Here is a 1,049,756-nt window from a genome sequence, read left to right as displayed (position 1 = left end):
AGAGGCTGGCTCAATGAGGATTGACAGTAGTTTTCTGTATGAGTTGGAGCAGTTTGATGGCATGGAGAGGAAGACCCACATAAAGTGAGTTGCAATAGTCAATATGTGTAATGACCATAGCCAGCAGAAGAGAACAGACTGGTTGAGAAGAGAAGAAAGTCTGAACTGAGAGAATACAGTGAAGTGCGTAAAAGGCCAAACAGACTACTGAGTCAATGTGAGGCTTGAAAGTGAGATAACTATCAAAAATTAATCTAAGGAGTTTCATTGAAGCAACAAAAGGGAACATATGGTTATCCAGAAGAGGACAAGAAGGAGACGGGGTCCAAGGGTTAGAGAATAAGATTGATTTGCATTTGCTGACATTCAAGAAGAGCAAGCTAGATTTCAGCCTAGCAGAAACAATGGAGACACAGGCATTGAGTGTGAGCAGGGAAGAGGTAGGATCATGTAATCCCCCCATTATAATAGGGATTACTAGAGTCATCTGAGAGAACTCTACAGACTGTCTGAGGGGAGGGTTCTACATTTGTGGGTAGTAAAGGATTCAGCCCAAGGGGGTGGATTCCTGGAATAAGTTACAGAGGAAAATATTTCTTGTTGTTGAGTGACAATGCGGGAGAAGTTAGAGTTAATAAACGTTATGGTTGGGGAGTACATGAGGTCTTTGGTTGTCTTCACCCTTGCCAGGACCCTTATATGAGAGGGGGGTATCTTGGAAAGGCCAGATAATCTAATGTAAAAAGGGGGTTTACTTTTAAATTTTAAAATAAGGTTCTTTTTATCTGCAAGTCTCTGGGGCTTTGAGAGGACTACAGGGAGCTTTTCAATGCCATGGGGCACTGTTGGGACCTATTTTGTTCATGTGAGGGTTCATAGTTACCTGTTGTTGTGGTGTTGAATCACAAGAGGGGCTATTTGTCTGAGAACAGTGTTGTCTTCTTCTCTAGAAAGTCTGCGGAGATAAACATAAATAATTTTACACAAAACAGCAAATTCTTAGAATAAAACTTGCAAAGTGTTGAAATAATAATATGTAAGTGCACTTATCTGATGTATTAGTTGTGACAAAGTTCAACTTGTTAGCTCTGGGATCCGTTTTGGGAGCACTAATGTTTAGCTAAGAACCTAAATATTTAGTTGTTTTTCACTGATTCTAATTGTTCATTGGTTTTAGCCATATTTAAATATTTTAACTGGTTTTAAACATTTTAATATCAATGCACTGTACACCTGCAGTCAAGCTGTCAGCTGGTTTTAATAATTCCAACTTATTACCTTTCTGTGCAATAAAAATAACTTTGTTTACTTGAGAAATCTGGTGTGAGCGTCCTTTCTTGCTCAGTGGCTGCTGGGGGACACACTCAGGACATTTAAATAGTTTTTTTAAGGGGTCCTTTTACTAAGGTGTGCTGAAAAATGGCTTGTGGTAGTGTAGGCACGGGTTTTGGGCGTGTGCCGATCCATTTTTCAGCGCGCCTGTAAAAAAAGGCCTTTTTAACACTTTTGACGAAAATGGACATGCGGCAAAATGAAAATTGCCGCGCGTCCATTTTGGATCTGCGACCTTACTGCCAGCCATTGACCTAGTGGCAAAGTCTCACATGGTAACCGGGGGTAATGACCAAATGCCACTTGGCGCGTGTCTGATACGCGCATCCAAAACTAAAAATTATTTTTTGGCTACGTGTATTGGACACGCACCAAAAATGAAATTACCGCAACAGCCACACAGTCACCAGGCAGTAACTCCATTTAGCATGCACTGGGCGCGCATAGAGCCTTACGTGACTTAGCAAAAGGTCCCCTAAATGTCTGTAATACCTATTTTAGCATTGCAATACCTTTGCCAATACAGTTTTTTTTTAATTCACCACAGACTTTTTTAAAGACACAAGCACTTTCTGAAAGCCCTTTTTGACAACATTTACATTGTTTTTTATTTGTATATTTTCCATTAATTGCTTTAAGATATGTTTTAATAAGTTTTTTTTTACAATAATTATGCATACATGACATCCTTAGGTTCAAAAGCTAGGGTGTCGAAGAAAGTTTGTTTTACCTCTTACTAAATGCCTCCAGCTCCAGGTACATGAGCATGTAAATTACATGATCTGCCTCTTGGTTTTATCTTTCACGTTAGATTTGGCAATTCACCTGCCTTGTTGTTTCCCTCTCCTCCAGAGTTGCACTTCAATGAGCTGTACCCTCTGGCCTTGAACAGACTCTCTTCCCTGTTCCTGATTGCGAGCTGGGCTCCCCTTGCCTGCCTAGAGCACTCATCTCAAGCAGTTACTGCCTTTTGAAAGTTAAATGCTAATATATTGGATTTCCTGTGTGTACTTACTCCAAAGCCAATATCAAGTTTGATCATTTTATAATCACTGTTATCATGTGGCCCCAACATTGCATCTAATTCCTTAGCATGCTCTAACCCGTCCATGCCTTTACCAGGTCCACGTGTCCTTTGTAGTTGAACAAACAACAACAAAAATAATAAGGGGTTAGACCAATGTTGTTCCAAAGGAAGTGGTTTATTGGCTAAAAATGACACGATGCAGAGCTGCGTTTTGGCGCCACATGTGCCTGCCTCAGGAGTCAATTACATAGTCTCAGTCAAAGTTGATAACTGCAGAATAGTATGACAAAAATACATCCACTAATACAGCATCAAAAATGCTGATATATAATAACACCAAGAGCACTGATGTACAAACCACTAAGGTAAAGTTGTGTGTCATACAGAACAAGCTGTTGGCATGATTATATATCTGCATTTTTGAGTTTGAGTATTATGTGCCTACCTGTATATAGTAACATACATGCCGAGGGGCATAATCGAACGGGCCGGCCATCTCTAAGGGCGGCCATAACCGGGGACGGCTCCATAAAGTGGCGTTCTCCACTGTATTATCTAAAAAAGATGGCCGGTCATCTTTCGTTTCGATAATACGGTCGGGGCCGGCCAAATCTCAACATTTGGGCAAGCTTTAGAGATCACCGGCATTAGAGATGGATGCCATTGGTTTTCCCCGATAATGGAAACTCATGGCGGCCATCTCAAACCCGGCCAAATCCAAGGCACTTGGTCATGGGAGAAGCCAGCATTTGTAGTGCACGGGTCCCCCTCACATGCCAGGACACCAACCGGGCACCCTAGGGGGCACTGCAGTGGACTTCAAAATTGCTCCCAGGTGCATAGCTCCCTTACCTTGGGTGCTGAGCCCCCCCCCCCCCCAAAACCCACTGCCCACAACTGTACACCACTACCATAGCCCTTAGGGATGAAGGGGGGCACCTACATGTGGGTGCAGTGGGTTTTGGGGGGGTTGGAGGGCTCACATTTACTACTACTACTACTACTACTACTTAACATTTCTAGAGCGCTACTAGGGTTACGCAGCGCTGTACAGTTTAACAAAGAAGGACAGTCCCTGCTCAAAGGTGCTTACAATCTAACGGATGAAATGTCAAGTTGGGGCAGTCTAGATTTCCTGAAGAGAGGTATAGTGGTTAGGTGCCGAAGGCAACATTGAAGAGGTGGGCTTTGAGTAAAGATTTGAAGATGGGAAAGGAGGGGGCCTGGCGTATGGGCTCAGGGAGTTTATTCCAAGCATGGGGTGAGGCGAGGCAGAAAGGGCGGAGCCTAGAGTTGGCGATGGTGGAGAAGGGTACTGAAAGGAGGGATTTGTCTTGAGAGTGGAGGTTACGGGTAGGAACGTAAGGGGAGATGAGGGTAGAGAGGTAAGGAGGGGCTGTAGATCGAGTGCATTTGTAGGTTAGTAGGAGAAGCTTGAACTGTATGCGGTACCTGATCGGAAGCCAGTGAAGTGACTTGAGGAGAGTGGTGATATGAGTATATTGGTCCAGGTTGAAGATAAGACGTGCAGCAGAGTTCTGAATGGACTGAAGGAGGGATAGATGGCTAAGTGGGAGGCCAGTGAGGAGTAGGTTGCAGTAGTCAAGGCGAGAGGTAATGAGAGAGTGGATGAGAGTTTGGGTGGTGTGCTCAGAGAGGAAAGGGCAAATCTTGCTAATGTTATAGAGGAAGAAGCGACAGGTCTTGGCTATCTGCTGGATATGCGCAGAGAAGGAGAGGGAGGAGTCGAAGATGACTCCGAGGTTGCGGGCAGATGAGATGGGGATGATGATGGTGTTATCAACTGAGATAGAGAGTGGAGGGAGAGGGTTTGGGTGGGAATACAATAAGCTCGGTCTTGGCCATGTTCAGTTTCCGGTGGCGGTTGGACATCCAGGCAGCAATGTCAGATAAGCAGGCTGATACTTTGACCTGGGTTTCTGCAGTGATGTCTGGTGTGGAGAGATAAAGCTGGGTGTCGTCAGCATAAAGATGATATTGGAAACCATGAGATGATATAAGGGAGCCCAGGAAAGAGGTATAGATTGAAAAGAGAAGGGGTCCAAGGACAGATCCCTAAGGAACTCCAACAGGGAGCGGGTTGGGGGTGGAGGAAGAACCATGAGAATGTACTCTGAAGGTACGGTGAGAGAGATAAGAGGAGAACCAGGAGAGGACAGAGCCCTGGAACCCAAATGAGGACAGTGTGGCAAGAAGTAAATTGTGATTGACAGTGTCAAAAGCGGCGGATAGGTCGAGGAGGATGAGGATGGAGTAGTGACCTTTGGATTTGGCAAGGAACAGGTCATTGCAGACTTTAGATAGTGCCGTTTCTGTCGAGTGTAGGGGGCGAAAGCCGGATTGAAGCGGATCGAGGATGGCATGAGAGGAGAGAAAGTCAAGGCAACAGCTGTGAACGGCACATTCAAGTATCTTGGAGAGGAAGGGTAGGAGGGAAATGGGGCGGTAGTTGGAGGGACAAGTAGGGTCAAGTGATGGTTTTTTAAGGAGTGGTGTGACAACAGCATGCTTGAAGGTGTCAGGGACAGTTGCAGTGGAGAGAGAGAGAGGTTGAGGATATGACAGATGGAGGGGGTGACAGTAGGAGAGATGGTGTTAAGTAAGTTGGTGGGGATGAGGTCAGAGGAACAGGTGGTGCATTTCGAGGAGGAAAGAAGATGGGCGGTTTCCTCTTCGGTGATGTCGGGAAAAGAGGAGAAGGAGGCCTGGGTTGGTTGGTTGAGGGAGTGGGTTATAGGTTGAAAAGGAGGAGAAGGTTTGGTGGTGAATTCTAGGTTGATCTTCTGCACCTTGTCGCGGAAGTAGTCAGCCAGTGATTGAGGAGAGAATGAGGGGGGGTGGGAGCGGAGGGCATTTTGAGGAGGGAGTTCGGGGTGGCGAAGAGACGACGAGGGTTAGAGGTGAGGGAATTAGTCAATTGGGTATAGTAGTCCTGTTTGGTGAGGAATAGGGAGGACTGGAAGGAGGATAGCATGAATTTGTAATGAATGAAATCAGTATGGGGGTGAGATTTCCTCCAGAGGCGTTCAGCCGATTGGGCGCAGGAGCGAAGGTATCGGGTGCAAGGGGTCAGACAGTGCTGGGATTAATACGCCTTGTGGGATGGGAGATAGATGGTGCAAGGGTGTCCGGAGCAGAGGAGAGAGTGGCATTGTAAGTGGAGACAGCCTTGTCGACAGACTCGGAGGACATGATGGATGGAAGGAGATTGTTGATACAGGAGGATAAGGTGGGAGGGTCAACAGCATGGAGGTTCCTGGAAGTAGTGGTTAGTGCTGGGTGGGACTGAGGGGGAGGGTGATGAAGTGTGAAGGTGATCAGGTGATGGTCAGAGAGAGGAAGAGCTGAGGCGCAGAAATTGGAGGGTGAGCAGGTAGAGGAGAGGATGAGATCAAGACAGTGGCCAGATTGGTGAGTGGGGGTGGTGGAGCTCAGTTGGAGGTTGAAGGAGGAGGTTAGAGTGAGGAACTGAGAAGCGTATGAGTCGGATGGGTTATCAGTGTGTATGTTAAAGTCTCCAAGAATGAAGGATGGGGATGAGGGCTCAAGAAAAACGGAGGGACAGGCATCGAAGTCGGTAAGGAAGGATGAGAGGGACTTGTCAGGGGGGTGGTAAATGACTGCAACTCTGAGGGGCAGTGGGTAGAATAGACGGATGGAGTGAATTTCAAAGGATGAGAAGCAGTGAGACTGCAGTAGGAGGAGAGGTTGAAAACTGCAGGAGGGCGAAAGTAGTAACCCGACGCCGCCACCGCGGCCAGCTGGGTGGGGAGAATGGAAGAAAAGATAACCTCCATGGCATATTGCCGTGACTGAGGCAGAGTCATCAGGGGTGAGCCAGGTTTCAGTTAGGGCGAGCAGTTGAAGGAAGCGGGAGATGAAGAGATCATGGGTGAAGGAAAGTTTGTTGCAGACCGAGCGGGCATTCCACAGGGCACACGAGAAGGGGAGGGAGGAGGGGGGGAGGAGGGGAATAGAGATGAGATTGGAGGCATCGCGGAAACGTTTGCTTGGATGAGACGAGGACAGATGTGGGGGACCTGGGTTGGGATTGATGTCTCCCGCGGATAGCAGGAGAAGGAGCAAGTGAGTGCGGAGGAGGGTGGGGGAGGTAGGGCGATGAAGGCGACGAAGACGGGGTGCGCTTAGGAGTAATGGGGAAGGGTTCATGGCAGGAAGGAGGTGTTGAAGGTTGAGAGCTAGGAAGGAGAAGGAAGGCAGTAGAGATGGTGAGGTGGTGGGTGTTGCAGTAGTGAGCAGGACGGGAGAGGAAATGGATGGGCAGTGAGATCGTGCGGTATACAGCGTTGGTGGGAGGGGGAAAAGGTTAGGGAGGGACAGGGCAAGGAAGAGAAGTAGTGACTGAGATGTTTACAGGTGCATGTGTAGTGATTGAGTTGTTACGCAACATGTAGGGCAGGAAAGCCAGACTGGAGGCTTAAAACACCACAAGTGTAACAGGTAGGGGGGGATGGGCATGGGTCCGCCTGCCTGAAGTGCACTGCACCCACTAAAAACCGCTCCAGGGACCTGCATACTGCTGTGATGGAGCTGGGTATGACATCTGAGGCTGGCGTAGAGGCTGGCAAAAAAATGTGTTTTAATTTTTTGGGGGTGGGGGGGGTGGGAGGGGGTTGGTGACGACTGGGGGAGTATGGGGAGGTCATCCCCGATTCCCTCCAGTGGTCATCTGTTCAGTTGGGGCACCTTTTTGAGGCTTGGTCGTGAACGAAAAGGGACCAAGTGAAGTCGGCCAAATGCTCGTCAGGGCCGGCTTTCTTTTTTCCATTATCAGCTGAAGCCGGCCGTCTCTTAACCATGCCCCCGTCCCACCTTCGGTAAACTGCCGACACGCCCCCTTGAACTTTGGCCGGCCCTGCGACGAAAAGCAGTTGAAACCGGCCAAAATCGGCTTTCAATTATACCGATTTGGCCGGGTTTAGGAGATGGTCGGCCATCTCCCGATTTGTGTCGGAGGATGGCCGACCTTCTCCTTCGAAAATAAGCAGGATAGTAACATAGTAGATGATGGCAGAGAAAGACCTGCATGGTCCATCCAGTCTGCTGAAGATGATAACTCATATGTGCTACTTTTTGTGTATACCTGACCTTGATTAGTATCTGCCATTTTCACGGCACAGACCATAGAAGTCTGCCCAGCACTAGCCCCACCTCCCAACCACCAGCTCCGCCCCCATATAGCACCAAATAATTAATTATGTGTGTATCCAAGCCTATTCTATAAATGCACGCTCAATTGCCCACCTAACTTTGGACACCATTTATAGAATTTGGGGATTAGCACACAGTAGATACCACACACTGTCACTTGGTGGATAGCATGGGGTGTACTTGTGCCTCCAGTAGAGAAGGTGTAAGTGCACTTGCATTAATGTGTAATAAGGAACTTTGATAACTGCAAAGGATATACTGGGCACAGCCACAATAGTCATCGTACAACCTTTGCACTTCCCATGTATTAATATTTGCTGTTAAATCATGGTAAGTGCAAAAACTTAGGGGGCCCCTTTTCAGAGTGGCGGTAAGCCCAATGCAGCCCTGGCGGTAGTCCTGCCCTGAGTGCATAAGTACATAAGTACATAAGTAATGCCATACTGGGGAAAGACCAAGGGTCCATCGAGCCCAGCATCCTGTCCACGACAGCGGCCAATCCAGGCCAAGGGCACCTGGCAAGCTTCCCAAACGTACAAACATTCTATACATGTTATTCCTGGAATTTTGGATTTTTCCAAGTCCGTTTAGTAGCAGTTTATGGACTTGTCCTTTAGGAATCCGTCCAACCCCTTTTTAAACTCTGCTAAGCTAACCGCCTTCACCACTTTCTCCGGCAACGAATTCCAGAGTTTAATTACACATTGGGTGAAGAAAAATTTTCTCCGATTTGTTTTAAATTTACTATACTGTAGTTTCATCGCATACCCCCTAGTCCTAGTATTTTTGGAAAGCGTGAACAGACGCTTCAGATCCACCTGTTCCACTCCACTCATTATTTTATATACCTCTATCATGTCTCCCCTCAGCCGTCTCTTCTCCAAGCTGTATAGCCCTAGCCTCCTTAGTCTTTCTTCATAGGGAAGTCGTCCCATCCCCGCTATCATTTTAGTCGCCCTTCGCTGCACCTTTTCCAATTCTACTATATCTTTCTTGAGATGCGGCGACCAGAATTGAACACAATACTCAAGGTGCGGTCGCACCATGGAGCGATACAACGGCATTATAACATCCTCACACCTGTTTTCCATACCTTTCCTAATAATACCCAACATTCTATTTGCTTTCTTAGCCACAGCAGCACACTGAGCAGAAGGTTTCAGTGTGTTATCGACGACGACACCCAGATCCCTTTCTTGGTCCGTAACTCCTAACGTGGAACCTTGCATGACGTAGCTATAATTCGGGTTCTTTTTTCCCACATGCATCACCTTGCACTTGCTCACATTAAACATCATCTGCCATTTAGCCGCCCAGTCTCCCAGTCTCGTAAGGTCCTCTTGTAATTTTTCACAATCCTGTCGCGATTTAACGACTTTGAATAACTTTGTGTCATCAGCAAATTTAATTACCTCGCTAGTTACTCCCATCTCTAAATCATTTATAAATATATTAAAAAGCAGCGGTCCTAGCACGGACCCCTGAGGAACCCCACTAACTACCCTTCTCCATTGTGAATACTGCCCATTTAACCCCACTCTCTGTTTCCTATCCTTCAACCAGTTTTTAATCCACAATAGGACATTTCCTCCTATCCCATGACCCTCCAATTTCCTCTGTAGCCTTTCATGAGGTACCTTGTCAAACGCCTTTTGAAAATCCAGATACACAATATCAACCGACTCCCCTTTGTCCACATGTTTGTTCACTCCTTCAAAGAATTGAAGTAAATTGGTCAGGCAAGATTTCCCCACACAAAAGCCATGCTGACTTGGTCTCAGTAATCCATGTCCTCGGATGTGCTCTGTAATTTTGTTTTTAATAATAGCCTCTACCATTTTCCCCGGCACCGATGTCAGACTCACCGGTCTATAATTTCCCGGATCTCCCCTGGAGCCTTTTTTAAAAATGGGCGTTACATTGGCCACCTTCCAATCTTCCGGTACCACGCTCGATTTTAAGGATAAGTTGCATATCACGAGCAGTAGCTCCGCAAGCTCGTTTTTCAGTTCTATCAGTACTCTAGGATGAATACCATCCGGTCCAGGAGATTTGCTACTCTTCAGTTTGCCGAACTGCCCCATTACGTCCTACAGGTTTACTGTGAAGTCAGTAAGTTTCTCCGACTCGTCCGCTTGAAATACCATTTCCGACACCGGTATCCCACTCAAATCTTCCTCGGTGAAGACCGAAGCAAAGAATTCATTCAGTCTCTCCGCTACGTCTTTGTCTTCCTTGATCGCCCCTTTTACCCCTCGGTCATCCAGCGGCCCAACCGATTCTTTTGCCGGCTTCCTGCTTTTAATATACCGAAAAAAAATTTTACTATGTTTTTTTGACTCTAATGCTATCTTTTTTTCATACTCCCTCTTGGCCTTCTTAATCTGCGCCTTGCATTTGCTTTGACACTCCTTATGCTGTTTCTTGTTATTTTCAGACGGTTCCTTCTTCCATTTTCTGAAGGCGTTTCTTTTAGCCCTAATAGCTTCCTTCACCTCACTTTTCAACCAGGCCGGGTGTCTTTTGGACTTCCGTCTTTCTTTTCTAATTCGCTGAATATGTATGGCCTGGGCCTCCAGGATGGTATTTTTGAACAGCATCCACGCCTGTTGTACAGTTTTTACTCTCTCAGTTGCCCCCCTAAGTTTTATTTTTACCGTTCTTCTCATTTTATCATAGTCTCCTTTTTTAAAGTTAAACGCTAACGTATTTGACTTTCTGTGTACAGTTACTTCAAGGTCGATGTCAAAACTGATCATATTATGGTCACTGTTATCAAGCGGCCCCAGCACCATAACGTCCCTCACCAGATCATGCGCTCCACTAAGGACCAAGTCTAGAATTTTTCCTTCTCTCGTCGGTTCCTGCACCAGTTGCTCCATAAAGCTGTCCTTGATTTCATCAAGGAATTGTATCTCTGTAGCGTGTCCCGATGTTACATTTACCCAGTCTATATTTGGATAATTGAAGTCACCCATTATTATCACATTGCCCATTTTGTTCGCGTCTCTGATTTCTTTTATCATTTCTGTGTCTACCTGCTCATCCTGGCGAGGCGGACGGTAGTACACTCCTATCACCATTTTTTTCCCTTTTATACATGGAATTTCAACCCACAGTGATTCAAAGGTGTGATTTGTGTCCTGCTGAATTTGTAATCTATCTGAGTCAAGGCTCTCGTTAATATACAATGCTACCCCTCCACCAGTCCGGTCCACCCTATCATTACGATATACTTTGTACCCCGGTATGACAGTGTCCCACTGGTTATCCTCCTTCCACCAGGTCTCAGTAATGCCTATTATATCCAATTTTTCATTTAGTGCAATATATTCCAACTCTCCCATCTTATTTCTTAGACTCCTAGCATTTGCATATAGACATTTCAGAGTATGTTTGTTGTTCACACCATTTCCAGGGGAAAAGAAACCCCTGGAAATGGTTTGCATGGCGATATCCCAGCGGTAATCAGGCATGGCCACACACTTCCCAATTACCACTGGGTTAGCGCAGGAGCCCTTATCGCCACCTCAATTGGTGGCAGTAAGGGCTCCCTGTCACATGGCCATGCGGTAAGAGCTATCTTACCACATGGCCATGTGTGCTGGGTTTTTTTTTTAACCTGCAGTGGTAAAAAGGGCCCTGGCACGTGAGAAAAACGGCCCATGTCACTAGCAAAGGGCCCTTTTTCCCACAGCTTGGTAAAAGGACCTCTTACTGCGCTTCAATGCATGTAGCGGCCTGCAAGTTCATGACAAGGAGAACAGCTAGCCAACATCATTGAAAAGGGAATGTGTAAAATAAAAAAAGAACTCGGCTTTATTAATAAGCAGGAGAATTCTTAGGATCTCCCTGCAATCCTTTACAGTGGGAGTGGTGCACACTGAAAAATAACTGAAATTATGGTTTAATTTTTGACAAGCAGAGGCACAGCAGATAAATGAGATGGAAATAACGTGCTTTATGAAGGGGCAATGTAACTAAGGAATGCTCCATTCGTTGAAGCATTAAATCAACCTTTCAGAGACAGCCATCTGCTCACTTCAAAATAAAATCTCTTGCAGAATACCTTCTATAAATCTTGTGACACTGAGAACAACAATCTGGGTTAATTATATTCATATACTGCCAACATGCACTTTTTCCACAAGAGCAGCAAAGTGAAAAGGAAAGGACAAATGAAGTGATTTTATTTTTGGACAAATGTTCTGAATCTCTACCTTAACTTACTATAATAAATATAACATAGGCATGTTATCTCCTGAATGCTTTCATTGGCTTCAAAAGGTGGGAGAGAATTTGTTGCAGGAATACGACGATGGAGGAAAGGTGGGCCACACATGTCAGCGGCAGTTTTTCAGCGGTTGAAGCGGTGGGCCAAAGACATATGCAAATGTCATGCACTGGATTAGTGGATCAATTGGCAGCTTGGGTCATACTCAGTATGATGGCACAACAGAAAGCTACTGCTAACTGCTCTCTTTCCAATCAGGTTTAACTTCTCAGCTTGATACTGCTATTCCACGCCAGAAATCTTTGGACTGTGCTTCCTAAAGCACCAAATGTGTCATGCTGAAAGGACATGCTGCAGAAAAAGAACATCAGATTCTTTAATGGCTTACAAAGTTTCTTATAACGATTACCGCTCAAAATCAAACAGGCCAACAGATCATATTACTCATCTCACATTCCTAATGCAGCAAGGAAATCAATTAAACTTTTTTTATGTCTTATCCAAATTAACCTCCTCTAGCAAGAAAGAAAAAAAAAATAATCCTAGCCCCTGTCGGACAAGTCTCTTGCCCAGTCTTTTATCATGAATCTTAAGATGCTCCAACAGACATTTTCTCCTCTGCATTCTTCATTGAACAAACATTGATTCCCCACCCCCATCAGTTTCCATTCCTTTCTCTACACTGTCCACAATCTCTGAGAAAGCTTCCTTGTGATCCTTACAACCCCAACCTCATCATCCTTCCATGTAGGGTCAGGTCAGCATAGGGATTCTCCTCCTCCTCCAACCCAATCTAGGTGGAACCCAGTGCTGAGGGGAGTGACAAGTCCCTGATATATGGGTCCACCTCCACAAACTCTGCCATCTCTACCTCAGCTAGTCTGTGTATGTAGCCATCTGTTCTGCTGCTGCTGCTGGCACTATTGCTGGTGGTGGTTCTGCTAGTACCTGGGCTGCTGCTTTAGGGTGGCCTGTGTGTGAAGATAATGAACTGAACTGTGAACTGAATCCTAATTTGCTAGCAAAGTGGATCCTGGGACAGGTGAGGGTTGTGTGTTGTCACCTGGGTGACAGCTATAATCACTATGACAAATGTAGTGACAGGGCCGGTCTTAGCAAGTGCGGGGCCCTGTGCAGACCAATTTGGTGGGGCCCCATCCTAGCCCCGCCCCCGCCCCACCCCATTGATTATTAAATTTTTAGAACATTTTTTATTTATGAAATTTCAAATAAAGACAAATGAAGCTAAATTTGTACAGGAAAAACTGATTGAAATAATAAGCACAATGCTATCATGAACCCCCCCCCCCCCCCCCAGAAATTATTCAGTTCAAGTCCACTACAATTAGTAGTTCCAATTCTCATAACCCCGGGGGGTCAGAAGTGCGGACACACAATCTCTCCACTGCAAAACACTATACACAAACTTGTGCAAAAACACACTCATAACCTTACCAAACCATAACAGCACTAATTCCAAGGACTGGACGAGCTACAACCTTATGCGTGGAAAGCAGAACTGTAATTACACCAGGCTCTAAAACACCATTACACTACCGCGTGAAAAAAAACAAAACAAAAACGGCTGCAAACACTACACGCTAGCAGGATACTGCACCTTGATCACACATGAAAAACACATGACACAACAGATATGAAGGCAAAATACTGAACTGGAAAGTTACCTCAAGAAGTCAGACTCAGCATGCAGCAATACTAGAAAAATTGAAACTTACATGCAAAATATCACAGATGCACATTTCCAAAAGCTGACATATTCCAATTAATACATTCTGAATAAAATACTTTTTTCTACCTTTGTTGTCTGATCATTTAGTTTTTCTATTTGCTTTGCTCCCAGTGTCTTCTGTTTTATGCTGTGTCTTCTTTCCATTTGATATTTTTTCTCTCACCATGTCCACCATCCTCCTGTGTCCTGTCTACCATCTGTAGCCCTGTCCCTATCCTTTCTCCAGTTTCACCATCTGCCTTCAAAGTGTTCCGATCCAGCCCTTAAATTCAGCAATTTCCCCTCCATCCATGTGCATCTACTTTCCTCCCCTTCCCTACATCCATGTCCAGCATTTCTCCTCTCTCCCTTCCCCTCCATCCATCTGCATCTTCTTCCTTTGTTTTTCCTTCCCTCCATTCCATATCCAGCAATTCTCCTCTCTCCCCTGCCCTCCCCTCCTCTCCCTGGGCCCTGCCCTCCCATCCATGTCCAGCAATTTTCCTCTCTCCCTGGGCCCTGCCCTCCCATCCCATCCATGTCCATCAATGCTCCTATCTCCCCTTCCCTCCTCCATCTATCCAAATCCAGCAATTTTCCTCCCTCCCCTCCATGTACAGCAATTAATCCTCTCTCCCTGGGCCCTGACCTCCCATCCATGTCCATCGATCAATGCTCTCCTCTCTCCCCATTCCTCCCACTCCCATGTCCACCTGCCCGCCCTCTTCTCTTCAAATCTTCAAGTATTTAAATTTACCTCCGTTGCAGACAGCTTGGCAGCGTCAGTGAAAACGCTGTCTGACGTCCCACCAGCCTTCCCTTCGCTCGTTCGTTCCCTCAGTGCCCCACCTTCTTCTGACATCATTTCCTTGGGGGCGGGACACTGAGAGGGAACGAACGAGCGAAGGGAAGGCTGGTGGGACGTCAGACAGCGTTTTCACTGACGCTGCCAAGCTGCCTGCAACGGAGGTAAATTTAAATACCGCCGGAGCGCCGGGAATTGGGAGCGAAGGAGGCTGGCTGAAGTGTGCCGCGCGGGGCCCCCTTAAGCGCGAGGCCCTATGTGGCCGCCTCGGTCGCCTCGGCATAAGACCGGCCCTGTGTAGTGACATGGCAGTGACATGGCAGGGAACCCCAGATCCCAGGAGTGCTTCCAGTTCTTCCTTCTGAGAGGTGTGTAGGTTCCCATGCCTAAGGGGCAACCATCTGATTGGTATTTGGCAGGACACCCTGTTTATCCCTACCTGCCTTCTGACCACCTTCCCGCAGCATCTATGCCACAATCATTGTACTACCTGTTAGGTGGGATGACATATATTTGGAGGGGGTTGTAGTTGTGCTGTAATAATGCTAACCAGATGGCATGTCAAACAGCTGCCAGTGCCTCTACCTCCCTCCTCCCAATTCATGTGCATGCTCTTTCTGGGACCAAGGGAAGGGAGGCTGTCTTCACAGGTGGTGCTGTGGTTCCTGAGGGGTGTGGGCAATGTATGATTTAGGGGATGCGATGGATGCAGCAGTGGCGGTGATGGACTTTGGACAGTGCTGATATCCTGATACTGTTTTGGTTTAACACATTTATTATCTTTTCACACAATATATTCCTTGTATATATTCAGATAGCAGACTTCTTTCCAAACATGGTTACAGTTTATCTGATGTCACATGCACATGCCTTTCAACATACCAAGTGCACCATTGGTTTCATTTTTAGAAACGCTATTCTGCCGGTTAACCGCTGCTTTAATCTGTGCGGGTTTATGCTCACAAAGCTCCACGTTGGTAAGCACTTTTCTTTTTTTTTTTTTTAATCTCCTGTTCAAAGCATGGCTATTCAGCAAACTATCATTTTTTACAAAGTGTTTATCTTTCTACCTTTCCAATACCCGCGATTTGCAGTCATCATTTATCCTCTTCTTGCATTCCATTCATTTTTAGCTCATTTGTCTCTTTATTGCATGATGCTTGTTTTATGTTGATAAACTAGTAGTTTTAAATGGAACCCAGCACTTCAGTTATTACCATTCGTCTTCTAATGTGCCCAGCACACTAACAGCACAAGACCTTCCTTGCGTTGAGCACAGTGTTACTTTTCATTTTGTTAGACTCACCATCTACTTCCAGTATGTTCAGCATTGTTATCATTTTGCTTCACTTGCAACAGCAATTTTAAGTATGTGTTCACAAGTAATAATAATAACAAAAACAATAGAGCACTTTAATCACACTGTGGTAATGCACCATTTTTCACTATATTATACCACTTTTGTAATTGTTTACTGTCTTTTCCAGACTACTACCTCTGATATACAGGTTTTTTGATTCAATTAACATATTTGAACATCATCAATATTGATAGGTATGAGTAGCATGCAGCTTCCATTTACCAATTTTATTTATGATTTACACGATTATGATTTATAATTCATCCTCCTTTTTATTACTTTTTATGTGACAATTGTAGCATGTGTTTTTTTAAATTTTATCTAGACCTCTGATGCACATGGCTTCACCGAAACGCAGACTGTGTCAGGTCTGTTCAATAAAATATTGAGTTGACACCCCCACTATTGAAGGCTCCTTGTGCTTCTTGGTTTCTCGTGTCTATGTATGGTGCTTACACATGCCTCACGCAGAGCTCCTTGGGACACTGCTTGCAACTGACCTATTCAGGGATCTCCTTATATTTCTCTGTGCCTTCAGGGAGACAATGTGGAGTGGGAGGTGGTGGTGGTGTTATTTGAAAATCTTCCTCCTGTGCCTCATGTACAGAAGGAGCAGGTGCTCTGATTCCTCTGGGGAGAAATTAGGTTCTCTCCTTAGAAACATTTCTGAGCAGACTGATTCACTAAGTATATCTCAGTCTGCAATACATCTTCATATTGGATGTTTTGAAGGCATACTTTTGAACTCTGATAGATGTTTTTTTCTGAAATCCATTATAGCATCATTTTTGGGGACATCTTCCGATAGCTTTTTTGGGGGGGACTTAAGACATAATATTGAAAATGCCCCTTTAAGCAAATAGAATAATATGAAACTACACCCCATATTTTCTCATCATTAAAAATAAGTCCTATGTAGTCATCACAGTGCTACACTAATCAATCATAAAAAAAGAAAGAAACATTATCTACCAACATTGCATAAAAATGGTTTATCAGATAGCAAAGGGAGATGCAGTAAAACCCCATTAAGTTAAGCAGTAAATGAATTCAGAATTCTAAATCAATAAAAAAATTTAACTGCATCAAAGCATTACAATCCCCTTAAAGAAAGGACTCTAATCAGCATCCTAATTCGTACCATATGGAAAGGCACTGTATTAATTAATGATCTACCATGTTTCAGATTGCTGGTGAGTATACTGTTTATGTCATGCCCTCTGTGATTTCTAGATGAGCTAAATCCCTGAAAATTATAATGCATGATCATCCAAATTGAGCTGCATATTACTCCTTCTGTTGCACATTAGGGATCACATATAATTAGCATCCCAAATTTGTTTGGTTTTCTCTATAATATTCTAACTTGAATGGGCAGGGAATCCTGCACTTTTGTCCCACACAGTAAAACATTTGGCAAAAAAAAAAAAAAAAAAAATAATACGGAAGTTGCTAAGAATTTGCAGATGAATATTCAAAAGCATTTTTTCTATTTAGCAGCAGCTGCTAAGTGTATAAGAAGCTGCAATGGGAATCAAACCCAGTTCCCCTGATTCTCAGCCCACAGCACTAAACATCAGTCTACTCATAAGAACATAACATAAGAGTAGCCATACTGGGTCAGACCAATGGTCCATCTAGCCTAGTATCCTGTTTTCCAAGCCAGGTCACAAGTACTTTGCAGAAATCCAAATCACGGCAACACTGCCAATTAAATAAAAAAAAAAACTTTAAAAAGCTCAAGGTAACTTACCATACAGAAAGAGCATCACTGAAGAAATGCTGCTGACACAAATTACTGCTTACAAAAATTCAAAATGGCACCACAAAAAATAGATGCCGTCAAGAAAATTCAGCAATCATCACACGATGACATCACCAATTCCGAACACAGAGTGTAAACACTTAAAACCTTTAAAAATGAAAGTTGCTGAGTAAGAGCTGATTTGTTTAAATAAATGATTTTTCAATTTTTTGATTTAGTGGGTTACATGATAAGTGTCACTTTAAATTGATGATTTTTGCCAATTGCCAGTCACTCTTTTTTCACATATTTTCATGAAAGTGGGGGGTTTAAGTATATATTTTTTGGATATACATTTAGTGCAGAAAGGAAATGGTTTGAAACATCAGTACTAGGAAACCCACAGATAGGAATTTGGTATTACATTATAGAAGTTTTCATTCTGAATACCTTAAAGACAGTATTTTTATGGAACAATTCGTGCGAGTGAAAAAGTTATGCAGCACCTCCAAAATAATAACAACAGTCTGAGGAACTTTATTATAGGTTTAGACAGAGAGGGTATCCTCTAAGAGTTGTAAGAACTGCTAAAAAGGGAGCCACATATGCACAACAACAATGGTTATTACATAAAAGGGAAAGGTCAGCTCATAAGGATGAACAAACAATACTACTATACTCACAGCAAGTTAATAAAATTCAAGAAATTATATGCAAACACTAGTCATTATTAAAATTGCATCCTGAATTCAGTTTTAGAGGCCATATCTTGCTAAGGATGTAAAAAGACAAAGTGGTTCAAAGAAAAGTGACCACAACGGTATGGGGTTTGCGTTGCAAGACACATGAGGAGAGACTTGAGGACCTGAACATGTATACCCTGTAGGAAAGGAGAGACCGGGGTGATATAGACCACTGGTTCCTAAACCTGGTCCTGGAGGCACCCTGCTCAGTCTTGTTTTCAGGATATCCACAGCGAATATTCATGAAAGAGATTTGCATGCACTGCTTCTACTTCATGCAAATCTCTCTGGATATCCTGAAAACCTAACAGGCTAGGGTGCCTCCAGGACCAGGTTTAGGAACCCATGATTTGATTGTTAAATATTTGAAAGGTATTAATAGCAAACCTGTTCCAGAGACAGGAAGGTGGTAGGTGGTAGGGGGTGACTCAGGAATAATGTCAGGAAATACTTTTTCATGGAGACGTAGTAGATACCTGGGATGGTGGAGATGAAAATGGTAACTTAATTCAAAAATGTGTTGGATAAAACAAAGGAATCCTGTATTGAAGGCTTGGAGCCAAACAAGCTTAGCGGTGATTAGATGGTAACGCCAGTAATAGGAACACAAAGCCAGTGCTGGGCAGACTTCTATGGTCTGTGACCTGATTGTGACTGGAAAGATTCAGCTTCAATAACTGGAGAACAAGGCCAGTGCTGGGCAGAGTCCTATGGTTTGTGCCCTGAAAATGGGAAGGAAAAATCAAGATCAGGTATAGGTATCATACCTTATAAAATGAGTTTATCTTGTTGGGCAGACTGGATGGACCATACAGGTCTTTATCTGCTGTCATCTACTATGTTACTATGAGAAGACTCAGAACTCTTGAACCAAAATCTTCTTTAATGCAGTAATTAAGCAAGTAAAAATAACTTACAGTTCAGATGTGCTGGACAAGAGTTTTTGCCTTGCAAACTGAGAGTATGTTCTCCACCAGCTCTCCATGTAGGAGAGGCTGGGAGTACTTCAACAACACGCTGAGTAGAGATGCTGTTTATACTTTTACACTAATGAAATCTTGATAGCATCACGGTAGCTTCAAGGGATTTACACAGCATAGGCAGTTTCAGTTCACAGGGGAAAATGCTGCAGACTAACTCTTCAGACACAAAGGAGATAAAAAGTGGGGGCAACTAGCCCTGCATGCACAGAGAACAAGGCAAGCCAATAAAAAGGGTCCCATAAGACACAGGAAGCTGGACATGTGCTCTCTCATTAACACACACTCCCCAGGGGCCGGGGGTTCAAATAAAATGTATTCTTCTTCCCTCTGGCATTCTCACATGAGCTGGGCATGGGCTGGGTCTGGAATAAATCTGCTAGGCTGATGGTACTCTTTCTCTGAGCACACTCTCTCCCAGAATTATTCAGCAACCTCAGTTGCAAAAAACTTTAACTTGCTTTACTAACAAACTTGGAAAACAGTCTATACACTTGTCAACTTGGTCTGTACAATACTGGGTGTTTTTCTTCAAAAGGTCAGCACAGCACAAATAATAGTTAATGGTATCAGGACATTTAGGGCTCTCCTCTATCTAAACCAATCAGAACAATACTAGGTGATTTTCCTCTCTTGATTAAACTCAGTCCACATACGTATCCACTCTCACAACTGTTGTTATTCTAAATAGTCTCTCAGTTCCTTTTTACACTCCTCTGATCATGCCTTGGGAAGATGAAGTGGGGTAACCAGCCACATCATGTCTCCTCAAGCTCTAGTTTTCTTTCTTTCCCTTCTTTTCTCCAGGTCACTTTGTCTTGTGGAATTATAAGCAGCAAAAGTAGTACGTGGGTGAGCCACACTAGTCTTACTCAACATATAATCCACTCACATGATTCTCATTGTCCTCTGCCCCATCTTAAATCAGGGTCTATCTGATTAGGTAGTGCCAGAAGTGAGGCACTCCTGCTCCTACTTCTCCAACCTGAGGCTATTATCCTCAAGCATTCCTCTCTGTTTCCCAAGTCAGGAACCATAGCTGCAGGTACCTTCTGCCTTGTATAGAGGCTTCCAACACCACTCATAAATTTCTCCTGTCTTCGCACCCAGGTCTTCTCCATTGGTAGTATGGGTCTCAACAGGGGTGGGCTACTAAAGACCAGACTTTTCCTCAAGCCATAACTTATTATTTCTCTGACCCTGCCACCATGGGCTAGCCCTTAGAATGATTACACCATTTTGCTGACAATAGTAGATCTGTCTTCTTAGTGACCACCCTGAAAATCCTTCCTCTCACCCTTTAAGCCTAGGCATTGTCATTGTGGGGGGAGATGTCACTTGCATAACTAACAGCCTGTCTCCATGCAAATGGGGTAAGAATACTCTCTGCCTAGTATCAGTAGATACCACTATTTAATTCCTCAAAATATAAACCATTATGATTATGCAAAGCCCATTAATAGAGCTGGACCTTGAAGGTTGACTACTTCTTGCTTGTCTCAAGTTCTCGGTCATTCAGGTGACTTATATCTTGCAGTCTCACAGGAGCTGAAATGAAAACTGTCAACTCAAAATATAAAATAGATAAAAAGTCTCTGAGTCTCTAGAGTGGACAATGGTCCTGTAATATATGGGTAGGGAAATATTTTCAAAATGTTATTAAACATTTTTATATATATTTTTAAATATATATATATATATATATATATATATTTTTTTTTTTTTAAATATTTTTTTTTACCTGGGGAGGTGGTCTTTGGGCCTGCCGGGAGGTCCCCAGTGGCTGTTGTGGCCAGTACTGGCCATCACAATATTTTTGCTGGCCAGTGGTTACTGCAGGAGGCAGGGCTGCTGTTTTTGTGGTCTGGGGCATTCCGGCGTTGCCTGGACTGTCTGGGCATCTTCGGGTCCATTTTGGACCAAATCCAGGTGGGCATTGGTGGCCAGGGGCATCTGGAGCACTCCTGTGCCAGGAGCAGCATCAGGCAGGGACCTGGCAGGAAAATGGCCTGCTTTAGGCCTAGCATGCTGGGAGGGGGACGGACAGAGCTTGTGCAGAGTTTGCACATGCTCAGTCAGTCTCTGGAGCTCCGGTTAGTCCTCATTGAAGCTGGGGGCTTCATTTTTGAGCTGCTCAGCCGGAGTGGCAGAGATTTTTGCGGTTTCCCTGGGACTTTTTGTTTTTGACCCGATTTTTAAAGTGGACCTCGGGACCGGATCCGACGGTGGTCGCCAGGTTAGGGGACTCCTGGGAGTCAGGTAAGGGGTCTGGTGACCCAAAACTTTGTTTAATTGTTTTTTTTTATTTGTGAGTTTGGGGACTTAGGTTTATGGAAATGAAGGGGTTAAATTGATTTAAATATTTTTTTTGTAGTTATGAGTTCTGGAGAACCTCTTGACATTTACTGGGGGGGGGGTAAATTTTGGTAAAAGAGGATTTAAGTAGTGTTTTCCACAGGGGGGCTTAAAAGGGGTCTCCGCCGGGGTTTGGAATCAAACCTTTGATGGAGCAGGTGTACAAGGGGTTAATTCAATTTTTGATAGGTATTTTAATTTATTTTGGGATTTTTAAAGGGGGTTTTATTGGTGAAAAATGTGGGACGTCTATTAAAATAATAATTATTTTTGAAAAATGAAACCATAATTCTGTGGGTATGGTAGTGCATGATTATTTTAGTGATTTTGGTACAATGTGATATATATTTCATTTTAAAATTTTGGTAAATTGCATTTTTTACAATATTCCCTATGGAAAAAGGTTAAAACAAAATGGAAATTCAGTTTAATTAGATAGGATTCTAAGTGTCAGTGAAAAAAAAATAGGGTTCTAAATAGTCATTTTTATTGGCCGAGGGACATCAAGTGTCCAACTCGAATCTCTGCTGCCTTGGCAACAGCTCACCTGGCAGTTGCTGAGAAGGGCAGAAGCAGCTGATGAGTGAGGACGTGTTTTGCTTTGTGTCTGTGTCAGGGAGAGAAAAAGGAAGGGTAAAAGTGTTTTAAAAGAACTTTTAGTGTCAGGAAGTGAAGCAGTGACACTGTGCATAAGTACATAAGTACGTAAGTATTGCCACACTGGGAAAGACCAAAGGTCCATCAAGCCCAGCATCCTGTTTCCAACAGTGGCCAATCCAGGTCACAAATACCTGGCAAGGTCCCAAAAAAGTATAAAACATTTTATACTGTTTATCCCAGAAATAGTGGATTTTCCCCAAGTCCATTTAATAATGGTCTATGGACTTTTCCTTTAGGAAGCTGTCCAAACCTTTTTTAAACTCCACTAAGCTAACCGCCTTTACCACATTCTCTGGCAACGAATTCCAGAGTTTAATTACAAGTTGAGTGAAGAAAAACTTTCTCTGATTTGTTTTAAATTTACTACATTGTAGTTTCATGGCATGCCCCCTAGTCCTAGTATTTTTTGGAAAGCATAAACAGACACTTCACATCTACCCATTCCACTCCACTCATTATTTTATAGACCTCCAAGCTGAAGAGCCCCAGCCACTTTAGCCTTTCCTCATAGGTAAGTCGTCCCATCCCCTTTATCATTTTTGTCGCCCTTCTCTGCACCTTTTCTAATTCCACTATATCTTTTTTGAGATGCGGAGACCAGAATTGAACACAATATTCGAGGTGCGGTCGCATCATGTGTTACAATTAATGTTACAGTTAGGGGGAATTACTCAGAGCATGTGGTCACAGCATGTGCTGTATTTAATAAATATGGGAAAATTATATTTTTGATTCTATATTTTATTCTCCATCAATTACCTATAAGGTAATACGTTTTACAATTGCAAGAATAAGGAGGAATTAAATGTTTTATTTATTGAATTACATTAACATGCACTGCCAGGCTTAAAAGCATGTGCTCAGAACAGAAAAGACCATATATTTAGCTTCAAAAGGGGTTTATTTACAATACAGGTAATGTAATCATGTTACCAGGGAGAGGTAGCTTAAGAATCTTTACAGCAGAAATTTGCTACAACAAGATAACAGGTTTGAATCATAAATTAACTTACAAGTCTTTGCTTCAGAATTGTTGAAGTGTCTGTTAGAGAGTGAAGAAGGAATCCTCTCTGCTGAGGATGTCTTTTCTTGTAAAGCTGTGGTTGTTGCCTGGAGAATTCTTGTCAGGGTGTGTGTGTGTGTGTGTGTGTGTAGTTCAGCAGAGAGAAGCAGGTCCCAGGAGCAGCAGATCCCAAGAAGAGGGCGAGCTGGGCTGTTTCCAGGCTTTTTATAATGTTCCTATGGAAAACTTAGGGGCTACTGAATTCTGGGTAATGTAGTTTGCAGAGCATGGTCACATGTTTTCTGGATATCTGCTGGCAAATGGCTTTTTATAGCTTGATGGCTTCAGCCTTTGTCTTTAATAGGTGGAGTGTCACAAATCCAGTCTCTCTGTCTGCTGTTCCATCTTCAAGCTTTATTATGCTGATATTCACTCAGCCAGGATCTTTTGATCAGTCTTTCAGGTGGGGGAGGGGGGAGAGGAACTTGGGATTTCTTTGAAGCAGTCTAACTTATTTGTTTCTGAATAGTCTTTTGTTAAGGGTCTCAGTAGTTTTCCAGGGGGAGGGGGAAAGTGAAAGCCAGGCCAGTTGTTTTGCTTCTGTCTCAATAAGTCTTTAAAGCTGAATTTTTATATTGGTATCTGATCCAGCAAAATCAATAACTCATATCATGCTACACATGGAGCGATAGAAAGGCATTATAACATCCTCATTTTTGTTTTCCATTCCTTTCCTAATAATACCTAACATTCTATTGCTTTCTTAGCCGCAGCAGCACACTGAGCAGAAGGTTTCAACGTATCAACAATGACACCTAGATCCCTTTCTTCGTCTGTAATTCCTAACGTGGAACTTTGCATGACGTAGCTATAATTTGGGTTCCTCTTTCCCACATGCATCACTTTGCACTTGCTCACATTAAACGTCTTCTGCCATTTAGACGCCCAGTCTCCCAGTCTCGTAAGGTCCTTTTGTAATTTTTCACAATCCTCCCGTGATTTAACGACTTTGAATAACTTTGTGTCATCAGCAAATTTAATTACCTCACTAGTTACTCCCATCTCTAGCACAGACCCCTGGCGAACCCCCACTAACTACCCTTATCCATTGAGAATACTGACCATTTAACCCTACTCTCTGTTTTCTATCTTTTAACTAGTTTTTAATTCACAATAGGACACTACTTCCTATCCCATGACTCTCCAATTTCCTCTGGAGTCTTTCTTGAGGTACTTTGTCAAACACCTTCTGAAAATCCAGATACACATTATCAACCGGCTCACCTTTATCCACATGTTTGCTCACCCCTTCAAAGAAATGTAGTAGATTGGTGAGGCAAGATTTCCCTTCACTAAATCCATGTTGACTTTCTCTCATTTATCCATGCTTTTGTATATGCTCTGTAATTTTGTTCTTAATAATAGTCTCTACCATTTTGCCCGGCACCGACGTCAGACTCATCGGTCTATAATTTCCCTGATCTTCTCTGGAACCTTTTTTAAAAATTGGTGTTACATTGGCCACCCTCCTGTCTTCCGGTACCATGCTCAATTTTGAGGAAAAATTACATATTACTAACAATAGCTTCGCAAGCTCATTTTTCATTTCTATCAGTACTCTGGGATGAATACCATCCGGTCCAGGAGATTTGCCATTCTTCAGTTTGTAGAACTGGCCCATTACATCCTCCAGGTTTACAGAGAATTCATTAAGTTTCTCTGACTCGTCAGCTTCGAATACCATTTCCGTCACCGGTATCCCACCCAAATCTTCCTCGGTGAAGACCTAAACGAAGAATTCAGTTAATCTCTCCGCTACGGCTTTGTCTTCCCTGATCGCTCCTTTTACTCCTCTGTACAGCAGAGTATCTATAACTCTTGTGAGAGGGTGTGCTGTAGTGTGTGCTGTGTGTACCACAGTGAGAGAAAAGGTTTATCTAAAATAGTTTTGAAATAAACTTGAATATTGGGAAGTGAAATTGTGTCACTGTACTGACTGTGATACTCTGTGCTGAATGAACTCAGGCTTGTCACAGGTAAATAAGTAAAATAGAATCAACACAGTTGTAAGACAGTAGTGCTAATCAAATTTCTAAAGGGGAAAGGCCCTGGCCCTTGTGAAAGTGAAAGTAGTGAGTAAACTTGATTTTATTCAGTTTCCTGAGAATAAGAGGTTTACTTCTTATAACATCAAAGGGAAATGCCAAGGTATGAATCTAATTGTATTCTGTGTGATAGTATGTTGGATGGCATGCTGTCAGAGCTCCAGTAAGACAGTGTGTGTTCTTTTAATAGCTCTTCTTAGGTTAGGGAAATAAAAGTATAGTACAGGCCAGAAGTGAGAAAATATTTAATTAATTAATTTTAATTAGATTACTTGGCCACAATATTTTGTGAATTATTTAATGTCACCCAACAGAAGATAACTAAAAGTGATAGGAAGTTAGGGTTTTGCTGCCAAATTTATTTAAAATAAGCTTAGGTTTAGGAAGAAAATTGGGAATAGAAGAAAGGAACAGTGGATAACTAATCCCTGAAGATTCCTCGGGCCCCCACGCAAGAAATAATTCAGCACATCAGATTCCAGAGGGATCCAAAGGGAAATCGTGTCAAACGAATCTCATTGAATTCTTTGACTGGGTGACCAGAGAATTGAATCAAGGACGTGCTATAAATGTAATCTACTTAGATTTCAGCAAAGCTTTTGACATGGCTCCCCACAGGAGGCTCTTAAATAAACTGGACAGGCTGAAGATAGGACCTGACGTGGTGAACTGGATTAGGAACTGGTTGACGGACAGATGCCAGAGGCTGGTGGTTAATGAAATTCACTCGGATGAGGGAAAGGTGAGTAGTGGAGTGCCTCAGGGATTGGTGCTGGGGCCAATTCTGTTCAATGTATTTGTGAGTGACATTGCCAAAGGGTTAGAAGGTAAAGTTTGCCTTTTTGCGGACGATACTAAGATTTGTAAAAGAGTGGACACCCGGGAGGGAGTGGAAAACATGAAAAAGGATCTGCGGAAGCTAGAAGAATGGTCTAAGGTTTGGCAATTAAAATTCAATGCGAATAAATGCAAAGTGATGCACTTAGGGAGTACAAATCCATGAGAGACATACATGTTAGGCAGGGAGAGTCTGGTATGTACAGACGGGGGGAGGGATCTTGAGGTGATAGTATCTGAGGATCTGAAGACGACGAAACAGTGTGACAAGGCAGTGGCCGTAGCTAGAAGGTTTGCTAGGCTGTATAAAGAGAGATGTGACCAGCAGAAGAAAGGAGGTGTTGATACCCTTGTATAAGTCGTTGGTGAGGCCCCACCTGGAGTATTGTGTTCAGTTTTGGAGGCCGTATCTTGCTAAGGATGTAAAAAGAATTGAAGCGGTGTAAAGATATTTGAAAGGTATTAATCCGCAAATGAACCTTTTCCATAGATGAGAAGGCGGTAGAATGAAAGGGCATGAAATGAGATTGAAGGGGGGCAGATTCAAGAAAAATGTCAGGAAGTATTTTTTCACGGAGAGATTGGTGGATACTTGGAATGCCCTCCCACGGGAGGTGGTGGAGATGAAAACGGTAACAGGATTCAAAAATGCGTGGGATAAACATAAAGGAATCCTGTTCAAAAGGAAGGGATCCTCAGAAGCTTAGCGGAGATTGGTTGGCAGAGCCGGTGGGGGGAGGCGGGACTAGTGGTTGGTAGGTGGGACTAGTGCTGGGCAGACTTATACGGTCTGTGCCCTGAAAATGGCAGATATAAATCAAGGTCAGGTATACACAAAAAGTAGCACATATGCAGTGGCGTAGCTAGGGTAGTTGACACCCATGTAGACTACTGCAATAGTATTTACATAGGCTGCAAAGATCAAATTATAAGAAAACTACAGAGAGCACAAAACACGGCTGCCAGACTCATCTTCAGAAAAGCATGCTTTGAAAGCGTGAAACCCCTCCTAAAGAAGCTTATATTGGCTTTCTATTAACACTCACATAACTTTCCACATATGCACAAGAGTCCACAGAATCATCTATGGACTCACACCAGATTACATGACGGAACTTATCGATCTACCAATAAGACATGTGACTAGAACAGCAAGAACCTACCAAAATCCTTCACTACTCCAATTGCAAAGGTATAAAATACAGCCCGGCCTCAGTCAAGCTATGGTGGTGAGAAGAAGGCAGGGCAAGTGTCACCAGCAAATGCTACTACAAATTGTACACAAGGAGGCCACAGTGGAAGGCCAGTCACCAAGATATGTATAGCTAAAATATATCCAAAAGAGCAACCAGAAAAGGCAGTAAAGATGAATGTTACCATAGATGAATGGGCTGTGTTGGCATTGCCATGCGGCATCTGCTAGCACGGCTTTCTAAAAGAGGGGGTTAGTTCCTTCTGAATATTTGTGTGTTGATTCTAAGCCAGATTCTCATGTATATCTTTTCTGTTGTGCCTTGACTATATTGTAGGCTCAATAGATTAGCAAGCATTCTCTATGTGTATGTACGGAACTGCATATATCTAATAATGTTATAGAAATGATCAGGGCTTTTTTGAGGGGGTTCTGAGTACTGGCACCTTTTCCACTGTCTGCTAAACTTGACCCATAGTTCTCGTATTTTAATGAAACAGCTCAGGTTCTACATACAAATTCTGCCTTGTCATAGATTCTATGACTGGTTGCAGGGGTCCTGGCTGTTGTAGGGTGGGTCCCTCAATGATCACTCCACCCCTGAAGGGTGGCCTGGTATTTGAGTACCAGCATCTTTTTTGCTAGACAAAATGCATTGGAAATGATTAATATGGTATTCATAGTAGAAATATGAACACATAAATAGATTCTGAAAACAGAGTTCCTTCCTTTTGCAGGTTAAATGACACATTTGAAAGTGCTTGTGTCTGCAGACATAAAAGTGCAGTTAATGTTGTAATTATGGCTTTTACTGCAGTTTAATTAAAGACTACATCCATCATATATATTATCTGGTTGTCTATGAATAGCATAAAACCAGCTGAAGAAAAAGCAGTGAGATGTTTCTACTAATGTCCTCTGGATCCACACTCATTCACACATACCCACACTTTAGGGTCCCTTTTACTAAGCGGTGACAACCCCTTCGTGGGCTTACTGTTTGCCATTTCGAAACTATCGCCAGACCAATGCAGGCACCGGCAGTAGTTCCACCCCCAATATGCAGCATCTCAATTGCTAGCAGAAATGTTCAAAAAATATTTTCACAGGGGATTATCCGGCAGTAATCGTGTAGCGCTGTGCGCTACCCAGGTTAGTGTGGGAGCCTTTACCTCAATGGGTGGCGGTAAGTGCATCTCCCCACATTGCCACACGGTAAGAGCAATCTTACTACATGGTATGTGGGTTTCTTTTGGTCTTTTTACCTGCTGCGGTAAAAAGGGCCTCAGGTCATGGCAAAAACAGCCCCAGTCGCTAGCGCAGTGACCTTTTTACCACAGCTTAGTAAAAGGGCCACAAAGTGATTTAATAATTAAACAAGTGAAAACTCAAAAACAGAAAGCATTTCCTGAAATCAGAGACTGATAAATGTCACTTTTCCTTAAACCACATTTAAGATTTTGTTTTTGTGGTTTTATGCTGTACTATTTGTGGTGAAACTATACAAACTAATTCAGAAATGATGAACTGATTTTAACTTTCATATATGTGGACACTGACAAAAACATAAGGGAGTATTATGGTTAGTTTAGGGGTAGGTTTGGTAGCTATAAGGTATAAGAAATTAGGGGGTCCTTTTACAAAGCTTGTGGTAGTGTAGGCGTGGGTTTTGGGCATGCGCCGATCCATCTTTCAGTGCACCTGTGAAAAAGGCATTTTTTAAAATGTTTGCCAAAAATGGACGTGCGACGAATTGAAAATTGCTGCACCTCCATTGTTGGTCTGAGACCTTACCCCCAGCCATTGACCCAGCAGTAAAGACTCACGTGGTAACCGTTATGCGTGTGCCTGATAATAAATATTTTCCAGACGTGCGTATTGGACGAGCGCCAAAAATGAAATGCTATTGGGAAAAAAAAGTTGTACATCATCCACATAGAATCGGTATGAAACACCTAAAGAGCGAAATACATTACCCAGTGGTGCCAAGAATATAATAATCAATAAGGCTGACAATGCTGACCCCTGTTCTACTCCACAGTCAACCTCTGCCACATCTGAGATCTGCACTCAATTTCGAACAATCATTGACCTCCCCCTCAAATACGAAGTGAACCAATAAATAGCCTGTCTGCCGACTCCTAATTTTCGCAATGTATCAAGTAATAAATCCAAATCTACTGAATTAAACGCTCCCTACACATCAAGAGATACCAAACAGAAGCGGGTACTATTCTCCATATTTCTCTTAAGAAAATCTATAGTAGAAATCATCAAAGTTTCAACATTGTGCGCCCTTCTAAATCCATATTGAAATGAATCCAGGCCATACATTCGCTCCAGAAAATCATCGAGCTGCCTTAACACTACTTTCTCTAACCTTTTTTAAATTAGTCCCTTATTTTCATACTCCTCTTACTCTATTTTAGCCATCTTTTTGAAATCAGCGACTACGACTAAAAGCTTTCCTGTTTTTTTTAAGTTTTGTTTATGGATTCATTGAGGCACCCTTCCTGAGGCAGCCAGAAGTTTGGCGAAACAAGGCACACTTGTTGAAGGGTGACATTTCAAGGGTGTCATGAGTTTATGCTGGATTGCTGGAACACCTCTCTGGTCAAGCTGTGGACAGCCTAATTTCCCGGGGTCCAGCCTTTAGTTAAGTACTTTTGGTTCTTTAAATTTATAGGTTGCACAGCCAAACTAATATTTGAACAAACACATAATCCCGAAGTGTAGGTGGTGTGATTGGCTGATAGTAGGTGGTTCTGGGATATATAGAGAGTTTAGGCTTGTATGAGTGTTTGTACACGGGGAGATGTTCCTATATATTGAATTATTCATTTAGAGTCGTGTACAGTCCTTATCGGGTTTATCCCATTTAATTGGTTTATTGTAAGGTGTTTCTCACTTTGTTAAAGTTCAGGAGGAAAAAAGTTTTTTAAATCATCCGATTTTTCTCATTTATATGTGAGTTTTTGTGTATGATTCTTTTTTCTCTTTTTCTCCTTATTGGGACCAATGATATTAACTTACACCTAATTCGATAGTGGTTTCTGCAATACTATATGTATTTTCCCTATCTGGAGCTTTGAGGTTCCTTTTTGTGTAACTTGATTTTATGGATTTCTCTATAGGAATCTTTTCTATACTAAGGGGAGACACCCACAAACTAATTTTTCAAACTTCCATGAGTATTTGGATTATATATTGATTAAATTTGAAAATCCCTGTTTGAGTATAATCTATCTATATGTCCCATCTTTGCTTATACCCTATGCTGCCTATTAAAATGTTTTATTGTGTATTGTGTTGACATTGTAATGTAGCATACTATCCACCTTATAATTGAAAGAGAAAAATGCCCATATTCCGACCTAAATCGGGAGATGGACGTCTTTCTCTCGCGGGCGCCCAAATCGGTATAATCGAAAGCCGATTTTGGGCGTCTTCAACTGCACTCCGTCGCAGGAACGAATAAAGTTGACGGGGGCATGTCGGAGGCGTGGCGAAGGCGGAACTGGGGCGTGGTTATCGGCCGAGGAGAGAAAATGGCGTCTTTTGCTGATAGTCGGAAAAAAAGGCGTTTTTACTGCGATTTTGGGTCACTTTTTTTGGACCCTTTTTTTTCACAAACAAGTCCCAAAAAAGTGCCCCAACTGACAAGATGACCACCGGAGGGAATCGGGGATCACCTGCCCTGACTCCCCCAATGGTCACTAACCCCCTCCCACAAAAAAACCCCACTTTACAAACTTTTTTTGCCAGCCTGTATGCCAGCCTCAAATTCCGTACCCACCTCCATGACAGCAGAATGTGTTCTATCCTCTGACAGCCTTTCCCTGGTTCTGATGTGGGTCTCGGGTGAGTGTGACACCTTTTCTGTTAAGGGCACTGCAGAGTCACATCAGCAATGCATTGTGGTGGGTGTAGGGTATTGGGCTCCGTGATTCCACTAGCTTGTGTTAAATGCTCATGATGTTGGTAGTTGGTAGGCTATATTTCCATGGTGCTTTTCCCTCTGCTTACTGGGTCAGAGTGTGCCCTGTTTTGTTTCCGGTAGTCCATGAGGTAGTGGCCATTTTTGTAAGCCAGTTTTAGATCCTGTTCATGTGTTAGCCACGTTATAGCACTTAGTTCTTACCTTGAATGTTGCTGAAAGAGGGCATTGTACACCATTCTGCCAGCTCGGACCTACTGCGAGACTCGTTGCCAGTGGGGCACAACCTCTGATCTGCAGTTAAATGTGAGTAAACGTGCTTATTCAAATAAAGGACGTTTTCAGCAAGATTAGTCTTCAGGTGTCAACTGGTGTGCCAAGGTTATACACCAGCAACAAGCCCTGTCCCTGGAGCACTTTTAGAGGGTATTGCAGTGCACTTCAGGCAGGCAGACCCAGGCCCATCCCCCCACCTGTAACACTTGTGGTGGTAAATGGGAGGCCTCTGAAACCCACTGTACCCACATGTAGTTGCCCTCTTCACCCCTAAGAGCTATGGCAGTGTTTTACATTTGTCCCTCCCACGACCAAATGGCTTGGATTAGGACGTTTCTGAGCTGGACATTTTTATTTTCCATTATCGCAAAAAAAAAAAAAAATGCCCAGCTCAGAAAGGACCAAATCCATGGCATTTGGTCCGTCCAAACCGTATTTTCAAAACAAAAGATGGGCGCCCATTTTTTTTGAAAATACGGTCTGTCCCACTTCTTCACGTACCCGTTTTTGGACATAGACGCCCATGGAGATGGGCGTTCGCATTTGATTATGCCCCTCTACGCCATTCTTTGTATTGTTGTTTGAATATTTTTGCTGCTGTAATTGTCTATTGATTGTGTTTGACTTATTCTTGCTGTACACTGGCTTGAGTGAATTCCTTCAAAAAAGCAATAAATAAATCCTAATAAACAAATAAAATAAAATATGTTTTTGCTGATGGATGTCATCAGCCTATATTCTATAATAGACATTCAAATCGTTTAACTTCCAACAAAGTGGAACAAAATATAAATTGAACAAAATTGCAGATAATGAAGAATTTTGTGGTTCCTCTTCACAAAGCGCTAACACAGAAGAGGTGGGAAACTATAGGAGAGTAAGATAATACAAGAGGAAGCGGTAAGTGCTCCCACATTCACTTTTTTCAGGTAATGCATGGTAATGTGAACATTAGTGCATGATCTGATAAAAAATATAATTGAAAAATGCTTAAAATGCTGCCATGTTAGAAATGGGCTTAGTGCTTGGGAAAGTCCTGCATTAAAATGCGCTGAACTCATGTTCTAATGCTGCTTAGTAAAATGGCCCCTAACCCCCAGATTCTATATATGCCACTTTGAGTAGTGTGCACAAATTTCGATGCACCTCTAATTTCCACATGCAACTTAATTGAATAACGAGTCAATCAGCACCAATAATTGGGCAATAACAAGCAATTATCGGTGCTAATTAGAATTTACATGACCATCTTTTTTGGTATTTCCTATACAGAGGTATGTATAAATTCTAGTGTGCAGATCCAAAAAAGGGGGCATGGCCATGGAAGGAACATGGATGAGTCAGGGGCGTTCCTAAAATTTATGCATATTGTTATAGAAGTAGGAGGATCCACACTGAATTTACACATGGGGATTTACATCAGGCTTTTATTGGTGAAAATAGTCGCACCTAAATTTAGTTGCAGTTCCCAGCGCTAAGCGCTATTCTAAAAACCGCACCTTTGAATTTGTAGCACCATTTATAGGATCAAGTCCTAAATGTTTCAATAAGTTAATTGTACAATAAAAAATAAAAATGCATATAATATAGCAAATGGCATTTAGAAATTATTCTTGAAATCATAATTATTTGTACCTCTGTGTATCTGACAAAAGAATAAGACCAATATAGCTTGGTGCTATGTGGAGAAGAAATTGCCTGTCATAATCCAGAAATTTATTCAAGCTGTATGTGGAAGTGCAAACACCACTTTTCCTAAATGAAGGGAGATAAATAAAAATAATGTGACTTCAAACACCTCAGGGAAGAAATGTAACATGCCAATGCCGTGACAGAGACAAATAGAGCAAACAGTAATTACGAATTAAATATAATCAAAACAACATCTCCTTTTGCTAAATCTGTAGCAAATAAAAGGCTGAAAGGAAATGAATGAACGCATTTGTGTTCAAAGTCTCTGAAAGGAGAAAGTCTTATCCATTAACTTTTATGAGACCTAGGGCCCTGTTTACTAAGCCGCATTATAGGTGTGCTAGCATTTTTAACACACATTAACCATGTACGCGAATTAACAGTGTATGTGCCTACAATATTATTTTAGGTTCCGACACAGTTAGCGCATGCACTAATTGTAGGCATGTTAAAAATGCTAACGCGTCTTAGTAAATAGTGCCCCTAGTGGCATGATTCACTCTTTCTGCATACAGATTCTAGAAGGAATTAAAGTAACTCTCCCAAGAGGGCAAGTCCTTAGTACTTGCAGGCTCATGGATATTTTGTTCTAGCAGGCCTGCAAGCTGTTTTTCAAAAGGAAGCTCTCCATGGAGTAGAAGAGTGGCCCAGTGGTTAGAACAGTGAGCTGAGAAATGGAAACCAGTGTCCAGATCCCACTTGCCCTACTGATGTTTTTTCTGAGATCTTCAGCAAGTAATTTCACCACCCATTTCCTCAGGTACAAATTTAGGGCCTCTTTTATTAACATACTTTAAACTGTTCTCCACGGATTCTATATAGCACGTACAGCATTCCATGCCAAAATCCTGGCATATTCTATAACAGTGTGTTTAACTTAATTGGCTTAACAAGCTAATCAGCATTGATTACAGAACTTAAACAATAATGAGCACTAATTGGTAATAATTATAATTTACATGTGCCACTCAAAATAAAACATGTGTGGCAAGATTCAAAATGGCCGCCGAGAATTGAAGTCTCAGCGGCCATTTTGAATCTCGCCGAGACCATCAGGCTGCATACAGGAGGACGGAGAGCAACGCGCTGGGCAGGAAAGAGGGGGCTCTTTCCTGCCCCGACGTCACTAGACCACCAGGGAAGATCGCGTGACGTGAGTAGGGGAGAAGTGGTGACAGGGCCGGGGGGAGGGCGATCCCGAACTCGGGGGGAGGGCGGGCGGGCGATCCCGAACTCGGGGGGAGGGCGGGAGGGAGGGAAATCGCTACCTTCGGACTATAAGACGCACCCCCCATTTTCCTCCCAAATTTGGGGGGAAAAAGTGCGTCTTATAGTCCGAAAAATACGGTATATGTCACTACAAGGGGGATTCTGTCTGTGGATTTTTTTCTCCTTGTACTGTAGCAGATTCTCCCTGGGTGTTTTGAGGGAGGAGGCAATATTCTTGGAGATTATTTGCCACTCACAAAGCATATTCTGTAACACAGTGCGCATAACTTTTAACATGCACAGGCAAAAAGGGGCATGGTTATAGGCAGTGAAATGGGCATTTTGTGGGCATTCTGAAATTTATACATGTAGTTATAGAATATGGTCCACTGCACGTAAATCTACACACCAGGATTTATGCCACATTTTCATTGGTGTAAATAGAGGTGCAAAGATTTAGGCGCTGGGATATCAAGCAAGTGTATTCTATATACCGTGCCTAAATCCAGGCATCGCTTATAGAATATGCTTAGTCAGCAATGTTTTCTGCGCAGATTTTTTAAGCGCCATATATAGAATATCCTCCTTAATACATGTTAATCTGTGTTAGAGAGCTAACAGAACACAGGTATCAAAATTCCAAGAAGGTCTTTATTTTTGAATAGTTTATAAAACAGTCTCACATGGGGAGAGGGAAAATCCTCAAGTACCAATAAATGCAGTCTGAAAACAAGAAAATGTGGAAAAGAGATACAGAAATATTTCCCATTGTTTGGGGTAAAAATCAAAAATAGTGGAAACCAAACACACCCGAAGAATTACTGATAATAAGTACTGTTCCTCATTCAGAAAAAATCAAATTTTTAAAAGAATTTTAAATATGCAATTTTTCATTTAAAAGGAGGAAAATGCCTCAGCAGTCAAAAGTAATTGCCATTGGCTGGGTACAACCCACGTATTTTTGAAAAGTCAATGCTCCTTCTGACTAAGACCAATCTTCGGCTATAAACCTCCAAAAATTATCAATTCAATTTTGCTTATTCAATTTCATTTATTTCACTTAAACAATTTCAACATATTTAAAGCGGTGAGAATATCTTCTATCACATCATGATTTGCACAATGAATTCTGTAACTGTTCCTAGTCTTTTCTTTTGCCTGTCATATAACATCACACAGCATTCATAAGAGAAGCACTTAACTTTTAGCTGTCATATTAGCCAGTTTACAGGTGGTGTTTGTCTTTTGAATGTAGTACTATACCAAATAAGCATGTGTTTGAAGGACTGGTCAGAAATTGTAACCTAGGTTGAAGTCCACTAAATGCCTTCAGTTTACAGGTTACTAAATGAACTTTTTAGAAACATACATATAGAGAAGTCAGCAGGTGTGAAGAAATAGGCGTAATCACGTGCTTTTCCAACGATAACTGCATGGGTTTACGTTTGTAATTAGACCTGGATACTATAAGCTTCTTTGATAAAAGAGAAATGCATAATGAAATGACTGAAGACCAGAAAAATGTATCCTCCCAGCTCCTCTATTAAAACTGAAATTTATTCAACTCAATCCTAAAGAAATTGGAAAAATCTTCAGGGTTTTTTTTACACATCCCCATCAAAAACAATAAAGGGACCACATTCAATATATAATTTATATTAGGAGTAATCACCATTTTCCGTGTCTTCATTTTGCTCCATCATGTATAATACAAAGATTTGTGAAATCTGCTATTATACTAACGATTCTTCCAATGTTTCTTAACATTATATCTTCCAGACTCTGTCCAAATGAAGTAGCCACATATTTTATTGCCTCCACAGATCATTAAAAGGGTAAGATAATAAATCTTCATTTTAAATGCACTGATTTAAAGGGCTTACTTTGGGTTTATCTCAATTAACTTTGTAGCTTGAGACTTTAGAAATGGACTGAATAGGTTGTAATAATTTAGATAGAGAATCCACTGTAATGCATGCCATTATACCATCTGAAAAAATATTAAGCTTTCATTCTACCAACTTTTAATACATCCCCCTTATTTCTTTTTCTTGATGAATGCCAAAAGAAAAGGTAAAGTTTTTCATGCATCATTAAATAAAAGCAGGAAAAAGTAAAAAAATAAAATAAAATAAAAGAACTCCTGTGATGTGTCTCTCTCGTTAATAATATCAATTCAATAGCCTTGTTTGGGGGGGGGGGGGGGGTGTTGGATATGATTTAAATGCACATAGAGTCAAAGACAAACTAGCGCAAAATCAATAGCAAATAGTTCATCTGTGAATCTAATTAAAAGGCTACAATAGGGGTCTTCACAAGAAGAATACTGTTGCATAATAATCTTGCAATTGTGTGTAACAGTTTTGTCCTTCGTTGAACCATTTTGGTCAATATAAATATCAAAGCAAATTACTTTTTTTAATCAACATGCTGGACAGACTTATACGGTCTGTGCCAGAGCTGGTGGTTGGGAGGCGGGGCTGGTGGTTGGGAGGAGGGGATAGTGCTGGGCAGACTTATACGGTCTGTGCCAGAGCTGGTGGTTGGGAGGCAGGGCTGGTGGTTGGGAGGTGAGGATAGTGCTGGGCAGACTTATACGGTCTGTGCCAGAGCCGGTGGTTGGGAGGCGGGGATAGTGCTGGGCAGATTTACGGTCTGTGCCCTGAAGAGCACAGGTACAAATCAAAGTAGGGTATACACAAAAAGTAGCACACATGAGTTGTCTTGTTGGGCAGACTGGATGGACCGTGCAGGTCTTTTTTCTGCCGTCATCTACTATGTTACTATGTTTCACATAAACCCTTGCAATCTATATTCATACAAAAATTAGAATAATTTCAAATTTGTGAGGGGTCTGTACTAGGTTTTTACAATGCTGTAATTCTCGATGTGAAGCTTGGTATTATTAAGTAAAAAGAGAGGGACCCAATATTGAAAATGATTTGTCTGGGCAAGAGAGCTCCTGCCTGGTTATATCACACCGAGTGGGTTGTGGGGGACAATAAGTGACATGTGGAGGGGCATAATTGAATGGGGCACCCAGGTTTTCATGAAGGCGTCCTCGCAGGATGTCCCTGCGAAGGGGCGGGAAACCCGTATTATCGAAACAAGATGGGCGTCCATCTTTCGTTTCGATAATATGGTCAGGGACACCCAAATCTCAACATTTAGGTCAACTCTAGAGATGGTTGACATAAATGTTGAGATGGTCGACCTTAGAGATGGTTGTCCCCGGTTTTCGGCGATAATGGAAACCGAGGATGCCAATCTCAAAAACAACCAAATCCAACTCATTTGGTCATTGGAGGAGCCAGCATTCGTAGTGCACTGGTCCCCCTGACATGCCAGGACACCAACCGGGCACCCTAGGGGGCACTGCAGTGGACTAACTGATGGACTAACTGAATGGAAAAAGCCCTTCCCTTACCAATTTGGAAAGGAACGGGCATGCATAAAGTAAATCGCAAGTAAATGAGCTGCTCACTGTTAGCTCATTTGCACACGATTTCCTTCCTAAGGAGGGGAAGCCATTGCAGAGCAGCCAAGCATTATGCAAGTCTGCTCTGCGCATGCCAAAGACGGCTTCATACATACAGACATGCTGCGTGTATAATAGCCATCTACAACCGTAAATAAATTGCCATCTAATACTTAGAAAAATACAAGTCCAGGTGAAAATGTTCAAGTGCTCGTCAGGGACATCTTTTTTTTTTTAGAGTATGGATGAAGGACGTCCTTCGCTATGCCTCCGTCCCTGCAACGGCAGTTGAGGATGTCCAAAATGTGGATGCCTCTGACACCCCCTTTATTTATTTGGATTACAAGTAGCAGCAGTGGGACCTGCATACTGCTGCGATGGACCTCAGTATGACATTTCAGGCTGGCAAAAAAAGTTTTTAACGTTTTTTTTTCAGGGTGGGAGGGGGTTAGTCACCACTGATAGGAGGAAGGGGAGGTCATCCCCGATTCTCTCCGGTAGTCATCTGGCTTGCTCGTAAGAAAAAAATGGACCAAGTAAAGTCGCCCAAGTGCTCGTCAGGGACGCCCTTCTTTTTTCCATTATTGCTTGAGGATGCCCATCTGTTAATCAGTCTGAGAATGAAGCTGCCATAAACCAGATCCTCGGTTTGAATTATTGCTAAGCTGCTGAATTGTGTCTATGCTTTTTTGCCCAAAGGACACTGATATGAGAGGGAAGTTTTATACGTATCATTTACAGATGAGAAGAAGTACTTATGGTTTGCTTATAAATGGTGTCACAAATATTTTTGGATGTTAGAAGTGAGGGCAACGATGATCCTATGATTGACAATAAGCATCAGTAGTAGTAAGGGCTGAATTTGCAGCCCTTGCTCCAAGTCTAAGGATCCCTTTCTTCACAGTTTGAGTAGGAGTTCTTGTCTTAAAATTAACGGGTCCTTTTACTAAGACATGATAGAAAGTGGTTGGTGCTGCAATTAGTACATGGATTTGCTGCACACTCTGGCCACTTTCCAGAACTGCTGAAAAATGTCTGCAGTCGACTTTTTTTAAAATAGCCACGCAATAATTTTCCCATTAGATAATTTAAGTGGTGATAAGAGCTCCCGCACTACTCCTGTGCTAATTGGGTAGCTTGCAGTAATGAGCCCTTGCTACCCGATTAGCACAGGCACACCTACACTTTGCCCCCAGACATGCCTCCCGTATCCAAAAATTTAAAAAATATTTTTCTACCACAGGAGTAGCGTACACACTACGTTACTGCAGGATGACTCAGTGCAACTCATGGTAGTGCCATTTTAATGCACACTAGGCCTACTACGCCTTAGTAAAACAATAACACAAAGGATTTTGTATTTTAATAAAAGCTAGCTACTTTAATATAATATATTGTCAGCCGCTCCTCTCGGCCGCGTAATTGTCTCTCTTTCTTATCCGTGCTGTCCACTTCCGACTCCACACTCGTCCGTGCAGTTTGCTCTCACTGCCACACAGTTCCGCTAGCAAGGCGGTGCAACACAGTTCAGCTTGCCAGTCTTTTTAACAAAGTTCAGCGAGTCAGACTTTAAACACAGTTCTGCTAGCCAGGCTTCAAACACAGTTCGGCTAGCCTGGCCTTCCAACAAAGTTCAGCTAGTCAGGCTTTAAACACAGTTCGGCTAGCCAGGCTTTCCCAAACCGCCCTCTTCAGCAAGGCCTCAAAACCATTCAGCTTAGCTAGGCTTTTTACACAGCACAGCTTAGCCAGGCTTTTAAAGATCCACCACCCTCATTTGTCAACACTTTACCTCTTGACAACCACCCGCCGGATCTCTCCTGACTATCATTCCTTTCTTCATACTTTTGGACTCCTCTAGAAGTCACTCTTCTTCTCCAGCCACTTCCTCTCCCACCTCCATTTCCTCTTCCACACCTTCTCCTCCTACCTGCTCAAACTCCTCCCATTCCATCCCCTCATTCTCCACACCCTCCCTCAGGTGTTCCACCCTCTCCTCAGCTGATTCCATCTCCCAATCAGCCCCCCCTCCTTTCCTCTCCTGCGGCTCAGGTACTCATTTGTCCTCATCCCTCTTATTCTTCCAGGCAGTCTGAAATCTGTGTTCTCTACGCTCCTGCCTCCTCCTGCAATGCATTCTGGGATCTGTAGTTTTTCCACTCTGGCTTTTCTCTCTCCCCCCCTGCATTCTGGACTCTGTGGCTTCTCTGATTCTCACAATATTCTCATTTTTTAAATTTAGGGGCCCATTTACTAAGCTGCATAAGCATCTACGTGCGCCCAACGCGTGCCAAAATGGAGTTACCACCCGGCTACAGTGTGGCTCTTGCAGTAATTTCATTTTTAGCGTGCATCCAATAAATGCATCCCAAAAATAATTTTTATTTTCTTGCGCACGTCCACCTCACGCGCCAAGTGGCATTTGATGCATGTAGGTCATTACTGCATAGTTACTGCATGAGACTTTACCACTAGGTCAATGGCTGGTGGTAAGGTCTCAGATCCAAAATGGCTGTGTGCCAATTTTGATTTTGCCGCACATCCATTTTTGGCAAAAATTAAAAAAATTTTTTTGCAGGCATCCTGAAAAATATATCTGTGTGCGCCCAAAACACACAGCTACACTACTGCAGGCCATTTTTCAGCGCATCTTAGTAAAAGGACCCCTTATTTAAGAAAAACCTAATGCTAGTTTCAAACAATTAGTTGTTACAGATGCATATGCATGGTTTGAAATGAGAAATATGGAATGCTCTTGAAGAGATGAAATGCCATCCCATTTCCTTCTGTTTAAAACTATGATTGTTCCTGACCTTTAAAGTGGCTTGAAGTTCATTGTAAAGGAACAGCCTATAATTTCATTTCACATTACGCAAAGTAGAAGAGAGCCCGTTTTAGATTTAACACAGTCCTTGAATGAGTGTAATTTATCACATAGTTAAAGAGTTTTTCTGCATTCAACCACAGCACTTTAAAAGTTTGGCTCATTTGAAAAATGATTTCATTAGACATAAATATTATCCTACACAATGAATGATGATTCTGTATAATGAAGTATGTGTCATCTTTATTATAATAGAATCCCAAGCATATAAAAATTATACAGAAGCTTGATTATCTGTTTGTTTTTTTTCAATAGATTGAAATGTAGATGCATTTTCCAACCTATTTGATGACTATTTTATTGGCAACCACAGCATTGCTTTCTTACCGATTCCACTATTACTGCTGAATATGAATTTTAGTGGATTTATGGCAAAAAGTTTTATTTTGTGGGGTTTTAATTGAATATAGTGTTTTTGTGATTGTGAACTGCATTTAATAGGTTTGGAACTGACACTGTGGTGTATATTAAAACATGAAATGACAATTATCAAAATTAACGGGCAAAAGAAAAAAAAACCTATATTATGTAGCAACAGAGTGGAAACCTGAACTACACAATAGTACAAAATTGCCATATGTGTAAAATGCAGGCCAGAATTTGCAACTATATGCAGGGATGCAGGGAGGAATGCCTGGATAGAAATGCACCCCATTGCATGAGCTAGTTTCCTCTAGCTGTCAATATATCTATAATCAAAGACACCCCGCTGTCTAAAGAGCAATGTTGCTCACCTGTTGTAACAGGTGTTCTCTGTAGACAGCAGAACTAATAAGGTACACAAGTGAGTGACATCATCTTGACAGTGCTAGGACAACCCAGAGCTCAGAATCACACTTAAACTCTGTATGTTATTTTTTTTTTAATCCTTCATGGTAAAGCTTATTATTTGTCAAATCTATTACTTTCTGCCTCAAAAATCATCCAGCCGAGTGACTTGGAAGAAATTGAAACTGTGGAGGGGCATTTTTGACATGACATCTAAGTCAGACTTTGGACATTTTGCATTAAGGAGGAGATTCTACACATGGTGCCTAAAAATCAGCGCTGAAATCAGTGCCAACTAAGCATATTCTATAATCGGTACATAGATTTAGGCGCCAAAATCCTGGTGCGTAGATAGAGGCACACTGGGATGTATTTTATAAGTAGGCACCTACATTTTGTAACGCCCACAAAATGCCCATTTCCCTGCCCATAACCATGCTCTTTTTGCCTGTACACGTTGGAAGTTCAGCACACATTTTACAGAATATGCTTAGCAAGTTATACATCTAAATTCTAATCAGTGCCAGAACATCTGGATCTGGAGGCAAGGAAGAATGGAAGCTCTATATTCTCTTTACTGGTGAAATATCAATTTGAGGCATTTCATAGATAACCTGGAACTGATTGGTTTAATGGAAATATCCTAGGTATTCTTTGTTTTGGGACCAGAAAATGCCAGGGTTCTTGTAATGGAAGTAACTTTTTTCCCCTTTATGTTCCACCATGCCTGGTTTAGCATGGTGGAAACAAATGTCTTCATGGGATCTTTACAATTAGAAAATTACTGTAGAAGTAAAGAAAGTCCATAATTTGGTTTATTCAGACAGTACTTGTGCATGAATAATTGTCGCGTGCACGAGGACCTTGGCACACTGTCAGGCTTCTTCCTCGGGAGCACTGGTTTCGTGAGTCCTTGGGCCACTACCGTGGAGCGGCAGTGGCAGGCAAGATCACCTACAAGGTAGAGATGAGACAAGACTGGACTGGAACCCCGGACTGGAGTTCTACACAGGAATACTCAGAACTGGAACGCACCGGACGGGTGCGCACTGGAGTGGGGCCCGCTGGACTGGACACACTGGAGTGGCCCCACAGGACTGGAACATACAGGAGTGAAACCCGCTGGACTGGAACACACTGGAGCGGAACCCGCGGAACTGGAACACCCTGGACCTAGGCTTCACCTACACTTGACTGCCTTCCCCCTCGGGTTGAGCCCTCAGGTTCTGGCAGCCGGTAGGACTTACAGGAACAGCAGGAATGAAGGTCCAGGAGTGCCCCCTGGCACCTAGGCGAAGGCAAGGCAGAGAATGTCTGGGTTCCGGCAGCAGGCAGATTCAAAGCAATGGTCAGGACAAGGAACAAGACTACGGCTGGAGCCTCAGTATCAAGGAGTACTGGCAACAGATAGAACAAGGGCAGAAGCTCCAGAAGCAAAAGAAACACACACGGAAAAACAGCAGGCTAAACACAAGAAGACTAGTCAACTGTACAAGCTAGTAGGAAAGCTATGCCCAAGCAAACCAGTCATACACACGAAACATACATAAAGCAAAACACAGGAAAGCTGTACACAGGCTGACAATGCAAAGCTGTGCCCAAGCTACCAAGTCATACACTAGGAACAAACACAGAGCAAACTCAGGAGAACTAGGAAAGCTGTGCACAAGCTAACAAACAGACGGAGCCTAAGCTGGCTAGTCTAACACTAGGAACAAACACAGAGAACTAGCAGAGCTAACCACAGGCTACAAACCACACGGTGCTAAGCTGGCTAGTCTAACACTAGGAACAAACACAGAGAACTAGCAGAGCTAAGCACAGGCAACAAGCCAGACGGTGCCTAAGCTGGCTAGTCAAACAAAGAAACTCACACAGAGCAAACACTGAAACTGTGTACAGAGCACTAAACACAGAAGGGCTGGAAACCCACAAGCGATAAACACAGAAGGGCAGAAAACCCACAGCGCAATAACTACAGAAGGGCTGGAAACCCACAAAGCGATAAACACAGAAGGGCTGAAAACCCACAGAAGGGTAGGAGACCCACAGAACAAATAAATACAGAAGGGCTGGAAACCCACAAAGCGATAAACACAGAAGGGCTGAAAACCCACAGAAGGGTAGGAGACCCACAGAACAAATAACAAGGAAAGCAAAACGGTGCTAACAGCACACTAACCTCGGGACCTAAGGCACTGCGGAGGGAATGGCAATGCAAAAGCCAGGACTGTAGTTTCCAAGTCACTAATAAAGCCCTTCAACACCAGAGCCACAGGTGCAGCAATCACCTTGCAACCAAACAGAGGCTTGACACACAGAGCAGTCATCCCATAGGAAGGAACAGCGGGAGCCATCTTGGATACTGGCAAGGAGGAGGAAGCGGCAGCCATCTTGGAAGAGGCAAAGCCCACACAGGTGAGATTCAGTAGGGCAATCAGCACACAGAGCCAGAGAGAAACTAAGACAGAGACAAGCAGAAGCCAGCACAGCCACTGACTCCCAGAAACAGGGTAAGTATGAGGGTGGTCACGGCCACAGACGTGACAATAATAAGTTGATTACCTTATAGGAATTTCTGTATAATCAAGAATCTCATCCTTGACGGTGACTGGAGGAGCGAAGCAAGTACTACTGAAGCACTATTATGAACACTATAACCAGCCATCCGTGTACCTATATGAAAAAATATATGGTCCCTGATTACAAGATGCAAACTCAGATATTTCATCTATACAGCCTCTGGAACAATGCAGAGACATCAAGTCTAACAGAAGCACAACAACTCCTGTTTACTATACAGAAGCTGCTGATAAAGGACACAGTGTTATCAGCATTGACACAGGTTCTTATCAGAATTAGCATCAATGCCTGCAACTGTCATCAGAATTGACATCAGGACTTATGGAGCACAATGTCTAGTCAACATGTACTTGTTTATGTTCTCCAAGGACATAAAGTATGTCAGGAGTACAGATAAGGCTCCTGATTTCTCTATATAATGAGAGCTCTTGTTAGAGTTAGAGGCTGCTGTGCCAACATCATCCCTGAGGAGAAGCCTTCATTGGACTCACCTGACCATCTGAGGGACATGCTGACATTTGAAGGACTACATCAGGTTGCATATGTGCCATGCATCCTTGTATCGGTGCTCTTGAGTTTATAGTGACTCTTTGTACTTAGAGTCTAGCTATTGATTTACATGCATTTACTCCAAGCTATTTCTATAATAGGATTGTCTTTGTCTTTATTCCTGTCTTCCATATATAATTTGTTGCTATTGTAAATAAAATAATAGTCTATTTTTAAAATATTTGGGTGTGGAGTTACTTCATTTTATTATTTTGACACAGTGATCTTAGATCTAAGGATAAAATGTGACATATTTATTCCTGACAGTGTACCTACTAATGTTAGTTTTTGTTTGGGACCCATTTCTGTAATAACTTACACTAAGAGGGGCATAATCGAACGGAAACGCCTATCTCCATGAGCGTTTATCTCCGAGAACGGGTGCGTGAAAGGGCGGGCCGAACCATATTTTCGAAAAAATGGACGTTTTTGAGGTGGGCATTTGTTTTTTTTTGGATAATGGAAACTAAAAACGCCCACCTCAAAAACGTCCTAATCCGAGCCATTTGGTCATGGGAGGGGCCAGGATTGGTAGTACACTGGCCCCCCTGATATGCCAGGACACCAACTGGGCACCCTAGGTCAGTGCGGTGGACTTCAGAAAAAGCTCCCACATGCACAGCTCCCTTACCACGGGTGCTGAGCTCCCAACCCCCCTCCCCCAAAACCCACTACCCACAAATGTACAACACTACCATAGCTCTTAGGGGTGAAGGGGCACCTACATGTGGGTACAGTGGGTTTTGGAGGCCTCCCATTTACCAGCACAAGTGTTACAGGTGGGGGGGGGGATGGGCCTGGGGCCACCTGGCTGAAGTGCACTGCGGTACCCACTAAAAGTGCTCCAGGGACCTGTATACAAGCAGGCCTCTAGGACTTGTTGTTGCTGTATAACATTGGCACACCAGTTGACACCTGAAGACTAATCTCTCTGAAAACGTCCTTTATTGGAATAACCGTGTTTACTCACAGTTAACTGCAGATCAGAGGTTGTGCCCCACTGGCAACGAGTCTCCCTGGTACTGAGATGAGCAGTAGGTCAGAGCTGGCAGAATGCTGTACAATGCCCTCTTTCAGCCACATTCAAGGGAAGAACTAAGTTCTGTAACGTGGCTAACACAGGAAAGGGAATTAAAACCGGCTTACAAAAATGGCCACTACTGCATGGACTACAACAGGAAATACAACAGGGCACACTCTGACCCAGTAGGCAGGGGGAAAAGCACCATGGGAGAAGAGCCTACCAACTACCACCATCGTGAGACTGTAACACAAGCTAATGAAATCACAAAGCCCAATACCCTACACCCACCACAATCCAATGCTGATGTGACCCTGTAGTGCACCCGAGAGCCACATCTGAACCAGGGAAAGGCTGTGACAGGATTGAACACATTCTGCTGTTATGGAGGTGGGTACGGCATTTGAGGCTGGCATACAGGCTGGAAAAAAGTTTGTAAAGTGGGTTTTTTTTTGGTGGGAGGGGGGTTAGTGACCACTGGGGGAGTCCAGGGAGGTCATCCCCGATTCCCTCCAGTGGTCATCTGGGCAGTTGGAGCACTTTTTTGGGACTTGTTCGTGAAAAAAAAGGGTCCAAAAAAAGTGACCCAAAATCGCAGTCAAAACACCTTTTTTTAAAAATTATCAGCTAAAGACGTCCATCTCTCCTCGGCTGATAACCACACTCCAGTTCCGCCTCCACCACACCTCCGACACGCCCCTGTCAACTTTATTCGTTTCCGTGACGGAATGCAGTTGGAAACGCCCAAAATCGGCTTTCGATTATACCGATTTGGGCGCCTTTGCGAGATAAACGTCTATCTCCCGATTTAGGTCGCACTATAGACGTTTTTCTGTTTTGAAAATAAACAGGTAAGTGTCAGTTATCCCAGTAACACCTCCAAAACAGTGCTATCTGTTTTGCACCATCAGGTACAGTTCAGTGGATGTTGTTTGTTTGTCTTTGGTTAGTTTTTCCTTTTGTAATATTGATGAAGTTCAGCTAATTTCCTTGTTGTTTTTCTTTATTTATATTGCAAAACCTCAGTTAAAAAAAAATAAAAGTTTTATCTAGGGACCATGTATGAGGATGATTTATCACCCTTTGGACTCAACAGGAAACCTCTTTGTTATTATGATTTGGATATTGTTTTTATTCTTTTGTGTCTCACTGTCCTATTGAAATTGTAGTTCCTTTCCTTATTTTATTGACTGTTTCTTTTTAATTTGTAAATCGCTTTGCCTAATAAACCATAAACCATGATGCATTTTTATTGCACTTTCAAAATTATCTACCTTTCTAAAGGAGTTTACTTGTTAAATCATGTACAAAGATGGTGTGAAGGTGTCCCTTTGGATTGATAAATAATATTAACAAAATGAACCTCAAACCTCCTAACAGGGGATCATACAAAGTTATTGCTAAACCCCTGTTTCAATAGGAGTAGAGTACTATCATAGGTTCTATTTAAGAGAGTCAAAAGAGAAAAAATCCCAACATAAAAACTCACTAAACATGAGAAAACTGCTGGGATAAAAAACTCAATTCCTCTCTCAAAAATTCTATATCAATCTTACAAATGAACACCAATCATCTAACCACCTAGAAAGACTGACAATAGCCAGTAAAGGACTGTCTGAAGAGAACCCTCAGAGAAAGGGAACACCCTGAGATATCCTAAGGTACTATTTGTTGTATAGTAAAGAAAAACAGTGGTAAGTTTAAATAACTTTCTAACATTTTAAACCATCTTGAACCTTTACTAATGCACTATGCAACAACAATTAGGAACCCACTCAGGCTTAACCCCAGATATAACAAATGTGGAATACTTAGCTTCAAAACTATGCCCAAATATCCCACACTAAGGGACTCCGGAGTCCTATAGAGTTACTGCAGCGGCGAAAAAACACCAGCCCCTCGACAAAAGCGCCTTGTTTCGCCAACCTCGTGGCTGCCTCAGGAAGAGCGCTACAAAACCATCTAGATAAACCAAATTAAAACTGAAAACTAAATCGTCAGCTATATGGAACCTCAAAGATGGTGCAGGAACGAGAACTCTGAGAAATTTGAAGCTTTTAATACAACCCAAGAGTGAAAACGTGGTGACGTCACAGCGTGACGTATCAAAACGTGATAACGTCACAGCGTACATACATAGAAAACGTCATGACGTCACGACGTATCCAATCGTAATACTCAAGTAACGAAGAAAACCACACCCCCCTTAAACATACACTCAATATCAATAAAAGGCATTCCATTCAATGTTTCTATTTAGCCCACGAGGGGCTACTGTGTCAAGTGTATAAATCCAGTGTTGTTCTCTACGCCACAGAATTGTTTTTAAATCCCCCCCTCTCTTACCCATAATTATTTGATCAATGATCATACATTGAAGTTGATTAAACTGATGTTGAGCTTGCTCACAGTGTCTAGTCATGGGAGCTTCCATTTTAAAATTGGTGATACAATGTCTATGCTCAATAACCCTGGTTTTAAATTGACGAGTAGTGTGACCCACATAAAGTAGGTTGCATGGGCATCTAAAGAGATGTGGCGTAGAGAACAACACTGGATTTATACACTTGACACAGTAGCCCCTCGTGGGCTAAATAGAAACATTGAATGGAATGCCTTTTATTGATATTGAGTGTATGTTTAAGGGGGGTGTGGTTTTCTTCGTTACTTGAGTATTACGATTGGATACGTCGTGACGTCATGACGTTTTCTATGTATGTACGCTGTGACGTTATCACGTTTTGATACGTCACGCTGTGACGTCACCACGTTTTCACTCTTGGGTTGTATTAAAAGCTTCAAATTTCTCAGAGTTCTCGTTCCTGCACCATCTTTGAGGTTCCATATAGCTGACGATTTAGTTTTCAGTTTTAATTTGGTTTATCTAGATGGTTTTGTAGCGCTCTTCCTGAGGCAGCCACGAGGTTGGCGAAACAAGGTGCTTTTGTCGAGGGGCTGGCGTTTTTTCGCCGCTGCAGTAACTCTATAGGACTCCGGAGTCCCTTAGTGTGGGATATTTGGGCATAGTTTTGAAGCTAAGTATTCCACATTTGTTATATCTGGGGTTAAGCCTGAGTGGGTTCCTAATTGTTGTTGCATAGTGCATTAGTAAAGGTTCAAGATGGTTTAAAATGTTAGAAAGTTATTTAAACTTACCACTGTTTTTCTTTACTATACAACAAATAGTACCTTAGGATATCTCAGGGTGTTCCCTTTCTCTGAGGGTTCTCTTCAGACAGTCCTTTACTGGCTATTGTCAGTCTTTCTAGGTGGTTAGATGATTGGTGTTCATTTGTAAGATTGATATAGAATTTTTGAGAGAGGAATTGAGTTTTTTATCCCAGCAGTTTTCTCATGTTTAGTGAGTTTTTATGTTGGGATTTTTTCTCTTTTGACTCTCTTAAATAGAACCTATGATAGTACTCTACTCCTATTGAAACAGGGGTTTAGCAATAACTTTGTATGATCCCCTGTTAGGAGGTTTGAGGTTCATTTTGTTAATATTATTTATCAATCCAAAGGGACACCTTCACACCATCTTTGTACATGATTTAACAAGTAAACTCCTTTAGAAAGGTAGATATTTTATGTTTTGAGTTTATTTTCTCCTATATAATTTAGAACTTTCAAAATTATACAATCCAATAATAAAAGAGGATACAATTTCTAGAGAAACAATCATAATGTAATTGACCATAACATAATCAACAAAAAAAAAGCTACCTGTAGTCCATATTAATAGGAGAGGAAAAAGAAAAAGATAAAAGGAAACGATTAACTCTATTGGAAATTTGTTTACATCATATCAAGTGTTGTTATTAACATAACAATCTCCCCAATTTTAAACTGTGGATCCAGAAATGAAATCTAAGAAGAAAAGATTTTAAATTATTTGGGTCAAAAAAGGTATAACTATTACCATGATATTTAACCAGGCATCTACATGGGAAATGCAGAAAAAAGGTTGCCCCTATAGCCAACAGTCTCAACTTAAGCCAGTGGCTCCCAAACCTGGTCTTGGAGTCACCCCAGCCAGTCAGTTTTCAGGATATCCACAATGAACATTCATGAGAGAGATTTGCATGCAGTGGAAGCAGTGCATGAAAATCTCTCTCATGAATATTTATTGTGTCTATCCTGAAAAACTAACTGGCTGGGGTGACTCCAGGACCAGGTTTGAGAACAACTGGCTTAAGCTTCTGTCTTGCCTGTGTCACTCTGGCCACATCTGAAAATATAGTCACGCTTTGTCCGCAAAAGAAAACCACTTTAAACTTGAAATGATTCTTAAATAGTAATAGTAATGATTTTTCCCATTCTGATCTCAAAACAACCACATGTATTGCCCTAGTAGATATTACATCTTGAGATCATTCTAAAAAAATCTGTTAAATACAAGCTATCTGCTGAGATAAAATCCATTCCACCTTCATCAACCTTATGTTTCTTTCCAGATGGCAAATAATATAATATGGACACTTCAATTTTCTCCATAGGTCCTAACTTTAAGGCATCTTTTAAATACATATTCCACAAAATCTTTGCTGATAACAATCTTGTTTTAGGAAAATTAAGCAGCCTAAGTTACTTACTCTGAGAAGCATTCTCTAAAGCTTTTAATTTCATATGTATAGATAAACTATCCTTTACAAAAGCAATACTAGTGATCTGAACAGATGTTGTCTGTTTCTCCAGCATGCTCAGACGCTGATCCACAGCTTCTATCTTCTTATCTTGATCTTCTAACTTTATAACAGTATGTTTTGAATGTTGAATCATAGAATATAATTTTGAAGAATTACTTCAATTGTGTACACAATCACCACGATATTCAAGATAAACTTTCTTCTTCTCTTTCGACCTGAGACCAAGTCCCAGGAATTCATCAACACTTTAGGAAGCAGAATGAAGGAGCTGAAAGAGATGAATTCAAGCTAAAGACACTTTCCCCCAAGGTTGCATTCAACTTAGGCATGGGGTTTTTAATAGTGGCCTCCTGGGCATTCCCACAGGGCCCAGAAGCTTCCACAACTTGAGTTCCAGCAGAGGAAACTGAACTCCCCTCCGAAGGGACACCACCTTGCAAGTGGTGGAGGGGCTTCCGTGTTTCAATGACTCAGAGGGCTATGCTGTAGGGTTACCCATATCAGACAGGCCTCTGAGGAGAAACCAGACAAAGAGTGTCCCAATCTGGAAGATCCAAGATGGCGTTGAGGGAGGACGTACGCTAGTTGAGTTCCCGTTTTACACCAGAATGCCTGAAGAAGAAGGCGCGCTCCCCAGAGAATGGGGAAGAGAAAAGGCAAAGCCGTGGTGCTGTCCTCCTCAAACACGGCTGGGGTTCCCACCACTTCTCAGTCTATTTTGGAGAGATTCGGGGTCATAACGTCGGGGATATCGGTTCTTGCTTCGGGGAACAGCAAGGCTTTATTGCCGAATCTCAGTGGAGGGAATGACTTTGAGTCCCCCTGTTGGCACGACCCCTCCAAGACCCGGAAATAGTAATGCTTCGATATGGAGGTCAATAATGGAAACGCCCGAAGTGGGTTAGAATTTTCATGTGACCCGAGGAGGTCCTGGCGCAGCATCGACTCCGGATAATAAACCAACTGGGGGATTGGAGAGTGAGCTCTTCCCCCCGAAGATATCTGGAGCGGTTTCTGTGGAGAAATTGGACTTGGTGAAGCCAATAATGTCATAAAGGACATACTATAGGAACTGCAGCAGAATGTGAATAACTGTCTTCTTCAGATGTTTAAAATTTTTCACTATCCAGCTTATTTTTGAAAGAGAAAGACGCCCATATTTCGACCCAAATCGGGAGATGGGCGTCTTTCTCCCGTGGGCACCCAAATCGGTATAATCGAAAGCCGATTTTGGGCATCTTCAACTGCACTCCATCGCGGAAACGGCCAAAGTTGATGGGGGCATGTCGGAGGCGTGGTGAAGGCGGGGCTTGGGTGTGGTTATCGGCCAAACAGAAATGGGCGGCTTTCACCGATAATGGGAAAAAAATAGCCGTTTTTAGCGAGAATTTAGGTCACTTTTTTTTTTACCCTTTTTTTCACGAACAAGTCCCATAAAATTGCCCTAAATGGCCAGATGACCACCGGAGGGAATTGGGGATGACCTCCCCTGACTCCCCCAGTGGTCACTAACCCCCTCCCACCAAAAAAAAACAACTTTAAAAACTTTTTTTTCCCAACCTGCCTCAAATGTCATACCCAGCTCCATTACAGCAGTATGCAGGTCCCTGGAGCAGTTGTTAGTGGGTGCAGAGGACTGGGTGCAGTGGACTTCTAACAGGCGGACCCAGGCCCATCCCCCCTACCTGTTACACTTGTGCTGGTTAATGCTGAGCCCTCCAAACCCCACCAAACCCACTGTACCCACATGTATGTGCCCCCCATTCACTCCTTAGGGCTATGGTAATGGTGTAGACTTGTGGGCAGTGGGTTTTGGGGGGATATGGGGGGCTCAGCACACAAGGGAAGGGTGCTATGCACCTGGGAGCTCTTTCACTGTTTTTTGTTAATTTGTAAATGTGCCCCCTAGGGTGCCCGGTTGGTGTCCTGGCATATGAGAGGGACCAGTGCACTATGAATCCTGGCCCCTCCCACGACCCAATGCCTTGGAGTTGTTCGTTTTTGAGCTGGGCGCCTTCATTTTCCATTATCGCTGAAAAACGAACCTGTCCAGCTCAAACTCGCACAAATCCGATGCATTTGGCTGGCACAAACCGTATTATCAGAAAAAAGATGGGCCGCCATTTTTTTCGAAAATACGGTTTGTCCCGCCCCTTCACGTGCCCGTTCTCAGAGATAGAAGCCCATGGAGATGGGCGTTCGCGTTCGATTATGCCCCTCCACGTGAGTTAAAGAATTTACATTAATACTTATCTAACAAAGTGGAAGTCCAAGATATAAAAAGAGACTTTGATTACGGAAATGGCTTCTCTATGAAAATTAGATAATTTGGTAATGAAAAATAGTTATTTTTCTTGTAAAAATTGGAATTTCTGGAGAACCAATTAAGGGAAATAACTTGATAATGATAAATTTACCTATAATATCCTATATATCAGCTACTGAATTCTTGAAGAAATATTTATCTGATACTTTGCTAATACCTTCTGATAGCCACCTTTTGGTGACTAAAATTATATTTCCTTTAAAATCTTCTTTCAGAGAAAAGAGATGTGTTTAACTGACATTTTGGAAAATTCAGAAGTTATAGATAGAGTTATATTATTAGTGAATTTCGTCTTTGATTAGATAGGAACAACGTTTTGAAATGGTATTTCTGATACATGGTTGACAGTTTTTTGGGTTCAAAGATGAATATATTTCCTGACCCATCAAGGGAATCGCAGACTGGGAGGTGTGAAGTCTTGGCTTTTCAGCCAGTAATCATTGCCCCAGGTGGGACCTTCCTAGCACGATTCTCTTGTAAGTGTTTTATTTTCCTTATTACTTATTTGTTTGAACCTAAGAAATTATAGAGTTTGTGGAAACAGATGAAGAATCCTCTGCAGCAACTTCCTTCAGTTACCACTGTACCGGCTGCAATAACTGATTAACCTTCCTCCCTCAGAAAATGTGAAGTGTAAGATTAACCATTTTGAGTTTTTCTTATTTTCTTTAAGATTGTTTTCCTGATCTTGGATCTTCCAATTGTGGACAATTATGTAAATATATATTTCTGTATTTCCTTACATTTATGTGATAAATGTCAATGTAATTAAGTAAAATGATAAATAAAATTAAAAAAAGAAAGAAACTGAACTGCACAGAACCAGGTAATCCACTGTTCTGTTTCCTTATGGGCTTGTCCAGCACCGGTCTCCGACGCCACCACATTGCCTGCCATGTTCTGTCTTCCCCTCACATCCTGTATGCTCCTTTTAGTGAAATTGAGCATGCTCAGTTTCACTAAAAGGAGCATGCCAGACATGAGGGGAAGACAGAGCACGGCAGGCAATGCGGCAGTGCCAGAGACCAGCGCTGGAGAATGTTTCAGTTGGTGGGGGTTGGGGACCCCTGCCAGCCAAGGTATTTGTTGCGGCAGTGGGTGGGGAGTGGAAGAGTGGCGAGGTAGCGGGGGCGGCAGTAGTGCAGCAGACCAAAATGTGCCCCCCCACCTCAGGCTCTGGCCCCCTCCCACCGTGAGGTCTGGCTACACCCCTGGTATGACGAAAGCACTTAGAAAGACTGAGCATTATTTGATCCATTGAAGAAACCTCCAGTGAAATGGGTCCCGTTGGGGTCATGGTTTCAAGATCATGTATAAACATTGTTTCAAAATAAAATATTTTTTGATTGCCCAGATTATGAGGATACACATTTGAAAATGTTTTTGCACTGAGTATTAAGGTTTTTTTTTGGCCAATTAGTTTGTTGTCTGGTGGCTATAATAAGAAGGTTCAGTGAAGACAGATAAAGGTTGCCACAGTCTGCTGAGGTCTTTTCCTCCAGAGTTTTTAATCAGTATATTGGTTTTGCAAGAAGGTTTTTCACGCTGATATGTTTGTATTTATAAAATAGCCACAAATTAGGCACACATTTGCCTCCCAACCTTGGTGACCTGTTATAAAATTACCACCCAGAAAAGGACGTATGTGAGTAGTATATATGTTTGCATTTATTAGTGCTGTAAGAAATTCATGCAAGTAATGTTTATTAACAAAAATGAAACTAGCTGGCAGTAAAATTTTACAGCCTGACACTGGAGATACTAAAAATGTTTAGGGCTTTAAACTGAGCATACTTTATTAAATGGTAATAATTCTAGTGTCTGAAATTTATATTGCATTAGCTATAACATTTCAAAAATTGACAATAGAGTGTCATCTACTTGCAGTCTTATTGTCATTTCTTATAAATGATCTAATACAACCCTATGTATAAATAAAAAAAGCTAAGGATCCCTTTTACTAAACCATGTTAAATGCTAATATGTGCTTAACATGGGGAAACAGGGTTACCACAAAACATGTTAAAGTGTTTTGTGGTAATCTGCTTGTCAGCATGTGCTAATCATGCACTATTTAAAAAGAAAATTCAGGAGGGGGCATGATATGAGTGGAGAATGGGTGTGAAAGCATTATCCAAGTATCATGTTCATATTAGCACACACTAACCCCTGGATTCTATATATGGCACCCAATGTTGAATGCTCAACTTTGGGAATGTTTCCAATATGTTTCCCAGAATTCACCTCTCTCACCCATATTATTTTATCTAATGATGATCCCCCTTGCTCATGCCATACACAAGCAAAATCTCAGTCCTTAATCCTTTTCTATATGTGGATGATGTCACAATTTACATACCTTTCAACTCTAACCCAACAGAAATCACTGTTGCAATAAAGACTAGTTAAAGCATAATGGATGCCTGGGCAAAGACATTCAAACTCAAACTCAACAAGGAAAAAACTCACTGCCTTATTCTGTCATCCCACCACAAAACAAACCTCCCTACAACCATAATAACGGAACATACTCTCCCAATATTGGACAAACTGAAGATCCTTGGAATTACCATTGACACCAACTTAACCCTGGAGAACCAAGCTGCTGCCACCACAAAGAAAATGTTCCATGCAATGTGGAAACTCAAACGGATCAAACAGTTCTTCCCAAGGGAAACTTTCTGTAACATAATTCAAACAATGGTATTATCACATGTTGACTACTGCAACGCTGTATATGCGGGATGCAAAGAACAGATCTTAAGGAAACTCCAGACCACGTAGAACACGGCAGCTAGGCTTATTTTCAGAAAAACAAGATTCGAAAGCGCTAAACCCCTACGCGAAATACCTACCAATCAAGGAATGAATAGCCGTCAAACTTTGCACTCTGGTCCACAAAATAATCCATGGCCCCAACCTACATGACCAAACTTATTGACTAGAAACACCATCGAATCAATGAGAACGTTTCTAAATCTGCACTACCCAAACTGTAAAGGACTGAAATACAAATCAACATATGCATCCAGCTTTCCCTACATTTGCACCCAGCTCTGGAATGCATTACCTAGAAAAATTAGAACTGTGAACACCCATCTAAAATTACATAAAGACTTCAAGACTCACCTCTTCTGGAAAGCCTACCCAGCAGACCCGAACTAATTCATGAATAATGTATCACATCTATCAAACTAAGAAATGAACAATACTCACTCCTATCCACATAATCCTATTACTTCAAACTGCAAGAATCATACCACTCCAGTTATAATTAAATGTACTTCTACTCTGTATTCTACTCTATATTGCTCACTAGAAGCTGTAGTCCCATCCCCGGAGACTTATCAGCCTCACTGGGATTGCTTCTCTCTATATGCTACTATATATTCATCCCAGAGTCGTATTCTCTTTTCCGGAACCTTATCAGCCTCCTTGCACCTACTTTTACTCTATATTCCACTCTGTATATATTTCCGGAGTTGGTACTCTCCTCTCCAGAACCTGTAAGCCACATTGAGCCTACTGCTATGCGGGAAAATATGGGATACAAATGTAATAAATAAAAATAAATAAAATAAATATGTGCTCACAAATAAATTGGATAGTGATCTCTAAACCATCAATAACTGAGTGCTAAAAAACAAATTTTGATGTTAACTGGCATTCATTAAAATCCACATGCGCATCTGGATGCACACTATTCTATAAAGCATGGCATCTCACTTCCATGGCATGCATCTGAAAAGGGGTCATGGCCATGTGTATGTTGGGGGCATTCCAAAAAGTTGGAATTACAGACTAACCGCATTTAATTTGGGTAATGACATTTACACCAGGTTTTAGCAGGCATAAGTTCAGTGATGAAACATTAGGCACAGGATCAACATCAAGCATCTTCTGTATAGGTGCACACCTTTTAGAGAATAGTGCTTAGTGAATTTTTCCAGTACCTGAGTTTTGACACCATTTATTGAATTCCCTCCTAAGCAGATAATACTGATTTAACATGGGAGTACTTAGCACTTCCTAAATAGAAGATGGTGAGTGCTTCCATGTTAATATTTTTGCAGGTCTTGCATACTAATGGAGAAATTAGTGCAGTACCTACAAAAAGAAAATATTCTATTTTAGGGACACACTAGAAATGCATTTTGTGCATGAGAAAGCCCAGCTTTAAAATGTGCTAAGCCCATTTCTTAGCACATCTTAGTAAAAGTGCTTCTAAATGTGGTGTTCTAAAAAGCTATTTACTTTGAAATTCATCTTTATGCTTTTGTTATTCAGAAGTTACAGGATTAAGATTACAAATTAAGGGACCCTTTTACTACACCACATGAGCATCTATCAGGCTTATTTTCGAAAGGGATTGCCGGCGATCTTCCGACACAAATCGGGAGCTCACCAGCGATCTCCTGATCCCGGCCAAATCGGTATTATCGAAAGCTGATTTTGGCCGGCTTCAACTGTTGTTTTGTTGCAGTGCAGGCCAACCTTCAAGGGGGCGTGTTGGTAGGGTAGCGAAGGCGGGATGGGGCGGGATGGGGGCGTGGGTATGAGATGGCCGGCTTCGCCTTATAATGGAAAAAAAGAGGCCGGCTGGAATGAGCATTTCGCCGGCCGGACTTGGTCCATTTATTTTTAGGATCAAGTCTGGAAAAAGTGCCCCAACTGACCAGATGACCACCGGAGGGAAGCGGGGATCACCTCCTCTTACTCCCCCAGTGGTCACCAACCCCCTCCCACCAAAAAACAAACAAAAAAAAAAACTTTTTTTTGCCAGCCTGTATGCCAGCCTGAAATGTCATACCCAGCTCCTTGACAGCAGTATGCAGGTCCCTGGAGCAGTTTTTAGTGGGTGCAGTGCACTTCAGGCAGATGGACCCAGGCCCAACCCCCCCTACCTGTTACACTTGTGGTGGTTAATGTAAAGCCCTCCAAAAACCCCCAAAACCCACTGTACCCACATGTAGGTGCCTCCTTTCACCCCTTAGGGCTATGGTAATGGTGTAGAGTTGTGGCGAGTGGGTTTTGGGGGGGGGGGGGGGTTGGGGGCTAAGCACACAAAGTAAGGGTGCTATGCACCTGGAAGCTATTTTTTAAAATTTTTGTAAGTGCCCCCTAGGGTGCCCGGTTAGTATCCTGGCATGTCGGGGGACCAGTGCACTACAAATGCTGGCTCCTCCCACGCCCAAATGCCTTGCATTTCACCGGGTTTGAGATGGCCAGGACCGGTTTCCATTATGCCTGAAAACCGAAGCCGGCCATCTCATATAAACCCGGCAATCCGCCGGCGATTATGTTGTAAACCTGGTGAGCGATTTGGCTGGCGCCAAGCGTATTTCGAAAATACGCTTGGCGCCAGCCCCAAAGATGGCCGGCTATCGATTTGGCCAGCGCCGTTCGATTATGCCCCTCTATGTGTGCCCAATGTGAGCCAAAATGGAGTTACCGCACGGCTACCATGTGGCCCTTGAAGTAATTTCATTTTTGGTGCTCATCCACTACATGTGCCCCCCAAAATATTTTTTATTTTCTGGCGCACATCAGCTACGCGCGCCTGGTTACCACGTGAGACTTTACCGCTAGGTCAATAGCTGGTGGTAAGGTGTCAGACCACCTAGGAATGCTAAAAAATCATCCCGCACATTCCTTAGTCTTCACTTCCCAAACTGTAAAAGTCTTAAATACAAACTAACGCATGCGTCAACCTTTTCCTACCTGAGCACACAATTCTGGAATGTGCTGCCGCGCAATTTAAAAACGATCTATGAACTAGCTAACTTCCGAATTCTGCTGAAGACTCATCTCTTCAACAAGGCATACAACAATGATCAACAAATATGAACTCCTGTACACATATCCAGAACTACCTCCACTATATCTACCTGCCAAAATATTGACATGTTTTCTCATCATCACGCTACCCAAGATCATCTTGCTATTACTAAATATATATTTTCTTATATAATTCTTATATATTTCTTATATTTCTATTACTATGTTTGCTGAAAAATACTATCATGTTCTATCATTATCATGTTACCCCAAATCCTTCTGTTATTACTAAACTAGTAAAAGAGGCTCGTTTCTGAGCAAATGAAATGGGCGCTAGCAAGGTTTTTGTCGCCAACACCCCCCCTCCCTGCCCAACCCCTTTCTTGTTCTGCCATTGCTCCGCCCTCAACGTCATGACGTTTGACGCGAGGGCGGGGCCTGGAGCGATTTCGCAACCCCTCCCCGCCTCCCTCCCTGTGAACCCCTTCGTTGTTCTGCCATCAAGGTTTTTGTCAGCAACACCCTCCCTGCCTCCCTCCCTCCCTGCCTGCCAACCCCTTCATTGTTCTGCCATTGCTCCGCCCTTGAGGGCGGGGCCCGGAGCGATTTTGGTGGCTTCACCACCACGAACCTTCGAACCTTTTTGAAGGAAGTCAGGGCTTGGCTTCACTGACGTCACTGTCTTCAGAACGTTGAGGGTGAGTTTTATATATATACTGTAGATGTATACTTTCTCATGCATTGTCACTACTCATGATGTATTGTAAGCCACATTGAGTCTGCAATGAGGTGGGATAACGTGAGATACAAATGCAACAAATAAATAAATAAATAAAATGAACGCGCGGCAATTTTGATTTTGCCGCACGCCCATTTTTGGCAAAAATAAAAGAAGGGCTTTTTTACAGGCATGCTGAAAAACGGATTGGTGCATGCTCAAACCCCGCGCCTATACTACCGCAAGCCATTTTTCAGCGCACCTTAGTAAAAGGACCCTTAATAAAGGTTAGCCTCACTTCTCAGTCTGTTAGACTGCTGCCTGAAAGTACTATGAAAGTTGAATATAGAGACAGAATTGTGATATGCTAGTTAATAAGTTTTCAAGCACAGAGATGCCTTATAAAGTCAACAATACTCACATTAAATGATTTAGCATGAAGATTTTGTCCAATTTCTACAGGCCTTTATCTTTATGGAAAGATTTGACATGAAACTCTCATATGTGCACTGTTCCTCTCCTCATTAGTTATGGAACTGTGTTCGCCTTCATGTCTGACTCTGACACTGCAACAATGAGAGAGAACCTACATATAATTTCAAAATGTGTCTCCTAACAACTAAGATTACTGATACTCTAGAGGTAGGAAGATATGACTGTGATTCACCTTTCTACTAGACTTGGCATGTCGTATTTAGTCTTTATCTCCAGATTATTACATTATTTAAACAAAAAGGTTACTGATTTATCTATGAATGCTACTTGTTCAGTTCATTTGCAGTGGTGTGACAGTTCATGAATTCCATGTATTAGTTGAGTATAGGCCAGGAGAGGCTGGCATAATACCTTTATATCAAATTTATTAGGTTCCTTAGCAATGGGCTGTTTTGAATGTTTGTACACATTTGTCAAGTGAAAATGGAAATTCAACAAAAATAAGCCATAAGTCATAACAATGGCGGGGGGGGGGGGGGGGGGGATAAGAATACTGAAAGCAGTCCATGGGTCTCATTTTTCAAACAGGAAACCATCCAAAAGTGGCACAAAGTGGCAGATTGATGTTTTCCTTGCAAAAACATCTAAATCACAATTTTTGAAGCCCATTTTTAAGACGTTTTTCTATGCAGTTCATCTACAGTGCATCCAAATCACAAGGGGACATGTCAAGGGAGTATTGGGGGTGGGATTTGGGCATTTCCACAACTTGGACATTTTCTGCCATAATCAAACAAAGTAAAAATGTCCAGGGCTAAAAATTGAATGTTTTGGTCTGGACGTGTTTCAATCATGACAAAGACCTCCTCCCACCCCACAAAGATGTGAGCACAAAACATCGAAAAATATAATGAAAAGATAAACATTTTTCAGTTTCAAAAATGACCAATGACCATGTTCACCACTTGATTTTTAGACATTTTCAGCAAAATGTCCAAATTTTGATTTAGACGTCATATAGAAGATGGAGTCAACTCGGTGGTGAATTGGGCAGCACAGCGCTGGAGACATTGACAAGGATGAGTGGAGTGTCAGATAAGTGTTGAGGGGCTGCGACACCTGAGCTATATGATTGAATTTTGGCATTCTGTGTCCGCTTTATATGCACAGTTTGTCACTGGGACTCTTTAATATACACTCAAATACCTCTAATTTGTGGAGTATTTTTAGGCAAAATGATGGTACACCTAACCCATGCCTTATAGCTGTGTATGCAGGCTGGCTGGAAGGTATTACTTAAACCTTTTTCCTACACTTTGAGGTGTGGGTGGGAGTGTTTGTGTGTCTACGTGGCATCGGGTGCATTGGCAAAATAGTGGTATAATTGCAGCCATGGAGGCTACGTGTTTGGATATTCATATTACATTTTAACTGCCAGGCCCTCGACCATTCTTCTATCTTTTGGAGATCCCTTCTCATAATTTCTACTCCCTCCAGGGTATCTACTCTATTGGCTTTCTTCGTGTCAGCCGCAAAAAGGCAAACATTTCCTTCCAACCCTTCAGCAATATCTCTCACAAATATATTAAACAAAATGGGCCCCAACACCGACCCCTGAGGAACCCCCCTGCTAACCATCCTTTCCTCCGGCAGGATTCCATTTATTACCACCCTCTGCCACCTGTCAGTCAACCAATTTTCTATTCAGTTCACCACTTTTGGTGAACAAAGATATCTGCTTAATACACAAAGACATCTGTTTAATACTTTGCCACTCTAGAGTTTTCAGCCTCAAGTGAGATCTACAGGGATGGATAGAGATTCCTTATCCTGGCGATGTGAACCTTTCTGCTGGAATAAAGTAGCAAAGATTGTGGAAAAATTGAAGGATCAGTGCATAGTTGAATGAACAATGCTCTGATCCCAGCAACAGTCTACAGGCTCCTTTTTTCTCTTTTCATTAGCCTACAGTTTATAAGCAGGGACTAGCACTTTTCAAATGCCAGAAAGCATACTTATAGTGCATATTTTGTGACATATATATTATTTTAAGGTCATTCATTCAGATACTTACAAACAAATAGATGTTTCTTATTATTTAAAATTTAAGAGAATGTCATAGTTACATTTATGATTACATATTGACATTCAGAACAAATAATTCACTAGAGTACCAGCAGAAACTACTCAACTATGTCTTTTTCATTCTGTATAGATTCATAGGTCACAAAATTGTGGTTTCATACATAACCTTTCTGTTGATATAAGTAAGGCATGGTTATCACTCCTGCCAAATTATTCCTCTGAGGCTTTTGTCTTCTCTTTTCACAGCCTGCAGTTTCAATATTCATTTTTTTATTTCAACCCATTAACTTCTCCTTTTTAGACCTAGCAGTTTCCTTTTGCTCTTTGATACTTTCAGCTGAATCAGAAACAAAGCTGAGATCTGCTACTATAAGCTTTCATTAGCAACTATCCAAGGATATTTTTCCTTTATTTTATTTTCCTTCCCTCAAAACATCTAGGGGTCGATGTAATAAGTTGCTCTATATTTTAGCACTAACAATACAAAAACCCTAAGGGAGAGACAAAACAAATGAATCAACAAAAATTCAATCCCAACAATGTAAAAGCTCGGCGGTACTATCCTAACAACAGTAGTAGAATACTAATAACTAGTAAACCTGAAAATTCTAAATTCTAGTGTGTCTGTGTAGTGTGTAGTCACTGTAGGGTAAAGGTTGTGTATGGTTTTGTGGTACACAAGTGTCCAAAAAAACACACCATGTAAAATAGACGCCCTGACGTCAGGCATGAGTTATTGAATAGCATGTGAAAATGACGTAGATGCATACCTACATAATCTCTGAGCGCCAACAAAATACTATTTAAGCTGGCACAGTGCTTGGTGTATTCTTGCCTAGATTGTCCCAATATGTGGATTGTGTGGATCTCTGTTGGTCTGCTGTTGCAAGTTCCTAGGTAAAGGTAGATGTGTTCCAGAAATATCCTGTGTTTCTTCTATGTCACAGATTAACGGTGTAATAGTACTGTATTGCTCCAATGAGATGCTAGGTAGATATTTAGGCTGCTAGACACTAGCTTATTCTGGGCAAGCTAATGGGTTGTCTATACTTTTGGGAATGTATTCTTCTGAAGATCACTCTATGGAGGTGTTAACTCTGTATATATATATGTATTAAACTTGATTCTTTTCTGTACTCTTACAGTTCCTATTGGTCCTGTGTGTAGAAAGCTGAAATAGCCGCGTTCCACACTTCCAAGGTATGTATACACCGCCAAAGAACATGTCCACGAAGATAAGTTGTGATGTTTGCTGATGTGTGCCACAAAGGTGAAAAGCTTAATTTGAGATCCATCAAGTGTGCTGTTGTACCTGTCTAGTCTCGACAGAGAGGTAGTTTCTCTGCTAATGAAGTGATTTCTACCATGCAGCTGAGGGTTATGGGGTGTATTCTGGTTAATTAGGAATGTTTAAGTACTGATAAGCCATAGGCAGTGTCTTAGCCCACCTGCCTTGGAAAGTTTCTGTGCAAGTTGTGATTTTCTGTGCTTCTAAATAAGTGTTGGTGTGGGTTGCTGCCCCAAATTTCCCAACCAGTTTTGTAAACTATGTTAGGTTTTCTAATAGTGGAATGAATGCTTTGAAACGCTTGAGATTTAACTGTAAAGTACAACTAGATAGGTGCCTGGGCCCATAAAATGGTACACCTGTTCATAAGTTTCTACTCTGTTGTAGAGATGTATGTGTCTGCATTGATGTAGATGTGTCCGAGGGCTGCTAAGGATTTTCATGGGTGAGAAACATCACACTGCTATCTTGAAGTGAGTCATGTTCTGGTTGTCTGGTGTGGCTTGTACTACCTGTCCACTGGTACAAAACAAGCTGGAGATTTAGGGTGCAGAATAGATCATCTTACTTCACCAGTGTTCTTTGGTTACAATGGGAGTGGTCTGCTAGCGTGCTATATACTATAAGGGGTTGCATTGTGTATATCTCAGGCCTCCTGGGTTTATAGAGTGTATATGTGTGTCTAATCTCTGTTATCTTTTTCTGTCATCCCCCTGAATATGGTTAGACATATCAGTATAGTAATCTTGGCTTTCTAGGTTGAGGTTACTGGGATATAAGGGGCTTCACCTTATAGCAACATTCATTGTTATACTAAACAGGTCACCTAGAAACTGCTCATTCCAGATCAGCATGAAGACAGTGTTGGGGCAGTTTGCAGTTGAGGACAGATGGTAGGTATGCACAGGTCAACTATAACATCCTGTTATGTAGGAGCAGTTGTAATTGATCTCACACTGGAGGCTGGTTCACCTCTGTGCTCTTTGCTATCCTGCTCTGTGCCAGTGTCTCCTTCTTGACAAATGAGCACCAGACCCAACTACTTAGAAAGCATGGCTCCCAGCTAGCAGCTTGTTTCAAACCCCTTAGTGGTAAAAATGATCAGGTGCCCTTTGGAGAGAGCAGAGTAGTGCCCTTAGCAGGTGTTTGAGGCACTTCAGCATCTACAGTCACAATAGATAGTAGTTTAGAAGATTTAGCTATATGGTTAGGCCGTACTTTTCAAGGCCTTTTTTCCATTTAATGAGAATGGAATATGTGAACTCCAAAGTGAATAGTTGCTCCCCTTTGTTCAAGGTGCCCAGAAACACTACACAGCACCCTAACAATGACCTCTATAGCCTTTGTTGGCAAAGAATGCTAATAAGCCACACCTTGTAGGACAGAATGAGTTGGTTCAATTAGGAATTACTGGTCTGGCTACCTAAGTCTCTACTCCAGCTAATAGGTACCCCTTGTATCACCAAGCCAACATCAGTTAACATGGATTTTAAGTTGTACACAAAGAGGGAATAGAATCAGGCAGGAAAGACTCCTGACTTATTGCAGCCACTGTTTGCTTGTTCTCACTTGCTTGTTTATGAATTTGTCTAGCAGGCTGAGAGTTTCATGGTAGGAGGGGATCAACTATGCTGGGTCACAGTACCTGACTGCTTTTTCTGCTGGCTTCCTTTGCTTCAAGTAGCATATATGCACTAGGTAACTTCTTGAACCTATGGGTGTGGTATGCTGGCACACCTCCTTCTGCTGCTGTTGCCTTCTGTAGTTCACCTCTGTGCTCTACTTCATTGGAAGTGCACTTTTCCATTAGCAAATATCAAGTACAGTGGACCCTAATCTTGCCCTGGTGCATCTCCAGTTAGTCATGATTTCCGGATATGGAAGACTTATAAGTTAGATTTGTATGCAGTGGCTCCATGGAATGCAAATGTAACTGATGACTATTCATGTTGGAAATCCTGACAACCCAACAGACTGAGTATTTCCTAGGGCAGGTTGGGGAACCTTGGGTCTAGTAGAATATCATTAATTTCCAGTTAGGGGAAATTGTTGTGCATTTGTTAAAGTTTTAATTTGTGTAAATTTCAATGATCTGGCCAGAGAGAAGATAGAGATCTCTGCTGGTTGAGAAACACAAATCCCAGTAGCCATCTTTGAAGGATTTTGAAGAGGTGGTCAGAACTCAGATGTATTTGGTGACCATGAAGATAAGGCATGCGATTCTCTCAGACATATTCATTGCAGGTATCAATAAAAAATGACCTCCTCGATGTGTCCCTAGGCCAGAGTTGAGAACTTCTGGCCTCGGGCTTTATAGGTACTTCTGTTAGAAGTGCTGGGCTTAGTGTTTGCCCTATAGGCTTTGCCAGGTCACTTTTACTGATTTGTCCTTTCATATGCCAGGTAAAATGGCCTTTCACATGTGTGGATGTGGTCAGCTTATTTACAATCTTTGCTATCTCCCACTGAGTAGGGCCTTTAAGTATGTTCTTGGTCTTAACCTCTAGGATAACTAACAGTGTGGCTCATTGTGGTTAGGGCTCAGGCAAATAGCCCTGACTCAGTATATGATAAATCATTTGGTACCTTTGGGAACAGATATACAGGTATTTTTAGCCAATAGGGTTTTAGCAGTGAAGTTGGGAATGAGCTTAAAGAAGAGTCCCTAACCTGGGTATGGTATAGGACCGCAGTGAAGGGGATAGGATATAGGTCAATGTGCAGCTACATTCCTGTCTGTGTATATCATAATAACTGTCTATGTTAAGGATTGTAAGCCTACCAACAGAAAAAACAAAATTGTGTATCCTTTAATCTCTGGTAAATAGATACAAACTTCTCTCACATAAACCAGGAAAACTATTGCCAACAAGTGGTCTGTTTCTTCATAAATTATTTTGTTGATTTTCTCTTTAAGGAGCACCCTCAGATATTCCCACTATAAATAACGCCCAGACAATCTCTGTGGCTTAGTGGTGTAGCACTTCATTCATCGGATTGCTCCTATTTATCTTTTGAAAACATTATATCCCAGAACAAGTGCTAGCAGACTGGTGCAACAAATTTCTATTTTTTTTTCTTTTGTTTGTTTTTTTAAATATGTATATGTGTGCCCAACCAGTCTTAAATTCCTTATTTCACTAATATTTCAACATACTTAATATCTTAACATACTTAAACATGCTTAAACCTCCCTTCTGTGACATCACTGAGGAAAACCTTCCCGCCTCAGGTAGTTCTTCAGCTTTGGGTGTGTGTGACAAAGAAAAAGAGAGCACGGCGAGGGTGAAGATCTCTTTTTCTTTGTCACACACACCCGAAGCTGAAGAACTACCCGAGGCGGGAAGGTTTTCCTCAGTGACATCACAGAAGGGAGGACCCAGAATGTAGCCATTGAACAGGCGCCTTTAAAAGCCATACGAGTGGAATATTTGAATGACTGCAGTTGGTGTCTTGATTACTTGATGAGAACGAACCTGCCTTAACCCTAGTCCCTGAGGAAAGAAGAGTGAAACCCGCAGCGTCGGGCATCTTCAGGGGAAGGCATTGGATTAAATGCGACTTTTAGTCATGAAGAGAAAAGCGGATGATTTACCTTAATAATGCAGTCGGGCACAACTCAGATACATGACCCAGATAAGTGATTAGTTATATTTAGTAGCAGTTACTTTGCATGTTTAAGTATGTTGAGACATTAATGAAATAAGGAATTTAAGACTGGTTGGGCACACATATACATATATAAAAAACAAAAGAAAAAAAAATAGAAATTTGTTGCACCAGTCTGCTAGCACTTGTTCTGGGATATAATGTTTTCAAAAGATAAATAGGAGCAATCCGATGAATGAAGTGCTACACCACTAAGCCACAGAGATTGTCTTGGCGTTATTCATAGTGGGAATATCTGAGGGTGCTCCTTAAAGAGAAAATCAACAAAATAATTTATGAAGAAACAGACCACTTGTTGGCAATAGTTTTCCTGGTTTATGTGAGAGAAGGATTGTAAGCCTGGCAGCATGTATGGTGAAGATGGACATTGTGTGGAAGAAAAACCTGGATTCCAAAACACTTATCAAAATGTAATTTAAGCATAACACAATACCCAAAATATAAAAAGTGCAACTATTTACAAACTAAAAACTCATGGTGGTGGTGGGGGGGATGACAGAGGAGGAGCAGATGGGGAAGGTGGAGGGATAGAATAGCCTTCCCCAGTGGAGCTAGCCCACCCTGTGAGGGCTCTGGCAAGGCCCATCAGACTGTACACAAGGGCAAATGTCAGGTTGGCCAAGGTAACTGTCATTTTCCCTAGTGTCAGCTGCATCTTGGTTTGCTGCTCAGTCAGCACCCTCTGTCCCTGCCATAAACTTCAAATTTTCTCCAGCAGGGAAACCAAAGTGACCTCTTCTAGGGCAGTCTGAGATGGTGCACCACTGGGACCTGACTCTGAAGAGGTTGGCAGGCAAAATGTGGAGAGCTTGGAGGTGTTGAAGGCAGGGATGTAGGGGGACAAGTGGGATGAGCAGAGGGTCCTGAGGAGAAATAGCTGCTGAGCTAGGGGGAATGGTGAAAATAGGGATGGGAGGGAATAGCAAGGGGGGGAAAGGGGAAAGTCCATCTGGGGGGAAGGCAGGTGTCTGGCTAGCTCCTCATCAGCCTCCACTTCAGCTGCCTCAAGGTCACCCTCCTTCTCAGCTGCCTTGCTCTGGGTGGGGGTATTGGTGGCAGCTGTCTATCCTTGGGTGGTGGTTGGGCCTGGCTCGCTCTGGTTGGTGGTGATGATGGTGGTGGTGGCAGTGGTGGTAGCTAGGGTTACCATTTTTTTTAGATAAAAAGAGGACACAAAATATCACCCTGCCCCTTGTCACCTTGACCCCCAAGAAAGACAGATTCCCTTTATCTTTCCACATGCATATCCCCTCCCTAATCTTTTTTCCCAGCCTCCTTCCAGCCTGGGTGGTGGTCCTGGACAATTTCAATACATCCACTGCTTTTATTTGATAAATATGAACTGAGTGACCCTGATCCAGTAGGTTTTGAGCCCTTTCTATAATTCTCTATTCACTTTGGGATAAAAACCATTTTGCATGCTTGGTTGCAACCTTATCCGCCTTCCCTGCAATGCTGGCAAACCTATATAATAGAAGAACTGCATATGGACTGGCTTGGAATGCATGATAATAATAGTGTGAAAGGGCAAAACTTTATAGCAATGTGGGAGTCTTTTTGAATGATATTACCACACTCTGCACATAGTAAGATCCTGAACTGTTAGGATTTGTTTTTTGTCTTCTTTGGTAGATTCTTTATTCATATGAGGTCTATCTCACTAATGTTGGACTGTTTTGGGTGTACAAATGGGAAGACTGGGAATGATGTATTGTAGTGGTTTCTAAGAAGCATTATTGACATATTTTATACTGTTGTCTGTTTCTAATAAAAAATATTGAAACATAAAATTGTTCCTTGAAGATCAGCACACAGAAATTGTGGAGAAGGCCATAACAATGCAACAAAATGTAAGGAAATGGACATTGCCATAGAACAAAGAATCAAATTTCAAAGAAGAATGCAACAAAAGATGATGGTCTTACATTGCCAGAAGAAATCAAAAGCACTATGTTTGAATGCCTTGATCATTTTCACCAAGAACTGGAGACTCGTTCTAAAGCAATGGATCAACTAATGTCAGTGTTTCATTCTCACTGATTTTTGGCAGAAGAAAAACTTCTGAAGTTTTTATCAAATATAGTTGAAATGTATGATGCTTTTTCTGATGAAGTTATTTTAGTGGAATTTTTTAAACTATGGAGATATTTAAAAGGTGCTGGAATCAATCCCAAAGAAACTAAGGGGGTCTTTTACCAAAGCTTAGCTCGAGTTATCTGCAGCAGGGCCCATAGGAATAAAATGGGACCTGCTGCAGATAACTTGAGCTAAGCTTTAGTAAAAGCTCCTGTAAAGGGCTCTTTTACTAAAGCATGCCAAAAAATGGCCTGCACTGGTGTAGGCATGTGTTTTGGATGCGCAGAGGTTCATTTTTCAGTGCACCTGCAAAAAAAAAAGACCTTTTTTTTGGGGGGGGGGGGGGGGGGGGAATGGTCAAAAATGGATATGCAGCAAAATTAAAACCAGCGTGTGCTCATTTTGGCCTGAGACCTTACCACCACTTTGTGGTAAGGTCTGATGCATTAACCAGGCAGTAATCGTCAGTGTGCGTACACTGCTGTTTACCACCGGGTAAGCGTCATATCGTAGAAAATTTCTACCGCGTGTTTTGGAGGCACATCAAAAATGGAAATACCGCCCGGGGCATGCGGTAGCCTGGCAGTAGTACATGTTGGATGCACATAAGTGCCTACGCACCTTAGAGAAAGGGCCCCTAAGTACTGCAATTTCTAGAATTAATTGTGATATGGGATTTTTATGAATCTGTGCCAAATGTTTCCTTATGTTTAAGACTTTTCCTATTTGTATATTTTTTGCTTCATGTGAAATAAACTTTTCAAAATGAAAATTAATAAGAAGTATTCTTCAATCAACTATGAGTAAAGATTCACAAATCTGGCTATACTGTCCATTGGCACCATTTTTGAATTCAGCACCAAAAGAAGCACTTAGTCCCCTAATGAAGTCTTGTGAAGAGTGAAACAGAGAGCCCCACTGGGTATAGCATCAGCTTAGTGACTTCATATACATTTAATTGTTGTATATCATGGTGCAGCCTTTGAAAATATGCATAATGCTAGAAAACATAAAAATTGAAGAAGGTATTGAGTGAGGATAGAAGATTGATTAAATTAAAAATATGGAGGTTTTTTGACCAATGATAATATCGGAGTCTATGATGTGTTGACACTAAGATTTGATATTTGCTACCGAGCTGAGACTTTTGAAGTCTTTTTCTTCCATTAATTAAATGAATGTTTTTTGGAATTTATCATTCACATTGAATTGATAGTTGTATTAATTTTACTGTTCAGCTCTGGATGTTGCTGATACAAAGATATTTGCTGAAGTAGTGTCTAAAATTTTTTTATACTGTCCATTGAACATGAATATGCAAAGAAAATCAATTTTGATGAAGTCATTGACAAATTCCCAGAAGCTAAGGTTCGAACACAGAAACTGTAATGTTTTTATTCATTACTGTGACAGACCAATATGTAGGTATGGGTTTTGCCCCCCTTTTTCAAAAAAATACAGTGGGGGAAATAAGTATTTGATCCCTTGCTGATTTTGTAAGTTTGCCCACTGACAAAGACATGAGCAGCCCATAATTGAAGGGTAGGTTATTGGTAACAGTGAGAGATAGCACATCACAAATTAAATCCGGAAAATCACATTGTGGAAAGTATATGAATTTATTTGCATTCTGCAGAGGGAAATAAGTATTTAATCCCTCTGGCAAACAAGACCTAATACTTGGTGGCAAAACCCTTGTTGGCAAGCACAGCGGTCAGACGTCTTCTGTAGTTGATGATGAGGTTTGCACACATGTCAGGAGGAATTTTGGTCCACTCCTCTTTGCAGATCATCACTAAATCATTAAGAGTTCTGGGCTGTCGCTTGGCAACTCGCAGCTTCAGCTCCCTCCACAAGTTTTCAATGGGATTAAGGTCTGGTGACTGGCTAGGCCACTCCATGACCCTAATGTGCTTCTTCCTGAGCCACTCCTTTGTTGCCTTGGCTGTATGTTTTGGGTCATTGTCGTGCTGGAAGACCCAGCCACGACCCATTTTTAAGGCCCTGGCGGAGGGAAGGAGGTTGTCACTCAGAATTGTACGGTACATGGCCCCATCCATTCTCCCATTGATGCGGTGAAGTAGTCCTGTGCCCTTAGCAGAGAAACACCCCCAAAACATAACATTTCCACCTCCATGCTTGACAGTGGGGACGGTGTTCTTTGGGTCATAGGCAGCATTTCTCTTCCTCCAAACACGGCGAGTTGAGTTCATGCCAAAGAGCTCAATTTTTGTCTCATCTGACCACAGCACCTTCTCCCAATCACTCTCGGCATCATCCAGGTGTTCACTGGCAAACTTCAGACGGGCCGTCACATGTGCCTTCCGGAGCAGGGGGACCTTGCGGGCACTGCAGGATTGCAATCCGTTATGTCGTAATGTGTTACCAATGGTTTTCGTGGTGACAGTGGTCCCAGCTGCCTTGAGATCATTGACAAGTTCCCCCCTTGTAGTTGTAGGCTGATTTCTAACCTTCCTCATGATCAAGGATACCCCACGAGGTGAGATTTTGCGTGGAGCCCCAGATCTTTGTCGATTGACAGTCATTTTGTACTTCTTCCATTTTCTTACTATGGCACCAACAGTTGTCTCCTTCTCGCCCAGCGTCTTACTGATGGTTTTGTAGCCCATTCCAGCCTTGTGCAGGTGTATGATCTTGTCCCTGACATCCTTAGACAGCTCCTTGCTCTTGGCCATTTTGTAGAGGTTAGAGTCTGACTGATTCACTGAGTCTGTGGACAGGTGTCTTTCATACAGGTGACCATTGCCGACAGCTGTCTGTCATGCAGGTAACGAGTTGATTTGGAGCATCTACCTGGTCTGTAGGGGCCAGATCTCTTACTGGTTGGTGGGGGATCAAATACTTATTTCCCTCTGCAGAATGCAAATAAATTCATATACTTTCCACAATGTGATTTTCCGGATTTAATTTGTGATGTGCTATCTCTCACTGTTACCAATAACCTACCCTTCAATTATGGGCTGCTCATGTCTTTGTCAGTGGGCAAACTTACAAAATCAGCAAGGGATCAAATACTTATTTCCCCCACTGTACATTAATGTAATTAAAGTATTAATCCATTACTTTTCCCTTTTTTGTACTGTAATATTTATTTTATATTTTTACTGGTATGATGATCATATATAAAAGGTTCAATAAAAGAAAATGTTCACTGTCAGTGTTTCTTTTCTGACCATTTGTCCAATTTCATGATAACTAAAAATAATTTTTTTCATATAGAAGGGACTGTTAAAAAATGATTGGATCCGGGTGTCAAATATGCTAGGTTTGTCACTGCCATCATCAAACAGGGATAAATATGCCCCCATATATTACTACTACTAACTAGCATTTCTAAAGCGCTACTAGGGTTACGCAGCGCTGTACAATTTAAACATAGAAGGACGGTCCCTGCTCAAAGAGCTTACAATCTAAAAGACAAGAGAACAATCTAAAGACAAGTGAACAATCTAGAGGATGAGTGAACAGTTAATCTGATAGAGTGGATAGATTGGGGCATTCTATCTATCTCGAGCGGTTAGGCGCCGAAGGCAGCATAGAAGAGGTGAGTTTTAAGCAGAGATTTGAAGATGGGTAGGGAGGGGGCATGGCGTATGGGTAAAGGAAGATTGTTCCAGGCATAGGGTGAAGCAAGGCAGAATGAGCGGAGCCTGGAGTTGGCAGTGGTGGAGAAGGGTACTGAGAGAAGGGCTTTGTCCTGTGAGCGGAGGTTACGGGCGGGAACATAGGGGGAGATGAGGGTGGAGAGATAGTGAGGAGCCGCAGACTGAGTGCACTTGTAGGTAAGGAGGAGGAGCTTGAATTGTATGCGATATCTGATTGGAAGTCAATGAAGTGATTTGAGGAGAGGGGTGATATGAGTATATCGGTTTTGGCGGAATATAAGACGTGCAGCAGCGTACTGAACTGATTGAAGGGGGAATAGATGGCTGAGTGGGAGGCCGGTGAGGAGTAAGTTGCAGTAATCAAGGCGAGAGGTAATGAGAGCGTGGACGAGAGTTCTGGTGGTGTGCTCAGAGAGGAAAGGGCGAATTTTACTGATGTTGAAGAGGAAGAAGCGACAGGTCTTGGCAGTCTGTTGGATATGCGCAGAGAAGGAGAGGGAGGAGTCGAAGATGACTCCGAGGTTGCGGGCAGATGGGACGGGGAGGATGAGGGTGTTATCAACAGAGATAGAGAGTGGAGGAAGAGGAGAAGTGGGTTTGGGAGGAAAGATGAGGAGCTCGGTCTTGGACATGTTCAGCTTCAGGTGGCGGTTGGACATCCATGCCGCGATGTCGGATAAACAGGCCGATATCTTGGCCTGGGTCACCGCGGTGATGTCAGGTGTGGAGAGGTATAGCTGAGTGTCATCAGCATAAAGATGATACTGGAAACCATGAGACGAGATCAGCGAGCCCAGGGAAGAGGTGTAGATTGAGAAGAGAAGGGGTCCAAGGACAGATCCCTGGGGAACTCCAACAGATAGTGGGATGGGAGTGGAGGAAGATCCATGGGAGTGTACCCTGAAGGTGCGGTGGGAGAGATAAGAGGAGAACCAGGAGAGGACAGGGCCTTGGAATCCAAAAGAGGATAGCGTGGCAAGAAGTAAATCATGGTTGACAGTGTCAAACGCGGCGGAAAGATCGAGGAGGATGAGGATGGAGTAATGACCTCTGGATTTGGCCAGGAGCAGGTCATTGCAAACTTTAGAGAGTGCTGTTTCTGTCGAGTGCAGAGGGCGAAAACCGGATTAAAGTGGATCGAGGATGTCATGAGAGGAGAGAAAATCAAGGCAGCGGCTGTGAACGGCGCGCTCAAGTAATTTGGAAAGGAAGGGTAAAAGAGAGATGGGGCGGTAGTTAGAGGGGCAGGTAGGGTCAAGTGAAGGTTTTTTTTAGGAGAGGTGTGACAACAGCGTGTTTGAAGGTGTCAGGGACAGTTGCCGTGGAGAGAGAGAGGTTGAGGATGCGACAGATGGCGGGGGTGACAGTATGGGAGATAGTGTTGAGTAGGTTGGTGGGGATGGGATCAGAGGAACAGGTGGTGCATTTCGAGGAGGAAAGAAGGCGGGAAGTTTCATCCTCGGTGATCTCAGGAAAGGAGGAGAAGGAGACCTGGGTAGGTTGGTTGAGGGAGAGGGTTAAAGGGTGAAGGGGAGGTGGAGGTTTGGTCGTGAACTCAAAGTTGATCTTTTGCACTTTGTCGCGGAAGTAGTCGGCCAGTGATTGAGGAGAGAGAGAAGGGGGAGTAGGAGCGGGGGGCACTTTTAGGAGGGAGTTAAGGGTGGTGAAGAGACGACGAGGGTTGGAGCTGAGAGAATTGGTCAATTGGGTGTAGTAGTCCTGTTTTGCACGGAATAGGGAGGAGTGGAGGGAGGATAGCATGAATTTGTAGTGGAGGAAGTCTGAAAGGGTACGAGATTTCCTCCAGAGGCGCTCAGCGGATCGGGTGCAGGAGCGAAGGTAACGGATGCAAGGAGTCAGCCAGGGCTGGGGATTGGTGCGCTTTGTGGGACGGGAGATGGATGGCGCGAGGGTGTCCAAAGCAGAGGAGAGAGCGGTATTGTAAGCGGAGACCGCTATGTCGACAGTTACGAGGGACGTGATGGAGGGGAGGAGATTAGAGATAGTAGATGATAGGGTGGAGGGGTCAATAGCCTGGAGGTTCCTGGAGGTGGTGGTTAAAGTTGGACGGGGTGGAGGGGGGGGGGTGAAGAAGTGTGAATGTGATCAGGTGATGGTCGGAGAGAGGAAGAGCTGAGACGTGGAAATTGGAGGGTGAGCCGGAGGAGGAGAGGACGAGGTCAAGACAATGTCCGTCACGGTGAGTAGGGGTGGTGGAGCACAGCTGGAGGTTGAAGGAGGATGTTAGGGTGAGGAACTTAGAAGTATGGGGGTCGGATAGGTCATCAGCATGTACGTTAAAGTCTCCGAGAATGAGGGACGGAGATGAGGGGTCAAGAAAGACAGAGAGCCAAGCATCAAAGTCGGTAAGGAAGGAAGGGAAGGATTTATCTGGGGGGCGGTAAATGACTGCCACTCTGAGTGGTAGCGGGTAGAATAGCCGGATGGAATGGACTTCAAAGGATGGGAAGCAGTGAGATTGTGGTAGGTGGAGGGGTTGGAAACTACAGGAGGGTGATAGTAGTAGCCCAACGCCTCCGCCGCGGCCGATTGGGCGGGGCGTGTGGGAGAAGAGATAGCCTCCATGGCAGAGGGCTGCAACTGAGGCAGAGTCTTCCGGGGAGATCCAGGTTTCGGTTAGGGCGAGCAGTTGAAGGGAGCGAGAGATAAAGAGATCGTGGGTGATTGTCTCATATGCATTTATGCCCTAAAAACCCACTTAGGGCCCCTTTTACCATGCTGCGGTAAAAGGGGGCTTGCGGTGGCATTAGCATGCAGGACCGCTTTTACTGCAGCAGGTAAAAGGCTTTAAAAAAGGAAATAGCTGTGGAGTAAGCTAACCATTTGCTGTGTGGCCATTTCCCGTGGAAGCCATTATCACCACCTATTTAGGAAGCGGTAAGGACTCCCAGGCTAACCTGGAAGTAACCCCCACTAAAAAATATTCTGACACACGAAAAAATGGCATACAGTGGGGGCAGGCACTACCACCAGGCTTCTGTGGTAGCCTGGCAATAGTGCCAGATCTCTGCATGGCAAGCCTGCGGTGGTTCTGCCACGCTTACACATTTTAATAACTCCCCCTATATACAAAGTACAGTCCACAACAGAAAAATAAAACCTAATGTGGTTCTCCCTTTTCATGTTCCACCACACCTATTCCTAGAAACCATATACCCAATGTAATATTTTATACACTGATTAGGGGACTCTTTTACTAAGCATCAGTACAAAGTGATCTGCGGTAGGTTTTAATGTGGCTAGGAAAAATGTTTTTTTTTTCAATGGGGTAATTAAATGGCCATGCGCTAAAATTAAAAGTAGCACACGGCTATTTACTGCTTGAGCACTTACTGTCACCCATTGACCTAGTGGTAAGGTCTCACGTGCTACTCATGCGGTAATCAGGCAGCGCGCCCTAATTTGGCCGTGCTGTCAATTACCGCTGGGAATGCCGCCTGCAGTAAAAAATAGAAAAATATCTTCTACTGTGGGAAACTGTGCACATCAGCTTCAAAACTACCGCAGGATGCCCAAGTTACTCCTGTGGTAGGGTCGATTTGGCATGTGCTACCCGTGTGTTAGCCCTACCACTCCTTAGTAAAAGGGCCCCTTGATGTTTTGTATGGATCTGTATACATTGTATCTCCTCATTATGAGGCCTGTGGTACCTGAAACGAACATGCATAACAATACAGTTACACATAATTATGCCTTTTAATGTGCATTTGAGGATAAAAATCATGCATCATACTGAACACACATAACCACCCAGCTAAATAAAATTCTAATATACAACTAAACGTTGGATAGAAGAGTCTTTATTTTGCAAACTATACATAAACAGTAAAAAAAAATACATTGCACTTTGGAAATTACATAAGATAAATATTAAATCAAAAGAATAAACCAAATTTCCTTCTAATAATTTGCAGGAAAAAAAAATCAGAACAACCAGTGATTCATTATTAGAATCATACAACTATATAAAGTTGCATGTGTTCAGCTAATTTAGTTGTGGCATAAAGCCATAGGAAGGATGTGAAAATTCCAGATTTCTATACAATTAGCATGCTATATAAATAGATTAAAGTAATTTCCTCTGCAGATAAATCTTAAATGCTGTTCTACACAATAATCATAACCCAATTCATATAGTAAGTACATAACAACAGAAGAAAGAAAACAAGAAAAATGAACCAATTTATTTCATTCCAGTAGAGCTACGTTTACTGGTATTAATTTGGTTACTGGATATAGCTATTTCCTAAAATCTATATCAGTATGCATGCTAAAGCCTTCCTAATTCTATTTTGCAAGGCACCTTACAATATATTTTCTAATTTGAGAACTGAAAAAAGAAAACTTTTAATCAACATGTAGAAAAAAACTTTTGAATCGCAAGTAATAAGAATTATATTTTAATGTTTATTTGGGCCAAGCAATATTTCTGCTCAGAAAGGTACAGGTGTTTATTTGACTTATTTTCTATTTGCTAAGGACTCATTTATTAAGCTGTGCTAAAGGTTTACATTTACTGTGCAGTAATTGCAAAACTTCTGCTGTTAATATTAGGGGAATTCCTAGCATTTTGCGGTGCAGTGGAATAGCCTAATGGGTTGAGCAGCAAACTGAGAACCAGGAAGACTGGTTCAAATTCCACCCTGCTCTTCCTCTGCCACATGATCCTTGGCAAGTCACTTAAGTCTCCATTGTCTCAGGTATAATCATAGAATGTAAGCTCTCCAGGGACTGGAAAATATGTACTGTACCTGAATGTGACTCCCCTTGGAGATTCAACTGAAAATATGTTAGATAAATCCCTTAATGCAGAGAAAACATTGTTATTGCATGGCAGATAAAACAATGTAGTTAGCTATATCTCTTAAAGTGGCATTACCTGTTCCATATCATCTGCCGTGTTAACTGTAAGGCACACTCCTTGCCCATCCCACACCCCTTCCACATTAGCTGATTAACATGAGAAGTACCACGTGCTGTTAAGGTGCTCCTTTATTGCATTATTTGTAAGTGTGGTCTCATGTTGTTAGCATAAATAAACATTTTGAACTGTATTAGGTATTTAAAGTGGCTTTTAATGCTCATTAACTGTTAGCACACACTAACTATACAATAAAAACCTAACATGAAAATTACTACTATTATGTGCCTTACTGGCAGGGACTGCACCTTGTAATTAACACGTGAGTCGTTAGTGTATTAACTGATAGTATAGAAAATAATTTGGGACAATGAGCTACACCTTCGGAATTGTAGCTAATTATGGGGCTCTTTTACTAAGCTGCATTAGGTGTTACTGCATGCCTAAAGCAGCTTAAAATGGTGCATCTCAGGACGTGCTCAGGCTTCCTGCAGTAACTGCGCTTTAAAAAATATTTGTATTTTTTTCTGAGGGCATGTGTTAGGAGGTAGAGCATGGACAATCCTACACTAAACAGCACAGCTACATTACCGCACAGGAACACCGCGTAAGCCTTACTGCCTACAAAATAGGTGGTGGTAAGCGCTCACATGGTGCCAATTCTTTTAGGGCTCCTTTTACTAAGTGACGGTAAACCCAATGCGGGCTTACCGCTCACTGTACAGGAAGTACCGCCGGGCTACCGCAGCAGCCCGGCGGTACTTCCCACCCCTAGAGTGCCGTAATGTCCGGAACTACAACAATGTATTTATTTCTGTAGTGCCGGAATGTACTCAGCGGTAAGCGGGCACTGCCGCACGCTGCCCAGTTACCGCCGGGCTAATGAGGGAGCCCTTACCGCCACCTCAATGGGTGGCGGTAAGAGCTCCCCCCAAAATGGCCATGCGGCAAGTGCTTTATTTGCTGCCCAGCCATTTCCTGTAGGAAAGTGAGACTTCTCTTTTACCAGCTGTGGTAAAAGGGGGCCTCAGAGCACATTAAAACACGCGCCAATGCCAGTGCTAGCCCCCTTTTGCTGCAGCTTGGTAAAAGTGGCCCTTAATGGTTTTTTGGGGCACAACATTTTGGATTGGTCCCTGCTGATTGTCATTTTCTAGGGATTGGTCCATTTTTGTGTTGGCGTTTGACGTCACTAATTTGATATAAAGAAGAGCTCTTCCGTATGACTGTTGTCTGCCTTCCACATTCAGCCATGTTTTGATGGCGTATAGTATGAAGTACGCAATTTTTGTTTTAGCGTTTATTGTGATGTCATTTGCTGCATTTTCTGCTATTTTTCTTCCAACAGAGTTAGACCTGCTGACCCTGACACAGCAAACAAAACGCTTGCCACTGTTGGTCACAGTCTGTGTTTTTGCACATTCTGGGAGAAAGAGAGAATAGTGCAGCAAATTGATATGTTTTGTTTCTAAGTGATTTCACTGCAAACTTTATTTGTGGGGGAGGTTTTTTTCAGCTAATTATCAAGCAGTCCAGCCAGGAACTTCATGAGGGTTTTTCCTCCCCACACTTATTTGTATATTTGTGATACTCTCTCTTCTATTTCTGCGAACCCTTATATGAATAGTGTGTTGTTGACAGTAGCTGGTCCTCTACCCGGTTTATTGTATTTAGTAATTTTTTTAAAATGGCCATTAATACAAGAAATAGAAAATCATCTATTTTACAGCTGCAGTAAAAGTGGCCTTAGCGCACAAGAAAGACCAGCATAAGGTTACTTTTTGCCACAATGTAGAAAAAGAACCCTTATGTTCAAAGTCAGACCTAACGTTAATGAATGGTAGAGACCTCTGCCTCAAGTTAGCATCATGGCTACCTTCTCCTCTGTCAGAACTGCTTTCACTCCCCCCATATCCACAGTTATTACAGAGGTTTCGCAGCTACCTAAGGATAATTTTTGCAGTTAACCAGTGTTAAATGCAAAGCCGTAATGTGGATTAGTAGATAGCTCCCTTGAGATTCTATTTCTTTAATATACAGGAACACTACCAAAGTAAACTTGCATTGTCAATGACTAATATATGTCAGATAAATACAAAATAAATATTATTTCTTAGATTTTAAATTTAAAAAAAGGACAACAAAACTTTAATCTTTTAGGATCAATATCTGTTCATGCATTAATTTTTGAAAAATAAAAACCTGTCAGGTTAATGTTTCATACCCAAAATTATTACAAATGAAAGCACAGAAATGATCTGTCTCTATTGGCTGTTGATTTTTTAATTATGTGGCAGAATTTCATTTTCCCCAGAGCTCATTTCCTACAGCTTCTGAGGCATTAATGATGTACACTGCAACTTTAGGAGCTGATCATTCTGATCATACAAACTTTTAGAAATTCAACTTTGTCGTGTAATTAAAAAAACCTATAATTCTAAATAGTGGCCACTATCTTTATCATTACATTAATAAAAGTTTGGTTGTCCTTAAACAGGTTTGCACGTGATAATAGCACCTCTATCTTCTTCCTTCACTGTGTTCCTAAAGGCATATAAAAGCTCAAAACACATAAATGACTCTTATTTAAACAAGGAAAGTCTGATTTCAGCTGTAATATCTGAAATAATTATACAAAATATACATGTTGTTTAGAATCCTTTTGATCTTGGTAATATAGTGTGCAAAGTAATTTCTATGAGATGTCACTGTCAACATTAAAAAGGTAGATTTCGTTGCACGTCAGTACTATCAAATTAATCCATCCTCCTCCTCTATATCATCATCCTCATCATCTCCTTCATCTTCATCATCATCATCTTCAACTTCATCTTCATCATTCATCATATCATCATCACCCTCATCATCTGACCATCCATGAAAATCCCCACTTGCAAAGTCTCCTGATGATTCCATATCAGTGTCTGAAAATACATACATAATTATGATAGATTGTCAGCTTTATCCTTTCAGGTTCTAGCTAATTTCTAATATATCTTCTACCACTATTACTAATTTTGAACAAAATGCTTATTCTCAAGTTATTACAAAAGATATGGCTGCAGCAATTTTAAAATCCAAAAACACAGGATTGAAGGGGACTCTGGAGCTCGCACTGAGTGGTCACATGGGCTAAGAGTTCTGCTAATCACGACTGTGTAACGATAATTGTATACCATGGACATTACACATTGCCTAGCTCCTGTTCACCAAGATGTCAAGAAACAAGTCTGCAAAATCTGACACCCAGTTTGCTGTGGATTCTGGGGTGTAACACATAAGACCAACCCACTGACTCCAAATAAGATGGCTGCAAGGGAATAGACTGTTATAGACCAGATGATGCGGGTCCTTCAAGTACTAAAAGAAATGATGCAATCACAACTTATCAATAATTCAGACAATAATAGAAATAGAAAGAAGTACCACTGGTCCATAACCTCTGGCTAGATATAGAAGACCTATCTAAGTGGAACAGGAGGAAACAGCCATATTTTGGCAGTAACAGAGGGTACTGAAGGTATGAATATGTTTGGCTTCACTGCTCTTGTTTAGATGGATATGAATGTTTTCTTGTGTGACTGTTTCTCCGTCCTGTATTCAATGGAGTTCCTTTTCTGCTAAGTTACGTTTTACTGTACATCACCTTGATTTACATGTTTAAAAAGGTGATTCATCAAATACTAATAAACATACGCATAAACATACAGAAAATCAGTATTATCTTTAGTAAACATCTGGAGGTCGAGGGTGCATCATGTCTCATTGTGCCCTCTGGCTAAAGCCAGTATATCCAGGCCCATACCCCCAGTATTGATATCTGGGTGTTGATCAAAGATGTGCGTTCAACTAAGCTGGCTAATGAGCAAATCTGTGCCAATAATTGGGTTGTAATTGGCACCACAGGAACATATAAAAGTGTAGGCAGATAAAGACCATATGGCCTATCCAGTCTGCCCATCCATGCCACCTAGTCTCCCCATCACTCTCTTAGAGATCCTATGCACTTGTTTCAAGCTTTCTTGAATTCAGATACTATTTTTGTCTCCACCACTTCCACTGGGCAGCTGTTCCATGAATTCACCACCCTTTCCATGACAAAGTATTTCCTCAGGTTACTTCTGAGTCTACCCCCTTGTTCCAGAGCTTCCTTTCAATTGAAAGAGCCTTGCTTCTTGTGCATTTATGCCACATAGGTATTTAAATGTCTCTATCATATCTCCCCTCTCCTGCCTTTCTTCTAAAGTATACATATTGAGATCTTTAAGTCTGTCCCCATTCGCTTTATGACGAAGACCACTGACTATTTTAGTAGCCGCTGACTCAATCCTGTTTCTTTTTAAAAGTATGGTCTCTAGAATTGTACACTGGTCATTCTTCTCCCTATGCACCAAGGCATCTTTCTAGCATTTACTGACAACATTTCTACTTGTTTGGCTGCCTTATGATCATCACATAAGTCCTGCTCCTCTTTCATGCACAAATGTTCTTCACCCCCTAAACTGTACCATTTCCGTGGGTTTTTGCAACCCAAATGCATGACCCTGCATTTTTCAGCATTAAATCTTAGCTGCCAAATTCCAAGACCATTTCTCTAGCTTCACTAAGAGGGGCATAATCGAAAGGGATGGCCAAGTTTTGATGAGGACATCCTCGCAAAATGTCCCGGTGGCGGGGCGGGGAAACCCATATTATTGAAACTACTACTACTACTACTATTTAGCATTTCTATAGTGCTACAAGGCATACGCAGCGCTGCACAAACATAGAAGAAAGACAGTCCCTGCTCAAAGAGCTTACAATCTAATAGACAAAAAATAAAGTAAGCAAATCAAATCAATTAATGTATACAGGAAGGAGAAGAGGAGGGTAGGTGGAGGCGAGTGGTTACAAGTGGTTACGAGTCAAAAGCAATGTTAAAGAGGTGGGCTTTCAGTCTAGATTTAAAGGTGGCCAAGGATGGGGCAAGACGTAGAGGCTCAGGAAGTTTATTCCAGGCATAGGGTGCAGCGAGACAGAAGGCGCGAAGTCTGGAGTTGGCAGTAGTGGAGAAGGGAACAGATAAGAAAGATTTATCCATGGAGCAGAGTGCATGGAAAGGGGTGTAGGGAAGGATGAGTGTGCAGAGATACTGGGGAGCAGCAGAGTGAGTACATTTATAGGTTAGTAGAAGAAGTTTGAACAGGATGCGAAAACGGATAGGGAGCCAGTGAAGCGACTTGAGGAGAGGGGGACCCTGGCGACAGACGAGACGGGCAGCAGAGTTTTGAACCACTTGGAAAGGGGAGAGGTGACTAAGTGGGAGGCCAGCAAGAAGCAGATTGCAGTAGTCTAAACGAGAGGTGACAAGAGTGTAGATGAGGGTTTTGGTAGAGTGCTCAGAAAGAAAGGGGCGGATTTTACGGATGTTGTAAAGAAAAAAACGACAGGTCTTGGCGATCTGCTGGATATGAGCAGAGAAGGAGAGAGAAGAGTCAAAGATGACCCCAAGGTTTCGAGCTGAGGAGACAGGGAGAATGAGAGAGCCATCAACAGAAATAGAAAATGGGGGGAGTGGGGAGGTGGGTTTGGGGGGAAAATGGGAGTCATCAGCATAGAGATGGTAGGAAAAGCCATGGGATGAGATTAATGAACCAAGGGAAGAAGTGTAGATAGAAAAGAGGAGGGGACCAAGAACAGAACCCTGAGGTACGCCGACAGGCAGAGGGATAGAAGTAGAAGAGGATCCACCAGAGTGAACACTAAAGGTGCAGAGGGAGAGGTAGGAAGAAAACCAGGAAAGGACAGAGCCCTGGAATCCAAGTGAGGACAGGGTATCGAGAAGTATGCTGTGATCGACAGTGTCAAAAGCAGCGGAAAGATCAAGAAGAATGAGGATGGAATATTGACCTCTGGATTTAGCCAGTAATAGGTCATGGGAGACTTTAGTAAGCGCAGTTTCAGTTGAGTGGAGAGGGCGAAAACCAGATTGCAGTGGGTCAAGAATAGCATGTGAGGAGAGAAAATCAAGGCAGCGGTGGTGAACAGCACGCTCAAGTAGTTTGGAGAGAAAAGGGAGGAGGGAGATGGGTCGGTAATTAGAGGGACAAGTAGGGTCGAGTGAAGGCTTCTTAAGGAGAGGTGTGACTACGGCATGTTTAAAGGCAGTAGGGGCAGTTGCAGTGGAAAGTGAGAGGTTGAGAATGTGACAAATAAAAGGAATAAGAGCAGGTGAGATGGCATTAAGAAGGTGGGTGGGAATGGGATCAGAGGAACAGGTGGTACATTTTGAGGAAGAAAGGAGAAGTGTAGTTTTCTCTATAGTAACTTCAGGAAAGGAGGAAAAGGAATGAGAGGAAGGAGAGAGAGGGGAACAGACTAGTGGAGGGAGAGGTGGCGAGGTAGAGAATTCAAGGTTTATCTTTTGAACCTTGTCGTGAAAGAATTCAGCAAGGGTCTGAGGAAATAATGAAGGGGGAGTTGGGGGAGGGGGCACCTTGAGGAGAGAGTTCAATGTGGTGAAGAGAAGTCGAGGGTTAAAGCCAAGAGAGTTGGTCAGTTGGATATAATAATCCTGTTTGGCGCGTAAAAGAGCAGATTGGAAGGAGGTCAGCATGAACTTAAAGTGTAAGAAATCAGCAAGGGCCCGAGATTTCCGCCAGAGGCGTTCGGCAGAGCGGGTACAGGAACGTAGGTAGCGGATATTAGAAGTCAGCCAAGGTTGGGGTTTTGTACGCCTTATAGGGCGGGTCATCAAATGTGCAAGTGTGTCTAAGGCAGAGGATAGAGTATTGTTGTAAGAAGAAACAGCCTCGTTGACAGACGTGGATGGTGCCACAGTAGAGAGGAGGTTTGAAACATGGGAGGATAGAGATGAAGGGTCAATATCCTGAAGATTCCTAGATAAATTAGATAAGATAGGACAGGACTGGGAGGGAGGAGATTTAAGTGTGAAAGTTATAAGATGGTGATCAGAGAGGGGAAGATCAGAGGCAAGGAAACTAGAGGGTGAACAGTTGCAGAAGAAGAGATCAAGACAGTGACCATTTTGATGAGTGGGGGAGGTGGAGCATAGTTGGAGATTAAAGGAGAATGTTAAAGCGAGTAACTTGGAAATATAAGAGTTGGAAGGATCATTAGCAGGAATATTAAAGTCACCAAGGATGAGAGAGGGGGAGGAAGGATCATGGAAGAAGGCAAGCCAGGCATCAAAGTCACTGAGAAAGGATGAAAGGGACTTATCAGGGGGACGATAAATGACCGCTATTCGAAGAGGCAGGGGAGAGAAAAGGCGGATAGAGTGGACTTCAAAGGAGGAAAAACAGTGAGATTGAGGTGGAAGAAGGGGTTGAAATCTGGAGGAGGGAGAGAGAAGTAGTCCAAACCGACCCCCCGTGACCAGCAGGGCGAGGAGTATGTGAAAAAAGATAACCGCCATGGCAGAGGGCTGCGACTGAAGCAGAGTCATCAGGGCAGAGCCAGGTTTCTGTTATGGCGAGCAGATGGAGGTGACGCGAGATAAAGAGGTCCTGGATATAGGGGAGTTTGTTACAGATAAACAAGATGGACGTCCATCTTTTGTTTCGATAATATGGTCAGGGACGCCCAAATCTTGACATTTAGGTCATCCTTAGAGATGGTCAACCCTAGACTTGGTCATTTCTGATTTTCGGCGATAATGAAAACCAAGGATGCCCATCTCAGAAACGACCAAATGCAAGCCCTTTGGTCATGAAAGCAGCCAGCATTCGTAGTGCACTGGTCACTCTGACATGTCAGGACACCAACCGGGCACCCTAGGAGACACTGCAGTGGACTTCATAGATTGCTCCCAAGTACATAGCTCCCTTACCTTATGTGCTGAGCCCCCCAACCCCCCCCAAAAAAATCCACTACCTACAACAGTACACCATTACCATAGCCCTTACGGGTGAAGGGGGGCACCTAGATGTGGGTACATTGTGTTTCTGGTGGGTTTTGGAGGGTTCACATGTACCACCAGAAGTGTAACAGGTAGGGGAGGATGGGCCTGGGTCCACCTGCCTGAAGTGCACTGCACCCACTAAAACTGCTCTAGGGACCTGCATACTGCTGTGATGGATCTGAGTATGACATTTGAGGCTGGCACAAAATATTTTAAAGATATTTTTTGAGGGAGGGAGGGGGTTAGTGACCACTGGAGGAGTAAGGGGAAGTGATCCCCAATTTTCTCCGGTGGTTATCTGGTCAGTTCGGGCAGCTTTTTGTGGCTTGGTCATAAGAAAAACAGGACCAGGTAAAGTCGTCCAAGTGCTCGTCAGGGACGCCCTTTTTTTTCGATTATGGGTCGAGGACGCCCATGTCCCGTCTTTGCTACGCCTCCGACACGCCCCCGCGAACTTTGGTCGTCCCTGCGAAGGAAAGCAGTTGGGAATGCCCAAAATCGGCTTTCGATTATGCCGATTTGGGCGACCCTGTGAGAAGGACGCCCATCTTCCGATTTGTGTCGAAAGATGGGCGTCGTCTTTCGAAAATGAGCCTGTAAGTCTTTCCTCATGTTATCCAGTGTGGTTTAAGCGAGCAGGAGAAACTCATGCCACCTTAAACCGACTGAGCAGCCTGACTGCTGATATTCAGTGAGATTTAATTGGGTAATGCTGATGAATATTAGCTCTGACCACTGCGTCACTATCTGGTTAGTGCTGGGATGGACTTTAGGTGGAGCTTGAGCAGAGCTTGCACTTGCCCCTGAATTCTATATATGACAATTAAATTTGCGTGCACAAATCAACATACATTGCCAATTTGTGCATGCAAATTAATTGATTAATGAGCCAATCAGCACAACAATTGGCTGCTATTGTAATCCCCCTGGTGGCAGAGCAAGTTATTACAATGTTTATTAAAATTGTCACTGTGTTTCTCCAAATGAACTATACTCCAACCAGGGAGTTCAACAATAAATATAAGTTTTATTTGCAAGCATTTAAACAAGCTAACAGCAGTATTCACCCAGACTTCTTTCTAGCATATCAACAACATATCATGCTCAGATATTGCCAAAATATCAGATAAGTACCTCTTTCTTATTTCTTGCAGATTACTAAAATAAGTGAACTTTTAAAGTTAACTTTTTTCCACTGAAAATTTTTCTTTGTATTACAATTTTGTTTTTCAGAACCACCCTCAAGAACAAGCCCAGAATCGGGTAAGTCTAACTTTTTTTGCCCTCTTTCTACCTTTTGTTTCTCTCCATGTCTCAGTTTCTAATGTAGGAATCACTTAGCTTGGCCCATGGTCCAGTTTCTTTGAAGTCTTCACTTTCTTGAAAGTGGCCAGCATCAATCTCAGGACATCTTCTCCCTAATGTCCTTTCTTTAAAAACTAAATAAAGAATCCTGTCTCCCTTGTGTGTGCCCTTTCCAAATGTGTCCTACCTTAATATTTTACTATTTGTGTTTTACTAACTTTTCTTTCCAAAATAAATAGATAAAGCATTGGTGCCTAATCTACCCAACCCACAACATCAACCCCAAATCATCACACATAAATTCCCAATTCACTATCACATCAAATGTTACCCTTACAGACCCAAGTGGAGCAGTAGCCTAGTGGTTAGTGCAGTGGACTTTGATCTGATCCTGGGGAACTGGGTTCAATTCCCACTGTAGCTCCTTGTGACTGTGGGCAAGTCACTTAACCCTCCACTGTCCCAGGTACAAAATAAGTACCTGTAAATATGAAAACTGCTTTGAAAGTAGTTGTAAAATACCACAGAAAGGCAGTATATCAAGTCCCATTTCCCTTCCCTTCTCCTTTGAAGGTGATCTCAGCTAAAACTCAACTCACCCACTTCTTCATAAATATAGACATTAAAATCTTTGCTAATCATGCCTCCACAAACCACCAGTCTTTAACCCCTTAAACAGTTGTTCCTCTTAAATCATTGCTCACACCCCCAGACATGTCTTTACATTAATACAACTACCTCCCAACTATGAGACACTTAGTACTGCCTGGGCTCACAACACACAGAGCCATCCCTGCCATTCTTTTGCTCATGATAACAATTTTAGGGGCCCTTTTACGAAGGCACACTGAAAAGTGGTCTGCACTGGTGTAGGCACGTGTTTTGGATGCGCACGGATCCATTTTTCAGCTTGCCCAGAAAAAAGGCCTTTTTTGTGGCCGAAAATGGACATGAGGCAAAATTAAAACCAGCCTGCGTCCATTTTCGGCCTGAGACCTTACCGCCACCCACTAACTTTGTGGGTAAGGTTTCACGTGCTAACTGGGCAGTAAGCATCAGCACGTATTAACTGCCGATTACCGCTGAGTAAGCGCCACGCGGTAGAACATAGAAAATATTTTCTAGCACGTGTTATGGACATGCATCAAAAATGGAATTAACACCCGAGGCACACGGTAGCCAGGCAGTAGTTCAAATTTGACGCATGTTGGACATGCATAAGCGCCTATGCGCCTTAGTAAAAGGGCCCCTGAATCAGTTTTACTTCTCAAACCCAGCATCACATCCTCTGAAGCAAGCAGCTACCTCCCAACTGACAACAGGTAACAGCAGTAGCAAGAATGTTTTTCCTGGTTACCCTGGCAACCAGCAGGATCAGCAAGCACATGCATTCCTTCACTGACATCCACAACATTCCACAGCCTCTAAACAGTCTTCGACTCCACAACCTCCACCGGGAGGCCATTCCATAAAAGAGATACTTTACGTGGAGGCGTATTTTTGAAAGAAACATCTAAATCAGAATTTGGACATTTTACAAAGCCGTCCAAATTCCGAACAGGAAAGAAGGTCATTTTCGAAAAAAGATGGACGTCTATCTTTTGCGTTCGAAAATACTATGGATGTCCTGTGATTTGGATGTTTTGTGATTTAGACGTCTTTGTTTTTTGCCCATTTAAAAAAAAAAAAAAAAAAGTCCAAGTTTAAAATGTCGAAAATCAAGCCATTGGGACATAGGAGGAGCCAGCATTTTTAGTAGACTGGTACCCCTGACATCCCAGGACAGCAATAGGGCACCCTAGGGGGCACTACAGTGGACTTGATAAAATGCTCCCAGGTATACATCTCACCATTGCTCCCTGACTTTGTGTTCTGAGCCCCCCAAAACCCACTACCCTCGACTGTACACCACTACCATAGCCCTTACAGGTGAAGGGGGCACCTATATATGGGTATAGTGGGTTTCTGGTGAGTTTTGGAGGGTTCGCAGTTTACTTCACAATTGTAACAGGTAGGGAGAAGTAGGAGGCTGGGTCCATCTGTCTACTGCACCCACTACTAGACTACTCCAGGGACCTGCATGCTATTCTGATGGACCTGAGTATAACATGAGGGTGGCACAGAGGCTCGCAAGTAATGTTTTTCATCACATTTTGGGGGGGGTGGGAGGGGGTTAGTAACCACTGGGGGAGTAAAGGGAGGTCATCCCTGATTCCCTCCAGTGGTCATTTGGTCATTTAGGGCACCTTTTTGTGCCTTATTCGTTATAAAAGCAGGTCTAGCTCAAAACATCTACGTTTTAGTCCTGGATGTTATTGCTGTGTTCCATTATGGCTGAAAAATGTCCAAGTCCCGCCTTGAGCATGCCCCCTTAAGATTTGGACGTCCTTCTGACGGACTTCAGAGAAAGAACAGGTTTACCCGAACGACTTGACCTACCAGAAGCAAACATAAGCAATCCATCTATTTACCGGTTCATCTAATCATTAACAACAATGACTCAGATAATATCTCCTACCAACCTTCTTACACTCCATGCTCTTCCTCAACTTCTCCTTTATCGTTCCACCTCCTTACCTTTCCATATCCTTTCTCTCATACCACTTTTATCCCATTTACAGTGGGGGAAATAAGTATTTGATCCCTTGCTGATTTTGTAAGTTTGCCCACTGACAAAGACATGAGCAGCCCATAATTGAAGGGTAGGTTATTGGTAACAGTGAGAGATAGCACATCACAAATTAAATCCGGAAAATCACATTGTGGAAAGTATATGAATTTATTTGCATTCTGCAGAGGGAAATAAGTATTTGATCCCCCACCAACCAGTAAGAGATCTGGCCCCTACAGACCAGGTAGATGCTCCAAATCAACTCGTTACCTGCATGACAGACAGCTGTCGGCAATGGTCACCTGTATGAAAGACACCTGTCCACAGACTCAGTGAATCAGTCAGACTCTAACCTCTACAAAATGGCCAAGAGCAAGGAGCTGTCTAAGGATGTCAGGGACAAGATCATACACCTGCACAAGGCTGGAATGGGCTACAAAACCATCAGTAAGACGCTGGGCGAGAAGGAGACAACTGTTGGTGCCATAGTAAGAAAATGGAAGAAGTACAAAATGACTGTCAATCGACAAAGATCTGGGGCTCCACGCAAAATCTCACCTCGTGGGGTATCCTTGATCATGAGGAAGGTTAGAAATCAGCCTACAACTACAAGGGGGGAACTTGTCAATGATCTCAAGGCAGCTGGGACCACTGTCACCACGAAAACCATTGGTAACACATTACGACATAACGGATTGCAATCCTGCAGTGCCCGCAAGGTCCCCCTGCTCCGGAAGGCACATGTGACGGCCCGTCTGAAGTTTGCCAGTGAACACCTGGATGATGCCGAGAGTGATTGGGAGAAGGTGCTGTGGTCAGATGAGACAAAAATTGAGCTCTTTGGCATGAACTCAACTCGCCGTGTTTGGAGGAAGAGAAATGCTGCCTATGACCCAAAGAACACCGTCCCCACTGTCAAGCATGGAGGTGGAAATGTTATGTTTTGGGGGTGTTTCTCTGCTAAGGGCACAGGACTACTTCACCGCATCAATGGGAGAATGGATGGGGCCATGTACCGTACAATTGAGTGACAACCTCCTTCCCTCCGCCAGGGCCTTAAAAATGGGTCGTGGCTGGGTCTTCCAGCACGACAATGACCCAAAACATACAGCCAAGGCAACAAAGGAGTGGCTCAGGAAGAAGCACATTAGGGTCATGGAGTGGCCTAGCCAGTCACCAGACCTTAATCCCATTGAAAACTTATGGAGGGAGCTGAAGCTGCGAGTTGCCAAGCGACAGCCCGGAACTCTTAATGATTTAGAGATGATCTGCAAAGAGGAGTGGACCAAAATTCCTCCTGACATGTGTGCAAACCTCATCATCAACTACAGAAGACGTCTGACCGCTGTGCTTGCCAACAAGGGTTTTGCCACCAAGTATTAGGTCTTGTTTGCCAGAGGGATTAAATACTTATTTCCCTCTGCAGAATGCAAATAAATTCATATACTTTCCACAATGTGATTTTCCGGATTTAATTTGTGATGTGCTATCTCTCACTGTTACCAATAACCTACCCTTCAATTATGGGCTGCTCATGTCTTTGTCAGTGGGCAAACTTACAAAATCAGCAAGGGATCAAATACTTATTTCCCCCACTGTACTCCTTGTTCATTTGTCCTATCACATACCTCCTTTGTTGATTTTGATACTACAGATTGTATTCTCTTGTTACTATGTAAGCCGCATTGAGCCTGCGATGAGCAGGAAAGCGCGGGGTACAAATGTAATAAATAAATAAATAAATAAATAAAAAGAGGTTCGATAATACTGATTTGGACGTTTCTGTGAGATATTGTTTCAAGTCTAAAATATGCTAGTAGTCCTGGATTTAGCTACAACCTCAGCACAAAAAAAGAAGGCACTCTTAGTCTTGCATCAACCCCTAAAGGATCTAGGGGCCTGCTGTAGTCTTTTATACCCCTTCCACAGATACAAAAACTCTTCTACAGAATCTCAGAAAATAATTCCAACAATGGACTGTGGATACTCAACACTTATTCGTTGAAAGATAATATTAAAAATCACAAAAGGAGGAAAAGGTCTCAAACTGCCCGGGTGCCAGGGTAAACTTTATCACCAATATATTCGAAGCACTCATCGGGCTTTTACTCATCATTGACCAAAAACCTCCTTATAACTTTTACTCATATTTTCCTTTCTTGTTTTTTATTCATTTGCTTCCAGTAATTCAAAGCTTTCAATTCAAAACTGCTCATATAAAATCAAAAAAAGAATCACAAAATGAATTAAGTGACTTAGTTTCTAAGCTTCTAGGTTTCTGGAACTAGTCTGGCTGTCGAACACCTGGTGCAGAAACTCCCAACTCCCAACAGGGACCCGGTTTGCCCTCCAGTTTTCTCAAGGAAAGAGTCACAGGTGTTCTGGCAATTATACTCTCTTATATAAGAGAGTATAATTGCCCTTGAGAAAGCCAGAGGGCGAAACGGATTCCTGTCGGGAGTTTGGAGTTTCGGCACCGGGTGTTCGACAGTCAGACTAGTTCCAGAAACCTAGAAGCCACCAAAGACAGCTGCTCAATCTGACCAAGAAGCTTATGGCCCGCAATGTGGAGTTTATAGACTATTGATGCCAGAAGCTGCAGCTGCTCAGTGAGGGGATGGAGGTACAGCAAAAATCTGTCCAGCTGCTCCGGAGTCTGCAGGAGATGGTGGCTGGGATAGGCCACAAAATAGAGGGCCTATGTAAGGAATTCCATGAGTGCCAAGCAGCCATCACATCTGCTGCAAGCACACAGCAGGCATCTGCAGCCCTACCTAGCAGTATGTACAACACCAGGCCTTCTCCACCACCATTGACCCCAGCCAACACCAAGCACCTAAGCAACCAAGGGTGGGAACTTCTGAACCCCTGTCCAGTGGGCCATCAAAGAGTAAGGCTACAGGCAGACAAGGCCAGACCTCCATCCTGGGTCCTGTGCCCAGAGGACCGCAGGGCACTCAGCCCACTTGGCTGGATTTCTGGAAGGCAGCAGGCATAAATGTGGAATCAGAGGGGCCTGAGAGCACCATTGGAGAAGAATTTAACATTGAGTCTCATGCAGTAAGGCCCAGGGAGCAGCAGGGTATAAGGCCCAGGGAGCAGCAGGGTGGGAGGGGTGCAGCCCTACAAGGATAGGGAAGGGGGAGGGGTAGAGGGAGGGGGAAGAGGAAGGGGAAATAGGCCTTGGTTGCACATTGGTACTTTACTGTGGTGTGTGTGTTGGGGAGGGGATAGGGTTGTGATTGGGGAGAAGTGCTGGGAGAAAACGGGAGAGGGGTGTGATTGGGGGGTGCTGAGGAAGGGAGATAGAGAGAGGGGTGTGATTGAGGGGCATGTGCTGGGGGTAGGGAGTAGGGGTGTGATGGAGTGTGCTGGGGGAGGTAGAGGGAGTGGTACTGGGTGGTGTGGCGGTGGTATGTTAACAAAATAAATGCTCATTACATTCACTAAATATTGGTCTGGATGAGTCTTTCCCTATCTTGGACCCCCAGCTGTTGTCCACTGTGGGCAGGGGGTGCTTCTCATCATCTTGGTCTTGGGTCTGCTGCTGTGGTTGCTGTGGCTATGACTCCTCTGGAAGGGCCTGTCCTCTGTGATGGGCCAGGTTATGAAGCATGCAGCAGGCCATGACGATCTTGGCAAATTTTTCTGGGCTATAGAGGAGCTCCCCTCCAGACTTATCCAGACTTGGAACATATTCTTTAGCTAGCTAACTTCTATCCCACTGTCAGTTGGTGTACCTCAGGGATCTGTCCTAGGAAATCTTCTTTTCTCCATCTATACTTCTTCCCTTGGTACTCTGATCTCATCCCATGGTTTTCAGTATCATCGTTACGCTGATGACTCCCTGATCTACCTCTCCACACCAGAAATCTCAGCCGAAATCCAGGCCAAAGTATCAGTCTGCCTGTCTGACATTGCTGCCTGGAAGTCTCAGCACCGTCTGAACTAAACATGACCAAGACAGAGCTTCTTATCTTTCCCCCTAAACCAACCTCTCCTCCTCCCCCATTCTCTATTTCTGTGGATAACACTCTCATCCTTCCTGTCTCATCAGCTCGCAACCTTGGGGTCATCTTCGACTCCTCCCTCTCCTTCTCTGCACATATTCAGCAGACTGCTAAAACCTGTCATTTCTTTCTCTATAATATCATCAAAATTTGCCCTTTCCTTTCTGAGCACACTACCAGAACCCTCATCCACACTCTTATCACCTCTCGCTTAGACTATTGCAACTTGCTTCTCACAGGTTTCCCACTTAGCCATCTCTCTCCTCTTCAATCTGTTCAAAATTCTGCTGCACAACTAATATTCTGCCAGTGTCATTATGCTCATATTAGCCCTCTCCTCAAGTCACTTCACTGGCTTCCTATCCGTTTCCGCATACAGTTCAAACTCCTCTTATTGACCTATAAGTGCATTCACTCTGCAGCTCCTCAGTACCTCTCCACTCTCATCTCTCCCTACATTGCTCCCTGGGATCTCCGTTCACTGGGTAAATCTCTCTTATCTGCACCCTTCTCCTCCACTGCTAACTCCAGACTCCATTCCTTTTATCTTGCTGCACCATATGCCTGGAATAGACTTCCTGAGCCGGTACGTCGAGCTCCATCTCTGGCCGTCTTCAAATCTAAGCTTTTTGATGTGCTTTTAACTCCTAACCCTTATTTACTTGTTCAGAACCCTTATTTTATCATCCTCACTTTAATATTCCCTTATCTCTTGTTTGTCCTGTTTGTCTGTCCTAATTAGATTTTAAGCTTTGTCGAGCAGGGACTGTCTCTTCATGTTCAAGTGTACAGCGCTGTGTACGTTTAGTAGCGCTTTAGAAATTATAAGTAGTAGTAGCTAACTAAAGGTGCACTCTATCACTTGTGGGGGGAAGCAGAATGAGAGACAAGTTTGGCTGGTCTAGGTACCTTGTGGAGATGGGGCGTGGATTGTGGGTTGTGGAGATATCTGGAGGGAAAGAGTGCTGATGGTTTATGGGAGAGGGGGGTATGGGGTTGGTGGATCCATGTTGCACCTACCTAGGAGCCAGCTGCTGGTGATCTCCCCTCAGTCAAACCTGTGGTAGATTCCAGAATGCTGTAGTACATAGACATCATGAGTGGAACCTGGGTATTGGGAATACATATCCACAATCTGCCCCTGGGCATCACACCTGCATGTTCATAGAGTGGAAGACTTTTCTACACTTATATGTGGCACTTTCTCCACTCTCCAACTCCACAAATTTGCAAATGGGTCTAAAGACAGCTTTCCTCTTACCCTAGATGCTTTTATATCAGGTCTAATTCCATACATCTTTCCCCACCACTGGGAAATCGTTTTGCTATCCATTTAGGGTTGGAGATGTTCATTCTGTAGCACCACCCATGTCATACCTTCAAAAAGCACCCTCTGGAGACATCCTGATTTAGACTGGTTTTTTTTTTCTTTTCTTTGATTATACACTTTGGACGTTTTTATCCAAGAAATACATCATCCACCTTTCAAGCCATTTTTTTGGATGTTTTTCTCTTTTGAAGATGAGCCCAAAGGTCAAGTGCACCATTTTAGAAATTATGTCAATGAATGAGACGACCGTTCGGAGAGACACTGGAGATTTCAGGTTTAAATGGGCACTGTTAAAGCCTAACCCCATAAATCTATAATTGGTGCATACAGTTGTGCATGAAAATGTGTGAACGCTTTATAGAAATATCACTCATGTGTGTAACTTATGTGTTTGGACTGAAATTGACACTTAAGTACCACTAATTGTCAATAATTGGCACTAACTAGAACTAATTGCCACTAATTCTCTGGGTCCCTAACACATTTGGGCACAACCTCGATAGAGTATTGGCTACAATTAAAGAAGCATGCAGAATTACTCAATTCCCAGCCAATTTACCACCAGCACTGCCACAGAGATTAAAGCAACAGAGGAATATATGGGTCACGGTAGGCGCTGGTAGATTATGACCTGTGACACAAAGGCATTCACCCTACCAACCATTGCCCTTATATAATTCCTTTGCTGCATTGGACCATTATGATCCTCGAAAAACAAGTGCTGATATGGAACCAGAGACAAAGAATGTAACACAATCCAAGAGACATCCCCAAAACAATGTAAGATCGGTGCAAAGTAGGAAATTCTTACTGCTAGGAGACCTCATTATCAGAGGCATTAACTTAGGAACACAGTTCAAAGGACCCAACCTAGTGAAATGCCTTACAAGATTCTCAGCTACCTGTAATCCACCTGGGGACAAATGACCTGGCCAACAATAACTAGTTTAGAGCAGAGAGAGCATTCAAGAAGCTTGGGGAGGGACTGAAATCTTTGGCTCCAATTGTAACTTTTTCTGAATTTATTCCTGCATGTGGGAAGGGAGAAGAGAGACTACGTAAAACAGAGGAATTCAACAAGTGGCTCAAAGTTTGGTGTGAAGAAGAAGGTTTCAGATATATAGGAAAATGGGGCAGTACATGACAGTTTGAACTTCATGGGTGTGGCTTGGATCTCTTTCAGGGAGAGAAAACTAACAACTTATAGCAGCAGCAGCAGCAGCTTCAGAGAGCATTTTCCATCTCACAGATAGGCTGCAGAGAATACCTTCTGGCTACCAGTACAATACAGGGCTAAATTTAAAACACTGTGTCTGATCTTCAAGATCCTTAAAGGACATGGCCCCGATCACCCTCTACACAGCTCCAAAGACATTAAGGTCCTCCCCAATGAGCACCCCTAACCACACTCTCTCCAAAGGATATTACACAATGTGAAACCCACAAGTGAGCCTTCTCTGGAGTAACTCCCACACTCTGGAATGCACTCCCTGAAAGGCTCTGCTTAACAGAAGACTATCTCTACTTCAGGAAGCAGTTGAAAGCTTGGTTCTTCAACCAGACCTTTAATGGAAGAATTAACTAACTTGCAAGGTCTCACACGTATACATAAGGATTGGCAACAGCTGCACATACTATTGCAGGGCATGTTTATCCACTCCTATCCTAGCTGAGGCAATATTTAATCACCTCCCTGACCTCATGTGCAACTTTCTTTAAATTAGTCCCCTTATTTTCTAAATGCTCGTACAGAACTGCATACGTCTAGAAGAGCTATAGAAATAATAAGTAGTAGGAGTACTCATATGTTCCATCTTTATATATACCCTACGCTATCTATTATAGTGTTTTATTACATATTGTGTTGACATTGTAAGTAGTATATTGTGCCATACATTGTATTTGAATATTTTTACTGCTGTAATTGTCTATTGCGTATGCTTGATTTATTTTTGCTGTACATTGCCTGAGTGAATTTCTTCAAAAAGGCAGTAAATAATAAATAAATAAATAAATAGCAGTTATAAGCAATAGAGAGGTATGCCCCTATTCTATACAGTTGGCACCTAAATCATATAGCACACAACTGCAATGGAGTCATATATTGGGTGAGGTATAAGTGGGTCAGAGGCATGCCAATTATTTTACCTAATGTACATTTTACACAATACTGGCAAAATGAAATGTCTTCCAGGCTCTTCAGCAACCAGGAGTACCAAGCAAATAATCTCTGTAATCAGAGAAGAAACTAAGGAGTCAAACACTGATGTTGATATCCACCTAGGAAGAAATGACTTGTCCAGTAATACCCTACTTGCCACGCAGAGAGCTTTTCAGTAGCTGGGAGAAGGGTTAAAACTTTTGATATAAACAATAGCTTTCTCTGAAGTACTACCTACCTTTGGAAAGGGAGAGAAAAGATTGCAAAGAACTGAGAGTTTCAATAGCTGGCTCAAAGCCTGGTGTCACCAAGAAGGATTTAGGTGCATAGGAGGATGAGGCAATACATGGAAAAACAAATGACTATACTGTAACGATGGGCTGTATCTCACGGTGGCAGGAAAAAAAATCCTTGGGGAGAAAATCAGACAATATATTTCTAGGCATTTAAACTAGAAGGTGGGGGTGGCATATGGAGGCAGTTCACTTCAAGTGGTCACCCCCACCTAAAGCTATAAAGACATGATGCATCAGTAGAAAAGAAAGCAATGAAAACAACAATCTTAGCAAATCACTTCTTACCAACACAGCAGAAAGTGAGACTAAACAAGAAACTAAACAGAAGATAAAAATTCCACTGAAATGTAGATGGAAAGCGATGACCACAAATGCTCGCAGTCTAAGCAATAAAGTTCATGACCTTCAAGCCCTGATGTTGGAGGCAGACTTAGACATTGCTGCAATCATGGAGACATGGCTCAATGGTTCCCATGAATGGGATGCAAACATACCAGGCTATAATCTATTTAGGGAGAATAGAGATGGTCGTAAAGGTGGAGGAGTAGCTCTGTATGTGAGAAATGATATCCCAGCGACTGAAATGATAAGGAGCTGGGGAAAGGAAGAAGCGATATGGATCACCTAAGCGATGATAAAATCTCTGTCCATGTGGGTATTGTCTACAGACCTCTGACACAATTGGAGGAACTAGATAAAGATCTGATCACAGATATTCAAAAGTTGGGAAAGAAGAGAGAGGTACTGTTGCTGGGAGATTTCAATTGCAGGATGTAGATTGGAAGGTTCCATCTGCGGAATCGGAAAGAAGTCGAGAGATTGTGGATGCTTTTCAAAGTGCTCTTCTCAGACAAATGGTGACAGAACCCACGAGGGAGGGAGTGACGCTGGATCTGGTGCTCACAAATGGGGATAGTGTGTCAAATGTCCGAGTGGGTGCCCACCTGGGCAGCTGTGACCACCAAACAGTTTGGTTTGATATGACGGCTGAAGTGAAGGGTGGCTACTCAAAACTCGAAGTCCTGGATTTCAAGCATGCTGACTTTAGTAAAATGGGGGAATACCTGAGGAAGGAGCTGATGGGCTGGGAGGACGTACGAGAAGTGGAAGGACAGTGGTCCAGGTTGAAAGAAGCTATAAATATGGCCACAAACCTTAATGTAAGGAGAGTAAATAAAAGCAAGAGAAAAAGGAAACCGATAAGGTTCTCCAAGCAAGTGGCTGAGAAAATAAAGGCTAAAGAGTTGGCATTCCTGAAATACAAAAAAACTGTAGAAGAGGAACACGGAGAGGAATACCGGATGAAACTGAAAGAAGTCAAGAGAGAGATACGTTTGGCGAAAGCGCAAGCGGAAGAACAAATGGCTAGAAATGTAAGGAGGGGTGACAAAAATTTCTTCAGGTATATTAGTGAAAGGAGGAAGACTAAAACGGGAATTGTGAGACTGAAAGATTCTGCAAACCGCTATGTAGATAATGATGAAGAAAAAGCAAATTTGCTAAATAGATACTTTTGTTCTGTTTTCACAGAAGAAAATTCTGGAGGAGGACCACGATTGACTGGCAAAAGTACATATGAGAATGGAGTGGACTCTGCCTCAGTCGCGGCCCTCTGCCATGGAGGTTATCTCTTCTCCCACACTCCCCACCCAGCTGGCCGCAGTGGAGGCGTCGGGCTTCTACTCTCGCCCTCCTGTAGTTTCCAACTCCTCCTCCTACCACAGTCTCACTGCTTCTCATCCTTTGAAGCACACTCCATCCGGCTATTCTACCCATTGCCACTCAGAGTGGCAGTCATTTACCACCCCCCACTAATAAATCCCTCTCTTCCTTCCTCACCGACTTTGATGCCTGGCTTTCCGTTTTTCTCAAACCCTCATTTCCGTCCCTCATTCTCGGAGACTTTAACATACACGTTGATGACCAATCCGACCCTCACGCTTCTCAGTTCCTCACTCTAACATCCTCCTTCAACCTCCAGCTATGCTCCACCACCCCTACTCATCAAGACGGCCATTGTCTTGACCTCGTCCTCTCCTCTTCCGGCTCTCCCTCCAATTTCCACGCTTCAGCTCTCCCTCTCTCCAATCATCACCTGATCACCTTCACACTTCTTCACCCCCCCCCCCCTCAGCCCCGTCCAACTTTAACCACTACCTCCAGGAATCTCCAGGCTATTGACCCTCCCACCCTATCCTCTAGTATTTCTAATCTCCTCCCCTCCATCATGTCCTCCGTGTCTGTTGACAAGGCTGTCTCCGCTTACAATGCCACTCTCTCCTCTGCTCTGGACACTCTCGCACCATCCACCTCCCATCCCACAAAGCGTGCTAATCCCCAGCCCTGGCTGACCCCTTGCATCCGCTACCTTCGCTCCTGCGCCCGATCTGCTGAACGCCTCTGGAGGAAATCTCGCACCCATTCAGACTTCCTTCACTACAAATTCATGCTATCCTCCTTCCACTCCTCCCTATTCCTTGCCAAACAGGATTATTACACCCAATTAACCAATTCTCTCAGCTCCAACCCCCGCCGTCTCTTCGCCACCCTTAACTCCCTCCTTAAAGTGCCCTCCGCTCCTACCCCCCCTCGCTCTCTCCTCAATCACTGGCCAATTACTTCCCCGACAAGGTGCAAAAGATCAACCTTGAGTTCACTACCAACCCATCTCCTCCTCTTCACCCTTCAACCCTCTCCCTCAACCAATCAACCCTGGCCTCCTTCTCCTCCTTTCCCGACATCACCGAGGAGGAAACCGCTCGCCTTCTTTTCTCCTCGAAATGCACCACCTGCTCTTCTGATCCCATCCCCACCAACCTACTTAACATCATCTCTCATAATGTCACCCCCGCCATCTGTCATATCCTCAACCTCTCTCTCTCCACTGCAACTGTCCCTGACACCTTCAAGCACGCCGTAGTCACACCTCTCCTCAAAAAACCATCACTTGACCCTACCTGTCCCTCCAACTACTGCCCCATCTCCCTTCTACCCTTCCTCTCCAAAATACTTGAGCGCGCCATTCACAGCCACTGCCTTGATTTTCTCTCCTCTCATGCTATCCTCGATCCACTTCAATCCGGTTTTCGCCCTCTACACTCGACAGAAACAGCACTCTCTAAAGTCTGTAATGACCTGTTCCTTGCCAAATCCAGAGGCCACAAACTCCATCCTCATCCTCCTCGATCTATCCGCTGCTTTTGACACTGTCAATCATGATTTACTTCTTGCCACACTGTCCTCATTTGGGTTCCAGGGCTCTGTCCTCTCCTGGTTCTCCTCCTATCTCTCCCACCGCACCTTCAGAGTTCACTCTCATGGATCCTTCTCCACCCCCATCCCGCAATCTGTTGGTGTTCCCCAGGGATCTGTCATTGGACCCCTTCTCTTCTCAATCTACACTTTTTCCCTGGGCTCCCTGATCTCATCTCATGGTTTCCAGTATCATCTCTATGCTGATGACACCTAGCTGTATCTCTCCACACCAGACATCACCGCAGAGACCCAGGCCAAAGGTATCAGCCTGCTTATCCGACATTGCTGCCTGGATGTCCAACCGCCACCTGAAACTGAACATGTCCAAGACCGAGCTCATCGTCTTTCCACCAAAACCCACTTCTCCTCTTCCTCCACTTTCTATCTCAGTTGATAACACCCTCATCCTCCCCGTCTCATCTGCCCGCAACCTCGGAGTCATCTTTGACTTCTCCCTCTCCTCTGCGCATATCCAGCAGATAGCCAAGACCTGTCACTTCTTCCTCTTTAACATCAGCAAAATTTGCCCTTTCCTCTCTGAACACACCACCCGAACTCTCGTCCATGCTCTCATTACCTCTCGCCTTGACTACTGCAACTTACTCCTCACCGGCCTCCCACTTAGCCACCTATCCCCCCTTCAATCTGCTCAGAACTCTGTTGCACATCTTATATTCCGCCAGAACCGATATATTCATATCACCCCTCTCCTCAGGTCACTTCACTGGCTTCCAATCAGATACCGCATTCAGTTCAAGCTTCTCCTTCTTACCTACAAATGCACTCAGTCTGCTGCCCCTCACTACCTCTCTACCCTCATCTCCCCTTACATTCCCGCCCGAAACCTCCATTCACAGGACAAATCCCTCCTCTCATTACCCTTCTCCACCACCGCCAACTCCAGGCTCCGCTCATTCTGCCTCGCCTCACCCTATGCTTGGAACAACCTTCCCGAGCCCTTACGCCAAGCCCCCTCCCTGCCCATCTTCAAGTCTTTGCTTAAAGCCCAATGCTGCGTTCGGCACCTAACTCTTTCAGGAAATCCGGACTGCCCCAATTTGAATGCCCCTATCAGACTGACTGTTCACGTGTCCTTTAGATTGTAAGCTCTTTGAGCAGGGTCTGTCCTTCTATGTTAAATTGTACAGCGCTGCGTAACCCTAGTAGCGCTTTAGAAATGTTAAGTAGTAGTAGTAGTAGATATAGCACCGTTCACGAAAGAGAGTGTGTATGAACAACTTGAAAATATAAAGGTGGACAAAGCCATGGGACCGGACGGGATCCACCCCAGGATATTGAGGGAGCTCAGATAGGTTCTGGCGGGTCCTCTTAAAGATTTGTTTAATAAATCTTTGGAGACATGAGAGGTTCCGTGGGATTGGAGACCAGCGGATGTGGTCCCTCTTCACAAAAGTGGTGATAGGGAAGAAGCTGGAAACTACAGGCCGGTAAGCCTCACTTCAGTAATTGGAAAAGTAATGGAAGCGATGCTAAAGGAAAGGATAGTGAATTTCCTGGAAGACAATAAATTGCAAGATCAGAGACAACATGGTTTTACCAAAAGTAAATCATGCCAAACGAATCTCATTGAATTCTTTGACTGGGTGACCGGAGAATTGAATCATGGACGTGCTATACACGTAATCTACTTAGATTTCAGCAAAGCTTTTGACATGGTTCCCCACAGGAGGCTCTTGAATAAACTTGACAGGCTGAAGATAGGACCCGAGGTGGTGAACTGGATTAGGAACTGGTTGACAGACAGACACCAGAGGGTGGTGGTTAATAGAATTCGCTAGGATGAGGGGAAGGTGAGTAGTGGAGTGCCTCAGGGATCGGTGCTGGGGCCGATTCTGTTCAATATATTTGTGAGTGACATTGCCGAAGGGTTAGAAGGTAATGTTTGCCTTTTTGCGGATGATACTAAGATTTGTAACAGAGTGGACATCCGGGAGTGGAAAACATGAAAAAGGATCTGCAGAAGCTAGAAGAATGGTCTAAGGTTTGGCAATTAAAATTCAATGTGAAGAAATGCAAACTGATGCACTTAGGGAGTAGAAATCCACGGGAGACGTATGTGTTAGGCGGTGAGAGTCTGATATGTACAGACAGGGAGAGGGATCTTGGGGTGATAGTATCTGAGGATCTGAAGGTGACAAAACAGTGTGACAAGGCGGTGGCCGTAGCTAGAAGGTTGCTAGGCTGTATAGAGAGAGGTGTGACCAGCAGAAGAAAGGAGATTTTAATGCCCCTATATAAGTCGTTGGTGAGGCCCCACTTGGAGTATTGTGTTCAGTTTTGGAGGCCGTATCTTGCTAAGGATGTAAAAAGAATTGAAGCAGTGCAAAGAAAAGTTATAGAATGGTATGGGATTTGAATTAGAAGACATATGAGAGACTTGCTGACCTGAACAGGAGAAACAGGGGTGATATGATACAGACGTTCACATATTTGAAAGGTATTAATCCGCAAACAAACCTTTTCCGTAGATGGGAAGGCGGTAGAACTAGAGGACATGAAATGAGATTGAAGGGGGGCAGACTGAAGAAAAATATCAGGAAGTATTTTTTCATGGAGAGAGTAGTGGATACTTAGAATGCCCTCCCGCGGGAGGTGGTGGAAATGAAAACAGTAACAGAATTAAAAAATGTGTGGGATAAACATAAAGGAATTCTGTTCAGAAGGAATGGATCCTCAGAAGCTTAGCGGAGAATGGGTGGCAGAGACGGTGGTGGGAGGCGGGGCTAGTGCTGGGCAGACTTCTACGGTCTGTGCCCTGAAAATGGCAGATACAAATCAAGGTCAGGTATACACATAAAGTAGCACATACGAGTTTATCTTGTTGGGCAGACTGGATGGACCGTACAGATCTTTCTCTGCCGTCATCTACTATGTTACTATCCAGCTTATTTTCGAAGGAGATCGCTGGCCATCTTCCGACACAAATCGGGAGATGGCCGGCGATCTCCTGAACCCGACCAAATCGGTATAATCGAAAGCCAATGTTAGCTGGTGCCAACTGCTTTCCGTCGCGGAGGCGACCAAACTTCAAGGGGGCGTTTCGGTAGGATAGCGAAGGCAGGATGGGGCGGGATGGGGGCGTGGTTACGAGGTGGCCGGCTTCATCCGATAATGGAAAAAATAAAGCCGGCCCTGACGAGCATTTTGCCGGCTTCACTTGGTCCATTTATTTTCAGGACCAAGTCCCAAAAAAGTGCCCCAATTGACCAGATGACCACTGGAGGGAATCGGGTATCACCTCCCCTTACTCCCCCAGTGATCACCAACCCCCTCCCACCCAAAAAAAAATGTTGCCAGCCTCTAATGTCATACCCAGCTCCCTGACAGCAGTATGCAGGTCCCTGGAGCAGTATTTAGTGGGTGCAGTGCACTTTAGGTAGGTGGACCCAGGCTCATCCCCCTGCTACCTGTTAAACTTGTGGTGGTAAATGTTGAGCCCTCCAAAACCCCCCAAAACCCACTGTACCCACATGTAGGTGCCTCCCTTCATCCCTAAGGGCTATGGTAGTGGTGTAGAGTTGTGGGGAGTGGGTTTTGGGGGGGATTTGGGGGCGCTCAGCACACAAGGTAAGGGAGGTATGCACCTGGGAGCAATTTTTGAAGTCCACTGCAGTGCCCCCTAGGATGCCCGGCTGGTGTCCTGGCATGTCAGGGGGGCCAGTGCACTACAAATGTTGGCTCCTCCCAAGACCAAATGCCTTGCATTTGGCCGGGTTTGAGATCGCCGGCATTAGTTTCCATTATCGCCGGAAACCGATGCCGGCCATCTATAAAGCCGGCCCAAATGCTGACATTTGGCCAGCTCCAACCATATTATCGAAACAAAAGATATCTTTTTCGATAATATGGTTCAGCCGCTGCTTTCCCGCGCCAGCCATATAGATGGCCGGCGCCGTTCGATTATGCCCCTCCACGTTACTATGTTACGTTCACAACTGCCACATTTAGGCACAACCAGTTATACCTGCCATAAAGCAGGGATAAGGGGTCATGCCTATCTTTAGGTGCATTTTTGCTGGCAAACTAGTATTCTGTAATGGCCTTTGGCGTGTAATTTGGCTGTTATAGAATACAGGCTTAGTGCTTAGTTTTGTTATTTGCATGTAGCACCTGCAAAAGTAAATATGGGAGCACTTGGTGCCTTATATTTAGGAGGTGCTAAGTGCTCCCACATTAAGTCTGCATTATTCAGTTAGCACATATTAATTAGAACACACTAGCTGATTAATGTTTCTATGACCATTCCTTGCCCATGATCCTCCCCTCCAAAAATGTTTAAAAGAAAAATAACATGCATAGAGAGGGGGAAATTACTGCAAAATGCTTTAACATGTTTTGCAGTAAGCATTTTCTCATTTGTTAAGCGAGCATTAGGGCTTAATACCCTTTAGTAAAAGGGCTCCTAATTTTGTTGGGTGAGGTAAAAATCCTTGAATCTCCTTGAAAACACTTAGAGGCCCAAAGAAGCAGGTGGAATTGGGTTCACAGATTTTTATTTCTATCATGCGACATTCTTTTTATGATATGGTGCCCACCGGCTAAGTTCAGCACTAGGCTCTTACTACATTCCCTCATGGCTAAAAGTCAGAAGAAAAGCTAATGGCTCCCATTCCTCTAAAGGGCCTTCCTAATGTTATACTGAAAGAGCTTCTAGGTGAAATAGTGCCAGTCCATGGAACAAACATGGTCTTATTTGGGCTAGATAGAGGATCAGAGGTTCTTTGTTGGAAATATGCTGAAACCCCTATTTGGTATAATGCTAAATTCAACAACAATAATAAAATGATAATATGGTCAGTGTGGCAAAAATATGGAATATGGATGCTGTGGCAGCTGGTGGAAAACAATGAAATGTTTTCCTTACTAGAATTAACTGTATGATTCAGAATCCCTCACTTGCAACTATTGAAATGGTCCCAGTTGATGCATCGTACAATTGAAGATCCTATAGATCATAAGGCACTTCAGCCCAATTATATTAGAGGGGCATTCCATCTCTACTTTTTAGAAAAAGGTGAGAGACATATTTTCAATCAAACTCTGGTTTGAGTAAAGCATGAGAAAAAGACACTGGTGATGTAGAAGAAAATGTGTTGAGGAGATTGGTTTGGAATACTGTTTTTTCTTGTATACGGTGTCATCTGGTCACCATGGAGATTCTGAAGAACTGATCTACTTAGTTCTAAAAACTGTTGGCACTAAAGAACCAGGTACTTTATCGCATATGATTTTTTTTTTATATAGAAATGTATTCAGTACATGTTGTAATCTAAATATGACCTGTCCCTTGGGGAAGTAATGCTTAGATCTTTCTATTTGAAGAAGGTGTTAATTTAGTCCCATAGCAAATTATTTGATATACTGATAGCTCTGACCTTACAAATGATACTTGCTAACTAGAAAAGAGCTGATATGCTTAAGAAAAATGTTTGGTGGTTTACAGTTTTTCTAATATGCAGATATGAGTGGAAGGCAGCAGAGAAGACAAATGGACATTTGAGTATTCTCCAGCTTTGGGAACCAGTAGAAGTATACTGACATTCAAGTCGTGCATTACGTGGACAAGAATGCTGACCCTCAGTTGTGTCTGTAGTTGATCCCCCTCGTTCTAATGTTCACTGTGGTTGTTTAATAGTGTTGTGACATATAATTGATATATGCACGTTGAAATTTAAATTCATGTAATAAAGTGTTTGAGTTGAAAAAAAGGATTAAGAAATTGTATGATGCCCTGTTCTGTCTTCCTCTGCTACTCATTTTTATCCCACATGCTCCTTATAGAGTCCATGCAGCTTTTAAAATTTCAGTACCAGTTTTTGCCCTTTTTTCATTGAGCTGACTGACATATGCTTGAAATGGCACACCATGAAGTTACTAAGCAGTACATTTAAAACATAGAAAAATAGAAAATATATAGAGACAGGTGTTGTGACATATATTGATATATGCATGTTGAAATTTAAATTCATTTAATAAAGTGTTTGAGTTGAAAAAGGGTTAAGAGCTAGTGTTCTGCCTTTTGCAGAATACTAGCTCAGTATGGATCTTGTGTCTAACATTGGGTGCTGGATTTACACCAGCTGAAACCTGGTGTAAAACCGGCACCCTACTTAGGTGCAGAAATGACATTATTCTATAACATCCCACCTAATTTTGGGGAATGCCCCTTGATCCACCCATACTCATCCCATAGGTGCACCTCTTGAGTACTGCACTATTAAATTTAGGCATGGATGCTATGGAATAGTAAGAAGAGCAAATTCATGCACAAATGAAAATTGTTGCCACTTAACTTCAATTATTGATTGTTGATGCCTCATTAACTAATTAGTGTGCACATCTGCCCTGGGTGCCCAAAATTCGGGCAACCTATATAGAATCCAGGAGATAGTGTTGTTCAGTTTAAAACAATGTTTAGACAAGACAGACATGGGGAAACCCCAAGCCGTATTATCCCTGGGGGGTAAAAAGCATGGAATCTTGCTACTTAGTGGAATCCTACAGCAAACTGCAAAGTAGGGGTGGCCCAAAAGAATTCCAACAAAAGAGGAAGCTAGAGGTAGCCAATCATAAAAAATGTAATAAAAATCATAATTAAAAAAAATCTAAAAGTCCAACAATGGTGCTTGGAAGAAGTCAATAACATAATGTCCACCAGAGGATACTGACATCCTCTGAGATATCCTCTGGTAGACATTCCAGCTTATTTTCAAAAGAGAAAGACGCCCATATTTCGACCCAAATCGGGAGATGGGCATCTTTTTCCCGTGGGCGAACAAATCAGTATAATTGAAAGCCGATTTTGGTCGTCTTCAACTGTACTCCGTTGCAGGAACGAACAAAGTGGACGGGGTCGTATCGGAGGCGTGGTGAAGGTGGGACTGGGGCTTTGTTATCGGCTGAGGAGAGATGGGCGTCTTTAGCTGATAATCGAAACAAGAAGGGCGTTTTTGACGAGAATTTGGTCCGCTTTATTTGGACCCTTTTTTTTCAGGTCCAAGTCCCAAAAAAGTGCCCCAACTGACTAGATGACCACCGGAGGGAATCGGGGATCACCTCCCCTGACTCCCCCAGTGGTCACTAACCCCCTCCCACCAAAAAAAACCACTTTATAAACTTTTTTTTCCCAGCCTGTATGCCAGCCTCAAATGCCGTACCCACCTATCCTCTGACAGCCTTTCCCTGGTTCTGATGTGGCTCTCGGGTGAGTGTGACACCTTTTCTGTTATGTGCACTGCAGAGTCACATCAGCAATGCATTGTGGTGGGTGTAGGGTATTGGGCTCCGTGATTCCACTAGCTTGTGTTAAATGCTCACGATATTGGTAGTTGGTAGGCTCTACTCCCATGGTGCTTTTCCCTCTGCTTACTGGGTCAGAGTGTGCCCTGTTTTGTTTCTGGTAGTCCATGAGGTAGTGGCCATTTTTGTAAGCCAGTTTTAGCTCCCTTTCATGTGTTACCCACGTTACTGAAAGTGGGCATTGTATAGCATTCTGCCAGCTCTGACCTACTGCTAATCTCAGTACCAGGGAGACTCTTTGCCAGTGGGGCACAACCTCTGATCTGCAGTTAACTGTGAGTAAACGTGCTTATTCCAATAAAGGACGTTTTCGGAGACATTAGTCTTCAGGTGTCAACTGGTGTGCCAAGGTTCTACAGCAGCAACAAGTCCTAGAGGCCTGGAGCACTTTTAGTGGGTACCGCAGTGCACTTAAGGCAGGCGGACCCAGGCCCATCCCCCCTACCTGTAACACTTGTGCTGGTAAATGGGAGGCCTCCAAAACCCACTGTACCCACATGTAGGTGCCCCCTTCACCCCTAAGAGCTATGGTAGTGTTGTACATTTGTGGGTAGTGGGTTTTGATGGAGGGGGTTGGGGGCTCAGCACCCGTGGTAAGGGAGCTATGCATGTGGGAGCTGTTTCTGAAGTCCACCGCACTGACCTCTAGGGTGCCCAGTTGGTATCCTGGCATGTCAGGGGGGGCAGTGTATTACGAATCCTGGCCCCTCCCACGACCAAATAGCTCGGAATAGGACGTTTTTGAGCTGGCCGGTTTTAGTTTTCATTATCGCTAAAAAAACAAAACGCCCAGCTCAGAAATGAACAAATCCATGGCATTTGGTCCGTACAAACCGTATTTTCGAAACAAAAAAAATACGTCCATTTTTTTTCGAAAATACGGTCTGTCCCTCCTCTTCAATTACCCGTTTTCGGACATAGACGCCCATGGAGATAGGCGTTCGCGTTCGATTATGCCCCTCATTGTGTTATTAGACTTTCTCTGAGATCCTCTGGTAGAGATTATATTATTAACTTCCTTTAAGCATCATTGTTGTACCTTGGGGAGTTTTTATGATTGGCTACCTCTAGCTTACTCTTTTGTTGGAATTCTTTTGGTCCATCCTACTTTGCAGTTTGCCATTAAACCAGTGGCGTTCCTAGGGGGGGCTGACACCCGGGGCGGATCTCCGATGCGCCCCGCCCTCCAGGTGCAGCACCCCCCTGGAACAGCATGACGCCCCCCCGGCGAAAGAACCCCCCCCCCAGGTGCACGCCGCTGGGGGTGGAGTTCCGTGCGCCTGCCGGCTCTTCGTTTTCATGCTCCCTCTGCTCCGGAACAGGAAGTAACCTGTTCTGGGGCAAAGGGAGCATGAAAACGAAGAGCCGACAGGCGCATGGCACCCCCTCAGCGGCGTGCACCCGGGTGGACTCCCCCCCGCCCCTTGGTACGCCACTGCATTGGACCTTTGGCCTAGGGTATTTGTTCTCCTTTTGTGATTTTTTTGGACTTATTGGGATCCTGTCAGTTATTTGTGACCCAGATTGACTGCTGTTCGAAACCACATACTGGGATTGATAAACCCAGTATAGCAATAATTACAGTATGTACTTAGGTGGAAATAAAACCGCAGCTTACTTGTAATCCATAATGCAGTTTAAGTGTTCATTTTAAGAGGGTTGGTGTGTATATTATGGCAGTAAGGGAGAGTGGTTCATTACATGTTCCTGCTGCACTTGTTAATGGTACCAAACCAGTCAGGCTAACAAGGAAACAATTGGTGTATAAGAAACATCTGTCCTTAAATAGGAAGCTTTAATTTACTTACCACACTCTACAGCACCATTTTGTCTGGATCCTGTCACTTCATTTCCATATCTGTCAACACACCAGCACTGTCCTGTACTTCCGTGGCACTGAATTGGTTTATAATAGCCATCTTCATCACATACTGGGATATAATATCCTGGAAATATACAAAATATGTTATTCTTTCTGTTCACCAATTTTTAGATCTATATTTTTTTCTTCCTGTGGTGACTATAATGTAATCTTAAATCCATCATGTCAATACCTAAATATCAAAGCAAACAATCAGCGGAGATAATCAAGGACCGGTGTATAGCCAAAAAAGTCTCTTGATAAACTTTTTTTCAATTTCAAATAATTTGATTTATTATCATAATAACCAAAACAATAACAGTGCAGGAGATCAAAAATACGTCAAATAACAAACATTATAAATTGTACAATCATTTTCAGAAGGCTGCAAAATATAATCAATAACCAATTCTGTATACATAGGAACCAATAGTAACACACAGAAAAGAAAGAGCAGATAGAAGAAATATACTCCAAGTAAGAGAACTAGGCGGTCAGGAGGGGAAGCATAGTCCACAAAATAGTACAGACATATGTTATAAAATATATAACAGGTAGTAAAAGAAAACTCTGCACAAATCATATCAGCTGATGACATCAATGAGCTAAGTAAAGGGAGTGTAGGAGCCCAAAAGAGAGAGTATCTCCAGGGTTTGCATTTCTGTAGCCAGACTAGTCTTTCCAATCCGGCAATTCTCCAAACTTTATCCAACTAGAAATGTTTGGAGGGCAATAGTGAAGATTTCCATTTCAGTGCAATGCAAACTTTGGCAATAAGCAACAACTGTCTGATTAAATCTAAATGCTTATGAAAAGCTAAATGCAGTGGAGGCTTTCCAAGGAGGATAAAAGCTGGGTTCAGTGGGATGTCAGTCTGAAGTAAATTGGAAATGTAAGTAACTGTCATTTTCTAAAAAGACTGAACATACAAACATATTCACCACATATGTACCATATCTCCCTTGGTAGGGCATCCCTTCCAACATATGGGAGAGGATTACACCTGCCACTTATGTATGCAATATGGAGTGGGATAAGTGTTAGTAAGTGGCAGTGAGATAGATGAGTGGAAAGAATAAGACCATATTAAAATCCAAAAGTTCTCAATAGACTGTTTTCCTATCAGCTTTTCCATAAGGTCCATGTAGTGAAAACAGAATGGTGGAAGAGTCGGAAAGATGCTTTTAAAAAGTGTGATATCAAGTTTTTAAGAGAGAGACGTTGAAAGAGGACCTCTTCAAATAATGACAATGAATGAGAAATGCATTCAGTAGGAACAGTAGTGGAAATGAAGTGACAAATTTGGAAATACTGAAAGAGCAAGAGTTTCACTTGGAATGTACAGAAAATATCAGATATAGTCTGCAGATTGAATTGCAGGAATAACTTGACCAAAGGAAAATTAGCTAGATTAGTAGGTAAGCCCAGAGTCTTTATGAGAGAATTAGCCAGAAGAGATATAAGGGGGAAAAAGGCAAGTGAAATAGATTTCAGAGAGCAAACCTTCCTCCATCTAAGAACAGAAGGAATTAAATGGTTATGGCATAACAATGGAGAGCAATTATGTGTGTTGGCAAAAAAATAAGCTAAAAGGGTATATAAGGGGAGGTGAGAGACTCCTCCAATTGGACCCAATGTAACTGAGCAAAGGTATTTATCTAACAATGAAGCACTTTTAAACAGGCAGACCAACAATACCATTGCAAATTTGGTAGGCCAAAACTGTCTAGTTGATTGGGTGTAAAAAGTAGATGAGATTTGACAGGGGGCCTTTCCATATACTATACATAATGTATAATGCTTGATCTTAATTTCACAAAGAAATCGGTAAGCTCATAAATAAAAAAACAAATTTGGGGAAATATGAAAATTTTAAAAATATTAATTCTTCCCAACCATGAAAAGAAGTAATCAGGATTCTGGGTGGAGAGATATTTTAGTTGTAAGGAACACAAGAGTGACAGATAATTAAGATCATATAAAAGATCTAGGCGATTAGAAACGGTTATGCCTAGGTTTCAAAAGTTGGAGGTCCATTTCAATTCATAAGGTAAAGGAAAGGTATATGCAATCTGGAGTGTGGGTAACAAGGCATAATAACAGATTTATTGAAGTTGTTGGCAAGATCAGACACAGATTCAAATTCAGCTGTAATAGAAAAAAAATTAGGAATAGAGTTTGGAAGGTCACTCAGGTAAAGTAACGTGTCATCAGAATATGAAGAGATTTTGTGGATCTCACCATTAATAGTAATACCCTGAATCATATGGGTTGATAGTATGAAGATAGCTAAAGGTTCAAGTACTAAGGCAAACAGAAGTGATGAAAGAGGGCATCCTTGATGAGTTCCTTTGTGTAAGCGAAAAGACTGGTTGAGAGCACCATTAATGGTAACAGATGTGGAGGGTTTTAGGTATATCGCTTGTATCAAGGCAAAAAGTGTGGACCAAAACCAAAGCTCTGGAGAACACAAAATAGATAAGGCCACATTATCTACATTATCAAATACCTTTTCAGCATCCAAAGAGAGGATCGTTAGGTCTTCAGTGTTCTTAGAGGTGTGATAAATTATATTAATGAGGCACCTAATATTATCTAAGCCATATTGATTTCAGATGAATCCTGTTTGATCAGGGTGAATGCACTCGGTAATGGCATACTCCAGTCTTTGGCTGAGGATCTTAGTAAATATTTGTAATCAGTGTTCAGTAGGGAAATAGGTCTATAGTTAGAGCAGAGAGTGGGATCTTTCTGATCTTTAGGAATAACAGAGTAAAAGGATTCAGGTAAGCACTGGGCCTCCGTTATCTTATTGAAAACCTCTATTAAATAAGGAACAAAGTAGAGAGCTATTGATACAGTTCTGCTGGAAGTTTATCAGGGCCCACTGCCTTATTTCTTTTCAATTTTGCAATCGCGTAAAATGTCTGTCAAGACAGATTTCAGTTGAGAAAGCTATAATTTATCTAGCCAGAATTTAAAAGCTTCTATTGTGGAGTGTGAATGAGAGGTGTATAACTCCTTGAAGAAAAAGAAAAAAGATATTCAGAACGTTACGGGTACAGAATGCCATAGTGCTATCAAAGGATTGAATTTTCTCAATGCATCGTTTAACACGGAACAACTGCCAAGAAAGTAGTTTTGTGGATTTATTAGCACACTCAAAAATGGTGCTTTTAGTCGTATTCATTCAATACATTGTTCATTCTATCTCAAGTGATGCTATCTGCTGTTTAACTCGTAGCTGTTCCTGAAAAGTTCTCTTATTGTTAGTGCATTTATCAGAATCAAGAGTAGCCAGTGAGGCATGAAGGTCATCTAATTGTGTCTTTGCTCGTCTTTTGATGTCTGAGGATAGTTTGTAAATATGGTCTCAAAGGACTGCCTTCCAAGCATCCCAGAAAGTAAACAAATGTATTTCATCAGTATAATTAAAATGAACGTATTCCTCCCAGGCCAAGGTTAAATTTAGTATAAACTCAGGATTTTGAAGAAATTGCCTATTAAAAGACCACTGTCAAGGCAAAAAAAAGCATCCCTTAGATTGACTAAGTGAAAACTGACCAGTGCGTGGTCTGAGAGATATCTGGTGCCAATGGAGCAGTCTGGAACTGAAGAGTGAAGTGAAGAAGAGATGAACCAGTAATCGATTCTAGAGAAGGAATCATGAACTGCATGCAGTATGTGCCAGATATCTAAGGAAGATAAATCCTTTATATTTTGCAAAATAAGCTTATTAGTGATATTAGTCTTAAAATTATTTTCAGATTTGTCCAAAGATGACAAGGCACAATTAAAGTCTCCACCCGAACACACAGTTCCTTTTAATGAGAGATTTAACACATGAAAGAAATTCTTAAAAAAAGAAAAGGAGTTATTATTAGGAGCATATATATTATCTAAGATCATATAGTTACCATCCAATTTCCCAATCACAATAATATACCAACCTTCAGGGTCTTGTGTGGCAGATTCCAATACAACGGGGCATTCATTTGCATTTAAAATAGCCACTCCTCTTTTTGATTTAGAGAAAGAAGAATTAAATACCTTAGCAACCCAAGCAGTTTGCAATTTTTCAAGCTCTGCATCAGTCAGATGAGTTTCTTGGAGAAAAGCATTTGTAGCTCGTGATTTCTTAAGAGCCAATAACACCCTTTTCCGCTTAATGGGGTGATTTAACCCATTAATGTTCCAAGAAACAAACCTAGTCATCCTAGTGAAATAAAAAGGTACAGTATTATGTGGATATTGAAAAGTTCCCGATAGAGAATAGTAGAAAGAAAGATAGGAATCTTCTCCGTCAGAGAAAAAAGAAGCCTTAGAATAAGATAACATTACAACTAGAGAACTTTGAAATTTCAATATATACAGAATCCAAAACCAGAATTAAAGTGAAATTTTAAAAAGAGTACACTATGGTACCAAATGCCTTAGCAAAGGGAGAGGTGGTATGAACAGTTCAGAAAGCCCCAACTCCAGCCTCCGAAAACAAAAATATTGCTGAGGTGCACACGATTAGGGGGCACACAAGATCAACAATTGGAACAATGATTCTACATAGCCAGAGTAAGGTAGAAGCACACATCAAAAAAAATATGGCAACCATCAAAAGTTATCAAAAAGATATGAGTTAGCTTTGAATCTCCAATACTTAAAGAGGGTAAGAGGTAAGTTATAATGAAACCAAATGCTGAGTGATGTACTTCATGGCGGTGCACTGATGCCCATTGTTGTACTAGTGTCATTCGATAGGTCAGTCAAGTTGAAACACCGATCCTTTGGAATTCTCTGACGTTTGGGGATGTTTAATTGCCAGTGGTATGCATCTGATTTAGAATTAGCAGATGACGGTGATTTCTCTTTTCCAGAGACTATATCAACCCATAATGTATGTTCCTTAGTAGTATGAAGATAATGTCTACATCCTTGCCACTCAAAAGCCAAAGCAAATGAGAATTTCTACATGTATTTGATGCCCTTTTCTCTAAGTAGCTGGGTTAGAGAGTGGAAGTCTCTACGGCACTGAAGCATGAATTATGACAGATCAGAAAAAAATCTTTATACCCACTACTTGGAAATTGATGGAGTCTTTGTTTTGGATACTCATCATGATGGTCTATTTATCTGGAAAGCTATGAAAGCAAGCAATTATCGCTCTAGGGGAATTGCCATGTTTTGAAGAAAATGACTCTATACTGTGGATTCACTCAATATTTATTGTTACAGCATTAGAGTTAGGAACACAAAATGAGTAAAGATCAATAAGAAACTGGTAGAGGTTTTCATTATCTTTCTCAGGAACTCCCAAAATGCATATATTATAGCATCTTTGTCTGTTCTCCAAGTCATCCTGCTTTTCTTTGATTTCTCTGCTGAGTGTTTCAAGGTTGCAGTTTAGTTTGAAAAACTGCAACTGTATCAATCTGTTCATCAATATTTGGAGTGGAAGAGTAGCCTAGTGGTTAGTGCAGCAGACTTTGATTCTGGGGAACTGGGTTCAATTCCCACTGCAGCTCCTTGTGACTGAAGGCAAAATCATTTAACCCTCCATTGCCCCAGGTACAAAATAAGTACCTGTATATATGTAAACCATTTTGAATGTAGTTGCAAAATACCACAGAAAGGCAGTATACCAAGTCCCATTTTCCTTTCTGTGTCACTCCCTCATCCAAGAAATCCATTTTGGTAATGGAAGAATCATCGGAAGAAGGTGAAGATTGTGAAGTAGAAGGATCCAGTGGAGAGGAATCCAGAAAAGCAGAATCCACCAATTTTTGACTGCGAGAAAGCTTAGTAACAGCAGTAGCATATGAAGACTTGCGAGCCATAATGATAGAGAAAAAAAAGAGAATTGAAATGTAGGAAACATCTGTTTTGCAAAAATAATGCAAAAGTGGGGTACCTTATGAAGCAGTTAACACTGCTAGAATTCAAATTGTAATGTAGACAGACCCTTTAGAGTCAATCTTTGCAGCTCGTCAGAGCAATTCTTGTCATCTAACCTTGAGAAAGGAAAAAAGACGTGTAGGTAGAGCTAATAGAGAGCACTGCAACTGGGTGGTATTACCAAAACAAGTAAACAAACATATAAAATCTTATCACATTAGCGTAATAACTGAAGCGGACTGGTACATGCTGTTCAAAAGTAATTTAGGTACAGTTGCTGTCTCGGGTATAAGGAACAACTAAATTAACATTGCAGTTCAATAACCAATTATAAAACATAATGTCGGCTATGAGTCACAATAACAAATTGTATAGGAACAATAATATATGTGATATAAGTCCTGCTCTTAAATACTGCACCCTCTTGTACATGTTCCAGTGAACCTAAGAAGTCATTACTACCACCAGAGTTACAGTGAAAGGTTTGCCAGATGTATGTAATGAAATGAGAGCTGTGAGTTTTAAAACTGTATTATATATATCCTGTGATATACAACACTGCAAGAAAGAGCTGCAGCTCTTTAGAATCTTGAACAATTTATGTGGAGTATACAGCAGCAGGTAGTAATTCAAAGTTCACAGTGATTATACAGTAGGAGGCAAGTTGATAGGCAGCCAGAATTTAGGAAAAAGTTGTTAACTCACATCATAATGTCAGTAGCTAAAAAAACTGCCCTAAAATAACAGTTAAGGTAGCAGAACTGAAAATGTCAGAGTAGAAATCTGACAATTTACAATAAATAAAGTCTAGCACATAGTATAATAGCTGCACCAATAATAAAAAAATGTTTTAATATGTAAGGAGGAACCCCTACAGTGCAACCGGAGTTATAATAAAGTTTAAGGAGGATATACTAAAGATTGTATAAAGAAATAACATGTGGATTGGCCGGAGGATCCAAGATGGCGACTGGAGCTGTGTGAGCTTCTCGTTGCTCCCGAGAATCTGAGAGAGAAAGCCGCCAGGAGTTACCCCTGATTAACAGCATGGGGAAAAGGAAGGGGAAAGCTAAGGTTCTTACCTCCCCGAACCTAGCTACAGGTCCCGCTGTGCGCCAGACTACCTTAGAGACTTTCAGGGTGAGAGCGCTCGGAGAGCAGACGCCCGCTCTGACGGGATCCGTGTCTTTCGACACGGACCATAGCATAGAGGGTGTGTCGTTGAGTCTTCTCTCCAACACAGCCCCCCCATGACCTGGAAGTGTCTTGGTGCAGACAGAGAAGCAACAGATGGAGGTGATTAGTGGAATGCAACCCTCGTTTGTTGAGGGGGGGGGGGGGACCAGTTAGCACCTCAACTCTGAGCAAAATAACAATGGAGGAGCAGTATCCCTCATCTTTAGCCCAAACTGATACTTTCAAAGGAAACGGAGCGGAGGAGTGGTAAGGCCGGCTGTAGTAACGCTGGAATCGCTTTGGGATGCAATCCAAGGTTTAAACACTACTTTTTTAAAATTATTTCTAACTTCTTTCGGGGAGAAGTAATGGAACTTACAACAATCTTCTCCAAATCTATCCAAAAATCTTCAAGAACAATCAAATAAGGTAGCACTGCTGGAAAGTGAGGTTACCAAACTTCAAAAAGATACATCTATATTAATTAAGGAGAAGGATATTCAAGCATGCATGCTTGAATACCTTGAAAACCAGAGTCGCAGGAACAATCTGAGGTTTATAAATTTTCCTAAATCACCGTTAATTCCAGCTTTAGAGATGTTAAAAAAATACTCTGGGGAAGTACTGGGAATACCAGCAGAAGGCTTTCCATCTATTGCTAGAGCCCAGTACATAACAGGAACTTCAAAAATATCTAATGGACAACCTCAAACTGTTCCAGAATTAAATCTGACTGAATTTTTAGAAAGTTCATTGGAGATGGTGACAGAACAGACCACTATTGGTTACTTTTGCTTTAGAGATGGACAGGAATAATATTTTTCTGACTTATTTTCATCATGCTAATGCAGGTTTTTTGGGGTGTAAGATTCAGATTTTTCCTGACTTGGCAAGGGATACACAGAAGAGAAGAATAGAATTCTTGGTATATAAAACAAGAGTTCTCAGCTTAAGAGCATTGTTTAAGTTGAAATTTCCCTGTAGGTGCCTTGTATTCCTACACACGAACAACTATGTTTTCTTTGACCCCCCAAAATTGCTAGAATTCATTAATTCTAAAGAAAGTGTTAATGTGCCTTTGGCTGCACCTCAATGTTAATATGCTAGTAGGTCGATTAGTGGGATTAGTAGTGCTCTTCATGTTCCAATGATGTAACATAATTTTCTTTCTCTTAGTTATTTCTTTTTGCTTAGTATCTCGATCTGTGAATTGTGGACAAAGTTAAAGGGGAATGGATTACCTTGGTTAAAATTTGTGATTATTATATTGTCTTTTTCAAATATTACCATTACATTTATGTTGGGAATATAAATGTAAAAAAATATATAAATAAAAGTATATAAAAAAAGAAATAACATGTATCAGCAACTCACATATATATCCATACATAGAAAGATACACATAAGTGCACATGTGCCAGCGCACTCATTCATCCACATCTGCATGTACCCTCACATACGCCTGCACACATGTAGCATCAGAGAAATAGCAGTAAAATTGACTAGAAGAAAATGTGGTTAGCAAACAGGAGAAGTTATTACGCGCAAAATATCCCGAGTACATATTGAGAGATCAGAAATAAATTATAAAAGAATAAATGAAGTGAAATTAAGGAGCAAAACCAAGTTTGATTAAAGTCTCTGCAGTTGTATGGAACAATTTAGTAGTATGAGTCAATATCCATTTCCAGCAGGAGAAAACTCAAGTCTTAGAAGCAGAATGGGGTTCGTGCCAATAAGGAAAATAATCAAAAGATGAGGTTTGCAATGTTGGAAAGTTCAAAAGAATAGCACTGCAAAGGTGTAGGTCAGAATTAGTTTAGCACAGGTTGTTGGTCCGGTCTCTCAAGCAAATCTTTTTTTTACCAATTGAGATAAAAGAAGCATGTTATTCTGCAATTTTCATTCAAATTAAAGCAGGATGTTCATAGCATAGCTTGAAGGCTCCCGAGCTGGTGAATCACACAGGACCGGTCTTAGGGCGAGGCAACCACATAGAGCCTCGCACTCAAGGGGGTCCCACGCGGCGTGCCTCTGCCCCGACCGCCCGAGTTCCAGTCCCCCTCCCTCTGAATTTTAAAAGTTACCTCGTCGGGTTACAGCAGCAGGCGGCAGCAGTGAAAAGCGTGCGAGCTGCTCGGCGCTTCAGGAGCCTTCCCTTCCCTCTCTCAGCTATGGTCCTGCCCTCGTGGAAACAGGAAATGAGGGCGGGACCAGAGCTGAAAGAGAGAAAGGAAGGCTCCTGAAGCACCGAGCTCGCACGCTTTTCACTGCTGCTACCAGGGCCGGTCTTAGCAAGTGCGGGGCCCTGTGCAGACCAATTTGATGGGACCCCATCCTAGCCCCACCCAATCCTAACCCCACCCCCACCCTAGCTCCAGGGTGGCCACCTCTCCCTCCGAGCTCCCGGGCCATCCCCTCCGAGCTCCTGGACCATCCCCCCTCCCTTTGAGCCTCCCTCCCTCCCAGCTCCAGGGCCCGGCCCCCCTCCGAGCTCCAGGGCCCCTCCCTCCTTCCCAGCTCCAAGGCCCTCCCTCCTTCCCAGCTCCAAGGCCCCCCTCCCTCCCTCCCTCCCAGCTCCAAGGCATCCCTCCCTCCCAGATCCAAGGCCCCCCTTCTTCCCTCCCATCTCCAAGGGCCCCCTCCTTCCGAGGCCTCCCTCCCTCTGAATTTTAAAAGTTACCTTGTCGGGTTACAGGCAGCGGCAGGTAGCAGCAGTGAAAAGTGTGCGAGCTCGGCGCTTCAGGAGCCTTCCATTCTCTCAGCTCTGGTCCCGCCCTCATTTCCTGTTTCCATGAGGGTGGGACCAGAGCTGAGAGAGGGAAGGGAAGGCTCCTGAAACACCGAGCAGCTCGCACGCTTTTCACTGCTGCCGCCTGCTGCTGCCTCTAACCTGACGAGGTAACTTTTAAAATTCAGAGGGAGGGGGACTGGAACTCGGGTGGTCGGGGTGGAGGCATGCCGTGCGGGGCCCCCTTGAGCGCGAGGCCCTATGCGGTCGCCTCGCCCTAACACTGGCCCTGGCTGCTACCTGCCGCTGCCTGTAACCCAATGAGGTAACTTTTAAAATTCAGAGGGAGAGAGGCCTTGGAGCTGGGAGGGAGGGGGGCCTTGGAGCTGGGAAGGAGGGCCTTGGAGCTGGGAAGGAGGGAGGGGCCCTGGAGTAGGGGGCGTAGCTACGGGTGGGCCTGGCTGGGCCCAGGCCCACCCAATTTCAGCCCAGGCCCGCCCAGCGCCAGCCCCAGCACCCATCGTCGGCCACTGCTGCTTTTCCTGTTGAGCAGCAGGGCCGGCGCTACAAAAAGAAGAAGCGCTAACGGCGCTAAGGATGAAAAATGTTTAAAAAAAAAAAAAAAAAAGCGCGGCACCGGCAGGCACTGTCTAGGCAGCCTTGAGGCATTGGCTGCTGGCTCGCAGGCTCCTCCCGTCTCCTACGTCACTGCAGCCACCTCACCAAAACAATGTCACTTCACTACCTGGTTCTTCTACTGTCATGATGTTTTCTTAAGTGCAAACTGATTGGGCCCTACCACTTCCTGACTGGTGATCCGTTGAACCCATTTCTCTCAGTTTTACATTTTTCTCCACATCATTGTAGTATGTATAAATCAGAATTCCAATTGTGTGCTACGAGAATAAATACTATATTCATATACTGTTACACTTTTCAGGGCACATAAATGGAAATAGATGGTATAAAATAGAATGATTAGCTAGATAAGAGACATTAAGGTTTGTTTTAAAGAACAGAATAAGAACTTATACAGTATTATTAAACAAAAGGAAGATTGTTTCCTTAAACTTTTGATTGAATGTTGTTACTATTTGGGTTTCTGCCAGGTACTTGTGATCTGTATTGGCCACTATTAGAAGCAGGATACTGGGCTAGATGGTCATTGGTTTGACTCTGTATGGCTATTCTTATGTTCTTTTGCTGATGCCTTGTCAGCATTACCCAAGTCTTACTATTTTCTCAAATAGCTGTAATAATGCACATTTTATTAAAGTGACAAAATTAATGCAATATCTTTCTTTATATGAAGTAGCAAAAAGTTAAGTTTAATAGCTTTTTAAAAAACTTCATAAATTTTACTAGAAAATCTAGCACAGCAAATCTATGTTATTGATTTTATGTTGCTGTTTCTTTGAAATTATTTATACAAGCAATAAAACCTTCAAAGGAATGATCTACAACTCACCCAAGAGCTTCTTTCCTCCTTGCTGCTTCTGGATAATGTTCAGCTCAGTTTGGCAGGGTGGATCTGAAATCACATTAAGTATTACAATAAAAAAAAACTTTAACTCCTCCCCCCCCAACACACACACTCTTTCCCAGGTTTCCCAAATATATGTTTGCTATTGTTTATTATCAAGAAGACAAATGCATCAAGACTGAGCCTAATTTTTTACAAAAAGGCATTAAGTCCTATGCACACTTAGCATATGAAAAATAGGCTACCACAAAATGCATTGTGTTTTATGGTATTTTGCCTGTTTGTGTGCACTATCAAATATGTAGAGGTAGGACGAACTTACCTCCTCTCTTCTAAAGAATATATATAAAATATATATTAAAAAGCGAATATTAATTTTTATATTTTATATATATTCTTTAGAAGAGAGGAGGTAAGTTCGTCCTACCTCTACATATTTGATTAATCACAATATTAGTATGCTCATATATTGAATTTTCTGTTCGCATATAAAGATTCTATCATATTTAGTTTTCAATATAAAGTTTATTACATCTATCGTTATCCATTCGCTATCCATTCAATATCTTGCTGTTCAGTGCTTATCCTCTCTACCTTAACGTTCCGTTTCATACTGATGTTGTTTTATAATTAAGTTTTTTCAGGCACATGTTATCATAATACATACTTCTTCTACTGCTTTATCTAACATCATCTTATATGCTTTAATTTACACAGTATTTTATTCTCCCTGCATTATACTAATTATTTCTACATTTTTTATTCTTGGACACACAGATCTAAGAGAGTTTTGTCTCGTTATTTCTCTTGGAGTACACGTTTTGAGCTACATTCTCTGAGGTATTTTACAATTCATTCAAAAAAAATTTTCTTTCTTTTTTTAAGATCAACACATGTTCATTATAAATGTATAAATATTAATGTATAAACATTTTTTCAAATACATATAATCATATATTATTCAACACTACCTTAATTATAATTTTTATTATTTGCACATATACACATTGTTCATTTTTACAAATTGACGTATTGTTTAAAGTATTATTCATGTGTCTTAACAATTTATAATTTTTAATTATCTATTTATATACAATCGCAATTATAACTTTCATTATTTGGATACAATATACAGTGTTATATATATATATATATATATATATATATATATATATAAAATTTTTTTGATACATTGTTCAAACCATTATCCATGTGTGTTAATAATCTTTAATTCTTATTAACTCTTTAAAAAAATTTTTTTTAAAAACTTTTTAAATATTCATATATATGGTTTACTTTTATTATTCAATGTTATACTATCAGAATGAGTCACAGATAATTATCTGGTGGTTTGTTTGTTCATTTATTTACGTTATACATTTTTACTTAATGTCTGTTGTTTTACTCACCATATTCATGTTCATGATATATTTGTAACAATATTTTCCATTTGTTTCATTGTTCAACTTAGGTTATAAAGACCCCTGAGGCAGGCCTTAGGGCCGAAACACGGCCGTGTCGGGTCATTCTTATGTACATCAGGTTTTTAAATTTTTAATTTTCATGTGAATAAAAAATTTTTTGGTATCCTCATCCACTCTCCTCACTTTTTGTTTTATACTCCACGGTTTCGTGAGGGTTTTCACCTCCTTTTTTTGGTTTTTGCTTATTGTAATACCCTCATGATTTGGGTATTACTAAGACAGCAGTGATAGATGTTTTTCCAGAGGCCCTGGGGGGAAGGAGGTCCCTGCCAATGGGCTGTAGAAACAGTTTGGGAGGTTTTTCCAAGGGGCGTTTGGGAGGCCTGCCCAGGGGAGGGGATGGCAGAGCAGTTGCAGAGATAAAAGTGATTCCCTGTAGTGAGTGCTGGCAGGGGTGGAGTTGGAAAATAATAAAAAGGATTTAAGGGGGAGGTGCACTAAACTCCAGGGAAGAACCCTTCCCGTACCGACTCCTTAGCGAATCGGTAAGCAACGGGAATGCATCAAGGAAATTGCATGCAAATGAGCTGATCGCTGCTAGCTCATTTGCATGGGTATTCCTTCCAAGCCAGTCGGCCAGCTGAGTATGCACAGAGCAGCCAAGCGTTATGCTGGCTGCTCTGCGCAGGGTGTTAGCAGCCGGGAGAGATGGAAGCAAAGGTGGGCCCTTTGGGGGTGGGGCGGGCGCTGAAGCTGGGCTGCCCCGTCCCGATCATGGCATCCCCAGCTGGGCTGCCCCAGCCCGATCATGGTGTCCCCAGCCGTGCAACAGCGGCTCTCGGTGCAGGGGCTGCAGATGTACTGGCGGCTGCGGCTCCGTAGGGCCTCGGCCCACCTCCCCAACGTACGGACCACATCTTCGAGCAGCTGGTACCGGAGGAGACGGGTGAGGGCGGATTTCAGATCAGAGCAAAGGAGTTGCTTCTCTCGATACACGCTGAGGTTGCTGCAGATTGCTGCAGTGTCAGCCGTCTCGCTCTCCTGAGCTGCAACTCTTCCTCTTAAAGCCACCTAGTGTGCCCGATGTGGCAGGGTCAAGTAAAAATTAAGAAGTACGACGTCCTTTTTTTTGTTGTTGTTTTGAGTGAAGGACGTCCATAAAGGACGTCCCTGATGAGCACTTGGACGTTTTTTCCCCGATTTTTTTTTTTGTTAAATTTATAAGTCTTCTCTTTTTTTTCTTCCGATTACCTCACAGCAGCCCCAACGAGAGGTGCAGACCTCCCGTTAGGTTTTCCACGGTAGGGCAATCAGAAAATGGTAGTGCATCTCATTAGACAACGAATTCTACACATTATAATACTAATTTGCTCATCTGCATTCTGTTTTCGTTAGCTGCTACCGTGACAGGAAAATGCCCTTTTGTGCATGTCCCGGTGTATTACTTGCACGTTAAACTGGCTAGAACTGTAAGGGTATTTACCTGAGATCTCACCTTTGCTGGTCTTGGCCTATACAAGCCTGAACCATTCTTAGAACAATATGGATTCTGCAACCTGTGAACTGAATACATCTGTAGCTATCAGAAACCAGTTTGGTTACAGAAAGGAAAATTACTGCTTAGCATTGCCTGATTACTTCATCCAAGGACATATTCTCTGTATTGCCAGTTAGCACCGTTATGTCCTGGGAACGTTGGGGGGGGGGGGGGGGGGGGGGGGGAGAGAAGCTCTCAGCTACAGGAATATGCAATCATTCTGGAGGATCTGAGCTAACAAGGAGTTGGCATGACATCTATAACAAAGATTAGCACCTTGGTAAGTGCTCTTGATATTACCGCATTGAATCTGTTTTTAGCATGTGGGAAAGCACTGTGTTAAGATGGGCTAAGCCCAGATTCTAAAACCCTTTAGTAAAAAGGCCCCTTCATTTGCATTTGAATGATTACATATTTTTAAAAAAGTCTACTACATTAAAGCAACACTTTAACGCCTATCTATAGGGCCCTTTTACTAAACATTGTTAAAAAGTGGCCTGCACTATTTTTAGCACGTCAGTTTCCCACGCGCTGAGGAAACTTTTAGCATGGCAGTAAAATGGCCACAATTTCTATTTTCCCCTTAATGGCAATACTCTAATTACCTAATTAATGTGTGGCCATTAGCGCGTGAGCCCTTACCACAACCTGTTTACTAAGAGGAAAGGGCTCCTGTGCTAACCCTGCACTAATCGGACAGAACATGGCGATTTACTCGTGCTACCCAATTAGGGCAGGGCATACCTACTCTCCATCTCCAAACACACCTCCTGCACTAAAAAATAATTAATAATTTTTAGCATGGGATTCTTATGCACTGATCCCAGAACTACCACAGGAGGCCTGAGTGCGTTCCATGGTAGTGCCTTTTTAGCGTGCAGTAAGCACGTTAGTTCTTACCACTGCTTTGTAAAAGAGCCCTTATGTCAAGTCTTAGGTATGTTCGATGAGAGTTTTATGACATTGGTATATTTAAAGATCATAGCATGTTAGAAAATTGAAAAAAAAAAACCAATGGCTACACTATGATGTATGACCCCATAATATAGTAAAGTATACCCTAATTTAAAAGAAGAAAAGCAAATTGTCTCTATAATTTGTGATTTCCCCCATTCCAGGTATCATATGAGACTCATACTTACTGAAAGTTTAATCCGCTGCCTTGTTGGTTAGGAAACTGTCAGGGGCATTTTCGAAAGAGAAGGGCGTCCATCTTCCGACACAAATCGGGAGATGGGCATCCTTCTCTCAGGGTCGTACAAATCGGCATAATCGAAAGCCGATTTTGGGCGCCTTCAACTGCAGTCTGTCGCGGGGACGACCAAAGTTCATGGGGGCATGTTGGAGGTGTAGCGAAGGCAGGACTGGGGCGTGCTTAACAGATGGGCATCCTCGGCCAATAATGGAAAAAAGAAGGGCGTCCCTGACGAGCATTTGGTTGACTTTACTTGGTCCATTTTTTTTCACGACCAAGCCTCAAAAAGGTGCCCAAACTGACCAGATGACCACTGGAGGGAATCGGGGATGACCTCCCCTTCCTCCCCAGTGGTCAGCAACCCCCTCCCACCCTAAAAAAAAAATTAAACATTTTTTTGCCAGCCTCAAATGTCATACCCAGCTCCATGACAGCAGTATGCAGGTCCCTGGAACAGTTTTAGTGGGTGCAGTGCACTCTGAGCAGGTGGACCCAGGCCCCCCTCACCTGTTACACTTGTGCTGGTAAATGTGAGCCCTTCAAAATCCACCCGAAACCCACTGTACCCACATGTGGGTGACCCCCTTCACTTCTTAGGGCTATGGTAGTGGTGTACAGTTGTGGGGAGTGGGTTTTGGGGGGCTCAGCACCGAAGGTAAGGGAGCTATGCACCTGGAAGCAATTTGTGAAGTCCACTGCAGTGCCCACTAGGGTGCCCGATTGGTGTCCTGGCATGTCAGGGGGACCAGTGCACTATGAATGCTGGCTCCTCCCATGACCAAATGCCTTGGATTTGGTCGTTTTTGAGATGGGCATCCTTGGTAAACATGAATAGGACTTCTAAAATAACTACATTATTGTTAAGGTATTTTCTTGTGTAGAGGGTAAAAAGATAGCTCCAGATATACAGGATATTTTGAAATTTTTTCTTTTTCAATTATTACTTCTTGCGGCAGCATGGATAGCAGACAGGCCTGGGCTCTTAATAAATACTGCTACACAGAAGGTTAAGTCTAAATAAAATAAGTGGAAATCAAAATAATTCATTTTCATATAGGGGAATAGATGAACTGTTCTCTCCACAGATCAGGAGAAAATAAACAAGTAAAGTCACTCTTTACATTCATAAGTTCTCTTCTGTGGCCTGCTCCCGTTGGCCCACAGTGTGTACTAATTTATCTCTCCAAAAGGCAGCACAAAGAGCATGGCTCTGTCCTAGAGTCCCCAGAGTTCAAGTGCTATCTTTCAATATTCAGCACAATGGAGCCCAGTTTGGCTCTGATTTCCACAGTTACATTGTCAACCAGGTTCCAAGATAAAGTTGGGCTACCTCAAATAAATTCAAGATAGCAATGTCTGTTGTGGTGCCACTTCTTCCCTGAGCTCCCCTCAGGTATTGTAGCTAATGAGGATTCCTTCACTCAGTCCCCCACCATCCTGTTCTGCCAGAGGGCTTTTGACTGACTCTCCCCTTGAGCCTGGCTTTCCTGGCCAGACAGGTTACCACACCTATTCTTAAGGTGGCTCCACTTTAGTGAGGGAATGTTCCTAAGGAAACCTTGTCTTTTAGCACCCACTTCCTCACACTCCTATACCATACAACCTGGTTACAACAGTTATATGTATGCATGTATATATCGATATAGATTTAGGGGCACGTTTACTAAGCTGCTTAAGCATCTACACGCACCAAAATGGAGTTGCTGCCTGACTACCATGTGGCTCTTATGGTAATTTCATTTTTGGGTCGCGTCCAATACATGCGTCTGAAAAATATTTGTTATTTCCGGGTGCACATAAAGGACGTGTGCCAAGTGGCATTTTGCGCACGTAGCTCATTACTGCCTGGTTACCGTGTGAGACTTTACTGCTGGGTCAATGGCTGGCGGTAAGGTCTCAGATCCAAAATGGACACGTGGCAATTTTCATTTTGCCGCACGTCCATTTTTGGCAAAGTTTTTCAGCACGCCTTTGTAAAAGGACCCCTTAAATAGAAATATATAGATTCTATCTGTATAGTAGATCAGTGATTCCCAAACCTCCTTGGTATGCAAATCTATCTCACGCATATTCATTGTGGATATTCTGAAAACCTATCTGCAAATTATCCTCATATTTTACCTTGTTGTCTTTGGAAGCAGTAGCACCATTCATTGTTGGATATCAAACGGTCCTTGTATGTGTCACAAGAGTTCAGAAAGATCTTGGTACACTGTTCATTCTTGTCAAGGTAAATACTTCCAAGCTCTGACTGATCCAGCAGTAGGTCATAGTTTGTATCAAGCCTATTAAACATCCAGCCCAGAGAGTCTTTGCAAATTGGTAAAATGCTTGTATCAAATCCTAAGGGGGAAAAATCAGAATGCAGTTACAAAATGGTGATAAAACTGGTGAAAGAAGAGATTACTCTTAATGCTTCGTAGGTCAATTAAAAAAAAATTAACGTGCAGGCCATATATAAGTTTGATACTCGCAAAAATTATTCAGAAAAATGAAAATAAAACCTTATATGTTACATGGATGCTAATATTAGTTTCAGGGCAGATACAATTAAATATTATTTGTAAATTGTATCCAATTAAACCAACTACAGTGAATTCCATTATATAAAAAAGAAACAAACGTTGGGCCTCATTTATTAAAGTGAGTTTACCTGTTAATGTGATTTAGAGGAGATGTTATCAATTTGGGCTACCATTATGACATGCTGTTTTTACCAGTAACTCGTGCTATTTTAACACAGATCCCATATTATGAAAAAAGTAAAACAAGCCTTCTCATCAATAATATATAATATAATTTGTATTCCACAGTTGACTTTGCAGTTCTATGTGGATTATAAAAACTAATAAGCTGGTCATACACTAGGAAATAACAATTAAAAACTTCTACTAACCTAAAATTTTAAGGTGTAAAACCTGATTAATATCTTAGGACCCATCACAAGAACATTAACCTAAATGCTAATATATGACAATAGAAATTAAAACACAGAAGCCAATGCTGGAGTAGAGGATGATACAACGCAAGTCCACCAGAGAAATGTAGTTCAAAGCAGATTTATTAAATAACCAAAACAAGAGGACTCAATATAGGCTGTGCTTTGGCGGACACAGCTGCCCGCCTTAGGGGTCACCATGCACGACTTCAAACTAATACCTGAGGTCATCCACTACTGGAAATCAGTGGGGCCAAAGGTGGATGACCTCAGGTATGAGTTTGAAATTGCGCATGGTGACCCCTGAGATGGGTGGCTGCATCCGCCAAGGTATGGCCTGTGTCAATTTCTTTTCCATTTCTTTTGTACTTTAATAAATCCGCTTTGAACTGCATCTCCCTGGTGGATTTGGTCATTGTGTCATCCTCTACTCGTGCTTTGGCTTCTGGGTTTGGATTTCCATAGTAGGTGTCTTCCTGCGTCTGCAATAGAAATTAAAATCCAATTATACACAGTACCCCAACACTATTACTATTAGCCTTTTAATTCAAACACATATTTTCTAAATAAATAAATAAATCTTGGTTTTACTTCTAAGATCCATGTAGTTAGCAGCAGATAATAATAAAGAAGTAACATATTTATCTAATCTGGCAGCTTGAAAAGAGAGCAAGTTATCAACCAACTTAAATCTCTTCTTATTTTTCAAAGAGTGATAAGTAAAGAGCTTGATGCTGCTTGTATTTTTAAGGGATACTTAAAATGCAAAGTGATTCAATAAATACAAGGCAGCTAAGTCAAACAAAACTTTATAAAGCAAATACAGGTAAAGGAAATTCTTGCATAAACATGAAGCCAGTGAGTTTTCAAATAAAAGGCTAACACACTATAATGTTTCTTCAATAAATAAATTAGGCATATTTCCGTATTTTGGATAGAATGTAATCTTTTAAATGTTTGTTTAGAACTTCCCAGATAGATAATGTTACAATAATCTAAAAGGTTGAGCACAAGAGATTGCACAATTAAACAAAATGATCCTGGTCAAAACATTTTTGAATCCAATGAAGATTTCTCATAATAAAATATTTCTGGATTAAAGCATTAAACTGCTGCTTTAATGTCAATTTGGAATCTACAAGTACTTCTACAATTTTAATAGTAAAGGAGAAATAGTAAGTTATTTGATTTATAGTTACAGCACGTTCCTTTTCATCTAATGAATTACTAATAAGCATAAATGTGGTCTTCTCTGTATTTAATTGTAGTTTATACATTTTCATCCAATGCTCTAAACTATTAATTATGTTTTAAAAAGGAACTAGAAGAAACCAGGGAATCAATTGGAATCATTACAGTTATGTCATTTACTTAACTGTTAAAAAAAAAAACCCAACCCCCCCTCCAAAAAAAAACCTTTTAGTTATTCTAGAATGACATAATTGGGATGAATTGCCATTTGCTCTTCCCCTTCTATTCATGGACTTGACATCTGGTAACTCGCAATATAAGACTTTGGCCTATCCAGATGACCTCCTTATTTTTCTTACTCAACCTTCCTCCTCAATTCCAAGTTTACAACAATTAGCCTGTCACTTTTCAACATTTGTGGGATACTTCATCAATTGGAACAAATTGGAAGGCATGCCCTTGAATGATATCACCACACAATCAGATATTGGCCCATCTGACTTGAAATGGTCTTCTGCTAATTTTAAATACGTAATGGTTCTTTTCCATAAAGATTGTGAACACCTCATGAACATTAATCTGCTGCAATATAGTGAAGAATGACAAAATAATCAATGGAACACCAATGCCTCTTTCATGGTGGGGTCGCTTAGAGAGCATTAAAAATGTCCATTATGTCTATTGTTAACTACTATGCTGCCTAAACTTGCTCCTCCTCCCTTTTATAAAAATTTGCCCCGGGATTCTATATATAGTGCCTTAATTTCCATGCGGAAATCGAAGCGTATTCTATAACAATTCATGTAACTTAATTGGTTAACTAGCTAATCAGTGCTGTTAATTGGATGTTAAGCAAATAGGCATTAATTAAGATTTACGCACACAACTCGCTATGCACATTCTTTCATGTGGTGCATCTAAATTCTAAGTCACATAGTTGAAAAGGGGGCATGGCCATGGGCAGGATATGGGTGTTTCTACAATCTATGTGCACTGTTATAGAATACACCCACTCTGTGCCTAATTTAGGTGTCAGGATTTACGCAAAGTAAAGCATGGCATAAATGGCCATGACTATATTTGGTTATGTGGAGAGGCACGTAGCATTATTCTATATACTGTGTGGAAATTGAAGCCTATTCTATAAAATTTAAGCACACTTTACAGAATATTCCTAGGCTTATTTTTTGCTACGCAGAATTTTCAGGCACCATATATAGAATCTAACCCATAGAGACTAAAATTACCAAATACTTATGGCATAATAAACCTGCCAGGATTTCCTTACAAACATTGAAGGCTGCCAGTGTAGATGGTGGAGTTTGCTTTCCAGATTTCTTCCTATATCATGTTGCTGCAATTCTCAGATAAGAGGCCCTATGGTTGACTCACCCATTCAATTCTCTAGACTGTCCGGCATGATTTAAGATAGAATCTGATCTGGTACAACCTATACTTCTTGCTTGGATCCCTTATGCTCCCAAATCTCTGATTCTTCCAAATCTGCTGTTGTTGCTTCTATTCCTCAGGCTCTAAATATTCTAGACTTGGTTTTTTGTTTTGTTTTTTCAAAAAAATGATTTTTTTTGTCTGCTCGTATTTGGGACAACATAAACATTTTAATTAGACACCAAACCATTAACTGGTCCAAATAGTCTTGTAGAGGAATCCTGAACTTGGATCATATTACAGACAACTTTACTCTCTTATCTTTCTCTCAATTAATGCAACCGTATCATCTGCCTTGTTCAGAATTCTATCACTGATGCCAACTCCGACACTTTATTATCTGCTTTTCAACCACTCTCTTCCTCTCACAAACTTCATTAAATTATGTCTTATTGAAGCACTTCAGGGATGTACTACATCTCTATTCTATAAAACTCTAAGGTCTAAGAAAGTTGTTCTAAAAAAAGTGTCACTGCTTTGGTAGCTGCTGATACCACTTGGAAGGGTGATGACATTTGGAAAAATGTTTTACATCTATCTTACATCCCACAGCTTCCACCAATTTAATGCAATCATTGTATTTCCTTTTTCACAAAGCTATTTGGACACCTATTAAATTACATCGTGCTAATGTCCATCCTAGTAATTTGTGCTGCCATTGTAACACTCAGCTAGGGGATTTGGTGCATATGTTGTTCTCCAGTCTTTGCATCCAAGGTTTTTGGTCTGCTGTATGGTCATTAATTGGGGACATACTTCCAATTACTTTCTCTCTATCTAGTGATATAATTATTTTTTGTTCTCTAGCAATTGATGACCATTTAAATATCTGGCAGAACAAATTGCTTGATATCTTGGTTGCATTTTCTATACAGATGATTTTACAAAATTGGAAATCCTCTTCTTCCTTAAATGTCACCTTTTGGTGGATGAATGTTCTTATGATACATAAATATGAATGTAAGGCTGCTGAGTTCACTGTGCGTTATAAAACTATTGAGAAAATATGCTCCATAATGCATTAATATTCTAGGTTTTATACTAGATATCACTCTCACTGGAATTATGCAATCTAATATTTTTGCTTGTTCTTTATTAGTCCTGTATCTCTATGAGGGTGCAGTAACTTTTGTCTCTAGTATTGCTGTTTACAATTGTTATTGTATAATGTATCCTCCATAACAGTTGTTATCTTCAGTTAACTCCCTGGATTATAAGATTCTTTCATATTTTCGACGGTTACTGTTTTCTCTTGTTTTTGTTTTTCTATACTAGGGTTGTCCAATCTCGGTCCTCGAGGGCTACAATCCAGTCAGGTTTTCAGTATTTCCCCAATGAATATGCATAAGATCTGTTTATATGTACTACCACCATTGTATGCAAATAGATCTAATGCATATTCATTTGGAATAACCTGAAAACCTGACCTGGTGAGGGTCAAGGTTGGACACCCCTGTTCTATATATATAACTTTAATAAAATTGTGTGAGATTAAAAAAAACAAAACAATTTCTAAGCAGAAATTCCTATCTGTTGATAAGAAGGCAATCTTAGATAAGAAAGGTAAAGAAGGGGCTATGCCATGAGCAATAACACATATTAGAGCACATAATTTAAACAACACACAAGCTTCTACAGGTAGCCAGTGTAGGCTTCTCAATAAAGTAGATGTTCTATCCCATCTCTTTGCCTGACATACTAATCTTGCCAATGTCTGAACCTGACAGAGCACCCCACAAAGCAGGTTACAATAATCTAACTGGCTAATCACAAGAGAAGATAAATAATTTCTAATCCTACAGAGCTGTCTCAGCTTCCAATTTTTTTTTTAACTTAAACTAAAGGGTCCTTTTACTAAGCCATGTAGGCGCGTATGCATGTCCTACATGCATTAATTTTGAACTGCCGCCCGGCTGCTATGTGGCCTGGGTGGTAATTTCATTTTTACGCACGTCCACTAAGCACACCAGAAATTTTCTGGCATGCGAAGCTAACCAGACGGTAATCGACATTGTACTTGCATAGACCATTACTATCTGGCTAACGTGTGAGACTTTACCACTAGGTCAATGGGTGGCAGTAAGGTCTCAGGTCCAAAATGGACACACACCAATTTTTATTTTGCCGCATGTCCATTTTCAGCAAAAAAGGCCTTTTTTGCAGGTACGCTGAAAAATGGACCTGCATACTTCCAATACACGTGTCTACACCAGCGCAGGCCATTTTTCAGCACAGCTTTGTAAAACGACCCCTAATAGATTTTCAAAAGATAACATAGGACCCAAGACCACTCCTAAACTGACAGTATTACTAAGCTGTGCTAAACACTGAGGGGTCCTTTCACAAATGTGTACTAACATTTTTAGTATACACTGATTAGCATGAGCTAAAGGCTAGAAACATCCATAGAAATATATGGGCACCTTTAACATTTAGCACGTGCTTATTTGTAAAAGGACCCCTGAGGCACCTATAGGAATATAATGGGTGTCTCAGGTGTTTAGTGCCAGCTAGAAGTGCTAGTGCACATTAGTAAAAGACCCCCTTAGAAAAGTAACATTTCTAAGTACCAAAGCATTATTAGGTATATTAACACATGTTAATAGGTTAATGCCCATTAGTAGATGAAAACCTTAGTTATGGCAGCAGATAAAAAGAACATGAGACTAAGTTTAGATCCCAGGTGCAGTGCTTTACTAGACTACAGCTACATCATAAAGGCCAACACTTTGGTGTTTCAGCTCTATTCTGCAAATAATAGAGAGTATTGGTGGTAGATGAGTCTAGGGAGTTGTAGACACAGGTAAAAGAAATATTTCTATTCTGATAAACAGTCTGGAAGGGGAGCTAATTGGGGCTACATGGCAGAAAGTGATTATAAAAGGTTGCACACACGTTAGTCTCTCCCTCTTTATCAAGCATGAACTAGTCAAGAAGAGAGAACAGTGATAAAAAGCAGGTTTGTACATAATCATTTAGGGGCCTATTTACTAAAATGCTCTAGCTGTTTAACATGGGAATTAACTTACACTAACAGTGATTACAGAGCTACATTATCTAGAGGAGAAAGAAGACTGCAGAAGTGGAAGACTGTGGTCTACTACATATGAGAGTCCAAACAAAAGAGTAGTGTGACCTGCCACGTTATCTGCCATAGTTCCTGAAGTTGTTTTGCATCTAATGCACCATAACTGCAAAACCTTAGTGCACGTTACTAAATAGGATCCTTATAGTCTTACAGGGGGGAACTTTTCTATGATATTTAATGGCAAGATATACTAATACGTTTTTCCCCCACATAACACTAGCAAATTTCCAAAAATAAACCATCTGAGTAGCTTATCTAAAAAAAACATTAAATATTACACAAATATAAAAGTTATAATAACATCCAATATTGCTCATGAAAGCCTAATAATAACCTAAGGGATCGCAGATACAAATATGTTAAAGGAAAAAGGAAACCTCAATAGCCCAGGGCGCCTACATAGATGGCCCACCCCTAACAGGGCACTTATCACCATTTTCAAACTACTCTCTGAAAACCAACTTCAGCGATAAACAACTTCACTTAGGGAGAAAAACTCGCTGAAGCACAAAGACAGAGAGAGCAAAATCAACTGCAAAATCTCCGCAACGGTTAGTATTGGTGACTACAAAGACCTACTAAACTATTCAATTCTATTGCAAAAAACCAACAAGAGAAAAAGGAGTGAATATTACTTAGTTTCTCCACCCGGGTGGTAATAACGCTTTCACCATATCAGCCGAAAATCTTCACATTGGGTCCCAGTGCATAGTAGAAATCCTTAAAGTCAGTGTAGCTCCTCCAACAAGGAGCCCCCCTTGTTTCACCTCTGCCTCAGGAGGGACTTGCGATCAAGACCAAAAACATTTTTCTTTCTTTCCGTCTTGCATCGGTTTGACGTTTCCATTTTCCTTTAACATATTTGTATCTGCGATCCCTTGGATTATTATGAGGCTCATTTTCGAAAGAGAAGGACGCCCATCTTTCAACACAAATCGGAAGATGGGCATCCTTCTCACAGGGTCGACCAAATTGGCATAATCGAAAGCCTGATTTTGGGCGTCCCCAACTGCTTTCTGTCGCAGGGACGACCAAAGTTCACGGGGGCGTGTCAGAGGCGTAGCAAAGGCAATTCTTGGGCGTGCCTAACACATGGGCGTCCTAGACCCATAATGCAAAAAAAAGGGCGACCCTGACGAGCACTTGGATGACTTTACCTGGTCCTGTTTTTCTTATGACCAGTCACAAAAAGGTGACCGAACTGACCAGATGACCACCAGAGAGAATTGGGGATCACTTCCCCTTACTCCCCCCAGTGGTCACTAACCCCCTCCCACCCTCAAAAAAACATCTTTAAAAATATTTTGTACCAGCCTCTATGCCAGCCTCAAATGTCATACTCAGGTCCATCACAGCAGTATGCAGGTCCCTGGAGCAGTTTTAGTGGGTGCAGTGCACTTCAGGCAGGCGAACCCTGTGACATCCCCCCCCCCCACCTGTTACACTTGTGGTGGTAAATGTGAGCCCTCCAAAACCCACCACAAACGGTGCCCCCTTCACCCGTAAGGGCTATGGTAGTGGTGTACAGTTGTGGGGAGTGGTTTTTTTAATTAGATTGTAAGCTCTGTCGGGCAGGGACTGTCTCTTCATGTTCAAGTGTACAGTGCTGCATACGTCTAGTAGCGCTATAGAAATGATAAGTAGTAGTAGTAGTAGTAATTTGGGGGGGGGGGGGTTGGGGGGCTCAACGCATAAGGTAAGGGAGCAACTTGTGAAGTCCACTGCACTGCCCCCTAGGGTGCCCGGTTTGTGTCCTGCCATGTCAGGGGGACCAGTGCACTATGAATGCTGGCTCCTCCCATGACCAAAGGGCTTGCATTTGATCATTTCTGAGATGGGCATCCTTGGTTTCCATTATCGCCGAAAATCAGAAACAACCAAGTCTAGGGATAACCAACTCTAAGGATGACCTAAATGTCAAGATTTGGGTGTCCCCGACCGTATTATCGAAACGAAAGATGGACATCCATCTTGTTTCGATAATATGGGTTTCCCCACCCCTCCACTGGGAAGTTTTGTGAGGACGTCCTCAGGAAAACGTGGGTGTCCCTTTTGATTATGCCCCTCTATTAGGCTTTCATGAGCAATATTGGATATTATTATAATTTTTTGGTTGCTCTGCAGTTTTTTGATTTTTGAGTTTTCAACAAATATAAAAGTACCTTATGTACTTCACACCTGCCAGATTTGTGGCAGAGTTTAGGCAGGGGAATCTGTTCATACATATCTGAAAATTCTCGGGTCAATATTCAGTTGGCAGTGGTCAGCATTTTTTTAAATGACCACTGACAACTAAAATAGACCTGTATATTCAGAGCAGGGCCATATCCTGGCTCTGGCACAGAATCTCCAGATCTTTGGTGGCATCAAGAAGTTATGCAGGTACAGCCAATATTTAGTGTTGTACACACAAAACTAACTGAGAGAAGTTGGAACTGCTATTTAACCTTCCTGTCCTTTATTATTGTAGTTCTTTTCCTTTTTCATTATTATTTGAAAATGTAAATGGCTCAGATAGCTTTTCTCCTGAGCAGTACATTAAGTGTGTAATAAAATTGAAACTTAAATGGTCCTACTTCCCCAGTTAGCTATGTGGGCATCAGCACTGAATATGCCCAGTGTTTACACAATTCCTGGCTCGGCCCAGACTTTGCCCCTGGAGTGTCCTGGCATTAACCAGGGAATAATAATCCACTCAAGCTTAAGATCGAATTTGAAAATCACAACACAATGTCACACCAGCTGTGTAATACTAGTGTAGGACACTCACACTCTTAAGTAGACAAATTAATCTAATTAAATGGAGAAAAAAGCTTCAGTGTCGCCACCCAGCCAGCCCGACGTAGTCGGCTATAAGGCATAGGCTCGGCGTGCCATCATATAGCTTTAAAAAACTCCATTCATAGTCTTATGTTTTAAACTAATCCCCATACAGGGGTCTACTTTCACTGTACTTATCAGCTGTCCAATCTTTGTGTCTCCACTATTTCTAAATTATTCAGACAATCTTGATACAAAATTCAGTTCTGTTCAATGAGATCAAACAAGGGACACCATTTAGAAATCACTTAGCTTAGCCAAACACTGTAGTGTTCTACTCATTCCGGTGTTCTCCACTCCTCAACCTGACAGGGAGCCCCCAGTTTCGCGATTGCTGCACCAAGGGGTTTAAATTGTATCTCTTATTGTATCAACGATTCTATAATAAGAGATACAATTTAAACCCCTGATGCAGCAATCGCGAAACCGGGGGCTCCCTGACGGGTTGAGAGCACCGGAATGAGTAGAACACTACCATTTCTAAATGGTGTCCCTTGTTTGATCTCATTGAACAGAACTGAATTTTGTATCAAGATTGTCTGAATAATTTAGAAATAGTGGAGACACAAAGATTGGACAGCTGATAAGTACAGCAAAAGTAGACCCCTGTATGGGGATTAGTTTAAAACATAAGACTATGAATGGAGTTTTTTTAAGCCATTAACCAGGGAATGCCAAAGGCAGTCAGAGGTGATAATCAGCAACATTTCCCCAGTAAGTGCTGCTGAATATCTTCTACTGACCCACTGAGTGCAATTTAAGAGGGCAGGAACCTCTTTTGTCTGCTTAAATTGTTTGTTTTTTTTAATTGAGTCCTCTATATATAGTACTGTGAAAAAAGTTTCTGAACCATATGATAATGATAATTATACGTTCTTACCAATTATATATGTGTTTTTAATTGAAACCAGCATTTTTAATGCCAATATGGCAATTTTATAACAGAGAACCCAAATTAAATGCTGGTTATGGTGCCTATTTTAAACCTATTCTATAAAGAATAGTTGGTATCTACTTTTCTTTATAGAATACTAGCTCAAATGGCTGAGTGTGTGTGTATATATTAAGATGTAATCATTACACCAGTCCTCTAGTTGGTGTAAATGCCTTACATGAATACCTGTGCACTCCATCCATGAACACGTCTACCTGCAAAAGGTGTACCATTAATTCATGGCATATACTTTGATATTCTATAAGGTCATTATATGTCCATTAGACCTCTCTCAATATCCCCAACAGTTTTGGCAATACTGGAAAGAAGAAAACCAAGGAGCAGTAATCTTACGTCTAAGTGAAGGTGGATGAATAGGGGCAACAGTGTCCAGAGCCTGGCAGAGGGAACTGTTCAGTCTATGAATCAAGGGTGAAAGTGGGAGAGGGGTTGGTGCTGCTAAATGTGGCAAGGAAGGAAGAAGAAGCAGTAAAGAGGCAAGAGTATCATCAGTAAGAATCCGTCAGGAGGGTGGGGTGGGAGGAGAAGAAAGGAGACGATAAGGACAGAAAAGTGGAGAAGAGCATGATTGGTCCAGGGATACTATGTTAAGTCCAAATGCAAGGGCTTGAAAGAGGAGAAAGAGCATGCAAGTATCAGATCCAAAGTATTACTAGCTGTGTGGGTGGGTATGGAATTATGCTGGGTGAGATCTAGTTGTTCCAAGAGGGAGAAAAATGTGGAATGAGAACCAGATGTAGGAATGTTAAAATCACCTATGATGAGCAGTGGATCAAAGAGGGTTCTAGCTTCAGAGAGAAAAGCATAGATCTCTAAGAAGTCTGAGGTCAGGGGAGGAGGGTGGCAGATGGTAGCAAGGTAAAAGGATGCATCATAGGTGAAGAAACGTAGAAATCCTATGTCAGAAAGAGCAAAGGTGGAAAATCTACAAGGAGGGACTTGAAGGGAATTTGAATAGATGAAATCCATGCACCCACCTTGTCGTGCTTGACGGGGGAATTGAAGGAAGGAAAATCCCAGAGGGGAAACATCCTGGAGAGTCAACGTGTTACCGGGGCAAAGTCAAGTTTCAGTGAGATATAGTATATCCAAAGAATGAGAGCGAATAAGGTCAGCCACAAGAGAACCCTTATAATGAAGAGAATGGATGTTTAAGAGACTTTGGATCAGGAAGGAAGGAGAGGAGGGTGATGAAGATGATGTGATAGTTAAATACGGAATAAGAATGGGGGTACGGTGAAGAGGTGGAGGACGAGGCAATTATGGAGGACGCTGGCCACAGATAGCAGAGATAGAGGGCATTGTTGTGCAAGAAAAATAAATCAAAACGAGGGAAATGAGAGAAACTGATAATACAAAAGACCTAGGGATGGTGGCCAGAAGCAAAAAGGATATGGGCTGGGCCCAGTCGGGCTCAAGAAGGTGCACCAAGGAGCATCCAAGGAGCAGGACCTGCTCCTTGTGTACGCTCCTTTGGTATGCGCCTGTGGCGCAAGCACCTTGAAGGAGTCTTAATTAAATAGTGTGGAGGAACTGACATCACCTTGTGTGGTAGCAGCGGGAGGATCGCAAAGGGCAGAAGGTAACAGCAGTATGGTTTATAGTACCTGAAAAGAGAGAAAAACAACAGAATAAAGCACAGTAAAGCAGCAAAATATCATTGATACACAATTCATGCAAGCGCCTTGAAGGGGTCTGAATAAAATAGTGTGAAAGAACTGTTGTCACCTTGTTAAACTCCTCATACTGATTTACAACCACATTCATTGTGCAGCTCCTCAGTAACTCTCCACTCTTATCTCTCCCTATCCCTATCTCCAGATACTTTGTTCATTGGGTAAGTCTCACTTATCTGTACCCTTTTCCTCCACTACCAACTCCAGACTCAGTTCCTTTTTTATTGTTGCACCTTATGCCTGGAATAGACTTCATGAGTCAGTGTGTCAAGCTCCATCTCTGGCCGTATTCAAATCTAGGCTAAAAGCCCAGCTTTTGGAGGCTGCTTTTAACTCCTAATTCTTATTCATCTGTTCAATACTCATGTCTGTTTTAATCAGTCCCACAATAAGTAATTAAAAGTTTAATAGTTTACATCATTTAATATACCACTCTTCAAAAAGGCCAGAGTGGTTTACAAAATAATATTAATAGAAAAGAGCACCAATGAATATAGTAAAGACTCAATCACTCTCACACACACACACACACACAACATATCTCCACAAACGATAAACTGCCTAATCCCTTATTTGTCCTGTTTGTCTTGAATAGATTGTAAGCTCTATAGAGCAGAGACTGTCTAATACATGTTTATTGTACAGCGCTGCATGCATCTAGTAGTGCTATAGAAATCATAAGTAGTAGTAATAGTAAAGGTGGAAAAAGAAGAGATTTTTACACTTATTGGCAACTTGATCACTAGTGATAACATAGTCAAGGCAATATTCAGAGTGATCAGCCCCCCCCAAAAGTGGGCTGTTCAGGGACGGTCCATGGGGGGGTATGTGTTGGGGAGAAGCTGGGGCTTATGAGGGTGCCGGCGATATTCAGCTTAAGTGGGTGAATTTAGGACAGCTCAAAGGCTTAAGCTTATGCGGGCCCCGGCTGAATAAAGGGCCAGTCCTGGACCTGCATAAGCTTCTTTAAAAAAAATAAAGACCCCCCCCAGCCCCCGACACATCACATCCCCATCCTCTCCCCCTCCCAACCCGTGGTCACAAGCCACTCTCCTCCACAAATGCCACCCATTCCTACCCCAACCCCTCCACCCCCTCTGTAACTCATGTAGACCCCCCCCCAAGGGCCTACCTTAATCCCTATTGGTCCAGTGGTGGTCATTGGGGGCAGGAGAAGAGCCCCCTCACTCCTGCCCCTTGCGACATACCTTTGCAAAATGGCTGCCATGACCCCCTTCTCACCCCACAACAGGGCATGCAATCAGTACATAAATTACTAAGGGCTGCATGTCTGTGTATTATGAGTTACCTTACTTGTATACTCACAGATAATGGGGTCCTTTTACTAAGCAGTGCTAAAAGGTGGCCTGTGCTATCCCCAGCGTGGGTCTTTCCTGCATGCTAAGGCCACTTTCAGTGTTGCCGGTAAATAGATTTTCCTATTTCTGTAATAATGGCCACATGCTAATTTTACAATTAGCGCATGAACACTTACCGACACCTATTTTGTAGGTGTTCAGTGCTCACACATTAATCATGCGCTAACCAGCGTACGACAATGCCCACATGCTAACCGATTAGCATAGCCACACCCACTCCCCCCAAACATGCCTCCAGTGCTAAAAAATAAATTTAATTTTTTAGCATAAGGGTAGTGTGCACATATGAAAAACTACCATGGGATGCCTGAGCATGCCATGCAGTAGTGCATTTTAACCTGTGGTAAACCTGTATTAGTGCTTACAGCAGCTTATTAAAAGGATTCCAATATGTGCTAATTCATGCACCAGCTGCTTAGCACACATTAGTAAACAGGCCCCTACGTCTCAGCTGCTCTTAGTGATGCAATCATCTATAGCATATAATAGCAGGAAGACATGCTGCTATTCAAAAACAACAATTGTCAGTAATTTGATCAATAGTTTAGGTGCAACTGAACAGACCCAAATTTCTAGAACATCTGAAATATGTCTACATATCAATTAATGTGCATTAGGGAATACAATAACGTCATGCCCTTGAAGGTTTGCTCAACATGAATAGTAACAGACACAGTATGGAATCCATTTTAAGCTGTAGCAATGAAATCTGGTTTTATATATTGAACATATACTAAAGTTGGAGGAGTTCTATTATGTTATTTCTGAAAAATGCTTACCAATGAGAACCTTGTTTGCTTAGTGAAAAAATAGTGGTACAATAGTTCAATTTATTAAAATACAATAAAGCAATATACATGAATGCATACATATTCTGTTTTTTGCAATAACATTCATGCTTCTACTGTAGGAATGCTATCCAGCTTATAATCGAACGAGAAAAACGCCCAAGTTCCGACCTAAATCGGGAGATGGGCGTCTTTCTCACAAAAACAAATAAAGCGGTATAATCGAAAGCCGAACTTTGGACGCTTTCAACTGGACTCCGTCGCGGATGCGGACAAAGTGGACGGGGGCGTGTCGGAGGCGTGGTGAAGGCGGAACTGGGGCGTGGTTATCACCCGAACAGAGATGGGCGCCTTTCGCCGATAATGGATGCGTTTGTAGCTAGAATTTAGGGCACTTTTCCTGGACCCTGTTTTTTCACGAATAAGGCCCCAAAAAGTGCCCTAAATGACCAGATGACCCCCAGAGGGAGTCGGGGATGACCTCCCCTGACTCCCCCAGTGGTCACTAACCCCCTCCCACCACAAAAAATGATGTTTCACAACTTTTTACTTTCACCCTCAAATGTCATACCCTCCTCCCAAGCAGCAGTATGCAGGTCCCTGGAGCAGTTGTTAGGGGGTGCAGTGGACGTCAGGCAGGTGGACCCAGGCCCATCCCCCCCCCTACCTGTTACAATTGTGCTGCTTAATGCTTAGTCGTCCAACCCCCCCAAACCCACTGTACCCACATGTAGGTGCCCCCCTTCACCCCTTAGGGCTATAATAATGGTGTCGACATGTGGGCAGTGGGTTTTGAGGGGGATTTGGGGGGCTCAACACACAAGGGAAGGGTGCTATGTACCTGGGAGCTCCTTTACCTTTTTTTTGTTTTTGTAAAAGGGTGCCCGGTTGGTGTCCTGGCATGTGAGGGGGACCAGTGCACTATGAATCCTGGCCCCTCCCACGAACAAATGCCTTGGATGTATTCGTTTTTGAGCTGGGCGATTTCATTTTCCATTATCGCTGAAAAGCAAAAACGCCCAGCTCACACCTTGGCGAATAAAACATGGGCGTCTATTTTTTTTGGAACATACGGTTCACTCCGCCCCTTCACGGACCCGTTCTCGGAGATTAACGCCCATGGAGATAGGCGTTTCTGTTCCATTATGCCCCTCCACGTCTCTTATTTTTTTTTTTTAGCATGGACTCACAAACTGTTGTTTAACAGAGCTCATTAAGAGGTTGATATTCAAAACTTTGTCAGTTAACTCTGAGAGTTAGCTAGACAAATATTACAGATTTAAATCCTGCTGAATTAGTAAAATGAGCCTAATATGTTTTCTGCACCAATTTTATATTTAGTGTTTAATTCCCTCCTCCCCATCAACCACCCACCCAAAGCCTGATCTTTGATTTATAGGCTGTGCAGTCAATTAGGAGGAAGACATTGTAGATTGAAGTCAGAATGTTTTTTTGGCTTTTTTTTTTGCAACAACTGCTGTGCCTGATTTATTTATTTTAGGAAAGGGTTTATTTAAATTCTAATTTTATATTGCTGGGAAAACTGATGGTTTTTTTTTCTTATCTTAGTTGAGAGGACTTAGTTTAATTTTATTTTTAAGGAGCTTTTTTTACCACCATTTCAAAAGGAGAAATGACCTAAATAATGTCTTATGAAGTCTCCGCACTTCTGAGGGTTAGACTTTACACAAAAGACGACAGCTGCTACTTTTAGTCTACAGGACAGCTGAGGAAATGTTAGGGTCTTTACTAGGGCTTTTTCTGTTATCTTTCTACAGGTACAAATACTTCTGTAACTGCAGTATGTCTGGGAAACAACTGGTCACCAAAACTGTTGCCCCAGTTACAGCTTCTGTTGCTGTGATCCCAGGAGAAGGGCTTGTTACACGAGCAAGATGTCTTCAGCTTGAATCCTTCATGAAAGAACTAAGAGGAGGTGGCAAGGTTGAGAAGCAACTGCAAAAATGAGAAATATATCAATGAAATGCTTCATGAAGCATCAAAGATTTCCAGCAGTGTCTCACGGCTGTGGCCGTGCCTTTATGTCCAGACCTTCTGATTCTCTGTATCTGGCTCTGTGACCCCTCCAGACTCTTTCCCTGCCGATGATGTTCCTGCTAGCCAAGCCTGACTTTGGTGTCTCTGAACCCAAGCCTTGTTTGGTCTCTGCTTCTAAGCTTCATTGCCCAGTGAAACATCATCAGCCTTCTCCCTTATAAGGACCTGGGAAACTTTCCTGGGTTGCCTTTGCAACAGGTCTATTTCCCTTTTCTTATTATACTTGCTACTGTGTTTGATTCTGAGGGAACTGGTTGTCTTGTTAGCTGTGCCTTGAGCTCTGTGTGTGGCTCTGATTTGAACCTGAATATATTACTTTCCTGTTACCTATGCTCTCTAGCAAAGCCTGTTCTGTTTCCTTGTTTGTGTGCTTCTGGTTTGAACCTGAATGTATTACTTTCCTGTTAGCTAAGCTCTCTAGCAAGCCCTGTTCTGTTTCCCTGTGTGTGTGCTTCTGGTTTGAACCTGAATGGATTATTTTCATATTAGCTACGCTCTCAGAAGGCTCTGTTCTGTTTCCCTGTGTGTGTGTGGTTCTTGTTTGTACCCGAATGGACTACTTTTCAGTTAGCTTGTTTTCTAGCTCTGCCTGTACTGTTTCTAGGCATGTGTAGTTCTTGTCTGTTTGTTCTGAGAGTCTGTAGAAGCCAGCCTCGTCCCTGATTACTTCACTGCTGTGCAAATGTGTCTGCTGCCTCTCCGTCTGCCTTGCCTTTCCCTTCCCGGCTGTGGGTGCTGGCTAGTCTGAGGTAAGCACGTTTCTTCTTTGTTTGTTTACTCTTCTCTGTAGCCTGATTTAACCCTTTGTCTGCAGTGTTTGTTTTTTGGCTCTTGTGAGCTGTGCTTCCTTTTCACTTATGTATTTAGAAGCAGTCGTTTCCTTTAGTCTGCTTTTACCCTTTGTCTGCAGTGTCTGTTACCAGGCTTGTGAGCACTGCTCCTTTGCTGTCTTGTGTATGTAAAAGCAGCCATTCCCTTTTGCTTTATTTTTCCCCTTTGTCTCTAGTGTCTGTATTTGATTCTGTGGCCTTGCCTTGAGTTGTTTTTGTGTGTTTTCCCTTTACCTTAGAATGGCCGTGTGGCCCTGCCTTGAGTTACTTCTCTGTATGCTTTCTGTTTGAGTCCTCTCTGTGAGGTTTCTGTTTGAGTTGCTCTTCTGTTTAGCTGTGACTACTAGCACAGCCCTGATCGGCCTTTCTGTGTGGCATGAGTGGGTTGTTCTTCCATTTAGCTGTGGCTACTAGCACAGCCCTGAGTGTCCTTTCTGTTTGGTTTCTATTTGAGTATGAGTGGGTGGTTCTTCTGTTTAGCTATGTCTACTAGCTCAGCCTTGAGCTGCCTCTCTGTGTGGCATGAGTGGTCTGCTCTTCTGATTTGGAGGGACTACTAGCTCAGCCCTGAGCTACCTCTCTGTGTGATTACTGTTTGATTTACTTAGGACTATTCGTCCATATAGCTAAGGTTCTAAGCACAGCCCTGAGCTGTATTCCTGTGTGGTTTCCCCTTCAGTCTCTTTGTGCTTGTGTGTAGGGTCTTTTGACCTCCTGTTTGTGGCTCTGTTTTGCGCAGTATGTGTGCCCTGCTTGGGTAGTATCTTCTCAGGGAATTCTGTTCTGTTTCTTTTCCCTTCCCTCTGGTATGTATGGGTTCCAGTTTGGCCTTGCGGCCCGTATGAGTGTCCTTCATTTGTTCCTGGTTCCTGCTTTTGTCAAGCTCCATTCCTAATTTTGCTTTAGCCAGGCTATGTTTCTTCCCTGCCTTGAGCGTGCACTGTCTATTGCTATGTCTTGTGTCTTGTCTGGATTCAGTGTCTGGCTCGCCTCTGCTTTGTACCTTCTCAGAGGACTTGTCTGCTGCAGCCTGGCTGCAGTCCAAGGGCTCACCATCCCTGTACCCGTGACACAGTGGGGGGGGGGGGGGAGCTGGGCTGAAAGGAGATCAACTGGACTTAGATCATGAGATCCTACAGCAGTGTTTCTCAAATCTGGTCCTGAAGTACCCCTTGCTAGTCAGGTTTTCAGGATATCCACAATGAGTATGTATGAAAAAGATTTGCATATAATGGAAGCAGGGCATGCAAATCAAGTTAATACATATTCACTGTGGATATCCTGAAAACCTGACTGGCAAGGGATACTCCAGGACTGCACTTGGGAAACATTACCCTACAGGACTGATACTATGACTCCATCAGCCCTCGAAGTGAAGAACAGGTATGCAGCCCTGGAAATGGAGGAGGTGAGTGCATCCCAGAGAAAGGAAGAATTGGAGCTCGAAATCCCCAAAGTTGCTGGATCAGTTACCATTAAGAGGTGAAAGGCAGTGGTGGTTGGCAATTCTCTTCTCAGGGATACAGAGACGTCCATCTGCAGACCAGATGTCATGATTCGAGGAAAGTGAGCCCTTGGGCCATAGCGAGGTTGGCTCCACCTGTGCGGTACACATGCAGCATGAGTCCTCCTTGACACAGACGTTTGACAAAGCCCAGGACTATAGTTAGTGATGCAGAGAACCCAAACTAGAAGTGGCTAGGGCCAAGTCCAAGACTGCAAGCAGGCAGAGTCAAGAACAGGTAGGCAGGAATTCTGGAGCATGGCAGGACAGGAACAAGGCAAGGCAGGAACACTGGAACAAGGTAATGCACACTGAAGCCTGCAGGACACCAGGAAGCCTGTTGCTGAGGCACTGGTTCAGTGTAGGGAATTTTCTTTCATACCTAGGCAGGATGTGATGTTATTAGTCATCGTCATCTTGCATGGCTATAAAAAGGCAGTGCAGAGTTCCAAGAAGTAAAAAAGATTCATCAGGTACAGGAGGCTCCTGGACCCTAGAAGACTTCTGGAAACAGGTGAGGGGCAGACAGCACCTCCTCTCGGCCCCTTAGGCTTGGGCTTAATGGGATAGAGGTGATGAAAGCATTTGATAAAAGCAGGGGCATGAACATTATCGGCAGGTTCCCATATATTATTCTAAGGTTCAAACACTTCCATGCAAGAATATAATGTAGTTCCCCTTAATCCTCTTAGAATCCAGTATATCTTGCTCCTCAAATTCTGGATCGTCTGTCACCACTGGTGTGGGTGGTGGAGGTTCCTTTGCTGCATTTCTCAACAAAACAACAAGTGTTAATAGGGATACATGGAAGGCATTATGGATGCGCATAGAGGGGGGAAATCGTAATCGATAAGTGACTGGGCCCAAATGACATTGTACGGCAAAAGGTCCAATGACCCTGGGTAAGAACTTCTGGGATTGGCACCTTCAGCCTGAGATATTGGGTGCTATACCACACCTTCTTCCCAGTGCAACATTTTAGAGCCAGTTGTTGTTTGCGATTGACCTGTTTCTTGTAGGATACTGAAGCCTTAGTGAGCAGGTGCCAAGTCTGGTCCCAAATTCTCCGGATATTTCCAACTGCCTGCAAAAAATGCAGGAGTAGAAGAAAGGCAAACCTGTGTTGTCTATACATCACATTAAAGGGAGAAGACCTTGTTGATTCACTGATATGATTATTATAAGATAACTCAGCCCAGGGGAGTAGAAGCACCCAGTCATCCTGGCTTTCACTAAACTAGGCCCTGAGGAAACATTTTAGGATCTGATTTACTGTTTATGTCTGGCTGTTAGACTGGGGATGATATGCTGAGGAGATGTCCAACTGGATGCTGAAATACTCACATAACTTCCACCAAAATTGAGAGGTGAACTGAAGCCCTGGTAGCTGACAATGAGGCATATTTTCAAAGCACTTTGGGAGGCTAAGTTCCATAGGTTTCTATGGAACTTTGGGAGGCTAAGTGCTTTGAAAATGAGCCCCAATGTGTTCTAGTGTTCTGTGGAGATGGACAATTTCTTTTTATTATTATTTATTTGGATTTTGCTCATACCTTTTTCAGTAGTAGCTCAAGGTGGGTTGCATTCAGATACACTGGGTATTTTTCTGTCCCTGGAGGTCTCACAATCTAATTTTGTACCTGAGGAAATGGAGGGTTAAGTGACTTGCCCAAGATCACAGGGAGCAGCAGTGGGATTTGAACTGGCCATCTCTGGATGTCAAGACAGGTGTTCTAACCACTAGGCCACTCCACGCTTTAAAAAAGGACTGAGCCAAGGTGGCAGCAGACGGTAAGGAGCTCATGGGGATGAAGTGTGCCATCTTGGAAAAATGATCCACCACTACCTTGAGATGATGGAAGGTCAGCAATTAAATCCATGGTGATGTTCAACCAGGACCACTTCCAATGGTATCAAAAGTCCTGGAGAGGGTGTCTGCTTGAGCATGTTTCGCCACTGGGTCAGCTAGAAATCAAAGCAAGAGAAAAATAGAGATCACCTGATCTGACAAGGGTTCAGCCTTTTGGCCTCCCTGTAAACATAGGTTCAGTAGTTATGATGAAAAGATGCACAGCTCCCCCCAGTAGATGTCTCCACACTTCCAGGGCCAATGTAATGGCCAGGAGTTTGTGGTCGTCAGTGGTGCAATTCTGTTCATCTGTGGAGAATTTTTTCAAAAAGAAGGAGCAAGATAACAGTTTTCCGCTGGTGGAGGTCTGAGAAAGAATGGCCCCAGCCCCTACAGAGGAGGCATGCACTTGCACAAAAAAGGGGTGTGAGGTATTAGGGTGTTGTAGCATGAGGGCTGATAGAAAGGCTTCTTTAAGCTTCAAAAAGGCCAGCTGGGCCTTGGTCAACCAGTTGCATGTGTCCGCCACCTTTCAAGTGAGAGTGGTAAGAGGGGCTGTAAGACTAGAGTAATTCTGGATTAATTGTCAATAATAATTTGCAAAGCCCAAAACTCTCTGGAGGACCTTGAGACCCATGGGTTGCATTCAGTTTTGGATAACAGCAGATATAGCCAGGTCCATCTAGATGCCCAAGGATGAAACTATGTATCACAAGAAGGGAAGTGTTGTCTGTTCAAAGGAACACTTCCTCAGTTTAGCATACAGGCCATTCTCCTATCGAGCCAAAAAGTGAAAAATTATCTCTTAGACAGCAGTTATGTGCAACATGAACCTAAAAGAATCTGGGAACACAGGTATCTGGTAATACATCATTGTATAATTTATATACAATCATATTATCTATATATATAATTCTTACCTCCAACGTTCTATGAAGCCTCCACAAGAGCTGCATGGTGGCGAACCCCAAATTTGCCCATGCCTGTTTGCTCCGCCCCCACGTCAAACGCGATGACGTCGAGGGCGGAGCAATCACACTCAACCAATCGTATCGCCGCTCATAGCCCTACCTCCCTCCCGGGACCGACCTCTGTCTTCTTCCTTGGCAGCTCTGTGTGCGTCCACAAAACCTTACAAACCAGGCAACAAGCACTGCAACACCGCCTCTCTCCAGAAGCAAGCCTGCCTCTCACTCTCTTTGTCAAACGTTCACTCCCTCCCGTAAACACAGCAATTCCCAAAGCCAACAACCGGCCCACAGCTGAGGCTTCAAAACTGAAGGAAGGGAAGCGACAGAAACGCTGACCTGTGAAACAAAAACAATGCCCTCCAGGTCTCTGTTTCTGTGCTTGCGTATTGGACAAAAAAAAAAAACCTCTTCTCCTACAACAACAACGCTGTGCTCTCTCTGGGGAAACAGCTACAATTAGCAACACTTTTCAAGCACATCTTTTTTCCCACAGAGATGCAAAGCTTTCTTTTTCTTTGTTTTTTTTTTATTTTACCTATTATGCATACGGGGGGAAAGGGGGGGCCTGTCACCTGAGAGCAGGGGCACCAGAAGGGGGGGAGGGGTCCTGCGAACACACAGAGGGGGGGAGGGGAGGTTTCTCTCACATACACACAGTGTCTCTCTCACTCTCACACACTCTCCACCACACACTCTGTCACATTCGCACACTCACACACACACACACTCTCTCACAGACACACTCGCACCCACACTCTCTCTCTCTCTAACACACAGACACTCGCACATTCACTCTCTCTCACACACACTCTCTCAAACATACACACACCGAGGAAAACCTTGCTAGCGCCCGTTTCATTTCTCTCAGAAACGGGCCTTTTTTCTAGTATGAGAATAATCAATAGATAAACACTTACAAAATTATGTGCCTTCAAAATCTACAGGTTAGTGTTTAAAAATATGGCTATATATAGTAAAGTGTGGTTTGAAATACATACATTTTATGGAAATTCAATTATTCAAAAACAAAAACTTCAAATATACATATGAAAGTATACCACAGACGCATGATCATAAGAATCATCATCTTTTGAAACATCAGTGAAAAGCAATATGGGCTTTTAGATTCTGTCACGTTAGCTAAAAGTATAAAGATTTGCTATAAATAGATGCTTGGTACATTCTTAAAACTCATCTGCAAATTAGATTTATATCATGAGCAACAATGTAACTTATTGTCTGCGAAAGTCAAAAAAATCTGAGTGAAAAAGAATGCTACTAAAATTAAAATTGAAACCGAGAGTGCATAAACGAAAAGACATGTACCAGTATGTGGATAAGTAGATAGGACCGGGGAAAAGGGACAAAACATAAAAGCACACATTTCAAAGTAAAAATTCCACAATCAGTATACTACATTGGGTCAGTTTAGTGATGGTGAATGTGTCTTGCTATGAATACGCTGAGCTGACAGGACAGTTAACACTGGAACGCTTATATTGCTGTAGTAAAAGATAACCAGATGACCAGAACCTGATAATAACAAATATTAACTGGTCAGAAACACCTTGGACTGACCACTACAAACTAAACCTATCCCTAAAACGGCGTAAAAAAAAGCTCATACTGTACACAAGAACAAACTACCTACACCAAAAGGGGCCAAATAGATCCGATTATTCTGGCAACAGATATATAATAATGAGTGGTCAGCACAGACGGACTCCATAAACTTGCTGTTTGAACTTTCCACCTTTGGATCTTGCCAGAGCTGCAATATCCATCGGTTACTCTTGCGTCACTTCCTCCTCCGTTTCTTCCCCCTTCCATTCCCCCTTCGCCCCACCCATTCTCCAGCTGATCCTCCCCCCTGATTAGTTCTGCTTAGAGGCTCCCCCTCCATTCCTGGCCTCCCGACCGTGTCTTGAGTTTCACCTTTACCTGCCTTTCCCTTGGGCTCCACTGGGGGCTGCTGAGATAGGAAGTCTTTGATTCTGTTGTAAGACCTCCTGAAGTGCTGCTGGGAATCGTAGTTTTTACCCTGCCTCCAGCCCTCTGGAGAAAATGATCTATGCCTTCTCCTGACATGTGGAACTCCTTGAGCTAAGAATCTGGGTTGTCCCCTCCTCTGGGCCTTATCTTCTCCTCCGCCGGTACCCCCCCCCCCCCCACCCACCCTCTGTTCCCTTATCCCCTTCTTCACAAAGTCCATGTTAAAAAAGATTTTGTCAATGTATTTCTTGTAAAAAAAAATGACATATTCCTGAAAAGGTTGATCTTGTAACAATATATTTTCAAAATTAGCAACATATAAATTTGCCAAATTAGGAGCCATGGAGGCCCCCATGGCCATTACTAAGTAGATAGGACCGGGGAAAAGGGACAAAACATAAAAGCACACATTTCAAAGTAAAAATTCCACAATCAGTATACTACATTGGGTCAGTTTAGTGATGGTGAACGTGTCTTGCTATGAATACGCTGAGCTGACAGGACAGTTAACACTGGAACGCTTATATTGCTGTAGTAAAAGATAACCAGATGACCAGAACCTGATAATAACAAATATTAACTGGTCAGAAACACCTTGGACTGACCACTACAAACTAAACCTATCCCTAAAACGGCGTAAAAAAAAGCTCATACTGTACACAAGAACAAACTACCTACACCAAAAGGGGCCAAATAGATCCGATTATTCTGGCAACAGATATATAATAATGAGTGGTCAGCACAGACGGACTCCATAAACTTCCTTTCTGAATTGGATAAAAGATGCAGAAACATACTAGATGGAACAGCACCCTTGCGTACAAGAACTTCACATAGACATAGTCCAGTACCATGGTTCAACGACGAACTGAAAAAACTAAAAACACAAACTAGGAAGTTTGAACGAGCATAGATAAAAATAAAAGACGATCACACACTTAACGCTTGGAAGCAAATACATAGGAAATATAAATACGCAATAAGTCAAGCCAAAAGGTCATACTGTAAAACCAAAACAGGGCCAGATCACAAAGACACGAAGAAACTATATCAACTCGTTCATAAACTACTGGACACTACCTCGGTCACCATAACCAATTCAGACATCCCATCGGCAGATGAACTTGCCAAATACTTCAATGAAAAAATTGTAAAACTACAAAACAACCTTCCTCAGAACACCACCGATATGGAAAGCTTCATCAATGGCCTGGACCCAACCTCAGGAGAATACCCAGTGGATCGAATCTGGTCAAAATTCGCTCTCCTCACCACCGAAACAATTACCCATGCGATTAAAAGAGCCTCCAACACTCTCTGCAAATTGAACACCTGTCCCAGCTATCTAATAAAATCCGCACCCAGTCGCTTCACAACAGATCTCACTTCCCACTTAAACTTCATGCTCCAACAAGGTCTTTTCCCCAAGGAAAATGGCAACATCCTACTCATCCCCATACCAACAGATACCAAGAAACAAATGAATGATCTCACCAATTACCGCCCAGTAGCATCTATTCCACTAGCAGTCAAGCTGATGGAAAGTATGGTAACCAAGCTTACTGATTACATACACAAATTCTCTCTACTTCATGAATCACAATCAGGATTCCGCCCCCGCCACAGCACCAAAACAGTGTTAACCACCCTCCTGGCCAAATTCAAGCAGGAATTAGCAACAGGCAATAGCATACTTCTCCTCCAATGCGACATGTCTAGTGCATTCGACATGGTAAACCATAACATACTATTAAAACTCCTAGACTACTTCGGGATTGGTGAAAATGTACTCAGTTGGATCAAGGGTTTCCTAACCACCAGAAAACACCAAGTGAAATCAAATTCAAATATATCATTGCCGTGGAAAGCAGACTGTGGAGTACCTCAGGGATCACCACTATCACCGATCCTTTTCAACCTAATGATGACCCCATTAGCCAAATCCTTATCCACTCAGGGCCTCAACCCATTTATCTATGCAGATGATGTCACTATATCCATCCCTTTCAAACATGATTTGAGAGAAATCTCCAACGAAATCAACCTTGGCTTGCATACCATGAACAAATGCATGGGCAAATGCATTCCAACTAAAACTCAATACAGAGAAAACACAATGCCTCATCCTGTCATCCCAATACAATATGAACATACCACAATATCACTTTTTATTCATTCATACCATTTATTTGTTCAGACCGTAATCAGATAATGCCGTTAACGGTTATATGTAAGCCACATTGAGCCTGCAAAAGGTGGGAAAATGTGGGATACAAATGTAACAAATAATAATAATAATACCCCCAAACTTATTCACCCCAGACTATGCCCTCCCTATTTCAGATAACCTGAAAGTCCTCGGTGTCACAATCGACAGACACCTCACACTCGAGAGCCAAGTTAACTCTACAATCAAGAAAATGTTCCACTCTATGTGGAAACTTAAACACATGAAACCATTCTTCCCGAGGGCAACATTTCGCAACCTGATACAATCAATGGCTCTAAGCCATGCCGACTACTGCAACAGAATTTATGCGGGATGCAAAGAACAACTCATTAAGAAGCTACAGACCGCTCAAAACATGGCAGCCAGACTTATATTTGGAAAATCGTGATTCGAAAGCCCCACGCTGAGACAAACACACACAACAGAACACAGAATAAATGCCAGCACTTAAGAACACAAAAAGGGAGGGAACAGATCCCTCCCATAACCAAAGCAAGCTCTCAGGGAAAAAGATAGATAAGAAGCTAAAGCAGGAAAGTCCTAAACCCTAAAGCAGCGCTTACCTGAAACTGCAGGTAAAAATAGCTCCTGGTTACTGATGTCAGTAACTGCAGACTTCAGCTACTACCCAGCTGACCAATAGAAGCAAGTCCCACCCAACTATCCTAGCAGAGAGATCCCTAGACCCTCCCTAGCCCTAGCAGAGTGGGTTCCAGCCTCTCCTCAGCCTGCTTAGCAAAACATAGCAGAAACATAACATTCCTGCTGTTTTTGGAATTGTAGCGTCATCCACGTAAAAATTTCCTTGGGATCCATACCTCTCTCAGGCCAACACCTGTGGGAAAGGAAAACACAGAGACCTCCAAGTATGGCACCACTTCTCCAGGTCCCTCCCCCAGGACCCACACACACCGCCTCCCTTGCCCCTGCCCCTGATTCTGCTTACCAGAACCAGAGACGGGTCTGCGCCTGTCTCTGCGTTGGCTCTCCCCACCGTGCCGAGGTCTCTTGGCTGCTGCTCCTTCAGACGGGCTCCCTGCCCCTTTCCACATGGAAATTCGCTGACCGGATCCCACCACTGCCACCACTTGTGAAGGATCCCTCTGCTCCTTTAAGGGAAATTCTGGCCTCTGGCCCAAGTTTTATATATGATAATCCACCAGGATACAACACCCTGTAATCCGCAGATGTGCCCTCCAACCTGGGGTCCGTCAGCAGTACTATTTCAGCACAGCTCCCGAAATATACAGTCAGGAAAATAACTCCAGCAGTTTCAAGAATGTAGTTCCAAAAACAAACAGTAAAAAAAAAAACCCAGTAGTTTTTAATAATGCAGTTCCAAAAGCAAAACAGTTCAGGAATCTCAACAGCTTCAAAAATGCAGTTCATAAACACCCAGCTCAGAAATCCCCCCATCAGCTTCAATACTGCAGTCCAACACAAACAGGGCATGAGGTCACAATGATGCAATTCAAAATAAGCAGTTCAAAAACAAACAGCTCACGAATCTCAGCAGTCACAATGATGCAATTCAAAATAAGCAATTCCAAAAACAAAACCGTTCCAAAAAAACAAGCAGTTCAAAGAAAACAAGCACTTCCAAACAGGCTGTTCAAAAACAAGCAGTTTAAAAAATCCCACCAGCTATTCAGAGGGAGAGAACCTCCAGGGATCCCACCTAGGGTTACCATATGGCTCCAGAAAAAGGAGGACATATTAATCCAGTCCGGGTTTTGTTTCCATTGAAAGCAATGGAAGTAAAACCCAGACTGGTTCAATTTGTCCTCCTTTTTCTGGAGCCATATGGTAAACCTAGTCCCACCCTTCTCTGGCCAGCTCTATCTCCTGGCTTCCTCCCACCTGACCCCGTCACTTACTGGCTCCTCCATGATAGCCACTGCCTTCCTTTTTTTTTACCAAGACCCCACACCAAGCGGTTACCTGCTGTTTGAACTTTCCACCTTTGGATCTTGCCAGAGCTGCAATATCCATCGGTTACTCTTGCGTCACTTCCTCCTCCGTTTCTTCCCCCTTCCATTCCCCCTTCGCCCCACCCATTCTCCAGCTGATCCTCCCCCCTGATTAGTTCTGCTTAGAGGCTCCCCCTCCATTCCTGGCCTCCCGACCGTGTCTTGAGTTTCACCTTTACCTGCCTTTCCCTTGGGCTACACTGGGGGCTGCTGAGATAGGAAGTCTTTGATTCTGTTGTAAGACCTCCTGAAGTGCTGCTGGGAATCATAGTTTTTACCCTGCCTCCAGCCCTCTGGAGAAAATGATCTATGCCTTCTCCTGACATGTGGAACTCCTTGAGCTAAGAATCTGGGTTGTCCCCTCCTCTGGGCCTTATCTTCTCCTCCGCCGGTACCCCCCCCCCCCCCCCCCCCACCCTCTGTTCCCTTATCCCCTTCTTCACAAAGTCCATGTTAAAAAAGATTTTGTCAATGTATTTCTTGTAAAAAAAAATGACATATTCCTGAAAAGGTTGATCTTGTAACAATATATTTTCAAAATTAGCAACATATAAATTTGCCAAATTAGGAGCCATGGAGGCCCCCATGGCCATTACTTTCACTTGTGGGTAAAAATTGTGCTGGAAGCAGAAATAATTGTTGGTGAAAGCAATACTGGCTAAAATAAGGATGAGACAGTTAGGAATGCATCTGTGGGTGGTACATTCTCTAAGTGTCTCTTCCACAATGTTTAAAGCTTCTAGTTGGGGTATATTAGTATACAGAGTATCGATATCCATGGTGACCATAAGTGTGCTTGTAAGATCCTCATCAAAGTTTTGTTGTAAGGTAATCATGTGCAAGGAGTCTCTGGTGTAAGATGTAATAAGTGGAACATATGGCCACTTAAAAAAGTCTACAAAAATAGACAATGGTTCTAAAATTGAGCCATTTCCAGAAATAATGGGTCTTTTGGGTGGATTAGTGGCAGACTTATGTATATTCAGCAATACGTAGATGTGGTAACAGTGGTTAGTGTATCTGGGTTTAAAAAAGGTTTGGACAACTTCCTGTGGGAAAAGTCCATAGTCTGCTATTGAGACAGATATGGGGAAGCAACAGTTTGCCCAAGGATTGGTGACATGGAAAGTTGCATCTAATTGGGTTTCTGCCAGGTACTTGTGACCTGGCTTGGCCACTGTTTGGAAAACAGGATACTGGGCTAGATGGACCATTGGTCTGACCCAGTATGGCTACTTTTATGTTCTTACATAACTTTCCTTAATAATTCTAGAAAACAGTTCAATGGGATAGAGCGTAGCATATCACTAATTTGGTACCACTTATCTTTATATATCTTAGTGTCCATGTCACATTTTACTTTTGAAAGATCCTAAATTGGAGTATAGCAAACTACATACTGCCATCTGCTCGTGTCCCAAAACCTCAACAAGGGCCCCCTTGTTTCACAGAGCTGTGTCAGGAGGAGGAGCCTTCAATGTATTAACTTGGTTCAAGATAGCAATGAGTTATATACAAAATGCTGAGAAAAACTGCTCCAATCAGAAAAAAACAGAAAAATGTAAAGGACTAGGCCAACTAATTAGTAAAATGCATCCCATTCAATTGGTCCATTCAGGATTCGAGGGGTCACCATATCCAAATGATATATCCACCATTGCTCACGCTGTCTTAAAGCTTTGGAAATGTCACCTCTATGGATGTTATCAGGCATACAATCAATGCTCATATATTTCAAGTCAAAAAATTGATGCCCGGTTTCCACACAATGTCTGACTATAGGGACTTCCAATTTTTTAACTTTCAAGCGGATCTTACGATCAATCAGTCTCACTCATAATTGTCTTTTAGTTTGACCCACATATAAGAGATTACAAGGGCAACAAATGATACAGATAACTCTACTGGTGTTACAAAATGTAATACTGTGAATTTGAATAATTTTCTGGCCTTTAGACCACCAAAATTCCTCGCCTTCTTCCATAATATCACATATATCTGGAATCGCAAAACACTTCAATACCCAAGGTTCCCCAATGCCGTTTAATTACCTTGGCTAACTTTAAGCACCATTTATAGAATAGTACTAAGCGCTATATTTTTCAGCACCAATTCTTTTAGAGACTATTTATAGAATGTAATCCATGGTACAAAGCACAAGATTTAGGGCAGGGTATGGGTAGAGTCACTATTCTTTGTTTGGAGCTTTTTTTAATTGAAAATTATATCAAAACAATGGCTAAGCAACACACTTGTAAAGAAATAGTGGAAACTACAATCAGGAAAACTTTTCAAGAATAATTCCATTAAAGAATACAGGGTGATTTTTTTTTTTAAAAAGGCTATCAATAAATCTTAATAAATCAATAAAACATTATTGGCCTCTTTTACTAAACTGTGGTAGTGATACCCGGCGCAGCAAATGCAACCCATTCAATTTGAATGGGCTTGGTCACATCTGCCATGTGGGAATCGCTAGCACAATTTAGTAAAAGGGCCACTGGGGTGGTGGTAAGGACTCCCATAGTAACCTGGTGGTAACCGGGCAGCAAGTGGTGATGCCTGATTACTGCTGGGTTACCGCCACGCTAATCATTTACAGGGCTTCCCCCCCCCCCCCCCGGAAATGGCATGTGCTCGACCTGCAACTACCGCTGGCAGCTGCGTTGGGCCAGAGATAGTCCCATGTGTTAGGCACGCCCCAGTCCCGCCTTCGCTACGCTTCTGACACCCCCCCGTGAACTTTGGTCGTCCCCACGACGGAAAGCAGTCGAGGACGCCCAAAATCGGCTTTCGATTATGCCGATTTGGGCAACCCTGGGAGAAGGACGCCCATCTCCCGTTGTGTCGAAAGATGGGCGCCCTTCTCTTTCGAAAATAAGCCTGACAGTGATTTAAGCAAGCAGAAGAGGTAATCAGGCTGGAGGGTAACCTGGTTCAGCAGGATGTTAAATTTATTATTTTCAGGTTACCCTTAATTTGCCTGTTTTCCATCTTCTCACTCATATGGATCCCTTGTGTTTATTCTATACTTTTTTGAAATCCATTACTGTTGTTTTCTCTACTCCCTCCTCTAAAAGGTCATTTCAAGCATCCAAAACCCTTCCCTCTTAGATCTTCTCTTTTCAATCTTTACTACTTCCTGTCCATTGAAATAGGTTTGTTTCTTGTGCATTAGTGGCTTTCAGGTAAATATCCCTAACACATCACCCACATTTCTCCTCTAGGATATACATGTTTAGGACCCCAGTTACTAAGGGGTCCTTTTATGAAGCTGTGGCAAAAGGGGGCCTGCGCTGGCATTGGCGTGTGTTTTTGATGCATGCTGAGGCCCCCTTTCACTGCAGTGGGTAAAAGACAGGGTTTTTTTTTTAAAGAAATGGACGTATGGCAAGTGAAGGTAGCAGTAAGGGCTCCTGTGCTATCCTAGCAGTAACTGGGCAGCGTGTGGCACTGCCAGATTACATCCGGGTACACACCAGCGCTACAAAAATAGAAATAGATTTGTAGCACTGGAAATGGTGTGCGCTGGGGGGTGGGAACTGCCGCCAGGCTGCTGTGGTAGCCTGGCGGTACTTCCCTTTTAGCGAGCACTAAGCCTGCTTACCGCCACTTTGTAAAAGGGCCCCTAAGCTTTGCAAAGGGGCATTGGGGGTTGAGGTCGGTGGTCTGGTGATTTGGGATGTGGGTGGGATCTTTTGTAATACACCAACTCCTTTAGGTTACTCACTGGAAGCATTAACAATGTGTTAGCAGCCCAATATTCTTAGAGAAGAAAGATATTTTCCCATGAATAATGCAACCCTTGAGGTTTCGCACAAACTGCACTTTCAGTTTCCATAATAATGAACTGTTTTGAATGCATGTGCATGCTTTGCATCTCATTATTAGTCAATATGCACTGAAAGGGCAAATAACACACTTTTTAAAAAATTAATGCACTTTGGGGTCCTTTTACTAAGCTGCGCTAAATAGTGAGCTGTGTTCAGTGGTGTGCTGGGAAATTTTTAACAACAGGTTCTCTCTCCGTGCACAGCCAGCCCTTCAATTTGGAGGTGTCCTGAGGTGGACTAGGGGGCAAAACATTCCTTTCTCTCCTCCCTATCCCCATGCAGACACATTAGGTATACCTTTTTGTTGGCAGCAATGCCGAGCCCCACCAGCCAAAAAAATGGACTACCACCGCTACCCACTGCTTTTTTCTGTCTGAGCAGCATGCCACACACTCTTGCTTGAGAAGTCCTGGCATGCTACTCTGAGCCAAAAACATGTAGGAAGAAGCAGCAGCAGTCAATTTATTTGGCTGGCGGGGCTTGATATCTCTGCTAGCAAAGGTAAAGGAGTTCAGAGACGTCAAGGGTGGCTCATCTCAAAGCCGGAGATTTACCACCGCTATTCTGGAGATTGAAGGCCAACGACTGAGGTTTTTCTTGTGGGCATTCATACATACATTGCAAAAGTAAACAACAGCTTCTACAGAATATATCCAAAACTTAACATTATTTTCTCATTTCCATCTTCCAAAATTCCAGACAGCAGATGTACAGATCATCAGAACTCAAAGCTGTCCAAAACAAGTAATATCAGAAACACAGTTTATACCTAATTATTCAACCATCCTTAGGATTCACTTTTGGTTTCAAAAAGCAAAACCATGTGCAAATGTCCTTAATATGTAATTATTGGTAGCAATAATGACAGTGATAGAATATTCAAATAGCCAACGGATTTTCCATTGAACATAATTAATTTTGTATGAACTTGGCGGCTTAATAGTGTGCTGAACTGGACAATTTTGGCACATTTAGATTGACTCTGTACAAACCTTCTGCATGAAAGAAGCCCTTCTTTCAATATTCAATACCTCTCTGTGAAATGGTAGCAATAAAAAAAGTCATGTGCATTTTTATAATATACCACTGCAATCCACAAAACAAAAGGAGCAAGTTCCCATATGCCATCTTTTTTTTTAATGTAGGCAGAGGGAAAAAAGATGTTAAATGCTCCCAGGTTTCAACCTAATTAATGCTTTTTTGTTTTTATTAGTAAGTAGATCTGAATGTTAAGCAACGGATTCTCATAACATTTTTCGTAGCCCTCTATTAGTTGAAAACATCCCTGTACTACAGTAGAACAACTTTCCAGCACCTCCTTGCCTCTTCTTGTTTTGCCAGCAGCATGCGGCACAATTAATTTATTTTCAGCAATGCTGGTATACGTTGGCAGAAACATGCTGCTTCAGCCAATTCCGGGGGTCTTCCTTCAGCTTGTCCCACCCCTGAGAGCTGAAAGTAGGCCCTGGGATTGGCTGAAGCAGCCTGTTCCTGCAGCACTGCTTAAAAAATTAATTGTGCTGGGGCTGGCAGAACAAGAAGAGGATAGGAGGTGCGGGGTGGGGGAGGACAAAAAGTGAGCGCAGTGAGGTGCTAGGGGGAGGGCAGTGGAGACAGAAGATTCCTGCCTAAGCCACACAGGGGAAGAGGACGCAGACGTTGACGCCAGGAGGGTATCCGAGCCCAAATTTTGGAAGCCAATTGTTAAAGTAGCTACTTTAACAACCAGCTCTCCAAATTCTTAAAAATCTAACAAACGGCTCTTGCGAGCTGGCTCCAGCATACCACTGCCTTTGTTATTTCTAGTGAATGGGTTTCACGTGCACTGAGGCCACTTCTAGCATGACTGTAAAATGGCCACAATTTACTTTTCAATTTACTAGGCGGTAATGGCTCCCATGTTAAGCTCATGATAACCGGGTAGCACACAATGATTTACCTGAGCTGCCCTATTAGCACAGGGGATACCTACTCTCCTCCTCCTAACACGTCCCCTTGCTAAAAAATATAAAAGGGATTGGTTTAAACTGATCCCAGAACTTCTGCAGGATACATGAGCATGTCCTGTGGTAATGCAATTTTATCATGCAGTAAGCATGCATTAGCGCTTAATGTCTCTTTGTAAAAGAGCCTCTTTATTTGGCTAATACCCCCAAAAGCTATAAAGAATACTAAAAATTGTGCACATGACCAATTTGTACACATAGAGGCGCATTTTCAAAAGGGACGTCCAAGTTTCGATGAGGACGTCCTTGCAAAAGTCCTGATCCAGGGGCGGGGAAACCCGTATTTTCGAAACAAGATGGACATCCATCTTTTTCGATAATACGGTCAGGGACGTCCAAATCCTGAAATTTGGTCGTCCCTAGATTTGGTCGTCCCTAGACTTGGTCATTTCTGATTTTCGGTGATAATTGAAACCAAGGATGTCCATGTCAGAAACGACCAAATGCAAGCCATTTGGTCGTGGGAGGAGCCAGAATTTTCTAGTGTACTGGCCTCCTGACATGCTAGGACACCAACCGGGCACCCTAGGGGGCACTGCAGTGGACTTCATAAATTGCTCCCAGGTACATAGCTCTCTTACCTTGTGTGCTGACCCCCCCCCCCCCAAAAAAAACAACCCACTACCCCCAACTGTACACCACTACCATAGCCCTTACGGGTGAAGGGGGGCACCTACATGTGGGTACAGTGGGTTTCTGGTGGGTTTTGGAGGGCTCGCTGTTTCCTCCATAAATGTAGCAGGTAGGGGGGATGGGCCTGGGTCCGCCTGCCTGAAGTGCACTGCACCCACTAAAACTGCTCCAGGGACCTGCATACTGCTGTCATGGAGCTGAGTATGACATCTGAGGCTGGCATAGAGGCTGGAATCAATATTTTGAAAGATATTTTTTGAGGGTGGGAGGAGGTTAGTGACAACTGGGGGAGTAACAGGAGGTCATCCCCGATTCTCTCTGGATGTCATCTGGTCATTTCGGGCACCTTTTTGTGCCTTGGTCGTAAGAAATACAGGACCAGGTAAAGTCGTCCAAGTGTTCGTCAGGGATGTCCTTGTTTCTTTCGATTATGGGTCAAGGATATCCAAGCGTTAGGCATGCCCAAGTCCCGCCTTCGCTACACCTCCGACACACCCCTGTGAACTTTGGCCGTCCCTGCAACGGAAAGCAGTTCAGGATGTCCAAAATTGGCTTTTCGATTATATCGATTTTAATGTCCGATTTATGTTGAAAGATGGGCGTGCTTCTCTTTCGTAAATGAGCCCAATAATGTAATTGAATAACAAGAAATTATCACTGATAATTGGCATCTTAACAAACAATTATTGGTGCTTATTGGATTTAATTAAAATTTACATGCACAAATTTAGGCATGGGATCCACACATAAATGTTATGCGTAGGTTCAAAAAGGGGGCGCGGCCATGGGAGGTTCATGGCAGATTGAGGGCATTTCCACAATTTATACATGTTGCTATAGAATAATGGGGATCTGCACCTGATTTAGGCATGGGGATTTACACCAAGGATTCATTGGTATAAATGGTTGTACCTAAATGTAGTCGTGGTTAAGCACTATTCTATAAATGGTGTCTAATTTTAAGTGCCGTTTATAGAATAGTACTAAACCCTTTTTTCAGCATTGAGTTTTTTGATGCCATTTAAAGAATTTATTTCATAAGGGTGTTCATTTTTTTATTTTTGTTATATTTGTACCCTGTGCTTTCCCACTCATGGCAGGCTCAATGTGGCTTACATGGGGCAATGGAGGGTTAAGTGACTTGCCCAGAGTCACAAGGAGCTGCCTGTGCCTGAAGTGGGAATTGAACTCAGTTCCTCAGGACCAAAGTCCACCACTCTAACCACTAGGCCACTCCTCCACTCAAAGCACATAGTCTTACAAAGTTACATGTAATTTAGTAAATCTATATGCTTTGAATATGTGCCACATTGAAGAATATAAGTGCCAAAGTTACTTAAGAGCGCTTAACATTAATGGAATAACACAGTCTTATCCCATATGACATTTGGTCCAAATGCCTCTTGCTTTTGTTTGTCCTTTTTCTGAACTCTGTCTTCTCTCTCTAGTTTCTGAGATAGGGCCTCCACAATAGAACATAATATTCCATGTAAGGCCTTCCTAATGATGTGCAAAGAAGAATTAATCCTTACTCTTTTCTACTGGTAATGACCTTATACTGTTTCACTACCTTGAGATCACTATATACCATGACACTCATCGGGCCTTCACCTCCCAATGTATACAGCTTCTTGAGATTATGTGCCCCCAAGTGCAGGACTGTATACTTTTATGTTTGAATTTTAATTGCAAGGTGTTTGACTACATTAATATCAAATGTAAAGGTTTCTTCCTACTTCTTTCAGGTCTTGATAACAATTTAGTCTTCTTGTTTCGACTTCCACCTTCATGGAGTACCTTAAACCAGTCCCTCAGTCTGTTTGCAATCTCTCTGAACTCTAGGTCACTGCAATCTGGAAAATATAAGCATACAATTGTTCTTCATAAGTAAACATAATCTATCAAAATATTTTAAAATGCATAACAATATCATGCAAATGGAAAAACAGAGCATGGCACCAAAAAAATGCAATATGAAAATATATTTCTTTACCGATATACAAAGTTGTAGCAAAACTGCTCAGCAGGAAGAATTATGAGTTCATTGGTGGAATGTTATTTGCTAAAACTTTTATGAAAATTTAGATTCTATCAGCCCATTACATTTATTTTTTCATTTCATTCAAGAGACTTTTGGGCACCTTTTTGTGCCTTGGTCGTAAGAAAAACCCGACCAAGTAAAGTCATACAAGTGCTCGTCAGGGGCGCCCTTTTTTTCCATTATGGGTCGAGGATGTTAGGCACGCCCATGCCACACCTTCACTATGCCGCTGACATGTCCCTGTGAACTTTGGTCATCCCTGCGATGGAAAGCAGTTGGGGATGACAAAAATCGGCTTTCGATTATACCAATTTGGGTGACCCTGTGAGAAGGATGCCCATCTTCCGATTTGTGTAGAAAGATGGGTGTCCTTCTCTTTTGAAAATGAGCCATTATATATATTAAGTTGGTCCGGAGTTTTTCAATTCTGGAGTATATGCTATAGCTGTTAAACTAGAAATGAGTAAAATATGCTCTTCTAAAAGATCAACAAAAAGTTGAAGAAGAACTCCTGCATATGTTAAAGGCAATAAAAACTGTAAAATAGAGCTAATCATCTGCTACACATCAGTCCAAAATTGGTGTACCAATGGACAATCAAATAGGAGATGGTCTAGTATACCCACAGCTTGACTGCAGGGTCATCAAATGGATGAATGTGCAGCATTATAAAAATGAAGCATGTTCACCCCTCCTTGATCCATAGGAAGTTGAAGTTTCTTCATGGCAATTCTAGGTTGTTTATCTCTCCACATGAAATGAGCAATATTCCGCTCTAATGATTTGTATATTGAAGGAGCAAAGAGCACAGGAATCATACTTAATAGCAGAAAATAACCAGAGCAACAGACATCTTGACGTTCTCTACAAGGCCCCACCAAGATAACCATTTAGGGGCCCACCCTTCAAATAAAGATTTTACTTTGGCCAATATGGCAGCAACATTAGCATCTATAGTTGCATCCAATGTATTACGCATTTGTACCCCAAGGTATTTAATACCATCCGATTGCCAGTTGAAAGGATACTCCTCCAGAATCCCACCAATTAATTTTGAAGCCAGAAAAAGAGCCAGACAAATAAATGAGTTCCAAAGAGCTGGTATAGTTTGAGTGAGTTTAGTTAAATATAGCAATACATCATCTGCATAAGCAGACAGCTTATATTCAGCATCACCCACTTGTATGCTTGCAATCCTAGGGTGCTGTCAAATAGCCAACAAGAATGGCTCAAGAGCAAGGTCAAATAATAGAGGTGACAGGGGAAGCTTTGATGAGTGCCCCTCTGCAGGCTAAAAGGAGCAGCCAAAGAATTATTAACATATAAATGTGCCCTAGGATTGTAATAGAGAGCCTGCACCATACCACAAAAAGTAGATCCAATACCGGACCACTCCAATATGCACATCGTATATTTCCATTCTACCTGGTCCAAGGACTTCTCGGCATCCAAGGATACCGAAAAGGCCGGTTCAACCAAGGAGTTTGCTACTTGCATAAGGTGCATACAAAGCTTAGTATTATTTGCTGGATGCCTTGCAGCCACAAAACCTGATTGATCCATATGTATTAATTTAGATCAGCATATAGACAACCTTAATGCCAACACTTCTGCAAATATCTTCCCATCTACATTTATAAGAGAAAGGGTCTGGTAGTTAGCTACATCTAGAGGATCTCTACCCAGTTTTGGTAACACAATAAGCAGTACTTCAGCCATAGTGCCAGTGCGAGTTTTGGGCATGCGCCAATCCATTTTAACGCGCCTGTAAAAAAGCCCTTTTTAAAATGTTTGCCAAAATGGACGTGTAGCAAAATCAAAATTGCTGCATGTCCATTTTGGGTCTGCGACCTTACTGCCAGCCATTGACCTAGTGGTAAAGTCTCACACGGTAACCGGGCGGTAATTACCTACGAGCGCCAAACGCCACTTGGCGCGTGTCCAATAAACTTCCTGAGCCTGTACGTCTAGCTCCATCTCTACCTGTTTTCAAATCTATGCTGAAAACCCACCTTTTCACTACTGCTTTTGGCTCCTAGCCATTACTCATTTGCCTCCCCCTTGTTCCTTGTCACCCAGTACTTCCCTCCTCTTATTGTCTTGTCTGTTTGTATTATTTTTAGATTGTAAGCTCTATTGAGCAGGGACTGTCTCTCTATGTCAGGTGTTCAGCTCTGCGTGCGTCTGGTAGTGCTATACAAATGCTAATAATAATAATACGTGCAGCTGAAAATAAAAATTATTTTTCGGCCGCGTGTATTGGACATCCGCCAAAAATGAAATTACCGCAAGAGTCATGCTGTAGCCAGGCAGTAACTCCATTTTGACGTGCATTGGGCACCTGTATAGCCTTACACGGCTTAGTAAAAGGGCCCTATAGTGCAGTTATCATCTCCTAGGTCCATTGTGTAAGAAGCTGTTTCTCTAATGTATTAATAGATGTTTCAAGAACTTGGAGTTCTAGATGCTGCTTTTCATTAATCTGAGCAGAATAGCTTAAGATAGCACCTCTAAGTGTTGCCTTGCACACATCCCACCAGCTAACAGTAGAAGTATCCTCAGACTTATTAAACTCAAAGTATTCCTCAATCTGATGATGCATATGTTTCACAGAGTCAGCCTTCTGTAATAAAGTGCTATTAAAACACCACAAAGGTTTGTTAAAAGGAACCTCTAATCCTTCCAGCATAAGGGATATGCCTATATGATCTGATATCAGCACAGCGTCAATAGTAGTATCAAGCACTTGAGGCACTAAACTTTTAGAAGTCAAAAAAAGTCAGTGAGTGAGACTGGTGGACTTGGGGTATAAAAGTGTAATCATTACCAGCTGGATTAAGGATACGCCATATATCCACCAATCCCACTTCCTCTAGAAGGTGCTTCAAAGATGGCAACACTGTGTGTGATTTCAAACATGGATGTCTATCTAAAATAGGATCTATTCACAGCTTCTCAGCAAACAACAATCACATATTAGAAAACCACAAATGGGAAGAGGTAATATAGTCAGACCACAACAAATTAACTTTCACACTATAATGGAAGGAAAATGGAAAGAAAAGAGAACCAAGAATGCCACACATATTCACAACCAGAGGGAAAGTAAACACACACACACACCTTCTGAACAACAACAATGAATAAACAGAGCAACATAACACCAAAGGACGTAATTCATGAGAAACTGGGACGAAGCCAGCGAAAAGACACTATACAAAACAGCATCACTCACAATGAAAACAAGAGAAAAAAATAACCATGTCCCTGGTTTAATGATGAACTACTACACGTGAAAATCTATGCAGGAAACTTGAAAGAACATGGGCCAGAAACAAAACAGACAAACAAAATTATGGAGAATAGCTATAAGAAAATACACAAATAACAAAGAAAGCTAAAGCGGAACACTACTGCTGATATGCAAACCTTGAACAGATCAATATGAAAAAATTATTTCAACTCATGAACAAACTATTGAAAACCCAAGACACCACCAGCTGCAGATGAGCTTGTACAATATTTCAAAAACAAAATAGCAAACACAGGATCAGATTTAGCTAAATCACAAACATCCATCACTGACTTCCTACAAGACTGTGAAACAAACAACATCCACACCATAGCAGACAGATCCTGGTCTACATTTAAATCACTCAAACTAAACACAGTAAATAAACTATTGACTAAATATGTATATGCATACTGCATGCTAGACAACTGCCCTAACTACATGATGAAAGACCCACTGGACTGGTTTATCGAGTGCTTCACAGAGTGCTTCACAAAGCACATTGCATTCATGTTTGCAAAAGGACAATTCCCAACAGACAAATGTGACGTAGTAGTAACACCAATCTCCAAAAACACAAAAAGGAAAATCAGCGACATCACAAACTACAAACCAATGGCCTCCATACTGCTATTGACCAAAACAATGGAGGGCCTTGTAGCACAATAACAAATGGAATACCTGACACAATTTTCAATCCTTCACAACTCTCAATTAGGCTTCATACCAGAACACAGCACTGAGATGGTCATAACTACCCTGATATTGAAGTTCAGAAGCTTAATATGTCAAAGATAAAACATATTACTATTACAATTTGACATGTCAAGTGCATTTGACCTAGTAGATCACACAGTACCCTGCTCAACAATATGGGAATCAGCGTACCAGTAGCAGCATGGTTCACTGGTTTCCTAAAGACCAGATCTTACATTGTAAAAATGTCTAACCAGATATCAACCTCATGGATCCCTGAGTGTGTGGTATCACAGGGATCTCCAATCTCACTAGTACTGTTTAATGTAATGATGGTGCCACTCAGAAAATAACTAGAATTCACAGGCTTCCACCCATTCATATATGCAGACCACGTCACCATCTACATACCTTTTCACAACAGTATCACAGAAATAATAGAGAAATTTTAAAAAAAGACCTGAACCTCATGGAAAACTGGGCAACAACTTTCAAACTCAAACTAAACAGAGACAAAACCAAAATCCTGGTACTATCCAGCCCATACAACCCCACATCTTATCAAAACTTCACAATCAATCATCAAAAATACCAAATTGAAACAAAACTAAAAATATTAGGAATTATTCTTGACAAGTATCTATCACTGGACAGTCAAATATCAGCTGTAACATCAAATTGCTTCAACAAATTATTGAAACTGAGAAGGATAAGAGACTATTTTCCAAGACAATCCTTCAGGATAATGGTCCAATCGACAATACTATCACAACTAGACTACTGCAACGCAGCATACGTGGAGGGGCATAATCGAACGCAAACGCCCATGTGTAAGAACGTCCATCTCCGAGATCGGGTCCGTGAAGGGGTGGGCCGAATCATAATTTCGAAAAAGATGGACGTTTATCTTTAGTTTTGCAAATACGGTTTGTGCCAGGCAAGTGCATTGAATGTCGGCATTTTTGAGATGTGGGCATTTGTTTGAGCTGGGCGTTTTTGTTTTTCAGCGATAATCGAAACCGAAGCGTCCCAGCTCAAAAACGACCAAATCCAAGGCTTTGGGTCGTGGTAGGGGCCAGGATTTGTAGTGCACTGGTCCCCCTCACATGCCAGGACACCAACCGGGCACCCTAGGGGGCACTTTTAAAAAAATAGGAAAAACATTAAATTACCTCCCAGGTGCATAGCTCCTTTACCTTGGGTGTTGAGACCCCCAAATCCCCCCAAACCCACTCCCCACAACTCTACACCATTACCATAGCACTTAATGGTGAAGGGGGGCACCTACATGTGGGTACAGTGGGTTTTGGCGGGGGGGGGGTTAGAGGGCTCCCATTTACCACCACAAGTGGTACAGGTAGGGGGGGATGGGCCTGGGTCCGCCTGCCTGAAGTGCACTGCATTACCCACTAAAACTGCTCCAGGGACATCTTCGGGCGTGTCAAGATGGCGACCTGACGGTGTGGAGAGTTTTGCTCAGAAACGCTGCTACTACATTCCTGAAATAATGCCTCATACGAAACGAAAAGGGGTGACAAGAAGCCAATTGCCGTTGGCTAGAACATCTTCCCCCTCGCAGCAAACGCTGGATAACTTTCTACATCAATTACCATTTGATACCGGATTGGTGAGTCCGTTGAGAAACCTAGGTGAAGGAGCACCTGGGTCTTCTGGACTAGAGATATCGCTCACACCACCGGAGCTGAATCCTCCTCCTTGCCCGGCCGGTGCAGTGGATGATGGGAGCGCGGCTGACGCGGAAGGCGCTGCAGCGGCGCTACTTGCCGGCAAGTTGTCTGCGGTGAAGGCTGGGGAGGCCGAGAGGCCCGAGAGAGCTCAGGAGGAGGTAACCCTAACGGCTGTTTGGAGAGCAGTTCAAGATTTGACTGTGGCTGTAAAGAATTCTACAATTGAAATTCACCAAATAGTGAGTAAGATTGAGAAAGTAGATGCCTCACTGGAACAGGTAAAAATGGATTGCGCAAGCCAAGTAAACCAGTTCAATACAGAAATGAAAGAAATCAAGGTTTCAGTAGGAGCCTTGATTGAAGAAAAGGTTAAGATACAACGAAAGATTGAACAAATGGAAAATCATACTAGAAGATTGAATTTAAGATTATTGAATTTTCCACGTTCTTCATTATTGAATCCAACTGACCTATTTAAAAGTTTCTTGCATGAAATATTACAGATTCCTGCTACTAGTATTCCTCCATGTAATAAAGTTTTTTATATTCCTGCTAAGAATCAAGATTTTAAAGGTCAAATGGAAACAGAACAAAACTTGACTGAACTTTTGGAAAATTCTACTTGCGAGATTAAAGATCGAGGAACTTTGATAGTTCAATTTGTTTTTGAGCAAGACTTGAATCATGTATTGAATTTATACTTTAAAAATATTTCTAAACTATTTCATGGGCAAAAAGTTTGGGTATATCCCGATGTTTCCAGGTCTACCCAAGAAAGAAGGAAAATGTTTTTGAGCATGCGTAATGAGTTAAGAAATTTGGGAGCTACATTTATGTTAGCATATCCTTGCAAATGTAAGATCACATATTTGGGAAATAAGTATGTTTTCCTAGAACCATTGCAGCTACAGCTGTTCTTGGACCAGGAAAAACTAAGCAGTCCGCTAGAGAAATAATAACTTTTATTTTCAGTTTATTAAATATACGGTTACCAGGTTAAGCCGAGTTTCTGTTGTATTAGATACTTATAAATTCTCCTTTGTTTCCTATCGCCCCCTTCAATCTTGTTGTGGTCTAAGGAAGAGAGAATATCTAATTGTTGTATTAATACCTGTACAAATGCAGCTCTGTGTTACTTTACAAGGAAAGATTTTTGTTTTTGCTTGTTATAAAAATTCAATAAACAAATTATAATATAAAACTGCTCCATGGACAGGACTTGTTGCTGCTGTATAACCTTGGCACAGTAGTTCACACTGTAAGACAAATCTCGCTGAAAACGTCCTTTATTTCAATAACCGCGTTTACTCACAGTTAACTGCAGATCAGACGTTGTGCCCCACTGGCAACGAGTCTCCCTGGTACTAAGATTAGCAGTAGCTCAGAGCTGGCAGAATGGTGTACAATGCCCTCTTTCAGCAACATTTAAGGTAAGAACTAAGTTCTGTAACGTGGCTAACACATGAAAGGGATCTAAAACGGACTTACAAAAATGGCCACTACCTCGTGGACTACCGGAAACAAAACAGGGCACACTTTGACCCAGTAGGCAGGGGGAAAAGCACCATGGGAGAAGAGCCTACCAACTACCAACATCGTGAGACTGTAACACAAGCTAGTGAAATCACGGAGCCCATTACCCTACACCCACCACAATGCAATGCTGATGTGACCCTGCAGTGCACCCGAGAGCCACATCTGACCCAGGGAAAGGCTGTGAGAGGATCGAACACATTCTGCTGTCATGGAGGTGGGTACGGAATTTGAGGGTGGCGTGAGGCTGGGAAATAAGGTTTCTGCAAGTATTTTTTTTTGGTGGGAGGAGGTTAGTGACCACTGGGGGAGTCAGGGGAGGTGATTCCCGATTCCCTCCGGTGGTCATCTGGTCATTTAGGGCACTTTTTTGGGACCTGTTCGTGAGAAAAAAGGGTCCAAAAAAGTGTCCTAAATTCTCACTAAAAACGTCTTTCTTTTTTCCATTATCGGCGGAGCGCGCCCATCTCTGCTCTGCCGATAACCACGCCCCAGTCCCGCCTTCACCACGCCTCCAACACGCCCGTCAACTTTATTCGTTCCTGCGACGGAGTGCAGTTGAAGACGACCAAAATCGGCTTTCGATTATACTGATTTGGCCGCCCACGGGAAACGGACGCCCATCTCCCAAACATGGGCGTTTTTCTCCTTTTGAAAATAAGCAGGATAGTCTCCTTTTTGAAAGTTAAATGCTAACGTGTTGGATATCCTGTTTCTACTTACTCCAAAGCTAATATCAAATCTGATCATAATATGATCACTGTTATCAACCAGCTCCATCACAATTACCTCGGGCACCAGATCATGTGATCCACTAATGACTAGGTCTATAATTATTCCTTCTCTCGTCGGCTCCTGTACCAGCTGCTCCCTAAAGCAATCCTTGATTTCGTCAAGGAATTTTACCTCCCTAGCGTGCTCCGATGTTACATTTACCCAGTTAATATTGGGGTCATTGAAATCTCCCATTATTATCGTGTTGCACAGTTTGTTAGTCTCCCTAATTTCCATTAACATTTCTACATCCGTCTGTTCATCCTGGCCAAGTGGACGGTAGTACTTTCCTATCACTATCCTTTTCCCCTTTACACATGGAATTTCAATCCTCAGGGAGTCCACGATGTGTTTTGCTTCTTGTAGAATTTTCTATTTGATTCAAGGCTCTCCTTAACATACAATGCTACCCCTTCACCAATTCAATTTACCCTATCACTACGATACAATTTGTACCCTGGTGTGACAGTGTCCCACTGGTTATCCTCCTTCCACCAGGTCTCAGAGATGCCTTATATATCTAATTTTTCATTTAGTGCAATATATTCTAACTCTCCCATCTTATTTCTTAGGCTTCTGGCTTTCGCATATAGACATTTCAAACTATGTTTGTTGTTACAGCGACGATCCGATAGTTCTGCCACCGCATGCAAGCGGGAAGGTGGCGGCGCATGCTCATAGGCGCCATTTTTTTGAAAAACTTGTGAGGGGGAGCAACTGCTCCCCCTGCGCCCCCCCAGCTACGTCACTGCTTTTAGGACTTTATAAGTAATCTTATGACTGGGCTTTAAAATAACAGGTCATTTTATAACCATTTATGTGATGAAACTATAGTATTTGCATGTATAGATTGCATACTGCTAGGGGTCATTAGTGCCATTTTGAACCCAGCATAGTCCTGGATCAGGAGTGAAGAGGACCACACCCACCCTGGGCCTCTAGATCACATGGTAAATTTCTGGTTAAGTCTTGGGGTTGTTGGGAGCAAGGTGGGGGTGGGGTAGGCTCTGTGATGAGTAGGGCTTATGTTCATGAAAGGCTGTTTTTGGTTTGTTTTGTTTTACTTGAAGAGAGAGGATAGGTCTTGGAGGGATGTCAGAGAGGGGGTTTGGACCAGGAGAATGTCAGGGGTTTCTGATTTCAAGGGGGATCAAACTGTGTCTGTGGTGGTGGGGGGGGGGGGTGAGTTGTTGGAAAGGTCTAACTTCTGGGCAAGTTTGGATTAAGGAGGCTGTTGGAGAGGAGAGATGTCGGCGGATGCACCATCACATCACTTCTTAAGACAGCAGCCATGCTACTGAATTGCTGATAGTGTAGCTGCATAATGCTGCCTTTTGTAATGGTGTTACATGCAGCTGCGCTATCAGCAGTCATGACAGCTAATGTTATACCTTTTTAACAAAGCTTAATAAAATGACCCCTAAGAGTAAAACAAATTGAGCACGTTTGCTCAAATACGTTTCATGCAATTTAGTATTTCTTCTGGCTTCCAGACTGGCTAGTTTCATCACTTGACCACATGGAACATAAAATGCTTTACTGAGATCCTGATACTATTACTACTGCATCCCTGTGATCTACCACCCAAATCATTTCATCAAAAAACACTAAACATGCTGTTATGGCAGCATTATATAATACTGTGCTTTATTCCAAATAAATCTAGTGAACTGTATAAATTATGCATTGACTACATCTTCAGCTCTCAGTTAAATGTGTTTTAAAGGAAAAAGTAGACAGTAAAATGCGTCAAGATATAATGTGGATAGTCATATATTTGCTTGTTAATCACAAAGCATGAAAGCTGTTTTAAACTAACTGGATATGTTGATTATCAACTCCATTGCCTTCAGATGAGAATATAGTAACATAGTAACATAGTAGATGACGGCAGAAAAAGACCTGCACGGTCCATCCAGTCTGCCCAACAAGATAACTCATATTTGCTGCTTTTTGTGTATACCCTACTTTGATTTGTACCTGGGCTCTTCAGGGCACAGACCGTATAAGTCTGCCCAGCACTATGCACAGACCGTACAAGTCTGTCCAGCACTATCCCCGCCTCCCAACCACCAGTCCCGCTGCCCACCACCGGCCCTGGCACAGACCGTACAAGTCTGTCCAGCACTATCCCCGCCTCCCAACCACCAGCCCCGCCTCCCGATCCTGACTAAGCTCCTGAGGATCCATTCCTTCGGCACAGGATTCCTTTATGCTTATCCCACGCATGTTTGAATTCCGTTACCGTTTTCATTTCCACCACCTCCCGTGGGAGGGCATTCCAAGCATTCTTTTCTTAATTTTGCCTTTCATTGCTGTCAAAGAAAAAACCGTAATCCTAGGTTTTGAATGAAAATCTTTTTTAGATCAATATTCAGAAACCCACTCAGCATGTAAAAAAAAGAAACAGATAAGGGCTAAGGAATCAAGCTGCGTCAGGGCCTTAAATTACATTATTTTCCTGTTAACATGATATAAAAGTCTTTAATGCAGCTACATACCACGGGCAACATAGTAAAAAGATGCAAAAGATGCAAATACATGTAAAGTAGTTCATTGCTATATAAAATCCCCTCCCCGATCACAAACCTCCCACCCCACATCACACCCCTTACCTTCTGATATACTCTTCCACCCTCCCAACTGTCTCCACCTCCATGTGGATGCTGCCAGCATTTTCCCTGGTGGTCCAGTGGTCTTCTGGCAGAAGCAATCCCCAGTCATTCCTGTCCTGCCAGCACCATTCCAAAACGGCAGTCTAGCAGTAGTCTCACACTACAACTGTTAGTAGTCATGTTTCCTGCCAGTGCCATCTTCAAACTGGCACCCCTAGTGGTAGTGTCTTGCTACTAGTGCTCAGTGTTATGTTTCAGGCTCCTGTCCAAAGACCACTGGACTACCAAAGAAAATGACGGCAGCATCCACAGGGATGATGGGAGCCAGATGGGAGCCATTTGGGAGTGTGGAAGAATGTGTTCAGAAGTTAGGTGGTGTGATAGGGGGGGCTGTGATCAGGAAGGAGGGATGGCACCAGCTTTTTTCCCACCCAGGAGAATCAGGTTGTGGCTATTAGGCTCGATGCTTTGGGTCACTGGAATAATGCTGCTTGCAAGGTGGCTCACAAGCAGTGTTATTCATTTACCAAGCTCTTTTACCATACCTTGATAATTAGGTACATCTAGGAGGGAAGTTATCATTCTATGTCTATTCAGTGGCATTCAGCTAGTTATCTGGAAGTCTGAATATCCAACTAAATTTAGGCCTACCTTTTGCATTGCCAGGCTACCTGGTGAAATTTATTTGGTAAGTGCTAAACAACCAGTTACATTTGAATCATGTTTATTTAATTCATTACCCTATTAGCTTTGGATACGGTATGGCAGCATTATATAATATTGTGCTTTATTCCAAATAAATCTAGTGAACTGTATAAATTATGCATTGACTACATCTTCAGCTCTCAGTTAAATGTGTTTTAAAGGAAAAAGTAGACAGTAAAATGCGTCAAGATATAATGTGGATAGTCATATATTTGCTTGTTAATCACAAACATGAAAGCTGTTTTAAACTAATTGGATATGTTGATTATCAACTCCATTGCCTTCAGATGAGAAGAACTGTCTAATGTAATCAGTTCTGTGCTTATGGCTAATATTCCTATTGCATCTTACAGTTTCAATATTGCCCATAATAACTGCATCATTTCTAATGTTCATTGACAAGAGACATTTTAATAGGGAAATTTACTAATGTGTGGGGAATAACACACATTAGTTGCCAAATAACATGTGCTATTTGCCCATAAAGTGTGATTTATCTATTTATTTATTTTTGGTGCAGCTCATGTTACCTAATAAATGAGATACAATGCACTTCCATAGTTGGTAGTCTAGGTCCCTAGTAGTAGCTCTGCAAGATTACCTCTAGGAGGCTAAAATGGCCATTTTGATTCTGGGAACACTAATTAGCTCATAGGTTGAAATCTGTATTATGGAAGGTCAGGCCAGCAAAAAGAGGAATCCTTAGTGACTCATTTTTGTCACTCTCCTCTGAACCTTTTCTAGTATCACTATTTCCTTTTGGAGATGGGGTGACCAGAACTGCACAGAATTCTCAGCTTCATACCTCTGTTTATCTTTGGTGCAAGCTTGGCTTGCAGATCATAAGAAAAAATGAACCCTACAAAAGTTAGAGGCAATCTATTTTACAGGAATGGACCTATTCTCATTCATACTCTGGGGAACCTGGTCACCTTAGGAGTGTGATTAGACCTATTTTCACTTTTGAGGCCGAAATTACTAAATCATTGTTTTTGCTTTTTTTATTTGTTTGTTTTTCATTGTGTAAAACTAGAGCACTCAGCTATTTTGATTAAGAGGGGCATAATCGAACGGGGATGACCATCTCTAAGGGCGTCCATCTCTAAAGTCGTTCCGCAAAGGGGCGGGGAAACCCGTATTATCGAAACAAGATGGACGTCCATCTTTCGTTTCAATAATACGGTCGGGGACGCCCAAATCTCAACATTTAGGTCGACCTTAGAGATGGTCGTCCCCGGTTTTCGGCCAGAATGGAAACCGAGGATGCCCATCTCAAAAACTACCAAATCCAAGTCCTTTGGTTATGGGAGGAGCCAGCATTCGTAGTGCACTGGTCCTCTTCACATGCCAGGACACCAACCGGGCACCCTAGGGGGCACTGCAGAGGACTTTACAAATTGCTCCCAGGTGCATAGCTCCCTTACCTTGGGTGCTGAGCCCCCCAAACCCTCCCTAAACCCCACTCCCCACAACTGTACACCACTACCATAGCCCTAAGGGGTGAAGGGGGCACCTACATGTGGGTACAGAGGGTTTCTGGTGGGTTTTGATGGGCTCACATTTACCACAAGTGTAACAGGTGGAGGGGATGGGCCTCGGTCCACCTGCCTGAAGTGCACTGCACCCACTAAAAACTGCTCCAGGGACCTGCATACTTCTGTGATGGAGCTGGGTATTTGAGGCTGGCATAGAGGCTGGAAAAAAAGTTTTTACATTTTTTTTAGGGTGGGAGGGGGTTGGTGACCACTGGGGGAGTAAGGGGAGGTCATCACCGATTCCCTCCGGTGGTCATCTGGTCAGTTCGAGCACCTTTTCGAGGCTTGGTCGTGAAAACAAAGGGACCAAGTAAAGTCGACCAAATGCTCGTGAGGGGCGCCCTTTTTTCCATTATCGGCCGAGGACGCCCATCTCTTAACCATGCCCTCGTCCTGCCTTCGGTACACTGCCAACACGCCCCCCTGAACTTTGGTCATCCCCGCGACGGAAAGCAGTTGAGGACACAAAAAATTGGCTTTCGATTATGCCGATTTGGGCGACATCGGGAGAAGGATGCCCATCTTCCGATTTGTGTCGGAAGATGGGCATCCTTCCCTTTCGAAAATAAGCTAGTAAGGATCTTTAAATATTATTGCTTGTATTCGTGTAAGTAAGCTTTATTACTGCAATATGACATTGCAGCAGGTACAACCCCACCAACCACACGCCCATGGGGAATGTAGCATGCACTGCACAGCAGGTAAAATTCAAAACCACAATATCCTTCAAATAAGCAAGCTTTGTCAAGATAGAGGAATGCCCCAAGGAGTTGTTATGCTGGATGGAAACAATCTGGGGGGAAGAGAAAAGCAATGGCCAACAATGAAAGAAGATGTTTTAAGTGCATTTGGTCACATTTTGCTCAGGGTAGACAAAGGGCTTTATGAACATAAGTCATGGCAATATTCTCACTTTTCAGTTTGGTTCCTTATACTAAAAATATACATTGCTTCTATAGCGAGTACTGTCACCAGCACAGGAGGTCGTCATTAGGCACATAATTGATGCTACGTAAGGTTATTATACCAATACAGCAGATTAGACATAACCTACGATCAGGCTGGTTAATTATTGAAGGACTGCGCATTCAAGTCCTCTATCACAGTTGACTCGCGATGTTTCACTATGCACCATATAGCATTAAGACAAAAGGTTCGCTTGCATGTGCAGTTGATATTGCACTCTCCATAGAGCCAAGCCACTTATTTAGATGTGCTTCGGTGTGCCAATCGAAGGTCATAGGATAAGTAGTGGCGTGACCCCTTTTCTTGTTTCTCATGAGTCAATATGGCTGTGACAGCTCAGTTTATGGTCCCATTAGGCTATAGCGTTTTTTGCATTGTGCCTTCCTTTTATCATAGGCTATCAGTGGGGCAAGTTTAGGGTACATGTGGAGGTATTACACACAGAATTTACTACAGCATTCCATCTTCAGGCAATAATGGCTATAGTAATTTCATCCACGTATTCTTGGTTGGGTGAGTACAGAATAAGACGTGGGTAGCAAAGCTACTATCCTATTGTTCTGTACAGTGCAAGTTGGGTTCCAATCGCATCCTATGTATTGTCGGGCTGCCATTATAGATTTAACTGCCCACCGCACCGGTATGAGACGAGGCGCCCATATCAGATGAGCATGGCCCATTAACATTATGGAATGCAGAAGTGCTCTGCATGACAGGACAGCACTGCTCAGGTTTAAGATGCATTACAGATGTCAAATCAAATGCTGCTCATGTTTAAGATACATTATAGAGGTCAATTAAAGGATTGCTTATTTTTACGATATAATCAACTACAACTGTCAGATACTCTTCACATATTAGAAATGATTTAAATGAGGGAATTATAGATGCCAGCTTTGGCTGTAGAAGATATATACAGGTCATAAGATGACAGGTGCGTACATATGGGATGCTGGTCCATGCATAAGTTCCTGCTAGAGGGAATGCGCGCCTTATCATGCCGGAAGGTTCTGGCAAGCCTGAGTAGAACATGTGATGTCACAAGTAGGAGAGAGACACGAGAGGGATGGAGGCAAGTGAGAATGCATGAACAGTGAAATAGTCTGTTATTAAAACTGTTGGGTTTGGACCACAGAAATGCACACCGATTATTACCACTGATTGGTTTGGGGTGCAGCAATGCCCACAGGTGTGGTGTGGTACCAATTGTTTGTCAGTTGTGACGTTACCTGTGTCGGCAGTCATGATGAGCTGCAAGAGACTCACATGGCAATAGCCTAACAGGGGGTGAGGAGTTAGTTGGATGCAGTAGTGCACATAGTTGGACAGATCAGTGCAAGATCTAGTGAGGCTCTAACAGGGAATTATTTGCAGCCAAGACATAAGTGTCAGAGTGGATGCGGCCTCAGAAAGGATGAAATATGGTGGGGGACTGCGAGAAGCGAGGTTTCACTGTCCCGATCTGTGGTGGTGGGTCCTAGCCTGAAAGAGTACACAGCACTATGTTTCAGACCAAAGCAAGGTCAAAGGTCATGTGGTTGTTATCCCATGCTAGCAGTGGCATGGATGATGTCTAAGAGCAAGGGCAGTTCCCCTCTTGTATGGAGGGGGCAGTGTCAGATTAGCAGATGATCAGCGGAGCCTACTTCAGACTTGGAGGGAATGGGGAGGCTGAAGGCTTCAAGACTGAGCGTCAACGGGTACGAGAGGGAAGATGTTTTTACGGCAATCCCTTGAGTAAAGCTGTGATGTTAGCGCCTGGGCATGTTGGCGGTATATGCCCCTGGTGGAGCAAAAACCTATAGCGTGATTATTGCAGAAAGAGAGAGAACTGTGTAAATCAAAAAGACTAAGTCACTTACCTCAAATGCTCTAGATAGAAATCGAGTCATATATTTGATTGTTTATTATTGTAAAAAGTATACATGATTGGAAATTGGTTGCTATTGTGAATAATTCATAGATATAAATTGTAGAATGCTGCGGCCACAATAAATTCCACTCTTTATCGGATAACTGGTCAAGTGTGAATATATACTGTGTATGGTCTGGACTGAAAGGAGAGTGCTGACGTGCCACCTGCCCGACTTGTTAGGTAGACCATGAATGATTTTGAGAAAACTGGGTTTTTAAGGAGCTAGCTAAACTACAGTTAGAGAAAGCAAAGGGGCCAAATGGGATACATCTGATGATACTGAAGGAACTTAGGAAAGTACTGGCTGCTTTGACCTTTTCAATGCTGAGTTGGGATGGTAAAACCCAAGGAACAGGATTATTTTTTCATGCATTTGATTTGTTAGCATGCGTTATACAATTTGCTGCATGAAAATTTATTTGACACACATTTGACACCCATTAACCTATGAATATAGTGGAACTGGAAAAGGTGCAGCGAAGGGCGACTAAAATGATAGCGGGGATGGGACGACTTCCCTATGAAGAAAGACTAAGGAGGCTAGGGCTTTTCAGGTTGGAGAAGAGACGGCTGAGGGGAGACATGATAGAGGTATATAAAATAATGAGTGGAGTGGAACAGGTGGATGTGAAACGTCTGTTCATGCTTTCCAAAAATACTAGGACTAGGGGGCATGCAATGAAACTACAGTGTAGTAAATTTAAAACAAATCGGAGAAAATGTTTCTTCACCCAACGCGTAATTAAACTCTGGAATTCGTTGCCGTAGAACGTGGTGAAGGCAGTTAGCTTGGCAGAGTTTAAAAAGGGGTTAGACGGTTTCCTAAGGACAAGTCCATAAACCGCAACTAAATGGACTTGGGAAAAATCCACAATTCCGGGAATAACATGTATAGAATGTTTGGGAAGCTTGCCAGTTGCCCTTGGCCTGCATTGGCCGCTGTCATGGATAGGATGCTGAGCTCAATTGACCCTTGGTCTTTTCCCAGTGTGGCATTACTTATGTACTTATAATTTGCGTTTAGAAATTTTTTAAATAAATGACCCTAAAAGCACCTGAAAATTTAGGAATAGTCAAAAACATCTGAGTATGAACAAAAAATATTTTGCCTGTGCATATCCTTATTAAGAAGTATTTTCTAACTTTCCACTGAAGGCATAATATGGATTATATAGGGTCAAGCAAAAACTGGGTCTAGAATGAACCTTGTTAAAAATGATCTCAGCATCATCAGGCTGAGGTTATTTTAAATGAGTTTATGTTGAAAGCACTGGAGAATGTTTTTCAATAAGCATTGTTTGTATTAAATATTGAAAAGTTTGTGCTTAATTGCATTAAAAATAGTTGTCTTAGCTTGTTAAAATGTTCTTAAAATATATGATTGCCTGCTCCCCCCCCCCATCCCCGTCCCCTTTGATTCAATCCTTTTAGCAAGAACTAAATATTTTTTCTTCTGATAGTGAAGTAATCAGAAAAAAAAATCTTGAACAACTGTGCCACCTAATTGGAATTCATCTTTCAGGATTAGCAGGAACAGCCCGAATCGTACAGCAAATGCACAGGTATAGATAAAAGATAGATACAGATCTATAAGATATGTAAAACAGAATGGGGTTCATTTATCAAGTCAGTGTTACTCATGTTTGATGCTAACTCTAAATATTGCCACGCAACAACAGTACAATAAATTTAGCACCTGATGAATTCATCTATTTATCATCCCCATAATAAATTATAGAAACAAAGCAATTGGTGTGCTATTAAAAGTGAGTGGGACTAAGGGTAATGGTAAAAATTTGTGAGGCAAGCTTTAAAATCTGAAATCATTTGTTTGAAATGCCTTCTTGCACTGCCCAGGTATGTTTCTAGTCCCATTTAACACAGCAGCCACTAGTGGACTTACCTCATTGAACACCAATATAGCTGCCAGAAAGGGAGCACAGTTTCTGATTCAGAGAACAATCTCCTGGCATGCCTTGTGCTTCTGAATGAAGCCACACTCTAGGACTGGGGGACACAGGCCAGACCACACTGCAGGAAGGAAGATATCTGGATAATCTTGATCAGATAAACACTAACATGTGTCCACATGCACCCACACCCAGACCTACTAAATACCCATATAGAGGAGTGGATGGCTCATAGGCACCAAACTGTCAGAAATGCTCTAACATCCACCATCAGATCCTCTCACCAAAAATATCGTGACATGGTGTCTCTTGTCATCGAGTACAGCTGGCTACCTATGCTCTTCATAAAAACCATATGGTCACAAAAATATATATAACACACACAAATTGCTGATCATACAAGGGTCAGGAATACTGCACATCTTTACCCCACCAAATATATCTGTGGGATGTTAGAGACAAGATCAGGAATTGAACTTTGCCTACCAACATGCCACTACTCTCACTTTACCAACTATACAAACACCTGTCCTGGAAACTGCATTGATTCTGCAGGTTATTACCCTAAACCTGATCTGAGGGTGGCAAGGAGCAGCGATTGAGAGGTGAACATTCACTGAATGTGTGCTTCTGTCTCTCCTGCTTTACATTTTTAAGATCCCTAGGGACCTAGAGGCCTTCAAAATACACAACAGGACCATCTGGAGTTCCCAGCCCTACACTATGTGTGGGAAAGCTCGGGGTACAAATCTAATTAATAATAATAATAATAATACACACCAGCAGTGGCAGCTGAATAAGGCATATAGCAGCCACATCTGCACCATATACCCCCAACAAGGTATATATGCTACCATTACCTTTGCCCACACTGCCATGGAAATGGGATCTGCCATTGTAAGCCCATTCTGCCAACAAAATGATTGATGACATGCATTCAAAGTGGTATCACTCTACTCCCCAATTCACTGGTTTCACACTATTATTAATTAGAAATGACTGTTCAATGTCACATGCCACCATTCATGAAGCTAGTAATGTTGAGTACCTATCCATGGTAGCCGCCAATCAGGTGCATATCTCACATCTGGAAGGAATCCAATAGTCCCTCACTGTGCATCCTGAGGGAACCATGGAAAGTTCCTCACTCCATAGCCATTGCAGCAAGTGACCACGGCTGCAGATCATGATGTTTGCCCACTGCTACACCACTGGTTCCACAGTGCAATAGTAGCCATTCCACAAAAACACTTCCATGTTATGACCATTCACCTTATAGAGCTGCAACATCATTGATACATTCTGCATATCCCCCACCCCCCCCAACTGCCAACATGGATTCTGTTGTCTCTCCAGAGTCACATCATGCCAATATTGTGTCAATAACCATTCCAAACACTACTACTGGCCTGGCTGCTTGTGGACACAATCAAAATAGCCAGGCCTAAAAACTCTGATGGCTAACTCCCCGTGTAATCCTACTCTGTTTATTCATGCTATATCATCCATCCATATTGCCCCATAAAAGGACCATTTGCTTACATTGCAAACAAAGATGAAACTTTATACAAAGTTCACACACTTCCTAAGGGAATTCTCTGCAGAATTGGCAATTACAACACAGAGACACAGTTCACCAAGATCATAAACCTAGGCAAATGCTGCAAGCAATCCCCTGACACCACAGTCTTTCTGGATGGGTAAGCAAGAATCAAGGAAGGAAAAATATTAGGTAAGACCAAATTCTACCTTCCTTTTCATCCTGCTAGACCAGTCCAGACCAGATGTACAAAAACTCTACCCCTCAGGGCAGGAGGAAGACAAGGCTGCCTTCAGCAATTCTCTATCAAAGACACTATCATGTCTGACCCAAAAATCAATCTTATAGTATCTCACAAAGGAATGCAGAGATCAATATGTCACTGTTCCACAAATATCTTGTGGAGTATCTTGTTAAATGAGCCTGAATGCCTTCCTCTACCACCTTCCTGATGAGAATATATGCTGTCTCTATTATTGCCTTAATTAAGGAATTGAAAGAAGGCTTGGAAGTCACCTCTCTGCTTGCTCCACTAAATATGACAAGGAGCCAATCTGACTTCTAGAAGGAGTTTGTCACCTCTAAACAGTGCAAGAGTATTCTGTGACCATCCAGCTTATTGAGCATCTAGCTTAAGGAGCATTGTTCTCTTTGAGAAAATAGGAAGAGAAATCATCTGATTTACATGGAAGGGAAAAAGTGGCTTAGGAATAAAAGAAGGCATCACCCTAATAGATACAGAGTTGGCTGCAAAGGATAGATAAGAGGTGAGCGAACACCATCTTGAGTGAATTCCTTCAAAAGGCAGTAAATAAATCCTAATAAATAAATATTTATCTCTGCACGAAAAAACCTGCAATTCAAAGACTCGCTTGGCTGAGAAGATTGCCATAAGAAATTGTCTTCATGGAAAAGACCTTCTGAGGGGCTGGCTCAAAGGGAGAATTAGTCAAGGCATAGAGCATCTACCTACAACTTTCTATGTTTTTCCCTCCTCAACTCTCCTATAACCCTTCCTCTTATTCCACAGTATTCCCCTAACTCTATCCTCTTCCCACCTTCCATCCAACATTTCCCCTCTTTTCCACCCATTTCCATCAAGTATCTTTCCTCCTTTCTCCCCCGTTCTTCCATCCAGCATCTCCTATTTCCCTCCCTTCCAATCAGCAACTCCCCTTTTTTGCACCTTCCATCCAAAATCTCTCCTCTTCCTCTCCTCATCCTTCCCTCCAGCATCTTCCCTCTCTCTCTCCTCTCTTCCATTCAGCATCTCCCCTTCCTCTCCCTATTCCAGTCAACATCTCCCATCATTCTCCCTTCTTGTCAGGTTCTCCCGTCTTTCCTCATCCTTCCATCCAGCTTCCCTCCTCTTATTCTTGTTCTCTTTAACTTCTATCTTAAAGGCATGGGGCAAATACTGAAACCATTTGGCATTAAATATTTCTCCTATGAAGATGACATCATCCTCATTTCCATGGCATGATCTATCCTCAGCATATTCCTTGTTGAATGAGGTCTTTTATTCGCCGTTCAGCTGGTTTTGATCTAGACCTGAAGATTAACCCATACAAAACCAAAATACTTTACAAAACACTTCCAGATTGTGGTACAGGCCCTTGAGATGTCAGTCCTACATTACCGTATATCTAGGCCTTCCAGATAAATCAACAAGGCAACTTCAAATCATAGAAAATATGATGGCCAAGTTAATAGGAGGGGGATGATGATGTGAACATTCTTCCCCATTCCTAATAAAACTACAGTGGCCACCCTGCAAATTCACAGTGGAACTCAAACTGATGACACTAATTTTCAAAGGAATATATTGCGTATTCCTAGACTACCTAGAAAAATTTGTACAATTCTATCAACCTAAAAGAACCCTCAGGCTGCTAAATGACATCAAATTGCTCACACCTTCCTGCAAAAACTGTTCCTTGAAAAAGATCTTCATTTCAACCTTATTGGGAAGAGGATCGGTACTATGGAACTCCCTCTGCTAGAAATTAGAACAACGTTGGACTACATGTGCATCCATCACTTGCTGAAAACTTGGCTATTTCAAAATCACTATGGAATACAATATGATCCAAGTAAATGAAGCCATGTGATGTAACACACATTCTCAATAATCTCGGGTGGGAAGGGGAAAACAGAATGGGAATGAACCTAACTGATGCAATGTATACTCACAGGGGAGGAAGCAATAAAAAGAGGCAAGATAGCAGATCACTCGGGGATTGGGATTTCTAGAACTCACAAAAGAACAGTCACTCTGAGGTTATGCCAATAGCAGATGCACTGTCTTGGTTTAGTTATGTTAGGAGAATTTACATAGATTTAGTTTCTATGACTTAGCACTGTTCCATATGAGGTATGCACACATACTGTTCCAACTGCAGCTGTAATGCTCTTTGTTCCTTGTAATGTTCACATACCATTCTAATTGTAACTGTTGCTCTACTTAAGAGGTCTGTTCTCTGCCTAGAACTTGATGGTTATGTGGAGGAGTGGCCTAGTGGTTAGGGTGGTGGACTTTGGTCGTGGGGAACTAAGGAACTGAGTTCAATTCCTGGCACAGGCAGCTCCTTGTGACTCTGGGCAAGTCACTTAACCCTCCATTGCCTGCCGCATTGAGCCTGCCATGAGTGGGAAAGCACAGGGTACAAATGTAACAAAAAAAATTATAAATGCCAAAATTAAATTATTCTCCCCATTCTTCCATCCAGTTTTTCTCCTCTTCCTCTTCCCATCCTTCCATACAGCATCTCCTCTTTCTCTCTCCTTCCATCCAGTGCCTCCCCTTTGTTTGTCATCCTTCCATCCAGGGTCTCCCCTCTTTCTTTCTCCCCATCCATCCAGCATCTTCCCTTTTTGTCTCCCTACCCTTTCATCCAGTGTCTCTCCTCTCTTGTTCAGTCTCTCTCCTTCTTGTGTCTACTCTCAGCATCTGATAACAAAGTTCAGAAGCTTAATATGCCAAGGACAGAAAATCCTATTACTACAATTCAATATGTTAAGTGTGTTCAACCTAGTAGAACACACAATATTAATGGCCCTGCTTGACAACATAGGAATCAATGGAGCAGTGGCAACATGGTTCAATGAGTTCTTAAGTATGAGCATACATGCACTGTAAAGATGTCCAACCAACTTTCAGCCTCTTGGACCTCTAAATGTGGGGTACCACAGGGCTTTCCACTATAACCTATAGTTTTCAACCTTATGATGGCACCACTCAGCAAAAAACTGGAATCAATGGTCTTCAACCCATTTATATACGCGGATGATGTCACCATCTACATACCTTTCAACCATAGCATCGCAGAAACACTAGACAAGGTTCGAAAAGTCCTAGACCTTATGGAAAACTGGGCCACAATCTTCAAACTCAAGTTCAAGAGAAACAAAACCAAATTTCTGGTTATATCAAGCTCTCCCAACATCACTTCTGCCCCAAAATTTATAATCAACCACCAAACCTACTAAATCGAAACAGAAACAAAAATACTGGGAATCACCCTTGACAACCCCCTAACACTGGACATCTTGTATCAGTAGTTACATCACAATGCTTCAGAACACTATGAAAATTGAGAAGAATAAGAGACTATTTTCCTAGACAATCATTCCGGCAAATTTACAATCACTGATATTGTCTAAAGTAGACTACTGCAATGCAGCATATGGAGGATACAAAGAAAACACACTAAAATTGTTGCGAACTGTCCAAAACATGGCAGCAAGACTGATACTTAAAATGTCAAAATACAAGAAAGCAACCCCACTGCTTAAAATGTTACACTGGCTACCAATAAAGGCAAGATTATTCTTCAAAATTAGTACCCTCTTCTACAAAATACTGTTTGGAATGTCTCCTGAATATATGCTAGATCTGATAGAATTATCTCCAAGAAATGCAAGCCCAGAAACCAGAGAATACCTACTTCTCCACTTATCCAACTGCAGAAACACAATCTACAGAGGATACCTACTTCTCCACTTATCCAACTGCAGAAACACAATCTACAAAACCATCTACATGACTGGATTTAGCTACCTGGGCTCGAAATGATGGAACTCAATACCCAAGGCCACAAGATGAACATTGGAAAGAATAATTCAAATCATAGTTACCTGATGCTAGGGTCCACCTTGGGGGTCAGCACTCAAGAAAAAGATCTAGGTGTTGTTATAGTTAATACACTGAAATCTTCTGGTCAGTGTGAGGCGGCAACCGAAAAAGCAAACAGGATGCTAGGAATTATTAGGAAAGGGATGGTGAATAAGACCAAAAATACTATAATGCCTTTGTATCGCTCCTTGATGCAACAGCACCTTGAGCATTGTGTTCAGTTCTAGTTGCTATATCTCAAAAAAGATATAGCAGAATTAGATTCAACGAAGAGCAACCAAAATGATAAAGGGTATGGAACTAAAGAGGTTAGAGCTTTTCAGCTTGAAAAAGAGATGGATGAGGGGAGATATTGAGGTCTTCAAATTCTTGAGTGGTGTAGAACGAGTAGAAGTAAATCGATGTTTTTACTCATTCCAAAAGTACAAAGACTAGGGGACACTCAAGGAAGTTACATGGAAATACTTTTAAAACAAACAGGAGGAAATATGTTTTCACCCAATAAATAGTTAAGCTCTGGAACTCTTTGCCGGAGGATGTAGTAACAGTGGTTAGTGTATCTTGGTTTTAAAAGGTTTGGACAAATTCCTGGAGGAAAAGTCCATAATCTGCTATTTAGACAAGCATAGGGAAGCAACTGCTTGCCCCAGGATTGGTAGCATGGAATGTTGATACTAATTGGTTTTCTGCCAGGTACTTCTGACCTGGCTTGGCCAATGTTTGGAAAACAGAATACTGGGCTATATGGACCATTGGTCTGACCCAGTATGGCTACTCTTATGTTCTCATTGCATAAAATGGGATTCTTTGCTAAAATAGCACAATGTGCAGTAAAATAACCTGACTTTATGGTAACCCACTTTGATAACTTTCCCCTGTAGTCTTTCTTGACACTGTACAACACCTGACAATAGCTGTGTGTCCTACATGTGTGAATTTTGAACTGCTGCTCAGCTACTGAGTGGCCCGGGCAATAATTTCATTTTTTACGTGCATCCACTAAGCATGCTGGAAATTTTCCAGCGTGCGGCGCTAACCAAGCAGTAATCAGCATTGTACGCTTAGACCATTACCACCCAGTTAACGCATGAGACTTTACTGGCGGTAAGGTCTCAGGCCCAAAATGGACGCACACCAATTTTTATTTTTTTGCACGTCCATTTTCGCCCCCCTCCACCAAAAAAGGCCTTTTTTTGTAGGTGTGGTGAAAAATGGACCTGCACACATCCAAGATACGCATCTTACACCTATGCAGGCCACTTTTCAGCACATCTTGGTAAAAGGACCCCTTAGTTTCCTGGATAGTTATGATACTGTGAAAGGTGGAACATAATGAATCTAATCAAATATCTATCCACTAAAGTAGAGGCCTCTATATGGCATGCATGGTTAGAATCCTTGAGAAGGAATAAGTTGAGTAGGTATGAAAGAATATATTACAATACTAATGATGTTTAACATGACTATTGCAAGTGATATATTAATTCTTGTGTGTTTTTAGAAGATCATGTCAACAAAATATCCTATGGCATTACGAAAAGAAAATGAGTAGAAAAGGTTTATGCTCCTAAATTTATGAGCATAATTGATACTCCTAAATTTGTGCTTCTAAATTATGAGCTCATAAATTTAGGAACATAAATTTAGGAGCATAACCTTTATAGAATAAAGCACTTTCATGTTTTATTGTTTGCCAATAATAGTGCATACTATCCACTTGATTCTATAAAAGTCACCAAAATTTATGAGCACAAATTTAGGCATGTTTCTGATTTACACACAAAATTTAATAGAATAATGAACCAATAAGTTCCAATAATTGTCCTTTTAACAAGCAAAAAGGGGCATAGAAATGGGAGGGTCATGGGTTTTTCAGGGCAGATCATAAGTATAGAACATGGGCGTTCCACACATAAATTTAGGTTCAGGCATTTGCATCATGTTTTCATTGCTGCAAATGGCCACACCTAAATTTACATGCGACTCTTCGCTGAAGAGTTAATGCTATAAACCATGCCAAACTTTAGGGATGACTTATAGAATACCGTTTACATGGGTATTTTTGATGGCCAGTTGTTAGGCACCATATATAGAATCTAGCCCTATGTGTACATAGTGCAAACTCTTTCCCAACTGTGAAACCACCTTACATATGTGAACCATTGTGTACTTACATACTAGTTCACATGTGCAAGATTAGTAAAAGAGTGCACCCTCTTTCCACATAATGCAACTATTTTCAAAGAGTGCACACTATTATTAAAATAAATAACAAAATGACAATGTGGCCAGAAAGACCCAAATAAAATGAGAATTTCAGTAAATGACACAGGAAACAACAAAAAAATTAAATAAAAATTTCCAGCTGCCGAGTCTCTGTTTTTAAAATTTTAATTTTGGATTTATCTTCTGCCTTTTCACTCTAAGCAGTGTATAAAATAGATCATAATACAAATGTCAAAGGGTAATACAAAAGAGAAAACGGACCATCAGCGCAAAGTTTAACTCCATGCCCTTAAGTTCACATGCCTCTCTTCCACTAGCCCTGATTTAGCATACAGTATATATGTTATATGCATCCTTTCTTTCCCTTATTTATTAATCCTTGCACCATCATTGGTTCATACAAGGAGGGCTATGATTGTTGCAGTGGATGGGTGAATGAATGCTTTTAAGCTTCTTGTGCAATATCAAACCTACAGTAACATCACAGTTTAACTTAGCTGATATCACATAATTCATTCAGTTCCAGATGATGGAGATGTCTAAAGAGTATGCTGGGAACAAAAAAAAGTGTTATACATACTCTAATGAAGTTAATAATAAAGTCCAAAGTACAGAGAATGTACTGTTCTTGAAATCTGAGCAACTATGCTCTCATTTATTATTTTTGTATGCTGCTACTTTCTGTCTGCGTTAAGGCATACACTATTTTTGCAGTAAGTACTAGAATATGCATTCAAATTAAAACATATAAACACATTTTGGTGTTCTTTCCTTGTACAAGAAGGATGAAACACACCATAAAATCCAATTAAAATTTCAATCAGTATCTATATAATATTTACAGAAGATATTTCAATTTTTTAAACTGTAATATAACTCTGGAGAGGATTATTTTGTTAAGGCATAGCTGAAAATGAAAAAAGTTTAAATGTGATGGAAATCCCTCATACATTTTGTAATTAGTTTTTAGGATCTAAACATGAAAGAAGTATACTGTACTCGTATTTTAAAAGCATTTTCTTTAGAAAGTATAATGCTGTTAAGTTGGTTATGGATTTCATTGTGGTTTTTTTTGACTACATGACTAATCAGGTTGCTTCAAAGTACATAAGTACAAAAGTAATGCCACACTGGGAAAAGACCAAGGGTCCATCGAGCCCAGCATCCTGTCCACAACAGCGGCCAATCCAGGCCAAGGGCACCTGGCAAGCTTCCCAAACGTACAAACATTCTATACATGTTATTCCCGGAATTGTGGATTTTTCCCAAGTCCATTTAGTAGCGGTTTATGGACTTGTCCTTTAGGAAACCGTCTACCCCCCCAGACATTCTCCACACTTACTTTATAAGGGCAATTCTACAAATTGCAACAAAAGTTAGGTGGCAAAATGCTAAAATAGGACCGGATTACAAAGATCTGAAGAAACTATTTCAAATCGTAAATAAGTTACTAGACACCACCCCTATTACCATAACCAACACAGACATCCCCCACACAAACTTGCTAATTACTTTAACGAAAAAAATAATAAAATTACACAACACACTTCCTCATCACAACACCAACATCGAAAATTTCTTAAACGACCTGGACCTAATCCCTGGTGGATACCCAGCTGACCGTATCTGGTCAATATTTACTCTCCTCACCACTGAATCAGTCACACAAGTGACTCATAGGTTCGCCAACACACACTGCAAACTGGATATATGCCCCAGTCACCTACTTGAATCCGCCCCCGACCGCTTCACGGCAGACCTCACATCCCACCTAAACTTCATGCTACAACAAGATCTCTTCCCCAAGGAATATGGTAACATCCTACTCACCCCAATACCAAAAGACACTAAGAAAAACACAAATGATCTCACCAATTACCGCCCAGTTGCGTCTATCCCACTAGTAGTCAAACTGATGGAGAGCTTGGTGACCAAACAGCTTATGGAATACATGGACAAGTTCTCAATATTACATGACTCACAATCAGGATTCCACCCCCACCACAGTACTGAAACTGTCCTAGTCACTCTCCTGGCCAAATTCAAGCAGGAAATAACCACAGGCAAAAGCATACTTCTCCTCCAATTCTACATGTAGAGCGCATTCGACATGGCAAACCACAATATACTAAGACTCCTTGGCCATTTCGGGATTGATGGAAATGTACTTAATTGGATCAAGGGTCTTCTAAGCACCAGAACATACCGAGTAAAATCAAACTCAAACATATCACCACCGTGGAAAGTGGCCTGCAGAGTACCTCAAGGATCACCATTATCACCAATACTCTTCAACATGATGATGATCCCACTGGCAAAGTCCTTATCCAATCGAGGCCTCAACCCATTCATCTATGCAGATGATGTTACAATCTACATTCCCTTCCGACATGATTTGACAGAAATAACCAATGAAATCAACGATGGCCTGAACATCATGGACTCTTGGGCAAATTCGTTCCAACTGAAACTGAACACTGAAAAAACACCTCATCCTCTCATCCTCTCATCTCAACATAACAAGTACAAACCCACAACCATAAACACCCCAGGAACACCCTCCCTACCTCAGACAGCCTAAAAATACTCGGCGTCACAATCGACCACAAGCTTACTCTGGAAAGCCGAAAAAAATGTTCTATTCAATGTGGAAACTTAAACGAGTAAAACCTTTCTTCCCACGGGAAATTTTTCGAAACCTAATACAATCAATGGTCCTAAACCATGCAGATTACTGCAATGGAATCTATGCGGGATGTAAAGAACAACTCACAAAAAAACTCCAGACCGCCCAAAACACAGCAGCCAGGCTATGTCTCAGCTACAAATGGGCTCTTTTTCAAAAGAGAAAAACGTCCAAAAAGTGGCACAAGTCTGCATTTGGATGCTTTTCTCACAAAAATTTCCAAATCAGCATTTTTGAAACCTATTTTTAGACGTTTTTCTCTGAAGTCTGCCAGAAGTGCATCCAAATCTCAAGAGGGAGTGCCAGGGGCATGTACAGGGCAGGACTTGGGTGTTCCTAAGACGTTTTTCAGACATAATGGAACAAAACAAAACCTTCCAGGACTAAAACGTAGATATTTTAAGCTAGACCTCTTTTTATTACGATAAGGTACAAAACGTTGCTCTAAATAACCAGATGACCACTGGAGGGAATCAGGAATGACCTCCCCTTATTCCCCCAATGGTCACTAACCCCCTCCATCCCCCCAAACATGTGATGAAAAACATTACTTACCAACCTCTATGCCAGACTCAGATGTTATACTCAGGTCCATTAGAAGAGCATGCAGGTCCCTGGAGTAGTTTACACAGGTGGACCCAGGCTCCTACCTCTCCTTACCTGTTACACTTGTGTTGAAAAGTGTGAGCCCTCCAAAACTCACCAGAAACCCACTGTACCCACATATAGGTGCCCCCTTCACTTGTAAGGGTATGGTAGTGGTGTACAGTTGGGGTTAGTGGGTTTTGGGTTGATTTTTTTTTTTTTTTTTTTGGGGGGGGGGTCATCACACAAGGTAAGGTAGCAATGGTGAGATGTGTACCTGGGAGCAGTTTATGAAGTCCACTGCAGTGCCCCCTAGGGTGCACAACTGCTGTCCTGGGATGTCAGGGGGACCAGTCTACTAAAAATGCTGGCTCCTGCTACATTCCACTGGCTTGATTTTGAACGATTTGCACTTGGACCTTCTTTTGTTTTTTTTAATGGACCAAAAAACAAAACGTCCAAATCACAAAACACTGTTCATAACCGTATTTTCGAAAACAAAAGATAGACATTTTTCTCTTTTGAGAATGACCTTCTCTCCTATTCAGATTTTGGACATTTTCACAAAACGTCCAAAGTCGGACTTAGATGTCATATGAAAATGCCCCTCAAAATCTTCCTTAATAGGCCTACTACATAACAGATAAGGCTTACACACCCAGAATTCCTTTATGTTTATCCCACGCATGTTTGAATTCCGTTACCGTTTTCGTTTCCACCACCTACCGCGGGAGGGCATTCCAAGCATCCACTACTCTCTCCGTGAAAAAATACTTCCTGACATTTTTCTTGAGTCTGCCCCCCTTCAAGGACATGAAATGAGATTGAAGGGGGGCAGACTCAAGAAAAATGTCAGGAAGTATTTTTTCATGGAGAGAGTAGTGGATGCTTGTAATGCCCTCCCGCGGGAGGTGGTGGAAACGGTAACGGAAATCAATCATGCGTGGGATAAACATAAAGGAATTCTGCTCAGAAGAAATGGATCCTAAGGAGCTTAGACGAGATTGGGTGGCAAAGCCGGTGGCGGGAGACGGAGATGGTGCTGGGCAGACTTATACGGTCTGTGCCAGAGCCGATGGTGGGAGGCGGGACTGGTGGTTTGGAGGCGGGGATAGTGCTGGACAGACTTATACGGTCTGTGCCAGAACCGGTGGTGGGAGGCGGGGCTGGTGGTTGGGAAGCGGGGATAGTGCTGGGCAGACTTATATGGTCTGTGCCCGGAAAAAGACAGGTACAAATCAAGGTAAGGTATACACAAAAAGTAGCACATGTGAGTTTATCTTGTTGGGCAGACTGGATGGACCGGACAGGTCTTTTTCTGCCATCATCTACTATGTTACTATATAATGTGGATGATAATGAACAAAAAGGGACCATTAGCTGTCTCCCTGTGAGATAAAATTGCACCAGCAAAGATCCAAAACAAAACAAGGTTTTAATGAGTATGCCCTCTTTGCACAATATTGGCAAATGACATTTCATCACAAACAATAGCCCATCCTTAGAGTGGCAGGTATAACCCTGGATGCATATGTATAGTGTAAAGCATGTGGTTCTCAATTCAGCCCTGGGGACACACCCAGCCAGTCAGGATATCTACAATGAATATGAACGTGATAAATCTGCATTCATTGCCTTAAATGAATGCAAAGGTATCTCAAGCATATTCATTGTCAATATCCTGAAAACTTGACTGGCCTTGCATCTCCCCAGGACTGGGTTGAGGATCCTTGTCATTAAGTGTAGGAACCAGTAATGACCCTGGATTTCCACTCTGGAGTCATATTTCTATTAGAATCCTCAGGGAGATGGATAAATATAAAGTAGGCATCTGAATAGTCATTAGCGGATGAACAATGTGGTATAGCACCTGATAATGTTGCATATATGATGGCTCCTTTCCTGCACGACCTAGTCCTTTCGGAATAATCTGTATTTATATATGCATTAAATAGTGCCTGAATACCTCCAAGAATGATGCTGGATATTCAGCAAATCCCAGTCTGGCTCTTTCTGGAGGCATAAACGGCCAGGGTGGACTCACCCTTTTGAAGTAATTTGTTTGTAATATTTACACTGAGAAATTCTATAGAAGCCAATTAAATATCAGACAGTAACAAAAGTTCACATTTTTATTTGTGAATTACATAGGTTTATGAAGCCAAAGTTAAGACATAATATCACTTACTTCTATTTTCATTCTTCCCTGTGTTTGTAGATAAATCAGAAGAGCAAGGACAGCGTCCTTCACACTTCACTGAGACCTGTTTTCCAGAGATGCATGCTTGATAATCTAGTTTGCACTGTAAAGAGAGATAACTATGAGGTTAATATTCAAAGAACATTACATTCTTACTGGCAGCTTAAAAATGTATAACTTTACTATCTATGTATTCTGAAATGATATGTATTTAGGGGTAATTCTATAAAGTGAATGGCAATATTTACATATCAAATACATACATAAATGAGTAGAAAAGTGGCATATACTTGTGTATGTGTGCACGTACATAGGCAGATGCCAAAATGTTGCCTAAGTGCCATACTAAAAACATGTGCTTAATTGCAATATCATAGAGTTGGGTGACATTTGGGGCAAGGCACACGGCTACATATGTAAATTACAGAATAATATAAATTGCATGCATATCTTCAGAAGGTGGTTGCAAGCATTTCCACTGGCTCTATGGATGACATAAATACTCACACCTAAATTATAGGCCCACATTTCACTTGAGTGCTTACTTTCCTTTATAGAATAGGCATCATATAGGTACCAACTAGGCACTTAAATATGGGCACTCAGTTATAGATTTGCTCTCCATGGGGCAATTCTATAACCTAGTAGCCTAATGGTTAGTGCAGCAACCTGAGAACCTGGAGAACCAGGTTCAATTCTCACTGCAGCTTCTCGTGACCCAGCTACAAAAACTTAGATTATGAGGTCACAAGGGACAGAGAAAGCACCTGCATATAATATATACATAAACTACTTTGGTTGTACCTCAGAAAAGCAATATATCAAATTATGACCCTTTACCTTTACATGCACATTGTATGCTTATACATTTAGAATGCTAGCATATATGTGCAAATGTACACACTTACACATGTATATGCTGGCATACCACCTAAGAGCTATTCTGCAAATATTTCCTAGAAGGCAAACACAGGGCAGACAATGGGCAGGATACAACTGGGTCTTCAAAATATGTGCCTAACTTATAGAATACTGTACACTTTTAGCGTCCCTACCACACTTAGACACTCACACCAGCTCTATGGTTGTCATAAATGCAAGTGCCTAAGGGCCCCTTTTTCCAAACTGCAGCAAAAGGGGGCTTGCACTGGAATCAGTGCATGTTTTTCACGTGCACCAGGGCCCCCTTTTACTGCAGCATGTAAAAGGGAAGTCTTTCTTTCCTGCAGGAAACGGCTGTGTGGCAAGTATAGCACTTGCTGCATGGCCATTTCAGGGGCTCCTGTGCTAACCCGGTGGTAACCAGGCAGCCTGCGGCACCCGGGCACTAATATATTTTTGTAACGCCAGATATGATGCTGCGCTAGAGGTGGGATGTACTGCCAGGCTGCTGCGGTAGCCCGGCGGTACTTCCTGTTTAGCGAGTGGTAAGCCCGCGTTGAGCTTACTGCCGCTTAGTAAAAGTGGCCCTAAATGTTCAGCATATTAACATTGGGTTTCAATAGTATACTATTACAGAACCTAGATGTCTAAGTTCCTTAATAGAAAAATTACCACATGCCTCTGGAATGCCTAGATGTAGGCGCCTAGTTTAGAACTGTCCCCCATGTGTCAGCTTGAAGATCTCTCTAACTAATCTGAGAAGGGATAGAGGAAGGTTGAAATAAGGACAGAAAAGCAATATTTTCCACATAGCAGCTTTCATCTGCTTCTGCTATCCAGATAATCTATACCAGTTTAGGTCTGCTGAATACCAGACAAATTAAACAGGCAGAGTCAGCAGTGGTCAACAGGCAATATGTATATCCAAGCAAGAAAAAAAAAAGGGGGTCCTCACAAATATCACAAAAAGACAAGCAAAAACAATGCAAGTGAAATTGAGGGAAGTTCCAAATGACCAAGGCAAACAAGAAGTAAGAGCATCCAAAAGTTTATCTGCCAAAATAAGCTGACCCAAAGACCCTACACGGGCTGTATTTCAGCACAATGCCTTCCTCAGGGGTCATAGCAATTCAGATAAAAACAGCTTCATAGAGAGTGTAAATGGGGAAAAACTATTGAAGAGCTAGGGCAATATGCGCTGCAAAGCGTAGCAACCAGTTGTCTCTGCGGAAAATAGAAAATATGTATATCCAGCCATTCAATACCATAGCTGAAAAATGCCTCTGTTTCTATCTCTATATCTATTTATACATGAAGCAAACTTCTACATGTAATTTAATTACAAACTCTGCAAATATTTACAACTTGCCAATAAATCCAGTGCATGGCCATTTATTCCAGATAATTGTAAAGGTTCAATACATTAGTATACACAGTTTTGATTCTGTTGTCAGAGATAAGCAAAATGAATGGGGGGGGGGGGGGGGGGGGGGGAAACCTTTGCAAATCTGGCTTTCACATTTCAATAACAAACCCTTATTTCTGCACTATAATCAGCTGATGTTTGGGAAAACAACAATGTGGAGGGGCATTTTCGATATGATGTCTAAATCCAACTTTGGATGTTTTGCTCAAAATGTGCAGGATCCAAATAGCAAATATAGTGATTTTTGAAACAGCAAAATATATTTTCTTTTTATTTTATTTTAAATAACCACTTGCTGGATGTTTTTGTGCTCTATGCATTTATCTGTTTGGACCACTTTTGAAAAAAAAATATCCAAGTGAAAAATGTACAAAATTAAGCCATTGAGATGTAGAAGGAGCCAACATTCTTAGTAGACTGGCCACACAGACATCCCAGTAGAGCAGAGGGGCACCCTAGGGGGCACTACATATGAAACTCCAGGAAAACAACTCATTATTACCCCCTTATATTGTTTGAGGAGCCCCCACCACACCCACAAAAAAACCTACTGTACCTAATTGTACATCACCACAATAGACCTTATATCTACAGGTTTCACCTATACATGGGTACAGTAGGTTTTTGGTGGGTTTTGGGGGACTGACACAGTCCACCACAAGTGTAACAGTTAGAATGGGATATGGGCCTGGGCCCCTTTCTCTACAGTGCACTGCACCAACCACTAGGCTACTCCAGGGACTTGCTTGCAGCTCTAATGGGACTGGCCAGAACATCTGAGGCTGTCATAGAGGCTGGTATGTACTGTTTCTTAGACCCTTGGGGTATGGGGGTGGGAGGGGGTCAGTGACCACTGGAGGAATAAGGGTGGCATTCCTTTATTCCTCCTGTGGTTATTTGGTCATTTAGGGCACTTTTTGTGGCTTAGTTGTTATACATTTGCTTTGAGATGCTATTTGGAGCATTCTTATCTAAAGCAGTGTCTTGCAAAACAGGGAACCCCTGTCAGGTGTATGCTGGATTGCCTTTACATTTGTAGCTTGGAGCTGGAGATATTGCTAACTTATGGATGGACACTGTCTACATTTTTGAATAAGTACATTTGTGGATATGTTTTAAGAGTTTTTTTTTTTATTGATGTGAATAGCAAGCTCCATATTATAGGATGTTGAGAGCATTGCTGTTGTATCATATAATTTTGACTTTCTTCTATGCTATTGTTGCTAGTGCAGTATTTTTTAGAGAGCTTTGTGATGGTTATTTTTGTACGAGACTGGTTTCAGCCCAGGTTTTTTCAGAGGTCTCTCTCTTTGTTCCTCCATATTTTTTAATTGGTTCAGTAGCTTAGCAGTGTTCTTTCATTTGCCTTATTTGTTGTTGTTGTTTGATCTTAGGGTATATATTTTTCCTTTTTTTGTGTGATTAGTTGTCCTATATAATAATTCTCACCTCCAACGTTCTGAGGCTGCCTGGAACCGTGGTTTCCGGCCAGAGCTGCTCAGGAAAGTGGAGTAGATAAAAGTGACGTCATTCCTGAAGTGCCACTGATTGGCTGCGCCTCCAGCCTGACGCCGAGCAACAAAATGTGACCCAGCCAGCACAAAACAGTGATCCAAGCAAGCGGCGACCCAGCCAGCAGCAAACAGCGACCCAGGCAGAGGGAGGAGTAGGGAAACACGCAGAGCGAGCATCGGAGAGGATGAAGAGGAAGGGTGGCGAGGCGGCGAGCGGAGGAGGTGGGTGAGGGCTCAGGGCGGGGGGCGGGGTCCAGTAGTGGCGAGTCAGAGGAGGAGGGAGGGAAAGCACAGTGGGTCCGATTCCAGCGCGGCCGTCATCCCCGTTCACTCAAAAGAAAGCAAGCAAACCTATGACATGCTGCAGGATGTTCAATAGACAGGAGTGGAAGTGAACAAAGCAAGTCTATGGTAAGCAAGGAAGCCCATTGGTTAATCTCTGATTCCACTCCCCAAAGCAGCAGTCATTCCTGTACACTCAAAAAAAAAAAAGGAAACCTAGGAGCTGCTTCTCATTGTCGTTTTTACAGCTGTTTCCACTGGACAAAAGAAGGGGGGAGACACACAGACCCTGCAACTGGGAGGGGGGAGGGGGGACCCTGCAACTGGGAAAAAGGGAGGGGGGACCCTGCAACTGGGAAAAAAGGAGGAAGGGATGGAGGGGGGACCCTGCAACTGGGAGGAAGGAAGGAAGGGAGGGAGGGAGACCCCTGCAAATGGGAGACATACCCGGGGGGACGACGACCCTGGAACTGGGAGAGAGGGGGGACCCTGGCACATACTCTCATTCTCACACACACACTCGCACCCAGTCTCACTCTCTCTCTGTCACACACACACATACTCGCACATTCACACTCTCTCAAACATACACACTCTGAGGAAAACCTTGCTAGCGCCCATTTCCTTTAAAACAGACACGTGCCTTTTTTACTAGTTATCAAGAAAGGTCTAGCTCAAAAAATCTTAGTTTTAGTCCTGGTCTTTTTGTTTTTTTTTTCCATTATGGCAGAAAAAAGTCCACCCCAACATGCCTTCTTGTGATTTTGATGTACCACAGATGAACTGCATAGATAAATGTCTGCAAAATAGATTTTGAAAATAGCTATCTGAACGTTTTGGCAAGCAAAACATCCAAATGCTGCTTTATGACAATTTTCATAGATTTTTCTCTTTCAAAAATGAGCCCCATTGTCAAGTAACCCTAAAAAGTAAATAATTGTGTTCTTGTTTCAATGCTTGTTTCCCAGCAGAGCAGTGGGGCACCCTAAGGGGCACTGCAGTGGACTTCACCCAGGTATACATCTCACCATTGATCCCTTAAATTGTATGGTGTACTCCCAAAACCTACCAAAAGCTACTGTATCCAACTGCACACCACTACAACAGCCCTTATGTCTGCAGGTGTTACCTGTATGTGGTACAGTAGGTTTTTGGTGGGTTTTGGAGGGCTCACACTTTCCAAAACCATAGGCGTAGTTTGACTGTTTCATTTGGGGGGGCAAAGGATGGGGCAGAGCATATTAATTTGCATATATACATATGCAAATGAATATGCTAATATGGAGGAAGGAATTGAAATTTACAGGCAAAATATCACAGATGCACATTTCAAAAAGCTGACATATTTCAATTAATATATTCTGAATAAAATACTTTTTTACCTTTGTTGATCATTTAGTTTTTCTATTCGCTTTGGTCCCAGTGTCTTCTGTTTTATGCAGTGTCTTCTTTCCAGTAGGCTTCCCTCTGCTCCCCACCCCTCCCAGTCCCATCCATCTCCTGCTCCTTCCCTCTGCTCACCTCATTTCCCAGTCCAATCCAATTCCTGGTCCTTCCCTCTGCTCCCCACCCACCCCTCCCAGTCCCATCCATCTCTTGCTCCTTCCCTCTGCTTCCCACCCTCCCAGTCCCATCCAATTCCTGGTCCTTCCCTCTGCTCCCCACCCACCCCTCCCAGTCCCATCCATCTCTTGCTCCTTCCCTCTGCTTCCCACCCCTCCCAGTCCCATCCATCTCCTGCTCCTTCCCTCTGCTTCCCACCCCTCCCAGTCCCATTCATCTCCTGCTCCTTCCCTCTGCTCCCCACCCCTCCCAGTACCATCCATCTCCTGCTCCTTCCCTCTGCTTCCCACCCTCCCAGTCCCATCCATCTCCTGCTCCTTCCCTCTGCTCACCTCATTTCCCAGTCCAATCCAATTCCTGGTCCTTCCCTCTGCTCCCCACCCACCCCTCCCAGTCCCATCCATCTCTTGCTCCTTCCCTCTGCTTCCCACCCCTCCCAGTACCATCCATCTCCTGCTCCTTCCCTTTGCTTCCCACCCTCCCAGTCCCATCCATCTCCTGCTCCTTCCCTCTGCTCCTCACCCCTCGCAGTCCCATCCATCTCTTGCTCCTTCCTTCTGCTCCCCACCCCTCCCAGTCCCATCCATCTCTTGCTCCTTCCTTCTGCTCCCCACCCCTCCCAGTCCCATCCATCTCCTGCTCCTTCCCTCTGACCTCCTTTCCCAGTCCAGTCCAATCCAATCCAATTCCTGGTCCTTCCCTCTGCTCCCCACCCACCCCTCCCAGTCCCATCCATCTCTTACTCCTTCCCTCTGCTCTCCACCCTCCCAGTCCCATTCATCTTCCCTCTGCTGCCCCCCACCCCCCCCGCGAGGTCCAGGATCGTGACTCTGTTTACCCCCTCTCTTCCTCCCTCCCTCCGGTGCAGGCAGCAGTCTTCTTCAGCCTTTCTGTGTTCCTGGCAGCGGTAGCGACGTACACGCTGCCTTCGGTCTGCCCCGGAAGCCTTCTCTTCAAGTTCCTGTTCCCACCTATGCAGGAACAGGAACTTGAAGAGAAGGCTTCGGGGCAGAGCTGAAGGCAGCGTGTACGTCGCTACCGCTGCCAGGAACAAGAAAGACTTAGAGAAGATTGGTGCTGCCTGCGCCGGAGGGTAGGAAGAGAGGGGGTAGATAGACACGCTCGTCTCCGTCCGCTTCGCTGCTTTCCCTGCCCTCTCTGTCTGCGTCCCGCCTTCCTCTGATGTCATTTCCTTTCGGGCGGGACGCAGACAGAGAGGGCAGGGAAGCAGCGAAGCGGACGGAGACGAGCGCGCGCCTGCTTGTTTTTTTTTTTTTTCACTTCTAGCGCCAGTCCACGTCATCTTCGTTTGGGGGGGCATTGCCCCCCCTCGCCCCCCCCAGTCTACGCCTATGTCCAAAACAAATGTAAAGGAGTGGGATACGGACTTGGGTCCCCTTCTCTACAATGCACTGCACCAACCACTAAGCTACTCCAGTGACCTACTTGCTGCTCTAATAGGACTGGCCATAACATCTGAAGCTGTCAGAGACTGGTATATACTGTTTCATTCACACCTTTGGGGAGAGGGGAGGTAGGGTGTCAGTGACCACTGGGGGAGTAAGGGGGACATGCTTTAATGCCTCCAGTGGTCATTTGGTCATCTAGGGTATCTTTTTGTGACTTAGTTGTGATTGAAACAGGTTTAGACCAAACCATGTTTTAGCCCCAGACATTTTTGTTTTGTTTCACTATGGCAAAAAAAAAAAAGGTTCAAGTTTTTGGAACGCCCAAATCCTGCCCCCAACACACCCCTTGAGATCTGGATGCACTGCATATGAACTGCACAGAAATGGAAAACAAATGTCCATCTGCCGATTTGTGACTCTTTTTGGACTTGGTGTAACTGCCTGTGACTAAATTTAGTTGTGCGGACAGACGCTAGAGGTATTCTAAAAACAGTGTGGAGATTTAGGTTTATTTTATAAAGTAACCCTACATTTAGGTGTACTTTATAGAATAGGCCTAGGTGTATTTGTTTTCGGTGCCGATTTTTTTAGGCGTGATATATAAAGTCTAGTCCTATGTGACTTGCAGGCTCATATTACAAAATACTACTGTATGTGCTTAGCAGTTACATGCATGAATGTTACATTCGTTCATGTAATGGCTAGTGTTCTAGAATCTTATCATCAGATTCTGTATTTGTCACCCAAAGTTGGGCATGCAATTTTGGGTGTCGATCACAGATCCATGTGTAAATTAACTAATTATTGGTGTTAACAAGCACTTAATTAGCAGTAATTAGGAGTTATGCATGGTGTGCACCTAAATTTCATAGTGCACAACTCTAAAGGGGATGTGACCATGGGAGGGGCATGGGTGGACCTGGGCATTCACAGAAATTAGGTGTGATGTTATAGAACACCTGTATATGCACACTTAACTGCCACCTGTTGGAGGTAAGCAGATACATCAAACTTTGGTAGACATACTTATGCCCAATGTTAGGCACAAAATGCTTGCTAAGTTATTATTCTACAAAGGATGCCCCGTGCAGAGTGCCCTTTACAGAATACTAGTTTACCGTGGATCATCCCGCCACCTAACTTTGGATGCCATTTATGGTATTTTCCCTGTACTGTGCAAATAGCACTTACATTTAGATTCTAAGTTTCTAGAATTAGGGGAAAAGGGGACAGTTCTATAAATATATGCCCCATTGTATGATGTCCCAGTCCTATGAGGAAAGTGTCTCTTCTATATCAGCATATGAGTGCCCAGAATAAATTATAGATACTAGTACAAATCAGCATTAGCACACCGAAAATTAGGCACACCAACTTACGCCAGGTCAATGACAGGCATAACTTTACATGTCTAAGATGGAACACACCCATGCTCCACTCATGTGTCCGTGCCCATGAACTTATGAGCTAATGCACTTATGCACACCCTTATAGAATAGTATGTAGTAGACGTGGAGGGGCATAATCGAACGTCGCCGGCCAAATAGATCGCTGGCGATCTATGTTGGCGGCGGCGCTACAGCTGGCCGGAACCATATTATCGAAAAAGATGGCCGCCCATCTTTTTTTTCGATAATAGGGTTTAGCCCGGCCAAATGCCGTGGAATTTGCCGGGTTTGAGATGGCCGGGTTTGTTTTTCAGCGATAATGGAAAGTTATGTCGGCCATCTCAAACCCCGGCCAAATTCAAGGCATTTGGCCATGGGAGGAGCCAGCATTTTTAGTGCACTGGCCCCCCTGACATGCCAGGACACCAACCAGCCACCCTAGGGGTCACTGCGGTGGACTTCAGAAAAGCTCCCACGTGCATAGTGCCCTTACTTGGGGAGCTGAGCCCCCCAACCCCCCCCCCCCAAACCAACTACCCACAAATGTACTAAACCCACTAAAATTGCTCCAGGGACCTGCATACAGCCTCTAGGACTTATTGCTGCTGTATAACTTTGGCACACCAGTTCACACCTGAAGACTAATCTCTCTGAAAAAGTCCTTTCTTGAAATAAGCACGTTTACTCACAGTTAACTGCAGATCAGAGGTTGTGCCCCACTGGCAAAGAGTCCCCTGGTACTAAGATTAGCAGTAGGTCAGAGCTGGCACAATGGTGTAAAATGCCCTCTTTCAGCACCAATCAAGGTAAGAACTACGTTCTCTAACATGGGTAACACAGGAAAGGGAACTAAAACTGGCTTACAAAAATGGCCACTACCACATGGACTACAACAGGAAACAAAACAGGGCACACTCTGACCTGGTTAGCAGCGGGGAAAAGCACCATGGGAGTAGAGCCCAGTACCCTACACCCACCACAATGCATTGCTAATGTGACTCTGCAGGGCACCTAACAGAAAAGGTGTCAAACTCACCTGAGAGCCACATTGCAACCAGGGAAAGGCTGTTGGAGGATACAACACATTCTGCTGTCATGGAGGTGGGTACGGCATTTGAGGCTGGCATACAGGCTGGCAAAAAAGGTTTTTAGTTTTATTTTTTTAGTTTGGAAAGGGATTGGTGACCACTGGGGGAGTATGGGGAGGTCATACTCCATTCCCTCCAGTGGTCATCTGGTCAGTTGGGGCACCTTTTTGAGACTTGGTCGTGAAAATAAAAGGACCAAGTAAAGCCGGTGAAATACTGCTTAACGCCGCTTTGTTTTTTCCATTATCGGCGAAAGCCGGCCATCTGGTAGCCACGCCCATGCGCGCCCATGTCCCACCTTCGCTAATCTACCAACACGCCCCCTTGAACTTTCGCCGGTGAAGCGACGGGAAAGCGGCGATACTGTCAAAAAAGTCGCTTTTGATTATACCGATTTTGCCGCTTTTAAGAAATCGCCGGCCATCTCCTGATTTGTGTCGGAAGATGGCCGGCGATCACTTTCGATTATAAGCTGGTTAACGTGTAAGTGTTACTTTCCTTTGCTCTTACAGTTACATAGACAATGCATGTATATGTGTACACTTATAGAATTGCCTCTCACGTTACCAAATGGAAAAATCTTTTAAAATTGCCTAAAAATATCAAAAATATGCTAATTGTAAGTCTCTAATTTCAACTATGCTGATTTTTTACTTGAACTACATCCACACATTCCTTGGATTTACATGCTTGCTAGAGTTCATAAAACTTTATTATCGCCCCCAGGCCACCTAATCATCTCAACAAGAAAATCAGTTCTGGAGCACCTTTTAAAATTTATAGATTTGTTTTTTGAAACCAGCAGCAATGCAAGTTAATCTTTTGTTCAAGACAGATTTCATATGCTTCAGATACTACGAGAAACAGACACTGTCATTGATTCATTGTGGTTCGTGCTTGGGATGTTATTTCTTTATATGCACATATTACTCAAGATGGATCATTTGATATGTAATGGATCAGAAAGACCTCAAAGGATTCTGACAGGATTTCTTTTGGAGCTTGGGAAGGCAGCAAGTTGCAGTTAGTATGCAGTTAGGGGTCCCTTTACAGAGTGGTGGTAAGTCCAACGCGGGCTTACTGCTCGCTCTTCCCGGACTACCGCCGGTCCAACGCGACTGCCAGCAATAATCCCACCCTGAGTGATTGCCATTTCAAGGGGAAAAAGAAAACCTCCGGAAATGGCTTGCACAGCGATAACCCGGCGGGAATCAGACCACGACGTGCTGCCCAGTAACTGCCAGGTTAGTGCAGGAGCCTTTATTGTCACCTCAGTGGGTAGCAGTAAGGGCTCCCTATTGCATGGCCATGTGGTAAGAGTTCTATTACTGCATAGTCATATGTGCCTGGGGTCTTTTTACCCGCTGTGGTAAAAAGGGCCCTGGCGTGTGGAAAAAATGGCCCCTGCCACTAGTGCAGGTTCCTTTTTCTACAGCTTTGCAAAAGGACCCCTAAGTGCAGCAACTAAACTTCCAAACACCTTCCATGTCCACTCTCCACCCATCCAACACATACTGACTCGAAAAGCTCTTAGGGCCAGATTCTGTAAATGGTATTTAGGCGTATCCCAAAATAGCACTTAGTCTTATTCTATAAACTGCATCTAAAGTTGGGCGAGGTTTATAGAATAGTGCATAGGGCGAGGGAAAGTACCTACATTTAAACATGGCCATGTAGGCCACTGAAAACCTGGTGTAAATACCTGCACCTAAATTCTATAACCATGCACATAAATTTGAGGAATTCCATGAACATGCCCACATTCCTCCTATGGCTATGCCCCCTTTTCAGCTACACACATTAGAATATATGGGTGTCTCTTGCATTTAGCATGTGCTAATTTTGTTGTGTGCTAAAAACGCTAGTGCACCTTAGTAAACAGGGCCTATAGATTGTTAAAGAACATGTGCACATCATAACATTTTATAATGTATATGCCCCACCCATGTGAATGCCTAACTGAAAAGGCTATGCCATTGAATATTGGTAAGCATTTAGCCAGGAAAAGGTCATTTATGTTCATACATATCAACATACACATGCATATGAGTTACATACTAGCATTTTTGGCTTTTTTATAGAATTACTCTCTAAGTGCCTTGTTTACTAAGCAGCATTGTAGGCGTGTTAATGTTTTTAATGCGCATTAACCAGGTACGCACACTAACCATGTACGTGCCTACAATATCCCTTTAGGCGCCTACATGGGTAGTGCGTGTGCTAACTATAGGCATGCTAAAAACACTAATACATCTTAGTAAACAGGGCCCTAAGTGTCAAGCATTGTATTAATTGTTAGCACAGCCATACGTTAATACCCAAAGCAAATTTCCACATTAATTAATATGCATGTGTATGTATTTTTAAAGAACATGTATATGTTGCAACTTGTTTCCCCTAAAGTATAGCCCTGGGAAATCCAATGCACAAATCATGTCTTCTAGCTTTTGGTGTTTCTATTTTTATGCATGTATATTATACTCAGACACAATATTAAAATACAAATTTTCTGCATGTAAAAAATATTTTACATGTGAAAAATTCTTCATAATATTTCCACTTTTATAGTTGCAATTTCTCTTTTAAATTGCAAAGCAGCTGTACCAAAATTCTGCAAACATTAACACATAGGCCTCTATCAGGCTTATTTTCGAAAGAGAAGGGCGCCCATCTTCCGACAGAAATCGGGAGATGGGCGTCCTTCTCTCAGGGGTGCCCAAATCAGCATAATCGAAAGCCAATTTTGGGCGTCCTCAACTGCTTTCCATCGCGGGGATGACCAAAGTTAATGGGGGCATGTTGGCAGCTTAGCGAAGGCAGGACTGGGGCGTGCCTAACACATGGGCGTCCTCGGCCGATAATGGAAAAAAGAAGGGCGTCCCTGACGAGCACTTGGCTGACTTTACTTGGTCCATTTTTCTTGTGACCAAGCCTCAAAAAGCTGCATGAACTAACCAGATGACCACCAGAGGGAATCGGGGATGACCTCCCCTTACTCCCCCAGTGGTCACCAACCCCCTCCCACCCTCAAAAAAAAAAAAAACTTAAAAAAATTTTTGCCAGCCTGTATGCCAGCCTCAAATGTTATACCCAGCTCCATGACAGCAGTATCCAGGCCCTCGAGCAGTTTTAGTGGGTGCAGTGCACTTCAGGCAGGTGGACCTAGGCCCATACCCCCCCTACCTGTTACACTTGTGGTGGTAAATGGGAGCTCTCCAACCCCCCCCCCCTCCCAAACCAACTGTACCCACATGTAGGTGCCCACTTTCATCACTAAGGGCTATGGTAGTGGTGTACAGTTGTGGGTAGTGGGTTTTTGGGTGGGATTTGGGGGGCTCAGCACACAAGGTAAGGGAGGTATGCACCTGGGAGCTATTTTTGAAGTCCACTGCAGTGCCTCCTAGGATGCCCGGTTGGTGTCCTGGCACATGAGGGGACCAGTGCACTACAAATGCTGGCTCCTCTCACTACCAAATGGCTTCAATTTGGTTGTTTCTGAGATAGATGTCCTCGGTTTCCATTATAGCCGAAAATTGGGGACGACCATCTCTGGGGATGACCATCTCTAGGGATGCAACAATTAAAGCAAATTGTGAAGGCAGTCCCCTCCAAATACTTCTGTCTGAACAACCATGTACAATAATGGAGAAGAAAAGTAAAGAATCAACTGGCAATTCATCTGACCATACACTAAATTTATAGGTACGAGAGGTGACGCCTCAAAAAGCCCCCGGCTAAATAATTTGAAAGCTCGCAGGGGCTGGGCTGCTTCATCATCGGCAACCACCTCTACAAATTTTTCTCTTATTGCTTTTTCCTTTACTTAGAAATTTTACTATACAAAACACTTAGCTTTTATTCCATCTGGGCTCTCAGGACGCTGAACATGACCATGATTGACGCAGACCATTTGACCCTGAGGCAGGTGACGAAACGCTGGCCACCGTTGGTCATGGTCATGTTCAGCGTCCTGAGAGCCCAGATGGAATAAAAGCTAAGTGTTTTGTATAGTGAAATTTCTAAGTAAAGGAAAAAGCAATAAGAGAAAAATTTGTAGAGGTGGTTGCCGATGATGAAGCAGCCCAGCCCCTGCGAGCTTTCAAATTATTTAGCCGGGGGCTTTTTGAGGCGTCACCTCTCGTACCTATAAATTTAGTGTATGGTCAGATGAATTGCCAGTTGATTCTTTACTTTTCATCTCTAGGGATGACCATCTCTAAGGTCGACTTAAATGTTGAGATTTGGGTGTCCCCGACAGTATTATCGAAACGAAAGATGGCCGCCCATCTTGTTTCGATAATATGGGTTTCCCCGCACCTTCATGGGGACGTCCTGCGAGGACGGCCCCAGGAAAACTTGGGTGCCCCATTCGATTATGCCCCTCCACCTGTTAAATGTTTTAAAATCTGGATAAGTAGTTTGAAATAAAACAGTTAATATGTTTTAAAATATTCAACCTAAAACCATTTGAAGAATTCTGCAGCCCTTTTCCAGTTCGGAACCACAGTTAATTTTCAGTATCTTTTAGAAGAGCCCCTTAGGGCTATTTCTTGATATTTTTTGGTACCAAACATAAGTTTTTTAAAATGATTTTTTAAGCTGCTTGCTCATTAAAGAAAAGGGTAAATATGTTACAACACTGAAAGACATCAATATGTTTATGTACTGTAGTGATACATTCAGGGATGCTATCACTATGGAGATCGGTATGCAGTTTCTCCTATCACCATGGAGATCAATATTTAAGATATGGACTTTGATATGAATGTTCATAATGATATTCTATGGTGCTCATTTTCAAAGCACATAGACATACATAGTATGTAACCTATATAACTTTGTAAGTCTATGTGCTTTGAAAATGAGCTTCTATAATTGTTGTAGCACACATTGAATGTATCTATATTCGTTATGCAAGGCAAGCTAGCTATTTCTTGTTACCTTGACTAAAGCTCATGGCTTTCAAACTTGATTTAGGGCAAACAATTTAAGGTTTTTATGCCAAACACAATGGTTTGGCAAAAAAAAAAAACAAGCATTTACTGCTTCTCACCTCTGTCATCTTCCTTTCCTATTTGCTGATTGTAGTTCTTTCTACCTATAAAATTAGCCTGTAAACCACTCTGATTGTACCCATTGAAGGGCAGTACAAGAAGAACCTAGGAAGGTCTTTTACTAAGGCGTGCTCATGTTTTTAGCGCATGCTAAAATTGTGGGCGCGCTAAACATTTGACGCCAATGCATTCCTATGGGCATCTCTAATGTTTAGTGCACCCACAATTTTAGCATGCGCTAAAAATGTGAGCACGCCTTAGTAAAAGACGCCCTAAATAAAGAAACATAAAAATGTCTACTGGGAAAAATGGCCTGACTGAAAGTTGCCTTCCTCAAATGTGGCTAAAGGTATGTGCGGCTTTTGTTGTACTCAGGTACGTCTATCAGAGGAGGAAATCTATTTACACACATTCCATTTTCTAATGTCCGCACAGTATTTTGGTACATGCACAAGAAGAAGGAGCTAAGTACATAGATACTTTCATTGCTAAGTCCAAGAGTAGGCTAATGGTTAGAGCAATGGGCTATGAACTAAGGAAGTCAGGTTAAAATCCCATTGCTGTTCCTTGTGACCTTGGGCAAGCCACTTAACCCTCTATTGCTTCAGGTATTGGCACTAATTGGCTTGTTGGCAATTAAATTGTGTGTGCAAACTTGAGCACTATATATAGAAATAGGAGTTAACAACAAGTCAATAAATAAAATAAATTGAATATCCACAAGCATAGCAAAAAGACAATTCCAGGAATAACATGTATAGAATATTTGTACGTTTGGGAAGCTCGCCAGGTGCCCTTGGCCTGGATTGGCCGCTGTCGTGGACAGGATGCTGGGCTCGATGGACCCTTGGTCTTTTCCTAGTGTGGCGTTACTTATGTACAAATGTGGTCCATCATAATCTGGATTCCAGAAGGGCCCTTGCACAGAAACAACACTACTTGGATTACTCACCTACATATAAACCCACAAGGATAAGAATAACATATAAAATAATTATACTACTATCTTTAAACCTTTCTGCACCCTTTGATATATTACTTTCCAGATTTTCTTCTGTACAAATCTCTGGTACTATTTTATCATGGTTCGACTCATACTTAACTGTGAATACTAGGGGCATCTTTATACTTAGCTCCTCACACTTTCACCTGTGGGGGTTCTACAAGGTTCTCTTTTCACTACAATTCTCTTCAACATATACATGGCATCATTGCTGGAGTTCATTCATCACTTGTTCTAATAGCATTTGCTTACATGGATGACTTTCAGATACTGACAACATTTAATAGTCTTACAATCTTACATATAGTAACATAGTAGATGGCGGCAGAAAAAGACCTGCATGGTCCATCCAGTCTGCCCAACAAGATAAACTCATATGTGCTACTTTTTGTGTATACCTTAGTAGTCTTACTATCTTGTAAATTAACTTGCTAAACAAAAAACTTGAAAACCTAGAGAAAACAAAAAATATTCTTTTTAATAATAATTTTAATAAAGATGTTACTCTCCACTTTTAAGATGGCAAATGCAACAATAAATTGGTGCATTTAATAATATCCATGAAGATATTAGAGGTAACCCTAGAAGATGAACTTTCATTCAAGACACATACCTCTTATATCTCTAAACAAATGTTTTATATGATGCATATGGTTTGTTCATTGAGATCTTTATCCTCTTTTTAAGCTTTGAGAATAATGATTCTTTCTCTGTTAGTCACCAACATTGACTACTGCAATTCACTCTTAGAAGGGATACACTGCACAGAATTCTGCAGAATACAGCTTTTAGAGAACAATGCAATAAGGATGATAAAAGGAGATAAGAAGTATGACAATGTAACATCCTATTCTAGAGTAGTGGTTCCCAAACTTATTTATTCAAGCATTTGGTATACCACAAATAAATCCAATACTGGCAACTGAGCAGTGTACAAACAATCAAAATGCCATGATGCTAGTGAAGAAAGGAAGTAGGAAGAATAAAGAAAAAAGGGGTAAGAAAGCTGAGAGAAAACTTGAAAAAAGTTGAGGTATGTCAGAGCAGACTAACTGGAAGAGGAGTTAAAAGCAGCAGAGAAGAGGAAAGTCTTGAGAAGAACCTTAAAGCCTTGAAGGGATGTAGCAGATCTGAGAAAGGGAGGAAGGGAATTCCAGAGTCGAGGACCAAGGTAGGTAAAGGCAATATCACATGAGAGAGAAAAGAGGAACAATGAGGAGAAGGTAATGCAGAAAAGATTATCAGACGAGGAACACATAAGATGGGAGGGGGAGTAGGGAACCAGGAGTCTGTTGTAGTAATTATGCAGGGGCAGAAGGGGAGTGGCATTTAAAGACTATCATGAGCAGTTTGAAATGAATACGGGATGACACAGAGAGCCAGTCTTCAAGGTAGAGTAGGGGGAAATGTGATCAAAATGGCATGCACAATGAATGAGTTTAAAAGATGTAGATTGGATCAGCTGAAGGCATTTCAAGAAGTGAAGAGGGAGTCCAGTGTACAGAGAGTTGCAATATTTAAGACAAGTGATAACTAAAGCATAGATAAGAGAGCAGATGGATTGAGAAGAGAAGAAGGCACGGAAAGTCCAAATTTGATGGAGAGCGAAAAAAGAGAAACAAATTACTGAGTCAATCTGGTCTTTGAACGTGATTTTGGAGTCAAAGATCACAGTCAAAATTTAATGGAGTCATGGAAGATAAGGGGTGTGTTGTGCAGTAGGGGAGGAGAGGGTAAAGGGAGAGTGGGTTGGCAAAGATAATGGCCTCACATTTTGTAGAAATTACAAAGAGCCCATTCTCTTTCAGCCAGGAAGAAACAGAGCTCAGAGAGGAATTAAGTGTAGTGAAGGGGGCGAGGGGGTTAGATATATAGTGAAGAATTTGAATGTCATCAGCAAAGCAGGATGGAAGGCACCCATGTTCCTGAATGACTGTCAAAAGTGGTGCTAGGAAAATATTAAAAAGGGCAGGCAATAGGATGGAACCTTGGGGAACCACCATCCAGGCAGGTTTTCAAGATATCCACAATGAATATTCATGAGTGAGATTTGCATGCAGTGGGATAGGTGCATGAGAATCGTATGAATATTCATTGTGGACATCCCGATAACCTGACTGGCTGAGGGTCTCCCAAGTATATTAAACAAAATAGGCCCCAGCACCGACCCCTGAGGAACTCCACTGCTCACCTTCCTTTCCTCTGAGCGGATTCCATTTACCACCACCCTCTGCCACCTGTCGGTCAACCAGTTTCCTATCCAGTTCACCACTTTTGGTCCTAAGTTCAACCCTTTCAGCTTATTCATGAGTCTTCTGTGGGGGACTGTATCAAAGGCTTTCCTGAAATCCAAGTAGATTACATCTAGCGCACGTCCTTCATCTAGTTCTTTGGTCACTCAGTCAAAGAAGTCAATGAGATTTGTTTGGCATGATTTATCTTTGGTAAAGCCATGTTGGCTCGGGTCCTGTAACCTGTTGGCTTCTAGAAAGTTAACTATCCTTTCTTTCAGCAGCGACTCCATTATTTTTCCTACCACTAAACGTGAGACTTACCGGTCTATAGTTTATCACTTCTTCCCTGTCTCCATTTTTGTGAAGAGGGACCACATCCACTCATCTCCAATCTTGCGGAACCTCTCCCGTCTCTAAAGATCTATTAAATAAATCATTAAGAGGTCCCACCAGGACCTCACTGTGCTCCCTCAGTATCCTGGGATGTGTATCCCATCCGGCCCCACAGCTTTGTCCACCTTCAGATTCTCCAGATATTTATAAACTCTTTCTTCCATAAATGGCACAGTATCCACTCCATTCCCAGATATTCCCTCGGCAACCAACCACAGTCCTTCTCCAGGATTTTCCTCTGTGAATACTGAAGAGAAGTAATTGTTTAGCACATTCGCTTTATCCTCTTCACTCTCCACATAACTATTTTCATTATCTTTCAGTCTCCATCTTTAGCCATTTTTTCTTCCGCTCGCACTTTCGCTAGCCGTATTTCCCTCTTCACCTTTGAGTTTAATCTAATAATCTTTTCCGTGATCCTCTCATTATGTTATATTGTATTGTATTTCTTGAGCAAAGCCTCTTTTGCTCTTATTTTGTTACTTATTTGCTACTTGTTTGGAGAACCATTTAGGCTTCCTGTTTCTCTTGGTTTTGTTTAATTTACTTGTGTAAAGATGAGTTGCCATATTTATTGCAGCCTTTAGCTTTGACCACTGATTTTCCACTTCTCCTACACCTTCCCACTCCAACACCTCCTTCTTCAGGTATTCCTCCATCTTACCAAAATCAGTACGTCTGAAATCCAGTACTTTGAGTTTTGTGCATCCACACTCTGCCTTTGCCCTTATATCAGCCTATATCCTATATGCCCTTATATCAAACCATACCAAACCATATTACTTCATGCTAACTGATTAACATGCGGTAATGTAGATGCATTAACTGATTAGCACAGAAACACCTATTGGTGATAAAATAAAAATATATATTTTAGCACATGGTCGTGCGCGCAGATCAGGAATTAATGGCAAGATACCCGAGTGTGTCCCATGGTAGCTGTGGTAAGTGTGAACTAGTACTTACCACAGCTTAATAAAAGTACCCTTAATTTGTAAGATATAGAAGGTCTGAATTTTTAGGGTATATTTATCCTTCCCAATATGGTGGTTTACCCACCAATACCTAGGAAGAAATAAATCACCCAAGGCTGCATCTCTTTAGGAATTGATTTAGATACCTTATTTCTTATCAAGTATTTGTACAATTAGCAGATCAGTGATATCTCACTGGGAGTACAGAACATTGCTACACAAAATTACCTCTATATCTGAGACTCCAAAGAATATACAAGCAACATGTACAATCAATTGCTTATGGGAATACAGTACCACAGCTACACATAGGTGATCTCTGTGTCTGAGTCTCTAATGTTTTATTTACCAGCCAAAGCCAATTAGTAAATATAAAAGACTCAAGGCTACTTATGAGAAAGCAATAGGATTACTTGCCAATTCAGATACAATTGATTGGTTTCTCATGAGAGAGAGCAGCCCTGCTTGCACAAAGGTACTGGCTGTGACTTTCTCTCTCTATTGAAGCAGGAAGTACACTAATTTTTATATGCCCTCTCAGGATATAGGTAATCTAACAGTGATTGGATCTATGCTAATATAATGGTTAACACTGATTGACTATGGTAATGAGTGGGTTAGTTCTTCTTGGAAATGCTAATAGTTATTATAATGATGTGGTTAGTATTTACTGGAACAGCTATTAATAGACCAGCTCTTACTGGAAGACTAAGAGGGGCATTTTCGAAAGGTCATCCAAGTCTGAATGAGGACGCCTTCACGAAGTCATCCAAAATCAGGTAGGTATAATGGAAAATAGCATGGACGTCCTTAGACATTCCATTATCGCAGTTGAAATTGCCCAAATCAGGGACGCCCAACGTATGGAAAAAAGAACACCCTTAGACATTCCATTATCGCAGTTGAAAACGCCTAAATCAGGGATGGCGACAAAGTATAGGAAAAATACTTTAAAAAACGTCCTTAGTACAGTAACAATGACACATTTGTCACAGAACTGCTGAACGACATCCATCTTACTAGGCCAAACTAAGGACGGCGGCCCTGTAACAGGGATGTCCTTCGGCAGTTCTGTGAGAAACACATCCTTGTTACTGTACTTCACACTTCTCAATGTTCCTTATATTTTCCCTGTACCTGTATATCCGTAACTACGTGCACTGTACTTCCAGAACATGCAGCTATGGGAAATATAAGGAACATACATATTTTATTGTGTGTATATGAAGTTCGCACACTTCATAATGATCCATATAAGGAAGACTCCGCACGTAGGCCCCGCACACATGAAGACAGGCCATGAAAATTCATGCATTACAGCCATCCATGTGTGGAGCCATTATAGATGCCAAGACATGCATGTACTGACCTGTCCATATATGGAGCTGTGCATGGGTGTCCATATAAGGCGATGCACACTTTCCAATGCTTGTTCACTGAGAAACATGGCGCTGCGTAGAGAGCCTAATTTCAGCCAAGCTGAAACCATGTATCTACTGCACCTGTTCTTGAAGCACAGGCGCATTCTCTTTCACCACCATCACCACCTGCTTCCCAGGAGTCTCTCCATTGAAGTCTGGGTTGAGATAAGGGGCAGGTTGGACAGGTAAGTGTTTGGTCACGCCCCCCTCATGGGCTATCAGTGCCCCCTCCTGTAGCTACACATATAAGAGCTCCCTCAGCAATGTAAGCACAAACTGTAGTCTGCATTCAAGGGTAATCAGTGATATGTGCACATGCACATTCATTAACAGAATCTATGTACTAGAAAGCAAAAACATTCCCACATCCCTACAATACTGCACACAAACGGTACTGTCTGTCCTCATGTCCACCTCAATGACATCATCTGTACCAATGTAATGTCCCCCCCCCCCCCCCAATCAGTGTTGTGAGTCTATTTACAAATGAATTTGTGTGCTGAAGGCAAGGGCCACCCCCTGACTCCTGGTGTACAAACCTATATCTTACAGAAGATTTGGCATTCAGAGGGACCTCAAGTCCCTCCAGCGGAGGTTCCGAAGAACCAAGAGGGAGAGCCCTGACATAATCAGGGCAGTGAGACAGCGCCTCAGGGCTCGACGTAAGTATTATAAACAGGGCACCTGTACTCATTTGTAAATGTATTTATTTAATAATGCAAATGTCCTGTACAATATCAGTTTCCATGTGGCTAATAGGCAACTAGTAAATTATAACACCTCTGTCCCAGATCAAGGACTGAGGTTGTAGCTACCCTCCCATGAGTGTGGCTGCAACTTCCAACTAACCTCCTCTGAGATGAATGAGATGACATGCCTCACTTCTGTATCCCCCTTTCTCGGGTGGATACTGTTTCATGGTATTCCTGCCTGAGGTCCTATTCTTAGTGGATGTCATTGCTTCATATTAAAGTTATGTGCTTCCCCCCCAAAAAAAACAAAAACCCAAAATGGTCAGCCAACCATAGTCACAAATTATAATGCAAACATGCTGCTGAGCAATGAGTGTGGTACGCCTGTGTACTCTGTGTCAGACCAGCATCCAGGGTTCCCTGTCATGTCATCTCATGCATCTCACACCCCATGGGTATAGCTCAGGGCTCACCACACCTTTCCCCATCCGCCGCCTTAGCCCAGCCTGCTCCTGCACTATGCAAGCCATGTTGGATGTGCTGATCTCAAAGACAGGGTGGAAGGGAGGCAGGAGGAGGCCAAAGAGGAGGAGGAGGCCGAGGCATGGGAAGATATGCCTCCTCTGGAGGGGGAGGAGCACCCACTAGCCCCAGCAACATCATCAGCTCCACCCACACCACCAGCTCCACCCACACCAGCATCTCCAGACAACAGTGCCGCAGTACTGCAACTCCTGCAGCAACTGGTTACTGTAGTCAACCAGTCGCTGCAGGAGGTGGCAGCACTGCAGCACTCTGTGGGGGAGCGGCAGGAGACACAGCAGGCTCCTGCTGCTGGTTATTAAGCTGCTACACCATTTGGAGAGGGAGGGATAGGGGAAAGGAGAATGATTTTTTGGGGGGGGAATTGTAAATGTTTTTTTTATTGTATATAGTTTCAATACAATTTGACACTTTTGGCACTGACCAGGGTCTGTGTGTGTACTTTGTGCACTACATATGTGTTATTATCAAATGCTGGGGTTGATGTGAGAGGAGGCTGCAATCTGGGTTGAATGACAGATGAACAGTGACAGAGAAACTTTGGTACATGTGTGATAAGTGTGGCCATACAGAAGGCCACCTGTTCCTTCCAAACTGCATGGCTGTATGGTAAGGGGGGGGAAGCTGGGTGGGCATTTCTGTTGAGGAACACAATTGCCCATCCAGCCTCTCCCCCCTTACCATAGAGCCCCACAGAACAGGGTTGTGTAAATAATAGGTATGTTGTCTAGCACTAGTGATCTGCCAAGTAGAAACTTGCAGATAACCATAGGTAGCGCATAGAAGATGTTTGCTCTCTGATCGCCAGACACCCTTACCCACAACCAAACCTCATTGGTGAGGGCCAGGAAGGCGCTACAAACAGCTGGGTCATCTTTTCACATAATGTATCAGCAATGGTATATAGTGCTGAGGAGAAAAGGCAAAACAAGGGTAAAAGCTTTTATATGGATGTTTACTTCATCATAATTGCAATATAATACATCAGGTACAGAAGGGCACAGGCTAGGGGAATTATATAGGCACCAGGCTGTAGCCACCTGCAGGTAATTTAGAATAAGAACTGTAACCAGAACCCCTTTCCCTCACCATGACTTAAGGCATAGGCGGTCGGTGGCCCAAATGTTTGGGGAGGCTAAAGGGGGTGGGTTGGGGGTGGAGCTTAAATCCATAATGGTCTGATAACACACATAAAAAAAAAAAAATAAATAAAAGTCACAATTAATACCTTTTATTAAATTTAGATATTAGATATGTATCATATATCAAAGAATAAAGTGGTTGCTCAAAGCATATACTAACCACAATCGCTCAACTGCAAAACACTATGCACAACTTTGTGCAAAAACACACTCAGAACCTTACTGTACCATAAATATTACACTGGGCAGAACCTAATACACCATTAGGGGCTTATAGCCCATTTAGTTATGTTTAAACAAAAGAGATCTGCATTAAATATATTTATTTTTATTTTGACCTATAAAACCACTTGTCCCTGAAACATGCCTAAAAACAGAATAATCCAGTTGTGTATCTAAAATGTAAATTCCTACAAATGAGATGACGTTAAAATGTGATTCCATGTGCCCCAATGAAAGGTGAGTTTAATTCTACTTCCATTTAATTTCAATATATTCTTTCATCTTTATAACACCAGCTTCCCAAGGCAGAGTACAACAGTTAAGATAAACTCATCAGGAAACAGGATATCCTCACTTAAATCTTGGTCATATGTATTGTATAGACATCAAAACATAGTAACATGCTTGTATATGCAGCTGTTTCCACTAGCCTGTATATCCAATCAGATATTATACTTAATCCTACAGTACAGCTACCGTTTACATGAAATACGGTTTTCCTTTCGTACATATAGTTTGTAAAACGTATCCACTCTTTCTTTTTTCATAGCGATGAAGAAGTTTGAGATTCTGGTACTTACCTCTATAAAAAAACGCTCCCAGGATGAAATTGATAGATGAATAGAGATGCCAATTGATCCTTCTGGAACTCCCCAAAATGCCCATGTCTAGGTTCTGGGCTCCGAGGAAGGTAACGGACAGGAGGATGAGCTATTCCAGTGCTGGCTCAAGGGGAAAACGCCTCAGTGGGCTCCATGCTCAGCCCAACCTAGCAGGCTCATGAGGTCCTGTGGCCAGATTTTCAGGGCTTGGAACTCTTCAGGCACAGCCCAGCAGCCCAGCTCCTGTTCTCAATCTAACCTCCTTGTTCCTCCCCATCCATCCCTCAAACCTGCTTTTCTTTAGCAGGGAGCGCCTGCAGCGATAACAAGCTGCTTGAGCCAGTGCCGAATGTTTCCCTTTGCCGTGTCCCAGAGGAAGCATTCGGTGCCAATTCAGGCAGCCTGTGATTGCTACAGGGCAACAGGGAAGGGCGCCGCTAAAGAAAGCAGGTTTGAGGGATCGAAGGGGAGTGGGTAGTGAAAGTGAAAGCTCCAAAGTGGTGTGTTAGTCCATGCTGTTGTGTGGTGGTGGCCCAGCACCAGCAGAGGTAGGCGCCGTTTTCATGTGAAATCTGATTGGGGGAGCGGCCGCTCCCCTTGTGCCCCCATAGCTACGCCACTGGGAGGCAGCAGGGGAAAAAGGTCATGGTTGGGCTGGGGAGGCTTAGCCTCCCAAAGCCTCTTATACGGGGCGCCTATGACTTAAGGGCTCAAGGCCGTGGTAGGCACGCATCTGTGGCCACCTTGAAAATAGTTTGCATGATAGAATTTAGAAATGTTGTTCCATAACTAAGGAGAATTTTAGGACTGTATTAAATAATGTGGAAAAGACATTCAGTGCATATATGCTTCCCCCCCTGCCCACCCCCAACAACCGTGGTAGGCATGCATCTGTGGCCACCTTGAAAATAGTTTGCAGGATAGAATTTAGAAATGTTGTTCCATAACTATGGAGGATTACTACTACTACTACTACTTATCACTTCTATAGCACTACAATGCATATGCAGCGCTGTACACCATACACGAAAAGACAGTCCCTGCTCAAAGAGCTTACAATCTAAATAAGACAGGTAAACAGACAGAACAACAAAGAGGTAAGGGAATTAAAGAGGTGGGGATAAAAGGACAGGGCAAGTGAGTAGAGGTTAGGATTATAGGACTGTTTTGAATAATGTGGAAAAGACATTCAGTGCATATATGCTTCCCCCCTGCCCACTCCCACAACCGTGAGAATGGGCAGGCACTTTATAAAAGAGGACTGGGGTTCACCATATAAAGAAGGATGGAACCTAGTTGGGAGACACATGAGGTGGAAAACGGGAGAAAAACTACCTGCGAACCTGGTGAAAATAGAGGTAAGATTTGAATGCAAAGAACAGAGAGAGAGAGAGAATGGGGAGCCCTTGACCATGAGGGATGCACACATCCATTCTCAGGGCCTCTTCCCCTCCCCCACCCCACAGGCAGCCACAACTGAGTGTGTCCAATAGAGAACAAGACATCTGTACAATGAATTGGGTAGAAACAACCAGGGCTCTCTGAGTCCAGTGTATTACAGTCCACTGCTGTCTCTTGCAATCCTCTTGACCAGCTGTCCTGCAAGATGCAAGAAGTGTTTGTTTAGCACCTACATAGCAGAAAGGGAAGAGGTGGCTGAGAGGTATGAGCTTACCTTGAACTTGTGGTGCAAGAATCTGTTGGCTCCAAGGGACCAGAGGCTGCCTGCTTCAACAAAGGAGAGATAGAGAGAATGGGGGGCAGTGAGGGAGCACATCACACACAGCAAGGAGCTCCTAGAGGGTAGAGAATTGAGAGTTGATCACATGTAGAAAATGCAGAGTATATGCTAAGCTATCAGCTAACACCCATTCTGAAACAAAGCCCACACACCAGTTATCTTTCAAAAATTGGCAAAAAAGTCCCCCCCCCCCAACACACACACAAACAGGTGTACAAAAGCATATAGTGGCAAAAACAAGGGTTACTATAACTGGAGCAAAAACGCTTTGAAATATCACCCCATTTAAAAAAAAAACCTCTAAAGTGTAAGCACAGCGAAAGCCGTTGTAAAGAGGCACCAATAAAGGGAATGCAAACTTCCAAATGGGAAGAGCAGCTGCGGACATTTATCATTATCACCCCTTAATCAAAATGAGGACACCCAAAACTCAGTGCAGCTGGGGACGCTGATAGTTCCTTACCTATAATAGAAATTAGGACGCCCAAATTGGCGAAGCAGCTGGGGACGTTCAGGGACTTTGTCGATAATCAAAATTAGGGCACCCATCACAGGGACGCCCATCTCATTCTCACGTGGGCGTCCCTGAGATTGTATTTAAGCGCCCTTCTCTGTATTTTCGATTTTTTGCATCCCAATGGTACAATGGCACCAAAGCAACCACCCACCCGCAGGGGTAATTTCACCGACGCAGATGTTGAACTGCTGGTTCAAGAAATACAGAGGAGGCACATGCATCTGTTTGCTCCCATGGGCCAGAGGCTAGCTGCTACAACAAAGCAGCGAGAATGGGAAGCAGTAAGGGACGGGCTCAATGCGGTCTTCCACTGTGGCAGGGATGTGGAAGTCTGCAAATGAAAGTGGCGCCGGCTGAGGCGTGATGTCAGGAGGAAGGCTGGTGCCAACCCCCCAGCAGATAACACTACTAAATTCACCCCCATCGCTTCACCCCCATTGAGCATATCATTCATGGGCTCTTGCCCCAGGAGGGGATCCATGACATAGGGTCCCTTGACATATCAGCACAGCCTGAGAGCTCAGGTAGGTTCACCATTAGGAAGCTGGGGTATCTGTTGTGCTGTACTACACTCTGTTTTACACAAGTGGGGGACAGTGTGGTGCTCCTAAGTAGGGAAAGGGGGGAGAACACCACATGCAATGCAAATAACTTTTCATTACAGACCATTACATAGGGAGTAGCAAGGGGGGGAGGGGGAGAGTGGAGGAGGAGGGTTTCCAGCAATGTATATAATATATGTAAATAATATATTTAAAATTTAAAATATAAATAAAATGAACAAACAGTGTGTAGGTTAGCACTGTTTCACAGCTTTGGGGGCTTCCCCATCACCAAACTCTGCATATCTCCTTCCCACACCTCTGTGCTGTAGCCACTGTGTCCTCTGCACTCCTTCCACAGTTCTATGTCTACCCACCTGCCTGTGTGGCTCTCTTCCACATCAGTCTCTGTAGTACATTGCGCTCTTTGTCTCCAGCTCTGTACCATGTACAATGACATCTGTGGCTTGCCTACCAATCCCATTTCTCACCATCTCTTTGCTGGGTCTTTGCCTGTGGGGCCACGTATATGAATACTGAAAAATAAAAGTGGGTTATTTTGACCAACATATTTCCTTCCCTTTTGCTATGCAGGTGATGACAGCCAGTCGGAGGAAGAAGCTGGCCCTAGTGGCCACCAGCCCCAGCACACAGAGCAGCAAACCAGTGGGCTTGCACTAGAAACTCTCCCTCCACCACCCGCACCAGAGGCTCTCCCTCCACCACCCACAGCCTTTGCTGATGGTGGCACTGAAAAAGAAGCAGAAGATACAGAAGGTGGGGCACCTCCTCAGCAGAAGCCATCCAGCCAGAGGAGGCAGCTACTGCATCTCACCACACAATTGCTGGCCCAGAATGTGCACATGGAAGACTACCGTCGCCAGAAATTGGAGCTGCACTGGGAAGCATCCAGGCCCAACAGGAAGTGGTTCAGGCCCAACGGGAAGCAGTACAGGCCCAACAGGAAGCGGTACAGGCCCAACAGGAAGCGGTACAGCAGCTCCAATGGCTAGAGCACAGCATCGAGGGCCTACACCCTGACCTGAGACAACTGGCGTCGACTTCCACCACTGCTCAGCAACCACCTGCTAAGAAGATCCTCAGCCTCCCCAGCCATTGGTCCAGCAGCCACCACACCAGCTCCCCTTCTGGGTCCTGTGCCCAGGTTGCAGGGCAAGCTACAGAGCGCAAGGTGGCCGGACTTCCACAGGGCAGTCAAGGCAGCAGGCTGCCTTGTGGACACAGAGGAGGAGAGTGGGAGCTCATCAGAGGACTCTCAACAGAGTTCCCCTGCAGCACCAGCTGCAAAGGAACACGGTGGGAGGGGTAGGAGGGGACGGGGATAGGGCCAGGGGAGGGGGTGGGGAAAGTGATGGGACATGCTGGGGGTGAGGGTTAGAGAGGGGAATATGCACAGAGAGGGTGAAGGTAGTGGGAGGGGGTGGTGTTGGTGTGTAAATACTGTGTGTGATATAAATAAATATCAACTTACTCTCACAGAAAACTTGTCTCGATCAGTCTTTGCCTGGCTCTGACCCCCAGCTGGTGTGCACTCTGCTCTGCTCTGTGGGCGAGAGGTGGAGGGGGCTCCTCATCCTGTTCCTCTGGGGCCTGCTGCTGTGGTGGCTGTGGCGCTTCTGGGAGGGCCTGCCCTCTGCGCATTGCCAAATTAGGTAGCATGCAGCAGGCCAGGAATATCTTTGCCATCTTTTGGGGGCTGTACAGGAGCTCCCCTCCAGAACGGTCCAGACATCGGAACCTGTTCTTCAGTTGTCCAAAGGCGCACTCGATTACGCCACGGGTGGTCCGATGTCTACTGTTGTAGTTCTCATCTGACCCTGTTTGTGGGTGCACTGTGGGGGTGATGAGCCAACTCCACTGTGGGTAGCCTCGGTCACCTTTGGAGAGAAGCAGGATGAGAAAGATGAGTGTGTATTGTTTGGAGCGGGTACCTTGTGGAGGTGGGGGGGGGGGGGGGAATAGTGGGTTGTGGAGTGAGCTGGAGGGAGACAGTGCTGAGGGCTGCCTGTTGGAGGAGGTATAGTTTGGGCAGATCCATGCTGCATTTACCTAGGAGCTATCCGCTGGTGATCTCCCCTCGGTCAAACCTGCAAAAGATTCCTGAGTGCTGCAATATATAGGCGTCATGGGTGGAACCTGGGTATCGGGCACACACGTTCAGAATCTCCCCCTGGGAGTCACACACAACTTGCATATTCATGAAGTGGAATGCTTTCCTGTTTCAATAAGTGGCCTCTCGTGCCCGGGGGGGGGGGGGGGGGGGGGGGTCTGAGTGCGACATGTATGCAGTCAATGGCGCCTATGACCGAGGGGAAGCAAGCTATGGCATAGAAGTCAGCCATGTTGTTCTGCAGGGCCTGGGGGGGGGGGGGGGTGGGGAAGGTGATGTACTCAGAGGTGTGGGTAAGGAAGGCATCAAGAAACTGGGTGAGGCAGTTAGAAATGGAAGGCTGGGTGAGACCTGTGTTCACAGCTAGGACAGACTGGAAACTCCCAGTGGCCAGAAAAGAGAGAGAAGCAGTGATCTTTAGATGCACAGGGATGGGGTTGTTCCTACGGGTGCTGGGCTGCAGGAGGGGTTTGAGCTGGTCACAAAGGTGCTGAATGGCAGCCCTATCAAAGCGGTACCTAGTGAGACACTGCAGGTCAGTGAGATCTAGGAAACTGCTACGGGGCCTGAAAACTCTGAGGCGAGCGTACCTCCTGCGGTGCCTCCCCTCTTTGTCCAACATGTAAACCACCTGTGCATTTTGTGCCTCCATTTCCCCACACTACAGGTGCAATGCAGTGCCACCAGTGCTCATCTCTCCCTACCAACTTGGTGAAACACAGCAGGAACAAACAGAAGCTGACACTCACTCTCCCACCACCGACAAATAATGCGGTCTCACACAGCAAAGCCACACTGCAAGCACTCCTGCCACACCCTCTAGCCACTCCCAAGCAGCAAATGACAGTCTTCACAAACACGATGCAGCATTACACAGGACAAGAGACAAACAGAGACTACAAACAGGTAAGGGAATGAAATATGAACTTGGGAACAGTGAATGGAGAGGGATTGGGGAAGGGGATGGGAGAGATAGAGGAAGGAGTAGTGGTGTCTGGGTTTGGGGGCTAGAAGGGGTAGGAAAAGCTGAAAAGGTAAAATACAAATGAGGCAGGTGAGGGTGAAAACGTTCCGACTAGGGCGCACAGACAAAGGTAACAGGTATTCAACAAGCTCTCAGCTTTCTCTGCAAACAACGATTCAGCTTTCTCTCCCAACAACACTCTCGCCAGTCTCCAACTGCACAAAATCGCTAATGGGTCTAAAGACAACTTCCCCCTTACTCTGGTCACTTTTATTTCAGTTCTAATTAAGTGGAGAGGTGTGCTAGCCGTGTTAGTCCACTCTTAATGTAACCAGTTGTAGAAATTGGTTTAATGCTGAGACAGAAGGGGGGGTTGCTAGAGGTGTCCTGAGTTGCTATGGAAATATTCAGCCAGGAGGACTTCCTGCACATGAGCAGTTGATACCATAGAGACTCCTGCACATGAGCAGAACATACCATAGAGATTTGCACTGACACCTAAGATTTTAAAAGTGCTAAAAATAAGTTTTAAAAGTATTTGCATTAAATCTAATTGCAGAATTTAGGTGTTAGGAGATGGGATTGATATGCTATGTACCCAAATTTGTTTAAATCATATGCAAATTAGTCCGTTTTTGGGAGGTTCTCATTTGCATATTTATGGATAAAAATTGTTAGAAATGTTTACAGCCTTAATGCTAGGACATGACTCTGATCAAAAATGTGGAGTTTGATCCAAAAACGAAGGGTTTATCTAGTGGTTTTGACTAAAGATTCCCATTAGAGTGTCTATGTTAATCCACATTCAAATAGAGCTCTCTGATTGGCTGAGCAGCTCTTGTTAAAATTCTGCCCAGGAATAGAGCAGGACAGTGTTGCCAGGTGGGCGGTTTTACCGCCCAATTGGGCGGTTTTCCGCGACCCGCCGCGGGAAATTTTTGCCCGCGGCGGGTTGCGGTTTTTTGGGCTGGTTTTTGTGCTTCGGGCGGTTTTTTCGGCCGCGGGGGGGGCGGGGTTAATGACGTTTTTGGGTGGGGTTAATGACGTTTTGGGCGGGGTTAGTGACGTGGGAGGCGGGCCGATGACGTGGGAGGCGGGGCCGATGACGGGGAGGCGGGGCCGGTGACGTGGGAGGCGGGGCCGGTGACGGCGGGGGCGGGGTTGATGACGGCGGGGGCGGGGGTGATGACGCGGGGGTGGGGGTGTCAGGGGCGGGGTTTGTGTTTGGGCGGTTTTTGGGCTGTTTTTTGGGCTCCAGTGGGCTGGAAAAAAATTTTCCACCTGGCAACCCTGGAGCAGGAGAGAGCAACTGAAGATTTGACTGAGCCAGGACCTGCATTCTGTGAGCTCTGTGTTTAAGAGTTGAAAGAAAGAATTGATAAGAGTTGATTGATATATTAAAAGAGTGAATGACTTGGTTGAAGTAAAGCAGGAAATTGAGGAGAGGTTTGTACTAGATTTGAAAGTTTTAGTTCTCTCTCCTGAGGAAAGGATTGTGAGTTTCCAAGTTGATTTGGTCCTAATAGTAAGGATCAGAAAGCGTTAAACATTTAAAGAAAAAGATTTATTTCTGAAAGAGATTGGTTGAGATTTACAAGTTTGAGGTTTCTCTGCTGAGAGAGGAGTGGATCTATGAATGTGTGTGTGTGGATGAGATCCAGCAGCGGGCTTCAAGATCTCAGCAGCTTGGAAGAAACAAAAGAGTTGTTCTTTAGATAGTCAGGGTAAAGTTATAATAAAGCTACTTAGGAAATTAGAACTGAGGAAATTCAATTTATTTTATTTTTTCATAGTTTAGCACTCAGTCCAGGTTCCAGTTTCAGGCAGGCTGATCTAAAAGACACACACACTGCAGGGAGGCAGTATTTCTCCTTTTATTGTATTTTTAGAATAAGTTTAGGAAGAAGACAACTTTTAAAGGAGAGATCTCTTGAAGACTGAGTCTGCAACTTGAAGTTTCCTTCAGTTAAGTACAGAGAAAGACAATTCACATTGAAACTCCTGTTTACCACACAAGTGAACTGAGATATTACATGAAATACACCTAAGGAACATTCCTACTTTGAGTTGGAAATCTTTGAAGTGTTATACTGACTTGTAATTTGGTTAGGAGACTAACCAGCTTATAATTGAAAAAGAAAAACGCCTATATTGCGACCCAAATCGGGAGATAGACGTTTATCTCTCAAAAACGAATAAAGCGGTATAATCGAAAGCCGAATTTGGACGTTTTCAACTGCACTCCGTCACGGATGTGGACAAAGTTGATGGGGGCGTGTCAAAGGCGTGGTGAAGGCGGAACTGGGGCGTGGTTATCGGCCAGAGATAGGCGCCTTTTGCCAATAATGGAAAAAAATATGCGTTTTTAGCGAGAATTTAGGGCACTTTTCCTGGACCCTGTTTTTCCACGAATAGGGCCCCAAAAAGTGCCCTAAATGACCAGATGACCACTGGAGGGAGTCGGGGATGACCTCCCTTGACTCCCCCCAGTGGTCACAAACCCCCTCCCACCACAAAAATATGCCGTTTCACAACTTTTTATGTTCACCCTCAAATGTCATACCCACCTCCCTGGCAGCAGTATGCAGGTCACTGGAGCAGTTATTAGGGAGTGCAGTGGACGTCAGGCAGGTAGACCCAGGCCCACCCCCCCCAATCTGTTACACTTGTGCTGATAAATGGGAGCCCTCCACACCGCACCCCAAACCCACTGTACCCACATGTAGGTGCCCCCCTTCACCCCTTAGGGCTATAGTAATGGTGTAGACTTGTGGGCATTGGGTTTGAGGGGGATTTGGGGGGCTCAACACCCAAGGGAAGGGTGCTATGCACCTGGGAGCTCTTTTACCTTTTTTTTTTTTTTTTTTTGTAAAAGTGCCCCCTAGGGTGCCCGGTTGGTGTCCTGGCAAGTGCACTACGAATCCTGGCCCCTCCCACGAACAAATGCCTTGGATTTATTCGTTTTTGAGCTGGGCGCTTTCATTTTCCATTATCACTGAAAAACAAAAACGCCCAGCTCACAAATTGTCGAATAAAACATGGACGTCTATTTTTTTCGAAAATACGGTTCGGTCCGCCCCTTCATGGACCCGTTCTCGGAGATAAACGCCCATGGAGATAGACGTTTTTGTTCAATTATGCCCCTCTAAATGTTTGATCAGTAAAGAAAGTAGAGTGTATACTGGATCCAGTAGGGAATCAGCAGTTTTACTGGTCTAATCCTGAACAAACTGAAGAGTATTTCTTTCTGTTTGCCAGTACAGTTAAATAATTTCATTCCGCTTTAATAAATAATTTTTTGTTATACAGTGGGGGAAATAAGTATTTGATCCCTTGCTGATTTTGTAAGTGTGCCCACTGACAAAGACATGAGCAGCCCATAATAGAAGGGTAGGTTTTTGGTAACAGTGAGAGATAGCACATCACAAATTAAATCCGGAAAATCACATTGTGGAAAGTATATGAATTTATTTGCATTCTGCAGAGGGAAATAAGTATTTAATCCCTCTGGCAAACAAGACCTAATACTTGGTGGCAAAACCCTTGTTGGCAAGCACAGCGGTCAGACGTCTTCTGTAGTTGATGATGAGGTTTGCACACATGTCAGGAGGAATTTTGGTCCACTCCTCTTTGCAGATCATCTCTAAATCATTAAGAGTTCTGGGCTGTCGCTTGGCAACTCGCAGCTTCAGCTCCCTCCATAAGTTTTCAATGGGATTAAGGTCTGGTGACTGGCTAGGCCACTCCATGACCCTAATGTGCTTCTTCCTGAGCCACTCCTTTGTTGCCTTGGCTGTATGTTTTGGGTCATTGTCGTGCTGGAAGACCCAGCCACGACCCATTTTTAAGGCCCTGGCGGAGGGAAGGAGGTTGTCACTCAGAATTGTACGGTACATGGCCCCATCCATTCTCCCATTGATGCGGTGAAGTAGTCCTGTGCCCTTAGCAGAGAAACACCCCCAAAACATAACATTTCCACCTCCATGCTTGACAGTGGGGACGGTGTTCTTTGGGTCATAGGCAGCATTTCTCTTCCTCCAAACACGGCGAGTTGAGTTCATGCCAAAGAGCTCAATTTTTGTCTCATCTGACCACAGCACCTTCTCCCAATCACTCTCGGCATCATCCAGGTGTTCACTGGCAAACTTCAGACGGGCCGTCACATGTGCCTTCCGGAGCAGGGGGACCTTGCGGGCACTGCAGGATTGCAATCCGTTATGTCGTAATGTGTTACCAATGGTTTTCGTGGTGACAGTGGTCCCAGCTGCCTTGAGATCATTGACAAGTTCCCCCCTTGTAGTTGTAGGCTGATTTCTAACCTTCCTCATGATCAAGGATACCCCACGAGGTGAGATTTTGCGTGGAGCCCCAGATCTTTGTCGATTGACAGTCATTTTGTACTTCTTCCATTTTCTTACTATGGCACCAACAGTTGTCTCCTTCTCGCCCAGCGTCTTACTGATGGTTTTGTAGCCCATTCCAGCCTTGTGCAGGTGTATGATCTTGTCCCTGACATCCTTAGACAGCTCCTTGCTCTTGGCCATTTTGTAGAGGTTAGAGTCTGACTGATTCACTGAGTCTGTGGACAGGTGTCTTTCATACAGGTGACCATTGCCGACAGCTGTCTGTCATGCAGGTAACGAGTTGATTTGGAGCATCTACCTGGTCTGTAGGGGCCAGATCTCTTACTGGTTGGTGGGGGATCAAATACTTACAGTGGTGGAAATAAGTATTTGATCCCTTGCTGATTTTGTAAGTTTGCCCACTGACAAAGACATGAGCAGCCCATAATTGAAGGGTAGGTTATTGGTAACAGTGAGAGATAGCACATCACAAATTAAATCCGGAAAAATCACATTGTGGAAAGTATATGAATTTATTTGCATTCTGCAGAGGGAAATAAGTATTTAATCCCTCTGGCAAACAAGACCTAATACTTGGTGGCAAAACCCTTGTTGGCAAGCACAGCGGTCAGATGTCTTCTGTAGTTGATGATGAGGTTTGCACACATGTCAGGAGGAATTTTGGTCCACTCCTCTTTGCAGATCATCTCTAAATCATTAAGAGTTCTGGGCTGTCGCTTGGCAACTCGCAGCTTCAGCTCCCTCCATAAGTTTTCAATGGGATTAAGGTCTGGTGACTGGCTAGGCCACTCCATGACCCTAATGTGCTTCTTCCTGAGCCACTCCTTTGTTGCCTTGGCTGTATGTTTTGGGTCATTGTCGTGCTGGAAGACCCAGCCACGACCCATTTTTAAGGCCCTGGCGGAGGGAAGGAGGTTGTCACTCAGAATTGTACGGTACATGGCCCCATCCATTCTCCCATTGATGCGGTGAAGTAGTCCTGTGCCCTTAGCAGAGAAACACCCCCAAAACATAACATTTCCACCTCCATGCTTGACAGTGGGGACGGTGTTCTTTGGGTCATAGGCAGCATTTCTCTTCCTCCAAACACGGCGAGTTGAGTTCATGCCAAAGAGCTCAATTTTTGTCTCATCTGACCACAGCACCTTCTTCCAATCACTCTCGGCATCATCCAGGTGTTCACTGGCAAACTTCAGACGGGCCGTCACATGTGCCTTCCGGAGCAGGGGGACCTTGCGGGCACTGCAGGATTGCAATCCGTTATGTCGTAATGTGTTACCAATGGTTTTCGTGGTGACAGTGGTCCCAGCTGCCTTGAGATCATTGACAAGTTCCCCCCTTGTAGTTGTAGGCTGATTTCTAACCTTCCTCATGATCAAGGATACCCCACGAGGTGAGATTTTGCGTGGAGCCCCAGATCTTTGTCGATTGACAGTCATTTTGTACTTCTTCCATTTTCTTACTATGGCACCAACAGTTGTCTCCTTCTCGCCCAGCGTCTTACTGATGGTTTTGTAGCCCATTCCAGCCTTGTGCAGGTGTATGATCTTGTCCCTGACATCCTTAGACAGCTCCTTGCTCTTGGCCATTTTGTAGAGGTTAGAGTCTGACTGATTCACTGAGTCTGTGGACAGGTGTCTTTCATACAGGTGACCATTGCCGACAGCTGTCTGTCATGCAGGTAACGAGTTGATTTGGAGCATCTACCTGGTCTGTAGGGGCCAGATCTCTTACTGGTTGGTGGGGGATCAAATACTTATTTCCCTCTGCAGAATGCAAATAAATTCATATACTTTCCACAATGTGATTTTCCGGATTTAATTTGTGATGTGCTATCTCTCACTGTTACCAATAACCTACCCTTCAATTATGGGCTGCTCATGTCTTTGTCAGTGGGCACACTTACAAAATCAGCAAGGGATCAAATACTTATTTCCACCACTGTATTTCCCTCTGCAGAATGCAAATAAATTCATATACTTTCCACAATGTGATTTTCCGGATTTAATTTGTGATGTGCTATCTCTCACTGTTACCAATAACCTACCCTTCAATTATGGGCTGCTCATGTCTTTGTCAGTGGGCACACTTACAAAATCAGCAAGGGATCAAATACTTATTTCCCCCACTGTATATATTGTTTTGTTTTGGGGTTCAGAGACCCCTAGGTTCTGTCTGGTACTAGAGTTCAGCTGTCCAGTGGCAGAGAGAACCTCCCAGAACGCTGGATTGACCTCAATTCTAACTCCATTTCTAAATAGAATAATTCACTAGTACTGAGGTAATCAAGAAGCTGTGAAGTTCTAAAAGGAATTGCCACTGAGAGAGACATCAGGTCTAAGGGACCCGCACTGGCAAGGAAAAGATACCAGCCTTATGACAAACTGGATTTAGGCTACAGGTTATACAGTGCAGCAAAAGAAAGCCTGATAGAGCAGAAGCATTTATACTTACAGCCTTTGATCATTAAGTGAAGCCCACAGAACATCATTTGGGATGAGGAGTTTATTTGCCAAGATACAAGTCAAATCAGTGATTAACTGTGATATCAGAGATCTCACAGATTATACAAATAACAGTAGGAGAGATATTTTAGTTCCAAGAGTTATCAATTTATTTACTTACCAACAGGCATGTACAATCAATTAGTTATAGGAATATAATAATCCAGCTGCAAACAGGTGCTATCTGAATCTTAGTCTTTTATAATTTTTTACCAAAAGGTTTTACATGGGAAAGCAATTAGGTAATTTGTCAATTCTGCTGGTCACATTGGTTTCCCCTGGAGAGAGAGAGTGGCAACCCTTCTCTCTAGCTTAAACCAGGAAATACACTAACTTTTATATGTTCATACAGGATATCAGTAATATGACAGTAAGCCCATCTGATTGGATCTAATTTATGTCATGGTTGTCACTGATTGGCTTATGCTAATGAGTAGCTTCATCTCATGAACATGTGCTCATCTTTAGCTTGCTTAACCACAAACTTAAGCACGACCTTACACCTAGTTTGAGGAGCCATCTGTATCCTGTTTATGAGGTTTCTGCACCCTAACTTTTTCCTCATTCTGCTGCATGGTCCTTCCTCATTTAGCTCAGGAGCTTGCTGGAACTTCAGAGTTCAAATTTCGGCTAAAGGCCTGTACTTTTCTTGTCATTTTTAGAGCCTGAACCTAAGTCTCAGGCCTGGGCTTCCAAATAATTATACAACATAAGGGAGTAGTATCTGAATTTATTGTAAATCAAATTGATTCCATTCACAAGAATTTATGTTCATCTTTATGCATTCATCCGGTATTATCTTTTAAGGATGATTTTTTATTCTATGTTCACTCTGTCTCTGGTGACCTGAGCACAGTTAGTTCCCTCGGCTGGCGCGACTACATATTAGAGGTATTTTGATACTGTGTGAAGTTTTACCACAGACGGGTGACATTAAGGTTATCAACAGAAATCAAACAAAATAAAACATGGAAAAGAAAATAAGATGATACCTTTTTTTATTGGACATAACTTAATACATTTCTTGATTAGCTTTCGAAGGTTGCCCTTCTTCGTCAGATCGGAAATAAGCAAATGTGGTAGCAGATAGTATATATGAGTGAGACATCCAAGCATTACTTTGACAGTCTGACAGGGTAGGACGGTTGAGGTGGGTAGGAGGTATGCATGGGGACATCAAAGCATTTCATTGATATTCTAACAGGATGGGTGTGGGTAGGTGAGTTCTAATTAAGAAAGTTCATGTTCCGACCCATGCAAAACCATTTTGCAAGCTGTTATACGCTGGGGGCGCACATCATATAACACCGCCCATAGCATGCCCCCTGTGGGGACGACCATAGATGGGCATCTTTCCATTGAGGATACTCTTACAGCCCGGTTTTGATTATTGCATTTGGGCGACCTTCTATGCCCATGTGCCTTTTGTGTCACTTTTTGGACGCTCTTTTCTTTCAAAAATGAGCCAGCAAGTCATCTTCCTGAGGAGTTATCTTGTTATATTTTTCACTAAGACATCTGTGACCACCAGGTTGCTAAATGATGTTACTCTGTTTTTCCACCTACACCCGTTCCTGAATCTGCTGCACAACAGATCATGAGTTCTGCAATCACACTGAAGTTCAGGTTAAAGTCATGGTGGGCCTATAAGGTTTTCTCTCATTTTAGATCCTGACCCAAAGTCTTAGGCCTTGAATCAAAGCTCATAGCTGTAATAATAATAGACAGGTCATAAAACATGATTTGGCATCAACTAAGCTACTCAAGGTGAGGCTAGTCCATGGAGAGTTTAGTAGTTTAAATTGTATTCTAGCATGATCTGAAACCAAGTCCACTACCAGCAGAAAGAGGGTTACTCTTTTCTTCCTGGAACCTATTAGAACCAACATTGCTGCAATATTGTGTATAACTGAAACTGTGCTAATAAGCCTATTTGATAAGCCCAAATCCACAATGTTACAGTAATCCAAGTAGGAGAGAGCCACAGCTAGCAACACCTGTTAAAAGCTACCCTCTGAAAGAATGGTTTTATTCTGCTTTGCAATTGAGTATTATAGATATACAACCAATTTGGTCACCGTTCTAAGCTTATATAATATTTTCCTATTGGCCAGGGCTATCTGATTCTCAATGCCATGAGCCGATATTGTTGAACACAAGTAAATATATAACCTCCCATACTGGATCCCTGTACAGGAATCAGGGCCTCCTATCCATAACACTTTTGTTTTATCAGGACTAATTTTAAGACAGTTATCATTTGCCCTCTTATATGTGCTTAACAGATAGCCAGTGATGCATACTTAAGATCCAGGGTATTTCTGAATGGTAGAATTATTAGATCACCATCTGCTTAGGAGAGACATGTGATATCCCAGTTGCATAAGTGTCCCCAGTCTACTAAGAAAAATATTAAATAGGAAGAGTGAAAGAGGGAATCCCTAGGGCAGCAAACATCTCATATGCAACTCATTTTACAGATCACCCTTCCATTCAGTCATAAAAGATCTGTTAGATAAGTGACAACTATAATTAGCAAGGTGCTTGGAGAAGCACACATGATCTATGATGGAAGCTGTGTATAGAAGAGCTGTTACCAAAGCGTCTTGTTAGTTTAGAGCTTGGATCCTGTGACTCTCTCTCCAGTGGAAAAAAGGACAGTAAATCTTTGGCATACATTTTAAATGACACATACAACTCCTGAAATACTAAACTTAATGATGTCATAAATAAGTCAAAGAGTAGGGCAGATAAAGCCGAGCCCAGAGATACGCCTCGATTTATCAAGAATTCATCAGAAAAATTGTTTTTCTTAACCTGAAGGGATCGTCCCTATAAATATGAAACAAACCATTGAAGTACATGTCCTCGAAAGCCCAATTCATATAGGGGCCCTTTTACAAAGCGGTGGTATGGCTACAATATGTGTAGAGCAAGCTAAATTGACACTACTGCCCAGTTAGCACGCTCACCCGGCAATAATGTCAAAGTTGTCATGCGCTGTTTCTCATGGAAGAAAATATTTTGCTATTTTCTATCATAGGGGGCATTCCCAGTGTTAATCGGCAGCATGGTCACATTGGCGCATATTGCATGAATACTGCATGTGTAGTGCATGAGCCCTTACTGCTAGGTCAATGGGTGGCAGTAATGGCTCAGGCAGCAATTAGCCACATACGGCCATGTACTGCTCCCATTGAAAAAAAGCCTTTTTCCCAGCTGTGGTAAAAAATGGCCCAGCCTGCACCAAAATCATGCACCCACAGAACCACAGGCCACTTTTTACAGTGGCTTAGTAAAAGGACCCCATAGCATATTCAATAAAAGAGCATGATCAATCATATCAAAAGCAGATGTAATATCTAAAGTAACCAAACAAAAACAAATATTTTGATCCATTCCAATTCTCAGCTCATCTATCATAGAGAACAAAAATTCTACTCTGATCTTCCTTAAAATCATATTGACAGTCATGCAATAGATTTCTATCTACAAATTCCAACTGATTTAAAACCACCTTTTTTTGACAAAAGTGATAGAAAATGAAACACCAAGATTAGTCTCTAGCTACCTATACCATTACATCAGATGATGTTTTTTTAAGCAGATGTTTCACTGTAGTTTTCTTTAAAGAACTAGTAACAAACCATCATGTAACTATTTATTCACAAGCATCATCAAAGGCAAAGACACTTTGGTCTTCAAAACAATATCTAAGAATATGGGTCAGAATAAGTTCTTGTTGGAGATAGGCTCTTTATTATTGTTATAAAATAGTCTTCACTCATCACTTGAAAATTACTCCACAGTTTATCAGAAGACATCTCTCTAAGAATCACTGTATCCAAACTAACGTAATCAGACTGCAGTTCATCTACATTCAATTTCTTATGTATCCATTTACAATAGTTTTGAGGAGACTATCTCTGACCTACATCATCGTTTATACCATTAATCAAAAAATGCACTGTTTGAAACAATTCTGTCAATATATTCATAGTTTTAATTTTCTCTCAACAATATGAGTTCTTAGCATTCTCATATACCATTTTGTACTCAGTTAACTTCAACTGATAAGAGTAATAATCATCAACATCCTGAGATTCCTCAATATAGTTGTTCTTCAAGGACATATTTCAGCCAATTTCTTAAAAATCACAGCTTTCTGTGGGACTAGAGTCTAATAACTCAATCAGTGAATCAGTCTATTGATCACTCATATCATCTTGTCTTATATCATCTGAAAAAAATAATTTCTGACTCCAGTTAGTTAGTGAACAGCAACGTTGATGCGCTAACTGGTTAGCATAAGAATACCTCCTTAAAATTTTTTTGAAAAATTATTTAGCGTGCTGTTAGTTCACACACATTTCAGAATTACTGCAGGACACCTGAGTGTATCCTGTGGTACTCTATTTTTGCTGAATAAGGTGTGCGTTCAAAGCTTAGTAAAAGGACCCCTAAATTTGCACCAGAGGTAGTGGAGGGTTAAGGGACTTGTCCAATCAAAAAAAAAAAAAACTGTCTATGGGATTCGAACCTGGCTTCCCTGGGTTTTACTTCAAAACATATAAACTTTTCTACAGAATATAAGAATCACTTCAACCAGAAAACTGTAGAATACAATACAAGTTGCTCATAGATTCTCTTATAAACAAAAGGAGGAAAAGACCTCAAAAGACCCAGGTGCTCAAGTGAACTTGTCACTGACGTACTTTCAGTACTCAACGGGCCATTATATCATCATTGGTCAAAAACCTCCCAAAATATAGTTTTGTTCTTTTTTTGTGTTAAAAAAAATCATATTGTGCTCATCCATACATATAAACAATAAAATGATGCAAACTTATAAGAAAAAAAATGTATATATAGAGTGACTTACCTTATCATTTAATCCAACTGCAAAACTCCTGACGGGGGACCCATTTTGCCCTTGGCAAACATTTGAGCACCTGGGTCTTTTCCTCCTTTTGTTTTTAAGAGAATCTATGAGCAACTGATATTGTATTCTATAGTTCCCTGGGTTTTAGTGCACTTATACTAAACCACTAGGCTATCCTCCTCTCTACCAAAATAACACAGAAAGAAAAGCCATTATGTCATTTCATTTTGCTACAGAACAACTTCTATTTCAATTATCAGGGCTGTGTGGATATTATTATTATTATTATTGTATCAACTTAGCTAGTTTGGGGAGGAGCATGGTGAGGGTGAAGCCAGAACCAATGAGAGCATCCCTAGGCACTGACACACAAGTCTCCTGCATGAACTGTTTTGGCCAATTCTCCAAGGAATCCTCAGCAGTGAAAGGCTGCTCTGCTATTGGGATGTGCTTATGTATGAAATATGAAATTCATTTTTTGAATCATTTTCTGCTTGGAATAAGACAAAATCCAAAATTTCATTTTTTGTGTGTCTTTAACACTATGCTGCCTTTCAAAAGCATGCATACTTTTCACAGTGTGTGCTATTTATGAACAATGCACTCTTTTTGGAAGAGTGTGCACTCTTTCAGAAAGTGTGCACACTACCAGTGATACTGCTTATATATAAAAAATATAACAAAAATAAAGATCTCAATGAGAATTCCTATAAACGGCAAGATAAATTATATGAAATTAACATTTTTGGACTGCACAGCCATTCTCTCCATCTTGATTAAGCACCTCCAACTCACCAGGCAGCCTGAAGAGTACAGGAAGGAAGGGAGTAAAGCTGGAGTAGAAAGAGCACATTCTGCTCTTTAAAGTCCCTCCCTTCCTGTCAGGATAAGGGATAAAGCTAGCCTGCTGCTTCCTGAAATTCATAGTAACTTAGGGGGTCTTTTACTAAAGCTTAGCTTGAGTATTTATTTATTGCATTTGTATCCCACATTTTCCCACCTCTTTGCAGGCTTAATGTGGCTTACAATACATCATGAATGGTGGAAGTAAATTAGAAAATAGACATTTAGTATTACAGAAGAATCTTGTGTAACATGATAATGATAAAACATGATAGTAATATAACAAGCAGATATTAAAGGACAGTTCTGAGTATATGTGGAGGAGTGGTGTATGTTCACATTTGTTGATCTTTGTGGTATGCCTTATTAAAGAGATGGGTCTTTAGTAGTTTGCGGAAGTTGGTTAGTTCGTAAATCATTTTTAAGTTGCGCAGCAGTGCGTTCCATAACTGTGTGCTCAGGTAGGTAAAGTTTGATGCATGCATTAGTTTGTATTCTAGACCTTTGCAGTTGGGGAAGTGCAGATTAAGGAATGTGCGAGATGATCTTTTAGCATTCCTGGGTGGTAAGTCTATCAGGTCTGACATGTAGGCTGGTTATCTGAAGAAGGGCCCATTTCAGTGGCATAGGAAGGGCGGGGCAGTGGGGGCGGTCCGCCCTGGTTGCACGCTGCTGGAGGGAGCAGAGAGCAGCCGCTCGCCTGTCAGCTCCGCTGGTTCCCTGCTCCCTCTACCCCGGAACAGGTTACTTCCTGTTCCTGGGCAGAGGGAGCAGGGAGTCAGTGGAGCCGACAGGCGCGCTGCTGCTCTGCACCCTCCAGCAGCCAAGAATGCACCCGGGAGGGGGGGGGCTTGATGCGCCGGGGAGGGGGTGTCATGCTACACCCTGGGGGGACGGACGCCACTGCACCCGGGAGGGGAGGGGTGCGCTGCGGCGATCCGTCCCGGGTGGCAGCAAACCTAGGATCGCCACTGGCCCATTGTATTCATATGTGCCCTACTGTAGATAACTCAAATTAAGTTTTAGTAAAAGACCCCCTTAGCAACAGATGGCAAATAAAAGATCAATATAATCCATTTTTTTTGCCCAGTAAGGTGGCTAAAGTTATACCTGCTGTTCCATGCAGAATGTGCAGGTTATTACTCTCTCTGACTTTGTTTACAGTTGTAGCTGCTGCTCTATGCCTGTTCTGAAGTATAAAAGTCAAGTCATACTTTGATTCTATCCTCCGAATCCTCTTTTTTTTATCCCACAAATTTTTGAATTTTGTCACTCTTTTTCATCTCACACATTCACTGGGAGAGTGTTCCAGGTATCCACGACTGTTCCTGTGAAAAAGTACTTTTTCATGTTGCTTTTACATTTACCTCCTTGTAATATCATTTCATCTCTCTTTTTCTATAGCTTCTTCATCTTTGATAAATATTTATTTATTCATTAATTAATAATTTTCAAGTATCATATTTCCCTATCTCTCCTCTACTTTAGGGTACATATATTCAGATCTGTATGTCTCTGCTCATAAGTTTTCTAATGCAGACACCATACAACTGGTGGGACTATTGTTAGTAATATGAGATTTATCTTTAAAATCGAGTGTGGTACCGGAAGATTGGAGGGTAGCCCATGTAATGCCGATATTTAAAAATGGTTCCAGAGGGGATCCGGGAAACTATAGAGGTCGGTGCTGGGCAAAATGGTAGAGACTACTATAAAGAACAACATTACAGAGCATATTCAAAAGCATGGATTAATGAGACAAAGCCAACATGGATTTAGTGAAGGGAAATCTAGCCTCACCAATCTATTACATTTCTTTGAAGGAGTAAACAAACATGTGGATAAAGGCGAGCCGGTTGATATTGTGTATCCGGATTTTCAAAAGACGTTTGACAAAGTACCTCATGAAAGACTCCAGAAGAAACTGAAGAGTCATGGGATAGGAGGTAACGTCCTATTGTGGATTAAAACTGGTTAAAGGATAGAAAACAGAGTATGGTTAAATGATCAGTATTCACAATGAAGAAGGGTAGATAGTGTTGTTCCACAGGGGTCTGTGCTGGGTCCACTGCTTTTTACCATATTTATAAATGATCTAGAGATGGGAGTAACTAGTGAGGTAATTACATTTGCTGATGACACAAAGTTATTCAAAGTTGTTAAATCACGAAAGGATTGTGAAAAATTATAAGAGGACGTTACGAGACTGGGAGACTGGGAGACTGGGCATTTGGGAAAGAGGAGCCCGAACTATAGCTACGGAATGCAAAGTTCCACATTAGGAGTCACCAACCAAGAAAGGGATCTCGGTGTCGTTGTTGATGATACACTGAAACCCTCTGCTCAGTGTGCTGCGGTGGCTAAGAAAGCAAATAGAATGTTAGGTATTATTAGGCAAGGAATAGAAAACAAAAGTGAGGACATTATAATGCCTTTGTATCGGTACATGGTGCGACTGCATCTCGAATATTGTGTTCAATTCTGGTCATCGAATCTCAAAAAAGATATAGTGGAATTAGGAAAAGTACAGAGAAGGGCAACAAAAATGATAAAGGGGATGGGACGACTTCCCTATGAGGAAAGGCTGAAGAATCTAGAAGTCTATAAAATAATGAGTGGAGTGGAACAGGTAGACGTGAATCATTTGTTTACTCTTTCCAAAAATACTAGGACTAGGGGGCACGCGATGAAGCTACAAAGTAGTAAATTTAATATGAATCAGAGAAAATTTTTCTTCACTCAATGTATAATTAAACTCTGGAATTCGTTGCCAGAGAATGTTGTAAAGGTGGTTAGCTTAGCAGGGATTAAAAAGGTCTGGATGGCTTCCTAAAGGAAAAGTCCATAGACCATTATTAAATTGACTTGGGGAAAATCCACTGCTATTTCTAGGATAAGCATCAGAAAATGTATTGAACTTTTTCGATATCTTGCCAGGTATTTGTGAACTGGATTGATCACTGTTGGAAGCAGGATGCTGGGCTTGATGGACCTTTGGTCTGTCCCAGTGTGGCAGTACTTATGTACTCTCTCCTTGTCCATGCCCATCAGCTTCTCTTCTTCTATCACATACTGATTTTTTGAATTTCTCCACCCAAAATGCATTTCTACTTGTCTTCACATTAAAGCTTAACTACCAAGCATTAACCCACAATTCTATTTGTTGTAGATCACTTTTCATATTACCTACTCCTTTTGGGGTGTCTACGCTGATAAAAATCTTTGTGGCATCTGCAAAGAAGGCAAACTTTTCCTTCTAACTTTCAACAATATTGCTTACAAGACATTGAACAGTTTGGAATTTACTTGGAAAAAAGGAAAGTGAGTAATGAAGTACAGCAGGAAGTAGTCTTGGAACCATTTACCACCACCCTCTGTCATTGCGCACAATGAAAAACTGATCATAGGCATCTCTGAGACCTGGTGGAAGGAAGATAACCAATGGGACACAGTCATACAGGACTACAAATTATATCGCAGCGATAGGGTGGATAGGATTGGAGGAGGGGTAGCGCTGTATGTAAATGAGAACCTTGACTCAGATAGGCTGCAAATATTGCAGGAGACAAACCCCCAACTGGAATCCTTGTGGATTAAAATTCCACGTGAAAAGGGAAAAGGGATGGTGATAGGAGTGTACTACGCCTGGCCAAGACGAGCAGACGGACGCGGCAATGACAAGGGAAATTAGGGAAGCAAATAAAAAGGACAATGTAATATTAATGGGTGACTTCAATTATCTGGATATAGACTGGGTGAATGAAACATCGGTACACGCAAGGGAGGTGAAATTTCTTGATGAAATCAAGGACGGCTTCATGGAACAGCTGGTTCAGGAGCCGACGAGAGAAGGGAAAATACTAGACTTAATCATTAGTGGGGCTCATGATCTGGTCCGGGGGGTAACGGTGCGAGGGCTGCTTGATAACAGTGATCATAATATGATCGTTTTGATATTGGCTACGAAGTAAGTGAACTCAGGAAATCAAATACACTAGCGTTTAACTTTAAAAAAAAGGAGACTATGATAAAATGAGGAGAACGGTGAAAAAAAGACTGAGGGGAGCGGCTGAAAGGGTAAAAAACTTGAATCAGGCGTGGATGCTGTTCAAAAACACCATCCTAGAAGTACAGGACAAATATATTCCGCGTATTAGAAAAAGAGGAAAAAAGACCAAACGTCAGCCGGCGTGGCTAAACGGTAAGGTAAAGGAAGCTATTAGAGCCAAAAAACAATCCTTCAGAAAATGGAGAAGGGAACCGACGGAAGACAATAAGATAAAGTATAAGGAATGTCAAGCCAAATGCAAAAAGGAGATAAGGAGGGCTAAGGAGGACTTTGAAAAAAAGTTAGCGATAGAAGCGAAAACACATAGCAAAATGTTTTTTAGGTATATTAAAAGCAGAAAGCTGGCTAAAGAATCGGTAGGGCCGCTGGACAACGGTGGTGTTAAAGGGGCGATCAGGGAAGACAAAGCTGTAGCAGAGAAATTAAATGGATTCTTTGCTTCGGTCTTCACCGAGGAGGATTTGGGAGGGATACCAGTGCCGGAAAAGGTATTTGACGCAGACGAGTCGGAAAGACTAAATGATTTCTCTGTAAACTTGGAGGATGTAATGGGGCAGTTCTGCAAACTAAAAAGTAGTAAATCGCCGGGTCTGTATGGTATTCATTCCAGAATATTAATAGAGCTGAAAAATGAACTTGTGGAGCTGCTGTTAGTAATATGCAATTTATCCCTAAAATTAGGTGTGGTACCATAAGATTGGAGGGTGGCCAATGTAACGCCGATTTTTAAAAAGGGTTCCAGAGGAGATCCGGGAAATTATAGACCAGTGAGTCTGACGTCGGTGCCGGGAAAAAATGGTGGAGGCTATTATTAAGAATAAAATTACAGAGCACGTACAAAAGCATGGGCTACTGAGACAAAGTTAGCACGGATTTAGTGAAGGGAAGTCTTGCCTCACAAATCTACTGCATTTTTTCAAGGGGGTGAACAAGCATGTGGACAGAGAGGAGCCGGTGGATATTGTATATCTAGATTTTCAGAAGGCGTTTGACAAAGTGCCTCATGAAAGACTCCAAAGGAAACTGGAGAGTCATGGGATCGGAGGCAGTGTATTATTATGGATTAAGAGCTGGTTAAAAGACAGGAAGCAAAGAGTAGGGTTGAATGGTCAGTATTCTTGATGGAGAAGGGTAGTTAGTGGGGTCCTTCAGGGGTCTGTGCTGGGACCACTGCTTTAACATATTTATACATGACCTTGAGATGGGAGTAACTAGTGAGGTAATTAAATTCGCAGATGACACAAAGTTATCCAGGGTCGTCTCGTCGCGGGAGGAGTATGAAAGATTACAAGAGGACCTCGTGAGACTGGGGATTGGGCGTCCAAATGACAGATGAAGTTCAACGTTGACAAGTGCAAAGTGATGCACGTGTGAAGGAGGACCCCGAATTACTGCTATGTCATGCAAGGTTCTGCTTTAGGAGTTACAGACCGAGAAAGGGATCTGGGAGTCATCGTGGCTAGAACGTTGAAATCTTCCGCTCAATGTGCTGCGGCAGCTAAGAAGGTGAACAGAATGTTGAGTATTATTAGAAAAGGGATGGAAAACAAGCATGAGGATGTTATAATGCCGTTATATCGCTCCATGGTGCGACCGCACCTGGAGTATTGTGTTCAGTTCTGGTCGCCTCATCTCAAAAAAGATATAAAGAAATTGGAGAAGGTGCAGAGAAGGGCGACGACAATGATAAAAGGGATGGGACGACTACCTTATGAGGAGAGGTTAAGACGGCTAGGACTCTTTAGCCTGGAGAAAAGGCGGCTGAGGGGTGCTATGATAGAGGTCTACAAAATGAGTGGGGTAGAGCGGACAGATGTGAAGCGTTTGTTTACGCTTTCTAACAATAATAGAACTAGGGGACACAAGATGAAATTAGAATGTGGTAGGTTTAAAACAAATTGGAGAAAGTTTTTCTTTACTCAGCATGTGGTTAGACTCTGGAACTCATTGCCAGAGAAGGTAGTGATGGCAGCTGGCCTTTAAAGGGGGTCTAGACAGATTCCTGAAGGAAAAGTCCATGATCATTATTAAATTCTGGGTTTTTGCCAGGTTCTTGGGGCCTGAATTGGCCGCTGTCAGAGACAGAGTGCTGGGCTTGATGGACCTTTGGTCTTTTCCCAGCGTGGCAGTGCTTATGTACTTATCTGCCAGTCAACCAATTTCTGATCCAGTTTACCCCGTAAGGACCCATCTCCAGGTCATTCAGTTTATTCATAAGTCTCCTGTGAGGTACAGTATAAAAGGCTTTGCTGAAATCTAAGTAGAGCACATCCAATCCATGCTCTTGATCTAGTTCTGTGGACAACCAGTCAAAGAAAAATCAAATTTGTTTGCCATAATCTTCTTTTGATAACCTATGTTGCCTCATATTTTGCAACCCATTGGATTCTAGAAAGTTCACTATCCTTTCCTTCAATATCATCTGTATTAATTTTCCCACCGTCGAGGTAAGGCTTACCAGCCTATAATTTTCTAACTCTTCTCTGTTACCACTTTTGTTAAGAGGGATAACCCCCCCCCCCCCCCCCCATTTCCAAGGATCTGTTAAACATATCCTTTATGACAAACACCGGAATGGTTTTGAGCTCTTTCACTGTTCTGGGATGTATCTAATCTGTCTGCATGGCCTTTTGTCCACTTTTAGTTTACAAGTGTAATGCAGGGTCTGCATCCATTTGTACCCCCAAAAAAGACAGACCCTCTTGGATCCCTGAGATCTAAAACAAAACCTTTGCAGAATTTACCATGGAGCATTCCTGCTCAATATATTTCCTAATTGCTGTTAAAAGACACAATAAAGTGATGTAGAAAAGAGTAAAATGAAATACAAAAGCAACAGTCATCCAAAATACAGTATAAAACATACAAATACAAAACAGAGTATATGTTAAAAAAATCCTTAAAATATCATAGACAAACTTAAATACCTGTGGCATCAAATCCAATAACATTTACTGCTGCCTCTTTGTGACTATTCTCTCAGCTCAAAAGCCACAACCTGATCACTCCCATCATGGCCAGGGAGAATTTAGATCACTTGTAAGACAAATCTCCTACCTCTTTTTCTCCTTTCTTCTCCTCTCTTCCTAAAGACAAAACAGAGACTTTCACACAATCAAGCAGACCATGTGAGAGAGACAAGCCATAATGAAAAATAGAAAAGGAAAAGTCAACCAATAAACAGTACACTTACAATCAAACTCTCATCAAAATCTTTAAGCCAAACATATTATCCATGTTCGGGTTAAGCAGCTCCCTATATCCTCCTTGCAGCACTGACAGCAACTGGTTGTTAAAGCCTGTTTCCCATAATAGATTGTCAGATCCAGTTTGATATCTATTTTTACCACAAGGTAATTATTTACTGTGTGGTATGATAGTATTCTGCAGTACTGTGCCAATATACTATGCTGTATTTTTGTATATCATTAACTTTCTACACAGCATATTTACTATGCTTATAGGCAATAATTATGATTATCATTTGATGTAATTTACTAAGGGTCCTGTTTACTAAGCTGCACTAGAGGCGCTAGCATTTTTAGCATGCGCTAACCATGTAGATGCCCATAATATTCCTATGGGTGTCTACACGGTTAGTGCATTCTAATTTTTAGCACACACTAAAATGAGTAGGCCTATACTTCTTTGGTATGAATTATCACCAGCCTGTGAGACCGTAGTAATTTTCATCATTCAAGCTTAACTACTTTAACAATTAGGTTTAACAAAGAAGAATAATGTTGTCATATTTTATTGTACTTATGTATGAAGTTACAAAAGGTATAGACTTCCAGCATATTATGAATAATACACCAGTAAATAATATTTTCCTTCGTACTACATAATCCAGTCACTTCAAACTGTTCAGAAGTCAATGGTGTGGCTGTGATTTGGCCTACCACAGTCTAAGCATACTATCCGCCTCATAATCGAAAGTTAAAGACGCCCATATTTCGACCCAAATTGGGAGATGGGCGTCCATTTCCCATGGATGCCCAAATCGTTATAATCGAAACCCAATTTTTGGCGTCCTCAACTGCAGTCCGTCAAGGAGACGAACAAAGATCACGGGGGCATGTCGGAGGCGTGGCGAAGGCAGGACTGGGGCTTGGTTATCGGCCGAGGAGAGATGGGCGTCTTTAGCTGATAATCGAAACAAGAAGGGCGTTTATGATGAGAATTTGGTCCGCTTTATTTGGACCCTTTTTTTTCAGGTCCAAGTCCCAAAAAGGGCCCCAACTGACCAGATGACCACCGGAGGGAATCGGGGATCACCTCCCCTGACTCCCCTAGTGGTCACTAACCCCCTCCCACCAACAAAAACCCCACTTTACAAACTTTTTTTTTGCCAGCCTGTATGCCAGCCTCAAATGCCGTACCAACCTGCAAGACAGCAGAATGTGTTCTATCCTCTGACAGCCTTTCCCTGGTTCTGATGTGGGTCTCGGGTGAGTGTGACACCTTTTCTGTTAAGGGCACTGCAGAGTCACATCAGCAATGCATTGTGGTGGGTGTAGGGTAGTGGACTCCGTGATTCCACTAGCTTGTGTTAAATGCTCACGATGTTGGTAGTTGGTAGGCTATACTCCCATGGTGCTTTTCCCTCTGCTTACTGGGTCAGAGTGTGCCCTGTTTTGTTTCTGGTAGTCCATGAGGTAGTGGCCATTTGTGTAAGACACTTTTAGATCCCTTTCATGTGTTAGCCACGTTACAGCACTTAGTTCTTACCTTGAATGTTGCTGAAAGAGGGCATTGTACACCATTCTGTCAGCTCGGACCTACTGCTAATCTCAGTACCAGCGACACTTGTTGCCAGTGGGGCACAACCTCTGATCTGCAGTTAACTGTGAGTAAAGGTGCTTATTCAAATAAAGGACGTTTTCAGTGAGATTAGTCTTCAGGTGTGAACTGCTGTGCCAAGGTTATACTGCAGCAACAAGTCCTGTCTCTGGAGCACTTTTAGTGGGTACTGCAGTGCACTGCAGGCAGGCCCAGGCCCTTCCCCCCCCCCCACCCGTAACACTTGTGGTGGTAAATGGGAGGCCTCTAAAACCCACTGTACCCACATGTAGTTGCCCCCTTTACCCTTAAGAGCTATGGTAGTGTTGTACATTTGTCCCTCCCACGACCAAATGGCTTGGATTGGGACGTTTCTGAGCTGGGCGTTTTTAGTTTCCATTATCGCTAAAAAAACCCCACCCATCTTTTTCGAAAATACGGTCTGTCCCGCCTCTTCACATACCTGTTCTCGGACATAGACGCCCATGGAGATGGGCGTTTGAATTTGATTATGCCCCTCTATGAGTATTTGAAGCGATTACGCTGGCTGCCTGTTTATTATGTAAAGTTTAAACTGCTGTTATTGGCTCATTGTGCACTTTATCAGGAATGCTCTTTTTATTTTAAAATACTGTTAAGTGGTATGTACCATCGTGACCATTGCGATCAGCAACAAGATGTGATCTTATTGTACTGCCTTTGCAACACTTGCATTTGGAACTGACAAGAAAGGTTTTTTTTCTCTCTCTAGACCACTTGAATGGAACAAAATGCCTCTTAGGCTACAGAAAGAGCATCAACTGGTCACATTTAAGCAGCAATACAAGGACCATCTGTTATGTCTGGCCTATTATGTACCTGCTGAATAAGGGTGTTTGCTTTGATTTTGCCTGGCTGCCTTTTGAAAACTGAATTATGTAAGCTAAATTTGTAGATGTTGTGTATGATGGATTGTTTTGTTTTATTTATGTGCATGTTATGTTTTATTGTTCTCCGCCCTGGATAATGGTGGAATATAAATAATAAATTTAAATCTGTCTCAAGTCACATGGAGATGTGTTTGGCATTATTCTATTAAAGCACGGAAATTTAAGACTATTCTAAAAAATTTAGCCATACTTTATAGACTACGTACGGCTAGGTGTATTTTTTTGTTCCATGTGGAATTTTCAGGCACCATATATAGAATCTAGCCTACTATCCTGCTTATAATCGAAATAGAAAAACGCCTATATTGTGACCCAAATCGGGAGATAGACGTTTATCTCACAAAAACGAATAAAGCGGTATAATCGAAAGCCGAATTTGGACGTTTTCAACTGCACTCCGTCGCGGATGCGGCCAAAGTTGATAAGGGCGTGTCGAAGGCGGAACTGGGGCATGGTTATCGGGCAGAGATGGGCGCCTTTCGCCGATAATGGAAAAAAAATATGCGTTTTTAGCGAGAATTTAGGGCACTTTTCCTGGCCCCTTTTTTTCCACGAATAAGGCCCCAAAAAGTGCCCTAAATGACCAGATGACCACTGGAGGGAATCGGGGATGACCTCCCCTGACTCCCCCAGTGGTCACAAACCCCCTCCCACCACAAAATATGCCGTTTCACAACTTTTTATTTTCACCCTCAAATGTCATACCCACCTCCCTGGCAGCAGTATGCAGGTCACTGGAGCAGTTATTACGGGTTGCAGTGGACTTCAGGCAGGTGGACCCAGGCCCATCCCCCCCCCCACCTGTTGCACTTGTGCTGGTAAATGGGAGCCCTCCAAACCCACTGTACCCACATGTAGGTGCCCCCATTCACCCCTTAGGGCTATAGCAATGGTGTAGACTTGTGGGCAGTGGGTTTTGAGGGGGATTTGGGGGGCTCAACACCCAAGGGAAGGGTGCTATGCACCTGGGAGCTGTTTTACCTTGTTTTTTTTTTTTTGTAAAAGTGCCCCCTAGGTTGCCAAGTTGGTGTCCTGGCATGTGAGGGGGACCAGTGCACTACGAATCCTGGCCCCTCCCATGAATAAATGTCTTGGAGTTATTCATTTTTGAGCTGGGTGCTTTCGGTTTCCATTATCGCTGAAAAACAAAAACGCCCAGCTCAAAAAAAGATAAACGTCCATGTTTTTTGAAAATACGCTTCGGTCCGCCCCTTCACGGACCCGTTCTCGGAGATAAACGCCCATGGAGATAGACGTTTCCGTTCGATTATGCCCCTTCACGTCTTAAAGGGGCTATGGAGAAAGAAATCATGGCACCATCTGATCCCACTCGATCAAAGCATGCATCCTCTCTCCCAACCATAGATCTTTTCTCACCCAATGATGCCTTTCCCCCAATCTCCATTCCAACACCTACTGGGACTTTTTATGAAGACTACTGGGTGGGTAGGTGTAATACTCAGTCGCTCCTGCCTCATCAAGCACCTGGATCAAAATGGTGATGGTCAACCCCTAGTGGTAGCCTCATAGTAATACTGCTAGGGGTCAAGCTGCCAAATAAGAAAGGATTGAGCATGGGAAAGGATGTATGCTTGGGGTATCGGGGGAGGGAGGCATGGATGATGCCAGATTTTTCCCTTATATATCCCTATATTTGGAGTCTGATGCTACTGGGGAGGAATGATAACCCCAGCTCAAAGCTGCCCTTTTTATCCTTCCATAAATAACACAACTTAGGGGGAAAGCAATCAATGTGGGCTACCATTAAGATATGCTACTTTACTAATAAACTGTCCTATTTTATCACAGGTCTCATTTTATGCAATGAGGTCTAATTAGAATAGGGAGATTGAGTGGCCATCAGTATAGATTTCTCAGCTAATGAGGATTTACAGCACCACCATGACATCATTGACATAAAGAAGTTTTGAACCAATGTTGGCATCCTCTGCCAATTAAGACCTTTGTGAGTCCCATTTGGGAGCCCATGATGGTAGATGACCAAAAATGACAGATTTCTCATCTTATTCATATACTTCACTAATGTTGATTTACTTTGAATTTAGGATGTTCACTTTTCATTGTATATTGATTTATACTTTTACAATTGTAGTTACTTTTAGCTTCCTCCAGAAGAAGACATTATTTTGAAACACAGTCCTGTGTAGAGGGAGATTTGAGGAAGTTTCAAGAAGCTTTAAAATAGTTGTGTATTCACTATTTTTAGACACAAGATATTTTTGTGGACTGGCAATGTCTACTGCACCTGGTAAACTTCTCATTTATTCGGATATAAGCACCTTCACTGAATAATAAGCTATACTTGTTTATATATCAAAATATTTTTTGAATGAACAGCAAGGACTTTGGCAGATGGATAAGTGGTACAGTGATGGTACTTCTAGTTGCATATGTTTATTGAAGGCACTTTTTTACTAAGCCCACGCTTTATAAAAAAAATAACTATATTATTATAGTAGTCTTATTTTTATTGTGCCCAATTGTCTAATATTTTTAACAATAAAATAACATGTTGTAGGAGGAAGTGACGTCAGCCCCTGGAGATGGCTGCCTAATTGCAGAGCTCCGTCCACTCCGGGACGATTCTCAGCGCTTCCCCGATAAAACGAAGTGAAAAACCCCTCAAACACATCAATCGCGGAAGCGATGGCAGCGAAGAAAAAACTGGCCAAATTTAAATTCGCGTCTGAGGCCCCGAATGCAAGCAAAGCAGCAGGTTCCCGGGCGGTAACACGAGGGACCAAGATGGCGGCTGAGGACTATGACTCGGAGCCAGACCTCGAGGAGAACGCGACTAGCAATACTGAGATCAGTAAGCAAGATTTTGTACGCTGGTTCAAAGAACTCAAAACGGAGCTGGTAACGACGAGACGCAGTATCCACACTGCAGTATCGGAGCTGCGAGAAGAGATGCGGGAGATCGGGAACAGGCTGGCAGAGACGGAGGAAAAGGCGGAGGCCTTAACAGAAGAGGTGAGAGAGCTACAGAAGTCCCTAAAAGCAGAGAAGCAAACAACAAAAGAGATGGAGGCAATATTGGAAGATCTAGAAAATCGCACACGACGATGCAACCTGCGCTTTAAGGGAATACCAGAGGAAGACCAATTTAAAGACGCAGTACAAACAGTTAAAGATTTCTGCACATTCCTGTTCCAGCAAGACAGTAGCTCTAGCGAGGCCGTGGAAATGGAGACTGTGGAAATAGAAAGGGCACATAGAAGTTTAGGCCCGCAGAGAGGTGGAACACCGAGAGACATAATAGCTTGTTTCCACAAATTCCCAATTAAAGAGGCAATATGGCGGAAAGCGAGATCCATGGGAGTAGTCGAGTGGAAATCAGGGAAAATTACAGTATTTCAGGATTTGGTGCGAAAAACATTGCAAAGGCGCAGAGATTTTAAAGAAGTCACGACCTATTTACAGAAAGCAGGGCTGCGGTACCGGTGGTTGCACCCGTTTGGAATACAAATAACAGCTGGCAATATCACCCGGAGGCTACACTCGCATGTGGGGGCCTGGAAAGTACTGAGTGAAATGGGATGTACAGACCTCCCGAAAGAGGCGGCTGGGACACAGCAGCAGCAGCAACGAAGTCCAGTCAGAAAGGAGCAGAATGGCTGGCAGAAGGTGCAGGGACGGCGGGAGCGCCTTTCGCAGAGTGCGGAGAGACAGGACCTTGAGACTGAAGATGGAACCTGAACAGTATAGAGTGCGGACTTTCAGGACATAATTTTGGTTAGAGGGAAAGCTGGAAGGGGAAGGAAGGGGGGAGCAATTGTGACACTGGTATGAGGGGAAAATGTTTAGAGTGGAAAAGTGAGGGGGAGTGCTGATTAGAGATTGTTTTCACTTTAAAGGCTGCTTGGCCCGGATCTGGGGGGGGATTCACTTCCTTAAGGGCAAACTGGCTGGAGAGGGTGGCAGCCAGTTACGGGACAGGCCCATTGGGGGAAGGGGGGAGGGGCGGGAGGGGGGTTAAAGGTGGGATCGTGGAATATAAATGGTTTAAACTGCCCAAAAAAGAGAAGTATTATCTTTAGAGAACTGCGCAGAATGAAATGGGACATTGCTATGTTGCAAGAAACCCATGTTAGGACACAGGACACACCATTAATTTTGAATAAGGGTATAGGAGAAGGCTTTACATTGGCTGATCCCAGAGGGAGTAAAACAGGAGGTGTGGTCATTTACGTGAAAGAACACTTGCAATTTGTTAAAGAGGCCATCTATAAAGATGGAGAAGGAAGATGTATTGCAATTAAGGGGAAGACTAATAGTGGTCCGCTCACATTAATAAATGTTTATGCCCCTAATGTAGGTCAAGGAAAGTTTTATGAACATATCAGAGCAGAATTGACGAACTTTGTAGAAGGCAGGGTCATTTGGGGGGGGGGGGGGGACTTTAATTTCCCGGTTGATGAAATGGATCATTCCAAAGGACGGATGGGAGGGGGAGGGAATAGTAGACGCCTACTACTAAAATTGATGAGGGAACTAGATCTAATTGATGTGTGGCGACTCCACCATCCAGCCCAAAAAACATTCACTCACTATTCACATGCCCAAAGCTCTTACTCAAGGATTGATGCGATTTGGTGTAGTAGGGAGCTATGGGAAGTGGTGAATAATGCAGAAATTGAAAGTATACATGCATCTGACCACGGCCCAGTATGGATCTCATTGGGGGGTATGGGTCACCGAGTTGGTGGACAGTTCTGGCGGCTTAATGAGACCTTATTGGATCAGGAAGGGGATTGTCAGGAGATTCGAACAGCGATTAAAGAATATTTAGAAATCAATGACAACGGGGAGGTGAGGGAGGGGACCTTATGGGATGCCTTAAAGGCGGTGATCAGGGGACACCTTATTCGAAAGGGAGCATATCAGAAAAGGACACGGGAACAGCATGAAATGGAGGTGCGTAGAGAATTGGTGAGGCACGAAGCCAGGCACCAACGGGAAGGGGGCACACAACAGTTACAGGAACTCCTTAAGTGGAGATCAGAGTTGCAAACTATACAGATGAAAAAGATGGAATTTCAGAGACGCTTGATACAACAGCGATTTTTTGAATTTAGCAACAGGGCGGGAAGCATGCTCGCTAGGAGGCTGCGTGAGAAAAGGGTGAAAAACACAATTGTTAAAATAAAAGGAGCAAAAGATGCAATGTTTTATAGGGATGACGACATTAGAGAGCAATTTGTGAAATACTATACAAAATTGTATACTAAAGGAAAAGAGCACCAGAAAGAGGTACTACAAGAATACTTGCAGGATTTAGAATTGCAGAGGATTACACCAGAGCAAAGGGAGGCACTGGAAGCACCGATTGACTTACAAGAAGTACTGTCTGTCATAAAAGGCCTAAAGGGAGGGAAATCACCTGGTTTAGATGGGTACATGGCAAAATTTTATAAGGTTTTCCAGCAGGAGTTAGGGCCGTTATTGGTGAGGATTGGGAATGCTTGCTTTGTAGAGGGCAATCCACCACTTAGTATGCGAGAAGCAGGGATCTCAGTATTGTTAAAACCTGGCCGAGACCCAACAGTGTGCGGGTCCTACAGACCAATCTCCCTTATTAATATAGATGTTAAGATCCTAGCTAAAATTATGGGTGAGAGGTTGAAGGAGATACTTCCCACCCTGATACATGAGGACCAATCAGGCTTCATAGCACGACGACAGGTAGCAGACAACATTAGACGCACCCTAAATCTCACCTGGGGGGCACAGAAAAGGGGGGACTCCCTCACACTCCTCACGGTCGACACTGAGAAAGTGTTTGATCGGGTTGAATGGGAGTATTTATGGGAAGTAATGCTGGAGATGGGATTGGGAAGTGTTTTCGTGGGATGGGTAAAAGGCCTATACTCCACTCCGGTGGCGAAGATTAAAGTAAACGGGGGCTGGTCAAGTCAATTTGCTATTCAAAGGGGAACTAGGCAGGGGTGCCCTTTGTCCCCACTACTATTTGCGATCTCGATAGAGCCGCTGGCCCAAAGAATTAGAGAATTAAGGGATGTTAAAGGGGTTAGGATGGGGGGGGAGGGATCATAAAATAGCATTATTTGCAGATGACATCTTATTTTATGTGGGAGCACCATTGCTGACATTACCTATAATTGTGAGGGAATTAGATGCATTTGGAGCATTGTCGGGATTCAAAGTAAATTTCGACAAATCTGAAATAATGGGAATAACAATATCAGAACATGAAAAAGAACAAATGGGAAGACATTTTGCATTCCGGGTAGTAACCACTAGTTTTAAATACTTGGGTATTTGGATTCCATGTGACTTAGATAGCTTATTTGTGTTGAACTATGTTCCCCTGATCAGAGAAATACGAAAGGACCTAAATAGATGGAAGATGAGCTGGCTGTCATGGTGGGGCAGGATAGCAGCCATAAAGATGAACATTTTACCTAGATTGCTGTTCTTGTTCCAAACCCTACCAATCCCAGTCCCAAAGGGGGAGCTTCAAAAGATACAAACAGAGTTGGGTGGGTTTGTGTGGGGAGGGCAGCGAGCTAGACTTTCCCGGAGGACCCTATGGAGGGCAGTGGAGCAAGGCGGGAGAGGTATGCCAAATATCTTTTGGTATTACTGGGCGGCTCAACTGAAACAAATTGGTGTTTGGAGCAAAGTGGATCTGTCGCCTATCACAAGGTTGGAACAGATTTTTGTTCAGGGGGGGCGGCTTGATGCCCTTCTATGGGGTTCTACCCCAGAAGTTAATTATAGGAAGATGGCATTAAACCCTTTTGTTTCACACCTACTTACGCTGTGGGGAATGCTCAAGAAAAGGTTACGGGGAACACAGCACAGATCTACTTATGCTTGGATTACCCAGGAACCTGGATTTCCAGGAGGGAGGGACGGTAGGATATTTTCCACATGGTTCCAAAAGGGCTTGATTAGATTCCGGGATTTCCTAGACAATGGTTCAATTAAAAATTTTACGGACCTTAGAAGGGAATATGACTTGCCTGAGACGGACATGTATGCATACCTTCAAGTGAAAGATTATATTATAAAAGAGAAGGGGATGAAAGAGGGCCCAATTAAAAGTGAAAAGTTTGAAAATTTGTGGGGGGACATAGACCTGAGAGGGAAAGGGATCACTAAACTTTACGAATATATCAGGGGAAGGGATTTTGTAAAGTTGCCATTTATGTATGCATGGGAGCGAGATCTCGAGACCGAATTTACAGAAGCAGAATGGCAGAAAATATGTATGGAAGTTAAGAGAGCATCCATTTGTGTTCTTATCAAAGAAAATGCTTACAAAATATTGAGTAGATGGTATTACACGCCAGATAAAATAAAGGCAATGTTTCCCAATGCCTCAGACACATGTTAGGAGATGTGAGAAAGAGAAGGGCACCTATTTTCATATTTGGTGGGAATGCCCAGTTTTACAGGTGTTCTGGAAAGAAGTGATAAATTCATTAACTAAGATGGTGGGTATAGTGTTCCCCCGTGATCCAAAATGGTGTCTTCTAGGTTGGGGAAACAGAGGGCGGAAGAAATGGCAAAACAGAATATTGCGTATGGGTCTGGCCGCTGCAAAAACAATGGTGGCACTAAAATGGAAACAAACTAGGGAACCCACAAAGACAGAGTGGGTAGAGAAACTTAGATTGGTGGCTGCTATGGAAAAGTTGACAGATAGACGCAAGGGGCGCTATAATCCTAATGCAGAGGAATGGGTACATTTGGAAAAGTTTTTTCTTTCTGGTTGAAGTGAAATTTAATGAGGAGGGTGGGATAAACCAAAGAAATAAGAGAAGGGGGGGGGGGGAAAGAGACGTGTGGAAAAATGTTCATATATTTATAAGTTGAATTGTTGAAGGAACCTGAGGTTCTTGAATGTTGTAAACCTGTTTGATCAATAAAATTTTATAAATGAAAAAAAAAATAACATGTTGTAAAGGTAGCTCTTGTTAATAACTTCTCTGTATAAGAGGCTAAATAAAAGCTACATTATTCAATTTTCCTATCTACAGAGATATTCAGGTGCACTTTCTAGGTTCACATTGTAAATGAATACCTACCTAAGGGCCTATTTGCAAAACTGTGTTACATCAGTCACACGCCATTCATACTTAGGAGATTATTTTAGGAACATATAGAGGGGCATAATCGAACGCAAATGCCCATGTGTAAGAACGTCCATCTCCGAAAACAGGGTCCGTGAAAGGGTGGGCCAAATCGTATTTTCGAAAAAGATGGACGTTTAACTTTAGTTTCGAAAATACAGTTTGTGCCAGGCAAATACATTGGATGTGGGCGTTTGTTTGAGCTGGGCATTTTCGTTTTTCAGCGATAATCGAAACCGAAGCGTCCCAGCTAAAAAACGACCAAATCCAAGGCTTTGGGTCGTGGGAGGGGCCAGGATTTGTAGTGCACTGGTCCCCCTCACATGCCAGGACACCAACCGGGCACCCTAGGGGGCACTTTTAAAAAATAGGAAAAAACATTAAGTTACCTCCCAGGTGCATAGCTCCTTTACCTTGGGTGCTGAGACCCCCAAATCCCCACTAAAACCCACTCCCCACAACTCAACACCATTACCATAGCACTTAATGGTGAAGGGGGCACCTACATGTGGGTACAGTGGGGGTTTTTTTTTGGGGGGGGGGGTTAGAGGGCTCCCATTTCCCACCACAAGTGGTACAGGTAGGGGGGGGGGGTGGGCCTGGGTCTGCCTGCCTGAAGTGCACTGCATTACCCACTAAAACTGCTCCAGGGACAGGACTTGTTGCTGCTGTATAACCTTGGCACAGCAGTTCACACCGTAAAACTAATCTCGCGGAAAATGTCCTTTATTTCAATAACCGCGTTAACTCACAGTTAACTGCAGATCAGAGGTTGTGCCCCACTGGCAACGAGTCTCCCTGGTACTAAGATTAGCAGTAGCTCAGAGCTTGCAGAATGGTGTACAATGCCCTCTTTCAGCAACATTCAAGGTAAGAACTAAGTTCTGTAACGTGGCTAACACACGAAAGGGATCTAAAATGGACTTACAAAAATGGCCACTACCTCGTGGACTACCGGAAACAAAACAGGGCACACTCTGACCCAGTAGGCAGAGGGGAAAGCACCATGGGAGAAGAGCCTACCAACTACCAACATCGTGAGACTATAACACAAGCTAGTGAAATCACGGAGCCCAATACCCTACAGCCACCACAATGCAATGCTGATGTGACCCTGCAGTGCACCCGAGAGCCACATCTGACCCAGGGAAAGGCTGTGAGAGGATCAAACACATTCTGCTGTCATGGAGGTGGGTACGGAATTTGAAGGTGGCATAGAGGCTGGGAAATAAGGTTTTTGCAAGTGTTTTTTTTGGTGGGAGGGGGTTAGTGACCACTGGGGAATCAGGGGAGGTGATTCTCGATTCCCTCCGGTGGTCATCTGGTCATTTAGGGCAATTTTTGGGACCTGTTCGTGAGAAAAAAGGGTCCAAAAAAGTGTCCTAAATTCTCGCTAAAACCGCCTTTCATTTTTCCATTATCGGCCGAGCGCGCCCATCTCTGCTCGGACCCCAGTCCCGCCTTCACCACGCCTCCAACACGCCCCCGTCAACTTTATTCATTCCTGCGACGGTGTGCAGTTGAAGACGACCAAAATCGGCTTTCGATTATACAGATTTGGCCGCCCACGGGAAACGGACGCCCATCTCCCGAACATGGGCGTTTTTCTCCTTTCGAAAATAAGCAGGATAGGGATCCTGTTACTAAGCCACATAGTCGCCTACGTGCGCACAACATGCACCAATTTTGAGTTACCACCCGGCTACCGTGTGGCCCTTGTGGTAATTTCATTTTTTAAATGCATTCGCTATGCGTGCCAGAAAATATTTAAAAAATTGGACGGTAACTCTGACCTGATGCACGTAGGTAATTACTGCCCACATGCTTAACGCAAGATACCATACCGCTAAGTCAATGGCTGGCAGTATGGTCTCAGACCCAAAATGGACACGTGCCAATTTTAATTTTGCCGCACATCCATTTTCAATTTTAAAAAGGCATTTTTTACATGCAAGCAGAAACATGGATCTGCGCGCACCCAAAACCCACGCTTACACTACTGCAGGCCATTTTTTCAGTACACCTTTGTAAAAGGACCCCTTAGACAGGTAAATGGCAACAAGATCACTCCTGTCCCCCGCATTTATATGTCTAGATTGCATAAATGTATGAATAGAACTCTTACAGACAAAAGCACTCTTACAGACAAAAGCCAATTCACAAAAAACTGATACTGTTATACCTAAACCAAAGCAGACATCCAGATAAAAAGTGAATATATGTAAAAAAAGAGAGAGGAAAAGGCCTCAGAGGTATTCAATACTTCATACAGTACCCTACTGATAATCTTTCTATCACTGACCAAAAAAAAAAAAAATCTCTGCCCTCCTTAAACACCAAAAAATATTTTTAAATCTTTTTATTTTTTTCTTACTTTACTTCTATATATCCATATCTCATAAAAAGCACCTTTGGGTAAGCTGAGGATTCATATGTTGTTCCTCCGGCTGCGATTAACCAGATTCTTCGGGTCTTCCCTCAGTCTGGGGAAGGAAAGAGAGAGGAAGAGAAGCTGGTTGGGGTGGAATTAGAGAGGAGAGGGACACATTGGTGTGGAGGAGGGAGAAAGGGGACATGGGGAGGTGTACAGATACAGAAGGGAGATGATGGGCATTAGGTGGGAGCATGGGGACAGGGACACAAATGTGAGATGCTGTTTGGGGATGGCATATGGGCACAGATGGGCATGCCTGGCAAGGGGGGGAGGGGGATATGGAATAGAGATACAATGCTGGGCACTGGAGAAGGGGGTATATGGACACAGAGAGGGGGGAGAGATACCAGGCAAGGGGGAGAATAGGAACACAGAAGGGATATGCTGGGCATGGGGTGCATAGGTGCACAGAGGAATGATGATGGATGAGGGGATATGAACACAGGGGAGATACTGGACAAGGAAATATAGGAAAACAGACATGGGAGATGGATGATGGACATGGGTAAAGAAGAAATGTCAAATAGACAGGAGACCCTGGCAAGTGAGTTAAGAGAAGACAGAGGGAAGCAGAAACCAGAGACTGGGACCAATATGATTTGAAAAATAAAATGACCAGACAACAAAAAGGTACAAACATTATTTTATTTTCAAAGTTGTGAATATAATATGTTGGATTTGGAATATAGATCTTGCCAGAGTTGATTTTAAACATGGCTTGGGTCCAGAACAGAAATCTAGGAAAGGACCCCAAAGTCCATTACCAGGCTGTGCCTTCAGCTTCCAGCAGGCGGACTTTCTCTGGCCAGGGAACCAAGCACAAATGCCCTAGTTGCAACCCCTAACACCAACCCTGGCATGTGATGTCTTTATATTTTGCACAGGAGGAAATGCCTTTCTTTCTTGTTTCTCTGGTGTTTTACTACATGCAAGGTTTGGTTTCTTGGGGTTTCTGTTTAATTTATATTTCTAGAGTTTGTGGTCACTGATTCTGTATTTGGCATTTGTGTTCTCTGTGTGTGAGGTATTCTGTTAGCATGAAGTTTCTATGTAGCATTCTGTAGTAATTTGGCTTGTTCAGTTTTCCTGATAAATGTATTTGTAATTTAGGGCCCCACTATAATATTTAAGGCACTTCCTTTTCATAGGTAGGATCCTTGTTTTTGGAAGTTAGTGTTGGCATGGTAGATTTGCTGTGGGTTCTGAGTGACTTTTGTTTTATAGATTTTTATTAATTTATGTCTTATTGAGATTACACTAGAAACCAAAATTTTTGTATGATGAGTTTTATGGGGAAATGTACTCGCTATGCTCTGTATCCATTGTTGGTGGAGGGCCAAGAGGTTCTCTGGACACAGAATGTGTTTGGCTTCAATACCTTATGTGTGTTGGAGGACAATGGCTCAATGGGGCTGAAGTGCAGTCTAGTGTACTTCCCTTAGCTCTCAATTGGGCAACCACTGAAGCCTGCACTGTAACCCTCATTGAAGTTATGGGGAGTGAAGTGGAGGTCGAGCATGGAACAGGGTAGGGACAGAGCATGGGTGCATCAGAGTTGCTGTTTTTTCTCTTTCAAAAAAGTTGTAGTGCCCACCCATCCAACCTGTTGACCCACCCAAAAATTGCCTTCTGGCTATGCCACTGGTTCAGCCATCATGGAATCATAGCTAGGCCCTCTCAACCTATCTGGAGAGGTTGGGTTTGATTTGAACAGCTTGAGATTGGAATTAACATTGAAATTACCATCCAACATATTTTTCTTCATTCTGAAAGTACTGGGTAATCGATAAGGAGCAGCAGAGTTCAATCTACTTACGGTGAGTATATAGTTGAGAATCTTAAAATCTGAGCGGCAGCCATCTCAATTGAGTGCAAACTGGAAGTCCCATGTGCACATCTTTTTAAGTGTATTCTATAAAGAGGTGCATGTAAATTCTAGTCTGTGGATCCAAAAAAGGGGGCATGGCCATGAGAGAAGCATGGGTGGGTCAGGGGCATTCCTAAAATTTATACATATTTTTTATTGAATTAGCCGGATTCACACCTAATTTGCATGTTGGGATTTATATCAGGTTTGCATTGGTGTAAATGGTTATGCCTAAATGTAGTTGCAGATCCTGGCACTAAGTACTATTCTATAAATCACGCCTAAATATAAGCATGGTTTATAGAATAGCGCTAAGCACTATTTTTTTCCACCATTTATAGAATCCAGTCCTTAAGTTCCTTATAGTACAGCATGAATTGCACTTATGCACAAAAGTGCTACTTTTCTATGCATGTAGAGTTATAGAATTTCCTTTATAGTGCCAAGACGGAAAGAGGAAATATTTGGCAGCATGATTTGGTTTGTGCTGCTGACTGTCCCTCTCACCATCACTTCTTTAAGTAGGAGCCACTCCTACATGGCTAAGTCCCTTCCAATATCAGTACCTTGAAGTATACAGTGCCATATTTTGTTTTTGTTGGCAAAACAATTGATGTTCAGAGATGAGTTTGCTTTATATTATTATCATACATTTTAGCATTTTAGTAATCAAGCAAAAATATCTACTGTATGTCTGAGAGCAAATCATTTTTTATAATTAAAAGGTAACAAGCTTGCCCTTTATATGATATTTTATTTCACAGACACTTTATAAATATTTCAAATGTGTAATAATTACAAAAATTGAACCTGAGTAATCAGTAATGCAATCAATGCATGTAGCATAATGATTACAGTGCATCAAAATTGGATTTTTAACTCATTTACATTTTTTTCTAAATTATTTAATAAAACTTCCATTCTTATATGAGCAATACTTCTGTGCAGGTAAATAGGTTTCCACTGACTGACTGATTGCATGAAGCTGTATTAGTGTGATTACCCTCTTGGGAAGAGAAGACCATTCATTGCTAATTCTGAACATTTGTAAATATGTAGATTTTTTACTTCTTTAACATTTTCATATGCAAACATTCTTCAAAAAGATTTAAAATAACCTTCTTAATCCTATGTTAATTTTAATCTCCAATAATATGATGAAAGAGTTTTTATTGTGCACATTTAATTTAGAAAATAGATTGGCATATAATTACAGTTAAAACTATTTTAATTTATATCTGCATAGAAAAAGGTAAAAAGAACTATCAAAGTAATGAGAACCCTGAGGATGTCCATACAATCTGTTACACCTTGTAAATTTCTCTCTCTGTTTTCCAGATATATAAACATAAGGACATAAGAGCATAAGCTATGCCATACTGCATCAGACCAAAGGTCCACTGAGCCCACTGTCAAGGCTCCAACAGTAGTCAAACAAAGTCATAACTACCTAGCAGCATCTCAGATATTAGATCCATCCCTTGTTGCTCCCTCCTAAAGATAAGCAATAGCCTTCCCATATCTACATGGCTAATTATGGTTTATGGCATTTTCTTGCAGGAACTTGTCTACACCTCTTTTAAACACTGCCATGCTAGCTGCCTTGACCACATCCTCTGCCAATAAACCATATATTTTGTTAGTGCACCATCAATTCTCTTTCCAGTACAAAGGTATCTTGATTGCTTGATTTCATATTGTAGAGTCAAGATGCAGTTCTATTCTTTAATTTCTGAATTGATTTGCATCAAACATGTTACTAGCATAGTTGGGTATCAATGTGCCTAACATTTAGGTGCTCATAATTACGCCAAACTTAAGCTTGTGTATATTCAAGTACCTAAGGGCCCCTTTCACAAAGCAGCAGTAAGCCCAATGCGGGTTTACCACTCACTAAACAGGAAGTACCGCCAGGCCACCGTAGCAGCCCGACAGTACTTCCTACCCCCAGTGCACCATCATACCCAGCATTACAAATATATATTAATTTTTGTAGCACCAGGGTGTACCCGGCAGTAATCAAAGGGTGGCAGTAAGGGCTCCTTCCCCTGGAATGGCTGCACTACAAGTGCTTTGCTTGCTACACGGCCATTTCCTGAAGAAAAGAAAGACTATCCTTATACCAGCTGCAGTAAAAGGGGGCCTCGGTGCACATCAAAGCATGTGCTAATGCCAGCAGAGGCACCCTTTTGCTGCAGCTTGGTAAAAGGGGCCCTAAGCGCGGCAGGAACACATGCAATTTACAGTATTCTATGTTACATGCATAAGCAGGGGGACCCTTAATCCTGCCCCTGTTACAAATACACCCTATAGAAGTTAAGCAGATAGTGGTAGAATAGCTTGGGAGGCATGCTAGCATATATGAGGCTCGAACGAGCATGGAAAAAAATAAAAGATGCACAATCACTCACTGCATGGAAACACAATCAAAGAAAATACAAATACGCAATAAGACAAGCCAAAAGGCAATACTACAAAACCAAAATTTGGCCTGACTATAAAGATACGAAGAAATTATACCAAATTGTGGGCAAACTACTAGACACCACCGTGGTCACAGTAACCAACAGACATCCCACCTGCAGATAAACTTGCCAAATACTTCAAAGAAAAAATTGTAAACCTATGCAACACGATACCTCAGAACATCACTGACATCGGAAATTTCATCGACTGCATGGACCCAGCCTACAGCGAATATCCAGCGGACAGATTCTGGAGAAGATTCCTTCCACTCACCGCTGAAGCAGTCAATCAAGTGATCAATAGGTTCTCCAAGACTCACTGTAAACTGGACATCTGCTCTAGTTACCTATTATTTATTTTATTTATTTATTTGTTGCATTTGTACCCCACATTTTCCCACCTATTTGCAGGCTCAATGTGGCTTACATAGTACCGTGAGGTGTTAGCCACCTCCAGTGATGAAACAAATGCAGAGTGATGTTGTTACAGTCACATTAGAGAATCAAGAGAAGAAGAGTAATATATTGTTCATTGCAAGTTTTGGTTTCGTTGTGTTGCTGAGTTCAGGCACTTAACTTGGATCAGTAGGGTATGCCTTTTCGAACAGATCGGTCTTTAGTGATTTCCAGAAGTTGAGGTGATCCTGCGTTGTCTTTATGGCTTTTGGTAATGCGTTCGAACCACAGCACCGAAACAGTACTAATTACTTTCTTAGCCAAATTCAAACAAGAAATTGCAACAAGCAAAAGCATACTTCTCCTGCAATTCAACATGTCTAGTGCATTTGACATGGTAAATCACAACATACTACTAAGCATCTTAGAATACTTCGGGATTGGTGGAAGTGTACTTAACTGGATCAAGGGTTTCCTAACTAATAGAACATATGAAGTGAAATCAAACTCGAACATATCATCACCATGGAAAAAAGACTGTGGAGTACCGCAAGGATCACCACTATCACAACTCCTTTTCAACCTAATGATGACCCCACTAGCCAAGTCCTTATCTAATCAAGGCCTTAACCCTTTCATATACACAGACAATATCACAATATACATTCCATACATACATGACCTAACAGAAATCACCAAAAAAATCAAACTCAGCCCGAACATCATGAACTCGTGGGCAAACGCATTTCAACTAAAAAACTTTACACAGAAAAAAAAACACAGTCTCATCCTCTCATTTCAATACAACACGAACAAACCCATCAACATAACCACCTCAGACCACACCCTCCCTATCTAAGACAGCCTAAAAATTATAGGAGTTACAATTGACCGAAACCTCACACTAGAGAGCCAAGTGAAAACTACAATGAAAAAAATGTTCCACTCAATGTGGAAGCTCGAATGAGTGAATTTTGCAATTTGGTACAATCTATGGTACTAAGCCATTTAGACTACTGTAACAGAATCTATGCGGGATGCAAAGAACAAATCATAAAGAAACTCCAAACTGCTCAAAACACAGCAGCCATGCTTACATTTGGAAAAATGAGATTCGAAAATGCAAAACCCCTACGAGAAAAACTGCACTGGCTCCCAATCAAAGAACGCATCGTGTTCAAAATCTGCACCCTGGTTCACAAAATCATCTATGGAGAAGCCCCGGGATACATGACAGACCTCATAGACCAACCAACCAGAAACACATTAAGGTCAACACGAACATACCTAAGTCTCTATCACCCAAGCTGCAAAGGACTCAAATACAAATCAACCTATGCATCCAGCTTCTCCTACATAAGCACACAACTATGGAACACAATACCAAATGTAGTGAAAACAACATATGACCACCTGAACTTCCGGAAACTAGTAAAAACTAACTTGTTCAAAAAGGCATACTCTAATGATCCAACTTAAATGCCTCAACCCAGCAACACAACAAAACCAAAGCTCGTACTGGACATAACTTAACCCTTCCTTCTTATGATTCCCAATGTGTCTGTCACACATTAACTTCACTTTATCACAACCTCACTATGTATTTGTTCAAACCGGTATTGGCGATCACCTCTACGGTACTATGTAAGCCACATTGAGCCTGCAAATAGGTGGGAAAATGTGGGATACTAATGTAACAAATAAATAAACAAATGCACACATATGCACATCTATGCTACTATTCTAAATATTTACGTAAGTAATACACACATAAATATTAGCATCTAGGTTATAGAATTGACCTCATACTCCTCGGCCTAATTCTATGTAGTGCACCAAATGTTAGGCTCCAATGAGGCACCCAAGTTTAGGTGAAAAAATGGTAGTTAGGCACCAAAACAGGGGTGATAAAGCAATTAAGCACCTAAATGCATCTAGGCACTATTTTATAACTTGGTGCCTAAGGGGTCCTTTTACTAAAGTGCACTGAAAAATGGGCTGCACTAGTTTAGGTACATGTTTTGGGTGCATGCAGATCCATTTTTCAGTGTGCCTGTAAAAAAGGCCTTTTTAACATTTTTTGCCGAAAATGGACATCCAGCAAAATAAAAATTGGCACACATCCATTTTGGGTCTGAGACCTTCCTTCCAGCCATTGACTTAGTGGTAAGGTCTTTAGTGTTAGCTGTGCGGTAATCGCCTACGAGTGTCAAGTCGGAGTTTTATCGCCCAATTTTCACTACACGCCAGAAAATAAATAGCTGTACAATGCTAGGTTCCTATTAGAAGTCACAATCTAGGAAAAGGATCTAATTGTCACTATAGACAGAATTAAAATACTCTGCTCAGTGTGTTGTGGTGGCTATAAAAACAAACAGAATGTTAGCACTCTTTAGTAAGTGAATGGAGAATAGAAAAAAGGTATCAATGAATCTGCATTGCTCTATTGTGTGACTGCACTTTGAGTATTGTGTGCAGTTCTTAGGATCTCATGAAAGTTATAGTGAAATTAGAAAACAGCTATATATTTTCTGGTATGCGTAGCGGCTGCGCATAAAAAATGAAATTACCGCATGAACCATGCAGTAGCCGGGTGGTAACTTCAAATTGACACACACTGGGCATACCTACGAGACTTTAGTGAAAGGGCCCCTTAGTGTTCTAGCACACAACTGCAAAGAAGGGCATGGGTGGGTCATGGGCATTCTATCTATATAAGTACACACTTTATTGAATACTGTCAGGCATCTAACTGCTGTATTTAGGCACACCCATTTACACCTGCCTCAGAGTAAGCGTTCATTCCTAAAGTTAGGTGCCTAATTGCTGACTTAGGCTTGTATCCTATAATGGATTAGACACACAAATTTGCTATTATAATGTTCTTTATACAGTATAATTGCCTCCATAATGCATACTTTTATACTAGAGAGTTGCACAAGGACAGAAATCTAACCCATCCCGCCCATCCCCACCACAAGTAATCTCCTCCATCCTCGACCCACCCAGCCCCGCCACAACGCATCACATCCTGCCACTCAGTCACTTTGACCTCCCCCACGAAATCTAGATTCTATATGTGGTGAAAATACTGATAAAAGCAACAAATGCATTTTCTTCCGTACTCTGCTAAATACAAAATTTTAAAAGATGTACATTTTTTAAAAAGCAAAGATCCATAAGAAGTATGTCCCCCTTTACTTTTTTCCTCCCATCCACTTCTATCCTATGTACTATATTTCCTTTTTTTCCCTTCCCCCCTCCATGTATGTCCCCTTACCACTCTTTTTTCCTGCCTCCCTCCCTGCACCCACATTCCATCCATCTTTTTTACAGCCCATCCCATCTATCTTCTCAATCTTTTTTCCAGCCCTCCTCCATTCATCCACCCACTTTTTACAGCCCTCTCCCACCTACTTTTCCAATCTTTTCTCCAATTCCCTCCCTCTTTCCACCTTTTTTACAACCATCCACCCACGAATGACTTCATTCAACCATCCAATCACCCACCACACATATGCTGGTCTCCATCTCTTACTCTTCATTTATGAAGGCAATCACCCTAATGAAAAACCAAACATTCACTGTTTTTCCCCTCCCCACACATACCTCTATACACCCTGGTGGTCTAGTGGTCTCTTGGGGCCAGGAAAGATCCCCTTTCTTTCTTGCCCCGCTGCCACTGAACTGCTTGCTGCCACTGCTTCTTTAGAATGGCTGCTGAGACTTCAAATGGCAGCCTCAAAAGACTTCTGTGGAAGTCTTGTGAGGCTGCCATTTGATGTCTCAGCAGTTATTTCAATGAATCGGTGGCAGTGAATGGGTCAGCACCAGTGGGGCAGGAAAGAATGGGGATCTTTCCTGCCCTGAAGAAGCCACTGGACCACCAGAGTGTATAAAGGTACATGTGGGGAGGGTATCCTGAGACTTGGTGGAGGGGAGGTAACTCCAGTCTACATTCTGTGGGAACCCTGCAGGATCTGGGTCCATCCCCACAGGATCCACGTAGACCTGGAGGAGATCCCCACAGGATAACTGTGGTAACCGTGGGATTCCCACTGTCCCCATTCCCGTGCAGCTCTCTACTTTATACAATATACATGCAGGCATTCTTGACGGTGGAAAACAAGTGGTCAGGAATGGGATCACACTTATATGTAATTTATAAGAAATATACAGATGCCACGATTTATATTAAAAGATATATGCATGAACGTCCCGATCCAAGGGCGGGGAAACCCGTATTTTCGAAACAAGATGGACGTTCATCTTTCGTTTCGATAATACAGTGAGGGACATCCAAATCCTGAAATTTGGTCGTCCCTAGACTTGGTCGTTTCTGATTTTCGGCGAAAATCGAAACCAAGGACGTCCATGTTAGAAACTACCAAATGCAAGCCATTTGGTCATGGGAGGAGCCAAAATTTCTAGTGCACTGGTCCCCCTGACATGCCAGGACACCAACTGGCCACCCTAGGGGGCACTGCAGTGGACTTCATAAATTGCTCCCAGGTACACAGCTCCCTTACCTTGTGTGCAGAGCCCCCCAAAACCCACTACCCACAACTGTACACCACTACCATAGCCCTTATGGGTGAAGGGGAGAACCTAGATGTGGGTACAGTGGATTTCTGGTGGGTTTTGGATGGCTCGCTGTTTCCTCCTCAAACGTAACATGTAGGGGGGGATGGGCCTGGGTCCGCCTGCCTGAAGTGCACTGCACCCACTAAAACTGCTCCAGGGACCTGCATACTGCTGTGATGGACCTGAGTATGACATGTGAAGCTGGCATAGAGGCCCGGCAACCAATATTTTGAAAGATATTTTTTGAGAGTAGGAGGGGGTTAGTGACCACTGGGGGAGTAAATGGAGGTCATCCCCGATTCTCTCCGGTGGTCATCTGGTTATTTCGGGCACCTTTTTGTGCCTTGGCCGTAAGAAAAAACACGATCAGGTAAAGGTAAAGTCATCCAAGTGTTCGTCAGGGACGTCCTTGTTTCTTTCGATTATGGGTCGAGGATGTCCAAGTTTTAGGCACGCCCAAGTCCCACCTTTGGTATGCATCCGATATGCCCCCTTGAACTTTGGCCGTCCCTGCGACGGAAAGCAGTTGGGGACGTCCAAAATCGGCTGTCGTTTATACTGATTTGGACAACCCTGGGAGAAGGATGTCCATCTTCCAATTTATGTCGAAAGATGGGCGTCCTTCTCTTTCGAAAATGAGCCCATAAGTGAACAGCAGTAGCTTTCCCTATATAGCTATTCTTCTCTATGTTTATCCCTTTACACTGGTCCACATTACATTCCTCACAATCCACTTGTGATTTAGTGGCTTTGAATAATTTTGTGGCATCAGCAAATTTGACCGCATTACTCATTGTTATCAGTTATAAATCATTCCTAAATATGTTTAAAAAACACACACCAGCCCCAGTACAGATCATTGCGTAACTGCATTACAATATTAAATTTTCTTCATTACAAAAAAGACCATTTTTCATTTAACCACGATTTCCTCAGGAGTCTCATAAAAGGGGAATTGTAAACCTTTTGGAAATCCAGATACACTATGGTGCTTATTTTAGAAGCAGAAGCAACGACAGTAGGAACGACAAAGTGAGCAACCTAGGTAATCCAATGTTATATGTTATTATCAACTAGTATAAAAGTGTAACCCGGGTTTCGCCCCTTACTAGGTCAGGTCTGCAAAAAAAACCCGGACGCAGGTCATAGGGAAAACTTATTTCTCTCAAATGCTTTATTCTATTTTCCACTCTGCTCAACTCATAAAAAAACTCCAGACCACCCATTGGCTCCCAATCAAAGAACGGATTATCTTCAAAATCTGCACCTTAGTCCACAAAATCATATATGGCGTAGTCCCAGAATACATGACAGACCTCATAGACTTATCAATAAGAAACAAAGTCAGATCATCAAGATCCTTCCTAAACCTACACTACCCAAGTTGCAAAGGACTGAAATATAAAACAACTTATGCAGCCGGCTTCTCTTACATAAGCACACAACTATGGAATGGGCTCCCAAAAGCTGTGAAAACAATCCACGACCACTTGAACTTTAGGAAATCATTAAAAACCAACCTCTTCAAAAAGGCCTACCCCAACAATCCCATGTAACCCTCGTCCCCTACCAACACAGCATGACTATGATCGCACAGGACAACAAGCAATCTTCATCGATTTTGACCCTCCACTTATACATCATACGATCACTATACAACTTTGTATTTGTTATCCACCAACTGGGCAAACGCCTTTGACGGTACTATGTAAGCCACATTGAGCCTGCAAATAGGTGGGAAATGTGGGGTACAAATGCAATAAATAAATAAAATTCATTTAGTCAAAGGTTCCACCATTCAAGCTTAGGAGTTGGTCCATGATCCAGAATAGAGATCCGGGGATTTGGGAGTACCAAAGAGAACTTTTGGGTACTGCTTCTTGGGAGCACCTGCTCTCCTCATTTATGCAATAAACATGCTGTTCTTTGGTAATTTTATCAACCCACCATTGCAAATTGAGGAAATGAACCTCAGTAACCTTTTTCATGCAGATCATTAGATCATTTATCTTGTTATCTGCAAGAGCTTTAGGTTCCTAAGGAAGTTTTTTTCCCCCCAAACCAACATTTCACAATGCAACCCCTTTCTGTTAACTATAATACTCAGTATTACTTACTTCCCATCTCTCCACGTTACCTAAATGGGCATCTGTATTCCCTTACTTTGGATCAGGCTTTTGAACCATCATACCAAAAACAGAACATTAAATGGGATCAGGCCCTTTCACCTTACATAGATGGGCATAATCGAACGGGACACCCAAGTTTTCATGAGGGTATCCTCACAGGACGGCCCCATAAAGGGGTGGGGCAACCCTATTATCGAAACAAGATGGGCGTCCATCTTTCATTTCGATAATATGGTCGGGGACGCCCAAATCATGAAATTTAGGTCGACCTTAGAGATGGTCGTCCCCGGTTTTCGGCGATAATGTAAACCAAGGACGCCCATCTCAAAAACGACCAAATCCAAGCCATTTGGTCGTGGGAGGAGCCAGCATTCGTAGTGCACTGGTCCCCCTGACATGCCAGGACACCAATCGGCCACCCTAGGGGGCACTGTAGTGCACTTCAGAAATTGCTCCCAGGTGCATAGCTCCCTTATCTTGTGTGCTGAGCCCCCCAACACCCCGCCCCCAAAACCCACAACTGTACACCACTGCCATAGACCTTAGTAATGAAGGGGGGCACCTACATGTGGGTACAGTGGGTTTCTGGTGGATTTTGGAGGGCTCACATTTACTACCACAAGTGTAACAGGTGGGGGGGGGGGGATAGGCCTGGGTCCGCCTGCCTGAAATACACTGCACCAACTACAACTGCTCCAGGTACCTGCATACTGCTGCGATGGACCTGAGTATGGCATTTGAGGCTGGCAAAAAAGTATTTTTAAAGATTTTTTTTGAGGGTGGGAGGGGGTTAGTGACCACTGGGGGAGTAAGGGGAGGTCATCCCCGATTCCCTTCAGTGGTCATCTGGTCAGTTCGTGCACCTTTTTGATGCTTGGTCGTGAAAAAAATGGACCAAGTAAAGTTGACCAAGTGTTCATCAGGGACACCCTTCTTTTTTCCATTATCGGCCTACTACTACTATTTTACTACTATTTAGCATTTCTATAGCGCTACAAGGTGTACGCAGCGCTGCACAAACATAGAAGAAAGACAGTCCCTGCTCAAAGAGCTTACAATCTAATAGGACGCCCATCTCCTAAGCACGCCCCAGTCTCGCCTTTGCTACAGTGTCGACACGCCCCCGTGAACTTTGGTCATCCCCACAACAGAAATCGGCTTTTGATTATGCCGATTTGGGCGATCTTGCGAGAAGGACACCCATCTCTTGATTTGTGTTGGAAGATGGGCGCCCTTCTCTTTCAAAAATTCACCTGATAGTAATATAGTAAGTGACAGCAGATAAAGACCTGAATGGTCCATCTAGTCTGCCCAACAGATTTAAATGAACAATGAATGTGATATTATATACTTGATCATGGTCTTTCTTTGGTGTTTCTGGGACACTGACCATAGAGGTCTGCCCAGCTCTGTCCTTATATTCCAACTGCTGGCGTTAACGTCAAAGTTCACTCAAGCCTATCCAAATCCATTTTGACATTGTTGGGACAAAGACCATAACAGTCTGCCCGGCACTGTCCTCATATTCTAAATTACTGGAGTTTCCGTCGAAGCTCTCTCCTGCCCATCCTAAACTTGATTGCTTTATACGGGACTCAGACAGTATAAGCCAGCCCAGCACTGGCCTTAGTTAATGTAGCTAGAATCACTATCTAAGCATCACTTGACATGCAAGCATACATGCAACCCTTTGAGTTTTGTTTTTTATATTATTCATTTTCTAATTAGAGAACCTCTGTGTTCATCGCACGCCTTTTTGAATTCCACCACAGTTTTTTTTCCCACCACTTCTCTTGGGTGGGCATTCCAGGCATCAACCACCCTCTCCGTGAAAAAAGAATTTTCTGACATTACTCCTAAGTCTACCACCATGCAACCTCAATTCATGTCCTCTAGTTTTACTACTTTCACTTCTCTGGAAAATACTTGTTTCTATATTAATACTTTTCAATTATTTAAATGTTTGTATCATATCTCCCCTGTCTCTGCTCTACTCTAGGGTATACATATTCAGGTCATCCAGTCTCTTCTCATATGTCCTTTGGCAGAAGCCCCATATCATTCTTGTCACCTTCCTCTGGACTGCTTCAAGTCTTCTTATATCTTTTGCAAGATATAAGATATGACCTCTAAAACTCAACACAATATTCCAGGTGGTGCCTCTACTTGTACATGTCATGGTTGTGGCCGTGCCCTTATGTCCAGACTTACTGTTTCTCTGTATCTAGCTCTGTGACCTCTCCAGTCTGCCTTTTTTCCTGTTTTGTTCTTCCTGGTAGCCAAGCCTCGCTTTGGTCTCCCTGCTTCTGCTTCATTTCCTACTTGTGCCAGTACTTATTATGGGCGGGGTCACCACATATGGCTCCATCCCTATTATAGCCAAACCCCTTATACCAGCCACGGCACATATAAACAGACATCATTGAAAATATTATACTAGTATAGGATAAAACAATAACGTGATTTTTTTCATTATAAATAATTTATGTAAGCTGTTATAGCTCCAGTATATCCAGTGCAAAATAAGACAGCAGATGTCAATTCTCAAATTGCACATATTCCAAACACTAAAATGAAAATAAAATGATTTTTTCTACCTTTGTTATTTGGTGACTCGTTTTTATATCCATATTGGTCCCAGTCTCTGATTTTGCTGCTCTCTATCTGTTCTCTGAACTCCGTTTCCAGGGCTTCCTTTCCATTTATTTCTTTACTTTCCTCCTTTTTTCTTCATTTCTTGCCCTACATCCGTAAGTAAAAGCTGGGTCCTCCTCCGTGGAATTGACTGGAGGAGGTATAATGTGGATCCAGCTTTTGTCTATTTTCTCCATCCATGTGCAGTTTTTCTCCTCTCTTCCCTTTCCCTCATTTCCATCCATGTGCATCTTCTTTTTTCTTACCTCCCGTCCATCCATATCCAGCACTTTTCCTCTCTGTTCCCTCCCCTGTATCCATATAAAGGCAATAATTCTCACTCCCCTCTCCTCCATCCAAGTCCAGCATTTCTCTTCTTTCCCCGCCAACTCCTCCATCCATTCATGTCCAGCAATTCTCCTCTCTCCCCTCCCATCTATGTGCATCTCCTTCCTGTCTTCCCTCCCCTCCCATCCATGTCCAGTATGTCTCCTCTCCCCTGCCCTCCCCTCTCATCCATGTGCAGTAATTATCCTCTGTCCCCTACCCTCCCATCCATGTACAGTGATTCTTCTCTCCCCTGCCCTCTCCTTCCATTCATGTACAGCGATTCTCCTCCCCCTGCCCTGCCTTCCCCTCAAATCCATGTCCAGCGATTCTCCTTTCTCCCCTGCCCTCCCCTCCATGTCCAGCAATTTTCCTCTCTCCCCTGCCCTCCGTATCCTCCAAGTCCAGCGACTCATTCAAACCCCAGCCCCCCACCCTCCCTCAGCTTCCCAACTTTCCGTTTGTGTACCCATGCTCCCTGCCTTGAAATCTTTAATTTACCCGAAGTTGCGGTGAACCGGCAGTAAAAACAGCTGGCAGGCAGGCAGGCTTGCCTCCTCGTTGATTCCTTTCCCTCTCAGCGCGTCCCGCCCTCGGGGAAAGGAAATTACATCAGAGGAAGGCGGGATGTGCTGAGAGGGAAGGGAAGGGAAGCGACGAGGAGGCAAGCCTGTCTGCCAGCTTTTTGTACTGCCGGTTCGCCACGACTTCGGGTAAATTAAAGATTTCAAAGCAGGGAGCACGGGTGCACGAACAGAAGGGAACGGGCACTGAGCCGGTCCTCACAAAAAAGGTGCCGGTACGCCGTATAGGCGCAAAAAAGCACTGATCAACCTTCTCCTTTTATAAGGACCCAGGGAGCTTTCCTGCATGGCCTTTGCAACAGGTCTATTTTCCCTTTTCTCGTTGAACTGTTGTGTGATTCTGAGGGAACTGGTTTTCTTGTTATACTGTGCCTTTGGACAGAGCCTTGAGCCCTGTGTGAGTTGTTTTGGTTTGAATCTTTATGGATTACTTCCCTGTTAGGTTTGCTCTCAAGCAAAGCCCTCCTATGTTTCTCTGTGTGTGTTGTTCTGCTTAAAACCCTCTTCTGTTTCTCTGTGTGTGTTGTTCTGCTTTAAACCTGTATGAATTACTAGCCTGTTAACTTTGCTTCCAAGCAAAGCCTTGTTCTGTTTTTCTGTGTGTGGTTCTGGTTTGAACCTGAATAGATTCATAAGTACATCCTATATAATAATTCTCACCTCCAACGTTCTGAGGCTGCCTGGGACCGTGGCTTCTGCCGGAGGTGGTCTGCTTCATGGAGTAGATCAAACTGACGTCAGCAGCAAACAGCGATCCAGGCAGGGGGAGGAGTAGGAATCGCTCCAGACTGGCTGCCAACCTCCTGAACCACCCGCCCACACTAACCGCCCTCAAAAAACCACTGCCGCCCTCCCTCTCCAAGTCTGGATTCGGACTGTCGGAGAGGACGAAGAGGGAGGGCGGCGAGACAGCAAGCGAGCAGCTGCGGCGACTGTCCAATGTAGAGGAGGCGGGTGAGGGCCGCGGTCCAATGGCGACTCAGAAGAGGGGGGAGGGAAAGACCAGCGGGTCCGACTCCAGCGCATACGTCATCCCCGTTCACTCACAACAAAGCAAGCAAACCTATGAGATGCTGCAGGACGTTTAATAGACAGGAGTGGAAGAGAGCACAGCAAGTCTATGGTAAGCAAGGAAGCCCATTGGTTAATCTCTGTTTCCACTCCCCTACGCAGCCCCTAGGAGCTGCTGCTGCACATTGTCATTTTTAAATTGTTGACAGACAGTGCCTTAAAACGTCAAGGACAAAAGAAGGGGGGAGACAGACAGACCCTGCAACTGGGAGAGAGGACCCTGCAACTGGGAAAAGGGAGGAAGAAAGGGAGGGAGGGAGGGGGGACCCTGCAACTGGGAAAAAGGGAGGGAGGGAGGACCCTGCAACTTGGAAAAAGGGAGGAAGGAAGGAAGGGAGGGAGGGAGGGATGGAGGGGGGACCCTGCAACTGGGAGACAGACTGGGGGGATGATGACCCTGGAACTGGGAGGGAGGGGGGACCCTGGCATATACTCTCATTCTTACACACACACTCGTACCCAGTCTCACTCTCTCTCTCTCTGTCACACATTCACTCTCTCTCACACAGTCACTCTCACACACACTCACTCAAACATACACACTCCGAGAAAAACCTTGCTAGCGCCCGTTTCCTTTAAAACAGAAACGGGACTTTTTTACTAGTAAGTACATAAGTAATGCCATACTGAGAAAAGACCAAAGGTCCATCGAGCCCAGCATCCTGTCCCCAACAGCGGCCAATCCAGGTCAAGGGCACCTGGCAACCTACCCAAACGCACAAACATTTTATACAAGTTATTCCTGAAATTGTGGATTTTTCCCAAGTCCATTTAGTAGTGGTCTATGGACTTGTCCTTTAGGAAACCATCCAACCCTTTTTAAACTCTGCCAAGCTAACCGCCTTCACTACGTTCTCCGACAACAAATGCCAAAGTTGAATTATGCATTGGGTGAAGAACAATTTTCTCCTGTTTGTTTTAAATTTACTACACTGTAGTTTCATCGCATGCCCCCTAGACCTAGTCCTAGTATTTGTTGTTATCTAGGCTCTTCAGCTTAAGCCTGTTCTGTTTCCTTTTGTGGTTTCACTTGTTACCTTTCACTGTTCAGAGAGCTGGTTGTTGTCAGCCCAGCTGCTTACCTTGATTACTTTGCTTTCCCAGCCTAGCTGTCTTTCTTGATTACCTTGCTCCTGTGCAGCTGGGTATGCTCTCTCTGCCTGCCTTTCCTTTCCCTACCTGGCTGTGTGTGCTGGCTGAGTTCTGGTAAGAACATTGTTTTTCCCTTTGTTTGCTTTAAACCTTTAACTGCAGTGTAAGCCCTGCTTCTTTCTGATGTGTTTTAGAAGCAGCCCTTCCCTTTAGACTGCTTTAACTCTTTGTCTGCTGTGTCTGTCTCCTGTTTCTTGTGAGCATTCCTCCTTCCCCGATTTGTGTATGTAAAGGCAGCTTTCCCTGTTTACTTGCTTTTCCCTTTGTCTCTAGTGTCTGTTATTTGACTCTGTGGCACAGCCTTGTGTATTCTTATGAGTGGATTCCCTTTATCCTTGAGCGCTGTGTGGCACAACCTTGTGTATTCTTATACGTGGTTTCCCTTTATCCTTGAGCGCTGTGTGGCACAACCTTGTGTATTCTTAAACGTGGTTTCCCTTTATCCTTGAGTCCTGTGTGGCCATCCTTGTGTATTCTTATGATTGGATTCCCTTTACCCATGAGTGCTGTATGGTACAGCCTAGAGTGTTCCTATTAGTGGCTAACCTCTTCCCTTGAGTGCTGTGTGGCACAGCCTAGTGTATTCATATGAGTGGCTTCCCTTTTTCCTTGAGTGCCTGGTGGCATACCCTTGAGTATTTCTTTGAGTGACTTCCCTCTTCCCTGAGTGCTGTATGGTACACCTTAGAGAGTTCCTTAATGAGTGGCTTCCCTTATCCTTGAGTGCTGTGTGGCATAGCTGTGAATGTTCCTTTTTGTGGCACGAGTGGGCCATTCTTCCGTTTAGCTGTGTCTACTAGCACAGTCCTGTGCATCCTCTCTGTTTGATTCTGTTTGAGTGGGTGGTTCTTCTGTTTGCAGTGACTACTAGCTCAGCCTTGAGCTGCTGTGGTACGAGTGGACAGTTCTTCCATTTAGCTGGGACTACTAGCTCAGACTTGAGCTACCTCTCTGTGTGATGTCTGTTTGACTTGGTTAGGACTATTCCTTTATAGCTGGGGTTCTAAGCCCAGTCCTGTGCTGCCTTCCTGTGTGGTTTTATCTTTTACTTGTGGTCTCTACCATGTGAGTCTAAGTGGGTTTGTCTTTTCCCCTTCAGTTTCTTTGTGCCTGTGTGTAGGGTCTTTTGACCCTTTGTTTGTGGCTCTGTTTAGTGCAGTGTGTGTGCACTGCTTGAGTAGTACTTGCTGAAGAGATTCTGTTCCGTTTCTTTTCCCTTCCCTCTGGTATGATTCGGTTCCAGTTCGGCCGTGAGGCCCGTACGTTTGGACTCTGTACAAGTGGGATCCGGATAGGCCTTGCGGCCCGCCTGAGTATTCTATCTCCCTTTTCTGGTGGTGCTTGTTGTCTTGAGTGTGCTCTGTCTATTTGCCATGTCTGGTATCTTGTTTGTATTCAGTGCCTGGTTCACCTGCACCTCCCCAGAGGACTTGTCTGCTGCAGCCTGGCTGCAGCCCAAGGGCTCACCATCCCGGGTTCTGTGACAGCACAGGGGCAGCAACACCTCCTTTCTTCTGCTGGTTACACCTCTCTCTATACAGTCTAGCATCCTTTTGGCCATGGCTGCTGCCTTGTCATACTGTTTTGTCACCTTCAGATCCTCAGATACTATCACCCCAAGATCTCTCTCCTTGTCTGTGCATATCTGCCTCTAACTACCTAGCACATATGTCTCCCTTGTATTTATATTGACTAGGTCCTCCCAATCATCTCATCTGCGAACAGTTTTATCCTTCCAAATCCCATCCAGTCGGATGTGCGAGGCTCTGAAGAACTTCCCAGCATGCTTCTGTCTTGTACACTCTCCAAGTCGCTCCTGATGAGAACTCCATTCTCCACAACATCATTTGAGATAGGGCCACAGTCAAGGGGCCACACTCAAGGTGCCAAGTGTGACTCCCCCTGACTCTGGCCCTCAGCCTGGTCTAGATCTCCTTTTCGCATGTTTCACCAGGCCATTTGCCACTCATGTGGCCCTACATCCATACAAGGCAGTACTGCCATCAGCTGCAAGGCTGTTTCATTTCTGACCACACTCTAGATCTGGTCTTGGGGTTCTTCAGCTTTCTTTGGGCTCTCCTGAAGCTCAGCTAGCTCAGTTCAGGTATTTTCTATTCTTTGCATCCCCCGAACAAGTTCCCCTTCAGAGTCCTTAAGGGTTATTCTGGGTTCAGCATCCAGGGACCGGGTCACTTCTCAGGTGCCACTGACTCACTCAAGCACTCCTGCTGATATCCCTTGGATCACTCCCAGGCAGCTAGCTGCCTGGAGCTTACATTCCTCACACAGCCATGCCAAGGGCATGGGATCTACCTGAGCTGCACAGTTATAGCATACAAACTGCCCAACAGTAGTTTCATTCATTATCGTTACCTTCAGTTGGGCTCCCCAAAAAGGCCCATCAATTGCTTAGCTCATCACCATATGTTTCTCCATGAGCAGCTCTGCATTTAACTTTTTCACACCATGCCCTTCCATCTCCTGAGCTCTCCTCTGTGCTCATGTTCAGCCACCACTCTCTCACACTACGTGCTACATCAGACAAACATCCAATAGAAACTTGCTCCCAGAACTCCACACAACATGCAGCAAGCTAGAGCATTTTCTTCCTCCCCCTCTCCACCAGCATGGGAACAGTGGCTATGATGACTCTACACTCCCTTTCTTCCATTTCCCAGGTACTCACAGTCTGATATTATCACAGGTCTGTTTGTGTGATCTTTTCAAGGTGGGAAAATTTTACTAGGTCTGTAGCAAGTCTCTCTCCAGGTTTTAGCAATATTTTAAAATCCATATCAGTATTCACAGTCTCTCAAGGCTATCTTTATGCCACTCAATATCTTTTCCAGTCACAAACCAGCAAAATTTGTAATCCACAGAGCAATCGCAATTTGTAATCCTCAGACAAAAGTTTTTTTAACTTTGTTCTCACCGCGGTTCACCTTGAAATCCTCGATAGCAGCTCTTTCCATTTTCCGCTCCCAAAGATCTACGTTGGCTACAAGTTTTATGTAGCCCTTCTGTCCAACAGATTTACTCCATCATGCTCCATGTTGGGTGCCAGTTTTATGTTCCCTTTCTCTCCAACAGATTTACTCCATCAAGCCCCACGTTCGGAGACAAGTTTTATGTAACCTGGGCCTCACCCCTTACTAGCTCAGGTCCGCAACAACCTGGACCCAGGTAACTAGTAACATAGTAAATGACGGCAGATAAAGACCTGAACGGTCCATCCAGTCTGCCCAACGATAAACTCATTTTACATGGTATGTGATACTTTATACCCTAGTTTGATTTGTCTTTGCCATTCTCAGGGCACAGACAGTAGAAGTCTCCCCATTACTGTTCTTGTACTAAAAGTTCTGAAGATTCTGGAATCCTAAAGAGTTACAAGATTCTCGAATCCCAATTAGTAGCAACATTTCATGTAGAACCCCAAAGAGTAATACAGTAACATATAATAACATAGTAAATGATGGCAGATAAAGACCTGTACGGTCCATTCAGTCTGCCCAACAAGATAAACTCATTTTACATGGTATACAATACTTTATATGTATACCCGAGTTTGATTTGTCCTTGCCATTCTCAGGGCAAGGACCATAGAAGTCTGCCCAGCACTGTTCTTGTACTAAAAGTTCTGAAGATTCTTGAATCCTAAAGAGTTACAAGATTCTCGAATCCCAATTAGTAGCAACATTCCATGTAGAACCCCAAAGAGTAGCATAGTAACCTAGTAAATGACGACAAATAAAGACCTGAATGGTCCATCCAGTCTGCCCAACAAGATAAACTCATTTTACATGGCATGTGATACTTTATACCCGTTCTAATATAAGATAAAGGACCAATGATAAGAGAATATATAGCTCCAGTGATAGCGTTGGCGCTGTTTTGAAAAGAGCAATTATTTTGTGTAGAATTGCCAAGCTTGGAAGTGTTGAGGTTGTTAAAAGTTTCAGCATAATGCATCCTAAGAACTTTTATATAAGGCTATTATTGTCTGTGTTCTTTTTGCTTTGCAATAAATAAAAATGTCCAAGTTTCAAAAAAAAAAAAAAAGTTGTCTTTAATTCATTAGTGCCCAATGTTCCCATATGTAGGAACATTGGGCACTAATGGGTTAAAGCTCCTGGAGAGCTCCACTCCAACCCATCCAAACCTATTCAGCCACGATGAGGGCACAAACCGTAAAAAAGTCTGCACAGCACTGGTTTTGCTTCCCAATTACTGGTGCTGCAATCTCATCTCCACTAAGCTTCTCTGCCCCATTAAACAATGTTTGTCTATGTGCTCTGCAATTTTTGTCTTTGTAAAATTGTTTCCACTATTTTGCCCTGCACCGACGTCAGGGTTACCGATCTATAATTTCCAAGATCACCCCTAGAACCCTTTTTAAATATCGGCGTCACATTGGCCACCCTCCAATCTTCAGGTGCTATGGACAATTTTATCTACAGGTTACATAGTACCAACAGCAGATCAGCAATATGAACTTCTCCTAAGAAAAAGGTCACAGGGAAAACTTACTCTCTCAAATGCTTTATTCTTTTCTCCACTCAGCTTATCATTCATTCAGTCAGTCAGTCAGTCACAGGTTCCACCGTTCGAGCTTGGGAGTGGGTCCATGTTGCAGAATAGATATCCAGTGATTTGGGCGTACTAAAGAGAACTTTGGGGGTACTGCTTCTCTCAGTCCAGGAGCACCCGTTCTCCTCTTTTACTCAATAACCCCGCCATGGTGTCAAACATTTCACTCCTTCCCTATTCTCTTCTCCCCTGCCATGGTCTCCAGCGTCTCTCCTCCCCCAATCCTCCTCTTTTCAACATATCTCTCCTTCCCTTTCCCCCCCAGTAGGATACCTAGCATATTTCACACCCAGGATCATTTTTTAACAACCCCCCATCAATGCTTGTGACCGGTTATCAAATAACCACTGGGCTTCAGCTCTCCTAGCCTTCAATTCACCGTTGACTTACCAAAGCCATGGTAAAAAATGGCCTATAAGTACATAAGTAATGCCATACTGGGAAAAGACCAAGGGTCCATCGAGCCCAGCATCCTGTCCACGACAGCGGCCAATCCAGGCCAAGGGCACGTGGCAAGCTTCCCAAACGTACAAACATTCTATACATGTTATTCCTGGAATTGTGGATTTTTCCCAAGTCTATTTAGTAGCAGTTTATGGACTTGTCCTTTAGGAAACCATCCAACCCCTTTTTAAACTCTGCTAAGCTAACCGCCTTCACCACTTTCTCCGGCAACGAATTCCAGAGTTTAATTATAAGTTGGGTGAAGAAACATTTTCTCCGATTTGTTTTAAATTTACTACACTGTAGTTTCATCGCATGCCCCCTAGTCCTAGTATTTTTGGAAAGCGTGAACAGATGCTTCACATCCACCTGTTCCACTCCACTCATTATTTTATATACCTCTATCATGTCTCCCCTCAGCCGTCTCTTCTCCAAGCTGAATAGCCCTAGCCTATGGTAGTGTGGCGTGTCTTTTAGGCGCTTTGGGCCATTTTTTACTGTGTCTAGGAAAAAGGCTATTTTTTAATGGGCTGGGAAATGGGCCTGGCTAATATTAAAATTAGTGCATGCCTGTTTACAGCCTGAGCCCTTACTGCCACCCATTGACCTAGTGGTAAGGGCTCACGTCCAACCTACATGGTAACTATGCAGTGCATGCCAACATAGGCGTGCTGCCAGTTACCGTTGGGAACACCCCCCATGGTAGAAAAATAGAAAATTATTTTCTTCTGTGGGATTCGGCATGCCCCAAACTAGGAATTACCACTGGGTGCACATACTACCTTGGCAGTAGTGTTGATTGGGCCCCCACTACCCATGTGTTAGTCCTACCATGCCTTTGTAAAAGAACACCACAGATTATATATATTAGGTGTATCTAAACGTTAAAGAAGCAAGCTGAGATATTTCAGAAGCATCCGATCTCAAAAGTTTCATAATTGAAAGGGAATGGAAGATATTGTGCTAAGTGGTGAGGAGGTAGGAAGTGATGTAACCTCGAACAAGGGCATTCTACAGGTTGAGCAGATAATGGAGAGTAGGAAGGATGCCCCTGTAGTAGTAAGCTGAAGACAGATAGTTCAAGCCTTAAGCCTCCAGATGGTATGCCTTGGAACTAATGCACCATAATTATTGTATAGAATAGAAGTCATCTTGATTGGTTGGAATGGTTATGAACAGGTGTTACTATAATAGCCTTAACAGTCTGCAAGATTGTCTGTGTATGTCTGAGGAGAAATGTTAATGATTTTTGGGAGTTGTCTATAAGTAGAAAACCCTGGGGAGGGTGGGGTGTGTGGAAGGTGGGTTGAAATACAAGTTCCAGTGAGTCAGCCAAATTCTAAATGAAAAAGTTATTGGGGGGGGGGGAATGACAGTTTGATAAAACAATCAAATTCAGTTTGATACAACTACCAAATTCCGCTAGAAACTCACTTTTCTCCTTTAAATCTAAATATTCCCAAGAGTTACAGTAGTTTCTTCAAGGTAAATGAACAAATTGTAAGACTAAAGCTACTTTTTTTTCTTTTTTAGCTAGGACTGACAATGGAAAATAAACCTTTTAGTGCTAATCCACAATATCGTAGCCAAAGTTAGAATACTATAGGGAAGGGAAAGGGACTTGATATACCACTTTTCTGTGGTTTTTACAACTACACTCAAAGCAGTTTACATGGTATATTGTAACCAAGCGCCTCTCTTGTGCAGCCAAGGATAGAACAATCTCCTCCAGCCACAGGCTCCTGGTACAATGAAGAAATAGATGTCCACCAGTAACTTCAATCTTAAGGACTTTTATTCCATGCAGGTTTCTAGTACACAGTTCCAACAGCAGCATAGCACATACCAGGATTTAATACAGGCTTACAGGCTCCAGTCTGGGCTCTTTATCCAGTGCACAATAAACAGTAATTCAATTCCCAAGACAAACAGTTCTTTCAGTTCATCATCACAGTTCAGTCACCAAGCAGCAGTTTCTACCTTCTATCCTCTTTACCTTCAGGAGAGTTCAATATTTTAGGGACTCCTTCTACCCAAGGGTTTTCCCCTGCATCAGCTTCACAGTGAATTCAATACTTTTGGGACTTCCTCTCACCCAAGGAATCTCAGCCTGCTTCAGTACTTTAGGGACCTCCCTGCCCAAGGATTTTCAGCCTGTAACTGCCAGTACTTTAGGGACCTCCTTGCCCAAGGGTTTTCAGCCTGCAACTCCTTCTCTCCTTCTGCTTCTCTCTCCTGAACTGAACTGAACTCAACTCCACTGCTGGGACTCCTTCCCACCTGCCTAATCAATCCCTGGCTTCAGCTACCACCACCAATCATTCTCCTTCCATTAGCTTCCTCACACCCAAACCAGCTGAGTTAAGCATTAGACTAATGAGACCAATGATGAGCTCCTGCACACAGGGTTTCACAACTCTCTTTCCGCCTAGTGGCAGCCACTCCATACAACCTGCCAGCTTACACCCATGTCTTCCCTGATTGCAGCTAGGAGTCCAGTCCGGGTTCTTCATCTCACCCTCTGGCTCCTTGCCTGCAGTTTCAGACTGAAACTGCCTTAACCCAACTATCCTGGAGGTGACTTTATCACAATATACAGGTACTTATTTGTACCTGGGGCAATGGAGGGTTCAGTGACTTGCCCTGAGTCACAAGGAGCTATAGTGGAAATTGAACCCAGTTCCCCAGGATCAAAATCCGCTGCACTAAAGCCTATCCTCCCTACTAATCAGAGCAAGGCAGAAAGGGAGATAAATATATATTTTTTGTCTTTTTGGGGGGTCTGGGTTAGAAGACAGAGAAGTACACCACAATACATATTCATAGGACAAATTAATAAAACAATAAGCAATAAAGTCTAGAGAATAGATATATCAGGTAGCTGAACCTGTAGCCAGAAAGTTGAGAAATTAAGAATTAAGTATTATGGTTCAGGTCTAGCATATGGAATGCTTTGACACCTGCTGCCATAAGGGCTATTGTAGTGGTGTATAGGTGGGTACAGTATGTTTTTCATGGGGTTTGAAGGTGCTCACCATACAATATAAAGAGGTACTGGTGAGATGTAAACCTAGGACCTATTATGTGAAGTCCATTGCAGTGCCCCCTGGGGCAGTGGCGTAGCAAGGAGGGCTGCCACCTGGGGCGGTTCGCCATTGCACCCCCCCCCCCCAGGTGCAGCACGATGACACCCCCCCTCAGCGCATCAACACCCCCCCGACCCAGTGCCTACCCTCCTCAGCTCCCTCCAACCAGCTGAGCACCCTACCTTTAAAGAAAATTCGGAAGCCATGGAGAGGTGAGGCGCAGCGCCTCGCGCCTGCAAGTAAAAGAAGCAAGGATCGTCATCGGGCCTTCCCTCACACTGTCTGTCCCGCCCTTGTGGAAATAGGAAGTTGCGTCAGCGGAGGGCGGGACAGACAGCATGAGGGAAGGCCCGATGATGATCCTTGCTTCTTTTACTTGCAGGCGCGAGGCGCTGCGCCTCGTCTCTCCACGGCTTCCGAAATGTCTTTAAAGGTAGGGTGCTCAGCTGGTTGGAGGGAGCTGAGGAGGGTAGGCACTGGGTCGGGGGGGTGTCATCGTGCTGCACCCGGGGGGGGGGAGCTGGCAGGAAGCACCCCCCCCCCTGAGCTGACACCCGGGGCGGACCGCCCCTCCCGCCCCCCCCTTGCTACGCCACTGCCCTGGGGTGCACTACTGCTCTTCTGGGATGCCTATGTTGCCAGTCTACTAGGAAAGCTGGCTCCTCCCAATGGCTTGATTTTGTGCATTTTTCACTTGGACGGTTTTTTGGGAAAATGGTCCAAAAGGTTAAATGTATTAAGCAGAACAACATCTAGGAAATACTCATTTTCAAAGAAAAAAGATAGAGGTTTTTCTGGTTTGAAAATAATCATTTTCACTACTTGAGTTTTGGACGTTTTCAGCAAAACATCCACAGCTGGATTTAGACATCCTATCGAAAATGACCCTCCACGTAACTTTGTAAGTCTAAGTGCTTTGAAAATACGTCTCTACCTGCAGTAACTTAAATTAGTATGCATCATAATATAAATGTTACTGATCATTGGTGTATGTTAAGGGAAAAAAATGTACATTATGGCCATAATCACCTTAATAACTAAATCCATCATAGAAGTACAGGAAAGGAATGGAAAACACAAATGATAATGTTATAATGTATTTTTATTACTCTATGGTGCAACTGCATCTCAAATACTATGTGCAATTCTGGTCACCGCATCTCAAAAAAGGGAAATGGGACTTGATATACTGCCTTTCTGAGGTTTTTGCAACTACATTCAAAGTGGTTTACATATATTCAGGTACTTATTTTGTATGAGGAGCAATGGAAGGTTAAGTGACTTGCCCAGAATCACAAGGAGCTGCAGTGGGAATTGAACTCAGTTCCCCAGGATCAAGGTCCACTGCACTAACCACTAAGCTACTCCACTCCTCCAAAAATATATAGTGGAATTAGAAAAGGTACAGAGAAGGGCAACGAAAATTATAAAAGGGATGGAGTGCCTTCCCTTTGAGGAAAGGCTAAAGCTGCTAGGGCTCTTCAGCTTGAAGAAGAAATGGCTGAGGGGAGAAAATATAGAAATCTATAAAATACTGAATGGTGTGGAAGGGCTAGACATGAATCACGTGTTTACTTTTTCCAAAGATATTAGGACTTGGGGAAGTGGTGTGCTGGAGCCGGCTTGCAGTGGCTCGCAAGAGCCGGTTATTAATTTTTAATGAATTTTGTGAGCCAGTTGTTGAGCCCTCCAACACTGCTCATGGAGCAAGAAGAGGTTACAGCAGGTTACTTCTTCCTCCTATGCCAGCTTAGACCCAACTGTTTATATGAGCTGTGATCCCGCAGTTCACATAAACAGTTGAGACTAAGTCGGCACAGGAGCAGGAAGTGATTAGTGACCTTTTGTGCAGCGGGTCACTTCCTTCTTGTCATAGCCAGTGGGGGAGGGGAAGAGAGAGTGTATCACTCTCACAATCTCTTGTGGTCTGGCAGCTAAGCCCTCCCCCCATGTTTACTTGTTGTAAATGTATCTTTCTCCCCTCCAGCGTTTCACACACTGCTGCCGGCGTCGCTCCCTATCCACCACTGCGTTCAACCCCTGTAGTAACAGGAAGTTACTGTATGTCATAGGAACTGACTGCAGCAACGGGAAGGCTTCAGGACTGGTGCTGGCAGCGTTGTGTGAAATGCTATCGCTAGTGGCAACCTCTGGTGGGGAAAAAGATGTCTTTACAGGTAAACACGGGAGGAGGAAAATGCTGACTTGCAGGATGGGGGATGGTAGGAATAGCACACAGGTGCATCAGGCTCCTCAGGAGAAGGGCTAAGGTCAACCACATGAAACGACATGATACACAGGCTTGGGAGAACAATAAATGGTGAGTGTGCCATGGGGGTTTGGGGCAGACAATAGGGGTGAATGTGCCCAGAGGTGTAGCCAGGTTTTGACATCAGGGGGAGCAGACTTTTGTAAAATAGGCGCCAGTGTGAGGCTGAAGGGCCGGGAAAGAGGAAAGGGTTAAAATCCTCATAGGCATTGTAAATAATTGTCACAAATTGAATGCAGTGAAAAACAGGTTCAGGCTTCCTAAAGCAAACTAGGCCTCTAAAATCATAGCATCTCTCAGTCCTGATACTTCACTGAAGAAATGTGACAGCCTGATTAATCTTGGCAGAGTTACAAAGTTGGCAAGGGTTGTGTACAGCTGGACATAGGCATGTGGAAAAACTATAAAAAATAATTGGGCCAAGTGCAGAAAAGTTAAATTTAAGGATGAGCGAAGCTTGGAGATAAGAAAACTTACTAAGGTTGAAACTTGGTCCTAATTGGATAAGAGATAAGCAAACTCTCTGAAGTTGAGGACTTGGTCATAATTGGATGTATGTGCCAAATATGACAAAAGTGCAGGTGGAAAAGTGAAATGTTCATAGGAATCTATGGGACCAAAAAAGTATAAAAGGTCTGCTACCTAAGCAGTGCCTCAGAGAGAGAAGAAGCAAGAGAGAAGAAGCCAGTAACCTTTGAAGGCACATGTCATCTGTCGTGAAGTGCTGTTCTACCTGATTGCCTGTACTGCCTTAGGTAAGATGCTTATGCTAATAAACTATCTTACTTTATTTACTAAATACTGGGTTTCTTTCTGATTGCATAGCCTGCCACTGACCGGACAGGGTAGATATGTCATGGACAGATACAAAGTTAGGGTAATTAAGTATTCAGAGGGAACATACAATCCTTTCCAGGATACTGGAAAGCCCATGGCTTCTGCTGGCCAAACAGAGGTGGCAGACCTAATAAATTAACAGCATATATGTGTGGTCAGTGATTCAGTTGTTTGGGGGGGCTAAGATGGAGTGAGGTGGGCCTAGAGTGGGGTTAGAGCAGGGCTAGGTAAAATCCTTAGGGTGAAGGCAGCACCTATATCAGCAGCAAAGGGACAGTGAGGGCACTTTTGAACACATTAGTGAAGGACCCCTTCACTGTGTCTCTGGTGTACCTGCACTACTCATTTCCCCCTAGTATCTCTATTACTGAAGGTATTTAGCCTGAATACACTTCAGGGAAATATGTGCCAAAACATCCATATACTGTACCACAATAATACCAATTATTAACCAGATTAGTATTTATGCAGGTACTTTTAAAACTTGGCTTCCAGTCAGTCCTAGCTCTCTAGTCCAGCATCTTCCCATTGGCCATGTGAACAGTGATGTTCAGCAGCACTGTAACAGAAATCCTGTGGTTACTGGCAACCATTAGATGATTTGGATATCACATTTATGATAGTTTGCCAAATGGCCACGAGGTTTACTGCAGAGTTACAAAACATGTTTGGAATAGGCATTATCTATATTAGATGAATCTAATAGAGAAGTGAGCTGAGGACCAGAGAAGCTAGGGTTCAAATTCCACTGCTGCTCCATTACCTCCTGTACAAACAGAGTGTAAGCCTCCAGAGGCAAGAAAATACCTGTTGTAGCTAAATGTAACTCATCTCCAGCTCAACATACATGTAGAAAATCTACCATAGAACAGTAGCACTGATTCCTATGATTTAAACAACAAGAACCCTATGTAAGAACAGGCAGCACAACAAACAATACACAGGGCACTAGAATACCAATACACCTACCACTGGTACAACAGAACAAGTGGGACTGCTACAGAATTCTACACAGAAACTATTTGCCAACAGAATACTACACATCGGTCACACACCAAATACAGAACAAGGGATCACAAATTAGAAATATAAAGACAAAAACTGAACTGAGAAACCGAAGAAGTCAAACTCGGTATGTATCACAACGTAGGAAAAATAAAAACAGAAATGCGTTTCCTTTTGTACTGAAAAAAAATACAAAGACATCCATGTTGCACATTTCCCAAAGCTAACGTATTCCACCAAATAAATTCAGATAAAACACTTTTTTTTCTACCTTTGTTGCCTGGGTAATTTATTTTTCCAAGCATATTGTTTCCAGTTTCTTCTTTTCTGTTTTACTGTATGTCTTCTGCTCTATTTCCAGTAAGTGCAGTCCATTTGTCCTTTCTCCACGTTACACTTATCATTTCCTATTCTCTCACTATTATCTCTCTGATATATTTCCTCTCTCTCTCTCTATTTTCTGTGTCTCCCCTCAAATTTCACCTTCTTGCTCTTCAGTCCTCCACCTATATTTCACTTGCCAGTACCTATTAACTTTCCATGTCCTCCTCTCCCCCTACATCTCCTGTGTCACTCCATCCCTGGCCTCATTCCCTTCTCTTTCACCTACTCCTCCTCATTACTACAATTCTTCCCTCTATACTTACTATCCTCCTCTCACACTCCTCTCTTTGAGATCCCTCATGGTCTCACCTACATGGTTCCACCATGCCAAGTATCTCCCCCTCCCTCTCCATTCTTACATCCTTGTAAGCCCAGCATCTCTCTGTCCCTCTCCTCTCCTCCACCAATATGGTCCAGCATTTCCCTGTCCCCTGTCCCTTCTCTTCCACCCCTATGGTCCAGCAATTCCCTTTCTCCCCCCCTCCTCCCTATGGTTCAGCAACTCCCTATCCCTTCTTCCTTTCCCTCCACCCCTATGGTCCAGTAACTCCCTATCCCCTCTACACCTAAGGTCGAACAACTTTCTGTCCTCTCTCTGCCCCTCCACCTTTATGGTCCAGCAATTCTCTGTCCTCTCTTCCTTTCCCTCCACTCCTATGCTGCAGCAACTCCATGTCCTCTCTCTCTCTCCCCCCCCCCTTATGGTCCAGCAGCTCCCTGTCCCCCCTTCTCTCCCTTTCCCACACCTCAAAGCGAAGCTTCAGTGTTCAGCAGGGAGAGCCTGGTGCCAAGAGAAGTGGCTACACATATCCCAGTGCCAAGCACCTTTCCAGGTTGTGTAAGTGGCAAACTGCACAGTAAAAATAATAGCCTGCTAAGCATGGTTTAGCCCCTACACAACCCAGGAAGGAGCACCGCATCAAGGTTTGTGTACCTGCATCTCCTGTGAGTCCAGCATCTCTTCCCTTTTCCTACTTACTCTCTCCATATGCCTATGGCCATCTTCTTCCTCTCTCCCTGGTCCCCTCACCTGTAGTCTGGCATCTCTCCTATCCCCCTACCCCTGCAGATCTAGCACCTGTCCCCTTCCCTCCCTCTCCCCCCCATGGGTTCAGCACATCTCCCTTCTCCCCAATGAGTCCAAGACCTTTCCCTCTTCTTTCCTAAGGCCCCCTGGAGTCCAGAACCTCTCCTTCTGCCCTCAGCCCCCCCCCCCCATGAGTCCAGCAACTCTTCCTCTTGTTCCCTCAGCCCTCCATAAGTCCAGCAACTCTTCTTCTCCATCCCTCAGCCTCTCCTGAATCCAGCAACTTTCTCTTTATCCCTCAGCCTCCCCCCCCCCCCCCCCCCGTGAGTCCAGCACCACTTTCTCTTTATCTCTCACTTTTTTCTAGCCCTCTCTGTTGAGACCAGCACTGCTCCATTTCCCTCAATCCCTATCCTGAGTCCAGCACCTTCTTCTTCCCTCAATCCCACCCCCCCTCTTACCTTCCCAATTCCAGCACCTCTTTGTGTATTTGTGTATCTAAAATGTAACCTTCTACAAAACATTAAGTGAAGATGTGATTCCATGAGCCCCAATGAAAGGAGAGTTTAATTTTACTTCCATTTAATTTCAATATATTCCTTCAACTTTATAATACCTGGCTTTCCAAAGCAGATTACAACAGTTAAGATGAACCCATCAAGAAACAGGATACCCTCACTGAAATTTCATCTGTATTGTATAGAACAGTGTAGAAAAATGAGCAAAAATAATACAGAGTTTTAACTGCTGTTTCTACCAGCTACACAAAATTTTTAAAGCTGTTATAGTGATACTCAATTTTTATTTCATATAATGAGCTATAAGGTGCATCACAAGATGGCCGACTGAACGGATGTGCTGAGAGGAGCTCCTCCGGACAATCGGATTCCTCCACTATAAGGCTCCATTTAACAGCTCCAATTAGCTCCAATTGGCAGCTACATACCTAGCGTGGACGGTGAACAAGAGAGCTGTGGTCCAACCGGAGGTGCATGCGTGTGCGGCCCAGCTTGCCCTACACTGCCCTGCACTGCACTGCGCGACCCACGCGGCCCGAGGCTCGGCTTGGTCCCAGCGGGGTCAGCGGCCGGGCTACGGCCGACGGCGCGGCGGATATGGTGGCGGCGAACGGAGGGGAGCAGATCGCTGCAGTGCTGTGCTGTGGTAGGATCGGAGCCTGGTTTCTGCGCCCTCTGCCTCGCTTCGATCGCTGGCCTGATCGCTGGCCTGGTCGGGCGCAGAGGCGGGAGGCCGGCGGTGTGGGACAGGAGGATCGGATCAGCAACGGATCAGATTAGCAAGAGCAACGTGATTGTCGGGAGGCAGGGTGCCGCGGGACTGAGCGTCCACGTGGCTGCCGTCCCTCCCTCGTTCCGCTGCCTGGTGGCCGGTGCAGCGTGAGTCGGGAGATTTGAGTGGGGCGGCGAGGCAGCGGGTAGCAGCTCGTCGGCACTTGGGAGTGCTGCGAGTCATCTCCCTGCCTGTAGTGCTGGTCCTTCCGAGCGTGGTGAGCCAGGGGTCCTGGGCGGCTACTCCCTCGGCCCTCCTGTCGATCCTCTGGCACGGGAGAGTGGGGAGCGAGGTGACTTGGGGCAGGTACTCCATGGGCCCTGCGTACATCTCTCTGACGAGAGTGAGTGGGGAGCCAGGTGACCTGTGGCATCCGATCCCTAGGCCCTCGTGTGGATCCTCTCTCTGACCCACTTCTCTTGTCCCGGCGATCCCTACTAGTTCTGGTTCATGCCTCTGCCCTGCTGCCCTACCTGTCCGCTCTTATCCCTCAGCTCCAGCACGCTCCAGTCCGGCTTGTTCTGGTCCGCTGCCCTGCTCTTCTGCCTCCGCTCCTGCTTGTCCTTGTCTGTCTGTCCCAGCTTGCTCCGGTCCCAGTGCTCCACTACCTTCTGCTCCACCTAGTCCCAGTCCATCTGCTCCAACCTGTTCCAGTCTGTTCCTGACCGTCTGTCCAGCCTGTTCCGGTCCAGCCTGTTCCAGTCCTGTTCCATCATCGTCTGCTCCAGCCAGTTCTAGTCCATCTGTTCCAGCTTGTCCCAGTCCGTCGACTCCAGCCTGTTCCAGTCCGTCTGACCCTGTGTGTTCCAGTCCTGCTATACTGCTGTCTTCTGCTCCAGTTTGCTCCAGTCCTGGTATACCGCTGTCTTCTGCTCCAATTTGCTCCAGTCTACTCCAGCTTGTTCCAGCCCACCTGCTCCAACTTGTTCCAGTCCATCTGTTCCACCTTGTTCCAGTCCACCTATTCCTGCTTGTCCCAGTCCTTCCGCTCCAGCCTGTGCCGGACTGCCTGTTCCAGCTTGCTCCAGTCCAGCTGTTCCAGCTTGTTCCAGCCTGTTCCAACCTGTTCCAGCTTATTCCTTCCCAGCCCGTCTGTTCCAACTTGTTCCAGTAGATCCGTTCCTGCCTGCCCCAGCTTGTTCCAGTCCGCCTGTTCCAGCTTGTTCCAATCATCCATCTCAGCATATCCTGTTGCTCCTGTCCATCCATCCCAGCTTGTTCCTGTCCATCTGTCCCAGCTGCTGCCTACCTGCCTGTTAACCCATCGAGTAACCTGCCTGCCTGCTTGCGAGCCTCTCAGCCATTGACTTACCTGCCTGCCTGCTGCTAGCTTGTCAACCATTAACTTACCAGTCCATCAATTCCAAGCCTCCAACCCAGCTCTCCATTCTATCTATCTAACACCTCAGTCACCACATAGTCACCTGCTACACCTCAGTCACTACGTATGGCTCCTATCCACATTCTCTTCCTTGCCCTGTCCCTTCCTAATCTCTTCCCCCCCCCCCCCACTGTCTACCACTGGAACTCACTGCCCTCCCGCCACGGCAATACCCTTTTCACCCCCATCCCTCACCACCTCACCATCCCTTTTGTCCCCCTCCTCCATCCTAGCTCTCAACCTTCAACACTTCCTTCCTGCTATTAACCCATCCCCATTCCTCCTAAGTGCACCCCGTCTTCGTCGCCCGACCTCCCCCACCCTCCTCCGCACTCTCTTGCTCCTCCTCCTGCTATTCGCGGGAGACATTAACCCTAATCCAGGTCCCCCTCATCTGCCCCCGTCCTATCCACGCGAACGATCCCGGGACGTCTCCAATCTCGTCTCTATTCCCCTCCTCCCCCACTCTTCCCTCCCCTTCTCATGCGCCTTGTGGAATGCCCACTCAGTCTGCAACAAACTGCCCTTCACCCACGATCTCTTCATCTCCCACTCCCTTCAACTGCTCGCCCTAACCGAAACCTTGATCTCCCCGGATGACTCTGCCTCAGTCGCAGCCCTTTGCCATGGTGGTTATCTCTTCTCACACACACTCCCCGCCCAGTTGGCCGCGGTGGAGGCGTTGGGTTACTACTCTCGCCCTCCTGTAGTTTCCAACCCCTCCTCCTACCGCAGTCTCACTGCTTCTCATCCTTTGAAGCCCACTCCATCCGGCTATTCTACCCGCTCCCACTCAGAATGGCAGTCATCTACCGCCCCCCTGATAAATCCTTCTCTTCCTTCCTCACCGACTTCGATGCTTGGCTCTATGTTTTTCTTGAACCCTCATCTCCGTCCCTCATTCTCGGAGACTTTAACATACATGCTGATGACCCATCCGACCCTCATGCTTCTAAGTTCCTCACCCTAACATCCTCCTTCAACCTCCAGCTGTGCTCTACCACCCCTACTCACCGTGACGGCCATTGTCTTGACCTCGTCCTCTCCTCCTCCGGCTCACCCTCCAATTTCCAAGCTTCAGCTCTTCCTCTCTCCGATCAACACCTGATCACATTCACACTTCTTCACCCCCCCTGTCCCCCCCAACTTTAACCACCACCTCCAGGAATCTCCAGGCCATTGACCCCCCCCACCTTATCCTCTAGTATCTCCAATCTCCTCCCATCCATCATGTCCTCCGAGACTGTCAACAAAGCGGTGTCCGCTTACAATGCCGCTCTCTCCTCTGCTCTGGACACCCTCGCACCATCCACCTCCCGTCCCACAAAGCATACTAATCCCCAGCCTTGGCTGACCCCTTGCATCCATTACCTTCGCTCCTGCGCACGATCTGCTGAACGCCTCTGGAGGAAATCTCGTACTCATTCAGACTTCCTTCACTATAAATTCATGCTATCCTCCTTCCACTCCTCCCTATTCCTTGCAAAACAGGACTATTACACCCAATTGACCAACTCTCTCAGCTCCAACCCTCGTCCTCTCTTCGCCACCCTTAATTCTCTCCTCAAGGTGCCCCCCGCTCCCACTCCCCCCTCACTCTCTCCTCAATCACTGGCTGATTACTTCCACGACAAGGTGCAAAAGATCAACCTTGAGTTCACTACCAAGCCATCACCTCCTCTTCACCCATTAACCCTCTCCCTCAACCAACCAACCCAGGCCTCCTTCTCCTCCTTTCCTGACATCACCGAGGATGAAACCTCCCGCCTTCTTTCCTCCTCAAAATGCACCACCTGTTCCTCTGATCCCATCCCCACCAACCTACTTAACACCATCGCCCATACTGTCAACCCCTCCGTCGCATCCTTAACCTCTCTCTCTCCACTGCAACTGTCCCTGACACCTTCAAGCACGCCGTAGTCACACCTCTCCTTAAAAATCCATCACTTGACCCTACCTGCCCCTCCAACTATCGCCCCATCTCTCTCCTATCCTTCCTCTCCAAAGTACTTGAGCGCGCCGTTCACAGCCGCTGCCTCGATTTTCTCTCCTCTCATGCCATCCTCGATCCACTCCAATCCGGTTTTCACCCTCTCCACTCGACAGAAACAGCACTCTCTAAAGTCTGCAATGACCTGCTCCTGGCCAAATCCAGAGGCCACTACTCCATCCTCATCCTCCTCGATCTTTCCGCTGCTTTTGACACTGTCAATCACGATTTACTTCTCGCCGCACTGGCCTCATTTGGGTTCCAGGGCTCTGTCCTCTCCTGGTTCTCCTCCTATCTCTCCCACCGCACCTTCAGGGTACAATCTCATGGATCTTCCTCCACTCCCATCCCGCTATCTGTTGGAGTTCCCCAGGGATCTGTCCTTGGACCCCTTCTCTTCTCTATCTACACCTCTTCCCTAGGCTCACTGATCTCATCTCATGGCTTCCAGTATCATCTTTATGCTGATGACACCCAGCTCTATCTCTCCACACCAGACATCACCGCAGAGACCCAGGCCAAGGTATCGGCCTGCCTATCCAACATTGCTGCCTGGATGTCCAACCGCCACCTGAAGCTGAACATGTCCAAGACCGAGCTCCTCGTCTTTCCACCAAAACCCACTTCTCCTCTTCCTCCACTTCTCTATCTCAGTTGATAACACCCTCATCCTCCCCGTCTCATCTGCCTGCAACCTCGGAGTCATCTTCGACTCCTCCCTCTCCTTCTCTGCGCATATCCAGCAGACTGCCAAAACCTGTCGCTTCTTCCTCTTCAACATCAACAAAATTCGCCCTTTCCTCACTGAGCACACCACCCGAATTCTCGTCCACGCTCTCATTACCTCTCGCCTCGACTACTGCAACTTACTCCTCACTGGCCTCCCACTCAGCCATCTATCCCCCCTTCAATCCATTCAGAACTCTGCCGCATGTCTTATATTCTGCCAAAACCGTTATTCTCATATCACCCCTCTCCTCAGGTCACTTCACTGGCTTCCGATCAGATACCGCATACAATTCAAGCTTCTCCTCCTTACTTACAAAAGCACTCAGTCTGCTGCTCCTCACTACCTCTCTACCCTCATCTCCCCCTATGTTCCTGCCCGTAACCTCGCTCACATGACAAATCCCTCCTCTCAGTACCCTTCTCCACCACTGCCAACTCCAGGCTCCGCTCATTTTGCCTTGCCTCACCCTATGCCTGGAACAATCTTCCTGAATCCCTACGCCAAGCCCCCTCCCTACCCATCTTCAAATCCTTGCTTAAAGCTCACCTCTTCAATGCTGCTTTCAGAACCTAACCTTTCGAACATATAGGCTGCCCCAATTTGTCTGACCTACAGTGGGGGAAATAAGTATTTGATCCCTTGCTGATTTTGTAAGTTTGCCCACTGACAAAGACATGAGCAGCCCATAATTGAAGGGTAGGTTATTGGTAACAGTGAGAGATAGCACATCACAAATTAAATCCGGAAAATCACATTGTGGAAAGTATATGAATTTATTTGCATTCTGCAGAGGGAAATAAGTATTTGATCCCCCACCAACCAGTAAGAGATCTGGCCCCTACAGACCAGGTAGATGCTCCAAATCAACTCGTTACCTGCATGACAGACAGCTGTCGGCAATGGTCACCTGTATGAAAGACACCTGTCCACAGACTCAGTGAATCAGTCAGACTCTAACCTCTACAAAATGGCCAAGAGCAAGGAGCTGTCTAAGGATGTCAGGGACAAGATCATACACCTGCACAAGGCTGGAATGGGCTACAAAACCATCAGTAAGACGCTGGGCGAGAAGGAGACAACTGTTGGTGCCATAGTAAGAAAATGGAAGAAGTACAAAATGACTGTCAATCGACAAAGATCTGGGGCTCCACGCAAAATCTCACCTCGTGGGGTATCCTTGATCATGAGGAAGGTTAGAAATCAGCCTACAACTACAAGGGGGGAACTTGTCAATGATCTCAAGGCAGCTGGGACCACTGTCACCACGAAAACCATTGGTAACACATTACGACATAACGGATTGCAATCCTGCAGTGCCCGCAAGGTCCCCCTGCTCCGGAAGGCACATGTGACGGCCCGTCTGAAGTTTGCCAGTGAACACCTGGATGATGCCGAGAGTGATTGGGAGAAGGTGCTGTGGTCAGATGAGACAAAAATTGAGCTCTTTGGCATGAACTCAACTCGCCGTGTTTGGAGGAAGAGAAATGCTGCCTATGACCCAAAGAACACCGTCCCCACTGTCAAGCATGGAGGTGGAAATGTTATGTTTTGGGGGTGTTTCTCTGCTAAGGGCACAGGACTACTTCACCGCATCAATGGGAGAATGGATGGGGCCATGTACCGTACAATTCTGAGTGACAACCTCCTTCCCTCCGCCAGGGCCTTAAAAATGGGTCGTGGCTGGGTCTTCCAGCACGACAATGACCCAAAACATACAGCCAAGGCAACAAAGGAGTGGCTCAGGAAGAAGCACATTAGGGTCATGGAGTGGCCTAGCCAGTCACCAGACCTTAATCCCATTGAAAACTTATGGAGGGAGCTGAAGCTGCGAGTTGCCAAGCGACAGCCCAGAACTCTTAATGATTTAGAGATGATCTGCAAAGAGGAGTGGACCAAAATTCCTCCTGACATGTGTGCAAACCTCATCATCAACTACAGAAGACGTCTGACCGCTGTGCTTGCCAACAAGGGTTTTGCCACCAAGTATTAGGTCTTGTTTGCCAGAGGGATCAAATACTTATTTCCCTCTGCAGAATGCAAATAAATTCATATACTTTCCACAATGTGATTTTCCGGATTTAATTTGTGATGTGCTATCTCTCACTGTTACCAATAACCTACCCTTCAATTATGGGCTGCTCATGTCTTTGTCAGTGGGCAAACTTACAAAATCAGCAAGGGATCAAATACTTATTTCCCCCACTGTATCAGATTGACTGTACATTTGTCTTTTAGATTGTAAGCTCCTTGAGCAGGGACTGTCCTTCCATGTTAAATTGTACAGCGCTGCATAACCCTAGTAGCGCTTTAGAAATGTTAAGTAGTAGTAGTAGTAGCTAGATAGGCTCACTCACCCTGGCTGTCTTCTATTTTTATCCAACTTCCTTGGCTGATATCGTCTTCTGTTCTCAATCTAACCTTCTCCTCCCCTTCCATCCCTCAAACCTGCTTTCTCTAGCAGCCTCTCCCTGCTGCTGTTTTCCTGCAGTGATAACAGGTTACCTGAGGAACTGAGGGGGAGGGGGGAAGAGAAAGCAAAAGCACTGGTGTTAGTCTGCTAGGCTTGGGCGGGGGGAGTGTTTGAGGAGAGGAAAGAATAGGGACTATCCTTTTGGTAGGATGAGAGAAAGGAGAGAAGAAGTGCAGCAAACTTTAAAATAAAATCCATGCTGCTTTGTGGCGGCTCAGCAGCAGACGAGGTAGGCGCTGTTTTCGTTTGAAATCTGATTGGAGGAGCAGCCGCTCCCCTTGCACCCCACCTAGCTACGCCACTGAATGTGCCATAGGGTGGGGATGGGTTTGGGGGCAGAGTAAAAGGGTGAGTATGCCATGGGGAGGGGGTTTGGGGGCGGACAAAAGAGGTGAGTGTGCCATAGGATGGGGGGGGGGGGGTTGGGAGCAGAGTGAAAAGGTGAATGTATAATGGGGTAGGGAGAGTGGATGGGATTGGGGACAGAGTTAAAGGTTGAATGTGCCATGGAGTGAGGGGGTTCCCAGAGTTTCCTTCCAGCTAAGCACTATAAGGGGAAGGGCATTGATGTTCTAGGTGCACCAGGTTTGTTTGTTTTTTTGGTGGGGGAGAGAAACTGTTGTTAAACATTTACCAGCACACCACTGACTAGAGGGCACACAATGAAACTACTAAGTAGTAAATTTGAAAGAAACCTGAGAAAATATTTCTTCACTCAATATGTAATTAAATTCTAGAATTCTTTGTCAGAGAATGTGGTAAAAGCAGTTAGCATAGCAGTATCAGTACTTAACGTGTTTATGCACTGAAATATCTTTATCTAATACAAAAAAACAAAGATCAACGCTGTATGGAACAGGCTAACAGCAGAAATCCCAATCTTTTTTTAAAAACTTATACCGCAACACTCATGATATAGATTTTTAATCTCTTAATGCTTTTATACAATTTTTTTGAAAGAGTACCCTCAGAAAAGTCCACCTATTTTAAGGCAATATCATTAGTTTTGCCCGGTGGCATAGTACATCTTTCATAGGGCTAACTCTTAATCACGAGTGTAAGTGCTATTGCCTGAATCAAAAATTGCTCACAAATTATATAGTGTTCAAAAATGAAAAACGTGCACTTATCTTTCAACGTTTTTTTCGAATTTTTTTGAAGAAATACTCCACTTGCTCATATAATATACGGCTTGCTTGTCCAGCTTACTTCCCAGTCACTCGATGTGCGACTGCCCCATCAGCTTCCCCTGATTATGCCCAGGGGTGAGCGGTGGTGGCAGCTACCTTGGGGGAGGGGTGTGGCAGCGAGGGCGGATGGGGCGGGGCCTCGTGCTGCTGTCGTGCGGTTGGTCAGTGCTACCTGTGACGTCAGCCTGATCTACGGAGCCTAGCAGACCAAATCTGAAGAAAGCCACGGACACAGGCAGCAAGATAGAACACTGGAGGTGAGAATTATTATATAGGATAGGTCCCCTTGAACAAAAAAGAGACCTGCAGTAAATAAAACGCTAATGCATGTCAGCGTGTGCTAATGTGGAAGTGCACTTTAGTAAATGTAGCCCTAAGAAATCAATGTATATTTATTGGATAGTTTGTCTTTCCTAGAGAGCAAGGTGAATTTCATGTATGACTGTATCATGAATGTTCAACATATTGAAAATGTGTACAGTGTCTACAAAGTGCACAGTTTATAGCAGAATTTGTTAATTCTAATCACTCTTTTGTCTTCTCTTCCAATAAGCAATGTTATGGGCTATGTGATTATCTAGTTTAAATAAGCACGCTCGAGTTTCAGTTTGTTAGAAAGAAGTCTATAATATTCCCAAAACAATGACCACTGAAAAATTACCTTTCAGCTCTATTTTGTTCTATAACATGGGCACTGTTTATTGACCTATGTTCTTCAAGCATTTTATACATTTTCCAGTGCTCACCCATTGCTAAATATATTCCCACTAAGAGGCACATTCTGCTCAGAACAAACCCAAGCTTTCACTGGAGCTTGACAATGCAATCAAATTTAATTTTGCCTGGAGGAAAGAAACAAATACATTCATCCTTTATGTCAATTGTAGGAATGTCTGTTTCTCAGTAACCTTGACTTGTCCTTCACTTTCATACCCAATAACAGAATTCAGAAAATATACATGCAAACCTTTTTTTAAGTCACTATTGCAGAGTTTAAAGTAAGCATGGCACAATCTTTATTTAAGAGGGGGTATATTAATGTATTTAATGGTGCATATTTTTAACAATGAGCATTATATAATTGTAACCACTATGCACTATAATACTTGCAATAAGTACTTAGTGGTTTAACTTGTGTGGACAGTATGATCCTTTTTACTGGTCAAATACATTCTGGTAATTCTATATAGAATTAGAGCTGTGCCTAATAGCATATTTTACTATTTGGCCAAATACAAATAATAAAAAATATTATTTGGCCAAATATGAATACTGAATACGAATGATGGGCATTAAATTTGAATATAATAAATAATAAAATAAGCATTATTTCACTAGGATTTAGCACAGTAGAGCACTGGATTATTCATATTTGAATTTAAATCACAATTTGGCCAAATACGAATAATGTATTTGGGGCACTATTTGGGGCCAAATCAAATACAAATATTCGCTACAGCCCTGTACAAAATACACAAGTTTGTCATCAATTAACAGTATGACTCTTGAAACTGCAAAATTTACAGTAACAGTACTTGCTGAGTACCATGGAGCGATACAGAGGCATTATATTATTTTTGGTCTTATTTTGCATCCCTTTCCTAATAATTCCTAGCATTTTGTTTGCTTTCTTGGCCACCACTGCACACTGGACAGAAGATTTCAGTTTATTGTCACCAATGATACCTAGGTGCTGACTCCCAAGATGGACCCTATCATCAGGTAACTATATTTCAGTTTATTCTTCCCAATGTGCATGACTTTGCATTTGTCCACATGAAATTTATTCTGCAATTTGGATGCCCAGTCTTCCAATTTCCTGAGGTCTTCCTGCAATTTTTCACAATGTGCATCTGTTTTGACAACTTTGAATAGTTTTATATCATCTGCAAATTTAATCACCCCACTTCCGTTTTCCAGCTCATTTATATATATGTTAAATAGCACCAGTCCAAATACATATACCTGTGGCATTCCATTATTCACCCTCCTCCATTGAGAAAAATGGCCATTTAACCCTACCCTCCGTTTTCTGTGTAATAACCAATTTCTAATCTGCAGAAGGACATTGCCTCTTACCCCATGACTTTTTTAATTTTCTCAGGAGTCTCTCACGAGGAACTTTAACAAAAAGCTTTCTGAAAATCCAGATATACTTCATCAACCAGGGTGGCACCAGGCTGCTGGCATCAACATTTAAAAAGGAGATAGAGCAACTTTTAAACTAGTGACTGGGGAAAGGCCGACAGTCACTCAAAAGCACATGGTTCGGAATAAGGTATCTTTTAAAGATATCACCAAAACAGGGAAGATAGGGTATCTCGTTAGTGAGGTTGCAAAAGAGACCATAGTAGATCAGGTGTCCATAAATAAAAATAAAAATCAGACAAAAGATTGCAAATTAATACTGTCAAGTACTGAGCATGATATGTATATTGGAACAAAAAACTGTCTATATGCGAATTTCAGAAGCCTAAGAAATAAGATGGGAGAGTTGGAAATATATTGCACTAAATGAAAAATTAGATACAATATGCATCTCTGAGACCTGGGGGAAGGAGGATAATCAGTGGGACACTATCATACCAGGATACAAATTATATCATAGTGATAGGGTGGATCTAATTGGTGGAGGGGTAGCACTGTAAGTTAATGAGGGCCTAGAAACAAATAGATTGAAAATTCTGCAAGAAACAAAACACATCTTGGAATCCCTGTGGATTGAAATTCCGTGTGTAAAGGGGAAAAAGATAGTGATATGAGTGTATTACTGTCCACCTAGCCAGGTTAAACAGATGGATGTAGAAATGTTATTGGAAATTAGGGAGGCTAACAAACTGGGCAACATGATAATAATAGGTGATTTCAATTACCTCAATATTGACTGGGTAAATGTAACATCAGGGCATGCTAGGGAGGTAAAATTCCTTGATGAAACCAAGAATTCCTTTACGGAGCAGCTGGTACAGGAGCCAAAAAGAGAAGGAAAAATTCTAGACCTAGTCCATAGTAGAGCACATGATCTGGTACAAGAGGTAAAGGTGTTGGCGCTTCTTGATAACAGTGATCATAATATGATCAGATTTGATATTAGCTTTGGAGTAAGAATAATCAGGAAATCCAATACGTTAGCTTTTAACTTTCATAAAGGAGACTATGATAAAATGAGAAGAATGGTGAAAAAAAAACTTAGAGGAGCAGCTACGAGCGTCAAAAATTTACATCAGGCGTGGATGCTGTTCAAAGATACCATCCTGGAAGCCCAGGCCAAATATTTTCCATGTATTAAAAAAGGACGGAGGAAGACCAAACGACAGCCAGCATGGTTAAAAAATGAGGTGAAGGAAGCTATTAGAGCTAAAAGAAAATCCTTCAGAAAATGGAAGAATGAACCAACTGAAAATAATAAGAAACAGCATAAGGAATGTCAAGTCAAATGCAAAGCTCTGATAAGCAAAGCAAAGAGGGACTTTGAAAAAAAGATTGTGTTGGAGGCAAAAACGCATAGTAAAAAAAATGTTTAGGTATATTAAAAGCAAAAAGCAGGGAAAAGAATCAGTTGGACCGCTAGATGACCGAGGGTTAAAAGGACCGAGGAAGATTTGAGAGAGATACAGGTGCCAGAAATGGTATACGAAGCTGATGAGTTGGAGAAACTGAATGAAATCTCTATGAGCCTAGAGGACCTAATGGGGCAATTTGACAAATTCAAGAGTAACAAATCTTTTGGACCGGATGGTATTCATCCCAGAGTACTGATAGAATTGAAAAATGAATTGGTGGAACTATTGTTAGTAATATGTAATTTATATTTAAAATTGAGTGTGGTACCAGAAGGTTGGAAGGTAGCATATGTAACGCTGATATTTAAAAAAGGTTCCATAGGGGATCCGGGAAATTATAGACCAGTGAGTCTGACGTCGGTGTTGGGCAAAACTGTAGAGACTATTATAAAAAACAAAATTACAGAGCATATTCAAAAGCATGGATTAATGAGAAAAAAGCCAACATGGATTTAGTGTAGGGAAATCTTGCCTCACCAATCTATTACATTTCTTTGAAGGGGTGAACAAACAAGTGGAAAAAGGTCAACCGGTTGATATTTTGTAGGGTTACCATATGGCTCCAGAAAAAGGAGGAAACATTGATCCAGTCCGGGTTTTGCTTCCATTGAAAGCAATGGATGTAAAACCCATACTGGCTCAAAGTACCTCATGAAAGACTCCAGAAGAAATTGGAGAGTCATGGGATAGGAGATGTGGAGGGGCATAATCGAACGAAAACGTCTATCTCCATGGGCGTTTATCTCCGAGAACGGGTCCGTGAAGGGGCGGACCGAACCGTATTTTCGAAAAAAATAGACGTCCATGTTTTATTCGACAATTTGTGAGCTGGGCGTTTTTGTTTTTCAGAGATAATGGAAAATGAAAGCGCCTAGCTCAAAAACAAATAAATCCAAGGCATTTGTTTGTGGGAGGGGCCAGGATTCGTAGTGCACTGGTCCCCCTCACATGCCAGGACACCAACCGGGCACCCTAGGGGGCACTTTTACAAAACAAAAAAAAGGTAAAAGAGCTCCCAGGTGCATAGCACCCTTCCCTTGTGTGTTGAGCCCCCCAAATCCCCCTCAAAACCCACTGCCCACAAGTCTACACCATTACTACACCCACTACACCACTACCCACTGCCCACTACACCATTACTATAGCCCTAAGGGATGAAGGGGGGCACCTACATGTGGGTACAGTGGGTTTGGGGGGGTTGGACGACTAAGCATTAAGCAGCACAATTGTAACAGGTAGGGGGGGATGGGCCTGGGTCCACTGCACCCCCTAACAACTGCTCCAGGGACCTGCATACTGCTGCCAGGGAGGTGGGTATGACATTTGAGGGTGAAAATAAAAAGTTGTGAAACATCATTTTTTTGTGGTGGGAGGGGGTTAGAGACCACTGGGGGAGTCAGGGGAGGTCATCCCCGATTCCCTCTGGTGGTAATCTGGTCATTTAGGGCACTTTATGGGGCCTTATTCGTGAAAAAACAGGGTCCAGGAAAAGTGCCCTAAATTCTAGCTACAAACGCATACTTTTTTTCCATTATCGGCGAAAGGCGCCCATCTCTGTTCGGGTGATAACCATGCCCCAGTCCCGCCTTCACCACGCCTCCGACACGCCCCTGTCAACTTTCTACGCTTCCGCGATGGAGTGCAGTTGAAAACGTCCAAGTTTGGCTTTCGATTATACCGCGTTATTTGTTTTTGTGAGATAAACGTCCATCTCCCGATTTAGGTCAGAACTTGGCCGTTTTTCTCGTTCGATTATAAGCAGGAGTGTCCTATTGTGGATTAAAAAATGGTTAAAGGCTAGAAAACAGAGAGATGGGTTAAATAAACAGTATTCTTAATGGAGAAGGGCAGATAGTGGGGTTCCTCAGAGGTCTGTGCTGGGACCGCAGCTTTTAAACATATTTATAAATGATCTAGAGATGGTAAATAGTAAGGTAATTAAATTTGCTGACGACACAAAGTTATTCAAAGTTGTTAAATCGTGAGCGGATTGTGAAAAATTACAAGAGGACCTTACGAGACTGGGAGACTGGGCATCTAAATTGCAGATGCTGTTTAATGTGAGCAAGTGCAAAGTGTGTATGTGGGAAAGATGAACCCATACTGTAGGTATGTAATGCATGGATCCGTGTTAGGAGTCACCAACCAAGAAAGGGATTTTGGCGTCATTGTTGATGATACGTTGAAATTATCTGCTCAGTGTGCTGACGTGGCTAAGAAAGCAAATAGAATGCTAGGTATTATTATGAAAGGATTGGAAAACAAAAGTGAGGATGTTATAATGCCTTTGTATTGGTCCATGGTGCGACCGCACCTCAAATATTGTGTTCAGTTCTGATCAACGCATCTCAAAAAACATATAGTGGAATTAGAAAAGGTACAGAGAAGGATGATGAAAATGATAAAGGGGCTGGAATGACTTCCCTATGAGAAAAGGCTGAAGCATCTAGGGCTCTTCAGCTTGGAGAAGAGATGGCTGAGTGGAGATATATAGAGGTCTATAAAATAATGAATGGAGTGGAAAGGGTGTGAATCGTTTGTTTACTTTTTCCCAAAATACTAGGACTAGGGAGCATGCGATGAAACTACAAAGTAGTAAATTTAATACAAATCAGAGAAATTTTTTCTTCACTCAACATGTAATTAAACTCTGGAATTCATTGTCAGAGAATGTGGTAAATGTGTTAAGCTTAGCGGGATTTAAAAAGAGTCTGGATGGCTTCCTAAAGGAAAAGTCCGTAGCCATTATTAAACTGACTTGGGGAAAATCCACTGCTTATTTCTGGGATAAGAAGCATAACATGCATTAGGCTTTTTTGGGTTCTTGCCAGGTATTTGTGACCTGGATTGGCCACTGTTGGAAACAGGATGCTGGGCTTGATGGACCTTTGGTCTGCCCCAGTGTGGCAATACTTATGTACTTAACCAGCTCACCTTTATCCACATGTTTGTTTACACCTTCAAAGAAATAAAGCAAATTGGTAAGGCAAGACTTCCCTTGGCTGAACCTATGTTCACTCTGTCCAATTAAACCATTTTTGTCTATGTGTTCTGTAATTTTATTCTTTATAATAGTTTCCACTGTTTCCGCGGTACTGAGATCAGGCTTACTGGTCTCTAATTTCCCAGTTCACCATTGGAACCTGTTTTAAAAATTGGCTTTAGATTGGCCACCCTCTAATTTTCAGGTGCTATGGATGCTATTAATGACAGGCTACAGATCACTATCTGCAGATCAGCAATTTCATGTTTGAGTTCTTTCAGTACCCTGGGGTCCAGGTGATTTGTCACTCTTTAACTTGTCAATTTGGCTCAGTACGATTTTCAGGCTCAGTGAGATTTCTTTCAGATCTGCCGCATCGCCACCCTTGAAATCCATTTTTGGTACAGGTAGATCTCTTACATTTTTTTCATTAAGACTGAAGCTAAGAATTCATTCAATCTCTTTGCTACATCCTTGTCCTCCCTGAGTGCCCCTTTATGATCTAATGATCCCACAGATTCCCTCAGAGACAGCTCTTCTGCCCCTATATTCATGGAGGCAGGGTGTATTGTTATGTATAATTAATGAGTATTATTTGTACTCAATTGCATTTTCTGTGTAATAGATAGCACTGTGTATTAAAACTGTTTTTCCTATAGTTTGTAGTATCCTGTGATTGACTCTTTGTTAGCTCTCCCTATTGGCTGTTAGCTCTCCCTATTGGCTGTTAGGTCTGAACTAAGGCCAGCTTTCCCTTTCTGCCCCTGCCAGCTGTGTGAGAGAGCCTAGTTTTCCTTGCATGCCTTGGAGATCAGCAGCTGTTCTAGGGGAGGCTGATCCCTCTTTAATCTACTGTAATTCCATCAAGATTTGTCATCATTTCCCCAATTTGTCCCCCATTTATTTTCACTGAGTTTCTTCCCCTTATTTTCCTTTGAGTGTTATAGCTTTTCCTGTCAGCTGAGCTGAGGTTATTTCCATCTCCTTACTTCTGGGGTGGCTAGATTCAGACTCTATGTGCAGAAGGCAAAAATTCTCTTCTAAGCAACTGAACTGTTAGTTGGATTTTCTTTGCTTTTTATGTGTATTGCAATAAAGAAGATTTGCTTAAGGATTGAGGGTCTATTAGTAAAGCTTCTGCTTGGGGATGGTTTAAGCTTGCTGTTTAGCTACAGTACACTTTGCCTAGAATACTACAATGAAAAATCCTGGACACTACAGTAAAAATCTCAGGGGAGTGAAAAATCCTGATCACTCAGTGGATTCTGCTGACAAAGATTTTAGTGGATATTTGCATACAGAGTAATTATAAGCATGCTTCAGTATGAAAAAGAGTTACAAGTGCATTGCTTAAAAGCTTCTAATGTGTAATCTCAAATGAGAATTAAATAATTTTGCAGAAGAACTGTGTAGTGTAAAAGCCTAAGTTTGCATTCTTTAACATAAACAGGGCAGGCAGCACTTTGGCACTCTCCTTTCATCCCAGGCCAGATACTTCAATATCAACACATGCCACTTTATCCGAGAAGAAAAATGGAATTTATTATGGCCGCAGCATTCTGCTATTTACATATGTAAAGATATTTACAATATCATACAATTACATTCATGCATACAGTTTACAACATCAAACAAATCAATACATTAATTGATCTAACTAGAGCATTTTAGGGCAGGGTGCCTAGCCTCTTGAGTCACACAGAACCCACTACTTCCATCATGCCCACGGAGCACATTTCCTGCCCCGCCTATGGCATATACCTAGAAATGCTGAAGGACTACCATCACTTTCTTGATGGGGGGTTTCCATACAAGCACATCCCCTTACTTAACCATTGACACTCTTTCTTGATGCCTTCAGCCTCCCCATTCTGTCCAAGTCTGAGGTAGACACCACTGCTACTCTGGCACTGGCCCCCGCCTCAGTTCAAGAGGGAGACTGCCCATGGTTGACATCATCCATGCCACTGTTAGCATATATTTATTTGTTGTATTTGTATCCCACATTTTCCCACCTATTTGCATGCTCAATGTGGCTTACATAGTACCGTGTTGGCGATCGCCAAATCCGGTTTGAGAAATACAGAGTGGTATTGCATTAAAGTTACATTCGTGACAGAGTGAATTAGATAGTCAAGGAGGGAGAGTTTGGCCAGATCTGGTATAAGTTTCGTTGTGTTGTAGGGTTCAGGTAGTTTAGGTTGGATCGTTATGGTATGCCTTTTCGCACAAATTGGTTTTTAATGATTTCCGGAAGTTTGTTAGGTCTTGCATTGTTTTCATGACGTTTGGTAGCGCATTCCATAGTTGTGTGCTTATGTAGGAGAAGCTGGATACATATGTTGATTTATATTTTAGTCCTTTGCAGCTTGGGTAGTGGAGATTTAGGTATGTGCGTGCTGACCTATTTGTGTTCCTGGTTGGTAAATCTATGAGATCTGTCATGTAGGCCGGGGCTTCGCCATGAATAATTTTATGAGCCAGGGTGCATATTTTGAACACAATTCGTTCTTTGATTGGGAGCCAGTGTAGTTTTTCGCATAAGGGTTTGGCACTTTCATATCTCGTTTTTCCAAATATCAGTCTGGCTGCGGTGTTTTGGGCAGTTTGGACAAAAACCCTTCACATTTGACCACTACTCAAGCTTAATTCATTCTGCTGTGTGCTCTATTAGGCTAGGATCCACCCCCACAGACCACACCAGCGACACCTCGCTTGTCACGGTCTCCTCATCTTCCTTACTCCTAGCTGCGGCAACATAGGCAAACACGACGTTTGTAGCTCAAGGCTGCAATTTGTCTATAGGTTGGCTACGTTGTACTGCCTGGTGTCTTAATGAAAATAATATCAGAATTCGCTGCTGCATTACCCAGCATCACCCAAAATCAGAAATTGCTGTGCATTACCCAGCATCACCAAGAATCCAACCTTAGCAATCGGATTCACCCCTGCAGTATACACCACCACCAAGGAGCCATTCTTAGCTACGCCCATCGAGCCACCCCTAGCAACATGTGACCATTCTGGCCTGTGGCTACAACCCGTGACATTCCAGAATGAATAAACCTAGGTGAAGTCCATATGCAGAATCTATCAGCGCATATAATATGCATTTGCATATCTCAGGCTGATTATTCCCTAGTTACCTAGCAGGTTGAAAATATTTGCACATAAATGTTCCAAGGTGAAGAACATGCAATGCTCAAAAGATGCAGTCCACCTGTTGGAACTATCAGCAATTGGAAAAAAAATGTATTTGTATACATAAATGTAGGGAAGTGTATTTGCATGCATACATGGAGGAAAATGTATTTGCATATATTTTGAATTGTGCTAATCTATAAACCATAGGAAAAAATATATTTGCAAGCAGAAGTGGAGGAAATGTATTTGCATATATTCATGAAGTCAATTATTCATGTTGAAACTAATTATGCACATATATAAATGGAAGAAAATGTATTGTGCATATATGTATGCATAAAGGAACAAGGTCATTGGGATGCAAGATTTCATTAGAACCTGAAGAAGGCAGAGGGGGCTCATCATATATCCTAGCTTTTTGCCCAGTGACATCCCATCACCACCAATGGGAGCTAGGCTTACGATCTGTGACGTGCACTCAGGTTCTTCTTTGGGTGGCATGTAGCCTTCCAAAGCTTGCTACCCCTTATTATAGAGGATCCTGGTGGAACAGGCCACTCTCTGACCACCAAAAAACATCCTGTGTATGTTAACTGTGCAGGAATTCTGGTGGTGCAGCCTATAATCACCTGGTTAATGATGCCCATATCCTCCGTTGAGGCCGCTAGACCACTGTTTTTTCACCTCCAGTGAAGTTTATCAAGTCGTGTTGGCTACCTATTTAGGAGAGGTGCACACTCCAGGCTAGGCTAAATGGTATGAGACCAGGTCATAGGAAGGCATGTTACCAATGAGGAAGGCATGTTACCAAATATTGGGCCATGATTGTACCTGTTGGCACTAACTGGCATGCTGAATGGACAGGATCCTATGCGTGACAAAGTCTGTGTAACGATTTATAAGCCAATTGTCAAGACAATTATATAGATTATTACAAAGGGTTCCATTAGGGGTTCCATTATTTTGCTAGAGTGGGTATAATAGGACTAAATTATTGCATGAGAGCAATTATATATACCTCCATATCCTAGAGCACAAAATCTCTTATAGTAAGTGAATGTATGCCAGGAAAAATAGCACCGGAATTCTGAATAACAAGGTGTGAGATTTGCAAACCAGATCCCACAGGGGAAGTTATGTTGAACCGATGCTGCAGTTGTGTGGATTCGATGTTGCTACAGAGGAAGTATGTCTGGGAAGGATGTATGGGTGCTCTCCTTACCAAATGGGAAAAAATGATACCCTGATTGCCAAACAGTTGCCTTATGTACTTGTGATTCCCCAATGGGGAAAGAATGATAATTACATGATGAATTTAGCGTGGAAAGTAGCTGCACATAGAGGCATATTTTCAAAGCACTTTGGGAGGCTAAGTTCCATAGGTTTCTATGGAACTTTGGGAGGCTAAGTGCTTTGAAAATATGCCTCAACGTGTCGTAAAATGAAGTAGAAAGTTGCAGGAATGATACTGGAATGCCCAACAGATTATAATTAGTGTAGAACCTAAGAACGGGGTAATTGATGTTTCAATAATCTGCTAAATGGAGAGCTAGAAAAGTAGATGCTTATGTTGCCATAACAGCAACAACATGTAGTAACAGTGTTAGTCTAAGCCATATTTCATAGCATGCCCACCGCCCATTTGTCATACAATTTATGCTGTACTTGCCATGAGGGCTGCAATAAAGCTGGTGTAGAATGCTGTAGGTATAGCTGTTATTGAAAACCTCAAATTAATTTTTTTTCTTCTCCTTCTGCCCTAATTAGCTGCAATAGAAAACATCAGCAATGAGGCAGGGCCAGGTCAATGCTAGTGTAGTGGGATGCACATGAAATTGGACTGGGGGAAAGTTTTATATCCTGAATGCCGTGGTGCATCTAAATAGACAGTACAATGAATACAGAAAAGAAATATGATTGCTACGAGAACAAAGTTGATGTACTGCCTCATCCTCTATGCAGTGCCATATATATTTTTTAATTGTATAAACACAAATTTTTAAATGTGATACTCTGCCATGTTGCTCTCGAGAAGGTCCTGTGCTAACTGCCGTGTCCTGCTTATGGGACCCACGTGCAGGCGAAAGACTCATACAGAACGGGATGAACCTGCCAGGCATAGCATGCTTACTAACCACCTTAAGTGAATTCCTTCAAAAGGCGGTAAATAAATCCTAATAAATAAATAAATAAATACTAACAGCCATGTTCTACTTATGGCACACACGTGCAGATGAAAGACCTGTGCCAAAAGGGATGTATCCACCCAGTTCCCCTTATGTGAGAGCGATTTACAGCTTCACCCCTTAAGTACCCTCAGTATCCCCTGTAATGCTTCAGTGTTGCACTCCATTCCCATATATGCCTACAATCATTCCATAGCAAATGGGTGATATGTGCACTAATGTTATCCTGATGAAAATACTGACCTGAGGATGATTGCAACTCAACTTCTGTTACCTGCTCCTCAGAAAGGGGACCTGGCTATACTGGAGTGGAAACATCCATAATGCATCCTCATGCTCCCTAATAACCTAAGTGTAGCCATACTGAGTCAGTCCAATGGTCCATCCAGCCCAGTATCCTGTTTTCCAAAAAGTGGCCAAACCCGGTCACTAGTACCTGGCCGAACCCCAAATCGTGGCAACATTCCATGTAGAACCCCAAGGAATAGCAAGATTCTGGAATTCTAAAGAGTAGCAAGATTTCATGCAGAATCTCAAAGAGTGGCAACATTCCATGCTACACATCCCAGGGCAAGCATTAAAACAAGCATTAAAGCCAGATATGACAACCACTGTTACCACCTCCTCAGGCAAAGAGCTCCAGAGCTTGAGTGCAAAATTATTTCCATGTAACTTCTTCGAGTGTCCCCTAGTCTTTGTACTTTTGGAACATGTAAAAAATTCATTAACTTGTACTTGTTCTAAACCATTCCGGATTTGTAGACCTCAATCCTATCTCCCTTCATCTGACTCTTTCAAAGCTGAAGAGTCCTAACCTCTTTAGCCTTTTCCCATACGAGAGGAGTTCCATCCTCTTTATCATTGTAGTCACTGAACTTTGAACCTAATTCCGTTATATCTTTTTTTGAGATACAGCCACCAGAAGGCTCTTCTGTCATCCACTGAAGGAATATCTGTGTAAGAAAGCTAAGGAAAAGCATTAGTAGATAATCAGGCTTATTTTCGAAAGAGGTCGCCAGCGATGTTCCGACACAAATCAGGAGATGGACGGCCATCTCCTAAAACTGGCCAAATCGGTATAATAGAAAGCCGATTTTTGGACACACTCGCCGGCATTCCGTCGCGGAGGCGGCCAAACTTCAAGGGGGCGTGTTGGCTGGGTAGTGAAGGCGGGACATGGGCGTGCTTACGAGATGGCCGGCTTCAGCTGATAATGGAAAAAAAGAAAACCGGCGATGACGAGCATTTGGCCGGTTTTACTTGTCTATTCATTTTCATGACCAAGTCTCAAAAAGGTGCCCAAACTGACCAGATGACCACCGGAGGGAATCGGGGATGACCTCCCCATACTCCCCCAGTGGTCACCAACCCCCTCCCACCCAAAAAAAACTTTAAAACATTTTTTTGCCAGCCTCTATGCCAGCCAGCTCCATGACAGCAGTATGCAGGTCCCTGGAGCAGATTTAAAACCAGGTGCACTAAACTGCACGGAAGAGTCCTTCCCTTACCGATCCCTTAGCAAATCGGTAAGGGAAGGGCATGCATGAAGGAAATTGCATGCAAATGAGCTGCTCATTTGCAGCAAATTTCCTTCCCTAGGAGGGGAAGCCAGTCGGCCAGCTCGTGAAAAAAAAAAAAAGGATCTTGCTGATCAGTTATGTTATCACTTACTTGTTCTGGAGTGCTGTATTTTGTGATACTGTCTTCAGAAATGTTCAATAAAGACTTCATACAAATTTTAAAAAATTCCCTGCCGTGAATTTTCCCTTGATGGCTGTCCCTGATGTGCACTTCCCTTAATGGCCATCTTTCTTCCAGAACGGGAAATCAAAACTGTTTTTGCTCATAGCCTTTTTAGTAGTAACAGTGGGATTTGAACTGGCCATCCCTGCAGTACAAGACCAGTGATGTAACCACTTGGCCACAGCTCCACTTAGTTGGGTGTCCCTTCCTTTTGATTATACCCCATCAGGTCTCTCTCAGCCAATCACAGAGGGGCATTTAACTAAGTGAAGCTGTGGCCAAGTAGTTATATCACTGGTCTTGTAAAGCAGAGGTGGCTGGTTCAAATTCCACTGTTACTACTAAAAAAATGCTATGAGCAAAAACAGTTTTGATTTCCCCGTTCAGGAAGAAAGACGGCCATCAACAGAATGAAATTATTTAAGTGTTGACCTTTAATTGGATTCTATAAATATAAACATATCTTATACAGAGTATATTTTACAGGTAGGAGTACACAGGCAGAGTCTAGACAGAGCCAGGGTGGGACTCACATTTACATGCATAACATAGAATGCTAGATTTTACATGCATATCTCCAGCATTAAGACAATACTACTTTTGCCAGGCTGGTGTTTGCTCTTAAAGAATATTTTTGCTATTATACTAGTATTCTAAAGTGGAAAGTAGGCACCTACAGAAAGGTGGTAGAAATTTATTACCCTTACCACCCCCCCCCCCCCCCCCCCCTTTATAGACCAGGCTCAAAGTAGTCACTCTCTGGGCACTTATTTATAGGTGCATAGCTATAGATTTACCTCCATTATTATAAAAGTAAAACAAAAAGATACTTTAGTTGATCAATTCATTATCAGTGTACTCTAACTAGGAAGGTAACAGTAATTTATTTAAATAATCAGATAAATCTGACAAAGAAATTACTACACATAGGCACATGGAATGCACTTTACAATACAGAGACACTTTTAAATGCAAAATGTATGTGTTAGACATTTGGAACTGCCAAAACTCTAAAAGGACATCTATTTTACCTTAACTAAATATTAGAACATGATTTCCTTTCATGTTCCTTTATCTTTTTCCTTACCTGAGATGAATATGTGTGACTGTCAGATCCACAGACAGGATTGGGGTAAACAACTGAGCACTGCTTACAGTTGGATAAAACAGGCCCATTCCTCCATCGTTTATAGTTTAAACCTGCCTCTTTTATACTGAAAAATATAAATTTAAACAAAAAAGGTTTACAGTGACTATGTTGGTAATAACAAAACTAATTATGTGGAAAAAATGCACTAGTTCTTGTAACTGTTATACAGTATTTGAACCAAAACCACATTCAGTCTGTTAAATGCATGAATCATTAATACAGAAAATCTCTGTGAGCTTTATTTCTAAAATATGGAAACTGCTGCTTTATTTTCTTGTATTCATCTTTCTCACAACTCACACTGAAAATGACTATTTTTGACTGTACGCATAAGACCAACCTCTCTCATCAAACACTTCCCAAACTTGAGCACATTTGTAAATAAACACTCCAATATCTTGTAAATAAGATTCTCATATAAAAATTGAAAAAAATAAGTGGTGCTTCTACTAAGCTGTGTTAAGCAGCTAGTGAAGGTCTTAACTCATGCTAGATGTTAGCGCAAACCCATGCTAATGGCTAATTTATTTATTTATTTGCTGCATTTGTATCCCACATTTTCCCACCTGTTTGCAGGCTCAATGTGGCTTACAGTATGTTACGACAATCACATTAATGGAATAAGAATTTCAGAATATAGATACAGATAAGGTGCATTGGAATATCATGACAATCATATTAACGGAATAAGAGTTTCAGAATTGTTCCAAATAAGATGCATAAGAATATCATGTAGGATTGAAAGTGTATAAATATATAAAAAATAACATAATGATATCAGGACAAGATATAATGTTCAGTGATGGGGATGTAAGTAAAATAAACAAGTTAGAAGAGTTCCATAATAGTTGCATCTGGTATAATTTAGGAGTCAGGTCGTTATGGGGGATCCTTTTTGTACGTCTTTTTGAACAATAAGTCTTCAGTAATTTTCGGAAGGTTGTCAAGTCGTGTGTTGTTTTTATGGCAATCAGTAATGTGCGTTAAACTAGCCTGAATGATGAAAACCCCACATTAGCTGTTTAACAAAGGAAGAGGCAATATATGGATGTATCGGGGCAGAGCAGGACAGCAGCCGGTGGCGAAAACTAGTGTGTGGATCAGTGGTGGTGGTGTTAACTGCAGAGGTGGTATTAATTGCAGCTATGCTATCAGCCATCTAATAGTATGGCTAATGTAGGAATAACTCTGCAGCAGCACCCCCACCCCCCCCAGCATTTCCTCCCTGAAAGTCACATACAGTCCTCCTTCCCCCTCTTCCAAGACTGACCACTGTGGCCTGAGTTAGATCTAGGTATTCAGTGTACAATTCGTGTCTTGCTCTGCCACCTGAATTTTTCCAGTTGCAAGCTGATATTCACCTGAGGTGGGGGCCTTAGGCAGCACTGTTTAGGAGCGACATCTCAGAGGGCGGCTTCGCAGTGTTTTACCCGGTCACAGTGACTTTTCAAAGTCGGCAGTGATTCCCATACGCTACCCTGCTGTCGCCAGCACCCGCTTCTTCCCTTTACTGAGGCCACCTGAAGTAACTTCCTGTTTCACTCAGGGAGCCGTAGTAAAGAGAAGAAGCGGGTGCCAGCAGTGACAGGGCAGCGTATGGGAATCGCTGCCACTGCTTGGTTTGGAAAGTCACCATGACCAGGTAAAACACCTGGGAGGGGGCGGTATCTTGGCCCGGGGGATGGCATGCAAGCTCCGCCTCAGGCGGCATCTTGCCTTGGGCCGTTCCTTGGGCTAGGTAAGACTGCTATTTGTGTGGTCCTATTTGCCCAGATAATTATACAGGATTTGTCACTGAATACTGGTGGTGCTCAGATAATTTCCGGTTCTACCCTGGCTACAACCCCGGACTGCCCTGTTATGAAGCACATACTGCTGCAGCACTTAGAGGTAATATTCAGTAGTACTCTCTGATTAAGTGCCACTGAATATTAGAGTCTGGGCCAGGCAGAGTCTCTCCTGCCTGGTTAAGCTGCTCTGAATATCGACTGGGATGGATAGAACAGACCTTGTTGGCTAATTTAAAGAACTGTAGGAAAACAGCTGAGAGGTCCTGCTGAAAGATTTTTACTGGTTTGTCTTTGCTGAGAGAAATAAGAGAAGACTGTGAGGGAAATGATATAAGAGACCATGAATTTGTATGTGGCAAGAAGGCACATATATTACAGTACTTTAGATATTTATATACATATATGCATATAAGTATATAAATGTTGCCATACTGGAACAAACCGAAGGTCCATCAAGCCCAGTATCTTATTTCCAACAGTGGCCAATCCAGGTCACAAGTACCTGGTAAGATCCCAAAACAGTATCATACATTTTATGCTGCTTATCCTAGAAATAAGCAGTGGATTTTCCTAAGTCCATTTTAATAATGGCTTAAGAACTTTTCTTTTAGGAAGATAGCCAAACCTTTTTTAAACCCTGCTAAGCTGTTTTTACCACATTCTTTGGCAATGAATTCCAGAGTTTAATTACATGTTAAGTGAAGAAATATTTTCTCTGGTTCATTTTAAATTTACTACTCTGTAGCTTCACTGCGTGCCCCCTATTCCTAGTAATTTTGGAAAGAGTAAACAAGCGACAAGTAACATCTTATTTAATACTGAATAGCAAAAAAGTATGTACCATGCAGGTGTGTGTGTGCATGTGTTGTATGCAGTCTACCTACACTCCATCCAAACAAGTATGCACATAAATGATAGAATACTATAATTTACACACATTGCAGCTCACAAATAGGCAGGATGTTTACACCTGCTATAGGGCGAGGGCGGTGTAAGTACTCACACTTTAGACGCAAGCATGTTTTCAGCCACTTGTGCAAGTATACTACAAAGAAAAAGCAGGTGTCTACTTTTCTTTGTAGAATAAGCTTAAAAAAGATGCCATAAACAACTGGTTAGTAGGTGCCCTGTTATAGAATTAACCTTTGTGTTATTCATTCCTCCTTCATCCTTCTACCTTCATCTCTGTATGTTGTGTCTGTCTCCCTATCTATCTTTGTATAACTCTCTCATATGCTTGTGCCTGTCTCTCCCCCTCTATGGCCCTGATGCTCAGAAGCAAATGCAGGTGCTAGAGACCATCAGCGCCAGACTAGCACCCGCATGTGCAAGTGCACAATGATCAGAGGCTTGGAGCATGGGAACCAACACACACACTGCTTTTTAGCTCAATGAGCATTGCAGCTCAGTTTAGACTGGGCAGGTTGGTTCTGTTGTGGGGGATGAAGTAGGCTGTTTACTATACTGAACAGCTGCTTGGTTGAATTGTCAGCCTGTGCAATGCATTGAGAGAAATACTGTTTTTTGGTTGCTGTTAAGGCTTGGCGGTACTTTGCCATGTGCTTCCTGCAGTTTAGCCTGAGATTTGCACCATCTCCTTTCCTGTTTTCGTCCTTTGCGTTTAAGGATCTGAAGTTCTGGAGAAAACCAAGGTGAGCATTTGTTAGTGGGGCATAAGACCTTTATTAGTGGTGTTGTTTCTCTAAGGTCTTGGCTAGTTGTGTATTCCAGATGTCAACTTGTACTGACACTGTTGTCTTTTCATCTACATGCAGATAGTCCAAGGCCTCTAGGAAATTCTCAGCGGTCAGCTTTTTTTTTTGTCTCTGATCTCCTTCCAAACTCTGGGAGGTGCCATTTGTTTCAGGTGGTCACTTAGGGAGAATTTAATTAGAAAATGGTCTGACCATGATAAGGGGGTTATTTCAATACTGTTATCCCAGAATTCTGGGATATCAACCCCTTTGTAGAATACCAGCTCTAGTATGTGACCCTTTTCGTGCGTTGGAGAATTGATCACCTGTGTAAATCCTAGTGCTGTCATCGTGTCCAGAAAGGCAGCTGTGGTGGTATCTGGGGTTTTGATGTGTATACTGAAGTCTCCCATGATCACCAGCCTAGGAGTTCTTGCACAGATAATGTGTTGTTACGAGGTGCTCTGTAAATCATGAGCAGCCAGATTGGCTTCTCCTCTTCAAGTTGGATTAAAAGAGATTCTGATCCATGTAGCCGGGGGATGGATATTCTGCGCAGTTTGATTGTGCCCTGAATCAATACTGCTACCCCTCCACCCTGTCTTCCTGGTCTTGGTTGATGTTGGATGTTGAAACCTGTTGGGCATAGTTCAGCCAATGGTAAACCCCCACTTTCATCTAGCCAGGTTTTACTTATTCCTAGGATGTCAAGATGCTGCTCATTTATGGCGTCATGGCTCACTGAGGATTTCTTTGCAGCTGATCTGGCATTCACCAGTCCTATAGTTCCCAAGGGTGGTCTGGGGGTGCTGTGGGTAGCTTTGATGTGACAATGCGGTGATCTTTTAAGTAATGTTATGTGGGTGTTTGACCTCTTGCACTTTTGCCTTCTCTTTGTTTCATGGGGGTTATGGTTTCCTCTCCCACACACCACTGGGATGCTTGCATGACACATTTTTGTGTCAGAAGCTAGTTAGGCAAAATATCACTGGGTGGCGCTGCAATCCACTCTTTGGAGTACACCCTGTAGATCAGCAGTCTTCCTAGTTAGCAATGCAGGGTTAAGGCTTTAATAGCTGAAAGAACACACCTTTTAAAGTTGTAAATTCGGACCAGGCCTGTGAGATTAAAGTCTTCCATCAAATAGAGAAACAAATGGCTGCACTTAGCAGTTCTATGTGAAATTCTTGGAGACAGTGCATAGGTTTCCTTTAGTTTTAAGGAATCTAAAATATTCAGACTTATGTAATTAAAATACATGGAATTAGGGGGATAGTGTGTAAATGCAACACAGCATATACATGGGAGAAGCATGACTAGAGCTTCCACTTATCCACAAAAATTACAGAATATTGTCAGTTACAAGTCTCCTGCCACTTTTTAAAATTATAGCATTATACCATTTATTTTATATTCATTTTTAATGTTTATATCACATACACACAGTAATGGTATCATTTATATATTAATTTATGGAGTTTACTTATGATTTTTATATTTGTTATTGTTATTATCTAGATGTCCCCCGGAAACCACAAACAATTGGGAATTATGGATACACTCTCCCTCCTCTTAGTCCATTGAATTAAAGGTTGACTATGGGGTATGTTTACTAAGGTGCGTTAGCGTTTTTAACACGCCTGTAAATTTAAGGCACATTAAACGCTAACGCAACTATATGTTTCTATGGGCACGTTAGCGTTTAACATGTGTACACCATTTACGTGCATTAGTAACACTAACACACCCATAGCGCAGCTTAGTAAACCTAGCTCTATATGCTCAAAATTTATTTTTCTCATGCTAGTGGCACTCAATACAACCAGGATAATTTTTATCTTTCTATCAAATTTTCATGGTCTATAATTTTATATATTTAGAGGCTGACCAAATTTCACTTTTGGTTTTGGCACTGAAACCGGCCTGAAATTCATGTTTGGCCTTTGATTTTGGATCAAAAGTGCCAGTGCATATTTGAGTGGAACAAAACTATAGAGCGGCTCTGCTTGTTCTCCCCCCCAACCAGTCTATACGATGAGACCCCACCCTCCCCATGCACAGAACGAGCCCTAGTATAACTGAGGATGTGTAAATGTAAGGCATGGCCATACTGGGTTACACAATGATTACTACTATTACTACAACTTAACATTTCTAGAGCGCTACTAGGGTTACGCAACGCTGTACAGTTTAACAAAGAAGGACAGTCCCTGCTCGAAGGAGCTTACAATCTAAAGGACGAAATGTCAAGTTGGGGCAGTCAAGATTTCCTGAATAGAGGTGTAGTGGTTAGGTACCAAAGGCGACATTGAAGAGGTGAGCTTTGAGCAAGGATTTGAAGATGGGCAGGGAGGGGGCCTGGCGTATGGGCTCAGGGAGTTTATTCCAAGCTTGGGGTGAGGCGAGGCAGAAAGGGCAGAGTCTGGAGTTGGCGGTGGTGGCGAAGGGTACTGAGAGGAGGGATTATATGATTCTATAATATAATCTGGGTGCCATGATTTTGTTACAGAATACAATCTTACTGCGCAGCATCAGGGCATCAGAATGAAGGTGCCCACTTGTACAATCACCCCCTATAAGGGTAATGTTATAAGTGGGCTCATACAGTACTTAGGAGTTATTTTATAAAGATCCATAGGTGCTTATGTGTATTTATCAATACAGAACTTGTGCAAGGTCCTTACTATAGAGTTTAGAGGAAGGAACAAGTTTAGCAGACACCATTTTGAAAATATGGAGGACTGTTAGTCAGAGACAGAGGGCCATACCTTGATGCTGCCTAACTGGTGAAAGGGGAATGGGACTTAATATACCACCTTTCTATGTTTTTTCCAACTACATTCAAAGCGGTTTACATATTATATACAGGAACTTATTTGTACCTGGGACAATGGAGGGTTAAGTAACTTGCCCAGGGTCACAAAGAGCTGCAGTGGGAATTGAACCCAGTTCCCCAGGATCAAGGTCTGCTACACTAACCACTAGGCTAATCCTCCACTCTGTTTCATGTAGGTTGCAGGTCTCTCTGTGAAGCTATGTAGTAAAAACTTGATTTAAAATTAAACTTAAGTTAATGTTAAGACCAATGAAGAAGCTGGTAAGCCATAGGACTGTGATCCTATGTAACATGGAGGGGCATAATCGAACGGGGGCGCCAATCTCTAAGGGTGCCCATCTCAGGGGACGGAACCAGGAAGGGGCGGAGCTGACCATATTATCAAACAAGATGGGCGGCCATCTTTCGTTTCGATAATACGGTCCGGGACCGCCCAAATCCCAACATTTAGGCTGACCTCAGAGATGGCTGACCTCGGTTTTCACCTATAATGGGAAATGAGGACGGCCATCTCAAAAACAACCAAATCCAAGGCATTTGGTCGTGGGAGTAGCCAGCATTCGTAGTGCACTGGTCCCCCTCACATGCCAGGACACCAACCGAGCACCCTAGGGAGCACTGCAGTGGACATCACAAATTGCTCCCAGCTGCATAGCTCCCTTACCTTGTGTGCTGAGCCCCCCAAAACCCACTACCCACAACTCTACACCACTACCATAACCCTTAGGGGTGAAGGGGGGCACCTACATGTGGGTACAGTGGGTTTCGGGAGGGTTTTGGAGGGCTCCCATTTACCACCACAAGTGTAACAGGTAGGGGAGGGATGGGCCTGGGTCCGTCTGGCTGAAGTGCACTGCACTTCACTAAAAACTGCTCCAGGGACCTGCATACTGCTGTCATGGAGCTGGGTATGACATTTCAGGCTGGCATAGAGGCTGGAAAAAATGTGTTCTAATTTTTTTTGGGGGGTGGGAGGGGGTTGGTGACCACTGGGGGAGAAAGGGGAGGTGATCCCCGATTCCCTCCGGTGGTCATCTGGTCAGTTCAGGCACCTTTTCGAGGCTTGGTCGTGAAAAACAAGGGACCAAGTAAAGTCGGCCAAATGCTCGTCAGGGATGCTCTTCTTTTTTCCATTATCGACCGAGGACGGCTATCTCTTAACCACATCCCCGTCCCGCCTTCAGTACAATGCCAACACGCCCCCCTTGAACTTTGGTCGCCCCCGCAACGGAAAGCAGTTGAGGGTGGCCAAAATCGGCTTTCGATTATGCCGATATGGCCGGCCCTGAGAGAAGGCCGCCCATTTCCCGATTTGTGTTGGAAGATGGGCGCCCTTCTCTTTCAAAAATGAGCTGGATAGTAACATAGTAGATGACGGCAGAGAAAGACCTGTATGGTCCATCCATTCTGCCCAACAAGATAAACTCATATGTGCTACTTTATGTGTATACCTGACAAAACACAACTCTTCCATTGTACGATTCCCTAGTGTGGCTGTGCCACATGAAGTTTATTTTATCACAACATCACTTTGTATTTGTTTACACCGGAGTCTGTAACTCCTCTCCGGTACTATGTAAGCCACATTGAGCCTACAAATAGGTGGGAAAATGCGGGCTATAAATGTAACAAAATAAATAAATCAATAAAATTACTGTTTTCATCTCCACCATCTCCCGTGGGACGGCATTCCAAGTATCCACCACTCTTTCCATGAAAAAATACTTCCTGACATTTTTCTTGAGTCTGCCCCCCTTCAATCTCATTTCATGTCCTCTAGTTCTACCACCTTCCCATTTACAGAAAAGGTTTGATTCCGAAATTAATACCTTTCAACTATGCCCTCTGAAGGGACACCACCTTGTAACATAGTAGATGACGACAGAAAAAGACCTGCACGGTCCATCCAGTCTGCCCAACAAGACAAACTCATATGTGCTAGTTTTTGTGTATATCTTACCTTGATTTGTAACTGTCATTTTCAGGGCACAGACCGTACAAGTTTCCCCAGCACTATCCCCGCCTCCCAACCACCAGCCCCGCCTCCCACCACCGGCTCTGGCACAGACCGTATAAGTCTGCCCAGCACTATCCCCGCCTCCCAACTACCAGCCCCGCCTCCCACCACCAGCTCTGCCACCCAATCTCGGCTAAGCTCCTGAGGATCCATTCCTTCTGAACAGGATTCCTTTATGTTTATCCCACGCATGTTTGAATTCCGTTACCGTTTTCCTCTCCACCACCTCCCACGGGAGGGCATTCCAAGCATCCACCACTCTCTCCGTGAAAAAATACTTCCTGATATTTTTTTTGAGTCTGCCCCCCTTCAATCTCATTTCATGCCCTCTAGTTCTGCTGCCTTCTCATCTCCGGAAAAGGTTCGTTTGCGGATTAATATCTTTCAAATATTTGAACGTCTGTATCATATCACCCCTGTTTCTCCTTTCCTCCAGGGTATACATGTTCAGGTCAGCAAGTCTCTCCTCATAGGTCTTGTAATGCAAATCCCATACAATCCTCGTAGCTTTTCTTTGCACCGCTTCAATTCTTTTTACATCCTTAGCAAGATACGGCCTCCAAAACTGAACACAATACTCCAGGTGGGGCCTCACCAATGATTTGTACAGGGGCATTAACACCTCTTTTCTTCTGCTGGTCACTCCCCTCTCTATATAGCCTAGCAACCTTCTACTTACAGCCACCGCCTTGTCACACTGTTTCGTCACCTTCAGATCCTCAGATACTATCACCCCAAGATCCCTCTCCCCGTCGGTACCTATCAGACTCTCACCACCTAACACATACGTCTCCTGTGGATTTCTACTCCCTAAGTGCATCACTTTGCATTTCTTCACATTGAATGTTAATTGCCAAGGCTTAGACCAATCTTCTAGCTTTCGCAGATCCTTTTTCATGTTTCCTACTGCCTCCCGGGTGTCCACTCTGTTACAAATCTTAGTATCATCCGCAAAAAGGCAAACTTTACCTTCTAACCCTTCTGCAATGTCACTCACAAATATATTGAACATAATCAGCCCCAGCACTGATCCCTGAGGCACTCCACTAGTCACCTTTCTCTCCTCCGAGCGAATTCCATTCACCACCACCTTCTGGCGTCTGTCCGTCAACCAGTTCCTTATCCAGTTCACCACTTTGGGTCCTATCTTCAGCCCGTCAAGTTTATTTAAGAGCCTCCTGTGGGGAACCGGGTCAAAAGCTTTGCTGAAATTTAGGTAGATTACGTCTATAGCACATCCATGATTTAATTCTCCAGTCACCCAGTCAAAGAATTCAATGAGATTCGTTTGGCACGATTTCCCTTTGGTAAAACCATGTTGTTTCGGATCTTGCAATTTATTTGCTTCCAGGAAATTCACTATCCATGTAGTGGTGGAGGGGCTTCTGTGTTTCAATGAATCAAAGGGCTATGCTGAAGGGTTACCCATATCAGACAGGCCTCTGAGGAGAAACCAGACAAAGAGTGTCCCAAACTAGGGAGAGTGGAAAGATGGTGACCTGAAGCTCGTATGCTCAACGGCCCAGCTGTTCTCTGAAGTTCTGTCTTTGTTTACTTGAAATTTCCTCTCTGCATTTGCAGTTACCTTAAGTGAGAGGAAGGGGACAATGGGGGGTCAGCCGCCGATGACCAGCGTTTTGTCCCCTGTGGAGCAAGTGTGGGACCGCTGCATGACGAGCTGCCCACAGATGACTGGGTTGATGAGTCCTTTGATTAGCGCCAGCGGAGCGTCGATGCTCTTGGACCTGGAAACAACTTCATTGCTCCCAAGTCATTTAACCACCATGTCCAAAGGAGTGGAGGAGTGAGTTAGGAGTGTATGCTGAAACGGAAGTCATTTACAGCTGAACCCGTGTCGGCGGTGCCACTCCTAAACCCGTAAGAGCTATCAGCTTGGAGTTTTTGGCTCCTGTGGAGGTTACATTGAATATTATCTGGAAGGCGCTTCAGGACCTAACGGTGGTAGTAAATAAATTTGCTTCAGATATAAACTTATTAGTGAGCCACATGGATAATCAAATCGAATCCTTTGAGAATGAAAAATTGATACAGCAAATGAAGTTCTACAGGAGTAGGAAACGGTTAAGATTTTGAAAATGATAATAGACCAGAAAAATTTGAACAAAATGAATATTATTACAGATGATTAATATCGAGATTGTTGTTTTCCCAGAGTTCCAGGTATGACTCCTAAAGTTTTTTTCCTCTGAAATGATTCCTCTTAGTATATTAATTCAAAAGGAGTGAAGCCTGTGAAACTGAGATTACCTTAATCAGTGGGAATTGGATTAGAGATTCAAGTGTTTGTATTGTTAAATAATTTCTGGTTTTAAAAGAGAAAAAAATGAAATCAGGTGTAATATTTTCACTAATATTGGACAATAAGTATGTTTCCAACAAAATTAATTGACTATACACCGTCTTGGGTTTGAAGAAGCCAACCAAACGATCAATGTGGAATAATGATTCAGATAAATAATAACTGGGGATAATCAGGTTAATACCATGTTTTCTTTGTTTACTGTTGTTTAATTGATCTCCTTGTCTTGTTTCACTCTCTCTATTTATTTTGTGGTCTAAGAAAGAGAAAGATTGTATATAATCCATTTATCTAGTTGAGATTGTTTTCCTCTAATATTGTATTAATATAACATAGTAACATAGTAGATGATGGCAGAAAAAGACCTGCACGGTCCATCCAGTCTGCCCAACAAGATAAACTCATATGTGCTACTTTCTGTGTATACCCTACCTTGATTTGTACCTGTCCTCTTCAGGGCACAGACCGTATAAATCTGCCCAGCACTATTCCCGCCTCCCAACCACCAGCCCCTCCTCCCCCCACTGGCTCTGCCACCCAATCTCGGCTAAGATCCTGAGGATCCATTCCTTCTGAACAGGATTCCTTTATGTTTATCCCACGCATGTTTGAATTCCGTTACCGTTTTCTTTTCCACCACCTCCCGCGGGAGGGCATTCCAACCATTCACTACTCTCTCCGTGAAAAAATACTTCCTGACATTTTTCTTGTGTCTGCCCCCCCTTCAATCTCATTTCCTGTCCTCTCGTTCTACCGCCTTCGCCTCTCCGGAACGGGTTCGTTTGCGGATTAATACCTTTCAAATATTTGAACGTCTGTATCATATCACCCCTGTTTCTCCTTTCCTCCAGAGTATACATGTTTAGGTCAGCAAGTCTTGTAACATTAATCCTCATACGTCTTGTAACATTAATCCACAAATGAACCTTTTGAGGAGATGCGAAGGCGGTAGAACGAGAGGACATGAAATGAGATTGAAGGGGGGCAGACTCAAGAAAAATGTCAGGAAGTATTTTTTCATGGAGAGAGTAGTGGATGCTTGGAATGCCCTCCCGCAGGAGGTGGTGGAAATGAAAACAGTAACGGAATTCAAACATGCGTGGGATAAGCATAAATGAATCCTGTGCAGAAGGAATGGTTCCTCAGGAGCTTAGTCGAGATTGGGAGGCGGGGCTGGTTGTTGGGAGGCGAGGATAGTGCTGGGCAGATTTATACGGTCTGTGCCAGAGCCAGTGGTGGGAGGCAGGACTGTTGGTTGGGAGGCAGGGATAGTGCTGGGCAGACTTATACGGTCTGTGCCAGAGCCGGTGGTGGGAGGCAGGGATAGTGCTGGGCATACTTATACGGTCTGTGCCGGAGCTGGTGGTTGGGAGGCGGGGCTGGTGGTTGGGAGGCGTGGATAGTGCTAGGCAGACTTATACGGTCTGTGCCCTGAAGAGCACAGGTACAAATCAAAGTAGGGTATACACAAAAAGTAGCACATATGAGTTGTCTTGTTGGCCAGACTGGATGGACCGTGCAGGTCTTTTTCTGCCGTCATCTACTATGTTATGTTACTATGTAACGCAAATCCCATACCATTCTCGTAGCTTTTCTTTGCACCGCTTCAATTCTTTATACACCCTTAGCAAGATACGGCCTCCAAAACTGAACACAATACTCCAGGTGGGGCCTCACCAATGACTTATACAGGGGCATCAGCACCTCCTTTCTTCTGCTGGTCACACCTCTCTCTATACAGCCTAGCAACCTTCTACTATGACCACCGCCTTGTCACACTGTTTCGTCGCCTTCAGATCCTCAGATACTATCACCACAAGATCCCTCTCCCCGTCTGTACATATCAGACTCTCACCACCTAACACATATGTCTCCCGTGGATTTCTACTCCCTAAGTGCATCAGTTTGTATTTCTTTGCATTGAATTTTAATTGCCAAACCTTAGACCATTCTTCTAGCTTCTGCAGATCCTTTTTCACGTTTTCCACTCCCTCCTTGGTGTCAACTCTGTTACAAATCTTAGTATCTTCTGCAAAAAGGCAAACTTTACCTTCTAACCCTTCGGCAATGTCACTCACAAATATATTGAACAGAATCGGCCCCAGCACCGATCCCTGAAGCACTCCACTGCTCACCTTTCCCTCATCTGAGAGAATTCCATTAACCACCTCCCTCTGGCGTCTGTCCGTCAACCAGTTCCTAATCCAGTTCACCACGTCGGGTCCTGTCTTCAGCCTGTCAAGTTTATTCAAGAGCCTCCTGTTGGGAACCGTGTCAAAAGCTTTGCTGAAATCTAAGTAGATTACATCTATAGCATGTCCATGATTCAATTCTCTGGTCACCCAGTCAAAGAATTCTAAGAGATTTGTTTGGCATGATTTACCTTTGGTAAAACCATGTTGTCTCGGATCTTGCAACTTATTGGCTTCCAGAAAATTCACTATCCTTTCCTTCAGTATCGCTTGTGAAACGAGTTATCACTGAAGTCTGCTAACAGATTGTTTAAAGGTTGATATGGAAGTGTATTAAGAACTATACATTATCTATGTTGCCTGCATTGAAAGTTGTATCTAAGCCAGTATTAATGTTGAACACTTTCAGTTTATTATAATTATTTTCCATGTGTATCTGGGATCCACACCCAAATTTGGGTGCCAACATTTTGTCGACTTATATAGGGCTAGGGTCAGATTTAGTAAATAGCCCCCAAAGTTAGGTACTGTCAAGATCCATGCTAAGCTAATATTTTGTAAAAGGCAGTCTGTGCAGAACAATCTTTATAGAATACTAGTGTAGTGTTTACCCTGCTTAACTTTGGGTGTGAAGACTTAAACCTGCAAAAAGCTGGTATGAACCATGGCACCCAACTGATGGCAAATGGGCATGGAAATCAAAGTATACTATAACATAGCACCTAATTCCTGGGAACACTCTGACCGATCCATTCTCCTCTCATAGCTATCTCCCTTTTAAGTTGTGAACTATAACATTTAGGTGCTCATGTTATAGATTAGGTTGTGGGGCAGATGCACGCATATCCCTGAATTTAATATAGTGTGATTTGAGGTGCACATGCAAATCTGGTCATATTCTGGATTTGTATGCATAACTTAATTAGCATAACAAGCCAATCAGTGCTGATAATTGAACTTAACAAGCAAGTATTGACACTAATTGGCAAAAATTAAAATTTATGCACACAAATGTCTATGAAACTGAACTGAAAAGGGGGCGTGACCATGGGTGAGTCATGGGCATTCCAAGAATTTACACACATTTAAAGAATATACCTGTTCTGTTTGTAATTTAGGCATTGGCATTTACATCAGGCTGGAGGCATCTATTTTGCTAAGTAAGAATTTTATTCCAATGACAACACTAGTGAAGTTGCATTTGGACATCCACTACTGCAGCATAGTTTGTAGTAACACTGATGGATGAAGTGTAAACTGGTTCCATTGAAATTTCAAATCGTATTGAGGGTTTTTTTTTCCTATCTTGAGGCAGGCACGGGGCACAACATGCATCACAGTGGACACATGGCTAACATTTGTAACTAAATGTTGTCTGTGACAGTGAAAGAAAACTGTACATGAATGTGGAGAATTATAATTTGTAATCTACAATAACAGAAAGGCTCTTGCTTGAGCTATCTTTAGAATGGTCTTTTTAAATTAAATCTTCTTTGATGACTTCTCAAAGTTTCTCCTGAATGAATCTTAGCATCTGAAGTATGTATCTCTATAATGCTGAGAAGCCAAGAATCTATGGTTATGGTTGTGGTTATACTTTATTTGATATACCACTATTCACATAATATAGTGTGGCGGGGCATTTTCGATATGACGTCTAAATCTGAATTTAGACGTTTTACACAAAACACAAAGGGTCGTTTTCGAAAAAGAAAAACGTCTATCTTTTGTTTCAAAAATACTATGGACATTTTGTATTTTGGATATTTTGTGATTTGAATGGGGGGGGGGGGGGGGGGGGGGGTTGGTCCATTTTGGAAAAAAAAAACATCCAAGTGCAAAACATACAAAATCAAGCCATTGGGATGAAGGAGGAGCCAGCATTTTTAGTAGAGTGGTCCCCCTGACATCCCAGCACAGCAGTATGGCACCATAGGGGGCAATGCAGTGGACTTCATAAAATGCTCCCAGGTACACATCTCACCATTGCTCCCTTACTTTGTCTGCTGAGCCTCCTACAACCCACCCAAAACCCACTACCCCAACTGTACACCACTACCGTAGCCCTTACGGGTGAAGGGGGCACCTATATGTGGGTATAGTGGGTTTCTGGTGAGTTTTGGAGGGCTTCAGTTTCCTCCACAATTGTAACAGGTAGGGAGAGTTAGGAAACTGGGTCCACCTGTCTGCAGTGCACTGCACCCACCACTAGACTACTCCAGGGACCTGCATGTTAACATCTGAGGGTGGCACAGACACTGGCAAGTAATGTTTTTCATCATATTTTTAGAGGGTGGGAGGGGGAATAACAGGAGGTCATTCCTGATTTCCTGCAGTGGTCATCTGGTCATTTAGGGCACCTTTTTGAGCCTTATTCCTAATAAAAACAGGTCTAGTTGAAAACGTCTATGTTTTAGTACTGGATGTTTTTGTTTTGCTCCATTATGGATGAAAAACATCTAAGTCTTAGGAACGCCCAAGTCCTACCCTCAACACACCCCTGAAATGCCCCCTTGAGATTTGGACATCTAAAACTAGGTTTCAAAAATACTGATTTGGATGATTTTGTGAGAAAAACATCCAAATGCAGCCATGTTACTTTTTGGACGTTTTTCTCTTTTGAAAATGAGCCTGATAGTGATGTACAATATACAAAAAAAAAAAGAGAAATAATCGAAGCAGAAAGGAACTACAAATTATAAATAGGAAGGGGAGGGAGGAAAGACCAGTCGGTCAAGAAGCAAAGAGCAGAGTTATCAGTAACACACTGAAACAGTACAGACTAAGAGAAGAAGTGCTAAGACTAAGAAACATCTGGGTCAACCAGACATTTGATCCAGACAAAGCAGGTCACTATCCAGCTTATAATCGAACGAGAAAAACGCCCAAGTTCCGACCTAAATCAGGAGATGGACGTTTATCTCACAAAAACGAATAACGCGGTATAATCGAAAGCCGAACTTGGACGTTTTCAACTGCACTCCATCGCGGAAGCGTACAAAGTTGACGGGGGCGTGTCGAAGGCGTGGTGAAGGCAGGACTGGGGCATGGTTATCACCCGAACAGAGATGGGCGCCTTTTGCCGATAATGGAAAAAAAGTATGCGTTTGTAGCTAGAATTTAGGGCACTTTTCCTGGACCCTGTGTTTTCACGAATAAGGCCCCAAAAAGTGCCCTAAATGACCAGATTACCACCAGAGGGAATCGGGGATGACCTCCCCTGACCCCCTCCCACCACAAAAAATGATGTTTCACAACTTTTTATTTTCACCCTCAAATGTCATACCCACCTCCCTGGCAGCAGTATGCAGGTCCCTGGAACAGTTGTTAGGGGGTGCAATGGACTTCAGGCAGGTGGACCCAGGACCATCCCCCCCCCTACCTGTTACAATTGTGCTGCTTAATGCTTAGTCTTCCAACCCCCCCAAACCCACTGTACCCACATGTAGGTGCCCCCCTTCACCCCTTAGGGCTATAGTAATGGTGTAGACTTGTGGGCAGTGGGTTTTGAGGGGGATTTGGGGGGCTCAACACACAAGGGAAGGGTGCTATGCACCTGGGAGCTCTTTTACCTTTTTTTTTGTTTTTGTCAAAGTGCCCCCTAGAGTGCCCGGTTGGTGTCCTGCCATGTGAGGGGGACCAGTGCACTACAAATCCTGGCCCCTCCCACGAACAAATGCCTTGGATGTATTCGTTTTTGAGCTAGGCGCTTTCATTTTCCATTATCGCTGAAAAACAAAAACGCCCAGCTCACAAATTGTCGAATAAAACATGGATGTCTATTTTTTTCGAAAATATGGTTCGGTCCGCCCCTTCACGGACCCGTTCTCGGAGATAAACGCCCATGGAGATAGACGTTGTCGTTCGATTATGCGCCCCTCTAAGTCCCACAAGATCAATCCTCCAACTCCACCTTCTATTCAGCTAAAGAATCGGTTCACAGCCCTGGAGGTAAAAGAGCTAGAAACATCTAAAAAACAGGAGAAAACAATGACCAAAAATGCCATCACAATCGGACAATTGGCCCAAAGAAAGCGAAAGGTAGTGGTGGTTGGAGAATCATTTTTCAGGGGTACCGAAGTACCCATCTGCCGGCCAGATATGTTGTCCAGAGAGGTGTGCTGTCTGCCTGGTGCCAAGATTTGCGATATTGTGCCTAGACTCATCAAGCCTACGGACCACACTCCTATGCTACTCATCCATGTTGGCACAAATGATACAGCTAAGTATCCTACTGAACATATCATACGAGACTTCATGGCTTTGGGTCAGAGGGTGAAGCATCTAGGTGCGGAGGCGGTGTTCTCATCGATCCTCCCTGTTGAAGGTAAAGGTCGAATGAGAGAAGCTCGCATCTTGGAGATAAATGTGTGGCTGCGTGGTTGGTGCCGACGAGAGCACAGGGGCTCTTTTTATAACACCTTGGTAGAGGTACTGCAGCGTTAGCACATGCCAGCCTACCATGAGATCCGGCAGTAGTGCCACTCCCACTGGGTGCCATTTTCATCACAATGAGAAATTGGTTTTATTTTTAGTGCTGGGGGCTTATCCTGCAGTAATCAGGCTGTGCCATATACAGTCTGGTTACCACCAGGTTCGTATGGGAGACCTTACTGCCTCCTAAATTGGAGGTGGTAAGGGCTCCCCTAGGAAATGGCCATGTGGCAAATGTGTACTTTTTCTGTCTTTTACCTGCTGTGGTAAAAGGGGCCTCAGTGCATGGCAAATTCATATGCCGACACTACCACAGGACCCCTATTACTACAGCTTTGTAAAAGGGGTCCTTAGTTTCCTGAAGGTTAGGGCTTTTCCAGGAAGGAAGATTATGAATGCCTGAATAAAGTGGGATATAAATACAATAAATAAATAAATAGATTAAAAATAGGAGATGTAATACTGTCCAGTTGCTTTATTCATTTGGAATTACTGTGTCTTTTTCATTGCTCTATTAGAAGTGAAAGATCCACCTTTACTATTGTGGGCTAATGTGGGTATATGATAAGCTGATTAAAAAATATATATATATAGCCCTTTTACTAAGGCACACCTAAAAGTGGCCTGCGTAGTGTAGGCAGATGTTTTAGATGCGCACTGGTCCATTTCCTCAGTGCACCTGGAAAAAAGGCATTTTTTTGAGCAGGAAAATGGACATGCAGCAAAATTAAAACCAGTGCACGTCCATTTTCAGCCTGAGATATTACCGCCACCCATTGACTTAGAGGTAAGGTCTCAAGTGCTAACTGGGCATTAAGGATGCAATGCGTGTAAACTGCCGATTACCAATAGGTAAGCGCCATGTGGTAGAAAATAGAAAATATTTTCTATGATGTGTTTTGGGCATGTGCCAAAAATGGAATTACCACCTGGGGCTTGCGGTAGCCGGGTGTTAGTAGCAATTTGATGCATGTTGGACGCACGTAGGCATCTATGCACCTTAGTAAAAAGGCCCCTAGTTTCTCCTTGATTGTCTTTGTATAAGTTTTGATGGATATAAAATATTATTTTAAATAATATTATTAGCTGAAGTCCCCCTACATGACCATGTTTTTTTCTCAGTGTTAAGAGGAAAATGCCCCATGAAACCTCATGTAAATGTGATAAGCATGTATATACATTATATTTTGTGCTTTAACATTAAGCCTATAATTATGAATACAGATATTATAATTATGCTTTATGCATAGTACTTAAGAGTTTATTCACACTGTACAATCATAGTGAGATCTTATTTTCATTCATTTCACAAAATTAATGGATAGAAAAATGTAGGCTTTTGGATACAACCTACATATCATTCCTTTAATTTATTACAATCTTATAGTAGTTATAGCTGTCAAGTCTTATTGAAAATGGTATATTTCAAATTAATTTTAATAAATGAATTTATTTAAATAATTTTTGAAGAGAGAAATTCCTGGTCAGAAGCATAATAGAAAACTAAATCAAACGGATATAACTGCTATTTAGTAGATTTTAAATTAGTAATGTAGACGAGAAATTTTGCCTGATATCCTTAAAACACAATTTTTTATTTATGCTTTTATCAATATTGTGAATAGCAAGCTGGGTCAAAACCCCTGGAGGCAGTGAGAATAGAATAGAATAGAATTAAATCTATTCCCAGGAATAGACCCTCTATTCCCAGGAAAGTTAAATGTAAAAGTTTCAGTAATATGTCCTTACCTGTGTTTATGTATTTATTAAAAAAATTGTATTCTGCACTATTGCCAAAGTTCTAGGTGGATTATAAAATTACATTCACAAAAATACAGCTCATACACATTTTCAACATTATTAACAGACTGGAAAAAATATAATTCTCTCTTTAATATACATCATTCTCAATGGTCCAGTACTGATATGTATCAACATGTTGTGCTTCTAATATTGAACAAATTATGATCCATCATAGGCCTCAATAAATAGTAAAGTTTTAATTTCTTTCTTAAATTCAAAATCTGAAGCTCTCTTAACTGTTTTGGGATTATATTCCAAAACATTGGACCAACTGTAAAGAAGATCTTATTTCTATATTCCTCCAACCTAATGACTTAGTATAAAGCCACATCAAACAAGCATTGCTCTCCAGATTTCAATGATCATCTAGGCTGGTACACATGTAGTACATACTTGCATCTTTGTCTACTTCTAAGGAACTCCCTGTAACAAGGTAAAGCAGAATGCATGGGGAAGGGGTAGTAGCAGGATGGAGACAAGGTAAGGTACCTCTAGCAGCCAGCTGGAGGCAGAGCATCTTGAAACAGATAATCCAGGATCTAGTCTCTGTCTCCTCAGGTGGGGCAGATAGCTCATTAGCTCCCTTGGCAGAAGTAAGAGGGTGTGGCTGGAAGCACATTCTGCAGGCAGTATTTGAAGGAGCTAGAGATAGAGCACAAGGAGAGGAATAGAGCACAAGGAGAGGAACACATAGGATGAAACACCTTAGGGCAGTGAGTAGGACCCAAAAGAAAGGTGTTCCACAGACTGAAATTCCATGGGTAGTGAATAGAACCTAAAGCAATTAGTCAACCAAAAAGGTAAAGAGGCTAAGAGAGGAAACCGTTGTCAAATATATACTGTGTAAAATATGTGCATATTTATAAAATAGTGCATAAGCAGAATTTTGGCACTTGTGCACATATGTGTACACATATACATGTATATGCTGGAATTCTAATAATCTAGATATGTATTCAGATACATAAATGTTAGCACGTTTTAACAGAATTGCTCATCCAAGAAGATATACAATTTAAACGTATACTATAAAATAACATCACTGTAAAGCAACATCTAATAAAAACACCTAAGCAGTAACTTGCACAAAATAAACCAAAAAAACAAAACAAAAAAAAATGGTACAGCAGACACAGAAGTTTACCCCTTCCATCACTCAGTAATCTTAATAGCAGAGTCACTAAGGAATTAAACTCTTTCTGGGAACAGGAAGATTTTAAGATGGTTCTAAAATGTCATGTACTTCTTTTCATGATGCAATGATGATGGCAAGCTATTTCACACAAATGGGGCTGCCACTGAAAAAGCTCTACTACGATTCTGTACTCCATCACTCTCATCAAATACTCATTTAATAATGCATCCTGACCAAATCTCAAACACATCCTGGGAACATACCAATCAATTCTCTGTCATAAACATTCAGGTCCCTTCTCCTATAAAATATGAAAGATCACTGTTACCAATTTAAATTGTATTCAAGCTGGTATGGGCAATGAGAGTAACTGGGCTAGTATCGGCCTAAAGGAACACTACTTTCCAACATCCAAAATTACTCATGCAGCACAAATTGTGCCGCTTGCAGATGTTGTAGATGCTTTCTTCCAAACTTACATTGACACTACTGCAATAATCAAGATTGTGCAAAATTAAAGATTGCACCAATATTCAAAACATGCTGAGTTTCAAAAACGATTGTAGTCTTCACAAAAGTTTCAGTTTCTAATACTTGGCAATCAATACTCATGATATTTAGGGTTCCAAACTCCATACATATGAAACCATAAAATTGTCACACATTGAGACGGCTGGAAATTTCCCAGATTCAAGCACAAAACTGCTGGTGGAAGAATGGGATTAGGCTAACCTATATGAAGAAATTCTGTCTTCTGTATTTTAAGAACAAGGAAATTGGTACAAAATGAGGGCGTCTTTTACTAAGGTGCACTCACATTTTTAGCATGTGCTAAAATTGGGGGTGCACTAAACATTAGAGACGACCGTAGGAATGCATTGGTGTGCCCACAATTTTAGCACGGCACTAAAAACGTGAGTGTGCCTTAGTAAAAGACCCCCCCAGTCTGCAAATGCATGTAGTACTGAATTCAACTTATTCAAAGCTTTAATAGGGTCATGCCTCAAAGGAAAATTATCTGCATATCATCTGCATACAAAAAAAAGTAAAGAAAAATTATTAATTAAGCACAAAAAAAACCAAAACGTTAAACAACAAAGGAGACAAACTAGACCCCTGAGGAGCTCTGTACCTGAAATTAAAAAGCTCTGCAAAACTTTATTCAGCATCACATGATATTCTCTACCCCTCACAAGAAACTAACCATTGATGTAATCTCTCGAGATTTTATGACATGTGAAAGGGTTTGGAGAAAATCTCTTTCTGAGGAGCACAATTTATCTGGTACTCAAAGCATCTTCATATAAATGTTTAATTACTGTAAAAAAAGAATTCTATTTCAATTGATTGGTGATAATCTTCTAAATACTCATAAATTGTTTTATTTAGTGGATAATCTTTTAAATACTGAAGATTTACAGTTGGCCATTGGAATTAATACATCTACAGCTGATACACTTCAGTCTAGTTTAGAGAAAAAGTTACAATGATTCATGCACAATTGAACTTAAATACTTTGGGAGTTTGTGAGATAGCTAACAAGTTGATTGATATCCCTGGAGATTATGTCTGGAATTGTTTTGCTGCAGAGTACTGAATGAGATTTCTGTGGGTGATCACCATGGTGATGTCTGTCAGCATTTGCGACAGAAAGAACAGCATTTGATATTTCTTTTGCAGACAGTCTCCTCGAGAGGTTTAAATTTCACACTTGAATGGAAGGCTTTTTTGTGACTGGTTAATATTTTTTCATCTGCTGGTGCTCATTTGCTGAAGTGGATTATGTGCTGACATCATATTATCTGCATCTTGTTTTTTTAGTGGATGACTGTTTCCCTCCACTGCCATTCTAAGTTTGGATTTGGATGTTTCCAGTCAGCATCTGTTTTTCCCTGGGTTTATGTACTTTGCAACATATCATGAACTTGGCAGTGTATGAAGATAAGTACTGTAATTTTTTTTTCAATTGCTGTTGTTGAACTTTATCGTTGGCTGGAAGAAGCACTATTTGCCTAATTCTGAGCTTGAGACTGGTTTGTTTTGCCTTAATTATGAGAAGTGGAGTTTTATTTATGACCTATGATTATTGTGAGCATCTGACTTATTGAAGTTGTGTGTTTGGAGCTTTGTGTTCTGAGGTCTTTTTTCTCCATTTATTTTAGTGTTTGAGGTTAACCATTCCCATGATTAAAGTGAAGGAGAGTAGATTTGATGTATTATTTTGATTTTTTAATGCTCTGTCCTTATAACTTTCTTGGATACAGGTAATTGAAATCACCCATTATTGTAATGTTGCCCAATTTGCTAGCTTTCCTAATTTCTGTAAACATTTGTTCATCTGTCTATTCATTCTGTCCCGGTGGATGGTAGTACAGCCCTACCAGTATACTCTTTCCCTTCACATATATAATTTCTATCCACAAGGATTCCACGTTGTTATCTGCTTCATATAGAATACGTATTTTATTTGACTCAATTCCCTCTTTAACATATAGCACAACCTCCCCTCCAATTTGATCCACTCTATCATTGCGATATAATTCATACCCAGTTAAAATAGTGTCCCATTGGTTGTACTCATTCCACCAGGTCTCTGAGATGCCTATTATGTCTACCTCTTCATTTAGTGCTATATACTACAACTCTCCCATCTTATTGTTTTAGGCTTCTAGCATGTTGATTCAAATTAATGTACATCTGTAATATAGACTTGAAATAAATTCAGGGAAATCAGCTCTGATACTTCAGTTGGTATGATAAGACCTTGGAATGAGTCTAGGGAACTCCATCAGCTATGGTTCTGAAATAGGCTTCCTTTTAATTACAAGAAATAATGGGGTTAATATTCAATGTGGTAAGCAGGCAGGAGAGGATGTTGCCCCTTTAAACCATACTGACCAAACTGGCCATCAATTTTCAATGTCACTTAACTGGGCACTGCTGATGAATATCATCTCTGACCACTGCAGCACTGTCTGGTTATTACCAGGGTGGGCCGTGGACAGAGCTTGGGTAGAGCCAGCACTTAACTGGTTAGTAGCGATATTCAGTTCACTAACCAATTAAGTAAGTGTATAAAGCTAGGACAGCAAAAAGACTGTCCTGACTTTACCCAGTGAGCTAACCAGGTGCTCAGTTAAACTCTGGGTGACTGCAATGACCACCTTTACTGATAAAGCAGGTCAAGGTGACAAACGGTCTACAATAAAGCAAAGAAAAGAACTACATATTAAAATAGGTCAGGGCACTCATACAAGAATAAACTCATACCACAAGAAAGGAATGCAGACATGGAGGGGCATAATTGAAAGGGGCGCCCAGGTTTTCCTGAGGATATCCTCGCAGGATGTCCCGGTGAAGGGGCGGGAAAACCGGTATTATCGAAACAAGATGGGTGTCCATCTTTCGTTTCGATAATACAGTTGGGGAAGTCCAAATCTTGACATTTAGGTCGTCCCTAAAGATAGTCGTCCTTAGACTTGGTCATTTCTGATTTTCGGCGATAATGGAAACTAAGGACGCCCATCTCAGAAACGACAAAATCCAAGCCCTTTGGTCATGGGAGGAGCCAGCATTCGTAGTGCACTGGTCCCCCTGACATGCCAGGACACCAACCGGGCACCCTAGGGGGCACTGCAGTGGACTTCAGAATAAGCTCCCAGGTACATAGCTCCCTTACCTTGTGTGCTCAGCCCCCCAAAACTCACTCCCCCCCCCCACACAACTGTACACCATTACCATAGCCCTTATGGGTGAAGGGGAGCACCTAGATGTGAGTTCAGTGGGTTTCTGGTGGGTTTGAAGGGCTCACATTTACCACCACAAGTGTAACAGGTAGGGAGGGATGGGCCTGGGTCCTCCTGCCTGAAGTGCACTGCACCCACTAAAACTGCTCCAGGGACCTGCATACTGCTGTCATGGAGCTGGGTATGATATTTGAGGCTGGCATAGAGGCTGGCAAAAATTATTTTTAAATTTTTTTTGAGGGTGGGAGGGGGTTGGTGACCACTGGGGGAATAAGGGGAGGTCATCCCTGATTCCCTCCGGTGGTCATCTGGTCAGTTTGGGCACCTTTTTGTGGCTTGGTCTTAAGAAAAAAAGTAAAAGGTAAAGTCGTCCAAGTGTTCATCAGGGACGCCCTTTTTTTCCACTATGGGTTAAGGATGCTCATGTGTTAGGCATGCCTAAGTCCCGCCTTCGCTATGCCTCCGACATGCCCCCGGGAAGTTAGAAAGCAGTTGGGGATGCCCAAAATCGGCTTTCCATTATACCAATTTGGGTGACCCTGTGAGAAGGACGCCCTTCTTGCGATTTGTGTTGAAAGATGGACATCCTTCTCTTTCAAAAATAAGCCTGATATTGTACCAGGATGGCACCTCAACCAAACAGAAAAACATTCTAGTAAAACAGAAAAATATTATACTAAAATTATCACAGCAATCATTCAAAACAACGACATGGGAACAGCCAAATAGCCTTTCAACCAGTTGACTCCCCAAGAGACTATTTAAAAAGAAATGTCTTCACTAAGGTTTTGAAGTTTCTGTAAGTTAAATCAGCTCTGACGGAATGAAGAAACCTGTTTCAGTTAATGGGTGCTACAAAACACAGCACACAACGGTGAGTAGATTCAAGCCATGCAAGTGCTAGAACAGGAACTTTTAAATATATTTTTGTATAAATACAGAGCCACAGCTTCGGATGAACGTATTCTGGGGTCTTAGCACAGAATATCCTACTTAGCTGAGAGGACTTATGACCCTTAATTTGAGGGTGAATTTATCCACAGGTGAATTATAATATCTGATTGATCATTCTTAAAAAATAACAAACAGTAATTAGGATGTCTTGCTGATTCATGGGTTACATGTTATTTTAGTTAAATATTTTCTTTTGCACTAGATATTTACATTCTAGCAGCTACATTTAGATCTATTTACTAAGCTTTGTTATTGCAATAACGTGTATAATTTACCAATAATGCAGCTTAACTTAAAATTATTTTACCACAATATGTGTTAAATACTAATGGGCTATGAAGCACATAAATTCATGCAAATCAGCTCATTATTAGGCAAAATGCATAACACAATTTGCATTAAACTCACACACTAGGTTGTTCATGGAAAGATAATTTTATCTCAAGAGGTATTATCTTTCCTCCCCAAGAGCATGAGCTCAAAGTGCAGATTAAAATAGCCAGTGCTTATGAAAAAAATGCTCCCTATCAGACCTCAAAATTCTGACCTCCTTACCCATTCACTGATTCCTTGTAAAATAATCCCCCAGACCCTCAACTCCTTATCCCTTTTCAAAATACCTAACCAACCCTACTCCCTACTCCCCCTTGGCACCTACTGGGGGTCTCCATGGTGGGTAGTGTGGGGATAAGTGGGAATCCACAGGCACTCCTGCACCACTGACGTGAAGAGGCATAATCGAAAGGGACACCCAAGTTTTCCTGGGGACGTCCCCGCAGGACGGCTCCAGCAAGGGGCGGGGAAACCATCATTCATTTCGATAATATGATCGGGGACACCCAAATCAGCACATTTAGGTTGACCTTAGAGATGGTCGTCCCCAACAGAGATGGTCGTCCCCAGGACTTGGTCATTTCTGATTTTCAGTGATAATGGAAATCGAAGACGCCCATCTCAGAAACGACCAAATCTAAGTCATTTGTTCATGGGAGGAGCCAGCATTTGTAGTGCACTGGTCCCCCTGACATGCCAGGACACCAACCGGGCACCCTAGGGGGCACTGCAGTGGACTTCACAAATTGCTCCCAGGTACATAGCTCCCTTACCTTCAGCCAGATGCACTAACTGAACGGAAAAAGCCCTTCCCTTACCGATCCCTTAGCGATTCGGAAAGGAACGGGCATGCATGAAGGAAATCGCATGCAAATAAGCTGCTCGCTGTTAGCTCATTTGCACACGATTTCCTTCCTGAGGGGAAGCCAGTGCAGAGCAGCCAAGCATTATGTGTGGCTGCTCTGCGCATGCCAAAGACGGCTTCATACATGCAGACAAGCTGCGTTTATAATAGCCGTCTACAACCTTAAATAAATTGCCATCTAGAAACTTAGAAAAACACCAAGTCCATGTGAAAACGTCCAAGTGCTTGTCAGGGACGTCTTTTTTTTTTTTTTTTTAAGAGTATGGGTGAAGGATGTCCTTTGCTATGCCTTCATCCCTGTGACAACAGTTGAGAATGTCCAAAATGTGGATGTTTCTGTGAGAAGGACATCCATGCCTTTGCTATGCCTCTGACATCCTCTTTAATTATTTGGATTTTGGATCACAAGTAGCAGCAGTGGGATTTGAACTAGCCACCCCTGGATTGCAAGACCAGTGCTCAAACTACTAGGTGACTCCTCCACTCCCTTGAAATTTGGCCTTCCTATTGGGGGGGGGGCAGTTCAGGATGTCCAAAATGTTTGAAGGAAGGATGTCCATGCCTTCGCTATGCCTCCGCTGACACACACATACCTCCTCCCCCCCCCCCCCCCCCCAGGGACCTGCATACTGCTGCGATGGACCTGAGTATGTCATTTCAGGCTGGCAAAAAAAGTTTTTAAAGTTGTTTTTTTCAGGGTGGGAGGGGGTTAGTGACCACTGGGGGAGTCAGGGGAGGTCATCCCCGATTTCCTCCGGTGGTCATCTGGTCAGTTCGGGCACCTTTTTGAGGCTTGGTCGTAAGAAAAAATGGACCAAGTAAAGTCGCCCAAGTGCTCGTCAGAGACTACCTTCTTTTTTCCATTATCGCTCGAGGATGCCCATCTGTTAGGCACACCCCAGTCCTGCCTTCACTACACCTCTGACACGCCTCTGGGAACTTTGGTTGTCCCTGCGATGGGAAGCAATTGGGGACGCCCAAAATCAGCTTTTGATTATGCCGATTTGGGCAACCCTGTGAGAAGGATGCCCATCTCCCGATTTGTCGAAAGATGGGCACCCTTCTCTTTGGAAAATAAGCCTATAAGTGAATCAAAATGACAGCCTCACCTCATTAGTGGTAGTCTTGTGATATTAGCAATTGGAGTTCAGGTTGCCAAATAAGATACAGGCAGCCAGATGCCTTAGTCACAGTATTATAAGACTACATCTAGGGAGCTGAAACCACCATTTGGAGTCAGGGAGCTGCCAGGGCAGGCATGCTTGGGTGGTGTGGGTGCTTGAGTGATCCCCATTGAGGAAATCCCTTGTAGGTGCCAGTGTAAGGGAAAGTCTGGAGGGTATTTTTAAAGGGGATCAGGTGCTTTATTTCGAAAGGTGATGATGGGGGGAGGATTGAACATTTGGGTGAATCTGAGGGGGTACTTTGAGGGACAGGGCAAGGGGAAGGTTTGGGTGGCTCTTGAAAAAGGCACCATTGGATTGGTGGGGGGGGGGTGGTAATTTTGACTAAGCATCAGCTCATTTTTTTGCACAAAGCTCTACTTAGGATCTGCTGTCTTTGAGTTGCTATAACTGAGGAACTAAAGGTTTGTGAATTCTGCAATAGATTTACATGCAGTCTAACACAGCAACAAAGGGCTATTTTACCTTGCGGTAGTAAATAGGTATCTTATTTTGAATAAAGTTCTGTATAGGTAAAAGTAGTAAATACTTTTAGATAATATAACATTTCCTACCCCTTTTTTGTAAATTTGACAGGAATTATAATCTTGAAATAAGACTGGATATAGCTTAGTAGTTCATTGTGATCCACAAGGATATAATCACTTAAACAATCAAAGCAATATATTGTCATTCTGCAAAAAAAGAAAAAAAATAATATTGCTCATTGGCTTGGCACAAAAGGATTGTTGTAAAATTAGTCTAAAAACAACATCATTTCCTGTGCAAACAAGCCATGTTGATACAAGTCTTGAAAATGTTCCAGACATGCTGGTAGAATGACATTACAAATTATGCCTTGAAACAGAAAGCCTTCAGTAGATTCAATCAAGCTTGCAGCATAAGAATGATTAAGTGTTTTTGTACACAACTATGAATCACAATAATGAATGAGCAAAATTTTAAATACGAAACTTATCAACAACAGCTGGGCTTCCTAAGACGCTAATGCTGTAATACGAAATGATGACAGTCTAAATGGTAGAGATTGTCACTTTATAGAATCTGTAGAGAAGATGGCCATTTTTTTAGATATGCAAATTCTAAGGAGTGCTCTTGAAATGTACATAGCAGAGGTAATTTAGTATAGTGTGCCAAAAGATATGTGTGCAAAATGCTGAGTAATAAATGCTGCTCTATAATGGCATCAGGACACCCAGTTGCTATTATAAAATAGAGCATAAATCAGTATTTGCATAGCTACATTTAAGAATGAGCACTTACGACAGGTCCTATGGCAGATGTAAATGTGCATACTTAAAGGATAGCACTTTAGCATGTAACTTGTGAAAGGCAATTCTATAAAGGGCACCACCAGGGCCGGTCTTAGGGCGAGGCGACCGCATAGGGCCTCACGGACAAGGGGGACCCACGCGGCGCGCCTCCACCCCACCCCCGACCGCCCAAGTTCCAATCCCCCTCCCTCTGAATTTTAAAAGTTACCTCATCGGGTTACAGGCAGCGGCAAGAGTGAAAAGTGTGCAAGCTGCTAGGCACGTCAGGAGCCTTCCCTGTCTCAGCTCTGGTCCCGCTCTCATGGAAACAGGAAATTAGGGCATTTCAAAAGGAAAAGATAGACTTTTTTTTGTAGAAAATGACCTTTCCTGTTCTGATTTTGGACATTTTACAAAAAACATCCAAATTCAGACTTAGACGTCAAATCCAAAAATGCCCCTTGTGCATTTGACTTGCCCAAAGTCACAAGGAGCAGCAGTGGGAATTGAGCCCATGTTGCCAGGATCAAAGCCCGCTGCACTAACCATTAAGCTACTCCTCCTCCGTTTTGGATGTTTTGCATTTCGACGTTTTTTGCTCTAAAATGTACCCAAAAAACCCCATCCAAATCACAAAACGTCTATAGTATTTTTTAACACAAAAGATAGATGTCTATCTTTTTTGAAAATGACCTTCATTCATGTTCAGAATTTGGACGATTTTGTAAAATGCACCTCTATATTTCCAAAGTTGGACTTAGATGTCATATTTAAAATGCCCCTCCACATAACACTATATCGGAGCTTCTCAAACTTGTCCAGTCAGACTTTCAGGCTATCCACAATGAATAATGCATGAGATTAAAATGCATGCATTTATGACTCAGTAAATGTATTGTGGATATCCTGGGAACCTACTGGCTACAGGGTCCCCAAGACAGATTTGTGAAGCCCTGCACTGTATGCATGTATACTAATGTTGAAAATAACAGTCTAACAAAGTTTATAAAATTGCTCAGTATATCAGTACTCTGTGTTTTAAAATTGTACAGTACAAGGATGTGGAGGGGCATAATTGAAAGGGACACCCAAGTTTTCCTGAGGTCATCCTCACAGGACTTCCCGGCGAAGGGGTGGGGAAATCCATATTATCGAAACAAGATGGGCGTCCATCTTTCGTTTCGACAATACGGTCGGGGACGCCCAAATCGCGAAATTTAGGTCGTCCTTAGAGATGATTGTCCCCGATTTTTGGCGATAATGGAAACATAGGACACCCATCTCAGAAATGACCAAATCCAAGCCATTTGGTCATGGGATGAGCCAGCATTCGTAGTGCACTGGTCCTCCTGACAAGTCAAGACACCAACCGGGCACCCTAGGGGGCACTGCAGTGGACTTCAGAAATTGCTCCCAGCTGCATAGCTCCCTTACCTTGTGTGCTGAGCCCTCCAACGCCCCCCCACAAACCCACTCCCCACAACTGTACACCACTACCATAGCCCTAAGTGGTGAAGGGGGCACCTACATGTGGGTACAGTGGGTTTCTGGTGGGTTTTGAAGGGCTCACATTTACCACCACAAGTGTAACAGGTAGGGGGGGTGGGCATGGCTCCACCTGCCTGGAGTGCACTGCACCCACTAAAACTACTCCACGGACCTGCATACTGCTGTCATAGAGCCGGGTATGATATTTGAGGCTGGCATAGAGGCTGGAAAAAATATTTTTACAAATTTTGAGGGTGGGAGGGGGTTAGTGACCACTGGGGGAGTAAGGGGAGGTCATCCCCGATTCCCTCCAGTGGTCATCTGGTCATTTAGGGCACATTTTTGTGGCTTCGTTGAAAGAAAAAAAGGACCAGATAAAGTTGTCCAACTGTTCGTCAGGGACGCCCTTCTTTTTCCATTATCGGTCGAGGATGCCCATGTGTTAGGCATACTCCAGTCCTGCCTTCGCCACGTCTCTGACACGCCCATATGAACTTTGGTTGTCCCCGCAATGGAAAGCAGTTGGGGACGCCAAAATCGGCTTTCAATTATGCCGATTTGGGCGACCCTGTGAAAAGGACACCCATCTTGCAATTTGTGTCGAAAGATGGGCGTCCACTTTCGAAAATAAGCCTGATTGTAACACAAAACATATAACTTCATTCTAGAATTTTTTTATGAGTTTCAGCTACATTTGCAATAGGTATTGTGGCAGTTTCCAAGCAAACAGCTGAATATTCAAACTGAAAATAAAAATAATGAACCTTATAACCTTGACAGATTGAGAGCATACAAAACAGGCTTTCTGTGAAAATTCTCACAGCTTGTTTATTATATAGGGTCATACAATGCTCTGATAGAAAAGTGAAGATAAGATTTCTCACAAGCATGATCAATAACAGGCACTGTTGGTTCAGTGCACAGCCCATCTGTTGATCAGACACAGAGAGGTTCTGTAACTGCTTCTGAAAACTCCTACTGTGCAGTCTTTCACTGCTACCGAGTAGCTTATAAGAAGAACTATAAACAGAAGATGAGATCTACAAAGAATCTCCAAGCAGCACATTACCTCATTCTCTAGAGAAACTCATTTCACTGTCTCTTTTTGGCTTTTTATGAAACTTACTGTTGCAATTATTTACAATAAGTACATAAATATTGCCATACAGAGACAGACCAAAGGTCCATCAAGCCCAGCATCCTGTTCCAACAGTGGCCAATCCAGATCACAGGTACCTGGCAAGATCCTAAAAAAGTACAATACATTTTATGCTGCTTATCCTAGAAATAAGAAATGGATTTTCCCCAAGTCTATTTTAATAATGGTCTATGGACTTTTCCTTTAGAAAGCTATCAAAATCTTTTTAAAACCCCGTTAACTGCTTTTACTAAATTTTCTGGCAATGAATTCCAGAGTTTAATTAAACATTGAGTAAAGAAAAATTTTCTCCAATTCATTTTAAATTTACTACTTTGTATCTTCATTGCGTGCCCCCTAGTCCTAGTATTTGTGGAAAGCGTAAACAAGCGATTCATGTCTACGCGTTCTACTCCACTCGTTATTTTATAGACCTCTATCATATCTTCCCTCAGCCATATTTTCTCAAAGCTAAAGAGCCCTAGCTGCTTTAGCCTTTCCTCATAGGGAAGTTGTCCCATCCCTTTTATCATTTTTGTCGCCCTTCTCTGTACCTTTTCTATTTCCTCTATATCTTTGTTATGATGTGATGACCAGAATTGAACACAATATTCAAGGTACGGTAGCACTATGGAGCGAAACAAAGGCATTATAATGTCCTCATTTCTGTTTTTCATTCCTTTCCAAATAATACCTAACATTTTATTTGCTTTCTTAGCTGCCGCCGCACACTGAGCAGAGGGTTTCAACGTATGATCAACGATGATGCCTAGATCCCTTTCCTGGTCGATGACTCCTAATGAGGAACATTGCATTACATAGCTATAATTAGGTTTCCTCTTTTCTACATGCATCGCTTTGCACTTGTTCACATTAAAGGTTATCTGCCATTTAGACGCTCCACTCTCCCAGTCTCGTAAATTCCTCCAGTAATTTTTTGCAATTCTCTTGCAATTTAACAACTTTGAATAACTTTGTGTCATCAGCAAATTTTATTACCTCCCTAGTTACTCCCATCTTTAGATCATTTATAAATATGTTAAAAAGCATCAGTACCTGCACAGGTCCTTGGGGAACCCCACTATTTACTCTTCTCCATTGAGACTACTGGCCATTTAACCCTACTCTCTGTTTTCTATCTTTTAACCAGTTGTTAATCCAAAGAAGGACACTACCTCCTATCCCATGACTCTCCAGTTTCCCCTAGAGTCTTTCACGAGGTACTTTGTCAAATGCCTTTTGAAAATCCAGATACACAATATCAACTGGCTCACCTTTACCCACATGTTTGTTCACCCCTTCAAATAGATTGGTGAGGCAAGATTTCCCTTCACTAAATACATGTTGGCTTTGTCTCATTAATCCATGCTTTGAATATGCTCTGTAATATTGTTCTTTATAATAGTCTCTATCATTTTGTCAGGCACTGATGTCAGGCTCACCAGTCTATAATTTCCCGGATCTCCTCTGGAACCTTTTTTAAAAATTGGCATTACATTGGCCACCCTTCAATCTTTCAGTACCATGCTTGACTTTAATAAATTACATATTATTAACAATAGTTCAGCAAGTTCATTTTTCAATTCTATCAGTATGCTGGGATGAATACCATCTAGTTAGGGTGATTTGCTACTCTTCAGTTTGTCAAATTGAGCCATTACATCCTCCAGATTTATAGAAATTTCATTCAGTTTCTCCAACTTATCAGTTTTGAATACCACTTCTGGTACCGATAGCTCTCTCAAATCTTCCTCGGTGAAGACCAAAGCAAAGAATTTAATCTCTCCACTATGGCTTTGTCTTCCTTTATTGCCCCTTTTACCCCTTGGTCATCTAGTGGTTCAACTGATTCTTTTGCAGGCTTCTTACTTTTAATATACCTAAAAAATGTTTACTATGTGTTTTTGCCCATAGTTCCCAACCTATAATCAAAATTAGGCCGGCCATCTCGGCGAAGCAGCTGGGGCTGGCCAGGGATTTTCTCAATAATCAAAATTAGGCCGGCCATCTCAGATACGCCCATCTCATTCTCACATGGCCGTCCCTGAGAGCGTATTTAAGCGCCCTTCTCTGTATTTTCAATTCTTTGCATCGCATTGGTACAATGGCACCAAAGCAAGCACCCACCCGCAAGGGTAATTTCACCAACCCTGAGATTGAACTGCTGGTTCAAGAAATACAGAGGAGGCACATGCATCTGTTTGCTCCCATGGGCCAGAGGCTAGCTGCTACAACAAAGCAGCGAGAATGGGAAGCAGTAAGAGACAGGCTCAATGCGGTCTTCCACTGTGGCAGGGATATGGAAGACTGCAAACGAAAGTGGCGCCGGCTGAGGCAAGATGTTAGGAGGAAGGCTGGTGCCAACCCCCCGAGAAGATGACACCGCTAACTTCACCCCCATTGAGCGGATCACTCATGGGCTCTTGCCCCAGGAAGGGATCCATGGCATTGGGTCCCTTGACACATCAGCACAGCCTGAGGGCTCAGGTAGGTTCACCAATAGGAAGCTGGGTATCTGTTGTGCTTGACTACACTCTGTTTTACACAAGTGGGGGACAGTGTGATGCTCCTCAGTAGGGAAAGGGGGGAGAACACCACATGCAATGCAAATCACTATTCATTACAGACCATGACACAGGTAGTAGCGGGGGGGGGAGGGGGAAGGGGGAGAGTGGAGGGGGAGGGTTTCCAGCAATGTATATAATATATGTAAATAATATATTTATCATATAAAATATACAATCTAAATAAAATAATTAAACTGCGTGTAGGTTAGCACTGTTTCACAGCTTTGTGGGCCTTCCCCATCACCAAACTCTGCATATCTCCTTCCCACACCTCTGTGCTGTAGCCACTGTGTCCCCTGCACTCCTTCCACAGTTCTATGTCTACCCACCTGCCTGTGTGGCTCTCTTGCACATCAGTCTCTGTAGTACACTGTGCTCTTTGTATCCAGCTCTGTACCATATACAATGACATCTGTGACTTGCCTGACAATCCTATTCCTCACCATCTCTTTGCTGGGTCTTTGCCTGTGGGGCTATGTATATGAATGCTGAAAAACAAAAGCGGGTTATTTTGACCAACACACTTCCTCCCCTTTTGCTATGCAGGTGATGACAGCCAGTCGGAGGAAGAAGCTGGCCTTAGTGGCCACCAGCCCCAGCACACAGAGCAGCAAACCAGCGGGCCTGCACAAGACACCACACAGGACCATGGGGTGGAACCACAGGACCCAGCAGCAGCAGCAGCAGCAGCAGAGGCTCTCCCTCCACCACCCACAGCCTTTGCTGATGGTGGCACTGAAGAAGAAGCTGAAGATGCAGAAGGGGAGGCACCTCCTCAGCAGAGGCCATCCAGCCAGAGGAGGCAGCTACTGCGCCTCACCACACAATTGCTGGGCCAGAATGTGCAGATGGAAGACTACCGGCGCCAGAAAATGGAGCTGCAAAGGGAAGTGCCCCAGGCCCAACGGGAAGCGGTACAGGCCCAATGTGATGTGATACAGCAGCTCCAATGGCTGGAGCACAGCATTGAGGGCCTACGCTGTGACCTAAGAGCACCTAATACAGCCCTGCAACACCAACAACTGGTGTAGACTTCCACCACTTAACAGCAACCACCTGCTAAGAAGTGGAGCTTGAGATCCTCAGCCTCCCCAGCCACTGGTCCAGCAGCCACCACACCAGCTCCCCTTCTGGGTCCTGTGCCCAGGTTGCAGGGCAAGCCACAGAGCACAAGGTGGCCAAACTTCCACAGGGCAGCCCAGGCAGCAGGCTGCCTTGTGGACACAGAGGAGGAGAGTGGGAGCTCATCAGAGGACTCTCAAAAGAGTTCCTCTGCAGCACTAGCTGCAAAGGAACACGGTGGGAGGGGTTGGAGGGGACGGGGCCAGGGTTGGGGGCGGGGAAAGTGATAGGACATGCTGGAGGGTGAGGGTTGGAGGGAGGGGAATATGCACAGAGCGGGTGATGGTGGTGGGAGGGGGTGGTGGTGGTGTTGGTGTGTAAATACTGTGTGTGACATAAATAAATGTCAACTTACTCTCACAGAAAACTTGTCTCGATCAGTCTTTGCCTGGTTCTGACCCCCAGCTGGTGTGCACTCTGCTCTGCTCTGTGGGTGGGAGGTGGAGGGGGCTCCTCATCCTGTTCCTCTGAGGCCTGCTGCTCCGGTGGCTGTGGCTCTTCTGGGAGGGCCTGTCCTCAGCGCATTGCCAAATTATGTAGAATGCAGCAGGCCAGGAATATCTTTGCTATCTTTTGGGGGCTGTACAGGAACTCCCCTTCAGAACGGTCCAGACATTGGAACCTGTTCTTAAGTAGTTCGAAGGTGCGCTCAATGATGACACGGGTGGTGCGATGTCTACTGTTGTAGTTCTCCTCTGACCTACTTAGTGGGTGCACTGTGGGGGTCATGAGCCACCTCCGCTGTGGGTAGCCTCTGTCACCTTTGGAGAGAAGCAGGATGAGAAAGATGAGTGTGTATTTTTGGAGTGGGTACCTTGTGGAGGTGGGGGGGAATAGTGGGTTGTGGAGTGAGCTGGAGAGAGACAGTGCTGAGGGCTACCTGTTGAAGGAGGTATAGTTTGTGCAGATCCATGCTGCACTTACCTAGGAGCCATCGCCGGTGATATCCCCTCGCTCAAACTTGCGGAAGATTCCTGAATGCTGAAATATATAGGTGTCATGGGTGGAACCTGGGTATCGGGTACACACGTCTAGAATCTCCCCCTGGGCGTCACACACAACTTGCATATTCATGGAGTGGAATGCTTTCCTGTTCCTATAAGTGGCCTGTCGTGCCTGGGGGGGGGGGGGGTCTGAGTGCAACATGTATGCAGTCAATGGTGCCTATGATCGAGGGGAAGCGAGCTCTGGCGTAGAAGTCAGCCATGTTGTTCTGCAGGGTCTGGGGGGTGGGGAGAAGGTGATGTACTCAGAGGTGTGGGTAAGGAAGGCATCAAGGAACTGAGTGAGGCAGTTAGAAATGGAAGGCTGGGTGAGACCCGTGTTCACAGCTAGGACAGACTGGAAACTCCCAGTGGCCAGAAAAGAGAGAGAAGCAGTGATCTTTAGGTGCACAGGGATGGGGTTGTTCCTACTGGTGCTGGGCTGCAGGAGAGGTTTGAGCTGGTCACAAAGGTGCTGAATGGCAGCCATATCAAAGTGGTACCTAGTGAGACACTGCAGGTCAGTGAGGTCTAAGAAACTGCTATGGAGCCTGAAAACTCTGGGGCATGCGTTCCTCCTGTGGTGCCTCCCCTCTTCCTCCAACATGTAAGCCACCCGTGCATTTAGTGCCTCCATTTCCCCACACTACAGGTGCAATGTGCCACCAGTGCTCACCTCTCCCTACCAACTTGGTAAAACACAGCAGGAACAAACAGAAGCTAACACTCACTCTCCCACCACAGACAAACAATGCAGTCACACACAGCAGAGCCACACTGCATGCACTCCTGCCACACCCTCTAGCCAATCACTCTCCAAACAGTCTTCACAAACACGGTACAGCAGTACACAGGACAATGTGTCAGGATTCTCGTGGAACCACTGGGTTAGTGAGCCCTTGGACCACTGCTGAGGAGCGGCAACGACAGGAGAATCACCCAAACATAAGACAACGCAGAACAGATGTACCGGCAAACCCAGGACTGGAACTACCAGACGGAAACTGCAGGCGAGGCAACGCAAGCTGGAGCAAGCAGGACAGGAAATCAGCCAAACTTCACGTGCAACTTGACCGCTGTTCCTCAGGAGTTGAGCCCCTGGGTAAAGGTGGCCGGCAGGACTTACCGGATAGGGCAGGAAGTCAGAACTGCAGGGATCAGCAGCCGGCCAGCAAACAGCAGATTTAACCACACCGGGGTCCCAGACAGCAGCAAGCAGAGAAATATTCCAGGAACCAGACAGGGTCAAAGGCAGGCAGCAGACAGTAGAATAAACCAGTAAACAAGCCGGGTCTAGGCAGGCAGCAGACAGTAGAATAAACCAGGAAACAAGCAGGGTCAAAGCCGCTACTGGGAATAGCACAGAAGCACTGCAACTAACTCTCACCAAAGGAAACTCCTCTGAGGAGGTGATTAATAAAGGCAACATACAAGGGAGTTCACCAGGTACGGGTACTGCTTAGCTCCAAAAAACTCCCAAAATAATCTGGAAGGTTGGAAGATCCGGACCGGACCGGAATATCTTCTGGAACATGGGAAACAGCAAGCAATCAGTCCATAGCAGCCACTAGGTCTAACCACCGGGGGGGGGGGGGGGCAGGTGACTGAGAGCAAGGAACATGGGCACAACCCTGATACAATGAGACAAACAGAGACTACAAACAGGTAAGGGAATGAACTATGAACTTGGGGACAGTGAATGGAGAGGGATAGGGGGAGGGGATGGGGAGATAGAGGAATCAGTAGTGGTGCCTGGGTTTGGGGGCTAGAAGGGGTAGGTAGGGAAAGGTGAAAAGGTAAAACACAAATGAGGCAGGTGAGGCTGAAAACGTTCCGACCACAGCACACAAAGGTAACAGGTACTCAACAAACTCTCAGCTTTCTCTGCAAACAACAATTCAGCTTTCTCTCCCAACAACGATCTCGCCACACTCCAACTCCCCAAAGTCGCTAATGGGACTAAAGACGATTTCCCCCTTAATCTGGTTGCTTTTATTTCAAGTCTAACTAATGATGGCCATTTTCCCGCCCATGCGAAACCATTTTGCTAGCCGTTATACGTTGGAGGTTCCCATCTCGTAAAGCCGCCCCTAACACGCCCCCTGTGGGGCCAGCCATAGATGGCTGTCCTCGCGTTGACGCCGCTCTTACGGCCCAGATTCGATTATTGGATTTAGCTGACCTTCTTTCACGGGACTGGCCATGTGCCTTTTGTGTCGCTTTTTGCCCGGCCTTCTTGTTCGAAAATAAGCAGGATAGCCACCAAAACCAGAAAGGACTGTCTAATGATGCCACCAAGCACCATAAGCAAATGCATCAAGAGATGTTATACATGTAGCTGTGGTAGCTGGAGCTATAGATGTGGATATAAAAAATATGGAGGCATCCAGGCCACCACTGTAGCAGGAGTTATAGAAGTAAGAGTACAGTTGTATCCATACAGGCAACTGCAGTAGCTGGTGCCATATAGTCAGCTTTTGCAAATGCCATACAGGCGGCCATGGTGTCTGGTGTTATAGAAGCACTGTGGTGGCTAGTATAATACTGGTGAGTGCAGTGGCTGGTGTAACACTATTAGCTGCAGTGGCTGATGTTATACAGATGCTGCAGTGGCAGAGTAATAGAGGTTGCTATGGTAACTGTCATTATACAAGAGGCCACTGCATATGAAGCCACATGTTTTCATGCTGCAGTTGAAGCCATATCTACAGATGCTGCATGTAATATAATAGCTATGGCAAGTACATGCTGCATCTAATACCCTATTTATGTGGTCAGCTGCTTCCTGAAAAGCCACACAAATGTGCACCCAATGTCCCACAGACAACTAGAATATCTGATGTCACATAGTGTCACATCTGTGGCCGTGACCACCCTCAGCCTTACCTTCTTTCTGGGGGTCAGCAGCTCTGCTGGCTTCTGTCTGTGTTTGTGTTAGTCTTGTCTCTAGTCTCTGCGCTGATTATCTCACTAGACCTCACCTGTGTGGGCTATGCCTCCCTGCCTGGCCAGTTTCCAAGATGGCTTCCATCTGTTCTGCTCCAGTTTCCAAGATGGCCCCTCTCTGTCTTTCCTGTGGGCTCACTTCCTATGTGTGTCAAGCCTCTCTTTGGTGTCAGTGTACTTCCTGCTTCTGTCCTGCTGCTGGTGACTCATCAGTGAGAGCCTTCATAAGGAAGTGCTGTGCTTGCAGTCAGGGCCTTTGCATAAGTGTTATGCTCTTAGGCCAGGTCAGGTTAGTAAGTGTCTGCTGCACTACTGCTTAGCCTCTCTCTGGGTTACTGCCCAGCTTCTTTCTGTGTCTGTGTGTTTGTGTCTGTTGTCCTTTCCTTGGGGGGTCTTCCCTGCCACTATCTGTCTGTGGACTGGCTTACCCTGTGTTTGGGGTGAAGCCTCTGCTCCAGGCTTACCCTGTGTTGGGGTGAAGCCTCTGTTCCTGGCTTACCCTGTGTTTGGGGTGAAGCCACTGTCCCTGGCTTACCCTGGGTTGGGGTGAAGCCCTTGTCCGGGTTGGTTCTCTGTCTGTATGTGAAGTCTCAGCCTTTGTGAGTTCCCCAGTCAGTGTGTGGAACGGCTGTGGCTTCAGACCCTTGGCCTGTTCTTCCTGGTTACTCTGTTTGCTGTGCTGCCTGCCCAAGACCCTTGGCCTGTTATTCCTGGTTTGCTCTCTGTAGCCTGAACCCAGCCTTGCCTAGCCTGTGTGCCTACCCTGCTTGTATATCCTGAGGGTATATCCTGAATCCTGTATCTGTCTGGCTAGTGTGTTTTCCTGGGTGATTATTCCTGTATCCTGTCTCCTCCTAGCTAAAGGGTTTACCCTGTGGGTATTCCCGGATCCCCGTTTAATCTAGTGTGTTGCTGCCCTAGTCCTTGCTCCTGCTAGCTTCTGTATGCCTTGTGTTCCTTGGTCTGTCTTCTGGGTCTTGCTAGTGGCTGTGCAGCAGCACACTGTCTGAGTCTAGTTCCGTGCCCTGTCGCCCTCGTGTATCCCAGACCCAGGGTGGGTCCTCTGGATCTTCAGTTCCTGCCTTATCCTGCAAGTCCTGCCGGCCGCCTGCACTTCGGAGCTCAACTCCGGAGGAACAGTGGCTAGGTGCAGGTGAAGCTGTTCCTGTCTCATCTGTTCTAGTTGCCTGCCTTGTACTACTCCAGTCCAGAGTTCCAGTACTGCTCTTCTGTGTTTCCAGTCCCGAGGTGGTCTTGCCTGCCGCTGCTGCTCCTCGGCAGTGGCCCAAGGGCTCACGAACTCCAGTCCTGCCTCGAGGACCTGACAGAATGCCAAGGCCCTCGAGAACTCAACACATAGGGAGCTTTGCAACTGTACCATATACACAGTTTCCATAACTGACTCAGACAACTGCTGGAACTATGCTATACAGACAGCCAACAAATATACAGAGTGATAGAGTAGCCATGCTACACAGCTAGCTACTAGAACAGTGCTATGCAGCTGACTTGGAATGCTATGACATGTAGGCAACTCTGAAGAAATTTGACTATTTCATCTACACAATGCAGCTGATTGTGCAACTGTATAAAGACAGATGGTTGCCACATCTATGAAATACTGGTATTATGCAATCCAGGTGGTTGTTGCAAGGACAGAAAATAGGCAGCTGCTTAAACTGAGCATTTATTTACTATGGAAATGACCCAATTGCTGCAGCTATGCAAAGCAGGTGACTGTTGCAACTTCACAAAAAAGATGGTGATAGGAGCTGCATAAGTGAATGTTGCAGAACAGCTAAATCAGCAGCCGCTTAGGAGAGTAAAACAGGTGGTTGCTGCTACTGGGAAGAAACCCAAAGGAGTGATGCAATTGTGCAATATAAGTTGCCTGTGCCACTGTTCAACCAAGATGGTTGTTGCAAATGGGCCACATAGGTGGCCTGTGCCATTGTGCCCCAGGTGGATGCTGCAACTATACAACCTAGGAGGCTGGAATTCTGTGAAATACAAGTGGGTGCAGAAAGATTGCAACCCAGGTGGTGGGTGCCATTGAGCAATCCAGGTAGCAAGTGCCACCATGCAACCCAAGTGGTTGACTGTGCTACATAGGGGCATGAAGCACAGGAAGATACAGTAAGAGTTGTGTACTATCTGTGTAAGTCAACTACAGTTGAATGGAAGAACTGTGCAATTGGACAACTGAGCCAGCTATGAATCATCATTGGCTACCAAACTTCTTTGGCTGTATTATTTCCATAACTAAATAGTGCTATCATGCTGAATCTAGTAAGCAGCATAAGTAGCTCATGCTGAAGCAGATTATGCCCATCTAATTTTGTAGAACACAGCCAACAGCTGAACTGTACAGCTTTAACCAGATACAAAATGTAAACAGAATGAAGAAACACAAATATATTTACCTTTAAAAAAAGCTGATTGGGACAGCACTATGCATAGTTGAACAATTCAGAATTTTTTTTCTTCAAAGGGAGCTTATGCCAAAGAAGGTACCCCCAACTCAACTGAAAACCAGTTATTAAATTGGGTCAGGAGAACAAGCATGAACCCCAAATGGGATAGTTAAAGCTAAACTGAAACTAGTTAGAAACCAGATCAGGAGCAGGGCTGTTAGCCCATCATATATTCTTTTGGGAGACAGAGAAATATTGAACATTGTATGTTGCACGATTCCCTTAAGGGGCAAATCAGTTGAGATCTATTTTCATTCTCTGTCTCCATCCATTGGTAGATAGCATATTTGTCTGGATTGGTCTGATAGGATGCTAAAGAACTAGTGTGTGATAAATGCAAAGACTATGTGGTAAATGCAGGAGGCATGACCAGAATCTGCCCTGTATTTAGTGCACCTACTGCACAGACACTGTATTTCAGATAGTGACAGATAGAGTGGGAGCACCCAGCTTGTAATGCAATATAGATACAAATCATAAATAAATATATAAAGTACTGCCACTGTGGTGGGACCCCCTATCTCGACATCCCCCCCCCCCATTTGTTCCTGACACTTAATTTTACCTCTCTGTAACAAATCATCAACCCTAGCATCCCCCATTCCAAGTCCCCCTACAGTCTCCATTCTAAATTTCCCCCAACATCTCCACATTCAAATCACCTTACCAAACTGTCACACTTTGGAATGATCACCCCGCTCCCCCAGAGATCAATCCCCATGTGGGCAGTGGTTATACTTGGGGACCCTGGGTTTTGACTTGGAGAAAGGGGATAAGATATGAGGATTGACCTTATAGGGGGTGATCAGAACAGAGAGGGTGATGATGATGGAAATTTCAAAACTACAGGGTAGTCAAAATGAATGTATATCAGGAGGAGGTATGCTGCAGTGGCACTTGTAACTGCAGCCATGCTACCAGACCTCTGATAGTAGGGCTACACTTAATGCCACCTCTTGAGTTGGTGTTAAGTGCAGCTGTACTAACAGCATTCATGACAGCTAGTGTGCAGTAGTAATCTGTGTGCTAGTTGTACTGCCCCTATCTGCATTAAGTGACTGGTATGGGGTTTTCACATGCTGGCTGATTTAACTAGGGCTAAATTTCTATTAAAACATTTAATTGTTAATAATCACATAATGAAAGCTATTTTATTTATTTATTTTACCACTGCAGCTATTTGTGACTCTGGCTAAGTCACATGGCCCTCCATTGTCCCAGGTACAAAACAATTACTTCTATATAATATGTAAACTGCTTTGTTTGTAACTACAGAAATGTGGTATATCATATACCATTCCACTTTCCTTCCCAATAGGACTGTATCTCCCTCCCTCCAACCTCAGATCCAACATCCCTCCCTTTCTTTTCCTCTCTCTCCCCCCAGGTCCATTATTTCATTTCTTTCCTGGGGTCTATCTCTCTTCCCTCTCTCCCTCCTGTTGTCCAGCACCTATCCATCCCTCCCCTCCATGTCCATGAGCAGCAACACAAATTTGGTGGTAAGCAGCACCAAGCTCTTTTTTCGGTTGCTGGAGCTCACCACCTCGGCCAGAGCTTCCACTGGTGGCCCCTTCAGTTCTACTCGTGGATCTGTAGGACAATCCCCTCCCCCTTCTTGGAGTTTGGCATTTGCCCCCGCCTCTTTATCCTCCCTTCACCTTGTTGGTCTACCTTAAAGTTGGGATTTCTGCATGGGCAGGATGCGTCAGAGAGAAAGCTTCAGACTAGGCTGAAGGCAGCATATATGCAATGCTGCCAATGCTGGGGACCAACAGAAGACAATCTTTAAGGAAGGATGGTGATCCAGGGGGAGGGGAAGTTGATGTTGAATTGTGGGTGAGGGGAAAGATGCCAGATCACACCAAGAACAAGGGTTGGGAGTGTAAGAGAGCAGACGAGATGTCAGGAGGAGACAGGAGGCACTGCAACATGATTTATTTTTTAAATCATGATTAATAATTAATGCATTAATGACAGAGGGCCTCTTTTCTAAAGCTGCGCTGCCGATTCTCGGTGCAGCAAATGAGAGGAAGCCCATTCAATTCCTATGGGTTTCCTCTCTTTTGCTGAGAGGAATCACTAGCGTGGCTTTGTAACAGAAGCCCTGAGTTAACTGCAATTATCTTGCAGGCCTAGTTTTGATGTGCATTAACAGACGAATCTGCACTAATTTCTTATGCATGGTACAACCTGCACTAGCTACTTAACAGAGTTTTTTAAAAAGGACCCCCTTAGTCTTTTAAAACAATAATTTAAAAAATCATGAATACAGATCTAATCTGCTACTAACAATTCTAAAAATGTAGGCATAAATTAGATTTTCATGAGCTCTATTTTCAAATGCCTATGAGATTTTGGTTTTGTAGACCATGAGATATTTTCCAACCACAATGCCCATGGAGCAAAACAGTAAATTCCAATCCACAAGGGCTTCACAGAAGACAGATTTTCAGAATATGCGCAATGAATATTCATGAAATAAATTTACACATATTTCAGGGGAAGGAAATGGCCCAGTGGTTATATAAAAGACTGAGAATCAGGGAAGCCAAGGTTCAAATCCATTTCTATAACTGAAATCCCTTGTGACCTTGAACAAGTTACCCTATCCTCCTACCTCAGCTATCCACTAAGTTCCTTAGGGCAGAAGAATACAAGATCTTTCAACTTGCAACTTTTAAACAACAAGCCCTATGGTGTGCAGTACAAATTGAATTTAAAAATATAACCACATCAGAAGTAGCACTATAAAATAAGCACTATCATTATATATTTGGGATAGGAGCCTGAATTTTTCATTGTTCTGAAAACCTGTCCTGTGTGCAGACTTCAGACTGGAGCTTGCTGCCCATGCTACAAAGCACTTTGGCAGCTGAGAAGAGAGAGTTGCCACAGGAGAGAAGTTGTCATTGCAATACTTCACAAACAATTAACCAAATGAGATTTGGCCAGCAAATCTCCATCACAATCAAGTGACAATCAATCAAGACTATTTTTGAGTGTGCACAACCATTAAAAGTAATGGGATTTAAAAAGAAAAACAAAAAATAGGGCTCTTTTATTAAAGTGTGTAAAACATTTGCAATTACCATGTAGTAAGTAGGCAAATTACTGCATGTTAACTGCAAAGTCTCTGCGGTAACTGTAGGGGACATTCCTACCATCCACCCATGTAATTATCACAGAAGAGAAACCTTTGCCATGCATTATGAGCAATGACAGTTAGTGCAAATTCATTTATCATCTCCTATTTAGAAGGCAATGCTTGCATCTACGCTATTGTAGATTCCCTGATGATCAGGTTTTTAAAGTGGTAAGATGGAACAGATCACGGTATATGGGTTCCCACACCAAACATACACCACTTAGGGAATTTACAGAGAAAATCTGAGGAAACAGTAGATTGCTAGTATCATATATTGTGCAATTAAGGGCTGTCAATTTGTTTCCTCAGATGTTCACATTTCAAAGAGCAATAAAGTCTTTACAGACTAAGGGACTAAGGGCCCTGTTTAGTAAGGCATGCTAGCGTTTTTAGCACACGCTAAAATTTAGCGTGCACTATCGCTAGAGACACCCATATATTCCTATGAGTGTCTCTAGCATTAACGTGTGCTAATTTTTAGCACATGCTAAAAATGATAGCATGCTTACAGCGTGGTTTAGTAAACAGGGCTACTATGGGGTCTTTTTACAAAGGTGCATAAGGGCCTATGAGAATCCAGCACATGCCAAATCAGCATTAGCACCTGGCTATCGCGTGCTCTGGATAGTAATTCTGAATTTGGCACGTTCCGAAAACACTCGGTAGCACGTGAGACCTTACCACTACGTCAGTAGGTGGCGGTTAAGGTCTCAGGCCAAAAATGGACACACACTGGTTTTTATTTTGCTGCACATCTATTTTACAGCCCATTAAAATAATCCCTTTTTTCCAAACACGGTACAATAAGGGTCCAGTGCACACCAAAAACATGCACCCACACTGCCACAGACCAGATTTTGGCACATCTTTATAAAAGGTCCCATAAAACTGTAAATTAAGTTGGTTTATTGCACAAAATTTGTTAAAATTCTTTAAATGTTCTAATAACTACAATTAAAATTTATTAATACAATTAAAGCTATATATATATATATATATATATATATATATATATATATATATATATATATATATATAAAACTAGGTTTAAAACACAGCTGTATTAAAACTTATTAAAGTGTAAATGATCTTTCTATTGCACTATAAGGAGCCCTTTTACAAAGGCGTGCTAGGCTCTACATGCATGCAGCGTGTGCCAAAATTAGACTACTTCCAGGCTACTGCGCCCCCCTGGTGTTAATTTCAGATTTGCCTTGTGCCCATAATGCTTGGATGATTCATTTATTTCCTCCCATGCGCAGCCTATCCAGTGGTAATCGGCAGTTGGCATGCACAGAGTGGTCATCGCATGTTTGTATACGTTCCTACATTACCGCAGGCCACTTTTTATGGTGGCTTAGTAAAAGGACTCCTAAGTGTAAAGTGCTATTCACAATGGAATGTTCTCTTAACAACTTGTTTTCTTAGCCTAACCACTTCAAACAAGTTTTACTTCTCCAGAAACTTCAGAATACCAAAACTATCAGATAAGTATTTTTACTTTGTTACCCCTTTTGTTTCCTAAACATAGCTTTTTATTCTTTAATCTTTTCTAAAGAATTGACTCTTTGTGCCTATTTTTTATCTTTCAGGTGTACGTGACCCCAGAATGTAGATTCAGATAAGTGATGTAATCTCTGTAACCCCAACCCCCTAATTCAAATCACAGTCTCTGATGTCAGGTGTTGTAGTGTAGTGGTTACTTAGCTGAAGGCCTTCCTTGAGTGGGGACTTTGGTCTTTCTTGGGGTTGGTGCACCTGTTGCTCCAGCGCCATCTCCTCAAGGGTTCAGGAACCTTTCTGTTACCTTTTACTTTACATTAACTCAAAGGAATAAAACCCTAACTCCCTACTCTGATGTTAAGATTTTTTTAAAGTGATTTAAACAATGTAATCAACATTGTGGGCCTAACTGTACTGATTTTTCCTAACTAGTAGAGGAGCGCTTAGCTGTGGTGAATCAGGCTCCAGATTCAGGCAAATCACCCCAGCTCAAACACAGTGGGCCATGCACAGCAATCAGACAAGCTTGCTTCAGCACACTTTAATAGTGGGCCTGATCAAAGCAGGACCAAATCCTCTGATTAAGCACAGTTTAGTCTTCAACAATTTCTGTGACCATTTCTCTTTCATTCAGCATTCACTGTTTCAGACAGGAACCCAGTCAGTCTCGGCCACCTCCACTGGGTTTCACACCTTTTGAATTTTATTATTAAAACCTTACCTTTCTACACTCACTCTCTCATAGCATAGCTGTGTTATAATCAGGCTCTCTCTATTGTTTCAATCTTAACTTTTCTCTTTTTCCTCTTTACACACACAGAGCCCGTCACACCAGTCTGTTCTCTGTGTCTTCAGCCCCTCTGCCAACTGTCATGGCAGCTGTTGCCAAGGGTGACAGTGACTCCATCTTGGACCCATTGGAAATAATAAGGAAATAATCAATGTCTGAATTTTAATAGTTAAACAAGCACTAAATGTACCCAAATCTTTCATGCCACTGAAGCACATCTATCTCCATAATCCTATGATTTCAGATTTTAAAACCATAATAGTTTAGAGACTTCACACATTTTTCTTGAATAAATCATATCAAAATTATACAAATTCCTCATTTTGCCTTTTAAACAATTAAAACTAAGTCCCAGTTTCCTCCTCCATTGAGGACACTTCAAGAAAATAATTTTTAGACCTTCTAAATAGCCCAAAGCACAACCCTGGGATTTCCCCAATTAAATGCATGTTCTTTCCAAAACTACTCCCTAGTTTACCTAAAGAGGTTCTCAGGAACCCATAATTACAAAATGTTTACACAAAATATTAACCTTTTCAATAATAGATCCACATGACCTACGCTGACCAAAATAAATGCTCTAATATTTCTTTAAAATAATTTATCTCTCAAACCCATCCCTTATGGATCCACAGACCCCAACAATTAAAAAGAATTTTTTTAACAATTGTACAGAGCCTGAAACAAAACCACCAAAAGCGAGCTAAATAAAATAAAACAAAACAAAGGTCAGGAGACCTCTTATGTTGGCCTCCTAATGTCCTCCAGGCAACCCATGTCCTTCTTTGGGGTCCTGGTGGACCCCCAATGACCTCCAGGTGCCAGCGGTAGAAAACTACAAATGGTCTTGCTCCCTGGCTGGGCAGCCTGAAAATTGAGGCCCCGGCTTTACCTCAGGCTAATCGCAGGCCCCAGAGCAATTCTGAGCTTACACAAAAGTTTGTACATGCTCAGAACACTCCCAGCTCTGAATCAGGCCCAAGCAGGGGATTTTCCTGCTGGCCTGCTACCTCCGGAGCTCATTCCGTGGTCCTGCGGCAACACAGTTAGATGCACCTGAGTGCCGCTGGACCCCAAAGAGCCCTGGAGCCTCCCCCAGCCCAATATTTGGCCACTAATGTAAATGGGAAATGGCCCTGTGAAGACCCATAGAAAATCAGGATCCCCCAGAGTAACCTCAGACCCCAAATGGGTCACAAAGCAGTGTGGCTGATCCCGGTCAGCCCTGAAGTGGCCCAAAAATGGCATGGCCCACAAAAGGACCCCCCAAACCTGGTGACCCCCCCCAAATGGGTCCCACCAAAGTGGGCCAGAGCAAGACCATCCCCCCCCCACCCATGGCTCAGGTAAGCCATTTTTTTATTTATTCATTTTTAACCCACTTACACTGGCAGTGGTAGTTAGCATGTGGTAAGTTGCAATGCACTTACTGCAAGGCACTGTAGCAAAATGCCCTCATGTAATATGAAAAAAAAATGGTTTATTGAGAATGGAAGATGACGTAAGAATGCAAGGTAACAATATAGCACAAGCAGGTTTACAGTGGATCCCCAAAAGATCTTTGTCATGAGAAGCAACTCTTTTGTTTTTTTTTACATAATTGAGTTTAAGAAAGGATACATAGAGTGACATTTTTGAAGGGCAGACCTAACTGGAATGACAGGTTTTAGTAAGCCCATTAAGTATGTATTGTTTATTTCTCTAAGCACCTAAATAAGAGATATCACTATCCAAATCCAATCTACTTTAACTAGTAGTTAAAATCAATGCTTCTAAAGCCTATTTACTCTGTGTGTAATAATACTATGAGGCTAATTTTCGAAGCATGTAGACTTACAAAGTTTCATAGGTCTAAGGGAGCCTTTTACTAAGGTGTGTTTGTGTTTTTAGCTCACGCTACAAATCAGCTGGCACTAAATGCTGAAACAACCATTATATTCCTATGGGCATCTCAGTATTTAGAGCCAGCTGATTTTTAGCATGAGCTAAAAACGCTAGCTCACCTTAGTAAAAGACCCCGTAAGTGCTTTGAAAATGAGCACTTATAACTCACAGTGTGATTACAGTATTTCAAAAGCAGCTGACCATTCATACATCAATGTGAAATTAAATCATTTACCGGTGTGTAAGCTTTCGATGACTAATGCAAACCGTTGTCTGTTGATCTTGAGCAACACATATTTTATGACGACTGCATTTCATCTTTAAACAGGGATCTCTAGTTGGATCCAGGCCTAAAAATAATAATAATAAAGTTACAATTCCACTGAGAATACAAACATTTTAAATTAAATTATTAATAACCTGACTAAAACTATGTTTAATGTTGTTCACAAGTCTCAGTTTTCTTCTAAACTCTCCAGAAGAGATAATACCTTAAGATGGTAATTTTAAAAGTGCTATTCATATTTTGGATGTGCATAAACCAGCATTTAGATGTGTGTACAATTGACTCAATTGACTCTATACAAACATTTTGTACATGTGTGTGATGGCACACACATGTTGCTGTTTTGACCCTGTTGATCATAAAAGTTGATGTTTGTAAAATGGATGCTCCTATCGTACTTAAGTGGTGTGTACATGTCCATTTCTTGATGTATTTAAGAACAGGCTCTAAGTTGGCAAATCTTGTTCTAAAATAGCAGAACTTGACATATCCTGTTCATTCTAAAATCTGCCTCTAAATCTAAATGATGAGTAGAAATGAAGCAGCAAGAGTCCTCCTGCTTGTGTTAAAGTAACGGTCAGGTTTCATAAATGTCCCATAAACAATTGCACTGACTATTCTTTTTCACTTGCTTTTCTCTTTGAGGGGTGGGGTGGGGAACTTGTAAAACAGTCTAGTATATTCACTAAATAAAGACTGTAATATTTAATTGAGAACCAATAAAAAATATGCACAAAGATTTAATGTTTATATATTATATATAATTTGAAATCTAATCTACTTATAACAAATCTAGATAACGTTTAAAGACAATAACTTTTGATTTTTAGAAAACAATCACTTGATACATTGGGACCCTTTTACTACCGTGTGCTAAGCGGTTAGCATACGTTTTAGCATGCACCACCTATAAGTACAGGCCTATGCTAATAGCTACAGTACACTAAAACTGTCAGTGTTGTATAAATCCTGCACTAACTGCTTAGCATGGGATGGGTGGGTGGGGGACTTAGCAGGACATATGTGGAGATTGCTTGTGAACTGACATTAAGGTGTGGTAGGGAACGTGTCTGTGGAAACTGCAGAGGACATGCTGGACCCACTCCCCCCTAAGTAGCCCAACAGTTAGTGCAAGGCTTTGATCCTGGCAACCTGGGTTCAATTCCTACTGCAGTTCCTTGTGACTTTGGGCAAGTCACTTAGGGGCCCTTTCACAAAATGGCGGTAAGCCCAATGCAGGCTTGCACACTATTCTGAGACTACTGCCGGCCCAATGTGGCCACCAGCAGTTCCAGGTTGAGCGCGTGCCATTTCCAGGGAAAAAATTAAAACTCCAGAAATGGTTAGTGCAGCAGTAACCAGGTGGTAATCAGGCATTGCCATGTGCTGCCCAGTTTCTGCTGGGTTACTGCTGAAGCCCATACCGCCACCTCAATAGGTGGTGGTAAGAGCTCCCCACAGCATGGTCATGCAGTAACAGTTATCTTACCGTATGGTCATTTTGTGTGTGTGTGTGGGGGGGGGGGGGGGGGGGGGGGGTTAACCGCTGCAGTAAAAAGGGCCATGATGTCTGCCACTACCACAGGGTCCTTCTTCCTGCAGCTTGGTAAAAGGACCCCTTAACCCTCTGTTGCCCTAGGTACAAAAACAGACTGTGAGCCATCTAGGGACAGAAATAGTACCTGCGTATAATGTGTACAGCACTACATACATCTAGTAGTGCTATAGAAATGATTAGTAGTGGTAATAGTAGTTACCGCACAACCTTTGTACTTGCCACACATTAATTCTGGCTGTTAATATCCAGTTTAAAAAACAAACAAAATCCTTTTCGCACTTTAGTGAAAAGGCCTCACTGCAAATAAAGCAGAACGTGATTCCAACTTTATTGCAATCCTTAAAGAGGGAAATTTTCAAACTGTTCACATTGTTGGTAAGGCCACAAGTATTTTCACTTTGAAAATTACTTAGGAATAAATGACCTGAAAGAGACTTGCAACAACTTTTTCTGTTGATTCTTTTTCCAGCTAAAACAATGCATACCAAAATCTGCAATAGGGTTGATGCTCATGATGGGTCATATATTTGGCATTAAAAAAAAGGAAGTGGTATTGTATGAGTGAAGTTCTTATGTGCATGAAAAAGGAAAGGGTGTGATCATATGTGATGAACTTAAGGTTGACAAACAGGTAGAAAGAGCAAAAGCAAGAAGGATGATTGGATGCATAGGGAGAAGAATGGCCAGCAGGAAAAAGTAGGTGATTATGCTTCTGCATAAGGCCCTGGTGAGACCTTATTTAGTGGGTCTTTTACTAAAAAAATAGCATGTTATACATAGCAGGGCCCATAGGAATAAAATGGGTTCTGTAGCAGATAAGATGCATTAATTCTTAGTAAAAGATATCTAAGAGTATTGTGTACAATTCTAGAGAGCACATCTTCAAAAAGATATGAACAGGATGGAGCAGGTCTAAAAATCAGCTATTAAAATGATCAGTGGTCTTTGTCATAAAACACCAGATTCTATAAGGTTGTCCAAATTTGGGCGCCCAAAATTGGGTGCAGATCCCAGATCAGCACCCAAAACAATTAGTTACTGGCCTCCAATGACTTAATTAATGGATCTAACAATCACTAAATTGGCACTATTTATGATTTAGGTGCTGATTTGGCTATGCAACAGTCAGTAACAATGGGTGCCTAAATTGGATCATGTAGATCTCAAAAGGGAGTGTGGTCATGGGGGGGGGGGGGGGGGTTATGGGCAGGTCATGGGCATTCACAAAAAATGTGCACTGTGTTACAGAATAGCAGGAATCTGCACCCAATTTGCGCACCAGGATTTGCACAAGGTTTCAGCTGGCATAAATCCTCGTGCCCAAAATTGAGTGCCATATAAGGGACCATAGGATAAAAGTGAAAGCAGACAGATTCATTAGTAACCTAAAAAAATATTCTTCATTGAAATGATGGTGAATATTTAGAATGCAACAAACAAACAGAAGAACAGAAACCTTTGCAGTCGCAGTAAACAATTCAATCATAGCGAGAGTGACAAAAGAAGGAGTAAATGATGTCAAAGAAACAGTTAGCTTTATTATGACATCCAAGACTCAACACAAGCTGTGTTTTGGCCTGAAAAGGCCTTCTTCAGGAGTCTTTTGTTGGATGTGAGGTGGTGTTTAGCTGACCTTTACGAAATGCACTTGGTGTCTAATATGTTACGGTTTCCTATTAGTGATAAAATATTAAGATGCTTGGACTCAACAAAGTACAAATTAGAAAGAATGTTTAGAATAGCCTCCCGGTGGAGGTGGGGAAGACGGAGATTACATCTGAATTCAAGAAAGCTTAGGACAAGTACATAGGATCGCCAAGGGAGAAGAAGGAACAGTAGATGGTATGGATGGGCATAGAAAATAGGCCATATTTTCAATTTTTCTATTTAGTATTAAAAATATAAAATTATGTTCATTGCGAAAATCTCTTCTCTAGATCTGCCTCTGGTATACTCCTTTCAATGAGGGTAAAAGTATGTGTGTTATGGAACAATGTACATACTTTATAATTGTATTCAGGATGTGAGATTTTCTATTAGTCTGTTTTCTGATGTAAGCATTAGAAAACAGAGTTCTAATGTAGCATCAGATCCAGTGCTTTTTTTGTAGAAAAAAAGGTGCCGGTACTCATTATGGGCGGGGTCACCACATATGGCTCCACCCCTATAATAGCCACACCCACATTAACCACACCCCCTATACCAGCCATGGCGCATATAAACAGACATCATTGAAAATATTACAGTACTATAGGAGAAAAAAATAACGTGATTTGCTAAGTAGTATAGTAGTATACCCAGTGCAAAATAAGACAGTCAATGTAAATTCTCAAATTGGACATATTACAAACACTAAAATGAAAATAAAATGATTTTTTTCTACCTTTGTTGTCTGGTGACTGTTTTTCTTTCCATATTGGTCCCAGTCTGTGATTCTCCTTTCCTTTGTTTTCGCTTAACTCTTCTGTGCCATTTGTCATTTTTTGTCTCCTTTTCTTTGCTTTCTTCAATATTTTTCAGGCTCTCTCTCTGTCCAGATTTAATTCATTCTTACTATCCATTCTTTAATTTCCTTCATCTACCTGTGGCTTTTCATCTTTTCCTCACCCTTATTCTCCCCATGCCCCTTCCTCTTATTCTCCAGTCTTTCTCTATTCCCCTTTTCCATCCAGCAGCTCTGCTTTCTCTCCCCATCCTTCCAGTGTCTCCCCTATTTCTTTCTGCATTCTTCCATCCAGCGTCTTCCCTCTTTCTCTCCCTATCCTTCCGTTTTCCCTCTCTCTCTCCCCATCCTTCCATCTGTTTTTCCCTCTCTCTCTCTCTCCCTATCCTTCCATCTGTTTTCCCCCTCTCTCTCCCCATCCTTCCATCTGTTTTCCCTCTCTCTTTCCCCATCCTTCCATCTGTTTTTCCCTCTCTCTCCCCATCCTTCCATCTGTTTTTCCCCTCTCCCCAATCCTTCCATCTGTTTTTCCCTCTCTCCCCATCCTTCTATCTGTTTTCCCCTCTCTCTCCTCAATCCTTCCCTCTGTTGTTTTCCCTCTTTCTCTCTCTCCCCAATCCTTCCCTCTGTTGTTTTCCCTCTTTCTCTCTCTCCCCAATCCTTCCTTCTGTTGTTTTCCCTCTTTCTCTCTCTCTCCAATCCTTCCCTCTGTTGTTTTCCCTCTTTCTCTCTCTCCCCAATCCTTCCCGCTGTTGTTTTCCCTCTTTCTCTCTCTCCCCAAACCTTCCCTCTGTTGGTTTCCCTCTCTCCCCAATCCTACCCTCTGTTGTTTTCCCTCTCTCCCCAATCCTTCCCTCTGTTGTTTTCCCTCTTTCTCTCTCTCCCCAATCCTTCCCTCTGTTGTTTTCCCTCTTTCTCTCTCTCCCCAATCCTTCCCTCTGTTGTTTTCCCTCTTTCTCTCTCTCCCCAATCCTTCCCTCTGTTGTTTTCCCTCTTTCTCTCTCTCCCCAAACCTTCCCTCTGTTGGTTTCCCTCTCTCCCCAATCCTTCCCTCTGTTATTTTCCCTCTCTCCCCAATCCTTCCCTCTGTTTTCCTGTTTTCCCTCTCTCCCCAATCCTTCCCTCTGTTGTTTTCCCTCTTTCTCTCTCTCCCCAATCCTTCCCTCTGTTGTTTTCCCTCTCTCTCTCCCCAATCCTTCCCTCTGTTGGTTTCCCTCTCTCCCCAATCCTTCCCTCTGTTGGTTTCCCTCTCCCTGCCAAGTTTCCCGCGAACGGCGCGAAGTCGCGACGCATGTGGCACCAGCCCCTATTTCCGGACGCTGCTGCTTCTCCTGTTGAGCAGCAGCGGCCGCTACACAAAGAAAAAGAAGATTTAAAAAAAAAATTTGAAACCTGGCTGAAACGCGGCACCCCGGCACTGCAGTGTAGACAGCCATTAGGCATTGGCTGTTGCCCCGCAGCCGCTCCTCCTCTTGCCTCTACATCACTGCCCCTGGAGGAAGACCCCGGAGGAGCGCAGTGACGTAGAGGCAAGAGGAGGAGCGGCTGCGGGGCAACAGCCAATGCCTAATGGCTGTCTACAGTGCCGGGGTGCCGCGTTTTTCAGCCAGGTTTGAAGTTTTTTTTAAATCTTTTTCTTTGTGTAGCGGCCGCTGCTGCTCAACAGGAGAAGCAGCAGTGGCCGGAAATGGGGGCTGGCACTGCGTCCGTCACGGGACGGGGGGAGCAAAAAAAAAAGGTGCCGGTACGCCGTACCGTTGCGTACCGGCACAAAAAAAGCACTGATCAGATCAATTAAATAACTTGCAACTCACAGTTGTCCAATGGTTTGGTTTGGGTTGTGTAGTATGTATCTGTTCAAAAGTGCTTAAATAACAATTAAAGTGGAAAAAAAAGGAATTCATATGTTGGATTTTAAAGATTTATATAATTTTGCATTCAATAAATAGCCCCAGAATCTGTATAGATTGCCCAGATATTGGTGTGGATCCCAGGTCCACATATAAACTAATTAGTCAATTAGGTGCTAACAAATAATTTTTGGTGTTAGCAAGCACTTAATTGGCAGTAATGTTATGTATTGATCTGCCCTATACCCTATTCTATAACATGTGCGTCTAAATTTCATTGCGTGCAACACCAAAGGGGGCATGGCATGGGAGGGGCATGGATGGGTAAGGGGCATTTCCAGAACTTAGGCATGATGTTACAGAATGCCTTTGGCAGGCGTAAATGTTCACACCCAAAATTAGGCACAAAGGGCTAGATTCAGTAAATAGTGTCCACATTTGGGTGCCAGAAAAAAAATTGGTGCCCATATTTGGGTGCCAGAAAACATTTTTGTGCCCAGGGCTATTCTGAAAAGGATGCTCTGAGATGAGTGCTCTTTATAGAATACCATTGGACACCAAATTCAACATCCAACTTTGCATGTGAGGACTTACACTAGCTGGAACCAGGTGTAAGTCCTGGTGCATAAGTTGGGTGTGCATTCATGATATTCTATAAAACTGCATGCAATTTTCTGGAATGCCCCTGATCCACCAATGCCCCTCACATCTCATGGTCACACTTCCTTTGCAGTAATGTTTGAAAACACTTAGGTACTATCCTACAACTGGGCATTTAAGTGTATTTGCATGCCGACCTGCCATTTCAGTCCCATTTCAGCACCTTGCATCCATTAGAATGCATTTCCATGCTGAAAGGTGGATGCCTAATTAGCACTTAACTTTGTCATTTATAGAGTTCCCCTGAAAATGTGTGCTAAGCTAATAATCTATAAAGGCTTCTCTGCACAGAGCATCCTTTACAGGATACTAGCTTAGCACAGATCATCCCGGTGCATAACTTTGGGCACCATTTATTGAATCTAACCATAGATTCACTGCAGATAAAAATTCCATTTCTGTGCAGCATGTCAATGGATTTGCTCATTTTAAAAACAGAAAAACATCCAAAAAGCAGTACAAAGTGGCATTTGGATGTTTTATTTGGCAAAACAAATTTAATTACTATTTTTGAACCACATTTTTAAAACGATTTTCTATGCAGTGAATCCAAATTACAAGGGGAGATGTTGGAAATGGGATGTGGGCATTCCTAACAACTGTATCTATATATATATATATATATTTTTTTTTTTTTTTTGCCATAATGGAACAAAGCAAAAATGCCCAGGGCTAAAACCTAGACATTTTGGGCTAGACCTATTTTAATAACGACTAAGTCACAAAATGGTGCCCCAAATGACCACTGGAGGGATTAAGGCATGACTCCCCCTTACTTACGCAGTGATTACTGACCCCTTCCCACCCCCCTAAGATGTAAAAGAAATAGTACATACAAGGCTCTATGACAGCTTCAGATGTTATAGCCAGTCCTATTAGAGAAATAAGCAGGTCCTTGGAGTAGCCTAATGGTCCATACAGTGGACTGTAGAGAAGGAGTCCCAAGCCCATAACCCACTATAACTGTTGTGGTGGAAAATTTGAGCCCTCCAAAACCTACAAAAAAATCTACTGCATCTACATTTAGGTGACACCTGCAGGCATAAGGGCTTCCCATTGGAGGGTTAAGTTTAAAGTTCTGTTGTTGATCTTTAAGGCTTTGAGCAATGATGTTCCAGTCTCTGTTACTACTTCTTTGAACATCTATTGACCTGCTCAAACCTTGTGTTCATCTGACAAAATTTTACTTGATGTCCCCTTATTTCTTCAAATTAGATTGTCTGAATATCGGTCATCTATATTTTTTATGTTGAAGGTGCTAAACAGTGGAACTTATTACGTATTAAGTTATGTAGTATGACTTCACTTCTTCAATTTCATAAACAGTTGAAAACATTCCTTTCTATTCAAGCTTTTTCTGATGGTTAGTGATGATTGTTTTAATATGTTGAAGGCTACTGATGGACTTTTTGTAACATGTAAGAGTCCATTTGCCGTATTGAATATGTTCATGTTTTGAATAAGAGCTTATTTGTCAAACTAAATGGCTTATGTTTTTTATTATTCTTTTTATTATGTAAAATTATGATCCGCAAAGAGTTGTAGGATTGTATGGAATATTTTTTTTTAATAAATAATTAAATATACATGGGTACAGTAGGTTTTTGGAGGGCTCACCATACAAAATAATGGGGTAACATTTCAATGTGTACCTGGGACCTTTCTTGTGACATCAACTGCAGTGCCCCTAGGCTGCCCTACTGCTCTGCTGGGATGTTTCTGTGGCCAGTCTACTAACAATGCTGGCTCCTCCTGCATTCCGATGGCTTGATTTTGTGCATTTTTCACTTGGCCTTTTTTTTTTTTTTTTGAAAATGGTCCAAAAAGATAGATGCACTGAGCACAGCAATGTCTAGCAAATGGCCATTTTCAAAAAAAAAAAAAATTCAGGTTCAAAAATGGCTATGTTCACTACTGGATTTTTCGATATTTTCAGTAAAACATCAAAAGTTGGATTTAGGCATCATATCGAAAATGCCCCTCTAAGTTTCTTACTTATTGAATGTAAACAAGTAAATTAAATACACAATACTATAAATGAAATTGCATTGAATGAGAGCTAACCTTATTAAGGGCCCTGTTTACTAAGATGTACTAGCGTTATAGCACGTGGTAATTTTTAGTATGCACTAACCGTTTTAGACGCCCATAAGAATATTGTGGGCATCTACATAGTTAGTACAAGCTAAAAACACTAACTAGTGCGGCTTAGTAAACAGGGCCCTAAATATTTCTTTACCAGTGAATGTTAAAAAAGGATTTGAGAGAAAGCAGCAAATATTACAGCAACTGGATGTCATGTACAATTGTGTTAACCAAACTGTTGAGACCTTTAACAAATTACAAAATGCATAATTGGTTCTAAGATAATGAATACAAATGTAAAAATTAAAAACATTGTAATAAAAAAGCATAAAAACCAAAAAATATAAAATATAAACATGAAGACATCAGGCAAGTTGGGCAAAAAGAATATATTGGATGCAAAAATTATTCAAAATGTTTGCAAGAAAATTTATAATTGCAAAAAAGGCAACAACATGTGAAGATAAACAGAATATGGCATAATTCAAGGAGCAAAGACTACAGAAGCATGATGCACCTTATTGAGAAACATTATAAAATGTTTTACAATATGCAGAAGTATCCCATTATCAATCCAAATGTAAACACTAAGTGCCAGATGCACAAAGCTTACCGTGCTATTAATGTTTGCTTTAGACTAATTCTAGCCAGTCTAAAGCAAATGTTTACATAGCTAGTAATGCACAAATGGGTTTTCTGTGGTTCTAAAGTGCACTGTTTGCAGCCACCGAGAACCCTATGCAAACATATTTCAATGAGCTCATTAGTATTCTAATGAGCTCATTCATAGTCTAATGTGTATTCCAGGGGATGAACAGCTCCAGGGCAGCCGTAATTTAATGAGTAAATTTTATGGCTGCTCTGGAGCTGTCAGAGAGGAGTGAAGAACAAGCAGGAAGCAATAGAGGCTGCCTGTTTGTGCTTCCTACATCTCACCTCCCAGCGTCACCCCCACCCCCCCAATTTTTTTTTAATTCCCTGGTGGTCCAATGGACCCCTGCATCTTGTTTTCTTTATTTCCATGGTGGTCAAGTGGACCCTGATCCTCCAATCTTTTTTTATTAAACTTTCCCTGGTGGTGCAGTGGACCACAACCACTCCCCCACCCCGGGTGACTCCGGAACCTTTTAAAAAAAATTTCCTGGTGGACCAGTGGACCAAACCCCTTCCCCTGCAAAGGCACACATCCCTCCTTCCCATATCGACCCACACCCTCACCCCTCCCTGTACCTTTACAACAAGGTGGAGGCGGGAGGGCAGGAGCAACCGCCTGTCCCTCCTGCCTCGGGTCTGCCTAGAACAAAATGGCGGTGCCCAGACCCTGCCCAGTGCATTCTGGGATGCACTGGGCAAGGCTAATCACGATGTAATGGAAAATCTCCTTATATGGTGTTTAGCCATGCTTAGTGCATCCCAGAATATCCTGATTTTAACTTTCAGTGTTCTTTGCTCTAGTTCCATGTTCCCAAGTTTTTCTCCTCCTATCCCTAAAATCTGGACCCACTCCTAATTTTTGCAGCACCTCTCCCATGCCCAATGCATAAACCTATAACCCTACCTATTAACACATTATAATGAAGACATAAATCAAATCAGTGCACATCTATTCATTGCTGAACATCTGAGAAAAGTCATAGGCTTTCAGAAAAAAAGTGGCAAAAAGAACAGAGAAATGTTCTGGACTTTTGTATTTGGATGGATGGTTATGGTAATTTGAAGCCTTGATAATGACATGGAGGGGCATAATTGAACAAAAACGTCTATTTCCATGGGCGTTTATCTCCGAGAATGGGTCCGTGAAGGGGCGGACCGAACCGTATTTTGGAAAAAAAATAGACATCCATGTTTTATTCGACAATTTGTGAGCTGGGCGTTTTTGTTTTTCAGTGATAATGGAAAATGAAAGTGCCCAGCTCAAAAACGAATAAATCCAAGGCATTTGATTGTGGGTGGGGCCAGGAGTCGTAGTGCACTGGTCCCCCTCACATGCCAGGACACCAACCGGGCATCCTAGGGGGCACTTTTACAAAAACAAAAAAAAAGTAAAAGAGCTCCCAGGTGCATAGCACCCTTCCCTTGGGTGTTGAGCCCCCCAAATCCCCCTCAAAACCCACCGCCCACAAGTCTACACCATTACTATAGCCCTAAGGGGTGAAGGGGGGCACCTACATGTGGGTACAGTGAGTTTGGGGGGCGGTTTGGAGGGCTCCCATTTACCAGCACAAGTGTAACAGGTGGGGGGGGGGATGGTCCTGGGTCCACCTGCCTGAAGTCCACTGCACCCCCTAATAACTGCTCCAGTGACCTGCATACTGCTGCCAGGGAGGTGGGTATGACATTTGAGGGTGAAAATAAAAAGTTGTGAAACGGCATATTTTGTGGTGGGAGGGGGTTTGTGACCACTGGGGGAGTCAGGGGAGGTCATCCCCGATTCCCTCCAGTGGTCATCTGGTCATTTAGGGCACTTTTTGGGGCCTTATTCGTGGAAAAACAGGGTCCAGGAAAGTGCCCTAAATTCTCGCTAAAAACGCATATTTTTCTTCCATTATCGGCGAAAGGTGCCCATCTCTGATCGCCCGATAACCACGCCCCAGTTCCGCCTTCACCACGCCTTCGACACGCCCCCATCAACTTTGTCCGCATCCGCGACGGAGTGCAGTTGAAAACATCCAAATTCGGCTTTCGATTATACCGCTTTATTCGTTTTTGTGAGATAAACGTCTATCTCCCGATTTGGGTCGCAATATAGGCGTTTTTCTTTTTCAATTATAAGCTGGATAGTATTTCAATAGAGAAAATGCAGCAATTAATAACAGCAATACAATGGAAACCTACAACTGCCATAAAAATTCAGATAAATTACTATCAAAGATTCATTTACAGCCAAGCCACAAGATACCACCGTATCTGCTCTGACCCAGGGGACAGAGACAGACACCTTAAAAGCCTGAGTGCATCCTTCAAACAGAAAGGCTACAACCCCAAAATAATCTCCAAGAATACTGCCTCCTCCCTCAAAACACCCAGGGAGAATCTGCTACAGTATAAGGAGAAAAAATCCACAGACAGAATTCCCCTTGTAGTGACATACAATCCAGAGCTGGAAAAACTGAGGAAAATCATAACAGATCTACAACCTATACTCCAGGAGGATGAATTACTGAAAGATATATTCCCATCCCCACCAGTACGGGCCTTCCGACAACCACCCAACTTAAAACACAAGCTAATCAGAAGTAAACTTCCATCACAGACTGAAAAGGAACAGAAGGGCACACGTCCCTGTAATTTATCCAGTTGCAAACTATGCCAAAATATTTCACAGGACCCCACAGTTACCCACAAAGGAAAGATATTCAACATAAAGGGATCTTTCACGTGCTCATCTTCCAATGTGGTATATATCATTCAGTGTAAAAAATGTAACGAAGGATGCTATATTGGAGAAACAGGCCAGATGCTTAAGACAAGATTCAATTTACATAGAGATCACATGAACAATACTGCCATTAGGGCCCCCACCACGGTGGGACAGCACTTCACAGAACCAGGACACTGTACCAGTGATTTCACAGTGAGAATACTGAAAGGTAACTTTAAAACAATACAAGAATGTAAGACCTTTGAAGTCAGAATGATTGAATATTTTAACACCCAACAGAAAGGACTTAACAAGGACCTGGGGTTCCTAGCCCATTATAAACCATAAAGCTGTATGTCTCTGTTGATCACCCCACCCCTCACCTATCCACACCCATCCTGTTAGAATATCAATGATATGCTTGGATGTCCCCATGCATACCTCCGACCCACCCCCATCCTCCCACCCTGTCAGACTGTCATAGTAATGCTTGAATGTTTTCACTTATATACACTGTCAGCTAGCACATTTGCTTATTTCCGATCTGACGAAGAAGGGCAACCTTCGAAAGCTAATCAAGAAATGTATTAAGTTATGTCCAATAAAAAAGGTATCATCTTATTTTCTTTTCCATGTTTTATTTTGTTTGATTTCTATTGATAACCTATCAAAGATTCAAATGCACCACCATAATCTACTATAATAAAAAGCACCTCCAACGCTCTGAAGCTGACTCCATGGCAGTGAAGTGTTCGTGCTGCCTGCTGTATCCATCTCCTGTCCTGACGTTTGCGTGCTTCCTGGTTCGTCACAAGCAGCAGTAACCAATCACTGGAAGGGAACGCTGCAGAGTTGCCAGGCATGAGGGTATCGTCATCCCTCCCTTCCTCCCTTCCAGTTCCAGGCCCCCTCCCGCCGAATTTTAAAAGTCATCTTCACTTACCAAGTTGGGTTTACGGCGGCCGGCAGCAGCGGTAAAAGGCGTGCAGGCTCGGCCCTTCTCTCTCTCTCATCTCTGGTCCCGCCCTTGCGGAAACAGGAAATGAGGGTGGGACCAGAGCTAAGAGAGAGAGAGAAGGGCCAAGCCTGCACACCTTTTACAGCTGCTGACGGCCGCCGTAAACCCCAACTTGGTAAGTGAAGATGATTTCGAAAATTCGGAGGGAGGGGTGCTGGAACTGGAAGGGGGAAGGGAAGGAAGGGAGGGATGATGACCCTGGAACTGGGAGAGAGGGGTGATCCTGGAACTTGGAGGGGGGATCCTGAAATTCTAAGAGAGGGAGGGGGACCCTGAAACTCAGTCCCCTGGAACTCGGAGGGAGGGGACAACCCTGGAACTCAGAAGGAGGGAGGGAACGACCCTGGAACTTGGAGGGAGGGGAGACGACCCTGGTACTCGGGAGGGAGGGAGGAGGACGACCTTGAAACTCGAAGGGACGACCCTGGAACTGGGAGGGAGGGAGGGGGGCCCATGGCACACACTCTCATTCTCAGTCACACACTCTTTCTCACAGACACACTCGCACCCAGTCTCACTTTATCTATCTCACACTCACTGTGTCTCACATAAGCACTGGCACACACTCTCATTCTCACTCACACACTCTCATGCTCACACACACACTCTCACAGACACACTCGCACCCAGACTCACTCTTTCTCTCTGTCACACACACACACTCGCACATTCACTCTCTCACACAGTCACTCTCACACACACTCTCTCAAACATACACACTCCGAGGAAAACCTTGCTAGCGCCCGTTTCATTTGTGTCAGAAACGGGCCTTTTTTACTAGTAGTATTATAAACTAGCAACAGACAAGTTCAATCTTTTCTCTTTTCTTTAAAATTGTATTCCAAAAGTGAGAAAACATGCCTGATATTTATTTTAGCCATGTTTGTTTTCCTGAAAGAAAACAAAGATATCAGAAAATTGATTTAAACAAATCAATTTTGCATAGCATATTTTAACATGGTACCATGTTGAGTCATCTTAAATAAACGTTTTTAATTCTCCATTGTGGGTCCGTGGTTTGTTTTGAAGAGCCTGATCCAGTTCCCACTCCTTGTTTTTGTCTCTGTCTATTCCAAGGGAATTTTGTGCTCTTTCCACTTTTTGTGGTCTTTTTGCTACTACAATAAGAAACAGTGACATTCAACTAAACAACATCAACATTCCTTTGTCTTTTCTACACTAAAAGCATAAGAAATGCAATATTGCAGTAATTCCCAAACCTGATCCTGGAGGCTCCCCAGCCAGTCAGGTTTTTAGGATATCCACAATGAATATTCATGAGAGAGATTTGCATGCACTGCATCCACTGCACAGAAATCCCTCTCATAAATATTCATTGTGGATATTCTGAAAAGCTGACTGGGGCAGGGGTGCCCCAAGGACCAGGTTTGGAAACCACCACAATACTGGATCAGAGAGATCATCTACAAAACTTAAGAGCCCTTTTACTAAGTTGTGTAGGTGCCTACTCTACTCATGCCCAAGGTGCGTCAATTTGGAGTTACTATCTGGCTACCGAGTGGCTCTTGCGGTAATTTCATTTTTGATGCGTGTCCGCTATGCAAGCTGGAAAATAATTTTTTTCTGGCGCGTGGCAGAAACCAGGCAGTAATCATCATTCTACGCGCGTAGACAATTACTGCACGATTAAAGCATGAGACCTTACCACTAAGTCAATGGCTGGCGGTAAGGTCTCAGACCCAAAATGGACAAGCACCAATTATTATTTTTCCGCACGTCCATTTCCGGCAAAAATTTAAAAAAAGGCCTTTTTAAAGTCGTGCTGAAAAATGGATCTGCATGTGTCCAAAGTATTTGCCTACACTAGCGCAGACCATTTTTCAGTACACCTTAGTAAAAGGACCCCTTAGCATTCTGTTTCTAACAGTGGCCAATCCAGGTCACAAAAACCTGACAAGTTCTCAAAAATGAGTGACATTCCATACTCCTTCATGACCAGGGATAACGAATGGATTTCCCCAAGTCTCCCTTAATAACAGTCTCTTGACTTTTCCTCCAACAACTAGTCTAAAACATTTTCAAATCTTTTCCCAAATCATCTGGCAACAAAGTGCAGAGCTTAAATAGCTATAAAGTGAAAAAATATTTTCTCCATTTTAGTTTCAAAATGTACCACTTAGTAACTTCATGGTGTGTCCCCTTGTTTTTGAGAGTAAACAACTGAGCTGTATTTACTAATTCCACTCCACCCATGATTTTATAGACCTTTATCATATTCAGGGGCATAATCGAAAAAGAAGGGCACCCATCTTTCGACACAAATCAGGAGATGGGCGTCCTTCTCTCAGGGTTGCCCAAATCGGCATAATCGAAAGCTGATTTTGGGTGTCCCCAACTGCTTTCCATCGCGGGGACGACCAAAGTTCATGGGGGCATGTCAGTACCATAGCGAAGGTGGGACGGGGGTGTGGTTAAGAGATGGGCATCCTTGGCCGATAATGGAAAAAAGAAGGGTGTCCCTGACGAGCATTCGGCCAACTTTACTTGGTCACTTTTTTTTCATGACCAAGCCTTGAAAAGGTGCCCGAACTGACCAGATGACCACCGGAGGGAATTAGGGATGACCTCCCCTTGCTCCCCCAGTGGTCACCAACCCCCCTCCCACCAAAAAAAAAAATTAATTAAAATACATTTTTTACCAGCCTCGAATGTCATACCCAGCTCCATCACAGCAGTATGCAGGTCCCTGGAGCAGTTTTCAGTGGATGAAGTGCACTTCAGGCAGGGGGACCCAAGCCCATCCCCCCACCTGCTACATTTGTGGTGGTAAATGTGAGCCCTCCAAAACCCACCCGAAACACACTGTACCCACATGTAGGTGCCCCCATCCATAAGGGCTACAGTAGTGGTGTACAGTTGTGGGGAGTGGGTTTTGGGGGGGGCTCAGCAACGAAGGTAAGGGAGCTAGGCACCTGGGAGCAATTTGTGAAGTCCACTGTAGTACCCCTAGGGTGCCCGGTTGGTGTCCTGGCATGTCAGTGGGACCAGTGCACTATGAATGCTGGCTCCTCCCACGACCAAATGCCTTGGCTTTGGTCATTTTTGAGATGGGCGTCCTCGGTTTCCATTATTGGTGAAAACCGAGGTCGTCCATCTCTAAGGTTGACCATCTCAACATTTAAGTCGACCATGTCTAAGGTCGACCTACATGTTGAGATTTGGGCGTCCCCGACCGTATTATCGAAACAAAAGATGGACGCCCATCTTGTTTCGATAATACGGGGTGTCCTGCCCGTTCACGGGGACGACCTCAGAGATGGACGTCCTTACAGATGGTCGTTCCCATTCGATTATGCCCCTCATTGTATAACTGTGCATTTGGGTAAAATATATTTGAATATTTTCCCTCAGATTCTATATATGAGCCCAAATTGGGGCACCTAAATCTTGGCATGATCCCTTGATGGGTATACAAATTAATTGTTTAACGAATTATTAAGAAGCAAGAATTGGCTGCTAACAACCAGTTATTGACATTAATTGGCACCAATTAGGATTTGCATGTGCATGTGGCTGCATGCTATTCTATAAAAAATTGATATCCAAATCCCAAAGCATGCAACTCAAAAGGGGGTGTGGCCATGAGAGGGGCATGGGCATGTCAAAGGCATTTTGAAAAGTTGTGCACGTTGTTACAGAATAATGGGTAAGCACTTCCAATTTTGGCATCAGCATTTACACCACTTTTCAGCAGACATAACTCGGGCACCCAAAGTTGGGGTGTGGGAATTGGCGCTAAGTGCAATTCTATAAAGGGAGCAAGTCCTTTATAGAATCACACTTACCCCCTAATTCTATAAAAGTCAACAAAAATTGTGCAAGCAAAATTTGGATGCATGCTCAATTTATGCATGCAATTTAATTGAATATTGAGCCAATTAGCACCAATATTTGCCTTTTTAACAAGTGATAAATGTCAGCATTCGTTGTCTAGGTATTGTCCCGGGTCCAGTCCGTAGAGACAGTGGGTTCCCAACAATCCACATGGGTTTGGATATATATATAAAGTATATTGTATTTACATATATAGGCTCACAGCACTTAGTACAGATAAATATTGCAACGCTGTAACTGTGTGTGTGTTTAGATGGGAATCAATGATAGAAAAGTAAGGATGGGGGTGTTCAGAGGAAAAAGAGAGAGAGCCTTGGAGTAGGGCTGAAGGAGAAGAGGAGAGTAGAGTCAGGGGCTCTGGGGGCTAAAGATGGGGGTGTGCAAAGAAAGAGGGTGTGCAGAAAAAGAAAGAGAAGCGCAGACCCATATGCTCTGGTGGCTAAAGATGGGGGTGTGTAGAGAAAGAGGAAGAAGAGAGCAGAGCCATGTGCTCTGACTTTTATATACCTAACAGGACCAGAGAGGGATCAAATAACGTCTTTTCTTCCCAGCCTTTGTTATCAGCTATTTCCTTTGCAAACTCTAGTTTAATTTCCTGATGTAAGGAAGGTAAGCATTTTCACAGGTTTTAATCTTTGACGTCCCTAGTTTTAGAGCCTCGCTCTCTGGCTTTCATTGTTCTCAGAGAGCCCTGGTCCCAGATGCCCAGAGAGGACAAAGGTGTGTTAATTAGGGGTACTTGAGAAACAAAGGGCAAGCAGGCAGCCGGGCAATATTTGGTCCATCTGCCATCCTCAGGACTTCCTGAGGGAGAGGGGTTATCAGAAGCTGGTTTCATATTAATCTAAGTATGTCCAGCAATCCTGACATCTCAGCAATCCTGACATCTCCACCACTTCTTTTTTTTTTTTTGTGCATGGAGGCAAGATGGAAGCAAACCTAGATATCTGATCTGTCACTGTAGTGACGACTGTTCATGTTCCCATACCTCCAGTTTAATTGCTCCTGCTACTTCTACCAGGTCTCCTCTCTTGCTCATTCATATCTCCACAGTAGTGAGATGTTTAAGTCCCATTATGAGTCCAAGCTTCATGCCTTAGGTTGGGCAGTCACTAGTCGGCAGGGATAACCCAATATGCCACCTCTTACCCGTCTTGGAGCAGAATGGACCGTATATAAGGGAGGCAGCACTTTGGAGGTTAAGGCCTACAGGTACCAGGATGCCTGGTATAAAAAGCCCAAATTAACCTGCTAGACTAGAATGGTTCCAAGGTAGATGATGGGACTGTTAAAAAAAAAACCCAATTACATGCCAGATTAAAATGTAAATGCTGGGAAGAAAGTAGTGTGTGTATTTGTGTGTATGGCTGCCTTACAGGGGTGAGGGTATTTTATAGATTAAACTTTGCAAAGAGTTGTACATATGTCTAAGTTTATAGCACATGAAAATCATAACAATGCATAGCAATACTTGTACACCAGTTAAAATAATGATAAGGTGAATTACAACATTAAAGACATGATCAGCTGGAGGTGAATATCCAAAGAATATTTCCAATGCTGAAACATGGGAGTCATGTAGCAAATTTTGAACAGTTTGTCTAATTTGTCCATTCTCATAGGTGATGGTATGATTCACTTCTGTGGAGGTTGTTTTCAGATGGTCCATATAGGCATGGAGTTCAGTAAAGTTCAGTAGTTTGTGTAAAGTCTCTTCTCCCATGCCCAGAGGGAGTGGATGTACAGTGCATGAAATAAAATCTGGAATGTCAAGAGAGTCATTGGTAACCAGAGGTGCAGTATATGTTGTCTCATTAATGGTGATGGAAACCAGGGGTGTATGACTGCAAGTATTGTTCTATACATAGTTTGAACTGTACAGCAAAGTGTTCTTAGGGAGGCGGTGAAAGGAGTCAGGCTGGGCCCAAAAGGCTTGGGATTGTTTGATATTTGGACACTGGGGATCAGGACATCCCTAGTCCTTTTTTTCTTGCTTATCCTGGGCAGCTATCAATTCACTTTTTATTCTGTCTAATTCTAGCTGCATGAAATTTTTATCTTGCTCCCACTTAATTTTCTGCTGTGTTAACTGGTCTCTCTGTGCTTTGAGCTCATGAAAAGGGATGTAGCCTGAGGAATTTCTAAAATTACCTCTGCCTTGCCCTCTCCAGGGGACCTGTCCTATGTTTCCTGAACTATTGTTGTTGTAGGATGGCCCTTCTGCTTGCCATTTCTTTGCTTCTGACACAGTAATTACCTGGGATGGCTGAGTTTTCCACACAGATCCAATCCTGAGCATTAAAGTGTCAAAAGGAGCTTCTTTGGGATCTTCAGCAAACAATCAGAGATGTTTAGTAATCTCAGGGAATAGGATTTCCAATAGAAATTCCTTATGCTGTTCCTGACCATAATCTTCTGTTTTGGGCCAACCCTTCTGGTCTTGAAAGGCTGCTTCCAGCACCCACAATCTGTATGCAAATTGTTCTACTGTGTCATTTGGCAGGGGTGCAAGAGTTCTAAATGCTTGCATTTGAGTACAGCAAAATAATTGCTCAACACCCTTTTTCACCAACTGGTATGGGTGGGTGAGAGATCCTAGTTTAAAATAGTGTGGTCCTAATGCCATGTGCATAAGTCTGTCAAAGTCAGACGTTTTCTTCTTATACTTTCCTAGGCCCCAGTGAATCAGAATATCAGTGGCTCATTTGTGCCATTCATTCATATTAAAAGGCATAGGGCCGATCTTCTGTATTATCCTTTCAATATCACTATCCTTTAATGAGTCATACAGTACCAGGTTTACTGGTGTTCAGGGGTCCGTACTGGACTCAGTCTCTGTGTCTGCAGAATCCTCCCTGTCCCGCAGGTTAGTGCTTGAGCCTGGGGTTTCCTCATCTGTGCATGTCTGAGTGCTTAAGTCAGTGTTTTCAGTCTTAGATTTCCCCCACTTCTCAAGTCCACTACACACACTTCTGTGTTCTTTTGTGGTTCTATGAACTGAAAACCTGGCTTATAGGGTGTTTCATAGGCGGGATGTGCTGAGGGAGAAATACTCGGGGCCTGTCAGTGCACAGAGTCAATCTGGTCCTGTGAGGCACATTTACTTTTTAAATATTTTAATTCTGTTTTAGCCTCATCCAATTGTTCATTTACATATAAGAAGGAGTTTGTGGCTTGTACAACTTGTGTACGTTGCATAGAGATGCAAATGTGTGCTTTCTCTAGGTCCCTGGTTAACTTAGTGCGCTGAGTGGTCAGTTCTGCATTTTCCTGTTTCAGACTAATGAGCCCCCTACACAGGCCTTGTATAAAAAGACATATCCTTTTATTTGCTTTCTTTTTGAACTCTTGGGAATAGTGTACCATTTGTTTTTGGATGTTATACCAGGAATCCTCTGGGAATTCCCCGTCATATGGGCCTCCCTTCTTTTTTTTTTTAAAGAATCAAACCTTTCTTCCCAAGAGAAGTATTCCGCAGCCTAGTACAATCAATGGTGCTAAGTTATCTAGACTACTGCAATGCCATTTATGCCGGATGCAAAGAACAAATCATTAAGAAGCTTCAAACCGCTCAAAATACAGCAGCTAGACTCATATTTGGGAAAGCAAAATACGAAAGTGCCAAACCCCTAAGAGAAAAACTACACTGGCTCCCACTAAAAGAACAAATTGTGTTCAAAGTTTGCCTCCCTTCTTATTACAATATGTCTGTACAGTACAATTACCTTTAGTTCTTTAAGATCAAAAGCATCCATGTTTGAGGCTGCCAAAAATACTTGTTATTGGTACCGGGGCTTGGCTAGTTTCTTATATATATATATATATATATATATATATATATATGCCGCTGTGGGGGTGCCGTGTGGTGTCGGCTCCACTCGTTCCGTGCTTCCTCTGCCGGGGCAGAGGGAGCATGGAACGAGTGAAGCCGACACCACGCGGCACCCCCCAGCAGCTAAAAATGCACCCGGGGGGGGTGTCCTTTCGCAGGGGGTGGGGGGGTCGTGCTGCACCTGGGGGTGGCGCATCGGCGATCCGCCCCGGGTGTCAGCCACCCTAGGAACGCCACTGTATGTAGTGTATTAAATGTGGGACCGTTACACTTTGTACCCCTTCCAATGCAAAGTTGGAAGATCCATCAGTCTTTTCTGAGCATTAAATTAATTCAACTTTCAATCCACTCTACCAAGCCTAGACGTACATATCAAAACATGCAAAAAGTGAAAAGGAAATGTCCTTACTTACCCAGCTGGAGATCCTCTTGGAAACCGAGATGGAGCCCCCAAAATGTCAGCATTCGTTGCCTAGGTATGGTCCTGGGTCTAGTCCTTAGAGGCAGTGCATTCCCAAGAATACACAATCCACACGGGTTTGGATATATATAGAAAGTATATTGTATCAATGAGAGAAAAGTAAGGATGGGGGTGTTCAGAGGAAAAAGAGAGAGAGCCTTGGAGTAGGGCTGAAGGAGAAGAAGGGACAAGAGCCAGGTGCTCTGGGGGCTAAAGATGGGGGTGTGCAGAGAAAGAAAGAGAAGCGCAGACCGATGTGCTCTGGTGGCTAAAGATGGGGGTGTGTAGAGAAAGAAAAGAAGAGAGCAGAGCCATGTGCTCTGACTTTTATATACCTAACAGGACCAGAGAGGGATCAAATAACTTATTTTCTTCCCAAACTTTGTTATCAGCTATTTCCTTTGCAAACTCCAGTTTAATTTCCTGATGTAAGGAAGATGAGCATTTTCACAGGCTTTAATCTTTGAAGTCCTTAGTTTTTGAGCCTCTCTGTCTGGCTTTCATTGTTCTCAGACAGCCCTGGTCCCAGATGCCCAGAGAGGACAAAGGTGTGTTAATTAGGGGTACTTGAGAAACAAAGGGCTAGCACATAGCTGGGCAACATTTGGTCCATCTGCCATCCTCAGGGCTTCCTGAGCGAGAGGGGGGTATCAAAAGCTGGTTTCATATTAATCTAAGTATGTCCAGCAATCCTGACATCTCAGCAATTCTGACAAAAATTAGCACTAATTAGATTTACACAAATCTGAAAAGAGGGAAAGCAGACTTGGGATAATGGGGTTTTTTCTAAAATTAACATGCATTGCTTTATAATAATGGGGGTAAACGCCTAATGTAGGCTGTGATAAGCACAAGGACTGCCCTGGCCTGCGGACTCCACCAGAGGGCACTGTCCTAGGGAAATGTCTGGAAAATGCCCTGATCTGGTCAAATGGGGTACGTACATATCTATAATTGCACAGATTAGGGTCATTTGACTGTGGTGTAGTTTGTTCGATAGGAAGGCTGTAATTGTTGTGTGATGTTCATACCCATTCTTATATATGAGCATGAGGCTGCCTGCTTGTGTGTTTGATGCTCTGCACCGCTGAGAAATGATGCTTCGTTTGTGATACATTCGAACGATGAAGCAGAGCAATTCATTTATGAGTTAAGCAAGGTTGCCCTGTTTGTTTAGTATACATGCATCAGATTAGATATCTGGTTTACGTTTAGTTCAGCTGTTTCTCTTCGGGGGGTTTAAATTCGCAGGGGATTGTGGGTAACCCTGGCGTAGTTTTCAGTTTGTATTCTATGGGCTTGTTTATATATTGTTATATATTTATATATTGTTAAAGCAGTGTAATATTTTCATTGTTTAAACAAGATTGCCCTGTTTGTTTAGAAATTTTATGCCAGTTTTGATTTCCAGTTACGCCCCATCAGCTGTTTTTCAAAGCGGAGCTTAAATTCTCAGGGGATTGTGGGCAACTCTGGTGCACATTTTGTCTGCAGTTTTATTGATCCGCCGGGTGAGTTATATTGGCGCTATTAATATTACTTTTAGATTTTTGTAGGTGGTTGTGAGTTATGTGAGACATTGAATGTATGTTGTGTGCTTGTTTTTTTTAGGTATACTTACCACAGCTTGGCGTTGCAGGGTGCTCTTCTCCTGATGAAGCCCAAGTGGTGAAACGGGACCATTGGGGAGCCCCTGGTTGGAGCAGCAACAAGCTAAGTAGCTGTGATGTTTGATATTCTTTGAATATGGTTCTGTTATTTAGCACTAACGGTTATTGGAAGCACGCAAATGAATATTGAGGTAGGAGGTTGGCAGAGGACCAGTGATTACATTTTTGTGGCCACACTGATATAATCTTATTGATTAAAAAAGTGTCACCGGTCTGAGGTTCTCTCCTCCTCAGTCATTTATTCACAACTGATATATAATGCCCGCTGTTTTTTGGTTTGTCATGACTTATGATCCAGCGGAGTCATCCCTATTTGTTTTGTTACTTTAGCATTTGTATCCCACATTTTCCCACCAATTTGCAGGCTCAATGTGGCTTACATTTGCCGTAATGGCGGTTGCCATTTCCAGGTAACAGAATTACAAATGGTATTGCGTTAAGGTGCATCCATACATGGAACAAAATATAAATGGAACAGGTCATGGTATATATATATACTAGTAAAAAAGGCCCGTTTCTGACACAAATGAAACGGGCGCTAGCAAGGTTTTCGTTGGAGTGTGTATGTTTGGGAGAGTGTATGTGAGAGTGACTGTTTGAGAGTCAGAGTGAAAGTGTGAGTGTGTGAGAGAGAGAGTGAGTCTGGGTGTGAGTGTGTTTGTGAGAGAGTGTGTGTGTGAGAATGAGAGTGTGTGCAAGTGTGTATGTGAGACACAGTGTGAGAGAGAGTGTGTGTATGAGACCAAGCGAGTGTGTGAGTGACTGTGTGGCACATAGAGAGTGAATGTGATACAGTGTGAGACAGAGTGTGTGAGAGTGAGAGTCAGAAAGACATTGTATATGAGAGAGAGAGTGTGAGCCGTGCCCTCCCAATCCATGGCCATCTGTCCCCTGCCCCCTCCATTCATCCTTTTCCAGCAATTCCCCTCTCTCCCTGAGCCCTGCCCTCCCAATCCATGGCCATCCATGTTTCTCTGTCACCTGCCCCCTCCATTCATCCCTATCCAGCATTTCCCCTCTCTGCCTGAGGCCTGCCCTGCAATCCATATCCATCCATGCCCATCTGACCCCTCCATTCATCCCTATCCAGCAATTCCCCTCTCCCTGAGTCCTGCTCTTCCAATCCATGCCCATCCATGCTCCTCTGTCACCTGGCCCCTCCATTTTTCCCTATCCAGCATTTCCCCTCTCTGCCTGAGGCCTGCCCTGCAATCCATATCCATCCATGCCCATCTGTCCCCTCCATTCATCCCTATCCAGCAATTCCCCTCTCCCTGAGTCCTGCCCTTCCAATCCATGCCCATCCATGCTCCTCTGTCACCTGGCCCCTCCATTCATCCCTATCCAGCATTTCCCCTCTCTGCCTGAGGCCTGCCCTGCAATCCATATCCATCCATGCCCATCTGTCCCCTCCATTCATCCCTATCCAGCAATTCCCCTCTCCCTGAGTCCTGCCCTTCCAATCCATGCCCATCCATGCTCCTCTGTCACCTGGCCCCTCCATTCATCCCTATCCAGCATTTCCCCTCTCTGCCTGAGGCCTGCCCTGCAATCCATATCCATCCATGCCCATCTGTCCCCTCCATTCATCCCTATCCAGCAATTCCCCTCTCCCTGAGTCCTGCTCTTCCAATCCATGCCCAACCATGCTCCTCTGTCACCTGGCCCCTCCATTTTTCCCTATCCAGCATTTCCCCTCTCTGCCTGAGGCCTGCCCTGCAATCCATATCCATCCATGCCCATCTGTCCCCTCCATTCATCCCTATCCAGCAATTCCCCTCTCCCTGAGTCCTGCCCTTCCAATCCATGCCCATCCATGCTCCTCTATCACCTGGCCCCTCCATTTTTCTCTATCCAGCATTTTCCCTCTCTGTGCCTGAGGCCTGCCCTGCAATCCATATCCATCCATGGCCATCTGTCCCCTCCATTCATCCCTATCCAGCAATTTCCCTCTCCCTGAGTCCTGCCCTTCCAATCCATGCTCATCTGTCACCTGGCCCCTCCATTTTTCCCTATCCAGCAATTGCCCTCTCTACCTGAGGCCTGCCCTGCAATCCATATCCATCCATGCCCATCTGTCCCCTCTATTCATCCCTATCCAGCAATTTCCCTCTCTCCCTTAGTCCTGCCCTCCCAATCCATGCCCATCCATGCTCCTCTGTCCCCTGGCCCCTTCATTCATCCATTTCCAGTAATTCCCCTCTCTCCCTGAGCCCTGCCCTCCCATTCCATGCCCATCCATGCTCCTCTGTCCTCTGCCGCCTCCATTCATCCTTTTCCAGCAAGTCCCCTCTCTCCCTTCCATGACCCCCCCCCCCCCTCGCATCCATGCTCCTCTCTCTCCCATGTCGCAGCCTGGCCCGCCCTCTTCTCCCCCCCCCTTCGCATCCATGTCCCCCCCTTCGCATCCATGCATCCCTTTTTTTTTTTCTTCTTCGTTTTAACTTTACCTCCGTGGCGGTTCGTGCAGCGAAACGTCAGGGAAGGAGGCGGCGCTCCTGACGTCTTGCTTTCCCTTCGCTGTCTCCCGCCTTCTTTTGAAGGCGGAACACAGCGAAGGGAAGGCTAGACGTCGGGAGCGCCGCCTCCTTCCCTGACGCTTCGCTTCCGGATTTGTTTGGTTTGAGGCGAGGGCGGGGCAAAGACGGCTGGCTGGCTTGAAGGCTTCACACCACAAATCCGGCGCGAACCCTTCAGCCTGGGAGTGACGTCAGATGGCTTCATGGCTTCAAGGCTTCAAGGCTTCAAGGCTTCAGGCTTCAGGCTTCAGGCTTCAAGGCTTCAAGGCTTCACAGAACGTTGTCCTCAGAACGTTGAGGGTGCGTTTTATTATATTAGATGGGTGTCGGAGGATAAGTCTATAAATGCAACTGCATAGGGGTGCCCAGATTGGTGCATATTTGATAAGGAAAGTAGGCACTGGGAGTGACGTCAGATGGCTTCATGGCTTCAAGGCTTCAAGGCTTCAAGGCTTCAAGGCTTCAGGCTTCAAGGCTTCAAGGCTTCACAGAACGTTGTCCTCAGAACGTTGAGGGTGCGTTTTATTATATTAGATATATATATATATATATATATATATATATATATATATATATACCATGTGCATATATACATGGTGAAGAAAAATACATTATGGTATTGCATGAAGGTTCCTGAGTAATACATTGGACTGTAACATACATTAGATCATCGACTATAGAGAGATCCTATTCGACATAAGGTTTAAAGTGGTAGTGCTTGATCATTGAAAGTAAAGAGGTTAAGAGTTACTCGATAAAAGTTCAGTTTTGTAGAGATCGTGTATAATGTTGTTATTTGGTATTTAAGATGGATGTTTATTGTATGCCTTCTTGAAAAGATCTGTTTTCAGTAGCCTTCAGAAGATGGTTAGGTCTTTTGTTGTTTTATGGCCTTCGGTAGTGCGTTCCATTTCTGCGTGCAGATGTATGAGAAGCTGGTCGCGTATGTGGATTTATATTTTAGCCCTTTACAGTTAGGATAGTGGAGATTGAGGAATGTGTGTGATGATCTTTTTGTGTTCCTACAGGCAAGTCTATAAGGTCTGACATGTAGGTCGGGGCTTCCCCATGGACAATTTTGTGGACCAGGGTGCAAACTTTGAACGCAATTCGTTCTTTTAATGGGAGCCAGTGTAGTGTTTCTCTTAGTGGTTTGGCGCTTTCATATTTTGCTTTCCCAAATATGAGTCTAGCTGCTGTATTTTGAGTGGTTTGAAGCTTCTTAATGATGTGTTCTTTGCATCCGGCATAAATGGCATTGCAGTAGTCTAGATGACTTAGCACCATTGATTGTACTAGGCTGCAGAATACTTCTCTTGGGAAAAAAGGTTTGATTCTTTTAAGTTTCCACATTGAGTACAACATTTTTTTTGCTGTATTTTTCGCATGGTCTTCGAGTGTGAGATTTCGGTAAATTGTGACTCCCAGAATTTTCAGACTGTCTGAGACCGGAAGTGTGTAATCTGGGGTGTTTATGGTATTGGGCTTGTTTGTATTGTATGGTGAGGACAGGATGAGAAATTGTGTTTTTTCTGCGTTTAGCTTTAGTTGGAATGCGTCTGCCCAAGAGTTCATTATTTGGAGACTGTGTGTGATTTCATTTGTGATTTCGGTTATTTCTTGTTTGAACGGGATGTAAATCGTGACATCGTCTGCATAGATGTACGGGTTAAATCCTTGGTTGGATAGCAATTTGGCTAAAGGTGTCATCATTAAGTTGAAAAGGGTTGGTGAGAGCGGTGATCCTTGTGGTACTCCACATTCAGGTTTCCATGGTGTTGATGTTTGAAATCACTTGATAAGTTCTTGCTGTTAAGAAGCCTTTAAACCATCTTAGTATGTTTCCTCCAATCCCGAAGTAATCTAGGATGTTCGGGAGTATAGAGAATTCATTCAGTTCATTCAGTTTCTCTGAATTTTCAGCTTTGAATACCATTTCTGGCACCGGTATCTTTCCCAAATCTTCCTCGGTGAAGACTGCAGCAAAGAATTAATTTAATCTCTCTGCTACGGCTTTGTCTTCCCGGATCGCCCCTTTTACCCCTTGGTCATCTAGCGGTTCAACCAATTCTTTTGCTGGGTTCCTGCTTTTAACATACCTAAAACATTTTTAATGTGTTTTTGCCTCTAACGCAATCTTTTTTTCGAAGCCCCTCTTAGCCTTCTTTATCAGCAATTTGCATTTGACTTGATATTCCTTATCCTGTTTCTTGTTATTTTCAGTCAGTTCCTTCTTCCATTTTCTGAAGGATTTTCTTTTAGCTGTAATAGCTTCCTTCACCTCACTTTTTAACCATGCCAGCAGTCGTTTGGTCTTCCATCCTCCTTTTTTAATGTACAGAATATATTTGGCTTGGGCTTCCAAGATGGTGTTTTTGAACAGCATCCATGCATGATGTAAATTTTTGACCCTCAAAGCCGCTCCTCTAAGTTTTTTTTCATCATTCTTCTTATTTTATCATAGTCTCTTTTTTTTAAAGTTAAACACTAATGTATTTGATTTCCTATGTATACTTACTTCAAAGCTAATAACAAATCCGATCATATTATGATCACTGTTATATAGTGGCCCCAGTACCATTACCTCCCGCACCACATCATGTGCTCCACGAAGGACTAGGTCTAGAATTTTTCCTTGTCTCGTCGGCTCCTGTACCAGCTGCTCCATAAAGCAGTCCTTGATTTTTGTCAAGCAATTTTACCTCCCTAGCATGCCCTGATGTTACATTTACCCAGTCAATATCGGGGTAATTTAAATCACTCATTATTATTTTGTTGCCCAGTTTGTTAGCCTCCCTAATTTCCTTTAACATTTCTGCATCCGTCTGTTCATACTGGCCAGGCGGACGGTAGTACACTCCTATCACTATCTTTTTCCCCTTTACAAATGGAATTTCAATCTGTGGAGGGGCATAATCGAACGGCACTGGCCAAATAGATGGCCGGCCATCTATTTGGCCGACACCGCAAACAGTGGTCCTGAACCATATTATCGAAAAAGATGGCCAGCCATCTTTCGTTTCGATAATACAGTTGGGGCCAGCCAAATGTCAGAGATGGCCGGGTTTGAGATGGCCGGCCTCGGTTTTTGACGATAATGGAAACCGAGGCCGGCAATCTCAAACCCGGCCAAATCCAAGGAATTGGTCGTGGGAGGGGCCAGCATTTGTAGTGCACTGGTTACCCTCACATGCCAGGACACCAACCGGGCATCCTAGGGGGCACTGCACTTTACTTCAAAAAATTGCTCCCAGATGCATACCTCCCTTACCTTGGTTGCTGAGCCCCCAAAATCCCCCCAAACCCACTCACCACAATTGTACACCATTACCATAGCCCTTAGGGGTGAAGGGGGCACCTACATGTGGGTACAGTGGGTTTTGGGGGGTTTTGGAGGGCTTAACATTTACCACCACAAGTGTAACAGGTAGGGGGGGATGGGCCTGTGTCTACCTGCCTGAAGTGCACTGCACCCACTAAATACTGCTCCAGGGACCTGCATACTGCTGTCAGGGAGCTGGGTATGACATTTCAGGCTGGCATAGAGGCTGGCAAAAAATATTTGTTTTTAATTTTTTTTTTGGTGGGAGGGAGTTGGTGACCACTGGGGGAGTAAGGGGAGGTCATCCCTGATTCTCTCCGGTGGTCAATTGGTCAGTTTGGGCACCTTTTTGAAGCTTGGTCTTGAAAAAAAAGGGACCAAGTGAAGCTGGCGAAATCCTTGTCAAGGCCGGCTTTCTTTTTTCCATTATCGGGCGAAGCCGGCCATCTCAAAGCACGCCCAGGTCCCACCTTTGCTAGCTTACCGAAACACCCCCTTGAAGTTTGGCCGGCTCAGCGACGGAAAGCAGTTGGCACCGGCCAAAATCTGCTTTCGATTATACCGATTTGGCCGGTTTCAGGAGATCGCCGGCCATCTCCCAATTTATATCGGAAGATGGTCGGCGATCTCCTTTGAAAATAAGCTGGATAGTGATTCCAAGATGTGTTTTGTTTCCTGCAGAATTTTCAATCTATTTGATTCAAGGCTCTCCTTAATATACAATGCTAAACCTTCCACCAATTCGATCCACCTTATCACTACGATATAATTTGTACCCCAGTATGACAGTGTCCCACTGGTTATCCTCCTTCCACCAGGTCTCAGAGATGCCTATTATATCTAATTTTTCATTTAGTTCAATATATTCTAACTCTCCTATCTTATTTCTTAGGCTCCTGGCATTCGCATATAAACATTTCAAACTATGTTTGTTGTTCCTATTTACATCATGCTGAGTACTTGACAGTATTAATTTGCAATCTTTTGTCTGATTTTTATTTTTATTTAAGTACACCTGATCTGCTATGGTCTCTTTGGACTATGGAGGGAGCGACGCTGGATCTGGTGCTCACAAATGGGGATAGAGTGTCAAATGTCCGAGTGGGTGCACACCTGGGAAGCAGTGACCATCAAACGGTTTGGTTTGATATGACGGCTGAAGTGGAAGGCGGCCACTCTAAACTCAAAGTCCTGGATTTCAAGCGTGCTGACTTTAGTAAAATGGGGGAATACCTGAGGAAGGAGCTGATGGGCTGGGAGGACCTACAAGTGGAAGGACAGTGGTCCAGGCTGAAAGAAGTAATAAATAGGGCCACAGACCTTTATATAAGGAGAGTAAATAAAAGCAAGAGAAAAAGGAAACCGATATGGTTCTCCAAGCAAGTGGCTGAGAAAATAAAGGCTAAAGAGTTAGAGTTCCAGAAATATAGAAAATCTCAAGAAGAGGAACACGGGGAGGAATACCGGATGAAACTGAAAGAAGCCAAGAGAGAGGTACGTCTGGCGAAGGCGCAAGCAGAAGAACAAATGTCTAGAAATGTAAGGAGGGAAGACAAAAATTTCTTCAGGTATATTAGTGAAAGGAAAATGACTAAAAAGGGAATTTGAGACTAAAAGATACAGCAAACTGCTATGTAGATAATGATGAAGAAAAAGCCAATTTGCTAAATAGATACTTTTGTTCTGTTTTCACTGAAGAAAATCCTGGAGAAGGACCGCAAGGGACTGGCAAAAGTACACCTGAGAATGGAGTGGATAGAGCACCGTTCACGGAAGGGAGTGTGTATCAACAACTTGGAAAGCTAAAGGTGGACAAAGCCATGTGACCGGATGGGATCCACCCCAGAATATTGAGGGAGCTCAGAGAGGTTCTGGCGGGTCCTCTTAAAGATTTGTTTAATAAATCCTTGGAGACAGGAGAGGTTCTGAGGGATTGGAGAACGGCGGAGGTGGTGGTGATAGGGAAGAAGCTGGAAACTACAGGCCGGTAAGCCTCACTTCGGTTATTGGAAAAGTAATGGAAGTGATGCTGATGGAAAGGATAGTGAATTTCCTGGAAGCCAATAAGTTGCAAGGTCCGAGACAACATGGTTTTACCAGAGGGAAATCGTGCCAAACAAATCTCATTGAATTTTTTGATTGGGTAACTGGAGAATTGAATCATCGACGTGCTATAGACGTAATCTACTTAGATTTTAGCAAAGCTTTTGACACGGTTCCCCACAGGAGGCTCTTAAATAAACTCGATGGGCTGAAGATAGGTCCCAAAGTGGTGAACTGAATTAGGAACTGGTTGACGGACAGACGACAGAGGGTGGTGGTAAATGGAGTTCGGTTGGAGGAGGGAAAGGTGAGTAGTGGAGTGCCTCAGGGATCGGTGCTGGGGCTGATTCTGTTCAATATATTTGTGAGTGACATTGCAGAAGGGTTAGAAAGTAAAGTTTGCCTATTTGCGGATGATACTAAGATTTGCAACAGAGTGGACACCCGGGAGGGAGTGGAAAGCATGAAAAAGGATCTGAGGAATCTAGAAGAATGGTCTAAGGTTTGGCAATTAAAATTCAATGCGAAGAAATGCAAAGTGATGCACTTAGGAAGTAGAAACCCACGAGAGACTTAAGTGTTAGGCGGTGAGAGTCTGATAGGTACTGAGGGGGAGAGGGATCTTGGAGTGATAGTATCAGAGGATCTGAAGGCGACGAAACAGTGTGACAAGGCGGTGGCCGTAGCGAGAAGGTTGCTAGGCTGCATAGAGAGAGGTGTGATCAGCAGAAGAAAGGAAGTGTTGATGCCCCTGTACAAGTCGTTGGTGAGGCCCCACCTGGAGTATTGTGTTCAGTTTTGGAGGCCGTACCTTGCGAAGGATGTTAAAAAAATGGAAGCGGTGCAAAGAAAAGCTACGAGAATGGTATGGGATTTGCATTCCAAGATGTATGACCAAAGACTTGCTGACCTGAACATGTATACCTTGGAGGAAAGGAGGAACAGGGGTGATATGATACAGACGTTCAAATATTTGAAAGGTATTAATCCGCAAAAAAATCTTTTCCGGAGATGGGAAGGCAGTAGAACAGAAGACATGAAATGAGATTGAAGGGGGGCAGACTCAGGAAAGATGTCAGGAAGTATTTTTTCACAGAGAGGGTGGTGGATGCTTGGAATGCCCTCCCGCGGGAGGTGGTGGAGATGAAAATGGTAACGGAATTCAAACATGTGTGGGATATGCATAAAGGAATCCTGTGCGGAAGGAATGGATCCTCAGAAGCTTAGCCGAAATTGGGTGGTGGAGCGGGTGGGGGGAAGAGGGGTTGGTGGTTGGGAGGCGAGGATAGTGGAGGGCAGACTTATACGGTCTGTGCCAGAACCGGTGATGGTAGGCGGGACTGGTGGTTGGGAGGCGGAAAATACTGCTGGGCAGACTTGTACGGTCTGTGCCCTGAATAAGGCAGGTACAAATCAAGGTAAGGTATACACATATGAGTTTGTCTTGTTGGGCAGACTGGATGGACCGTGCAGGTCTTTTTCTGCCGTCATCTACTATGTTACTATCCAGCTTATAATCGAACGAGAAAAACGCCCAAGTTCCGACCTAAATCGGGAGATGGGCGTTTTTCTCACAAAAACAAATAAAGCGGTATAATCGAAAGCCGAACCTTGGACTCTTTCAACTGCACTCCGTCGCGGATGCGGACAAAGTTGACGGGGGCGTGTCGGAGGCGTGGTGAAGGCGGAACTGGGGCGTGGTTATCACCCGAACAGAGATGGGCGCCTTTCGCCGATAATGGATGCGTTTGTAGCTAGAATTTAGGGCACTTTTCCTGGACCCTGTTTTTTCACGAATAAGGCCCCAAAAAGTGCCCTAAATGACCAGATGACCCCCAGAGGGAGTCGGGGATGACCTCCCCTGACTCCCCCAGTGGTCACTAACCCCCTCCCACCACAAAAAAATGATGTTTCACAACTTTTTACTTTCACCCTCAAATGTCATACCCACCTCCCTGGCAGCAGTATGCAGGTCCCTGGAGCAGTTGTTAGGGGGTGCAGTGGACTTCAGGCAGGTGGACCCAGGCCCATCCCCCCCCTACCTGTTACAATTGTGCTGCTTAATGCATAGTCGTCCAACCCCCCCAAACCCACTGTACCCACATGTAGGTGCCCCCCTTCACCTCTTAGGGCTATAGTAATGGTGTAGACTTGTGGGCAGTGGGTTTTGAGGGGGATTTGGGGGGCTCAACACCCAAGGGAAGGGTGCTATGCACCTGGGAGCTCTTTTACCTTTTTTTTTGTTTTTGTAAAAGTGCCCCCTAGGGTGCCCGGTTGGTGTCCTGGCATGTGAGGGGGACCAGTGCACTATGAATCCTGGCCCCTCCCACGAACAAATGCCTTGGATTTATTCGTTTTTGAGCTGGGCGATTTCATTTTCCATTATCGCTGAAAAGCAAAAACGCCCAGCTCACACCTTGGCGAATAAAACATGGGCGTCTATTTTATTTTGAAAATACGGTTCACTCCGCCCCTTCACGGACCCGTTCTCGGAGATTAACGCCCATGGAGATAGGCGTTTCTGTTCGATTATGCCCCTCCACGTAACCTCACTATCAGGATACCATTTCCCTGTTTTGGTGATACCTTTGAAAGATACGGTTTCCCGAACCATGCGCTTTTGAGCAACTGTCGACCTTCACCCAGTTTATAGTTTAAAAGCTGCTCTATCTCCTTTTAAAATGCCAATGCCAGCAGCCTGGTCCCGCCCTGGTTAAGGTGAATCCCATCGTTTCAGAATAGGCTCCCCCTTCCCCAGAATGTTGCCCAGTTCCTAACAAATCTAAAACCCTCCTCCCTGCAGCATCGCCTCATCCACGCATTGAGACTCCAGAGCTCTACCTATCTCTTGGGCCCTGCGCGTGGAACGGGAGCACTTCAGAAAATGCTACCCTCGAGGTTCTGGATTTGAGCTTTCGACCTTAGAGCCTAAATTTGGCTTCCAGAACTCTCTTCCACATTTTCCTATGCCATCGGTACCCACATGTACCAAGACAGCCGGCTCCTCCCCTATCTAGGTGACTTGTGAGGTCCGCCACCTTCGCACCAGGCAGGCAAGTCACCAGGTGATCCTCACATCCACCAGCCACCCAGAAATCTATATCTCTAATGATCGAATCACCAACTACAACAGCTGTCCTAACCTTTCCCTCCTGGGCAGCACTTGGAGACGTCCTGGATGTGCGAGAGGATAGTACATCCCCTGGTGGGCAGTTCCTGGCTACAGGAGTACTTCCTACTTCACCAGTGTGATGCTCTCCTTCTAGGAATCTCCCTCCTCCAAGGTAGTACATGGGCTACCAGACTGGAGATGGGACTTCTCTGAAACATCCCTGTAGGTCTCCTCTATGTACCTGTCTGTCTCCCTCAGCTCTACCAAATCTGCTACTCTAGCCTCAAGAAAATGGACCCAATCTCTGAGAGCTAGGAGCTCTTTGCATTGGGCACACACATCTAACTGCTCACCATCTGGGAGATAATCATACATGTGACACTCAATGCAAAAGACTAGATAGCACCCCTCTCACTGCTGGACTGCTGACTCTATCTTAGTATTTTTGAATTTTTCAATAATTTAAAATTTGCTAAAGTATTAAGGATAATAGCCTAATATATAAATGTCTTTTATTTTATATGGTATATTGTGTGATTTATGTGGAGGGGCATAATCGAAAGAGATGCCCAAGTTTTGTTGAGGACGTCCTCGCAAAATGTCCTAATGGAGGGGCGGGGAAACCCGTATTATCGAAAAAGATGGACGTCCATCTTTCGTTTCGATAATACAGTCGGGGACGCCCAAATCTTGAAATTTTGGTCGTCCTTAGTGATGGTCGTCTCTAGACTTGGTCGTTTCTGATTTTCGGCGATAATGGAAACTAAGGATTCCCATCTCAGAAACGACCAAATGCAAGCCCTTTGGTTGTGGAATTAGCCAGCATTTGTAGTGCACTGGTCCCTCTGACATGCCAGGACACCAGCCGGGCACTCTAGGGGGCACTGCAGTAGACTTCTTAAATTGCTCCCAGGAACATAGCTCCATTACCTTGTGTGCTGAGCCCCCCAACCCCCCGCCCCCGAAAACCCACTACCCATAACTGTATACCACTACCATAGCCCTTACAGGTGAAGGGGGCACCTATATGTGGGTATAGTGGGTTTGTGGTGGGTTTTGGAGGGCTCACTATTTCCTCCACAAATGTAACAGGTAGGGGGGAGATGGGCCTGGGTCCGCCTACCTGAAGTGCGCTGCACCCACTAAAACTGCTCTAGGGACCTGCATACTGCTGTGATGGAGCTGAGTATGACATCTGAGGCTGGCAAAAAATATTTTGAAAGATATTTTTTGAGGGTGGGAGGGGGTTAGTGACCACTGGGGGAGTAAGGGAAGGTCATCCCCGATTCTCTCCAGTGGTCATCTGGTCAGTTTGGGCACCTTTTTATGGCTTGGTTGTAAGAAAAACAGGACCAGGTAAAGTCGGCCAAGTGCTTGTCAGGGACGCCCTTTTTTTTCCATTATGGGTCGAGGACGTCCATGTGTTAGGCATGCCCAAGTCCCGCCTCCGATACGCCCCCTTGAACTTTGGTCATCCCTGTGACAGAAAGCAGTTGGGGACGCCCAAAATCGGCTTTTGATTATGCCAATTTGGGTGACCCTGTGAGAAGGACGCCCATCTTCCGATTTGTGTCGAAAGATGGACGTCCTTCTCTTTCGAAAATGAGCCTGTTACTGTTTCCTTCTTAGATGGTAATGAAATGGGAAATGCCAAAAAATGCTTAGGTTCGTCAGGGAAACAATAATCAGCAAATAAAAGGAAAAGAAAGTGATTTCTATAAATCTGAGACTTCAGTTGAATACCCTGTGCAATTCTGGAGATCTTCATTAAGATATAAACCAGTCTATAGGTTGACTATTAAATGGTCAATGATCTTTGCTAAGAAGAACATTGGAAAAGAGAAAGATCTAAACATGTTTGCCTGTAGGACAGGTGGGAAAGGAGAAATATGATAGAGATATTTAAATAACATCAAGGTATAAGGACATAGTAGTCATGACTTTTCAATGATACATATGCCCTACAACAGGAATTCTCAACATAGTTCTTGGGACACACCTAGCCAGTCAGGTTTTCTAAACATCAACATAGTAAATGAAATGATGACAGATAAAGACCTGAACGGTCCTTCCAGTCTGCCCAACAACATAAACTCATTTTACATGGTATGTAATACTTTATATGTATATCCGAGTTTGATTTGTCCCTGCCTTTCTCAGGGCACAGACTGTAGAAGTCCGCCCTGCACCGGTTTTATTCTCCAAATACTGGCATCGCCACCCAATGTCCGCTAAGATTCCATAGATCCATTCCTTCTAAACAGGATTGCTTTGGGTTTATCCCACGCATGTTTGAATTCCATTACTATTTTCATCTCCACCACCTCCCGTGGAAGGGCATTCCACATATCCACCACCCTCTCCGTGAAAAAATACTTCCTGACATTACTCCTGAATATGTATGAGATAAATTTACATGCACATCCATTGTCTGAAATTCTATCTCATACTTATTCTTTAGAAAACTTGGCTGGTTAGGTGTGTTCCAAGGACTGGGTAAGAACTCCTGCTCTAAAATAAAGGGTCATAGGATAAAAGTGAAAGGGGGGAAAAACCATGAGTAACCAAAAAAAAAAAGATTTACAGAAAGGATAATGCATGTGTGTCAAAGCCTCCCAATGGAGGAAGTAAAAATGAGGATAGCATTAGAATTAAAGAAGGCACGGGACAAGGATCTCTAAAGGGTTGTAGAAACTGAAATGTTGATTTGAATGGGTAGACTGGAAAGACTGTATGGTTTTTTTATTTTATTTTTGCTTTCATTTCCTGTCCCCATGTTTCTTTAGATACAAAATGTTCTGGGTTAATTTAGATGCCAACAAAGGGATTTTCAAAATGCCCTGATCCTAGTCCTAGGAATTCCTCCACTTAATGTGGGCAGAAGTATGTGTGTAGGCTGAGCGCCTGTATTTTATCCATACATTGGACAGATAATTTTATAAAAGCCCATTTCTACAGGTAATGAACTGTTTTACCTATGGAAATGCTTTTGCATATTACCCTCCTTATTGGAAGGTAACAAAATCTTAATTCTCATTAAATGGCCAATATGTTAATGAGCATAGTCCAGTAAAGCCATATGTTTCTTTCTAGAGCAATTTTTATTCCTCCTTAAAGTCAATCTCACCTATTATCCTTTATTTAATTTTCAATAATGATTTACTACTGTTAAATGTTTTACAAAGTTTCAATGAATAGTTAATCCAATGTTTCTCTTGACTGCTTACTGTATATATTTTCATGTATATGATTGACATTCCTGATAATACATGTTACATCTTCTTTTTCATCGGTGACATCAGATGCAGAGAAGTGACAAATAAACCTTGTTCTATAAATGGTATCATGCTCTACACTTTCTTAATAATATTGATTTTTAAATTATGTAGCATGTCTGTAGCTTGTTGAGCTAAAGCACATCAAGAATTGTTTTCAAGGAATCTTACAGAAGATGCAGAACCACAAACCAGTCTTGGAACACTGCCACTTGTTCTCTCTAATAAGAATAAATAACAGCAGAGCAATTTGAAATGTTTCTGTTCTGCAATGGTCCACTCACCGTGCCAATAAGCAGTTAGAAACTGTTAGTGTATTACAGCTATAATATATCATTCTTAAATACATTAAATTGTACTTAAATATGTTAAATTGTATTACACCAGTGCACTCAATTTGTCTGTGATGTGATAGTAAAATGCAATATGGAGGCCAATGTTCAAAAAGCTGTGAGCCTAAATTTATGAACTGAAGTTCGATGCCCAGGTTAGGCATCTGTTTTCAGCCAAACTTAAGTGCCTACATTCTCAGCTACAAATTAGGGGCATCCATTGGAAATTTCTTCATTTCATTTCATTTGTCATGTTGCTTCCATGTTCTCTCATTTGTTTTTTGTGTTTTTTTTGTCTTGGGTTGTTCTGTCCCCAATTTCATCCTTCAATAGTGCAATCTTCAGTAGCACACCCTAAATCTACTATAAAAGAACACTGCATACTGATGATGACTCGTCACAAAACACAACATTCTGAAGTTTTTATATTGTTTCATTTTCTGGAAAAATGAATATGAAATGACAGAGAAAATATTATTGATACTTCCTACGTATTTTCAAACAAATGCACATCCCTACTAAACATTAACCTAAATTTGGGCCTGCTATTCATTTCCTTACATTTAAAAATTAATTTTATAACAGGTCACCTTAAATAGTGGGTTTACCACCCCCCCCCCCCCCTGCCCACACACACACCTTTTACAAAGTCACTGTAGCGGATGCTGAACGGTAATGCAGAATGGGCTGCTGATTCTTGACATCTTGGACACATCACTTAACCCTTCACTGCCTCCAGTACAGACTGTAAGCCTACCAGGAACTAGAAAAAACCTACTGTACCTGAATGTAACTCACCTTGAACTACTACTAAAACAGCTGCAACCTAAATCCAAATCCAAAATCCAATACTGGGCATTTGTGTGAAATAACATAAAACACTACAAATTTTACTCGAGACCTACAGAGGAATTCTACAACACCATAATAGCATTAACTTCCAGGTGTCACACAACAGGATCTACCCAGGTAAAGGCAGCACTGTAAACTAAAAAAACTGGAATAGTACAAAGTGATCCTATACGGACATCCGATGCTATCAGAAAACTTGGCTTCTTTCACCCACCTAGAATCTAATCTAATCTAAAATTATACTTTTAATTCGCTTATTCCCTAAAAAGGATTGAATCGCCTTACAATTTAAAGAGAAAACGTTTCTACGTTACATACACTTGACAGAATTAAAAAAAAAGTAAATCATAACTGTTTTAAATAACTGTTGGGCTCATTTTCGAAAGAGAAGGGCGCCCATCTTTCACCGCAAATCGGGAGAAGGGCGTCCTTCTCCCAGGGTCACCCAAATCGGCATAATCGAAAGCCGATTTTGGGCGCCCTCAACTGCTTTCCGTCGCGGGGAGGACCAAAGTTCCCGGGGGGGTGTCAGAAGCATAGCGAAGGCGGGACTGGGGCGTGCTTAACACATGGGTGTCCTCGGCCGATAATGGAAAAAAGAAGGGCGTCCCTGACAAACACTTGGCTGACTTTACTTGGTCCTTTTTCGTTTATGACCAAGCCACAAAAATGTGCCCTAAATGACCAGATGACCACCGGAGGGAATCGTGGATGACCTTCCCCTGCTCCCCCAGTGGTCACTAACCCCCTCCCACCCTCAAAAAAATCTTTTACATATTTTTCCAGCCTCTATGCCAGCCTCAAATATCATACCCAGCTCCATGACAGCAGTATGCAAGTCCCTGGATCAATTTTAGTGGGTACTGCAGTGCACTTCAGGCAGGCGAACCCAGGCCCATACCCCCCCTACCTGTTACATTTGTGGAGGAAACAGCAAGCCCCCCAAAACCCACTGCATCCACATATAGGTGCCCCCCTTCATCCCTTAGGACTATGGTAGTGATGTACAGTTGTGGAGAGTGGGGTTTCGGGGGCTCAGCACACAAGGTAAGGGAGCTATGCACCTGGGAGCATTTTGTGAAGTCCACTGCAGTGTCCCCTAGGGTGCCCGGTTGGTGTCCTGGCATGTCAGGGGGAACAGTGCACTATGAATGCTGGCTCCTCCCATGACCAAATGGCTTGGATTTGGTCATTTCTGAGATGGGCGTCCTCGGTTTCCATTATCGCCGAAAACCAGGGACAACCATCTCTAGGGTCGACCATCTCTAAGGAGATTTTGTTGTCCCTGACCGTATTATCGAAACAAAAGATGGCCGCCCATCTTGTTTCGATAATACGGGTTTCCCCGCCCCTTTGCGGGGACGTCCTGCAGGACGCCCTCAGGAAAACTTGGGCGCCCTGTTCGATTATGCCCCTCTAAATGTTTTAAAAGAAAAGCTTTTAAATCCTTCTGGAATAGTGAATAAAAGATTGATATTTTATACTACGGAGTAAGGGGCCCTTTTACTAAGTCACATGGAGCGGCATAATCGAACGGGGCCGGCCATCTATAAAGGCGGCCATCTTTAATGATGGCCCCGTAAAGCAGCATACCCGGCCAACTTTCGTTTCGATAATACGGTTGGGGCCGGCCAAATCTCAACATTTTGGGCTGCCCTTAGAGATCGCCGGCGTTAGGGATGGCCGCCATTGGTTTCCACTGATAATTTGGTCATGGGAGGAGCCAGCATTTGTAGTGCACTGGTCTCTTTCACATGCCAGGACACCAACCGGGCACCCTAGGGGGCACTGCAGTGGACTTCACAAAATGATCCCCGGTGCATAGCTCCCTTACCTTGGGTAGTGTGCCCCCCCAAACCCCCCCACCCCCCCAAAAAAAAAACACTCCCCACAACTGTACAACACTACCATAGCCCTTAGGGATGAAGGGGGGCACTTGGATGTGGGTACAGTGCATTTCGGGTGGGTTTTGGAGGGCTCCCATTTACCACCACAAGTGTAACAGGTAGGGGGGGTGAACCTGGGTCCGCCTGCCTGAAGTGCACTGCACCCACTAAAAACTGCTCCAGGGACCTGCATACTGCTGTCATGGATCTGGGTATGACATTTGAGGCTGGCATAGAGGCTGGCAAAAAAAGTACATTTTTTTTTGGTTGGGAAGGGGTTGGTGACCACTGGAGGAGTAAGTGGAGGTGATCCCCGATTCCCTCCCGTGGTCATCTGGTCAGTTTGGGCACCTTTTCAAGGTTTGGTCGTGAACAAAAAGGGACCAAGTAAAGCCGGTCAAATGCTCGTCAGGGCCGGCCTTCTTTTTTCCATTATCGGCTGAGGCCGGCCATCTCTTAACCCCGCCCCCGTTCTGCCTTCAGTACACTGCTGACACGCCCCCTTGAACTTTGGCCGGCCCTGCGACGGAAAGCAGTTGAAGACGTACAAAACCGGCTTTCGATTATACCGATTTGGCTGGCTTTAGGAGAAGGCAGGCCATCTCCCGATTTGTGTAGGAAGATGGCCGGCCTTATCCTTTGAAAATAAGCAGGATAGGCACCTACGAGTTACTGCCTGGCTACCACATGGCCCTTGCAGTAATTTCATTTTTGATGTGCATCCGCTATGTGCGCCAGAAAATATTATTTTCTGGCACGCAGGCAGTAATCAAGCGGCAATCAGCATTTTACACACGTAGACCATTACCGCCCAGTTACCGCATGAGACCATACCACTAGATCAATGGCTGGCGGTAAGGTCTTAGACTCAAAATAGACACATGGCAATTTTCATTTTGCCGCACATCCATATTCAGCAAAAAATTTTAAAAGGCATTTTTTTACAGTTGTGCTGAAAAATGACTCTGTGTGTGACCAAAACATGCACCTACACTACCACAGGCCATTTTTTAGCGCGCCTTTGTAAAAGGGCCCCTAAATTATTCCATACTTGATCAGCCTGATAAGAAAAAGAATTTTGAAAACTAACTCCCTTAAAAGTAAGACTTACTAAGTTCATATGATGCAAGACTCAACCTAGGTGAATAGGATACCAAGTGAATGACTTGTTCAGATATCAAATCCCGTATTTACTAAACCATGCTAGAGGCTGCTGTGAGCTAATGCTGACACAGCCCATTTACTTTGAATGGGCTGTGTTGGCATTGCCACATGGCAGCCGCTCGCGTGGCTTAGTAAAAAGGGGAGCAAATTTGTTCCTTCTAAAAGTCATGCAAGTTGCCATGTTTAGTAGCAATTATAGGCAGTTCCTCAATTTTGCTAATACACTTGAATATAACACATTACAATAATCCAACTGAGACTTTCAACCAGCAGCCTAAAATTATATTCATGAAAATAAAATTGAATAAATTGTACTTGTCTTAGTTTCAGAAATACATTCCTAAATAGTTTATTAATCTGTACTTCAAAAGACAAAGATGAATCCAAAATTACTCCCAATATGCTGGAAAATTTCTCTACTGTCTGCTTCTCATTTTGCCCAACATACATTGATTCAGGTAAACAGCCCACTTGGGTAATGAACCAGAGAACCTTGTTTTTACTTGTGTTTAGCTGTAACATAGATGCTGACAACCAGGCTTTAAGCTTTTGAAAATTACAATTTCCCATAATCATTAGAAAAAAATATTTTAAAAAAACACGATATTATACACATACAACGTTTTTACCTAAGGTAAAAAGAAATACAAAATATAATAAATAATCTAGCCTACATTAAGGAAAGAGGGGAACATAAAAAAATGATCAAGGAAAATAAACGAGATAAATATCTTGCACAATAAAGGCTACATATAGCTAAGAACTAAAGGCTATATAAAGCTAAGAACTAGCATATCACCTGCCTATTTCAAGAACTTTTTTGCAAAAAATCTCTTTAGTGGCAAAGAATCAAAGAAAATATAGTGCTTCCTCTGGTATGTGAACAAACACAGGGGAAGCAAAAAAAAAGTGTAGCTTCTTTGGCAACCACACGATTTTTAAGAGCCAAAAGGGCTGTCCTTTGCAACTTGGTAGACCATGACACATCGGGAAAGACTTGAATCGTCTTCCCACAAAATAATACTGATTTCTTCTTCAAATATGATCTCAGAATTGCTGTTTTATCTGCTTCATTCAAGAATGTAAATAACAGGGTAGATCTAGTCAAGATATCCAAAAAGGCAGTCAAATTTACACTACCAGTAGGACTTACTGCCGACAACTCATCCTGCTGATCACTAGTGCCTACTTTCCTTTCCAGATTAGATGCCACGTGGAGGGGCATTTTCGACCAGGGATGCCCATCTCCGAGGACGGCGCCGCGAAGGTGCGGGGCTGACCGTATTTTCGAACGAGATGGCCAGCCATCTTTCATTTCGATAATATGGTTGGGGCCAACCAAATGTCAGAGATGGCCGGGTTTGAGATGGCTGGCCTCGGTTTTCGCCGATAATGGAAACCGAGGCCGGCCATCTCAAACCCAGCCAAATCTAAGGCATTTGGTCATGGGAGGAGCCAGCATTTGTAGTGCACTGGTCCCCCTGACATGCCAGGACACCAACCGGGCACCCTAGGGGGCACTTATAAAAAAAAAAAAAAAAATTAAAATAGCTCCCAGGTGCATAGCTCCCTTACCTTGGGTACTGAGCCCCCCATATCCCCCCCCCAAAACCCACTCCCCACAACCCTTATGGGTGAAGGGGGGCACCTACATGTGGGTACAGTGGGTTTGGGGGGGGGGGTTGGAGGGCTCCCATTTGCCACCACAAGTGTAATAAGTAGGGGGGATAGGCCTGTGTCCACCTGCCTGAAATGCACTGCAACCACTAAAAACTGCTCCAGGGACCTGAACACTGCTGTCAGGGAACTGGGTATGACATTTGAGGCTGGCAAAAAAAATGTGTGTTTTTTTTGGGTGGGAGGGGGTTGGTGACCACTGGGGGAGTAAGGGGAGGTGATCCCCGATTCCCTCCAGCGGTCATATGGTCAGTTGGGGCACTTTTGGGGGACTTGGACCTGAAAAAAAAGGGACCAAATAAAGTGGACCAAATTCTCGCCAGGGACGCCCTTCTTTTTCCCATTATCGGCAGAGGGTGCCAATCTCTTATGCACGCCCCGGCACGCCCCTGTCCCGCCTTTGCTACCCTTCCAACACGCCCCCTTGAAGTTTGGCCGGCTCCGCGACGGACTGCAGTTGAGGCCGGCCAAAATCGGCTTTCGATTATGCCAATTTCGCCGGCCTTGAGAGATGGCCAGCCATCTCCCGATTTGTGTTGGAAGATGGCCGGCCTTCTCTTTCGAAAATAAGCTGGATAGGCACCTAAACATAGATGCACTATTATAGAATTTTCTCCTAGATGTTTAATATATGCAAGTCATTTTCATGTATATTTATTTTGGATAACCTGAGAAGACAGTTGTGCCTCTAGAGAGGGTTGAGAAATGTTGAAATAAAAAACTTTTCTACTGTTTTGATAAAATATGTTCTAATTGTTAGACTGAAAATGTTTTAACTATCATAGGGGCCCTTTGACTAAACTGTATGAAATCTTGCCTTAGCATGTTTTAATGCAGACGTTTTCCATGTGCTAAGCTCTGATTTAACACAGCATGTTTTTTTTACTTGAAAAAATATATTTTTTTATGCAGCCATTAGGGCATGCATCACCTACTAGGGTTAATGCAGAAACACTTACTGCCTGATATCTTGAGAGGGAAAGTTGACTATTAAATTTAATATTTATAACTATACCTATTTAGGAGGTGATGAGTGCTCCCATATTTACTCTTATGTTATAAGGTTAGCGCATGCTAATCAAAACTCACTAGTTTGATAACGCAGGAATAATCACTCTCCACCCATGACATGCTCCCTCCACAAAAAATATATATAAAAAAATAATTAACATGCATTTAGCATGTGAGAGCAGGGAATTAACCATAACAAAGCTTTAACACATTTTGTGGAAAACATTTTCTCATATACTAAGGCCCCTGTTTACAGGCTGGTGATGCGGTACTGCTGACACAGCCCATTCATGCAATGATTTTGCTACTGAGAGAAAAACATGTGATTTATACTAAATTGAACCCACCGATTCCAAATATGAACTCCGAATTTGCCTGACAAGTCTAGATTTTAAGACATATATGCAAAGCCTATTCATTTATAATATTAATGCATTATATATTGGAAATATTCCAACGGACATGCCCGGACCTGTCCGGACTCGCTCAGACAGGTCTATTGGCTGATGTCAGCAGTAAGTATATAAGGCAAGATGGATAGACGCAAATGTGTTAACAATCCGGACAATTTCTGTCAAATTGGAGATCAAGATAAAAGCTGGGCACCTCATGTTTGTTGCACTGTGTGTTACTCTGGGCTAACGCAATGGTTGAATGGTAAAAGGAAAGGAATGGCTTTTGCAGTGCTGATGGTTAGTATAATTAAGATGAAGTTCTGAATAATAAGTGATTTTTGGACTGTGTATGTTATAAAAGTCGGGTTGTTTGGGACAGAATTGAATGTCTGATGGTTTGGCATGAGCAGAAAAATCACCATTCAGACTGTTATTTTTGCATGACTAAAATCGCTGGATATTCAAAGAGAAACAAGTCACAAATTGCGTATCCTGACTGTGAGTCTGCTCTTAATCCAGTACCACAGATGCAGAGAATCCAGTGCCTGCCTCTCCCGCAGCAGGAACGGCAATTGAAACTGACGCTTCTGATCCTGATGAAGAAGAAGATGTTGATTGGCATGATGTATTTCCTGATCCAGAACAACTGGAGGGTCAGCCGCACTTGCTGAGCCAATCAGATTTAGATGATCTGGTAAGAGAAAAGTCAGAACTGCTAGTTTCTAGACTCCGGGAATGGAATTTGGTAGAACGAAGCACCACAACTTCACACTTTCATCATTGACACACCAAGTTAGCTGCATACTATGCAATGGAAAGCGATGTCTGTTTCTGTACTGATGTAAATGGTCTTATGATGGAGTTAGATAGTACACATGTTCCCAATGAATGGAGGCTATTCATAGACTCTAGCAAAACGAGTTTGAAAGCTGTCTTGTTGCACAATGGTAACGAAAAACCATCTGTTCCATTGGCTCATGGGGTTGGAATAAAAGAGACCCATGCTTCTATGGAGTTAATTTTGAAAATGATCAAATACTCTGAACATAAATGGAATATTTGTGCTGACCTGAAAGTGGTAGCACTGCTGCTTGGCCTACAGTTAGGGTACACAAATCATATGTGTTTCTTGTGCCTATGGAACAGTCGTGATGACAAAAATCATTACAAAATGAGACAGTGGCCTCTCAGAGTCGAGCACACAGTTGGTCAGTACAACACAAATCACTGGTCGATCCACTTCAAGTTTATCTTGCACCACTTCACATTAAACTTGGTTTAGTCAAAAATTTTGTAATTGCACTTGATCGTGATGGAAATGGTTTCCAGTATTTGAAGGAGATGTTTAGCACACTGAAAACTGAGGCTAAAATAAAGGCCGGAATTTTTATTGGCCCCGAAATCAACAAACTAATGCATTCAGAACAAAACTCAACCCTCTGGAACTTGCAGCTTGGGATGCATTTGTGCTAGTAGTGCAGAACTTCCTTGGGAACAGACGAGCTGAAAACTATGCTGAACTAGTAGACAACATGCTTAAAGCATATGAACAATTTGGCTGCCGAATGTAATTGAAAATGCATTTCTTACATTCCCATCTTGACTTTTCTCACCCAATTTGGGACACGTAAGTGACGAACATGGAGAGAGGTTCCATAAAGACATTTCTACAATGGAGAACAGATATCAAGGCCGCTGGAATCCCAACATGATGGGGGACTACTGCTGGTTTTTGCAAGGGGAAAATATGACCAGTCACAAACGCAAAAGTAGATGCCTGAAGCACTTTTAACAGTACTGGGCCTTGCTGAAGTAAGACTTTTAAATTGGAATACGAGACTTTTTTGAAATTTTGTTATTCCATTACATTTTCATATACTGTTTACTATGAAAAATTTGAGGTAGATCAGGTAATTGTTGGAGTAAAACTCGTCTGTAAAAAATTATTCAATGCTTTCCAAGTGCTTAATTCATTTGGACAAACTTATGCATAACAAAATTTCCTGAGGTGTTACAACAATTCTGACTTCGGATTTGGAATACGCACACTGAATTTAGTGTGGGTTTTGCCCAATAGCACACGAAAAAAAATTTTTGTTGTGCTGTGAGCTATTGGGCAGACTGGATGCACCGTTCAGGTCTTTCTCTGCCGTCACTTGCTGTGTTACTATGGGGCTCATTTTCAAAAGCGGCATAAATCTGCCAAGTAAATGGGCTGTGTTGGCAATGCCGCACAGCAGCCGCTAGCACGGCTTTGTAAATAGGGAGGTAAGTGTATGATAGGGCTTAATGCCCTTTAGCAGAAGGGCTCCATAATTAATCTTTCCCAAAAACAAACATTATTTTGGAATAGACAACATCTTACCTTGATTTAAGGATTTACCAATGCTCCCTGTGCGGAAGTAATCATCCTAGGGGCAAAACAATAGGAATTTTAATGTGACAAGAGGATCCACCAGTGATCCCAAATGAATGTACATCAACTGAAATGAAGGCAAAATATGAAAGACTGCTACAAACCTCCACTTCCTGCATGGATAGGCAGCGGAAATAAAAGAAAATAGGTTACAGTTCATGATAGAAATACACTTTCACAGAAACATAAAATGTAATAACACTGTTATTTCAATTATTTAAAAAGTATTTATATCAATTTCAAATTTTTAATAGAATGCAGAAATTGAGAAGGAAGAAGGATGGCTAGTTTTTTGTTCTTATACATAGCATAGACCAAAAAAAGCAAGATGTAGTAAATAATCAAGTAAACATTTTAGAGAGTTGACAGTCTGACATGGCCACATTTCGCTCATAGGTTACTTCAGGAGAAACAAACATGCAATACCTTAGGGCCCTGTTTACTAAGCTGCATTATAGGTACGCTAGTGTTTTTAGCATATGTTAATGCTAGAGACACCCATAGGAATATATCCTGGGCATCTCTAGTGTTTAGCGCACACTAAAAATGCTAGTGAACCTTAGTAAGTAGAGCCTTTAGTTTTCTGAACTGGAATTTATTATTTATTTTTAAAAAATATACCTTGCCTACAAACAAAAAAACTAAGCGGCTTAATATTCAAACATTCACAATTGAAGACGATACATAACAAAAAAGTCCTAACAATAAAACCTACCCAGATTACACTGAAAAAAAAAAATCACACTTTAAGAGAATGCTTGCGAAAGCAAACCTTTTCAGAACTTTTTTAAACTGAAGAGAAGATGTACAAAACCAGACATACTTTAGAAGATTTCTCCACAGTAACGCTCCCACTATGGAGAATGCACATGAAGATGTCTCAACATAGTGAATCTTATTCAGATCTGGCAAGGACATACGCTTATCAAATTCAGACCTTAAATTTCACTGCAGCTTATACATTTGTACAACTTCCTTTAAATATCATGACATGGGCTGATATAAACTCTAATAAATCAAGATTTAAACATTATATTGAATCTGGTATTGTACTGGAAGCCAATGTAATTGTTTCAAAATTGGTGTTGCATGTTCATAGCTGATCCCTCCAAAAATCAATCATGCTGAAGCACTTCTGTACATACTGTAAGTAGATACGTATTGCCACACTGGGGCAGACCGAAGGTCCATCAAGCTCAGTATCCTGTTTCCAACAGTGGCCAATCCAGGTCACAAGTACCTAGCAAGATCCCAAAACAGTACAATAATTTTATTCTGCTTATCCCAGAAATAGATCTATTGCAGTAGAAAACTAGTTGGCTGCAGAGGTTGTCTCATAGTATCTCAAACGTCCATATATACCATTTATTGGTCTGGTTCTAAGGACTGTGTATGTTTCTAATCATTGATAGCCTCCAGCCAACCAGTAGTACAAAAAAGTACTCATGTACATATACAAACTTACATCGAAATATGTACTACTGGTCAAATATTTCAAAAATTCAACATTATTGCAAAAAACGCAAATAATGCACTAAAGGTACTTAGCTTGCGGGCTCCAGGCTCTATCCTATTGTTTTCTGAAGCTGGAGCTTCCCGAGTTCCATCATAACTTAGTAAAGTTTAACTGGCAACTCCGATGCCGTTGTGCGCCCGACAGGACCCTGTTTCGCGGTCTCTGGCTTTGTCAAGGGCATAAATCAAGTATTATCAGCTGAGATCAACATTTCGATCTCAGCTGATAATACTTGATTTATGCCCTTGACAAAGCCAGAGACCGCGAAACAGGGTCCTGTCGGGCGCACAACGGCATCGGAGTTGCCAGTTAAACTTTACTAAGTTATGATGGAACTCGGGAAGCTCCAGCTTCAGAAAACAATAGGATAGAGCCTGGAGCCCGCAAGCTAAGTACCTTTAGTGCATTATTTGCGTTTTTTGCAATAATGTTGAATTTTTGAAATATTTGACCAGTAGTACATATTTCGATGTAAGTTTGTATATGTACATGAGTACTTTTTTGTACTACTGGTTGGCTGGAGGCTATCAATGATTAGAAACATACACAGTCCTTAGAACCAGACCAATAAATGGTATATATGGACGTTTGAGATACTATGAGACAACCTCTGCAGCCAACTAGTTTTCTACTGCAATAGATCTTAATCTGATTAATGTTGTGTAGTTATACAAAGTCTTTTTGAGATTAAGTGTAGCCATTCTTTTGTATTTTTGTATCCCAGAAATAAGCAGTGATTTTCCCAAGTCCATTTTAATAATGGTCTATGGACTTTTCTATTAGGAAGTTATCCAAACCTTTTTTAAACCCGGCTAGGTTAACTGCTTTTACCACATTCCTGGCAATGAATTCCAGAGTTTAATTACACGTTGAGTGAAGAAATATTTTCTCTGATTTGTTTTAAATTTACTACTTTGTAGCTTCACTGTATGCTCCCTAGTCCTAGTATTTTTGGAAAGAGTAAACAAGTGATTTACGTCTACCCATTCAAATCCACTCAGTATTTTAAATCTCTATCATATCTCCCCTCGGCTGTCTTTTCTCCAAGCTGAAGAGCCTAAGCCATTTCAGTCTTTCCTCATAGAAAAGTTGTCCCACCCCCTTTATCATTTTCGTTGTCCTTATCTGTACCTTTTCTAATTCCACTATATCTTTTTTGAGATGCGGTGACCAGAATTGCACACAGTATTCAAGGTGCAGTCGCACCATGGAGCGATACAAAGGCATTATAACATTCTCATTTTTATTTTCCATTCCTTTCCTAATAACACCTAACAATCTATATGCTTTCTTTGCCACCACAGCACACTGAGCAGATGGTTTCAAAGTATCATCAACAATGCTAGATCCCTTTCTTGGTCGGTGACTCCTATCATGGAATCTTGCATCACATAGCTATATTTCAGGTTCCTCTTTCCCACATTCATCACTTGCTCACATTAAACATCATCTGTCATTTGGATACCTGGTCTCCCAGTTTCATAAGGTCATCCTGAATTTTTCACAATCCTCTTTGAATAACTGTGTCATCAGCAAATTTAATTACCTCACTAGTTATTTCCGTATGTATATCATTTATAAATATGTTGAAAAGCAGCGGGTCTCAACACAGATCCCTGCAGAACCCCACTATATACCCTTCTCCACTGAGAATACTGACCATTTAACCGTACTCTCTGTTTTCTATCCTTTAACCAATTTTTAATCCACAATAGAACACTGCCTCCTATACCATGACTTTCCAATTTCTTCTGGAGTCTTTCATGAGGTACTTTGTTAAACACCTTTTGAAAATCCAGATACTCAATATCAACCGGCTCATCTTTATCCACATGTTCGTTCACCCCTTCAAAGAAACGTAGTAGATTGGTGAGGCAAGATTTCCCTTCAGTAAATCCATGTTGGCTTTGTCTCATTAATCCGTGCTTTTGAATATGCTCTGTAATTTTGTTCTTTATAATAGTCTCTACCATTTTGCCCAGCACCGACGTCAGGCTCACTGGTCTGTAATTTCATGGATCACCTATAGAACCCTTTTTAAAAATTGGCGTTATATTGGCCACCCTCCTGTCTTCCAGTACCATACTTGATTTTAAAGATAAATTACATATTACTAACAATAGTTCCGCAAGTTCATTTTTCAATTCTACATCCAGTACAGGAGATTTTCTACTCTTCAATTTGTCAGATTGCCCTATTACATCTTCCAGATTTAAAGAGATTTGATTCAGTTTTTCTGACTCGTCAGCATTAATTATCATATCTGGCACCGATATGTCTCCCACATCTTCCTCAGTGAAGACCAAAGCAAAGATTAATTCAATCTCTCTGCTATGGCCTTGTCTTCACAGAGTACCCCTTTTACTGCTCGGTCATCTAGCGTTCCAACCAATTCTTTTGCCAGCTTCTTGCTTTTAATATACCTAGAAAGGTTTTTACTATGCATTTGAATGATTTGACACTTGTTTTAGCCAGCCCTAAATACAAAGCATTACAATAATTTAATCTAGTTAACATGGAGGTGTATTTTCAAAACACTTAGACTTACAAATTTACGTGGAGTGGTATTTTCAATATGACTTCTAAGTCCAACTCTGGATGTTTTGCTAAGAACATCCAAAATTCAAGTGGAGAATATAGCCATTTTCAAAACAGAAAAACATCTACAGTATCTTTTGTTTTCAAAAATGGCTAGTTGCTAGATGTTTTTGTATTTTGTGTGTTTATCTTTTTGGTCCATTTTCGAAAAAAAAAAGCACATACAAGTGAAAAACGCACAAAATCAAGCCATTGGGATGTAGGAGGAGCCAGTATTCTTAGTAGACTGGTCCTACAGACATCCCAGGAAAGCAATGGGGCACCCTAGGGGGCACTGCTGTGGACTTCATAGAAATGCTCCCAGATACACATCTCACTGTTGCTCCCTTATCTTGTCTGCTGAGCCCCCCACAAAACCCACTACCCCCACCTGTACACCACTACAATAGCCCTTAAGGGCGAAGGGTGAAACAGTATGTGGGTACAGTAGGTTTGGGGTGAGCTTTGGAGGGTTCACAGTTTCCACCACAAGTGTAGCAGGTACAGTTAGGAGTGGGCCTGGGTCCACCTGTTTGCAGTGCACTGCACCCACTACTAGACTACTCTAGGGACCTGTATGATGCTCTAATGGACCTCAGTTTTACATCTGGCACAGAGACTGATAACGAATGTTTTTAATCACATTTTTGTGGGGTGGTAGGGGGTCAGTGACCACTGGGGGAGTAAGGGAAAGTCATTCCTGACTTCCTTCAGTGGTCATCTGGTCATTTAGAGCACCTTTTTGTGTCTTATTTGTTATAAATACAGGTCTAGCTCAAAATGTCTTAGTGTTAGTTCTGGATGGTTTTGTTTTGTTCCATTATGGCTGAAAATGTCCAAGTGTTAGGAACGCCCATATCCCGCCACTAACACATCCCTGACATGCACCCTTGTGACTTGAATGCACTTCTGACAGACTTCATAGAAAAATGTCTAAATTTGGTTTTGAAAATACCAATTTGGACATTTTTTGTGAGAAAAATGTCCAAATGCAGATTTATACCACTTTTGAACATTTTTCGCTTTTGAAAATGAGCCCCATAGCAACACAGCAAGTGATGGCAGATAAAGAGCTGAATGGTCCATCCAGTCTGCCCAACAGTCACCCTCATCAATTCATGATTAAATTAACAATGGATGTGATATTATGTGCTTGATCATGGTCTTTGGTGTTACTGGGACATAGACCATAGAAGTACGCCTAGCTCTGTCCTTATGTTCCAACTAATGGAGCTGCCATTAAAGCCCACTTCAGTCTATCCAAATCTGTCTTATCATTATGGAACCCAGACCGTAAAAGTCTGCCCAGCACTGTCCTCGGTTCTGGCTACTGAAGTTGCTGATGAAGCCCTTTCTAGCCCATCCTAAACTGGATTGCCATATACAGAACACAGACAAACAAAATGTGCTGAGCTTATTTCTTCGCAGCCAGAGTTGCCACCCAAGTGTCACTCATGCATCCACACACATGCAGCCATTTAAGTTTTCTTTCTTTTAAATACAGTGCACTCCATTTAAGTGCACGTTGGATAAGCGCATGCTCTATTTAACTGCATGCTGTACTTCGGTCCCATTTTTGGTGCCATCAGTTTCTATGGGGACAAACTTTGGTTTAGCGCACCACTGATAAGTGCAAGATTCGCTTACATGCATGGATTTAAGACCGCTGTTCTGCAGGGAAGACGCCGCATAAGCCTGCGCATGGAATATGGAAGTCGATTGGTGCATGACAACCAACGAGATTTCAAATTTACCGCCACTTTAGCTGCCACAGGCAGAAGTAGTGAAAGAATATTGTTAGAGTGTACACTGGGGTTGTCGTCATCGCGGCGGAACTGTAAGACGTTAACACTGGCTGAACGAATAGAGGTTCTTAAAAAATTAGAAAACAAACAAAGTCAAACATCTATTGCCAAATAATATGGTGTCAATCCCAGTCAAATTTCACGTGTCTTGAAGCAGAAAGACCAGCTTCTGGAAGACTGGCAAAACAATACAAATTCACAACGGAAACGATAACGGACGGGAAAAGTTAAGGAGGTAGAAGATGCTCTTCTTAGGTGGTTTTCTTGAGTCAGGAGCAGACAGTTTCCTATCAGTGGTCCACTGCTTATGGAGAAAGCTAACCAGCTAGCTGAAAGTCTTGGACTAACTGAATTCAAAGCCACTGTTGGATGGTTGGAAAGATGGAAGGAGAGGAACAACATAAAATTCAAGAAACAGCATGGTGAGAAACAAGACGCTGATGACTTTGGTGCTGAAAATTGGGGTGTTTCAGTCCTTCCTACCATCTTGAACGAGTTTGCACCTCGTGACATTCTCAATGCTGACGAAAACGGTCTCTACTGGCGAGCGATTCCTGATGGAACACTTGCATTCAAACATGCCGAAACTACTGGAGGTAAAACGTTGAAGGACTGACAGACGATCCTCCTTTGCTGCAATATGGATGGGAGTGAGAAGTTAGAACCCCTTGTCATTGGAAAGAGCAAACAGCCCCATTGCTTCAAGAAAGTTAAGTGACTTCCTGTGTCATACGAGGCTAATGCAAATTCATGGATGACTGGGGAAATTTGGAAGCAGTGGCTAAAGAAGTTAGACACTAGAATGCGGGCACAAAAGCATCAGATTTTGTTGCTTTGTGATAATTGTGCTGCACACAGGGATGATGTCAGGCTGTCTAATGTCAAGGTGGTCTTCCTGCCACCAAACACTACCTCTCTGATCCAACCTATGGATCAGGGCATAATAGCCAATCTCAAACAACATTATCGGGCTCTTGTGCTACATCGTCTGATGAGCGTTATGGATGACCAGACTGGCAAGGATAAACGTGCTGTTGAACTGGCTCATAATCTATCACTGTTGGATTCCTTACATATGCAGAAAGAAGTCTGGAATCATGTTACACAGGCAACCATTGTGAACTGCTACAAGTGGGCAAGCTTTGTTAAGGATGTGGAGAGGGATGAAACAGATGCAGCTGTTGTAAACGTGTCTGAACAGGTTATTGACATCCTAGCCGGTGTTACTGAAGAGGAGCTCCATTGCTACATAGCTGTTGATTATGATCTACAAACAGCTGAAGACAGCACTGATGTCGAGATATGCGCCTACACGCAGGCAACAATGGCTGATGATGGAACAGATGATGAAATGAGCAGTGAGGCACATGCTGACGAAATTCAACAACCTCCTCCTGTCACTTTTGCAAGAGCGCTGGAGAGTTTCAACACTGTGCGGGCCTATCTGGAGGCCACTGGATATCAGTGCTATGACAGTTTTTACCGTCTGGCAGACGTAGTCTATGGAACTCACAGACCCACTAGTGTACAGAGGACTATAACTGATTACTTCAAGTAAGCCTAACGTCAGTTAACGGCGACTGTATACTGTACGTATAATAATAAACAGTACTGTACATATGTTTATCAGATGTCAAGCTTCTTCGGGGCACAACGGTTAAGTGCATGCTCCGGTTAACTGCATGTATTTATTTGGTCCCAGACCCTTGCACTTAAGCGGATTGCACTGTACTATCCATTTTCTACTTAGAGATCCTCTGTGTTCATCCCTCACCTTTTGAATTCCATCACTGTTTTTGTCTCTATCACCTCCTTCAGTAGGACATTCCAGGCATCAACCACCTTCTCCATGAAAAATAATTCCCTGACATTACTCCCAAATGTACCACCCTACAATCTCAGCTAATGTCCTCTAGTTTTACCATTTCTCCTTCTCTGGAAAATATTTGTTTCTATATTAATACCTTTCAAGTATTTATATGTCTCTATCATATCTCCCCTCTCCCTTCTTTCCTCTAGGCTGTACATATTCAGGTCTTACAATCTCTTCTCATACGTCTTATGGTATGCCCCATATCATTTTTGTCACCTACCTCTGGACTGCTTCTAGTCTTTTTACTTACATCCTTACCAAGATATGGCCTCCAAAACTGAACATGATACTTCAAGTGGGGCCTCACCAGCAACATGTACAAGAATATCAACACCTCTTTTCTCTGCTGGGTACACCTCTCTCGATGCAGCCTAGCATCCTTCTGGCTATGGCCACCACCCTGTCATACCGTTTTGTTGTTTTTAGGTCCTCAAACACAATCATTCTAAGGTCCCTCTCCCTGTCTGTGCATATCAGCCTCTCAACTCCTCAGACATATGACTCCCTTGGATTTCTACTCCCCAAATGCATCACTTGCACTTCTTTGCCTTACCTTTTCACCTTCCGGCAATGTTGCTCACAAATATATTGAACAGAATCCACCTCAGCACTAGTCCTTGAGGCACTCCACTATTCACCTTTCCTTCCTCCAAGTGAATTCCATTGACCACCACACTCTGGTGTCTGTCTGTCTGTCAACCAGTTTCTAAACCAGTTCACAACTTTGAGTCCTAACTTGAGTCTGTCAATTTTAATTAAGAGCCTCCTATAAAGAATTGTGTCAAAGGCTTTGCTGAAATCCAGACCTCATAGACTTGCCTACTAGGAATGCAAAAAGATCATCATGAACATTCCTCAATCTCCACTACCCCAGTTGTAAAGGACTAAAATATAAATCCACATACGCATCCAGCTTCTCCTACGTATGCACGCAATTATGGAACGCATTACCGAAGGCCATAAAATCAACACAAGACCTAACAATCTTCCATAGACTACTGAAAACGGACCTGTTCAAGAAGGTTTACCACAACGTTCCATCCTATATACAAAATAATTAGACTTTATGCGAACTAGACAAAACCGAACTCTTGCCGCTTGACTGTTTAACCTCATTGCTATTAAAGAAAGCTACACAATACGCACTACCAATCTATTTCCTAAGTTGAAAATGACATCTCTATCGTCGATGACCTAACTTATGTTAAAACTCACTTTATCACTTAGAAACCTCTATGCAATGCCATAATGCATTCCTCTGTACCATGTATGTATGCACCTTAATGCAAAACCATTTGTATGCAATACCACAATGTACTCTTCTTTACCAAGTATGTATGCACCTAAATGTAATACCGTTTGAAATCCTGTACCCGGAAATGGTGATCGCCATCACTGCATAATGTAAGCCACATTGAGCCTGCCAATAGGTGGGAAAATGTGGGATACAAATGCTACAAATAAAATAAAAATGTAGATTATATCTAGTACACATCCTTGATCCAATTCTCTGGTCACCCAATCAAAGAAAATTCAATCAAATTCATTTGACATGATTTATGTTTGGTAAAACCAAGTTGCCTCTGATCTTGTAAGTCATTGGATTCCAGAAAATTCACTATCCTTTCCTTCAGCAATGCATCCATTACTTTTATAATAACCTAAGTGAGGCTTACTGACCTGTAGTTTCCCACTTTTGTTGAAAAGGGACCACATCTGCTCTTCTCCAATCCTGTGGAACCTCTCCCAACTCCAAGGATTAAACAAATCTTTAAGAGGATCTGCCAGAACTTTTCTAAGCTCCCTCAATATCCTGCGATGGATGCCATGGCTTTGTCCATCTTCAATTTTTCAAATTGTTCAAAACCATGTTCTTCCGTAAACAGTGTGATATCCACTCCATTCTCATATGTACCTTTAACAGCTGATCATGATCCTTCTCCAGGATTTTCTTCCATGAACACAGAAGTACTTGTTCAGCACATTCGCTTTTTCTTCATCACTCTCCAAATAGTGGTCCATAGAATCTTTCATTCTCACAATTCCATTTTTAGCTTTCCTCCTTTCATTAACATACCTGAAAAACTTCTTGTCTCCTTTCCTTACATTTCTAGCAATTTGTTCAATCTTCTTTCACCAGACATATCTCCCTCTTGGCTTTTTTCAGTTTCATCTGTTATTCTTTTTTTTGTGTTCCTCTTCTTGAGTTTTCCTGTATTTCATGAATACCAACTATTTTGCCTTTATTTTCTCAGCCACCTATTTGGAGAACCATATTGGTTTACTTTTTTTCTTGCTTTTATTTACTCTACTCACATAAAATTCAGTAGCCATTTTAATATCTCCTTTCAGCCTGAACCACAGTCTTTCTTGTATGTTTTCCCATCCCATCAGCTCTTTCTTCAGGTGTGCCCCCATTTTTCTAAAGTCGGCATTTTTGAACTCCAGGACTTTGAGTTTTGAGTGGCTGCCCTCCGCTCTAGCTGTTATATCAAACCAAACCACTTGATGATCACTATTGCCCAGGTGGGCACCCACTCTGTCATTAGACACACTATCCCCATTTGTGAGCCCCAGATCCATTGTCTCTTCTTCCGTCATGGGTTTGTCACCCTTTGTATGAGCAGAGCATTTTGAAAGGTATCCATGATCTCCCTACTTCTTTCTGAGCCTGCAGATGGAACTTTCCAGTACGCATTTGGCAGGTTGAAATCTCCAAGTAACAACACTTCCCCTTTCTTTCCCAACTTTTGGACATCAGCAACCAGATCTTTATCAAGCTGATCTGATTGTGTTGTAGGTCTGTAGACAGCACACATGTGGGTAGTAGTTTTGTTTTCTCACTTCAAGGTGATCCATATCGCTTTTTCTTTTCTGCCCCCATGTTCATGGAGGCAGGATGCATTGTTATGTATATTTACTATGAGTATTATTTGTATTCAATTGCATTGTCTGTGTATAGATAGCACTGTGTATTGGAGCTGCTATCCCTATAGTTTACAGTATCCTATAATTGCCTCCTTTTGAGTTCTCCTTATTAGCTGTTAATTCTGAGCTAGGGACAGCCCTCCCTCTCTGCCCCTGGGGAAGTGTGAGTGAGTCCCAGTCTTCCTAGCATGCCTTTCTGATCAGCAGATGTTCTGATGTCTGAGCCATCCTTTAATCTACTGCGATTTCATCAAAATTCTGCACCATTTCCGAGGCCATTTTCTCAAGTCATTTTCCCAGGTCAATATTCCCACATTTTCCCCTTTTGAGTATATAGCTTTACCTCTCAACTGGGCCGAGGTTCTGGCCATCTCCTTGCCTCTGATGTGGCTAGATATGGACTCTGTGCCTGGGTAATGTAAAAGAAGGCTAATGGCACCAGATTTCAACCTAGCTCTGAGTGAGATAGGTCAAAAAAATGAGCAATTCACTAACATCCTACCATTATGGTATGAAGAAAATATATTTAAAGGCCCAATTTACATAGAACACTAAGATGAGAATTGAAGCATCCAGTCTGGGGTCTGCACAGTTCCCCTGGTATTTTACAAAAGGCTCTGTCCAACACCTAGAAAGATTTTGGAAAACACCAGTGTACTTTCCAGCATATTCAGTGGGAGCAATGATTTCATAACTGCTACAGTGAGAAAAGAGTGTATCATTCTCCCCCTCCATCCCCATGAGCATGTCTGCAGCTTTTTAAAACAGGTTTTCACAAAATTCAATAACTCCTTCATTCTACTATAAGAGGAGTTTGAACTGTATGTGGAAATGGATAGGGAGCCAAAGAGGTGACTTGAGAGGGCTATTATGAGCATAACGAGACTGGAGGAAAATAAGCCGTGCAGCAGAATTTTGAACAGATTGAAGAGGAGAAAGGTGGCTTAGTGGGAGATCTGTAAGAAGCAAGTTGCAGTAGTCTAAGCGAGAGGTGATAAGAGTGTGGATAAGGATTTTGGTAGTGTGCTCCAGAAAGAAGGGGCAGATTTTGGTGATATTATAGAGAAAGAAACGACAGGTTTTAGCAGTCTGTTGAATCTGTACAGAGAAAGAGATGAGTTAAAAATGACCCCCAAGGCTACGAGCTGATGAGACAGGGAGGATGAGAGTGTTATCCACAGAGATAGAGAATGGGGGAAGAGGAGAGGTGGATTTAGGAGGAAAAATAAGCTCAGTCTTGGTCATGTTTAGTTTCAGATGGCGGTGAGGCATCCAAGCACCAATGTCAGACAGGCAGGCTGAAACTTGGGCCTGGATTCCTGCTGAAATTTCTATGTGGAGAACCCCACCCTTGAGCCCCAATCTCCCCACCAGGCAAACCCTATCTTAATACCCTCCCGACAAACCCCAAATTCACCCAAGCATGACTAATGTTGGAGCAGTGGTGATTCCTTGATGTTCCTGTCTCATGGATGCCAAGGTTCAAAATGTCACTGGTTGATCCTTAGCAGTAGTGTCATGAAATATCACTAGGGGTCAAATTGCCAAATATGGGCTGATCACAAATCTTTGTAATGCTCTCAATAGCTATCAATACTAACATAGCTACTGCTCAAAATGTTCAGCCTCCTACGTCCCCTGCACAGTGGGCAAGACATTCATCTATATGAATACCTATGTTTCTTTTAGGACTCTTAAGGTTCAAAATTCAAAAGTATGTATACGGTTAGCAGCTCTCAATGTTAGTTGCTTAAGTGCTTTAGTTTAAAAATTCTGGTCCACTGAATAGATGACTTTCAGCTGGACAACTCAACATACAGCCAATGTCTAGATGAGGGAGGGGCCCTGGCATCCCAGGGTCACGACCAAGGCTTATCCAGATAATGGTAATATTCAGCCACGGTCCAGATAATATTATCCATTTAGTAAGACTGCATACAGTCCTAATTTAAATGATTAAACTATCCATTTGAGTTTAGCACTACCTAGTTGACAGTCCTTCCTAAAAGAACAAGGTTTCTGAATAAACCTATCTTTATGCAGCAGCTTTAAATATTGGCTTCCTAGTTTTTGTAATTGTAGCCTTAAAGACACCCTTAAAAAATTCTATAATTCCAGCCAAATACGAATGTTGAACAAATATCTGGCTATTTGCTTGATAGGTACACCAGTCTATGCGGACAATTCTAGAAATGGGTGCCACGTATTAGGCGCCCTGATGACAAGTGTGGGGACTAATTCTAAAATATTCTAAATATAATAGAAAACCCATGAAGGAAACTTGAAATCCAAGTATATTACAAGATTTTCTTTACTTATATAAATCTCAAATGAGACAAGAACCATCAAACAATTAACAAAAAAATATAATAGCACTATTGTGAATGGTCAAAAAAAATTAATAATGATATAATTCTGATGGAGCTCTCAATATAGCCTGCCACCCACATCAATGAGCGGTAGCAATCATATGGCATACCTCTAACTCATTAGGCTTCATTTTCAAATAGCCCAGCTTATAAATTCTCATACCTCTATCAGGCTCATTCTTGAAAGAGAAGGACGCCCATCTTTCGATACAAATCGGAAGATGGGCATCCTTCTCACAGGGTCGTCCAAATTGGTATAATCGAAAGCCAATTTTGGACATCCCCAACTGCTTTCCATTGCAGGGATGGCCAAAGTTCAAGGGGGCGTATCGTAGGAGTAGCGAATGCGGGACTTGGGTGTGCCTAACACATGGATGTCCTCGACCCATAATGGAAAAAAAGGGTGTCCCTGACGAGCACTTGGATGACTTTACCTGGTTCTGTTTTTCTTACGAGCAAGGCACAAAAAGGTTGCCAAAATGACCAAATGACCACCGGAGAGAATCAGGGATCACCTCCCTTTACTCTCCCAGTGGTCACCAACTTCCTCCCACCCTCAAAAAACATCTTTCAAAATATTTTTTGCCAGCCTCAGGTGTCATACTCAGGTCCATCACAGCAGTATGCAGCTACCTGGAGCAGTTTTAGTGGGTGCAGTGCACTTCAGGAAGGCGGACCCAGGCCCATCCCCCCTACCTGTTACACTTGTGGTGGTAAATGTGAGCCCTCCAAAACCCACCAGAAACCCACTGTACCCACATCTAGGTGCCCCCCTTCACCCGTAAGGGCTATGATAGTGGTGTACAGTTGTGGGTAGTGGGTTTTAGGGGGGGGGAGTTCAGCAGACAAGGTAAGGGAGCTATGTTCCTGGGAGCATTTTATGAAGTCCACTGCAGTGCCCGCTAGGGTGCCCGGTTGGTGTCCTGGCATGTGAGGGGGACCAGTGCACTACGAATGCTGGCTCCTCCCATGACCAAAGGGCTTGTATTTGGTCATTTCTGAGATGGACGTCCTTGGTTTCCATTATTGCCAAAAATCAGAAACGATCAAGTCTAGGGACAACCATCTCTAAAAACGACCAAAATTTCAAGGTTTGGGCATCCCCGACCATATTATCAAAACAAAAGATGGACGTCCATCTTGTTTTGATAATACAGGTTTCCCCGCCACTCCATCGGGACATTTCACGAGGACGTCCTCAACAAAACTTGGGCGTCCCTTTTGATTATGCCCCTCTAGGTATATTATCATAGAGCTTCCATGTGATATTAGCGTCCATGTTCAACACATTGTCTAAATAAATATGTGCAAAAAATGTATGTACATGATTCTTTATCTCATTAGCACAGTCAATTAAGGAAGTGTATAACTTACATTACTCTGTAAGTTTTTTTGCATTACTGAGATCCATGCCCATGACCCACCCATGCTCTGTCCAAATGTATGCCCCACCTTGCAGTTGTGCAATAGCAGTTTAGAAATGTATGCAATGTACAAGTGTAAATGCCACTATTTACATGTGGAGATGCTTCTCAAAAAGAACTTTCTTAGTCTCACAGCTATAAATTAATATTATCAAGGTGGCTGAATAAAAGTATTCACCTACAAGTGTAAAGGGGCATACAGATCCTTTTGCTACAGTCTGTATTCCTCCCAACAGAGGAGAGAAATTGTGGTTGTCAATATGCAAAGTGTATTGAACCTTTTGTTATGGTACTTCTCTCAAAGAGTGGCAGCAATGGTACAATCCAGGCTGATGGTTGATAAAATCCAAGATGATTTAAGACAGCATGCAGCTGTCCTGCTTTAAGTGCACCAGACTGAGAAGGGAGCTGAAAAGGGATAAGCAAGTTGGGTTTTTTGTCTCTACCTTCCTGCAATAGGTAGAGAGGGCCATGCTATAAAGTTTCTGCTGTGGTGCCTCTGGCATTTTACTTTAAGTAGGTATTCCTGGGAGATTCAGCTCTGGAGTGGATAGCACACCTCTTACTCTGAGACTCTTTCTCATGTAGAAAGAGGACCCTGGTCTGAGTTCCAGCACCAATTAAATATCTATGAAGGAACAGCAAGAAGTGTGTGTTAGGTGCCTACCAACCAAAACATACCCAGTAGGCTTGAAATTTGAAAAGAAAACAGAAGAGAACAGTGTAAGAAGTCCAGAGAAAAGTAAAGAAGAAAGATATAAGTGACAGAGATAAGACTTAGAGCCCAACATGAGTTCAAAGGAAACCTAAAGTTCAGGAGGAAAGAAAGGCTGCCTCAGGAGACTGCCCGCCAATCTCTGCTCTGTATCTTATGAAAGCTACAAAATCTGTTCCACACAAAACAATACAAACTCTGAGATGTTTCCTAATAAAGCATTTCTTTAGAACACCAAATGCTGTGTGAAATGTCTTCTTGGAACTATTTATAGCTAAACACTGGGGCCAGAAGGGAACATTTTTCCATTAGAAAATCTATGGCAGGGTTTGAAAAATATGGTGGGCCTTAGCTCTGGTATTAAGTGTTGTGTGAATTTGTGAAGGGGGAGAGGGAGGGGAAGTAGAGCACTGCACTGTTATAAAAGATCTTGAATTTCTTGCTGAGCTAAAGTATAGAAAAATAAGGAAGATGGAGATGTGCTAAAATCAAAGAATTTAATGCAACACACAGAATTCTACGTTTTTTCTATTCACTAAATTATTTTGATCCTACATGTAAACTTTTAAAGAAGGCCCCATACAGATTTCTTCAAAAGCATGCATGTATGTATGAGAACGTAAGCATAACTAGATCATGTAGTGAAACAGCATCTTAAACAGGTATCAATCTCTCTTGTACGTACATTTCCTAAGATTTAGAGCCATGTGTATTAAAGTGTAATAATATTTTACAGTTACTGTAGGGTCTTTTTGCTAAACTGTGGTGAGGTTTTGTAAATTTCACATGGTAGCAGCCCCAACCTTAGAGCAGAAAGTGCAAAGCCAGTGAAGTAAATGCAAGGAGTGTGCCCAGCATTTGCCCTGCATGTAGCACAGGTCTCACTTGAGTGCCCACACTAACTGCCACTGCATATAATGCAGGTGAGGGCCCAGACCAAGGAAAATAAATAAATAATGCAGGCATAGCTGCAGCAGTGCAAATTTGCCAGGAACCCCAAATCTCTCTACTTGGTAGTGACCATTGCACTGATTCCATTCTTTCCTATGTGTGCTCCCGATATGCCTGTATAAGATCCCCCCATATGACTCCCTGCTTCTAATCACCCTGTGCAAGATTCCCACCTCTCGATCCCCTCTATAAGACTCCCCTCTCTTGATCTCCCCATACAAGATTACCTCCTCTTGATCACCACATACAAGACTCCCCCTCTGCATCCCCCTCTACAACCGATTCCACCTTCCTTTTCATGTACAGATATCCATGGCCTGCCAACCCCCTTCCCCTATGGTGACCTGGGTGACAGCAGAGAGACACTGCTGCCAACTGGATGCCCTGAGTCACCATTGAAAGACCCACCCCAGGTGAGTTTTGGGAGGTGGTTCCGGGGCGTTAGAGGAGAGTAGGAATCAGGGAAACAAGGTTGTCATAGGAGATGGGCAAGGCTTGAACATCAGGGCACACCATGGATGTCCAGGGGAACTGGGAAGGGGAGTCTGTTGTACGGGGGATCGGGAGGTAGGAATCTTGTATGGGAGGATTAGAAGGAGGAGTCTGTTGTACAGGAGGATTGGAAGAGGTCATGGGGAGGGGGAAGGGAGAGGGGCTTGTCAGTAAAGGTGCTGGCTGTGGCATTTGACTCAAACATAATGCACTACTGGACTGCCGGTATCAAAACTGCACTTCCCTCCTCTTCTGGAGGTGGTAGTAATTGCAGTCATGCTATCAGCAGTCATGACAGATAGCATGTGGTAATAACCTGCGCACTAACTGTCAAGGCAGGTCATCTCTTACTCTGCCCCAGTTCTGCCCTATCCCCACTCATTGCTGTGTTTAGCTAGTGCATCATTTTCACCATTCAGTCCATGTTAACACATGTTAATTGTTAGCATCATTCCATGCTAATGTTTTGACATGAGGTAAGACACGTTAGCAGCTTAATAAAAGGGCTCCTATGTGTTAGTTGGCAAAATTAACATATAGTAACCATGAAACCTATGTGTTGACGTTTGGAGGTGTCCCTAGCAGTTTTCTATTTAGCTAACACAGAGAAATGTCATTAATGTTGGTTAACTGCATTGCAAATAATATGGTACATTTAACTATAGGTGGTGAGGTGCAAGGATGACACAAGACAATTCCCCACCCAAGGCAGGGATGAGATGCTGCCCCCACCTACACCCAGTTTGGCATCTCCCCCTTTCCCTCCTCAACCCTCTTCCCTGCGTTTACCTTATTTTTTTCTTTTTGAAAAGATGGCAGCAACAATGGCAGCAATTGCCATAGGCTGCCCTGCTGCGGTGCCACTAGCACCGGCCTCTTCGCTCTACTGCATCCCACCTCTGAGGAAACAAGAGCTTACGTCAAGAGATGGGCCGCAGCAGGGAGAAGATGCCTGTGCCAGTGTCAGGGAAGCCTTATGGGAATCACTGCCGCTGATGCTGCCACTGCTGCATTTTGGAAATGAAAAAATAAGGTAAACGTGGGGAAAAGGGTTGAGGAAGGAAGAAGAGAGTGCTGCTACTGGAGAGTGCCGCCTCAGTTGCCCTAATGGTAGTGCCAACATTGGTGAGGTGGCATTGATTACATCATGTTATCTGTTTAACATGTGGTAACTACCTTCATGTTACTGTTAAGGTGCAGCCCTGTCCATTATGGAGGTTAATTCTACAGCTTGGTGCCTGCAATTAGGCACAGTGAGCATCAATTCTATAACAGCACTTAAGCACACCTAAGGCATTATTGAATACAAGCATAAACCCACTTTGGTGCACCAAAAGTTAGGTGTGATCACTTATACCTGGCCTGCTTAAGAGGAAGCACCTACGTGCACAATGCTATGCACACAACTGTTAGCATTCCATAACTTGTGCATGTCGCTTTTCACCATGCCCAAGTCCCACCCAGGTGTACACCTCCTGCAGTTGTGTCATAGCACTTACATGCTTCTTTATAAAATAACATGCATGTACTGTATCTGTCAATTAGGGTGGCACTTACACATGCAAGGCACGTGTAACTACACTTGCACATTTATGGAATTGTTTCCTATCTGTTCATTCTCCATCCTGTTGTGTTAGCTGCTAACACAACAGGATGGAGAATGCAGAAACAGACAACATGTATTAACTTATAAAGCACATGTTAACTGTTGATATGTACCCATATTAATTGGGAGCATCTGTTTAATTGTCTCCTAAACATTTAAACAACTTAGCAAGGAAGTGGGGCTTAGTAGTTACAATTTTAACATTTATCTTGACTGGGGTATATTTAATATGACACATTTTTTAATTCAAAACTTTTTTTTCACTTTGCAATGCGTAAATAATATGATCCTTAACAATTTTAAATAAGGGAAAATTAGGTTCTTACCTTGGTAATTTTCTTTCCTTTAGTCATAGCAGATGCAGCCATTACGTATGGGTTGTGTCCATCAACCAGCAAGGGGAGATAGAGAGCACTCAAATTTCACAGTGCCACATGGTCAGCTAGCTCCACTGCCTCTTCAGTATTTGAAGCTTCCAAAGCAGTATAACAAACCGCAATGGGAATAACATGAACTTTCCTCACAGCGAACAATGGCCCCATAACAAGGGCATGAACTCAAAAGGAGGGAATGAACACATCCTCCTGGAGGGAATAAACTCGTCCTCCTCTTTGTATTTATGGAGGGAATACACACATCCTCCTGGAGGGAATGAACGCAACCTCCTACACATGAACTGGAGGGAATGAACTCATCCTCCTATAAGTGAACAAGAATCCTGAAGACTGTTTTCCAACTTTCTCCCAAGGAAGGATTAGAACTTCAGGAAACAAGAACAGAACCTGAAACAGATTCACATCATACAGACAATCATACAGGGAGGGCTCATGGCTTCATCTGCTATGACTAAAGGAAAGAAAATTACCAAGGTAAGAACCTAATTTTCCCTTCCTTGTCATCAAGCAGATGAAGCCATTACATATGGGATGTATCAAAGCAATCCCTATATAGGGTGGGAACAAGTCACACCACGCGCTAGCACTTGTGCTCCAAAACGCGCATCCCTCCAAGCAGCCACATCCAGCCTGTAATGTCGGGCAAATGAGAGCTTCGAAGCCCATGTTGCTGCACTGCAAATCTCATGAAGAGAGAGTGCTCCAGTTTCAGCCCAAGAGGAAGAAATCGCTCTTGTAGAATGTGCCTTAAAGGCTACAGGCGGAGGCCGGTTGGCAAGCAGATAAGCTGAAAAGATAGCTTCTTTGAGCCATCAGGCAATAGTGGCTTTAGACGCTGGAGACCCTCTGCGAGAACCTGATAGTAAAACAAACAAATGATCAGAGGTCCTGAAAGAATTAGTAACTCGCAGATACTGCAACAGAGTCCTGCGCATATCCAACAGGTGCAACTGCCCAAAGGATTCTGGAAACTCCTCCTTAACAAAAGAGGGTAGAAAAGTAGGCTGGTTTAGGTGAAACGCTGAAACCACCTTAGGCATAAAGGAAGGCACGGTACGAACCATGACCCCGGACTCTGAAAATTGCAGAAATGGGTCTCAACAGGACAGCGCCTGGAGTTCTGACACCCGTCTCGCCGAAGTAATGGCCACCAGAAAAACGGCCTTTAGTGTCAAATCTTTCTCTGAAGCTCGCCGTAGCAGCTCAAAAGGAGAACCCTACAGAGCCTTCAAAACTAGACCCAGGTTCCAAGCTGGACAAGGTGCCCGCACGGGAGGACGGAGCCGAAGCACCCCTCTAAGAAACCGTGCCACATCTGGATGAGCAGCTAAAGATACGCCTGCAACCTTACCATGAAGGGAGGCCAATGCTGCCACTTGCACCCGCAGGGAATTATAGGCCAAGCCTTTTTGTACACCATCCTGCAAAAAGTCCAGAATCAGCGAGACAGGAGCCCGCATGGGTGTGATCGCTTTTGAAACACACCAAGCCTCAAACTCGCGCCAGATCCTGGCATAAGCCACGGAAGTGGACCGCTTGCGGGCCTGCAGGAGAGTGGAAATAACATTATTGGAATAGCCTTTGCCTCTCAATTGCGCCCTCTCAATAGCCATGCCGTAAGACCAAAACGGCAGCGTCCTCCATGGCCACCGGTCCCTGCGACAACAGGTTCAGTACCAGAGGTAAAGGTAGGGGAGCCTCCACTAGCATCTGTTAGAGGTCCGCATACCAAGGCCCCCTGGGCCAATCCGGGGCAATGAGAACCTCTTCTCCTGGGTGAAGCCGAATCCGCAGGAGCACACGCCCTATCAAGGGCCACGGAAGGAACACATACCAGAGGCCCAGAGGCCAGGGTTGAGCCAAGGCATCCAACCCGGCTGAGCGAGGATCTCTCCGTCTGCTGAAAAGCACGGGACTTTGGCATTTGAGCTTGTCGCCATAAGATCCATTACGGGCTTGCCCCATTTGGCACATATCTGCAGGAATACTTTGTCTGCCAGTTCCCATTCCATTGGATTGATTTGATGCCTGCTTAGATAATCGGCTTGCACGTTGCTCTGACTTGCAATGTGAGCTGCCGAAAGAAACTGTAGGTGCAGCTCGGCCCAGTGGCAAATCTGTTCGGCCTGCGCAGCCAGCGCTCTGCACTGAGTGCTGCCTTGTCGGTTTATGTAGGCCACTGTTGTCATGTTGTCCGACATCACTCTGACAGCCAATTCTTCCAAGGTCACTTGAAAGGCAATAAGCGCCTGAGAAACCGCTTTCAATTCTAGGCGATTGATGGACCACTCCGACTCGTCGGGTGTCCAAAGACCCTGGGCATGCTTCCCCTTGCAATGTGCGCCCCAGCCCTTCAGGCTGGCATCTGTCACCACTAGGCACCAATCGGGGAGCGCCAGCGGCATTCCTTGCTGCAGCATGCTGTCTGAGAGCCACCACTCCATGTTGAGTCGGGCCGCAGGGAGCCAAGAGAGTCTGCATTGATTTCTGAGATACTGGAGACCATCGTTGAAGCAGGGAATACTGCAGAGGTCTCAGGTGCGCTCTCGCCCAGGGCACCAAATCAAAGGTGGCCGTCATCGATCCCAACAGCTGTACAATGTCCCAAGCTCGCGGGCAGGGCATCCTCAGGAGCAGACGGACCTGATTCTGAAGCTTGCACCGCCTTTGCTCGGGTAGGAATACATATCCCGAGTCTGTGTCGAACCATGCCCCCAAATATTCTAGAGATTGCGAGGGGGTCAGGTGACTTTTGGCTACATTGACGACCCAGCCCAGAGATTGCAGTACTGAGACCACTCTGGCTGTAGCTTGATGGCTCTCTGTTGCGGAGTCCGCTCTGATAAGCCAGTCGTCCAGGTACGGGTGAACCCGGATACCTTCTCGCCTGAGAAAAGCAGCTACTACCACCATTACCTTGGAAAAGGTTCAGGGAGCTGTGGCGAGGCCAAAAGGCAAGGCCCGAAACTGGAAATGTTTTCCCATCACTGCAAACCACAGAAACGTCTGGTGCGGGGGCCAAATTGGAATGTGCAAGTAAGCTTCATTCAGGTCCAGAGACGTGAGAAACTCTCCTGGCTGTACCGCCGCACTGACGGAGCGCAGGGTTTCCATGTGAAAATGCTGCACTCTTAGGGACTTGTTTAATTCTTTTAAGTCCAGAATAGAGCGAAAAGACCCACCTTTTCACGGCGCCGAAATCGGCGGGAGGCACCGGGGGGAAACCGCCCCAATGTGAATCAAGTCTTGTAAGGTCTCCTCTACCGCCGCCCGTTTGGCGGCAGAACCGCATCGGGACTCCACAAACACGTCTCTTATCGGGGCATCGAATTCTATTCGGTATCCTTCTCTGATCAGGTCCAAGACCCACTGATCTGAGGTAATCTTGGCCCACTCCTCGAGAAAGAGGGAAAGACGTCCTCCTATAACAAGAATCGAGGAGGGGGCCGGCGCACCCTCATTGAAAGGGTCGCTCTTGAACTCCAGGTCTTGAGCCTGCTGCTGCGGAACGTTTGTCCGAGCAAAAGGAGTTCCTCTGCTGAAAACCGGCCACAAGAAGTGGACCCAGCAGAATGCCCCGGGTGGTACCTTCTAGCTTCACGGAAGCGAGGTCTATAAGAGGAGTGAACCGCCTGACCCTTGGAGGGAGGCCGCGGCCTATCCTCGGGTAAGCGCTGGGGTTTAGCATCTCTCAGGCCTTTCACAATTTTCTCCAACTCCTCACCCAACAGAAGGCCTTGAAAGGGCAACTTCACCAACCTTTGCATAGAGGCCATGTCCGCCGCCACTGCTACAGCCATCTGTTTAGCCGAAGCTCTGACGATATCATAAAGGGCGTCAGCCAAAAAGGACAAGGCCGATTCCATTCACGGAGCCACTTCAGACAAGGGCTCCGCTCCATCACCGGGCTGTTCCACTGCCTGTTGCAACCATGCCAGGCAGGCTCCAGCAGCATAACAACTGCATGCAGACGCCCGAATAGTAAGACCAGCAATTTCAAAGGACCGTTTAAGTGCTGATTCCAGTCTACGGTCTTGCATGTCCTTCAGGGCAACACCTCCTTCAACCAGGAGGGTAGTTCTCTTTGTCACAGCTGTGACTAGGGCATCCACCTTAGGCATTGCAAAGCAAGCCAAATGCTCCTCACTCAGAGGGTATAATTGCCCCATAGCCCTGGAAACTTTCAAAGGTCCTTCGGGGTCAGTCCATTGAGCTGAAATAAGCTCTTGGATGGAGTCATGCAAAGGAAAGGCTCGAGCAGGTTTTTTGGTACTTGCCATCCTCGGATTTCCAGAGGAGGCCACGCCACTCCCAGGATCTTCAATAGAGAGGACCTGTAAGACAATCTGAAATAAGCACTGGCAGCTCCTCGCGGTGGAAAATCCTCACCGTGGACGGATCATCTGGATCCAGTGGCCCTTCTGCACCTTCCTCTGGTTCCTCTGGCCACGAGGGCCTGCCAGACCCCTCAGAGTCACCACATCCCGACCACAGGGGGAAAAGGGGGGTGCGCCACTCTCTGAAGGGGAATTTACCCTTCTGCGCTTCTCTTGCAGCCAGCTATCAGGGAAAAACGCCTCAGAGGGCAATCCCAGGCCTGCATCCACCGGAGGGGTAGTAAGGGGGGGGGGGCGTAGAAAACCCCTGTGGCTGAGTTCTTTTAAGCGTATATGCATTATGAAGCAATAATACAAAGTCAGGGGAGAAAAACTCGCCCTGGACACCTGGTTCCAGTCCGGGGCTAGTAGCTCTTTGGTCAGCCTCAATTCGAGGGCCCCCTCCGGTCTCCAGACCCTCCGCCTCAGCGGGGGTTGCGCCATGTGGTGCTTTCAAAATGGCGCCCGCTGCCATCTCCACCGAGCGGGAAGAATCATCGCTCGCCATGCTCGGGCCGGCTCTTACGCCTGAACAGCACGTTTTACAGAGCCCCGCTGATGATCTGCGCTTGCCACACTTGGAACAGCGCTTAACACTCTCTGCAGCCATCGCGGAAAAACGGCGGAAAATTCAAAATGGCGGCTTCGCGCCAAAAACGTCCCGATCGCGGGCCCTCCCCGGAGGAGTCAGAAAACACTCTTACCTCACTGGACCGAGTATACAAGCTCCGGTCACGCTGTAGAAACTGAAGAAAACCTCTTGCTTTTTTTTTTTTTTAACGCTGTGAGGAAAGCAGAGAAAACAGCAAAAGAGGCAATCAAATCAACTCCGGAGGTACAGAACAGTGGGAAAGGCAGGGAAAGGTGAACCAATGTGCCTGCATCCACCAAGTATAGAGTGGGAAAGAGCAGGGAAATGGAAACTAATGTGCTCACATCCACTGGGGGGATGGGTAAGGCAGGGAAAGGGCTAACCTATGTGCCTTTAAAGTGAAGCTGCTATAGCCTCTAACACCCCGGCTAACAACTGGCAAGCCAGGAGCCACCCCCAGGCAGATTTTTTAAGGAGCTTGATCAAGCTGCAACCACCCTGCTTGGGGAGATAGAGAATACTGAAGAGGCAGTGGAGCTAGCTGACCATGTGGCACTGTGAAATTTGAGTGTTCTCTATCTCCCCCTGCTGGTTGATGGACACAACCCATACGTAAAATCTGCTTGATGACAAGGAACAAAGGATTAAATTGTCAAACATGTACCATATGTAGCAGTACATTACAAATTATTTAACAGGGAATTGTAATTATGAGTATGCTTTTGGTTCATTTTGGCATCTAAAATTTTAAAGTGCATGCAAATCACTTGTATAGAACTTATCTAGAAATTAATATACATACAATAGATTGCATATTTTAAAGAAGTACTTGCCTAGATACAATGTATGCCTAAAAGAACAAATAGGTAAAACAAACAGAAAAAAAGAACCCAAAATGGGAAGAAATTGTTTACACAGATTATTGTTTTTGCTATACTCACACCTATTATTCAAACCAAATTAGGTACATTGTAATAGGTGCTCATTACCCTAGCAACTGCCTTTTCCTAATAATCTTTCATAGGCTGACACTTCAAATCTATATATAATGCCCTCTTTTGGGCTTCCCTGGATCCAAGGCTGGCCTGGTCGAAACCTCCCTCAGGCAGGCTCCATCGGACCATGAAATAGTTGGCACCTGGTGCCTCTACCTGGGGAAAAAGGTGTAACTGGGTGGGATTTCCCTCCTTTCCTCCCAGGAAATTCAAAATGACCTCTGTGAACAAGGCTGGCTGAACACGTTATTAAACTATTTACAACTTACACTATATGAAAGTACTAAGATATTTATGAATTAGAACTAAGCTTTCTGTGTAAATGGGGTTCAATAAACAACCTTTAAACAGTACTTTTGAACCCAATTAATCTCCTTGCCAACCTGGCTGCTTTAAACACATTTCCCTGGTCCTTTATTAGTCTTTTTATTGGAATGGCAGTATTACTTATGTCCCCTTTGCTCCCTCACTGACTCTTTCCCCTTGTCCATCCCCACCAGGTTCCCCAGATCAAAATCTAGATCGGTGGATGCTGGACATCCAGTGAGGGGCTAGCCAGTAGATGCTGCTGGGCTCTGAGTGTTGACTACATTTTCAAGAGCCTGTGGTAGGCTTTGAGTGCTGATTCTGCTCCCAGAAGTCCCTGCTTCCTCCAGGCTCTAAGTGCCAATTGCACTCCCAGAAGACCCTGCCTCCTCCAGGCTCTGAATGCCAATTGCACTTACAGAAGCCTCTGCCTCCTCTGGGCTCTGAGTAAAAACTATACTCCCAGAAGCATCCATTAGGGCTCCTATCACCAACTGTGCTCTCAGGTGCCTTTCTGCAACTTGGCCTTGGGTACCACCTGTGCTGTGTGATGTAATATGATATGATATGATATGGCATTTGTATTACACCAACTCCCACCAACTGATGGTTCAAAACGGGTAACAGAAATTCTAAAACTTTATCAAAAACAGATTAAGCATAACATTTTCTAAATAGATATGTTTTCAGATCTCCATAAAAAGATCTATAAGAAACTACACACAGATCTACAGGTAGTGAGAGCCAAAACTGTACTGCTTGATAACCCAAGAGCCACTCTGCCTCAAGACTGCTCCCAAGGGTCACTCTGCTGCTGGGCCTTGGATTCCAATTGTGTCCCAGACGCTTTCCATTTTGTCTTGAGTATGCTCCCAAGGGCTTCCCTGCCCAGAGCCTGCCTGAAAGGGCTGCTCCGCTTCTTGCCCTCAGGCACCAATTATGCCCTCAATGGCCTTTATTCCACCCTGAGCATGCTCCCAAGGGCCTCCCTGCCTTTGCCTGTTCCCAAGGTTGCTATGCTGCTGTCTTCAAGGGTCCCTTCCATGCCAGGTTCACATTTCCTTGCTCTTTAGAGCATGGGCCTGCAGCTCCAGGGTTTCCCCAATATTGGAGAATCCTCCTTTCTGAGCCAAAATGCCAGGAGAGAAAGATCCTAGACAGAATTTCTATATATCAGAGAAAGATGGATTCTGGGTCTGAAATCCAGGGAGGTCATGGCTAGACTGCCCCAAATATCATTGTGTGAGAAGTTTATGAAGTATATGAATGAGTATGAAATGTGAACAGGAATGTTCATTGCTTGATAATGTGCCTCCAAATGTTTAAGATCACTTCATCAAAAGATCTTGGAAAGCTTGATATATTTGCAGAGCAGTTTGTTGTACACTTTTCAAACCATAGCAATCACTTTTGGAGTATAGTAAATACAAATGACACAAGCAGTTATTGTGGTCTAAAAAGCTGTAATTGATTTTGAAATATAAAATTAACCTCTGGCTTTATGCTTCACAATGTACTAGTAGTTTGTTAAAATATCAAGGCAAATATGTAGCTTGTCAGGCTCTTTGACATTGATTATACAACTGAAATAATTACAATTCTTTAAGTTTGTATCACTCTTCCAGAGAAGGGTGACATAGCAATACATTTAGAAATGTGCTGTCACTCGTACACAATGCAAAATTGCAAACTGGAATAGTCTAGCTCTCAGTGTACTTAATTCCCAGGCCATCTTAGAAAACTTTCTGAGGCTGCTTAAGTACAGTTGTAGTTCCCAGGGCTCATTTAACAATTGCTTATTTATTTATGACATTTTTTTTTCAATTCTCTTTATTGGCATTAGTACAATACACAGTGCTTTTTTTGTGCCGGTACAGTGTACGGCACCTTTTTTCCTGAGGTCCTGCTCGCGATTCTCCTCTCACCTGCCCTGCCCTCCAAGCCAGCAATTCTCTCACCCCTGCCCTGCCCTGCATACCCAGCATGTCCTCTCTCTCTCCCCTGCTTGCCCCTCTCCAAGTCGCGGCGATTCCGGTGAACCGTCCGGTCCAGAAGTGAAAGCAGCAGCGCTGCTCACTGGCTCGCAGCGCTGCTGCTTTCATTTCCAGATCAGACGGTTCGCCAGAATCGCCGCGACTTGGAGAGGGGCGAGCAGGGGAGAGAGAGAGGACATGCTGGGTATGCAGGGCAGGGCAGGGCAGGGGTGAGAGAATTGCTAGCATGGAGGGCAGGGCAGGTGAGAAAAAAATCGCTGGACATGGAGGAGAGGGCAGGGGGAGAGGAGAGTTGCTGGGCATGGGCAGGGGAGAGAGCAGAATCGCTGGACATGGGCAGGGGGAAGAGGGGACGTGCTGGCCATGGGCAGGGGAGAGAGGAGAATTGCTGGGCATGGATGAGGGGAGGGCAGGGGAGGGAGGCGATGTGCTGGGCATAGAGGGCAGGAGAGGGGAGAGAGAATTGCTGAACATGGGCAGGGGAGAGAACAGAATCGCTAGACATGGGCAGGGGAGGGCAGGAGGGAGAGGATACATGCTGCACATGGGCAGAGGAGGGCAGGGGAGCGAGGAGAATTGCTGGGCATGGATGAGGGGAGGGCAGGGGAGGGAGGCAACGTGCTGGGCTTGGAGGGCAGGGGAGGGGAGAGCAGAATCGCTGGACATGGGCAGGGGAAAGCAGGAGGGAGAGGAGACATGCTGCACATGGGCAGGGGAGAGAGGAGAATTGCTGGGCATGGATGAGGGGAGGGCAGGGGAGGGAGGTGACATGCTGGGCATGGAGGGGAGGAGAGAGAGAATTGCTGAACATGGAGGGGAGGGCAGGGAGAGAGGAGAATCACTGGACATGGAGTGGAGGGCAGGGGGGAGAGGAGACATGCTGGACATGGGCAGGGGAGGGCAGGGCAGGGAAGAGAGGAGAATCACTGGGCATGGGTGGCTGGAGGGGGGCAAAGGGAGAGGAGGGTTGCTGGACATGGGTGAATGGAGGAGAGGGCAGGGAGAGAAGGGTTGCTGGACATGGGTGAATGGAGGAGAGGGCAGGGAGAGAGAAGAAATGCTGGACATGAAGGGGAGGGCAGGGGGAGAGGAGACATGCTGGTCATGGGCAGGGGAGAGAGGAGAATTGCTTGGCACGGATGAGGGGAGGGCAGGGGAATGAGGGGAGGGCAGGGGAGGGAGGTGACCTGCTGGGCATGGAGGGCAGGGGAAGGGAGAAAGAATTGCTGGACATGAAGGGGAGGGAAGGGAGAGGAGACATGCTGGACATGGACAGGGGAGGGCAGGGGAGAGAGGAGAACTGCTAGACATGGGTGGCTGGAGGGGGGCAGGGGGAGAGGAGGGTTGCTGGACATGGGTGGATGGAGGAGAGGGCAGGAGGAGAGAAGAAATGCTGGACATGGATGGAGGGGAGGGGAGGGAAGAGTGAGGAAGGAGATGAGATGAAGGAAAAGGAGGAGAAAAACTGCACATGGATGAAGAAAATAGGCAGAAGCTGGATCCACTGGACAGTCAAGTCTGTGGAGGACCCAGCTTTTACTTACGGATGTAGGGCAAGAAATGAAGAAGAAAGGCGGAAAGTAAAGAAATAAATGGAAAGGAAGCCCTGGAAACGGAGTTAAGAGGACAGATAGCAGCAGAATTGGATACTGAGCCAGCATGATCAGAAAAACAGTCACCAGACAACAAAGGTAAAAAAAATCATTTTATTTTCATTTTAGTGTCTGGAAAAATGTCCAATTTGAGACTTTACATCTGCTGTCTTATTTTGCACTGGGGATACTGGACCTGTAACAGCTTACAGAAATTTATAATAAATAAAAATCACATTATTTTTTTTCTCCTATACTAGTATAATATTTTCAATGATGTCTGTTTATATGCGCCATGGCTGGTATAATGGGTGTGGCCAATGTGGGTGTGGTTATAATATGGGTGTGGTCATAAGTGGTGACCCCGCCCAAAATGAGTACCAGCACCTTTTTTTCTACAAAAAAAGCACTGACAATACATGCCCTCAGAACATTCGAACTGAAACAAGCTATCAACACTTTAGAGAAAACAACATTTATACCCCACATTTTTCTGCACAATTTCGAGTTCAATGTGGCAAACAAGCTAAAATGTAGTCATTACAGAATATGAATCAAAGTACATAAACCCACATGTATCAATAAGGAAAGGATCATAAATATATAAATAATTTAATAATAAAGCATGCTGGGGAGAATGAAAGTGGGTAGATTAGGCACCAGGATCAATTGATAGAAATTTTTTGAAAAGGAAAGATTTCAAAAACTTACAAAAAAAAACAAGTTATTTTGGGATCTTATCCATTTAGTACCTTGGTATAAAAATGTAGCTGAATATATAAATTTATAAACTACTTTCTTACAAGTAGGCAACCTAGTGATCACTAATGGCCCTGTTTAATAAGATATGCTGTAGGCACATTACCTTTTTAGCACATGCTAACGATAGAGATACCCATAGGAAGATACCCATATATTCCTAAAAGGTTAGTGTGGCTTAGTAAACAGGGCCCTTAGTGTACCAGTGGCACCAAAAAGCAACTGCAGTCAAAATAAAAGAATAGTTCCCAACTCAAGAACCAAAAAGGCATACTTTTACTTGCAAGGAGAGTAGGTAGTTTTCAAATTGACCATTTATCTGGATAAATGGCTTTTGGAAATTGCCTAATCTTTAAAAGTATAATGACAATTATGAATTTTTTCAGGATTGTTCTGCATAGAGTGATGATGGGGTAATCATGATTCTTGAGTTTAATTATCAGTAACTCAGAAGGGGACCTGGGTTCCTTAAAGTTAATTGGGGATGGGGTGCGATGATAAAAGTTCACCTAGAACACCTAATACCATTATACTAGCCCTGGTAGTACCAGTAAAGAAATCAACAGACAGTGGACATCTATTCCCAAATTCTATAAACATGCATGCACACGTTTACTTTCAGCATGCAAAGCTGCATATGTAAGTTATAGATTAGTGCCAGTTACATCTGTAACTTGGTGTTAATTTGCACTAATTAGTTGTTATGCATGCAACCCCTCATAGTCAGGATTCTAAAAATTGACCACACAAAATCCATAGTGCACAACTGCAAGGGCATGAGTACCTTGGAGGGGCTTGGGTATGTTAGGGGCATGCCCAGCGCTTACACATACATTAGAGAATACTCTCAGTTATGCATCTTACTGACAGCAGTTAGATGTGAGCATTTCTACAAGCTACTGAGCTAGCATAAATGCTCACATTAGGCGCATAACTGTGGACTTATGCTAATATTTTTAACAGCAATTACACACATAATAGCTGATATAGAATTTGCTCTTAACATGTAGCATCCTGACACCTAACTTTATGTAACCTGTAGAGAATTACCCCCTACTGATTTTCTGTGGTCTAAAGAATCAAATTCATAATTAAAAAATACATGTTACAGTGCCATTAGCTTCTATTTCTATAGCTCATATTTTCAATCAAAATAACAAAACAATGCATAAAAATGTTAGCTACTCTTATTAGGGTGTATTTTTGTAAAACTGATTTCAGGCATGCAGCAAACTAATTTCCCATCTCATCTACAGCATGTCTCTACTAATATATTAGTAAGACAATCATATGTTTTCTATTTCATATTTAATTATCAAAATATAAATGTTTAGAGATCTATATGCAAACAGACATTGGCATCAGTACCTGTATTCGCTAATTAGCCAGTGACACTGGTAATTTGTATATGTTTTAGCATAACCAATAGAGTTTCCAGTGGTAGTGCTACTGTACATGCAAACATAAACAGAGAAAACTGAAGGCAGATAAAGACCATCCTGCTTATTTTCGAAAGAGAAAGGGCGCCCATCTTCCGACACAAATCGGGAGATGGGTGTCCTTCTCCTAAGGTCGCCCAAATCGGCATAATCGAAAGCCGATTTTGGGTGTCCTCAACTGCTTTCCGTCATGGGTACGACCAAAGTTCAAGGGGGCGTGTTGACAGTGTACCAAAGGCGGGACAGGGCGTGGTTAACAGATGGGCGTCCTCAGCCGATAATGGAAAAAAGAAGGGCGTCCATGACGAGCATTTGGCTGACTTTACTTGGTCCATTTTTTTTCACGACCAAGCATCAAAAATGTTTCCGAACTGACAAGATGACCACCGGAGGGAATCGGGGATGACCTCCTTTGACTTCCCCAGTGGTCACTAACCACCTCCCACCCCGAAAAAAACAACTTCAAAATCTTTAGTCTTTTTTTTTTTAAGTATGTCCTTTGCTATGCCTCCGTCCCTGCGACGGCAGTTGAGGATGTCCTTCTCTGCGACGAGAAGATGTCCAAAATGTGGATGATTCTGTAAGAAGGGTATAACAAAAGAGAGGGAACAAAGTACAAACTAAAGTCCAAACAAAAAAACAGCACCACGGGCCTTTAAAATGGAACAAGGTTCTTTAATGAATGAGCCTTGACCCGACACGGGCCGTGTTTCGGTGACTAGCACCTGCGTCAGGGGTCTACATAGAATACAAAACATAGAAATAATATATTTTTAAAAATTGTTAACATATAATGAATAAAACCAAGAATTAAAAATAATATCTAGACTCATCAAGCATACATATATAAGCCTATATAAACACCTAAAGCATTTAATATTTTAACATTGCATTTAATAATTTAACATTCTCATATATTATTATATAGTAATTTGAAAATAAATGGATAATTAATCAAAACAAAAATAGTAATGGTAACTCACCACAGTGATGACGTGGAAAACTTGGGGAATAACTCGAATATTTTCATCTACAATATTCCTTACTTTTGGACAAAAATTTTTCATATATTAATATATGTTTAAAATGCTTATTTTAATTATTAATAATATATTTTATAGAAAGGCCATATTATATAATACTGGCTATAACTGAATTTAAAAATAATTTTTTAAAAACATTTTAAAATATACAACAAATTTCAAAACATTACACTGATAATATCATGAGCCTTTAAAAACATTCAAATCAGCACAGAATAAATAAATATATACATCTTCAAATATAAAAGCCAAAAATATAATATCTAGTGGCATTACTTGATCTTAATTTTGAAAAAACAGCATTTTGTACTATATGTGCATATATATATACATATACACATATGCACACATACATATATATGTATCCGTGCATATGTATACATATACACATTATAGCATTAACAGGGCTTCTATTATCTTTTGGAGCTCTGGGTATATTTATTTGATTATCTGCCAATTGCAATTAATTATGTAAACTTTATTTGTAACTGCTATAATGGTATTTTAGCTAATGACAAAATACCTTAAAAATTTGCATTTATTTTGTTATCTGCCAGTCACAATTAATTATACAAATGGCATCTTGAATAGTGGCAAAGGATTAACAGGGCTTTAATTCACATATATATGTTTCTCACATCAGCATTCATCTAATAAAATGTCTTCAATATATCTTTTAAAACATAGCAAAGATGATTTTCGTAAACAATAAAATACTGACTTTCATTTTAACTCAAGTGTCAAAAGAAAAAAATCTGTATACCTCAAACTGTATTGCCAAACAGAAGGGTTTCAATGAGTAAAACAAACCATAATGCCACAGACATTACCAAAAAGATTGTGCAATTGATAAAAGTTGTTAAATCATGAGGCAGCAAATACTATAGTGCCTAACTTAGAAACTTCCTACAATTTATTGTCATGACAAAAAAACTTACCCCCACGTCTCACGTAGCAAAAGTTATAAAGCACCAAGGCACCTTCACTTTCTGTATCCAAATGGATGAAAAGCTGTGCTCTCAAAAGGCTCTGCTTTTAATACCACGTCACACAGGGTGGAGACATTTTTTGATTAACTTAAGTGAAAACACCTAATCTTCACAAAGCATTAACCTTTATCCTATCAAATGAATTTAGGTGGTTACTGGGTCTAAAAGCCTGCCAGATATGCAGGAATCATTTACTGGGTCCTAAAGCCCACATTATTAAAATGGCCATTTGTTTAATATATATATAAATAACAGGATATTGAGTAATTATCAAAACAATTAACTAACTATATTGCAATTTTAATCTATTTAGCAAATCTATAAATTGTATCTTCAATTAACTCTTCATATTCCAATTTGTTATCTACTCTTAAAATGAATATTTATCAAATATTAAATGACCAAATTTAAAAAGATTTTCTGAACAAATATGAACTTACCATACCCCAATTTTAATTTACTAAGTCTATTAATTAGACTCATCAAGCATACATATATAAGCCTATATAAACACCTAAAGCATTTAATATTTTAACATTGCATTTAATAATTTAACATTCTCATATATTATTATATAGTAATTTGAAAATAAATGGATAATTAATCAAAACAAAAATAGTAATGGTAACTCACCACAGTGATGACGTGGAAAACTTGGGGAATAACTCGAATATTTTCATCTACAATATTCCTTACTTTTGGACAAAAATTTTTCATATATTAATATATGTTTAAATGCTTATTTTAATTATTAATAATATATTTTATAGAAAGGCCATATTATATAATACTGGCTATAACTGAATTTAAAAATAATTTTTTAAAAACATTTTAAAATATACAACAAATTTCAAAACATTACACTGATAATATCATGAGCCTTTAAAAACATTCAAATCAGCACAGAATAAATAAATATATACATCTTCAAATATAAAAGCCAAAAATATAATATCTAGTGGCATTACTTGATCTTAATTTTGAAAAAACAGCATTGTAATGCCACTCACGTTTCATTCTAGTTTTTAAGGTTTCAAAAAATGTTTTTCATTAATTTTTTAATTAATTTTAATTCATTTTTTAATAACCATTTTATATAGTAAATATATTAGAATATATTGGTACATTTAATGATAAAACCATATGTTTGTAATATTATTTGAGTTTATATTTAGAATTTAATAATTAATTATAAATGTAATTTATAGACTCATAAGGTAGATAATAATGGCACAATATAAACATACAATTATAAGAATGAAGTGCTGTTTAAACTCAATTTTAGCATTTATAAGCTTTTTCAATGACATAATAAAATAGTATATGAACAGCTAAATTTAAAATATAATTAATAGACTTAGTAAATTAAAATTGGGGTATGGTAAGTTCATATTTGTTCAGAAAATCTTTTTAAATTTGGTCATTTAATATTTGATAAATATTCATTTTAAGAGTAGATAACAACTTGGAATATGAAGAGTTAATTGAAGATACAATTTATAGATTTGCTAAATAGATTAAAATTGCAATATAGTTAGTTAATTGTTTTGATAATTACTCAATATCCTGTTATTTATATATATATTAAACAAATGGCCATTTAATAATGTGGGCTTTAGGACCCAGTAAATGATTCCTGCATATCTGGCAGGCTTTTAGACCCAGTAACCACCTAAATTCATTTGATAGGATAAAGGTTAATGCTTTGTGAAGATTAGGTGTTTTCACTTAAGTTAATCAAAAAATGTCTCCACCCTGTGTGACGTGGTATTAAAAGCAGAGCCTTTTGAGAGCACAGCTTTTCATCCATTTGGATACAGAAAGTGAAGGTGCCTTGGTGCTTTATAACTTTTGCTACGTGAGACGTGGGGGTAAGTTTTTTTGTCATGACAATAAATTGTAGGAAGTTTCTAAGTTAGGCACTATAGTATTTGCTGCCTCATGATTTAACAACTTTTATCAATTGCACAATCTTTTTGGTAATGTCTGTGGCATTATGGTTTGTTATACTCATTGAAACCCTTCTGTTTGGCAATACAGTTTGAGGTATACAGATTTTTTTTCTTTTGACACTTGAGTTAAAATGAAAGTCAGTATTTTATTGTTTACGAAAATCATCTTTGCTATGTTTAAAAGATATATTGAAGACATTTTATTAGATGAATGCTGATGTGAGAAACATATATATGTGAATTAAAGCCCTGTTAATCCTTTGCCACTATTCAAGATGCCATTTGTATAATTAATTGTGACTGGCAGATAACAAAATAAATGCAAATTTTTAAGGTATTTTGTCATTAGCTAAAATACCATTATAGCAGTTACAAATAAAGTTTACATAATTAATTGCAATTGGCAGATAATCAAATAAATATACCCAGAGCTCCAAAAGATATAGAAGCCCTGTTAATGCTATAATGTGTATATGTATACATATGCACAGATACATATATATGTATGTGTGCATATGGGTATATGTATATATATATGCACATATAGTACAAAATGCTGTTTTTTTCAAAATTAAGATCAAGTAATGCCACTAGATATTATATTTTTGGCTTTTATATTTGAAGATGTATATATTTATTTATTCTGTGCTGATTTGAATGTTTTTAAAGGCTCATGATATTATCAGTGTAAGTTTTGAAATTTGTTGTATATTTTAAAATGTTTTTAAAAAATTATTTTTAAATTCAGTTATAGCCAGTATTATATAATATGGCCTTTCTATAAAATATATTATTATAATTAAATAAGCATTTTAAACATATATTAATATATGAAAATTTTTGTCCAAAAGTAAGGAATATTGTAGATGAAAATATTCGAGTTATTCCCCAAGTTTTCCACGTCATCACTGTGGTGAGTTACCATTACTATTTTTGTTTGATTAATTATCCATTTATTTTCAAATTACTATATAATATATGAGAATGTTAAATTATTAAATGCAATGTTAAATATTAAATGCTTTAGGTGTTTATATAGGCTTATATATGTATGCTTGATGAGTCTAGATATTATTTTTATTCTTGGTTTTATTCATTATATGTTAACAATTTTTAAAAATATATTATTTCTATGTTTTGTATTCTATGTAGACCCCTGACGCAGGTGCTTAGTCAACCGAAACACGGCCCGTGTCGGGGTCAAGGCTCATTCATTAAAGAACTTTGTTCCATTTTAAAGGCCCGTGGTGCTGTTTTTTTTGTTTTGATTCTGTAAGAAGGACATCCATGCCTTTGTTATGCCTCTGACACCCTCTTTATTTATTTATTTGGATTTTGGGTTACAAGTAGCAGTAGTGGGATTTGAACCAGCCACCTCTGGGTTGCAAGACAAGTACTCTAACCACTAGGCCACTCTGCCACTCCACTCCTTGAAATGTGGCCATCCCTGTAGGGGGGCAGTATGCAGGTCCCTGGGGGGGGAGGTATGTGTGTGTCAGCGGAGGCATAACGAAAGCATGGACGTCCTTCTTTCAAACATTTTGGACAACCTCAACTGCCCTCCAGAGGAATGGCCAAATTTCAAGGGAGTGGAGTAGAGTGGAGAAGTGGCCTAGTGGTTAGAGCACTGGTCTTGCAATCTAGAGCTGGCCAGTTCAAATCCTACTGCTGCTACTTGTGACCCAAATAAATAAATAAAGAGGGTGTTGGAGGCATAGCAAAGACATGAACATCCTTCTCACAGAAACATCCACATTTTGGATGTCCTCAACTGCTGTCGCTTCCCCTCTTTAGGAAGGATATCGTGTGCAAATGAGCTAACAGCGAGCAGCTCATTTGCATGCAATTTCCTTCATGCATGCCCGTTCCTTTCAGGATCGGTAAGGGAAGGGCTTTTTCCATTCAGTTAGTGGGACCAGTGCACTACAAATGCTGGCTCCTCCCACAACCAAATGGCTTGGATTTGGTTGTTTCTGAGATGGGCGTCCTTGCTTTCCATTATCTCCGAAAACCGGGGACGACCATCTCTAAGGTCAACCTAAATTTCATGATTTGGGCATCCCCAACCATATTATCGAAACAAAAGATGGACGTCCATCTTGTTTCGATAATACGGGTTGCCCCGCCCCTTTACGGGACCGTCCTTAGAGATGGGCACCCCTGTTTGATTATCCCCCTCCACTTTGAACCTGCAAAGAGGTGGGAAAATGTGGGATACAAATGCAATAAATAAATAAATATGGCCTATCCAGTCTGCCCATCCATAATATCTCCCATTCTTTTTTCTCCCTTAGACATCCTATGTACTTGTACCAAGCTTTCTTGAAATCAGATACAGTTTTTGTCTCCACCTTAAGCCACTCCATGAATTCACAACCCTTTCTGTGAAGAAGTATTTTCTTAGGTTATTCCTTTCACCTTCATCTTATATCCCCTCATTCCAGAGCTTCCTTTCAATTAAAAGAGACTTACCTCCTGTTCATTTTTGCCAATGAGATATTTAAATGTCTCTATCATCTCCCCCCACAGTATACATATTGAGATCTTTAAGTCTGTCTCCATATGATATATGATGAAGACCACACTGACTATTTTGGTAGCCACCCACTGGTGTAACTCCATTCTGTTTATACCTGCTTGAAGGCGACAAACAGCTTAAGAGGGATTTGAACCTGGGTCCACTGGTTCTCAGGCTACTGCTTTAACCACTATGCAACCCCTCTGAATACAACAAAAGCATAGTAAAATAGTCACTTTTAGGTATTAGTACCATGTATTAATATCTAAAGAAGCTGAATGAAGGCCTTGTATCTAGAGATGTTATGGTCCAGCAAAATGGGAGATACAGAGTGAATGCATTAATAAGAGGAGTTTGAACTGTATGTGGAAATGGACAGGGAGCCAATGAAGTGACTTGAGGAGAGGGCTAATATGAGCATAGCCAAACTGGTGGTATGTAAGCCATGCAGCAGAATTCTTAACAGATTGAAGGGGAGAGAGGTGGCTTAGTGGGAAACCTATGAGAATCAAGTTGCAGTAGTCTAAGGGAGAGGTGATAAGAGTGTGGATAAGAGTTTTGGTAGTCTGCTCAGAATGGAAGAGACAAATTTTGGTGATATTGTAGAGAAAGAAATGGCAGGTTTCAGCAGTCTGTTGGATATATGCAGAGAAAGGGAGAGAGGAGTCAAAGATGACCCAAAGGTTACAAGCTGATGATACAGGCAGGATGAGAGTGCTATCCACAGAGATAGAGAATGGTGGAAGAGGAGAGGTGGGTTTAAGGAGAAAGATAAGAAGCACAGTCTTGGTCATGTTTAGTTTCAGATGGTGGTGAGACATCTAGGTGGCAATGCCAGACAAGCAGACTGATACTTGGGCCTGGATTCCTGCTGAAATTTTTGGTGTGGCGAGGTAGATCTGCAAGTCATCAGCATAAAGGCGATACTGAAAACCATGGGATGAGATCAGAGCACCAAGGGAAGAATCATAGATGGAAAAAAGAAGAGGTCCCAAGACAGAGCCCTGAGGTACACCAACTGCTAGTGGGATAGAAGTGAAGAAGGACCCACAGATTATACACTAAAAGTGCAATGGGAGAGATAAAAAGAAAACCAGGAAAGAACAGAGCCCTTATATCCAAGTGAGGAAAGCGTATCAAGGAGTAGGCATTGATCAACAGTGTCAAATGCAGCAGATTGATCAAGAAGGATGAGAATAGAATACAGACCTTTGAATATAGCCAGGAACAGGTCATTGGAGACTTTAGCAAGGGCTGTTTCAGTAGAGTGAAGAAGGCGAATGCTAGATTGAAGTGGATCAAGAATAGCTTGAGATGAGTCAAGACAATGGCAGTGAACAGCATGTTCAAGTAGCTTGGACAGGAAAGGGAGGAGGGAGATGGGGGTGATAGTTAGAAGGATAGGTAGGGTCTAAAGAAGGATTTTTAAGAAGTGGTGTAACTATGGCATTTTTGAAGGCATCAGAAACAGTCACAGTGGAAAGTGAAAGACTGAGGATATGACAGATAGAAGGGATGACAGTAGGAGTGAGAGTGTTAACTACATGGGTGGGAATAGGATCAGAGGAACAGGTAGACAGTTAGGAGGAGGAATGAAAATGTGCAGTTTCCTCTTCAGTGATTTCAGAAAAGGAGGCAGGCAAGGTTAATCCTGTGAACCTTATCATGAAAGTATTCAGCCAGAGTCTGTGAGAAAGTGAAGGGGGGGAGTTGGAGGTGAAGGGCACTTTGAGGGGAGAGTTCAGTGTAGCAAAAAGAGTTTGTTAACTGGATGTATTAGTCCTGTTTGTCGAGTAAAATAGCAGACTGGAAAGAGGTCAGGAAGAATTTTGTATGTATGAAGTCAGCATGGGCATGGGATTTCAGCCAAAGGAGTTCAGCACAGGAATGTAGGTAGTGGATTCTAGATGTCAACCAAGGCTGGGGTTTGGTACACATTACAGAACAGGGAATGGGAAGAGCGAAGGTATCGACAGCAGAGGACTGAATAGTATTATAGGAAGAGACAGCCTCACCTGACTGACTTGGATAACTTAGTGGTTGAAAAGACTCGTAACCACTTGTAACCACTCGCCTCCACCTACCCTCCTCTCTTCCTTCCCGTTCACATTAATTGATTTGATTTGCTTACTTTATTTATTTTTTGTCTATTAGATTGTAAGCTCTTTGAGCAGGGACTGTCTTTCTTCTATGTTTGTACAGCGCTGCGTATGCCTTGTAGCGCTATAGAAATGCTAAATAGTAGTAGTAGTAGTAATAACTGGAGGATAGAGTGGAAGAGTCAATAGCTTGATGATTCCTAAATGTAGTGGTAGAGATTGGACAGGACTGGGGGGTGGGGTTGAACTGAGTGGAGTGAGAAAAACATGAAGTCAAAAGGGGATTATAAGGAACATGCAAGGAACAGGAAAGTAAAAGCCTACAATTTGACTGACAAAAGTTAACTAGGTAACTTTAGGCAGCCAGTGCAGAATTAATGCTGACTGAATGTAGTTTAACCATACCCCAGGAACATTTTCAATACTATCACTCACCCAAACAAACACATGCTTATTCAAATAAATTTATCAAACTCTATTTTCACAACATAACTCCTGATGATAGACATATAAGCATAGTTTTTATTACCCGGGGATCTTCAGATCTTTCAAAAGTTTCCACCATATGGGAATTACGCCCCAAACTGTAAATGGTGTTCTTTACATCCTCATAGATCAACCCGTGAAACACTTTTATTCTTTTTTTTCTCTTTTTTTAATCTTAAAAAGCACTTCTATTCAATCAGCTTTTCAAATCTTAAGTCAAATAAATATTGAATCCTTTAATTTATAGATATTACTTAGCTTAGAGTATTTGACAGAATAGGACTGTATAAAGTTTTCAGGAAATTGCATTAAAAAAATTTTTTTCAAGATCATCCGAGTTACCCTGATATTTCAATTGTGAAACCAAGATCCACTTGGATGCCTGCTGATAATCTTGATCCATCTATTTTAGCCTTCCAGAAATATGTACTGTACAAGTTAGAAAAAATAGAATGTGTATTGGAGCCTGAATTTAAACCTCAAAATTTATCTAGAGAACTTTCAGAAGCATTGATTTCTCTACAGAATCAAACGGAAGTACTTATTATGAGGGCTGATAAAGGAGGTGCTGTTACAGTTTGGGGCAAGCAAGAATATTTGGATGAAGGTTGGAGACGACTTGGGGATGAGAGAACGTATAAAAAATCATCATCAGACCCTACCAATGATTTGAAAAGTGTGATAAAGGAGTTAATATCGGAGGCAACTGAGAATTCAATGCTGACATCGAGGGAAGCTCGTTTTTTGTTGGAAGCAAATCCTAAGATTTTGGGTCGAAATATGGGCGTCTTTCTCTTTCGAAAATAAGGCGGTGAGTGTCTGCCACACACTCAAACGTTGCCCAACATAACTATGTTTAGCAATAAATCAATCACAGGTCAGAAAACCTCCTTACCACCAGCTATTTAAACTTTAATCTTGCTGGTTAACCTAAAATGTTCATTTATTTATTTATTTGTTGCATTTGTACCCCAAGTATTTTTAAGGGGGATACCATTGTTTTCTGTTTTATCTGACATTTCATTTATCTGACAATGGATCGATCCCATTTACATTGTATAATAGAGACTGTACTGTAATATGCTGTAATACGCAATGAGGAAACTTAAAAAAGTGAAGTCTTTTTTCCCTAGGGAGGTTTTCTGCAATTTGGTGCAATCATTTGTACTAAGCCATCTGGATTATTGTAATTCCATCTATGCCGGTTGCAAAGCACAAATTATTAAGAGACTCCAGACAGCCCAAAACACTGCTGCTAGACTCATATTCGGAAAAGCAAAATATGAAAGTGCCCAACCCCTCAGAGAAAGATTACATTGGCTTCCACTAAAAGAACGCATTGCATTCAAGATCTGCACTCTAGCTCATAAAATCATACATGGTGATGTCCCATCATATATGTCTGACCTCCTAGACCTTCCAGCAAGAAATACAAAAAGCTCATCACGAACTTTCTTGAACCTCCATTATCCCAACTGCAGAGGACTTAAGTTCAAATCGATATATGCGTCCAGCTTTTCTTACATCTGCATGCAACTGTGGAATGCACTACCGAATACCATAAAGAGAACGCACGACCTGTTAACCTTCCGGAAGCTACTGAAGACTAATCTATTCAAAGAGACTTATAACAAAAATCCATCACAAAAGACTTGATATCTAAACTACATTAGAACAAACTAACATGTTTTCATCAATCTGATTACTTAATTCAAATCAATTTTATTGAACGTTTTATTTTGTTCTATTCTAATACATCTGTTAGGAATTACTCATCTATTTCTCCTATTCATTCGTTACTTAATGTTTGCAACTCATTTTTATGATATTTCCATTTATCGTTATTGTAGCACCTCTCTGTATTATTACTCCGTTAATGGTGATCACCATTTGCGGCATAATGTAAACCGCATTGAGCCTGCAAATAGGTGGGAAAATGTGGGATACAAATGCAGCAAATAAATAAATAAATAGAGTATTGTTTAGTTATTTACTTGAATTAAGAGCAGTTTTACTGGTCACTTGGCGATTGTTGAGTGCTGTAGGTTATATAGGAGTAGCTGTCATGTCTGGTACTGCTTATTCATAAGCCTCAGTATAGCAGTTTTTCTAGCTATATAGAGGGGCATTTTCAATATGACATCTAAATCTGACTTGAATGTTTTGCTGAAAACGTCCAAAAATCAAGTAGTGAAAATCACCATTTTCAAACCAGGAAAACATCTATCTTTTTTCTTTGAAAATGTCCATTTCCTATATGTTGTTCTGCTTAGTACATCTACCTTTTTTGGATTATTAAAAAAAAAAAAAACCGTCTAAGTGAAAAATGCACAAAATCAAGCCATAGGAACATAGGAGGAGCCAGCTTTCTTAGTAGACTGACCACACAGGCATACCAGCAGAGCAGTGGGACAGCCTAGGAGGCACTGCAGTGGACGTCACATAAAAGGTCCAAGTACACATCTCACCATTACCTCCTTGTATCCTTATATTGTATGGTGAGTCCTTCAAAACCCAAAAAAAACCTACTGTACTCAACTATACACCACTACAATAGACCTTATGGCTGCAGGTATCACCTATATGTGGGAAGAGTAGGCTTTGGGGGGTTTGGGGTATTGATATTTTTCACCACAAGTGTAATAGAGTGGATAATGAGTCTGAGTCACCTTCTCCACAGTGTACAGCACCAACCACTAGGCTATTCCAGGAACCTGCTTGCTGCTCAAATAGAACTGGCCGTAACATCTGAAGCTGTCATAGAGGCTGGTATGTACTGTTTCATTTACATCTTTGTGGAGTGGGAGGGGGTCATTGACCACTGAAGGAGTAAGGGTGTGTCATTCCTTTATTTCTGCCGTGCCCTTATTTCATTTAGGGCAATTTTTGAAATTTTTTTAAATGTTCTGCTTTATGGTTTAGGAAATAGTTATGATTTTAATTACTAGTTTGTCTTAATGTTTTAATTAAATTGAATAAGCAAAGACTTATTTAAAATGGTTCACATTCATTTTAATAATTGTTTATTGTAGTGATTTGCATAAAAATTTCATTAGCAATTGACAGTTACTTCTACGTAGCATTGGATGCAAGAACAATATATGATTGTACTAAGCCTATTATACTTATTTAAATGTGTAAACCTTGCCTTCCAGCTGGCATTCATTTCAGAATAACAATACATTACATGAAAAAAAAAATTGTTACTAAACTAGTACAAATCAGAGTTGTGACAAAAGCCACTGAAAACAATTGAATAAAAAAAAGAAAAGGCTTCAATAAAGAACTTTCTAATATGAACATCAGTGGAATACTGTGTAGATTATAAATCTACACTAAATTCTTACGCTAACAAACTGAAGGAGAAACATCAATTATGTACATGTGCTGACATACAATAACTATATATCAAATTTTTAATAAACTTTGAAACTTGGTAAAATGTACATAAACATGGATATAGCTTAGAAAAAGCTGCCCAATATTGAAAGTGATTTAACTGGACAGGAGAGGCTCCTGCCAGATTAAATCACTTATGTCCGCCTAACTGCTGATATGCAGCAGCACTTAACCATACCGACTACACTGTTTATAAAGACTACTGATGCAGGCCTGTTGGCCGAAACATGGCCTGTGTCAAGTCTTGGATGATAATAAATATTTTGAATTTGCTTGAGCGTCATCTTTTGATTTGCTTGTCTCCTTTGCTGTGTTTGCTTGCCTGCTTGGACTGAGAGGGTTGGTTCTTCTATACGTCCATCTAACTTACTGCATGGTCATTTCCTTTAAAAAAATTTCATTTTACCTGCTGCAGTAAAAGGAGGCTTCGGCTAGCGGCAAACCCGTGTGCTGCTACCATGGGTCCCCGTTTACCGCAGCATGGTAAAAGGGGCCCTAAGATTTCTGACAGTTCATAACTCATCAGGTAATACATTCCACATAAAAGGGGCATAAATTGAAAAGGCTCCCATCCACATTGTTTGATTCCATCCCAAAGGAACCACATACGAGTTCTTCAAGCACTGAAATGAAGTGGAAGAAAGCCAAGGATTAGCCGGGGTCTGTGACAATGTATTGGGAATGAACTTGGGTAGACAAGATGAGTCTATTTTTCTTACCTGAATTTATATTCTATATTTATTTATCTGAGGCATTTATAGACTGCCTTCCTGATGCTTCGGAATCAACCAAAGTGGTTGGGGAGTGATAAAATGCTGTCATTCCTTTTATTTTGGGCTAATTAACATAGAGAATTTTGTGGTGCATCACTTGGAGATTTCCACCTGCTATTTGTGCAAATACTTTATCAGCATGAAAACTTATTAGAAAATGTATAGATGGTACAACATTGGAAGGAACATGTAAGTAGGGTGGTGGCCCTTAAAATGTAAAAATAAATAAATGCAAAAATATGCACATGCATGCACCTTCTGCCCCAAACCCGCCTCTGGGAATGGTTCTCCAATACACATGTTCAGTGCAGTGGCTGTACACTCATGCATGTTGGGCATTTTTTATAACCCCATTCCTGCACTTAAAATGCTAAAACAAGTAGGATAAAATATTTTTCACTCAGTGCATTGTGGAATTCATTCCTAGAGGATACGGTAAAAATAATTTGTGTTGATGGTTTAAAAAAAAAATTAAAGAAGTCCCTGGAGGAAAATGCCATAACCATTATTGATTAAGGAGGCTAGAGGAAAAACACTGCTTTCCTCAGGATGCCATTCCAAACAAAAGCATGACATCTGTTGGGGAACAAAAGAATCCATCCTATTAAAGCAACCTGCTTTTCAACAGCAAAGTAAAAGAGGACACCAGGCAAAATTAGGGATGTAGGTTATCTGCTTAATTTATTTGTGGACCGGGATCTCTGCTACTGCCATGTAGGTGAGAAGCAAGAATTTGGAGATATTATAGGTGAATATCTGACCTTCCCTGACTTAAGTTCTAATTATACAACTATTCTGAGGCACATTTTAGATATAACGTCCAAACTGCAATTGAGATGTACCGGATGGGACATGTCAAGTTCCGCTAGTATTTCAGAACAGGATCTACTGACATATAGCCTGTTCTAAAGTGCCTGCAGGAATGGACTTGTATGTGTCAGGTACATGTGGTGGGGTCCATTTTACAAGCATCAACATCTAGAGTTTCAACAGGATCAACACAGCAACTTAAACTTGTATGTGCTAGCACTTACATGTATATGTAGGCATTTAAGAATTGCTGGGCAGAGTGGATAGATTGTACTGGTTTCCATCTGCTCCAGTTTACTACTGTGAACCCCCCCCCCCCCCCCCCCCCCCCCCCCACACACACACACACCTGAAAATGCTTAAGAGGTTAGGGAGTTGCAACTGATAGCCCCATGGTAAAATCATAGAAGGACTAGCCCATGGAGGTTGGGTCAGAGAGTTGTTAATAGCCCTGAATGCAGGGGTTCTGGGTCTTTGGTAGCCCACCCCTGGCTGATGACTCACAGTATCAAAGGGGAATCCTGCTATAGGATGGGTCAGAGAATAAAAGTCAGCAAATAACATTGGTTATAGATGGTTCATTTGACTGGGAACCCTGCAATACCCTCCATGCAGTGATGGCTCGAGTCAAAGGATCATAAACCGAGAGGGAATACAGTGGAGCTCTCACTGTTGTTGTACCCAGCACAGAGAAAATACCACAAGGGTGATTTAGTGCAGAGATAGATTACTAAGTATCTAATCCCTAGACTTAAATTTGAGAATGAAAAATTGACTCTGAAGACAATGTCAAGTACCTTGTTTCAATTGCAATGAAGAGGAATATGAGACGAATGGTTCTGTGTGTACCTATGTACAGTGGGGGAAATAAGTATTTGATCCCTTGCTGATTTTGTAAGTTTGCCCACTGACAAAGACATGAGCAGCCCATAATTGAAGGGTAGGTTATTGGTAACAGTGAGAGATAGCACATCACAAATTAAATCCGGAAAATCACATTGTGGAAAGTATATGAATTTATTTGCATTCTGCAGAGGGAAATAAGTATTTAATCCCTCTGGCAAACAAGACCTAATACTTGGTGGCAAAACCCTTGTTGGCAAGCACAGCGGTCAGACGTCTTCTGTAGTTGATGATGAGGTTTGCACACATGTCAGGAGAAATTTTGGTCCACTCCTCTTTGCAGATCATCTCTAAATCATTAAGAGTTCTGGGCTGTCGCTTGGCAACTCGCAGCTTCAGCTCCCTCCATAAGTTTTCAATGGGATTAAGGTCTGGTGACTGGCTAGGCCACTCCATGACCCTAATGTGCTTCTTCCTGAGCCACTCCTTTGTTGCCTTGGCTGTATGTTTTGGGTCATTGTCGTGCTGGAAGACCCAGCCACGACCCATTTTTAAGGCCCTGGCGGAGGGAAGGAGGTTGTCACTCAGAATTGTACGGTACATGGCCCCATCCATTCTCCCATTGATGCGGTGAAGTAGTCCTGTGCCCTTAGCAGAGAAACACCCCCAAAACATAACATTTCCACCTCCATGCTTGACAGTGGGGACGGTGTTCTTTGGGTCATAGGCAGCATTTCTCTTCCTCCAAACACGGCGAGTTGAGTTCATGCCAAAGAGCTCAATTTTTGTCTCATCTGACCACAGCACCTTCTCCCAATCACTCTCGGCATCATCCAGGTGTTCACTGGCAAACTTCAGACGGGCCGTCACATGTGCCTTCCGGAGCAGGGGGACCTTGCGGGCACTGCAGGATTGCAATCCGTTATGTCGTAATGTGTTACCAATGGTTTTCGTGGTGACAGTGGTCCCAGCTGCCTTGAGATCATTGACAAGTTCCCCCCTTGTAGTTGTAGGCTGATTTCTAACCTTCCTCATGATCAAGGATACCCCACGAGGTGAGATTTTGCGTGGAGCCCCAGATCTTTGTCGATTGACAGTCATTTTGTACTTCTTCCATTTCTTACTATGGCACCAACAGTTGTCTCCTTCTCGCCCAGCGTCTTACTGATGGTTTTGTAGCCCATTCCAGCCTTGTGCAGGTGTATGATCTTGTCCCTGACATCCTTAGACAGCTCCTTGCTCTTGGCCATTTTGTAGAGGTTAGAGTCTGACTGATTCACTGAGTCTGTGGACAGGTGTCTTTCATACAGGTGACCATTGCCGACAGCTGTCTGGCATGCAGGTAACGAGTTGATTTGGAGCATCTACCTGGTCTGTAGGGGCCAGATCTCTTACTGGTTGGTGGGGGATCAAATACTTATTTCCCTCTGCAGAATGCAAATAAATTCATATACTTTCCACAATGTGATTTTCCGGATTTAATTTGTGATGTGCTATCTCTCACTGTTACCAATAACCTACCCTTCAATTATGGGCTGCTCATGTCTTTGTCAGTGGGCAAACTTACAAAATCAGCAAGGGATCAAATACTTATTTCCCCCACTGTATGTGGACTGAAGTTTAACAAGAAAAATCACCCTATGCAACATCCATTTTTTGTTTGTTTGGTGGAAAGATAATCACTGCTTGGATAGACTGAAACGTGAACGTAGAAAAGTGCCCTAATATCATAAGAGACTAGGTGATAGCTGTGCTGATACATTAAAAGGATCCCTGAAGTGTTAAGACCAAGCTGACTGTTATGAACTGTGTTTGAGTTCCTGTTAGTAAATCAAGTTACTGTTTTTGCAGCAACAAAACTGCTGGCTTTCCTTCAGGAATGAGTGTCCAAAGAAAGAGTACCCCATGGCCTACCAGAGTATTCTGCCCAGCTTGTGTGTCCCTGCCTGATTTAGCTATGAGTGTGGCGGTGTTAAGAAGAATGAAGAGACAGATCTGCTTGTGGGCCCCCGGGGTGGAGCGGAATCGAAGGTGAGACTGCCCTGGGGGTAACATTATGTTACAGTAGTGACAGAACGTACACACGTATGTTTTCCAATTTAGAAACATACACATCTATGTTTTTCAAAGTTTCCACAGAGCCCAATATCCTTCGCCAGTATTTCTTTCAGTGGGAAGAAATACACTGGGGAGATTAAGGGGACCCCACCCCTAGTCCCTCCAGTAGAGCACTATACAAAATGAGCAGCTTTCTAAAATTTAGACATCCCCAGGTGCAGCTGTAAATCTTCAGGTTTCAAGTTTATTATGGTAGGTAGGGGAATAGATATGACACGATAAATAGGGTAGGTTCGGGTGAAATACAATTCAGATAGTAAAGAAAGGAACAGTACAAAAATGAGATGGCAAATTTCTCCCTCAGGCTCACCACGACATCGATAAAATGCTTAGGTACCAGAGCTGTATGCATCTCGAATGAAAAAATGTTTAAATTCTGCTTTGAAAGTTTCCAATGAGGTCTGTTGATGAAGGGAAAGTGGTCATTTCTTCCAGTGCAGAAGGCCCTGAACTGAGAAAATCGTGTTTCTTGTATGCTCATGAAAAAGTTTTCAGAATGATGGCACTATCAACTGATTTGTAGGAGATCATAATGACCTTGACGGAAGATAAGGTATTAATAGGCATAAGATGTAAGGAAGCTCATTGCTAAGTTGAGTTTGTGTAAACAATTCATTTCAGCAGACCTACACACGTATCTGGAGGTGGGGGCACCGCTGTTCAACTGGCGACTCCGGAGGTGCGGATAGACGCCGGGCCCAGCAGGGCAGTGCTACGTTATTGTTGACCACGAGGGTGAGGGTGAGTGCCGCGCTCGTCACTCTCTCCTCTCCTACCGTCCTGGGTGAGTGTCCGGCTGGTCGGCACTTACCTCGGTATGTGATGGAGGTGGGGGCGTCGCTGTTCAACTAGCGACTTCGGAGGTGTGGATAGGCGCCGGGTCCAGCAGGGCAGCGTTGTGCTATCGGTTACCCATCCCCGGTGAATGTCCATGAGTAGGCTCAGCTCAGCAGCGACCTTCGGCCTACTGTTCTGCCTCACAGGTAAGACCCAAGTGCCCATCTGATGACCACTGTGGTTACCTGTAGTTTGCGCGATCTGTTTTTAGCTGATTTGCAGCTCGGGTCGCCGGAGCTATCTGTTCCTATGACCTTCAGGTTGCGGCCATCTTGGATCAGTTCTCCTTGGTTCAGAGTTCCATGACCTAAGGGCTTACTATTTGGTTAAACACTCACAATTCTAACAGCTTGCAGAGGCCCTGAGCTTGATGAAGTCTCCATCCCTGCAGTTGCTGCAGCAATTCACCCTCCAAAAACAGATGTCTGGGCAGTACAGACTTGACCCAATGCATGAAGATTATCCAGAACCTGGGAGCTCTTCAAGTAGTCCTGCTCCTTGGAGTCCTGGCACCAGCTGCCACCCTCTCAGTGGTACAGGAATCCACCTCACCCCACCTCCTTGATTCAATGTGAACCCTAAGGACTGCTGGGGATTTTTGAATCAATGCCAGATTGTGTTTGAACTACAAGCTAGAGACTTTACTTGCAATAGAGCCAAAGTGGCTTATGTAATCTCATTGCTCACTGGTTCTGCACTCACCTGGGCCTCTCCTATCAAGGAGAGAAATGATCCAATATTGAACAACTTGTCCGAGTTTCTGGTTCAATTCCACAGGATTTTCGAAGAACCAGGACAGCTACCTCACTGGTCTCAAACCTTTTGAACCTGCAGTAGGGGTCATCAACCTTAGGTGACTATCCTGCTTATAATCGAACGAGAAAAACGCCCAAGTTCCGACCTAAATCGGGAGATGGGCGTTTTTCTCACAAAAACAAATAAAGCGGTATAATCGAAAGCCGAACTTTGGACGCTTTCAACTGCACTCCGTCGAGGATGCGGACAAAGTTGACGGGGGCGTGTCGGAGGCGTGGTGAAGGCGGAACTGGGGCGTGGTTATCACCCGAACAGAGATGGGCGCCTTTCGCCGATAATGGATACGTTTGTAGCTAGAATTTAGGGCACTTTTCCTGGACCCTGTTTTTTCACGAATAAGGCCCCAAAAAGTGCCCTAATGACCAGATGACCCCCAGAGGGAGTCGGGGATGACCTCCCCTGACTCCCCCAGTGGTCACTAACCCCCTCCCACCACAAAAAAATGATGTTTCACAACTTTTTACTTTCACCCTCAAATGTCATACCCTCCTCCCAAGCAGCAGTATGCAGGACCCTGGAGCAGTTGTTAGGGGGTGCAGTGGACGTCAGGCAGGTGGACCCAGGCCCATCCCCCCCCTACCTGTTACAATTGTGCTGCTTAATGCTTAGTCGTCCAACCCCCCCAAACTCACTGTACCCACATGTAGGTGCCCCCCTTCACCTCTTAGGGCTATAGTAATGGTGTAGACTTGTGGGCAGTAGGTTTTGAGGGGGATTTGGGGGGCTCAACACCCAAGGGAAGGGTGCTATGCACCTGGGAGCTCTTTTACCTTTTTTTTTGTTTTTGTAAAAGTGCCCCCTAGGGTGCCCGGTTGGTGTCCTGGCATGTGAGGGGGACCAGTGCACTATGAATCCTGGCCCCTCCCACGAACAAATGCCTTGGATTTATTCGTTTTTGAGCTGGGCGATTTCATTTTCCATTATCGCTGAAAAGCAAAAACGCCCAGCTCACACCTTGGCGAATAACACATGGGCGTCTATTTTTTTTGAAAATACGGTTCACTCCGCCCCTTCACGGACCCGTTCTCGGAGATAAACGCCCATGGAGATAGACGTTTTCGTTCGATTATGCCCCTCTATGCCATTTGATTCCGGACACTTGCAGCTGACACTATGGAAAGTGTCAGTAGTAAATTTGAAAGATTGTGATCATACTCCATGTACCCTGGTTGAGGTTCATTACTGTCATGATATACACAAAGCTAACCCACTGACATTGCCCTATGATAGATAGATAGATAGATAGATAGATAGATAGATAGATAGATAGATAGATAGATAGATAGATAGATAGATAGATAGATAGATAGATAGAGGTTAAAGAGTGATTGTCATTACTTACTTACTTTACTTTTCCTCTCTCAAAGGCCCTGTTCATAGATATATAAGAGCAGAAGATGATAGCGCATTGTCTGTGGGCAGCACTATAAGGCATAGTCCTTTACTGAGGACAATTTACAATCATGTTTCTGGGTGTGTGGAGACAGGAGGAGGAAAATAGCATATGCATCTGGCATTTTCACATTTACTTATGCTATTTTACCCCTCCGCTGCCTTATTTTTCTTTAAAAATTAATTATAAAATGCAAGGATACAAAATGGCAAAAGGCTTTCCAACTACTCAGGCTTCTTCAAAGTTATCTTCACAATGAACAATAAGTTCACTGGGCCATTCTTTTACCATTTTGCTATGTTATACAATCATGCCCATGCTGTTAGGAACATGTTGTTCTGTAGATCTCTTCTATTGCAGATTTTCTTCCCTGTCCTTTCTCAGATACAAGGACACATGACAGTTTGTACCAGCACTTATATTGTGCTATCAAGGAAAAAAAAAAGACTAGACAAGCATCATTAAAGCTCAAAACGCAGCAACTTTGTTAAAAAATAGTAATTTAGATTTTAATTTTTATTGTTATGATGTGTGAATAAATACTTAAAAAGAAATATTGAGGAAGAAGAACTATTCAAATCAAATCAAATCTTATATACTGCTAAAATCCCCTTTTCAGGGTTCAGAGCATTCTATATTTATTTATTTATTTATTGCACTTGTATCCCACATTATTCCACCTATTTGCAGGCTCAATGTGGCTTACAGAGATCTGTTACAGAGAGTGTAAGGGTTGTGTTCTAGTCATTATGGATATTCTAAGTGGACTTGATATAGATTGATTAGAGTTTATAAAAGTAATAAAGGTACATCAAGAATAGTCTTATAGATGGAAAAGGATACAACAGTAGTAATGGTTTGTTATATAACAGTTTTTGGAAAGAGAAAAGATTTTAACCTCTTCTGGAAGCTGAAGTAAATATTATCTGATCTAATAGCAATAGGTAAAGAATTTCATAGTGAGACTCAGGGGCGTAGCCAGCATTCCGTGGGAGAGGGGTCTAGAGCCCGGGGGGAGGGGGCACATTTTAGCCCTCCCCCCAGCGCCGCCCCCCCACCGCCGACATTGCCGCCCCCCCTTCCCGCCGCGAACCCGCCGCCGCTGCAGCCTACCTTTACTTTTGCTGGCGGGGGATCCCACTCCCCGCCAGCCGACGTCTTCTTCTTAGTCGCTTCCTGCTCTTCAATTTGTTTGCTGACGTCCTGCACGTACAATTACGTGCAGGACGTCAGCAAACAAATTGAAGAGCAGGAAGGACTGAGAAGACGTTGGCTGGCGGGGAGTGGGATCCCCCGCCAGCAAAAGTAAAGGTAGGCGGCGGTGGGGGCGGGTTCGCCGGGAGGGGGGTCCTGGGGTGAATCTGCGGGGGCCCCGGCCCCCTCAGGCCCCACGTAGCTACGCCACTGGTGAGACTCCTAATACAGGGAAGAGAGAGTTAAAATTTTTCTGATACTAGATTCCCTTGTAAAACAGTTGCACTAACATCAATTGTTCTTTCAGTCTGTTAGATTGAACCAAACATAATGACGAGACATTAATCAACAATTCAGATGTGAAGTCATGTAAAATTTGGAAAACTAGACAAGCAGCTTTAAACCTGATTCTTTAGGCTACGAGAAGCCAATGCAGTTTGACAAGATATAATGAAACACTAGTGTATCTATTCAGTTTGAAAATCAGACAAGCAGCTGTATTCTGCATAATTTGCAGTTTTTTTTCTGATATTGACACTTAATACCAAAAAATAAGTTATTACAATAATCCAGGTGCCGTTGGGACCAGAATTTTGACCAACTGTACAAAGGCTTTTTGGTAAAAAATGACCTGACTAGATATAGCTGTTTTATTTTAAACAGAGTTTTATTCCATAGTTGATTAATATGGGAGGAATATGTTAGGGAGGAATCATCAAGACCCCAAGCACCCTGGTTTCAGATTTGACTACAAAGGTTTTATCATTACCAGTGTTATTGAAGTTGGGACCATAATTCCTTGATTCTGGAACCACGGGATCTTAGTTTTTTGCACATTCAGTTTTAGTTTATTTGCCAAGGCCCACGATTGAACAGCATTCTTCTCAGTTATTACAGACTGTATTGGGTCTTGACATGAAGAGGTTAATGGTAGGAGAAGCAGAATGTTGTCAGCATAGGATAGGATATGATACTATACTATACTATACTTTACTATTCTGGCGCTTGTATCCCATCTATGTCAACTGTGGAATCAAAGCAGGTAACAAAAGCTATCTCCCTGAAAACAGTTGGCTTATCATTAAGACCAAACTAGCATACATAAAATGATAAATTCATTAATATAAAATGTACTACAAAAACATTTTAAAAACTTTTCAAAATTGAAAATAATTGGATAAAAGCTGAACCTGCAAAGATAAATTCCAGATCTTACTAGACAGATAACAAAAGGAGCTATCTCATCAGCCCCCTCTAAATCTAGAGAAATATTTTCCAAAGTAGGAAAATTTACTAATTGTAGGCATGACATGAAATCATATATATCAAATCAGCAGTTTGCAGACACTTTTCAAGATAAGGTAAAACATCTTGAAGAGCATCTTAATTTATTAGAAGTCCCTAAGGAATCTGTGGTTGCTTCTGATGAATCTGCACTAAGGAAACACTTTTTGTCGATGTCCTCTTCACAAATGCAGTGACTAAATCAGGGGTCCTTTTACTAAGCTGTGGTAAAAAGGGCCCTGTGCTGCTGGCGGGGGCTGTTTTTGCTGCACCCTGTGGCCCTTTTTACTGCAACAGGTAAAAAGGCTGAAAACATTGGGTATTATTAGGAAAGGTATGGAAAACAGGTGTGAGGATGTTATAATGCAATTGTATTGCTCCATGGTGCGACCGCACCTCGAGTATTGTGTTCAATTCTGGTCGCCGCATCTCAAAAAAGATATAGTAGAATTGGAAAAGGTGCAGCGAAGGGCGACTAAAATGATAGCGGGGATGGGACGACTTCCCTATGAAGAAAGACTAAGGAGGCTAGGGCTTTTCAGCTTGGAGAAGAGACGGCTGAGGGGAGACATGATAGAGGTATATAAAATAACGAGTGGAGTGGAACAGGTGGATGTAAAGCATCTGTTCATGCTTTCCAAAAATACTAGGACTAGGGGGCATGCGATGAAACTACAGTGTAGTAAATTTAAAACAAGTCTGAGAAAAACTTCTTCACCCAACACATAATTAAACTGTGGAATTTGTTGCCGGAGAACGTGGTGAAGGTGGTTAGCTTAGCAGAGTTTAAAAAGGGGTTAGACGGTTTCCTAAAGAACAAGTCCATAAACCACTACTAAATAGACTTGGGAAAAATCCACAATTCCAGGAATAACATGTGTAGAATGTCTGTACGTTTGGGAAGCTCACCAGGTGCCCTTGGCCTGGATTGGCTGCTGTCGTGGACAGGATGCTGGGCTCGATGGACCCTTGGTCTTTTCCCAGTGAGGCATTACTTATGTACATTACTATTTATTTAGATTTTGGTCATACCTTTTTCAGTACTAGCTCAAGGTGAGTTACATTCAGGTACTCTGGCTATTTCTCTGTCCCAAGACTGCTCACAATCTAAGTTTGTACCTGAGGCAATGGAGAGTTAAGTGACTTGCCCAAGATTACAAGAAGCAGCAGTGGGATTTGAACCAGCCACCTCTGGATGGTAAGACCGATGCTCTAACCACTAGGCCACTCCTCCAGCCCATGGCCATGTGGTAAGGTTATTCTTACCACATAGCAATGCAGGGGAAAGCACTAACCACCACTCACTGAGGTGGCGGTAAAGGGCCTGCGCTGACCCGGCAGTAACTGGGTTAATACCATGCTAACAAATAAGGGCCAATTTGCCCTAGTGCTGGAAATGGCACATGCTGATGATGGAACTACTGCCGGCACCTAAGTTGGGCTGGTAGTAACTCCAGATTAACATGTGGTAAGCCCACGTTGGGTTTACCGCCACTTTGTAAAAGAGACCCTCAATGAATGTCTTAAATATTGAGTGATAATAATACTTTGAAGCAAGCAACTGTTTAACCATTGGTTAAAAATTGTAAGGGGGATTTACAGAAAATTACCACTAAATATTTTCTTTGCCATCCTTTAACAAAGATTATGTGGAAAAAAACTGGTTTGGAACAGCTTTCTAATTGTATAGGAAAAAAAAGATTCTTGATCATTTTCAGTTTGGATCTGGAACAAAATTTAGAACAAAAGCATTATTGTTGTTTGTATTTTATTCTATTTGGGTTGGATTTAATCATGGTAAATAATTTTTGATGTGTTGGATATTTCTGCAACTTTCATTACAGTGGATCATGCAATTTTGATTAATAGATTGCAGGTTCTAGGTATTAAGGGATCTGTTTTGAGATGGCTCTCTTCTTTGTTAACTGATCAAGTCAATCAAGTTAGACAGTTGGACAAAGATGATCTCTGGTGTACCTAGGATCAGCTTTGCGAATCTGCTTTTCAACATTTATCTTACTCCCATCTACAAATTGTTAACATGTCTTAGGGTCAGTTATCATACAGTGGGGGAAATAAGTATTTAATCCCTTGCTGATTTTGTAAGTTTGCCCACTGACAAAGACATGAGCAGCCCATAATTGAAGGGTAGGTTATTGGTAACAGTGAGAGATAGCACATCACAAATTAAATCCGGAAAATCACATTGTGGAAAGTATATGAATTTATTTGCATTCTGCAGAGGGAAATAAGTATTTGATCCCTCTGGCAAACAAGACCTAATACTTGGTGGCAAAACCCTTGTTGGCAAGCACAGCGGTCAGACGTCTTCTGTAGTTGATGATGAGGTTTGCACACATGTCAGGAGGAATTTTGGTCCACTCCTCTTTGCAGATCATCTCTAAATCATTAAGAGTTCTGGGCTGTCGCTTGGCAACTCGCAGCTTCAGCTCCCTCCATAAGTTTTCAATGGGATTAAGGTCTGGTGACTGGCTAGGCCACTCCATGACCCTAATGTGCTTCTTCCTGAGCCACTCCTTTGTTGCCTTGGCTGTATGTTTTGGGTCATTGTCGTGCTGGAAGACCCAGCCACGGCCCATTTTTAAGGCCCTGGCAGAGGGAAGGAGGTTGTCACTCAGAATTGTACGGTACATGGCCCCATCCATTCTCCCATTGATGCGGTGAAGTAGTCCTGTGCCCTTAGCAGAGAAACACCCCCAAAACATAACATTTCCACCTCCATGCTTGACAGTGGGGACGGTGTTCTTTGGGTCATAGGCAGCATTTCTCTTCCTCCAAACACGGCGAGTTGAGTTCATGCCAAAGAGCTCAATTTTTGTCTCATCTGACCACAGCACCTTCTCCCAATCACTCTCGGCATCATCCAGGTGTTCACTGGCAAACTTCAGACGGGCCGTCACATGTGCCTTCCGGAGCAGGGGGACCTTGCGGGCACTGCAGGATTGCAATCCGTTATGTCGTAATGTGTTACCAATGGTTTTCGTGGTGACAGTGGTCCCAGCTGCCTTGAGATCATTGACAAGTTCCCCCCTTGTAGTTGTAGGCTGATTTCTAACCTTCCTCATGATCAAGGATACCCCACGAGGTGAGATTTTGCGTGGAGCCCCAGATCTTTGTCGATTGACAGTCATTTTGTACTTCTTCCATTTTCTTACTATGGCACCAACAGTTGTCTCCTTCTCGCCCAGCGTCTTACTGATGGTTTTGTAGCCCATTCCAGCCTTGTGCAGGTGTATGATCTTGTCCCTGACATCCTTAGACAGCTCCTTGCTCTTGGCCATTTTGTAGAGGTTAGAGTCTGACTGATTCACTGAGTCTGTGGACAGGTGTCTTTCATACAGGTGACCATTGCCGACAGCTGTCTGGCATGCAGGTAACGAGTTGATTTGGAGCATCTACCTGGTCTGTAGGGGCCAGATCTCTTACTGGTTGGTGGGGGATCAAATACTTATTTCCCTCTGCAGAATGCAAATAAATTCATATACTTTCCACAATGTGATTTTCCGGATTTAATTTGTGATGTGCTATCTCTCACTGTTACCAATAACCTACCCTTCAATTATGGGCTGCTCATGTCTTTGTCAGTGGGCAAACTTACAAAATCAGCAAGGGATCAAATACTTATTTCCCCCACTGTATATATGTAGATGATTTTCAGTTTATTATTCCTACTGAGAAATCTTTATCTAACACATTTAAAATTTTGAAACATATTTTTTCTATTAAATCTTAGGTTGGATATAGTGAATGATACATACCTGTAGCAGGTGTTCTCCGAGGACAGCAGGCTGATTGTTCTCACGACTGGGTGACGTCCGCGGCAGCCCCCACCAACCGGAAAAAAGCTTCGCGGGACGGTCGGCACGCAGGGCACGCCCACCGCGCATGCGCGGCCGTCTTCCCGTCCGTGCGCGACCGCTCCCGCCAGTTGAATGTCTAGCAAAAGATGAAACACACAACTCCAAAGGGGAGGAGGGAGGGTAGGTGAGAACAATCAGCCTGCTGTCCTCGGAGAACACCTGCTACAGGTATGTATCATTCACTTTCTCCGAGGACAAGCAGGCTGCTTGTTCTCACGACTGGGGTATCCCTAGCTCTCAGGCTCACTCAAAACAAGAACCCAGGTCAATTGAACCTCGCAACGGCGAGGGTACAACAGAAATTGACCTACGAAGAACAACTAACTGAGAGTGCAGCCTGACCAGAATAAATTCGGGTCCTGGAGGGTGGAGTTGGATTTACACCCCAAACAGATTCTGCAGCACCGACTGCCCGAACCGACTGTCGCGTCGGGTATCCTGCTGGAGGCAGTAATGAGATGTGAATGTGTGGACAGATGACCACGTCGCAGCCTTGCAGATCTCTTCAATAGTGGCTGACTTCAAGTGGGCCACCGACGCTGCCATGGCTCTGACACTATGAGCCGTGACATGACCCTCAAGAGTCAGCCCAGCCTGGGCGTAAGTGAAGGAAATGCAATCTGCTAGCCAATTGGAGATGGTGCGTTTCCCGACAGCGACCCCTAGCCTGTTAGGGTCGAAAGAAATAAACAATTGGGCGGACTGTCTGTTGGGCTGTGTCCGCTCCAAGTAGAAGGCCAATGCTCTCTTGCAGTCCAATGTGTGCAACTGACGTTCAGCAGGGCGGGTATGCGGCCTGGGAAAGAATGTTGGCAAGACAATTGACTGGTTAAGATGGAACTCCGACACCACCTTCGGCAGGAACTTTGGGTGGGTACGGAGCACTACTCTGTTGTGATGAAATTTGGTATATGGAGCATGAGCTACTAGGGCTTGAAGCTCACTGACCCTACGAGCGGAAGTAACTGCCACCAAGAAAATGACCTTCCAGGTCAAGTACTTCAGATGGCAGGTATTCAGTGGCTCAAAAGGAGGTTTCATCAGCTGGGTGAGGACGACGTTGAGATCCCATGACACAGTAGGAGGCTTGATAGGGGGCTTTGACAAAAGCAAGCCTCTCATGAATCGAACGACTAAAGGCTCTCCAGAGATGGCTTTACCTTCCACACGATAATGGTAAGCACTAATCGCACTAAGGTGATTCCTTACTGAGTTGGTCTTGAGGCCAGACTCTGATAAGTGCAGAAGGTATTCAAGCAGGTGCTGTGCAGGGCAAGAACGAGGTTCTAGGGCCTTGCTCTCACACCACACGACAAACCTCCTCCACTTGAAAAAGTAACTCTTTTTAGTGGAATCCTTCCTAGAGGCAAGCAAGACCCGGGAGACACCCTCAGACAGACCCAACGCAGTGAAGTCTACGCCCTCAACATCCAGGCCGTGAGAGCCAGGGACTGAAGGTTGGGGTGCAGCAACGCTCCGTCGTTCTGCGAGATGAGAGTCGGAAAACACTCCAATCTCCACGGTTCCCCGGAGGACAACTCCAGAAGAAGAGGGAACCAGATCTGACGGGGCCAAAAGGGCGCTATCAGAATCATGGTGCCGCGGTCTTGCTTGAGCTTCAGTAAGGTCTTCCCCACCAAAGGTATAGGAGGATAAGCATACAGGAGGCCGGTCCCCCAATGGAGGAGAAAAGCGTCCGACGCTAGCCTGCCGTGTGCCTGAAGTCTGGAACAGAACAGAGGCAGCTTGTGGTTGGTCTGAGAGGCGAAAAGATCCACTGAGGGAGTGCCCCACTCTCGGAAGATCTTGCGTACCACTCTGGAATGGAGCGACCACTCGTGCGGTTGCATGACTCTGCTCAGTCTGTCGGCCAGACTGTTGTTTACGCCTGCCAGGTACGTGGCTTGGAGGAGCATGCCGAACCGACACGCCCAACGCCACATCCCGACGGCCTCCTGACACAGGGGGCGAGATCCGGTGCCCCCCTGCTTGTTGACGTAATACATTGCAACCTGATTGTCTGTCCAAATTTGGATAATTTGGCAGGACAGCCGATCTCTGAAAGCCTTCAGTGCGTTCCAGATCGCTCGGAGCTCCAGGAGGTTGATCTGCAGATCCTTTTCCTGGAGGGACCACAGACCCTGGGTGTGAAGCCCATCGACATGAGCTCCCCACCCCAGGCGAGATGCATCCGTCGTCAACACTTTCGTGGGCTGTGGAATTTGAAATGGACGTCCCAGTGTCAAATTGGTCCGGATGGTCCACCAGAGCAGTGAAGTGCAGCAACTGATGGAGAGGCGGATGACATCTTCTAGATTCCCGGTGGCTTGGAACCACTGGGAAGCTAGGGTCCATTGAGCAGATCTCATGTGAAGACGAGCCATGGGAGTCACATGAACTGTGGAGGCCATATGACCCAGAAGTCTCAACATCTGCCGAGCTGTGACCTGCTGAGACGCTCTGGTCTGCGAAGCCAGGGCCAGGAGATTGGTGGCCCGCGCTTCGGGAAGGTAGGCCTGAGCCGTCTGGGTATTCAGCAGCGCTCCTATGAATTCCAGAGACTGGGATGGCTGGAGATGGGACTTTGGGTAATTTATCACAAACCCCAGCAGCTCCAGAAGTTGAATAGTGCACTGCATGGACCGGAGGGCTCCTGCCTCTGAGGTGTTCTTGACCAGCCAATCGTCGAGATATGGGAACACGTGCACTCCCAGCTTGCGTAGGTAGGCCGCTACCACCACGAGGCACTTGGTAAACACTCGTGGGGCAGAGGCGAGCCCAAAGGGCAGCACACAATACTGAAAGTGCCGTGCGCCCAGGCGGAATCTGAGATACTGTCTGTGAGCTGGCAGTATTGGTATGTGAGTATATGCGTCCTTTAAATCCAGGGAACATAGCCAATCGTTTTTCTGAATCATTGGCAGAAGGGTGCCCAAGGAAAGCATCCTGAACTTTTCTTTGACCAGGAATTTGTTCAGGCCTCTCAGGTCTAGGATGGGACGCATCCCCCCTGTTTTCTTTTCCACAAGGAAGTACCTGGAATAGAATCCCTGCCCTTCCTGCCCGGGTGGTACGGGCTCGACCGCATTGGCGCTGAGAAGGGCGGAGAGTTCCTCTGCAAGTACCTGCTTGTGATGGGAGCTGAAAGACTGAGCTCCCAGAGGACAATTTGGAGGCCACTGGTCGGAGGTTATGAGAGGCCACCTTTGGTGAAAAAATTTTAACCTCCCTCCGACCGGCAGATCGTCCGGTACGGACACTTGTAGGGCGGCTATGTTCCCGTGGATCCAGTCAAAAGCCCGTCCCCGGCTTTTGCTGTGGAGGCGCAGGGGGCTGCTTAGGCGCACGCTGTTGACGAGAACGAGCGCGCTGGGCTGTCCCTGTGCCTGACGAGGCCTTCGGGCCGGCTGGTTGTACCTACGCTTCGCAAAAGAATAGGGTGCAGCCTGCCGGGCCCGGGAAAAACGTCCACCTGTGGAGGTGGATGCTGAAGGCGCCCGGTGGGAGAGCTTGTCGAGAGCGGTTTCCCGCTGATGCAGTTGGGCCACCATCTGCTCGACCTTCTCACCAAAAATGTTATCCCCCCGGCAAGGGACGTCGGCCAGTCTCTGCTGGGTGCGGTTGTCCAGGTCAGAGGCACGCAGCCATGAGAGCCTGCGCATCACTATACCTTGGGCCGCAGCACGAGATGCCACGTCACAGGTGTCATAGATACCCCTGGACAGGAACTTTCTGCACGCCTTCAGCTGCCTGACCACCTCCTGATAAGGCCTGGACTGCTCCGGCGGGAGCTTCTCGACCAGGTCCGCCAGTTGCTGCACATAGGTCCGCATGTGAATGCTCATATAGAGCAGGTATGATTGGATGCGGGTCACGAGCATGGAGGATTGGTAGGCCTTCCTCCCAAACGAGTCCAGAGTGCGAGACTCCCGCCCCGGGGGCGCCGAGGCGGTATCCCTCGAACTCCGTGCCCTCTTGAGAGCAGAATCCACGACCGCTGAGTCATGGGGCAATTGTGGCCGCATTAGCTCTGGGTCGGAGTGGATCCTATACTGGGACTCTGCTTTCTTGGGAATGGTGGGGTTAGTTAATGGTCGCACCCAGTTCCGAAGCAGCGTCTCCTTAAGGACATTGTGCAGCGGCACCGTGGAGGACTCTCTAGGTGGTGATGGATAGTCGAGGACCTCGAGCATCTCGGCCCTCGGCTCTTCCACAGAGACCACGGGGAAGGGAATGCTAATAGACATATCCCGCACAAAGGAGGCAAAGGAGAGACTCTCAGGAGGTGAAAGTTTCCTCTCCGGTGAAGGCGTGGGGTCCGAGGGAAGGCCCGTAGACTCCTCTGAGGAGAAATATCTAGGGTCCTCCTCTTCCCCCCACGAGTCCTCATCCTCGGTGTCGGACATAAGCTCATGTAGCTGAGTCCTGAACCGGGCCCGGCTCTACGTCGAGGCACCAAGGTCTCGGTGTCGTCGAGCGGTGGACTCCCGCGCCGGCGGGGACGGAGCTCCCTCCATCGACGTCGACGGGGACTCCACCTGCGTGGCGGTCGAGACCGGCACCGCAAGCGGCGGCGGTGTCGACGGCCCCGGCGCCGGGCTAGAGCTCGCCGGCGCCACAGTCATCGGCGCCGAGGGCGCAAGCACCCCCGGCGCCGGCACAGCCTGGCGCATCAGCCCTTCCAGGATCCCCGGAAGGATGGCTCTGAGGCACTCGTCCAGGCCCGCTGCCGGGAAAGGCGGTGGGGCCGGTAGGGGTGTCGGCGCCAGAAGCTGCTGGGGGCCAGGAGACGGCACCGAGGTGCCGGAACCCCGACGCGTCGGTACCTCCACAACCGACGGAGACCTCTCCTCTCAACGATGACGCTTCGGCGTCGCCTCCTCTCCGATATCCGGATGCACCGAGGGCGACCGGTGACGACGCTTCTTATCTTCCTTACGATGCCCGTCACCGGCGCCGGAAGGCATGGAGGAGGAGGAGGTCGATCCCCCTCGGTCTCGAGGTACCGGGTCAGACAGGGTTCGGTCCCGTGGCCCACGAGTTGAGGGAGTGACCGGGGCCGACTGCCCACGCGGCCTCTCACCCCCACTCTCACCGGAGGACCGGCTGGCCGACGGGACCTGTTCTCCTGGGGTCGCTGCCATCGGTGCCGATGTCTCGGGCATCGATACCGGTACCGAAGGGCCGGGCGTCGATACCGATGCCTTCGAGGTCGACGTCGAGGGGCCGGCGCAAGTTCCAAAAAGACGGTCCCGCAGAACTTGCCTCGCAACCTGAGTCCGTTTCCGGAGACCGAGACACAGAGAACACGACTTGATATTGTGCTCCGGCCCGAGGCACTGGAGGCACCAAGCGTGGGTGTCGGTCTGCGAGATCGTCCGGCCGCAGCGACCACACTTTTTAAATCCACTCGGGACCTTCGAGGACATCGACGGAAAAATCGCGTCGGCGAAGTCAAAGTCGTCAATGGTGGCTGAAATCACACCACGAAAAGGAAAACGACCGTGCGGCCACTAGGCCGCAACGCAGCGTCCCCGCTGGAAGCAAGGGAAAAAAGGGAGCGCGTGCTCCACACGCGCAGGGTTTCTTTTTTTTTTTTTTCAAAAAGAAACCGGACGGTAACTAAACCGAAATAAACAAAGAAAAAGCACGATCGGCGTAAACGGGATCGAAAATCCGGCGGCTGAATCAGAGAGAGCGGCGGGGCACGACTCTCTCCAGACGCGGAAAAAAAGGAACTGGCGGGAGCGGTCGCGCACGGGCGGGAAGACGGCCGCGCATGCGCGGTGGGCGTGCCCTGCGTGCCGACCGTCCCGCGAAGCTTTTTTCCGGTTGGTGGGGGCTGCCGCGGACGTCACCCAGTCGTGAGAACAAGCAGCCTGCTTGTCCTCGGAGAACATCATTTTTCACTTGAGGGAAAGTTATCAATGTGGGCTATGTTAAGATGTGTTATTCTAGTGTTAACCTCAGTTATTAGTAACTAGCTATGGGCCATTTTACTAAGCCGCATAAGCGTCTACGCACACCCAACATGCGCCAAAATGCAGTTCTCATGGCTACCACGTGGCTCTTGCGGTAATTTCATTTTTGGCGCGCGTCTTAAACTTTTTTCAGAGGCACATATTAGATGTGCGCCAAGTGGCATTTGACACGCATAGGTCATTACCGCCTGGTTACTGCATGAGACTTTAACACTAGGTCAATGGCAGGCGGTAAGGTCTCAGACCAAAAATGGACATACGCCAATTTTGATTTTGCTGCATGTCCATTTTTGGCAAAAATTTAAAAAAAGCATTTTTGCAGGCATGCAGAAAATTGGATCTGCGTGCACCCAAAACACATGCCTACACCACCGCAGCACACCTTAGTAAATGGACCCCCATGTCTCACTGCATAAAATGGGACTTGTGCTAAAACTGCACAAGCTAGTGGTAAAATAATATGTCTTAATAGTAACCTCCATTGATAAAGTATGCCTCTTATGTAGTAAAGACAGTGCTTTTGTTATTATCAAGAACAAGTTTTCCGGAGATACTAGACCATTTTGACATCTCTAGCGGTAAAATTAGGTCTTACCTGATAATTTTCTTTCCTTTAGGAACTGGTGGGTTGTGTCCATCTACCAGCAGGTAGAGATAGAGATAACAGAACTCTTGAGAAGAAAGGAGACGGCCAGCCCCTCTATCAGTTAGTATATATCTTTCAAAAGCAGTAGAACTAGGCCAATCAACTCAGTAATTTTAACAGAACTCCCATCCTCACTATAACAAAAGAGAATCAATGATAAAAACTGCAACTATAAAATGCAGTTGCAACAATGCCTGCCGAAGCAGAATTTCTTCCTCCAAACTGTGTATTTTTTTCTTCTTCTTTTTTTTTTTAATCTGACTGAATCTGTCTAAGAGGAAGAGACCAGAGTAGCGTCCAACAAACAAATAGTCGGCTACTGGGAGGGATCCTGGATTCATCTGCTGTTGCTAAAGGAAAGAAAATTATCAAGTAAGACCTAATTTTACCTTCCTCGTCACAAACAGCAGATGAATCCAGGAACTGGTGGGATGTATCAAAGCCTACCCTAAGAAGGGCGGGAAGCCAACACGCCCCGCGCCAATACTTGAGCCCCAAATCGTGCATCTTCCACGGAGGCAACATACAACTGGTAGTGTTTCACAAAAGTATGCCGAGATGCCCAAGTAGCTGCTCGTCAAATTTCATGTACATGCAGAGAAGAAGTCTCCGCCCAGGACACAGTCTGCGTTCCAGTAGAATAAGTCTGTATAGCCATAGGTGGCTCTCGACCTAGAGACAAATATGCAGATGCAATAGTTTCCTTAATCCAACACGCTATCGAAGCTTTGGAGGCCACCTCACCCTTTTGCGGCCCCGACAGCAGAACAAAAAGGTGGTCCGATCTCCGAAACTCATTGGTGACCCGAAGGTAACACAACATCCTTCGCACATCCAACAGCCGAAGTGATGCAAACTGAACTGGAAAATCCTCCTTCCTAAACGAAGGGAGAAACAGAGTCTGATTAAGATGGAACTCTGAGACTGCCTTTGGCAGAAAAGAAGGAACTGTCCGTATCGAAACTCCCGAATCTGAGAACTACAAAAAAGGATCTCTACAAGACAAAGCCTGCAGTTTCGAAATGTGTTGAGCCAAGGAAATCGCCACCAAAAACACAGCCTTACGCGTAAGATCTTTATCCGATGCCTTTTGCAAAGGCTCAAACGGAGACTCCTGTAATGCATGAAGCACCAGGTTGTCGCCACGAAGGACAAGGCCTCCAAAGAGGCGGACGTAAATGAAGAGCCCCTCGTAAAAAAACGAGTGACATCCAGATGAGCTGCTAAGGAAAAACCTGCTACTCGACCCCAAAAGCATGCTACGCTGCTATTTGTACTTGCAGCGAGTTATATGCGAGACCTTTAGACAGACCACTCTGCAGGAATTCCAAAATGACCGGAATAGAAGCGAGAAAGGGAGAATCGATCTTCCACTCACACCATGATGAAAATAATTTCCAGACTCGAGCATAAGTGTGAAAAGTGGATCGCTTCCGCGCCTGCAGAAGAGTCGTAATCACAGGCTCCGAAAATCCCCTCTTCCTCAACCGGTTCCTTTCAATAGCCAGGCCGCAAGACCAAAGCAGGAGGGATTTTCCATCTGCACAGGCCCCTGGCACAGAAGATCTGGAGTCACCGGAAGCCGTAGCAGTGTGTCTTGCAGCAAGTGAACCAGATCCACGTACCACGGTCTTCGGGCCCAATCTGGAGCCACCAGGATCGCAAGGCCTCAATGACGACTTAAGCAACGAAGGCCAAGGAGGAAACACATAGAGAACTCCCTCCAGAGGCCACGGCTGTAGGAGGGCATTGATCCCTGCAGACTCGGGCTGTCTTTTCCGGGAAAAGAATCTGGGCACTTTGGCATTCTGAATTGTGGCCATAAGATCCATCACCAGCATTCCCCAATGACGAGAAATCAGTCTGAACGCCGCTGCCGAGAGAGTCCATTCTGCAGCATCCAAGAGAGTCCGGCTGAGGAAATCTGCCTGGACATTGGACTGGCCCTCAATGTGAGCTGCTGACAGACAAGGAACTTGTGCCTCCACCCAATTCATGAGACGAAAAGCCTCCATTGCCAGGGACGAGCTTCAAGTCCCCCCCTGCCGATTGATATAAGCTACTGTGGTCGAATTGTCCGACAACATGCGAACAGGTTTCCCTTGCAGAAGAGATTGAAACTCAGCCAACGCGTTCACCACCGCTCTCAACTCCAAACGATTTATGGACCATGCCGCCTCAAGAGGGGACCAAGTCCCCTGAGCCACATGGTGTAGACAATGAGCTCCCCAACCGGTCAGACTAGCATCCGTCACTACTACTACCCAATCCAGGGAGGCTAAGGGCATGCCTCTCCTCAAGCTGGCCGGACAAAGCCATCAACACATGCTGTTCCTGGCCGAATCTGTCCAGGGCAGCCGACGTTGATAGTCTAGGGACGTCGGAGACCATCTGCTCAGAAGAAAAAACTGTAGAGGCCGCATGTGAGCTCTCGCCCATGGTACCAACCCCAACGTAGCCGCCATCGACCCGAGAACTTGAACAAAGTCCCAAATCCGGGGGCGAGGCATGGGCAACAAGAGACGCACCTGAGCCACCAGTTTCACTTTCCGACCATTGTGAAGAAAAACGTTCCCTTCCTTGGTATCGAAAAGGACTCCCAGGTACTCCAAGCTCTGAGAGGGACAAAGTTGAATCTTGTCCAGATTGATGACCCATCCCAAGGACTGCTGGATCGAAATTACTCTGGCAGGGACCGCTCGACTCTCCTGCAGAGAAGAGGTGCGAATCAACCAGTCGTCGAGTTAAGGATGAACTCCGATTCCCTCCTTCCGCAAGAAAGCCGCTACCACCACCATGACCTTTGAAAAAGGTCCTTGGCGCCGTGGCTAGGCCAAATGGAAGTGCTCGAAACTGAAAATGATGCCCTAGAACCAGAAACCTTAAGAACTTTTGATGCGGTTGCCAAATTGGAATGTGCAGATATGCCTCTTTGAGGTCCAGTGCCATCAAAGATTCTCCCGGTTGAACTGCTGCAATAACGGCTCACAAAGTCTCCATGCGAAAGTGACGAACTCGCAGAAACTTGTTGATGACCCTTAAGTCCAGAATCGGAAGAAAGGTTCCTCCTTTCTTTGGTACCACAAAGTAAATGGAATAGCGGCCTTTGCGCAATTCAGGAGGTGAGACTGGCACTATGGCTCCTAGTTTTAACAGTTCTTCCAAGGTGGCCAGAACTGCTGCCCTCTTTGAACGAGTCCCACAGCGAGACTCCAGAAAAAATTCTGTGACGGGTGAACTGAATTCTAGTTGGTATCCATCGCGAACCACTTCCAGCACCCACTAGTCTGACGTTATCTTGACCCACCCTGGAAGCAACAGCGAAAGTCGTCCTCCTATCTGCAACTGTCCAGACTGGGCCAGCGCCCCATCATTGTGAGGCATGAAGAGCGGCTCCTTGTCGCCCGGCAACTCCAGCCACTCGCTTCTCATTCCAAAAGGAAGACCTTTGCTGAAACCGGGAACGTTGAAAAGAACCAGAAGTTTTAGTCGGGTGAAACCAGCGTGTATCCCGAAAGCGGGATTTAGACGCTCCCTGTCAAGAAGCTAACCGGGGCTTATCTTCCGGGAAACACTTGGATTTGGACTCTCCCAAATCCTTAACAAATTTTTCCAAGTCTTCTCCAAATAACAGCTTACCCCAAAAAGTCATCAAATGAGCCGCTGTTTGGATGCCATATCCGCTGACCAATGCCGTAGCCATAACATCCTCCGCGATGAGACAGCCAAAGCCATCATTTTGGCCGAAGAACGGACGAGGTCATAAAGGGCATCCGCCAGATAAGCTAGCCCAACTTCCATGTGAAGGAAGTCCGGAATCCCGACACTCTCTTGACCCTGAAGAGACTCCTGACCCAAATGGAGCCAGCTGAGACAAGCTCTAGCCACATAAGAGCTACAAACAGAAGCCTGTAGAGTCAATGAAGCCACCTCAAAGGACCTCTTCAAAGACGCTTCCATACGCCTGTCTTGCATGTCCTTAAGTGCTACTCCACCCTCAATGGGGAGAGTAGTCTTTTTAATGACCGCCGTCACTAAGGCATCCACCTTCGGGAGTGCAAACTGTTCCAATCGTTCTGAGGTGACCGGATAAAGGCAAGACATGGCTTTAGACACCCTCAAAACACTATCCAGATCCGCTCACTGAGCCAAAATAAGCTCATCAATGGCTTCATGAACCACAAAGGCCCTAGCCAGGTGTCTAGTGCTGGCCATCTTAGGATTCACAGGCTGCACCCCTGCCTTGCCTGGATCCTCAATATTCAAAGCCTCCAAAGCCTGAGAAATGAAATCTGACAATTCCTCCTTTTAGAACAGGCGCACGGAATAGGAATCCTCAGCCTGGTCCTGAGAAATGTCAATGTTGTCCATGTCTTCCCCCAGTATCTGCCTCCAGGACCCCTCAGAGGGGCCCACAACAGACAGAGCTGCAGATCCCAAAATCAAGGATCCTTCCTGAGACCCCAGTGAGGTCCGTCTTCTCTTACCAGCAGCCCCATCATTCCCCGGAGGTTCCCCCACCTCGTTTTTGTTGGATTATTTGTAGTAAATAATTAGCAGATTTTAGTACACACAGCTTCAGCTTTAGAAATGTTAATTTCTTTCTTCATCTCTCTCTCATTCACCCCTGAATAATTCACTGCTGAGTCACTTTAAAGTTGAAGTAACAAAACATCTGTTTACTCACAGTTTGTAGTTAGATTATAATCAGACAGGCTTATATATACATATTACTATACATTTGTATTATCAGCTCCTTCCATGTGCTTAGATGGTAATGGATGCTCACACCACCATAGATCCTCTCAGGTTAGGAGAGATCATGAGCTCCATGTGCTCCATGTGCTGCATGTGCTGTGTCTAACCCCCACAGGAAGTTGCATAGCAGTGTGACCTCTCTAAGTAATTCACATCAGAGGTCACAGAGTAATCACAGAGAAATAATAGGTGACAGGCAATGCATGTAAAATACAATTACATTCCAACAAACCCCTTCTCATGCATAACTGTCATGCAATTATTTATTCATACAAAGTCCAAGCTTTATACGCAGATTCACAAAATGTTCTCTGGGTAACGGTTTGGTCATGATGTCAGCTGTCATCTCACTGGTGTGACAATAGTGTAGACTGATGACCCCTTCTTTCGCCAACTCTCGCACGTTGTGGTATTTCGTTGCGATGTGCTTGGTGCGTGACTGAACCTTGTCATTCTGTGACAGTCGGATGCAGCTCTGATTATCTTCCATTAACTGGATTGGTCTCTTTTCAGCTATTCCGAAATCCAGCAAAAGTTTTTCAATCCACATCAGTTCTCTGCACGCTTCCGATACAGCCACATATTCAGCTTCTGTAGAAGACAGACTCACAATACTTTGTTTATGACTGGCCCATGAAATTTGTACATTTCCATACATAAACACATATCCACTTGTGGATTTATAATCAGAATGATCCCCTGCCCAATCTGAATCACAGTAACATATTAGTTTTGGATTACTATTGGCTGAAACCTTTAATTTACAATCAATGGTACCCTTTAAATACCTTACCATCCTTTAACTGCAGTCCAATCTGATTTGGTAGGTGAGCTGACCCTTCTGCTCAAAATTCCTACTGCATTTGCTATATCAGCCCTGTATGTGGTAGCTAGATATAAAAGCTTACCTATGGCTGATCTATATTGGATGTTATCTGGTAAAGGTTCTCTTACTGTTTCATCCTTCAGAAAATCAGTGATCATGGGAGTGCTTACAACTTGGGCATCTTGCATACCTAAACTTTCAATAAGCTCATTTATTTTCTGCTTCTGGCTTAGAAGATAAGAACCATCATTTTGTTTCTCAATTTCTATACCAAGATAGTATGACACATTACCAAGTTCTTTTATCTCAACATTGAGGTTTAAACATTTTACAATGTCCTTGTACTCTTGCTCACTTTTGCTTGCAATGAGCAGATCATCAACAAAAGCTAAAATGTATGCATATTGTCCATTTGTGCACCTAGTGTACAAGCATTTATCTGCTTCACCTTGCTTAAATCCTAAATTTGTCAATATTTCATGCAATTTTTCATTCCAACATTTTTCACTTTGCTTTAATCCATAAAGACCTTTGTTTAATTTACACACTAGCTGTCTTTGTTTTGTATTTATGAAACCTGTTGGCTGTTCCATGTACAAGTCTTCAGTTATATCTCCGTGAAGAAATGCTGTTTTCACATCAATGTGGTTGACTTGCATGCCTTTTGAGACTGCAATGCTCAGAAGTGTTCTGATTGTCGTGTGTTTCACTACAGGTGCAAACACTTCATCAAAATCTTCTCCATATTTTTGAAGATATCCCTTTGCCACTAATCTGGCTTTATACCTTTCCACTTTTCCTTGTGCATTCCTTTTTAACTTGAATACCCATTTGCATCCTATAGCTTTCTTGCCAGGAGGTAATTTTGTAAGAATCCAAGTATTATTTTTATCCAATGCATCAATTTCTTCTTGTGCAGCTTTATGCCATTCAGCAGCTTCTTCTGCTGGCATTTTCTCAATCTCATCCCATGTTAAGGGCTCTTGAGCTTCTGCTGACTTTGTTAGGTAAGACAGTCTTGGGGGTGGAACACCTTTGTTTTCCCTGGATGAGCGTCTGACAACAGGTTGGTCCGACCTTTCCGCATCCTCTAAATCTGAGAGTACTTCTCCAATTGATTCCCCTTCTCCAACTGTACTGTCTCCTGCGATGATCCTTTCTGTGTCTGTTTCCTCTGCCTGTTCCTCGTTAGATACAGGTGAGTTGCTTTCAGACATCTGCCTTGGTATGGCATTTATATACACTGGCATGTCTATTATGGTTCTAGTTTCATATTCTGGATGATAAGGCTCATCTGGGATAATCCAGCCTTTATCAACCCTTTTGTTTTCATCAAAATATGTAACATGTCTTATGCCAACAATGCCAGTTTTCAGATTCAAAATTCTATATCCTTTGTGTCCTGGAGTATAGCCAACTAAAATGCCCCTTTCTGTTGTGGAATCCAGCTTATGCCTTCTTTGCTTTGGTACATGAGCATATGCTGTACTTCCAAATGTTCTTATGTGTGACAGGTTTGGCTTCCTACCATGCCATGTCTCATGTGGTGTGCGCTCAGCGCCTTTAGTTGGCATTCTGTTTTGTAGGTACACTGCTGTGAGAATGGCTTCCCCCCATAGTCTTTTAGGGAGATTGCTATCTGACAGCATACATCTGGTCATTTCCACAAGTGACCTAAATTTTCTCTCTGCAACAGAATTTTGCTCTGGTGTATAAGCTACTGTTGTGATATGCTGAATGCCTTCTTGTTCTAGAAATGTGCGCATGCTTTGTGAAGTGAACTCACCACCATTGTCGGTCTGAAGAACCTTTGGTTTTCTTTCAAATTTATTGCTCACCATGGCTACGTATTTCTTCAGCATGTCTGTGACTTGACTTTTTTCTTTCAGCAAATAGGCCACACAGTATCTAGAGAAATCATCCAAGAATATTAGCACAAATCTGTTATTTCCCAATGATGGGATATTAAACGGTCCACATAAGTCACTGTGTATTAAGTCCAGTACTTTATTACTCCTATTTCCTGTGTATGCAGGAAATGAGGGTCTTACACCTTTTTGAGTAACACAGTCTATGCATTTCTCCATTTTACCAGCATCTGCACTTATCTGAATGCCGGTGGCCAGTTGCTTACTGTGAAGATCCTGGATCACCTTAAAATCACGATGTCCCAGGCGGCGGTGCCAGATTTCCAGACTACATTTACCATCATTCTTCCTTACTTGCGCCATATGTGAGGCTTCACCTGAAATGTTCAGCTTATAAACATCATTATGCATAAAAGCTTCAGCATACACTTCATCATTTTAGAGATTGTGCACTTACTGTTTTCAAAATGAATCACAAATCCCTTCTTATCTAATGTAGATACACTAAGCATATTGCAAACTGCTTGGGGAATATACAAGACATCACTTACAGGAATTTCTTTAACTTCATTAGACACTTTGCATTTTAAGAATCCAATACCTTTTGCTTGGATCTTAGCAGTCCCTGCGTTTGCAGTTTTAAGAATACCTTCCTCTGGACACATTTCCTGAAAGAAATCCTTACAATTGGTTAAATGGCATGTGCTCCCTGAATCCAAAATCCAAGTACTTTCATTTGAATTATTATTTACCATAGTCAAAGATTTTTCTGCCATTAGAAAGCCCTTGTGTTTATCTTTGTCCTTCATACATTTCCTGGTTTGAAAATTCTTTAGTTCCATTGGCTTAGGTGAGCTAGAGGGAGTGTTTTGTGTTTCCTTACACCATTTAGATACATGTCCCTCCTTTCCACATGAGTAGCAAATCAGCTTGCCCTTGGGTGGAGTTTTCCCATAGCTCCGCCTTCCTCTGTTCTTTGCCAAGAAATTTGTTTCATTTCTCTCTGACTGACTTTGAGAACACATCTCCTCAGAATCATTTATTATGCATTCCTGCCTTAGTTTTGATGTTGTCTGTTCAAAAGATTGCCCTTCAATGGCCTCATTTACAGACCTAAAAACATCAAACTTCTTTGATAGTGAGGTAAAAAGAAATGCTCTTTTCAATGCATCACACATGGGAATTCCAGAAAGTTCTAGCTTTTGAAATGAAGACATAAGATGCATAATGTGATCATTACATTTACTTTTATCCCTTAATTTGGTTTCATTCAACTCTGCCAGCCAAATTGGTTGCTGCTTTGCATATGTAGTTGCATACATAGTTCTCAGTTTATATAAAATGTCCTTTGGTGTATCTTTTCCCTCCACTAATATGGCTTGTTTCTCTGAGAGAGCTTCCAAAAGCATGCACTTCACATAATAGTTTGCATTGTCCCATTCAGCCATATTTTCAGCTGTTCTGTCTTGATCTAAGCATATATATAATCCTTTTGCTCGAAGGAGACATATGAATCTTAGTTCCCACTGCTGATAATTAAACTCAGTTAATTTAGGCACCTTGAGAGAATAGAACAATGGTGAATTTCTTCCCTCAGCCATTTTCTTAGCCTTCTGTCTGCTGTGTGGGGGGAGAGAGAGACAGACTGAATCTTTCCTTTAAAACTTAAGAGAAAAATGTGGCCTTTTTTTCTGCCTGGTAATATTTCTCTTCTTTTTCAATTCCTGACCCTGGGCCCATAACCCTTTTGTTGGATTATTTGTAGTAAATAATTAGCAGATTTTAGTACACACAGCTTCAGCTTTAGAAATGTTAATTTCTTTCTTCATCTCTCTCTCATTCACCCCTGAATAATTCACTGCTGAGTCACTTTAAAGTTGAAGTAACAAAACATCTGTTTACTCACAGTTTGTAGTTAGATTATAATCAGACAGGCTTATATATACATATTACTATACATTTGTATTATCAGCTCCTTCCATGTGCTTAGATGGTAATGGATGCTCACACCACCATAGATCCTCTCAGGTTAGGAGAGATCATGAGCTCCATGTGCTCCATGTGCTGCATGTGCTGTGTCTAACCCCCACAGGAAGTTGCATAGCAGTGTGACCTCTCTAAGTAATTCACATCAGAGGTCACAGAGTAATCACAGAGAAATAATAGGTGACAGGCAATGCATGTAAAATACAATTACATTCCAACAGTTTTGGGATCCTTGAAGGGACAAGGGATCCGCAGAAATCCCTGAGGACAGAAAGGGAAGAGCCTGCTTCAAAAGAAATGCCTGGTGCATTAAAAGCACGAAGTCTGGTGAAAAAACCTCTCCTGGGGCAATGGGGACCACAGACCCGGCAGCTGCCTGCATTTCTGACCCCCCAAAATTGCCCCGCGGAAAGGAGAAGGCGGGAGAGCAGCACTAACTGCCTCAGCCGCTCCAGGCAGTGCGGGAAAAACCCAATTCTCCGAAGGCAGAAGAACCTTCGCCCCCGGGTACCTCAGCGCACTCAGCGCTACAAATTCCCACTGCTGAATGCCATTTCCCACACCGGGAACAGCGTTTAACAGTTTCCTCTGCCATGCCACCTTGCTGACAGAAGAGAAAGCCGAAGTTGGCACTCACCAGCTGATTGCCCTGCAGCGACGAACCGACAGCCTGAGTCAAGGAAAACACACTCTGACTCCCCTAGCACCAGAAATCAGGCAGATAGAATACTATTCTCCTTCGCTCTCAAAATCCTTTTTTTTTTTAAATAAATTTTATGGTTCTCATTCCTTCTTTTTAAAATGAGGAGGGAGGGAGAGAGAGAGAGCAAAGTACAGAGAATAAGGCCTGACGGTGGAAAGCACGGGGTGAGGCAGGGACCTGTATGTCTCCAAAGCTGACACCTTCAGTCAGACACCCCCTCAAAGCTCAACTGGCCAACGGCCCAGGAGCACTCTCAGTGGCCTTAAATCCAGGAGCTGGAGAGAAGCCGTCCATTCACCTGCTGGAGATAGAGATATACTAACTGATAGAGGGGCTGGCCGTCTCCTTTACTCTGAAGAGTTCTGTTATCTCTATCTCCACCTGCTGGTAGATGGACACAACTCACCAGTTCCTGGATTCATCTGCTGTTTGTGACAAGGAATTATAAATTCTTATTCAGAAATATATCATGGGGATCTTTTCAAACAATTAGTGAATGGTATCTACAGCAAGGCCCATAGGAATGAAATGGGCCATGTGGCAGATAATATGCACTAATCCTTAGTAAAAGATCCCCTAAGCATTTAGGGATTTATCTTTATTTTGACAGAGGAAGTTATCAATGTGGGCTACTAAGACAGGTTTATTTTTTTGCATAAAATAGGATCCTGTGATAAAATTTATGACTTGTGGTAAAATAACCTGTCTTAACAGTAGCCCACATTGATAACTATGCCCCTTGATATATAAAAAAAATCAGTAAAGGCATGTTGTAAAGGACTTATTCTTTAAACTTTTAGACTGTTACATTGTTTACATGATTACTTGCCAGATGCTAGCTTTAGAAAAATGATCCAGAGTATTATGAATCCACAATTTGACTACTGTAATGCTTTATACCAAATTATGCAATTCCCCCTGGATTCTATGTAGCATAACTGTGCCTAAATCTGGTCATATTTTGGATTCTGCGCACACAATTTAATTACTGAATAAGCCGATCAGCACCAATAATTGCCACTTAACAAGCAAATATTGATACTAATTGGCATTAATTATAATTTGTGCGCACAACTTGCTAGGTGTATACGGTAAAGTAGTGCATGTAAATTCTAATGCAAGCTGCCGAAAACAGGGTGTGGCTATGGGCATGGGCATTCTGAAAATCTATGTGCATATGCTCTGTGCCTAACACAGGCACCCATATTTACACTGAGTTTTTCTTGGTATAAAGTGACACATCTAGAGTTAGGCGCAGTCATGGCCCCTAGGCATATTCTATAAACCAGCTAGGCGTATTCTATAAACTGCGCCTAAAACTAGGCATGTTTTATAGAATATGCCTGGGCAGAAATATTTTCAGTGGCAATTTTTCAGGCTTCATATATAGAATCTAGTCCTTTATGCAATACAAGTGGTTCAAAAGTCAGTAACCAGACTAACTGCAAGCACATCCTGATTTAAACAAACAATACCTATTCTAAAATCATTACATTGTTTTCCAATATAATAGACAGTCCAATTTAATATTTGAACTGTAGTTCATCGGGCTTTAAACAACAACAATGCTCCTTTATGCGACACTGAGAACTTTTATCCACTCATGGCATTATGGTCAGCTAATAAATCCCTATTTGATATTCCTTCTTTTAAAGATCCTAGGGGCTCTTTGACTAAGCTAACATGGAACTTTCCAGCATGCTAAGCCCATTTCTACTATGGCCTATATAATAGGCATTTTTTCCATTTTTTTTCTGGCCATGATTTTTTCTATATATATTTGATTTTTATTGGTAGCTTCAGAAACAATCTACAGTAAACAGCAACAAACAAATTAGCAGTACAACAGTCCTCTGCTTCATGATACAGCATATTTACAAAGATTGTATTTCTATATCTGGGCCACAGATATACTATGCTTTTTTTTGTGAGCCCCCCAATCCTCCCAGGCAGTTTCTTTGGTGCCACTGCCTGTGAGGGGAGGATGTTTACTGTGTCACCAATAGGCCATACCACATCAACTGTTTCTAAAGGTGTTTTTATATTGTACAAGGTCCCTCCCCCCTCCACCCAGCCTCCCCTCCCTCCTGATGAAAGCCCTATCCAATTTACGTTAGAAAACAGCTATAGAAATGATAAGTAGTAGTAGCATCTTTAAAGACAGAGACAGCTATGCCAAAGCTTCCTGTAATTAATTTTCCAGATCTTGGCATTCCCCATTTCTTTCATACTGACTTTCTACACTTTCAGTTCTGGCAGAGATTCATCCATCCACATATGCATTATCCCTCTTTTTGCCATAAAGAGGACAATAGAGACAAATGTGCATTGTTCTAGAGAGAGGCACTGCTCAACCAGCATGGCCGCATAGCCCATAACCAGTACTGCATAGGATCATTACACCTGGACTTGCAAGACTCAAATATGCATCTCCAGCAGGGCCGCCGAGAGGAGGGGGGCAGGGGGGACAAAATTCCCCAGGCCCGGGCCTCCAAGGGGGGCCCGGCGCCGCAGTCCCCTCCACCCCCCTCCGTCCACCACCGGGCCCCCCTGAATTCAAATCATAGCTTCACCTCGACCTCGCTCCGTGTGAAAGAAGCGCAGCAGCGGCAGTCTGCAGATTGCCTCTCTTCGGGCTTTCCCTCCCTGTGTCCCGCCCTCGCCCAAGTCTTTTTACATCCTAAGCAAGATACTTCTCAGAAACATGTTCAATGGGTTCAGCATTACCTGTAAACCCACACTGGGGAGACCTCCTAATGTCTCTATTGATTCTATACCGAAGCATTAGGATCACTGGATAATTTAATTTCTTCTGTGGTAGTAATTACCTTGGATAATAAAGCCAGAATGCAAGCTAAGAGAGGTGATTATCAAGAACTGTTACATTATGTTAATGCTTTTGAATAAAGTACTGTGAGCTTGGAGTTCACGCAAACTCTTTTTGAGCAGGAAACAGGAGTCACAGCAAAGAAAATAAAACATTTGGAGAATCATTCAAGGTCCCTATATTTAATAATGTGGAACTTTCTGGAGATACATTTACTGTCCCCTATTACTATGCTCCAAAGGTATATAAATATGTTCTTTATGTACTCCACCATTTGGTAAAGTGAACTATTAATTATCAAGGAATGATGGGGTGAAGAAGGAACAAATGGGGTTGGCGGAAATAATTTTATCGACTGTATGGATTTATATGCATTTTTTTGGAAAGATCAGAGGTACATCTACAGAAGAGAGCTTTGCTAGTGACATATTTTCCTGTAAGATCAAGATCATGTCCTACACTTGTTTTTCAAACATAAAGATGTTCATTGTATGGGAGGCAAGGTCTAAATTTATCCAGACCTGTGCAAATTACTCAAGATTACAGAAAGAAGTTTCTGTCAAAAGTCTTTAGGTGTTAACATTAAGGGCTAACTTTATTTTGCATTGCTTCTCTATATGACTGCTTAGATTAAATGATGTTAAATATGTATTCTTTTAGCCCTCCTATTAAGGTATTTCTGAGATACTAAGAAAATGCTTGCCAAGACATCCACAGATGTGACTGAAAAATATGTGTTTCTTTTCTTTGTCTTTATTTTTGTTTATTTTGGTAGACTGTTCTTCACTCCTGTAAGTCTTATTTCCTTTTTCTTATATATTTTCCTAGGTTTATGTCCTCATTATTGTTACTTCTTGATTGTTATGTTTTGTATTTATTTTGGTTGTGCTTTCTTTTAACAATTTATGCACTTGTGGAAATTGTAAATTCCATAAAATATAAAATAAAGAAAAAAAGACAAAAATCTTAAGGGTCTTTTCACTAAGCCCCGGTAGAAATCTGGCACTACTACGTGCCAACACGGGACTTTCCCACATGATAATCCTACATTTATCATGGCATTATATTAAGGATTTTTTTCTATTTGATTTTTTCACATCCCACAGTAATTGTTTCACTTTACCTATATGGCTTACCACCCTGTTCACCAAACCATGCTAGCAGCTGCCATGCGCTAATGCAGACACAGCCCATTCACTTTACATACCTCTCTCACAGGCTTAATCCCTTCGGTGATTTGGGGATAGAGTTCTAAGCCCCTGTTGCTTCAGTCCTGTTTAGGTGACTTTACCAAATACCATTAGTCATACTCAACTGGCTGCTTACCTCAAATTACCAAACAGTTATGAATAACGGTACTTTAGACTAATCTTGTTCTCTTAGTTCAGAAACCAAGAGAAGGAAAGAAACTAAATGGATTTTAAGTCAAGAACCAGACCGATGTTACAGCAACAAATGGTATTTATTATTAACAGGTATAGGAATTTTTAAGTAAACAAATTGTTAATTACTTTGAGCAATTTTACTTTCAATGTTACCTTATATAACACTTTCCCTTTTGCAGGTGCAACTACACAGTCCTGTAAAAAATGGGTAGAGTACCTGAATATCATATAAGTATTACTATTCAATTAATTTCTGTTTTACTGCTAACATTCTCTAAAGAAAATATTTTATTTATAAGAAATAACTCTTTGTGTCCAATTTTTGTCTTTCAGACCCCTACAGATTTCAGTTTTCTCTATCAGGTAAAGGAGTATGTCACTACTATCCAGCTTATTTTCAAAGTAGATCGCCGGCCATCTTTCGACACAAATCGGGAGATGGCCAGCCATCTCCTGAAGCCAGCGAAATCGGTATAATCAAAAGCAGATTTTGGCTGGCTCCAACTGCTTTCCGTCGCCGGGACGGCCAAAGTTCCCGGGGGCATGTCGGAAGGGTAGCGAAGGCGGGTCAGGGGCGTGCCGGGGTGTGCTCAAGAGTTGGGCGCCCTCAGCCGATAATGGGAAAAAGAAGGGCATCCCTGGCGAGAATTTGGTCCACTTTATTTGGTCCCTTTTTTTTCAGGTCCAAGTCCCAAAAAAGTGCCCGAACTGACCAGATGACCACCGGAGGGAATCGGGGATCACCTCCCTGACTCCCCCAGTGGTCACTAACCCCCCCCCCCACCCTCAAAAAAACAACTTTAAAAATGTTTCTTGCCAGCCTCAATGCCAGCCTCAAATGTTATACTCAGGTCCATCGCAGCAGTATACAGGTCCCTGGAGCAGTTTTAGTGGGTGCAGTGGACTTCAGGCAGGCGGACCCAGGCCCATCCCCCCCCTACCTGTTACACTTGTGGTGGAAAATGGGAGCCCTTCAAAACCCACCCAAAACCCACTGTACCCACATGTAGGTGCCCCCCTTCACCCCTTAGGGCTATGGTAGTGGTGTATAGTTGTGGGGAGTGGGTTTTGGGGGGGGTTGGGGGGGTTGGGGGGCTTAGAACCCAAGGTAAGGGAGCTATGCACCTGGGACCAATTTGCAAAGTCCACTGTAGTGCCCCCTAGGGTGCCCGGTTGTTGCCCTGGCATGTGAGGGGGACCAGTGCACAACGAATCCTGGCCCCTCCCATGACCATATGCCTTGGATTTGTTCATTTTTCAGATGGGCGCCATCGGTTTCCATTATCGGCGAAAACCGAGGGCGCCCATCTCTAAATCCGGCAATCTCAGCATTTAGGTTGACCATCTTTAACGTTGACATTTGGGCACCCCCAACCGTATTATCAAAATGAAAGATGGACGCCCATCTCATTCGAAAATATGGTTGTCCCCGCCTCTTCGCGGCGCTGTCCTCGGAGATGGGCACCCTTAGAGATGGGCATCTCCAGTCGAAAATGCTCCTCCATGTGTCTCAGGGAACACTTTGATAAAAAAAACTCTAATGTGCCAGCTATCCTGCCAGCAGTTGCTGCCTGGGTTAAAATCTTCAAGAACATTTCTCAACCCACTCAATGTTTTGTATCTCTGTGAGCATTGTGTCAATAAGTTCTGTTATATCAGTTTGCATTTTGGTTGGAAAGAAAAACACCAAATTAAACATTATGTGTTTGATTTATTTTGTGTTGAATATTTTAAAGTGTATGAGGTCTTATTCACTATTAATGAGGTTCTTGAATATACATTAGTATATATTTACTACCTTTTTGAAGAAATTTACCTGAGATGGTGTACAAGAAGATCAATATCAATAGAAAAATACTCAAATAATAGTGCATATGGCAGTGGTATCCAAGCTTTTCCACATAAAGGGCTGCAAAGTGGACAAGAGAAACCTCTGGGGGGCCACTAAAATATTTTAGCTCCCAGTGAAACAGAAGACTGGGCATCCAAATGGCAGATGACGTTTAATGTGAGCAAGTGCAAAGTGATGCAGGTGGGAATGAGGAACCCAAACTATAGTTATGTGATGCAAGGTTCCACATTAGGAGTCACTGACCAGGAAAGGGATCTAGGTGTCATGGTTGATGACATGTTGAAACCCTCTGCTCAGTGTGCGGCAGTGGCTAAAAAAGCAAATAGAATTTAGGTATTATTAGGAAAAGAATGGTAAACAAAAATGAGGTTGTTATAATGCCTTAGTTTTGTTCCATGGTGCGATGGCACCTTGAATATTATGTGCAATTCTGGTGACTGCATCTCAAAAAAATATAGTGGAAATAGAAAAGCTACAGAGAAGGGCGACAAAAATGATAAAGGGGATAGGATGACTTCACTATGAGAAATGGCTAAAGTGGCTTGGGCTCTTCAGCTTGGAGAAAATCCACAGCTTATTTCTAGGATAAGCAGCAAAGAAATGTGTTGTACTGTTTTGGGATCTTGCTGGGAACTTGTAACCTGGATTGGCCACTGTTGGAAACAGGATGCTGAACTTGATGGACCTTTGGTCTACATAAGTATTGCCACACTAGGACAGACAAAGGCCCATCAAACCCAGCATCCTGTTTCCAACAGTGGCCAATCCAGGTCACAAATACCTGGCAAGATCCCAGAAAAATCGATATTTTATGTTGCTTATCCCAGAAATAAGTAGTGGATTTTTCCCCAAGTCAATTTAATAACGATCTATGGACTTTTCCTTTAGGAAGAAGTCTAGACCATTTTTAAACCCCGCTAAGCTAACCGCCTTTACCACATTCTCTGGCAATGAATGCCAGAGTTTAATTACACTGGTCTGTCCCAGTATGGCAACTTATGTTCTTATGTCCTAATAAATGTAATTTTAAATAATAATTTTGATGCTACAAGTATATATATATTTTTTTAATCACTTTCTTTTTGCTCATTAACAGTTAAAAACAAACAAACAAATGAGACTGATTCTGTGTTACAACTAATCTCCCTATCCCACATGAGCCCAAAGTAAAAAAATTATTTTTATGCTTAATAATCCTCTGGATATAAAACGAAAAAATGAACAGAATATACCTTGGGGGGGGGGGGGGGGGAGTGCTACAAATGTAATATCTTGCATTTTGGGTCGAAAACTCAATAGTATTGCTTTCAATTCTGGTCACCATATCTCAAAAAAGATATAGTGGAATTAGAAAAGGTTGAAAGAAGAGTGACCAAAATGATAAAGGGGAAGGAACTCCTCCCAAATGAAGGAAGGCTAAAGAGCTTAGGGCTCTTCAGCTTGGAAAAGAGACAGCTGAGGGGGAATATGATTGAGCTCTATAAAATCCTGAGTGGTGTAGAATGGGTAGAAGTGAATTGATTTTTCACTCTTTCAAAAAGTACAAAGACTAGGGGACACTCGAAACTACATGGAAATACTTTTAAAACAAATAGGAGGACATATTTTTTCACTCAACATATAGTTAAGCTCTGGAACTCACTGCCAGATGATATGGTAATAGTCGTTAGTTTAAAAAATGTTTGGACAAGTTTTTGGAGGAAAAATCCATAGTCTGTTATTGAGATGGATATGGGGGAATCCACTGCTTGCCCCTGGATTAGTAGCATGGAATGTTGCTAATAATTGGGTTTCTGCCAGGTACTTGTGACCTGGATTGGCCACTGTTGGAAGCTGGGTTCTGGGATAGATGGACCATTGGTCTAATCCAGTATGGCTGTTCTTATGTAAGGACAAGAACTTGAAACTATTAAATAAGAATGAAATATAGACTTAATACTTCACGTAACCCCTGGTTAGAATGATAAATATTGAAAGGTGTAGAGTCACTAAGGGAGTGACTGGGAGATCCCTGGGTGAGAGACAGAACCAGCCCAAGGGAGGGTGTATGAAGAGAAATGCAGTAGAATAATGCCCTGATTTGTAGAGTTACAGTAGAATAATGCCCTGATTTGTAGAGTTACAGCTTGGGAGGAGTTTGCGAAGGAAACAAAAGGACAGAATTATAGTGGGAAACTGTCCTTGGTTGCCTATGAGCCCCTGCCCAATGACCCATAGAAGATTAAGGGAGGTCATGAAGTGCCAACTCCAGTGTGGCTAACTTCAAGGGACTGTTCCTGTCAAACTGATAGCAGCCAGTGAAGGAGCCAGAACTTTGGATCGATTGGGGAGTCTGGCTCATAAACGGGGCTCAGAATAGGATGCGGTCTACCCATGGCCGGGTGTTAGCCACAAAGGGATACCAAAGAAGGAAAAGATAGCTATAAAGAGGTTGAGACCAGGTGGTAACAGAGATTACCAGGAGTAGAAATCAGCCCTGGGGTTACATCTGGTTGCAGGATAGACATAGCAAGATTGTGCATATGTGTTTAGCCTTCTAAAGGAATTGATCCTTGTAAAACTCCCAGTGGATGTAAGGAAAGATTTGTCCACAGATTACTGAGGTCTGACCCAGATTTATAGGAGCATTTACGTTATTGACTGTGTTGAAAATTCACTGAAGCAAAGGTTGCTTTTTGCTGAAGCTGCAAATAAAGTTCGTTTTTATTGAGTCTCCTGGAGTGTTGCATGTTTCCTGGACTGATGAGTTGAGTCAGAATCAGATAAGTGTCTCCCAAAGACCCCAACTGTTATTCTGGATCATCACTCATCCCAGTTTGACTGGGGTGCGCAGAACCTGTGGAGCTGAAGTAGCGTGAAAGTGTTCCTCTATGGCCTGGTCCAGATCTAACCCAGGTGAGACTCTGGTTACATTCACACACAAAAACAGAAAGCAATGCTTCTTCACCTGATAGATGTGGCTGTGTGGTCTTTCACCTACCATAATTTTCTCTGTTTCTGTGTTACTATTAATCCTTACCATCCCAAATGAGACCAAAAGAAAGACATTTTTTAAATCCTTAATAGCCCTCTGGATATAAAATGAAAAGAATATACCAGGGGTTCATATTTATACTGGGTTTCCTCAGAGTGCTCAGTGGTAGAGAACTAGAGGTTAGTATAGCAGAGCAGATAGGGTGAGAATCAATCAATCCTTCAGGAGACCAATGTTTTCAAAGTGAATTATGTTGGTAAATGTCTGAAAGTTGGCCACTACAACATGAAAACTTGTAGTCAAGTGGATAGGAGGTGCTCCCAGGGGCACATTTATGTTTGCTAATGATGGTGGCATTTACAAATCTTCATGCTTAATACTTCACACACCAAGACAGAAAGCAATGTTTGCTTACCTGATGGATGTGGCCGTTCAAAGCTGAACTGGAGCAGAGGTGCACCGTTGGAAGGTTTTGCTGCTATTGCTGATAGAGAAAAGGCCCTGTGAAGTTCCACTGGGTCATGTGTAACTGCATGGTCACACTGACGCATAAGTACACACACAGGGAGAAGCAAGTCAACCGGCATTTTTGTGCACGTCAATGTGGCCAGTGGAGCTTCATGGGGCCTTTTCTCTACCCACAGAAGCGGCGGGGGTCACTACATATGAGGGCTGCAAAAATGGACTGTGGTGGCTGCATATGGCTCAGGGGCAGTGTGTTGGAGACCACTGTATTATGGCATAGTATGCTACATACAATGTTAACACAATACAAAATAAGCATAAGGTGTAAGCAAAGGTAGTACATATAATAGACAACTAAGATAGATTAACGGAAGTTAGATAGAGAACAAGGGGACTAAATTAAGAAAGTTTAATGTGGAGCCAAAAAGGTGCATGAATATGATCTCAGTTAGTGTATGAGTGGATAAACAAGTTCTGCTAGAGCACTGTATTCACAGCCAGAGTTAGTCCTTGTGACTGTGACTAGCTAGTTAGTTGCTTCTTCTATTAAAGGCTTGGGAGAAGAGACATGTTTTCACCTGCTTGCTGAAGTAGAGATACTTTTGTCTTGTGCTAAACCTTTCAGGAGTTCATTCCAGAGTGTGGGGGCTACTCTGCACTATGGGGACCTTTTAAAAAGGTGCATAATGGCCTATGTGCATCCAGCACACACCAAATCGGCATTACTGTCTGGCTACTGCGTGCCCCGAGCGGTAATTCTGAATTTGGCATGTGCCGAAAACATGTGGTATAAAATATTTTTTATTTCCTACCATGTGGTGCTTACCCAGCAGTAAATGGCAGAGTGGACGCATGCTGCATGCCTACCACCCGGGTAGAACATGAGACCTTACTGCTAAGTCAATGGGTGGCAGTAAGGTCTCAGGCTGAAAATGGACGCGCACTGGTTTTTATTTTGCCACATGTCCATTTTCTGTCCCTTTAAAAAAATGCCCTTTCTCCAGAATTTGGCAAAAACTGGCCCAGTGCGTGCTCAAAAGATGTGCTCATACTGCCGCAGGCCACTTTTTACCATGGCTTAGTAAAAGAACCCCTATATCACACAATACACCATAAAGTTCACACAGTATCTTGAACCTTGTTTTCCAAGCAGAGGGAAACTTTCTGTCTCACGGCTTATTCCCTCATACCTGAAAGTGACTTTGGAGCCCCTTTCCAGGCAGATACAGGGACCAAAGCTTATAGCATGAAAAGTGGCTACACTATCTCTTTCTTTACTGTTTTCCCTTGGATTTCTACACCATAACCACATGGTTGTGCACTTTACACTGACATTTAGCTGTCAAACACTTAACTACTTCTCAAGCTTTCTTAGGTCCTCATTATTTCTACTTCCACAAGATTTACGAGCTTTATGTAGAGGAATTGCCTAATAGTTAGTGCAGCGGAATAAGAACAGAGGGTACTGAGTTCAATTCCCACTGCAGTTTCTTGTGACTCTGCAAATTAGATAACACTCCATCACCCAAAGTGTAACACTTAAATTATGAGCCCACTAGGGATAGAGAAGGTACCTGCATATAATAAAAATGTAAACTGCTTTGGTTGTACCACAGAAAGACAACATATCAAATCCAGGACCCCTCATTTACTATTTTTGTCCTAGTTTAGTCTAAAACTTGAACTTGCCCTAAATATCCCATTAATATATAGGAATTTGCTTTCTGCTCAAAGTAAATAAATGTTGTGCTTTCCCCTAGTCTTAGGCATCAGTCTTATAAAAATGAATAGTGGAATACATTAAGAAAAATACTAGGCAAAGTAATTCTGGATCTTTCACATTCATTTAGTGATAGAATAATAAACATCTTGAAAGCTTTTCTTGGAATACATGAGCAATTGATATGTACATGTGCAATTAATACAGAAAGATCAGCACACCCATTTCAAGGACCACAACGATGTTGAGGGTAAGTGCCAGTCAAATATTTTATTTGGCACCTCTGGAGCAAAAATAGTGGCAAGTAATCTGTGTAATTATGAAACTTATGCCTCTCTCTGCTGGAGAGAATGCATTATCTGCTTCACTAAATATCCATATGGCTCATTATGTCTTTCTGGACATGCAAAGTGCCACTAATGATATCAACAACAGTTAGAATTGGGTAGAGGGAAGTGCAGGAAGCCTGCCTAGCGTCATGTCAGCATAATTGAAAAAGCAAGAAGACTAAAATGTTTCAGCTGCAATCCTACCTCATTTAAATACGTTCTCAAAGGGCTAGCCTGAAGGCCCAATGGAGTATTACATATTACCATGCAGGGCATTCCCTGTTCAGTTGTATGGCCCAGACTCCTGGGCCATCACAGTTCACATTTTATTATAACAAGGAGAAGTCCAATACTTGGTTAGATAGGAGGGGTTTATGAGGACTGACATCCTGCTGTCATTAGAGAATACTGGATCCAGGAAATCAACTTTGCTTTCTCAGAAGACAACCAGGATATGCAGTCTTTGCCACTAGGAGTACCAAGCTAACAAATAAGGAGGGAAATACACACAAGCAAAAATAGGCTAACCAGCTGTTGCTGGAAGCATCTGACAGTGCAAAAGAGACACCTTTCACCAGGCTAATTTTGGATGTCCACAATTGTAACCTGGTCTCAAGTACAAAAGAGAGGAAAACTATAGTAGACAGAGGTTGAGTACACTGATTCCATTGGAATTTGAGGCCTATTGTGACTTATTCACTGTTAAATGAGTGAAAGGTACTCATTTGAATTACTTACTTTATATGCCGCCTTGCATAAAATAGTACTGTATTTGAGAAGTTTACATCAAACTGCACTGCTGCAGCCATGTTGGCCTAACACCTGCAAGTAGGTTCTATGCATGATGCATGGGTGTTTTGGATTTTTTTGAACATAGTGCATTAGCTTCTCACTTTTGTCTTTCAGAAGGAAAGTGTTGGCTCACACTCCCCCAATTCTAGAAAACTGCATGCACAAGTTATAGAATACAGTCAGTTGCACACATAACTTAATTAATAAGGAGCCAATAATTGATGTTATTGAGCAATAATAGGTTATGATTGGTGCTAACTGGTATCACTTAACAGTTAAAAATGTAAAGGTCCTTAGTCAGTATTCTACAAGTTGCAAATCCAAATTCCAGAGCACACAACTTTAGGGGGGCATGGACGGATCAGGGGGGTTACAGAATACTAGCATTTACGTACCTAATTGCCTACAGTTAAGCATGAGCATTTAAATTAGCTGTTGAGCATTTATGCCAACCACTATGTGCACAATTGCAGTTATAGAATTCATGCTTAGCATGCATCAACACCTAACTTTGGTGATCTTTAAGAATTACTCCCTTTGTGCCCAGATCTCCTATTAATGAAATCGTTTTTGCAGGCTGTAGGGTTGACTTTTCAAAGCTGATGGCAGAATCAAGGTTTTAAGGGAGCTGAACTCTTACCTGGATCTTTGGAGGAAACTCAGCAGCAAAATACTGAGGTAAGGATAAAAACAGATGTTCTTGTTTGTGTGCTACAACCACCAGCCACTAGGGGCTGAGGAGAGTGCAAATGGGAGAAAAAAAAAACATTGGTATTGGTAATGGCTGGTTTGCAGAATGAAATAACGATACTTCCTGCAATTAGGATGGACTGGAATATATATGTAATCATCCTTGATGGTCAGTGAACACAGCCATGATGGGGGGGGGGGGGGGGGGGGGGCAAAAGAAAGAGTGTTCATTTTGAATATCTCCTTGTAAAGGATCCAGTTGAGGTTTGTTATGTCCAAGATAGAATATAGTCTTCTTGTCTTTTAGGGAATGAGGAAATATTGGAATAGAACCCCTGATTCTATTCCTGGACTCGAACAGATTCTATTGGGCTCATTTTCAAAGCACTTAGACTTGCCCCATTGGACTGGTCTGCACAGGGCCCCGCAATTGCTAAGACTAGCCCTGCATATAGGGAGGAATCAGTATTGGTGAAAGGAACTGGTAGTGTTCAGAAAATATACTCAAATGGGGGGGAAAAGGTTGCTTGAGTTGGACAGTGGCAACTACTTTGGTGGTTGTTTGTCTCAATGGAAATCTTTGCTCTTCTTTCTGCACAAGCAGGAGCCTCTTTTCTGCTTTGAAATATTGTCAAGCAAAATTGGGATGATCCTTTCAGGCTCACAGAAACATTTCCCCATAGTGCTTGTATTCTGCTAGGTAATAAACTGAGCCCCAACAAATGAAATATCTGGAATGGATATTGAAGGTATGAATGCTTCTTTTATATTGAGGACATGACATGACTGGAACACCAACTTGGTCCGCACCAATGATCCATAGGAAAGCTGAAAATAGAATAATAAAATAAAATAACACTGTTTGTGAAAAAGAAAAAAATGTTTGAAAAGTAAGCAAAAGAAAACCCTTGAAAATATATATGAGAGCTTTAATTGTGTGTCCTTTTGGCAGAGCAGAAAAAAAAACCCTACAGCGACTCAGGAGATCACTTCATATAGGAAGGACTGTACATACTCAAAACTAAATTAGTGTCTGGGCTCCAGGAGAGCTGTTCCTTCCTGATGCCATCCAATGAGGTCACCCAATTTTGTGTCTATTACATTTTGTTTGTTGGAGGAAAATGAGTTAAATGGAGGATCTTATATATGATGGTAGATTAGAAATGAGAAAGATGTCAAAAACCATATGTGAGGGAATGAGTGGTAAAGCGGCAGATGTCCCTAGGAACACTCTCTCACTGCAGGTGCTGTAAGGTGGTAGGGTATTATTATGGATTAAGAACTGGTTGAAAGATAGGAAGCAGAGAGTAGGATTGCGTGGCCAGTATTCTCAGTGGAGGAGGGTAGTTAGTGGGGTCCCGCAGGGGTCTGTGCTGGGTCCGTTGCTTTTTAATGTATTTATAAATGACCTAGAGATGGGAATAACTAGTGAGGTAATTAAATTCGCCGATGACACAAAATTATTCAGGGTCGTCAAGTCGCAGGAGGAATGTGAACGATTACAGGAGGACCTTGCGAGACTGGGAGAATGGGCGTGCAAGTGGCAGATGAAGTTCAATGTTGACAAGTGCAAAGTGATGCATGTGGGTAAGAGGAACCCGAATTATAGCTACGTCTTGCAAGGTTCCGCGTTAGGAGTTACGGATCAAGAAAGGGATCTGGGTGTCGTCGTCGATGATACGCTGAAACCTTCTGCTCAGTGTGCTGCTGCGGCTAGGAAAGCGAATAGAATGTTGGGTGTTATTAAGAAGGGTATGGAGTCCAGGTGTGCGGATGTTATAATGCCGTTGTATCGCTCCATGGTGCGACCGCACCTGGAGTATTGTGTTCAGTACTGGTCTCCGTATCTCAAAAAAGATATAGTAGAATTGGAAAAGGTACAGCGAAGGGCGACGAAAATGATAGTGGGGATGGGACGACTTTCCTATGAAGAGAGGCTGAGAAGGCTAGGGCTTTTCAGCTTGGAGAAGAGACGGCTGAGGGGAGATATGATAGAAGTGTATAAAATAATGAGTGGAATGGATCGGGTGGATGTGAAGCGACTGTTCACGCTATCCAAAAATACTAGGACTAGAGGGCATGAGTTGAAGCTACAGTGTGGTAAATTTAAAACGAATCGGAGAAAATTTTTCTTCACCCAACGTGTAATTAGACTCTGGAATTCATTGCCGGAGAACGTGGTACGGGCGGTTAGCTTGACGGAGTTTAAAAAGGGGTTAGATAGATTCCTAAAGGACAAGTCCATAGACCGCTATTAAATGGACTGGAAAAATTCCTCATTTTTAGGTATAACTTGTCTGGAATGTTTTTACGTTTGGGGAGCGTGCCAGGTGCCCTTGACCTGGATTGGCCACTGTCGGTGACAGGATGCTGGGCTAGATGGACCTTTGGTCTTTCCCAGTATGGCACTACTTATGTACTTATGTACTTATGTAAAGCAGGTGGCAATAAGCTGCCAAAGCAGGTCCTGATTCAGAAGGGCGGGGCTCTGAGGGAAGGAAGGTTAATTGCTCTGAGTCAGTGAGAGAGAGGAGGTCCAGAGGCAAGAGATCTCCTGGAGGAATACTGTGAAAGAAGGAATCCTGCCAAGAAGTTGGCTGGGATATAATATCTGGGGGAGGGTCAGGGAAGCAGAATGGCCCTTTAAGCTAATATGTCCGGAGTCTACATAGGAAAGAAAATCAAGGTAGGAAACTTCTGCAATTATCTTGAAGACTCATATGTTGTGTGTACAGGCTGAGAGCAAGCCTGTGTTGAACTGTGTTTGTTTGGAACAGTAACATTGTATTTGGGGTGTGGCAAGAAGCCAGCCCTAGTAAGACTGCTTCCTTAGGGTTTGACAAGAACACTGATAGCACTGCACTAAGCTACGATGCAATAGGCTTTTTTGTATGTTAGAACACAGTAATAAAGAATTCTTCTGTTTACTCTTTCCCTTTTCTCTGCCAGTCATACTTATACTATACTAGTATAAAAGGCCCGTTTCGGTAGGCAATGAAACGGGCGCTAGCAAGGTAATCCACCCCCTGCAGCGTCATTCCTGTCTCCCCTGCCCCCCTGCAGCCACCCATCTGGTCTCAGGACCCCCTCCCCACCAACCCTCCTCTGCCCCTGCAGCCACGCATGTGCAGCGGCCCTCCTCTCTCCCCTGCTCCCCCTGCAGCCACCCATGTCCAGCGACTCTCCTCTCCCCCTGCCCCCCCTGCAGCCACCCATGTCCAGCAACCCTCCTCTCCTTTTCCCTTGCCCCCCTGTAGCCACCCATGTCCAGCGACCCACCTCTCTCCCTTGCCCCCCCTGCAGCCACCCATGTCCAGTGACCCTCCTCTCCCCCTGCCCCCCCTGCAGCATCCCTTCTGTCTCCCCTGCCCTCCCCTGCAGCCACCCATCTGGTCTCAGGACCCCCTCCCCACCTCCCTCTTCCCTGCCCCCCCCTGCAGCCATCCATGTCCAGCGACCCTCCCCTCCCCTGCCCCCCTCCAGCCACCCATGTCCAGCGACCCTCCCCTCCCCCCTCGGCGCATCACCCAAACCCCTACCCCCCCCAGCGCATCACCCAAGCCCCTACCCCCCCCCCCTCGGGCACATCAACCCCCTCGCCACCCGCAGCCGCTAATACTAACGCTGTCCAGACGCTGCTGTGTCTCCTGTTGAGCAGCAGCGGCCGGTACAAAAAGAAAAAAGCCCAAAAAAGATTTTAAACCAGAAACACGGCTCCGTAGACAGCCATCTGGCATTGGCTGTCATCTTTGCAGCCGCTCCTCCTCTCCCCTCTGACGTTGCTGTGCTCCTCCGGGGTCTTCCTGCAGGGGCAGTGATGTGGAGGGGAGAGGAGGAGCGGCTGCAGTGACGACAGCCAATGCCAGATGGCTGTCTACGGAGCCGTGTTTCAGGTTAAAAATCTTTTTTGGGCTTTTTTCTTTTTGTACCGGCCGCTGCTGCTCAACAGGAGATGCAGCAGCAGCTGGACAGCGTTAGTATTGGCAGCTGTGGGTGGCGAAGGAGTTGATGTGCCCGAGAGGGGGGGGTAGGGGCTTTGGTGATGCACCGGGGGGAGGGTTTTGGGTGATGCGTCGAGGGGGGGTAGGGGCTTGGGTGCTGCTCCGAGGGGGGGCACTGAGAGCTAATTGGTAGGCAGGGGGAGGAGTAGGGAAACACGCTCGCGGTTTTGCAGGGCAGGGGCTTGGGTGTTGCGCCGAGGGGGGGGGGCACTGACAGCTGTTTCCCAGGCAGGGTGTTTCCCTACTCCTCCCCTTGCCTTGGAATCAGCTGTCAGTGACATCACTGACGTCAGTGCATTCTAAACTGCCTAGCAGACCACCTCCGAGGGAGCCACGGTACCAGGCACATTAGAAAGTTGGAGAAAAATCTTTAAAATGAGCAGCCTGTAAGGCTTGCTGTGGAAAAGCATTAAAAAAAAAAAGATCTAGGTGTCGTTGTAGATAATATGCTGAAATCTTCTGGGCAATGTGCGGTGGCAGCCAAAAAAGCAAACAGGATGCTAGGAATTATTAGGAAAGGGATGGTGAATAAGACCGAAAATACTAAAATGCCTCTGTATTGCTCCGTGGTGTGACCGCATCTTGAGCCTTGTGTTCACTTCTGGTTGCCATATTTCAAAAAAGATATAGTGGAATTAGAAAAGGTTCATAGAAGAGTGACCAAAATGATAAAGGGGGCAGAGCTCCTCTCATATGAGGAAAGGCTAAAGAAGTTAGGGCTCTTCAGCTTGGAAAAGAGATGGATGAGGGGGAACATGATTGAGGTCTACAAAATTCTGAGTGGCGTAGAACAATTATAGCCAAGACGGTGGAGGGTTAGATTGGTTGGATTTGAGGGTTTTTTTTGATGATGTGTCTTTAAGTAGTCAGTGTCTTGGCTTTCAGATGCCATTTTGAAAATTTCAGATTAGAGTAAAACTGAGGTACAGTGAGGTAAGATTGTTGATACAGGATGACTTTTTGATATTGTTCTAATGTTTATATTTTATGACCTTTTTATGGCCTATGCCCTGACGCAGGTTTCTGAAACATGGATCATGTTGGTGACAGATCCTTTAATAATTCAAGCTAAGTAGCTTTTATTATATCTTTATATAAAATGGTTCTAAAAATGATTTTAAAAAGTCAAGACGCTTTTTGAATAGGTGATTAAAGTTTGATATTTAACCAATAATGATATCAGTGAGTCATTAGGCTTGTGACCCAGTGTGAAAAGAGTAACTGCTGAGGTCTTATTAATCAATATTTCCCTGTTCTCAAATTGATTGAGGTGCTGAGCTTCTTTGCAGTTCAACTGCAAATTGATGCCATTTAGTGACAATTAACTCCAACTACAGTCACTAATATAAGGATAAGTTTAATAAATGCCCGTTCTGTGGGGAACAAAACAATCCTTATTGATGATTTGATTGTAGAAGGTATGTATGATATACTTATGGAATCAAGGCTTTTAAAGTCAGATTTGATTAATGTGAGACAGTGTTGCCCAAAGTATTATGGTCATGAGTGCACCTATAAGTCTTATAACAGAGGGGGTAAAGTTGCATTTTGTATAAGAAGTTGTTGGATTTCAAATTAGGTTTTTTTTTTCTGAAGCATCTGATGTTGCTGAGATTTTGGTTTTTGAAAATAAGAACCTTGCTTTTTGTCTTTGATACCGAAGGTTGCGGGACAGTTTACCCTTTTCCCAATTCCTTCGGTTTCGGAGGATATGTTCAAATGATGAAGAGTTTGAACGTGCTTCAGGGTTATTTTTTAATAAAATGAAGCAAAGGCATTATCCGGATAAAATTCTTAGACGAGCATTCCGCCAAGCAAGGTTCAATAATAGGGACCTATTGCTACAAGCTAGAATCTGAGATAAAGAAGATGATGTAACGACTTACATTATGAGATATGTACCTGGAGGAGAAGAGGTGGCAAAAATAATTAGACAGCACTGGGAGATTATCAAAGCCCATCCTGTATTTGCCCAATGTGATTTGCGTACTGCATTCTCGCACGGTAGAAACCTTAAAGAGCTTTTAAGCCCAGCGGAATTAACTGAACAAGATAACACGAGTCTAACGGAGCCAGTTGGACACTACAAATGTAATAACAAAAACTGTAAAACATGTGACATTACAATAGAAGCACAATTTTTTGTACATGAAGGCAAGCGATACGATTTGAGGTACCATACAACGTGCAGGACACGAGGTGTGATTTACTACATAGTATGTCCCTGCAACAAAGTTTACATAGGTAAGACAAGTAGATCTCTACATGAACGAGTAACTGAGCACCATTCGCGAATTCTAGCACAGACGCAAGGTCCTCCCCTAGTGCAACATTGTATGAGATTGAATCATCAAGTTGACGCCTTGAAAGTTATGGTCATCGATTATATCGACCCTACACCTAGAGGAGGGGATTATAATAAAAAATTACTACAAAGGGAGGCCCGCTCGATATATTGTCTTAATGTATTAGAACCAAGTGGTCTAAATACGCATATCCAGTGGAACTGTTTTCTATGAGACACAGGAGGGAATATCAGCTGTTTCCAGTTTGAAAGAGTGAAAAAGACGCCATCGCCATATTTGAATATTGATGGATAGTAAACACACGAGTGCCTGATAGCCTGGTGAGTCCTGACACATGACATATATCTTATATGGGAGTAGAAGTGAAGTATGATTGAGTTGATTTATCTGCTTGCATTTTTTATAGAGACTGCACGTTGAATTCCCCTTGAAAAAGCCAGGAGGGCGAAACAGGCTCCTGTTGGGGTGTGCTCGTCTTGAAGGCATTCAGATAAGTTATTTAAAATTCTAGCAAAATTGTTTTTTGTCAGCTAGCAACACGGTTGAATGATAAAATAAAAGATAATAACTAAAAAAAAAGATAAAATTAAAGTGAAGATATCCAGAGTGATACTAGTCGACATTAAGGGTAGGAAGGCAGGCATGAGTCTATGATTAAAATGTGAGCAGTTCAACGATTTGAATTAACTGCGATCTGAATATGAGACCTTGCCTTTAACCTCCACCCAGGTGTCTCTCCCGTAGCACTCTACTAGTATTGAACATTGTTATCAGTGATAAAAAGTAGAGTTAGAGCTGCATTCTTTGGCAGTTATCCTAGAAATAAGCAGTGGATTTTCCCCAAGTCCATCTTAATAATGCTCATGGACTTTTCTTTTAGGAAGATATCCAACCCTTTTTTAAATCCCGTTATGCTAACTGCTTTTACCACATTCTCTGGCAACGAATTCCAGAGTTTAATTACAGGTTGAGTGAAGAAATATTTTCTACCATTTGTTTTAAATTTACTACTTTGTAGTTTCATTGCATAGCCCCTAGTCCTACTATTTTTGGAAAGAGTAAATAAGCAGTTCATGCCTACCTATTCCACTTCACTCATTATTTTATATAAAACTCTTTCATATCTCTCCTCAGCCATCGTTTCTCCAAGCTGAAGAGCCCTAGCTGCTTCAGCCTTTCCTCATAGGGAAGTCATCCTATCTCCTTTATAATTTTTGTCACCCTTCACTGTACCTTTTCTAATTCCACTATATCTTTTTGGAGACTAAGGACTCTGTTTACAAAGATGCACTAGCGTTTTTAGTGCATGCTAAACATTAGCATGTGCTAAATGCTAAAGACACGCTAATATTTGCCTATTATAATAATAATTGCCTATTGCTCATGTTTGAATTTCTCTTATTGTACACTACCTTGAGTGAATTCCTTCAAAAAGGCAGTAAATAAATTCTAATAAATAAATAAATAATATATGAGTGTCTCTAGTGTTTAACGTGTGCTAATTTAAGTATGCGCTAAAAACGCTAGCGCATCTTAGTAAACAGGGCCCTAAATTTGATATGAATGTTTTAAAAGATTTTTAGAGGCAGAGACTAGTTATTATTGATGACATGAGTTTAGATGAGATGGTAAATGCATGGTCAAGTTCATTATTAGAGTCTTTAGATGTAATAGCACCTGAGAGAACTGTGTAACATTTAAAAAAGTAATGAGAGAGATTGATGGTATACTCCTGCTTTAAAAGAGGTGCATAAAGAAATAAGAGTAGCTGAGCAAGTATGGAAAAAATGCAAGGATACTGATGATCATGACACACAGTTGTTGAAATCAATGGAATATACTACTACTACTACTATTTAACATTTCTAAAGCGCTACTAGGGTTACGCAGCGCTGTACAATTTAACATAAAAGGACAGGCCCTGCTCAAAGAGCTTACAATCTAAAGGACAAGTGAGTAGTCAATTCGATAGGGGCAGTCAAATTGGGGCTATATAAATTGGGACTATAAAGCTTTTTGTGAGCAGACAAGAAATTTAAATTATCAGGAAAAAATTCAAATGGCCATAAATCGGCCAAAGGAGCTATTTCAAACTGTAAACTTTTTGATTAATGGTAATGATGATCAGTGTGATCAGTGTCTGTTTTCTCATATCTATGGTGATTGGCTTTGTAAAAAATTGTATTCAGATGAGGTTCAGGCAAGCATGGCATTGATGGGTGGAGACTATATCAGATACAGCATTTGAAGCATGGGCTGAGTTTCAGACTAATGAAGAAATTTCAGTAACTATGTGGACTCTCTACCCTACTCTTTCTTATTCTGACCCATCTATTCAGTTTGGATCTTTGTTGGAAAAATTGTGATAAATCCTTATTTGATGGGAAGCTAACTGACTGTGGGGCCCTTTTACTAAGTTGCAGCAAAAAGTGGCCTGTGGAAGTATAGGCGTGTGTTTTGGGTGTGCGCCGGGCCAGTTTTTACCTCATCTGGGACAGGAAAAGGGCATGTAGCAAAACTGAAACCAATGTGCACCTAAGTGAGCCCTTAACACCCTTCATTGATCTAGCGGTAAGGGCTCACATGCTACATGCGCAATGACTGGTTGGCAGGGCCCTGCCAACACGGTAAGCATGGTAAGTGCTGCAGGGGGGCACCTGCCTTCAAGGGCGCCGCGCCGTCGCGTTGTATTTAAAAAAAAAAAAAACCTTACTCCTCCGCTCCCCTCCATCTCCGATTCCCCGGCGCTTTAAATTTACCTCGCTCCGCCTCCTACGTCTGCACAGCGTCAGTGAAAGCGCTGCCTGTCTGGCGTCTCTCCACCAGCCTTCCCTTCGCTCATTCATTCCCTCTGTGTCCCGCCCTCAAGGAAATGACGTCAGAAGAAGGCGGGACACAGAGGGAACGAACGAGCGAAGGGAAGGCTGGGCTGGTGGAGAGACGTCAGACAGGCAGTGCTTTCACTGAAGCTGCGCAGACGTCGGACGGAGGTAAATTTAAAAGTCCGGGGGGGGGGGGGCGCCAACTGATACTCTGCAGGGGGGCGCCAGAGACCCTAGGCACGGCCCTGCTGGTTGGCATGCGTCAAATGCCGAGCACGGCTGCAACGGTGTAACTGTTCTCTCTGCAGGTCAGAGGTAAATAAGCATACAAAGTCACTTCTTATAGTCACAAGCTTTTTCTCCCATGGCCTGCTTCTTTATGCCCACAGCACAGTCACTCCTCCTACAGGCAACTCAGCTTCCTTATTTCTTCCTGGAATTCCCACCATTCCACTTTCACTGACTTCCCAAGTCACATGGTCTAGAAGGTTGTAAGACAAACATGCCCTACCTCAATACTCTTCTGCTCTGTCACTTACGGGATAGCACTCCCTGCTAAGACCACTCTTCTGCCCCAGGCTCTTCCCAGGTACTGCAGCCCTGCTTGCCACCCTTGGGTCCTCTGCATTAGGGGACTCTCTTAGCTGTTCTGGCTCAGGGAATTTAACCTCCTCCTTGCCTGAGGCCTGCTTCTCTGACACAGGAGGTCTAGCGCCACCTGCTGTAAGGCTGAACTATAACCTCAGGGAGGGAGTGTTCCCAGGAAAGCCTGCCGCTATGTCACTCACTCCCTCACACTGCATTAAAATTTAATATAACAGACGTTTAAAATATTATGTCCACAAAACTCTCAGTCTAAGGGGCTCTTTTACTAAAAGGCTGATGCATTGCAATAGGCTTTCAACACGCCAATCTGGAACTACCGCCGGGCTACCACATCCACATTCTGCCCCCAAGGCATGCCATTTCCATAGTTAAATAAATTTATTTCCATATTTTTACTGCTGGGGTTACCGACGGCATTCGGGCAGTGCCATGTGCTGCCCAGTTGCCACCAGGTTAGTGCAGGAGTCCTTACCGCCACCTCAATGGGTGGCAGTAAGTGCTCCTTCTGAAATAGGCACACAGCAAGTGCGAACTTACCGCACAGCCATTTCTTTTATCGGCCTTTTTATTTGTTGCATTTGTTTGTTACGTTTGTATCCCACATTTTCCCACCTATTTGTAGGCTCAATGTGGCTTACATAGTACCTGAGAGGTGTTTGCAGACTCTGGAGTAAACAAATACAAAGTGATATTGCGGTAAGATAAAAGTACACGTGGCACAGCCACATTAGGGAATCGTACAACAGAAGAGTTGTGTTATGTCCATTACGTACTTTAGTTTTGTTGTGTTGCAGAGATCAGGCATTTATGTTGGATTGGTAGGGTATGCCTTTTTAAACAGGTTAGTTTTTAGTTTTTTCCAGTTTAGGTGGTCGTACGTAGTTTTCAAAGCTTTTGGTAATGCGTTCCACAGTTGTGTGCTTATGTAGGAGAAACTGGATGCGTGTTGATTTGTATTTGAGTCCTTTGGAGCTTGGGTAGTGCAGATTTAGGTACGTTCATGTTGATTCGGATGTGTTTCTAGTTGGTAGGTCGATCAGGTCTGTCATGTATCCGGGGGCTTCAACGTAGATAATTTTGTGAACCAGAGTGCAGATTTTGAAAACAATGCGTTCTTTGATTGGGAGCCAGTGTAGCTTTTCGCAGAAGGGTTTTACATTTTCAAATTGCATTTTTCCAAAGATAAGTCTAGCTGCCATGTTTTGAGCGGTCTGAAGTTTCTTTAATGTTTGTTCCTTGCATCCCGCATAAATTCCATTGCAGTAGTCTAAATGGCTTAGTATCATTGATTGTATCAGGTTGCAAAATGTTTCCATTGGGAAGAATTGTTTCATGCGTTTGAGTTTCCACATTGAGTGGAACATTTTCTTTGTTGTGGATGTCACTTGGCTGTCTAGTGTTAGGTTGCGGTCCAATGTAACAATGAGGATCTTCAGGCTGTCTGAGATAGGGAGGGTGTAATCTGGGGTATTGATAATTGAGGGGGTTGTCTGCTCTATGTTGGGATGAGAGGATAAGACAATGTGTTTTTTCTTTGTTGAGTTTTAGTTGAAATGCATTTGCCCAAGAGTCCATGATGTTCAAGCTGATCTTGATTTCATTAGTGATTTCTGTCAGTTTAGATTTGTAAGGAATGTATTTTGTGACATTGTCTGCATAGATGAAGAGGTTAAGGCCTTGGTTGGATAAGGACTTGGTTAGTGGGGTCATCATTAGGTTGAAGAGGATCGGTGATAGCGGTGATCCTTGTGGTACTCCGCAGTCTGCTTTCCATGGTGATGATATGTTTGAGTTTGATTTTACTTGGTATGTTCTTGAGGTTAGGAAACCCTTGATCCAGCTAAGTATGTTTCCACCAATACCGAACTTGATCTAGTACTCTTATTAATATATTGTGGTTTACCACGTCGAATGCACTAGACATGTCGAATTGGAGGAGGAGGATATTTTTGCCTATTGCTATTTCCTGCTTGAATTTGGCTATGAGAGTGAGTAGTTTTGTTTCTGTGCTGTGGAGGGTGCGAAAACATGTGATTCGTGTAATATTGAGAATTTGTTTATATATTATGTAAGTTGTTTGGCTACCATGCTTTCCAGCAGTTTGACTGACAACGGGATTGATGCTATTGAACGGTAGTTAGTGATTTCATTTGTTTTTCTCTTGGTGTCTTTTGGAATCGGGGTGAGTAGGATATTGCCATTTTCCTTAGGGAAGAGACCTTGCTGTAGCATGTAATTTAGATGGGATGTGAGGTCTACTACGAAGCGGTCAGGGGTGGATTTCATTAGGTAGTTGGGGCAGGTATCTAGTTTACAGTGAGTGTTGGAGAACCTGCTGAAAGCCCGTTCAACTGTATCGACGATGAGGAGGGCAAAATTTAACCAGTTGGGTCAGCCGGGTATTCTCCAGTGGTTGGGTCCAACTCGTTAAGGAAGTTTTCGATGTCAGTGTTGTCCTGAGGTAGTGTGTTGCATAGGTTTACAATTTTTTCATTGAAATACTTAGCAAGTTCATCTGCAGATGGGATGTCTGTATTCGATGTAGTGACCAGGTTGGTGTCTAGGAGTTTGTTCATGAGTTGGTATAATTTCTTCATGTCTTTGTAATCTGTCCCTATTTTAGTTTTATAGTATGATCCTTTGTCTATCTTATAGCATATTTGTACTTTCTTTGTGATTGTTTCCATGTGTTGAGTGTGTGTTCATCTTTTGTTTTTTTTCCATGCTCGTTCGAGTTTTCTGGATTGTGTTTTTAGCTTTTTTAGTTCATCTTTGAACCATGGTATCGAGTTATGCTTACGTGAAGATCTTGTTCTTAAGGGTGCTATGTCATCTAGTATGCATTTGCATATTTTATCCTATTCCATGAGGTAGTGTATGGAGTCTGTTTGTGCTGTCCATTCATTGTTATATATCTGTTGCCAGAATGTTTTCGTGTCTACTTGACCTCTTGTTCTGTAGGATGCGTGTTCTTGTATTTGGTGTACTCCCTTCTTCCGCCAGTGTAGGGATAAGTTTAGATTGTAGTGATCAGTCCAGGGTGTTTCTGTCCATTTAATATCTGTTATTATTAAGTTCTGGTCTGTTGAAAGTTTGTGTGAGATGAGATCAAGTGTGTGCCCTTTGACGTGAGTTGCTTGCATTTGTAGCCACTTGAGATCCCATAATTGGAGGAATTCCTTACATTCTCGTGCGTTGACTGTCACGTTTTCCAAAGCAGGAACTAGGATTGTGAGCCCTTGGGCCACTGCCGAGGAGCGGCAGTGGCAGGCAAAACCACCCCACACAGGGATAAGGCAGAACTCAGACAGGGCCAGCTAGACTTCACCTGCAGTTGACCACTGTTCCTCAGGAGTTGAGCCCCTGGGTGCAGGTGGCCGGCAGGACTTACTGGACAGGGCAGGAACTGGAAACCAGTAGGGTACACACAGGGTCTAGAATACACAGGGAGGCTAGGCAGAATACTAGACTAGGACTCTCAGACAGACAAGGGACAGAACTGAAAGCTGCAAGCAGCCACTGAAACAGGGAACAAACACAGATAGACAAGAGACAGAACTGAAAGCTGCCAGGCAGCCACTGAACAAGAAACACAGACAACCTAGAACTAGATAAAGACATATAAACAAGAAACAAGACTGGGAAACAAGCAATACAGTAAACAAGCAATACAGAACATAAAGCTAAACAAAGACTAAACTAGAATCAGGCAAGAATACAGACTATAAAACTGGACTAGGCAGAAGTGCAGCAAGCACCAACAAACCAGGGCCTTAGGCGATGCAAAGGCAAAGCAGAGAGTTTCAAAATGGCTAATAAGCCCAGCAGCAGCTGAGGCTCAGCTGCAGCAATCACCAGGCAACTACAGGTGCTGTGTAGGTTCAAACAAAACAAGCAAGTCTGGCAGGCCGGAAGATCCGGACTGGACTAGGCTGAAGTCTGGAACGGGAAACAGCACACAGACAATCCAATGCTGCCAGCACACAGAGACAGAGACAGAACTAACACAGGAAGAACAGACAGGAGCCAGCTCAGAAGCTGACCGCCAGAAATACGGCCACAGACGTAACATTGATTGTGTTCGGGTATTCTAAGTGAAGGTTGATGTCTCCTATTACTAGTACATTGGAATTGGTTACACATGTGTTTGAAATGAAGTCCATGAAGTTAGTCTGGCCTTCGTTCCAATTACCTGGAGGTCTGTAAAACAGGACACAAGTCAAATGATCGCGAAGTGTTTTGTTGTGAATTCTGATTGAGGCCATTTCAATTTGAGGTGTCATGGACTTGGCAATGATTTCGGTGGTAAAGTGGGATCGATAGATTAGTGCTATGCCTCCGCCTCTCTTTTCCTTTCTGGTCCAGTGTGTGATTTTGTATCCTGGAGGGCATAGGTCTAGGATTATGGGGTCCTTTTGGTCATCGAACCAGCTTTCATTGATGAAGAGTAGGTCAAGATCTTCTGCCATGATCCAGTCTGTTAGTACTGCTGTTTTGTTTACTGCGGATTTGGTGTTGATGTAGCCCACTTGGATTGTTTGGAATGGTCTATGGTAAAAGGGGCCTCAGCATCTAGCAAAAACACATGCTGCTGCTGCTAGCGCAGGGCCCATTTTACCACAGCTTTTAAAAGGGGCCCCTAAATGGATAAAAATCCTGCATTATTCAAACACAATTCTCATTTCTTTTCACACATTTCAGTGAAACCCAACTCCTCTAACACTTGCAGTCATCCATGACCGAAGCATGATCATAGGAATGCCTCCTTTTTTACTGCCTAATAGTACATGCTTTGTGAATGCCCACATGTATATTTAGTTCAAGAATGCAGTTTTCAGTCAAGCCAGTTTACTCCAGTAAATCACTATTTATCAATCCATACGTTTTATTTAGTATGTCAAAATGAATTTTCTTAGAAGAGTGGATGACTAATACATTATTTTAAATAAACAATGATTTTTTTTCAACTTCCCTCAAACTTGTGTTCTGAGCTATTATTTATTTTTCCATTTATTTCAGCTAGAAAATTCATAACTACTTCTTTTAAAACACCTATATAAATGCTTCAGTGTGTGTTAATTTTCCATAACGATACAATTTTACCCTCTCTATCCGTTTTTCAGCTCCTTGTGACTCTGGGCAAGTCACTTAAAACTCCATTGCTCCTGGTACAAAAATAAGTACCTGAATATATGTAAACCGCTTTGAATGCAGTTGCAAAAAACCTCAGAAAGGCGGTATATCAAATCCCATTTCTCTTTCCCTTTTATAACTTTGCAGTGTCAGTCAAAAGGCTGGTGGATGTGGCTCAAAAAGAAGTGCCCTTAGTAACAGCAATTTAATGTTCCAAAAACAAACACTGCACTATTAAACTGTATTTCATTATTTATTTATTTTACATTTGTACCCTGCCTTAACCCAAAGTGGGTAACAATAAAACATACATAATCAATAAACAAAAAATGAACCAACACTCATCTTAAAAGTACAATCAAAACAAAATCTAAATGATATAAGGCCCTCCAAAGACAGTGTAAAGACTCACGTCACAGACACGTCAGTATCCTTCATTCCTCTAGAAAGGCCTTTTAAAAACATGAGTCTTTTAAGAGTCACTGGAACTTGCAAAATCTTAGATGACCAGGAAGATTATTCCAAAGCTAGGGTCCAGCAAAAGAGAAAGCACATGCTCTTCTTTCAGCATAATGATATGTCAGAGGAGAAGGTAAACACAAAGTCTTTGACCTCAATGATCGCCTTAAAACATAGAGGTACCTTGCCATATACATGTTGATGTATCAAAACAAGAACTTTAAACATAACTTGATACTTAACAGGCAACCAGTGGAACTTGTTTTTTAGCATCGGAGTGATATGTGCTGATCTTGATACTTCAGAAATGAATTGTGCTGCCACATTCTGGACAATCTGCAGAGCCTGGAATCTGGATGATGACATACCCAAATATAAAGAGTTACAGTAATCAATTTTTGTCAGAACCACGCTCTGCACAATCGTTCGGAAATCTGATGGCAGCGTCATCCCCTTCAACTTGCCTTGTAACTGAAAAATGCTGCAGAAATGACTTGATCTGCTTGCTTTTGCATGATTAAGTTTGCCTCTAGCATAAAATCAAGGCTTCAAATAAATGGTTTAACTATAAGGTTCACCCCACAATATACAAAACTTATGGGTAAACCTGGATCTAAAGTTCTACTAACAAACATAAACTCAGTTTTTGACACATTCAGTGATAATATATGTTCCAACATCCATTCTATGATCTTATCCAAACATTCCAACAACTTAGTCCCAGTATCAAACATATTTTTTACAAAAGGGAAAAAGAGCTGTACATCATTTGTATACATTCTGTAGGAAACATGTAGTTCCTGAAGCACAGTACCAAGAGAAACCATGAACAAGTTGAAGAGTACTGCTGACAGCACACCCCGAGTAATAGATAAATTTGCTGAAACAGTATCCTGTATTTGAACATGAAATGAATGATCCTGAAAGGAAAAATTAATTCTTACCTGATAATTTTCTTTCCATTAGTCCCAACAGATCAATCCAGAGACGTGTGGGTTGTGTCCCTCTACCAGCAGGTGGAGATAGAGAGAACCTCCTAAGTTTGCTATATGTGGACCTGTGCAGCCAAGTAAACCTCAGTATGAACGATACCAAAGCAGTGGAATGGAAACAATAGAAAACTCTCCTAACATTGTCAGACCAAATGCCCAACATACTTCCACCACTTCCAAATGTATTTGCTTTTATTATTTAATCAAACGAAGGAACACTCAGAACAACGAAACCCCAAAAAACTAACCAAACGCAACAAAACCGCAGACAGTAAATCCAGGGGGGCCTCTGGATTGATCTGTTGGGACTAATGGAAAGAAAATTATCAGGTAAGAATTAATTTTTCCTTCTATAGCATTCTACAGATCAATCCAGAGACTTGTGGGATGTACCCAAGCAGTCCTCAAGTAGGGCGGGATAGGTCCGACTTGGCAGAAATCACCGACGAGTCAAACACCGCATCCTGCTGAGCTGCCACATCCACCCAATAATTACGAGTGAACGTATGGACTGAAGCCCATGTAGCGGCTCTGCAGATATCTTCCAGAGAAACCAAACAGGACTGCATAGGAAGAAGCCTGAGCTCGCGTAGAATAAGCATGAATTTGCACAGGGGCTTGCTTGCCCAATGCCATGTAGGCCGAAGTGATGGCCTCCCGCACCCAACGGGCTATGGTGGCCTTGGAAGCCATATGACCCTTCATACTGCCTCCAAAAAGGATGAAGAGAGAGTCAGAAAGACGAAATTCATTCGTCACCTCCAAATACCTGAGAAGAGCCCGTCTCACATCGAGGCAGCGAAGAGCCTGGAATTGCTCGGGGTAATCTTCCCAGCAAAAAGTCGGCAAATGCAGAGACTGCCCCAAATGGAAACAAGAAACCACCTTGGGCAAAAACAAAGGAACTGTCCTAATAGATACCAACGTTTCTGTAAAACGCAGGAAGGGGTCTCTGCAAGAAAGAGCCTGCAACTCTGAAATTCTTCGAGCCGAAGTAATGGCTAATAGGAAAAACGCCTTCAAGGTAAGATCCTTAACCATAATCCCCGATAAGGGTTCGAAAGGAGGACGCTGAAGCGCTTTGAGAACTAGATTAAGGTTCCAGGATGGCAGAAATGGCACGTGCAGAGGACGCAACCGATTTACGCCCCTCAAAAAATGAACCACACCCGGGTGGGAGGCGATCGACACCCCCTGAAGCCGGCCTCTAAAGCATGCCAGAGGTGCCACCTGCACCTTAAAAGAACTCAACGAGAGTGATTCTGTACTCCCTCCTAAAGAAACGCAAGGATAACCGATATCGAAGCCATTGACAATCCCAAACTTGCACACCACAAATCAAAGGTACGCCAAACCCTAGCATAAGCTATCGAAGTGGATCTTTTCCGAGCCTGAAGCATCGTAGTGATAACTGCATCCGGACACCCTTTCCTTCTCAACTTCGCCCTTTCAAGGGCCAGGCCATAAGACCAAAGGGGGAGGGATCCTCCATTATGACTGTTCCCCGCAGCAAGAGACCGTCCTGCACCTGGAGCCGGAGAGGACGATCGAACAGGAGCCTGACCATATCTGCATACCAGGGACGTCTGGGCCAATCTGGGAGCCACTAGGATCACTCAACCGGGATGACTGGCAATGCGAGTCAGTAACCTGCCCACCATAGGCCACGGGGGAAAGGCATAGAGCAGGCCCCTGGGCCAAGGTTGTAGAAGAGCATCGATGCCTTCCGAGCCCAGCTCTCTTCCCCTGATGAAGAAACGGGGAACCTTCACATTGAATGTGGTGGCCATTGAGTCCATCACTGGCATCCCCCAATGGACAGCTATCTGATCGAAGGCCAGAGGGGAGAGTGTCCACTCCCCCGGCTCCAACTGGTGGTGACTGAGAAAGTCCCCTTGCACATTCTGTGACCCCGCTATATGAGCTGCCGTCAAGAGAGAGAGATTAGTCTCTGCCCAATGGCAGATCAGGGCCGCCTCGCACGCTAGTGGTGCACTCTTGCTGCCCCCCCCTGATGGTTCATGTAGGCAACCACCATCGCATTGTCTGAGAGAACTCGAACTGAGCAACCACGGAAAAGAGACAAACTCCCAAAGGGCCAGACGAATCACCCGCAACTCCAAGCGGTTGATGGACCAAGATGCCTCCGTCGAGGTCCAAATGCCCTGGGCAATCTGTTGGAGGCAATGAGCTCCCCAACCAGACAGTGACACATCAGTGGTCACGATCTTCCATTCCGGGGTTTGCAGAGGAATGCTCGACACCAGATTCTTTTGAATGAACCAGCAGTGCATGATTGTTTGCAGACGGGTCGAACATGGCACCCAAACCTCGTAATCCTCCGAGAGAGGAGACCAATGGCTCAGAAGGTGCCACTGGAGGGGGCGCATGTGAGCTCTGGCCCACTTTACGACATCCAAGGTGGAGGCCATGGAACCCAGAACTTGTAAATAGTCCCAAACCCGCGGGTTCGGAGTTTGGAACAGAGCTCGCAACTGATCCTGCAACTGCTGTGCTCGAGCTGAAGGAAGAAAAACTATCCCTGTTCGGGTATCAAAGCACACTCCCAAGTATTCCAGTGTCTGGGAGGGCATAAGGCTGCACTTTGTGAAGTTGATCACCCAACCAAGCAATTGAAGCAACCCGACCACTCTGTCGGTTGCCCATCGACACTCCTCGAAAGAAGCCGCTCGGACAAGCCAGTCGTCTAGATAAGGATGGATTTGAATCCCTTCCTTTCTGAGATAGGCCGCCACTACAACAAGGACCTTGGAAAAAGTCTGAGGTGCTGTGGGTAGGCCGAAGGGCATCGCTTTGAATTGAAAATGACGACCGTGCACTGCAAAGTGAAGAAAAAGCCTTTGGGGAGGTCAAATTGGAATGTGTAAATGGGCCTCTGAGATCGAGAGACGTCAAAAACTCCCCTGGCTGTATCGCTGCGATCACCGAGCGGAGGGTTTCCATGCAGAAATGCCGAACCCATAAAGACCTGTTGACACACTTGAGATCTAGGACGGGTCGCTAAGAACCACCCTTTTTTGGCACCACAAAATAAATGGAGTATCGACCGCACCCTCTTTCTGCTGGAGGTACAGGCTGGACGGCTCCCAGTTGTTGTAAGTTGAGGAGGGTGTGACAAACTGCCTGCACCATGGCGGGAGATTTGCAAGAAGATTCCAGAAACAAGTCTACTATTGGACGAGCCAAGTCCAACTTTTAGCCGTCTCTGATAACCTCCAAGACCCATCCGTCGGATGTTACCCTGGTCCACTTCACCAGGAATAAAGCCTGCCCCCAATAACTGGCTGGAGATGGACCAGGGCCCCATCATTGAGTGGACCTGGCTGCGGGCTGGTTTCTGTCACCGGAAAGGAAGGACCGCCTGTCACCTCGAAAGGGCTGAGGTCTCTGAGAAGACCTTGCTCTCTGAAAATAGGCCCCGTGACCTGGACGGTAATGGCGTGTATCCCTAAACTTAGGTCTAGGACCCGCTGGTCATACAAATTTGGACCTGTCCTCCGGGAGGCACTGGCCCTTAGTCACCAAGGTCCTTCACAATCTGTTCTAGGTCTGTCCCAAACAAAAGCTTTCCCCTAAAACGAAGCCTTGCCAGCCGGGAGTTAGAGGCCTCTTTGGCAGCCCAATGTCGCAACCACAGCCAGCAATGCACGGTGACCGCTAGGGAAACCTCCTTCACTGAAGCCGTCAAAAGATCATAAAGAAGATCTGCAAGGAAAGCTAAACCCGACTCTAAGGCTGGCAAAACAGCCACGAGGTCCTCCGGAGAGGAGGCTTTCTGTACCCACAATAAGCATGCCCACGGCGCACAGGAGCCACAAACTGAAGCTTGCAGGGAAAGGGCCGCTACTTCAAAGGACAGCTTCAAGCAAGTCTCCAACTTACAATCTTGAGGGTCCTTGAGCGCCGTGCCAGCCTCCACAGGGAGAGTGGTTTTCTTAGTGACCGCTGTGATTAATGAATCTACTGTAGGAACCTTCAGCAAGTCTAAGTTAGAAGCAGGCAGCGCGTAAAGACGCGACATAGCTCTAGCAACCTTAAGCCAGTGGTGTGCTGGAAAATTTTTAACAACAGGCACTCTCTCTCGGCATAGACAGCCCTGCAATTTGGGGGGGCCCTAGGTAGACTAGGGGGGCAATGCATTTCTCTCTCTCCCCCTCCCTCCCCATGCGGGCATGCTAGACATACCTTTGCTGTCAAGGAGGCCGAGCCCCACCAGCCAAATAAATGGACCACCGCCACTCCCTGCTGCTTATGGCTCTGAGCAGCATGCCAGGAATTCTCATGCATACTTGTGCAAGAAGTCCTGGCATGCTGCTCAGAGCCAGAAACAAGCAGCGGGGAGCAGCAGCACTCCATTTAATTTGGCTGGTGGGACTTGATATCCTTGCTAGCAAAGGTGGCCCATCTCAATGCTGAAGATTTACCACTGCTATTCTGCTCATTGAAGACCAATGAGTAAGGTTTTTCTTGTGAGCCCCAGGCCCCCAGCCATGTCTAAAACCAGTTCTGGCAGATGCACATTCCAAAAACTGACATATTCTAAATAAATAGAAAATAAATGTCATTTTCTACCTTCAATGTCTGGTCATTTTATTGTTCTTATTGTGTTGGTCCCAGTCTCTGATTTCTGCTTTCGTCTTTCTGCCTTAACTGTTTTGCCAGAGTCTACTTGTCCATTTGGCACTTACTCTCTCTTCATGTCCACCATCCATCTTTTCTCTGCATCTCTATCTGTCTGACCCAGCATCACCCCCTATCTTCCTACCATGTTGAGCATCTCCCATCTCTGTGTTCCTATTCTTGCCCTATCCAACATATCTCTTCTGTGTCCCTATGCCCCCAGCCACATGCTAGCATCTCCCCCTCTCTCTCCCCCCAGGGGTCCAGCAAGTATTCTTCATTCCCTCACTTCTGTTGTCTCTCCTCTTTGCAGGGTCAGCACTTCTCCCTCTTCCTTCTTTCCCCGCATATCCTGGCACCTCTCTCTCTTTCTTGTTCTTCCAATCCCCATCCACAAAGTCCAGCACCTCTTTCCGTCTCTGTGGCCCTTCTCTTCCCCTCACCGAATCTCTTTCTTTGGTACCTAACCTCCCTATCCAGCACTTCTCTGCTTCTTTGCACCCATCTTGATGCAGCACCTCTGTCCCTCATTGACCCACCCCTTATTCAGCAACTCTGTCCCTCTCTACCCCTCCTGATGCAGCACTTCACTCTCTCCTTCCCCCCCCCCCCCCGCCCATGCAGTGCCTGTCTTTCTCATTGCTCCCTCCAATGCAGCACCTTTCTCCTTCTTTGACTCCCCATGCAGCAACTCTCTCCCTCCCTCCCTCCAACCTCCCCCCATGCAGTACCTGGCTGGCTGTCTTTCTTGTTTCCCCCCCCCCCCATGATGCAGTATTTGTCTCCCTCATTGCCCTTCTCCCAAGCAGCACCTGTGTCCTGATTCTCGACCCTACCCCTGCAGATTCTCTCTCTCTCCCTCCCCTTCCACATGCAGTACCTAGCTGGTTGTCTCCCTTGTTGTCGCGCCCCCCCCCCCCCCCAAAAAAAAGCAGCACCTCTCTGCTCTCTCCCCTCGCACTTCCTTGCCTCTTGCCCGTCTTCTGCGTTTAATTTTTTTTAAGCAGTGTTAACACGGCAGCAGGAACAGGCTGCTTCAGCCAATCCCAGGGGCCTTCCTTCAGCGTGTTCCGCCCCCAAGGGCTGAAGGAAGGCCCCTGGGATTGGCTGAAGCAACCTGTTCCTACTGACGTGTTAACATTGCTTAAAAAAAAAATTAAGCGCGGCGCGCGAAGCAAAAGAAGAGCGGCAATATGCATACAGTACTTTCATATTAAATTATATTATATAAAATGACAGTGTTTTGCTAGAGACGAGATCAGTAACGAAAACTGGTCGATTTACTAATAAAAGGCTTCATGTTGTGTGCTCTCTGCTTCCTTTTGTTTTCATTATGATCATGGTTACCAATATAGGATAGGCAACTGCTCCCCACCACTACTTTCCTAACCCACATCAGAAACCAAACAGCTGTTCCACTGCCCCAGCTACCGAATCGTAATTGAATGAGCAGTATCATTTTCCCCTCCGTTAGTGTCTGAAAACGCTCTCAGTCCTGAGTGTACCTGGTTGTAATCAAATTCTGAAAAAAATAACAACCGGCTCTCGCGAGCCGGTGCGAGCCAGCTCCAGCACACCACTGCCTTAAGCCCACTGTCCGGCATATCCCACTGTGCCGAAATAAGGATTTTCATGGCCTCATGCACATGAAAGGAATGAGGTGGGCATTTGGTGCCAGACATAATAGAGGGCACCGGACCTGTTCCCCCTGACGATTCAGGGGGTGAAATGGCCAAAACCTCAAAAGCCCTAATAATCAGGGAGGGAAGCTGTTCCCTGTGAAAAAGGTGGGCAGCCTTCGGGTCATCCCCCTCCTCAGAAGGCAGGGTGACCTCATCTTCCAAATCCAATGATTCTGAGGGAGAGCCCGGAGACAAAACCAGGCCATCTGTGTCAGATAGCTCCTCGGGATCCAAAATCTCCACCCGGGGACGTTTTGGCAGGAAAGACAGAGGCTACAGCAACCGAAGTTTGCTGAGGAAGAGACGGGGCTGCCTAAAGAGAAGCTCCTGACTTCTTCAGAAGAAAGGCATTGTGCATTAATAAAACAAAATCCAGGAAAAAAGGAACTGAAAGGGACTCCCCTGCTCCCTCTAAATTGCTTTCCTCCATCGGAGCCTGTGCCACAGAAGCGCGATGTGCTTCCTGTCTGTCAACTGCCACATGGCGCCCACCGCTACGCTAACTGCCCCAAGGAAACCACCAAAACTATCCCCTTCGCTTCCAACTCACCAGACACCTGAGGGGAACCCCCATTGCGCTGAACACCCGCTGTGGGCTGACGGCAGCATGACTCACACTCCCCCGATGCTGCTCTCTGGACTCCACACTGGGAGCAGCGCTTAGCCACCTCAGAAGGCACTAACATGCTCCACAAATGCCTGCCCCTCAAACAGACTCAGCAGCCCGTCTAGCTTCTTTGTATGATTAAACAAAAACAAAGTCTCTTAAAGAGAAGCTTACTTTTTTTTTCCTCAGGAGAGAAAGTCAACACCCAATCAGGCCCACAGCCCCGGGCGACGGAGGAAAGGTAGGCGGAGACCAGGAGGGACATGGCACCACCACATGTACACCAGAAGCTACAAACAGCCACTCAACCCCTGACTGTGCTAAACTAGGCCCAAAGGACACCAGTAGCCAGATCAAACCAGAGCTGCACAGAGATGTCCCTCCACCTTCTAGATAGAGAGAATACTGAGGTTTCCTTGGCTGCACAGGTCCTCATATAGCAACCCCTGACTGTGCTAAACTAGGCCCAAAGGACACCAGTAGCCAGATCAAACCAGAGCTGCACAGAGATGTCCCTCCACCTTCTAGATAGAGAGAATACTGAGGTTTCCTTGGCTGCACAGGTCCTCATATAGCAAAACTCGGAGGTTCTATCTCCACCTGCTGGTAGAGGGACACAACCCACAAGTTTCTGGATTGATCTGTGGGACCCTATGGAAATAAGATTTAAACCATGAAAGTACATGACCTTGAGTACCTAGATCAAACAAGATGTTTAACAAAAGCTGAGGATTGATAGTGTCAAACGCAGATGCAATATCTAATGTGGCAATGCAGAAACAAGGGTTCCAATCCATACCAATTCTTAACTCATCAATCATAGGAATTTTACGCTATGATGTGTTCTAAAACCATAATGGTGATCATTCAATATATGTCTTTCTTCCACAAAATCCATGAGTTGTTCCAATACTACTTTCTCAATTACTTTTGCCAAAATGATAAAGGGGATGGAACAACTTTCCTATGAAGAAAGGCTGAAGCATCTAGGGCTCTTCAGCTTGGAGAAGAGATGGCTGAGGGGAGATATGATAGAGGTCTATAAAATAATGAGTGGAGTGGAACGCGTAGACGTGAATCGTTGGTTTACTCTTTCCAAAAATACTAGGACTAGGGGGCATGCGAGGAAGCTAAAAGTAGTAAATTTAATACGAAGCGGAGAAATGTTTTCTTCACTTAATGTGTAATTAAACTCTGTAATGCATTTCCAAAGAATGTGGTAAGGCGGTTAGCTTAGCAGAGTTTAAAAAGGGTCTGGCCGGCTTCCTAAAGGAAAAGTCTATAGACAGTTATTAAATTGACTTGGAAAAATCCACTGCTTATTTGTGGGATAAGCATCATAAAATGTATTGAGTTTTTCTTGGATCTTGCCAAGTATTTGTGACCTGGATTGGCCACTGTTGGAAACAGGATACTGGGCTTGATGGACCTTTGGTCTTTCCCAGTGTGGCAATACTTCTGTACTTAAAACAGTAAAACAGAAATCGGTCTGTAGCTATTCAAAACTAGAACATCAAGAGATGTCTTTTTAAATAGTGGCTTAACTGTAGCACATTTTAAAGACTCCGATAGAAACCCATCCTGCAAAGATGTATTAACAATTTTCTTCAAAGAAGATGCTATCAAATCTGGAATCAACTTAAACAATGCAGAAGAGCACGGATCTCACTGAGCTCCAGTAGGTGATAAACTTGTCACAATAGTCATTACAGCATTTTCATCTACACTAAAAAATAATTCCAAACACTTTCAAAAAGTGCTAGAAATGTCCTAAACCTTTACTGAGGTTAAATCTTAACAAACAAATGTTCCATTTGTTTCACTGCTTGTCAGTTGGGTTATTTCATTCATTTTCCCCCATCCCTTTTTCTTAATGCCCTCAAAGTTATTCCCAATAGTCCTGTAAGGGTAGCTCAGATTATCCTTGCATACCTTAGGGCTTAAAGGGTGCCCATTCTGAGGCATATCCAGAGCATTATAGGGGAAACCTTTATAGCAGTAACCATTTCTCTCTTCCTAGGCCTGAGTGTGTCACCTCCACAGCAAAAAGGTCACGTACTAATAAACCCTTTAACATGCTTTACAGTAAGCATTTTCATGTGTGCTAAACACGTTAAGGCTTAGGGGTGTGGGGGGGGTGGGGAGAGAGAGTTATCAAGCTGCATTAGGGCTTTAAGTTACACTATAAGCTCCTTAACATGACTTAAATGGCCCTAATATGGCCTTCCACGAGTCACCGCAGGTTACATAGTAATATGATGCAAAACATGCAAATGCATGTTTTCTATCTCATTACTATGCAAATACCCCTACATGACTTGCAACACTGCAAGTTGCATTAGGGCCATAAAATCATGGTAAAATAAACTAGCTTTTTGCTGGGGTTATTTCAGCATTTCACAGCCCTGGAAGCATTTGGCCATGAATGCTCCTGGGCTGGCAGAGCAAGGCCCCCCAGCTGAAGTCACGCCTGCCCTCATGATGCAAGCACCCACCCCTAGTCCTCCCAAGATACCAGCACCCACCCACCCAGCCCCCAAGGATCTCCTAGACCCCAATGACTTTACAGGTAACCCCTTTAGGGGTCTTGCATATGTGAGGGGTAGGGAGGTGGGTGCTGGTATTTTCAGGGCACTGGAGGGTGGTGCAATGAATAGGCTTGAAGGGGCTTAGAAGTGGGAGCTAGGTCCTGGCATCTTGGGGACCTGGGGTGGATGGGACTTCAGCCGGGGGGGGGGGGGGGCTTTACTCTGCCAGCACAGGAGCATCAGGCCACAGCTTTGCAACCCAATACACCTGGGCGGTGCAACTAACATTACTTGTGAGGTAGTTCACAAGCAGTATTATTCCTATAAGAGGAGTCAGCAACCCATGTATTGAGTTACCGCAGGTTGCTGAATCCCACGGGAAATCAAGGTGCAGTAAAAGATCACTTTTTACTGCACTTTGATAACTTCCCCCTTTAATGCCCTTTAGTACACATAACTCCTATGTGAAACCGTTACTAAAAGAGGCCTTTGGATTGCAAGTAGGTCATGTTTTAATATTTAGGGACCCATTTACCAAGTTGTGTTAAGCACTATTGTGTACTTATTGCAGTTTAAAATGACTTACCACTGGGCATGCTCAGGCATCTTGCAGTAAGTTACGGGTTAGCACATGCTAAAAAATTATGTTTATTTTTACCATGGAGGGGGCATGTCTGGGGATGGAGAGTTGGAATTTCTGCAGTAATCAGTTAGAGCAGCTACACCGCCATATGACTACTGATTAGTGCATGATTAACGGGTGAGCCATTATTTCCTACAAAACGGGTGGCTGTAAGGGCTCACACACTAATCTTTTTCAATGGCATGATAATGGCAACATTAGCATGTGCCCATTAATACAACAATCTGAAAATCGGCCATTTTACTGCTGCACTAAAAATGGCCATAGAGTGTGAGAAAGACCCACCTAATAGAGTTTTAAGGCTACTTTTTAGTGCTGCTTTGTAAAACGGCCCCTTATTGATTTGCTTTATTATTATGGCAAATATTTTTCATTTTACGATATAGATTTGATGTCAATTGTTCTGTAATTAGTTTTTGCATATTAATTAAGCAACATGTCTGAATTTTTAATGAAACACATTCCATTCTACTAATTGCTTGCATCAGTTCAAAGTCCAGGGGTAGTTTTTATCCATAGACTTTGCACCAATTTTCAAGGGAAAAAACGTGTGTAATTTCACTTTAAAACTTACCAAAACAAAACAGAAACTACCCACATACATCTGGATCTACTAAGTTGCAAGCAATTTTCCTGAGGAAAAAAAAACATAATTGCACAATTTTGAAAATTATTGGGTGTTTTGAAAATATAAAAAAAATATGCATAGAAGTGCAAGCCCCTCCACCAGCACTGTTACTGGGATTGCTTTTTCTCACTATGGGTAAAATTACGTATGTGATAGTTCTATTGTGCAGAACTATGCCCGTGCACATAACACATAATTAAAAAAAAAATTTCCTTGGGCAAAACCCTATGGGGCCCTTCTACTAAGCCGTGTAAGTGTTGACGCACGCCCAACGTGCACCAAAATGGAGTTACTGCCCGGCTACCGTGTGGCTCTTGCAGTCATTTCATTTTTGGTGTGTGTCCAATACTTATGTCTGAAAAATAATTTTTATTTTTGGCTGAACGTATTGGACACGCGCCAAGTGGCATTTGACGTGTGTAGGTCATTACTGCCGGGTTACAGTGTGAAACTTTACCGGTAGGTCAATGGGTGGCGGTAAGGTCTCATACTCAAAATGGACGCGCATCAATTTTGATTTTTGCACACGACCATTTTCGGCAAAAATTTTTAAAAGGCCTCTTTTATAGGTGCACTGAAAAATGAATTAGCACGTGCCCAAAACCCACACCTACACTACCGCAAGCCATTTTTCAGCAAGCCTTTGTAAAAGAACCCCTATCTTACCTGTAGAAACGTTTAAATTGCCCCTATGTAATTGCAAATAGTGCATCATGCTACAGAGACTTGTTATATTCTATATTTAGCTTATCAGAATAAACTAGCTTTAATAACTTTCAGTCTTCCTGTCTCCAGGTAAGTGTCTCAAATTTTCTATGACCACTTAGACCTTGTGCTTCTGTGTGGATAGTACAGGACATTCTCCCTTTTATATAAATGTTTTAATTGTAGATAGTGATCACACCTTAGGAATAATGTGCCTAAGGAAGAAATGATAAGTGCTGCAGGCTGTTTTACATTTCTGAATATCATCTTCATGCCACAGCTGCAGGTGCTGCATCATCAACTGAGACACTTATGGGTGGGTGGGGGGGGGGGGGGCAAGATCAGTTTATACTGTTGTTCACTGATTTTGAAATAGAAAATGACAAAAATGAAGCTATTAAATGTGAATGTTATAATTTTATTCTAATGGTCCTAAAAGTAAAACATCTTTGATCATGCAGTACATAAAATGAGCTTAGTCAGACAAAGAAATAAATAAGGGGCAATTTAAATACTTCATTTAGGTTTCATGATTTTTTTATTGTTGGTTTTGTTCAAAGGAGCATAAGGGTTATTGACTCATTTCCATTTGATAATTTTATTGTCAGCAATTAACAACTTATTTAATAGGTCAAACATTTAAGGGAGAGGGTAAGTTACCAAGCTGCAGTAAAATATGGCTTTTTGCTGTAACTTAGTTCACGGTCAAGCTCATTTTCGAAAGAGATGGACAAGAATTGGAACATGGACGTCCATCTCCCAGAGACGTCCATATCGGTATGTTCGAAACTTGATTTTGGACGTCTCTAAATGAAGACCGTCGCAAGGACGTCCAAATTTCAAGGGGGCATGTCGGAGGCGTGGTGATGGTGAGACTTGGGCATGCCTAATACTTGAACGTCTTTGGGCCATAATCGAAAAAAGCAGGGACGTCCTAAAGTAAAACTTGGACATTTTCACCCAGCCATGTTTTTTTTTTAACGAATAAAGCACAAAAAGGTGCCCAAAATGACCAGATGACCACCAGAGGGAATTGGAGATCACCTCCCATTACTCCTCCAGTGTCACTAACCCCCTCCCACCCTCAAAAAACATCTTTAAACCCCTCCGAAGGGACACCACCTTGTAGTGGTGGAGTGGCTTCCGTGTTTCAATGACTCAGGGGGCTATGCTGAAGGGTTACCCATATCAGACAGGCCTCTGAGGAGAAACCAGACAAAGAGTGTCCCAAACTAGGGAGAGTGGAAAGATGGTGACCTGAGGCTCATACGCTCAACGGCCCAGCTGTCCTCTGAAGTTCTGTCTTTGTTTACTTGAAGTTTCCTGTTTGCATTTGCAGCTGCCTTAACTGAGAGGAAAGGGACAATGGGAGGTCAGCCGCCGATGGCCAGCATTTTGTCCCCTGTGCAGCAAGTGTGGGACTACTGCGTGACGAGCTGCCCACAGATGACTGAGTTGATGAGTCCTTTGATTAGCACCAGCGAAGGAGCGTCAATGCTCTTGGACCTGGAAACAACTTCATCGCTCTCAAATCATTTAACCACCATGCCCAAAGGAGTGGTGGAGTGAGTTAGGAGTGTATGCTGAAACGGAAGTTGTTTACAGCTGAACCCGTGTCGGCAGTGCCACTCCTAAACCCGTAAGAGCTATCAGCTTGGAGTTTTGGGCTCCTGTGGAGGTTACATTGAATATCATCTGGAAGGCGCGCCAGGACCTAACAGTGGTAGTAAATAATTTTGCTTCAGATATAATCTTATTAGTGAGTCACATGGATAATCTAATTGAATCCTTGGAGAATGAAAAATTGATACAGCAAATGAAGTTCTACAGGAATAGGAAATGGTTAAGATTTTGAAAATGTTAATAGACCAGAAAATTTTGAACAAAATGAATAATATTACAGATGATTAATATCGAGATTGTTTTTTTCCCAGAGTTCCGGGTATGACTCCTAAAGTTTTTTTCCTCTGAAATGAATCCTCTTAGTATATTAATTCAAAAGGAGTGAAGCCTGTGAAACTGGGATTACCTTAATCAGTGGGAATTGGTTTAGAGATTCAAGTGTTTGTATTGTTAAATGATTTCTGGTTTTAAAAGAGAAAAAAATGAAATCAGGTGTATTATTTCCACTAATATTGGACAATAAGTATGTTTCCAACGAAATTAATTGACTTTACACTGTCTTGGGTTTGAAGAAGCCAACCAGATGATGATCAATGTGGAATAATGATTTAGATAAGTAATAACTGGGGATAATCAGGTTAATATCACGTTTTCTTTGTTTACTGTTGTTTAACTGATCTCCTTGTCTTGTTTCACTCTCCCTACTTACTTTGCGGTCTAAGAAAGAGAAAGATTGTATATAATCCATTTATCTAGTTGAGATGGTTTTCTTCTAATATTGTATTATTGTACAGTCATCTCTGTATTACTGTTTGCAAGTGACCCCTGTAAAATGAAAAATTCTAAATAAATTATTTAAAAAAACATCTTTAAAAATATTTCGTGCCAGCCTCTATGTCAGCCTCAGATGATATACTCAGATCCACAACAGCGCATGCAAGTCCCTCGAGCAGTTTTAGAGGGTGCAGTACACTTTAGACAGGCGGACCCAGGCCCATACCCCCTACTTGTTACGTTTGTGGAGGAAACAGCGAGCCCTCCAAAAACCTAACACAAACCCACTGTACCCACATCTAGGTGCCCCCTTCACCCGTAAGGACTATGGTAGTGGTGTACATTTGGGGGTAGTGGGGTTTGGGGAGGTGTGGGGAGGCTCAGCACACACGGTAAGGGAGCTATGTACCTGGGAGCAATTTATAAAGTACACTGCAGTGCCCCCTAGGATGCCCAGTTGGTGTCCTGGCATGTCAGGAGGACCAGTGCACTACAAATATTGGCTCCTCCCACTTCCAAATGGCTTGCATTAGACATTTTAGACATGGACGTCTTTGGTTTCAAAAATCGCCGAAAGTCAAATACGTCCATGTCTAAGGATGTCCAAATCCAAGGAGTCCTTGGTATTTTCGAAACAAAAGATGGACGTCCATCTTTTTTCGAAAATATGTTTTTCCCCACCCCTGGATTTGGACATTTTACAAGGAAGTCCAAATCGCAACTTGGATGTTTCTTTTTCGAAAATATCCCTCCACAGGACTCACTAATACAGCACTGCAGTTTAGTGACTCCTGTGGTAAATGAATAACAGAAACTGCAATCAATCTTGCATCAGGGAGGTTCTTAAAGGGGCTGGAGCTGTCTTGTATCCATTATCCGAATACAATTATTCAGCTCTATGTAGTTTACATAAGTAATAAACAGTACAAGTTAATGTATAATACATGTTAATAAAACTGTAAGACAAAGAAGTATTCTTGAAAAAGTAACGGCGAGGAAAAAGATCTTGGCTATAACCGATTTCTAGTGAAGGAATGCATTGAAAAGAAAAGCCTTCAAGAATTTGCAAAAGGTCAGAAGTTACTGAGTTTTCTTATTTCCCTTGAGTTAGAGTGGATTTGTATTTGATATTTTTCTAATTAGGGAAGTGTAAAATGAGATAATCCCTTGCAGTTAAAGTTGAGTTTCGAGTTGGGAGATCTATCATGTCACACATATGTTTCAATCATTTTCATTAAAGCACAAAAGAATGGGGTGTGGAATCACAAAAATCAGTGAAGACAAACTCAAAACAAAGTAATCCACTCCAAAATACAAATTATACCAAAAAAAGGAAGGAAAAGCCTCAAAAGGTTCCAAATCCTATGATTTTATAGAACTAATGGGATCAAACGATCTGATCTTCATCATTGGCAAAAACCTTCCAAAAGGTCCGCGGGCTAGAGGAAAGATTGAAGACTGAAAAAGTTGGATCTACATTTGCTTCTCAAGTTAAGTACATTTGATGTTTGATTAAGCAACTCTTAAGTTCCACTTACTGTTTGCAGTGGATCTTTTCAGCGATATAAAAAATGTTTTCTTGATTGCTGCACACTTTTTGTTTTCAAAAATGGATACCGATACTGAAAAAAAAATACATAACATAAATTATAGAAAGAAACATATGTCCTTTTGGAAGGTTTTTGCTAATGATGAAAATCAGATCGTTTGATCACATTAGCTCTATAAAATCTTAGGATTTGGAGCTCTTTGAGGCTTTTCCTTTCTTTTTTGATATAATTTATATTTTGGAATGGATTACTTTGTTTTGAATCAATTATTGTTATTAAATCACAACACTAAACAAGAAGTAAAATACAGTTTTATGTCATAACCCATCCTTTCCAACCCACCCACTCCTTAATCAGAATTAAGCATGAATGTTCATAAGTTGAGTAATCAACTTTTCACTCGCAGAGACATTTCATTCCAAAAAGGAGACCAGCAAGCCTGAAGTTGTAATCCAGAAAGAAAAGAAATATCTCAGTTTGCCTTTCACTCCACGTGTAGTAAACCAATCATTTCAGAATGCCACACTTGTAGGGACAGGTCATTTGCAGAACATAAGAGTAGTCATACTGGGTCAGACCAATGGTCCATCTAGCCCAGTATCCTGTTTTCCAAACAGTGGCTAAGCCAGGTCACTAGTACCTGGCAGAAACCCAAATCTTGGCAACACTCTATACTAGAAATTCCAGGGCAAGCAGTTGCTCCCCATGTCTGTCTCAATAGCAGACTATGGACTTTTCCTCTAAGAATTTGTCCAAATCTTTTTTTAAACCCAGATACAGTAACCGCTGTTATCATGTCATGTATTCAGGGATGGTGAACCCTTGGACTGCATCCAGGGCTGCAGCAGACAAGTCATCTTGGATAGCGCAGACAAGTCCTCTTGGATGGCACAGACACAAGCAGAGGTGAGCCAGATGCTGAATCCAGACAAGACAAGACAGACTAAGAACTGGATCCAGACACCAAAGGAATAACTCAAGATAAGACAAAAGACATGGCAAAGCAGTGCACACTCAAGGCAAGGTAGAAACAAAGCCTGGTTGTAGAAGGGACAGAACTTGACTATAGCAGGAACCAGGAACAAAAGGAAAGACACTCATACGGGCCGCAAGGCCGAACTGAAACCCAAACAAACAGAAAGAAAGGGGAAAGAACCAGAACGGAATCCCCTAAGCAAATACTAACCAAGTAGTGCACACACGCGGCGCAAAACAGAGCCACAAACAAGCTGTCAAAAAGACCCTACACACAGGCACAAAGTAACTGAAGAGGAAAACACAACCCCACACAGGCTAACATAGTAGAATCAACAAGTAAAAGGTTAAAGGGAATCCACACAGGGAGGCAGCTCAGAGCTGTGCTTAGAACCACAGCTATATGGAAGAACAGTCCTAACTCAAACAGAAAGCATACACAGAGGTAGGTCAGGGCTGTGCTAGTAGTCCCAGCTAACTGGAAGAACAGCCCACTCATGCCACACACACAGGCCACTCAGGGCTGTGAAAGTAGCCACAGCTAAATGGAATAGCAACCCACTCAGACTCAAACAGAAACCTCAAAGAGAGAACTCAAACAGAAAGCACACAGAGAAAGAACTCAAGGCAGGGCCACTCGGCTATTCTAAGGAAAAGGGAAATCACATAAAGAAGCAACTCACGGCAGGGCTACTAGGCCCTTCTAAGGTAAATGAAAAACATACAAAGAAGCAACTCAAGACTATGCCACACGTCCACTCAAAGGGTAAAGAGAAGCCACTCATAGAAGCACTCAAGGATAACGGGAAACCACTCATAGGAACACTCAAGGATAAAGGGAAGCCAGTCATAGGAACACTTAGGGCTGTGCCACGCAGGCACTCAGATTCAAATATAGAAAAGTAATTCACAGGTACAAACAAGAACCACACCAAGAAACAACACAGCTTGCCAGGTGCCCTTGGCCTGGATTGGCCGCTGTCGTGGACAGGATGCTGGGCTCGATGGACCCTTGGTCTTTTCCCAGTGTGGCATTACTTATGTACTTACAGGGCTGTTCCAGGAAGCACAGCTAACAGAAAGGTAATTCATTCAGGTTCAGAAGCAAGGCTGTGCCACACAGACACTCAGATTCAAACATCAAATACAGCAAGCAAAGGATAAGGTGGACCACACAAAAGAAGCAAGGCTGTGCTAAACAGCTACACTACTACTACTACTATTTAGCATTTCTATAGCGCTTCAAGGCGTACGCAGCGCTGCACAAACATAGAAGAAATACAGTCCCTGCTCAAAGAGCTTACAATCTAATAGACAAAAAATAAAGTAAGCAAATCAAATCAATTAATGTGTACAGGAAGGAGAAGAGGAGGGTAGGTGGAGGCGAGTGGTTACAAGTGATTACGAGTCAAAAGCAATGTTAAAGAGGTGGGCTATCAGTCTAGATTTAAAGGTGGCCAAGGATGGGGCAAGACGTAGGGGCTCAGGAAGTTTATTCCAGGCGTAGGGTGCAGCGAGACAGAAGACGCGAAGTCTGGAGTTGGCAGTAGTGGAGAAGGGAACAGATAAGAAGGATTTATCCATGGAGCGGAGTGCACGGTAAGGGGTGTAGGGAAAGATGAGTGTGGAGAGATACTGGGGAGCAGCAGAGTGAGTACATTTATAGGTTAGTAGAAGAAGTTTAAATAGGATGCAAAAACGGATAGGGAGCCAGTGAAGGGTCTTGAGGAGAGGGGTAGTATGAGTAAAGCGACCCTGGCGGAAGACGAGATGGGCAGCAGAGTTTTGAACAAGTAATATACACAGGTTCTAGCAAGAACCACACCACTCAGAAACAGTACAGGGCTGTGCCAGGCAGCACAGCTAACAGAAGAGTAATCCATTCAGATTCAAACAAAAACCACACACACACAGAAACAGTACAGGGCTGTGCTTGAAAGCATAGGTAACAGAAAAGTAATCCATTCAGGTTCAAAAAGAACCACATACACAGCTCAGGGCTGTGCCCTGAGGCACAGTTAGCAAGAACACCAGTTCACTGGGAATCAAACAACACTACAACAAGAAAAGGGAAAATAGACCTGTTGCATATGCAAGGCATGAAAGTTCCAAGATCCTTAACAAAGGAGTTGGCTGATGATGTCACAACTAGGAATGAGGCTTGGCTGCAGGGATAAAAAGCGAGGCTTGGCTGCAGAACACTAACAGGAGAAGCCACCATGCAGGTAAAAGGCAGTCTGGAGATGTCACAGAGCCAAATTACTGAGAAAAAATAGGTCTGGACATATGGGCATGGCCACAGCAGTGACATGCCACATCCTCCGGCAAAGAGTTCCAGAGCTTAACTATTCGTTGAGTGAAAAAATATTTCCTCCTACTTGTTTTAAAAGTATTTCCATATAAATTCCTCAAGTGTCCCCTAATCTTTGTACTTTTCGAACAAGTAAAAAATTTACTTCTACTCATTCTACACATCTCAGGATTTTGCAGAACTCACTTATGTCTACCTTCATCCGTCTCCTTTCCAAGCTGAAGAGCCCGAACATCCCCTTTATCCTGCAAGATTGACCACTTGGCAATAATGATGAAGTAAGACACAAACTGTATATATTCCTTTGGAGGTGGATGACTTAGATGAGGAAGCACGAAAAGCAGCTGTGGATCATAATGCCAACCAGATGTCCACATGAGGGAAATCATTTTCATCATGGCCTTCCAAAAGGCTACAATCCATAGGCAAATCCAAAACATACGACCCAAGGTAGCTCTAGGTGCATTAAATTTCTGACATGAACCTGTTGAAGAGAGACCCATATGGAAAGCACACCTTGGAGCCATGTACAACCAAAGGGCAAATTTATATTGTAGCTCCAAGTGTGAATAAGATGACATATTCCTTCGCAATTATAAAACTTCAGATTGAAATTGTCCCACAGTTAATGAAATATGTAAGCCAGACTTCCACTGGATAGTCCTACAGTTAATGAAATACGTAAGCCAGACTTCCACTGGATAGTTAAGTGAGCATAATTAAGTTCAGGTGCTGTGTCCTTGATGTGCCTATGGTAAAAGGAGAGAGGCACCAGCTGTGGTGCCCCCAAAGTGAAAGCTGTTGAAAGAACCTCCAGGACATCTTCAGACAAATCCTCACAATTTAGACTATTAACATGTCGCAACTGCAAATAGTAATATAAATCTGTCTCTGGGATGGAAAACTCCTGCTGAAGATCCAGAAATGGTTTCATATGTCCCTCTGAGGTGACCACATGGAACAAATATACTACTCCCAGGGTCTGCCATCTATAGAAAGCAGAGAGGAGCATAATCAAAAGGGACATCCACATTTTGCTGAGGATGTCCTCGCAAAACGTCCCGGTGGAGGGGCGGGGAAACCCGTATTAACGAAACAAGATGGACGTCCATCTTTCGTTTTGATAATACGGTCAGGGACGCCCAAATCTTGACATTTAGGTCGTCCTTAGAGATGGTCGACCCTAGACTTGGTCATTTCTGATTTTCGGCGATAATGGAAACCAAGGACGCCCTTTTCAGAACAACCAAATGCAAGCCCTTTGGTTTTAGGAGGAGCCAGCATTCGTAGTGCACTGGTCCCCCTGACATGCCAGGACACCAACTGGGCACCCTAGGGGGCACTGCAATGAACTTCAGAAATTGCTCACAGTTACATAGCTCCCTTACCTTGTGTGCTGAGCCCCCACCCCTCCCCCCCCAAAAAAAAAACCCACTACCCACAACTTTACACCACTACCATAGCCCTTACGGGTGAAGGGGGCACTGATAGTACTGATAGAACTGAAAAATGAGCTTGCGGAGCTATTGTTAGAAATATGTAATTTATCCTTAAAATCGAGCGTGGTACCAGAAGATTGGAGGGTGTCCAATGTAACGCCGATTTTTTTAAAGGGTCCCGAGGAGATCCGGGAAATTATAGACCGGTGAGTCTGACGTCGGTGCCGGGCAAAATGGTAGAGACTATTATTAAGAACAAAATTACAGAGCATATTCAAAAGAATGGATTAATGAGACAAAGTCAACATGGATTTAGTGAAGGGAAATCTTGCCTCACCAATCTACTACATTTCTTTGAAGGGGTGAACAAACATGTGGATAAAGGTGAGCTGGTTGATATTGTGTATCTGGATTTTCAGAAGGTGTTTGACAAAGTACCTCATGAAAGACTCCAGAGGAAATTGGAGAGTCATGGGATAGGAGGTAGTGTTCTACTGTGGATTAAAAACTGGTTAAAAGATAGAAAACAGAGAGTAGGGTTAAATGGTCAGTATTCTCAATGGAGAAGGGTAGTTAGTGGGGTTCCCCAGGGGTCTGTGCTCAGACTGCTACTTTTTAACATATTTATAAATGACCTAGAGATGGGAGTAACTAGTGAGGTAATTAAATTTGCTGATGACACAAAGTTATTCAAAGTCGTTAAATTGCGGGAGGATTGTGAAAAATTACAAGAGGACCTTACGAGACTGGAAGACTGTGGGTGTCTAAATGGCAGATGACGTTTAATGTGAGCAAGTGCAAAGTAATGCATGTGGGAAAGAGGAACCTGAATTATAGCTACGTCATGCAAGGTTCCACGTTAGGAGTCACGGACCAAGAAAGGGATCTAGGTGTCGTCGTTGATGATACGTTGAAACCTTCTGCTCAGTGTGCTGCTGCTGCGGCTAAGAAAGCAAATAGAATGTTAGGTAAAAAGCAAAAATGAGGATGTTATAATGCCTTTGTATCGCTCCATGGTGCGACCGCACCTTGAATATTGTGTTTAATTCTGGTCGCCACATCTCAAAAAAGATATAGTGGAATTAGAAAAGGTGCAGAGAAGGACGATGAAAATGATAAAGGGGATGGGACGACTTCCCTATGAGGAAAGGCTAAAGCGGCTAGGGCTCTTCAGCTTGGAGAAAAGGTGGATGAGGGGAGATATGATAGAGGTCTATAAAATAATGAGTGGAGTTGAACGGGTAGATGTGACGCGTCTGTTCACGCTTTCCAAAAATACTAGGACAAGGGGGCATGCGCTGAAGCTGCAGTGTAGTAAATTTAAAACGAATCGGAGGAAATGTTTCTTCACTCAACGCGTAGTTAGACTCTGGAGTTCGTTGCCAGAGAGAGAATGTGGTAAAGGCGGTTAGCTTAGTGGAGTTATAAAATGTTTGGACGGCTTCCTAAAGGAAAAGTCCATAGACCGTTATTAAATGGACTGGGGAAAATCCACTATTTCTGGGATAAGCAGTACAAAATGTTTTGTACATTTTTGGAATCTTGCCAAGTATTTGTGACCTGGATTGGCCACTGTTGGAAACAGGATGCTGGGCTCGATGGCAATACTTATGTACTTATGTAGATGTGGATACAGTGGGTTTCAGATGGGTTTTGGAGGGCTCACATTTACCACCACAAGTGTAACAGATAGGGTGGGATGGGCCTGGGTCCGCCTGCCTGAAGTGCACTGTACCCACTAAAACTGCTCCAGGGACCTGCATACTGATGTGATGGACCTGAGTATGACATTTGAGGCTGGCATAGAGACTGGCACAAAATATTTTTAAAGATGTTTCTTAAGGGTGGGAAGGGGTTAGTGACCACTGGGGGAGTAAGGGGTGGTGATCCTCGATTCTCTCCTGTGGTCATCTGGTCAGTTTGGGCACCTTTTGTGGCTTGGTCGTAAGAAAAACAGGACCAGGTAAAGTTGTCCAAGTGCTCGTCAGGGACGCCCTTTTTTTTCCATTATGGGTTGAGGATGCCCATGTGTTAGGCACGCCCAAGTCCCGACTTCGCTACGCCTCCGACATGCCCCTGTGATCTTTGGTCTTCCCTGCGACAGAAAGCAGTTGGGGATGCCCAAAATCAGCTTTCGATTATACCGATTTGGGCGATCCTGTGAGAAGGACGTCCATCTTCAGATTTATGTTGAAAGATGGGCGTCCACTTTTGAAAATGAGCCAGTCAGAAAAGCTGAGTTGCTGCAGATAGCCTGAAAGGGAGTCACCTTATACGAAAAATGATGATGTCTACAGATCCATTGCCAAACTGCCTTTGCTGTGGTAAGAATTTGGAAGCTCTGAAGCACTGGAGGAATAGGTCCACCTCCTGCATGGAGGAGACAACTGAAGTGAATCTTGGATGACGGTTCAGTCTCTAATGCTGTTGCTCAAAAATTTGTGGTGACAGCGGAACCAGTCATTAATATGCCTCATTCAAGTGACTGTCATGTGACAAACTCAACAGTCCAAGGCCACCATACTCCACTGGTATGTGGAGAGTTGAAAAAGATAAGCATGCCTTTTTCACTTTTCATAAAAACCTCTGCAAGTGTTTATTTACATGTTGTTCATCCTCTCTCTGGAGATATAAAGGGAGAACCTGAAAAACATAAAGCCATCATGGAATAATAAACATATTATGCAATGCTATTCTCCCAAACAATGACAGTGGGAAGGCCTGACAAGCTTGTAACCTGGTATAGGTGCTAACCATCAGCTTATCTATGTTAGCAGAATATAACTTTGTCAAGTCTGCAGGTTTGTAGACACCCAGATATTTAAGAGGTCCATCCATCCAAAATAATGGAAATGCCCCTGTCCAACTCTGCTGAGTATGGGGTAAAATGGAAACTGCCTGAGACTTCTGCAAATTTAATGTAAAACCAGAGATATGTCCAAATTGGTGAAGTAATTGTAAGAGTTGTGAGAGCGACCTGTGTGGATCAGTTAGAACTACCAAAAGATCATCAGCATAGGCAAGGGACTTGATGCAATGATCCAGAAAGTGTACTCCCGACACTCCCTCTGCAGACCTCAAGACACGGTGCTCCTAAGCTAGAACAAATAAAAGTGGTGAAAGTGGACAACCCTGCCACACGCCCCAAAGCACAGGAAAGGGAGTAGCCCTCACCCCATTCACCAAGACACAGGCTGTTGGTTGAGCATAGAGAGCCTGTATTGCCTGATAGTACCACCCTTCAAATCCCATATGGTGTAACACCAGAAAAAGGTAGTCCCACCCCACCTGATCGAAAGACTTTTCAGTGTCTAAACACACTACCAGGGAGGGTAAATTCTCCGATATGAGTCCGCCAAGTCTACAGGTCTGCCAGGTTTTGGAAGTAAAGTTGTTAGAGCAAAACTAGCATGTGGTGGTAAAAAACCCTGACATGACAATCAAAGTAAGCCTCAAGAGGTCCTATGACCTGTGATGGTAAAAGTTTAAAGAACTCCCCTGAAAATCTGTCCAGATCTGGGGCTGAATGCAACTTCAAACCCTATATGACAGCTTGAATCCCCCGAGCTGAAATATGCGCATTAATCAATTGGGGCTCCTGAACAGTTAAATGGGGAAGTCCAGCCCCTTCCAGGTAGTCTATTAAGGCCGCAGAATCGGGGGGTGGGTATCATCCACAGTGTATAAATGTGAGAAATATTGAGTAAGAGGCTATGAGTGCACTCTTATTACATCAATTCCCAGTGAATCTCACGAGGAAATCATCCATGTCCCTCCCCAGGATTTGACAAGGCATGCCAGGAGCCTTCCCAGTTTATTCCCAAACCTGTGAAAATGATATTTACAAAACAGCATAGACAAATGCTGTCTCATGCAAAAAAGAGTTTGAAGTGGCTTGCATTGATTTTAATTGATCTCTAGTAGTTTGACAAGGTCTCTGTATATAAACTTTTATAGCCTTTTTAAGCTGACATTCCAACAGTTGGGCATAGTAGTTGTGAAAGATTTGCTGAGTATCATTATCTTTATGCACCACCCTACCTGATGACTGATGGAGCAAGAGAACCCTCCTCATACCCTGCTTTTTATAGTACATGGCCGACTTCTTGGCCCACTGATGCAGCAATTCGTTAAGGGCTGCCTGGCTATCCAGGCATTGTTCTTTAAGCTGGACTGTGGGAGTCACCCCATACGCTCTACATAAATATACTAATTGCCATTCTAAGCGAAGGATGTCGTTATCTCTACGTTTTTTCTTTGCACTGCTGTACGCAACTATGTTTCCTCTCAGAACAGCTTTGGGCATTTCTCAGTACAAGATAGGGTCCTGGCAATGCAGCAGATTATGGAATTTATAATCCACCCATTTCTCCCGTATAAAGGTCAAAAAGAACTGATCATAATATAGGTCTAATGAAAATATCCACCTTCTATGTGATGGCTGAGGACTCTGCCCCATCAGTTCCACACATATGGCTGCATCCAATATTGCTGTTGGGTCTATCTCAGCAGTTTGAACTTTAGAGAAGCTCTCTCTATCTACCAAAATATAATTTATGCGTGATTGTGTTTGGTGTGCCCATGAAAAATGGGTATAATCTCGAACCTCCCGATGAAGTACCCTCCATGCATCCACCACCCCTAGTGCTTCACACAGTAATGGAAACCCCTTGGTATTATTGATTCTAGATTTGTGTGGGTTGTTCGTCTTATCTAGATCAGCCATCACATTAAAATCATCCCCTCTGGTAATCATATAGTGGTTACTAAGCTGGATCCTATTGATGATATTTCTAAAAAAAGTTTTACTATATACATTGGGGGCATAGATGTTATAGAACAGGTATGGGGACCTATCTACCAAGACTTAAGCAATGATAAAAAGACCCTCTGGGTCTATGTGGACTCTTTGCTTCGCCACCTGTAACTATTTGTGGAATGATATTACTACCCCTGTTTTTTTCCCCAGTGACGGGGCCTCCAACATATCCCCTACCCACCAAGTATTCAATTTTTTTAAGTTTCAATGAGGTTTAAGTGTGTCTGTTGGAGCATAGTGATAGATGCACCCCTCCTTCTTAAACTATGCAATATTTTCTCTCTTTTAATCGGGGGGGGGGGGGGGGGGGTTATTCCATGAGTATATTTTCAAACCCATTATGTAATCCCAGCAGAATTCCTGATCTGATAGTACAAATATCTCATCATGTACCAGAGATGCTGCCCCAGTCCCAACATCTCCTGAATATGTAGTAAAATATGGAACCTATTCCCTATGTTCTGAATCAAATAGTTATAAAAGCATCGTAGTTCAGTGTATCTACCCAGCCTCCCTCCAATTTCACTATCACCCCTCCCCCATTCCAACCCCACCCCTTCCCAATCTCCTCCCCCAATCCCACAAAGTTTACCCCCAAAAGCAGGTAGGCATGTCACACTCTGCTGACAACCCCCACCCAGATCTCAGTATCAAACATATATCTACACATCACAGTAAATGTAATCACATATCCTCGTAGCCCATGTATCTACAGACTCTCCTCTCCTGTTCCCTGGAAATATGTACTATCCTTCCATGAGCCATGATCTGACATCTCGAAGTATGATACAGTCAGATCCAACCTTGCAGGATACACTCCTCAAGCAGGTCAAAACAAAAATGTGCCAAATGGTAGTCATAATCCTTCTAATGAGCAAGGTGTATCCCCCAAAGCTATCTACAACAAAGGCTCTGGGTACATCAAGAAGACATGGGTGTACTGCTTAGTCCTGCAGGCTGATTTAAATTTCCAATGCTATCAACTTCACCATCAAGTCAGTCAGCAGAAACAGTGTTCTTTCAGTCCAATTGCATTTTCAATATAGCATGCTTTCCATAGTTTGCAGGTAAGCTTGAGCCTCCGCTACCTTCTCAATCAGCCGAGTAAGTCTTCTGGCAGGAGTGTGGGAACTTCTGCAGGTTCTTCATAAAATGGCAGCATGGGTCATGCTGTGTTCTTCTGGTTGGGAACTTCTGTCACCTCTTCAGTCAGTGTGCTGCATTCCATCTATGTATGAACAGATGGGCAGATAAATGAACTGACCCTTGACAATAGGCACTAATGCTTGATGCAAAACACAATAAGAATAATAAATCAAGTTATTCATAAAATATTGCAGATGTGTCCAATGCAATGGAAAGGGTATTATTACTTTACTTTATTTCCCTTACTACTTATTGTATGCCCATATTCAAATAAACTATTTCTGGCAAGAAGTTGAAGTGAGAAGGAACTGAAAAGTTAAGCTGCCATCTTCTCTGCTGCTCAAAAATGCCCACCTGATGATTAAATATTTTAAATCCAGGTATTATATTTATTTTATTTATGAATTTGTACCCCACATTTGCCATTCAGGTGGTCAGTTCAATGTGACTTACAAGTTACTTCAGGTAGACATGTTACAATAGTTGTTAGAAGTTAGATCTGTCCTTGATTCATGTTCTGCTAGCGCTCTGGTTTCCTGGTGTGATAGTTGATGGTCAGTTTGATTATGCGGGATAGTTGGAGAAAAAACACAGAAACATGACGGCAGAGAAAGGCCATATGACCCATCCAGTCTGCCCATCCTCTGTAACCCCTAATTCTTCCTGTTCCTAAGCGATCCCACATGCTTATCCCATGCCTTTTTAAATTCTGGAAGACCTCGACTCCACCACCTCCACCGGGAGGCCATTCTACACCTCCATCACCCTTTCTGTGAAATAATACTTCCTTAGGTTACTCCTAAGCCTATTCCCTCTTATCTTTGTCATATGCCCCCTCATTCCAGAGCTCTCCATTTGAAAAAGGCTCTCTTCCTGTACATAAATGCCCTTGAGATATTTAAATGTCTCTATCATGTCTCCTCTCTCCCTCCTCTAGGGCTTCTGGCACCCTCCTGCTGCCTCTTAGTCGCCGTCCCTACCCATTCAAGGGGTGGGATTGCTATGGCTCCACCCCTACAGTAGTCACACCCATAGTAGCCACACCCCTTTTACCAGCCATGGCACATATAAACAGACATCATTGAAAATAATACACCAGTATAGGAGAAGAAAAATAACTTGTGGGGTTTTTTTGTTTTCATTATAAATAATTTCTGTAAGCCGTTCATCTCACTTCCTCTCTTTCTTTCCCTCCATTGATGTCTGGAATTTCTTCTCTCCCCTCCATCCATGTGCATCTCCTCCTCTGTCTTCCCTACCCTCCATCCATGTCCAGCATTTCTCCTATCTTCTCTTTCCTCCACTCCATTCATGTTCAGCATTTCTCCTCTCTCCCCTCCCCTCCATGTGTATCTCCTTCCTGTCTTTCCTCCCCTCCATCCATGTCCAGCAACTCTTTTCTCCCCTGCCCTCCACTCCATCCATCCATGTCCAGCAATTTTCCTCTCTCCCCTGTCCTCCCCTCCATCCACCCATGTCCAGCAACTCTCCTCTCCCCTGCCCTCCCCTCCATCCATCTATCCACTCATATCCAGCAACTCTCCTCTCTCCCCTGTCCTATCCTCCATCCATCCATATCAAACAATTCTTATCTCTCCCCTGCCGCCCTCCATCCATCCATGCCCAGCAATTCTCCTCTCTCCCCTGCCCTTCCCTCCATGTCCAGTGATTTCTCCTCTCCCTGGGCCCTGCCTTCCATGTCCAGGCATTCTACTCTACCCTCCCCTCCCATCCCATCCATGTCCAGAGATTTTTCCTCTCGCCCCTGCCCTCCCCTCCATGTCCAGCGATTCTCTTCTACCCTCCCCTCCCATTCATGTCAAGTGATTATCCTCTGCCCTCCCCTCCCATCCCATTCATGTACAGCAATTTCTCCTCTCTCCCCTGCCCTCCCATCCATGTCCAGTGACTTACCCCAGTCCCTGCCTGCCCCCGAGTTCCGGTTCCAACCTCAGTCCCACCTGCCCGCCCTCTTCTCCCCTTTTTTGTTCCTGCCGGCCCTGCAGTAAGGCTTAGGGGGTAGTATCAACACAAATTGTCCTAGAGTTCCATCTTAAATTGATACACTTTTATATAAATAGCTAGATATACAGTGGGGGAAATAAGTATTTGATCCCTTGCTGATTTTGTAAGTTTGCCCACTGACAAAGACATGAGCAGCCCATAATTGAAGGGTAGGTTATTGGTAACAGTGAGAGATAGCACATCACAAATTAAATCCGGAAAATCACATTGTGGAAAGTATATGAATTTATTTGCATTCTGCAGAGGGAAATAAGTATTTGATCCCTCTGGCAAACAAGACCTAATACTTGGTGGCAAAACCCTTGTTGGCAAGCACAGCGGTCAGACGTCTTCTGTAGTTGATGATGAGGTTTGCACACATGTCAGGAGGAATTTTGGTCCACTCCTCTTTGCAGATCATCTCTAAATCATTAAGAGTTCTGGGCTGTCGCTTGGCAACTCGCAGCTTCAGCTCCCTCCATAAGTTTTCAATGGGATTAAGGTCTGGTGACTGGCTAGGCCACTCCATGACCCTAATGTGCTTCTTCCTGAGCCACTCCTTTGTTGCCTTGGCTGTATGTTTTGGGTCATTGTCGTGCTGGAAGACCCAGCCACGACCCATTTTTAAGGCCCTGGCGGAGGGAAGGAGGTTGTCACTCAGAATTGTACGGTACATGGCCCCATCCATTCTCCCATTGATGCGGTGAAGTAGTCCTGTGCCCTTAGCAGAGAAACACCCCCAAAACATAACATTTCCACCTCCATGCTTGACAGTGGGGACGGTGTTCTTTGGGTCATAGGCAGCATTTCTCTTCCTCCAAACACGGCGAGTTGAGTTCATGCCAAAGAGCTCAATTTTTGTCTCATCTGACCACAGCACCTTCTCCCAATCACTCTCGGCATCATCCAGGTGTTCACTGGCAAACTTCAGACGGGCCGTCACATGTGCCTTCCGGAGCAGGGGGACCTTGCGGGCACTGCAGGATTGCAATCCGTTATGTCGTAATGTGTTACCAATGGTTTTCGTGGTGACAGTGGTCCCAGCTGCCTTGAGATCATTGACAAGTTCCCCCCTTGTAGTTGTAGGCTGATTTCTAACCTTCCTCATGATCAAGGATACCCCACGAGGTGAGATTTTGCGTGGAGCCCCAGATCTTTGTCGATTGACAGTCATTTTGTACTTCTTCCATTTCTTACTATGGCACCAACAGTTATCTCCTTCTCGCCCAGCGTCTTACTGATGGTTTTGTAGCCCATTCCAGCCTTGTGCAGGTGTATGATCTTGTCCCTGACATCCTTAGACAGCTCCTTGCTCTTGGCCATTTTGTAGAGGTTAGAGTCTGACTGATTCACTGAGTCTGTGGACAGGTGTCTTTCATACAGGTGACCATTGCCGACAGCTGTCTGTCATGCAGGTAACGAGTTGATTTGGAGCATCTACCTGGTCTGTAGGGGCCAGATCTCTTACTGGTTGGTGGGGGATCAAATACTTATTTCCCTCTGCAGAATGCAAATAAATTCATATACTTTCCACAATGTGATTTTCCGGATTTAATTTGTGATGTGCTATCTCTCACAGTTACCAATAACCTACCCTTCAATTATGGGCTGCTCATGTCTTTGTCAGTGGGCAAACTTACAAAATCAGCAAGGGATCAAATACTTATTTCCCCCACTGTAGCTCCCTGCATGAAGATTCTGCTGTGCAATAAAAGTCTGGCACTATTTGTTCTTTAATGACAATAAACATTTTCATTTCAGTTCTGACATGGTTCAGTACTGCTTTCTCACTGTGATAGAGTACTACTGCAACCAAGTCTCAGTATGGTATTATGCCTTGAACAAGAGATATTCACACAATGCCTTCACAGAGCAATAAACACTGAAATATAATTATGCTGCAGCACACAGCTTTGATCATAAAACAATTGTTTCATTTTTATCTGTCAAATGTTTACTTTGGATTTTGTCAGAATCAGTTATGATGGTTGCATAGTTCCTTTTCAGTTTGTGTTGATCTTAACCACAAGACATTTCCATTAGGCAACTTTCAATTTAAAAAAGGAATCAGAAAATCTCTAGAAAACTAAAAACAATACATTACCAAGAATATATAAGCAGTTCTATTTCTCTAGAATTCAGTTTCAGGTTGATTTGAATGATAATATTGACTGATATTTACCTTATTTATTTTATGAAGTTCTAGGCTTTTATATAGCCATGGTTTCTAAAATCTGCTCAACTGGGGCAAGTAGATTTTTCCATTTGGGTAAGATGGCATCTTCTCAAGGTCCCAAGGGAGAATGAATATATTATCTTGATTAATGCATGAGTACACAAATAGAGGAATATAGCAGGCAATAGGTGAGGTACAAAGGGGAAGGGGTTTGATACATTGTCTTTTAGTGGTTACAATCAAAGTGGTTTACACATAGGCAGCAGAATGGGATGAGCCACAGGGGCCATGGCCCTACCAATATTTTGTCCTACACCACAACAGCAACTAGAGAGCTTGGGCTGGATATTGTTTGATTTGGCCCCTCCAAACAAAAAGAGAATGACCCTGATTTTACGTATTATATACAGGTACTTATTCTGTATGTTAGGCAATGGAGGGTGACTTGCTCAGAGTCACAAGGAGCAACAGTAGGAATCAAACTCAGTTCCCCTGGTTCTCAGGACACTGAGGGTTCCTTTTACTAAGTTGCATTGAAAAATGGCCTGCGGTAGTGTAGGTATGGGTTTTGGGTGTATGCAGAATCATTTTTCAGCACACCAGTAAAAAAGGTCTTTTAAAAATCTTTGCCGAAAATTGATGTGCGTCAAAATCAAAATTGCCGCCTGTCCATTTTTGATCTGAGACCTTACTGCCAGCTATTGACCTAGCAGTAAAGTCTCACATGGTAACCGGGCGGTAATGACCTACATGCACCAAATGTCACTTGGTGTGCATCCGATATGCGCAGCAGAAAATACAATTTTTCGGCCATATGTACCGGATGCATGGCAAAAATGAAATCCACAAGAGTCACATGGTAGCCATGCAGTAACTCCATTTTGGTGCGAGTAGACTCTTACGTGGCATAGTAAAAGGTCCCCTGAACTATTAGGCTACACCTTCACGAAATAGATGATGAGAGTTAGAGAGCTTAGGGTAAGTCCTGGAAAAAAAAGGGGGGTCCTTTTACTAAGATGTGTTGAAAAATGGCATGCAGTAGTGTAGACGTATGTTTTAGGCGTGTGCAGATCATTTTTCAGAGCACTTGCAAAAAATGCCTTTTTTATTTTTGCCACAAATGGCTGTGCAGAAAAAATGAAAATTGCCATGCGTCCATTTTGGGTTTGAGACCTTACTGCCAGCCATTGACCTAGTTGTAAAGTCTCATGCGGTAACCGGGCGGTAATGACCTATGAGCACCAAATGCCACTTGGTGCGCATAGCTGACATGCGCCAGACAATTATTTTTTGAGCATGTAGCGGACACATGCCAAAAATGAAATTACTGCAAGGGTCATGGGGTAGCCATGCGGTAATTCCATTTTGGCGACATTGGGTGCATGTAGACACTTATGCAGCTTAGTAAAAGGGCCCCTTAAACCCTACACATAGGGCCTTAAACAAGGTTTACCTATTGGTACAAAGTGCCTCGTCACCAGACAGCTTACTTTCTATGGGGTCACATCACTCCTAGTGAGCTTAGACTTCAAAGTTGAACTGAATTAATTGAATGATTGATCATTAGGCATATAGATAGCTGGGTGGCTGGTGGACATGCGGAAGACCTGGTGACTTGCCTGCCTGGTGCGAAGGTGGCGGACCTCACGTGTCACCTAGATAGGATTTTAATAAGTGCTGGGGAGGAGCCGACTCTCTTGGTACATGTGGGTAACAATGACATAGGAAAATGTGGGAGAGAGGTTCTGGAAGCCAAATTTAGGCTCTTAGGTAGAAAGCTCAAATCCAGATTCTCTAGGGTAGCATTTTCTGAAATGCTACCCGTTCCACGCGCAGGGCCCAAGAGATAGGCAGAGCTCCAGAGTCTCAATGTGTGGATGAGACGATGGTGCAGGGAGGAGCCTTTTAGATTTGTTAAGATCTGGGCAACATTCTGGGGAAAAGGGGAGCCTATTCTGAAAGTATGGGCTCCAACCTAACCAGGGTGGGACCAGGCTGCTGGCATCGGCATTTAAAAAGGAGTTAGAGCAGCTTTTAAACTAGAAACGGGGGGGAAGTCCGACAGTCGCTCAAAAGCGCATGGTTCGGGATAAGGTATATTTCTAAGATATCACCAAAACAGGGAAGATAGGGTATCCTGATAGTAAAGTTGCAAAAGAGACCATAGTAGATCAGGTGTCCTTAAATAAAAATAAAAAATCAGACAATAGCGATCCTCACGTCCACCAGCCACCCAACAAACAGACTTTGAAATGTCTATATACGAATGCCAGGAGCCTAAGAAATAAGATGGGAGTTAGAATATATTGCACTATATTCTATGTGTTAGGTGGGGAGAGCCTAATAGACACGGACGGGGAGAGGGATCTTGGGGTGATAGTATCTGAGGACCTGAAGGCGATGAAACAGTGCGACAAGGCAGTGGCCGTAGCGAGAAGGTTGCTAGGCTGTATAGAGAGAGGTGTGACCAGCAGAAGAAAGGAGGTTTGAATGCCCCTGTATAAGACGTTGGTGAGGCCCCACCTGGAGTATTGTGTTCAGTTTTGGAGGCCATACCTTGCGAAGGATGTTAAAAAAATGGAAGCGGTACAAAGAAAAGCTACGAGGATGGTATGGGAGTTGCGTTCCAAGACGTATGAAGAGAGACTTGCTGACCTGAACATGTATACTCTAGAGGAAAGGAGGAACAGGGGTGATATGATACAGACGTTCAAATATTTGAAAGGTATTAATCCGCAAACGAATCTTTTCTGGAGATGGGAAGGCGATAGAACGAGAGGACATGAAATGAGATTGAAGGGGGGCAGACTCAGGAAAGATGTCAGGAAGTATTTCTTCACGGAGAGGGTGGTGAACGCTTGGAATGCCCTCCCACGGGAGGTGGTGGACATGAAAACGGTAACGGAATTCAAACATGCGTGGGATAAGCATAAAGGAATCCTGTGCAGAAGGAATGGATCCACAGAAGCTTAGCTGAAATTGGGTGGCGGGGGGAAGAGGGGTTGGTGGTTGAGAGGCTAGGATAGGGGAAGGCAGACTTATACAGGGTCTGTGCCAGAGCCGGTGATGGGAGGCGGGACTGGTGGTTGGGAGGCGGGAAATACTGCTGGACAGACTTATACGGTCTGTGCCCTGAAAAAGACAGGTACAAATCAAGGTAAGGTATACACATATGAGTTTATCGTGGGCAGACTAGATGGACCGTGCAGGTCTTTTTCTGCCGTCATCTACTATGTTACTATGTAAATGAAAAATTAGATATAATAAGCATCTCTGAGATCTGGTGGAAGGAGGATAACCAGTGGGACACTGTCACACTAGGGTACAAATTATATCGAAGTGATAGGGTGGATCGAATTGGTGGAGGGGTAGCATTGTATATTAAAGAGAGCCTTGAATCAAACAGATTGAAAATTCTGCAGAAAACAAAACACTTCTTGGAATCACTGTGGATTGAAATTCCATGTGTAAAGGGGAAAAGGATAGTGATAGGAGTGTACTACTGTCTGCCTGGCCAGGATGAACAGACAGATGCAGAAATGTTAAAGGATATTAGGGACGCGGACAAACTGGGCAACACAATAATAATGGGTGATTTCATTTACCCCGATATTGACTGGGTACGCTAGGGAGGTAAAATTCCTTGATGAAATCAAGGACTGCTTTATGGAGCAGCTGGTAGAGGAGACGATGGGAGAAGGAAAAATTCTAGACCTAGTCCTTAGTGGAGCGCATGATCTGGTGTGGGAGGTAATGGCCTAGTGGAGGAGTGGCCTAGTGGTTAGGGTGGTGGACTTTGGTCCTGGGGAACTGAGGAACTGAGTTCAATTCCCACTTCAGGCACAGGCAGCTCCTTGTAACTCTGGGGCCAGTCACTTAACCCTCCATTGCCCCATGTAAGCCGCATTGAGCCTGCCATGAGTGGGAAAGCGCGGGGTACAAATGTAAATGGTGCTGGGGCTGCTTGATAACGGTGATCATAATATGATCGGATTGGATATTAGCTTTGAATTAAATATACATAGGAAATCAAATACGTTAGCTTTAACTTTAAAAAAGGAGACTACGATAAAATGAGAAGAAGGGTGAAAAAAAAACTTAAGAGGAGCGACTGCGAGGATCAAAAATTTACATCAGGCGTGGATGCTGTTCAAAAGCACCATCCTGGAAGCCCAGGCCAAATATATTCCACATATTAAAAGGAGTACAGAACATTGAATATCATCTGGAAGGCGCTCCAGGACCTAACAGTGGTAGTAAATAATTTTGCTTCAGATATAATCTTATTAGAGAGCCACATGGATAATCGAATCAAATTCTTTGAGAATGAAAAATTGATACAGCAAATGAAGTTCTACAGGAGTAGGAAACGGTTAGACCAGAAAAATTTGAACAAAATGAATATTATTACAGATGATTAATATTGTGATTGTTGTTTTCCCAGAGTTCCGAGTATGACTCCTAAAGTTTTTTCCTCTGAAATGATTCCTCTTAGTATATTAATTCAAAAGGAGTGAAGCCTGTGAAACTGGGATTACCTTAATCAGTGGGAATTGGATTAGAGATTCAAGTGTTTGTATTGTTAAATAATTTCTGGTTTTAAAAGAGAAAAAAATGAAATCAGGTGTATTATTTCCACTAATATTGGACAATAAGTATGTTTCCAACAAAATTAATTGACTATACACCGTCTTCGGTTTGAAGAAGCCAACCAGACGATCAATGTGGAATAATGATTCAGATAAATAATAACTGGGGATAATCAGGTTAATACCATGTTTTCTTTGTTTACTGTTGTTTAATTGATCGCCTTGTCTTGTTTCACTCTCCCTATTTATTTTGTGGTCTAAGAAAGAGAAAGATTGTATATAATCCATTTATCTAGTTGAGATTGTTTTCCTCTAATATTATATTAATGTACAGTCATCTCTGTATTACTGTTTGCAAGTGACCCTTGTAAAGGGAAAATTAGGTTCTTACCATGATAATTTTCTTTCCTTTAGTCATAGCAGATGAAGCCATTACGTATGGGTTGTGTCCATCAACCAGCAGGGAGAGATAGAGAGCACTCAACTTTTCTCAGTGCCTCATGGTCAGCTAGCTCCACTGCCTCTTCAGTATCTGAAGCTTCCAAAGCAGTATGTCAAACCGCAATGGGAATAACATGAACTTTCCTCACAATGAACGATGGCCCCTTAACAAGGGCATGAACTCAAAAAAGGAGGGAATGAACTCATCCTCCTGGAGGGAATAAACTCATCCTCCACTTCGTATAAACGGAGGGAATACTTGCATCCTCCTGGAGGGAATAAACTCATCCTCCCAAAACATGAACTGGAGGGAATGAACTCATCCTCCTATAACTGTAACAAGAATCCTAAAGACTGTTTTCCGACTCCCCAAGGAAGGAATATAACTTCAGGAAACAAGAACAGCATCTAAAATCAGAATCATTGCAACACAGACAATCATACAGGGAGGGCTCATGGCTTCATCTGCTATGACTAAAGGAAAGAAAATTATCATGGTAAGAACCTAATTTTCCCTTCCTTGTCATAAAGCAGATGAAGCCATTACAGATGGGATGTAACAAAGCAATCCCTAAATAGGGTGGGAACAAGCCACACCACGCGCTAGCACCTGTGCTCCAAAACACGCATCCCTCCTGGCAGCCACATTCAGCCTGTAATGTCGGGCGAAAGAGAGCTTAGAAGCCCATGTTGCAGCACTGCAAATTTCATGAAGAGATAGTGCTCCAGTTTCCGCCCAGGAAGAGGAAATCGTTCTTGTGGAATGTGCCTTAAAGGCTTCAGGCGGAGCCCGGCCAGACAGCAGATATGCTGAAAAGATAGCTTCTTTGAGCCAACGGGCAATAGTGGCTTTAGACGCTGAAGACCCTCTGCGAGGACCTGCAAACAGCACAAAAAGATGATCAGAGGTCCTGAAAGAATTTGTAATTCGCAGATACTGCAACAGAGTCCTGCGCACATGCAAAAGGTGCAACTGCCCAAATGAACCTGGAAACTCCTCCTCAACAAAGGAGGGAAGAAAAACAGGCTGGTTTAGGTGAAACGCTGAAACCACCTTAGGCATGAAGGAAGGCACGGTCCGAACCGTGACCCCTGACTCAGAATTGCAGAAAAGGGTCTGTACAGGACAATGCCTGGAGCTCTGACACCCGTCTCGCCGAGGTAGTGGCCACTAAAAAGACGGCCTTCAGTGTCAAATCTTTCTCTGAAGCACGCTGAAGCGGTTCAAAGGGAGCCCCCTGAAGGGCCTTCAATACTAACCCCAGGTTCCAAGCTGGACAAGGTGCCCGCACGGGAGGACGGAGCCGAAGCACCCCTCTAAGAAACCGTGCCACATCTGGATGACCAGCTAAGGACACGCCTTCAACCTTGCCACGCAGGGAGGCCAATGCTGCCACTTGCACCTGCAGGGAATTATAGGCCAAGCCTTTGTGTACACCACCCTGCAAAAAGTCCAGAATCGGCGGGACAGGAGCCCGCAACGGAGAAAGCGCTCTTGAAACACAACTGACTTCAAACTGGCGCCAAATCCTGGCATAAGCCACGGAAGTGGAGCGCTAACGGGCCTGCAGGAGAGTGGAAATTACCTTATTTGAGTAGCCTTTATCTCTCAATTGCGCCCTCTCAATCACCATGCCATAAGACCAAAGCGGCAGGCGTCCTCCATGGCCACCGGACCCTGTGACAACAGGTGCGGAACCAGAGGTAACGGAAAGGGAGCCTCCAACAGCATCTGTTGGAGGTCCGCATACCAAGGCCTCCTGGGCCAATCCAGGGCAATGAGCACCACTTCTCCTGGATGCAGTCGAATCCGCAGGAGCACTCGCCCTATCAAGGGCCACGAAGGGAAGACATACAGCAAGCCCAGGGGCCAGGGTTGAGCCAAGGCATCCAACCCGGCAGCGCGAGGATCCCTCCGTCTGCTGAAGGTAGCACGGGACTTTGGCATTGGAACTGGTCGCCATAAGATCCATCACTGGCTTGCCCCATTTAGCACATATCTGCAGGAATACATCGTCTGCTAGTTCCCACTCCGCTGGATCGATCTGATGCCTGCTTAGATAGTCGGCTTGCACGTTGCTCTGACCTGCAATGTGAGCTGCTGACAGGGACTGTAGATGCAGCTCGGCCCAGTGGCAAATTTGTTCGGCCTGCGTGGCTAGAGCTCTGCACTGAGTGCCGCCTTGTTGATTTATGTAGGCCACTGCTGTCGTGTTGTCCGACATCACTCGGACAGCCAATCCTTCCAGGGTCACTTGAAAGGCCAGAAGAGCCAGAAACACCGCTTTCAACTCCAGGCGGTTGATAGACCACTCCGACTCGTCGGGCGTCCACAGACCCTGGGCATGCTTCCCCTGGCAATATGCGCCCCAGCCCTTCAGGCTGGCATCTGTCACCACTAGACACCAATCGGGGAGCGCCAGCGGCATTCCCCGCCGCAACATGCTGTCGGAGAGCCACCACTCCATACTGAGGTGGGCCGCAGGGAGCCAAGAAAGTCTGCACTGATAATCCTGAGATACTGGAGACCATCGTTGAAGTAGAGAATACTGTAGAGGTCTCAGGTGCGCTCTCGCCCATGGCACCACTTCCATGGAGGCCTTCATCGATCCCAACAGCTGGACAATGTCCCAAGCTCGCGGGCGGGGCATCCTCAGGAGCAGACGGACCTGATTCTGAAGCTTGCACCACCTTTGCTCGGGCAGGAATACATATCCCGAGTCTGTGTCGAACCATGCCCCCAAATATTCTAGAGATTGCGAGGGGGTCAGCTACTACCACCATTACCTTGGAGAAGGTTCGGGGAGCTGTGGCGAGGCCAAAAGGCAAGGTCCAAAACTGGAAATGTTTTCCCAACACCGCAAACTGCAGAAACTTCTGGTGCGGGGGCCAAATTGGTATGTGCAAGTAAGCTTCTTTCAGGTCCAGAGACGTGAGAAACTCTCCTGGCTGTACCGCTGCAATGACGGAGCGCATGTGAAAATGCCGCACTCTTAAGGACTTGTTTAGCTCTTTTAAGTCCAGGATCGGGCGAAAAGACCCGCCTTTTCATGGCACCACAAAGTAAATGGAGTAGTGACCTAGACCTTGTTCGGCGGGAGGCACCGGGGTCACAGCCCCTATCTGCCACAGACTGTGCAGAGTCTCCTCTACCGCCACCCGTTTGGCGGCAGAACCGTATCGGGACTCCACAAACACGTCTCTCATCGGGGCATCGAATTCTATTCGGTATCCGTCTCTGATCAGGTCCAAGACCCACTGATCTGCGGAGATTTTGGCCCACTCCTCGAAAAAGAGGGAAAGTCTTCCTCCGATGACAGGAAACGAGGAGAGGGCCGGCGCACCATCATTGAGAGGGTCACCCCTGAACTCCAGGCCTTGAACCGGCAGCTGCAGAACGTTTGTCCAAGCAAAAGGAGTTTCTCTGCTGAAAGCGGGCACGCAAAGTGAACCCAGCAGCACGCCCCGGGCGTTACCTTCTAACTTCACGGAAGCTAGGTCTGTAAAAGGAGCGGACCGCCTGACCCTTAGAGGAAGGCTTCGGCCTATCTTCGGGCAAGCGCTGAGGTTAGGAATCTCCCAGGCCTTTAACAATGTTTTCCAGCTCCTCACCAAACAGGAGAAGGCCTTGAAAGGGCAACTTCACCCACCTTTGCTTAGAAGCCATGTCCGCCGCCCAATGTCGTAGCCAAAGAGTGCGGCGAGCCACCACTGCTACAGTCATTTGCTTAGCCGAAGCTCTGACCATATCATAAAGGGCGTCAGCCAAAAAGGACAAGGCCGACTCCATCCGCGGAGCCACTTCAGATAAGGTCTCCGCTCCATCACCGGGCTGTTCCACTGCCTGCTGTAACCAAGCCAGGCAGGCTCTAGCAGCATAACAACTGCATGCAGACGCCCGAACAGTGAGACCTGCCAAACCAAAGGACCGCTTCAGAGCTGAATCAAGCCTGCGGTCTTGAATATCCTTCAGAGCAACACCTCCTTCAACAGGGAGGGTAGTTCTCTTTGTCACAGCCGTGACCAGGGCATCCACTTTAGGCATTGCAAAGCGAGCCAGATGTTCCTCACTCAGAGGGTATAATTGCCCCATAGCCCTGGCAACCTTCAAAGGTCCCTCTGGGTCAGCCCATTGAGCCAAAATAAGCTCTTGGATGGAGTCATGCAAAGGAAAGGCTCGAGCAGGCTTTCTGGTACTAGCCATCCTTGGATTAACCGAGGAGGTTGTGCCACTCCCAGGATCTTCAATCGAAAGGGCTTGTAAGGCATCTGAAATAAGTGCTGGCAGCTCCTCGCAGTGGAAAATCCTCACCGCAGATGGATCATCAAGCTCCTGTGGCAATTCTGCACCCAACTCTGGCTCCTCAGCCCAAGAAGTTCTGGCAGACCCCTCAGAATCCTCATAGCCCGACCACGAGGGGGGGGAAGAGGGGGTGCGCCACACTCAGAAGGGGAATTAGCCCTTCCGCGTTTCTCAGGAGGATAAGAAACAGGCAAAGCCAACTCCAAAAGGCCAGGATCCACCGGGGGGGGGGGGGGGGGAGGCAGGCAGAGGGTCCAAAGATCCCTGTGGAAGAGCTCTTTTAAGCATGTATGCCCTATGCAGCATTAAAACAAAATCAGGGGAGAAAACCACTCCCTGACCACCTGGATCCTGCCCAGGGCTATCAGCTCTATTATTAGCCTCACTCAGAGGACCCCCCCCCCCCCCCCCCGGATTCAGGGCTTTCCATCGCAACGGAGGCAGCACCATGTGGAAAATCCAAAATGGCGTCCGCTGCCAGTTCAGAGCGCGAAAGATCGCCCCTCGCCACGCTCGGGCTGGCTCTACCGTCTGTACAGCACGAATTACAGAGCCCCGCTGCTGATTTGCGCTTGCCATATTTAGAACAGCGCTTTACAGTCCCTGCAGCCATCTCCGAAAACGGTGGTAAAATTCAAAAATGGCAGTTCACGCCAAAAATGTCCCGATCGCGGGCCCACCCTGGAGGAGTCAGAAAACACTCTTACCTCACTGGACCAAGTATCACAGCTCCGGTCCTGCAGAAGAATCTCAAGAAAAAAACCTCTTTTCCAAGATCGCTGCACTAAAGCGCGGCGCGACTTTATTTATTTATTTATTTTTTTTAACGCTGTGAGGAAAGCAGAGGCAAAAGAGGTAAATAAAAACACTCCGGAGGCTCAGATAAGTGGGAAAGGCAGGGAAAGGCGAACCGATGTGCCTGCATCCACTGAGTGGGAAAGGACAGGGAAAAGCAAGCTAATATGTCCACATCCACGGGGGCATGGGTAAGGCAGGGAAAGGGCTGACCTATGTGCCTTCAAAGTGAAGCTGCTATAGCCTCTAACACCCCGGCTAACAACTGGCAAGCCAGGAGCCACCCCCAGGCAGATTTTGATGGAGCTCGAAGAAGCTGCAGCCACCCTGCTTGGGGAGATAGAGAATACTGAAGAGGCAGTGGAGCTAGCTGGCCATGAGGCACTGAGAAAAGTTGAGTGCTCTCTATCTCCCCCTGCTGGTTGATAGACACAACCCATACATAATGGCTTCATCTGCTTGATGACAAGGAAATGAAAAATTATAAATGATTAAAAAAAGGAGTACGGAAGATCAAACAACATGTCGGCATGGTTAAAAGGTGAGGTGAAGGAAGCTATTAGAGCTAAAAGAAAATCCTTCAGAAAATGGAAGAACGAACCAACTGAAAATAATAAGAAACAGAATAAGGAATGTCAAGTCAAATGCAAAGCGCTGATAAGGAAGGCTAAGAGGGACTTTGAAAAAAAATTTGCGTTGGAGGCAAAAACATAAAGTAAAAATTTTTTTAGTTTTATTAAAAGCAGTAAGCCGGCAAAAGAATCGGTTGGACCGCTAGATGACCGAGGGGTAAAAGGGGCGATCAGAAAAGACAAAGCCGTAGCGGAGAGATTAAATTAATTCTTTGCTTTGGTCCTCATCGAGGAAGATTTGGGAGAGATACCGGTGCCAGAAACGGTATTCGAAGCTGACGAGTCGGAGAAACTTAATGAAATCTCTGTAAACCTGGAGGATGTAATGGGCCAGTTCTACAAACAGAAGAGTAGCAAATCTTCTGGACCGGATGGTATTCATCCCAGAGTACTGATAAAACTGAGAAATGAACTTGCAGAGCTATTCTTAATATGTAATTTATCCTTAAAATCGAGCGTGATACCAGAAGATTGGAGGGTGTCCAATGTAACACCGATTTTTTAAAAAGGTTCCAGAGGAGATCCAGGAAATTATAGACCGGTGAGTTTGACGTTGGTGCCGGGCAAAATGGTAGAGACTATTATAAAGAACAAAATTACAGAGCATATTCAAAAGCATGGATTAATGAGACAAAGTCACCATGGATTTAGTGAAGGGAAATCTTGCCTCACCAATATATTACATTTCTTTGAATGGGTGAACAAACATGTGGATAAAAGTGAGCTGATTGATATTGTGTATCTCGATTTTCAGAAGGTGTTTGACAAAGTACTTCATGAAAGACTCCAGAGAAAATTGGAGAGTTATTGGATAGGAAGTAGTGTTCTATTGTGGACTAAAAACGGTTAAAAGATAGAAAACAGAGAGTAGGGTTAAATGGTCAGTATTCTCAATGGAGAATGGTAGTTAGTGGGGTTCCCCAGGGGTTTGTGCTGGGACTGCTGCTTTTTAATATATTTATAAATGACCTAGAGATGGGAGTAACTACTGAGGTAATTAAATTTGCTGACAACACAAAGTTATTCAAAGTCATTAAATCGCGCGATGATTCTGAAAAATTACAAGAGGACCTTACAAGACTGGGAGACTGGGCGTCTAAATGGCAGATGACATTTAATGTGAGCAAGTGCAAAGAGATGCATGTGACAAAGAGGAACCCAAACTATAGCTACGTCATGCAAGGTTCCACGTTAGGAGTCACAGATCAAGAAAGGTTTCTAGGTGTCGTCGTTGATGATACGTTGAAACCTTCTGCTCAGTGTGTTGCTGCGGCTAAGAAAGCAAATAGAATGTTAGGTATTATTAGGAAAGGAATGGAAAGCAAAAATGAGGATGTTATAATGCCTTTGTATCGCTCCATGGTGAGACTGCACCTCGAATACTGTGTTCAATTCTGGTCGCCACATCTCAAAAAAGATATAGTGGAATTAGAAAAGGTGCAGAGAAGGGTGCCGAAAATGATAAAGGGGATGGAACGACTTCCCTATAAGGAAAGATAAAAGCGGTTAGGGCTCTTCAGCTTAGAGAAAAGGCAGCTGAGGGGAGATATGATAGAGGTCTATAAAATAATGAGTGGAGTTGAACGGGTAGACGTGAAGCGTCTGTTTACGCTTTCCAAAAATACTAGGACTAGGGGGCATGCGATGAAGCTAAAAGTAGTAAATTAAAACGAATCAGAGAAAATATTCATTCACGCAATGGGTAATTAAACTCTGGAATTCGTTGCCAGAGAATGTGGTAAAGGCGGTTAGCTTAGCATAGTTTTAAAAAGGTCCGGATGGCTTCCTAAAGGAAATGTCCAAAGACTATAATGAAGTTGGACTGGGGAAAATCCACTATTTCTGGGATATATGGCCTGGCTTTAAGGCTACCATTGGAATAGTGATGGCCAAAGCTATGAAGCCTAAAACAACTGAAAAAGTACTGACTAGGCCAAACAACAAGTAAATGATTTAATATTTGAGAATCTGAAAAAAGCAGGTCTGAACAATGAGTCCTGCCACAAATTGGTACAATTTTTAAATCAAATACAGCACTTGTAATGAAAGAATGATGGATCAGATGAATAAAATGGAGCTTATAATTTTTGTATAAAATGATACAGAGGTCATACAGAGTTCATAAGATGGTGTGAAAAGTATTGCGACAGGGAGATGTGAAACTGGCATCTCGACCGTGAGATGAGAAAAAGAACTTGTTCCCAAAACATGCTGATAAGACCGCGTGGGAAAGTATCATCTCAGAAATTGAGAGCAAGGTATCTCACCATTTACTTCTATGGAGAGGTTTGTGTATAAAAGAGGGGAGATTTTGCCTTAGTGTCGGAGTCTTCCCCAGCGCTTCTCTCAGACGGCAGGGCCCTGTGCAGATGAACCCAGAATCTGTTTGATGTCTGTATTTGTACCAACTTGAAGACTTGTCTTTGGGTAAGAAATAAAATGTACCTATCTATCTATCTAAACCTATCTCTGCCTCTATTTTTATTAATTCTATCTTCTCTTTACCTTACATTTATTTAGCCTACAAGGCAGATCACATACAAGTGACACTCAGTCTTTGGAGAAACTTAGACAGATTTTTAATAGGTCTTATATGGGAACATAAATGGCCCAGAGTATACCTAGATCCAGAAAGACAGAAAGCAGTAGTTATGGGAATTAGTTTTCAATTACGGCTCCTAATGCCACCCCAGAACAGACCCCCTTGTGATTGGGTGACAATGGAGGTCAGAGAAACTATACAGAACCTGTTATATGAAATAAGTACCTTTAGTCCCCCGTGTGAAAGAGTCAGAAGGAGGTCTACAAGAGGGGGCATTTAAACACAGTATAAAATGTTTTTGTACTTTTTTGGGATCTTGCCAGGTATTTGTGACCTGGATTGGCCACTGTTCGAAACAGGATGCTGGGTTTGATGGACCTTTGGTCTGACCCAGTATGGCAATACTTATGTATGTACTTATGCTGCCTATCTGATAGGATCTGAACCAGGCAAGTACAGATCCACTGATACCTGTTTCTGTTAGTTGTGTTAGCATGATATCATGATCTACAGTGTCAAAAGCTGCTGAGAAATCTAGCAGTACTAGCACTGAAGTGAATCCCCTGTCTCAGTTTCTGTGAAGATCATCTAGTAGGGAAACAAGAACCTTTTCTGTTCCATAACAAGGTCTGAATCCAGATTGACATGAATCTAGCCAGTCATTAAGTTGAACACAGACTGTTTGTTCTAAAAAGTTCCTTAGAAATGGGCTGTTGGATAATGGCTGGCAACTTTCACGTTTCTCCTGGTTAAGGTTGTTTTTCTTTACCAAAGGGTGAACCATTGCCCTTTTTAATGCTCTTTGGTAGTTGCCCTTTAGAAAGAGAGGCAGTCACAATTTTTGTGGTGCCTTCTATAAGGCCCATACTAGCCTAATGCACTATCTTTGATGGGCAAGGGTCAAAGGAGCAGGTAGCTGGTCAAAGGTCTCTTAGGATTTTGTCAAGGCTCTCCTCTGTCATTGGGTTAAAGGTATCTCATCTGTCTCTGTCAGGAGGGGGCAAGTTTGTGCACTTCTGGTTAGGTGATTGGAGACTGGGTGGGATTGACTTTAAATCCTGGTACAGACTTTTAATTTTGTTGGCAAAGTATGCAGCAAAATCATTGCATTGCAGTTCAGTTTAGACTGGGCAGGTTGGTTCTGTTGTGGGGGTTGCAGTAGGCTGCTTACTATATTGAACAACTGCTTGGTTGAACTGGCAGCCTGTACAATGCATTGAGAGAAATATTGTTTTTTGGTTGCTGTTAAGCCTTGGTGGTACTTTGTCATGTGCTTCCTACAGTTTAGCCTATCTTCATCCAGGCACGATTTACACCATCTCCTTTCCAGTTTCCATTCTTCGCATTTAAGGATCCAAAGTTCTGAAGAAGACCAAGGTGAGCATCTGTGACTGAGGTATAAGATCGTTTTTAGTGTTGCCATTTTCTCTAAGGTCTTGGCTAAGTGTGTATTCCAAAGTCAACCTGTTCTGACACTGTAGTTGTCTTTTTAGCTACATGTGGATAGTCCAAGGCCTCTAGGAAATTCTCAATGGTCAGCTTTTTTTTGTCTCTGATCTCTATCCAAACTCTGGGAGGTACCATTTGTTTCAGGTGGTCACTTAGGGAAAATGTAATTAGAAAATGGTCGACCATAATAGAGGTCTTATAGTAACATAGCAGATGATGACAGAAAAAGACCCGCAGTCCATCCAGTCTGCCCAACAAGATAAACTCATATGTGCTACTTTATGTGTATACCTAACCTTGATTTGTATCTGTCATTTTCAGGGCACAGACTGTAGAAGTCTGCCCAGAACTAGCCCCGCCTCCCAACCACTAGCCCTGCCTCCCACCACCAACTCTGCCACCCAATCTCCACTAAGCTTCTGAGGATCCCTTCCTTCTGAACAGGATTCCTTTATGTTTATCCCACGCATTTTTTAATTCCGTTACCGTTTTCATCTCCACCACCTCCCGTGGGAGGGCATTCCAAGTATCCACCACTCTCTCCGTGAAAAAATACTTCCTGACATTTTTCTAGAGTCTGCCCCCCTTCAATCTCATTTTATGTCCTCTAGTCTACCGCCTTTCCATCTGTGGAAAAGGTTCATTTGCAGATTAATACCTTTCAAATATTTGAACGTCTGTATCATATCACCCCTGTTTCTTCTTTTCCTCCAGGGTATACATGTTCAGGTCGGCAAGTCTCTCCTCATAGGTCTTGTAATGCAAATCCCATACCATTCTTGTAGCTTTTTTTTATACCACTTCAATTCTTTTTAGATCTTTAGCAAGATACGACCTCCAAAACTGAACATAATACTCCAGGTGGGGCCTCACCAACGACTTATACAGGGGCATCAACACCTCCTTTCTTCTGCTGGTCACACCTCTCTCTATACAACCTAGCAACCTTCTAGCTACGGCCACCGCCTTGTCACACTGTTTTGTCGCCTTCAGATCCTCAGATACTATCACCCCAAGATCCCTCTCCCCATCTGTAGATATCAGACTCTCACCGCCTAACACATACGTCTCCCGTGGATTTCTACTCCCTAAGTGCATCACTTTGCATTTCTTCTCATTGAATTTTAATTGCCAAACCTTAGACCATTCTTCTAGCTTCCGCAGATCCTTTTTCATGTTTTCCACTCCCTCCTGGGTGTCCACTGTTACAAATCTTAGTGTCTTCCGCAAAAAGGCAAACTTCACCTTCTAACCCTTCGGCAATGTCACTCACAAATATATTGAACAGAATCGGTCCCAGCACCGATCCCTGAGGCTCTCCACTACTCACCTTTCCCTCATCCGAGTGAATTCCATTAACCACCACCCTCTGGCGTCTGTCCGTCAACCAGTTCCTAATCCAGTTCACCACGTCGGGTCCTATTTTCAGCCTGACAAGTTTATTCAAGAGCCTCCTGTGGGGAACCGTGTCAAAAGCTTTGCTGAAATCTAAGTAGATTACGTGTATAGCACGCTCATGGTTTGTTTGTTTTTTTGTTACATTTGTACCCCGCACTTTTCCCACTCATGGCAGGCTCAATGCGGCAGGCAATGGAGGGTTAAGTGACTTGCCCAGAGTCACAAGGAGCTGCCTGTGCCAAGAATCGAAATCAGTTCGTCAGGACCAAAGTCCACCACCCTAACCACTAGGCCACTTCTCCACTCTGTCATTCAATTCTCCGGTCACCCAGTCAAAGAATTCAATGAGATTCATTTGGCACGATTTGCCTTTGGTAAAACCATGTTGTCTCGGATCTTGTAACTTATTGGCTTCAAGGAAATTCACTATCCTTGCCTTCAGCATCTCTTCCATTACTTTTCCAATAACAGAAGTGAGGCATACCAGCCTGTAGTTTCCAGCTTCTTCCCTATCACCACTTTTGTGAAGAGGGACCACGTCCACTGTTCTCCAATCCCAAGGAACCTCTCCTGTCTCCAATGATTTATTAAACAAATCTTTAAGAGGACCCGCCAGAACCTCTCTGAGCTCCCTCAATATCCTGGAGTGGATCCCTTCTGGTCCCATGGCTTTGTCCACCTTTAGATTTTCAAGTTGTTCATACACACTCTCTTTCATGAACGGTGCTATATCCACTCCAATCTTGTATGTACTTTTGCCAGTCAATGGCGGTCCTTCTCCAGAATTTTCTTCTGTGACGACAGAACAAAAGTATCTATTTAGCAAATTTGCTTTTTCTTCATCATTATCTACATAGCAGTTCACAGCATCTTTCAGTCTTACAATTCCCTTTTTAGTCTTCCTCCTTTCACTAATTTCTAGCCATCTGTTCTTCCGCTTTTGCATTCGCCAGACGTATCTCTCTCTACTGTTATCCCACAATTCTGGAATGTCAACTCCTTTGTAGAATACCAGGTCTATTATGTGACCCTTTTTGTGGGTTGGAGGATTGATCACCTGTGTAAATCCTAGTGCTGTCGTCGTGTCCACAAAAGCAGCTGTGGTGGTATCATGGGTTTCGATATGTAGATTGAAGACTCCCATGATTACCAGCCTAGGGTAATTCAGGGTCATGTGAGTAATTAGGTCTAGGCGTTCTTGCACAGATAATGTGTTGTTACGAGGTGCTTGGTATACCATGAGCAGCCAGATTGTTTTTTCCTCTTCAAGTTGGATTAAAAGAGATTCTGATTGGTATAGCTGGGGAATAGAGATTCTGTGCAGTTTGATTGTATCTCAAATCAAGACTGCTACCCCTCCACCCCGTCTTCCTGGTCTTGGTTGATGTTGGATGTTGAAATCTAACATAGTTCAGCCAGTGGTAAACCCCGACTTTCATCTAGCTAGGTTTCATTTATACCTAGGACAGTGATGGCGAACCTATGGCACGTGTGCCAGAGAGGGCACGCAGAGCCCTCTCCCTTGGCACGAGTGCCATCGCTGGTCCGCCCATTCTCCCTCCCAGCACCAGGCCTGCTTCCCGCCCTCCCTGCAACCAAACAAGCAATCATCAACCCGACCATCCTCCCTCCCTCCCAGCACCAGGAACCCTCCCCCCCCCCCCTTCTCCTCTTAAATTTTAAAAGCGTACCTCCTCGGAGTTCATTCAGGCGGCAGGCGGCGTGCCTTGGCAGCGGCAGCAAAGCGCGTGTTCTTCGCTCGGCACGCCTTCCCCTCTGTCCCTCAAGCTCTGGTCCCGCCCATAGGCAGGACCAGAGCTTGAGATACAGAAAGGAAGGCACACCAAGCGAAGAACACAGGCTTCGCTGCTGCTGCATGCCGACTGAATGAACTCTGAGGAGGTACGCTTTTAAAATTTAAGAGGAGAAGGGGGGTTCCTGGTGCTGGGAGAGAGGACGGGCGGGTTGATGGTTGCTTGTTTGGTTGGAGGGAAGGCAGGAGGCAGGCCTGGTGCTGGGTGCTGCTGGGTGGGAGGGGGGCCTGATGTTGGGAGCTGGGTGGGAGGCCTGATGGTGGGTGCTGGGAGGGAGGGAAGCCTGATGGTGGGTGCTGGGTGGGAGGGAGGCCTGATGGTGGGTGCTGGGTGGGAGGGAGGCCTGGTGTTGGGTGCTGCCGGATGCTGGGAGGGAGGGCAGGGGGGAGAGGAGGGTTGCTGGACATTTGTGGCTGGAGGGGAGAGGATGGTTGCTGGACATGGATGGAGGGCAAAAAATGAAGAAGAAAGGAGGAAAGTAAAGAAATAAATGGAAAGGAAGCCCTGGAAACGGAGTTAAGAGAACAGATAGAGAACAGCAGAATCAGTGACTAGAACCAATATGGATAGAAAAACAAAATCACCAGACAACAAAGGTAGGAAAAATCATTTTATTTTCATTTTAGTGTTTGGAATATGTCGAATTTGAGAATTTACATCTGCTGTCTTATTTTGCACTGGGTATACTGGAGCTGTAACAGCTTACAGAAATGATTCATAATGGAAGAAAATCATGTTATTTTTTTCTCCTATACTAGTATAATATTTTCAATGACGTCTGTTTATATGCGCCATGGCTGGTGTAAAGGGTGTGGCTATCATAGGGGTGGAGTCATATGTGGTGACCCCGCCCATAATGAGTACCAGCACTTTGCGATAAATAATTCGATTTTGGGTTGCTGTTTGGGCACTCGGTCTCTGAAAGGTTCGCCATCACAGACCTAGGATGTCAAGATGCTGTTTCTTTCCAGCTGATCTTGCATTCACCAGTCCTATAGTTCCCAAGGGTGGTAAGGGGGTAGTTCTTGTGTGGCAATGAGGTGCTACTTTTTTTGTGTATACCTTACCTTGATTTGTACCTGTCCTTTTCAGGGCACAGACCGTATAAGTCTACCCAGCACTATCCCCGCCTCCCAACCACCAGCCCCGCCTCCCACCACTGGTTCTGGCACAGACCGTATAAGCTGGCCCAGCACTATCCCCGCCTCCCAACCACCAGTCCCGGCACAGACCGTATAAGTCTGCCCAGCACCATCCCCGCCTCCTGCCACCGGCTCTGCCACCCAATCTCGGCTAAGCTCCTTAGGATCCATTCCTTCTGAACAGTACTATTATGTAGGTGTTCGACCTCTTGCACGTTTGCCTTCTCTTTAGTTGGTGGGAATTATAGTTTCCTCTCCCACACACCACTGGAATGCTCACATGATCTTTGGGACCAATGCACATTTTTTGTGTCAGAAGCCAGTTATGCAAAATTTCACTGGTTGACATTGCAGTCCACCGTGTGGAGTTCACCCTGTGGACCAGCAATCTTACTAGTTGGCAATGCAGGGTTAAGACTTTAAATAATCTAAAAGAACAGACCTTTTTAAAGTTGTAAATTCAGACCAGGCCTGTGAGATCAAAGGCTTCCAGTAACAAAGAAACAAATGGCTCTGTGGTCTGATTCCGGCAGTAGATCAGTGACGTCATCCGCATCACATAGCCTCTTCTATCACTTCTGTTTCTGCTGTTTGTGTGGTCTCGCCCTTGAGGGCGGGACCACATGAACAGCTGAAACAGAAGAGAAAGAAGAGGCTGCGTGAAGCGGCGTCCCTACAGTGCAAGAGGTAAAATCGTGCAGGAGGTGGGGAGGGGGATCCTGAAACGACAGGGGAGGGAAGGGGGGGTCATGAACGACATGGGGGGGGGAAGGGGGGTCCTTCTTTCACTTCTGTTTCGGCTGTTCTTGTGGTTCCGCCCTTGTGGGCGGGACCACAGGAACAGCTGAAACAGAAGCGAAAGAAGAGGCTGTGTGAAGCGTGCGGGAGGTAAAAACGTGCAGGAGGTGGGTCCTGAAACGACACAGGGGGAGGGGATTCCTGGAAATCAACTGGAAGGGTAGGGGCAGGTCCTGGAACTGGAAGGGGAGGGGGGGTCCTGGAACTCACATGTGAAGAAGTGGGAGGGGTTTCAGGAACTCAGACAGAGGTGGAAGGGGGAGAGGAAGGGGGTTCAGCAAACTCTCGGTCTCGCTCTCTCACATATGCACTCGCACACACTGTCATTCTGACACACACACACTCTCTCTCATAAACACAATCGCACCCAATCTCACTCTCTCTCTGACACACACACACTCGCACAGTCACTCTCTCTCTCTCTCTCTCTCACAGTCACTCTCACACACACACACTCTCTCAAACATACACACTACGAGGAAAACCTTGCTAGTGCCCGTTTCCTTAAAAACTGAAACGGGCCTTTATTTAGTAGTATTATATATTTCTCTAGGTATATTATGCTTGGTTAGTAAATCATATTGGGTGGACCTTTGATGGACTGGATAAGTATTTGAACTCCAGGTTAGATTAAGATGTTTTAACAGTTGATGTATGTTAAAATCAGAGATGCAAATGTTCCAATTTTTTTTTATGGAACTGGACTGTAAATGTCATAATATCATACATAATGGGCCTGATTTTCAGCTGGCAGTGAGTCTGCCAGTGATGGTTTTTTGAGGAGTGGTGTGACTACAGCATGCTTGAAGGAGTCAGAGACAGTTGCAGTGGAGAAAGAGAGGTTGAGGATATGACAGATGGGGGGGGGGGGTGACAGTAGGAGAGATGGTGTTTAGTAAGTTAGTGGGGATGGGATCAGAGGAACAGGTGGTGCATTTCGAGGAGGAAAGAAGGTGGGTGGTTTCCTCCTTAGTGATATCAGGAAAAGAGGAGAAGGAGGCCTGGGTTGGTTGAGGGAGTGGGTTAAAGGGTGAAGAGGAAGAGGTGGCTTGGTAGGGAATTCGAGGTTGATCTTCTGCACCCTGTCACAGAAGTAGTCAGCCAGTGATTGAGGAGCGAGTGAGGGGGGGGAGCGGAGGGCACTTTGAGGAGTTAGCCCCAAACAAGTGATTTGACTAGCCAGGAGCCATTTCTGGCTGGTTAAATTGCTTTGAATATCAACCCCAATGTATATAATTTTATTTCACAATATATTGTAGAGGCTCTGAAATCTATCATATTTAAAATACTATACTAAAAGACTAATGTAATTCTTCCAGCTTCATATGCTGCTACTCTATCATGACACTATTTATATAATATTATAAGCACAGATGGCTGGAGTCAAATCCAATAAAATTAAGGAAGTAATGTAAGCAAATAACCATATGCACTAGATAACCATTCAGTAAGTAAAATAAAAAAAAATGGTTGGATAAAGATTATAAGGCCAATCTAAAGAAAAGCTTATAACAGTAAATTTATTGCCAACTACTCTATTAACCATGTGAAGAGTTCCAGCTTAATTTTCAGGATGCTGTAAACTAATCTTAAAATATATCACAGTAACATAATATTCAACTTGCCTAAAGAATAAAAGTACATTTTAAACAAGATGTTTTATCATCATATTCAACCATAATGCAATGAACCAGATAACAAATATGCTCTTATAGGACACCTGTAATATACATTGTAACCTAACCTAGGTCACAAACATGGAAAGAGACACAAAGTAGCCCTAACTAGAAAGATATGTGCATTTGGGTAGGTAGCAAAATAAGGTGCATACTTGTTTCATGACACGTGACACAAAGAGCATCCATTGTTCTTGTCAGGATCTCTGTGGGTATTCTGATTCGGAAAAATCTCCCATAGAGCAATCACTACTGTGGTAGTTTTCATAATGTGTAATGCAATGGCTTCTGGATAACGGGTGGCATAAACCAGCAGAACCAAGATCTACATGTTGACTCATGTGGTTCGCTCAGTAGCCCCAAGAAATCCATTGCCACTCTTTTCTCAACAATGGGCATGGGCACAAGAGTGGCAAGTGGAACCCTTGCAGGACTGTCCACCCAGGGGGTCAGGAATTATTATTTTATTATTATTTATTGCATTTGTACCCCACATTTTCCCACCTATTTGCAGGCTCAATGTGGCTTACAGAGTAGTGTTATGATATAATCATTACATGATATTCGATACAATTGATTATTAGCTGAAGGTAGGTGAGGATTTAGATGGGAGATGTTAGGTAAGGTCGTGTGAGAGGTGTTTTTTGATGCACCTGAGTAGTTTAGGAGTGATTTGTTTCATTGGGATCTCTTTTGTAGGCTTTGTTGAAGAGATGTGTCTTCAAAGATTTCCGAAAGCTGGTTAGATTGTCCATGGTTTTCAAGGCCATGGGTAGTGTGTTCCATATCTGTGTGCTTTTGTACGCAAAGGTAGTAGCATATGACTGTTTGTGTTTAATTCCTTTACAGCTGGGGTAGTTCAGGTTGAGGAATTTGCGGGCCGATCTTTTGGCGTTTCTGGGTGGCAAGTCCACTAGGTTTAACATGTAGAGTGGGCATCTGCGTGAATGATTTTGTGAAAGTACAGTTGTACCTGATTATACAACCATGGCTAGAAAAACTGAGTCCTCTCAGGTTTTCTCTTCCCCCGAGTGGCCCCTAAAAAATGATTGTGGGCCAGCTGTATTATTTGCCTATGATAGGGATTAAGTACTATTAATAGTTCTACCTTTTTTTCTTCTAGGATTCCCTTCCTACCCTATATTGTAATTCATGTTTAGGTTATATTCAAAAGAGAAAAATGTCCAAAAAGTGTCATAAAGCACCATTTGGACTTTCAAAACTTATATTGTAGACATCTATGCAATTCATCTGCAGTGCGTCCAAATCACAAGGAGTGATGTCAGGGGTGTTTTGAAGATGGGATTACGACATGCCTAACACATTTTACAGCCATAATGGTCTAGACTTGTTTTCAGAATGAATAAGGCACAAACAGATGCCTTAAATGACCAGATGGCCACTGGAGAAAAATCAAGGATGACCCCCCCCAATACCCATCCCCAGTGGTTACTGACCCCCTTCCAAATCACAAAAATGTGAATAAAAATATGACTTACCAGCCTCTATGACAGCCTCAGATGTTAAAGTCAGGTCTATTAGAATAGCATGCAGGTCCATGGAGTAATGTAGTTGTCAGTGCAGTGCACTATGGAGTGGGGGACCCAGGTCCCTATCTCCCACTACCTGTCACACTTGTGGTAGAAACTGTGACCCCTCCCAAAGTCACCAAAAGCCTACTATACCCACATATGGGTCCCCCCTTCATGCATAAGTGCTATTGTAGTGGTGTACAGTGGGGGACAGTGGGGTATGGGTGGGTTTTGGATGGCTCAGTGACAAGATAAAGGAGCAGAGGTGAGATCTGCACCTGGGAACATTTTCATGACGTGCACTGAAGTGTCCTCTAGGGTGCCCCATTGCCCTCCTGGGATGTCTGGGGGACCAATCTGCTAAAAATGTTGGCTCCTCCTACATCCTAATGGTATGAATCTCTAAGTTTTGCCCTTATTCAGGTTTTTTTTTTATGTGCCAAAAACCAAAACGTACCAAGCACAAAATCTTGTTCAAAACAGTATTTAAAAAAAAATAAAAAGATGTATTTCTTTTTCAAAAATGATGTCTTTTCCTACTCAGATTTTGGATGTTTTGTGCAAAATATCCAAAGTCAGACTTAGATGTCATATTGAAAATACTCCTCCACTTTAAATGATCTAGAGATGGGAATAACTAGTGAGGGACTAGCTAATGATACAAAGCTATTCAAAGTTGTTAAATTGGAAGATGATTGCGAAAAATTGCAGGAAGATCTTATGAGAATGGGCATCCAAATGGCACATGACGTTTAGGGCTAGATTCAGTAAATGGTGCTTAAAACCTTGACACCCCCCCTCCCCCGCTGAAGCGGTATTCTATAAGCTGTACCTAAAGTTTGGCACAGTTTATGGAATAAGTGCTTAAGCGTTACAGTTGCAAGTAAATTTAGGTACGATCATTTGCACCAATGAAAGCGTGGTGCAAATGCCTGTACACCTGAAGCACCCTTATTCTGTAATTATGTGCATAACACAAAACCATGCCTCTGTTCCAATTAGTGCCAATAATTGCTTGTTAGAAATCCAATCATTGGCACTAATTGGCTTGTTATTCAATTATATTATTTGCACAAGTCGGAACCGCACCTAAATTTGCATGTGCCATTTTTGGCAACTTTGAAGTAACACAAAACCCTGCAAACAAAAGTCATTTAGAACCTGCAGAACTAACCTAGAAGTCAAACAAGAACCCCACATATGAAAATATTACATCAGCCCCTAGAACACCAATACTACTATTAAACATTTATACAGTAATACAAAGTGTACACAGCACTGTACAGATATACACTGTCAGTCCCTGCTCAATAGAACTTATGAGGTAATCAAGAGTGACAATGAGGAGGATGAGAGAAAAAAAGACTCAAACTGGGCTATCAAATGCAGTTTAATTGAAGACTGGTTCTGTGAAGTAACACAAAACCCTACAGTATAATACTCAGGATATATGTGGTACACTATCTATTAGGTAAACAGAACAAACTGGATGGCTTCAGGTCCCTATGCAGAAACAGTATGGTAGCACAATACTTCACCTTTTCAAGAGGAACATCAACAGGCCATACACAAAAGAATCATATAATACAATAATAGAGAGGTGGATCTGGGAGCAAGTAGCTGTTCTCTGATCCGGCTTCAGCTCCTCCACTTCTGTTCCATGCACTACAGCCTAGGACAATGCTGAGAGACTGTCAGAAGTAAGATAAATATTGAACCATAGCTGAACCATAAAAGTAAACAAGCCCATAGGGAAATGCAGTATTTGGTGTGACTGTATATTCATGCATATGAAATATGTGAAAACAAAAGGAGGTAACATTCAGCCAGTGGCAATCAGTATTTTTATAAATGCTGACTGTAGCTGGCTAAATTTGCCCCGGATATTCAGTGCCAGGTGTGTGCAGGCACTGGCACCGAATATTCAATGCTAGTCAGTGGGGTTAGCAGTCAGAGCTTATGCAGGTCCTGGTCAATATTCAACCGAGGCCCGCATAAGACAGTTACACAGGTCCCGGCTGACTATCAGCCAGGACCCACATAACTATAGAATAGCTGTCTGGAGCCCTTGAAGCCCACTTGAAACAGTCCCCCTCTTCCCATTCACCCTCCACCCAGCCCATGAAAATAAGAACCCTCCTTTCCCTTCTCCCTTGGAACATTCCCCCAACACCCCCCTCATTGGGGGCTGCCAAAAGAAAATGACTGCTGCAACCTCTTGAGGCAGCTCACAGCACTTGCGTAGTACCATGAGAGGTCACAGCAGCCATTTTGTTTTGACAGCTGCAAGAGGCAAAAGTGGGCTTCACTCCTGCCCCCATTGCTCCCACTGAAACATTATGGAAAGAGGTAGGCCATGGAGGGCCTATCTAGACTGGAGGGAGAGTTGAGGGATGTTCCAGTGGCAGGGTTAAGGGGGTTCTTACTTTTATGGACTGAGGGAAGGGTGAATGGGAGGAAGGATGCAGGAGGGGGCTTGGAGGGCTCCAGTCAGGTATTCTATAGTTACATGGGTCTCAGACAATATTCAGTGCTGGGACTTGCATAGCTAAGCGATCAAATTTAGGACAGCCTTTGAGATGTCCTAAATTTGCCCGCTTAACTACAGTATGCAGGTTCAAGCATTGAACATTGTTGGCAATTGCATAACTGCTGGCTCCTCCCCAATGCCTCCCCCTCCATACTGCCCCTGACCTGTTCACTTTTTTCATGGTACTGATCGTTGTGAGTTTCTGTGAGTGTCTGTCGCTACTGTTTTGCATTCATTGCCGCTGTTCTTTGCTGCCTCAGAAGCTGGCACCCTAGACAACCACATAGTTTCACTGATGCTTAAGCCATCTCTGAACTGCCCTCTATAAACTTATCCATACTTTTTTTTTTAAGTCAGCCTTGAACAAATTTTCTGGCAGCAAATTCTATTGTTTAATTATAAATTAACTGTCTAAATGCTTTCTAAAATGTGTTTTAAACTCAAATAGCACTCACTCTGCAACCTGCTAACAGAGCTAGCTGTCAGTGGCTCAGACAGCCACACCTATATACTTGTCTTGATGTTGTACTGTTTCCTGAGATACACTATGGATATTGACTAGATAAAAATCAGTGGCGTACTAAGGGGGGGGGGGCGCCGCGCACCTGTCGGCTCTTCGTTTTCATGCTCCCTTTGCCCTGGAACAGGTTACTTCCTGTTCCGGAGCAGAGGGAGCATGAAAACGAAGAGCCGGCAGGCGCGCGGCACCCTACCCCCCCAGCGGCGTGCACCCGGGGGGGGGGGGGGGGGTCTTTCACCGGGTGGGGGGGGGCGTCGCGCTGTTCCGGGGGGGGGGGGGGCGCTGCACATCAGCGATCTGCCCCGGGTGTCAGCCCCCCTAGGAACGCCACTGATAAAAATAATATACTGCATGTTTTTACTTCATATGTGGTAAGTATGGTACTGCACATTAGTATATCTCCATTTCATTACCTTAGTATAGAACACAACTTTGGTCATTCTCTCTCACATATTTTGGTAGCTTAAAATAATCTGTTCAATATATTGAAGTGGAGTGGAGGAGTGGCCTAGTGGTTAGAGCACCAGTCTTGCAATCCAGAGGTGACCAATTCAAGTCCCACTACTCCTCCTTGTGATCTTGGGCAGTCACTTAACCCTCCATTGCCACAGGTACAAACTTAGATTGTGAGCCCTCCTGGGACAGAGAAATATCCAGAGTACCTGAATATAACTCACCTTGAGCTACTACTGAAAAAGGTGCAAGCAAAATATAAATAAATAAATAAAATATTACATGCATTTATCCTTCAATGCCCTCAGGCAGAGGAGCCCATTAGGGTCGTGAATATAAAAGTAATTTATCAGAGCTCCTCTTTCAAATATCTAAAGCAGGAGAAAAGCAATATGTATCTATTGATTTGTCATATATATTGGACTATATGTGTCATCTAAAAGGCTTAAGTGTTTCTCAGTCACAATATTTGCTTTTGGAATCCATTCTCAAGGCAATAATCTGTACTAATCTGCACAGAATAAAATTATCTAGCTCAGTGGTTCCCAAACATGGTCCTGGAGGCACCCCAGCCAATCAGGTTTTCAGGCTATCTACAATAAACATTAATGAGAGAGATTTGCATGTAGTGGATAAGTGAATGCAAATCTCTCATGAATATTCATTGTGAGTATCCTGAAAACCTTACTGGCTTAGGTGCTGCCAGGACCAGGTTTGGGAACCATTGATCTAGCGGCGCCAATAGCCAAGTATTACACGTCAATGGATAGTCAAGAGATTGACATGAAATAGGACTTCCTTTTACCAGACTTGCTAGATACCTGTTTATGTGGAGATCACACAACATTTGCAGTAGAATCAAAAACTAAAGGGCCCTTTTACTAATCCTCATTGAGCTGTTAACACATGCATGGGAACAGTTAACACCCAACTGCAATGGGTTTGCAGTAAAATGTTCATTAGCACATAGTAAGTCTCATATTAATAGCATTTTCTGTTAAGAGATGTAACTAGGCAGGAAAGGGATGCTGCCAGCACACTGTGGTTAATGCACTGCACATATTATATGTTAACTAACAAATATGTCATTAATGCAGCGGCACCTACATAGGTGCAGATGATCAAAGGTAGATGCGGGCGCTAGAGGTCACTAACACCCACATTTACCTGTGCAGAATGCTCAACAGGCTCTAGCACAGCTGACAATGAGTGCATCAAGGGATACCACAGAGCTCATTTAAATGATATTTAAATTAGTTCCATTTGTATTCCTCCTCATGCTCAGAGAACTGTGCTCTGAACTCAGGCACTCCTACCCATTAACCCTTCACCAGCTTGGAGCTGGTGTTAGGGTTAACAAGGGAGAAGCAGTGCTGAGCCTTCAAGAGATGAGCTCCAAACTAGCCACTCACCTTCTTCTCCAGGGCTCAGGCTCTGTTGGCTGCTTGTTGCCCAACTTTTCGGCCACTTTTCTGTGAATGACTTGGTGCAGTCGACCCTCATGGGTTCGGAGGTGGGGGAGACTATAAATTAACCTGACAGCATTGGAGCCTTATTGGTCAACTGAATTCCCTCTTCTTCCTCCCCCCCCCCCCCCCCCCCCCCCGCCCAGGCATTCCAACACATATGCAGGAGAGCAGCGCTTAACATACAACTCTTCAGCACATGCGCTAGGCACTATCTGCCAGATTTGTTCCCTCATAGTCGAAGCTAATAGCACATATATCATTTGCATACTATTAGCTTCGATCATGAAGGAGTTGTTTTAGGGCATTATTGGGACAGCAAACTCTGGAGTTTTGATCATCAGGACCTTAGTGCCTCCACATTAATTTCAACTAGAGTAGTGCGTGGTAATGGGTATTTTAATGTGGCACCTGCAACTGATATGCTGGGAATGCCCCCTCCCCCCCCCCCCCACACACACTTGTAGCTGTGTTAGTTGTGCACTTACCGCATCATAACATTTTGTGTTACAGCATGTTATGAGCAAATTTTAACACACGTTAGTAAAAGGGGACTTAGATTTTGATGACCTCCAAAACATTCTATTGCATGTTGTAGTTTTATGACAGTTGATTCTGGAGATCACAAACAATTGGCAACACGAATTTATGGGAAAATGAATAGGTCAAAGCTTTAAATCCATTATTTAGAATATTTATGTTGATTCATTTCATCTAAGTTATGCATAGTAAGGCTGAATGCTGCTACAGCAATAGGAAATCAGACGTGAAAAGCATCTACATCTGTAAATTCAAACTGATCAATAATACAACCAAGGCTAACTATGAGAAGCAATCCCAGCTAGCATTAATAACACTAAACAAACATGTGAATAACTAACTGAATATCAATATAAAGTGGAGGCAAAAAGTCTATCAAAATCCAAGAAAACATGGGCCAGGCATCTGTAGGATCAGCAGAACCACTGTGAGAAATAAAAATGGACAAACTAGATGGAACTCACAGCCACTATCTGCAGTTAGAACGGTTCTATCTCTTGAAAAATAATGATAACTGAAAAGATTTTTGCTCATATTTGTGTACACCTTGATTCAGCTTCAACGTGACTCTAACATTACTATGTTATCTGATCCCTCCTGCTAAGCTTTCATACACTAATCAGGAACTCAAATATGCAGAAAAGAGTGCTGACTTTTCATATTATCGGAATTCACAAAAATAAAGGAATGTTTCTATTAGAAGGCATTGTTTTTCACTATACCGGTCAATCACGCTGGCTATATGCATTGCCTCTAGTTTGATATAGGCAGTGAGAAACGTAACCTGCACAAGTCTTTACCATTAAATCTGATAAGGGCCATAAACCAAGTAAAAGGAGGAAGGCACGTGACTTCTGCGTCACAATTGCTTCTTTTGGGCTTAGTTACTAAATTGCATTGGCTGTCATATCAATTAATGTGTACTAACAGCTAATGTGGTGTCTTAGAAGGTTATTTATTTATTTTAATAACAATTAGTGCATGTTATCTGCAGCAAGCCCACAGGAATAAAATGGGTCCTCTGGCAGATAAAATGTGCTAATCTTTAGTAAAAATTAGTTAATGCATGATAATTTATGTATTAATAGCTAATGCAAAATGGGGCATATAAAGGGTGGGGACAGTGTCTTACAAATGCACATGAATCGTGTCATCTAGTAATGTGACAGGTAACATGCCACCTGAAAATATGCAGCTATCTGCACTGTGTTATCAGTTATTCAGTTAACATATGATAACAAACTTCGCTCTTTGTTAACTGAAGAACAACACGATAGAAATGCCATCAATCTTTAACACAGGCTTTGTAGTTATTGTATGCTACTTTTGGCCTTTAACCCTTGGTACCTGCAAAATCTTTCCACATACTATACTAGATGACGCCTTTATAAATTGGCAATAGCAATATGATACTTAAATACCGCTAAATCCCAAAACTTGGTCAAGTACGGTTTACAAAAATAAAATAAGCATAAGATACAATAGAAATATATGGCAAAAATACTCATATCAATACAAAACTTAATATCAAAATTAGCAAAATAACCAGATTAAGGACTATCAATTAAGAAAGACTTCAATTTCCTATGGAAAAGTAAGTAGTTAGACTCTAATCTGATCATATTAGGCAAAAGATTCCAGAAAGGAATCAAAGTACCTGAGAATAAGGTATTAAAAATTCTAAAAAAATGCACACCCCTGAAAGTTCAGGAAGAAAGTGTCAGTTGAGCTTGATGACGAAAGAAATGCTTTAGCAAAGGAGCTCTTAATAACCAATTCCGAAGTAAGACCATAAAATGAGAGGAACAAGAGACAAACTGACTTTTAAACAAAATTTGCTTTCGTATGGGAAACCAATGCAGCTTTGCCACAAAAGGTGTAACTCTTGTCAATTTTTTAAATTTTATATATCAAATAATAAGCAGAGGTATTTTGAATTTGCTGAAGCTTATTCAAGAGTCTTTTAGACAGACCTAAGTACAACACATTACAATAGTCAAGATGAGGGGATAGTGTTTCAAACAAAGGACCTCAATATCAGAATTCATTTTCCAAGTCATTTCTGAGGCCACAGTGTAGCAGATCAAAAGCACTTTTTCATTTTGTGCAAAGAAGTCGTGTTGCCAGTATTTGATTAGCTCAGCAAACTCACTGTTTAATTTTGTCTAATTTTAGCTCTGCTTTTGCTGTTCTCCTGGGACAAAGAAACCCTTCACATTCTTAACCTAATCGGATTACAAAGCCATAACAACATTAAATCAAATATCACTGATAACATATTCAAGAAAAGCAAAATGCAAGACCTTGTACATTATTTGCTGCCACGGCTTCTCTTTCTTTACAGCAGCTACATGTAACATGTATACAATGAAACATAATTCTTGACTTCTGCACAGTAATAGAACTAGGGCAGCACATTCCTAAACCTGGAACCGAGTGTCTGTTTTTCTGCAGCAATCAATGATATATTTTTTAAAGCCACTCTACCATGACTGCTGCCATTCCATTAAAGAATGTGTTTACCTAGTTTTAGGGAAAACAACCTTCCTGCTATTTGTTCAAGTCACGATTCTTCAGCAATTTGAATGCACTTGACCTAATATGTGAAGTTCAGACTGCTTTGTTTCTATTTCCCACCACTATAAGTTCCTTGTACCTTTCTGTGAATCAAGTAAACCTGAGTACAGGTCGCAAATTAGTGCACAGCTGCACAAAACAGGATGTGTTTCTCCCCTATCCCTCCAGTCCCTGAGTGTGAACTATAGCAACTACACTTGTGCAATTGTAGAAACATGCTTAAATGTGTTTAAGATTAGGGAACCCTTATGAATTTTAAGACTGAGAAATGAAATAATCCCAACACACATTGCAGGACTTCTGAATAAGGGGCATATACGGTTTCAAAGACTCATGGACTAATATATCTTTTTTGGGGTCCTTTAAAATGGTAATACAAGCTATGGAGGGAGCAGTTTTCTTCAGGACCTATTGAGCTCTTACAACTGGGAGCATACTAGAGAAACAATGAGATGACCCAAGTTCACCTAAATGAATCTTTACCTATAAGTCCTTTTGCATCAGGAAACCTATTCTAACACTGTAATAACTTAAATAAAGCTCTTCTAACAAAGTCCAATGTAACCCCCTACAAGACTGCAACACAGACTTATTGGCTAGCACTTGTTTCCATTATACACCGAAGGCAATATATGAACAGGAGGATCAAAAAACACACATACAAAATAAGCTGGTTTAAGTTAAGCTTACTTTCAGATCATTCGGCAGCTGGCAACATTTTCAGTTCAGCCATTTCATAATCATGAAAGAATCAATTTACAGTCTTATATCTCCGGATCTCCCTTTTTGAGTAGCTTTTCTCAGTGATCCATTAGAGGAGATCGATCTTTATTACTTCATAGTAATAGGCTGGAAATGCATTTGCAGCTTACTAGCACCTTGCCAATATGGTGCAGACCGGAATTTAAAAGTTGAGAATGCAAAGAAGCCTCCGTGGCTGATCTGAAAGTGCATTTGCTGAAAAAAAAAAGTGCCCACGAAGCAAGAAACGTCCATCTAGCACCTACAACACACCGTACAAAATGCATCAAAAGCCGAACAAACAAGGAGACTTAGCAGCAGAGGCAGTGGGGTAGAGCGAGCAGAAAGGGGATGATGCCTCCAACTTTTACCTGAGAGAACGAAAGAATCTCTAGCAAATAAATTCTGGGGGACTTACGTCTCGGAATTTGTTCCAATGACCGACTTCCTTGTCGTACTGAGATATAGTGGTGAGCCACTGCTTGTCGTCCAGAAAATTCCCGCTATCCGACCTGCCCGTGGCTGCCGCCAGAGCCTGACTGCAGGCTACGGCACAGGCACACAGTAAAGCCTCCACCTTCATCATCTGCGGGAGAGAGAGAAAGGGGACAAGAGCACCGTCAGAAGCCAAGCACGGAGACTAAACGCAAGCGCGGGAGCATCCCCCTTCCCCCTCAATAAATTATCAGGTTAGCTTTAAGGGGAACCGAAACATCACCTTGCCGCAAGCCTGCACTGCGCGCTCCCCCTTCGGCTGCTGGAAAAGCAGCTCGACGCCGCCAACTCTCTTTCCGGAGCCGCTGCTGCTGCCTCTATTACCGCCGCGCGCTCCGCAGCAACCGCCGTCGTCTCGCGCTCACCACCTGCTTTCCTTGTGCCAGGCGCGCGCTCCCTCCGCCCTTCCCGCTCACGAGAACAGCGCGCCACTGCTACTCAGGCTGGTATCAAAGGTGCGGGACGTGGCCGTCTGCACAGAGCCCCCACCCCATTCAGGAAAGCGAGACAAGTACAGGTGTCTCCAGTATCATTCCTAATGCTCATTGCCCTAAAGAACTAATTCTTCTACGTAGGATAGCGTTACGCTCCCGAAAGCGAGTCCAAAATCTATCAAGTTAATCCAATAATGATACTTGGATAAGTCAATTCTTTAAAAATGTATTACTTTATTTATTTAATGACTTTTCTTTTACATACATTCAAGTAAAGCCAACATGGATTTAGTGAAGGGATCTCTTGTCTCGCCAAAGTACTGCATTTCTTAAAAGGGGTGAACAAACGTGGATAAATGTGAGCAGGTTGATATTGTGTATCTGGATTTTCAAAAGGCATTTAACAATGTACCTCATGAAAGACTCCTGAGGACATTAGAGAGTGGTGGGATATGAGGTAATGTCCTATTGTGGATTAAAAACTGGTTAAATGGTCAGCTTTCTCAGTGGGGAAGGGTAGATAGTGAAGTTCTGCAGGTGTCTGTGCTGGGACCGCTGCTTTTTAACATATTTAGAAATGATCTAGAGATGTGAATAACTAGTAAGGTAATTCAAGTTGCTCACCACACAAAGGTATTCAAAGTTGTTAAATCACAAGTTGTGAAAAATTACAAGAGGAACCCAAACTATAGCTACATGAAGCAAGGTTCCATATTAGGAGTCACCAACCAGGAAAAGGATCTAGGTGTCATCATTGATGATATTTTGAAACCCTATGCTCAGTGTGCAGCGAAGGCTAAGAAAGCAAATAGAATGTTAGGTATTATTAGAAAAGGAATGGAAAGCAAAAATGAGAATGTGATAAGGCCTTTGTATCCCTCCATGGTGCAACTGCACCTCAAATACTGTGTGCAATTCTGGTCACTGCATGTTAAAAAAAAGATATAGAAAAATTAGAAAAGATACAGAGAAGGGTGACAAAAATGATAAAAAGAATGGGGCAACTTCCCTATAAGAAAAGGATAAAGCAGCTATGGCTCTTCAGCTTGGAGAAGAGATGGCTTAGGGGAGGTATGGTAGAGGTCTATAAAGTAATGAGTGGAATGGAATGGGTGTATGTGAATTGCTTATTTACACTTTCCAAGAATATTAGGACTAGAGGGCATGCGATGAAGCTATTAAGTAGTAAATTTAAAACTAATCAGGTAAAAAATTTTATTCACTCAATGTGTAATTAAACTCTGGAATTTGTTTGCAGAGAATGTGGTAAAATTACTACTACTTCTATTTAGCATTTCTATAGCGCTACAAGGCGTACGCAGCGCTGCACAAACATAGAAGAAAGACAGTCCCTGCTCAAAGAGCTTACAATCTAATAGACAAAAAATAAAGTAAGCAAATCAAAAAAAAAGTAAGCAAATCAAATCAATTAATGTGTACAGGAAGGAGGAGAGGAGGGTAGGTGGAGGCGAGTGGTTACAAGTGGTTACGAGTCAAAAGCAATGTTAAAGAGGTGGGCTTTCAGTCGAGATTTAAAGGTGGCCAAGAATGGGGCAAGACGTAGGGGCTCAGGAAGTTTATTCCAGGCGTAGGGTGCAGCGAGACAGAAGGCGCGAAGTCTGGAGTTGGCAGTAGTGGAGAAGGGAACAGATAAGAAGGATTTATCCATGGAGCGGAGTGCACGGGAAGGGGTGTAGGGAAGGACGAGTGTGGAGAGATACTGGGGAGCAGCAGAGTGAGTACATTTATAGGTTAGTAGAAGAAGTTTGAACAGGATACGAAAACGGATAGGGAGCCAGTGAAGCGACTTGAGGAGAGGGGTAGTATGAGTAAAGCGACCCTGGCGGAAGACGAGACGGGCAGCAGAGTTTTGAACCGACTGGAGAGGGGAGAGGTGACTAAGTGGGAGGCCAGCAAGAAGCAGATTGCAGTAGTCTAAACAAGAGGTGACAAGGGTGTGGATGAGGGTTTTGGTAGAGTGCTTGGAAAGAAAGGGGCGGATTTTACAGATGTTGTAAAGAAAGAAACGACAGGTCTTGGCGATCTGCTGGATATGATCAGAGAAGGAGAGAGAAGAGTCTAAGATGACCCCAAGGTTTCGAGCTGAGGAGACAGGGAGAATGAGAGAGCCATCAACAGAAATAGAAAACGGGGGGAGTGGGGAGGTGGGTTTGGGGGGAAAAATGAGAAGCTCGGTTTTGGTCATGTTTAATTTCAGGTGGCGTTGAGACATCCAGACAGCAATGTCAGACAAGCACGCTGAAACTTTGGTTTGGATGCAAGGTGAGATATCAGGGGTAGAAAGGTAGATTTGGGAGTCATCAGCATAGAGATGGTAGGAAAAGCCATGGGATGAGATTAATGAACCAAGGGAAAAAGTGTAGATAGAAAAGAGGAGGGGACCAAGAACAGAACCCTGAGGTATGCCGACAGGCAGAAGGATAGAAGTAGAAGAGGATCCACCAGAGTGAACACTGAAGGTGCGGAGGGAGAGGTAGGAAGAGAACCAGGAAAGGACAGAGCCCTGGAATCCAAGTGAGGACAGGGTATCGAGGAGTATGCTGTGATCGACAGTGTCAAAAGCAGCGGAAAGATCAAGAAGAATGAGGATGGAATAGAGACCTCTGGATTTAGCCAGTAATAGGTCATTGGAGACTTTAGTAAACGCAGTTTCGGTTGAGTGGAGAGGGCAAAAACCAGATTGTAGTGGGTCAAGAATAGCATGTGAGGACAGAAAATCAAGGCAGCGGCGGTGAACAGCACGCTCAAGTAATTTGGAGAGAAAGGGAAGGAGGGAGATGGGTCGGTAATTAGAGGGACAAGTAGGGTCGAGTGAAGGCTTCTTAAAGAGAGGTGTGACCACAGCATGTTTAAAGGCAGCAGGGACAGTCGCAGTGGAAAGTGAGAGGTTGAGAATGTGACAGATAAAAGGAATAAGAGCAGGAGAGATGGTATTAAGAAGGTGGGTGGGAATGGGATCAGAGGAACAGGTGGTACATTTTGAGGAAGAAAGGAGAAATGTAGTTTCCTCAATAGTAACTTCAGGAAAGGAGGAAAGGGAATGAGGGGAAGGAGAGAGAGGGGAACGGACTAGTGGAGGGATAGGTGGCGAGGTAGAGAATGCAAGGTTTATCTTTTGAACCTTGTCGTGAAAGAATTCAGCAAGGGTCTGAGGAGATAATGAAGGGGGAGTTGGGGGAGGGGGCACCTTGAGGAGAGAGTTCAATGTGGTGAAGAGAAATCGAGGGTTAGAGCCAATCAGTTAGTTTAGCAGGGTTTGAAAAAGATTTGGATAACGTGCTAAAAGAAAAGTCCAGCCATTATGAAGATGGACTTGGGAAAAACCCACTGCTTATTTCTAGGATAAGCAGCATAAAATCTGTTTTACTGTTTTGAGATCTCACCAGGTAGTTGTAACCTGGATTGGCCACTGTTGGAAACAGGATACTGGGTGTGATGAGCCTTCACAGTCTGTCCCAGTATGGCAACTCTTATGTACTTATATACTTAAGTAAGCAACCACACTACATGAGTATTTTTATAACAGAGTCCCTATTAAAAATTTGAATTATGCACCTGTTATATAAATGATAATCAAATTAGATCTGTTATGAAGATAGCTCAAAAAGAATGTTCCAAACTTCAGTAACTCTTGAAACAAATAAAATGTGAAAAAGGTGCATTCATACAGACAATGGCCAGCTCTTAAATGTAATCATGATGTATTGGAAAGAACACTTCCCAAAATTATGCACAACAAACTCATCCAAAAGCATGCAGAAGAAAAAAATCTCTCTTTAATAATTAATTTCAATGTCCAAATAAATTAACAGAATCAAAGTTTTTGTATGCACTTATAAAATAACCTCATATAATAACCCCCATAGCACACCAATGCTTCCAGGATGGATGTACAAATATTTATTAAAAATGCATGTAATTCACAGCTCCATCCCTGATCCACCCAAACAATAGCCTTGGCATACCCTTGCATGGTCCATATAAAAGAACGCATGCTTTTGTTGGCAGGCTTACTTATACTATACATGCATATATACCTGCACAATTTCATAACAGTTATTTGTACTGTAAACATGCATAAGAAATGGAAATGCTTTATAAAATTACCCCTTCCTCCACATATTAATAGCAAAAACACTGCACCCCCTCCTCATACCTTGTCTACAGCAATGTAATGGACTACCTAATATTTAGGAAGACAAATTGGGAAGAGCAAAAATTAACTGTGAGGCTTTAAAGCTTAGCTAGTTATAACTGCAGAATATTTAGGAAAAGATTGAAGGACTACATTTATTTATTTATAAGATTCTTGATATACTGACTTTCTGAAGTATAACCAAAGCAGTTTACATATCACATACATGTACTCTCTTTGTCCACAGTGGGTTCACAAGCTAGGTTTTTGTACCTGGGGTAATAAAGGGTTAAATGACTTGTCCAGGGAACAAAGAGCCACAGTAGGAACTGAACCTTGTTCTCCCAGTTCTCGGGTCACTGAGCTAACCATTAGGGTCGTCCTTCCTTGTGTTCCAGGGCCTTTAGCCCTATGCCCCCCTCAATTATCTTTCAGACCTCTAGCCCCCCCTCCCCCAACATATTAAATACATGAAAATTGCCCACTTGCTTGTAGGTAAAAGTAAATGCTGATGGCTATTTGAGTTGAGGTTATCAGGACTGATTTTTTTCCATTGACTCAGCTGCTCTTTCCTCTCCCCTCCCTGAAGCTGCTGCTGCTTTAGGCAGTTGCTTAGTTTGCCTAATGGTTGGGCCACTCCTGTTGATTTCTCATTCCCCTTCTTTCAGTCTCTAGATGCTTTAGGATTTGGAGCTAATCGCCTCTTCCTTGTCTGTAGAGGAATCAGGCTAATAAATATATCATTGCTTTCCGTCTGCCCTATTGGTTATCTTTGACTAATTTTAGCTTAAATCTGCTAATTCCCAGCCAGCTGACAGGGAAGAAACACTGCTCCAACATTTAGAACTGCTAGATTAGTTTGTTTTTCTCTTAATTTCAGTTTTATTCACTTGGTAGCAACTGCTCTTAAGAGATTTGCCAGTATCAATTTAAAAAGACAGCTTCAACAGCCTGTTTATTAAAGATTCTCCTTGTAGGCAGACAATGGGTGAAACATTGCCTTGACTGAAATTAAGAACCTTAACTTACTTCCAAGTTTATGCCCATAGGAAAAGATAAATAAATCAGCTTATATCTAATAAAATAGCAATTGGAATAATTTTCTCTCTAACTTCTAAGACTTCTGTTATGAGTGGCAGATGTTATTATCTCAGCTTTCACTGGAGCCTAGGTACCAACCTGGAGAATTTTCCATGGGTTGGAGACCCATTTCTGGCACAATTGCCAATATATGCAAAGGAGCTCTGTGGCAATCTTTTACCAGAAACTTTGCTATAGACTAGAGGTGTGCACAGGGGACATAATCTGGTCGCTATCCCTGTCTCATCCCCAGTCAGTTCTTTTTTCATCTCCACCCCATACCCACCATATTACTATCATCTCCTTACCAACCCCACACCCAACCTACAATTCAAACTAAACACAATGGGCTAGATTCTATATATGGTGTCTAAAAAATTGGCACAAAAGAACTGCTTATGTGGCATCCTAAAGTTCAACACGGTTTATAGAAAAGTGCTTTAACAGAGAGATCATATGTACGTTTAGGCACTACCATTTGCACCAATGAAAACATGCAGTCTTAGAAGTCAGAGGTAACATTATTTCAACTGCTATTTTATTAGATATAAGCTGATTCATTTATCTTTTCCTATGGGCACAAACTTGGAAGTAGGTTAATTTTCCAAATTTACGCACAGTATAACTACATGTGTAACTCAAAACCACACCCCTGATCCACCTCAAAATGTCCATCACCCTTTCATTTCCATGCCCCCTTTTTCAGGCCACATGTAAATATTAGGTGCAGATCTTGCACCTAAATTTTCACACATAAGTCCCAATTAAATCTAATTTGTGTCAATAATTGCTTGTTAAAAAGCCAATTATTGGCGATAATTGTCTCGTTATTCTATTAAATTGCACATTCAAATCAGGAGTGTGTCTAAATTTGCATGCACAAATTTTGGCAACTGTGTCCTATAACTTGTTAATAGCATAAAACAGGCATTATTTTGCTAAATATGCAAGAAAAACAGATTCCTATTATTAACATCGACTCCTCTTTTGATTTTGATTTTACCTTTCTAGTTGAGGTATGCTGTTTTAAGTTTCTAAATTGAGGTATGCATGGGAACATAATCTGGTCCCCATCCCCTCATATCCTCATTCACTTCCAATCCATCTCCTCCCATCCCCGTTCACCTTGGAGCCATCCCCATGATATTAATGACTGTTTTCTTACCAACCTCAGATTCCCACAGACTTTTTTTTCCTTTACATTACATTACATTACATTCCCATCTCTTATATTCTACTTGTACCATGAAGTTCAACGCAGATTACAGAGTACTAGAATTATCTGGGAAAATACAATGAAAATATGTTATTTTTAAAAATCTGAAAACCTATAATCATATATAACAAACAAAGGTGTCCTTTTACTAAGCTGCATTAAACAGTGGCCTACAAATAGCACGTGGGTTTCTCCATGCACTAAGGCCACTTTATCATGGCTGTAAAATGGCTGCATTTTCCAATTCTTCAATTAATGGTCATATGCTAATTTCCCAGTTAGTGTGGGAGCCCTTACCAACACCTAATTAGCAGGCGCTAAGGGCTCCCACAATAACCATGCACTAATTGGTTGGTGTGCGGCAATGTAGCTGCGCTAGCCAATTAGTTCTAGGCACACCTACTCTCTGTCACCAAACGTTCCTCCAACACTAAAATATAAAAAGTACTTTTTAGCGCGTGGGAAGCACAAAAAGATCCCAAAACTACCATGGGATGTCTGAATGTGGCCCACAGTAGTGCATTTTCCTGCATGGTAATTGTGCGTAAGTGCTTACTGCAGCTTAGTAAAAGGGCCCCTAACATTTTTTAGGTAAAACATATTCCTGTAACAAAATAGTGTTTATGGATTATCTAAAAGAAGTATAACTAGTCAAAGAACTTGCATCTAAATGAAGTGAATTCTAGGATTTTGCTGCTATATATGGGAATGATGAGGAGAAACATTTAACTGAACAGCTCTGGGTCAAGAAAAGTCAGTTTCATTTTATTGTGTGTTACATATTTTTTAGAGGAGCTCAAAACAGAAATTAATCCATAGATATAATGTGATGTTGTTCCCTGAAATATCTTAGCACAAATAAACGCTAAACCTAATCATCCCCAATGATCAATGACCAGTGTGCTAAACATTGGCTCGCTGGCCACGGCAAACCCCATGCCAGCTCGGAGCTGGCGTTAGGGTTTGCAGACCATTGGAGAGGAATGGTGAGCCCTGGGCTTCACACCGTATAAGGTAGAAACTCCCTTATATGATGTGAAGCCCCGCCCACCACCTCCCAGGATGCATTGGGTAGGGCTGGACTCCGCCATTTTCCAGACAGTGCCAATGGAAGAGGAGGGAGGCCACCTCTCTCCTCCAGCTACAGGTAGGGGGGTGGGGAAGGGCTGCTAGACCACCAGTTGGGGGGGGACTTACCTGCGGCCCACTGGGCCACCAGGGACATCGAAGGAATGCAGGGGGGATTGGGGGACCGGAGGTCCGCCAGACCTCCAGTCCCGTTTTGCTTGGCTCGGGTGGGGATAGTTGGGGTCTGGTGGTCCCATGGACCTCTAGCTCCTATGTTTGACAGGTCTGGGCTTTTGATAGCCCAGACCTGTAAAACAAGTGTGGGAGGATTGTCACGTGTGAGAGGATCAGGCAAATCCTCCCCCACTTCTACCCCATGATCAGAGAGAATTGCGTGCTTAAATTTGCATGCAATTATCTCTGATCATAGGTCTGGTAAAGCCCCACACTGTTCCAGCGCTATTTTTAGAGCATATTGCAATACAGTAAAGTCTCGATTATCCAAAGTAAGTGGGACCGACCTACTACTACTACTACTACTATTTAGCATTTCTATAGCGCTACAAGGCGTACGCAGCGCTGCACAAACATAGAAGAAAGACAGTCCCTGCTCAAAGAGCTTACAATCTAATAGACAAAAAATAAATAAAGTAAGCAAATCAAATCAATTAATGTGAACGGGAAGGAAGAGAGGAGGGTAGGTGGAGGCGAATGGTTACAAGTGGTTACGAGTCAAAAGCAATGTTAAAGAGGTGGGCTTTCAGTCTAGATTTAAAGGTGGCCAAGGATGGGGCAAGACGTAGGGGCTCAGGAAGTTTATTCCAGGCGTAGGGTGCAGCGAGACAGAAGGCGCGAAGTCTGGAGTTGGCAGTAGTGGAGAAGGGAACAGATAAGAAGGATTTATCCATGGAGCGGAGTGCACGGGAAGGGGTGTAGGGAAGGACGAATGTGGAGAGATACTGGGGAGCAGCAGAGTGAGTACATTTATAGGTTAGTAGAAGAAGTTTGAACAGGATGCAAAAACGGATAGGGAGCCAGTGAAGGGTCTTGAGGAGAGGGGTAGTATGAGTATAGCGACCCTGGCGGAAGACGAGACGGGCAGCAGATTTTTGAACCGACTGGAGGGGGGAGAGGTGACTAAGTGGGAGGCCAGCAAGAAGCAGATTGCAGTAGTCTAAACGAGAGGTGACAAGGGTGTGGATGAGGGTTTTGGTAGAGTGCTCAGAAAGAAAGGGGCGGATTTTACGGATGTTGTAAAGAAGAAATGACAGGTCTTGGCAATCTGCTGGATATGAGCAGAGAAGGAGAGAGAAGAGTCAAAGATGACCCCAAGGTTTCGAGCTGAGGAGACAGGGAGAATGAGAGAGCCATCAACAGAAATAGAAAACTGGGGGAGTGGGGAGGTGGGTTTGGGGGGGAAAATGAGAAGCTCGGTTTTGGTCATATTTAATTTCAGGTGGCGTTGAGACCTATTGTCGGATAAGTGAACATGTGGATAATATGGGAAACAATGGTAACCCCTCAAACAATGCATAAACAAAGGCTGTAAAAGCAGGGTCTCGGGTCTGTCTCAGGTGCAAAACTTCCTTCTGTGCTATGCCAGAAAACGGAAAGAAACACGATGACATCACGGGATTAGTGAAGGTCTGACAACCGAGACTGTACTGTAATCCAGTTTAAAATAGAATGATGCTTACACAGCTAATCTAAACTTATTTTGCTGTAAATAATTTTGAATCCTTTTCAATTGACATAAAAGCCCAAAACAGTTTTTTTTAAATCAACAAATTCATCAAAGGCTCCATTGTTAAGTTATAATCAAGTTTTACCGTCAAAATTTTCAAAGTAGATTCTAATTTATGTTATGTTATCTATTATGAAAATCATTCAAATCCATCTTTCTTTTTGCCCTTCTTAGTAAGAATTTGGTCTTCATTTAATATTAAATAGCTATTAATCATCCATTCACCAAAGGAATACAATTTTGTATTCTGGACTTAATCTCATTCATGCTGGAAAGCACTGGGTTGAACATGGTAATATCATCAGCATATATGAAAATACTAGGAAAAAATGCCCGTTTCTGAGCGGAATGAAACGGGCGCTAGCAAGGGGCCCCTTCCCTCCGTCCCTCGAAGCTACTTGCCTTGTTCGCCCTCCCTCCGTCCCTTGAAGCTACTTGCCTTGTTCGCTGTGGGCCGTTTCAGCCCTCGAGTGTCAATAGCTCTGCCCTCGACGTCATGACGTTTTGACGCGTCATGACGTTTTGACGCGAGGGCGGTGCAGACACTCCAGGGCACACCGGATATCTCGGGTGCCTCAACTTCCGTGGAGGCTTCAGAACGTTGGGGTTGCCTTTTATATATATAGATGAAAGTCTGCTTTCTCTAACTTAGCTCCTAGTGAAAACATCAGGATATAAAAGAAGATGGAAGACAGTGGAGAACTCTGTGGAACCCCATAGACCACATTCCACTTTTCCAAGAAAATTCCATCCTGTAAGATCTAATTCTTAGAAAGCCTTCAAACCAGTTGAATACCTTTCCAACTATTCCACTATTACTCAAAGAGTATAATAGCAAATTATGAGCCACTAAATCAAAAAGGTTTGAGAGATCAAACTGCATGATGAATGCTTGTTTTCCTGCACCCAACAATTTGATCTTGGCTATCAGCATACCCAATACTGTCTCTGTACTAAAATTGGTATGGAAACCAGATTGTGAATTGTGTAAGATGTTAAATTGGTCTAGATAATCTATTAATTGTATTGCAACCAAACCTTCCATAAGTTTGGTAAAGAAAGAAATTGATGCTACTGATCTGTATTTTGTTACATTATAGCGATATGAAAGGAACAGATTACACAGGTCCTTTGAGAAGTACTTTATTCATGTGAGGTCTATAAAAAAGCCAGACACTGGCCGTATTTTGCCCATGCAAGGGCTGTGTCAGGGGTTAAAGTAACCAAGCAGTGTTCACAAGCCACTTCACCTCCTTGATAAAAAGCAGTGTGTGCCAAAAGATGGCAGTCTCACACAGCATTTCAGCCTTTGCGTGGGCAAAACACGGCCAGTGTCGGCTTTTGTATAGACCTCGCATGAATAAAGTACTTCTCAAAGGCCCTTTTCGTGTGTGATTTGTTCCTTTCATACCACTGCTTTGGATCTTGTAGATCGCTTGCCCTGTTGTTTCCTTGGACCATTTGTTACATTACACAAATCTTTTGTGTTCTTAATTATTAGATTAAGAACTGTTTCAAAACAATTTGGAAATCTTCCTAGTGAAATAGAAGCGCTCAGCTAATCGAAAATTATGGTTTTAAAACTTATCGGAGCTTCGTTCACAAACTGTATAGGGCAGCTGTTCAACAAACAGTGAGACCTTGTAAATGTCATTATTAACTTATTCATTTCTGACCATTGAACAGTGTTAAAGTCATTCCAAACTCTATCAGCTGGAACAGCATCACCTTCTCTATTCTATAGTTGATCACTGAATTCCTCAGCTATCGTGACAAATTGAACACAAATGTTTTCCCGTAGCAGTAGGTGGTGTTTCTCCAAAATTACTATGGGGCCTTTTTACTAAGCTGTTCTTAAAAAGTGACCAGTTCTGTTGTTAGCACGTGGGTATTCTGTGTGTTGTGGCCACTTATATCGTGGTGGTAAGATGGGCACATCTGTATATTTTTCTGTAATGACCATCCACTAATTTTTCAATTAATGTATGATCATTACCATGGGAGCCCTTACTGTCACCTATTTTGTAGATGCTAAGTACTCCTACATAAGTACATAGGTATTGCCATACTGGGAAAGACCAAAGGTCCATCAAGACCAGCATCTGTTTCCAACAGTGGCCAATCCAGGTCACATATACCCGGCAAGATCCCAAAAAAGTACAAATCATTCTATACTGCTTATCCCAGAAATAGTGGATTTTCCTCAAGTCCATTTAATAATGGTCTATGGACTTTTTCTTTAGCAAGTCGTCCAAAACTTTTTAAAACTCTGCTAAGCTAACCGCCTTTACCACATTTTCTGGCAACGAATTCCAGAGTTTAATTACACGTTGAGTGAAGAAAAGTTTTCTCTGATTCGTTTTAAATGTACTACATTGTTGCTTCATTGCATGCCCCCTAGTCCTAGTATTTTTGGAAAGCGTATACAGACGCTTCACATCTACCTGTTCCACTTCACTCATTATTTTATAGACCTCTATCATATCTTCCCTCAGCCCCCTTTTCTCCAAGCTGAAGAGCCCTAGCCACTTTAGCCTTACCTCATAGAGAAGTTGTCCCATCCCCTTTATCATTTTCGTCGCCCTTCTCTGTGCCTTTACTAATTCCACTATACCTTTTTTGAGATACGGCAACCAGAATTGAACACAATATTCGAGGTGCGGTAGCACCATGGAGTGATACAAAGGCATTATAACGACCTCATTTTTGTTTTCCATTCCTTTCCTAATAATACCTAACATTCTATTTGCTTTCTTAGCCTCAGCAGCACACTCAGCAGAAGGTTTCAATGTATCATCAACGACTACACCTAGATCTCTTTCTTGGTCTGTTACTCCTATCGTGGAACCGTGCATGACGTAGTTATAATTCTGGTTCTTCTTTCCCACATGCATCACTTTGCACTTGCTCATATTAAAATGTCATCTGCCATTTAGATGCCCACTCTCCCAGTCTTGTAAGGTCCTCTTGTAATTTTTCGGAATCCTCCCGCGATTTAACGACTTTGAATAACTTTGTGTCATCAGCAAATTTAATTACCTCACTAGTTACTCCCATCTCTAGGTCATTTATAAATATGTTAAAAAGCAGCGGACCCAGCACAGACCCCTGGGGAACCCCACTAACTACCCTTCTCCATTGAGAATACTGACCATTTAACCCTACTCTCTGTTTTCTATCTTTTAACTAGTTTTTAATCCACAATAGAACACTACCTCCTATTCCATGACTCTCCAATTTCCTCTGGAGTCTTTCATGAGGTACTTTGTCAAACGCCTTCTGAAAATCCAGATACACAAGGCTCACTTTTATCCACATGTTTGTTCACCCCTTCAAAGAAATGAAATAAATTGGTGAGGCAAGATTTCTCTTCACTACATCCATGTTGACTTTTTCTCATTAATTCATGCTTTTGAATATGCTCTGTAATTTTGTTCTTAATAATAGTCTCTACCATTTTGCCCAGCACCAACATCAGACTCACCGGTCTATACTTTCCCGGATCTCCTCTGGAACCTTTTTTAAAAATCGGTGTTACATTGGCCATCCTCCAATCTTCAGGTACCATGCTCGATTTTAAGAATAAATTACATATTACTAACAATAGCTCCGCAAGTTCATTTTTCAGTTCTATCAGTACTCTGGGATGAATACCATCCGGTCCAGGAGACTTGCTACTCTTCAGTTTGTAGAACTGCCCCATTACATCCTCCAGGTATACAGAGAATTTATTAAGTTTCTCCGACTCGTCAGCTTCAAATACCATTTCTGGCATCGGTATTCCACCCAAATCTTCCTTGGTGAAGACCGAAGCAAAGAATTCATTTAATCTCTCCGCTATGGCTTTGTCTTCCCTGATCGCCCCTTTTACTCCTCGGTCATCTAGCTGTCCAACTGATTCTTTTGCCGGCTTCCTGCTTTTAATATACCTAAAAAAAAATTTTACTATATGTTTTTGCCTCCAGTCTTTTTTTTCAAAGTCCCTCTTAGCCTTCCTTATCAGTGCTTTGCATTTGACTTGACATTCCATATGCTGTTTCTTATTATTTTCAGTCGGTTCCTTCTTCCATTTTCTGAAGGATTTTTTTTTTAGCTCTAATAGCTTCCTTCACCTCACTTTTTAACCATGCTGGTCTTCCGTCCTCCTTTTTTAATACGTGGAATATATTTGGCCTGGGCTTCCAGGATGGTGTTTTTGAACAGCATCCACGCCTGATGTAAATTTTTGACTCTCGCAGCCGCTCCTCTAAATTGTTTTTCACCGTTCTCATTTTATCATAGTCTCCTTTTTTAAAGTTAAACGCTAATGTATTTGATTTCCTAATTATACTTACTTCAAAGCTAATATCAAATCCAATCATATTATGATCACTGTTATCAAGCGGCCCCAGCACCATTACCTCCCGCACCAGATCATGCGCTCTACCAAGGACTAGGTCTAGAATTTTTCTTTCTCTCGTCGGCTCCTTTATTAGCTGTTCCATAAAGGAGTTTTTTATTTCATCAAGGAATTTTACCTCCCTAGCATGCCCTGATGTTACATTTACTCAGTCAATATTGGGGTAAAGCCAGTGGTAAAATAGTTTTGTGGAGTTTCTTTTGAAGACACATGACTGATATGGTTCCTTCATTATACAAAAGGCTTGTCCTTTGACAAAGAGGTGTTTCTGTAAGATCTGATGTCTTTTTTTCTCCACATTTTTTGTTTTTGTTTTTTACCCAGGGGATGCCATAGTGGCTTGCAAACACATTGTAAATAAGGTAGAAAGATACGTTTTTGGTTGGTAATTGAAATCGCCCATTATTATTGTGTTGCCCAGTTTGTTTGCATCCCTAATTTCCTTTAACATTTCTGCATCCTTCTGTTCATCCTGGCCAGGCGGACAGTAGTTCACTCCTATCACTATCTTTTTCCCCTTTACACATGGAATTTCAATTCTAAGAAGTGGTTTTTTTTCCCTTCAGAATTTTCAATCTATTTGATTCAAGGCTCTTGTTAATATACAATGCTACCCCTCCACCAATTCGATCCACCCTATCACTACGATATAATTTGTACCCCGGTATGACAGTGTCCCACTGGTTATACTCCTTCCACTAGGTCTCAGAGATGCCTATTATATCTAACTTTTCATTTAGTGCAATATATTCTAATTCTCCCATCTTATTTCTTAGGCTCCTGGCATTCGCATATAGATATTTCAAACTATGTTTGTTGTTCCTATTTACATCATGCTCAATAATTGACAGTATTAATTTGCAGTCTTTTGTCTGTTTTTTATTTTTATTTAAGGACACCTGATCTACTATGGTCTATTTTGCAACCTCACTATCGGGATACCCTATCTTCCCTGTTTTGAAAGATACCTTATCCCAAACCATGCGCTTCTGAGCGACTGTCGGCCTTCCCCCCCTCCTGTGCAAACCTTGCTAATTGGGCAGCGCAGGGCACACCTACTCTCTGTCCACTGACATGCCTCCTGTGCTAGAAAATAAAAACATTTTTTTTTAGCTCGTGATTATTGCAGTCAGATTGCAACACTACCATGGGGAGCCTCAATGCATCCCACAGTAGTGCTATGTGGTGAACGTTAGGCATGCACTAGTGCCTATTGCAGCTTAGTAAAAGGGTCCCTAAGTAAATTGTTGGTATCCATTAAGAAAATAAGAACATAAGGATTTCAATACTGGGATAGACCAAAAGTCCATCAAGCCCAGCATCCTGTTTCAAACAGTGTCCAATCCGTAAAATGATGCACAAGCTGAAAACGTAAAGAAACACCCATTTCCCCTTTTTGCCTGCATGCATTAGAAGTTTGGTGCATATTGTTATAGAATACGCTTAGTGAGTTGTGCGCCAAAATTCTAATCAGTGCCAATTAGTGCTCATTATTGCTTGTTAAGTGCTGTTATCAGCATTTATTAGCTTACTTCCTTTTCCTTTCACAATTTCCCCCCAACAAGTCCAGCATCTTCCCTCTTCTTCACTCAGCCTTCCTTTGAGATTGCAGCACATCTCCCTCTTCTTCTCTCACTCCCTTGTGAGTCCATCACTTCCCATTCATCTTCCCTCAGACCTCTGGGAGTCCAGCACTCCTTCTTCCCGCAGCTCCCCTGGAGTTCAGCACTTATCTTTTCCCCCACTATGGGTGCAGTACCTCCGTCTGTTCTTCCCTTATCCCCCCCCCCCCCCCCCGTCCATAAAACCTCACTTCTTTGATGGCAGTGACAGCCATAACAGGCTGTTTGGGCTAATCCAAAGCCTTTCTTCTGTCACTTACCCACCGTCGCATACACAGGAAGTAGCAGCAGAGGGCAGGGATGTGGTAGAGGAAAGGCTCCGGGTCAGCCAAGGCAGCCTGTTATAGCTGCCGCTGCCAACGAAGAGGTGAGGTTATGGATAGCAGGGAGTAGTGCTAAACGAGGATGAAAGCAAGGTGCTGGATCTGCAGTAGATGGAGAGGGAAGGGAAGGGAAGAGTTAGATAAGCTGCAGCCTTTACAAAAAACAAGCACAAAAAACACTGCTTTGTGTGCCGACCCAATGACACACCTCTTGGGTGCTCGTGATATCCTACTGTGTTGTGGCACACCAGTTGAGAACTACTGATCTATATCAATATCTTTTGAAACTGGTACCTTGGGGGACCACTTCTAACTCATCTTCCCAAGGAAGTAATGAATTTGGAATCTGGAGGGTTCTTTCCAAAATGGAAGCGGCTCTCTCTAGATGTGTGAGATTTTCATGGGAATTGCTTCTGAATTGTTTCTATTGGAGAATTATCTGAGACAGAAAGATCAAACCTTGCAGGATCATAGTAAGCAATTCTTTGGAAGCAATTAGTGCTTTTTTAATTAAGGGAAATACCTTGCAGGAAAATAAGATTGAAAGATAGGAAAATCAGTTCTGAGCTAATAATTTGCCAATTAAGCACTGCTAAATTTGTTTGGTCCCATTCTCTTTCCATATAGGATTCATTTGTGTTTATTCCATGCAACTAAGGGGTCCTTTGACTAAGGTGCACTGAAAAGTGGCATGCGCTGGTGTAGACACGTGTATTGGATGTGTGCATGTCCATTTTTCAGCACACCTGCAAAAAAGGCCTCTTTTTTGGGCCGAAAATGGACATGCTGCAAAATGAAAATTGGTGCACATCCATTTTGGGTCTGAGATCTTACTACCACCCATTCACTTAGCAGTAAGGTCTTACGCATTAACTGGGTGGTAATCATCAGCACACATACAGTGCTGATTACTGCCCAGTTAGTACTGCATGCCAGAAAATAAAATATATTTTCTGGCATGCATAGTGGGCTCCCGTAAAAAATGAAATTACCGCCCGGGCCACTCGATAGCCGGGCAGTAGTTCCGAATTGGCTTGCGTAGACACATGGCTTAGTAAAAGGCCCCCTAAGTTTCTCCTTTACCTCCTGATACTGCTTTGATTCCTTCTAGATAAAAAAGGGGGAGGGACTTGAAGATTATTATAGTTGTTATTTTCTTATCTGATTCTCTTTGTTCTTTCTTTTTTTTACATTACCTTTATGTATCACATTGATTTTCTTCTGTAATGTTTGAAAGAAAATTCAATACATATATAATAAACAATGAAATACAGATTTATTTTCACTTGTAGATTTATTTGCATTGTTTTCTTACTGGTTAAATTTTATATTAGTTCAATAATATGTATCTCAAGCTACAAATAATTGAGTTCTCTCTCAGACTAATAAGACTACTAAAATTCTGTTTTATATACAGCAAGAATTGTCCATTTATTTAATTATTTCCATTGAATGTAGCCCATTTTCATTTTAGGTGCTTTATGTTCTGCTCAGAGCTTGACAGTTGCAAATATTTGAATAAGGTTACAATTTATAACCTGGCAAACTGTCCTGTCAGTGCAGATTGTTTTTGCTTTTAATAAATATTCTAAGGATGTGATCCTCATCATTTCCTAGTTTGTTTTAGCCCTGTAGACATGAGCCATGGTGTTCTGACAGAGCCAGGATTCAACTGTATCATAAAACTGAAGTTTCATAGGAAGCCTCTGTTCACTTGCTCACTGATGTCACTGAGGTACAAGTCTCAAAAACCTTCTTTAGTAGATGCTGCGAGTGTTGTGTGAAAATATAGTAACCACGGACACATTTATATCTCGTCTCCTTATAAGTGCAGTTCTGAGGGTGAGGGAAAGCAAAAATGGAAGACTGTGGGCAGGGATGGATTATCCATTGGGCACAATAGGCAAAATGCCTAGATCCTAATAACAAGGAACCCATAAAAATCTATATCTACGTATGTTGAAGTTTATAAACACATGCATATATGTTTGAGTATATTTTTTCAAACACATTATAGTATGATTTAGATAATGAATTGAATTTCATATCTCTTTTATCATATGTGGAGGGGCATAATCGAACGTGAACGCCCATCTCCATGGGCGTCTATGTCCAAGAACAGGTACGTGAAGGGGTGGGACAGACCGTATTTTCGGAAAAAAAAAATGGGCGTCCATCTTTCGTTTCGAAAATACGGTTTGTATGGACCAAAATGCCATGGATTTAGTCGTTTCCGAGCTGGGCGTTTGTTTTTTTTAGCGATAATGGAAACTAAAAACGCGCAGCTCAAATGAGTTCACTACCAAGTTACCACCTCCTCTTCAGCCTGTAGCCCTATCCAATAACCAACCAACCATGGCCTCATTCTCGTCCTTTCCTGAGATCACCGAGGATGAAACCTCCCGCCTTCTTTCCTCCTCGAAATGCACCACCTGTTCCTCCGATCCCATCCCCACCAACCTACTTAACACCATCTCCCATACTGTTACCCCTTCCATCTGTCGCATCCTTAACCTTTCCCTCTCCACTGCACCTGTCCCTGACACCTTCAAGCATGCCGTAGTCACACCTCTCCTAAAAAAACCATCACTTGACCCTACCTGCCCCTCCAACTACCGCCCCATCTCTCTCCTCCCCTTCCTCTCCAAAATACTTGAGCGCGCCATTCACAGTCGCTGCCTTGATTTTCTCTCCTCTCATGCCATCCTAGATCCACTTCAATCTGGTTTTCGCCCTCTACACTCGACAGAAACAGCACTCTCTAAAGTCTGCAATGACCTGCTCCTCGCCACTATTCTATCCTCATCCTCCTCGATCTATCCGCTGCGTTTGACACTGTCAATCATGATTTACTTCTTGCCACACTGTCCTCTTTTGGGTTCCAAGGCTCTGTCCTTTCCTGGTTCTCCTCTTATCTCTCCCACCGCACCTTCAGAGTACACTCTCATGGATCTTCCTCCACTCCCATCCCACTATCTGTTGGAGTTCCCCAGGGATCTGTCCTTGGACCCCTTCTCTTCTCAATCTACACCTCTTCCCTAGGCTCACTGATCTCATCTCATGGTTTTCAGTATCATCTTTATGCTGATGACACCCAGCTATATCTCTCCACACCAGACATGACCGCAGAGACCCAGGCCAAGGTTTCCGCCTGCTTATCCGACATTGCTGCCTGGATGTCCAACCGCCACCTGAAGCTGAACATGTCCAAAACCGAGCTCCTCGTCTTTCCACCTAAACCCACCTCTCCTCTTCCTCCACTCTCTATCTCAGTTGATAACACCCTCATCCACCCCATCACATTTGCCGCAACCTCGGAGTCATCTTTGATTCCTCCCTCTCCTTCTCTGCGCATATCCAACAGACTGCCAAGACCTGTCGCTTCTTCCTCTTCAACATCAGCAAAATTTGCCCTTTCCTATCTGAGCACACCACACGAACTCTCGTCCACGCTCTCATTACCTCTCGCCTTGACTACTGCAACTTACTTCTCACCGGCCTCCCACTTAGCCATCTATCCCCCCTTCAATCCATTCAGAACGCTGCCGCATGTCTTATATTCCGCCAGAACCGATATACTCACATCACCCCTCTCCTCAAGTCACTTCACTGGCTTCCGATCAGATACCGCATACAATTCAAGATTCTCCTCCTTACCTACAAAAGCACCCGGTCTGCGGCTCCTCACTACCTCTCTACCCTCATCTCCCCCTATGTTCCCGCCCGTAACCTCCGCTCACAGGACAAATCCCTCCTTTTTTTGTGATCTTCTTAGCTTAGCAGAGTTTAAAAAAGGTTTGGATGACTTCCTAAAGGTAAAGTCCATAGACCATTATTAAATTGGACTTGTACTTGGGGAAAATCCACTGTTTCTGGGATAAGCAGAATAAAATGTTTAGTACTTTTTTGGGATCTTGCCAGGTATATGTGATCTTAGCTGAGATTGGGTGGCAGAGCTGGTGGGGGGAGGCGGGGCTGGTGGTTGGGAGGCGGGGATAGTGCTAGACAGACTTATACGGTCTGTGCCAGAGCCGATGGTGGGAGGCAGGACTGGTGGTTTGGAGGCGGGGATAGTGCTGGGCAGACTTATACGGTCTGTGCCAGAGCCGGTGGTGGGAGGCGGGGCTGGTGAATGGGAGGCGGGGATAGTGCTGGGCAGACTTATACAGTCTGTACCCTGCAGAGGACAGGTACAAATCAAGGTAGGGTATACACAAAAAGTAGCACATATGAGTTTATCTTGTTGGGCAGACTAGATGACCGTACAGGTCTTTTTCTGCCATAATCTACTATGTTACTATATGATTGGCCACTGTTGGAAACAGAATGCTGGGCTTGATGGACCTTTGGTCTGTCCCAGTATGGCAATACCTATGTACTTATGTACTTATGCACTAACTGTTTACCTATAACACAGATGTCTCCTGGTATTGCCACATCTATGGTCCACACCTCTCCTTTTCAACCACAGTGATACCAGGTGTATTGTGTGGTAAGTGTTTTGTCAGTCTGTATCCTGAGGTCCCAAAGAATTCAATTTTGGCTTGTTAAGTTTCTACCATGGTTTCTATTTTGTGATCTTACCAATTTGTGGTTAAGGGTAGATGATTCTTTTGCAGATATTCCAGGGTATCATGGCCATTACTTTGATATGTCTTTCCTTATGGAAATATATGCTATATATTGTCCTCAGACCCTCTAGTTTCTCGTTGTTTTCCTTCCAATGTTTCAATGTTCTTTTCCATTGATATATTCCTTAACGATACTTTGATTTGTCTCGTATAACTCTTCACAATGTAATTCATAACCAAATTGTAACAAAATGTAATTTCCATCATTCATAATGTATTGTAAGCCACTTTGAGCCCGCAAAAAGGTGGGAAAATGTGGGATACAAATGCAATAAATAAAATAAAATAAATAAATGGTCAATCTGGGTGATTTTTTTGTAGACAGTGACTAGGTAGTCCACAATCTCTTTGGCTTCTTTGCATTGTCATTGGATGTGTTACCAATTTTAGACATTATTACATTTGTTTGAAGCACTTGTTCCTGTGCTGCCATGATAAATCATCCACTTTTTCATTCTTCAGTGTTCTTTTGGTAAGCCATTGTCACATTTTGAATTTGCCAACTTTTCTTTCAGTGTCTTTCTGTACACCCAATGGACTGGTTTAATTAGCCACTTTTCTCTTTGATTTTTTTACTTGTTCTTGCATGTAGAACTGAATACTTTCTTTGGTCTTAAGTAAGCCTTGCTGGTTTACTAATTTTAGTGTATCCCATTCCTCTACACTATTATTAAAGTAGACATCCAGGTCTCACTTCTTCTTTTCCACTGTTTCTACTACTGTAGCAGTCCTCTTCCAACTCTTCTCCCCTCCTTCTCGGTCGCTTCCTTCCTGCAGATGTCAGTGGCACCAGGACTTCTCGCGCATGCTCAGAGCATGTGCAAGAAGTCCTGGCATTGGCAGATGAAGGCATGCCACTGACATCTACAGGAAGGAAGCAGCCAAGGAGGGGGAGTGGAGGCACTGTATTTATTTGGCTTGTGGGGCTTCAACATTCCCACCAGCAATGATAAAGGAGTGCTGCATTCTGGGGAGGGTCTGAGCCCCAAGTGGGGGAGGGAGGCTAGGGCCCCTCCCCCAAGCCCTCCCCCCCCCTGTGGCTATGCAACTGGTTGAGTAGATGCACACTTCTGAGAGATATCTTTTCAGTCTGGTAGTCTTCCTCGGAATAACACAATGAAATCACAGCTATCACAAATAACAAAGGTGAGAGTGAGTCTCCATGAAATATTTCTCTCCTGATGTTCCCCTGACACACTTGTTCACTGCCAACTGTCAGTTCTGTGTTCCACTGATTCATTGCTTTATACATAGTTTTTGATATTTTCACTCACTCCTGTTATTTCCAGGCATTTCAAAATCCAACTCTGTTGCAATTAGTCAAAGATCTTTCTTGTATTCAATCCAAGCTACATTCAAGTTAATTTTCAACATTTGCAGTTTTGCAGGATAATATTATTAAATCAGAAGCTGATCTTTTGTGCCCCTAGTGTTTCACTGGTTTGCTTTTTGTTTCACTGAAAGCAAATTGTTTCTTTCCAAGTAGTCTTGGGCTGTGTCTCCTATTACTCCTGTCAGCAGTTTGAACATTGTTGGTAGAGAGGCTATTGGTCTGCATTTGTTTGGCGCTCCCCTTTTTGCTGGATATTATTATTATTATTATTAATGTCATCATGGGTGTCACATCATAGCCAATGTTGACTGGTTTTAATTCTATTAACTCAAGTCCTACCAAGAATCTGAGAATTATAGAGATATTGATGATATAAAATGTATGCTGTTCCAAGTAGGTTCTTGCAAAATTTATATAGTTATGTTTTTTTAATTAAAAATTTCCAAATATTTTGGGAGTCTAATTGCTCTAAGAGCTCTGATCACAATTGACATTACTATCAATCTTTTTCTCCAAATCATGGTATTTTTTAAAAATCATATTTTACAAATCATAGTATTTTATTATTTTTTTCCAGCTATTTTTCATCAATTCAAAGAATTTTTCTTTAAAAAACATAACTCAATGAGTGACCTAGCCCCATTCTTTCAGTGTATGCCAAGCTTTCCTCAGCATGCTGAAGTAGTTGTGGCAGTGGTATGTGATCCCCACTCGCTCTTGCGCATGGCTGGCTCATGATTCAAGATGTCTGGAGATCGTGGCAGCCATTTTGAGATTAGAAGTGCCACAGGGAGGAGTGAGTGGGGATCACTCTTGTGCCCACTACCTGTCATAGGCCAGGGAGGGTGAGCCCCTGGGCCGCAGCTGAGTTTACACTACCTAACTATCCCAGAGACTAGGTAGGCCCTGACTGGTGGTAGGCGAGTCATGCCCAGGGTAGGATCAGGGCTGGCCAAGTCTTGAGGTTCACCTGGTAGTACTGTAACAGAAACCAACAGCAGGCAAGCTGGTCCAGATACCAACAATGGTACTGAAGAGGCTCCAGAAAATCCAAATAATCCTGGAGTTCAGAGAAGGCTGAGATCAAGGCATGGTCAGGCAAGCAGGAATCAGGGCAGGCTGGTAGGAGACAAGCCAGGGACTGAGCCGAGAAGTCAATCTGAGAAAGGGAGCACGGTCAAGGATAGGCTGGTAGGAGACACAGACTGCAACAAGGGCAGGCAGGCTGGAGGGATGGACTGGAAAAAGAGTAGGCTGCAACACACACCAAGCAAAGCTAGAAGACCTGTTGCAAAGGCAGTGCAGGAAAGTTCCAAGATCTCTTATAAGAGCCCCAGCAGGTGATGTAATCATCAGATGTCCAGGTGATTTTCCCATTGCTGGCACTTTAATTCTTTGACCCTCAGCATGTGCACGTGCCTAGGAGAACCAGAGTCACCCAGGCAGGAGAGGTCTGCACAATTGGCGAGGCACCCTGAAGCACCGGAAGCAGAAGCATCAGTAGCCTGCCGCATCAGAGAGACAGTTGGGGGTCCTGGGGAAAGCTGGGGATCCTGACCCTGATGCCCCCTGAGAACGGGAAGTGAGTGAGGGCATGATGCATGGCCGCGGCTGTGACACTGCTGAAGAACAACATGGAAGGTCCAGGAGAGGGCTGCTGCCAGGGTGTGGGTTCGTGAGGAGTGCTTTCATTGCGGTTGTGCTTCAGGAATAGATTATTATCCATAGTTCTCAAATAGTATATCACCACCAATGTTGGCTGGTTTTCTTCTTCATAATTCAAACCCTACTCAAGGGCTTAGAAATCATGAAGGTAGCACCTGAATGTATTAGGTGCTCAGCAGTGCTGTTGTCTCTAATTGGGCTGTTGTAATTTGTTCAAGTTTTCTTCTGAATCCTCATAGTATTGCACCCAGTGCTCTGATGTAGTTGATACTTGGAGGCTACTTCACACAGTGGTCCGAGATAATAATCACAGATCCTGGGCTCATGGAATATGGTCGCGGCTAGATTATGTTTTGGTCAGCTGTACTGTTTTTTTCCTAATGTTATGGCAGTGAGCATGGATTTAGAAATCAAATTGGATCATTCTATGGTGAGCCTGGACCTGGAGGCCCCATCCTATTATCATAAGGCCCCATGATGGTGTTTTCCTGCCTATTTAGCACATCATCCAGATTTCAAACAGTATCTCCAGGAAAGATGAAAATGTTTTTTTTATCCACTAAATCTCAACACATAGAACAGCCACAGTTGTTTTGGAATGCAGCCAAGGCTGTGCTTCGAGAAGATATAATAGCTTATACTAGTCTGTGTAAAAATAACATGGTGATTAGTATTTGTAATTTGAAAGCCCAATTACAAAAGGCCCACTGATCCTTCCTCATCACACCTTCAAAAACTACCAAAGATGTATGTTTGTCTACTCAGGTGGTTTTAAACACTTTGCTACATGAACATATTACTCATAGCATAATATATAGGAAATATAAATTTAATAAATTTGGAAATAAACCTGGCCGCCTTTTAGTACAGGTTGTTAAAACTTGGAGTGGCTCGAGTAATACCCTCTCTCCATGAATCTCCAGGTTCTATTCTCACAAATTCTTTTACATATTTCCAAACACTGTATGGTTCTGTTTCCAGTGGAGATTCCATAACCATGCAGATCTTTTTAGATAAGGCCCAACTTCCCACATTATCAGCAGATGTGCTGCAATCTCTTAATGCACCAATTCAAGCCAAAGAATTACAAGATGCAATTAAAACATTGAAACATTATTCTGCCCCTGGGGTAGATGGGTTTTCTGGGGAATTTTATAAGATCCTTCAACCCCAAAATATAGGCCCTCGCTTAGCTTATCATTTAGCAGTGGTGGTGGAGGATGGGAGGTTTCCCCTACATGATAGCATGGCATTGATTACTTTAATTCCCAAACCTAATAAATCGAGGGAAGATGCCAATTGATATAGGCTGATCTCCCTGTTAAATATTGATATTAAACTGTTGGCTAAGTTATTGGCTAATAGATTAGCAACCCATCTATTTACTTTGGTGAGTGATTCACAAGTTGCTTTTGTTCAATCACGCTAATCAGTGATTCATGTTCGCAAGGTCCTTCTATGTATGTTCCATTGAGGGGCATTTTTGATATGTCTAAGTCCAGCTTTGGACGTTTTGCAAAAAATGTCCAAAATCCGAATAGGAATAAAGGTCATTTTCAAAAAGGAAAAATGTCTATCTTTTTTTTCGAAAATACTTGGACGTTTTCTTTTTTTGGACCTTTTGGGGTTTTTTTGGTCCATTTTCAAAAAAAAAAGAAAACTTCCAAGTGCAAAACACACAAAATTAAGCCATTGGGATGTAGGAGGAGCCAGCATTTTTAGTAGACTGGTTCCCCTGACATCCCAGGACAGCAAAAGGGCACCCTAGGGGGCACTGCAGTAGACTTCATAAAATGCTCCCAGGTACACATCTCTCCATTGCTCTCTTACCATGTGTGCTTAGCCTCCCAAAACCCACTACCCCCAACTGTACACCACTACCATAGCTTTTACAGATGAAGGGGACACCTATATGTGGGTACAGTGGGTTTCTGGTGAGTTTTGGAGGGCTCACAGTTTCCTCCACAAGTGTAATAGGTAGAGGAAGGTAGGAGCCTGTGTTCACCTGTGTGCAGTGCACCCAACACTAGATTACTCCAGGGACCTGCTTGCTGTTCTAATGGACCTGCTTGCTGTTCTAATGGACCTGGAGGCTGGCATAGAGGTTGGTAAGTAATGTTTTTCATCACATTTTGGGAGGTTGGGGGGGGGGGGGGTTTAGTGACCACTTTGGAAATAAGGGGAGGTCATTCTTAATTCCCTCCAGTGGTCTTCTATTTAGGGCACCTTTTTGTGTCTTATTTGTAATAAAACCAGGTCTAGCTCAAAACGTCTAAGTTTTAGTCCTGGACATTTTTATTTTGTTCCATTATAGCTGAAAAATGTCTAAGCAGATCAGTAGAAATTAAACACAAATTTATTGAATGAAAACCAAATGTTCTAAACAGCTGTTTAGAACATTTGGTTTTCATTCAATAAATTTGTGTTTAATTTCTACTGATCTGCTGTGTTGTTTTTCCAACTAGGAGTTTGCAGATCATCTGCCTTGCTGTTTTCTTGAAAAATGTCTAAGTCTTAGGAATGTCCAAGTTCTGCCCTGAACATGCCCCTGGCATTCTCCCTTGAGATTTGGACGTGCTTCTGGCGAACTTCAGAGAAAAAAGTCTAAAAATAGGTTTTGAAAATACTGATTTGGATGTTTTTATAAGAAAAATGCAGTTTTGGATGGTTTTATAAGAAAAATGCAGTCATGCTACTTTTTGGATGTTTTTCTCTTTCGAAAATGAGCCTGATTGTCAAGCAGAGCAGTTGTCAGCTATGGGGTTAGTTTAGATGCAGAAAAAGCATTTGATAAAGTTCACTGGTCCTATTTCTATACTGTATTAGATAGCCTGCAAAAACCAGTTTGTAATTCCCACACTATCTGAGCACTCTAACCAGTGCTTTTTTGTAGAAAAAAAGGTGCCGGTACTCATTATGGGTGGGGTCACCACATATGGCCCCACCCCTATTTTAGTCACACCCACATTAGCCACACCCCTTATACCAGCCATGGCGCATATAAACAGACATCATTGAAAATATTATACTACTATAGGAGAAAAAAAATAACTTGAATTTTTTCATTATAAATAATTTCTGTAAGATGTTGCAGCTCCAGTATACCCAGTGCAAAATAAGATAGCAGATGTAAATTCTTAAATTGGACATATTACAAACACTAAAATGAAAATAAATGATTTTTTCTATCTTTGTTGTCTGGTGACTTTGTTTTTCTATCCATATTAGTCCCAGTCTCTGATTCTGCTGCTATCTGTTCTCTTAACTCCATTTTCAGGGCTTCGTTTCCATTTATTTCATTACTTTCCTCCTTTCTTCTTCATTTCTTGCCCTACATCCATAAGTAAAAGCTGTGTCTTCCTCCGTGGAGTTGACTGGAGGAGGTATAACGTGGATCCAGCTTTTGCCTATTTTCTCCATCCATGTGCAGTTTTTCTCCTCTCTTCCCTTTCCCTCATCTCCATCCATGTGCATCTTCTTCTTTTTTCTTTCCTCCCCTGCCATCCATGTCCAGCGATTCTCCTCTCTCCCCTTCCCTCCCCTCTCATCCATGTCCAACGATTCTCCTCTCTCCCCTGCCCTCCCCTTCCTCCCATGTCCAGCGAATCTCTCTTCACTGACCTCCCCTCCCATCCATGTCCAGTATGTCTCATCTATCCCCTGCCCTCCCCTCTCATCCATGTACAGCAATTCTCCTCTGCCCCCTGTCCTCCCCTGCCATTCATGTCCAGCGATTCTCCTCTCCCCTCCTCTCCCATCCATGTCCAGCGATTCTCTTCTCTCCTCTGCCCTCCCCTCCCTTCCATGTCCAGAATGTCTCCTCTCTCCTCTGCCCTCCCCTCCTATCCATATCCAGCAATTCTCTCTATCCTGCCTTCCCCTCAAATCCATGTCCAATGATTCTCTATTCCCTGCCCTCCCCTCCATGTCCAGCATGTCTCCTCTCTCCTTTGCCCTCCCTCCCATTAATGTCCAGCATGTCTCCTCTCCTCTGCCCTCCCATCCATGTCCAGCGATTCTCCTTGCTCCCCTGCCCTCTCCTCCTATCCATGTCCAGCATTCTCTCTTCCCTGTCCTCCCCTCCCATCCATGTCCAGCGATTCTCTTCTCTCCCCTGCCCCCCTCCAGCCACCCATACCCAGCGATTCTCCTCGCTCCCCTGCCAACCCTCCAGCCACCCATACCCAGCGATTCTCCTCGCTCCCCTGATTCCCTCCATCGAAGCGGCCATGTCATTGAAAGCCCTGCCCATCTCTAGCCTTCCCTTCAAGTTCGTTCCCTCAGAGTCTTGCCTTCTGATGTCATTTCCTCTTTCCGCGAGGGCGGGACTCTGAGGGAACGAACTCAAAGGGAAAGCTAGAGATGAGCAGGGCTTTCAATAATGTGGCCGCTTCGACGGAAGTAATCAGGGGAGCGAGGAGAATCGCTGGGTATGGGTGGCTGGAGGGGGGCAGGGGAGCGAGGAGAATCGCTGGGTATGGGTGGCTGGAGGGGGGGCAGGGGAGCGAGGAGAATTGCTGGGTGGCGCAGGCAAACGAAGGCAGTGGTGGGAGGAGAGATAAATGGGGTAAGCATGGCCTGTGGTGCCCTCCTGCAATGCTTACCTCATTTACTGGAGCCGGCTCGCCCTGCAGAATGTGTTGCATACTTTGTATATTATACTATAACCATAATTGTATGAAATATGTTTTTGCAACCTTAGTTAAATGGTGATATGATCCAATGGAATACTAATAAGACATTTGATGATTTGGGGTGTAGTCTACATACTGTCACTATATATGCTTGGAAGGCTATATATTTAGTCAGTTATACTGAAGTAATACAGAGAGCCTCACACACTTTTTGCATGGTATCCTCACAATCAATATTGCAGCATGAGCTAAATACGTTAATCATGTCTGACTAACACAGAGCAGTAGGAGAATCATCCAGGAGGCTCACTAAACATCATTGATATGACATCTTTTCTGGATGGTCCCTCTCTGCTACTGCTGTTTTGAATACTTTTGTTAATTGTAATTTTGGTACTAATCCTTCTTACTATATGTCCTTATATATTGTAAGAAGGAAGAGGCTGTCCTACCCTGGTTAGGCCCCTAGAGGGCATAGTTCCCCTAAAATGTCCAGGGAAAAGGGCTGGGTGAGTTGCTGAAGGGAGCCAGAAAGGGGAGGTATAGCTGGAGGTCGCTAGGACCGGGGCGAGTCCTGGAGGATAGCTGGAGGTCGCTAGGACCGGGGCGAGTCCTGGAGGATAACTGGAGGTCGTTAGGACCGGGGAGAGTCCTGGGGATGGAAACAGGTGCAGCAGGTTATGGGCTGGGTCCTGTTTGGCTATTAACTACTTATACTCCTCCTGAGTTGTGAAGGGAGAAGCAGGTCACCCTGAGCAGAAAAGGGTGGTAGATTAATTTGCATAAATCTGCATACTGAGAGCCAGCTCACCCTGAGTGAAAGAGGGACCTGGGATCCTGAGGTGGGAGCTTCATCGTCACAGTAGCCTCATCATTTTTCACAATTGGTGTCAGTGGTGGGATTTGCACTGAACATCCACGTGGGAGCAGTTGGATTCCAGAGCAGACCAGATGAGGGGTCGGCGTGAGATGGAGGTGTCCCTGGAGGTTCCAGAGGCTGTGGTTCTAGAAGCCCGTTGAGGGGGCCAACACTAGCAAAAGCGCTTTGCTCACCTACTCCCGGTAAAGGGTATCTAGGGGGGAGGTGAGAATGGATACGTAAGTGAGAACTGGAGGTTTGGGAGTGGCTGTAGGGGATGGAGGAGGCCACAGACCCCTTTCCAAGGGGGGGGGGGCGGACACACAGGGAGGTGCAGCACAAGTGAGGGGGCCAGGAGAGAAAACAGGCCACACTTGGATTTTGTTTTGTGTGATTGCAGGCTGCACCCCATCGGACGGCCAGGAAGGATGGAGGCCTGAAAAGCCGGAGAAAAGTTCAAGCCGGAGAGAAGGCCAGAGCACTCACCGGAGTCAACTACCGCTGGAGAGGATCTATTAAAGAGGAACATTAAGAACCAGGTTTTGGGACTTGCAAGGGGAGGGTCAAAAGGGACCTACTGCAGGGGCCCAGCCTGGGGGAGCATGGTAGTGGAGGGCACCCTAGTGAGAGGGAAGGGCCCAAGCCATGTGTGGGGCTAAGAGAAGAGTCGTCAGGTGACCCCTTTCTCGGAGGGATCGTGGTGAGGTCGGAAGCCCCAGGCGGTAGGAGGTGGCTGCAGTTGGAGGGTCAGACAGGACCTGCTGCGGTTAGGCACCTCAGGACCCCGGGAACGGGGGGATGGGCCAAGCCATGTGAGGTGCTAAGAGAAAGATAAGGGACCTAGGCGGGCTAGGTGACCCCTCCCTCGGAGGGCTCATGGTAGCGTCGGGTGGCCCAAGAGGCGGGAGGGGGCTGCAGGAGAAGAGAGTCAGGAAGGGCCCGCTGCAGCGGAAACCCCTCGGGCCTGGTGAATGGGAGGGGCCCGGGGCCATGGGATGTGCTAAGAGGGGGATGAGGAGCCTAGATGGGGGTTGGTGAGACCCAGGGATAGAACAGGGATGAGCCTGGAAAAGTGTATGCCCTCTTGGAAGAATTGCTGCTCCTCAGTGGAAAAGGCTTACAGAGTGGCTGAGGTTGAGCAGCAAATATCTTAAGGGTGGGGGTATGTAAGAAGGAAGAGGCTGTCCTACCCTGGTTAGGCCCCTAGAGGGCGTAGTTCCCCTAAAATGTCCAGGGAAAAGGGCTGGGTGAGTTGCTGAAGGGAGCCAGAAAGGGGAGGTATAGCTGGAGGTCGCTAGGACCGGGGCGAGTCCTGGAGGATAGCTGGAGGTCGCTAGGACCGGGGCGAGTCCTGGAGGATAGATGGAGGTCGTTAGGACCGGGGAGAGTCCTGGGGATGGAAACAGGTGCAGCAGGTTATGGGCTGGGTCCTGTTTGGCTATTAACTACTTATACTCCTCCTGAGTTGTGAAGGGAGGAAGGAGAGCTGGCAGCTGAAGAAGGGGCTGGTAACTGAAGCAGAGGGATTCCCATGAGAAGTGCTGGCTGAGCCCTATGGCCTGGTGATGAAAAGACTGTGTCTAGAACAGTGAAGAGGTACTGTGTGTGTCAGATGAAAGGACTGTGTCTAGAACAGTGAAGAAGTACTGTGTGTCCCAGCTGAAAAGCCTGTGTGTCTAGAACAGTGAAGAGGGACTGTGTGTCCGGGGACTGTGGGTCCAGGGACTCTGTGTCCGGGGACTGAGTTGGTACTGAGCCCAAATGGCTGTGTGAGAGGGCTCGGGGGGAAGAAATCCAGGGATATTGAACTGTGCAAGAAGAAATGTTTGAAAGGGAAGATTGCACTGAGTAGAAAGAAATGAAATGTTTAAGCTGGAAGAGCTGTTTAAGCTTGGGAAAGTGTTTCAAGTTAAAAGAAGAAATGGTTAAGCTGGAAGAACGGTTTAAGCTTGTGAAAGTGTTTTAAGCTAAAAGAAGTGTGCCCCAGAGGCTGGAATAAAGTTGTGTATGAAAATAGCCTGAGTGGTGAAACCTGACTGTGTTTGCTTTTTGAGAAGCAGGTCACCCTGAGCAGAAAAGGGTGGTAGATTAATTTGCATAAATCTGCATACTGAGAGCCAGCTCACCCTGAGTGAAAGAGGGACCTGGGATCCTGAGGTGGGAGCTTCATCGTCACAGTAGCCTCATCATTTTTCACAATATTGTATATTTAAGCATGCTGCCCAGTCTATCAGGTCAGTTTTGATGTATCATCTCCTCACTGATCCACGGGTGGAGTGTGCTGGGCCTGAATGGGGCTCAGGGGGGGAGTCTGCACTTTAGCTGACTTCTCATGCATGATTTATGGTGCAGGCCTGAGCAGCCTGCACAAAGAGCTGGAACTGCTTGCTAAAAGAGGATGTGTACTTGTTTTAAAGTAAGTGAGAGACCCAGTGTTTTTTTTGTAGGAAAAAAGGTACCAGTACTCATTATGGGCGGGGCCACCACCTATGGCTCTGTCCCCATTATAGCCACACACTTGTTTGCCACACCTCTTACACCAACCATGGCACATATAAGCAGGCATCATTGAAAATATTATACTAGTATAGGAGAAAAAAATAACTTGAATTTTTTTCATTATAAATAATTTCTGTAAGATGTTACAGCTCCAGTATAGCAAACACCCACAGAAGGTGAGCTCTCCACAGGAAAACCAATAGGGTAAAACAAACAGTGGATCCAACAAAAAGTCCTCTCACAATGAGTGTCTTCCTGAACAAGGTCTTTATTCATAATGGCACAACTGACCCGACACGTGACGTGTTTCGGCCGTGAGGCCTGCGTCAGGGGTCTATAAAATAATGTACATGAAAACACAAATATAATTAAAAACATAATCACACCATAAAAACTCCAAATGACATTTTGAACATATCAGACCATAAAAACTCAAAATGGCATTTTGAACGTATTTAAACCATTAGGACAACTTAATTAAAAGAAAATAAAAATACAAATATGTATATATCTCAAATGATGAAAAATTATATATAAATACATATATCTCAAATGATAATAACTAAAATTATTATGGACATAAATAATATGAATATAGATCAATATCGAAAATTATTACATAGAGATGAATGAGGACAAGACATATAATAGGATACACTAAAATATATAATTCCAAAATAAGGAACATACCAAGTGTTGTCTGAAGTCAAATAGCCTTGTGGATTAGATGAAAAACCAACACTGAAACTGCTAAAAAAGGTATTTAAAATTAATGTGTAAATTAAGAGATGAATAAATACATGCTACCCATACATTTATATGTATCAAAAAACTAAACAAAATGAAAGACTAAGACACAAACATGAACAGGGATCTCCAAGTTAATATACATCAAAATATAAAAATATAAAACATATATATGCAAATGGTATACAAACTTACTCTTGCTAAATGCCACCGATGTAAAAATAAATAATTAAACCAGCTAATATCATAGCCTTGAAAAAAACAGAAAATCAGAACAAGATAGATCAAAAAAAGATCAGATCAAAAAAAAAAAAAAATATATATATATATATATATATATATATCAGATCAAAAAATATATATACAGTATATATAGATTAAAAAAAAAAGATCAAAAAAGATAGATCAGAAAAACTGCCCATATGATATTAGACCGGTAATAAACCGGCAGCTATTTGCCCTTAAAAAACTGAAAAACTGAAACTACATCTACATACTGTATGAGTATTGATGCATAATCTCCAAAAACGACATGCACGGAAGCTATACAAGCACAACAAATTGCCCCAAAAAGTGTAGTCACAACAAAATGTATATATGAGTTAAGAAGAGGCAGGCTCACCGTCTAAAACATAGCACTGTCCCGGAATCGCGAAAGAAAACAAGATGGCGAACACGCCCTCTGAAAACAAAAGCAAAAGCACTATGCCGGAAGTGATGATAGCGTGCCACATCGAGACATAGATTAAACACAGAACTAGGTCGGAAATATATATAGAAAATATGATGGAAAATAATATGCGCGCTACTGAGAAAAATAAAATTAAAAAAGTAACCAGCGGGCCTCATGACTGTCAGAACTATGAAATAATCAAATTTAAGAAAAGGCAAATCAAAACCGCTGGGTTATGGAGGACCGCACGTATATATATAAAAAACTCGATGCGAAATTATATCGTCATGAGACTAACTGAAAGAAAAAAGAAATGAAAAAACTCACCAGGTATGAAGCTGCGCTGTGCTGCTCTGTCATACGTAACTGAAAAGCAAAATTTCAAAAGGCCCGCGGTGGCGAAATAAATACCGGAAGTAAAAGTGACGTCACTTACCCATGTAATCAAACAACACTGTTGCTAAGGTAATGTATACCGTTCAAATAGGGCTGACACCTACTGGTTTACGGTGATGGAAGCAGCTACTGAGCCCTTACAAAAAAGTAGAAAAAGGACTCTAAATTCACAACTAAGCCTGAATGTATGTACACCGAATATAGACCATTTTGATATTATCACTTGTTATTAAAGATAAAAATAAAATGAAAATAAAAATGAAATGTGAAAATGATTAACCATAATCAAATAAATAAACTGTGTAAGGGCGTAAAAGTATAATAAAAAGCATAAAGAAACCGTGATGAATAAACAAAATAATAAAAATCAATATAAATAAAATTGAAAATAAAAAAAGTGATGAATGAATAATAAAATATAAATAGAATGGATGATAATTAATGAAAAATAAAAATAAAAAGAATGAAAAAATGAATGATATACAGGTCGCATTTCATACATCGGCATGCAAGAGCAAAAAAATTAATCATAAAAAAGAATTGTAATCATAGAAAAATCATAAAGAACTGAAATCCGTGTCCATGTTGAGTCCATGCATGTACCCAGTGTATATATAGTTTTTTGTTCCTCCCTCAGCAGTTTAACATCTATATTTACCACTTCTCCAAGACATATATATTTTTTTAAACATGAAAAATCTCAAATCTTCAATTGTATGGTTTTTTTCAATCCAATGTGTCACCAGAGGGGCGCTCAGCACCTGCCTTGTTAGGCAACTCCTATGTTCTATGATTCTTGTTTTTATTGCTCTCTTAGTCTTCCCTACGTAGAGTAAATCACAAGGACACACTATAATGTAAATAACTCCCGTGGTATTGCAATCTGAAAATTGTCTGAGAATATAATTTTTATTATTATGCTTGCTATGGAACGAGGTAATGGTTTGCAAACTGAGCATCTCCCACATGGTATATGGCCCAAACCATCTTCTCTTATGAGTCTGGGCTCTGGGAGAGTAGAAGGGACCAAAAATTCTCTAATATTACGATTGCGTGAGTGTGCGATAACTGGAACTTGTTTTGTAAAACAAGTGTGTGTTTCTAGGATATGCCAATGTTTCCTAATAATCTTTCTGATGCCGCCAGATAGATGTGAATATTTTAATGTACAAACCAAGTCTGGGCTGACTTTATCTGGCTTAGCATTCAGGAGATCATTCCTATTCTTATCAATGGCTCTCTTAAGACATTTATTTACACATGCATGGGGATATCCTCTAGAACTAAATCTGTCAGACATATCTGCAGATTTCGCTTGGAAATCATCAAAATCTGTACAAAGCCTTCGTAGTCTCAAAAACTGTGAATATGGTAAGTTTTCTTTCAATGATCTATTATGGAAACTACTGAAATGTAAATAGTTATTTTTATCTGTAGGTTTCCTATAAATTGTAGTTTTGAAGGCATATGTAGTTTTTTGTATCAAAATGTCCAGAAATGGAATCTCACTATGATGATGGTGCATTTGAAAACGTAAATTGGGGTCCCTGGTATTTAACCAAGTAAAGAAAGAAGTTAGACTATCTGTGTTACCTTTCCATAGCAAAAAAATGTCGTCTATATAGCGTTTATACATTCTAATCTCTTTTTTGTATGGGTGTATTCTGAGAAATCTCTCTTCAAACTGGGCAACATATAGGTTGGCAATGTCCGGAGCCATGGCTGAGCCCATAGCTGTCCCTTTAATCTGTTGGAAAAATCTTCCATCAAAGCCGAAATAGTTCTTAGTAAGGGCAATGGTAGCCAAAGCGAGTATAAAATGATTGGGAATGCGTCGCTCTTGTGTCCTTCTCTTGAGTGTGTCCTCCAGTATACCCAGTGCAAAATAAGATAGCAGATGTAAATTCTCAAATTCTCAAATTGGACATATTCCAAACACTAAAATGAAAATAAAATGATTTTTTTCTACCTTTGTTGTCTGGTGACTTTGTTTTTCTGATCATTTCGGTCCCAGTCTCTGAGTCCACTGCTCTCTATCTGTTCCCTTAACTCCGTTTTCAGGGATTCCTTTCCATTTATTTCTTTACTTTCCTCCTTTCTTCATTTCTTGCTCTACATCCATAGGTAAAAGCTGGGTCTTCCGCAGACTTGACTGGAGGAGATATAGCGTGGATCCAGTTTTTCCATATTTTCTCCATCCATGTGCAGTTTTTCTCCTCTTTTCCCTTTCCCTCATCTCCGTCAGTATGCATCTCCTTCCTATTCTTCCCTCCCCTCCACCCATATGCATCCCCTGTCTTTCCTCTCTCTTCCCTCTCATCCATTCCTGTCCAGCATTTCTCCTCTCTCCTCCCCTCCATCCATGTTCATCTCACTTCTTCTCTCTTCCCTTCCCTCCATCCATGTCCAGCTCTTCAACTCTCTCCTCTCCATCCATGTCCAGAATTTCTCATCTCCCCTTAATCCATGTGCATCTCCTCCCCTGTCTTCCCTCCCCTCCATCCATGTACAGTATTTCTCTTCTCCCCATCCCCTCCCCTCCATCCATGTTCATCTCACTTCCTCCCTCTTTTCTCCTCTACATCCATGTTCAGCATTTCAACTCTCTCCCCTCCTCACCATCCATGTGCATCTCCTTCCTCTGTCTTCCCTCTCCTTCATCCATGTCCAGCATTTCTCCTCTCTTCTTTCCCCCTCCATCTGTATGCATCTCCTTCCTCTGTCTTTCCTTCCCTCCAACATTTTTATTTTTTATTTTATTTTTGTTACATTTGTACCCCGCGCTTTCCCACTCATGGCAGGCTCAATGCGGTAGGCAATGGAGGGTTAAGTGACTTGCCCAGAGTCACAAGGAGCTGCCTGTGCTGGGAATCAAACTCAGTTCCTCAGTTCCCCAGGACCAAAGTCCACCACCCTAACCACTAGGCCACTCCACTAGGCCACTCCCTGCCCTCCACTCCATCCATGTCCGGCAATTCTCCTCTCTCCCCTCCAGCCATGTGCATCTCCTTCCTGTCTTCTTTCCCCCTCCATCTGTATGCATCTCCTTCCTCTGTCTTTCCTTCCCTCCAACATTTTTATTTTTTATTTTATTTTTGTTACATTTGTACCCCGCGCTTTCCCACTCATGGCAGGCTCAATGCGGTAGGCAATGGAGGGTTAAGTGACTTGCCCAGAGTCACAAGGAGCTGCCTGTGCTGGGAATCGAACTCAGTTCCTCAGTTCCCCAGGACCAAAGTCCACCACCCTAACCACTAGGCCACTCCACTAGGCCACTCCCTGCCCTCCACTCCATCCATGTCCGGCAATTCTCCTCTCTCCCCTCCAGCCATGTGCATCTCCTTCCTGTCTTCCCTTTCCTCCACCCATGTCCAGCAGTTCTCCTGCCCTCCCCTCCATCCACCCATGTCCAGCAACTCTCCACTCTCCCCTCCCATCCATGTCCAGCGATTCTCCTTTGCCCCTATCCTTCCCTCCCATTCATGCCCAGCAATTCTCCTTTGCCCCTATCCTTCCCTCTCATCCATGTCCAGTGATTCTTCCCTTCCCTCCCTTCCCATCCATGTCCAGTGATTCTCCTCTAGCCTCCCCTCCCTTCCATGTCTAGCAATTCTCCTTTGCCCCTAACCTTCCCTCCTATCCGTGTCCAGTGATTCTCCTCTCTTCCCTGCTCTTCCCTCCCATCCATGTCCAGTGATTCTCCTCTGTCCTCCCCTCCCATCCATATCCAGTTATTCTTCTTTGCCCCTATTCTTCCCTCCCATCCATGTCCAGCAATTCTCCTCTCTCCCCTGCCCTCCCATCCCATCCCATCCATGTCCAGCATTTCTTCTCTCTCCTCCATCCATGCCCAACATTTCTCCTGCCTTCCCCTCCATCCATCCATCCATGTCCAACAACTCTCCTCTCTCCCCTCCCCAACTTTTTGTTCTGCCCCCTGCGTTGAAATCTTCCATTTACCTGAAGTCGTAGCAGTGAACCGGCGGCAGTGAAAGCAGCAAGCAGGCAGGCTCACCTCCTTGTCACTTCCCTGTCCTCTCAAAATCCCGCCCTCGTGGAAAGGAAATTACATCAGAGGAAGGCAGGACGCTGAGAGGACAGGGAAGCGACGAGGAGGTGAGCCTGCCTGCTTGCTGTTTTCACTGCCGCCGGTTCTCCGCTGCAACTTCGGGTAAATAGAAGATTTGCAGGGAGCAGAATGGAAAGTCGTGGAGCTGAGGGCTGGCAGGTGAGCCGGCCCTCAGAAAAAAGGTGCCAGTATGCCATGCCGGTGCGTACCAGCACAAAAAGGCACTGGAGAGACCCCTTATCAGCCGAAGCCCTCCACTGATGAGTGTGATATAGGTATCCCAAACTACTCTCAGGTGTAGCTAAAGAGGGGCTTTCCCATCTGTAGAGTGTAATGGATCAGAGACTCAGCCCCAACAAGATAAGCAAAACTAGGAGATCTGACTCCTTTTCTCCACAGCTCAGGTACAGAACCCCAAAGGAGGTTGAAAACCTGGAATGGTCCTGGAAAGGGAGTCAGTCCATGGGGGCAGGCCAGGATGCAGAATTAGCCCAGTATTCCTACCTCACTAACCAATATAATATGGATTCACATCGAGGCTGGAAGGAGGAGGGGCCCACATGAGCTGATAAGACGAAGAAAGAGACAGGACGTGAGAGAGCTGAGATGGACTGGTTGGAACAGGGAGAGCCTCAGAGTTACCCTTCTCTGGAGGAGAGGAAGAAATTGAGGTTGCTACAGAATGAAGTAAACAAACAGGTCAGTTTACTTGGAAGATATTGTTAACTCACACTATCCCGGTGAGTGATACCGGGTGTTTGCCAGTTGCTGGTAGGACGGTGGAGGGGCGAAGCTCATCTACAGAGATGCTGGGTCTGTCTGAAAGTGTATGACAGTTACTAAGTAATTTGAAGATTCCAAGTGAACTTTAAAATGGCAGTTTTTGTCTGTTTTTTTTTTTCTTTGTGGGGTTTTTTTTTTTTTTTGCTTCATCTCCTGTGCTGGACAGAGCTGGGCTTTTCAGAGAGAAGGAACTTAAACTCCTCCTTAGTTTCCTGCTTTGCTAAATGGCAAGGATTGGAACTGATTACTAAGAGAACTTTACCTGATGGGGAAGGGGTGAAGTGCACTCTTCCCCATTTCTTTGGAGGGTTTTGTGAACTGTGCAGTGGACAACTGTTATGGATTACAAAAGAACTGCTTATACCAAGAGTTAATGGTGAGGGTTGCCTGCTTAAGGACATTACAGCCAAGTGGGTAGAACTGTAATTAACACTGGCTTTACTTGAACTTTATTTTTATTTTTATTTTTATTTTTACTTGGGGAAATACTCTGATAAGAAGCAAAATAATCCTATACTGGATAGGGATCTGGATTGTGGTGTTTTTATTTGCTTTTTTCTGCGTCTCAGCTTCCAAAAGAAGCGAGAAGGTCCTAAGAAGGTTCCATTGTGGTGACACGGCCAAGGGGTCCATTACAAGAAGCACCGAGATGATGCTGATATGTTTAGTGATGTATCTTTAATATTCTTCTAATAAATGTCTGTATTTATTTATTTCCTTTGTCTATATGTGTGTTTTCTTGCTTTTTCTTATTGGGATTCAAATGGATCTAGTACAGTATTCTTCTCCCTTTCTTACTGAACTCTAACGGAGTTTTAGATTCCCTTTTTTTTCTTTTTATATTTAACTTTTCTTCAATGTTTTTATTGGGGTGACTAACCTCAATTTTCTATTAGTAGATGTATTTACTGTATGAGTTTTGCTGCCTGAAATTGAGAATAAAAATTAAATAAGAGAAAAAATAGCATTTTCACAACATAATAAAATGTATCTGCTTAATTACTTTTGCAAATATGGTTGCCAATATTGTAAGGGAAAACTCAATAATGTGCTTAGGGTTAATGTTTGTAAATGATTTAGGGGCCCTTTTACTAAGCTGCACTACAAGGAAGCCTGCACTATGATTAGCACGAGGGTTTTCCATGTATTATGGCCACTTTTAGTGTGGCTGTAAAATGACCATATTTTCCTTTTAGCAATAATGGCCACATGCTAATTTTCTCATTAGCACATAGCCATTAGTGCATGAGCCCTTAACTACACCTATTTTGTAGGCATTAGGGGCTCACATGCTAATTGGTTAGTGCACGATGTAGCTGTGCTAACCGATTAGCTCTGGACACGCCTACTTCCCCCCCCCCCCCAAACACACCCACAGCGATAAAAAATAAATTCTTTGTAGTACGTGGGAAGTGTGTCAAAACTACCATGGGGTACCTGAGCATATCTCACCGGTCTTCAGCTCAGTCATCTCTCTCCTCTCCAGTCTGTCCAAAATTCTGCAGCACGGCTTATTTTCCGCCAAAATCGTTATACCCACACTAGCCCACTCCTCAAGTCACTTCACTGGCTCCCTGTCCGCTTCCGTATACAGTTCAAACTTCTCTTACTGACCTTTAAATGCATCTATTCTGCAGCCCCCCATTACCTCTCCACTCTCATCCCTTCCTACATTCCTCCCCGTGACCTCCGCTCACTGGACAAATCTCTCTTGTCATCCCCCTTCTCCTCCACTGCTAACTCCAGGCTTCATTCCTTTTCTCTCACAGCACCTTATGCCTGGAATAAACTTCCTGAGCCTGTACGTCTACCTCCATCTCTACCTGTTTTCAAATCTATGCTGAAAACCCACCTTTTCACTGCTGCTTTTGTCTCCTAGCCCCTACTCATTTGCCTCCCCCTTGTTCCTTCTCACCCAGAACTTCCCTCATCCTTAATTGTCTTGTCTGTCTGTATTATTTTAGATTGTAAGCTTTATTGAGCAGGGACTGTCTCTCTGTGTCAGGTGTTCAGCGCTGCATGCGTCTGGTAGCGCTATATAAATGCTAATAATAATAATAGTGGTTTTTAACCTGCAGTCAGCACGCATTATTACTTACTACAGCTTAGTAGAAGGGCCTCTTAATCTTGTATCAGGTGCAGTCTCTGCCTATCTACCTCCTTCTCTATTGCATTCCCACCCAACAACCACCTAGATTGCTGAATTAAGCCAGCTGTACAAAATAGCTGTCAACGATGTGTAAGTGGTTGACTTATCCAAAGTGAAGTCAGGCACACTAACATGGATCTTCGACTAATGCAGAAATTTGGGGAATGATTTCTCTACTCTGCATTACATCTGATTCATCTCCAGTTTAATCAAAGTGTGAATTTACCATATGTCCAACATACGGCTATATAAATGTCTGTGCATCTATCAAAAAGAAAGACAAATTGTGATGCTTCTGCAGCTAAACCTGGCTCTTTTGATAATGGAAAGTATTAAGATTTTTTTTGTTAAGTCTGTCAAAGAAAAATGTGCACAATATACTTGAACTATAACTGGCATGGGTTATGTTTGTTCCATTTCCCATTATTGCTGCATCATAAAAATGGATTAGCAAGGTACAATTTAAATTCCTGCTGAAGTCTTGTCACTTGAATGCATTCACATTCCATAGGTTTTTGTTCCTGGAACAATAACTATCATAGAAAAAAAAAGATATCTAAATGATAATAACCAGCAGGTATCTGATTATTAATCAGCGTATGAACACATGCATAGGATTTCACTTTAGAAACTGCTATTCATGCAATTGGTATTCAGAAGTGCTTTACAAGCCAACAATAAACTGCAGAAATCTTTAAGGCCAAGTGAAACTGTTAAGAAAAGAAATGCAGCTTTTATACAGTAGAAAATAGAAAGCACAAGGAAATTAAGATCTCATTGGGTCACACAAAAAAATATATCATTGATGCATATTTCATTTTATAACTCTTCACTCTGGCCATAATAGCAAGTTCAAATTAATCACATATATTTTCCATTTTTTCATATTAAAATAGCATTTTTTTTGCATAATTGATTATTACAATAATCACAAACTAACACCTTAAAATTAGGAACAGGATACATGAGTTGAGATTAAATGATGCCAAATGAAGAGGTTCCAATAATCAAAGTTTTCAAAAAAAGTAATACAAATTGCTTTAGATAAAGAAATTTGGGATTCAAATTATATAAATATGATTCATATCCACAACAGTTTGAATATCTGTAACCTCTTCTCTGTGACCCAGTTTTTATACCTACAAAGTATGGATATGCATATCAAACATTTTTGGCTCATTTGGACCTACTGAAATCAGTAAGGCAATACATTTTGCATACTAACACAAGGGCTTTTGTAGCACATCCCTCTTGCATGTGGCCATATATTTTTTTCCTACCCTGTCTCACTTTTCCATCCATTTTAAATCAAACTTGCATAAAACTTTCTGGCAGCCATCTGGCACAGAGGTATCAGCACATCAAAACATCAAGTGTGGCATAAAGACCGTGCAGAGAGTCAAAGCTGAACAAAGAATGGAAGGAAGATCCTAAGGCATGAGAATATGCAATGCAGCATCAACATGTGTATGAATATCCCAAAGCAGTGGGAGAAGGGTAGAAGGCATCAGTATTGATTGGAAGACTCCAGTGCACTGGGGAAATCAGTGTTCAGCATTCAGTGAGCCACAGATGTCTTCAGCTGGTAGGGCTTGTGGATCCTCACCAACCAAGATATTTAATTTTCACATTTGGTAGGGGTAGGGGAGAAAGGGAGGGAAGAAGAAATGAGTGGCCATCAAAGCTGCCTTCTGGATCAGGGCCACAGGAATACCTTTTTGGTTGGGTGGGGGGGGGGGGGGGGACCCAATCTACATCTCCATCTCTACCCCAGCTCTTTTCTCAAACCTAGCATCTCCCCTATCTCCTCTTCCCTTATTTATCATCCCATAGTCCCCATCCCTATGGTATCAACTATCTATCTCCTTTTCTACTTCTCAACCCTCTCCCCTATGGTGTCCAACATTTTTCTCCTTCCCTGCCTCTCAACATCCTGATGTCTAACATTTTCCTCCATTCCTACCTCTCAAATCTCCCCTCCCCCATATTCAGCATTTCTGTCTTTTCCCTATGGTGTCCAGCATTTCTCTCCTTCTCTTTCACCCTCTCCCACCTGGTATCCAGTATTTCTATCTTTCCCTACCTCTCACCCCCCCCCCCCCCCCCATGGTGTCCGGCATTTCTCTCCTTCCTTCCCCTCCCCCATGGTATACAGTTTCGTTCTTCTTCCCCCTCCCCTGCGAGGAGTTGATTTCCTTACCTCCCTCCCATGTGAGCACACATTTTACCTAAACAGATTACAACAGGGATTATAAATGGTTCACATTTAAAAGCTATGTAACTTGTGTTATGGCAATAATGTGGACACCCTAGTGCTGTGAAATGGTATTACAGCTCTTTTACTGGAATTTTTGTCACAACCTTTGGGTTTCCCTGTGAATCAATACCACCTAGGGAATTTACAAGAAAAAGACAATAATGTGATGTTTTAAAAATATTTTATTGTACAAGGATGTTTTCAATAAATACTTTTAAAATGTTAAAATTGTTAAAAATATGAATATGATTTAACTTTAAAACTTCAGTTTAAAAATATGCAGCTGTATTAAAACCCTGTAAAATGCAAAGGTGTTGAAATGCACACTTTGGTACAAAGTGTGATGTCTTTAAAGTGCATAGATAAATAATTACACAACAATACTGACACAAATAACTGTTTGTTTAACAGTTTCAACTAATTTTCTTCCTTTTTGGAATGTGAATACCAAAATTTACTTCAAACAATTCTACAAGTCAGTCTGAATACCACCTGAAATATCAATCAGATAAGTATTCCTTTTATTAATCTTTCTTTTACTTTAACCCTTTTTTTCTTTTATTAACTCCAAATTCTCCTTTAAAGTACTGATCCTTTATGACATTATTTTGTTTTCAGGTTCCCCAATTTGGATGCTTCAAACCCTCTCAGGTAAGTGGAAAAAAAAAACCCTCCTCCCCAGCACTATCCAAGTCTCCACGTTGAATGTAGCTCCCCTTAGGTGTGTAGGTGTGGTTGTCACTTATTTGGGCTCTGTCTTGAAAGAACTTTAGCCTTGCTTGCTTGGGGACCAATGACACTGTCCTTGAAGATGTGCTGCTCCCAGTAGCTTGCAACCTGCCTTTACAATGAACTAAAAGGGGGGGGGGGGGGGGGGACATATCTCCCTCACTCTTGTACACAATTTTTTTCCCTGGTTATGGGATATGGGACTACTGTGGGCATTTAGCTAATATTAAAATAAAATTAATTAATTTCCCTACAAAGTTTACTGTTCTTTGACATTGTTCCCTAATCTAAAAGAGCCAGATTGCTTCAGCTTCCAATGCAGTCTCACCATCAACTCTTACTCCCACTTTCAGACCAGCAGTTTGTCTATACAGAATCTACCAAACTGACCTTTCAGTTCATGTATTTCCAGAGCAGACCATCCGTCACAGAAAAGGAAGGAGAATTTCACTGAGATCTCTCACATTCTCTCAGAGAAATTATCCTTCCTTTTCTGTCATTTTAAATCTCAACTCAGCTTCCCAGCCTCCATTCATCAAAGACCAGGCCTAAAAACACATGTGCAACCCCAGACTGTAGACTCCACACAGTCAGACCTGCCAAATCTCCTGCTTTTGCGAGTCATCTCCCGCCAGAGTGCCAGCATCTCCTCCTGAACAGCTCCATTTCCACTTTCCAGGAACAGCAGGAAATGCCTTCATTAAATGTTATCTCCTGCTGCCACTGGTCTTGCAGCAACAGGAAATGATGTTTTACAAGGTGTCTCCTGCTGTCGCTGGAAAGGGAACCTGTATCAGGGCAGAACTGTGGTGGTTGTGGGTGGAGCTATGGGTGGTTCTGGGTGGAGCTATGGAAGGGATAGGAGGAGCTGTGGGCGAGTTGGGACAGAGCTATGGGTTGGGGCAGAGCTATCTGCGGGCCCTAAATCTCCCACTCGGGAGGCTGACCCCCCTTGGCAGCTCTGCACAATCCCACACTGACAGACTACTGCCAAGCCTGAGCCCTGCTCACAAATTATCACAGGCTTAGGTACAAATGACCTCCTTACAAGCTCTAGAAATGTTAAGTAGTAGTAGTAGTAGTAATAAACCCCTGTAAACTAACCAGCAATTCTCTAAAAGAAAATTCCCTTTCTAGCTAGTAGCCAGAAGTCACAGAAAACCATGGATATTTTTTTCCAACAAATTCTGTCTTTCTCCCTCACTTTGGTCACAGACACACAAGCACATGCTTCCAACCACGCTGACATCCAGGGGCCTCTGACAACAACAACTGTCATTGCCCAGGTGACTAGGCTTTGGCTTGGGTCACTTGACCCTCTGTAACCAATCAGGCACATATATATGGAATGTTCAATTTTTTTTTACTCTTTGGAATCTGATGGAAATCTTCATTTTGAAACTCATTTTCCCCATTGATTTTAATGGGAAAATGGATTTCCTCACAAAACAAAGTCTAAATTACACAGAATTTTAATAAAAACAATATCATTATCTATGTCACTTCACACACATTCAAGTCCATATTTTAAAATTGAAAATCCATTTTCCAGTACCAAAGTGCATAATTTCACCCCAAAATCAACACTATGAAAATTCAGCACACTTTCCACATGGGCTAAAAAAAAAAAATAAATGCTTGCTGATGCCATGGTCGGATTCTGAAACTCCACATCCCAGGTGATGTAAGGCGCTCTGCACCACAATTGACCAAAATAGCCACTAAAAACAAATTCTAAAATTTTTAAACAGTTGAACCCACCTAAAGGGAACCTCAGGACCCCCTGACCAAGAAAAGAACAAATTAAAAACATTTCTAGAAGGCCCAAAAAATAACCCTCCAAAAATGAATAAAATAAAATTAGACCAGGGCCCAAAGACTTCCTACCTTATTCTTTAGCTGTCCATCTGGTGGTCCTCAACCTCTGTCATGATCCAGATGGACCTCCAAAGCTACAGACAGAAACACATTTTCCTGCATGAATCCGACAAGCAGCATCAAAAACGTAGGCCCTGGCTTCAAATGTGGCCTATTGGAGCTCCCGAAGCCTCTTCTGTGCATGCGCTGGATCTGGTGGATCTATTGCACATATACAGAAACTCCTGCAGGACAGGCCCGAAGCCAGGAATTTTCCTGTTGGGCTGCCCTGCATCTCTCCTCACTCACGGCATCATGCCCAGTTGTGCCTGCGGTGATTTTACTGCTCCACACCCCGGGACCTGAAGCGGACCCTAAGCAGGTCTCAACGAGATGGGAGCTGGCCTGGGGCAATACTTGAATGCCCAGATCCGGCCCCATACCCACTGGACACCAGTTTTAAAAGTAAAGAAAAATGGAGAATGGACAAAAAAAAAAGGCATATGGCTCAAAGACTGCCAGAGCCTCCAGCAGACCCCTAAAACATTGGGGCAAAGCCAGAACAGCCAACTACTGCCCCCTAGAGCCCAGGTAAGCCTGCGAAGAGGCAACATATCAGTTTTCTACACCTCTTTATAATAACACTGAAAATATTTTGCTCATCAGGGAGAAAACACTAATCTGACATCAGGTTAAAACACCATTTTTAATTCTTGATGTATCCTTTTAGGTGAAATGTGGCCATGTTGTGTGTTTTGTCCTTCAATGAAGTTTTACATGTTGGACTTTTTTTTCTGCTTCTATCATAGTACCAGCAATCTTTAAAAAGCAGAGAAAGTCTTGTAAAAGAGCTCTGAGGTGTTTTTAAAGTGCTTGAGGATTTGTGTAATGCAGAAGGCATGTATTGTGAGAAGGCCACAGTAACAGAAAGACTAAAGAAAAGAGGAAATCCATTGCCCAAGCTGAAATTCCAGTGACAGGGAAGTGTCAGGCAAGCAGAAACGAGTCATACATCCAGTTTAGATAAGAAGTAGTAAAATACATTTTTATTTAATTGTATTTGCATTCCTTATTTTTGCTTTACATACACCATCAGACTTTGTGACTTCTGATGCAGGCAGTTCTGCAGAAACATGGCCAATGTTGAATCTGTGTAACCTTATCTGTTGGACATAGAGCAAAGGAATTGATTTGTTGGGTATAAAATAAAGATTCAACATTTATGAAGAAGCTTTTGACTTTCTTTTTGTAGAGGAAGAATTTCAGTGTTAGCCACCACATCTCTTCATTTAATACTTTTCTTTGGTCATCCCTACTGTTTCTTACACTGACTGGAAGTGTTGACCCTATTGGGGACAGGCAGTCTGCGAGATGTAGTGAAGCAGCCGTTAGGTTCAGAACACAGGTGAAGATAATTGAGAACCTGTAAATTAGTAGTATGTTGGTGAATTAAACAAAAAGTCCAGACTGCAGAAAGGTATGGTGGGCAGCAGGTTGGACAGGAGGAATGCATATGGTTATGCTTATTATTTTGATAAGCCACCTTTCCAACATCTGCTGACGATATACTTTTTTTATTCTAACTTGACATGGAAATAGAATCAAGTGTTTCTCAATGGATAACAGTGAAACATGATCAAACGTGTGCATTACAAAGTAATTTGATTGATATATTTTGAATATTCCAAAGCCATTTGAGTTCAGAAGACTGTCATATCACAATAAAAAAGTTACATTAATTTAACCAAACAAATAACAATGGAGTGAAGCAGAATATGTAAAGCAGAAAAATCAAGAAAATGTTTAATGCACTGAATGCACCTAAGTGTAAGGAATACATTGGGTTTAGTTCTCATAATCTGCAGGGAAGTCAAAGCTTGATGAAAAGTGTTGGGGACAGTAGAGGTAAACTGAAAGAGGTAACTTCTATGCTATTTAATAACATACTCTGGGTTAAAGTTGTGCAAGATGACTATACAGACCAGGGCCAAGGGTGAAATAACCTCCTACTAGATTAATGTTGAGAAGCTGAGGTCTGTGCAACGTAGAGGCAGACAAGGCAAGAGTTGCAGTCAGCAACTGATAAGCCCACAGAGAAAATTTGAAGGCACATTCAAGTCCATAGGCTATTGTCTGTCCACGGAGAGTCACAACATCTATAATTAGGGAGCTTTCTTGCTGAGTTTTTAATTCAGAGAGCTGACCTAGATGGACAGATCTGTATCGATATGTAGGAGATAAATCAACATGCATTAGAGACTCAATTCATATAAATTTATATTGTGCATATTAATTGTGAATAGCCTAAAAATATGACTGGTTGTGGTGTCCCAAAGTCAGTTGCATATTGTGTCCAGATCTTGCTATTCAAGTAGAATTTACTCAAGGATCAGAAAAAAAAAATGACCTGGTAAAAATCACAGTCAATTGAAACAATGCCCACGAAAGCATCTCCGAGCTCAGTAGCTGTTGGCAAATGTATTTATGCGCTTGACTAATCTTTCTAGTAGGAGTGAAGCTGAGTTACAAAGGTAAAGGCCTTTTGAAAACTAGGGGGATATAAGACAAACCTTTTCATTTTGTTTAGTTTCCCATGTCATTTTTAGAACGTTTTGTGTTTTCCATTTCAGGGAACGATTATTAATAGTATGCATTATTTGCGCAGTGTGCACTATTCATGAACAGTGTGTACAATGTTTCAATAATATGTGAATGAATTCACTATTTTTCAACAGTACTCACTATTTTCAAATAGTGTAAACTCTTTGTTTTGAACAGCGTGTGCAAAAAATTAGGTTTTCTCCTATCATTTCAGGCTAAAAATGACATGAGAAATATTGTTGATATCTCCTATATTGTTTAAACAAAGGCACATCCCTATTCAAAATATTTCTGCCTCAAAAGATATCTGTGTGATCGTTGACATTTTTATGCAACAATCTGAGTTCATACAAAAAGGTAGTAAATCACAATATATCACAATTTGTGGTAGTGAAGGAGTAGCCTAATGGTTAAATCTGTAGGCTTTGATCTTGACAACCTGGGTTCAATTCCCACTGCAGCTGCTTGTAAACTTGGACAAATCACTTAATCCTCCATTGCCCCAAGTAAAAAACAAAACCTAGATTGTGAGATCACTAGGGGCAGAGAAAGTACCTGCATATGTGTACAGTGCTCCATATGTCTAGCAGCAAAGATCAGCAGGCCCTTCTCCTCTGTGTCACACTTCATCTGCTGACCACTGGTCTCATCTGCTCAACATTACTAAATGAGCACTCATGTCATGGGCTTAAGTTTAAAGAAAAGTAGAGCTTAATTTTAAAAGAAAAGTGCTCCATCTTTATCTAAAAATTACTTGAAAATTATTTGATTGCACAAAATATTGGAAGGTTTTGCGGTTTTTTTTTCTGCTGGTGATGAAGACCCAGTGGTGTACCAAGGGGGGGGTGGTAGGGGTGGTCCGCCCCGGGTGTACACCGCGGGGGGGGGGGGGGGGTGCTGAAGCACGCGCCTGTGGGCTCCGACTTTGCGAACTTCACTCGTTCGCTGCAGCTCCCTCTGCCCCGGGACAGGTTACTTCCTGTTCCGGGGCAAAGGGAGCTGCAGCGAACGAGTGAAGTTCGCGAAGTCGGAGCCCACAGGTGTGCGCTGCGGCACCCCCCCCCCAGCGGCATGCACCCTTGGGGGGGTGTCATTTCACCAGGGCGGGGGGGGGGGAGGTGTAATTTCGCAGGCGGGGGGGGGGGGGGGGGGAGTGCATCGGCGATCCGCCCCGGTTGCCATCCACGCTAGGAACGCCACTGTGAAGACCCAATCAGACTCTTGTGTCAGAGCTCTTTCAGACTTTTTTCTTCTAGTTCTGTCTGATGGTGTTTAAGTATGTGTCTAAAAGTTTGAGTGCCTGTCTGTTGTGGAGAACTGAGGTTGTGGTTGTGTTTACAAATAGCGTTCTCCATTTTCCTCCCTGTTGGTTGTGTAGAGCACTCATGTTACTGCCAGATCTCATCCTCTTTTCTGCCCCTCTTTTATCTTCTATTCATCCTTGTCCACATGTGACTCTTCATGCACTCTTTCTTTCTCTGGCTTCACTCAGACTAATTCAACACATTCCTCCTTACCTCTCTCTTTCCACTCCCCTACGTGCCATGCCCATCCACTCCTACACATACAGGCTAGATTCTGTATATGGTGCCTAAACAATTGGTGCCAAACAATACCCACTTAAGTGGTATTCTGGTGGTAGAGTTCCTGGTCCCTGTTCTGATCTGGTGAAGGGACATGCCAACCCAAGAAAGAGCTAGGAAGAGGAGATAAAAATGTGCACACATTATTTTAAAAACAACATTTTTGACCAAAGCTTTGAGTACTCAAGCTAATTTTAATAATTACTTATCTGGTCTGACTCAAATCAATTCACACTGAGGATACAGCAGAAACAAAGAAAAATATATTTTACCATAAAGTAACTCATTCTGGATATGAAAAGAGAAATAAAAATGTGAATAATTTTGATCAGTACTTTTATGATAGTGCTTGATGAGGGAAGCTGTAAAGCCTTGTTAATATGTCAGGTTTTGTAAGAAGAAGCCTTGCAATAAAATCCTGCACACAGTAGTTATTTTCATCTAGCACTTTTACTAAGAAGTTTACACACAGGTGTGGGTTTTAAATACAAAAATTGTAAATGTTTTTTTTAAAGAACTTTTAAATTGCTTCCTGCACTTTATTATTCCAAGGACACATTTAAGAGCTGTGATAATTTATCATTTTAATACATTTTGTGCAATAAATATGTTTATTATTTGAACTACAGGGGGCAACATGTACATTCTCGATAACAATACTGGTAAATTACATAAGTACATAAGTATTGCCATACTGGGACAGACCAAAGGTCCATCAAGCCCAGCATCCTGTTTCCAACAGTGGCCAATCCAGGTCACAAATACCTGGCAAGATCCCAAAAAAGTGCAAAACATTTTATACTGCTTAATAGTGGATTTTCTTCAAGTCCATTTAATAATGGTCTATGGACTTTTCCTTTAGGAAGCTGTCCAAATTTTTTTAAAACTCCACTAAGCTAACTGCCTTTTCCACATTCTCTGGCAATGAATTCCAGAGTTTAATTATACGTTGAGTGAAGAAAAAGTTTCTCTGATTCATTTTAAATTTACTACATTGTAGCTTCATCACATGCCCCCTACTCCTAGTATTTTTGGAAAGTGTAAATAGACGCTTCACATCTACCCGTTCAACTCCACTTATTATTTTATAGACCTCTAACATATATCCCCTCAGCCGTCTTTTCTCCAAGCTGAAGAGCCCTAGCTGCTTTAGCCTTTCCCGATAGGGAAGTCGTCCCATCCCCTTTATCATTATACCACAATATCACTTTGTATTCATTCATACTTTGTATTTGTTCAAACCGTAATCGGCTAACGCCATTAACGGTTATATGTAAGACACATTGAGCCTGTAAAAGGTGGGAAAATGTGGGATAGAAATGTAACAAATAATAATAATAATAATTTTCATCGCTCTTCTCTGTATCTTTTCTAATTCCACTATATCTTTTTTGAGATGCGGCGACCAGAATCGAACACAATTTTGAGGCATTATAACGTCCTCATTTTTGTTTTCCATTCCTTTCCTAATAATACCTAACATTCTATTTGCTTTCATAGCTGCAGCAGCACACTGAGCAGAATGTTTTAACCTATCATCAAAGAAGACACCTAGATCCCTTTCTTGGTCTGTGACTCCTAATGCATGAGTCAAGTACAAAAGGATTTTCACCTCTTCCTTCTGCTACTGGGGCCCTAAATCCTGGAACGCCCTCCCGCAGCACCTTAAAGCATAAATGGACCATGGCCTTTTCAAGAAAACTCACTTCTTTACTGAAAGCTACACCCCTAGTTACTCCGCAATATGATAACCCCCTCCTGATCCCCACCCTGCTCTGCCTTCTGTTGCTAGTTATTTTTTCCCACCGTCTATCCTTTGTCTCCTCTGCACTGTCTTTCAGCTTGTTTGTATATCTACCTAATTTTTGTAAGCCACATTGTGCCTGCATGAGTGGGAAAATGTGGGATATAAATGCACAATAAATAAATAACCTTGCATGACGTAGCTGTAGATCGGGTTCCTCTTTCCCACATGCATCACTTTGAACTTGCTCACATTAAATGTCATCTGCCATTTAGATGCCCAGTCTCCCAGTCTCATAAGGTCCTCTTGTAATTTTTCACAATCCTCCCACGATTTAACGGGATTAGTGAGGTAATTAAATTTGCTGATGACACAAAGTTATTCAAACGACTTTGAATAACTTTGTGTCATCAGCAAATTTAATTACCTCCCTGGTTACTCCCATCTCTAGGTCATTTATAAATATGTTAAAAAGCAGCGGTCCCAGCACAGACCCCTGGGGAACTCCACTAACTAACCTTCTCCATTGAGAATACTGACCATTCAACCCTATTCTCTGTTTTCTATCTTTTAACCAGTTTTTAATCCACAATAGAACACTACCTCCTATCCCATGACTCTCCAATTTCCTCTGGAGTCTTTCACGAGGTACTTTGTCAAATGCCTTCTAAAAATCCAGATACACAATCAGGCTCATTTTCAAAGCACTTAGAGGGGCATAATGGAACAGAAACGCCTATCTCCATGGGCGTTAATCTCCGAGAACGGGTCCGTGAAGGGGCGGGGCGGATCGTATTTTTTAAAAGAAAAAGACGCCCATGTTTTATTCGTCAAGGTGTGAGCTGGGCGATTTTGCTTTTCAGCGATAATGGAAAATGAAATCGCCCAGCTCAAAAACGAATAAATCCAAGGCATTTGTTCGTGGGAGGGGCCAGGATTCATAGTGCACTGGTCCCCCTCACATGGCAGGACACCAACCGGGCACCCTAGGGGGCACTTTTACAAAAAACAAATAAAAGGTAAAAGAGCTCCCAGGTGCATAGCACCCTTCCCTTGGGTGTTGAGCCCCCCAAATCCCCCTCAAAACCCACTGCCCACAAGTCTACATCATTACTATAGCCCTAAGAGGTGAAGGGGGGCACCTACATGTGGGTACAGTGGGTTTGGGGGGGGTTGGACGACTAATAGCATTAAGCAGCACAATTGTAACAGGTAGGGGGGGGGATGGGCCTGGGTCCACCTGCCTGACGTCCACTGCACCCCCTAACAACTGCTCCAGGGACCTGCATACTGCTGCTTGGGAGGAGGGTATGACATTTGAGGGTGAAAGTAAAAAGTTGTGAAACATCATTTGTTGTGGTGGGAGGGGGTTAGTGACCACTGGGGGAGTCAGGGGAGGTCATCCCCGACTCCCTCTGGGGGTCATCTGGTAATTTAGGGCACTTTTGGGGGCCTTATTCGTAAAAAAACAGGGTCCAGGAAAAGTGTCCTAAATTCTAGCTCAAAACTGTTCCATTATCGGCGAAGGGCGCCCATCTCTGTTCGCCCGATAACCACGCCCCAGTTCCTCCTTCGACACGCCTTCGACACGCCCCCGTCCACTTTGTCCGCATCCGCGACGGAGTGCAGTTGAAAGCGACCCAAATTCGGCTTTTGATTATACCGCGTTATTCGTTTTTGTGAGATAAACGCCCATCTCCCGATTTAGGTCGGAACTTGGGCGTTATTCTCGTTCGATTATAAGCTGGTTAGCCTCCCAAAGTTCCATAGAAACCTATGGCACTTAGCCTCCCAAAGTGCTTTGAAAATATGAATATCAACAGGCTCACCTTTATCCACATGTTTGTTCACCCCTTCAAAGAAATGTAGTAGATTCATGAGGCAAGGGCTTCCCTTCACTGAATCCATGTTGGCTTTGTCTCATTAATCCATGCTTTTGAATATGCTCTGTAATTTTGTTCTTTATAATAGTCTCTACCATTTTGTCTGGCATCGACGTCAGACTCACCGGTCTATAATTTCCCGGATCTCCTCTGGAACCTTTTTAGAATAAAGTAGCATGTGTATCTCTCAAAGCTAGGCATGAGCATTTACAATTGCTCTATGCTGGTGTAAGCGCATATGCCTAAGTGTGTGTGTGTGTATATATATATATATATATATATATATATATATATATATATAATGTTATTTAATTATATATATATATATATATATATATATATATATATATATATATATATATAAAGGAAAGTAAGTGCCTACTCTCCTTTTTATATGTCTATATATAGCTGTTATTGAATTATGCTCTCACCATTTAAACTGTTGAACTTTATACTGATATATTATGAAAAATATTAACAACATTATTTATTGATGTTGTCTTTTATCTATTTTATTCTAAATGATTACATTCTAATAGTCCTAGTGGATTTCATAATAACATGAGCCATTATAAAAATAGAATAAAAGACAAAGAAACAGACAATGCAACATTTATGAAAGACCACACCAACATCATAAAACAGTATCTTACTTAAAAACCTAAGGGACTCTTTTACAAAGCGGTGGTAAGCCCAACACTGGGCGTCAGTGGTAGTTCCGGCTCCAGCACCCACCATTTTCAGTGCACTGGAAAATAAATGTTTTTTTATAGCATGGTTTTAACCTGGTGGTAATCAGGCATCACCGTGCGCTGCCTGGTTACCACTGGATTACTACGGGAGCCCTTACTGCCACCTCAGTGGGTGGCGATAAGTGCTCCCCAATGCATGGCCACACTGTAAGAGTTATCTTACACATGACCAATTTTTAGGGGGACATTTTACCTGCTGCAGTAAAAAGGGCCCTGGCACGTGGGAAAAATGACCCCTGCTGCTATTGCAGGACCATTTTTCCTGCAGCTTAGTAAAAGGATCCCTGAGTAAAAAAGAAAGTCCAACTTTTTTCAAAAGCTAAACACATTGGCTTCCAATCCAACAGTAGTGACAAAGAATTCCAAAAGCTGGAGCTGGCGTACAAAATTGTGTACCTGTGGGTCTTGATCCTAAAAATCACACAAAGAAACGGTAATGCAAGCAGACCTTGATCATGGCAGTTAAGTCTCCTAGATGGCTGATAAAACAAAGAAGGAAACAGTATATGGTACAAAAATCAACTGACAAACTTTAACATATTTTCTTGTTGATAATGCTTAGTCTTCACTTAGGCACAGTTAAAGAAGAAAGAATCAGCAAATGACCTGTGAGTATGCAGTGATTCCTGATTCATGGATTTTTTTTTATGTGTTACAATACTATGGTGGTAAATCATTACCTATGTACTATGGTCTATCTTTCTTTGTGTTCAGTCATGTGTAGGAACCTAAAATTTGTGAAGGGAGGCTTGAGTAGGAAAGTACAGGAGGGAAATATTTGAATTCCCTGGGCCTAGTGTCAGGAATGGATTTTATAAAGAAATGTGACCCCTAGTGGTAGTACTGTAAGACCAGTAGGAATCCAGCGGGGTCTGTCATGGGCCTGGGAGGGTCTGCCAGTGGGGGAGGGGAAATGCTAGGTGGGGGGTTGGCCAATAGGGTGGCCCATAGAGTTGGGGATCTGGATAGAATTATGGGGACCTTGATTTGGGGGATGCTGAGGGGTTATCATCTTGGAGGGGGCTGCTCTGGCCACTACACTTTCTTCTCGGTGCCAGTCCCTATATCATGTGGCCCAGGAGCATCGGGACATGGCTTGGTGGCAATAAAATAAGCTCAACGTTTAGCTGAATTATATGTTTTGCATCTCATTATTATATAACACAGGGTAACCTAAATAATGCAGTGTAACCAATGCTAGAGCCCTTTAAGATGTGTAAAGGGGAAAGTAACATGGATTAGTGCCCTAATTCAGCTATATAGCTATCTCTATAAAGTGGAAAATTTAAACAGGAAAATCTCCAAGGTTCAGAAATGTTCAGTGGTTTTGATTAAAGATCAGAGAATGATGCATAGGAAGTTGAAGGCATTAGAAATTAGTATAGATTCTCAACTCCAGTTTCTCAGTTTTCCTATGATTCACTTGATATCACATGATGTTATGTTACATAAATATCTAACTGAAGTACTGAAAGTTCCTGCAGAACAGATGCCTCCTATTGTTTCAACATAACCATCTTAAAGAAGTGAGGAGTATAGAAGCAAGGGATATAGAGTATGTGGTTAAGATGGTTAACCTTTGTCATTGAATAGTTTGAATATTACAGACTTGTTAGGTTAAGGGTATGGGAGGCTAAGAAAACTCTACCTTTGCTCCTGAATACTACTGACTTGATCTTCAAACTGCAAATACTATTGACTTGATCATCAAACTGCATTTTCATTTTTGTGAGGTTCCCTTTTTGGGTAAAAAGATTATTGTACTTCCTGATTTATGTGAAGTTACACAAAAGCAATACAGAGTTTGTGTTCTTAAAGGACAGAAAGCTAGGGCTGGATTCAGTAAATGCAACCCAAAAATGGGCACGAGGAAAAATCTGTGCTGTTCTCTAGATGGCGTTCTGGGATGAGCATCCTTTATAGAATAATGCCTAGCAGAGATTCACATACCCAACTTTGAGTGCGAGGACTTACACCGACTAAAAACTGGTATAACTCCTGGTGCACAAGTAGGGAGTGGATCTCCGGAATTCTATAACAGTAAGCGAATATTTTGCTAATGCCCATGACCCACTCATGCTCCTCCCATAGCCATGTCCCCTTTTGGGTTATGCACTAGAAGATTTGGGCATGGATCTTTGTACAATGACGTGCAGATAGATCCATGTGCAAATCCAAGTTAGTGTCAATTAGTATCAACAATTGCCTAACAGCCAGTGATTGAGTGTTACCAGTTCATTATCTAATTTATTTGCACATATATCTCAGAATCACACACAAATTTGGGTGGCCAAATTTGGGCACCATTTATAGAATCTGGGGGCTAATGACTTCAGCATTAACTTTGGGGCCCCTTTACTAAACCGCATTAAGCACTAACTCATGCTTAATGTGGGAAAATGGCCTAATGCAGGATGTGCTAAAGCATTGTGCATTAAAGGGGTCTTTTACTAAGGTGTGTTAGTGTTTATAGCTCATGCTAGAAATCAGCTGGTGCTAAACACTGAGATGCCCATTATACTCCTATGTAATCTCAGCATTTAGTGCCAGATGATTTTTAGCGTGAGCTAAAAACACTAATGCACCTTAGTAAAAGTCCCCCTTAATGCAGAAAGCTTTAACACATCCTGCATTTGACCATTTTCCCACATTAAGCATGTGTTAGACCCCTTAAGTTTTGCCATTTGCCTACTGTAAGCACACAGTAATTATTGAAGGGGGGCATGTCAAGGGTGGTGAATGGACATAGAGGCATAGCATGCTTATTATTTAGTGTGCCCATAACACAGGAGCCCTTAGCGCCTCCTAAGTTCTTCTGCCTTAATTTTTTCAATGGCCATGCACTAATGCTAACATTAGCACATACCTGTACAATATAGAGTGATAGATGTTTATTTCAACTTTTATGTATTAAGGGTAGAGAGGTGTGGTAGCCGTGTTTGTCCACTTTTAAAGGTAATCAATAGAAATAAAACATGGAAAAAATAAGCTAATCAAGAAAAGTATTAAGTTATGTCCAATAAAAAAGGTATCATCTTATTTTCTTTTCCATATTTTATTTCTATTGATGTTTTAAGGGGAAAGTCTCATATAGCCACTAGGGTCTCTTGTGTTATTTCACTCACCAATTAGGTGAAACCCTTCAGGTGACAATTTTAATCATAGACAAAACCCCTTTCTTCCTATGTGTGCTTCCAACTCGCGTGGCAATTGAATTTTTATTTTTTTAAATCTTTTTTTCTATTTTACTACTATATTTCTTTGTACTTATTGTTTAATCACTCTCACACTAACTAGGGCTCCTCCTGGGAGACCGATTATGTCCTCGAGGAGGTCTCTATTAGAACCCTTATCGGTCTATGTTGATACGTTTCTGACAGATTTTGTGTTTAAAAGTCCATTCTACATTAAGGACACTACACGAGTTGGAAGCACACATAGGAAGGAAGGGGGTTTTGTGTATGATTACAATTGTCACCTGAAGGGTTTCACCTAATTGGTGAATGAAATAACACAAGAGACCCTAGTGACTATATGAGACTTTCCCCTTAAAACATAAAAGATGTCTACTCCTGAAATAAACATCTACCACTCTGTATTGTACATGTTTTAGTCCTAAGTCGATTAGTGTCGCAGCAGCTTGACAGTTTCACTGAACATTAGCACATAGCCAGAAGCTCAAATAATAGAAAAATATCTATTTTGTGGACACACTAAAAATAGGCTTAGGGCCTTATTCCATATGCTGACTATTAAAATATTCTATTACATATTGTGTTGACATTATAAGTAGTATACCATGCCATACTTTGTATTGTTATTTGAATATTTTTACTGCTGTAATTGTCTCAATGCTTATTCTTACTGTATACCACCTTGAGTGAATTCTTTCAAAAAGGCGGTAAATAAATCCAAATATATAAATAAATAAAGGTTTTGCTCCTAAATTTGCGCTCTTAAATATATGCTCCTAAATTTATGCTCCTAAATAACAAGTGTAATCTATGCTCTTAAATTTATGCTCCTACTTTAGGGCCTACTACGTTCATAGATTTAGCATACATTTAGGAGCATAAATTACACTCCTAAATTTATGAGCATAGATTTATGAGCATAACCTTTATAGAATAAGGCCCTTAGCACATGGGAAAGTCCTGTAATAGGGCACACTTAGCCCCGTTACTGTTGCACCTTAATAAAATAAATCTTCTCTTTGTAAATACATCTTCCTATCAGAATAATTTCTATTTATTTTTTTGAACTTAAGCAGTTTAAATGTTTCTTGATTCTATGTCCCAACCTGGAGCTATGATTTTACAGGCTGATTCCATCTGAGGGTTAACTATCCAGCTTATTTTCAAAAGAGAAAAACGCCTATAGTGCGACCTAAATCGGGAGATAGGCGTTTGTCTCGCAAAGGCGCCCAAATCGGTATAAGCGAAAGCCGATTTTGGGCGTTTCCAACTGCACTCCATCGTGGAAACAAATAAAGTTGATGGGGGCGTGTCAGAGGCGTGGTGGAGGCGGAACTGGGGCGTGGTTATCAGCCGAGGAGAGATGGGCGTCTTTAGCTGATAATCGAAAAAAAAAAGGCGTTTTGACCGCGATTTTGGGTCACTTTTTGGACCCTTTTTTTTCATGAACAAGTCCCAAAAAAGTGCTCCAACTGCCCAGATGACCACTGGAGGGAATCGGGGATGACCTCCCTGGACTCCCCCAGTGGTCACTAACCCCCTCCCACCAAAAAAAAACCCACTTTAAAAACTTTTTTTCCAGCCTGTATGCCAGCCTCAAATGCCGTACCCACCTCCATGACAACAGAATGTGTTCGATCCTCTCACAGCCTTTCCCTGGGTCAGATGTGGCTCTCGGGTGCAGTACAGGGTCACATCAGCATTGCATTGTGGTGGGTGTAGGGTATTGGGCTCCGTGTTACAGTCTCATGATGTTGGTAGTTGGTAGGCTCTTCTCCCATGGTGCTTTTCCCCCTGGCTACTGGGTCAGAGTGTGCCCTGTTGTGTTTCCTTTTGTAGTCCATGTGGTAGTGGCCATTTTTGTAAGCCAGTTTTAGTTCCCTTTCCTGTGGTAGCCACGTTAGACAACTTAGTTCTTACCTTGAATGTGGCTGAAAGAGGGCATTGTACAACATTCTGCCAGCTCTGACCTACTGCTCATCTCAGTACCAGGGAGACTCGTTGCCAGTGGGGCACAACCTCTGCTCTGCAGTTAACTGTGAGTAAAGGCGGTTATTCTAATAAAGGACGTTTTCAGAGAGATTAGTCTTCAGGTGTCAACTGGTGTGCCAATGTTATATAGCAGCAACCAGTCCTAGAGGCCTGCATGTATGCAGGTCCCTGGAGCACTTTTAGTGGGTACCGCAGTACACTTCAGCCAGGTGACCCTAGGCCCATCCCCCCCCCCACCTGTAACACTTCTGCTGGTAAATGGGAGGCCTCCAAAACCCACTGTACCCACATGTAGGTGCCCCCTTCACCTCTAAGAGCTATGGTAGTGTTGTACATTTGTAGGTAGTGTGTTTTGGGGGAGGGGGTTTGGGAGCTCAGCACCCGTGGTAAGGGAGCTATGCATGTGGGAGCTTTTTTTGAAGTCCACCGCACTGACCTAGGGTGCCCAGTTGGTGTCCTGGCATATCAGGGGAGCCAGTGTACTACGAATCCTAGCCCCTCCCATGACCAAATGGCTCGGATTAGGACGTTTTTGAGCTGGGCGTTTTTAGTTTCCATTATCGCTAAAAAAAACAAACGCCCAGCTCAAAAATGTCCATTTTTTCAAAATTCGGTTCGGCTCGGCCTGCCCCTTCACGGACCCGTTCTCGGAGATAAACGCCCATGGAGATAGGCGTTTCCGTTCGATTATGCCCATCCACGTATCATGTTTCAATTACTGTCTTTTTTTTTTCCTTTTCTATTATTTGTTGCTTTTATTTTTCTTTATTTCTGCTCTTGAATCTCCCTATTTACTTGCAGGGAGATCTTAGTTTTACATGATTTTTGGTTATTGCCATTCTTTTTTTTCCCTTGGATTTTGCTGATGTGAAAGCATATTTTCAATTACAAGAGGGCTTGCAGGTATGCTTCTTGCAAATGCACAATAAATTGAAAATAAAATTAATAGGGCTCCTTTTACTAAGCGGTGGTAAGCCCAACGCAGGCTTACTGCTTGCTATACAGGAAGTACCGCCGGGCTACTGCAGCAGCCCGGCAGTACTTCCCACCCCTAGTGTGCCATCATTTCCTGCGCTACAAACATTTATTTATTTTTGTATTGCCAGAGTGTATCCGGCGGTAATTGGGCAGTGCTGCGCACTGCACGGTTACTGCCAGGTTAAAGAGGGAGCCCTTACCACCACCTCAATGGGTGGCGATAAGAGCTCCCTGTCGCGTGGCAAGTGCTTTACTTATTGCATGGTTATTTCCTGCAGGAAAGCAAGATTTCACGTGTGTTTTACATGTGTGCTGAGGCCCCTGGGGGCCTCGGCACACCTGTAAAACACACGCAGACACCAGTGCCGGCCCCCTTTTGCCACAGCTTGATAAAAGTGGCCCACAATAACTAAACAGGGTCAAATAAAAATAAAGTGAAATATAACTATGCAAGCAAATAGGACAATAAAAATAAGTGTAAGCTAAAAATGGAGAGGACAGAAGGTACAAACTAGAAGCTGATGCTGGTGAAGCTGATGAATTACATGGATCAGGTTACCAAATCTAAATTGTTGATAAATGAATCTAGTGGTTGAGTTCTAAACAATGGTTAAGGTAATGAGGGATAGATCATAAAGGTTAATTAGTAGAGAACTACAGAAGCTGATTTTATTGAGGACTATAGATTAATAAAAAAGTGATAGGATGGATGTGGAGACGATAAGTAAATTAGGGCTCCATTTAATAAAGGCATGCTAACAGATTTAATGCAAGCTAAATGCCATAGAGCCCATTATATTGCTATGGGCTGCATGGCATTTAGTGCACACTAATCATTAGCATGCACTAAATCTGGTAGCGTACCTTAGTAAAAGGACCCCTTACACTGGTAACAGTAGAAGCATGAGAAAATAATTTTAGAGATGAATCAAAAAGATTATTAAAGAAAAAGATAGCAATTGGAGTATGTCAGAAAATGGTGACAAGGAAGGAAGATGAAGATGAGGAATAGTACAGGGCAGCAAGGACTGTACTAAGACAGATTAAAACATGAATATTGAGTGTGAGTGAAAACAAAGAGTAATTGTGTGTCATCTGTGTAAATATGATGCTAAAACCAGGGAGATATTGCCAAGATAGTAACTATAGAAAGAGTTAAAATTGGATATATGCACATAGCACTGGGGCACTCTGACAGAGCTTAGCACAGGGGTCCACAAGCCAGGTGCACAAGGGTTGCAACCCAGTCTGATTTTCAGGATTTCCACAATGAATATGTATGAAATCTATTTGCGTTGACTGCCTTCATTGTATGCAAATAACTCTCATGCGTATTCATTGTGGAAATCTTGAAAATCTTGTAAGGACTGTGACCCTTGAGGCCCAAGTTTGGGGACCCCCAGATTAGAGCAAAGTAGGAAGTTATGCAAGGAATCTTGAAAAATGTAATTGAACAGTAAAAAAAAAAAAGAAAGGAAAAAGAGAACAGTCAGAAGTGTCTAAAATACAGGATGACAGAAGAGAGAGAAATGTGATGGTTTACCTTGTCAAAAATAGAGGAAAGCTCAGGCAAAATAAAGATAAAGGGAAAAAGACAAAGTGAAAGGCATAACTGATAGAGGAGTGGTGTTCAGTGAAAGATGAGAGTAAAAGCTCGATTGATAACACACTGGAATATTATACTGAAAGCTGTGAAAGAACTACATTGTACTTAGGAAAACAGAAAAGTGAAGAATCTGAACTTTGATAGATGGAGAGCTGACTAAAGTGCTTTCTTCATTTTTTTACATAAAAAATGGAAAATAAAGAGAATACAATAATACTTTTAAAATAAAGAAATAACCACTGTATATACAACATTAAAAAAACGGGAAATAACTCAGTACAGACAGCCTAATGCCTGGCTTGCACTTTTTATTCCCCATTGTGTGGATGAATAATATAGCCTTCTGAAAATAATGAAAAAGTACTACAAAGAGATAGATTTAATTTCTTAAGTCTTCCAACCCACACATTCCTTGTAAATTGTCTTACTGGAAAGCATCATGTATGGTAAGGATCTATTTTTCAGTTTTCAATCTCCCTGTACTAAGAATGATTTCCATCCTGTAGTCAATATGTGTACCAGGATACAAAAATGTATCTACCTTGCACAGACAGGAGGAACATTCTGGGTCCACAATCCACAGTAGTGCTACACAAATATAATGAAGGGTAGGCCAGTCTGGTAATCCCTGGCAATAGGTGTTCCTTAAATTTGAAGTGAAGAGACAATAATAGGAGTGACTCATAGTCCTCCTCCACATGAGACCAATAAATGAATAGAAACATAGAAATTGACAGCAAATAAAGGTCATACCGCCTATCCAGCCGGCCTATCCATACTACCTACCATCTCTTCCTATTGCTAAGAGATCCTACATGCTTGTCCCACACTTTCCTGAATTCAGGTGCAGTTTTCATCTCTACCACTTCTATTGGAATTCCATTCCATCACACCCACTACCCTTTCCATAAAGAAGTATTTCCTTAGATTACTTCTTAGTGTATTTCCTTTTAACTTCGTCCTATGTCTCTCATTCCAGAGTTTCTTTCAGTTAAAAGATACTTGCCTCCTGTGCATTTATGACCCAGATATATTTAAATGTCTCTTTTTTCCTCTGCTACTTTCATTGAAAATATACATAATAAGATTTTTAAGTCTATCTCTCCCGTACATTTTATGACAAAGACCAAAGGCCCTCTGGACTGACTCCATCCTGTTAACATCTTTTTGAAGGTAGGTTCTCCAAAATTGTACACAGTAGTCTAAATGGGGCCTCACCAGAGACTTATAAAGAGGCATTATCACCTCCTAATGTTACATAAACTGCTGCTGAACTGCAGCTTTAGTGTATGTTACACTATTTGATTATTCACCTCACCAAAACAACCCAAAGCACATTACAGTTTAACAATTTAAAAATGTACACATAGATTAATGCTTAATAAAATTTCTAGACTAAAAGGTAATCTTTCTTAATTCTTTCCTTATAAAACACATCTATAAACCATGCTTTTAAACATTTTTTTAAATTTTCATAGTATTGAATCTGATGAAAGTAGGTTATTCCACAGCTTTGGATCTTGTACTCCATAAGACTGCATGGCCAAAAGAAGAGTGAGAGGGTTGTCTGCATTCCAGCAGAGATCCTTTATCTTTGTGATGAAGATTGGGGAAGAGAAAGGGATATAAGTATTTGAGTTTTAACCACAGACATCTATAAATTAATTGTTTGTACGGCCTCATGAGTCACTTTCAGCCCTATCTAACAGAGGGCCTGCCCTATATAGGCAATAACAATTGAATCAAATCCCTCAGACATGGTGTGCAGTGGTTATTCTATCTGCTCACTAGTATTTATTGCTGCCAGTATGTAATTCAGTAAAGTAACACCCTTTCAAAGTTTTTAAATGAATCATAACTTCAGGAAATTCTAGCAAGATTACTGTTGGGTCTTCTGACAGTTCTGTTAATTTCTTGATCCAGTACAGTGCCTCCAGCTAGTTCTCCTTCCAATACAAGCTTTTCAACAAATATGCTGTATTAATGCTCTCTTTTTGTTTTAATGTCACTGGAGTATAGTATCTATAGATTAGATTAGATTCAGTTTCTTATCAAATGGCACATGAGTTACCCTAAAAAAAGTGTTCTAAAGATTCCTAACTACAAAGCATTAGATATCAATTATTCACAAGGTTAAATGATGGAGAAAAGTGATGGACAATTTAAAAAATGAAGGGGCCTTTTTATTGGTGTCCATTTATGCCACATTTTATTTGGTGTAAACCCAATGCCTAAATTAGGCACAGATCGGGTGTATTCTATAATAATGAGCATAGATTTTGGAAACGCCCACACCCCACCCATGCCCACGCCCCCTGTTCAACTATGCGACTTAGAATTTAGGCGCACTACGTTATAGAATACACTTAAAGGCTTATTTTCAAAAGAGAAGGGCGCCCATCTTCTGACACAAATTGGGAGATGGGCATCCTTCTCTCAGGGTCGCCCAAATTGGCATAATCGAAAGCCGATTTTGGGCAACCTCAACTGCTTTCCATCGCGGAGATGACCAAAGTTCATGGGGGCGTGTTGGCAACATAGCAAAAGCGGGACTGGGGCGTGCTTAAGAGATGGGCATCCTCGGCCAATAATGGAAAAAGGAAGGGTGTCCCTGTCAAGCACTTGGGCGACTTTACTTGGTCCATCTTTCTTTCGACCAAGCCTCAAAAAGGTGCCCGAACTGACCAGATGACCACCAGAGGGAATCGGGGATGACCTCCCCTTACTACCCCAGTGGTCACCAACCCCCTCCCACCCTAAAAAAATCTTTAAAAATTTTGTTTGCCAGTCTCTATGCCAGCCTCAAATGGCATACCCAGTTCCATGACAGCAGTATGCAGGTCCCTGGAGCAGTTTTAGTGGGTGCAGTGCACTTCAGGCAGGTGGACCCAGGCCCACCCCCCCTACCTGTTACACTTGTGGTGGTAAATGTGAGCCCTTCAAAACCACCACAAACCCACTGTACCCACATGTAGGTCCCCCCTTCACCCCTTAGGGCTATGGTAGTGGTGTACAGTTGTGGGGAGTGGGGTTTTTTTTGGGGGGGGGTTGGGGGGGCTCAGCACACAAGGTAAGGGAGTTATGCACCTGGGAGCAATTTATGAAATCCACTGCAGTACCCCCTAGGGTGCCCGGTTAGTGTCCTGGCATGTCAGGGGGACCAGTGCACTATGAATGCTGGCTCCTTCCATGACCAAATGGCTTGGATTTGGTAGTTTCTGAGATGGGTGTCCTCTGTTTCTATTATCGCCGAAAATCGGAGACGACCATCTCTAAGGATGACCATCTCTAAGGTCGACCTAATTGTTGAGATTTGGGCATCCCTGACCGTATTATAGAAACAAAAGATGGACACCCATCTTGTTTCGATAATACATGTTTCCCCGCCCCTTCACAGAGCCGTCCTGCGTGGACGGCCTCAGAAAAATTTGGGCACCCTGTTTGATTATACCCCTCTTAGCAAGTTATTTGCATAAATCTCAATTAATGCCAATTAATGCTTATTAGCATCCAGTTAACATCACTGATTAGCTAGTTAACCAATTAAGTTATGCGCATTGTTATAGAATATGCTTCAATTTCAGTGCGGAAATTCAGGGTCCATATATAGAATCCCTGGGATAATGTTGAATCTGATAAGCGCTGAAAAAGAATGATGTGATCAACCAAGTTGAAAGCAGTGGAAAGATCATGTGAAAACAGAAGAACTTACCTACCAGTGTTGAGTGAAATGGACAGTCAGTGAGTGCCAGTAAAGAATGCTCTGCACTATGGTGTTAGCAAAAGCCAGTTTGTTTAGGGTGAAAAGCATTGCTCTTATCAAGGAATGAAGCCAGTTGGGTAGAGACAATTTATTCAACCAGTTTAAGAAAGAAAGAAGATTGGAGATTGGATGATAGACAGGAGGGAAATGTCAGTTTTGCAATCTTTAGTCGTGTAATCACCATAACTCATTTCCATTAGGCAGGAAAGATTCCAGCTTGAAGACTAGATTGTATGGCATGCAGGAAAGGAAGAGAGGGTCCTGGTTATTGCTTGCAGACCTGGGTAGACAAAGGGTCGGTAGGTGAAGTAGAGTATTGTAAAGCAGCAGTCATTCTGGAGACTTCCAGCTGTGATAGAAGCACAAAAGATTAAAGATTGCTGAGAACAATGGTTGTTGCTATAGCAGAGGGTGTGCACCAAGAAAGAGATGTCAATTTGAGTTTCAGTTAGAGTAGGTTCAGGGGCAATGGTGTGTAGTGGAGCTAAAGGGGATACTGAAGAGCTGTTGTGCAGAGAAGCACAAAGAGTGGACATTTTGTCAATAAACCCAAAATGAAAGGTCATCAGCTGAAGGACCAGTGGAGTTCATAGCTAAATGTGAAGATGAAGTATGGTTTCACAGAAATGCATAAATCCTACTAGAGGTATGATCTTTCTGAAGCCTTGTGCTTTAGTATTATTTTTTTAGCTGTATAGATAGATTTATGTTATATACAAGCAAAATCCTTAAAGGCTTGTAGGTGTTCCTTAGTGTGTTAGGAGCACTATTTAATGTTCTAATTGACTCTGTTGTCTTTTCATGAGATGAAGAAGAGGGTGATAACATGACAAGAGTGCCAAGAGGGTAATTTACAAATCCAAGTTGGAGAGAAGAATGGAGTGTAGACACCTGTTGTTCCAGAGGTAGGGTATTGAAATTGTCAGGGATCAGAGGACAGTTTGCTATAAATGTTTCAATAGTAATGTCTCTTTGAATCAGGTGTTCAGCACTGCGTGCATCTGGTAGCGCTATACAAATGCTAATAATAATAATAATAATAATAATAATAATAATAATACCACAAGAATTTGTGGCAGCCATTTACAGAGGCCAGCTGCAAGGGGCAGGAGTAAGGGGTGATTCGCTTCTGGCCTCAACACCCCCTCTAGGAACATCGGGGATAATACAAGTAGGCCCAGGGGGGCCTTCCTAAATCTCAGGGGGAGGAGGTTGGGGATCAGGGCTTCTTTAAAGTTCAAATATAGTAATGCAGGTCGTGAACTGAATACCGGCCAAGACCTGCATAGGCTCCAGTGGCCATCCCTACCAAATTTAGCCCTCATAATCAGAGCTGTTACACGGACATGGGCTAACACTGAATATTGGGGGGGCTAATCTAACCGGCGATGGTCAGTGTTTTAAAAAATGCTGACTGCTGCCAGCTGAATATCAACTGGCCTGTCTTTCTCTTCCCCCATGTTGCTGTCCATTACATTATGATTTCAACAAACACTAATTGGTACTAATTAGCAGTTGTGCGTGCAACAGACTTATGCCCATATTCTATAAACTGAGCACCTAACTTCTTTTATGTGCAACTCCAAAGGAGGCATGGGCAAGGGAAGCACATGGACAGGGCATGGGAAGGTCATGAGCAATCCAAAGATGTATGTATGGAGTTATAGAATACTTCTATTTCTGTGCCTGACAATAGTTAGGAGTGAGCATTTACACCAGCCTTTAGCAGATGTAAATACTCATATCTAATGTTAGGCACAAAAATAACTTAAGCTAGTATTCTATAAACACTTCAAACTATAATTAAAGGACATGATATATGTACATATTTGCTTTTTAATATTCAAAAGTTAAATTACATTTAAGTAAAATTTAAGTGAAAGTGCTCATAATGCAACACCTATACTCCCAATGAAGTATGTGGCTGCCCAGCACTGGTCTTATAACTATTTTATCAAGAAAAATATTTTACTTACAGTGGTGGAAATAAGTATTTGATCCCTTGCTGATTTTGTAAGTTTGCCCACTGACAAAGACATGAGCAGCCCATAATTGAAGGGTAGGTTATTGGTAACAGTGAGAGATAGCACATCACAAATTAAATCCAGAAAATCACATTGTGGAAAGTATATGAATTTATTTGCATTCTGCAGAGGGAAATAAGTATTTGATCCCCCACCAACCAGTAAGAGATCTGGCCCCTACAGACCAGGTAGATGCTCCAAATCAACTCGTTACCTGCATGACAGACAGCTGTCGGCAATGGTCACCTGTATGAAAGACACCTGTCCACAGACTCAGTGAATCAGTCAGACTCTAACCTCTACAAAATGGCCAAGAGCAAGGAGCTGTCTAAGGATGTCAGGGACAAGATCATACACCTGCACAAGGCTGGAATGGGCTACAAAACCATCAGTAAGACGCTGGGCGAGAAGGAGACAACTGTTGGTGCCATAGTAAGAAAATGGAAGAAGTACAAAATGACTGTCAATCGACAAAGATCTGGGGCTCCACGCAAAATCTCACCTCGTGGGGTATCCTTGATCATGAGGAAGGTTAGAAATCAGCCTACAACTACAAGGGGGGAACTTGTCAATGATCTCAAGGCAGCTGGGACCACTGTCACCACGAAAACCATTGGTAACACATTACGACATAACGGATTGCAATCCTGCAGTGCCCACAAGGTCCCCCTGCTCCGGAAGGCACATGTGACGGCCCGTCTGAAGTTTGCCAGTGAACACCTGGATGATGCCGAGAGTGATTGGGAGAAGGTGCTGTGGTCAGATGAGACAAAAATTGAGCTCTTTGGCATGAACTCAACTCGTCGTGTTTGGAGGAAGAGAAATGCTGCCTATGACCCAAAGAACACCGTCCCCACTGTCAAGCATGGAGGTGGAAATGTTATGTTTTGGGGGTGTTTCTCTGCTAAGGGCACAGGACTACTTCACCGCATCAATGGGAGAATGGATGGGGCCATGTACCGTACAATTCTGAGTGACAACCTCCTTCCCTCCGCCAGGGCCTTAAAAATGGGTCGTGGCTGGGTCTTCCAGCACGACAATGACCCAAAACATACAGCCAAGGCAACAAAGGAGTGGCTCAGGAAGAAGCACATTAGGGTCATGGAGTGGCCTAGCCAGTCACCAGACCTTAATCCCATTGAAAACTTATGGAGGGAGCTGAAGCTGCGAGTTGCCAAGCGACAGCCCAGAACTCTTAATGATTTAGAGATGATCTGCAAAGAGGAGTGGACCAAAATTCCTCCTGACATGTGTGCAAACCTCATCATCAACTACAGAAGACGTCTGACCGCTGTGCTTGCTAACAAGGGTTTTGCCACCAAGTATTAGGTCTTGTTTGCCAGAGGGATTAAATACTTATTTCCCTCTGCAGAATGCAAATAAATTCATATACTTTCCACAATGTGATTTTCCGGATTTAATTTGTGATGTGCTATCTCTCACTGTTACCAATAACCTACCCTTCAATTATGGGCTGCTCATGTCTTTGTCAGTGGGCAAACTTACAAAATCAGCAAGGGATCAAATACTTATTTCCACCACTGTATCTAAAATGCCCTTTTACAAAGGCGCATAAGGGCCTATTTGCGTCCAGCATGCATTAAATCGGCATTACTGCCCGACTACTGCATACTCCGGGTGGTAATTCTGAATTTGGTGCTCGCCAAAAACACGTGGTAGAAAATATTTTCTATTTTCTACCTTGTGGCGCTTACCCGGTGGTAAATGGCAGTGGGCACGCACAGTATACCTACTGCTCAGGTAGCGCGTGAGACCTTACCTCTAAGTCAATGGGTGGTGATAAGGTATCAGGCCGAAAATGGACCTGCACTGGTTTTTATTTTGCCGCATGTCCATTTTCAGGCCCCTTAATAAAAGGCCCTTTTTCCAGGATGCAGTAAAAACTGGCCCAGCGCATGCCCAAAAGGCACTCGCACTGCTGCAGGTCACTTTTTGCCATGGCCCCTACTTCAGTTTTTACAATAGTAATAGGCACTCCATATGTGCAGTAATAGGCATACTCCATATGTGCAGTAGCTGAAGCATAAAAAATTGTATCTTTTTAGATGTAAAGTACATTGAAAATGGCTAACATCTAAGAAGGTAATATTTTTTCCTTTTGAATATGGACTGGATCCTTTTGAATGTGGGTAGGCAATTCTTCAAAAGCCAATTTCTGCAAATCTCTGTAGTATGAGTGAAAGTGTTTTTGATAATTGCTTCCTTAATATTTGAATTGCAATGTGCTGCATGAAAGACACTACTAAAGCAGTTTATGCAACAGGAAACATGGAAATCCCAAATAACAGTAATTAAATGGGGAGGAAGAGAACAGCTATGGTTCTTAATAGATTTGCAAAGGTATGAAGAAACTACAGGCAGCTGAATGCAAGGAAGGAGAATGAGAAGGAAGACACCCTGAAGTTTAAATCTGAATTAGCTCCTAAGATTTTGATACTGTTTCAGCCTTTTTTGAAGAATTAAAAAAAAAAAGACTTCCTGTTGTGAGAATAGCCCTAGCTGAAGCAAAGCCGTTTAAAACATAGCTGATACTGATATTTATATGCTTTGCTAGTGACAAAGTCATAATGGCTTCAAATTTTTCTTCTGCTGAGTACTTAAGGCTCATCACATTCCCAACCTATACAGAAAACTAAATAGCTACGAGGAGCAATAGCGATTCATTTTCAATCCTGAGCAAGTGCCAGATGCTCTGTTATGTTACTCCTGTCTATTGCCTTTCTTGAACACAGGTGACAATTCTACAAAGGGTGCTAAAAGCTAGCCATCAAAAATCTGTGTGCTAAGATAGTTTTCTATAACAGCAACTGGGTGCCCAGATTCCATTATAGAACAGAGCACTATTACTTAGACAATCTAAAAAGGTGGGTGTAAATGTTGGCCCTTAAGCAGGCAATTTACAGCATTCTATAAGTTTTGCACATAAGTATGCAACCCGTCCATGGCCCACCCATGACCCAGTGAAAAAAAAAAGCCAGAGTAGGGGTGGCCCAAACAATTTCCAGTGGCCTAGTGGTTAGAGCACCAGTTTTGAAATCCAAAGGTAAGTGGCTCAAATCCCACTGCTGTTCCTTGTGATCTTGGGCGAGTCACTTGACCCTCTATTGCTTCAGGTAGAAACTTATATTGTGAGCCCTCCTGGTGAAGGAGTGGGCCGCCGGATACTGTTCGAATACTATGCATACTACTGAGCAACAGGACAACCTCATGTTTTGTTCCTACTGATGGACTTATACTTATGGACTCTACCTCTGCTTTTGGCTGTTTAGCCACACCTTATTACTGCACTGGACATTTGTGCCTTATCCAGTTTTACTGTTTACTAATGAAAGAAGTTGCTGTTTACTAATGAAAACACAGAATGCAGGGCTATTAGACATATAGCTTGTAACAGTAGTTAGCAAGGCCTATACAAGACCAGCTTGCCTGTAGCAACGCCATCTGAATAGACGACCTTGGAGGGTGCTGACACCCCCCTGCATTCCTGAGCCGAACCTTATCTCCTGTGCTAGAAAGGAGCATTGTGTGTGTGTGAAGAATAAGCTGCTAAGTTTCGTTTTTCTTGCCAGTATCATTTCAGTGTTATGACATGTGTACGTACTGGGACTACAATTTTGTACTGTAAGAACTACAAATGTTTACTGCGCATGTCGGTTGTGACGTGTAAGGGGCCAAATGCGCAGGCCCAGTAGGGAAGTATAAATGTAAGTGTCAGATGATTTATGACACACAGTGTCCCGAGGCTACTCGGTGCTGTTCACTTGCTAGCAATAAAGTTGCCTTGTTTGGAACCAAAATTTGCCTTTCGTCTCCTGATTTCCCACCTGTTTCATTGGCGACCCAGATGGGACAGAAGTAGAAAGGGGAATCGGATTATATTCTTCCCCTCCCCCACTGCGGTCGGATCGGGTCATCGACCCCCACCTGAGAAGGTGGTGAGTGGCCACCGCTGATTTCAGCGTCCATCTCCCGGAGGAGGGTCGATCAACTCTGCCTGACTGTAGGGGGGCTGTGTGGTTCTGGCAAGGCACCTTTTCCTTTTTCTTTTTTCCTCTCTGGAGAGGCGCGTACGACGGCGCGGCCTGCGAACACGGCGGACAGGCGAGTATACTCTACGTAGTGACCGGCCCAGTAAGGACCGAAGAAGAGGCGTGATCACCCTCTTTTAGCCAGTGACTAATACGGACTATTGGTATACGACTAGGTCCCGAAACTCACTAGGCTCTGGCGACGAAACCGAGCGGCGAACGAACGGGGGGGGTTTCTTGTGGTGTATGAAAGTGTGTGGATGGGCTTGCAGTTCCAGGCCGGGCGACCGCGTCCTGGTCAGGCCGAGTGTTGACCCTTTTGTATCTGGTGGAACGAGACCCCTTACTCCTCCACCGCCCCTTTCCCCCTTTGTCCGTCACCTGTCCTTTGGCACTCAGGTTAGGATGGGCGGGGGTGGGTCTTCACCGTTAGATTTAATGACAGAACACTTTAGCGAAGTGTTCGACCAGGATAAATGTAGCAGGGCCGGGATGATACAGAGATGTCAATTTATGTGGCCAGGGCTAGGAATTGCTGAATGGCCCCCGGGAGGGTCATTCGAGTATGAAAAAGTGGCGGCGGTCATGAATATCGTTATAGTCGAGGGAAACCCAGGCTGTCCCGAAGACATTCCGTACATCCAAGCATGGTTGGATGTAGTCCGGGATCCGCCGGCTTGGGCCCAACGGAAGGTAGAAAAAGCCGCCCTCATGGTGGTAAAGCAGAGAAAGGGACGGAAAACCAAACTTAAAGCCCTGCCGACCCATGCCTTCGCTCTCCAAAGCCCGGCAACCGCTGCCGTTCAGAAGGCCGCAGGGACCGCCCCCATACGGCCGACCGCCCCTAGCGTAGAAACCACTGAGACCACGCCCCCTGCTACCATTGTCAAGACAGGAACTACGCCTAGTACTACCAACACACTTTCTAGAACGAGACCCCCAAAGAAAACCGCAGGGAAAGTTCAGGGTTCGGCCGAAAAGAAGCCTCCAAAAGCCCCGATACTTGCTACGGCGGAAGCATACGAAGACGACATTGCGCCGCCGCCATATGCTCCTATATACCCTGACCTTACGGGCCTAGCAGAAGGCCCCGCTGACGCCGAGACTTCCGGGTCAGAGTCGGATGCTGGGGAGACGTCCCACCCAGCCTCACCTGAGTCACCTGGCCTCGCAACCACACGGAAGAGTAAACGGGTTGTGAAGAACATTACTCGGTTCCCCCAATCGAGTCCGCGAAATGCCCTCCCTGCGAGTAAGAAAGGGGAGGCCGCCAACTTATTCCCAGTTCGACAGTCCACCACCTATACCCCTAACCCGGCGGAAGGGGGGGGTCAGCCCATTGAATCAACAGTTTACAGCCACGTTCCCTTCTCAAGTGCCGATTTGTATAACTGGAAATTCCATGGGCCGTCCTACGACCAGAAACCCGAGCAGTTGATAGAGCTGGTGGAAGGCATTATATACAGTTATAATCCGACTTGGGCAGACCTTAGGCAGTTGAGCGCCCACATCCTGACCACTGAAGAACGCCGCCTTCTACAACAAAATATGGAACAAGCCGTCCGGGATGCGAATCCGGCCCATGCCAACTTACAGAACCTAATAGAAACGGAGGCGCCCATCGCTGCTCCCACGTGGGACTACCGAACCGCCGAAGGCCAAACCTTTATCCGCCGATACCAGCAGGCGTACCTGGCCGCCTTAAAGAAGGGGAAGCAGAAGGTTACCAACATGGGAAAAATCCACAGTGTAGTCCAACAAAAGGACGAGAGTCCAGGGGACTTCCTTGAACGACTTATGGAAGCATTCAGAAGGCACAGCCCGATAAATCCCGAAGACCCTAAGAACCTCCCGGTCGAGACCTACTCTGTAAGCTCCAGGCCACCTTGAAGTTCAAGACCACGGGTGAAGTGGAAGCTCAGTTCGAAGATCGGCCAGTAACACTTATCTGCCCAGTGAGAGAAGAATGGAGACTACACGTTCCCCCAACTGTAGGACCTGGCGACTGCCATTACAACCAGAACACCCCTTTCGCCCAGCAGAGGCGAGCCATAATGGATGCGGTGCCTGATGTATGGGCAGAAGCGAACCCAGGAGGACTGGCCGTTAACGCTATCCCCATCTGGATTGAGCTCAAACCGAATGCTCAAGTGGTTAACCAAGGACAATACCACATCCCCTATGCAGCTCGGCATAGTATGCAAACTCACCTACAGAAACTCCTCCAACAAGGGGTCCTTAAACCAATTAGATCCGCATGGAATACCCCATTGTTGCCCGTTAAGAAGCCAGGAACATCCGAATACAGACCCGTCCAGGACCTGAGGAAAGTCAACAACCAGGTAGCCGATATAGTTGCCCTCGTACCAAACCCCTACTCCATCCTAGCCCAAGTGCCATCTCAGACCAAGTGGTACAGTGTCATTGATCTGAAGGACGCCTTCTTCTCCATCCCTCTTGCTGCCGACAGCCAGAAGTTGTTTGCCTTCACGTGGGAAGACTTACAGACGGGAACCAAGCAGCAATATACGTGGACCCGGCTTCCCCAGGGGTTCAAGAATTCCCCCACCCTCTTCGGCGACCAACTCGCTCAGGACCTGAAGACGTATCAGGACGAGTATGGGCCGGTCGTCCAATACGTGGATGACCTGTTGGTGGCCCGTGAAACGTACACGGACTGTGCAGAAGCTACCCTTTACCTCTTGAAAACCCTGGAAGCCCAGGGGTACCGGGCCAGTCGCAAGAAGGCCCAGATATGCGAGATCGAAGTCGAATACCTGGGTTTCCGCCTCCGAGAAGGAACCCGCAGGCTCGGTACCCCCCGCACCCAAGCTATCCGCAACCAACCCACTCCTGCAAATAAGAAGGAATTACGGGCACTCCTCGGAGCCGCTGGATATTGCCGGATTTGGATCATCAATTTTGCTATCCTGACCCACAGTCTGTATGCCAAACTGAAGGGGCCTGAACTCGAGGGCCAAGATCTCCGGTGGGAGAAAAGCGAACTGAAAGCCCTTCAGGACCTTAAGGATGCCCTTGCGGCCCCACCAGCGCTCGGACTGCCAGATGTGACTAAGCCGTTCCACTTGTTCATCGACGAAAAGAAGGGATTGGCACTTGGAGTCCTCACCCAATTGGTCGGCACCTGGCAACGCCCTGTAGCATACCTCTCCAAGAGCATGGACAACGTGGCACGAGGATGGCCGGGCTGTCTCCGAAGCATTGCAGCGGCCTGTCTCCTGATACACGAGGCCAATAAACTCACGTTCGGCCAAACACTTTTTGTGACCACACCCCACGCCATCCGCGGCCTACTCGAGAGTCACGGACCCAGATGGATGACCAACTCCCGGTTGGTTAAATACCAAGCCCTCTTGTGCGAGAATCCGGAGGTGCGGATCTTGGACACGACCAACCTCAACCCGGCCACTCTCCTTCCAGCCCCCGAATCGCCACTCCACGACTGTGAAGAAGTAATGGCCACTGTGCATTCCAGTAGACCTGACCTCAAGGATCAACCCTGGCAAGGAGGCATCACCCTGTTCACCGATGGAAGCAGCCAGGTGATAGAGGGAATCCGAAGAGCTGGCTATGCCGTCGTGTCGGAGGACCATGTGATTGAAGCTATGGCTCTGCCGCCCGGGACGTCAGCCCAAAAAGCGGAACTGATTGCCCTCACCAAAGCCCTTATGTGGGCTGAAGGAAAAGTTGTCAACATTTACACCGACTCCAAATACGCTTTCCTCACCCTCCAGGTGCACGGAGCCTTGTACAAGGAGAGGGGATTTCTGACAGCTGAAGGGAAAGGACTTGCAAATGCCGCTGAGATCTGCCAATTACTCGAGTCAGTATGGAAGCCGAAGAAGGTGGCTGTGATGCACTGCAGGGCCCACACTGGAAGAACGGACCCTATCGCCCGGGGAAATCAGCGGGCAGACGACGCTGCAAAAAGGGCAAGTCAGCTCCCCTACTCCTCTCACCCTCCTGACCCCGTACTCGTCGTCCAGCTCCCTACGGAGACCCCTATCTACACCCCCCAAGAAACGGAATGGGCCCAACAAGAGGGTCTACAGTCACGCAATGGCTGGTGGATACTACAGGATGGGCGCATATGGATACCCGAAGCCTTGGCCTGGACGGTGGCCAAGGAGGCTCACGACCGCACCCACCTGGGAAGGGACGCCCTGGGGCGCTTACTTGAGAAGACCTACTACATCAACAAACTATCCCTGTGGACCAAAAACGCTTCCAGCCGATGCGCGACTTGTGCCCGGAACAACCCTCGAACGGGGCCCGGCCCTATGCCAGGACATGTTCTCCGAGGCATCAGCCCTTTCCACGTGTGCCAGATTGATTTCACGCATATGCCCCCAGCACGGGGATATAAAGCTATCCTCGTCGCCGTGTGTACCTACACCGGATGGATTGAAGCCCAGCCCACTAGAACGGAGATGGCTAAAGAAGTCACCTCCCTACTGCTTCATCAAATCCTACCCAGATACGGCCTCCCCAAGCAAATAAACTCTGACAACGGTCCCGCCTTCGCTAGCGAAGTAACACAACAGCTCAGTACCAGACTGGGCCTCGATTGGAAGTTGCATTGTGCCTGGAGACCCCAAAGCAGTGGAGTAGTGGAGAGGGCTAACCGATCCCTGAAGAACCAGCTAGCCAAGCTATGCCAAGAAGCAAAAGCCAAATGGCCCGACCTGCTTCCACTGGCCTTGCTGCATCTTAGGTGTACCCCCAAGGCTACCGGCCTTACTCCTTACGAGATGATGTATGCTAGGCCACCACCACTACCCTCCTTTCCCGACTCCTTGCAGATACAGGGTGAGAGTTCCTTAGTGAAACAGATGAGAGCCTTACACCAGGTAGTGCAAGACATACAGCAGTACACTGAAAGAGTAGCTCCCTTGGTCCTCACCAGTCCTACGCACAGGTTCAGGGTGGGAGACGAGGTCTGGGTAAAAGAGTGGGATGAATCTGACTGCCTAAAGCCCAAATGGAAGGGGCCCTCCCTTGTTCTCCTAACGACCTCAACCGCTGTTAAAATTGCAGGAAGCCCAGTGTGGATACATTGGACCCGACTGAAACCTGCTGCTCCCACTAGCAGCACCCTGAAGCGTTGGACTGCGCACCAACATCCTGACGCTCCATTACGGCTGACTCTAAGAAAGACGTGAACCACCAGATTCATGCCTGCCCAGCAACAGGAACTCAGTTTCTGGACCCACTGCGTTTTTGGCTCTCTCTTTATCGCAGCCTTCATCGTGGGCCTCATTATCTTCTTGCTGCAAAAGCTCGGATACCTTCCACCACATATATAATGCTAACCATCTTCCTTCTCCTGTGTGCAGTGCCGAGCTATCCTGCCACCCTGAGCCTGAATTGCACTGAATGTTTGCGTCTTGTGCGTCACCGTATAGAGGGAGGATATCACCTAGTCACTACCCTCATTCACCAGACGCAGCCCCCGGAAGGCGATTGCCGGCTTCTCCCGACTTGTGCCCTCATCACTCCGAATGGCCTCCAACAGTTCCACAGATGCCTCCAAGGAAATCTCACTATCTGCCATAGCCCTACCAAGCCGAGATACTACAATATCACCCTCAGCGTTGGACTCCCTGCGTATGTGGCCGGACCTCCGGGAGTAGAGGGAGATGGCATTCTGTATTACATAAATTCCACTCGCATCCTTGTTGGTGGCATCCAAACTGTAGCAACCCTCACCTTCGACGTCTGTGCCGCCATGGACAAACACCCTTGGTCTCGCAAGTGTGGCAGCCAGAGTTGGCGAGAGGCATACGTTAATGACCACAAGTATGTCTGCCCCTTCAGTCCAGACATGAGATGCTGCTCCCCGTGGGTTTGGCTCCCATGCGCCGGCGACACTCGAGCCTCGGGTTGGGACCGAGTATGTGCTTATACGGGAGGAGGATATGCCGGATGCACCGGCCTGGGCGAGTTTCGTCGAGGTTCTGGTAACTATGTCTCCCTAGACTGGCCCATTCGAGGACACGACGTGCCATGGAGAGGGACGTGGGGCCTCGGCATTGACGGCGGAGGAATGGATCCGTTGACATATATTACCATATATCAGAGCCTCGAAACTAAGCCTCCTACGCACTATCAGACTACTGTCGTTGGCTACCAAGACGTATTCGATGAGATCGCCCGTGCTGAACACACTGAGACTAAATTCCCCATTTCCCCAGAAGCCCGGAATATGTTTCTCAACTTGGCGGAAAACATTGCCCTCTCCCTGGGAATTGCCAACTGTTTCGTCTGTGGAGGCACCGACATGGGTGAACAATGGCCTTGGGAAGCGAGAGAGATCCGACAGCAAACATGGGATGCACTCAACACCACCAACATTACCTTTCCCCAGCGGCCGAAGCCGTATGAATGGGCCCTGAGAACAAATATCATAGGTACCCTCTGCGCTAGTCGAGCGCCATCGAAGCGTTACTCTGTACCAGTGGGAGACTCTGCTTGTACGGGGGTTCTTCAGTATAATGGCAGCCGGACGACCTGGTGGCAAACGGACAACCTGCCCGCCCCGGAGCCTATCTGGACAGAACCTACCTTGAACACGACATGGACATACGGAGGGAACGCCTCCCTCAAGTGGGTAGCCCCGGCGGGCTACTACTATATCTGCGGACGCAGGGCCTATGAACAACTCCCAACCCGCTGGTACGGTACCTGTCTCTTGGGCACGGTCCGACCTAGTTTTTTCCTTCTGCCCATACAAGTCGGCGAAACTTTGGGTATCCCCCTATACGTGGAAAAGGGGCCTGATAACCCTGCCCGACGAAAACGGTCTTTCCCAATCATCAAGCCCAAAGTCCAAATTGGAGACTGGAAGGACAACGAGTGGCCGCCTGAACGTATCATTCATTACTATGGACCGGCCACATGGGCTGAAGATGGTACATACGGGTACCGCACCCCTATCTACATGCTGAATCGCATTATTCGCCTACAGGCCGTACTCGAAATCCTTACCAACGATTCGGCCCTTGCCCTCAATATCCTAGCTCGACAGAACACTAAACTCATTACCGCCGTTTACCAAAATCGCTTGGCTCTTGACTACCTCTTAGCCCAGGAGGGCGGGGTGTGTGGCAAGTTTAACCTTAGTAATTGCTGCTTACAGATTGATGACCAGAGCCATGTCATCAGAGAAATAACTGACCGGATGGTCAAACTAGCCCACGTTCCCGTCCAGACCTGGAACAGTGCGTGGGATTGGACTTCCTCCCTCACCAGCTGGCTCCCAACCTCCGGGAGCCTGCAAGGCCTCCTCGTCATGGGTGGCCTGTTTTTGCTGTCCTGCCTATTAATACCTTTGTCTCTCCCCTTAGTTTTCAGGTGTCTCCGCTCCACCATGGAAAGCATCGCTGATCGCCGTGCTGCTGCCCAGCTTATGGCTCTCCAGATGTACTCCCCCATTCCCCAGTCTGATGAAGCTTACGACGAAGCACCTTGTGGCTGATGTGCACTTTGAACCCCCTAAGTCACTTAATGGGCCATTACCCTTGTGCAGCATAAGACCGGCTACAAAGGGGGGGGGAATCCACTAGGGGCCCTCCGTCTCAAACCCGGCGAAGCAACCAACGGCTGCGCAAGGGCTTAGGGCTCGCTTGTTGCCTCCCTCGCTAACTATCCTTGTCCTTTCTTTCCTTTTCAGGGTTCATGGAGGTGATACTCTCCACCAGAATGGATGTTCAAGTATCAAAAGGGGGGAATGAAGGAGTGGGCCGCCGGATACTGTTCGAATACTATGCATACTACTGAGCAACAGGACAACCTCATGTTTTGTTCCTACTGATGGACTTATACTTATGGACTCTACCTCTGCTTTTGGCTGTTTAGCCACACCTTATTACTGCACTGGACATTTGTGCCTTATCCAGTTTTACTGTTTACTAATGAAAGAAGTTGCTGTTTACTAATGAAAACACAGAATGCAGGGCTATTAGACATATAGCTTGTAACAGTAGTTAGCAAGGCCTATACAAGACCAGCTTGCCTGTAGCAACGCCATCTGAATAGACGACCTTGGAGGGTGCTGACACCCCCCTGCATTCCTGAGCCGAACCTTATCTCCTGTGCTAGAAAGGAGCATTGTGTGTGTGTGAAGAATAAGCTGCTAAGTTTCGTTTTTCTTGCCAGTATCATTTCAGTGTTATGACATGTGTACGTACTGGGACTACAATTTTGTACTGTAAGAACTACAAATGTTTACTGCGCATGTCGGTTGTGACGTGTAAGGGGCCAAATGCGCAGGCCCAGTAGGGAAGTATAAATGTAAGTGTCAGATGATTTATGACACACAGTGTCCCGAGGCTACTCGGTGCTGTTCACTTGCTAGCAATAAAGTTGCCTTGTTTGGAACCAAAATTTGCCTTTCGTCTCCTGATTTCCCACCTGTTTCACTGGGACAGAGAAAGGGCCAGCATACCTGAATATAACTCACCTTGAGCTACTTCTGAAAAAGGTGTGAGTAAAATCCAAGTAAATAAATATAAAAAGGACTATACATAGGGGCCTGTTTGTTGATGCTGTTGTTTTGCGCTGCTCCACCTATGACCCACTCATTTGCATGCCCCCATTGCAGTTATGACTAGAGCACTTAGGTGCTAACTTAGGGGCCCTTTTACAAAGTGGTGGTAATCCCAATGTGGGCCCAGCGGTAGTTCCTTAACCCTCCATTGCCCCTGGTAAAAAATAAGTACCTGAATATATGTAAACCGCTTTGAATGTAGTTGCAAAAACCTCAGAAAGGCGGTATATCAAGTCCCATTTCCCTTTCCCTTTCCTTCCTCCAGTGCGCACCATTTACAGTGCTGCAAAAATATTTCAATTTTTGTAGCGCCGGTGTGTATGCAGCAGTAATCAGGCAGGGCCACATAAGAAATCTTTTAGCACACCTTTGTAAACGGTCCCAAAATGTGTTTTATTTCAATTTGTATATTAATTTGGAACATTTATACAAATTAATAATAATAATACTAATAAGCAGATAGAATTCTTTACTGGTGCTGCTCCTCAGCTTTCCTGGTGCCACAGTTGATTGATTTCACATGTTACTATCCCATTGTTCCAGGTGCTGCATTTGAGACTGATCAATGCTAGCTTCTTTGTGACAGGAGAATAGTACAGATGAACCTTTAGGCTGCATTCCAATATCCCTTTCAAAATAGGGGCCTTAATCTTTTCATGTGATCTGTCTGGCAGTGTCACAGAAAGTAGGCTCTTGCTGTAAAATTCTCCTGGGTAAACTTGTCTATGGAGAAACTCAAATAATCTTTCAGGCACCCTTGTAATGGGCATTTCCAAACAATATTCCAGTCCTAACTTAACAATGTTGGTGCTTTCCTGCCTAGTACTCTAATAATTTGAGGTCCTCATACCAATATTTGTAACAGATATTGCCCTGATCAATAACTATATTGTTAGTCCAATAAAAAGTATCACTTTATGTGAAACACAGAGAAAAAGTGAAGCAAGCCTAGATAAATAGCTCTCACCCCCAAGTGATTTTTCTACCATTTAGTATCCTGGGATGGCCAGTGCCTCTGAGCCACGCTGTCAAAATAGTGAATTCCCCCTGAGAATCATATTTGTTGTTGCAATTAAATCCTGCAGGTCTAAAGAAACCCCCCCCCCCCCCCCCCCCATCAAGGTGGTGGTGGACTGATAACCAATCTAGTTGACTCGGACTCCAAATTAATGCTGGCAGAAGGAGCTGAACCTTGAACCAGTGAGATTGCAGGGACCAAAGAGACAATAGTTATTCATGCAGAGCCCACATGTTGGTCCTTGCCCATAGAACCAAGGTCACTGTCATAGACTGAGCAACTGCAGGAAATCACAAGTTATTAAAGATTGCTCGCTTGGAGTGTGGAAGAAGACTGATCTCAAACTGGTACTTAATCATATCTCCAGCTACTCAAGGTCCAAAACTGGTTCCAAGCAATTCTTGTTAAAGTTTACCACCCAGCCAAGGATCTATAGGAAAGCGACCACCCAAGCTATCACTTTCTAGGCCTCCTACAGTATATTAGCCTGAATCAGCCAGTCGCTGAGGTAGGGATGTACTCTGATTCTTTTTTTGTGAAGGAACACCTCAGCCATAACCACTACCTTGGTAAAGGTCCAGGGTGCTGTGGTGAGGCCAAATATGAGGACTCTGAATTGAAAGTACTCCCTCAAAACACAAGTGATCTTGAATGACAATGTGGAAATACACTTCTGAAAGATTGAGAGAGGCCATATACAACCTGGGATGTATCACCAAGATCAACAATCATAGCATCTCCATCCAGAAATGCAGGACCCTCAAGGAAGCATTGACTCCTTTGAGAACCAAAAATAGCTGAAAATTCACCCCTCCCTCCTTCTTGGGGACAGCAAAATAAACTGAATAATGGTTCCATCCACATTTCTATAGCAGCACTGACTTGATAGCTCTCAGTGCAAGCAGACCACAGAGGTCTCCCATACCATGAATTGCTTGTGCTCTGCCCTGCCCTAAAGGGGTACACCAGAAAGGTGCTTTATGAGTGCACCTTGAGTGAACTTGAGTGCATAGCCTAACCAAACTACTTACAAGATCCTCCCACCAGTTCCACCATGGAGCGGACACTATGAATCTCACTGGGATCTCTTCAGGCTCATTTTCCAAAGAGAAGGACGCCCATCTTTCGACACAAATCGGAAGATGGGCATCCTTCTCACAGGATCATTCAAATCGGTATAATCGAAAGCCGATTTTGGACGTCCCCAACTGCTTTCCATCGCAGGGACGGCCAAAGTTCAAGGGGGCGTATCGGAGGCATAGCGAAGGCAGGACTTGGACGTGCCTAACACACGGATGTCCTTGACCCATAATGGAAAAAAAAGGGCGTCCCTGACAAGCACTTGGATGACTTTACCTGGTCCTGTTTTTCTTACGACCAAGGCACAAAAAGGTACCCGAAATGACCAGATGACAACTGGAAAGAATCGGGGATGACCTCCCCTTACTCCCCCAGTGCTCACTAACCCCCTCCCAGCCTCACAAACTATCTTTAAAAATATTTATTTATTGCATTTGTATCCCACATTATCCCACCTATTTGCAGGCTCAATGTGGCTTACATAGTTTTTGTTAACATTGTCATTGCAGGGTGACAGTTATATGTCCTACCAGCCTCTATGCCAGCCTCAGATGTCATACTCAGGTCTATCACAGCAGTATGCAGGTCCCTGGAGCAGTTTTAGTGGGTGCAGTGCACTTCAGGCAGGCGGACCCAGGCCCATCCCCCTTACTACCTGTTACATTTGTGAAGGAAACAGCGAGCCCTCCAAAACCCACCAGAAACCCACTGTACCCACATCTAGGTGCCCCCTTTCACCTTTAAGGGCTATGGTAGTGGTGCACAGTTGTGGGTAGTGGGTTTTTGGGGGACTCAGCACACAAGGTAAGGGAGCTATGTTCCTGGGAGCATTTTATGAAGTCCACTGCAGTGCCCCCTAGGATGCCCAGTTGGTGTCCTGGCATGTCAGGGGGACCAGTGCACTAGAAATTCTGGCTCCTCCCATGACCAAAGGGTTTGCATTTGGTCATTTCTGAAATGGACGTCCTTGGTTTCCATTATTGCACGACCAAGTCTAGGGATGACCATCTCTAAGGACGATCTAAATTTCAAGATTTGGGTGTCCCCGACCGTATTATCAAAACAAAAGATGGACATCTATCTTGTTTCAATAATACGGGCTTCCCCGCCCCTCCATCGGGACATTTTGTGAGGACATCTTCAACAAAACTTGGGTGTCCCTTTCGATTATGCCCCTCCTTGTCTCCTCTGTCAGGGTTTACAGAAGGGAAGGATCCTGATCTATTCTACCTTCTTACCCTCAAAAGAACTGGCCTTTCTGTGAACCTGATGAGGCATGAAAAGAACTCTTCCTACTGGAATGGGGTTGGCCCAAGTTTATAGGCCAAATCCTCTCTGCAGATGCCCTAGAAGACTATGCCCTATCCTCCAAAAGTTGCTGAGGCCTGGCATCCTCCAGATCCTTAACAATCCTGATTATCACCAGAGAGAAGAATAATTTCTAAGGTATGCTTTAGAGGTGATATCAACTGACCAGTTTCTAATCCACAGCCATCCATGAGATAGCATACCCAAGGTCAGTATGTACAAATAGATGTGAATATGACCACTCAATCATCCCCTCAAAAGGCTGTCACTGACTGAAGAAGGAACACATCCAGTGATGAGGAAAATTATTGATCCCAACAAAGAACATCCTGGGCCATGTAGTCAAGAAAATCTACTGTCTGTACCCTCTACAACAAGAAAGTAAAAAGCTGATTAACAAACAACTCAAACTTATGGTTGCAAGCCCACCAAAAGTATGTCCAAACCACCAGAGCATATACACATGGAAATAATGGCTTTCTTAAATTACAATATAAATGTAGATGCCAACTAGAAAGGCAAATGCACTATTTCTATGTGTAAATCTTCTAAAATGACCTTAATAGTTTATTTTCTTCTGGCTTATTTTTGCCTTGTTTACAATTTATTGATTATATGTCTTGTTTTTCTTTCAAGATATGTTGATATATAATTGTTCTAAAATACAATTTAAGTACAAAATGGCTTGAGGTACGAAATGGCATTAGTACCGTGTGATTTTGCATCCTAAAATAACACCTTGTTTTCTAAGTTGCTGTTTAGATTCATAGAAATGAACTAATTACTTGTTACTATTTAATGAGACTATCTTCTCACCAGTGTATATGATTTTTTTTTTACTTGAAAAGAAGCTTATTAAGCCCCACAATTAAGAGTAATAATTCAAAACTGGAACATTTATGTTCACTTAAAGTTGAAACAAGGGTATGTAACCCTAGCAACTGAAATTGATTTCCCTTTGTCTGCACCATCTCTGCATTTCCCAATGATCACATAAGCACAACTCAATGGCAAATATAGACTTTAGGTTTATTAACATATCATAAAGAGCATACAAACTGCACCAGAGCCAAATATGGCCCATCAAGCCCAGTGAAGTAGCTGTTTGCCATGTTACTATCTAAGTAACCTGTAAGTCAATCAGGTAATCTATGCCTCCCTAGGTACTGCACAAGGTCTGACATATTACTAGCTGGGGTTTCCCTGCCTATCCTGAATTTATCCAGTCATCATGTGGTTCAAGCTATCTGTTGCAGCTCAAGGATTGGCATATCACACACCTGGTGCACCCCTTGAATTAAGTTCCAAACAGGGATGGACAAATTCCTGGAAGAAAAGTTCATAAAATTAATTAGTTAAGCAGACCTGGGAGAGGTATTGCTCATCCCTGGAAATGAGAAATAGAACTGCCTGTTTGAAATCTACCAGGTGCTTGAGAAGTGGTCTGGCCATGGCTCAAGACAGGATATGGGGTCTGTCTCTTTTATATCATCAACCAGGCCAGTGCAAGAACAGGCAGTCAAAATACCCAGGCCCTGACACAATGTCTAAAAACAAACACGTTTTTAACCTGTCTTCCAAAGTATTGACTGATTCTCAGATTCAGGAGTTACAATTGGGTTTATATTTTGTGCCCTCTCAAATGTAAGATGCTTTCTGTGTTCAAATGTATTTAAATAAATTCTTCAGGAAATTACAGCTGCAAGTGCATTTTGGTCATTCAGCAGCTCAAAATGTACAAACAGCATGGGAACAATCTTTTTTGGACAGATATCACTTGCTGTTGACTTGGGTCCCTCCAGGACCAGTAGATTCAGCAGTTGATACCTTTCAGAAATTAGTGCTAAGGGCTGTTCGGAGAATGCAGGATATGTTAGGGCATCATAAACACAGTTTAACTTAAAAGCAGAAGGAAGTGCTTTGTCAGTTGCAGGTAGACAAGGACTTAATTATCATGAAAGCTGACAAGTGTGTGTGTGTGGGGGGGGGGGGGGGGGGGGGAGTAGAAGTCCAAGACAAAGCTCAGTACTTGAAGTAAGCAAATCGGCAATTAAGTGATGGTCACTTTTATGTATAGCTGCTTGCTGATCCTACTAATGATTATGTTTCTTTGGTTCAAAACATTTTAGTTCAAGCACATCAACAAGGAATCATTACACCCAAAGAATATAAGTATTTATTGAGGTTACATCTTATGATTCCATTCATTTACTTTATTCCCAAAATACATAAAACATTAATAGATACACCAGGGAGCCCAATAGTGTTGGGTAGGGGGTCTGTGTTTGAACCCTTTTCCTAATACCTTTGGTTGGTAAGATTGTATCTTTTGTACAGGATTTTGTATATATGCTGCAATTATTAGAACAAACACAGAGCCCCACAAATCGAGATTTAATATTAGTAACACTAGGTGTAAAAACATTATACACAAATATCCCTCAAAAAGCAGTTCCTCAAATGATTGACCATCATTTGCAAACTTTGTCATCATCAGAACAACATATAAGATTTTTAAATCATATTTCTAAGTTGATTATAACAAAGAATTATTTGGAATTTCAATGGAAGTATATTTTGCAAATTAAGGAGGTTGCCATAGGAGCCAAAGTTGCCCCCATGGTAGCCTGCCAATTTATGGTGGAGTTTGAGTGGACATTTGTTGACAATACTAGGTACTGTGGAGGGGCATAATCGAACGTCGCCGACCAAATAGATTGCCGGTGATCTATGTTGGCGGCGGCGCTACAGCTGGCTGGAACCGTATTATTGAAAAAGATGGCCGGCCATCTTTTTTTCGATAATACGGTTTAGCCCGGCCAAATGCCTTGGAGTTCACCGGGTTTGAGATGGTCGGGTTTGTTTTTCAGCGATAATGGAAAGTTATGTCGGCCATCTCAAACCCCGGCCAAATTCAAGGCATTTGGCCTTGGGAGGAGCCAGCATTTTTAGTGCACTGGCCCCCTGACATGCCAGGACACCAACCAGCCACCCTAGGGGTCACTGCGGTGGACTTCAGAAAAGCTCCCACGTGCATAGCTCCCTTACTTTTGGAGCTGAGCCCCCCAACCCCCCCCAACCCACTACCCACAAATGTACTGCACCCACTAAAATTGCTCCAGGGACCTGCATACAGCCTCTAGGACTTATTGCTGCTGTATAACTTTGGCACACCAGTTCACACCTGAAGACTAATCTCTCTGAAAAAGTCCTTTCTTGAAATAACCACGTTTACTCACAGTTAACTGCAGATCAGAGTCCCCTGGTACTAAGATTAGCAGTAGGTCAGAGCTGGCACAATGGTGTACAATGCCCTCTTACAGCACCATTCAAGGTAAGAACTACGTTCTCTAACATGGGTTACACAGGAAAGGGAACTAAAACTGGCTTACAAAAATGGCCACTACTGCATGGACTACAACAGGAAACAAAACAGTGCACACTCTGACCCAGTTAGCAGGGGGGAAAAGCACCATGGGAGTAGAGCCCAGTACCCTATACCCACCACAATGTATTGCTAATGTGACTCTGCAGGGCACCTAACAGAAAAGGTGTCACACTCACCCGAGAGCCACATCGCAACCAGGGAAAGGCTGTCGGAGGATAGCACACATTCTGCTGTCATGGAGGTGGGTACGGCATTTGAGGCTGGCATACAGGCTGGCAAAAAAAGTTTTTAGTTTTATTTTTTTAGTATGGAAGGGGGTTGGTGACCACTGGGGGAGTATGGGGAGGTCATCCCACATTCTCTTCAGTGGTCATCTGGTCAGTTGGCGCACCTTTTTGAGGCTTGGTTGTGAAAATAAAAGGACCAAGTAAACCCGGCGAAATACTGCTTAACGCCACTTTCTTTTTTCATTATCAGCGAAAGCCGGCCATCTGGTAGCCACGCCCATGCCCGCCCATGTACTGCCTTCGCTAATCTAACAACACGCCCCCTTGAACTTTTGCCGGCGAAGCGACGGGAAAGCGGCAATGCTGTCTAAAATGCCACTTTCGATTATACCGATTTCAAGAAATCGCCGGCCATCTCCCGATTTGTGTTGGAAGATAGCCGGCGAGCACTTTCGATTATAAGCTGGATAGTAACATAATATTATGGAAGCATTTTACTGACACTGTGCTACTTGTTTGGTGGGGCAATAATGAGACATTAAATCAGTTTATATCATATCTTAACAGCTTAGTAAACAGGGGGTAAATTAATTCTTTCCTTTGGTCTTCACCGAGGAAGATGTGGGAGAGATACCAGTGCCAGAAATGGTATTCAATGCTAACAAATCATAGAGAAACTGAAACAAATCTATGCAAACATGGAAGATGTAATGGAGCAATTTGACAAATTTAAGAGTAGAAAATCATCTGGACTGGATGGTATACATCCAAGAGTACTGATAGAATTAAATAATGAACTTGCGGAGCTTTTGTTAGTAATATGTACTTTATCCTTAAAATCAAGCATGGATCCGGAAGATTGGAGGGTGGCCAATGTAACGCTAATTTTTAAAAAAGTTTCCAGAGGAGATCCAGGAAATTATAGACCGGTGAGTCTGATGTCGGTGCTGGACAGAATGATAGAGACTATTATAAAGAACAAAAGTACAGAGCATATTCAAAAGCATGGATTAATGAGGCCAAGTCAACGTGGATTTAGTGAAGGGAAATCTTGCCTCATCAATCTACTACATTTCTTTGAAGGGGTGAATAAGCATGTGGATAAAGGTGAGCCAGTCGATATTGTGTATCCGGATTTTCAAAAAGCATTTGACAAAGTACCTCATGAAACACTCCTGTGGAAATTAGAAAATCATGAAATAGGAGGCAATGTCCTATTGTGGATTAAAAACTGGTTAAAATATAGAAAACAGACAGTAGTGTTAAATGGTCAGTATTCTCAATTGAGAAGGGTAGATAGTGTGGTCTCCCAGAGGTCTGTGCTGGGACTGCTGCTTTTTAACATATTTATAAATGATCTTGAAATGGGAATAACTAGTGAGGTAAATACATTTGCTGATGATACAAAGTTATTCAAAGTTGTTAAATTGTGAAAGGATTGTGAAATATTGCAAGAGAACTTTACGAGACTGGGAGACTGAGAATCCAGATGGCAGATGACTTTTAATGTGAGCAAGTGCAAAGTGATGCATGTAGGAAAGAGGAACCCAAACCATAGCTATGTGATGCAAGGTTCCACATTAGGAGTCACTGACCAGGAAAATTATCTAAGTGTCATCATTGATGATACATTGAAACTATTTGCTAAGTTTGTAGCAGTGGCTAAGAAAGCAAATAGAATGTTAGGAATTAGTAGGAAAGGAATGTAAAACAAAACTGAGAATGTTATAATGACTTTGTATTGTTGCATGGTATGACTGGACCTCGAATACTGTGTGCAGGTCTGGTCACAGCATCTCAAAAGTGATTTGAAGAGGCATATTTTCAAAGCACTTTGGGAGGCTAAGTTCCATAGGTTTCTATGGAACTTTGGGAGGCTAAGTGCTTTGAAAATAAGCCTCATAGTGGAATTAATAAAGGTACAGAGAAGGGCGACAAAAGTGCTACAGGGGATGGGATGACTTCCCTATGAGGAAAGGCTAAAGTGGCTAGAGCTCTTCAGTTTGGAGAAGAGACAGATGAGGGGAGATATGATAAAGGTATATAAAATACTGTGAGGGGTGGAACAGGTAGATGTGAAACGCTTGTTTACGCTTTCCAAATATACTAGGACTAGGGGGCATGCAAAGAAGCTACGAAGTAGTAAATTGAAAATGAATCAGAGAAAATATTTCCTCAATCAACGAGTAATTAAACTCTGGAATGTAGTAAAAACAGTTACATTAGAAGGGTTTAAAAAAGGTTTGGATAATTTCCTAAAAGAAAAGTCCATAAGTCATTATTAAGATGGACTTGGGAAAATCCAATGTATATTCTAGGATAAGCAGTATAAAATCTGTTTTACTGTTCTGGGATCTTGCGAGGTACTTGTGACCTGGATTGATCACTGTTGGAAACAGTACTGGCCGTGATGGATCTGTGGTCTGTCCCAGTATGGTAATGCTTATGTTCTAATGATTTTATTTTCAGCTCTAGCTCCTGAAGACACTGATTTGACAAAATATGATATTGTTTAGACACCAATTTGGACAACAAAAGCAGATGAGGTTTTCCTTTCCTTGACTATTGAATTCAGACATTACTTGTGGAAAACAAGCATATACTGTAAGTGTCCTGTTCATCTGTGGCCATTTGTGGCTTTGACTGGACTTTTGATGATCGATGTGGAACAGCACAGATTCCAATGGGCGAGCGTATTGAAATGAATGACTCCATTGAGGACATGGTTTATGAGGATTAAACATTTATTAAAATTCTTCCTCTGGTGTGGAGGAGCCTAGTGGTTAGTGCAGTGGACTTTGATCCTCAGGAACTGAGTTAAATTCCCACTGCAGCTCCTTGAGACTCTGGGCAAGTCACTTAACCCTCAGTTGCACCTGGTGCAAAATAAGTACCTGAATATATGTAAACCGCTTTGAATGTAGTTGCAAAAAAACCTCAGAAAGGCGGTATATCAAGTCCCATTTCCCTTTCCCCTTCCCTTTCCCTCCTTCTGGACTTTAAAGTTTGCTAATTTTGGATGTCTGTTTTAAGAAGATATTGGAACATTGCTTCATAGCAGACCTTACATCCCACTTAAGCTACATGCTTCAACAAGGTCTTTTTCCTAAGGAAAATGGCAACATCCTACTCACCCCAATACCAAAAGATCACAAGAAAAAATCAAACGAAATCACTAACTACCGCCCAGTAGCATCAATCCCACTGGTGGTCAAACTGATGGAAAGCATGGTAACCAAACAACTTACTGATTGTATAAACAAATTCACAATATTACATGAATCACAATCAGGATTTCACCCCCTCCACAGCACTGAAACAGTACTAATTACCCTCCTAGCCAAATTCAAGCAGGAAATAGCAACAGGCAAAAGCATACTTCTCCTCCAATTCGACATGTCCAGTGCATTCGACATGGTAAAACCATAAAATACTACTAAGACTCCTAGATTACTTCGGGATTGGTGGATACATACTTAGTTGGATCAAGGGTTTCCTAACCACTAGAACATATCAAGTGAAATCAAGCTCAAACATATCACCACCATGGAAAGCAGAATGCAGAGTACCTCAAGGATCACCACTATCACTGATCCTTTTCAACCTAATGATGACCCCACTAGCCAAATCCTTATACAACCAAGGCCTTAACCCTTTCATCTATGCAGACGATGTCACAATATACATTCCTTACAAACGTGATCTGACAGAAATCACCAACGAAATCAAGCTCAGCTTGAATATCATGGACTCATGGGCAAACGCGTTTCAACTAAAACTCAACACAGAAAAAACACACTGTCTCATCCTCTCAACCCAATACAATATGAACAAACCCACAATCATAAACACCTCAAATTATACCCTCCCTATCTCAGTCAGCCTGAAAATTCTCGGTGTTACAATCGACCGTAACCTCACACTAGAGAACCAAGTGAAATCTACAACAAAGAAAATGTTCCACTCAATGTGGAAACTCAAACGCGTGAAACCATTTTCCCAAGGGAAACATTTTGCAACTTGATACAATCAATGGTACTAAGCCATGTAGACTACTGAAATGGAATTTATGTGGGATGCAAAGAACAAATTATAAAGAAACTTCAGACCGCTCAAAACACGGCAGCCAGGCTTATATTTGGAAAAACACGATTTGAAAGCGCCAAACCCCTCCGAGAAAAACTGCACTGGCTCCCAATCAAAGAACGTATTGCTTTCAAAATCTGCACTCTGGTTCATAAACTTATCTACGGCGAAGCCCCGGGATACATGACAGACCTCATAGACCCACCAACCAGAAACACAACAGGATCAACATGAACATACCTAAATCTCCACTACCCAAGCTGCAAAGGACTCAAATACAAATCAACCTATGCATCCAGCTTTTCCTACATAAGCACACAACTATGGAACGCATTACCAAAAGCTGTGAAAACAACTTATGATCACCTAAACTTCCGGAAATCATTAAAAACTAACCTGTTCAGACAAGATGGCATCTATGAGAGGAGACGTGTGTTAAGTGCTCTTGAAACCTCCAGCATAATCTTCAGAGTAATACCTTTTCCCCCTTCTGAATGGGGACGAGCAAAGGGAAAAACCGGGGTGAAAGCCTCTCCTAACCTCAGGGGAAATTCCTCTCTTAGGCAGACAATGCTCGAGGCATTCAGAGTTCAAACACCGGGAATGCAGACGCCTACCTTGACTGGTTCCTCCCTGCGACCGGAGGACCTCAGCATTGAAGTGGCTTTGTTAAGTCTGCCTCTCCAACTACCACCCCCGAGACCAGGAAGCAGAGCGACGCCAGCAGTGGAACCACGGAGTGACTTTTCCGAAGTAGGTATGTCCACGCCGCTGGCTGGGAGAGGCCCTGCCAATTTTTCTGTCCCGGTGGATTTAACAACACTTGGTGCAACCCTTTGCTCTCTCCAACTCTGGGAACTGCTCCTGTGGGTCTCGAGGTGAAACAAAGACCAGCAGTAGTAACTCTTGAAGTGCTGTGGGACGCTATCCAGACTTTGAATATATCACTCGTCTAGGTAAATAATTCATTTAAACAAGAATTATCGGTTGGGCCGCTGGATGACCGAGGGGTAAAAGGGGCAATCAAGGAAGACAAAGACGTAGCGGAGAGACTGAATGAATTCTTTGCTTCGGTCTTCACCAAGGAATATTTGGGTGGGATACCGGTGTCGGAAATGGTATTTCAAGCGGACGAGTCGGAGAAACTTACTGACTTCACGGTAAACCTGGAGGACGTAATGGGGCAGTTCAGCAAACTGAAGAGTAGCAAATCTCCTGGACCGGATTGTATTCATCCTAGAGTACTGATAGAACTGAAAAATGATCTTGCGGAGCTACTGCTAGTGATGTGCAACTTATCCTTAAAATCAAGTGTGGTACCGGAAGAATGGAGGGTGGCCAATGTAATGCCGATTTTTAAAAAAGGCTCCCGGGGAGATCTGGGAAATTATAGACCGGTGAGTCTGACGTCAGTGCCGGGGAAAATGGTAGAGGCTATTATTAAAAACAAAATTACAGAGCACATCCGAGGACATGGATTACTGAGACCAAGTCAGCACGGCTTTTGTGTGGGGAAATCTTGCCTGACCAATTTACTTCAATTCTTTGAAGGAGTAAACAAACATGTGAACAAAGGGGAACTGGTTGATATTGTGTATCTGGATTTTCAAAAGGCGTTTGACAAGGTACCTCATGAAAGGCTACAGAGAAAATTGGAGGGTCATGGGATAGGAGAAAATGTCCTATTGTGGATTAAAAACTGGTTGAAGGATAGGAAACAGAGAGTGGGGTTAAATGGGAGGTATTCGCAATGGAGAAGGGTAGTTAGTGGGGTTCCTCAGGGGTCTGTGCTAGGACCACTGCTTTTTAATATATTTATAAATGATTTAGAGATGGGAGTAACTAGTGAGGTAATCAAATTTGCTGATGACACAAAGTTATTCAAAGTTGTTAAATCATGACAGGATTGTGAAAAATTACAAGAGGACCTTACGAGACTGGGAGATTGGGCAGCTAAATGGCAGATGACGTTTAATGTGAGCAAGTGCAAGGTGATGCATGTGGGAAAAAAGAACCTGAATTATAGCTACGTGATGCAAGGTTCCACGTTAGGAGTTACGGACCAAGAAAGGGATCTGGGTGTCGTCGTCGATAATACACAGAAACCTTCTGCTCAGTGTGCTGCTGCGGCTAGGAAAGCGAATAGAATGTTGGGTATTATTAGGAAAGGTATGGAAAACAGATGTGAGGATGTTATAATGCCGTTGTATCACTCCATGGTGCGACCGCACCTTGAGTATTGTGTTCAATTCTGGTCGCCGCATCTCAAGAAAGATATAGTAGAATTGGAAAAGGTGCAGCGAAGGGTGACTAAAATGATAGCGGGGATGGGGCAACTTCCCTATGAAGAAAGATTAAGGAGGCTAGGGCTATTCAGCTTGGAGAAGAGACGACTGAGGGGAGACATGATAGAGGTATATAAAATAATGAGTGGAGTGGAACAGGTGGATGTGAAGCGTCTGTTCACGCTTTCCAAAAATACTAGGACTAGGGGGCATGCGATGAAACTACAGTGTAGTAAAGTTAAAACAAATCGGAGAAAATTTTTCTTCACCCAACGTGTAATTAAACTCTGGAATTCGTTGCCGGAGAAAGTGGTGAAGGCGGTTAGCTTAGCAGAGTTTAAAAAGGGGTTGGACGGTTTCCTAAAGGATAAGTCCATAAACCGCTATTAAATGAACTTGGGAAAAATCCACAATTCCAGGAATAATATGTATAGAATGTTTGTACGTTTGGGAAGCTTGCCAGGTGCCCTTGGCCTGGATTGGCCGCTGTCGTGGACAGGATGCTGGGCTTGATGGACCCTTGGTCTTTCCCAGTATGGCATTACTTATGTACTTATGTGCTTATGTACTTATCTGCTTTGAAACAATCTCAACACTCTATGACTGAGAGAGTTCAATCATATGAACAAAGAACTGATTCGCATGATGGTGAATTAAAAAAACTACAAAGCCCTGTTGGAACACTTATTCAGGATAGAAATTTCATGACTAAGAAGATAGAATACCACGATAACCAGATGAGGAAGAACAACCTGAGATTCCTTAAATTTCCAAAATCACCATTGATTGCCCCAACTGAAATGCTGAAGAAATATTTTATAGATGTATTAGCAATTCCGAAGGAAGCACTGCCACCAATTGTTAAAGCATATTATATTACTCGATCTACAATGCTTTCTGATGACCCTCAGCAGCAATTAAATCTAACAGAATTTTTGGAAAGTTCCCTTGAGGTAATACCTGATCAAACAACTCTCATTGTTACTTTTGCTTTTGAAACAGAAATAATATATTGCGTTTATGCTTTAGACATACAGTATTTCTGCACAGTTTCTTGGTACTAAAATACAAATATTTCCTGATTTGAATAAGGAAACCCAGAAAAGAAGACGACAATTCAAGGATTTGAAATCAAGAATTCTCGCTTTGGATGGAACTTTTCTTTTAAAATTTGCCTGCAGGTGTTTAGTATCCTTAAACTCGATTAACTACGTTTTTTTTTGAACCAATGAAATTGCAGGAATTTATAATATCTCATGAACGAGGAGATGTTCGTAGTCTGGATGCACCAACAGTTTGAATGTTGGAAATCGCTGGCAGACGTTTTGCATCCTCCCTCTTAATTTAGTTATATTAATTTATTGCCTTTTTAAATATTATTTCCTAGTATCTTGTCTATAAATATTGTGGACAAATTTTTCAGATTAATTCTCCAGTTTATTTTAATTTCTTATTACTTTTTTTCCATTTTTCTAATCATTTATGTTATGTAAATGTACATATGAAACTTAGAAATAAAGAATTAAAAAAAAAAACAACTAATCTGTTCAAAAAGGCATACCCTACCGACCCAACTTAAATGCCTGTACCCTGCAACACAACGAAACCAAAGCTCGTAATGGACATATAATAACTCTTCTTCTGTATGATTCTCTTCCTCTCTATGATTCCCTAATGTATCTGTACACACGAACCTTATTCTACCACAACATTACTGTATTTGTTCATACTGGAATTGGCGAACACCTTTACGGTACTATGTAAGCCACATTGAGCCTGCAAATCGGTGGGAAAATGTGGGATACAAATGTAACAAATAAATAAAATAAATAAATATATAGTTGATAGGACCAACTAGTATTCTAGCTAGGATTTGCTCATTATATTGTATAATTTATTGTGCTTTTAATTTTGAAGTTCAAATAAAGGATTAAGTAGAGGAGTGTGGTAGCCGTGTTAGTCCACTCTTAAGGTTATCAATAGAAATCAAACAAAATAAAACATGGCAAAGAAAATAAGATGATACCTTTTTTATTGGACATAACTTAATCAAGAAATGTATTAAGTTATGTCCAATAAAAAAAGGTATCATCTTATTTTCTTTTCCATGTTTTATTTTGTTTGATTTCTATTAATAAAATAAAGGATTGCAACTTAATTATGAATATAATGCATAGGTGGCTGAAGTAATTTATATAGTTACAGTAGTACCACTTTTGGTCAGCTTGTAAACCTAGTTTTATTGAAATAATTACCTTAAAAGATGATATAAAAGAGGGGCTTACCTCCCTTCAATCTTCTCCCTTTAGGTGTAAATTTAAAAGGACGTACCTCCTAGAGTTTGTGAAGAGGAGCCAAGAGGGAGATGTTTAATATAATGCTATGAATATATCCTTTCACTGGTGGCAAAGCTTTTCTCTTAACCCCTCAGGGGTCCATATTATATGTTTCTTGGGAAAGTTCCCCCTCTGAGCTGAATGACACAGGTACCCCTATGAAATCATTGAACAAAAAACCTTAATGTAATATTAAAATATCTAAATCCAGTGCTATTTTGCAGGAAGTACTTGGTGGTACTAAGTACTGGAACCTTTTCCATTGCCTGCTAAATTTGACCTATGGCACTCAAGTATTAATGAAAGATCCCAGGATCTGTGGGAATCTGAATGTGCAATTTCTCTGTTATCTTTGCATTTCACACAGTAAAGGAGGAAATACATTTCTGTGTCTATTTGTCTAGTGTTATATTGCAGGTAAGAGTCCAGCTTCTTGGGGTTTCCAGTTGAGTTTTTGCCTGCACATTTCTATTTCTAATACGGTGTTTTTTTATTCTGTATTTCATATAGATCTACCTTATTTTCCACCTAAACAAAGTGAAGTATTGTTTTGTGTATTGTTGTTTCTGTATAGGCCCTATGCAGAAACTACAATACACCAAAAAATACTTCACCTTTTTTAGGTGGGGAAAAAAGGTAGGTCTATGAGATTTGTAACAGTCTGACTTGTTATTTTTTTTCCAACAAGCAGTGCATTCTGAAAGACTGGCATAGTATTTGCAATGCTTCCGTCTCATAGATTCTGTGGCTGGTTGATGAGGTCACTTTTTTTTTTTTTAATCAGTTACTCCACCTTTTAAGGATGGCTTTGCATTTGAGTATTGACACCTTTTTGCCGGAAAGCACTGTCCAGATTCCTATATTTCCCCACCCCATCCTTAGCCAGTAACCATCTGTGAGTTTCCCTTAGTCCTCCAGCTCCTCAGCTGTGCTACTGACCATAGCCAGAGCCCAAATAGTTTCAGAGAAACCACCAAGCCAGTCACAGGCATACAGTTTTCCTGTCCTGAGATAAATCCTCTCAGGCTGGGTCCATTGCATTCTCTTTCAAGTTTAGTTCAGGGCCAGCATGGACAGGTGAAGATGGCAGCAACTATAATAGAAGCCCAAGTATTGAGCCAAGGAGATGCTGAGATTGCAGGATGCATCAGACGGAGATATTAGCTTAGTACAGGCACGGACAGCTCTCCTGCACATTATCTCTTGTCTGTGGAAGAGCTAGAACAGGCTGATGAATGCAGGAACTGTGTGGGCTGTACTGGGCAATGAGTGCAGTGGTGGGAGCTATGATGACACAATTCTAGGAATGGAAGAGGAGTAAGAAAAGCAGTTGTAAGTGCAGAGGCAGGAGTCCTTTGTGTTCTTTGTCAGGACGCATTTTCAGGATGGAAGGAACAAAGAACAAATGTGGCAGCAGGAGAGAAGTAAGAACTTCTGCCATGATGATGTGCTTCTAAAGAGGAAGAAACACTTGAGGTGCAGGCAGCAAAACAAGAGATTCTGCCACTATTTATATATTCCCTAGATGTGCAACCACTGAAACAATCCAAGTAATTAGTATGCATATCAAGAATAGATAACTCAAACACTTATGTGTCAGTTCTGTTACTGCGTGTGATGCTGTGAATGTGTTTAATTCTGGCCAGAATTATTTGAGTCCACATGTTAGTAGATGCCACAAAAACAGTGAAAAGTTCATTGGTGTAGCTGTTTATCTGCCTTCTTCTCTTTTTGATTAATGCTGTCTTCCTTCCTGATTTTAAATAAAGTAAATCCTCTCTAAATCCACATGCTTGTTGGATCTTTTGAAATATCATGTAGGATAAGAATGTTGTGTGTGCACTGTCTAAAGAACCAATAAATACTGCCTTCTCATCTATGTGTATTTTTTTTAATGTTCCTGAGAATTTTTCCAGGAATTAGACGCAGAGATTGATCAACTTGAAACAAAAATCTACAAATCAATTTTCCACTGACTGGTTAATCAAGTCCTCAAAAGCCTCTTCCCCCTGTTTAAAAAGTTGTGGGACAATGCCAACACAGCCCATTCAAAGGGGCCCTTTTAATAAGCCACAGTAAGCTGTGCGCCAATTTGGAGCTACCGTTGGCCCAATGAGGGTCCCTGCAGTAGTTCCAGCCCCAATGCATGACATTTTCAACGCTACAGAAAATCAGACCTGATTTTCTAGCGCAGGTGTTACCCGGCGGTAATTGGGCAGTGCCAGAGAAAATTACCTACAAAGAAAGCAGTAGGAATGTGCACAGAAAAATGCTCATTTTGTTTCATTATTTTGTTTCATTTACCCTTTTCTATCATGTCATTTTCCAAGTATTTCATCTATTTATTCTGTCATTTATTTCACTTTCCCATATACGTTTTATGCTGGGCAGGTATCACAGCAGCAGAGGCATCAGCACCCTGACGCAGCAAGAAAGGGTCAAAGCTGCACAAAAAGTAGCATGTACAGCCCATGATGCAGTGATAGGGGCTAAGTGGCTAAACACTGTGAAGCCTACCCCACAGTGCAACAAGAGGGGGGAAATATCTCAGCAGTGGCTTAAAGCACCCGAAGACACTGAGGCAGGCAAACTAGCATGAATAGGTGGACTGCATCTTGGCGGGGGGGGGGGGGGGGGGGGGTTGCAGGGTCAAAGGGGAGATTGGATCAGGTGGGGGATCTTCAGGAAGGAGATATCAGATGAGGGATGTGTGCTGTTTTCTACTGCATGTAGCTTGGTGTCCATGCACAGTTTAGAGTAAATGAAGGACATATGTTTTGCACACCCTCTACATTTACCACTAAGGCTTTGCACTTGCTGCGTGCTAATTTTTGCACATTGGTGGAAAGCAGGCATGCTGGTCCCCCAGTCCACCTCCATGCTGGAGGCTGGAATCAAGTTCCCATCATAGGTGCCCCTTGCCAAAGATCCTAGGCAGACATTTGCACTTCTGGCCCCAGATAAGGGGCCATATGTACTGAGGTGGACCACAATTCACCTACTCTAAGCATTTCCCTGTCTGTTCCTGACAACTTGCAGCAGGAGACCAGCCTCCTAAACCCCCTTCATCCTACAGCCCAACATCTCTTTTAGTAGACTGCAATAGAACTCCTCAAAGTAAAGGTGTGCTGTCTCACACTAGCCACCAATCTGGTACCAACCAGCAGGTATGCATAGGGAGTATCTAGACTGTACTTTACTCTCTGTCCTGCATACTTCCTTGCCCACAACCAACAAGGCTGAGGATTTGGGAAGATGTGCAAACAGCTGCTTCATATCTACATATATACATATTTCCAGCAATGGTGGGTGAGGAAGGCATCGAGGAGCTGGGTAAGACAGTTGGAGATGGTGGGTTGAGTGAGACCTGCACTGACTGCTAACATAGACTGGAAAGTGCTGGTGGCCAAAAAGGAGAGGGAGGCAGTGACCTTCAGGTAAACTAGCACAGGATTATTCCTGCATATTTTGTGCTGGATGAAGGGTTGTAGCTTATCACAGAGGTTCTGTATGACATTCCTGGTCAGTGAGGTTTAGGAAATGAGTGCCTGGCCTGAAGATTCTCTGATTGGGAAATCTTCTCTGGGGACTCCCCTCCAAACTCTCATCCACCTCCAGCAAGACGTGTGCCACCAAAGCATGCAGTGCATCCTTGATTGGTGGGCAGGTGTCTCACCACCACAGGTGCAATCCACTGACCCCAGAAACCTCCAACTACTGTATCTTATAAGACCCAGCACCAGCACACAGTCATGAGACACACACCAGCTGCCCAAAACACTCACTCTCACACCACCACCAAACATTCCAGACACACACAACTGCAACACTAAGCCTAACTCACTCTTCCACCAACAGCAAACAGCACACACACAGCCGTAGCACAGAGCACAGTGACAAATTAGGAGGAGACAGAGGAACAATGATAGGCAATCAGGTAGAATGAGAGGTGCTGGGGTTTAGGGACAGTGAGGGTTTGGTGAGGGAAGGGAATGAGATGCAGAGGAAGGGATGGGTGTGGCTGGGGGGCTAGCAGGATTGGGCAAGGACTTGAGGAGGTGAGACACAGAGGAGGCAAGGCAGGAAATGTGAAGATCAAAAGGTTAAGACTGGGGCAAACAGACAAAGGTAACAAAGCACTCAGCAACTCTTCACTATTTCTCACAAACAACCACTTCCACCTCTCAAATCTCCAAATCAGCAAATTTACAAATGGGTCCAAAGACAGGTATAGCCTTACCCTAGACACTTTTAAAACAATGAAAAGCTGGTCTAATTGTGGATGTTTTTCTTTCCAGCCCCCAGAAGTCATTTTGCTATCTGTTATTGGCAAAAAATGTTCATTGTGTAATAACACCCATGTTACACCAATGGCATGACCTCCTCTGGGAACATCTTTTCAGCCAGTAGTGGGCTTGAACTTTTTTCTTTGTTTATGCGCTTTAGACATGTTTCTGCGAGAAGAGCGAATATACTTACCTGTAGCAGGTATTCTCTGAGGACAGCAGGCCTTATATTCTCACAGTTGGGTATTGCGGGTCTGCTTTGCCAGTTTGGAGCTTGTAATAAGCTTAAAAATAGGTCTTTGAGCATGAGACATGCTCCTCCATGCATATGCAAGTTACTTGCTGCCTGCCGCAAGAGAGCAGGACCAGCAGTAAAATAATAAAAAGGAGACAACTCCAAGGGGAAGTGGGAGGGATGCGCAAATATAAGACCTACTGTCCTTGGAGAATACCTGCTACAGGTAAATATCTTTGCTTTCTCTGAAGACAAGTGAACTGCTATGGATTTACAGCCTGCCTCACTGACATAGACTACCCAATAATTACCGTGGATTCTTTTGGATTCGTATCAAGTAAATGAGACCTTTATTAGAGGAGCTAAATTCCACAATGATTAAGATATATACAATGGTTAGCACATATACAATGATTACCTCTATACACACAATGATTAGCTAAACAATCATTACATCACTGGTCTCTACATCTAAGCAATGCTAAGAGTTCTTAGACCAGGAAAGGACTACTACTACTACTACTACTTAAGGAAGCAATAATACACTATACATACAATCATCACTGGTCCTTACATCCAGGCTCATCATCAGCTGGGGGGGGGGGAGTGGTTCACAAAGAGAGCCAGGAGCTTCTTGAACCAGGAACAGATCCTCTGCACAGTACGTACGTTATTCACAGATGAGTTCCCACTCTGTTGTGACAAGCCCTCCCTTTTTATTAGGCTCTGAGCTCATGCTCAGAGCTAAGGAAAATTACAGAATGCTTCTCTGTTTAGGTAAACAAGCCATACTGTGGAAATGTGGTCACATGAGTTCCAACTCCAGGTGGCCAGGCTGGACCTGGAAACAAGAACCATCCTCCCCTTTGCATACCAAATTAGAGCTGCATCTTATCTTCTGCATTCCAACTTATTTTTGTATTCACAAGAAAAGTTACTTTTGGTAAAAGACAGAGTTGAAAAACAATCTTTAAAATTCACTTCCATTACAACAAGCAAACCTATAATTCTCAATGATGGGAATCCCTAGCTACCAGGCTCAGCAAAAACAACAACCAGTGGTCAACTGTACTTTGCAATGGCGAGGGCAAAAAAGTAATTAACCTGAAAGTATATATAATCTGAGGGAGAGTGCAGCCTGGAAGAAAACACAATGGGCCTAGGAAGGTGGAGTTGGACTGTGGATTCCAAACAAATTCTGCAGAACTGTCTGCCCAAACTTATTGTCTTGTCAGGTATCATTTTCAAGACACCAATAAGATGTCAATGTGTGGACTGAAGACCAAGTCACAGCCTTGCAAATTTCTTTAATGGAGACTGACCTCAGATGGGCTACCGATGCTGCCATGGCTCTGACACTGTGAGCCCTGACATGACCATCAAGGGCATAAGTGAAAAAAATGCAATCTTCCAGCCAATTGGAAATGGTTGGGATCAAAAGAAACAAAAAGTTAGGTGGACTGTCTGTAGGGCCTAGTCCACTCCAAGTAAAAGGCCAATGCACACTTGCAGTCCAAGGTGTGCAGTGCACTTTTGCAGGATAGGTATGAGGTTGGGGGAATAATGTTGGCAATCAACTGGTTCAGACGGAACTCCAACACAACCTTAGGTAGGAGCTTAGGGTGCATGCAGAGTTCTACTCTGTTATGATGAAATTTGGTATAAGGTGAATTCGCCACTAAAGACTGAAGTTCACTGACCCACCAAAAATATGACCTTCCATGTCAAGAACTTCAATGACAGGAATCAAGTAGCTCAAAAGGAGTTTTCATCAGCTTGGTGAGAAAGAAAATTGAGGTCCCATGACACAAATGGAGGTTTGACAGGGAGCTTTGCCAACAGCAAACCTCTTATGAAGCAAACAACTAGAGGCTGTCCATAGATTGGCTTATAAGTTGATGATAAGCACTAATAGCACTAAGGTGAACCATTACAGAGTTGGTCTTGAGACCAAACTCAGAGAGGTGCAAAAGGTATTCAAGCAGGGTCTGTATAGGGCAGGAATAAGATCTAAGGCCTTGCCCTCACACCAGATGGCAAACCTCCTCCATTTGAAATAGTAACACCTCTTAGTGGAATCTTTTCTGGAAGCCAGCAAGACCCTGTAGACACCCTCAGAAAGATGCAACAAAGCAAATTCTAAGCTCTCAACATCCAGGCTGTGAGAGCCAGAGACCAGAGGATTGGATGCAGAAGAGATCCCTCGTTCTGGGTGATGAGAGTCGGAAAACACTCCAGTCTCCATGGTTCTTCAGAGGATAACTCCAGAAGAAGAGAGAACCAGATTTGCTGGGGAAATAGTGGTCCTACTGGACCTCCAGCCCCACTCCAACCCAACACTAAGGAGACCCTAGTGGTCCAGTGGGACCGCTACTCCCCTCCAGACATTGAAAAAAATGGCCAGCTGGTCCAGTGGGACTGCTACTTCCCCCCTCCCAACATTGAATAAAATAGTGTTGTGGTCTAGTGGGACCGCTATCCCTCCCTCCCTTCCTCCATACCACTCCCCCTCCCCATAGTTGGAGGAGGGAGGCACTTCCCTCCTCTTCAGGCGCCTTCTCAAAATGGTGGTGCCCTGCCTGGTGCATTCTGAGCTGCACTGGGTGTAGCTTAACCCTTATATGGAAGTTAAGCCCCACCCAGCACATCCCAGGATGCACTGAGCAGGGCAGGGTGCTGGCCATTTTGAGGAGGCACCTAATGAGGAGGGAAGGAGTGCTGGGGGGGGGGGGGGTGCCAGGTGAGATGGAGGAAGGGAGGAAGGGTTAGTGTTCCTACTAGACCACCAGGCCATTTATTTCAATGTCGAGAAGGGGGAAGTAGCAGTCCCACTGGACAACCAGGGTTCTTTCGTGTTTGTGGGGTGGGGGAGCATGAAGGTCCACCAGACCTCCTGGCCTCATGTTTGGAGGGCGGGCTTAGGTTTTACAGTCCAGGAGAAAATCCCATACCTGTCAAACCTCTTCTGCTGTTTGATAGGTCTTGGATTTTGACAGCCCACACCTATCAAACAACTTTTGCAGGAACATTGTGCCTTGGGCGCATGCCCAAGCACAGCCCTTCCACAGAAGTGCCCCTATGATCAGAGCTAATAGTGCGCATAAATTTGCATGCTATTAGCTTTGATCATAGGGACGTTATAGTCCCATGCTGTTCCTAATTCTAGAACACTGGAACAGTGTGGGGCATCTGATCATCGGCCTGTGAAATCATAACATTGCAACCCTGAGAACTTTGAAAGAATGATTAAAAAGAGTTTGGAAGAAAAGTAGGAAATTTGGTTGCAACATGACAATGCCAGGCCTCAAATAGCATGAGACACCATTGAAGCAATTGCAAAGATTGGCCTCCATCATTTTCCAAAATTCAGAATACCTTCAGAGGCATTTCTTTGACTTGAATGAAGATGCAGAAAGGACTGTAAGCAAAAGGTTGAAGAGACAAGATGTGCAGTTCTTTCACAATGGGTTTCAAAAACTTTCCTGTCATTAGCAGAAATGTGTGGTGAATGGTGGTGACTATATAGAAAAGTAAATACATGTAATAAAAGAAGAAGTTTCAAGCCTTATTTTCATGTTTTTATTCATTACAATACCTTCATTTAAACAAAAATTATGGAGGTGGAGGCATTACTTTTCATTTAACCCTCAAATAATCTGAGCAAGTAAACTGTGCATACATTTTGGCATTAATGTTATAGAATAAGGTGGTATGTGTCTAAGGTTAGTCTTCTTTGCATTTGCATATTGATTACTTTGAACATTTGGGGCTTGTTGAGTGAAAGTGGCTTTTCTTAAATACTTTTTTATATGGTCTTGAAAAATACTGAAAAATCTGAACTTTGAAGTATATGGTTATACAACAGTGGAAAAGGTCAAGTTGCAAACATGTCTCTGTGCATCGACAGTTACTACTTGAGAAATGTGATAACTCTTTAAGGGGTTGTTTTACTAAGCTGCAGCAAAAAGTGGCCTTAGCATTGCTTTGCATGTTTTTTTTCCCCCGGATTCTATTTGGAGGGGCAAAATGGAAAGATCGTCCAAGTACGAATTAGGGCGTTCTTACGATAACGTCCAAAAATAGACCTGTATAATGGAAAAATAGTGTGGGCGTTTTTCGACAATCGATTATCCCTGTAAGAAAACAATCAAATGACGAGCGCATAAGCGTGACTAAATTGGGCGCCCTAACACGGTCGACTATTGCAGGTGCAAACGACCAAATCACGTGGTGTGTAAAATAATGTACATAGGTGTATCGCAAGTACAGTACATGTTGTTCAGGCCATCCAGGTACGGAAATATATGACGAACGCATATATGTGTCAACTACAGACATATCATGCTGCTCCACCCATACATTCATCATATGTGCCCATCTGAATGTGCGGATCTGCATGCACTGTACACCTACTGAACATGCAGTAAATGTATATTGTGTATATGTGAAAAGGGTCGGGTGGGGTGCGTCATACACATCTATAGAAGGCACGTTTCACACTCCTGCAGGCATGTGCACGTCAAAGACGTCTATGCTTACGAGGGCGTCCACGTGCTGATAGGGGCCATATATGGAATGGTCATCCATATATGGAGCTGTGCATGAAACGACGTCCCTCACGCAAGGTCGTCTATATAAGGCACTTCTTTTCCAACACGTGGAAAAATGGCACAACGGCGAGAGCCCAATTTTGGCCAGGAGGAGAGCTTGATGCTCGTCCGGCTGTGCCTAAGGCACCGACATCGCCTATTTATCCAGCACCACCATCTGCCCCCCAGGCTGCAGGCCATGCGAGCCTGGTCCCGCATCCGGGAACGGTTAGAGAGGTAAGGTTATGGCCCAACCCCCCTCCCCTCCTGTACCTACACATATAACAGCTCCGTCATCAATGTTACCAGCAGTAACTGGAGTGTCCATGCAAGGATCATGAGTAATATAGGAACATGCACAATCACCAATAATTTGTATGTTATTGAAACGACCACCATTCCCACATCCCTACAAGAATGTATTTCGTTAGGTTAGGTATGTGACTATTATATTAGTGTTATGTGACAATTTCGTTAGTTATGTGAAGGCCACATTTTCCAACCCCTCTTTGGAGCCTCCGAATAGTGGAAGCATGAGACCAATGAAACCTATACCATACTTTATAACATGGTCATGATAACACATATAAAGTAGTTTAACAAGCATACATTATAATGTATACAAACGGTACTGTCTGGCCTCATGGCCACCTCTCTGGCATCATCTGCATAGGAACCAACTCGGTGGCTGCTGTGGGTGCTTCACCACCCCACCCCCAATATCAAATATGTATGGAGGGAGGGGTCATCTCCACTGGGGGTTCCACCCCCCAAAATGGAAAAAAGGTGGCTCCTATGATTCACTACCAATGGAGGTGCCCCCCCCCCCCCAACACTGTAGACCCTCTCTCTCTGGTATGTGAATAGCAAATGAATGTGTGCAGAGGACAAAAAGGACCAACACCCCTGACCCCTGCTCTCCAAACTTATATCTTACAGACGCTTTGGAGTCCACCGGGACCTGGAGTCCCTGCGGAGGCGGTTCCGCAGGGTGAGGCGGGAGAGGCCCGACCTCATCCGGGCGGTGCGAAGGCACCTCAGGGCTCGCCGTAAGTATTCAAAAACAGGACACCTGTACAGATTACTACATACATTTCATGAATAAAGCAAATGTGTTGTACAATATCACTTCCCATGTGCCTAATAGCCACCTAGTAATACCATATCTGTCCCAGATCAAGGATGCAGGTTGCAGGGGTTCTCCCATGAGCGTGCTTGCAACGTCCCACCATCCCCCCGAGATGAATGAGATGATATGCCACACTTTACTATTCCCCTTACTGTGGTGGCTGATTAGTGTGTCCTGGTACAGTTGCCTGAGGCCCTACTTTTACTGCATGTTATGGCCTAACTCACATAAAAGAATTGTGCTCAACACCCTTCCCACTGCCCCCCCCCCCCCAATAACTCCTACAACAACTGCCCATCAACCCCTCGTTGCATCTCACAATGCAAACATGCTGGTCAGCAATGAATTTGGTATGGCAACATGTCCTGCGTGGTGTGTATCAGAGGAGGGTCCAGGGTTCTGTGTCATGTCATCTGATGCAGCTCATTCCCCATGGGCATAGGCTACGCCTTACCACACCCTGCCCCATCCCCTGCCTCACGCCACCCAGCTACTGCACTATGCAAGCCATGTTGTATGCACTGATCTCAATCACACTCCTTTTACATACACAGGGCTCCACCAGCAGGAAGCCGAGCGCCAAGATGAGGAGGGCCACCACCTCCAGGAGGAGGAGGAGGAGGAGGAGCAGGAGCAGGAGGAGGAGGAACAGCAAGAGGAGGGGCACCTGGATGAGGAGGAGGAGGAGCAGCCAGGCCAGGAGGCGGGCCACCAGGAGGAGGAGGAGGAGGAGGACTCGGAGGAGGGGGTCCTCATCATTGATGAGGATGAGGACATACATCAGGACCCCTCCCCACCTGCACCTCCATATGAGGCATCTCCCTCCCCTCAGCCATCTCCATCCCCTGAGGCACCTCCATCGCCTCAGCCAGCGCCATCGCCTGGCCCACCTCCATCTCCTGGGCCATCATCTTCAATGTCCCCTGGCCCACCTCCATCCCCTGGGCCATCGTCCGTGTCCCCTGGGCCACCTCCAGCCTTTGGGCCGGTGACTGTAGTGCGCCTCCTGCAGCAGCTGGTAGATGGCCAGCAGCAGATTATAGTTGGCCAGCACCAGCTGCTGCAGGAGGTGAGAGCCCTACGGCAGGGCAATGAGCAGCTCCAGGGCCCACTAAGGGTACTGCTGGGGCTGCTCATTGCCCTGCTACAGAGGGCCTTACTAAGAGGGCGTGGCCACCCTTAATTTAAATAGGGGGGCCTGTTGGTGATGTGTGTGTGGGGGGAGGGAGGGAGGGAGGGAGGGAAATGTTGGGGTTGTGTGTGGGGGGAGGGAAATGTTGAGGTTGTGTGTGTGGGGGGAGGGAGGGAATTGTTGGGGTTGTGTGTGTGGGGGGAGGGAAATGTTGGGGTTGTGTGTGTGGGGGGAGGGAAATGTTGGGGGTTCTGTGGGGGGTGGGGGAGGGAATTGTTGGGGTGTGTGGGGAGTTGTGGGGGGGAGGAGGGCATTGTTGGGGTTATTTTGTAGGGGTGGGGGTGGGGGTGGGGGTGGGGGGCAAATAAATGTTTGTTATAATATAACTATCAGGGTGTGTGTGTGTGTGTTTGTCTCCCTTGTGCATTACATATCACCAAATGGTGCTGTTGAGTTGAGAGGAAGGAGGCAGCAATATGCATAGCATTAAATGTGCTGTGTGAATGAGAAGGTGATGTATGTCTGAGAATGTTGGCCAGACAGAACGCCACCTGTTCATTCCAACCTGCATGGCTATATATGTGCAGGGGGGTTGGGCCGGGGAGGCTGGCTGAATATTTGTGTTCATGAATAAAAATGGCCAGCCAGCATCTCTCTCTCCCTTCCTCCCTCCCCTCCACCATACTGACCCACAATACAGAGTGCCATCAATAAGAGATGAATATTGTACCACGTGTGATCTGCCAGGTACACCCTTCCACATAACTCCAGGTACCACATACACAGTGTTTGCTGTCTGATGGACACATATCTTTACCCACAAGCCACATTGGTGGGGTGGGGGGGGGGGGGGGGCCCAAGAAGGACCTACAAACAGCTGGCTCATATTTTCACATTGAATACATCAGCTATGGTATATAATGCTGAGGAGCAAAAGGGAAACAATGGGAAACCCAATAGATGGATGGTTACTTCATCACAGTTGCAATGTAATACTTGTGTTAGGGAAGGGCACAAATAACAATGGTGCTCATTATTTGCAGGTGTGATCACACTTTCTCCAGTAGTGAACCAAGGTGTGTTACATTCAAGTATTCTGGGTTTGTGTCCAACTTTGTCTCTGAAGTGACTTGCCTTAGGTGGGATTTGAACCAGCAACCTTATGATTATAAGGCTGGTGCTCTAACCACTAGGCCACAGCAGCCACCAGGCTTTATCCACCACCAGTTACTTTGGGTTGGTACCTGTACACACACCCCTTTCCCTCACCACCACGTCATAGGCCTCAGTGGCACTACCTGTAGCCACCTCGATCATTTTGTCCAGGCTACCGATTAAAAACAATGTAATGTGCATGTTCCCTACCCTACTACCTATGGAGCAATTTAGGAAGGTGTTGCATAAAGTGCTATACACATCCATTGCATTAATCATTCTCCCCTCCCCCGCCTATGGACCTTGAGAATGGGTGGCCACTTCATAAATGGGGACTGGGGTACACCACATAAACAAGGAAGATGGAAGCTACCGGGAACCAATACAGCACCTCCAACAGCTGGCCCACACCACTGAGGACCTGCCAACCCCACAGTACAGTGCACAGGAACCTGGTGAAAACAGAGCTACCTAACATCTGACTCCAGACTACATACATACAGTGAATGCACACTCCTTGACTATGAGCACAAAGAGAAGAGGTGGCAGACAAACGAGAGCTTACCATGAACGTCTGTTTCAAGACTGTGTAGTGCGCCTTTTATCTTCTGGAACATTAGCTGCACATCTCCCTGATTGAAATGACCCTTACCGAGGGGTGCTTGATTTGGGGTGAGTGTAGCAAATTCGTGGCCCCCACACACTGCCTGCTACAACCAGGCAGAGAGAATGGGAGAAAGGAAGGGAGCATCAGGCGATGTGGAAGACAGGAAACGGAAGGCGTGGTGGCTGAGGGCCAACAATTATTTCCCCCCCACCCCCTAAATACACAGGTGTACCCAAGCATGCTAAGTGAGGGTAAAACCCTGTAAATGATTATTACGAACAACCGGCAAGGTCTCAGTGCAGGAAATGGCAGGTAAAATGGCAATGAAGAAAGGGAAGGCAGGTGGAGACGCCCATACTTATCTACTCATAATCAAAACCATGTGTTCCTAATCGCTATCTGAGCTGGGCACGCTTAGGAATTATGTGTATAATTGAAAAAGTAGCGCCCAAATCAGAAACGCCTATTCCCCCGTCTCAATGGGCGTTCTTGGCGCCTATATAAACGCCCACTCCGTATTTTCGAAAACACCATTGGTACAATGCCACCACGCATGCCGCCGACCCGGAAGGGTAATTTTCTCGAGGCAGAGGTGGAGCTCCTGGTACAAGAAATTGTACAGCGGCACCGGAGTCTGTTTGCTCCCACAGGGCAGAGGCTGGCAGCAACAGTAAAGCAGCGGGAATGGGAGGCAGTACGGGACAGCCTGAATGCTGTCTTCCATGCTGGGAGAGACGTGGAGGACTGCAAGAGGAAGTGGCGGAAGCTGAGGAGGGATGTTCGGAGGAAGGCAGGGGCCAATCCCCCAGGCAATGACACTGCCAACCTTACACCAATGGAGCTGATGGTGTACTCCCTCCTACCCCAGGAGGGCATCCACGGGATTGGCTCCATGGACACCTCGGGCCAGGCTGAGGACTCAGGTAGGTGTTTCATTATGCAGTTGGGGTATCTGTTGTGCTGCAGTACACTTGTGTTATAGAAGTTGGGGTCAGGGGGAGGGAGGTGAGGAGTGGGGGGCAGGAGGAGGGAGGTGGGTGTGGGTGTGGGTGGGGGTGGGGGGGGAGTATCTCTGGCTGTCTTTCTGTATATTAACAGGCCACCTTTATGATGCTGTTGTGACCTGGTAACCCCTACTCACTAGCTCTCTACCCTTACTCCCTATCCCTACCGTTGTCATTGGGTTTCCTCTTACTTGTCCTGTGTGCCCATATTTATAGAATTAATTGTAAGCTCTATTTGAGTAGTGGTAGTGGTCATGTGTGTTATAGGAGCAAGCAGACAGGGTGGGTGCTGTGTGTGTGTGAGAGCACCCCCAATATTGAGGAAAGATCATGTAGCTGTGCAGGGAGGAGTGTTGGTCACTGGGCTTAGCACCCCCAATACTACTTTCCAGTTGGCTCCTATGGGTGTGTGTAGGTTACTACTGTGGCAGAACTCTGGGGGCCGTCCTTCCCTACTACTCCCTCCTATTTTCCCATTACCAAACTGTGCCTAGTTCCTCCTGTGACCTCTGTGCTCTACTGAGTGTGGGCCACATGCATTCAACTGAAGGAGCCTGTAATGGGGGTCATAAAGCAGTTCTATGCAGTTTAGCAAGTCAGTAGTAACACAACACATGCTGCAATGTTGTTCAATTTAACAATTATACAACTAACAGCTTGTGCACAACGTTGTGAGTGGTGTCCTTCTCTTGGCTGCTCATCCACCACCTCTACCCAGCTGCCTGCGGGCCTCTCTCTTTCGTACCCGTGTCAATTCCATTTCTCCTCACCATCTCTTTGCTGGGTCATCAGGTTGGGGGACATACCAATGTATATGAATGCTGAAAGACAAAAGTGGGTTATTTGCACCAACACTATTCCTCACTCTTGTGCTATACAGGTGAAGACTCAGAGGAGGCTGGCCCTAGTGGCCTGCAAGGCCAACACCCTACACCATCTGTCCAGCCTCAACCTCCACAGCCTGCAGCACCAGCAGTCCAGCCGCCACCACCTGCACCAGCTGTGCATCCTCCGCGTCCACCACCACCTGCACCAGCTGTCCAGCCTCTACCACCACCAGCTGTCCAGCCTCTGCCAGCACCACCACCACCACCTGCACCGGCTGTCCAGCCTCTGCCAGCACCACCACCACCACCTGCACCGGCTGTCCAGCCTCTGCCACCACCACCACCACCACCACCTGCACCAGCTGTCCAGGCTCTGCCACCACCACCACCACCTGCACCAGCAGAGGCCGCACCTCCAGCACCGGAGGACTTTGGTGAGGAGGAGGAGGGCCCAGCTCCCCGCCAGAGGCCATCCGCCCAAAGGAGGCAACTCCTGCGGCTGGCCACGGAACTACTCCGCCACAACGTGCGCTTGGAGGAGTACCGGCAGCAGAAACTGGAGCTGCAGCGCCAAGCACTGGAGGCACAGCAGCGAGCACACCAAGAACTCCTCCAGGCGCAACGTGAAGGCCACCAGGAGGTGCTCCAGCAACTGAGATGGCTGGAGCAGAGCATCCAACACCTGCACCCTCAGGGCACCGCGCCTACTCCAGCCCCCGTGCTGCTGGAGCAGCCCCTGCCATCAACCTCCTCCTCCACTGACCACCAGCAACCACCACCAGCTAAGAGGTGGGCATTGCGCTCCTCAGCCTCTGCACCCACTCCTGCTGCTCCCATTCTGGGTCCTGTGGCCAGACCACTACAACCAAGAAGGTGGCCCAATTTCCACGGTGCAGCCGAAGCCGCAGGCTGCCGTGGGGATAGGGAGGAGGACACTGGGAGCAGCAGCTCCGAAGAGGGGGAAGAGACTTCCCGTGCAGCACCAGCTGCAAAGGAAGGGCGTGGGAGGGGTAGGAGGGGACGGGGGAAGGGAAGGGGAAAATGATGGGACATGCTGTAGGGTGAGGGTTGGTGGGAGGGGGGTGGGTGTGGGAGGGAGGGGGTGGTGGTGGTGGTGGTGGGGTTGACCAAACACATATGCACTGTATGTAAATAATAAATGCTCACTTACATTCACCTAAAACTTGTTTCAATGAGTCTTTGTCTTGCTCTTACACCAAGCTGGTAGGCATTGAGCTCTGCTCTGTGGGCTGGGGGTGGAGGGGGCTCCTCTTCCAGCTCATCTGGGGCCTCTTCTGGTGGTGGCTGTGGCTCCTCTGGGAGAGGCTGTCCTCTGCGCTGGGCCAAATTGTGTAACATACAGCACGCCACAAAGATCTTGGCCACCTTTTCTGGACTGTAGAGCAGCTCTCCTCCAGACCGGTCCAGACAGCGGAAGCGGTTTTTCAATAAACCAAAGGTGCGCTCAATGATCCCCCGGGTGCTGCGATGTTTCCTGTTGTAGGTTTCTTCTGGCCCTGGTTGTGGGTGGATCAGGGGGGTCATAAGCCATGTCCTCTGCGGGTAGCCTCGGTCACCTTTGCAGAAAAGCAGAATGAGATAGATGAGTGTGTATCGCTTGGAGCAGGTACAGGGGGGGCGGGGGGATTTGGATAGTGGGTTGTGGTGGAGGAAGCCAGGGCGGAGGGTTGCCCAGTGGAGGAGGTCTAGTATGGGTGGTACATGCATGTTGCACTTACCTAGTAGCCATCCACCAGTGAACTCCCCTTGCTCGAACCTGCGGAAGATGCCCGAGTGCTGTAGGATGTAGGCATCGTGGCTGGAGCCGGGGTACCTGGCACACACGTCTAATATCTCCCCCTGGGCATCACATACAACTTGCATGTTCATAGAATGAAATGCCTTCCTATTTCTGTAGGTGGCTTCGTGTGCCCGGGGGGGTCTGAGGGCTACGTGTGTGCAGTCTATCACACCGATGACCGAGGGGAATCTAGCAACAGCATAGAAGGCGGCCATGTTGTTGTGCAGAGCCTGGGGGGTGGTGGGGAAAGTGATGTAGTGTGAGGTGTGAGTTATGAAGGCATCCAGGAACTGGGTGAGACAGTGTGAAATAGAAGCCTGGGTGAGGCCTGTGTTAGCAGCTAATACGGATTGAAAACTGCCAGTGGCCAGGACAGAGAGAGCGGAAGTGATTTTGAGGTGGGCAGGGATGGGGTTATTCCTACGTGTCTGGGGCTGAAGGAGGGGTTTCAGCTGCTCACACAGCTGACGAATGGTGGCCCTATCAAACCTGAACCTTGTTAGACACTGCTGGTCAGTGAGTTGTAGGAAGGTGGTGCGGGGCCTAAACACTCGGGGCCGTGAATACCTCCTGCGGTGGGTGGCCTCTTCGTGTAGCATGAATGCCACAAGTGCATTAAGTGCATCCATATCCCCACCACCAGTGCAAGTATTAGGATTAGTAGTCAAACAGCAACACACACAGATCTGTCACTTCCAGCCACCACGCCCTCTGGCCACTCACTCGCCAAACAGTACAGGCACACAGAGACAAACGGAGGTCAGGGAATAGAGTACACACGTGGGAAGAGTGAATGGGGAAGGATAGGGGGAGGGGGAAGGGGGCGATGGAGCAAAGGAGTAGGAGTAAGGAACGGTGAAAGGGTAAGACACAAAAAGAGGCAGGGCACACAGACGACCGTCACAGGTACTCAACACGCTCGGCTTTCTCTCTGCAACCACCACTTCAGCTCTTCCACCAACAATATCGCCACTCTCCAACTACACACAATCGCTAATGAGTCTAAAGACGCTTTCCCCCTTGCTCTGGTCGCTTTTATTTCGGGTCCATCAGATTACGCCCATCTTCCCGCTCAACCAGAGCCATTTCGCTATTCGTTATACGTTGTACCCGTCCACGTCGTATCACCGCCCCTAACACGCCCCCGACACGCCTCTTATTTGGGCGTTTTTACGTCCACGTACGAGCGACACGGACGCACTGAAACATTGCTTTCGATTATATGGATTTACTCGGTTTTGTGAGAAGAACGCCCATCTCCCGATTTAGGTCGGAACTTGGGCGTTATTCTCGTTCGATTATAAGCAGGATAGTGTGCTTAGATATCCGCGTCGAAATCCAGGCATATTCTATAACAATGCTTGTAACTTAATTGGCTTAACAAGCTGATCAGTGCTGATAACAGCACTTAACAAGCAATAATGAGCACTAGTTGGCAATAATTCAAATTTACGCACACAAATCACTAAGCATATTCTGTAATGAACTATGCCTAAATTCTAATGTCTGCAGTTCACAAGGGGTGGGGAAATGGGCATTTCGTGGGCATTCCAAAATTTATGCACATAGTTATAGAATATGGCCTAGTGCACGTAAATTTATATACATGGATTTATACTACATTTTCGTTGGTGTAAATGGACATGCATAGTTTTAGGCGCTAGGATATCAACTAAGTATATTTTATGTACTATGCCTAAATCTAGGCAATGCTTACAGAATACACTTATGCAGAAATGTTTACAGCATGGAGTTTTTAGGTGCCTTATATAGAATCTGGCCCAAAATGGCCAATTTTCTATTTTTTTCTAATATTCACAATAAAGATCTACTGCTGTTACAATAAATCAGAAAAACATTCACCCAAGTAGATATCTTCGGACCATCAGAGGCAGTACTCCACAGCTTATTGAGTGGTGCAGTAGTATTTCACAATTTTTCTAGTCATCGGTCCATTTTTTAAATATAAATATACTTGAAAACACTTTATACAGATCTCAAGGGGCAATACACTGACACGTGTTTCACTTTTGCTAGTTGGTGTAAGGGATGAAGAACTAAGGGCTTCTTTTACGAAGCTGCGATACTGATTCCCGCTCAGCAAATGCAACGAAGCCCATAGGAATTGAATAGGCTTTGTTGCATTTACCACACTGGAAATCAGTACCGCGGCTTTGTAAAAGGAGCCCTTAGTAATCAGTTTTGAGACTAAACGGGGCTTGCCTTGAAAAAGCAGAAGCGAAATGTGTCATTCTATTGCCCCTTGAGATCTGTATGCTGTGTTGGATTTTAAGTACCCTGAAACCACTGATTAAGATAAGTACATATATCTCGCAAGTTCAAGACCCTGGTACAGTCAATGGTAATAAGCCACCTGGACTACTGCAATGCACTGTATGCTGGCTGCAAAGAACAGACTATAAAAAAAACTCCAAACAGCCCAGAACACTGCCGCCAGACTCATATTTGGAAAAACTAAATATGAAAGTGCAAAACCCCTAAGAGAGAAACTTCACTGGCTCCCACTTAAGGAACGCATTGCGTTCCAGATCTGCACGATTGATTTTGTGTACATTCACGCAGACGCCCCAATCTACATGCTAAACCTTGTGGATCTACCTCCCAGAAACGCCACAAAATTGGCCCATAAATTTCTCAATCTACACTTCCCCAGCTGTAAAGGACTAAAATACAAGCTGATGTATGCCACTACCTTCTCTTACAGGAGTACGCAGTTATGGAATGCATTACCCACAAACCTGAAAACAATTGAAGAAATAACTAACTTTCGCAAATCTCTGAAGACATATTTCTTCAACAAGGCTTACAAAGAGAACCCATAACCCTAACAAACCACCTCACCAATCCTTCCAGCTATGACAATCTACCTTCTAAACTTACCCACCCTATCACTTCCTTCTTCCTCCCCTTACTTAATCTTTACACATCACTAATTGTATCTGATATCCTGGAATGACAGCATCATAACCAAACTATGTAAGCCACATTGAGCCTGCAAATAGGTGGAAAAATGTGGGATACAAATACAATAAATAAATAAATAAATAAATAAATAAATAAAGTGTTTTCAAATATATTTATATTTAAAAAATGGAGCAATGACAAGAAAAGGTGGAAATTACTGCTGCACCATTAAATAAGCTGAGGAGTACTGCCTCTGATGGTCCAAAGAAACCTTCTTGTGTGAATGGTTTCCTGATTTATTGTAAAAGCAGTAGATCTTTATTGTGTGCTTCAGTTGTTAATACTTGCTGTATATAAAAAAAAATGAAATTAATTTGGGCATTTTTTGACCATGTGTTAATGTTGCCATTAGTTGTGGCCATTAAAATAAATTATCAAGTAGACACTGTGAAGAAGGGGATAAGGGAACAGAGAGGGGGTACTGGCGGAAGAGAAGGCCCAGAGGAGGGGACAACCCAGATTCTTAGCTCAAGGAGTTCCACGTGTCAGGAAAAGGCATAGATCATTTTCCCCAGAGAGCTGGAGGCAGGGTAAAAACTGATTCCCAGCAGCCCTTGAGGTGGTCTTACAACAGAATCAAAGACTTCCTGTCCCAGCAGCCCCCAGAGGAGCCCAATGGAAAGGCAGGTAAAGGTGAAACCCAAGACACGGTCGGGAGGCCAGGAATGGAGGGGGAGCCTCTAAGCAGAACTAATCAGGGGGAGGAGGATCAGCTGGAGAATGGGTGGGGCGAGGAGCCCATGGAATGGAAGGGGGAAAAAAAGGAGGAGGAAGTGAGGCAAGAGGAGCCTATGGATATTGTAGCTCTGGCAAGATCCAAAGGTGGAAAGTTCAAACAGCAGGTAACCGCTTGGTGTGGGGTCTTGTTATAAAAAGGAAGGCAGTGGCTATCATGGAGGACCCAGGAAGTGACGGGGTCAAGTGGGAGGAAGCCAGGAGATAGAGCTGACCAGAGAAGGGTGGGACCCCTGGAGGCTCTCTCCCTCTGAACTGCTGGTGGGATTTTTAAACTGCTTGTTTTTAAACTGCCTGTTTAGAAGTGCTTGTTTTATTTGAACTGCTTGTTTTTGCAATTGCTCATTTTGAATTGCATCATTGTGACTGCTGAGATTCATGCCCTGTTTGTGTTGAACTGCAGTATTGAAGCTGATGGAGGATTTCTGAGCTGGGTGTTTATGAACTGCGTTTTTGGAAGCTGTTGAGATTCCTGAACTGTTTTGCTTTTGGAACTGCATTATTAAAAACTACTGGGGTTTTTTTGAACTGTTTGTTTTTGGAACTACTTTCTTGAAACTGCTGGAGTTATTCTTCTGACTGTATATTTCGGGAGCTGTGCTGAAATAGTGCTGTTGACGTACCCCAGGTCAGAGGGCACATCTGGAGCTTACAGGGTGTTGTATCACAGTGGATTATCATATATAAAACTTGGGCCAGAGTTTCCCTTAAAGGAGCGGAGGGATCTTTCACAACACTTACCTCCACCCATTTTGTAGGTGGGCTTGTGTGTTAAAGCTGCGATAATCAGCGTATGCTAATGTGGATGTGCTGTTTAGTGCAGGAAAGTCCACTCTCCACCTCCTCACAAGCCTCCTGCTCTCCAAAATATTTTTTAGCACCTGGATTAGTGCATACTAATTTGGCAGTTACTGCAGGATACCGGAGCACCATTTTAAGATGTGTTTGGTGTGTATTAGCAGCTAATGCAGCTTAGTAAAAGAGCTCCTAAATCTGGAATTGTTTTCTCTATAAATAAGGATATTTATCTATATTTAAGTGGGTGTCTAGTTTTGGCTCCTGATACTGGATTACTTTTGGTGTGTTGGTTGAAACAGCTTCACTTGTATTGTGTATGTAATTCATAAATTACAGTTTTTATTTTCCTTTAGCATCATAATTAGAATAATTCCATCTCACAGCTCAACCAAATGACTAATCATCATGACAGAAAATGCAATTTTGAATATCTGGCCACAGTAGCAAATCTGAGTTGCAAATGTTTAGTTAAAAAAAGGGTAAAGCCATGAGATTCTAGGGGATCCTTTTACTAAGGTGCACTGAAAAGTGGCCTGCGGTAGTGCAGGTTCAGGTTTTGGGTGTGCACAGATCCATTTTTCAGCGCGCCTGTAAAAAAGGCCTTTTTTAAACTTTTTGCTGAAAATGGACATGCGGCAAAATAAAAACTGGCGCGCTTCCATTTTGGGTCTGAGAACAGTAAGGTCTCATGCATTAACTGGGTGGTAATGACCTATTTGCTTCAAATGCCACTTGATGCATGTAGCTGACACACGCCAGATAATAAAAATGATTTTTCGGACATGCGTAGCGGATGTGCTTTAAGAATGAAATTACCACAAGGGCCACACGGTAGCTGGGTGGTAACTCCAAATTGGCGTGTATTGAGCACATGTTGTCCTTTAGATTGTAAGCTCCTTTGAGCAGGGACTGTCCTTCTATGTTAAATTGTACAGCGCTGTGTAACCCTAGTAGCGCTTTAGAAGTGTCAAGTAGTAGTAGTATGTAGGCGCTTGCGTGGCTTAGTAAAAGGGCCCCTAAATTGTTTTCAAAGATGTGGAAACTTTTTTCTATGCTATGATCACATGTTAAGTAATTTTTCAAAAATTTGTTCAGGATAACAAAATCAGGGGAAACATTTAACTCCACTCTTAATCTAGAATGTAAATCAAGTCATGAAAAGCAAAAATAACATGAGATTAATGAGCATATTTGCTGACATCTTCATAATTTTTTCTGGAATCAAGAACATATTGAATACGTAAAGGAAAAAATTATTTCCCTTAGATAAAAAAAAATTATGTTTACAACATCCATTTTATAAATAATATGGCAAAATATTGGAAGGGTAATTTTTAAATATTTTTCCAAGGATAAATAGCTGTTTACACATGGGAAAGTCCCTCTGAATATTGACCCTTCACTGGGGATAAAAATACTCACTGAGGCAGAAAAGGCACATAGGTGCATTTATTTATTTATTTATTGCATTTGTATCCCACATTTTCCCACCTCTTTGCGGGTTCAGTGTGGCTTACAATAAGATATGAATAGTGGAAATACAATTGTACAGCTTGGTTATGGGTTACATTGTACAGGTTATGCGAGACCATCAAAGTATCGTTAGGAATATTACAATGGGACATCAACATTGAAACATTGGAAGGAGACAATGGGAAGCTTAAGGGCAGTAGTAAAGCACAAAGATATATGGTGTACATATTTCTGTGAGTACATGTATGGGTGATGTGGAATTAAGGGGGGTGATGCATTGATGAATAGTGAGTGTGGACTCTATGTGTTTTGGCTCTTTCCGTAGATTGTTTCAAACCGGTGGGTCTTCAATGATTTGCGGAAGGAAGCTTGTTCGTAAATCGTTCTTAGGTTGCGCGGCAGTGTATTCCAAAGCTGTGTGCTCAAGTGAGAAAAGGTTGACGCGTGTAGCGTCTTGTATTTCACGCCCTTGCAATTAGGGAAGTGGAGGTTGAGGTATGTTCGGGTTGATCTTTTAGCATTTCTGGGTGGTAGGTCTATCAGCTCGGACATGTAGGCTGGGGCTTCACCGTTAATGATCTTGTGGACTAATGTGCATACCTTAAAAGTGACGCGTTCCCTAAGTGGAAGCCAGTGTAGTTTCTCTCGTAGTGGTGTTGCCCTTTCATATTTTGGTTTTCCGAAGATCAGTCTGGCTGCTGTGTTCTGGGCTGTTTGAAGTTTCCTCAATATTTGCTCGTTGCAGCCTGCATATAGTGAGTTGCAATAATCCAGATGGCTGAGCACGAGGGATTGCACTAGGTTGCGATAGACGAATCTTGGGAAGAATGGTCTTATCCTTTTCAATTTCCACATGCAGTAGAACATCTTCTTAGTTGTGTTATTTGCGTGGGTTTCGAGTGTCAAGCGGCGGTCGATAGTGACTCCAAGGATTTTGAGCGTTTCTGAGATCGGAAGGTTTAGGTTTGGTGTGTTTATTGCATTGAATTCATTTGTGTTGTATTGGGAGGTGAGTATCAGGCATTGAGTTTTTTCTGCATTTAATTTCAGATGAAATGTATCTGCCCATGTGTTCATGATGTATAGACTTTGATTGATTTCTTTGGATATCTCTTTGATGTCTTGTTTGAAAGGGATGTATATTGTCACATCATCGGCGTATATATATGGGTTGAGGTTATGGTTTGATAGGAGTTTTGCTAAAGGGATCATCATTAGGTTGAAAATAGTAGGTGAGAGAGGTGATCCTTGTGGAACTCCACATTCAGGTGTCCATGCCTTGGACGTGGTTGAATTTGATGTGACTTGATACGAACGCAGGGTTAGGAACCCCTTGAAGCAGTTCAGGACATTTCCTCCAATGCCAAAGTATTCAAGTATGTGTAGTAGGATTCCGTGGTCAACCATGTCGAAGGCGCTTGACATGTCAAATTGTAGGAGGAGTATATTATTGCCAGTTGCTATTATTTGTTTAAATTTAGTCATAAGGGTGACTAATACTGTTTCTGTGCTATGGTTCGACCGGAATCCTGATTGGGCATCATGCAGTATTGAGTGTTTGTTTAGATAGTTTGTGAGTTGTTTAGTTACCATTCCTTTGGTTATCTTGGTTATTAGTGGGATGGATGCTACTGGCCTGTATTTGGTTATTTCGCTTGTGTTTTTCTTAGTATCTTTAGGAATTGGGGTGAGTAAGATTTTTCCTTTTTCTTTTGGGAAGAGTCTGTTTTGTAGCATGTAGTTTATATGGTTCGTTAGGTCTATTATGAATTGCTGAGGAGAAGATTTCATGAGGTTATTTGGGCATGTGTCAAGTTTGCAATTGGATTTGGCATATCTTTTGAGAGTTTTAGAGATGAGGTCTTCTGATATTATTTCAAATTCAGTCCAGGTTCTGTCTGCTGGGTGTGTTCCTTCTTCTGGATCTAGGCAGTCTAGAAGAGTGGCATATTCTATAGGACTAGCGGGTATTTTGTTTCGTAGTAGTATGATTTTCTCCTTGAAGTATTTCGCAAGGTTGTCGACGTCTGGTATATCTTTGCCGTTGTTTGTAACTGGTGTGGTGTCTAGCAGTTTGTTCACGAGGTTGAAGAGTTTATGTGTGTCTTTGTAGTTTGGTCCTATTATTGTTTTGTAATGTAGTCTTTTTGTCTGTTTTATGGTGTATTTGTATTTTCTCCGAAGTGACTTCCAGTCGTTTAGTATTTGTTCATCTTTCTTTTTGTTCCAGGCTCGTTCTAGTTGCCTGACTTGTGTTTTAAGTTTTTTCAGCTCTTCGGTGAACCATGGGTTTGCTCTTTTCCTGTGTGATGTTCTGGTTTGGATTGGGGCGATTTTGTCTAACGTTGTTGTGCATATATTGTCCCATTCTTGGAGGAATTGGATGGTGTCAGCGTTTGTTGTCCATTCGTTCTGGTAGACCTGTTGCCAGAATGTTGTGGGGTCTATTTTTCCTCTTGTTGTGTATGTTGTTCGCTCGTGTTTGTTGGTCGTGTTTAGATGTGTTTTTCGCCAGCAAAGAGTGACATTTGCTTTATGGTGGTCTGACCATAATGTAGGTGTCCATCTTGTGTCAGTGAGTATGATTGTCGAGTCCGATTCGAATTTGTTCGTTATGATATCTAGTGTGTGTCCTTTTTCGTGAGTTGGTTGCATGTTGGGTGATTGCAGATCCCAGAGTTTTAGGAATTCTTTGAACTCTCGTGTGCTTAGTAAGGTGTCATCTTCTAGGTGTAGGTTGATGTCTCCTAGTATCAGGATGTTTGAGGCAGATACGCAGGAGTTCGAGATGAAATCCATGAGTTGTGTTTGGGAGTCTTGCCATTTTCCTGGTGGCCTGTAGAATAGGACTGTGTTAAGGTGTCCTGTTAAGTTTGGATGGTTAATTCTTGTCGATGCAATTTCGAGTTGCGGGGAGGTAGATTTGCCCGTGATTGTGATGGTGAATTCGGGTTTGTGAATTATAGCTATTCCGCCTCCTCTTTTTCCTCCCTTTCTTGTCCAGTGGGTGATTTTGTAATCTGGTGGGCACGTTTCTAAGATGGCGGGATCTGTGGGACTATGGAACCAGGTTTCTGTGATGAATAGGAGGTCAAGTTTGTCTGCGATGATCCAGTCTAGTATGTCTACTGAGTTGCTTACTGCTGACCTTGCATTGATGTATCCTAGTTGGATTGAGTGATATGGTTCTAAGGGAGGGTTTGATGTGTTTATTTTTATTAGTTGTCTGTGTTCATGGTTCATTTTATTTGATGTACCACCTATCAAAAAATATCTAAGTAATTTAAAATACTAGAGAATAAAACAAAAAATTAAATAAGACAAATCAGAAACAAAAGTCCAAGACATACATAACTGGGAAGACACGGTAAGGAGATCTAATTTGTCTCATGTTCAAATCAATGGAAAGTAATAGAAATAAATGTAAAAGATAAAACTGGCATTACATTATAAGACCCACAAAGGAGGGTAATAAAATGCTGGACTTAATAGTAACTAGAAAGCTACCAAAGATCCAGAAACACTGTCCTTGATCCAGAGAAGGAAGAACAGTTTCAAGGTGGGGTAAATGCTTTTTGAAACGTGCCACATTTTCAGAGTCCTTTAAAATTTAACATAGAAAGTCTCAGACCAATTCTCTATTGTTTTATCTAGGCCCAATATTTCTATGCCGCTATCTGATATTGAAACTGTGAAAAATGGTACAAAAATTATAAAAATTAGAAAATGAGAGTTCTGGGAAGTTTAATGATATATAGAGCCACTTAAGTGAGCCAAATTGGTCGGTGTTTCTCACTGAGATTAAGCTCGGCTGGAATCATCCAGCCTATACTGAATCTTCCCTTACTTTCTTTATAAGCATAGACTTATTTTCAAAATCTAAATTGTATTACTTTTCAAGATTTATCATAAAGGCTTGTGGGATTTTTCATCAGTATTAAAAATAATCCTGTCATTTATAGGCAGCCAGTGGAGATCCAACAACAACGGGGTATAACTCTATCAAATTTGCTGTGAGAAAAGATCATCTTAGCCACTGTAATCTGCAAGATCTGCAATTGATTTCGTTGTTTTTTTGGAAGAAAAAGATATAACAAATTACAGTAATCAAATTGTGGCAGTATATATGATTGAACTACAATAGCAAAGTGCTTTTTATCAAGAAATCTTGAATGGTTCTCAGTTGTTTTAATTTGAAAAATACTTTTTTCATCAAACTATTACTTTGTGGATCCAACGAGAGAGTTGGATCCACTGGTACTAACTGACAAGAATCTAAAGAGATCTCAGTTGGAATTGTAGATAGTGTATTATTAAACCAAACAATTTAGGGTTTTTTTTTTCCTGCATTTAACATCAGCATGTGCTTAGTAGTTACTTTAGATCATTAATACATAATGACATAAATTGAGCTTAGATTGTCAGAGACGGGGATCCAAATAAAAATATCAGCATAAGAGAATAAACAAGCACGCTTGAGACACAGGAAACAAAACAAAATAAATGTTTTTGGCCTGTATAGGCCTGGCAAACAGAGAATGTTCTGCATATGCACACATCTCTTCCATACCTATATACATTTTTGTGACATTTTAGTGATTACCATGTAATGTTTGCTTTTTAAGCCTGCACAATAGAATTTCATAAAGAAAGGTTACCACGTGTACTTACACAGCTTTATTGAATAGGCTTCTAAATAGCAATTGAAATGGCTCTATGTGTTTTTATTTTCTTTACAATACTTAAGAGTTGACATCCCAGATGTTGTCCATGAGCTTAGCAATTTTTCATGCCTGAAAAGGAAGAATAAACCTTATGAATATTGTAATCATTTTTATAATGTGTTATATGCTAGACAGCAGGAGCTGAGCTAAAATCCAGATGTGTAGACCCTTTTTGGCTGCCTATTTAAAACATAGAATGCATACTATTTGTATTCCCCCAATGTAACATATTATTGTTGGCTGTAAATTCTTCTAGGTCTTGAGCTGATATGAACTGAACTTTTTGTGGCAATGATAAACATTTTAAAATGAGAACCATCTATATGAACACCAGACCACTGTGTCAAACAGTGCAGGTATTATAAAACCATAGAAAATGAGCAACATAGTTTAAAAAGAGGAACCTACAGGGGTTAAAAGAAGACAATAATAAAGTTAGGAAATCATTTCAGTAGGGTTAGATGCCATTTAAAATGTATAGCAAGTGGGGAAAGCATGCACACTATGGCCCCTGGCATTCTTTCCAACCCCTCTGCATGTAAATGCAGGGCTTTTTTTGAGGGGGTACTTGGGGGTACTGAGTACCGGCACCTTTTCCACTGTTTGCTAAATTTGACCCATGGTTCTTGTATTTTAATGAAAGAGCTCAGGTTCTACATACAAATTCTGCCTTGTCATAGATTCTATGACTGGTTGCAGGGGTCCTGGCTATTGTAGGGTGGGTCCCTCAATGATCACTCCACCCTGAAGGGTGGCCTGGCATTTGAGTACCGGCACCTTTTTTGCTAGACAAAATGCACTGTGTAAATGTATGTATACGTGAATGTGTGCATGCATGTTTGTGTGTACATGTTTGTGTCAGGGACAATTTCTCCAAGTGTGTTAGTTCTATGTATACCATGACAGGAATGAACCTTACTACTAAGCCAGGGTATGTGGAATATGATCTCAGTCTCTCAAATTTACTGCTAATGCTCGCTGTAGTGCTTGCATTGTGCTAAAGAGAGCTTCTTTCTGGAGTTCATAAGATGTAACATGCTTGTTTTAAAGGTACATTCATAAGAATTGTGGTTTGTGTCTATACTGCCAGAGACTTAATTCAATCAATTTGGTAACATAGCATCTGGTGACTCAGACTGGAGGAAGGGCAATTGTATACAGCTGTGTGGTTAAAGGGAAAAAAAACAGAACTTGAGTTTACCTTGAGAGGTGCCTGGGCTAAATTGGGCATTTTCAGACTTGGTCTGATTGTAAACTGAGGTTACCTATGTCCTAGTCCCACCCACCTACCCCTAGGTAAACTTCCTTTATATAGGGCAATCAAGGGACAAGTATCTTCATTACACTTAATTGGTCAATCCTAATTCTTGTTATTCCCTATCATAGTTCACCTTTTCACACTTGTGAATCACATCAATATGACCTTCATTCAGTGCAATACATGTTCTGCTATAATCCTAAGGTGTCTGGAACTTTATAGCTTGTCCAATATGCCCCCAAATATCAGCTTTGAAAGATGAGATCAACAAACTCAAGAAGGAATTAGCTATAATTAAGGAAGCATCCAGGATTACTCATTTCCCAGTCAATTTACCACCACCATTGCCTCAGAGAATGAAACAACAGAGGAATAGATAGGTCACAATAGGCTCTGGTAAACTAAAATCTGTAACACAGAAATACTCACACTTCCAAGCTTTGGCCCTGTCAAATTCTTTTGCAGCGTTGTATCATTATGATGCTGAAAAAAGAAGTAGTGTGATGGAACCAGAGGCAATGATAGTAGCACAACCCAAGAAACATCCCCCAAATAATGACAGATTGGTGAAAAGCAGAAAAGTCTTACTGCTCGGAGACTCCATTATGAGAGGCATTAACTAAGGAACACAATGCAGGGGTTCCAACCTAGTGAAATGTCTTCTAGGAGCCTCAACTACAAGATGTACAGACCAGATACTGAAAGTGAGCTGAGAAGAGAGCAAAGCTTCAAACACTGATGTTGTAATTTATTTATTTATTTATTTATTTATTTATTTATGGCATTTATATCCCACATTATTCCCACCCATGGACAGGCTCAATGTGGCGTACAATAGTCTATTAAGCAACATTAATACAAAATACAGGAATTGGCGTCAGAGAAGGAGTGTGGTAGCCGTGTTAGTCCACTCTTAAGGTTATCAGTAGAAATCAAACAAAATAAAACATGGAAAAGAAAATAAGATAATACCTTTTTTATTGGACATAACTTAATACATTTCTTGATTAGCTTTCGAAGGTTGCCCTTCTTCGTCAGATCGGAAATAAGCTGCCCCCATGCATACCTCCTACCCACCCCCATCCTCCCACCCTATCAGACTGTCATAGTAATGCTTGAATGTTTTCACTTATATACACTGTCAGCTAGCACATTTGCTTATTTCCGATCTGACGAAGAAGGGCAACCTTCGAAAGCTAATCAAGAAATGTATTAAGTTATGTCCAATAAAAAAGGTATCATCTTATTTTCTTTTCAATGTTTTATTTTGTTTGATTTCTATTGATAACGTCAGAGAAGGGAAAGAGGAACAACAGGAGGGAGAGAGAGAGAGGGGAAGGTGACAATTTGTCGATGTGGCTGTCGTGGCTCAGAGGGATGTAACACCAGGAGGGCCCACAGCATATGCTCTACCGAAAAGGAAGGTCTTGAGCCGCTTCTTAAAGGTCGGGTGATCTGGGGTGAATTTGACCACTTGGGGCAGTCCGTTCCAGGATTGAGTGCTAAGATAAGAAAAAGAGGAAGCATAGACAGTCTTATATTTGAGGCCACTGAGAGCTGGATAGTGGAGAATGAGATACGTGCGAGCTGACTTGCGGGAGTTCCTGGGCGGCAAGTTAATGAGAGTGTCCATGTAAGCAGGAGCGTCTCCATAGATGACTTGGCCAACAATGACAAATGACCTGGCCAACAATAACAAGTTTACAGCACAGAGAGTGTTCCAGAAGCTTGGGGAGGGACTGAAATCTTTGGTTCGGACTGTGGCTTTTTCTGAAGTAATTCCTGCATGGGGGAAGGGAGAGGAATGACTATGCAAAACAGTGGAATTCAATAAGTGGCTTGAGTCTTGGTGTAAAGAAGAAGGTTTTAGATACATAGGAGCATGGGGTAATACGTGGAAAAATAACAGGCTGTACTGTAATGATGGGCTACATCTTTCTGTGATGGGAAAAAGGATCCTTGGGGAGAAATTCAGACAGTATGCTTTGTAGAAATATGCTGTCACTTGCTTTCAGTGAAATACAGGCCAAGGGCTCAGGCTAAGAGCTAGGCCTCTAAGAATCAAAGATCACCTCTGACACAGATAAATTTCACTGCAGCAAATGCTGGAATGAGATAATTGAGAGCAGATAGAGGGAGGGGGGAATCTGCTCTGTAAATAATAGCTGGATTGGCGCTAGCAAGAAACTCACAGGGATGAATGTTATGGCTAGTGGAAGAGAGTAGTGGGTCAGATGCAAGTAGGATGAGAACATCCGGGGGGGGGGGGGGGGGGGCTGGTGGAAGGCTTGGGAACATGTGAAGTCATTGTTGTCAACCGATAATGGCCAAAGAGTTCTGGTGAGAAAGTTAGGGTCCATAGGAATGAATGGTACAAGAAAGATATAAAAAGGGCAGTCTGCAAGGGTATCGGAGCAGAAGGCTGAAGAGAGAAGACAGAATACACCTGCTGTGTGTCGTGAAGCGCTGTTCCATCATGTTCCAGATATGAATGCCTAATTGCCTGTACTGCCTTTGGTGAGATGCTAGACCAGTGTGTCTTTCTAATTGTTGAGGGTGTTTGTACTCAGGCTGTGTAAAGCAGATTAAGAATATTGCTTCACTTGCCCAAACTATTAATACCACGGCCTGACAGCCTCCTTATAGACTCTACAATAAATAAACAGTTTCTAGACATTTAAACTAGAGGGTGAGGGTGACAAAAGGAAATAAGGGACTTTGGAAAGCCACCCCCAGAATATACATGATGGCAGAGGGAAAGGTCATGTAAATATAGAAAACCACCTAAACTCACTAAGCACATGGAAAGCAATGAGCACAAATGCTCATAGTCTAAGTAAAAAAAGGTTCAAGACTTGCAAGCCCTGATGTTTGAAGAAAATTTGGATATTGTTGCTATTACAGAGATGTGGTTCAATGATTCCCATGAATGGGATGTGACCATACCGGGCTATAATCTTTTTAGGAAGGATAGAGAGGGTCGAAGAGGTAGAGGAGTGGTGAGAGACAATATCAGAGTGACTGAAATGTGGGGAACCTGGGGAAAGGTAGAAGCTTTATGGATCATCCTGGAAAGAGAAGACGGAACCTGTATCCACACGGGGGTTATCTACAGACCTCCTGCACAAATGGAGAAGTTAGACAAGGATCTGATAGAAAATATTCAAAAGATTGGTATGAAAGGGGAGATGCTACTGTTGGGAGATTTCAATTTGTCTGATGTGGATTGGAACGTCCCGTCTGTAGAATCAGAAAGAAGTAGGGAGATTGTGGATGCCTGTCAAAGTGCTTTGCTCAGACAAATGGTGACGGAACCCACGAGGGAAGGGTCGATGCTGGATCTAGTGCTCATGAATGGAGGAAGTGTTTCCAATATCCGGGTGGGTGCCCACCCATGTAATAGTGATCATCACACCATATGGTTTGATTTAGGGCAAAGGTGGAGTGCGGACGCACAAAAAACAAAGTACTGGATTTCAGATGTACTGATTTTGATAAAATGGGGGAATACCTGAAGAAGGAGTTGTTGGCATGGGAAGGCATAGGAGATGTGGAAAAACAAGGTCCAAGTAAAGGCTGCTATAAATATGGCGACTGATCTTTATGCGAGGAAAGTAAACAAACACAAGAGAAGCAGGAAGCCTATATGGTTCTCCAAACAAGTAGCTGAAAAAATAAGAGCAAAAGAGGCTTTGTTCAAGATATACAAGAGAACACATTGAGAGGATCACGGAAAAGATTATCAGATTAAACTCAAAGAAGCGAACAGGGAAATACGGCTAGCGAAAGTGCGAGTGGAAGAAAAATGGGTAAAGATGTAAAGAGAGGTGACAAGACCTTTTTCAGATATATTGGAGAAAGGAGAAAAGATAGGAATGGAATTGCGAGACTGAAAGATAATGAGAATGGCTATGTGGAGAGTGATGAAGATAAAGTGAACATGCTAAACAAATATTTATCTTTGGTGCTCATGGAGGAAAATCCTGGAGAAAGACCACGGTCGGCTGCTCAGGGAACATCTGGGAATGGAGTGGATACTGCGCTGTTTACGGAAGAAAGATTTTATAAACAGCTTGAGAATCTGAAGGTGGACAAAACTATGGGGCCAGATGGGATACATTCCAAGATAATGAGGTAGCTCAGACAGGTCCTGTTGGGACCTCTTAAAGTTTTATTTAATAGATCTTTAGAGACGGGAGAGGTTCCGCGAGATTGGAGACGAGCGAATGTGGTCCCTCTTCACAAAAATAGAGACAATTTTACGCATGAGTGAAAAAAGGGGGCACGGAAATGGGAGGGTCATGGGTGTCCTTGTGTAAGTCACTTAACCCCCATTGCACTAGGTACCAAAACTTAGGTTGTGAGCCCTCTAAGGACAGAGAAAGTACCTGCGTATAATGTGTACAGTGCTGCATATGTCTAGTAGTGCTATAGAAATGATTAGTAGTAGTAGTAGTAGTAGAAGTAATAGAATGGGGGAATTCCTAGCATTTAGGTATCCCTGATTAGCAATGAGAGTACAGCACTGAACATCGACTGTACCCACATAACATCTGAGCACCACCACAGAGTCGGATATTCAGCGCCCAGTAAAAGCCAGCACTTAATATCTGCACCTAATTCCATCTGCATTGGCCTGCACTGTCAAAAATGTTCACCACAACTGGCCGAATGTTAGCCCATAAAGGTTTTATTTTTATTCATTTATTTTTGTAAAGCCTTGTATTTATACATGGAGAAGACGTCCTTAACTATGATTATTACTAAAGTGCTGGTGGTTTTCTTCAACACCTACACACATAATAAAGTTGTTGTACAAAAAATGAAGTACTATTTTTTCATGAAGTTTTATTAGTTTTCAAAAGAGATAACAAATATCAAAGGTTAAATGGCAACAAGAGTAACAAGTCCAAACATTGATGCACAAAAAGAAAAGTCAATCAACACTGTAATGTAGGTAGGGAAAAATACAAATCATAGAGGGAGAAAACAAAGCAAAAACCAACCATAGCAGAGCTACTCAAAGGCAGAGGGGAGAAAGATGAGAAAAATGAATGGGAAAAGGAAAGTAGAGAAGAAGCAATGTGGAGAAAGCTTACCACACAAAATAGGTGTATTAGCAAAAAAAGGAAAAAGGGGAAAAAGCATTTTAATTACGTCAAATAGATTTGTAAGTATACATCAAAAGAGGACCAAGTCATCAGCTTTGTTCCAGTAACTCCAGCAGTCATTTCCGGTTTGTGGTATTAAAGCACTGAGTGCCACCAAAAGCGTAGCTCAACAAAGTTACATCTTTCCAGTTTGCAAATATTAGTCTCTGAGCAATGGTAAGTAATATATTAACTTAACATAGTAGATGACGGCAGAAAAAGACCTGCACGGTCCATCCAGTCTGCCCAACAAGATAAACTTGTATGTGCTACGTTTTGTGTATACCTTACCTTGATTTGTATCTGCCATTGTCAGGGCACAGACCTTATAAGTCTGCCCAGCACTAGCCCCGCCTCCCAACCACCAGCCCCGCCTCCCCCCACCAGCTCTACTACTACTACTTAACATTTCCAAAGCGCTACCAGACTCACTCAGTGCTATACTGCCACCCAATCTCGGCTAAGCTTCTGAGGATCCCTTCCTTCTGAACAGGATTCCTTTATGTTTATCCCACGCATGTTTGAATTCCGTTACCATTTTCATCTCCACCACCTCCCGTGGGAGGGCATTCCAAGTATCCACCACTCTCTCACTTCATTTGGTGATCAGAAAGTTGTATTTGGATGGCAGCTGACTTGAAGATTATGATACTAGCTGAAATAGAAAAATCGAAATGAAAAATATTTTTAACAATGTTCCATATTGAATGCCAGAAGGGTTGGATCAAAGGACATTTCTAAATCATATGAAGTAAAGTTCCTGTCTCTAGTTTACAGCGCCAGCAGACATTAGAGGGTAACAGACCAGAAGCATGAAGTTTCCAAGTTGTCCAGTTGGTTTTATGATTAAAAAATAACATTGATTGAAGAATATTTGCTGAGGATAGTGGCCTCAAGACCGTATGGGAAAAATGATTTTGAACAGTCTTATTCAGATGAAGATCAGTCTCCAATTCCCAGAATTAAATGATAGAATTATTAACTTTGAATAGAGGTTCCAGTAGTATTTTACAAATAGAGGAAGCTGTCCTTTGTCAAACAGCATTTGTGCTGATGTGAGAATTGAAGGTTTAGAATTACAAAGAGAAGAAGGCAACTTAGAAGTAAGAAAAAAAAGTGATTCAATTGTAACCACTGATAATGACAATAAGGAGGTAAAGAAAATTTAGATAGTATAGATGCAAACGACAATAACATTTTAGTAGTGAGATTACATACATCAGTAATTGACCAGATACCATAATCAGACCAGATTTTACAAAAGATGAAGTACTAGTCATTATAGGAATCCTACATTATTTATTTATTTATTTATTTATTGCATTTGTATCTCACATTTTTCCACCTCTTTGCAGGCTCAATGTGGTTAACAATACATCATGAATAGTGGAAATATACTAGAAAATAGACATTTAGTTTTACAGAAGGATCTTGGGCAACATGATAATGATGAAACATGATAGTAGTATAACAGCAGATATTGTAGGACTGTTCTGAATATATGTGGAGGAGTTGTGTATGTTCACATTGGTTGATTTTTGTGGTATGCCTTGTTAAAAGAGATGGGTCTTCAGCAGTTTGCGGAAGTTCATTAGTTCGGCAATCGCTTTTAAGTTGCGCGATAATGCGTTCCATAACTGTGTGCTCAAGTAAGTAAAGTTTGACGCGTGCATTAGTTTGTATTTTAGACTTTTGCAGTTAGGGAAGTGCAGATCAAGGAATGTACGGGATGATCTTTTGGCATTCCTGGGTGGTAGGTCTATCGGGTCTGAAAACAGCTTAGCTTTAGCTCTCCTCTACTCCCCACATACAGTACATACTAAACTAGTGGTTCCCAAACCTGGTCCTGGAGGCACCCCAGCCAGTCAAGTTTTCAGGATATCCACAATACATATTCATGAGAGGGGTTTGCATGCAGTGAAGACAGTGCATGCAAATATCTCTCATGGATATTCATTGTGGATATCCTAAAAACCTGACTGACTGGGGTGCCTCCAGGACCAGGTTTGGGAATCAATAGTACTTCAAAGAAGCCCCTATCATTTCCATTTCCGAAAAGGTTCCTATCGTATCCTTTTAACAAGCATGTGAAAAGTTTATATAGAAAAAGGAAAACATTCTGTGATTCATAGAAAACTTAATTTTGTGTTGATGAGATTTTTCTATTATTTACTATTAGCAATATGAGTTGTAGTATAAGAAATTAGCCTATGACAGATGTTCTTTGAAACTTTCTGGTTTTTGTTTTTCCAATGATGTGATTAGTACCCTTTGACCAGTGCCCAGTGACATATATATAAAGGAATTTAAAGTAATTACAGTATAGTTTCAGTGAGCCACCATCAACACTCTGCGTATTTCAAATCTTTTGTGTATTGAGTTCTATATGAAGACAACTATAAATATAGATTTTGCACATTTTTGGAGTTTCAGGACCTTGAAGAAAAGTTAAAATGGAAGGGTGCCATGTATATCACAACTCATAGCAAAGGAATGGGAAACAAGTAAGAACAAGGAATTATAAAGGATTAATTTTCAAAAACCACAGAATGGGTAATTTTATGACAGTTTGCATATGTATGAAGGCCAGGTGAGCACTAGGGGTGGGCATTAATTTTAAGAATGGGGGGAAAAAAAACAAAACCTGCTGAATAACAGCCAAATCTGAGAGCCTATGGTTTATCATGAGCCACCATCTGTCACATGGATATGCATGCACCACAAATATGCTGGAGCCACTCTGGGAGGGGAAGGCGGTGTTGGGACAAGCCGGAAGGATGATAACACTTTAGCCAATTATTTTGTAACTCTGCCAAACAGCAAAACAAATTTAACCAAGTCTGAAGAGTAATCAGCTTGATTTGGAAGACACAGCTCAACAGCAATACAGAGATTGGTGAGACCACCATTTTCTCTGTATTGCTCTATTTTACTAAAGGGTTTGTGCGCTGCAATGGGCTTGCCACATGCCAATCTGGAACTACCGCAGAAGTCCAGCAGTAGTTCCCACCCTCAGCGCGTATCATTTCTGGGGTTACAAAAATATTTTCTACTTTTGTAGTGCTGGTGCTTACCCGGTGGTAATCAGGAAGTGCTGTGCACTGCCTGGTTACCACTGAGTTAGAAAATAAATCAAAAACAGTGACCCACAAGTGTAATATAAAGTATGTGGAAGTCCAGCACGTTACACCATGAAGAAGGAAAAATCCCCAAAGAGCTCCAGAGGGCGGGAAAGTGGGGGTGGTCCGCCCCAGGTGCATGTCACTAAGCTTTTTTTATTGAATAGTTAAGACCCCTGAGGAAGGCCTATAACTGAAATACAGCTTGTGTTGGGTTTGAATTGTTCGTGCAACTTACTTTGGTTAACTGGAAAATACACCATTTTTGACCACACAGTACCTTCAATGTACTGTAGCTATAAAGCTACTTCCGGTCACAGGCTGAACTAACCCCAGATATTTAATGTTAGGGCATGTGCAGCTGCTGGTATTGAATATTTGGGTGTGGCTGCTGACCCCAAAATTAACCTGACACCAGCCGATATTCAGACTGGTGCTCAATTAAGTTACCTCATAAAGTTAGGACAGCACTCTATAACCCTGAAAAACATCTTATCAAACAACAAAATCCTGTGGTTCCACAATGGATTCACTAAGAGTTGCGCCCTTGGTTGCACCTTCCACAAGCTACTGCCAGTATCTTAGCATCATAATGATATAGGGAATGCTGATATCATCAGCAAGCGCTACCATGTGACCTAGAAGCACACTGTCTACACCTGTCCTGCTCAATCATTGATTTCCACTGATGCTTGTGATGGATTCTGAAATGCTGTAGTATTCTTTCTGGTCACAGGTGTCTTAGAGACCTAATAACATGAGGGACACCGATGTCATCAGCAGGTGCCACCATTCAACCTGGAAGCACGCTGTCCAAACCAATCCCACTTGAATCATCAGCTTCTATTGATACTGTCACAAGCAGAACATATGCTGTTGATAGATTCTAGTCACCACATCTCAAAAAAGCGGAATAGAAGGCCCAGAGAAGGGTGACGAAAATGATAAAAAGGATGGCACGATTTCCTTAGGCCTCTTTTACAAAGCTGTGGCGAAAGGGGGCCTGCGCAGGGATCCGCACATGTTTTTCACGCACACCAAGGTCCCCTTTTACTGCTGCTGGTAAATGAGAAGTTGTCTTTACTGTTGGATTATTTGTAGTAAATAATTAGCAGATTTTAGTACACACAGCTTCAGCTTTAGAAATGTTAATTTCTTTCTTCATCTCTCTCTCATTCACCCCTGAATAATTCACTGCTGAGTCACTTTAAAGTTGAAGTAACAAAACATCTGTTTACTCACAGTTTGTAGTTAGATTATAATCAGACAGGCTTATATATACATATTACTATACATTTGTATTATCAGCTCCTTCCATGTGCTTAGATGGTAATGGATGCTCACACCACCATAGATCCTCTCAGGTTAGGAGAGAACATGAGCTCCATGTGCTCCATGTGCTGTGTGTGCTGCATCTAATCCCCACAGGAAGTTGCATAGCAGTGTGACCTCTCTAAGTAATTCACATCAGAGGTCACAGAGTAATCACAGAGAAATAATAGGTGACAGGCAATGCATGCAAAATACAATTACATTCCAACAAACCCCTTCTCATGCATAACTGTCATGCAATTATTTATTCATACAAAGTCCAAGCTTTATACGCAGATTCACAAAATGTTCTCTGGGTAACGGTTTGGTCATGATGTCAGCTGTCATCTCACTGGTGTGACAATAGTGTAGACTGATGACCCCTTCTTTCGCTAACTCTCGCACGTTGTGGTATTTCGTTGCGATGTGCTTGGTGCGTGACTGAACCTTGTCATTCTGTGACAGTCGGATGCAGCTCTGATTATCTTCCATTATCTGGATTGGTCTCTTTTCAGCTATTCCGAAATCCAGCAACAGTTTTTCAATCCACATCAGTTCTCTGCACGCTTCCGATACAGCCACATATTCAGCTTCTGTAGAAGACAAACTCACAATACTTTGTTTATGCCTGGCCCATGAAATTTGTACATTTCCATACATAAACACATATCCACTTGTGGATTTATAATTAGAATGATCCCCTGCCCAATCTGAATCACAGTAACATATTAGTTTTGGATTACTATTGGCTGAAATCTTTAATTTACAATCAATGGTACCCTTTAAATACCTTACCATCCTTTTAACTGCAGTCCAATCTGATTTGGTAGGTGAGCTGACCCTTCTGCTCAAAATTCCTACTGCATTTGCTATATCAGCCCTGTATGTGGTAGCTAGATATAAAAGCTTACCTATGGCTGATCTATATTGGATGTTATCTGGTAAAGGTTCTCTTACTGTTTCATCCTTCAGAAAATCAGTGATCATGGGAGTGCTTACAACTTGGGCATCTTGCATACCTAAACTTTCAATAAGCTCATTTATTTTCTGCTTCTGGCTTAGAAGATAAGAACCATCATTTTGTTTCTCAATTTCTATACCAAGATAGTATGACACATTTCCAAGTTCTTTTATCTCAACATTGTGGTTTAAACACTTTACAATGTCCTTGTACTCTTGCTCACTTTCGCTTGCAATGAGCAGATCATCAACAAAAGCTAAAATGTATGCATATTGTCCATTTGTGCACCTAGTGTACAAACATTTATCTGCTTCACCTTGCTTAAATCCTAAATTTGTCAATATTTCATGCAATTTTTCATTCCAACATTTTGCACTTTGCTTTAATCCATAAAAACCTTTGTTTAATTTACACACTAGCTGTCTTTGTTTTGTATTTATGAAACCTGTTGGTTGTTCCATGTACAAGTCTTCAGTTATATCTCCGTGAAGAAACGCTGTTTTCACATCAATGTGGTTGACTTGCATGCCTTTTGAGACTGCAATGCTCAGAAGTGTTCTGATTGTCGTGTGTTTCACTACAGGTGCAAACACTTCATCAAAATCTTCTCCATATTTTTGAAGATATCCCTTTGCCACTAATCTGGCTTTATACCTTTCCACTTTTCCTTGTGCATTCCTTTTTAACTTGAATACCCATTTGCATCCTATAGCTTTCTTGCCAGGAGGTAATTTTGTAAGAATCCAAGTATTATTTTTATCCAATGCATCAATTTCTTCTTGTGCAGCTTTATGCCATTCAGCAGCTTCTTCTGCTGGCATTTTCTCAATCTCATCCCATGTTAAGGGCTCTTGAGCTTCTGCTGACTTTGTTAGGTAAGACAGTCTTGGGGGTGGAACACCTTTGTTTTCCCTGGATGAGCGTCTGACAATAGGTTGGTCTGACCTTTCCGCATCCTCTAAATCTGAGAGTTCTTCTCCAATTGATTCCCCTTCTCCAACTGTACTGTCTTCTTCAATGATCCTTTCTGTGTCTGCTTCCTCTGCCTGTTCCTCGTTAGATACAGATGAGTTGCTTTCAGACATCTGCCTTGGTATGGCATTTATATACACTGGCATGTCTATTATGGTTCTAGTTTCATATTCTGGATGATAAGGCTCATCTGGGATAATCCAGCCTTTATCAACCCTTTTGTTTTCATCAAAATATGTAACATGTCTTATGCCAACAATGCCAGTTTTCAGATTCAAAATTCTATATCCTTTGTGTCCTGGAGCATAGCCAACTAAAATGCCCCTTTCTGTTGTGGAATCCAGCTTATGCCTTCTTTGCTTTGGTATATGAGCATATGCTGTACTTCCAAATGTTCTTATGTGTGACAGGTTTGGCTTCCTACCATGCCATGTCTCATGTGGTGTGCGCTCAGCGCCTTTAGTTGGCATTCTGTTTTGTAGGTACACTGCTGTGAGAATGGCTTCCCCCCATAGTCTTTTAGGGAGATTGCTATCTGACAGCATACATCTGGTCATTTCCACAAGTGACCTAAATTTTCTCTCTGCAACAGAATTTTGCTCTGGTGTATAAGCTACTGTTGTGATATGTTGAATGCCTTCTTGTTCTAGAAATGTGCGCATGCTTTGTGAAGTGAACTCACCACCATTGTCGGTCTGAAGAACCTTTGGTTTTCTTTCAAATTTATTGCTCACCATGGCTACGTATTTCTTCAGCATGTCTGTGACTTGACTTTTTTCTTTCAGCAAATAGGCCACACAATATCTAGAGAAATCATCCAAGAATATTAGCACAAATCTGTTATTTCCCAATGATGGGATATTAAACGGTCCACATAAGTCACTGTGTATTAAGTCCAGCACTTTATTACTCCTATTTCCTGTGTATGCAGGAAATGAGGGTCTCACACCCTTTTGAGTAACACAGTCTATGCATTTCTCCATTTTACCAGCATCTGCACTTATCTGAATGCCGGTGGCCAGTTGCTTACTGTAAAGATCCTGGATCACCTTAGAATCACGATGTCCCAGGCGGCGGTGCCAGATTTCCAGACTACATTTACCATCATTCTTCCTTACTTGCGCCATATGTGAGGCTTCACCTGAAATGTTCAGCTTATAAACATCATTATGCATAAAAGCTTCAGCATACACTTCATCATTTTTAGAGATTGTGCACTTACTGTTTTCAAAATGAATCACAAATCCCTTCTTATCTAATGTAGATACACTAAGCATATTACAAACTGCTTGGGGAATATACAAGACATCACTTACAGGAATTTCTTTAACTTCATTAGACACTTTGCATTTTAAGAATCCAATACCTTTTGCTTGGATCTTAGCAGTCCCTGCGTTTGCAGTTTTAAGAATACCTTCCTCTGGACACATTTCCTGAAAGAAATCTTTACAATTGGTTAAATGGCATGTGCTCCCCGAATCCAAAATCCAAGTACTTTCATTTGAATTATTATTTACCATAGTCAAAGATTTTTCTGCCATTAGAAAGCCCTTGTGTTTATCTTTGTCCTTCATACATTTCCTGGTTTGAAAATTCTTTAGTTCCATTGGCTTAGGTGAGCTAGAGGGAGTGTTTTGTGTTTCCTTACACCATTTAGATACATGTCCCTCCTTTCCACATGAGTAGCAAATCAGCTTGCCCTTGGGTGGAGTTTTCCCATAGCTCCGCCTTCCTCTGTTCTTTGCCAAGAAATTTGTTTCATTTCTCTCTGACTTGCTTTGAGAACAGATCTCCTCAGAATCATTTATTATGCATTCCTGCCTTAGTTTTGATGTTGTCTGTTCAAAAGATTGCCCTTCAATGGCCTCATTTACAGACCTAAAAACATCAAACTTCTTTGATAGTGAGGTAAAAAGAAATGCTCTTTTCAATGCATCACACATGGGAATTCCAGAAAGTTCTAACTTTTGAAATGAAGACATAAGATGCATAATGTGATCATTACATTTACTTTTATCCCTTAATTTGGTTTCATTCAACTCTGCTAACCAAATTGGTTGCTGCTTTGCATATGTAGTTGCATACATAGTTCTCAGTTTATATAAAATGTCCTTTGGTGTATCTTTTCCCTCCACTAATATGGCTTGTTTCTCTGAGAGAGCTTCCAAAAGCATGCACTTCACATAATAGTTTGCATTGTCCCATTCAGCCATATTTTCAGCTGTTCTGTCTTGGTCTAAGCATATATTTAATCTTTTTGCTCGAAGGAGACATATGAATCTTAGTTCCCACTGCTGATAATTAAACTCAGTTAATTTAGGCACCTTGAGAGAATAGAAAAATGGTGAATTTCTTCCCTCAACCATTTTCTTAGCCTTCTGTCTGCTGTGTGGGGGGAGAGAGAGACAGACTGAATCTTTCCTTTAAAACTTAAGAGAAAAATGTGGCCTTTTTTTTTCTGCCTGGTAATATTTCTTTTCTTTTTCAATTCCTGAGCCCTGGGCCCATAACCCTTTTGTTGGATTATTTGTAGTAAATAATTAGCAGATTTTAGTACACACAGCTTCAGCTTTAGAAATGTTAATTTCTTTCTTCATCTCTCTCTCATTCACCCCTGAATAATTCACTGCTGAGTCACTTTAAAGTTGAAGTAACAAAACATCTGTTTACTCACAGTTTGTAGTTAGATTATAATCAGACAGGCTTATATATACATATTACTATACATTTGTATTATCAGCTCCTTCCATGTGCTTAGATGGTAATGGATGCTCACACCACCATAGATCCTCTCAGGTTAGGAGAGAACATGAGCTCCATGTGCTCCATGTGCTGTGTGTGCTGCATCTAATCCCCACAGGAAGTTGCATAGCAGTGTGACCTCTCTAAGTAATTCACATCAGAGGTCACAGAGTAATCACAGAGAAATAATAGGTGACAGGCAATGCATGCAAAATACAATTACATTCCAACATTTACTTGCCGCATGGCCACTTCGTGTGGGGTGGGAGCACTTACCACCACCCATTGAGGTGACGGTAAGAGATCCCGTGCTAACTGGGTACACTCTGGCACTACAAAAACATTTTTTATAGTGCTGGAAATGATGGCACGCTAGCAGTGGGAAGTACTGCCGGGCTCCTACGATAGCCCAGCAGTACTTCCTGTATAGCGAGTGGTAAGCCCACGTTGGACTTACCGCCGCTTAGTAAAATGAGCCCCTTATAAGGAAATGCTAGAGGCTAGGTTTCTTCAGCTTGGGGAAGAAATGACAGAGAAAGAAATAAAATACTGAGTGGAATGGAATGGGTGGAAGTGAATTGCTTGTTTACTCTTTCCAAAAATACAAGGATTAGGGCATGCAATGAAACTACTAAGTAGTACATTTAAAACAAATCAGAGAAAATAATTGTTCACTCAACATATAACTAAGCTCTAGAATTGTTTGCAGGGAATGTAGTAAAAAGCAGTTAGCTTAACAGTGTTTAAAAAAAACTTTGTACAAGTTGCTGGAAAAAATACCATAAACTATTATTAAGATGGATTTGGGAAAATTCACTGCTTAATCCTAGGAAAAAGCTAACAGCAATTTTATTTAGAATACAAGTAATTATACAACTAATATGCCTTTAGAACTATTTTGTAAGTAACTTTGTGCTGCATCTTGTTTTTGGTTTTAGAACTGGTGACTCCCCCTTGAGAAAGTAACCACGAAACGAGGACCTGTCGGGGTTTTAAGAGCACCAACTTGTTCAAGCTAAGTGCTACATAAAATTAGATGTTAGCATATTGACAAACAGAAATATATCTTTATATATAAGATTAGCAAATGGTGGTGGAGGTTCTGTCAATGATTAGACAATACACACAGATAATACACCCAGTCATTGGGTGAAAAATCAAATAATCTTTATCGTGTGTTACATATGAGACTACTCCACTCTTAATAAGCTGAAGAAGCAATACACTTGTATTCATGTGTGTTTAAACATTTTGTTATATTTTGATGCTCGACAGAGCACAGGCACAATTGTTTGTTTTGTTAATCCTAGGATAAGCAGCATAAAATGTATTGTACTGTTTTAGGATCTTGCCAGGTACTTGTGACCTGCATTGGCTACTGTTGGAAACAGAATACTGGACTTGACAGACCTATGGTCTGTTCCAGTATGGCAATATTAATATACTTATGTAATAGCCTGGAAACATTAGAGTTGTTAGGTGGTTTGATGGATATAACATCAGAACCCTTATTTATGTGCCACTTTTGTAAATGGTGTTGGCAGGGCATGAGTGAGTGGGGGATTGTTCCTTCCCCAACAAAAGCCTGGGGATTTCAAGTAAAGTTGTGACTGGGTTGGGAATAAGTGTACTTGGCACTAGGGGCAGACGAGCCTTCTGTATGAGATAGGACTTCAGAGAGTTTATATTTTCAAAAATTATAAAGGGGCTGTGTAGTGGTGCAGGTGTGTGGTGAAGGAGGTTCCAAGGACAACCAAAATTTGGGGGAAATGATGGTATGGGGCAACTTTTTGGAACATGACAGCCTTTTATCTTCTACCCCAGGAACAACTATTTGTACATTAGCTCCTGGAAGAAAGCAAACTACACCCTTTGAGAACAATTTGGCTTGAAATTTGGCACAAGGTTCATTATACATTTTGGATACTAATGAGTTGTTTTATATGCATTTGTGAACTCTGAGATAATGAGTGACCTGTTATGTTAATTGCAGTTCCTGTGTGTCCTTTCCAGTTTATCAATACTAAATTGGTTTAACATGTGACAAATGTGTGCAGCTTAGTAAATAGGCTCTTAGTCAATTTGCTAATTTAAATATACATTCAGTAAATGCTAGATCTATTGGAAACAATTGAGACATCATTTATAATTATATTATTGAAAGTGAATGAATGTTGTTCCCTGCAGAATGTTGGCTAAAGGCAGGAGATACAGCTATTTTTAAAATGATCAAGTGTATTATATATCAATCTAGGAACAGTTAAAGGAGGAGGAGGAGGAGGTATTGCCATAATACATCATTTGTCTCTCCCTCAGTGGGATTCCCTCTACCTTGGTAATGAGGTTGTGAACCCTTTTCTTTTCCATCAAAGTGGACTTCTTGTTTATTTGTTCTGCTCCTGGAGTTTTAAAGAAAGAGATGCAGAAACATACAGAACTTATCAACGGTATGATGTAATATTCCATGTTAGAAATGGGCACTGAGTTTCAGCACACTTTCCTAACGCACACAATGAAAAATAAACATTTTAATGCCAATACAGTCAACTAATGGCATGCAAGTTACTGCTGTGTTAAAAAATGTATGCAGAAAAAAAAAAACAGTACACATAGAGGGGCATTTTCGATATGACTTCTAAGTCTGACGTTTGACGTTTTGGAAAAAATCTAAAATCTGAATAGCAAAGAAGGTAATTTTCAAACATCTATCTTTTCTTTTCAAAAATAGAAGGTTTTGTGATTTGGATGTTTTATTTTTTGGTCCATTTAAAAAACAAAAAACAAAACGTGCATGTACAAAACGCACAAGATCAAGCCATTCGGATGTAGAAGGAGCCAGCATTTTTAGTACACTGGTCCCCCTGACATCTCAGGAAAGCAATAGGGCACCCTAGTAGACTTCATAAAATGCTCCCAGGTACACATCTGACCATTGTTTCCTTACCTTGTCTGCTGAGCCCCCCAAAACCCACTACCCCCAAATGTACACCACTACCATAGCCCTTAAGGGTGAAGGGGGCACCTATATGTGGGTACAGTGGGTTTCTGGTGAATTTTGGAGGGCTCACAGTTTCCTCCAGGGACCTGAACGCTATTCAAATGGACTTGATTATAACTTCTGAGGCTGGGTGGGAGGAGGTTAGTGACCACTAGGGGAATAAGGGGAGGTCATCTCTGAGTCCCTCCAGTGGTCATCCGGTTATTTAGGACACCTATTTGTGCCTTATTCGTTATAAAAACAGGTCTAACTCAAAATGTGTTAGTTTTAGTCCTGGACATTTCTTCCATTTCTTCCATTATGGCTGAAAAATGTATATCTCAGTAATGCCCATGTCCTGCCCTGAACATGCCCCTGATACGCCCCCCCCCCCTTGAGATTTTGACGCACTTCTGACGGACTTCTAAGAATAGGTTTCAAAAATGCTGATTTGGATGTTTTTGAATGAGGGTGAATAGTGGAGTGCCACAGGGATCTGTACTGGGACCAGTGCTATTTAACATATTTATAAATAATCTGGAAATTGGAACAAGTGAGGTGATTATATTTGTAGATGACATAAAACTATTCAAGCTTGCTAAACATATGTAGCCTGTGAAAAATTGTCCACCTTGGGGGTCAGCACACAAGAAAAAGATCTAGGTGTTGTAGAAAATATGCTGAAATGTTCTGCCCAGTGTGTGGTGGTGGCCAAAAAAATCAAACAGGATCCTAGGAATTATTAGGAAAGAGATAGTAAGTAAGACCGAGAATACTATAATGCCTCTGTATCACTACATGGTGTGACCTCACCTTTCCCTATGTTCACTAAGTGGTGCTACGGACACGTTAGCATTTTTAACTCAAGCAAATGGTTTACGCACATTAAACGCTAATGTACCAATAGAAATGTATAGGCGCTTTAGCATTTAACACAACTTAAATTTACAGTCACGTTAAAAACACTAACACACCTTAGTAAACATATCCCCTTGAGTATTGTGTTCAGTTCTGGTTGTCGTATCTCCGAACAAATATAGTGAAATTAGAAAAGGTTCAAAGAAGAGTGACCAAAATGATAAAGGGGATGGAACTCTTCCCATATGAAGAATGGATAAAGAGGTTAGGGATCTTCAGCTTGGAAAAGAAACAACTGAGGGGAGATATGATCAAGGTCTACAAAATCATGAGTGGTGTAGAGGAAGTAGAAGTGAATTGATTATTTACTATTTCAAAAAGTACAAGGATTAGGGGACACTCAATGAAGTTATATGGAAGTACTTTTAAAACAAATAGAAGGAAATATTTTTTCACTTAACAAATAGTTAAGCTCTGGAACTCATTGCCAGAGGTTGTATTACCATCATTTAGCATATCTGGGTTTAAAAAAAGGCTTGGACAAGTTCCTGGACAAAAAGTCCATAGTCTTCTATTGAGACAGACATGGGGAAGACATTGCTTGCCGTGGGATTGGTAGCATGGAATCTTGTTATCTGGGTTTCTACCAGGTTCTTGTGACCTGGGTTGACCACTGTTGGAAAATAGATATTGGGCTAAATGGACAATTGATCTGTTCCAGTATGACTATTCTTATGTTATGTTCTTAGAATGGGACTGAACCTCAACATAAACCTACAAATCCAGAATACATTGAAACTCCCCCAAGAGACAGCAGAGAGAAACAGAAACAAAAATTCTAGGAGAATCCCTTACTATAGTCACACACACACGAACACAGAAAGATCACCACCAAATATAGAATAACAGAACCACAAATCAGAAATAGAAACATGTAGTCACTAAACTCCCCCAAATCAGACTCTACCTGCAGTGCAGTACTGGGAAGATAGAAACAGAAATGCATTTCCCCTTGCACTTTGAAAAAATGATGCTGTGCATTCAAATTCCCAAAGCTGACACCAAAATTCCTAAACCAAACATAAAAAGATTTTTCCTCTCTTTTATTTGGACATTTTCGACCCTTACGGAAAACTCCATTCTTACAAATTACAAAGACTTTAGTTTTATCCAGGTCCATTGCAGCTTGCAATAGTGTAATCTGATCTAATAAGGATATCATGTTTTTTTTTACCACAAATCATGTCGCATGTGAAATATTATTGTACAACTAGAAAATCAGAATAAAAGCAGCACATCCTAGAGAGCCCTGAAAGCAGAACACTCTTCATCCTATCCAATGTTTAAAACTCCAGTACCAGCGATGATATTAAGGGGTGACAAACCAGGCAATTGCCTGGGGCTTCATATCTTAAGTTGAGATTTTGCAAAGTGGTCACTTTATATGCTTTTTTAATACTCAGCTATGTACCTAAATCCTCCAAACAATATTAAGATTCATGACACAGCTTTCATTGCAGTTTTATGGGTAAGGCACACAGAAACTGAAGTAAAAAATATCCAGCTTTCTTAAAGGTTATCTAATTTAAGCTTCTAAGTGGTCCCAAATGACTCTCTTGCACAGAGCCTGAACAGCCCTAAGGACACCACTGCCTGTCACTTTTCGTCTGTCAGTTTACCTTTTAATATAGCATTTTTTTAATGAAATATTTCCAGACCCTTATATTTTCTGATCTTTTATTCTCATCGTCATCCTTTATTGCTCTTTTCTTCTGATTCCACAACAAATTACTTTCATCTGATTTCTTTATGATTTAATTTATATTTTATCATTTTTATCCATTTCCAATTTTATAAATCTTCTCTCCCCTCAGATTTTTATATTTTATTCCTCTCTTCCATACTCTGTCAGAATTTCTTCTAAATGTTTTTAGTCTGCTGCTTCTTGCTGATCTCATTTTCACATTCCATTTTCTTTTCTATCATTTATTTTGCTTTATTTTTCATTTTTGTTTTATCCTACTTAAAGATCTACCATGCTTCTCCTCCCTCCTCCTCCTCTCACACATGCACCCCTTTTCCTCACACAGATTCCATGCTTCTCTTGCTAACACATCCCTCTTCAAGTTTCACACATCCTCACCTACTTCTTTCTTTCAAAATGAATGCATTCCTCTACCTTGCCTCACCTTTTATCTCCAACATCTATCATCTCTGTTCTCCTTCTTAACCTTTTTTGATCCCTTTCCCATGTTTCCCTTCTTAAATTCTTCCTTTCCTCTGTTATCTCTATCCTCATCATTTCTCTCCTCTTCCCTTTCCTCCGTTGTCTTTCCTACCTCTACCTTCTTTCCTCATCCCTTCCTCCTCCTTATCTCCCTACCTTTTCCTCTATCACCCTGCACTTTCCTGATGTTAAGCAGCAGTTGCACTAAACACAAGAGCCTCTGACAATGTGATGGGTTTTCTCTCACCATAGCCCACCATCTTTATCCTAGAGCTTCCTGTTCAGAGGTCAGCTATGGAGTCTCTAACTATGCACAACGCTGTACCTTCTCATAGTTTACCTCTGAACAGGAAGCATCATGATCAAGGGAGAAGGCAGGCCATGAGGAAGGGCAGTGCCCACACATTGTCTGAAAACCCAAGGCCCACACTGATCTTGCTATGGGGTTTCTGTAGAAAGAGGGTTTTTTGAGGGGGGGGGAGGGGAATATGCTGGTATCATGGGGTGGATGAGGATTGTGTACATAAATGTGTGCCCCTGCTCATGCTCCTCCCAGACTCTGCCTATATGTGCACCTTCAAGCTATACTCTATCTATGATATATGTGTACAGTACAGTCTCAATTACTGACCTTCAGTATTCTGACCTTCCAGCATATCCAACAGATAGCCCCCCCCCCCCCCCCCCCCAGTAACATCATCGCACTGCCGTTAAGAATCATGTGTCTTCTCTTCCTGTTTTCTGGCTTCAGACATTGCAAGGAAACTATCTTTCAGCCATGTTTGAGCTGAGACCATGCTTCTCTGCAAGGGAACCATGCTTTGCAGCTGATACTACTTCATGCACTACTCATCCGAGTTAAGAAGCGTGTGGCTTCTCTGTTTGTTTTTGATTTGAGTTCATCCTTCTATGCATGAATTTTTGGATCTGGGATCCTGCTTTTGCAGCGATGGAACTGTTTTTTTTTTTTTTTTTGAGACCATGCTTTCATGCATTATTATTATTATTATTTTTGAGACCATGGTTCTATCTAAGGGAACCATAATTTTTGGATCTGGGATCCCATTTGTGTAGCAAGGGAACCATTGAAAATGTTTTAAGCTGAGACCTTGCTTTTATAACATTACAGCATGGCAGTAATTTTTGGATCTGCTATCCCACTTGTACAACTAGGGAACTGTTGCAATATTTTTAAGCTGTATTTGTGCTCACATTGCCTGCTATACAATTACTGTGCTGTGTATACTGCTCTGTATTTATGCTCAAAATGACAGCTGTACATTTTTTTTTCATTTTTCACGTTGCTGATTAGTGTTAATAAATCATATTTTAATTAAGGATAACCTAAGCCTGTTCTTCATGCATAGTGTATGTTTTCTGTGCACTGTTTGAGGGGGTCCCATTGTTTTCTGTATTATACGACATTTTACTTATCTGACAATGGGCCGGTCCTGTTTCTGTCAGATAGTTGTTTGGTTTGTGCTGAACATTTTAATTTGCATTTTTATTGATGTTCTATATGTTTTTTTTTTGTTTTTTTTTGGGACTTGTGTTTTATTATTATTGTTATAGATGCTATTTACATTTTACTAATATTCTGATGTTGTGAAATTTTATTTGTATTTGTTGAATATCACCTCAGGATTTTTGGTTAAAGTTTTTGACAGATAAATCATAGTGAACAAATAAATAAACACTTAAAATATTTTGTGGCACTGTGAATAGAGCAGCACGGTTCTTCTTGGTATGGAAGAATTCGGACAGCACGGTTCTTCTTGGTATGGAAGAATTCGGACAACAGCTTCAAGTCTAATGCCACCTTGGTAATTCGGTCTTTGGCATCTCTTCCTGAGTACCACCTCTGCCGGCTGGCTGCACTGTTTCAATTGGGAAACACAAAGCTTGGAAAAAGTTAGAAAATAAGAACATAAGAGTTGCCTTACATGGTCAGACCAAAGGTCCATCTAGCCTAGTATCCTATATCCAACAGTGGTCAACCCAGGCTACAAGTACCTGGCAGAGTCTCAAAAAGTACTAAGATTTCATGCTACATACTCCCAAGGATAAGCAATGGCTTTCCCCAGGTCCACATTAACAATGGTTTATGGACTTTACTTCTAGGAATCTAGCTCTATTTAAAAAAAGGTATAGACACATTAATTGCTTTTACCATTTGCTCTAGCAATAAGTTGCACAGCTTAACTATACGTTGTGACAAAATATTTTCTCCTGTTTATTTTAAATGTGCTATGATATAACTTCATGTAGTGTCCCCTAGTCTTTATACTTGTTTTTAAAAAGTAAACTACCAATTCACGTTTACCTATTCCAGTACATTCAGGATTTCATAGACTTTCATTATATCCCCCCTTCAGCTGAAGAGTCCTAACCTCTATAGCCTTTTCTCAAGTAAAAGTAAGGATTGTTCCCACATTTAAAATGAATGTAGCTGAGGAAATTGTTCTGTAATGATAATTTACTGTGAGGATCAGGTTTCTTTAAATAAAAAAGCAGACAGATTTTCAAGATTGCACATTATCAATATCAACTGTTGAGCAAGATGTAAATAGGAACAACAAACATGGTTTGAAATGTCTATATGCAAATGCCAGAAGCCTAAGAAATAAGATGGGAGAGTTAAAATATATTGCACTAAATGAAAATAAAAATAGATATAATAAGCATCTCTGAGACCTGGTGGAAGGAGGATAACCAGTGGGACACTGTCATACCAGGATACAAATTATATCGCAGTGATAGGATGGATTGAATTGGTGGAGGGTTAGCACTGTATGTTAAGGAAGGTCTTGAATTGAATAGACTAAAAATTCTGCAAGACACAAAACACATCTTGGAATCCCTATGGATTGAAATTTCTTCTGTAAAGGGGAAAAAGGATAGTGTTAGGAGTGTACTACCGTCCATCTGGCCAGGATGAACAGACAGATGTAGAAATGTTATCAGAAATTAGGGAGGCTAACAAACTGGGGGACACAATAATAATGAGTGATTTCAATTACCCTGATATTGACTGGGTAAATGTAACATTAAAGAATGCTAGAGAAGTAAAATTCCTTGATTAAATCAAGGGCTGCTTTATGGAGCAGTTCGTACAGGAACCAACAAGAGGAGGAACAATTCTAGACCTAGTTCTTAGTGGAACGCATGATCTGGTGCAGGAGGTAATGGTGCTGGGGTCGCTTGATAACAAGTGATCATAAAATGATCAGATCTGATATAAGTTTTGGAGTAAGTACACACAGAAAATCCAATATATTAGCATTTAACTTTCAAAAAGGAGACTATGATAAAATGAGAAGAATTGTGAAAAAAAAAAAAGAAGTTAGATGAGCAGCTGCAAAGTTCAAATATTTACACCAGGCATGGATGCTGTTCAAAAATACCATCCTGCAAGCCCAGGACAAATATATTTCATGTATTAAACACGGAGGAAGAAAGAATAAACGACAGCCGGCATGGTTAAAAAGTGAGATGAAGGAAGCTATTAGAGCTAAAAGAAAATCTTTCACAATATGGAAGAAGGATCTGATGGAAAATAACAGAAAACTGCATAAGAAATGGCAAGTCAAATGCAAAGTGCTGATAAGGAAGGCAAAGGGAGACTTTGAAAAGAAGATTGCGTTGGAGACAAAAACGCATAGTAAAATCTTTTCTAGGTACATTACAAGCAAGAAGCCGGAAAAAGAATCGGTTGGCCTGCTAGATGATCGAGGGGTAAACATAGTAACATAGTAACATAGTAGATGACGGCAGAAAAAGACCTGCATGGTCCATCCAGTCTGCCCAACAAGATAAACTCATATGTGTATACCTTACCTTGATTTGTACCTGCCTTTTTCAGGGCACAGACCGTACAAGTCTGCCCAGCAGTATTTCCCGCCTCCCAACCACCAGTCCCGCCTCCCATCACCGGCTCTGGCACAGACCGTATAAGTCTGCCCTCCTCTATCCTCGCCTCCCAACCACCAACCTCTCTTCCCCCACTTGCTCCGCCACCCAATTTCAGCTAAGCTTCTGAGGATCCATTCCTACTGCACAGGATTCCTTTATGCATATCCCACGCATGTTTGAATTCTGTTACCATTTTCATCTCCACCACCTCCCGCGGGAGGGCATTCCAAGCATCCACCACCCTCTCCGTGAAAAAATACTTCCTGACATCTTTTTTGAGTCTGCCCCCCTTCAATCTCATTTCATGTCCTCTCGTTCTACCGCCTTCCCATCTCCGGAAAAGATTTTTTTGCGGATTAATACCTTTCAAGTATTTGAACGTCTGTATCATATCACCCCTGTTCCTCCTTTCCTCCAGGGTATACATGTTCAGGTCAACAAGTCTTTGCTCATACGTCTTGGAACGCAAATCCCATACCATTCTCGTAGCTTTTCTTTGCACCGCTTCCATTTTTTTAACATCCTTCGCAAGGTACGGCCTCCAAAACTGAACACAATACTCCAGGTGGGGCCTCACCAACGACTTGTACAGGGGCATCAATACTTCCTTTCTTCTGCTGATCACACCTCTCTCTATACAGCCTAGCAACCTTCTCGCTACGGCCACTGCCTTGTCACACTGTTTCGTCACCTTCAGATCCTCGGATACTATCACCCCAAGATCCCTCTCCCCGTCCGTGCCAATCAGACTCTCACCGCCTAACAAATAAGTTTCTCATGGATTTCTACTCCCTAAATGCATCACTTTGCATTTCTTCGCATTGAATTTTAATTGCCAAACCTTAGACCATTCTTCTAGCTTCCTCAGATCCCTTTTCATGCTTTCCACTCCCTCCCGGGTGTCCACTCTGTTGCAAATCTTAGTATCATCCGCAAATAGGCAAACTTTACCTTCTAACCCTTCGGCAATGTTACTCACAAATATATTGAACAGAATCGGCCCCAGCACCGATCTCTGAGGCACTCCACTACTCACCTTTCCTTCCTCCGAGCGAACTCCATTTACCACCACCCTCTGTCGTCTGTCTGTCAACCAGTTCCTAATCCAGTTCACCACTTCGGGACCTATCTTCAGCCCATCTAGTTTATTTAAGAGCCTCCTGTGGGGAACCGTGTCAAAAGCTTTGCTAAAATCTAAGTAGATTACGTCTATAGCACGTCGATGATTCAATTCTCCAGTTACTCAATCAAAGAATTCAATGAGATTCGTTTGGCACGATTTCCCTCTGGTAAAACCATGTTGTCTCGGATCTTGAAACTTGTTGGCTTCTAGGAAATTCACTATCCTTTCCTTCAGCATCGCTTCCATTACTTTTCCAATAACTGAAGTGAGGCTTACCGGCCTGTAGTTTCCAGCTTCTTCCCTATCACCACTTTTGTGAAGAGGTACCACCTCCGCCGTTCTCCAGTCCCTCGGAACCTCTCCCGTCTTCAAGGATTTATTAAACAAATCTTTAAGAGGACCCGCCAGAACCTCTCTGAGCTCCCTCAATATTCTAGGGTGGATCCCGTCCGGTCCCATGGCTTTGTCCACCTTTAGCTTTCCAAGTTGTTGATACACACTCTCTTCCATGAACGGTGCTATATCCATTCCACTCTCAGGTGTACTTTTGCCAGTCCCTCGTGGTCCTTCTCCAGGATTTTCTTCAGGGACATTAAGGGAAGACAAGGCCATAGTGGAGAGATTAAATTAATTCTTTGCTTTGGTCTACACCGAGGAAGATGAGGAAGAGATACTGGTGCCAGAAATGGTATTCAATGTTGATGAGTCAGAGAAACTGAATCAAATCACTGTAAACCTGGAAGATATAATGAGGCAATTTGACAAACTGAAGAGTAGCAAATCACTTGGACCGGATGGTATACATCCCAGAGTATTGATAGAATTGAAAAATGAACTTGCAGAACTATTGTTAGTAATATGTAATTTATCTTTAAAATTAAGCAAGGTATCAGAAGATTGGAGAGTGGTCAATGTAATGCTGATGTTCAAAAAGGTTCCAGAGGTGATCCAAGAAATTACAGACCAGTGACCCTGACGTCGGTGCTTGGAAAAATGGTAGAGACTATTATAAAGAACAAAATTACAGAGAATATACATAAGCATGGATTAATGAGATAAAACCAACATGGATTTAGTGAAGAGAAATCTTGCCTCCTCACCAATCTGTTACATTTCTTTGAAGGGGTGAATAAACATGTGGATAAAGGTAAACCGGTCGATATTGTGTATCTGGATTTTCAAAAGGCATTTGACAAAGTACCTCATGAAAGACTCCTGAGGAAATTAGAAAGTCATGGGATAGGAAGTAATGTCCTGTTTTGGATTAAAAACTGGATAAAAGATAGAAAACAGAGAGTAGGGTTAAATGCTGAGCATTCTCAATGGAGAAGATTAGATAGATTAGATAATGGGGTTCTGCAGGGGTTTGTGCTGGGACCACTGCCTTTTATTAATGTATAATTGATCTAGAGATGAGAATAATTAGTGAGGTAGCTAAATTTGCTGATGACACAAAGTTATTCATAGTTGATAAATCATAGGACAATTATGAAAAATTGCAAGAGGAACTTAGAAGACTGGGAGACTGGGCATCCAAATGGCAGATGAATTTAAATGTAAGCAACTGCAAACTGATGAATGTGAGAAAGAGGAACCGAAACTATAGCTATGTGATGCAAGGTTCCACATTAGGAGTCATCGCCCAGGAGAAGGATCTAGGTGTCATCATTGACACTACGTTGAAACCCTCTGCTCAGTGTGCAGTGGCATCTAAGAAAGCAAATTGAATGTTAAGAATTATTAGGAAAGGAATGGAAAACAAAAATTAGAACTTTATAATGTCTTTGTATTGCTCCATGGTGCACCTTGAATACTGAGTGCAATTCTGGTCACCTCATCTCAAAAACGATATAGCGGAATTAGAAAAGGGTGATCCAAATGATAAAAGGGATGGGACAACTTCCCTAAAGGTTAAAGTGGCTAGATATCAGAAGTCTAGATGCTAACTATGCCCCCATATCCACAGATTCTGCCATTATTCTCATCTCCCCATCCCTTTGCAGATTAAAGCCCTCCCCCAGAAAAACCCTCTTCCCCGCCTCCCTCCAATGCCGCAACCTATCGCAGCAGCCCATGGAACTACACAAAGTACTGCAAGCTACCATGAAAGGTTGCAGCAGCCATTTTCCCTAGGTGCTGCAAGGGGCAGGAGTGAGGGAGTTGCACTCCTACCCCCAACAACCCCACTGGACCACCAGGGATGTAGGGAAGCCCAATGGGGCTTACCTTCACCATTGGAGGGAGACGTGAGGTAGAGGGTTTTTCTGGGAGAGGGCCTTAATGTGCAGGGGGAGGAAAGCAAGGAAAGAGGGAGATTGGGATGGTAGGGGGCTCGGGGGCTTTTATTATTTTTTTTACTCTGAACAAAAATTATGCGGGTGCCAGACCAATATTCAGTACTTGCACACGCATAGCTAAGTGGTCTTATTTAGGGCAGCTCTACATCTGTCCTAATTGAAGCCGCTTAGCTATGCGGGTGCCGGCACTCCTGCCTAGTTAAACTATGCAGGGATATCTGATGATATTTGGCGGCACTTAATCAGATAGTGCTGCTGAGTATCCCCTCTAACCGCCTAAGCCAAAATGAGCTACATTGTGGCTGGTCTGGAGGCAGAGTTGGAGTGGAATTGGCACTTATGCAATTAAGGTCTGAAAATCAGCACTTAACTGCATAAAGTAAATGGTCACAAAGGTGGCTCAAGCCAATCTGCTAACTGAGGTGAAGGATGAGAAGGCACCCACCAGAGTGCTGCCCCCCCCCCCCCCCCACACACACACACTCCTCAGAGCTACAATCAGGGAGTAAAGTGTTTGGGAGTGATAGAGAACAGCAAACTAACAAGAGTCAAGTAATTAAGTTTATTACAAAATCATGAAAATACATAAACCATATGTATTTTATTTATTTATTTGTTGCATTTGAACCCCACATTTTCCCACCTATTTGCAGGCTCAATGTGGCTTACATAGTACCGTCAAAGGCGTTTGCCCCCCAGTTGGTGGATAACAAATACAAAGTTGTATATTGATCGTATGAGGTATAAGTGGAGGGTCGGAATGGATGAAGATTGCGTGATGTCCTGTTCGATCATAGTCATGCTGTGTTGGTAGGTGAAGAGGGTTACGTGGGGTCATTGGGGTAGGCCTTTTTGAAGAGATAGGTTTTTAGTAATTTTCTGAAGTTCAAGTGGCCGTGGATTGTTTTCACAGCTTTTGGGAGCCCATTCCATAGTTGTGTGCTTATATAGGAGAAGCCGGCTGTGTAAGTTGTTTTGTATTTCAGTCCTTTGCAATTTGGGTAGTGTAGGTGTAGGTAGGATCTTGACGATCTGACTTTGTTTCTTATTGGTAAGTCTATAAGGTCTGTCATGTATCCTGGGACTACGCCGTACATGATTTTGTGGACTAAGGTGCAGATTTTGAAGATGATCCGTTCTTTGATTGGGAGCCAATGCAACTTTTCTCGGAGGGATTTGGCACTTTTGAAGCATGTTTTGCTGAATATCAGCCTGGCTGCTGTATTTTGGCCAGTCTGGATTTTTTTATGAGTTGTTCTTTGCAGCCCGCGTAGATTCTGTTGCAATAATCTGCATGGCTTAGGACCATTGATTGTATTAGGTATCGAAAAGTTGCTCTTGGGAAGAAAGGTTTTAATCATTTGAGCTTCCACATTGAATAGAACATTTTCTTTGTTACAGAGTTTACTTGGTTCTCGAGTGTAAGGTTGCGATTGAGTGTGACACCGAGTATTTTCAAACTGTTCGAGGTAGGGAGGATATGTCCTTATATATATATATATATATATATTGTTACATTTGTACCCCGCGCTTTCCCACTCATGGCAGGCTCAATGCGGCTTACATATACAGGTACTTATTTGTACCTGGGGCAATGGAGGGTTAAGTGACTTGCCCAGAGTCACAAGGAGCTGCCTGTGCCTGAAGTGGGAATCAAACTCAGTTCCCTAGTTCCCCAGGACCAGAGTCCACCACCCTAACCACTATTATATATTATATACACATAAAACCAAAGTCAAATAACCTAATGGAGTCAAGCCACACACAAAAGAAAAATATCCAGTTCATTCCACCGGGGTTGAGCCCTCTGGTGCTGGTGACCGCCAGGACCTAGCTGCACACCTACGAGGCCTGGGGTGAAGAGTACAAGTACTCACAGAGAAGTCAATTGTATGTAATTATTAATTCACATGGGTATTATTATTCAGTAATATGGGTATTCCCAGATCAACGAATAAAACTCTCCTAACAAGAGGTACAGAGCAAAAGTAGAATGTTTCAGTTTACAACTCAACATAGAATCTCTGGAGTCAAATCATTGATAGCAACACAAATTCTCTGCACTACTAAACACTATGTGATAAGACAAAACCATATAAATAGACCTTCAGAAGCTTACCATATCAGCATCAAGTTAAAAACTCAAACTGCACCAATCCTACCTATAAAAAGTTAGCATTGCAAATGTTCTAAAGCATGAGCACACCTCCAGGAATCAGGGGTATGGACCTATTATTAAGCATAGGGAGTGAAGAGTTATTTTCCAGCTGGAAAAGATGGCCGCTACAGATTTCTATACAGAACCTACATATCAATTGAATCCCTCATCTCTGTTACTCAAAGAAAACACATGCCATCACTTAGCAAAAATTAAAAAAAAAGAGAGAAAGAGAGAGAGAGAGAAATTACAAACTAGAAACATAATGTGGATAAAACAAATGAAAACAAAATCCAAAGAAATCAGACATGTGAACAGTGAAATCCTACAGAAACAGAGATGCATTTCCTCAAATGTGGAACAAAACATAAGACATGTACATTTTCAAACTGAAATTATATTTCTCTAAATATAACAAATTAATTTATATCCTTGTTTTGTGGTCTTTTTAGTTTTCCAGTTGGGTTGGTCCTGGTCCTTCGTCACTACTTCCTTTTTATTGCTTTTCTCAAAATCCCTTTCCAGGATCTTATTTCCATTTTCTGTTTCTTCACTCTCCTGTCTTTTTCCTAGGATAAATAACATAAAATGGATTGTACTGTTTTGGGATCATGCCATGTACTTATAACCTGGATTGTCACTGTTGGAAACAGGATGCTGGGCTTGATGGACCTTTGATCTGTCTCAGTATGGCAACACTTATGTTCTTATGTTCCTAATGCCGGACTCTGACACTGATCCTTCTGTTTTATTGTTGTCTCCATTTTTCTCATTTGCCTTTTTATGAACCAGTAACTAGATTTCATCCCTCCTTCTCCCCACAATCCTCAGTCTCCTCTTTAACCTGGCTATCAGCTTTCTACTCCCTACACTTTCCTCCCTTCTCCACCCCTCTCTCATTCCTTTCCCAGCCTCCTCTTCCCTGAATTTCACTCACTTTCCAGTCCCCCATTTCCAGCCTCTGTATTCATCACTTTCCAGGCCTCATCAGTCTCTCTCTCTCTCATCTTTTCTCTATTGTTCATCTCCTCTCCACCTCCAGTCTCTTTCTTATGTCTTACCCCCTTATTCAAGTTTCCATTTCCCCCTTTTTCCTCCCCTATTTCTACCCTCTCACCTATGCCACCTTCTTCCATCCTCAAGCACTTTGTAGCCTTCTTTTTCCCCTCTCCCCAGCAGCCACTGTCCCTACCTCTTCTCCCATAGTTCCTTCTTCACATCCCTAGCATCCACTACCATTTTATTCTTAAACCTTAACCCAGCATCCATCTCTCTGCCCCTCCATCTTTACCTTCTCCTTCATATGCCCATTTCTCCCCTGCCCCCCCCCAGCAATATCTGTCCTTCTCCCATCCCCTGTATCAGGCTCATCACCAAGCCCCAGCTTTCATCTCCCACCTGCCCCCAGCCCCCTTTACCCATCCCCCGTAGCAAATTGGTCTCATCAACCCCCTTCTATCTGCCCAGCACCACTAAATCCACTGCAGAGAAGAGAGCTCCTTTCTTTGCTCAATCCATTCGAGCCACCAGCACCACACAGGAGTTGAAAGTAGAGAACGGACCTGGCATATAGTAGAAAGGAGCAGATGGCACAAGTTTTGGTGGAGCCAAGGGGCTGGTGCATAACAGCAATAAGAGAAGGGTGGCCCATCCCAAAGAGTGACATTCACTACCACAATGATTGAAATTTTCAAGTGGTGCAACTGGAGTATATATTTGAAAAAAATCTACATGTTTTGCATTCTAAATGCTACAGAGACTCTAGAACAATGATTCTCAACCAGATGGGTGATTCTTGTACATGTGACACACAGCATATATAACCCTCAGGGACCTTTGATCTGACACAGTATAGCAGTTCTTATGCGTTAAATGATAATATGTTCTGCATCTATAAAAGTCCAACCTCCCCCAAACAAGTGCCTATCATACTAGGATATTTCTCCATGGAAGTCACAATGCAATTCTGATTCTCATGTCATCACAGCAAAAACAGCATAAATCTCTCTAACAGGCACATTGTGAAATGCAAAACCTAAAGAAAATCTACTCAACTACATTTATTAAACATGTCATTCAATAGTAGCACTAATGCTATGACTCAAACAATGATAATTCTACCTATTACTCCTGGAGAAATTTGACACAAAATGAAAAATTTCACACAAAAATGTTGTAAATTCTATGCACAATATTTTAAAATTCTGCATCTTTATTTGTAATATTTTTTGTACAGAATTTCTTCAATCATAAGGCCTAGCCACTCCCCCAGCTTCTTCCTTTCCCAGTAACATCACTCTCCTGGTTCCATCCTGCCCAGTTCTCTCCTATGCCAACTTTGCCTCTGGTTCCTCCTTCCACACCTTGATTTAGCTTGAACCCTTTCTCTTCCCTCCCATCAGCTTTCTCTGTCTCCTTCTTTTTCTCCTCTCAGCCCCCAACCCCTAACTCTCTGTATTCTTTCTGTCCTTGCCTCTACATTCCTGTGTTTTCTTCCTAGATAATATGGCATAAGGAAGGCATAAGTGGCTGCATATTAAACCATTTCCTCCTCCTTTGCTGGCCTGGCCCACTGCTTATTTGAACTATGTCAGACTCTGTACAGCTGTTGAGCCCAGGCCAGCAAAGGAGGAGAAGGAGGGAGTGGTCTGATGCACAGCTGCTTGTTTCTTCCTTATGCCACATTATCCATGAGGGGAAGGTGGGATTTGTATGCACAGTCTGTGTGTGTGTGCCATAAGGGGAGGGGGATTAGAAACCTGAGAAATGTTTTATTCCTTTCTGTTCCCTGTGCAGAATTCTGCAAGACAATTACAAAATCCTGCACAAATTCTGCATTGTGAAATGAAGCAGAATTCCCCCAGGAGTAAGTTATGAACAGGCAACACTGCAATATTACACTGAACCCTAAAACACCTATAAAAGAAACAGAACAAGTGGGACTGCTACAGACCTCAACACAGAAAGTATATGCAAACAAGTATCATACCTTAGTCACATACAAAACACAGATAGACCCTCACCAAATACAGACCAAGTGATTCCAAATTAGAGATAGAAATATGAAGACAAAAATTGAACTGGGAGGCCCAAGAAGATAAGCTCAGCATATACTGCAACACTGAAGAAACAAAAACATTTCCTTTTGCACTGAACATAATATATAAACATCTGCAATGCATATTTTCCAAAGCTAGTATATTCCAATTAATAAATTCAAAATAAAACAATTTTTTCTACCTTTGTGTGTCTGGGTCTTTTATTTTTCCATCATGTTGGTACCAGTTTCTCTTTTCTGCTTTCCTGTCTTCTGCTAAATCTGTTTCTAGTGGTTGCTGTCCATTTGTTATTTCTCCTCCTGTCTTGTTACATTCCCTCACTACACCTGTCTCTGACATATTGATATTTCTCTAAGTTATCTCCTCCATTTGTTTTCTTTGCTGCCTCTGTCTACTCAAATTCTACCTTTTTGCTCTATTCCTTTTTACTTTTCATGTACTTATCAACTTTCTATCTCCTTCTCTCATACCCTAGCTCTCACATTTCCAATTCACATATTCTCTTTTATCTTTCATCTGCTCTCCATTACCAAATTTCTACTCTCTGTGCTCACTATCCTCCTGTCACTCATCTCCTTGACAACTCTCCCATGGCCTCTCCCACATGGATCCATATTCCTAGCAACTCCTCCCTCCCAAGGGGGTTTGATAAACATGAGACAGTGTGACATCACAAAGCTCAAGTTTGTCCATCCAAGAAGGTTTTCATTCTTCCCAATGCAGCCACTGCCATCTTGGTAAATCCAAAACAATATAATTCTTAGGGCATCAAATTCTGCCTACTGGTTTCAGGCCAGTTATTGGGCCAAGCATGCTCCTGTTGTCTTCTGTTCATCAAACCTCCTTGTTCCCTATCTCACACCTGCCTCCCCTCCCCTCTTCAAAGTTCAAGATCTTTCCTTATCACCATTCCATCCCCTCCTTCTGAGTCTGACATCTCAACCTCCTTCTCTTCCACCCTGTTGACATCTCTCTTTCCATTTCTTCCACCCCTGACATCTCTTTCCCTCCCTTATGCCCCCTATCTGACATCTCTCTCTCCCCCTTCTGTTCCCGTTTATCTCCCCTCTGCCATCCCCTGTCCATCTCTTTTTCCCTTTCTCTTCTCTCTCTGAATCCATCTTTCCCTCTGTCCTTCCTCTGAATCTATCTTTCCCTTCCCATTTTGAATCATGTCCCAAATCCATCTCTCCCTCTCTCCATTTTGCCCCATCCTGAGTCCATCTATCCCTCTCCCCATTTTGGCCAGTACCTTAAGTCTGTCTCTTCTTCTCCCCATTTTGTGTCCTGCCTCAAGACCATCTCCTCCTCTCCCCATTTTGCCTCCTGCCCTGAGTCCATTTCTTCCTCTCCCTTTTTTGCCCCTTTACCCTTCCCTGAGTCTATTTCTCCCTCTCCCCATTTTGCCTCTTCACCCTCCCCAAGTCCATTTCTTCCTTTCCTCCTTCAACCCCTCTACCATCTCCCAAGTCCATCTCTTTTTCTCTCCCTTTCTTCCATCCTCCTCATCTCTCCCTATCTCCTTCTAGCCCTCTCTGTCCTCCCCCAAGTCCATCTTTCCCTCTCCTGCTTCACTCTCCCCATCCTTCTGCTCTTCTCCAACCCCCTCCCACAAATCTTACATCCCTCCCTCACTTCCTTTACCCCATCCCTGAGTCTTTCATCTCTCCCTCTCTCCCCCCTTGAGTCCATCTCTCTATCCTTCCCTCCCTGAGTCCCAACATCTGTCCCTTTCCCCACTCAGTCCCCTGAGCCCAACCTCTTTTTTTTCACCCCAGCACCCATACTCTCTCTCTCCCTACCCAGTAGGCTGACATCTCCTCCCTTCTTTTCTTAATCCCTTTTAGTTGAGTCTACCTTTAATTTGTTCCACAAATTGCCGGGCAGTGACAACGATTCACACACCCTGCCCTGCTGCTGGCCTGATATCTTCTCTCTACTGCAGCCCACCCTCTCTGATCTTCCTGTTTCCACTGGGGTGGGCCACAGTAGAGAGAAGATGTTGGGCCAATGGCAGGGCAGCATGTGTGAATCGCTGCCACTGCTGGGCAACTTGTGGAACAAATTAAAAGTAGACTCAGGGAAAAGTGGTTGAGGAACAAAGAGGGGGGGGGGGGGATGTCAGCCTGAGGGGATGCAGAGTGTAAGGAAAGATGCCATGGGAGAAGTACAGCATAGATAGCTAACTAGCAGGTAGGCTGGCAGGCAGTAAAATGCTGCTCCCTATAGAGTGCCATTCCCTGTACAGAGCTGCCTGAAGCCACTGCCTCAGTTGGACTCATTATAGGGCTGCCCCAACTGGTCATATCAGACTTCATATGTCTGGTTTTATCTATTCAGTTAAGAGCTGAATATTGGTTTTAATTAGATAAAGTGCTGGCTGAGAATACCTGGATATTCTATTCCAATGTCCAGACCTAGCCTGTCATTGAATATCATGGCAAAAAGCCGATGGTGGTTATAAAAATGCTCACAGCTACTGGCTGAATAGTTACCCTTTATAACCTACATTGTTTTGCAATCTAGGCACGAACATATACAGCAGCCTATAAAGTAGACACACATAAAGTGGCTTGTGCTAGTATTCTATAATGAAAAGTAGAAGCCTACTTTTAATATAAAATAAGCGTCAAATAGGTACACTCCCAGCACTTAAATCTAGGTGCCCCCTTATAGAATTAACCTCAGTGTCATTTTCAAGCAAATTACCATCTTTGCAATCTTCTCAGTTTCAGAACTGCAGTATTTCTTCCAGCAAACTATAGCATTCCATTAGTGTTATAACAGTAGAATCACAAAAATCTTACGAAAATCTGCTACTTGGTTCAGCCTCATAGTAGACAGTTATATTAAATTTTCTTTCTAGAACAGCAAAATCACAAAATTTCTCTTTAAACAAACAGCTGCTTGTAGCCGTTTCACAGTCATAGGACTGCCATAGTTCTCACAGCAAGCTATTATATTAAATCAGTAATCAGCAAAATCTCAACATGGCTAATCAGCAAAGCCCCCCAAATTATTTGAAACAGCAATCTGCTATTTGCCTTCACCCTCAGTGGTGTTTCTTTGAAGCAGCTAGCTGTTATAGTCTTCCAGCCTCCACAGTACAACAGATAAAAAGTTGCTACAAACCTCCCACAGGCAAATTGTTTAGGCACTGCATAATTCTTTTAAACCATTGGTTCTTAATTAATTCCCATGTCTTAGAACTAACCTGAAGAATGTATCCTCTTAAGTCTTCCATCTGTTCTTCATCTTCTTTGGTAACAAGAACTTGTGGCAATTCTATTTCCATACATTTATCTTATTTTTAATGCATATTTAACTGTTTCCTCCTCCCCTTTCCAACTCCAACTGCCACCTCAGTTCATTAAACTCCTCAAATGTATATTGATGGTCAGAGTCTTTAACCACTCTGCTTTCACTGACTTCATCCTCAGTGGCTTTTAGATGTCTTTAAATCTTTCTGACAATTTTGAGGTTAAATCTGGGAAAAGCATGGGTCATTCAGCTGGTCAGTAATTTTTAAAAATAGTGGCTGCAGCAGTAAAAAAAAATCCAAATTTTAAGTGCCACTTTCTGGATAGCGGGCAACATTGAACATCCAAATAAGGTGGCCAATGCCAGAACTTATTTATTGATTTATTTAGTACATTTATAACCCACCTATCCAAACATCTAGGCAGACTACAGTATAACACTCATAAAATAACACATGAAACATTAAAATAAAACATATAAACATCCAATGCCCCCAAGAATTCTGTAAACCCTCCCATCAGAAAAATGCTTTACAAAACAGGCAAGTTTTCAAATGCTTTTTAAACTGATACACAGAAGAAAGCTGATGCACAGCCAAAGGAAGAGAATTCCACAACTGGGGCCAGCAACAACAAAAACTCGATTTTGACTTTCCCCCAAACACACTTGATAAAATGAAGGAACAATCAGCAAATTCAAACTGAGACTGCAAAGTCCTTGCAGGACAATATGTCTGCAAACTCTGCATCAAAGCACCCTGACATGCCTGAAATACCAACAGCAGGAGCTTGAACTCAATATGCTGCACTATAGGTAACCAATGCAACAGCTGAAACTGAGATATAATGTGTACCTCTAGACTCAAACCCATAAGAAGCTGTGCTACAGAGTTCTGCCACCTGCAAAAGTCATAACGTTGAACAGGGGAGACCACACAACAGAGCATTACAATTATCAAAATGAGGTAGCACATCAGTCTGCAGCACAGTATGAAACTTCTCCGAAGAGAAAAAGTTCCGAAGACGAGATACTAATCGCAATTTGAAAAAAAACAGTCTTAACCATCAAAGCCACTTGTTGTTTAAAAGACAATCTTGTGTCCAAAAGTACTCCCAGGCTTTGAAGCGAAGAAAACACTGGAACAAAAATAGAATCCAAAGTGAACCCAACAACTGTACATGTCTCAACAAGTTAGGAGAGCTACAAAATTTGCAGCTTTGCCACATTTAAAGATAACCCATTCACAAGCATCCACGATTGCACCACCCAAAAATAATTCTCCTCTGATTCAGCTGTGACCTCCACTGTAGGAGGAACAGCAAAATAAAATTGCAAATCAACTACCTGAAGATAATAGCTGACTCCTAAGTCAGCTAACACCTGACACACAGGACCCATGAATAGATTAAACAGCAATGAAGACAAACAAGAACCCTGAGGCACACAAGACACAATGGGTACCCATTGGAAAACAGAAGCATATCAAATGCAGCCACTACATCTAATGAGTTCAACAAGTATTGTTTGCCCTGTCCAAAACCAAGGCAAATCTCATCAAGCATCGTAAGCAAAAGAGTCTCTGTGTTATGTCTAGAATGGAAACCAAACATGGATCCAACAAAGACTATTGATTCACAAAATTCAGTCAACTGGAACAACACTAATTTCTCAAGTACCTTTGCAATAAAGACCAAGTTAGAAATAGGACGAAAACTATCAACCTACACCACACACACAATGGGGGTTTAACAAGGAGCAAACAACTGCCCTTTTCAGTGGCTCAGGAACAATGGCTTCAGTCAACATTCAATCGAAAAAATAAGCCATGAAGTCCGAAACTTCAGATTTCAAAGTCTTCAACACCGTAGTAGGGCACAGATTTAAAATACAAGTGGAATTACAGATCACTTTCTGATTAACGTGCACTAAAACATGTAGGCAAAGAAAAAAACACACACACACACAAAACATTGGAGAGTAGATTCAGCAGAGTGTGGATGGAATCCAAGCCCATAACAGACACCTGGAATGAAAAAGGATTATCCTTAAGGAGAAGCATCGGCAGGGGGAGGAATGCTGGCTTCAGCCTAACCCCTGGTAAGCCTTTCCTCAGCTGAGAGGTGCCCACCTCTACCACCGGCTGCCTTTCAGGTGCTGTGGAGGACTTGCAGCTCATCTGCATATCCTTACAGCCTTCTCCGGGGTGACACCCAGGTCCACCCCGATCCACTCAGGGCCTCCGCTCTAGGTGCCCAGCACTCCCACCAGGTGCTGTGGAGGACTTGCAGCCCTTCTGCATTTCCTCACAGCTGTATCCAGGGTGACTCCAGTTCCACCCCGATCTTCCCAGGGCCTTCTCTCCAAGTGCACAGAGTTTCCAGGTGCTTTTTGGCTAGGATCAGGCGACCCTCAGTGGGAGGAATGCTGGCTTCGGCCTAACCCCTGGTAAGCCTTTCCTCAGCTGAGAGGTGCCCACCTCTACCACCGGCTGCCTTTCAGGTGCTGTGGAGGACTTGCAGCTCATCTGCATATCCTTACAGCCTTCTCCGGGGTGACACCCAGGTCCACCCCGATCCACTCAGGGCCTCCGCTCTAGGTGCCCAGTGCTCCCACCAGGTGCTGTGGAGGACTTGCAGCCCTTCTGCATTTCCTCACAGCTGTATCCAGGGTGACTTCAGTTCCACCCCGATCTTCCCAGGGCCTTCTCTCCAAGTGCACAGAGTTTCCAGGTGCTTTTTGGCTAGGATCAGGCGACCCTCAGGGGGAGGAATGCTGGCTTCGGCCTAACCCCTGGTAAGCCTTTCCTCAGCTGAGAGGTGCCCACCTCTACCACCGGCTGCCTTTCAGGTGCTGTGGAGGACTTGCAGCTCATCTGCATATCCTTACAGCCTTCTCCGGGGTGAAACCCAGGTCCACCCCGATCCACTCAGGGCCTCCGCTCTAGGTGCCGCGCGCCTAATGGCGCGCGGGGCATTTTTCTCTTTGTATCTAATCTTTTTCCAGTTGCTAAAGTACCTTAATCATTTATGGCCCCTATTCACATTCTCTTCCTAGCTCTGTCCCTTCCTAATCTTTTCCCTCACCCCCTACCTCTCTCCGCTACAGGAACTCACTTCCCATCCATTGATTTCATCACCTCACCTTCTCTCCTACCCTCTTCCTCCCTCTTGGCTTTTAATCTCCGTCTCTTTCTTCCGTCCATTTTGCCTTCCCCATTCCACCTAAATACCTCTCGCCTTCGACGCCTTCGTGGCCACACCTCTCCTACTCTCCTCCGCTCTCTTTTACTCCTTCTCTTACTCTCAGCTGGTGACATCAATCCCAATCCTGGCCCTCTTCACCAACTATTATCCAAACTCTACAGATCTCACCGTGACCTCTCTAACCTCATCTCTATTCCTCTACTCCCCTCCTCTTCTCTGCCCTTCTCTTGCGCCCTATGGAATGCCCGCTCTATCTGTAACAAACTCCCCTATATCCAGGACCTCTTTATCTCGCGTCACCTCCATCTGTTCGCCATAACAGAAACCTGGCTCTGCCCTGATGACTCTGCTTCAGTCGCAGCCCTGTGCCATGGCGGTTATCTATTTTCACATACTCCTCGCCCTGCTGGCCGTGGGGGCGGTGTTGGACTACTTCTCTCTCCCTCCTCCAGATTTCAACCCCTTCTTCCACCTCAATCTCACTGTTTTTCCTCCTTTGAAGTCCACTCTATCCGCCTTTTCTCTCCTCTGCCTCTTCGAATAGCGGTCATTTATCGTCCCCCTGATAAGTCCCTTTCATCCTTTCTCAGTGACTTTGACGCCTGGCTTGCCTTCTTCCATGATCCTTCCTCCCCCTCTCTCATCCTTGGTGACTTTAATATTCCTGCTAATGATCCTTCCAACTCTTATATTTCCAAGTTACTCGCTTTAACGTCGTCCTTTAATCTCCAACTATGCTCCACCTCCCCCACTCATCAAAATGGTCACTGTCTTGATCTCATCTTCTCCTCCAACTGTTCACCTTCTAGTTTCCTTGCCTCTGATCATCCCTCCTCTGATCACCATCTTATAACTTTCACACTTAAATCTCCTCCCTCCCAGTCCCGTCCTATCCTATCTAATTTATCTAGGAATCTTCACGATATTGACCCTTCATCTCTATCCTCCCATGTTTCAAACCTCCTCTCTACTGTGGCACCATCCACGTCTGTCAACGAGGCTGTTTCTTCTTACAACAATACTCTATCCTCTGCCTTAGACACTCTTGCACCTTTGATGACCCGCCCTGTAAGGCGTACAAAACCCCAACCTTGGCTGACTTCTAATATCCGCTACCTACGTTCCTGTACCCGCTCCGCCGAACGCCTCTGGCGGAAATCTCGGGCCCTTGCTGATTTCTTACACTTTAAGTTCATGCTGACCTCCTTCCAATCTGCTCTTTTACGTGCCAAACAGGATTATTATATCCAACTGACCAACTCTCTTGGATCTAATCCTCGACTTCTCTTCACCACATTGAACTCTCTCCTCAAGGTGCCCCCTCCCCCAACTCCCCCTTCATTATCTCCTCAGACCCTTGCTGAATTCTTTCACAACAAGGTTCAAAAGATAAACCTTGCTTTCTCTACCTCACCAGCTCTCCCTCCACTAGTCCGTTCCCCTCTCTCTCCTTCCCCTCATTCCCTTGCCTCCTTTCCTGAAGTTACTATTGAGGAAACTACACTTCTCCTTTCTTCCTCAAAATGTACCACCTGTTCCTCTGATCCCATTCCCACCCACCTTCTTAATGCCATCTCTCCTACTCTTATTCCTTTTATCTGTCACATTCTCAACCTCTCACTTTCCACTGCGACTGTCCCTGCTGCCTTTAAACATGCTGTGGTCACACCTCTCCTTAAGAAGCCTTCACTTGACCCTACTTGTCCCTCTAATTACCGACCCATCTCCCTCCTTCCTTTTCTCTCCAAATTACTTAAGCGTGCTGTTCACCGTCGCTGCCTTGATTTTCTCTCCTCACATGCTATTCTTGACCCATTACAATCTGGTTTTCGCCCTCTCCACTCAACCGAAACTGCGCTTACTAAAGTCTCCAATGACCTATTACTGGCTAAATCCAGAGGTCAATATTCCATCCTCATTCTTCTTGATCTTTCCGCTGCTTTTGACACTGTCGATCACAGCATACTTCTCGATACCCTGTCCTCACTTGGATTCCAGGGCTCTGTCCTTTCCTGGTTCTCTTCCTACCTCTCCCTCCGCACCTTTAGTGTTCACTCTGGTGGATCCTCTTCTACTTCTATCCCTCTGCCTGTCGGCGTACCTCAGGGTTCTGTTCTTGGTCCCCTCCTCTTTTCTATCTACACTTCTTCCCTTGGTTCATTAATCTCATCCCATGGCTTTTCCTACCATCTCTATGCTGATGACTCCCAAATCTACCTTTCTACCCCTGATATCTCACCTTGCATCCAAACCAAAGTTTCAGCGTGCTTGTCTGACATTGCTGCCTGGATGTCTCAACGCCACCTGAAATTAAATATGACCAAAACCGAGCTTCTCATTTTCCCCCCCAAACCGACCTTCCCGCTCCCCCCGTTTTCTATTTCTGTTGATGGCTCTCTCATTCTCCCTGTCTCCTCAGCTCGAAACCTTGGGGTCATCTTTGACTCTTCTCTCTCCTTCTCTGCTCATATCCAGCAGACCGCCAAGACCTGTCGTTTCTTTCTTTACAACATTCGTAAAATCCGCCCCTTTCTTTCCGAGCACTCTACCAAAACCCTCATCCACACCCTTGTCACCTCTCGTTTAGACTACTGCAATCTGCTTCTTGCTGGCCTCCCACTTAGTCACCTCTCCAGTCGGTTCAAAACTCTGCTGCCCGTCTCGTCTTCCGCCAGGGTCGCTTTACTCATACTACCCCTCTCCTCATGACCCTTCACTGGCTCCCTATCCGTTTTCGCATCCTGTTCAAACTTCTTCTACTAACCTATAAATGTATTCACTCTGCTGCTCCCCAGTATCTCTCCACACTCATCCTTCCCTACACCCCTTCCCGTGCACTCCGCTCCATGGATAAATCCTTATCTGTTCCCTTCTCCACTACTGCCAACTCCAGACTTCGCGCCTTCTGTCTCGCTGCACCCTACGCCTGGAATAAACTTCCTGAGCCCCTACGTCTTGCCCCATCCTTGGCCACCTTTAAATCTAGACTGAAAGCCCACCTCTTTAACATTGCTTTTGACTCGTAACCACTTGTAACCACTCGCCTCCACCTACCCTCCTCTCTTCCTTCCCGTTCACATTAATTGATTTGATTTGCTTACTTTATTTATTTTTTGTCTATTAGATTGTAAGCTCTTTGAGCAGGGACTGTCTTTCTTCTATGTTTGTGCAGCGCTGCGTATGCCTTGTAGCGCTATAGAAATGCTAAATAGTAGTAGTAGTAGTAGTAGAGTGTGAAGTGAAACCAAACCAAACCCATAACAGATATTTTCAGGAGACATATCTGTTATGGGTTTGGTTTGGTTTCACTTCACACTCTGGAAGGGATAGAAACCTGGGAAAGGGTCAGAGGAGATGGATGGGGGGGGGGGGGGGGAGAGGCAGAGGATGAGTGCTAAATCAAGAAGGCATTGAAAAGCTGAAGATAGGGGAGGGTTTCTTTCCACTTGTTAAGGCTTGATTGAAAAGGCAAAAGGTTTACCTGAATCTTATTAGTAGTGAGGCTAGCTATAGTGACTTAAAACGTGTGATTTATTTTATTTGGCAAAGCTTTATCAGGGGTATGATCAGAAGCAAATAAGTACATAAGCATCGCTATGCTGGAACAGACCAAGGGTCCATCGAGCCCAGCACCCTGTCACCGACAGTGGCCAAAAGAACAAGCAATTTGTCCCGCCCATCCTAGAAATAGTGTATTATTCCCTCATCCATTCAGTAACATTTTATGGCCTTTTCCTCCAGGAACCAACCTTTTTTTGAAGTCCGCTAAGTTAACCGCCTTAACCACTTTTTCTAGCAGTGAATTCCAGAGTTTAACTACGCATTGAGTGAAGAAAAATTTCCTCCGATTCGTTTTAAATTTACCACATTGCAGCTTCATCGCATGCCCCCTTGTCCTAGTGTTTTTGGAAAGCGTAAACAGACGCTCCACATCTACCCATTCCATTCCACTCATTATCTTATAGACCTCTATCATATCTCCCCTCAGCCGCCTTTTCTCCAAGCTGAAGAGCCACAGCCTCTTCAGCCTTTCCTCATAGGGAAGTCGTCCCATCCCCTGTATCATCTTTGTCGCCCTTCTCTGCACCTTTTCCTATTCCACTATATCTTTTTTGAGGTGCGGCAACCAGAATTGAACACAATACTCGAGGTGCGGTCGCACCATGGAGCGATACAATGGCAGAATAATATCCTTATTTTTGTTTTCAATCCCTTTCCTAATGATACCCAACATTGTATTTGCTTTCCTAGCCGCAGCAGCACATTGAGCAGAAGTTTTCAACGTACCATCAACTATGACACCTAGATCCCTTTCTCGGTCCGTGACTCCCAATGCTAAACCTTGCATGACATAGTTATAGTTTGGGTTCCTCTTTCCCACATGCATCTCTTTGCACTTGTTCACATTAAACGACATCTGCCATTTAGACGCCCAGTCTCCCAGTCTCGTAAGGTCCTCTTGTAGTTTTTTCACAATCATCCCACGATTTGACGACTTTGAATAACTTTGTGTCATCGGCAAATTTGATTACCTCACTAGTAACCCCCCATCTCTAGGTCATTTATGAATATGTTAAAAAGCAGAGGTCCTAGCACCGATCCCTGAGGGACCCCACTAACTACCCTTCTCCATTGCGAATACTGACCTTAATCCTACTCTCTGTTTCCTATCTTTCAACCAGTTTTTAATCCACAGTAAGATACTACCTCCGATCCCATGTCCCTCTAATTTCCTCTGTAGTCTTTCATGAGGGATTTTATCAAACGCCTTCTGAAAATCCAGATACACAATATCAACCGGCTCACCTTTGTCCACATGTTGGTTTACTCCTTCAAAGAAATGCAGCAGATTGGTGAGGCAAGACTTCCCTTCACTAAATCCATGTTGACTTTGTCCCATTAGTCCATACTTTTGAACGTGCTCTGTAATTTTGTTCTTGATAATAGTCTCTACCATTTTGCCCGGCACCAATGTCAGACTCACCTGTCTATAATTTCCCGGGTCTCCTCTGGAACCTTTTTTTAAATATCGGAGTTACATTGGCCACCCTCCAATCTTCTGGTACTACGCTCAATTTGAACGACAAATTACAAATCAATAACAATAGCTCTGCCAGCTCATTTTTTAGTTCTATCAGTACCCTGGGGTGAATACCATCTGGTCCAGGCGATTTGCTACTCTTCAGTTTGCTCTATTACGTCTTCCAGGTTTACAGATATTTCATTAAGTTTTTCAGACTCTTCAGCTTCGAATACCCTGTCCAGCACTGGTATCCCACCGAAATCTTCCTCAGTGAAGACCGCAGCAAAGAACTCATTTAGTTTTTCTGCTATTTCTTTGTCTTCCTTGATTGCCCCTTTTACACCCTGGTCATCCAACGGGCCAACTGATTCTTTTGCCGGTTTCATGCTTTTAATGTATCTAAAAAAAATGTTACTATCAGTTTTTGCCTCTAACACTATCTTTCTTTCAAAATCCCTCTTTGCCTTTCTTATCAGCGCTTTGCATCTGACTTGACATTCCTTATGCCGCTTCTTATTTTCTTTATTCGGTTCTATCTTCCATTTTCTGAAGGATTCCTTTTTAGCTCCAATAACCTCCTTTACCTCACTTTTTAACCACGCCGGCTGTCGTTTGGTTTTCCGTCCTCCTTTTCTGACAGGCCCCCATTCCCCCCAACAAAGCAAACCTGGACCCCCCAGTGACAGGGGGCTGGAGGTCCTCCCCCCAGGTTCATGGAGGGCTGGAGACCCACATTCATAATCCATTACACATTAAAGCACAAAACACTAGATAGCAGAACATACTACAACATACAACACAGTTCCCACAATATCAGAAAAATAGTCAAAACAATGCAGGCACAATTAGTCTTCAACAATTTGTTTACCTGCACAAAAGTATCACAAAGCCAAAATTGTCCAGGGAGAGTGTTCCATAATGAAATTCTCACTGAAACAAATGCATAAGCCCTTGTGTAAGCATAATGTAAACTCACTACCTCATCTGTTGACAGTCACAAATCTAGGCAGTTTACAATACTAAAATCAGTTTTTAGACAAGAACTACAATAATGATAGGAAAGAGTATGCATTCAAAATAATAAAAACAATCACAACTAGGGAATTGAGAAAAGGAAAACAAAAAGGTGGAAGTGGGGTCATAGGAGAAAAGTAAGTCAGGGATCAGCGAGCTCAGTAGCAAATACTTACTGTAAATTGTATGCTTGGGAGAATAACCAGGTCTTTAAGGCTGCCTTAACTTTTTTCAGTGATTATTCTGCACAATCATCACGGGGAAGTGAGTTCCAGTAGAAATGGGCTGGAAAAAGAATGCAAGATGTCTTTTGCATTCTAGAACTGCTTGCTTAGGATTTTGGAGAACTAAACAATAATCATTGGTTGATCAGAGTAAGCGAGTTGGAGAGTATGGGATGGCAAGGTATTGTAGGGATCCCAAGCCTTGAAAGCGAGGGTCAAAAGATTATGCATTATTCTTTGTTCGATAGGGAGCCAGTGATGCTCCTGAAGCAAATGAGAGACATGATCTGAGCATTTGGCATGACATAATAATCTAATTGCAGTTTTTGAAGGGATTGTAATCGTGGTAAATTATAACAAGAGGATCCTAAATCGACTACAATAATCAATTCTAGAAACTAAAAACGGGCCTGAGTATGACATCTGATGCTGACATAGAGGCTGGCAAGCAATGTTCTTAATCACAATTTTGGGGGGTTGGGAAGGGGTTAGTGACCACTGGGGGAGTAAGGGGAGGTCATGCCTGATTCCCTCCAGTGGTCATCTGGTAATTTTGGGCACCTTTTTGTGCCTTATTCGTTATAAAAACAGGTCTAGCTCAAAAGGTCTAAGTTTTAGTCTTGGATGTTTTTGCTGTGTTCCATTATGGCTGAAAAACGTCTAAGTGTAAGGAACACCCAAGTCCCGCCTTGTACACACCCCTGGCATGCCCCCTTGAAATTTAGAAATCCTTCTGACTGACTTCAGAGAAAAACGTCTAAAAAGAGGTTTTGAAAATACTAATTTGGACGTTTTTGTGAGATAAACGTCCAAATGCAGACATGTCACTTTTTGGTTGTTTTTTTGAAAATGAGCCCCCAGGTGTGTGAAATGTAACATGATTGAAATATCTTCTAACTGCTCATAATTGCCTCAGGATTTAAAAAAAAAAGCTAAATTTTACAAAGAACAGAAATTTGTGGAGCAAAGGTTAGCTGAGAGTAAGACTATCCCTAAATAGTGAAATGAATCAGATGGTGATATAAACAATCCAAAATGGCTTGAAAAAAATGCACAGAGTATAAAACCTTGTTACAAATGGTATTTTTGAAAAACAAAAAAAAAAGACGTTTTGCGTTTTTTAAAATGGTCATGTTTTCTATTCGGATTTGAGACGTCTAGTACAAAATGTCCAAAGTCACACTTAAACAAATATCTAGGCAAAACACTTCAGCAAAAATAAAAACATGTAAACAGTCTTAGAAGCTGAAGATTTAACAATGTTTGTATATCTTGTATTTTTATATATTATTGTTGTTGTATCTCTCATCCATAAAATTACAAAATTAGGAAAAAAGAGCTCAAATTTCCCAGCATGGCAGCAACTATAAAATCTTTATGCCAGCATATTTTGGATTTCAATCATGTCAGTGGTCTAAAAAAAACCTTCCTTGCAGAATTTCTTATTAATTTTTTGTGTGATTTTTAAATTTTCTATTATATATCATGCACTCAATCTTCTTACAGTCTTCTTGCAATATATTTTTATCATATTCTATTTAGATATACAAAATTAAATATTAAAGCACTTAGCTCTTCATTCTTTTGCCAATGGGGCTCTCCATTTCACTTATAAATAAGCTTCCTCAGGGGACTAAGTGGAAAAATCAATCAAGTAGGCTTATTTAAAGCCGGTGCCAGGCTTCAAAGATGGCACTTACTGACTCCCTCATGCCAATAATTCTTCAGCTTCTAAGACAAAGTCCGACTTAGACATCATATTGAAAATGCCCCTCTAAATGTCATTATAAAACACTAGCACAAATTCACAAATTCTGTAAAACTAGTGTCTAGATTTTGGGCTCTGATATTTATACCTGCTTGGGATCAGAAATGTTAGAGAGTAAAGTATGTGTTTTAGTACAAGATCCTGATGAACCATAATTGCTCCTTTACAAAAGAAGTTAGAACTGTTAATCCATTTGTGAGCCCTTGAGCCTACGCCGAGGCTTAGGAAGGATTTTGGCCAAGGCCTAGGGTGGACCAAACAGGTGCTACGTAAAGCCACAGCTAGAAAGCCCCGCACACTCAGGACACTCAACTAGCACCAGCAGAAAAGTTAGATAGACCACTCAGGCGGGCCTCATGGCCGAACGGGAACCCACCCTTACAGAGTCCAAGTGTACGGGCCTCACCGCCGATCTGGAACTGAGTCACACACTAGGGAAGGTAATAAGAACAACGAGGGGTCCCAGGAGGGACTGGAGCACATGCAACGCACACAGCGCTAGCTAGAAACAAAGGGAAGGGTGACAGACAAGAAGCTGGCAGGCACAGGCTACAACCAGGGGAAGAGAAAGCCAAGGACAGAATGGGACACAGACTCTAAAGGAGCGAAGCTCCATAGGAACACTCTAGGCTGTACCATATAGCACACAAATACACTAGGCTGTGCCACACAACACCCAAGGGAAAAGGGAAGCCACCTGTAGGAATACTCAAGGCTGTGCTACACAGCACTCAAGGATTAAGGGAAACCACTTATAGGAATACACAGGACTGTGCCACTCAGCACTCATGGGTCAAGGGAAACCACACACACAGAGTCAAATAACAGACACTAGAGACAAAGGGAAAAGCAAGCAAACAGGGAAAGCTGCCTTTACCTACACCTGACAGATAAGGAGCAATGCTTACAGGACTCAGGAGACAACCACAGCAGACAAAGAGTTAAAGCAGGCTAAAGGGAAGGGCTGCTAACAACACTCGCGTCAGGAAGATGCAGGGCTTACACTGTAGTCAAATGTATAAAGCTAATAAAGGAAAAACACAAACAATGTTCCTACCAGAACTCAGCAGCACACAGAGACAGAGCAGGCAGAGCACCCACAGGTACAGGGAAGCAAGGTAATCATGGAAAGCAGTTTAGCTAGGGAAACAAACAAGCATATGCTGGGAACAACCAGCACACAGAGAAACTACGAGCAATGAGAGAAGTAAACAACTCCCAAGAAAGCACGGTGTGCTACTAGCACAGACAGAGAGAGGGTAACAGGCTTCAGCTGACCAGGACAGCAGTGGACTTTAATACACTGGACTCTGAGAGCCATGATTGTTTCTACCCAATTCATTGTACAGATGTCTTGTTCTTTATTGGACATACTCAATTGTGGCTGCCTGGGGGGGGAGGGAAGAGACCCTGAGAATGGATGTGGTCATCCCTCATGGTCAAGGGCTCCCCATTCTCTGTATGTTCTATGCATTCAAACCTTACCTCTATTTTCACCAGGTTTGCTGGTGGTTGCTGTGCAGTGGTGGAAGGAGATGCCTCTTGTTGCTGCATCAGGGCTGTACTGTGTGCTTGCAGGTCACGCCGTAGGCCCTCGATGCTGTGCTCCAGCTGTTGGAGCTGCTGTACCGCTTCCCGTTGGGCCTGTACTGCTCCCCGGTAGGTTCCATCCTTCTTTATATGGTGAACCCCAGTCCCGTTTTATAAAGTGCCCACCCTTTCTCAAGGTTGCTGAGGGTGGGGGGGGGGGGGGAAGCATATATGCTTTTACACATTATTCAACAAAGTCTTACAATCCTCCATAGTTATGGAACAAACAGTTCCTATTCTAAATTACCTTCAGGTGGCTACAGCCCGGTGCCTATATAATTCCCCTAGCCTGTGCCCTTCTGTACCATATGTATTATATTGCAATTGTGATGAAGTAAACATCCATCTAATGCTTTTACTGTTGTTGTGCCTTTTCTCCTCAGCCCTATATATCATTGCTGATACATTCAATGTGAAATGATGACCCAGCTGATTTTAGCTCCTTCCTGGCCCTCACCAGTGTGGTTTGGTTGTGGGTAAGGGTGTCTGCTGATCAGAGAGCAAACATCGTCTAGGTGCTACCTACGGTTATCTGCAGGTTTGTACTTCGCAGATCACTAGTGCTAGACAACATATCTATTATTTACACAACTCTGTGCTGTGGGGCTCTATTTTAAGGGGGGAGAGGCTGGATGGGCATTTCCGTTCCTCAACAGAAATGCCCCCCCAGCCTCACCCCCCCTTACCATACAGCCATGCAGTTGGAACAGGTGGCCTTCTGTATGGCCACACTTATGACACATATGTACCAAAGTTTCTCTGTCACAGTTCACTTGTCATGCAACCCAGATTCCTGACTCCTCTCACATCAACCCCAGTATTTGATAATATGTAGTGCACAAAGTAGAGACACACACCCTGTTATGTCAAAAGTATGAAACGTGTATTTAAAGAAAAAAACCTATTTACAACCATACATTAAATTGTCTCCAAAAGTCCCCAAAACTCCTGATCCACAAGAACCATGTCCCTGACCCTCCAATCCCCAAGGTTCAAGTCCTTCTTGCTGCTGCATGGCCCTTTGCAGCAGGCTAACGAGCAGCACCAGGATCTGCCTCTGTGCCCTGAAGTGCTACTACTACTTATCACTTCTATAGCACTACTACTACTACTACTACTACTACTACTACTACCACTACTTAGCATTTCTATAGCGCTACAAGGCGTACACAGCGCTGCACAAACATAGAAGAAAGACAGTCCCTGCTCAAAGAGCTTACAATCTAATAGACAAAAAAATAAATAAAGTAAGCAAATCAAATCAATTAATGTGAACGGGAAGGAAGAGAGGAGGGTAGGTGGAGGCGAGTGGTTACTAGTGGTTACGAGTCAAAAGCAATGTTAAAGAGGTGGGCTTTCAGTCTAGATTTAAAGGTGGCCAAGGATGGGGCAAGACGTAGGGGCTCAGGAAGTTTATTCCAGGCGTAGGGTGCAGTGAGACAGAAGGCGCGAAGTCTGGAGTTGGCAGTAGTGGAGAAGGGAACAGATAAGAAAGATTTATCCATGCAGCGGAGTGCACGGGAAGGGGTGTAGGGAAGGACGAGTGTGGAGAGATACTGGGGAGCAGCAGAGTGAGTACATTTATAGGTTAGTAGAAGAAGTTTGAACAGGATGCGAAAACGGATAGGGAGCCAGTGAAGAGACTTGAGGACAGGGGTAGTATGAGTAAAGCGACCCTGGCGGAAGACGAGACGGGCAGCAGAGTTTTGAACCGATTGGAGAGGGGAGAGGTGACTAAGTGGGAGGCCAGCAAGAAGCATATTGCAGTAGTCTAAACGAGAGGTGACAAGGGTGTGGATGAGGGTTTTGGTAGAGTGCTCAGAAAGAAAGGGGCGGATTTTACGGATGTTGTAAAGAAAGAAACGACAGGTCTTGGCAATCTGCTGGATATGAGCAGAGAAGGAGAGAGAAAAGTCAAAGATGACCCCAAGGTTTCGAGCTGAGGAGACAGGGAGAATGAGAGAGCCATCAACAGAAATAGAAAACGGGGGGAGCGGGGAGGTGGGTTTGGGGGGGAAAATGAGAAGCTTGGTTTTGGTCATATTTAATTTCAGGTGGCATTGAGACATCCAGACAGCAATGTCAGACAAGCACTACAAGGCATACGCAGCGCTGTACACCATACATGAAAACACAGTCCCTGCTCAAAGAGCTCACAATCTAAACAGGACAGACAAACAGACAGAAGAACTAAGAAGTATGGGAATTAAAGAGGTGGGGATAAAAGGGTACAGGCAGTGGTGTGCTGGTAAATTTTTAACAACAGGCTCTCTCCCCGGTCCACCTCTGCGCCCCCCCCCCCCCGTTCACTCTTACGCCCCCCCCTGTCCACCCTTACGCCCCCCCATCCACCTCTGCACCCCCCCCCCCCGTCCACCTCTGCACTGCCCCAAAATTGCAGAGCTGGCTATAGCTGGGGGGGGGGGGGGGGCGGCAATGCATTGCTCTCTCCAGGAAAAAAAAATTAAATGATCCCAGGTTCCAATCTAATTCATGTTTAATGTGGGATAAAATGCCATAAATAAGTAAATAAATAAATATAAACTTTTAATGTTGAGCACCCGATTCTCAAAGTGAACATATTCCAAACACTATAATGAAAATAAAATGCTTTTTGTTCTACCTTTGTTGTCTGGTGACTGTTTTTCTGATCATGCTGGCCCAGTATCCGATTCTGCTGCTATCTGTCCTCTTAACTCTGTTTCCAGGGCTTCCTTTCCATTTATTTCTTTCCTTTCTTCTTCATTTCTGGTCCTCAACTTCTGCCTATTTTCTTCATCCAAATGCAGTTTTTCTCCTCTCTTCCTTTTCCCTCATCTCATCTCCTTCCTCACTCTTACCTCCCCTCCATCCATGTCCAGCATTTCTTCTCTCTCCCCTCCTCTCCCCTGCCCTCCATGCACCCATACCCAGTGACCCTCCTCTCCCCTGCCCTCCATCCACCCATGTCTGGTGACCCTCCTCTCCCCTGCCCTGCATGCACCTATATACCCAGTGACCCTCCTTTCCCCTGCCCTCCATCCACCCAATCCAGCAGTGACCCTCCTCTCCCCTGCCCTCCATCCACCCATACCCAGCGACGACCCTTCTCTCCCCTCCATGATCCACCCATGCCCAGCGACGACCCTTCTCTCCCCTTCATGATCCACCCATGCCCAGCGACTCCCTAGTTCTCTCCCCTGCCACCCCCTCCCGAGTTGTTAATAGAATTCTCCTCCCTCCCTCCCGTCACCGATCTGACTCCTTTAATTCTTTGGGGCAGGCAGTCTTGCCTGCCCGCTGCAAGCACTGACTCAGTCCCCCGCTGGCGCTGCCGGTTCGCGCTTCAAAATGGCCGCCGAGATTGACAAGGGCGAAGTCTCGCGAGGCCACCTCTGGAAGTCTTGGCAGCCATTTTTAAAGCGCGAACCTGCAGCGCCAGCAGGGGAGAGTCAGCACTTGCAGCAGGCAGGCAAGACTGCCTGCCCCGAAGAATTCATCAGGTCGGTGATGTGAGGGAAGAGGGAGGGAGGAGAGCCGGCTCGCGGGTTTCAACAACCGGCTCGCAAGAGCTGAGCAAAGTTAACAAGCGGCTCTTGCGAGCCGGTGCAAGCCGGCTCCAGCACACCACTGGGTACAGGGCAAGTGAGTAGTGGTTAGGAGTCAAAAGCAGTGTTAAAGAGGTGGGCCTTTAGCCTGGATTTGAAAACGGCCAAAGACAGGGCTAGACGTACAAGCTCGGGAAGTCTATTCCAGCCATGAGGTGCAGCGAGATAAAAGGAACGGAGTCTGGAATTAGCAGTAGAGGAGAAGGGGACAGACAAGAGAGATTTATCCACAGAATGGAGTACCCGAGGGGGGGCGTAGGGAGAGACAAGAGTGGAGAGGTACTGGGGAGCGGTAGAGTGAATGTACTTATAGGTCAGTAAAAGAAGTTTGAATTGAATGCAGAATCGGATAGGGAGCCAGTGAAGTGACTTGAGGAGAGGGCTAATGTGAGCATAGCGACTCTGGCGGAAAATGAGTCACACAGCAGAGTTTTGGACTGATTGAAGAGGAGAGATATGGCTAAGTGGGAGGCCGGTGAGAAGCAGGTTGCAATAATATAGGCGACAGGTGATATGAGTGTGGATAAGGGATCTGGTAGAGTGCTCAGAGAGGAAGGGACGGATTTTGCTGATGTTATAGAGAAAGAAACGAAGGTTTTGGCAATCTGCTGAATGTGAGCAGAGAAGGAGAGAGAGGAGTCGAAGATGACCCCAAGGTTACGAGCTGATGAGACAGGGAGAATGAGAGTGCCATCCACAGAAATAGAGAAAGGGGGGAGAGGAGAGATGGGTTTAGGGGGAAAGATGAGAAACTCGGTTTTGGCCATGTTAAGTTTCAGATGACATTGAGACATCTAGGCAGCGATATCAGATAGGCAGGCTGGTACATTGGTCTGGATGCTGGTTGAGATTTTGGGGGTAGAGAGGTAGATCTGGGAGTCATCAGCGTAGAGATGGTATTGAAAGCAATAGGATGATATCAGAGAACCAAGGGAAGAAATGTAGATGGAGAACAGGAGATGACCGAGAACAGAACCCTGAGGTAGTGGTAGTGGGATAGAAGTGGAAGAGGATCCACCAGAGTGTACACTAAAGGTGCGAAGTGAGAGGTAAGTGCTGCTCGTTAGCCTGCTGCATCATTGACACCTCCTGCAGCAACTGGTTTTGGTTATGCACCAGTTGCTGCAGGAGGTGTCAGCCCTTCTGCTGTTGCCGCCGCCTCATTTTCCTCCTCTTCCTCCACCACCACTGGTGCAGCCAGTCCTGCCTCCTCCTCCTGCTGCCGCCCTGTGTATGTAAAAGGATTGTCCTTGAGAACAGCACATTCAACATTGCTTGAATAGTGCAGGAGTTGGCTGGCTGGCATGAGGCAGGAATGGGGAAAGGTGGGGTCAGTGGTGAGCCCTGGGCTATACACATGGGGTGTGAGATGCATGAGATGACATGACAGGGAACCCTGGAAGCTGGTCTGAAAAAGGAGTACATAGGATGTGTTGGCAGGGCACACTAATTCCTCAGCAGCATGTTAACATTTTGAGTTGTGACTATGGTAGGATGACCAGTGTTTTTTTTTTTTGGGGGGGGGAGGGGTGTAAGCACTATTGCTTTACATTACTTTAAAATCATGCTGTGACATCCACTAAGAGGAGGACCTCAAGCAAGAATACCATGAAACAGTATCCACCTCAGAAAGGGGGATACAGAAGTGAGGAATGTCATCTCATTCATCTCGGAGGAGGTTAGTTGGAAGTTGCAGCCACACTCATGGGAGGGTAGCTGCAATCTCAGGCCTTGATCTGGGACAGAGGTGTTATGACTTACTAGTTGCCTATAAGCCACATGGAAACTGATATTGCACATAACATTTGCATTATTAAATAAATACAGTTACAAATGACTACAGGTGCTCTGTTTATAATACTTATGTCGAGCCCTGAGGTCTGGATATTTTATTTATTTATTTTAGATTTTGCTCACACCTTTTTCAGTAGTAGCTCAAGGTGAGTTAAATTCAGGTACACTGGATATTTCTCTGTCCCAGGAGGTTTCACAATCTAAGTTTGTACCTGAGTCAATGGAGGGTTAAGTGATTTGCCCAAGATCACAAGGAGCAGCAGTGGGATTTGAATCAGCCACCTCCGGATTACAAGACCAGTGCTCTAACCACTAGGCTACTAGGCCCTCAGTATCTGGTGGTACCTCCGCCTCAGGGACTGTAAATCCCTTCGTATACCAAAACTTCTGCAAGATAAAATTTTGTACACCAGGAGTCAGGGGATGGCCCTTCTTGCCTTCATAACACAAATTCATTTGGTAGCCAAATTGTAGAGACACACAACACTGATGATTGGGGGGGGGGGGGGGGGGGGACATTACATTGATACAGGTGATGGCATTGAGGTGGACATGAGGATCGAGAGTACCGTTTGTGTGCAGTATTGTAAGGATGTGGGAATGGTTTTCTTTTCTAGTACATAGATTCTATTAATGAATGTGCATGTGTGCATATCACTGATTACCTTTGAGTGCAGACTACAGTTAGTGCTTACATTGCTGAGGGAGCTCTTAAATGTGGTGCTACAGGAGGGGGACCTGATAGCCCAGGACCAGGGTGTGTATGTGTGTGTGAAAAAAAGCAATTACCTTTCCAACCTCTCTCTTATATGTGTTCATGCTCGAATAGATACAGTCCTGGGGGGCAGATGGTGGTGGTACATAAATAGCCTGCGACAGTGCCTCAGGAACAGCTGCACCAGGAGCAGACTCTCAGTGATGCTGAAGTTTGACTCACATCGGAGAGACTTGTTTCATGGTGAATAACTGTTGGAAAACGTGCATCGCCTTATATGGACGCCCATGCGTGATGGACGTCCTTACATGCACAGTTCCATATTTGGATGACTGTCCCATATATGGATATGGATGGGTATGCACGTGGACGTCCTGGCTCATATATGATGGGTCCACACGTGGACAACACGCATGGATGTCCATGACGTGCATGGACCATCATCACGCTTGCTGATGGAAAGGAAAAGTCCATAGACCGTTATTAAATGAACTTGGGGAAAATCCACTATTTCTGGGATAAGCAGTATAAAATGTTTTGTACATTTTGGGATCTTGCCGGGTATTTGTGACGTGGATTGGCCACTGTTGGAAACAGGATGCTGGGCTCGATGGACCTTTGGTCTTTCCCAGTATGGCAATACTTATGTACTTATATGAATGAGTATGTGTTCATATGTGCGGAGCCTTCCTTATCTGGATCATTATCATGTGTGCGAACCTCTTCATATATACAATAAAAAAAAATATGAATATTTATTGATGTTCCGCAAGTACAGTGAATGTAGTTACGGAACATCCAGGTACGTGAAATATAAATTTACATTCATATTGAAAGTACAGTAAAAAGGATGTGTTTCTTGGAGAACTGCCGAAGCATGGCGGTTCTATAATATGGACGTCTTTATACAGTTCTGCGAGAAACACTTCCTTTTTTACCACACTTTGGACGTCCTTGATTTGGTCATTTTGCACTGCAATTTTGGAATGTCTAAGGACGCCCATACTATTTTTCGATTATACCTACCTGATTTTGGACAACTTCATGAGGACGTCCAAATTCTGACTTGGACGACCTTTCAAAAATGCCCCTCCATGTGGTCTATTCATATAAAAATTCTCTTGGCATCTGAACCAATCTCTTTTCATCAGAGTAATGCACACAATATTAATAGCCTCAGTCTGAGGAATTTTTAAGTACAGAGACTCAATATCCACAAGTTATTAAAAATCACTGTTTTGCATTTAACACAGGAGGGATATTAATCATGTCACCAGAATCTCAGAAGACAAGTATCAGGTTCTTTTTCATTTTTGAAATAAGTACTTCTTAAAGCCCTTTGATAGAAGGTTACACATTAGATATTTAAAGACCTTCCTGTACAAACTAAGTACGAATCTCATTTTTATCATATCAGTCAAAAAGCATTATGGGTAATTTCATAAAGGTTTATTCACATTCAAACTCTGTTGCATATCCATAAGAGGACTTCTTGTAAAATTATCCCATACATAAAAGTACATGAGGTGATGAGAAGGTACTTATGTTTCCAGGGTAGCTGCAGCACTGCAAGACAAGGTCCTTGAGGATCATTTTCACAGTTGCTGCAGAGATTCATTACTCAGTCTGTTGCCATACAGAAGAATGCTTTCACAACATTTTTGACTATATCACCTTCATTGGTTGATTATTGGACTCCTGATGAAGGACACTGCACTGAAGCATGGCCCATGCTGACTCCACACAGGGGTGTGCTAGTAAATATTTAACAATGAGCTCTCTATCGGGGTATAGCCAGCCCTACAATTTGGAGGGGCCAGGGATTTACTGGGGTGGGGGGGGCATGCCTCTCTTCCCCCAACCTCCCCACCTCATGCAGGCACGCTAGGCATACCTTTGCTGGCAGAGATGCTGAGCCTCATCAGCCAATAAATGGACTGCCACCACTCCCTGCTGCTTGTTTCTGGCTCTGAGCAGCATGCTGGGACTTCTCGCGCATGCTTGAGCAGTCCCAGTTTATATACACACAGCAAAGAGGGTTTCTTCCATGAGACAATGAAAATGATATTCCACTTACTGTAGTTTTTAAAAGTGGATACTGTTTGAGCACACAGTTTTTTCTTCTTTTTTTCGATGTATTTTGTTTTCATTTTGATGTAATGGACATTAAATTGACATGCATGCTTTTTTATTGAAAAAATATTGAACTGTAGTAAAAGCCTAATGGCTACTGCAGTGGCCTGAGAACCAGGTTCAATTCCCATTGCAGCTCCCTGTGACTCTGGCCAAGTCACTTAGGGGCCCTTTTACAGAGCAGCGGTAAGCCCAAGGTGGGCTTACCACTCGCTCATCCGGGACTACCGCCGGCGGTAGTCCTGCCTTGAGTGTGCGCCATTTCTGTGGGAAAAGCACAACACCTGGAAATGGCTTGCACAGCGATAACCCAGCCGTAATTGAGCATTAGCGAAGGAGCCCTTATCGTCACCTCAATGGCTGCATGGCCATGTGGTAAGAGTTCTCTTACCACATGGCCATGTGTGCTGGGGGCTTTTTTACCCACTACAGTAAAAAGGGCCCTGGTACACAAGAAAAATGGCCTCCAACGCCAGCACAAGGCCCTTTTTCCCGCAGTTTGGTAAAAGGACCCCTTAACCCTCCATTGCCCCTGGTACAAAAAATAACTACTTATATATAATATGTAAACCACTTTGATTGTAACCTGGCAGTGTATCAAATCCCATCCCCTTTTCCTGAATGCTTTTGTGAATGTAATCAACTGTATTTTTATGTATATATTTGTGTCTGATGTCACTTTTTCTTTTGTTTTTATATTGTGCTCCACTCTGGATAAATGCGTAATATAAATGATAATAAATTTAAAAAATGAAGGTTAAATTAAAAACAAAAACATGCCTGGGTGCTCCCAGGGCTTGGGACAGATCCCTGGAGCCTTTTAAATCTGAATCCTGTGGTGGTGGCTTCCTGCCACAGAAGTTGCATATTCGGCATAATCATGGTAATTCCAGGCTGCTATGATGTGAAGAAGAGCCCAGAGTAGAAAGCAGGAAAGGCACCAGTTCAAAATGTGACCTTGCAGGGTCTCTAATGTCAATCGTGTGCATGTGCGATGATGCGGCAGTCCGATGACAACAGCAGTCACATCATTCATGCATATGCATAAGAAAAAAAGCCTGATAGCTCTGTGGAGTCATGAAAAACACTGAGCCTCTATGCCAAATTTCAAATGTTAGAACAGCATTCAGGTCACTGGAGTAGTCTAGTGGTGAGTGCAGAGCACTGCAGGCAGGTGGACCCAGTCCCATACCTCTCCCTATCTATTACACTTGTGGAGAAAACTGTGAGCCCTTCAAAACTCATATATAGGTGTGCCCTTCACCCATAAGGGCTATGGTAGTGGTGTGCAGTTGTGGGTAGTGGATTTTGCGGGGGCTCAGCAGACAAGATAAGGCAGCAATGGTGAGATGTGTACCTGGGTGCATTTTATGAAGTTCACTGTAGTGCCCCCTAGGGTGCCCTATTGCTTTCCTGGGATGTCAGGGGGGCCAGTCTACTAAAACTGCTGGCCCCTCCTACATCCCAATGGCTTGATTTTGTGCGTTTTGCATTTGGACATTTTTTGTTTGAAAGTGGACCGAAAAAACGAAACGTCCAAATCATAAAACCTTGTATTTTCGAAAACAAAAGATAGACGTTTCTCTTTTTTGAAAATGACATTTTGAAAACGTCCAAAGTCTGACTTAGACATCATAATGAAAATGCCCCTCCAACCCATTTTAAATGAGATAAATATTTGAAGTACAAATTGTGAAAATCAAGAATTTTACAGTGAAATTTGTCTGTGCTAAATTCATATACAGATGCCAGACAGATTTATTAAAAGATGCTAATAAAATTAAAATTATTTTGAACAACATATGTCAGAGATACTTTTTATGAAAAAATATATATATTCTCTGTACACTGTTTGTTTTAGTGTATTAAACAGCTAAATAGCTAAGAACAAAAATTAGTGTTATGAGAACTTAAGGAACAGCACAGCTCTTTGTAGAAATTTCAGTTTAGAAAAGAGAAAGGAAAAGAAAAGTTAAAACTCTTTGCAGCTGAGAATTTGTATGAATGTGGATGTCTGAATATCACAGTTGACTCTCCCTGGTAGTTAGCTATGGATAAAGTACACAGATAGACAGGCTTCAGTAGTGAAGGATTTAAAGTCATCCTTTATTTTCATTATCAAGTACTTTCAGTGTAGTAGATCTTAGTAAGCAAGAACACCAGAAACCACCATCACACACATTGAAGGAACATATTCTTTTATTGATTTATAATTAAAGCTAGAAACAGGTAAAGGAAGAAAAAGTCTGAAGAAAAGAATTTAGCGAGAGAAATTATTCAAGAAAGCAGGAAACAGATAAGTTGAAGAACATAGAGTGTATAGGGACATTGGTTTTCACAATAGAATTTTTTTAAAAAAACTGAGCTCAGTACTTACATAGAACTGAACAGAAAAGCATACTTACATGTTATGTTTCTAAAAGAACTTGAAATGAAAAAGAACATCAGTGGTCAAGAATCATATTCTGATGTTCAAACATAACAAATTATAATAATAAACAAAGGAGCCCTTTAACTGAGCTGCATTAGTGTGACTTAGTACGCAAGAACCATTGGTGCAGTTACGTGCATAACAAAATTATCAGATTGGCACTAAATTGGTGTCTAATTGGAGAAAAGTACCAATAATTGGTTTTAACAAGCATTAATAGCCACTAATCAGCAGGAGCACATATAACAGACTTATGCCCCTATTCTGTAAACTGAGCACTTAACTTTTCTCACATGCAACTCCAAAAGGGAGATGGCCATGAGCGGGTCAGGGCATTCTTAGGAACTAGGTGGGATGTTATAGAATAATGACATTTATAAACCCAACTGCCACTAGTTAGGCACCAGCTTTTGACAGGTGCAAGTACTAGTACTACTACTACTACTACTACTACTACTACACTACTACTCACACTAGCCTAGTATTCTGTAACAGTTGTTTCACATATAGCACCTTTTGCAGAATACTGGCTTAACATGGACCTTCCCTTGCCCTAACACTGGGCTCCATTTACTGAATCTACCCCTGAATGCGTAAATTAGCATAGCATAAATTAAATAGCTGGGTATAGATGTCTGGGGGGGGGGGGCAGGGGAGAGAAGAGAATCACTGGGTATGGATGGCTGGAGGGGGGCAGGGGAGAGAAGAGAATCGCTGGGTATGGATGGTTGGAGGGGGGCAGGGGAGAGAAGAGAATCGCTGGGTATGGATGGCTGGAGGGGGGGCAGGGGAGAGAAGAGAATCGCTGGTATGGATGGCTGGAGGGGGGCAGGGGAGAGAAGAGAATCGCTGGGTATGGATGGCTGGAGGGGGCAGAGGAGAGAACAGAATCGCTGGGTATGGTTGGCTGGAGAGGAGGGCAGGGGAGAGGAGAATCACTGGGTATGGATGGATAGAGGGGGGCAGGGGAGAGAAGAGACTCGCTGGGTATGGATGGATAGGGGAGCAGAAAAGAGAGAAGAGAATCGCTGAGTATGGATGGCTAGAGGGGGTTAGGGGAGAGAAGAGAATTGCTGGGTATGGATGGACGGAGGGAGCAGGGGAGAGAATTGATGGATGTGGATGGATGGATGGAGGGCAGGGGAGAGGAGAATTACTGAACATGGGTGGATGGAGGGGAGGGGAGAGGAGAGTTGCTGGACATGGGTGAATGGAGAGGAGGGCAGGGGGGAGAGGAGGGTTGCTGGACATGGGTGGATGGAGGGGAGGGGTGAAGAGAGTTGCTGAACATGGGTGGATGGAGGGAAGGGTGGGGGAGAGAAGGGTTGCTAGACATGGAAGGATGGAGGGGAGGGCAGGGGAGAGGAGCGTAGCTGAACATGGATGGATGGAGGGCAGGGGAGAGGAGGGTTGCTGGACATGGATGGAGGAGAGGGAAGGGAGAGAGAAGAAATGCTGGACATTGATGGAGGGGAGGGAAGAGTGAGGAAGGAGATGAGATGAAGGAAAAGGAAGAGAGGAGAATGGGGGCGCATAGGTGGACGGGGGGAAGGTGCAGAGGTGGCCGGGGGTGGGGCGCAGAGGTGGACCGGGGAGAGAGCCTGTTGTTAAATATTTACCAGCACACAACTGATTGTACTGTTCTGGGATCTTGCCAGGTACTTGTGACCTGGATTGGCCACTGTTGGAAACAGGATACTGGGCTTGATGGACCTTCGGTCTGTCCCAGTATGGCAACACTTATGTACTTATATGTTTCAGCATTTCTCACTAAATTCTAGCTTGGCTGATTTATATACAGCCTATATTGAATCCTCCAGTATACTTTTGTCCTTAAATTTAGCTGTTAATTAGTTCCATCTTATTGTTATCATATATACAGAGGGATTGATTTCACCATTTGATATTTGGTTACTGAATGAGTGGCATGACAGCACAAACACTAATTCACGCTGTGTAAGGGGTTAGGAACTGGGTGGGTTCTGGGAAGTGACACTTGTGCAGTTAGCTTGGAAGCACCTACCAAGTCTAAGTGCAGAACCATTCCACTAACCACTTGTTTTTTTTTTTTTTTTTGCTGCTAATACACAGTAAGTGTAAAAACTTGCCCCATTTTAGTGAAACAGTCCTTCAGTTTATTTAGGAAAAAGAATGCTGTGCGAATGCCTTGCCAGTCTGATTTTTTTTCTGTTATAATATGAATTTATAGGTACAGTATAGCAACAAAACATACAGAAGATAGCTAGAAGACACAGTGATCTCAGCTACTGAAGTTAGCCCTAAAGCTCGATGGCTTCTATAACAAACATTGTTTCGGTTCTGATGTGGATATAAAGGAGATTTATTGTCCATGTTTCAAGCACAGCAGGCTGTCCAGCAGTTGTTAGAGTGCATTAATTCCATAGTTTTATGTTACATTTTTAGAACACATACATGCTCCTTGAGACAGACTGTTGTGATCAAACTGCAGTAAGCCAGAACTGCTATTGCTATTGTTTTTGAGTATGTAGTTAATAAATCTTTGCGCTCACTTTAGGTGTTAGGTAGCATTAGCTCAATGATCCAGTGAGGAGTTCTTCTAGTTTACTGCAGCTACTTCACCACCTCAACTGGGTGATATATGGCTATAGTCATATTTGTGAGTGACATTGCTGTAGGGTTAGAAGGTAAAGTTTGCCTATTTGCGGATGATACTAAGATTTGCAACAGAGTGGACACCCGAGAGGGAGTGGAAAGCATGAAAAAGGATCTGAGGAAGCTAGAAGAATGGTCTAAGGTTTGGCAATTAAAATTCAATGCGAAGAAATGCAAAGTGATGCACTTAGGGAGTAGAAACCCAAGAAAGACTTATGTGTTAGGCGGTGAGAGTCTGATAGGTACTGAGGGGGAGAGGGATCTTGGTGTGATAGTATCCGAGGATCTGAAGGCGATGAAACAGTGTGACAAGGCGGTGGCTGTAGCGAGAAGGTTGCTAGGCTGTATAGAGAGAGGTGTGATCAGCAGAAGAAAGGAAGTGTTGATGCCCCTGTACAAGTAGTTGGTGAGGCCCCACCTGGAGTATTGTGTTCAGTTTTGGAGGCCGTACCTTGCGAAGGATGTTAAAAAAATGAAAGCGGTGCAAAGAAAAGCTACGAGAATGGTACGGGATTTGCGTTCCAAGATGTATGAGGAGAGACTTGCTGACCTGAACATGTATACCCAGGAGGAAAGGAGGAACAGGGGTGATATGATACAGACATTCAAATATTTGAAAGGTATTAATCCGCAAACAAATGTTTTCCGGAGATGGGAAGGCGGTAGAACGAGAGGACATGAAATGAGGTTGAAGGGGGGCAGCCTCAGGAAAGTCAGGAAGTATTTTTTCACAGAGAGGGTGATGGATGCTTGGAATGCCCTCCCGCGGGAGGTGGTGGAGATGAAAACGGTAACGGAATTCAAACATGCGTGGGATATGCATAAAGGAATCCTGTGCAGAAGGAATGGATCCTCAGAAGCTTAGCCGAAATTGGGTGGCGAAGCAGGTGGGGGGAAGAGGGGTTGGAGGTTGGGAGGCGAGGATAGTGGAGGGCAGACTTATACAGTCTGTGCCAGAGCCGGTGATGGGAGGCGGGACTGGTGGTTGGGAGGCGGGAAGTACTGCTGCGCAGACTTGTACGGTCTGTGCCCTGAATAAGGCAGGTACAAATCAAGGTAAGGTTTACACATACGTTTGTCTTTTGGGCAGACTGGATGGACCGTGCAGGTCTTTTTCTGCCGTCATCTACTATGTTACTATGTTAAGTGTGATTTATTTATTTATTTAAAAAAATGTATGCCCTGCCTAAAAAACAACTGGAAGTAAGTGGATAAAGTTAGGATAGTAAAAATGGCTGTCCTAACACCAGTCTGAATATCAGCCAGTATGCAGTTAGCTTTCAGGTGATCCTGTAACTCAGATATTCAAAACCAGTACCTGGACTTGGCCTGGAATTGAATACCTGGGCTCAGTTCAGTTTTCAGCTGTTAAGTGACTCAAAACCGGCTGACCATCCTGGGCCGAACAATAAACCCATAATTTCCACATCTGTAGATTTTCAGCGACTATAGAGGGTAATTTTATAATGGGTCATTTATGTTGCAAGTACAAGTAGGCACCCAATTTGGGCCATTTTTTTTTTGAACACACTAAAGAGCCTATCTGTCTTTATAAAATGCTAGCATAAACGTTGCAGAAATTACAGCTAAATTATAGCTCCCTAGTTGATGTAAATGTCCAGGCGTGAATATGCAAGTAGTAAAGTTACATAGCTTTCTTCAAACCTAATTTGCATATTGTTGACATGTGGCCATGCCTGCTTGCAATTACACCAGCCAATTGGAATCAAGCATCTGCCCAAGCCCTGCCTGCCGTCCACCCCACCCCTTTTGATGATGTCACTGGAAATGATGTCATAAATTCTCCCCAAACTCTGTACCAAGAGAAGGGCTTGGCATTTGTGAAAACAAAAGCCAGGCTAAACACAGACTTTTGCAAACATCTGTTTGATGGTACAAAATGTAAAAAAGGCAGTGTGAGGCCTGCAGATCTAGTAAACTCATAAAACAGTAATGCCTGTCTGTTATTGAAAAAGTAGAAAAAAACAGAAACAAGTAGTCTGAAGGCTGAAATGCCTTTTTATTCCTAGAGAGAACAAACTGTGAAGTTTTCAGACAGGGTGGCTGAGTCATTCACTCAGAAAAAAATAACAAAACAACAAAAACACAGTTTAAGGAGGGGAAAAAATACAAGGAACCTAACTGTACATGTTGGTGTAGTTTTTCTATTCGTTTTGGTCCCAGTGTCTTTTGTTTTATGCAGTGTCTTCTTTCCATTTGATATTTTATCTCTCACTATGTCCACCATCCTTCCTGTGTCCTTATGCGTCCTGTCTACTATCTGTAGCCCTGTCCCTATCCTTCCTCCAGTTTCAGCACCTGACCTCAAAGTGTTCCGATCCAGCCCTTAAATTCACCAGTTTGCCCTCCATCCATGTCCAGCATTTCTCCTCTTTCCCTTCCCCTCCATCCGTGTGCATTTCCTTCCTTTGTCTTTCCTTCCCTTCATCCTTGTCCAACATTTCTCCTCTCTTCCCTGCCCCTCCCCTCCATCCATCCATGTCCAGCAGCTCTCCATTCTCCCCTGCCCTCTCCTCCATCCATCCATACCCAGCAAATTTGCTCTTCCCCTGCCCCTCCATCCATCCATCCATGTCCAGCAACTCTCCATTTTCCCCTGCCCTCTCCTCCATCCACCCATATCCAGCAAAATTCCTCTCTCCCCTGCCCCCATTCATCCATGTCCAGCAATTCTCCTCTCTCCCCTGCTCTCCCCTCCATCCATGTCCAGCAACTCTCCATTCTCCCCTACCCTCTCCTCCATCCATCCATCCAAACCCAGCAAATTTCCTCTCTCCCCTGCCCCCCCATCCATCCATGTCCAGCAATTCTCCTCTCTCCCCCCTGTCCTCCCCTCCAGCTTCTCCCTTCTCTCACTTAGTGTCCCACCTTCTGCGATGATGAATTTCCTGTTTCTGTGAGGGCGGGACACTGTGTGATGGAAGGGAGAATCTGGAGGTGAGCCTGCTTTGCTATCTTCTTCACTGCCATCGCTGTGACTGAAAATAAAAGGGTTAAACGTGGCTGGGTGGGGGGAAGGAACAGAGAGGAGGAGAGCTGAGGGCGGGAAGGAGGGACCGTCCGAGAGCTGCCTGCAACATTGCACTGGCCCTGCATTTGGGGGGGGGGGGCATTGTCCCCCTTGCCCCCCCAAACAGTGCCCACGGGATTGGTGGAACTTAGGCAAAGAGTGAATAAGGCTAGGGTAGAACTCTTTTGAATAATGATCACTCTCTGATCAATATTCATCAGGCACTGTCACTGAATATATGGGGCTAATTTCTTCTGTGCTGGTCACCAGAGCTTATGCGGGCCCAGCCAATATTCAGCTGGGACCCAAATAAGTCACTTATGTGGATCACAGCTGAATATCAACTGGGACCCACATAAGGGATGCAGGTGCCTCCTACCCCCCGGAACATCCCAAAGCCCCTTCCAATCTTCTCTCCCTCCCTTGCACCCTCCCCAATAAAGAACATCTTCTCTCCCACCAGTTTCAATGCCTTTCCATTCTACGCTCCTGGAGGCACATAGACCCCTTCCGACCCCCCCCCCCCCTCCCTCCCTCCCTCCACCTCCTGACAAGGCAGGATCCCCCCAGTCCCCCTATGCCCATACCTATTTCCCCCTACCCTCTTGATGATAGACCCTCCCTGGGCCTACTGAAAGTCCCTGGTGGTCCAGTGGGGGCAGGATTGAACCCCACTCACTACTGCCCCTAGCAGCTGCCTCAGGAAAATGACTGTCATGACATCTTGCAGCAGTCTTACGGTACTATCACTAGGGTTACCATACGTCTGGATTCCCCCAGACATGTCCTACTTTTCAGGGACTGTCGGGGGGGGGGGGTCAAGGCAGTTCTTTCCAACCTGTCCACTTGTACGGGTTTCTGGGCAGGTGGGCAGGCTGGCAGGCCTTCTCTCTCCCCTCCTGAATCTTCTATAATGTGTCCTGGTTGCCTAGTGGCCTCTTCAGGGCAGAAAAGAACCCCATTCTTTCCTGCCTGCTGCCACTGCTTCTTGAAAATGGCTACCAAGACTTCAATTGGCAGCCTCGCGAGAATTCCGCTAAATTGTATGCACAACTTAACAAGCTGATCAGTGCTGTTAATTGGTACTTAACAACCAATTAGCAGCACTAATTAGCTTTAATTAGAATTTATATGCACAACATTCGAGGTGTATTCTATAATACGGTGCGTGCAAATTCTAATGTGCATAGCCAAAAAGGGGGCTTGGCCATGGGCATGGAATAGGCAGGTCATGGGCATTTCAACAAACTATGCACACTATTATGAAATACACCTGATCTGCACCTAAATTAGACGCAGATATCTAGGCCTGGTTTTATGCCTAACTTTAGGCATAGTTTATAGAATCATGCTAAGCACATTTATTTATTTATTTATTTATTAGGATTTCTTTACCGCTTTTTTGAAGGAATTCACTCAAGGCGGTGTACAATAAAAATAAATCAAACATTTTGGCACTGATTTTTAAGGCACCATTAATAGAATTTGGCTCTGAGTACGTAAATGTCAGTATCCACTTTATAGGTTTACTTTTTTTGTCACTACTGCTTCATTTGATTTATTAATTTGATATACCGCTTAATACAACTATTGCTGTATGTAGACAATTTGAGTAGGAGTAAGGGTAGGGGGTAAGGGGGTAATAATTCTGATATACCACCTTTTTGTAATACAAGCAAGGAGGTTTACGTATTATTGCCATGCATTTAACCATTTATTAATGAACATCCATGAAAGATTTTGACTATATCACCCAAAGAAATCTAATTGCTCATGTGTTTATATAATATTCAAGGATAATCAGTTTTATTACTGTCTTTAATAAATTACTGCTGTTTGTAGAATCTGCAGATCCATTTTAGTCAGCAGGAGACAGCATGTAGATTTTAAAAATTTACATATAATTGTCATTCCAAGCTGTTCTCATATTTTGGCTAAACAGTGTGAATTTTTCATAACTTTTTTTTATAGTACTGTACTGGTACAATCAGATAACATGAAAGAAAATGTAAAACAGTATTTCCCCTGTGAATCATTGCATCTACTACATCATGGCTTAATTCTGACTGACAACTTGCAGTATTAGATTATCTGTTCATTTTTGACACATACAATTATAGATGATGTAACCAAATTGTAGTCTACATTTCTAAACCCACCCATGCTGCTATCTGATGTGTAGCTCCTCTAATAAGGAGAACTGAGTTTCAGAAATATAATGCTGGACCAAACACAAGGTGAAGAAATATCATTTATTTGCAGTACAAATATGAATACAACTAATCAAAAATACACTAAGACACAGCAATAAAATATATTGCATTGAAGGTGACCAAAATCTAGTTCCTGGGATCAACCTGTTGGCCTTCTTTTCTAGCTATTATCATCATTGAAGATTATTTGGATAGAGTTGCATTTGTTTGGAATAAGATAACTGGATCACGTTAAAATCAGACGTTAAAAAAAAAAAAGTATTGGTTGATTTTGAGGAATGGCATTGGGTATATTTTTGAAGTTTTAAATATCTCAATCCCAGCACATTATTGGGACCGTTTACTACCTGGCAGAAGGGCTACCACCAGGTTTGTACTCAGGAAATTGGCCCAGTGGTAGTTCCAGCACTGGGGGCAAGCCCGGCAGTAATCGGGTAGTGCCGCATGCTGCCCAGTTACCACTGGTTTAGCGACAGAGCCCTCATGCCTCCTAAATGACTGTGCTTCAATGTGTTTCATTAGTGCATGGCAATTTACTGGACCTTTAAAGAAAATTACCCACGGCGGTAAAAGGTGGCCTTGACACATTGCAATCCTGCACGTCAATGTCACTGCGGTCCACATTTTACCACTGTTTGGTAAAAAGGACCCCTACATGTATTAGCAGCCAAAATATATAATTCAGTATTTTAAAAAAGGGCAGGACAAAATATATAAGCCTTAAAAACATATATGGCTGGCTAACGCATGTTGGGACAGTAGGGGGGAATGTCAACACTATGTCAGGGACGTCTATCTGCCGCTTGATAACAGTGATCATAATATGATCAGATTTGATATTAGCTTTGGAGTAAGTATAACAGGAAATCCAATACGTTAGCATTTACTTTCAAAAAGGAGACTATGTTAAAATGAGAAGGCCAGTGGGAAAAAAAACTTAGAGGAGCAGCTGCAAGCGTCAAAAATTTACATCGGGCGAGGATATTGTTTAAAAATACCATCCTGGAAACCCAGGCAAAATATATTACGTGTATTAAAAAGGGAGGGAGGAAGACCAAACAATAGCCAGCATGTTTAAAAAGTGAAGTGAAGGAAGCTATTAGAGCTAAAAGAAAATCTTTCAGAAAATGGAAGAAGGAACTGACTGAAAATAATAAGAAGCAGCATAAGGAATGCCAAGTCAAATGCAAAGCACTGATAAGAGGGGTAAAGAGGGACTTTGAAAAAAAGATTGCGTTGGAGGCAAAAACACATAGTAACTTTTTTTTAAGGTATATTAAAAACAAGAAGCTGGCAAAAGAATCGCTTGGACCACTAGATGACAACAGGCTTATTTTCAAAAGTGATCGCCGGCCATCTTCTGACATAAATCGGTATAATCGAAGGTGGCTTTTTTGACAGCATCACCGCTTTCCCGTCACCGCGCCTGCGAAAGTTCAAGGGGGTGTGTCAGCGGCGTAGCGAAGGCGGGACATGGGTGGGCATGGCCGGCATTTTTTTCCATTATCGCTGAAAAACAAAACCGGCGATCTCAAACCCGGCGAACTCTGGCATTTGGCCAGGCTATACCGTATTATCGAAAAAAAAGATGGCCGGACATTTTTTTCAATAATATGGTTCCGGCCAGCTGTTGCGCCGCCGCCAAAACATTTCTCCGGTGACGTTTGATTATGCCCCTCCAAGGGGTAAAAGGGGCAATCAGGGAAGAGAAAGCCATAGCAGAGAGATTAAATGAATTCTTTGCTTTGGTCTTCACCGAGGAAGATTTGGGAGAGATACCAATGCCAGAAATTGTATTCAAAGCTGACGAGTTGGAGAAACTGAATGAAATCTCTATAAACCTAGAGGATGTAATGGGGCAATTTGAAAAATTTGAAGAGCAGCAAATCTCCTGGACTGGATGGTATTCATCCCAGAGTACTGATAGAATTGAAAAATTAACTTTTGGAACTATTGTTAGTAATATTTAATTTATCTTTAAAATCATATGTGGCACCGGAAGACTGGAGGGTAGCCCATGTAATGCCAATATTTAAAAAAGGTTCCAGAGGGGATCCGGGAAATTATAGACCAGTGAGCCTGACGTTGGTGCTGAGCAAAATGGTAGAGACTATTATAAAGAACAAAATTACAGAGCATATTCAAAAGCATGGATCAATGAGACAAAACCAACATGGATTTAGTGAAGGGAAATCTTGCCTCACCAATCTATTACATTTCTTTGAAGGGGTGAACAAACGTGGATAAAGGCGAACCAGTTGATATTGTGTATCTGTATTTCCAAAAAGCGTTTTACAAAGTACCTCATGAAAGACTCCAGAAGAAATTGGATAGTCATGGGATAGGGGTGGTGTCCTATTGTGGATTAAAAACCAGTTAAAGGATAGAAAACAGACAGTAGGGTTAAATGGTCAGTATTCTCAATGGAGAAGGGTAGATAGTGGGGTTCCCCAGGGGTCTATGCTGGGACCGCTGCTTTTTAACATATTTATAAATTATCTACAGATGGGAGTAACTAGTGAGGTAATTAAATTTGCTAATAACACAAAGTTATTCAAAGTTGTTAAATCACGAGAGGATTGTGAAAAATTACAAGAGGACCTTACGAGACTGGGGGATTGGGCATCTAAATGGCAGATGACGTTTAATGTGAACAAGTCCAAAGTGATGCATGTGGGAAAGAGGAACTCGAACTATAGCTACGTAATGGAAGGTTCCACGTTAGGAGTCACTGACCAAGAAAGGGATCTCAGCGTCGTTGTTGATGATATGTTGAAACCCTCTGCTCAGTGTGCTGCGGTGGCTAAAAAAGCAAATAGAATGTTAGGTATTATTAGGAAAGGAATGGAAAGCAAAAGTGAGGACATTATAATGCCTTTGTATCAGTTCATGGTGTGACTGCACCTCGAATATTGTGTTCAATTCTGGTCGTTGCATCTCAAAAAAGATACAGTGGAATTAGAAAAGGTACAGAGAATAGCAACTAAAATGATAAAGGGGATGGGACGACTTCTCTATGAGGAAAGGCTAAAGCGACTAGGGCTCTTCAGCTTAGAGAAAAGATGGCTGAGGGGAGATATGATAGAGATCTATAAAATAATGAGTGGAGTGGAACGGGTAGATGTGAATCATTTGTTAGTCTTTCCAAAAATACTAGGACTAGGGGGCATGTGATAAAGCTACAAAGTAATAAATTTAATACAAATCGGAGAAAAGTTTTCTTCATACAATGTGTAATTAAACTCTGAAATTTGTTGCCAGAGAATGTGATAAAGGTGGTTAGATTAGTGGCATTTAGAAAAGGTCTGGGCGACTTCCATAGACCATTAATAAATTGACTTGGGGAAAATCCACTGCTATTTCTGGGATAAGCAGCATAAAATGTATGAACTTTTTGGGATCATGCCAGGTGTTTGTGACCTGGATTGGCCACTGTTGGAAACAGGATGCTAGGTTTGATGGATCTTTGGTCTGTCCCAGTGTGGCAATACTTATGTACTTGTGTTTTTATGTACTTATCCCTGATTTTGGCTATCACACTCATGTACATCCAATGCCAGATGAATGTTGGGACTTAGACCACCTTTAAATCAAGAATAAGTGCTGCCATGGCATGTTCCTGTAACTGTTTGCATTGGTGCTGTGAGAGAGCAGAGAGTGAGTCTTTGATACTGATTGTCAATTCTGTCTACCCAGGTCTGTCATCTGAAACCCCTCTGTATCCACACCTGCTACCTCCTCCTCCTTCCAATACCATACCAAATACTTCTTTCCCCTCATCTATCCCCTTCTCCTCCTCCTCCCCCCTCTGGGGTTCAGCAGATCCCTTCTGTGATCCTGTCTGGTTTTCAGCATGTTGATCGTTCTGCCCATATCTCCTTGAACTGCCTGATGCAATGGAACAGTCCTCTGTCACTATGGCAGATCCCAACCTGTGCCTTTTGTGTAATACAGACATTGAGTCTTTGCCCTGCCACAATAAAAAGATGTTTGCACTACTACTACTACTACTACTACTACGTATGCTTTGTAGCGCTATAGAAATGCTAAATAGTAGTAGTAGTAGTAGTAGTAGTAGTAGTAGTAATACAGACATTGAGTCTTTGCCCTGCCACAATAAAAAGATGTTTGCACTACTACTACTACTACTACTACTACGTATGCTTTGTAGCGCTATAGAAATGCTAAATAGTAGTAGTAGTAGTAGTAGTAGTAGTAGTAATACAGACATTGAGTCTTTGCCCTGCCACAATAAAAAGATGTTTGCACTACTACTACTACTACGTATGCTTTGTAGCGCTATAGAAATGCTAAATAGTAGTAGTAGTAGTAGTAGTAATACAGACATTGAGTCTTTGCCCTGCCACAATAAAAAGATGTTTGCACTGTCTCAACACTTTCTGTACCCACCTCCACTACCTGTCCACATCCACCTCCTATATGGTAAGGTTTTCCTTGCGGGAGAAGAACTGTTGCTTTGAAGCCAGTACAAACCTTCCCATGCAGTTTCTGCCAGTGATTGTAAAATAGCACATATGACGTTTACATAGGCCTTACAAAAATGACTAGGTGAGAGGACTGTAAACTTTGCTATTTGGTACATCCACGTATCTGAAACTGCAGGCAGCTCTAAACATTTAGGGCTGCAAAATGTCTATGCCATTTTACAAAGCCGACTGTTTATCTGGCACAATATTGTTTTCTACCACTGGGAAGACTAATGATTGAAACGTGATCTAGAGTTGTTTATTGAAGATTTGGATGGTACAATATTCTTTTTATGCCAATATCTTTTTCTCATTTGATGCTCTTTATATTTTTCTTAATGGTGTATGTACCTTGATCTATCTCTGTGAGGTGCTGATTAAATAAAGGTTTAAAATAATAAAACCAGCTGCTAAATGTTTTGCACTGCTCTGAGGAGGATTTGACCTGGGCAATGCTGGATCTCAAGCATATCAAGCATAGAGCAGCAGGCTTGACATTCAGGAGTGCCTGCTTCAAATCCCACTACTGCTCCTTGTGACCTTGTGCGTTTCACTTAACTCTCCATTGCCTCAAGTGCAAGATTAGATTGCGAGTCCTCCAGGGACAGGGAAATATCTAATGTACTTGAATGTAACTCATCTTGAGCTACTAATGAAAAGGTGTGAGCATAATCCAAAAAAAATAAATGTTTTGCTGTGCTAAACATTTTGCACATCAGGGTAGTGCTAAAGGTTTGCATGCATTATACTTTTTGTCCTGCTGCCACAGGCAACACTAGACATTTTCCCCTGCAGGCAATGAATCTGAGAACTTTAGAGTACATTCCAACACCAACAATAAAAGGGGGGGGGGGGGGGGAAACCAAAACTATTCCCAGTGTCTTAGTGGTTAGTTAAATTAGTGAGAAACCAGGATTCAAATACTTTACCCTCCATTGCCTAAGGTACATCTAGAAAAGAGGTGGCCCAAGGCAATCTGTCACTGGAGACAGGGAGGAGATGCCACCCCCGTCTGCATCCATGCCCATTCTGGCCTCTGCCCCCTTCCCTCCTCAACTCTCCTCCCCATGTTTACCTTATTTTTTCTTTTCCAAAAGGCAGCTGCAGTGATTCCCAAAGGCTGCCCTGTTGTGGTGCCACCGGCACTGGCCATTTCTCTGTGTTGCATCTCACCTCTGAGGAAACAGGAAGTTACATCAAGAGGCGGGCCTCAGTAGGGAGAAGAGGCCGGTGCCAGCAGCAGGGCAACCTATGCTGCCACTGCTGCCTTTTGGAAATGAAAAAATACTCTGCTAAAATTAAGTCGTTTATATTGGACTGTTATCTATTTTCACTGGTTTGAATTATCTGAGCTTCTGGTTGCAGAAGTTAATAAAACTTCCAGTTGTTTTCATATAAATCACTGGACTGTGGAGTGATTTTATCTTAGAGAGTGCCGTGGGAACCAAGGGCTCTCAGAGTCCATTCTAATGGCCAGCTTACATTCCACAAGGGGCTCAAGCCCAAGACTGAGTTCATGGGAAGATGTCTCCGAACCCACTAACCACTTCCTTTTCTCAGGTGGAGGCATCGCGCATCAAATGTGAAGTGCAGGGGTCTGAAGTACGCTTATGGGCTCATTATCGAAAGAGAAGGACACCCATCTTTCGACATAAATCGGAAGATGGACGTCCTTCTCACAGGGTCATCCAAATTGGTATAATCGAAAGCTGATTTTGGACGTCCCCAACTGCTTTCCGTCACAGGGATGACCAAAGTTCAAGGGGGCATATTGGAGGCGTGACGAAGGCGGGACATGGGCGTGCCTAACACTAGGACGTCCTCGACCCATGATCTAAAGAAACAAGGATGTCCCTGATGAACACTTGGATGACTTTACCTGCTCGTGTTTTTCTTACGACCAAGGCACAAAAAGGTGTCCGAACTGACCAGATGACCACCGGAGAAAATCGGGGATGACCTCCCCTTACTCCCCCAGTGGTCACTAACCCCCTCCCACCCTCAAAAAACATCTTTAAAAATATTTTGTGCCAGCATCTATGCCAGCCTCAGATGTCATACTCAGCTCCATCACAGCAGTATGCAGGTACCTGGAACGGTTTTAGTGGGTGCAGTGCACTTCAGGCAGGTGGGTCCAGGCCCATACCCCCCCCTACCTACTACATTTGTGGAGGAAACAGTGAGCCCTCCAAAACCCACCACAAACCCACTGTACCTACATCTAGGTGCCTCCCTTCACCCATAAGGGCTATGGTAATGGTGTACAGTTGTGGGTAGTGGGGTTTGGGGGGGCTCAGCACACAAGGTAAGGGAGCTATGTACCTGGAAGCAATTTATGAAGTCCACTGCAGTGCCCCCTAGGGTACCCAGTTGGTGTCCTGGAATGTGAGGGCAACCAGTGCACTACAAATGCTGGCTCCTCCCACGACCAAATGGCTTGCATTTGGTCGTTTCTGAGATGGATGTCCTTGGTTTCCATTATCGCCGAAAACCAGAAACAACCAAGTCTAGGGGCGACCATCTCTAAATACGACCAAATTTCAGGATTTGGGCATCACTGACCATATTATCTAAACAAAAGATGGACGTCTATCTTGTTTCGAAAATTTGGGTTTCCCCGCCCCTGGATGGGGACGTTTTGCGAGGACGTCCTCATCAAAACTTGGACGTCCCTTTCGATTATGCCACTCCACGTCACTTAGTGTGACCTCACCTTCAAGAACGATTGTCTACCTTACAATACCCAAATTGATACCTCAGGTAAACTCTCATCAATACGGAGATGAAGTACAATTATTGAAACTAACCCATCTGTTAGTTTCAATAATTGTACTATTTCTAAAATAGAAGGGGAAATAAAGTCTAAAAAAATAACTCAGGATCACAAATGAGTAAAATTAATGAAAATCAATAAAGTTTATTTTTTAAATTCAATTATATTAACTTTGAAATTAATTAATCAAGATTTTTGTGTTTTTATTTAACAGTTCATTTTCTTATCATTCTAATGAATTCCTTCAACAGATTCTAATCAGATAAGTACTTATCCTTATATTATAATCAGAAGAGGAAAGGGAAGAGGGAGGCGGGCGGTGGCAGGAGAAGAGACGTGACGGAGCACCCCCCACCTGCAGACACCCAGGGCGGACCACCCCCACCGCCCCGCCCTTGCTACGCCCTGCCTCCACCTACTCTCCTCTCCTCCTTCCTGTACACATAAATTGATTTGATTACTTTATTTTTTGTCTATTAGATTGTAAGCTCTTTGAGCAGGGACTGTCTTTCTTTTATGTTTGTGCAGCGCTGCGTACGCCTTGTAGCGCTATAGAAATGCTAAATAGTAGTAGTAGATTTTGTTTAAAGCATTTTTAATGTGTTTATACGAACCCCAAATTGATTCAATTCTAAAGAAATTGATACTTTCAAGCTCATTTTCAAAGCACTTAGCCTCTCAAAGTTCCATAGAAACCTATAGAACTTAGCCTCCCAAAGTGCTTTGAAAATATGCCTGTTTGTGTGCACTTTTCTTTCTCTTTCTCTTACAGGTTGCTCACTATTAAACAGGTAAGTATTATTTTAATTTCCTAAACTCTTTTTCCTTTTTCTTTATCTTTTGTAGAACTTAGCTGATCTTCGATCTTCCGTAGAAATTTCAGGCTCTCTTGAAAATCTTCAGTTCTCCTTTTTTTTTTACATTGGGTACCGTCTTCAGTTTGTTTGAAGTAGAACTCTGGTCCAGAAGTATCCTTCTACTCTAACTTAAAAAAAAACAAAAAACTTAAAGGGGAATAAAACCTTTTCCCTAACTATTTCTTTAAAGAGCTTTATTGTAAGCTTTATTTACTCCCTGACTAGCTACCCACAGAAAATAAATTAATAATTCGGTTAACCTGATCTAAAACCACCCACGTTCAGCTTTTCTTGTTTTAAAAAAAAACTAAATGTAAACGTTTTCATTTAATGCCTTATTTTAAAAAAAATACTAAAAGAAATTATTTTGATTTGTACTCCCTGTTAAATGATATTCCAATATCGCAATATCTCTTATTATAAATGCTTTTTAATATAAACAAACAGACATGTATTACCCACGTACAACAATTAAATAAATAAATACACCCCAGTGTTACTAGCAACGTTGGTTCTTCCTATTGCAAAAACAGTCACGTGTGTGCCTATACTCTCTTTATCATATACAGCTGATTGAAACACTCATGCTATATTGTTTTTCAGCGTCCTTTCATTAATGTTTCAAAATTCTTCAAATAGTCAGTTGTCTCCTTGACTGTAATAATAATTCAGTTCATCAACGTTGAACGTTGAAAAGTATAGCGACGAAAAATATGTAATACCAGCAAAAGAACCTTTCAACGTAATCTTTCATCTTCCTTCATTATGTCATTGAAAATAAGGATTCCCAACGATTGCAAGCAATTATAATTCTTTAGTTTAACCGTTTTCTCCCAGTCAACTCTCTCTGTAGCCTCAGTTCTCTCGGTTCTCTATGCGAGACCGCATTTCGCACTTAGCTTCTTCAGGAGAACCGCGATCAACCTCCTACATGAAAAATATATATACACTTCCTCTGTCATTCCCAATTAACATTACATATCCAAATTTTCATATATACAAATATTAAATCCACATTTAATTCATCTTTTCTTACATTAAAAATTTTTTCGGCAACTTACCCATCGGGCTATTTTCCGCCTCTAGGCTGGCAGGAAATGATGATACAAACATCTCTATGGCTAGCTGAACCGGATATAAGTACTAACAGCAAGCCACTCCTCTCTCTGACGTATGTGTCTCAAATCCATTCTACCTCCAAGTTTAATCCCAGAGGTGTTACTGTTCTCCATTGAAAAATAAAACGTTGTTCTATATTAAAAAGGATTTCACTTATATTTCCTCCTCGATTCAACACAGGAATCTGTAACAATGCCATGCATCTGATATCTTCTATTGCATGTTGGCATTCGCTCCAATGGGCAACCAGGGGGGCATCACTCCTCAAATTTCTAATATTGCTAATGTGCTCAGCTAATCTGATTTTCAATTTCCTCTTAGTATGGCCTATATAATATTTATTACATGGACATATTATGCAATATATAATCTGCTCACTATCACAATTCGTAATCGAGTGAAGATAAAAGTATTTTTGGATACCTGGAATTTTTACTTTGTTCGTTACCAAGGCGTATTTACAATAAACACAATTACCACAAGCGGAGTGATGTCCCCCATATTTCGCTGCCTTGGGGCGTTTAAGGAGTTCTCCCAAATTGGATTTCCGGCTATAGGCCATTTTAGGATGCTCTTTAAAAACAGAGTGAACACCCAAAACATGCCAGAATTTATGAATTATATGGCCAATTAACGGTGCCCTTTGCGAAAAAGGTAAAACACATGCTATGGGCTTTATTATCTTCTTCTTTTTTGGTATAAACAGCCAATCCCTTTGGGCATACCGGGCACGTTTATATGCCCGTTTTAAGACTGATAAGGGGTACCCACGTTGGAGAAATCTCTCCGTCATGTCATATGCCTGAATTTTAAATTCCTCCAAAGAGGAGCATAATCTGCGCAATCTTAAATACTGTCCAATAGGGACTCCCCTCTTAAGGGCTATATGATGGAAACTCGAATAATGTAACAGAGTATTCCTATCGGTATTTTTCCTATAGATCGAGGTAGATAAGTTATTGAAATCCATTTTATTAATTTTTATGTCTAAAAATTCCAATGTATCTCGTGCAATCCTAGCAGTAAATTTAACACATGGGTCAGCTTCATTTAATTCTCTTATGAATATTGCTAGATCTTCCTCGGATCCTCTCCAGAACATTACCACGTCATCTATGTAACGGCGCCATAGCATAATGTTAGTACGCCATGGTGACGGATAAACAAATTTCTCTTCAAATTCTGTCATATAAAGGCAGGCCAATGAGGGGGCTACTGAAGCCCCCATGGCTATGCCTCTTTTTTGAAGATAGTACTGTTGTTCAAATTGAAAATAATTAAACTTAACTACCCACATTAACAGTTGACATAAAGCCATTTTCTTTTCTTTGGAGATATTACATCGTTCCAGAACAGAACCTGCTACTTCAATGACCCCTTCCTGGGGCAAATTTGTATATAGGGCTATTACGTCCAAGCCTACCAATAAGGTGGATTCCTCCACCAAGCCTTGATCTTTAATCACTTCTAAAGTGTGTATGAAATCTGTGGAGTCCCTAACATAAGACTCCGCTTTAATAACCCATGGTTGAAGGAATACATCTATTAATTTAGAAAGAGGCTCTAATACTGAATCCCTAGTACACACTATCGGGCGACCTGGAGGGTCCACTGTGGATTTATGAACTTTCGGAACGAAATATATGTAAGGAATTTTTGGGTTAGGGTGACAGAGAAACCGTTGTTCTTGCACTGAAAAAATACCATCCATCACACCCCTCCCCACATATTGAGTTATCAAATCCTTTAGCTGTTCCGTAGGGTCATAACTCAAACAATCATAAAACTCTTTCTGTGTTAGCTGACGTAAGCCTTCATCTATATATTTCTGTTTATCTAAAACCACTGTGGAACCTCCCTTATCAGCACGTACTATGACTATTTGATCATTATTAGCAAGTTGTTGAATGCAAAGTTGTTGGTCTAACGTAAAGTTATATCTATGAGGCATCCTAATTGTTTCCATGCGTTCTAATTCATTAAGTACTAATTTTTGAAAGGCCAAAATAGAGGGATCAGGATTTCCTGGAGGGGACCACCGGGATTTAACCCCTGTACGGGGTAAGCCTTTATTCTCCTCCTTATCCTCTGGAGATTTGCCAAAAAATAACCGCAATTTCAATTCTCTAAAAAACTTATATAGCCCTTGTCTGGTAGCAAACGCATCGTATTTTGAATAAGGAACAAACGACAGTCCCTTATTTAATGCTTCTATTTGATATTGAGAAAGATTATATTTAGATAAATTGATGACTGTATCTACTTCTTGGTCTTGCCACCTCTCGCTACTCTCTTGTTTGTTTTGGCCACATGGGTCGCTTCCTGGACTTGTGGTAGTAACCGTAAAAAAGTCTCTGGTAAGAGATTACCCGTGCTAACTGTCTCTGGGGTCCCTTCCCCCCTCTGTTAGTGTTCAGTCTCAGACCTTACAAAAAACAACCTAAAGTCTGTAAAGGCATCAGCCATGCAAAACATACCTCACCTTTAAACACTCACAAATAATTTTTATTATTTGTCCATTTTCTCTTTATAAGGAATATTATTATTTATCTTAGCCAGCACTTATTTTTAATAACAGTGTAGGCTGACAACATATAATTCCTTAGTTAAAACTTTTTTTCTGTGGTGAGATATAAAAATTTTAAAGTCACCACCAATTTTATTTTAATTAGACTTCAGATTCTATTATCTGATATTTTAAATTAATTATTGTAGGAGATTTGTACTAATGCTCCTCACAACAGTTCTCAATCAATTCAGCTGAAGCCAAAATAAACCGTGCGAGGCTTCTCCAATTAACTAATCACGCTCAAACACACTTTTACTCATTCCTGAATTACTAGGAACAATTTACTCTCTTTAAAAACAGATTTTTACACTTTACAGAACAGACGTTCACAATACAGGTCTGTTCAGTACTGTACTCACCACCCAACTAACTGAATCAACAGTTTAGAATGTACAGAAACATTCCTGAGCTTGAGCCCTAAGTCACGAGCTCCTGTCTCAATATATTCTAAAATCATTTCAAAAATGCAATTTCAAAACACAAAAAACAATTTACACATAAATATTTCTTAACAGCATTTGAAAGAATAAATAATTTGTAACTTTAAATCTCTTGTGTCCCCAAATATCTTCTTTTATTCTTGGCACGCGCCTGCTGCTCAGCTCTGTCATGAGCCGGTATCTGGCTCATGCTGTCTCTGCTTCTCTCTCTGTTCGTGGCACTTCTGTAGTGCGTGCCAGCCAACCGCACACCCACCGTACTATATAAAATTTAAAAACGCCAAGGGAGTGCACGGAGCCCTTCTCCCTCTTAACTCTGTCCCACGCCGAGCTCTTTCCTCTTCAGGAACCGGCTCTGCCCTTTAAAATGAGCCGGTTCCTTTAAAGAACTGGATCCCCACTCCCAAAGTGCTGTGCGACTGTCTGACATCCTTAATGACGTCAGACGCTAACGCACAGCCAATCAGAGGCGTGCTTTCCCAGGCTTCCCCTTCACCATGGCTCTGCTCCGGCCCTGAATTCCCAAAACCTCCCCGACTCTGCTGCCTCACCGCTGCTGCTGTCCTTGCCGCTCCGGACTGCCACTCCTCTCACAAAGCAGCTTCCAAATGCCACCAAGGCTTGCAGTGATCTGGCCCACATAGAAATGCCGACTGCACATGCTGGACCTTCACCCAGACAGCTATCACCGCTTCCCCTTCACAGCAGCGGCAATCAAACACCGCTGCTCCTGCTGCTATCCCCAACGGTACCAGAATCGCCACTCAGCGCCCGTATGGCCAAGGACCCAAGCCACTGCCATAACGCCTCCCTCTCCTCCCCAAACCACCACTGCAGCGCCGCTCCAGGTAACTTTTCTGTTTTTAACCCCTTAGGGGTTACATTAACAACAGAAAAGAAAAAGAAAAACAAACTCTTTTCCAACAGGTATTAATGCAGCCCTCAGCCCCAAAGTCCAAGTTCTTCTCTCCCTGAATTCATCAAGTCCACAAACCCTTGGGCAAAAGTTCCAACACTTTACCAAGCAAAAAGGTTCCCAAAGTTCATTCAGCAAAATGTGCCCCCCAAAGTTCTTTCAGCATAAGGTTCTCTTTCCCTCTCAGCTCAAGTCATCCATACCCTCCCCTCAGAGAACAACCTGAGGAAAGAGGACCCCCTCCTTTTCATACCAGCCAATAACTCCTGGTATCCTCTCCAAGGGTCACGCTTGAGCCTAGGGCCAGGCGGTAGCTACCTTTCCAGGAAACCTCCTCAGATATTTCCATGGTTTTCCTCACAATGTATTGAATTAAATTGTTCATCAAGGTTGCTAGCAGGCCCTTAGATTGCCCCTTTTTTACCTGCCCCTTTTGGTCTCTGGAATCACCTCTCCTGGCAACCACTCCATTGGTTCTATTTGTCCTCCTTGCCTCCCCAGCTGCTCCAAATCTTTATCATGAGCTAGCTCAAAGGCTTCCTGTTCCTCTCTCCAGGGAATGTGGGAGTTGTAGTCTGGTTTACCTTCTCTAAGGGAGTCTAGTGGCCTCCTCTGGAAATCTGGGGCATTGCTGTGCTGGTTAGCCCTTCTAGAAGAATCAGGTAATCCTCCCCGGGGATACTGGGATTGGTGGTCCCTCCATAGTTTCTACCCATGTCTGCCTCTCCTGCGTCCAGGTCTGGAGTTTCGGTTCCTAGATCTGCTTGGCCCTTCACCTGTGTCACAGTATCCAGATTCATAGGGAGTTAAAGGGGGAAGTGAACCTGCCTTCCTCAGGTTCCCAGGTCAGTGCCCAAACTATTAGGTTATGCCTCCAATACTAAATCATAGTGTCTGGGAATGGATGCTGAAGCATAGAGGCCAACAGTAGCATTAGCATATTTTGCCACCACTGCAGCACCTGACATAGGTGGGATGTACATGGGACCAGCTAGTAGGTTCTACAGTGTGGGTGATTATGCATCAATCTGATGTAGATTGGGAAGAATAACCCCATTTATAGCTAGATGATTCTAGGTTCAACATTAGTAGTCACCATTGAGGAAAAGGATTCAGGTGTCACCATGGGCAATATGTCAAAATCTCCTACACAGTGTGCAGTGATGGCCAAAAAAAATCAAACAGGATAGGATTTATTAAGAAAGAAATAGAGAATAAATCAAGGAATGACATAATGCACCTGTATCGCATCATTTTGTGCAATGCCGGTCACTGCATTTCAAAAAAGCTACAGTGGAAGTGGAAAAGGCACACAGAAGGGTGACCAAAATAATTAAGGGGAGGAAAGACTCTACTTTGAGGAAATGCTAAAGAGGTTAGGGATCTTTAGCTTGAAGAGATAGCTGAGGGGAGATATGATGGAGGTCTATAAAATCCTAAATTGAGAGGAATAGGTAAATGTGAATCAATTGTTTACTCTTCCAAAAAGTACAAAGACTAGGGGACACTCCATGAAGTTACATAGTGACACATTTAAAGCACTCTTCATATAATTACTCTGTTAGTGGAGTAAATGCTATATTGTAACATCATAAAGTAAATAGATGTTAGAGCTTAATTGTTTTTTATGTCATTTTCTTTTTTGCTAATGTAATTCTCTCTGCCCTTGATGTGGACTAGATGGTTATGAAGGAAATGATTTTGTTATTTCTTTAATGTTTCAGCTATTCCATTATTGTACTCTTTCTGTTAACTCAGTTGTGTAAATTTAAGAAAATGTAAACTGTACTCTCTTTCCTGGATATGTTACCAAAATCAAAAAATATACCAATAAAAATAAAGATAAAAAAAGAAAATGTAAAAATGTAAAATTATATATATTTTTAAGCTCTGGAACCCATTTGTGGAACAAGTGGTAAAAACAGTTATTTGGACAAATTCCAGAGGGACAACTCCATAAACCATTATTAAGGTAGACCCGGGGAAAACCATTGCTTATTCTTGGAATTAAGTAGCATGAAATCTTGACACTTTTTGGGCCTCTGCAAGGTGCTTGCAACCTGGACTGGCTACTGTTGCAAACAGGATACTGACCTAGATGGACCCTTGGTCTGACCCAGTATGGCAATTCTTAAGTTCTTATATTCTTATCAGAGTCATCAACCATTTATAAATTATGGCACATACTTTACAAGCCCTATTCACATTTGAGACATGTATAAACTAGCACTTAAACATTTATATTGTATAAACATCTATGTTCCAATTTTATAAAGCTGGGCTATGTACTCCTCAAAAAAAGTATGACTCAACAAAGCCGTGTTTCAGCACCAGAGCACCTTCTTCAGGAGTCTTATGATGTAATATGATGTTGAATTCCAACTAAATATATGATACAGTGGGACCACAGACCTCACTATCGAGATCAAACGGTTTCTGTGAACAAGAAATGCAGTCTCAGAAACGTATCATATTTAGTTGGAATTCAACATCATATTACATCATAAGACTCCTGAAGAAAGTGCTCCGACGCCGAAACACGGCTGTGTTGAGTCATACTTTTTTTGATGTTACCAATAAACTTTTAAAAATCATACGTCTTTCTCTCTGTTTGGAAAGAGCCTACCTTTCCTACTCCTTCTTTACTTTGTACTGGACTTTTCTCGTGGGGATCAAGTGGAGTGGAGGAGTGGCCTAGTGGTTAGGGTGGTGGACTTTGGTCCTGAGGAACTGAGGTCGATTCCTGGCACAGGCAGCTCCTTGTGATTTTGGGCAAGTCACTTAACCCTCCATTGCCTGCCACATTGAGCCTGCCATGAGTGGGAAAGCATGGGGTACAAATGTAACAAAAAAAAAGTGCACCTCCACACTTGGTGTGGCCTCTCTCCTGCTATGTACTCCTCAAACACAAGTGCATGCAAATGACAAGGGGGCATTGTGTCAGTATGTTTTGGGTGGAACAAGGGCGTGACAAGTTCATAGATGTTTGGTCTCCATTTCAGAAGGGTGCTTTTTGTGCTATTTACGCTATTTACATTTAGGCACAGCCATTTACACACTTTTCCCTGAGTCCTATATCAAAGTGCATAAATGTGATTGACACCCCTATCATGCCCACGCTCCTCCCATGCCCATACCCCCTCTTCAAGACATGCACGTTGTTAATGATGAACTGTTCATCCTTGAAAAATATTTGAAAATTGTTTAGAATGCACCTCTCTCCATTCAAAAGAATTTTGTCTTAAACTTTAATCCTGTGTCCTCATTAGGCTTTGAGATAACACTAGCCTCAGTGAACTGTTCATCATCATGAGCCAACCCCCTTCCATCATATTTGATCCAAAAAAATAAAAACAATATACATGGAAAGGTATTTTTGATATCATGTATTGTAAGCCACATTGAGCCTGCAAAGAGGTAGGAAAATGTGGGATACAAATGCAATAAATAAATAAATCTGATTTTGGACGTTTTGCTTAAAATGTCTAAAAATCAAGTAGCGAACATAGCGATTTTCAAACTAGAAAAATGTCTATCTTTTTGTTTCAAAAAATGGTCATTTGCTAGATGTTTGTATGCTCAGTGCATCTATATTTTTGGACCAATTTCAAAAAGATAGTCCAAGGGGAAAAAGTACAAAATCAAACTATAGGGATGTATGGGGGGGGGGCAGCATTCTTAGTAGATTGGCCACACAGAGATCCCAGAAGAGCAGTGGAGAACCCCAGCTTGCACTGCAGTAGATTTTATATAAAATCTCACAGTTACACAACTTTCCATTATCCTCTTCCATAGTATGGTGAGCCTTCCAAAACCCATCAAAAACCTACTGTACCCAACTGTACACCACTACAATAGCCCTTATGGCTGCAGGTATCACCTACTGTATATGTGGGAGCAGTAAGATTTGGAGGGTTTTGAATGACTTACTCTTTTCTCCAAAAGTGTAACAGTTAGAGTGGGATATGGGCCAATTACATTGAGGAAAGACTGGATGTAATGTGCTAAGCAACACAACTTAAAAAATGACTTATTCACCACAGATCGGATCTGAGCTGAAAAGGACAATGTAGTATCAAAAGTACCCTCGAAGCCTTTACCACATATGAGATCTTAATTGTGGTATCAGATACTACAATCTCAGAATGGAAATGAATAGGACAAACATTGGTCACCAACAAAATCTCAGTTTTAGACATATTGAGAATTAATCGATTCTCAAATATCCAATGATTCAATTCATACAAGATCATTTGCAGCTGAGTAACCATAGCAGGGACCGGCTCTGTCAATTGCACAATGTATGTTCTCCAAGTAAACCTGCTTTCTGAGATCCATTGATAATCGAATGTGGTTTCACTGCCTGCCATGTGGTGTTAATCCAGCAGCAGACTTCTGCATAGGTAGTACATTTCTGTTTCCCCGAATGAGTAAATGAGTGTGTGCCCTCATCGGTGCCTCGTCCACATTGATCCTGTCTCCCATTTGCAGGTTATTTTTCTTGTGTTCTTCTTGCACAAAATTAACTAATTTACCCACTTTGTCTTCCCAGTCACCTGGTAGCTTTTACCCATTGGTGTTCTAGCTCGAATCCATAAGTCATTCATATGTATAAACTTATACGCCCAGTTCACTACTACATGGATGTTCATGTCAATGGCTAATACTTTAGCCTTCTGTTTTATACTGATAGTGGAAACAATCCTGCAGCAATCTCGTTGCATAAGTACCCATTGTTTCAGATTTTCCTCCAAATTGAGCCATTTAGCAGATTTTCCATGCCATGCACACTTTCTAGGATGGATTTCTTGCAGTGTTTCCTCAGCTTTGCACCACTCATAGATAGACTTTTCATCAATGGAAAACATGAGCCCAGGTTCATGATTTCCGTTTTCTTTCACGTATGACTACTTACTCAGCCGTATATGACTTTCTTTTTGGCACTGTAAATGGACAACTGTTAATTTTACAGTAAACCTTTCCTTCATGTTGGCTGGTCTTGTTTTTCCTCCAACCCAGCATTGTTGGCATGCTTCGGCCACCCACGCCCATACTTCTGTGCATGCTCATATCGGCTCAAAGAACTGAGCATGCGCGGGGAATACAGGGGTGTGGGCTATACAAAATCTTTTTTACTTGTTTCCTTCTTTTCTGTGGGATATACATGGGTGCGGATTATATATGCAAAAATACGGTAACTGGATATTCAAAACTAGGGCATGCACATCTCCCGGCATTGAATATCTGGGTATATGTGCTGACCCAGATGTTAACCAGTCACTGGCCAATATTCAGACCGAAATCCAGTTACCTCGGCACATACAGTTAGGATAGCCTTTTTGCTGCACTTACTTAGCTGGTTAGTGGACCGAATATTGCTGCTCATTGACTAAGTTGTGGTTTCACCTACACTACCTCCCCACCATCAGTTAACCTAGCCATGTAATGTCCTGTTAGCAGTCAAGTGCTGCTAAATATTGGCAGCCAGCCAGCTCATGGGATGTAACTGAGCAAGGAGCTTTACCTTCCTAGTTGTGCTGCTTTGAATATCGAGCTCCTATTATTTATATATGCAGATTGGGCCTAAGGCTTCTAAAATCCACATCTTAATATGGTAGCTTGAATCGTAATAAAATTATTCTCTGTGCAACTGTAAATGTATCAGGTCAAATGGGTCGGTCCTGGGAAAAAAGATGTGCCTGTCTTTTAAAGCCATGTGCATACTTTTTTTTTTTTTAGCATTTTCACTCTTTCAACATAAATAATCTTTGGCAAAGGCTTTTTTTTTTAATTATTCAAAGAACACAACCAAAAAAGTCAAATGACTACAAACATATTAAACTACTTTGTGAGGATCTATGAACTAATCCCTTAATTTTAGAGCTGATACAGTGATAGCCATTTAGGCCTGCTGGCAATGTGAGGAATTTCTATCAGTTGTCAGGGCAACCTTTGAATGACTTCATTGAAGCTGAGTGAGCCTCAGCAGTGTATCACAGCAATGTGTGGCAAAATCCATGCAACTTTGAATTGCCAGTTTCTTACTTCTCATACTGTAAAATAGATTTACCAAAGTTAAAGATTAAATGCTTTATGAGAATCAGCACTAGCCATTTGTATATAATTACAATGCAGTTGTTTATTATAATCTCCAGTTGTAACTACTTGATCAGATATTTTACTAATGTCCATGCTTGGTGTGAGTGGTCTGTATAAATAAATAAATAAAAAAATAGGTTGGGATAACTAAGGGCCCTGTTTACTAAGGCGTGCTAACATTTTTAGCATGCGCTAAAAATGTTAGCATTCCTACATCGTGGCTTTGTAAAAAGGCGAGTAAGTCCCTGCAAAGAGAAAGAGTCATTAAGGAGAGTGACTGGGAGGTCCCCAGGTGGAAGAAAGCCCAGCCCAGTGGGAGTAGCTCTGAAATAAAATGTAGAGAGAAAATGCACTGAAAGGAAGTGTGACAAGGGAGATGTGTTAGAAGGAGATAAAGAGAAGTGTTTGCCCTTTAAAGGAGTCTTTGGTTGCCTGATAGTTCCCTGCCACTGACCCGGAGGAGTAAAGGGGAATCCCAATTTAAGAGAAGCAGACCATTGGCTGCAGGGCCGTGCCTAGGGTCTCTGGTGCCCCCCCCCCCCCCCCGTGCCTAGGGTCTCTGGTGCCCCCCCCCCCCCCCCCCCGTGTGGCACAAGATGCAAAGGAAATAGGAGCTGAAAGATGGAGTGCATCTTTGTGGGATTGCTGAACAAATAGAGGGTTTACAACCACTTAGCTTTCCGTGCTTTCATGTTCACGAAATTAGTAATTAAGTCTTTGATATCTAACTGGGCACATATATCATTCTCAATAGCAATCATGGCGAGACTTACAAGCCTTTCTTGCGAAATACTTGATCGCAAATAATCCTATATAATAATTCTCACCTCCAACAGGATGTGCCTGGGACCATGCCTCCCTTGGAAGTGGTCTGCTAGGCACGCACGCACTGATGTCAGTGACGTCAGTGACAGCTGATACCAAAGCAAGGGGTGTTACAGACCACTGCACCCCCCTTCCGTGACCCAGTCGACCCCCCTTCTCAGTGAAAACCGTCCCCCGCCGCCGTCCAGTACCTGTGCTGACAGGGGACCCCAACCCCCATCAGCCGAAGTCCTGTGCTGGCCTTCGCGCCGTTGCTTCTTCAATGATCTTCGGTTCAAGTTCCTCTGCGTGCGTCTGATGTCAGATGCACGCAGAGCAACTTGGACACAAAATCATTGAAGAAGCAACGCCTCAAAGGCCAGCACAGGACTTCTGCTGACAGGGGTTGGGGTCCCCCATCAGCACAGGTACTGGACGATGGCGGGGGATGGTTTTCACCGAGAAGGGGGGGTCGACTGGATCGCGGAAAGGGGGAGGGTGAAAACTGAGGGACGGCAGAGTCTGGAACAGCGAGGGAGGGAGGGTGGGGGAAGGCCTTGCTAGCGCCCATTTCCTTCCCTTTTGAAACGGGCATTTTTTACTAGTTTTTTATGATTTTTAACCGTGAAAATGATCGCTCGCCATTTGCCACACTGACAGGAATTGTCAGCAATATTCTCAGAAACAAATTGCTATACATTGCAAAATAAGATAGCAGATGTAAATTCTCAAAGTGGACATATTCCAAACACTAAAATGAAAATAAAATGATTTTCCTCTACCTTTGTTGTCTGGTGACTTTCTTTTTCTGATCATTGATAAGTCTCTGACTCTAAAGTTTAGCAATTTCATTAAAGCAAAATATATTTTCACATATCACAGACTCTTCCTATCCAAGGAGAATCTTTTATATAAAAACAAACACCAAAAAAAAAAAAACAATCAGATTTTCACTTACCAGCTCTTCTACACTACGTCAGCTAAACTTCCTCTGAAACTACTGTTGGAACCATCAGCCAATGAAATGGCTTTTAGCTGTAGATATCCGGTTACCTGATAATTATGCAAACATCATTGCAGTCATGCTCTCCTCTCGGTGTACAAGCTCAGAGAAAAAGAAAACTTTGAACCACTTACAGATTTTAACAATTACACTATTTAGTTTTTATTTTTCCCCAGTCTCACTTGCACACCTCCCTCCAAACCTGGCTGTTCTCTTTAATTTGAATGTTGTTCAAGCTCACCCTGAATGAGGAGTTCGTCCCACACCAAAGACATAAATAGCACTGGTTGTATTCTTTCAAACAACTTCAGCAGAGCCTGCCTGCCTCAGTGAGCACTGCCATCAAAAAGGGGAGGGCAGGGGAGAGAGGAGAATCACAGCTTCAGGTAAAACATTTTGCAAGTGAGCTGACCTCAGGAAACGGTAGGCACCCTCCAGAGGTTTGCGCCCCCCTGCATTGCTTACCTCGCTTACCGTGTTGGCACGGCCCTGGGCTGTAAAGATGAGTTGTGGCTCAGCAAAACCACAGCTGTGACAGACAGCTACTGGTGGGCAGAGGAGAGAACCAGCCGGGAACGTGGGATAGGAGGACAGGGAATGCCCATCCTAGGGGTTGGGTGAGCCAACGCAAAGATCACCTTGGAAGGAAATCAGGCCAGGAGGGTCTAAACCTGAAAAAAAATGAGGAGTACAGCCTTTGGAGTGTAGTGGAAGAGTAGTCTAGTGGTTAGTACAGCAGACTTTGATCCTGGGGAACTGGCTTCAATTACCACTACAGCTCCTTGTGACTCTGGTCAAGTGTACTTAACCCTCTATTGCCCCAGGTACAAATAAGTATCTGTATATACTATGTAAACTGCTTTGAATGTAGTTGCAAAAAAAAAAAAAAAAAAATCCACACACAGAAAGGTGGTATATCAAGTCCTATTTTCCTTTCCCTCTGGGACAATATTTTCTGGGACAGGAGTCTTGTAAATATGTATATGGTCCCTGAATGTGCCTCTGTAAATATACCATCTGAGGAGTACAGCGCTGCGTAACCCTGGCAGCGCTATAGAAATGCTAAGTAGTAGTAGTAGTAGTAGTAGTAGTAGTAGTAGAATAGTGGAAAAGGTGTTCCCACTGGGAATAACAGAAGTCTGGGATTGAGTTGTGCTGGAGTTTATTAAGTGACTGCGAAACAGTTTAAGGTTAAAGTTTGCATGTTGCAGAAGTTGCAATAAAAATTAATTTTGTTATTAAACCCTTCGGAGTACCGTGTGGTTCCTGGACTGAAGAGCTGAAGGGAACTCAGAACTGGAAAAGAGTCTCCCAGAAATAAGCAGTGAAGTTTCCCCAAGTCCATTTTAATAATGGTCTATGGACTTTTCCTTTAGGAAGCCATACAAACCTTTTTTAAACCCCACTAAGCTAACCACCTTTACCACATTCTCTGGCAACGAATTCCAGGGTTTAATTACACATTGAGTGAAGAAACATTTTCTCCAATTCATTTTAAATTTACTACTTTGTAGCTTCATCGAATGCCCCCTAGTACTAGTATTTTTGGAAAGAGTAAACAGACGCTTCACGTCTACCCTTTGCAATCCACTCAGTAGTTTATAGACCTCAATCATATCTCCCCTCAGCCATCTTTTCTCCAAGCTGAAGAGCCCTAGCTGCTTTAGCCTTTCCGATAGGGAGGTCATCCCATCCTCTTTATTTGTGACCTGGATTGGCCAGTGTTGGAAACAGGATGCTGGGCTTGATGGACCTTTGGTCTGTCCCAGTATGGCAATACTTATGTACTTATTTACATACTTACTTCACCAATGGTTTTCTGTTATAAGGTTTTTCATGGGTAGTCCGGCTGAATCTGTAAAGTGAAGCTGCAGTCTCCTAAAAGTGGGCTTCTTATCACAATGAATATACCTTTAGTCACATCGACTTTCCAAGGGGCATTTCAAAACCTTGCTTGAAATCTACCACAACGAGTACACAGTTATCTCCCACTGAATATAGTTGGTTAGCATTTAGTGGATAGCTGGTTATATCGCACAATATAACCAGCTATCCGCCGATATTCAGCGCATCGCCGGCTAAGTTTGGCAGCCAAATTAGGCCACCAAAATAGCTGGAATATCTTTGGCCAGTTTAAAGTTTACCAGGCAGTGCTATCGGCTTGGTCAGTTAATTTAAACTGGCCAAAAAAACACTTGGATATTTAATGCTAGTCAGTGGTCACTGGAAACAGCCCAACATTGAATATCCAAGCTCAACATCGACGGGAGGCAGCCCGGCTACCTCCTGCAGTCTGAATATCAACCCCGAGTGTGGGACACAGATGTTGGCTAAGGATAATCACAGAGGACTGCAGAATGCAGGGACCTAGTCCATATATACAACTTAATAATATACAGACAGGTAATCTGATATACACAGACAGCACAAACTTCCACATGTACTGGGGGCAGACCAGTAGATGACGGCAGATAAAGACATGCAGAGTCCATCCAGTCTGCCCAAACAACATAAACTCATAGCATAAGGTATGATGCAATACTAAATATGCATACTTGATCTTGATTTGTCAGATGGCAGGCAAGTCCAGAGATATACCAGAGAGCTGCAGCAAAGAGTAGCTGAAGCACAGGAACACCAGCTACTCAGCCCTAAAAAGGAACAGCGGCTGATATCAGGGGATCCTACCGTCGTCCGAAGGAAGATGTACATGCCGCTCTAAAGCGGGCGTGCATGTTTCAGCAAGCACGTTCCGACATCGGATTCCCACTGCGCCCCTGCACCCACAATGCCGGATTCCTGTGGTGCCCCCGTACCCAGTGTTAAAGACCCATGGCGTTCGTGACATTGTTTATTAAGGTGCGCTAGCATTTTTAGTGAATGCAAAAATTCAGCATGAGATAACCATTTAGACGCCCCTAGGAATATTATGGGCATCTACACAGTTAATGAACACTATTGTTTACTGCGCAATAACAACGCTAGTGCACCTCCAGTGCGGCTTAGTAAACAGGGCCCTAAACCTTATGAAGTGGTGGATATGCAGTGTCAGAGTATTTCAAATAGTCTTTAAGAAATTGATAGAACAAATCTTTAGAAGAACTTATCAGGACACTAGGAAAATTCAAAATTCTCACATTCAGTTGATGAGTATGCTTGTCAAAGTTTTCTAACCTCCTTTGAAACATCATTCTACCTTGATGAGTTACTAACTAAAACTGCTTAAGTTGTTTTACTTGAGTTGAAAATCTTCAATCTTATAATTACATTGATTTAAGGAACACTCCAATCTCAAAATATGTTTTCTTTTAAGGCTGGACCGATGAACTCAAACCAGCACAAACTTTGTAAATAGAATCTAATGCTGTCCAGATGGTCTCCAAAGTTATATGAGCAGGTCTTACCAGTGAGGGTAGGGACAAGCCCTAACCCCCAAGGCTCCATAAGTTTCCTGTCACCTGTTGCGTATCAAACACCTGTGCACTTCCGTCGTAAGATCCAGAGATTGGGTCCCACCTACAGGAATAGATAGCGACACCTCAGTAGTGTCTCTTAACTGCACCGCAAATCCTCTGGTACTCTGTGCAGGTGGTGGTACTGGACCGGCAGAACTACGCGATACCTTGTTCCCATGGTTAGGGTTCTTCCTCACCACCTGACATGCTGGTTCACCCATTAAGCTGAGAAGAAACCAATAATCTCCACCAGGTGTAATGGACCAGCAAGCTGAGGACCTGCAGGAGTGCTTGACTGCCTAGCACTCCTCTTAGGCATCAAAAACACAAGGATAAAACAGAGTCATCAGGAGCAGACTAGCAGCATAACCTTTTCAGCGACTGTCTTGCTTCGCCCTCTAAATAATTTTTAAGAACGACTTCAAATATTTCCATGCTCTTTGCAAAAAAAATATAATGTATATATGAAGTACCTTTTATTTTATAAATACTAAAAATAGCCTACGGTGCAGTAAAACCTGAAAGTAAACATTAAGACAGTCCCTCAACACATTAACTTGTAAATGCAAAAAGTAATGCTTTCCTGAATGCAAATAAGGGACCATCATATGTGAATCAGGCTTTACTTAGCATGTGTCAAAAAGCACTCTACTCTATTTTCCATGGATTTAAAATAGCCAGAGGAAATCAAAACAGAAATATGGAGGCAGATAAAGACCATATGGCTATGTAGTCTGTCCACTGTAGGTAGGGGGGAGGGTAGGATGTCTCAGTTGTTGGTGCTCTCAGTGTTCCCAACACATATTCAATGAAACAATCCTTTCTCAGTGTGCAACACAATATTTATTATAAGTTTGCAAACAGAACACAGTCTTATCTTGGTCAGCTGAGTTAACTCTGTTGTATCCTAGTCAGGGCTGCATTACTAGGTTCCTGCAGGTCTTTTTATGGCACCCTCATGCTACCAGGGCAGGTATAACCCCCCCCCCCCCCCCTCCATTTAAACAACAACAGGCCCCCTTTTCTATGGGGGCATCAAACTCAACATACTAGCAAACAGATTCTCATCTCTGGGTTTTTCCTCTTCGAATGGCTGCCACGCACCATGCAAACCTCTACTCCTACAGGGCCTCAATGGGAGCAGAAAGGAAGGCTCCACCCTATCCCTTTGGCATTCAGAACCCTCCCCCATCCTTATGCAGTGAGCTTCTCTTTACACAATGTCCCAAATTGAACCTTCCCATGACAATTGCATGCATGATTGCAATTATAGAGCCTGTGTTTAGCATGTATCATCCTGGCACATAATTTTGGACAATCTGTACAGAATTATCCGAGGGTGCATAAAGAACTCAGTGGGACCAATGCAGCTGCACATTACTGTCTTAGGCCAGACTGTACTTCACTGTCACTACGCCTTTGGACCCCTTTCTTCTCAGACTGAACCAGCACATGTGGACTGCAATTTTATACTAGGGCATCAAGGGCAAAAGGCCACCAATTTAGGTGCTACTAATAAAAAGAAAAGCAGGCACCTACTTTTCTTTTTAAAATACTAGTGTAAATGACACATAAATGTCTTCATGGAATATTTGTCTCCACACACGCTCTGCCCAAATTTTCTCTTAGTGCAATATTTATATCTGCTCACAGTCTGCCCTAATTCCATACCTGTGCACGCCACCTGGCAAAGTGCATGCCATCATATTAAGATGCATGCTTTGCAACAAGTAGGAATGGAGGATTAGCCTAATGGCTAGAGCACCCGCCTTAATCTAGTTAGTTAATGTTTAGCCTAATTTTTAGAATTGTGGCCTGAGAGCCAGTGGAGTCCAGTCAAATCCCACTTCAAAAACATGTGTGTGGTCAAAGTCATTTAACCCTCCAGTGCCTCACTTAGATTGTGAGCCCTCCACAGACAGAAAAATACCCATTGTACCTGAATGTGCTTCACTTTGATAGCTTCATTAGTTGATTGCAACTCACTCCTGCAGATCAGTCTCAAAATAGTTCTTTATATCACAGAAGAACAAAAAAAAGGGGAGGATTCTATTTATTGCAGATTGGAATGGTCTCTGCTACTACCTTTTTCCATCATAGCTGAGCCCTTCCTTCTCACCATTATTAGGACTGAAGGGAGGTCTAAAATGAAACAAGTTCCTACTCAATAGCTGCAATCACTCTCCCTTTGTAAGGGAAGGGACAAATGTGAGTGGGTCTGGGGCAGTTTTTTTTTTTTAAAAGAAATATATAAAAGCTAGTGCTGAATAGGATAAATGTTTGTTGGGGGGAGGGAGAGAATAGGCTAGATGGGCTGGGAAAGAGGACACAAGAATACAGGGTTTGTATAAAAGGAGAGATAATATGGGAACTTAAGGAAATGAGAAAGGGGATTTGAAGAAATGAGAGGGACTCTTTGGACTGGAAATGAGGATGAGGGAATAGAATGAAAGCTACTCTAGAAATTTCTAATTTAAAAGAAATGGAAGTCTATTTTATCTTAACAGAAATGTCATGGCATTAACATTACATTTAATTAACTGGAAAACAAAGCTATACATCTTTTCCAAACACACTGATAAACTCTGCATTTTAGTGTCCCCCAAGAACTCCTAATTAACTTGAAAATAAATACATTAACACCTACTATCGATCCATACTGTGACTATATCTTAAGAATTGAATGCAGTTGTTGCCACCCTATCTCAAAAAAGATATGGTGAAACTAGAAAAGGTGCAGTGAAGACAATTAAAATTGTAAAGGGGATAGGAAGTCTCTCCTGTGAATAAAGGCTTGGAGAAGAGACAGCAGACAATGGATATCATAAAGCTCTATAAAACTGTGAGTTTGTTGGAATAGTTAAACAGGAAATAGTTATTAGGCTTCTATATAGTACCAGGACTAGGAGACACTTTTCCCCAAATTCCATAAAGTTGTGGGCCCAACTTTAAGCTTAGCACGCAAAGTTGTACATGTAATTTATTGAATAAGATCAGTTACATGTGCATCTGAATACAATAATTAAATATTAATTGGAGTTCCAGCCAATTAGTGACTTTAATTGGCAACAATTGCAAATTACATGCATAACTTCTCTTACTTGCTGTTCTATAAGTTGCGCACTTAGGGGCCTTTTAATTATTGTATGGTAGCACTATTGCAAGGGTAGTGCATGCCAAATTGGCCCTACCATCAGGGTAGTGAGGGAGCTTGGTGGTAGTTCTGAAGTTGGCGCTTGCAGTTTCCCAAAGTAGAAAATAATTTTCTATTTTCTACCATGGGATGGGGTTGTTCCCGGTGGTAGTTGGCAATGTGGCCACATTGCTGTGCGCATGAGCCCCTACTGCCAAGTATTTATTTATTTTATTTTATTTTTTTATTGCATTTGTATCCCACATTATCCCACCTTTTTGCAGGCTCAATGTGGCTTACAGGGTGTAATTTGGTATTATCGTTACATAGAGTTGGATACAGTCGGTAATGAATTGGAGTAAGAGAGGAATTGATTAGAAGGTAATGGGTAAGGTCGTGTCGAAGTGTTTTAGAGCATTTGGGTGATGTACGGAGTAGTATGATTCATCAGGATTGTTTTTGTAGGCTATGTTGAAGGGAAATGTCTTCAAAGGTTTGTAGTTTGATTCATCAAGGATTATTTTTGTAGGCTTTGTTGAAGAGAAATGTCTTCAAAGTTTTGCGAAAGTTAGTTAAGTTGTCCGTGGTTTTCAGGGTCTTGGGTAGTGCGTTCCATAGCTGTGTGCTTTTGTACGCAAAGGTAGTAGCGGTTCCTTTACAGCTGGGGAAGTTCAAGTTGAGGAACTTACTTAAAATAGGAGGTGGTAAAAGCTCATACAGTAAAAGACTTGGTGTCAATTTTGGACTTAGCACCTGGCCATTATTGCCATAAATAGAAATTTGGCTATTAAGCAGACTTGCTAAGAGGTGGCCTGAACATGCCAGAAAAATCACCTGCTAAAAGTAATGCAGGCCACTTTGTTAGCATGACCCCTTAAATCCCAGAGCATGCAGCTCCAAGGGGATGTGGACATGGAAGGGACACGGATGAGTCAGGGGCATGTCAGTCAGTTAGACTTGCATATTAAAGAATGCTATCATTTACATGCATAACTGTCTACAGCTGAGCATGAGCATTTACACCAGTCTAGAATTTGTGCTCAACGTGTATCATCCCGGTGCCTAAATTTGGAACTATTTGTTGAATTTTCCCCTTCAGAAAGATAGGTAGCACACTTAAAAATAAATCAGAAAGAGTATTTTATTTTTCACTCAATGCATGCTAAGATTAGTAGTTTTTATATGACATGGAGGAGTGGCCTAGTGGTTAGAAAACCGGTCTTGTAATCCAGAGGTGGAGGAGTGGCCTAGTGGTTAGAGCACTGGTCTTGCAATCCAGAGGTGGTGGGTTCAAATGGCGCTGCTGCTCCTTGTGATTTTGGGCAAGTCACTTAACCCTCCATTTCCTCAGGTACAAACTTAGATTATGAGCTCTCCTGGGACAGAAAAATACACAGTATACCTGAATGTAACTCACCTTGAGCTACTACTGAAAAAGGTGTGAGCAAAAGCCAAATAAATAAATCTAAACCTGATTTTAGACATTTGCAAAAAACATCCCAAAATCCAGTTGCGAACATGGCCATTTTCAAACCAGGAAAACGTCCAATGGCCATTTGCTAGATGTTTTTGTGCTCTGTGCATCTACCTTTAAAGATCATTAAAAAAAAAAAAAAAGTTCAAGGGAAAAACACACAAAAACAAGTTGTTGGGATGTATGGGGAGCCAGCATCCGTAGTAGATTAGCTGCACAGACATCCCAGCAGAATGGCAGGACACTGCAGTGGATTTCCCATAAAAGATCCCAGGTACACATCTCACTTTTATCCCCTTTAATATTGTATGGTGAGCCCACCCCCAAAACCCATCAAAAACCTACTTTACCAACTGTACACCAGTACAATAGCCCTTATGCCTTCAGGTGTCACCTCTATATAGGTATAGTAGGTATTTTAGTTTTGGGTTTTTTTTTTTTGAAGGGCTCGCATGTTCCACCATAAGTGTACCAGTTAGAGTGGTCCCCTTCTCTACAGTCCACTACATTGACCATTAAGTGACTCCTGGAACCTGCTTAATGCTGTAATAGGAATGACCATCATATCTGAAACTGCCATAGATCCTGGTATTTACTACTACTACTACTTATCATTCTATAGCGCTACAAGGCATATGCAGCGCTGTACACCATACACAAAAGACAGTCCCTGCTCAAAGAGCTTACAATCTAGATAAGACAGGTAAACAGACAGAACAATTAAGGGTAAGGGAATGAAGAGGTGAGGATAAAGGACAGGGTAAGTGAGTTAGGAGTCAAATGCAGTGGTAAAGAGGTGGGTTTTGAGTTTGGACTTGAAAACGGCTAAAGACGGGGCTAGATGTACATGCTCGGGAAGTCTATTCCAGGCATGAGGTGCAGCGAGATAAAAGAAACGGAGTCTTGAATTAGCAGTAGAGGAGAAAGGGACAGATAAGAGAGATTTATCTACAGAATGGAGTACTCGAGGGGGGGGGGGATGTAGGGAGAGACAAGAGTGGAGAGGTACTGGGGAGCGGCACAGTGAATGCACCTATAGGTCAATAGGAGAAGTTTGAATTGAATACGGAAACGGATAGGGAGCCAGTGAAATGACTTAAGGAGAAGGCTAATGTGGGCATAGCGACTTTCGCGGAAGATGAGTTGCGCAGCAGAGATTTGGATTGATTGAAGAGGAGAGAGATGGCTAAGAGGGAGGCCGGCGAAAAGTAGGTTACAATAATCAAGACGAGAGGTGATAAGAGTGTGGATAAGGGTTCTGGTGGAGTGCTCAGAGATGAAGGGATGGATTTTGCTAATGTTGTAGAGAAAGGAATGACAGGTTTTGGCAATCTGCTGAATGTGAGCAGAGAAGGAGAGAGAGGAGTCAAAGATGACCCCAAGGTTACGAGCAGATGAGACAGGGAAAATGAGAGTGCCATCCACCGAAATAGAGAAAGGGGGGGAGAGGGGAGGTAGGTTTAGGGGGAAAGATGAGAAGCTCGGTTTTGGCCATGTTGAGCTTCAGGTGACGCCGAGACATCCAGGCAGCAATATCAGAAGCAGGCTGAGACATTGGTCTGGATGGTGGTTGAGATTTCAGGGGTAGAGAGGTAGATTTGGGAGTCATCAGCATAGAGATGGTATTGAAAGCAATGGGATGATATCAGAGAGCCAAGGGAAGAGGTGTAGATGGAGAATAGGAGAAGACCGAGAACAGAACCCTGAGGTACACCGATTGGTAGAAGGATAGAAGTGGAAGAGGATCCACCAGAGCAGGGGCGTAGCTACTTGGGGCCATGGGGGCCTGGGCCCCCGTAGATTTGGCCCTGGACACCCTTGTCAATGACCCTCTCGACCCCCCCTCCCGCCACCAACCCGCCGTCGCCTAACTTTGCTGGCGGAGGACCCCAACCCCCGCCAGCCGAGGTCCTCTTCTTCCTTTGTTCTGTTTCTGAGTCTGACGTCCTGCACGTTGTACGACGGCAGGGGAGGGTTGGAGGCGGGAGGGGGGGTCGAGAGGGTCGTCGGCGGGGGGGGGGGGGTCAAAGTTGTTGTTGGTGGTGGCAATGGCAGGTGGGAGGCTAAAATGTGCCCCCTCACCTCGGGCTCTGGACCCCCCTCCCACCGAAGTCTGGCTACACCCCTGCACAAGAGTGTACACTAAAGGTGCGAAGTGAGAGGTAGGAGGAGAACCAGGAAAGAATAGAGCCCTAGAATCCAAATAAAGACAGCGCATCAAGGAGTAGGTTGTGATCAACAGTGTCAAAAGCGGCGGATAGGTCGAGATGGACGAGGATAGAATAGAGGCCTTTGGATTTGGCCAGGAACAGGTCGTTGGAAACTTTTGTGAGTGCAGTTTCAGTACTGTCACTTTCACATCTTAGGGGACTAGGAGAGGACCAGTGACCACTGGGGGAGTAAGGGGTTATGCATTAATCCCTCCAGTGATCAATTGGCCATTGAAACAGGTCTAGCCAAAAAGTCTTAATTTTGAGTCTAGACGTTTCATTTTGTTCCATTATTGAAGAAAAAAAGGCTATCTTTTGGTGCCACCCATGTCTCACTCAAAACCAACTCCCTTAAAATTTGGATGAATTGTGGAGCAAAACGTCTAAAATTGGAGTGTTGAAAATCACAATTTGGGTGTTTGAGAGAAAAATGTTTTTCTGCCACGTTATGACATTTTTTGGATTTTGTTTTCTTTTGAAAATGAGCCCCTTAAGCTAAGAAATCTGGAATGTTGCTACTATTTGGGTTTCTGCTAGGTAATTGTGACCTGAATTGGTCACTGTTGGAAGCAGGATACTGGGCTAGATGGACCCAGTGGCGTAGCCACAGGTGGGCCTGGGTGGGCCAGGGCCCACCCACTTAGGGCTCAGGCCCACCCAATAGTAGCACACATTTAGTGGTAGCTGGTGGGGATCCCGAGCTCCGCCAGCTGAAGACTTCCCCCTGATGGTAACGAAAACGCTACTCACCACAATAACGGCACCTGCGCATGCTCGGTCTTCAGTGCATGCCTGCTGCAGACTGCCAAGATGGAAAGAAGCGTTTTCTCACCAGCTGAGATATTTTTTGTGTGGTGGTTGAGGGGAAGGGGAGAGAACACTTAGTGCCCACCTACTTCTTGCCTAGGCCCGCCCAAAATCTGTTGTCTGGCTACGCCCCTGGATGGACCATTGGTCTAATCCAGTATAACTATTATGTTCTTAACCAGCAGATGAGCTTGCCCATAGGAGAGGTTAAAATTTAACCTGTATTCAGCAGGCCAGAGGGCAGGAGAATAGTGTAGCCACCAGGCAGGAGCTGCCTGCAGTGGATGAAGAGCAGGAATTGTTACTGGAAGCGCCCACACCCCACCATATGGATTATGTAAATGGCCCTTTAGAGGGTGAGGGGCCCTACCTCTGGGCCCACTGAACATGAGGGGCATGACAGGGATGAGTTTAAAAGATGCTGGAATTCAAATGATTATGGGTGTGAGTTCACATTTTGGAATTGACAATCAATACATCAAATGGTCCTCCTTCAACCCTGGAAATGGGCAGGCACATGGGCAAAGTTGAATGTGGTTTACCACAAAAATGGAGACGTGGAGGACAACCACTAAACAATAGGAGCCAGCTGAAGAGAGATGTGAAGTGCAAAGCTGGAAAAAAGGCACCAGATGTGGACCATGTAAACCTCAGGCCTGTGGTTTAGTGCACATACCCATTCCCAGGGCATCTCCCCCACCCTGCCCTGCAACGTAGATCAGGCAGGCAGTCACAAATGGGTGTCTTCGTGACATTCACAGCTGTATATATCCCCACAGTCCATAGTATGTTAGGTAAAGAGCATGAAAACAGTTTGTATCACAGTTCACTGCTGTCCCTTGTGTTCATGCTGACCAGTGACTGTGCTCTATTGTGTCCTGCAGTCAGGTCTTGCAAAAAGCAAGGAGTTCTTTGTTAGCATAGGGCAGACCAGGTCTCAGATCAGCTCCCTTCGAAAAGGGGAAGTGTAGGATCAGGTGCTTCTACTTACCTGCAAATAGTGGCCAAAGGGGACTAGAGCTGGCTCATGACTTCCAGGGTTCAGCTGCCTGATCCTCCAGAGACAGAATGGGAAGCAAATGAGTCAGTTTTCCAGTTGTGGGAAATTTCAGGCAGATGAAAAGCCACTTCCCCCTTAGGAATGTTAATATCACAGGATATAAATGTCATCCTTCCCAAAACATTTTCATGTGTGTACGATAATCAAAAAGAATGTTTTCATGCTTAAACCATAAAAACAAAAAACAAAAAAAAAATGGCCATCTCCCAAAAGTTTAAGTGGCCACAGCTGAGACATCTCCAATGCTCTATGAAAATGTCCACCTCCAGATTTTCAACCTTCCACATCCTATTATTATGAAGGTACCCAAAAAGAAGGTATCGAGCAGGAAGTGCAATTTTAGTGATGGTGAGATTGAGCTCTTTGTCAAGGAGATCATAGCACACCATCACAATCTCTTTGTTCCCAAGGGACAAACTATATGTGCATTTTTAAAGGAAAAAGAATGGATCACTATATGTGACAAGCTTAATACAATCTACCATACACATAGGACATCAAAAGAAAATGGAGGCAGCTGAAGAGGTTGGTGAGGCACAAGGCTGGGTCCAACCTGCTGGGTGTGGACACCATGAACCTCACCCCAATGGAGAGCATGGTGCACAGACTCCTACTCCAGGAGGTCATCTGTGGCCTGGGAAGGAAGAACACCTCAGCACAGGCTGGGGAGTCAGGTAAGTTTGTGCAAATCAGGCTGTACTGGCTGTTCTCTCTGTGTCACCCTTTTGTCCTCCACCAGGGACAGTGTGGGGGTCCTAATTGATACCACTCCCATGTGTATTACAAGTTCTCAGGTAGGTGGAGGAGGGGATAAGAAGGCACACCAGAGTACAGGCTGAAAGGCTGGTTATCAGAGGCCATATCCCAACGCTTTTACAGGGAGTGTTGGTTAATGGGCAGGTCTGGGCCCACTCAGCTTGCTGAATGGAGAACCCCTGTATTTATCATGTTTAGGTGTCTTCTTCCCCCCTCCCCCACTCCTCCTAGGCCCATCACCAACCCATCTCTATTTCTGCTTTCCGCACCTCTGTGTTTCTCTCCCTGTGCCCTCCATACCCCTTCAACAATCTTTCCTTCTGTGCTCACCTGACTGTGTGGCACCCTGTCATCTGTGGTTCACAGAGCATCATATCTCTTGGCTCCTGCAGTGCTGGATGTAGAGGCATATATCTTTGGGTTGCTTGGCAATGCCATTCCTCATCAGCTGTGTTCTAGAAGTGCACACGGAGAGGTATGTACAGGAAGGCTGCAGCAGACTTTCAGGTTAGCTAGTGCAACAGACACATTTCCTGTACTTTCCCTATGCAAATGAGGACACAGAGTCAGATGAAGAGCCTGGAACCAGTGGCCAGCAGGCAGGGAAGCCACATAAGGAAGAGAAGGGTGAATCGGTGGCACCTGAGGCCTCACAGGAGGGCACGGTAGGAGAAGAAGAGCACCCAGAGGATACCAGCCAGGATCTGCCTGCAGGAGATGAAGAGCATGAGCAATTAGTGGTGGTGGGGGAGGGGATAGGGTGTGTGTGCTGGATAGGGGATAGGGGTGTGCTGAGGGCATGCTTGGGGAGGGGGAGGGGTGTATCTATTGGGGAAAGATGGTGAGGGAATGTCAGAGGTATGGCGTACAAATAAATTGTTCACTTACCTTCACTGAAAATTAGAATGAGTCTTTGTCTGGTACAGACCCCCAGCTGGTGTGCACCCTGGTCAGATCTGTGAGCAGGGGAGTTCTTCATCCTCTGGGTCTGGCAGCTGCTGCTGTGCTTGCTGTACCTCCTCTAGCAGGGCCTGTCTTCTTTGGAGAGCCAGGTTGTGCAGCTTGCAACACAAGCCATGACTATTTTGACCATCATTTCAGGGCTGTAGAGGAGCTCCCCTCCGGAATAGTCCTGATATCTGAATCTATTCTTGAGCTTGCCAAAGATGCGTTCAGTGATGGTATGGGTGCTCTTACACCTCTTGTTGTACTCATTTTTGGGGTGGAATATGGGAGTCATGAGCCAGGTTCACTGGGGGTAGCCTCTATCATCTGTGTGTATGTGTGGGGGGGGAAGCAGAATCACATACATGGGTGTGTATTGGCTGGTATGGTGACCTTGTGGAGGTGGGTTAGTGGCTGTGGGTTGTGGGAGTATCTAGAAAGAGGGTGTGTGTTGAAAGATAAGAGGGGGAGGGGAGGGGAGCATGGAATTTGAGAATCCCTGTATTGCTTACCTAGGAGCCTGTCGCTGATGATCTCCCCTCAGTCACTACTGCGGTAAATTCCTGAAATTGGAAAGATGTAGGCATCATGGGTAGAGCCTAGGTAGCGGGCACATACATTCACAATCTCCCTCTTGGCATCACACACAATCTGCGTGTTCATAGAGTGAAATGATTTTCTCTTTCTACAGATCTCCTTGTATGCTGGGGGGGGGGGGGGAGAGGGTCTAAGTGAGATATGTGTGCAGTCAATGGTGCCTATAACAGAGGAGAAGCTGTCTGTGGTATAGAACTGAGCCATGTTGTTCTGGAGTGCCTGGGTGGCAGTGGAGAAGGTAATATAATCAGAGGTGTAGGTGAGGACCATTTGGTTGAGGGCTATCAGATACCCCTGCTAGTGAAAATAGCAGAGCACTACAAGTAGTGCCACAGTTGGTTTCACTAGCATGATTCAGCGCCACAGAATCAAAGGTGTCACTTATTCATACTGCTGTCCATAGAGAACCCCTGTTACAGGTAAGCAACTTCACTTTCACTTGTTAGTTAAATGGGTCATCTTTTTATTTTATTTTGACTATTCCCTATCCTCTCTTTTGGGTATGTGAAATCTAATATTATTTAAATACATGGGTATAAGAAGAATCCAGATAGATAAAAATATATTACATAATTCCTAACATTTAAGTAGATTGAAATAATTATCCTAAATTAAAATAGTTAAACCAGTAGGTAGTACATAATTTACCTTAATTTTTACACTTGTAAAGTTGGTTCAACTTATGCTATTTATAAGGAAGCATAACAGGTTTAAATGAGTACCTTATTTGTGATTTTCTTCTTGGTTTTACCTACAAGAAAAAAAGGGTGTAGAACATAATTATTCCTTGAAAGGTTTCCAAGATAATTACAAGGCTAAGAAAATAGAAAAGTGTTCCCACTTCAATGAGTGCTACCATTTTCCTTTCATCTTGTTCTGTCAATTCTTTTAATAAGATATTTGGAGACCTTTTTTAACCACACATTTTCTCTCATGTGCCAAAAAACAATAACTAGCTATTGTATACTCACTAAACTGCATGTATATGTATATTTAAGTGTTTAAAATAGATCATATGTGCAATGAAAACTTACAAAGGATTCCTGTTTATATAATTTTACTGTCATAGAATAATTACATTGGACTTTTAAGATATGATTGAAGCCCACGTTCACTGTTTTAGTCTGATTACTCTTCCCTTTCTGCCTACTGCAGGACTTCTGCTTTGCTGCTTTTTATTCTCTAGTCCTTACTCTTTCCTATGTTTTCTTGATTTTCTCCTATTCCTTCCATCTTTAACCTACTTTTCTGTGTTATAGAGACAATCTAAAACTAGGAAACCTACAGGCAACAGCACTGCAATGAATAGCATAAGTGCAAATTTCTTGTGGCAGGCTGCAAAAGATGTGCCAGTGAGGCATGAATAGCCATATGCTTTTATATGCTGGAATTGTATGCCTTTATCTTTCTCCTGTTTAATTTCATTTAACTCATGTTTTGATCTATTCTACTCACTTAGTTATTTTTGTTAGAATTCAGTAGCAATGAAGAACAAAGCATACCGAATAATAGAAACAACTGAAAACACCAGACATTTGGAGCCCCACTTAAGTGGAACATATTTGTGTGGAAAAAGATACAGTGGAATCCCGATATAACATGCCCTGCAATAACATGAATCCACATATAACATGATCAAGACTTGGCTCCCCTTTTTTCACATACAGCTCCTTTTACAACAGATTGACTTTTGGTTCAATTGTGTTCATGTTCTCTTGTCCCCGTTAATAATGTAACCCTGCATTTAACCTGATGATATTCTATAGATCCTAATCATAGCATTCTATTGGAGTTCCACTGTATCTATGTTTGCATATGGAGGCTGGGGCAGCATTTTACAACAGCAGCAGTGAATGTGGAAGTCAATCTAAAATTATATGTAAATGAAAAGCTTGGTTCCGTGTGCAAATGTTCATATGGATGTGTAGGGAGTAGAAATCCATGAGAAACATATGTGTTAGGCGGGGAGAGTCTGATAGGTACGGACGAGGAGAGGGATCTTGGGGTGATAGTATCTGAGGATCTGAAGGCGACGAAACAGTGTGACAAGGCGGTGGCCGTAGCGAGAAGGTTGCTAGGCTGTATAGAGAGAGGTGTGACCAGCAGAAGAAAAGAGGTTTTAATGCCCTTGTATAAGTTGTTGGTGAGACCCTACCTGGAGTATTGTGTTCAGTTTTGGAGGCCATACCTTACTAAGGATGTAAAAAGAATTGAAGCGGTGCAAAGAAAAGCTACAAGAATGGTATGGGATTTGCATTACAAGATGTATGAGGAGAGACTTGCTGACCTGAACATGTATACCCTGGAGGAAAGGAGGAACAGGGGTGATATGATACAGACATTCAAATATTTGAAAGGTATTAATCCGCAAACGAACCTTTTCTGTAGATGGGAAGGCAGTAGAACTAGAGGACATGATATGAGATTGAAGGGGGGCAGACTCAAGAAAAATGTCAGGAAGTATTTTTTCACGGACAGAGAAGTAGATACTTGGAATGCCCTCCCGCGGGAGGTGGTGGAGATGAAAACGGTAGCGGAATTCAAGTATGCGTGGGATAAACATAAAGGAATCCTGTTCAGAAGGAATGGATCCTCAGAAGCTTAGCCGAGATTGGGAGGTGGGGCTGGTGTTTGGGAGGCGGGGCTAGTGTTGGGCAAGACTTCTACGTTCTGTGCCCTGAAAATGGCAGATATAAATCAAGGTAAGGTATACACAAGAAGTAGCACATATGAGTTTATCTTGTTGGGCAGACTACATGGACCGTGCAGGTCTTTTTCTGCTGTCATCTACTATGTTACTATGTATGGTGCCCATATCTAAAAAGGCATCAGCATGTGCAATCTGTCAGAAGATCAATATACACAAAGATATTGGCACAGAGCCGGCATGTACGGTACATAGAAATTAGTGAGGACTTTTATGGTGGTATCCAAATGCAAATAGCATCATTTTAAACCAGTTCCTTCATTAGGTTACATATATAAGTACTGGCGTGCCCACCACTTGCATATGCCTTCCTGCATGTCCTATGCACAATGGCACATCTAGCCTCATGGAACTGCAATGAAGTGTTTCCAATCCACATTATGCAGTGGTCTCTACTGGGCCTTAATTAGAGAGTACCAACATGAGGGAGATAAACTTCTCTGAGGCAGAGGGGGGACCTCCTGATGTGCCTGGAGTTCTCTACTGTTTCCTTCCACCCAGGTGACCTAAGCAATATCATGCTACAAACCAGAAGGGCTAGAAATCAATTTGGAGGATGTAACTACACAAAGAACTGTTAGGTACCTATATAGCAGGCATATGCCACCAATGGGAGTGGCATCTAAGCACCTTATAGCATGAGATCTTCCCACTAAAATACAGTGGCATGATGTCTTTGGCTATTGAAACCTTCAGGGTACTCCCCTCCTCCAAGCAGAAAACCACTCTATGTTTGTGCAGCACTGCGTATGCTTTGTAGCGCTATAGAAATGCTAAATAGTAAGTAGACTTTATTAACAGACCGTTAAGCCTGATGTCAATGCAAAGGAAAATGATAGAAACTGTTATAAAGAATAAAATTACTGAACAGTGAACACACAGACACACAGCTTAATAAGATAGAATCTTACCTTACCAATTAGCTACATTTTTTGGAAGGTTTGATTAAACATGTGGACAAAGGTGAGCCAGTTGATTTAGTCTAAGTCTCTAATGAGAGACTTCTGAAAAAAAAATTAAAAAGCAATGAGATAGGAGGCAATGCTCAGCAGTAGACTGGGAACTATTTAAAAGATAGAAAACAGAGAGTACTGTTAAGGCTAGATTCTATATATGGTGCCTGAAAATTCCACATGGAAAAAAATACTACACCTAGGTGTATTCTCTCAAGCACACCTATATTTTATAGAATAGGCTTAAATTTCCGCACAATATATAGAATACGCCGAGTGCCTCTCCACGTGACCAAATTAGTGAGGCACTACGAAGTAGATAAAACACTTTTGTAGTAAGTGAAGATACTAAAGTGTTTTAAGTTCTTGAGTCTGGGAGCCAAGGGTGATATAGAGAGAAATTATAGAGGTTCCAGAAATTACTTATTGAGAAGAAGCCAGTAAGGCTGATATTCAAATTTAGTCATGGCCACTTATGTCATGTTTTACTTGGCGTAAATTCCAATGCTTAAATTAGGCACAGAGTGGGTGTATTCTATAACAATGTGCATAGATTTTAGAAATTTTTTATTATATTGGTACCCCACACTTTCCCACTCATGGCGGGCTCAATGCGGCTTACATGGGGCAATGGAGGGTTAAGTGACTTGCCCAGAGTCACAAGGAGCTGCCTGTGCCTGAAGTGGGAATTGAACTCAGTTCCTCAGGCCCAAAGTCCACCACCCTAACCACTAGGCCATTCCTCCACTGCCCATGCCCTGCCCATTGCCATGTCCCCTTTTCAACAATGCAACTTAGGATTTAAGTGCACTATGTTATAGAATATACTTAGCAAGTTGTGTGCATAAATCTTAATTAATGCCAATTAGTGCTGATTATTGCTTAACATCCAATTGACAGCGCTGTTTAGCTAGTTAAGCAATTAACTTGCACACATCATTGTAGAATACGCTTCAATTTGCATGCAGAAATTAAGGTGCCATATATAGAACCCCAGGGTAAATGGCTTATTCTCTGAATGGATGAAGGTGAATGCTAGAGTACCACATGAATCTGTACTGGGACCAGTGTATTTTAACATTTATAAATGACCTGGAAATGGGAACAAGTGAGATATTTAAATTTGCAGATTACACAAAACTATTACAAGTTGTTAAATCACATGCAGATGTGAGAATGTGTAGGAGGATCTTATGAGACTGGAAGACTAGGCATCCAAATGGCAGGTGAAATTTAATGTGGAAAAGTGCAATGTGATGCATACTGGGAAGAATGCCCCAAATTATAGCCATGTGATTCTAGGTTCCACATTAGAATTTACCACCCAAAAGAAAAATCTAAGTGTAATTGTGCACAATACATTGAAATCTTCTATTCAATGTGCAGTGGTGGTAAAAAAAAAAATCCCTCAGGATGTTAGGCATTATTAGGAAAAAAATATAAAATAAAAATATTATAATGCTTCTGTTTCTCTTCATGGTGCGACATCACCTTGAGTAGTGTGTGTGTAATTCTGGTTGCAACATCTCAAAAAAGATATACCAAATTAGAAAAGGTACAAAGGAGGTCCACCAAAATGATTAAGAGGATGGAACTCCTCTCATATTAGGAAAACTACTACTACTACTATTTATCATTTCTAAAGCGCTACTAGACGTACGCAGCGCTGTACACTTGAACAAGAAGAGACAGTCCCTGCTCGACAGAGCTTACAATCTAATTAAGCTAAAGAGGTCAGGGTTCTTCTGTTTGGAGATGAGACAGTTGAGAGGGGATATGATAGAGGTCTACAAAATCCTGATTGGTAAATTGATTACTCCTTCAAAAGTAAAAAACAAACAAACAATCCTTCAAAAGTAAAAAAAAACAAACAAACAAAAAAAAACTAGGGGACACACCATGGAGATACAATACATAGTCAAATGTTATAGCGTTTTGGGGTAATTGCATGTCAATATATGCTAATCATGTGCTGTTTAATTTTTTATAATTTTTTTGGGAGGGGCATGTCAAGGATAGGGAAAGGAGATGGAAGTGCTATCCAGATAGAGCATTCATATTAGCATGCACAAACTGGACAATGCAGGGTTAATGAGGGAGCACTTACCACCTCCAAAATTGAAATATTGGAGAGGGACCTGCAAAAAAAAAAAACAAATTGGGAAAATCATTAATATACTGCCTTGGTTAATCTGGGCTTAGTGCACTGGAAAGTTCTGCGTTAGCATGCTGCAGCTTAGGAAAAGGGCCCCTTGTTCTCATTGCACGGGACTAGGCCTAAAATAGCACTACTTAGTGGTAAAATAACACATCTTAAAGATAGCCCTCATTGATAACTTCTCCCCTCAGCCTTTTCTATGTGCAAAGATTCTGTTTGCTTAATTTCTTTTTCCAGATCATTTGCTTCACATTTTCTGAACTTGTTTATTGCAGCATTAAAATTTATAATTACACCTCTTAATGTTGCTTTTAAAGGATCCCATTTGCTGACTATTAACACTGAGCAGAGGTCATTAAACTAAAAATAGTCATCTACTGAGTTATTTTGCCCAAACTGGAAGTATATCATGACCTTTTTTTTTCCAGAACATTTTTTCTACTTAATTAGGTAAAGTATTGTTTTCCTAATTAAGTAGAAAAAATGTTCTGGAAAAAAAAAGGTCATGATATACTGTTGAAAGAAGGCTTAGGAATAGCACACATTGATTCACAGACAAGGTAGTGGAAACATGGCATAGCCTCTCAGGGAAAGTTGTTTTTCTATAACATATACTGCCAGGTTACAACTGTGCTAACCATTTGCGGGGTTCCTCCCCCCCCCCCCCCCACCTCCGGAAATGGTGTGTGCTCGATCCGGAACTACTGCTGGTAGCCACATTGAGCTAGCAGTAGTCCCGGAATAGCAAGCAGTAAACCCGCATTGGGCTTACCACCGCTCTGTAAAAGGGCTCCTAAACGTTTTAGGGCTCTGTTTACTAAGCTGTGCTGTAGGCGTACTAACGTTTTAGCGTGTGCTAACAACAGAGACACCCATAGGAAAATAATGGATGTCTCTATCACAGGGGCATAGCCAGACTTCGGCGGGAGGGGAGTCTAGATCCCACGGTGAGGGGCACATTTTAGCCCCCCCCCCGGCGCCACCGACACCCTCCCCCCGCCATTGCCAACACCCCCCTCCGCCATTGCCGACACCCCCTCCACCATTGCCGACACCCACCCACCCCCTGCCCTGCCCCACCCCGCCCCACCATTGCCGACTTTGCCCCCCACCGCCGACCCTCACGAACCCTCCTCCCGCCGCCAACTCGCTGTCGCCTACCTTTGCTAGTGGGGGACCCCAACCCCTGCCAGCCGAGGTCCTCTTCTGCTTGCAAAAGGCTTCCTTCTGTTTCTGACAGAAGGAAGCCTTTTGCAAGCAGAAAAGGACCTCGGCTGGCGGGGGTTGGGGTCCCCCGCCAGCAAAGGCAGGCAACGGCGGGTTGGCGGCGGAAGGGGGGGTCAGGCGGGTCGTCAGTAGGTGGGGTCCAGGGCCAAATCAATGGGGGCCCTGGCCCCCCTGGCCCCACGTAGCTACGCCACTGCTCTATCATTAGCGTGCACTAAAAAGTTAGTGTGTCTATAGCACAGCTTAGTAAACAGAGCCCTTAATGTACATGTTTATGAAAAAATAAGTGAGTGGAAGTTTGGCTATGAAAAACAGGGACTATAAAGATAACATTGGTGATATAGAGAGTGGAAGTGGTAATGGAATAATGCTGTGGGCTGGGAAGAGTAGGGATTTAAAATTATTTGCTTTTTCTGAAATAAAAACTAATGAACACAAAAAGTTATATGCGGAGGCAAGACACATTTAGAAGGGAACACTCACCAGGGAGATATATTTCTTTATTGATTTTTATAAAAGAAAGGATAATAGGGTGAAGAGAACCCTGTGATAATCTGGTGCCAATGCTGGCCTGCACAAGAAAGAGAAGATTTTAATAATTCAGAGCGTTGGAGGTTTCTCTCCTTGTTCTTATATATGCAGGCTGGCAGTGCTGGGGCTTCCGGAGAAACAAAGGTCATTTTGGCGATTGTGCAGAGCTGTGTAGCAGGGAGAGTGCTGGCTCAATGAGTGAGTGTAAGCTGCAAGGTAATCCTCAGTGTCAGAGTTGGAAAGGCGGCACTAGTGAGAAGACTGCACTGTCAGGAGTAAACCCATGCTCTTCATTAGCTTAAGGGAAAGTTTAAAAGCTTAGGAGGATTGTAGACAGGGAACTAAATTAAAATTTAATTAGCAAGGCCACTACAGTTCCTTCAAAAAATTCCCAGACAGGGACCTTGATTAAAAAGTTTAAGAAACTAGGGTTTTCCTATATTTGATTTTGTGCAGTTAGGTTAATAGGTCTGCTGCCAGAAGATCGCATGGTTGGAGAAGAGTGCAAGCACCCAAGGATACAAGAAAGTCCTGGGAAGAGGAAAAAAGCTAAGTGACTGAACAATTATACAAAAGTGTGCACAGAGAAAGGAAAACTTAAAGTAATAGACATAGAGATAAAAGAGGGAGAGGTACATAGAGAGTTGACAGAAACTTACCTGATGCGGAATCCTCCGGGATATCCGTAGTGTAAAACCTGAAAGGAAAGCAAAATAAATTTCAAGTGTTGAGCATTTAACTGACTAAGTTTACTTGAATAGTTAAATGAAAGGGTGCTTTGTGTTAATATTTATCTGAGTATTTACCTTTCAAGTTGAATCCAAGTTGTCAGAAGTGATGCAGTTTTTCTGAGATAAACATTCTAATTGTAACATTTTATCATTATTATTGTGGAAACTGTTAAATTCCCTTGTTTTGCATTGAGTTTATTTAGGGGAAATATCATGACATATCTTTAACATCCCTGTAATATCTTTCTCTGCCACCAGGGGGGGTTAAATGAAGCACCACAGACAGGATATTTTACCTATTCCACCATCTAAGGAGAGAATCCTACCTGATTAAAATTTGTACAAAAATATCTAAAGTCTTTTTGTGTGGGAAATAACCTTTATACCAAGGTAGCACTTGGTTTCCTCTGGGAACCATAGCTTCTCTTAGTTTCAGAAAGGGAGAGTGGATGCAGATTCCATAAGAGGACATCCTTCTTCCATGCAGGAAGATGGAACAGAAGATTGGAAATGAGGTATAAAGAAAGGGATGCCACAGAGGAAAATACTGAGGAGTCCTGGCTTTAGAACAGTAGAGAACATTTCTACTATCAAAATTATAAAGGATGGAAAAACATTTGTGACCAGGGATGATCAGTGAGAAAAGAAAATCATCATTTTCTTTTGGTGTGAACAGCCAGGGCACATTTAGCTGATTCTGTGGAGCCAAGTTAAAAGCTTCAGAAAACTTCTGCAATGAGAAGTTGCGAGAGCAAAGTCCAAGTCCAGAAAGAGGACGGGACCCCAGCCTGGGTCTGGAAGAATGTACTAGCACTGATAACAATATGATAGAACTTACTTAAAGCCTGTTAGAGTGCACATGGAAAGAAATTTGGGTGCAGATCTGATCCTGATTACATCAGTCCTGAGAGATATTTGTGGTACCTCCCGCCAAAGAGGGAAAAGACTGGGGGAACAATATGGAAGAAAGGAAGAGAGGTGATTTCTTTGAAAGTTCTGATGTAACTGTTGACAATGCTGAAAACAGATCACCAAGAGGTTACTTATATAAGCACAAGAATAAACTGGGAGTCAGTGGAGTCAGCTAAGGTATCACCAGAAGAGATTTTGATGTCAATGGGTTCAAAAATGTACATTCAAGGATGGAACTGGTGGGCTGTTATGCAGAACTCTTTGGAAGATCGTTACACTGACAGGGAGTCTTTTACTAAAGCTTAGCTCTGTTGGAATGTAATTGTATTTTACATGCATTGCCTGTCACCTATTATTTCTCTGTGATTACTCTGTGACCTCTGATGTGAATTACTTAGAGAGGTCACACAGCTATGCAACTTCCTGTGGGGGTTAGACACAGCACATGCAGCACATGGAGCACATGGAGCTCATGATCTCTCCTAACCTGAGAGGATCTATGGTGGTGTGAGCATCCATTACCATCTAAGCACATGGAAGGAGCTGATAATACAAATGTATAGTAATATGTATATATAAGCCTGTCTGATTATAATCTAACTGCAAACTGTGAGTAAACAGATGTTTTGTTACTTCAACTTTAAAGTGACTCAGCAGTGAATTATTCAGGGGTGAATGAGAGAGAGATGAAGAAAGAAATTAACATTTCTAAAGCTGAAGCTGTGTGTACTAAAATCTGCTAATTATTTACTACAAATAATCCCACAAAAGGGTTATGGGCCCAGGGTCCAGGAATTGAAAAAGAAGAGAAATATTACCAGGCAGAAAAAAAGGCCACATTTTTCTCTTAAGTTTTAAAGGAAAGATTCAGTCTGTCTCTCTCTCCCCCCACACAGCAGACAGAAGGCTAAGAAAATGGCTGAGGGAAGAAATTCACCATTGTTCTATTCTCTCAAGGTGCCTAGATTAACTGAGTTTAATTATCAGCAGTGGGAATTAAGATTCATATGTTTCCTTCGAGCAAAAAGATTAGATATATGCTTAGACCAAGACAGAACAGCTGAAAATATGGCTGAATGGGACAATGCAAACTATTATGTGAAGTGCATGCTTTTGGAAGCTCTCTCAGAGAAACAAGCCATATTAGTGGAGGGAAAAGATACACCAAAGGACATTTTATATAAACTGAGAACTATGTATGCAACTACATATGCAAAGCAGCAACCAATTTGGTTGGCAGAGTTGAATGAAACCAAATTAAGGGATAAAAGTAAATGTAATGATCACATTATGTATCTTATGTCTTCATTTCAAAAGCTAGAACTTTCTGGAATTCCCATGTGTGATGCATTGAAAAGAGCATTTCTTTTTACCTCACTATCAAAGAAGTTTGATGTTTTTAGGTCTGTAAATGAGGCCATTGAAGGGCAATCTTTTGAACAGACAACATCAAAACTAAGGCAGGAATGCATAATAAATGATTCTGAGGAGATGTGTTCTCAAAGCAAGTCAGAGAGAAATGAAACAAATTTCTTGGCAAAGAACAGAGGAAGGCGGAGCTATGGGAAAACTCCACCCAAGGGCAAGCTGATTTGCTACTCATGTGGAAAGGAGGGACATGTATCTAAATGGTGTAAGGAAACACAAAACACTCCCTCTAGCTCACCTAAGCCAATGGAACTAAAGAATTTTCAAACCAGGAAATGTATGAAGGACAAAGATAAACACAAGGGCTTTCTAATGGCAGAAAAATCTTTGACTATGGTAAATAATAATTCAAATGAAAGTACTTGGATTTTGGATTCGGGGAGCACATGCCATTTAACCAATTGTAAGGATTTCTTTCAGGAAATGTGTCCAGAGGAAGGTATTCTTAAAACTGCAAACGCAGGGACTGCTAAGATCCAAGCAAAAGGTATTGGATTCTTAAAATGCAAAGTGTCTAATGAAGTTAAAGAAATTCCTGTAAGTGATGTCTTGTATATTCCCCAAGCAGTTTGCAATATGCTTAGTGTATCTACATTAGATAAGAAGGGATTTGTGATTCATTTTGAAAACAGTAAGTGCACAATCTCTAAAAATGATGAAGTGTATGCTGAAGCTTTTATGCATAATGATGTTTATAAGCTGAACATTTCAGGTGAAGCCTCACATATGGCGCAAGTAAGGAAGAATGATGGTAAATGTAGTCTGGAAATCTGGCACCGCCGCCTGGGACATCGTGATTCTAAGGTGATCCAGGATCTTTACAGTAAGCAACTAGCCACTGGCATTCAGATAAGTGCAGATGCTGGTAAAATGGAGAAATGCATAGACTGTGTTACTCAAAAAGGTGTGAGACCCTCATTTCCTGCATACACAGGAAATAGGAGTAATAAAGTGCTGGACTTAATACACAGTGACTTATGTGGACCGTTTAATATCCCATCATTGGGAAATAACAGATTTGTGCTAATATTCTTGGATGATTTCTCTAGATATTGTGTGGCCTATTTGCTGAAAGAAAAAAGTCAAGTCACAGACATGCTGAAGAAATACGTAGCCATGGTGAGCAATAAATTTGAAAGAAAACCAAAGGTTCTTCAGACCGACAATGGTGGTGAGTTCACTTCACAAAGCATGCGCACATTTCTAGAACAAGAAGGCATTCAGCATATCACAACAGTAGCTTATACACCAGAGCAAAATTCTGTTGCAGAGAGAAAATTTAGGTCACTTGTGGAAATGACCAGATGTATGCTGTCAGATAGCAATCTCCCTAAAAGACTATGGGGGGAAGCCATTCTCACAGCAGTGTACCTACAAAACAGAATGCCAACTAAAGGCGCTGAGCGCACACCACATGAGACATGGCATGGTAGGAAGCCAAACCTGTCACACATAAGAACATTTGGAAGTACAGCATATGCTCATGTACCAAAGCAAAGAAGGCATAAGCTGGATTCCACAACAGAAAGGGGCATTTTAGTTGGCTATGCTCCAGGACACAAAGGATATAGAATTTTGAATCTGAAAACTGGCATTGTTGGCATAAGACATGTTACATATTTTGATGAAAACAAAAGGGTTGATAAAGGCTGGATTATCCCAGATGAGCCTTATCATCCAGAATATGAAACTAGAACCATAATAGACATGCCAGTGTATATAAATGCCATACCAAGGCAGATGTCTGAAAGCAACTCACCTGTATCTAACGAGGAACAGGCAGAGGAAGCAGACACAGAAAGGATCATTGAAGAAGACAGTACAGTTGGAGAAGGGGAATCAATTGGAGAAGGACTCTCAGATTTAGAGGATGCGGAAAGGTCAGACCAACCTGTAGTCAGACGCTCATCCAGGGAAAACAAAGGTGTTCCACCCCCAAGACTGTCTTACCTAACAAAGTCAGCAGAAGCTCAAGAGCCCTTAACATGGGATGAGATTGAGAAAATGCCAGCAGAAGAAGCTGCTGAATGGCATAAAGCTGCACAAGAAGAAATTGATGCATTGGATAAAAATAATACTTGGATTCTTACAAAATTACCTCCTGGCAAGAAAGCTATAGGATGCAAATGGGTATTCAAGTTAAAAAGGAATGCACAAGGAAAAGTGGAAAGGTATAAAGCCAGATTAGTCGCAAAGGGATATCTTCAAAAATATGGAGAAGATTTTGATGAAGTGTTTGCACCTGTAGTGAAACACACGACAATCAGAACACTTCTGAGCATTGCAGTCTCAAAAGGCATGCAAGTCAACCACATTGATGTGAAAACAGCATTTCTTCACGGAGATATAACTGAAGACTTGTACATGGAACAGCCAACAGGTTTCATAAATACAAAACAAAGACAGCTAGTGTGTAAATTAAACAAAGGTCTTTATGGATTAAAGCAAAGTGCAAAATGTTGGAATGAAAAATTGCATGAAATATTGACAAATTTAGGATTTAAGCAAGGTGAAGCAGATAAATGTTTGTACACTAGGTGCACAAATGGACAATATGCATACATTTTGGCTTTTGTTGATGATCTGCTCATTGCAAGCGAAAGTGAGCAAGAGTACAAGGACATTGTAAAGTGTTTAAACCACAATGTTGAGATAAAAGAACTTGGTAATGTGTCATACTATCTTGGTATAGAAATTGAGAAACAAAATGATGGTTCTTATCTTCTAAGCCAGAAGCAGAAAATAAATGAGCTTATTGAAAGTTTAGGTATGCAAGATGCCCAAGTTGTAAGCACTCCCATGATCACTGATTTTCTGAAGGATGAAACAGTAAGAGAACCTTTACCAGATAACATCCAATATAGATCAGCCATAGGTAAGCTTTTATATATCTAGCTACCACATACAGGGCTGATATAGCAAATGCAGTAGGAATTTTGAGCAGAAGGGTCAGCTCACCTACCAAATCAGATTGGACTGCAGTTAAAAGGATGGTAAGGTATTTAAAGGGTACCATTGATTGTAAATTAAAGATTTCAGCCAATAGTAATCCAAAACTAATATGTTACTGTGATTCAGATTGGGCAGGGGATCATTCTGATTATAAATCCACAAGTGGATATGTGTTTATGTATGGAAATGTACAAATTTCATGGGCCAGTCATAAACAAAGTATTGTGAGTCTGTCTTCTACAGAAGCTGAATATGTGGCAGCATCGGAAGCGTGCAGAGAACTGATGTGGATTGAAAAACTTTTGCTGGATTTTGGAATAGCTGAAAAGAGGCCAATCCAGATAATGGAAGATAATCAGAGCTGCATCCGACTGTCACAGAATGACAAGGTTCAGTCACGCACCAAGCACATCGCAACGAAATACCACAACGTGCGAGAGTTGGCAAAAGAAGGGGTCATCAGTCTACACTATTGTCACACCAGTGAGATGACAGCTGACATCATGACCAAACCGTTACCCAGAGAACATTTTGTGAATCTGCGTATAAAGCTTGGACTTTGTATGAATAAATAATTGCATGACAGTTATGCATGAGAAGGGGTTTGTTGGAATGTAATTGTATTTTACATGCATTGCCTGTCACCTATTATTTCTCTGTGATTACTCTGTGACCTCTGATGTGAATTACTTAGAGAGGTCACACAGCTATGCAACTTCCTGTGGGGGTTAGACACAGCACATGCAGCACATGGAGCACATGGAGCTCATGATCTCTCCTAACCTGAGAGGATCTATGGTGGTGTGAGCATCCATTACCATCTAAGCACATGGAAGGAGCTGATAATACAAATGTATAGTAATATGTATATATAAGCCTGTCTGATTATAATCTAACTGCAAACTGTGAGTAAACAGATGTTTTGTTACTTCAACTTTAAAGTGACTCAGCAGTGAATTATTCAGGGGTGAATGAGAGAGAGATGAAGAAAGAAATTAACATTTCTAAAGCTGAAGCTGTGTGTACTAAAATCTGCTAATTATTTACTACAAATAATCCCACAAGCTCGAGTTACCTGCCGCAGGACCCATTTTATTCCTATGGGCCCTGCTGCAGACAGATAACTCGAGCTAAGCTTTAGTAAAAGACCCCCCTGAACCATTGATGAAAGAAGTTAGTGAAAAACAATTGCCAGATGTGGAGGCTGGAGATAAAGACTTTCCAGCTGGAGTATCTCATACTCTTGAACTTCAGAAGTTGAAAGAAAAACTAGTGGCCTCAATGCAAGCTTCCCTGGAGCTGGAAGATCTAAGTCTAGAATTAAATTTGGAAAAAATAAACAGAGTTCAAGAGGTGGAAAAGGGGAAGGAAAACTCTCTGGTAGGTGATATACCACATGTAGATCTGCCCTGTACAACTACATTGCAGGGAAAATACACTCCTGTTGAGAAATTCCAACAAGGTTCATTGGGTCTGGAGGAGAATCAACAGGAGGACAAAAAAATCAAACATATAAATGGCAAGTGACCGTCTCACTTGCAAATGCGCAGTAGAGACTTCCCTCTCTGTCCCACCCGCGCTTCAAGACGTGATGACGGAAAAGAGAGGGAAACTGCGCTGAGGAGGGAACCGCCAAGGTCGCTACCGCTCACCCCCCGAGGTCACCGTTACCACTCCCCCCCCGGGGTCGCCGCCGGACCCCCTTCACCCAGGCCAGGCCATCTCTTCTCCATTGAACTTACAGCGCCAAAACCAAAGCAGGCAGATCAGCTCCCATCGGCCTTCCTTCCCTGCCTGTGTCCCGCCCTCGCCGATGTTACGTCACACAAGGGCGGGACACAGGCAGGGAAGGAAGGCCAATGGGCGGCGATCTGCCTGCTGTGGTTTCGGCGCTGTAAGTTCAATGGAGAAGAGAGGACCGGCCCGGGTGGAGGGGGGGCGGCGGCGACCCCAGGGGGGGTAGCAGTAGCGGCAACCTCGGGGGAGGGGGTGGGTGGGAGGGGAGGGGGCCTTGGAGCTGGGAGGGAAGCAGGGAGGATGCTGGACATGGGAGGTCAGAAGGATGGGGCCCTTGGAACTGGGAGGGAGGGACGGAGGGGGGCATTGGAGCTGGGAGGAGGGGGGCCTTGGAGCTGGGAGGGAGGGACAGAGGGCCTTGGAGCTGGCAGGGAAGGAGGGCGGGGGACCTTGCAGCTAGGAGGGGAGGGGGGAGGGAATAGGGCCTTGGAGCTGGGAGGGAGGAAGTTACACATCAAAATAAAACATACCAATACTCGCCCATTTTAACGGGCTTAACGGCTAGTCTTTTTATAGAAGAAGAATATTCTAACAACCTAGGAAATGTGCAGAAGTCAGTGGAAGAATAGAATATAAAGATAAGTAATGAAGAAAATGACTTTGTGAACATGGAAAGCCAAGAACAACCTGCTGAAAATGAAGAAAAAGAAAAAGTATCAAGTTATTTATTTATTTATTTATTTATTTATTTATAGCATTTATATCATACATTTTCCCACCCATGGGCAGGCTCAATGTGGCTTACATCACTCTGCAAAAAACATACATCAATGTAGCTAACAATCAAAATCAATGAAGTTAAGAGAGGCAAGTAACAGCAAAGGAGTGGAAAAGGAGAAAGTGTAATAGAATTCAATATGTCGTAACGTCTGCAGCAGTTCAGAAGTTAAAGAAAGTATGGATAAGAAAGACTTCCTGTTGCTAGAGAAGATAGAACAGAAGAATGGACAGAAGCAACCCTTAAAGTGAAGGAAACTGGGGAGAAGTTGGAGGTTGCTGTTATTCCAATGAAAATACCAAATTTAAAGTTTTCTCCACTAAATAGAAGACTTCTAAAACAAGGGAGTTTTAGTTGGTAACAACTTTTCAAACAGCTGATGCTAATCTTTTGCCTGAATATGATTTGTAGGCTTGGTGTTTTCAAAAGAAGGAACCAAAAGTATATGTTTTTTCCAAAGAACTGATCAGGCAAAAGAAAATTGTTAAGAAAAATGAACTTAAGAGACAAGTTTTAAAAAGGAATGCTGAATGTAAGGAGTTTGACTATAAGAAAAGAAAAAGAAGCGTTTGTGAAGGCAAAATGGGTTTCATGGAACATATGTTGCTCAGGAGAAGAGTTCTTTTTATACACAAAATGAAAACTGAAAAACTCTCTTTTCTGGGGAAAGTGGAAAACTGTAAAAGATAGAACATTGATTTTTCTGGGACTGAGAGGGCTCTCATCTCATGAGGGGATTAATTGCTACATAGTTAATCACAAGGAGAAAAATATTTATATGGTTAATATTTATATGTGTAATATTTGGGGTTTTAAAGTGAATATGTGTAAAGCAGGTTTACAGTATACCTAATAGAGTATGATGGTACTGACAAAATGTTAAGGACAAAATGATAAATAAAATGTATAGAATACAAGAGATCTGAGTGTGATGAATGTGTAAGAACTTTAATGTGTGGAAAATAGAGTTTGGGAGTGAAAGAAAGATAAATATGTATGAGTAGTGTTTAATGAAAAAAAAGGTTAAAGACTAGTGTTAAAGTTCATAATAAAAATGTGTATGGAATGTGATAAAACAAATGGACGTGGAACAGAGTTATTTATTAATGGGGTTGTGAAAGTAGTGGAATGCTGGTGAAGTGTTTGAATGAGTGTGGAGTTGTGTAGGGAAATGTCGGGGATAACATTTAAGTTTGTTGGGAGTAAAGTAGCCAGCATTAAAAAAACAAAACATATCAGGTCTCTCTCCTTGCCCTTCTCCATGCAGGCTGACAATGCTGGGGCTTCGGGAGAAACAGGGGCAGATTGGCACTTGTGCAGATCTGTGCAGCAGGTAGAATACTAGTTAGCAGCCAGTGAGGGATGGAAGCATCCAGGGGAATTCTGACAAGGTAGGGTGATGATTTAAGTAAATATAGTACAGGGGCTGTGGAATGTTCTGGATGTCAGTGAAGGAATGCACATGCTTGCTGAGTCTTCCTGGTAACCAAGGTAAACGTTCTTGCTGCTGCTACCTGTTCTTGTCATTTGGGAGAGGAGCTGAAGAACAGATGGGGAATAGACCTATTTAGCTGTGTCTCCGCAAATGGATTTAAAAGAATGGTTTGAGAGTCTGGGAAAGTGACTGGAAGTGGTTGAAAGAGATAGAAAATATTTGCCTGGGTGAAATGTTGGTGGTTAATTAAGAAGTTTTTTGTGAGATTAAAAGATTGCCTATAAGGAAGGCTAAGACTGCTGATGATATGCTGTGGGTAGAGATAATAAAGATGTCTGAGAGTGATCTCTATAACTAATGGGCCAATGATCAGAAGCAAACACAGGCGCTAGAGGCTTTTAGCACCATACTAGTGCCTGCATTTGCTACTGCCCCATGATCAGAGCCCCCAAGTGCGTGAAACAAAATGGTCGCGGGCTCTGAACCCAACTAGCATGCAAATGCATGCAAAACAGGGCTCTTAAGCACCGACCCGACAGCCAACACCCCCCAAGAAACCGACGACACCCCCTCCCCCAGCAACAGGGGGCTGGAGGTCCAGCAGACCTCTGGACCCCCCAACTTCCCCTGACACAGGTTCAGGGAAAACTGGAGATCTGGTGGGTCTCCAGCCCCCCATAACTCCCCCCCCCCCAGCATTCCTAATAAGTCCCTGGTGGCCCAGTGGGCAGCGGTCAATGTCCCCACCCCCTACCTTAAGTTGGAAGAGGGAGGCGGCCTCCCTCCTCTTCCTTTTGCGCCGCCTGCAAAATGGCAGTGCCCAGCTCTGCCCAGTGTATCCTGGGATGCATTGGGCAGGGCTTCACACCATGCTCAGGCACAATCCTGGCAAAACTTACCTGATGTGGAATCTTCCAGGATATCTGTGCTGTAAAACCAGAAAGGGAAGAAAAAGAAATTTAAAGTGTTGAGCATTTAACTGAGTTAGTTTACTTGAATAATTAAATTAAAAGGTGAAAATGCTTTGTGTTAATAGTTATATGATCTGAGTATTGAATCCAAATTGGCAGAAGCCACGTAGTTTTTCTACAAGAGTGAAATGTTCTAATTGTAACATTTTATCATTATTATTATGTAAACTGGTAACAACTCTTTTGCTTAACTAATTATATATTCAACATCCTATCTCTGTTAAATTTAATAAAAACACATATTTAATGTTAAATTTCCTGGTTTGGCATTGAGATTATTGGGGAAACCGCTGTGATATATTTTTACATCATTTTTTTAAAAGTGTAATACCCTACTCCACCCAGTCGAAGAAATCAATCATTTTCATTTGGCAGGATTTTCCTTTGGTAAAGCAATGTTGCCTTGCATCTTGTAACCCATTGGCTTCTAGAAAGTCAACTATCCTTTCCTTCAGCAGTGATTCCATTATTTTTCCTACCACCGATGTGAGGCTTATCAACCTGTAGTTTCCCATTTCTTTCCTATCTCCGCTTTTGTGAAGAGGGACCACATCAGCTCATCTCCAATCTGCGGAACCTCTCCTGTCTCTAAAGATCTATTAAATAAATCCTTAAGAGGTCCCATCAGGACTTCTCTGAGCTCCCTCAGTATCCTGGGACATATCCCATCTGGACTAATAGATAGGTAACAATATGAGCTGTTGATCTAAATTGCGTAAACTAATACAAAACAAACCGAACAACAGCCAAATTCAATCTCAAAAGGTCATAAAAAGGCATGCAATACTTAAAAGCATGAAGATTACCCTCAGAAACCAAGGTATTAACCAAGGTCTGACCAACAAGACCTGTTATCTATATTCTGGTGTCCGTGGTCTGATCTCTTTCATTGGGTTATGTGCAGTACGAACTTTTATATTGTTGTGTTGTGGGGTTAAGGCATTTAGGTTGGATCGTTAGGGTATGCCTTTTCGAACAGGCTAGTCTTTAGGAGTTTTCAGAAGTTTAGGTGGTCGTATGTTGACCAACATAGGGTTTATTGAAGATATTTGTCTCTGGATGTTCCTATATAGATAGAGTTAATCTAGGGGTGGGTGGGAGAGCGGTGGGCAGGGTGGGACTATAAAGTAAGGATGAAGTCAGATATAGTAACTTAAAGGCAAGAATCCCTGCAAGTGAAAGTAAAGTTATTTTGTATTTTTTTTTGTCTTTTTCAGCTAAAGATACCAAGGCTCTACAACAAGACCCTTAATGGCAACCAGACTATGAGTCACCAGATACAATGGAAGGCACTTGATTAGCTAAAAATCACAGATGGCTCTGCAGTGGATTGCAGTTACAAAACAGTTCAGAAAATAAATAAATAAAACAGTTCAAATGATAAAAAATATAGCACCTTGAAAACAATTTCAGCATAAGATGCAAAACAGCTATTATAAGTTTTATGCAGTTATTATGTTATAAGGAGTTAGTCAGGATGAAGTCAGATAGTAACTTAAAGGCCAGAATTCCTACAAGTGAAAATAAAGGATTGGGGTATTTGTTTTTTGTCTTTTTCAGACAGAGATACATTTAGCAGATAGGAGATACTAAGAGAAGGAACCACAGGTAATGACAGATTCGAATTTGACTCAAACCAAACCAGGCAATGTGAAATTTCTCTGCTTAGCTCTCTGGCAGGCACAAATCCAAGTGCTCTCTTGCTCAGGATATACCAAAGCTCTACAGACATTCCCTTAATGGCACACAGACTGTGAGTCACCAGATACAATGGATCCCAATTGATTAGCTTTGCACATATCTTGACAGGAATGAACCTCACTCCTAATCCAGGGTATGTGGACTATGATCTCAGTCTCTCAAATTTACTGCTAATGGTTTCCATAGTACTTGCATTGTGCCAAAGAGAGATTTTTTCTGGAGTTCATAAGATATAACATATGGTAACTTATCAAGGTGTATGTGGAAGTTCTTTTTGATAAAGCCTGTGGCACCCAAAATGATGGGAAATATTTCTATATCTTTCTGCTGCGTTTTCTTAGTCTCAAACTGCATTTCTTGGTACTGGAGGATATTCCCTCTCTATATATGATTCACCGAGTAATCACTTGGGATGAACACCTCTATAATCTACTACTACTACTACTACTTATCATTTCTATAGTGCTACTAGAGGTAGACAGTGCTATACACTTGAACAAGAACAGACAGTCCTTGCTCGAAAGAGCTTACAATCTAATCAGGACAGACAAACAGGGCAATAAGGGATAAGGAAACTAGGAAAGTGGGAATGATAAAACATACCTGGGTACTGTACAAGTGAATAGGGGTTAGGAATTAAAAGTGGTAACATTCAATGCCATTCTGGTGTTTTTCTCTTTTATTATTATATCTGGTTTTCTGGCATCCAGCTTTTTATCAGTTGGGATAGGGATGTGCCAGGGATTATAACCTCTTCATTTTCTATCTACCCCTATGTAGTTCACTCTAAAATCTTTCATGAAGACGCTTTAGCCTCTAGGCACCATGATCCTAAAGGTTTGTTTGTTTGTTTGTTTGTGATATTTGTATCCCACATCATCCCAAACAGTATCGGGTTCAAAGTGGCCTACAAGAAAAATATAAAATTAGAATATATTCATATAAATTGTAACGTTTTAATTTTTCAGGAATAATTATATGTTTACTATGAAGCTGAGACTAGAGTACTGGTTGAAATAGATACGAATACATTAGTATATTAATAAGATGGGTACTTAGCAGAATACTTTTAATAATTTATGAAATCTCAAATAATCATCTATACATCTTAACTGCTTAGGTACAGAATTCCAAAGTTTAGTACTCTGATATCTTAAGCCTGCAACAAGAATTGATTTGTAAGGTAATCTTTTGCACTTTTGGATAATGGAGCATGAGGTATTCTCTAGAGGTTGCTGTTGCATTACATGAAGGTAAATCAATTAGATGCTGGATGTAAGAGGGTGATAGACCACAGAGAATTTGGTATACAGTCACACATATTTTGAAGGTGATCCTGGCATCTATGGGAAGCCAGTACAGATTTAATGAAAGAGGGGAAGCCTTTGCAAAGTGATAAAAAAATGCATACAAGACAAGCAGTGACATTTTGTGCTGTAAATCCTAATTCCCGCATATGTGGTATTACAATAATCAAATTTGGATAGTTCCAAAGATTGGGTAATGGTAGTAAAAATGGAGCATAGAAGAAAGGGTGCAACCTTTTTAACTTCCACAATGTATGGAAGACACCCGAGACTACTATAGGCTGCAGTGGGCAGTTAATAAGCAGTTTGCCTGCTTGTTAATAGCTGCTGTATATAAAAAGGGTTTCTTCTCTGAAGTTTATACCTGTGGTGGACATCAGCCCACAGCATATTAAATATAAGATAAAGAGCCTATCAGTTACCCTGCAGGGATGCAGGGCTATGTGCTGATGTCTACCATGGCTGCACAAAGCCAGAACCCTATCACCAAGTCTGAGACGGCATAGAGTCTCTGAAGTCTGTATCAACACCATTTCCTACCCTTTTTGCCTGACCAAAATTTAAAATAAAGTCTCTCTGGCACCCTCCCACCTCTCTCTGACATGACTGTCGCCATTCCTTCCTTCAACCCTGAAAAGACTGACTCCCCCTGCCTCCCAAACTAAAACATCCCTGATGTCTAGAGGCAACCCCTCATGTCTGAATGAGGTAGGAGTGATGCCTAATCCAAAAATTCCCTTATATGGCAAACTGGGCCCGCCTGGTGCATTCCAGGATGCATTGCATGGGGCAGGGTGCCGCCATTTTGAAGATGATGGTGCCAGACACAGAAACGAAGGGGCATTGCTCCTGCCTCATTCAGGTGTTTTTTTTTTTTGGGGGGGGGGGGGTTCAGGGGGCTTGGAAAAGGGTTTGAGAAGTTACAGGGTGGCACTATAGAGAGTTTTTTTTTAATTCATGTTAGGAGGTGGGAGGGGGTGCCACTAGACACCAGGGAATATTTTATAGAGTCGGTGTAGGTGAGTTGGGTTGGAGGAAAGGATGAGGCCCACTAGTCCATCAAGGATTATTGTGTTATAATGTTTCGGTCAGGGGGGCATATAGGGGGTGGGGTGCCATAGAATACCAGATAACTGCCCCCCCCCCCCCAATTTTCAAAACATTTTAACCAGCCAGGGGATCACTGGCTATCTCCTGCTAAATATTGCTGGTTTGCAGCTAGCAGCTAGCCGACTATATCACCCGATATAACCGGTTATCCGCCTATTTTTAAAGCTGGTTTAGTGGCTATATTTGGCTGCATAAAAATGTAGGATATCTTTGGCCAGTTTAAAGATAACCAGCTAGCACTGAATGTCAGCTTAGTTGGTTATCTTTAAACCGGCTAAAAATAAACCAGATATTCAATGCCAGTCAACAGCCAGGCATTGAATATCCAGGCTTAGCACCGACAGCAGGAGTTAGCCAGTTTAACTCTTGCAGTCTGAATATCGGCCCCTTTGTGTTTTAATGTTAGGGAATTGAGGGGTTGTTAGAATCTAGTTAGGTTGGGTCAGGGAGAGGAAGGGAAGGAGGGAGGATGGTAGCTAGACTACCAGGGATAGGATCTGGTACATAAAGCTGGGTCAATGTGCCAGCAGTTTGTTTTTATTTTTTGTTGTTTAATGTCACCATTATTGTCAGTGCGTGAGCTGATCACCACTCACACACCGGCTGGAAGGGTGAGCTGCAGACCTTTTTTTAACGCAGTCTTAATTTGCATGCTCATTGCATATGGCAGAATATTTTTACTTTGATTATGCAATAGAACCAGCATGTTGATCTGGCTCTCCTGCAAGCCTTTTTGTATCTGTCTCCTAAAGATCTGATGCCTTTGAGATATCCAGGCTCATCCACTATTGAGGCAGCTGCAGGTACTTTTCAACAGATGCTGCTTGCAGCAACTCCAGCCAAAGCACTGATGAAGACCATTGCAGATTCTCCTTCTATCAAGAAGTAGCACTTAGATTCACTCCCCGTACAAAAAACAGCAGCTCAGTGCCAGTCCCTCTTTGATGAAACCACCCGTCACTGTGAAGGATTTCTTCAGTACAAATGTCCTACCACTACACAATCATCTATGCAATGTTTTGCTTCTGATACTGGCACTGGTCACATTAGTGAATGAGTCCTTCTTATTGATATCTTTTCAGCTGCTAAACATTCTTATTCTATAATTGAAAAGATGTTTGCAGACTTTATCAAGGGATATCTCAAAGATGAATCTGATGTTCCTTCTCTACCACAATATAAAAAGCCATCATACTCTTCCAATTTCACTGTTACACAAAGGGCATCCTGCTCAGATCCAATTTCTCCGTATGGTCCTCTCTGGTACATTTCATGAAGTGGTTCATTCCCTTCCTCCATCTGAGGAGCTATGCTCTCTATGGTACAATATATGCACATCATCTTTCACAAGATGCATGCATGCATGCATTCTTGACAGCTCTTTCTAGCCAAGCTCAAGAGCAGCAATTTTCTAACCAACAGAGGCTGATGAATACTGTATGTATCTGATCCTGACTGTTTATGATTCCTTTGAAATTTCAGCTAGAATCTCTGCTTTGGAAAGGGAAAGGGGATGGGTATGAGATTTGATATACCTCCTTTTTTGTGTTTACAATCAAATCAGTTTTACATATTTATGCCGGTACTTATTTTGTACTTGGGGCAGTGCAGGGTTAAGTGACTTGCCCATACTCACAAGGAGCTGCAATGGGAATCAAACCCGATTCCCCTACTTCTCAGGCCACTGCATTAGCCATTAGGCTACTTCTCCACTCCAGTTTGGCATTTGCATGCTTCAGGCACTATAAAAGTTAAGTTTCTATAGAAAATATTTGGTCAGTTTTATAATCATAGTGGCAGCTATAGGCCTGTGTGATGGAGAATTTAGTCTTTCATGAGTTGGGGTCATGTATTGCTTTTCCATGTACTTTGTAGTGCTTCAAAGAGCTACCAAGCATAAAACAAGTCCTGCTTGAGTTTAAGGTAAATCTTCACTTACTCCCAGATTCAAATTGCACACGCGAATTTAGGCACACACCCAATTTGCACATGCAATTTAATTGAATAAGCCAATTAGTGCCGACAATAGGACCCTACTGGTGCAAATTGGTGTTAATTAAAATCTACAAGTGTAAATTTATGCACCTGGATCTGTGCATAAATTTTGCACAAAGATCAAAAAGGGGGTAAGGCCATGGAGGGTCATGGGTGGATCAGGGTTATTCTAGCAATTTATGTGGTTGTTATAGAATAAGGGGGATCCACACCTAATTTAGCTGCAATGATATACACCAGGGTTCAGTTGGTGTAAATGGTCACACCTAAAAGTAATCGCAAATCCCCCTTTCTATAAATAGTGTTTAACTGTGAGCGCTGTTTATAAAATAGTACTAAGCACTATTTTTTTGGCACTGATCTTTCAGTACCATTTAGAGAATTTACCTCCCAATGTGCAGCCAACCATCTCTATCTTAGGATTTACCATCCATAAAGGAACGTTATCAAAGACTATGACTACTATGACTCATGCTGATCATATCAGGGATGCCTTCTCTGAACAACTGGATAGGGTTATAAAGGATGTCCCTTGTAATGAGAAATTGATACTCACGTAACTTCAGTTTCAGAGCTAGCCATAACTCAGTCTCATGGACCAGAGTGCTAGGTCAGTCATGTGTCAAGGTCTGCTAAAATAAAGTCTTGTTTTCATCCAAATACATTGAAGACAATTGTGCCATCATTAACATCCTGTTCTAGCAGTTAAACCAGAAGCAATCTATTGGGATCTACCCCTTATCCAAGCACACGGTCAGAAGGATTTTGATGTAATTCTTACCTATTCCATTAATTGAAGAGACACTCTATCATCATAAACGATATCTTCTGTGGTGTAGAAGCTATAATCTTATTATGTTTACAGGGTCTGCTTTGCTTACATTTTGGTTTTCTTGCACTTAGAGCTTTTATGTTGTCTAACACTTCTATGTAAAAATGTGGTATAAGGCTGTATCATTTTGGAATAATAGTTAATGAGTTTGTCTTTTTTTTTCTTTCTGCAAAGGGTGTTATAATGATTGCCAAAGAACTACAGTAGACTGCTATATAAACTTACAAATAAATGCTAAAGTGAGTCTTTTTTAGACACAAGAATGAATACTTTCATGACATATTAAATATGATAGACAGAAGTGGCAGGGTGCTAATTACTGCAATGATGTGATCTATTTTCTAAATAGCAAAAGCATCAATAATTCATCAGGAATGACTGATAAAAAATTTAATGTCTGACAACTCAAGCCTGGCAAATCAGATGATAATCTTTTTTGTCTACTAGTTGGCATTCAGAGACTTTCTTTTCATTATAAAAAATAAATGTGTTGCTCCTACTTGAGGCACTTTAGATTATAAAAGATGGCAGATGTATAATGTGTCTAATTTCAGTTGTTTGGGATAGCAAGGGAAGAGCTCAACAATGAGAAATGCATATGCCATGTTTTAAAATGAAAATTAGCTTTACAAATACTTTTAATAAAAGCTGAATGGTTTCTTTTAATAAATGCAGCCTCATTATGAGAAAATGACCGTCGACAAATAGAAAAATATGGAATACTCTTGCAATATAATTACCATAAATGCACACTTTTGGTAAGAAAATGTTGTTGAGTAAGATGTTAATCTGGCTGCCTCAACATTTCATGAAAAAGTTGCAATTACCCAAAACAACAAACTGAAAGCTTCATGGATCCTTTAGACAAGTTTGTAAATTAGATTAAGTGCTGAACTTTTTTTTTCTTATGCACTTGGACAAGATATGTCCATATACAATGTAGTTCAAAGTTAAGAAAATATTATTATTTCCTAAGATATATATTGCAAACTGAAACATATGTGAAGCATTATCAGTTAATAGTTTATTTAAGCAAGAGTAAAACCATAGCATCATGCCTGGTGCATGAATTCCATGTCTAACATAGTTTCCATGCATTCTGCTGGCTTAAGGAGCATTGGTTGATTGAGTTGGGGAAAGGTCACTTCTAGAGCCACATTCCTGACATGAATCTTCCTTTCCTTTTTTCTTCTCCTCTTCATGCTCTCCTCAACCCCCCCCCCCCCCCCCCCCAGGCTTCTGGATGACCGCATAGCTGGGTTGCTTCCTATCTGTTCTCTTCCTGAGACACAACATGTGCTCCTATTCTGGCACAGATCAAGATGAACACATTGGAGAGACCAGGCAGTGCTTCAGCCTTTTACCTCCTAATTTCAACCTTACTGATGCAATTGTTCCACTTACCAACTCGATCACTCTTTATAGAATACTAGTATAACTAACTATTAACATACCTAAAATTTAAGCACTCACATTTACACCAGTCATAATGGCACCTAAGTGCAGCAGGGACACATGCAACTAATAGTTTTCTGTAACTTATACACATAAGTGGGAGCCCCACCTGTATCCCATCCATGCTCTGTCCCTCTGAATACCCCCTTTACAAATATAAACTATGTAAGTTAAGAGGGTATTTGGAGAATATTGCTAAAGCATCACGCTAGAATTTACACTTGTAAGTGCACACATATGCATGTAAAAGCTAGTATTCTAAACATTTATGCATGTAAAGAACATGTAATTTTGAGTATGTAGGGTATAGAATTACCCTTCTAAGGCATGCAGCACACATATCTATTCCCAACAGGGCTTCCTCAGGGATGAATACTTCATGAGTATCTTCTTCTTCTTTTTTATATATAAAGTTATATGTAAAATTAAAAATAATATGTTGAAAGCTTTGAATGAGACCTAATTGAGCACTAACAGAGCACTCCACAGACCGGTCCGTTAGGGTGCTGTATTACCATGGACTTCTGAGGCCTTTTCCCTTTCTTTTTCTAGAGAATTTCTTCATAGAACCAGTGCAATAGGCTGTTTGGTATCAGCCATATTATCCACTTTGGGTTTGGAGGTTTTTTCTGTTGTATATGTGGGCAGTGAGTCAATTTTGTTAATTTTGTTTCGCGGTAATTAGACAGTTGCATGGGACATCCATCCCTGCTTGAATCTAGCCCATTCCCACTGGAATCTAACCCATCACCAATCATCCCTGCTGGAAATTTAACCTGTCCCCACCCATTCCCACAAGTAATCTCATTCATAACCTTCAGAAGTAATTTTTGTTTCTCAATCTCAAAGTGACCTGTTAATCCATAATTAAATAACAGGCCATCCGTGCTTGAATTTGAAGCTTCTACCTTCATTTAAAGCCAAATTTCTGATGATTTCAGCAGTGGTTTCCATTTCACAACTTCACACATGGATGTTCAATGGGGAAGACTACTAGTAGCGTTACTCACTTACTAGAAGAGTTCCTCCCTTACTGGAGCATGCATGTGGTGGCAATCATTAGTAACAGTGCCAGCAAATTAGACAACACTATCTGTCTGTCTTTGAATCACTGGCACTGTTGCTAACTTAGGTTGCCACATGCACACACCAGGTGATATGACCTGACCTCTGATGCTAGGCTGGCTTGTATATACCTGGGCTGGGAGCAGTGAGTGTTACGGGAGAGTGCGCTCACTACAACACCAGTTACTTGCATTTGACTCTGGGACTGGGGAAAAAACAGATTCTCTGGATCTTCTGTATTCACCAAATCCAGCGTATACCACTTTTAATCTGAAGGCTCTGGCCTTTTCCCGGTTGGTCACCTCTATGGATTCTCCACTGCCTCAGCTGGGTCCTATTCTGCCCCAGCCAGATTTACCCTGCCCAGCAATGTTGAGATATTCTTTCTTCAAAGTTGGATCTGGAGATCTCCTCCTTATTCTGTCTTGGCCTGTCTCTGAACAGTCTCAGGCAGATTGATTCTTAACAAAAAAAGTTGGATCCAGAGGAGAACTCCAATCAAAATCCAATTTTAATGTAAAGAAAAAAAAATCCTGTCTTCCAAGGCAAGGCAGCAACATTGAGACAGTAGAAGATCCATAGACTCCCCTCAGCTTAATACCCCCTCCCCCTCAAGATCATTCTTGTCCCTCCCAAGGCTTAATACTCCCTCCAGGTCATTGTTGCCTGCCTCCACCCCAGGCTTAGTACCCCTCTCCAGATAATTCCAGCCAGCCCCACCAGCTCAAATTCCTTTTCCTTCCAAGATTCATCCCCCTCTACCCAGACTCAACCTACCCTTCCAGCTCAATTTTATTTGCCCCAAGTTAACCCCTCCTATTTCATATCTGCTACCTCCTCCTGGCTACTATGGTCAGTAACTGTTTTCTGCTTCGGCTCAGCCACATGGGCAGATCCAAGGCAGTGACTCCTGTCACTTCTTGTTTTTCCTGAGATAACATGGGCTAAATATGCAGCTCAGCTGTGCAGCACAGCACCCCTCTGTTCTACTGCTCTGGCACAGACAAAACTCAAAACACTTGAGTCAGTCCAACTTCTTCCTTTGGGCTTTTTAGCTCCTACCACCACGCAAATGGCTCACTTCATGTTGTAGCGAAGCTGATGTCCCAACACATTGCTGCAAGAGTGAGATATCGGCATTGTTATGACATGTGCCACCATCGGATCAGTACACTGGGCCCCCCCCCCCGAACTCTTTGGGACTGAGTCATGTGCCTATTTGGCCTATCCTTTAATCTGGCCCTGACGAAGGAGGTGGTGGTGGAGGGAGGCAGAGGCAGAGGCAGCACTAAGGTGAGAGTGAGACTGGCTGCACTTCCATGGGAACCCAGCAGGGACTGCCTCCATCCCCACAGAAGTCCCATGAATCCAGAAGGGATTCCCATGGCACTCCCATGGCCATGGAAATCATTCTCATGGCAGTCCCAGAGGGGAGTCCCACAGACTCTGCGGGATTCCCACAAACCCCGTTCCCATGCAGGTTTCAACCTGTAATAGGCTGTAATGGAGCATCTCCCTGTGTCTTTCTATTGGCTTGCCTTGTTCTCTGTGCATGCTGGACTAGTTGCCGCGCCTTCTCTCTCCATTGGGTCTGTAAGAGTTTGCAGCAGATCTCCTCTGTGAACTGAAATTGCCTATGCTGTATTCTGTTGTATGATATTTTTAAGCTACTGTGACTATCAAGATTTTACCAGTGTAAAAGTATAAATAGCATCTCTAGTCAGAGTGTTGTTCAATTCTCCCAGCCTCTTTTGCTTGAGACAGAGAGAGAGCTGGTTGAGAACAGACTCCTAGTTTGCAAGGCAAAAACTGTTGTACAGCACATCTGAACTATAAGTTATTTTTTCCTTGTTTGATTACTGCATTAAAGAAGATTTTGGTTCAAGAGTTTTGAGTGTTCTCATAGTGATGTTCTATACTCTGGTTTAAGCTGCATGTCAATCATACCTGTAAGAGGGCAGAAGACAGAACAACTGCAGCATTCCAAAGAAGGCAACAACCTGCATTTAATAAACTTTGCCTTAATATTTTTCCCCAATTATTTCTGAGTTCATTTCAGCCAAAAAATAAACCATTTACCACAACCTAACAAAATCTCTTCTTTCTTAATTTTCAAAAGGCAATTACTCTTCTGAACTAGCAAACCAAACTCTAGCTAAAACCTTTTCCTCACAGTTTACCTTCTAGGCTTGTTTCAGCAAGAAAAGACATTCACCTGGGCTTGATTTCATTGTTTTCTGCTTAAGACAACCCTTTCACCAAGGAACTTTCCCTTACCTTTTCCACTGTTTCTCTGGAACTTACTTCTAGCTCAGAGAATTCCTTCTTATCCCAGTCTCTCCTTATCCTGGGACCATCAGCTGAACTCCCGATACCTTCTAGGTCTGTCCCTTCCTTCTTGTAGCTATACCACTTTCCAAGAGACTGACCTTCTGTTGTATTTCTTTAAGAAGAGAAATCCAGTAACCCCATTGCAGCTGCTAAACCTGATTCTGGTTCAGGAAGCACCTCAGCTCTCTCCCTGCAAACTTTCCATTGGAGTTCATCCTTTCACTTTTGTCTGGGTCCTTAGCCCAAGGAGGTGGCATCTGTCCTTCACTTTCATCTCACTGAAGGTTCATTTCCTTTCCTTTCAATGTGTTGCCTCCTGATATACAGCAGCACTGCACAAGGAGGCATTCAGCCCCACCCCCTAATGGTAGCTGTATTAATAAAGGTTAATAAATGCAAATAAAACACAAAATAGAAAATAAGGTGATAACTTTATATTGGAATGATTTTAATACATTTTAAATTAGTTTTCAGAGACCAACAATTCCTTCCTCAGGTCAGAAGAGGATACCATAACAGCAGTTTACTGACCTGACATGAAGCAGGAGGTTTTGGCCTGTGAAAGCTAATTGAGAATTATATTAGGCTAGTCCAATAAAAAGTTATCATCTTATTTTCCATTTTCAAGTGCCTGAACTGAGCAAATATGAGAGGGCCGGCATCGGCAGCTGAAGCATGCTGCCAACTGCTGCACTGCTCAAATAGCATGGTATGGGGGCTCATGCAGTGGACCTTTTCCTCTAGCGGGGCTTGGGCAGCTCCACCAGCAATTCAACCAGTGCCATAGTTTTGGGATAGGTTTGTGCTCAAAGTGGGAGGGGCCAATTCCCCCTCGCACTTATATCCCTGGGGGGAATAGATGCTGAATAGAGGGTGTAAGTGTAATAGAATAAACTGAAACATTCCCTCTTACCATCCCTGCAGTCACTGTTGTAAATAAAATATTTTCTGGAATGGTTGTGGAATTGAGATGTGTGGAGGGGCGGAGCCATGAGGTAGAGTAGGTAGAGCCAAGGCAGAGTGGGGTGGGGCTGTGGGTGTGCACTAAAATCTCTGTCTCAAAAATCGAGACCCCCTTGGCAGCTCTGCCTATGCAGCACTACCCTCCCCCTCCCCCTTTCCCCTCAGCCATCCAGGATCTCTTCTGTATCTCTCTCATTCCCTCATCCAACATCACCCACTGTCACTTTCACCCCCTCTCCATCCAATATCATTTTCTGTTCCTCATCATATCTCCCTTCTATATCTCATCCCTCTGCATCCAGTTTTACCCTGTCCTTCTCTCCTCCACCCTTTTGCCTGTCTTTCCCCCAATTCTCCTGTCTCTTTCTTTTTTTCCCTATTCATCATGCATTTCTATTTCTAGTGGGGAATAATCTCCAATATTGGCCCCAAGGAGGTTAAATTGAGAACAGGAGAGGGTATGAGCCTATCTATCCCATGATCTGGGTTGAAGCCAGTAGGTGGAGCTTGCCGCCATTTTCCGTCACCCAAAACAATAGCAAATGCTATTGAAAACAATTTCCAAAGATTATTAGAAATAACGGACTGTCTGTGGTCCATTTGTAAAAAGTCAAAAGCTGTTCTAGTTGGATAGGCAGTGCCTTAAAAGGTAGAGGACAGACGTTTTGTTTTTGTTTTTTTAATTTATTTGACAGGTTTTTAATTTATTTGAAAGCTTCCTATATGTAGATGTAAATATCGTTAAATAAAAATTGAATATCACTAAAACTGCTTAAAAATTGTTGTAGCTGGTAGAAACAGCACTTATAAAGTCTATATTTTGTGCTCATTTTTATACTCTGTTCTATACAATACTATAATACATGGCCAAATTTCAGTGAGGATATCCTGTTTACTAATGGGTTCATCTTAACTGTTGATGTAATCTGCCTTGTGAAGCCTGGAGTTATAAAGAAGGAATATTCTGAAATTAAATTGAATTAAAATTAAATTCTCCTTTAATTGGAGCACATGAAATCACATCTTCACCTCATCGCTTTTGTACAAATGGATTATTCTGTCTTGAGCATGTTTCAGGAACAAGTAGTTTTCATAAGTCAATAAAATAAATGTTTTCTTTCATGCAGAGCAATCATTTGTTTAAACATAACTAAATGGGCTATTAGCCCCTATTGCAGTCTATTGGTTTTCTTATATTTTGTCATTATGATGATTTATACTGTGCCAAATTGGGAATACAGTGAGACAGCATAATAGATTTGTTTCTCCTTGGTTAATTATTAAACAAAAAGGTAAGAAATTATTTGCTCTGGTCTTATAGGACATCCCGTTAAGCTATGCATCACCACTTGGAAAACACAAATGTCATTCAGCTCCAACTCTTCTATTGCTGCTTTCCCTTAGCCATCATTATTCCCGGGGCTCATCTATATATAAACACAGAGCCTGGAGACAAAGATTAACAGCCCCCTCAAAAAAACATGCCTTTTATAACCAGACTTGAAGAAGAAATAAATATATACCACAAAACTGGAAAAAGTTGGCATATTTAGACTGACTCTGGACTTCTGCATGAAGGTAGCTCTGCCTTCATTATTCAATATCTCTCTTTTAAATAATAGTAATAAACATTATTAAGTGCATTTTTATAGTATACCACTACATTCCACAAAACAAAAGGAGTAAATTCCCACAAACCATCTTTCTCTTTTGATCCAGGCATAGGAAAAAAAAAAGATTATAAATGCTCCTAGATTTCAACATAATTCATGTTTAAAGTGGGATTATAAATGTAATAAATAAGTAAATAAATAGAAAATCTGAATGTTGAGCACATGATTCTCATAACATAATGCCTGTTTTAGTGGCCCTTCACCAGGAAAAAAAATTCTGTTTACGACTATAACACATGCTAGGGTGTCCCTATAATCAGACCCTTCGAAATGACACACTGATTACGATTTATAACATAGTAACATAGTAACATAGTAGATGACGGCAGAAAAAGACCTGCATGGTCCATCCAGACTGCCCAAGACAAACTCATATGTGTATACCTTACCTTGAATTTGTACCTGTCCTTTTCAGGGCACAGACCATATAAGTCTGCCCAGTAGTATTTCCCGCCTCCCAACCACCAGTCCCGCCTCCCATCACCGGCTCTGGTACAGACCGTATAAGTCTGCCCTCCCCTATCCTCGCCTCACAACCACCACCCCCTCTTCCCCCCAACTGCTCCGCCACCCAATTTGAGCTAAGCTTCTGAGGATCCATTTCTTCAGCACAGGATTCCTCTATGCATATCCCACGCATGTTTGAACTCCGTTACCGTTTTCATCTCCACCACCTCCCGCGGGAGGGCATTCCAAGCGTCCACCACCCTCTCAGTGAAAAAATACTTCCTGATATCTTTCCTGAGTCTGCCCCCCTTCAATCTCATTTCATGTCCTCTCGTTCTACCACCTTCTCATCTCCGGAAAAGATTTGTTTGCGGATTAATACCTTTCAAATATTTGAACGTCTGTATCATATCACCCCTGTTCCTCCTTTCCTCCAGGGTGTACATGTTCAGGTCAGCAAGCCTACCTATGAAAAGTTATTCCATTATTATACTTCCTCTGTATACATCCGTATGCTGCACAAGATGGCATGTTTGAAAATATAAGTGAAATTAAATAAAAATGCTACCAACAATACATGCCATTTCCTGTTCTCAATCTTACCTCCTTAATTGGCCCCATCACTCTCGCTTTCTTGCTTTCTACCTCCTCCTGGTCACTCACTGACAGATCCACAGAAGCATGGAAGAAAGAACTGCAAGCTTAGCTTAGCTTCCCTGCTCTGTCCTTGGTTCACCCCGCTGCCTGCTTGTCACCTTGTCTGAGAACAAAATGAAGCCGCATGTGGAATCATCATAGCTCTATGTGTGCCGCCCGCTGCTGGTTTCCCTCCTCTTCCACCCTCCCATGATGTAACTTTCTGTTTCATGAAGGATGCAGGAAGAGGGAAACCGGCAACGGCAAGTATAGAGCTATGATGACCCCGCAAGCGTCTTCATTTTGTTCTCAGCCAAGGCACCAGGCTGGCAGCAGGGTGAACCAGTAAGTAAAAGACAGGGTAGGGAAGGGAAGCTAAGATTGCAGTTCCTTGAGGGGCTGGAGAAGCCTAAGTTATAGTGCATAGGCGCTATTTTTATTTTTTTTAAATCTATTTGGAAGAGCGACCGCTTCACCTGCACCTCCCCTAGGTAAGTTTCTAGGTAGAAGCATGGGAACATCAGAGCGCAGTTCTCTGATCATGAGAGGGGAATACCAACGAGCTAATTTAAATGTCATTTAAATTAGCTCTGCAGTATTCCCTGGCGCACTTGTTGTTTGCCACGCTAAAGCCCTCTGACCATTCTGTACAGGTGAATGCGGGCACTAGTGGTCTCTAGCCCCTACATTTACCTATGATTATCTCCCGCTAGAGCAGGCACATCAATCATGCCCTTTCAAGAGAGAAGAAACATGCTGGTGTGGTTGGGGAAGAGAGGGACGGAATAAATGTTTGACAGGAGAGAGTATAAATGTGTGGAGGTTGTTACATGGTTTGGTTCATGATGAAAGTAGTTTGCTCACTCCTACTCTAGCACCCATTTTATTTCTTGTCTCCAAGCATGTTATTTTTTTTCCTGCATTTACCTCTTTTCTTCAGATCTACAGTCCTATCACCACCTTATAACTTGTACGCTTTCTTTGTACTGACTATGCTCTCTTTTATTATAGGTATGCCTAGTGTACTAACCATTACAATAAAAAAATAAAAAAGGAAAACAGTTGACCCAAATATAAACTGAACACAGAAATTTGGGTGATTATGATGAGCCAATCTACAAAGACTAGACACCCTTGCTGTAAGTTTTAATACATTTATTAACTTCACAATGTAGCTTTTAGTCATTAATAAATAATTTAAAATACTAGCTGTAGGGGAACAGGGAAATACTGGTACCTACTGTACTTGAATGTACCTGTAATTCACCTAGTGCTACTACTGAAACACACAGACTATCAATATATCCAAAAATATCTAAGCTAACAGAGCTGGTTACACTTCAGCTTTCCTGCATCAATAAAACTGATATACAGTATTCACTGGAGGCAATGGAGCATTCACAGTGGCAAACCTTGCTCAGGATATGAACACAAAAAGAAACAAGCTTCAGGTTGATCTTTATTTCTATGTATCAAAATTCAAGTGAATAACAGCAACTCCAATACTCCATTTGTGTAATAAATATAATATAATATAATATATGACCTGCAGATGGGACTTCTGAATTTGGACAAAAGGGATGAAACGTTTTTATAATTGTTTTTCTCTCAACCTACATCTAGACATATAACCTTTAATAAACTTTTCATGGCATCTTAAAAATATGAATTGCAGCCCTAGAACCAAGTACAGACATTCAGTCTGCTGCCAAGCATGATATATTACCATGCAAACATATACTGTACATTCCCTGCTGTGGTGAAATACTAGGTATCTGTAGCACATTAAACTCCTCTCTGCACAGGTTTCACTGACTTGTTGATGTGATTGTTAACTGTGTGTAATAAAGTGCACTACAGTTGCAAGGGTGGAAAAAAGAGACCTACAGTTCTTCTCCCCCCCCCCCCCCCACCCCAAGACCAGCACTTGTCAATATACATCACGTCTGCAGAGATTAATGGTACTACTACCTAATGAGAGGAATTTTAATGTCTGCTTTCTCCCCCCTGTGATGACCAGCATTCTTCTTACCTGTTTCTTCAGCTGACACTGACAGCAATGCTATGTGCTTGGCCGAAAAGCCAGGCCTAGAGCTGGTGTGCAGGCTCAAGGCCCAGCAGTTCAGCTCAGTGTGTAGCATTGCTGTCAGCATCAGCTGGAGAAACAGGAGAGTGCTGGTCATTGTTTTCTTTTTTTGGTCCTTTTTGACAAAAAAATGAATAAGTGCAAAATGTAGAGAATCTTGCCATTGGGATGTTGAAGGAGCCAGCATTTTTAGTAGACTGGTCCCCCAGGCATCCCAGGAGACCAATGGGGCACCTTAGAGAGCACTACTGTGCACTTCATAAAAATGCACCCAGGTATACATCTCACCTTTGCTCCCATTATCTTGTCCCCTGAGCCCTCCAAAATCCATCCAAAACCCACTAACCCACTACAATAACCCTTATGGGTGAAAGGGGCACCTATATGTGGGTATAGTAGGGTTTTGGTGACTTTGGGAGGGGTCATAGTTTCCACTACAAGTGTGACAGGTAGAGGAACATAGAGATCTGAGTACCTCACTCCATAGTGCACTGTACTACTACTACCACTACTACTATTACTTAACATTTCTAGAGCGCTACTAGGGTTATGCAGCACTGTACAAATTAACAAAGAAGGACAGTCCCTGCTCCAGGAGCTTACAATCTAAAGGACGAAATGTCAAGTTGGGGCAGTCTAGATTTCCTGAGTAGAGTTGTAGTGGTTAGGTGCCGAAGGCAACATTGAAGAGGTGGGCTTTGAGCAATGATTTGAAGATGGGCAGGGAGGGGGCCTGGTGTATGGGCTCAGGGAGTTTGTTCCAAGCATGGGGTGAGGCGAGGCAGAAAGGGCGGAGCCTGGAGTTGGCGGTGGTGGAGAAGGGTCCTGAAAGGAGGGATTTGTCTTGAGAGCGGAGGTTTCGGGTAGGAACGTAAGGGGAGATGAGAGTAGAGGGGTAAGGAGGGGCTGCAGATCGAGTGCATTTGTAGGTTAGTAGGAGAAGCTTGAACTGTATGCGGTACCTGATCGGAAGCCAGTGAAGTGACTTGAGGAGAGGGGTGATATGAGTATATCGGTCAAGGCAGAAGATAAGACGTGCAGCAGAGTTCTGAACGGACTGAAGGGGGGATAGATGGCTAAGTGGAAGGCCAGTGAGGAGTAGGTTGCAGTAGTCAAGGCGAGAGGTAATGAGAGAGTGGATGAGAGTTTGAGTGGTGTGCTCAGAGAGGAAGGGGCGAATTTTGCTAATGTTATAGAGGAAGAAGCGACAGGTCTTGACTATCTGCTGGATATTCGCAGAGAAGGAGAGGGAGGAGTCGAAGATGACACCGCGGTTGCGGGCAGATGAGACGGGGACGATGATGGTGTTATCAACTGAGATAGAGAGTGAAGGGAGAGGAGAAGTGGGCTTGGGTGGGAAGACAATAAGTTCGGTCTTGGCCATGTTCAGTTTCAGGTGGCGGTTGGACATCCAGGCAGCAATGTCAGATAAGCAGGCCGATACTTTGGCCTGGGTTTCCGCAGTGATGTCTGGTGTGGAGAGATAAAGCTGGGTGTCATCAGTATAAAGCTGATAGTGGAAACCATGAGATGAGATCAGGGAGCCCAGGGAAGAGATGTAGATTGAAAAAAGAAGGGGTCTAAGGACAGATCCCTGAGGAACTCCAACAGAGAGCGGGATGGGGGTGGAGGAAGAACCATGAGAATGTACTCTGAAGGCACGGTGGGAGAGATAAGAGGAGAACCAGGAGAGGACAGAGCCCTGGAACCCAAAAGAGGACAGTGTGTCAAGAAGTAAGTTGTGATTGACAGTGTCAAAAGCGGCGGATAGGTCAAGGAGGATGAGGATGGTGGAAGGAGATGCCACTTGTTGCTGCATCAGGGCTGTTCTGTGTGCTTGCAGGTCACGCCGTAGGCCCTCAATGCTGTGCTCCAGCCGTTGGAGCTGCTGTACCGCTTCCCATTGGGCCTGTACCGCTCCCTGGTAGGTTCTATCCTTCTTTATGTGGTGAACCCCAGTCCCCTTTTATGAAGTGCCTACCCATTCTCAAGGTTGTTGGGGGTGGCGGGGGGGGGGGGGGATCACATATGTACTCAATGAATTTTCCACATTATTGAACACAGTTCTATAATCTTCCATAGTTATGGGACAACAACATTTTAAAATTCTATCCTGCAAACCATTTTCTAGGTGGCCACAGGTGCATGCTTACCACGGCCTTGAGCCTTTAAGTCATGGTGAGGGAGAGGGGTTCTCGATACAGTTCCTATTCTAAATTACCTGCAGGTGGCTACAGCCTGGTGCCTATATAATTCCCATCGCCTGTGCCTTTCTGTATCAGATGTATTATATTGCAATTGTGATGAAGTAAACATCCATCTAATGGTTTTACTGTTGTTTTCCCTTTTCTCCTCAGCACTATATACCATTGCTGATACATTGAATGTGAAAAGATAACCCAGCTGTTTGTAGCTCCTTCCTGGCCCTCACCAATGTGGTTTGGTTGTGGGTAAGGGTGTCTGCTGATCATACAGCAAACCAGGGGCGTATCTGCGTGGGGCCTCAGGGGCCTGGGCCCCCGCAGATTTCGCCCTGGACCCCCCTACCGCTGCCAACCCTCCCCCTCCGTTGCTCGCCTACCTTCGCTGGCGGGGGACCCCAACCCCCGCCAGCCGAGGTCCGCGTCCTCCTGCCGCTGCCGGCTGCCTTTGGTCCTTTAATTCTTCCATTGAAGCTGGCGCCGACGAAAGTTTCTTTTGAGTCTGACGTCGCTGCACGTTGTACGTGCAGGACGTCAGACTCAGAAATTGTTTCTGAGTCTGACGTCCTGCACGTACAACGTGCAACGTGCAGCGACGTCAGATTCAAAAGAAACTTTTTCGTCGGCGCCAGCTTCAATGGAAGAATGAAAGGACCAAAGGCAGCCGGCAGCGGCAGGAGGACGCGGACCTCGGCTGGCGGGGGTTGGGGTCCCCCGCCAGCGAAGGTAGGCGAGCAACGGAGGGGGAGGGTTAGCAATGGCAGCGGCTGGGGGGAGGGGGATCGGCAATGGCGGCGGCGGCGGCGGGGGGGGGGCTATAATGTGCCCCCCCTCTCTGGCCCTGGCCCCCCCTACCGCCGCAGTTCAGATACGCCCCTGCAGCAAACATAGTCTAGGCGCTACCTATGGTTATCTGCAAGTTTGTACTTCGCAGATCACTAGTGCTAGACAACATATCTATTATTTACACAACTCTGTGATGTGGGGCTCTATGGTAAGGGGGGAGAGGCTGTATAGGCATTTCTGTTCCTCAACATGGTGGTGTTGCTGGGGTTGGTGGGTGCTGCTCCTGCTCCTCCTCCTCCCCCTCCATAGGAGGCATATCAGCCCATTGGTCAGGTGCCACCTCCCATTCCCCACCTTCCCCAACCTCCTCCTCCTCCTGCTGCTGCTGCACAGCCTCCTCCTGCTCCTCCTCTGCCTCTGGTGCTGTGGCTGCCACCTCCCCCTCCTCCTGCTGCTGCTACCGCCATGTGTATGTAAAAGGATTGCCCTTGAGATCAGCACGTCCAACATGGCTTGCATAGTGCAGGAGCTGGCTGGCATGAGGTGGGGGATGGGGAAACGTGTGGTCAGTGGTGAGCCCTGGGCTATATGCCCAGGGTATGAGATGCATGAGATGACATGACAGGGAACCCAGGAAGCTGGTCTGAAAAAGGAGTACACAAGATATGTTGGCAGGGCACACTCATTCCTCAGCAGCATGTTTGCATTTTGAGTTGTGACTATGGTTAGATTACCAGGTTTTTTTTTGGGTGGGGAGGGGGGAAGCACTATTTCTTTACATTACTTTAATATGATGCTATGACATCCATTAAGAGTAGGACCTCAGTCAGGAATACCATGAAACAGTATCCACCCCAGAAAGGGGGATACAGAAGTGAGGCATGTCATCTCATTCATCTCAGAGGAGGTTAGTGTCGCGCCTCTATTGTCGCTCTGGTGTCGGTGAGCTCTCAAGTCTCCCCGAGCCCCACAAGGCCCCAGGAAACAGCCGAGCACCCCGAATCTTCACCCGCGGCGACCGCCGTTCACCGAGGGTTGAGCCCTCAGCTGCGGGCGGCCAGCAGGACTGCTGGAACCGCGGGGTGACGGCTGGCCTGTCTGGATGTGAGTACACAGTTCTTGGGGAAGGGCTTAGCCGGGCGGCTGGCTGAGCACTGGGAACAAACACAGTCTGAGGGAGGTGGCTTAGCCACGGCCAGCTGAGCACTAGGAACCAACACAGTCCTCACAGGAGGTAGCTAGCAGGACGGCTAGCTGATACGAGGAACAAACACAGTCTTCAAAGGAGATAGCTAGCAGGACGGCTAGCTGCCACGCGGAACAAACACAGTCTTCAAAGGAGATAGCTAGCAGGACGGCTAGCTGCCACGAGGAACAAACACAGTCTTCAAAGGAGATAGCTAGCAGGATGGTTAGCTGCCACGAGGAACAAACACAGTCTTCAAAGGAGATAGCTAGCGGGACGGCTAGCTGCCACGAGGAACAAACACAGTCTTCAAAGGAGATAGCTAGCGGGACGGCTAGCTGCCACGAGGAACAAACACAGTCTTCAAAGGAGATAGCTAGCGGGACGGCTAGCTGCCACGAGGAACAAACACAGTCTTCAAAGGAGATAGCTAGCGGGACGGCTAGCTGCCACGAGGAACAAACACAGTCTTCAAAGGAGATAGGCTTCTGAAACACGAAACGGAAGCACTGGACTCCTTCCATGGCTCCGTTTAAATCCCCCGCTCGTTCCTTCGCTAATGCCAGCTGGGACCAATCCCCTTCGCCCAGGCAGACCTAAGGGCCTGGATTGGCTCTCCCGCCCAGCGGGCGGAGTCTCTCAGGGGGGTGCGCCAATCCGGCGCAAGTAGGCGGAGCTACCTCGCCGGCCCCGCTCCAGCGAGGAGAACGAAAACGCCGGCGCCGCCATCTTGGCCGGCGGTTCTCCTTCTTCGAGACCGGCGCTTGCCTCTGTGGATCGCCGGCCTCGGAGCGGCCGGCGGCAGCGCCCGATCCCCCAGGCAGACTATCACCGCCCTCCCGGGTCCCATGGGCACCCTGGCTCCCGCTCCTGTCCGCGGACCGCCAGGTAAGGGCCCGGAACGGGACAGTTAGTTGGAAGTTGCAGCCACACTCATGAGAAGGTAACTGCAACCCAGTGGCGTTCCTAGGGGGGCTGACACCCAGGGCGGATCTCTGATGCGCCCTGCCCACCGGGTGCAGTGTCCCCCTGGAACAGCGCGACGCCTCCCCCCCGGCGAAAGAACCCCCCCCCCCGGTGCACGCCGCTGGGGGGGGGGGGTGCCGTGCGCCTGCCGGCTCTTCGTTTTCATGCTCCCTCTGCCCCGGAACAAGAAGTAACCTGTTCCGGGGCAAAGGGAGCATTAAAACGAAGAGCCGACAGGCATGCGGCACCCCCCCCCCCAGTGGTGTGCACCTGGGGCGGACCACCCCCACCGCCCCCACCTTGGTAAGCCACTGCTGCAACCTCAGGCCTTGATCGGGGACAGAGGTGTTATGACTTACTTATTTGCCTATTAGCCACATGGAAACTGATATTGTACACAACATTTGCATTATTAAATAAATACATTTACAAATGACTACAGGTGCCCTGATTATAATACTTACATCGAGCCCTGAGGCGCCGTCTCACTTTTATGATTATGACAGGGATCTCCCACTTTATCCTGCAGAATCTGTGCCTCAGGGACTCGAGGTCTCTCCGAATGCCAAATCTTTTGCAAGATACAAGTTTGTACACCAGGAGTCAGGGGAGGCCCTCCTTGTCTTCAGCATACAAATTCATTTAGAAGCAAAATTGGAGAGACACACAACACTGATTGGGAGGGGGGACAATGACATTACATTGGTACAGGTGATGTCATAGAGGTGGACATGAGGACAGAGAGTACTGTTTCTGTGCAGTATTGCAGGGATGTGGGAATGGTTTCCCTTTTTAGTACATTGATTCTATTAATGAATGTGCATGTGCACATATGACTGATTACACTTGAATGCAGACTACAGTTAGTGCTACAGGACGGGACCTGATAGCCCATACCCAGTGCTGGGGAGGGGGCATTCCCAAACAGTTACCTTTCCAGGGTATTCCTAATTAGAGTCCATGCTATAATTGATATGGTCCTCTAGGGCAGGTTGTAGTGATTTATAAACAGGCACCTTCTGTGCATGAGGCATAGGTGCACTAGGCACATGGTTTCCTCCTCGCTGAAATTTGGCTCTCGTCGGAGCACCATGTTTCTCAGTGAAAAACCGTTGGAAAACGTGCATCGCCTTATATGGATGCCCATGCGTGATGGACGTCCTTACATGCACAGTTCCATATATGGACGACCATTCCATATATGGAAGGGTCATCACATGGACGTCCGGGTCAGCACGTGGATGACCATCACGCATGGACATCCATGACGTTCATGGACTCTCGTCACACGTGCAGGGCCTTATATGGATGAGTACGTGTTCATATCTGCGGAGCCTTTCTTATATGAATCATTATCAAGTGTGCGAACCTCTTCATATATACACAATAAAACATGTATGTTCCTTACATTTCCCATAGCTGCATGTTCCGCAAGTACAGTGCATGTAGTTGCGGACATCCAGGTAGGGGAAATATAAAGAAAAATTCATAACTGAAAAGTACAGTAACAAGGACTTGTTTCTCACAGAACTGCCGAAAGACGTTCCTCTTACAGGCCCGCCGTCCTTCAGCGGGCCTAGTAAGATGGACATCCTACAGCAGTTCTGCGAGAAACACATTCTTGTTACTGTACTGTACAGTTATGAATTTCTCTTTATATTTCCCTTATTGTTAACATTTGTTTTGGGGGACATCCTTGGGCGGTTCTGGAAGATGGGCGTCCTTTTTTACTATACTTTGGGCGACCTTGATTTGGACGTTTTGCACTGGGATAATGAAATGTTTAAGGGTGTCCATACTATTTTTTCGATTATACCTACCTGATTTTGGACGACTTTGTGACGTCCTAATTCAGACTTGGACGACCTTTCGAAAATGTCCCTCTATGTGTCACTTAGCCAGTTAATTTTGAGTGTCATTGCAATCTAAACGGTAAATTTTCACAATCCCCCCCAATATTCAAAACCATTTATCCAGCTAGAAGCGACATCTGGCCAGTTAAATGACACTTAACCGGGTGGGGAGACAAAAGTTGAGTTAGGTGTGGATTTGATTGTATTATTGGAGACATCAGTTCCAGAGACAGATCTTACAGGTAAGATGATAGCTACCTTTTCTAGCAGCTCTGAGAGAGATTTGATTTTGGTTAATTTCTTTACCAATAAATGTTTTTTTCCTGATCTTTCTCATCAGAACATAGCCATACCGGGTCAGGCCAATGGTCCATCTAGCTCAGTATTCTGTTTCCAACAGTAGCCAATCCAGGTCACAAGTAGCTGGCAGAAAACCAAATAGTAGCAACATTCCATGCTACCAATCCCAGGGCAAGCAATGGCTTCCCTATGTCTGTCTCAATAGCAGACTATGGACTTTTCCTCCAGGAATTTATACAAACCTTTTTTAAACCTAGATACACTAACCGCTGTTACCACATCCTCTGGCAATGAGTTCTAGAGATTAACTATTCATTAAGTGAAAAAATATTCTCCCCTATTTGTTTTGAAAGTATTTCCATGTAAATTCATTGAGTGTTCCCTTGTCTTTATCCATTTTGAAAGAGTAAAAAATCGATTCACTTCTACTTATTCTACACCATTCAATATTTTGTAGACCTCAGTCATATCTCCTCTCAGCCATCTCTTTCCCAAGCTGAAGAGCCTAACATCTTTTACCTTTCATCATATGAGAGGAGTTACATCCCCTTTATCATTTTGGTCGCTCTGCTTTGATGTTTACCAATAAAGAACTGTGTCCCATTTCTGAGGGTTCTTGGTGCTTTTTGCTGTATTTTGGACTTTATTTTGTACTTTGGACTCTCTCTCTATTGCTTTTTGGTCGCTCTTCTTTGAACATTTTCTAATTCTGCTATTTCTTTTTTTAGACACCTTGAGTATTGAGTTCAGGTATGGTTAGACATGGCAACCATACCTGAACTCAATACTCAAGGTGAAGTCACACCATGGAGCAATATAGAGTGATTATAGTACTTTTGGTCTTATTCACTAGCCTTTCCTAATAATTCCTAGCGTCCTGTGTACTTTTTTGGCCGCCTCACACTGGGTAGAAAATTTCAGCATATTGTCTACTATGATGCCTAGATATTTTTCTTGGGTGGACCCTAGCATCAGGTAACTATGATTTGGATTGTTCTTCCCAATGTCCATCACTTTGAATTTGTCCACATTAAATTTCATCTGTCATTTGGATGCGCAGTCTTCCAATTTCCTAAGGTCTTCCTGCAATTTTTCACTGTCCACAAGTGTTTTAACAACCTTGAATAGTTTTGTGTCATCTGCAAATTTTATCTCCTCACTTGTCATTCTGATTTCCAGATCATTTATAAATATGTCAAACAGGTCCCAGTACAGTGCCCTGTGGCACTCCACTATTCACCCTCCTCCATTGAGAGGGATAGCCATTTAACCTTACCCTCTGTTTTCTGTCCATTAACCAGTTCTTACTCCACAACAGAACATTGCTTCCTAGCCCATGGCTCTTTAATTTTCTCAGGAGTCTCTCACAAGAAGCTTTGTCAAAAGCTTTCCGAAAATCTAGATACACTACATCAACCGGCTCACCTTTAGCAACATGTTTATTTATGCCTTTAGAAAAGTGAAGCAAATTGGTGAGGCAAGTCTTCCCTTGTTGAAATCATGTTGACTCTATCCCATTAAACCATATTTATCTATGTGTTCCATCATTTTATTCTTTATAATAGTTTCCACTATTTTACCTCGCACTGATGTCAGGTAATTTCCCAGATCATCCCTGGAACCTCACTTTGAGTATGACATTGTTGCTGAAATTTCCTAGACAAAGCATTGTAAAGTTTCAGGGTAAGGATTATAATTTTCTAGAACCTTCACAACTGGAATAATTGATAAGATCTCAAGAATCTGTGCAACATAATTAGTATAGAACCCTGTTTACTAAGCTGTGCTGTAGGTGCACTAAGTTTTTAGTGCACGCTAATGATAGAGACACCCATTACATTCCTATGGGTGTCTTTAGCATTAGCGCGTGCTAATTTTTAGTAAACAGGCCCATAGGTGTAATTAAAGGTTTACGATGTATGTATATTCTTACTGAAGAAGATGGTTATATGAGGTATATCTAATAAAATAGGCTGCTTTTGACTTCTGTTGTCTTATTACATGAGGTTTTTAACTCTTTTTATATCTTTCCTTTCAGATTTTTCTTTCTTGTTTTGTTTACCAAAGAATTTGGGAAGAATTCTTTCTTTTGCTTATAATTGTATTGCTTGGTAGAGTTGATATTATTTGGCACATTTCTGACTGTAGAATTTGCTGCTGTGTAATTGCGTAAAATGTTTCAATAAGAAAAACAAAAACAATTTCAAATACAGTACCTTATTTTTCTCATCCCACTTTACTCATCACTTCATTACCCCTGGATAGTGTTGCAGCATCAGCAGCAATGGCTGCTTTCCTTGGGCATGAACCAGAAACATTTTATTCCAATCTAGGCCTTCAGCAAATGTGGCAGCTGTTCACTTCAGGCAGCCAAAATACAAACACCTCCTTCAGGCCTGCGCCACCACAGATTTTTTATTTGTGGTTGGCTTCAGCTAAGGCAGCTCCTCTCAGCCCACGCCTACTGTGACTTTCACCTCATGTGGCCAGAGCCTGATGCAGCTTTCCTCGGTCTGGGCTTTCCACTAGGTTACCCGTGCAGAAACTGATCTCTCGGAGCACAGTATAGGCTGTGATGCTATGGCATTCCCCCTTCTCTTGCACAGTTAACTGTAGGCTTTCACTCAGCTCCTCATTCTAGAAGGAAAACACAGTGCTTGCTGTATTTCATCTTTGTGTAGGCAGTTGAAAATGGGGGACCAGGGATAGGAGCAAAAAACAGCCCAGAGACCATATGTTGGACACCATTGATATGAATTTAGCCAAGTTCAGAGCAAATTCAGAATAACAATGGAACCAATTAAAACTGCCAAACATACTGTACTTTAAATATGCCAAAATATTTAGGCACTGTCAGAGAGCCCTACACTTTTTTTCTACAATGCTAAATTTAATTGAGCCCTGTTTAACCTAAATCTCATGTGAAAAGTAGTTTCAACTCAATAGACATTGATTAATGAGCTCTAGCTGTGAGAAAGTCCTGTAAGCATAACTCAATATACCTATAAACAAAATATCATGTTCAGTGTAAAATCGAGAGCCACAGAGCAAATTAAAGTGCAAAAAAATAAAATAAATAAATAAATAAAAACATACTTTGCCACAGTTGGGGAGCCCTAGCTGTCCTAAAACATATTAGAGGAAATTAAAAGTCTTATTTCTAGAAAAATAATTTGGAAAGCAATTGTTAATGTCTCTCTCCCCATTCTTGATATCTCCAGGGATCAAGAATTACTGCATTCATGAAATCTGATTGAACTAAAGGCAGAAAATTAAAGCACTTGTTCCCTAAAAGAACTCACTGTGAACATTTGAATGCATTTAGTAATGATTCCAAAAGTCACCACTGTGTACTTGTGTTAATATTGACAATAAATCTTTTAAAATATACAGTAGGAGCTGTTCAGTGAAAATATTTTTACCAAAATATTAAGTCTTAATACTGCACAATTCATGCTTGCAATTTTGCCAATTGCAATGTTAATTCAGCTCTTAAACTGTACCTGCACAGAACTTCCTGATTTTCAGAACAAATTCAGTCTCCAGGGTTCAGCTGCACCCAGTGTTAGAAAATTTCTTTTGACTTCTGAACTTATGCAAAACTGAAGCAACGTTTTCCACTAAAACAATGAATTTTAGCTTATTGAAATAATAGTCAATACAGGGCTAATCTACTAGGCTGCAGTAATTCAGCACATTCCTCCAAAGCTGCTAAGTAATTTTTGCTAAAAACAGAGAATAAATGGCAGCAGAAAAAAGTCACATGGCCTATCTAGTCTGCCCATTCATACCATCAACTATCTCTTTCTCCATCTCAGAGATCCCATTTGCTTGTCTCACGCTTTCTTGAATTCAGATATAGTCTTTGTCTCCACCACCTCTACTGGGAGGCCTTTCTATGTGCCCACCACCCTTTCCATTCAAGTATATTTCCTTAACTTTCTTCTGAGTCTATACCCTTGTAAATTAATCCTACACCCTCTCATTCCAGAGTTTCCTTTCAGTTGAAAGAGACTCACCTTTTGTGCATTTATGCCATTGAGATATTAAATCTCTCTATCATATCTCCTATCTCTGACTTTTCGTCCAAAGTATGCATATTGAAGTCTATAAGTTTGTCCCATAAAGTTTATGATGGAGACCATTGACCATTTTAGTACCTAACCTCTAGACTGACTCCATCCTGTTCATATCTTTTTGAAGGTGCAATCTACAGAATTGTACATATTGCTGTAAATCTGGCCTCACCAGACATTTATAGAGAAGCACTGCACTTCCTTTTTCCTGCTGGCCATTCTTCTCCCTATGCACCCAAGAATCCTTGTGGTTTTTCCTCATTTGGTTACCTTAAGTTCGTCAGATATAACTACTCCCAAGTCACACTCCTCTTTCATGTACTGAAATACTCCAATCTCTAAACTGTACTACTTCCTCATGTTCTTTTGTTTGTTTGTTTGCATTAATTCTTAGCTGCCAAGCTCTGGACCATTCTTACAGCTACACTAGGTCCCTCCTCATGTTATCTACATCATCAGAGGTATCTAGCCTATTGCAGATTTGGGTATCATCCGCAAAGAGGCAAACTGTTTCAGACCGTCCTTCGACAATATAGCTTACATAAATGTTAAAAAGAACTGGACCAAGAACTGATCCTTGGGTACATCCCTTTCCTCACTATGAACTCCATTTATCATTACCCTTTGTTGTTTTCCACTCAACCAGTTCATAACCCAATCAGTCACTTTAGGGCCCATGCCAAGGCTGTTGCTAAAATCTAAGTATGCTATATCTAGCTCTCCCACCCAGTCAAAAAATGAATCAGATTTATCTGACAAGACCTACCTCTAGTAAAACCATGCTTCCATGGGTACTGCAATCCATTTGACTCCGTAACCTCACTATCCTCTGTTTTAGAATTTTCTTTTAATTTACTCACCACAGAGGTCAAACTAACTGGCCTCTAGTTCCCAACTAACACCTTACTTCTGCTTTTATGCAGAGGAACCACATCTGCCCTTCTCCAGTCCTCCGGGACTATTCCAGAAGAGGGGAGGAGTCAAGATGGTGGCAGGTCCCTGAAACTTTGTTCTGGTCACTCCTTACTGGCCTCCGTTTTCCTATGAAACTTTCTCTTCTTCTTTGGGAAATTATGCCATACACTAAAAGGAAAGGGATAGTTAGGACGTTACCCCCACCAGGTCCAACTACACTCTCATTTCAGCCTTGGATCAACCAGTTTGCTGTTGGGTCCTCAAGGGCGGAAGCTGAGAGCGTGAGATTCACGTTGGATGAAGGCAGAGGATTGCCTTCCCTAATGGAACATGAAACATCTCTTTCTCCCCTCCATCAGCGGGTTCCCTGCAGTGCCCAGCAGCTGGAACAGAAGCCCAGAGTGCAATGAGCACTGGAGAAGTAGTAGCATTGGTTGTACGAGGTGGGGTTGAAGCTCCAGCTTGGGAGCTGCTGGTGAATGGATCAACTGGAGGCCATTTGGAGGCCCCGTGCGGTGGTAACTCTGGAGTCCATTTGGAGTGCTCTGCAAAGCTGTGAAATTACTGTGGTGAAAACATCAACAGAGGTAACAACCTTGGTTTGAAAATTTAGGGGCCCTTTCACAGAGCAGCAGTAAGTCTAATGTAGGCTTATAACTCACTTTTTTAGTACTAACGCTGGCCCAATGCAGCCGCCGGCAGTAGTCCCACCCTGAGTGACCACCATTTATGGGGGAAAAAGAAAACCCACGAAAATGACTTGCATGGCACTAACCCAGTGATAATCGGGCATAGCTGCCCAGTTGCCACAGGGTTAGTTAGGGAGCTCTTATTGCCAACTCAATGGGTGGAGGTAAGGGCTCCCCGTTGCATAGCCATGCGGTAAGACTTCTCTTACCACATGGCCATGTGCGCCTGGGGTCTTTTTACCCACTGCGGTAAAAATGGCCCTGGCACACAGGAAAAATGGCCCCTGCCGCCAGCGCAGGGCCCTTTTTCCTGCAGCTTGGTAAACGGGCCCCTTGATTCCTTAAGACAGTGGAAATATTGAAAACTGATTTTTTAGGTCAAGTTGAACAAATTCGTTCGGAAGTTAAAAGTCTGCAAGAATGCTGTGACTGTAGATAGACTGGCTGTTCATAGTAGGCAGATTGAGTTTTTGGAAAACTATAATAGGAGGCTCAATTTACGAATTTTGAACTTTCTAAAAGCTCTGGCCACTTTTCCCTTGGATATCTTCAAAAAGTATTTAGTTGAGATATTGAAGTTTTTCCCTGATGTTTTGTCTCTGGTAAATAAGATCTATTATCTTTCGGTTTCTAAGAAAAAAAATGATGTCCAAGATGAACCATCAATTGATTTGAAAAATATCTCTGCTACTTTAGACGAGCCTATCAATGAATCCACAGAACGGACCACTTTATTAGTGTCTATGGTTTTTTGAACAAGATGTTAATGCTATAATAAAGCAATATTTTAGACACTCTCAAGATCCTTTCTACGGTCAGAAGATAAGGATCTACTGGGATGTTGCTAAAATTACTCAAGATCTTTCCTTAGAATGAGACAAGAGGTCAAGATCTGAGGGGTACGTTCCAATTGGCTTTTCCCTGCAAATATAGGATCAGATATGCTCAATCATAACTATATATTTTTTTGTTCCAGAGCAGTTACACTCCTGTTTGGATTTGAAGAAGTTATAGTGGATGTAACAACTAACTCTGCATATTAGAATATGATCTTGAGGTAGTACCAATTAAGCCTTGTGTTAAAGCAATTGTTATTTTCTGTTTAATGACCTATATATTTTGATTGTCTCCTTCACCTATTTTCTTTTTGTGGTCTAAGGAGGGATTTATTATTATACTAGCCGTTAAGCCCGTTAAAACGGGCGAGATTTCCAGCTACCCTCCTCACCGCTGCTCCCTCCCCCCTCCGTGCCGGGTCCCCTGCACTGACCTGACAGCGCTTCCACACGAAGGTGAGAGGCGCTGTCAGGTCAGTGCAGGGGGCCTGATACGGAGGGGGGCGGGAGGGGCGGCGGGGATAGGGGGGAGGGTGGAGGTTGGTGCGCGCAATGTTCGTTTCCAGGCTCCAGCGGCAGCGTCCGACAGTCCGACTCCGTTTCCCTCTCTGTTCCGCCCTCTGACGTCATCACGTCTTGACGCGAGGGCGGGACAGATAGGAAAGTCTCTACTGCGCATTTGCAGGTGAGTCGGTCACTTGCCATTTATATGTTTGATGATATATATTGTATTTTCCTGTATTCAATTGCATATCTAAAAAAAATATCTTGTCCCCTAATTTTACAGTACTTGCTATCCTTTGTTAAACTTGCTCCTTTGCTTTCAGAATTACTTTACCACCTTCTCTTAGCTTTTCAAGGTATCATTGCCTGTCTTCCTTTTTCTACATGATTTGCAATTTATGAAGGCTAACTTCTTTTCGGTTACCATTCTTTCCCTCTTATTTTTATTTACTTTCCTAACAAAAAAATGTGTTGCCCTTAAAATAGTTCCTTTCAGTTTTTTTCCACTGCATTTCTACTTCCCCAAGCTGTTTCAATCCAGCTACAGTGATGTGAAAAAGTTCCCTCTGACCTGATTTCCTCTATTATTGCATATATGTCACAATGAATGTTTAAGAAGATAAGAACATAAGAATACCCACAGAGGCGTAGCCAGGTTTTGATCTCAGGGGGAGCAGACTTTTATAAAATAGGCGCCGGTTGGTGTCAGCTAGACAGAAGTGTTTGTGTTGTTGCTCAAGGGCTGTGGCGGGCAATGATTAATACAGGCTGTCTCTGTTGCGTCCTGCCTACAAGGAAACAGTAAGTTACATCAGGAGGCAGAATGCAGAAGAGGTCCCTGGACTGGCCAGAGCAGGCAACCTGTCTTAACTTCAAATAAAAATATTAAAATCGAGACCATCACCTCAGGAATAGCACACTCAGTCCTTCCACTGCTAGACTCCTTGTTTAAATCAAGATGGTCTTTTGTTTGTGTGGTGACTCTATAGGATGTGAAGAACACTAGTCTGGAGCATTTTTATTTTGGGTGACAAGGGCCAACAAAGATGGCCCTTGCCCCAGAGCCTACTTTCAAATAGGGCTAGACACTTTGTGAAATAACACAAACCCCTGCAAAAAGACACCCAAAGCCTATACTGAAAACTTACCACACCATAACAGCCCTAACCCACCTATGAAAAGGCAGTGCTATAAATATTACAGTGGGACCTAGAGAAGTGTTTCCATAGGTGGTCCTGGAGTACCCCCTTGCCATTCAGGTTTTCAGGCTATCCACAATGAATCTGCATGAAAAACATTTGCATGTAACGGAGGCAGTATATGCAAATCAATGTCATGCATATTTATTGTGGATATCCTGAAAACCTGATTGACAAGGGGGTACTCCAGAACTACCTTAGAACACAAAACTTACAACACCATAACAGCCCTAATCCACCTATCAGACGACAGTGCTATATATAGTACACTGGGCTCTGGAGCACCAATATATCTACTATTGGGAAATTGGAACAAGCTGCACTGTTACACATTCCTACACAGATGGGATAAGGATGGTGAAAGGATAGGACTCAGAGTTCAACCTACTCAGTTTTAAATTAGCAATGTAAGACAGAAGGGCCTTCTATGCATAAAGAAATTATCCCCTTTCAGATAGTTTCAGCTATCAGGTAAAACCAACATTATAACTGATAGCATCATTCAACAAATTCTTTTGTGTGGGACTCCGGAGTGAAATCTGGATTCTCAACAGGATCAAATATAATCTCAGCAAAACTCTGCACATTCTATTATGTATTACAAACTCCATATCCCCCCCCCCCCCCCCAAAAAAAAAAAAATAGAGTGAAGCGGAGATGACAACAAATCATACAAATGTATTCAAATTCTGATTTTGTAAATGATGCCTACACATCCATAAAGGCCTGCAGTCAGTCTGTCTACCTCTCTTTTACACATCCTACTTGCCCTCAGCCAACACGCCTATGGAACAATTAAACTATTTAAAGATCCTTCAAGAGGTAGTGTCTCATGATTTAGGCTCTAAAACCCTTTGTGATGTTTTGGTGCCACCTCAGTAAGGCTATCTCACAATCTCTCCACTCTAAAACACTATACACAAACTTGTGCAAAAACACACTGAGAACCTTGCCAAACTCCAAGGACAGGATGAGCTATAACCTTATGCGTGAAACGGCAGCATTGTAAATATTATACCGGGCACTAATACACCAATACACTACCTAGTAAAAACAAAACAAAACAAAAAGGACTGCAAATACTACATGCTAGCAGAATACTGCACCTTGATCACACATGAAAAAAAAACATAACACAACAGATATGACACAAGGAACTGGAATTGAAACTTAAATGCAAAATATCATGGATACACATTTCCAAAAGCTGACATATTCCAATTAATAAATTCTGAATAAACTACTTTTCTACCTTTGTTGTCCGAGCATTTAGTTATTCTATTTGCTTTGGTCCCAGTGTCTTCTGTTTTATGCAGTGTCTTCTTTTCATTTGATATTTTTTCTCTCACCATGTCCACCATCCTCCTGTGTCCTTATACGTCCTTTCTACCACCTACAGCCATGTCTCTATCCTTCCTCCAGTTTCAGCATCTGCCCTCAAAATGTTCCGATCCAGCCCTTAAATTCAGCAGTTTCCCATCTGTGTCTTTGTCTTGCCTTGGCCTGCATTTCCCTCTCTTTTTTCCCTATCCCCTGCTGTGATCAGTATTGCCCCTCTGTGTCACTAAGCCCCCTCCCCATCCAGTAGTGCCCCTTTGTGTCCTTATCCCTTTCCCTCCATATCTCACATATCTTGTTTCCCTGTCAATCTCCTCTCTCTCTTCCCTTCTTCCCCCACCCTGGGGCCAGATATCTCCCTCTTTCATCCCACTCCCCCCCCCCCCCACAGTTCAGTATGTCTCACTCCTAAGTCTCCAGGGTCTTTTTTCCCCTTTCTTTACCTAGTCAGTCAGCCAGCCAATCAGTCTTTCCCTTGCCCCCACCCTCCAAGTTGATCCAGCATTTATGTATCCCTCTGCCTCTCCCTCTCTCTCCAGCACCTCTTCCTGTCTGTCTCTCCCTCTCCCCTTCCAGCAGAGAAGCACTTAGTTCTTCCTCCCTTTCGCCTGCATTTTCTCCCTTTATCTCTCCACCACCCCCCCCCCCCCCCGTGGTTCCAGAGTCTCTCCCTCTGACCCTCCTACTCCCCTTGGTCCGATGGTGCTTGCTAAGCTGCCTCAATCGCTGCTGCCTGGGTGCCTCGATTTTCTGTGTGATGTGTTCTGTCTTCTTTTATGCAATTTCCTGTTCCGTGTGGGCAGGACATGTCACAAGGAAGATCGAGGCACCGAAGCAGCTCCTTTCAATCGCTCCGGTGCCTCTCCAGCAGCGAATGAGGTAGGTTAGCAAGCACCGTCGGACCGCGGGGAGCTGGAGGGAGGCAGTAGATGGAGGTCATTTTTGCCATTGGGGAGGCGGGATGGGGCGGCTGGAGGCAGAGCCACGTTGTAGGTTAAGCCCTGCCGCTGCATGCTGGTCCTCTCTCTGACGTGACACACACTCTTCGTGCTGGAGGGGGTGGGACTAAGGCTGGCGGCAGAGAGAGAGAGGAGGAGGCTTTCATCCTTGCAAAGCGCGGTTTCAGGGAGGGAGGAAGCCGAAAAAAATATTGACACGAAGCGCATAGGCACAATTTTTTCAAATCAGCTGTTTAGGGAAGCAACCGCTCCCCTTGTGCCCCACCTAGCTACGCTTCTGATACTGGGTCAGACCAGTGATCCTTCTAGCCCAATATCCTGCTTCCAACAGTGGCCAATCCAGGTCACAAATAACTGGCTGAAATTCAGTTGGTAGCAACATTCCCTGTTAACAATTCTGGGGCAAGCAGTGGCTTCCCCCATGTCCATCTCAATAACAGACTGTAGACATTTCCTCCAGGAACTTGTCCGAACCTTTTTTAAACCCAGGTATGCTAACCATTGTTACCATATCCTCTAGCAAAGAGTTTCAGAGATGAACTATTTGTTGAGTGAAAAAATATTTCCTCCAATTTTTAAAAAGTATTTCCATGTAATTTTATTGAGTGTATCCTGGTCTTTGTACTTTTTGAAAGAGTGAAAAATCGACTCACTTCTACCCATTCTACACCACTTAGGATTTTATAGATCTCAATCATATCCCCCCTTAGCTGACTCTTTTCCAAACTGAAGAGCCCTAACTCTTTAGCCTTTCCTCATATGGGAGCAGTTTCATCCCCTTTATCATTTTGATTGCTCTTCTTTGGACCTTTTCTAATTCCACTATATCTTTTTTGAGATAAGGTGACCAGAATTGAATGCAATACTCAAGGTGAGGTCACACCATGGAGTGGTACAGAGGCACTATAATATTCTTGGTCTTATTTTGCACGCCTTTCTTAATAATTCCTATCATCCTGTTTGCTTTCTTGGCTGCTGCCGCCACACATTGGGCAGAAGATTTCACTGTATTGTCTGCAATGGCACCTAGATCTTTTTCTTGAGTGCTGACTTCTAAGGTGGCGGTAAGTGCTCCCCGCTGCATGGCCATGCGGTAAGAGTAAATGGAAAGGCTCACCCTTAAAGGGGAGCCGATTACAACCGGGCTGAAGGCTCAGGAAGAATCTGGGGTGGGGAGGAGAGGGAGGGAGGAGTGGGAGTGGATAGGGAGATTAAGAGATTGAAGGGTGATGGGAAAAGGGGCGGGTAGGGAGGAGGGGTGAAGAAGGGCTGTGAAGGGAAACACAGCGCCATTTGGATTGCAGCAAGCAGAGGGAGCAGTGTTGGGCTCCCATGGCAGACAACAGGCCGACAACAGTGCCAGACATCGTTTGGACTTATGGCCCCGTGAAGTGTGGGAGTTAGCTCTTCAGGCATTGTCGCCGGCAACAAGGAAGAAGTATATCTCAGCATTTCTGTTTTATATGCAGCACATGATGGAGTCTGGTAATGGAGGGTTGTTCACCACTGATGCATTAGTGGGCTTTATATCAGCTGCTCGAAGGGAGGGTCGCAGTAGGGCACAGGTGGCTATTACAATTGCTAGTATTAATTTTTTCTCCAAATTGTTTGGCTGGGAGAATCCCACCAAGGCCTTTGTAGTGTCAAGGATGATGAAAGGGTGGCACAGGGTAGTAGGTTCCTCAGTGGATAAGCGTCAACCTATTTTTCATGGTGATTTGTGTGCCTTGTTTGCAGTTATGGATGAGGTGTGTGATTCGCCATTTGAGGTACGGCTATTCTGCTGTGCCTTCGCATTGGCTTTTCATGGGGCCCTTAGGGTGAGTGAGTTGGTGGCCCAGTCTAAGTCTGCGGAGGCTGACAAGGGTTTGTTAATGCGGGATGTGACTATTACACAGACGGGGATTGATTTACTCATACGGAGCTCAAAAACTGACCAGTTGGCCAGAGGTTCACACATGTGGATTAGACCACACTTACCGGAAACTACATGTCCTTTATACAATCTGCAACAGTACCTGCAGATTAGACCAATGGGGGGTGTCTGGCTGCTGCTTCATGCTAATGAGTCCCCATTGACTCGATTTCAATTCATCAAAGTATTGCAGTTGTGTGTTACTCGGGCGGGCTTGGAATCTGCAACATTTAGTTCGCACTCATTCCGGATTGGGGCGGCGACTTCGGCTGCTCTGCATGGAGTTCCATGTGAACAAATTAAACGGTTAGGCCGGTGGGGATCGAATGCGTACAAAAGATACATTTGGCCTCCACGTTAGTAGCCCTGTTAGGGTTAGCCCTGTTAGGGTGGGTGGTCCTTTGCAGCGGGGTTTACTTGGGTTGGCTTCCTGTTGTTGCCATAATTGATAATATGTTAATTGCATGGGTTGGCTTTCCTGTTGTTGCCATAATTGATATGTTAATTGCATGTGACTTGCCATATTTGATAATATGTTAATTGCATGTGACTTGCAGGTGACGTGGTGGAACAGTACCAGATATGGATCTGTGGTCACTCTTATGTGCATTGGGCACATAAGAGGGCAGCTGTACGACCTGATGGGGTGAATTTGGGCTTTCCGAGGGGGAAGGTGGCTGTACGATGGTTGGGTAAGAGAGGGATGCTGTGGGCTCAATTGTTGCCAACCATAGAGTGGGAGTTGATGTCTTCCAGTGCGCCACAGTTTCTCATCCTGCATTTAGGGGGCAATGATTTAGCGGGGATGAACAGTGTGCTATTAGTGAAAACAATACAGAATGATTTATTAAAACTGGCATGTTTGCTGCCCCGGACCAGGCTATTATTCCACGACGAGTTTGGAGGGGCGAGAGGTCGCATACAGCGATCGATGGCACACGCAAAAAAATTAATAGGTGGATGGGTAAATTTATGGGGTCAGTTAAAGGGCAAGTGATTGTGCATGAGTTCCTTAAAGAATCTTGTGCGGGTTTATATAGATCAGATGGGGTCCACCTGTCGGATGTGGGCCTGGATATATTCAACTTTGATTTACGGAATTTTATTGAAGCCATTACGCTGGTGGTAGGTCGCAGCCAGGGTTTGGGGGGAGCCCGCGGCGAACGAGGAGTCATTGCCGTGGGCTATGGCATAAGCTATGGAACTTAGGTAACATTAGCGACGAGTACACAGCACCTCAGCGGATAATATGGCAAACTGAGTTACTATGTATATGTTAATGACCTGTTGCAAGTTACAATACTGAGCAAAATGTTATGCCTGCATGCGGGCAGGATTACAGAACAAGATGGACACGGCTAGTCTCCTGGCTTGGACGGCCAGGGGGCCAATAGCTTTGGTTAAAGTGGTAAATGCATCCTTGTACGGGATGCATTTGATTGGACAGCGTGCTATAGCAGACAGCACTGAGGAGGAACAGGGTGCTTGGACGGCACAGCCTGTAGTAATATAAGCAAGAAGGGCTGTGTACTCGGAGGGAGATGTTTATCAATGATGTTTACCAATGATTGTTTATGTGAAGGTTTACAATAAATAAATTTTTGCGGACCTGGCTGCGGCCTAAATAAATCCACATTTGTTAAAGAAATTGGCTTCTGGTGTGGTGTTTGGATAGAAGGGGGTGACTGAGTGAATGCCGAATGCCCGTGTTGATGGAAAGGCTCACCCTTAAAGGGGAGCCGATTACAACCGGGCTGAAGGCTCAGGAAGAATCTGGGGTGGGGAGGAGAGGGAGGGAGGAGTGGGAGTGGATAGGGAGATTAAGAGATTGAAGGGTGATGGGAAAAGGGGCGGGTAGGGAGGAGGGGTGAAGAAGGGCTGTGAAGGGAAACACAGCGCCATTTGGATTGCAGCAAGCAGAGGGAGCAGTGTTGACCCGCCCTCCCGCCCATGAGGTACAGGGAAAGGGTCGTTGTCGCAGCAAGGCATAAGCTATGGAACTTAGGTAACATTAGCGACGAGTACACAGCACCTCAGCGGATAATATGGCAAACTGAGTTACTATGTATATGTTAATGACCTGTTGCAAGTTACAATACTGAGCAAAATGTTATGCCTGCATGCGGGCAGGATTACAGAACAAGATGGACACGGCTAGTCTCCTGGCTTGGACGGCCAGGGGGCCAATAGCTTTGGTTAAAGTGGTAAATGCATCCTTGTACGGGATGCATTTGATTGGACAGCGTGCTATAGCAGACAGCACTGAGGAGGAACAGGGTGCTTGGACGGCACAGCCTGTAGTAATATAAGCAAGAAGGGCTGTGTACTCGGAGGGAGATGTTTATCAATGATGTTTACCAATGATTGTTTATGTGAAGGTTTACAATAAATAAATTTTTGCGGACCTGGCTGCGGCCTAAATAAATCCACATTTGTTAAAGAAATTGGCTTCTGGTGTGGTGTTTGGATAGAAGGGGGTGACTGAGTGAATGCCGAATGCCCGTGTTGTAGACATTTTTTAGGGGCTTCTTAGCTGCTGCGGGAAAAAGGGCCCAGTCGTGTGGGAAAAACCACCCCCACCGCTACAGCAGGGACCTTTTTACCACATTGGTAAAAGGACCCCCTAAGTGTTGCTGAATATCAGCAGCTGGCCCGCTGAGTGTGAATGCCCAGTTAAATCACTTTGAATATTGGCCATGAATATTTTTATTCTAGAAACGAGGAGCACTTCATTTTTGAAAGGTTCCCTAGGAGACAGGATAGTATTTCCATTGAAAGTTTAAAGAAAGCTAAGAATAAGTTTCATGTACAGACAAGTTAGAAGCAAATGATGTATGATTTCAGTGAATGGCAATGCTGTCATCATAGTTTTGCAGCATTGAAAGCATTTGATATTAGATGTATAATTGAACAGATCAGGTAGTCTGAAAAAATGAGGTCTCACAATGCAATGAAGGCAGTACAATACAATGAATAACAAGAAGACAATTCAAAAAGCCTCACAGGTTTTAATTTGAGAAGAATTTACATAACAGTGGATTTTAGCACGTCCTTGGTGTTAAACAATACATTCTATCCTCTATGATTAAAATTGCTCAGTGACAGGGATATTGCATATTTTCATATCACAAATATGCAACTTGAAAACTTCTTGCAGTGCAAATGTTTGCATATTTGTCACTGCTCACATTATCTGAACACTTATTGAGTTCTTAGGCTATAAAACAACTTTGCTTCTTTACATTTTTAGATACGTACTTAGTTCAAAAAATTAAGTGTCAGGATAGAATAAAGCAGACATCTCTTTATAGGAAATGTGGGTTCACAGCAACTAGAACAAAATTTACATTTTGTTATAAAAGTGCAGTAAACTGCGTGCTGAAAAGCTAACATGATCTTCCAACAACTCCACAAAAGCTGGAATGTTGCTTTCATCTGCACCTACCATCTCTTCTACCTTCTGTACTTATCTGCTGATGAGGCCTGCTGCCACTTCCACCTCTCTGTGTGACCTGCTGCTGCATCATTCAGCCAGCACAGATGATGGCAAAAGACTCAGTTATGGGCTCAGAGCAGAGGAAGGAAGCTTTTTTTTTTTTTTAGTTGAAATCTTTTATTGTTAGCAAATGATGAAAAACCATAAAAATGCCAAAGACCATTATAACATGAGTAAGAATAAAAACAACAAGAAATAATGCAATCAGCTACAATTCTGGAATGATAAATCATTCTTACTAGGGGCACTTACATTTCAACAAAGCTTATATAGTACTCGACCTTGACCCGATCTCTTGGTCAATCTGTCACCACTGTACTCAGGATTACAAGCCCTACAGAATGCCAGATAAAATATATGTAATGCAATTTAAATGTTTTATAGTTTATTAATTCTTGATATACTGCCCACACCAAACTAGTGGATCTTATTGATGTACAATAAAATTTATCAGCCAGAAATAAGAAAAAGAACACCATTTAAAATATTGGATAGCAAAATCATTCAACACAGAGACCAACATTATCAGGTTTTTAACGTATCTATAATAGTATGATTTTGTTTATATTTACTACCTGCTAAGAAGTTAACAGAGTAATTTGTAATCTTTCAAAACTGCTTGCTTTTACTTGTAGGCACCTGAGCTACTTTTGCCTTTATCACAACACCTCTATCTTTCTCTATTCTGTTCTCTAAACCATGCTCTGAATTAACTGTTGAATATCCCCCATGTTCTAATTTAAAAGCTGCCCTATGTATTTTTAAAAGTTTGTGCTAGCAGCTAGGTTCCACCATGGTTAAGGTGGAGCCCATTCCTTTGGAACTGGCTCCCCCTTACCATGTTGACAGTCCATAATTACTCTAAAGTCTTCTTCCCTTCACTATTGCTTGATCCACTCATTAAGATATCAAATCTCTGCCTGTCTTAAGTCACTTAAGCAAGCTAATAAGTAACTTTGTTTTTTTTTAATGAAATTAAAACAATAAACCCTCAATCTCTCTTTTCTACCAAGCTTTAAGTCACCGAAGAGTATGTGCGTTAAGCAGTTAACATGCATTTTAATGCGTAGTAAGTGCTATCATGAGCTAGAAAAACTAGAGTTTACTAAAGTACAATTTCCAGTGTAGCATGCAAAAGGGGGTTTGGAATGGATAGAACATTGGTGGAGACAGCACCTTTACAAGTAACATGTTTGATGTTAGAACATGGTCCAAATGGCAAAAGAAAGCACCAGGAGCCTTCAGAATCTGGGTAAGGTTCCTTTAATCATACAACTTGGAAAACAATCTTAAAGAAATGACCTGGCATGGGCCATGTTTTGGTGCACAGTGCCTGCATCATGGGTCACAAGTCACAGGGGTCATGACCTCTGACACAGGCACTGTGCGCCGAAATACAGCCCGTGTCCGGTTATTTCTTGAAGATTGTTTTCCAAGTTTTGTGATTAAAGGAACTTTGTCCTGATTCTGAAGGCTCCTGGTGCTTTCTTTTGCCATTTGGACTTTGTTCTGTACTTTGTACCCCCTCTTTGCTGGGATGTTAGAACACGCTAATTTCCTTTGCTACAGATAGCACAAGAATTTTAACACCACCTCAAGAGTAGGCATTAACAGAGCAATTATGTAAAATATGCATAAACAGTTAAGCACCAATTATGCTGCTGAATATTTGGTCAGATCACATTGGCACTATCTGGGTTATGCTAAGGTAGAGCTTGGGTGGAGTCGGGACTTACCAGGTAAGTGGCAATATTAAGTCCGCTAACTTCCCAAATAAAGTTAGGGCATAAAAAAGACTGAATGAATACCACTGGTACCTGGATAAATAGCACCGGTCAACTTATATCCAGATATTCAACGCTGGCCGTTACTTAATAACTGGTGCTGAATAATATCTACGTATAAAATACCCTTGATATTGGCATTTAAAAAGAATACTAACCACTGAAGGCTCAATATTAATAATAATATCAATGATCCTAATGCTGTTTTGACATCTTTTTCCCCAACTGTAGCCTAAAGTTCTGGACTAAGTGTACACATATAATGGCGATATTTAGTTTTTGTTCCCATATGATCCATCACAGATTTTGTACCTTTGTAACCTGGAGTGAGATTTGAAGGCTATTTCTTCCTAGCTGAAGTCCCACTACCTTAAGCTTAACCCTGCCAATTCTGAGGCTATACTGTTTTCATGGGAAAAAATAAGTTCCTGCACCTTTCCATACAATTATTGCTGGTACATGAGTACAACTGCACAGCACTGTTTCCGTTTTGGATGACAGTTAGGTGACATTCACCCCCACAGATTTCTGTTCTCATAAAAAAAATAAATAATAATTCACACACTAAGGTCTTTCCTTGATAAGACATCTGTTCAAATCTTAATTCACGGTTTTATTAGTAATAGGCATGATTATTATAATTAAGTCCTAATGGGTACAATGCAAATTCATATCAAATGACTTCGGCTTAGCATAAGGTATGATGCAATATTACATGTGCATACTTGATCTTGATTTTCAAGGCACAGACAGTAGAAGTCCGCCCAGCACTGTCCTGGTTCTCCAACTACTGAAGCTGAATCTGTCCAACCATGGTTTTGCTTCTCAGTTACTGGTGTTGCCATGTAATCACAGCTAAGCTTGTTTGGTTCCATGCCTCCCATATAGGATGCCTATGTGTTTATCCCACATATTTTTGAATTCTGTTACTGTTTTTATCTCTACCACCTTCCAGGGAAGGGCACTTCAGGTATCCACCACTCCCTCTGTGAAAAAGCACCACCGATGCCACTCCTGAGTCAGCCCCCTGCAGTCCAAATCCATGTCTTCTAATGTTTACCAGAGAAGGGAAGGTGATAGAACCAGAAGACACAAACCCAGACTGCAGGGGGGCTGACTCAGGAACAACACCAGGAAGCACCCCCCCCCCCCACACACACACACAGGGCGGGCAGTAGATGTCCGGAATGCCATCTCACAGGAGGGGATTCCAGGCTATTGCAAGTTGCCTTGAAAGACAATATATTAAACCTAATAAACTATAACCACAAGCCATAACCATAATATCTTTGTACAAAAATCTTGTTTAATGCACATGAAAGACCTCTTATAAAATTGCCTTATGGTGACAAGAAGGCAGGTACCATTATGTCACCCGGAAGTACCATTATGCCACATGTGGTTATGTTCAGGGGAGTAGTATGGGCAGAATCACAAAGTACGCGCATAGGTTATAAAATACGTACATAGATTTACATTTTTATTAAATCTTCACATCTTTATTAAAAAGTAGCTATACCACCCATCAATCCATTTGAGTGCTACATCTACTCTCAAGCAGGTGTGACTATACACAGATCATTCCAGCCACAGTGGTCCTTAGCTCAAATCCCAAGTTAGATCTTCCATTCTCCAGGCTGGCTGGAGTTGGGAATGCTGTGAAGGGAGCATTCATAGGCTTTCCCTCCTGGCCCCCTTCCAAACCCCAGTAGGGGGAAGGAGGGAATTATTCTGGTCATCACTCAGGAGTGATTACAAGGGGGACAACCATACACACATCACATACATTCTTGATAACATCTACTAGCCAGACTCATGCTGATTAAGCTGGACATTTAAAAGTCAAATCAAATCAAATCAAAATCTTGCATTATTCTTTTCTTGTTACAGCTGTGTTTCTCCTGTGAACAGAACTAAAAATCTTATTCCATAAATATCATTTGATAAGTAGAAAGAAATACATTGAAATTTGAGCATTCATTCATCAGCATATCTATGCTGTAGCAAAACTCTTGGTCTCTTTTTCTTTCCTTGTAAACATACAGAGACTGCACCAAATTGATTATGGGAGGCTTCATGGTATACCAGGCAGTATTATATTGTCAGATCTGTCCCAAGAGTCATCTTGATTGTCAGCATATGATGTTGATGAAACCTTAGCTATATTGGCTTCTTTTCAGATACCAATTTATGCCTTTGAAATTCTGTGCAGTGTACTATCTCTATCCTCCCTATAGAACAATAATGACTTATACAAAGAACAAACTGTAATAATGATGGAAAATGAAGGAAGGACATTCAATTCACAGATAATACATACTGTACCTTTTTATATAATGTATAAGTATAAAATACGAGAACAGATAAAGAGCAACAATTTAACTTTGGGCTTCCTTCTTCCGTTTTGTATCTATGGGGGAAAAAGCTTACTAAATTAGACTTTTAGCCTGCTCATTATCCTTTGCTGTTGCAATCCTTCAGAGTCTACCTGATCTGCGACTTTACTTTCATTTCCACCTCAACTATGAATCTTCTGTGCTAAAAACAAGTTTTATTGAATTCTGGCTTGGAATCTGCTTCTAACAATAATGCTTATCAAAGCAATGAGAGAAGCCAAGATGGAATAGAAAATTAAATCTCCCTGTTGACTACCTCTGGGTGAGTTTGTGAGTATTGAGGGATGGCTATAGGCATAGCTAGAATCGATAGGGTGAGAGAGATCTTTTAAATATGGGTAGAAGAAAGAAGTATCAGAAGAGCATTGTCCATCCCTTCTTTGAGTTTCTCAGGAGCCAGAAAGAGAATCAAACTGCAGGTATGGCAGAACTGTATCTGAAATATATCAGGTGCTTAAAAAGTGGAAGACTGGACTGTGAAGCAGAAGAGGAAATCTGGAATTATTTTTTCTATTCTGCTATAAAGTGAGAAGGAATAGGATTGTGGCAAAGAGGACCACTTGAAGAGATATGTTTACATGGATATCTGTTAAGAGAAATGAGCGGTGAATCAAGGATTAATGTCTTTTTAAATTAATTATAAGGGATGGAATTCAGCCTGTTGCTAAGGCTTATTATCTTCCATTCCCTAAATCATAGCAGTCAGTCAAGTTACTGCCGTTCACACAAGAGCTTACATCTCAATGAACACAATATTGTTACTGTGTGCCTTATACAGGCACAAAGAGGGTGCTCACTAGGTGCAAATTCTAAAGAAAAATACTTTCCTTTATAGAATATTAGCAGGTACCTACACCAGCCATATAGCTAGTTTGTGCCTAAATATCAGTGATACATGAATAGGATATAGTATTCTCTATATAATGTAAATGTACACCTAAACTCCACCTATATGTATATCTACCTGTAAAATACATGCTATTTACTAGGGCTGTACATTTAACACAATTAACATGTTAAAATTTTTAACTTGCGTTAATAATTTTAATGCATTAATTGCATTGAGCTGCTTGCTCCTGGTTCCACTACCTATCTTTCTCTCTTTCCTCCTCTCCCAAACTCTTCTTCCCTTCGGCATGTTTTTTCTCTCCAACCACTGCCCCCTCCCTTCCCTATGCTTCTGAAGCTTGTTCTCTCCTATTCCCCTTGCCACTGTCACTTCTCTTCTGCCACCCCGCCATCTGGCATCTCATTCCCCCTCCCCCTCGCCACGCACAGTTCTATGAACTTGCCTTGTACACACGGCAGCATTAAGCACATGCTGCTCCATTCATCTGTAATGCCGATTTGGGCGACCCTGAGAGAAGGACGCCCATCTCCCAATTTGTGTTGGAAGATGGGCGCCCTTCTCTTTTGAAAGCAAGCCTGATAGTAGCCAACCAGCTAACCAACTACATCAGCAAATTCTCTATATTCCACGAATCTCAATCAGGCTTCAGACCCCATCACAGAACAGAAACAATACTGATCATACTACTGGCCAACCTCAAAAAGAAAATCACCTACGGAAAAAAAAAATTCTTCTACTACAATTTGACATGTCAAGTGCATTCAACATGGTCAACCATCAAATCCTCATAAGAACACTCGACAAAATTGTCAAAGGAGGGAAAGTTCTCATATGGATGCTAGGATTCCTAACCACCAGATCCTACCAAGTGCAAATAAATTCTTCTCTCTCCCCTCCATGGAAAGCTGAATGTGGGGTCCCCCAAGGCTCACCGCTCTCAGCAATACTGTTCAACTTAATGATGGCCCCTCTGGCCCAAACACTATCCAAACAAAGATTCAAACCCCTTATATATGCCGATGATGTATCGATCTACATACCTTTTAATAAGAACCTATGCAAAATCATGACTGGGATTATGGACGGCATAAACATAATGGAATCCTGAGCATTAGCATTCAAGCTCACACTAAACAAAGACAAAACACAATGCCTGATAATCACATCACCATATAACACTGACAGATTCCCAAACATCTCCGCCATGGCTACACCCCTCCCAATATCTGATAATCTAAAAATCCTTGGAGTCACCATGACCGAATCTTGACCCTTGACAAGCAAATCTCAAATCTCATGAAGAAAATGTTCCAATCCATATGGAAACTGAAATACATTAAAATCTACTTTCCAAGAAACATGTTCCGCACACTGGTCCAATCCATGGCCCTCGCCCATGCTGACTACTACAACAGAATCTACACCGAATGTAAGGAACAATCACTAAAGAGACTACAAACAGCACAAAACATAGCAGCAAGACTTATCTATGGTAAAAACTAATTCAAATGTGCCAAATCACTACTCCAAAATCTACACTGGCTACCAGTTAAAGCATGGTTATCCTTCAAGATATGCTCCCTCACCTACAGAATATTTGGACTTGCACTGGAGTATATGATAAAACTAAAAGAACTACCTATATGCAAAACAATCAGAGGAGCAAGAACCTATCTCAACTTCCACTTTCCCAAATGTCAAGGCCTGATATACAAATCTTCATACTCAATCAACTTCACATACAACTGTCCCAAGACATGGAACACACTACCAAAAGCCCTCAAAAGTATGGACAACTACTTGACATTCTGAAAACATCTGAAAACCCACTTCTTTAGAAAACTCTTCTCTGACAACCACACATAATCAAACTGATCACCAACTGTCACACCATGATACCAGAGCATTAACAGCACATGATTCAAGGACAGATCTAACTTCTGATGGCTATTGTTACATATCTACATGATGTAATCTGTAAGCCACATTGAACCGACTACCTAATTGGGAAATGTGGGATACAAAAGCATACATTTATTTATTTATGAGTTCTGCAATTTCAGTGACCCCTGATGGCCCGTGTTGGGTCTTTCCAATAAAGACATCTTCATTGTCCTGTTTCTGGAGGTCATCATGTGCTTTTGTTTTTGCATTTACTCTTTGGTGTACTCTCTTACCCTTTTTCGATTGACAGAAAAGTACATGTGTATAATGTGTACAGTGATGTATATGTCTAGTAGCACTATAGAAATGATTAGTAGTTGTAGTATGCATGCTAGTTCAGTATAGGCTATTCTTTAAGATAGCACATAAGTGCCTAAACATGTATATGTAGGTGGGGCATGGGCAGGCCATGGGTATGTCCACCATCAATTCACTCAGAAAACTATCAGATGCACATATTGAGTAGCGCATTAAGGCACACCTACTCACGCCTGCCATAAATGGGCATGCCTTCCCTTTGGCATGCTGATGCAGGTTTGTACTAGTATTCTATAACAGAATCAGGGCACCCTGATTCCATCATAGAATTTTGCACTCCCTGTGAGACATTGGGGCACCCAAAAAAAAGAGGCACCACTTCAAAGAATTGCCCACTTAGATTATAAACCCTATGGTATAAAGAAAGTACCAACTGTCTTGAAATTAACTCATCTTGAGTTACTACTAAAAAGGCATGAACTAGTTTGAAAATCCCTTATCCTTACCCAATTGCATTTTGGAATATTTCTTAACAAAGACTTCTTTAGAGAGACAAACTAAACCTTGATATCAGGGTAATGTCTCAGATAACAGCGAGTTATAATCTGCTTCTTTTGCTTGACCCGATAAAGGGAATATAATTCCTGAAAACTATTCACAATGCATTTAGGCCAATATAAAGTATTACCTACAGTTTTTCATTAACCTTTATTTCTACACTTGCAAGTGGATTAACATGGCAACTGTGCTATTTTATTTAGCTGCAGAGTAAAATCAAGAGACATTACTCTGAATGTTAGAGCGGATATTATTCAACACTACATCCTGAATTATTAGAATACATTGATAATGAATGCTACAAAGACTGATAATTCCTGGAAGGGTTACAATACCTTGTTTTAGCACTAGTACAGGTGAATTTAGATTTGAGAACTTGTTTTTCATATGCAATGTTAAAAGATTTTGCAGCCTTATATTTTCATTCCATGGTTGATGCTTGTTTTAAACACTGACTACAGTGTTTGAATTATTTAAGTAAATCCAGAGTTGCTATCCAGATTGCAAGCAGCCCTGAATATGAATGTAGAGTGGTTAGTGTAGTCACTATCTTGATAATGAAGATATCAGTTGGCTGTTCAGATACCCCTGTAACAGCCTTTCTGCTGTCCTGAATTTGTCTGGATAGGGGTTGATATTCTGCCTATGGTGGTAACTGGCTAGCAAGCTTCTGACAGCCACAGACTGAACTGACCTCAGATATTCAATGCTGTGGCATGTGCAACTCCCGGCACTGAATATCTGGGTATGGCACCGGTCAATATTCAGATAGGTGCCTGGTTAACTTGCTGCAGAAAGTTAGGACAGCTGTTTTACTGTTACTTACTATTTAGATTGTAAGCTCTTTGAGCAGGGACTGTCTTTTCATGTTTGGTGTACAGCGCTGCGTATGCCTTGTAGCACTATAGAAGTGATAAGTAGTAGTAGTAGTAGTAGTGCTTTAGTTGATACTTACTATGTGGTTACTGCCAGTTAGTGGACAGAATATCGCTGCTAAAAGATAAGTTTACAGTCTTCCCACACTATGCCCATGGTTGTGGGATGGCTGTTTAGCAGGGATATTCAGCAGCACTAACCAGTCAAGTACCACTGAATATCTGTGATTTCTCTCACACAAGCAATTTAAATGACCAGGATCCTCTCCTGGCAGTTCAAATCACTTGAATATCTACCTGAATAGCAGACTGAAAATCATTTACATCTGTATTAAAAAATAAATAAAAAATGCTTGCTTCATCTCACAATACCTGGATAGTGTTCTGGTTGTCAGTAATAATAGTGCTGCTGTCCACATAAGTGCTTTTGGATACTGAAGCCTTGACTTTTACTTAGATCAAGAGCCAACGAGGGATATGAGGATAATAACTGACAACTGAGAAGTGTACCTTAAATGTGTAAATAATGGCACTAAGTCTAGGGCAACAGACATATCTAATAGTAATTCTTCTAATACAGAATTCCCTCTTATTATACTAGTCTGTCAAAAGAAGTACACATAGCAAGGGTTTATTTACAAAGACATAGTGCAAACTAAAAGTGTAAACAGAAGTAAACAGCAGGATTTTATAAAGTTCCTGATACAAATATGTAGAATGATAAATGAACAGAAGCCAGATGAAATGGCACACAATCCCTAAAGGCAAAGGCCACCTAATGCACCCAGAATGAACACAAACTTTACCAGTGTGTTGGTATGAGGTCATCTCTTTACATAAGCAGCTGGCACAAATGCAGGTGGTACTTGGATAAGTACCAGCTGTGGCCCAGTCACCAACTATCCAGTGCCAATATCTGGGTATGGCCTGGCACTAATTATTTGGGTATAAAATATTCAAAGTAGTCAGTGTTTTAAAAAAATTGATCATAGCAGGCTGATTACCAGCCGGAAAAAGTTTAATGGTGGAAAAAGGTATGTTCATAAACTATAAACAATACTGCACGATTTTTTTGCAGACTGAATATTAATATCATAATCATCACATACCAAAAAAAAAAACACCAAGAAATGTACGCAAGTAGAATGTGGAGAAATACATGAAGGTCTCTGTCTCAAAAGGAGCAGCCATTATAGTATAACTAAAGGAAATGGGGGGGGGGGGGGGGGGACGACCTCATAAATCTATGCCAATGCCCAGGCTTGAGGTGATTCCCTGGACAGTTTTACTTGTACTAAGTATAGGGCCACAGAATGTCACTGACTGGGCCATCAATAACCAAAACATCAAAGAGATATATACATTTATTTGTAAGGCCACATTTTTATTTCAGTAGATCAGAGCAAATATGACCCAATGTTTAACTCTGAACTCTTCACAAATGGCCATCAAAATAGCAAAGTGCTAAACAAAGATAAGTAGCAATTTTAAAAACTGCAGTAGCTTTGATAGCCTTGAGTAGCAAAAAATGTCTGACTCATTCATGTGACAAAGGGCCCCTTTTACTAAACCATGCTTGTGATTCCTGCACGGAAAATGCAATGAAACCCATTTGCTGCACCGGAAACCATTAGCACAGTTTAGTAAAAGGGACCCAAAGTGAACTTTGGTCTTCTAGAGCTCATGCCTCAGTAAATTGGTTAGTCTATAAGGTACCACCTGCCTCTGTCACTTTTCAGATAAATATCAATCAATCTTTGAATATCCAGCAATAGAAAACCAGTTCAACATGTTCATGATGTAAAACTACTACAGAACACTGATTAAACAGTGGAAGATATAATGCAATTTCCTACAGAGAACCAAAAGAATCACTACAACATTATGAAGAAAAAAAAAACCTTAGCAAATGTAATGTATTTAAGAACTTCTAGTTTGTTAATAAGTGAAAAAAAACCCTTACACAAAAGAAAGCTAACTCAAATATAGAGTACTAGTAAAAAAAAGGCCCATTTCCAGCAGAAAGGAAACGGGTGCGAGCAAGGTTCTAGGGCCCCTCCCCCTCCTCCTCCTCCCCCCTTCCCCCCTCCTCATCACCCCTCCTCATCACCCCCTCCTCCCCCTCCCTCAGGACCCCACCCTCTCTCATCTGAGGACCCCCTCCCCTCCCCCTCTCATCTGAGGACCCCCTCCCCCTCTCATCTCCCCCCTCCACCCTCTCTCTCATCTCAGGACCCCCCTTCGTCTCAGGACCCCCCTCTCCAATTTCCACCGCCCAGCGTCTGTCTATGGCCTCCAAGTGCAAGGAGGATGTGTGCGAGTGCCCCAGCCCATCGTACGTGGCAGCTGCTGTTTAAAACGTTTTACCTCCTGCTCGGCTGGCAACACTCCAATCCACCAAGTACAGACGCTGCTTCAGACAGGCTGTGGTTCTCTGTTCCTCTGGTCCCGCCCTCATTTCCTGTTTGCGGAAGGGTGGGACCACAGGAACAGCGAACCACAGCCTGTCTGAAGCGGCATCTGTACTTGGTGGACTTGAGTGTTGCCGGCCGAACAGGAGGTAAAACTTTTTAAACAGCAGCTGCCAGGTACGAAGGGCTGGGGCACTCGCACACGTCCTCCTTGCACTCGGAGGCCACAGAGACAGAGAGTAGTAACATCTCCTGACATCAGGCAAGCAGGCTTCTACTGCGGGAGAGTGACGTCAGGAGATGGTTACGAACGCAGTGAGAGACATTGGAACATTGCAGGGGCAAATTATTATATTAGATATGGTTATACAGATGTGAATTCATTACATGCATTTCATTCTAAGTATGCACTCACATTTTTAGAATGCACAAAATAGATTTAAAGGGTATTAGACTAAAAAAATAATATATGAACAACCTATCAGTATTTATGCACATCAAGAGCCATCAAGGCCAGGAGCCTGTCCTTAACAAAGTCCATTCCAGGTCAGAAGTACTTGACAGATCCCAAAAAGGTAGATCTATTTTTTATAGCTTATTTCCATAGATAAGCCTATTTAGCTATTCATTTTTAATTACCTTTTTCTCCAGGATCTGTTCCAGGCCCCTTTCGAATCCAGTTTTGTCAGTCACCTTGACCACATCCTTCAACAACAGATTCCACAATTTAATTATGCACTACAATTTTTTGTCCATATCCCACTCATATCCTACCCTGTAACATGACATGTGGTTAATGTGTAAAATATCACATCCTATCATACCGGCACAGTAACCTTTACATATATTTACCCACAAAAGGTGAATTTACATACCCTTTGCATGCATAAATCTATAGAACAATTCTTCTCAACTAGTGTGCCACCAAATGCTTACCGGTGTGCCATGAGACTTGCACCAATCCATCAACCTAAGAGGGTCAGAGAGGAGGCAGTATTAAAATAGCAGTGAGAAGGCTTGGATTCCATGTGCTACTTAGCATCTGCCAGCCCCTCCTCCTATGACCTAAGAAATCATATCAGAGGCAGCAGGACAAGAAGATGCTGAACATGTGCTCAGGATTCAAGGCCTCACATGCCCATTTTCTGTTTTCTTGCTGGCAGTGGTGGCAGTGTGGAAAGGAAGGTAAGTGCATGTGCTGGACATGTGAGAGGTGGAAGGGAAGACATTGAGGCAGATGCATGATATGGAGAAGGTAGAATTGGAGAGATCAGAGCAGATACAGAACTCAAGATAGGTGGAAAGGGAAGAGATCAGGGCAGATGTAGAACATGGGATAGATGGAAGAGGAGATGGGGGAGATGCTGGACATAGAGAAGGTGAAAGGGGAGATCAGGGGAGAGGTTGACATAGAGGGCTGTGAGAGGAAGATGGGGAGATTCAGGAGATGCTGCACCCATGGGGATGTGGGAGATATGGGGGGATGCTGGATCCGCAGAAGGTGAAGGGGAGATACTGAATCCAGGGGGAGATGGAAGATCAAAGGAGAGATGGGAGTTTGTGGACACAGGGAGAAGGAAGAGATTGGAAGTTATAGATAGAAGAAATAAAAAGAGGGAGTTTGATAGACCATATGATCTTTATTTGTCTTCATTTTTCAAAGTTTCTATGTTTCTGAAATTTGATGATAAGAGAAAGATGAAATGAGTGAATTGAGAGACTGAAAGAATTCTGAACATGAAATATCAATGTTGGAGATGAATGTAGGGTAGGAAGTGAAGAAAACAAAGGGAGAACAATAATTTAAAAAATGCCGAAAGGGACAGGACAGCCTGGAAAGTGGATAGTGGAAAGCAGAACCAGAGACTGTGACCAGTATGATTAGAAAAAATAAATCAGCAGGCTGCAAAGTTTAAACAAAAAACAAATAATTTTATTTTCCATTTAGTGATTGAAATATGCCAGTTTGGGGAATTGGCATCTGCTGTTTTTATATTTTGCACAGTTCAGGAGGAAATGCATCTTTTTCTATTTTTCCGGTATTGTGCTGTATGCAGACTCTGGCTTCTTAGGGGGTTTCGAATCATTTTTGTCTACATATTTCAATTTTTAGTTTGTGTTCACTTATTCTATATTGGGAGAGATTCTATTTGTTTTCTGCATGTGTTATCGAGGCCAGGTATTGTGTTATCATTGAGTGTCTGTAGGGATCTGTAGTAATCTGGCATGTTCAATTTTTCCAATTAGGTATATTGATGTTCTGAGCTCACTGCAATGCTTACAATGCTGCTTTTTCCTAGGAAAGTTCTTGTTGGTGCTGTTTTGGAATGGCAGATTTATTCTACAGGGTCTGAGTAACATTTGTAGGGTTTGTATTAATTCACAATATGCCTGCTATTGGAAAGTAGGGATGGACTGTCATTTGCAATGTCTAGGAGATGGCAATGACAAATCTTATGTTTTTGCATTTCATTACCAAAGATGACGTGCAAAATGATAAGAAAATTATATTTTGGGGGTTTGGTGTTTGTCTATAATAGCATCTACTGTTTAGAAACACGTTCCCTCGGATTCCATATATGGCACCCACAGTTGCGCGTGCAAATTTGGTCATATGCCCAATTTGCATATGCAATTTAACTGAGTAATAAGCCAATTAGTGCCAATAATTGGATACTAATAATTATTGGCATTAAATGGCAGCAATTTGGATTTTGCGTGCATCTTGCTATTCTATAAAGATGCATGTGCAAATTTTTTAGTGTGCAACTGAAAAGGAGGCATAGCTATGGGAGGGGCATGGGCAGGTCAGGAGCATTTACTAAAGATGTGCACAGTATTATAGAATTCAGAGGATCTGAACTTAATTTATGCAAAAGGATTTAGGTTTCAGTCGGTATAAATTCTCACACTCAAAGTTGGGCGTTGATCTTGGTGCAACGTTCTATTCTGTAAAAGCACCCAACTCAGAGTGCCATTTACAGAATAGCACTCAGGGCATATTTTTTTGGTGCCCAAATCTGGGCTCCATTTACTGAATGTAGTCCTATGTGGAAAGAGGCACTATTTCAGAAAGAGGGGACACTATTTCCTGAGAGTAGAACCACCACGTATACGGGAACTATTGTACATACACAAACTTGTGCAATAGTACACATCTTGTCGGGAAAAAGAATATGCCCCCTTTCTAAATAGTGTGTCCTCTTACCTTATAGTGCACACTATGTTCAAAGAGTGCACACTATTATCAGCAACTGACAAAACAACAAAATGCCAACCAAAAATGAGCAAAACAAAAATTGCCATAAATGACATGGGAAACAATACAAAATGAACATTTTTCAGCTGCCCAGCCCTACTGGAAATGGATTAAGTTAATGCTACTGGCCTAAAACCTGAATCAGATTTTGTGTGTGTGTGTGTGGTGAATTCTATGGGTACATGCTCCAGTTCTGCTCTGCACCCATTGTTGTGTGGATTCAGAATATATGTTTGCATTTAACATTGTGAAAGTGCAGGATCAGGAGTCATTATTTTTTTTTATTAGAATTCCAGGTTGCATAATTTAACAATTTTTGTTGAATATCACCAATGTTAGCAAAGTTTTCTTTTCTAGTAGCATGGAAATATAAGTAGTGTTCTTTTTTATAGAAAAATTTGGCTCAAGAGATGACTTTCAATAGGTTGTTGTGAGATAGCCACTCTGCCACATATGAAATCCTGACTCAAACTCAGGTCACCTACAAATGATTTAGCACCAGGTTCTCCAGGAATAACAAATAATTTAGCACCAGGTTCTCCAGGAATAACAAATAATTTAGCACCAGGTTCTCCATGAATATGTATTATTCTATAGAAGAGAGTTGGCCCACTTCTATCCACACTATGGTCCTGAGATGAGGGACAATAATCATTGACTATGCAATTGGCTATCCTAGACTATTGAGATGATGACTGAGGTCCATGATCTTACCACCTTTGCAACTTGCTACAACAATTGTCCCACCCTTCCCTCTTGGTACATGCCTTTGGAGACACACGATCCGTATTAGAGAATCTTGCATCACCTGGAGGACAGATTCTGGCTACATAATCATTTTTGTTTTGCCACACCAATGTACTTCTTCATTCCAGGTGACCTTCCATCCTCCAAGGCAGCAAACAGGTTGCCAGACTGGAGGTAGGTCTGCTCTTCAGTGTTCCTTTCTCCTCCATGAAGACCCAAATGTTGTTGATTACTTTCATCTCAACATTAATCACTCCCCACAGTATACTATTCCTCTCCTTGGAACAACAGCATTGTGGTGCAATCTTTCCTATACCATATTGTAGTTCCTTTCCTATTTTTATGTATGATTTTTTTGTAACTGTTGTACTCTGTTTTGACACTACCTGCAAAAAGTGGTATATTAGATCCAATAACTCATAAATGTGATTGTCTGCTTCAATTCACCAAGACTATTGTTTATTAATTTGGTATGCTGCCTCTTTTGAGTACAAATTGAGGTGGTTTACATAGGGTTACATAGGTACATACACTGTCCCTAATAGGTTTACAATCTAAGCAATATATTGTACCTGGGGCAATGGAGGGCTATGTGACTTGCCCAGGGTCATATGGAACTGCAGAGGGAATTGAACCCAGGTCCTCAACCCACTGCCAATGATTAGGCAGCAATGAGAGTTAAATCTGGTCCCCCCAGATCTGCAACCCACTGCACTAACCATTGGGCCATTCCTCCACTCCTATTACTCCAGCCTCCAAAGATCAGATTCATTCTCTGAGAGCCAGGAGCTCTTTATGCATAGGAGTAATTCAACAGCAGGGCCTCTATACATAGGCACCTGTTCTATAAGGAAAAGTAGGCCTCTTTTCCTTTACAGAATTCTAGTATAACAGGTCAAATGTGTGCAGTGGTGTGCTGGTAAATGTTTAACAACAGGCTCTCCCCCGGTCCACCCCTGCGCCCCCCCCCCCCCCCAAATTGCAGAGCTGGCTATAGCCGGGGAGAGAGCCTGGGGGGGGGCAATGCATTACTCTCTCCAGGAAAAAAAAATTAAATGCTCCCAGGTTCCAATCTAATTCATGTTTAATGTGGGATAAAATGCCATAAATAAATAAGTAAATAAATATAAACTTTTAATGTTGAGAACCTGATTCTCATAACATGATGTCTGTTTTAGAAGCCCTTTACCAGGAAAAAAAAAATCTCTGTAGTATACCCAAAATGACACAAACCAAATTAGCATACAGACCAGGAATTAGGAGAACAGCCTTGCCAATTCTGAAAAACAATGTATTATCATAATCTCAGAACCTAACAAACAGATCCCTATTCAGACACTTGACCTTGCAGTCATACATTTATTTTTGTTACATTTGAAACCCCGCGCTTTCCCACTCATGGCAGGCTCAATGCGGCTTACATGGGGCAATGGAGAACAGAGATAGCCCCTATTCAAATTCTTCAAAAATTAACCTGAAATCCTAAGAAGTTAGACTCTGCATGCAGCACAATACCAGAAAAACCTTTTTGTGCCTTAGTTGTAAGAAAAACAAGACCTGGTAAAGTCGTCCAAGTGTTCGTTATGGACGTCCTTGTTTCTTTCGATTATGGGTCAAGGACGTCCAAATGTTAGGCACGCCCAAGTCTCGCCTATGCCTCCGACACGCCCCCTTGAACTTTGGCCATCCCTGCGATGGAAAGCAGTTGGGGATGTCCAAAATCGGCTTTCAATTATACCGATTCGGACGACCCTGGGAGAAGGACATCTTCCGATTTATGTCGAAAGATGGGCATCCTTCTCTTTCAAAAATGAGCCCATTAATGTCCTAACCTTTGCAGCCAATCCTTTCAGTTTGTTTTTAATCATTTTCCTCATTTTATTATAGTCGGCCTTTTGAAAATTAAATGCAGCTACAGTAGATTTTCTTTGTGGGTTCATCCCAGATAGTAGCTGAAACTTGATCATGTTATGATCACTGTTTTCCAGGTGACCCAACATTGCCACCCTTTGCACTATACCCTGCACTGCATGCCACCAAGGAGCAGGTCCAATATGACTCCCCCTCTCATCAGTTCCTGGACCAGCTGCTCCAAGAAGCAGTCATATATTACACCTGGAAATTTTATCTCCATGGCACTCTCTGATGTAACATTTATCCAGTCAATATTGGTGTAATTGAAATTACCCATTATTATAGCATTGCCCAATTTGCCAGCTTTCCTAATCTCTGTCAAAACATATCAACTACTTTTTTGATGGCATTGGCCACATTGGTTATTACAGAAATTTCTTTTTGGTGTGGACAGTTACCAACAAACAAGGGGTGTGGCCATGGGTGCCACATTGGCCCATCTATAGCAGCCTTATATGTGGCAAGGTTTGAACAATCAAATCTATATTTCGCACCTCAGTTTCAATCAGTGGCACTTCGGAAAATGATTCCTAAATGACATCTTCTTTATTTGGAATGGTGAAGAAGAAATGTTGAAAAACTTTGAACAGTAGATCAATTAATTGGATTGTAATTTAAACTTTTCACTGAAATACAGTTGAATTAAAATGGAATTTTTCAATATGTGGGTTATAAAAGATTATCAGAGGTTATATACCAGGAAGCCTGTGGAACGTAATATTTTTCTGAGGTTCAACAGCTACTCCCTAAATAGATTGAAATGTAATTTACCAATCAGCCAATTTTTGCAAAGTTTCTAACCAAAAGATTTGAAGAACAAGGATTTCCAAAAATCTCTGAAACATGCCTATTTGAGAGTGTGATTCATACAACGGGAGTTACTGTTGCAGAATTGTAGATGTATTTACCAGGAAGAATGACTTGTGTTTTACCTTTTTCTAAAATTGCTAATTTGATAGTTCAGTCTTTGAAGACTCATTGGCAGTTACTTCAGCTATATCCGGTTTTAAAGAATCTCTAGTTATAGCTTATAAACAAGAAAATACTATTGGTGAACTGTTATCAAATCACAGTATGCTGAATTGTCATCAGTGAGATTTAAGGGCTACCATGAGCTGTGTGAAAGATGCCAGTGGTGTGCTTTAACCATAGCAGGACCTATCCGGGTATACACCATGATTGGTCATGTTATAAAATTGAAATATAACACTTCCTGCAATAGTTTTAATGCTGTATATATGATTGAATGTCCATGTAAATTAGTGTATATTGGGCAGAGTATTAAAATCCAACTCAATGAGCATAAGTCTTGGATTATTACAGAAAACTTGCAAGTGCCATGGCATAGCTCACTGGTATGATTAACATACATGGCAAGATTTAAAATGGCAAGCGATAGATAATATCCAAGAAGGGTAAGAGGGTGGTCATCTTGAACAAATATTAAATTGCAAAGAACAGTTCTGGATTTTTTATTGAAAACGATGATTCCAAAGGGACTGAATGCAGAGCTAGAATGGAGCACATTGATTTGAATCCAGTGTCCGTGATTCGTGGACTTGCGAATCAGGTGAATAATGTTTTGCTGCTGGCTATATCAAGGATCAACCCCCTATACAAAAAATGATTATGTTAGATTAAATATTCAGTTCTTAAGTCAAGATGGTGGCAGTGCCATTCACGTGGAGGGGCATAATCGAACGGAAACGCCTATCTCCATGGGAGTTTATCTCCGAGAACGGGCCCAGCTCAAAAACGTCCTAATCCGAGCCATTTGGTCGTGGGAGGGGCCAGGGTTTGTAGTACACTGGCCCCTCTGATATGCCAGGACACCAACTGGGCACCCTAGGTCAGTGCGGTGGACTTCAGAAAAAGCTCCCACATGCATAGCTCCCTTACCACGGGTGCTGAGCTCCCAACCCCCCTCCCCCAAAACCCACTACCCACAAATGTACAACACTACCATAGCTCTTAGGGGTGAAGGGGGCACCTACATGTGGGTACAGTGGGTTTTGGAGGCCTCCCATTTACCAGCACAAGTGTTACAGGTGGGAGGGGGGATGGGCCTGGGGCCACTTGGCTGAAGTGCACTACTGTACCCACTAAAAGTGCTCCAGGGACCTGCATACACGCAGGCCTCTAGGACTGGTTGCTGCTATATAACATTGGCACACCAGTTGACACCTGAAGACTAATCTCTCCAAAAATGTCCTTTATTGGAATAACCGCGTTTACTCACAGTTAACTGCAGATCAGAGGTTGTGCCCCACTGGCAATGAGTCTCCCTGGTACTGAGATGAGCAGTAGGTCAGAGCTGGCAGAATGATGTACAATGCCCTCTTTCAGCCACATTCAAGGGAAGAACTAAGTTGTCTAACGTGGCTAACACAGGAAAGGGAACTAAAACTGGCTTACAAAAATGGCCACTACCGCATGGACTACAACAGGAAACACAACAGGGCACACTCTGACCCAGTAGGCAGGGGGAAAAGCACCATGGGAGAAGAGCCTACCAACTACCAACATTGTGAGACTGTAACACAAGCTAATGAAATCACGGAGCCCAATACCCTACACTCACCACAATGCAATGCTGATGTGACCCTGTAGTGCACCCGAGAGCCACATCTGACCCAGGGAAAGGCTGTGGCAGGATCGAACACATTCTGCTGTCATGGAGGTGGGTATGGCATTTGAGGCTGGCATAGAGACTGGAAAAAAGTTTTTAAAGTGGGGGTTTTTTGGTGGGAGGGGGTTAGTGACCACTGGGGGAGTCCGGGGAGGTCATCCCCAATTCCCTCCAGTGGTCATCTGGGCAGTTGGAGCACTTTTTGGGAACTTGTTCGTGAAAAAAAGGGTCCAAAAAAAGTGACCCCAAAATCGCGGTAAAAACGCCTTTTATTTTCGATTATCAGCTAAAGACACCCATCTCTTCTCGGCTGCTAACCACGCCCCAGTTCCGCCTCCGACACGCCCCGTCAACTTTATTCATTTCCGCGACGGAGTGCAGTTGGAAGCGCCCAAAATCGGCTTTCGATTATACCGATTTGGGCGCCTTTGCGAGACAAACATCTATCTCCCGATTTAGGTCATACTATAGCCGTTTTTCTCTTTCGAAAATAAGCTGGATAGTAATTTATAGATCAGGTGTTCTATAAATTACTATGTGAATGGCACTGCCACCATCTTGACTTAAGAACTGAATATTTAATCTAACATAATCATGTTTTGTATAGTGGGTTTATCATTGATATAGCCAGCAGGCAAAACATTATTCACGATGGATCTTAAGAGCCCTTGGAGCCAACACCTCTAAGATAAGTTTTCAATTTTCAGTATACTTTGAAGACATTATTTGTGATTTTTTTTTTTTTTTTTTACATTTGTACCCCACGCTTTCCCACTCATGGTAGGCTCAATGTGGCTTACATGGGGCAATGGAGGGTTAAGTGACTTGCCCAGAGTCACAAGGAGCTGCTTGTGCCTGAAGTGGGAATTGAACTCAGTTCCTCAGGACCAAAGTCCACCACCCTAACAACTAGGCCACTCCTATGCAAAAAAAAAAAGGTTTAAAAATGAGGACCAGTGACAATTTGGAAGAGCAAATTGTGATAGAAAAAAAGCCAATATTTTCATCTAATCCTTTCACTGAAGTCCTTTAAAAATAAATACGTTTGCACATAAGCTTGCTTACTGCTGTTCTATATAGGATTTTTAATTTGGGCTTATGGTAGTTTCATTGATTAGCTTTTATTATTAGTTTACTGTCAAAGCCAGGCACTGATTATTCAAGCTACTAGTGTCTTGGGAATTAAGGGACTCTTTTACTAAAGCGTGTAGGCACCTAGGTGCATGCAACATGCATCAAATTACAACTACCGCCTGGCTACTGTGTGCCCCGGGCGGTAATTCTAATTTTGACGCGCATCCGAAATGCGGGGCAGAAAATAATTTCTATTTCCAACCGCGTGACACTAACTGGGTGGTAATAGGCAGTGTACACACACTGATGATTACCGCTCAGTTAATGCACGAGACCTTACCACTAAGTCAGTGGGTGGTGGTAAGGTCTCAGGCCCAAAATGGATGTGCGCCAATTTTTATTTTGCCTCATGTCCATTTTTGGCCAAAACAAAATGGGCCTTTATTGCAGGCATGCTGAAATATGGATCTGCACACATCCAAAACACACACCTACAGCAGCACAGGCCATTTTTCAGTGTGCCTTAGTAAAATAACTTTTTGATTCACCATAAGATGGTGGGACATGGAAAATTAATTTGGAACAAAGAATATTCTTTTTTTTTTTAGTTTTCTCTATGTTAGATTGTAGTCCATTGAAATATTGTGAGATATTGTAAGAAGGTATTGAATATCACCAGCGTTGCATTTGTTGCCTTATCTAAGCATTACTACATATTAAAAAAAATATATGTGTTGCTAATGAGTGAAGGGGCAAATTTGATATAATGATCTCTGGATAGCCTGTTAAACCATACTTTGAGACATCACATGACAATTTTTCTGAGAGAGCCACCCTCTTTATGACATCTGCAGCTGAAAAATATAAAATAATGATTTTAAAATCAAGCTTTATAAAAACCTTTAACTTTCTGGATTGAAGATTCAAATGTTTTCTGATGTTGTTAGAGCTACTCAGTTGCTAAGGAAATAATTTTATGAATTGAAGAAGCAGGGTTTTGTTGTTGGAGCCACTTTTTTCACCTATAGTTCCCTTACAGGTGCATTCCTAGCTCTCATGAGTAGTAATTATATAAATGGCTGGGCATATGGAAATGAATTTGCTAGATAAGAAAATCTGATGGTGTTATGGTATTGAGAGATTGTAGTGGTAATTAGTAATCGGATAACATATTTTGAGCTTTCAACCTTGGCTTCCTTTTAAGTGTTAATTGGTATATCCATATGCTTTCTTTATAATGGCTATATTTTCTTGGAACGTATTGAGTGGCCACTCCTGTATTTTTATTGGTTGACGTAAAACATACGGTTTTGTTCATAGCATAACAATGCTAAAACAACTAAATATAATGATAAATACAATTAATGAAGCAAACTTGGAGACAGGCAAGTTTATGCAGATTCAACTTGAATAAATGACACTATTTCTCAACAATACAATTGTGAAAGCACTTTATCATACTAAAAAAAAAATTCACCGGGCAAGCTCTCTCTTCAGATAACAGCACTGTCTTCCTATTGTGGTACAAATCAAATTTAAACTGTTTGCAATTATGTTTTGTGTTCTGTTTTCTGGTTTTGCTGTCTATCTTTCAACTCTTCTTATCCATCCATTATATACCTTCTCAGTTCTTAAGATCTTCCCAGGGAAAGTTCCTTCATTTAGCCTAACCCTCCAGAACTGGGTTTGAATCAAACAGAAATGCTTTTATGTATGGTTTGGGGAAAAGCTAATTGGGGGTTCTGGTAAAGCAGGGGGTATTGTGATGCAGGTGAGCGTTGCACCTATGAACAAGTTAACAGTATGGGCAGAAGGTATGAACAAACTTTTCTCCTGCTCAAACTAACATCTTACCATAAAACTTGTTCGTGGGTCAGAGCAAGTGTAAATCATGATGTGGAGGTGGAGAGGCATAGACATTAATTCCCCTTCTGAAATAGGGAATAAATAAATATCATATGGGCACCCTAGTCTCACCCAAAAGATGCCCAAACTATACCCCCTTGCCATTTGCATGCACTTGTGTTTGAGACATGCCTATTCTGACTTTGTAAGATGGGAAATTAGACATTTAAGCTAGATTTAAGTGTTGGTCTATGCATGTTTCAAATATGAATAGCCCTTCTAAAATGATCATTTTTATTTCCAGTCTCTGGTTTCTTCTTTCTTCTGTTTGTCTTCTATTAAATCTTTCCCCAGGGTCTCCTGTCCATTTTCCATTTCTTTTTTCTCATTTTATATGAACCTCCTACTTTACATCCATCTCATTACATTGATCTTCCACTTTTAGATTTTAGATTATTTTCCATTTCGTTTTTCTTTTTCTGTATCCATTCAGGATTCCTACACTCTTTACCATTTGGTCCCCCAATGTCTTTTTCTTTACTATGTCTACCTACAGTTTTCAATCTCCATCATTCTAGCTCTCCCATTTCTCTCTCTCTCTCTCTCTCTCTCTCCCCAGCCTTTTCTTCTCTCCATTTCCAGCTTTCCCTTACCCCTACCCCAGGTCTAATATCTCTTATTTCTTCCTTTCTTACATTCCCCGTGTCTAGTATCTCATCTTCCCTTCCTCCTCTGTGGCAAGAATGGTCTATTTTCTTCCAGACATTATCCCACAGTCCAACATTTTCCCTTCTCTACCAATCCTCATGTTCAGCATCTCCCCTTTCCTTCCCTTTCTTCTCATGTCCAGGATCTCCCCTTCCCTCCCTTCTCATGTCCAGCATCTCTCTCTTTTTTTTAATAAGTTTCCATGTCCAGCATTTCTCCTTTTCTATCTGTATTACCAGCATTTCTCCTTCCCTCCATTAACCCTTTGTCTCCAGCATTTCCCCTTATTGTCACCACCCCCAATCTCCAGCATCTAGCTTTCTCTTCCCCATACCATGTCCATCTTCCTTTCTCTTCCCCACCTACTCATTTCCAGCATCTACTCTTCCATACCATCCTGTATATAATATTGCCCCATCCCTTTCATAATCCCTGTGTCCTGAATTTCTACATTTCCTCATCCCAAATCAGTATCTCTCTTTATCCTCCCCACTCCCATGTCCAGCATCTCTCCTTCCATTCTCTACCCTCCAGTGTGCAGTATTGCCCTATTTCTTCCCTCATCCCTGTGTCTAGTATATGCTCTTCCCTAACCTATCCTCCTGCGTCCAGTAATCCCCCTCTATCCCTCTGCTATGTCCAGCATCTACCCCTCTTCCCATCTCCTGGCCAGTACTATCCCACCATTGATCAGTGTTGTACTGATCAACCTACCTCTGCCCAGGTCTGCAGCACTAAAGGACAGTCAGCATGGCAAAGGGACTCGAACACAAGTGTGCACTAAAGGTCTGTCCTTTCCTTCTCCCTACCAAAATGCAGGACTTTGGCAGGCCTTGAGCTCAAAGATATGTTGAAAGATCCCACACTACACTGACTGATTTTTAGTGTTGCTGTTCAGTCGCACTTGTGTTGCCCCCAAAATTGTGTCATCTTAGGTAGACACCTATCGGGATCGTTTCGATATGATGTCTACTTTCAGAACCTGAATAGCAAATATAGCAATTTTTGGAACAGCAAAATGTATTTTTTCCCAAAATGGCCACTTGCTATATGTTTTTGTGCTCTGTGTATTTACCTTTTTGGTCCATTTCTTGAAAAAAAATGTCCAATTGAAAAACACACAAAATCAAGCCACTGGGATGTAGAAGGTGCCAGCATTATTAATAGACTGGCCACACAGACATCCCAGTAGAGCAGTGAGGCACCATAGGGGACACTGTAGTGAACTTTACATAAAAGTTCCCAGGCACACATCTCACCATTACCCCCTTATATTATATGAAGAGCCTTCCAAAACCCACCAAAAACCTACGGTACCTAACGGTACACCACTACAATAGCCCCTATGGTTGCAGGTGTCACTTATATGTGGGTACAGTAGGTTTGTGGGGGGGGGGGGGGGTTGTGGGGCTGCCACATTCCATCACAAGTATAACAGTTACATTGGATTATGGGCCTGGGTCCCCTTCTCCACAGTGCACTGCGTCAACCACTAGGCTACTCTATGGACCTGCTTGCTGCTCTAATAGGACTGGCCATAATATCAGAAGCATAGAGGCTGGTATGTACTTTTTCTTTCATACCTTTGGGAGATGGGAGGGGTTCAGTGACCACTGGGGGAGTAAGGAGGTCATTCCATAATCCCTCCAGTGGTCACCTGGTCTTTTAGGGCACTTTTTGCGCCTTATTCATTAAAACAGATCTACTACTACTTATAATTTCTAAAGCGCTACTAGACGTACGCAGCGCTGTACACTTGATCATGAAGAGACAGTCCCTGCTCGACAGAGCTTACAATCTAATTAGGACAGACAAACAGGACAAGCTCAAAACTTTTTAGTTTTAGTCCTGGATGTGTTTGTTTTGTTCTATTATGGCATAAAAGCATCCAAGTGTTAGGAATGCCTAATCCTATCCTTAATACGTTCCCAAAACACCCATTTCTGGTTTGGATGCACCATAGATGAAACACATAGATAAACATCTGCAAAATAGGTTTTGAAAATAGTGATTTGAATATTTTGGCAAACATCCATCCAAATGCTACTTCATGCTACTTTTTAAACATTTTCCTCTTTTGAAAATGAGCCCCCTTGTCTATCTAGTGGTACAGCTGACCTTATAAGTAATGCAGAAAGTTGATTAATAAAATACATTTCTAGAACCAATATGAGGCATTTCAGATCTAAGCGTTTGGAGGGTAATTCTATTATGGGGCACTTAGAGATAAATGACAAGAACACATATAAATGCCAGTATTCTAGTCATTTACATATAAATGAGAAGTCTCCAGTTAATTATTTTTATTGATATTCTATTGTTTAATGTTTGTGTTCTATTATGTATGTATATTTTGTGATCTGCTTACTAGTGTGACAATAAGTGACAGATAACATAAATGACCTGAAATATACAGCAAGTTGCAATGCTGTGTACTCTGGAGGTGGGCAGAGTTTGAGTAGGGTGCATAAATTATAAGATTGTGAGTATTCATGCCTTAAATATAGGTAAGTTTTCAGTCCCTTACACTAGTATTCTATAAAGAAATGTGGCTGCCTACTTTTCAATACAGAACAGGTTTCAAATGGATTTATAGGGTGCACAGGAAAAAACAGTTAAATGGGGTTGTAACAAACAGATGAAAGGTTTGATTTCTGCCAAGCCATCAATCAATATCTAGAGTTCTAGTGTTCAAACAACAATATTGGCCTAGCTTGAGCAGTCTTGTAGTACTTTACCCAGGTCTATTCCTTTCTCCCCTGGTCGGCTCTGGCTTATCTTATTTCTGTGGTTTTAACTGTCCTGAGTATATCATGAGCCTCACTACTAATCAATCCAAGGCCCAGCATTTTAAGGTAGTTCTGTGAAGGAATGTTGTTAAGGGGAACCGGAAACTTGAGGGAAAGCTGTGTTGCTTAAATTCTATCAAATGGTTCAGTTTAAAGTCCATGAAGCAGATGAATATTCCCTCAAAATGCTGGCCATTGGATGACCCAACTGAAGTTACTAACAACAGCTAAGTCCTCTAATTCAAAACAATAGTTATAAAGAGACTTGGATGTATTGCAATGTATTGTTGTGCAAGTACAAATTTGAGCTACAGCATTTCTGTGCTGCTGGGGATGAATTTAGGAGCCTATTTTATAAAATAGGCATATTAGTGGAGGAGTGGCCTAGTGGTTATGGTGGTGGACTTTGGTCCTGGGGAACTGAGTTCAATTCCTAGCACAGGCAGCTCCTTGTGACTCTGGACAAGTCACTTAACCCTCCATTGCCCCATGTAAGCCGCATTGAGCCTGCCATGAGTGGGAAAGCACGGGGTACAAATGTAACTAAAATAAAATAATGTTGTAAAGTTTCCCCTGTAGGTCTTCATTTTATAACTTATTGCATATATAAATAGTATGCATACATTTTTCCCTGTGTAGGTACTGGTGCATTTTTCGAAACAAAATTACTCCTACTTTGAAAATTAACAAAGTAAATGAAAGTTATATCTGTTCTTTGTCATGCACACATTTTCTGGAACAATATACTTGCATATGAATATATTTTCAAAAGAATACACATATATGCAAACCCCTACAATCACCTCAACGATGGCTTCACTCACTTTGGTAAAGATATGCATATGCGGCTAAATGGCAGATGACGTTTAATGTGAGCAAGTGCAAGGTGATGCATGTGGGAAAAAAGAACCCGAATTATAGCTACGTCATGCAAGGTTCCACGTTAGGAGTTATGGACCAAGAAAGGGATCTGGGTGTCGTCGTCGATAACACGCTGAAACCTTCTGCTCAGTGTGCTGCTGCGGCTAGGAAAGCGAATAGAATGTTGGGTATTATTAGGAAAGGTATGGAAAACAGGTGTGAGGATGTTATAATGCCGTTGTATCACTCCATGGTGCAACCGCACCTTGAGTATTGTGTTCAATTCTGGTTGCCGCATCTCAAGAAAGATATAGTAGAATTGGAAAAGGTGCAGCGAAGGGCGACTAAAATGACAGCGGGGATGGGACGACTTCCCTATGAAGAAAGACTAAGGAGGCTAGGGCTATTCAGCTTGGAGAAGAGACGGCTGAGGGGAGACATGATAGAGGTATATAAAATAATGAGTGGAGTGGAACAGGTGGATGTGAAGCATCTGTTCACGCTTTCCAAAAATACTAGGACTAGGGGACATGAGATTAAACTACAGTGTAGTAAATTTAAAACAAATCGGAGAAAGTCTTTCTTCACCCAACATGTAATTAAACTCTGGAATTCATTGCCGGAAAATGTGGTGAAGGCGGTTAGCTTTGCAGCGTTTAAAAAGGGGTTGGACGGTTTCCTAAAGGACAAGTCCATAAACCGCTACTAAACGGACTTGGAAAAATCCCAAATCCCAGGAATAACATGTATAGAATGTTTGTACGTTTGGGAAGCTTGCCAGGTGCCCTTGGCCTGGATTGGCCGCTGTCGTGGACAAGATGCTGGGCTCGATGGACCCTTGGTCTTTTCCCAGTATGGCATTACTTATGTACTTATGTCCATATGCAGCTTTACACATATTTCAAATGTGCGATTTTAAAAAACCCTTCAACAATTTAATAGCATATGGAAGAAGAGTCTCTATACTTCTAAAAATCATCCATGCAAGGACCAAGTCAGTTTTTTGTTATAACATATTAGCTCCCCGACTTTAAGAAACTATTCCAACTGGGAGGGTGCCAATTCCTTTCTCCATCTTATAGCTACTCCAGCCTGGATGCCAGAAAAAAGATAGGAGATCAATCTATCAGTGCCTTCAGTAATTTGCAACTGATCTGTAAGTGCCAACAAATAATTTGGGGAACTAAGGGAACCTGTAACTCCTGTTATCTTCTCTACAGTTTTCTCCTAATTTGACAAAATCGGGCACCCAGTTTTATGCTCAGTGTGCAAAGTTGGCACAGCAAACAGGAAGAACCTCGATTACCTCGAGACAGGAGAAAATAGAGGCTGACCAAAGGATGATCCATCACAGGAAATATTGTTTAAACATACTTTATTCACAGCACCAGTAGAAGGAACTGACATAGTCCATGTTTCAGTGGAACAAACCCCTCAAGGGTCACAATCGAACTCTGTAAAAGCAATGAAAGGTGTATACAATTCTGCTGCACAAATACTTTAAAACACAGGAAAGCAAAGAAATCAAACCGCATTGGTAAAAAGAGTAGCCTAGAAGCAGCTAACTCATCATTTACAAGCATTTGTGCACAGAATTGTATACACTTATCTGCTTTTAGAGAGTTTAAATACGACCCCTGAGGCAGGTGGTTTGTTCCACTGAAACACAGACCGCATCATGTGAATAAAGTATGTTTAAGCAACATTTCCTGTGGTGGATCATCCTTTGGCTAGCCTCTACTTTCTCCTGTCTCTAGTGTGCAAAGTTGTGAATGCAATTTATAGAATAAGGTCAGTTGCGTTGCACAATTAAATTCAATAATTGGTTAACTGGAGTTAACAGCCAATTGGCTATAATTGGCTTTAACTGGTGTTAATTGGCACCATTTCACAGTTACACACTTAACTATCCTTAGTTATTATTCTGTAAGTTGTGAGCTCAAATTCCAAAGTGCGAAACTTCAAAGGTGGTGTACACATGGAAGGGGCATGTCAGGCAAGGAGACAAAATGTAGGCTTGCATATTTGTGACAGGTCTGTGGTTCACTTAAATGCTAGCGCCTGAGGGCCCTGTTCCCTCTAAGCTGTATGGGAGTTTTCCAACTGCATTATAGCTGGGGAGAGGGAGTGGGGGCTTCAATATTGTGTTTTCAATCAGTAGGGACAGGCAGGTTCCCTGGAGCCATGCAGATCCGTAAGGATGCTCACGTGAATAAGTGCCCTTGTAAAAACAACACAGGTAGTGAGTCTATAATGGTGTCTAAATAGTGGTGCCCTGTTATAGAATGTTTTTTTTTTAATGTGCTTTAGTTATTTGACCCATGTATTAGCTGTTTAACATGCATTAAACACTTAAGCTGCATTACAACTCATGTCAAACATCTAACACATCTTAATACATAGACCTCTAAATAAATCCATTCTCAGTTCATATTAACCCTTCTACCAGTACCTTAACCATTTATTATGTTTATGTTTATTAAATAAGAAATTTAATATACAGCCACTTCTAACAAAAGAGTCAATGCCATCATTAGCTGAACAGCAGATTTCAAAGCTTAGGGCGCATATAGATGAAATAAAGCACACACAGAATAAAGACAAACTGGTAGAAACCTTTTTTTTTTTTTAAATTCAAAAAACTTAGGGCCCTGTTTACTAAGCTACACTAAGGGCGAGTTAGTGTTTTTGGAGCGCGATAATAAAAACACCCATATATTCCTATTTATTTATTTGTTTGTTTGTTGCATTTGTATCTCACATTTTCCCGCATATTTGTAGGCTGAATGTGGCTTACATAGTACCGGAAGGCGTTTGGCGCTCCGGTGAGAACAATGGGTGTCTCTAGCATTTAGCGTGCACTAATTTTAGCACGCACTAAAAACACTAGCGTGCCTTAGTAAACAAGGCCTTTAGGCTCTTGTTTATAAAGCTAGCGGCTGGCTGTGCAGTACTGCTGAAACAGCTCATTCACTTTGAATGGGCTATGTCGGCAATGCCTCACAGCAGCCACTAACTACCAAAACCAAGACTGAATATACTGAAATACAAATAAGGCTACTAGCATTTAAATGTATATATCAGTTATTTCTTTTTTCTATTTTATTTTTTCTTGCTTAGATTATAGAATGCCCTCAGCAACAACCACTGTTTAAGGCAATATATTTTTTAATGCCACGTGGACATAGCACTTCTTTCATCGGGTCACTCTTGGTTTTTTTTATGTGCTATAGCCTATAATATAGTGCTTAATCTAAATAACTCAAAACGTGAACTTATCTCTTAACGTTCTCTCCAAAATGCGCTGTGATAAAAACTTGCTGCTTCACTCTTAACCACTTCTATCTGCGGACTAAATTTGGCTTCCCCTGGAAACGCCCGACTCCGCGGGTTTCAATGAGTCTTTCATCAGGGACTTGGGTTAAAGCCGAACCAAGACTTAACGTGAAGCCTCCTACTTTCTCAGATTGAATGCGGCATCCATTAGCACTCCTCAGCTGCTTAAAAGGCGCCCATCTATGCTTGGAACCGGAAACAGTTCTTGTGATGTCACTGCAAGATAACGAGGGTTAATAAAAAGGAGTAATATATCATGAAAGACCTTATAATCGAATCTATTAGATTTTAATCATGTGCACTAGCATGGCTTTGTAATTAGGGGTGTAAATCATGAAACTATTTATTTTGTAGAAAACAAACAGCATCTGTAAAGTGTTACTTAAAATACAGTTAAAGTAACACATTCAAGATTTAGACCTGGGAGGACTGTATTTTCCTGTAAGCCTATCTGAGGGGCCCTTTTACTAAAGGGTTGCCGCGTGGCAATCTGGAACTACTGTTGGCTCAATGCAGCTGCCAGTGGTAGTTCTGCCTCAAGCGAATTCCATTTCCTGCACTATGGAAAATGATTCTGTAATTTCTAGTGTGGTGCTCACCCGGAGATAATCGCTGCCCTGCTACTGCCGGATTAATGCGGGAGCCCTTGCCGCCACTTCAGTGCTCCCCCCGGCATGGCCACATGGTTAAAGAATAACCACTGCATGGTCATGTCTTTTTTAGGGGCTTTTTACCCACTGTGGTAAAAAGGGCCCTGGTGTGTGCCATAAACGGCCCTCGCTGTTATCACAGGGCCTTTTGTACCGCAGCTTGGAAAAAGGACCCCTTAATGAACTCCTGTTTTTCATGAAGAAGAAATCTAAATATTCTGTTCCCTCATGTTTTGGGACTAGCACATGTATGTGTTGAGAGGAACATGCAATTGGGGTCTTGCATACACATTTAGGGGGCATGTTAGCTAGCCTGCATTATTATAAAGCTATGTGATGCTTTTATACCTGTGAACCTTGTAAGTTTTTCATTAAATTGAGCTGAAATATTTTGCATTTGTAGTGAAGCTCATCATGTGGTAAAAAGATATTATCACCCTTATTTATTTGCTTATTGAGAAAGTACACCACATTCCTACATATACATTCAACACTGTTTGCAAATAAATAAAATTACAAAATTTAACTAAATGAAAAAATGCAATAAGCAAAAAATAAATAAAAACCCCAAAATCCCATAAATATTCGAGCACATAAACAGTTCTACATCTATGTACGATATAACCCATAATAATAATAATAATAATAATAATAATAATAATGATAAAATACAACCTACTCAAAGTGACTCCTCTAAGGTCACATACATCATCACATTGTCAATCCTCTGCCAATCACTGTATGTTATCCAATTACCTTTTTTGCATTCTTGTAGAAAATATAATATCATTTGTAACATAGGCCTAATATTCAGATAAATGTTTGCATCAGCTGCAGTAGAAAGTTTTAGTAGTAAGATGTCTAAAAGAGGACAACATAATTACCATAAACAATATTGCTCACACACCTATGCTCATCTGTATATATTACTGTAAATTTGTTCTACAGAAAACATACAAGCAAATGCAACCAAAGTTATCATTCTGTCCATAGGAAGGTAATAGGCTACTTTTCAATCCAAAGAGGATAAGAGTATGTCTATTTCAAGCATAGAACACTATTTTACACACATTAAAAAAAAAAAAAAAACCTCTTGTAAAATTAAGTTGTGTCTAAAAGTACTCACAAATGCAAACTGGTGCTTATTTGTTGAGTAGGCAAAAGCTCAGAGGTAGAGTTTAGGCATGTCATGGGAGGAATCACAATTGATGCACACATTTTATAAAATACACATGTATGTTTCATTAAGGGGGAATTCATCAAGCTGCATTAGAGCCATATGCCCTGTTATTTGGCCCTTAATGTGACTTAAATGACCCTAATACCACTTAACTAAAAATACCGCAGCAGTACATTTAAGTCACCGTGGGTTACACAGTAATAAGATGAAAGACAGACAAATCACGTCTCATTATTATGCAAATAAACCCTAATGCAACTTGCACTAATATACCATTAGTCACATTAGAGCCCTAAAATCATGTTAAGATAACCCTAACTTTTTGCTGTGGTTATCTCACTGCCTGGAAGCATCTGGGGGTAAAACCTTTTCAATACTCCTGGGCTGGCAGAGTAGAAACCTCCAAGGCACAAGACTCCCCTGCTGAGGCCTCACTATCCCCCAAGATTCCAGGCCCTCCAGTCTTTTGAAGTCCACCCCCCCCTACATGAGCTACCTTTGAATGTATTAGTGGTCTGGAGGGGGGGAGGTCTTTGGGCAGGAATGAGGGCCAGTAATTCCTTCCCAGTCTGGTGCCTTCAGTAAAATGGTACTCAGTCTTAGCAGTAATCTTGTGTGACTATTGATAGGGGTCATGTTTCCTAGGTAGGCATAAGCATTTACACCAGCCATTCAGCTAGCAAAAGTGCTCACAACTAAAGTTATACTACAGATTATTATCAAAAAGCAATCTCTTTAAACATTTTTGGGGGGGATCATCAGAACCTTAATGCAACTCACTCCATAGGAACATATTGTTCATTCTTCATTTAGAGGAAAATGGTAGTAGTGCAAATCCTCATTAGATCACCAGTAGTTTTTTTTTTTTTACAACAATTTCTTTTTCCTTATTCACAAAAAAACATGCATTGCAACATAGCACTTATCTTAGTAAGTGTTTTATGTGAACAAAGTAAGGGTTTTTTGTGAATAAAGAAAAATATTTGTTGTAAAAAAAACTACCGGTGATCTAATGAGGATTATTTTAAAAGAACATATTTACCCAGTAGTTCAGTCAAGGATTTTCTATTCTGGGAAAAAAATGATAATAAAAACACACGGGGGGCATTTTCGATATGACATCTAAGTCTGATTTTCGATGTTTTGCAAAAAACATCCAAAATCTGAAAAAGAAAGGTCATTTTCGAAAAAGAAAAACATCCATCTTTTTTTGTTCCTGAAAATGCTGTTTCGAACAAAGTTCATTAAATCGGAAGATGGGCGTCCTCGCAAGGTCGCCCAAATTGGCATTATTGAAAGCCGATTTTTGGCGCCTTCAACTGCTTTCCGGCACGGGGATGACCAAAGTTCACGGGGGCAGTGTAGCAAAGGCGGGACTGGAGCGTGATTAGGAGATGGGCGTCCTCGGCCGATAATGGAAAAAAGAAGGGCATCCCTGACGAGCACTTGGCCGACTTTACTTGGTCCATTTTTTTTCACAACCAAGCATCAAAAAGGTGCCCGAACTGACCAGATGACCACTGGAGTGAATCAGGGATCACCTCCCCTTACTCCCCCAGTGGTCACTAAACCCTCCCACCCTCAAAAAAATCTTTAAAAATACTTTTTGCCAGCCTCTATGCCAGCCTCAAATGCCATACTCAGGTCCATCACAGCAGTATGCAGGTACCTGGAGCAGTTGTAGTGGGTGCAGTGTACTTCAGGCAGGCAGACCCAGGCCCCCCCTACCTGTTACACTTGTGGTGGTAAATGTGAGCCCTCCAAAACCCACCAGAAACCCACTGTACCCACATGTAGGTGCCCCCTTCATCCCTAAGGGCTATGGTAGTGGTGTACAGTTGTGGGTTTGGGTTTTTTTTGGGGGGGGGGGTTGGGGGCTCAGCACCCAAGGTAAGGGAGCTATGCACCTGGGACCTTTTTCTGAAGTCCATTGCAATGCCCCCTAGGGTGCCCGGTTGGTGTCCTGGCATGTCAGGGGGACCAGTGCATTACGAATGCTGGCTCCTCCCATGACCAAATGCCTTGGATTTGGTCATTTTTGAGATGGGCATCCTCAGTTTCCATTATCACTGAAAACCGGGGACGGCCATCTCAAAAACGACCTAAGGACGACCATCTCTAAGGTCGACCTAAATTTCATGATTTGGGCGTCCTCGACTGTATTATCGAAATGAAAGATGGAGGTCCATCTTGTTTCGATAATATGGGTTGGCCCGCCCCCTTATGGGGCCTTCCTGCGAGGACGCCCTCATGAAAACTTGGGCAGGGCGTTTGATTATGCCCCTCTAGGCTTCCAAATGGCAGATGAAATTCAATGTAGACAAGTACAAAGTGATGCAGACAGGGAAGAATAAACCAAAGTATAACTCCATGATGCTAAGTTCCACATTAGAAGACACCACCCAGGAAAAGGATCTAGGTGTCACCATGTACATTATGTTGAAATCTGTTCAGTGTGCTGCCGTGGCTAAAACAAAAACAAAAAAAAAGCAAACAAAAAGTTGGTAATTTTTACAAAAGGAATAGAGAATAAAACAACAAAAATATATCATAAATCTGAACCTGCATTACAGGAGAAGAAAATGAACAACAGGGAATGAATCTTTCTATTCTAATCTGTGGAGTACCTCTTCCAAGCAACCTGGATAAATCACTCTCAGGGACAGAATGATGAGCCTGATGGATCATTGGTTTGATCCGTATGGCATTTCTTATGTTCTTATGTTCCTTCTTACCCATCCACATAAATTGACTTTCAGCTATCATGCATCTTTCCTTTGGAACTCTATTCCATCCATCTGAACTTAGAAGTATTATTCTCTATTGCCTATCTTGAAGGACACTGAAAGCCTGGCTGTTAACACAGACTTTTAAGATAATTCTGAAGCCTGCTAGCTAGGTCTGCTTTGGTATTATGCCTGTTAACGCTCTCAGGGGTCCTTTTACAAAGGCATGCTGAAAAATGGCTTGCAGTAGTGTAGGCGCAGGTTTTGGGCACATGCAGATCCATTTTTCAGCGCGCCTGCAAAAAAATGTCTCTTCGTTTTGCCGAAAATGGACGTGCAGCAAAATCAAAATTGTCATGCATGCATTTGGGGTCTGAGATCTTACTGCCAGCCACAGACCTAGCAGTAAAGAATTTGGGTGCTAATGACCTATATGCATCAGATTCCACTTGGCGTGCATCAGACGCATGCAGCGGATGCATGCCAAAATTGAAATTACCTCAAGGGCCACATGGTAACTGGGCAGTAACTCCAATTTGGCACACGTTGGGTGTGTATAGGTGCCTACAAGGCTTAGTAAAAGGGGCCCTCATTTTGTATTTTGTATTTTCCTTTCTTTTCAGTCTGCTTTTCTGTTCCTAGTTTTTTATATATGATTTCACGTCTATTTTATAAATACACATAGGTGCCTATAAGCCTGGTCTGAATCTGCAAATATTTACCCTTGTTCAAGAGTAAGCATAAAATGTTTGTGTATTTTAAAAACAATGCATGCAAATAGCTACCGTACCCATACTCTGCATAACTGCAGCCCTGAACATACCTTACATATTGTTGACATAAAATTACTCACCTTCTTGGCACTGCCTATATTTTTATACCTGTAACCCCTGTAGTGACTTTATAAAATACCTCTTTATGCATTAAAAAGGACTGTACATGCTACAAAATTAATAAATAAAAACAAATTTTATAAAATTACTCTCAAGTATCTCAGCTGGAGCAAACATAAGTACCAGGTGTTAGACTCTGACTAGTTGGTTGCTTTATAGGTTAGTGGTGGAGGAGGTTATTTTTTACTTTTTTGATTGTTGGCTATAAGTGTATATTTTCTAATGGAGATTAGTTACTATGTAATAGAGATAACGTAAATTGTTTAACTGAAGTAAGTGTAACATTTTGGATATTTGTTACTGCCTTTCACCCTCCCAATGAGAGTAGGGGTTGTGATTAGGGACTGATTATTTATATTTTGATGTATTTTACTGGTTTAATATTTCTTACGTTTTATTGTTATATATGGTGTTCAGTGATGCATCTTGTTTCTAAATTGTATACAGAAAGATGTATGTACCTTGTTTCTAAACTGTGTCTTCTTTTCAGAGAGAAAGGCAGTATATAAGCCTAATCAAGGAACAGAAACAGAAATAGAGACCCATTGGAAGAGAAATATTATGTCAAAAATTTGAGGAAGAAACTGTGGGGGCAACACAGATCGCACCAGGAGATAGTGCAATCAAGAGCGTGAACTCTTAGTGTAAATTAGTATCTGGGATTTAGAAAAAACAATTATACGTTTCTTTATCTATGGATCCAAGTCCACAGCCCCAATTACACTAACAAGTAATGGACACAAGGATCAAATATTATTTTTTTAAAAATAGATAACTTGTTTAATTAACAACAGGTACAATAATATAAAAGTGAGAATAGTGCATTCCCTTTCCTCCTTTCCTGAAGTTACTATTGAGGAAACTAAACTTCTCCTTTCTTCCTCAAAATGTACCACCTGTTCCTCTGATCTCATTCCCACCCACCTTCTTAATGCCATCTCTCCTGCTCTTATTCCTTTTATCTGTCACATTCTGAACCTCTCACTTTCCACTGCGACTGTCCCTGCTGCCTTTAAACATGCTGTGGTCACACCTCTCCTTAAGAAGCCTTCACTCGACCCTACTTGTCCCTCTAATTACCGACCCATCTCCCTCCTTCCTTTTCTCTCCAAATTACTTGAGCATGCTGTTCACCGCCGCTGCCTTGATTTTCTCTCCTCACATGCTATTCTTGACCCACTACAATCTGGTTTTCGCCCTCTCCACTCAACCGAAACTGCGCTTACTAAAGTCTCCAATGACCTATTACTGGCTAAATCCAGAGGTCAATATTCCATCCTCATTCTTCTTGATCTTTCCGCTGCTTTTGACACTGTCGATCACAGCATACTTCTCGATACCCTATCCTCACATGGATTCCAGGGCTCTGTCCTTTCCTGGTTCTCTTTCTACCTCTCCCTCTGCACCTTTAGTGTTCATTCTGGTGGATCCTCTTCTACTTCTATCCCTCTGCCTGTCGGTGTACCTCAGGGTTCTGTTCTTGGTCCCCTCCTCTTTTCTATCTACACTTCTTCCCTTGGTTCATTAATCTCATCCCATGGCTTTTCCTACCATCTCTATACTGATGACTCCCAAATCTACCTTTCTACCCCTGATATCTCACCTTGCATCCAAACCAAAGTTTCAGCGTGCTTGTCTGACATTGCTGTCTGGATGTCTCAACGCCACCTGAAATTAAATATGACCAAAACCGAGCTTCTCGTTTCCCCCCCCCCCCCAAACCCACCTCCCCGCTCCCCCCGTTTTCTATTTCTGTTGATGGCTCTCTCATTCTCCCTGTCTCCTCAGCTCGAAACCTTGGGGTCATCTTTGACTCTTCTCTCTCCTTCTCTGCCCATATCCAGCAGATTGCCAAGACCTGTCGTTTCTTTCTTTACAACATCCGTAAAATCCGCCCCTTTCTTTCCGAGCACTCTACCAAAACCCTCATCCACACCCTTGTCACCTCTCGTTTAGACTACTGCAATCTGCTTTTTTCTGGCCTCCCACTTAGTCACCTCTCCCCTCTCCAGTCGGTTCAAAACTCTGCTGCCCGTCTCATCTTCCGTCAGAGTCGCTTTACTCATACTACCCCTCTCCTCAAGACCCTTCACTGGCTCCCTATCCGTTTTCGCATCCTGTTCAAACTTCTTCTACTAACCTATAAATGTACTCACTCTGCTGCTCCCCAGTATCTCTCCACACTCGTCCTTCCCTACACCCCTTCCCGTGCACTCCACTCCATGGATAAATCCTTCTTATCTGTTCCCTTCTCCACTACTGCCAACTCCAGACTTCGCACCTTCTGTCTCGCTGCACCCTACGCCTGGAATAAACTTCCTGAGCCCCAACGTCTTGCCCCATCCTTGGCCACCTTTAAATCTAGACTGAAAGCCCACCTCTTTAACATTGCTTTTGACTCGTAACCACTTGTAACCACTCGCCTCCACCTACCCTCCTCTCTTCCTTCCCGTCCACATTAATTGATTTGATTTGCTTACTTTATTTATTTTTTGTCTATTAGATTGTAAGCTCTTTGAGCAGGGACTGTCTTTCTTCTATGTTTGTGCAGCGCTGCGTATGCCTTGTAGTGCTATAGAAATGCTAAATAGTAGTAGTAGTAGTTGCTAAATTACCTAAGGGAAAGCCATGAGTATCTATCAGATAGCCAAAAGAGAACACACAGCTTACACCCTAGGCTCAGCACTACAAAATATGAACAGTTACAACCTGTCCAGTGGAGCATGGTCTTCCCTCAGAGGAGATGATGGAGGAGCTGACAGGACCTTTGCAGTGCGACTTTCTCTCAGGATATGGACATGCAGCAGGTGCAGGTCTGCTGGCATGCTGTGAAAGGTCCTTCTCGGGGAAGATGCAGGACAGTGCCACAGTTTTACAAGCTCGGTAGATGTCTGACGCATGGGCAGCTGGGATCTGGGAGTCCAGTTGTCATCTGGTCACTAGATCAGCAGATCTTCAGATAACTTCTCCAGATAACCTCTTGCTTCCTAAGAGGCTTCTTATAGTTATAGTTTTGGGGTGAGAAAGTGACTCCAAAGGTTATCACAGCAGTCATGTTTGTTTCAGATGTTATGAATTGAAGAACCACAACCTTTTTATGTCATTCTGGAGGGTCAACTTGAGCAAGAATCATTGTTCCAATAAACAATGTGCAATTTTGTCACAATTGCCCATATATTGCATCAGCCAAGTTGGCAGGGGAATTTCCTTCAGATCTTGGCAAAATCTTGCCATGTCATTGTGACCTTACACCATGTCTATAATTTGTAGTGCAATAGTTTCTTGGAAGGAAGCTTGAATTAGTCAAACTCTGTGTTGTGGTGCCATGTAATACTATAGTAGTGCTAGTGTTATGAAGTGCTATGTAGGGGGTGTCATCCCTACAAAACATCATTTATCCTGGATTTAATTCATGATTTATTTATTTAGGGCCCTGTTTACTAAGCCACGCTAGCATTTTTTAGTGCACGCTAAACACTAGAGATGCTCATTGGAATATATGGGAGTCTCCAGTGTTTAGCGCACACTAAAAATGCCGGTGCACCTTAATAAACAGGGCCCTTATTTATTGGAATTTATATGCTGCCTCTTTATACCAATCAGTGCAGCTCAGTTGTCCAGTAACAGTAAATATAAATCAATACCAAATAGAGGGTCCCTTTTACTAGAATGTATTAGAAAATGGGCTTGGCATGTTTTAACATGGGACTTTTCCATGGGCTACGCCCATTTTTAATGTTGTCATAAAATAAGGTGCTTTTTTTTTCATTTTGCGGGTCCCATGCTAATGTTTCTATTAGTGCACGTGATGTGCAAAAAAATTAATGTGGGAGCACTTACCACTTCCTACTGAGGATAGGAAATGCTAAGTGCTCCCACATTAACTCTGCATTAACCAGTTAGTGCACTCTAATTGGAACGCACTAGCTGCATGCACCCTTCCAAAAAAGATATATATTTTTTAAATTAACTAAAACGCGCTTAGTGAGTGGAAAATGTAAAATTACCGCAAAATACTTCAATGTGTTTTAAGCGTTTTCCCTTGTGCTAAATATGTGTTAGGGTACAGCCCAACCAATCACAGGATCTTCGGTTTCTGTCGAAACTGAATCCATGACCAAAATTAGCTGCTCGTTGTTAAAACAAAACCGGCCAAGCCCCACCCCCAGCTACTACTGCCACCACACACAGCCAGCCAGCCTTCCTCCTCCCTCTGCCATCGCACACAGCCTCTCTTCCCCCCATTGCAGACCTACCCATCAACCAGCTGCCCTCCAGGCCTACCTCAGGCGCCCTGGTGGTCCAGTGGCCTAACCGGGGCAAATGTGATTCAAAGTTGCTTTCACCCCGGCCATCTCCACTGCCAAAATAGCTGCAATGATCTTCAGTGGAAGTCTCATGAGAATTTTACAAAACGAACGTAAAAGTAAAGTCTTTCAGGGTACATCCCTCCCTCCCACCCCCCTCCCCCCCCCCCCCCCCCCCCAAAAGATATTATACTTCAACAAGATGTAGTTATTCATTTTCAATTGTCCTGGTACCAAATATTTACATCCAGTTTTGCTACCCAGGTCAATTTCATGGCCATTAACCCACAGTACATCAGTGTCATTGTCTTTTAAGCCTCTGTATTCGTTAACAACTTGCACTTCACTGCATGTAGCTGAGGCGAGAAGACACTATAGCCCCACACTCTATCCTAAAGTCTTGCTCCCTGGACCTACCAGGAATATAAGTTGGCTTCTTCCACTTTAAAGTATAAGAGAACTTCTAAGAATAAGAAGATTATATCATATACATCCTTGAGAATAATGCTGCACATGCAATCCTTCAGGAAAAAAGAAAAAACTTGAACTCATGTTTCTGGATCCACTTGCAAAAATATATTGGCAGGTTATGAAACACATGAAACTGAAATGCTATTTTTTTAACATGCTCTGGCATTTTACTATGCCACAATCAATGCTCTTCTTAAAATATAGTGTGTACCAATCATTAATCCCCCCCCCCCTTTTACAAAGCCATGCTACCAGCTGCCTGTGTGGTAATGCGGACATGGCCCATTCAAACTGAATGGGTTGTATCGGCATTACTGCACAGCTTTGTAAAAGGGCGAGGGGGGGGGGATAATACACACTAAATAGGAGTCCTGTTGTCAAAATATGTAGATCAAATCTTTTTTTAAGAAAATTTTGATATAAAAGAGAAAAGCCTGTTTACTGCTTTCTCATCTGAGGAATAAGGGTTACCTTTGAAAGCTAATCAAAACATGTTTTGTTAATCCAACAAAAAAGGTATCATCTTATTTTCTTTTCTATGTTTTTGTTTTACTTCTATTTATTACTATGCAGGGAAAAAGAATTTAACTTATTTCATGTGAAAGTGATCTATTATTCAGGTTCTGCCGGTCTATGAGCACTTCAGTGTAGTTTTATAATTGGGCATCTAAGACGAGGATAAACATGCACCTATTTCAAGCCTATTCTATAAAGAAAGTAAGCACCTACTTTTCTTTATAGAATACTAGCACAAGTGGCAGAATATGTGCTTACATCACTTATGCCAGTCCTATAACTGGTGTAAAAGCCCACATCTAGATGTTAGCTTGAACATAAAGCAATTTAAATGGACAGGAAAGACTCCTGGCCACTTAAATCATGGTCAGTGGACCAGTCACTGATATTCAGTAGCACTTAACTAGGCAGTGCCACTGAATATTATCTTTAACCACTAAACAAAAAGTGAGTAATGGAGAGACATTCCAGGGACAGAGTTGGGGAAGAGCTAGGGGGTATGAGGCACTGACCATATTCAAAGCTGGTGCCACACATAGCTAAGTGACTGAGGGACCCTTTCACTAAGCCGTGTAGCCAACATGCGTCAATTTCGAATTACCATGTGGCCTGGGCAGTAATTTCTTTTTTTTTTTTTTGCACGTCCACTACGCGCACCAGAAAATAATTTTTAAATTTTTATTTTCTGGTATGCAGCGCTAACCAGGCGGTAAAAGGCACAGTACATGCATTGACCATTACCGCCTGGTTAACGTGTGAGACCTTACCGCTAAGTGAATGTGCGGTGGTAAGGTCTCAGACCCAAAATGGACACGCGGCAATTTTCATTTTGCAGCACATCCATTTTCGCCCCCCCCCCCCCCCAAAAGGCATTTTTTACAGGTGTGCTGAAAAATGGATCTGTGTGCGTCCAAAACACATGCCTACACTAGCACGGGTCATTTTTCAGCACACCTTAGTAAAAGGACCCCAAAATGAGACCACACAAATGGCTTTCACAGCTTTGGTTATTTAGCTATGCAGGTGCTGGCACTGAATATTGTCTGATTTCTACATAGCTTCTGAGTTGTGACCAGAATATTGCTCAGTTCTCCTCTCCTTCTCCTCTGTGGGAGAAGATCCACCCCCTTCCTGCATCCCAACCGCCCTCCCAAGTACACTGCCCCCTCCAGGACCTCCTCCAAATGATTCACCCCTCCCAAAACACCCTTTGCCCCCCACTAGACCCCATATGTACCTTAATATATGCTGGTGGCTTAGTAGAGGAGTAGCCTAGTCTTAGTGCAGTAGGCTTTGATCCTGGGTAATTGGGTTCAATAATGCAGCTCCTTGTGACTCTGGGCAAATCACTTTCCGGGTATGAGTAATCCCCAATTGCACCTACCCATACAGGCTGTGGCCTTAAAATGACTGCTGCAGTACTACTACAATACTGTAAGATTGCCACTCAAGATTGTGGCAGCCATTTTGAGGCCACAGCTGGCATGGACTGGATCAACTAGAGAAAGAACCTTTCACGGAATCTTCCTCTGCAGGTGTATCAGTATCAGCAGGGAATTAGTATGACTCTCTTTGTTAACGTTTATAATAGGTGGCAGCATTCCTAAATATATTTTTGTCACTAGATATGCATGAATGCTATGTACAATGTATTGCTCTCAGTTGGTGACCCTTACATCTACTGTTCCTATGCAGGAGACAGCTCGATTATTCTTCACAAACAAAAGGCTTATTTTAGCTTCATGCTGGAAATATCACCAAAAGCTAAACACACACACACAGTTGTTTTGTCACAGCAAAGGTCCATATCTCACTTGCTAAGTTTGATATTCTCTCTCCTAGTAATATATTTAAATTGGATCCACTAGTTTTTCTGCACATTTGAGAATTGTGGGGCTTTTTATAGCATAAAATAATGAACTCAAACATTATCTACTGATGTAAAAACATTATCATAAATCCTTTCATTATTAATAGCTCCACTGCTGCCTCCTCGCTAAATTCATAATCTATTGTACTAACATAATCTTAGGATAATTTTCAATTTCTAAAAGCAAGCAAATTCTATTAAAAAAACTGTTTTCTATTTTTTCCATAGAGAGAATAATGTTGTAACAAGACATCTAAGCTGTTATGGCAACATACAGTATTTGGCCCTGTGCTATTCCGAAATCGACTCCCTGAATGCTCCCATACAATGTTGCACCTATTTATACTAGAAAACAATATACCAAAACATGTGTGGGAAAAATGGCATTGGAATGGACAAGGTTTGTTTCCTGTCTCTGAGATGGGCCCTCTCAATGGTTCCATGTCCAGTATGGGACAGGAGGCAAAACCAACCACAAAGTTCTCATAACAATATCATATACGTGATATATTTCATATATATCAGTATTTATACATTTTCATGAAATAAATATATCTGCGTCCATACTTTTTATCACCGAGACAATTATTGTACAGGAATTCTTATAACCAGATATTAAACCATAGATAATCACTCCAGTAAAAAACATTACTGACAGTGCTATCTGCATTGGTGGTGGTGGTGGGGGGGGGGGGGGGGGGGGGGGGAGGCGGGGCAGTCACTACAGCATCTCATACCAATAAGATTATACACTTTCAGCTGGATTCTGTATAGGTCACCCAAAATTGGGTGTGCAACTTTGGGCATGGATCACAGATCTGTGTGTAATCTAATTAGATAATTAGGTGATAATCAATTATTGGTGTTAACCACTTAGCGGTCCTTTTACTAAGGTGTGCTGAAAATGGCCTGCAGTAGTGTAAATGCGTGTTTTGGCTGCACGCATATTTTATAGCGCACCTACAAAAAATGCCTTTTTTTGCCAAAAACGGACGTGCGCCAAAATGAAAATTGCCACGTGCCCATTTTGGGTCAGAGACCTTACTGCAAGCCATTGACCTAGTGGTAAGGTCTCACACGGTAACCAGGCGGTAATGGTCTACACGTGTCAAATGCCACTTGACGCACATAGCTGCCACTCGCCAGAAAATAAAAATATATTTTTCAGATGCGGACACGCTCCAAAATTGAAATTACCACAAGCACCACACGGTGACCGGGCGGTAACTCCAATTTAGCATGCGTTGGGCACACATAGGTGCCTATGCGGCTTAGTAAAAGGGCCCCTTATTTGGGAGTAATTAGGAGTTATGAATGGATCCATCCTATGTCCTATTCTATAACGTGTGCCTAAATGTCATAGCATGCAACTTCAAAGGGGGAGAGGCCACAGGAGGGGCAAAGGAGGATCAGGGGTTTTCCAGAAATTAAGCGTGATGTTACAGAATACCTGCATTTATGAACCTAACTGCCATCGGTTGAGCATGAACATTTACACCAATCTTTGGCAGGCGTACATGCTTGTGCCCAAAGTTAGGTACAAAATGTGCACTAAACTAGTATTCTATCAAGGTAGTTCTGTGCAGACCACCCCTAAGAACATAAGAATATCCATACAGGGTCAGACCAATAGTCCATCTAGTCCAGTATTCTGTTTCCAACAGTGGTCATGCCAGGTCACAAGTACCTGGCAGAAACCCAAATAGTGGCAACATTCCATGCTACCAACCCCAGGGCAAGAGTAGCTTCCACATGTCTGTCTCGATAGCAGACTATGGACGTTTCCTCCAGGAACTTGTCCAAACCTTTTTTTTAACCCAGATATGCTAACCACTGATATTACATCCTCCGGCAAAGAGTTCCAGAGCTTAAACTATTCGTTGAGTGAAAAAATATTTCCTTCTATTTGTTTTAAATGTATCTCCATGTAACTTCCTTGAGTGTCCCCTAGTCTTTGTACTTTTGGAAAAGTAAAAAATGGACTAACTTCTACTCGTTCTATAACACTCAGGATTTTGTAGACCTCAATCATAACTCCATTCATCCGTCTTTTTTTCAAGCTGAAGATCCCTAACCTCTTTAGCCTTTTCTCATATGAGAAGAGTTCCATCCCCGTTAGCGTTTTGGTTGCTCTTCTTTGAACCTTTTCTAAGTCTGCTATATATTTTTTGAGATATGGCCTGAGGCAGCTTCAAGGGCTGGAGACAGGTGGGGTGGAGGCTGAACCCTGCATGGAGTTTTGGAGAGAGCTGTGGAACCAAGACGACATTTTATGTGCTCCACTGTCAATCAGTACATATCTGTGCACTCACTGATCGACCCCTGATGAAGGCTTTTTTAAAAGCTGAAACACGGACCGTGTAGGGTCCAAATAAAGTTTGTTTCTGGAGTATCTCACCCTGGTGTCTCGGATTGATCTCTTGAAGTTGTTTTTTCCACTTCCTTTGGTGTTGTTGAATTTTTTTGTGGAAACTGCGAACCCCATTTGTTTCTTCAGTAGGGAGAAGTCAGCCAACTAACAGGAGAGAGGTTCCTGCATTTTATTGTAACACTATTCCTGAGGCCCATTTTAGCTGTAGCCTCTTGCTGAATTCTTTACATCCTGCACCTGTCAGGAAAGGCTCCATCTAGTCTATAGAAAGCTCCAGTATAGGAAAGCTCTGGCGCTTATAGTTTAGAAGATGCTGAAAGCTGGTAAAAGCCTGGGAGGGCCTTGCCATATTCAGAGAGAAGGTTCTAGTGGCAGTAGAGCACTCCCTCTGAGTATTTAAACCCACTCCCTGCTTTACCACTTTCTCTCAAGTCCATCTTCCACTTTTGACCTGCATCTACAGGGAGATCCCATCATTTATACCTGAAGTAGCAGCTCATCTGGGGAATCAGCCAGTTCATACCCCTTGGGATGGGTTGGCTGCTAAGGGAAGGAGGATTGAAGAAGGATCCAGGGACAAGTAACAGAACTAAGCCAGTTGCTGCCTTGTTTTATTGGAGGGAAGGGGGAACCCGTCCACCCCTGCAAGGTAAAGGAGGTCAGTGTGAGTTTCTGCTATAACAGCCAAGTGCCCTTTTCCACCTCTGTAGGGCTGCTATTAATTTGACCATCTAACACAAGAGCCAAGTTATACCATTCATATGCTGGAGAAACCTGCAAGTGTTACCATCTAAGTTCAGCTCTGAATACTTGCAGCATCTGTCACTGAAAACAGCAGATACATTTGCCTGTATACTAGTGGGACCCTCATCATCTGGTGAGTGGATTTGAAGATTTTAATGGAACTAAAGTCATCTTTAAAGATATCCACATATATTTAGTTGAAAGAGGAGAGCATTGATCTCTGTTCAACAAAGAGGAAAGTGTACTCTGACAATCATTGAAGGGCAGTAAAGTTTTGGTTCAGACAGAAAAGACCGTGTGGTGTGGATTATTGAATCAAAGTCTGATGCAGCTTGCTGCGGCCTCTCAGGATAAATCCTAGGCCCACTCCTAGTCCCAAACCAACAAATTTGATGTGTGCCCCTTCCACCCAGCCTCCTAGGCTTATACTGGGCAGTTACCTAGGTGTACGGACAACAAGGTTACACTGGCCAATATAGCAATATCATGCAGGCTGGCCAGAACACAATATGAGTATATGCTCCCATGTCCTGGGATGCTGAAACAGATTCTCCCACTCTACATGCAATCTCTGACGTTTCAAGTTGTGATCCTTGCTGGGTTTTCCAGGGCTCAGGGTGGGCATTTGGCAAAGAATCTCATATGGACTTTACAGGTAGCCATTGGCCTGGAATCAGTGAGTACCAAGAGAAGTGCTGCAGTGCAAAAGGGTATGGGGAACCAGTCCCAAAAACAGATATGTGCCTGAAGCCAGGGAGAGCAGAGCAGAGAAATGATCCAAGCCTGTGGGTGATGGGGAATCACAAATTGCAGATGAGTTAAAGCTACCAATGAAAGGAAGTCTCACCTGTAGAGAAGAATGAGAAGTGAGAAGCAGTGGAAGGATGGGTGAGCTAAACCTGCATGGAATGGTAACTGGCTGGGGAAAAGTGCTTTGGAACTTGATGGGGAGCAGATGGAACTAGAAGGCTGGCTCAAGGTGAAATGAAAAGAAGAGCAGACTAAAAAGATGTAATGAGTGGAAAAGGCAGAGAGCTATTAAACTCCCTGCCCCCAAATATAAAACATAAAATTATGAATGTTCATGAGGAGAAACATTAAAAAAAGTGCAGAGGGAGTATGAGGAAGGGGGAGAGAAGACAAGTGGAAGAGAGGAGGAAGAAGAAATTAGAGGAAAGTGAAACACCCTCATCCTCCCCGTCTCATCTGCCCGCAACCTCGGAGTCATGTTCGACTCCACCCTTTCCTTCTCTGCCCATATCCAGCGGACAGCCAAGACCTGTTGCTTCTTCCTCCTTAACATCAGCAAAATTCGCCCCTTCCTCTCTGAGCACACCACCCGAACTCTCATCCACGCTCTCATTACCTCTCGCCTTGACTACTGCAACCTACTCCTCACTGGCCTCCCACTTAACCATCTATCCCCCCTTCAATCCGTTCAGAACTCTGCTGCACGTCTTATATTCCGCCTGAACCGATATACTCATATCACCCCTCACCTCAGGTCACTTCACTGGCTTCTGATCAGATACCACATACAGTTCAAGCTTCTCCTTCTTACCTACAAATGCACTCAGTCTGCAGCCCCTCATTACCTCTCTACCCTCATCTCCCCTTACGTTCCCGCCCAAAACCTCCGCTCACAGGACAAATCCCTCCTCTCAGTACCCTTCTCCACCACCGCCAACTCTAGGCTCCGCCCATTCTGCCTAGCCTCACCCTATGCTTGGAATAAACTTCCTGAGCCCCTATGCCAAGCCCCCTCCCTACCCATCTTCAAATCCCTGCTCAAAGCCCACCTCTTCAATGTTGCGTTTGGCACCTAACCTTTATACCTTTCAGGAAATCTAGACTGCCCCAATTTGACTGCCCCTACTTGACTGTCTGTCCATTTGTCCATTAGATTGTAAACTCTTTGAGCAGGGACTGTCCTTCTATGTTAAATTGTACAGCGCTGTGTAACCCTAGTAGCACTTTAGAAATGTTAAATAGTAGTAATAGTAGAAGTAGTAGTAGTAGAAAAGAGAGTGTGGTGTAGATAGAGTGAGGGGCGAGAGGGACTAGTTGGGGGAAAAAGGCAATGAAGGTCCTGAATGGAGGGGTTGGTGGGGGGAGTGATTATGATGCTGACTAGCTGCACAAGGTGGGAGGAAGGAGAGACTGGCAGGACCCTAGCTTTAAATTTGGCCACATTAATTTTCCCCATGTCCATAATATCTGCCCTGCTCTTTAGCTGGTCACTCAGTACCAGATGTACTTTTTTTTTTCTTTTGCTGGGTGAGGGGAAATTTGTTATAAATTATGAGTTCAGCAACCCCCAATCATCTTCAAATGTTGGCTCCTATGGAGCACATTCTAGACTAATCTTTTTTTTTTCAGGCTCATTCTCTGTTATCCTTGTTACACCATTCCTTATTGACTTGATGCCTGGGATTACCCTTAGTGTCTGTCTGTAAAGCTTCAATCACTGTTTTCACAAATTATCTTAAGAATTTTAACTTTAACTCACTCATGGTCAAGTGTTAAGCTCTTGTCTAACTTTGACTGTTGCTTGATGAGCAGGCTACTGGCTGGAATATTACTTGTCCTATTCTTAGTCAGTGAAGCACCAACAAGCCTGATATCATTCTGGATGATGTCTCCTGAATAAAAACAGTCTGACCATTGTTCTTGGCAAGTCACTGGTTTCCTGTTGTATATTGAATTATATTGAATTTATTTATGTATTTATTGCACTTGTATCCCACATTTTCCCACCTATTTGCAGGCTCAAAGTGGCTTACAGAGAACTGTCATGGCATAGCCATGTCAGGTTACATCATACAATTGGTGTTACAAAGAAGTTAAAGAAGACAAAAGGATTTGTTCAAGCCTTTGTAGGAAAGTACATTCTGAGTAAGGTTGGAAAGGTGTTGTATTATAGTTGGATAGGTGTTGTATTATAGCTAGTTAAGGGTTCTCGTGTAAGATCTTTAGCTTGACACTTTTATATTCTGAGTACTAGTCTATCCTTAGCACTATCTGATATGCTTACACCTTTTGTACCTGCTCATTTTTCCCAGGGAGACAAATTACTCATTATCCTCCTCTGTCCCATGCAAGACTTAACTGTACTAATGTCTTGACTTTCTATACCCTGGTCCCCTTATTGTGGAGTGCACTCCGTTAGGTTTATTATTATTGTTGTTGTTGTTGTTTGTTTGTTTGTTTTCCATTTAGAAAGCAGGCTTTAATGTACATTATTTTCCTTTGGTGTTTAACCTGGGTTATGGCTCCTGGAGCTGTGTGTGTGGTAGTGGTGGGGTGGGGGGGTGGGGGGGTGGGGGGGAGGGGCCAGAGTACACTACAAAGTCTGCTTACTTATTTTTTTTTCTTTTCTGTTTTTGAAAAAGTTACTTTTTCATTTAGTACTGTAAACTGCTCTGATGTATGCTGTCACACTGTCACTCCAGCAAAGTACAGGGTCCAGGTTGAGGGTTTCTGCAACCCAAAGGAAGTCTCTCTGGTCTGCTCCGCAAAACCCATGCCCAATTTTCATAAGAGTCACTTTGCTGTGACCTTGACAGAGAGCCAGCATGAATGTTCCCTTCTGCTATGTCCTGTATAGATGTATTTGTCTCAGTCTTCAATACTCACTGTTCAGGATGTGGCTATAGAGTACACCCACATCCAGACATCTTTAGAGATTTATGCGATTGTCACTTTGCTGTGACACTGGAAGAAACCCAGTGATCTACTGCCTCTCTCTCTCTCTCTCTCTCTCTTTCTCTTTCTCTGATGCTCTGTATGTTCTATTATGAAGGTTTATCTCACTCTCTTTTAGTTAGGATCTCAGCAAGCATTTTTTTTCCTATATAGTACCTTTTTTTTTTTGTCCTCTCTTTTTGAATGTAGGGCAGAAAATAGTGTTCTACTGCAGATTTATTTCAGTTTCCTAGTCAGTTACTGATGAGTCATGGAGTTTGGGGGAATGATAACAAGGATACTGTACTCTTGTTTGATTCTTTATATTAAAGTTTCAGTATAATTCATGAAGTGCTTCATGCTTCTGCCTTCTCTTTTTCCTAAAGTGGATCTGGTTTGTTTAGCCATCCTCCTACTTCACAGGTTTAGTTTGATGCTGAAAATAAATCAAGGGCCACTTTTACTAAGCTGTGGCAAAAGGGGGCCTGCGCTGGCATTGGCGTGTGTTTTTCACGCACGCCAAGGCCCCCTTTTACCGCACCGAGTAAAAAGGAAGTCTGTCTTTCAAACAGGAAATGGTCTCACGGCAAGTAAAGCACTTGCCACGCAGCCATTTGGGGGGGGGGGGGAGGAGGGCTCCTGTGGTAACCCGGTGGTAACCAGGCAGCAAGCGACATTGCCCGATTACCACCGGGTACACCTTGATATGATGGTGCAGTAGGGGTGTGAAGTACCAATGGGCTGCTGTGGTAGCCCAGCGGTAATTTCTGTTTAGCAAGCGGTAAGCCCAAGTTGGAAGATGGCCGGTGATCACTTTCGAAAATGAGCTACCATAGTAGATGGTAGATAAAAACCTGCACGGTCCATCCAGTCTACCCAACACGGTAAACTCATATGTGCTACTTTTTGTGTATACCTTACCTTGATTTGTACCTGTCCTTTTCAGGGCACAAACCGTATAAGTCTGCTCAGCACTGTCCCCGCCTCCCAACCCCCAGCCCCGCCTCCCACCACCGGCTCTGGCACAGACCGTATAAGTCTGCCCAGCACTATCCCTGCCTCCCAACCACCGGCTCTGGTACATCATATCTCCCCTATCCCCACCCCACCCCCATTTTCTAAAGAATATACATATTCAGGACTTCTAGTCTCTTCTGATATGAATTTTGATGCAAATCCAATACCATTTTTGTCACCTTCCTCTGAACTGCTTCAAGTCTATTTATGTCCTTAGCAAGATACAGCCTCCAAAACTGAATATAATAGTCCAAGTGGGTCCTCAACAATGACTTACAGGTTATACTTCTCTCTATGCAGCCTAACATTTTTCTGACTACAGCCACCACCTTGTCACACTGTTTTGTCATCTTGACAAGAGTTTAATTGGAAGGGGAAGGCAAAAGAGCACTTATGTGGCTGGCAGCAAAGTCATGTGGAGGGGCATAATCGAACGGGGCGCCCAGGTTTTCCTGAGGATGTCCTCATAGGACGTCCTGGCAAAGGGGCGGGGAAACCCGTATTATTGAAACAAGATGGGCGTCCATCTTTTGTTTTGATAATACGATCGAGGATGCCCACATCTCAAAATTTAGGTTGACCTTAGAGATGGTCGTCCCCGGTTTTCGGCGATAATGGAAACCGAGGACGCCCATCTCAGAAATGACCAAATTCAAGCCCTTTGGTCGTGGGAGGAGCCAGAATTCATACTGCACTGGTCCCCCTCACATGCCAGGACACCAACTGGGCAGTGGACTTCATAAATTGCTCTCAGGTGCATAGCTCGCTTACCTTGTGTGCTGAGCCCCCCCAAACCCACTCCCCACAACTGTACAACACTACCATAGCCCTAAGGGGTGAAGGGGGGACCTACATGTGGGTACAGTGGGTTTCTGGTGGGTTTTGGAGGGCTTGCTGTTTCCTCCACAAATGTAACAGGTAGGGGGAATGGGCCTGGGTCTGCCTGCCTGAAGTGCACTGCAGTACCCACTAAAGCTGCTCCAGGGACCTGTCAGGGAGCTGAGTATGACATTTGAGGCTGGCACAGAGGCTGGCAAGTAAAGTCGTCCAAGTGCTCATCAGGGGCGCCCTTCTTTTTTCCATTATCGGCCGAGGACGCCCATGTGTTAAGCACGCCCCAGTCCCACCTTCGTTATGCTTCCGACACACCCCCATGAACTTTGGTCAGCCCTTTGACGGAAAGCAGTTGAGGACGCCCAAAATTGGCTTTTGATTATGCCGATTTGGACAACCCTGGAAGAAGGACGTCCATCTCCCAATTTGTGTCGAAAGATGGGCGTCCTTCTCTTTAGAAAATGAGCCTGAAAGTCCCTCTCCTTGTCTGTGTATATCAGTGTGATTGGGTTTATAGAACACAAATCCTCACCCTTAGGAAGAGTCCCTCAGGTAGTCTGAGTGGAGTCAAAAGATCTGGAACCAGGAAGTATAAAATACAGGGCCAGAGTGAAGTAAAGGAGGCCCAGGAAAGGAAGAACTGAAGCCCCGGCATACGCCTTTACGACATACATTTAGCTACTGTGACCTGTCTGAGGTAAGTCAACCTTTTGGTTTGAAGACTTGCAAGCCTTGTTCTGAGGTCTGGCTGGTTTAGGTCATGTCAGCCACAGCCCCATGTTGAGACTTCTCATAGAATTAAAGAGATTTTACCTGTCCCTGTGAAGTAACAGGCTTCAGGACTAAGTGAATAAAGTTCTTGCCTTATTTTACAACCTTGTCTGGCTATGTTATTTTGAAGGCCTTCCCTCAACCCTTGCTCACAGTATCACAATCAGCATTTCAACTCCTAGCACATACAGCTCCCTAGGATTTCTATTCCTCAAGTACATCACACTGCATTTCTTTAACTACCAAACATTAGATCATTCTAACTTTTGCAAATCACTTTTCATGGTGTCTACATCTTCTGGGGTGTCCACACTATTGCAAATCTTAAGCTTATTATATGCCCACTGGATTAGAAAAAAAAAGTATTAAAGTATTTGTCTCTTTATTACATTTAATACAAATCTCTTTAACTGCTATCTTTGCTTTACAAGCTCTATTTTGATGAATAGACATTCTTTTTCAGAAATATATACTGTATCTACAGTATCACAATCTAATATTTTAAGCTGTTTTCCTAATTGAACAAAATGTTTAAATCTACCTTATAGCTATTTCTGTTTGTCTTTTTTCACTAAAAATGTGTATCTTCTTTTATTTATGTTCATTAATGCTAGATAGACAGAGAAGATAAAAATGTCCTCACTTTCTTTTGTTAATGAAACACTCTCAAAAGATTCAATAGAAAACTCTGCTCTGTCTTGCCTTAATAATTCATTGGGATAATATCTAACAAGGTAGGCATAGAATTCTTTGTGATATGAATGAAAGGAGTGCTTTAGCTATTGAAAAGTTCTCAGTATTCTATTAATATTTAAAAACTGTGGTACCAGCCCATGGCATCTACTTCTTTGCCTGTTATAAGCCATACTGACAGTCAGCCCCACACCCCTCGATCTACACTGAACACTTTTAAAAAAAGGTCCCTGCCTTTTCTTCTATCCCACCTAAACCTCTTCTCCAAAAATCACATACAATTCCTAGGGTTCTAATACCTGCCTCACCAGTGCCATATTTCAAAATGACATCAGTTAAGGGTAGGTTGGGAAAATTGAAAGGGAAGCCTAAGGAGGGACTTTTAGAAAAAGGTAGAGACAAGGGTTTAATTGGCAGCGGAAGGCATAAAAATATTTATGTGTCTGGAACCAATATGGCACCCAAATTGTTTAGATGGGAAATAAATCAGGGAAATCAGAAGCCAAATTTAATGTGGACAAATGATGCACATTGGGAAGAATAATCCAAATCATAGTTACTTGATGCTACGATCCAACTTAGGAGTCAACACCAAGAAAAACGTCTAGGTGTCATCGTAGATAATACACTGAAATATTCTGCTTTGTCTGTGGAGGCAGCCAAAAAAGCAAGCAGGATGCTAGGAATTATTAGGAAAGGGATAGAAAACAAGACAAAGAATATTATAAAGCCTCTGCATCACTCCATGGTGCGACCACACCTTCAGTATTGTGTGCAATTCTGGTTTCCATATCTTAAAATAGATACAGCACAATTAGAAAAGGTTCAAAGAAAGGCGACCAGAGGGATAGAACTCCTCTCATATGAAGAAAGGCTTAAGAGGATAGGACTTTTCAGCTTGGAAAAGAGACAGATGAGGGGGGATATGATAGAGGCAGTGAGTTTTTTCTAGCAAAAAAAGGTGCCACCCTCAGGCCCCCTGCAACCAGTCACAGAATCTATGACAAGACAGAATTGGAGTGTAGAGCCTGGAGCTCTTTCATTAAAACTTGGGGCCCATGGGTCAATTTTAGCAGACAATGGAAAAGGTGACGGTACCCAGTACCCCCCAAGTACCCCCTCAAAAAAAGCCCTGGATAGAGGTCTACAAAATCCTTAGTAGGATGGGTAAACATAAATCAACCTTTTACTCTTTCAAAAAGTAGCATTAACGTTAACAGTATAACTTCTATTCTGCTAATATCTCGTGGTTCAAAACAGATCCCAGAATACAAGAAGCTGGGCATTTCCAGAAAATTTCAAATAAAAGTCAGTAATTTTAAATTCTCAGTACAAAAAAAATCTTGCAAAGCAAATTGTGGAAATAAATAAGTTACTATAAGCTTCCAAATTTGAAAATAACTTGGAGTAGAAGCCTGAACATCTGTACTGAGGCGAGCAGCTTGAAAAGAAAGATGAGAGTCTAATAGTCTAAATCTTTTCATAGTTTTTAAAGGAGGAAAAGTAAACAAAACTGATGAGAAAAAACAAAATGACCTAACAAATACAATGGAGCTAGCCCATAAATTACTTTATGAGTAAGACATATGAATTCTAGCATAGACAAAGACTAGAGAACTCTCAAGCAAGTAACATGGTACTACTTTTAAAAACAAACAGGAGGAAATATTTTTTTCACTCAATGAATAGTTAAGCTCTGGAACTCATTGCCAGAAGATGTGGTAACAGTGGTTAGTGTATCTGGGTTTAAAAAAAGGTTTGGACAGGTTCCTGGAGGAAAAGTCTATAGTCTGCTATTGAGATGGACATGGGGAAAGCCACTGCTTGTCTCTGGAATCAGTAACATTAATCTTGCTACTATGTAGGATTCTATCAGGTACTTTTGATCTGAATTGGCCACTGTTGGAACAGGATACTAGACTAGATGGACCATTTGTCTGACCCAGTATAGCTATTCTTATGTTCTTATAAAAACTAAATAGGGAGAAAACAGCACCACAGGAATTGAATTGTCACAGCAGCCTCTGAACAATTAGAGGATAGGATGACTGTGTGGTTTGTAGGAGCCATAAAGCTGTGATAGCAAGAAAACCACAGGAGTCAGGGGAAAGGAAGTCATTTTAGCTAATATTTTTATAAATTACAGAGGAAAGGGAAAAGAGACAGTCCTAGAGATGGGAGAAACCAGAGAGAGGGTGCACTGGGGGGGGGGGGGGGCAAGTGAAGAAAAGGAAAGAATGCCTTGGGGGGGCAGAGGGAGGGGAATGAAGATAGAAATGATGTTGCAGGGGAGGGAAGGATGAAAGAAAAACAAAAGAGAAAAGGAAAGGAGAGAGAAAATGCCTTTGAGCGAAGGAATGAGGGAGGAAAGGAAGGTAAATGAAGGGACTGAGGCAGGAACAAATGTCTGGATAGAATTGGGGGTTAATGCTAGGTCTACTACAATTGTTTTGTAGGTGTCTGCTATTATTGGATTATTGTTTCCCCTCTTAGATGGGAAGTTATTGTGAAGCGAAGCCAGTGCCGAGCAGACTTCTATGGTCTGTGCCCTGATCATGGCAGGACAGATTTGGATGAACTAGAGTGGGGCTTTGATGACAGCTTTGATAACAGCTTCTACAGTCTGTGTCATGAAAATGGCAAGGACAAATCAAGATCAAGTATGCATATGAGGTATCGCATCATACCTTATGCTATGAGTTTATCTTGTTGGGCAGACTGGATGGATCATACAGGTTTTTATCTACCATCTACTATGGTAGCTCATTTTCGAAAGTGATCACCGGCCATCTTCCAACACAGATCAGGAGATGGCCGGCGATCTCCTGAATCTGGCCAAATCGGTATAATCGAAAGCCGATTTTGGCCGGGTTCAACTGCTTTCTGTTGTGGAGCTGGCGAAACATCAAGGGGGCGTGTCGGTAGGGTAGTGAAGGCAGGTTGGGGGCGGGACAGGGGCGTGCTCACGAGATGGCCGGCTTCGCCTGATAATGGAAAAAAAGTCAGGCTTGACAAGCATTTCGCCGGCTTTACTTGGTCCCTTTTTTTCACGACCAAGCTTCAAAAAGGGAGCCCCAACTGACCAAATGACCACCGGAGGGAATCGGGGATGGCCTTCCCTTACTCCCCCAGTGGTCACCAACCCCCTCCCACCCAAAAAATAAAAAACATTTTTTTTGCCAGCCTCTTTGCCAGCCTCAAATGTCATACCCAGCTCCATGACAGCAGTATGGAGGTCCCTGGAGCAGCTTTTAATGGATGCAGTGCACTTCAGACAGGTGGACCCAGGTCCATCCCCCCTACCTGTTACACTTGTGGTGGTAAATGGGAACCCTCCAAAACCCACTGTACCCACATGTAGGTGCCCCTCTTCACCCCTTAGGGCTATGTAGAGTTGTGGGGAGTGGGGAGTGGGTTTTGGGGAGCTAAACAGCCAAGGGAAGGGAGCTATGCACCTTGGAGCTATTTTTCTTTTTCTTTTTTAATTTTTAGAAGTGCCCCCTAGGGTGCCTGGTTGGTGTCCTGGCACATGAGGGGGGACAGTGCACTACAAATGCTGGCTCCTCCCACGACCAAATGCCTTGGATTTTGCCAGGTTTGAGATCGCTGGCATTATTTTCCATTATGGCCGAAAACCAATGACGGCCATCTCAAAACCGGCGAACTCTGACATTTGGCCGGGCCCAACCGTATTAGCGAAGAAAAAGATGGCTGGCACCATTCAATTATGCCCCTCTATGTTACCAGTCTGTATCATCATCATCAATCTCATCTCTATTCCCCTCCTCCCCCTTCCTCCCTCCCCTTCTCGTGTGCCTTGTGGAACTCACACTCAGTCTGCAACAAACTTTCCTTCACCCATGACCTCTTCATTTCCCATTCCCTTCAACTGCTCGCCCTAACTGAAACCTGGCTCTCCCCTGATGACTCTGCCTCAGTCGCAGCCCTATGCCATGGAGGTTATCTCTTCTCCCACACTCCCCGCACAGTTGGCCATGGTGGAGGAGTCGGGCTACTACTCTTGCCCTCCTGTAGTTTCCAACCCCTCCTCCTACCGCAATCTCGCTGCTTCTCATCCTTTGAAGCCCACGCCATCCGCCTATTCCACCCGTTGCCACTCAGAGTGGCAGTCATTTACCGTCCCCCTGATAAATCTCTCTCTTCCTTCCTCACCGACTTCGATGCCTGGCTCTCTGTCTTTCTTGATCCTTCATCTCAGTCCCTCATCCTCGGAGACTTTAACATACACGTTGATAACCCATCCGACTCTCACGCTTCTCGGTTCCTCACGCTAACATCCTCCTTCAACCTCAAGCTCTGCTCCACCACCCCTACTCACAAAGATGGCCATTGTCTCGACCTCGTCCTCTCCTCTTCCGGCTCACCCTCCAATCTCCACACCTCAGCTCTCCCTCTCTCTGATCATCACCTGATCACCTTCACGCTTCTTCACCCCCCTCCTCAGCCCCGCCCAACGTTAACCACTACTACCAGGAATCTCCAGGCTATTGACCCTCCCACCTTTTCCTCTAGTATTTCTAATCTCCTCCCCTCCATCATGTCATCCGAGTCTGTCGATAAAGCTGTCTCCGCTTATAATGCCACTCTCTCTTCCGCTCTGGACATCCTCGCACCACCCACCTCTCGTCCCACAAGGCGTACCAATCCCCAGCCTTGGCTGACCCCTTGCATCCGTCACCCTCGCTCCTGCACCCGATCTACTGAACGCCTCTGGAGGAAATCTCGCACCCATTCAGATTTCCTTCACTACAAATTCATGCTATCCTCCTTCCAGTCCTCCCTATTCCTTGCCAAACAGGACTACTACACCCAATTGACCAACTCTCTCAGCTCCAGCCCTCGTCGTCTCTTTGCCACCCTTAACTCCCTCCTCAAAGTTCCCTCTGCTCCCACCCCCCCCCTCACTTTCCCCTCAAACACTAGCCGACTACTTCCGCGACAAGGTGCAAAAGATCAACCTTGAGTTCACTACCAAGCCACCTCCTCCCCTTCACCCTCCAACCCTCCCCCTCAACCAACCAGCCCTGGCCTCTTTCTCCTCCTTCCCTGATATCATCAAGGAGGAAACCGCCCGCCTTTTTTCCTCCTCAAAATGCACCACTTGCTTCTCTGATCCCATCCCCACCAACTTACTTAACACCATCTCTCATACTGTCATCCCCTCCATCTGCCATATCCTCAACCTCTCTCTCTCCACTGCAATGGTCCCCGACACCTTCAAGCACGCCGTAGTCACACCTCTCCTCAAGAAACCATCACTTGACCCTACCTGTCCCTCCAACTACCGCCCCATCTCCCTCCTACCCTTCCTCTCCAAAATACTTGAACGCGCTGTTCACAGCCGCTGCCTTGATTTTCTCTCCTCTCAGGCCATCCTCGATCCGCTTCAATCCGGTTTTCGCCCTCTCCACTCAACAGAAACAGCACTCTCTAAAGTCTGCAATGACCTGTTCCTTGCCAAATCCAGAGGCCACTACTCCGTCCTCATCCTCCTCGATCTATCCGCCGCTTTTGACACTGTCAACCATGACTTACTTCTTGCCACACTGTCCTCAGTTGGGTTCCAGGGCTCTGTCCTCTCCTGGTTCTCCTCCTATCTCTCCCATCGTACCTTCAGAGTACACTCTCATGGATCTTCCTCCACCCCCATCCCGCTCTCTGTTGGAGTTCCCCAGGGATCTGTCCTTGGACCCCTTCTTTTCTCAATCTACACCTCTTCCCTGGGCTCACTGATCTCATCTCATGGTTTCCAGTATCATCTTTATGCTGACGACACCCAGCTGTATCTCTCCACACCAGACATCACCGCGGAGACCCAGGCCAAGGTATCGGCCTGCTTATCTGACATTGCTGCTTGGATGTCCAACCGCCACCTGAAACTGAACATGGCCAAGACCGAGCTTATCGTCTTTCCACCAAAATCCACTTCTCCTCTTCCCCCGCTTTCAATCTCAGTTGATAACACTCTCGTCCTCCCCATCTCATCCGCCCGCAACCTCGGAGTCATCTTTGACTCCTCCCTCTCCTTCTCGGCGCACATCCAGCAAACAGCCAAGACCTGTCACTTCTTCCTCTTTAACATCAACAAAATTCGCCCCTTCCTCTCTGAGCACACCACCCGAACTCTCATCCACGCTCTCATTACCTCTCGCCTTGACTACTGCAACCTACTCCTCACTGGCCTCCCACTTAACCACCTATCCCCCCTTCAATCCGTTCAGAACTCTGCTGCACGTCTTATATACTGCCAAAACCGGTATACTCATATCACCCCTCTCCTCAGGTCACTTCACTGGCTTCCGATCAGATACCACATTCAGTTCAAGCTTCTACTTCTTACCTACAAATGCACTCGGTCTGCAGCCCCTCACTACCTCTCTACCCTCATCTCCCCTTACGTTCCCACCCGTAACCTCCGCTCACAGGACAAATCCCTCCTCTCAGTACCCTTCTCCACCACCGCCAATTCCAGACTCCGCCCATTCTGCCTCACCTCACCCTATGCCTGGAATAGACTTCCTGAGCCCCTGCACCAAGCCCCCTCCCTATCCATCTTCAAAGCCTTACTCAAAGCCCACCTCTTCAATGTTGCTTTCGACACCTAACCTCTATACCTTCAAGTAACCTAGACTACCCCAATTTAATGACCCCTACTTAACTAACTGTATATTTGTCCTTTAGATTGTAAGCTCATTGAGCAGGGACTGTCTCTCTATGTTAAATTGTACAGCGCTGCGTAACCCTAGTAGCGCTTTAGAAATGTTAAATAGTAGTAGTAGTATCATGTAAAAGAATGGTTCTGATGAGTGCTGAGTGTTTTACAGTTTTGGACTTGATTTTATAGACTATTACAATAGTTGATGTGTGAAGTCAATTGTCAAAACATCTTGCTGTAATTTGCCATAAAGAACACAAACTCATCCTGTAAGACTGAATCACTGTAGAAACTAACTCCCACAAAGATAAATCTCAGTCTAAAAATACCTCCAAAATTCTAATACTCTGATCTTCTTTAAGAACCACAGCTTAGTGTTTGCTGTCACACAGAATCCATAAAAATGCTGATTTGTAGAGGTTTAATTTGAATTTATTCTAACTGCTATGCCATAGCAGCTAAACAGCCTCCTATTGGCCCAAGGTCTTTATCTGATCTGATTTGATCCCAGATGCACCAATAGCGGAATATCACCTGCAAACCTTTTTTCGGCTGTTTGACCCTGATGCAGCTTGACAAAACGCTGGCTACCGTTGGTCATGCTCGATTTGTTGGAGGAAGAAGAGACTCCACAGCTAAGTATTGCTAGCTGTTTAAAGATTTGTTAGGATTTAAATGCTTATTAAGGCATTTGTTTTGCTGATGATGAAACAGTTTTGCTCCTGTGGCTTTTTTGCTGAGAGCTTCTTGAGGCTTTTTCCTCCTTATTTTTGAATAAATGTACTTATTGCTCCAGGCTTGTTATGTAGAGAATTATTTTGTTTTGTGGTTTTTACTGTAGGGGTGGGGCTATGGATAATCACCCTGCCCCCTAAGGTTGGCCCTGTATGTGTGCTGGCATCTCTCCCCCCCCCCCTAGAAAAAAAGCACTGGGTATGGAAGAGTAAATGCAATATAGCTATCCCAAAAATTTTACTGTCTGGATCCTTTTCATGGCAATCAGAAATCCTACAACCGATTGCTTCCTACAGCTCTACATGTTTTATTTTGTTTTGTAATTCTTTATTTATTAATTAAACATGAAATATAGTGACAAAAAAAATTGACAATTTTCTAGCCCACATTTATGGAAGCACTGGTTAATTAACAAAAATATTGCTGTATCCTTACATATCCTTAAGTATACCAAACTGTGTCTATGATTTACAGTAGCTGATTCTTTATGTAATAGGAAATTCTCCAATTTACCATGGTAAAAAAGTATAATTATTACCTTGAAATGTAGATAAACACTTCCAGGGCAACATTTTAAAAAAGTGGCTCCTACCACAAGTAGATGTAGATTCAAATCAAGGAACCGTTTACCTTTCAACTTTGTGGACTTTGCCACATCATGGAAGACTGCTTAGTGGGGTTTAAAAAAAGATTTGGATAACTTCCTGAAAGAAAGTTCATAAACCATTATTAAGATGGACTTGGGGAAAATGCACTGCTTATGTCTAGGTTAAGTAGCATAAAATGTATTGTAATGTTTTGAGATCTTGCCAGGTACTTGTAACCTGGAGCGGCCACTGTTGGAAACAGGATGCTGGGCTTCATGGACCTTTGGTCTGTCCCAGTATGGCAAAGCTTATGTTCTTATGACTCTAAGGGTTCCTTTCGATAATATGTGCTAATAGATTTAGCATGTGGAGGAGTGACCTAGTGGCTAGAGCACCAGTCTTGCACTCCAGAGGTGGCTGGTTCAAATCCCACTGCTGCTCCTTGTGATCTTGGGCAAGTCACTTAATCCTCCATTGTCTCAGATATAAACTTAGATTGTGAGCCCTCCTGGAGAGAAATATCCAGTGTATTTGAATGTAACTCACCTTGATCTACTACTGAAAAAGGTATGAGCAAAATGGAAATAAAAAAAAAACTAGCAAGTGCTAAGCCCATAAGAATAAAATGGGCTACTTAGTATTTAGCACATGGTAATCATTAGCGCATGCTAAATCCATTAATGCACCTTAGTATAAGGAGCCCTAAGTTTCTGGCCATAATACAAAGCATCTTTATTCTTAAAATAGGCACTTAAAACTAAACATTTATCACTCTCACTAATAAATGTCACCAATAGAGTGGCACGATTTTGGGAATCATCTCGAGAAGTTTCTAAGAAATTATTAATGTAAAAGTCACTATCATTTTCCACAATGTCCATAGCCATTCCTTCAAGTTTTTGAGAAACTCTTTTCAGAGAGACATAATATTAATTTGAGAACTTTGAAAAATCAGTGGGCTGCTAAACATGTTGTGCATTACTGTAGGTGTCCATCGGTCATGGTGTGCACAAAAATCGCAAAGCATGTCTCCCATGCTTCTTCCAAAGGCCTGCACATATAGATATATGGTCTGCCCTACTGTGAAATAGGGCAGTGACTATTGGGAGAGCTGAGCTTTGTGAATCTTTGTACTCGTGGAGGGGCATAATTGAACGAAAACGCCTATCTCCATGGGCGTTTATCTCCAAGAACGGGTCCGTGAAGGGGCGGACCGAACCGTATTTTGGGAAAAAATAGACGCCCATGTTTTATTCAACAATGTGTGAGCTGGGCGTTTTTGTTTTTCAGTGATAATGGAAAATGAAAGCGCCCAGCTCAAAAAACGAATAAATCCAAGGCATTTGTTCGTGGGAGGGGCCAGGATTCGTAGTGCACTGGTCCCCCTCACATGCCAGGACACCAACCGGGCACCCTAGGGGGCACTTTTACAAAAACAAAAAAAAAGGTAAAAGAGCTCCCAGGTGCATAGCACCCTTCCCTTGTGTGTTGAGACCCCCAAATCCTCCTCAAAACCCACTGCCCACAAGTCTACACCATTACTATAGCCCTAAGGGGTGAAGGGGGGCACCTACATGTGGGTACAGTGGGTTTGGGGGGGTTGGACGACTAATAAGCATTAAGCAGCACAATTGTAACAGGTAGGGGGGATGGGCCTGGGTTCACCTGCCTGAAGTCCACTGCACCCCCTAACAACTCCTCCAGTGACCTGCATACTGCTGTCAGGGAGCTGGGTATGACATTTGAGGGTGAAAATAAAAAGTTGAGAAACTTCATTTTTTGTGGTGGGAGGGGATTAGTGACCACTGGGGGAGTCAGGAGAGGTCATCCCCGATTCCCTCCAGTGGTCATCTGGTCATTTAGGGCACTTTTTGGGGCCTTATTCGTGAAAAAACAGGGTCCAGGAAAAGTGTCCTAAATTCTAGCTAAAAACGCATACTTTTTTCCCATTATCGGTGAAATGCGCCCATCTCTGTTTGGCAGATAACCACGCCCCAGTTCCGCCTTCGCCACACCTCTGACACGCCCCCATCAACTTTGTCCGCATCCGCGACGGATTGCAGTTGAAAACGTCCAAAAATCGGCTTTCGATTATACCGCTTTATTCGTTTTTGTGAGATAAACATCCATCTCCCGATTTAGGTCGGAACTTGGGCGTTTTTCTCATTCGATTATAAGCAGGACTATGTTATCATTCTTTAGTCTTTCTTTGCAAATAAATATCTCTTTTTGCTAACAACAGTGTGGCCAGTGTGTCTATAGGTCTGGAAGGATGGGGAGGAATGTGTTTACAAGGTGTGTCTTAGGCAGAAGCAACAGGGGCAGTCGCACAGGGCCCCACACTCCTAGGGGCCCCGCATCTGTCATGTGTGTCCTCCTGTCTTGGAACAACTCCCTGCTCCATACCTTAATGTGCATCCACATTTCAGTAGAAAGCATCAGGCAGTGGCAGCGATTTTTCATATCCTGTCAGCCCAGAACCTCCTAGCTGCTGCATCCCGCCCCCTTTTGATGTCACTTCTTGCTTTCGCAAGGACGGGATGCAGAAGCAAGGAGGCTCTGGGCTTGGCAGCTGATGGGATATGAAAATTGCAGCCGCTGTCTGCCGCTCTCTACTGAAACGTGGTGGATGCATATGAAGGTACGGGGTAAGGTGGGGTTCTGAGAGCTCTAAACCTCCTTTTAAACTGATAAATTATGGCTTGTGGTGGCGGGCGTGGGTGGGGGGCCCCACTGAATTGGTCTGCACAGGGCTCCTCAATTGCTAAAACCGGCCATGTGTGTTTAGAGGAGGTTACTAAAGGGCTACAGTTTAGTTGAGGTTACTACAGGGCCCCATTCATGTAGCCTATAAAGGACTGTGGTCAGTGCAGAGATGACAAATGATGTAATGTCAGACTTTACGAAAAGCCAGACAGATATATCTGCTTATGTCCTGTGCCATGTGATATGGCTACTGCTTTGATATATCATGATCCCATCTTGCATTTGGGGTTGATCTGTAGTATACCAGCTCTTGAGTTATGCATCGCGTGAAACATCAGTCTATGAATCTGGATATTAGCTATGCACTGCAAGCATCATAAAGAGTACAGAGATTGCCTTTCTTGTTACTCTTCCTATGCAAAGGGTCACGTGAAACTGGGCAGAGGTGAGCTCCAGAAAGGAATGGAATAAGGTGTCTGAGTGAATCCGTTGGAGAAGGAAGGCCTACAATACACATAGTCTTGCTCTTTCGTTAATGCTTTGGTATAGGAGCTGTGTACCAGTGTGAGTAAATAAAGTCATGGAAGAGGGAGTAGGGAACTATTTGCTAGCAATAAAGACACTTGACAACTTTGATAACATTATTTTTTTTAATTAAAGAAACAAAACATTTTTTTTGTTGTTTTGGGGAAGTTCATAAGACAGGAAAGCTGTTGGGTAGTTTAGTTAAACACTGTACAGTTAAACAGTATGCTATTGAGGATTAGAGAGGGCAGCAGAATCAATTGTATACCAATATTGAAATAATTTGCCAATTTATAAGAAAATCTATATGCAAAAGGCCTATGTGAAGTATCACAAAAGGAGATGCTTTTTCATGGGCTAAAGTGTCATATCACTATGATATTTAAATTGGTCTATAATAGAGTTAGAGATTTAGAAAAAATATAAAATACATGCAATTGTCAAACACACCACGTCCTAAATGGACTGGGCCCTGAATTTTACAAGATCATAGGAGATTTAATAGGAAGATCATTTGGGGAGAAATGCAAGGCAGTGCACCAGAAACACTCACTGGGGATCATGGGAAATAATACTTATATTGTGGTGTTTTCAAAGCCGGGAAGGGACATGGAGCTTTTAGGATCATATAGGCCTAGAACATTGCTCAATTAGAATGTTAAGGGGCTCATTTTCAAAACAGAAAAATGTAAAAAAAAAAAAAAAAGTGCACAAAATGGCAAATGGATGTTTTACTTGCAAAAACGTCTAAATCGCTATTTTCAAAACACATTTTTTTAGATGTTTTTCTATGCAGTGTACCCAAATCAAAAGGGAGCATGTTGGGGGCAGGATTTGGGCATTCACACAACTTGGAAGTTTTTCTGCCATAATGAAACAAAGCAAAAACGTCCAGGGCTAAAAGTTGGATGTTTTGGTTTGGACTTGTTTTAATAACAACTAAGTTATTAAAATGTGCCCTAAATAACCAGATGACCACTGGAGGAATTAAGGCATGACCCCCCTTTATTTTCCAGTGGTAACTGATCCCCTCTCACCCCCCCCCCCCCCCCAAAGATATGAAAGAAGCAGTACATACCAACCTCTATCACAGCTTCAAATGTTATTGCCGGTCCTATTAGAGCAGCAAGCGGTCCCTGGAGTAACCTAGTGGTCGGTGCAGTACACAGTAGAGAAGGGGACCCAGGCCTATATCCCACTCTAATTGTTACATTTGTGGTGGAAAGTGTGAGCCCTCTAAAACCCACCAAAAACCTACTTTATCCACATAAAGGTGACACCTGCAGACATAAGATTTTATGGAAGATTTTATGTGAAGTCTACTGCCCCACTGCTGGGATGTCTGTGGTGCCAATCTTCTAATAATGCTGATCCCTCATATAGCCCAATGGCTTGTTTTTGTGTATTTTTCCCTTGGACTGTTCTTTTTTCAAAAATGGTCACAAAAGAAAAACACACTAAGTAAATACCCAGGGATTCTACTTATGGTGCCTTAATTTCCACCATGAAATTGAAGCGTATTCTATAATAATGCACATAACTTAGGGCCCTGTTTACTAAGCAGCATTATAGGCACGTTAACATTTTTAACATGCTTTAACCATGTATGCACGTTAACCATGTACGTGCCTATAATCTCCCTATAGGTGCCTACATGGTTAGTGTGTTCGCTAAGTGTAGGCGTGCTAAAATACTAACGCACCTTAGCAAACAGGGCCCCTAATTTGGTAAACCAGCTAATCAGCACTGTTAATTGGATGTTTAACAAGCAATTAGCACTAATTTGCATTAATTAAGATTTACGTGCACACCTCGCTAAGAGTATTCTGTAACGTGTGCTTAAATTCTAAGTTGCATAGTTGAAAAGGGGGCATGGCCATGGGCAGGGGATGGGCATTTCTAAAATCGATGGGAGTTTATAGAATACACCTGCTCTGCACCTAATTTAGGCATTGGGATTTACACCAAGTAAAACATGGCATAAATGGTTGCAACTAAATTTGGTCACATGGAAAGGCGATTGGCTTATTCCATATACTGTACAGACATTTAAGCCTATTCTATAAAATATAGACGTACTTTATAGAATATGCCTAGGCGTATTTTTTTCTGCGTAGAATTTTCAAGTTCCAAATGTAAATCTAGCTCATAACTTCCCAAAGCATCTAGGAAATGTCTGTTTTCAAAATGAAAAGATAGATATTTTTCAGGTTTGAAAATGGCCATGTTCACCACTTAATTTTTGAATGTTTTCAGCAAAACGTCCTAAGTTGGATTTAGACTTCATATCGAAAATTCCCCTCCACTTTACTGGTCTCAATATTAGCACAGAGACTGAATGTGTTTTTTAACCCCATTTGAACAAAGGGATCAAGCAGACTTAGAGGCTTATTTTCAAAGCACTTAGCCTCCCAAAGTTCCATAGAAACATATGGAACTTAGCCTCCCAAAGTGCTTTGAAAATATGCCTCTTTGTATATCTTTGATGTCCTCGTATTTTGCTCATTATTAGGCAATATGCTATTTTCTTCTTAACCAATTTTCTCAATTGAGGTTTAAATAATAAAGTAGTGGAAGAGAGAGCCATCTATCAGTTTCAACTGCAGTACACAATTTTTCTGCCTTTGAAGATAACCACAAAATTAGAGTTTTAGCTGCATTTAGAAGAACCAATCGATTTTCCTTCATCCATGACCAAATAGTACTCATATGTGGAGGGGCCACGGCCTAATAGAGACTGAGCGCTGGAATGAGCAACAAGGAGTCCAAGCAAAGATAAGTGACTCCAAATTGATATAAACAATAAAGGATAGGAAGTTTTTTTAAGCCAGTGATGACAGAGTGAACTCCTATGAATTAAATAGCCTTAGAGCTAAGTTTCGGGAGTCTGTCGAGGCTTTTTCCTCCTGTAGAAGAACACACAGGAACATAACAGAGGAATACCTAGGTACTGCGTGTAGATACATTTAATAACTGATCCTAGGTTCGCTAGTTTTGAGGAGATAGGTGTTTCTAACAGTTAACAGGTCAACTCCTTAGCCACACGCTTGAACTGATCTTAACTTGAACTATTCTGAACTTGGCATAGTCGCACCATACAGCTATATAATCTGTTTTCTTCTAAGTCAATTGTAAGTCACATTGATCCTTCCACTAGGGTGGAAAATGTGGGGTACAATACATAAATTGGTTAGTTAAGTTTCTTTTATTCAGAGATTATACAAGATTATATAGGCATAAAACAGTTTACATCAGAGGGTCAGCTAAACAATCAGTTCTATTCAAAGAAGTCAATAGGTCAGTAGAAATACAAAAGAAAAGGGACTTGGACCTCTAGTTAAAAACAGATGGTTTTCAGGACAGAAAAACATGTCTAAAATAATGTTTTCTCAACCACTGATAAGAAAAGAGAACATTTATTGATGCCATCTTAAAACATTCTTTATGCAGCATGTGAACTGGAAAAGAAAACAATTGTCATTAGTAGGGCTTATTTAAAAAATAGGTATCTTGCCTCGAGAAGTTTATTCTTCTCCATAGGTCCTATCAACTTCAAACAAACAATTCGGTTCACATTGATTTGGTCTTTTCCTAAGGTCAGTGGAAAAGCTAAGAGCTGCACATTCCTCTCTCGCAATTTTCAAACATTTTTCAGATTAAAAATGTTAACCCTAAATTTTGCAAATCCACAGCCCCTTGATTTCCTTGTTCATAATTTAGATGTTTTAGTTTGTAAAATTGCTGCTTATTTCTAGCACGTGGACGTCCATCTCACATGTATTTTAGAATAGGCTGTATCCTGTTCTAAATTACATCTGAGATGGACATCCATTTGTTATGTTCTGACTTGGTCATCCATATTCTTAAATTCCCCACCAGGTTTCTATGTATTGTGCAATACTTACAAACATATAACAAAAGAGAGGGAACAAAGTACAAACTAAAGTCCAAACAAAAAAAACAGCACCACGGGCCTTTAAAAATGGAACACAGTTCTTTAATGAATGAGCCTTGACAAAAAGGCTCATTCATTAAAGAACTGTGTTCCATTTTTAAAGGCCCGTGGTGCTGTTTTTTTTTGTTTGCAATACTTACAAACAACACATACCCTTCTATCATCTAGTAGTTGGAAGTTGTTTTCCTTTAAAATATCAGAGAAATGTAGCTGAACTTAGAAAAATCTTTTCAAAAGAGCCCCTGTCTTCCATAGAACCAGAATCTCTTATCAATCTTTCAGCATTTACTCACCTTACTTAAATTATCAAGTAATTACTCACTTGACTTCATGAAGTCAAAGACAAAAGTCAAAGAGTGGAAAAGTATAAAAGTCACATCTATTAATTTATCAGTCACAAGGAGTCTTTGACCTCATTTCATCTTCACCGATCACTACTGATGAGAACCTTGGTTTCCTTTGTTCTCTCCCTAAACACTTGACTTCAACATAAGTAGCTAAAGCTAGAATGACTCTGTGTTAAGAGTACTTTTGAATTCAGCTCTATTCAAACTTTACCACAAGTAGAATTCTTGTCATTTTTTTTCTATAGAAACCAAAACAAAACTTTTTTGTGACCCCAGGAATGCTTATTCTCTTTACAGATTTCTATATGTATTCTAGTAGGAATGTCTTCCTGACAGCAGAGTTAAGCTATTCTAGTTTAAGACAGAGAAAATTCTTATCAGATAGCTATGAAACAGAAAAAAAGAAGGAATGATTAGTCATTTTCATTTACTTTTCTAATTAGTTGTTGGAACTTTGAATTTAGGCATAAAGGGGCCCTTTTACCACGCAGTAGCCAGATGGTAGTTCAAAATTGATGCGCATAGGACATGCGTAAGCGCCTACGTGGCTTAGTAAAAGGGCCCCATAGCTTCTACTCCAGAGGCAGCACATTCTGATTTGTCACCCTCATTTCCTATTTGTTGGCATGGTCTTAATTCCTGTAAGTCTTGCTTTAAGATGTCTAATTCAGCCATACATTGAACAGCTTTACCATTCCATGAATCATACTCCTTTGTCAGCTGAGCACACTATGATTCCAGATCTGTCTCATGCCTTTCTCTTGTAAAGTAATAAATTTAGTTCTCAAGTTATCAACATTTGCAGAGTTGTTTATAAACTCTGAATTTGCATACCTAAAGCGGCTTCTCTCTCTTGCAATTGGTTAATATCATTTACAAGTTTGCAGTTTCTTTCTTCAAATGCAACCTGTAATTTTAATAGATCAGCCCTTTTATGAAATGTAACCATTTTTAAAGTCTGCTCTGCCAATTTTCAAAATGATTTAAGCAGGCAGGAGCCTCTCTTGTCCATTTAAATCACTTCCCACTACCTAAGTGGGAATATTCAGCAGCACTTTACTGGAGAGTGTCGCTGAATATTCCCACAGACTGCCCAACCAAAAAGTGGGCAGGTTAGGAGCAGCGCTGGGAGTGACACTGAGGAGGAGCCTAGGGTTATATGGGTGTCAAGAATATTCAGTGGTGACATCCATATAGCTAAACAGCTTAATTTAGGACAGCTCAACAAGTGAATAAACATACTAGGGATATTTTTCTTAGCAGTAGTTTTGTTCCACATTTTTTGTCTTAGAACAACTAGTAAATTCTTCCTAATGAAAAAAAAAGACCAAAATATCAAATAGCCTGACTTACAATTTCCAAAACCCAGGTAAGGTAAATTTCTCTAACTGACATCAAACACTAAAAAGAATGTAATAAACAGCCATACAACCTCTTTTGGCAGATAAGATTTAATTGTTTGGATTTTTGCTCACACTTTTTTTTAGGAGTAGATCAAGGTGAATTACATTCAGGTACACAAGATACTGTCTGCTGATCTGTTCCAGGATGGCCACTGCTGCCAAGTTGCTGCATTTATTCTTGTAGACAATCCAATCTCCTAGATGGTGAGCCATATGTGTGAACCTCAAGGGCACAGTGGCATACAGAGGAATAATTAAGAAAGTTCAGTGCCCAGTAAAGTCTTTTTCATTTTTATTTTCCTGAATTGCTTGCCATCATTTTGGTACGGTTTTCATCCTCCATTGTTGTATATGTGCTCCATGTTCTAAGGTCACTACAATCTAACCTCTTACAGAGACCAAGACCTATATAGCCTTTGTGCAGCCTTGTGTGGACTACTGAGGCCATCCTCAACACAGTGCTGTATTATTTTGAGTTTTTATCTTGATTTATTTTATTTACGTTTTGAAGGTAGGTCAAGATGCATTGGTCAATGTTATGTTTTCTATCCTGTTTGGACTTTGAACTACTGGGAGGAACTATATTGAATGATTTAAACCATATGGCTATATCTTTCATTTCTACAGTTCCTTCACGACCACGTTGATATAAGCCTCACTCCAGAAACTTAAGAAACACTACCAAATTAATAATAGATTGTCTTGAGTCCTTTCTACAAGTTCCTGCAGTTGTAACTGGTAAAACGTCATTCCCACAGGATAAAAGAGATTCACAGCCAGAAACCACATGATTGTATTACCATTGAATGTCTTTATTTTAATGCAAAATCTGTGTGTAATAAGTCAAAAGTAATTAAGGATTTGATCAGAGACTCTTAGCTAGGGCTGATCTTCATAGCGAAACATGGATTCCTGATTTTAATTATCCCAATATTTTAAACATTTGCCTGTTAATTGCCCTAGATAAGATTTAACTTATTTATACATCATTTTATTGACAGCTTTTTAATAGCTCCTGACATCTCTTGAAAGGGCAAACATTGTTGTGTTGGACTTGTAATTATTTATGAATTTATTTGCTTTAATGTGGTAAATACATTTGGATAGTTTTGGATTGCTGATACTAACAATATGCTGTTCTGTCATCTATTCATCAAGGATATGTAGCTGTAATTGAATATGGTATATTTTTTAAAGACAACAGTTGGATTTTATATACAGGACATACTTTTCATTTCTGAACTTCCAATATTTGTTTGACAGAAAGAAATATCATTTTAATACACAGAAAACTGACAATAATGAAACAACCTACGAGTGTCATCAATCTGTACTCAGATTACACTGCATGTCTGAATTGGTAAATGCCATATTTGCAGCATTTTTTTTTCTGAGCAAATATAATCAACTGTTCCTGTGTCAGCTAACAAATGAGAAGTTCTACCATTCCTTTCAAAAGTAAATATATTTATGAAATGGTGCAATTCCTTACATTTGGCACCGTAATAACAATTTAATCAATCATTAAAAGACAATTGTACTCACTGCATACTAATCAGTGCTTCTGCTATACTTTCTTCATGTAAGGGCCAATTTTGTGAAATCTGCATATTTTAAAAGTATGTGGATACTTTTACTGTGCATAATGTGTATCTTACACCTCTATTTACAAAAGCATGCTATAGGCGCATTAGCATTTTTAACACACATTAAACGCTATTGTGCATAAAATGCTAATGCGCCTATAGGAATGTATTGTCGTGTTAGCGTTTAACACACCTTAACTTTATAGGCACGTTAAAAATGCTAACACGCCTTAGTAAACAAACCCCTTAGTTTGAAAAAGAAGTCAGTGTACAGTAGAGATGTCAAAAGTGTGCATGTACATTTTACCTTCTAATTGAGAGGTGACTTGAAGGAGGTAAAATAACTTGTGTGCATTTGAAATTATTGATTACATGAAATGTTTTATTCCTCAGACCCAAACATTCCAAAAGGAACGCCCCTTTTAGGGATGCTAGGAGTACACATAGAGGGGCATAATCGAACGGGGCGCCCAAGTTGTCACGAGGGCGTCCTCGCAGGACGGCCCCGTAAAGGGGCGGGGCAACCCGTATTATCGAAATAAGATGGGTGTCCATCTTTCGTTTCGATAATACGGTCAGGGATGCCCAAATCATGAAATTTAGGTTGACCTTAGAGATGGTCATCCCCAGTTTTCGGCGATAATGGAAATCGAGGGCGCCCATCTATAAAATGACCAAATCCAAGCTATTTGGTCATGGGAGGAGCTAGCATTCGTAATGCACTGGTCCCCCTCACATGTCAGGACACCAACCGGGCACCATAGGGGGCACTGCAGTGGACTTCAGAAATTACTCCCAGGTACATAGCTCCCTTACCTTGTGTGCTGAGCCCCCCCAACCCCCCCCCCAAAAAACCCCACTCCCCACTCCCCACTGTACACCACTATCATAGCCCTAAGGGGTGAAGGGGGTCACCTACATGTGGGTACAGTGGGTTTTGAGGGGGTTTGGAGGGCTCAACATTTACCACCACAACTGTAACAGGTAGGGGGGGTGGGCCTGGGTCTGCCTGCCTGAAGTGCACTGCAGTACCCACTAAAAACTGTTCCAGGTACCTGCATAGTGCTGTGATGGAGCTGGGTATGACATTTGAGGCTGGCATAGAAGCTGGCAAAAAATGTTTTTAATTTTTTTTTTTGGGTGGGAGGGGGTTGGTGACCACTGAGGGAGTAAGGGGAGGTCATGCCCAATTCCCTCTGGTGGTCATCTGGTCAGTTCGGGCACCTTTTTGAGGCTTGGTCGTGAAAAAAATGGACCAAGTAAAGTCGTCCAAATGCTCGTCAGGGACACCCTTCTTTTTTCCATTATCGGCCAAGGACACCCATCTCTAAATCACGCCCCAGTCCCGCCTCCGGTACAGTGCTGAAACGCCCCTGTGAATTTTGGTCGTCCCTGCGACGGAAAGCAGTTGAGGAGCCCCAAAATCAGCTTTCCATTATGTTGATTTGGGTGACCCTGAGAGAAGGACGCCTATCTCCCGATTTGTGTCTGAAGATGGGCATCCTTCTCTTTTGAAAATAAGCCTGTTAGTGGGGTAGATTTAACAAACTGCACCAAAAAATTAGGCATGAAAAATATGTGCGCTAAGGACAAAATTCTATATATGGCACCTGAAAGATCCACGTGGATAAAAAATACAACTAGGTGTATATAAAGTATGACTAAATCTAGTTGTACTGTATAGAACAAGCCTACATTTTTGTATGGATTATAGAATATGCTGAGCGCCCATCTGCACAAATAAGTTTAATCACGGGCAGTTGAGCCAAGTAAAACTTGGTGTAAATCCCTATGTCTAAATTAGGTAGAGACCAGGTATATTCTATAACAGTACATATAGATTTTAGAAATGCCCATGACCCACTCATTCCTACCCTCATGGTCACTCAGGGTGGATTTTTTAACAATTTAACCCCCTCTTTTACAAAGCCATATTAGTGGCTGCTGCTGTGATAATGCTGACATAGCACATTCAAATTGCTGAGATGCCCTAGGCAGTCACCACACAATGAGGTAGACTTCTCCAGGATTCATGTTCTGAGCCAATGTATTTATGTAAAGTGTCTTCAGTATATACATTGGGACATTATCAGTTGCAAAGGCAGTAGCTATGGCAGATAGTAATTACACCATATTTACAAAGCCTATCTCCCTAACATCCTTCCTCGATGAGGTAAGTCAAGATGACTTAAAATTCGGAGGGAGGGGCCTGGAACTTGAAGGGAGGGAGGGAGGGAGGGACAACAACCCTGGAACTCGGAGGGGAGGACGACGACCCTGGAACTCACAGGGAGGGAGGGGGGACCCCCTGTGGAACTCGGGGGGGGACCCTGTGGAACTTGGAGGGAGGGGACCCTGGAACTGGGAGGGAGGGATGGGGACCCTGGAACTCAGAGGAAGGGAGGACCCTGGAACTCAGAGGGAGGGAGGGAGGGGGACCCTGGAACTCAGAGGAAGGGAGGACCCTGGAACTCAGAGGGAGGTGAGACCCTGGAACTCAGAGGGATGGAGGGGGGGCACTATGGCACTCAGAGGGAGGGAGGGAGAGGGACCCTGGAACTCGGAGGGAGGGAGGGGGGACCCTGGGGGACTCTGGAACTCAGAGGGAGGGGGAGGAAAAGGAGAGAGAGAGGGGAGGGAGGGGGCCTAGAACTCGAATAAAGGGAGGAAGGGAGGGGGCCTGGAACTCGAAGGGAGGTGGAGGGGGGTTGAAGGAGGGGGACAGGGAGAGGGAGAGGGGGAGGGGAGAGGGGGAGGTGGACTGCACCACCTGTAAAAGAAAACATTTCAGCGCCCCCAATCATTTTGAAAAGTTGGCTCCTATGTCTGGAAGACTAGTCTGCTAAAAATGCTGGCTCCTTCTACTTCCCAATGGCTTGATTTTCACTGTTTTGTACTTCTTCTTTTTTTCTTAAATGGACCAAAAAGCAAAACGTCCAAAGCACAAAACCTTGTTCGAAAACAGTATTCTTGAAAAAAAAATTTTCTTTCATGAAAATTACCTTCTTTCATATTCAGATTTTGAACGTTTTTGCAAAATGTCCAAAGTTGGACTTAAGACGTCATATCGAAAATGCCTCTCCATATATGCAAAAAAAACCTATACCTTACACTCCTTTGCTACGTGAGCAAAGTAACTTAAAATAAAGTCGCTGAGGTTACTTATTTACCTATAAGTCTACCTTTTCCTCTAGTTTAAAAGCAACATCCCAACAAATTCATACTGATGAAGTTCTCTCCCTCTCTGGAAGTCCTCTCATAGCACCTCCTGATATTACAATGGAAGGCTGTCTCATACAAAGCATTTTCAAGCTCTACTTGGGAACAAACTAATTTATAGATACCCCCTGGCATATTATTACTCAGGGGGTCTTCATCTTGGATCTCCACCACTGCTCCTGCAACTTTTCCTCTTCTGCCTTCTATCTCAATAATAAAGTAACCTCTATTAGACACTCATCAAGGCATTAGTGTATTTCCTCCCTCCTGCCTGATTACTTCTGGTTGTGCTTTGATGTCTGCCCTAGGGATGTGCATTTGTGTACATTTTTCATTTGTTCCATATCATTTCTAACCTGAAACCTGTCATTCACTGTCAGCATTTCCCCCCCAATATTATTAGCTATCAGCTACCAGCCGTCCTTGAATCTGTAACCTACATAAGTACATAAGTAGTGCCATACTGGGAAAGACCAAAGGTCCATCTAGCCCAGCATCCTGTCACCGACAGTGGCCAATCCAGGTCAAGGGCACCTGGCACGCTCCCCAAACGTAAAACATTCCAGACAAGTTATACCTAAAAATGCGGAATTTTTCCAAGTCCATTAATAGTGGTCTATGGACTTGTCCTTTAGGAATCTATCTAACCCCTTTTTAAACTCCGTCAAGCTAACCGCCCGTACCACGTTCTCCGGCAACGAATTCCAGAGTCTAATTACACGTTGGGTGAAGAAAAATTTTCTCCGATTCGTTTTAAATTTACCACACTGTAGCTTCAACTCATGCCCTCTAGTCCTAGTATTTTTGGATAGCGTGAACAGTCGCTTCACATCCACCCGATCCATTCCACTCATTATTTTATACACTTCTATCATATCTCCCCTCAGCCGTCTCTTCTCCAAGCTGAAAAGCCCTAGCCTTCTCAGCCTCTCTTCATAGGAAAGTCGTCCCATCCCCACTATCATTTTCGTCGCCCTTCGCTGTACCTTTTCCAATTCTACTATATCTTTTTGAGATACGGAGACCAGTACTGAACACAATACTCCAGGTGCGGTCGCACCATGGAGCGATACAACGGCATTATAACATCCGCACACCTGGACTCCATACCCTTCCTAATAACACCCAACATTCTATTCGCTTTCCTAGCCGCAGCAGCACACTGAGCAGAAGGTTTCAGCGTTTCATCGACGACGACACCCAGATCCCTTTCTTGATCCGTAACTCCTAACGCGGAACCTATATGTTGGAAGGCATCTGCCTTCCAGGAAGAGATATTCTGCCTTTGATATTTAAGCTAAAGACGGCCATGCCTAGCTATGTCATGTATTCCTGGTGATCTTAGTTCCTATATCCTGATCAGCCTAGCAGGAACCAGCTCAGGGCAAGTTTGGGCATTTTTGCCCCATCTCTAGGCTTGTTTCTTGTTGCTTCAGTGTTGTTCTCCTGAAGCTTGAATGTTAGACTAGAATAAAACAACAACTCGATTACCTCGAGCAAACCTCATTCTTGTTTTTTTCTAGTCTAGTATTAAACCCTCAGAAATCCATGCTAGGGACTCTGTGACAGAATAAACCAACCAAAGTAAGATACTGAATGATTGACTCAATTCCTAAATAAATAAGCTGAGAGAGCTCAGCTAAATTTGAGTCTAACCAGAAAGGACATGAAGAAAAATGACAGTTGTCTTTCCAGTGCCATTACATTTCAGTATTTCTTTTCAAGTATTAATAGTTGTCATGCACAAGCTAGCCTTGAACCAATGACCTTCAGATTAGAAGATTTTACAGGAGGAGTTATTCTGCCTGTTACAAGGCTGCTAAAAAAAAAAAAAAAAAAAGCAAAATGAAGCAAAAGCAAACGCTTGCAAATGACATAGGAAATTAAACAAAGTGAAATTGTTTTACCTGCATATCTCTAGTCTGCCCATCCTATGGCTCCACAGCACAGCTTCCAAGTTACCTGGATCTAGGAGGGAGATTTTAAGCCAGTTCTGGATTTCTGCCAACTTCAGAACTCATAGAAACACTTTTTTCAGGTATATCAGAAGCAGGAAGCCTGCAAGGGAATCTGTGAGATCAGGGAAGCTCCAGCCAGGTCAGACCTGGAATCCAGGTGCGCCCAGTAAAGGGGTGTTACATGCTGTTAACAGTGTCCACTCTTACAAAAGAGTGTGCTCTCTGCAAATAGGGAACACTCTTTCTTTTGGAAAGAATGTGTAATCTTTCCAAAACTGTGTGATCTTTGCAAATAGTGTGCAATGTTGTGGATTGGTGTGCGTGCTTTATGATACTGCTCCAATAACAAAAAATAGGGGAAAAAACAAACAAAATGAAAATTCCCATAAATTATACAGGAACCTTTTCCGGAGATGGGAAGGCGGTAGAACTAGAGGACTTAAATTGAGGTTGAAGGGGGACAGACTCAGGACTAATGTCAGGAAGTATTTTTTCATGGCGAGGGTGGTGGATATGTGGAATGCCCTCCTGTGGGAGATGGTGGAGATGAAAACGGTAATGGAATTCAAACATGCATGGGATAAACACAAAGGAATTCTGTTTAGAAGAAATGGTTCCGTGGAATCTTAGCGGATATTAGGTAGCGATGCCGGTAATTGGGAAACAAAACGGGAGCTGGGCAGATTTCTACGGTCTACGCCCTGATCATGACTGGATAGGAATGGCTAGAGTGTAAATTTTAAGGGGCTTCGACGTTAGCTTCAAAACTTAGTACAAGATCAGTACTGGGCAGACTTCTACAGTCTGTGCCCTGAGAAAGGCAAGGACAAATCAAACTCGGGTATACATATAAAGAATCACACACCATGTAAAATGAGTTTATCTTGTTGGACAGACTGGATGGACTGTACAGGTCTTTATCTGCCGTCATTTACTAGGAAACAATATGAAATTAATTTTTTGTGTTCTTGCTTGCTTCCATTGACAATTATTCTTGCATGTTCAAGAGCAATTCTTCAATTCTTTCTTTGCTCAGTTCTTTGACTCCAGCCCCTCTACTTCCTGTACTGCCCTTAGTTTCACTGGCCTCACATCCCAGGAAATTTCAGGCCTGTGCTGAGAACCATATGAATTATTCCCACCTCTGGAATGGGACACACTTGCATTCTAGTATTGATCTAAGCCAGTAATAAGTGTGATAACTATGGTTAATCCTGACTTAGATTGTTTTATTTATTTACTAGTAAAAAAGGCCCGTTTCGGTAGGCAATGAAATGGGCGCTAGCAAGGTAATCCCCCACCCTCCCTTGCTGTCTTGCTCTGTCCCCTCCGAGACCCACGCCTCCCTCCCTCCCTCCCTTCCTTCCTTCCGAGTTCCAGATCCCCTCCCTCCCTTCCAGTTCAAGGCCCCCTCACGCCCCTCCCACCGAGTTACAGACTCCCCATCCCTCCGATTTCAACACCCCCCTCCGCATTACTGACCCCTGAACCCCCCTGCTGTGACCCTCTTGACCCCCCTTTCCACCGAAAACCCTCCCCCACCGCTGTCGCATACCTGTGCTGACGGGGGACACCAACCCCTGACAGCTGAAGTCCTCTTCTCATCTGTGCTGGCGTTGCTTGCTGAATGGTCTGATCAAGTTTCTGTGCATGCGAATATTCAGATGGGCTACAAGACCTCCACAGCACCAGATAGGCATCTGGAGGGAGTGCTGGGTACCTGGAGCAGATTGGGGTGGACCTGAGAATCACCCCAGAGAACGCTGGGAGGAATATGCAGATGGACTGCAAAACCTCCACAGCACCAGATAGCTGGCTGGAGAGACCACTGAGCACATGGAGCAGATTGGAGTGGACCTGGGAATCAGCCCAGAGAATGCTGAGAGGAAAATGCAGATGAACTGTAGGAACTCCACAGCACTTGGTAGGTGGCCATGGCTAGATTGTAGCACTTGGCACCTGGAGTGGATTGGGGTGGGGCTGGGAGTCAACCCAGAGAATGCTGGGAGTAATATGAATTTGGGCTGTAAGACATACAGATCATCTGGTAGATGACCAGATGGAGCGCTGGGCACCTGGAGCAAAATAGGGTGGACTTGAGAGTCACACCAGAGAATGCTGGGAAGAGTATGCAGATAGACTGCAAGACCTCCACAGCACCAGATAAATAGCTGGAGGGAGTGCTGGGTACCTGGAGAAAATTGAGATGGACCTAGGAATTATCCCAGAGAATGCTGGGAGGAATATTCAGATGGGCTGCAAAACCTCCACAGCACTTGGTAGGTGGCCATGGCCAGAGGGAGCACTGGGTACCTGGAGTGGATTGGGGTGAACCTGGGATTCAACCCAGAGAATGCTGGGAGTAGTATGCAGTTGGGCTACAAGACCTCCACAGCACCTGGTAAGCAGCCAGATGGAGTGCTGGGCACCTGAAGCAGATTGGGGTGGAGCTAGGAATTATCCCAGAGAATGCTGGGAGGAATGTACAGATGGGCTGCAAAACCTCCACAGCACTTGGTAGGTGCCCATGGTCATAGGGAACACTGGGTACCTGGAGTAGATTGGGGTGGACCTGGGAGTCAACACAGAGAATGCTGGGAAGAATATGCAGATGGGCTGCAAGACCTCCACAGCACCTGGTAGGTAGTCAGAGGGAGCACTGGTCACCTGGAGTGGAGGCCTTGAGTGGATCAGGGTAGAACTGGGAGTTACCCTGGAGAATGCTGGGAGGAATATGCAGAAGTGCTGTATGACCTCCACAACACTGGTAGGCAGCCGGAGGGAGCATTGGGCACCTGAAGCAGGTCAGGTTGGACCTTGGAATCACCCCGGAGAATGCTGGGAGGAATATGCAGATAGACTGCAAAACCTCCACAGCACCTGGAGGGCCAACAAACTTGTAGCTCCAAGTTGTTTTACAGTGGCACTTCCTGTGCTGAGTATATCACTGCATCCACCAGTGCTTGATTGTTCTCCCTATTTGAGCTCTACTACAGGATATTAGATTGAGGTTGCTGCAAGGGAGGGAGCCTTGCATCTTGGCCCAGGGAGACATCCAGCCCTTAAAAGCATACAGAATGCTATCTTTATTAGTCTGATTCTTGAAGGCACCACCCAAGATCAGTCTTCTGCTGAGTGATGTGGGACACAAAAAAGTATATGGATCTAGTAAGAGGCAGAACAGATACCTGAGGTTTTATATTACAATTAGCACTTATAGGCTGCACATACCCAAAAATTTAGTTCAGTGCAGCTTACAAACAAAGAGTAGGGCAAACCCTAGAACTGTACATAGTATATGATACAATTTTCTAAAATAACTACATTTTTAACAGCTTTCAAAGATTGTACAAATGGACTAATAACATAGGTCTTTGGCTTACAAATAGAAAATAGGGCAAACCCTAGAACCTACATGGTTTTGAAATTTAAAAATTATCACAATTCAGCATAATAAAAATGTATGAAATAGCCAAGTTTTAACAAATTTTGAAAATTTGAATAGTTGGACTCATAACTATATTCATTGGCAGCGTATTCCACCATTTTGCTGCTTGATACATCAAAGTTAAAGACAATTCTGTCCTGTAAATTATCCATAATGAAGGAAAAGCACAAAAAATTGCCGAGAGAAGAAAACAGAACCACTGCATTTTAGCTCAGATCCACCATCTTGGAACCTCTAGCACATATGTATTTGCATACCTACTCTTTTATTTCTAGGGACTGGCATTATCCAATAGATTTATTTTGCTGTGGGCATCATGTGTTAATTAGCTTTCGGTCTACAAATTGTCAGACATACAGTACTAGGAAACTGGTATTTTTTTTGATCATTTATTTATCGTAGTACTTACAACTTGTCCCTGAACCACTGCTCCTGGTTTTGTAGTAATATGCTACTGGCTATATTTGTTCACTGCTTCTATACAGATGATCCGTCTATCCTACACACTTAAAATCCTGATATTCTCATTCTCCAAATAATAGCTTATATGTTGGTAAAATTTAATCATTTCTAGGCATCATATCATATCAGTTTATTGTCTTGTTGCCTATGATTCATCTTCATAAACTTAGCATGATTAATATGCTTTTTATATAAAAGAATTCTTTTTTTTTTTTTTGCAATGTCATAGAATATGATTTTTTGCAACCTTGACTCTAACAGTAAAACAATTCATTTCATGCTGGTCTCTCTATTGTGTTCATTTCAAGTAAAAGTGACAATTATAAAGCCTTTTTTTCATGTAGGCAATTATTATCAAGGAGTGTGACTACGAAATAGTTCTTAACCTTCAAATAAAATAGGTACAAGCTAGAATCGAGGTACATATATCACATTGCAACTATATCTCTTTCATTTGATGAGATTGTTAAAGCAGTTTCAGAACAGTTTTCATACAGAAATGGGCAACATATCTGAATGTCACATAAGGTTGGTTCAAAGATGTTCTCTGTATCGCTATATATCCATTATAAAGCAAAATTCTAACACCAAACAAAAGTTTCAGTGAGTGCCCATGAAGATCATTATTTTGTGAGGAAAGTTTTTAAAGCTGTCTGACTGAGCAGACCATCTGTTCTTCACTGAGAAGGAATGATGCAGATAGATGATACATATTTATTATTGTTACTGCCCTCAACCTGACAGTATCTGCTGAACAGTAGGAAATATAACAAGTGAGAAATACATTAACAAGGAATATGTCTTTATATTTAGATATCCTCTATGATTGTACTTTAATATGGCCAATGCTTATTAAAATGGAATTGAAATGAACTGATATACATCATCTTGCATTTTCTTTTAACTTTTTCTTTTTTATAATATTAATTTGGAAGAAATGGTGATTCATATTTTTATTACTACTACTACTGCTTATCATTTCTATAGCACTACTAGATATAAGCAGTGCTGTACACTTGAACATGAAGAGACAGTCCCTGCTCAACAGAGCTTACAATCTAATCAAGATAGACAAACAGGGCAAATAAGGGATAAGGGAAATACTTAAGTTGTGAATGAAAGACATAGGTACTGAATAAAGGGGTATTTTACAAAGGTGCGCTGCCATTTTTAGAACGTGCTGAAAATAGGCATGCACTAAATGGTCTTTATTTAGGTGCACTGTCATTTTTAGCGCAAGTTAAAAATAGGCGTGCGCTAGCCACTAAAGACATCTATGTCTTTAGCGGATAGTGCGCTCCTATTTTTAACACACGTTAAAAATGACAGCACGTCTAAATAAGACCATTTAGTGCATGCCTATTTTAGCGCGCACTAAAAACGGCAGCACACCTTTGTAAAAGACCCCTTTAGTGAATTAGGTTAGGAGTTAAAAGCAGCCTCAAAAAGGTGGGCTTTTAGCCTAGAGTTGAAGAAAGTCGGAGATGGAGCTTGACATACTAGCTCAGAAAGTCTATTCCAGGTGAATGGTGCAGCAGATAAAAGGAACGGAGTCTGGAGTTGGCAGTAGAGTAGAAGGATACAGATTAAAGATATTTACCCAATGAAGAGAGTTCCGGAAAGGATTGGAGAGGTACTGAGGAGCTGCAGAGTAAGTGCACTTGTAAGTGAATAAGAGGCGTTTGAACTGTGAGCAGAATGGATAGGGAGCCAATGAAATGACTTGAGGAGAGGGCTGATATGAGCATCACTACACTGGCAGAATATAGTCGTGCAGCAGAATTTTGAACAGATTGAACGGGAGAGAGATGGCTTAGTGGGAGACCTGTAAAAGCAAGTTGCAGTAGTCTAAGTGAGAGGTGATAAGAGTGTTGATAAGGTTTTGGTATTGTGTTCAGAAAGGAAGAAGATTTTGATGATATTGTAGAGAAAAGAAATGACAGGTTTTAGCAGTCTGTTGGATCTGTACACAGAAAGAGAGAGAGGAGTCAAATATGACCCAAGGTTACAAGTTGATGAGACATGGAGGATGAGAGTGTATCCACAGACAGAGAATGGGGAAGAGGAGAAGTGGGTGTAGGGGGAAGAAAACATCTTGTCTTGTTCATGTTTAGTTTCAGATGGCGGTGAAGCATCCAGGCAGCAATGTCAGACAGGCAGGCTAATACTTGGGCCTGGATTCCTGCTGAAACTTCTGGTGTGGAGAGGTAGATCTGGGAGTTTATCAGCATAATGGTGTTACTGAAAACCAGGAGATGAGATCAGAGCACCAAGGGAGGAAGTATAGATGGAGAAAGGAAAAGGTATCAAGACACAGCCCTGAGGTACACCAACTGATAGTGGGATAGAAGTTGAGGAGGATCCACCAGAGTATACACTAAAAGTGTGACGGGAGATAAGAAAAATACCAAGGATGAACAGAGACCTGAAATCAAAGTGTGGAAAGCATATCAGAAATAGGCTGTGATCAACAGTGTGAAAAGCTGCAGATTGATCGAGAAGCATGAAGATAGAATAGAAACCTTTGGATCTGGCCAGGAACTGGTTATTGTAGTCTTTAGCAAGAGCTGTTTCAGTTGAAAGTAGAAGGTGAAGTCAGATTGAAGTGGATCAAGAATAGCTTGAGATAAAAGAAAGTCAAGACAATGGCGGTGAACAGCACGTTCAAGTAGATTGGATAGTAAGGGACGAAGAAGATGGGTTGATAATTGGAAGGACAAGTAGGGTTTAATGAAGGTTTTTTTGAGAAATGGTGTAACTGGCATTTTGAAGGCATCAGGAACAGTTACAGTGAAAAGTGAAATATTGGGGATATGACAGATAAAAGGGATGATAGTAGGAGAGATAGTGCTAAGTAGATGGGTGGGAATAGGATCAGAGGAAACAGATAGTCAGTTTGCAGGAAGAAAGAAAATGTGCAGTTTCCTCTTCAGTTATTTCAGAAAAGGAACAAAATGAGGCAATGGTTGAAGGAGGATTAAGACAATGGACTGGAGAAAGGGAAGGTGAAGGAGACTTGGTTGAGAACTCAAGGTTAATCTTGTGAACATTATCATGAAAGTACTCAGCCATAGTCATAGAAAGTGAGGGGGGGGGGGGGTTGGAGGTGAAGACACTTTGAGGAGGGAGTTTAATTTGGCAAACAGACATCAAGGGTTTCAGCCAAGAGAGTTTGTCAATTGGATGTAGTAGTCCTCTTTAGCAAGTGAAAGAGCAGACTGGACGAAGGTCAGCAAGAATTTGAAATGTATGAAGTCAGTATGGGCATGGTTTTCAACCAAAGGTGCTCAGCAAATCGGGCACAGAAATGTAGGTAGTGCATTCTAGAGGTCAGCCAGGCTGGGGTTTGGTACACCTTACAGAACGGGGAATGGGAGGAAAGAGTATCTAGAGCAAATAGTATTACATGAAAGAGACAGCCTCATTGACTGGCTTGGATAACATGGAGGGGCATAATCGAACGGGGGCGCCCATCTATAAGGGCGCCCGTCTCTATGGGACAGCCCGTAAAGAAGCGTACCCAAGTGTACCAACCGAAACAAGATAGGCAGCCATCTTTCGTTTCGATAATACAGTTGAGGACGGCTAAATCTCAACATTTGGGCTGCCCTTAGAGATGGCCGACATTGGTTTTTCGCCAATAATAGAAACTAATGGCGGCCATCTCAAAACCGGCCAATTCCAAGCCATTTGGTCATGGAAGGAGCCAGCATTTGTTGTTCACTGGTCCCCCTCACATGCCAGTACACCAACCGGGCACCCTAGGGGGCACTGCAATGGACTTCACAAATTGCTCCCAGGTGCATAGCTCCCTTACCTTGTGTGCTGAGCCCCCCAAAACCTGTTGCCCCTGAGAATCTGAGAGAGAAAGACACCAGGAGTTCCCCTGAAAATCAGCATGAGGAAAAGGAAGGGGAAAGCAAAGGTTCTTACCTCCTCAAAACCTAGCTACAGGTCACGTTGTGCGCCAGACTACCTTAGAGACTTTCAGGGTGGGAGCGCTCGGAGAGCAGACACCTGCTCCGACAAGATCCGTGTCTTTCGACACAGACCATAGCATAGAGGGAGTGTCATTGAGTCCTCCCTCCAACACAGCCCCCCTGCGACCTGGAAGTGTCTGGCGCTGACGGAAGAAGCAACAGACGGAGGTGATTGGTGGAATGCAAACCCTTGTGTGTTTGAGAGGAGGGGACCCATTAGCACCTTAACTCCGAGCAAAATAACAACAGAGGAGCAGTATCCCTTGTCTTTAGCCTGAAGTGATACTCCCAAAAGAAACGGACGAGTGGTAAGGTCGGCTGTGGTAATGCTGGAATTGCTTTGGGATGCAATCCAAGGTTTAAACACTACTTTTCTAACTATTTCTAACTCCTTTCGGGGAGAAGTAATGGAACGTAAACAATCTTCTTGGACTCTATCTGAAAATCTTCAAGAACAATCAAATAAAGTAGCAGGGGCTGGAAGGGAGGTTACCCAAAACTTCAAAATGTTACATCTATATTAATTAGGAGAAGGATATTCAAGCACGTAAGCTTGAATACTTTGAAACCAGAGTCGCAGGAACAATCTGAGGTTTATAAATTTCCTAAATCAACATTAATTCCAGCTTTAGAGATGTTAAAAAAATACTTTGGGGAAGTACTGGGAATACCAGCAGAAGGCTTTCCACCTATTGCTAGAGCCCAGTACATAACAGAAACTTAAAAATATCTAATGGAGAACTTCAACTGTTCCGGAATTAAATCTGACTGAATTTTTAGAAAGTTCATTGAGATGGTGACAGAACGGACCACACTATTGGTTTACCTTTGCTTTAGAGATGGACAGGAATAATATTTTTGGACTTATTTTCAACATGCTAATGCTGTTTTTTTGGGGTTTTCCTGTCTTGCAAAGGATACACGGAAGAGAAGAAGAGAATTCTTGGTACATAAACACAGCGTTCTCAACTTAGGAGCATCGTTTAAATTGAAATTTCTCTGTAGGTGCCTTGTATCCCTAACACACGAACAATTATGTTTTCTTTGACCCCCCCAAATTGCTACAATTCATTAATTATAAAGAAAGTGTTAATGTGCCTTTGGCTGCACCCCAATGTTAATATGCTAGTAAGTCAATTAGCAGGATTAGTAGTGCTCTTCATGTTCCATAATTTTCTTCTCTTAGTTATTCTTTTTGCTTAGTATCTGGATCTGTGATTATTATATTGTCTTTTAGAATATTACCATTACATTTATGTTGGGAATGTGAATGTAAAAAAAATATATAAATAAAAGTATTAAAAAAAATAATGTTTTACAGATACAGGCTTTTATAAAATTGCATGTCCAAATGTTTGCAAAATTGCAGTGTACATCCAGCCTGTACTGTTGAACTTTACTCAGACTGAGCAAAAGCCCCAAGGGATTTGGGGAGAGGTTAGCATTTATATTCATATTTTGAAAAGCATGTGCATGCATATAAATTAATCTAGAAAATGTTCTGTGCCAAAAAGAAGGTATAAAATATGTGAGAATAATTTCCCATAGGTAATTTTCAAAGCAGAATTATTGCATGAATTTGCTCTGAAAATTTACTTAAATATGTGCAACGAAAGATATGCATCTATATATATAAAACTCACCCTCACGTTCTATTGTCTGATGACATCACTGAAGCCAAGGTTCGTAAGTTCGAAGCTCTGAAGCCAAGAAAATCACAGCCTCGGGCTCCGCCCTCGCGTCAAACGTTATGACGTTGAGGGCGGAGGCGGAGCAATTCTCTCACATCGACGACGGCCAGGGCGCCGCAATGGGCCACCACTGCGACGAAGTTGCATTGGGTGGGGGGGCCACAGTCACACATCAACGGCAGCCACGGTGGCGCAATGCCAGTCCACTAACCAACCAAGGTGCGTTCCGGTGGGGGGGCCCACAGGAAGCCTTGCTAGCGCCCGTTTCATTGGCTCCAGAAAAGGGCCTTTTTTACTAGTATTTTATACCATTCTCATGGTTAACGCAGTTATCTCAATAGAGGGCCCATTTTAAAAACTTGTAAAGGGCATTCATTATCTGTGAAACTAAACTTCAATAAAATACCAACTCTACATAAAGGTAAAGGTTACTTGCTTATTGCCGTTTCACCAATACTTTAGCCACCATAGGGGAGGAATTCTTGGAATGGGGTTTGTGATTATCCATATACTGATATGTTCTCAAAGGTATGCTCATATTTTAATGCACAAAAAGTTATATAATGTAAATATGTTAAGGATGCTTTTCCTGGATAATTTTCTGGGGTAAGTGAAAATGCACATGTGCTGACCATTTTGAAAATCTGTCAAAGTTCAGGAAGTGAAAAAATGCCTGTGTAGTTTCTACCATGTGATCAGTAAAAAACTAACCCCTACTTCCTGACTTATGCATTATATTGATGGTTCTTTTTTTCATTTTAGAAACAAAACTCGATGATGCGCTTTTGTTCTCAATGCGTACTAAATATACACAATAATGGCTTTAATGTAACATTCTGCAATAGAAAATGTCAGTTTCAATTTTAGGAGATGAGTATATACATAGACACAATATCAGTACATTCATCTTCCCGTTCAATGTTGCTTTTCTTCTTCAGCAAAGTAATGTAAACAGACAGGTTCTGAGGATCATTTGGCTGTCACTAGTAGTCAAAGCTCATTTCATAGCTGGCTTGGTACTAAGATTTAATGATTGTGCACAAGGTCACCAGGAATGCTCCAAGTCCTGAAATGGAGAAGTGTTTTTTCATTTATTCTGTGAATTCAGGCATCCATTCCTAAAGTAGCAGTTACTGAAGCAAATAAAAGAGAGAATTGTCCCTCGTGTGGATGATTTTTTTTTTTATTTTGTTTGTTTGTTGCAGAAAATCTTCCATTGCTAGGAACAAAAACCAGATGTCATATTAATTATATATGGTTAGCTGCAGGGTTATACACGTATGGAGACCCCCCCAGGATAGACTGGGGGGGGGGGTTTAATAATATTGACTGAGACAGGAGGACAAAGTTTAGAGTTAAAGTTATAGGAGTATGGTGGGGTAGAGGAATGTGAGGTGTAATTGGGAAAGGGGACGTGTGTGTGAGAAAAGGTGAGTGATTTCAAGAAAGGGTAAAAGGTGGATAGCTGAAAGAGTAGCAACAAGGCATAGGAGTTATAGATTGGAAGAAGGAGGAGTGATCTGATTGGTTGAGTGCAGGTAAGAGTTTGTGTAACTTAAGTGAGTCTTTTTGGTGGGCTTTGGGATCATTAGTGGGAGAGTGGGAGCAGTGGCGTAGCGAGGGCGGCTGACACCCGGGTGGGTCGCCGCTGCACACCCACCCAGGTGCAGCACGGCGCACCTCCCTCTGCGCGTGCACCCCCCCGGAGTGCATTATTACCCACTGGCGCTCCGCCCCGCCGAGTGCACGTCGTCGCTGGGAGCTGCGTCGGCTCCGTTGGTTGCCCCTGCTCTCTCTGCCCCCGGAACAGGAAGTAACCTGTTCCAGGGCAGAGAGAGCAGGGAACTAGCGGTGCTGGACACCCCCCAGCGGCGTGCACCCGGGCGGACCGCCCCACCGCCCCCCTTCCTACGCCACTGAGTGGGAGTAGGAGTAGGTGAGGGTAGTTGACGTAGTCTAGGGAATTTTTGTGCTGGTCCCTTCCCACCCCTTTTGTAGTTTGTGGTTTTGCTGTCCTGTGGGCTGTTTTGGTGGGATAGTATTGTTCTGTGTTTTGAGGTGAGGGTTAGTTTTGGTTTGTTGTGGGGTATGGGGGGAGATTGCAGCTTTTGTGGTTGTAAATTAGTTTTTCTGTGTAATAAAGCTGTGGCCAAATTTATTGCCAACTAGATAAAGAGTGAGAGTAATTTTTATTTGTAGAAGTTGTAAGTTCGTGTACATTAATGGTTGCTTGTTAATATGCAATTGTCAATGCTAAGTAAGAAATAGAGAGACAGTAATCAGAGGTGCCCAAACATGACCACAATATACACAAATATGTGAACATTTATGGGACTACACATTTTCGTTTTTGACAAATATAGGACTTCTTGAAAACAATTGCAAAATTGAAAATATATAACCTAAAAAAATAGCAGCTGATGTTTTGGAACTGACTCACAAACTAAATTGACTGAAGACGCAGGACCAGTTTCACATAATAAATTCAAAAGTATGAAAGGCAAGATCTTATTCTCTAATCATTTGCTTGCTGTGTTTTGCCTACTGTGTCGAGTTGGACTTGCTGAGTCCTGTGCAGAGTTTGGTGCACAATGTTGTAGCTGTGAAACAAGAAAAGTGAGGAGAACCAAGGAGGATACCAAAAAAAAAACTTTATTAGGTATTTAAAAAACGACCCGACACGGCCGTGTTCGGCCCTAAGGCCTGCCTCAGGGGTCTTGATCAAGTCTCAGATGTTGCAGTATAATATTGTACAACCGATGAAAATATGTTGTTAAATCAAAAACTTCTTAGTTTTTTCTGCTGCATTTATAAAAGTACTGTTATTGGTATTCGTGTTCAGAAATTGGTGTTGAGATTTGCAACATAGCTCAAAGAAGTTTCTTTGCAGGATTTAGTGTTACTTCACAAAGTACCAGACAGTTAAGGATTTTGTATTGCTATTATTGAGGTGCTACCAGAATTTGAATACATCTTTCCCTGTGTATTTATATTGCAGATCCTGTCGTGTGTTGAGAGGTTTGCCACTGTAGTAGACTTATGTCTGGTTCAATTTTAAGATATGGGAAAATGTATTATATTAAAAAATATTGGTTTTTTCTGTTATGTTAGGTGGTTTACGCTGATGCAGCTGTTAGGCAGACTACTTAGAAATCCTCATCAAGTGCATTCTAAGGCCTTATTTTATAGTATACCAAGAAACACTACTCATACCTATATACATAGTGCCCACGCCATATTAACTCTGAGCCCACCCAAAATGTCAAGTCTGGCTATGCCACTGGTGTGACCTCATTCTTGTTGATGTTGGGCTAGATTAAGCTGAACTCTGTGTAAGAATTGGTACTCAATTTTGTGACTTGCCCATTTTTTCCTTCCTTACTCGATGAAAACTTGGAAATTGATTGATTTGCTCTGGAAGTTGTAAGATTTTAATTGATTTAAATGCATAGTACATAAATAATATAGTAGATGATAGCAGCTAAAGACCTGAAAGATCCCGCAGTCCCCAATCATTATCAATTCTGTAATTAAACCAGCAATGATTGTGGTATAAAAATACTTGATCCTGGCCATTTCATATGAAGGCTGTCTGGCATTGTCCTTACGTTCCAACTACTGGAATTTTAATAATGTCTGTCATAAGACAATGATTGAACTCTAAGCTACAAGCAATTTTATTTTCTGCGTGTTTTTTCAGACTTCCTGAGGAGTTCACTTTTGCAGCAGTACAGTTGTTCCAGCTCCGTCAGCCACCTTCCTTACAGTATCAACCCTCCTTCATGATAGAACCTACCCCCCCCCCCCCTTCATGGAGGCTCCCAAGTTCACCATATAGCAGCCATCCAACACAGGATTCAGGTACCCACGATAGGCCTGGGCCACAAGCTCCCCTACCCTCCCATCCTTGAGATTACTGGGGCCCTGGTGTCTAGTGGAATGAGATTAATACCCACTCACTCCCACCTCATGGCTACAAGGATACAAAATGGCTGCCCATAATATGGTAACCTGACTTCTAGCGATAATATAATTATCAATGTGGGCTACTGTTAATAGGTCATTTTACTGTTATCCCCAGTTATTAGTAACTAGAAATAGCATTTTGAAATATATCCAACTCAGAGTATGAATGTTTAAGTTAGTATGTCTATATGGATGTTCATTTCTCTGTATTGTAGAACAGGAGCTGGAAGCATACAGCCTATTCTAAACTATGCGAGAAATAGACATCCATGTGTTGGTGACATCCAGCATAAACACCCTTTTAGAAACGGAAATGTCGAAATATGAACAGGGAAAACAAGAGACATGGACATCTTTGTGGCAGCATAGGACATCGATGTTATAAACTGGTCAGATTCTAGAACACTAGGATATGGACATCTAAACTGCAGTACATCCATATAGTGAGGGGGCATGGTCTGTGCATATTTGGGTAGGACTAGGGAGGGGCCAAGATATGGCCATCCAACTCTGATTTCAGAAGGGGAAGAAACATCTATGTCTAAAAAGATGGCCCATGTTATTTAAACCTGGTACTTGGCGCATCTAGGCTACAGAAATGTGCTCTGATTGAGCAGCTGTCCACTGGAGAATTGCAGCAGTCATCCCTTAATCCCCCGTGGTTGTTATTGGGTATCCACTTGCTTATTTCTAGGATAAGCAGCATAAATATCTGTCTTACTGTTCTGGGATCTTGCTAGGTACTTGTGACCTGGATTGGCCACTGTTGGAAACAGGATACTTGGCTTGTTAGACCTTCATTCTGTCCCCCATATGGCAATGCTAAACTCTGGCATCCATGAAAAAAATTTGATGAACTGGGAAGCTGGCATTTGTCCTCTAAATGCAGTGGATGGACATTTCATCTTTAAGAAAAGTGGTCTTTTTCACATTGATATAAGATAGATAGAGATGTTCAGATTGATATTCAAAGCAATTTAATTGAACCAGAAATGGCTCCTGAATGGTTAAATCTCCTGTCTGAGCTAACCATCATTTCAGTGGCACTTAACTAGTTAGTGTCACTGAAAATATCAATTATCACCCATCTCAAAACTAGCTATTTTGGAGGCAATCTGAAGACGGAGCCAGCACTTGGCCAGTCAAGTGCCCATATTCCACACTTAATCAGGGGGAATCAAGATGGCCACTGAGTAGGTTCACCATTATCTCTCTCCTGGAAACTCTAGGGAAATTTTCCTTTACTTATCTTCTTGCCTGTTTTCTTCGATGCCTAGGAAGAGAGATAAGCAGAAACGGACTCTCACCGTGTTCGCAAGACTGTGAGTCCACTTCGCCAGGTGGAGATTACTAGCTTTCTCTCAGCTGTGATGGGTGAAACTGGCAGGTCAGGGCACTGGGAAGAGTCCTTGACCTTGGGAGCAATGCCTCGCTCAGCTCAGCCCAGCAGTCCAGTTCTGCCTCCTGTGCCAAGCAGCAGAGGAGTTGAGATGCAATGCAGAAACATAACCAAAGTGTGTTGCCTACCCCTGCGGGTGGGGCCCAACCTCTGGAGCATGAGTCGGGAAGGTCAATGGCATTTGACTCTCTGCCTTTACAGAAAGTTTTGCATCAGGCGGTGAAGGAGCTATTAAGCCGGGGGAATGAGACATTCTCCCTAATCTCATTGGAAAGACCTGCTCATGTAACTTTGGATGTGATATAGACAGCATTCGATTCTATACATAAGGTATGTGCTGGTTTAAGTCCTTCGGTACAAAACAACACAGAGAATATTTTAAACTTGGAGTGTTCTTTAATTAAACAAAGGCTAAGACTGAAGATATTTCTTTCAAATGAATAAACTCAACAATCTCAATCATCTGTTCAACAAGACAGAATGATGTTTCAGAGGAAACTTGATAATTATACTCATCAATCAAATGTGAGAATTTGAACTTTCCTATAGTGTTGACAACTTCTCTTAAGGAACTGTTTTATCAGTTCCTCAACGGATTGTTGTGAAATATTCTGAATCTGCCTATCTACCTCTCCGTAAGATCTATTTTATTCCTGTGAAACACTAAGGAGTGGCACGTGAATTGGAGAATGTTTCATCAGATAGTCTTGATATTCTGCTGTATTGGAGAGTTCAGTTGAAGAACCTGTTGAGAGATCTACTTGATTGTTTCCTTTGTTTTTAAGCAAGATAAAGAAAGCACTACTTTGATTATCCTTTTCTATTAAGGGATGTGCCTTATGGGTGGGAAAATTTCATTTTCCAGATATCTTAATGGATTCAGACTAGGAGAGCAAGATGTTTGTCCTATTGCTCCCAAGTCCTTTCTTGAGGAGCAAACTTTCAATTACATTATCCCTGTAAATGATTTGTTTTCTTTAGATATGCTAAATATGTATTTTATGATCCTTCACAACTTCTTTTCTTTTTGGAGGGCAAGGGAGCTGATGCTGTTGAAATATCAAAGTCTTAATTTAACTGGACCTTTAATATAATTTTCAGCTGGGACTACTCATGATACTTTGTTGGTTATTTCTTGTACTTAGACCATCTTCCTTTGGTATATTGACCTTGTTTTCTCCCTAGTGAGGTTTAATGTCAAGTAGGAATGTTAATTAATTCCTGATTAATATTACCTCTTTCTTTTGTTTTTTTTTTTTTTTGCCATATCTGCTTGTTTTCCTTTACGTTTGTAATTGAAATTCTTTTGTAAAAAAAAAACAAAAAACCCCCCAAAAAACACTTAGGTCCCGTTTTAAGAAAGCCAAGTAGGTGCCTACGTGTACCCAACGCGTGCCAAAATGGACTTACCACTCAACTATCGCATGGCTCTTATGGTAATTTCATTTTTGGCACGCGCCCGCTACGTGCATCTGAAAAATAATTTTTATTGTCGGACACGCGTAGCAGACACGCTCCAAGTGGCATCTGATGCCATAGGTCTTTACTGCCCAAATTCTTTACTGCTAGGTCTATGGCCGTGGTAAGGTCAGGGACCCAAAATGGACACGCGGCAATGTTGATTTTGCCGCACATCCATTTTCCGGGGAAAAAAGGACTTTTTTACAGATGCCTGAAAAATGATTCTGTGCAAGCCCAAAACCCCGCACCCTACACTACCGCAAACCGCTTTTCAGCACGCCTTTGTAAAAGGACCCCTTAATCACTAAGATAACCACATAAGCAGGACTGCTAAAGTCAGTCCTAATCTTTAAATGGTGCGCCATAGCCACTTAAGTGCTGAATATTGCACTTAACTGACTATGCTTAACTGGCTCCACAAACTCGTAAATAAACCAAGACATGGCCTGACATTGAGCTTCTGGGCATAACACTGGTGGTGATCAGCAAAAGATTGAGCGCCACCAGCTGAATATTGACCCATTAATTTTGGAACGTTTTTGGTCACAAAATACAGGAAATTGGGATCTAGTGATGTCCCCTAAGTTAAAGTTGGATAAATGGTTGAATAATATACCATTATAGTGGGCTAATTGATGACCCCATAACATATTCTGCCTGATTCCTTTTGCGATTGTGATTTTTGATCCTGATGACACTTTTTTATTATTGTCTGATATTTCTGAGAACAGGTTGGACTTTTGCCATATGTTTAACATCACAGCAGTGGAAGAAACAGGGCAGGACTATATTCACTAGAACTCCCTGGAAAACTGGTATAAAAGATCTCTGTGGGTGGGATCTTTACAGGAAGGCAGGCTGAGATTTCAAATTTCACATTGGGTAGAAAGTGAGATATTTAGAGGAGATCCATGAGTTGGGATCAGACGAGGCAGCTCCTTGTGATCTTGAACAAGTCACATTGCCTTAGGTACAAACCTAAATTGTGAGCCCTCCAGGGACATAAAAATACCTACTGTACCTGTGTGTACACTGCTTCAATAGCTTTCAGGCTTTCCGGTGAAATATATGAAATTAAAATAAAATAAATCAATAAAATGTGACAGATGAGCTCACAAAGTTAGGAAAAGCTGCTAGTGAAGGCAGCAAAGAACTGTAAGCAGATTGATAAATGAGTTTAGGGAGAAAGAGAACAGTCTTTATGAGAGATTGATAACAGGCTAGGAGGAGAGAATAATTCTGAACTGCTAAAGTGAATGTTGGATAAATAAGATGAACTTTTTTTTAAAAAAGAAGTCTAATCAGCTTGATGGTTGGGGTTAAGTGCGAGCAACTAAATGTTAGGTGCAAATATACAGGGTTATACTAATCCTATATAATAATTCTCACCTCCAATGTTCTGACTTGCTGCCTGGGACTGTGGCTCATTCTGAGTTGGTCAGGACGGCTCCGTAGATCAGGCTGATATCACCGTAGCCATTATGATGTCAGCTTCAGAACCCGGGGGAAAAAGAAAAAAAAACATGCCTCACAGCTGATCCATGTCCAGAGGATGGTCGTTGGACATGGGTGGCTGGAGGGGGGGGCAGGGGAGAGAGGAGGGTCGCTGGACATGGGTGGCTGGAGGGGGGCAGGGGAGAGAGGAGGGTCGCTGGACATGGGTGGCTGCAGGGGAGGTAGGGGAGAGAGGAGGGTCGCTGGACATGGGTGGCTGCAGGGGGGCAGGGGAGAGAGGAGGGTCGCTGGACAGGGGTGGCTGCAGGGGGGGCAGGGGAGAGAGGAGGGTCACTGGACACAGGTAGCTGCAGGGGAGCCGAGGAAAACCTTGCTAGTGCCCGTTTCATTTGTGTCAGAAATGGGCCTTTTTTACTAGCATTCTATAAAAAAATCTAGGTACCTAGGTTCATTTATAGAATAGAATTCTACTGTGCACCCTCAGGATGCATGAATGAAGATGACCAGATATAGAATTGTCCCTTACATCATCTGCCTGACCTTTATCCACATGTGTATTCATGCTTTCAAAGAAAAAAAGAGTAGCAAATTGGTGTCTCTGTCCTATTAAAACATGTCTATGTGTTCAGTAATTTTGTTCTCCATAATAGTTTCTACCTTTTTGCCTGGCACTGACATCAGACTCACTGGCATGTAGTTTCCCAGATCACCCAGAACTCTTTAAAAATCATGTTATGTTGGCCACTCTCCAGTCTTCAGGTGACTCAGAGGGGCATAATCGAATGGCGCCAGCCAAATAGATGGCTGGCCATCTTCGGGGCCGGCTCCGCAAGGGGGCGGAGCCAACCGTATTTTCAAAATTTGGTTGGGGCCGGCTAAATCGATCACCAGGTGTAGAGGAGATGGCCGGCTTCATTTTTCAGCCATAATGGAAACCGGGCCCAGCCATCTCAAACCCGGGGAAATGCAAGTCATTTGGTCGTGGGAGGAGCCAGCATTTGTAGTGCACTGGCCCCCCTCACATGCCAGGACACCAACCGGGCACCCTAGGGGGCACTTCTAGAAATAAATAAATAAATAAAAGTAGCTCCCAGGTGCATAGCTCCCTCACCTTGGGTACTGAGCCCCCCAAATCTCCACCCAAAACCTACTCCCCACAACTGTACACCACTACTATAGCCCTTAGGGATGAAGGGGGGCACCTACTTGTGGATACAGTGGGTTTGGGGGGGGGGGGGTTGGAGGGCTCCCATTTACCACCACAAGTGGAACAGGTAGGGGGGATGGGCCTGGGTCCACCTGCCTGAAGTGCACTGCACCCACTAAAAACTGCTCCAGGGACCTGCATACTGCTGTCAGGAAGCTGGGTATGACATTTCAGGCTGGCAAAAAAAGGTTTTTTTTTTGGGTGGGAGGGGGTTGGTGACCACTGGGGGAGTAAGGGGAGGTGATCCCCGATTCCCTCCAGTGGTCATTTGGCCAGTTGGGGCTCCTACTTAAAATTTGTTCGTGAAAAAAAAGGAACCAAGTAAAGCCGGCAAAATGCTCGTCAAGCCAGGCTTTTTTTTTCCATTATCGGGCGAAGCCGGGCATCTCGTGAGCACGCCCCCATCCCGCCCCCATCCTGCCTTCACTACCCTACCACACTCCCCCTTGAAGTTTTGCCGGCTCCGCGACGGAAAGCTGTTGAACCCAGCCAAAATTGGCTTTCGATTATACGATTTAGCCGGTTTCAGATTGCCGGCCACCTCCCGATTTGTGTCGGAAGATGGCCGGGGATCTCTTTAGAAAATGAGCTGGATAGAGGATTTTAATGATAGATTGCAGATCTACTATTTGTAATCTGTAAGTTCTTTTTTATTTTTTTTAGTACTCTAGGTGTATACCATCTAGTCCATGTGATTTGCTGCTCTTTAATTTGTCAGTTTGGTCTATTACATCATCCAGGTTCATCAAGATTTGTTTCAGCTCCTCTGAATGATCACCTTTACATAATAAAATAGTAGATGATTGCAGAAAAAGACCTGCATGGTCCATCCAGTCTGCCCAACAAGATAAACTCATATGTGCTACTTTTTTGTGTATACCTTACCTTACCTTGATTTGTATCTGCCATTTTCAGGGCATAGACCGTAGAAGTCTACCCAGCACTAGCTCCGCCTCCCAACCACCAGCCCCACCTCCCACCACCAGCTCTGCCACCCAATCTCAGCTAAGCTTCTGAGGATCCATTCCTCCTGAACAGGATTCCTTTATGTTTATCCCACACATGTTTGAATTCCGTTACCATTTTCATCTTCACCACCTCCTGCGGGAGGGCATTCCAAGTATCCACCACTCTCTCCGTGAAAAAATACTTACTGACATTTTTCTTGAGTCTGCCCCCCTTCAATCTCATTACATGTCCTCTAGTTCTACCGCCTTCCCATCTACGGAAAAGGTTTGCGGATTAATACCTTTCAAATATTTGAACTTCTGTATCATATCACCCCTGTCTCTCCTTTCCTCCAGGGTATACATGTTCAGGTCAGCAAGTCTCTCCTCATACGTCTTGTAACGCAAATCCCATACCATTCTCGTAGCTTTTCTTTGCACCGCTTCAATTCTTTTTACATCCTTAGCAAGATAAGGCCTCCAAAACTGAACAAAATACTCCAGGTGGGGCCTCACCAATGACTTATACAGGGGCATTAAAACCTCTTTTCTTCTGCTAGCCACACCTCTCTCTATATAGTCTAGCAACCTTCTAGCTACGACCACCGCCTTGTCACACTGTTTCGTCGCCTTCAGATCCTCAGAAACTATCACCCGAAGATCCCTCTCCCCGTCTTTACATATCAGACTCTCACCGCCTAACACATACGTTTCCCATGGATTTCTATTCCCTAAGTGCATCACTTTGCATTACTTTGCATTGAATTTTAATTGCCAAACCTTAGACCATTCTTCTAGCTTCCGCAGATCCTTTTTCATGTTTTCCACTCCCTCCCGGGTGTCCACTCTGTTACAAATCTTAGTATCATCCGCAAAAAGGCAAACTTTACCCTCTAACCCTTCGGCAATGTCACTCACAAATATATTGAACAGAATCGGCCCCAGCACCTATCCCTGAGGCACTCCACTACTCACCTTTCCCTCATTCGAGCGAATTCCATTAACCACCACCCTCTGGCGGCTGTCTGTTAGCCAGTTCCTAATCCAGTTCACCATGCTGTTGAACTGCTATGCCTCTTGAGAAATGCTGTGGTGGGAACTACCTTTGAAGGAGCAGTTGACACAAAGAGATTACAATAAAGTATAATGATCTGACCTTGTGGATTGCCTTGTGCTCTTTAGCAGTGGATTACTGCACACAGCTCAGCTAAAGGGCAGAGGGACTCAAGACTCTCCCGGTGCAGGAGACTTTTCCAAGAGTCTCCTGGTGGTGGAGACCTTGCAATATAGGATTCCTTTGTGTTCATCCCACACATTATAGATTTCCATTACAGTTTTCATCTCCATCATCTTCCACTGGAGGACATTCTAGCCATCTACCACCCTCGCTGTGACAAAGTACTTCCTGACATATTCCCAGTGCTTTTTTTGTAGACAAAAATGTGCCAGTACTCATTATGGGTAAAGTAACCACATATGGCTCCACCACTATTATAGCCACACCCACATTAGCCACACCGCTTATACCAGCCATGGCGCATATAAACAGACATCATTGAAAATATTATACTAGTATAGGAGAAAAAAATAACGTGATTTTTTTTTCATTATAAATAATTTCTGTAAGCTGTTACAGCTCCAGTATTACATCAGAGGAAGGCAGGACATGCTGAGAGGGAAGGGAAGCGACGAGGAGGCAAGCCTGCCTGCTTGCCAGCTGTTTTTACTGCTGGTTCGCCGCAACTTAAAGATTTCAAAGCAGGGAGCACGGGTGCACGAACGGAAGGGAGCAGGCAGGTGAGCTGGACCTCACAAAAAAGGTGCCGGTACACCATACCGGCGTGTACTGGAACAAAAAAAGCACTGCATATTCCTGAGTCAGCCCCCTTGCAATATAAATTCATGTCCTCTAGTTCTTACACTCTCCCTACTCTAGAAAATGTTTGTCCCCTCCATCTAGGTCTTCCTCTAGCTGATTGTACAGGCACACTATAGTCTCCTTATCAAACCTGAACCTGGGCATACACCCCTCCTCAGTCATATCCATGAACTGCATTTGGGGTCTGTATACCATATGCACTGGGGCCCTCCTTCTTCTTCTTTGTTACCTCTCTCTCCTGTAAGCAATGACCTACAGGAGCAATACCTACCTTTATTACTCAGTCGTCTGGACTATTGAAATGCCTTTTTTTAGGGTCTGTGACAACAAGATATTCGGTGATTACAAATTACTCAAAACATTACTGTTAGGCTCATTACAGTACCTCACAAACTTGACCATGTATCTCCTTTTTTGATAGACCACTGGCAGCCAATGCTTCCCTATCATATATCATGCATGTTTATACTCACCCCCAGTATCCATCACCAGTAACATCCAGTGACTACTATCAGTTGTAACCAGTAGCACCCAGTGAGCACTACCAACAATGATACAGAGCAGAAAGAAAGGTGGGACAGGTGTGTAGAGGATTGGGGAGGCTGTTTGGTGGAAAGCAGCAAAAAAGGGAGCAGGATGGATGTTAAAAGTAGCTGTCGAGAGTTAGGTGTGTTAGCTACTTTGAGGATGAGTGAAGGTCTACCTATACACTAAGATGCCAACTAGAAGCACAATGCAACAAACAGCACTCCAAGTCAAAAGCATCTTTACTGCCATTTAGTCACTGTTTATAGGAGGTGTCCATTTGGGCATGTCTTTGATCTTTGCACCTGTTTTTTATAGACTACATCCTGTTCACTTGTTGCAGTTTTCACCCCAAATGCACCCCTTTCAGGACGCATTCATGTATGCAACATGCTGCACATGTGTACACTCAGTTGCGCTTTATAGAATACTGCTTATATTGTTTACGGCTTTTAGACAACCCGGTGGCATAGCCACAGGTGGGCCCATGTAGGCACAGGTCTACTCACTTGGAGCTCAGGCCCACCCAGCGGCGGCACAGCCGGTTTGTGACTGGCGGGATCCCCCTGCCCCGCTAGCTGAAGACTGGTGATCTGGCATCTCTTAACTTCCTCTCCCAACCCTTCCCAGGTTATCTTTAAATTCTTCAGTATTGGGCTGGCAGTGAGCTGCTACTCATACCAGCTGCTCCTACTGGCCCTGAGCCTTCCTTCTGATGCAACTTCCTGTTCATGGGACCAAGAAGTTGCATTAGACGGAAGGTTCAGAGTCAGCACAAGAAGCCAGGATGAGTCACTGCTCGCTGCTGGCCCAGCACTAAAGGATTTAAAAGGTACTTGGTGAGGGGTTGGGGGAGGAAGTTAAGAGATGCCAGATTACCTTGGGGGGGGGGGGAGAGGTGTTAGGTGGGGGCGGGGTTCCCATGCCCATTCATTTAGTGATTTTTGCATATGCAAATGGCGCCTAACTTTTATGGACTTTCCACCATAGTGGAATAGCATTTACCCTGTGTGAAATGATACGAATCTGGGGAGACTCAATGTTTTCGTGTAATGTTACCAAAGTCTTCAGAAATGATTTTTGGGGAAACTGAGTAATAGGAATTTGTTCTTAATTAAATTCCTGATCATGTTGTCCAGTTATCTAAAAAAAAAAAAAAAAATCATTGGTGAAGCCTCATATAGGCAAATCTTTAATGACACATGGACCATTTTTCTTCTGCTCAGTCACTTGTGAATGTAGATTATTGTATCACAAACTGTTTATATTTGATAATGGCCTTTTTACCACTTCAAGAGCATGTTCTTATTTTTCCCAGCCTCTAATTGTGACTGCGAATGCTTAAAGTTATCATTGAGTTTTTTTGAATGAACCATAACCATGTGAAAGGTCATTTGACAATTTAAAAGCTTTTAAAGCTTGCTGGGCCTTAGTCAAGTCTGCATCTTGACTAATACACATTGTCATAAATTTTACTTTTAACTAAGGGCAAAAGGAAAAATTCTTCTTATTTCAAAATCACAGTACAAACCTCCATAAATCTGTGCGGCATATAGATCCTTCATGAATCATCAGCATGAGTTATCAGATAGCAAGATCAGTCTGAACTCTATTTATAGGCATTTTATTGTGACTTGTTGCAATGTATAATTCACAGTCAGCTTATGTTTGCTTTCAATTTCAAGTAAACAGTTTACTTTGTATTAGAGAGACTTATGTGGGAAAGAATACACAGGTCATTATGTCTGTCTAACCCAGCTTACACCTCAGCATCTTATTGCATGATCTAGGTAACCCAGCAGGCACAAAAATGAAATAAACCTCTGGTTTACACAGTCTGTTAGGAGTTTATCCCTCATGGAAGTGAGAGGGTGACAAGTTCTCCATCATTCTTCAGGGAGACAGGTGCCCATTGAATAGAATATTTAAGAAGCTGAGGCTCTAGCTGCATTTTCTCATTCCTGAGACAGTGAGTGGGCTGATTCTATGCTTAAGACTCAGATGGATGCTGTGCAAAGGGGGGATATAGAGATAGGTGTCCCTTTCTTTGCTTTTTAGCAACTCTTAAGACATTTCTCCAGGCTTTTCAGTTTCTTCATGCAAATACATAGATTCCAGAAGTAGACACTATGGTCCCTATTTACTAAGTTGCACTAACATGTTTAGCACACTCTAAAATTAGCACATGCTAAATGCTAGAGTCTCCCATATGGTCCTATGGCAATATAGGGCCTGTTTGCCAAGCAGCGCTAAGAGTGTGCTAGCATTTTTAGCATGTGCTAAATGCTAAAGATACCCATATATTCCTATAGATGTCTCTAGCATTTAGCGCATACTAAAAATATTAGCGCACCTTAGTAAAACAGGGCCCTTAGCATTTAGCGCATGCTAAAAACGCTAACACGCCCTTAGCGCTGCTTAGTAAACAGGGCCTTAGGATTGTCTATTAAAGGGCATTCTGAAGATGTCTTTTCATAACCTATCAAGTGCATGACATAGCCAAAGTGATAAGAAATGGATGCTGGCAAAAAGTCCTTTTTGACTAGCTGGGCCCTTCATTTGAAGCAATGTTTGCAAGGTCACTAGACGCAGCTACTAACACTGCCAATTTTGTATTATCAGGAAATTTAATACAAAGAACAATGCCATTTTTCATAGCAGTATTAATCTTACCAAGGCCAGTGCTACTTTTTTTGCTGCCCTGTGTGAATGAGTACTCTGTTGTTATCATCCCCCCTCCACCCTTGTAGATTCAAGTGGAGCCCTGTCCAAACAATAACTTAACTATGCGCTTAATATGAGTGGCTTAACTCAATTTACAGTAAAATGGGGTTAGAGTAAGGACACCAGATTTCTATATGACTTCTCTGCACTGCCAACCATCTGGTTCAATTAATAAGACACACACAGCACTAACCTTAACTATGAAAAGGCAGCACTTCAAATATTACACCATGCCCATGAACACCAGTATGAATATTACTGGAAAACTGAACAAGAGGGACTGCTATAGATTACTACTCACCTTAATCACTTACACACAAAACAGACAGCCCCTCACCAAATCCAGAGCAAAGGAATGGCCTAATGGTTAGAGAACCAGTCTTGGCATCCAAAAGTGGCCAGTTCAAATCCCACTGCTGCTCCTTGTGGTCTTGGACAAATCACTTAACCCTCCATTGCCTCAGGTACAAAATTAGACAAAGAAATACCCAGTGTACCTGCATGTAACTCACCTTGAGCTACTACTGAAAAAGGTGTGAGCAAAATCCACATAGATAAATAAAATAGAAATATAAAGTTAAAAACTGAACTTGGAAATCAAAGAAGTCAGACTCCATAATGCTCTGAGAAATAGAAACATATTTTCTTTTATATTGAACAGAATACAAAGACAACAGAGATGAACATTTCCCAAAGCTAATATATTTCAATCAATAAATTCAAAATAAAACACATTTTTCTACCTTTGTTCTCTGGACATTTATTTTTCAAATCTTGTTGGTCCTAATCTTTCTCATCTACTTTCCTCTGTCTGTGTAACTCTCTTTTCAATGTCTGTTGTCATTTTTCCATTTATCTTCTGTCTTCTTCCATCCCTTCCCCATATCTAAATTTGACATATTTAATTTCACCTTTTTTTTTGCTCTTTCCTCTGTTCCTTTTCTGCCACTTTATCCACTTACATTTTACCCCACTTCTCAGCCTCTAGTTCTCAATCTCCCTCTTTTTACATTTCACATACATATTAACTTTCCATATCCTCCTCTCACCTCCTGCCAACTCACCCTAGCTATATTATTTCCCTTATATCATTTCTTCTCCAACTTCTTATTCCTTTTTGTCCTTTACCTTCTCCATATTACCCCATTTCCACCCTCTGTATTCACCGCACTTTAGCCCTAATCTACTTTTTACTGTCTTTCATCTGCTCACTAGCTTTAGCTCACATTTTCCCTTCCTCCATTCTCCTTCTTCTGTCTTATATCCCCACTTGGTCTCTGATTAGCTACTGTTGTTACCTCTCAGGCTCTATTCCATCTATCCTCCTTTCATTCATTTCATTGCCAATCACCCATGCCCTCTTGGTTTCCTCAGTCTCTCTCTCTCTCTCTCTCTCTCTCTCTCTCTCTCTCTCTCTCTCTCTCTCTCTCTCTCTCCCTCTCTCCCTCCCTCTCCCTCTCTCCAGTGCAGTATCATACCAACCCTTCCACCCATATATTCCAGAATTTCCATGTTCCTTCTGCCCAACATTTCATACCTCTTTCTTCCCTTTCATTTTCCAGCAGGCCAGAATATCTCTGTCCCCACTTCCTACCCCTTCACTTCCATGATCCAGCATTTCCTTGTCCTTTCCTCTCTTCTGTTCCTCCCTCTACAGTCCAGTATCTCCATTCTTTCTGTACACTCATTTACACAGTCTAGCAACTCATCATCCCAACTCTCTTCCCCTTCACTTCCATGGTCTAGCATTTCCTTGCAATCCAGTATCTCCCCTTTATCCCCCTTTTCTTTCTCCATGGTCTAACGTCGGAAGTCGGGAGTGAGGGTGGTAATTTGGAAAGACTCTTAAATAAAAAAAAGAACAATGTTGGATATATGATTTGAAAACAGTAGCACCTTTGGGGCTGAATGAAGAATTGGATTGTTTTTCACTCGTGTGATATGATTGGTGCATGTCATCATGTCTTTATGTTTAAAGAAGAAAAAATGCCGCTGTCATTTTCACAGAGGCGGCGGCCTGTGATGCAAGAAGTTTACGCCTGACGTTGTACTGAACAAACTGAGTTATATGAATAGGAGAGTGGAATTTTGGACTAAGGGGTGTTTGTTAATATCATTTTGCTCTTTTGCAGACCCGTATTCCCTGATGCAGCTGGACTAGCGAAACATAGCACTATGTCGCAATGGGTTTCTGCAAAGTAAATGGAAATAGAAACTGATCAGAAGAACCCTAAGTTAAGTGAAACTTTGATTTTGACAGAAAACTTGAATTTGTAAAAAAAATTATTCATGAGCACATATTTAATAAAAGATTTTATATATACATTAAATAATGGACTGATGAAGATGCAGAATGAAAAAGAGTATTGATACAACAAATAGTTGGACTCTAAATGTTACTATTATACTAAGTACTGAATGAAAGGGAACCTTTTTATGATTGTGATTGCTATATGGAGCTCCTATGATTTAGATATTTGAGAACACACTTTTTTTTAATCAAATATTTAAAGCATCCATGTTTGAAAATGTATTTAAGATCATTAATATCCTGATAGCCTAAATAAAAATGAAACAAATTATACAGTATAAATCATAGCTTATCTAATATAATAAAACGCACCCTCAACGTTCTGAGGACAACGTTCTGTGAAGCCTTGAAGCCTTGAAGCCTTGAAGCCTTGAAGCCATGAAGCCATCTGACGTCACTCCCAGGCTGAAGGGTTCGTGGATTCGTGGTGTGAAGCCTTCAAGCCAGCCAGCCGTCTTTGCCCCGCCCTCGCCTCAAACCAAACAAATCCGGAAGCGAAGTGTCAGGGAAGAAGGCGGCGCTCCCGACGTCTAGCCTTCCCTTCGCTGTGTTCCGCCTTCAAAAGAAGGCGGGAGACAGCGAAGGGAAAGCAAAACGTCGGGAGCGCCGCCTCCTTCCCTGACGTTTCGCTGCACGAACCGCCACGGAGGTAAAGTTAAAACGAAGAAGAAAAAAAAAAGGGATGCATGGATGCGAAGGGGGGGGCATGGATGCGAAGGGGGGGGATGCATGGATGCGAAGGGGGGGACATGGATGCGAAGGGGGGGGGGAAGAAGAGGGCGGGCCAGGCTGGGACATGGGAGAGAGAGGAGCATGGATGCGAGGGGGGGGGGTCATGAAAGGGAGAGAGGGGACTTGCTGGAAAAGGATGAATGGAGGCGGCAGGGGACAGAGGAGCATGGATGGGCATGGAATGGGAAGGCAGGGCTCAGGGAGAGAGAGGAATTACTGGAAATGGATGAATGAAGGGGCCAGGGGACAGAGGAGCATGGATGGGCATGGATTGGGAGGGCAGGACTAAGGGAGAGAGGGAAATTGCTGGATAGGGATGAATAGAGGGGACAGATGGGCATGGATGGATATGGATTGCAGGGCAGGCCTCAGGTAGAGAGGGCAATTGCTGGATAGGGAAAAATGGAGGGGCCAGGTGACAGATGAGCATGGATTGGAAGGGCAGGACTCAGGGAGAGGGAAATTGCTGGATAGGGATGAATGGAGGGGACAGATGGGCATGGATGGATATGGATTGCAGGGCAGGCCTCAGGCAGAGAGGGAAAATGCTGGATAGAGAAAAATGAAGGGGCCAGGTGACAGAGGAGCATGGATGGGCATGGATTGGAAGGGCAGGACTCAGGGAGAGGGGAATTGCTGGATAGGGATGAATGGAGGGACAGATGGGCATGGATGTATATGGATTGCAGGGCAGGCCTCAGGCAGAGAGGGGAAATGCTGGATAGGGAAAAATGGAGGGGCCAGGTGACAGAGGAGCATGGATGGGCATGGATTGGAAGAGCAGGACTCAGGGAGAGGGGAATTGCTGGATAGGGATGAATGGAGGGGACAGATGGGCATGGATGGATATGGATTGTAGGGCAGGCCTCAGGCAGAGAGGGGAAATGCTGGATAGGGATGAATGGAGGGGCCAGGTGACAGAGGAGCATGGATGGGCATGGATTGGAAGAGCAGGACTCAGGGAGAGGGGAATTGCTGGATAGGGATGAATGGAGGGGACAGATGGCCATGGATGGATATGGATTGCAGGGCAGGCCTCAGGCAGAGAGGGGAAATGCTGGATAGGGAAAAATGGAGGGGCCAGGTGACAGAGGAGCATGGATGGGCATGGATTGGAAGGGCAGGACTCAGGGAGAGGGGAATTGCTGGATAGGGATGAATGGAGGGGACAGATGGCCATGGATGGATATGGATTGCAGGGCAGGCCTCAGGCAGAGAGGGGAAATGCTGGATAGGGAAAAATGGAGGGGCCAGGTGACAGAGGAGCATGGATGGGCATGGATTGGAAGAGCAGGACTCAGGGAGAGGGGAATTGCTGGATAGGGATGAATGGAGGGGACAGATGGGCATGGATGGATATGGATTGTAGGGCAGGCCTCAGGCAGAGAGGGGAAATGCTGGATAGGGATGAATGGAGGGGGCAGGTGACAGAGAAACATGGATGGCCATGGATTGGGAGGGCAGGGCTCAGGGAGAGAGGGGAATTGCTGGAAAAGGATGAATGGAGGGGGCAGGGGACAGATGGCCATGGATTGGGAGGGCACGGCTCACACTCTCTCTCTCATATACAATGTCTTTCTGACTCTCACTCTCACACACTCTGTCTCACACTGTATCACATTCACTCTCTATGTGCCACACAGTCACTCACACACTCGCTTGGTCTCATACACACACTCTCTCTCACACTGTGTCTCACATACACACTTGCACACACTCTCATTCTCACACACACACTCTCTCACAAACACACTCACACCCAGACTCACTCTCTCTCTCACACACTCACACTTTCACTCTGACTCTCAAACAGTCACTCTCACATACACTCTCCCAAACATACACACTCCAAGGAAAACCTTGCTAGCGCCCGTTTCATTTGTGTCAGAAACGGGCCTTTTTTACTAGTATTTAATAACATAGTACAAATTTCATAAAGAAAGTAAAAAAAAGTATACATTGTAGTATTTACTCATTTTCAGATACAGTTGTTCTTTAGAACAGGACCGCTCAAACAGGGTCCGTTTTACTCATTTGCGGTATGAACTAACATGTGCTTACTGCAACAAAAAATGGCTTACCACGGAGCGTGCTCAGGCATCCCGTGGTAAGTTTTGCATGTGTGCATGCTACTCACTTGCTAAATATATTTTTTAGTGGTGGGGGCGAGTTGTGGGCAAAGAGTAGGCATGTTCTGCGTTAATCAGCACAGCTACGTTGGTGTGTGTTAACTGATTAGTGCATGGTTAGCACATAAGCCCTTACCGCCTATAAACTAGGGACCCTGTTTACTAAGGTGTGCTAGCATTTTTAGCACGTGATAAAACTTAGCACGCATTAACCATGTAGACACCTATAGGAATATTATATTATATTATGGGCATCTATATGGTTAGGATGCACTAATGCTTAGTGCACACAAAAAATGCGAATGCCCCACTAGCGCAACTTAGTAAATAATAATGGCCACTTGCTAATAGGAATATTAGTGCATGGCCATTAGTGTTGGAAGTAGAAAAATTGGCCATTTTACCCACATAGTAAAATTGGCCTTAGCATGCAGGAATGACATGCATACGCATGCACTAAGGTTACTGTTTATTGTAAACGGCCCCAAAGTGTGCTATAAAGTCATAATACACATCCAGGACCATTAAAAGTTTTTAAAAAACAAATAATGGATAATGTTATCAACAAGCTACTCTTTCCAGCAATATTTGTATTGCAGATTTAATTGTAAAGAAATCCTCATTTCCTATTTTGAAAGGGAATTCCCCTGGTGGTACTAAGGAAAGGGATTGTAATGAGCACTAGTCTATTCTAAATGGCTGACTTCTTCCTCGTCTTCCTCTTTTTTTTTCTTTTTAAAGAATACATAGCAAGAAACGAGGTTTATAGCAAATACTGAGCAGAAGCTCTTTTGTAATTGTTCTTCAGGTTCTGTATGCTACTGAGAGATTAACATCAGTACTGCTTTCAAATAAGAAACAGGAGACCCATTTAATTAATGTTGTCAGCTGAAAACATTGTATAATAATGCAGTCAGCAGTTAGTGAATTAAACACTGTAACAGTCAATCACTGAAATGAATCTGGGAGGTAGAAAAACATTTACAGTGAAATTGTAACACTGCATTATTTTTTTATCATCATGTGCTCCATACTAGATAATTGTTGTGGAGCCAAACTAATGGACTAGAATCCGGTGTTCATGTAAGTTTCCCTCAAATAAGCTTCAATGGTGTTCCTCCATGAGCTCCAAAGATACTCAGAAATGCTTATGATTCAAATAGAATGCATTTAAACATATTTATGGCAGTGAACTGGACTGTTCAGCATATTAGTGTCATAATATTGGCACTTGCATCATATCCGTTCCTGACACACACATGAACAAAGAATACCAAGACAACTTTATAAATTGGAAAAATAATTTTGGCCACAGCTTTATTATATATGCGTACGCCTTGTAGCTCTATAGAAATGCTAAATAGTAGTAGTAGTAGTAGTAGTATTAACCAATCAAAAATTCATAACCAACACACATAAAAATGTTATTATCAATATTTCAATGAAACCTTAACTTTTCTTATTACCTTTTATAAAGCTAAGTACACGTGGTTATCCAGGGTCGTCTCGTCATGTGAAAGATTACAAGAGGACCTCATGAGACTGGGGGATTGGGCGTCCAAATGGCAGATGAAGTTCAGCGTTGACAAGTGCAAAGTGATGCACATGGGAAGGAGGAACCCAAATTACGGCTATGTCATGCAAGGTTCCGCTTTAGGAGTTACAGACCAAGAAAAGGATCTGGGAGTCATCGTGAATAGGACGTTGAAATCTTCGGCTCAATGTGCTGCGGCGGCCAAGAAGGCGAACAGAATGTTGAGTATTATTAGAAAAGGGATAGAAAACAAGCATGAGGATGTTATAATGCCATTATATCGCTCCATGGTGCGACCGCACCTGGAGTATTGTGTTCAGTTCTGGTCGCCTCATCTCAAAAAAGATATAAAGGAATTGGATAAGGTGCAGAGAAGGGCGACAAAAATTATAAAAGGGATGGGACGACTACCTTATGAGGAGAGGTTAAGAAGGCTAGGACTCTTTAGCCTGGAGAAAAGGCGTCTGAGGGGTGATATGATAGAGGTCTACAAAATTTTGAGTGGGGTAGTGGGGTAGAGTGGACAGATGTGAAGCGTTTGTTTACGCTTTCTAACAATAATAGAACCAGGGGACACAAGATGAAATTAGAATGTGGTAGGTTTAAAACAAATTGGAGAAAGTTTTTCTTTACTCGGTGTGTGGTTAGACTCATTGCCGGAGAAGGTAGTGACGGCAGCTGGCCTTGCTGAGTTTAAAGGGGGTCTGGACAGATTCCTGAAGGAAAAGTCCATTGATCGTTATTAAATTTTGGGATTTTGCCAGGTTCTTGGGGCCTGGATTGGCCGCTGTCGGAGACGGAGTGCTGGGTTTGATGGACCTTTGGTCTTTTCTCAGCGTGGCAGTGCTTATGTACTTATGTACCGACCTAGCTGCACATATTTATTCCATCAAATGTATTAATATTCCATGAACCACCTTGTAAAGTGAGACCTGCTGTGATGTCAAGGCCTCACTTTTGCTTCTGGCGGTTTCGCACACAAGCAGATTATACTGTAAAATCCATATAGCCAGTAAATTCATTGTCCTTTAAATGAAGGCTGCTTGAAAAATTCTCATTTAAATTACTGTACCTGTGACTTAAACTATCCCTTTTAACATCCATAAACATCGCTATCCCAACTACAAACCAGCTTATTTTCAAAAGAGATCGCCGGCCATCTTCTGACACAAATCGGGAGATGGTCAGCCATCTCCTGAACCTGGTCAAATCGGTATAAACGAAAGCCAATTTTGGCCGGCGCCAACTGCTTTCCATTGCGGAGCAGGCAAAACTTCAAGGGGGCGTGTCAGCAGGGTACAGAAGGCAGGACGGGGGCGAGACAGGGGCGTGGTTATGATATGGCCGGCTTCACCCAACAATGGAAAAAAGATGGCCGGCTTTGACGAGCATTTCGCAAGCTTCACTTGGTCCATTTATTTTTATGACCAAGCCTCACAAAAGTGCCCCAATTGACCAGATGACCACCGGACGGAATCTGGGATCACCTCCCCTTACTCCCCCAGTGGTCACCAACCCCCTTCCACCCAAAAAAAAAAATTAAAAACATTGTTTTGCCAGCCTCTATGTCAGCCTCAAATGTCATACCCAGCTCCCTGACAGCAGTATGCAGGTACCTGGAGCAGTTTTTTGTGGGTGCAGTGCACTTCAGGCAGGTGGACCCAGGCCCATCCCCCCTACCTGTTACACTTGTGGTGGTAAATGGGAGCCCTCCAACCCCCCCCCCAAACCCACTGTACCCACATGTAGGTGCCCCCCTTCACCCCTTAAGGCTATGGTAGTGGTGTAGAGTTGTGGGGAGTGGGATTTGGGGGGCTCACCACCCAAGGTAAGGGAGATATGCACCTGGGAGCTATTTTAATTTTTTTTTTTTTTTAGAAGTGCCCCCTAGGTGCCCGGTTGGTGTCTTGGCATGTCAGGGAGACTAGTGCACTACAAAAATGCTGGGTCCTTGCATAGAATATGTTTCTATTTTGGTGCAGAATGCTAGGCATAATATATAGAATCTGTTGGTCTGTGTGGATCTGTCCTACACCCTGTTATATAACATGCACACCTAAATGTCATAGCATGTGAGTCCAAAGGGGCATGACCATGGGAGGGGCATGGGTGGGTCAGAAATATTCCCGGAAATTAGGTGCAATGTTATAGAATACCTGCATTAGAGCGCCTAACTGCCATCAGTTGGGCATGAGCATATACTCCAGCCTTTGGCAGAAGTAAATGCTTTTACACAATGTTAGTATTCTATAAAGGTCCTTCCACACAGAGCATAATTTACAGATTACTAGTTTAGTGCACATCATTTTGGTGCCTATCTTTGGACACCATTTACAGAATTGCATGCATGTGCTGTAGTTTGGTTTTCACATTGCACACTACAGCATCACAAGTTTCGAAAGACTTCGTTCCTTTTGGAGGTAATGCTCATGCCACTTTTAATATATCTTTTGTCAGCTCCTTATTTGTATATTGTGGAGCCCCAGTATTCATTGCACAATTTCATTGCATTTACCCATCATATATATTGACTCCAGAAGCAGATATTGAATTGCCGAAACACGATTTCATGTCGAGTCTTACAGAGTCTGTTTGCATCTGATCGACCTTGGAAAATAAAATCGGATTTCATTTATATTGACCTCTGGGTTTGATTCCTTCTTCTGTCCTTTTCAGTGGTTTGTGCATGCATGATATTTCTTACATGCGCAATGGGTGACCCCTTTGCAAACACTTTATCATTTATTGCTAATGGTGCCCATGAGCACCACTAGCAATAAATGATAAACTATGAATTTTCATATTTTCTGCTCATTTTCATGTGATAAAGACATGAAACAACATGGGATATGTCATTGACATTTCCCGTTTGTTGAAAATAAATATTCATCCCTATTTACTTGCTATTACCACCCCATCCTGAGACAGTTTAATGAGGATTTATGCCTTAAGCTGTGAGTTAATCATTAGAACCTAAAGTTTCATTTTATAATGTGAGCAATCAAATAGACTCCCTTACTCCTGGCGAGTACAAATCACAATACCAAAACTTGTGGCAATTCAGGGCTGCAGCTTTATTAACATTCCTTATATAAATATTAATAACATAGTACAACTTACAGATTCATAAATCAACACAATTAATCATAAGATACTCCAGCCCCAACATTAGCATAAACATCTCAGTTTTCTACTGCAGCACCTAAGGGCATTTGCTTTAATAACTACCACCAAACTTGGCCATTGGACTAGACAGTGTCATCCTAGCTGCAATGAGGCAATGTATAACTAACAGTGCACCTTACTCTCCAAACACCTGAAGTGATTCCAGGTTCCAGGTAGGGAGGACTCAAAGTTCTTGACCATGGAAGCTCATACAGCTACCCAGCTGTACCTATAGAAAGCCTTGTGACCCTCACAGTCAACTTCCAGCAGGTGAAATTGTCCTATGTTAAGACATGAAGGGTCCACCAGTAAAGAAAGCAACTTGCTTGTCTTATGCTCCCCACCAACAGCTGCAGTTTTGAACCCTTTTCAACCAACTTCCAAAATATCTTGAAGAAAACTCAATATGTCCAAACCAATATCAGAAATATGGACTTCATCAGGCCAGTGAAGACCCAGTCAGTTATGATCAAGTCCTAGACCAACACTAATCTCTCCAACAGAATCATAAACGTTGCCATTTCAAAATGTACCCTCAGGCACTCCTCCATTTTTACATTCCAAGTACATCCCATAGTCTTCAAGGAAGAATGACAAACCAAATCAAATATATTTCCCTTTATTGAATATGATAAATAGGTGGTTATTTTAGGTGTTCTATTCTTGTTTTTTTACATCTGAAAACTTGCATTTTACAACGGCAGGATATGGATGTCTAACACTGCAGTACATCCACTGTCTGGCTATATTTTATGTGGGATTAGGGAGGGCTTAAAATATAGACATCCAAATCCTATCACAGAAGTGGAAGGGATATTTAGACCTGACACTTGGCATGTCTAAGTTATAGCAAGGAGCTCTGATTGAACAGCTGTCCACTAGAGGGATTAAGACACAACACATCCTCAATCCCCCAGTGGTTTCTGTCCCCCTTTCTGTCCCCTGAATATAAAACCAGCAAGGGACTCCAGGCTATATGCCAGCTTCAGGTATTATGAACGTTCTTAATAAAACAGCATGAAAGTCTGAGAAGTACCCTAATGGTTAGTACAGTGAACTGAAAAGCAAGTGACCCAGGTTCAAATCCCAATTCAGCTCTTTTTATTTTTGTGAGCTCTCCAGGGACAGAAAAATACATACATATCTGAACACACCTGCAAACCTGAAGGCTATTAAACTGGTGTAAATTCAGATACAGTAGGTATTTTTCTGTTCCTAGAGGGCTCACAATTTAAAACAAAATCATAAAGGAGGATTTGAACCTGGGTCTCAACCCACTGCTGTAACCTTTAGGCCAGGGGCGTAGCCAGACTTCAGTGGGAGGGGGGTCCAGAGCCCAAGGTGAGAGGGCACATTTTAGCCCCCCCCCCCTGGTGGCACCGCCCCCTGCCATTGCTGACCCCCCCCCCACTGCCGCCACCACCACCACCAACAACAACTTTGACCCCCCCCTGCTGATGACTCTCTTGACCCCCCTCACTCCGCCAACCCTCCCCCATCACCATCATCGCCTACCTTTGCTGGCGGGGGACCACAACCCCTGCCCTGCCGAGGTCCTCTTCTTCCGGCGCAAGGCTTTGTTCTGTTTGACCCCCCCCCCTGCCGATGACCCTCTCGAACCCCTCCCACCGCCAACCCACCACCGCCTACCTTTGCTGGTGGGGGACCCCCAACCCCTGCCCCGCCAAGGTCCTCTTCTTCCGGCGCAAGGCTTCACTTGTGTTTCTGTGAGTCTGACGTCCTGCAGGACATCAGACTCACAGAAACAGAACAAAGCCTTGCGCCGGAAGAAAAGGACCTCGGCTGGCGGAGGTTGGGGTCGCCCGCCAGCAAAGGTAGGCAACGGTGGGTTGGTGTCAAGAGAGGGGGGTCAAGAGGGATGTCGGCAGGGGGATCCAGGGCCAAATCTACAGGGGCCCAGGCCCCCGTGGCCCCACGTAGCTATGCCACTGCTTTAAGCTACCACTTCACTCTGCTTGAAAGTCTGTGTGGCCATTTTATAAGATGAAATCAGCAAGAATCTACCCCCTGATTGATTACAGCATGATTCATCTAAAAAATTGAGTAGTTACATAAAATCAAAATTTGCATGGGAAAAGATAATTACAGTTTTTGTTAACATAGAACTACTTTTATAAGAAATTGTTAGAAAATTTAGGACATTTAAATATCAATTGTACCCACCCTGGCTGATGAGGAGGTGGGTGCATGAGGTTTGCCAACATAAGATTGCTAAGGTTGTTGAGCTGGACTGCTGGGACCTATGGTAATAATAGTCTATATAGGGGAACTTTAATTGGAGTTTTGTGCATGTTATAAGATGGACATTTCTATGCTGATGTCCATGTCCCTTGTCCCCTCCCCCCCCCCCCCCCCCCCGGTCATAATTTGGACTTTCAGTTTCCAGCACATGGATGTCCATGTGCTGGAATAAGGTTGCATCCTGTTCTAAACTACATGTGAGGTGGACATCCATTTTTTGAGTCAGACGTCCTTTCTAAAATGCCGCTTATAATAAGGCAAAATTAACTAAGGAAGTCTTTTACTAAGCTGCAGTAGCGTTTTTAGCATATGCTAATGATTAGCACATGATAAACACTAGAAATGCCCATATATTCTAATGAGCGTCTCTAGCATTTAGCGCCTGCTAATCATTAGCACACACTAAAAACACTACTGCGGCTCAGTAAAAGACTCCCCCAGTTCCTTCTTGGACACAATACCAAATGGAGAAATTACACAATTCTCAAAAGGTGGGCTTAGAAAGAATCCACAATTTGACTTAACTTCAGTTTTTTACACAGGGGTCCTTTTACAAAGGTGCACTAGCGTTTTTAGTGTGCGCTAAAAATAAGCATGCGCTAAATGCTAGAGATCCCTATATATTCATATGGGTGTCTCTAGCATTTAGATTGCACTAATTATTAGCATGCACTAAAAACACTAATGCATTTTTGTAAAAGGCTCCCACGATTTATTAACCATAGCATTCTTTTCGGGCAATACTACTGACTTGGCAATGTGAAACCTATATGAAAACTGAATTCCAATGAACAGAATACATAAAACAATTTGAAAAACAGACCACAATATCCATGCACCACCACTGAAAGAATAACTCAGCAACCAATGAAACCACTATATATTTTGGTGAAGGGGCACCATTTTGTGCAAGGCAATGGCAAGTAGGAATTGCTCCTGGCTCTATCATTCCCCTAGATTCTTTGAGATGAGTCAGATTCCCAGGAGATGGGAAACCTAGGAGAGCAGGTTGGGCTCTGATTTGAGTAGGGTTGTTGTCTCAGGAAAGGGCAGGACTTTAGGATCAGGGTCTCAGGAACGGGCAGGGTTGTGAGGGGTTGATACATTGTGTCCATGAATCACTAGTGAGTAGTGGTCCCCCTAGAAAGGGGCCAGGAGGACCTTCAATTTCAAGGACTGAAGGGCCCTTTAAATTTAGGTTGCATAGCTACATGAAGGGGCATTTTCTTTTCCCTTTTTTCTATGTGCTATTACACCCTGGAATGTGCAATGTTCCTGACTTTATCAATGCGTGAAATATTCCATGCAAAACTTAGCCAAGAGCCAAGTGTTCATTTGCATCTCCTATCTATATTTCTCAGAACTGGGCACTACCTTGAAATACTGTCACAGGTTGCTATATAGGCCCCATACAGGCTTATTTTCGAAAGAGAGGGACGCCCATCTTTCGACACAAATCGCAAGATGGGCGTCCTTCTCACAGGGTCGCCCAAATCGGTATAATCGAAAGCTGATTTTGGGGGTCCCCAACTGCTTTCCGTCACGGGGACAACCAAAGTTCCCAGGGCGTCTTGGAGGCATAGCGAAGGTGGGACTTGGGCATGCCTAACACATGGGTGTCCTCGACCCATAATGGAAAAAAAGGGTGTCCCTGACGAACACTTGGGCGACTTTACCTGGTCCTTTTTTTCTTATGCAAAACAGCAAAAGTAGAGGCTGACAAATGCGCAAACCAATAGGGAGATAATCTCAAAAAACAGTTTATTCAGAATATTCATATCAATATCAAGGACCCGACATGGTCCGTGTTGCGGCGCCAAAGCACCTGCCTCAGGGGTCACAATCAACTTTTTTGTCACATGGTGTTTGCTGATCGGTTGGCTGTTCTTTTGTTCTCTCTGTGGATTAACTTGCATACATAAAGGAATTCAAGCCTATCAGCTTCTTCTCAGAGAAAGTTGATTGTGACCCCTGAGGCAGGCGCTTTGGCGCCGCAACACAGACCGTGTCGGGTCCTTGATATTGATATGAATATTCTGAATAAACTGGTTTTTGATATCTCCCTATTGGTTTGCGCATTTGTCAGCCTCTACTTTTGCTGTTTTGCTTTGACTTTCCGTGGAGGCTCCTCCTGTCTTCTTGGATTTGTTTTACCTTTTTTTCTTATGACCAAGCCACCAAAAGGTGCCCGAACTGACCAGATGACAACTGGAGGGAATCAGGAATGACCTCCCCTTACTCCCCCAGTGGTCACTAACCCCCTCCCACCCTCAAAAATATTTTTTGCCAGCCTCTATACCAGCCTCAAATATCATACCCAGCTCCCTGACAGCAGTATGCAGGTCCCTGGACCAGTTTTAGTGGGTGCAGTGCACTTCAGGCAGGCAGACCCAGGTACATCCACCCCTACTACTACTACTACTACTACAAATCATTTCTATAGCGCTACCAGTCGTACGCAGCGCTTCACAATTGAACATGAAGAAAAGACAGTCCCTGCTCAAAAGAGCTTGCAATCTAAATCAGCACTTGTGGTGATGATGATAATGACGGCAGAAAAAGACCTGCATGGTCCATCCAGTCTGCCCAACAAGATAAACTCATATGTGTATACCTTACCTTGATTTGTACCTGCCTTTTTCAGGGCACAGACCGTACAAGTCTGCCCGTAAAAGTGGTAAATGTGAGCCCCTCAAACCCACCAGAAACCCACTGTACCCACATCTAGGTGCCTCCCTTCACCCATAAGGGCTATGGTAGTGGTGTACAATTGTGGGGAGTGGGTTTTGGGGGCTCAGCACACAAGGTAAGGGAGCTATAAACCTGGGACCAATTTATGAAATTCACTGCAGTGCCCACTAGGGTGCCCGGTTGGTGTCCTGGCATGTCAGGAATTCTGGCTCCTCCCACGACCAAAGGGCTTGCATTTGGTCGTTTCTGAGATGAGCGTCCTTAGTTTCCATTATCGCCGAAAATCAGAAACGACCAAGTCTAAGGATGACCATCTCTAGGGATGACCTAAATGTCAAGATTTGGGCATCCCCGACTGTATTATCAAAACGAAAGATGGACGTCCATCTTGTTTTGATAATACAGGTTTCCCCACCCCTTCGCGGGGACATCCTGCGAGGACGTCCTCAGGAAAACTTGGGCGCCCCTTTCGATTATACCCCTCTACGTATACTCTAATTATAAAGTAAGTTTAGGTCAATAAACAAAATCATAAGAAAATACTGTCTAAGCATTTCTGATAACTGCAAAATCTTAAACCACTTCAGTAAAATGGGCTTTTAATAAAAATAAATAAAGAAAGATGTTTTGAGGATATTGAAATCCAAAGTAGCTATAAGTGATATAACTACTTTCTAGGAAGGGGAGGGGGCTGATGTTTACGGACCAGGAGGCAGCCCTTGGGGTCATTGTGTCTAATATTCTCAAGGTCAACAGTATGACAAGTTGCTGGCAAAGCAAGAAAGATGTTAAACTGAAAAGATGATAACAAAAACTTTTACAGGTGTAGCCATCTTAGTTTGGAATAGCAAAAATGACAGGAACATGCAACAGTTCATAGACTAATCAATTTATTGAGGCATGAGCTTTTAAGAACCAGATACCACGTAATCAGAAACTTTGTCTATTTCAGGAGATAATTATCCATGAAGCTGTATGTGGGGTGCCTACTTTCCTATATAGAACATTGATATAGACCAAAAAGAAGACTAAATGGTCTAAAGGGAGAGAGACATTTCTTTATTAGTTCTGGTACAAGTCTTTATGTTTTACCACCTGGTATTTTAGGCCCCTGATGCAGCCCAGAAGGGCGAAACTTAGCTAAGTTGGGCACAGTTTTCACTCCTCCACTGCTGTTGTTCAATAAATTGCTCTTTTTTTTAGCTGTATTTTGGACAATTTAGTTTTCTTTTTTGTTCTGGTCACCTTTTCCTGCCATCTGGTCCTTGTAGACCACTTGTCTATTTGCTTTCTAGAATACTGATGTAACCAAATATATCCATGTAAGCCTTTCTGTGCAAGCACTGACACCAGCCATAGAACTGGCTTGTGTGTGCCTAAGTGCAAGTAATATGAGCATAACTTATAGAATTCTATAAGTTATGTGCATAAATGTGCACCCCACCCATAGTCTGCCCAGAGTCCACCTATGTGTACACCTACCTGTAAAATATGCAGTATGATATATGTATGAATTTACAGAATAACAGGTGGGTTTTTGGAAGTTATGTACACATCAGCATGCATAGGAACAAATTTTTAAAAAGGGGCCAAAACATCAGCACCAAAATAAATAGTGCTTAGCGATGTTCTATAAACAATGCTCAAAATTAGGCACCATTTATAGAATAGCTCTTAGGGCTGGGATCCACAACTATTTTTAGGTGTGAGTATTTACACCAACAATACCCTGGTGTAAATTCTCACATCTAAATTAGACACAGATTTTCCCCTTATTATATAACAGCATGCATAAATTGCAGGAACACCCCTGATCTGCCCGTGACCCCCCTATGGCCACACCACCTTTTTAGAGCCACCTGCAATTTTTATACATGAATCCGGGCGTGCAAATAGGCACGTGTAAAGTTAAATCAATGACAATTAGCACTGAAAGTTGATTGTAACGTCCTAGTTATCAGCACTAATTGAATCATTAATCAATTAAATTGTGCATGCAAATTAGGCAATTTAAAGTGCCATTTATAGATTTTTGGGGATAACAGGCATATATGCCATTATTCTAATCATGTGTGTATAATATGTGGCAAAATGATAGCACCTATTGTATAGAATTACTTATAGTGCATTCTATTAGCCTCTCATTAAAGTAATGATTTTTTTTTTTTAAATGAAAAATAAAATTCATCCCAAATTCAGGGATCCTTTTACCAAGCTGTGGAGAAAAAGGCCATGTGCTTGCAGCAGGGGCCATTTTTCCCACATGCCAGGGCAATTTTTACCGCAGGGGGTAAAAAAGGCTCCAGCACACATGGCCTGGCCACATGGCAAGGAGTCCTTACCACCACCCACTGAGTTGGCAATAAAAGTATTCTGCACTAACCTGGTGGTAACCAGGCAACTCATGGCAATGCTGGATTACCACCAGGTAATGCTGGATTACCACCAGGTTATTACTGCACAAGCCATTTCCAGGGGTTTTCTTTTTCCCCTGGAATGGCGGATGCTCAGGGCGGGTCTATTGCTTGTGGCTCTGTAAAAGGAACCCTCAGGGAAACTTTTGCATAGAAACAAACAACAACTAACTGAGGGGCCCTTTTACTAAGCTGTGTAGGTACTTACGTGTGCCCAATGCATGCTAACTTGGAGTTACCGCCCAGTTACCACGTGGCTCTTGCAGTAATTTCAATTTTGGCGCATATCCGCTACGCGCACCCAAAAAATATTTTTTAATTTTCTGCAGCTATGTGCGTCAAGTGGCATTTGACATGCGTACACCATTACTGCTTCATTACCATGTGAGACCTTACCGCTAAGTCAACGGCTTGCGGTAAGGTCTCAGACTCAAAATGGACACGCAACAATTTTCATTTTGCCACACGTCCTTTTTTGGCAAAAAAAAATTTTAAAGGCATTTTTTGTAGGTGCACTGAAAAGTAATTCTGTGTGCACCCAAAACACGTGTCTGCACTACTGCAGGCCATTTTTCAGTGCACCTTAGTAAAAGGACCCCTGCAATTTTCTTGCTTGCATATATCCTTAATTCACACTTCCACATCTAGTTCTTATCTCTGTTTTTGTTTTTTGCATAATTTAAAGATGATAAAATAAAATGAGAATCACCATTCCAATACTCATTTAAATACACATCTGTCTCAAATTCCACTTTTATTTCAGCAGAAGATTGGAGGTGTGTGTGTCTGTCTGCATGGTGGTTGAGGGGTTGATTAGCAACTTTTTTGAGCCGAGAAATTAGGAACAAGGAGACAGATGCACAGATAATGGTAAAGCTGTGAACAAAATTAAGAGTAAAATAAAGAAAGAAATACAAAAATAAACAACAGAAAGGAATATAAAGAACCAGTGAAGAGAGATTGGAAAACAAAATCTGAAGAGTACTTGCTGGGGGGAAAGGGGGGGGGGGGCTACTAGTGAAATAGCAAAAAGGAAAAAGGCTAGTCTGCCCTTGACAGGCTTAGAAAGAGCCTGCAGTGGGAGTGACCCAGATATGTTACCATCCTTTGTGAGATAGGATCACAGAGTGTGCATAGACCGACTGGCATTCAGTATATTGTGGCAAGACTGCTTAGCAGTTGCAAGCTATGACTCTAATACATGTCATATAGGAAGTACCAACTTGCATCATGAGTTGCAGCTATCCCATTAACAGCTGATACCTTTATGTCTGGGAATGATAGCTTCCTGAATTGAATTTTCATTGATAACCCTTTCAGAAATTTCTGTTGTGTTTTTTTGATGAAAGTAAAATTCTGTCCTTTGGATACTTTTTCCCCTACCATTTTGAAATCAATGAAGGGAGATAGTGCACCATTTTTGTAACAACTGATAAATACTTCTCTTGGAACAAGTAATGTTCCAGCGCAGCTGAATAAAGCTCTGGTTCATCCTGTTCCAAAAAGAGAGATTTTGACCCCACAAACTTTAGACCTATATTTTTTCTCTGCCATTTTATGCAAGGTGCTGCACCAGCTGTTGGACTTTCTGGGTCATGCGGATATTTTACATCATCAGCATGGTTTTGATAAAGATGATAGATATGTTCTTACCCCCTAATAGTAGAAAGTTGGGTGCACAAATTTTTGACTAGCACCCAAATTTGCACATGCAACTAGAATAAGGTCAGTTACATGCAAAACTTAGGGGTCCTTTACTAAGCTGTGGTAAAAAGGGGCATGCGCGAACATCAGCATGTGTTTTTGATGGGCGATGAAGCCCCCTTTTACTGCAGCTGGTAAAAGGCTGTCTTTTTTTTTTTTTTAAAGAAATGGCCTTGTGGTAAGTGAACCACTTACTGCACAGCCATCTTGGTTGATAAGGGCTCAAAAATTCAAACTTATTTAAATATATCATTAATTGTGAAAAGACCAACTTCTCAAAAATCTTAGCAAACATGCATAAATTGGAGATAGGCCCTCTACATATAACTCTGAGTTCAAGTGAGCCTACACACAACAAGGGACATGCATTGGACTGTTTAGCCTATTCCTTGAAATTATCTCATTTTACTCATCTTCAAAGCACATAGACTTACAAAGTTACGTGGAAGCTCATTTTCAAAGCACTTGGGGCCCTGTTTACTAAGGTGCCCTAGTGTTTTTAGCATGTGCTAATATCATGCTACAGAGACACACAAAAAATGCTAGCGTACCTACAGTGCAGCTTAGCCAAAAAGGGCCCTTAGTCTTATAAAGTTCCACAGGTTATTATGGGGTCCTTTTACTAAGGTGTGCTGAAAAATGGCCTACAGTAGTGCAGATGCGTGTTGTGGACACAAACAGAATCATTTAAAGCGCACCTGTAAAAAATTCCTTTTAAATATTTTTGCCGAACATGGACATGCGGCAAAATGAAAATTGCCGCATGTCCATTTTGGGTCTGAGCCCTTACCGCCAGCCATTGACCTAGCGGTAAAGTCTCACGCAGTAATGCATGTCAAATGACACTTGACGCGCATAGCTGACGCACACCAGAAAATATTTTTCAGATGCACGTAGCGGATATGCACCAAAAATGAAATTACCGCAAGGGCCACGTGGTAGCTGGGTGGTAAGTCAGAATTGGCACGCATTGGGCGCACGTAGGCGCTTATACAGTTTATTTACTAAGGTGCATAAGCGTCTATGTACACCCAACGTGTGCCAAAATGGAGTTACCGCACGTATACCATGTGTCCCTTGTGGTAATTTTATTTTTGGCGCATGTCCGCTCTGCGCGCCTGAAACATATTTTTTATTTTCTGGAGCGCATCAGCTATGTATGCCAAGTGGCATTTGGCACACGTAGGTCATTACCACCCAGTTGCCGCTTGAGACTCTACTACTAGGTCAATGGCTGGCGATAAGGTCTCAGACCCAAAATGGACGCATGGCAATTTTCATATTGCCGCACATCTATTTTAGGCAAAAATAAAAAAAAGGCACTTTTGCGAGTGTGCTGAAAAATGATTCTGCGCGCGCCCAAAACACATTAATAAAGGTTAATAAAATGAGACAAATTTTTTTATTAAACAAATTACCTCCCCTATTGATCTATCTATAAAGCAAATAGAAGAACTTATCCCTGCAGACAGATGTTGGAATAATTTCACTAATATATCATCCACTTGGATGTCTTTGACTTTAGGCAAATTTTCCAACAAATTTTATCCTCTAGATATCTATTCTTCTTTGTTATCAAATATTATACCAAAAGATATTCTCTTCTGGCTGACCAATGCCATCAATAAAACTTTAAAAAATGCTCATATCCCAGTTCTATATCAAATATTGTTTTAACCTCTAATTGTCTATTTAGGCAACAGATAATTCTTCAGTTTGATATCTCTGCAGCATTTGATGCAGTTGATCATTTACTGCTTCCAGAAACTGAGTGAGCTCGATATGACAGATTCTGTGTTAAATTCAGGAGTAACCTAAGGAAATACTTCTTCACAGAAAGGGTGTTGAATTTATAGAATAGCCTCCCAGTGGTGGTGGTGGAGATGAAGACTGTATCTGAATTAAAGAAAGTTTGGGATAGATGAATCACTACTACTACTACTTGACATTTCTAAAGCGCTACTAGGGTTACGCAGCGCTGTACAATTTAACATAGAAGGACAGTCCCTTCTCAAAGGAGCTTACAATCTAAAGGACAAATGTACAGTCAGTCAAATAGGGGCAGTCTAGATTTCCTGAAAGGTATAAAGGTTAGGTGCTGAAAGCAACATTGAAGAGTTGGGCTTTGAGCAAGGATTTGAAGATGGGTAGGGAGGGGGCTTGGCGTAAGGGCTCAGGAAGTTTATTCCAAGCATAGGGTGAGGCGAGGCAGAATGAGCGGAGCCTGGAGTTGGCGGTGGTGGAGAAGGGTACTGAGAGGAGGGATTTGTCCTGTGAGCGGAGGTTACGGGCGGGAACGTAAGGGGAAATGAGGGTAGAGAGGTAATGAGGGGCTGCAGACTGAGTGCATTTGTAGGTAAGAAGGAGAAGCTTGAACTGTATGCGGTATCTGATTGGAAGCCAGTGAAGTGACCTGAGAAGAGGGGTGATATGAGTATATCGGTTCAGGCAGAATATAAGACGTGCAGCAGAGTTCTGAACAGATTGAAGGGGGGATAGATGGCTAAGTGGGAGACCAGTAAGGAGTAGGTTGCAGTAGTCAAGGCGAGAGGTAATGAGAGCGTGGACGAGAGTACGGGTGGTGTGCTCAGAGAGGAAAGGGCGAATTTTGCTGATGTTAAAGAGAAAGAAGCGACAGGTCTTGACTATCTGCTGGATATGCGCAGAGAAGGAGAGGGAGGAGTCGAAGATGACTCCGAGGTTGCGGGCAGATGAAACGGGGAGGATGAGGGTGCCAAGGGACATCCAAGGGATAGGGGAGAGGAATGGATAGTAGATAGAATGGATGAGCAGGCTGGACATACCACATGGTCTTTATTGTTTTCATTTTTCTACATTTCTATGCAAGTCATTAGAATAATGGCATATATGCACATATGTGGGCACATGTATACATATATGCCAAAATTCTTCCTAAACACTATTCTGTAAATGTGCAGGCATATTATATAGACCATAGTTTACAGGTAGATTATTCTTGAGTAGATCAAACAGAATATACATTTTGGCAAATAAATAAATATAAATGTATCAGTTACGTACATTATGGCTCTTGATGCTTGGAAGAATTAAGAAGCTTAAAGTGGATTACAATAATTTCATCCATGGATATTTTGTTGCATGTGAGAGAGAAGGAATATTTAATGCTATGTCTGCTGACATGAAACTAGATTAGAGAACCCAAAAGTATTAAAAAACATCAAAATATATATTTGAGTAAAAAAAGAAAGAGTATTCTGTTGTAGAATAACAGCTTGTGTATCATGAGGTACGAGAAATCAATAATACAGTATCTTTTGAGAGCAAACAAATGCAAAAGTGATGGATTACAAAGAAACATCATGAGCTGACAGGTAGAAAAGGAGAATTTTTTTAAAACATACTTTCACATTTTCTTCAGTTCTTCATGGAGAAGGGAAACTCTTTTGAGACTGTTGATCAAATAAGACTTCACAATTTCAAGGCCAGTTTTCAAAAAAAAAAAAAACATTTACCCAAGTAAATTTGCCCACACTTCCCTAGCAAAAGTATGCACAGAAAAAAAAGTGTGTGTGTGTATCAAACATATAAATGGCAAGTGACCGACTCACCTGCAAATGCGCAGTAGAGACTTCCCTCTCTGTCCCGCCCTCGCATTGAGATGTGATGACGTCAGAGGGCGGAACAGAGAGGGAAACGGAGTCGAACTGTCAGCCACTGCCGCTGCCACTGGAGCCTGGAAATGAACATTGCATGCACCAACCTCCACCCTCCCCCCCAACCCCGGCGCGCTCCCGCCCCCCTCCGTATCAGGCCCCCTGCACTGACCTGACAGCACCTCTCGCCTCCGTGTGGAAGCGCTGCAGGCAGCAGCAGAGCGATCTGCTGCTGCCTGTATTGCTTTCAAACGGAGGTGAGAGGCCTGTCAGGTCAGTGCAGGAGGCCTGGCATGGAGTGGGGAGGGAGCGGCGGTGAGGAGGGTAGCTGGAAATCTCGCCCGTTTTTACGGGCTTAACGGCTAGTATATATATAGATAGATAGATAGATAGATAGATAGATAGATAGATAGATAGATAGATAGATATACACACACACACACACACACACTTTGGCTTACAGGTGGTTTAGGTTAGAGGAAGCCACATGCCACATAGGGGCCTGTAGTAGTGTGGCTCACAGCTGGCTGCAGGACTTCACACAAATGTGACACAAACACACACAGGCTGCAGGTATGAAGTCAAAATACCCTTATTTATGTACATACAAGAGGAATAACCAACCCTGTTTCCTCACAGATTTGCTACTTCCAATAAAGTTTCTTAAACACAGTCCCAATTCTAGAAACCTGCCCCTTGCTTGCCTACACTCTTCAACATGCATGCTGCTCATGGATGGGAGGGAAAGGAGAGGGGGATATGCTGTTCATGGTTGTTTGATTTTTTTATGGAAATATATTGCTCATGGATATATACTTTTTTGGAAATATATATCTTTTCTAATTTAGTATTTAGTAGATCACGTATTTTATGAACAATGTATGTAAATAGATTATTATCCGATATTTTAACCAGTATTTTCACTGCATATATAATCTGGCTTTCTTAGGAGGTCTCCAGTTTTTCTCTGCATGTTTCTTCGTGGTCCCCTATTTTGTTTATTTTGTATACGTTGAGAGTCTGTCCATGTTCTGCATGTGTGGCTGAGGTAAAGGATTCTGCTGCCATGTGGGTCCATGTAGGAATGTGTAACTGTCCAGCCTGTTGCAGTTTCCCAACAGTGGGTAATTGGTATAGAGTGAGAAATAGTATGACAGTAAATCATCTGTCAGATTTAATGACAATAAATTTATTGTATAAAGAATTAGCAGATTGGGATGAATAGCAAACATAGATTGGCTACAGAAACAAGAGTGTGGCGAAAATCAAGTGGCCATTTGGAATTTACTGTAAAGGATATTGTATGTTTTAATATTATTTGTAAATTGGTTGTTGCCTGCATATATCATTTCTCGTCAAGGAGGGTCCTGCCAAACTGACTCCAAAGTGCCTCACTCCTTTTCCACTCCCAGCTTAGTCCAGAGTATAAACATTGGGCTGCTCGGGAGGGCTGTGGCCCTAGGGGGTTAAAGACGTCTCCAACACCAAGGGGGAGACCATCTAAGAACGTAACAGTAGCCATACTGGGTCAGACCAATGGCCCAACTAGCCCAGTATTCTCTTTTCCAAACAGTGGCCAAGCCAGGTAACAAGTACCTGGCAGAAACCCAAACTACAAATCCCAGGGCAAACAGTTGCTTCCTATGTCTGACTCAATAGCAGACTATGGACTTTTCCTCCAGGAATTTGTCCAAACCTTTTTTAAACCGAGATACACTAACTGCTGTTACCACCTCCTCCAGGAAAGAGTTCCAGAGCTTAACTATTCGTTGAGTGAAAAAAATATTTTCGCCTATTTGTTTTAAAAGTATTTCCTTGTAACTTCCTTGAGCGTCCCCTAGTCTATGTACTTTTAGAATGAATAAAAAATCAATTTATTTCCACTCTTTGTACACCACTCAGGATTTTGTAGACCTCAATCATATCTCCTTTCAGCCGTCTATTTTCCAAGCTGAAGAGCCCTAACATCTTTAGCCTTTCCTCATATGAGAGGTGTTCCATCCCCTTTATCAATTTAGTCGCTCTTCTTTGAACCTTTTCTAATTCCACTTTATCTTTTTAGAGATACGGCGACCAGAACTGAACGCAGTACTCAAGGTGTGGACGCACCATGGAGCGATACAAAGGCATTATTATTTTCAGTCTTATTCACCATCCCTTTCCTAATAATTCCTAGCATCCTGTTTGCTTTTTTGGCCGCCACCGCACACTGAGCAGAAGATTTCAGCATATTATCTACAATGACACCCAGATCTTTTTCTTGAGTGCTGACCCCCAAGGTGGACCCTAGCATCAGGCAACTGTGATTTGGATTATTCTTTCCAATGTGCATCACCTTGCATATGCCAGCTAACACTAAGCACCAGCACACACGCAGCTAACCAAACAAAGTTAGGTCTGCCTTTTGTGTGGTCTTTCTTGCCCAGTTAGTTATATGGGCACTGGCACTGAATATTGCCAGTGCCCACATAACAGCTAGCTCCTTCCCGACTCCACCTGTGGATGGCCATGGCACTAACCATACAATTCCACAATGGTCAGCAGGAATATTCAGCAGCACTGTGCAGAATGCTGCTGAATATCCAGGAATGGTCTGCTGATTGGGTTTTAAGTGGACAGCAGCCTCTCCTGTCTGATTAAGCCCTTTGAAAATCTATCTGCTTCTTATTTTCTGTGTTCTCTGAGTGTGTTAACTATTGTTAACAATGTTAGATGATGTCACCCACTTGTGTGGCTAATTTCTTTTTCTTGTCAGAGAACTGATGCTTCTAGGTAAGAGACTCCAGGAGGACTGAGTAACTCATCTTGCCTCAGCTGTCTGAATGGTAAAGAAATTATGGTACCGCACTATACAAGAAGACCGTATTTTACAGTGCACAAACCACTACAAAGGTTCTTCATCTCCTATAGTACTTCAACAGCATCCAGTTTCCGTAACAGAAAGATGACGATAAATTGAATGACATGAGCTCATCATGTTCTGTAGTCACTTTTGTGCATTTGAACCCCATCATAGTACTACTACTACTACTATTTAGCATTTCTATAGCGCTACAAGGCATACGCAGCGCTGCACAAACATAGAAGAAAGACAGTCCCTGCTCAAAGAGCTTACAATCTAATACACAAAAAATAAATAAAGTAAGCAAATCAAATCAATTAATGTGAACGGGAAGGAAGAGAGGAGGGTAGGTGGAGGCGAGTGGTTACAAGTGGTTACGAGTCAAAAACAATGTTAAAGAGGTGGGCTTTCAGTCTAGATTTAAAGGTGGCCAAGGATGGGGCAAGATGTAGGGGCTCAGGAAGTTTATTCCAGGCGTAGGGTGCAGCGAGACAGAAGGCGCGAAGTCTGGAGTTGGCAGTAGTGGAGAAGGGAACAGATAAGAAGGATTTATCCATGGAGCGGAGTGCACGGGAAGGGGTGTAGGGAAGGACGAGTGTGGAGAGATACTGGGGAGCAGCAGAGTGAATACATTTATAGGTTAGTAGAAGAAGTTTGAACAGGATGCGAAAACGGATAGGGAGCCAGTGAAGGGTCTTGAGGAGAGGGGTAGTATGAGTAAAGCGACCCTGGCGGAAGATGAGACGGGCAGCAGAGTTTTGAACCGACTGGAGAGGGGAGAGGTGACTAAGTGGGAGGCCAGCAAGAAGCAGATTGCAGTAGTCTAAACGAGAGGTGACAAGGGTGTGGATGAGGGTTTTGGTAGAGTGCTCGTAAAGAAAGGGGCGGATTTTACGGATGTTGTAAAGAAAGAAATGACAGGTCTTGGCGGTCTGCTGGATATGAGCAGAGAAGGAGAGAGAAGAGTCAAAGATGACCCCAAGGTTTCGAGGTGAGGAGACAGGGAGAATGAGAGAGCCATCAACAGAAATAGAAAACAGGGGGAGCGGGAAGGTGGGTTTTGGGGGGAAAATGAGAAGCTCGGTTTTGGTCATATTTAATTTCAGGTGGCGTTGAGACATCCAGACAGCAATGTCAGATAAGCACGCTGAAACTTTGGTTTGGATGCAAGGTGAGATATCAGGGGTAGAAAGGTAGATTTGGGAGTCATCAGCATAGAGATGGTAGGAAAAGCCATGGGATGAGATTAATGAACCAAGGGAAGAAGTGTAGATAGAAAAGAGGAGGGGACCAAGAACAGAACCCTGAGGTACGCCGACAGGCAGAGGGATAGAAGTAGAAGAGGATCCACCAGAGTGAACACTAAAGGTGCGGAGGGAGAGGTAGGAAGAGAACCAGGAAAGGACAGAGCCCTGGAATCCAAGTGAGGACAGGGTATCGAGAAGTATGCTGTGATTGACAGTGTCAAAAGCAGCGGAAAGATCAAGAAGAATGAGGATGGAATATTGACCTCTGGATTTAGCCAGTCATAGCACAAGTGATGCTGATGGTTTCTTGTAAGCCTTTAGTGTGCTCGTTTTCCCCATTTTCCCATCCAGTTCAACCACTGTTAGCTCCTTTTTTGTTAAAAAAAAATAGTGCATCGCATAAATAAAATGCTATTCTTTCAAAATTCAGAAAACTTGAAACGAGCCTCTCAGAGGACAGAAAATACATATGAAAATCTAATGAAAAGGCTTGAATGACATCCCTCACTTTAAAGGAGATGTGTAAATAGCTAAGTTAGTATATTAATGTAATTGATGATGGTGATTCCTCCAGCAGCAGCTGAATTGAAGAGCCCTGGAACTTGTCCATGGCTCACAAAGGAGTCTATCAGGCCCCCAAATGAAGAGTCCATAAAATGGACTGAAGGAGGGCAGGAAAAACCTTTCCTCTTTTTCCCCACTGTAAGGTAATAAACTACCTTAGAAACGTGTGCCACGGTCCCTGCAATTAGCTTGCTGTCAATGCCATCTTGGCTCTGCCCCATCCCCTTTCACCTTCATCCTATGCCCTCTTATTCTAGAGCTTCCTTTCATTTGCCTCGTATGCATTTATGCTATGGAGACATTTTAATGTTCCACACAAAGAAATGGCAAATAGCGTTCACACTTATATCTAAAAAAAGGTACCCAAAGGTGAACTACAAATGATTCATTAACTCATTTAGAAAAGGAGGGGAAAAAAACTCAGACATCACAAAGAATTCCTACTAGCTCTGCCAATGACAGGTCCAGGTAATTAACTTTCAGCGACTACTATAATCATTGGTCAAAAACCTCCTCCCTCAACCAAAGTCTTTTTGGAGTGGAGGAGTGGCCTAGTGGTTAGGGTGGTGGACTTTGGTCCTGAGGAACTGAGTTTGATTCCCACTTCAGGCACAGGCAGCTCCTTGTGACTCTGGGCAAGTCACTTAACCCTCCATTGCCCCAGGTACAAATAAGTACCTGTATATATTCTGTAAACCCCACAGAAAGGCAGCATATCAAGTCCCAGTTCCCTTTCCCTATTTCAGATTCTATATATATGGAATGGAATGTTGCTACTATTGGAGATTCTACATGGAATGTTAATGTTGCTATTCCACTAGCAACATTCCATGTAGAAGTACAGGCTTCTGTGAGTCTGACGTCAGACTCACAGAAACAGAAGGGCAGGTTTCTACATAGAATGTTGCTAGTGGAGGAGTGGCCTAGTGGTTAGTGTGGTGGACTTTGGTCCTGGGGAACTGGGTTCTATTCCCACTGTAGGTACTGGCAGCTCCCTGTTACTCTGAGCAAGTCACTTAACCCTCCATTGCCCCATGTAAGCCACATTGAACCTGCCATGAGTGGGAAAGCGCAGGGTACAAATGTTTTTTAAATCTATATTTTCTTTCATTGGTACAACTTTCAACTGTGCAGCAGCTCTGTCTATGCAAGTACTGCAATAAAGGTGACACATCTCAACTCAGACACCAACAGGCAGCCATTTCCCATTGCATCTTCTGGGGATCTTCAAAAGGTCACCTAAAGCATAAAACAACAGAAGTATGCACAGAAGGTAGCAGATCCATGTAAATATCAACTACAATTCCTGTGGCCAGCCATACTGGTAATGCTTGCTCTCTCATCCTCACTCTTCTCTTAATAGACAAAATTAAGATGGTGGCAGCATCTTTTAACCCAAAGAGGTAAACACATTTTTCCCCAAACTGTTGATACCATTCCCAATAAATGCAGTGGTTTTCCAGTTGCCATGCATTATTTGATGTTGGCGGTTCTGTCGACATCTTAACACAGATTGCAGCTTTAAATAGTTCCAGTATTCTACAGTTTTGACTTAGTACCAACTCATATAAAATATCCTCCTTGAGTGAGTGACCCCTGAGGCAGACGGGTGTTTCCGTCGAAACACGGCCCCGTGTTGGGTCATACATGAGTGGTGCCTAATAAAGATTTGTACTCTATCCATTTGACTGCAAGTGTTTTCTTGGTTCACTCCTACTCCTGGATTTGACTGGGAGGTTTTGCAGTTAATATGCATTATTTTTGTCTATTACCATGCACATTGTAATTGCAAAACCACCCTGTACCATAAAGAATAGAGTCCTTATTACAGAATTAGTTAAACATCTCAGTACTACTGATGAATTATTTGACCTAGTTGTGATAAATCTGAGTAGTGTATACAAATCTCAAAAAGATATTGGTCAAGAAGCCAAGATGGCGACGGTCTGAGTCGCCCTGCCAGACGCGCACAAATTCTTTCTGAGCAAGCGGTGTTTAGCGGTCCCATACCTGATTCTCAGAATGGGGAAAAGGAGAGGCAAAGTCAGGGAGACTCCCTCTCTCCCTGGCGGGTCAGACCAGCTTCACCAGGCGAAATTGGAAGAATTCGCTGTAGCGCTGGGTCCTGGGAAAATTTCTACCCCCTCTGAAGAAGCCGGCGTTTCAATGCTGGCTGTCAGTGTAGACGGGGCTTCCCTGAGCCCCGTCGAGCGTGCGGCGCCCCTGCAACCAGGAAGTGAGCGTTTCCTACAGAGCCCTGATGCCCCAACCCGGAATGGAGAGTCGGGTGCACAGGGAGGGAGCCTGGTGGAAGCCGGTGGAAATCAGAATGCTGTCAGCATAGAAGCCCCAGTACCGATTTCATCTTTTGGGCTGTCTTCACAGACAGTGAGTACCCTGGAGCTTGCTGTAAATGCACCACTTCCTAAATTAACTGTTGGGAGAATGGAAAAGCCAGCCGTAGTGACATTAGAGTCACTATGGGATTTAACCTTTACAGCATACTCTTCCCTACAAACTATGGTGGTTAAAAATGCGGAGACTATAAAAATTTTGTCAGAAACTGCATTAACTCAAATGAAAAAGACTGGCTCTCAAGCCGCGGAAGTGGAAAAACTTACTGAAAGAACCTTAAAGATGGAACTTGTGGGTCAAACTGTTCTTAAAGAAAAGAATTTCACTTCCCGAAGGCTGGAATATCTGGAGAACCAGTCTAGAAGACTTAATTTAAGGTTAATAAATTTCCCTAGCTCTCCTTTAGTCTCTCCAGTACAAATGGTTAAAAAATATTTTGTAGAAATTTTGGGTATGTCTGATACATCACTTCCACCCATTATTTGTGCGTTTTATTTACAAACCGACCCAAGGGGAGTAAGAAAATTTCCTCAAGAGGGTGGAGAGATGAATTTAACTACTTTTTTGGAATCATCTCTGGAGGTCGTTACAAGGAGAGCTACTTTGTTGGTTACTTTTGCTTTGGAGATTGATAGGGATGCAGTTCTGAGACTTTCACTAAGACATTTGGATTCAAAATTTCTGGGTTCTAAAATAAGGATCTATCCCGATTTATCAAGAGAGACCCAAAAGCGGCGCAAGGCCTTTTTGGCTTTGCGCACAAGAACTTTGGCAACAGGAGCTAGCTTCCTGTTGAAATTTCCTTGTGTTTGCAGAATTGTATTTCAATCTAAACAATATCAATTTTTTGAACCTAAACAGTTGGAGGAGTTTATAATAAGTAGGGAGGAAATAAATGTTAAGGTATAATCCCATATGAACACTGATTAACCGGATTTGGTAGAATAACCCAAGACTAGGGCTTCGTTTATGTACTTTTTTCTGATTTATTTCTTTTAGATTATTTGAAAAATCTTTCATCTTGGATCAATTTCTGTAACTTGTGGTTGGTAAAATGTTTAAAATTAGGAATAAGGATGTATAATTTGGTTATATAATTTCTAAATTGTGTATTATCATTCATAAATGAGAAGTTATGTTTGTTAAAAGCTTAATAAAGAAAATTAAATTAAAAAAAAAAAAGATATTGGTCAAGAAGTAATTGCAAAGGTAAGAAATTTAGACATTCTATTGAAAATGCCGCTCTATGACACTTATTTTGGAAGTTCTTTGTCCAATATTCAAAGCAATTTAAGCGGGCAGAATATGTTCCTGCCCACTTAAATCGCCTGGGGCTGACCAGCTGCTAATATTCAGTGGCACTTAACCAGGCAGTACCACTGAATATCAGCTCTGACTGGCTCCAAAAAAGTGAGCAGGTCAAGGGCGGTACAGGGTGGTGCAGTTTCATGGGTGTCAACAGTATTCAGTGCCAGGACCAGGACCTGCATAGCTAAGCAGCCAAAAATAGAACAATGAATATCGGACAGCACTCACATAAGTATGCAAAAGATGCCTGGAGCCCTAGAAGCCCCTCCTTCCTTCCCCCTTCCCAAGGCTATGACATTCAGCATCCCCTCTTTCCAGAATGTCCCCCAACAAACAGTAAGGGTTTCCACATTATCCATGTACTAATCAGAGTGTGGTAATTCAGATGAGAGAACTGGTTAGTGCAGGAATTACAACCCTCCACCCCTGGCATGCACCCTAAAAAAATTACAATATTTTTTTAACCTCTTGTTTAGCCCTCACACATGCAAAAACTAATATGGGATGCTTTAGCATGTCCCATGTTAGGTCATTTTTGCTGTGTTATGTGTTAGCACCAAATGCATTTTTGTAAAAGAACCCCTACGACATATGCTAGGAGTAAATTGAAAGTAAAGTATACCTTTTCAACTTGATGTAAGCCACGTTGAGCCTGCCCGTGGGTGGGAAAATGTGGGATATACATGCTACAAATAAATAAATAAAAACACTCAAATCTCTTTTGGCATGTTAACACTTGCAATCATTGGCATAAAAAACATTCCCAATATTGTCAGTAGTGAAAATACAATTTCTTCTGGGAATACTAAAATATATTTTTAAAAAATTATCTTTAAAGGGGTATATTCTATAAGTATCACCTAAACTCCAGCACCAAAAATTTAATGCACTTAGCATAATTCTATAAAGAATATGCATCCTTTATAGAATCACGCTTAGGCATAGTTGAGTGCTGAGATAAGGGAAAGAAGAGCCATAGATGGTCTTATATTTAGCGTATTTGTCCCCTTCAACACTGGCCAGCATTTTGTTGTCTATTCAGAGCTGCAACAGGGAAAATCATAGGACTTTTGATAACTCTAAAAACAGCAAAATGTATTCAATTTCTGCAGACATGAAAAAATAAACTAAACTGTGTATACACATTAACCAGTGTCATCCATGCATTTTTGTTAGCATGATACAAAACAGATACACGTCCCATACTGTGATCTCTTTAAAACACAGAGGCTTTGCACTTTTTCCAAAGACCAGTAGCTTGCGTTTATCAGTTCCCAACATGTTGGAACAGCACAGCACTGTGACACGATCCACTGCCAGTGTTATGTGTTTTTAGGTCAGGGAACCAGAATGGTATAGCACAGTAGAATAACCCTGTTTCATCATTGTTGTAGATGTCATCCGCACAAAATGTACAAAGCAAAGTTTTGTGGCTTTCTATTGTTTAGCACTTATAGCATCAGCACTGTCTTTCTCACCATGTGCTCCCTTAAACTTTATCCTGAACCTGCATTTCCACCGTGACAATCAGCCATCTGTTGCTTTAAAATCGTTGTGATCAAGTTTTCTTGCTAACTCCTCTGACTTGCTTTTTAACATTGGTCCACTCATATGGAGGGGCATAATTGAACAGCGTCGGCTAAATAGCTACCGGCCATCTTCGGGGCCGGCGCCATAAGTGGGCGCAACCAACCGTATTTTCAAAAAAGATGGCTGGCCATCTTTTTCTTCGCTAATACGGTTGGGCCTCACCAAATATAAGAGTTCGCCGGGTTTGAGATGGCTGGCATCGGTTTTCGGCCATAATGGAAAATAATGCCGGTGATCTCAAACCTGGCGAAATCCAAGGCATTTGGTCGTAAGAGGAGCCAGCATTTGTAGTGCACTGGCCCCCCTCACATGCCAGGACACCAACCGGGCACCCTAGGGGGCACTTCTAGAAATTAAAAAAATAAGAATAAAAATAGCTCCCAGGTGCATAGCACCCTTCCCTTAGTTGTTTAGCTCCCCAAATCCCCCCAAAACCCACACTCCACAACTTTACACCATTACCATAGCCCTAAGGGGTGAAGGGGGGCACCTACATGTGGGTACAGTGGGTTTTGGGTGGGTTTTGGAGGGCTCCTATTTACACAGTGGCATAGCAAGGGGGGCGGGAGGGGCGGACCGCCCCGAGTGTCAGATCAGGGGGGGGTGCTCCCTGCCAGCTCCCCCCCTCGGCGAATCGACACCCCCCCCCCGACCAGCTCCCGCACCCTACCTTTAAAAAGAATATCGGGAAGCGAGGCGCAGCGCCTCGCGCCTGCCCTGCACGTAAAAGAAATGTGGACCGTCGGGTCTTCCCTCACTCTATCTGTCCCGCCCTCCACTGACGCCACTTCCTATTTCCGCAAGGGCGGGACAGACAGAGCGAGAGAAGGCCCGACGGTCCACATTTCTTTTACATAGTAACATAGTAACATAGTAGATGACAGCAGAAAAAGACCTGCATGGTCCATCCAGTCTGCCCAACAAGATAAACTCATATGTGTATACCTTACCTTGATTTGTACCTGCCTTTTTCAGGGCACAGACCGTTCAAGTCTGCCCAGCAGTATTTTCTACCTCCCAACCACCAGTCCCATCTCCCATCACCGTCTTTGGCACAGACCTTATAAGTCTGCCCTCCACTATCCTCGCCTCCCAACCACCAACCTCTCTTCCCCCACCTGCTCCACCACCCAATTTTGGCTAAGATTCTAAGGATACATTCCTACTGCATAGGATTCCTTTATGCATATCCCACCCATGTTTGAATTCCGTTACCGTTTTCATCTCCACCACCTCCCGCAGGAGGGCATTCCATGCATCCACCACCCTCTCCGTGAAAAAATACTTTCTGACATCTTTTTTGAGTCTGCCCCCCTTCAATCTCATTTCATGTCCTCTCGTTCTACCGCCTTCCCATCTCCGGAAAAGATTTTTTTGCGGATTAATACCTTTCAAGTATTTGAACGTCTGTATCATATCACCCCTATTCCTCCTTTCCTCCAGGGTATACATGTTCAGGTCAGCAAGTCTCTGCTCATACGTCTTGGAACGCAAATCCCATACCATTCTCATAGCTTTTCTTTGCACCGCTTCCATTTTTTTAACATCCTTCGCAAGGTACGGCCTCCAAAACTGAACACAATATTCCAGGTAGGGCCTCACCAACGACTAGTACAGGGGCATCAACACTTCCTTTCTTCTGCTGATCACACCTCTCTCTATACAGCCTAGCAACCTTCTCGCTACAGCCACCGCCTTGTCACACTGTTTCGTCGCCTTCAGATCCTCGGATACTATCACCCCAAGATCCCTCTCCCCCTCAGTACCCATCAGACTCTCACCGCCTAACACATAAGTCTCTCGTGGGTTTCTACTCCCTAAATGCATCACTTTGCATTTCTTCGCATTGAATTTTGATTGCCAAATCTTAGACCATTCTTCTAGTTTCCTCAGATCCCTTTTCATGCTTTCCACTCTCTCCCGGGTGTCCACTCTGTTGCAAATCTTAGTATCATCCGCAAATAGGCAAACTTTACCTTCTAACCCTTCGGCAATGTCACTCACAAATATATTGAACAGAATCGGCCCCAGCACCGATCCCTGAGGCACTCCACTACTCACCTTTCCCTCCTCCGAGCGAACTCCATTTGCCACCACCCTCGTCGTCTGTCCATCAACCAGTTCCTAATCCAGTTCACCACTTCGGGACCTATCTTCAGCCCATCTAGTTTATTTAAGAGCCTCCTGTGGGGAACCGTGTCAAAAGCTTTGCTAAAATCTAAGTAGATTACGTCTATAGCAAGTTGATGATTCAATTCTCCAGTTACCCAATCAAAGAATTCAATGAGATTCATTTGGCACGATTTCCCTCTGGTAAAACCATGTTGTCTCGGATCTTGCAACTTATTGGCTTCCAGGAAATTCACTATCCTTTCCTTCAGCATCGCTTCCATTACTTTTCCAATAACCGAAGTGAGGCTTACCTGCCTGTAGTTTCCAGCTTCTTCCCTATCACCACTTTTGTGAAGAGGGACCACCTTCGCAGTTCTCCAGTCCCTCGGAACCTCTCCTGTCTCCAAGGATTTATTAAACAAATCTTTAAGAGGACCCGCCAGAACCTCTCTGAGCTCCCTCAATATTCTGGGGTGGATCCCGTCCGGTCCCATGGCTTTGTCCACCTTTAGCTTTCCAAGTTGTTGATACACACTCTCTTCCGTGAACAGTGCTATATCCATTCCATTCTGAGGTGTACTTTTGCCAGTCCCTCGCGGTCCTTCTCCAGGATTTTCTTCAGTGAAAACAGAACAAAAGTATCTATTTAGCAAATTGGCTTTTTCTTCATCATTATCTACATAGCGGTTCGCTTTATCTTTTAGTCTCACAATTCCCTTTTTAGTCATTCTCCTTTCACTAATATACGTGAAGAAAATTTTGTCGCCCCTCTTTACATTTCTAGCCATTTGTTCTTCCGCTTGCGCCTTCGCCAGACGTACCTCTCTCTTGGCTTCTTTCAGTTTCATCCGGTATTCCTCCCCGTGTTCTTCTTCTTGAGATTTTCTATATTTCTGGAACGCCAACTCTTTAGCCTTTATTTTCTCAGCCACTTGCTTGGAGAACCATATCGGTTTCCTTTTTCTCTTGCTTTTATTTACTCTCCTTACATAAAGGTCTGTGGTCCTAATTATTACTTCTTTCAGCCTGGACCACTGCCCTTCCACTTCATGTATGTCCCCCCAGCCCATCATCTCCTTCCTCAGGTATTCCCCCATTTTACTAAAGTCAGCACTCTTGAAATCCAGGACTTTGAGTTTAGAGTGGCCGCCCTCCACTTCAGCCGTTATATCAAACCAAACCGTTTGATGGTCACTGCTTCCCAGGTGCGCACCCACTCGGACATTTGACACACTATCCCCATTTGTGAGCACCAGATCCAGCATCGCTCCCTCCCTCGTGGGTTCCATCAACATCTGTCTGAGCAGAGCACTTTGGAAAGCATCCACGATCTCTCTACTTCTTTCCGATTTGGCAGACGGAACCTTCCAATCTACATCCGGCAGATTGAAATCTCCCATCAACAGAACCTCTTTTTTCTTTCCTAATTTTTGAATATCTGTGATCATATCTTTATCTAGTTCCTCTAATTATGTCGGGGGTCTGTAGACAACACCCACGTGGACAGAGGTTCTATCATCTCTTTTTAAGGTGATCCATATCGCTTCTTCCTTTCCCCAGGTCCCTGTCATTTCAGTTGCCGTGATATCATTCCTCACATACAGAATTACTCTTCCACCTTTACGACCCTCTCTATCCTTCCTAAATAGATTATAGCCTGGTATGCTTGCATCCCATTCGTGGGAACCGTTGAGCCACGTCCCTGTGATTGCAACAACATCTAAGTCTGCTTCCAACATCAGGGCTTGAAGGTCGTGAACTTTATTGCTTAGACTACGAGCATTTGTGGCCATCGCTTTCCATCTATATTTCTTGTTATGTGTTCCAACATTAGTGATTTGGGGGTGCGTTTTTACTTTGGGTACCTTCGTGTCTTTTTGTTCCAACTTTATTGCTTTTCCTCTGCCTCAGTTCTATTTTCAGGAGCATCACAGTATTGTAATGGAGCAAAAGAATTCTTTAGTGGCAACACTTGTGCGGGTGGATGCTTCTGTGTCACCTGACGAAGTCTGCCTGAGCCTACTGTGAGCCATCTGTTCTTATGTGGTTTTATTCTTTGAGGCAGTGGTGAGAAGTTATTTTTCTGTGTAGTTCTGGAAGCTGCTTTAATTGCATACAGTTCTTGCATTACTTTACTGAGCTCTTGTTGTAAACTAGATAGCTGAAGACAGATAGGACAAGCTTTAAGTCTCCAGATGATTGGCCTTGAAACTAAAGCACCACAATTATTACAGAGAATAAAAGTCATCCTGATTGGTTGAAATGGGTATGAATAGGTGTACTATGTTGGATTAACAGTCTGCAAGACTGCCTGTGTATGATTGAGGAGTAATGGTAATGAGGTTTGGTTTGTCTATATATGAGTGGGAAAACCCTGGGGTGGGTGGGATTATAAGTCCCAACATGTCAGCTAACTACTGTTGTTATCAAGGCAATTCTCTATATGGGGACCAGAAATGGTAGTCTGATCAAATAATTTTCAATTGATTTAACTTTTAAAATTGTCTTAGAATAATATAACTTTCTTCTTGGTGATATAAATCTAAATATTCCCAATAATTATAGCAGTTTCAGCAGTGTAAAATGTAACTTTTGAGTCTCAATTGAATGCAATGCTGTTTAAACAGCCTCTCCTCTCTCTCTATCAATCAGAGCTTGGCAGGAAAAGAAAGAAAGAAAGAAAAGGTTTCACAGGGCAAATTAATTAATTAAGCAATAAGCATTAAATGAAAGAGAATATCAGGTATCTCACCTATAGCCAGAAAGTTGAGAAGTTTGGAATTTAAAGGTCAGAATTTACTTTACTGTGCAGGAGTTTGGATTCAGGGGTCCAATACCTGGAAAGTTACAAACACAAGTGGGTTTGTCTCCCCCTTCAGAGGCCAAACCTATCTCCTGCTGTGCAGTGAAGTCCTCCCAAAGTGTCAGCTAACTACTGTTATTATCAAGGCAATTCTCTATATGGGGACCAGAAATGGTAGTCTGATCAAATAATTTTCAATTGATTTAACTTTTAAAATTGTCTTAGAATAATATAACTTTCCTCTTGGTGATATAAATCTAAATATTCCCAATAATTATAGCAGTTTCAGCAGTGTAAAATGTAACTTTTGAGTCTCAATTGAATGCAATGCTGTTTAAACAGCCTCTCCTCTCTCTCTCTCTCTCTCTCTATCAATCAGGGCATGGCAGGTGCGAGGCACTGCGCCTCGCCTCCCGATATTCTTTTTAAAGGTAGGGTGCGGGAGCTGGTCGGGGGGGAGGGGGGTGTCATAGTGCTGCACCCAGGGGGGTGCAACGGTGAACCACTCTGCCCCAGGTGGCAGCCCCCCCTGCTACGCCACTGTATTTACCACCAAAAGTGTAACAGGTGGGGGGGATGGGCCTGGGTCCACCTGTCTGAAGCGCACTGCACCCACTAAAAACTGCTCCAGGGACTTGCATACTGCTATCAGGGAGCTGGGTTTGACATTTGAGGCTGGCATAGAGGCTGGCAAAAAGGGGGTTTTTGGGGGTTTTTTTGGGTGGGAGGGGGTTGGTGACCACTGGGGGAATAAGAGGAGGTCATCCCCGATTTCCTCCTGTGGTCATTTGGGGCTCCTTTTTGAAGCTTAGTTGTGAAAAAAAGGAGACCAAGTAAAGCCGGCGAAATGCTCGTCAAGCCTGGCTTTTTTTTCCATTATCAGGCGAAGCCGGCCATCTTGTTAGCACGCCCCAGTCCCGCCCCCATCCTGCCTTCCGTACCCTACCGACACGCCCCCTTGATGTTTTGCCGGCTCTGCGACGGAAAGCAGTTGAACCCGGCCAAAATCGGCTTTCGATTATACCGGTTTGGCCGGGTTCAGGAGATCGCTGGCCATCTCCCGATTTATGTCGGAAGATGGCCGGCAATCACTTTCAAAAATGAGCTGGATGGACATCTTGTCCTGCTACAATTGAGAATCGTTGATTCAGTGCCTCTTCTACATCAGGATCCTTACCTTCACGCTTCCTTTTTGGGGAAACCCCCTGTCTCTCATGTAATGTCCATTCATTTCTCAACTCTTGTTGTACAATGCATGCTTTTGTAGATTTTGGCATTCCAGTAATCTCTGCCAGTTGGCGCTGACTGGTGTTTGGCAGTTGCTTTTCTAGTTGTTCAAGCAAGCCAATTTTGTCTATGAGTGTTAGGTCTTTCCTAGGCATTTTTCATGTACACACCCCAGGTGTAACATGACACACCTCACAGTAGCATATGTACACAAACGCAGCTGTCCATTTATACTTGATGGGGAAAGTGACGCATCAATGACATTCTGTGGCTGCTTCTGGTCCAATTAAATGGTGTGGTGTCCCAAATAACCAAAACTTTTTCCCCTGATAAATGTGCTTTGTTTTTGTTCTCCCAGTTTTGGACCGAATATCCAGCCGACCCGATTAACTGGTGTCCTGATTATCTAGAATCTACTGTATTCATACTCACTATTTCTATATATGCATACTGCTGTCACTCTTATCACAAAATAAAAGTGGCAACTGGGCTAAATAAATGCCTTCAAGAAATGAACCAATGATGTGAACCACACAAATCCTGCTAACCATATTGAACCCATACCCAACTCATGACAGTGTACATGTTGAATGAACTCATGCCACCCAATCTACAAACTCTGTGATCCACTGTATAAAAAAAGCACCAGGTATAACATTAAACCAATTAACAAATGAAACAATGAACCATTTGAAACAATTTGAAACAATGTACAAAGTGTAAAAATGTACTATTTGAACCTCCTGTTTTTTCACATTGTAACAATCTTTGCTCTGTAAATCAACCTATATCAATACACCAACTGTCCCATTTGTAAACTGCATGATAATAACTCTGTTTGCCACTTTGAGCTAAAACATATTGGTCAGTGGAGGAGTGGCCTAGTGGTGAGAGGGGTGGACTTTGGTCCTGGGGAACTGGGGTCAATTCCCACTTCAGGCACAGGCAGCTCCTTGTGAGTCTGGGCAAGTCACTTAACCCTTCATTGCCCCAGGTACAAATAGGTACTTGTATACAATATGTAAGCAGCATTGAACTTGCTATGAGTGGGAAAGCATGGGGTACAAATGTAAGAAAAAAATAATTGTGCTATAAACAAATACCTAACATTTTTTTCAGTCCCTTACCCAGATGCACATAATAGAACCTTGTTGCAGTGATGATGGTTTAATTGTTTTATCTTATGTTTTATTTACACTTATTAATAAGTGCAAATCAAACACATGCTAAAACAGTTATTAAGTTTTTTTTTTTACTGTAAGCTGCTTAGCATTTTAGATTTGAAGCACATAGTTATTTTTAAATACATTTAAACAACTAAATCTGAATAGCTGAAGAATCGCTCTTCCTTTGCTCTAAATTGCACCACAAATGCCTCGCCTAATGTAATGCTCAGCACTGGCAAAGTTACTGTAATGTAATGTATCTGTTAAAAAAAGCACAGATAATGTAAACCTCCAGATACAATGCTCGCTCCAAATGTCTGATACCCAACACTCCGGATCGATAGGTGTTCCTTCAGGATAGGACTTTTGTGTCTCTCTTCTTTCCTGGATAGTAATAGCTTCAGATGAACTGTATGTTCCTTAAGGCAGCAATGGGGCTAAAGCTTTAGGATGGAATATAAGTACTTTAGATCTTTAATGTTACAAAGCTATAATGTGTTGGCTATGTATGATATGCAACCGTTTGTTCTTAATATGCAGCATTTTTAATCACTCTATGAAATGGCTGCACAGTGCATATGGAGCCATTTTTTTCACATGTCTTGGGTCTTAGTGCTGGTGTTATAGATGATCAAATAACACCAAAGAAACTGCCTGTTTTGCTTCAGAGACACAGCCAAAAAAAGAGGTGAGACTATACACAAGAACAGCAGAAAGGCATTGATTTCACTGATGCAGGGTTTTTTTCCCCCTTCTAACTAGAAGTGGTACAGGACACATCCCAGACAATACTTAACAACAGCAATGTCAACAGTAGGTACGAATTTTGCTCTTTCAGTGATGGGCAAGTAGTGCTAATTACATTGCCTTTTAGAATCTCCTGATGATGCTTTTTTTGCGAAACATGGTATCCATGTAGAGATTCTGTGAACAATAAGAGATTCTGAATAGAATAAAGCTGTAAGATCAATCAGAGAGTTTCTGGATGAGAATAAATACAGTATTGAGAAATGAGAAGATCAAACTTCATCATACGATTATCCTTGTTGCTCTGTATTTGGGACATGATCGATTGGGCCATTTCTATGTTTGAGTAGTTTCAACTGATGAACTCTGCCTTCCTTGATTGCATTCTGAAAGACTCAAGAGCACGTGAAAGGCATTTGGGACTTTCATAAATATCACTGACAAGTTAGGTATTTGATGTTTTGAGGGTGGTGAATGATTTTTAACAAACATATTAGACATTATATGGTGTTAATACAGTGCAATCCGCTTTAGTGCAAGGGTCTGGGACCAAAGAAATACATGCAGTTAACCAGAGAGTGCACTTAACCATTGTGACTCAAAGAAGCTTGACATCTGATAACCATATGTACAGTACTGTTTATTATATGTACAGTATACAGTCTTCGTTAACTGACGTTATACAGTCTCAGTTAACTGACGTTAGGCTTACTTGAAGTAATCAGTCATAGTCCTCTGTACACTCTTGTGTCTGTGAGTTCCATAGACTATCGTCTGCCAGACGGTAAAAACTGTCATAGCACTGATATCCAGTGGCCTCCAGATAGGCTCGCACAGTGTTGAGATTCTCCAGCGCTCTTGCAAAAGTTACAGGAGGTTGTTGAATTTCATCAGCATGTGCCTCGCTGTTCATTTCATCATCTGTTTCATCATCAGCCGTTGCCTGTGTGTAGGCACATATCTGGACATCAGTGCTGTCGTCAGCTGTTTGCAGATCATAATCAACAGCTACATAGTGATGAAACTCCTCTTCAGTAACACAGGCTGGGATGTCAATAGCCTGTGCATCTGACGCGTTTGCAACAGCTGCATCTGTTTTGTCCTCTCCACATCCCTAACAAAGCTTTCCCGCTTGTAGTAGTTCACAATGGTTGCCTGTGTAACATGATTCCAGGCTTCTTTCTGCATATGTAGGGAATCCAACAGTGATAGAGTATGAGCCAGTTCAACAGCACATTTACCCTTGCCAGTCTGGTCATCCATAATGCTCATCAGACAATGTAGCACAAGAGCCCAATAATGTTGTTTGAAATTGGCTATTATGCCCTGATCCATAGGTTGGATCAGAGAGGTAGTGTTTGGTGGCAGGAAGATCACCTTGACATTGGATAGCCTGACATCATCACTGTGTGCAGCACAATTATCACAAAGCAACAAAATCTGATGCTTTTGTGCCGGCATTCTAGTGTCTAACTTCTTTAGCCACTGCTTTCAAATTTCCCCAGTCATCCATGAATTTACGTTAACCTTGTATGACACAGGAAGTCACTTAACATTCTTGAAGCAATGGGCTGTTTGCTCTTTCCAATGACGAGTGGTTCCAACATCTCACTTCCATCCATATTGCAGCAAAGGAGGATCGTCAGTTGGTCCTTCAACGTTTTACCTCCTCTAGTTTCGGCTTGTTTGAATGCAAGTGTTCCATCAGGAATCGCTCGCCAGTAGAGACCATTTTCTTCAGCATTGAAAATGTCATGAGGTGCAAACTCGTTCAAGATGGTAGGAAGAACTGAAACAACCCAATTTTCAGCACCAAAGTCATCAGCGTCTTGTTTTTCACCATGCTGTTTCTTGAATTTTATGTTGTTCATCTCTTTCCATCTTAACAACCATCCAACAGTGGCTTTGAATTCAATTAGTCCAAGACTTTCAGCTAGCTGATTAGCTTTCTCCATAAGCAGTGGACCACTGACAGGAAACTGTCTGCTCCTGACTTGAGAAAACCACCAAAGAAGAATATCTTCTACCTCCTCAACTTTTCCCGCCCGTTTTCGTTTCCGTTCTGGATTTGTATTGTTTTTCCAGTCTTCCAGAAGCTGGTCTTTCTGCTTCAAGATACATGAAATTTGATTGGGATTGACACCATATGCTTTAGCAATAGATGCTTGACTTTGTTTTCTAATTTTTTTAAGAACTTCTATTCGTTCAGCCAGTGTTAGTCTTATAGTTGCACAACAACGACAACTCCAGTGTACACTCTAACAACATTCTTTCGCTTATTCTGCCTGTGGCAGTTAATGGGGCGGTAAATTTGAAATCTTGCTGGTTGTCATGCACCAATCAGCTTCCATATTCCATGCACATGCTTATGCGGAGTCATTCCTGCAGAGGAGCGGTCTTAAACTATGCATATAAGTGAATCTTGCACTTATCAGTGGTGCGCTAAACCGAAGTTTGTCCCCATAGAAATTTATGGCACCAAAAATGGGACCGAAGTACGGCATGCAGTGAAACAGAGCATGCACTTATCTGACATGCACTTAAATGGAGTGCACTGTATATTATTTCTAATGAATGACAAAGCCACTCATGTGAACAGTGAGCGAGGGGAATCAAAATATTTGTAGAGTTCCAACAGTATTTGGGATGATAGGGTTATTTTGTTATATATTTTTAAAAAATAAAGATTGTTTTTTTAATATTTGATATATTGTCATCTTCACATTAATGCATGTTTATTACCAATTATAGACTTTTTATATATTTGAGTGCTTTTATGAAATCATTCAAATAGTGCTAATATCATACAGTATTTGCCTGAAGATTGAGCAACACCCCCAGCTGCAGCACTTGTGATTATCCAAGAATATCTTCAGCTGTCTGAAAATAATGGCAGATGACTGAAATATTTAGCCTTTGACTTAGTCTTCTCTTTGTCATAGACTAGGAGCAAAAAGAGTGACAAGTCCTCCCACCAACCCAACCCTGCATAAACATTGAACAAGAACCTCCTTCCATGATTACATTATTTGGGACAGAGTCTGAGAGCTGATTAGACCAGTGCCTTTAGCGAATAGAGATCTGCCATAAACGTCAGCTGAGCAGAAAAAAAATAGAACAGATAATGCAAGCAAAAAGAAGAGAGAGAGAGAGAATACTGAATTGAGAAAGTCTATTTTGTCCCTTCAGTCATGTTTTTTGGGGCCACCACACAGTCTTCTGAATTAGTGGTGAGGCTTCTTTTAAGACCATTTGTGGGTGTTGAATTCCCTATTGATAATTTTCAGGAAATATCATACTCGTACCAACACTAAAGATGACTCCTTTTTGCTGTAGGTGAATCTTGAATGGGCCCTCTCCTCTGATGGCTTCATGCAGGCTGGCAGCAGACCCTTATCTTTCTTTCTTTCTTTCTTTCTTTCTTTCTTTCTTTCTTTCTTTCTTTCTTTCTTTCTTTCTTTCTTTCTTTCTTTCGTTTATTCTCTCCCCCCACTACTTTTCAGCTATTACAACAAGATGTTTCTTTCCTCACAGAGAGAATAAATACGTTTAGGACCAACTCATCAAATGACACACTCCTTTGGAAAGGGCTTGTAGGGATCATCATGTAACCAGATCCTCTTGCTTCTTCCTCTGAGGGTCCACAGTAATCTTGTCATACTGTCCTCTCATTTGAAGCTGTCCTCTCAAGGTCTGGCTAGGGGCTGCTTACTTTTCTTCTAAACTCCAACTGGATCTCTCTTCCTCCTCTTTATGAAGCACTTGATTTCTAGTCTCTTTTGCTCTATACCAGCCTTTCCATACACCTCATTCTGGACAAGTTTATAAATAAGGTAGATCTATGGCTATTATTAACTCTGGTTTTTATCATTTCTGCAAATACTCATTGCCTTTCAATGCCAATCAAAAAAATGTATCATCTTATTTTCTTTTATTTGTTACCTTTAATATAACTACTACACCACTTTATGCAAATATTCAGAAGTCTACCCCCTCTTGTTTGCATTGCCAGGACGAGGCAGCCATGGTAAAAGGATGATGTCAGGTGTTCAGCGCTGCGTGTGTCTGGTAGCGCTATACAAATGCTAATAATAATAATGATTCTATCATAGTGAAGCCTATAAGTCTGCAATCACAGCAGCCATATGTTGCTATGAGATCCTAGTTCCTCTCTCTATATCTCTGGCCAGCCTTAAGTCTATATGTAATACTTCTTACCTCCCCTTTTTCCCCTTGCAGTATCAGCTCTAACACAAATACCTTTCAGTAGACCTACTCATACTACCCAACCTGACAGTACACAAGCACTGCAGGGTAGGTGTTAACAACTCAATATTCAGACCTTTGTCCCTTCCCATTTAGCAACCTTAGCACCAGAGGAGATAGTGGCTTATTTCTGCTATCAGCTCAAAACTTTCTACTCACCTATAAATACAGTATATCCAGGACTATGCCTTTCCTATAGCTCTGTTCTTTTTGCTTTGATCTAGGAATTGCACTCTCCATAACACTTCATGCACTATAAAAGCATCTTTTTCTCCTTTCAAGCCTTTCTTCTTATTCACCTCTCCATCTGGAACAAACTGCCTCTAAACATCACAGTACCTTTTCACTCTTTTTCTTTGTGTCCATGCAAAGATTTCCCTCCTCAGCTTAGCATTTCCATATTGACCCCCATTTCATAACTAGGTGTATCAATTATCTTGACTAAGTACTGTTTCAGATTTGTGATCATTTCTGGGAAAAGGTGACTAAAGTAGCAGATCCAAAATGTTCAGAATGACCAGTTTTTTCATGTCATAGGTCCATTAGCAGTCTGCAAATGTTACACGTTTGAACCGCTGTAACTTTTTTTTTTCCACATAAAAGGATGGGGTTTAGATAGCTGTATTACAAATTGTTCTCTTTAATAGAATTCATTAAACCCTCATTTTTTGTTTCTAGTGACTTTTGTCACCTTTCTCAGAGATGGTCACGTTTCATTGTATTCTGCATTTCTGCAGTTTTTCTGCATTTGTACCCCACATTTTCCAATCCAGTTGTCTACTATGACTTTATAGACCACTCTAGATACTATCTATATATGTACATAGGGGCCCTTTTACTAAGCTGCAGTATGAAATGGGCTTAGCATGTCCCAATGTGGGACTTTCCCGTAAGCTAAAATAATTTTTATCATAGCTATAAAATACGGCACTTTCTTTTTTTTTTCATGTTCACCAGTTCCATGTTAATTTTTCTATTTATTAAGGTGGGAAAACTTACTGTCTCAAATAGGAGGCAGTGAGGGACCCTTTTACTAAGCCACGTAAGTGACTACATGTGCCCAACATGCACCAAAATGGAGTTACCGCACAGCTATCACATGGCCCTAGTAGTAATTTCATTTTTGGCGTGTGTCCACTATGCAAGCCCCAAAAATATTTTTTCTCTTCTGGCGCGCATCAGCTACGCACGCCAAGTGGAAGCTGGTGCACGTAAGTCATTACCACCCATTTAGTACTTGAGACTTTACCACTAGGTCAATGGCTAGCGGTAAGATCTCAAACTCAAAATGAATGCATGGTAATTTTGATTTTGCCGCATATCCATTTTCAGCAAAAATTTTAAAAAGAGCTTTTTTTACAGGCGCACTGAAAAATGGATTGGCGCATACCCAAAGCCCATGCCTACACTACCACATGCCATTTTTCAGCACACCTTAGTAAAAGGACCCCTAAATGCCCGCAGTAATATGAGCATACTAGATGGATAATGCGTCCATGCCCATTCCCTGTCCATGCCAAGCCCCTTCCCATAAATAAACAGGAAAAAATATTATGCACAAACAGGGAAATTTCCAGAGGCCCACATTAGGTCTTAGCACACCTTAATAAAAGGGCCCCTGTGAGTTAAACAATATGCCCTAAACCATATTTACATTAAGAAAACTTGTTTAAATTAATTTTTTTCTAGGTTACATTGTACCCCAATGGTCTGTGTCTCAAGCCTTCAAAATAAATTAAATGCATTTTATAGAGAATTTAAGAAAAAATAACATAGCCGATTTTAGAACAACATGTTTTATGACAGATATGTTGTGTGATTTATTTTGCTTCTAAAATGATTAGAGATGTTTGTGGTCTGTAGTAAAAAAAACAAATATTTGACTCTATATTCAAAAAACCTGCAAAGTTGAGCAGGTGTAATTTACCAATCCCCATTCTGCTCTTTCCTTGAGGGCCAAGTAAAGTGTGATTTCTTGATTTCAGTGAACAATTTGTGCATATTTTCAAAGGAAAAAAACTGAGAACGTTTGCCATTAAAATTGAGATACATAAAATGTCTAATGCTGGGGGCAGAAGTATGATTTGCAATGTTCTGTCAAGCGGTGCTTCAGTCTGCCTCTTCAGCTTTGCACATTAAACCTTGCTCTCTCAATGGGAGTTTTGTACACACACCAGGGATAAGAGCAATATCAACAAAATAATTGCCTCGTGTCTACTCTCTGGCTAAAAAAGACTTTCTGACAGTTGGATTTCAAATGCCTATTAATATGGTTTAAAGGAGTGCTACAATTAAAATGTTATTTGCTTGGGTTTGCATCCATTGTAATCGCTGCATATCTAATTCAGGGTGGAGACATTTAAAAAGATGGAACTAATATTAGGCAAACTTTTCTCATTGTTCTGCTGAATTGCTAAAGCTGTTCAATCTGTTTCTTAGATACACAGAGCAGCAGTTAACTTTGTAGCCAGAAGTGTGTTTTTTTTGGTTGTTTTTTTTTGTTACATTTGTACCCCATGCTTTCCCACTCATGGCAGGCTCAATGTGGCTTACATGGGGCAGCAGAGGGTTAAGTGACTTGCCCAGAGTCACAAGGAGCTGCCTGTGCCTGAAGTGGGAATTGAACTCAGTTCCTCAGGACCAAAGGCCACCACCCTAACCACTAGGCCACTCCTCCATTCACTGTGGGCCCCTTTTACAAAGCTGTGCTAGCATTTTTAGCGCGTGCTAAAAATTAGTGCGCTAACTGTATAGATGCCCATAGGAATATTATGGACATCTACAGGTAGGCTAAAAGCCTACCTGTTTGATGCTGCTTTTGACTCCTCTTCAATCTGTTCAAAATTCTGCTGCACGACTAAAGTCGTTATGCCCATATCAGCCCTCTCCTGAAGTCACTTCACTGGCTCCCTATCCGTTTCCATATAAAATTCAAGCTCCTCTTATTGACTTATAAGTGCATTCACTCTGCAGACCCTCACTACCTCTCAACCCTCATCTCTCCCTACACTCCTTCCCAGAAACTCCGTTCACTAGGCAAATCTCTCCTTCTCCTCACTAACTCCAGACTCTGATCCTTTTATCTCGCCGTACCTTATGCCTAGAATTAGCTTCCTGAGCCGTTACATCTAGCTCCATCCCTGGCCGCCTTCACATCCGGGCTAAAGGCCTACCTGTTTGATGCTGCTTTTGACTCCTAACTTGTCACTTGCTCGTAACCTTTATCTTGTCTTTTTTTATTTTTATTTTATTTTTATTACATTTGTACCCCGCGCTTTCCCACTCATGGCAGGCTCAATGCGGCTTACATGGGGCAGCAGAGGGTTAAGTGGCTTGCCCAGAGTCACAAGGAGCTGCCTGTGCCTGAAGTGGGAATCGAACTCAGTTCCTCAGTTCCCCAGGACCAAAGTCCACCACCCTACTAACCACTAGGCCACTCCTCCACTCTTCAATAGTCCCTTTCCCTATGTGTCCTTCTGTCTGTCCTACCCTTTATCCTTATTGGTCCTGTCTGTCTGTCTGTCTGTCTGTTCTGATTTAGATTGTAAGCTCTTTGGAGCAGGGACTGTCTTTTCTTTCTTCATGTTCAATTGTGAAGCGCCGCGTACGACTGGTAGTGCTATAGAAATGATTTATAGTAGTAGTAGTAGTCTACATGGTCAGTGTATGCTAAAAACACTAGCACACCTTTGTAAAAGACCCTGTGCATGAGTAATAGATTAAATCAAAATATTAAGACAGGCAAGAAATTGCTATTGCACCTTACCCTACTTATACGAAGATGTATGCAAAATGTCCAGTAGAAAAGGTGAGCACATGTTGATTCTACTGTTTTCACGTTGTGTAATGCTCCTTGTAAGTGGCAACCTGAAAATTTAGTAGTCACTCTGGCCTAATTAAGGGGTCCAATCACTAAGGTATGCTAAAGGATTTAGCATGCACTAATAATTAGAAGTGCCCTTTTACATAGGTGTGTAAGGGCCTACACACACAAACAGCATGCATCAAATCGGCATTAACATTCAGCTAGCACGTGTGCCTGGCGGTAATTCTGTGTTTGGTGCACGCTGAAAACCCCCGGTAGAAAATAATTTTCTATTTTCTCACAGGGGTGTTCCCGGCGGTAATCAGCAGTTGGCACACGCTGGACAGTTACCACATGATTAACATGTGAGACCTTACTGCTAAGTCAATGGGTGGCGTTAAGGGCTCAAGCCGTAAATAGACGCACGCTGGTTTTAATTTGCCATACATCCATTTCCCAGCCCCCCCCCAAAAAAAAAACTTTTTTCCAGATGCGGTGGAGAAATGGTCCAGCGTGTGTCCAAAACACATGCCCACACTACCATAGGCTACTTTTTTGTGTGCCTTTGTAAAAGGCCCCAAGAGTGCGCTAAATGATAAGACCAGGGGCATAGCTACTATGGGGCAATGGGGGCCTGGGCCCCTGTAGATTTGGCCCTGGACCCCTCTGCCAACAACCCTCTCAACCCCCCCCCTCCCGCCGCCTCCCACCATCACCATCTGCTACCTTTGCTGGCAGGGGACCCCAAACCCCTCCAGCCGAAGTCTTCTTCCTTCGCTTGGTTTCTGAGTCTGACATCCTGCACGTACAACGTGCAGGATGTCAGACTCACAAAAACAGAATGAAGCCCTGCAGATCGCAAGGCTTCGTTCTGTTTCTGTCCCCCACCAGCAAAGGTAGGCGATGGCAATGGTGGGTGGGTGGACGGGGGGGGGGGGGTCGAGAGGGTTGTCGGCGGGTGGAGGGTCAAAGTTGTTGTTGGTGGTGCTGGCAGTGGCGGGGAGTGTTGACAATGGTGGAGGGGTGTCGCCAATGGCAGCGGGGGGTTGGCGGCGCCAGGGGGGGTAAAATGTGCCCCCTCACCTCAGGCTCTGAACCCTCCTCCCGCCGAAGTCTGGTTACGCCCCTGGATAAGACTACTGTTTCCTCTAAGCTGAGTGAGAGTCCTCCAACTGCATTGCTGCCAGTGGGGGGCAGTTTCAATATTGTGTTTTCTATTACTAGGGACAGCCAAGTTCCTTGGAGTCCTGCAGAATTTGCCTGTCCCCACTATTGAAAATGTGATGGTGAAACATCACCCCTAACTGGCAGGACTGTAAGTGGATGACTCCTACTCAGCTTAGAGGGGAACAGTGAATAAGATGCCCCTTATATTCCTATGAGCATCTTATCATTTAATGTGTGCACCATCTGTTAGTTCACCTTAGTAAAAGGACCCCTAAGTGAGAGACTGGGATATGAAGCAAAAAAAATTGCAATTAAAAATGTTACCTATAGGCATAAGAATGCTTTATTGTTAGTTGGTAAAATCTTTAAATTACTCCCAGTTGTTGGCTAAGTTCCAGCAATCCAAGCCCAAAAAGCATAGACATGAACCCAAAGGGGAAAGGACAAACAGAAATCTATAGTGAGAAACTTGTAAAGCTCAAAAAAGCTTTGAGATACATTAGGAGATTGTCACGAAATGTCTAGCCAGCTATCTGGGGTTACACCATGGCCACTTAGAAGGTCTATCCCTGGCACAGCTCAGGTCTGCCTGCACCTGTCACTTGTACTCTATACTAGCATCCTCCTCCCACCAACTGGGTCTCAACCACCTCTGGGCAAGTCTCCTGCCCAGTGACTTCTAGGTTACTGAATGCCACATTCCTAGTGGTCCCATTGTTCCCAGAAAGCACTCACAGACTCAACACATAAACCACCAGGATTCTTTATCAGTATAGAGAGCAGAGGCAATAAACTGAAAATTGTTTATTGTCTTCAAAATATTGAACAATGAACAGAAAAAAATGCAATCAGCAAACAATAATGGGTAAGTGAAATATTGATCAATTATAACACTATCTAAACATTTGTTTACTTTCTAAAAAGTACCTGGGGAGATCAGGAAAAATGCTACACACAGGTTATCAAATATTTGTATCCCTAACTGATCACAGGGCTTGAGCAAAGAGATCTTTCTCTCTCTTCTCCAGGGCTAAGACTGGAGAAAAAGCCAGTGTCTGTTCTACTCATAAATATGAATCTTGGGCCAAGAGAATAATGCTGCTTGCAAGCCACCTGCCCATTTAAACCTCTTTCAATCAGTGGCATAGCCAGACCTTGACATGGAGGGGGTCCAGAGCCCAAAGTGAGGAGATACATTTTGGCCTGCCTCCCCGCCATCTCCCCCTGTTCTCAATTTCATTAAAACGAGAATGCACACAATGTAAGGGGAAGAGCAGGGCAGACAATGCAGCAGAGACCAGTGCTGGACAAATGTTTCAGCTGGTGGAGGTCCCCAACCCTGCCAGTCAAAATAAGGGCCCCTGAGCCAATTTGGGGGCCCAGTCCAACGTGGTCCCTGTAGCTAAACCAGTGCTTTCAATATGTACCTCCTAGTAGTTAAGATTCCATGCAAAACACTATGTAATCATCAATTTAAGGTACAAACATCCAGGAGATCCATATTTGATGGTGGTTGGTAGTTTTGTTTCATGAAGCATTGGATTAGTTGTAAATAATGGCACGTATGGCCATGTAAGATCTATACATTCTTACACTGAAATGAGGGTATCTGGCCAATAGAGAGCACAGGGAGAGAAGGAAGAAAGTAACATTGCTTTAAATGTTTGTTTCTGTTACTGTATACAGTGACATTGCCCTAGGGATTAAGAAGAATCATGCATAGCAAACTTTAAGAAGGCAAGTGAGCAGTATTGCACTTAGGTGCCCATTTACAAAGCTGAGGTAAGCCCAATGCAGGTTTACCGCACGCTAATCTGTAACTACCGCTGGCTGAATGCCGGTGCCGGTGGTAGTTTCACCCTTACGCATACCAATTGCTTCGCTGTGGAAAATAGCTAAATATTTTCCAGCATGGCGGTAATCGGGCAGCGCTACCCAATAACTGCTGGATTAGCATGGGAGCTCTTCACACCACCTCAAAGGATAGCATTAAGTGCTCCCCCCACATGGCCACACAATAAGTGAAATCTTACCACAGGGCCATGCCATTTTTTGGTCCTTTTTTCCACTGCGGTATAAAGGACCGCAGCACATGGCAAAAAGGTCCCCCCCCCCCCAGCTAACTCAGAGCCCTTTTTACAGTAGTTCCTGCCCCCACCACATGCTTCCTCAGGAAATGGCCTCAGGGCAAGTGTTTAACTTAATGCATGGCTATTTCATTTTTTTAAAGCCTTTTACCCACTGTTGTACAAGGGGGGGCTCACTGTGAGGAAAAACCACACACCAACACTGTCGCAGGAATCCTTTGGGTTACTGCATAAAGACAGCGCTGACTTTTATGAGGTCCAATTTATGTTATATTGTTAACTTTGCTGGTTAAGTGATGAATATTGGCACTTGACTACCAAATGCCAACTCTGCCCCCCGAATGCTCCCAAAATAGCCGTTTTATCAGTTCGGCATTAACCAGATATCTTCATCAGTGCTAACCAGTTAAATGCCACTGAAAATTAGCGGTTAGCCCCAAAAAGGTAATTTAACTGGCCAAGAGCTATTTCTGGCTGGTTAAATCAACCCCCAAAATGATTTAAAACACTAAGCTATGGTAAACGATTCCTGCAGTGATGTCGGCACACAAGTTTGCCACTCACCGAGACCCCCTTTTTCCACAACAGGAAAAAGGAGTTTTAAAAAATGGCCATGAGAAAAGTTAAGCACTTTCTGGCCATTTCCTGGAGAAGCCCTTACCATCTCCTGCACTAACCCAGCGGTAACTGGGCAGCAAGTGGCACTGCCTGATTACCAGCGCGTAAACCCAAGGTGGTAATTTTTTTTTTTTTGAGCACCGGAAATGGAGCACAGCACACAGCAGAACTACCGCCAGGCTCCTGCAGTAACTTGGCGGTAGGGCCAATTTGCCGTCCACCATTGCCACGGTAGCCCTACCGTGGCTTTGTAAAAAGGCCCCTAAAAACCTTTGACGAGCTTCGTGGACCTCTCTTTTTTTTTTTTTTTTTTAATTATGCAGTAATAATGAGGAAGCAGTTTCAGAGAATATCCACTGAGATTGACCTGTTAAAATTACTACTTGTTTGATGCTGAACTGCATTTCTTTTAACTAACAGAAAAAAAAACACTAATTTGTATTCAACAAAGAACATGTTTTTGCACTTTATTGAATATGCTCTACTTTTAAAAAAACACAGCTGCACAATCATGTTAATTTAAATGTTGTTTTAAATTTTAGTTCTATTTTTATAGTTGTCAATATTCAACAAAGTTCATTAAAGTGAAGGAGAAGAGGCTGTTCAATAACAAATCCTGCAACCATTAACATTTAGATTGCAAGTGTTCATTTCTCTGCCTAAAACAATAATATTTAGGTAGTATTTTTCTTACACTGTACTTTATTTGATGCATTATATAGCAGATAGCACTGTTCCCTCTAAGCTGATCGGGAGTCCTCTGCCTAAAGTCTTGCTAGTGGTGGGGGGGGGGGGGGGGCTGTTTCACTATCATACTTTCAATAGTGAGGAACAGGAAAGCTCTGAAGGAATCCAAGGAACCTGTCTGTCCCTCTCCATTCACAACACAATATTGAAGCACTACCCCCTACTGGCAGCAATGCAGTTGGAACACTCATGCTCAGCTTAGAGGGAACAGTGATAGTCAGTAGTTGTAGGATGCTCACATTCCTTATTTTGTTAGTATCCTTCAAAGATACCTGACTCTGAACCATGCACTCCTGAACGACTGTTGATTTTTCCCCAAATTCCAGTTTAAAAGCTGATCTGTCTCTTTTTTTAAATGTTATCACTAGCAGCCTGGTTCCATCCAGGTTAAGGTGGAGCCCATTTTTTGCCCAGAATAGGCTTTCCCTTCCCCAGAATGTTGCCCATTTCCTAACAAATCTAAATCTCTCTTCACGGCACCATTGCCTCATCCATGCATTGATAGTCCTGAGCTCTATCTGCCTCAATTGAATCCTTCACGTGGAACAGGGAGAATTTCTGAAAATGCTACCCTGGAGGTTCTAAATTTCAACTTTCTACTTAAGAACCTAAGGGCTCCTTTTACAAAGCCACGGTAGTGATTCCTGCTCTGCAAATGTAATGAAGCAAATAGGAATTGAATGGGCTTCTTCACATTTGCCACGCTACCACAGCTTGGTAAAAGAAGCCCTAAATTTAGATTCTCGAACACCCTTCTCACATTTTTCTATGCGGTTGGTGCCCAAGGCAACTGGCTTCTCTCCAGCATTATCTGAAATCCTATCTGGGTGATGAGTGAGGTCTGCCATCTTTGCACCAGGCAGGCAAGTGACGAAGTAATCCTCACGTCCAACAGCCACTTAGCTATCTATATGCCTAATAATTTAATCTTCAAACATATCAAATCTAAATAAAACAGCCATCCCAACCCTTCTCTCCTGGGCAGAAAGCCCTGGAGACACTTCCTCGGTGCAAAAGGAAGGGCCTAGCTACAGAATCACTTCCTGCCACATCATGGTGATGCTCTCCTTTCAGATGACCTTTCTTTTCCATGACTGTAAAGAGATGCCAGACTGGAGATGGGACTTCTCTACCATGTGCCTGAAGGTTTCTTTTATATATCTCTGTCTGCCTCAGTTCCTCCAAGTCTACTACTCGAACTTCCAAGGATCAGACTCATTCCCTAAATGTTAGGAGCTTTTTGCACTGATTGCACATATATGACCTATCACCAACTGGGAAATAATTAAATATGTGACACAATGCAAAAGACTTGATAATCCCTATCACACTGCTGGACTGCTGCCTGCATCTTACTATTGGTGAGTTGTTAATTAAGGGGCCCTTTTTCTATAGCATATTAACCATTTAGGACTATCACATATATCACAGCTAAAAACATCAGTGCTGAAACTAAATATACCTAGGACTATTCTGTAAAGTAAGCATATATTTAGGCATACTTTATAGAATACGCCTACATTTCCACACAGTTTATGGAATATGCTGTGCGTCCATCTGAGCAACTAAATTTTGTCGTGTACAGTTATGCCATGTAAAGCTTGGCGTAAATGCTGACACCTAAATTAGGCATGGACCGGGTGTATTCTCTAACAACGCATAGAGATTTTAGAAATGCCCATGACTCGTCCATTCCCTACCCATGGCCACACCCCCTTTCCAACTATGTGACTTATAATTTACGTGCATCACGTTATAGAATATGGACACCGGCGATAGTTCCACCCTCAACGTGCGGCATTTCCAGTGCTAGGGAATATAGGTCCCTATTTTTTACTTCCGGGTTAGCACGGGAGCCCTTAGCATCACCTCAGTGCGCAGCGGTAAGTTCTTCCCCCCCCCCCCCCCCCACATGGCCACAACTTAAGTGTAATCTTATTGCATGGCCATTTCTTTTTTTCAGTCTTTTTACCTGTTGCAGTAAAAAAGGCTTCAGCATGCAGCATAAACAGCCACTGCCACTAACGAAGTGCCCCCTTTTACAACAGCTTAGTATAAAGGCCCCCAAGTCCCTTCTGCCATCATATCAGAATGATGTTTGAGATCCCACAAGTATTCTTAGATTCTAAACTTGATTTTTCTCATGTTTTTCAGAGACCTACCTTGCTAGAGAGACAGGTTTTTTTTTGCACGTTTCTTTATCTATATTATTTCTAGAGATGTGCAGTCAAAAAAATCATCTCATTTAGTTTCCTGTGTCATTTGCAGGCTTTTTCATCTAAATAAAAATTCCATTACCAAAAGATGCTGGATAGGTGTAACAGGCTCACAGTGGAAGTGGTGAAGACGAGAACAATATCGAAGTTCAGGAAAGCGGGGGATAAAACACAGAGAATTTCTGAGAGCAAGGAAAGGACAGTCGAGCTTTAGCAGCTGGCATGGGTGAACAGACTGGAGGGCATACAGTTTTTATCTGCTATCATTTTTCTCTGTTTCTATGAGTTACTCCATCATTCATCAGTTGTTAAAATTACAAAGGACAACAGTCTTCCGAAGCGAGTACTCACGAGATATCCTTAAATGGAATGAACCTAAAATAGCAAGGAAAGAAAATAGAAAAGAACTAGAACCAGTCTCTATTACATATAGAGTAAGTGTTTTTTTAAATAATACATTTAAAAAAATAAAGTACTAAGATCAAAAAATGTAAAAAGAATCATTTCAAAGAAAAGATCTTCCAGACCAGCTATAGATTAGCTATAAATTAGAAGATAATCTAATTTTAAAAACAAAAACCCTACTTCCCAAATACAGAATTCAATTGCTGCCATTTGTTTTTGCTAGTGCTCGACAGGATAGGAGCAAAGGAGGACTGCTCCTGCCCTGAGTCATTAGTCCACCAGGGACAGCCCCCAGGTAAATCTTAGGGGATCTTGGAGGATGCAGTGTGGATTGTCTTTTAGAGAAAGGGGTGTGAGAAGGGGGTGGGGCTACTGTTACACTTCCTTTTCAGGAAAAGGGCTTTGAGGAACCGGATCAGGTAGGAAAGGTCTTTCAGGAGGGTCATCAGATGGGGACTACCTTGACTATGGAGGTCAGATCAGGGGACGGGGCAGATCAGGGTGATCTTAGAAGGCGATGATGACATTGAGGATTGAATGGGGAAGGAGTAGCTCAGGGGATAATGTGGTGGGGGTGCTGACATAGGGAACTGGATCATGGGAGGCGGGACTGTGGTTGTGGAGCTGGTAGCACTGCTGTGCCTGCCTATGTTTTTTACAGGTTTAGAGCCAGGAATGCATTGCATGACTTAGCCGATAGAACAAAGAGCCTGTGCTATCAGTCCAGGCAAGTAATGTTGTGCCCATCATTAAGTGTATGCACCTGTACAAAAATTGCAGGGCAGATGCTGTTTATGCATAGTACGTGCAAAATCTTACCAAATTTTGGGGTCCTTTTACCAAATTGCGATAAAAGGGGCCCTGCGCTAGCAGCAGGGACTGTTTTTGCCGTACGCTGAGGCCCTTTTTACCGTAGCGGATAAAAAGGCTGAACAAAGAAATGGCCATGTGGTAAGATTTCCCTTACTGCCAGGCCATTCAGGAGGGGAACTCTTACCGTCACCCACTGAGGTGGCGGTAAGAGCTCCTGCGCTAACCCGACGGTAACAGGGTAGCATGGCGCTGCCCCATTACCACCGAGTTAGAGCCTGCAATAATATTTTTTAAATATTTCAACTAGTGCCAGAAGTGCCATGCACTGGGGGTGGAACTACTGCTGAATAAACATAAAGGAATCCTGTTCATTTCAGAAGGAATGGATCCTAAGGAGCTTAGCCAAGATTCAGTGGCAGAGCCAGTGGCGGGAGGCGGGGATAGTGCTGGGCAGACTTATACGGTCTGTGCCAGAGCCGGTGGTGGGAGGCGGGGCTGGTGGTTGGAAGGCGGGAATAGTGCTGGGCAGACTTATACGGTATGTGCCCTGAAGAGGACAGGTACAAATCAAAGTAGGGTATACACAAAACGTAGCACATATGAGTTTATCTTGTTGGGCAGACTGGATGGACCATGCAGGTCTTTTTCTGCCGTCATTTACTATGTTACTATGTTACTATATTGGGCCAGCGGTAGATCCAGATTGTCATGCGGTAAGCCCACGGTGGGCTTACCACTGCTTTGTAAAAGGGCCCCTTTATTAAAAGGACACCTTAGATATGCTTAGATTATTATGAGATTGAACTACTGTAGTGCTCTTGGCATGGACCTTTATGACTAGTCTTTCAAAAGACTAAAATTTATTCAATATTGCTATAATATCTGATGTACCTGGGTTTAGAATTAGGAAACAAAATACTCTAAAAACTCTTCTAGCTGCCTATTGCTTTTAGAAGTAAGTTTAAGAATTCATTGTTGGCTTTTAAGAGTATTAAATGGCTTCAGGAGAGGAAGTCTTAGGGATTGCTTGTTGTTTTATTGGCCTTCTCGTTTATTAACATCCACTAATTATGCTGTTCCATCAATTCCCTCTGCAAGGGAGGTGAAGCTTGCCAAAAAATGGAAGAGAGGTTTTTTTTGTTTGTTTGTTTTTTCATGTTTTTCTTATTTGGAATCCTATGTCCAAGGAAATTCATCTCACTAAAGACTGTGGAATATGCATATGTTTTTTATTCAGCCAGCAGCAGTCAGCATATTTTAAACTCTGACCGTGGCTGGCTAAATTCAGTGTTGGGCCATGTGCCAGAACAGGCACTGAATATCAGTGGCTAACTCTTCCAGTGTTGGCAGAGGTAGGGATGCAGGGGATTAAAACTATGGCAGGAAATTCTATAAGGCAGCACCTTTGTTTAGGTGCATAGATGGTGTGGAGTGAAATTCCATTTTTGGTGCCCAGATGCCATTATAGTATACTAGCGTAAGATGGCATTGGGAAATCTAAAATCTAGGCACCCACAGTTACACCACCAATAGACCTGGTGCAACTGCTGGCACCCAAAAGCAGCAAGTGGGTATGTAACTTGAAGCGTTCTATATATTTCACACCTAAGTGGCAGCCCTGCCCATGCTTTACCCCTGCTTACCCCCCCCCCCCCCCATAGTATTTAGGTGCCATGTCACTTAGGCATGGCCCTACAGAACACAAGTAATGCAAGCATAAATGTAAGTGCCCCATTATAGAATTGCCTCCATGATGAGAATCACTTTTATTTGCCAGCAATGAACTTGGGTCAATCAAACATTTAGTGCATGGTTGACACGGGGAACTTATTGCCACTGTATTTTGTAAAAGAGGATAGTATAATAGGGTTGAAAAAGAGAACAGACATCAATGATGGTCTATTAAACCTAACAGCAAAATGTCTTTTTTTCTAAGCACCTGGGGCTAGATGCAGTAAATGTTGCTCCTCTACTCAAAGATGAGTGCCCATTGGAGAATAGGACTGAGCACCAAATTCGGTGCTCAAATTTGGGTGCCAGGTGTAATTCCTGATGCCCAATTTGGGGGCACATCCCCTGTATTCTATAGCATACACATTTTAGGAAAGCACTTGAACTGCCAATGCACTTCCCATGGCCACGCCCCCTTTTGGGTTCCACACTTTTATTTGGGCATATATTGTTATAGAATAATGCATAGGAAAATGTGCACCCAATTTCAGATTTGTGCCAATTAGCACCCAATTATTGGCACTAATTGGCTCCTTAACCAATTTAGGGCCCATTTTACTAAGCAGTGATAAGCCTAATACAGGTTTACCACTCGCTAGACAGGAAGTACCGCCAGGCTACCGCAGGAGCCCAGTAGAACTTTCCACCTCTAGTATGCTGTCATATCCGGCGCTACAAAAATATATTTATTTTTGTAGCACCGAAGTGCACCTGGCAGTAATCAGGCAGTGTCACGTGCTGCCCAGTTGCCGCCGGGTTAGCGCTGGAGCTCTTACCGCCACCTCAATGGGTGGCGGTAAGGGCTCCTCCCTGAAATGGCCATGCAGCAAGTGCTTTACTTGCCCCACTGCCATTTTCTGCAGGAAAGAGAGACTTCCCTTTTACCTCCTGTGGTCAAAGGGGGCCTTGGCATACGTAAAAAACACATGCCAATGCCACCGCAGGCCCCCTTTTGCCACAGCTTGTTAAAGGGGCCCTTAATTGGGTGCACATCTTGGATCAGTGCCCAGGTTTGGGTGTGCTATGCAGAATCTGAGGGCTGCTGCTTGCTTCTGTTGAAGTCAGGATTTTCAGTTAAGATGGAACTTTGATCAAACCCAAATTTGGTAGTTCTTATAACTATAAATAAATCACTGGATAATAACATGTATGCTATATAGCTCATTGGAACAACTTGTTTTGGTTAAAATTTATACTTCAAGGTTTACAATGTACATGTCTGTTTTGTAATATGATTGTTCTGGGTTATGTATGGAAGGTGGTAAATTGACGCTTGGTTTCCTTTCTGAGTTACAGAATTCTAAACTGTGCCTAAGAAAAGAGGTATTTATGTCTTCCTTCTGTAGAAGGAATTATCAGTGATTTATTTTAAATTGTGCTGTTGAGGCAATTTTTCTGCTGTCTCCATTGTTTACAACAGATTTTGCTCATTGATAACATGCTAATGAAGTATTTCTTTAACACTGCCATGCTTATTTTTTGTTTCTTTGTTTTTTGTAATTTAAATATGTATGTAAAAGTGCACTCCACTTAGAATTGTGAGGTAATACAGTTTATAAATACATTATTATTATTATTATTATTTACATGGTCTGCTTCAAATAAGAGAAAAAAAGGAAAATGCTTAGTGGTTTCTGAGAAAATATGTTCTATTTGTTTTCATTGTATAATTCCTGGTTTGGGATAGGGTAAGATGTTGCAGCTTCTTTTCTAAAATGTTTTCATTCTCAACACCTGCAATACAGCTTCTCACCCTCTTTTCCATGTAGAGCTGCATTTCTTTTTTTTTTTTTACTCCCTAAATAGAAACAAACAAAAAATATGAAGAGAGGGTGGTAGTTATTAAGGTACCAAACTTCAACATGAGAGTACTAAGATGCCCTTATATGGCAGCTTGACCTCCCTAATGGTAGTCTTGCAGTACTATCGCTAAGGGTCACAGGTGCCATTTTGAACATGGTATTAGCAGGGGCATGAACAACTGGGGACTGCTCCTGCCCTGTACTCATGGTAGGATATATGTGATGTGAGGGCATTGGGAGAGGAGGCTGTGATAAGGAGGATAACAGCAGGAAAGGGACCTATAAATTAGATTTACCAGCCCCCTTTAAGAAGCAGCCAGGGAGCAACAGGTAATGGCTGAGTTGGTCAATCCTCCCAGCCAAGAAAATATAACACCAGCTTACCGCTGGCATTATTTTTCCAAACTATCACAGTTTGCACTGTTCAATGCAGGGTGCGTTATTCAATTTATACAGTACTGAGGTTTTCTGCTTGCATTTGCATGCTCTACATCTCATTACTGTATATTTCAAGATACTTTAAATTAATGAGCATTACTGTAGTATACCCCCTAATTCTATAAAAGTCAACAAAAATTGTGGATGCAAATTTGGGCATGTGCCCAATTTCACACTCAATTTAATTGAATAATGAGCCAATTAGTGCCAATAATTGGCATTTTATCAAGATATTATTGGCACTAATTAGATTTAATTGGAACTTATGCATGTAAATTTAGGCACGGGATCTGCATCTAAATTTTACATGTGAGTAAAAAAAAATGGGGTGCGGAATGGAGGGGTCATGGGCAGAATTGGGAAATCCCTAGCATTTACACATATTGTTATAGGAATATTTCTCCAATATATACACATACATTTGCACCATGTTTCAGGTGCTACAAATGGCCGCTCCAAACTGTGCTTAACTTTAAATGCAGATTATAAAATAGCACTTTTTCATTGCCAATTTTTTAGGTGCCATATATAGAATCTAACACATAATGTATGTTATTGCCCTTTGACTCATGTTGATGAAAATAAGACATAAGCATCACCATGCTGGGACAGACCAAGGGTCCATCGAGCCCAGCACCCTGTCTCCGACAGCAGCCAAAAGAACAAGCATTTTGTCTCGCCCATCCCAGAAATAGTGGATTATCCTACGCCCATTCAATAACATTGTATATCATTTTACTCCAGGAAGCCGTCCAACCTTTTTTTAAACTCCGCTAAGCCAACCACCCCAACCACCTTCTCTGGCAACGAATTCCAGAGTCTAACCATGCGTTGAGTTGAGTGAAGAAAAACTTTCTCCGATTCATTCACTGTAGCTTCATCGCATGCCCCCTTGTCCTAGTATTTTTGGAAAGCGTAAACAGATGTTCCACATCAACCCATTCCATTCCACTCATTATCTTATAGACCTCTATCATATCTCCCCTCAGCCGCCTTTTCTCCAAGCTGAAGAGAGCCAGTCTCTTCAGCCTTTCCTCATAGAGAAGTCATCCCATCCCCTGCATCATCTTTGTCGCCCTTCTCTGCACCTTTTCCTATTCCACTATATCTTTTTTGAGGTGCGGCAACCAGAATTGAACACAATATTCGAGGTGCGGTTGCACCATGGAGCAATACAATGGCATAATAATATCCTCATTTTTGTTTTCCATCCCTTTCCTAATAATACACAACATTCTATTTGCTTTCCTAGCTGCAGTAGCACATTGAGCAGAAGATTTCAATGTATCATCAACGATGACACCTATGTCCCTTTCTCGGTCCGTGACTGCTAACGCGGAACCTTGCATGACGTAGTTATAGTTTGGGTTCCTCTTTCCCACATGCATCACTTTGCACTTGCTCACATTAAACATCATCTGCCATCTAGACACCCAGTCTCCCAGTCTCATAAGGTCCTCTTGTAATTTTTCACAATCCTCCCTTGATTTAACAACTTTGAATAACTTTGTGTCAGCAGCAAATTTAATTACCTCACTAGCTACTCCCATCTCTAGGTCATTTATAAATATGTTAAAAAGCAGCGGTCCCAGCACAGACCCATGGGGAACCCCACTAATTACCCTTCTCCATTGAGAATTCTGACCATTTAACCCTATTCTCTGTTTTCTATCTATTAACCAATTTTTAATCCACAATAAAACCCTACCTCCTATCCCATGACTCTCCAATTTCCTTTGGAGTCTTTCATGAGGTACTTTGACAAACGCCATCTGAAAAAGCAGATACACAATATCAACCGGCTCACCTTTATCCACATGTTTGTTCAACCCTTCAAAGAAATGTAGTAGATTGGTGAGGCAAGACTTCCCTTCACTAAATCCATGTTGACTTTGTCCCATTAGTCCATGCCTTTGAATGTGCTCTGTAATTTTGTTCTTTATAATAGTCTCTACCGTTTTGCCTGGCACCGACGTCAGACTCACCGGTCTATAATTTCCCTGATCTCCTCTGTACCATGCTTGATTTTAAAAATTAAAAAACATATCTCTAACAGTAGCTCCACCAGCTCATTTTTTTAGTTCTATCAGTAGTCTGGGATGAATACCATCCGGTCCAGGAGATTTGCTACTCTTCAGTTTGCTGAACTGCTCCATTACGTCTTCCAGGTTTACAGATATTTCATTTAATTTCTCCGACTCATCAGCCTCAAATACCCTATCTGGCACCGGTATCCCATCCAAATCTTCCTCGGTGAAGACCGAAGCAAAGAACACATTTAATTTTTCTGCTATTTCTTTGTCTTCCCTCATTGTCCCTTTTACACTCCGGTCATCCAGCGGGCCAACCAATTCTTTTGCCAGCTTCCTGCTTTTAATGTATCTAAAAAAAAATTTTAATATCAGTTTTTGCCTCTAACGCTATCTTTCTTTCAAAATCCCTCTTTGCCTTTCTTATCAGCACTTTGCATCTGACTTGACATTCCTTATGCTGCTTCTTATTTTCTTCAGTCGGTTCCTTCTTCCATTTTCTGAAGGATTTCTTTTTAGCTCCAATAGCCTCCTTTACCTCACTTTTTAACCATGCCGGCTGTCATTTTGTCTTCCGTCCTCCTTTTCTGATACGTTGAATATGTTTGGCCTGGGCCTCCAGGATGGTGTTTTTGAACAGCATCCACGCCTGTTGTAGGTTTCTTACCCTCTCAGTCGCTCCTCTAAGTTTTTTTTTTAACCGTTCTTCTCATTTTATCATAGCTTCCTTTTTTAAACTTAAACACTAACATATTTGCCTTCCTATGTTTACCTCTGTGAAAGCAAATTTCAAAGCCGATTATGTTATGATCACTGTTGTCAAGCAGCCCCCGGACTGTAACCTCCCATACCAGATCATGCGCTCCACAAATGACTAAGTCTAGAATTTTTCATTCTCTCATCGGCTCCTTTGCCAGAAGCTCCATAAAGCTGTCCTTGATTTCATCAAGGAAGTTTACCTCCCTAGTGTTCCCTGATGTTACATTAATCCGGTCTATATGTGGGTAATTAAAATCACCCATTATTATTGCATTGCCTATTTTATTAGCGTCACTAATTTCCTTTAACATGACCTGGCTCCAGCTCGGTCCTGGGGTCCACTGGTGACATACATGACTGGCACGCTCTGGGGATGGAGCGGCTTTGGCAGGGCTCTCCCTCTGGTGCTTCCTTCTTAACCGGGCCGCGTCTGTATGCATGGCATGTGCACGGCTCAGGCGTCCCTTGGCAAGCTTCCTCCTTCCTGGCTCCTCCCCCTGTTAAGGGCGCATCTTCTGTGATATCAGACACCCTCACCTTTTGGGGAGAGCCGGCTAATGGTTCAGGTCCTCATTTACTTTTCTGGAAGTAGCACCGGTGCATTTCTCTTTTATTCTTCTGATCACTGCCTGCGTGACCTGAACCCTGGACCTGAGCATTCTTCAGAATTCTGCCTGCCTGACCAGAAGCCTGGACCTGACTATTCTTCTGAATGCTGCCTGCTTGACCTAAAGCCTGAACCTGACCTTTCTTCTGAATTCTGCCTACCTGACCTGTTAACCTGGACCTGAATCTCCTTTCTGCCTACCTAGTTCTGTTTCTGCCCAGTCCCTCCTAAGTCCTGTTGGCCACCAGAACTCAGGGGCACAACCGTTGGGGAACGGTGGCCATCGCAGGTGAAGCTCTGTGCTTTCTAACCGCTACTCCAGGAACAGAATCCACAGGCTTCTGACCTGATACCCTTGCTCTTGGAACAGCACAAGGGCTTACTACCGGTGGCCGTCACCGGGACCAGTGTGACCGACCATGACACAGTATGGCCATAATACAACTTAATAACTGACTCCTATATTGTGAATATATCTTGTTTGCAAGAGAAAATAATTCTAGGGGAGCTTTTGCTTTATGTAGCCCACCTCTCAAAACACTAGCAGTAAATGGCACTCATTTGGTAGGAAAAATGAGAACTACTGGTTAGCAGGATTTCAGAGTTAATTCTGTGACTGCAGATTTTCTATGTGCTATTTGCAATAATTTCAGTTATATAACATTTCTTCCTGGGTGCTACTCAGAAAGATGTAACAATGCCCTCAGTTGCAATAAAGACAATTCCTGAGGGGTTCTGTAACGAAACTGCAGCAAAAGGGGGCCTGCACTGGCATCAGCATGTGTTTTTGATGCAGGCTGAGGCCCCCCCCCCCTTTTACCACAGGGGAAAAAAAGGCAAGTCTGTTTTTTTTTTCAAGAAATGGCCGTGCGGCAAGTTAAAGCACTTGCGCGCAACCAGCAGTATGTGGCACTGCCTGATTACTGCCAGGTACACACGGGCACTACAAAAATTGAAATATTTTTGCAACTCCAGAAATGGCATGCGCAGGGGGAGGGAACTACCACCAGGCTGCTGCAGTAGCCCAGTGGTACTTCCCTTTTAGCGAGTGATAAGCCTGCATTGGGCTTACCGCCGCTTCATACAAGGGCCCCTTAACTTTACCCCTAGAGGGTAATTTTATAACAAATCACTTCAGGTTGGTAGGCCAAGTAGACGCATGAGGCTGCTTATAAAGCACATAGACCACTTGTGATTTTACAAAACAGCATCATTAAAGCAGCCAAAACGTGGCTAAAATGTGACTCTGAACTCTGACAGCACTCATGAGCTATTTGTAAATGTAGGTGGCTGAAGTACGCAGACCAGTGAGCATTATATAACCAATCACATAGTTCATGACTCGATCTGCACTCCACACAAACTCGTCTTCCAAACATGCCTACCCTAAGGTCACATACAGTAAAAGCTCACATCTTCTTGTCGTTGTGTATACTTTTAAATGTGGGTAATTTTATGAGGCTTTTTGCATGCATACACTTACTCTTATTGTTCCATATACAGCCCAGAAGTGTAGCCAGGTTTTGACATCAGGGGAGCAGACTTTTGTAAAATAGGCGCCAGTGCGAGGCTGAAGGGCCGGGAGAGAGGAAAGGGTTAAAATCTTCATAGGCATATATGTGTGGTCAGTGACTCAGTTGTTTGGGGAGGCTAAGGTGGAGTGAGGTGGGCCTATTGTGGGGTTGGGGCAGGGCAGGGCTAGGTCAAATCCTTAGGGTGAAGGCAACACCTATGTCAGCAGCAAAGGGACAGTGAGGGCACTTTTGAACACAGCAGTGAAGGACCCCTTCACTGTGTCTCTGGTGCACCTGCACTAGTCATTTCCCCCTAGTATCTCTATTACTGAAGGTATTTACACTGAATACACTCCAGGGAATTATGTGCGAAAAAACATCCATATACTGTACCACAATAATACTAATTATTAAACAGAATAGTATTTACAGTATTTTGTAAATATATGCAGGTACTTTTAAAACTTGGCTGCCAATCAGTCCTAGCTCTCTAGTCCAGCATCTTCCTGTTGGCCATGTGAACAATGATGTTCAGCAGCACTGTAACAGAAATCCTATGGTTACTGGCAACCATAAGATGATTTGGCTATCACATTTTTGATAAGTTGCCAAATGGCACCAGCTTTACTGCAGTTACAAAACATGTTTGGAATAGGCATTATCTATATTAGATGAATCTAATGGTTAGAGAAGTGAGCTGAGAACCAGAGAAGCCAGGGTTCAAATTCCACTGCTGCTCCATTACCTCCTGTACAAACTTAGACTGTAAGCCTCCAGAGGCAGGAAAATACCTGTTGTAGCTAAATGTAACTCACCTCCAGCTACTACGATGAGAGGTATGAGCTAAATACAAATCCAAAGTCCAGTACCAGGTATATTGTGAATACAAGACCCTACAAAAGTTACTCAGGACCTATAGAGCAACTCTAGCATACCATAATAGCACTACATTTTCAGGAATCACACAACAAGGGTCTATCTAGGAAAAGACAGCACTGTAAATATTGCAGTCAGTACTAGAACTCCTTAAGCCGGCAAAATCGGTATAATCGAAATCCGATTTTCGCCGGCTTCAACTGCTTTCCATCGCAGGGCCAGCCAAACTTCAAGGGGGCGTTTCAGCAGGGTAGAGAAGGTGGGATGGGGGTGTGGTTACGAGATGGCCGGCTTCGGCCGATAATGGAAAAAAGAAGGCCGGCTCTGATGAGCACTTCGCCGGCTTCATTTGGTCCATTTATTTTCAGGACCAAGCTTCAAAAAAGTGTCCAAACTGACCAGATAACCACCGGAAAGAATCAGGGATGACCTCCCCGTACTCCCCCAGTGGTCAACAAAGCAGGAAATAAGTCTGAGGAGTAGCCTAGTAAAGGTTAATGCAGTGGACTGTAAACCAAGGGATCCAAGTTCAAATCCTGCTATAACTTCTCTTTTTTTTAATAATGAGCCCTCCAGGGACAGGAAAATACTTACAGCACCTGAATGTATAAGCCACCTTCAAGCCTGAAGGCTACTGAAGTGATACAGAAGGATACTTTATCTGAGAACCCTGGAGGGTTCACCATTCACAATTACAAAATAAAAGAATTGAAGTGGCATTTGAACCTGGATCCCTTGGTTCATGGGCCACTGCGCTAACCACTAGGCTGCTGCTCTGTACAGATGTCTTTGTGACCATTTACTAAGAATGCTGCCAAACCAAATTATATGTCCTTTGTTTCTCTTGGTTCATAATTTAGACATTCCAGTTTGTAAAATGGCTGTTCATACTGGATGTCTCAAACATACATGTATTTTCAAATAGGAAATCTTGACACATTTCCTGTTTGAAAATACTTGTGAGATGGACATTTGTTTTGGACTTTATGACCTGGAAGTCCCTATTCTGATTTGGCCATCTTTTCGAAAATTCCCCTCTGTATTCCTACTAGCTGAGGATCACAGTTGATACTGGACCTTTTTTTTTTTCCTTGAAACTTGCTGCATGTTCTTCTATTGATTTATCCAGTTGCTTTCAGCCATAGCCGCCGAGAGGGGGGGGGGGCAGGGTGGACAAAATTCCCCAGGCCCAGGCCTCCAAGGGGGGCCCGGCGCTGCAGTCCCACCTGCCCTCCGTCGTCGACCGTCTGCCCCCTGCATTGAAATCTCAGTCTCACCTCTGTGAAAGCAGTGCTGCAGGCAGCAGAACGCCTCCCTCTGGGCCTCCTTCCCTCCCTGTGTCCTGCCCTCGTCTGACATAACTTCCGCGAGGGAGGGACACAAGGAGGGAAGGAAGGCCGAAGGGAGGTGTTCTGCTGCCTGCAGCGCTGCTTTCACGGAGGTGAGACTACCATTTCAATGCAGAGGCCCGGCCTGGTGGTGGATGGAGGGGGGGGAGCAGCGGCAGCGACCTCGGGGGGGGGGGGGGGGGGGTGGAGCGGCGGTGGCGGCGACCTGGGGGGGATGGGATGGGGCAGCAGGGGTGGGAACCCAGGGGCAGCCTTGCCCCGGGCCCAGCCCAGTCTCTCGGTGGCCCTGCATTCAGCCCTTCTTATAGAATTGCACCTCATTGCATGTGTAGCTTTTCTTGTTAACATTACTTCCTGACTCACTTTTCTTACTTGTAACCTATAAAAGGTCTGTGGATTTTGTACACTTGTATAACAGTTCAATGTTGAAATCCCCTAGGGCACAACAGTAATCTGCTGTTTAAGTAATATAGTAGCAAATATATATTTCTAGCCCATTAAAACAAGGGCCTTTATTTAAAAAATCTATCTATTTTTTTAATAAAGGCCCTTTCCAGTATTCAAAGTTTTAACCAAGAGGAAAGACAGGTTACAGAATATCTACCCTCTAACTCTCATTAGGGTTTAATGGTCAAGTTATAGCAGCAAAACATTGCCAACAGCAAGAGCAAAGAAGTACTTGCTGTCTGTAATTTATGGATTGCCAAAAAAATTAAGTAGTACCATGGATCAGATAATAGCTCTGCAGGTAGGTTAGATATGCATTGCAAATGTGTTCATAATTTATAGATGAAGCAACTCCAAGGAGTTATAAAAATGTAACATTGGTTCTGAAATGGCTACCTGGAGATCTAATATAAGATCAGGGGTGTATAAAATTCCAAATAATTATGAGAGGGAGAGTGAGACAGGAGAGGGAGGACAACAATCAGTCTGCTGCTCCTTTTTTAACCTTTTCCTCTAAGGTGTTCTCATATAACGATGTGCTTGTAGATTTCACTTACAGCATGTTCTTATAGTTAGGATAGTTCAAGGTTATACCTTTTATAATATAAGAGCATTTTTCATGGAGAGGGTAATTTTCAAAGGCATTAACCCACTTTAAAAACCTAAATGGTCTTTTACTAAAGCTTAGCTCAAGTTACCTGCAGCAGGGCCCATTTTAATCCTATGGGCCCTGCTGCAGGTAACTCAAGCTAAGCTTTAGTAAAAGACCCCCTTAGATTATGAGCCCTCTAGGGACAGAGAAAATACCTGCATATAGGGAGGGATTCTATATTTGGTGCCTAAAAAATCAACATGGAAAACTTTTCCGCCTAAGTGTATTCTATAAGCAGCGCCTAGATTTAGGTGTGGTATATAGAATAAGTTTAGTTGACATTCCAATTATGCATATCCATTTACGCCAATGAAAACATGGCATAAATTCCAGAGCATAGTTTTAGGCACACTGGGTCATATTCTATAACTACATGTGTAAATTTTGGAACACCCAAAAATCACCTATTTCCCCTACCTATACCACACCCTTTTTGCCTGTGTGCATTAAAAGTTAGGCACAGTGTGTTATAGAACATGCTTAACGAGTTGTGCGCATAAATTCTAATTATTGCCAATTAGTGCTCATTATTGCTTGATAAGTGCTGTCATCAATGCTGATTAGCTTGTTAACCCAATTAAGTTATGTGCATATTTATAGAATCCACTTGAATTTCAGTGCGGAATGCTGGGCATAGATATATAGAATTCAGAGGAATGTGTTCAGCGCTGTATACTTCTAGTAGAGCTATAGAAATTATTATTAGTATTATTATTATAGTCAGACTGAAAATTGTCCTTCTAGATTTTAGGTAACAGTACATTCATGCTCAATAGCACAAGTCCCTTTCATCCTTTCTCAGTGACTTTGATGCCTGGCTTGCCTTCTTCTATGATCCTTCCCCCCCCCCCCCCCTCTCTCATCCTTGGTGACTTTAATATTCCTGCTAATGATCCTTCCAACTCTTATATTTCCAAGTTACTCGCTTTAACATCCTCCTTTAATCTCCAACTATGCTCCACCTCCCCCACTCATCAAAATGGTCACTGTCTTCATCTCATCTTCTCCTCCAACTGTTCACCCTCTAGTTTCCTTGCCTCTGATCTTCCCCTCTCTGATCACCATTTTATAACTTTCACACTTAAATCTCCTCCCTCCCAGTCCCATCCTATCTTATCAAATTTATCTAGGAATCTTCATGATATTGACCCTTCATCTCTATCCTCCCATGTTTCAAACCTCCTCTCTTCTGTGGCACCATCCACGTCTGTCAATGAGGCTGTTTCTTCTTACAGCAATACTCTATCCTCTGCCTTAGACACACTTGCACCTTTGAGGACCCACCCTATAAGACGTACAAAACCCCAACCTTGGCTGACTTCTAATAACTGCTACCTACGTTCCTGTATCCACTCCGCCGAACGCCTCTGGCGGAAATCTCGGGCCCTTGCTGATTTCTTACACTTTAAGTTCATGCTGACCTCCTTCCAATCTGCTCTTTTACGCGCCAAACAGGATTATTATATCCAACTGACCAACTCTCTTGGCTCTATCCCTCGACTTCTCTTCACCACATTGAACTCTCTCCTCAAGGTGCCCCCTCATCCAACTCCCCATTATCTCCTCAGACCCTTGCTGAATTCTTTCAAAAGATAAACCTTGAATTCTCTACCTCGCCACCTCTCCCTCCACTAGTCCGTTCCCCTCTCTCTCCTTCCCCTCATTCCTTTTACTCCTTTCCTGAAGTTACTATAGAGGAAACTACACTTCTTCTATCTTCCTCAAAATGTACCACCTGTTCCTCTGATCCCATTCCTACCCACCTTCTTAATGCCATCTCACCTGCTCTTATTCCTTTTATCTGTCACATTCTCAACCTCTCATTTTCCACTGCAACTGTCCCTACTGCCTTTAAACATGCTGTGGTCACACCTCTCCTTAAGAAGCCTTCACTCGACCCTACTTGTCCCTCTAATTACCGACCCATCTCCCTCCTCCCCTTTCTCTCCAAATTACTTGAGCGTGCTGTTCACCACCGCTGCCTTGATTTTCTCTCCTCACATGCTATTCTTGACCCACTACAATCTGGTTTTCGCCCTCTCCACTCAACCAAAACTGCTCTTACTAAAGTCTCCAATGACCTATTACTGGCTAAATCCAGAGGTCAATATTCCATCCTCATTCTTCTTGAACTTTCAGCTGCTTTTGATACTGTCGATCACAGCATACTTCTTGATACCCTGCCCTCAATTGGATTCCAGGGCTCTGTCCTTTCCTAGTTCTCTTCCTACCTCTCCCTCCGCACCTTTAGTGTTCACTCTGGTGGATCCTCTTCTACTTCTATCCCTCTGCCTGTCGGCGTTCGTCAGGGTTCTGTTCTTGGTCCCCGCCTCTATTCTATCTACACTTCTTCCCTTGGTTCATTAATCTCATCCCATGGCTTTTCCTACCATCTCTATGCTGATGACTCCCAAATCTACCTTTCTACCCCAGATATCTCACCTTGCATCCAAACCAAAGTTTCAGTGTGCTTGTCTGACATTGCTGTCTGGATGTCTCAACGCCACCTGAAATTAAACATGACCAAAATCGAGCTTCTCATTTTTCCCCCCCAAACCCACCTCCCCACTCCCCCTGTTTTCTATTTCTGTTGATGGCTCTCTCATTCTCCCTGTCTCCTCAGCTCGAAACCTTAGGGTCATCTTTGACTCTTCTCTCTCCTTCTCTGCTCATATCCAGCAGATCGCCAAGACCTGTCGTTTCTTTCTTTACAACATCCGTAAAATCCGCCCCTTTCTTTCCGAGTACTCTACCAAAACCCTCATCCACACCGTGGTCACCTCTCGTTTAGACTACTGCAATCTGCTTCTTGCTGGCCTCCCACTTAGTCACCTCTCCCCTCTCCAATTGGTTCAAAACTCTGCTGCCCGTCTCGTCTTCCGCCAGGGTCGCTTTACTCATACTACCCCTCTCCTCAAGTTGCTTCACTGGCTCCCTATCCGTTTTTGCATCCTGTTCAAACTTCTTCTACTAACTTATAAATGTACTCATTCTGCTGCTCCCCAGTATCTCTCCACACTCGTCCTTCCCTACAGCCCTTCCCATGCACTCTGCTCCATGGATAAATCCTTCTTATCTGTTCCCTTCTCCACTACTGCCAAATCCAGACTTCACGCCTTCTGTCTCGCTGCACCCTACGCCTGGAATAAACTTCCTGAGCCCCTACATCTTGCCCCATCCTTGGCCACCTTTAAATCTAGTCTGAAAGCCCACCTCTTTAACATTGCTTTTGTAACCACTCGCCTCCACCTACCCTCCTCTCCTCTCCTCTCCTCCTTCCTGTACACATTAATTGATTTGATTTGCTTACTTTATTTTTTGTCTATTAGATTGTAAGCTCTTTGAGCAGGGACTGTCTTTCTTCTATGTTTGTGCAGCGCTGCGTACGCCTTGTAGCGCTATAGAAATGCTAAATAGTAGTAGTAGTAGTAAGTACTCTTACCTAAACTGATATCCAGTGTCTGTTAACCAGGCAGGAGCAGCTTCCTCCCTGTTAACTTCTGCTGATTGAGTCCTGACATGATATTCAGTGACACCTAACTAGGTTGTGCTGCTGAATATCATGTGCCAGAGAATGTGGTAAAGGCAGTTAGCTTAGCGGAGTTTAAAAAAGTTTTGGACGGCTTCCTAAAGGAAAAGTCCATAGACCGTTATTAAATGGACTTGGGGAAAATCCACTATTTCTGGGATAAGCAGTATAAAATGTTTTGTACTTTTTTTGGATCTTGCCAGGTATTTGTGACCTGGATTAGCCACTGTTGGAAACAGGATGCTGGGCTCGATGGACCTTTGGTCTTTCCCAGTATGGCAATACTTATGTACTTATGTGTGATCACTGAGGCACTATTCAGTTACTGCCGGGAGGTAAGGGGTACAGCATAGGAGGCATTCACCCTAGAGATCTGAAAGAGCTCAGTCATTAAATGGTTATCCTATTACTATCTATTTGCTTAGAGTCCCTTTAAAAAAGCTGTGGGGTCCTTTTATGAAGGCGTGCTAGTGTTTTTAACAAAGAGTGCACGCTAAATGCTAGAGACGCTCATATATTCCTATGGGTATCTCTAGTGTTTAGCGCATGATAATCATTAGCGCGCACTAAAAAAGCTAGCGCACCTTTGTAAAAGGACCCCTGTGCGAGGTGCTAACATGTATCTAATGTAGTTTAAAATGGTATACTGTGGGACACACTCAAGTTTCCTGCAGTAACTGCCAAATATGCATGCACTAACCTCACACTAATTTTTTTTAAAGAGATGTGTAAGGGGACCATAGAATGTGTGTTCTTGCCCTGAACAGCACATCTACATTAGCACACGCTAACTGATTTGTGCAGGAATACTGCATGAGCCCTTACCCCTACAAAATGCATAGCAATAGGTGCTCATCAGTAATTTTTAAAAATGGCTGCATGCTAACTGCGACATTAGCACATGGCCATTAATAAAAAAAAATAGAAAATCAGCCATTTTAGGGCTGCAGTAAAAATGGCCTTAGTGAATAGAAAAGACCTGCTTAAGGATATGCTAAGGGCCATTTTTTACCACAGCTTAGTAAAAGGACCCCTTAATTATTTATTGAAATGATTTATATATCATCTATCTATAATTTTAGATGGTTATCAAAAGGGCATACCCAATATAATATACATAAATTGAAATATACAATAAATAAATACTATAAATTTGTAACCTGAAGACCAGAGGGTGGTCAAAATAATGCCAGTTTTTAAAAAGGGCTGTAGTATAATAACTAAGAATGTGCTGTAATCATTGTGGGTACTATTTTGATAATAGCATTTGTCCCCTCATGCAACATTTACACTGGAATGGGGAGTGGGGCTTCCTGCATCTTTATTGTGGTCTCTCTTCTCTTCTTTCTGAGGAGAATGATGTGGGCTAGAGTTGGGACAGTGAGGGGATTTAGGTTTTGGGAGGGGAAAGAGGGTTTTAGAGTGAAGCATTGCAAGATTTTTTTACAGCCCTCAAACACCATGGTGATTATGTGCTGTGCTTACAAGAAACAAGGCTACAGATCTTGAGCATCAGAAGTTGAAACGGCATTGGGTAGGAGGTGTCTTCTGCTCCTTTTCTGGGGGAAGACAAGGTGGGGTAGCCATTTTAATTGAGAAGTCTACAATATACTGCAGAATTAATATTGCAAGACCTAGACAGTCATTATGTTTTCTTAAAACTTTGGATGCAGAGCCAACTCTGATGGGATCTATGGTCCTACCCATAGGGATACAATGGTTAACCGTCATTTAATGTGTATCTATCATCCCTATCAGTCTCAAATCTTAATAGGACTGGGAGATCTGAATTTAGTACTCAACTCTAGGTTAGATCATTTGGCCTTGCAGTCTGAGGAAGCAGGGGCCACCACAGATTTGATGCAAGCATGGCACTCACTTCATCCAGATGAGCAAGATTTCACACACCTCTCCAGGATCCACGGCACCTATCCTAGGCTGGATTATATTATGGTAAAGCATTTACTCTTTTCCTCTGTAGCTTCTGCTACAATTGGCCCTGAAGAGGTGTCTAAACATTCTATGGTCTGACTTGATTTGGGTGCGCTGGAGTTTTACCATACCATGGGAAACTGGCATTTCCCATCCTATTTGTATCACAATTCTGACTTTTACACTAGTGGTTCAATTTGGAGACATTATCGCATTTGTGGGCGCCCATAATAAGCAACTAATGGTGGGTATTTTACATCTGAAATCCGAACTACAGAAGGCTAAGTGGGTGTATATCCACTCATCTGTTGAGCCACAAAGGACAGGTTGTACATCACCCAGACCACTTTGAATTCACCAATACACAAGCGGACCAGTATAGATTTGTTGTTTAGGAAATTTCACTTTCATAACTTTGATAATAAACCTGGAAAGTTATTGGCTCAGGTAGTCAAGACTTGGGGTGAATCACAAGTAATTACATATTTGAGGAACCCTACAGGGATGATTCATAATAAAAGTGAAAACATAGCCCAAATAATTTTGAAACCTTATATTGGAAGGGAAGTATGCCAGAGCCATTAATGCTGCAGGCATATCTAGAAGGTGTTGGGTTACCTTGGCTCTCTGAGGCAGACTTCCTCACCCTAGATGGAACCCCTTCTGCCAAAGAATTACAGATGTCTATTGAACTGGCTTAAAAGAATTAGGAGTCTCACTTGTATGTAGATTTATGAATGTGCCAAGAGTAAATAGATCTCTCCTCAGTGGGGTAGAAAAACTTACTTGGGTATTCTTTAAACACATTTGACTCAAAGTAGGTCATTTGTGGGGGCAGGGTGGGTCCATTCTCTGAACTTAGCGTAATCAGTATAAATAAATATAAATAGATTTTAACTACCCAGCTCTGGGAGCTCAGGAATGGGCTCTGGGTTTGGGTCAGAGACTGCTGCCGGGTCCACCATGGGTTTGCATTTCTGGCATGATCTGTGGTGTTTCTGGGCTGCTGCTGAAGGAAAAAAGGCTGGGCATGTTGAGCAGGGAAAGCCTTGAGTTTCCTGAGGCCTGCATTAGCCCAGGAAACACTGTTTATGTGGGCGCAGCCTTTAGAGAGCATGCTGACATCATTGATGGTGTCAGTAGCACATGCGCAGCAGCCTGAGTATGTCCGATGGCTCCGGAGGTATACTGAAGCATCGGGACCGCTGAAGCACCAATGATTTTATTAAAAAATTTTATGGGGGTGCTAGGTCTTGACCCAGAGAGGGTTTAATTATAAAAATATGAACACGGTTGAAAACGGGGCATGAATATGATTGTGCATGCACGAATTGCATGCATGCGGTACACTTTAAATAAATTTACCCCAGAGGTTACTGGAAGAGGGAAGGGGAATTGTGTGAGCTGTTTACTGACCCCTGTGACCTTGTAAACGGTGTGAATTTGGGCGCAGGCGTAGTGGAATCACTGGAGACCTACACTGACACTTGCAAACTAAAATAATTTAAAAAAAAATTAAAGAGAGTGTGTAAGGGTTTTGGTGGTAGAATTTGGATGTAGGAAGCTTATACATGTTTGCCATGGGTTTTTATCTGAGTTCTAATTGTATGCAATTTAGCCCATTTTTACAAGGTTCTAATTTGGTTATTTGTGATCAATTTAAATGAAACATTTTCACATAATAGACATTAGGGCACTACTCTAAGCTGAGTCATATAGTTAAAATCCAAAACCAAAGGTTTTAGATAGTATTTTTAATTAAAAATACAGAATAGACTGTTAGTATGGAGATGTGTGTTTGAATGTAGCTTTCTGATTGGCTGTGCTACTCCAGAAGGGAACATAACCAGAAACAGTTGGTGAGAGAGCAACTGAAGAGAGGAGGCATATCCTGAGCTGTCTGGCTGAGATGGTGGCAAAAAAGGAATAAATGAAAACATTTGATTGAAATAATAAAAGAGTGGCTGGGTATACAATAAGTGAGAATATTTAAAAACTATATGGAGGTTTGTAAAAGTTTGAGAAGAATAGCTTACTTTTAGTTATTCTCAGGAAAGAAAGATTGTAGTTGATAGATTAAATACTTAAAAAATGATAGTACTTAATTTGAGAAATATTTGGAATATAATTCAGAAGAATAAGAAAATATTTTCCTCAGAACAGTGCTGCACAGGTACTGAAACTTGGAAATGCACCAGTGAGTCTGAAGAAATTATTTCAGAAATTGGTATGATACTATTCCTGAAAGAAAAAATATTCCCTGAAGTGTAAAAGATATTAAGCCTATATAGAAAGAAATTATTGAATCCAAACAGATTTCGTATTAAAAGTCAGAACCTCCACGGTGGCTTTATTCCCAGACAAGCAATGGCTGTTCAAAATGTTTTTTAAACATAAGGACAAACTGTTTCTGGGATTAAAGATATTGAAACCAGAAGTATTGCGGGTAGGCGGAACATTTTATCACCTGTAAATGCATTGTATCCTATAATGCTCATAAATATGTTTTCATGGATCCATCTCAGTTAACAACATTTGTGGCCTCTAAAAGAGCTGAAGGAGTGACATAATATTAACCTTGCTTAAATTTCTTCTAGATGTTAAATATCCTTAAAAGAAAATGTTCCTTTTAATCCTCCTGTATAATGGATATCTCTCTCGTACATTGTGAACTTGAGTGTTGTAGATGTTAATTGTACTTTCCTTTTTCTTTTTTGACTATTTCTAAAAGTAACACTTTCCAATTAAGTGTAACTCCTTGAAATAATTGTATATACATACAAATGAAAAAAAAAGTCGGAACCTGACAAACATTAGGTTTATGTGAACTCAGAGAAATAAAGAGATGATTTAATTTAAATCAAACCTCCAATTTCTGTTTGTGAAGTGAATGAGAGCTGTGTGTGTTGTGTGAATGTTAAAAGAACTTCAATGACACAGCTGCTTCAGTGCTTTCAGTAGTTAGGTTATAGAACTAAACGTTTAATAGAATCAGTCAGGAAACCAGACCCAGGAAAAATAAGTTTATTTTATTTTTATTAAATTAGAATTCTCAGTTAAGGTTCCTGTGACAGGCAGGCACATTTATAGTAAAGCACACACTGAAGGGAGGTAGTTTATTTCCTGTTATTTTTATTTGAAGTAAAGCTTTAGGGTAAAGATAAAGACAAAGACATTCAAGACAGATGAAAAATTGAAGAACCAAGAGAGCTGGAAAATAGAGATAAGTAAAGAAGAAGAAAAATTAATTCTACAGGACTTAAGAACAGAGAGAAGAATTATACATTTACACTGTGACAGGTATTCTTACCTTGAAGAACCTGAAACCTAGAAAAAGAGAAAAAGAAGTGTTAAAATATTCAAATTTTTAATGAAAGTGCAATTTATATTTTAAATTTACACTTTATATTTACCTTTAAAGTACACCCTATAAGGGAAAGAGAAATCTAATTATTAAGAGAAATCCTATTGGTTTTGTTAACTAAAAAGTTAGATTATATAATTTATGTGCAATAATTACCTAAATATTCTTTGTGAAAGTATGAATACCTGTGAAAGAAAGATAAACCTTAGTAATGTAAGTCTGGATCCAGAAGGGAGTTTTAATTATTTATTGAATATTTTAAGAAAATATTTAAATGGTTTTAATGTTTTTAACTAGTTATAACAAATTTTTAAGTACAATAAATTCACTGGCTGCACTTTAATGAATAGTTTATTCATTCTTACCTGTGTGTGTGTGTTATTTAAGTATATGTAACATAAATTGATTCTCTTCACATTCTTTCACCTTCATACCACACTTCATAATAATTTTCATTTGGTGATGTCTCCATTGGATGAGGTAATTTTTTTATGTCTAACCTGTCTCCTGTGAACTGAATACAGTTTAAGATATCTCAGCTAAATTCACGACTACAGATAAAGGTTAAATAAGTAGAACTGTGAGAAGCTCATAGCAACAGATGACATTAGTTAGACACCAGAAATAGAGCTAGGAGAGGAAGCTGCTAATGGAAGCTTAGAGACAGATGTCAAATGTTTATCCATAGGGCTAACTGTCTTCTGAGAGTTAGCTCTGGATCCTTTACAATTTCCCTTCCTTTTCACCATAATAATAGAACAATTCAAGAAACAAAAAACTTACCAAGCTGAAAAAGCAATGGTATCTGAAATTGCTAATATATCCAACCAAGACAGTTCCCAGGCTCCTGATGGTGTCAAAGGGGCATGCCCCTTTGGTCACACCCCTTTTGGCCACACCCCTGAGGCCAGACACCGCATCAATGGGTGGGCTTTTGCACCCTCGATCCAGATTGGCCCCTGTAAATGACATCGGCAGGGCCAATTAGCTCAGTAGCTATTGAGAAACACGCACAGGAGACCAGGCTCCCTTGCTGTCTTCTCAGGTACAAAATGCTGCTTCACCCTCCCACAAAGCTCAACAATGGGTAGGCTTTTGTTCCCTCAAGCCGGCCTGCCAATGAATTACAGGGAACTCGAGTCTTAATGTGGCCTAGGAAGCTACAGAAAATAAAGAAAACTTCAAAGTGCTGAAGACCTGACTAAAATAAAATAAAGAAGGAAGGAATGTGGCCCCATGCAACACTTAATACTAGACAAAAATTCAGCAAAAAAAAAAAAATGAAACAGATGTACTGGTGCAGAGTTGAATGGGGCTTAACTAACTCAAAGTGTTGAAAATCTGTGGTATGAGTACTTGTTTGAAAACAGTAACAATCAGTTGCTCCATAATATGAGGTGGAAGTTCATTCCACCGTTTGGGCCCAAGTAATGGAAGACAGTGTCACGTGAGATAGTGAGATGAAGAGCTAGCAGTGCTTTGTGTACCAGAAATAACATTCTAAACCATATTTTTGGGTCATTCACTAGTCCTCAATATTGGGGGTGGGGGTGATAGTGCACAAATTAGGAGGAAATAATTTTGAATAAAGGATACATGTATCGCTTATAATTTCTACTACTAGCAATTCAAGAAGCCATTCTAAACAGGAGAGATAGTCACAAAAGTGGTTCCTATTTGAGGTTCTACTAATGGAAAGACAGAGGCCTGCAGCAAAGGTGTTAGTACAAACAAAGGATGTCAATTGTTGCGGATTAAAAAAGAGGAAATCTGGCCACCAGGACTCTTCTTTTTTTTTTTTTCTGTCTGGGTGAGATAGTAAGCTCTAGAGAGCAGAGGAACAAATTCAGATGCTATTTTTAAAACATTAATTGCAAAACTTTTATACATCTCCAAGGCTGAAATAGTAGGCAAATGAGGGAAATCCAACAGCCTTAAATTATGTCTCCTGATAGCATTTTCTGAGGATTCAGTTTTTCGATGCATTATATTTGTCAGTCATCAACTGATTTTTTTCTTTAAAATTCTTTAATAGCATTCTCATTCTCTTGAACTTGCTTTTTTAATTCCATAGTTTCAGTCTGCAGTTTCAAATCAAAGTTGATTTACTTCCTCTAACTTCACCACAAACACATTTATTTGACCAGACAAAGATAGTTCCAGATGAACTAGACCTTCCAAAAGTGCTTCCAAAGTAAGATTTTTAGGCCTTTCCATAGACACAGCAGGGGAAATCTTTGCCAAAGGTAATGATGTAGCAAATTCCTTTGTAGAGCATTCTATGAGTCCCATTTCTGGTCTATTTCTCTGTGGGGCCTATATTAGCTGCTGTTGTTGTTTTTTGTTCTTTGCTTCATCTACCTGTAATGCCAGAGCATGCAATTTAGCACTTACAACTACCTCCCTCAGGAGTAGTTCAATCTTCCTGGAGGCTGTACCATGGTTGTTTCAGGCCAAATCGCTGCTCAGGACTCAATGTAACTTCCAGGTCAGAGGGTGTTGTGGAACCTCCTTCCACATGCTGCACCCCGAGCAATCCATCCTGAGCTCTTGAAGTCATCACGCTGGATTGAGATACAAAGCTGTCTATAGGACTGCTCAGTGGGGTTGCCACTGACTAGGTCAGGAGATATTGTAATCTTACCCATCAAGAAATGAGGGGAAGGAAATATATCGTAAGGGCTATCGTAGTGGTGTACAGTTGAGCTTGAACTTGAAGGCAGGATTGGAACTTGGAGGCAGGGCTGGAGCTGTAACACAGGAACCTGAAGAAAGGATTGAAGCTGGAAGGCAGGACTGGAGCTTGAACGCTGGACTGGAGTTTGAAGGCAGGACTAGAGCTTGAAGACGGGGCTGGAGCTTGAAGGCAGGACTGGAGCTTGAAGGCAAATTTTGAGCTTGAAGTTAGGGCTGGAACACGGCAGGAAGCAGGACAGGAGCAGAACTGGAGACAAGGTAAGAACAAGATAAGGCAGGGTTGGAGCCAACAGATACAGGCTGGAGACATGGCAGGGGCAGGCTGAGGCAAGACTGAAGGTAACAGGAAAAATTGAGTCAGGCCTGGAGTGCAACACACACACTAGATACCACTAGGAGACCCGTGTTGCAAAGTCCAAGCCTGTGAGTCCCATGGTTCCTTATAAGGGTCCTCACTAATGATGTCATAATAACTGGTGCCCCCAGAATGAGGCTTGGAACACACTGAAAGAGGCAGTAGGAGCACCAGAATGAGGCTAGAATACTGGAACATCAGAGTGATGCTTGGATAATCTCTGGAATGAGGCTTGGAGTATAGTCAAACAGGGAAACTGATAGCAAAGGTATCAGTGCAGGAGGGACACTATGACAGGGAGATGGTCCATAGACGTCGTGGAGCCCAACCAGTGGAAAGAATGGTGAGTCGGGATGTGGGTGCATGACAACGGCTTTGAGCAACCTAATGGTTAATACAGTCAACTGAGAACCAAGGTAACTTGGTTCAATTCCACTTTGGTTCCTTGTAATCCTAGGCAAGTCACTTAACTCTCCATTACCCCCAGGTACAAAAGCTTAGATTATGAGCCCACTAGGGACAGTGAAAGTACCTACATATAATACATGTAAACCACTTTGGTTGTGCCAGAAAAAGATGATATGTCAAATCAATGACCCTTTTCCCTTTCTAATGTTTATTCACATCCACTGAGTCCTTCTCAGCTACTTCTGTCTTTCTCATCTTGCTTAGTTTAGGCTTGATACCCAAAGGTCATCCTTCTTCTGTCTAGCACTATTACTCTGGAATAGATTGCCTCTACGGATTAGATGTGAATCTAACTTTCCTAAGTTTAAAGCCCTGTTTGAGCAGGACTTCTCATCAGTCCTAGATGTTATTCTTCTTGAACTGAGCAAACGTTGTGACAGTCTGATATGTCTAAGTTGTGAAAGTTTGATACATACTACTACTACTTAACATTTCTAGATTGCTACTAGGGTTACGCAGCACTGTACAATTTAACAAAGAGAGACAGTCCCTGCTTACAATCTAATAGTGAACAGTCAAATTGGGGCAAAGCAAGTCCTTGATATGTGATTGAACAGAAGATGAACAATAATCTGCATGGAGTGGCAGTTACCACCCTAACTAAATGGGTCATTTCAGTCTTTATCTGTAGTCAACTATTATTTCAATATGTTACAATGGGAGTTCAGGATGGGGGTCCTAACAATTAGACCAGCTAGTGACCTGAAGCAAGCCAAAGCAGGACAGGAATAGTCTGCACCAAATAGTATGCATAGCTATACTTTAGGTATTTAAGATCAGCTGCCTGAATTTATTATGCATTCTTAACAATTAACCAATGAGAATAGTAAAGTAAGACTGGTATTAAATCTATTCATGGGAGAAGTGTTAAGATGGCTTCTTCTTCTTTACTTGGAATTGCATTAATGGCTATATGTTAATGTCATCATTAGCGAGTGGCTATTACAAAAAAATGACCACATTAGCACTTACCGACACATATTTTGTAGGCAGTAACGGCTCACACAATAATCCTGCCTAATCAGTTAGTGAATGGTAATGTACCTGCACTAACTGATTAGTACATAAATACCCACTCTATACACCAGACACATCCCCTCGATGCAAAAAATATATACAGTGGGGGAAATAAGTATTTGATCCCTTGCTGATTTTGTAAGTGTGCCCACTGACAAAGACATGAGCAGCCCATAATTGAAGGGTAGGTTATTGGTAACAGTGAGAGATAGCACATCACAAATTAAATCCGGAAAATCACATTGTGGAAAGTATATGAATTTATTTGCATTCTGCAGAGGGAAATAAGTATTTAATCCCTCTGGCAAACAAGACCTAATACTTGGTGGCAAAACCCTTGTTGGCAAGCACAGCGGTCAGACGTCTTCTGTAGTTGATGATGAGGTTTGCACACATGTCAGGAGGAATTTTGGTCCACTCCTCTTTGCAGATCATCTCTAAATCATTAAGAGTTCTGGGCTGTCGCTTGGCAACTCGCAGCTTCAGCTCCCTCCATAAGTTTTCAATGGGATTAAGGTCTGGTGACTGGCTAGGCCACTCCATGACCCTAATGTGCTTCTTCCTGAGCCACTCCTTTGTTGCCTTGGCTGTATGTTTTGGGTCATTGTCGTGCTGGAAGACCCAGCCACGACCCATTTTTAAGGCCCTGGCGGAGGGAAGGAGGTTGTCACTCAGAATTGTACGGTACATGGCCCCATCCATTCTCCCATTGATGCGGTGAAGTAGTCCTGTGCCCTTAGCAGAGAAACACCCCCAAAACATAACATTTCCACCTCCATGCTTGACAGTGGGGACGGTGTTCTTTGGGTCATAGGCAGCATTTCTCTTCCTCCAAACACGGCAAGTTGAGTTCATGCCAAAGAGCTCAATTTTTGTCTCATCTGACCACAGCACCTTCTCCCAATCACTCTCGGCATCATCCAGGTGTTCACTGGCAAACTTCAGACGGGCCGTCACATGTGCCTTCCGGAGCAGGGGGACCTTGCGGGCACTGCAGGATTGCAATCCGTTATGTCGTAATGTGTTACCAATGGTTTTCGTGGTGACAGTGGTCCCAGCTGCCTTGAGATCATTGACAAGTTCCCCCCTTGTAGTTGTAGGCTGATTTCTAACCTTCCTCATGATCAAGGATACCCCACGAGGTGAGATTTTGCGTGGAGCCCCAGATCTTTGTCGATTGACAGTCATTTTGTACTTCTTCCATTTTCTTACTATGGCACCAACAGTTGTCTCCTTCTCGCCCAGCGTCTTACTGATGGTTTAGTAGCCCATTCCAGCCTTGTGCAGGTGTATGATCTTGTCCCTGACATCCTTAGACAGCTCCTTGCTCTTGGCCATTTTGTAGAGGTTAGAGTCTGACTGATTCACTGAGTCTGTGGACAGGTGTCTTTCATACAGGTGACCATTGCCGACAGCTGTCTGTCATGCAGGTAACGAGTTGATTTGGAGCATCTACCTGGTCTGTAGGGGCCAGATCTCTTACTGGTTGGTGGGGGATCAAATACTTATTTCCCTCTGCAGAATGCAAATAAATTCATATACTTTCCACAATGTGATTTTCCGGATTTAATTTGTGATGTGCTATCTCTCACTGTTACCAATAACCTACCCTTCAATTATGGGCTGCTCATGTCTTTGTCAGTGGGCACACTTACAAAATCAGCAAGGGATCAAATACTTATTTCCCCCACTGTATATTCTAGTGCGCAGATTAGAAACTTACCACAGGATGCCAGAGTGTGTCCTGCAGTAAGCCATTTTAAGCCACAGTAAAAGGACCCCTTAGGGCCCAATATTCAGCCGGAGGTGGGCAGAGCGCTTGCTGTCTGCTGCCAGTGTTAAACCAAGATATTAAATGCTGGGCCACATCCGGTGACTGGCACTGGATATCTGGGTTTATTTTGGCAGCTAAAAAGTTAACCGGCTATGCTGATATTCTGCACTAACTGGTTAACTTTTTAGTGGTCAAAGACAGGCCTGCTATTAGGGCCTGATGCACAAAGCTTACTGTGCTGTTAACGTTTGCTTTAGACTGGTTCTAGCCAGTATAAAGCAAACATTATTTAGCGAGCAATGCACAAAGGGTTTTCTATTGCTCTAAAGTGTGCCACTGAGTACCCCATGCAACTGAGCTCCTTAGTATTTTAATGAGCATTCCAGGCAATGCACAGCTCCAGAGCACGTAGCTCTAACGAACTAATTTTAAGGCTGTTCTGTAGCTGTTCGAGGGGAGGGAAGCACAAGCAGGCAGCTGTCTGCTTGTGCTCCATTACCTCTCTCCTCCATGACCCCTCTCGCAATGAGCAAAGAGGACCTTGGTAGCCTAGTAACCTCTCCACACACACACCCTCCCCCACAGCAAGCATCAATAGCTCTGTTAGCCTAGAGACCCCCTGTGCACCAAGCATCAATGACCCTGATGGCCTAATGACCCTCCCGTACCCTCACAACCCCCTCCCCATCTTAAACGGTTGTAGGAAGGTGAGTAGGAGCAACATCTCCCACCTTCCTCCTTGGGCCCTGGCCCCTGCTGGTTCCAAAATGGCAGCACCCAGCCCAGCCTGGTGCATCCTGGGATGCACTGGCTGGGGCTAAGCACCAAATAAGGTGCAGTTCGGAACTCCTTAAATTCTAAATGTAATCTATTGCTGGGAGATAAAAACTTGCATTTAGAAAAGGATGATATCCATTCAAATACATAAAATCTGTTCTCCAATTTAACTGCTTTAAACTATGAGGTTCCAACCTCTAGAATTACTCACACCAAAGGACATCAATTGGCTTTAATATCCTATTCCTAAGTTGATGTGTGCCCAGATATATATATTTCCCAGAGGGTAATTGGTTGGAGGTTCCTTGGTCTGATCATTTTTTATATCAATTTAATATAGATTGGAGACAATCAGGGAAAGCAAGGAACTCTCAAATAACTTCATATCTTTCCAGAGGAGCAATTGATCATATAGCTTTTTGGTCTCAGTTTGATAAGAAAAGTGTTTCTTGGGAGTCCTGAGACTTTATTAATGGTTGCTCTAATCTTAGTAAAGAGATTTTAGAAACTTTAGCTCCCTATAATTCTAGAACTAGAATAGTTACACCATCAGACAAATGGTTTGACCCAGAGCTGCTTGCTTTAAAACAGAAATGTAGGTCAGCAGAAAGACTATGGTATAAACATCATCTAGTGAGAACAAAATAAAGTGGAGAACGGTGAATAAAGAATATAAGATACTGTTGGAACTGAATAAGGAAGGCTTATTATTCCAAATTAGTTCATGGAAACTCCCTAGACATAAAATTACTGTTCAAAACACTTCCTTTTACTAAGCTGCATAAGCATCTATGTGTGCCCAACGTGTGCCAAAATGGACTTACCACCCGACTACCACGTGGCTTTTGCGGTAATTTTATTTTTGGTGCGCATCCACTACGCGCGTCTGAAAAATATTTTTTCTTTTCTGGCGCATCTAGCGAATGCGCACCAGGTGGCATCTGATGCGTGTAGGTTGTTACTGTGCAGATTCCTTACCACTAGGTCTATGGCTGGCGGTAAGGTCAGACACCCAAAATGGACGCGCAGCAATTTCGATTTTGCCGCACATCCATTTTGGGGAGAAAAAAAAAGGCATTTTTGGTATTTATGCTGAAAAATATTTCTGTGCACGCCCCAAAACTGTGCCTACACTACTCCAAGCCACTTTTTACCACAGCTTAGTAAAAGGACCCCTTACTGAACTTACTGACACAGAATTATGTACCAACCCAAAGATCATTAAAAGACCCTCGGCTTCAAATTTGGCTGAATATTTCAGTTCTAAAATATAGGGACCACTTTAAGTTTAACAATCTAGACTGGGAATTTGTTACTTCCAGTTCTGGTATAATTCCTGCTGACAGAGCGTAGAGAGAATTTTCCTCTTTATTGAATTGGTTACAAACTCTTTAGAATTGGTGGATTTCCCCCTAGATTTAGGAGAAATCATTGTTACCCCTATTATGAAGAATAACAAAGAGCCTAGTTATCAAACTTCAAACTACAGGCCAATAGCTTCTATTCCACTTTTTTGTTCAGGGAGTGGTGCTATATCAACTATCTGATTATTTAGATCACCATACCGCTTTGCATTTTCCACAATCCAGGTTTAGGTCAAACTTCTGCACCAAGACCGTTATTGGTTCCGTAACAGATAGGCTAGGCTACTCCTCCATTTGCAAACATTTATGTGAAGATAAGAAGCCATTGCTGCTGCAGTTTGACCTATCTAGCGCATTTGACTTAGTGGATCATGAAATTTTTCTTCATATCTTGGAAAGTATAGGAATTACAGGGATAGTTTACAATTGACTCTCTGGTTTTTTGAAATCTTGATATTACAGAGTATAATTGGATGGCAACCTATCAGAGAAGTGGAGGTCCCCAAGGCTCCCCACTATCTCCACTCCTCTTTAATGTCTATTTATATTCACTAGGTTATGATTTAGAGAAGCTGGAGGTTTATTTTTATAGTTACACAGATGGTCTAACAATTATGGTTCCTATCATCTCCTTGGTTGCATCTCACTCAGCTTTATTGCACAACAGTATTAATACTTCTTTGACTGGGTGACCAAACAGTTGGACGTGGGAGGGACGCTTGATGTGGTATACTTGGATTTCAGCAATACCTTTGACACGGTTCCGCACAGGTGACTGATAAATAAATTGAGTGCCCTCGGTATGGGACCTAGAGTAACTGAATGGGTTAAAAATTGGTTGAATAGAAGGAGACAGAGGGTAGTGGTAAATGGAGCTTGCTCTGAAGAAAGGGATGTTGTCAGTGGAGTACCACAGGGATCGGTCCTTAGGACGGCTCTTTTTAAAGTCTTTGTGAGCGATATTGTGGAAAGGTTGTCTGGTAAAGTTTGTCTCTTTGCACATGATACCAAACTCTGCAATACAGTGGACAACCTGGAGGGTGTGAATGACATGAGGAAGGACCTAGCGAAGCTGAAGGTATGGATATTTGGCAACTAAGATTTAATGCTAAAAAATGCAGGGTCATGCACTTAGGTCGCAAGAATCCAAGGGAACGGTACAGTATAAGGCGTGAAGTGCTTCAGTGTATGAAGGAAGAGCAGGACTTAGGGGTGATTGTGTCTGATGACCTTAAAGCTTCCAAACAGGTAGAAAAAGTGACTGTCAAAGCCAGAAGGATGCTTGGGTGCATAAAAAGAGGGATGGCCAGCAGGAAACAGGAGGTGATAGTGCCATTGTATGTCTCTGGTGAGGCCCCATTTAGAGTACTGTGTGCAGTTCTGGAGATCACACCTACTAAAAGATTTAAACAGGATGAAGTTGATCCAGAGGGCGCCTACAAAATTAGCAAGTGGTCTAGAACACAAAAAATATAGGGACAGGCTTATGAATCTCAACATGTATATGCTGGAAGAGGAGGGAGAGAGGAGATATGATAGAGACGTTTAAATTTCTCAAGGGCATTAATGTACAAGAAGTGAGCATTTTTCAACTGAAGGAAAGCTCTGGAACAAGGGGGCATACGATGAAGTTAAGAGGGAATGGGCTTAGGAGTAATCTAAGAAAGAATTTCACAGAAAGAGTAGTGGAAGCATGGAATGGCCTCCCGTTGGAGGTTGTGGAGTTGAGGACTGTGTCAGAATTTAAAAAGGCATGGGATAAGCATGTGGGATTGCTTAGGAAAAGGAAGAGTTAGGGGTTACAGAGGATGGGCAGACTGGATGGGTCATTTGGCCTTTATCTGCCATCATGTTTCTATGTTTCTATTTCCCCCTCTGTTTCCCTCTATCTCTCCCTGTAATCAGCATTGACTCTGTGTCCCTATCCTTACTCTTTCCTTAACTAGCATCTCGTTTCTGTCTCCCTGTCCCTATGCTTCCTTCATGCCTAGCATCTCTTCTCTGTTTCCCTGTTCTTCCATCTCTATTCCCTTTTTCGTGCACCCCCCACCTTGGGGCCAGTACCTCTCTCCCTTCCTCCC

General features: G+C 43.0%; 1 protein-coding gene across 2 annotated transcripts; it reads right to left on the bottom strand.

The window, feature by feature from the left end:
• Window positions 1–79,649: 79,649 nt before the first annotated feature.
• On the bottom strand, window positions 79,650–573,170 carry SPOCK3 (SPARC (osteonectin), cwcv and kazal like domains proteoglycan 3). Of its 2 annotated transcripts, XM_030191577.1 has the most exons (11): window positions 573,091–573,170; window positions 572,791–572,958; window positions 406,873–406,918; window positions 360,077–360,191; window positions 311,180–311,306; window positions 193,903–194,017; window positions 162,609–162,725; window positions 126,834–127,055; window positions 120,542–120,604; window positions 109,225–109,362; window positions 79,650–80,149 (listed from the first exon to the last, which is right to left on the bottom strand). In XM_030191577.1, exons 2-11 carry the CDS (start codon window positions 572,956–572,958, stop codon window positions 79,977–79,979), a joined length of 1,284 nt encoding a protein of 427 aa, XP_030047437.1. In that variant the 5' UTR covers window positions 573,091–573,170; the 3' UTR covers window positions 79,650–79,976. The 2 variants fall into 2 exon arrangements, with proteins under 2 accessions (XP_030047437.1, XP_030047438.1); XM_030191578.1 differs by lacking the exons at window positions 572,791–572,958; window positions 573,091–573,170 and adding an exon at window positions 520,879–520,911.
• Window positions 573,171–1,049,756: the final 476,586 nt, after the last annotated feature.

The sequence above is a fragment of the Microcaecilia unicolor genome, chromosome 2 (assembly GCF_901765095.1).
Source record: "Microcaecilia unicolor chromosome 2, aMicUni1.1, whole genome shotgun sequence".
NCBI classification, from domain to species: Eukaryota; Metazoa; Chordata; class Amphibia; order Gymnophiona; family Siphonopidae; genus Microcaecilia; species Microcaecilia unicolor.
The sequence above is the reverse complement of the archived record's forward strand: the minus strand, read 5'-3'. Positions and strand labels throughout refer to the sequence as shown.

Bases quoted from the DNA above. Each gene is read 5' to 3' on its own strand.
- SPOCK3 (XM_030191577.1), bottom strand. From the start codon at position 572,958: ATGATGAAGGTGGAGGCTTTACTGTGTGCCTGTGCCGTAGCCTGCAGT. The intron at 311,307-360,076 runs GTAAATGATTTA...TATATTTTTCAG, and splicing joins CATCGAAAGCTTACACACCG to TATAAAAGAGGCAGGTTTAA. The intron at 109,363-120,541 runs GTGAGTTGTAGA...GTATATTTCCAG, and splicing joins AGGAGGAAAGAAGCTCTTGG to GATATTATATCCCAGTATGT.